Source organism: Tachyglossus aculeatus, chromosome X4 (assembly GCF_015852505.1).
Source record: "Tachyglossus aculeatus isolate mTacAcu1 chromosome X4, mTacAcu1.pri, whole genome shotgun sequence".
NCBI classification, from domain to species: domain Eukaryota; kingdom Metazoa; phylum Chordata; class Mammalia; order Monotremata; family Tachyglossidae; genus Tachyglossus; species Tachyglossus aculeatus.
The window spans coordinates 17,188,827-18,335,778 of NC_052098.1; the positions used below are offsets into that span (position 1 = coordinate 17,188,827).

At 44.0% G+C, this 1,146,952-nt stretch overlaps 7 protein-coding genes and 5 non-coding genes across 15 annotated transcripts; 6 read left to right on the forward strand and 6 right to left on the reverse strand.

Annotated features, from left to right (window-relative positions):
* The first annotated feature begins 93,381 nt into the window (after nucleotides 1–93,381).
* Nucleotides 93,382–93,519, forward strand: LOC119948425. The gene has a single exon (XR_005456821.1). It is a non-coding gene; the product is annotated as a small nucleolar RNA SNORA7 (small nucleolar RNA).
* A 74,087-nt stretch (nucleotides 93,520–167,606) lies between these two features.
* GLIS3 (GLIS family zinc finger 3) lies at nucleotides 167,607–646,136 on the reverse strand. Its single transcript, XM_038769989.1, has 13 exons — nucleotides 645,988–646,136; nucleotides 631,348–631,460; nucleotides 630,569–630,725; nucleotides 612,485–612,972; nucleotides 494,163–494,370; nucleotides 473,526–474,636; nucleotides 284,692–284,853; nucleotides 279,671–279,781; nucleotides 251,679–251,820; nucleotides 231,792–231,960; nucleotides 201,444–201,619; nucleotides 171,268–171,450; nucleotides 167,607–171,056 (listed from the first exon to the last, which is right to left on the reverse strand). The coding sequence occupies exons 4-13, from the start codon at nucleotides 612,870–612,872 to the stop codon at nucleotides 170,920–170,922; spliced, it is 2,787 nt and encodes a 928-aa protein (XP_038625917.1). The 5' UTR covers nucleotides 612,873–612,972; nucleotides 630,569–630,725; nucleotides 631,348–631,460; nucleotides 645,988–646,136; the 3' UTR covers nucleotides 167,607–170,919.
* On the reverse strand, nucleotides 288,992–289,129 carry LOC119948410. Its single transcript, XR_005456807.1, has one exon. It is a non-coding gene; the product is annotated as a small nucleolar RNA SNORA7 (small nucleolar RNA).
* Nucleotides 646,137–752,089: 105,953 nt separating the features above from the next.
* On the reverse strand, nucleotides 752,090–752,227 carry LOC119948507. Its single transcript, XR_005456898.1, has one exon. It is a non-coding gene; the product is annotated as a small nucleolar RNA SNORA7 (small nucleolar RNA).
* A 46,906-nt stretch (nucleotides 752,228–799,133) lies between these two features.
* SLC1A1 (solute carrier family 1 member 1) lies at nucleotides 799,134–879,355 on the forward strand. The gene is made up of 12 exons (XM_038769850.1): nucleotides 799,134–799,301; nucleotides 829,694–829,834; nucleotides 855,371–855,463; nucleotides 856,591–856,705; nucleotides 861,461–861,503; nucleotides 864,160–864,261; nucleotides 865,714–865,898; nucleotides 867,679–867,786; nucleotides 870,139–870,261; nucleotides 870,700–870,894; nucleotides 874,755–874,889; nucleotides 879,109–879,355. Exons 1-12 carry the CDS (start codon nucleotides 799,211–799,213, stop codon nucleotides 879,353–879,355), a joined length of 1,578 nt encoding a protein of 525 aa, XP_038625778.1. The 5' UTR covers nucleotides 799,134–799,210.
* Nucleotides 879,356–926,475: 47,120 nt separating this feature from the next.
* SPATA6L (spermatogenesis associated 6 like) lies at nucleotides 926,476–951,075 on the reverse strand. 2 transcript variants are annotated; one of them, XM_038770029.1, is made up of 7 exons: nucleotides 950,896–951,075; nucleotides 944,524–944,658; nucleotides 943,190–943,238; nucleotides 939,548–939,589; nucleotides 935,252–935,376; nucleotides 929,188–929,265; nucleotides 926,476–926,860 (listed from the first exon to the last, which is right to left on the reverse strand). In XM_038770029.1, exons 1-7 carry the CDS (start codon nucleotides 950,932–950,934, stop codon nucleotides 926,789–926,791), a joined length of 540 nt encoding a protein of 179 aa, XP_038625957.1. In that variant the 5' UTR covers nucleotides 950,935–951,075; the 3' UTR covers nucleotides 926,476–926,788. The 2 variants fall into 2 exon arrangements, with proteins under 2 accessions (XP_038625957.1, XP_038625958.1); XM_038770030.1 differs by lacking the exon at nucleotides 929,188–929,265.
* PLPP6 (phospholipid phosphatase 6) lies at nucleotides 947,095–949,203 on the forward strand. The gene has a single exon (XM_038770027.1). The coding sequence runs from the start codon at nucleotides 947,098–947,100 to the stop codon at nucleotides 947,878–947,880; it is 783 nt and encodes a 260-aa protein (XP_038625955.1). The 5' UTR covers nucleotides 947,095–947,097; the 3' UTR covers nucleotides 947,881–949,203.
* Nucleotides 951,076–967,175: 16,100 nt separating the features above from the next.
* Nucleotides 967,176–996,599, forward strand: CDC37L1 (cell division cycle 37 like 1). Of its 2 annotated transcripts, XM_038769579.1 has the most exons (7): nucleotides 967,176–967,343; nucleotides 971,668–971,949; nucleotides 978,942–979,029; nucleotides 981,861–981,976; nucleotides 985,192–985,314; nucleotides 990,601–990,765; nucleotides 996,227–996,599. In XM_038769579.1, exons 1-7 carry the CDS (start codon nucleotides 967,218–967,220, stop codon nucleotides 996,326–996,328), a joined length of 1,002 nt encoding a protein of 333 aa, XP_038625507.1. In that variant the 5' UTR covers nucleotides 967,176–967,217; the 3' UTR covers nucleotides 996,329–996,599. The 2 variants fall into 2 exon arrangements, with proteins under 2 accessions (XP_038625507.1, XP_038625508.1); XM_038769580.1 differs by lacking the exon at nucleotides 990,601–990,765.
* A 6,312-nt stretch (nucleotides 996,600–1,002,911) lies between these two features.
* Nucleotides 1,002,912–1,015,836, reverse strand: AK3 (adenylate kinase 3). 2 transcript variants are annotated; one of them, XM_038769609.1, is made up of 5 exons: nucleotides 1,015,550–1,015,836; nucleotides 1,007,466–1,007,585; nucleotides 1,006,257–1,006,429; nucleotides 1,004,779–1,004,897; nucleotides 1,002,912–1,004,083 (listed from the first exon to the last, which is right to left on the reverse strand). In XM_038769609.1, exons 1-5 carry the CDS (start codon nucleotides 1,015,707–1,015,709, stop codon nucleotides 1,003,978–1,003,980), a joined length of 678 nt encoding a protein of 225 aa, XP_038625537.1. In that variant the 5' UTR covers nucleotides 1,015,710–1,015,836; the 3' UTR covers nucleotides 1,002,912–1,003,977. The 2 variants fall into 2 exon arrangements, with proteins under 2 accessions (XP_038625537.1, XP_038625536.1); XM_038769608.1 differs by lacking the exon at nucleotides 1,015,550–1,015,836 and adding an exon at nucleotides 1,008,033–1,008,216.
* A 19,270-nt stretch (nucleotides 1,015,837–1,035,106) lies between these two features.
* Nucleotides 1,035,107–1,078,190, forward strand: RCL1 (RNA terminal phosphate cyclase like 1). Its single transcript, XM_038769764.1, has 9 exons — nucleotides 1,035,107–1,035,360; nucleotides 1,045,435–1,045,506; nucleotides 1,046,896–1,047,071; nucleotides 1,055,408–1,055,482; nucleotides 1,056,699–1,056,823; nucleotides 1,059,688–1,059,813; nucleotides 1,062,356–1,062,512; nucleotides 1,067,977–1,068,080; nucleotides 1,077,883–1,078,190. The coding sequence occupies exons 1-9, from the start codon at nucleotides 1,035,225–1,035,227 to the stop codon at nucleotides 1,078,031–1,078,033; spliced, it is 1,122 nt and encodes a 373-aa protein (XP_038625692.1). The 5' UTR covers nucleotides 1,035,107–1,035,224; the 3' UTR covers nucleotides 1,078,034–1,078,190.
* Nucleotides 1,078,191–1,095,695: 17,505 nt separating this feature from the next.
* Nucleotides 1,095,696–1,095,833, reverse strand: LOC119948363. The gene has a single exon (XR_005456764.1). It is a non-coding gene; the product is annotated as a small nucleolar RNA SNORA7 (small nucleolar RNA).
* Nucleotides 1,095,834–1,108,724: 12,891 nt separating this feature from the next.
* Nucleotides 1,108,725–1,108,862, forward strand: LOC119948484. The gene has a single exon (XR_005456876.1). It is a non-coding gene; the product is annotated as a small nucleolar RNA SNORA7 (small nucleolar RNA).
* Nucleotides 1,108,863–1,146,952: the final 38,090 nt, after the last annotated feature.

The window sequence follows — 1,146,952 nt, forward strand, 5'->3', positions numbered from 1 at the left end:
CACCCAGAATAATCTTTAAAACAATTAAAGAAGGCGCTGAAGTGATTTCTGAGGTGGAGAATCCAATCCAAGAATCCTTTTTTTAAAAAAAAAATAGTATTTGTTAAGCAGTTACTATGTGCCAGGCACTATGTTATGCGCTGAGCTAGATAACAGCTAATCAGATCGGACCCAATCCATATCCCATATTGGGGACTCATTCGTTCATTCATTCAGTTGAGTTTATTGAGCACTTACTGCATTCAGAGCACTGTACTAAGCGCTTGGGAAGTACAAGTTGGCAACATATAGAGATGGTCCCTACCCAACAACGGGCTCACAGTCTAGAGGGGGGAGACAGACAACGAAACAAAACATCATCATCAATCCTATTTATTGAGCGCTTACTGCGTGCAGAGCACTGTACTAAGCGCTTGGGAAGGACAAGTTGGCAACATATAGAGACGGTCCCTACCCAACAACGGGTTTACAGTCTAGAGGGGGGAGACAGACAACGAAACAAAACATCATCATCAATCGTATTTATTGATCACTTACTGCGTGCAGAGCACTGTACTAAGCGCTTGGGAAGGACAAGTTGGCAACATATAGAGACGGTCCCTACCCAACAACGGGTTTACAGTCTAGAGGGGGGAGACAGACAATGAAACAAAACATCATCATCAATCCTATTTATTGAGCGTTTACTGCGTGCAGAGCACTGTACTAAGCGCTTGGGAAGGACAAGTTGGCAACATATAGAGACGGGCCCTACCCAACAACGGGTTTACAGTCTAGAGGGGGGAGACAGACAACGAAACAAAACATCATCATCAATCGTATTTATTGAGCGCTTACTGCGTGCAGAGCACTGTACTAAGCGCTTGGGAAGGACAAGTTGGCAACATATAGAGATGGTCCCTACCCAACAATGGGTTTACAGTCTAGAGGGGGGAGACAGACAACGAAAGAAAACATCATCATCAATCGTATTTATTGAGTCCTTACTGCGTGCAGAGCACTGTACTAAGCACTTGGGAAGGACAAGTTGGCAACATAGAGACGGTTCCTACCCAACAACGGGTTTACAGTCTAGAGGGGGGAGACAGACAATGAAACGAAACATCATCATCAATCGTATTTATTGAGCACTTACTGCATGCCGAGCACTGTACTAAGCGCTTGGGAAGGACAAGTTGGCAACATATAGAGACGGTCCCTACCCAACAACGGGTTTACAGTCTAGAGGGGGGAGACAGACAACGAAACAAAACATGTGGACGGGTGTCAAGTCAGCAGAATAAATGGAAGTAAAGCTAGCTGATTCTGCAGCCCCACTCCCCTGCTGATTCTCCGGAGGTCTCAGCCACTTGCCTGCCGTGTGACCCTGGGCGAGTCACTTCACTTCTCCGGGCCCGTTAACCTCATCTGTAAAATGGGGGTGGAGACCGTGAGCCCCACGTTGGAGCGGGACCGCGCCACCCCAACGCTTAGTACAGCGGCCGGCATGTAGCAGGCGCTCGAATGCCGTCACGATGATTATTAAATCTGCTCTCGCGTAAGCTATTCCCACCTCCATCCGGTAGCAGGTTCTATCATTCTTCTCTTCCCCGGGGAATTCCAGGTGATCGGGACGCTGATCGGCCTACCTATTGCTTTTCCTCTTCCCAGCCTTGATTCCAGCTCCGTGTCCCTCTCCGGGCTCCGACCTCCCCAGCCAGACACCATCATCATCATCAGTCGTATTTATCGAGCGCTTACTGTGTGCAGAGCACTGTACTAAGCGCTTGGGAAGTACAAATTGGGAACATATAGAGACGGTCCCTACCCAACAGTGGGCTCACAGTCTAAAAGACACCAAATGGGTATCGCCTATGAGCTTGGAGTCAGAGGCCCCGACCACGGCTGCTTCCACCCAATTTGCGTGTAAATGTTTTTACAACAAGAAGACACAGAAGAGGATACCAGAGACATCAATGGGATCGCTTATATTCAAGTTAAAATGATAATATTACAAAAGAATCGCATTCTCTCCTGTTTCGGCACTGTCATTAAATGCCTCTGGTAGACTGGGGAATATTTTTTCCTTGGATATCTCCCGAAACCTTACACGTTGGCCATTCCCTCTGTTTGCAGGGGCCGGATGCCAGGTTTAATGATACCCTAAGGATCAATTCCCGTGATTTTTCTGTACGGCGTGAACAGAATTTTCAACATAATCGATTAATTCGTGGGCACGCCGTCCGACATTTAAGGATAAATAGCTGTGCCCCGAGCAGAGTCTGTACCGTCTCTGTATCTTGACAACTTGTACTTCCCAAGCGCTTAGTACGGTGCTCTGCACACGGTAAGCGCTCAATAAATACGATTGAATGAATGAATGAATATTCCAAAAAAAAAAAGAAACTGTAACTTCTGGAAATGAACTAGTCTAATACAGTAATGAGTTAGGTAAATAATACTGGGCTGGTGGATCTTTCCTTTTACAAGGAGATAAATATACGTTGCGTAAATGGTAATACGGACAAGTGGATTTTGAGAGTTTTAAAGCCATTTTCTGTATTTCAAATGCAAACATTTTCATTTTCCTTGTCGTGGCTTTTAAGTATACTCTTCCTAAGTGTGGCTTAGTGATTTTTCTCTCCTTTCATCATAATTGTGGAGAGTCTAGAGAAAACTCGCATTCCGGTGTCGGCCTGGGGTACTCTTCGATTCGTGTTTTCACTAGTATATTAAAAACCTGTCAAAAACTCCTAACCTCTCCTGAGAAGTATAATCTAATACCCACAGTAACTTTTTAAAATGCCCCTGTCAGTATCCCGTTTCACAACTAAATGTTTTTCAGTGTTATGTACAATTTGTACCATTTGGCGTAAATTACGGAGTTGTAAATGAATGTGGTTACAGGTTCCGAATATTTGCCAGTGCGGTATTTTTTTCCTGAAAAAAAGTTCTTTGTGCATAAAATTTGATAATTCACTTACCATTCGTATAAAAGTACCTAAATATTTTTTAATGAGCTGTTGCTCAACTGGGGATTTCAGCCAAATACATTCATTCTGAAGCAGTTTTTCTCCAAATCACTGTCAGAAACTTAATTTAGTGACTCCTTCCGCAATAAAGAGAAATAAGCGGTAAAAGAAAATTTAAAACAACATCGACTTAGGATAATTAGAAGGAGGCGTTTTTTCCTTCAGCGCGTGCAAAAAATGGGCTTGGTTTTTCCTCCCGTGGAAGTGGATTAATTATACGGATGAGAGAATTTAATTGACATAAAAAATTACTGTGAACTTTGGACTCCTGATTCGTCAAGATCCAAAAAACAAAGTAACGTGATGAAGAAGTGGAGAGATCTTTCGAAGAGATGATCACTTAAGTGCACTTGAACTCAGTACCCTAATTTGGCACCGAAATTTTAGTTCATTATAAAATAATCCATTTCAAAATAAGCTAAAGACAATTTCATTTGCAAGCAGGGATGCCCTATTTGTAGCTGCAGACGTGTGACACAATAATTATAGACTTCTTGGTAAATGTGATATCATTCTTCACCCAGAAGAAATAACCCTTAAAGAAAGAACGCTAATTTGCACTGGAGATTGATGAAAGACAAGTAGTGCTAATGTGAATAATAAGGTGATATATAAAACATTAGTCTCTGACAAAGGATTCTTTTCTCAGGGTTAAACATATCTGTTTTCTGAATGTAAATGATCCTCTATGTTTAACCCTTCACGACCGGGCCGGGACTACAAAAAAAAAAAATGAAAACGCAGAAAATCGTCCACAAATCTCACACCGTTACGTGATGTCAGTCTTTCCGGTCGGTACGAAGCCCGTGATCCGGCAACTTTTTGAATCAATCAATCGTATTTATTGAGCGCTTACTATGTGCAGAGCACTGTACTAAGCGCTTTTGAAGAGCGCAGTGTCGCCGGAGATGCTAAAGTAAGGGGATGTCGGCACCTTTCAGAGGCCAACTGCCAAGGAGGTGCAATTGAACGGGACGTGATTAAATGAGTTAAATTAAAGGACTTTGGATATGAGTGGAAGTGACGAGCCAAGAGAGTAAGCTAAGGTTGTAAATAGCAAAGGGGGGAATTTAAAAGAGCACATAAAACCATAATGGTGGTCAAGGAAGGAGAGGGGCTGCGTCGGGCCTGATTATTTTGTATCTGCCCAAGTGCTCAGTACAGTGTTCACCGCAAATCAGGTACTTAAGAAATACCACCAGCGCTCTTAATTTCGAGTACCTTTGAAAGAGCGTTGTTTCGGCCCTCTAAAGCAGGCCGCGCAGCTATACTCCCAAATCGATGGAGAAGAAGCGGCTGAATATATTCCTTCGGTCGGATCCGTTGAGCGCTTAACTGTGTGCGGAGCACTGTACTGAGCGCTTGGGAAGCGATACTACAACAGTAAACGCCGGCATTCCCGGCCTGCAGTGAGCTTACAGGCGGTGCCCCTGTCTGGGAATCAATCTGTGATGCTTCTCGAGTGCTTACAGTGCGCGGAGCACCGTTCTAAGCCCTCGAGAGAGTACGGTCCGACTGAATCGGTAGACGTTTTCCCTGCCCTTGACAAGTTAGCGAGGAGTCAGAGATCATCACGTATCTATCTATCTATCTATCTATCTATCTATCTATATACATCATCAATCGTATTTATTGAGCGCTTACTGTGTGCAGGGCACTATATTAAGCGCTTGGGAAGTACAAGTTGGCAACATATAGAGACAGTCCCTACACAACAGTGGGCTCATGCATATATATATATATATACATATACATATATATATATATATATATATGTATATGTATATATATATGTATATATGTTTGTACATATTTATGTATATATGTATATACATATATATATGCATATATATGTATATATATATATGTATATATATACACATCATCAATCATATTTATTGAGTGCTTACTGTGTGAAAAGCACTATATTAAGCGCTTGGGAAGTACAAGTTGGCAACATATAGAGACAGTCCCTACCCAACAGTGGGCTCATGCATATATATATATGTATATATGTTTGTACATATTTATGTATATATGTATATACACATATATATGCATATATATGTATATATATGTGTGTGTATATATGTATATACATCATCAATCGTATTTATTGAGCGATTACTGTGTGCAGAGCACTATATTAAGCGCTTGGGAAGTACAAGTTGGCAACATATAGAGACAGTCCCTACCCAACAGTGGGCTCATGCGTATATATATATGTACATATGTTTGTACATATTTATGTATATATGTATATACACACATATATGCATATATATGTATATATATCTATATGTGTTTGTACATATTTATGTATATGTGCATATACACACATATATACATATATATGCCATATATATTGCCATATATGTATATGTATATTGCCATATATGTATATATGTTTGTACATATTTATTACTCTATTTATTTATTTATTTTACTTGTACATATCGATTCTATTGATTTTATTTTGTTAATATGTTTGGTTTTGTTCTCTGTCCCCCTTCTCTGTCTCGACCTGATGAGCTTGTATCTGCCCCAGAGCGCAGCACAGTGCCTGACACACAGTAAGTGCTCAACAAACGCCATCAAAAATGAAAAGAAATAAAAAGTACGGGGCCAATCTGGGGGGAAGCGCGGGAGCGGAGCCCCAAGTGAGTCCCCATTCGGCTGCGAATCGCCATGGGCAATTCTAGACTGGGAGCCCGCTGTTGGGTAGGGACCGTCTCTATATGTTGCCAACTTGGACTTCCCAAGCGCTTAGTACAGTGCTCTGCACACCGGAAGCGCTCAATAAATACCATTGGATGAATGAATGAATCGGTGTGCCGTGTGACCTTGGGAAAGTCGCAGCTTCTCTGTGCTTCTTCAGTCGCCTCAGCTGTAAAACGGGGATTCAGACCGTGGCTCCGGGCGGGCCGGGGCCTGCGAACGACCTGATGAGCTTGTATCTGCCCCAGAGCGCAGCACAGTGCCTGACACACTGTAAGTGCTCAACAAACGCCATCAAAAATGAAAAGAAATAAAAAGTACGGGGCCAATCTGGGGGGAAGCGCAGGAGCGGAGCCCCAAGTGAGTCTCCATTCGGCTGCAAATCGCCATGGGCAATTCTAGACTGTGAGCCCACTGTTGGGTGGGGACTGTCTCTATATGTTGCCAACTTGGACTTCCCAAGCGCTTAGTACACTGTTCTGCACACAGGAAGCGCTCAATAAATGCCATTGAATGAATGAATGAATGAACGAATCGGTGTGCCGTGTGACCTTGGGAAAGTCGCAGCTTCTCTGTGCTTCAGTCGCCTCAGCTGTAAAACGGGGATTCAGACCGTGGCTCCCGGTGGGCTGGGGCCTGCGAACGACCTGATGAGCTTGTATCTGCCCCAGAGCGCAGCACAGTGCCTGACACACTGTAAGTGCTCAACAAACGCCATCAGAAATGAAAAGAAATGAAAAGTATGGGGTCAATCTGGGGGGAAGCATGGGAGCGGAGCCCCAAGTGAGTCCCCATTCGGCTGCGAATCGCCATGGGCAATTCTAGACTGTGAGCCCGCTGTTGGGTAGGGACCGTCTCTATATGTTGCCAACTTGGACTTCCCAAGCGCTTGGTACAGTGCTCTGCACACAGGAAGCGCTCAATAAATACCATTGAATGAATGAATGAATCGGTGTGCCGTGTGACCTTGGGAAAGTCGCAGCTTCTCTGTGCTTCAGTCGCCTCAGCTGTAAAACGGGGATTCAGACCATGGCTCCGGGCGGGACGGGGCCCTTGAACGACCTGATGAGCTTGTATCTGCCCCAGAGCGCAGCACAGTGCCTGACACACAGTAAGTGCTCAACAAACGCCATCAGAAATGAAAAGAAATAAAAAGTACGGGGTCAATCTGGGGGGAAGCACGGGAGCGGAGCCCCAAGTGAGTCCCCATTCGGCTGCGAATCGCCATGGGCAATTCTAGACTGTGAGCCCGCTGTTGGGTCTCTCTATACGTTGCCCACTTGTACTTTCATTCATTCAGTCAGTCATATTTCTTGAGCGCTTCCTGCGTGCAGAGCACTGTACTAAGCGCTTGGGAAGTCCACGTCGGCAACATCTAGAGACGGTCCCTACCTGACAGCGGGCTCACAGTCTAGAAGTGGGGGGGGGGACAGTGCTTCCCAAGCGCTTAGTACAGTGCTCTGCACACTGTAAGCGCTCAATCAATGCGCTTGAATGAATGAACTAGGATGTGTATATGTTTGTACAGATTTATTACTCATTTATTTTACTTGTACATGTTTACCATTCTATTTATTTTATTTTGTTAATATGTTTTGTTTTGTCGTCTGTCTCCCCCTTCTAGACTGTGACCCTGCTGGTGGGTAGGGACCGTCTCTAGATGCTGCCGACTTGGACTTCCCAAGCGCTTAGTACAGTGCTCTGCACACAGTAAGCGCTCAATAAATACACTTGAATGAATGAATGAATGAATGTGAAGAGAAACATCACGCCGCTTAACAAAAAGGTTGACTGCCCGGGAACACCACGTCTGCGGGGGCATTTGCGATCCGGGGCTCCTCTGTGCCCAAATTCCCTACGTCCCCAGCTGTGTCGATCATCATCATCATCATCAATCGTATTTATTGAGCGCTTACTATGTGCAGAGCACCGTACTAAGCGCTTGGGAAGTACAAATTGGCAACATATAGAGACAGTCCCTACCCAACAGTGGGCTCACAGTCTAGAAGGGATACGACAGTTCTTTGCAATCCAGGGCCCCGTTTGGGCCCTGACGGTTCAGCGCTTAGGACAGTGCTTTGCGCATAGTAAGCGCTGAATAAATGCCATTAAAAAGAAAAAAAGGGCTCAGCCTCTCACTAAGTTACAGCGGTTACCGTGCCGATATCCATTACAGCCCTCTTCGGCAGCAGGAGAGCTTTAAGAACCTCGGGAAGCCTTTTTTCCTCCCCTCTTCATCATCATCATCATCATCAATCGTATTTATTGAGCGCTTCCTATGTGCAGAGCACTGGACTAAGCGCTTGGGAAGTACAAATCGGCAACATATGGAGACAGTCCCTACCCAACAGCGGGCTCACAGTCTAAAAGGGCTTCAAAGACCCGACAGAGATTTCAAAATCATCCCAAATGTCCCGAAGGAGGGAAGAATGGGGGCCAGGGGAGACCTCCCCGTCTTCTTCCCGTTTGGCCGCAACGAGGATTCAGAAAGGCTGCGGGACCCGGTTTCAAATCCTAACACGTCGTGATTCACTTCAGAGAGAAGGCAGTAAATGGAGCATTTTCAAACTCTTCTCCCATAAAAAAAGGAGTCGGGTGAAAAACCGAGGCCCTGGAGCTCCCTGCTTTCCTCTCACGCTCCACTTACCTGTATAGATGTATATATGTTTGTACATATTTATTACTATATTTATTTATTTTACTTGTACTTATCTATTCTATCGATTTTATTTTGTTAGTATGTTTGGTTCTGTTCTCTGTCTCCCCCCTTTTAGACTGTGAGCCCACTGTTGGGGAGGGACCGTCTCTAGATGTTGCCAATTTGCACTTCCCAAGCGCTTAGGACAGTGCTCTGCACATAGTAAGCGCTCAACAAATACGATTGATTGATTGATTGATAGTAAGCGCTCAATAAATATGATTGATGATGATGACATTGATTGTAGACAGGGTGGTGATCTGCAAGAACAGCTTTGCCCCTGACAAACCCTGGTATATGTTGCCAATTTGTACTTCCCAAGCGCTTAGTACAGTGCTCTGCACATAGTAAGCGCTCAATAAATACGATTGATGATGATGATGATCGTAGCTGAATCGATGAGTCCCTGCGCCTACTACGGAGGAAATAGCAGCCCCTGGCCTTAATTTCTAAGGTGCCCGCCGGATCCCGGATTTTCTCTCATTTCCTGAATTTTCCCCTTGAAATGAGGTAGGGAGTTGCCTATCAACGTATCAACTCGAAACTGGGCCTGCAGAGAGGAAAACCGCTGTTCCGTGCTATCGCCAAGGCGGGTCCGTACAGGAGGCCCAATCATTCATTCCCCCCCCGACCGCGGCGCCCTGGAGGGAATGAGGGGCCGGAGGTTCCACGGTATTACCGCCCCCCGATAATGATAATAATAATAATAATAATAATAATAATGGCATTTATTAAGCGCTTACTATGTGCAAAGCACCGTTCTAAGCGCTGATCCCTCATCTCTATATGTTGCCGACTTGTACTTCCCAAGCGCTTAGTCCAGTGCTCTGCACACAGTAAGCGCTCCATAAATACGATTGATGATGATGATGATCACCAAGCGCCCAAGGCTGTCCTATCCCAAGAAAAACCCACCTTCGACCCCACGGCCAAGGTATTACGGTGTTTGTTAAGTGCCAGGCGCTGTACTGAGCGCCGGCATTGATGCAAGCTAGTCGGTTTGGACACCGCTCCTGTCTCACGTGGGGCTCACAGTCTTAATCTCCATTATACAGATGATGTGACCGTTTGTACATATTTATTACTCTATTTATTTGACTTGTACATATCTATTCTATTTCTTTTATTTTGTTAGTATGTTTGGTTTTGTTCTCTGTCTCCCCCTTTTAGACCGTGAGCCCTCTGTTGGGTAGGGACTGTCTCTATGTGTTGCCAACTTGGACTTCCCAAGCGCTTAGTACAGTGCTCTGCACACAGTAAGCGCTCAATAAATACGATTGATGATGATGATGATGATGATGATTTATTTATTTTACTTGTCCATATCTATTCTATTTCTTTTATTTTGTTAGTATGTTTGGTTTTGTTCTCTGTCTCCCCCTTTTAGACTGTGAGTCCTCTGTTGGGTAGGGACCGTCTCTATATGTTGCCAACTTGGACTTCCCAAGCGCTTAGTACAGTGCTCTGCACACAGTAAACGCTCAATAAATACGATTGATGATGATGATGATGATTTATTTATTTTACTTGTACATATCTATTCTATTTCTTTTATTTTGTTAGTATGTTTGGTTTTGTTCTCTGTCTCCCCCTTTTAGACTGTGAGCCCACTGCTGGGTAGGGACCGTCTCTATATGTTGCCAACTTGGACTTCCCAAGTGCTTAGTACAGTGCTCTGCACACAGTAAGCGCTCAATAAATACGATTGATGATGATGATTTATTTATTTTACTTGTACATATCTATTCTATTTCTTTTATTTTGTTAGTATGTTTGGTTTTGTTCTCTGTCTCCCCCTTTTAGACTGTGAGCCCTCTGTTGGGTAGGGACTGTCTCTATATGTTGCCAACTTGGACTTCCCAAGCGCTTAGTACAGTGCTCTGCACACAGTAAACGCTCAATAAATACGATTGATGATGATGATGATGATGATGATGATGATTTATTTATTTTACTTGTACATATCTATTCTATTACTTTTATTTTGTTAGTATGTTTGGTTTTGTTCTCTGTCTCCCCCTTTTAGACTGTGAGCCCTCTGTTGGGTAGGGACTGTCTCTATGTGTTGCCAACTTGGACTTCCCAAGCGCTTAGTACAGTGCTCTGCACACAGTAAGCGCTCAATAAATACGATTGATGATGATGATGATGATGATGATTTATTTATTTTACTTGTACATATCTATTCTATTTCTTTTATTTTGTTAGTTTTGTTAGTAATAAAATCAATAGAATATGTGCAAATAAAATAGAGTAATAAAATAAATAAATAAATAAATAGAATAATAAAATAGAGTAATAAAATAAATACATAGAATAATAAAATAAATAAATAAATAAAATAATAAAATAGAGTAATAAAATAAATAAATAGAATAATAAAATAGAGTAATAAAATAAATACAGTACATAATCTATTATGTGCAGAGCACTGTACTAAACGCTTGGGTGAGTAGAATATGGCAGAATTAGCGGACCCGTTCCCAGCCCATAGCAAGTCTCGAGTGGAAGACGGACTGCTGCCGGACTCCGGCCCATGCATTTTCTCCTGCCTGGAATTCTTTCCCCCTTCTGATCCTTTCATTCAATCGTATTTATTCATCCATTCAATCGTATTTATTGAGCACTTACTGTGTGCGGAGCACTGGACTAAGCGCTTGGGAAGTACAAGTTGGCAACATCTAGAGACGGGCCCTACCCGACAGCGGGCTCACAGTCTAGAGGGGGGAGACGGACAACAAAACAAAACATATTAACAAAATAAAATGAGTAGAATAAATATGTGCAAATAAAATAGAGTAATGAAGTAAATAAATAAATAGAATAATAAAATAGAGTAATAAAATAAATAAATAGAATAATACAATAAATAAATAAATAAAATAGATAGAGCAATAAAATAAATAAATGGAATAATACAATAAATAAATACATAAAATGGATAAATAGAGCAATAAAATAAATAAATAGAATAATAAAATAGATAAATACATAAAATAGATAAATAGAGCAATAAAATAAATAAATAGAATAATACAATAAATAAATGCATAAAATAGATAAATAGAGCAATACAATAAAGAAATAGAATAATAAAATAGATAAATAAATAGAGCAATAAAATAAATAAATAGAATAATACAATAAATAAATAAATAAAATAGATAAATAGAGCAATACAATAAAGAAATAGAATAATAAAATAGATAAATAAATAGAGCAATAAAATAAATAAATGGAATAATACAATAAATAAATAAATAAAATAGAGTAATAAAATAAATAAATAGAATAATAAAATAAATAAATAAAATAAATAGACAGAGTAATAAAATAAATAGAATAATAAAATAAATAAATAGAATAATAAAATAGAGTAATAAAATAAATAGAGTAATAAAATAAATAGAGTAATAAAATAAATGAATAGAGTAATAAAATAAATAAATAGAGTACATAATCTACTATGTGCAGAGCACTGTACTAAACCTTGGGTGAGCAGAATATGGCAGAATTAGCGGACCCGTTCCCTGCCCATAACAAGTCTCGAATGGAAGACGGACTGCTGCCGGACTGCGGCCCGTGCATTTGCTCCTGCCCGGAATTCTTTCCCCCTCCTGATCCCTTCCTTCAGTCGTATTTACTGAGCGCTTCCCGTGTGCGGGGCACTGGACTAAGCGCCCGGGAAGCACAAAGCGGCAACGACGGGCTCGCAGGCGAGAAGTCCTTCCCCAATTCATTTCTAGTCTTCCCAGGTTGCGTTCCCCGTCTCCCCTCAACCGTCATTTTGTGCATTTGTGTACTCACCGCCTCCTTTTTTATTTATAAAATAAATAAACAGGATAATAAAATAAATAAATAAATAAAATAGAGTAATAAAATAAATAAATAGAATAATAAAATAAATAAATAGAATAATAAAATCAATAGAGTAATAAAATATTCTAATACTCCTTCGGCCTCCAGGGCCCGTGCGCCATCCACTAGGACTTCGACACGTAGCTTTCACATCCCAGTCCTCTGTCCACAGAGAAGCAGCGTGGCCTAGTGGGTGGCGCACGGGCCCTGGAGGCCGAAGGAGTATTAGAATATTTTATTACTCTATTGATTTATTTTATTACTCTATTGATTTTATTATCCTATTTATTTATTTTATGATTCTCTTTATTTATTTTATTACTCTAGTTTATTTATTTATTTATTTTATTATCCTATTTATTTATTTTATTACTCTACTTATCTATTTGATTATTCTATTTATTCTTGTTCACTCTGTGACCTTGGGCTAGTCCCTTCACTGCTCCGTGCCTCGGTTACCTCACCTGTAAAACGGACATTAAGACGGTGAGCCCCGTGCGGGGCAGGGACTGTGTCCAACCCGATTTGCTTGGACCCACCCCGGGTGCTTAGTACAGTGCCTGGCACCTAGTAGGCGCTAAACAAATACTATAATTATCATTATTACGCGTCCCATTTTCCTCCTCCTTTCTCCGATCTGTAAATTAATTTAGCGAGCGTCTCACACATTAAATTGCAAACTCTTTGAGGGCAGGGGCCACGTCTACTATCTCTATTGACCTCTCATTGCTTCGTACAGTGGCACTGCAGTACGCGACAGACACTCAATAAATACTACGCCGACACAGAGGCTATTTGCCTTAAAATATGTGTTTTACTGTATTCCAACTGGATAAATCAATCAATCGTATTTATTGAGCGCTTACTGTGTGCAGAGCACTGTACTAAGCGCTTGAACTAAACTCCCGGGCTCACTACTCCAAGATGTTTCCCTCTCCTCTAACTAGTCTTTATTTTAGACTGTTGGGTAGGGACCGTCTCTACATGTTGCCGACTTGTACTTCCCAAGCGCTTAGTACAGCGCTCTGCACACAGTAAGCGCTCAATAAATACGACTGATGATGATGATTGTCTCTATATGTTGCCAACTTGTACTTCCCAAGCGCTTAGTACAGCGCTCTGCACACAGTAAGCACTCAATAAATACGACTGATGATGATGATTGTCTCTATATGTTGCCAACTTGTACTTCCCAAGCGCTTAGTACAGCGCTCTGCACACAGTAAGCGCTCAATAAATACGATTGATTGATTGATTGATTGAGAAGCAGCGTGGCTTAGCGGAAAGAGCCCAGGCTTGGGAGTCAGAGGTCGTGGGTTCTAATCCCGGCTCCGCCACTTAGCTGGGTGACTTTGGGCAAGTCACTTCACTTCTCTGGGCCTCAGTTCCCTCATCTGGAAAATGGGGATTAAGACCGCGAGCCCCACGTGGGACAACCTGCTCACCTTGTATCTATCCCAGGGCTTAGAACAGTGCTCGGCACATAGTAAGCGCTTAACAAACGCCATTATTCTTCTCTAGCCGTCCCCGGGTCTAATTTTATTTTGACTTGTGGTTTACCTTTTCTCATTTAATTCAGTGCAGCCCAGTCAGGCCGGGAACCGTCCGTTCTTTCTTTTCCCCGAGGGGACGTGGCCGAGCGGGGGCTCTTCCAGCCACGGAGCCAAACTGGAAATTCAGGATCTGAGAGGCAGGCTGTGAAATTCCGGTGAAAAAATGGGATAGATTCATGTCACCTCTAGCGACAGAGGTGAGACAAAGCCGAGGAGAGAATCCTCCCTTGGGGCCACAGATGACAAACTGTGCGATTCTTTGGAGCCCCTTCAGAGGATTCATTCGTTCGTTCATTCGATTGTATTTATTGAGCGCTTACTGTGTGCAGAGCGCTGTGCTAAGCGCTTGGGAAGAACAAGCCGGCAGCGTCTAGAGACGGTCCCTACCCGACAGCGGGCTCACAGTCTAGAAGGGGGAGACGGACGACCAAACAGAACATATTAACAAAATCAAATAGACTGTGAGCCCACTGTTGAGTAGGGACCGTCTCGATATGATGCCAACTTGTACTTGCCAAGCGCTTAGTACAGTGCTCTGTACACAGTAAGCGCGCAATACGATTGAATGAATGAATGAATAAATATGTACAAGTAAAATAGAGTAATAAATCTGTACGAACATATATACAGGTGCCGTGGGGGGGGAGAGGAAGGAGGGGGCTCAGTGTGGGAAGGCCTCCTGGAGGTGGTGAGCTCTCGGAAGGGAGGAAGAGAGCCAGCTTGGCGGAGGTGCGGAGGGACGGCATTCCGGGCCAGGGGGAGGATGTGGGCCGGGGGTCGACGGCGGGACGGGCGAGAACGAGGCCTAACGGTGAGGAGGTTAGCGGCGGAGGAGCGGAGGGTGCGGGCTGGGCTGGAGAAGGAGAGAAGGGAGGTGAGGGAGGAGGGGGCGAGGGGATGGACAGCCTTGAAGCCCAGGGTGAGGAGTTTCTGCCTGATACGTCGGTTGATTGGTAGCAAATTCCCGCATTTGCTTCCTGGGTTGGACCGAAGCTCCGGCTGCGCTGGAATTGGGCCAAGATAGGTTGATTGGTAGCAAATCCCCGCATTTGCTTCCTGGTTTGGACCGAAGCTCCGGCTGCGCTGGAATTGGACCAAGATCTCACCTCCACACGATGCCGTTGTGCACGTGCGGTGACTTTGTCCAGCTGCCGCCGCCGCCCTAGGCTATGGGAGTTATGGGAGTTACCGTCCCAGCAATCAATCAATCAATCAATCGTATGTATTGAGCACTTACTGTGTGCAGAGCACTGTACTAAGCGCTTGGGAAGTCCAAGTTGGCAACATATAGAGACGGTCCCTACCCGACAGCGGGCTCACAGTCTAAAAGCAGCCCTGGAGACAGCTGCTGGTGGGGGAAACCGCCACCCACTTACAACACTCCCATCCCAATGAAGGACCTATGAGCCCACTGTTGGGTAGGGACTGTCTCTATATGTTGCCAACTTGTACTTCCCAAGCGCTTAGTACAGTGCTGTGCACACAGTAAGCGCTCAATAAATACGATTGATGATTGATGATGTTTGTACATATTTATTACTCTATTTATTTATTTATTTTACTTGTACATATCTATTGTATTTCTTTTCTTTTGTTAGTATGTTTGGTTTTGTTCTCTGTTTCCCCCTTCTAGACTGTGAGCCCACTGTTGGGTAGGGACCGTTTCTAGATGTTGCCAACTTGGACTTCCCAAGCGCTTAGTACAGTGCTCTGCACACAGTAAGCGCTCAATAAATACGATTGATGATGATGATGATGATGACATGAGCCCACAGGTGAATTTCTTCTTTGAGTATAAAGTACACACACATATGCACACACACACGCACATACATGCATATATGTATATTTATATGTGTGTGCCCGCGATATATATGTGTGTATGTTATATACGTATACACGTGTGTGTCCTTGATATTTATATGCATATACATTCATTCATTCAGTCGTATTGAGCGCTTACTGTGTGCAGAGCACTGTGCTAAGCGCTTGGGAAGTCCAAGTTGGCAACATCCACAGCACCTGTATATATGTTTGTACATATTTATTACTCTATTTATTTATTTTACTTGTACATATCTATTGTATTTATTTTATTTTGTTAGTATGTTTGGTTTTGTTCTCTGTCTCCCCCTTCTAGACTGTGAGCCCACTGTTGGGTAGGGACCATTTCTAGATGTTGCCAACTTGGACTTCCCAAGCGCTTAGTACAGTGCTCTGCACCCAGTAAGCGCTCAATAAATACGATTGATTGATTGACCGTCTCTATATGTTGCCAACTTGTACTTCCCAAGCGCTTAGTACAGTGCTCTGCACCCAGTAAGCGCTCGATAAATACGACTGATTGATTGATTGATTGATATAGAGACGGTCCCTACCCGACAGCGGGCTCACAGTCTAGAATTGCATATATATGGCATTTCCAGTGACAGCGTATGGATCCGGAAGCTGGACAGTGAAAAAACAGGATAGAAAGAACATCGATTCTTTTGAAACGTGGTGTCGGAGAATGCCACGGACTGCCTGAAAGACAAACAAATGACTTTTAGAGCAAATTCGACCAAAGTGGCCTTGGGATTTGGTCTTTGGTAAGACTCGACTTGGATCAGCATATTTTGGACTTCCCAAGTGCTTAGTACAGTGCTCTGCACACAGTGAGCGCTCAATAAATACGATTGATGATGATGATGATGATGACATGATTATCCTGATGAGCATAATCAGGAGGACTAATCCTCCGGAGAAGACACTGACGCTAGGAAACGTCCGGGGAAAACGTGAAAGAGGCAGACCAGCAGCTAGATGGATGGAGACCATAACAACCGCAGCAGAAGAACCGTTAGAAAGATTGGGATTATGGCAGAGGACGGGACGCTCCGGAGAAAACGTATCTGTGGAATCGCTATGAATCGGAAACGACTCGACGGCACTTAATAATAATGATAATATATATATATACACGCGTACGTACGTGAGATCGCTACAATTACAGAGGTTTCCCTTCTTTGGAGAACTCTATAAACCCCAACTATTAGTAACATAATTCTATGTATCGATACAATTTTAATGATACAATGAGAACGAGAAATGCTTCTCGCTTATTTATGCAGTCTTTACATTTGTTCCTTTCTAGAACGTAAGACGCGTCTCTCTATATTCTTTTTCAGTGGACACATTTCCCAAGAGGAAATGCAATTTATTATGGATCAGCTTCTTTTCGTTGAAACCAACGAACTGCTTTGCCTACAATCAGCATGTCCACTTGTGACGTTCTCTTGGGGCTAGTCTCTTTCAACATACAATGAAGTAAATATTACTTGAATTCCAAATAATAACGATAATAATAACGGCGGTGAATACAGTTCTGCAGATTATCATCATCATCATCATCATCAATCATATTTATTGAGCGCTTACTGTGTGCAGAGCGCTGTACTAAGCGCTTGGGAAGTCCAAGTTGGCAACATATAGAGACAGTCCCTACCCAACAGTGGGCTCACAGTCTAAAAGGGGGAGACAGAGAACAAAACCAAACATACTAACAAAATAAAAGAAATAGAATAGATATGTACAAGTAAAATAGAGTAATAAATATGTACAAACATATATACATATATACAGGTGCTGTGGGGAAGGGAAGGAGGTTAGATGGGGGTTAGATTATCCCGTAGAGAGACGATGAACCTAGTTTTGCAGTATTAATGCGCCAAAAAAGTATAAGAATCATAATGTTAATTACAGGCGGCTTCCTTGCCACGGTTAATGTGGACGGCTAGCGGCTCATTTTGTCTACCTGAATGATCCACGTTGAGCGCCGATCCAACAACGGAGCTGGAAAAATACACTCCCCTCCGGGAAATGGCAAATGAGAACGGGCTAACGACGTTAGCAGCCCCAGTTTCCAGCGCTTTCAGGAGCGGACCCAGGTGGGAGAAGTCATAACGGCCGTGCCTTAACTCAGACATTCCTTCTTCGCCCTCCCCGTTCTTCTCCTTCGCCCAGAAACAGTGCTTCCAGAACAGACAGACCGACCTACAAATGTAGCACTGATGTCCGTAGCCGAACAATGAAAGCCCTCACACTTTGAAGACATGAAATGAGAAGACCTGCGGAAGGCTTTGGGCCCGGGAGGATAACGACGTGAGATAACGACGGCATTTACTCAGCACTTGTTATAGGTGAAGCATTGTGCAAAGCGCCGGAGTGGAGACACGATATTCAGAGGGGCCACGGTTCCCCTTCCACATGGGGCTCACAGCCTAAGAATCAGAGAGGCAGAACAGGTATTTAATCCCCATTTTTCAGATGCGGGAACCGACACAGAGAAGTTGGGTGACTTGCCCAAAGTCACACAGCAGGCAAGTAGCAGAGGTGGGATTAGAGCTTCGCTCTACCGAGTTCCCCCCCCCCCAGACCCTTGTACTTTCAGCTACACCGCACTGTCCCCCAGACAAGAGATACCGTCCCAAGCGCTTAGTACAGTGCTCTGCACACAGTAAGCGCTCAATAAATACGACTGATTGATTGACTGATTGATTGAGCCCTAGAGGAGAGTAGGGGAGGACTAGGGAAAGGAAGAAGAGAGCAGAGAGAAAACAGCAAGACGTGTTGGTTCCCAGTGGACCGGGGAAAGAATTCCAGTTAACATCCACGCTTCGGCCACATTCTCCGTATACCCGGGAAAAATCGTCCACTGCGGAATCATCTTTGAGCACCAGAGGTAACGCCTGTTAAACATCCACGCTTCGGTCACGTTCTTCATACATCCGGGAAAAATCGTCCGCCGCGGAATCATCTTTGAACACCAGAGGTGACACCTGTTACGATCATTTCGTTCCCGTTGCTTTGGGAGTTCTCGAAAAAACGTACGATCGTACAGTGTGCGCGCTCATATTCCCCATATCGTTTTCGTTTTGGCTCTTATTTTTCCGATTTTTCTCCTCTAATGCAATATTTTGGCCTTTTCCAGGGTCGTAGTCATTCATTAAGCGGCCAGGGGCACTGCATATCTAGACGAATGATGAATCACGCTTTGCTGATCTATAGAGTCATTGGCGTGTTTCTCTGGAGATGGTAGGCAATCAAATGGTGATAGGAGAACTGAATAATCTTGGAAAAAGCTGGAGAACCTCAGTATGATGACAAATGTGTAGCTTCTCGTAATAAAAACCTATTACGTATCCAGACCAAAAAACAGCCTCTATTCCTTCCCCGTTCCCAGGCCATTCTCTGATAGAAAGGCATGAAGCTTTCAGGCCACTGATACACTGACGGAGATAGTATGCTAAACGGTCTCCTAATTGCCTGAAAGAGTCCTTGTGCCTTCCAGTGTTTAACTTATTACTAGGGAGTGATTTAGGCATAGAGCCCAATAATTTGCTACAATTGGATTCTTGGAGATCACCGCCCCATCTACGGAGGATGAAGTGCTGGCTTCATCATAGTTCTTTATTACAGTAAAAATCCAATTATCCAGAATGCCCGGGACAAAGGCGAGGTGGCTCTGTGGGTGTTTTGTATCAGAGAGGTTTTAAAAGGTTTTCACTGAAGTATGATTACATTTATTGTGTCAATATAATTAACACGACCCAATTAAAACGGCTGGAAAGCACCACGACTAGCATTTAGTTCCTTGAAGACGAAGAGCAACGTATGCTTGCTATCCATTTACGTCATCGCCGAGTCGCCGAGGGCTCACCCATCGCGTCTCCAGCCTCTTAATATTTTCAGGAACGCATCGCTCCGACACTGACGGGGAAGAGGGGAAAGGCCAGCCGGGTTCTTCGGTCGCTTCGACAGGGGTGGCGATGGTTTGGGCGAAACCACACACACCCTGATATCCCTCTGCCCAGGAAGAGATAACTGCTAGAAAGAATGGGTGCAGTCTGTGGGCAGGGAACAGGTTATCTCGGAGACCTCCTCAAGAGAGGAGGTCTTACCATTTTGTAAGGCTTCGCCGAGTCTGATGTAGCGCAGTGATTCCGCGAGGTTTGGCGGAGTGAGCGGGGAATGGCTTGGGAACGGGGAAGGAATAAAGGCTATTATTTGGTCTCGATATATAACGTGCTTTTATTACAAGAAACTGCACCTTGGTTATCATACTGAGATTCTCCATCTTTCCCCAAGCTTATTCAGTTCTCCCATCGACATCCTATTGCCTACCATCTCGGGGGAGGGGAGGGTCTTTTCCGTTTTCCTCGTGGAAATCAAGAGAAAAATCAAAGCAAGACAGAAAAGGACCACATGAACAAAAATAACGACCAAATAAAATGCATTGTCGTCTTCCTCGCGACCGGAGGGACCGGAGCTGCAAACTGGCAGGAGCGGCCAAGCAGGGTGTGTGCAGCTGAGGGTTTTGTTTCAGGGGTCATCGCAGAATTTCGACCTCTAGACCGATACCGAAGACCCGATCCAGGCAATCGTCTGACTGGGAAAACACTAGCCGCTTCCCCGCAGCTACCACTCGGATGAGGAAAGTCCTCTTTGGAAAAAAAAAGTGCATTCCAATATCTGTCGCCGGGAGCCAACCTTCATCCGTCTGTACGGCCTTGACCAGAGCCGGGATTCCTGGCCGGCCAATGTTGCCGACTTGTACTTCCCCAGCGCTTAGTACAGAGCTCTGCACACAGTAAGCGCTCAATAAATACGATGGAATGAATGAATATATGTTTGTACATATTTATTACTCTATTTTACTTGTACATATTTATTCTATTTATTTTATTTTGTTGATATGTATTGTTTCATTGTCTGTCTCCCCCTTCTAGACTGTGAGCCCGCTGTTGGGTAGAGACCGTCTCTATATGTTGCTGACTTGTACTTCCCGAGCGCTTAGTACAGTGCTCTGCACACAGTAAGCGCTCAATAAATACGATTGAATGAATGAATGCATGTTTGTACATATTTATTACTCTATTTTACTTGTACATATTTATTACTCTATTTTACTCGTACATATTTATTATATTTATTTTATTTTGTTAATAGGTTTTGTTTCATTGCCTGTCTCCCCCTTCTAGACTGTGAGCCCGCTGTTGGGTAGGGACTGTCTCTATATGTTGCCAACTTGGACTTCCCAAGCGCTTAGTCCAGTGCTCTGCACACAGTAAGCGCTCAATAAATACGATTGAATGAATGAATATATGTTTGTACATATTTATTACTCTATTTTACTTGTACATATTCTATTTATTTTATTAATAGGTTTTGTTCCGTTGCCTGTCTCCCCCTTCTACACTGTGAGCCCGCTGTTGGGTAGGGACCGTCTCTATATGTTGCCAACTTGTACTTCCCAAGCGCTTAGTCCAGTGCTCTGCACACAGTAAGTGCTCAATAAATACGATTGAATGAATGAATGAATGAATATATGTTTGTACATATTTATTACTCTATTTTACTTGTACATATTTATTCTATTTAATTTATTTTGTTGATATGTTTTGTTTTGTTGTCTGTCTCTCCCCTTCTAGACTGTGAGACCGTTGTTGGGTAGGGACCGTCTCTATATGTTGCCAACTTGTACTTCCCAAGCGCTTAGTACAGTGCTCTGCACACAGTAAGCGCTCAATAAATACGATTGAATGAATGAATGAATATATGTTTGTACATATTTATTACTCTATTTTACTTGTGCATATTTATTCTATTTATTTTATTAATAGGTTTTGTTTCGTTGCCTGTCTCCCCCTTCTACACTGTGAGCCCGCTGTTGGGTAGGGACCGTCTCTAGATGTGGCCGACTTGTACTTCCCAAGTGCTTAGTACAGTGCTCTGCACACAGTAAGTGCTCAATAAATACGATTGAATGAATGAATGAATGAATATATGTTTGTACATATTTATTACTCTATTTTACTTGTACATATTTATTCTATTTATTTTATTTTGTTGATATGTTTTGTTTCGTTGTCTGTCTCCCCCTTCTAGACCGTAAGCCTGCTGTTGGGTAGGGACCATCTCTATATGTCACCAACTTGTACTTCCCAAGCGCTTAGTACAGCGCTCTGCACACAGTAAGCGCTCAATCAATATGATTGAATGAATGCTAACAGTACTCGTTAAGCTCTTCCTATGTGCCGAGCCCTGTTCTAAGCACGGGGGGAGATGCAATTTAATCAGGTTGGACACGGTCCCCATCCAACATGGGGCTCACAGTCGAAGAGGGAGCAGGGTTTAATCCCCATTTTACAGACGAGATAACTGAGGCCTAGAGAAGTTAAGGGACTTGCCGAAGGGCACACAGCAGACACGGGGGGGAACTGGGATGAGAACCCAGGTCCTCCAAGGACCCCCGCTTTTTCCACGAGGCCACATTGCTGCTTTACCTCTTGGAAAGCAGCGTGGCCTTTAGCCCACGAGGGCTACAGACCCTTGAAGCCCCTGTGCTACTAGTAATGCCATTTCTAAGTAAGCCTTCTCATTTCCCTCTGCCTCCTCTCAATCAATCAATCAATCGTATTTATTGAGCGCTTACTGTGTGCAGAGCACTGTACTAAGCTCTTACCTTCTCTTCATCGTGTTAGTGCTGAAGATACATGCCCAGTTTTTCTCCCTCCTCTTCCCTTCTCTTTTCCTCCTTTCTGCTTTCCCACCTCCTGTTTTGATTCTTTATTCCTCTTTTCCTTCTTCCCCTTTAGACTGCAGCTCCCCTTCCGAGCACTCTGACGTTCTCAGTCATTCATTCAATCGTATTTATTCATCATCACCATCATCAATCGTATTTATTGAGCCCTTACTGTGTGCAGAGCACTGTACTAAGCGCTTGGGAAGTACAAGTTGGCAACATATAGGGACAGTCCCTACCCAACAGTGGGCTCACAGTCTAGAAGGGGGAGACAGAGAACAAAACCAAACATACTAACAAAATAAAATAAATAGAATAGATATGTACAAGTAAAATAAACAAATATGTACAAACATATATACATATATACAGGTGCTGCAGGGAAGGGAAGGAGGTAAGATGGGGGGATGGAGGGGGGCGAGGGGGAGAGGAAGGAAGGGGCTTAGTCTGGGAAGGCCTCCTGGAGGAGGTGAGCGCTCAGCACTGTGCTAAGCGCTTGGGAAGTTCAAGTCAGCAACGTGTAGAGACGGTCCCTACCCAACAGCGGGCTCACAGTTTTCCCAAGGGAAAACAGCATGTGGCTCTGCTCTCCAAGTCTCTGCGGCTAAAGATGCTTTAACTCTGTAGCTCTTCCATGAGTGTGCTCCCGTTTACGCCTTCGTCCACCTTCTCCCTCCTCCTCCTCGCTTCTGAAGCTTCCTTAGTTTCCCCACACAGCTTCCTTGTTAGAAACCTCCATGTTCTCCACATTCCCCTCCACTGCTCCTAGGCTCAGCTCCGAGAACCAAAAGCCCGAGGGATGGGAAGGGCAGAGATTTATATTCCCTTCTAGATTTGTATCCCCTTCTAGACTGTGAGCCCACTGTTGGGTAGGGACCATCTAAGTTGCCAACTTGTACTTCCCAAGCGCTTAGTACAGTGCTCTGCACACAGTAAGCGCTCAATAAATACGACTGATTGATTGATTTCTCTCAACTCTACTCCTGGCACAACCCAGGCGAACTCGGCCAAGATCCTCGTCACGTGGCCCAAGATGCAGGAACTGCAAGCTGTGTATAGGGCTCTAATACAGTGCTCTGCGCACAGTAAGCGCTCAATAAATACGATTGAATGAATGAACGAATGAAGTTTTGTTTTTTTCCAATTTGCAGTTTAGAAAAATCATTTGCTAAAAACAGTTAATAAAAAAAATTACACGGACTATCTTAGAAGTAATTTGATCAAATATGATTTTTTCATCTACCTTATTCATTCATTCATTCAATTGTGTTAATTGAGCGCTTACTGTGTGCAGAGCACCGTGCTAAGCACTTGGGAAGTACAAGTGGGCAACATATAGAGATGGTCCCTACCCAACAACAGGCTCACAGTCTAGAAGGGGGAGAAAGACAACAAAACAAAACATGTAGACAGGTGTCAAAATAGTCAGAACCAATAGAATTAAAGCTAGATGCACATGATCCACCTCTAAATAATTCTAAATAATTCTGACATGGATCAATCAATCAATCAATAGCATTTATTGAGCACTTTCTATGTGCAGAGCACCGTACTAAGCACTTGGGAGAGTAGAGAGGCAGCATGGCCTAGAGGCAAGAGCCAGAGGACGTGGGTTCGAATCTTGGTTCCGCTGCTTGTCTGCTGTGGGACCGTGGGCAAGTCACTTAACTTCTCTGTGCCTCGGTTCCCTCATCTGTAAAATATAGATTAAGATGGCGAGCCCCACGTGGGACAACCTGATTACCTTGTATCTACCCCAGCGCCTAGCTACTGTGCTTGTCACAGTAAACACTTAAATAAATACCACACTTAATGTTATTATTACTATTACCAAAGTAATTTGGAGGAGATGGTATTTCTAAAATCTTAGCATAGTGCTTGGCAGAGTAAACAATAAATACCACAATTATATGATTATTACTATTCCAGCGCTTAGAACAGTGCTTTTCACATAGTAAGCGCTTAACAAATACCATTATTATTACCAAAGTGATTGGGAAGAGATGGTATTTCTAAAAGCAAGAGGACATTCACTAAAGGAGGGATGAACTATTAGTTCGCTAGGCCTTAGTCTTCTCGTTCACCAGGTTCAATCGCCACCCGAAGAAGTTCTAAGTGTGAAGCAAGCATGGCCTAGGGAATAGATCAAGGGCCTGGGATTCAGAGGACCTGGGTTCTAATCCCATCTTCACCACTTATCTGCTGTGCGTGACCTTGGGTAAGTCACTTCAATCAATCAATCAATCAATCATCATATTTAATGAGTGCTTACCTCAGTCACCTCATCTGTAAAATGGAGATTAAAACCGTGAGTCCCTTGAATCCAACCTGATGATCTTATATCTACCCCAGAACTTAGTACAGTATCTGGCACATAGGGACTAAAAAATACCACTTATGGGTATTGGCACATAGTAAGCGCTTAACAAATACCGTTATTATTATTATTATTGTTATACCACAGAGTTGGTAGACACGATTCCTGCCCTCAAAGAGCATCCCCAAAACAAGTTTGAACCGACATGAAAATCTCCATCTCTGAGTTACCCAGTGCTTTGGCTCACAATTTCTCATAACCTTCCGCTCCTGGGCGATCTCAAATTGGATAGTCTCTTGTTTCTAGATCTTCACAGTCTTTTCTCAGGCAAAACTTTTTAAGTATTTTGCTCCATCTTCACGTTTACTTTTACATTACCAGCCATGCCACACCCTGCTGCTTCCCGCCCCCAAAGCAGGTTTAGCTCCCTCAAATTAAAGAAGGTTTTTTGGGTTTCCTCTACAGTACAGCTTCCCCACTGGACCTCGTCGTTTCTTTAAACTTTCCTTCTTAATTCATCTTGCTTTTAACTCTGGATCAGTCTTCAGTATCTCCCTTTGCTTTATTCTTTTGGTGACTGACTTCTCTGCCACAGATGCCCGGGCTCCTTCCCATCCCCATTCCCTTTTTCCTCAGAAGAAGAGCTTCCTAACATTAATCCAGCTGAGGAGGTGTCCTTTAAAACTCCATTCCCAGCCTTCTTGCATTACCCCTCCCCAGAAGTTAAAATGCAGAAAAATCAAATCAGAAGAAAGCGTCCTATTCATTCATTCATTCGTATTTATTGAGAGCTTACTGTGTGCAGAGCACTGTACTAAGCGCTTGGGAAGCAGCGTGGCTCAGTGGAAAGAGCGCGGGCTTTGGAGTCAGGGGTCACGGGTTCAAATCCTGGCTCCGCCAATTGTCAGCTGGGTGACTTTGGGCTAGTCACTTCACTTCTCTGGGCCTCAGTTCCCTCATCTGTAAAATGGGGATTAAGACTGTGAGCCCCCCGTGGGACAGCCTGATCACCTTGTAACCTCCCCAGCGCTTAGAGCAGTGCTTTGCACATAGTAAGCGCTTAATAAATGTTATCATTATCATTACAAGCTGGCAACACATAGAGATGGTTCCTACCCAACAACGGGCTCGCAGTCTAGAAGGGGGAGACAGACGACAAAACAAAACATGCGGACAGGTGTCGTCAGAACAAATAGAATTAAAGCTAAATGCACAGCAATAACAAAATAAATAGAATAGTAAAAATCTACAAGTAAAATAGAGTAATAAATCTGTACAAACATATGTACAGGTGCTCTGGGGAGGGGAAGGAGGTAGGGTGGGGGAGAAGGGGAGGAGGAGAGGGAAAAGAGGGCTCAGTCTGGGAAGGCCTCCTGGAGGAGGTGAGCTCTCAGTAGCTCTCAGTATTCGATCATCTCCATCATCAATCGTATTTATTGAGCACTTACTGTGTGCAGAGCACTGTACTAAGCGCTTGGGAAGTACAAGTTGGCAACGTATCTCCAACACCCCTCCCCACCCGCAAACTCCTTCACATCCAAATATGTTATTTCCCATTTCAGGGTTTTAATGAAATTTACCTCCACGCAAAGGGCCTGTCAGATACTGGACGTTTAACCCCCTTGGTGTCGTCCAGGTCCCTAGAACCTGAATTCGCCGTTAAACTGCAGATAGCATCAGTTGGAATTACACGGAGGGATGGAGTTCAGAATTCACATCCATACAGGGGATGAGCTCAACTGTGAGGATCTAGAAGCAGGGGCTTCACGGCAATGTTTTCAGGGATTCAGGGATGCTTGTTATGAAGTACTATTTTTAGCCTGGAGCTTCATCGAGTCATGATCATCTCCTGAGATTCATTACGTAAGTCAGACTATCATTTTTTCTCTTCCTATGCTATTTTAATATCATCGCTGACTTCGGGATTAGCCGGCGATAATAAGCGGTGTGCTTTCCTATTTGCGTGTATGCCCGTATCTGTATAGATAGGGGACTACATTTTTCAGATAGGTGAAATTTCTGCCAGAGTTCGCCTATGATAGACCTCTTAATCACTGCTCTCCTCTGGTTATTTTAAACAAGTCGTTAGTATAGTGTTCCCATCTGTGGGTACTTGAAAACCATGTCAATTTCATCATGTAGTAAGACAGAGTCAAATTATTTCCATAACTCTGGAAGGCATTCATTCCACATTTTCCTTATTATTGTTTTGGCATTCAGGGCTATTTTGTTGCTCTGACCAAATGTCTATGTCTTGATAGCGAAAACATTTGCTTTCTCCTTCTCCTGATATATTTGGAACGAGAACGAATCGACGACTCCTATGAATGATTCTGCTGAGAGTTAGCAGGAGAGCATCTGTTGCATGATAGATCTTCTTCCTTTGAAGTTCACTACGTCTTGTCATTTTAAAAGCCCAGGAAGAAGTGAATGATCTGATAGCGTGGCAAAAAATATCTAAAATCACGGTTCTTACCAGCTTCCACCAAAGAATTAACGATTCCACTGCCTTAGCTGAGTAACTGCTGGATCCATGTTAATGTTCAATGGGCATAGCGTAATCCCCACTTCCAACATGAGAGCCCACTCTGAGCGAGGCATGCTGTTGCTCTCAAGGAGTTTAAAATATAATGGGGGATGGAGCAGGGGAAAGAGGGAAAGAATAAAAAACATACATAACCTTGACAGAAACCTATCAATCAATGGTATCTATTGAGTAGAGCACTGTACTGAGCGCTTGGGAGAGTCCAGTGCAACAGAGTTGACAGAAGTGTTCCCATATATAATAATAATAATGGCATTTATTAAGCGCTTACTATGTGCAAAGCACTGTTCTAAACACTGGGGAGTTTACAAGGTGATCGGGTTGTCCCACGGGGGCTATCAGTCTTAACCCCCATTTTACGGATGAGGTAACTGAGGCTCAGAGAAGTGAAGCGACTTGCCCAAAGTCACACAGCTGACATGACGGATTTGAACCCGTGACCTCTGACTCCCAAGCCCGGGCTCTTTCCACTGAGCCACGCTGCTCTTCTCTTGTCTAAATAGATCAATTGTCTGGATTTTTTCCCCTACCCAAACACTTCCCGGCAACGTCGACGTCTCAGCCCAACGCTGAGCGGTGGTGAAAGGGGTGTGGGGAGGCTAATGGGTGCGATTCCTCGGTCATGGCGAGCCTGAAGACTGTGGATAGGGACCGCTGAATAACTGCTTAATGATGGCAGGGGGAACGTGGCCCTTAAGAAAACAATCTCTTCCCACATCTACCCCCTTTCAGCCTAGGCTTTTGTTTTCCGCCGACTGGTTACTGAGCACCTACTTTTTTCTTTTCGTTTGTCCATACCAGTAGTACTGAACTCTCGTTTTGGTGCTATCCTGACAAAAAGAAGCACAGGTCATTATACAGAACCAGTCACAACTGTCCAGAGATTTATGCAAGTGTGAAGGTAAAAGAAAATAAATCCAGGCAAAACAAAATTGGACAATAATCAATCAAGACAAACAACATTTATTAGGCTTACAATGTGTGAAGCACATTACTAAGATCTGAGGGGAAATACAGGGGCATTGATTCAGATGTGGAAATTGGCTCACAGGGACCTCACAATCTAAACTGGGGAAAGTGGGGAGAAAGCTTAATACAGTGCTCTGCACACAGTAAGTGCTCAAAAAATACGACTGAATGAATGAATGAATGAAAGAAGAGAGAAGAGAGAAAGGAAGGAAGGATATAATAATAATGATGGTATTTGTTAAGTGCTTACTATGTGCAAAGCACTGTTCTAAGCGCTGGGGAGGTTACAATGTGATCAGGTTGTCCCACGGGGGGCTCACAGTTTTAATCCCCATTTTACATATGAGGTAACTGAGACACAGAGAAGTTAAGTGACTTGCCCAAAGTCACCCAGCTGACAGTTGGCGGAGCCACGATTTGAACCCATGACCTCTGACTCCAAAGCCTGTGCCCTTTCCACTGAGGAAAGAAAGAATGAAAGAAAGGAAGAAAGAAAGAGAGAGAGAGAGAGAGAAAGAAAGAAAGAAAGAAAGAAAGACAGAAAGAAAGAAAGAAAGAAAGACAGAAAGAAAGAAAGAAAGAAAGAAAGAAAAGAAAAGAAAAGAAGGAAGGAAGGAAGGAAGGAAGGAGGGAGGGAGGGAAGGAAGGAAGGAAGGAAGGAAGGAAGGAAGGAAGGAAGGAAGGAAGGAAGGAAGGAAGGAAGGAAGGAAGGAAGGAAAAAAGAAAGAAAGGAAGGAAGAAAGGAAGGAAGGAAGGAAGGAAGGAAGGAAGGAAAAGGAAGGAAGGAAGGAAGGAAGGAAGGAAGGAAGGAAGGAAGGAAGGAAGGAAGGAAGGAAGGAAGGAAGGAAGGAAGGAAGGAATCAAGGAAGGAAGGAAGGAAGGAAGGGAGAGAGAAAGAAAGAGAGAAAGAGAGAGAGAAGAGAGAAAGAGAAAGAGAGAAAGAGAGAAAGAAAGAAAGAAAGAAAGAAAGGAAGAAAGAAAGAAAGAAAAAGAAAAAGGAAGAAAGAAAAAGGAAGAAAGAAAAAGGTAGAAAGGCAGGAAGGAAAAAAAGAAAGGAGGAAAGAAGGAAAGAGAGAAAAGAAGAAGGAAAGAAAGAATAAGAAAGGAAAACTAAAATAAACTAACATAACAATGGTTAACATTGCAGGGATTGCTGGTTAGTGGGGATAGTTCTCAGTCTCCTCAACTAGTTCCACCGCCAAGGCAGGGTCTCTATGGCCTAAACTGTCACAAGCTTCCTAGCATGCTACATTTGGGGAAAGCAAGTTTTTGTCTCCCCTCCACTCCTGTGAGAGCAAGGCTTTACTCTTACAGTGGCAGGAGAGGGTAGAGGCTGCCCTACCCATCAAATAGTCCCCTGTAGAATCCAGAGCCTGACTTGAGGGGACTTCTGGATCAAGTGGAGCCGAGCCTCCGCCCGACCTTTGTTCCCATAGTGGGAAGAGCTCCAGGCTCACTGCGGAGAGGGAAAACGGTGGCTCCTCAGGTGGTTCCCTGCAACGCAGGGCCACGGGGATCATGTACTTCAGCCACGTGGTTCCAAACTTCCCATTCCATTATTTGGCCCGGGTGCTTATTCCTTTTTCCTTTCAAGTTTCAGCAAGCCCATTTTCTTTTTCAAGTGCGTTTTATTTATTGACCAACAGATTGGTGTTTAAAAATACCTCCATCAAAGGTCTCTGGGAACAGGATCAAATAATTATTAAAATGCTGTGCTGAGTAAAATGACAAATACTGCCGCAGAAGCCAGGTTGAGAATTCCCTTGCCAAACGCAAGTCTTTACTAAATCATTTGGAGAGAAGCAGTAAAAAACTTGAGTCACTCTGGGTACCCGGATAAAAATGTTATTCTTTTTTCAATACATGGACTCTATGTATTATTTGGGACACGATATTCATATCTAGTCCTGGCTCCGCCACTTATCAGCTGTGTGACTTTGGGCAAGTCACTTCACTTCTCTGGGCCTCAGTCGCCTCATCTGGAAAATGGGGATTAAGACCGTGAGCCCCACGTGGGACAACCTGATTACCTTGTATCCCCCCAGTGCTTGGCACATAGTAAGCACTTAACAAATGCCACCACTATTATTATTACCTTAATGTCCATAGTGAGGAGCTTCTTTTTGATGTGGAAGTGAGTGGGCAACCACTGGGGGTTCTTGAGGAGGGGGGAGACCTGAACTGAATGATTTTTGAGAAATATGGCCCGGGCGGCAGAGTGAAGTAAGGACTGGAGTGGGGAGAGATAGGAAGCATGGAGGCCAGGAAGGATTTTGATGCAGTAGTCAAGGGGGGATAGGAAAGTAGCAATTTCGGGGAGAGGAAAGGGCAGATTCTTAGCCATGTTGGGAAGGTAGAACTGACAGGATTTGGTGACACATTGAGCATGTGGGTTGAATGAGTGAGCCCCTTGTTGGGTAGGGATTGTCTCTATCTGTTGCCAAATTGTACTTTCCAAGCGCTTAGTACAGTGCTCTGCACACAGAGAGCACTCAGTAAATACGGTTGAACGAATGAACGAGTCAAGGATAATGCCATGAGATAGGAAGCACGGTGGTGCTGTCTACAGTGCTGGGAAAGACATGGGGAGGACAGGGTTCGGGTGAGAAGATGAGTTCTGTTCGCCTCTTCCTACCTCACCTCACTGCAGCCCAGCCCGCGCACTTCGCTTCACTAACGGTGCCCAAATCTCGTCTGTCCCACCACCGACCCCTTTGCGGCATCCTCCACCTAGCCTGGAACTCCCTCCCCCTCCAAATATGCCAGACCACCACTCTCCCTACCTTCAAAGCATTATTCAGGTCACATCTCCTCCCGGAGCCTAAGCCCTCTTTTCCCTGGCTCCCTCTCCCTTCTGAGTCGTCTCCGTACTTGGATCTGTGATCTTTGGGCATTTGGTACTTGCCCAACTCTCAACCCCACAGCATTTCTGTGTATATCTATAAATGATATATTGTGAATTATTTATTTATATTAATGCCCATCTCCCCGTCGAGACTCTAAACTCACTGTGGGCGGGGAACGTGCCTGCCAAATCCAATGCACTGTACTCTCCCGAGCCACTTAATACAGTGTTCCGCACGTAGTAAGTGCTGAATAAAGACCACTGATTGATAGATCGGACCTTTGAAGTTGAGGTGACGGCAGACCATCCAAGTAGAGATGTTCTGAAGGCAGGAGGAAATGTGAAGCTGCAGAGAGAGAGAGAGATACAGGCTGGAGGGGTAAATTTGGGAATCATCCTCATAAAGATGGTAGCCGAAAGCCTTTGGAGCAAATGAGGTCTCCAAGGGAATGGGTGTAGACGGAGAATAGAGGAGGACCCAGCACTGAACCCTGGTAGGAGGGAGATGGGGCGATAACTGGAGGGAGATGTGGGGTCAAGGGAGGGTTAGATGACAACAGAATATTTTTTTTCCATGTGGATCCAGATGAATTGAATACATATGCTCAGGTCCCCAAAGTTTCACGTTCCTTGTCTACTGCATCCATCCACCTCCCCTAACTCCTCAGGAGTGAATAACTCATATTGGTTCCTTAGGGGATTAATCCTATTATTAATGATGATGATAATAATAATAAGCTTCATCCACATAGGGGGGGAACAGGCAATTCTAATCTATGGAGGGAAGCAGCGTGGCTCAGCGGAAAGAGCCCGAGCTTTGGAGTCAGAGGTCATGGGTTCAAATCCCAGCTCCGCCACTTGTCGGCTGGGTGACTTTGGGCAGATCACTTAACTTCTCTGGGCCTCGGTTACCTCATCTGTAAAATGGGGATTAAGACTCTGAGCCCCCCGTGGGACAACCTGATCACCTTGTAACCTCCCCAGCGCTTAGGACAGTGCTTTGCACATAGTAAGCGCTTAACAAATGCCATTATTATTATTATTATGTTGGGATTTCTATACTAACAAACTTTGTGGGGAGGGTGAATGTGTTCTCCACTGAGCTCTCAGCTTAATGAGGTAAGGCTCTGATTGTCCACGGAGGGGAAAGCACCAAAGGGACACTGAGTTATTTCAAGCGTGGCTAGGGACAGGGAAGTGGATGACTGTTGCCGAAAATTCTCCCATCAGTGTTAGGAGGTGAGGCCACAGTGGAAGCGGCGTGTTTTAAAACCCTTTGAAACGGGACCAGAAGATCGACCAACACCAGGGTGCAAATGCTTCACCTACACTTCACAGAAGCTATGGGGTTATTCTGGGAGGAGTTTGGCTTTTCTGCCAATAGAGCTCCACTCCACTCTGGGCAGGCCAGCATTTTCTTCATAGGAACTTGGAAAAAGGTCTCAATTTTAGCTGGTGCGCTGTTCCCTCTGGAAACTGGCCAGAAATAATAATAATAATAATGGTATTTGTCAAGCACTGACTAGGTGGCAAGCATTGTTCTAAACACTGGGGTAGATACCAGTTAATCAGATTAGACACAGTCCCGGTTCCACATGGGGCTCACCATCTTTATCCCCATTTTACAGATGGGGTAACTGGCACGAAGCAGTTAAGTGACTTGACTGGTTCCCACAACAGACGTGATGGAGCAGGGATTAGAACCCATGACACAGTGAGGTTTTTATGTCTGCTTAAGTTCTACCTGCAGTAAGAAGGGTGCTATGGTGAGATCATTCCGGGTTGTTTTAGCCTGAACCCTTCTCCATCTACCTCCCTCAAGCAAAGGCTTAGGGTCCCCATGTGACCAAGCACATCACGAGTGGCTTCCCGTAATCAGGAATTCTAGCTTTAAATTTGCAGCTTTTAGACCTCAGTGGCTTCCGATACCATTCTATAAACCTCAGTCTTATATCTTTTGTTATTTTTCTTTCCAATTGGTAACGCTGATGAAAACTTGACTTTGGCCACTTTCCCGTTTATGAATCCGGTTTTGTCATGAATACAGGGGCCTTCACAGAGCTAGCAGCAAGAGTCTGCCTGGAGTTTCTAATGGCACATTTTCCTTGGATTGCCCTGAATCTAAGATGATGATGATGACGTTTGTTAAGCGCTTACTATGTGCCAAGCACTGTTTTAAGCGCTGGGGGGCGGGGGGGATACAAGGTGATCAGGTTGTCCCAAGCGGGGCTCACAGTCTTAATCCACATTTTACAGATGAGGCAACTGAGGCCCAGAGAAGTTAAGTGACTCGCCCAAAGTCACCCAGCTGACAAGTGGCAGAGCTGGGATTAGAACCCATGACCTCCGGCTCCCAAGCCCGTGCTCTTTCCACCGAGCCGCGCTGATGGTCAACTTTAGCTCTAGTTTGGGGTTATAAAGCTAAGCAGCCCCAATCTCAGTTTCACGAAGCGAAAGGCTCTAACAGCCAGTGCAGCCAACTCCTACTGTGACTCTCTGTGATCCTCATCCCTGCACAAGTCCTATCCTACAGACCTCTGTTAAATGCCGTGCTCCGATATCCATGGAGGAGGAACAGGGAGATGTTTCTGAGCAAAGTCCCGATGAAATCCCATTTCCCTATCTAACCAGAGACGTCCCTCACAGCGGGACTTAACCAGGAGATGACAGGGTTCATAGGGATTGCTCTTGGTCACCCGTAGTTTCATTTCGCCCTTGGAAATTTAGAGCATTCCACGACAGGGAAAGCCGAGTGAAAGGCACATCCCCTCAATCTGAACTGAATCTTGGGATTCAATTAAAGTCACGTCATTCCACGTGGAGTCCATATTTTGAGGTTGACATACAGTCTTGAGAAAAAGACCTTCCCTTTATACGTTCATTATAAATGAAGTTGTCTTGGAGACAACCTTGCTTTAGCAAAACTTGCTTCCTCCCTTTAGCATAATCGGTTGGATGGTGTCTTTGTCTCCACTCGTAATGAAGTTCGTGTTATTGCCTGACCTCATATCAAGGTCTCACCTGTGAGAATATATACTAGATAAATGGTACATAGAAAGAGGATTGAAGGGTGGATGGAGAGCAGACCTTTACATTCAAAGATGATGCTCTGAAAAATGAAATTTTATTTATGTGTAAATGTGGCTGGAAATAGTGAAACAGAACTGAAAATCCATTTCCCTTTGCGTGCATAGAAAATTCATCTTTTACCGCTCTGTTTGTATTTGCCATTTGCAGCACCTCACCCTCTTTATGAATTCTGCCTTTTGGCAGGTTGCTCTTGTTTTTTTTTTAATATACCACAAAGTTATAATCTATTGATTTCAGTCCTCTGGTGAGCCCATTTTGAGGGAAGCAGGTCATGCGTAGGGCATCGTTTTCTAGCTCCTTCCCTATTCAGGGGAAGCAGTGAATAGTAATGCATAATAATACTAATGATGATAATAACGACGTTAACTAAAATAATAATGTACATTTCTATTGTTACCCATACCCAAGGAGATCAAAGTGCACTATAGAGTTTATTCAATAAATCCCCATTACATCCCAGTGAAATCAGAAGGGTGCACATATTGGTAAAGTGTGTTTTTTTTTTTTTTTGTCAAGTCAAGGTACTGAATTCTCTTTCCAGTAAAGCAGGAAAATTTAAGGGCAAATAATTATAGTACTTTCCTATAACAATCTCTTAAGATAGACAGGGAAAGCTGAGTGACCTTTAACCAACTAACTCAATAATAAGAGTTTCTCACCAAGCCTAGAGCAGTAATGCACTTACAGGAGCTCTGATTTATCCACACCAAGTCAACAAAATAGCCTAAAAGAGTTTAAACTTGAAGGAACATTTTGATTTTCCAAAACTTTAGAAAGCATGTAATGCAGTTTGGATATAGCCCCCCAGAGGCTCAGCCATTCTTAAAGAATTTCTTCAATTCTAGCTTTATCTGATTCATCATCAGTTGTACTACATGAATGGAATGGTCCTTCCACTGAGCTTGCCCGGAGGCCTTGCACACATCTCTAGAACCCCGTTGCCAACTGTTACCCGGTTTTGATTGCGGAGCTCTGAGAAACTGATTCAAATTCTTTAATTGCTAAGACAAGTTTTCATCTGGTCACTGACAGACACAGCAGTTTCACAGTTCTCGTCCCCGTAAAGCCATGGTGGCGAATTCCGAGTCACGGCTAAGTGCTTTAAGGCTCTATATCTTGATAAACACGTAACCCTTGTGCGGTCATTCTCTTTGGCAGGGAGGATCAGGTCCACTATCCAATGCTTCCTCTTGACACTCTGCTTGGGCTCCAACCTCCAAACCTGGAATTCTGGTTGACGCCAGGAGTTCTCGTTCAAAGCTCATGATGTGCCAAGCCCTGCACTAAGCACTGAGGTGGATACGAGATAATCAGCTTGGAGGTAGTCCCTGTCCCACACAGGGTTCACAATCTAAGTAGGAGGGAGTATAATGTAATCCCCATTTTACAGATGAGGAAACTGAAGCGTGGAGAAGTTAAATGGCTCGCCCAAGTCACATGGCAGGTAAGTGGCGGAGCCAGGATTAGAACCCAGATCCTTTGTCTGCCAGGCCTAGGTTCTTTCCACTTGCAAACATGAAGTAAGAATGGTTTATTGGAACTCGGTGCTTAATAAACTTCATTGCCCCTTACTTCAGAGCCCCTTCCTTCCTCTCCCCCTCGTCCCCCTCTCCATCCCCCCCATCTTACCTCCTTCCCTTCCCCACTGCACCTGTATATATGTATACATGTTTGTACATATTTATTACTCTATTTATTTATTTTACTTGTACATATCTATTCTATTTAATTTTGTGAGTATGTTTGGTTTTGTTCTCTGTCTCCCCCTTTCAGACTGTGAGCCCACTGTTGGGTAGGGACTGTCTCTATATGTTGCCAACTTGTACTTCCCAAGCGCTTAGTACAGTGCTCTGAACACAGTAAGCACTCAATAAATACGAGTGATGATGATGATGATTGATCGGCTGATCAAAGGTGGCCCAATGATCCCCTCCCAAGCAAGTACAGAGTCTCACACAAACGTTCTGTGTGAATTGCAACCCATTTCCTCACGTCCCCCTAGAAACATCACTGCTTCCCAAAATGAAAGCCTCACACCTAAAACATAAACACAGGCACCAAACCTCTCTATTCTAACCCTCCATTCTCAGCAGAGTTGGTCTGGGAAGCTTGCTTGGGCAGGGAACATTTCTACTACCTCTGTTATATTCTCCCAAGTGCTTAGTACAGTGCTCTGCACACAGTAAGTGCTCAATAAATACCACTGAGTGATTGACTGACCAACAAACCTCCAGCACCAGCCCCGTCTGGGAGAGTCAAAGCTCCAGGACTGATGCGGGAATCTTGTCCCAGGCCCCAGTGCAGACTTTGCCACAAACAAATATCCAATATTCAACGGATCAAAACTCGTCAGTCCATCAGTCAGTGGTATTTACTGAGTGATTATTGTATGTAGAGCGCTGTACTACACACGTGGGATACTACAATATAAAAGAGTCGGTAGACAGGAATCCCGCCCTTGGAGTTTACAGGCTAGAGGTGGAGATAGCAAAATAAATTACAGGTATTATGAGATTAAATGATAAGAATGATTAAATTATGAGAAGCCTCATAGTATAGTGGAAAGAGCATGGCACGGGAAGCCAGAGGACCTGGATTCTAATCCTGGATCTGCCACATGTCTGCTGTGTGATTTGGGGCAAGATAATTCTCTGTGCCTCAGTCACCTCATCTGTATAACGGGGATTAAGACTGTGAGCCCTAGCTGGGACCGGGACTGTCCAACCCGATTATCTTGTATCTACCCCGGGATTTAGTACAGTACCTGGCACATAGTAAGTGCCAGCAGATATTGTAAAAAAAAACCCCAACTCCCCACAAAAATCAGTTGGGGGAAATGGGAAGGTACAGGGACACATAAGTGTTGTGGGGCTGAGGGTGCGTGAATATCAGAGAAGCAGCGTGGCTCAGTGGAAAGAGCCCGGGCTCTGGAGTCAGAGGTCACGGGTTCAAATCCCGGCTCCGCCAATTGTCAGCTGTGTGAGTTTGGGCAAGTCACTTCACTTCTCTGGGCTTCAGTTACCTCATCTGTAAAATAGGAGTAAGACTGTGAGCACTGTGTGGAGCAACCTGATCACCTTGTAACCTCCCCGGCGCTTAGAACAGTGCTTTGCACATAGTAAGTGCTTGATAAATGCCATTATTATCATCAAATGCTTATGGGATATGGATCCAAGTGAATAGGCAATGCAGAAAGGACATCAGATAGGGGAAATGAAGGCTGGCCTCTTGGATGAGATGGTATTTCGGGAAGGTTTCAAATGTTGGGAGAGCGGTGGTCTGTCGGATACGAAGAGGGAGGGAATTCCAGACAGTAGGGAAGAGGTCGGCGGCAAGATAGACCAGACTGAGGTGCAGAGTGTAGGCTGACTTTAGAGGGGTGGAGTGGGCGGGGTGGGTTGTAGTAAGAGATCACTGAGGAGAGGAGGAAAGGGAGAGCTGATGGGGTTTTAAAGCCGATGGGAAGGAGTTTTTATTTGATACAGAGGTGGATGGGCAACCATCGGAGGTTTTTGAAGAGCAGGGAGATATGGACTCAACATTTTCTAGAAAAATGATCCAAATGACAGGGTGAAGTATGGACCGGAGTGGGGAGAGATAGGACGCAGGGAGGTCAGTGAAATCTTTTAGCAGCATCCTTAGTGGTGAAATCTTTTAGGGAAGCAGTGTGGCTCAATGGAAACAACACGGGCTTGGAAGTCAGAGGTCATGGGTTCAAATCCCAGCTCCACCAATTGTCAGCTGGGTGACCAGCTGACCAGCCCTACTGAGAGCTCACCTCCTCCAGGAGGCCTTCCCAGACTGAGCCCCTTCCTTCCTCTCCCCCTCGTCCCCCTCTCCATCCCCCCCATCTTACCTCCTTCCCTTCCCCACAGCACCTGTATATATGCATATATGTTTGTACATATTTATTACTCTATTTATTTATTTATTTTACTTGTACATATCTATTCTATTTATTTTATTTTGTTAGTATGTTTGGTTTTGTTCTCTGTCTCCCCCTTTTAGACTGTGAGCCCACTGTTGGGTAGGGACTGTCTCTATATGTTGCCAATTTGTACTTCCCAAGCTCTTAGTACAGTGCTCTGCACACAGTAAGCGCTCAATAAATACGATTGATGATGATGATGACCTTGGGCAAGTCACTTTGCTTCTCTGTGCCTCAGTTACCTCATCTGTAAAATGGGGACAAAGACTGTGAGCCCCCCCGTGGGACAACCTGATCACCTTGTATCCTCCCCAGCTCTTAGAATGGTGCTTTGCACATAGTAGGTGCTTAACAAATGCCATCATCATCATTATTATTATTATTATTAAATTAGAATGCCGGAAAAGTATTTACAATTCTACTGGGTCCTAAGGAGGTGGTGAACAACGAATTAAGGTGTACTGTAAAAGATCACATTCAGAAGGATAATCACTTAATTAGAAGAGGCTTCAATTAAAAAAGGTGGGATTTCTGTTGGTCTTCAAAGTTGGATTTGGAGAGAGAGGGTTATTTGTAAAGTGACAAAATCCTAGCAATGGTGAATGAGAAAAGGGAACCATTGCTTAACATGAATTGAAAAGCAATTCACTAAATTTAGACAGAAAAAAAAATGGGGAATCATTTGTACCAATTTTCGGGAACCACTTCTTTTTTCCCCTCGGGAAACACTAGCTGTCAATCCACGTTGGCTCGGCTCAAACGTGGAAGTGCCGGTTAGATGAGTTGCAGAACTGCCAAACAATGCTTAAACTCCAGTCTCCCAACCTGGAAGTCTGGGCATTTGTGGCTTCATCTGGGAAACAGCTTTAAAAATGCCCAGGATTCCACAAGCATCCTGCAGAAGTGGCATGGTTCAGCGGAAAGAGCCCGGGCTTTGGAGTCAGAGGTCACGGGTTCAAATCCCGGCTCCATCAACTGTCAGCTGTGTGACCTTGGGGAAGTCACTCAACTTCTCTGTGCCTCAGTCACCTCATCTGTAAAATGGGGATTAAGACTGTGAGCCCCACGAGGGACAATCTGATCACCTTGTAACCTCCCCAGCACTTAGAACAGTGCTTTACACATAGTAAGCACTTCATAAATGCCATTATTACTATTATTTTTAGGGCTGTAATTGGACATCCTAAATGTAAAGTGCCCCAATGTAATCACCAAGGTTACCTCTATTAGTGCCACTCCTGGTTTGAGATGAAATAATCTACCATCCTATTGATAGTGAAATAGTCCTACCCTGATTGGGAGGGAAACTGATGGGGCTATGAATTGTCCACACCATTCCAAGTTCACAGAAGATGCTCGAAACTAGGTGGAGTCAGCCTTTTTCCCCCTTGACTGAGTGACTCTTACTCGAACAATGGGTACGATTTTGTTTAACCCCAAAATAGATACCTCCAGGGCACTGGGAAATAAAATGGAGCGGCAAATCTTGAAGGACTGTGGCTATGTCTCTACTTTAGGAAGAAGAAAAAGTGCTTTCCCGTAGTGAGATCCAACTCTAACCTCTTCAGAATAGGATCGTGTCCGTCCTGATTAACTTATATCTACCCCGGTGCTTAGTTCAGTGTTTTGCATGCAGTAAATGGTTAACACATTATTCACTCATTCAATCATATTTATTGAGTGCTTACTGTGTGCAGAGCACTTTGCTAAGCGCTTAACTATTATCTAAATAATCCCAAAACCTGCCAAATATGAAATAGCAGCCATGCAACATCAAACCTGCAAAATCAAAGATATTGCATACAACTTAGATTTCGGTTTTAAAAATCAGGGCTCGTAAAAATTAAGAAAAATTCCATTTAGGAAAATACATTGTGCTCTCAAACCCCAATCACTTCAAAAAGTTCTCTGAGATATTCTGACAAATCTAAAACCTGGCCGAGGACGGCGCACACAATAACATTGTTATTCCCGCTCGTATTTGTTATTGTCATTTTAGCAAAATGGAAAGCCAGATGGGAAAAGGTTTGGATTCTATTCATTCACAACTGTTCAGAAGCCAAGTTTCACATCAAAGACTGGTGTCTGGAAAAAAAAAAATAAACTTTTAATGACTATTAGAAAACTGTTACATTTTCTTTGAAACCCTAATGCACTCTAATGGAAAGGACTGAAAAACATCTTTACTGTGAGAATTCAGCTCCTATGTATTTGCCATCCTTCGCAAAATTACGGTACTTAAGACAGTTTCATAAAAGTGTTGCCTGTTCTTTGGGGCTCCATTTTTTTTTTTTTTTTTACCAAGGTGGCACAACCCCGAAGGGAAAAGACCGGTGTGTGGCCAGAAAGGCCGGCTGCCGTTTTGTGACCACGCTCAGTTCGGGAGGAGCAGCAGTTGGCTTAAGGAACAGAACTACTTACTTCTGTAGTAGTTTCCTCCATGAATCAAGCCCAGAAATTATTAGTTCTGAGCTTCCCCCCGATCCCAGGATCGGTCTGGGGAGGAGGCAGTGGAAAGAACAGAACTCTGCTCTTTAACCTCCCTCACAGCCCTCTTGACCCTGCCCGGAGCCAAATAGACTCCTTCATTAGCCCCCTTACTGGTCTCCCTGCCTTCAATCAATCAATCAATCGTATTTATTGAGCGCTTACTGTGTGCAGAGCACTGTACTCAGCGCTTGGGAAGTACAAGTTGGCAACACATAGAGACGGTCCCTACCCAACAGCGGGCTCACAGTCTAGAAGGGGGAGACAGAGAACAAAACCAAACATATTAACAAAATAAAATAAATAGAATAGATACGTACAAGTAGAATAAATAGAGTAATAAATATGTACAAACATATATACAGGTGCTGGGGGCAAGGGAAGGAGGTAAGACGGGGGGATGGAGAGGGGGACGAGGGGGAGAGGAAGGAGGGGGCTCCTCTTCAGCCTATCTTAACACTCCAGTGCCCGGTTCATGTTCCTAAAATGTGAGCTCGTTGTGGGCAGGGAGTGTGCCTGTTTGTTGTACTGTACTCTCCCAAGTGCTTAGTACAGTGCTGCACAGAGTAAGCACTCAAATATGATGGAATGACAATAAAATAGAATTCAAAAAGCATTAACCCCCCCCAAACCCCCCCCCCCCCACCACCACCACCAAATCTCTAGTGGTAATCCCAGCTCCACCACTTGTCTGCTGTGTGACCTTGGGCAGTTTGCTTAACTTCTCTGGGCCTCGGTTACCTCATCTGTAAAAAAATGGGGATTAAGGGTTGTGAACACTATCTGGTGCTTCCCTTCAAAGCCCTACTTCCCTTCAAAGCCCTACTGAGAGCTCACCTCCTCCAGGAGGCCTTCCCAGACTGAGCCCCCTTCTTCCTCTTGCCCTCCTCTCCCTCCCCATCCCCCTGCCTTACCTCCTTCCCCTCCCCACAGCACCAGTATATATATGTTTGTACGTATTTATTACTCTATTTTATTTGTACATATTTAGTCTATTTTATTTTGTTAATATGTTTTGTTCTCTGTCCCCCCCTTTCTAGACTGTGAGCCCACTGTTGGGTAAGGACCGTCTCTATATGTTGCCAACTTGGACTTCCCAAGCACTTAGTACAGTGCTCTGCACACAGTAAGCACTCAATAAATACGACAATGAATGAATGAATGGTGCTTAAAGCAGCGCTTGGCCCATAGTAAGCACTTAACAAGTACCACGGTTATTATTATTACTGCTCATTTCCCTCTCCATCAAACCAAAGCTCCTAGCCATTGACCTGAAAGCTTTTTGCCATCTATCTCCTTTCCACATATCTGCTTTCTTCATTCATTCAATCAATCGTATTTATTGAGCGCTTACTGTGTGCTTTCTTCACCCACACTGCCCCTGCAGCTCACAGATTTCATTCCCCCCCAACTAACCTGCTCCCTGAATCTCAGTCTTTACACTGAGAAAAGGTCATGCCGTTCAAAAAATCAAAAGAATGTGGCTTTTGTATGTATTTCCATAGTCTTGCCGTCAGTCGAATATTTTACTTCTTACTCCCCCTGTATTACAATCTATGTCTGTCGATGCCCGCCTTGGATCGCACAGTCATTGAGGGCACGGACGGTGTCTCTTATTTCTATTACACTAAGTGCCCAGTTTAGTGCTCTGCATATAGCTGGTGCTCAGTAAATGCTATTGAATAAATGGATCGGTGAAGTGTGATCATCTTTTCACAAACCGTTAGCTGGCTGCTGAAGAAATAATCAAGTGTTCAGTACAGTGCTCTGCACACAGTAAGCGTTCAATAAATACGAGTGAATGAATTAAATTTTTCATTTTATGGCAGAGAATGCTAAGAAAGTAATACCTTTTTGCCACTATTCTTTAACTCAATGAGTTTGAATAAGTTACTTCTATTCAGTTACTAACTAAAGCGAGAAAGGAAAATTAAAGTGCCATTCCGGGAAAATACATTAGGAGTTCTGAATATCGGGGTTTCTCGGCTGGCTGATCTTTGAATATGTTGTCTTCTAGTCAGATTTCATTCCATTTGCCTACCACCCCCATTTTATAGATGGGCAAATGGAGAACAGAAAGTTGTTTTTTTTTTCTCCTCAAGGATAAAAGTCACATTAACAATAAAGCTAGTCCTGGAATGTGGAAGCCTTGGCCATCACCCTTCTGCACCAGCATTACCGGCCTTTAAAAAAAGTGTCTGATTAAGGAGACCGATTTTCACTTTACCCTTTTCGCTCTCAAACGGAAAACCTGCTCGGTGGTGTTTCTGGATAATTTCCCTCCTGGATCCTGGACATTGTGGGTTAAAAGAGTGGGAGCTTGGGAAATGGGGCAAGGCATCGCCACAGGTAGGCTAAATAGGACTCTCGGGCTCTTAAGCTTCAGATTCGCAATGAGACCCTTGAATCTGGGGGCAGTCAGTAGCAGGGAGTGGGAGGAGGGTGTGGGTGTGCTACTGAAAAAACAACGGGAAAAACCTGGAAGCCATTCTAAGGAGAGAATAGATTTTCCTTGGTGACAGGGTATCCCATTTATAAAAATACACAATTATTCTTGGCCTTGCCTGGTGTTGAAAGTGACCAAAGCTAATAAGCTCCAGAAGAGCATTCAGAAAAGCTGCTTTTCTGACTTTCTGCCTCTGCCCTTTTTGCTTCTGCTGCTGAGCAGATTGCGGTTGATTGATGCCAACTCTACATTGCTTAATAATAATTCTCATTAGCATGCAGCCTTGCATGTGTCTTACAGAGCAAAACTTAGCATGAGTCAGGAGAAGAAAATGGAAATTCTCAGCCTCTATAATATGTTGCAGATGCCTCCCTGGTGGAGGTATTGGAGCAGGTACTCCGCACTTCCATTTGCCTGTCCCCGTTGCCTATTTCCAAGGGCAAAGAAGATATTCAGTGCAGCGAGAATTGTGAGCACCTTCTCCTAGATTAGATCACAGTGCCTGCAATTGCTGAGTGTTTGATTCCCGGTTCACCCTTTTGATGAATTCCAAATTCTCCGTACAGGTCTAATTCAATCCCTTTCGAGAATCAGCGCCACTGGTCTTTTTTCACATTTTGCTGCCCAGCAAGCAAACAGCCATATATACCTGGAATTCCCTGACTTTCGTAGAGTGCTTTACATTAACGCTCATTATTAAGGCAAACTGAATGTTGTTGATTCTGCCGCAGATGCTGAGGTGAAGGAATGGCATCCTTAAGGATGTACGCTCCGCCCGGCACATTCACCGCCTCAGTTAACCTTGGTCATATTTCTCAGCAAGGTTTTCATGTGCCATCTGCTGTCACATGATACCATGTACCAGGCCCTTATAAGAAATGTATTCGATCACCCACTTCCTAACTGCTCCTTTAGAAACAGCAAATTGAATAAGAGAGTTCATACTAAAGGAATTATGTGTGCCTATTCAAAAGAGTAAATTCAAAGAGAATTTGGATTGCAATTTCCTGCGGCAAAATTGCAAGCATAGGCCCCGTGAAAAATATACTGGAGTTATCAGACCTACCAGCCGGAGAAATGTTTAATTTTGCCCCGAATTGTCCCGCTACTTATCCGAATTGAAAGGGCTGTTGCATATATTTCCCAGTTCCCCACCATCCTCCTCCTCTGGCGAAACACTGGACTGGCTAGTGAAATTGTGCTGCCTCCAGAAAGAGAAATGGTAAACAAAAAGGGACACCCGTGAGCCAGTATGTGGAAGCGAGCTAGTCGCGGGAACAGGACTGACACTTCCAAAATGGTGCCGCACTGTCAGGTGAAGAAAAGATGACATGGAAATGAAAATAAGCTGAAAATAAATGGTTTCACTTCTGTTCTCTCTTTTTCTCCTCCCCTGTGACCTGAAACAATGTACCGTTAATGTCTCACGGTCTCGTATTTCCATGTTTCATTTTGATGCCGACTGCAAGAAGGCTAAGCGGACTGGCTGAGAATGAGTCTGTAATTGAAAGTTCTTTCAATAGGAGGACTTATATCAGCCCTGCTGAGGGACTAGGAGCTCCACCTGCTGACTTTTTTATGTTTGCCAACTTTTAGAAGAATGACACGCGTAAAGAAATGGTACGGCAGTGATTTCTTGCATAATTTCTCTATGGAAATAGAGTTTTCAAAAAATAATGATACGACGTACTGGTCTACCGGAGCTTTCAAGTTGAAATTGCAATCTATAACCTGTTTAAAGAGTGGGAATTACCTTTTGCTTCTCCGAGTCAGTCTAAGTAATTGCTTTAATCTGTAACAACATTAAAATGCATAAGTTGGTGCCGCCATACCTCTCTGGGAGTTCTAGACTCAGAAAAGCTATATCTTTAAGCCTTAAATTTACAATCTGCTGCTAGTCCGAGGGTTTTCTTTTAAGATACCACAGTGCCTTGTTTTCGGTAGACAGAGAGCACTTCAAATCAAAAGCTGATCTTTAATCTAAGTAGTAAATTTCACATCGCAAGACAACCAAAGTATATCAGCTATTGTTCTTTTTCGTACGGATCTTCGACCCAGAATCCGAGCAACAGCTACCTTTTGTGAACCCTGACCTTCTCATCTGTATGACCTGTTAGAGCTATTAAGAAGTTCCATTATCAAGAGACTACTCTAAGGGTGGACTAAATTCAACCTCTGGACAGATTTGGCCTGACAGTCGTAATAATAATACTACTATTATTATTACTGCTCTAAGCGCTGGGGAGGTTACAAGGTGATCAGGTGGTCCCACGGGGGGCTCACAGTCTTAATCCCCATTTTCCAGATGAGGGAACTGAGGCCCAGAGAAGTGAAGTGACTTGCCCCAAGTCACACAGCTGACGGTTGGCAGAGCTGGGATTTGAACCCATGACCCCCGACTCCAAAGCCCGGGCTCTACGACAATGGGGTCGCTCGGGCTTGTGGTGGTAGCTATTTTGTTTTGGCGCTCCAAGCCTCTTACACTGCACTCAGCAACTCCTGCACAATGGGATCCTCAGAGATGCAGCCTTGGGAGGGGAGAGGGAAGGGGGCCGTAGTCCGCAGCGGGCTCGGATCAAGTGAGGGATCATCCTAGGAGGAAGTACAGCCTTTCCCCTCAGGCCACCCTCCTGCTCTTCACTGGGACGGCTAGGTGGAATTTGTGTACCAGCTTCCGACTGCCTTGCCCACCGGGCGGAATAACCGCCCACCCACTCAACCCAAATCCACGTGGACTGTTTGAACCCGGTGCTTCTTTGCACCAGATAAATCCCAGGTGATAGTGAAACACAGTAAATATCCCCAAAGAGTCAAAAACATTGCTGATTCTCTGTCTCCTTTGCAACTTTCCCCGATGAGCCTACTTAGAGCATTTTCTTCTGTTTCATTTTGGTAAGTGGAAGAATGGATTGTCACTGTATTCATGTAGTATTTCCCTGCTACCGTCTTAGGCAGCAAAATGGTCACTGTTGGGTAGGGACCGTCTCTATATGTTGCCAAGTTGTGCTTCCCAAGCGCTTAGTACAGTGCTCTGCACACAGTAAGCGCTCGATAAATACGATTGAATGAATGAATGAAAATCTGGTATGCTCCTGACTCAACAGAGGGGGTTATTTTCATTGTCTAGGTTTTGCTTTTATCCGGTAGGCTGAGTGCTAAGACATTTTCTGCCTTTGATTTAGACCTGAAGTGAAACCTTTGGATTCTTCTTATTTGTGGAATCACTACAGCTCCAGACTTAGGCAGGGGGGACTGGTCCGGCTACAGTGAAGCTCTTGCTTCTCTTCCCTCCCAGATGTGGAGGTTGCCTTGCCTAACTGACCTCAAAGAAGGGTGGTGAGGGGGTGGAAGGAGAGAGAGAGAGAGAGAAGAGGGATGGTGGCCGCTACCCTTTTCCCTCGCAGCAGACCGGTACGGTAGCAATGCACGTGGAAAACAGAAGCGCTTGGGTTTCGTACACGAAATGCACATCAGAAAGTGAAGAAAGGCAAGGAAATTAATGAGATGAACTCAAAATACTGAACCAAATGTTAGTCTGAAATACTGCCAGGTGTGGAGGTGTAGAAAGATGAACACACATTTCAGTACCAAGTCACAAACTGTTTAAATCCAATTCAAGAGTTTTCGGAAAAAATGTAATTTAAGCCCGTACCTCTAAACGGAACTCTGCCATTTATCACATAGGCAACTTAACCACATCAGTAGGTACAGCCTTGTCTCTGCAAGGGATCAAGATACCATGCCAACCGAAGGATGAATAAAAGGATTGAAAGTACATGCATAAAATCAGAAAGACTTCCTAAAGGGAAAGAATAAATGAAAAAACATTTGCAAAAGTCAATTCTCAGTGTTCAAGACCTCTTAATAACCGCAAAAAACATATTAAGAAATAGAGTGAGCAATGGAACGTTTTCCTACGTGCTGCAAAACACTGCGAGCGGTTAAAGAAAAACTTTAGGAAGTTGCTGTCTTTCCACAGATCTCAAATTACTGAACTTCTAGTTGATGTTCAAATGGGTCACTTCTGCTAAGACTTTCAGACAGAGGAGCTCATTCACTGGGGGTATGACCTCACAATTTCATTCCTCCCACGTCAGGATTCTCTGTTAAATGAGAAACAGAGTGACCTAGTGGAAAGTGCACGGGCCTGGGTTCTCATTCGGACTCTGCCACTTGTCTGCTGTGTGATTTTGGGCAAGTCATTTCACTTCTCTGTACCTCAGTTTCCTCAGCTGCAAAATGGGCATTAAATCCTACTCCCCTCCCACCTAGACCGTGATCCCCATGTGGGACAAGGTAACCCTGTATCTACCCCAGGGCCTAAAACAGTGCCTGGCACATAGTAAATGCTTAATATAGTAATAATGATAAGGCCACTCGTGCAGCTGGGATTAAGTTCTGATGTGTAACATCATTCATTCATTCGTATTTATTGAGCGCTTACTGTGTGCAGAGCACTGTACTGAGCACTTGGGAAGTACAAGTTGGCAACATATAGAGACGGCCCCCAATCCGTAAAAGGGGAAGCAGCATGGCTCAGTGGAAAGAGCCCGGGCTTGGGAGTCAGAGGTCATGGGTTTGAATCCCGGCTCTGCCACTTGTCAGCTGTGGGACCTTGGGCAAGCCATTTAACTTCTCTGTGCCTCAGTTACCTCATCTGTAAAATGGGGATAAAGACTGTGAGCCCCAAGTAGGACAACCTGATCACCTTGTATCCCCCCCAGCGCTTAGAACAGTGCTTGGCACATAGTAAGCGCCTAACAAATACCACCATTATTATTATTATTATATCATCAATGATATTTGAGCACTTACTGTAGGCAGAGCACTCTACTAAGCATCTGGAAGCATCTACTCTACAATAGAGTTGGTACTCACAATCTCTGCTCTCCAGGATTCATTCAATCATATTTACTGTGTGCAGCACACTGTACTAAGCACTTATAATCTAGTGGGGAAGATGGATATTAAAATAAATTACCGTAGAAAACAGCCACCTTTAATGACCAAGGCCACTCTCTGGAAACATAACAGTAATTGACCATTCTGGAACATCAAAAGATACCAGAACTTCAATATATGATAAGAAGTAATTGCCTAAACAATTTTCAGGGCATAAGACTAGGACAGCATCTGTCGTTTCATTGGGACCAAACCCCGAAAGCTTTTTAGGAGAGAGCAAGAGTTTTGGGGAACACCACAACAGTCTTACTCTTCATCGTACTCTTCATCTGGCTTCCATCCCCTTCACTCCACAGAAACCGCCTTCTCAAAGGTCACCAATGATTGCCTTCTTGCCAAATCCAATGGCCTCTACTCCATCCTAATCCTTCTTGACCTCTCAGCTGCTTCCGACACTGTGGACCACCCCCTTCTCCTGGAAACGTCATCCAACCTTGGCTTCACTGACTCTGTCCTCTCCTGGTCTCCTCTTATCGCTCTGGACGGTCATTCTCAGTCCCCTTCACGGGCTCCTCTTCTGCCTCCCACCCCCTAACTGTGAGGGTCTCTCAAGGTTCCCCTTCCGGGTCCCCTACTATTCTCCATCTACACCCACTCCCTTGGAGAACTCATTTGCGCCCATGGCTTCGACTACCCTCTCTAGGCAGATGATTCAACTACTACCTCTATGCAGATGATACCTGAATCTACATCTCCAGCCCTGATGTCTCTCCCTCTCTCCAGTCTCGCATCTCCTCCTGCCTTCAAGACATCTCTACTTGGATGTCCTTCCGTCACCTCAAACGTAACATGTCCAAAAAGGAGCTCCTTTTCTTCCCGCCCAAACCCTATCCTCCCCATGACTTTCCCATGACTGTGGACGACACCACTATCCTTCCCGTCTCACAAGCCCATAACCTTGGTGTTATCCTTGACTCTTCTCTTTCATTCCAGTCACGTATTCAATCCATCACCAAATCCTGTCGACCCCACCTTCACAGCATGGCTAAAATCCTCCCTTTCCTCTCCATCCAAACTGCTAGCATATTAATGCAATCACTCATCCTATCCCGCCTCAAATACTGCATCAGCCTCCCCGCCAACCTCCCAGTCTCCTGTCTCTCCCCAGTCCAGTCCATATTTCACTCTGCCGCCTGGATCATTTTTCTACAAAAAGGTTCAGGACATGTCACCCCTCCCCTCAACAAACTCCAGTGGTTGCCCATCCACCTCTGTAGCAAACAAAAACTCCTCACCATTGGCTTTAAAGGATTCCATCGCTTCTCCCCCTCCTACCTCACCTCTCTCCTACAACCCAGCCTGCACACTTCGCTCCGCTTCTCACTGCGCCTCAATCTCCCTTGTCTCGCCGCCAACCCCTAGCCCACGTCCTACCTCTGGCCTGGAACGCTCTCCCTCCTCAAATCTGACAGACAATTATTCTCCACCCTTTCGAAGCCTTATTCATTCAGTCGTATTTATTGAGCGCTTACTGAGTGCAGAGCACTGTACTAAGTGCTTGGGAAATGTAAGTCGGCAACGTACAGAGACGGCCTCTACCCGACAACGGGCTCACAGTCTAGAAGGGGGAGACAGACAACAAAGCAAAACATGTAGACAGGTGTCAAAATTGTCAGAACAAATAGAATTAAAGCTAGATGCACATCATTAACAAAATGAATAGGATAGTAAATATGTACGAGTACTGTGTGCAGAGCATTGTACTAAGCACTTGGACAATACAATTCAGCAGTAGAGACAATCCCTGCCCACAGAGGGCTTACAGTCTATTGAAGGCACATCTCCTCTAAGAGGCCATCCCAGACTAAGCCCCATTTTTCCTCATCTCCCACTCCCTTCTGCTTCACCACATGGGACAACCTGATTACCTTGTATCTACCCCAGTGCTGAGAACAGGGCTTGGCACATAGTAAGCGCTTAAATACCATCATCATCACCACCGTGACTTGCTCCCTTTGCTCTTCTCCCCTCCCAGCCCCATAGCACTTATGTACATATCTGTCATTTTTTTAAATTTGTATTGATGTCTGTGCCCCTCCCGTCTCCCCCCCGACTGTAAGCTTGCTGGGGGCAGGGAATGTCACTGTTTATGGTTGGATTGTACTTTCCCAAGCATTTAGTACAGCACTCTGCACACACTCAATAAATACAACTGAAAGAATCTCAAACATTCCAAAGCATTCCTATTGTGATGACATTTTCATTGTAGAGTTTGTGGCATTTGTAGTTTTACTGGGGGGTAAAAATTATCTCTGTTACTTCATCCAAAGAATTGGTATCGTATATTGTCATCATCGTTTTTAGATTTTTTCCTATTATTTTATTATTCTTTATTATTATTATTCTTGTCCACTGAAATTATATAAAATAATGGTATTTGATAAGCCCTTACTATAAGAGGGGTAGATACAAGATCATCAGGGCAACCGCAGGCAATGTCCCTCCTGGGGCTCCCAGTTGCAGTCAATCAATGGTATTTATTGAGCACACACTATGTGAAGAGCATTGTTCTAAGTGCTTGGGAGGGTACACGACAAGTGAAAGTATGATTTAATCTCCCATTTTATAGAGGAGGAAACTGAGCATAGAGGAATTAAAAGCCTTGCCCAAGGTCACACAGCAGGCAAGCAGCAGAAATGGGATGGGAACCTCCTTGAGTTGTTTCAAAGTTGCACAGATAGCGATTACACTCCGTCTTCTGGAATTTTTCTAGTACTGACGTAACCACTCCCAGCTGCAAGACAATTTTAAGCCTTAGTCACAGGGCCACTTCACTGTGTGACCTTGGGCAAATTGCTTATCTTATCTGCGCCTCAGTTACCTCATCTGTAAAATGGGAATTAAGACTGAGCACCCCATGTGGGGCATGGACTGTAGCCAACCTGATCAGCGTGCATTTACCTCAATGCTTAATACAGTGCCGGGCCCATAGTAAGTGCATAACAAATGCTATAAAAAATGCAAACTTTAATCATGAGTTTAAGCCAAGAGTTTAGGCCTGGGTTGGTGTTGAAGACATACGATCTAGTTTCTAATTTAAAGAGACACCGAGTTGAAAAAGTCACATTTTTTTCTGCTATTCTATGAGCACAGGAGACATTGTGAACGACAAACAATACAGTACTTCCAGACCATTCTATCCGATAGACAGGGATAGAATCTGAAAGTTTGCATAATGAAGATTGTAACTTAGGATTTGAATCCTACCTCCAATGGCCTGGTTTAGATATAAGCAAATGGGAGTTCAGGAAGGATTTAAGTTGCGAAAAGAGCAAAAATAACAGATGGGTTAAGTTGGAATTAATGTGCTTCAGAAGGACATTTTGCAACTGGGACCATGTTGTTGATTTAAAATAGTGGAACACCCAGTTATTACACCTGAAAGGGAGTTGTTTATCAACAATTTATGTTTTTGTGATTGGTGGACTCAAGTATTATGTTAAGCTTTAACAATGAAGTAAATAGGAGTACAGATAAGTTAACAAAGATATAAAAATGGACATATTGTAGAAATACTGTAGTCAAACTACCACACTGAATATAAATAAAACAAAGGCAGATGTCTTGTTTCAAGACATCATTCGGACGGAGAAAATAATGCCCTCTCCTCTGTTCAAGTGTAAACTCCCAGTAGGCAGGGAATGTGTCACATATCAAAAAAAACAACAACAAAAAGTATTTGTTAAGTGCTTACAATGTGTCAGGTACTGTACTATGCTCTTCTTCCAATGGCTTTGTATAGCACCTGGCATCCAAAAGGTGTCCAATGTCCAATCAATGCTATTACTACTAATAATAATAATAATGTTGGTATTTGTTAAGGGCTATGTGCAAAGCACTGTTCTAAGCACTGGGATAGATAAACAAGGTAATCAGGTTGTCCCACGAGGGGCACACAGTCTTCATTCCCATTTTACAGATGAGGGAACTGAGGCCTAGAGAAGTGAAGTGACTTGCCCAAAGTCACACAGCTGACAAGTGGCAGAGCCGGGATTTGAACCCAAGGCCTCTGACTCCAAAGCCCGGGCTCTTTCCACAATACTACTACCACCAGCATCGCTCCAAATGGTCACCCCGTTCCATCCTATAATGGGAGTTTTAATGTTCAGAAAAATCAGTGTGATCATTTGGCTTAAGCAGCTGTACAAGAGGAAGGAATTTTAATTGTTCTGCATAAGAAATACTCCTAAATTGGGAGCTCAGTGAATTAGTTGTTCTTCTGAATTGAAGCAAAAACACATTTCTAAATGGTTGAAAGTAGATAATGTAAATGTGGTGATTCTTGTAGTAAATGAGAGAGAGAGAGAGGAGAGAGAGAGAGAGAGAGAGAGAGAGAGAGAGAGAGAGAGAGAGAGAGAGAGAGAGAGAGAGAGAGAGAGAGAGAGAGAGAGAGAGAGAGAGAGAGAGAGAGAGAGAGAGAGAGAGAGAGAGAGAGAGAGAGAGAGAGAGAGAGAGAGAGAGAGAGAGAGAGAGAGAGAGAGAGAGAGAGAGAGAGAGAGAGAATATATCATTTTTACGACAGGCTAGGGTAAACCGGTAGATCTCAGAGTTCAAATGAGCCAAAATAACTGATGGATTTGTATTCTATTTAATCAGTGTTCATGTATATATATATACATATATATATATATACACACATACATACACACACACACACGTATATTCTACATTCTTCATACATGTGTGTATAGTATACACACACACACATATATATATATATATATATACACACACACACATGTATGAAGAATGTAGAATTTTTATGTACAATTATTCCCAGGGTTGAGCTGGCAATGAAAATCACCAACATGGTCTGAAAAGCTGGTTGTGCATTTCTAGCCTTGAATTTCAGAGATTAGAAAACACAACACAGTAAGCTTAATTCAAACATGCTCTTAGTTAAATTCTGGCAAAGCTTACATTGAGGCTGAAAGAAATTTAAATTGGAAATTTGTAATTACTCTTTTTTTTTTTAAAAAAAAAAAGATGTTTCTTCACTATTTCTTATGTGCAGGGCAATGTAACTTTCCAACGAGTATGCAATGGTCATAATGCTGTTTAAATATTGAAATAAAAGAGAAAGAATTTAAGCAATGAAATGAATATTTTGCCAGTAGGATCATCAATCAGTGGTATTTATTGAGTGCTTACTTTGCTCAGAGCACTGTACTGAGCACTTGGGAGAGTATACATAACAGAGTTGGTAGACACGTTCCCTGCTCACAGGGAGCTTACACTCTAGAAGAGACTTTCACGGGAGCCTAGGAGCTAAGTAAGAAGGATTAAACAAAATAATCAGATCACCAAGATCATATTAGCAGTTCTTATGGTTTTGGGCCATAGAAACTAACACATTCTTTATATTCAATGAAAAATAGTCAAAATGCTTTATCTTTGCAGTAGTTCCTCTAACAGTCTTGAAATATGATAAGTACAAACCCTCAAATTAATTATAATGACATTTGCCGTACGAGTTGTGAAGCACTATAGAAAGGAGGAGTTACAGTGATTTTAAATTACTGGTATGTTACTTTCACCGAGAGGGAAATATTGAACTCTCTCATGAAGCTGAGCTTTTATTCTTTGACGATGATCGCAGGGGGCAGTTGTCATGAAATGTAAAATTAGGAGTATTGATACAGGAAAGGTATATTTGACCGCCTCTGAATAATTTGGACGCTTGTACCCTAAAATGCAATAAGGCAATCTAAATTGAGAATTGTCAAAAGATTGACAGTCACACTTTACTTCCAGACAGATGATCTTAAAATTTGTGGAATAAACACCCTCTAATATTCCCGATGAATCATAGTTCAATATTTAACAAATTGATGTTGAAGACCTATGCGGTTTGCCACAATCTCCTCAGGAAGTAGTTTTAAAAGTAATCAAGTTCCAAAGCCTTTGCTTTATTTTCTTTTCAAACTGGGGACTTTTTAAGTATTTGGTAGTTTCAACTAGGTGAAGAAGTAATTATTTTGATGTGCTACATTTGTATTTTATTTTAGAATTCTATTTATGAGATAATTTGGCAGTGATAAATATGAGACGTATCAATGACAAAGTGATGGTAATTAATTTGGAATTGGATAAAATTTCTACAATTATTGTAGCCTTTATTAAGGCCAGGCTATAATAACAGTTGCAGAAATTTGCTAAATTGACAATAATTATGTTTTGATCTTAGCCTAGTGGAAGCAGCTGGGAATCAGGTAACCTCAGCAAGTCCCTTCACTTCTCTATGCCTCAGTTTCCTCATTTGTAGAATAGAGAGGTAATGATATCTAGCTCTCCTTACCTCACTGGGATGCTGTGAGGATACAGTGAGATAAATGCTGTGAAAGCTCTTTGGAAAATGTGAAAAGCACTAAATTAAAATTAGTTAATAACAATACCGTGTCAATCAAGGGCATTGAGCACTTACTATGTGCAGAGCATTTTACTAAAGTCTTAATCTCATCATTTCAGTGATGTTTTAAGTGTTGAATGTGGTAAATTGGTTCAAATCTATTGGAGATCGGGAAAAAAAAGTGGTCACACATTTACTGCGTATTTACAGTCACTGTAGATTGTTGATCTTGGCAAAGAATCCACAAGCTCAAGGCTAGCAGTAGTAAAGTTCAGTGCTCTAATCCCATCCAGGGTAAAAGAACAAGAAGCAGAAGCATCACAGTCCTGCTGGATATCGGGATGCCCTTAATCTGGCAGGCAAACAGTTTGGACAACATGGTAGCCCATAAAACGTAACGCCATTCCCATCCAGGTGGAATTCAAATGTGCTGTCCTGTATCTGAAAAGGGTGACGTTTGAGCAGTATAAATCAATGGTATTTATTAAGCGCTTACTGTGTACAAAGCACTGGCCTACGCACTCAGGAAAGTATGGTACGATAGAGTTGGTAGACGTATTCCCACATGGTACTGCGGAAGCAATGATATTTTTTATTGTGCTAGCTATTGCACAGTACACATAAATATAGCTTAGAACAGTGCTTTCCACATAGTAAGCACTTCATAAACGCTATTATTATTATTATTATTATTATAATAGCTTGGAAGTCGGACACAGATTTAAGTAAAATGATGTTTTGGATGAACTAATGCTTCACTGTGTTCTTCTTTGGAAAGACTGAGCCCACTGTTGGGTAGGGAGTATCTCTATATGTTGCCAATTTGTACTTCCCAAGCGCTTAGTACAGTGCTCTGCACATGGTAAGCGCTCAATAAATACGATTGATGTTGAAATAAAGACCCAAATCTTTACGGAGTGCCAGTTACAATCTCTTTCTTAATCATTCATTCAATCGTATTTATTGAGCGCTTACTGTGTGCAGAGCACTGTACTAAGCACTTGGAGAGTACAGTTCAGCAACAGAGACAATCCCTGTCCACAACGGGCTCACAGTCTAGAAGAGGGGAGATAGGCATCAAGACAAGTAAACAGGCATCAATAGCACCAATATAAATAAATAGAATTATAGATATATATCTAGGTATCTATTGGTTCATCGAAAAGGAGCTGGGCTGTTTCTCTACTAATTCACATGTACTGTTCTTATTGTCTATTTCTTTTTTTTTTTTTTTGGTCTTTGGTGGATTCTGCTAATCTGCTGCTGGGCTTTTCAGACACTCTCCTTTGGTTTTCCTGTAAAGGTTCTTCACTTTAGCATCTTTCTTGTACTAAACCGTGTTATTGTTCAGTCGCCCACTGAAGTGCCTAACCCTCATGAGACTCACCGGGATGCTGTTGATTAGCTAGCTCATCACCCTTCAGTTCCACTGTTTCCAAAAATAACTAGCGAAGTTGTTCTGATTTTTTGAGCTCGTGAATCAATCAACAGCATTTCAGTGCTTATGGTATGCCAACGCCAAATTAAGCATTTGGGAAAGTACGAGAGAGTAAGTAGATATGATTCCCTGCCCTCAAGGCGTTCACAATCCAGGCTAAGTTCTTACAGTATATAAAGAGGAATAATGAAGCTGAGAATCGTGAACTTGATAAATAAGCATGCATTTATGATTTTTTTAAAAATCAAATTATTTTGGTGTCCTCTACCCAATTTTTGAAATTATTATTGATTGATGGAAGAAGAGAAGAAAATGTCCCTAGCCGATCAAAGCATTGGCCTGCATTTATTGTTTAGCCTAAATGAGACAAAACTTGAGCATATAATCACAGTAACCTTATAACCCCGAATGAAACAATTACTCACCTCGGATTATCCCTTAGAAGAGAATGGCTCTTGGCTCTCTCTGAGCTGAGATAGTTTTGTCTGGGCTTCAGGAGTTCCCTCTGGCAGAAGAGGCCACTCTGAGATCTATGTTTGTTTTAAACTAGGTCCTTTTGACAGTCTTGGTCCAATCATACTTCTTACTAGGGCATAGATTTTCAGGATTCAACAATATTTAATTCAGAGAAATATTTCTCATATTTTATTATTTTTTTAAACTCTGGTAGAGGTTTGGTTTAAATTTCAAATTTGTGGTTTCATTTTGGGCTTTTATTTTTGTATTTCATTCACAGCAAGATTGTATGACCAGCATGTCTTGTCATATGCCTGGAAAGTACCAAACTGGAGTGGATTTGGGGATTAAAATGTCAGTAGCCACTGGGCATTCCTAATTTTTTCCCCCCTCCAACTGTGGGTCACCTTCAAGACTCCCATCCAGGTCATACTGGAGGCCTGAGGAGCAGTGTGGCCTAGAGTCAGGGGACTTGGGTTCTAATCCCATCTCTTTCACTTTTCTGCTGCACGACCTTGGGGCAAGTCACAACTTCTGAAAGCTCACCTTCTCCAGGAGGCCTTCCCAGACTAAGTCCCTCTTTTAATAATGATAATAATAATAATAATAATGGCATTTATTAAGCACTTACTGTGTGTGAAACACTGTTCTAAGCGCTGGGGGGGATACAAGGTGATCAGGTTGTCCCACGTGGGGTTCACAGTCAATCACCATTTTGCAGATGAGGTAACAGGCTCAGAGACGTTAAGTGACTTGCTCAAAGTCACACAGCTGACAAGTGGCAAAGTCAGGATTTGAACCCATGACCACTGACTCCAAAGCTCATGTTCTTTCCATTGAGCTACGCTGCTTTCCTTTTCCTCTGCTCCCCCTCACCCCAACTCACTCCCTTGGCTCCATCCCCCTCCCTACCCCACAGTACTTGTGTACATATGTAGATATTTATAATTATAATTCTATTTTTATTAATGATGTGCATATATCTACAATTCTACTTATGATGCTACTGATGCCTCTTCACTTGTTTTCATTCATTCAATCGTATTTATTGAGCACTTACTGTGTGCAGAGCACTGCACTAAGCACTTGGGAAGTACAAGTTGGCAACATATAAGTTGTTTTGATGACTGTCTCCCCCCTTCTAGACTGTGAGCCCGTTGTGGGCAGGGATTTTCTCTATCTGTTGCTGAATTGTCCTTCAAGTGCTTAGTGCGGTGCTCTGCACACTGTAAGTGATCAATAAATACGAACGAATGAATGAACTTTTCTCTGCCCTAGTTTCCTCATTTGTAAAATGGGGATTAAATACCTATTCTCCACCTAGTTAGACTGAGCCCCAATCCAACCTGACTGTACGCTTCACTCTGCTGCTCATATCATTTTTCTTCAAAACTGTTCAGGACATGTCTCCCTGCTCTTCAAAAAACTCCAGGACTTGCCCATCCACCTCTGCATCAAACAAAAATTCCTCACCATGGGCTTTAAAGCAATCACCTTGGCCCCTCCTACCTCACCTCACTACTCTCCTACTGTAATCCAGCCATCTACCTCGCTGTGGACCCCTCTCTGCTAGCCTGAAATGCCCTCCCTCCTTAAATCTGACAATTACTCTCCCCCCCTTCAAAGCCTTATTGAAGGCACATCTCCTCCAAGAGGCCTTTCCTGCTTAAGCCCCCCCTTTCCTCTTCTCTCACTCCTTTCTGTGTCACCTTGACTTGCTCCCTTGGTCCTCCCCTCTCCCAACCCCACAGCACTTATGTCCACCTCTGTAATTTATTTAATGTCCATCTCCCCCCTCTAGACTGTAAGCTCATTATGGGCAGGGAATGTGTCTGTTTATCGCCATATTGTACTCTCCCAAGTGCTCAGTACATTCAATGAATACTATTGAATGAATGAATCTTGACTCTACCCCAGTGCTCAGTGCAGGGTTTGGCATAGGATAAGCAAGCACTTATTATTCATAACAATGATGAGGATTAAGAGACAAGGGGGACAACCCAGACTTGTAGGTGCAACATGCTGGGATAGGAATAGTAGCAGCAGAAGAGAGTAGGACACAAGGTATGAATCTCAGACTGGTCACCCATTTGGGTGGAAGTTCAGATCGAATGTCCTTCCCCTTGGGTCATCTCCTGAGCAGAATGGGTCCCAGGGGGAATCAAATTCACCTCCTTGAGAGTCCTCCAGACTGAGATCTGGCCTAGACTCAACACGCAAACCCCAAAGGGAAGCTCCTGGCCAAACAATGGACAGTTCTCAGTGGCCTAAGGGACCCAGACTTTGAGGCAATATGGCCCAAGAGGGCTTAGTCTTCAACTAAGCAATATTGATGTCGGTGGCCAGGTTGCAAGATGAACAAAAAACCTATTACATTTTCTCCTTGAATGACTGTATTGAGATTATTATACTCTCCCAAGTGCTTAGCACATAGTAAGTGCTCAGGTTGCAAGATGAACAAAAAACCTATTACATTTTCTCCTTGAATGACTGTATTGAGATTATTATACTCTCCCAAGTGCTTAGCACATAGTGAGCACTCAAATACCACTGATGGATTTTCCCCTGGTTTTCACTGCTCAGAAAAACAGCAAGTGTCAGTTACCTAAAGGGTATCGTCATCATCACCAATTCGTGACCTGTCCACAGTGTGCTCGGGGCTGGCGTGGAACATTCAAACTATGATTTCTGCCCTCAAGGAGCATGCCTTCGAAAGAAAAACAGGTTAGCCAGTGTTATCTTTTTGTGGCGTGGGATGAGGGAGAGCAGGTAAGGCTGTGGGGGAGTTGGTACCCTGGGCAAGAAAGGGCAGACTTCTTAGAGGAAGTGAAATGTGAGCTGATCTTTGAACAAAGGAGAGAAAGAGTTTGACAGGAGGTAAAAGGGGATGAAAGGCTAGGAAAAGGTTTGGAAATGAGATAATGGGGTGTATATATTGTGTGAGGGAGAAAGGTAGCTTGGCTGGATCAAAAGAAGTTGGCAGCGGATTAGAGATCGGTGAGAAAAGTAAAATAAACTGGAGTTGACTGCTAGAAGTCTTGAAGCCACCATATATAAGTACTACACAATAGTTTGAATTTACATTTCTTCCCTAAGCCCTCTTCAAGAGTTACACAATAGAAACTTGAATTTTAACTAGCGTTCTTAGGTTACAGTCTTGTCAGATGCACTTTCATCTACGTGGATCCCTAACCCCACACCCTCCAGTCAGCTTCCTCTGTCCTTTCATCCAACATTCCTCCTTATGTTACTTCTCTCCCTCCCACCCCGCCTTCAAAAACCTGGTGCAAAACTTAATAATAATAGAAACATCTCTACCCCCTCCCTGGTAAAAACACAGACACCTCATGTGACATTGCATCAGATCAATCTTTTCTAACTTCTGCTTTCCTAAGCCTTGATTTTTGACAAATTCCTTTAACCTGCTCATTAAACTCTATCAATAGTTTATTTCTCTACATCAATACCAATCCATCATATGGCACATTTAAAAAAGAATTCACATGAACAACATGATGTTTCATTTTCTCTTAGCAAAAGACCTTCACTCTCATGACACTTCCTTCTATAACATTTATATTTAAAAACTCTATATTTCAGTTGATGTATTTTCCATTTTGTTACTTTGTTTTGTTTTCTTTCCTCGTTGCATATAAAATTGTTGGTAGTTGCCATGGTAATTCTAATTGATTTCTTTCTGCTGTTTTTGCAGGCTTTTTACAAGATTTGCACAATACATAGTTCATATTGTTATTTTTATCTCTAAATTTGAAACGGCCTCTCAAAGAGCTGTGTAGCAAAAGCATCAGATGTTACCTTGTCCCAGTACTGGAGATTTGGGAGACATAAAAATTGAGGGAGAAAAATGTAAGGCATGGGGACGCAGGGGAGCCAGAGAGCAGCAGAGAGTAAAGACTCAAAAAAATAAAATGTCCTGTCATGAGGAAAATGACTTCTGAGACAGGAAATCAGGGGGAACTGAAGAGCAAGAGATGCATCAATAGATAGAAAATGAGCCCAGGTAGAGTTTGCGTGTGAATGATAACGAAAGTAAAGTGAATATGCTGGAGGAAGAATCCAGACTCTAGAGATAAAAGCAGTGATTTGTCCCCTGTTAGTGATCTTTACTTGCTTTTTGCAAAAAAACTTAAAGATATCATTGACCACTTAAGGTATCTACAGCAGAACTAAATTTCCGGCCCAAACCCTGTCCACCCCACGACACTCCTGTCACTATAGACAGCACCACTATCCTTCCTGTCTCGTAACTTGGGCATTATCCTCCACTCATCCCTCCCATTCAACCCACGTGTTCAATCTGTCACCCAATCCTGTCGGTTCAACCTTCACGACATCACTAAAACCTGTCCTTCCCTCTCCAAACTGCTACTACATTAGTCCAAGCGCTTTTCCTCTTCCTCGTTAATGAGTGCATCAGCCTCCTTGCTGACCTCCCCGCCTCCTGTCTCCCTCCACTTCAGTACATACTTTATCCTGGTGCCCGGATCATTTTTCTACAAAAACCATTCAGTCCACATTCCCCCACTCCCCAAGAAACTTCAATGATTGCCCACCTACCACCTCATTAAAACAGAAACTCTTTGCCAATTGACTTTAAAGCACTCAATCCCTCTTTTCCCCCTTCAAAGCCTTAAGGCACATCTCCTCCAAGACACCTCCATCGCCTCTTCCCCCACTCCCTTCTGTGTCACCCTTGTACTTGGATTTTCACCCTTTATCGACCCCTCACCTCAGCTACACAGCACTTATACGCATATCCGTTATTTATTTGTATTATCGTGCATCTCCCCCTCTAGACTGTAAGCTCACTGTGGCAGGAAACGCGTCTACCAACTCTGTTATATTGTACTCTCAAACAATCACACTCCCCCCCTTCAAAGCCCTACTGAAAGCTCACCTCCTCCAAGAGGCCTTCCAAGAACAAGCCCCCCACTTTCCTCAGCTCTCCGTCCCCATCTCCGCAACTCGCTCCCCGGTAGAGTACCCCTGCCATCACTGCCCCACAACACTTGTGTATGTGTACATATCTATAATTCTATTTATTTATATTAATGCCTGCTTACTTGTTTTGATGTATATATCTATAATTCTCTCTAAATTGATGCTATTGATGCCTGTTTACTTGTTTTGATGTCTGTTTTCCCCCCTTCTAGACTGTGAGCCTGTTGTGGGTGGGGATTGTCTCTGTTGCTGAATTGTTGTTTCCAAGCACTTAGTACAGTGTTCTGCACACAGTAAGAGCTCAATACAATTGAATGAATGCTCTTGCAAGCATTTAATAGTGCTTTATACACAGTAAGCACAATTGACCGATTACTTCTAAACAACCAATAATACGGGCAGTCTAAAGAAGATCAAATCCTTTTTTTTAAAAAAATAAAACATAGGTCTCTAATTTAGAAACAGTAAACATGCATTGCCAAGGTAACACCAGAGGTGAGTGTCACACCTATGATCCCACTCCTCAAAAACCTCCCATGATTGCCCATCCTTACCATTAGCTTTAAAGGCACTCCAACTCCACCCCTCCTACCTCACTCATTCAATCGTATTTATTGAGCGCTTACTGTGTGCAGAACACTGTACTAAGCGCTTGGGAAGTACAAGCAGCGTGGCGCAGTGGAAAGAGCACGGGCTTTGGAGGCAGAGGTCAGGGGTTCAAATCCCGGCTCCACCAACTGTCAGCTGTGTGACTTTGGACAAGTCACTTCACTTCTCTGGGCCTCAGTTCCCTCATCTGTAAAGTGGGGATTAAGACTGTGAGCCCCCCCGTGGGACAACCTGATCACCTTGTAACCTCCGTGGCACTTAGAACAGTGCTTTGCACATAGTAAGCGCTTAATAAATGCTTACCAGCGCTTAGAACAGTGCTTTGCACATAGTAAGCGCTTAATAAATGCTATCACTATTATTACAAGTTGGCAACATATAGAGACGGTCCCTACCCAACGGCGGGCTCACATCTCATTGATTCATTCGATCGTATTTATTGAGTGCTTACTGTGTGCAGAGCACTGTACTAAGCGCTTGGAAAGTACAATTTAGCAACAGATGGAGACAATCCCTGCCCACTGACATCCTACTACAATCGAGCCCACACAACTCCCTATGTACTGGGCCTGGATCTCATCTCTTCCCGTCAAACCCCTGCTCAAATCATCCCTCCTCTTTCGTAGTCAACATCATCATCATCAATTGTATTTATTGAGTGCTTACTATGTGCAGAGCACTGTACTAAGCGCTTGGGAAGTACAAATTGGCAACATATAGAGACAGTCCCTACCCAACAGTGGGCTCACAGTCTAAAAGAGGGAGACAGAGAACAAAACCAAACATACTAACAAAATAAATAGAGTAGATATGTACAAGTAAAATAGAGTAATAAATATGTACAAACATATATACATATATACAGGTGCTGTGGGGAAGGGAAGGAGGTAAGATGGGGGGGATGGAGAGGGGGACAAGGGGGAGAGCACAATAATAACAGTAACGATAATAGTACTTGGTAAGCCCTTCCTATGCGCCAAGCACTGTTCTAAACACTGGGGTAGGAAGACACACAGGGCTCAAACTCTTAATTCCCATTTTACAGATGAGGCCCACAGAATTTGAGTGACTTGCCCAAGGTCACACAGCAGACGTGTGTCAGAGCAGGGATTAGTATCCAGGTCCTCCCGACTCCCATGTCCATGTTCTATCCACTAAGCCACGCTGCTTCTCATCTTCAAAGCCCTGCTAAAGTCATATCTCCCCCACAGGAAACTTTTTCTGACTAATCTCTCCTTTCCTTTATTCATCCTATTTGTCCTCTTTTCAGCATTGCCTATGCACTTAAGGCTGTACCCTCGTTTTGGGCAGGAAGTCTATCGACTCTGTTATATTGTTATACTATACTCTCCCAAATGCTTAGTACAGTTTTCTCCACACAGCAAGCACTAAATAGGATTGATTGATACCCCTTAAGCACTTTGACACACACCCCACCCTCAGAAAAGCTTATGGACAAATACTCTGCCATTTCCCTTATCTGTAATTTATTTTAATGTCTGTCTCCACCGCTACAATTCATATTCCTTGAGGGCATGGATAATATCTAATCTATTGTGTTATACTCTCCCAGGCACCCAATACCCTGCTCTGCACCCAGTAAGTCCTTAATAATTACCTGTGATTAACTGATGATCCTTTTCACTAACATCTCAGCCTTGGCTCCACCTTCAGTTCCATCTTCTTGCCTTGGGCACCAACTTAGGCAACATCAGGATATCCTTGCCCACCAACTCAGGGTCAGAGCAAACCTGGAAGAGAAAAGAAGGGAAGAAGAGGAAGCAGGAAAATGAGAAGGGGGAAAAAATGGTGAAAAAGAGAGTACAGAGCCATCTCATTCAGGGACTTGTATGAAAAAGTGGGATATTACTTTAATACGTTGACACTGCCTAAAGTAGCCTGAAGTGGCAGGATAAGGGAAATTCACATCCACTGGTCCCTAGCTCTCTCCCTGACAGTTGAGGGACAAGGCAGGGAGAAAAGAAAGAAGTAAAGTGAAGCCCATCATACCAACTGCTTATCTCGGATGAGTACTTTTTCCATTGCTTCCTTTTTTAAGTCCGATCTCTCGGAAACACTTCCATCATGGAGGTAACTCCAAACTAGAATTCCTCTTTCTCCCCCCATCCTCTTCTCCCTTCCCACAGCCTACTGTGATTACCCTACCTCCTCCACACAGTACCCCAGACCAACTAAGTTGCTGAAAGCCCAACACTCTGCTTTTATTCAGTAGTTAACTATTGCCACCTGAACCAGAACCGTTACTAAACCATGTTGGCCTCAGCTGTCTCTAATTGATATGAGCAACTCCCTTTATTTCACTTTTGGTGGGGTCAGCATCATTTTGGGCACAGGGGCAAAAAGGGAGCCGTGATTTTAGGAGGGCTGAGGATTGGGGTGAGCTTATAAAATGAAACCAAAAAACCCAGAAGGGACAAAGAGCTGGTAAACGAGAAATCCATCTCTTGTATTTTTTTTATCCCTGATTGGAAGCTCTCAGGCCTAACCTGGGATGAATCAGGCTGGGAGATCAGCTCCAACGGCTCTAGAGTTGACTCCTACCATCAACCCTGTGAATATTCCCCCCTTTTAGACTGTGAGCCCATGATTGGGTAGGGACTGTCTCTATATGTTGCCAACTTGTACTTCCCAAGCACTTAGTACAGTGCTATGCACACAGTAAGCGCTCAATAAATACGATTGATGATGAATATGTGCAGTCTGATGTTTCCCTATCGTATTTGATAGCTTGATGCCTTTTCGCTCCCCTGCTGAGGTGGCCCACTTCTGCACTAGCTGAGCACGTTGTGGGCAGGGATTTTCTCTTTGTTGCTGAACTGTACTTTCCAAGCGCCTAGTACAGAGCTCTGCACACAGTCAGCGCTCAACAAATACGATTGAATGAATGAATATCTTCTCCCTCTCCATTTCACTGCATCCTGGCCATCAGAACCTAGAGCACACCTCTTTCTGAAAGTGACGTGGAGTTTACTTGCTCGGCCTAGTGGCCTAGTTCCGGGGCCACGGAACAAAGAAAAAAATATCTAAGACCTGCGCTGAGACACTTTATTGGGGCGAGGCCAAAGCACCTAAGACTTGAGAAGCAGCGTGGCTCATTGGAAAGAGCCCGGGCTTTGGAGGCAGAGGTCATGGGTTCAAATCCCGGCTCCACCAATTATCAGCTGTGTGACTTTGGGCAAGTCACTTCACTTCTCTGGGCCTCAGTTACCTCATCTGGAAAATGGGGATGAAGACTGTGAGCCCCCCGTGGGACAACCTGATCATCTTGTAATCTCCCCAGCGCTTAGAACAGTGCTTTGCACATAGTAAGCGCTTAATAAATGCTATCATTATTATTATTATTATTATTATTGAACCACGATGGCATGCTGTGGGGGCGGAAGGGCAGGCTCCTTGAAACTCCTCTGACGTGAGACTATCTTAGAGAAGCAGTGTGGCTCAGTGGAAAGAGCCTGGGCTTTGGAATCAGAGGTCATGGGTTCAAATCCTGGCTCTGCCAATTGTCAGCTGTGTGACTTTGGGCAAGTCACTTCACTTCTCTGTGCCTCAGTTACCTCATCTGTAAAATGGGGATTGAGACTGTGAGCCCCACGTGGGACAACCTGATCACCTTGTATCCTCCCCGGCACTTAGTACAGTGATTTGCACATAGTAAGAGCTTAACAAATGCCAGAAGTATTATTATTATTATTCAGGAAACTTGGGGAAGCCAGTCGGATTGGAGCACCATCAGACCACTCATGCCACGGGGTGCTTTTGGGGGGAATCCAGGCACTAGGACCACCTCAACCACCTCAGAGCCGATGAGGGAACTGAAGCACAGAGAAATGAAGTGACTTGCCCAAGGTCACACAGCAGACAAGGGGTGGAATCGGGATTAGAACCCACGACCTTCTCACTCCCAGGCCCGGGCTCTTTCCACTAAGCCATGCTGCTCCGGTGAGCGTCTCTTCCAGGCGCGCCGGCCGGGCGGGTCGGCGACGGTGGCGGTTGTGGGCGTTGGGAGGCCCTGGCCATGGCAGCGGCCTCCCTCTTCCACGATGTCCCGCAGGCTCAGCCCGTTCTGCTCTTTAAACTCCCCACCAATTTCCGGGAGGACGCGGACCCCCGCAAGGTCAATCTGGGGGTGGCCCAGCCCAGCCCGCACACTCCGCTCCTCTGCCTCCACTTACCTCCTCACTGTACCTCGTTCTCGCCTGTCCCGCCGTCGACCCCCGGCCCACGTCCTCCTCCTGGCCCGGAATGCCCTCCCTCCCAACATCCGCCAAACTAGCTCTCTTCCTCCCTTCAAAGCCCTACTGAGAGCTCACCTCCTCCAGGCGGCCTTCCCACATTGAGCCTCCCTTGTCCTCTGTTCCTCTTCCCCTCCTCATCGCCCCTACTCCCTCCCTCTGCTCTACCCCCTTCTCCGCCCCACAGCACCTGTGTATATTTATACATATTTATTATTCTTTATAAATAATTTATTTATCTTTATTCTTCTATTATTGAGAAGTAGCGTGGCTCAGTGGAAAGAGCCCGGGCTTTGGAGTCAGAGGTCATGGAGAAGCAGCGTGGCTCAGTGGAAAGAGCCCGGGCTTTGGAGTCAGAGGTCATGGGTTCAAATCCCAGCTCTGCCAACTGTCAGCTGTGTGACTTTGGGCAAGTCATTTCACTTCTCTGGGCCTCAGTTCCCTCATCTGTAAAATGGGGCTTAAAACTGTGAGCCCCCCGTGGGATAACCTGATCATCTTGTAACCTCCCTGGCGCTTAGAACAGTGCTTTGCACATAGTAAGCACTTAACAAATACAATCATCATTATTATTATGGGTTCAAATCCCAGCTCCGCCAACTGTCAGCTGTGTGATTTTGGGCAAGTCACTTCACTTCTCTGGGCCTCGGTTCACTCATCTGGAAAATGGGGGTGAAGACTGTGAGCCCCCCATGGTACAACCTGATCACCTTGTAACCTCCCCAGCGCTTAGAACAGTGCTTTGCACATAGTAAGTGCTTAACAAATACCATTATTATTATTATAATTATTCTATTTATTGTATTAATGATGTGTATATATCTATAAGTCACTATAAGTCACTTCACTTCTCTGGGCCTCGGTTCCCTCATCTGTAAAATGGGGATGAAGACTGTGAGCCCCCCGTGGGACAACCTGATCACCTTGTAACCTCCCCAGAGCTTAGAACAGTGCTTTGCAGATAGTAAGTGCTTACCAAATACCATTATTATTATTATTATTATTATCATTCTATTTATTGTATTAATGATGTGTATATATCTATAATTCTATTTGTCTATTTTGATGTTATTGTTTTGTTTTCGTGTCTGTCTCCCCCTTCTAGACTGTGAGCCCGTTGTTGGGTAGGGACTGTCTCTAGATGTTGTCAACTTGTACCTCCCAAGTGCTTAGTACAGTGCTCTGCACACAGTAAACGCTCAATAAATACGATTGAATGAATGAATAGAGCCCAGGCCTGGGAGTCAGAAGGTCAGGGGTTCTAATCCCGGCTCTGCCACTTGTCTGCTGTGTGACCTCGGGCAAGTCTCTTCACTTCTCTGGGCCTCAGTTACCTCATCTATAAAATGGAGATTGAGACTGTGAGCCCCATATGGGAAAGGGATTGTGTCCAACCCGATTTGCTTATATCCACCCTACCGCTTAGTTCAGCACCTGGAACACAGTAAGTGCTTAACAAATACCACAATTATTATTATTATCATTATTATTCTAGACATATAGCACCAGTTCTAGAGAAGTATCACTTCTGAATTGCATGAAAACTATTATTGGGCTTTGGGGCTGGATTGGCTCTGTATGTTTCGTTTTGTTCTCTGTCTCCCCCTTTTAGACTGTGAGCCCACTGTTGGGTAGGGACTGTCTCTATATGTTGCCAATTTGTACTTCCCAAGCGCTTAGTACAGTGCTCTGCACACAGTAAGCGCTCAATAAATACGATTGATGATGATGATGATGATGATTTTGAGTTCAACAGTTAAGCATCCTAATGGAAGTAAGGGGGCAGGAATCCAGCAGTTGAATCTGGTGGAAAATGGAACCAAACACATGGCAGTGAAGTGGGCAGATTTTTGCGTGGCAGAATACCATCTTGGCCCAGTTTTATAACAAATACTCCTACTCTTCTCCTGCCTCATGCTCCTCCCTTTAAAGGACGAGGGTTTTGCTCACTCAAAATCATGTTTTGGTGAAATTAAACCAGATTTCACTAAAATATACTAGGCTATATTCAAAGGCGGCTTTCTGCTAGATCGTCCTAGGGTCATGGTCAATCTTTTCGAGCCACATACATTGCATAGGAATTGAGAGTGAGCAGAATCAGAAGTAAATGATCAAAATGTATTTTAATGTATGAAATACATTACTGGTTCAGTCTTTCATCCTATCCCAACTGGATTACTGCATCAGCCTCCTCTCTGATCTCCCATCCTCCTGTCTCTCCCTGCTTCAGTCTATACTTCACGCTGCTGCCCGGATCATCTTTGTGCAGAAACGCTCTGGGCATGTTACTCCCCGCCTCAATAATCTCCAGTAGCTGCCAGTCAACCTACGCATCAAGCAAAAACTCCTCACTCTCAGCTTCAAGGCTGTCCATCCCCTCGCCCCCTCCTCCCTCACCTCCCTTCTCTCCTTCTCCAGCCCAGCCCGCACCCTCCGCTCCTCTGCCGCTCACCTCCTCACTGTACCTCGTTCTCGCCTGTCCCACCGTTGACCCCCGGCCCACGTCCTCCCCCGGCCCGGAATGCCCTCCCTCCGCACATCCGCCAAGCTAGCTCTCTTCCTCCCTTCAAAGCCCTACTGAGAGCTCACCTCCTCCAAGAGGCCTTCCCAGACTGAGCCCCCCTTTTTCCTCTCCTCCTCCCCATCCCCTCCGCCCTACCTCCTTCCCCTCCCCACAGCACCTGTATATATGTTTGTACAGATTTATTACTCTATTTTACTTGTACATATTTACTATTCTATTTATTTTGTTAATGATGTGCATCTAGCTTTCTTTCTATTTGTTCTGACGACTTGACACCCGTCCACATGTTTTGTTTTGTTGTCTGTCTCCCCCTTCTAGACTGTGAGCCCGTTGTTGGGTAGGGACCATCTCTATATGTTGCCAACTTGTACTTCCCAAGCGCTTAGTACAGTGCTCTGCACACAGTAAGCGCTCAATAAATACGATTGAATGAATATATCAGTAGGAAGCTTCATGTGCTATCCATTTTTGTTTTTCTTGTCCCGAATAGCCACTCACTGGATACATTGATTTTTTTTTTAAAGTCAACACTTTGGGGATAAGAGCTGTAGCCCTTTGGTTTGTTGAGCAATGCTATTTGAGCTGAGTCTTTCTGAAAGAACTAATTTTCCAGAAAAATCACCACTGCACGCATGAGATATGCAAAAGCTTTAGAAAATGTAGCCTGGACTAATCCATCATGAAAATCATTTTTTGAATATGATATTCTGACCCTGTTCTTCTGGCACGAGCACAAATGTGCTGGGATAAAGAAATCCTTGTTTCGGAAGACGTGCCAGGTAAATTCCGGCTAGTCGGAAGAAAATTTAAGACCCCTCTCTGCCTTTGGCAGTCAGAATAAGGTATCTCAAACCAGAAACACATGCTTACATTTAGTTCCACATGTGGCAGCTAGCTATTGATTGCACAGTGACACTTGTTTGTACACAAGGGATATCAAACCTCTCTCTCTACCTCCGTCTTCCCAGACAAAGCCAACTTGCACAGCTCTTCCGGATGGTTAAAGGGAATCCAGATTTTTTTCCGGGGGCTCTGCTCATTCTCAGAAATCCATAGCTAATCAGCAGAAGGAAAGAGGCGTTTGCTTGAAGAACTATATTCCGTGGTAGCCTTAGACCCTGGGGTCTGGAATAGGCTTTGGTTCTGTAGACAGATCGTGTGTAACGCTTTGTGGTTCACAACTGTAAATGATTTTAAGTAAACACTGGAAATCCTTGAAATATATCCAGGTCACTGTAAAACTGTGCTTCTCCCTCCCTGTAGCTCCATGCTCTATGTGCTACCCTCTAAAGGGTGTATTTCAAAGCCAGCGCTCTCTCAAGTGCTTGAAAACAATTTTTTACTCTTAGTCGGGAGACAATTGGTGAATCAAAGAGTGGGGTGGAATTTCTGGAAACCAGCCCCGTCTAATTTCCTTCTGCTGCCAGCGGCTTGTGTAGTTTTCACAGGTGAGTTCATATTCATTTGACTTAATAAAAAGCACCAACACTCCTCCAGCTGTCCATTATGCTAAACTGGGCTTTATGTATTCAACCGGGAAGGGCATGCTCTCTGGAGAACACAAGAGTGGCTTGCGTGGATTTGGGTCCCCAGCTGAGGCTTAAACCAGCTTGAAGATCTACCTAAAGTTAATTCCTCCTGCACTCTATTATCCAGGGAACAATCGTACATCTGGAGCCCCCATAAATCATCTGTCCCCATGGCAGGGCTTGATGTCCCTTAAACCGAGGACTTACTTCCTCAGGAACCGTGTCTCCCGGCATGCCGTTACCCAAGATATCAGGTGAAATTCTGCCTTTGTTACTATTCAAATATTGGAGGACAATTCATTCAAGATTCAGAGAGAGTTAGCTATGGGCTTTTCTAAATAGAGCTCGAACATCTTAAAAATAAACCTGAGGCTTTAATGCTCTGTAATTATCTTGTCTATTATCTCATCTGCTGCTTAATCTTTCATTCCTTCCCTTGATCTTTTAACTATGTGGGGGGTGGGAAGAGCTTGGAAGGGTGGGGGTACCATTCTTTGCACAGCTCCTGAAGCAAATTCTAGATCTTTTCAAAGACTTCTTTTTGGATGAATCTGTCATACTTCATGACACTGATTTTTCTAAAATTAACTCTTGAGGCTCAGTACATACGACATGCACCTGGGTATTTTAATCTTGAAAGTTTTTAATCGCATCGTATCAATGCTAAGCTTCTGTCAAGAAAAATTGCTTGAAGGCACGGTGATGCAGATAGACGAGTCCCCTGCAATCTAGTGTCGACCAACTGAAGTAGGTGGAGAAGCCAGCAGCTTCAAAACCTGAATACAGAATATTAACAATACTGATTAGGGTTAGTGATAGGATTAGAGTCTGCAAATCAACCCCTACCAGTGGAGAATATAGGCTAAATTAACGGTACCTTTTCTAATCAAAGACTTTTGATGCTGCTCATAGCCTGCTGAGCTGGAAGAGTTTCCCAGTGGATTGGCCGCATATTCTGACTTTAGCTTGCAGAACTTTCATTGCCTTCTCCAGCAGGGTGGTATCGCCTAATGGTATCAGCATTTATCAAATGCCTGCTCTGCACAAAGTCAGTCAATGAATCATATTTATTGAGTGCTCACTGTGTGCAGAGAGATGAACTAAGCGCTTGGGAGAGTACAACACAACAATAAACAGACACATTCCCTGCCCACAAGGAGTTTACAGTCTAGAGGGGGAGATAGACATTAATATAAATGAATGACAGATTCATTCATTCAATTGTATTTATTGCATGTTTACTGTGTGCAGAGCACTGTACTAAGCCCTTGGAAAGTACAATTCAGAAACAAAGAGAGACAGTCCCTGCCCAGAAGGAGTTTACAGTCTAGAGGGGGAGATAGATATTAATATAAATGACAGATTCATTCATTCAATTGTATTTATTGTGTGTTTACTGTGTGCAGAGCACTGTACTAAGCCCTTGGAAAGTACAATTCAGAAACAAAGAGAGACAGTCCCTGCCCAGAAGGAGTTTACAGTCTAGAGGGGGAGATAGATATTAATATAAATGACAGATTCATTCATTCAATTGTATTTATTGCGTGTGTACTGTGTGCAGAGCACTGTACTAAGCCCTTGGAAAGTACAATTTAGCAACAAAGAGAGACAATCCCTGCCCACAATGTACATTCAGGCTGTGGGGCTGGGAAGGGGGATGACCAAAGGGAGCAAATCAGGGTGATACAAAAGGGACTGGGAGAAGAGGAAAGGAGGGCTTCCAAAGCCCTGGGAAACAAGTTCCCAGACAAAATATAAACGTGGCCCCCGGAACGCAAAGGGCTTACAATCTAAGAGTAAAGGTAGCGTGAGGGGAATTGGCAACAGACGCATAAGGGAAGGTGAAACAAAAATAGAAAAGACAAGGACAGAGATAAATATGACAGGAGCATCAGGGTTTCGGGCTCCTTGTGGCTCAGGTCAGCAGTCACAGAAGTCACACACACAGCCGCTGCCTTGGCCTCATCGACATTCATGCTGCTGCTAGTTTGAGTCTTTCCTGGACACTGGAGCATTCATTCAGTCGTATTTATTGGGTGCTTACTGTGTGCAGAGCACTGTACTAAGCGCTTGGGAAGTACAATTCAGCAATAAAGAGAAACAATCCCTATCCGACAACGGGCTCACAGTCTAGAAGGCTGCGAGCAGGGACTGGCCAGAGTCCCGACGTCATGGATGTGTGGGGGAAAATGGGCCAGACAGGGCACCTTCAACTCTGTCTTGACTGACTGTACCGTTTTCAAATAGCCTAAGGATCTCGGTGAATTTCTCAGAATAATTAAATTTAACAATTTTCAGAGTTCTGGTCCACTGATGGTGTTATATGCTCTTGTAAAGAGTATGGAAGCTATCTGAGGGCAGTGAACGTGTGTCTCAGTTCTGTAGTACTGTCCCACCTGATGTACTCTCCCACCTGATGTACTCTCCATTCTGTGCGCTTGGTAAATACTACTAGATGATAGATATAATAATAATAATAACAACAATAATAATAATAATGGCATTTGTTAAGCACTTACTCTGTGTAAAGCACTGTTCTAAGCTCTGGGGGGGATACAAGGTGATCAGGTTGCCCCGTGTGGGGCTCACAGTCATCATCCCCATTTTACAGATGAGGTAAACTGAGGCTCCGAGAAGTTAAGTGACTTACCTAAGGTCACACAGCAGACATGTGGGGGAGCCGGGATTCGAGTGGTTTTTGTGTTGCTCTTAGCATTTCTCCTATAGCTGGTGAGCTGCAGAGATCATGTCCACCGTCTGGCACCTTGGACTGAAGCTATATTGGGATTCAGATATGATGTACTGCTGACTGCGGTGTGGCTTAGTGGAAAGAGCCCAGACTCGGGAGTCAGAAGTCGTGGGTTCTAATCCCGGCCCTGCCACCTGTCAGCTGTGTGACTTTGGGCAAGTCACTTACCTTCTCTGTGCCTCATTTACCTCATCTGGAAAATGGGGATTAAGACGGTGAGCCCCACGTGGGACAACCTGATCACCTTGTGTCATCTACCCCAGTGCTTAGCAGATGGTAAGCACTTAACAAATACCGTCGTCGTCATCATTACCACCTGTGTTCTCTTTCTCACCATCTACTACAGTACTCTGCAAACCGTAAGCACTTAATAAATCTTACTTCTATTACTGCTTTTACTACTACTACTCAGCGTAGCTCAGTGAAAAGAGCCCGGGCTTTGGAGTCAAAGGTCACGGGCTCAAATCCTGGCTCCGCCAACCGTTATCTGTGTGACTTTGGGCAAGTCACTTAACTTCTCTGTGCCTCAGTTACCTCATCTGTAAAATGGGGATGAAAACTGTGAGCCCCCCGTGGGACAACCTGATCACCTTGTAACCTCCCCAGCGCTTAGAACAGTGCTTTGCACATAGTAAGCGCTTAACAAATACCATCATTATTATCATTATTACTACTACTACGTTCTTCAGAATGTCGTCTGAAAAACATAGTCAACAATGCACTCTAGACTTTTTCTCTGGCAATTTCCATAGTCAACTCTTTTCCCTTTCTCCTTAAAGATGGTGATGACGGTGGCATTTCGTGGGTGATCCACATGTTGCGGAAAAGATTGCGCAGACTTCTGAAGATTAGGTTCCCTCCTTGCTTGGGGACTTTTCCATTTTTAAATGGTATTTGTTAAACACTTACTATGCGCCAGGCACTATACGTGGAAGATAGAGCTCACTGTCTCAACTCCCATTTTTACAGATGAGGTAACTGAGGCACAGGGAAGTTAAGTGACTTGCCCAAGGCCACACAACAGGCAAGTGGCAGATCTAGGATTAGAACCCAGGTCCTCTGTCCCCCAGACTGGGATCTTCCTACTAGGCCATACTTTTGAAGGTAAGCCATAAACTCTGGGGCTTTATTCCACCTTTTCTTGGCTTTGACTGGAAGTTATTGCCTTAAAAAAACCCATCATAGCTGAGGTCAGGCCTTCACGGTCTGTCTGATTTTGTATGCTTCAAAAGGGCCTCCTCCTCGAGGGTGAAAGGCTTTGAAGTGTTGTTGCCACCTGTGCAAGATTATCTCTTTGACTGTAATCCATCAATCAATCAATCAATGGTATTTATTAAGCATTTACTATGTGCAGAGCACTGTACCAAGCACTTGGGAGAGTACAATACAATAGAGAAGGTAGACACATTCCCTGGCCACAGTGAATTTACAATCTAGAGGGGGAGACAGATATTAATATGAATAAATCATATATAATTGCATATATATATATATATATATATGTAAATATGTCTGTGGGGCTGAGGGTGGTGTGAATACCAAATGCAGAGATGACACAGAAGGGACAGGGTGAAGGGGAAAAGAGGGTTTAATTGGGGAAAGCCTCTTAGAGGAGATGGAGAAGCAGCATGGCTTAAGAGGAAAGATCCCGGGCTTGGGAGTTAGAGGACCTGGGTTCTAATCCCAGCTCTGCTGCTTGTCTGCTGTGTGACCTTAGACAAGCCACTTCAATTCTCTGGGCCTCAGTTACCTCATCTGTACAATGGGGATGAAGAATGTGAGCCCCAAGTGGGACAACCCAATTACCAGTGCTTAGAACTGTGCTTGGCACATAGCGCTTAACAAATACCATCACCATCGTTATTATTATAGATGTGACCTTGATGAGAGTAGTTGTATCTGTATTCTCCAGTGGTTCCATGGTACTATTGATACGTGCACAGGGCTTCTTACCTGAGTAGTAAAAGTTCTTAATTTGGAGGCGGTAAGCATCTCCACGGCTCCCTTCAGCATGGCGCAAGTTTCTTAGGTTCATTCATTCATTCAATCGTATTTATTGAGCGCTTACTGTGTGCAGAGCACTGTACTAAGCGCTTGGGAAGTACAAGTTGGACTTCCTTCCTCTCCCCCTCGTCCCCGTCTCCATCCCCCCATCTTACCTCCTTCCCTTGCCCACAGTAACTGTATATATGTATATATGTTTGTACATATTTATTACTCTATTTATTCATTTTACTTGTACATATCTATTCTATTTATTTTGTTTTGTTAGTATGTTTGGTTTTGTTCTCTGTCTCCCCCTTTTAGACTGTGAGCCCACTGTTGCGTAGGGACTGTCTCTATATGTTGCCAATTTGTACTTCCCAAGCGCTTAGTACAGTGCTCTGCACATAGTAAGCGCTCCATAAATATGATCGATGATGATGATTGAACTGAATGTCCCAAAGCAGGTTTTTGAAGTTCTCCATTTGGGTTTAGTCATAAGGCACTGTGACGTTTTCAAAATTCTGAAGTAGAAAACAAAATTCCCCACGCCAGCATGGCCTTTGGATAGAATAACAGCGGGACAACAACAGAACACCAAGCTTCATGTGAAACGGACCGCGGTGTCCCATCCGTTGTCCGTCTGGGAGACCCGGACAAATCACAGAAGACACGTCAGTCATGGAGTCTCTCACGCAAGCGCAAGGTCTGCGTTAGTTAAACCAAGTGAATTACCCCTACCCTGGCTCTGTGGGTTCTGATACATTCATATATCTTAAGCGGTCTGGACCCGCAAATAAAGAACCGAGGAATGACCCGAGCCCCGGGGAGAACAGAGGCAAATACAGGGCAATGTGCACAGAAAATCCAAACGACAATATTCTGGGTATGGTTCTTCCCAGCTGTACTTAATGTCTGAAGATGATGCTTTTGGGCCTGAGGTGTGATCCAAATGTGTGGGTGTGTTGGAAAGAGTGATGCACAGCTGACAGTCTCTTCCGTACTGTGCACACATAAAATATTTGCAGTGCCGGGCCCTGTTTTCGATTCTTCTTCTTGGTATTTGATGTTTCAAAGTCTGCTAACTCTGGCCAGCAAGCTGACTTGGGATCAGCCGGTCCAAGAATTGTATGGGCTAAAAGAATTAGTTCACGTGCTTCGCACAGAATGCGCATTCGACCAGGTGGCTTGGGATCATCGTGACGGATGTCCGCGATAGGGCGAAGTCTATGATGTGAACGCTAAGCCCAAGTGGCAGGGGCACTCATTACATAGTTACTATACCTCCGTGCTACCGTACTCGCTACCTGCATCTCGTCTATACTGCCGCCAACCCCCGTCCACGTCCTCCCTCTGGCCTGGAACTTCCTACCCTTTCATATCCGACAGGCCGCCAACTCCCCCCACCTTCAAAGCCCTCCTAAAATCACATCTCCTTTTAGACTGTGAGCCCACTGTTGGGTAGGGACTGTCTCTATATGTTGCCAATTTGTACTTCCCAAGCGCTTAGTCCAGTGCTCTGCACATAGTAAGCGCTCAATAAATATGATTGATGATGATCTCCTCCGAGAGTCCTTCCCCGATGATGCTCTCATCTCCTCTACTCCTTTTCCCTTCTGCATCGCCTATGTGCTTGGGCCTGACCCCTTATGCGCTTGACATTCACCTCACCCTCAGCCCTACAGCACTTATGCACGTATCAATCAATCAATCGCATTTATTGAGTGCTTACTGTGTGCAGAGTACTGTACTAAGCGCTTGGGAAGTACAAGTTGGCAACATATAGAGACAGTCTATGCTTCCCAGACTGAACCCCCTCCTTCCTCTCCCCCTCCTCCCCATCCCCGCCACCTTACCTCCTTCCCCTCCCCACAGCGCCTGTATATATGTTTGTATGTATTTATTACTCTATATTTTTATTTTACTTGTACATATTTATTCTATTTATTTGATTTCGTTAATAGGTTTTGTTTTGTTGTCTGTCTCCCCCTTCTAGACTGTGAGCCCGCTGTTGGGTAGGGACCGGCTCTATATGTTGCCAACTTGGACTTCCCAAGTGCTTAGTCCAGTGCTCTGCACACAGTAAGCACTCAATAAATATGATTGATTGATTGAATGAATGAATCCTTACAGCCTGCCGTTTCTCCAATAATAATAATAATAATAATAATAATGGCATTTATTAAGCACTTACTATGTGCAAAGCACTGTTCTAGGCACTGGGGAGGTTACAAGGTGATCAGGTTGTCCCACGTGGGGCTCACGGTCTTAACCCCCATTTTACAGATTAGGGAACTGAGGCCCAGAGAAGTTAAGTGACTTGCCCAAAGTCACACAGCTGACAATTGGCAGAGCTGGGATTTGAACCCATGACCTCTGACTCCAAAGTCCGTGCTCATTCCAGTGAGCCACGCTGCTTCTCATAATAATAATAATAATAATAATAATAATAGAGAAACAGCATGGCTCAGTGGAAAGAGCCCGGGCTTTGGAGTCAGAGGTCATGGGTTCAAATCCCGGCTCCGCCAACTGTGTGACTTTGGGCAAGTCACTTAACTTCTCTGTGCCTCAGTTACCTCATCTGTAAAATGGGGATTAAAATTGTGTGAGCCCCCCCCCGTGGGCCAACCTGATCACCTTGTAACCTCCCCAGTGCTTAGAACAGTGCTTTGCACATAGTAGGCGCTTAACAAATACCATTATTATTATTATTATGGTATTTGTTAAGTGCTATGTGCCATGCACTGTTCTAAGTGCTCAGGTAGATACAAGGCAATCAGGCTGTCCCACGGGGGGCTCACAGTGTTCATCCAGCGCTTAGAACAGTGCTTTGCACATAGTAAGCACTTAATAAATGCCATCATCATTATTATTATTATCCCCATTTTTTGTCTTGTCTTATGCTGTCGAGTCATCTCCGACCCAGACTGACACCCCACCTCCATCTGTAATGGTTCTGGTAGTGTACCAATAGAGTTTTCTTGGGAAAAATTCGGACGTGCTTTACGATTACCTCCTCTCGCACAGTTAACTTGAGTCTCCACCCTCGAGTCTCTCCCAGGCCGCCGCTGGCCGGCACGGGAGAGCTCTGAATTGTAGCGGATGGCCTTCCACCCTCTAGCCACTGGCCAAACGAGGAATGGAATGGGTATCCCTCTGCTTGACTCTCCCTCCCGCAGTCGAGACCGGTAGAGTCCTGGAAACTCGCCCGGTGCGACCCTGAGAGGGGAAACCCCATTTTCCAGGTGAGGTAACTGAGGCACAGAGAAGTGAAGTGGCCACGCAGCAGACAACTGGCGGAGCCGGGGTTAGAACCGCTGTCCTCTGACTCCCAAGACCCTGCATGTCCTTGCCACCAGGCCAGGCTGCTTCTCCATCTCTATTTATTTCAACGTCTGTCACCTCCTCTAGACTTTATGCTCCTCATGGGCGGGGATCGGGTCTACCAACTCCGTTGTATTGTACTCTCTCCCAAACACCTAGTACACAGTAATCAATCAATCAATCGTATTTATTGAGCGCTTACTGTGTGCAGAGCACTGTACTAAGCACTTGGGAAGTCCAAGTTGGCAACATATAGAGACAGTCCCTACCCAACGGTGGGCTCACAGTCTAGAAGGGGCAGACAGAGAACAAAACCAAACATACTAACAAAATAAAATAGAATAGATATGTACAAGATAAATAGAGTAATAAATATGTACAAACATATATACATAGATACAGGTGCTGTGGGGAAGGGAAGGAGGTAAGATATACCGTACGCAGTATTTGGAGCACCTAGTCTATACCACCGATTGAGCAGTTGGTACATAGGTCCTTACTTCCTCCTCCCCTCCAGAGATCCACAGAAAATTGGTCTTGGGAGTGAGTGGGGCATTCCAGTTTTCTGGGCTGCGAACGGATCAGGGAGGAAGGTGCGGAATAGTAGCTTTTTACAGAGATGTAGCCACTCTGCTGACCTTTCCTACGCTCTCGTACGTGTCACTCATTTCTAGATCCCTTCCCAACCAACGCGGACTTTAGAAAGCGGAGATTTTTTCCCCCTTGGGCTTCTCTTGCCCTTCCTCCCACTCAGATGACGGTGGATTTCTCAGTTAAAATGGGTTAGAACATCTCACGCAGGTGGAGAGATGCTCTCAACATTTTCTCTTTTTATATTCGTATACCTCCCTGAGAGGGAGAGTAAACCTTTACCTTTTCAAAACTGAAAACGGGAGATGTTAAGAAAGCATTAGCCTTTCACCTCGACTTGGTCTTAGTATTTGATTTGGTTCAGGAACTAATACCCTGTGCCCTTAGGTACGGAACTCATCCCATAGAGTTCAAAGTCAGTGACGTTAGTAGAAGAAGGTCAAGAAGGGGACTAAAGTGATACAGCTCACCTATGAGATTCACATTTCCTGCCCTGTCTTTCCTTTCCAGTGGACATGGATGCCCGCTGAGTGTCATTCAATTGATCGTTTATCCTTCGAAGGCCAATCAAATAAGTGGTTAATTATTATTATTATCACTACTACCACTAATGGCATTTATTAAGGGCTGGCTATGGGAGGAGCCCCAGGTAAGTACATTCATTCATTCATTCATTCATTCAATTGTCTTTATTGAGCGCTTACTGTGTGCAGAGCACTGTACTAAGCGCTCGGGAAGTCCAAGTTGGCAACATATAGAGACGGTCCCTACCCGACAGCGGGCTCACAGTCTAGAAGAGAAACAGCGTGGCTCACTGGAAAAGAGCCCGGGCTTTGGAGTCAGAGGTCATGGGTTCAAATCCCAGCTCCGCCAATTATCAGCTGTGTGACTTTGGGCGAGTCACTTCACTTCTCTGGGCCTCAGTTCCCTCATCTGGAAAATGGGGATGAAGACTGTAAGCCCCACGTGGGATAACCTGATCACTTTGTAACCTCCCCAGCGCTTAGAACAGTGCTTTGCACATAGTAAGCACTTAATAAATGCCATCATCATTATTATTATTAGAAGGTGAGGTCAGGGGTTTGGACAAAGAGCCCCCTGTTCCACCCGGGGCTCCGAATCCCTCAACCTCATTTTACAGATGAGGAAACGGAAGCCCAGAGAGGTTAAGTGAGTTGCCTAATGTTAGATGCCATTAGAGAAGCAGCATGGCCTAGCAGATAGAGTACGGGCTTGGGTGTCAGAAGGACCTCAGTTCTAATCCTGGTTCCATCACTTGCCTGCTGTGTGACCTTGGGCTGGTCATTTAACTTCTCTGTGCCCCAATTCCCTCATCTGAAAAAATGGGGATTAAGACTGTGAGCCCCGTGTGGGACAGGGACTATGTCCAACCTGATCAGCTCGTATCTATCCCAATGCTTAGTACAGTCCCTGACACACAGTAGACACTTAACTTACACCATAACAAAAAAGACTCCCAGCCTTCCCTCCGCCCTATATTTCTGTTATTTGGTTTTCTTCTCCAAATATACACATTACCTTGCATTTGCTTGTTTGGGGCAGGGAACCCATCTGCCAACCCTGTCGTATTGCCTTCTCCCAAGAGCTTAGTACAGTGCTCTGCACTTAGTAAGTGCTCCATAAATGCCACTGATGATGCTGATGCTGACTTGTTCCTATTGAATTTCAGGTTCGTGTCAGATCACTTTCCCAATTTGTCTATGTCGCTCTGAATTTTATTCCTGTCTTCCAGAGTTAGAAGGTATCGCGGACTCAAAGGGCACCCACTGAATATTAACTGATAATTACGATTTAAAGACATGACTGCAGAACTACAGCAACATAGAAATAGAGATACGTGCGAATGAACTGCTCTCGTCGTGACAGCTGACCAGGAATACAGATTCCACAGCTCACATTACCCCAGAGTTCATATTTTCTATCGATGCACTGACCTCCTGACACCCCTTTTTTTCAGAGAAGGAAAATTGAATTTGAAAGCGGTAGAACAGATTTCTTAATCTATAGCTTTTCCTCATTTGATGTATGGGAAGCATTTTGCTCTACAGCAATAGAAGATTTTCAATGATGGCCCTGGCTTTACATGCTTCAGATAGTCACAGTATTCATACCCTTCGGCAGGCAGATGCTTGCAGAGAAGCAGTTGACGCACATGTCTACCAGTGGCTTTGAATATAATAATAATAATAATAATAATAATATTGGTTAAGCGCTTACTATGTGTTAAGCACTGTTCTAAGCGCTGGGGGAGATACAAGGTGATCAGGTTGTCCCACGTGGGGCTCACAGTCTTAATCCCCATTTTACAGATGATGATGATGATGGCGTTTGTTAAGCACTTACTATGTGAAAAGCACTGTTCTAAGCGCTGGGGAGGTTACAAGGTGATCAGGTTGTCCCACAGGGGGCTTACAGTCAATCCCCATTTTACAGATGAGGGAACTGAGGCCCAGAGAAGTGTAGTGACCTGCCCAGAGTCACACGGCTGACAAGTGGCGGAGCCCATGACCTCGGACTCCCAAACCCGTGCTCTTTCCACTGAGCCATGCTGCTTCTCTATTTAGAGCAAATGATGGGACCATGATTCACGTTCATCATCATCATCATCATCATCCATAGGGTATTACTGACAGCCATGAACCTTTCAGAGATTTTGAGGTTTTCCCTCTTCTTTCCCTTGATATCTCCCAAAGTCACCGGCCCGGCAGACCTCCGAGCCAGCTTGCCTCCCTCCATTCCTTCCACCTTCCCTCCCCTCCAGTGCAACACTGACCTCTCCATCCCTCACAAAACTCTAAGGATTCGCACTGTCTCCCTTCTGTCCCCGTTTATGCACTTGGGTCCGTTCCCCTTAAGCATTTTGATATTCACCCCTCCTCCAGCCCCAGAGCACTTATGTACATATCCATCCATAATAATCATAACAACGATGCTGATTGTTAAGTGCCTACGATGTGCCAGGCACTGTACTAAGCGCTGGGGAGGATACAAGCAAATCGAGTTGGACACAGTCCTTGTCCCACGGGGGGGGCTCACAGTCTCAATCCCCATTTTACAGACGAGGAGACTGAGGCACGGAGAAGAGAAGCGACTTGCCCAGGGTCACACAGCAGACAAGTGGTGGAGGCAGGATTAGAACCCATGACCTTCTGTTCTCTGTCTCCTCCTTTTAGACTGTGAGCCCACTGTTGGGTAGGGACTGTCTCTATATGTTGCCAACTTGTACTTCCCAAGCGCTTAGTACAGTGCTCTGCACACAGTAAGCGCTCAATAAATACGATTGATGATGATGATGACCCCCAGGCCCGTGCTCTATCCACTATGCCGTGTTGCTTTTCTAATTTATCTTAATGGCCATCTCCCCCCATCTAGCGTGTAAGTGCCTTGTGAGGAGGGAACAAGTCCACCTGCTCTTTTAACAATACTAATAATAATGATGATGGCTTTTATTAAGCGCTTACTATATGCAAAGCACTGTTCTAAGTGCTGGGGAGGTAACAAGATGATCAGGTTGTCCCGCGGGGGGCTCCCAGTCTGAATCCCCATTTTTCAGACGAGGTAACTGAGGCCCGGAGAAGTGAAGTGACTTGCCCCCAATCACACAGCTGACAATCGGTGGGGCCGGGATTTGAACCCATGACCTCTGACTCCAAAGCCCGGGCTCTTTCCACGGAGCCACGCTGCTGCTTTTGTACTGTACCACACAGTTAGCCCTCAATAAATACTATTGATTGATTGATTGATTAATTGACTGCCACCCTTTGGGGTCCTTGGTTTCTCTCCAGACTACTTTTTGGGCTCCCTTCCTGCCAAACCTTCCTGCCACCCTCTCTCCATGCCACCTCAGTGTCCCCCCCCGACTCCTATATCTACCACTCCTGAGGTGCCCCGTCTTGGGGATCCTCCGTCGTTAGGGTTTCCCGCTTCTTTCTCGGCAACTCCGGGCCGTTCCTGTCCCTCTTTAAAACCCCCCTCTAGACTACGAGCTCTTTGTGGGCAGGAATGTGAGCCCACTGTTGGGTAGGGACTGCCTCTATATGTTGCCAACTTGTACTTCCCAAGCGCTTAGTACAGTGCTCTGCACACAGTAAGCGCTTAATAATCAATCAATCAATCAATCATATTGAGCGCTTACTATGTGCAGAGCACTGTACTAAGCGCTCGGGAAGTCCAAGTTGGCAACATATAGAGACAGTCCCTACCCAACAGTGGGCTCACAGTCTGAAAGGGGGAGACAGAGAACAAAAGCAAACATACTAACAAAGTAAAAGAAATAGATATGTACAATTAAAATAAATAAATATGATTGATGACGATGATGATGAATGGGTCTATCTGTTGTTGTAGCCTACTCTCCCAAGTGCTTCGCACACAGTAAGCACTCATGGAAAGAGCCCAGGCTTGGGAGTCAGAGGTCACGGGTTCTAATCCCTCTCCGCCGCTTGTCAGCTACAAGTCACTTAACTTCCCTGTGCCTCAGTTGCCTCAACAGGGAAATGGGGATTAAGAGCGTGAGCCCCACGTGGAACAACCTATTACCTCGTATCCCCCCTAGTGCTTAGAACAGTGCTTGGCACATAGTAAGCGCTTACCAAATGCCATCCTTATCATTATTATTATTAAATACGGTGGAATGGCTCCCCTGCCCCTCTTGCCACTCCACCTGCACGTGCTGGGGCAGCTTCTCCATTGGCTGCGACAGACCTTCACCCGTAAGGATTTAATATTGAACACCTGCTTCATGCAAAGCCCAGGCACCGAGAAAAATACATAAAAGGATAAAAAAGACAAGGTCCCCGTCCTCAAGACAGGCCATTACAGGGCCCATTCGGCCTAGTATTTTGTTTTCAACAACAGTACTGAAAATTGCTTGGAGGAACGAGTGTGATGATCGCCCTCCTTGACATCCATCCTCATGGTTAGAGATGAACAAATATCACCGCTAACACCCCACCTTAGATTACTTTATTCCAATCAAACCCCTCTTGGATCAGCTGATGTGTTCTGCCTGCACGGCAAGCTTCCTGGCTTGCCCGCAGAGATCCGGAAAAACACTTAGAGCTCCCAGCCTCGCATCTCCAACTTGTACTTCCCAAGCGCTTAGTACAGTGCTCTGCACACAGTAAGTGCTCAATAAATATGAGTGATTGATTGATCTCCAGCAACTGAAGGTCACCGAGTCCCGATTTCCTTGACCTAGTGGAAAGAGCACAGGACTGGGAGTTAGAAGACCCAGATTCTAGTCCCAGATCTGCCAGTTGCCTGCTGTGGGATCTCGGGCAGGTCACTTAACCTCTCTGGGCTTTGGTTTCTTCATCTATAAAATCGCGCAAAGGTGCCTGCATTTCCTCTCTCTTAGACTGTGAGTCCTGCGTGGGCTAAAGACTGTATCTGGTCTGATTATCTTGTATCTGCCCCAGTACTAAGCTGGTAGCAATTTCTTAATAAATCCTATGATTACTATAGGTTTTATTAAGAAATGAATAATAATAAAAGCAATAGCGATAATATTGATAATATGATAATGGTGTTTTCGTTATTAAGACAGGGAGTAAGCTCTGTCACTGGCCTGCTGCGTGATCCTAAACAAGTGACTGAACTCTGTCTGTGCCTCAGTTTCCCCACTATTGAATTGAGATTCTCATCACCTGCCTCCTCTCCCTACTTGATAGGGATGTTGTGAGGACAAAATGAGACCATGGACGTGAAAGTGCTGGGGGGGGGAAGAGTGCTAAATAAATTCTAGGTATTTTTTATTATTATCACTATTACTTTTTCTTTCTACCGCTACCCACTGTCTGGCTGCAATTCTTCTAGTGAGTGGGTAATGACATGAGGATGCAGTGCAATCCAAACCAGTCAAGTTTCTACTATTTTGCCACTGGGGTTAAAGATTTGGTACAGGATGAAGTTAGAGTTACCACATCGAGTAGAATAAGGATTTCAACTCTTCGTGCTATGCTACATCTGGGCTACCTTCATCTCCTAGTAGCGGGGATTTGCCTGTATTTTACTGTTTTAATGTTTTATTGACCCTTGTGCCTTCAAATTTGGTTTTTGTTTTTTTTTTTTTTAGGGGCAGCAGGGGAACTGGGGAGAGGGCAAAACGATTTGCTAGAAATCACCTGAAATGCATAGTTCTACATAATTTTGATCCATTGTTAAACTGTCATATACTGAAGACAGATCTTTGATATTTTCCACTACTAATCTCTTTGGGAGGGTCTAGAAATCTCTCTATTTGGCGGAAATCCAACTCTAAATTTCCACCCATTTATATTTTCAAAGGCAGGGTCTGATCCAAACGTGGCATTCAAGGAAACCATTCCAGTCACTAAAGTTTACAGCAGCTACAGCACGACAACAACCTAGAGCTTTTACAATTCTTCACTTACTCTCAATCAGGATTATTCATTTCTTTGCAGACCACGGTACTAGCCCCTGGGAGAGTGCGATAGAGTCAGTAGACATGATCCTTGCCCTCAAAGAGCTTACAGTCTAGCGGGGGAGACGGACATTAAAAGCAATTACAGGTAGTGGAAGCTCCTTGTCCCCTCTCAGGGTCACACCTGGAGAGTTTCCAGTCGTCTACCAGTCTCGACTACGGGAGGGAGAGTCAAGCAGAGGCCTGCCCATTCCATTCCCAGCTTGGCCAGTGGCTAGCGAGTGGACGGTGAGCCCGTTGTTGGGTAGGGATCGTCTCTAGATGTTGCCGACTTGTACTTCCCAAGCACTTCGTACAGTGCTCTGCACACAGTAAGCGCTCAATAAATACGATTGAATGAATGAATGAATGAATGGAAGGCAATCTGCTACTAGTCAAAACTCCCCTGTGCTGGGAAGCGGTGGCACGGGAAAGAGTCGAGGGCGGAGACTCAGGTTTACTGCGCGGAAGGAGGCAATGGTAAACCACTTCTGGATTTTTACCGAGAAAACCCTACGGATCCACTACCAAAACGATCGCAGTTGGAGGTGGGGCATTCTGGGAGCGATGTGTCCATGGCTTCGCTATGGGTCGGACACGACTTGACGGCGTAAGACAAGAGAAGACAAGCCAAATATGTCATTTTGTAATAATAATAATAATAATAATGGTATTTGTTAAGCGCTTACTATGCGTCAAGCACTGTTCTAAGCACTGGGGTAGATACAGGGTATTCAGGTTGTCCCACATGGGGCTCACAGTCTTAATCCCCATTTTACAGATGAGGGAACTGAAGCACAGATAAATTAAGTGACTTGCCCAAGGTCACACAGCGAACAGGTGACAGGGCCGGGATTAGAACCCACGTCTTCTGACTCCCAAGCCAATAGTCTTGCCACTAGGCCACGCTACTTTCCCAAGCACTTAGTACAGCGCTCTGCACCCAGTAAGTACCCAAAAAACACCACTGATTGCTTGATAGGAAGAAGTAGTAGAGTATAAAGATATGTCCATATAATAATAATGGTATTTGTTAGGCGCTTACTATGTGCCAAGCACTGTTCTAAGTGCTGGGGTAGTTACAAGGTAATCAGGTTGCCCCATGTGGGGCTCGCAGTCTGAAACCCCATTTTATAGATGAGATAACTGAGGCACAGATAATAATAATAATAATGGCATTTATTAAGTGCTTACTATGTTCAAAGCACTGTTCTAAGCACTGGGGAGGTTACAAGGTGATCCGGTTGTCCCATGGGGGGCTCACGGTCTTGATCCCCATTTTACAGATAAGGTAACTGAGGCCCAGAGAAGTTAAGTGACTTGCCCAAGGTCACACAGCAGACAAGCGGCAGAGCCGGGGTTAGAACCCACATCCTCTGACTCCCAAACACGGGCCATTTCCACTAAGCCACGCTGTGCTTTAGGAGTCCAGGTTGGGGGGGATACATTCAATTCAGTTCAATCGTTTCTACTGAGTGCTTACTGTGTGAAGAGCACTGTACTAAGCGCTTGGGAGAGTACAGCAAAAGAACCCACAGACACGTTTTACAGACACGGACACACATGAATGGAGGAACAGGAGCAGAGAGTGTGAATCTGGTCCCTCTGCCAGCGTACCTATTCATTCGTTGAGCTGTACGAAGTAGTGAATTACAGAGCGGACCATCCTTAGTAGACCTGCGAACGGCGAAAAATCATCAAAAGTAAACAGGAAAATCAAAATAAAGTGACACTACCTGGGCATAACAAAAAGGGCATTTCATACATCAGTAAACAGCGGCATTAGATTGAATTTAGGACCTCATTAAAGAGCAATCAGAAACCCCTTTTCTGTTTTATGAGGGCCAGCAGGACTAATACTTTATCTTTCTCTCTTTTACGGTGCCCATAAATAGCTAGCTGGAGTTGCTGCCTCTATTCTGCATAGCACTACCGGAAAATTATCGGTCTTCTCTTTCTCATAATGGAGGAGGAGAAAGAGGTAGTTGCCAGGATCATCTGACTTGCTCTCCGCTTTCCTCTTGTCACCCTTCCTTCAATAAATCTCCCGGTGGGACCCCCCCAAACCCTGTGTTTTTTATCCTCTGCTTCAAGGACCTTCTTACCTTCCCCCTCTTCACCCCCTCTGTACCTAAGCCAACCTTTTCACCCACCTGGCCACTCTTCCAGTCCCGCTCCTTGCACGACTGACCCTCTCTCTGAGCATCCCTCCCTCGCAAATTCCCAAATTCCCTTTTTTCTTTTGTTCCAAAAGCTGTGGAAGTCCTGCTTCCTCCGTGACCTCCACCCCGACTAAGGGGAAGTGAATAGCTAGACTGTAAGATCTTTGAGGGCAGGGATCCTGTGGATTGATTCTATTGTACCCACTGAATGGTATTTATTGAGCATTTACTGGGTACAGAGCACTGTACTAAGCACTTGGGGGAGTACACTATAACAATAAACAGACACATTCCCGGCCCACAAGCAGCTTACAGTGTAGAGGAGGAGACGGACATTAATATAAATAAATTTCAGAAATGCGCGTTTAAGTGATGTGGGGCTGAGAGAGAGGGGAGTGGGAGAAGAGGAAAGGCGGGCTTAGTCAGGGAAGGCCTCTTGGAGGAGTTACCCTCCCAAGTGCTCAGTACAGTGCCGTGCACACGGCAGGTGCTCAGTAAATCCAATCGATTGCTAATTCCAGCAGAGAACTCATTCTACCACAGGAGAAAGTTTGTAAATATATAATTGTTTATTTTACGCATACCCGCAGTAGTGTGTTTTTCAAGGTTGCACACCCTTTTCATCAGCAACGACAGCATGTTTTGAGCACCTGATATATGCATAGCGTTAGTAGGATTAGCAACCAAAAAGGAGAGGCTCTTTTTAAGCAAAAGGCTCAGGGGGAAGGAGAGGCAAAAATGAAAAACAGCACCGGGTACTGACAACAGAAGGGACAGCCTTTTGGGCCCTGCCACGTGGGTTTTGGCCACCGGATTCGCAGGTGGCTTTCACCACCGGCGGCCAGCCGGGACAACTTCTTCAAATGAGACGGACAACTGAGAGAAGCAGCGTGGCTCAGTGGAAAGAGCCGGGGCTTGGGAGTCAGAGGTCGTGGGTTCTAATCCCACCTCCGCCACTTGTTAGCTGTGGGACTTTGGGCCAGTCACTTTGCTTCTCTGGGCCTCAGTTCTCTCATCTGGAAAATGGGGATTAAGACCGTGAGCCCCTCGTGGGACAACCTTGATTACCTTGTATCACCCCCAGCGCTTAGAACAGTGCTTGGCACATAGTAAGCGCTTAAATACCAACATTATTATTATTATTATTATTATTTTCCTCTGCTCCCCCTCCCCCACCATCGCCCCGACCGACTCCCTTCTACACACAGCAAGGGCTCAACGAAACCTATGGATCGATTGGTTGATTAATTGATGAGTCACACACATGGTGTGTATATATACTTCCTCCATGCCATCCACCCCAACTAAGGGGTGCTATGTTGCTGAACTGTACCTTCGAAGCACTTAGTACAGTGCTCTGCACACAGTGAGCGGTCAATAAATACAATTGAATGAATGAATGAATGACTGGATGACTGGACCATGTCTAACCTGATTATCTTGTATCTACCCCACCTGTATATATACGATTGAATGAATGAAAGAATGAATATATGCTTGTACATATTTATTACTTGATTTATTTTACTTGTACATATTTATTCTATTTATTTTATTTTGTTAATATGTTTTGTTTTGTTGTCTGTCTCCCCCTTCTAGACTGTGAGCCCGCTGTTGGGTAGGGACCGTCTCTAGATGTTGCCAACTTGGACTTCCCAAGTGCTTAGTACAGTGCTCTGCACACAGTAAGCGCTCAATAAATACGCTTGAATGAATGAATGAATGGTGCCTTCTGACTGTAGGGCGTCTGCCTCACTGGCTTCTCCTCTTCCAGACTCCTTCTCAGACGACCTCTGCGGGTTTTTCTTTTAGGCTGAAAAGCAAGGCAGGGGGATGAGAGGATGAGGAGGATGAGGAAAGGCAGAGAAGCAACGTGACTCAGTGGAAAGAGTCCGGGCTTTGGAGTCAGAGGTCATGGGTTCAAATGGGTTCACCTGTAAAATGGGGATGAAGACTGTGAGCCCCCCTTGGGACAACCTGATCACCTTGTAACCTCCCCAGCGCTTAGAACAGTGCTTTGCACATAGTAAGTGCTTAATAAATGCCAGCATTATTATTATTATTATTGTGTATATATGTACATAGTTATAATTCTATTTATATTAACGTGTATATGTCTATAATTCTATTTATTTATATTAATGCTACTGATGACTGTTTACTTGTTTTGATGCCTGTCTCCCCCCTTCTAGACTGTGAGCCCATTGTGGGCAGGGGGTTGTCTCTATGCGTTCCTGAACTGTACCTTCCAAACACTTAGTACAATGCTCTGCACACAGCGAGCGCTCAATAAATACAATTGAATGAATGAATGACTGGACCGTGTCTAACCTGATTACCTTGTATCTACCCCAATGCTTAGAACGGTGCTTGGCGCATAGTAAGCGCTTAACAAATACCTTAAAAAAGATACAAATTGGATTAGGAAGCCTGCTGCCCACTGTTGGGTAGGGACTGTCTCTATATGTTGCCAACTTGTACTTCCCAAGCGCTTAGTACAGTGCTCTGCACACATAAGCGCTCAATAAATACAATTGATTGATTGATTGACACCACTCTGGGAATCAGAATGCCCTGGCTCTAATCCGAATTCCTGTTAATGTGGGCGGAGATTGCAGAGGTACCTGACTATACGCATGCCAAGCAGTGGAATAAAACATGACAGATTATTTACAGTCTAATGGGAAGGAAAAGAAGGATATAAAGCACCAAATACACACTAGGTAAGAGACTAAGAGCATTGCAAAATGATTAAAAAAAATGAAAGTGTACAAATAATGAACCAGCACGCGTACACCTGAGGGCTCAAGTGGCGGCTGGGTTTGTGAGACCAGGATTGTGGGGGATTAGTCGGTAATTGCCACTTGGAGGAAGTAGCTTTGAAGGTGAGGAGGGAAGCTTTTAACTGGGAGGGAGTCCTATGCGGAGGAAAAGGTCAGAACAATGAGCGGGAGATGGAAGAGTGTCCTCATCTCAAAGGCAGAGTTGGCTGGTTTAGAATAAAAGTTCCTAGGAGCCAAGAATTGGATTTGCTAAACTTCCTTTGCCTACCAATATCCAGCACCATAATATACCCAATTTGGCCATTTTGAAGCATCAAAAAATACCCAAAACATTGTCACTGAAAATACAATTTCAAATATCATCCGGGCTGCTAAAAAATCCTGTTTGGCCTGAAAATTTCCACTGGTCTCTTACATTTACCGATACTTCCTTCTCAACCACCTCCTATGCCATAGACCACTAAACCTGCTAAGCCTTTAGGAGACTGTGAGACAACGAGGAGAAAGTGTAAACAGTGCCCAGAGGGGGAGGCAGACATTGCTATAAATGAATAATTTATATCATTTGATTTAAAGATATGCGCAGGAATATGTACCATCTCCTCCCTCTAGACTGTAACTCTGTTATGGGCAGGGAACGCGTTTACCAACTCTGTTATATTGTCCTCTCCCAAGTGCTTAGTACAGTGTGCAGCACACAGGAAGTGCTCAATAAATACAACTGATTGGTCTCAGGATCAGCGGCATTGTCCTGGAACTGAAATACAACTCTACCTCCACTCAACTTCCAATAGCCCGACAGGGAGATCTTGGATTGCGGGCCATTCCTTCGTACTCAGGCGGTGGACTCGTAACGCAACCTTTCCGGGCGGGGATGTACCGGGAGAATGGATGACAGCGGGCTACCAGGCATCTGTTGCCTGGTGAATTGAAATTGGGCAGATGGAAGCAGGGAAAGCAGAACAAATGTTTTAAAGACAGAGTGAAGCATAGTCTCAAACAATGTGGTATAACAGCAGACTGTTGGGTGTCAACTGCAGCAGACGGACCAACTTGGTGTGCAGCAATCAGATGTCGGGATGTTCGGGAGACAGATAGAGCCACAGATGCTTCAAGTGGGAAGGGCGTTCACATCTGAAAAAACTACCTCTGCATACACCCAATGCTTAGTGTAGTGCTTTGCACACAGTAGGCACTCAATGAATACTACTGAACGAATGCACAGGGCATGGGATGAAGTGTTGGGAGCACACAGGTCTTTTTAGCTACACCGATAGGCTATCACTGTCAGTAGGATCATTTTTGAATACAGGGGGTAATTATGCCAAAACACGCATATGCACTTTTCACCCCCACCCACCCAACAAACACGCAGAAGTGTCAATTTGGTGAAAAATGGGAGGAGATTTGCAGGGAAGGGGGTAAGTGCTGGAGGAGATAGACTTCAGAGAAGTGACAGACCAGAAAGCCTCCATTTTGGGTATTTTCAGCCCTGATCGGAGACTCTCGGGTCTTGTTAGTTTGAGTGAGACTTAGAGGAAGGCTTAAAAATCTGCGGGGGAAATCGTCTCCATCTCCCTCTTGGACTTTGACACCTGCGATTTTTCCCTCAAAGAGAGGAATAGGCAAGGGAGAGGGTTTCTCCTTTAATTTATTCCATGGCCTGCTTCTCATTAGGCCACCTGGTTGACCAACATTTCCTGGCATAACATGCATAATGCCTGTATAAATCCCCGAAAAGGGGTAGCTCTGACATTTTAGATACATTAATTACTATTGCATCTTCATACTACTGAAGTCAAATATGAGGATTCTTTCATACCTTAGCAGTTTCATAATTTGGGAAATTCTAGCAAGGCCTGGTGGAAAGAACACGGACCTGGGAATAGAGGGAGCTGGGTTCTAATCTTGACTCCTTCGCTTGTCTGCTGTGTGACCCTGGGCGAGTCACTTCACTTCTCTGTGCCTCACTTTTCTCATCCATAAAATGTAAACCATATTCGGTCTATCAGTAAATACCGTGGGTTCGACCTTCACGACATCTAGCAAAGGAGCTTTATCTAGCCGTATCTAGATTTTGCATTCAAATTCCCATTTGAAGTGAATTGGAGGAGGAAAGAGGGTTTTAAAATTCCCCTGAAGCTATAGTCCAATTTCCTTATTCAAAACCATATCAGAAGTTTTTCTTCCAAGATCATGTATTTCTCACTATAAACTGTGAATTATTTCTTAGCATCAATATAACACATCATGTCTTACATTAATCTGATGGTAGAAAAGCATTCTTCGTGAGCCTCTACAAACCCCATCTTGTAGCTAAAAGATAAGAGGGGTAGTTGAGCTTCCTGTCTTAACAAGCCAGACCTAGGAATTGAGGTAAATGAGGAAACATTGTGAATATGCCCCGAAAGATGTAAAAATCCAAATATATCTTGCTGAAGCATATTAAGAGCAAAAGATGTAAAAAAAAAAAAACTGATCTGCAACGCTAGACTTACCTTCTATTAGAAAGTCTAGCAAGAAATATCTTAGCTGAGATGTGGTTTGAGAGAATTCAAAGGCTAGAAAGTCATCCAGGGCTAGAAAGCCTTATTTCTCCCTCTAGACTGTACACTCCCTTTGGGCAGGGAATATCCCTACCAAATCTGTTAGATTCTACTCTCCCAAGAATTTAGCACAGTGCTCAGACCACGGTAATAATAATAATAATGATAATAATGGCATTCATTAAGTGCTTACCATGTGCAAAGCACCGTTCTAAGCACTGAGCACAGTAAGTGATCAATAAATGTGACGGATGGATTGAGTGATTACTACCTCAAGGTAGAACTGCACCTAACCTCCCCCCTCCACAGATATTTCACCTCTCTGGTCTTTTACAACCACACGCACATGTGTGGAGAGGACAACACCTCAGATTCAAAATTGAGGACAGGTGTCTCTAAATACCCAATTCCCATAGCACCCTTTCCTTGCCCACCTCTTCCCCAGGTGTGGTTGCTGCTGCTGGACTCGAAAGAGCATTGACAATGGCAAGAAGGGGAGAAAGGGAGACGAGGCAGGAAAGCATACCCACTTCCAGAAGATCAGCCTGGGGCTCTATGATGCTGGACTTTGAATGGGATGGAACTGGAGGCAGCTTTTAAAATTTCCTAGCCAACTTAGTTTTTTCCAGTCTAGGTGTTCGCTCTCCCGCTGGTAACATTTATTGGGTACCTAGCGATAGACCCCCGCCCCTTCTCAGGGTCACACCTGGAGAGTTTCCAGTACTCTACCGGTCTCGACTATGGGAGGGAGAATCAAGCAGAGGCCTACCCATCCCATTCCTAGCTTGGCCAGTGGCTAGCGAGTGGAAGGCCATCTGCTACAAGTCAAAGCTCACCTGTACTGGGCAGCAGTGGCACAGGAGAGAGTCAAGGGCGGAGACTCGTTTACTGTGCGGGAGGAGGCAATGGTAAACCACTTCTGGATTTTTACCAAGAAAACTCTATGGATACACTACCAGAACAATTGCAGACAGAAGTGGAGCATTCTGGGAGAGATATGTCCATGGCATCTCTATGGGTCAGAGACAACACGACAGCATAAGACAAGCATAAGACACCAAATGATGACTGATGACACCCAAATCTACATCTCTGCCCCTGCTCTCTCTCCCTCCTTCCAGGCTTGTATCTCCTCCTGCCTTCAGGACATCTCCATCTGGATGTCTGCCCGCCATCTAAAACTCAACATGTCCAAGACTGAACTCCTTATCTTCCCTCCCAAACCCTGCCCTCTCCCTAACTTTCCCATCACTGTTGACGGCACTACCATCCTTCCCGTTTCACAAGCCCGCGACCTCGGTGTCATCCTCGACTCCGCTCTCTCGTTGACCCCTCACATCTGCTCCGTCACCAAAACCTGCCAGTCTCACCTCCGCAACATCTCCAAGATCCGCCCTTTCCTCTCCATCCAAACCGCTACCCTGCTGGTTCAATCTCTCATCCTATCCCGACTGGATTACTGCATCAGCCTCCTCTCTGATCTCCCATCCTCCTGTCTCTCCCCACTTCAATCTATACTTCACGCCACTGCCCGGATCGTCTTTGTGCAGAAATGCTCTGGGCATGTTACTCCCCTCCTCAAAAATCTCCAGTGGCTACCAATCAACCTACGCATTGGGCAGAAACTCCTCACTCTCGGCTTCAAGGCTGTCCATCCCCTCACCCCCTCCTCCCTCACCTCCCTTCTCTCCTTCTCCAGCCCAGCCCGCACCCTCCACTCCTCTGCCACTAACCTCCTCACCGTGCCTCGTTCTCGCCCATCCCACCGTCGACCCCCGGTCCACGTCCTCCCCCTGGCCTGGAATGCCCTCCCTCCGCACATCCGCTGAGCTAGCTCTCTTCCTCCCTTCAAAGCCCTACTGAGAGCTCACCTCCTCCAGGAGGCCTTCCCAGACTGAGCCCCCTCCTTCCTCTCCCCATCCCCCGCCTTACCTCCTTCCCCTCCCCACTGCACCTGTATATATGTATATATGTTTGTACATATTTATTACTCTATTTATTTTACTTGTACATATTTATTCTATTTATTTTATTTTGTTAATATGTTTTGTTTTGTTGTCTGTCTCCCCCTTCTAGACTGTGAGCCCGCTGTTGGGTAGGGACCGTGTGTATATGTTGCCAACTTGTACTTCCCGAGGGCTTAGTACAGTGCTCTGCACACAGTAAGCACTCAATAAATACGATTGAATGAATGAATGAATGAACAAGACTGTGGGCTTTTAACTTCACCCAGTACAAGAGGTTAGGAACACCTGGGGTTCTCATGGCCTGGAGAAGATGCTTGGGTCCCTCTGCAGCATTTATATTTATACATATAAATCATATTGTATATATAATAATATATATATGTTTATTCACTTGCACATTCAATGATTTATTCTGATATCCCATCCTCATTTGATGCTGCTTCTTTCTATTATTCTCACTATTTGTAAATATTTCATTCATTCATTCATTCAATCGTATTTATCTAGCGCTTACTGTGTGCAGAGCACTGGACTAAGTGCTTGGGGAGTACGAGTCGGCAGCATATAGAGACGGTCCCTACCCAACAATGGGCTCACATATTTGTCACCCCCGTTCAATTATAAGTTTGTTGTTGGCAGGGAACATGTTTTTTGTTCCTGCTGTACTTTCCCAAGCGCTTAATACGGCCCATCACACGCACGACGCGCTCGATGAATATCACTGCTACCCTTGCTACTGGTATCTCTCGTTGCTGCTCTCCCTCTCTGGAATCCTTTCCACGCATAGATGTTTGAAAGGGAAGTTCAAACCCAGAAGAGAGAGCAAAATTTAAGGGCCAAAAGATTCCTGCCATTTGAGGCTATTTCTGAATTTACACATGCTTCATTATTTAAAGACTGGTTGGTTCAACTCTATAGGACTGTATGATCCTAGGGTGTTATAAACCCTTACAAGTGATCATTATGTTCTGGTTAATAATAATAATAATAGTGGCATTTATTAAGTGCTTACTATGTGGAAAGCACTGTTCTAAGCACTCAGGAGGTTACGAGGTGATCAGGTCACAGTCTTGATCCTCATTTTACAGATGAGGGAACTGAGGCCCAGAGAAGTTAAGTGCCCTGACCATAGTCACACAGCTGACAACTGGCAGAGCCGGGATTTGAACCCATGACCTCTGACTCCAAAGTCCGGGCTCTTTCCACTGAGCCACGCTTTTTAATGATACATGTTTCTCCATGCTCCAAGGTTCTAGAACTTCCCCAATCTTTCAATTAGGTTAGGATTGAGCCCTTCAATATTGATTGATTGACTTACAGAACGACATTGTAGAAAAATGATCTGGGCAGCAACGTGGAAGGCTGGGATTGTGCCTATCTTCTCCAATGTACTCTCCCAAGCCCTTAGTATGGGGCCCTGCACACAGTAAGTGCCCAATAAATGCCATCGATCGCTTAATTGAGTGGAGCTACTGGAGGCAGGGATATGAGTGAAGAAATGGACGCAGTAGTCAAGTTGAGAGATGGCGATTGCCTGGACCTGTGGAGAGGTAGTTGGGGTGGAGTGGAGGAGAAGGTGGATCCAGGAATGTAGTGGATGTTGCTATTTGGGCATTTGATATTCGCCCCACCCTCAGCCCCACAAGCACTTATGTCCACATCTATAAATTATTTAGTTCTATTAATGAGCACTTAGAACAGTGCTTTGCACATAGTAAGCGCTTAATAAATGCCATCATTATTATCCCCCCCTCTAGACTGTGAGCTCGCTGTGGGCAGGGAATGTGTCTACCAACTCTATTGTATTGTCTTTGCCCAAGTGCTTTAGTATAGCACTCTGCACAGAGTAAGCGCTGAACAAACACCGCTGATTACAATAGTATTATAGTATAATCTAGTATAATGGATAATAGTATTTATCAAGTACTTACCATGCATTTATTCATTCAATCATATTTATTGAGTGCTTACTGTGTGCGGAGCACTGCACTAAGCGCTTGGGAAGTACAAGTTGGCAGCATTCATTCATTCATTCAGTTGTATTTATTGAGCACTTACTGTGTGCGGAGCACTGTACTAAGCGCTTGGGAAGTCCAAGTTGGCAACATCTAGAGACGGTCCCTACCCAACAGCGGGCTCACAGTCTAGAAGGGGGAGACAGACAACAAAACAAAACATATTAACAAAATAAAATAAATAGAATAGTAAATATGCACAAGTAGAATAAATAGAGTAAAATATCTGTATTCATTCATTCATTCAATCGTATTATTGAGCACTTACTGTGTGCGGAACACTGTACTAAGCGCTTGGGAAGTCCAAGTTGGCAACATCTAGAGACGGTCCCTACCCAACAGCGGGCTCACGGTCTAGAAGGGGGAGACAGACGACAAAACAAAGCACATTAACAAAATAAAATAAATAGAATAGTAAATACGTACAAGTAGAATAAATAGAGTAAAAAATCTGTATTCATTCAATCGTATTTATTGAGCGCTTACTGTGTGCGGAGCACTGTACTAAGCGCTTGGGGAGTACAATCAATCAATCGTATTTATTGAGCGCTTACTGTGTGCAGAGACCTGTACTAAGCGCTTGGGAAGTCCAGGTTGGCAACATATAGAGACGGTCCCTACCCAACAATGGGCTCTCTCTATATATATATGGAGGAGGAGGAAATTCCAGGCTTCGGGGAGGACGTGGGAAAGGGGTCATCAGCGAAATAGATGAGATCAAGGCACGGTCGGTAAGCTGGTGGTGTTAGAAGAGCGGAAGGCGCGGACTGGGCTGTAGTAGAGGTGAGGTGAGGTAGGATGGGGCGAGATGATCGAGTGCTTTAAAATGGACGGTGAGGAGTTTCTGTTAGATAAGGAGGTGAACCGACAACCGCTGGAGGTTCTTGAGGAGTGGGGAAACGTGGATAGGACATTTCTGTAGAAAAATATCCACGAAGCACAGTGTTGCACGGACTGGAGTGGGGAGAGACAGGAGGCCCGGGAGTTCAGCAACGAGGCTGATGCAGTTATCAAAGCGGGATGGGATAAGTGCTTGGATGAATGTGGTAGCGGTTTAGATGGAGAGGAAAAGGCTGATTTTGAGCGATGTTGTGCACCGTTTGTTTTGCTCAGCGCCTGGGACAGCACAACAGAAGAAGCGGAGGCAGCAGGTGGATAAAACCCATCTGAAGAGTTTGAACAGGAACCAGAGATAGGGAGATAGAGGGTGTAGTGGGATCTCGACAGGAAAACAATTTTAGTACAGGGGAGTTGTGAGCATGTTTGAAGGCAGAGGAGAAAGTGCCATTAGCCACCGAGTGGTTGGAGATGGCGGTTTGGTTAGGGAGAGAAGAAGAGTGGACATGAGCCTTTTGAAAAGGCGCTCGTAGAAGTGTTTTTACAACACTGTTCATATACACTCTGGGTTCTCTTTTCATGGTTGGAGTATCTGAACCTCATAGAGAATTTGAGTCCTCTGCATTTGAGATTCAGTAACTAATCTATTTCTTACTCATAGCCTGACACAATCCAGAACATTTCAGAGCTCGGATATTCACCACACACTTGTCACACACAGCTGTTTATGGAATTCAGATTTTTACAGGCAAGGGGGGAATCTTCATAGAAGGGAATTGTAGCTGGTAACTGGGAATCATAGGCAAGTCATTATATTTGAAATATCTGATTATAAATTGGGGTTATATAAGTAGATTGGTTCACACTTCCCAACTCTTCCATAAGACATTACTGTACTAAATATATTCATTCATTCAATCGTATTTATTGAGCGCTTACTGTGTGCAGAGCACTGTACTAAGCGCTTGGGAAGTACAAGTTAGCAACGTATAGAGACGGTCCCTACCCTATGGCAGGCTCACAGTACACGATATGAAATGAAATTACAGATTCTGCCTTTCAAAGGACTTTGATTTCTTCTATAATCAATGTTACCACTGCATTCATTCAATCATATTTATTGAGCGCTTACTGTGTGCAGAGCACCGTACTAAGCGCTTGGGAAGTACAAGTTGGCAACACATAGAGACGGTCCCTACCCAACAGCGGGCTCACAGTACACGATATGAAATGAAATTACAGATTCTGCCTTTCAAAGGACTTTGATTTCTCCTATAATTAATGTTACTGCTGTATTCATTCATTCAATTGTATTTATTGAGCACTTACTGTGTGCAGAGCACCGTACTAAGCGCCTGGGAAGTACAAGTTGGCAACATATAGAGACGGTCCCTACCCAACAGCGGGCTCACAGTACACGATATGAAATGAAATTACAGATTCTGCCTTTCAAAGGATTTTGATTTCTCCTATAATTAATGTTACCGCTGTATTCATTCATTCAATCGTATTTATTGAGCGCTTACTGTGAGCAGAGCACCATACTAAGCGCTTGGGAACTACAAGTTGGCAACATATAGAGACGGTCCCTACCCAACGGCGGGCTCACAGTACACAATATGAAACGAAATGACAGATTCTGCCTTTCGAAGGACTTTGATTTCTTCTATAATCAATGTTACCGCTGTTCATTCATTCATTCAATCGTATTTATTGAGTGCTTACTGTGCGCAGAGCACCGTACTAAGTGCTTGGGAAGTACAATTAGGTTTCTTATTCTCCAAGGGTCATAAGAGAAATAAAACACAGACAGACAGACATTTTACGTGTATGCGTGCGTATGCGTTGATATATATATTTACACGTATATTCATCCTTTTAAAAACTTTATATATATATTTATATATAAACTCCTCACCTTCTGAGAAATGTGGGCGTTATACAGAGGTTCATGTTGGAACCAGAGTCCCCGTTTGAAATCTTAATGGCAAATTTGGAATAAGGGCTAAACAGACTTTGGTAGCCCTGCAATTTCACTGGTGAGTCCAGCGGAGAGTCAATTATGGCCAACCAGTCTCGTCTTCTCTTGGTCCTAGAGCCACATTCACCTCTCCATTCGTCCTTTCCGGAATCACTTTCAGGGATTTTGAAGTGCAGATGTTCATTACCCGAGGAGCCGTTCCAGAGCGAAACGGACCGCGCTAAAAGGGAACCGGTTCTTCTCGGCAAGCGGAGTAAGGCGATCATTTCATAGCCCGCTTTTGCGTTACTTGACGTGCGGCCGAATTTCAGTGGACTCGACTTTAAGTTGTCTTTAGCTGAGGCTGCATTTCAATGCAGTGCTTAGTTTATTCACCAGGGGTCATCAAAGGTCTGAATTTTCTTTGTCTATTTATTGACTCTTAGATGTACTGTACGTTGAGGATCAACAGCTTCCCTTAAAGTCTCGACATTTCGAAATGCCGGTTGTTTTTCCCCCCCCCACCGCCTCCCCTCTAAAGATTCCCATCACCGACTTGCCCACGAGAGAACGGTCGGGAAAGGAGAAAGTGGGAAGCGCCGTTTCCAAGTGGACGGTCGTAAACTGGAGACGTCGGATTTCTTCCTGGAAAAGGAACGGACGAAGAGGCGAGGGACCAAAGAGCCGAATGGGGTTCCGGCAATCTTTGATTAGATCCGTCAGCCGGACGGCGAAGAGAGCTGCGCTTTCCAACTCGATGTTTCTCCAGTTGTCATTTGCAGTTTTGTGCACTTTACACGTACGGTCGCGCATTCGTGTTCACCCTATCTCCCCCCCGTGAGATTGTAAGCTATCGAAGGACAAGGACACACCCTGGTCTTCCATTCTAACTCCTCAAAGGGCCTACCTAATTCAGGGCTTTCTACTTAGTAGACACTCAACAAGCGCTTTTATCTTACCGACTTTTAACGAGTCTTTTCATCCTGGGACTACGATGTCAATAACCCAGCCTGGGTGGGGTAGAACTAGGAAGTACCAAAGTGAAAATTCTTAAAAATATAGTAAGAAAGTGTGAGACGGGGCAGTCGCCGACCATGAAGCCGCACTCTTTTAGTGAGATCTTCGGTAGGTCTGGTGTGAAATCTCATAGTTTTTAACATGAAACTCATTACGGTTCTTTAACAAGAGCGGAACAATCGTCTCACGAGAGTGAAATGCACCGTGTTTCATTATCTTTGTAAAATGTTGTAGTTTGTTTAATCTTTTCTCTCTGAAACAGGCTCAGTTCTTATGTACCCGGACCTGTTGAATGAAATAAATCACAATCTTTTTAAGCTTTAAATGAAAACAGGTTTTGGCAAGGGTGAGGAAGAAGTTAGGTTAATGAGGCTAGGGCCAGTCCTCAAATTAGATGTGTGCGCTCATCGCAAAGAGGAGGGACATTTGTATTTTCTTCAACAAATGGCATTTTGTTTTTCTGTGGTAAAATTCAATAAAAGGGACGCAAGACCTTAGATATTTGACAGCTCTCTCATCTTGCCAATTTTTCCTGCGGATTAACTTTCCAACAATCATATTGTCTGACCCAGCAATGCCTTCATTTCTGTGTGGATGACATACAATGACCAGGAGGTTACTCTTTTTTTTTTTTTTTTTTTGGTCTCCGGGTGAGCTAGGGTTTAAAACTTTGGAATACGGTAGTTTCAGGGCCAGGTTTTAGAAAATAAAATTGATTAGGGGGTATAATGGTTCGAGAATGGACGCTCACCTTCTGAGAAATGTGGGCATTATACAAGGGTTCATTTTGGAACCAGAGTCCCCATCTGAAATCTTAATGGCAAATCTGGAATAAGGGATAAACAGACTTCAGTAGCCCTGTAATTTCATTAGTGAGTCCAGCCGAGAGTCAATTATGACTAACAAGTCTCATTTTCTCTTGGTCCTCAAAACTTTCCAAATTTGAGAAGCGAGTCAGCAATTCAGTAATTATTTTGAAAGAGTATCGACGCGCTTATCTGAAAATTGTATCTAGCTCTTACGCTGCATACTCGGGAAGTTTATTCAGGGCCAAGCCTGCGTTGCTCTTTCACCCTTCCTTTCCAGTTAAAATCCAGACAAATAAATGGTTTCAGACTGACTCAAACTGCAATAAGTCATCTTATGACTACCATGTAAAGGCAGTGTCGGAGTTCTGTGCCCCAAGAGGAGACAGAGACCCCCCGGAAGGCCTAAGGTGTGAGAGAGGGCTTTCCTCGTCCTCCTCCCTACACCACCGGGAATGTTTTCAGCCCTTGCTCTGGCCCAGGAAGGGGGCGGGAACTCCTGCAGCCTGCTTCCCAAACCGGTCCCCGTACATCCGATGGCCGGGGCCTGCTGTGCGGGAGAGAAGACGCCTCCCCGCCTCCTCGACTAGGACTACTGTTGACCCTTTCTCCCGCCCAGGAACTACTCAAGCATCGGCAGCATCGCTTTGAGACTGTTGGGAAGGCCACGGCTGTGATCTTTCCGACTGTCGCGCTGAGCCCTGAGGGGCCGGAAACCCCGTTCCTCTAACCACAATGCCCTCTTGCTATAGTCACATTTATCCTTTGTCTTACAGCTTATAGTTTTCATTTGAAAAACTCCTCATATGTCTGTGGTTACCTCCCACACTCTCCCTTCTTACTCTTAGATTGAGAGCCCCTTGGGGGACAATGACCAGGTCTATCTATACAGGCCTTCCCAGACTGAGCCCCCTTTTTCCTCTCCTCCTTCCCCTCCCCACAGCACCTGTATCTATGTTTGTACAGATTTATTACTCCATTTATTTTCCTTGTACATATTTACTATTCTATTTATTTTGTTAATGATGTGCATTTAGCTTTAATTCTATTTGTTCTGATGACTTGACACCCGTCCACATGTTTTGTTTTGTTGTCTGTCTCTCCCTTCTAGACTGTGAGCCCGTTGTTGGGTAGGGACCATCTCTAGATGTTGCCAACTTGGACTTCCCAAGCGCTTAGTACAGTGGTCTGCACACAGTAGGTGCTCAATAAATACGATTGAATCAATGAATCTCATCTATGTATTTTATTCCCGGTGCTTAGTAGTGGTTTGTGCCCAGTAGGTGCTCAATAAATACTATTATTATTACTACTAGATAAAGCAATGTTTTTTACATTCAGGCATGTGGCAAACACTGGAGGTTGTGATGGCAATGCTAGCGGATTTTGTTTTTTGACAGGGGAATCGACTGTTTTGTTCCAATCGAATTTTACATGTTCACTTATCTACAGCATCTCCAGCCCGGGATTATTTTCCTGTCTTCAACTGAAAAAGTCTTTTCAGGAGCAAATTGTATGGACCGGTCAATCAGGCAACGATATTTATGGAGCACATAGCACACAGTATTCTACTAGACTCAGTGACTATTACATAACCTAGGAAAGAGGTACTGTCTAGTTTTAGTTTCTAGTTTTAGGTAGCAGGGACCCCAGGAAGACACTAAGGGACATCTCTAGGGCCCCAATTTCAGCATTAACAAGCGGTTCTTGTCAATTGTTAACAAGTGGTGCTTTCATGTGAAAAAGCGTGGGTCGAAAGGTAAAAACACGACTTTCAAGGATATGAAGGATTACTCAACAGAGACTGCTGACCACATTTCTTAGATTTCTACTTTGGACAGAACAGGGAGGACTAGGCTTAAACTGCAGCATGAGAGAATTTCACTTTGATATAATCAATCAGTGGTCTTTATTGAGCATTTCCTGGGTACGGCGCACTAAAATAAATGTTGGGAGAGTCCAAGCAGCAAGGCCTAGTGGAAAGAACATGGGCCTGGGAATCAGAGGATCTAGGCTCTGATCCCTGCTCCACCACTTACATGCTGTGTGACCTTGGACAGGTCACTTAACTTCTCTGTGCCTCAGTTCCCTCACCTGCAAAATTGGCATTCAATACCTCTTCTCCTTCCTGCTTAGAATGTGAGCCCCATGTGGGACCTGATTATCTTGTTTCTACCCCTGTGCTTAGTACGGTGCTTGACACATAGCGCTTAACAAACACTAAAATTATTATTATATTACACCGGATTTGGTAGACACATTGTCTGCCCACAGGGAGCTGGAAAAACAACCCCCAAATGGGATTTTTTAAACATTAGGATATGTTCTTTTCTTTTGGAGGTCTGTTATGAGGTAAGGGCAAGAGCATACTGGTAGGGAAGTGGAGCATGTTTGGGAATGTTTGGGAGTACTGTTTGGGAATTGTCAGCAGCCACAGCAGGGGAGCAAGCATTTAATCTGGGAAAAGATCACCATTCAGTCAATCAATGATATATACTCAGTGCCTGTTATGTTACAGTAAGCACTTAAATACCACAATCATTATTATTAAATTTCCAGAGGGAGGGAGGGTCATCTAGAAGGAATGGCAGGAGCGAGAAAACACAGAAAAGCCTGAAAAGCCACGTGGCCTAGTGGATAAAGCATAAGCCTGAGAGCCAGGGGACCTGAGTTCTAATCCTGCCTTGGCTACTTGGCTGCTATGTGACCTCGGGCAAGTCACCTCACGTCTCTTTGCCTCAGTCTCCTCCTCTGAACAATGGTGATTCAATACCTGTTCTCTTTCCTGAGCAGCGTGGCTCAGTGGAAAGAGGCCGGGCTTTGGAGTCAGCGGTCATGGGTTCAAATCCCGGCTCCGCCGCTTGTCAGCTGTGTGATCTGGGGCAAGTCACTTCACTTCTCTGGGCCTCAGTTCCCTCATCTGGAAAATGGGGATGAAGACTGTGAGCCCCCCGTGGGATAACCTGATCACCCTGTAACCTCCCCAGCGCTTAGAACAGTGCTCTGCACATAGTAAGCATTTAATAAACGCCATTATTATTATTATTATCATCATCATCATTCCTACTTAGACTGTGAGCCCCATGTGGAAGTATTCTGGAGACAAGAGGAAATATCTTTGAATTGCTGGAGAAAGGTTGGACCTAGAGAGGTAGATTTGGAAATCCTCTTTGTAAAAGTAGTAGCTGAAGCCACGAGAGTCAGCTCAAACAAGGAGACCCAGAACGGAGCTTTCCGGGATATCTACAGTTAGGGAATGACAGGTGGAAGAGGAGGGGTTAGAGAGGTCCGGGAGGAAAAGCAGGAAAGTCCTGGGGCAGCAAAACCAGTCTTCTAGACTGTGAGTCCACTGTTGGGTAGGGACCGTCTCTATATGTTGCCAGTTTGTACTTCCCAAGCGCTTAGTACAGTGCTCTGCACACAGTAAGCGCTCAATAAATACGATTGATTGATTGATTGATTGTTGGGTAGAGACCGTCTCTATATGTTGCCAACTTGTACTTCCCAACCGCTTAGTACAGTGCTCTGCACACAGTAAGCGCTCAATAAATACGATTGAATGAAAACCAAAAGTATGTTTCAAAGAGCAAGATAACAGAAGAGTGGGTGTTTTCTAAAGAGTCACCAAGGCCGCGGCACGGATTCAGGGGGTCCAGGGTCCAACCCCTCCCCTAGAACGAGGGCACATTCCTTCATTCAGTGGTATTTATTGAGCGCTTACTATGTGCAGAGCACTGTACTAAGCGCTTGGGAAGTACAAGTTGGCAACATATAGAGACGGTCCCTCCCCAACAGCGGGCTCACAGCTCCCATACACTGCCAGCTCAGTGATCGGAGCAGAGATGGGAGGGAGGTTTTGGGTTATTGGGATGGCTGCCGGACTCATCCGAGGGTAGAGGCCCGGGGGCAGCTGCCCTTTTAGTCCAGGTGTTAAAACATCCCTGCCGGTTACCACCAAATGTCTATTCAAAACCTAACTCGTTTCGATCTCCGGTACCAATATCACCCGAATACCCTTCTCTCATCCTAATAATTACAATAATAGTGGTAGTATTGGTTCCGCTCTTACACCGTGCTCCGCACTGGAGTAGATCCAAGATGTTGGACACAATCTCTGTCCCACACGAGGCTCACGGACTATGTAGGAGGGAGAACGGGTAATGAATCCCCATTTTACCGATGAAGAAACTGAGGCTCAGAGAAGTGAAGTGACTTGCCCAAGGTCACACAGCGGGCAAGCGGCGGAGCAGGGATTAGAACCCAGGTCCTCCGGCTCCCAGGCCTGGGCTCTTTCCAGTTGGCCGCACGGCTTCTCTCTTCCCCTCAGCCTTACAACCCGACTCGGTCATGAAAGCATTCAGTACCAGGACTTTATTTTAGTAGAAAGAAAACACCATATGTAGAAATGTGACAAATATTTGATTTGTGCTTGATTCCCAAGTGAATCTATCAGTCGGGAAGATTAGCATTTATCAAATCCTCTCCTGAGATCAGACGTGAATGTCAAGTATTTCTGTGATCCTTCAGTTGTAACGTGGAATTCATTTTACCAGATGTAGCACACTGTATGTTCTGTAGTACCTGGTCTGTCCGTTCCTACAGCAGGGTCTTTGTCATTTTATGTCGTACTGTACCGCCAAAAGCATTTCTTAAGGTTTTCAACTCAGTACTTTGCCCTCATTTCTATTCTGCATCCGATCAAATACTGCAATGTCGATTAGTCACATTCCTGCAGAAATTTAAACGTTATGTAATAAGCAGCTTAACAATGAGCCATCAAGAAGTACTGACAAATTTCCATTTTATTAATAAGGAAATCCCATCATCAGAATAATGTTAGCACACTGCATGTGTGTCATCCTTCACCTGAAGCGCTCAAACACTTTAAAATCGTTATCTCATCTGTTCTAAAAAGTAACCCTGGAAAGGAACAAATACCACAGAAGATGTAAGGATGTAAGGGCCCTTCAAGGCCCTACTGAGAGCTCACCTCCTCCAGGAGGCCTTCCCAGACTGAGCCCCTTCCTTCCTCTCCCCCTCGTCCCCCTCTCCATCCCCCTCATCTTACCTCCTTCCCTTCCCCACAGCACCTGTATATATGTATATATGTTTGTACATATTTATTACTCTATTTATTTCACTTGTACATATCTATTCTATTTATTTTATTTTGTTAGTATGTTTGGTTTTGTTCTCTGTCTCCCCCTTTTAGACTGTGAGCCCACTGTTGGGTAGGGACTGTCTCTATATGTTGCCAACTCGTACTTCCCAAGCACTTAGTACAGTGCTCTGCACACAGTGAGCGCTCAATAAATATGATTGATTGATTGATTGATTGATGGAGGACATGGTCTCTCTAGTCACTTGAGAGAAATGGAGGAAATGGAGGACCCAGACCAAATGGAGAGCGAGTAGTGGGGCTGAAACAGAGCCCACATCTCTCGCTCCTGTTGTCTCGTGCCGTCGAGTCGTATCTGACACGTAGCGACGCTACGGACACATCTCTCCCCAAACGCCCCACCTCCATCTGCAATCGTTCTGGTAGTGTATCCGTAGAGTTTTCTTGGCAAAAATACGGAAGCGGTTTACCATTGCCTCCTTCCACGCGGTAAGCCTGAGTCTCCGCTCTCGACTCTCTCCCAAGCCGCTGCTGCCCAGCGCGGGTGAGTTTTGACTTATAGCAGATGGCCTTCCACTCGCTAGCCGCTGCCCAAGCTAGGAATGGAATGGGTGGGCCTCCGCTTGACAATCCCTCCTGTAGTCGAGACTGGTAAACTACTGGAAACTCTCCAGGTGCGACCTGAGAGGTTCTCTCACTCCTAGCCGTCTAGAAAGAATAGTTAAAAACTCAAAAACCCAACACACTCCCATCACAATCGTCAGCGTTCGGTAACGGCCCTAAATCAACTCCAGAACCAAAAAACCAAGAACGGGATAATGACAAGCTTTCCTTAATGTCATATATACCTAGAATGTTCAAAAAAATTGTTTTTCTTTCTAAATATTTATTAAAACACCAAACCTGTCTTAGATTCTGCACAAAAGGCAAAGTTTGAGACTTCTCATATCCCTCTAATTTCTCCCATTTTCTTCCTATTCTTCCTAAATATGCCCATGTGTTAGAGAAGCAGCGTGGCTCAGTGAAAAGAGCACGGGCTTTGGAGTCAGAGGTCATGAGTTCAAATTCCGACGCCACCAACTGTCAGCTGTGTGACTTTGGGCAAGTCACGAGAAGCAGCGTGGCTCAGTGGAAAGAGCCCGGGATTTGGAGTCAGAGGTCATGGGTTCAAATCCCGACGCCACCAACTGTCAGCTGTGTGACTTTGGGCAAGTCACGAGAGGCAGCGTGGCTCAGTGGAAAGAGCATGGGCTTTGGAGCCAGAGGTCATGGGTTCAAATCCCGGCTCTGCCAATTGTCAGCTGTGTGACTTTGGGCGAGTCACTTCACTTCCCTGTGCCTCAGTTCCCTCATCTGTAAAATGGGGATTGAGACTGTGAGCCCCCCCGTGGGACAACCTGATCACCTTGTAACCTCCCCAGCGCTTAGAACAGTGCTTTGCACATAGTAAGCGCTTAATGGATGCCATTATATAAAAAATTGGCTAATATAAGCTTTGGATTGATCTGAAAATACAGTTATGAAAATGATGGCAGTTGGTCTGAACCCAAGGTAACAGAGAAGACCAACGAAAATTTCAATATCTGCCAGGAAATTAACCATCAGATTCTCTGTTAACAATAAGTAACGGAATTGATTCTAATGCTATTGTATTCCAAGCCTCTTTAAGGACATTTTTCTACTTTTAGCAATTGACAGAGTTCATTGATGCCTTCCCAATGTGCGGTTAAATTAAGCATGAGAGAGGTTTAATGAAAAGCAATGAGTCACAATTATATTAAGCCTGAAAAACTAGAATAAAAAAGCCTGCGGTACATACAAATTGTTTGTTGGTGTTACTGAAGATTTACAATGTGCTAGGCTCTCCACAAAACCTTCCTGTCACTTAATAATAAGAACTTGGAGCGCTTAGAACTGTGCTTTGCACATAGTAAGTGCTTAATAAGTGCCATCATTATTATTACAGTTGTTCTAGAGAACTTTGGTTTATTCTCAGTCTTGATGTCATGTAAATGCTCTACTTTCTAGCTTCCCAAAAGACAGATTTTAAGCTCATTGTGGGCAGGGAATGTCACTGTTTTTTGTTGTGCTGTAGTTTCCCCAAGCGCTTAGTACAGTGCTCTCTGCACACAGGAAGAGCTCAGTATTCTATTTATTTTATTTTGTTAGTATGTTTGGTTTTGTTCTCTGTCTCCCCCTTTTAGACTGTGAGCCCACTGTTGGGTAGGGACTGTCTCTATACGTTGCCAATTTTGTACTTCCCAAGTGCTTAATACAGTGCTCTGCACATAGTAAGCGCTCAATAAATACGATTGATGATGCTGATGATGATAAATATGATTGAATGAATGAAGAAATAATGACTGAGCTTCTACTGGGTGCCGAACGTTGTCGTACATGGTGAGGGGAATGACACCGGAGACAGTCCTATTCTTGAAACTGTAACGGTCAACCCAGGAGAAATAAATATAAATATGTAAAGACAAAGAGGCCAAAAACCACCAATGAAAGAAACAGAAAGACACAGAGGATAGATAACAAGGGGGCCAAACCTCATGAACTAAAGAGATGCAAACCCGCTCCTGGTTCGAGGCTACTGTGAAGGCAGCAGTGTGGCCTAGTGGATAGAGCACGGGCATAGGAGTCGTCAAAGGACCCGGGTTCTGATCCCAGCTCTGCCCTTGTCTGCTCTGTGACCTTGAGAAAGTCACTTCACTTCTCGGTGCCTCAGTTAAAATGGGGATTGGCAGGGAAATTGTTGGTTTATTGTTATATTGTCCACTACCAAACTCTTAGTACAATGCTCTGCACACAGTAAGCACTCAGTAAATGCGATGGAATGAATGAATGAATGATTGTGAGCGCCATGTGGGACACTGACCGTCCAACCTGATTAGCGTGTATCTACCCAACGCTTAGTACAGTGCCTGGCACATAGTAAGCACTTAAATAGCATTGAAAAAAAGGCAAAGAAATCACCACCATCCCGTGTCTTCTCCATAGAAAGAAATCTAAACAATCTGTCTTCACTTCCATTTCCATTCCATTTACTTCCACTTCCATTTACTTATTTCAGTGTTCCAAATACATTAGTTGCCCAATAAATGCCGTTGCTGCCGCTGATTTAAGGGACTAATATTACCCATAATCTAGGCCAAAGACTGGGCTCGACTCTCTCCTCCACTCTGAGGAAAAATGTGTTTCCAGGCACTGAGGGAGGAAGATTCCCGGGAATTACTCTCCCACAGTTAGTGGTCTTTACTGGTCTCCTAGTTGGATGCTCTGCTGGGCCCACCTGGCTCAACTTTCAACATGTTTGTGCTTCCTTCTCCCCTCTCTCATTCATTTTTCCTCCAAGGGCTTCCAATAATCGAGGAGGATGGGCGAATCAGCCTCACCAAGTAATATTTGAAAACAATCCAGCTATAATAGTCCCAAAGCAATTTGAACTTGGTTATTGGGACTGGCCAAAGCACATTGTTTCAACCCCATGTGACTAAAGGGCAGAGAGGGTTAGAGTAGGAGTACAGTGCTCTGTACACCGTAAGCGCTCAATAAATATGATTGAATGAATGAATGAATAATATCCTTTAGCCTAAGACTTGTGATTGCCTGAGCTCCATAATGGTGACGACGATGGTGTTTGTTTTTCCTCTCCTCCTCTCCATCCCCCCCGCCCTACCTCCTTCCCCTCCCCACAGAACCTGTATATATGTTTGTACAGATTTATTACTCTATTTATTTTACCTGTACATATTTACTATTCTATTTATTTTGTTAATGATGTGAATCTAGCTTTATTTCTCTTTATTCTGATGACTTGACACCTGTCCACATGTTTTGTTTTGTTGTCTGTCTCCCCCTTCTAGACTGTGAGCCCGCTGTTGGGTAGGGACCGTCTCTATATGTTGCCAACTTGTATTTCCCAAGCGCTTAGTACAGTGCTCTGCACGCAGTAAGCGCTCAATAAATACGATTGAATGAATGAGTATGCAGAAGTCAAACAAATGTGGTGACTGCTAGATGAGAGCAGGAACGAGGGAGGGAGGTCCCCAGATTGAGACGGGGAGATAAGAAGGCTCTTATACACCCAAAGAAACGTGGCGTGGCGTTGAAAGAGGAAGAATTTTCCTGCAACAGAATAATAATGCTAATTGTGGTATTTGTTAAGCACTTACTATGTGCCAGGCACTGTACTAAAGCACTGGGGTGGATACAAGCAAATTGGGTTGGACAAAGTCCCTGCCCCACGTGGGGCTCACGGGCTCAATCCCCATTTTCCAGATGAGGTAACAGGGCCAGAGAAGTGAAATGATTTGCATTTCACTTGCATTACAGAGAAGCAGAGTGGCTTGAATGAATGAATGAATGAATGAATGAATGAAGAGCCCGGGCTTGGGAGTCAGAGGTCGTGGATTCTAATCCCAGCTCTGCCACTTATCGGCTGTGTGACTTTGGGCAAGTCACTTAATCAATAATCGTATTTATTGAGCGCTTACTGTGTGCAGAGCACTGTACTAAGCGCTTGGGAAGTCCAAGTTGGCAACATCTAGAGACGGTCCCTACCCAACAGTGGGCTCACAGTCTAGAAGGGGGAGACAGAGAACAAAACCAAACATATTAACAAAATAAAATAGAATAGATATGTACAAGTAAAATAAATAGAGTAATAAATAAGTACAAACATATATACATATATACAGGTGCTGTGGGGAAGGGAAGGAGGTAAGGCAGGGGGGATGGAGGGGGACAGGAGGGGGAAAGGAAGGAGGGGGCTCAAGTCTGGGAAGGCCTCCTGGAGGAGGTGAGCTCTCAGTAGGGCCTTGACTTCTCTGTGCCTCAGTTACCTCATCTGGAAAATGGGGATTAAGACTGTAAACCCCATGTGGGACAACCTGATTACCTTGTATCTACCCCAGTGCTTAGAACAGTGCTTGGCACATGGCAAGCGCTTAACGAATACCATTATTATTATTATTATTATTTGCCCAAGTCCACACAGAAGACAAGTGGCAGAGTCAGAATTAGAACCCATGACTTTCGGGCTCCCAGGCTCGTGCTCTATCCACTCCACCACACCGCTTCTCTAGGATTTGTGCCCAACTTGAGGGCTCGAACCCACAACCCTGAGATTACGAGTCTCACGCGTTCCCAACTGGGTTAGCAGAGGGGTCTCAGTGTGGCCTAGTGGAAGGGCATGGGACAAGGAGCCCAGAGATCCGGGTGCTAATCCCAGGCCTGCACCCTGTGGTGTGTGACTTTGGACAAGTCACTTAACAGTGTACATATCTACATATCTTTGTAGATATCATATCTACACTTTGTACATATCTATTCTATTTATTTTATTCTGTTGGTATGTTTGGTTTTGTTCTCTGTCTCCCCCTTTTAGACTGTGAGCCCACTGTTGAGTAGGGACTGTCTCTATATGTTGCCAACTTGTACTTCCCAAGTGCTTAGTACAGTGCTCTGCACACAGTAAGCGCTCAATAAATACGATTGATGATGATGATGATGAACCACTATGTCTCGGTTTCCTTGCCTGTAAAATCAGGCTAGGATGCCTCCCTCGGATCATGAGCCCTGTGTGTCCAATCTGATTTTCATGTACCTATCCCATCACTTAAAGGCTAAGCACTTAGTAAATCAAGAGTAGTGCTTTTAGAATTATTGGTACTTATCATCTACCTGCCCCTGCCTCCATTAGAGAAGCAGCGTGACTCAGTGGAAAGAGCCTGGGCTTGGGAGTCAGAGGTCACGGGTTCTAATCCCACCTCTGCCACTTATCAGCTGTGTGACTTTGGGCAAGTCACTTAACTTCTCTGGGCCTCAGTTCCCTCATCTGGAAAATGGGGATTAAGACTGTGAGCCCCACGTGGGACAACCTGATTACCTTGCATCTCCCCCAGCGCTTAGAACAGTGCTTGACACATAGTAAGCACTTAACAAATACCAAAATTATTATTATCATTATATAGGCTATCTCATGGAAATCAACCCATTTAAATTCCTCCAGAAAAGTAGGTTAATCACCCACAGCAACCCACTTCAGTTGCCCAGACTCTTTATTGTCAGTAATTTCTTTTTGCCTCACCTAAATCTCATCAGCCATTTCATTTTGTTCTTTTCAGCAGTTAGGGAACAACCAGAGCTCTCCGTGAGGTGATTCTGCCTAGAGTTGAAGTCGTCCTTAGCTTTTATGGATTTCCACCTCCGTGTATGGCAGTGTACTATCTGCTCCCTTACATCGACACTATGCTTGGAAAAAATAAGCACCCCCAGCTCAATCCCTCATGATTTATGGGATTTCCAGGCTCCCTTCATGTTCTCCCCTTGCTCCTTTTTCATCCCTTTCTTCAATCAGGGTCTCCATTAAGAGGCCCCCTTTTCCATACCAAGCCTCTAATGACATCAACCCAGAACTGTTCCTGAGAAAAAAATGCTCAAGATGTTTTTCCTTGAGGTGTTTTTTTCTTTTGCTTTTATGACTAGACTTGTGTTTTCATAAGGTTCGAATCACAGCAACAACATGTAGCTCGTTTACTACAAAGAATTTTTGAGCAAAGATGTATTAGAAACTAATGTCTGAATTTCTGCTTGCAGTTTCTTGTTAGTCAACACATGCTCGGGAGACACAATTAGTCACAAAAGAGTTTATTCTATTATGCAGTCTCACTTTTTTCAGGCTGACTCATAGATTCCCATATTGTGTATTTTGGGCACCGAACTGTGATGACTAGGGGTGGGGAGTGGAAGAGAAGTTCTATGTTGAAGACTTAAATGAAATCCTAGCCTCAAAGCTTTTCTCCAAAGGCCAGTTGAAAAAACAAAGCTTTGCTAGTCATTTTTGTTTCTACCTCTACTAATTCTCCCCCCCCTCCACCCCTTTTTTTTCCCCCCGTGGTGACTCACTCCTGCATCTGATTGGTCTTAGTGAAGCCACATTCCTATTTTGTTTTTCACTTTAGAATCCTTTGCCACAGAAACAGGAGCAATAGCCTAAATTCAGAATCATGATCTCACGAGACAGACCAGATGTTAAATATTCCAGTAAGGTAGAGTTGTCCTTCGGCTCCAAGATCACTTTGCAGGCGATGGGGCTGCATCCATGAGCGTGTGCCTTTAATAATAATAATAGCATTTGTTAAGCGCTTACTATGTACGAAACACTGTTCTAAGCACTGGGGGAGGGGCTGATACAAGGTGATCAGGTTGTCCCACGTGGGGCTCACAGCTTTAATCCCCATTTTCCAGATGAGGTAACTGAGGCCCAGAGAAGTGAAGTGACTTGCCCAAAGTCACACAGCTGAGAAGTGGCGGAGCTGGGATTAGAACCCATTACCCCCGGCTCCCAAGCCTGGGCTCTTTCCACTGAGCCACACTGCTTCCTCAATCGCTTGTACACACACACACACACACTCTGCCCGTGAAGATACACTTTTCTGGAAAGGTAGGGCCTACCTCCGGCAGGACACCCACTTGAGTTGTTTTTTGCAATAGTGGTGATGGTTTACATGGAGCCATCCACACTCTTTCACCCTGTTCCCTCGCACTCAGTAGCACACATTGTAAGATGGCTGCTGGGGAGAATGATGGGAGCAGTCTGTGGTCTCCCCCTTCTTGACTGTGATCCCACTGTTGGGTAGGGACCGCCTCTACATGTTGCCAACTTGGACTTCCCAAGCGCTTAGTAGAGTGCTCTGCACACAGTAAGCGCTCAATAAATACGATTGAATGAATGAATGAATGGTCGTGTCTCTGAGGCCTCCACGGCAGCAGACATCACTCTGCGTAAGGGTAGGTCAGGGGTCTAACTATTACATTTGCCCAGAGATTCAGCTGTGGCATGGTCCAAAAGACGATTTTTAAGTTGTTGAAAAGGACAGAGCTGAAGGGTTTTCTTGCTTATCCATCTACCTTTAGTATCCACATATGTGGATTTTCCTTTTGGAGATTCAAATTCCCTTTCCCCTGTCAATGGGAGAATGGGAACACACACAGTAGGTGTTCAGTAAGTCAATGTTAATAGACACAGCAGACAGTAGAAGAACAAACATCTAGACCAGAAAAGATAAGTGGAGGACATGGGTTTAAGAGCATTAAGCAGGCTTCCCAGCACCCATCTCCGGGACTAGTATTACTGAAGAATTTTACCCCTTTCTTACATCCTCAGTGCCAGGTTCAGACCTGGAAGTTCAGTCTTAAAGTCAACAGTCTCAGGAAGGGTTTTGTAGAGAGAAAAAAATGGACAGGGAGAGATGGGGAAGGTTCATATTTTCCAGTGTCTGTCCTGTTTGGCTTTCTCCTCGTTTGGATGCTCTCCTAGGTTTCATCAGATACATTTCAGGATGGGTCTCTTGTTCAGGAGGGATGTCGGCCAGAGAGCCATCCTAAAGATGCCAACGGAAGCTGAACTGTCACCCCAAGAAGCTCAATAAGCGGCAACCCTTAAGTGACACCCCCCCTCTCAAAAGCATGAAGCCTACCAGCCTGTGTGCTTGCATGTGTGCAGGTCTGCTTGCTTCTCTTCACTTTCCAAAAGTACACATGCACTCATGTACACACGCCTGGCAGCATGCGATCACAATGGGGAAAAAAAAAAACCATCGGTAATATCAAAAACTCCAACAATTGATTCTGGTGAGACTCAATAGGTCAAATTCGATTCAATGAAAATTTGTGCTCTCCCAAGTGGTACAGTGCTCGGCACACGGTAAGCATTCAATACCATTTCCTGATCGATTGCACTGTTAAAATGTCAACTGGTCAGAGAGGGCAGACTCCAGTAATGATGGTGGAATCTCTCCCATTGGAAGCGATGGGCGGCTCTTGATCAGGACTTGAGGGCCAAGAACCTGTGTGAAGGAGTTGATTATAAGGCTAGTGGTTTGCACAGCCTCACCTCTCAACCTCCCAGCTGGCTTCCATCCTCCTAACCACCACTGATTTCTTCCAATCTCTCTGAGTCCCTCAAATTTTGCTGTGTTTCTCATCTAAGACCCATCCGGTAGTAGTAGTTATGGTATTTCTTAAGGGCTTACTGTGTGCAGACCGTTGTACTAAGAACAGGGGAAAAATTAACAGGTGGGAATTAGACATAATCCCTGTCCCTAAAGGGGCTCACAATCTAATAAGAAAAAGGAGGAGTGGGGATCGGTAACGGACGTAGAAGGAGAAATGAAACAAAACACTGACAAAACAAAGAACAGAGATCGGTAGGATGCTGTGACTAGATGAGTCTCCTGTGTCCACCATCGCAACCACCGCCAACAGTGAGTTCTGTTCCTCTCTCATCCTATTTCTCCTGCCTCACTCTTTCCTCTTGTGGTCATAGCTTCTAACCTTCACCCTGCTTTCTTTCTTTAGCTTTTCTACTTTCCTGTGCTCCTTTCTTTGGCTGCTGTCACTCCCTTTCTGTCCTCTTCTTTCTTTTATCTTCTTGAGGAGGGTGGGAAGCCTTCATTCCAGTGCTTAGAACAGTGCTTTGCACATAGTAAGTGCTTATTAAATGCCATTATTATTCAATCATATTTATTGAGCACTTACTGTGTGCAGAGCACTGTACTAAGTGCTTAGGAGAGTACAACAATAAACAGACACATTTCCTGCCCATAATAAGCTTACAAGTCTAGAGGATGGGCTTGGTGGAAAGAGCACGGGCCTGGGAATCAGAGGACCTGGGTCCTAATCCCAGCTCTCCTACTTGCTTGGGCCTCAGTTTCCCCAACTGTAAAATGGGGATCCAATACCTGTTCACCCTACTGTTTAATCTGTGAGCCCCATGTGGGACAGGGACTGTGTCTAACCTGATTAACTTGTATCTTCCCCACTACTTAACAAGTACCAGTATTATTATTATTATTATTATTCAGCCTTGGGATGCTCCTAATTTCAAGGTTCAGATGCTTCTGAGAATATTTTGGAGAAGCAGCGTGGCTCAGTGGAAAGAGCACGGGCTTTGGAGTCAGAGGTCATGGGTTCACGTCCCGGCTCTGTCAGTTGTCGGCTGTGTGACTTTGGGCAGGTCACTTAACTTCTCTGTAAAAATGGGGATTAAGACTGTGAGCCCCCCGTGGGACAACTTGCTCACCTTGTAACCTCCCCAGCGCTTAGAACAGTGCTTTGCACGTAGTAAGCGCTTAATAAATGTCATTATTATTGTTATTATATTTCAAAGCTGGGGGGATGCCAGTTGAGAATGCCAGATGAGCCCAAGTCCTGAGACTTCAAGACTGAGAACCTGCACGGAGGAATCAATTATAGTGCTAACAACTTGTTCTGTCTTGTCCCTGCTAGTTATAGGGTCTGGAGTGCAACGAGCGAGTAGGGGCACAGCACATTGCAAAGTCCCTCTAGCCTGTAAGCTCACTGTGGGCAGGGAAATTGTCCGTTTAGTGTTATATTGTACCCTCCCAAGCGCTTAGTACAATGCTCCACATACGGTAAGTGCTCAGCAAATACGACTGAATGAAGGAAATGAATGAAAGTGCGCAACGAGGTTTTTGGCCGGCAGGACCCATTGATGGCCAAAGTGGCTGCAGCATTGTGCTGTGCCATGCACCTTGACTTAGAGGTAATTTCCAGGGCAGCTGCTGCAGCCTTTGTGCCCCCCATCTTACCTCCTTCCCTTCCCCACAGCACCTGTATATATGTATATATGTTTGTACATATTTATTACTCTATTTATTTATTTTACTTGTACATATCTATTCTATTTATTTTATTTTGTTAGTATGTTTGGTTTTGTTCTCTGTCTCCCCCTTTTAGACTGTGAGCCCACTGTTGGGTAGGGACTGTATATGTTGCCAACTTGTACTTCCCAAGCACTTAGTACAGTGCTCTGCACACAGTAAGTGCTCAATAAATAAGATTGATTGATTGATTAGCCACCTGCTTTTCACAATTTCCGCCAGACACATCTGTTTCACAGAATGCCCTGTGTGTTTGTTGAGGAACCTTACCCCCGATGGCATAACCCTCGAACCAGCTCTCCTGATCCCCAGTGCAGCGCTCTTTCCATTGGACCGACTGCAGGGTCGGGCTCTTTACATTCAATCAATCGTATTTATTGAGCACGTACTGTGTGCACAGCACTGTACTAAGCACTTGGGAGAGTACAGTATGGCAAGAAGCAGACACATTCCTTGCCCATAACGAGCTTACAGGTGGATCTAAGAGGCCTCCCTCTGGTCCACTCAGGGAAGCGATGGGAGATTCAGTAGAGCCAAGAATCAGCCGAAATGGGGAGCTGCCGAAAAGCCCAACTCTGGCAGTTCAGGGAGCGGAGAGAGTGACCTTGAGCAAGGGACTACTAGTTAATTAGTGTGAGTGATGAGCGTCGTATCAACACCAACGTTTTCAGTGATCTCATTTTGAATCAGTTCCAGTCGGATGGTCCACTTCTGATGACTTGGTACAGAAACCTGAACGTTTCAACAACAGCTTTTGCATGTAGATGTGCTTATAATAATAATAATGATGATGATGATGTTTATTAAGTGCTTACTATGTGCAGAGCACTGTTCTAATCAATCAATCAATTGTATTTATTGAGTGCTTACTGTGTGCACAGCACTGTACTAAGCGCTTGGGAAGTACAAGTTGGCAACATATGTTCTAAGCGCTGGGGAGGTTACAAGGTGATCAGGTTGACCCACGGGGGGCTCACAGTCTTCATCCCCATTTTACAGATGAGGTCACCGAGGCCCAGAGAAGTGACTTGCCCAAAGTCACACAGCTGGCCATTGGAGGAGCCAGGATTTGAACCCATGACCTCTGACTCCAAAGCCCAGGCTCTTTCCACTGAGCCATGCTGCTTTGTGGCACCAGTACTTCACAGAGTGCCTGGCACAAAGGTAAATGCAATGATAATAATAACGGTAATAAAGAAATGCTCTTTTGATGATTATGGCCATCCTCCTGTGTAAGTATGGCCAACAGACCAAGTCCCTTCACCAATGAAAACTTATAGATACTGTCTTTTGTTAAGCACTTACTATGTTCCAGGCACTGTACTAAACGCTGGGGCAGATACAAGCTAATCAGGTTGGATGCAGTCCAGGGCCCACAAGCGACTCACTACCATAATCCCCATTTTACAGATGAGGTAACTGGCTCAGAGAAGTTAAATGACTTGCCTAAGGTCACACAGCAGATAAACTGCAGATCCGGGAATAGAACCCAGGTCCTTTGGGCACCAGGCCTGTGCTCTAGCCACTAAGCCATGCCGCTTCTCTAGGCCACACTGCTTCCCTGTCGCTCAGTTCTTGGAAATTAGAGTTGACTGGATGGGGACTATTCATTCATTCAATCATATTTACTGAGCGCTTACTGTGTGCAGAGCACTGTAGTAAGCGCTTGGGAAGTACAAGTTGGCAACATATAGAGACGGTCCCTACCCAACGGTGGGCTCACAGACTAGAAGGGGGATGACACAGTCTAGATGACACTGCCCTTCAGAAAGGAGCAGACAGAGTCACCAAGAAGGAGGTTTGGGGTGCGGAGGCAAAGGGGAAGAGATGCTTACATTTCTGCTTTCTTAACCAAACCTAGGCAGAAGAAACATGAGAGGGGAGTTGTGTACTGGGGGACTGATGAGACCAGCTCTGCCTGCTCCTCTTTAGTAATTCACAACATGAGGGCAGAGGAGGTGAAGGCATTTTAAAGCCCTTTCCAATGTCAGGCTTTTTAAGATGCACTCAGAACTGAGCAGGAAACCCGAAGATGGGCACAGCTGTTCTCCATCAAGGAGAGAAAAAGAGGAAACTACTTCCACTGAAGCCTGAGGAATTTGGTGAGATACAAGGAAGAACTTCCTGACAGGACTGGGACAGAGTGGAATATGTTACCAATTGGAGGCTGTGGAATTTCCCTTCCCTCTGGAGATTTTTCAGAAAATGGTCATGAGCTATCACAGGGAATGCTTTAAGGGAATGCTTGCAAGAAGCCAGGGGAGAATGAGATGAATGCACAAAACTCCTTTCAGGCCACTGATTTTTTGAAAAATAGAACAAGGAGAAATAGTTATTTGTGCTTCTTACCTGAATGTGGGCTACCGGTTCTGCTACCGACTTTAAGATATCATCTTTTCCTGGTCAATGTTTTTTCATCTGTAAAATGGGGATATCATTATCCATTCGCAGATGGTTTTCGGATCGACTGATATCAGTAGCTCTTCTCTGGGCTAGTAATGTGTTGCCAAACCCCCAAATTCTAAAATCTCACACCTCCACCTTTTTTTCCGCTGATTCGATCTGTTTAAATAGGGTAAAATCCCCCAGCTGTTCCTACTTTCCTGAAATCACATTAGGAAGGAGGTGCTACTCAACTCCTGCATGTAGGTCTGGTGGAAGAGTGGAAGAATCCCAGGTAAGCACCAGGATACTAGCACCTGTCCCATTCCCACTGGAGCTGCAATCAATCAATCAAAGGTTGTTATAGAGAGCTTATTGTGTGCAGAACCCTGCACTAAGCGCTTGGGAGAGAACAGTACAGTAGAGTTGATAAACATGATTCCTGCCTTCGAGGAGCTTATAGTTTAGTGCTACATTGGGCTCTATCCCTAGGTTGGGCAGGTAGTTACTGCATTATAGGCAAATCTATCAACCAATCGTATTTATTGAGCGCTTACTGTGTGCAGAGGACTGTACAAAGCGAGTGGGGGAGTACTATATAGGAGACGGTAGGTATGTTCCTTCCCTGCCCACAACGAGCTTCCAATCTTGGAAAGTTTTTTCACTGGAAAATGGCTGTGGCAGAAGGGGTGGGGGCTAGTTATGCGACCCCCCGAGCCTTCAAATCCCTGCTGAGAGCTCACCTCCTCCAGGAGGCCTTCCCAGACTGAGCCCCCTTTTTCTTCTCCCTCTCCCCCCCCACCTCCTTCCCCTCCCCACATTACCTATATATATATTTGTACAGATTTATTACTCTATTTTACTTGTACATATTTACTGTTTATTTTGTTAATGATGATGTGCCTATTGCTTTAATTCTATTTGCTCTGACGATTTTGACACCCATCTACCTGTCTTGTCCTGTTTTCTGTCTCCCCCTTCTAGACTGTGAGCCCGTTGTTGGGTAGGGACCCTCTCTATATGTTGCCGACTTGTACTTCCCAAGCGCTTAGTACAGTACTCTGCACACAGTAAGCGCTCAATAAATAAGATTGAATGAATGAATGTATGGGGGAGGGTCTCCAGGCTCTTCTCCTCTGTTGCTGCTGGAGCCTGAGGGGGGGGGGGGGTATGGGCCAGACCTGCGTACCCATATTTTGTGGACAGGTTTAGCCACTGACTGATACTGCCAGGAAAGGGCTTTGTGTTTCGGGTGTGTCTAGTAGATGCTTTGTAAACATGAAAATCACAACTCTGGAAACAGAAAGCTGTGGGCACTGCTTATGTTTTAGCCTGAACCCAAGAGGAAAAACCCCGTTTCTGGAGACAACGTGGTACTTTTCCTGTCTGGAGCCACACCACACCATTCCAGGAGGGAATACCATCTCTGAAAAAACATACGGGAAAAGAACGTACGAACATAAGCAATGCCATTACAGGGTAAGACCAATAGTCCTTTTAGCTTAGGATTCTCGTCTGACAGGGATAGCAGGGAGTTTGGAGGAACACTCTGTGTTGCGGCCTCCTCCTTGACACCCATCCTAACGTATACCTAACGTATTTTTCTTTCCTCCCTAGTAACACAGTGCTCCATCTCTCTTGTTGTATTTATTATTGTTGTCCTTCTCTTTAATATTTTTTTGTGTTTTTATTGTTTCGACCTTTCATACGTGCCTGTGGCCCAGCCCATCTCTCCTCCCTTTTCTTATTTTGTGAGCCCTTTTTGGGCAGAGACCATGTCTAATTCTCATCTGCGTTTTTTTTTCCCCCAGTGCTTAGGACAGTGCTCTACACACAATAAGGACCTAAGAGATACTACTACTAATATTTGTGTTTGCTAGCACTTATATGCTAAACACTGCTTTGATCACCGGAGTAGATACGATGCACTTAGATCAGACACATTCACAGCTTGCAAGTATTGCTACTACGATTACTACTTCTACTACAATTACTACTACTAATAATAATTGTGGTATTAAGCACTTACTAAATGTCAAGCACCGTTCTACGCACTGGGGAACATATAAGATAATCAGATCGGATACAGGTCCTGTCCCACACAGGGCTCACAATCTAAGTAGTAATAATAATAATAATAATGATGATGGCATTTGTTAAGCGCTTACTATGTGCACTGTTCTAAGAGCTGGGGAGGATATAAGGTGATCAGGTTGTCCCACGTGGGGCTCACAGTCTTAGTCCCCATTTTACAGATGAGGTAACTGAGGCACAGAGAAGTTAAGTGACTTGCCCAAGGTCACAAAGCAGGCCCGTGGCCAAGCTGGGATTAGAACCCGGGTCGTCTGATTCCCAACCCCGGGATCTTTGCACTAGGACACGTTGCTTCTCTACTACTACTACAACATTATGGAATACTAGCCCATGAATGTATACACAACCTTCTTTAACCTACCGATATTTTCAGCCTGCACAACTTCCTATAGTGACAAATTCCAAATGCTTACCACCCACTGGGTGAAACAGTGTTTCCTTTTGTTTGTTTCAAATCCACCGTCTTCAAGCTTCAGTGGGTGTCCTCTCATCGTGGGATTGTGGTATTTGGGGAAGGACAATTCTGCGTTCACCCTGTCCACCCCCTTTCATGATTTTGTAAGACATCAATCATGTCTCCTCTCAGCCCGCATCTTTCCAAAATGAAGAGTCCAAACTCTTTCAATCTACCCTCATAAGAAAGCTTCTTCATGAAGGAAGAGAGTATTCAAGGCCAGCTTGCTTCTTTTTTTCCGCTCTTCAGCGGGGACAATGGGATCTGCACCAGTGAATTTTGGCATCTCAGCACCACTTCAAACCACAGGGACTCTGTTGCCCCTTGAAACACAAACCAAAGTTTAAAGAAAAGAGGAAAGCTGCTGTAAAATTCATTTTAAAAAGCTTTTATTGCCTTTGTTTATTTTGCCCTTTTCAGCTCTGGTGTCTGGGAACGACTGAATTCTTCAAATCCTTTTTTATAAATTAGTGTCCAGCTTTGCAGATAACCTTTGTGTGCTGAAATCATCTGGCATGAAATAAAGAATGTCTTGGATGCAGTACAGAGAAGACTTTAATTTCTAGATCTATCAATTTTGTATGTCTGCGTAGAGAGAGCTATTCGCATCCCAATTTGTTGAGGAATTTGAAACCTCGGCTGTTATACTTTAAAACATACAGCAACTTCATTTCAGCATTCCTCAAAAGAGGTAAGCATGGGTTGGGGGATTTTTATTTTTTTTTTGTCTCTTCTCTTCCTTTCCCCATTACTCCTATTGTTCTCCTGTCAAGAGTAATCTGAGCAATTTGGCAGCCCAGAGCAATTGTCACCAAGGTGAGGTTGTCACCCCATTTAGAAGAAAAGCAGTGAGAGAAGCGTGAGTAAGGGCTGGGAGTTTGAGGCTTACATTCTTCAAAAGTTGTCTGGAGAATGTGGGATCCCGGAACTAAAGGAATTATATCCACTAGTATTCCTCATTGACAAAACATGGGAGAAGGGTAAGCCTGAAATAGAAACCATTTCTATAAACGAGGAATACTCTGATGGGGTAGCATTGTGGAGCCTTGTATGGAGCACCAAAGATTTTGAAAGGCACACCAAGGCCCTGAGATTTTGTGGCAGACACATCTGTCCTTATTGCCCCTTCATTACTGTTTTTTCCCAACTTTTAATGTTGTCAGAGTAAAAGGGAAATCTGCTATAGATTTCATTTTTATGTATGTAGCTATAACTGTTTTTATATTAGAAGACATACTAATTTTTTTAAATGACAGTTTTCAGGATTAAAAAAAATGGAGAGTTGGGTCAAGGGGGAAGCACTTCATCTAACTAGGGAATGAGCACGTGGAATTAATTACCGTAGGAACATCTGCTGACCAAAAACACCGGTAAGTTCAAGAGGGGTTTGGATCAATTCCTGGGCTAGAGATCCATAATGGGTTCCTAGAGGGACAGTTAGGCATTGAGAGGAGAGAATCAACCAATGAGTGGTATTTATTGAGAGCTTGCTATGTGCAGAACTTGGGAGAGTACTATAAAACAGAATTAGCAGATGCACTCCCTACCCATAACAAGCTTACAGTCGCGAGAGAAAGTAAGCACAGTGCTTAGTGCTTGATAAATCCCATCATTAATATTACCATTTAATTGGCCGCATTACCTTTATCTGGGAGCATAAGGATGTCAGACAATTTTCAGTTTTGTGACTTTTTCCCCAATCTATAAAATGTCGAGCCCACACTTTCTGTAGCCAAGGACCACCGTAAATCCATAGAACCAGGTGATTTTCCGGTTTTCATTTTCAGTATGGTAAATTCCATATTTTCTGACAACACACCAGGTCTGCCTTCTGCCTCATTAATTAATGCCTGAGTCTTCCACTTGAATTTAGAATTTAGATCGATCTCAATTGAACTGCAGTCATACCTGCCCAGGTTTGGCCTACTAGTTATTCTTTCCTGTTTCTGTACATATGTACAACTGCTAATTACTGTTTCAGTGCTGTTTCCTTTTCATCTTTTCTTCTCCATAATTGCTGCAATCTTCCAGAATTCTTCTTCCTATGTCCTTGGTGATCACCATAAATCCAATCTCTCTTCTATTTTCCTTAATCATTATTCATCACTCTCATCAGTTTCACTGGACCTTCTGCTAGACACAGTCTTTATGTTCTTGATTACTACTATGTGGCCTCCTTTTCCCACTCCTCAACATAACTGTGATACTCTTTAATAGCTTCATTCATATGTATTTACTTCTACTCCCACATCTCTGCTGTACCTGCGGCTCAGAATTGCTCAAGATTGATGGCAAAATTTGTTCTCATCTTATGTGTCGCTTTAATTCTTCTTTCCACGGTGACATTCATTACCTTGGGTGATTGGAGAAATCTTTGGTCAGACTGTACTGTGGAAATGGACTCTCCAGTCACATAAATTCTACATACAGTGTGCCTTACTTCAATCGAGAAATAGCCCATTTCATTGTCCATGTGATTTCCATGTCTATTTATGGCCTTGCTGCTTTTTTAGAGAAATAATCCCCTATGTACATTTCTCCACTCCCGCAAACTTTCAAACCTGTCACCTCTTTCATTTCTTGTTTCTTTTCCAAAAGGACCGATACGTTGCTCATCTTCCCTACCTTTCTCTCTTTTACCATTTCAATTATCCAGGATAATTGTGTGTGCCAAATTATTTGCTCTCATTCTGTGTTCCTCACGGAACATTTATACCTCTCAGCGTCATTTATTGCAGCTGGCTCATATACTGCAATCAATTTCAGTGTACACTGCTTAGCGGCGTGCGGCTTTAACATAACAAATCTTCTGGAAATGATTTCGCATGACATGATGTCATCCACAGCTGTCTTCCTGACAATAAATCCAACACCTCCTACTATTGGCCATTGCTTCCCCGAGAAAGATTTGCGAACCACCTTTCCATGTTACATTCTCTTCCTGATTTCTCTTGGCCCCATTCGCAACCAATACACGCAACTTTTCATATCCCGAATAAGCGGGTCAACCGGACCGTGAAGTCTTAATGTTCTTGCATTATTACATGAACCAGTCTTCCTGGTCCAATTCCTAGATGGCTTGTTAACGGAGCATTTCTCAGCACTCCCCACCCGTTTTTGATCCACACCGACGTTGCAACGTGGTCAGGCAGGGGTATCCTGGACTTGGGGCTGTACCTCCTGTTGTAATTTCTTAACTGCCTTGGCTTCACGGTAGCCCGTGACTGGCTTTTGCTGTTCAGCATGTTGCGAGTCCGGTATCCATTTCTCACTCCGGCAGTTTAATGGGGCCCGTAGCCATTTCGCTGCTTCCTCTTCCACTTCCGCTGAACGCGTCCCATAAACACAGGCACGCCGGACATCAAGGTAGGTCAGGTCCCACAGTAACCCGAGACACTCAGAATGGGAGATCGTTCTTGGAGTAAGCTGCTCACCTATGGGGAATTAATCCAGTGCACTGAAGATCTGAGAGTGGAGGGGGACTTGGGAACAATAACCAGCATCCTTTTAAGTCACTAGCACGGCGAGGGGACCCACCATATGAAAAAGACTGAAAGCTCTTTGAGGGCAGGGTTCATGTCTACCAACTGGATTGTACTCTCCTAAGCACTTCGTTCACCTCTCGAGGTTCACTCGTTCATTCAATCGTATTTATTGAGCGCTTACTGTGTGCAGAGCACTGTACTAAGCGCTTGGGAAGTACAAGTTGGCAACACATAGAGACGGTCCCTACCCAACAGTGGGCTCACAGACTAGAAGTCTAGAGTCTAGAGTTTGCAACTGGAGAATTTCTAGTACCAGTCTCGGCTATGGGAGGGAGAGTCAAGCAGAGGTACACCCATTCCATTCCTAGCTTGGCCAGTGGCTAGCGAGTGGCAGGAAATCTGCTACAAGTCAAAACTCACCCATGCTGGGCAGCTAAGCCCGCTGTTGGATAGGGGCCGTCTCTATATGTTGCCAACTTGTACTTCCCAAGCGCTTAGTTCAGTGCTCTGCACACGGTAAGCGCTCAATAAATACGATTGAATCGAACGAATGAGAGAGTCGAGGGCAGAGACTCAAGTTTACCGCATGGAAGGAGGCAATGGTAAACCACTTTAGTACTTTTACCAAGAAAACTCTATGGGTACACTACCAGAATGATCGCAGATGGAGAGCGGGGCGTTCTGGGAGAGATGCGTCCTTGGTATCGCTATGGGTCGGAAACGACTCGATGGCGAAAGACAAGTGCTCCATACAGTGCTCTGCGTAAAGTAAAGCCTCACTGCTGATGGGGTTGCTGACTTCAATCCAGTCTTCCAAGGTCTGAAGCCACCAGGGAACATTGCACTTGACTCTGGAAGGTTCTGAAGGTCCCGTTCGATTGGTGAGGATGGAAAAGTAAGTATCGGAGTAGTGGGATTTCCCAGAAGGCATTTACTTTTAATCTCTCAGGGATAAAACCTTTAAAACCCTGGGGGCTGGACCACCCAGCTGAATCTCAACTGCTTCTAAACCAAATAAGACTTTAGAGATTGAAGGTGACTTCTTGGATTACACCAGGAAGCCAGCAGGTAGCCAGTTTTATCCTTAGGTCATTGATGCCCTGAGAGTTGTGTGTTCATGCAGCTGTTGGATTTTAAGATTAGCCCAAATAAGACTCTCGCCTCCCGGTAGTATAATCTAGTGTTCCAAAGGCCCCCAAAAGGGTCTCAACACGCAGGCAAGAGAAAAAAATGTCACAATCTAATGATGGGAAAAACCACTAAGAAGCAGCCTCCTGAAGCCTTAGTTACCAAGGACTTTGGGCTTAGGGAGAGGATGGTGGCAGGTGGAGGGACGGGCAAAATTACTTCTGCATTTGTCACTCATTTTTGCCATTAGGCTCCCCCCCGAGCCTCCCCACTAAAATCTGCCAAACCCCAGCTCTCCATATCTTCAAAATCCGCCTGAAAACCCACCGCTTCAAATTAATCGATGGTATTTAATAATGATAATAATAATTGTGGTATTCCTTAAGCACTTACTATGTGCCAGGCATTGTACTAAGCCCCACATGTGGGGCAACCTGATAACCTTGTATGTACCCCAGCGCTTAGAAAAGTGCTTGGCACATTGTGCTTTGCACATAGTAAGCACTTAATAAATACCACCATTATTATTATTATTAAGTGCTTAACAAATACCATTATTAGTATTATTATTATTTTTAAGCGCTGGGGTGGACAGAAGCAAATCGAGTCGGACACAGTCCCTGTCCCATGTGGGGCTCACGGTCTCAATCCCCGTTTTACAGATGAAGTAACTGAGGCACAAAGAAGTGAAATGACTTGTCCAAGGTCACACAGCAAACAAGTGGTGGAGGCGGGATTAAAACCATGACCTTCTGGCTCCCAGGTTCATGCCCTATCCACTCTATCCACGCCAGAGTGCTTACTGTGAGCAGGGCACTATACTAAGCACTTGGGAGAGTACAATACAACAGAGTTGGTAGACACATTCCCTGCCCAAAACGGGCTCCTCCAGGAGTCATTCCCAATTAATGTCCACCTTCCCAGATCACGTCCATCCAACAACTATCCTTCACACTTACATCTGTACACTCAATCACTCATTCAGTCGTATTTATTGAGCACTTACTGTGAGCAGAGCACTATACTAAACACTTGGGAGAGTACAATACAACAGAGTTGGTAGACACATTCCCTGCCCAAAACGGGCTCCTCCAGGAGTCATTCCCAATTAATGTCCACCTTCCCAGATCACGTCCATCCAACAGCTACCCTTCGTACTTACATCTGTACACTCAATCACTCATTCAGTCATATTTATTGAGCACTTACTGTGAGCAGAGCACTATACTAAGCACTTGGGAGAGTACAATACAACAGAGTTGGTAGACATATTCCCTGCCCAAAACGGGCTCCTCCAGGAGTCATTCCCAATTAATGTCCACCTTCCCAGATCACGTCCATCCAACAACTCCCCTTCGCACTTACATCTGTACTCTCAATCACTCATTCAATCGTATTTATTGAGCATTTACTGTGTGCAGAGCACTGTACTAAGCACTTGGAAAGTACAATTCGGCAACAGATAGAGACAATCCCTACCCAACAGCAGGCTCACAGTCTCACCACCCTTGGCCTAGGTGTATTTCAATCTATGTTAATAGTTGTTTATGTATTCATCTATTTATGCTGCCATCCTCCTGCTATCACAGCAGGAATAGCATTGTTCTCTTCCCTCCTCCCACTATTGGTAAATAATTTGTGTCTTCCCGCCTCCACCATTAGATTGCAAGTTCCTTGAAGACAGGAATTCTGTCTCAGAGTGTTATACCCTCCCGAGACAGTACAGTACTCTGCACACAGCAGCTGCTCAATAAATGATAATATTTCATTCATTCATTCATTCAGTCGTATTTATTGAGCACTTACTGTGTGCAGAGCACTGTACTAAGCGCTTGGGAAGTACAAGTTGGCAACATATAGAGACGGTCCCTACCCAACAACAGGCTCACAGTCTAGAAGGGGGAGATATAATCAGATTGGACCCAATCCCTGCCTTACCATCTAAGCGGCGGGAGGGAGGGCAGATAATTTAATCTCTATTTCACAGATGAGGAAACTGAGGCACAAAGAATTCAAGTGAGCTGGCTAACTTCACCGAGCAGCCAAGCATCAGAGCCGGAATTAGGACCCAGGTCTCCTGACTCCCAAGCCGGAGTTTTTCCACTAAGCCACGATACTATTGATTGATACAGCAGCTTTGATTAGCACATTGTCTCTAACTGAATCCTATCTGATTGCAACAGGATTAGAGAAGGAAACCTTTCTAGATTGCCTGACTGACATCAGCCCTTTTAATGTACTAATTATATAGCATCTGCGAAAAAACATATGATGGTTAACAGTTATAGCGCATGAGGGGAAAAGTTTACATTTTAATGCATTTTTATAAAGGTATGTTTAAGAGGGAGAGGAAAATACTCCCCATGAGGAATAACCTTGATGAATTATTTTGTACAGCATGCTTTCTACACTTTTTTTTTTACATAAAGGAAAAAAGCCCTTTGCAGAAGCATCCCCCCCCAGAAATGCCTGTAATTCATACACGTCTGGTTGGAAATAGGAACTGGACAGTGGCTACTGAACATTTAGATCTCGGGAAGCTGCATGATAGCGTCTCTGAAGACCTCACGGCAGGTGTTTTGGCATGTTACTAGTTTCTGGTGCTTTTAGTGTCTCCGGGAATCATCAGGGCAGGAATTAAAACTTTTTTTCAGTAATAAAACAAGGGTGTTGGAGGGGGTCATGAGAACAGATTTTTGGCTCTCATCCCCTTCTGCACCTCCCACCTTTCTTATGTGATAATTCCTTGCACCCAAGGGATAAGTGGGAGTTCAGTAAAAACAGGCTGCAAATAAATATGAAAGTTTAGTCTCCTTCCATCCCCTTAAGAAATATTGCTAAGACAAATATTAGTCCAGTTATAAATATTTATAGCTGCCTTTCCCCTTCCTCATTAAAGACACGGTGGGATGAGCAGTCAAAGCAATACCCAGGTTTAAGCTGAGCCGTTCTCATCGAAATCTGGGGATGTCACACGGCTAGAATCCCTCACTCTCTCAGGGGATTTTTTTTCCCTTTTTAACTTCTTTCATACAGAGCCTTTACAAATGGATTTAGAAGATATAGAGATTACTTGGCAAAATGGATGGGAAATTTTCCTAAACAGGTCACTGTGACCACATTACCCTTCAAAGACTTCTGTATGAGGGTTAAGATTGATTGCCCGGGGGACACAAAACCTACGTAGGGCAGGTTATGCAGGTTCGGTGGCTCGAATACATCGTAACTGCATGCACCTGAACGGTTCGCACTTGGATGGAAGCGAAGGGTTGATTCCTTGCAACTCAGAGCGCACCCCCAGAGTTTGTGTGCATGCAGAATAGCCCAATAATAAATAATGATAAGTGGTATCTGTTAAGTCCTATGTGCCAGACACTGTACTGAGCGCTGGAGTGGGTACAAGCAAAGCGGGTTGGACACACTCCCTGTCCCACGTGGGGATCACAGTCTCAATCCCCATTTTATCGATGAGGTAACTTGGGCACAGAGATGAAGTGACTTCCAAAGTCACACGGCAGACAAATGGCAGAATTGGGATTAGAACCCATGACATCCTTCTAAGTCCCAGGCCTGTGCTCTATCCACTATGCCATGCTACCAGAGATGTGGCCTGGCTCTTGAGGGGGCACACCTAGGATGCATACCAGAATTCTCCGGGAAAACTCTTGTACACCCTGTAGAAAGGCAGAAATCCTACCCGGCAATGCAGAGACCCTTCACCTCTCTGGGGGCCCTTGTGAGAACCCCAAATGCCAAGTGGAAGAGACCACTTAGATCCCCTAAAGACTTAACACCGAATTATCCTGGGCTGACTCGGGATCTCCTGACTCAAGAGTTTCCTGACCATCCCAGGACATCATCCTGTCTCTGGCCCTTTGTGTCCCCCGCTCCCCCTTTTTTATGGTATTTCATTCATTCACTCAACCGTATTTGTTGAGCGCTTACTGTGTGCAGGGCACTGTACTAAGCGCTTGGGAAGTACAAGTCAGCAAGATATAGAGACGGTCCCTACCCAACAACGGGCTCACAGTCTAGAAGGGGGAGACAGACAACGAAAGAAAACACGTCGACAGGTGTCAAGTTGTCAGAACAAATAGAATTAAAGCTCGATGCACGTCATTAACAAAATAGAATAGTAAATACGTACAAGTAAAATAGAGTAATAAATCTGTATAAACATATATACAGGTGCTGTGGGGAGGGGAAGGAGGTAGGGTTGGGGAGATAATAATGATAATGATAGAATTTATTAAGCACTTAGTATGTGCAAAGCACTGTTCTAAGCTCTGAGGACGTTACAAGGTGATCAGGTTGTCCCACGGGGCGGCTCACATCCCCACGGGGGATGGGGAGGAGGAGAGGAAAAAGGGGGCTCAGTCTGGAAAGGCCTCTTGGAGGAGGTGAGCTCTCAGTAGGGCTTTGAAGGGAGGAAGAGAGCCATCTTGGTGGATGTGTGGAGGGAAGGCATTCCAGGCCGGTATTTGTTAAGCACTTACTATGTGCCAGTCACTGTACTGAGTGCTGGGGTAGGTACACGGTAATCAGGTCCCACATGAGATTCACATCCTTAATCCCCATTTTACAGATGAGGTAACTGAGGCCCAGAGAAGTGAAGTGACTTGCCCAAGTTCACACAGCAGACGAGTGGCGGAGTCGGGATTAGAACCCACGTCCTCCGACTGCCAAGACCGCGCTCTTTCTGCTTGGCCATGCTTCTTCTCCTCTCTCCTCTTCTCTGTATTTCAAAGTCAAACTTCCAGACCCCCGTAGGACTTAGGGGACCTAACCTGCCATCAGTGATCAGCTGAAGAGCCCTGGGGGTGTATTTTTAAGAAAATCAGCCTATGTGCTGAGAGCTCGCTGTTGACTGGCATCAAGTGGCCATTAAAACGATCAATGAATCAATCGATCAATAGCATTTGAGGGGCATCTACTGTGCACAGGGCACTGTACAAAGTGCTTCAGAGAGCCCAGTAGAGTTAGTAGACATGATCCTTGCCCTTAAGGAGCTTGTAATCTAGCCGGGGAGACATTGAGGCTGTGATACCTCGGCATAGATAGTTCCCGTCCCCTAACCAACCAGTCGTATTTAGTGAGCACTTACTGTGTGCAGAGCACTGCACTAAGTGTTTGGGAGAGTACAATAATAATTATGGTGGTTGTTAAGTGCTTACTACGTGCCAGGCGCCGTTCCAAGCACTGACCAGCGCTAGCCGAGGCTGGCCGACAAAGCCCCACAAATGCACCGTCTCAGGGCTGGAAATGGGTTTCGGCAGAGTCACGGTATGGTAGGATTATGGTAGGGATGCAACAGAAAAGGGGCTGGGACCGGCCCTGTTAGGGTTTCATTTCATGAGGTGTTTCCACGGGCTGGAAAATTTGAGCAAGAATGTAAGATGCAGGAACTTATCTTGGACAGAAAAAGTGGTGACGGGGAAGCAATCGCGCGTCTTCTAATCCGTACTACCCAGGCTGAGCCAGCTGGAAGATAATCATAGTAATAATAATAATAACGGCATTTATTACGTGCTTACTATGTGCAAAGCACTGTTCTAAGCGCTGGGGAGGTTACAAGGTGATCAGGTTGTCCCACAGGGGGCTCGCAGTCTCAATCCCCATTTTCCAGATGAGGTCACTGAGGCCCAGAGAAGTGAAGTGACTTGCCCAAAGTCACACAGCTAATTGGCAGAGCTGGGATTCAAACCCATGACCTCCGACTCCAAAGCCCAGGCTCTTTCCACTGAGCCACGCGCTTCCTGCACCCACTTCCTCCATTACAGGCCCTGGGGGGTGGACCATGCACTCAGCTGTGCACTCTGGATAACTAATAATAATGGTGGTTTTTATTAAGTGCTTTCTACGGTCCAGGCACTGTGCTAAGCTCTGCAGTAGATGCAAGGCAATCAGGTCGAACACAGTCCCTGTCCTCACATTCACAGTCTAAGGGGGAGGGAGAACGGGTATTTTTATCTTCATTTGTTTTTACAGATGAGGAAACTGAGGCACAGAGAAGTCAAGTGACTGCTCCTTATTACTCACCTACACTCCTACGGGAAAAGGAAAATTTCACTGGCTGCAGAAGTGTAGACCTGCCAACTGAACTTCTGATCATGCATATTGCCCCATGTTGTCCTGAAAATTGGATGGGAGATGTGCACAGAACACTGTTTAAGAAAAAATGATCCAGGCTGAAGAGTGAAGTATAGAGTGGAGAAGGGAGAGAATTGCCCCTCCCTAAGCACCATCTTCAACTGTTTGCTCTCCAGTGGCTTCTTCCCCACTGCTTTCAAACATGTCCATGTCTCCTGTATCCTAAAAAAAATGCTCCCTTGATGCCACAGTTCCCTCCAGTTATTGCCCCGTCTCTCTCCTACCATTCCTCTCCAAACTCCTTGAGCTAACCGTCTCAAGTTCCTTTCCTCCAATTTTCTCCTTGACCCCCTCACTCCACAGGAGCTGGCCTCTAAAAGGTCACAAAAGATCTTCTTGCCAAAACCAGCAGCCTCTACACCATCCTAATCTTCCTCAATCTCTCAGCTGCCTTCAGCGCTGTTAACCATCCCCTTCTCCTGGAAACATTATCCAACCTCAGCTTCACTGACACCATCCTCTGCTGGTTCTCCTCATCTCTCTGACTGCTCATTCTCAATCTCTTCTGTGGGCTCCTCCTCTGCCTCCCACCCCGTAACTGTGGGCGTCTCTCAAGGTTCAGTTCTAGGACCCCTTCTATTCCCCATATTCACCCACTCCCCCTTGGAGAACTCATATACTCATATGGCTTCAACTACAGCCTCTATGCAGGTGATTCCCAAATCTACATCTCCAGCCCTGATCTGTCTTCCTCTCTGCAGTTTCACATCTCCTCCTGCCTTCAAGACATCTCTAGTTGTCTGTTCTGCCATCATCTCAAACGTAATGTGCCCAAAACAGAACTCCTCATCTTCCCACCCAAACCCTGCCCTTCCCCTGACCTTCCCATCACTGTAGACAGCACCACCATCCTTCCTGTCTCACTAGACCGTAACCTTGGCATCATCCTTGACTCCTCTCTCTCACTCAACCCACATATTCAATATATTGCTAAATCCTATTGGTTCAACCTTCACTACCTCTCTAAAATCCACCCTTTCCTCTCCATCCAAACTACTACCATGTTAATCCAAGCAATTTTCCTAGCCCACCTTGATTACCAGATCAGCCTCCTTGCTGACCTCATCCTGTCTCTCCATTCTTCACTCTGCTGTTCAGATCATTTTTTTACAAAGGCGTTCAGTCCACGGTTCTCGACTCCTCAAGAACCTCCAGTCGTTGCCCATCCACTTCCCCAACCTCACCTCATTACAACCCAGCCGGCACACTCTAGTGCCAACCTTCTCATTGTACCTTGATCTCGTTTTGATCTCGTCTATCTCACCACCGACCTCTCCTCTGGCCTGGAATGCCCTCCCTCTTTTCATTCAATCGCATTTATTGAGCACTTACTGTGTGCAGAGCACTGTACTAAGCGCTTGGGAAGTACAAGTTGGCAACATATAGAGACGGTCCCTACCCAACAACGGGCTTACAGTCTAGAAGGGACTCCCTCTTCATATCTGACAGACAATTACTCTCCCTCCATTCAAAACCTTATTGAAGGCACATCTCCTCTAAGAGGCTTTCCTTAAGTTCTCTTTTGCTTTTCTCCCACTCCCTTCTCCGTCACACTTTGTTCCCTTTATTCATCACCCCCTCCTGGCCCCACAGCACTTGAGCACATATCCATTATTTATTTATATTAATGTCTGTCTCCCCCTTCTAGACTGGAAGCTCTCTGTGGGCAGGGAATGTGTCTCTTTTATTGGTATATTGTACTTTCCCAAGTGCTCAGTACAATGCTCTGCACACAGTAAGTGCCCAATAAATACAATTGATTGATTGGAGGCAGGGAGGTCTGTAAAGAAGATGATGCAATAGTCAAGGCACAAACAAGTAGAGATCCTGCATATATTCCACTGTGTTTTCATTCTTCTGTTTCTGAGTTACACGATATGGTAGTTAGGAAATTGGATTTGGAATGCTTGGCTAGAAAAACACTCATTCCTTTGGCTCTCCCAAATCACAGATTACCACATCATTTAGGTCCGAGAAACGCTCAGTCCCATCCCACTAGGTAACTGTGCTCCCGGTGATAGTACTTGTGATGTTTATGAAACGTTTACTATGGGCCAAGAACTGTACTGAACAGTGGGGTAGATACAAGATGATCATGTCAGACGCATTCCCTGTCCCACTTGAAGCTTGCGGATTAAAAGGCTACCACATTACACTAGACTATCTCCCCCAGTAGACCAAGCACATTTTCATGACACCAGGCTACCTAGAAGGGTGGGACTTTTGAAAAATTGGGACATCCTGGGTGACATTACTGAGGGGCGGAGGGCTTAGGGAAAGGGCAGAGGGGCTACTAGGAACCTCCATCCTCTTGAAAAGGGCAGCTTACCCCACTTGTCACTGGGCAAATATCCAAAGGGTGTCTGGGGAGTGCCGGAGTGGAGGGTGGCTAGTAGCGTGTGACAATGGAGCTTCTCCACCCCTGGGGTCACCCATAGCTTCCTGCAAGACACCGCCAGAATCAGGCCTCTGAATAATCCTTGGAACGATAAGAAGGTTGTCGACGGCAGCTTGTCCGTAGACAGCCCAGTCTGGCGCTACGACGATTCAGAGGCTCAGACAAGGAGGAATTGTTATAGCGAATATCCTTTTTCTTCTCCTTCGCTCTTCATTCAACCGTATTTACTAAGCGCTTACTGTGTGCAGAGCCCTGTACTAAGTGCTCGGGAAAGAACAGTACAACAATTGCTATATTTAATCCATTAGTCTGTCCATTTTCTCGATTTCTTTGCCATCTGTATCTTCTCCCATTTCGACTGTATACCCCTTGAGAGGCAGGGACTGGGTATGCCTTCATCTTGATGTATTCTCTCCTCTGCGGAGCCCTGCACATTGTAAATGCTTAATGCATTCTGGGGTTGTTGATTGGTTGACGAAGTCAGAGCCCGGGTGCCGCAGTTCAGATGTGAAATGGTTGTATGATTTCAGTTCTTGATGACTGAGACAGTTGTGAAGTGAAGTAGCTCTCCATTTTACACAGATCGGTACACATGCTTCTGGATAATTCTTGTCAGACAAGACGGCTGGTTTGCGAACAGGTTATGTGAGAGAACTGCCTGCCAAAGCCATCTGTTTTACTGCCTTGCTGCAAGTAAAAAGGCACACTCACAACTGGATATATTCTTTAGGCTGAATACAAATAATTTAAGATGCTTTGAAATGAGACAATAAGCTTTAGTGTTTTCTTTGACCAGCAACTGTATCAAATTACATAGTAACAGACACTCAAAACACCGTACAAATGGACTGCATCAGGAAATGTCGGTTAAGGGGAGGACCAAATGAGCTGAGGCAAGTCTACGTCTTTCTGCCGTACACCATCTCCAAACTCGTAACGGCGTAGGAATCAAGGGCCGATCGCACCTTGTTACAGAAATTAGCAGAGAAAGAGAACGCTAGAAAGCTAGAAAATAAGAATTTGTTCTTTCTAGACCCTCAAGCTTGAGGTTTCATCTTGAGGTGCCCCTCCACCAGAGGATAGGGCTGTCGCCACCGCTACTGTAGAGTCAATCTCCAGGGCTTGCAATTCCCACCGCCCCACTTTCACATTGATGGCTTTGGGAAATGGCACACTAAGTCTCAGAGAGATAGAAAAGCCCAGAATTTTCCAGGGAAATCTTGCACAGTCAAATGATGTTCTACCTCGCTACTTGTACTTCCCAAGCGCTTAGTACAGTGCTCTGTACACAGTAAGCGCTCAATAAATACGATTGATTGAATGAATGAATCCCCACATCCCCAGGGTGGCTTAATGGAAAGAGTCTGGCTTGGGAGTCAGAGGCCAGGGGGTCTAATCCCTACTCCGCCGCTTGTCTCCTGTGTGACCTTGAGCAAGCCACTTAACTTCTCTGTGCCTCAGTTACCTCATCTGTAAAATGGGGATTAAAACTGTGAGCCCCACGTGGGACAACCTGATTACCCTGTATCTACCCCAGTGCTTGGCATATAGTGAGTGCTTAACAAATACCATTATTATTACTATGCTTTGGCTTGGTTAAAAGGGAGCTCAGTTTTCCCTGGCAATGCGCCTAAAAAAGCATTAACCCTTTCAGACCTCCAGGGGAAGCGTTTAGTGGGGGTACAGAGTAGAGAAGCAGCATGGCTCAGTGGAAAGAGCCTGGGCTTTGGAGTCAGAGGTCAAGGGTTCGAATCCCAGCTCTGCCAATTGTCAGCTGGGTGACTTTGGGTAAGTCACTTAACTTCTCTGTGCCTCAGTTACCACATCTGTAAAATGGGGATTAAGACTGGGAGCCCCCCGTGGGACAACCGGATCATCTTGTAACCTCTCCAGCGCTTAGAACAGTGGTTTGCTCACAGTAAGCGCTTAATAAATGCCATCATTATTAATATTATTACAGGATAGGTGTGCCGTTGGTTTATCCACTTATCCACTATTCTCTTGGCAAATGAAAGGCTTCCAGGAAGCCTTTGTTATTCAGATTCCTCCGATTAAAACGCTGGTTTACGATCGGCCCCTCCCACCTCCTTCTCTGACTGATTTCCCCCCAAGCAGGAGCTTATTGGGAGGCAAATCTGCTGGCTGAGTGCTTGCCACACATAAACTGGATCTGAGCGCTAGGGAAATCTACCTACCTACCACTACCTACCTACCAGGGAAGCAGCGTGGCTCAGTGGAAAGAGCCCGGGCTTGGGAGTCAGAGGTCATGGGTTCAAATCCCGGCTCTGCCAATTGTCAGCTGTGTGACTTTGGGCAAGTCACTTTGCTTCTCTGGGCCTCAGTTACCTCATCAGTAAAATGGGGAATAAGACTGTGAGCCCCACGTGGGACAACCTGATCACCTTGTATCCTCCCCAGCGCTTAGAACAGTGCTTTGCACATAGTAAGTGCTTAACAAATACCATTATTATTATTATTCTCTGTGCCTCTGTTACCTCATCTGTAAAATGGGGATTAAAACTGTGAGCCCCCCGTGGGACAACCTGATCACCTTGCAACCTCCCCAGCGCTTAGAACAGTGCTTTGCACCTAGTAAGCGCTTAACAAATACCATATTAAAAAAAAATTCTGGCTCTGCCAATTGCTTGCTGTGTGACCTTGGACAAGTCACTTCACTTCTCAGTACCTGTTGCCTCAACTGCAAAATGGGGATTCAATACCTCTTCTCCCTCCTGCTCAAACTGTGAGCCCCATATGATACAGGGACTGTATCTAGCCTGATTAGCTTCTATCTACCCCGGTGCTTAGAATAGTGCTGGATACATAGTAAGTGCTTAACAAATACCATTAAAAAAAAATAAAAATCCAACTGTTGAGCCTCCCATGCCAGTGACACAATCCCCTCTGCTTCTGAACACCCTCTGTTACTTGCTTCTCATCGTGGGAGGTATTCCATTTTCCTGGTCTTCTGATTACCAGACTCATGCTTTTCTGTAGAAAAAGCAAAATCTCTGGAGAAAGAGATATCAGAAACTGTGGGATGTGGGCAGAGGGAGGGTAATCTGGATGCAATCTCTGGAGTTTGGGGTGGAAGGGGAGAGGGGCGTTTTTCTCCCCTGATAAATTTGGCAGAGTTTCATTACCTTTTGAAGTTGGATAATGAAAAATTTCCAACGAGTGAGAGGGAAAGGCGAAAATAGCCTCCAGCTCCTGCCCAAGAAGTGGAGCTTTACGTTAGGTATGGGTGACACCGGCAGGGTGTCACACTCGCTCAGGACTCACGCTTCCAGCTCCAGGAAAATTGGGATAAATGAGTGGTCTTTGAAATCCAGGGCAGCTGGTGGAGTGGCTGGACCCTGCTCTCACCCAGGGGATGCTCAGGAGAGGCTGCCTGGCAGCCCTTCTCTTCCTTGCCCATAAATCCCAGCAAAAAAGCCAAGCACGACGCTGATCCACCCTGCTTCCTCCAGAAGGGCCAGAGTTTAGAATCGGGCTTAATGTGCTCAGATCTGACTAAAGCTTTCATGTCCTTGATCTTCAGTGTGACTGGAAGACTTCCTTGAAAAACGGCACCAGAGCCACCCAAGTTGACAAGTTATCCCGAATTCCTACGGCTCAGATTTGAAAAACGAATTTGAGAAGAAGCCACCTGCAGATTTTTGATAAATCAAAATTCTGCCAGAAGAATACAATTGGGCAAGGTCATTTGGATCATTCAGTCAAATAGTTACCTCATTCCAAATTTGTCAAGCAGAGAATTCCCTAAATCTGATAGGGTCAAAAGAGCCAAATTTCTAGTTTTATAATGATATTTTAAATTCTTAAAGTAGTAGCAGTAATATTGGTATTTGTTGAGCATGCACGGGGTACAGTGCACTAAGCTGTGAGCCTGCTGTTGGGTAGGGACCGTCTCTATATGTTGCCAACTTGTACTTCCCAAGCGCTTAGTACAGTCCTCTGCACACAGTAAGCGCTCAATAAATACGATTGAATGAATGAATGAATAGTGGAAAGACCATGGGTCTTGAAGTCAGGAGACCTGGGTTCTAATCCCAGCTCAGACATTCGTTTGCTTTGTGACTTGGGCAAGTCACTTAGCCACTGTGTTTCAGTTTCCACATTTGTAAAATGGGGATAAGATACCTGCTCTCCCTCCCTCTTAGATGGTGAGCCCCATGTAGTGCAGGGACTGTGTCTGAACTGCTTTTCTTGTGCCTATCCCAATGCTTCACACAGAGTAATGCTTTGAAAAATAATAATAATAATAATAATAATAATAATAATAATAATGGCATTTGTTAAGTGCTTACTATGTGCAAAGTACCGTTCTAAGCGCTGGGGAGGATACAAGGTGATCAGGTTGTCCCACGTGGGGCTCACAATCTTCACCCCCATTTTACAGATGAGGTAACTGAGGCTCTGAGAAGTTAAGTGACTTACCCAAGGTTACACAGCAGAAATTGGAAAAGTACAATAGAAGCCCGCGGACATATTCCTGGCCTAGACGGAGCTTTTGCTTGAATGGGAGGGACAGATTGGCACAAGTCAGAACACAGCTCCCTCTAGAAGTCAACCCTATCACAATTATGAGATATTTACTAAAAGCCTTATCTAGTGTTTCATGAGAGGAGACCTTTCTGGTCTCATTTGCAACATGAAGGATCGTTATACGTATGACGATGGTATTTATTAAATGCTTACATTGGGCCAAGCACCATGCTAAACACTGGGGTCAGTACAAAACGAACAGACGGGAAACGGTCCCTGACCCACACGAGGTGCTCTGTCTATGGGGAATGTTAAACAGATATTTAGTCCCCATTTTACAGATGAGAACACTGAGGCACAGAGAAGTTAAGTGATTTGCCCAAGGTCTCACAGCAGGCAAGTGATGGAGCTAGGACTAGAGCCCAGGTCCACTGATTCTGTTACCATCATCACGTCTTCCACTGACTGGATAATTTATTATAGGGTCAACATCCTGGTTAGAATTCAGTGGCTTCCAGGGAGGATGCTTGAGCTTAACCCGATAATAATATTCTCAGTCATGGAGAGGTAACTGGGAACTAACGACACTGTAGTCAGTCATAATTCCCCCCTGCCACCCCCAGTGATAGGGAAAGAAAGGTCAAGAGACAAATGAAGTTTGGAGCTGGTCTCGTCCAGCAAAGGGTCCCAGAAGAAGGGCACAGTTACCCACTCTCAGGAGCTTCAGGTGGCAGACAGAGTTACCTTTTCTTTCATTTATTCATACATTCAATCGTATCGATTAAGCGCTTACTGTGTGCAGAGCACTGTACTAAACAATACAGCAATAAAGAGTGACAACCCCTGCCTATAATGAGTTCACAGTCTACAGGGGAGGAGACAGACATCAATATAAATAAATAAAATTACAGACATATACATAAATGTTGTGGGGCAGGGAGTGGGGTCGGGGGGAAGAGCAAAGGAAGCAAGTCAGGGTGATGCAGAAGGGAGTGGGAGATGAGGAAAAGTGAGGCTTATTCTGTGAAGGCCTCTTGGAGCAGATGGGTCTTCACTAAGGCTTTGAAAGGGAGGGGGGGAGAGTAATTGTCTGTCAGATTTGAGGAGGGAGGGTGTTACAGGCCAGAGGTAAGGCGTGGGACAGGGGTTGGCGGTGAGACAGGTGAGATCGAGGCACAGGGAGAAGGCCTCTGAACTGCATGGATATTCATCTTGGAAGGAGAAGCCCTGCTCAGCCTGCTGTACTCTAGTGCTCCCTCTGTTCTGCCGCCCCTCTGAGTCACTTTTAAGCAGCAGCAGGCTTCCAACGATCATATTTATTGTGCACTTACTACGTGCAGAGCACCGTACTTAGCACTTGGGAGAGTACAGTGTGACAGAATTAGTAATCACAGCCTCTGCTCGCAACGAGCTGACAGTCTTACAGTTTCACACCGTTCCTTACCCTACACCAAGTCCCAGGCCCATCCCCAGTGATCCCACGGAAGGTGCCGTGTGCCACTGGGGACATTTCAAGGCAAAATTGGGAGTATATGTATATATGTTTGTACATATTTATTACTCTATTTATTTTACTTGTACAGATCTATTCTATTTATTTAATTTGTTAATATGTTTGGTTTTGTTCTCTGTCTCCCCCTTCTAGACTGTGAGCCCACTGTTGGGTAGGGACTGTCTCTATATTGTTGCCAACTTGTACTTCCCAAGCGCTTAGTACAGTGCTCTGCACACAGTAAGCGCTCAATAAATATGACTGATTGATTAACCCTCTCCTATGTAGAGCACTGTATGGGTGAGGGCAGTGAATTCCCTTCTTGCTTTAGTCCGTGAAAAGTTTCTTCCTATATTTAAGACAATCCATTCTCTCCCTACCCCAGGGGGCCAAATTGGGCTCAACATTATTTAACAATTGGGGTGATGAAGCATTTTGTAATAGGGAAAATGAAAGAAACAGTGTCCATCCCTTCCCAAGAACAATTTCCAATTAAATCCTAATTTTTCTACTTGATGAGCTGAAAGGTCTCCTAAATAGCAAGCTAAATCAGGAAGTATTTCTCTTCTAGGCCACGGGTATCAAGGCCCTAACTGTCACAGGCTGGGAGTGGTGAACTAGAACTACTCAGAAAAATAAATAAATAACTCAGAGGAACAGCATCCATGCTGTCATGGTTGGGCAAACTCAGAAAGGAAAGTGTGACTCCATGAGTTAACTAAGCTGATTGAAGAGTTACAGGAAACAGAGTTCTCGTCTTAGGGATCAGAGGATGGGGTTTCTACCTGGTGACAGTCTGCTTTATTATCCTCCCATTTTCTCATTCACAAGTGGGAATCTTCCATGACCTAGACGGGTTTGTTAACACAGACATGCTCCTTCCGTTTGCTTTATGAAAACTCATGATGACGGTTCAACCTCTACAAAAATTAGAAGGAATATTGTGTACAGTTCAACCGCTTCTGGAGATGTGCCGGTTGCCAAAATCCATTGTTTGTTTACACAATATGTCTGATGTAACCCAGCAGCAAGTTTCAGCCCAGAATTTGTTTGTGCTTGTGTGTGTTTTTAAAAACGGCCTCCAAAAACAAAAACTAGAACAGTTGGGGGATTTTTCCAAACAATGGAGACAAACCGGGTCCTTTTTCTTTGGACGTCCAAACAGGGGTCTCAGCACCCTCCTTACAAGCAGAGAGACCCATTCGAACCAGCTGAATGACTTCCCATTCCCTAAACCTCCAGATTCTAGTGGTGCCGATTCCTCTGGCTGCAGAAAGCAGGAGGAGACTCCTTACGTTGTCCAAAGACTCAGGTTGGATTTATGGGTCCTTCCATATTCAGCACCATGCCCAAGTGGAAGATATTATTCATTTCTGAAGAAATGACTTAAAATAAATCCACATGTCTTCAGAAAAGCTCAGTCGTCTAGCATACGGTTATTTCCAGTGCCCTTAGCATTACAGCTAGGCAAAATGCTAAATAAAAAACATAACCAACTTAACCAGCGGGGATGTTTTTCCATGGTACTGCTCCCTCACGCCTCTTCCCTGACCCTCCCCAGACGTGGCTTTCTACAGAGGTTGTATAACTGTAAAAACAGCATACTTGGAATTCCTGAGTCCAATTCTCATAATGAATTATTGGAAGCTCTGAAGCTCAATGAGGTTTTTTTTTTAAAAAAAATCCATCCTCCGCCCCCCCAACCCCCCAAATATTCAAAAAATGCCAGGAGGGGCAGATACAACACAGATTGTTCAACACAGAGAAGCCGCGTGGCTTAACGGAAAGAGCACGGGCCTGAGAGTTCGAAGGACCTGGGTTCTACTTGTACTTCCCAAGCGCTTAGTACAGTGCTCTGCACACAGTAAGCGCTCAATAAATACGATTGAATGAATGAATGAATAATCCCGGCTCCTCCAGTTGTCTGTTGTGTGACCTTGGGAAAGTCACTTCACTTCTCTGTGCCTAAGTTACCACATCTGTAAAAAGGGGATTAAGACTGTGAGCCCTACGTGGGACAAGGGACTGTGTCCAGCCTGATTAGCTTGTACCTAACCCAGCATTTAGAGCAGTGCCTGGCACACAGTAAGCGTTCAATAAATACAGTAAAAAAAAATTTTTAAGAAGGTAGAACGTATACAATCAACAACCCCATTCCGGGCCTTGTCCGCTACTATTTTCACATAGACTGGAAAGGATTTGCCCAGAATTTGGCAAAAAACATTCTAGCCAGCCTGCTTGTCACTTTAAAGCCACCTGGGTGAATTATTAACATTTCATCTGTTCAGGTGTGTGTGTGTGAGCGTGCGTGTGTACGCGTTTCTCCCTCCCTCTTTCCTCCTGATAATTAGTTGGTATTCATTAATGCTGCCTTTGTTGAATACTTGATGGATGAGGTAAGGGTTTCGGACCACGGCCAACACTTCCATGATTGGGCTGCCTTTTCAGGCTTGAGTTTATTGCACTCTACTTAAAAAAAAAAAAAAGACTAAGCACAGAAACTTGTATTCACTTCAGCCTCGGTGCTTAACATCATTTTCCCTTGCAGTGAATAGCCTAACAACTCTTCTATTACCCATTAATTCTTCAGCTGTTTTCATTAATCTAACTTTAGACAAAGGGCCTTGAAATGTGGAAACAAAAAGTATGAAATCTTGACACAAACATCAAAAAGGGGTTTGCTAAATACAAATGATATCATCTGTAAATAAAAGAAGCCAAGGGGCTGCTCTCCTTATAAGTTTCTCAGCCCGGCGTGAGAACTTGTTCTTAAAATTGTAGAGCTTATGCTCATAGTTTGGCCTTCAGGATTCCAGGAAAGCCTGTCATCAACACCTCTCCCTCCTCCACAGTGTGGCACTATTTGAATGAGAGGAACTCATGTTTTAAGTCACGATGTCTCCAAACAGGAAATTTTCACAAGTGCAAATCCCCAGCCCTAGCATTCCCATTTTCCATCCTAGCCTGAACATTGATTTTGATGCTTGAATGCCAAGGAATGCTCATGCTCGGCTTGGAGTGGATTTTCTCTACTGCTCCACATTGCCTTGACTTGGCAATTTCTTCTCTTAGCCCACGTTTCCTCACTCTAACATCTTACCAGGGCTAATCTTAAAAATGCTATTTTTTTTTTAAATACCTCCCACCCAACCAAGAATAACAATGGCTAAACTAGGCAAATCACCCAGGACTCATTGACTGGCATGCATGTGGGGTATGCAAGATGAAAGCTGAGGGAGAAAAGGTGAAGAATCATCAGTCAGTGGTTCCCATCACTGTAGACATCACCACCCTCGCTGTCTCTCAAGCCCACAACCTTGGCACTATCCTCTGTTCATCTCTAAATCAACCTGCATTTTCAACCTGTCACCAAATTCTGCCTCTACAAGATCTCTAGAATCAGCCCCTTCCTCTCTATCCAAACTGCTTCCATGCTGGTCCACCGGTAGATGACTTCAAGGTGCTACCACTCAGGTCACGCAGAGGACAAGCACAACCTTCCTTGTGAAGCAACGTGGCTCAGTGGAAAGATCGCAGGCTTTGGAGTCAGAGGTCATGAGTTCAAATCCCGGCTCCACCACTCGTCAGCTGTGTGACTTTGGGCAAGTCAATTCACTTCTCTGGGCCTCAGTTACCTCATCTGTAAAACGGGGATTAAGACTGTGAGCCCCTTGTGGGACAACCTGATCACCTTGTAACCTCCCCAGCGCTTAGAACAGTGCTTTGCACATAGTAAGCGCTTAATAAATGCCATCATTATTATTATTATCTGCCTCAGGGTGATAAGGGTTTTTTTTTTTCCATTCAGTGATTGTGGTCTACAGAGGATTCCCACCAAGAACTCTTTGTTCAGCATCGAGGGGCTGGATGTGGCCTTCCCCCCACCCCCCATGATAGGGGAGGGAGAGGGAAGGAAGGAAGGGTGTTTGGTGGGACTGTCTCTATATGTTGCCAATTTGTACTTCCCAAGCGCTTAGTACAGTGCTCTGCACACAGTAAGCGCTCAATAAATACGATTGATGATGATGATGGTGGCTGTCAATGCTCCTGAAACCCTGAGTAGAGCAGGGACACGCTAATTTGAAGACAGCGTGGCAAATAAAGCCGCTCATCTCTGCAAAAGGTGATTCAGGTGGGATTTTAAGTACTTTGGAGTTTTTGGTAGGTTAGTTTTCTGTCCTGAAACTCTTGTGTTTTCGAAACTAGCTTTGGGGTGGGGGAAATGGTATTCTGAAGTAACACACATCATTTCCATCCTGGTCAGCTATGGATTTTTTTTTTTCAGGTAAGGCTAAGATGTGATCCCAGCTATGCCAGTTGTCAGCTGTGTGACTCTGGGCAAGTCACTTCACTTCTCTGTGCCTCAGTTCCCTCATCTGTAAAATGGGGATTAAGACTGTGAGTCCCACGTGGGACAACCTGATCACCTTGTAACCTCCCCAGCGCTTAGAACAGTGCTTTGCACATAGTAAGCGCTTAATAAATGCTATTATTATTATTATTATTCTGGCTAGGAAGCAGAGTGGCTTAGTGGCTAGAGCACGGGCCTGGGAATCGGAAGGACATGGGTTCTAATCCTGGCTCCACCACATGTTGGGCACGTCACGTCACTTCTCTGTGCCTTCGTTACCTCATCTGCAAAATGGGGATAAGAATGAGCCCCATGCGGTATAGGGACTGAGTCCAATCTACCTTGTACCTACCCCAGAGTTCAGAACAGTGGTCGGCCCATAGCAAGCGCTTAACAAGTACCATAATTATTAGAGGGGGTAGTTTTAATCAAGAGTCTTTATCACAGTCTAGACTGTGAGCCCGTTGTTGGGTAGGGATTGTCTCTATCTGTTGCCGAATTGTACTTTCCAAGCACTTAGTACAGTGCTCTGCACACAGTAAGCGCTCAATAAATACGATTGAATGAATGAATGAATGAAAGAGTCAGAAAAAGGGGGAACCTGAATGGCCAAAGTCCACAGGAGCTGGGAGAGGGCAAGCAGCTGCTCCTTTCTGCAGTTTCAATAGCAGTAGCATTTCCTGAGCACCTACCAGATGCAGCCACTCTACCACCCGTATCAGAAATGAGGAAGCAATGTGGTCTAGCACACATAGAGAGCACAACTGGGAGTTATGACACCTGGGTTCCAATCCCAGCCCCGGCGCTTGCCTGCTGCGTGAGCTCGGACAAGGAACTTATATTCTCCGGGCCTCAATTTCCTCATCTGTAAAACGGGGATTCAAAACTGGCTCCGTGTTTTGTTTTGTTGTCTGTCTCCCCCTTCTAGACTGTGAACCCGTTGTTGTGGGTGGGGACCGTCTCTATATGTCACCAACTTGTACTTCCCAAGCGCTCAGTACAGTGCTCTGCACACAGTAAGTGCTCAATAAATATGATGGATGAATACGTGTTTTCCCTCCTACTTAAGACCGTGAGCCCCACGTGTCTGACCTGGTTATTTTTACAGTGAGTGTTTAAACAAATACTACAATAATGATGAAAGTGATGATGACAAAAAAGAAGTCAAAGTCATGATCCTTACCCTTGGAGAGCTTTAAGTCTTTATTTTACATTGAGAGATTGCTGCTGAGGAGGGTGCACAGAGTGCTCAGCACACATTAAGCGCTCAATAAATACGATTGAATGAATATTCTGTTCCACGGCTACAGAGCACATCCCTGACCAGCCATCTTTCCCAGCATGCTGGATATCACTGGGGGAAATGGGTGAGTGTGAAAGGCTCAGTTCAACCCATTGCCACTCCTGGGCAAATAACTCCAGTAGGTACCTTCCTGAGGCATCTAGTAGGTAAAAAAAGTCAATTGGGAACTGGTAAAGCTTTAGTTTTTCTGCAAGGTTGAACTAAAAATGGGATAAGGTAGATTACTTTCTAGGAACATCTCACATCCCAAAAGGTGGGCCCACAATCCCTTGAAACATGAAAAGTTGCCACTATTTATGATGTGCTAACCCCCTACCAATTCCTGTTCCAACCTTTAGCTGTAACTTTAACCATACCATTTCACAGTCAATCTTGGCTGCATTCCACATACAATTGGTCTCTGTTACTCAGCACCCAAGTATCAAAAATTGCTTTTATCCTCTATGTAAAGAAGACAGGAAATGCTTATCATGTCTGATTTATCAATCATATTTCTTTAGTGCTTACTGTGTAAAGGGCACTGTACTAAGCTCTTGGGTGAGTACAACACAACAATATAACAGACCCATTCCCTGCCCACAATGACCTTACAGTCTAGAGGGGAAGACACCTAGACTTCTAGACTGTGAGCCCACTGTTGGGTAGGGACCGTCTCTATATGTTGCCAACTTGTACTTCCCAAGCGCTTAGTACAGTGCTCTGCACACAGTAAGCGCTCAATAAATACGATTGAATGAATGAAGACACCTACTGAGCTGTGAGGGAAGGAATGGAAAGAAAAAAAAAACAAAAAACCAACAACAATCCTCAAAGTTCAGACTCCTTTTTCAGTCAGGCAGCTGCAGGGGCAACAAGGAAAAGAACTGTGAATTCCTAAACATGCCCCTTGGGAAGCAACAAGGCCTAGTGGAAAGAACTCCGGCTTGGGACTCAGCGGACCTGGATTCTAATCGTGGCTCCATCACTTTTCTACTGTGTGACCTTGGGCAAGTCACTTAACTTCTCTGTGCCTCATTTACCTCACCTGCAAAATGGGGAAAAAAATATCTGTTCCCACTAAGACTGTGAGCCTTGTGTGGGACAGGGACTGTGTCTGACCTGATTTTCTTGTACCAACCAATACCGAGTAAGCAAGTAACTAATACCACAGTTATTATTGTTAGAAGCTGCGGACGGACTTTCTTTTTATCCAGTTCTGACTTGAAAGATAATTCACTCAGAAATATAAAAAGGAGCATCCTTACTTCAGCTTTAATATCAACCTTTCTACACAACTATTTCCCAACTGTAAGTTCACAGAACTAGAAAATGGTGCGTTCCAAGACACAGTCTGCCCTAAGGAACACATATAAAAGGTATCTTTCCTTTCTCAAGAGTTACAATTGGAGAGAAGAAGTTGGACACCAACTCTTCATAGCTTACAGTTGGGTCTTTGTGGGGAACTTGGGAGAAGTGGAGAGAAGCTGGCAAGAGAGATGGGAGAGTTAAGTGTTACACACATACACACCCTCTCAAATTATATCAAATCCTCAGAATCACAATATTCCCTCCCGCTTCATTCTTCGTAATAACACCTGCCAAGTGACATAACTAACCATAGGACTCAAAAGAGTGACAAAATACTATTTTTAGAGCCATATTTAGTCCTTCATTTTATTTGAGGCCTGACAGGCACACACTTAGAAAAACAATTAAAGTAGAACAAAGAAAACAATAAGAGCAGGCAAGCTCACTGCATTTAGCTACTGTACTCCAGATTTCAACATTGTCAGTCTCCAGAATTAAATTAGATTTGGGGGACTTTTGCTGAGTTGGCACCCCAAATAAATACAGGTTTCCTTCATAAGAAGCTTCCGTTTTCCGCGAGGGATGTGCTGGTAATTAAAGAGTAGAATGCTGATGGTTAATCTTAGAAGTCCACAAAAGAATTAGGTATTGCAACCAGAGACTGCACCTGTTCTCCCTACCAGCCAAAGAATGCGCGCCAAAGGGCACAGAGAGACTGGGCGACAGAGTGTGGATGGCTCAGTGCAAACCATCACCCCTACTGCCAAACTACTCAGATGTGTGTCTTGAACCACTGGTGCCTCAGCCTTGCTTATCCCAAGTGGCAGGAGGTCAGAAAAGGAACCCTACTGCATTTTCTATCAATGGTATTTATTGAGCGCTTATTATTTTCAGGTACATGAAAACAATTTTCTCTCAAAGAGACTCACCCCCATAGATGCAGTCTCACTGTTGGCTGCTTCAGCTTCAAACCGAAGGACACCTCTCATGTGCCGAACACTGTGCTAAGCACTGGAGTTGACCCAAGTTAATCAGGTCAGACCCAATCTTTTTCCCACAAGGGGCTCACTGTCGAAGAGATAGGGAGACCAAATATCTATCCCCATATTATACAGATGGAGAAACAGAGGTCAAGCATTTTGTTCAAAGTCAATCAATCAATCAATTGTATTTATTGAGCGCTTACTGTGTGCAGAGCACTGTACTAAGTGCTTGGGAAGTACAAATTGGCAACATATAGAGACAGTCCCTACCCAACAGTGGGCTCACAGTCTAAAAGGGGGAGACAGAGAACAAAACCAAGCATACTAACAAAATAAAATAAATAGAATAGATATGTAGTCACACAGCAGGTCAGGGGCAGGGCTGGGATTAGACCCCAGGTCTCCTAACTCTCAGTCCCAGGCCTTTCCGCTGCCTGTCCCCAGAAAACTCAACGGGTAATTAAACTGCTATGGTACCATTATGTGGAATCTAGATGACGATTCATCAAAGCCCAGTTTGCAAATCATCATCATCATCAATCATATTTATTGAGCGCTTACTATGTGCAGAGCACTGTACTAAGCGCTTGGGAAGTACAAATTGGCAACACATAGAGACAGTCCCTACCCAACAGTGGGCTCACAGTCTAAAAGGGGGAGACAGAGAACAAAACCAAGCATACTAACAAAATAAAATAAATAAAATAAATAAATAAATAGAAATGGGGAAACGGCAGCAGAAAATGGAGCTCTTTTTCCTCTAGATGCTCAAAACAGCCAAACATAGCTGGGAGTTTCTGACTCCTTCCTCTCCTGATCTAGTCCTCTAGTGAATGGCCCATCACATATCAAGCCATAGAGAAAGACGACACTATGAGGTGACGCAAGCAAGGTAAAATATTTGATTGTGAAAAATTCAACTCTGTCCTGTACCAGGACCTGGTCATACAGTCTCATTTGGAAATTAGTAAAGAGGGATAAAAATTGGATCCTGAGAGAGAGACCATCTGAAAGAGTCCCTGGCCTCAGGCATGCCTGGGTGTAGTAGATATTGAGGCCCTTTCCAGCACTATGATTCTTTGACAAATCCCTGCCTGTCATACTGCCAAAAGACCCAACGCTGCAAGCTTGATCTGGTTAAGGAGGCTGAACTCTGGATATTTTTTTGGAAAATTAGCTTGAAATGCTCGATCATTTGTCTCCCCACTAGTCCATTCTTGTATTATTTTTTTAATAATAATTAATATCAATATAGCAATACTATTAATAGTATATTATATAATATATTATTTAAATTTAATTAAATTGATTAAATTTGTTAATTAAATTTGATATATTAATATTATATAATAATAATGATAATATTAACGGTATTTGTTGAGCACTTACTATGTGCACTGTAATAAGCTGTGGGGTGGATACAATCAGATCGGGTTGGACACAGTCCGTGCCCAACATGGGGCTCACAGTCTCAATCCCTGTTTTACAGATGAGGTAACTGAGGCCCAGAGAGGTGAAGTGATTTCACGAAGCGAAGCAGCGTGGCTCAGTGGAAAGAGCCCGGGCTTTGGAGTCAGAGGTCACGGGTTCAAATCCCAGCTCCACCGACTGTCAGCTGTGTGACTTTGGGCAAGCCACTTGACTGCTCTGTGCCTCAGTTGCCTCATCTGTAAAATGGGGATTAAAACTGTGAGCCCCCTGTGGGACAACCTGATCACCTTGTAATCTCCCCAGCACTTAGAACAGTGCTTCATGCTGCTGCCCGGATTATCTTTGTCCAGAAACGCTCTGGACATATCACTCCCCTCCTCAAAAACCTCCAATGGCTACCGATCAATCTGCGCATCAGGCAGAAACTCCTCACCCTGGGCTTCAAGGCTCTCCATCACCTCGCCCCCTCCTACCTCACCTCCCTTCTCTCCTTCTACTGCCCAGCCCGCACCCTCCGCTCCTCCACCACTAATCTCCTCACCGTACCTCGCTCTCGCCTGTCCCGCCATCGACCCCCGGCCCACGTCATCCCCCGGGCCTGGAATGCCCTCCCTCTGCCCATCCGCCAAGCTAGCTCTCTTCCTCCCTTCAAGGCCCTGCTGAGAGCTCACCTCCTCCAGGAGGCCTTCCCAGATTGAGCCCCTTCTTTCCTCTCCCCCTCGTCCCCCTCTCCATCCCCCCGCCTTACCGCCTTCCCCTCCCCACAGCACCTGTATATATGTATATATGGTTGTACATATTTATTACTCTATTTATTTATTTATTTATTTTACTTGTACATTTCTATCCTACTTATTTTATTTTGTTGGTATGTTTGGTTCTGTTCTCTGTCTCCCCCTTTTAGACTGTGAGCCCACTATCGGGTAGGGACTGTCTCTATGTGATGCCAATTTGTACTTCCCAAGCGCTTAGTACAGTGCTCTGCACATAGTAAGCGCTCAATAAATACGATTGATTGATTGATTGATAGTAAGCGCTTAACAAATACCATCATCATTATTATTATTTGCCCAAGGTCACACAGCAGACAATTGGTGGAGCCGAAATTAGACCCCATGACCTTCCAATTCCCAGGCCCAAGCTCTATCCACTACGCCATACAGATGACACTTTTTGTTCATCTCAGGCTAGCCTATTCACTGTATCTCTCATTTCTCCCACCTCTCACCCATTGCCCAAGCCTTTTCCTTCTTCCTATCTGTAATTCATTTTAGTATCTGCTCAATAGTGAACTCCTTGAGGACAGGGGCTGTACCTATTAACTGTCTTGTATTCTCCCAAGCTCTTAGTTCAGTGTCCCTGCACGCAGGATGGGCTCAAGCAATACCGTTGACTGACTGAAAAAATTTAGGCCTGCAATACCAAAACTAATGCTGCTCATCGAAGCGTAAAAGTTGCCCTTTTCGAGACAGAGAGACACCTCTTTACATAGGGTATACTAAATAGATGGAACTGCCACAGGAAATCGTGCAGGTAGAAAAAGTGATGTGTTTCAAGAAGAGTTTAGATAAATTCAATCAATCAATCATATTTATTGAGCGCTTACTGTGTGCAGAGAACTGTACTAAGTGCTTGGGAAGTACAAATTGGCAACATATAGAGACAGTCCCTACCCAACAGTGGGCTCACAGTCTAAAAGGGGGAGACAGAGAACAAAACCAAACATACTAACAAAATAAAATAAATAGAATAGATATGTACAAGTAAAATAAATAAATAGAGTAATAAATATGTACAAACATATATACATATATACAGGTGCTATGGGGAAGGGAAGGAGGTAAGATGAGGGGGATGGAGAGGGGGACGAGGGGGAGAGGAAGGAAGGGGCTCAGTCTGGGAAGGCCTCCTGGAGGAGGTGAGCTCTCAGTAGGGCCTTGAAGGGAGGAAGAGAGCTAGCTTGGCGGATGGGCAGAGGGAGGGCATTCCAGGCCTTTCCTAGATGAAAGTTCTGATCTAGGTCATTAGAGGGAAAACAGATCTGTTTAGGGGAAACTAGGGTGTTAGGAAGCTCAAGATGGCTTTATATAGCTTCAAGGACAATTGATTAGTAATCAGTTATTAGAGAAAAGTTCAAACTGTTATAAAGGTACATCCCTAGCCAGAAGGAAAGAAATCAAGGAGGGCAGCCATCACAGCATATATAGGTTTTATGGATGGACTAATATTTTGGCTGGGCTAATCAGTTTTCTAAACAACCTTTGATAATGGTTCAAAATGTTGTGGCTTCTGGGAAGGTAAACACATTGACCTTTGGGTGTCTGAAGGAGAGGTCTGGGGCCCTTCTGGTCAAACTGCCAGATGAGAAAGACCCTATTTTCCACCTGCCTTCCAGAGAGAGAGACACACACACACACACAAACACACAACTAAATCTGATGATTTGCTCAATGGGACTATTGCCTGGTAACAGATGCAAGACCAGCCCAAGGGTATCTCAAACAACCATTCTACAGCTTTAAAATGTTTCTGAATCAATAAAAAGTGATTAATATCATGGAAAAAAGCCCTGGGCCCTTCACATCAAGTATCTGTTACTTATTCCTTAATGCACCCAGAGCAAAATGTACCCAGGCATTGAGTACTAAAATCAAGGGGCCACTCATAACAAGTAGCAATTCAGTTCCATAATTTTGCTTCAATCCTATGATTTAGAAAACTAAACTGATACCTACAGCGTAGCTAATGTACCTGGATCCAACAACTAATGGATGTTGAATTTGCTTTTAATTAAATGGCTAAGACTGTCCCTCAAGAAGAGCTATTACATTACATGAAAACATTACTCACAGCAAGGACAGAGTTTCATTGTTCTGTTGGAACAATTAAAAAAACCCTGTCAACTGGAGAAACAATAAGTTGAGTTTCAGCTTGGCTGATGTGTGCAATGCATCCAGCTGGCAAGCAGGAGATAGAGTGACAAAAGCCAAGCCAGACCGGGCCAGGCCTGGCTTTAGAAGAAAATTTTCCTGGAAAAAAAAGAGATGGTTTTGATCAAGTCTGTATGGGGCAAACATAACAGTAGGAAGAAAACTAACTTTAGTGAGATTGTGCTGGGTGGGAATGTCTTTTTGTGAGAACCCTGACAACAGTGTGTTCAACTGAATGCATTTCTCCCCTTACTACCTCCCAGTGCTGTTCCTCCTTTCAGGAGGAGGAAGAGGGGGCTCATTGCTGGAGTCCAATTTTGTGAAAAAAAAAAAACAAAAAAACCCACCCAATAATTAGACCGAGGTGCCCACATGCAACAGAGATTGTCTCTGACCTGATCATAATAATCATAATAATGGTATTTATTAAGCACTTACTATGTGCAAAGCACTGTTCTAAGCACGGGGGAGTTTACAAGGTGATCAGGTTGTCCCACGGGGGGCTCACAGTCTTAATCCCCATTTTCCAGATGAGGTAACTGAGGCCCGGAGAAGTTAAGTGACTTGCCCAAAGTCACATAGCTGACAACTGGTGGAGCAGAATTTGAACCCATGACCTCTGACTCCAAAGCCCGGGCTCTTTCCACTGAGCCACGCTGCCTAATTGTGACAAAGAGTACTCACATGAAATCCTTTTAATGAAGAGCTGGCTAATAAATAAATACGATTTATAAATAAATACGATTGAATGAATAATAGATGAGATAGTGGAAAGGCCGTTAAGAGACAAGCGGATTCTGGAAAATTTTTCTTACTGATACTAGGTTTGCCTCATGGCTTGGAAGTCAGGAGGTTGGAAGCCCTGCTTTCTTTAGAGAAGCAGCGCGGCTCAGTGGAAAGAGCCCGGGCTTTGGAGTCGGAGGTCATGGGTTCAAACCCCGGCTCTGCTGTAGCCCTATAATTTAGGGGTGAAGTGGAAAAACTGATGGCTGGAATAACAGAGGACAGAATGGATCAACTGATCCCTCTGATTTCTTCTTCCTCCACTCCACTCCCGCAAACTAGTTTCCCCTCTTACACTGCTCCAAACCTGAGACCCAAGTGTGTGTTTTAATCAATATGCATCCATTAAAAGAGAGAGAGGTTTTTTTTTTTCCTATTTCCAACCATTATCCGTTTCTCTCCAAAACGAGGGGCAGGCCGGAAAATTATGGAAAAATGCCTTGGATCACTAGATGTCTTTCTAAACAAGGTTGGTTCTGAGAAGCAGTGTGGCTTAGTGGAAAGAGTATAGGCATGGGAGCCAGAGGACCTGGGTTCTAATCCCAGCTCTGCCACTTGTCTGCTGTGTGACCTTAGGCGAGTCACTTGACTTCTCTGTACCGCAGTTACCTCGTCTGTAAAACCGGAATTTAAGTCTGTGAGCTGCAAGTGGGACATGGACAATGTCCAACTTTCATTCATTCAATTGTATTTATTGAGCGCTTACTGTGTGCAGAGCACTGTACTAAGCGCTTGGGAAGTACAAGTTGGCAACATATAGGGACGGCCCCTACCCAACAGCGGGCTCACAGTCTAGAAGGGGGAGACAGACAACAAAACACATTAACAAAATAAAATAAATAGAATAAATACGTACAAGTAAAATAGAGTAATAAATATGTACAAACATATATACATAAATACAGGTCCAACCTGATTAGCTTGTATCTAGACCATATGCCTGGGAGTCAGAGGACCTGGGTTCTAATCCTGACCCCACCACGTGCCTGCTGAGTGACCTTGGGCAAGTCACTTAACTTCTCTGTGAAGCTTATGAGAAGCAGCATGGCATATTGGCTAGAGCAGGGGCCTGGGAGCCCGAAGGTCATGGGCTTTAATCCCGGCTCCTCCGCTTGTCTGCTGTGTGGCCTTGGCCAAGTCACTTCACTTCTCTGGGCCTCAGTTACCTCATCTGGCAAATGGGGATTAAGACTGTGAGCCCCATGGGGGACGGGGACCGTGTCCACCTGATCAGCTTGTATTTACCCTAGTGCTTAGAACAGTGATTGGCACACAGTAAGCACTTAACAAGTACCGTCATTACAGAGAAGCAGCACAGCGAAGTGGAAACAGCACAGGCCTGAGAGTCGGAGGTCATGGGTTCTAATTCTGCCTCCGCCACTTGCCTGCTGGGTGACCTTGGGCAAATCACTTCACTTCCCTGTGCCTCACTTGCCTCATCTGTAAAATGGCGATTGAGACTGTGAGCCCCACGTAGGACAGGGATCATGTCCAACCTGATCAACTTGTATCTACCCCTGAGCTTAGTACAGTGTCTGGCATATAGTAAGCACTTAACTAGTACCACACTTATTATTCTCTGTGCCTAAAAGTGGACTCATTACCAGATTGTGAGCCCTGTGTCCTGCCTGATTAACTTTTATCTGCAGCAGCACTTAGAGCAGTGTTTAACACAGAGTAAACACTGAACAAATACCACGATTAGTATAATTATTGACCCCAGCGCTTAAGTACAGTGCCTGGCACATAGTAAGTGCTTAATAAATAACATTAAAAGAATAAGCAGAACAGACTTGGAGAGGGAGTCCAGATTAATTGCACTTCTTTACCGCAGGCGTAGCTGCCATTAGGCACAGCTTCAGTGATCCCATTCTTCTCCCTCCTAATTTCCCCCCTCCCATATCCAGGAGAATTGGGTTATCTATTAATTTCTACTAATTACACTCCCCAGATTATACTCAAGAAATTTTTTCCCCCCAGGGCGTTTACAAAATGACGCTCTCATCACGCTCTCCTGGGGGCTTGAAGAAACCGATATGGACTTGCTTCTTCTAATCCTTGCAAATGAGCTACTTCCACCATTCCCCTCATTGTTTCTGTTTGTCTAGTTTTAGTTAGACTCCTCAATAGCCACTTTATTCCAGGGGCAGTCTCATTAAAGTTCTGTAAAGGGGAGACATTCTCTGGTCAGCAACAAAGTACTGTTGTAGCACAACAGAGCATTCTCATAGCATCCTGCAGACTCACTGCAAATTTGCTAGCCCCTTCCACACCAGGACTCCCTGAACTTGGGGACTTATCTTAATTCTCTGGTCAGAATGATCTTTCATTACATATACTAACGGTATTTTTTGTAAATGGAAAAACATTAGAATTTATGCTTTGCCTCCTCTTTAGAGTAGGAATGTTCGGAACAGGTGGAAGAGTTTAGGCCATAAAGTTGCACCGATAGAGGCGGAAGGTCATTATTTGGGAGGAGAAGGAAGTGGGGAGACAGTGATGTGCGTCAGCAGCCAGTTCCCAGAGAGTACTTATCTGCGTCTGATTGCCTCCCCTACAACTAGAAGAGAAGACCTTCTTCAGTGATAAAAATAACCCCCAAATTTCATCTTAGGTTTGGAGCAGTACGGTAAAATTCAAGCCAGTTTTACTGATGTTTAAGCCTTAAGAGCTCAATGGGAGATATTTCCTAACAAACAATTACCAGGCATCAACAGAAACTAGAGTGCAAGCAATGTTTTTGTTAAGTGGTGAACAAAAAAGTCCTCTTAGTGGTACTTAGGCCAGTAACTCTCCTGACTCACCTAATAATGTTCTTTTCAAAATAGCCCACTTTTCCCTCCTTCCCTTACTTGCTGCTCATGTCCTAAACTGGTTTACTTTGGAATTGAACTTCCTCAGCAAAAGTGGCTCACTACATTTCACCCCCATTGAAAGAAGTCTTCTCCAGGAGGTTTGTATGTTTCCAGAACGATCATCTACACTGGAAACTCAGACACAAGCATACAGTATGCATTCATTGAAAATCAATATCAAATGAAAATCTAGGCATATACTTTAAAAAAAGAATTGAGAAAAGTGGTACCTGTTGAAATTTCTTCACTGGCCGGGGTTTGGAGGCTGCCATTTTGGGCAACAGGCTCAGTTCTTGTTCTTCTCACTTATTGCCTTCTTGAATAGGAGAAGCAAGAGACCTCCTCACCTCTACCCCCACCCAACTCTGTGCTCCCTATTCAGGTGCATCTGCCAACTAATTAACACCTCCTTTGCAAGCTGTAAATTGGTTGGCAGATGCATTTGAATGTAGAGCACAGTGGGGAGTCTCATGCTTTTTATATATATGTATATATATATATATATATATATATTCATGAAAGGCAGGAAGTGAAATCAAGTAGGCTGAGGGGAAACTTATTCTGCCAAAATGACCATCTTCAAGTTCTTGAATAAGTTTTATGGGTGTCAGGGGTGAAATGATATACCATTTCTTTTGAGAAGGTGGCCGGGGTTGTTTTTCAAACAGAATCTCATGATTCCAGAATTAGAGAATGGAACTTTATGGAAAGAATACACCAAAAATTTCCTTGGAGCTTCCCTGGGGAGGCACAAGCCAAGACAATCACATTCAATGGGGCTGATCCTATGCCAAAGAACCACTTCTCCCCCAACTGCCAACCGTCTAAATCCTGGCACAACTGAGTCCCCTTCTCAATCTCTAAACTTAAAGAGATAGGTCCCCATCGTTACTTGCTGAACAATTCCCAGTGCCCCGATCCCATCCCTAATGTCCCTAGCCAGGCTCAATTGCATCGCTTTTGACATTCTGGCATCTTCTGATCCCCAAGGCGGGGGGGTCTGCTTCTGACAGCTCCGCCAAACCCAACCCTGGTTTACCACCAATCTGCGTCTATCCAGAGTCCCAGAAAATGTGATTCCCACTTTTCCTGGAGAGGCCTGAAATTTAATCCTCTTCGCTGACCCTTCGGGCACATTGCCTAGTTTCATTTCGACACCTATTACAGTGAACAGCCACTCATTACCATAGCAAGAGAGACAGTTAAGCAGAGAGCTCACCAAGCACTGAAAACAAATCAAAGGAAATGGGCCTGGCAACTCTAGTGACACATATCTTGGGTATATAGAGACAGATAGAAATATTTTCCAAACTTAGTCAGAAATTGACCACTTTCCCTTACAAAGGATAATAAGCATCAGTGTTTCTCAAATTGGGGAACTTGGGGGGAGGTCTCAGGGAACTCAGAAACCAGGGGCGTTTGGAGGAGGGCACAAAAGAATGGATATATTGTTGTTCCTTTTATACCCAGGGTAACAGAGCAAAACTAATTTTAGGACCGGCTTTCCATTTTCAGTTGAGTCAAAACAAACAACAGAAATTACTCAGTTATTTGGAGGGAAGAGTGGGGAGAGAGAGAGAGAGAGAGAGAAAGGGGGAGAGAGAGAGAGAGAGAGAGAGAGAGAGAGAGAAAGAGAGAGAAAGAGAGTGTTGGGTGGCTGGGGGAACGTGTGGGTGAATGGGTGGAAAAGTCTAATAGTTCCCAACTGTATTCAAATCTACTGCCAAGCATATTTCCAATTGTTTGCTTCTTGAGTCCTTCTAATTCTTATAGGTCTCTACTCCTTTATTTCTTAGTTTATCTAAACATTTTATCACTTTGGGTTGCGCATTTTGGCTTATGAATTGTCAAAGGGAAGTAAATCAGCAAATTTCAGAAAGATGAAACTATTTTTATGCCTGTTTGGAATCCACATCTCTCTCTATAGCTGTCCTTTGTTTTTAATTTATGTTGATGCTACTGATGGTAAGATCCTATCCAGGTGTGCCATTGTAGCTGAAAAAAAAAACCAACCCAGCATTGTATGACCAACACTCCTTTTCACACTGTTTGTGAGTAAAGATAGTTCTTTTCTGCAATTATGGGTTTGTCCCATTCAGGACTGGTCTCTGTTTTTAGGTCTGCCTCTTGGTATCCTGGTCTTGACAAAGTTTTTGTTTGAGGAGAGCAACTTCTCTGCTAGGGGTTGCACCTCAGGCTGGTCTGTCTTCATTCAATCGTATTTATTGAGCACTTATTGGGTGCAAAGCACTGTACTAAGCGCTGGCATTTTACATTTCACCTCTGGATCCTGGCCTTCACTTTATCTTCACCTCTTGCGTTAGGCCTTCTCAGTTTGTGTCTGCCTTGAGTTCAGTTCGAGGAGCAGCTTGGGTTTCCAGCTATCATTCAATTGTCTGCCCTTGTCCTGCCCAGTGGAGTTACATGGCTGTGGGTGGTGAGCTTACTATGCCCCAGGACCTCATTGTTCTACCATCTTTCAATGGACAAGGTTGCAGCTATTCACAAGGATGGCATTTTACTAGTTACTTCAAAGATAAGTTGGGACTTTTAAAAGAAAGAACAGACAGGAGTTCTTTGTCCCAGTTCACTTAACTAGTCCACCTCCTTTGTGAATCATTAATGATATTGATTGCCAGGTAAATTTACTTTAGTTGTAAATCTGTAAAGGGCTTGGGAAGATGTGGTACAATGATTTTCATACTTAACTTTAAAATGAAAACTGTTTAATTTGAAGGAGAATATGCCAAAAAGACAGATTCATCTTGGAAGCTAGAGAGAGGGCAGTTGTTTAAAGCAGCAGTTTTGAAGGGCTGACTAATAAAAGGTGGTGAAATTATTTGGTAAGATGGGGAACTCTGAAAGCTTGCTAGACAAATTAGACAAGAAAAAGAGAGAAAAAAAAAAACAGGGAGAGAGAGAGAGAGGGGTGGGGTGTTGTGGAAATTGGGACAAGTTCCCAGAATGTAAAACTTATCTTTTATTTCTAAGTGGCATTTGTTAGGTGCTTACTATGTGGCAAGCCAAGGTCCTACTGAGAGCTCACCTCCTCCAGGAGGCCTTCCCAGACTGAGCCCCTTCCTTCCTCTCCCCCTCGTCCCCCTCTCCACCCCCATCTTACCTCCTTCCCTTCCCCACAGCACCTGTATATATGTATATATGTTTGTATATATTTGTTACTCTATTTATTTATTTATTTTACTTGTACATATGTAGTCCATTTATTTTATTTTGTTAGTATGTTTGGTTTTGTTCTCTGTCTCCCCCTTTTAGACTGTGAGCCCACTGTTGGGTAGGGACTGTCTCTACATGTGGCCAACTTGTACTTCCCAAGCGCTTAGTACAGTGCTCTGCACACAGTAAGCGCTCAATAAATACGATTGATGATGATGATGATGGTGCTGGGGTAGATATAAGTTAAACAGGTTGGACACAGTCTCTGTCCCACGTGAGGCTCACAATCTAAGTAGGAGGAAGAACAAGTATTGACTCTCCATTTAACAGTTGAGAAAACTGAGGCACAGAGCAGTTAAGTGACTTGCCCAAGGTCACAGAGCAGGCAAGAGGCAGAAGCGGGATTAGAACCCAAGTCCCTTGACATCCAGGCCCGTGTTTTTTTCATTAGGCCTTCTTGCTTTCCTGTACAAGCCCATTCCCTAAAATCACATCAGAGCAAAATCATTAAAATGATTGTCATTTTCTGAAGTTTATGGGGAAAATGTAGCTGAGAACAGCTGGAAGACAACAGAGGCAGGCAGATCAGTGGGGTCTTTTGCAATCTGGAACTGGGGTGGGATCTTTTAGAATAGAATGTATGGGAAGGTTGTGATAGAATTCAATCCAAGAGCAAACTCAGGCACTGCAAATACCAAGTGCAACAGTATACAGCGTATTTACATAGATAAAATCTACCATCAAAAGCCTCATCTTCAAATCCAAAAGACAGAGAAATATATATATGTATCTATATGTGCAATACTATACACACACACACACACATATATATATATATATATACATAGAATGTAATATGTATTCACTTATGGTGAAAATTATATAATTCAGAATAAAGGGAGAAATGATCAAAATGTTTCAATTGTAGAACTTTTTACTGCAGTCCTGTTATTGCATTTTCTTATGTTACTCATACAAAATGCATGGGCTCTACAAAGAACCATTCAAATAGCAGTGGGGAAAAATGTGGGGGTGAGGGACAGTGATAGAGACCGAGAGTGACCGTGGATCCATGCAGGAGAAAGGATGAGGGATTCTGAAACAGTTGGAGTAGCATTTAACCCCACCCGCCTCAGAGTTCACACTTTGATTTTTCGTCTTCTCCCTATCCCTCAACCCCAAATCCAGGAAGAGAAAGGTGTTCAGGAGAAAGTTTGAAAACTTCAATCAGATGCCATAGTCTACCCTTCCTTCACCCCACCCTGCCCACCTCCTTTCTGCTTTGTTCGCTTACCTTCTTCTTGCCCACTCCTTGCCTCTCACTCTTTCCATTTCTCCACCCCTCTCCTCTTCCCTCTGCTTTTGAGCTGTTCTACTCGACTGTCACTCTCTATGGCTGTTTCCGCACTACTCCATTATGTGACAAAATGCTTGGGAGAGTAAAATAAAGTTGGCAGACACACACTCTCTGCCCTCAATGAACTTACAATCGACCTCAACCTCAACCAGCGGCAGCTCCCTCGCGTATATACCGAAGAGGAGGTGTGGCTTAATGGAGAGAGCGTGGGATGGAAGTCAGGCGTCACAGGTCCCAATCTCTGCTTCACCACTGATGTGCTGTGTGACCTTGGGCAAGACATTGAAGCCCTCTGTGTTCAGTTTCCCCCAGTGAGGGCCTTTATTTCCTGGAGCCTGAAGTTAGCACTAATTAGAGTCATTTGATATTATTTATTATCTACTGTGTGCAGAGCACTGTTCTAGGTCCTTGGGAGCATTCCACAGAAGGCCGTGTTTCCCCATTCCTCAAGGGCCTCCAACGGCTGCCTATTCACCTCATCAAACATAAACCCCTTCCAGCTGGCCTTAAAGCCTTCAATCAGCTCACCTTATCCTCCCTCCTCCCCCTCCCCACAGCACCTGTATATATGTATATATGTTTGCACATATTTATTACTCTATTTTACTTGTACATATTTATTCTACTTATTTTATTTTGTTAATATGTTTTGTTTTGTTGTCGGTCTCCCCCTTCTAGAATGTGAACCCGTTGTTGGGTAGGGACCGTCTCTATATGTTGCCGACTTGTACTTCCCAAGCGCCTAGTACAGTGCTCGGCACACACTAAGCTCTCAATAAATACGATTGAATGAATGAAAGTATGGGTCTGGGATGGTTTCCAGGCTGGGCACAGGCTAGGCACAGCCAGGGACGCGCTGGGCTCGGTTGGGTTGGGCACCAGATTTGTGACTGGGGCAAGATTTTACTGGGCAGGTGGCCCTTTAAAAAGCCTCTTCTCTTCAACTCTTTCTAGTCTTTTGTTTGCTCTCCTGCTGACAGCTAACATTTACTGAGCAACTACTTATGTGTATTTTTCACTTCCTTCATTAACAGAGGTCAGGGAACTCTTTCCCTATGTTTCTACAGGTAAAAAAAAATACAACACAAAAAAACAGGTGTGCATGCATAGAAACACACACACATATACCTTGCCTTTCCAGTTTGAAAATTACACCAGCGATGGCAGCACCGCAATAATAATAAGGATGGCGTTTGTTAAGCGTTTACTATGTGCAAAGCACTGTTCTAAGTGCTGGGGGGATACAATGATGATGATGATGATAGCATTTATTAAGCACTTACTATGTGCAAAGCACTGTTCTAAGCACTGGGGGGATACAAGGTGATGAGGTAGTCCCACGTGGGGCTCACATGCTTCATCCCCATTTTACAGATGAGGGAACTGAGGCCCAGAGAAGTGAACTGACTTGCCCAAAGTCACCCAGCTGACAAGTGGCGGAGCCGGGATTTGAACCCATGACCTCTGACTCCAAAGCCCGGGCTCTTTTCCACTGAGCCACGCTGCTTCTCTAAAATCTAAATACAAGGTGATCAGGTTGAACCACTTGGGGCTCACAGTCTTAATCCCCATTTTACAGATGAGGTAACTGAGGCCCAGAGAAGTGACGTGCCCAAAGTCACACAGCTGATAAGTGGCAGAGCCAGGATTAGAACCCATGACCTCTGACTCCCAAGCCCCTGCTCTTCCCACTGAGCCACACTGCTTCTCTGATGTGCCTATGAAACTGAAATATACATATGGACACATATAAACTAACATTCATGTCTTAAAACAAGTCTTGCTATTAGGGACTCGGTGGCTCATGGCTCAGTAAGGATCGCTTTGGGGCCCCGTTTTATAGTGTCAGAGAACTGTAGAAGCAGGAAACGACAAGCAGTCCCACTCATTTGTGAAAATAGGGGGACAGTCCTGGGTTCCTGGACGCTATGCCTACGCTGTCATTTGTGGTTCCTGGGTCTCCCTGGGGACAGCGTAGTCCATCACTGCTAGCTTCCTAAGCCTCTTTATCGACTGCTTTGGGTTGAGTGAGGTTTACATGATGGGCTTTATGAAGTTCATCCAGCTGAGCAGATTCCCAGGGAAATGCACACCTTTCTGGAATCAATGTCACTGTGACACTGTGACTCTGTTAAAGGCACCTGTGCAACAGGGATTGTGTTGAGGGAAGAGGAGACCCCCCCACCCCCCCAATGCCGCTCACATCAGCAGCCATTTTACCCATCCCTCCAGGAACAGTGACGATCCAGTTCATTTACTGATCTTCAACCACTTCCCACCGGTCTCCTGAAAATGTAATAGAGGGGTTTTATTGGATGATGGTGGTAGAGAGGGTGATGCCCCTGAAATCCTGCTGAGAGCAGGAAGTCCAGTTTAAGCCAGGCACTCTCAGTAGGGTCCTCTGAGTGACAATGGACAACAATGTGTCCGTGTGTGTAGGCACGGGGCAGGAAGAACACGGGGACAACCAAAGCAGAAAACACATGAATTCGAAATAACAATGAAACATTTTATTTAAAAAAGTATTAGACTACAACAAATGTTCCAGTTGTACACCATTTGCAGTCTGACAAGCTTCAATGTGTTTGTTGAATGCAGCTCTGGCATTCTTTAACTTTCGTTAGTTGGCTTTAGCACATTCAGCCTGGCTTTTTTTTTCCCCAGTAATTCAATTTCTTGTCGCTATTTTGCTGTAAACAACCAACCTCAAATGATCCCGAGGAAAGAATATACTTGGTGACCTGGACATCTGCTCCCTTTTAGTACAAATTAAAGTAAACGAAGAATGGTATGTCATAACGATGCATGTGTTTTCTGATTTCGACCCCACCTGATCTATCCTCCTAAATGACTTTGGATATCAAACCTAGGGATTAGGGGGCTAAAACCCCAACAGCCATTCTAATCCGGTTTGGGGATCTACAAGAGAGGTAAGCGTAGGCATGCACAACTTCCCAAATACCAGACCTGCCAACTATTCTTAACTGATGAAATTTGTTTCCTCTCAAGACTCTCAATTCTCAGGGAAGAGAGTAATTTGGCAATTGACCGTGAGTGGGGGTAGGTAGGTATTTCCCAAGCAAAGAGGGCGGTGGATGTGGCAGAGCAGCAGGCTGTGCGAAATAATAGCAGCAGGCTGACCATCTGAGAATCCGGCAAGCGGGAGGCTTTGCAGAAGCTCGGGGAGGATCAGGATGCTGAGTGGGAGAAATAAAAACAGGTTGAGGTCTGACAAATGCCAGAATACAGCTAAGATGCTGTTGGTGCGTGCGGTATCGAAGGCACTGCCAGATGTGCTTTGGCCTCTGCGGCCACGCTCGCACCCATAGAAAAATTTCACTACGACGAGTACCGAAACTGAAAAATAAAGGGTAGTCTGCTTACTGAAGAATGTCTGCAGACAGTGTGAGAATGGCTAATTAACTGCAGCAATTGTTAGGCACTTCCTATGTGCCAAACACTGTAGTAGACACAATTTTCACAGATCAGACACAGTCCCTGCCCCTCATGGGGCTCAAGGTCTAAGAGGGAAGGGGAACGGATATTTCAATCCCCATTTTGTAGATGAGGAAACTGAAGCGCAGAGAAGTGAAGTGACTTGCCTGAGGCCACGCAGCAGGCGAGTGGCAGAGCCGGTACTAGGGCCCAGCTCCTTTGACTCCAAAACCTTCGCTCTTTCCACTAGACCACGTTGCTTCTCATGAGAAATGCACGTTTTTTCAGAAACTAATTTTCCGTGGATATATCCAGGACCCAGGGTTGCCTCTCTCACATTTTAAAAGGTGCCCAAGGTAACGTACCCTACTGGTGCTGAAAAAATATAATTTGAGGATGGTGGTTATGAGAAGGGAGTAAGAGACATCCTGAGATGGGAAATGAGGGAACAGCAGCCTTATAATATTCACCAAAATATGCTAATGCAAAGTATATAAACAAGTAGAATTCCCACTTCATCTGGAGCGAGATGCTTAATGTCACAATTTCAGCACAACTCCATATCCCTTCCCTTCCCTCCTGCCATCTGCTTATGTCTGGTCCCTTCATTCCCTCTCTCTGATTCCCCAGGTTTCCTCTGGTTGGACTCTGTGGTCCCAGCCAACAGCTCCACTCAAGCCTGGATTTATGACAAAGCTGGAAGCCCATTCTTTCAAGACTTGTGTGCTTATCCCAAATTTAATAACAATAATAATAATAATAATAATAACAATGGCATTTGTTAAGCACTTACTGTGTGCCAGGCACTGTACTAAACGCTGGGGGGGGGGGGGATACAGCCCCCCAGTCCCACGAGGGGCTCACAGTCTTAATCCTCATTTTACAGATGAGGAAACTGAGGCACAGAGAAGTGATTTGCCCAAGGTCACACGCAGACAAGTGACAGAGTCAGGATTATCAGACCCAGACACACACTCTAGCCACTACGCCGGGCTGCTTCTCAATTTGATATTGGAACAATAAGAAATGCTCGAAACAGGGCACAAAGTGATATACTAATGGCTTGAAACCTGCTCAGGGGTAAACCCTTAAAGGCCAGACAGTTTTTGACCATAGTTTCCAAGATATCTAAAAGGTCACTTGTCCCTCCTATAAACCCTTCCGTAAAAATGAATTCTGTCCCTCTGTAGTCCCCGATGACTCTGTTTCCCTCCTCCCACCAAGTCCAGGAAAGATTCAGCCCGCGGTTTATGTTGCTGGGGTAGATCATCAGCTTAAGCAGATGAGGCATAGTCTCTGTGCCACGTGGGGCTCACAGTCTAAGGGGAGGAAGAACAAATACTTTGTCCTCATTTTACAGATGAGGAAACCGAGGCACAGAGAAGTTATGTGACCTGCCCTGGGCCAAACAGCAGACGAGGGGCAGAGCTGAGATTGGAACCCAGGTGATTCTCAGGCCCATGCTCTTTCCACTAGGCAACACTGCTTCCCATTAGACCGTGACCTACGTAATTGATGGTGCATCCCGAGTCCCCAGTACGGTACAGGAAAGGGTTGAAACAACACGACTGATGACTGTTTTAGGAGCAGGGCATCACCTGGAGGGAATCAGACTCCTAGATGGAGTCGTTGGGTTTGAGGGTGTTCGATAAGAAGGATGGCAGCGAAGTGTTCCCCCTCAGCCAGTACGATTGAGGAACCTCAGGTTCAGTAAACCCTCAGTAAGCTTTATTCTCATTTCTAAACCCCACGAGTCGCATCACAGTATCCTAAGGAGCGAGCACTCCCATCCTCTCTTTAGCCAGGGTTCCCATCTGCCACTCTCCTGGAAACTCAAACTGCCTTTATTGATTTTTTTTTTCCCCAAAACAATATTAACAGTTTTCAAAACTTAATTAGAAAACGGACAGCTTTCTAAGAATGCTCCTTGTGATAAACATTTCTGTTTATGCTAGACTCCTCATTATTTGTATAGTTTCCCTGCTTGGTGGGAAAATACTTCTACCATAACCAACTCAAAGGGCGGTTTGGGCAAGAGGTAATCAGCCACGTTGGAAAAGAACACACTTCAACGGCCCCTAATGGGGTGCGGTGGCAGCCAGGGCACAGTGGAACCGGTATGGCATCGGTATGCTCTTCTAGACTGTGAGCCCGTTGTTGGGTAGGGACCGTCTCTATATGTTGCCAACTTGTACTTCCCAAGCGCTTCGGACAGTGCTCTGCACACAGTAAGCGCTAAATAAATACGACTGATATGCTCGGTCTTGCCTCACCTCACCCTGTGTGTAAAGTGGTGAAAGGACTCCCGCAGAACCACAATTCTCGGTGCGTTTTAATGCCACCTCACAGCGGCTGAACATCGCGGGCACGGTAAAGGTATGGTGCAGCATTACATTTCAAAATACACGCAACCAAAATCCCAGCACACCCTCAACCAGTTTGAGGAGTGGATTAACAGAATAACCATTAAAGCATGGAGAAAAGCTTTAATTAAATCTGATGAAATAAGTCTTCATGTTTTATTTATGCTACTCCTAACATGCAAAAGATTCAGAGAGGCATTCATTTTTACTGCCATTCTCTTCCTCATATCTATAATTAAATCCACTCTTTAACTCTGGCCCACGGCAATAGGGCTTTTTAGAACAGGCCTTGGAAATTTGTTTGCCCTCTATCTGTTTCTAATTACATTAACTATCCCAAATACTAAGGAGCCTTGGTGAAAAACAATAGCTGGAGCAGTTCCATTTTAAGAAGACATTCTGAAGGAGTATTTCAGACATGCTGGTGTGTTATATATTTCCAGTTTTATTTTGTACCAAGTGCACAAACCCTTCATTTTACCTCTGACATAAAAAAGGACTTCATGAAACAGGACAAAATAACTTATGATTATACGAAACATACCTGTGACAAATCACAAAACTATACATATTAATAGAAAAAGTGTACCTAATTCTTTAAGAGATTTATGACAATAAGCAACAGATGTACCACTAGGAAAATCAGCCAGATATACAGTTTGATATACGTAGTTCATATCTATATGTAGCATATATAAATATGTACAAGAATCCATATGATTTATGGAAAACAGATTTCCACTTTTTCCCCCCAAAGTGCTTTGTGTAAGCAACATTACACAAGATGCTTTGCTATCGGTATAAAATACATCTTTTTTTTTTCCCTAGCACACGTCTTTATTTTAAAATGTGTGCCTTTTTGCTTTATCGGTTCCTAGAAAAAGAAAGCCACTCAAACATTCCACACAAATAATAAAAAGTGCCATTTTAAAAAAAATGCTGCTATAAAATTACATGGTCAAAACAGTAAAATAAAACCCCAAACAATTAAATCTAATTTTTACAAAGTCCTTATTCTCAATGCTTAAAGGAAATTGGAGCGTTCGATATCGTAGGACGAGCTGTGTTAGTGTTTCAAATTCCTTAGAAACTGTGATTAGTAAACTAGCAGGTTTGACTTCTTTTAATGAGACAGTATGCTAATGGAAGCTATATTTACCCCAGTGTCTGCCCCTTCGCCTAGCTAGAATTAAATACATGCCATTTGGGAGGGAAGGCAAAGAGACACAACCAGAGAGCTGTAAGTTACCTAGATAATATCTAATAATTGTATCTTATTCTAAAACAAAATAAACGTTTTAATGAGGTCCCTTTAGAGAATTAGGATAATGCAGCAAACAAAAAAGTGTCATTAGGCACATTTCTCATGTAATCAGATAACTGGCATTAAGCTGTGTGCATTTTCCCAAGCACCATTTTAAAAACCTAATCCCTGTTCAACTCTTCGAGAAAAAAGTTACTTAGCATGTTCCTTTCAATGAGCTAAAGATGGGTGTAAAGTGATTTCCCCAAATCTTCCTATGATGCTACAAGAATAATAATGAAAACACACACGCCGACTCTCTTGGTACATAAGTAAACAAGGCATACCTTTTATGGTATTCTATAACCACGTGCTTTCTAATTAAAATCCTCCAATTCTTCTGTTTCCACTCATCTTTAACCTTAAAATAAAAGTATTTAAAGCCATAAGTAGTGACAGGGAGTTTAAGTTGTCATGTCCGCACATGATCGCTTGTTCTGTATAAGCCTCGCCCCTTCTTTTCCTTTGCACAAGTGTAATGTATGTATACTTTAATGCTCAAGAATTCAGAATGCGGAGATTGTGTCCATATCACCCAGGAGGAACAAATACATGCCCAGACTGCCATTATTTTTTTTTCTTTTGTTGTTGTTGTTAATAATGTCGTGTGACAAATGATACGATGTCATCACGGCGTTGATTCAGTTGATTCCCTGTTTGCCGAGAGGACAAATTGAGTCTGCTCCAGTCCATAGTGTAATTGGAAGACCATAATCTGCTTTCGATTCATTTTATTATGCTGCATGTTGGTATAGAGCTTGAGAACTGGGCGGGATATTTTTTGCTGTTGAAGCAATCGTAAGATATTGCAGTTACCATTCATTAAATAATGTTTGATAGAGTCCAGGATTCCAGGTATTACACTCAATTTCCTACTTTGCCTCTATGCCCCACATGTTTTCTGTTTTGCTAACAGGATCATTTCCTTTTTCTTATTATAAATAATGTCTCCTTTGAAATATACCGATGTTGCTGGGCTAGATTTTCACAGCTCCTTTGTGTTTCAAGCATTTTTACCGGGCGGCTTGCATGCTAGGTAGAGAACGCTATCTTGATAACTATCCTGGTGATCCTTTAAGCCTCAGTTTAGTCTCAAACCCCCTCAGGTAGGGCTCTTCATTGGTTAGCTGGGCATGGCAGGTGCCACCTTTCCCCCCATTTCAGGGGAAATTGTCCAGTCCATGCATCTAGATCTTTACCAGGAAATAACATTTCTTTTTCTTGTTACAAAAAAGCTTGCTATCACACATTGGCTTTCCATCCGGGCTCCAAATTGGTACATCAGTTGTTGCCCAGGGTGAACCTTTCTTTTTTTTTTTTTTGAAGTCCCAACTACAAACCTCAGGAAAAAAACAAAAACAAAACAAAAAACCTCCTCTATGCTAGAAAAGCAGACAAACCCTCAAGCGTGGAAGCATTAACAGATATCGCTGGGATAATAAGGAAAGTTCTGGTGCCTTTTATGCGCATGGACTCAACAGACCCTTCCAATTCACTATGTTAGATAACTGAACTAAAAGAATATTGAAATGCAATCGAGTGCTCAGCCTGGTGATCAAAAAGGAGATTGGACCCCGGCTTGCTGCAAATCCAGTGTCAGGGTCGCCTAGAGCCCGAGGGCCTCAGAAGAAGGTCCCGTGGCGTGTGCTGGAATCGGTTTTCCCGCTTCTGGTTGGCTTTGCTTAAAATGGGAAGCGTCAGAGGCGGCTGGGCTGGGCAGCACATAGTCCCTTGCAAGATCTGGACCGTAGCGGTGGTGCTTTTCGAAGATGAAGATGAAGATTCCCGCCCCCGCCCCCACCACATTTTTTTTTTTCACGATTCCAGTGGTTCGTTTTGAAGAGATTTCAGCCAGTAGCAGTTCCCTTAGCCGGCCTTTAACTTCCCTTTGAAAAGACCACCGTCAGATCTTGCGGTCCCACAGACCAAATGAGAAAAGGGACAACTGCTGACGTTCTACCCGATGTCTTTCTCTAGCCACATCTCTTTTCCTTAGCGTCTCACCCGGCCCCCCGCGCCCCCACACTTCAGAGAGCTGTTTCCGGGACACTGAGATTCCATCGCTGTGTTTCATTCTCTTTTTTTGAGCACGGACTGTACCGGAGCAGGCTTGGGTCCTGATGAGGGAAAAGGAAAGATGACGTGCAGCAGAGTGTTTCTCGATTAACATGGCAGGCGAGGGGGTCTTTTAGCCTTCAGTATAGACGGAAGAAAGCTGGCTGGGGCAGCGATCCACCGCACTGATCTGCAGGAAAGCGGTGTCTTCGGGCCCGCCGCGGAGCGACTCGCTAAAGAGGCCTGCGGACCCCGAAGGCAGATCGTACACTGGAAGAGAATAGAGGAAGCCATTGAGTACGGCTGTGGCACTCGCAAGGGAGGAAGCATTTACAACAATTTCCAAAGCATAATCCACGGGCGGGAAAGCCCGTTGTGATGAACGTGGTGACGAACACTTAATTTAGCCAATCGAGCAAGCCCGAGGATATCTGGGGCTGTTCCCTTATCCAGGTTCTTAAGTCACAATTACAAAATTTACCTGTGATGCCAGAGTGAGTGGAAAAGGCTCGGTGGAAAACATCAAACCCTGCCTGGCCCATGGGTGCAGGGACAAGGCAGTCTTCAAAAGGAGGCACCATATTGCAAGAGCTGCCATGTGGCATGTTCCTCTGTGAGTCAGGGTAATGGGGAGGACAGAAAGTTTGCAGTTGCCCATAAAAACCTGAAACAAAGAAAGAACACGGGTGTTCCTTAGTAGTACGAAGCTCCGTAAAAAAAAACACAGACAGAGAGGCCCAAACGCCACTCTTCCTGCTACATTCCTGGGCTCAGCTTTTGGCTTCCCCAAAACAGGTGTCGCCACCACCAAGTGCCACGACATATTGCAAAACAGTTGGCATTCAAAGGCCATTTTTTCGGGTTGCCTTGCCAGAGGCAGCTGAACAGGATTGTTGGCTAGGTACATGTTGCATGTTTCTGGAGACTTCTGACAAAGAGCCCGCATCTGCCTAACTTCTTACCTCCAGCCTGAAGCATAAGTAAGCTCTGTGAGCTGACAGATCTGGGAAATGAGTGTCCCTGACAAAGCACCCTGATGAGGTTAGCATCTGCGCAATGGCTCGCTTTCTCTCTTCCTCGCTCTGCTCTATCCTCGTGTTTCTCTTTCTGGTTCTCTCTTTCTCTTCTCCTTTCTCTCAGAAGCCTGGTCAAATGCTGAAAACATAAATGCATATGGCCTCCAAAGCCATTCTACAAGGTCCTGGCACTCCCTTGGGCAAACCACAGTTATTAAGGCCTATGAGAAGTTCGATTCCTCTGGCCAGAATACTTAGTGGCAGTGGCCATGTCTACAGGGGGCAGGAACCCTTTTGGAAAGGAGTTCTGATTCTTGCCTACATCACTATGGGACCCACCTAACATTAGCCAGCAATTGTCCTGGGCCAAGATTGATACTTTCGGAATTTCAAGCCACTGAGCCTGCCTCCCCTCCCATCACATGAACCTGATGAACATCAGCCTGATGAACACATAGCATTTTGGGCTTTCTACCTCTCCAGCTGCGTCTTCCAAACTTGCAGTTACCTTCGAGGACTTCAGGACACCACCAGAGTCAGGCCAGGCCTGCCGGCAGTGAATTGGGAGAAGGAAACGCAAAGCAGGTGTGAATCAAGACAACTCCCGGACCGATCAGGAGAGTCTCACGAGGATGCCCTCTCAGCGTGGAAATTCCATCAGTACTTTTTGAGCCCTCCCAAGGTGAACTGTGATAGAAAAGACTAGTATCAAAACCTCCAGATACTAGATGGTTACACTGGAGATACCATTGGGGCTATTAAGAAATGTGGATGCAAAGTGTTTTGGTTGGGCCCTTGCAGACACTGCCAGTGAGATTGTCTTTTGTAGCTGTAGTTTGCAAAGATTCCAAAAGACTCCAAAGGATTCTGTGCTACCCTCTGACACTGAAATTATGGGTGTTGGATCAGCATCTGGAAACCCATGTCAGTTTTCCTGGCACTTTGGCATGCCTGGGATACAGGAGAGGTAAGCAATGTGTGTGTGTGTGTTGGGGGGGGAGGGAACTGATGGGCCATTAAAAAAAATGGTATTTGTTAAGTGCTTACCATGTGCCAAGCACTGCACTAAGCACTGGGTGTGGATGCAAGCAATTCCTGTCACACGTGGGGCTCACAGTCTCAATCCCCGACTTACAGAAGAGGCCCAGAGAAGCCAAGTGACTTGCCCAAGGTCACTCAGCTGACATGTGGCAGAGCCAGGATTAGAACCCATGACCTTCTGACTCCCAGCACATGCTCTATCCAGTACGCCACGCCGCTTCTTCCGTTAGTATTGTGTCCAATCCAGAGCGAGCTTGTTCTGTGGCCTTCGTCACAGTCCAGGCCATGGCAGACCAAGGGAGATTTGCTGCTAACCAGAGCTGGTCTAGTTCTAGAATGGTACTGGGATAAAAGACCTTTGGAAGGTTGGCTCAGCTCAAGGACTTCCCTCAGGAATCCTCATCCACTTGACTACACTGGATCTTCTGAATCCATCCCCAGGCAGATGGGAATCCCTGAGAAGCCCTGGGCCAACCTGGCCTTCCTGAGGCTAGACCATCTAGCCCTGGCCCTCCCAGAGGTCTCTGTAAAAATGCAAATCTCTTGGCCCCATCACGGTTGAAACTTTCACAATCAGCCCACTAGTTAGGAGCCGCTTTCACTAACACGGCCTAAACTGGGATGTACCAGTGTTCCTCAGAAGAGGGTCAGAATGCTGTAGAGACACCATGATCAGCTACACCAGACGGATTCTCCCAGTTACATATTCCCTCCCAGATCCCGATTCCCATAGCCATCAGTTCCTTCAGCCAAATCCACATCCCAGGATACCCTAAGAGTGGGAGTGGCTGGGAGCCTATGGGGGTGCAGGAAAAGTAGGAACTGTGGGTGTGGTGTGCTCTGCACACAGTAAGCACTCAATAAATACCACTGATCGATTGATCGATTGAGAACCTATGACCAACCTTAATGTTGGATCACCCGACTGGCATGTCCAAAGAACATTTTGAACTGGTGCTCCAGTGACAGGATAGCTGTGTTAAGGAGACAGATTCTCCCACCGTCTACACTGCACTGTGGGTGTCATGCGATTTCCATAGGTACTAGACTAGGAAGTGGGAGTTTAGGCAGTTACATTTAGGTGGGAGGAGGATTTGTCTCAATATAAACATAGTCCGGATTATAACCATCCCAAGATATAATCACCCCGGGGAAAGAATCTTCTCTGATGTCTTATCGTTTAATGCTATTTATTGTTTACTGCCTTACCCCATGTATTCTCCTGACCGGCCCCAACTGTCCTGCCAAATGCTACAAGCAAGTAAATCTTTCCCCACCCTCTGGGATTAAGTCATCAACAAAGACTGGATCTAGAGAAAAGTCTACCCACAGTTTGTGACGGATTACTTTCAAGACATAGAAGTGTTCCCTGAGCAGATAGCCAGATAGGTTGTTGAACTGGGGAGGTGACTTCATTTTTGAAATGGATGAAGCAGATGCTGATGAGTCAATTGCATCTCATTCAGGGTCACAGAACTTTGACAATCCAATGTATCACTGCAAGATGCCAAAACAGCTGAAGAAGAAGTTCTGGTTTCTCCCACCAGCAGCTAAAATCTTGGGATTAAAAAGTCTTGCATCAGTTGTGAAGAAAATGGGTGAATTAAAAAATAGAACCGAAGAAGACCCTAATGGAGAGAGGTGTTCAAAGCTCCGCAGAAGTGTTCAGGAGTCAGCCTGCTACGAGGTACTTTAAGAAGAAAAGAAGGCTGATGTTCAACTTAACACTGGACAAATTCTTTACTAAAGTTGAAAAACATCACCACAAGCTTCTAATTCTGCAGCCTCCTGCATCGATTCATAATTGTATTACAATTCCTCTTTTATTGTTGTTATGCTTTGAATTACTTCAGTGAAGATTAAGGAGTAGTTTTATGATGTTTAACTGTAAGTATATAACATGTAAAAGAATTTCAAAATCTTTTTCCAGAGATTCTGGAATTGATCCTAACCCAGAACATGTAAATCTATGGGAAAACATCTCCAAGATATCCACTTGCAATAAAATCACGTTTTCTAGGAACAGAACAGTTGTATCATGGGGCATGCCCATGTAATGTTTCGAAACCATGGCATGTTTGAGTAGGTTGAGCAAATCCAAATTCTCCTTGTGCAGAGTAGTCCTGGGCTTTCTAGTTCGGTCGGTCAGTCAGTGGTATTTATTGAGCACTTACTGTGCACAGAGCATTGTACTAAGCACTAGTCTGTCCACATTCCTGATAACATTGTTTTGAACAGCAGATGTTTTTCAGAAATCATTTTTTCTGTACTTTCAAGTGATTGGCACAAATCATTCCTAGTCTGTCTCTGTCTCCTTTTCTTATTTTCCATCTCCCCATGCTCTCTCCCAGGACACCCAAGCCAAAAACTTTCAACACATCCGATGCACAATTTGGATTTTATATTCAAAGCTTTAAAACCTTACATCTTTAGTGAGAAACAGGAAGCTGAAAGTCAAACCAACACCCAGAGCCAAAAGGACATGCCTATTTTCCCCTTCCCGACAAGGGCAGGAGGGACACTTTCCTGTTACAGCTTTCTTCTTTTAGCTCTCTGTCACGATAGTGTTGAATTCTAATGGCGGTATTATTTAAAGCACTGTTATTTTGAAGCACTTCCCTTCCCTCGCTTTGAAGCATTTTGACTGGCTCGAAGAGTGTTATTAAAACCTATATCATCATCAGCGGCAACAGCAGCATCATCAATGGTATTCATTGAGCACTTACTATGTACAGAGCACTGTACTAAGCCCTTAGGAGAGTTCAATACCACAGAGTTGGAAGACACACTTCCCCCCCCCCACCGCCACACGCACACAATGAGCTTACAGTCTAGAGGATGAGGTTAAGAGTCTAGTTCGCATTAGATGATAACAGAGCTTCTTAGGAAAGATAATAACAGATCTCTAGTATGTTAACAGCACAAAGTGTTTCTTAGCAGAATACGATGTGAGAGATGATACTTTGTAAATTAAGTACTGTATTTAAATGTGCATACACAAAAATCAAAGTCATGTTGTTATTGGTACATATTTATATCATTGGTTTATATTTATTGCTGTTTAATCATGTAACTATGTTCGTCACAGTGTTTTAATACTTTCAAATTATTTCAATCATTTGGGGAAGCATGGGAACACATGAATGCACGTCACATCATTTCCTGTGTCAAACGATATTTCATTTTGTGCTCTTTCCCCTGACAGCATGTTTTCATGGAACCAATTAAGGACTCTCACTAGTGTTTCAGCAGTAATTCATTGCTTTGAACCTCTTGGCTTTCATCGTTTTCAGCCAAAACTTGAATGTTGGAGTACAGGTTGTTTTATTACTCTCTATCTGTGTAGTTGTCTTTGGTATTCGAATAAGTCACCACTGATAGTGAAATTTGCCAAAGTGTACATGTGTGACTAAAATGGTCAATGTGGTACCAATAGTCCTAGACACATTGGTTATGCAATTTATCACTCCAATAAACCGATGTAAGGAAAAACTTTCCTTTATGTCAAATGGCTCGACCACAGATATTTAGGTAGTTTTTTTGCTTGCAAAATGGGAAACCTCCAAAGGATCTGTTGTCTCTCTCCTTCCACTACAGACCCAGGGTCTACCTAACATTCTCGTTGTAGTTTCAATGAGGAAAGCTATTCCTGTTTCCCACAGTTCGGTGCCATCGAGTGATTATTTGAAAGTACTTTGCTACAGTGATGGCTGCATTCTGGAGGTGAGATGACTACAGGCTGTACCCAGTGCTGAAAGTAACAATAAAAATAAAAATAAATGTGTAATTGGAACTCCGATGGCCTACAATCTCCCCCGCCTCCCCAATTCTTTGTCCCTCTCAACCCTTCCCTCTCCCAAACCCCGCAGTCCCCGTCACCCGGAAACACTTGTTCCAGGACTTTTTCTTATCCCAGAACCACAGTCAGGCCAGTTCTGCCTTCCAGCACTGGCTATTCCTAGTTTTGAAATCATATCCACACTACTGGACGAAAGACTCCACATAAATTCAAGTTACTATATTACTCGCTGTACACTGAATTGTGTTAATGAGGAAAATGACTTTACCTAGAGCAAAACTGACTCCAATATGTAGAAAAGCAGGCCACTATTCCAAACAGTGCTAGTTGGAAAGGCGTTGGACGTACTCTTCTTAAAGGCAAGACTCACGCTTCCCTCGAGCAGGCGCTGCCTAGACAGGCGGCCTAAACACAGCGGTGCTGACAATGTGGCTCAACTCTGGGATACAGGAAGGGATGCCAGGAAAATTTCATGGAAATGGTCTCTGTGGCCTCAGCTTTCTACGGCATTGTCAATGGCCAAATGTGGCATTGCCATATGCGACCTCGGGAAAAACTATGGCGTCCTCCATGTGGCTAGAAAAGAACACGTGCATGGCCTAATGGACAGAGCACAGGTCTAAGAGTCAGAGGACCTGGGGTCTAATCACAGCTCTGACACTTGCCTGCTGTGTGACCTTGGGCAAGTCACTTCACTTCTCTGGGCCTCATCTGTAAAATGAGGATGAAAACACCCGTTCTCCCTCTCCCTTACATTGTGAACCCCAAGTGGAACAGTGAAGGTGTCCAATCCGTTTATATTGTATTTACTCCAGCATTTAGTAAGAGCATGGCACATAGTAAGCGCCTAACAAATGTTATTATTAGTATCATCACCATCACCATCATCAGATGTTCCTGGGGATCTTGGAATATTCCAAACCATTGACCTGGAATGTAGAGTTTTGCTAGCTGCTTCTCCTCTCCTAACCACCCCTTTCCTCATGCTTCCACCAACATCATTATTATTCATCCCCATTTGTTCATTATATTTTTCCTTTCTAATTTTACTAGTGATAAGAAAATTTCAATAAACATATGAGATAAAGGAAATTCTCTCAATTGGTGTCTCAGGCATATGTGTTGGAATGAAACTCTCTGTCGCTAGAGTTGTTGAAGCTAGGAAGACAAAAGGAACAGAGAGAAAACAAATTATTATTTAGCTCAAACTAAAAATCAGGTATTCACAGTTCTCCCATGTTGTGAGATCATCACAGTGATGCAGGTGTAATCCAGCCCAGTTTGAATAAATGATATTTCAAGACTTACATGGCCCAGGCTATTTTTCTTACCAAAGGTGCAAAATAGTGTATGTCTAGATAGTGTGATAAGTAAATATTAAGAGCTTGATGATCTGAATTCTTTTTCCCTGGAGGCTACAGTTTGGTGGGTGGGTTCCTTGAGGAAGTAAAGGGTTCTTGGCCTGAAATGGCTAGGTGTCATCGAAGAAGAAACCTCAATATTTTTACAAAGGCCCATGCAGAAGTCAAGGTCTGGCACTCGGAAAGCAGCAGGGATCTGCATAGCAAAGCTTAAAACCACAAAGCCCTACTGAAATCATATAATAATAATAATAATGATGGCATTTATTAAGCACTTATTACGTGCAAAGCACTGTTCTAAGTGCTGGGGAGGTTACAAGGTGATCAGATTGTCCCACGGGGCGTTCCCAGTCTTCATCCCCATTTTACAGATGAGGGAACAGAGGCCCAGAGAAGTTAAGTGACTTGCCCAAAGTCACACGGCTGACAATTGGTGGAGCCGGGATTTGAACCCATGACCTCTGACTCCAAAGCCCAGGCTCTTTCCACTGAGCCATGTTGCTTCTCTATCTCCTTCATATCTCCTCCAAGGGGCCTTCCCCAGATAACCCATCACTTTCCCCCACCCCCAATTCTCCCTCCAGGAAATGATAATGATCATAATAATTAGGGAATCTGTTAAGCATCAACTTTGTGCCAAGCACTATACTGAGCATGGGAGTAGATCAATCAATCGTATTTATTGAGTGCTTACTGTGTGCAGAGCATTTTACTAAGCCCTTGGGAGAGTACAATATAACGGAGTTGGTGAAAAGGTTCCCTGCTCACAAGTCAATAAATACGATTGATGATGATGATGATGAAGTTAATCAGGTCTGACACAGCTCCTCTACCCACCCAATGGGGCTCACAGCTTTAAGTAGGAGGGAGAAGAGGTATTTAATCCCCATTTGTATTGCCTATGCACTTGGGTCTGTACCCCTTACGTGCTTCGATACCGCAGCCCCACGGCAGTTACGAACAGATCCTTATACTTTCCCACTCCCCCGATCTGTTCTGACGACTTGACACCTGTCCACATGTTTGGTTTTGTTGTCTGTCTCCCCCTTCTAGACTGTGAGGCCGTTGTTGGGTAGGGACCGTCTCAATATGCCGCCGACTTGTACTTCCCGAGCGCTTAGTACAGTGCTCTGCACACAGTAAGCGCTCAATAAAGACGATTGAATGAATGAATGAATCTGTAATTATCTTAATGCCTGTCTCCCCATCTAGGCTGTAGGCTCCTTGTAGGCAGGGATCATGTCTAGCACCTTTATTGTATTATGCTCTCCCAAGAGCTTAGGATGGGGCTCTGTACCCAGTAAGCACTCAATAGATACCCCTGATTGATTGATTGATTGATTGATAGAGAAGCAGCGTGGCTCAGTGGAAAGAGCCCGGGCTTTGGAGTCAGAGGTCATGTGTTCAAATCCTGGCTCCGCCACGTGTCAGCTGTGTGAATTTGGGCAAGTCACTTAACTTCTCTGTGCCTCAGTTCCCTCATCTGTAAAATGGGGATTAAGACTGTGAGCCCCACGTGGGACAACCTGATCACCTTGTATCCCCCAGCACTTAGAACAGTGCTTTGCACATAGTAAGTGCTTAACAAATACCATTATTATTATTATTATAGAGGCTTGGAAAAGTCAGGTAAACTCGGTTTTCAGTTTTCTTTCCAGCCCTGCCACACTCCACTTGGTCTAGCATTAGGAAGGGTGTGCACAGAATGTCCCACAAAAGTTGTCATCTGCCGCCAAACCAGGCGTGACTGGAAATTCCATAAGCGAATTAGGGGCACAGGAGAATTCCCACCAGATTCCCAAACAAAACCTCGAACCCTTCGGCTAAATCACCCCGGGCTATTAAACATTTAGAAGTTTGCCCATCAATAGGCCTGGGAATTTTATCCTTCAAGGACTTTTATAGTCAGGGACCCGTGTAATCTAGTTCAAAGATTTGCCCTCCAAACCTATGGCGGCTTTCTTGCTAAGATGCTGGGAGGATGGGTTTTGGGAAATTGTCTCTTGCCTTCTTAGAGAAATGCATCTATCCAGACCATTGGCATTTTGGTTCAATTTGGTTGTTATATGACTGGCAATTTATATTGTGGCTCCTCCCTCCTCTTCCCAGAGTACCTCCTGCCTTTCTTCTATTTTGAACAATGTCCCCAAAGGGAGAAAGGGAAAAAGAGAAGTCGGAAGTACCCTTAACCGGTTTTGGAAAATAAGCCATAAGAACACATTATTACTTGACCATAGAAGACTTCCCTTCAAAGTTCCGGCAACCACTGAGTACTTAACTCTAAGGAATGCAAGACAGTTTCAAGAGTTCACGTCTCTGATTGTGCCCTTCGTCCTGAAGAAAAAGCACTTCCCTAGTCTGGAGAGAAGAGCCTTCCAGAAGCTTTCCTGCATTTGGGCTTATATTCAGGGAGAATGAGTTGTGTCTGCCTGGGAACCCTGCTCCGTTGTGCTATGGCAAGCAGGTGCTGGTAATGTGCTTCTGTAGAGACACTTGAGGGGCACCATGACTGTCAGTCAGTCAATCATATTTATTGAGCTCTTACCGTGTGCACAGCACTGTACTAAGAGCTTGGGAGAGTACAATATAACAATAAACAGACACATTTCCTACCCACAGTGAGCTCTGCTTCGCTCACTCCCTTTTTCCCCTGGTCCTTCAGGGGCTCCATGTCCTGGGAAGTGTTTGAGATAGAGGGGAGGGATGGAATTAAATGTAAATAGTAATGGTCTATATGAAGTGCTTACTGCGTGCCAAGCACTGTACTGAATGCCGGGATAGGTATAAGATAACCAAGTTGGACACAGCACCTGTCCTTCATTGCGGGGAGACCAGGTATTGAAGCTCCATTTCACAGACGAGGAAACTGAGGCCCAGAGAAGTTAAGTGACTTGCCCAAGGTCACCCAGGAGGTAAGCGTCAGAGCCAGGATTAGAATAACCAAATAATCCCTCCCAACTCCCTGTCATAAAGAGGTAAACGATACGCATACGCAGAGAACCATCCTGGGATCTCAGAGATGATTCCTCAGTCTTTGGTTCTAGATACCAAACGCAGTCCATCTCATCACCTTCCGTGTGCACAGCCATCTCCCTCTCCCCTAACCCCAAGCTTCCATGGATTGTTTCACTGGTCCAACCCAAAACACCTTCAATATTTTCCCATCTAGGGAATCAACTACCAAAAAGAAAATGCCATCTTGAACGTTTTCCCCAAAACACATCTTCTACAGAATGGGAGAGGGCCCGGAGATTCAATATTCTATTGAATTCCATGCTATTCAATTTCTATTCAGTTCACAGCAATAACTCTGCTTTCAATAGCGAGAAAAATATTTCATTCAGTAGCATAAAGTCTCTAAGTTACTAATTGTTGAGGAATTCAAAAATCATATTTTCAGGCTTGTGAAATGGCTCAAAATAGAATAGAGAGTCATCTGACGATATTCTTTTGACCAACTTTCTGATTCACATACGCTCTTATTTCCAGCCAGGGCACCGCACATTTTGCTGCTAAATTCCACACGAGGCATTCTGCGCCTGGACCGCCTTCCCCTACATCAACCTAAAGATCATTTCAGTAGCATATACATCTCACACGCAAGCCACCCTTTTTTTCTTCATTGATTTCGCTGTTCATTATAAGGGCAGAAAGATGCCACGCCTGAAGGGGAAGGAAGTTTTGGTTGCTTAGTGCTTGTCATTTCAGCTGATAATCTCAGACCTCACCCCTGAAGGGGTCGTTTATACTTCCTAGTTGGCAGATGTAGTGAAATTAACTCTTCCCTAATGCCGTTTTCAAATGTGGGTGTTACAGGAACAGCTAGCTCACAGGCTGTGTTTGGAAGACAGATTTTTCAGGATGAGAATTGAACCAGCTTGCAAAGCATTTGAGCTATTTACAACTGACATTTAAGCAACTACTGTACTAAAAAAGGAAAACAATAGCCTTTAAAATTCTATTAGGCACATCTCTATTGACAGCACTCTGCACTTGCTTTGCAAAAAAAGTATACTTAAGCAACTGCTGTCTCTACTTGCAAGGGACTGCATTGGGAAAGTTTACAGTTGAGAGAGTCAGCTCGGTTACCAGAAGCAGAACCATTTCCATCCTCAGCTTTCAGAGCCAGCTGGCATGGAGCAGACACATACTGAAAACACTGCTCTGCTCTCTCTCTCCATTTGTGCCCCTTCACAGCATCATACTCTCAGTTTAGAGCAATCTGGTAATAGCATCTATGACTAAAAGCCACAGGCTGGCACTGCATCTCGTTCTCTCACTGCCCTGGTAATAAAGAATGGAAGAACTGCTATTTGCGGAGAGGGTGGAGGGATGGAGAGCAAGGGGGAGAGAAAGATGGGGAGAGGAAAGTGGGAAGCACTGGGCAAAACCCTCTGATGAACCGACGGGTTCAGTTACTATTCTATGCTCTAAAAAAGGAAAGGGAATTCGGAGTTCAACTTCTTCAAAAACTTCACACTTAAAATGATTAGGATGCAAAGCAGGGCTCTCTTTTCTGTAGAAATGCCTGGGCACAGAGTACTGGGAACTCTTTAGTGGGAAAAAATGTATTCAGCATTCAAAAACCTGTCAACAGCAGGAGAGCAAACACCTAGGTTACGGAAAGCTAAGCGAAGGGAAGGGATTCTTAAAATATCAGCCCGGCCCCTGCCGCCGGCACTAATGGCTCTATGCTGTGATCACTTTGGACTTTAAAGGGTACTGCCCAGAAAACAACAACCTTTGCACGGACTTCTCGATGCACCGCATTCCCGTCTGCCTACTTATTTGCCGCACACAGTGCTCCCGTGGGAACACAACTGGCAAGGAAAAGACTGTGCATTTGCTACTGCACAGACCACTGATTGATCAGTTAATAATAAGCTTCACTGAGTGTCTACTCAGTACTTGGGAAAGTATAGAAAGTTAGTAGGCCTCTTCCTGACTTTCCCGTCACTGTGGACGGCACAACCATCCTTCCCATCTCGCAAGTCCGCAACCTTGGTGTCATCCTTGACTCCGCTCTGGCTTTGGAGTCAGAGGTCATGGGTTCAAATCCCGGCTCTGCCAATTGTCAGCTGTGTGACTTTGGGCAGGTCACTTAACTTCTCCGGGCCTCAGTTACCTCATCTGTCAAATGGGGATTAAGACTGTGAGCCCCCGGTGGGACAACCTGATCACCTTGTAACCTCTCCAGTGCTTAGAACGGTGCTTTGCACATAGTAAGCGCTTAATAAATGCCATCATTATTATCATTATTACTATTATTCACTCAACACATCCAATCCGTCACCAAAGCCTGCCTGTCTCACCTTCGCAACATCACCAAGATCCGCCCTTTCCTCTCCATCCAAACTGCTGCCATGTTAGTACAATCGCTCATCTTATCCCGACTGGATTACTGCATCAGCCTCCATTCTGACCTCCCAACCTCCTGTCTCTCCCCACTTCAGTCCATACTTCACTCTGCTTCCCGGATTATCTTTCTACAGAAGCACCCTGGGCACCTCAACCCCCTCCTCAAAAATCTCCAGTGGTTGCCTATCAACCTCCGTATCAAACAAAAACTCCTCACTATTGGCTTCAAAGCTCCCCATCGCCTTACCCCTTCTTACCTCACCTCCCTTCTTTCCTTCTACAACCCAGACTGCACACTCTGCTCCCCTTGGTGCTAACCTTCTCATTGTGCCTCGTTCTTGCCTGCCCCACAATCGACCCCTGGCCCAGGTCCTACCTCTGGCCTGGAATGCCCTCCCTTCTCAAATCCACCAAACAATCACATTTCCCCGCTTCAAAGCCCTACGGAAGGCTCACCTCCTCCAAGAGGCCTTCCCAGACTAAGCCCCCCTTTTCCTCAGCTACCCCTCCCCTCCGCATCGCCCTGACTCGCTCCCTTTGCTCTGCCCCCCTCTCCCCACCCCCAGCACACGTGTATATATGTACACATCTATAATTCGATTTATTTATATTGATGCCTGTTTACTTGTTTTGATGTCTGTCTCCTCCCTTCTAGACTGTAAGCCTGGTGTGGGCAGCGATTATCTCTCTTTGTTGCTGAACTGTACTTTCCAAGTGCATAGTACTGTGCTCTGCACACAGTAAGCACTCAATAAATGCAATTGAATGAATGAATGAATGAGTAGGCATGATCCCTGCCCTCAAGGAGCTTACAGCCTGGGGGGAGGCAGATGTTAAAACAAAGCAATAATAACAGGTGTGCAACAGTGGGTTCTGAGAACCCAATGGCTTAGGTGACAGGGAAGTGCCGAAGTGACGGTATGGTGGGGAATAGGATGGAGAGATGAGAGAGATGATTCAAGGAAGGCCTCCTGGGGGATGGATATGTTACTTCAGAAACGCCTTCAAAATGGGGAGGATAGTGCTACACTGGGTACGGACTGGAAAGTGGAAAGGCTGGTGGTGGGTTCTGGCAGTGTCGTGCGGGAAAAACTGATAGGGTTTGATGACTGACTGAATATGCAGCTAGAAGGAGAGAGAATAGTCACGGATGATGCCACAGGTGCAGACTTAAGGGACCGGGAGGATAGCGATGTTGTCAGCAGTGATGAGAATGTTAGGTGGAGGAGAACATTTGGGAGAGAAAATGAGGAGCCTGCACTGTAAGCTTTAAGGCAATCGATCAACTCTCCCCTTCCTACTGATCTCCTATGACCCAATCTGCACAATTCGCTATTCTAACACCAACCTACATGCTGTACCTCAATTTTATCTATCCGGCCGCCAACCCCTTGTGTGTGTCTTCCCTCTGACCTGGAACTCCTTCCCCCTTCACGGCCAACAGACCACTGCCCTCCCCATCTTCAAAACCCTCCTAAAAATCACATCTCCTCCAAGAGGCATTCCCTGACTAAGCCCTCATTTCCCTTCCCCTCCCTCCCCTCTGCATCACCTATGTCATTAAGCACATTGGCACTCACCCTGGCTCCACAGCACTTATGTACATAGCCCTATACTGCACTATTTCCCCCACTGGTAATTTATTTTAATGTCTAATTCCCCCTCTAGAATGTAAAGTCTACATTGTGTCTCCCAACTCTATTGAACTGTTCTTTCCCAAGTGGTTAGTACAGTGCTCTGCATCCAGTAAGCACTCAAAAATGCCATCGATTGATTGATTATAATCATTTCCTCTTGCTTAAGCACTCAGGACCAAAGCTCATCTGTCATTCTGGGTGGGAGAGCGACTCCATCATCTAGCTGACCATTGTCTCTCCAGCTCTAGTTTTGTTTGTTTTATGGAATTTGTTAAATGCTCACTATGTGCCAGACACTGTACGAAGCGCTGGGGTAGACACAAGGTTGTCAATTGGGACACAGTCCCTGTTCCTGATGAGGATCGCAGTCTTAATCCCCATTTTACAGATGAGGTAATTGAAGCACAGAGAAGTGAAGCAACTTGCCCAAGGTCACACAGCAGACCACGGGCAGAGCCGGGATTAGAATTTAGGTCCTTCTGACTCCCAAGCCTGGGCTCTATCCGCTAGGCCACATTGATTCTTAAGCAATCCAATTCTTCCTCCTCCCCACCTTCAGAACATCTCTACCCTGTTCTCATATGCAGAAGTCAACAAGTCCTATTTTTGAAGAAAAAACGCACCGACCCAAATTAAACACATTTTAGCCTCCCGTAGATACGACTTGAATATTTATGTGAATTCAACTTTTAAAACTGTGTGCATGGAAATAAACACGAAATTGAGAAATACATTCTCAAAATATCAAAGACCTGAAGAACTCTAAATCCAAAAATACTTAGGACACAAGTGTGTTGCTTTAAAGCGTAAAGTACAAGTAGTAATATTAAGAAAAACTGATTGAGAATTGATTAGCAATAGTAGCAGTAAAGGTATTTACTGAGGACCCACTGGGTGTCAAGTACTAAACTAAGCACTTGGGAAGGTACAACAGAGGCACACGACACGTTCCCTGGCTACAAAGAGCTTACCGTCTAATGGGGGAGACAAACATAAAATCTCATAAAATATTTAAAGGTGTTAATACTGCCCATGCCTGTTTACACTTACTTCCTTACCCTTTATTTCTCTCACCAGCCTCACCTCTTATAAAATCAAAGGTTCAGAGTGTGACTGACAAAATTTAGAAGGTCTTAATTCTATTTTCCCTCAGCCCCTAAGGAAGAGGTGTAACAGAAGAAAGTTCCTTGCAGGTTGGGAATTAAGAGTAATACAATGCAGCTCAATCTGTCTGCACCTGGTACTGGCTGGAGCTGCATTTCTGAAATACTGTGCAATCTTGCCTGATAAAATGAGCTTTAAGCCCTGACTTCTAGGGGCATGGTTAGGGGTGGCTTCTCATAATTCCTGACATAGCTTACTGTTTTATTCAAGTAAATTGTGTCACCAGAGATTAGTGGAACAGAGAAGTCCTGTGCTAGTCTGGAATGACCAGGGTTTGGAATATAATTGTCCAGGCCAAAAACAATTTTCAGAAAGGAAAGTTATGACATTCTTTAATTTTCTTTACACAATGCCTTTTTCCAACAGTTACTCTCGTTGGATGTTTATCGGACACTCAGAACGCTGAGAACGCTGACCAGAACATACAAGGGACATGGTTTCATGGTTTCTGGCCCCTACCAAAACAGGAGCTCTGAAGCCAGCCTCCTTCTGAGGGTGCTCTAGCAGGCCACTATACCCCCAAGGAGTTTCCTCAAATGCCTGCCTCATGAATTTTGGTGCTGCCATCTTTGATGCATGGGTGGTTTGAGCCCAGAGACAGGCATGGGCCTGTCCTTAATCCTTCCCCCCTGCCAGAAGCACATCAGGAAGGGATGCTCACAAGAATTTTCATTATAAGCTTATCTGCAACAGGATGAAGTACATTAGAAAGCACTGCTTTGGTAACCGGGACCTCCCTAATGTAAAACTCCTTCCTCCATTCTGTAAGGAACGTAACACATGGTCCCTCTAGGCTGACTAAGATCAATTCCATCTTATTCATTTTCTTAAAACTCCTTTGAGGGGGCTGCCATAAAAGATTCTAATCGAAAGTGGGACAAAGTTCTGGGACCCCAAAGTGCAATCATAAAAATCATTAATCAATTACTGCTTTACAGAAGAGGAAACTGAGACCCCCAAATCTAAGGCTAATGTGCTAATGCAAAGCCTACTAGGATGGTTTTGGTTTGGGGAACTCTGAATCTCAGTGCTCTGAAGATGAGCTCTCAACAAAGTGAAAGAACCCAACGTGAACTCTTCCTCAAATTACTCTTTACTTGTTTACAGAACAGCAGAAAGCTGCTTGTTCTCACAACACATAGTGCCCAAAACCTATAAAGAAGGATTATGTCCAGATTTACATTAACCAAGTAAAGGACTGAAGAATTATTCCTAGAAATCAAGCCAAAGGTACTTGCTTGCTTCTATTCTGTGGCCATTTCGGGCAAAAGTGAGTCCTTTTTGGTGTTTGGAATCATTTCCTCAATTCTGTGGTGCCCGTGAAAGTGCAGAGCTAATAACACAGAATAATGAATGTCAGTGGACTGCAGAGCCAAGCAAGGCTAGGCCAGGACTTGGGCCAGGCAAGTATTATGAGAACGGTCTGATGTACGATGTGGTATAACTCCCTCTCCGGAACGGAGCCGTTGCAGACTTTGCACGGCCGCTGCCTAAGAGTTCCCTTCAGCCTGGATTTGAGACTGCTAAGGGAGCACTTCCGAAGGATGTGGAGGAGGCAGAACCCCCAATCGGTACTACAGGTGGCCGTGTGCTTGGGAAGCACAAAAGAAAATGATTTGTTCCTTGCTCAGAGTGCTCTGTGGGGATGGAGGCAGTGTGACGCTGGTAGGCTGAGCTATTCTAAGGCTGAGAGAGGCCCTGGACCACCCAGCACCTCTGCAGACTGCCTTGGTTTGCTCTGGCATTTTCCCCTATCACGTTTCCTCCCTCCAGCCCTAATGGAGTCAAATCGATCCCTTGTAAATCCTTGAGAGGACAAGGATAAATGGAAAGACGAATGGAGGTAGACGCTGGGTACTTTAAATGCCTGTCGGCTGGCTAGTGGATAGACAGACCGCTTGCGGATCAGGTAAATGGGGGAGTGAGCAAGTATCATTTCTATCAACCAAGTGGAAACAAATCAGATAGGCAGAGTGTCGCCGAGGAATAGAGCACCGAGTCCAAATGATCTCGGTTGGGTGCAGTCCAAAGCAATCGTTGCCCAGTTCTGTTTGTCTCTTCTGTTTAACACACTGGGCTCATTACCAGTAATCCAGATGTTTCTGATTTTTGTTTTTGTTTTAAATAGCCACCACCCATCACTAGGCAGATCTCTTTTCCCCCCCTTAACCACCAAATTTCTTATCATATTTATGAGGAAAATTCCAGCCGCACATTCAGGAATTACAAAACATAGTGGCCATTAATATGATCAGCCCTGAAGATTCAAACTAAGCAGCTGTAAATGCCATTATTTCAAATGCACTTAATTTGATTTTAAGAGCTCTAGTCATTAGAGCTTAAGATTTATGAGTTCCGGACTTAAGTAGGCAGTTACTTTCTGGCACGATGACATTATTTCCCGAACAAAATGAAATGTTTATAAATACAATAAAAGTTATAACTATGGACTGTAAATCCTTTTCCTCTCTAAACTTATTCCCTACCTAACCTAACTGACAGTGGCTGCCCTGGTCACCGTGTCCTCAGCCCAAGGGCAGTGAACCTCACCTCACCTTCCACTTTGCATTTTCCAGGTCCTTGTTTGAGTTCAGGTTGAAAAAAAAAGCAAATGTAATGTCATACAGAACATACGATTTGACACAGTTGGCTTGGGCAGAGCAAACCTCTGGAAAAAAACAAATGTCAAACCCAGGTATTGTTTACACGTGACTGGCTAATCTCTGTTTTATTAAAACCATATTGAAAAGAATGCACAGAGATCAGGCCCATATTCTAGTCATTGCCGTGTTAAAGACTATTAGAAATGGTCTTACCAGACATATCTCTCCATATTCTAGTCAAGGCTATGTTCGAGATTATTAGAAATGGTCTTACCAGATACAGCTCTCCAACACCTACACACTTGAAAATTCACAAAACCTATAACAGGATGCTAAAAAAGGAGCAAGTTGCCCCAAGTCATGAGAGCAAGTGCTCAGTAGAGTGATCTGCACACAGTAAGTGCTCAATAAATACTATTGATGGATTGAGGTAAATGGCAGTGGGAAGTTTGGCTATTTGGACATCGATGCTCTTTACCGACTGGAAGAATCCCACTTCTCAAAGACCCCACTATGGCCTTCATCTTATGGGTCCCTGACTACTAGGGACCCATAGTCCCTATGGGCTGTGAGAAGCAGCGTGGCTCAGTGGAAAGAGCACGGACTTTGGAGTCAGAGGTCATGGGTTCGAATCCTGGTTCTGCCACTTGTCATCTGTATGACTTTGGGCAAGTCACTTAACTTCTCAGGGCCTCAGTTACCTCATCTGTAAAATGGGGATGAAGACTGTGAGCCCTCTGTGGGACAACCTGATCACCTTGTATCCCCCCAGCGCTTAGAACAGTGCCTTGCATATAGTAAGCGCTTAATAAATGCCATTATTATTATTATTACTAGGGGGCAGGTAGTCTGAGATTTGGAAGCTGTATTGAAGATGGATAAGAATTCCCAACTCAGCTTCTTACTCATTCAATCATTCAATCATATTTATTGAGCGCTTACTGTGTGCAGAGCACTGTACTAAGCACTTGGGAAGTACAAGTTGGCAACATATAGAGACGGTCCCTACCCAACAACGGGCTCACAGCACCAAACTGAAAAGGAAATGAGAAAGGAATTGACTCCTGGGATTGATTATCGGTTCTCACATCGGGAATGGAGTAGCATTTTATATACACTGCAGGAGCTCTTCAAGTCGTGTAAGTGACCCAGGACACTGGGGTCTACCATAGTGCATGCTTGCAATATTTGTTTTGACTAGAACAAGACTGGGGAATTAGGGAAGGTTCATCTGATGACATGAACCCATTTAGGCTAAGCGGGCCATGTTGTCAGAGTAATAATAACGATAACGGTAATAATCATTATGGTACCAGTTAAGCGCTTACTATGTGTCAAGCACTGTTCTAAGCGCTGGGGTAGATACAAGTTAATTAGGTTGGACACAGACCCTGTCCCACATGGGGCTCACACTCTTATCCCCATTTTACAGATGCGGTAACTGAGGCACAGAGAAATGAAGTGACTCGCCCAAGGTCACACAGCAGACATAGGACAGAGTCAGAATTAGAACCCAGAGCCTTCTGACTCCCAGGCCCATTCTCTACCCATTAGGCCACACTGCTTCCGTGTGGCCACACATAGCATGAGAATGGGTGAGTGCTACAGCATGGGTAAGGCGATTAAGGTGAGTTAAGGTCTGAGGATTAGTAGATGAGGACAGTAGGGAATTCTTGTTCTGCCAGAAGTGATGCACTCTTTAACACACTGATTAAAGAGATGAGGTTTCAAAGTTGTCACCCATTAATCCTTTCCACTCAGATCCACTTCCAGTTACTTCCAGCCAATACCTCAAAATTAACATGTCCAAAAGAGAATTCCTCATCATCCCACTCAAATCCTGTCCTCCCCGTCACTTTCCCATTACTGTGGGCAGCACCACCATCCTCCCTGTCTCACCAGCCCATAATCTTGGAATTATCCTCAGCTCATCTCTCTCATTCAACCCATATAATTCAATGTATCATTAAATCCTGTCGGTTCAACCTTCCCAACACCGCGGAAATCTGCCCTTTCCATTCCAGCCAAACTGCTACCACGTTAATCCAAGCTCTTCTCCTATCCCACCTTGACTACTGCATCAGCCTCCTTGCTGACCTCCTTGCCTCCTGTCTCTCCCCACACCTGTCCTTATTTCACTCTACTGCCTGGATTCATTTTCTTAAAAAAGTTCAGTCCATGTTTTCCCACTCCTCAAGAAACTCCAGGCATTGCTCATCCACCCCTGAATCGAACAGAAACTCCTTACCATCGTCTATAAAACACCCAATCATCTTGCCCCTTCCTATCTTACCTCACTGATTTCCTACTACAGCCCAGCACATTCACTTCATAACATCAGCCTACTCCCTATACCTCAGTCTCGTCAATCTTGCCGCCAACCTCTTGCCCACGTCCTGCCTCTGGCCTATAATAATAATAATAATAATAATAATAATAATAATGGTGGCATTTATTAAGCTCTTACTAGGTGCAAAGCACTGTTCAAAGCACTGGGGAGGTTACAAGGTGATCAGGTTGTCTCACGGGGGTGCTCACAGTCTTAATCCCCGTTTTACAGATGAGGGACTGAGGCACAGAGAAGTGAAGTGACTTGCCCAAAGTCACACAGCCAACAATTGGCAGAGCCGGGGTTTAAACCCATGAGCTCTGACTCCAAAGCTCATGCTCTTTCCACTGAGCCACGCTGCTTCTCTAGAACGCCCTTCCTCTTCATGTCTGACAGACAATTACTCTCCCACCTTCCGAGCCTTACTGAAGGCACATCTCCTCCAAGAGGCCTTCCCTGACTAAGCTCTCACTTCCTCTTCTCCCACTCCCTTCTGCATCACCCTGATTTGTTTCCTTTATGCCCCCTGCGCTGATGTACAGATCCATAATTTATTTATTTATATTATTGTCTGTCTTCCCTTCTAGACTGCAAGCTTGTTGTGGGCAGGGACTGTGCCTACCAACCCTATTATACTGTTATATTGTACTCTCCCAAGCACTTAGTATAGTGCTCTGCACATAGTAAGTGCTCAAAAAATACGACTGATTGATTGATTGATCCTTTGCCAACAACCTCCCTCTCGCCTGGACCTCCCTCCCCCTCCTTCTGGCCACCACTCTCCCCACCTTCAAAGCCTTATTAAAAGTCACATCTCCTCCAAGATGCCTTCCCTGACTAAGCCCTCATTTCCCCTCTCCCTCTCCCTTCTGCATTGCCCTTACAATTATATCTATACCTTTTATTCACCCCTCCTTCAGCCCCAAAGCACTTAGACAGACCCATAATTTATTTTAATGCCTGTTTTCCCCTCTAGACTGTAAGTTCCTTCTAGGCAGGGAATGTGTCTACCTACTCTGTTATAGTGTATTCCCCTCAGCGCTTAGTACAGTGCTCTCTGCACACAGCAAGTGCTAATAAATATGTTTGATTGATTGATTAACTCGTGGGCAGGGACCCCTGTTGTAGGTTCCCAAGGGCTTAAGGCTTAGTGTAGTGCTTTGCAGCATCCAGTAGGCACTCAATAAATGCTGATGAAGATACTGATTATGAGTATTATTTGCCCGCAGGGACCTTTATTTCTCTGTAAATCCCAGTGCCCCAGGTGGTAATTTCCTAAAGGTGTGGATGGAGGTGGGAGGGCTTAATTATGGTATCTATATAGCACCTACCCTGTGCTTGGGCTAAGCCTTGGGGGAGCTAGGAAATAATCAGATTTGACACATCCCTATCCCACAAAGCAGCCACAGTGTAAGAGGAAGGGAGAGGGGGTATCTTATCCCCATTTTAAAGATGAGAAAACTGAGGTCCCCTAGAGGGTACTTACCCAAGGTCACGCAGCCAGCCAGCGGCAGAGCTGGAACTGGAACCCAGGTTTCCCAGTCCTATGGTCTTTCTCCTTCTTTCATAAAATCCCCAAACCCAGCAGGCAGGAGTAGTAAAATTTTTGTGGACTACTTCCTCAGAAAAAATGGGTTAGCTGAGGATGGGAGGCTAGGACCCCATTACTAACCCAGATCATGGGAGAAGCATAGGTGTTCTGTTCGCAGTATTTGGATAAGCTTGCTAATCACAAATCATGTCCAATTCCATTTTCTACAACAAGTCCCTTGTTGGCCTATATTAAATGCTAGTAAAGGAAATGATTTTTGGCAAAGCATTGAGCTTTGACGTATTGACCTTCTATCATCATTTAGAATGGCCCAGGCCCAGGTTAGAATTTCATGCAAGCTGCTTTTTTGGTAGAAGCATTTACAACAGCTTGATTGATAATGATAATCATTTATGCTAGTAATGATTATTAGCAGCAAAACTAAGATTAATATCACTGGGCACATAGGGGTTTTTTTCCACCTTATGATTTCTCATTCAGCTTGTGATTACTGTTTGTTGGGCAGGATTCCACAACATGCATCATTCGGTTTTTTGGTGTACAAACCGATCACGCCATGCTGTCTGTCTTTCTGAGATTACAAAAGAAGGCGTAGTACGACTCAAACCGTTTCCTGAACATTTCCACGTTCACATGACCAGGTTTGCTTCCGGACTTCCTATTTCACCATACGGCATCTGCAGATGTGACTACATTTCTTTTAGAAGGAGACCTTGTTTACTGCCTACAAAACTAGCTTTTAAAAAAAAAAGGTTGCAACATTACAAAATCAGACACTACGTATCCCCAGAAGCCAGGCGTGTCACCTCAACAGCTTACAGCATTCTTTCTGGAAAACAGGGCCGCACAATGGAAGTGGCTGATAGGGTATAAGATTAGTCAACATGGGCCCGCCACATCATTTCTATTTAAGTATTAACACTCAGAGATTTCCATGAGCTTGTAAGATGCTCTGGCTTTCAGCAGAGGAAACCATTTACAACTTGCTTTGTTCAAAAGGCATGTTGGCTCCCAAACCCTTTCTTCCTTGGTACAGCCAATTTAAACTGAGCTGACAAGTTTAAGACTACATATTGAGATAGAAAAATGTCACCATTGTTTGGTCGCAGATTGAGCTGAAAGTTCAGTGGCTATAGCTACGGCCTTTTAAATCACGAGAAGGCAGGTTATGAACTGCGGGAGACAGAGACTAACAGAGACGGCTCCCGCTTCCCACAGCCACCTGATATATTCCAAACAGACAAAACTGATGAAGTAGCTCCATGGTATTCTAATGCAATCTAATGGCTTGACCTTAGATGATTGAAATCTTTGTGCTGGTTACTGGGAACTTTAGAAAAAAAAAATCAAGAGTGAGCACTGGAGGAACAGTATCCTAAGGAAAGACATCAGATATTCAGAAGGGAAACTGAGAGCCTAGTTTTGGTGCAACACTTGCTAAGAACCCTGGGGACTATGCAAATCACTCTGACTCACCAGCTGAACTTTCCGAGACTTATGGGTTATTTTATTTAACCTTTGTGAGAAAAGAGAGATGATAAATCAAAGGCTTTGTAGGGCGGTCAATTTGGTTATTGTCAGCGTCTGTGCCACTTCACACGGGCAGGGAAATTTAACTCCCACCTCATGCTTACGAAAAAATATTTTGAAAAACAATCTCCAAACCCATGCTGTAGAGCTGAATTAGAATACACCCAGCTGACCTCCAAAATAGCCAACTGTGTGTGTATAGCTATGTATTGAATACTGAAGAAGGCAGAACTCGGGAATAACTTTTTACTTGATTCAACGAGCTATCATTTTGTATCTGACAATCGCCAGGGCCATGCCTCGATTCTTACCATAGTGTAAAAACTCATCTTTTACTGGCCACGGTTTTGCATTTAAACCGGGGAAAAACTACGCTTTTGGATTTGAGCTTTGTTGTGGTCATTGCTTTTGAGGAGTTTCTTAAATTATTACCCTAAGTGAAAAGAATGATTCAGGCTCATTTTTTTTTCAAGCACAGGAACCTCTATGGATATCAGTAGAGATGAGAGAAATATTTTTAAAGGAGAAAAAAACAGCAAATATCTTTAATTCTCGTTAGACGTGGCTCAGTACAATGATGGAGAAATGCTGAGAAGTAACCCCAGCAAAGTAAAGAGCGTCGCTTGCCGTTCATCAATGAATTCTAATTGGTGGGGCTGCCCAAGAGAATGTAAAAGAGGTGGATAGTACTTTATTGTGTCACTTGTAGCACATGAATTATACTGGCATATACCACAAGATATCGCTTTGTACTGGTAACGGGCCATGAACAGTTGGTTAGGATCCATGATGGAAATCTGAAAATAGCTTTCCAATTGGTGCCACAACAAAATTAAAAAATATCTGCTCTGGAGACAACTGAGCCAGGCAAAATCTGGGAGCCTTTCTGGGCAGGAAAATGATCACAGAGATGAAAACTTGTACTTCCCAAGCGCTTAGTACAGTGCTCTGCACACAGTAAGCGCTCAATAAATACGATTGAATGAATGAATGAAAAGGCAAGAGGCAGAAGAAGAAGAAGAAGTTCATGTGAGAGAAGCAGCATGGCTTAGTTGAAAGAGCACGGGCTTGGAAGTCCCGGCTCTGCCAATTCTCCGCTGTGTGACCTCGGGCAAGACACTTAACTTCTCTGTTGCCTCAGTTACCTCATCTGTAAAATGGGGAATAAGACTGTGAGCCCCACGAGGGACAACCTGATTACCTCGTATCTACCCCAGTGCTTAGAACACTGCTTGGCACGTAGTAAGAACTTAACAAATACTATTATGATTATTATCATGTGATTTAAAAGAGTTATACTTCAGTTTACATTTAAAACCAATTGACTCCAATGTCCAGCCAGAAATTGCCTGGGCAATTCCACTCAAAGGGAGCTTGTCAATGTTCATTCATTCATTCAATCATATTTATTGAGCGCTTACTGTGTGCAGAGCACTGTACTAAGCACTTGGGAAGTACAAGTTGGCAACATATAGAGACGGTCCCTACCCAACAACGGGCTCACAATGTTATAGATGTTCAATTGCAAAAAAAAAATGAGAATTTATCCAAATGCTTAACAATCACTAACAACATCCTGGTTCCTCCTTGCTGAATGAGAAATGATCCAGAAGTGTACATTTGCCTTTTAAAGGCACACATTTCAGGAAACACTGTGCCTAATCTGATTAGATCTACCGCAACACTTAGCACATTGCTTTGACAAATAGGAAACTTAGTAAGAACCACCATAATAATGACAATAGTTATTATTTTCAAAAAGAGATGCCCATAGAGTATTTTAAAGTTTTTTTTTTCAAAAGCACCAGGGGGTGTTTATTACAAAGCCCCATTGAGAAGCAGCATGGCCTAGTGGAAAGATCACTAGTCTGGGAGTCAAAGGACCTGGGTTCTAATCCCAGTTCTGCCACCTGTTTGCTGTATGACCTTGGGCAAATCACCTCACTTCTCTGTTCTTCATCTGTAAAATGGGCATTAAGACTGTGAACCCTATATACCACAGGGACTGTGTCCAACCTGATTATCTTGTATCTACCCCAGAGCTTAGAACAGGGCAAAATGCTTAACAAATACCATTAAAAAAAAAGCCAAATTATTCATTTTGGCCTTAATTACAGTCTACTGAAGGTTCAGTGTAACGTAGTTGTAAATACACAGAATTACAGGAATCCTTTTGCTGTAGTCACGATCCTAAAAGTACAGGCACAGTTTTTGTCAATAATGCCGCGGCAAGTCTTGAGCCTGAGGATAAATGAAGGAGAGTATTCCGAGACTGTGAGCACCTGGGCTGATGATGATGGTATTTAAGTGCTTACTATGTGTCAAACACTGTCAGCGTTTGTGTGTGTTTGTGTGTTGGGGAGTGGGGGGGGGGGGGACTCTGACTTTCCCAACATCATTCTTCTGCTCATCATCCTGGTTCCAAGCTCCATCTCCTACAGGCATGGAATGCAGGCAGACACCTGCCTTTCCAACAATTAGATGACCGGGAAGCTTGCACTGTTTATGCCAAAGATTGTTTTGCCTGGAGTAGTAAGCAGCCACAGGACAATTTGTGGTGGTCAGTCCAACTAGCCCCCAGTCCCAGGAGAGGGAGGAAGCACCCAGGAGATGGATTTCTAATTGCCCCGCCTTGAAGGGAGTTCAACTGAGCAGCTACTGTGACATTAACTTTAGTGACAGCTTAATATGGTATTAAATGGAAGGACAAAATGGGGTCAGGGAGTTGGGGGAAGGAAATCCTCAGATATTTCTGGGAGGGGAGAGAAGGTTGGAGTCATGATCCTAGGAGAGCAGGACACAGGAAAGACTGGAGCTGTGACCCTGGAAGGATACAGGACTCAGGGGGCAATCTGAGAAGTGATCCCACAGGGTTAGGATGCCCTAAATGTTAGGGGTCCAGAGGAAAGGATTGCAGAGAAGCGAGACTCCTGCCCTGAAGGGGAGAAATGACACAGATCTACCCAGGCATCTGAAAGACCCAGAAAGGATGAGACTGAAACTGGGACAACCCAAGAGATGAAAGGAAAAAACAGCAATAATTATGGTATTTGGTAAGCTCTTACTATGTGCCAAGCACTGTTCTAAGTACTGGGGTAGACACAAGGTTGTCCCAGATGGGGATCACAGTCTTAATCTCCATTTTCCAGATGACGGAACTGAGTCACAGAGAAGTTAAGTGGTTTGCCCAAGGTCACGCAGCAGACAAGTTGCGGAGCCGGGATTAGAACCCTCGTCCTCTCACTCCCAAGCCCGTGCTCTTTCTACTAAGCCACGAGGAAAGATCCAGAGGAACATGAACCCCGGGATGCCTACAGGAAAGTAAAGATTGTCCTAGGGGGAAAAGTATTAGAGATAGGGAAAGACAGCGTGGATCAAAATTCTGCTTATTTGTTACCAAATTAGTATGCTAAGAATACTTGCAAGAAGTCTATTAAAAGTTAATGAGATCTCTGATCTTGGTGTCTGCCTGGGCAGGGCTGGAGAAGAAGCTCTGGGTGTCAGGGAAATGTGCAGACCTGGGTAGCTGAGGGAAGAGGAGGAAGTCCTTTATCCATTAGCTTCCTATAGTCAGCCATGGAGGGAGAGGGGAGGCTAGTTCCCAAATGATCCCCTTACCTTCAGGAAGATGTTTAAGGTTAGAGACAGGGGAGGGTGGTGATAATAAGGGAGCAAGGACTTGGGGTACATTAGGCAGGGATCCCCAAATCCTACCTGTCTCGGGAGGGAAGACGTGAGGGTCTTTAGGACCCAACGGAGGCTAATGGGGATCTGGGTGCTCCTAACATGACTTTTTGGCCTGTTTTTAGGACTGAACCCCCCCAGAATCATCACACGATAGATAATGATACTACTAATAGCCATTATAATAATAATAATGATAATAATAATAATACTTGTGGAATTCATTAAGCACTTACTTTGGGCCCAGAATCATACTAAATGCTGGGGTACATACAAGATGACCAAATTGGGCACTGCCCCTGTCCCACATGGGGCTCACAGTCTAAGGAGGAAAGAGAACAATTACTGAATCCCCATTTCACAGATGAGAAAACTGAGGCACAGAGAAGTTAAGTGACTTGTCTAAGGTCATAGAACAGGAAAGCGGCAGAGCCTGTACTCTTTCCACTAGACCAGGCTGCTTTCTGCTCATTCTATTATTCTGATTATTATTATTGTTATTATTATTATTTAATGTAGTCTCAGTTACTGCTGAATGGTCTTATGCTGAATTTACCCTGCTATTTTTTCTCTGAGTGTCTGTCCTCTTTGCCTCTTGATTGTGAGCCTGCTGTGGGCCAGGAAATTCAATGTATTTGAATTTCGCTCCAGCACTTAGTAGAGCGCTCAACACTTTGTAAGTGAGGAGCAGCTTTGTCTAGTGGCTAGAGCACGGCCCTGGGAGGCAAGGACCTGGGTTCTAATCCCAGCTCCCCAACTGGTCTTCTGTGTGACCTTGGGCAAGTCATTTAACTTATCTGTACCTCAGTTACCTCATCTGTAAAGTGGGGATTGAGAGTGTGAGCCCCATGTGGGACATGGACTGTGTCCAACCTGGTTAGCTTGTATCTACTCCAGTGCTTTGTACAGTGCCTGGAATGTAGGAAGCATTTAACCAATGCCTTTTTAAAAAATGCTTAATAAATGTCATTAATTTTATCATTCCTCAGTTTCTCCATTGATAAAATGGGGATGACCAGAGGACAGTACATGTATGGTGTAGTATACAAACAAAAATATGACTCCTCAGTTGCTCTCCAAAGCACTTTCACATGTTATCTCATTTATCATTCTCAATCTCAGTCTCTTTTAAAGACTGCTCCCCGGGTGGGAGTCTCTCAAGGCTGTTACGGTGCTTCATGAGAAGCAGCGTGGCTCAGTGGAAAGAACACGGGCTTTGGAGTCAGAGGTCATGGGTTTAAATTCTGGCTCCGCCACATATCTGCTGTGTGACCTTGGGCAAGTCACTTAACTTCTCTGAGCCTCAGTTACCTCATCTGTAAAAATGGGGATTAAGACTGTGAGCCCCACGTGGGACAACTTGATCACATTGTATCCCCCCAGTGCTTAGAACAGTGCTTTGCACATAGTAAGCACTTAACAAATGCCATCATTATTTATTATTATTATTATGGGTGTTTGCCTGAGTGCCTTCTTAAGTTTATCTCTTTGGTTTTTGTTTCATCACCTATCTCAATACCTCTCTGCCTCCCACTGATGAGTTTCCATTTAAATTTAAGATTGCCTGCTTGTCAACATTGATTTTTTTTTACTTGTTTAGCTTTAGGGATAATAATACTATTTGACTTATTTCTGGCCTTAAGGCAAAAATGTGGGACTGGCCATCACAGGACCTGAGTTGTTATTATCATTATCATTATATTTGTTAAGCACTTACTGTGTGCCAGACACTGTACTAAGTGCTGGGTTAGATACAAGCTAAGTAGGGTGGACCCAGTCTCCGTCCCACATGAGGCTCACAGTCAAAGTTCCAGTCCCAACTTTTTTACCAGCCTATTGTGTGATGTGGGCAAATAACTTCGGCTCTTTGGGTCTTAGCTTCCACATCTTATGAAATAGATAATATCTATCTCTCCCCTGTATTTGAATTTTCAGTGTTCCTTGTTTTCCAAAGCACTTTCATATGAGTTATCTCATTTTATCTCATTTTCATCTCAGTCTCTTTTTCGGGCTCCTCCTCTGCCTCTCCCACCCTCTAACCGTAAGAGTCTCTCAAGGCTCAGTTCTGGGTCCCCTTCTATTCTCCACCTTCCCCCTCTCTCCCACGGAGAACTCATTCACTCCCATGGCTTCAACTACCATCTCTACGGGGATGATTCCCAAATCTACCTCTCGGGCCCTGATATTTCTCCTTCTCAGCAGTCCGGCATTACCTCTGCCTTCAGGACAGTTTTGGGTTGTGGGGGCTGCAGCTATTATTAACCACATTTTACAGGGGAGGAAAATGAAGCCAAAGAGGTTAAGTGACTTTCTCAAAATAACACAGCAGGCCAGGGGCAGAGAAAGAACTGGAACTCAGATCTCTCTACTCCCAGACCCATACACTTTCCACCACACCATGTTGCCTTCCCATCTCCCAGGAGTTTTGTGAGAGCAAAGTGGTGTTTGCAAAGCTACTGGGACCTGTGAAAGAACCGTCACAGAGCCATGCACCATAACTATCTGACTGGTACCAATGGTTCGAAAACCAATCGAAGAAAAAAATAGGTTTAATAAGAAAAAGCGTTCGATTTTACTGATGAACCTTCTTCCTCTTCTCCTCTGTCTGCCCCTCCTTGCCTGAAGAGACAAGGGGACGGACTCTCCCGGCCTGGTCCGAGTCAGGCCTCGCACCTCCCGGTGAAGAGCTCCTGCACCTCTAGTATTGAACTTCCCTCCCACCACCACACTACACACACACCAGAGAGAAGCGTGGCTCACTGGAAAGAGCATGCGCTTTGGAGTCAGAGGTCATGGGTTCAAATCCTGGCTCCGCCAATTGTCAGCTGTGTGACTTTGGGCAAGTCACTTCACTTCTCTGGGCCTCAGTTATCTCATCTGTAAAATGGGGGTGAAGACTGTGAGCCCCCCGTGGGACAGCCTGATCACCTTGTAACCTCCCCAGTGCTTAGAACAGTGCTTTGCACATGGTAAGTGCTTAATAAATGCCATCATTATTATTATTATTGTTATTATTATCATTAAGTTCCCATGCTCTGAGATCTTGAGCCCCGGTCATCCTGTGGACTAAAGACCTGGCAGTTGTTCATCCCGAATCTGAACCGCCCCATTGAGGAGGGGTTCCTGAGTTCTGTGATCCTGAACCAGAACTTCCCGAAGAGCCTGGTGACAGGACCGGGACCTAGGCCACCGACCCCAGCTCTAGGATCTGGAACTTTCAGCCGTCTCGGAAAGGCCCCGTATCCTGGGAGAGACCTGGTGGCTTACTGGAGCTGTGTTATCTGATCAGGATGCCGCCTGTGGCACCAGCGTGCCCTGGTGAGCCTTCGAAGATCCAACGGGCCATCCTTATTTCACGTTTGTGAGCGGGCATATCCACTGAGGATCCTCACGACCAATCCGTGTCCCAGATTTCTGGGTTGAGGCATGAACCAGGAGTCAGGAAGAAACCCTGGGGTAGTGGATCTGCCCCATCATGCCAAAGAGGGTGGCCGTACAAGGGCTAGACATTAAAACGGACCAGGAGAAGCTCGATCAACAACAGTAGCAGAGACCAACCTTCTAGAGTAGGTTTTGCTCTTACCGTGGACGTGGATGCTGTTCGGCTGGAAAGAAGGATTTGCTATAGGCTGGTATGACTTCGGCTGTGATCCTGCAGGCTGCTGAACATGGGGAGGTTGGGACCTTTGCATTACTGAAGATGAGGCTGGAATTCTCCGGGGGCTGATGTGGTGGGGAGATGGAGTAGGAGCAGCAAATCTAAAGTGGGGGGGAAAAGAACGTAAATGGCTAGAACAAAAGCCAACTTTTATAAAGCAAGTGCCAGGTTTTCCAAAACCCTGGCTCGAAACATACCAACAGTGAGGTGTTTTTGAAAAGCAGAATTACTTTTTTTTTCCTGCATCTTAATTGTTATTATTAAACAAACAAGGGAAGGGGAAACCTGGCCACAGTTTGGGTTTGTCAAGCTCCTTAACTGCTTTTCAAATGTTTTGGGTTTGGCCAAACTCAAAGCACATGATGCCAGGCACTTTTTCTGCTAATTTTCAAAATACGTTTGTATTTGAGGGGAAATTTAATCCGTATGTTTCTGATTCATTTACACTTAGCTCATCAAAACTGGGTTTTGTAAGAGACATTTGATGTCCAAGAAGTGTTACAAGTCTTTATTATAAGCCTTTCTAATCCTTTTCTTTTTAAACAATGAATTCTGTTTTGCCAAGAATAAATTAACTTAACCCCCAGAAGGGTCAGGTTTGGTCTGAAATCCCGAACCCATGAGATTTGAGTGGGTTCTGTGCTTGGCAACACATGCTTTCCCAGCTCTAATTGAAACCTGATGCTCAACGACTTAGGCAGTCATTTCCATTGCACATCAGGGTATTTGAAAATCAATTCTTTTTACCAAGATTTAAAAGTCTTTTTTACTCTCTCCCCTAAGAAAATGGGGTCCTGTTAAAATTCAATTTTATGTTCATGGTTATAAGCACCTAATAATGCCCCTGATACATTAGGTAGTTTCAGAAAATGAATTGGAGGTAAATGTATTATGAATGTGATTTGAAGCTCTCTATAACACATGGTATCAGGTTCTTTCAGCCCTTATTCAACAGGTTCATTGGATTAGCTTTCATTTTCTCATAACTGGAGGAAGCATTCTAGAAGAGTACTTAGAACATAGACTCAAAGTGAGTTGAGTTACATTCTTGGTTTCGTAAATGATCCCTGTGGTAACATGGGCTTGTCTCGGTCCATCGGCCTGTCCCATTTTCCAGAAACGTCTGAGAGGGGCTGTGTGTGAACGCCACAGATCCTGCTTCTCCGCAGGAATAGAAGCTAGGGAACCAATTGCAGTTGGCGTCCTGGCCTGTGTTTTGGAAACAGTCCTCCGGTGTTCCCTACTCAGACCGAACGGAATTATGTCTCCATTCCCCCCACCCCCAACCCCCGCTCTACTTTAGGACAGGGTGTCAGGGGTGGTACGGTGCTCTGTATACAGTAAGTGCTCAATAAATACGATTGAACGAATGAATGGGATCAAGAAAACATGCCCTTGCCATGGTCTAGAAACATAGGTTAGGGGCATGAGTGTCGGTGGGGGCAAAGAGCGGAGGGACTTACTCCTCTCCATGGACATTCATTCACTCATATTTATTGAGCGCTTACTGCGGGCAGAGCACTGTACTAAGCGCTTGAAGTATAGTGGTCCTGCAAGGAAGTTCCTTTCCTTGAGGCCTATGACCACACATCTACATATGGAAAGTGGCTTGGGACAGGACAGGCTCAGGGTTGATATTGTCCCGGCTCTGAATTCTTCAGGGTGAACCCTCTAGCTGCCTCTGTCACTACAAGCATGTGGAGTCATGGTCCCGGCTCCTGTGAGCAGCTTTTTCTAGGGCAGATCTTTTGGAAAGGTGGAAAGGGAAGTAAGAGGCCACAATGGTCCCTCCTCTCATCTGTTCCCAGCCAATGTGGGATTTCCAGGCATAGGGGAGCATCCAGATGAGTATTCTTTGGACAGGTCACTTAGACTTTCTGTCCCTCAGGAAGCCTGTATTCAAAGGAGGTGATGAGGATGACGATGATGATGACGATGGTGGCATTCATAAGGGTGATGCTTACGTTGGTAAAGGTTTGGGAATTTGACAAGGGAGGTGAATCAGGGCATGTTGCCCGTTGTTGGGTAGGGACCGTCTCTATATGTTGTCGACTTGTACTTCCCAAGCGCTTAGTACAGTGCTCTGCACACAGTAGGTGCTCAATAAATATGATTGAATGAATGAATGAATGAATGTTATCATTCTCTTCTAAACTGCTGAAGCCTAGAGGGAAAGATAAGGAGGAATACCAACTGCCCCATTCTTTCTGAACTTCTTCTTCTTCTCTGACTCCTTCTCCTTCTTCTTCAGGGCTTACTATGTGTCAAGTACTGTTCTAAGCACTGGGGTAGATACAAAATAACCCGGTCATACACAGTCTCTGTCCCACAAAGGACTCGCAGTTTAAGTAAGAGGGAGAAAAGTTCTGAATCCCCATTTTACAGTTGAGGGAGCTGAGGCACAGACAAATGAAGTGACTGGTCCAAGGTCACACAGCAGCAAGGGGTGAAGCCAGGAGTAGAAGCCAGTGTATCACCTCCCAGGCCTGTGCTCTATCCACTAGGCCAAGCTGCTCGCCACAAGCATATGACACTTGTTCCATATCGGTATAAATTGGGCAAGATAGAGCTTATCCAGATGCTTAACAAATGCATTGTCTTCCATGTGGCTATTTGCCATTGTTTTAGAGACAGGAGAGTGGCCTCTGGGAAGGTTTGGGAGGGTCATAGAGGAAGAACCGCTTGTTTGCAAACTCAACTCCTGAATGGTAGTACTCTGAGGAGGAATAGCATCTCCAGCACCTGTAGTAGTATTCCTATGCACATTTCCTGTCCACCCAAGAGCCGAAATGGACAGCTAATTCCGCCGGGTTTGATGGTTTGGGCCTCCTCCCCCAACTTCCTCCACAGTCTTCTAGACCCTTTGGACTGGCCTGAAGAATCCTAGTCCACCATGGGATGGAGAGGGGAGGGGGGAGCACGGACTTTTGGCTAGAAAAACCTGAGATGTTTTCTATCAGTGTGACTAATGTGCTGAATTGTGGGGGCAGAAGGAGGAGGGAGGAATGGTGGCCACTTCCTTGAGCCCACACAAGGTGAGTGTGTGTTAAGGGGCTCAGTGACAGCTTCCCCTCTGTGGAATGCAGGTGAAAGCGAACGTTCCTCTGAAACAGTAAGTGGTGAAAATACCCTTCCTTAGGGTAGACGTGACAGGAGAAGGCTTCAAATCCAACAGACCCAGTGAAATGAATGGAGGAGGGGAATAAATTTAGATTAGAATAGGAGGGATTTAGATTCAATGATTCTTACAGTAAGTATTAAATATCGGTAAAGGCTTCTCCAGAGGTGGGTGGAATACACTCTCCTAAAGGTTTTTAAAACTCAAGTAAACTCCCTTGTCCTTGCCTGCATTTATCTGGAATAAGTTTAGGTTAAAATCTCTTGAAGCAGAAGGACAGTCTAGATGGCCTTTGCGGTCCCTTCCCTTCTGTGAGCCTGCGCTGCTTTCATGGAATAACTTTCCTTAATTCAGCCATTACCCTTCTTTCATTTAGCTTCATGGTGTCCAATTTGCTGATCTGCAAAACTCAATCATCTGTAACTGAGCTCTTTGTTATTAATGACATTTCATGAGGCTTCAACCACAGAGTTTACTATTTTCTTATTTGGTCTCTTTATATTTTTTAAATAATAGAATCATTGTTATGTAAATGCACAAACAACCCAGAATAGAAAAACCATTACTTACGAGAAACAGACCACTCTAAAATAAAACAAACAGAATATTCAGTTAACCATCCATCACGTAGTTAATGGAAGTTTGTGTAAACTTAATAGTAGCTACAACTGATCTGCCAAAAACTGTGGAAAACAGGTTTCAAACACAGTCAATATCACATGAAAGAAATTAAGCAAAAATATTTTTCTGGAGGGCCTACTTCCAGGAAGGGGTTCCCCTCAGGATAGGCAGAAGCGGATGGAGGTAGTGGGCAATTCGATCATTAGATAATAGTAATAGTGGTATTTGTTAAGTGCTTACTATGTGTCAAGCACTGTATATTAAGTGTTGGGATCGGTACAAGATATTCAGGTCAGACATAGTTCTTGTCTTACATGGGGCTCACAGTTAGAGAAGCAGCGTGGCTCAGTGGAAAGAGCCCGGGCTTTGGAGTCAGAGGTCAGGAGTTCAAATCCCGGCTCCGCCAATTGTCAACTGTGTGACTTTGGGCAAGTCACTTAACTTCTCTGTGCCTCAGTTAACTCATCTGTAAAATGGGGATTAGGATTGTGAGCCCCATGTGGGATAACTTGATCGCCTTGTATCCCCCCCAGCGCTTAGAACAGTGCTTTGCACATAGTAAGTGCTTAACAAATACCATCATTATTATTATTATAAGGGAGACAGGGTTTTTAATCATCATTTTACAGGTGAAGAAACTGAGCTCAGAGAAGTTAAGTGACTTGCCCAAGCAACACAGCAGGCAAGGGGCGGAGCCAAGATTAGAACCCACGTCCTCTGACTTCTAGGCTCCTATCTGAGCATGACAATGAAGTGGCTGAATTTGTGATGTTTCAGAAGTCCACATGGTGACTTGTTTGCCAGGGGTAAAGGTACTGGATTTCGTGGGCTGTTAGAAGGGGCAGGGAAGAAACCAGTGGGGGTGTACATTGGTACACGGACACATATCTAATATATCCATATGTTTAAAATAAAATATTATATATGCCTATCTAATAATAATAATGATGACATTTGTTAAGCGCTTACTATGTGCAAAGCACTGTTCTAAGCTCTGGGGAGGATACAAGGGGATCAGGTTGTCCCACTTGGGGCTCACGGTCTTAATCCCCATTTTACAGATGAGGTAACTGAGGCCCAGAGAAGTGAAGCGACTTGCCCAAAGTCACACAGCTGACAATTGGCGGAGCCGGGATTTGCACCCATGACCTCTGACTCCAAAGCCCGGGCTCTTTCCACTGAGCCACGCCGCTTCTCCGCTGCTTCTGTATGGGATAAATATTTGTCCCTTGCTCTTGAAGTCAGGGCTAAGGATGGCAAAGTTTGCCTATGTGCACATGAATAGCTGAAAAGGCCAGTGGAGGATCCGCAATCCTGAGCACACTATGCTCACAGAAAGACTGTTGGTTGCAGTGCTGGAGTTGGCAATGTTTGGTGCTACTCTAACTTTCATTTCTTTCTGTCAAGATCCTCTTGGAGCATCTGCTTTAAAAAAAAAAAAGCTGCTCCTTTCTTGACTGCAGCAGTTGTCTCCCGGTTTTCAGCTGTGGTGCCATATTTCTGAGGCTCTTCTTTACTTTGTCCTCAAACGTTTCCCCGGGAGGCTAAATCTAGGTTTTGAAGTCCCTGAGTTCCAGGGCTGCATTTTCTGAAACGCCGCCGGTTCCATGCGCAGAGCTTCAGAGGCAGGCAGGCTTCCAAATCTCAATAGGTGGGTGAGATGATGGGGTCTGTGTGTCTTGGGGGAAGGGAGGGAGGCAGAGGGGGTGGTTTGGAGAGGGCGCCTTAGGCGCACTAAGCCCTAGGGACCCTGGGGAAAGGTGGAACTAATATAGGAGGGACAGGCTCCCCCTGAACCAAAAGAGCACCAAGCTGCTGGAACTCAAAATGCAAAAAAGCGCCGGACAGCTTGTAAACTACACCCTGGCAGAAAGCCACTGAGTACCAAAAAGCCTGAGATCTGCACTAAAACGATGTCTGGGGTTGGGCGGTGCTGGTAGGGTCCTGAGGTAATCATAAGGGGCATCTGAGGAAAACAATGAGGCCAACTTGACTGCCCAACAAACAGGGAAGATGGCAAATTTGAAAAAGATCCAAAGAGCAAAACCTAAGTATACAAATCCTGTCTCCACCACATGCTTTCTGTGAGACCTTGGGCAAGTCACTTAACTTCTATGATCCTCGGTTTCTACAACTATAAAATGGGGATTGAATACCTGTTCTTCTCCCTCCTCATCCACCCCCAACCTTAAAGCCCATACGAGAGAGGGACTATGTCCAATCTGATTAATCTCTACATACCCCAGTGCTTAGCACAAAGTAAGCATTTTAACAAATATCACAATTATTAAAGTTATTATTACCAATGTTTCTGCATGAATACTGCAAAATTAGCAGTTAATAAGGACCTTGACATAATTGGCATCTCTGAGACTTGGTGCAGGGAAGAAAATTCAGTGTGACTCAGGGCAACCAGGATATAAATTCTATAAGAAGAAATGAATGGGTCCATGATATGGATGTGGCATTGTATGGGAGTGACAAACATTTTTATAATAAAAATCTGAGTCAAACGTTGTGGGCAGGGAACCTCCCTACCGACTCTGTTGTATTGTATGCTCCCAAGTGCACTTAGTACAGTGCTCTGCACACAGTAAGCACTCAATAAACATCACTGATGATGTATCCCTTTGGATTGAAATTCCAGATTTAAACAAAAAGATCGCTGTAGGAATGTTCTATAAATCATCTGTCCAGGCTTTGGCTAGTAATTGGGAAATGTTAGATAAGAATGGGAAAGCTATAAAACTGTGGCAGAGAGTAATAATGAGAAACTTCAGTTATCCTAATACTGACTGGCTGCATGCATACATGGAAGAGAAGGGGAGGTAAGGTTTGTGGATAAGATGAATGATTGTTCTCGGAAACAGGTAGTCATAGAAGCAACAAATAAAGATGATACATTGGATTTAATTCTGAGTAGTGGACAGGATCTGATAAAAGAGATCTATATATTAAAGATCATAACTCAAGCAAATGTAACATGCTTGCTGAGCAAGAGGGAAGAAGGAAGGCCAAAAATATCAATGCCAGGACATTTCATTTTTAGAAAAATAAAAAAAAGACACACTGTGGCCCTTAAGTAGGAAGAAGTTAAAAGTGGGCACTAGTAGCCCATAAGGCTGTTACAAGAACTCTAACTTAGATGTAAAATGAATGAGGCAAACAAAATTCATTCATTCAATTGTATTTATTGAGTGCTTACTGTGTTCAAAGCACTGTTCTAGGAGCTTGGGAGAGTAAAACATGACAAAAAAAGGCACATTCCCTGCCCACAGTGAATAAAAGAATCAGACGGCCATACAGAAACCTTGCCCAGCTAACTGCAAGGGTAAAGGTGGTTGTCAGAGGGAAAAGATCACCCTTTCATCCAAGTGAGGAAGGGAGCTTGTTGTGGGCAGGGACTGTGTCTGTTTATTGTTATACTGTACTCTCCCAAGGGCTTAGTACAGTGCTTTGCACAAAGCTAGTGCTCAATAAATACGATTTAATGAATAAACAGTGGCAGACAGTTAGATGCAAATAAATAGTTGGGCCAGCCAGAACAGATTCTCCAAATATAGCAAAAATAGGAATCTGGATAGGTGACCTTTGGGACTACTTGAGGGTTGGAATAGAAACGGCACATTTAGGGATGAAAAGGAGCTGAGAAGCCTAATGAAGTCTCCCTCTCTAGACGGTACACTTGTTGTGGACAGGGAACTTGTCAACCAACTAACTCTGTTATATTGTACTCTCCCAAGCACTTAGTACAGGGTTCTGCACACAGTAAGTGCTCAATAAATATGACTTATGGATGATAAAGTCTTTAGTTTAAGATGGTAGAGAATCCCACATCCAAGTTGCTTTATGTCACGAGCAAGTCAGAGGAACTGGATTAAACTGTAGCGAGCACATCGGTTGTTTTAGAGCAAACTAACAAACTAGACGTAAACCAGTCACAAGGACTGAATGGTGTCCACTTGTGAATTATAAAGGAACTGGGGGGCTGGAAGTGGAGTACAGAACTCAAGGTGAAAAGGTGTAACGTAGTCACAAATGGTTACTGTTGGAGGACAATGGTGTAGCACTTCCCAGCTCACCGTGGGCAGGGAATGTGTCTGCCAACTCTGTTGTATTGTACCCTCTCAAGAACATAATACAGTGCTCTGCACATGGTAAACGCTCAGTATATACCATCAATTGACTAACTGCAACCAGGGATCCAGAGGTGATGGTGGGAATTATGATGTCTTAATGCCATAACTGGATAATCAGTAGAACCTATAATTAAGGTTAGGATCAGTGAAGCACTTCGAAAAACACAACCTGTTGGAGGAAAGACAGCATGGTTTCTGTAATGGGAAATTGTGCTTCATTAATCTGCTGGAGTTCTTTGAAGGGGTCAACAAGCATATGGATAAAGGGGAATTGGTAGACATAATATGTTGAGATTTTCAAAAGCCTTTTGACAAGGTCTCATGTTAAGGGCTTTTGAAAAAAAACTGAGTAATCATGAGATTGGAGGGAATGTTCTGGCACGGATAGAAAACCAGTTACAAGACGGAAAGCAAAGGGAATGAATAAAGAGCTGCTTTTCAGGATGGAGAAGAGCAGGGCATGCTGTCGGGAGACCTGTGGCAAGGCAGTAGTTAAAAATCGGGCAGAGTCCAGCCCATTGGAAGCAGTGCCTATGTGAACAGTGATTTGAGTGTGATTTGCAATGACTTTGGAGCAAGTGGATGGGAGGGTGGGTCAGGAGGTTCTCCAGAGAAAGATTTTAACTTTAGGGGTTTGCATGGAAAGCTGCATGTGCAGATATCGTAATATAATGACATCATAGACAACATGGGCCCATGCAGATTCGTGTAATGACATCATGCAGAAGAGGAGGGGGCTGTGTGTTTCCCTCTGCCTCAGAGTGGCTAAACTGTCTGGAACCAGCTCTAGAGAAGAGTAAACAAGGGGGTCCCCAAAGGATCAATGCTGGGACCGGTTTTGTTAACATCTTCCGAAATGGTCTGGAAGTTTGCAGATGGCATTATGATCTTTTAAGTGGTGCAATGCCCAGAAGACCATATAAAGCTGAGTGAGTGGGCTGAAAAATGAGTTCCAGTGGCCAAATTATTTTGCTTTCTATCCCCCCCCCCCCTGCCACCTAGCTTTCGGTTGGCCGGAAAACTGTGGCAGGGTGGGGGCGAAAGGGGGGGTCTACAGAATCCTATCTTTTCCCTCTAATAACTAGTTAACCTTCCCTCATGGTAAGAAGCTAATATATTGCTATTTTACATTACAATATATTATTATTCTGTAATATCGTCACTCCGATCCCCGAGTGTCTCCCACCGGAACATCTGATAGCTCACTTCTTCCTCAGAAGGCAGAAATTATTTTTCTCAAAATTTGGGGGGCCAATCTCCAGAGGCAAGCAGAATGGATGCCTCTCACATTTTTCTGGGTAATTTAGGAAAACAGTCAGGTCGTTGGGTTGGGGCATTAGTGACCTGGGCTGTTATGACTAGTAGCGCCTGGAATGAATCTTTTCCCTGGCCCTGAAACTAGGAGATGTTCTTAAAGGCATTGACAATTTTGCCTCTTCAATGAAAATTTACCAACAGACTGTGCTACAAGTGAAGAACGTCAGGAATGTTTGCTAATGCTAATAGCTTATGCCCAAAACTTAAACACTTCCAACAGGGAGTGTGGGGGTTGTGTTTTAGGATCTTGTTGAGGCTAACAGTTTCAAAAGAAAGAACATATGTGTTTACATGATCAAATAGATTCAATATTGGTTGATATGTGGTGTTGGTTTTTATTTTAGCTGCAGGGCTATGGGTCTCACATAGAAGAGGTTTAGAATAGCTTGGTTCACAGTATTCACGTGAAAAGATCATTGATTTGCTGCCAGAGAGGGAGGACAATGGACACAAGCTGGTCTGGATTTTTTTTTAAAGAATCGTGGGATATCATCCTCTGTGGTTTTTAAATTCATCTGTGAAAACTAATCAATGAAAAATGGCTTTAGCAGTCAGCCAACTGCAGGAAAAGAAAAAGGAATCCTTTTCAAAACCCAAAATGAAAAGCACAGTTTTAAGGATTTCACATTTGATTTAACATCTAAAAAAAACCCCCCGATGATAATACCCCACTTTGTATAGCCAGACAGGGCTCCTTTTTAGTAGACTTTAGTGGTCTTTATAACGATTTATGAATCACTTCATGAATTCCTGGCTTACTCATATGGGTGACTATAGTATCTACTTATACTTCCCTTCTGTCTCACAAAAGAGAAACTTGGACTCATTTCAATCCAGATTTGTCCCCGAATGAATCACAGTGTGTTACTGGGGGAACTGCAAATTTAATTCTGCTTCTGAAACAATCAGGACCAGCTTTCCACAATGAAGAAACTGACATCAGGACTGTGGGCTGCACTTCACTGTCCATGGAATGAGGCTAAAAGACACCCCTGTTCTGGCGGCAGGAGTTACTCCAGATCTCTCACCACCCCTCTGCCACTATAGTCAGAGGTCTGAGGTTTCAGAATCCAAGCTGTTGTGGAGGGGAGTTTCTGCAGTCATTAGTATGACTTGGGACTGGAAGTTGGGACAGGACTTCTGGTATAACATAAGAGTGCGGCTATGAGCGCGAATCACAATCGAGAAGCAGCATGGTTTAATGGGAAGAGCCCTACGCCTGAGAGTCAGAGGACCTAGGTTTTAATTATAATTCACTTATTTAGCCATATTAATGTCCGTTTCCCTCCTCTAGACTGTAAGCTCGTTAGAGGGCAGGAAACATGTCTGATAATTCCGTTGTACTCTCCCAAGGGCTTAGTAACAGTGCTCTGCTCATAGTAAGCGCTCAGTAAATACGCCTGATTGATTGATTCTAATTCTGGCTCTGCCAATTGCAGAGCCTGGGCAAGTCACTTCACTTCTCTGTGCCTCAGTGTCCTCAACTGTAAAATGGGGATTAAAACTCCTCTAGATCCTGAGCCCAATGGGGGACAGGGGCTGTGTCCAACCCGATTCGCTTTTATCTACCTCAGCGCTTAGAACAGTGCTTGACACATAGTAGGTGCTTTGCCAAGACCATGCAAAAAATTGATAAATAATCAGAAACTGACCTCCCAACCCCAATCCTGAGGTCCTGGGATAAAGCTACGGAGCTAGAGATGTAGAGCGGGTGGAGCTTTGAAACAGTCTCTAAGGATTTTTCAATAAGAGGAGTTTTTGTTGTTCTGGGTGTGGTGCCATTTTAAAAGAAGAGCGTTCTGAGGGAATCACCCCCACATGGGCAATGTGCACAAGCTATTAGTCAAAGAAGCAGCAAGAAAATGCCCCCGGCGTACAGGCTTGTTTTTCTGGCAAGTGTCACACACAACCCAGGCCCAGTGAAATGTTTTTTGTGGAAAAATGACTTGGAAATGTCTGAGAAATGAATTATGCAAGGCAAACTGTAATCAGGAGTCTGAGTGGCCTGGAGATGTCTTGACTATAGAATTGGCTATTGCTATAGTGATCATGCTTTTCAGGATCTGACGTGATGGAGAAAAGGGGGGAAAAACTGACCCTACCAGCTTCTTCCAACAACAGAAGAGACACTGTTATCCTGGGCACTTTCAGTGTCTGTCGTCAGAATTATGCCTCTGATATCATCATTCAGGCAGCGTGAGAGGATCAAACAAGAGGATTAACTTAGATTACTAGGATGGGAGGGGAAAAGTCAGATTCTCTTGAAAAGTTTCACACAATGTGCCTACTTTCCTTTGCAAAATGAACAATTAGATTTTCAAGAGTGTCAGTACACACTGTGGTGCCTCACAGTAAGAAAAGTAGAGCACAGGCCGCAGGGATCTAGAGGAAGAAAATGCCGAAAGCTGGATGGCCCAAGGACATTCCCTGTGAAAAAGGGGGAAAACATACTGGTTGTTCTGACTGAGAAATGAGGAGAATTGCTAGAAATAGAAAGATGAAAGTTTAGTGGCTTGGTAATGTACAACCTTCACAACAAACTATAGCTTCCAGGCAACCTCTGTTTTTTGGATTCCACCGGTTAAAGCAATGCTTTACGAGCTGTCCTTCCCTGATTGGATCACCCAGGAAAGATCCAGTTGGTGGGCAAACCTGGCTATAGAGTGTCCACCATAATCCATTCTGTGAGAAACTGCCCGTTGAATCCTCCGGGCCAGTGCAAAGGTGGGAATAGCTTGGAAGTGACCGTTTGGGAGGGGAGCCTAGGGGCTCTTTTCATAGTAAAAAAAGAAACTGTGGGAGGTGGGGTTGAGGAGAGGAATAGGTCCAGAGTCTAGCTGGGATAGGGAAGGACCTACAGATCAGTGGAGAAGCGAATCCCCCGGGAAATGTCGGGCGGCCACTTTGAAACTTCGATGGCCATCTCTCACACCCTGCCCCACTCTTTGCTAGCAGTGTCAAAATTGAGGTTTAGAACACTTGAGAAAGGGTATATCTTGATTAGCCGGCTTGAAGATGGCCAATCTTCTAGAAATTCTCCAAATAGGAGGACCACTGACCATAAAGTGTGACTGGCTTCATGGTACCTTAGAAATTTAAGTATTCAGTATAATAATAATGATAGCATTTATTAAGCGCTTACTATGTGCAAAGCACTGTTCTAAGCGCTGGGGAGGTTACAAGGTGATGAGGTTGTCCCATGGAGGGCTCCCAGTCTTAATCCCCATTTTCCAGATGAGGGAACTGAGGCCCAGAGAAGTGAAGTGACTTGCCCAAAGTCACACAGCTGACAAGTGGCAGAGCCGGGATTTGAACCCATGACCTCTGACTCCAAAGCCCGGGCTCTTTCCACTTAGCCATGCTGCTTCTCTATTGCCTAAGGGGGTAAAGCAAAAATGGATTCCTTCAGTTTCTTATATAATACCTCAAAATACAAATATTTCAGTCAAGACAGTAATGTTAAAAGAACGTCAAAGGTCATACTTTATAAATGAACAAATAAGTGGGCAGTACATTATGAAGTGTAAGTGTGAGTTTTATATACAAATCCCCATTTGTAATAATAATAACTGTGGTGTTTATTAAGCACTTACTATGTGCCAAGCACTGTACTAAGCACTGGGTTGGACACAAGATAAGCAGGTTGGACACAGTCCCTGCCCCATATGGGACTCACTGTCTAAGCAGGAGGGAGAACAGGTAATAATAATAATAATAATGATGATGATGGCATTTATTAAGTGCTTACTATGTGAAAAGCACTGTTCTAAGTGCTGGGGAGGTTACAAGGTGATCAGGTCATCCCACGGGGGGCTTCCAGTCTTCATCCCCAACTTAATCCTCATTTTATAGATGAGGAAATTGAGGCACAGGAAATTTAAATGACCTGCTGAAGGTTGCCCAGAAGATGTGGCAGAGCCAGGATTAGAACCCAGATCCTCTTGACTCCCAAGCCCATTCCCCTTCCGCTAGGCCACGCAAAGTGAGCACAGCATAGGGATGATGCTCTCTGTAGCATCCTATTCCCACAGGCAGTATGCAAAATAGCCACCTCCATGCTCAAATGGGATCACAAGTAGCAAGGGTAAGAGAGGACAAAAATCACTAGTCTGCACTAAAATCAATTCCCTCACACACGTGCTTGGACTTGAAGTTTTTGTGACTGGAAAGAAGCTTGTCCACCACTGACGTCGTGAGAATCGTCATCATACTTTTTAACAGTGTGTAGTCAAATGACTGAAGAATTTCTTACCGAAGGAGATTCGAGAGGTAAGTGCCTTAGGCAAGGCTTTAAGAATCCGATTCTTATTATTGGACCAGAAGCAACATAGGTAGGTGAGATAAGATTGAGGTATTCACGGATGGATGGTCTAAAAGAAATCCCAATACAGGATCCATCTTTTGCTTAAAAAGAGAATTGTTGTTTCTCATCTTGCAAGCCAGGGAAGGAGCATGGCTCAGTGGAAAGAGCCCGGGCTTTGGAGTCAGAGGTGAGGGGTTCAAATCCCAACTCCACCAGCTGTCAGCTGTGTGACTCTGGGCAAGTCACTTCACTTCTCTGGGCCTCAGTTACCTCATCTGTAATATGGGGATTAAGACTGTGAGCCCCCTATAGGACAACCTGATCACCTTGTAACCTCCCCAGTGCTTAGAACAGTGCTTTGCACATAGTAAGTGCTTAATAAATGCCATCATCTTCTTATTATTATTATAAATGCTACAAAATAGTAATAATAATCAATAGTAATGATGATACTAATACTACTACTAATAATGTGTGGTATTTGTTAAGTGCTTACTATACGACAAACACTTATTAAGCTTACTATACGACAAGCACTTATTAAGCACTGGGGTAGATACACGATAATCAGGTCCTACATGGGACTCACATTCTAAGTGAGAGGGAGAACAGGCATTGAATCCCCATTTTACAGATGAGGAAACTAAGGCACAGAAAAGTTGTGACTTGCTCAAGATCACACAGCAGGTAAGTGGTAGAGATGGAATTAGAATCCAGGTCCCATGCTCTTTCCACCAAGTCACACTGCTTCTTAATCAAATTTACTGAGTTCCCACTTGGTGTAATATACTGTACTAAGCTCTTGAGAAAACACAATCATAAAGAAGCGGGCATTCCTGCCCACAGGGAGCTTTCACTCTAACAGTTACACATCTGGCTGATAAAGCGAGATACTGAGGCAAATATAAATCTCCCTATCTTACCTTCTCTAACAACTTCAGGGACATACCTGGATTCTTTTGTTCTAGTTGTCAGAAGAAGACATGAGTTTTCATTCATCTCTTTCTGGAGTTCTGACTCTGAGCTCAATCAATCAATTGTGTCTACTGAGTGCTTACTGCTTGCAGATCACTGTTCTGAGGACTTGGGAGAGTACAGTAAAACACAGTTGGTAGACATGTTCCCTACCCTACTGGAGAAGCAGCGTGGCTCAGTGGAAAGAGCCTGGGCTTTGGAGTTAGAGGTCGTGGGTTCAAATCCCAGCTCCGCCACTTGTCAGCTGTGTGACTCTGGGCAAGTCACTTCACTTCTCTGTGCCTCAGTTCCCTCATCTGTAAAATGGGGATTAAGACTGTGAGCCCCCTGTGGGACAACCTGATCATCTTGTAACCTCCCCAGCGCTTAGAACAGTGCTTTGCACATAGTAAGCGCTTAACAAATGCCATTATTATTATTATTATTATTACCCTCCAGGAGCCTGTAGTCTAGAGGGGAAAACAGACATTAAAATCAATTACAGATATGTACATAAGTGCTGTGGGACTGAGAGTGGACTGCATAAAGGCTACAGATCCATGTGCCAGGGCAATATAGAAGAGAGGAGTAGGGAAAATGAGGGCTTAGTCAAGGAAGGCCTCTTGGAGGAGATGTGATTTTAATAAGGCTTTGAAGGTGAGGAGAGTAGTGATCTGTCAACAATGAAGGGGTGGGAGCTTGTTGTGGGCAGGGAATGTGTCTGTTTAGTGTTGAATTGTACTCTCCCAAGCATTTAGTACGGTTTTCTGCACGTGGTAAGTGCTCAATAAATATGATTGAAAGAATGAATGAATACTGGGATAGAGGCAGGTTGTGGGTAAGGCGTCAGCAGCGAGATAGCAAGATTGAGGTACAGTGAAGAGTTTGGCAATAGAGTGAAATGAGCATGCTGGCTTGTAATAGGAAATCACTGAGGTCAGATAGGACAGGGTGAGGTGATGTGTGCTTTAAAAACTGATGGAAAGGAGTTTCCATTTGATGCAGAAGTGGATGAGCAAACACTGGAGGTCACTGAGGAGTAGGAAAACGAGGACTGAGTGGTTTTGTAGAAAAAATTATCTGGGCAGCAGAGTGAAGCATGGGCTGGAATGGGAAGAGGCAGGAGGCAAGTAGGTCAGCGAGAAGACAGATGCAATTGTGATGGGATATGCTAAGTGCTTGGATCAGCATAATGGCAGTTTGGATGGAGAGGAAAGGGGAGATTTTAGCAATGTTGTGAAGGGTGAACCAACAGGATTTGGTGCCAGATTGAAAATGTGGGTCGAACGATAGAGAAGAGTTGAGGATAATGCCAAGATTTCAGGCTTGTGAGAAGGGAGGACGGTGGTGCTGTCTACAGTGACGGGAAAGAGTCGGGAAGAGGACAGGGTTTGGTTGGGAAGATGAGAAGCGCTGTTGTGGACATATGAAGTTTGAGCTGTCTGTGGGATATTCATTCATTCATTCAATCGTATTTACTGAGCGCTTACTATGTGCAGAGCACTGTACTAAGCATTTGGGAAGTACAAGTTGGGACATCCAAGTAGAGCTGTCCTGAAGGCAGGAGGAGATGTGAGAGTACAGAGAAGAAGAAAGCCTCTCTGATGAGCCTTCTTGTTAGATATAGTAGGGTTCCCCAGTGACTGTCAGTTTCTTGTGGACTTCCATATTCTGGCTGGAACGAAGAGAGATAACTTTTTAGAAAAAGCAACAAGAGGCCAGTAAGGAATCAGGAAGGACCCTGCCAAAGTGTTATGGTGGAAATTGAAAGGAATATATCTTATCTTTTAGTGAGGCTAATTGTGTTGTTTGTTAAGAACTTACTATGTGCCAGTGCTAACACTTTACTAAGTACTACAGATACAAGATAATCAGGTTGGACACAGTCCCTGTCCCACACAGGACTCACAATCTAAGGAAAAATGATCTCTGGGCTGTAAGCAGTAGTGAAAATGCCAAATGACTCGATGGAAATTATTTTCCATCACTGTGGCTGCATTTCACTAGTGGTCAAGTGTAAAACCCTTTAATGGACCGAGCAGAACTGAAGGGAAAACATTACTGTCCGGATTTCACTTGTATATCAGACACTCTGGCCCAGTTGCACCACCTCTCTTCCTCCTTTCAAGACCCTACTGAGAGCTCACCTCCTCCAGGAGGCCTTCCCAGACTGGGCCCCTTCATTCCTCTCCCCCTCGTCCCCGTCTCCATTCCCCTCATCTTACCTCCTTCCCTTCCCCACAGCACCTGTATATATGTATATATGTTTGTACATATTTATTACTCTATTTATTTATTTATTTTACTTGTACATATCTATTCTATTTATTTTATTTTGTTAGTATGTTTGGTTTTGTTCTCTGTCTCCCCCTTTTAGACTGTGAGCCCACTGTTGGGTAGGGACTGTCTCTATATGTTGCCAACTTGTACTTCCCAAGCGCTTAGTACAGTGCTCTACACACAGTAAGTGCTCAATAAATATGATTGATTGATTGATTGATTGATCTGGGGTCCTGGAAGGGGCATTCATTGCTGGATTAAGCAAGGCCTATAGAAGCAACTCAAAGGAGAAGCAATCAATCAATAGTATTTATTGAGGCCTTAATCTATACCAAGAACTTTATACCGAGCACTGTAACAAATGCTTGGGAAACTACAGTATAGTAGTTAATCAGTCAATCAATCAATCAATCACATTTATTGAGCACTTAAGGTATGCAAAGAACTGGACTAAACGTTTGGGAGAGCAAAATGTAATGGAGTTGGCAGAGACGTTCCGTGTCCACAACGACTTTACAGTCTGGAAGGGGAGGCTCACTACGATGTACTACAGGTAGGGGAAACCAACAGAGTTTAAAGATATGTACGTACGTGGTATGGAACTGGAGGACAGGGTGAGTACCCAAATGTAAGGTAATGCAGAAGGGTTGGCGTGTAGACTGAAAGCTCACTGTGGGCAGGGAATGTGTCTACCAACACTGTCATGCGGCACTCTCCCAAGCTCTTAGTACAGTGTTCTGCACAGAGTAAGTGCTCAATAAATACTATTGATCGATTGATTAATTGAATGGTAGTGGTGTTGGGAAGAGGGTGGAAAGATGAAAGATTAATCAGGGAAGGTCTCCTAAAGCAGATGTGATATCAGAAGGGCTCTAAAGCAGTGGTCTGCTGGATGTGAAAGGGGAGAGAATGCCATGCAGAAGGGCATGAGGAAAATATTGGCATTGAGAGAGATGGAAACAAGTACAGCGAGTACGCTGGTCGACATAAGCGAAGAGTGCAAGCTCGGTTGTAGTGAGAAAGGAGCAAGGATAAGTTGGGGGAGAGCTTCTTAAATCTAATGGTCAGGAGTTTCTGCCTCATGCAGACCGGAATAAACAATCATCGGTGGTTTGTGAGAAATGGGGCAACATGCAAAAAAAGACGTTTCTGTAAAAATAAAAAAATCCAGGCAGCAAAGTGAAATATAGACTAGAGAAGGGAAATAATAGAGGTGGGGAGATGTGTGAAAGTAGTTGAGTCGGGATATGACCATGAGAATGAGGATCAGAAGTTTCCTCTCATTTGATTAGAGGAGGAAGATGAAGAGGATGAACTAGAAAGCCTATTGCTACCTATTTCCAGAGCCAAATGAAGCTTATTTATGTGAAAAGGAAACTAGACTGGTCTCTGGTAACTTGGTCACGTGGCTTTTACTCACCTCCGCGCCTCAGAGTCTCCTCCGTCTTAGCCGTCAGACATTCCCTCACTTATTGAAAAGAGATACAGGCTCTTAGCAGCCAAGTCTCCCAACTATCCCCACTGAGAGAGGAAATTACTGTGTTGATTTCAAAACCACATTGTTTAAGGGCTTTAAGTATAGGCTTTTGGACAACCAGCCTGCTTCATGCCAGATACAAGGAGCTTTGTAATATGGGGATATTCAAAGTCCCGACTCCTTGGCTAGAACCTCTTATGGGTTTATACTCTGGGAAACCTAGCATGATGCAGCTTGAGGTAGCTTGCTATTTCACACAAACATATGAAAAGAACATTCTTGTATGCTCAAAAAAAATCAAATAATATCATGGCTGTACTTGTTATTGCTTCATGCTAGCAATACTTTCAAGTTGAGGTTGAGTAAAAAAGAATTCCATTTTACCACAAACCCTCCTTTCTTAACCCATGACTAATTTTCCTTACTGAAAATCCAAATAGATATTTTTTAAAATAGCGGCTCGGTTTCAGCCCAAAGGTGACTTTGTTCATAATATGGGTTGGTGGCTGATACGGAGTTCGAGAGGAAGAGGCTCTATCAGAACACCCACCCTCTCTTTCCCCGACTCCTGCTTCATGGTCGGGATATAGGACAGTTTATTCGTGTTGCAGAAGCTAAAAGCCACACGGCATGGCTATCAAGATAACTCTAGTTTGCACTGGAGAGCTTTCCGTGTGAACAAAGCCAAGATCAGAGGCAGAATGCTAGAACCAATGGCAAATCTTGTCCCCAAAGTCTGGTAATGTGGATCTATGTCTTACTGCTTCACTCCCTACAGATCCCTCTCTCTCTCTTCATACTCTATCCCAGGGCAACAGAACAGAAGAGATGAACCTGGAGGCCACTCCTCTAAGCCCCATCCATATTCTAAATAACAAAATATTGTAAATCTGCTGGCATTCGCCTAGTCCAGTTCTTATTATGTAATGCAGTCTTGCAAATAATCTTTCATGTCCTCACAGGATTCTCTCTATATATAAATGGTTGTCCTTTGTATTCAAAGTCAACACTTACGGGCAAGTTCACGTATGGGTATGTGTGTGGCTGAAAAGGGGAATGTGGAATCCAGTTTCAGCCAAATTGGGCAAACAAAAAGGTTGTGTTTTGGTGCTTAATGGGGGTAGCACCTGGTGCTATTTTCTCCTCTCCAGACTAGTAAAAAATATATGTTTTATTCATTTTTACTCCCGTAACATGCTCTTGAAGAGTGGCACAGGATAGTACATTTCTTTGGCCTATTTTCAAGAATGAGTTAATTATTGTGCTTATCTTTAGCTCCTCTGCAGATCACTCATTTTTTTCTTTTGCCTTCTTCTGAACGAGCAAAGACTCTTTTCTGAATTCATCCACATGAATATCCACAAATGATCACCCACCTGACTAGTGTTGTGAGGTTATGACCGCACATCAAGAAGGAGGTTTAGGAAAACACCCAGAAGGAAGATACAGAGTTGGTAATCAGGGATGAGTGTGACTGCAGGTGAATATAGAAGTTAATTCCATGTAAAATACAATCTTCCCCCATGTCCTGGTGAGCCAAAGTGAAAAGGAATGGCAATGGAAAATGTCCATGCTCCCCTACGCTAGACTAGAAATCCCACTCCTGCTCCTCTGAGAGAGGTGGGCCAAATGGGATGCTCCCTGAGGATTCTGGCAGGAAAGCAGCTTGGCTTTGTTCACACGGAAAGCTCTCCAGTGCAAACATAGTTGATAATGATGGGGATTATTATCCGACATTAGCTGAACATTGAAAGGGACAGGCATTGAACTGTGTGAAGCATGTCTCCAACCAATTGGCCTGAAGTGGACTCTGGGTTTATGGTTTTTCCAACTGCCATTTCCTTTTTTCCAAAGGGATTGTTACTCTTTTTACAGTTTCTATTCATTTGAACTTTTTTAGCTTAGTCCTTGCAAGTAATTCTTGGATTAAGGCTCCTCTTGATGCACGTGGAAACCCTGTAATCATCATCATCATCAATCGTATTTATTGAGCGCTTACTGTGTGCAGAGCACTGTACTAAGCGCTTGGGAAGTACAAATTGGCAACATATAGAGACAGTCCCTATCCAACAGTGGGCTCACAGTCTAAAAGAGTGGGCTCACAGTCTAAAATACATTTTAAGTTGAGCCTCCCATCACATGTTAACTAGAAAACTCACACATGGGACGTGTGGTAATTTGATCTTCACTTGACTCGATTAGATCATCCCTCATATAACACAATCAATCAGTCAGTGGTATTTACTGAGCACTTACTAGGTGCAGAGCACTGCACTAAGTACTTGGGAGAGTACAATACAACAGAATTAGCAGATGCATTCTCTGCCATATATAGAGTAGCCAAGTTTCTGCTGATGTTAGAAACTTTCTTATTCAATTTCCAGACCATTGTCGACCTGAATTCTTATTCTTAACATTACATGAACAAAGTGAGAATTATTAAAGCCTTTAAAACTCATAACTGCTGTAATATAATTGAACCCCTCTGCTTTTCTAATTTATACAGCATTTTTGGATAGCTAATTTTTATACAGGCACAAAACCACCTCATGAGCACCTCTGATTTACAGCGACAGGGATGGAGGTTGGGAGAATTGAATTATTCCCCAATTCTTTCCATTTCTATGACTGTCATTCACCAAATCCCACGGCACCAGGAGGAGGGGACACCCACCGAAGCTTGAATGTGGTAAGTACAAAACAAACTCTTCTTCAGCCAGCGGGTGGTAAACATTATGTCATTTGTTATCACAGGGAATTGTGTAGGCAGGAAATATTCTCCGGTTTAAGAGGGGTTTGAATACATTCATAGACAAGTTATCCATGATGGGTAACAAGAGGGAAAGTCAGGAATGTACATGCTAGATGACATCCCCAAATACTACGACCTATGTCAAGATAGGCAACCATCACACGGCTCCTCCAAGTATCCTGTTGCTAGAGTTTGAGGCAGAACACTTAGTACAGTGCTCTGCACACAGTAAGCACTCAATAAATACAACTGAATGAACACTGAGCTGGTTAGACCATTCTAAGTTAATATGTACTGAATGGTTTCCCTGGGGTCCAAAAGATTTTCAGGGTTGCAAAGCAGTTTTACTCACTAGTAAGTCCTACCTATTTTTCCCACCACTGGATCACAGGAAAATATGCCATGTGGTAACGTTATTTTCAGAAAAGGAATAACTTTCAATGTTAGAGAAGCAGCGTGGCTCAGTGGAAAAAGCCCAGGCTTGAGAGTCTAATCCTGGTTCCGCTGCTTGTCAGCTGTGTGACTTTGGGCAAGTCACTTCACTTCTCGGGGCCTCAGTTCCCTCATCTGTAAAATGGGGATTAAGACTGTGAGCCCCACGTGGGACAACCTTGATTACCTTGTATCCCCCCCAGCGCTTAGAACAGTGCTTGGAACAGTAAGTGCTTAACAAATACCAACATTATTAATGTGCTGGTGAAACTCAGCAAAGCATATAGGTATATAAGCCCACTAGATTGGAAAACTATCTACATAAGTGCCCAGAGATGTGGTGATTTCTTTTTGGAAACGTTGAGACAATATGAAAATTTTATTTTGAGAAAGCCAGTTATATTTGGTTCTAATGTTTTGATTGACTGGTTAATATATGTTCAGTTCTTGGCATTCCATAAAGTGTAAAAGGCAGACTCTGACTGCTAGAAACTTACATTTTCAAGCAACATAAGTCAGAGTAATAGTATTTATTAAGCATTTACTGTGTGCAAAGTACTGTACTAAGCACTGGGAAAGAGTATACAGGTGGGAATTAGACACAAACCATGTCCCTCAAGGGGCTCACAATCTAGGAGTGTCTGTGTCCTACCGAATTATTCTTTGACACTTTAACTTCTGGATGGCCAAATTTCTCCACTTAAAGTTGGGAATAACAATCGCATCGAGGACATCACAAGACATAGGAATGACGTGAGTTCACAGGAGCTGACCAGATATGGAGTTTACAGTGCAACCCGGGGTAAAATCAGGCTTCCCGATGAAGGACAGCTCAGGATTGTTGGAACACTGGGGATGATTCCTCTTTAGCATTTCCTGGATCTACCCCCTTCCTCTCCACCCAAACAACTACCACGCTGGTTCAAGCTCTGGCCATATCACTGTTATATCACTATGACATCAGTCTCCTCGTTGATCCCGCTACTTCCATCTTTTCACCTTCTTCAGACTGTACATCACACTGCTGCATGACTCATCTTCTTGCAGCCTCGGTCGGTCGGCACACATCTCTCCACTTTTCAAAGACCCTAATTACTGCATCGGCTTCCTTGCTGGCCTCCCTGCCTCCAGTCTCTCACCACTTCGGTACCTACTTCACTCTGCTGCCTGGATAGTTTTTCTATAAAACTATTCAATCTGTGTTTCCCCAATCCTCAAGCACCTCCAGAGGTTGCCCATCCACCTCCACATCAAAAAGAAACTCCTCACCATAGGATTTAAAACACTCAATCACCTTGGCCCCTCCTACCTTACCTCCCTGATGTCCTACCTTAGTTCAGCCCACAGACCTCACTTCTCTGATGCTAATCTACTCACTGTACCTCAGTCTTCTTAATGGTACTTAAGTGCTTACTATGTGCTAGGCACTGTACTAAGCACTGGGGTAGATACAAGATAATCAGGTGGATACAATCCATGTCCCACATGGGAGTCGCAGTCTTAATCCCTGTTTTACAGATGACAGGTAACAGGCACAGAGAAGTTAAGTGACTTGCCCAAGGTCATGCAGCAGACGTGGCAGAGCTGGGGTTAGAATCCGGGTCCTCTGATTCCCAGGCCTGTGCTTTTTACACTATATCGTGCTGTTTCTCACTAGGCCTCACTGTTTTCCTTTATTTCCTTTCCTTTATTCCTTTATTTCCTACATCTCCATTGAATATAAGTTCCTCGAGGGCAGGGATCATGTCCTTTTGGGGTTCAAAACTGCGCTATCAAGACGCCACCCCGAATATGTGGTCCTTTCCCTTTCCTTCTCGGTACCCAGGAGAGCTTAGGTTTTAGGACACTGTAGGTTATAACTGGAACATGAACTGAGCCGAGTCACACAAGTCCAACCCATTCTCCCTTGGAGAACTCATTTGCTCCCATATCTACATGGATGTTGCTCAAATCTACCTCTCCAACCCTTACCTCACTCCTCTTAAGTCTCACGTTACAAACTGCCTTCAGGACAGCTCTACTTGGATGCTGTGTTGACAGCTCAACCATAACAGAACTTCTCATCATCCCACCCAAGACCTGTCCTTTCCTAGAATTTCCTATAATTCTCCATTTCATAAGCTTCATTCATTCATTCAGTCGTATTTATTGAGTGCTTACTATGCGCAGAGCACTGTACTAAGCACTTGAGAGAGTCCAATATAACAATAAACAGACACATTCCCTGCCCACAATGAGCTTACACTCTAGTGGGGGAGAGCTCCCAACATTGGTTTAATCCCCGACTCATCTTTCATTCAACTGGAATATTCAGTTCTAACTTCATAACATCTCTATAATCCACTCCTTTCTCTCCATCCAACTGCTACCATAATAGTCCAAGCCCCTGTCATATCCTGCCTCAACTGCTGCTTCAGCCTCCTTTCTGGCCCCCCTGGCCTTCTATCTTACCCCTTTCCAGTTCACATTTCACTCTCCTGTCCAAATCACTTTTCTAAAGAAAGTTCTATACCCATCTCGCCACTCCTCAAAAATTTCCAATGGTTGCCCCCTATCTCTGCATCAGACAGAAACTCCTCACCATCGGCTTTAAGGCACTCCGTCAGCTCTCTCCTTCCTACTTGTCCTCACTCCGTCATTCATTCAATCATATTTACTGAGCCCTCACTGTGTGCAGAGCACTGTACTAAGCTCTTGGGAGAGTACAATATAACAATAAACAGAAGCATTCCCTGCCCACCGTGGACTCCTCTCCCACCACAACCCAGGCTGTGCACTTGGCTCCTCTAAAACCAACATACATACGGTGCCATGATCTTATCCCTCTGGCTGTCGACCCTAGCTTGCATCCTCCCTTCTGTCTGGAGCTACCGACCCCTTCTCTCCTACTAGACTGTAAACTCCTAGATGTCAAGTATTGTGATTACCTATGCGACTGTTTTGTAGTCTCCTAAGCGCTTAGTACAGTGCTCTGCACACAGAAAACGTTCAATTAATACCATTCATTGATTAAATGATTACAGTAAGAGCATTCTCTGTTTTACCTCTGGGATAGTCTCAATTCTAGGATACTGGTATACTATTTTAAAATTGATTAGGACTGCTGTCTTCATAAATACAAGACTCCCAGGCTAAACCAGTCTGTACGGTCAGCTTTCTCTCAATTTCTCTTTCTCTCTCTCTCACACACACAACTTCTTGCTACCCCTGACCTATCCAAGGTACTCTGAGGTACAATGGGTTAATTGTTTCCAAAGTACTTGCAGTTCCTTTGATGGAAGGACCTGTAATAAACTATATGGAGTTGCTCTCCTTTAACCATTGACATATAATAAAAACACCATTATCCATAATAAATTAGAATTAATACTAGGGGACATGTGATAGTACTGCTTAAATCACTGAAATGATATGCCATTTAAAGGATGTTTTAGATAAAAATTGAACCTCATCAAATTAGGAGAATTTTCTTTTATTTTACTTTAATATCATAAAGATCAAAGAGCTTGACTGGAACTTGAAACAAATCCTCCTTGACTTCTTACTATGACTCAGACCTTTTTTTATTAACAAGTTAAATGTTCTCGTGAATCAATGGACTCAAAGAAAGAAGTATGCCAGTTTCCTGCTAAAAATCTCAAAGTGTGATAGACCTGTTTCCACTAAGAAAACTACTTTAGTTTTTACTGGGGGATTTCCCAACTAAACAGAGTAAAAGAGGCAGGAACTAAATGTTCAGGGAGGACGAATTTCCTTTCACTGTTTGTATGCTGAGTACTAATGCAAACACATTCATAGTTCAGCCCTTCTGTATTATATTTCTTAGAAGTCTAACCATATACCGATAACAAACCCGCTCACCTGCCCTCTCCAACTTGCTTGGAAGAAAAGGATGGGAATATAAATCAAGAGAAACTGGAATTGCTATGGAAACTAAACTAAAATTAAGTCCGCTGAAAACAGAGCACATTATCTCCTCGGCCCCAATTTCGTGTTCCTCCTGACTGTCAATGGTGCCACGGTCATCCAAGTTCCCCACGTTCAAACTCAGGGCCATCTCTCTCTCTCTCTCTCTCTCTCTCTCTCTCCTCTCTCTCCTCTCTCTCCTCTCTCTCTCTTTCTCTCTCCTTCACAACAGTGTAAAAATAATGTGTACCAGTTCTTCCCAGGTGATGCTCTCTTCTTTCCTTTTCCCTCTCCCCTAGTCCCATTGCAGGCTGTAATCTTCATTCCTGGATTAATGAAATAACCTCCATGCTACCTCCGGAACTCTAGTTCCTCTCCTCTTTCTGAGCATTCTACGCCAGCAGTAAAATTGTTTTCCACAAGCATCATGTTGATGATATCACTCTTTCAATCAGCTGCCATGTACAAGGAAGGATGCAGACTACAAAATATAAATAACAATGTCTCCAATCCATTGTGGGTATTGAAGAAATCAGTCAATCAACCGCTCAGCCAAATTGCCAAGAGTTGAGCATAATAGCTTTCCACTAATATATGAAGGGTGGAAATACAAAGAAGGAAAAGGCATTGCTTATCTCTTATAGTCGTCTAAGGAGTTGTCGGATAATGAAATGAAATGAAGCGACGAAAATCAAGATTGAATATTACCGAGCTTTACTAGACTGTGGAACGATGCTCTCAGTAAAGCAGAACGCAGGGAGATAGTGAAATGCCCATGGCTTGTGTGGTTTATAACTGGACAGCAAACCAGCTAACATGTTAATAGGAATAGGCTTGCCTTGGCCTACAGTGATGTGCTAAATAGCCTCAAAGATGTCTCATCTACTGGCCTATTATTTTAATGGATTATTTTCACTGGTACTGCTCCGCAGAGCAGGGGGAAGAAATGGTTCGAGGTCCGAGGCCCCCAAACTCGAAAATATTTGCTAGTTGATGATTGGGATACTGGCCGAAATGCTCGACTAATATGGAGCTTTTCCATCCACTGTTGATACTATGAGAAAATCGGACAAGGTTTCACGTTCTGATGGTTTGGGTTTAGCTAAGCCCTGAGGAGTAGTTCTTTCGATTTGAATGGCAGATTTTGATTAGAGAATATTCTCGCTGTCCTGCCTCTGTGCCACTGGTGAGAATCAGTCAGGTCAGAGAAGTAAAGGCTCTTCTCTCCCTCTATTGGCCCCTCTCACCCTTTTGGAGGGGCTCTCGTTGCTCTTTCTTCCTAGGCAGAGTCATCATCATCATCATCAATCGCATTTATTGAGCACTTACTATGTGCAGAGCACTGTACTAAGCGCTTGGGAAGTACAAATTGGCAACATATAGAGACAGTCCCTACCCAACAGTGGGCTCACAGTCTAAAAGGGGGAGACAGAGAACAAAACCAAACATACTAACAAAATAAAATAAATAGAATAGATATGTACAAGTAAAATAAATACATGTTGACTTCTTTTGCGATTATTACTATTTCCCTAAGAGCTGTTGTTTGACCCTTATACGTATTATGAAGGCAGAGTAGACATGTTAAAAAAATTCCAAAGTATGTGATTTTAGTGACTCTCAGTCAGTTGCATTTATTGAGCACTTACTGTGAGCAGAGCACTGGATTAAGCACTTAGAAAAGTACACTACAACAATATGACAGAGTCCTGCCGAAAACAAGCTTACAGTCCGGGGGGAGACAGACATTGATATAAATAAATAAAATTATAGATATGGACATAAGTGCTGTGGAGCTGCAAGGGGGGATGAATCAAGGGAGCAAGTCAGGGCAATGCAGAAATTGATTGACTCTCAATCAATTAATGCTGCATACTGAGTACTTACTGGGTGCTCAGAACTGCACTAAGGACTAAGCACTTGGGAGATATAATGGAGACAGTTCCTTCCCACAAGGAGCTCACGATCTAATGGCGAGGGTGGGGAGGTGACAAATACATGATCATTTGCAGAGAGGAGGTAGAATCACTCAAATAATAGAGTATGCAAAGGGAGGTTGTGAGTGAAAAAGTGCTGAGAGGATAGTTGGTGGGTAATCTGGGGAGAAGACAAATGAATTGGGTAAAGCTTCTTGGAGGAGGGTGAACTTTCAGAAGGGCTTTGAGGATGGGGAGAGATGAAATTTTTCAGATTTCTAAAGGGAAGGGAGGAAGGGTATGTGTCAGGGTTTGGAGATGGGATAGTCAAGAATGAGGTATAGTGACAGAGTGAGCTCGAGAGGAATGGAGGGTGTGAGCTGAGGTGTGGTGGGAGAAGAGAGTGGATAATTAAGAGAGAATCGATGGAGTTCCTCGAAGCCCATGACTATGAATTTTTGTTTGCTGCGGCAAGAAATGGATTACCAACGAATGTTTGTGAGGAGAAAAAACACGAATGCAGGAAGACATTTTCTAAAGATGAATCAAGCAACAAAGTGAAGTATAGGCCAACGAGGGGAGAAGCTGGAGGCAGGGAGATCAGTGAGGAAACTGATAAAGTGATCTAGGTAGGATATGATGAGAACCTGGACCAGGATGAATTTTGACACTGGTATTGGTGCCCCAACTGTGCACCATTTTTTTACAGATGAGGTAACTGAGGCACAGAGAAGTTTAGTGACTTGCCCAAGGTCACAGAGCAGACAAGTCAAACACTCTCTGCCTATTTAACTGCAAAGTTTTGTACGGAATTTGGGGGAGGGAAGGTCAACCGATTTCCTCCTCGATTTCGGGTGGCCAAATCCTGGCCTGCTCTGGCGGGAGGGGTACAGCCACAGAGCCTTAGGTCTAGATGCCTATACGAACGGAGTCATTTTTTATCGTGACCTCTATACCCACTCACTAGGCGGTGTCAGAGATTTCAAGTGCGGCTCAGTGGAAAGAGCCCGGGCTTGGGAGTCAGAGGTCATGGATTCGAATCCCGACACCACCACTTGTCAGCGGTGTGACTTTGAGCAAGTCACTTCACTTCTCTGGGCCTCAGTTCCCACATCTGTAAAATGGGGACTAAGACTGCAAGCCCCACGGGGGACAACCTTGATTACCTTGTATCCCCCCAGCCCTTAGAACAGTGCTTGGCACATAGTAAGTGCTTAACAAATACCAACATTATTATTATTATCCTCATTTTGGCCTTCTCTGGTAGGAGGGGTGCAAGGAATAGGGCTCACAAGGGAGATACCCGAGTAATGTTATAATAATAATAACCTACACTTGTCTTCCACTCAGTGACTCTTGGTAGGTCTGAGGTAGGCCTGGCCATTGCCTCTGGTGGGAAGTTAGAGGCATCAGTGAAAGCACATGGTTATTGTTCCTGAACAGCCAAGCGATCAACAGGAAATCTGCAGCCCCTGCTTAATGACGGTGGCATTTATCAAGCTCTTACTATGTGCAAAGCACTGTTCTAAGCGCTGGGGAGGTTACAAGGTGATCAGGTTGTCCCACGGGGGGCTCACAGTCTTCATCCCCATTTTACAGATGAGGTCACTGAGGCCCAGAGAAGTGAAGTGACTTGCCCCAAGTCCCACAGCTGACAATTGGCGGAGCCGGGATTTGAACCCATGACTGCTGACTCCAAAGCCTGGGCTCTTTCCACTGAGCCACGCTGCTTCTTGGCAGCACTTAATCTGAAGCCCTGGTTTGATCCATGGGTGTTTGCTTTATCTTCCTAACTGTTGACCATCAGATTTATACCAGGTGCCATGAGAGCCTTTTTTTACTTTCTATTGTCATTTTTCTGCACCTATCAACTTCCGTTTTTCTTTAGTATTTATGAATTGCCACAATATGCTATTTATTCAGTGGCCCTGCACAGAGCACACACAGGTACAGTCCTGCCTTCCGGTAACTTATGTTCTGTCGAACTATTCTCACGGTCTGCTCCCGTAGCTTTCTCTACCCTCCTCTCTGCCCCCCACCCCTTTACGTTCTTAAGAGGCTGCTCCCTCAGAAAAGAAGTAGTTCAGCCCAAGTGATACAAAGGATATCATGAAATACCACTTCTCCCTCCATTCCATGGTCACCAATGCAATCAACTGCATTTCAACTGCATTTGACTCTGTGGGCCACCCCCTTCTCTTGGAAACATTATCCAACCTTGGCTTCGCTGACACTATCCTCTCCTGGCTCTTTTATGGTATGTAGTGCTGAAAATAATAATAATAACAATAATAACAGTACTTACTATGTGCCAAGAACTGTGAAATGTGCCCATTTATTGTCGTATTGTACTCTCCCAAGAGCTTAGTACAGCGCTCGGCACACAGTCGGTGCTCAATAAATACGATTTAATGAATGAACGTTTTAAGCCTTTGGATACAAGTTAATCAGGTTGGACACAATACCTGTCCCACGTTGGGTTCGCACTATTAATCCCCATTTTTTACAGATGAGGTAACTGAGGCACAGAGATGTTTAGTGACTTGCTCAAGGTCACAGAGCAGACAAGTTAAACACTCTCTGCCTATTTAACTGCAAAGTTTTGTACGGAATTTGGGGGAGGGAAGGTCAACCAATTTCCTCCTCGATTTCGGGTGGCCAAATCCTGGCCTGCTCCGGCAGGAGGGGTGTAGCCACAGAGCCTTAACTCTAGATGCCTATAGGAACAGAGTCATTTTTTTATCGTGACCTCTATACCCGCTCACTAGGAGGTGTCGAAAGGACAGGGAATTTCTGATCTTTTTTCTGAAATCGGGCACTTCAGGTGACTGTTGCCAGTGACTTTCTCTTTGTCGGGGGTGGGGGGGGGGGAAATACCAGTGAAGAACGAGCAGGCTGGATTCTTGTGAAATGTCTATGTACTTTTTAAATGTCACCTATGGGTAACTCTACCCACCAATGTATTATTAATAAAATGTAGCAACTGTCAAATCATTTCTCAGCGTAGGGAGGTTTGGCTATACCACCTATTAGAGGAGAGAGAGACAGATGGTCTTACCTTTCAGTTCCCGCGTCCACAGCTGTGAGAGGAGGTAACTGGGATGGTGGGTTGTGGGGGCTCCCCTGTACATTATGTCCTGGAGAAGGGTGACTAACGGGATGAGGGGGAGGCCCGGCCCCGGCAGCTGTTCCACTTCGACTTGAGTGAGCGCTGGAGAAAATCGTAGCTGAAATCCAAAAGAGAGCAGGCATCAGGGCACTTTCCTCAGCCACAAATGGCAAGACCCAATGCCGCATCATAGAACCCGACGGAAGATTTATTCTTAGCTCTGTTTGCTTTTCTCTTGGTGACATGAGTCAACTTTCCCCTTGACAAATGCTCCCATCCTTTGTTTTAGCTCCTGGGAGTAAACCATCTCGAATAACAGCAAGATTTAACCCCGCTTGTCCATGCTCTCACATCTCTCATACTCTAGATCTCTAGAAGCCAGTTGACAATGCCACAATCGGTGGAGATTAGGAAATCCAGATTCGGGGTGAAGGAAAAGAAGCAGTGTTTTTAAGATGATACAGACTTGAATGTCAGAGTTTGTAGACTTCCTTGGAAAACAAAAACTAATGTCCAACGAAACAGTCCTACAGCCAACACCTTCAATCCAAAATTCCTCTCTCTTCTCTTAATGGCACCCAAGCTCTGTAATCTAGAGGAACATTTCAAATTGTAGAATTACCACCTCCCCCTTCAAAAACAACTGACAGTGGTATGATTTAATACCATGGGTTTGTTATCGTCAAATCAGCACTCTGCCGATCTGACTCTGCCCTCAAATGCCTCTTTTCCCCACCACTCTCCAACTGCTAGCGATTTTGAAATTGGTGTGAAAAAGCCTAATGGCTAGAGAGGATACTGTAGAGCTTCTGCTCGGTGCATCAGCTTTAATAAAAGTCGCATATTTGCCGACCCACTGAAGTTGCCTTATAAATCACTACCCTTGCTCGTTACCACACTCAGGGAACCAAAATTCAACTTAGATTCTCAATAATAAGTTTACCTAGTGGGGAACAGGCTCACTGGAATGACTTTGGCAGCAATCTGAGTACTGGTATTAGGCCTCCAGCCTGGTTTCATCTATAGGAAGAAATTATGAATCCCAGAGACACGGTTCTAAAGCAACCGATTTTTTCTTTCTATACAATGTGAGCAGGAACTCTATTTTTGTTGGACTCACGGCCCGTGGGGACCTGCTCACAGGATTACTATAGGGAAGACTGTGCAATAATGAGTTATTTTTCAAAGGACCAAGCTAGTAGTCAAAATAATAGAAATTTGGGGGTTCAAGATGGATGTGCATTGAGCTGAGTTCCACACTGGAGTATAGTAAATTATGGTTTAATTGGGCCTCAGTGTGTTTACGGAATGCATCCATCACTTCTTATTCTTGAGGCTTATTTATAATCTTCCCAGGAAAAGAATAGCTCAGGCTTTAAAACCCAGTAGGCTGCCTACGATCAAGGCGGGGAGGGGGGAGAACTGAAGTAAGTTATGGTAAGGAGGCAGGGTGTGTGTGTGTGGTGGAGATGACAATTCCAGGTGACACCCTGGGAGAGGAATTGATTCCTTAGTTGAAGCTGTCTGGCCTCTCATCTGGGCAATCTGCCAATTGCTTGCTGTGTGACCTTGGGCAAATCACTTAACTTCTCTGTGCCTCAGTTCTCCTGTTCTCTCTCCTACTTAGACTGTAAGCACCCTGCAAGACAGGGACTTTGCCCAACCTAATTAACTTGTATCTACCCCAGCGTTTAGAATTGTGTTTGATACACACTGTTTAACAAATACCATATTTTTTTTTAATCCACTGGTGAGAGTTAGGTGGCCACCTAGGAAATGGATGCTGAGGGCACTGAAAATTTGAAATATTGATCAGGAATCACGCTCAGAAAAGCATTCTCCCTCCCTCAACTCCATGCTTATGAGAAGCAGCGTGGCTCAGTGGAAAGAGCCCGGGCTTTGGAGTCAGAGGTCATGGGTTCAAATCCCGGCTCCACCACTTGTCAGCTGTGTGACTTTGGGCAAGTTACTTGACTTCTCCGGGCCTCAGTTCCCTCATCTGTAAAATGGGGATTAAGACTGTGAGCCCCACGTGGGACAACCTGATCACTTTGTATCCTGCCCAGCGCTTAGAACAGTGCTTTGCACATAGTAAGCACTTAATAAATGCCATCATTATCATTATTATTATTATTAGGGAACTATCCGCAATAGAGATGGCAGTTGAAGCCATGGAGCAAATGAGTTCTCTAAGGGAGGGGGTGTAGATGAAGGGTAGAAGAGGACCCAGAATTGAGCCTTGAGGGGCTCCTACAATTAGGGGGTGGGAGGCAATGGGGGAGCCTGCCAAAGAGACTAAGAAGGAACAGTCAGAAAGACAGGAGGAGAACCAGGAGAGGACAGTGTCAGAGAAGCAGCATGGCCTAGTGGATAAACCACGGGCCTGGGAGATAGAGGACCATAGGGACTCTCTATCTGTTGCTGAATTGTACTGTCCAAGCACTTAGTCCAGTGCTCTGCACACAGTAAGCGCTCAATAACTACGACTGAATGAATGAATGAATGACCGAGGTTCTAATCCTGTCTCTGCCACTCGTCTGCTGTGTGACCTTGGGCAAATCACTTATCTGTGCCTCAGTTACCCTATCTATAAAATGGGGATTAAATCCTACTCTCTCCTACTTGGACTGTGAGTCCCAAGTGGGACACAGACTGTGTCCAAAGTGATTAAATTGTATCTACTCCACTACTTCGTACAGTGCCAGTAAGCCAGTAAGCGCTCAATAAATATGATTGAATGAATGAATGAATATGTTTGTACAGATTTATTACTGTATTTATTGTACTTGTACATATTTATTCTATTTATTTTATTTTGTTAATATGCTTGGTTTTGTTGTCTGTCTCCCCCTTCTAGACTATGAGCCCGCAGTTGGGTAGGGACCGTCTCTATATGTTGCCAACTTGTACTTCCCAAGCGCTTAGTACAGTGCTCTGCACAAAGTTAGCGCTCAATAAATATGACTGACTAAATGAATGAATATGTTTGTACAGATTTATTACTCTAACTTGTACATATTTATTCTATTTATTTTATTTTGTTAATATGTTTGGTTTTGTTGTCTGTCTCCCCCTTCTAGACTGTGAGCCAGCTGTTGGGTAGGGACCGTCTCTATATGTTGCCAACTTGTACTTCCCAAGCGCTTAGTACAGTGCTCTGCACACAGTAAGCGCTCAATAAATATGATTGAATGAATGAATGAATGCCAGGCATGTAGTTAAGTACTTAAAAATACCTTTAAAAAAAAAAAACAAGGTTAGGTAATGTTTCCAGGAGAAGGGGCTGCTCCACAACATTGAAGACAGTTGAGAGGTCAAGGAGGATATAGGATGGAGTAGAGACCACTAGATTTAGCAAGAGGGAAATTATTAGAAATACACTTGAAGGGAAAGGGATTTTCAGATTGGGGAAACAGGCTGGAATAAAAATAAAAATAACTGTGGTATTTGCTAAGCTCTTACTATGTGCTAATCAGTGTACTAAATGTGTGGGGGTAGATACAACAAGATAATCAGGTTGGACACAATCCCTGTCACACATAGGGTTCACAGTCTAAGTGGGAGGGAGAACAGATAATGAATCCCCATTTTGCAGATGAGGAAACGGAGGCACAGAGAAATGAAGTGACTTGTCCAAGTTTGCTCAGCAGACGTGTGGCAGAGCCGGGATTAGAATCCAGGTCTGTGGACTCCAGGGCTGTGCTCTTTCCAGGAAGAAGCGTGTGGCAGAAGTGGGATTAGGACAGAAGATGAGAGGTTTAGATTTAGACATGTTGAGTTAGAGGTGTCGAAAGTGGCGATGCCACGGAGGCAAAGGTGGAATTATAAATTAGATAAGTTGTTGGGAGTAGAGAAGTAGATTTGGTCATCATTCCCATGTGGCAGCTGAAGGCTGGCAAGCAGATGAGCAGCCCAAGAGAGTGAAGAGTTGGGGACCTCCAGAGTTAGGAGGGAAGAAGGAGGAAAAGGAGCTCAGGAATGAGATTGAAAAGGAGCAGTCAGAGAGTAGGAGGAGAACCGAGTGAGTACAGTGTTGGGATAGCCAGCAGCGTGGCTCAGTGGAAAGAGCACAGGCTTTGGAGTCCAAGGTCAGGGGTTTAAATCCCGGCTCTGCCAATTGCCAGCTGTGTGACTTTGGGCAAGTCACTTCACTTCTCTGGGCCTCAGTTACCTCATCTGTAAAATGGGGATGAAGACTGTGAGCCCCCTGTGGGACAACCTGATCACCTTGTAACCTCCCCAGTGCTTAGAACAGTGCTTTGCACACAGTAATCACTTAATAAATGCTATCATTATCATTAGTAGTAGTAGTAGTAGTAGCAACTTGAGGAGAAGGAATGGGTCACTATTGTTGGAAGCAGTTGAAAAGTCAAGGGGTACTAAGACTGACTAGAATTCATTGGACGACGTTACGAGGAGGCCATTGATGACATTGGGGAGTAAGTGCTTAATAAATGCCATCATTATTATTATTAACGGAGTGAAAATCCAGTTGTAATGGATCAAGAAGAGAGATGGTAGAGCATAAGTGAAGGCAATGACTGTATACTGCCCATTCAAGAAGTTTGGAAAGGAATGGGAGCAGCGAAGAAAACAGGGCAATAGTTGCAGGTACAGAGTTAGGGTTAGGTACAGGAAGAAGGATTAGATTTAAAGCACAGGAGGGAGATCTCTTAGACAGCTGGGAAGGCTGCCTGACATCTTCTTTTTTACCAACGATATTGTTGGTGAGGTCATCAGTGGTGAGGAAGGGAGGTGAAGGTGGCACTGGGGCTTTCCGGAGGGAGCTAATGACTCAGAATAGCAGGAATCAATGAGGGAGGACGAAAATACTGGCCGAGCAGAGGAGAAACATGAATTATAACGGGTCAGTGTGAATTTGAAATGGCAGAAGTTGGCTTGAGGCCTGGATTTCCACCAACAAGGCTCAAGTGTGTGAAAACAGGAAGCAGACTAAGGGGGAGGTGAGGAGGGCTCTCAGGAGAAAAATCCTCCCTCTGTCAAAGTAGTGCTCCAGCACAGGGAGTTGGAGGACAGAACTGCAGCTTGAAGGGTCTCTAGAAGGTGGCACACAGAGCAGGAGTGAGAATATGGAGAAGCATTGGTGAACGGAGGGATGAGGAGGTTGGGATAAAGAGAGAATGACTTCAAAAGCTGGGAGGCTTGTAGATCCTGAAGGGGATGGAAACAAAGAATCTATATCTTTCTTCAGGTCTGCCTCCCTTCAGGTGTCTATCTTTTTGTGCCTTTGGATTTGTAAGTGTGTCTCTCTTCTGTGTGAGCTTGGGTGTCTCTGTATCTACCTAAAAAAGTCTTTACCCATCTCCTTCTCTAATTCCCCCTCCTCTCAGCTGCTCCATTCCCTGCTCTGACACAGGAGAGAGGACATCAAAGTCACGAGGGAAGGTAGTTTGCTTTGAATAGTAGTGGGGCGGGGGTCCGAAGGACATGGATTCTGATCCCAGCTCTCCCACTTGTCTGCTGTGGGACCTTGGGAAAATTAGTTCACTTCTCTGGGCCTCAGTTTCCTCATCTGGAAAATGGGGATTGAGACTGTGAGCCCCACATGGGAAAACGGACCGTGCCCAAACTGATTTGCTTGTGTCCACCCCAGAGCCTAGTACAGTGGCTGGCACATAATAAGACCTTAACAAATACCGTAATTATTATTATGTATGGGGCAGGGTCTCTGGCCTAGGCTTCCACTTCCTGCCACAGTTGCTCTTCAAAAGTAGGTGTGGGTGGTGGGATAGGGGTGCGTGGGGGGAGAACTCATACATTTGTACTTGGCTCCGAGAATGCCAAAATCTGAAACTGGTTCCTCTTTCACTGTTTATGAATAGCAATCAGTGCCATTCTCATTGCCTGCAGTGAAAGACTCTATGTAAAAGGCAAATAGCATTGTCACCCACATAAGCATATTGATTGTTGAAATGTCCTGTCAAATAAACCCTAAATGTTTTTACTGAATACAACCACTTACATGGCAAAGCGACAGAGAATGACACATGAGCAACAAAGAAAAGCAGTACCCGTACTCTCAAAGGCAAGGCAACATTAACAAGCCCGTAGTGAGCCAAACGTACAGTAAAAGCCGGATGCTCAAAGGGGTTAGCATCCATGGCTTAGACCATTGAATGTTACCAAAGGGTCACTGCCGCTTTCTTGGCTGTCAGTGGGCTTTTAAGTCTACTTTCAAATATTTCCAGTGATTGGCAGCTGGAACAATTGATTAAGCATGGCAGATGAACATATTGGAAATTCTTATTGCTTTTGTGATTAAGAGGTGGTGAGATCCCCAAGGAAATAAAAGCTTCTGCTTGGGATTAATATCTGAGTCCTCTCTTTAACCAAGGGCCAGAAGGTCACTCCGCTGACACTAAAGACATTTTTTCTACCTGATTCTGTTTATTGTAGTTCCTACAGGGCTTCCATCCTCTTGAGGCTGGAGGGAGAAGTATCTTAGCTGGACTTTTGTAATTGTACCTAACAAGTTTCTATTTATATAAGCATTTCGCAGATGTGTTCAATGTGACGTCAAGACCACGATGCTCACTGCTGTTGCGTTTATGTGAGGCAGGTTAAATCGGGTTAACAGGCAGCAATCCTTCTGAATAAAAACAATTACCTTGTAATTTCAATAGGAATGGAACACTCCATCCTAGTGGCAGTCTCTAACACTGGGGCTACTTTACAGGGAAACAGTCAGAATTCAAAATGCATATCAACTGGCTGAAAAACAGGAACTTTGGTATTCAGAAACTCTGTGGGGCACAAAACATTCTCCCCTACATACACGTAAGAAATGGCTGTTCAGAAAGTTTTGAGCCACTTGAGCATCCTTATGCTCAAAAACATCTCTCTTGCTCCTCCCCATGAAATAGACCTGAAAACCAACAAGCAAGTAAATTGTCAAACATCTGGGAAGGCAAGGGTTAATGCTATCCCAGTGGCCTCCCCATTTTATAGTCTAGTTGAAGGTTGTTTGTGTAGTTGAAGTCTGCATACAAAGTTCAGTGCTGGGGTATTACATTTTTATATTTTTGCCTGCACATCCTAAATGTGAAAGGGTGACTATAGCCATTGAAATATTTTGAAGAATGCAAAAAAAAAAAAAATGGTTACAGACTTTTGTCTTTTCATCACTTACAAAACCCAGCCACATTTAAAATGAAAGCTTCCTAGCTATAAAATACAGGCAAGAATTTGACTGAATTATTTCATTTAGAAAGCAAGCAGCTGGTATCCATGTGCCTTATTCCGTATTAAGAATTTCAAGGGCTTTTAGGAAACATATTGATTCGATGAAAAGGGAAAAGGGAGGCGGGAAGGAAAGAAGAGAATATTCTCTTTTCAGTCAAAGTTCAAAGGAGCTATACGTGAGCAATTAAAGCAGACTATATCCCTTAGCACAAAGTATCAATGATTTCAGTAATGTCTGGTGTGTCAATAGTGCACAAAGAAAGAGATGTAGTGGGGAGATTGTCATGGTTTTGCCCATCGTTCGCCATATTGCTACTAACTTGAGAAGCAGTGGGGCTCAGGGGAAAGAGCACAGACCTCGGCGTCAGAGGACCTGAGTTCTAATTAGGCCTCTGTCATGTGTCTGATATGTGACCTTGGGTAAGTCACTGAACTTTTCTGGGCCTCAGATTCTTCATCTGTAAAATGGGGACCTGTTCTCCCTCCACTTTTGGTTGTGAGCCCATCTGTGACAGGGACTGTGTCTGACAATTATGTGGCATCTTGCTCTTAGTCTAGCACAGTGCTTGGCACATAGTAAGCACTTAACAAATTATCATCACTAACCTTGCTCTTTCCTATTAGGTGCAATTTATTTGAATGTCTCCCTCACTAGACTGTAAATTCCTTGGGCTCAGGGACCATGTCTACTGACTCTACTGAACACTCACGAGGACTTAGTACCGAGGTATTGATTGACGAGACACACCCTCAAAATCCTTGTCTTTGGGACGGGTGGACTGGGGTAGTAACTCGGCCCCCTCCTCCCCCTCCCCACAGCACCTGTATAGAGGTTTGTACGGATTTATTACTCCATTTATTTTATTTGTACATATTTCACCTCCTCCAGGAGGCCTTCCCACACTGAGCCCCTTCCTTCCTCTCCATCCCCCTCATCTGACCTCCTTCCCTTCCCCACAGCACCTGTATAGATGTTTGTACGGATTTATTACTCTATTTATTTGTACATATTTCACCTCCTCCAGGAGGCCTTCCCAGACTGAGCCCCTTCCTTCCTCTTCCCCTCTCCATCCCCCCCATTTTGCCTCCTTCCCTGCCCCACAGCACCTGTGTATATGTTTGTATATATTTATTACTTTACATATCTATTCTATTTATTACTCTATTTATTTTACTTGTACATATCTATCCTATTTATTTTATTTTGTTAGTATGTTTGGTTTTGTTCTCTGTCTCCCCCTTTTAGACTGTGAGCCCACTGTTGGGTAGGGACTGTCTCTATATGTTGCCAATTTGTACTTCCCAAGCGCTTAGTACAGTGCTCTGCACACAGTAAGCGCTCAATAAATACGATTGATGATGATGATGATAATTATCACCCGGTGAGGGACTCCCAGAAGTAACAGCACCTGGGCAATGTGTGTGTTGCGGGGCAGGGAGCAAAATCAATCAGTGGAAAGTACGATGCAGTTGGTAGGCGCAATCTCTGCCCTCAAAGAGTTTACAGTCTAATGAGAACTATTGTAAAGGAAGCGGTTCTACTCAAGTATTCTTTCTTGCCTTCCCACCCCCACCCTGGTCCCTGTCTGGAGCTCGGAGAGCCAAAAAAAAATCTTCCCAGGGCTACTAGATGTCTAGAATGTCTCCCAGAAAATCACCCCTACTGCTAGGAGCAGATGGATAAGATTACATTTCTGCTCTGTGCTGTTTGTTGCTAGATGGGGAATGCATCCTCTCTCTGCAAGCTGAACTATGGAATGTGAAAATGGATGATGAGCCAACTAAATCACTTGGCAGAAAACATGATGTCATACTTGACAGTGGTAAGTTTGTTCACGTCTCTCCCAAATCTTTTAAAATAAAAAAAAAAATCCACACATCAAGGGTTTAAAGCCCACCCATTTTTGGTACTAATGCACACCTTCCACAAGACAAATCAGAATACATTTCAGCATAAAAGATTTTCCCCCACAACTGCACATCATTAAAAAGTGGAAATGGACCGCTCTTAAAACAACAACACAATTTCCTCCTTCAAGCTTTGATTATTTTGAAGGACACACGGTATTCCTATAGCACGGGGGATGCACTCTTGAACCCTGCCCTAAAGAAAACTCGTATTAGAGAACACGTGCCTTGACCAACATTTAGATAATTAGCAATTTTCAGAATGGTTTGGAAGAAAATATGGGTCTTCAGTGACTAAAAAAGAACACACAGAAGAAAACTTTTCATGAGAAAAATGTTTTATATGGCTTCTTATAGGGGCCCATATGACCTGCTAGTTAATTGGAAAACTCTACATTAAATCGAATACCCTTGTCGTTAAGGGCTACATCAAGTACAGATTCTATTACCTCTTTCCTTATTACGAGTGCCTCCCCGCTATCCTTCCATATTTAGGGAAGGTATCATTGCTTCGTTCTTTTTGTATTATGGAAAAGTAGTTTCTTTAAGGCGCCACAGTCATCTTTGTAATCTTTTTCTCCTCCTTGCGGCATGAATAATTTTAATATTGCTATTTCCTAAAAAAATCCATTCTTTCTGCCTGTCTTTTTTATTCCACTTTGCCATGAAGCATATCATTATCTAGCAGTCCTGATGAGTGGATAATGAAACAATTCTTTTTTCAATTGGATTGGGTAGCTGTCAGAGTGAAATGACACTAGTTTGTACATCCCTGACACAATACCCCAAGCTAATTGATGGCAAACAATAGTACCTGTCTTCTGTGCACAAGACAAAGAAAACAAACATGTGTCAACTGATGGAAAGCTATGGCAGTGGATAAACAAATGTGTTAAGGAAATGGATCTATTAACTAAAGAGAAGGTTCAGCCCTGGAGAACATGCCTATTAACTCTGAGCTTAAGAGTCCTGCTGTTCACTAGGGAGGCGAAGTAAATAAGATAAAATGAGACTTTACTGATGTAGGGACAGTGACATGAATATTCAGCTTCTCTGACAAATAGATTTTCCCTGAGGGGGTCCAATCTCCCGTGTTAGCTTGCCAACTGCATTTCCATACCATGTAGCCAGGTCTACAACTAGTGAAGAAATTATGAGTCCTAAAGCAACCTGGGAGGATAGATGCCTAGCTGGCTTTTTTTTTTTTTGCCCCCTATAAAACTTCAAGGTTCTGCCAAGCTCCGGGATCTCAAATGGAAGAGAAAATTCTATTCAGTCCGGGAAGAGATGTCCCAAGGCGAGAGGAAATGCAAGACTGCGGGGGTGGGAGGGGAGAGGTCTCAATCTGCTCTCTCCCTCCTACTGATCCTCACTCCTCTCCCACTACAACCCAGCTCTCCCATTTCACTCTAACACCGATCTACGTACTGTGTCTTGAGCAAATCTGTGTGTCTAAAGTTGTGTCTCCCCAGGAAGGCTTCCCTAATTTCTCTCTCACCTCCTCACCCTACTCCCCTCCCTACTGCAGCAACTCTGCACTTGACTTTCCACACCCTTAAGCACTTCATTCGGATACTCACCCTATCCCCCAGAACTTATGTACATATATGAAATCAGCATGGCATAGCAGATTCAGCCCCAGCCTGGGAGTCTGGCTCTGCCACTTGTCAGCTGTGTGGCCTTGGGCAAATCACTTCACTTCTCTGTGCCTCAGTTCCCTCATCTGTAAAATAGGGACTGTGAGCCCCATATGGGGCAGGGACTGTGTCCAGCCCGATTTGCTTGTATCCACCCTAGTGCTTAGTACACTGCCTAGCACATAGGAAGCACTTAAATACCACTATCATTATTATTATTTTATATCCTTATGCTCTGATGCTTCCCCCATTGTTGGGTATGGACCGTCTCTATATGTCTCCAACTTGCACTTCCCAAGCACTTAGTGCAGTGCTCTGCACAAAGTAAGCTCTCAATAAATACAATTGAATGAATGAATGAATAATTTATTTTAATACTTGTCTGTCACGCTAGATTGTAAGCTCCGCCTGGGAGTCAGAGGATCTGAGGTCTAATCCTTTCTCTGCCAATGCTTACAGGGTGACTTTGGGCAAGTCATTTCACTCCTCTGTGCCTCAGTTCTCCTCCCTCCTACTTAGACTGTGAGCCCCATGCAGGACAGGGTGTCCAACCTAATTCACTTGTATCTACCCCAGTGACAGTGTTTGACACATAGTAAGCAAGGTCCTATGCCTCCCAGGCACATGGTCTTCCCACTAGACCACACTGCTTCTTTAAAAAGATGAAGGAAAAGGACCCAGGGAGGGATGGGGTAAGGGCTGAAAAGGCAAAAAGGATGAATAGGGAAGATAAGAAGAGCTGCCAACCAAGCACTTAGTAGAGTGCTCTGCACACAGTAAACTTTCAATAAATACCATTAACCTATGGAATGATTAATGCCAACTTGCCAACATGGCATCCTAAAATCATTGCTTTAGAATTTTTCACAAATAGATCCAGATGCCTCGATTTTTACAGTCGGATATTGTGCTATGCATCTGTAGGATCATAACCCTGGAAATGTCAGCCATGAGCAGTATGAGACAGTGATTGATGATCCAGGCTTTGGGCAGACCAGGAACCTCACCCGCCTTTGTCTGTCCAGATTGCCACTGCGCCTTTGCCAGCTTCCTACAGAAATCATGTGGAGTATTACCATTCTCTGGGTGAGAGCCTATTATATGCAATGACAACAACAACAACAATAATAATGGTAATTGTGGCATTTTAAAATGCTTAGTGTGTGCCAAACACTGTACTAAGCACTGGAGAAAATACCAGCTAATCAAGTCGGATACATTCCCTGACCCATGTGGGGCTCACAGCCTACGTAGGAAGTTGAACAGGGATGGGCCTTCCCTGACTAACCCTCATTTCCCCTATCCACCTTCCCCCTCTTCATGCACTAAGCACTTGGATGGGTACCCCTTAAGCACTTTGACTGATACTCACCCCAGCCCCACAGCACTTATGCACATAGCCTTATACTCTACTATTTCTCCTAACTGTAATTTATTTTAATATCTTTCTCCCTCTGTAGGCTGTAAGTTCCTTGTGGGCAGAGACTTTATTGTACTGGATGTTCCCAAGCGCTCAGTATGGTGACCAACTGATCGATCCCCATTTTATGGCAAACTGAGGCACAGAGAAGTTAAGTGACTCACCCAAGGTCACCCAGCAGACAAATGGCATAATTGGGATTGGAACCCAGGTCCCCGGTCCTCCCACTAGGCCACACTGCTTCTCTATCTGAGCACTAAGCTAAGAGCACTGATTTCTAAATCATCTCCACTCCCGTTACCCAGTACCAACTCAAGGAGACCCTCCATAACCAATCAGGAAAGATAACGGTACTTTCTGGCAGATTGGGAGAATCAGTAATCATGACTGGAATACTGGCTGTAAATGTGTAAGAAAGGTGCTCCTTAGCAAGTCTACCTTATGGCGATTCTTGGGTGAGGGTCTTGTGGCAAGCCAGAAGTGTGAAATGCCAGCAATATTGCCATTAATACTTAAAGTTCATGTAGCCTTAGTCAAGGAAACGAATAATGCACTTTCTTACATTTTCGAATCTGGTTGCTTGTGAGTTCTGTCTCCCCCATGAGAGTGTGTGTAGGGAACATAACTTGTACTTCTTCCGCACATCCCAAATGCTTAATATATTGCATTCAGTAGGTAGGTGTTCAGGAAGCATCATTAATACTATTACTACCTGTCTAGTTGTTGATGATGTCTCTGAATTTATTCCTCTTCTGTGTATGTCCCAAATTTGGTGAAGACGTGCCATAAGTTAAATAATAATGGTAATAATGACGGTATTTGTTAAGTACTTCTATGTGTCAAGCACTGTTCTAAGCACTGGGGTAGATTCAAATCAATCAGGTTGGACACAGTCCCTGTCCCACAGGGGGCTCACAGTCTTAAGTAGGCATGAGAATGGGTATGGAACCCATACCCAACACGCTATCTGACCTTGGCTTCACAGACTCCGTCCTCTCCTGGTTCTCCTCTTATCTCTCCGGTCGTTCTTTCTCAGTCTCTTTTGCAGGCTCCTCCTCCCCCTCCCATCCTCTTACTGTGGGGGTTCCCCAAGGTTCAGTGCTTGGTCCCCTTCTGTTCTCAATATACACTCACTCCCTTGGTGACCTCATTCGCTCCCACGGCTTCAACTATCATCTCTACGCTGATGACACCCAGATCTACATCTCTGCCCCTGCTCTCTCCCCCTCCCTCCAGGCTCGCATCTCCTCCTGCCTTCAGGACATCTCCATCTGGATGTCCGCCCGCCACCTAAAGCTCAACATGTCAAAGACTGAGCTCCTTGTCTTCCCTCCCAAACCTTGTCCTCTCCCTGACTTTCCCATCTCTGTTGACGGCACTACCATCCTTCCCGTCTCACAAGCCTGCAACCTTGGTGTCATCCTCGACTCCGCTCTCTCATTTACCCCTCACATCCAAGCCGTCACCAAAACCTGCCGGTCTCAGCTCCGCAACATTGCCAAGATCCGCCCTTTCCTCTCCATCCAAACCGCTACCCTGCTAATTCAAGCTCTCATCCTATCCCGTCTGGACTACTGCACTAGCCTTCTCTCTGATCTCCCATCCTCGTGTCTCTCTCCACTTCAATCCATACTTCATGCTGCTGCCCGGATTATCTTTGTCCAGAAACGCTCTGGACATATTACTCCCCTCCTCAAAAACCTCCAATGGCTACCGATCAATCTGCGCATCAAGCAGAAACTCCTCACCCTGGGCTTCAAGGCTGTCCATCACCTCGCCCCCTCCTACCTCACCTCCCTTCTCTCCTTCTACTGCCCAGCCCGCACCCTCCGCTCCTCCACCACTAATCTCCTCACTGTACCTCGCTCTCGCCTGTCCCGCCATCGACCCCCGGCCCACGTCATCCCCCAGGCCTGGAATGCCCTCCCTCTGCCCATCCGCCAAGCTAGCTCTCTTCCTCCCTTCAAGGCCCTGCTGAGAGCTCACCTCCTCCAGGAGGCCTTCCCAGACTGAGCCCCTTCTTTCCTCTCCCCCTCGTCCCCCTCTCCATCCCCCCGTCTTACCTCCTTCCCTTCCCCACAGCACCTGTATATATGTATATATGGTTGTACATATTTATTACTCTATTTATTTATTTATTTATTTATTTATTTTACTTGTACATTTCTACCCTACTTATTTTATTTTGTTGGTATGTTTGGTTCTGTTCTCTGTCTCCCCCTTTTAGACTGTGAGCCCACTGTTGGGTAGGGACTGTCTCTATCTGATGCCAATTTGTACTTCCCAAGCGCTTAGTACAGTGCTCTGCACATAGTAAGTGCTCAATAAATACGATTGATTGATTGATTGATTGATTATGGAATCCTCATTTCACAGTTGAGGAAAGTGAGGCACAGAGAAGTGAAGTGACTTGCCCAAGGTCACACAGCAGAGAAGTGGCAGAGCCAGAATTAGGACCCAGGTCTTCAGACTCCTAGGCCCAGGCTCTTTCCACTAGGCCACTCTGCTTCCTAGAGAGAAGTACATTTAAGCAAACTATTTAGATGCAGTTGAGGGAAAAGGAAATTCTCAGACACAAAAGTCAATGATACAGTTCTAAACTACCACATAACATATTTGCTCTTAATGACACTAGGATAATCAGTGATGACTGAAAAGAAATGGGATCTTTTATCATTTTTATCAGAAGAGAGCTAAAATGTAATTTAAGACTTAACACAGTGCGGTCCCAGTAACTGGAGGAAATCAGATTTATCCTATTATCTAAATTCACCCGTTACAAAATGGTGACAGTGGTACTCTCTTCCTCCCTTCAAAGCCCTACTGAGAGCTCACCTCCTCCAGGAGGCCTTCCCAGACTGAGCCCCCTCCTTCCTCTCCTCATCCCCCCTGTCTTTCCTCCTTCCCCTCCCCACAGCACCTGTATATATGTATATATGTTTGTACGTATTTATTACTCTCTATATTTATTTATTTTATTTGTACATATTTATTCTATTTATTGTATTTTGTTAATATGTTTTGTTTTGTTGTCTGTCTCCCCTTTCTAGACTGTGAGCCTGCTGTTGGGTAGGGACCATCTCTAGATGTTGCCAACTTGTACTTCCCAAGCGCTTAGTACAGTGGTCTGCACACAGTAAGCGCTCAATAAATACGATCGAATGAATGAATGAATACTGCTTATTTCATGGGCAGGAGGGTTAGCAGTGGAATTTAGCCGTGCTTACGTATATAAGGTGCCCGTAAAATTCATGGTCAAAAATACCCTTTAACTTCAATTATGTAGACATCTTAGGCAGAGCTATCTCTGTGAATGAAAGTATCCAGCAATTCTGGCCAAAGTCTAACTTCAGGTCTCAAAATCCGAGTAACGTGCATACTTAAGACGATGCTAATAGAAGTCATCGCCCTACGATGCCAAGTCCACGTCTACCCTGAACCCTTGAGGAAATCCACTGCCTTGACAGAGATTTTAGTTTGATTGAAAGGATTGTGATAGCTCTCCATGGATTCAGACCAAGTTATTTAGTAGAACGGCCAACAATAATTCATGAATACATGGTTATTTGGTTTGTTGACTAATAGCAGAAGGCATTGAAAAAATGACTGTAATCTATTCAGCATCAGCTGTACTTCAGGGGCTAATTCTAGAAAGAAGTCTTTCTTACTTCCATTTTTAGACCCTGTACATCGACTCAAATTGAAAAAATGATTTCATAACCTTTGTTATGATAACCTCCCAACTTCTAAGAACCTCACTGGACAATACATACTGATTACGGAAATGACATGGGATAGAATTTTATCTACATGAAAGTATTTGCAAGCACCCTACCAGTGTCCAACTCCCTTTTAAAATTCCTTTTTATTTTATTTTATTTTTTTTGGAACCAAAGGCCTGAAGCTAGAGGGAAAAACATTAATATCACAAAGTGATTGAGATTTTATTTTTATGAATAAAAGCAAAGAATTTTAAAGTCTGGTTCCCACAGCAACCATAACCCAGCCTCACTGAACCTTCCCTCTCTGCGGCTATGAAATTGTTTTTGCTCACCCGCAGAAATATTTTTACAGCAAAAATTTGTGCATATTGTAGAACCGTATAATTTGGCTTAATCTTGTGTGAAAAACTAACATGAATACAGTGGAGTAAGTGGATGTGGGGAAATTGAACAAACACAAAATTAAGCAGCTCTACATCCCATGAAGGCATTAAAATTACATACAAAATGAAGCATGTGCCGGCAGGGAACAGAATTTTGATTTCCTTCACTTGGGCGGGTGTAAAACCTCAGCCATAATTACAACTTGTATTTTCGGGCATTTTCTTCCTGAGGAGCTTTTTACGGTTTTATCTCCTAATATCTTAGCACATCCTGATGAGACAGCCAAGACCGGCAACAGCTTGGCCTAGTGGAAGGAGAATGGGCTCGGGAGTCACAGGACCTGGCTTCTAATCCTGGCTCTGCCGCTTGCCTGCTGGGTGACATGCCCCAGCCTTCTCGGTGTCTCAATTTCTTCATGAAAAATGGCAGTTAAATATCTGTTAACCCTCCCCTTAGACTGGGAGCTTCAGTATGGGACAGGGACTGCATCTGACCTTGTATTGTACTCTCCCAAGCGCTTACACTTCCACACTGAAAGTGTTCTATAAATACCACTGAGAGACCTGATGATCTTCTACCTACCCTAGCACTTAGCATAGTGCTTGGCACAGAAACACCACAATGAGTATTTGTACAGAGGAAGAAATTGAGACCCAGAGAGGTCACCTGACTTGCTTTGGGTGGTTCTCAGCCCCGAAGTTAAAATTAACTCCAAACAATACACCCACCTACATGCATCTACACAATATATCTCATTTTTGTGTTGTTTTGCATAAGTGTATCTGTGTAATGTATGTATCTTCTTGCATCCATGTGCTTTTTAGCCCCAGGTAGACTTGTGAGACTCATTCCATCCTTTAGGTTGAAAACAACTCTTTATAAACTCTGTAAACCTATAAACACCCTATAAAGCTTTATAATTCCCAGGAAAGGACCTAGCCCGTAGAGGGCATTCAGTAAATATTCATTCATTTTGAGGTCCCAGAGCTTCCACTAATAGTTGCTCAGTGGTAATTTTTTGCACAAATATATATGGCCCACTGTTAAGTTTGAAAATATAACAAGCCTGCCTTTCACTTAACCTGACACAATTGAAAGGAAATGTTGCCCTTCCTGGATAGACCTTCCTTTCTACCAATTAGTCAGTCGTTCAATCAATGGTATTATTGAAAACTTTCTACCTGCAGAGCACTTTACTAAGCACCTGGGAGTATTCACTACAACAGAGTTGGTAGATAAGACCATGCTCACTACAAGCAGATAGTCTAGTTAGAGAAGCAGCATGGCCTAGTGGATAGAGCAAAGACCTGGCGTCAAAAGGTCGTGGGTCCTAATCCCGGCTCTGCCGCTCGTCTGCTGTGTGACCTTGGGCAGGTCACTTCACTTCTCTGGGCCTCAGTTACCTCAGCTGGAAAATGGGGATGAAGACTGGGAGCCCCATGTGGGACAGGGACTGCGTCCAACCCAATTTGCTTGTATCCACCCCAGCGCTCAGTACAGTGCCTGGCACATAGTAAGCACTTAACAAATACCATTAGTATCATTATTATTACAGGGGGAGACAGACATTAAAATAAATACATAAATTGTGGATATGTTACATGAGTGCTGTGGGGCTGCGGGAGGGGAGAATACCAAGTGTCCAAAGGGTACAATCAATCACTGGCACTTATTGAGCACCTACTGAGTGCTAAGTGCAAAGTACTCAGAGAGAACAACAGACAGAATCCAGAAAATGATCGTTTACAAAGATGTCTGTATCCCCTGTTAGAGGGCAAGCTCCTTGTGCGCAGAGAATGGGTAACTCACTTGTTTTATACTTTTCCAAGTGCTTAGTACAATGCATTTGCTCTCAGTAGGCATTCAATAAATGCTATTACTATGACAACTAAAGAGAAAAAGGATACAGCAGGAAGAGGTAAAAATACATCAGAATGAAATAGCTGAAGAAGTAATTGAATATTCAATAAAATAATAAAGAAATATACAAATACATAAAATATGCAAATGTACGAAAGAACTGTGGCTAGGAATCAAACACATAAGGGGTATGGGTGGGTGTTGGCCTGGTGCAACTGTGGTGTTGTGAATTAATTGATGAAAGACTTTTTATGTCTCAGTTCTTAAATGAAATACTTAGCTCAGTTGGTTATTTCTCCAAGTAAATCCAGTGAAGAGGATTGAGAAAGGGATGATAACAGCGACCAGATGAGGGAGGCGTTCGGAGGGTGGGGCCCAAAGAGGATCAGGAGGACTAAAGGAAAAATGAAAGAAAGGAACAGAGAGCGGAGAGGGGAGGTGGGAAGAAAGAAGAAAGGAGAGAGTAAAGGAAAAGTAAGAAGGAAGAAAAAGAAAGGGGGAAAGGAACCTCAAAAGCTGTGACCATCCTGCCTAGAACAGGGTGTCTACTCACTAGAGGAAGAGTATTGCAAGTAACTCTAATTCTGCCCTGTGATCTGCTTCTAGGTCTCCTTCATTTTCCCCCACACCCACAGTCCCCGACTAGTCTGGGATCCCCTGAAGCCCTCACTGAACCCACCTCTTCCATCTCTTCACTCCTTGCCAATTACTTTGGTGGCAAGGTATACCCAAGGTATTTACTGAGCACTTAGTCTGTGCAGAGCACTGAACTACGTGCTTAGGAGTGGACAACAGACTTGGTAGACAAGATTCCTGCCCTCAATAAGTTTATAATGTAGTGGAAGAGCTTAAAATCTAAATTTACCCTTCATTCCCACCCCCTCCCCATTCCTGTAGGTGTCCTGTTTTCTCTAGCACCTCTGGAGCTTTATTTATTCATTCAATCGTATTTATTGAGCACTTACTGGGTGCAGAGCACTGTACTAAGTGCTTACCTCCCCCTGTTAGATAATAAGCTCCTTGAGGCCAGGGAATTCTAAGCATTACAATACATTATATTCAGGTATCACACAATTAGTGTTATTACTACTACTACCACTATTCGTCTGTGAAGGCCTCAGGGCAGGGGCTGTGTATTTTACTTTTATTATGCATTCCCAAGTGCTTAGAGCCATGTTCTGCAGACAAATAGATAGTGTTTGATAGATAGATTGAATGATTTTACACTCAGTAAAATCCATTAGATGAAGGTACCAAGTTGCCCATAGGGGTTGCCCATAGAAGCACACTTTCCCCACACCACTCTGTACTGCTGGGGCCTTGTCTTCTGGACTTGCTTGGGGGCCTCCATTTTAAAACTAAACCACAGCTAAGAGAGAAATATTTCCTTTGAATTCTCAACCAAGTTTAATGAATTTAAGGTTCCCAGAAGAGATGGGTGGATTGTACTCTTGGCAGGTCTCCAATTCCACTAGAACAAATGTTTTCCTAACCTTGGTTTCCTTAAAGAAAAAGCAGTCAACTGCCTAAATCAATTTAGAAACAGAAAAGATCCTTTCCAATCTATAGCAAATTTTCTCCTTGGGAGGCGTTCCAGAAATAATGGAGAAGGATATGGCATTTCTCCTCCCAGGTGCAATGTTGCAAAGTGAGGAAAAAGGAGACATTTAATGTCACTTTGGCTTTTGATCTCATTTGTTACCTGAATAGATGTCGTGAACGGGCCCCGGAGATCGTCCCAATGAGTTGTCTGTGGCATCATGAGGGGAAGTGGCAGGCTGAAGAGGTTGAATAGTTAGGCAATCATTGAGGATGTCCTGGTCGAGCTCCATACTGGACCGCAACTAGGCGAAGGGAAAAAAAAATAGAGAAGAAAAGCTATCAAAAGAGAAAGGTCCTGGTGATACCCACTGGAAGGGCAAGAAAGCAGGACCTGGGCATCTTGAAAAAGGGCCTGTGATTCCAGAACACTCTCAGTTCCTGTCCTGTCTCTTCTACCCTTGGGTATTTTTTTCCTTTTTTTATGGTATTTGTTAAGCACCTAATATGCATCAAGCACTAACTAATCAGGCCAGATACAGTCCCTGTCCCACACGGGGAATGCCACTGCTTATTGTTGTATTGTACTTTCCCAAGCACTTAGTCCAGTGCTCCTTACACAGTAAGGGCTCAATAAATACGATTGAATGATTGAACGACTGGGGCTCGTAGTCAAGTAGGAGTGAGAACAGATAATGCAGTTGAGGAAACTGAGGCCCAGAGAAGTGAAGTGACTTGCCTGACGTCACATAGCAGGGAAATGGTGCAGTTGGGATTAGAACCCAGGTCCTCTGGCTTCCAGGCCTATGCTTTATAACACTAGGCCATGCGGCTTCCTGTGGCACTGGTGGCATTGGCCAGGGTTGCAGTGATGTACATTCAAAATAATGCCACAGGTGCAACTGACTTCTGTCCAGGAGTGAGGACATAGGTCAGGCGTGGGATGGCCAGCGAGGCATCCATGCCATTAAAGGTGCAGCTTTTGGCCCTCTGTACTCCCATTTTCAATACATAATAAAGCAGGCTATTCCTCTGTAGAAATGCAAAGGAACAGAATTCCCTTATTTCTGTAAATGTGGGGAGGGAGGGGTTGAAAAAAACACAGGAGGTATCCAAGAGATGTTAAGTCTCAACAGGAATAATTGATTGCTGTATTTATTAAGCACTTCTTATGTGCCAAGAACTGAACTGAGCACTGGGAGAGATCAATCAATCAAATCAATCAGTCCTATTTACTGATCGCTCACTGTGTGCAGGGCACTGTGCTAAGTGCCTGGGAGAGTACAACACAACAATGTAATAGACACATCCCCTGCCCACGGTGAGTTTACAGTCTAGAGATTGCCAGGGAATCAGGTTGGACATAGTCCCTGTCCCACTTTGGGGCTCACAGTCTAAAGGGGAAGGAGAACGGGTATTTAATCCCCATTTTATGGATGAAGAGATGGAGGCATGAATAAGGTAAGTGACTTGCCCAGGGTCACACAGCAGGGACACGGCAAAGCCGAGATTAGAGCCCAGGTCCTCTGCCTCCGTGTCCATGCTCTTTCCACTAAGCCAACACATAGATTTGAAAAGGTAAGGGCTTTCTCTCTCTTCCCCACTCCCTCCTCCTCACTCCATGTCGTACAGCCAGGCTTGGCATAAAATTCAATAAACAGCCACCTTTTTTTTTTTGAAGGAAAGAAGCACCAATAACATTGAACTTGACACATCTGTCAGACTCCTGACACGCAGCAAAAGATTCCCAGGAGCCAGGGAGGGAAAAGCAGCTTTGCTCCACTCTCCTTTCCTCTTTATGTCTTCCCCATGTAAGTCTGCATAGTCATTCCATACAGGGGGCACACTGAGTTTGATAATAATACTAATCATTGTGACATTATATTTAATTATGTTACATCAATCCATATTGGTAAAATAGGATAATTTACAGAACATTAATTCTGAAATACTAGGAAGAAAGAGTATTTTACAGCGCTTGAATAATGGAAGAGGCTAAAGAAAATCTCCAATGGTCAGTACTTTATTCTTCTTTATCAGCCAGCTGCTGTATAGAAAACAGTTTACTCCAGACCGCATAAACATATGCCTTGTATTCAGTCCAGGAAAGCAAAAATGATATGGTGACCCTGACTGAGAGGAGAAGAGCATGTAGCACATGTAGAATACAAGAGCTAATTATTTTACCAAACCATTTGCTCAGCTTTGGCACACACCATTCCACATTTTTATCTCTTACAAAGAATCTATGCAAATTATTTCTAATATGCTCAGGGAGGTTACAAGGTCTGTTTGTTATTTCAGCCCTAATCTAACACACGCAGCCTAAGAAAAACTGAAAGCAAAAAAAATCAAAGTTAGCATGAGATCTGTTAATCATGTCTAATTTATCTTTTATACTATGTGTTCTCTGGGGTCCAGATGTTTTACTGAGAGCAAATATGAACACCCATCTGCTTTCTATTACATACCCTTTCTTTGGCTTTACTTCTTATCAGTAGTAATGGGGTCTTTGCCTGAAATTAAGGTATTCCCAGAGCCAAAGACATGCACATTTTGCATAATTTCAAAATCATTAACAGTAGTACTGTAGCTTTCATCAAGCCCCTTTCACTAAAGCTTCAGTCTCCATTTTATATCTTGGTGTGGTTTACATAGACCCGTATATAAACTCTAGTTTATGTACAGTAATTTCTTGTTTTAACGAATCTGCATTCATTCATCCGAATGCTACACTAAAAATGGCTCAAATGTTTCCTGGCAGACAAAATGATATGTATAGCTGTTTGCTCTCCATTATGATGCTACTGATGGGTGAGATCCTCCGCGTGCACGTGAATGTGGCCGCAATGGCCAGTGAAGGACCCAACAAGCCATTGCACATTGTGAGCACGGAAAGGAAAACATTCTTTGCCGTGGTGCTGGTTTGCCACTTGCAGGTAGGTACTGTTGCTGTTTCTGAACTTGCCTCTGTGTAGACCAATCTTTCCCAAGCCTCTCTGCTCAAGAAGAGCAATCTGTCTTCTAATTGCTGCATGCTAACCTGATCCGTCTACCGAGCAGTTGTTAAGATGGTGGGTATGAAAGGAAACATCCCCAAAATTGATTTAATGAAAATTACTCAGAGACTGTGGATAGGGAATGTGTTGGTTGATTGGCTGAGCACCCTGTTACAGATCCTCACAAGTGTAACGAAAGAGAGGCAGATGTCTAGATCAGGTAAAACTCATTCTCAATTGCTATTTCCATCCAAAGCTTCCCTTTGCCTGTGATGGGGGTGAATCCATCTGTACCGCTCACTGATGCAAACCCATATTGTTTCTTTAGTGATGATTACAAATCTTGGATTAGTGGCACAGTCGGTTTATCCCTTTCATCTCTTCAATCTTGGTCTTCCACCATTAGTTGCTTAGCTTGATCTACAGGCTCCATCACAGGATTTTGTCAGCCTCCATTTTGTTTTAGTCCTGAAGCACTACAAGGAGCTATAGATGCAGTTCCTGCTTGGCAGAAAAGCATTTATTCATATTACTCATTTCCATTAAACCATTGTTGATTATGTCTGCCTACCAAATCCACACTCTCGATTACCGCCTGACAGTGCTGGGAGAAGTGTCCGTTCACTGTTCATGGCGATACTTATAGCTGGATTCCTTTTTGTTCCAATGGGGACTTTTTTGGTTTTGGTTTTGTTTGGTTTGGTTTTTGTTTGGGTTTGTTCTTCTATTCCCAAGATCTTGACTATCGGCCCTCTCGATGGCTGGACGCTGTTTTTTGATTCATTGGCTGTAGTGATTACATGCGTTTGGGTCATAACCGTCAATCAATAAATGGATGGCATTTAATGAGTGCTTACTGTGTGCAGAGCACTGTACTAAGCACAGTGGAGAATACAGTAGAGAGCCGATGGCTGGTCAAGCACTCAGCGCCTTGCACAGTTGTAATGGTATGTGCACAGCCCCACAATCCTGCTGCCTCACTACCAGGTTCTGTCTCTGGAAGTGATGCCACTCCTCTTGACCTAGTGGTAAAGGAAAGGGTGTTTCGGGAGGTATTTGTTAAGTGCTTACTATGTGCAAAGCACTGTTCTAAGCGCTGGGGAGAATATAAGGTGATCAGGTTGTCCCATGTGGGGCTCACAATCTTCATCCCCATTTTCCAGATGAAGTAACTGAGGCCCAGAGAAGTGAGGTGACTTGCCCAAAGTCACACAGCTGACAAGCGGCGGAGCTGGGATTTGAACTCATGACCTCTGACTCCCAAGCCCGTGCTCTTTCCACTGAGCCACGCTGCTTCTCACCCAGGACTCGGGGCACAGGAAGTCCTTGCGGTCCCTAGGATCTGACAACCCCACCCTCCAGATTTCCTGTTCCCTCACATCTCAGAAACAGAGGAAAATACCTTCCATTTTCTTCCTCACTCATTTCCCACAGCATGATTTCTCACACTGCATAATGCATCTTCGTGTGTGACAGTCCAACTGGAAAATCTCAAAGTAAGGACCACCAAATTAAGAAAATGTGAATTTTTTTTCATTTGTAAATGCAAATGGGTTGTAAAATGAAATTGTTGGGACAGGGATTCTAGAGAAACTTTGCTGCTATGCCATTCAATGCTTCCTGAACGAATGGTTAAGTTTGCAGCCCATTTCGTTTCTCACAAAACTGTTTCTCTTTCATGGACTTCTGGCATGTCCAATAATAGGGAGAATCAGAGATGAAATGAATTTGGCTTAGGGTATTTATTTCCACAAAAGCTATGCCTCAAATTCACAATGAAAACTCAGAGTACAAAAACTTCGACTACATTTAAAAATGTTTCATACCTTGCAAATAAGCACTAGCCCATGCGCTCATCAAATGTTCTACAAAAGACGACACAAACGAATCTTGGGGGCAGTGATGCCAGAAGTTCTGGGGAGGATAAATTGTCAATGAACCTATTGTTTGCTCACCATTTCCTCTTCCATCAGCAATTTTTACTCGACTAAATAATGTCGTACATTCTACGATGTCAAGAAATTTTAGGAATATAATGTGTACACACAATGGATGACAAAGAAGCAATCTTTTAGCCAGAGAAGCCACAACTATACGTAACTACGTAAATACGATTGAATGAATGAATGAATGAACTACTAGGGTTGATATGAAAGCACAGCTCACAATCACAATCTCCACAACTCTTACCTAACAATCAAAGTAACATCAGAGGAAGGCTACCCAAGACTAGGTAGAAAGCTTTGTATTTTCTCCCATATTAAGTTAAGAGGTACTGTGATTGGTCTAGAGAGTAACAGCATGCCACACATTCAAAATGACAGCCTCCCAATCAGGCTCTGACAACAGTGAGCACCGTTAAATGTAACGAGTGGATAAACTGATACCGAGAAGAAGTTTCAAAGTGGTTGGCCTGCATTGGTAGTTATAGGAGTCAGATTGATGTACTCTTTAAATAGGATCATCAATTCCCAACACATAATTCACACAAGGCTTTGGTTAGGAATCCTGATCCGAGTTATTTGGAAGAACTTAGGTTCTCTTAGGAATCCAAAAATGTTGAGGCAAGAGCCCAAAGAAAATTGGACATCCAACTGGAAGTCTTTGAATACTGCAAAGCTTAAGTTCAGGAATTTTTAGCATATGTAATCATAGGCAGTGAGACATGGCTTCACCATTTTGACTCCTGAACCAAATGACAATCAGTGGTGTAGCACGATCATCACACATTGCCACCAAAGGAGAAGCTCACAAAGCAACTCTCTGAAGATAAAACCATGACAACTGTGTTTTGGAAAAGGGTAGGGATCCTGTTTGGCTACCATGATTAATTCAGAGTGGTCCACAGAGACATTAAGGAAACTGAAAGCCGCATGTTGGGACCTGTCCTGATGACCATTAACAAAGAGTTCCTTCTGAACAACATTACCTGACCTCATATCGACCTGCATACACAGAAAAGGATAGTGGCTTTGGATTTGACCTATCCTCTCCATCCTGCTTGAAATCCCTATCTCCCACCTCCTGATTGCTTCCTCCTGGGTCTACTAAGGATCACCATTTTGAGGGTCATAATGCCATGAAGCAGAAAATTACTGACTAATGATTTACGATGGTGTGACAAAAGCGTTTTGCATGCCAATATGAAGGAGCTAAATCAACCTTACCAAGTGTGCAGTAGAAGTGGCAGAGACCACCATGTAGAAAAGTAACTTCGTTTTTGTCACACAGATATTTTTATTTCTGTGATTTTCATTTTCATTGGGAAAATATTTAGGGAGAAAGGAAAAGCATAATTTTCATACCATCTTTCATATTGACCTCACGACCTAACCAAAAAGAAATAATCCAACAGTGTGAGAGGGAGCCAGTTTCTTCCACTCACCCTGCATTCCAGATCTTCCTTAATTTCTTGGCCAATCCAGGCACAGGTAAACACCCTGACTGCTTAGCTCCTGCACAACCTTCCATTATGTAATATTTGCTCCAAATGATAGTTTTTCTACCCTAATAATGAAATCACCCATCAGGCTTGACAAGGCCTCCGCATTCTGAAACTTTAGCTGCTTCCCTCACAATGGGGGTGCTGCTTTAATATAAAAAAATAAGCCACCATCAACAGTGATTTGTATTTGTTTTTGTTCAAGACTATTCTGTTAATGTTTATAAGCACTCGAAACAAGAGACGGAAATTCTACTCCTGTCATTTTCTCATTTCAGATATGATTGAATAATCACCCCAGATTAAGTGAGTCAAGTGGAAGTAATTAGAAGGGGAAAAGGCCCCAGATCCTTCAATTTTCAGTTTCATTAAATTTTACTCCAGGAGCAAAGGCATGCTGTTAGTCTGAGGCATAACATACTTCCAAAGAAAACGACGAGCAATCAAAGAGCCTTTTGTTTTGTGTTTCTCCAATGAGTGTATTCTATCTGGGTTGTACATGTTTATGCATCACCTTGCATGGCTCCCTTTGTTCGGCAGAAATCAAATGCCACAGAAATATGCTTCTGAAGAAAACTGGTCAGAAAGGAAACAAGGGTAGGATTCTTCAAGGCGTTTAGGCTGATTCTGAACACATTTTGATAGGATACACTATACAATGCTAGTGAATTGATGATTCTCAGCAAATTAAGATATTGCCACTTGAATTATTAGTAATTGCCAATAAAATGAATGTATGTTAATAGTAATTCATTTTCCATTGATTTTTTATGAATCCCCACTCTTGGGAAATTCCTACCACTGAAATCTTTCAAATGACACTGGCATCACAGATTACTGGTTTCAGATATTTTTTCATCCAGCCTCTTTCTTTTGGGATAGTCTAATCAAAAACTTAAACGTAAAGATACAGAGAAATGTTTAGGAAATCAGAGAAAAACTTGGCTATTTGGTGCTACACCCTTGTTGTTAGGGGCAAATCCAGACAAATAACCAAGATATTTTATGAGTACATGTGAGCAAAAACAGGAATTAGAGCTACCTTATCTAATGATATCTTTACAGAGATGAGTGTGTCTGGAGGTGTGTTTTATAAAATGATTGAACGTCACTAACAGCTCAGTTGGTCCGAAATGTTAAAATGGTGACTTTGGGCAATTGATGAGACAAAATAGCCGTTAATGGGCTCATAAAATACTGGGGAAGTTTGAGGAATAGTGCTGAAGATGCTGTTACTGGTAGAGAAAGACCACTACTGCCTGTTATTTTAAAGGAAAGTGTTTGGATGCTTTATACACACACACACACACACACACACACACACACACACACACACACACATATAGTTGTCCCACTTTTTCGAAGAAACACCACTGACAGGGAAGTTCACCCACTAGTGTGCAAGTGGCTGGAAAGAACAACGTGGGAACCATAGTTTCTGCCATATTATACATGCATAAAGGCCGTCTCTTGTGCTGTTATACTAAATAGTTGCAGCGCCTGGCCCAGTCTTCTCATTTACTTCCTAGTCTCTCGTTCCGTATGAAATGTTAATATTTGGATGTTAACATTTAACATACTGCTGTTTGCTGGTCCGAGCTAAACCTTTTCCTAGAGTGCAGAGCAGGATCAGTGGAGAAATGGAAATTAAGAACGCTTGAGTCCTTTAACCTCTGAGATTCATCTTTATCCCTTCAACGGGAACTTCTTCACAGGAGCACACTCTGTGTATTATGTTTCCCCCGGGAAGGCCTAAGCAAAATGTGGCCCCGGAGTTGAATTCAGCCTACCGACTGATGCCATTTGTCCCCAGCACACTACATCCAGCAAAGGGAAAGGTGGTAATCAAACACGAGAACGACACGTTTCTCTCATCTACAATCTGTGCCATTTAAATCATCCTGGGTTTGGGCCTTGTTGCAGTTTGTTGAAGCGGCTATGAATACCTCGCTACATATATTGTCGTGGAGCATCATGGGGAGGGGTGGAATCCAGTCATGTGCCAATTCTGATTTTAACCATCATGTGCCAATTCTGATTTTAACCACAGAGAGTGAGAAATGAATATTTTTAAGAAAGGAAAGGTAGCCAGTAAATGCAGAAGGGTTCTTTATACACTAAATGCCTTAACTGTTTCATAGATAATTATTGTGAAGATCAACTACTTCATGCGAGGGAAACTCGCCATCTTGTTAAATGGCCCTCTTAACCCCAAAATGGCCCAAAATGGCCCAAACCTGCCATAAAATGACAATGATCCAGAGAAGCAGCATGGCTCAGTGGAGAGGGGCTTTGGAATCAGAGGTCATGGGTTCTAATCCAGGATCCTTGGGCAAGTCACTTAACTTCTCTGAGCCTCAGTTCCCTCATCTGTAAAATGGGGATTAAGACTGTGAGCCCCATGTGAGACAACCTGATCACCTTGTAACCCCCCCCCAGTGCTTAGAACAGTGCTTTGCACATAGTAAGAGCTTAATAAATGCCATTATTATTATTATTACGACTTGTACTTCCCAAGCGCTTAGTACAGTGCTCTGCACACAGTAAGTGCTCAATAAATACGATTGAATGAATGAACGAATTATTATTAATATGATCCATTTATCTACTGGAGACCACCCTATGGCTATGGTATCTAACTCTGTGTGATCTTAACAGTTATATGACATTACTTAGACTGTGAGCATCATGTGGGTCAGGGACTGTGTCCGACGAGATTGTCTTGTACCCTGACACTTAGTACAGTGGCTGACATATAGTAAGCTCTTCATAAATGCCATTATTATTGTTACTATTATATTATTAGTTTTCCAGTTCATTTAAGAGTTTCTTGTTGGTGGTGTTTTCCTATCTCATAAGCACGTATCCAGTTCTCATGCTCCTGGACTAACCTGAAATTGAATTAAAAAAGGAAAAGGGCCTTCCACCTGGAAGGATAAATTGATATTTCATCATAATATTCGATTTAAAATAATACATTCGTGCTGTTGAACAGTAATCCAGGAAAGAGCCTTCTTTAGATTTCAAAGAATGTTGGAATGAGAAAGGCATGTGGAATGGAATTTTTCTATTGCCACATTTTGTAAAAACACTATGTTCTAAAAGTCAATATTATCCCAATACTGGCCCCAAGAATTCATGCTTTCTTTCTTACTGAAAAATGCTTGGCAAACAAAGAGAATCAAAGGTTGCAGAAGACATTAACTTTTTTCATTCAAATCATTGCTCAGGAGTAGAACACTGAACTGAATGATGTTGACATTTTTTTTTTAGGCAAAGTTATGAGCATCCATAAGAGAATGTCATATTTTCATTAAAAACAAGCTACTTCACCCTTGGTAGCCTGGTTATGGGGCTGTGAACACACAAAGCAAGAGTGCAGAGGTCACCTTTATGATAGCTCAGTAAATTCCTTCTGACACTTCCTCATATTAAATAATATGACCACAAACATTCCATTCCACCCTTTCAAGCATATCATTTTTCTTTCTATTCAAATATTCCTGATGTTTAATTAAGGCCGCCAGCTATCTAGTAATTAACTTTCTGGTAGTTTACTACCTCTCTGTTTTCTTTAGTTGAAATGATTTGTGACTACAGATAATGTCTACTCCATGGCTTTGCGAGTAAGGGGACGGAGTTTGTTATTTGCAGAAAACAGGGTGTCTTGATTTCCTTCTTTCTTTAAAAAAAAATCATGAAAGTAAAATATTTCCGACTGCAAATGGGGAGTTAATATACAAGATGCCTACCTCTAGAAAATGCCAAGGGACCACCTGCTTCAGTGATCCATAACGGCTGCTTTCGCTTACTTGCCCTTCTTCGCTACCCACTGTAATGTGTTTCCAGAAGTCAGAGGAATGTTTCCAAGCAATGTGACAAGAAATGCTGGGCCAAGCAGTTATCCAAAACAGGCACATATCAATGAAGGGAGATGGGAAAGATCTGGTTATGGATTTTTAGAACCAAAACGGTATTAGTAAATTATTTGAAAGCCACATGGAATTATTTAATGTGATCATGGAAATGAATACTTCAAAAACAGTACCAATGTCAAGGTGTTAGAATGGGATCAATAATCAGATTAATTTATCCGCGTTTGATACTAACTGGGGTCTGGATTCCCTAGTCCTTGCAAACTAGAAAGAAATATCTCCAGGACATTTATGGCAGATGTTACCTAAGCAGTTCGCAGTGGGAAACACCATGGAAGTTATTATCTGACCTCTCTTTTCCTGAGAGCACCATTAGTTACACTTTATATGTCTCATCAATGCTTGCAAGTATCCCAACCCAATCTACTGCTGTCTCTCAACCTACTCTCGAATTCTCTTTACCCCAGGTTTCCTACCCTTCAGTCAGAGTAATTAGCACCACTGTGGGAAGCGACTATAATTAGAAGTAATTTCACCTCAAAATGTTCCATGAAGTTGGTGCATTTTGTTTTAGGACCTAAAGTAGTGCTCTATGCCCTGGAAGTTCTGCCAGACTAAAAATAAAATTACCGAAGAAACAATATCATCTTATGTCCTGTGGAGGAAAATGCATCAAAAATATTTTTTTCAGATGATTCTCAAAGCTAGACTTGGCTGAGATCCAGATACTGCAGCCAGAAAGCCAGAATAATCAGTATTTCAATGTAGATGTGTGGATGTTTTTCTTCTTTGAAAAAATAAAGTCAGGGGTCATTTTTTCCTGTTGAAGAAATTACCCCAAACCACCACACAATGCCTTGGGAAAAGAAAAATCTCAGGCACAGATAGCAGGGATATAAAACATTGGCCAGAGCATACTTTCTAACATCTGTTCTACCAGACACCCATTACATCTTCGGAGTCTACCTCAGTTGGGTAACATGCTAGAGTGAGCTGACAACAGCAGACCTAACCCTTTTTGCTGCAACCACCAAAACAATAAAGCGACAACGAGAAGTAGGACGAAAAGTTGCAAGTGGCTTTATTTTTTCCGATTCTCAGAAGTCAAAGAATGACATACTGCCCTTAAGCTACCCCCTGCTGCACTTCCACCCAGCCCTGGCTCTCTCTCCTTTGGGCACATCGACCAAATGCCATGGTTTCTCATGTCATTACAACCGGCTGCAATGATGTAACAACTACAACAAGCAAGGGTGTCAGCCAGAGCTGGGCTTCTAATCACTTTCAAAGTATGTTTTGTTGTTTTTCATTGACCATACTCAAAAGAACTGGTCACTCGTAGTCACAAAAGTTTTACAACAAATTGTGTGATTAAATTCCTTAAACACTTCTGTCCATTACTAATCCTCTTTTGCCAACATCCCTTTCAGGAAAAATTGCTGCGCTCCACGGTGCCTGATTTATATTTCATTTTGAGAACAGGAAGTAAAGGGATTAAAGTTAAGGATTAAAACACTTACTCTTTACTGCATTTTTTCTGCAGAATGGTTGCCTAGTTGCCATAGCTACTGCTCACTGACCCTTGGCCTTTGAATGCACTTCTCTTTGCATTAATGAAATATTTTAAATGGGACTTCATGGAAAACAATAGAGGAAATATCCTTAAGTTCAATTGATCTCACAGGAGGAAAATAGATTTTTATCCTTTCCTTCATCCTTCTTTTTGCATTCTCAAGGGTGAAATTTGAACTAAGAGATTGAACAGGGCCAACCAGAAAGCATAAAATGCCGAATCAGGATTATTCAGTCGTGCTACAATAGAACTTTGGGATGGCTGGTCTATCTGTAGCCTACAAATGTTCAGAGGAAATTTGGGGGCAAAGGTAGGTTCTCAAATGCTGTAACTCTGCAAACTATACTACATGATTGCCAAAATGGAGTGCTTCAATTTCAACTTGAAAATACCCGACAGAAAATGAAAAACAGACTTTCATAACAGCGCTAACTTGCCAACTCTACACATCTTCGGTACTGTACGCGTGGTCCTTTTCATTTGAGCCTGCTCCTACTGCTGCTGACAGCATTACTACCTGTGCGTATGAGTGTAGCCCAAAAGACCAGTCTAAGGGCAGCAGTCCCTGACACACTGGAACTATTAACTAAGTATGAAATGAGTCATTAGTGATCCAGAAGGTTATTAAGCATCGATACAATACGGACAAATTAAACCTTAATTTAACGTCTTCACTTTGGCGCATATTCAGGCACAAATCTAAGGCTGAGTTAACTCTGTGAACCTCATTTTTTTTTTTTACTGAGCCATAGAAAAATTATGAAGAAAGACTTTTAGGAAATTACTCTTCAGAGTCCTCTGCTTCCTAACCTCCACGACTGCTTACTTTGTGCCAAGTTCAACAATAGGATCGCGTGCACAGCTGAGGTTCATTTGTAGAGAGCTATTCGGATCTAACAGGAGGTTGAAATCTAGCGAGCTATGCGACAATCTCTCTGTCCACGCTTAAACGCTGGTCGAATTCTACAGCAGCTTAGCGGTGACTGGTCAGGATAAGATAAGACTGGTCAAGCAGTTAGTACAGTGCTCTGCACACAGTAAGTACTCAATAAATATGATTGAATGAATGAATAATAGTAGACCTGGTGGGTCTAGGCTGGCTCCAGCTGATCCCAGTTGGAAGACCCCTAAAGGGATTGAATCAGTTCCAAGCCCCCCACTCCAACCACTGAGAATATCATTCTTCCTGGAGACCATGACTGACCATTAACTTGGTTATTCCCCCCACACACACACCTGCTCTCAGAGGTAGATTTGGTTAGGACCGGTCCCAAGTAATCTCTAGTCCTAAGGAATTGGGGAGGCCTAGATTCTCTGGTCATTTTGGAGCATACTAGATAGAGCCCAGCGTGATCTTGAGGGTCCTGAATTGAAACCGATTCATAGGCCTGTTCCAAAACGTATGTGACTCCCCAGAGTGGCACAGGGCATGGGGCATGGCAGATGTAATTCTAAACTGGACTGATAAGCCCAGGAACAAGTCTTCTTCCTTTCTCTCCAGTGAAATTAACAATAATAATAATAATGATAATTGTGCTACTTGTTTAGCATTTACTAGGTGCCAAGCACTTTACTAAATTCTGGGGTAAATGAAAGATCATCAGATCAGACCCAGTCCCTGTCACACATGAGGCTCAGAGTGTAAGTAGGAGAAAGAACTGGTATTTCAACCCCATTTTTCGGGTGAGGAAACTGAGACACAGATGAGAGACGTTCGGTGACACAGCAGATGAGCAACAGAGCCAGGATTAGAATCTGAGTCTTCTGGATTCTATTTTCTCAATTTTCTCAAGTCATCATGCCCCATTTAGCCTCCAGACCCAAACTACCTTCCCTTGACGACCAAACTACCTTCCCTTGATGACAAATCGATGCTCTCAACACCAACCTCTCTACTGAACTCAACACACTCGCTCCCCTATCCCTTCATAGATCTCATACCACTAAACCACAGCCCTGGATCATCTCCACAGTCCACTTCCTTCGCTCCTGTGCATGAACTGCAGAGCACTGCTGGCGGAAATCTAGATATCAGGCTGATCTAGTCCACGTCAAGTTCATCCTTGTGGGCTGTTAACTCTGTCTCCTCCTCTGCCCTGCAAAATGATTTTTCCTTATTGGCACCCATGCCCATTACCCTCACCAGTTGTTTCAAACACCTAACTCCCTCCTGAAACCCCCTTTCCCTCTGTTTCCCTCATCCCTTGCTCCTAATGACCTGGCTGCCTACTTTATTGAAAAAATTGAAACTCTCAGGTGCGATCTCCCTAATATCTCCCCTGCTCCTCTCTGGTCCCTCCCTCCTCTTGCCCCTTCTTCAACTCTCCCATCTTTCCCACCAGTGTCTCAAGAGGAGATCAGCTGTCTTCTTTCAAAATCCACCCCTCCACCTGTGCATCTGACCCCATTCCTTCACACTTCAAACCTGCTGTCTCAAGTTCCTCTCCTTCAATTCTCTCTTTGACCCCCTCCAATCTGGTTTATGTCCCCTTCACTCCAGAGGAACTGCCCTCTCAAAGGTCACAAATGATCTTCTTGCCAAATCCAATGACTTCTACTCCATGCTAATCCTCCTCAACCTCTTAGCTGCCTTCCGCACTGTGTCGACCATCCCCTTTTCCTGGGAACGTTATCCAACCTCGGCTTCACTAACACTGTCCTCTCCTGGCTTTCCTCATATGTTTCTGGACGCTCATTCTCAGTCTTTTTCATGGGCTCCTCCTCTGCCTCCCACCCACTAACTGTGGGGGTCCCTTGCATTCCATCCTGCCTTGGAGATGTCTCTCCTTGGATGTCCTGCGGTCACCTCAAATTTAACACGTCCAAAAGAGAACTCCTCTCATTCGCTCCCACGGCTTCAACTATCATCTCTACGCTGATGACACCCAGATCTACATCTCTGCCCCTACTCTCTCTCCCTCTCTCCAGGCTCGCATCTCCTCCTGCCTTCAGGACATCTCCATCTGGATGTCTGCCCACCACCTAAAACTCAACATGTCCAAGACTGAACTCCTTGTCTTCCCTCCCAAACCCTGCCCTCTCCCTGACTTTCCCATCTCTGTTGATGGCACTACCATCCTTCCCGTCTCACAAGCCCGCAACCTTGGTGTCATCCTCGACTCCGCTCTCTCATTCACCCTTCACATCCAAGCCGTCACCAAAACCTGCCGGTCTCAGCTCCGCAACATTGCCAAAATCCGCCCTTTCCTCTCCATCCAAACCGCTACCCTGCTCGTTCAAGCTCTCATCCTATCCCATCTGGACTACTGCATCAGCCTTCTCTCTGATCTCCCATCCTTGTGTCTCTCCCCACTTCAATCCATACTTCATGCTGCTGCCAGGATTATCTTTGTCCAGAAATGCTCTGGGCATGTTACCCCCCTCCTCAAAAATCTCCAGTGGCTACCAATCAATCTGCGCATCAGGCAGAAACTCCTCACTCTTGGCTTCAAGGCTGTCCATCACCTCGCCCCCTCCTACCTCACCTCCCTTCTCTCCTTCTACAGCCCAGCCCGCAACCTCCGCTCCTCTGCCACTAATCTCCTCACCGTGCCTCACTCTCGCCTGTCCCGCCGTCGACCCCCGGCCTGCTTCATCCCCCTGGCCTGGAATGCCCTCCCTCCGCCCATCCGCCAAGCTAGCTCTCTTCCTCCCTTCAAGACCCTACTGAGAGCTCACCTCCTCCAGGAGGCCTTCCCAGACTGAGCCCCTTTCTTCCTCTCCCCCTCGTCCCCCTCTCCATCCCCCCATCTTACCTCCTTCCCTTCCCCACAGCACCTGTATATATGTATATATGTTTGTACATATTTATTACTCTATTTATTTATTTATCTTACCTGTACATATCTATTCTATTCATTTTATTTTGTCAGTATGTTTGGTTTTGTTCTCTGTCTCCCTCTTCTAGACTGTGAGCCCGCTGTTGGGTAGGGACTGTCTCTATGTGTTGCTGACTTGTACTTCCCAAGTGCTTAGTACAGTGCTCTGCACACAGTAAGCACTCAATAAATATGATTGATTAATTGACTCTCCTTCCCTGACTCTCCCATCACTGTAGACAGCACCACCATCCTTCCTGTCTCACAAGCCCCTAACCTTGGCATTATCCTTGACTCCTCTCTCTCACTCAACCCACATATTCAATCTATCATTAGATCCTGTCAGTCCAACCTTCACAACATCACTAAAGTCCAACCTTTCCTCTCTGTCCAAACTGCAGTCATGTTAATCCAAGCACTTATCCTATCCCGCCTTGATTACTCTATCAGCCTCCTTGCTGACCTCCCTGCCTCCTGTCTCTCTCCACTCCAGTTCATATGTCACTCTGCCGCCCAGATTATTTTTCTACAGAAATGTTCAGTCCATGTTTCCCCACTCCTCAAGAACCTCTAGTGGCAGGGATCAAGACTCTGAGCCCCATGTGGGACAGGGACTGTATCCAATCTGATTAGCTAGTGTCTACCCCAGTACTTAGTACAGTGCCCGGCACAGAATAAGCACTTAACAAATACCATAAAAAAATCTATATAGGGCCTAGGCTCATTTATGAGCCTTCTTCTTGGAATTCTTCATAAAGCCTTTGCTTGAAGGCATACAGACTGGCCTGTATGCTATCATAGTCTCCTTCCTATCTGCTTGTGTAGTGCAGGTGTCACTGATCCTCAGAAAGCTTGCCTCCAGAAGGTCTACCTATCGGCCTGGTACCTCATCATTTGAACAGCTTTCTGGTTTCCCTCTAGAATACAAGCTCACTGTGGGCAGAGAACACGTCCACCGAATCTGTCATACCGTACTCTCCCCAACGCTGTGTACAGTGCTCTGCACGCAGTAATAATAATGATAATGATGGTATTTGTTAAGCGCTTACTATGCGCTAAGCACTGTTCTAAGCGCCGGGGTAGATACAAGGTAATCAGGTTGTCCCATGTGGGGCTCACAGTCTTAATCCCCATTTTACAGATTAGGTAACTGAGGCACAGAGAAGTAAAGTGACTTGCCCAAAGTCACACAGCTGACAAGTGGCAGAGCCAGGATTAGAATCCATGACAATGAATGTTCAATAAGTACCAACTGATTGACTGAATGGTCAAAGGTAGATTCACCCTGATCGGGAAAGGGAGGGGAGACTTGAGGGAGGGGAGACCCCCTCCTTCCTCTCCTCGTCCTCCCCCTCCCCATCCACCCCGCCCTACCTCCTTCCCCTCCCCACAGCACCTGTATATATGTTTGTACAGATTTATTACTCTATTTTACTTGTACATATTTACTATTCTATTTATTTTATTTTGTTAAGTTTTTTTTTTTGTCTGTCTCCCCCTTCTAGACTGTGAGCCCGCTGTTCGGTAGGAACCGTCTCTATATGTTGCCAACTTGGACTTCCCAAGCGCTTAGTACAGTGCTCTGCACACAGTAAGCGCTCAATAAATACGATTGAATGAATGAATGAATTTCCTTAGATCTGTTCCATCTTTTGCTTCCCCCTTCTCTTTTTATTCACTCATTCATTCAGTCGTATTTACTGAATGCTTACTGTGTGCAGAGCACTGTACTATGTGCTTGGAAAGTACAATTCGGCACCAGATAGAGCCAATCCCTACCCAACAACGGGCTCACGGTCTAGAAGGACTTTTGACTCTCTTCTCACAGAAGTCCCATTGCTTCCAGCCTCAGTCCTCCATTTGCACAGAAACCACCCAGACTCAACTCTCTCACTCAACAGATTCAATCTGTCACCAAAGCCCGTCGGTTCAACCTTCACAATACTGTTAAAATCCACACCTTTCCTTCCCATACAAGCTGTTCTGATCTCGGCTCTGCCACTCGTCTGCTGTGTGACCTTGGGCAAGGCACTTAATGCCTCTGTGCCTCAGTTCCTTCATCTGTAAATCTGTAAAATGGGGATTAAGCCCCATGTGTGAGCCCCATGTGGGACATGGACTGTGCCCAACCTGATCAGCTTGTCTCTAGCCCAGTGCTTAATACAGTGCTTGACCCGAAGTGCTTGGCCCATAACAAATACCATTAAAAAAGGGGAAGATCTGTACAAGCATTAGACAGCTTAAATTGAGGATCAGTAGACCCAGTAGTAATTTGTAACACACTGTAGTATCTGTTAAGTGTTTACCATGACTGTACTAAGTGCTGGGGAAGATACGAGATCATCAGATCAGACACACAGTCCCTTTCCCAAGTGGGACTCACAGTCTAAGGGAATGGAAGAACAGATACCGAATCTCCATTTTACAGATGAGGAAATAGAGGCCTAGAGAAGTTAAGTGACTTCATCATCATCAATCGTATTTATTGAGCGCTTACTGTGTGCAGAGCACTGTACTAAGCGCTTGGGAAGTACAAGTTGGCAACATATAGAGACAGTCCCTACCCAACAGTGGGCTCACAATCTAAAAGTGACTAGCCCTAGGTCACACAGCGGGCAGATGCTCTTTCCACTAGGCCACGTTGCCACTCTGCTTTATTTCTCCAATCAGTCAAGGGTATTTGAGTGCTTACTTTGTACTAAGTATTTGGGAGAGTACAAGATGACAGTTAGTAGACAAATTCCCCGCTCCCAAGGAGCTTACAGTCTAGTGGGGGGCTGCATTCTCACAAAAGGGCACCTCAAGCAAAACTTGTTCTACAATATTCAGGGTCCCCAAAGCTGTAAACTCGTGCACAGACCGTCTCTTCCAATAATGCAGTATCCTGTATTCAAAAAGGGGAATGTTGTCAGATGAATGATCCCTAGTTCCCTAGCAACGTTATGGCCAAAACACGCATTTTGGCAGAACTCAGTCTACTGAAGTTAAATTGTAGTTTTCAAAAATACTTCTATAATTCAAATTTTTGGTACAGATTTAGAGAGAGGACATGCCCCACATCTTCATTCCAAATTAGGGAGATTTTTTACTGATCTCATAAAACTGATGCTTGAGAGTTTCAGTGCCACAATACATTTTTACTTTCGGAAAGAACAAAACAAACACATTTCGACTGTCACCTTGGTGGACAGAAATGATAATAAGTCTTGCCAGAAAGATGTCTTTAAGTGTGGAAATCCTCAAAGGAAAGGTTAAATGTAAATTCCAGATGTCACTATTTAGTAACAGTTTGGAGGCAGATGAACAAAATGTGCTTTTCATTTGTTTACAAATGAGGAGACATTCGGGGATCTTTTCCTTGCCATCCCGCAAAAGTACACACACTCAGTTCCCAAATCAGGGCAAGCGCCTCCCTTCTTTGGGGGTCTTCACCTATCGTAAGCAAACTGCTGCTATAAATCTACAGTCACCCCAAGTTTAGAGTAAGCATCCAATATCATCTCCCCTCAGAGTCCCAGGCACTTTCTTCAAATAGTTAAACAGAAAATTTGCCCCAACTCAAAAGGAGTGTTAACAATGGGCAATCAAAATGACACATGACACGTCATTGTTGGCCGCCAGTATTTATAAAACGGGCTCAACATTGTTTTGGTGGGAGAATGATGTATTGGCAAAATGTCTTGCAGTGGGAGACGATCGTGAACAATTCATCAAACCATTACAGACAACTTTTCCTCAGGCAGCATCGAATGATGTTCGCTTGTGTTTTAGAGCCAAAGGGGAGGTGATTCAGTAAAAGAGCATCTCATGCTTTGATCCTTATTTTGCTTTCTTCTCACCTTCTCCTTCACTCAGAAACAAAGTAAGAGTGGAAATATCATATTCATTAAAGCCAAAGATTAGAGCAGTCCAGCGCACCACGATGAAGAGCCTTTGCTGCTGATCACAGGCGGAATCACAGTATTGTAGAATCACAGAACTTAAAGGTCATCTGGTCCAGCCTTTCACCCTGCCTTCAAGCAGGACCACCTTGACACCATTGCGTTAAAATCTATCCCCAAAATCTCCAGATAGCTCGACCCCCAGATGAAAGAAACATTCCTCAGCGAAAGAAAATTCTTTCTAATGCCTCACATATCCATCACACATCCATCAAACTGGACTTTAGGTCCCTTTCCTCTTGTCCTGCCCTCAGGGCAAATGGCTGCTGTCTTGGGAGGCCATCCTTGGCGCTCTTACCATCTTAGGACTGCTGAGAGTAAGCAAGAGGATTGCTGGGAGGGGAAGCTGCAAGATGAACCATAGGAGAGGCAGCAGCAGGACTCCCAGAAATGGCTGTAGAAGCAAAGTTGGACACAACACGACAATGGTGCCTAATGGTGGCATGGTAATAATAATTGTGTGGTATTCTTTGAGCACTGTACTAAGCTTTGGGGTATCATGTTGGACATACAGTCCTTCTCTCACATGGATTTCACAGTCTAAGGGGGAGGGAGATTGAGTATTTAACCCCTGAGTTACAAACGAGGAAACTGAGGCCCAGGGAAGTGAAGTGATTTGCCCAAGGTCACACTACGGGCCAGTGGCAGAGCTGGGAATAGAACCCAGGTCCTCTGATTCTCACTCTAGTGCTCTTTCCACTAGGCCATGCTGCTTTTCATGACATCCAGTATGGCATGGTGTCCCACCTTTTGATATGGGCCACGTCCTCCCCCTGGCCTGGAATGCCCTCCCTCCGCACATCCGCCAAGCTAGCTCTCTTCCTCCCTTCAAAGCCCTACTGAGAGCTCACCTCCTCCAAGAGGCCTTCCCAGACTGAGTCCCCTTTTTCCTCTCCCCCTCCCCATCCCCCCCCGCCCTACCTCCTTCCCCTCCCTACAGCACCTGTATATATGTTTGTGCAGATTTATTACTCTATTTTACTTGTACATATTTACTATTCTATTTATTTTGTTAATGATGTGCATTTAGCTTTAATTCTATTTGTTCTGATGACTTGACACCTGTCCACATGTTCTGTTTTGTTGTCTGTCTTCCCCTTCTAGACTGTGAGCCCGTTGTTGGGTATAGACCGTCTCTATATGTTGCCAACTTGTACTTTCCAAGTACTTAGTACAGTGCTCTGCACACAGTAAGCACTCAATAAATACAATTGAATGAATGAATGAATGAATACGGGTGCAAAGAAGGCCAGTGTCAGTTGTTCAGTACACATCAGAGTTTATAGATTGAGATTTTCATATGTTCAGATATCTGGTTTAATGCCGACCATTCGCTGCAAAGCCTGCTAAATGGGCCAGTTCTAAAGACATGGAAACTGGGGAGTAAAGGCCTGAATCACAGAGCAGAAGAACAAATCATTTTTACAAATAGGATCAAAAGTCCCTATCTTCAGGTTATATAATACTTCCAATCACGACGGTCCTAGCTACCCCGAGTTTTAATTCAACGTGCTTCACTTCGAATTGTTTGTGTTCTGAAAATAATCTTCACCACTCAGAATACGGATTTTTCAGTTGAAAGAGGAACATATTATTCTGGGAGGTCCAAAGGAAAATTTTTACTAAAGTTGAAATTTATGATTCTCAGAACTAATATTTGTCAGTACCAATTGTACAGTAGAGGTAAGGGGATATAGGGAAGGAGGTACTGCCACGATAAGCACTTGGATTTGCATCCTTTATTCATCCCATCCTCACTCAGCCCAATGGCACTTATATACATAGCTGTAATTCATTTATATTAGTGTCTGTCTCCTCTATTAGACTGTAAGCTCCTTGTGGGCAGGGATCATGTCCATCAACTTTGTTATATTGTACCCTCCCAAGCATTTAGCTCAGTGCTCTGCACATAGCAGGTGCTCAATAACTATGATTGATTGAGAACTTTTAAAACTCCAGTAGCTGATTCATTTCTCATTCATTTATTCATTCATTCAGTCATATTTATTGAGCACTCACTGTGCGCAGAGTACTGCACTAAGCACTTGGGAAAGTGCAAGACAAAAATAAGCGGACACATTCCCTGCCTGCAACAAGCTTAGAGTCTAGAGGCGGGAGACAGACATCAACGGCTCTTCGGAAATACAAAGTGGAGATCCCACGTGTAGCTCAGTGGAAAGAGCCCGGGCTTTGGAGTCAGAGGTCATGGGTTCGAATCCTGCTCCACCACAAGTCTGCTGTGTGACCTTGGGCAAGTCACTTAACTTCTCTGAACCTCAGTTACCTCATCTGTAAAAATGGGGATTAAGACTGTAAGCCCCACGTGGGATAACTTGATCACATTGTATCCCCCCCAGCGCTTAGAACAGTGCTTTGTACATAGTAAGTGCTTAACAAATGCCATCATTATTATTATAATATGCTTTAATTTTCCTTGAAGCAGAAGATAATTTGAATGGAAGGTTTTACTGGCACGCCCCGCACCACGCCCCGATCGCGTGTCAGATGCACCCTGATCGTGGTGTAGTGAAAAGAGCCCGGGCTTGGGAGTCAGAGGTTGTGGTTTCTAATTCCACCCCTGCCGCTTATCAGCTGTGTGACTTTGAGCAAGTCACTTCACTTCTCTGGGCCTCAGTGACCTCATCTGTAAAGTGGGGATGAAGACTGTGAGCCCCACATGGGACAAATTGATCATCTTTTATCCCCCCCTGCCCCGCCAGCGCTCAGAATAGTGCTTGGCACTTAGTAAGCGCTTAACAAATACCATCACTATTATCCTTCCAGGCCAGGAGATTGACTTCCTTTGAGAAATTTCATTTGACTCGGGATTCTAGAAGGTGACTGTACTGGATTTACACAAATATTGTTGACTGGTCCTAAAGATCTTTTCCAAATCTTACTGTTGGAGTGGCAGCACCTGAACAGATGCAAAATCATCAAGAGTTGTCAGAGCAGATAAAAGTGTTGCAAAACGGTAGGTGAAAATATCGACCGTGTGGGAAGTTACAGATAAGTTTTTGGCATTGAATGTGTAACTAGGAAGTGTAAATTATCATTGCATCTACACCTGTGTTAAATACTGGGCTACAGAGGCCATGGTTCACCTGGCAATTATTTAAAATTCATGTCAGATCATAGGTTTATATTTAATAGGAGAAGCAATTCCTAATTAAGGATACCGATCAACCATATGTACGGCATGACATTCTCTTTGTTTTTCCTTTGCATATTTCTTTTCAATAATACAGTCCTGAATTGGGGAGGGGGTGGGAAAAAAGTTATTTTGGCACCCATCTGCCCACTCCTCAAAAACCTCCAGTGGTAACCCAGCTCTCTCTCTATCCCAAGCAGAAACATCCCACCAGTGGCTTCAAGACTCTCTTCACTCTCTATTCTTCAGGTTAGGCAGTTCGCTCTTTCTAAGCTCCCTATCTAACTGTAACTCTCCCAACTCCGATTCCCAGCTTTTGCTGTTCCTCCAGCCTGAAACTCCCTTCACCCCTAAATCCACAAGACTACAGTTCCACCACTCTTTAAAGCCCATCTAAGACTCCACTTACTCCAGTAAGCCTTCCCTAATCGACTCACGACAATCCAGTTGCATCAGACCAACATCCACCGACCCCGCTTATGTATTTTAACTTTATCTGTGCTCGTAACCCTATGCATGTTTTTCTTTGTTCATATATTTGTAAAGTCAATTATTTTTTTCAACTCTCATCCTGATATGATTGCACCGTTTCTTGCTTACAGTTTTTCCTCTGCCTCTCACTGTTGGTAAATATTTTCTGTCTGTTGCCCTCATTGGATCACACTCGAGGGCGACGAGCATTGCGTTTCACTACTGTTGTACTCTCCTATTTATTGGAAGAATAGAATGTAGTGTTTCTCTGAGTGCATCACAGACTTCCTTTCTCATACGAAGGGAGCGACGGTCGAAGAATAGGAAATTTGAACTACTGCACGGGCAATTTTAAAAGCTGTTCAGGGTTTCTGGTCTCTGAGAACCGTAGAGGTTGACCTTTACGGAGCACAGGAGTATTTTTGCTGTATAGAATAGAGCCCTAATTATCGAGATATTTCAGGAAAAGTAGTACCCTACCGGTGGGTGTTCGATAAAGGTCATCGATTGACTGATTTTTTATGAGTTTATGAGGCGAAAAGATCACAAATCCTGACAAAGATAAAGTCCTGAGCAAAATTTCAGTTGGACACACTGCCTCAGTTTGCTCTTATTAAAACCACTTGTGTTCGTGTTTCTATTTGTAGTATATGATATCTCCAGATCGATGTTATAGTCATGTTCACAAATGTTTCCGAGTTGGACAAAATCTCCCTGTACCACCATGGGCTAAATTCCACACTTAAGATTTATATGAGAGACTACCCATAATGACACCAACATTCTGGTCCCCCTCTAATATTTATACAGACTCCATCCAAAATGGATTCCAGATCTGCAAGGCCGCTCAATCAGAAGTCTGCCCACCAGCTGATTCGATGTGTATGTATGTGTTTGTGAATGCATGTCATGCAATGAGACGTTTCCTTCGGCATGCAGTGAGTCAAATCATCCCAAATGCTATGCAGATGAGATGTGGGGAGGGGAGAAATTTTTAATACCGGTTCGCTTTTATTCTAAGTCTTTCCTATTTTCACTTCACCTTCTTACGTGAACTACGCATACTCGGAGGAGAAACAGGGTGAGGGGAGGGAAATAGGCTCCCAGGCTGAGTTATCCACAGGTGTATGTGACAGTCAGTAGCTCTATGGATGGGACACATCTCTGAACACAAATTTCTTCGCTGTGACTTCATATTTACGGGTCTCCAGAATACATTTCAGGGTTCAGTCTTATAAAGCTAGCAACTTAAGACACCAAAATCATGTCATTTAGTGTCTAGGGGGAGGTTAAAAAGAGGATTAGAGGCAGTCAGGCAGGATATATTAAACGAATCCATGACTAACAGGGTGTGACAGAAAAGGGTTTCATTCTTTTCAACAAAACAGTTCCCCAGGGCTGGAACTATTACTCCACTGTGCCTTTATCACCTTGGAATTTTTATGGTTATTTTTGATGAATTCACATTTTTGTAAAGGCTTTTCTGACATGGTGCCAATTTTCAATTTTAATTAAAGTCATAAATAATCTTAATTCTGCCTTAAAAGGTTTATTGTTTCTAACATTTTTTTTTTATTATTACTGTCAGGAAATATTTCACATACCAAAGCAAGATGTGAACTTGCAATTAGGAGTCCTGTAAGGCCCAGAAACTGCACTGTACCTTGTAAACATTACAAACTGAAACCTAAGATTTACAAATTCAGGTTGATCAATGCCAGATTTATTAACATTTCTTCTCTCTTTTTCCTTATCTGGGGCTATTTTGTGCATCTTCACGTATTTAAATTTTTCTAAGATTGACAGGAGATTTTTAAACAACCTTTGGCAAATGGCTTGGTGACAAACAAGGGAGGTTTATTTAATATATCTATCAAGGCTGGGCAAGTACATTTATTACACGCTAAAGAGGCAAGAAAAAAACAAAACTATTTAATAACCTGAACCTAAGTTGTTCCAACACTGTGAAGAGCGTCTGGTATTTTACATTACGGTCAAGTTTACGTTAGTAAATTATGTGGGAAAGGCAGATCAAAAATCATTTTGACCTCAATTATCCAGATGGTTTAGGCGAAAGTGTTTTGGTTTTTTACCTGAAATAGTCAGATAATTGAGGCCAGGATATAGTTTTGGCTGTCCTGTTTGGACAATTTGCTAATGTAGGGCTGACCTAAATTGTCTTAGAAAGTTCACTTCCCTCAATTAAGACTCATTACCCAAGTTGCCTCTTGTAGGTTTTCCTAATATCATTACATTTCGTGGTCCTGAAGGCTACACTGTCCATTAGTGTCTCAAACATCTTCTACACAGCAAAAATGCTCCCATGCTCCATAAAGGTCAATCTGTACCTGAATAGCTTTTAGAAATTGCCTCTGCACTAGTTCAAATTTCCTGTTCTTCAACCACTGCTACCGTTTTATGTGAAAGCAGGTTTGTGACACACTAAAAGAAAAAGTACATTCTATTCACATAGATGTAATATTCCCAGCTTCAAATCTCCACCCAAAACTAGTAGGGAAAAAATGGTGTTTTGCCTTTCCCCTAGTAGGGACCAACAAATTACAATAACTACTTTATAGCAACTACGTGTAATTGATCAAGATGTATGAACTTAGAAAACATTTTAAATGTCAGTGGAGTAAGCAAGAAATAAAGTTGGCCCAAGACAGGAATAGCAAATATATCCTGTCGGTCCCACCTTCATGACATTGCTAAAATCCGCCCTTAGCTCTCCATCCGAACCACTACCGCATTAATACAATCACTCATTCTATCCCGCCTGGATTACCGCATCAACCTCCTCGATCACCCCCCAAGCCTCCTGTCTCTCCCGACTCCAGTCCCTACTTCATTCTGCTGCCTGAATCATTTTTCTACACAGACATTCAGGACGGGTCACCCTGCTCCTCAAAAACCTCCAGTGATTGCCCATCCACCTCCGCATCGGACAAAAACTCCTCACCCTCGGCTTTAAAGCGTTCCACCACCTGGTCCTCTCCTACCTCAACTTGCTTCTGTCTTCTACAACCCGCCTGCACACTTGGCTCCTCTAGTGCTAACCTTCTCACCGTGCCTCGATCTCACCTATCATCTCGCTGCCGACCCCTTTCCCCACGTCCCGTCTCTGGCCTGGAACACCCTCCCTCCTCAGATCCAACAGACAATTACTCTCCGCCCTTTTGAGGCCTTATTGAGGGTACGTCTCATCTGGGAGGCCTTTCCAAGACTAAGCCCCACCTTTCCTCATCTTCCAATCCCTCTGCATCACCCTGGCATGTTCCCTTTGCTCTTCCCCCCTTCCACAGCACTTACGTACATATCTGTCATTGTACTTATTTGCATTTATGTCTGTCTCCCCACCTCTAGATTGTAAGCTCGTTGTGGCCTGGGGATGTGTCTGTTTATTGCTGTATTGTACTCTCCCAAGCACTTAGTACAGTGCTCTGTACACAGTGAGTGCTCAATATATACGATTGAATGAATGAATGAACATAACGAATAATGGAGAGGACAGGAGCTTGAGAGATCTGGGTTCTGGTCTTCACTCTGCTGCTTCCCTGCTGTGTTATCTTGCACGTGTCACTTGGCCTTTCTGTGACTCACTTTCATCATGTGTAAAATGGGGAAAAATATCTGTTCTCCCTTCCTCTTAGGCTGTGAGCCCCACACGGGCCAGGGACTGCATCCGATCTGATTAGCTTGTACCAACCCTGGCGCCTCATGCAGTGCTTGGCATTTAGTAAGCACTAAGTAAATGGCATCCTTAGCATTGCTTATAAATTGAGATGCCTATGTTAGACTTTTAAAACCTCTGTACCACTAAAAGGTCTAGGAATGGCTCAGAGAGAGAAAAGCCATGCAGCAGACTCAGACTGGTATTCTGCCAAGCACTCAGTACAGTGTGCTGCACAGAGTAAGTGCACAATAAATTCTGTGGAGTAATTTGACTGACTATGGGCATGTAGCCTGGCCTAGTGGAAAGAATACTGAATTGGCAGGCAGGAAGTCTGACTTTTAGTGCCAGCATGGCAGTGTCCCTGCTGTGTTATTTTGGGTGGATTACTTGGCCTCTCTGTGCCTCAATTTCCTCCTATGTAAAATGGGGATAAAATTCCTATTCTCCCTCCCGCTTAGAATGTGAGCCTCACGGAGGGCAGGGACAGGGTCTGATCTGATTGTCTTCTTTCGAGCCCAGCATTGGGCACATAGTATATGATTAATATGATATTATAATATGATGTGATTGAGAAGCAGCGTGGGTCAGTGGTAAGAGCCCAGGCTTGGAGATCAGAGGTCATGGGTTGTACCAAGCTCCGCCGCTTGGTAGCTGTGTGACTTTGGGCAAGTCACTTTACTTCTCTGGGCCTCAGTTACCTCATCTGTCAAAGGGGGATTAAGATTGTGAGCCCCAGGTGGGATGACCTGATCAGCTTGTATCTACCCCAGTGCTTAGAACGGCGCCTTGCACATAGTAAGCGCTTAACAAATACCATCATTATTATTAATGGATACCATCATCACTTTATATGACATTCTCAAATCCACCTTTTCTTCCAGCCTTTAGTGTAGCACTCTCGGGCAGGCCTTTGGAAACTGACTCATTTATCCCTTGATTTCTATCTGAAATATTAATTTCTGGCTCACTTTTGAAGGTAGCTTTTCAGATTGGGTGATTATGATGAACTTCTGTGCTTTGCATTATAGAAATGGCTGTCTCTGATCCAAGCAATAGGCTTTCCATTTCTTCACGGAAGGCTTCCCCTCAACAAATAATGTTACACCTCAAACAATGTGAGTATTTCAAATGTCCCACTAGTACCTCTGGCACTGAAACATTAACCGAGATATATGTTTCCCTGGAAGAGCAACTCTCTTGAAAAATTACCTTTTTCCTGGCCTGCTGGTCTTTGGAAGAATGTGCCTTCACATGCTTTCTCAGGGAACTTGGATCTGTATAGCGCTTGGTACATCCTGGAATTTGACATGCATAAGGTTTCTAAATAAGAAAGAAACAAAGAAACAGCTGTGGTTAAATCATGAAGCATACCGGAGGAAATCCATGTTAAGTCTTATGATTTCTGTGACATGCATTGTTAATTACTGTCTTTGATGTAAAATACTGGAGAATAAACATGGATTCTAAATGTAAAAAGCCAAGTAACTGTATCTCATGGAAAAGAGGAAAGTGTCACTTGTGAGAAAACAAAAAGATGATGACATTTTTGTTGACTTTTTACAAAAATTACTTTTAAAATTCACCATTTTATACACAATGCAACCCCTTTCAACATTTCTCGCTTAATTATTAGTAAGCATCTCCAGTTGTACTTACAATTGGCTTAGTCAGAAAATAGCAAACACACATTCTCTAGTGAGTCAGGTAAAGAGCTCTAGGAAAGTCCAGAAAAGACTGCTAATGTTACAGAAGAAACCTAATTCAGAGAGAGAAACAATTAAGAGGAAAATATTAGCACAGTGCGTGAAAGCAACAGATTGCAAAAACAGGTTCTCAAAGTCCAGAAGGCAGAAAATTAGGAAAAATAAAACACATTAAACACTGTTACTTTTACCTAGAGTTCAAATGTGAAGCCCTGGGAAAGTCATGTTTCTTCAGCTTGGCAGAATACATATTTATGGCACTATTGTTTGGCCTTGCTGAGTAATCCCCCTTGACATGCACTTAGAATTGAGACTACACCATGTCCAGTTCGATATCAACCTCCGCCAGGTGAGTCATATCAAAAGCATTCCTACCAGGTGTTAGATACAATGGGCCTCGGCTCGTGTTAGAAACCTAACGTGGACTACAACATTGTGCTTATTCCCAGAGCTCGACGCTCTAGAATGAGTGCACTGCAATGTCAAGTCAACTGCCATTTTTCACCGTAACTACTGGAAGGTGGGGCGTGACAGGGTGAGCATATCATCGACATTTCTATAAAGCTCATTACTTTTTAAAATTCCCTTTTTATTCTCATCTTCAAAACCGAGACAATGTCACCCTGAAAATACTCTCCCAAGTGCTTCGTATGGTGCTCCGTACCTAGGAAGTGCTCAAGAACTACCACCGATTGATTGAGATAGGTATGTTTTAAACCACTTACACACAGGTCTCCAAAAAAGTGGACAGTGCTAAGGAAAACTCTTGCTGTAATGCTCATCCATTTCCACGCCACGTATGTGCACACAAGTCTCTTCTTCTTACACTCAAAACAGGCCTTATCTAAACAGGCTCATGTTGTTGGATGAACTTTCCATAATTCCAATCAATCGATCGTATTTATTGCGTGCTTACTGTGTACAGAGCACTGGGCCAAGCACTTGGGAGAATACAATACAACCAAGTTGACAGACACTTTCACTGCCCACAGCGAGCTTGCCCTAACAGTGTTCTAGCCAAAACACGGAATGAGAACATGCACGAGAGCAGAATTGGCTCTACTGATGACGTGAAGAATGAAATCTGGATTGTTTTCCCCTGGGCTGAATAATCAAGGGGCAATGTGCTAATTGGCAAGGGATGTCCTCTATTAAAAATAATAATTTTCTGTAGTTGAGCTACTCCTCTTGTAGACTTCAGAAACTACTCCACTCATAGGTCAGGCCCTCCTCTACCACATTTGTGTAAAGCCCCCTTTTTCACTCCTGCCATACCCCGAATATGATATTCCCAATCAGGTTTCTAAGTAAGAAACAAATGAATAGGTAGAATATGATTTCTACTTATCAGCTTCAGGCTCGACATCTACGCTCCCTAGTCTTAAAGATGCATTTGAAAATCCGCCATTCTCCATTTTTCAGCTTTTCCCAAAACTCTCTGCTAGCCTCTGACCCAAAATGAAGTTGAATTAGCAACAGCAAATTATAGAGAGTAATAGAGTATCGCATAATAAATTTAAAACTGTTTAAAAAGAGCTAAACTTTTCTATTGGCAAGCAGTTTTACTCCTTGGAAGGGAAAAACAGTTAATTACTGTCATTGAGCTCAATGTTTAAATGTACTACCTGGAATTAAGTTGAGCACCCTGAGAGAAGTTTTAACTCTTTCAGACCTTTAGGGGACTGCTGTAGCATGCCAACTTTTTGTTTTAATGGCATTTATTAAGCGCTTACTATGTGCAAAGCACTGATTTGAAAATAGGGACTAAGCCCTGAATAGGACAAATCCATCACCACCATAAGAATCTATCTTTGTGTGAAAACAATTTGGGAGAGGGTGTTTGATATTCAAGAAAATCTTCTCGAGAAATTTCTCAAGGAAATCTTCAATCAATTTTTTCACCGATTGGATTACGCTGTCATCTCTGAAAAATAATGACTAGCTATATAGAAGTGGGAGAGAGAAGAAGGGAAAGAGAAAGAGAGAGCCAGAGAGAAGAGAGAGAGAGAGAGATGCCCAATGAAGGTATTAAGAAGTCCCCTAGTGGTTTCAAAGACTTTATGTTTCTCCCAGAGTGCCTAATTTAGGGAGTAAACTTTTGGGAGAATTGGATTCATTAAATGAATTAGACACTGTCCAGAAATGACAGCATACAGAATATTTTACAAAAAGGAAGGTGGGATTAAAATGGAAACCACAATGCACTTGCTAATCCTTAATGACACAGCAATTCCTCAGTAATTAAACTGTCTTTGTAAAATGCATAGAGCACTATCTAGTGATAAAAAATGTGTGCTATCAAAGTATAAATGTAAAAAGGGAGGGCAGTGTCAGGGGAAAACATCAGGTAGCTGGGCTAATAAATCTTGGCACTGCAAAGTAATGGATAAATCCACTTTTCTTCAAAATAAAATGAAAATAGATTTTACTTTTGGAAACTGAACTGTTGCAGCATTAAGACAAAATGAAACTATTTTTTCTTTGTGAACTATTACAAGGACAAATTATGGGAAATAAATTTGATTTTAAATCTTTCACTTTGAAATAGCTAAAATTAGTAACGGGTAAGGGCATTTTAATATCCAATATTTAGCCTTACATTGATGCTTTCAAAGGGATGATAACTAGCTATGATAGAAGCAATTTCTCAAGAAAATCTTGTCCGGTGAGGGTACAATCTTATCTGATAAAATTTGACAATGAATGGGGAAATTTCAGAGATTTTACAAGAACACTTCAGAAATAATGATACTGAATACTAGGATGTGAAAGATTCATTTTCCTGTGATCAACTCTGCTTTTTCTTTTATTCTATCTCTTTTCCAAATTTACCTCATTTAAAAGGTTGCTGGTCTCATTAATACGTGAGTCAGTTCTATCTGAATTCTAGGCACATTCTCTAAATGTTAAGCTATAGCCTGATTGCATTGCCTTACACATCATATATATATATATATATATATATATATATATATATATATATATATATGTATATATGTATGTATGTGGAAGAATGACAGTTTTGTTTGGGAGGGCTAAGTCACATAACTAAAATATTTTTGATACCACAGATGACAAACATAATCTATAAAATTTGGCAAATGTCAATTAAGGCTATCAAAAGCATTGTAAATATGTATGGGGAAAGTGTGTTGAAATAACAGTATCTTTTCAGAACTCAAATTCTGGTACAGTTTAATAATAGAAGTATAATGTTAACACTGAAAATGTACTGTCATGAATATATTATTTCTTTTGCCAGAATGTGTGCCAAGATATACATTATGCATATGATGCATTTATCCTGATAGTTCAAGTAGAACTGAATTGCAGATAATGACAGCTGGCCATTCATAATAAAGAACAAGTCATCGACACTGGAAACACAAACAGAGAAGAATGAGCACATGGATGGAGGGCCTTGAAAGGAGGTCAGGATGTTGGAGCAGCAAGAGAGTTAAAGGCCCAACGATTAAAAGCCAATTGTACTCCCAATAGTTTTACAAAAGTAGATGTGAGCACATAATGCCTGGCTGAACAGCACAATGTGTGCATTTGATGGGCTACCCAAGTTGGAGCTACCAATCGAAATTTATGGCCAGTGCCAATGCTCACAAACCTACCCTAAGGCTGAAAAGCGTTTGCTTGCCGGCACAAAGAAACATGAACAATAATAAAAAAAAATTATCTCTTCTAGACATAGTATTTCATGATGGTGGCACACTCTTCTATAAAGCAAAACATTTATCGGCACCTAACTAAAAACTCTAAGGCTGCGCTGTGCGTCCCTGCATTTTTTCAATCACTGGAATATGTCCCATAGACATCATTTGGATGTACCTTAGGTTTGACTGATTGTTCATTTGGACTGCCTCTAATTCCCCAGAATTATATTCACAGGGCACTGACAAAATGTAAGTAGTATGCCTTGTAAACCAGAGAACTCTCTTAACACTATGAGAGTTTTTCCCTGTTGGGGAACAAATCCGGGTTTAGATACTGAATCCATGAGTTTGATGAGCAATCATCTGGGGAATCTGTTCCACGTAGACAACGAACCAAATCATTAAGGGGCCCGCCACTCCCTCTGGGCCCTTAAATGGTTCTGTTTACCGCTTCCCGGATAACCGCTCAATCCTTTACTCAACGGGGGCTGTACGATCCCAGCCAGTGTGCTAGCCTACCAGGTTCAGTCATCTAACAATATCCAGTCTCTAGGGTGTTGATTCTACTGTATATTCACCCCCATAACTCTGTTCTCTATCCACGTTGAAGAACTGACAGACTTCCACCTCTGTGAAAGCCAGTCACAGGGCTGTTCTGTGAACTGGAATGAAAGAAATTGGAACCAGCTGGCCAATGTTCCTTCCAGCTGCTGGCACATGCCCACCGCTGCCACTTGCAGACGCCTCTGTCTCCCTGCAGACTCTGAAGCTAACGCTTGATCCTGCCCTCAGATCTCTCTAGTTGTCAGTGTTTCCTGACACCAGGAGTTCAAGTCTTAACTTAAATCTCTAGGCTCCTTACAGTGTCCAGATGTGTCCGCTGGTGTTTCGCACGGTCGCTGGAGTTACTGAATGCTTTTTGACAGCCCGGATGTTGGCATAGATAAGGCTTCTCTCCTGTATGGCTCCTTAAGTGAATCTTGAGGTTTTCTAACCTGGAAAAGGCCTTCTTGCAGCCCTCAAACTGTAAAGAGAAAACATTTCTGTTGTTATTCACGAGGGTCTTTCATATTGGAGTCTTTTAAAAAGCAACTACCTAGCTCAGCCCTGTCATTCAAACAAGATTCAAGCAGTGGTTTTTTCAAACACTCAGGCATTTGTACTTGCTGCATTTCTCGGCTCAGTATACATGTCACTTCATGAACCAGATCTGTGGCTTGAAACTGATTTTTGTGCTTACTTGTGCAGAGAGAAAATTAGCTGTGAGCCATCTGGCCCAGTTAATAAAAATACAGTAATGCATGCCTTAAAGAGTTATTAAAAAATTAACATGTTTCCATTTCCAAATTGGTTAGAAACTCAGAGATCCAGGAGAGAAGCGAAGAAGCGAAAAAAGACACAGTCATAGGAACGAGTTGACTAAAAAATTCAAGGACACAGTACTTGAGATATTGATGTTTCTTGCCCCCATGTAACTGGGAATCAGTGGCTGAGGATAGCTATTAAGAAAGGCAAATGATTAAGAGGATACAAGGAGGCAAAGATAAAACAGTGCCAAGCACTGCAAACATGAAATGCAATAACATAACGAGTAAGGGACGTCCTCTTCGTATGCACAACGTGGCCAGGATGGTGGGTTCCACATTGGCCTTTTCGGCTACACGCATACTCGTAGGTGAATTGCATCATCGGTGGTGTCTTCTTCGAATATGAAAGACAACTATACGTGACAACATACTTCATCTACATGCAAAATCTTAGGGTGATCAGGGAATCTATTAATTCAGAACTGAGACTATAAGCCCGTTGTGGACAGGGAATGTTTCTGTTCACTGTTTTATTGTACTCTCCCAAGTGCTCAGTACAGTGCTTTGCATGCAATTAAGTGCTCAAGAAATACGATTGAGTGATTGATTGACTATGTGTTTGTGTTCAAGGAATAAGACAACGGGCACTTGGTGAGATAAGACTATCAACCAATCAATGATTTTATTGAGCGCTTCCCAGGTGCAGAGCACTGTACTAAGCGCTTAGGAGAGTACAATAAAATAGATTTGGTAGACACCATCCCTGCCCTCAAGGAGTTCACGGTCTACAAGGGCTCACCCTATGGATTAAATGTTTTTATTTTTTAAAAAAGAAGGACAAACCTATCAGGAAGACAACTTTTCACTTTATGAGATAGCTATGAAGTAAATGTATTGGCAAAGGAACCCTAGAAAAACAGAAAAAACATTTGGCTGTTTGCCATGAAATTCCCATTTTGGATTTGCTTCAGAGAATATTTAGGTTTCCAGGGTCATTGTAAATACATTTGAGCCTAAGTCTCAGTCTCAGTGACACCTACGAGGACAAAATTAGCTGAAAGCCAAGTTCTTGAAGTTTTCAACTGTCTAGAGGCTTCATTTCTCTGAAGAAAATCCATGATGCCTTCCACTGAAATGCCACGTTTGTACTTTGCTTGCAATAATGGATTTTTGAAGATTCATTTAATGGTTCAGTAGAGGCTATGTTTATGAATGAAATGACTTACAACTGGCTATTCTTTATTAGAAACTTTTCTCTCCAAACGAAGGGTAACCAACCAGAATGAACAGTCATATCAGCCATACAGCCATCTATTTAAGTGACACAGATTCCACATGCTAAAATAATCTTTGAAGAGATTTATGAAAGTTATTTTTATTTTTGATTGAGTTATACTTGATCCACAAACATATGCTGGTTTATTTTAATTTTTGGATTTTTCTTAAAATAATTTTTGGTGTTTTCTTGATTTCTACTTTACATAAAAATAAACTGGGCTTGAACGGAAGATGCAAAGTGAAGGAAAAGCCTATGGAGCTTTTGACTAGGTAACTAGGAAGTAAAGTTCAGATGACAGTTATTGACCAGGTTTCACACATGACATAATGATTCTGGCCCTTCCACTTTCCTGCTGTCTGATCTTGGGTAGGTCACTTAATTCCTCGGTGCCTCAGTTCCCTCATCTTCAAGATGGGGATTCATTATCTGTTCTCCCTTCCCCTTAGACTGTGAACCCCATGTGGGACAGTGTCCAACCCGATTATTTTTTTATCTATTCCAGCGCTTTAGTATGGTGCTTGGCACATTCATTCATTCATTCATTCAATCGTAATTATTGAGCGCTTACTGCGTGCAGAGCACTGTACTAAGCACTTGGGAAATACAAGTTGGCAACATACAGAGACGGTCCCTACCCAACAGCGGGCTCACAGTCTAGAAGGGGGAGACAGACAACAAAACAAAACATGTGGACAGGTGTCAAGTCATCAGAATAAAGAGAAATAAAGCTAGATGCACATCATTAACAAAATAAATAGAATAGTAAATATGTACAAGTAAAATAAATAGAGTAATAAATCTGTACAAACATATATACAGGTTCTGTGGGGAGGGGAAGGAGGTAGGGCGGGGGGGATGGGGAGGAGGAGAGGGAAAACAAACACCATCGTCGTCATCATTATGGAGCTCAGGCAATCACAAGTCTTAGGCTAAAGGATATTATTCATACATTCATTCATTCAATCGTATTTATTGAGTGCTTACGGTGTGCAGAGCACTGTACTAAGCGCTTAGGAAGTACAAGATGGCAACATCTAGAGACAGTCCCTACCCAACAATGGGCTCACAGTTTAGAAGGGGTAGACAGACAACAAAACAAAACATTATTACCCTCAACCGTCAGGATGAGTTTCTTTTTATATGCCCTGTGAACACCAGCTCAGTGTAAACTCAGTGTATTTACCTTAGAAGCTTTCCCCAGCTCACATATGGAATGGAGATGAATCTGTGGTTTCAGGTCATTACAAACTACAGCCTATAACGTAGGGTTCTGGAGGAGGAGAAGGAGGAGTAATGATACTTTTTAAGCCACTACTGAGCACACTGCACTGTACTAAGCACTTAGGAAATTACAACCAAAAGAAGAGACACATTCCCTGCAAAAAGAGAGCTTACCCTCCAATGGGGAAGAGAGCAATAAAAAATATTCCCAGATAGAGAAATGAGGATGAAGATGCTTAATCGATACTATTGGAGCATGTACCCAGGTCACCCTCCTCCTCTGCCTCTTTCTGAACCCCGTAGCAGTTTCTCGGAACTGGAATCAACTGGAGTTAACGAGGCACCTCCTGGAATAAGGATAACTGTGAGAAAAAGACATCCCAATCCCTCCCACTGCCCCCAGAGACTGATTTCTTTGGGCTCAGTCAGGGAGCTGTATTTCAGAGTGGCCCTTTCTGTCCTGCTCCCCTGTCCCCTCATCTCCCAGGTAGGATCTGGGACTGAATTCCCACTTCCTGTGAAATGTCAATTGATGACTAGGGCAACTGGTTTAAGAGAGAGCATGGCTTAATGGCACAAGAGCTCGGAACTGGGAGTAAGAGCCAGAGGATCAGAGTTCTAATCCTGACTCCACCACTTGTCTGCTGTGTGACCTGGGGTAAGTCATTTAACTTCTCTGTGCCTCAGTTACCTCATCTGCAAAGTGGGGATTAAGACTGTGAGCCCTGTGTGGGATGGGGACTGTGTCCAATCTGTTTAGCTTGTATCTACCCCAGCACTTGATACAGTTTCTAGCACATAGTAAGCACTTAATAAATACCACAAACAAAAAGAGACAGATAATCCATGATTTTAGTTAGATCTGTGGTTTTGGGGTGGCCTTGAAGAAAATATATATGTACAAGAGCATTCTATTTATTCTGATGACTTGACACCTGTCCACGTGTTTTGTTTTGTTGTCTGTCTCCCCCTTCTAGACTGTGAGCCCGTTGTTGGGTAGGGACCGTCTCTATATGTTGCCAACTTGTACTTCCCAAGTGCTTAATACAATGCTCTGCACACAGTAAGCGCTCAATAAATACGATTGAATTAATGAATGAATATATATATATACATTATATATAAAGTGAAGCGTCATTCTTGAAAATTTCTTGTCTTATGCTGTAGAGTCGATCCAACCCCATAGGTACTCTATGGACACATCTCTCCCAGAATGCCCCAACTCCATCTGCAATCATTCTGGTAGTGGATCCTGACAGTTTTCCCAGTCAAAATACAAAAGTGGTTTACCATTGTCTTCTTCCCCACTGTAAACTCCCTTCCATGCCTCCGCTGCCCAGCACGGGTGAGTTTTGACTTCGAGCAGATTGCCTTCCACTCGCTAGCCACTGCCCAAGCTAGGAATGGAATGGACAGGCCTCTGCATGACCCTCCCTCCTATAGCCGAGACCGGTAGAGTACTGGAAACTCTCCAGGAGCCATCCTGAGAGGGGCGAAAATTTCTACTGATACCCTACGTTACCAGTTTGGGATAGTAAGCTTTAATTAGGCATACAACTTAAAAAAAAAAACCCAAAACAGAAAGCACAAGCTTGTACCGCTTCATTATTTTTTTATGTTTAAAGAATCAAAAACTGAACTATAATTATGTTCTTTATATATTGCCTTGATTACAGATTGTTGACATTAAGTGGCATTAAGATGACCTTTGAAATATTACTTTCCCTTTCTATTAGCCGCTTTTGTTTAAGGTACTGAAAATGAAAGGCTCATTAGACACCATTAAAATAGGATTTATTCCATATGTACAACCAATAATCACGAGGCATATTACTCCCTTCCCTAATCAGCTACTTACTTGGTCTACTGAGAAGTATAAGTACATAACCCAAGTGCTAACAACGGCAACCCTTTCCCGATCAGGTTTCCATAGCATCTCTAATGTCAGCCAGACTAAAAACAGAGAAAATTCTAGGACAACGGACATTTTTATATACATTTGATTTCAATTAAGACTTCAGTTCTTATGACCCTTGGAGGTATGAGCTTTTACAATTTCATCAGTCAAGAGCAATTAATCCTATTAGTTTTAGCTGGTGTTATGCTTCATTGTATGGAACTAGGGGTTGACTGATGAATTACATGGTAGTTTACTGCTGAGGTTCAGCTACTAAAATAACAGAGCTGAGGCATTAGGATAAGGTTCAGAAAACATTTCTAATGCTGTGGATCTAATCAGAGCTCCTTCCACAAGATGGACAAAAATTGTGGTCCTCAAAACTGACCCAAAGGGGAATTTTTTGTTCAAATACTGCAAAAGGCTTAAAAAAAACGAAAGGGAAAGCCTCCCCTTCTCCCTGTGAGACAGAGATCAATATAGATAAAGAGAGGCAGAAAGAGCAATTCCCTCTCGCATCCCCCACCCCCAACTTGCAAATGTAGATCTCTTATGCACTCCTCCAGCTCTTGTTGACTTTAATGAGTGACTTCCACGGGCACTAAGAGACTACATCCAAGAGCAGCTCTTAGAAAGGATTTTGAAATTAGAACTAAAGTGAGATGAAAAAAACAAACCCACAACAAGGCCCTCAAATCGTAATAACAGGACCAAAAAGCTCATCCCTTTAAAGGTCAAAACTTTCAAATCTAATTTGAGGAGAAAACAAGAAGTGTAGATTGTGCAGAGGGAAATGGATAGGTAGCACAACAAAGTCTGGGAGGGAAACTGGAAATGGACCAAAGGTTTATTTGAGAAATTGTGTCTTATTTGTTATTCAGAATTTGGTAATAATAATAATAGTAATTATAATAATAATTATGGTACTTGTTAAGCGTTTACTATGTGCCAGATGCCGTAGTAAGCGCTGGGGTGGCTACAAGCAAATCGGTTGGGCACGGTCCCTGTCCCACGTGGGGCTCACAGTCTCAATCCCCATTTTATAGATGAGGTAACTGAGGCCAAGAGAAGTGAAGTGACTTACCCAAGGTCACACAGCAGAAAAGCAGTGAAGCTGGGATTAGAACCTATGACCTTCTGACTCTCAGGCTCGTGCTCTATCCACTATGCCATGCTAGTGGGATGGGTGCAGGGAAGGAGCTCTGAGGCTCTCCCCTGTCCTCTCCTTCTGCCGTCAATGCCTGTTCTCCCCGCATCCTGCCCAGACCAGCCCTGGGTCCCCGAATCTGCTACCCTGGACCACCGGGGACTAGAGGGGCTGGGACAGCAAGAGGGCCTGGGTAGCTGCAGTGATATGCATCACATTTGAAACTAATGGAAAAATAGTGTGATGAAAATAGATATAAAACAGAGAGTGAATGCCCAGAGCAGTAGAAAGAGAATCAGGAGAGGACAGTGTCAGTGAAGCTGAGGTTGGGTAATGTTTCCAGGAGAAGGGGGTGGTCTACAGTGTCGACGGCAGTTGAGAGGTCGAGGAGGTCTACTATGGAATAGATGCCACTGGATTTGGCAAGAAGAACATTTGTGACCTTTGAGAGGGAGGTTTCTCTGGCGGTTTCTCTAAGAGGCATTTCCTATTGCCCACCTTCCCACTCTACCATCTTATCACTCATGCCTATGGCAGTTTCAATTACCATAGCTACAGAGATAATTCCCAAATCCACCTCTCCAACCCTGACCTTGCTCCTTCTCTGCAGTCTTGAATGTCCTCCTGCCTTCAGGACATCTCTACTTGGATATCCCATTAACACCTTAAACTTAACAGGTCTAAAACAGAACTTTTCATCTTCCCACCCAAACCCCCCTCTTCTTTCGATTTCCCCTTCAGCGTAATCAATGCCACCATCCACTCTGTCCCGCAAGCCCATAACCTCAGCATTATCCTCGACTCATGTCCTTCATTCAACGCACATATTCAGTCTGTCACCAAATCCTATCGGTTCTACCTCCACACATCTCTAAAGTCCACCCTTTCCTCTCCAAACTGCTACCCCACTGATTTAAGAACTTATCCTATTACGCCTTGACTACTGCATCAGCCTCCTTGCTGCCCTCCCTGCCTTCCCTCTCTCCTCCCTCCAATCTATACTTCACTCTTCACTCTACTGCCTGCATCGTTATTCCAAAAAAAGTTTAGTCCATGTCTCCTCCTGCCTCAAAACTCTCCAGTGGTTGCCCATTCACCTCCACATCAAACAGAAACTTCTAACCATGAGCTTTAAGGCACTCAATCATCTCTCCCCATCCAATCTGGCTTCGTTGATCTCATACTACAGACCAGCCAACATGCTTCTCTCTTCTAATGTTAGCCCACTTACTGAACCTTGATCTTGTCTATTCATTCATTCATTCATTCAATCGCATTTATTGAGCACTTACTGTGTGCAGAGCACTGCACTAAGCGCTTGGGAAGTACAATTTAGACCTCTGGCCTATCTCCACCCTCTGGCCTGGAACTTGTGTCTCCTTCATATCTGACAAACCACCACCCTCCCTCCTTCGAAACCATCAAAGAATCACATCTCCTCCAAGGGGCCATTCCTTACTAAGCCCTCATTTCTTTTACTCACCCTCCCTTCTTTATCGCCTCTGCACTTGAATCTGTACCCCTTAAGCATTTGATATTCACCCCACCCTCAGCCTCAGTACGTATCCTTATACCCTGCCATTTCCCCCATCCATAATTCATTTTAATGAATTATGAATTATTTTATGAATTATGAATTCATTTTAATGTCTGTCACCCCCTCTAGTTTTTAAACTCCTTGTGGTTAGGGATCATGTCTACCATCTCTATTGTATAATACTCTCCCAAGCTCTTCGGCAAACAGTAAGTGCTCAGTAAATACCACTGACTGATTACTTCAAATTTGGTTTTTTTACTCTTCATCTATTGATTTAATTGCTTTTGTTTTCATCATTTGTACCTGAACTTGGATTCTTTTGGATATTTGGCAATTTGTGTCCTCTCGCCTCCTCTATTAGACTCTAGGCAAGTCAAGACTGCTTCCATTGCATATTCCCAAGAGCCTAGTACAGTGTCCTGCACGATAGTAAGCAGCCAATAACGTCAATGATGACAATGACGGTGATGCAGGAGAAGTTAGTTAAGAGGCAGAGGGACAGGTATTTTAATGGTTCGGCCCCCAAAATGGATTGTGGTCGGTCCCGACAGATTCAGGGGGACCTGCTGAGGCAGTGACCTCTATCTCCCCATGTTTAAAGTGATGCTGGAACCAAAACATGCTTGAGCTTTCTCTAGGTCCCCCTCTTTGGTGGTCCGGTGTGCCATAGATTCCAAAATGTTTCAAGGGCTTCCTTTGAAACGAGCTGGGACCGATAGTCACTCTGAAGTGAGAGGCAGCCCCATTTCATACATGTAAAAATAAAAATATCCTTTTGAACTACAATGTGTGTAATCACCATCTTGTGGCCATAGCTCCAGTCAGCCAGTTCACCAAATTTGTGATTAACAAAAGGAACTAATAAACTGAGTGAAATTGTATTTGCATTTTACAACAGAAACCTTCAGAATTTCCAAGGTGTATTCAATGTAGTGCTGGTGCTGCCAGGAGAGAAAAGGATAGAATGCCTTGGCCTCAATTATTCCGCAACTTTTGTACATGAGATGTACTTGGCATGCTACAACGGTGTACGGTCCCAATTCAACGAGATTTTCTGGAAGTATTATAGTTGTGTGGAATTAATATAAAATCCCCTCTGCAATATTTTCCTAATCATAGTTACTGAGTTTTTCTTTTCTTGTAATGTGCAAATTGAAACCATTAACCATGTTATAAATTTGATTTTCTGGTTTATTGTACTTCTTTATTTTATTCAAAATTCTCTGGATCACAAAGGATATCTAACTAGGTAATTCTTTACTCTATGCATGCCTTTGGTCTCATAGATGACTCATACATCACTGGATAACAGAAGAAACAGAAATGCTGTTGCAGTCCGTTCAGTTGAAGCTTTACTAGTCTGTAAACTTCTCAAGGGGAGGGATTGGGTATACTTCATTCAGTCGTATTTACTGAGCGCTTACTGTGTGCAGAACACTGTACTAAGCGCTTGGGAAGTACAATTTGGCAACAAATCTATTGTGCTCTTTGTACACAGTATGCACTAAATATATGCCATCGATCGATTGATCTTTAGACTGGACAGAGATGGTAAAATGGGTGGTTTCTGCATTTTAAAACATCTAGTATTTTAGTATTTCACAAAATCAAAGTATGTGCAATCTACAGAAATGGTATCATCGTTCTGCCAATACGCTAAGCCAAGTAAAATTTCACGTCAACTATGAAAGCATCTGGGGTATAGCACAGGAGCTGAACAAGGGAGTAATAGACCAGTATCATGTTCTTTGTTTTTTTAACTGCAAAGCAATTGCCCACACAATGACTTTAGTATTTATACGTGGCTACCTGGAGCGCTCTTTCAAACATACATGTGTTCACTGGGTTTACACACTTCATACATAAACTTTTATTCCTCAACACATCCCAGCACCTGTGTTGCACACCCTTTTATTTTACATATATGGGTGAGACCCTGCACAAAGAAACAGGCATCTTTGCCTAGGGAAGCATTTTGGCCTGGTTCAAAGAGCCTGGAGACCCAATCCTGTTACTGACTTCCTGGGTGACCTTAACAGGTTACTTAGGTATTCTGTGCCTCAGTTTCCTAGCTATCAAATGGGGATAAGATCCCTTCTTACTTTGTAGATTGTTAGCCCTATGTGGGACAGGGACTGAGTCAGACCATGCCAGAAAGGGTGAAAGTCAATTCGCCTTGAAAATCGGATTACCAAGGTCAACCACAAGTGAGATTGCCCACCCCCCCAACATCATTCAGGGCTACTATTAAGAGAAGCAGTGTGGCTCAGTCGAAAAAGCAGGGGCTGGGGAGTCGGAAGTCCTGGGTTCTAATCCCAGCTCTGCCACTTGTCAGCTGTGTGACAGTAACAGCTTGTCAGCTGTGGGAAAGTCACTTCACTCCTTTGGCCTCAGTTTCCTCATCTGTAAAATGGGGATGAAGCCTGTGAGCCCCACATGGGACAACCTTGATGACTGTGCTTAGAACAGTGCTTGGCACATAGTAAGCACTTAACAAATACCAACATTGTTATTATTACTAGGAGGATCCCATTTTTTGGAATGTTCAATAACTCAATAGTATTTGTTGAGCATTTGCTCTTGTGGAAAACCCTGTAGTAAGCGTTTGGAGGTGTACAATAGAGTTAATAGACTTGATCCCTGCTTTCAGGGAGCTTACAGTCTAGGGGAGTCAATATTTCTAGATTGTAAGCTCGTAATGGGCAGGGAATGTCTCTGCTACCTCTGCTGTATTGTACTCTCTGAGCGCTTAGTGAAGTGCTCTGCACCTAGTAACTGCTCAGTATATACAATTGATTGATTGTATTTATCTTTGTCCTTGTCTTTTAAGTTTGTTTTTGTGCTTCTAATGTCCGTTTCCCTCTCTAGACTTGTAAACTCCTTGTGAGCAGGAATTGTGTCTACCAACTCTACTGTATTGTATTCTCTCAAGCGCTTAGTATGGTGTTTTGCAATCGATCAATCAATTGTTTATTTATCGAGTGCTCACTGTGTTCAGAACACTGTATTAAGCACACAAAGTAGGTGCTCAAATTGAGAAAATTCAGTCACTTTAGTGAGTGGCAAAAATTAGGATAGGAACTGGGGAGGTGGAAGGAGGAGAGTTTGGGGAATAAATGGAGAACTCTTCTTTAAATGATTTTTAGCCATTGGTATTGCACTTTTTAATCTGCAAAGCATTATATAAAATGCTTTTCCCTGGTCTATCCCACTATTCATTTTGACATGCTCTCTAAAACAAAGACGTTTACATATAATATCGATTACATTCATGCTATGATATATTGAAAACAGAGAGTTGAAGGTCGAGGATGGTGGAAACAAGAGGGGAAAAGAGGGACAGAGGAAGAAATGCAAAGAGCAAGAGAAGAGCAGGAATTTGAAGGAAGAACAGGCAAAGGAAAGATAAGAAGGAAAGAAGAGGAGCTAGGGGGAGATCAGCAGGAATGGAATGGAGGAATGGAAGAGAGAATAGAGGCAGAAAAGGGATCAGGCAAAAAATGGAGGCAAAGAAGAAAAGATGATGGTCAAAGAATCCCGTGATATAATTTTTTAAAAAAGCTTTTTATTTTCCCAGATTTGCCTGCATAGCAATTTTATTAGTGGTAAATAATTAGAAAATTTTGACATCACTCTTGCTGACATCAAATGTTCATCAATATGAAGGCTGCCTAAGACACTTACTGCTTTAAAATGTTGGACGTATATCATGTACAACCGGAGTGTGCTATATGTTTAACTGTTTTTGTAGTTAATTGTGGAAAAACAATGCTAATAGCAACATATGGTTGTATTTTTGTTGACACAACGTATTTAACTTCTTTACTGATGTTCGGAGAAATTTGTAGAATTAGTGAGGAGCTGAATGAGCAGTTTGCCCACCACACCCATTCCAAACTGTTAAGAGAACATTTTATTCCTAATGCTCTGAGGTATAGTTTGTTCATCCTATATAGAATGAAAAAAAAAGATCCTTTCACACATTTAGTTCTTGCACAAAATGAACCTACAGAGCCCTGTTCCTCCCCAACTTCCACCACCCTCCCCCCCGCCACACACACCCCCAGCCCACAAAAGCATCTTTAGTGGGAGGAGGATCCTAACCCATGCTCCTTTTCATCCCTTTTCCACGTTCCCCCATTCTCCAGGACCCGAGAGAGGGCATGGACCGTAGCGTGCTGAAGTGGAGCTGAGAGGAGTCTATTGCAACATCTTGGCTTGGTTTAACATCCTGGGGTTGGAGCCTCAAAAAAAAGGAATAGTTACTGGCAATTATTTACCATTTACAGATGTTTGTAGGCTGTTTTAAGTGGCATAGAGGGCTAGTTCGGCGGGGAGGTGACAATGCTAGTAGTGCCGGGGCCACTGGGCTAACATTTTCCCCTCTAAAACCCGGAGTGCACAATCACTTAGGTCCCCAAAGGGTTAATATAATCCCCTTCATTCTTTAACCACATATGAAAAGGTTCTCTACGGTAAAGCGATAGATTTCTTCCCTGAAATGACTGTTGAAGTCGGTCGTCCTTAATGGTGAAGTTGTCTGTAAATTTCAACAGAATGTATACTAACATACATACAGAAAAATAAACCATTAAGATAAACTGTTCTAGCAAACTTACTTATCTTGTATTCATACACTTGGGAATACACTCATGTACGCACATTTCAATGTTCACATTTATTCATAAACCCACCCAGTTACAAGATAAATATAGGTATTGAAATTGTGTGTGTGTGTGTGTGTGTGTGTGTGTGTGTGTGTGTGTGAACATGTCTCCAAGTATTTATCCAGATAGAAAAGGAAATTCACACAAGGAGCGGAAAAATGGATCATTAATTAGCTACATTGAGTTTCCTCCAAGGAACTGGCTGCACTCTGCCAAATCCGTAGTGACTCTGGTTACTCTGTACCAGAGATAAGACCCTGACACATTTTAGAAGAGATGCAAGTGGGCAGGAGAGGTGGGATTTAAAACAAATAGATCTTAATTCATTTTTATTTACCAATGCAAAATTTCTGCTGCCGGAATGTGAGTGGACTGGATTGGAGCGCACTTCATTATATGTTTTCGTAGATAAAATTCTAGGTTTTTATTTTATATTCCTTAGGCATAAAATCTGCACACCCTCCCCAGCGTCTTCTCTCTGGCTACTTTTGAAAAATGAAGTTGAGAAATACCCGGCTGTAATCCTACAGTTGGCCCTCCTCACTCAAATCTTCCTTGGATTTTTCTAAGTTGATGCACTCGGAGACTCTGTCCTTACAACCTCCAGAGGGTAATGTTACTCCTCTAGTCAACTTTTGTACACTACCCACAACTGGTTCTTTAAAACCATTTACTCTCTTCTCCTATTTCTTCAAAAATAACTGGCTACACTTTCTTTTCTGTCACCATCTTCCCTCAGAAAGCTTTTCTCCTTTCCTCCTCTCACCTCTCTCAACCCCAATCCCTTCCTGCCTTCCTACTCTCCATCATAATCTTCTTGGAAGCTAAAAGGGAAACACTGTGCCACAATCTTCACTGCATCTTGCTTTCCTCATAACTGGCCCAATGCGAGAACAGAAAGATTCTCTAAGGATCTGCTCAGTCGCTTTCAAAGGTTCTTCCTCAACATTCAGAACCCTGAGGAAGGGTCCCAGACTCTCAAGGACAATTGTAGCATTGTGCTAAGCAGTTACTATATGCCAAGCACTGTGCTAAGCCATGGGGTAGAGTCAATACAATTAGATCAGACAGTCCTAGGAGGTCACTATTATCGTCATCGTCAAGAAAAAAGGGAGGGAATTGACTGTAGAGACTATCATTCATTCATTCATTCATTCAATCGTATTTATTGAGCGCTTACTGTGCACAGAGCACTGTACTAAGCGCTTGGAAAGTACAATTCAGCAACAAATAGAGACAACCCCTGCCCACAACGGGCCCACAGCCTAGGAGGGGGGAGACGGGCATCAATAGCATCGATATAAATAGAATTATAGCTATATACACATCATTAATAAAAATCAATTGAATTATAAACATGTACACATATACACATAGGATCTCATTGCTCTCTCCACTGCAGAAAAAAATAACAATGAAGGAAAGCCTTTACTAATGTGCCTGTAGTGCTTAGTTGGGAGACAGCTGACAAATACGGGTCAGATTGGCTTTCAGCAATGAGAAATGGGGTAACTGTCCGAGAACAGACACTTCAGGAAGACCGTGACACCGAGAGGAAGAAAAGAAAACAGCACCAGGCACTATGGGTAGCAAATGCGACAATACTGCACGGAGGGTTTTTTCCACATATATAAGGTGGCAGTTTGAAAAATTCCCACTTTGCCTTTTCAGTCAGATTTACCTACACTGATAGAATCACTCTATCAGTAGCACAGACTCAAAGTACAGCTATATATCCACAATGTGTGCATATGTGTGTATGCTCCCCAGACTGAGCCCCTCTTTTTCCTCTCCTCCTCCCCATCCCCCCCGCCCTACCTCCTTCCCCTCCCCACAGCACCTGTATCTAGGTTTGTACAGGTTTATTACTCTATTTATTTTACTTGTACATATTTACTATGCTATTTATTTTGTTAATGATGTGCATCTAGCTTTATTTCTCTTTATTCTGATGACTTGACACCTGTACACATGGTTTGTTTTGTTGTCTGTCTCCCCCTTCTAGACTGTGAGCCCATTGTTGGGTAGGGACTGTCTCTATATGTTGCCAACTTGTACATCCCAAGCGCGTAGTACAGTGCTCTGCACACAGTAAGTGCACAATAAATACGATTGAATGAATGAATGAATATGTTGCCAACTTGTACATCCCAAGCGCTTAGTACAGTGCTCTGCACACAGTAAGTGCTCAATAAATACGACTGAATGAATGAATGTGTGTGCATATATATGTAATATATACATATTTACACAAACATCAAACCATCCCCAAACATATCGATTTTCAGCAAACCATAATTTGATCCCCCCGCCCTGTCTAATTTCTATCCTGTCTTCCTCCTTCTGGTCACATTTAATTTCATGGAACGTCCACCAACTCCTACCACCTCCAATTTCTCTTCGTCGGCTGTCGATCCCTGCCACTCTACACCGATGGTTTTTATTAAGAACCTCAAACATCTTTTTACCACTGAGACCAGAGGTCTATTTCCGTCCTTCTCCTTGACTCCTCCACAGTACTGAACAAAGTTGATCGTTTCTCTCCTAATCTGCAGGGCTCTGCACAAAATAAGCGATCAGTAAATACTATCGATTGGTGTTTAAAGAAACCATTCACCATTAATGCCTCCATTCACTAACTTTCTACACTCCTGCTCCCCCTTCACCCCAATCTTCACCCCTTCAGTACACCAACCACATTAGCAATGCAACTTGCTAGCAGTGCCATTTTGGGGTTTCTTCTCTCTCCAAGCTTTGGGACCTCATCCCTCCTCACGTTGCTATTAGATCTACCTTTCTAGTCTATATTTAGCGGTTCAGCTGCAAATCTCTCACTTTCTACGGGATGCTTCATTTGGATATTCCTCTGCTCCCTCAGATTCAACAAGCCCCAGAAAGAACTTTTTTATCTTTCTCCTCCAACCCTTCCTCTTGCCCAGTCGTCCGGTCAATCAAGGACGCGTAACCTTCATCCTGAGCTTCATCCGTGAATTTTTTTTTTAACCTGCCCTTTTTACTGTTCTTACACACAATCCTTAGTTCAGCTCTCCCTTATATTGCCACAAGGTTCTCCTCACAAGTCTCTCTTGCCCCCATTCGATCCAGCTTTCACACTATGTTCACTACATTACTGTACTCAAAGCCACCAAAGACACCAAACCATCCTCCGCATTTGGACATTTATGACTATGCCCAGCAATCTGGACAGAGTGCAATCTGCCCCCTTCTAGACTGTGAACCCGCTGCTGGGTGGGGACTGTCTCTACATGTTGCCGATTTGTACTTCCCAAGCACTCAGTACAGTGCTCTGCACACAGTAAGTGCTCAATAACTACGATTGAATGAATGAATGAATGAGTGCCTTCAGTTCTTTCATCTCTCCATAATACCCTCTCAACTGATTTGGAAGGATGTATAAGCGCATTCAACTGGGAGCAGACACACTGCCCAGTGGATGCTGCGTCAGAGTCCATCAAACATCAAATTTCCTGGCTCCACCATCACAATCCCGTGAGGAGCAGCACCGACATTTTTCACTGATATACCTTTTCTGGGACATAATACCCCTATAAGACAATTTGGCCAAGGAGAGATGAAAGATTATGATAAAGTTACTGGAAAGAAAATGTGATTGAGTGTATCAGCTGGTAGTAATTCTGAAGTCATATGGACTAAAAACCCATTAGTGGAGGAAAGAATAATTTGGGGGTCTTTTTATTACTTCCCTTTGTTGGAGGGACTACACAATCAATTATTCCTTCTTTTCCCTGACCTATACTTTTCAACATGCTGTTCTTGTTATTGGTCACAGGTGACTTGTGCCGGAATATTTATTTCCAGGAAGTCAGGATTTCAATTTAAACAATTCTATGGAAAAATCCCCAGAGAGTTTTGCAAGAAGAAAGTCTTTCCCCATGTTTCTCTTCCTGAATTTTCCTATCCTCTCCACATTTGATCATAACTCATGCGGTGGTGGGAAAAGGGAGAACATATTAGAGCTGGAGAAGGCATAGAGGAGGGCTGTCAAAATGATAAGCGGAATGAATGAAGTTCTGTTGGAAGGCGGGCTGAAAAGATTATAACCCTTCAAACTCAGAAGACGGAGGCAGGAAGGGGAAATGATTAAAGTTTAATCATCTGAAATCACATCGCCTCCAGGAGGCCTTCCCTGATTAATCTCTCATTTCTTCCCTCAGTCAATCAATGCTATTTGAGTGCTTACTGTGTGCAGAGCACTGTACTTAGCACTTGGGAAGAGTACAGGGCAAAAGAGTTGGTAGACATGATCCCTTCCCCACTGAGCTTACAATATCTCCCCACCCCTCTGCAACTAAGCACTTAGGTCCTCGCAACCCCTCGTATGACTTATGTGCATACCTTTAATACCTCCCACCTGTAATTTATTTTCATATCTTTATCCTCCGCTAGATACACAGCCTCTTGAGGGCAGAAATGATTTCTACTAATTCTCTTGTTTTCTCTCAAGCATACAGTGCTCTGCACACAGTAGGTGTTCAGTAAACGTGATTGATCGGTTACCAGACTGTGAAGAGCCTGGACAGGGTAAACACTGAGTTGTTAACCAAACTGCATATAAACCAGGACTAGGGTGTTCATTCATCCAGTGCTATTCCGGACAGTCCGGTTGTCATCTGTTCTGTCTGCTGTCGGGTCGGGGATGGAATGTCTCTATGTCTGGTATCTTCATTTTTGGTTTTTAGCCTCCCTCTTTGTGTATACCAGGACTAGGCTCTTCATGATTTTATCAACAATCAATTGATACCATAGGCTATCAGTAAATACTACTAATTTTGTCAGCTACAAATAATTTAAAGCTACCAATGAATTCTGCTCCCGAGGCAGGACCCACACAATCCACCAATGCATAGATAGATTAAAGAAGTCAAAAACAAAAAGAGTAGTTTGGCTTTTGGGAGAATGACATCGTTTGGTGACAATGGCGACCAACTGAAGTTGTGACAAGATACAAACAGCTTCTTGAACAGTTTCCCTAGTGCCACCTAGGAACTACACTTCACATCAAATGGCAGGACAAGATTACCAACAATAAAGTCCTGGAAAGCAGCCAGTTTGCTAGTATTGAGGCCATGCTCATCACAAAACAGCTTTACTGTGGAACACGTGAGATGAATGGATGATAGAAGCCTCCCCCAACAGCTGCTCGGTGGGGAACTCAAAGGAGGCACACGCAAGCCAGAATGGCAGAACAAAAGTGTTAAAGATATAGGGAGGCACAGTCTCAAACAATGTGATGTAGTGGTGAATTGCTGGGAAACCACTACAACAGACAGATCAGCTTAGGGAGCAGGAATTGGGAGAAGGTTGTCCTTCTTGAGGAAAAACACTGGGATACCAAAAGCCATCTCGAAAATGGCAACAGGCGAATGATCTGCTAAACAAAGAACTCTATCTGCACACATCATAAAATGGGTTGTGCAGCTGTCTTTATAGCCACACCTGCACACATGGAGAGTATCTCCTTGTCAGTATTGCCGTCTTTGAAAATGAAGGACAGCAATTTCTATTATGCCCCAGAGCCCATTACCTTGCTCTGAATTCTGTGGGTGCTCAATAAATGCTTCTTCACTGACTGCTGATTGCATGAGAAAGCTAAATGAGGTTGAAGATCATACAGAATGGCCAGGAGAAGGAGGAAAATCAGTGAGCCGCTAACATTTTCCAACACTCTCAAATGGAAGTGTTTTCCTGATACCAACTGAACATACATAAATATCTCAAGCCGTTGTGACAAAGTTATCCTTAGGGAGAGATGCATAAATATCTAAGCTAAATACATATGGTACAGTCATACTGAGCGATAAGTGACAATGGGTTGTACTTTACAGTAATTTGAAAATGAAAAAAACAATTATTTCAGCTGCTCTGTAAACAATACGGAAGAGTCTTGGCAGTGAGGCGAGTTAACATATTGTATTAGTAAACGCTAATGATCGCTTTATGATTTACAAAGCCATTTCATTTGTCTGAAGAGAGGTTTTCCTAAAGTAAGAAAAGAAAAACCACCATGGGTCACAGCCAGGAACAAAATGAAAGCAGCGAGTACCCTTTCTGTTCTTTCAAAAGTAGTGTTTCATTAAAGGAAGTACCCTCAAAAATACAGCCAATACATCTAGAACTATGGGTGTTTGGATCAGAAACATACTGAAGTTCAGGTCAGTTGCTCTATCAAAAAAGAGATGTATCTTTATTGCTCCATATTTCATGGCAATTTGGTACCGATTTTAATGAGAGGGGTTAGTTTCAGGCATCTTATTAGAATGCAGAAGTATTGCAGATAATTGGTGTAATTAGCAGTTTTGATATGCAAATTAATTTCAATCTTGAAATGACTGAGATAAAAAGCAAGCTCTGGAGAAAAGGGGGCATGAAAAAGATAGTCTAGGGCCAAGCCATGGGCTAACTGGGTAATCCCATGTCACCTCAGGGAATCACCCCAAAACACCCGGCTCTATATACTGAGGAGGTATTGAGGAACAGACTACAGTGGTTCTGAGCAAATGTGAGTCAGAGGAAGATAACAGCTCCTGGACTTGCTGCCACTAGAAACAGTGAGGCTGTTTCCTAAGAGTGGCAAGTCAGATCTAGAAAGGCTTCCACTTCCCAGGTTTTCATGGTCCTAATAATAATGATCATAATTATGGTATTTAAGTGCTTACTTTGTGCCAGGCACTGTCCTAAGTGCTGAGCAAGAATCATTTTCCTAAATCCAGGGTTACTATTTTGCTAATATGAATAAATCACAGAAGTTCTCTTTTTCAAAACAGTATGTTTTTTACATTCATTTCTCAGATATACCCCCTTTTCCTTTAAATGAGAGATGAGGAGCAGCCTCGGTGTCTCTGGCGTGAAGAAACCACGCACCATTTATTTGGGAAATCAGCACATTTTCAGGCTTCCCTCCCAGGATTGCCAGTCAGTCAGTCGATCATATTTATTGAGGGCTTACTGTGTGTAGAGCACTGAACTAAGAGCTTGGGAGCATACAATACAACAATATAACAGACCCATGCCTTGCCCACAATGAGCTGACAGTCTAGAGCGGGAGACAGATATTAATATAAAAAATAAATCAAATAAATAATTACGGTACATGTTAAGCATTTACTATGTGTCAAGCACTGTTCTGAACACTGGGGTAGATACAGGTTAATTGGGTTAGACACAGTGCCTGTCCCACACTGGGCTCACACGCTTAATCCCCATTTTTTTTAACAGATGAGGTGACTGAGGCCCAGAGAATAATAATAATTATAATAATGATGGTATTTGTTAAGCGCTTACTATGTGCAAAGCACTGTTCTAAGTGCTGGGGAGGTTACAAGGTGATCAGGTTGTCCCACGTGGGGCTCACAGTTTTAATCCCCATTTAAGAGATGAGGTAACTGAGGCACAGAGAAGTTAAATGACTTGCCCAAAGTCACACAGCTGACAGTTGGCAGAGCTGGGATTTGAACCCCTGACCTCTGACTCCAAAGCCCAGGCTCTTTCCACTGAGCCACGCTGCTTCTCACAGATATTACAGGTCTGTACATAAGTGCTGTGGCACTAGGAGGGGGGAATGAATAAAGGGAGCAGATGCGAAAGGGAATGGAAGAAGAGGGAAAGAGGGATTAGTCACGGAAGGCCTCTTGGAGGAGATGTGCCTTCGGTAGGACTTTGAAGGTTGGGGGGAACCACCTCGGCATATGGTCGTAGCTGAGCACAGTTCATGCCAGGGCAGTTTCTCCTACCAAGTAAGGATCATGTCCTTCCACACTTCATGATTTTGTGTCTCCCCCCGCCCCCCAAAAATTTTGTGTGAGCTCTCACACCTTTGGATGCAAACGGTCTGCCTCACTTCTCAACTACATATAGCCCCAAGTACTCATCCTCTTCAGAACATCTTACTGTCACATTCAATTCTTCATTAACAACCAAGATCGGATTGCCGAGGTACGCTTCTCTAGGAAGGGGGAGAGGGCAGGAATTAGTTCATTTGCATGAGTACAAAGCAGTTTCAGCTGTGATGCTTTCATTACTATACATTCAAAAATAAAGTCATAAGGAATTAGAAAAGCAGCTTGATTTAAGATGCCAGTCTGATTTTCCCAATGTCTAAGCCATTCCCTATTGGTATCTTTGGAAGAAAGACGATCTCTTCCAACCTACTGGGGTGTGGCTAATTAGTATGTTACCGCTTCGATGTACTTTATAATGTTCCGGCATCCTGAAAGATTTCACCTATTTTCCAAAGGTGCTAAGCTAACATTGAGGAGATACTAAGAAAATCGAGGTCGATATGCTTGATAAGTGAACTCAGTTGGGCAGCAAATAGCAGATGTGGCCCTTCCTCCACTTGCCAAATACCAAAGGTAAGGCAGGTATGGCACATTCAATTCCTTTATGAGGCGGATACATGTGAGAGGTGATTCATTCATTCACCAGGATTTATTGAGCACCTGCTGTGGACAGAGCACTCTACCAGGGCCTGGGAGAGCACAAAAAAAACCAATAGTACATAGTCCCTGCCCCTAAGGAGCTTGCAAACTAATGGTCGGTGAAGGCTCAGACTCTTGCCTAAATCAGTGCTTTCCACCCTCATTCTTCTTATTGCTTTTCGAATGGAAATATGGTGGGTAATGGGGTTAAAGGAAGCAGGAAGGGAAGTTATGTCTCTAGCCCCATTTCAACCAGATTCGACTTGTGGATTGTGGCTTTGAAAGAATTGTGCACAGTAGATGGATAATCACTGCCATCTGGATTCCCCATGATTGAACTACAGAAATGCACTTGAGTAATCCACAAACTCTAGAGGATTCCTTTGGGGCCCAACTATGAGAATTCACTTGCACCTGGAGAACTGAGCTGGAACCATTTGTCCTGTGATGGTGCTACTACTAATCCAGAATTTCCCTTCAGAAGCAGTCTTAAAAACTCTTCCATTCTTCCTGCCACCATCACCTCCAACATCCTTCTCTTCTCCCACCCCTCTTCCTGATAATTCCTTTCCTGGAGGAATATCCATATGAAACATAAACAAAAACTCAAAGTTGGTTTCAAGGCTCTCCATCAACTTACCCCACCTTTCCATCTGCTCTCTTCTGTAATTCCCCAACACACACTCTCTCTCTCTCTGTCTCTCTCTCTCTCTCCATTTGTTCCAAGCCAACCTTCTAACAGTTCTTCACTCTTCAGTCGCTAACCTCTGGCCCCTCACTCCCATTTTTCCCTTGATGTGGGACTACCTTCCTTCCCAAATCCACCAAAGCACAACTCTCCTCATATTCAAAACCCTTCTGACATCCGCCTCCACCAACAAAAATGCCCGGATTAATTTCCCAGCACCCTACTCCATATAAATCTATCACCCAATTCTAGCACTTGTAAACTCATTTTACCCATCCTCATCACTCATATATTTACATATATTCAATTGCACAACAATTATTCTCACTACTCCTATAAATATTTTTATTTTTGTCTCCCCCATTAGACTGCAAGCTTGTTACGGACAGGAAATGGGTCACTTCTTTGGTCCATACTTCCCAAACACCCAATACAGTGCCCTGCACTAGAAGGGCACTCAAGAAATAGTACTACTACTACTTAGGAAGGGTAACCTCTGAAGGAAAATCCTGTAGATTGTATTTGTTCTGAAATAATTTTTTTACAAAGTGATTAAAGACTGGTCTCTCCTGGCTAACCCAGATCCTTGCTCTATACTCTAGGACTGATCACCTAATATTAAAGGTTTGATAGAGGTTTCCTAGGGCCAGGTCGCCACAGAGTTAGTACTCAATATAGCCTATTGATGATGATGGGATCCTTGGCATAGGTAGAAGATTTAGATTTTAGGAGCAGGTGGGAGACCTTGGCATTTTCCTCAACTCATCTCTCTCATTCAACCCACACATTCAATCTGTCACCAAATCCTGTCAGTTCTACCTTCCCAACATTGCTAAAATCCACCCTTTCCTCTCCGTCCAAACTGCTACTACCCTGATCTGATCACTTATCCTCTTCTGCCTTGATTATTGTATCGACCTCCCTGACCTCCCTGCCTCCTATCTCTCCCCACTCTAGTCCATATTTCACTCTGCTGCCTGGATCATTTTTCCAAGAAAAGTTGCGTACATGTCCCTCACTCCTCCAAAACCTCCAGTGGGGTTGCCCATCCACCTCCACCACATTTGTTTTAGCCTCTGTCTCCCTCTCTAGACTGTAAGCTCCCCGTGGGCAGGGTATGTGTCTCTCAACTCTTATACTCTTCCCAGCACTTAGTACGGTGCTCCAAAGAGAGTAGGCACCCAAATACCATTGATTGATGGATCTTGATTGACACCTGGGGAAGAGAATAGGAAAGTGGGAGCAGGACAGCATGGAGGAGAGGGTGGTCCTTGGAGAAGTTCATGGCTGCTAAATTGTATTTTGCCAATAAGGTAATCAATCATCAATCAATCAATTGTATTTATTGAGCACTTACTGTGTGCAGAGCACTGTACTAAGCACTTGGCAAGTACAAGTTGGCAACATATAGAGACGGTCCCTGCAAGATCTTCGAGGGAATGTGTGGAGGTGCAGTATTATTATTATTATTATTATTATTATTATTATTATTATTATTATTACAGTATTTGTTACTTACTATGTGCTAGGCACTGTACTAAGCGCTGGGTTGGAAACAAGAAAATCGGGTTGGACACAGTTACTGTCCCAGGTGGGGCTCACAGTCTCTACCCCCATTTTACAGATGAGGTGACTGAGGCCCAGAGAAGTCAAGTGACTTGCCCAAGGTCACACTGCAGACAAGTAGTGGACCCGGCTGATTCCCAGCCCCGTGCTCTATCCGCTATACCAAGGTGCTTCTCCCAGTTCACCCACTGCCTCTGGAAAAACATGATTGACAGGGATGCACTAGACACCCGCATTGCAGTCGATTCCTAATTGATTCCTTTGCACAGGCTCTCACTGGGAGTGGACTGTTAGAAGTAACGGGGCCCAGTGGAATGAAACACAAGCCTGAGAGTCAGAGAGCTTGGGATCGAAGCCAGGCTCTGCCACTTGCCTGCTGTTTGATCTTGGATAAGTCACTTAACTTCTCCTTCTTCCCCTCTAGACTGTACAGTTGTGGATAGGGGATGTGTCTACCAACCCTGTTATACTGTACTCTCTCACGTGCCTGGTAGAGTGTTCTGCGCACACAGAATACTTGGGAATTATTCCTTAAAAACTTGTTGCCTGCTAGTATTGAAATCAACGTCTACTGCTTTCTCTCCTAACGTTTCAATTCGTGTCCCGCTCTCTTCCCCCCAGCCCTGCCACAGTGTCCCAGCAAAAAAAAAAAAAAAAAAAAAAAGTTTTGTTTTACCTCCTGACTGCAGTGTCCTAGAAGTTTCTCTGGAAGTACAATAATAATAATAATAATAATGTTGGTATTTGTTAAGTGCTTACTATGTGCCAAGCACTGTTCTGAGCGCTGGGGGGATACAAGGTAATCAAGGTTCATGGGTTCAAACCCCAGCTCCGCCAATTGTCAGCTGTGTGACCCTGGGCAAGTCACTCAACCTCTCTGTGCCTCAGTTACCTCATCTGCAAAATGGGGACCAAGACTGTGAGCCCCCCGAAGTACAACTTTTTTAATGGTATTTTTTAAACACTTACAGTGTGCCAGGCGCTGTACTAAGCACTGGATAGATACAAACAAATCAGGTTGGACAGAGTTCATGTCTCACATGGGGCCTACAGTCTCAATCTCCATTTTACAGATGAGATAACTGAGGTCCAGAGAAGTGAAATGAAGGTCACACAGCAGAAGCAGTATTAGAACCCCGGTCCTTCTGACTCCGAGGCAAATGCTCCACTTTCAGTGACAGAAAGGTATAGCTCAAGTTGGAAATAGTTTGTTCGTAGCCGACGTTTTTGGTCCCCCAGGATTTTCCGCCGCTCCTCTCTCCTAATCCACTTTAATCCATACGACCTCTCCTAATAAACCCATCCTATGGAAGTGTACACTCAGACAACAGCTGCTGCAAGGGGTGCCAAAGCTGCTTTCCATTCTGCTCTTCCCCTTGGTTTCATTGTAGGGAATGACTATCCTACCTCCATTTGTTAGTTAAACAAATTGCTCCTTGCATGCGTCTGGGCTTTTCAAGGGATCGGAGCCCTAACGCTCAACCACTGGTGGCCAAACCCAGCTACGTGGCACCAGAGAGATCAGCTGACCGTAACAGGAATGGAGCTGGGAGGAGGCCCGATTTTTAAAAATTCACAGCTCCAGGGACAAGGGGGCACTTGTTTTTGGCTTCTAGTACTTACGGGAAAGCATCTACCAACTCTGTTATAGTGTACTCTCCCACGTGCTCTGCACACAGTATAAACCCTCAATAAATGCCATTGATTGACTGATTGATTCTCTGGGCCAGAGCTCCAAAATGGGGATTCGATCCCTGTTAATAATAATAATAATAATAATAATAATGATAATAATAATAATAGTATTTCTTAAGTGCTTACTATGTGCCAAGCACTCTTCCCAAGAACTGGGATAGATACAAGATAATCAGGTTATACCACCTGGGGTTCACAGTCTTAATCCCCATTTTACAGATGGAGTAACTGAGGCACAGAGAAGTTACGTGACTTGCCCGAAGTCACACAGCTGATAAGCGGCGGAGCCGGGATTAGAACCCACAACCTCTGACTCCCAAGCCTGTGCTCTTTCCACTAAGCCATGCTGCTTCTAGAGCAATCTCCCTCCAACTTAGACTGTGAGCCCCATGTGGGACAGGAACTGTGTCTGATCTGATCGTGTTTTATCTACCCCAGTGCTTGGCATATAATAAGTGCTTAACAAATACCTAAATTGTTACTGTATTGAGGCTCATCTGTCGTTCTCGACGAGAGGCTCCATCACCATATTTTTTAGGCTCAATCGTCACAAAAGCACACAGCATTCCACACGTAGTTTTAACACTACTCTTTTCTCTCAAGCATAATTATGTCTTGAATGTCTTTAGAATCCCCTCTGGACTGTAAGCCCCTGCACTAGACTCGATACAACTCGATTGTAATGTACCCTCCCAAGCGCAGAGATGTACTTTCTCTCAGTAAATACCACTGACTGAATGATTATACCTCAGGCCTCAGGCTCCTTAAAACTGAAACTGGAGCCCCGGTGTTGGTCTAGTGGAAAGAGTGCCGGGGACAGGGACCAAGGTCTCTTGATTCGTAGAGCGGCACTCTGTTCAATGGACCAACACCAGGGCTCCAGGCGCAGTGTTTAAGGAGTGCCACTCTAAGAATCAGGAGACCTTGGTCTCTGTCCCCGGTTCACTCTGTTGGAACTATTACTATTCCATCAGTAATTCGTTAATTCACTCCTCAGGGTCGCACCTGGAGAGTTTCCAGTACCCTACCGGTCTCGACTATGGGAGGGAGAGACAAGCGGAGGCATACTCATTCCTTCCCTCGCTTGGGCAGTGGCTAACGAGTGGAAGACAATCTGCTACAAGTCAAAACTCACCCGTGCTGGGCAGCAGCGACACGGGAGAGAGTCGAGGGCAAAGACTCAGGTTTACTGCACGGAAGGAGGCACTGGTCAACCGCTTCCATATTTTTACCAAGAAAACGCTATGGATATGCTACCAGAATGATTGCAGATGGAGATGGAGGGTTCTGGGAGAGCGACGCCATGGACACATCTCTCCCAGAACGCCCCATCTCCATCTGCAATCATCCTGGTAGCATATCCATAGCGTTTTCTCGGTAAAAATACGGAGTCGGACACGACTCGACAGCATGAGGAGACAACGACCAATTAATTAATTACGATATTTGTTAAGAGCTTCCTATGTGCCAGCCACCGTTCTAAGCGCTGGGGTGGATCCAAGCAAATCGGGTTGGACCAAGTCCCTGTCTCTCGTGGAGCTCACAGTCTCAATCCCCATTTTCCAGATGAGGTAACTGAGGCCCAGAGAAGTGAAGTCACTTGCCCCAGGTCACACAGCAGACAAGTGGCGGGGCCGGAATTAGGACCCATGACCTTCTGATTCCTAGGCCCGGGCTCTATCCACCACGCCATGCTGCTTCCATCTAACCATCTAGGGAATTCTGTGACCGGTCAACATAGGTAGCGAAAACCACAGTGGCTATCGAGACGATTGCCTTTTGGGTCATAGCATTGGCACTGTGCTGTGTTCACTCTGGCCATGTTACTGTGTGCCAAAAGCCCTATGCGTCCACTTTGCAAGCTGCTGCATCCCTCCCATCTACTCACTCGGTGCCTTTGGTGTCCCAGATGGAATATGACTGGCAGGGAAGAGAGCTTGCAAGTGGTGCGATGCAAACACGATCATAGTGAATCAATTCTGTCCCACAGATACTGGGGCCTTGAGGTCCCAGGACTGAGGTGCAGCCGTGTTTCCCTGCGGGAGGCTCCATTATCATTATAGTCCTCATCATCGATACGCGCTCCTTCATTCATTCATTCATTCATTCAATGGTATTTATTGAGCGCTTACTGTGTGCATTTCCCCAGTTCCTTCGTGAGATGGGCATTGGCTCCCATTTTAAATCGTCTGTCAGCTACTTGTGGGCGGGGAACATGTCTACCAACTCCATTACACTGCACTTTCCCCAGCACTTAGCACAGTGCTCTGCCCACAGTAAGTGCTCAAAAAATAAGATTGATTGATCGATATGAAGGAACTAAAGCATCAGGCAGGAATTACTGCCACATGGGACGTTTAGTAGCAGAGACTGAAAACGGAATATAAGAATCCTTTGTCTTCTACTCATCCTCTGTTCAACGGGCCTGGGCAGTTGCTTTAAGGAGAAGCAGCGTGGCTCAGTGGAAAGAGCCCGGACTTTGGAGTCAGAAGTCATGGGTTCGAATCCCGGCTCTGCCAGTTGTCAGCTGGGTGACTTTGGGCAAGTCACTTCACTTCTCTGGGCCTCAGTTACCTCATCTGGAAAATGGGGATTAAGACTGTGAGCCCCCTGTGGGACAACCTGATCACCTTGTTACCTCTCCAGCACTTAGAACAGTGCTTTGCACATAGTAAGTGCTTAACAAATACCATTATTATTAATGCTACAGCAACCTGATGCTTAATGTTGGAAAAGCTACTCCTATTCAGGGTACAACTACTTTCTTGGTTCTGTCTTTTTCCCAGTACAAAGTACAAGATCAGAATGACTGTCCCGTGGTTAAAGAGAAATGATTGCAGAAAAGAACAGTTGGAGAAAACAAGGCAAAAGTACTTCGATTCTAATCAGTGGGAGTCCATCACAGTAACAAATGGGCTGAGAATGTTTCTATTTTTTCACAAGTAATCCATATGCAAATTTTCTGCAGCATTCAATATGCACTTCCAAGCTCAGTAAATGTTTTCTATTCTTTTCTGCTTAGCTCTCTCAGCTTTTTCCAATTAGGCCCTGTTTATTTAGAAAAAAAAAATGTCTAAAGAAAGGATTAAGCTCTGTATCTTATGGAGAAAGAACATATATTAGAAATTCTTTTAGAATCTAGAGCATGCATTCTTAACTCGTCCTCCCTGCTGGGAAGTGTAATAAGAATAAAGGGAGGGAAAGCTTTTTACTTCATTTGATTTGCTCTGTTGAAAACATGCTTTTGACTATCTGGAACTAAATCCAAAATTCATGACAATTCAGACAATGGCGCACATGGTATAAGCCTGTGGGGGGAAAGCAGAACTGCGAAAGCTTAAAGGAACCCACCTGGAGAGCACAAGGCTCTGTAAACTCCCAGGCAAATGCAAGAGAGGACAAGGGGAGCCACTACTGTGAGAAAGCGGGGAGAGGCTGAGGCCAAGGCAGATATGAGTCTGGAGGGAGAGAAATCTCGAAAACGAACCAACGCAACGGTGGCTTGTTTTTAGGGAGAGGGGTGTATCATCTAGTCGTGCCGAGTGGACAGACATAGGAAGGTTCAGAGTTCCCCTACGGTGTCTTCCGGGCTCATTTGCTCTTTCCTTATTCAGGAGTGACAGGGACAGGTCAGGCTATACTAGGAGAGAAATGAAAGATGATCCTATGAGAGCACAGCTCCTCGAGAGCTAGGGCCTTTCTCATCATCATCATCATCAATCGTATTTATTGAGCGCTTACTGTGTGCAGAGCACTGTACCAGGCGCTTGGGAAGTACAAGTTGGCAACATACAGAGACAGTCCCTACCCAACAGTGGGCTCACAGTCTAAAATGGGGAGACAGAGAACAAAACCAAATATACTAACAAAATAAAATAGAGTAGATATGTACAAGTAAAATAAATAAATAAATAGAGTAATAAATATGCATTTGACACCGACCAAACGCAGGTGGTGGAATGAGATCTGAGCTACAAGGCAGTACTGTAAATAGAAAAGGAGGTATCCCTGGGGAAAAAAATCTAGTAGTGATAGTAATGGTACATATAAATACATATATCCGTATATGTAAATATACATATAGCACCTACTCTGTGCGGAGCACCCTACTAAGTGCTGGAAAAAATACCCCAGTGGGTCATTCAACAAGGTCCCTGGCCCTCAAGGGGCTCACAATCTAAGAATGAGGGAGGGGAGAGGGGGCTGGCGACAGATACCTGAGGAGGGATGAAACATTAAAAATACAAAAACAACGTAAAATACTAGTTCCCATCAACAAATTCATCACATTTATTGAGCGTTTCCTGTGTGTGGAGCACTGTAGACAGCTCACGGAAGAGTACAATATAACAGAGTTGGTAGACACATTCCCTGCCCACAACGAGCTTACAGTCTAGAAGGGGAGACTAACATTAACATAAATAAATTACAGACAGGTACATAAGTGCCGTGGAGCTGAGTGTGGGGTGAAGGGAGCAAATAATAATGAATAATAAGTACGGTATTTGTTAAGCGCTTACTATGTGCCGAGCACTGATCTGAGCACTGGGATAGATACAAGGTAATCGAGTTGTCCCACGTGAGGCTCACAGTCTTAATCCCCATTTTACAGATGAGGTCACTGAGGCACAGAGAAGTGAAGTAGCTTGCCCAAGGTCAAACAGCAGACAAGTGGCGGAGCTGGGATTAGAACCCACGTCTTCTGACTCCCAAGCCCGTGCTCTTTCCACTGAGCCATGCTGCTTCTTTCCAAGTGCAAGGGTGAAGCAGGAGGGAGAGGGAGAAGCGGAAAGGAGGGCTTAGTTGGGAAAGGCTTCTTGGAGGAGATGTGTTTTTAATAAGCCTTCGAAGACGGGGAGAGTGATCATCTGTTGGATGTGAAGTGGGAGGGAATGCCAGGCCAGAGGCTGGATACGGGAAAGGGGTCGGCGGGGAGATATACAAGATTGAGATACAGTGAGGAGGTTGGCATTCTGGGAGGGATGTGTCCGTGGTGTCGCTATGGGTCAGAGATGACTCAACAGCAGAAGACAAGACAGGTTTGATGGAGAGGAAAGGGTGGATTTTAGTGATGTTGTGAAGGTAGAATCAATAGGATTTGGTGCCACTGAGTACTTGTGTTGAATGAAAGGAGTCGAGGATACTGCCACAGTTACAGGCTTGTGAGACAACGATACAACAAGAGGGATAGTGCATTACGGCCAGAGGAGCAGAATTCCGGGCTCCTCGTGGCTCAGAGGCCAACCGTCAAAACCCTGACTGTAGTCACGGCCGCTGCAGCTTCTGTCACCGCTTTACCAATGTTCTAAAAGTCAAGAATGCACACTGTCACTGCTGCCCGGGCCTACGAGTCAGAAGGACCTGGGTTCTAATCCCGGCGCTGCCACGTGTCAGCTGTGTGACCTTGGGTAAGTCGCTTAGCTGCTTCTGTGCCTCAGTTCCCTCATCTTCAAACTGGGATTGAGACCCCGACGATTTGCTCGTATCCACCCCAGTGCTCAGTACACTGCCTGGCACATAGTAAGCACTGAACAGACGCCATTATCATTATTATTCTTCACTCTGCCAGTTGTAGGACAAGGGATCGATGGGAGTCCCAGAGGTGTTAGAGGGGGCACAGCCTCTCTCCCATGATCAAATGGAAAAGAATTGGCTGAGGACTCACACTGCTTCTGCTTCCTTACTCTCCTGGCTAGGGAACAGTGCTCAGTGCTTAGAACAGTGCTTGGCACATAGTAAGCGCTTAACAAATACCATCATCATTATTATTACTAGAGAAGGTGGGGGCAGTTGGGAGTCCCGGTGGCATATCTGTGGGGCAGGGGTGGTAGATCGCTAAGGTCCACGGTAGGAAGATAAGCTGAGAGCTTCTGTAGCTGCTCCTTCCTCATCCTCTTCCTTATTAACCCTTCATTCATTCATTCAATCGTATTTATTGAGCGCTTAATGTGTGCAGAGCACTGTACTAAGCACTTGGGAAGTACAAGTCGGCAACATATAGAGCCGGTCCCTACCCAACAACGGGCTCACAGTCTTCATTCTTCCTTGTTTTACAGATTCCAACCTGAAATAGCAGGGTCCATGACACCCTGGGTTCAGAGTCTCAGGATGAGTCTGAGACTTCACAGTGCATGCTAAAGTATTTTCAGGCTTACAGAAAATGGTTTGGTTTAAGTGGCCGACACGCCCACAGTGCTTCTTGGACACGAGATTAGGGATTTACAAAACTGCACTGTGATGAGCAAAATGTGACTGGTTTAGAAATGCACAGAGTGGGTTTGTTCCCATGTGGATTCTACAATCACGGGGAAGAAATGGCTGGCAAACCAGGGCGGGAGTTGGCTGCTTCCCTCGGGGATGGAATAATAGACCGGGCCTTTTGACAAGCCCTAAAGTAGAGTTTGATTTGTTCATCCTGTGATGCTAATGGCTCGAGGAGAGTCAGAGGAAGAGGCCACGGTGCCATGGAAGAAAGCGGATACAGAAAGTAACCAGCTGCTGCTTCTTTTTTTAAAAGAGAGATCCAGAGGGAAATAGCATATGCTCAGGCTGGTGGTTAAGACCTTTCCCATCGTCGGCATTTTCCAATGGCCCCCTGAATAATGCTATTGAAATTCCCTGGATTAGGAATCAAGTTTTCTACAGCTCCAGTGGAAACAAGCTGCTTGCATTTTCTACAAAAGATCTGTTGTGATTACGTAACCCAACAGTCACTTATAAAAGTTAAATTCCCATTCTCAACCAAGTAGTTGAAAGAAACCATCTCCTTCAATCGCTTTTGAAAAGTTTCAAGTCACAGTGATGCTCTCAAATTTCAATTACTTAAGTCTCAATCTTGTAAAAGAAATAAGCCAAACAAAAGCCTGCCAAAATCCAGGCTTGGCTATTAAAATGTTACAGCCAAAGAGCCTAGGTTTGAGACTTTAGTTGCTATCCGAATCAACAGAAATATCCTGTGCACAGAAGCCTGAAAATCACCATGGAACAGGCTTTGATTCCCTTTGTCTAATGCAGCTGAAATCTAGCTATGCAACGGAATATTTTGGCCAGTATCACAAAGCCAACAGAGCTAAGACATTCATTCCAAATCCATCTTTGAGGCCTGTTAGTCTGTTCTCTAGAGCTGCATTTGTTTTTTTTCTCGTCGGCATCAGGGGAGGTTTTCTGGCTATCTGAAATGCTTTCCATTTGAGGGTGACATTACCCGATCGAGTTGATATTGATTTGATACTGAATGATTTTCAAACCGTATCAATTACGTATCCAGCCATTTTGAGTAGATGAATGCTAATCCACTGAGCAGAATTTAATGGCTTTGAATTCTCCCCCGCCTCCATTCTCTTATTTTCCTCTGGAATGGGCATCTTCGAGTTACTGAGACCAAACCGTAAAATGGTTCAATGCAATCTGATGATGATGATAAAAATAATATCTCCAGGCTGACCTGACCGGCTGCATCAGAAGTGAAGAGGCTTCCTCAGGTCCTTTCCCCATCAGTAACTGAGTTAAGCAGAGCTGTGTATTTAGGCGTAGTCTTCCTCAAGCCACGCTTGAGGACAGAACAAGAGATCTGGAAGCGGGGGGTGAATATGTGATTCTGATCCTCAAGGATTTCATTTTAAGAGGCTGATACCCACACGGAAGTCCTTGAATTACTCATACGAGAGCTCCGGTACTTGGATAACTATATTCCGGAAACCCACACATGCACACACATAAAGCAGGTAAATCCGAACCGCTTCTCAAAATCAGCCAAGTGCCATGGAGGACAACTGGTCTGAAGAAGACCGAGGCTGTGTACCAATCGGCACACGGTACAGCCTACAAATGACCAAGGTTCAACAGAATGAAATGTTGCCGCTTGACTCTGTTCCCTGGGTAGAACATTGCTGATGCAAGGACCTGCCACAGATACCCCATTTGACTTCTTGAGCAGATCTACCGATACTTAACATCAAGTGGAAGGCAGGATTAATAATAATAATTGTGGTATTTGTTAAGCACTTACTATGTGCCAAGCACCGTACTGAGCGCTGGGGTGGCTACGAACAAATCGGGTTGGACGCGGTCCCTGGCCCTCTTGGGGTTCACAGCCTTAATCCCCGTATTGCAGATGAGGTACCTGAAGCACAGAGAAGTGAAATGACTCGCCCAAGGCCACAGAGCAGACATGTGGTGGAGCCGGGATTAGAACTCACAACCTCCGGACTCCCAGTCTCGTGCGCTACCCACTATGCCATGCTTCACACAACGAGGTCCTGGAATGCATTCAGAATACCAACCCCAAAACAAGGTTTGTCGTATCACACCTTTATTGGGTGGAATATGTGAGGAGGATGCCCAAATGGCTACTTTATGGGAACCTAAAATGGGGCCACAGGAAATGGCGCAGACAACTCTGTTATATTGAACTCTCCCAAGTGTTTAGCACAGTGCTCTGCACACAGTAAACACTCAACATGACTGATTGATTGACTGACAGAGGAAATATTTTGAAGACACCGTGCAGCAAAACCTTAAATGAGATAGCAAGGCAGTGGACAGCGAGGAGTGGTAGTGTAAAGCAGATCACCCAGGCAAGCAGCGACAAAAAGTGGGGTGATTGTCTTGGAGCAGTGGCCTCGGGAAGACCCTGACACCAAGAGAAGACAACAAGCACTGGGAGTTACGTGCCTGTGACGCGGAAGGGATGCACCAGTCAGATCAGCACACCCTGAGAAAATCTCACTGTCACTTTTCTCACTCTTGAGCACATTCTATTTATTTTATTTTGTTAATATGTTTTGTTGTCTGTCTCCCCCTTCTAGACTGTGAGCCCATTGTTGGGTAGGGACCGTCTCTATATGTTGCCAATTTGTAATTCCCAAGCGCTTAGTACAGTGCTCTGCACACAGTAAGCGCTCAATAAATACGATTGAATGAATGAGTGAACCCATTTGTTCTCCATGTCGACATTTATAACAGAATAGCCAGCCCAGTACCCCATCCAGCGTAGAAGGTGAGCAGATTGTAGCAGATCTGTAAAGGGGTACGTTGAGTACCTCGTCGCCACTTGTTTGCTGTGTGACCTTGGGCAAGTCACTTCACTTCCATGTGCCTTAGTTCCCTCATCTGAAAAATGGGGATTAAGACTGTGAGCCCCATGTGGGGAAGGGACTGTGACCAACCTGATTAGCTTGTATCTCCCCCAGCACTTAGAACAGTACTTGACACATAGTAAGCGCTTAACAAATATCATCATTATTATTGGTTTTTATTATTAGGAAAAAGCCTCTTCCCACTGCTAGCGGATATTATGTGCCCGGTGTGCATTGGCGGGGAAGATGCAACTCTAATTCCATTCCCATCAGACAGCTTCCGAATGTGTCTCAAACCAATCAATCAATGGTATTTACTGAGCACTTACTGTGGGCAGGGCAGTGTACTAAGCGCTTGGGAGAAGGCACCACAACAGAGTCGGTAGGCACGGTCCCCGCCCACAACGAGCTTACGGTCTAGAGATGCATTAAGAGGACAGAGAGTAAGAGAGTAAGAGAACAGCACAAGGAGCCAACCTTTAGCCAGGAGCCCTTTGCTTGAAGCAAGTTGATGTCTGCTCCAAGCAAAGCAGACATCAAGTGAAGAGTCGGGGAAAGAGTGGAAAGAATTGGCTTTCCTCTTCACCATTCCCAAAGCAACACTGCCGCCCCCTCGGAAGCCACAGAGGGGACGGTCAGGTTCATTTAACAGCGATGATAATAATAATATGTACTTGGAAGCACAGATTGATTACATGCCCACATATCTTTCCAAGTAACTCTGTTTGGAAAAACCTACAACTTCTGTTATTTGCTCAAGGCCGCATGGTGAAATGTCTACACAAGGAAAATTGCCCGACAGAAAAACATGTATTGGAATTAATATTTTCAACTCCAAATATCTCGTTCAGAAACACCCTTGCCTGGTAGGTCGGTTCGGGGAGAGAGATCTATTTGCTGCTGTCCTTGGAACTCAAAGATGATGGGGCTGACGCTGCAGTTTCTCCAGAGTGACTCAAAAGGCTCAAACAGGATCCCCAACCACAACTACCCGATGCAAAGACAAAGGTAATCAAAGGCAGTAAGAGAGAGTCAATGCAAGCGTTAGAGGTGAGGGCAGGGTGAATATACGAGGGTTTAGACCATGCAGAAGGGCAGAAGTGGCAGTTTGGGGAGATTAAAAAAGGCGGGTGGTGGGGGGAGTGTGAAATCAATCAGAGCCGGTCTTTCGGAGATGTGATTTCAGAAGGACTCTGAAGACTGGTAGAGCAGTGATCTACTGGACATGATGGAGGATGGAGCTTCAGTCCAGGCGGGAGGACGGCGAGACCAAGAGACCGATGCCTAGGGAGATGAGAATGAGACGCGAGAGTAGGTTGGCTTGAGAGGAGCGAAGTGGTTGAATTAGAATATAGTGGGAGGAGAGAGTGGCCAAGTACAGAGGAGAGAGAGCTGATCGAAGGCCTAAAGCCCATTGTCAGGACTTTCCGCTTGATTGAGAGAAGTTTCCGAAGAGCTCTAGATGACGTTTTAGAAAAATGATCCGGAAAGCAGAATGCCATAAGGACGGGAGAGGGGAGGGGCTGGAGGTAGGGAGGTCAGCAAGGAGGCTGTTGCAGTGGCTGAGTAGGGATATGACAAATGTTGTGGTGACAAGGTTTCAGTGCCGAGAGATTGACTTCATTCTAGGGCTTTGTTGTTTGTGGTTTTGTCGGGCCACTGCACGTGAAGAATAGCCTGCAAGTGATGCCGATGAAACTGCTCAAGGAACCAGATGGGACATCAGGGTGCGGGGCCGGGTCTCCCTGCTGAAGAGAAGCTTAGAAAGCATACAGTTCTGGAGACCTTTAGTTTGGTCTACAGCATAATTCTACCTCGCCTCCACACTCTATTAGACAGTCTACCACAAAACTGTCTGGCCTCCTTGATTAGGTTTTCTACTTCCCTGTCTATTTTTGTGTCCTTTATCAATATGCTGCCTAGATAACAGAATTCTGGGAAAGCGGTTAGCTCTGTGGAACCATTAAAGACCATTTACTGGGTGTATTTTCTTCCTTGGTGAAGGTTAGTATGTTATGTCGATTTTCTTTAGATTATTGTCAACCTCCACCAACCGGCCGACTTGGCAAAGTGGCTTACAATCATATGCGTATGCTGGGTGTGTGCCTCTAAGGTACATTTACTCCTCATAGAAGAGTTTTTCAGAGGATCGTAAGTATATTTCAATGTCTGCAGTCAGGTCTCTTTATTGCATCCTCCAGCAGGGCTGCATGGAATGAATTGAACAAGCACGGAGCCCTCTGTAGCCCCTTGGAAAAGGGGAAAGGGATCAAACGGGATACCTCTGGTATGGACACGATCATGGATCAGACATGGAATCTTGATGAACTTATCGGGGCAGGAAAGTTTATTAAGCAATTTGTCAGAGCCTGTATCTAGAGACAGTGCCAAATGTCTTTGCAAAGTTGAAGAAAATGATATGGAGGTCTCAGTCCTGCTCCCTACACCTCTTGTGGATCTGACATGCTGTGTGGGTCATGTCTACTGTGACACTCTGTCATGTGCAGTCCCATTTTGATTCTGGGAGCAGGTGAACAACGATGTTCTTCAGTAGATGGTTTAGAGGGATCCTGGCTAGGATTTGGTCGGTTTTGGAGAGCACTGAGATGTCACAATAATTCCTCAAGAAGTAGTAGGGCCTAGTGGAAAGAGCACAGGCCTGGGAGTCTATGCTGTGTCTGTCCGCTGTGTGACCCTCTGGACTGTAAGCTCGTTGTGGGCCGGGAATGTGTCTGTTATATTGTTATACTGTATTCTCCCAAGCGCTTAGTACAGTGCTCTGACCACAGTTAAGTGCTCCATAAATACAACTAACTGACTGACTTGGGCAAATCACTTCACTTCTCTGTGCCTCCGTTCTCTCATCTGTTAAATGGGGATTCAATAACTATCCTCCCTCCTACTTAGATTGTGAGCCCCATGTGGGACCTGATTATCTTGTATCTGTCACAGCACTCAGTACAGTGCTGGGCACCTAGTAAGCTCTTAAATACCACAGTTGTTAATACAATTATTATCAAAGTTGGATCTGTCACCAATTTTCATTGAAAATGATGATGATGGGCTATTGTGGCACCTCCTCAATGTACTATTTGCTGAGGAAACATCAAGGACTGAGCGAGAACTGAAAATGGAAAAAGCCCGACTACCTCCATAAGTCACATGATCCCTGCAATTCAGTGAAATGAAAAGAAAACCTCAAAATATCCCTTCATTCATTCATTCAATCGTATTTACTGAGCGCTTACCGTCTGCAGAACATTGTACTAAGTGCTTGGAGAGTACAGTTCAGCGACAAAGAGAGACAATCCCTGCCCACAACAGGCTCACAGTCCAGAAATGGGGAGATAGGAATCAAAACAAGTATGAAGGCATCAACAGCACCACTATAAAGAAATAGAATTATATATATATACCTAGGTATCTATTGGTTCATTGAAAAGGAGGCCTAGGAGAGTGTTGTTGGATGTCCCAATATAAGAAATTGCCCCTTGTTTCCCTGACTTGTCCCATTTTCTCCAAAAAGCTGGCCATGAAGGGATGCATAATTGATAAATGTTTGACATTGAAGTGGATCTGCAACAGGTATCCATATTCTTAAAACCGAAATTTGGGAACCTTACCCTATGGTCCCATATTGAGTTGGAGCAGCAAATAAACAGAAATGGATTTCAGTGTTGCTTTCCAGACTGTTTTACACTGCCTACACATTAAACCTGTTCTTGTTTATTCATTAATCAATGTATTTGGATTTAATAACACTTTCCCGGTTTGGATGACTAACCAACTAATGCCTTTGCTCTCACCTTTATAATTAGCACATTTAAGAGGAAATTTAAAAGATTTTTGTGAGTTGGTGGAGAATAAAGAGAACCAAATGCTGATGTAGGATACAATGTCTACGCTAATGGGGTTTTGCAAGATTATATGGGAGAGGCTGAATTGGGAAACTGACCAAAATGCAACCTAATTAGTCAATCAGCATTTTTCAATCAATCAGTCAATTTATAAGCAGCATGGCATAGTGGAAAGAGTACGGGCCTGAGCATCAGAGGACCTGGGTTCTCATCCCGACTCCACCACTCGTCTGCTGTGCCATCCCAGGCAAGTCACTTCGCTTCTCTGTGCCTCAGTTACCTCATCTGTAAAATGGGGATGAAGACTGTGAGCCCCAGGTGGAACACGGACTATGTCCAACCTGATTATTTTGTATTTAATGCTTTGTAGAGTGCCTGGCATGCCTGTGTGCTTAACAAACACCATTAAGAAAATCAATCCATCAATCAATGGTATTTACTGAGTGCTTACTGTGTGCAGAGCACTGTACTAAGCCCTTGAGAGAGTACCATACAACAGAGTCGGTAGACACTTTCCCTGACCACAAGAAGCTTTTAGTCTAGAAGTCTAGAATGATAAATGCCATCATTAATGGGGGGAAAATGTTAAAATCAATTATGCACACGTATACATAAGTGCTGTGGGGCTGAAGGTGAAGCGGCCATTAAGTGTTTCAAGTGTACAGATCCAAGCCCATAAGTGACACAGAAGGGAGAAGGAGTAGGGCAAATGAGGACTTAATTACAGAAGGCCTCTTAGAGATGTGATTTTATTCCTTTGCTTTGTTGATGGGGAGAGTGGAGGTCCATCATATAGAAAGGGGAAGGGAGGACATTCATTCATTCATTCAATCGTATTTATTGAGCGCTTACTGTGTGCACCGTACTAAGCATTTGGGAAGTACAAGTTGGCAACACATAGAGACGGTCCCTACCCAACAGTGGGCTCACAGTCGGGGGGTCAGCAGTAAGATAGATGAGATCAAGGTTCAGTGAGGAGGTTAGCATTAGAGGAACAAAATGTGCAAATGAGCCAATTTCGCTCCTCTAATGTGCCGACTGGGTCGTAGTGGGAAATCAGTGAGGTAAGGTCCGAGTGGGAGAGCTGATTGAGTGCTTAAAAGCTGATGGTAAGGAGTTTCTATTTGATGGGCAACCACTAGAGGTTCCTGAGGAGCGGGGAAACGTGGACTGAATGATCTGTCCCCATTTAGAAAAATGATCTGGATGGCCAAGTGAAGTAAGGACTAGAGTGGGGAGAGATAGGATGCAGGGAGGTCAGCATGGAGGTTGATGCAGTAGTCCAGGTAGGATATAAGTGCTTGGATCAGCATGGCAGCAGTTTGAATGAAGAGGAAAGGGCAGATTTTAGAGATGTGCAGAGCTTAATTTTAGAGATTTTTCATTAGGGCACAGCCACTTTGGGATTTCACTGCTCCTGGATAGTGGTGCATTTGGGGTCAAAGAAATAGGAAACAATCAGCTTCCCAGCTTTGTTTTTCTAATTGAAATGGTTTCCCTGTTGGTTATTTTAAGGGCAGTGATGTCAAGGAGAATATCATTGAGAAGAATTTTTACTTTGCAAAAAATCCCAAGAGTTACACCTTCTCCACCCTCCCCTTCCCTCCTGGTTCTCCAAGCATTCACTGAGAGGCACACCACCTCCTCCCTTCTTTTTCCCTGTTTTCCCCAGGTTTTCCGCTTCCTGGCAAAATACAGGATGTTAGGTCCAAGGCCATCGATTGCCAGAGGACGGATGAACTCACACACCAAAACGACATTCTACATGGGTGGGTGCTACACCTGGGAAATTCTAGGGGACAGTTTCGGATCGCTCCATTTCCAGGGGATTACCAAATCCCCTTAAAATCCTTTGTTAGGAAAAGTATGATGACAATATTCCGGACTCCCGGGGAGTTATAATTTTTCTGTTTAGCTTTGAGGATCTAGTTACCAGCAGCTTCCTGCTTCCTTCAATTAACTTGTCCATTCATCACACAATCTACCCACCTGGACCAAATGAAGGAAGAACTACCCGTGCTTTACCTGCCATACCGAGCCACTGCATCAGCATAATCCAGTGGTCCTTCACAAAAGGGTTCTCTTTGCTTTCTGACCAAGTTTATAATTCGAATACTGCTTGAAAGGTCCAATTGTTTCCTTCGATGTCCTGATGTCCCGCCAAACAAAATTGAATTGATTGAAATACAGCCTGCTGATGCTTTTGTGAAGCTTTAGAAGCCAGTGGCAACCTTCCACCTCTTCGCTGAATGGTGTAATTGGCCTGCCAGAGAGGATTGGGGATTTTTAACACATTCCCCGTTTGGCTGAACTCACCAATTATTCTGTAGTTGCTATCAGAGCCGCAGACTTTTCTTCCTTGGGGTCATTAAGCTTGTCAAAATTAATTTGTCACCACAACTGCTGACCCTCATTGCTCTGACAGCAGCACAAGTATCACACTAAAAAGGCCCTTGCATTACAAGAAAGTAAATTACTGATCAGAGCCCACAGTGTGTTCCCAATGTATGGCATGCAAAGGCCTTCTGACCTTGCGAGAGGTGGAAACAGTATCAGTTAATTGACACAGGTCGCAAAAGCCACATACTAATCATTTTGCTGTAAAAAAATAAACAAATAAGGGGAATAAAGTTTCAGAAGCTGAATCTGACACACAACAATGGCTTGAAAGTCCTGCCCCGAGTGAAAAAACCAAGGTAATCAATTCAATGTCCTCTCTTTGCCTACCCAGTAGAGGCTAGGTATGAGGAAACATGTCACATAAATCATGTGTACCTAATTAACCAGTCAGAATTACATTCTTTGGAAAGCCACGTGCAAATGAATGCAATAATATTTCAGTGAAATGGGCTGCCAAGCTTAAAGAAGAGAAGTGAGATGCTTGCCTTACTGAAACATTCCTTAATGAAACAGGACATTCTTGATTAGCTCAAATTCAGGACAGTTCCCACCCCTAAAAGGCAGCTGGTAGGCCTAATGTAATGTGTATATATTTGAATCCACAAACACTCACCCAAGGATCCAAAGATGCATAAACACAGAAAAGAACACATCCAGTCATTTATAAATGTGCTGGCCTCCGAGAGCTGCTCTCTAACTTTCCAACAAGCAGTTAGGCACCTTTGGAAGTTCTTTCATTCTCTCAGGACATAAGGGTGCCATTTAAGTAACATCTGCTCAGGAGTTAGCCTAGATGCCCCCAAGAGTTCCAACAGCTTCCAAACTTGCATTGGAGAAGTAGCCTGATTTCAGGGATAATCTACTTCAACATGCAACGTGAGAATTTGAGGGCGACTGTGCCGATACGGAGGGATGTATACATTTGTTCCTCTCTCAATCAGTCTTAATATTTATTGAGTGCTTACTTGTGTGCCGAGCTCTGTACTAAGCGGCTGGGAGAGTACGATGCAACAGAGTTGGTAGACACGTTCCCTGCCCACAGCGGGATCCATATCCTACTGCAAGGAAGTCTAGAGCAGAAATGGATGAACTTCCCAGAGCTTAAAATGTAGGGGATCTTCCTCTCAGATAACATGAGAGTTGTCTGCCAGTCAAGTCCCTTGCCTCCCGTTGTTGGCCCAGAGGGGGACAGTATCTTGGCCAAGGAGGAAAGGGTGTGTTTTTGATAAACTTCCTCGGGTCGCCCCAGTCCGTTCCCCAGAAAAATTCATTTTCCTCCTCTGGAAAGGGTTACTGATTTTTTAATGAAAAGCAACAGTATTGTGGTAACATGGAAAAAGGATTAGTCGGGTTGAAGAAAAAGAGGCCTGTTCAAAAACATCTGACAGAATCATGGTTCATCACTGACGTAATGACTTTGGACAGCGATTATTTTTTAATTTGAGCAATGCCTGTAGAAACGGAGAAGTGGGGGGTGGAGTGGAGAAGGGAAAGAATAGAGTAAAAAAGAAAGATGTGAAGGCGAACACTTCATAGGCTCTGCAGATTGAACTGAGTTCTAATGATGTCATTCAGTCTTTAATCTCTGGCAATAGGGATTTTTCCCCTCCTTTCAGCAAGAAGTTCAGCTAAAAACTTGGCAGATCCCACGTTAACAAAGTCCTAAATTGGCAGCCGAGCTCTGGTTGTGAATTTTAAGTTGTTTTCTCCCCAGCATTCAATGGGATCAACCACAATTTAAAGGGGGGAAAAGGGGTAATTTATTGATACATAAAAAGCCACATTTATTGTTTGTTCATCGACAACTGGCATCTGACAGAGGTCCATGTTATATTCAATAGTGAAATGTACACATATAGAAAAGCAAGTATAATTACGTGTTATAAATAAGGGGGAGATTGCCAAGTACTGGCTTTTGCCAAGTACCGCAGACAAAATCTTTTAAAAATATGCCTGTTCTTTGAAAGACTTATTTTTGTTAGAATGAAAGATGGATAAATCTGGTTGGAAAAATAAGGCTCTCCCCAAACCTTTGCTCATTTCTGGAACTGAATCTTTTTTCAGGTTCTGAAATGTTTAACTTTGTTTTTCATTAATTTGACATTTTCACACATCCCCTGCACTTCTGGAGTTCTCAGTAAGTCTGGAAGCAGCAGTGCTGAAATACCAAATGAAAGGCTGTTCTTGAGGTATTTTTGGCCCTGCCAGAGAGCTGGCTCTTGTTCATTTGAGATGTTAAGCCAGACTTTGCACTCTTGTGAAGGCTGAATAATCTCAGGAAACTGCAAACTTTCTGGTGCGTTTCCAGATGGAATCCCACCTCCAAACCCTCGGCGACTCACCCGTCCTAAAAGCGTGCATGCTTCATACCTGCTAGGATTATCACCTCATAGGGAAAGAGAAAATAGGAGAGAGGATAAATCCTGAATTAAAGGAGTGTTCCTTCCTGATCCCAGGCACCGGCAAACAATGAGAACAGGCCTTCCGGAGGCAGGCAAGTGTGACCCGCTCTTCCCAACATGGGGGTTCGGCATACCAGATGCCACAGTCAGCACCGTTAAGGACTGTTTCAGTGGACCGACAGCTGAGTCGCAGCCTCGAAGACGTGAATCGATAGAGAAACGGTGTCTGTACCCTCCTTTAAAGACAACGTGCTGTGCCCCTCCGTTTCCAGAGCCTGATTTTTCAAGTCTGAGCCAGTCTCTCCTGGTCCACAAACTGTGTCCTGGGAGTAAATTAGAGACTCTCACGGAAGCTGCATGAACTCTTTCAGACCCAAGGGGTTCCATTTACTGCTTCAGTGCTCAAATGGTACAAGTCCCTGCTGGAGAGAGCCAAGATCAGACAGAAGCAGGGAGGGAATGGTACCAACAGGTTGCTACACTCTTTGAGAGTCTGAGTACCCGGCTTTAAGCTCAAGTGTAGGGTGGATATTGATTCCAAAGATTAATAAGGACTGCTTCTGCTGTTGATGCTGTGTATCTCCTCAAATTCTCACGTAGCCCTTTGTAGACAGAAAGATGAATCTGAGGCTTAGCCCTGAGCTCATTTAATTTTCACCTGACAACCAGCAATAAAGAAAAGCACCTTAGAAAGGTTATGTTTCATTGGAAAATCTATTACTGAGCATACGAAACATACTTGCATTAATTACATTTCCTTTGCACCGCATTTGGCAAAAGGTCAGGGAACAAGTAAAAAAGAATCTATGAGCCAAATTCTCTTCATTTCTCTGAGGTTTTCTTTTCCCTTTCTTCAATATTTCAGTCACATTATGTGTATTTTAATTAAGTAGCACATTTAATCAAATCTGATATTCTGAAAAAGACTAGCCAGAGCATTTGAAAATACAGTATATTACAGGGACCAATTCTTCCCTAACAGATGATATCTCGGTATTTGGAAAATGCCTGTAACTAGAGTACCTTGGTAGTCTTGCTGGAATATTTGAAAAGAACGGGAGGCAATGAAATAATCTCCCCTTACTGCAACTCTATTCAAGACTTTACGTTCAGCAGAGAGGTAAGTGTCCAGAACCAGGGATTTTTTTCTGGATTTGTTTCTTTTAAGGTGGGTTGGGAATCTCTGATTAAGGCAGGCCACTGAGTGGGACTTTCAAGATGTGAGCTTCAAAAAGCACAGCTCCAGAATAAACACTGATGGAGGATTAAGAGATGCCTCTATCATTTTGAAAAAATCCATCTATCCACTCTCCCCACTCATCAATCCACACAGACTTCACCTATCCTCTGCTCTCTCTAATATATCCAGTTACATTCCCCCGCTTACGTGCTCTTTGACATATTGGTCCACACGTTTTCTGCCATCACCTGTTCCATTCCCTTTCCGCTCTGCTCTTTGAGCTGCTTTGAATCAGAGTCAAAGGGGAATGGTAAGGAGTGACAAGTGTTCACTACTAGAATCTCTAGTAGCAGGTGCCTCCTCACAGTCCTCTTGTGCTACATGTGGGGAGGAAAGTATTCTTCATCCTGCTTTCCCCCCTCCACCCACTTAAGTCCACAGAAGTGTTTCTTTAGGGACCTGACAGCCCATTATCTCCCAAGATAGGGGATGTGGAATGGGGTGGATGGGAGAATCATTATGAAGAAATAATAATGATAACTGCAACAAAAAACACAAGAAAGTCTCCACAGTTAACCAACTCATCACCCTTGAGGATTTGACATGCTTACATGGGTGAGGTAAGAGCCATCATCAGTTCCCAGGGCTCTTGTAACCCAGGAGTGTATTAGAGAACTGATCACAGGATTGGAAACTATTATAACAAGGAAAAAGATATATAGCAACTGATGGAAGTCAAACAATCACAACAGAATCACCGAACGGTATACTAAAGGAGGAGCAGATTTTGAAACCATACAATCAGAAACCTAGATGCCAGCATATAGGCCAACAACATATCAACAGCATGGCCTAGTGGATAGAGCATGGGCTTGGGAGTTAGAAGGACCTGGGTTCTAATCCTGCCTCTGCGACTTGGTTGCTGTGTGACCTTGAGCAAGTCAATCTGTAATTTTATTTTTTTGTATTGCTATCTATCTCTCCCCACCCCTGCCTAGACTGTGAGCTCGTTGTGGTCAGGGAATGTCACCGTTCATTGCTGTATTGCACTTTCCCAAACTCTCGGTACAGTGCTCTGCAAACAGTAAGTGCTTAATAAATACAATTGAATGAATGAATGATGCATGAACTTAACTTCTCTGTGCCTCAATTACCTCATCTGTAAAATGGGGGATTAGGAATGTCAACCTCATCTGGGACAGGGACTGTGCCCAACCTGACTAGCTTAAAACAGTGCCTGGAACATAGTAAGTGCTTAACAAATATTAATATTGCCATCATCATTGTTATTATTATTGTTAATAATAATACATCTCCTAAATGAAAAATAAGGGTAACTGAAAAAAACAATACAGATTTAAGGCGGGCAATAACGACAACAAACTATCTTATTGAAGCTGAGATTAATAGTTCATTCATTCATTCAATCATATTTTAATCAATAGTTAAGGCAAGAGTTATCAAAAAAGTTGGGAATCAAGTAAAAATCAGACGAAATGACCCCACTGCCACTGAACAGAGCCATGAGTGTTGAAGAAAGACAAACAACGGGGGAACCAAGAGAAAATACGACTGAAAGCTAGGAGGTTCAATAGTGGTTTCGGAAAGTAGAACGTGGGGTCAGAGCTGTCATGAATGCAATGACAGTACTGAACCAAAAAGAGCTATCTCTAATTAGCCTATCAAAAACAACTATCTGAATAATGGGGCTTTGTCATAATAGCTTTATGAAAGACCAGCTCTAGATTATGTATGCTACTTAAAAAAGGAAACCCTTCACACGGAGGTAGTAAGGCAACAGGAACCACAGCTATACATGCTGAACATATCTTCAAGTTCAAGAGGGGTTTGGATTCATTCATTCATTCTAGGCTACTGGAGGGAAAGTTGGGATGGTTGTCCCGTTACGATGGATGTCAAAGAGGAGAACCATTACGTGATTCTTCCAAGCATCTTGTTGCCACTCTTGAGGCAACAATATTCTGCTGGATGGACCAATAGTCTGACCCAGTAATAGCTTTTCTTATGTTCTTAAGTTCTAATTGACTGAGCAGCAATAAGATCAATTCCACAGCAAAACAAGAATGGAAAAGACTGGAACAAAAAGTCAGTGAACTCAGAAAACAATTACCTATTATACCCATTATAAAAGTCACAACTGATCGAGAAAATTAATTACCAGCATTTCCTGAACAATTACTTGCCTTGTACTCAATGACTTAAAGATAAATTGATGGAAATAACAGCTACATGCATTCAAAATTTTCTGCTTACACCAAAATATTACAAAGAAATAATACCCACCACTTAAGAACTCCGAAGGACCATTTGTGGATGATGGATCATTAGTTTCTTGAGTTTTGATGTTTGTTATCAGGCATAATTAGTCTTAGGCAGACTTTTTTCTTTTTCGGGAAGAATCGATTACATTCAGTTGTTCCCTAATGTGTGTTTTCTCTGAATATTTTTTGGGGAGGGAATGTTCCCCAAACGGGTTTCTAACTGGATAAAACGCGAGGGCAATATTGAAGAAATGGTTGTGGGCATGTGTGTGGTTTTGGTTATGGAACATGTATGGTAGCCTGAGTTTTCCTTAGAGTGGTAACCATCCACTTTATGGGACAACTCAGGTTATCATTAACCTTCAAAGCAATTCAAGCTCAACATTCCTTGGGAATGGTCTCTGAACCATTGATGAGTTTTCTAAACGTTCAAAAAGAGGTGAATTCCTTCCCACTTAGGGATTGGAGCTGCCCCGAGAAGTGGAATGAAATCTGAGTGAGAAATACTTCACATTTCCTAGAGACAAGCCATCACTTTAAAAATGAGCATGGCCTCATCAGCATTGCTTTCTATGGATTTTTTCCACTGTGTCACCAGTAGACTGTCAGATTCAATGACTCGTCCGTGTTTGAGTTGCAGATTCAAGCCCAACGCCTGACTCACCTTTGAGATGATTTTTCCCTTTCAGCCTTCTTTGTCACCAAGGTGTAGCATAATGAAATGCATACACCCTGGCAAACCGAACAATGAAGCTTTCTGTTCAAAGAGTGCAGGCAGACAATTAATTTGTCAGCACTCGGTATGGCTCTAGCGGGAAAAAATTTCAATATATTTTTCAGACTATTATGCTAGTGTTGCATAAAAGGTCACTCCAAACTTTCACATTTAGATCAGAAATGCAAGAGAGAGTGTATAATGAATGAGGAAATCTTCCAAACGTTCTCCCATCTCGACTCATTCCGAGAAGAATGGGCTGAAAGCTGGTGAGTAGGGGAGGATCTCCTCATTGCCATGGTTTAGTTACCTCTCCTAGGGACCGTCTCACCTAACCACTGGTTTCTAAAATGACTTAGTCCAGGGATTGCTGTTTGATGTCATCAAGTAAAATGCAGTGATGGGTGCCCAGTCATGAAGTGCGGCTTAGTGGAAAGATAGTGGGCCTAGGAAGTCAGGGGACCTGGGTTCTAATCCTGAGTCTGCCACTTGCATACTATGTGACCTTGGGCAAGTCACTGAATTTCTAAGTGCCTCAGTTACCTCATTCTGTAGGACAGGGATAAGATCGCTAGTCTCCCTTCCTGTTTAACGGTGGGACAGGGACTACACCTGATCTGCTTACATTGAATCAAACCCAGTGCTTACTACAGCACTTGACACATAGTAATCACTTAAATATCACCAAAGCTACAATTATTATTATGCAGACTCTGAATCTCCAGGCTCTCTGGCTCAGCTCCATCATTTTTTCCTCTCGATTGCCCTTGTCTCCTTTTAGCACCCTCTCTAGCCTGGCGTATCTTCCATAAAGTCTCCTTACCTTGCCTCCTCCTCTAGGTAACGGTCGCTAGAAAGTGTAGCAAAGTTAAGCTTGGGAATCTTATCAAAAGAAAATCTCATAGTCTCTCATCGTTAACTCACTATGTTAACTTAACACTTGACCATACATGATTGTGAATTCACAGCTTAAATTGGGAGTTGGTTCAGCATCTTGCAAACCATTCTACAGTCCAGTAATTTCAGAGAAACAGCGTGGCTCAGTGGGAAGAGCCCGGGCTTTGGAGTCAGAGGTCATGGGTTCAAATCCCGGCTCCGCCGACTGTCAGCTGTGTGACTTTGGGCCAGTCGCTTAACTTCTCTGTGCCTCAGTTACCTCATCTGGAAAATGGGGATTAAGAATGTGAGCCCCCCGTGGGACAACCTGATCACCTTGTAACCTCCCCAGCGCTTAGAACAGTGCTTTGCACAGAGTAAGTGCTTAATAAATGCCATCATCATTACTATTTATGGTATGCATTAAGAATATGTGTCAAGCACTGTTTTAAGCACTAGGGTAGATACAAGTTAATCAGGTTGGACACAGTCCCTGTACCACAAGGAGCTCAAAGTCTAAGTAGAAGGGACAATAGTTCTTGAATCACCATTTTACAGTTGAGGAAATTGAGGCATAGAGCAGTTAAGTGACTTGCCCAAGATCACACGGCAGGCAAGTTACAGAGCCAGGATTAGAACCCAGGTCCTCTGACTCCCACGCACATACTCTTTCCACTAGGCCACTTACTTCCAGCAACAGAATCATCTTTCCAAGCATCTTCAGGGAAATCACTGAAGGATTTTAATAGCCACTGAGTCCACTTCTGTCTCCAGTTTCAGGACACATCTGAGTTTGAACAAATGCTATGATCATGTGTTCCTATTATGATTGCTTGCTAGTTCAGTTTCCCAGATGAATGATCTACATTGTATTTACAAACCAGGGCATTTCCCCCCCCCCCCACCCTTCATTAGCACCAGGAAAGCAATCATTTAATTTGAGCTTTCTTCCCCCTTAAGTGCAAAGGGCTGGCTGTCGAAGTAATTCGAAAACAATGATTAAGTACGGCTTTCAGTGTTGGTGCACCATGGCTTTGGCACTTATCCTTCTTTTTAAGCTTAGAGATATCCTAAAGCTGAGAGTAAACAAGGCCCTATCTGTTTTTCTGATGCCAGTAAGGAATTGGGATTAAAATGCACAGAGAGAGCATATCAACAAGAGAAATCTTAAAGGTAATTTCCACCCGTATTTCTTGCAGCCTTTATGCTTATCCCAACTAAAAAAGTCACATATCTGTTGCAGCCTCCGCCTAAGCCTGGGAGAAAGTAGGGACAGAAAAGAAGATTCCTCAATGTTGTTCTTGAAGACTGGATCTGAGAGACTCTGAACATCTATTTGGTCAGTAGGATTGTGTTGGGAACAAAGAAAATTCACAAGGGAGTGCTTTTAAGCAGTTGATATTCACCCCACCCCAAGCCCCATAGCACTTATGCATATATCTGTAATTTATTTCAATGGCTTTCTCCCCCTTTAGACTGTACAGTCATGGGGAATAGGGAACGTGTCTATCAACTCTGTTACATTGTACCCTCCCAAGCACTTAGCACAATGCTCTGCACACAGTAGGTGCTCAATAAATAGCGCTGACTGACTGATCGACAGTCATAAGCTTGGATACATGTCTCAACCAGGCAATTCAGTTTGGATAGATATACGCCCCAGTATATTATGGGTTGGCAAAAATACATGGCCTCCTCAGAGTCCAATCCATCAAAGATATTTATTGAATCCCTACTGAGTGAGAAACACTGTACTCAGTGCTTGGATAAGTACCACAAAAATAAGATACATAGGCTATGCCCTCAAATTTTACAATCTAATGGGACACATGGACTAAAACAAATGATTCATAAATGGGAGCAGGAGAAAGAATGATGTTACAACTGCTGACAGCAAAGGTAATGCAGAAAAAAAATCAATGTAATTTGAGCTATACATAAGTTCTGTGGTATCAAGTGCTTTCTATATGCCAAGCCTTGTACTGAGCACTGGGGTAGATTCATTCAATCATATTTCTTGAGCGCTTACTGTGTGCAGAGCACTGTACTAAGTGCTTGGGAAGTACAAGTTGGCAACATATAGAGGCGGTCCCTATCCGACAATGGGCTCACAGTCTAGAAGATGCAAGTCAATCACTTCAGACACAGTCTCTGTCCCACATGGGGCTTGACATTTAAGGAGGAGGAAGAACAGGTATCGAATCTCCATTTTCCAGATGAGAAAACCGAGGCCCAGAGAAGTGAGGTCACCCAAGGTCACAACCCTGGTCCTCTGACTCTGGGGCCCATGCTCTTTCTACTACGCTACACCGCTTCTTGTGAAAAGAATCAGGGTGAGCCCAGATAAAGTTCCAACTGTGCGAGTGCTTTCCGGTTGGCTTTGGAAACCACCTGACCGACAACTTACAGAGGAGTATTCATAGGAGTGCAGCAGCTCTGCAGTCTGCACTCATATCACCTCCCTCACCCCCAGCTCCACGGATGAGCCTGCCTGGGTTCCGGGGTGGTGGGACAAGAGCAAATGCCTAGCGGGAGGCATGGCAAAGCTTGAAAGACAGCCTGCCAATCAGGCAGGGATGCTGAGTTCAGGCTTAAGGCTGGAAGTTGGACTGATGGTCTAAGGCTTCCATTGGTCTTGTCCTACAGGGCCATCCCTGCCCTTATCAGATGAGGACTGAATGCTCGGCTTGTCCCGTGTGCCTTTGGGGCCCACAGTGATTCTTCCCCAGGAAATTCCTTTCCAAAATCACATCTGTTCCATGCAGAGATGACCACTGTCACCTCACAAATGGTGGTACTACACCAACCGAGTGCATTCTGACAGCAAAACCCTGTTGGTTTTTAATCTATTCAGAAAGGGGGCCATTTGTGAAGGCTCTGTAAGTATATGATTTTAGCAGTTGAGGAAAGATAAAAATGAATTCACATTCTTTGCTTTAGTTGCTACTATTTTTAAAGCTGCTTTATTTGGGAAAGGAGGAAATGCTTTTAAAATGGTGATGGTGAGCAAAATGGTTGCATGCTGCTACTTGATCAGTGGGGTACAGTTGACTGCTGATTATCGGAAATACTGGGGGAGAGGTGGAGCAAGAATTACTGACATTTACTCCTTCTACTCTGATCCTTGGAAAAGAGAGAGAAGAAGAAGTAGAAAAGGGCCCGGAAAATCTGTAAATCAGGAAATCAGCCCTAAAATAATCTAGAGTTGATTATAATTGGCCTTCAAATATGTTTTCTGAAACAAGAAACAACTCCCAATAGCCATAATTTCTTGATGAATGCAGGGCACGGTAGGGAGTGATAGGCTCTCCTTACACTGGAAAGCGCTCAATGTCTCAATTTTACAAGTTGCCTTCCAACCAATCAATGGTATTCATTGAATGCTAACTGTGTGCAGAGCACTCTACTAAGCACTTGGGAGAGTACAATAAAGTTGATAGACACGATCCGTGCCCACAGGAGTCTAGAGTCTCCAGGGAGAGACAAGACATTAAAGTGAATTACACACAGGGGAAATAGAGCCAATGGTTCATCGCATACAATTTCAGTCCACATAACTCTGTGGAACTTTAGCATGACATCTTCTTTTCAAATTCATTCCGTATGTCCCGAAATGCCTTTCTTTCATGTTTGGTGACATGCTGCAGGCCTTTTCAAAAGATGCTAAAACCCAGGACATTCATTTTTCCCAGAATGCGAGGCTCACATTCCTGACAAACCCTGCATTAAGAAAAACTGGTGCTACAGGATGCATGCCTTGACTGGTACGTGTGCAAGTATACAGCTGTTTCTTTCCACCTCACATCATCTCCTATCCAGAGATTGCCAGAAGAACCTTACCTAATTCCCTAACAGCATTAGATGCAAAACCTACAGTGAAAACATTCATTATGTTAGAACTAGATGCATAACAAAATATCGATACAACTTGATTTCCACACATTTATGACCGCACACACTTTGGGGCCAGGGATCATGTTTACCAACTCTCTTGTATTGTAACAATTCAATGAAATTATTTATTTAGCACCTACTGTGTGCAGATCACTGTATTAAGCACTTGGGGAAGTACAAAAGAACTAGTAGATGTGACTCCTGCACTCAAGGAGTCTAGTACAGTCTAGCAGGGGAGACGGATATAGGGCAGGGAGACAGAAATATATGTATAGGCAGGAAAAACAATGCAGTATTAAGACGTGTAGATAAGTGCTACAGGCAGATGTGAGTACAGGCTTATGTAGTCTGGAATGATGATGATGATGATGATGATGATAATTATGATGGTATTTGTTAAGCGCTTACTATGTGCCAGGTACTGTACTAAGCACTGGGGTGGATACCAGCAAATCGTATTGGACACAGTCCCTGGCCCACATGGGGCTCACAGTCTTCATCCCCATTTTACAGGTGAGGTAACTGAAGCCCACAGAAATGAAGCAATTTGCCCAAGATCACACAGCACACAAGTGGCGGAACAGGATTAGAACCCAGGTCCTTCAGGCTCCCAGTCCTGTGCTCTATCCACTAGGCCATGCTGCTTCTCTGTGGAAATGCAACTGTGGAGCTATCATGTGGGGAAACGAAAGAGATTAATTGGGAAAGGCCTCCTAGAAGAAATGTGATTTCGGAGGGTCTTCGAAGATGGGGAAGCAGTGACCTTGGGGGAGCAGTGACCTCCTGGATGTGAAAGGGAAAGGAGTTCCAGGCAGAAGAAAGGGAATGAGCAGGAGGACAGCGCCAGGAGAGATGAGAATGAGTCACAGCAAGTACATTGGCTTGAGAGGAATGGAATGTGTGAGCCGGGTGTGATGAGAGAAGAAAGTGGACAAGTAGGAGGGAGAAAGCTGGTTCAGTGCCAGATAAAGCTGAGAGAGCTGGTGGTCGGTAGTTTCTGCTTGATACAGAGAAGAGTGGGCAACCACCGGAGGTTTTTGAACTGTGGGGAGATCTGAGCAGAACAGCATTTTAGAGCAATGATCTGTGCAGCAAAGTGAAGTGTGGACTGGAAAGGGGAAGCCCTGGTGGCAGGAAGGTCAATACAGAGGTTGATGCAGTAGACAAGCCGGGATGTGACAGGTACCTAGATCGATATAAAGGTAGTTTCAGTGTAGAAGATGGGCCTGATTCAGGAAACGTGAAGGAAGAATGGACCGGCCTTGTCAAAGATTGAATACTGAGGTTGAAAGAGAGGGAGGAGTCAGGTGCAATTCCATGGTTACAGGCTTGAGAAACAGGGAGGATGGTGATGTAGCCAACTGAGCTGGGAAATCTAGAGGGAGAGGATTTGGGAGGGAAGCTGAGGAGTTCAGTTTGAGACATACTAAGCTTGCGGTGCTAGCAGAATATGCATGTATGGTGTCGTGAAGACAGGGAAAATGCAAGATTGTGGAGGAGAAGAGAAGTCAGGGCTAGGGAAAGAATGAATATAGAAGTAGGAGGTAGATTTGGAGAGCCAGTGGGAGGTATCCTCTTGAGAGACAGCTGAGAAGGGTGAAAGAGTGGATGCAGGGGTCAGAGAGATCTGGGGAGATGAGGGGAAAATTGTGGGGAGGTCACACCTGATAGTGTTGATTTTGTCAACAAATTAAGTTGGCAAAATCATCAGGAGATGGGGAAGGTGAGCACACGGGGGGGCGGGGTGGTTCAAGAAGGAGTTACAGATCTGGAGTAGTTGGTGTGGACAGAGGACATGGGACTCAATAAAGGAGGAGTTGCTTCAACCGACCAGGGGGTTGAAGCATGAACTCAGGAGGAGAGAAAGCATTCTGTAGAGATGAGCCAGATCTGCAGATTGATGGCACAAGACTGACAGCAGGACAGGGGTAGAAGGGAATTGAGTTCGGCAGAGTGGGAGGAGTTGAGGGTGTGGATTTGTTCATTGAGAGGGAAGGTAAGGCAAGGAGTCCAAATGGGGCAAAATGGATTGGATAAGTAAAGAAGGTCGAGAGATCGGTAGTCTCTGTGGAGAGAGAAGACAGTTTTGTAGGGAGAGTGGATGTGGGAGAGAAGGCCGGTCAGGGGGTTGTGGTCTGAGAGTGGGATTTCAGAATTGGTGAGATTAGGGATAGTACAATGACTAGTGATGATGAGATCTAGCACATGAGTGGATGGCCTACTTCTAGTTGGTGAATGGATGACATATTTCTGAAATGAAGCTAAATAAGGCACCATTACTTTTTTCTAAAAGCCTGGGCAGAGAAAAAAAATAGCAAACAGAAAGTTTAATTTCATAATTAAAACATACTGAACTGATGAATCCCTGTCGGGAACAGGGCTTCAAAGATGCAAAGTCACAACCTAAACATACTAAACTCTAATCTGTGGTACACATGGTAGCATGATAGACATACGGTTATCTGATTGGCACATATGAAAATCTTACTTTGGTACATGTACTTTGAAGCCTGTAATGAAACTTCTTTTTAAAGGGCAGTCACGTGTTTAACTAATTATTACTTCAACGATTAAACCTATTTCATTCTAGATTTCTGAAATGGTTTGCTTTCTTCCCAGCTCTAAAAAAAACCCTCTTCAATCACCTTTCATTATTTTCTTTGCGCAGAGCAACTGTGCATGATCACTGTCAAGCAAGCAGATAGAATAGTATGTCATGTATTGTTTATAGTTCTAAAACCCATTCTGTTAAAAAGCATTTTGAAAGGCTTCTTTGTGCCAACAAAATGTACCAGGTGAAATAACCATGCTTCTATTGTCTCTGCTCCTAATGAAGTCTGCTCTTAGGAAATACAGGGTCGCAGATATACTCTTCACTGTAGTCCTCTACAAAAATGGTGAAGTGGAGATGAAGTTGGGAGAAAAGAAGGGAGAGGTCTGGCTAGAAATGGTTGAACAGTTGAGGCCAAAGTGCATTTTTTGGTAACAGCTATTCAGGTAATTTGTTCATGTAGAATGCTGGTCCACAAGAAAAAAGATTCCTTTGTTTTGCAGGAGTTTACCTATTCTAGCTGTCGATGCAAATTTTTTTTTCCCTCTGACATTTGCACTGTAGAAATGATTTCGACATTAGAGGATTAGATGCTTTCTAGGCAGAAGAAATCCATGATAAACAAGGAATTTTCAAAAGGAAATGGGGATTATGGCTAAAAATGGTACATATACCCAATTTTAAAAATTGTAACAATAAAGGAAATGAAGGAAATAGAAAAGTAAGTTGTTTTTATTATTATTTACTTTTTGTTAACCTCATACTCAAATGCCAGTACGTTCAACTCGTAGGTCATTAACAACATTAAGTTTAATACATCTTGGTTGGACTTTTGCAAGAAAATGATTTTTTAAAACCAAGATTTTATGAGCAAAAATCACTTGTGATTCCTATGAGTGAAAGAAATAAGTGGACATATGGTTCAAATTCACACTCGGTTCGACTTTGTTTTACAAGTAAAATGTGTAAAGCTCTTCAAGACCTTTCCTTCCACATATGAAAACAGAGGAAAGAGCTCTGGATTTACACTTTTTTCCCCCCCTCTCTAACGGGAAATTTTATGAATTACACCAAAAGGTCAGGTCAAAACTAGGCTTGAATAAATTAATGAATGGTTTCTACTGCTTTCACCAGATCTTGGAATACCATAGATTCCTGCCTAATACTACACTATTCCTTCCTTGCTAATTGAATTCTGGAACATAAACCTCCCCGTGATGCATGGATAACGGAAGAGTTCTGTTTCTATTCAACAGCAACTGCTGGCTTACCTTATTCTCCCATACTAATGAGAATGAATTTAATAAAGAACTGCTACTCCTTTTGAAATTCCCATTTCCTAGCTGCTTTAACACAGTGGATGCATGAGTGAAAAACATATTACTGTGTGGGCAGATGTATGTGGTTTATGTTCTTTAAAAAAAGTCAGTCCCCACCCTTTACACTCTCAAAAAAAGCATCTCTCAGTAATGCAAAGGGCAAGAGAATGCATGGAGAATTTACAATGAAACTATTACAATTGTAAAAGCATGGTATTCCCTCCTGCCCACCCCCCCACCAAAAACTGTGTTAAACACTGTGAATTGCAGCTGAGGGAGAATTAAGGGTCCCTACTGGCACATTTCACTGGGCCGGTGAGGCTGAAGAAGAAATGAACTTGATTACAAAAGTATGTAGTATTCTGAGGCAATTTCATCTTCTTACTCTGAGAAAAATGTCCTGTATTATCACCAGCTAGAGAGAGGAACGTATAGAGACCAAATCAAACAACAACTGGCAATGTGAATGAGGAAAAGGGAGAACTCTACGCTTTTGCAAATACGTGATTCACCTCAAGTTGTTGATAGAAAAATAATGAAAGCTCAGTCTTGAAAGAAGATCATTCTGAGATATCCTCAGGAAATATGTGAAGCTTCCAAGGCCAACTCTTCCTGTTAGATCCACAGTTACATTTGTCTCTAGATAATAACTGAAGGGAACTCTGCTTTACAGATGAGCAGCTGAACCAGGTCCATAACAGCTCATGGGCAGGATATCTGATTGTTTCTATTTGTACTGACACCATGTGTGTTGGTTTTTTTTTTTTTCGGAGAGCTCCAAGCATTAAACAGGAATTATCTCATTAACCTTCAAGGAAACAGAAATCAGGTTTTTTTTTTTTTCCTTTTCTGGTTTCAGGTAGGAAGCAGCAAGGTTTAGTGAACAATGGAATGAGTGTGAGGCTGGGAATCAAGAGAGCCGCACTCTGATACTGGCCTGCTGTGTGATCTTGGGCAAATCACTTAACCTCTCTGGGGTTCCATTTTCTCATCTTCAAAATGGAAATAAGAATACCCACCTCTCCCTCACAGAGCTGTTGTGAGGCTATAGTGAACTAATTGAAGTGAGTGCTTTGGAAAAACAAACCTGCTTTAGTCAATTAATCAAAGGTATTTATCAAGGGCCTATTGTGTGCAGAGCAGTGGACTAAGGTTTGGGAGAGCAAGATATAAGGAGATATATGGTGCCTGCCCTCAAGGACCTTACAATCTAATGAAGGACAGAGTCGCAAATTATAACCTCCTTTGAAAACCCATTCCTACACAAGTGTCAAGGAGCCTGGCCCAGTGGAAAGAATAAGCTGCAGAGCCAGGAAAATCCATGTTCTAATTCTAGCCCCGCCCCTTTCCTGTTGTGTGATGATGGGCAAGCCACTTAACTTCTCTGTGCCTCAGTTTCCCCATCTGTAAAATGAGAATAAAGTACCTGGGACAGGTACTGTATCTGATCCTTATTTTGCATCTACACCAGTGCTTGGCCCGGTGCTTAAAAACACACAATAATTTCTCATGGGACTAAAGGCACAGTGCTGAAAAAGGGTGCAAATACCAATTGTTAAGGGCTGCTGTGGAGTCGGGGGGCTTTTTAGGAGGGCTTTGATGGCAGAGAGGGAACTGAATAGTTTTTAGAATAGGGCAAAGTCAGATGTCAATATAGGAGGCAGGATATTCATTTGGTTTCTATGGCTTGTTGCAACGGCTGCCAGCTATCCTTGGCTAATCTGCCCTGAACCTAATGAAAAGCCCTGGTCCCAGAAGAAAAACTAACTAGAATCCCAGAAGCTAAGTGTAAGGCATCTGGAGGTCAAAAATGACTTAAGTTAGGTTCCAGGGCGCAAACACTATGAAGATGAAATATTATTACTATAGGTTGGTCTCCTGACTTGTTCTTCAGGACCTAGGATGGCCGGATGGCCGTCTGTCCGTCCGTCCGTCTGTCTGCCTGTCCATCATTCTGTCCAAATGTCTGTCTGTCTGTCCAAATGTCCATCTGTCCATCCGTCTGTCCGTCCAAATATCCATCTGTCCATCTGTCTGTCCGTCCATCTGTCCAAATGTCTGTCTGTCCATCCATCTGTCTGTCCGTCCATCTATCCTTCCTTCTATCTGTCCAAATGTCCATCTGTCCATCCATCCATCTGTCCAAATGTCCATCTGTTTGTCCGCCTGTCTGTCCATCCGTCCATCTGTCTGTCCATCCGTCTGCCCAAATATCCATCTGTCCGTCCAAATGTCCGTCTATCCGTCTGTCTGTCCATCCATCCAAATGTCCATCCATCTGTCTGCCCAAATGTCCATCTGTCTGTCCATCCGTCCATCTGTCCTATCCGTTCATCTCACTTCCCCCCTTCAAAGCCCTACTGAAGGCTCACCTCCTCCAGGAGGCCTTTCCAGACTGAGCCCCCCTTTTCCTCAGTTGCCCGTCCCCTCCCCATCGCCCCGACTCATTCCCTTTGCTTCATACCCTTCCGCCCCACAGCACTTGTATATAAATGTACGTCTATAATTCTATTCATTTATATTAATACCTGTTTTACTTGTTCTGATGTGAATATATACCTCTAATTCTACCTATTTCTATTAATGCTACTGATGCCTGTTTACTTGTTTTGATTTCTGTCTCCCCCCTTCCAGACTGTGAGCCCATTGTGGGCAGGGATCGTCTCTCTCTGTTGCTGAATTGTACTTTCCAGGCACATGGTACAGTGCTCTGCACACAGTAAGCGCTCAATAAATACGATAGAATGTATGAATGGCCATATGTGTACTTAAAAATGTATCTGCTAACATAAAGGTCATACTGTTCACGGCTCAGGAATTCCATCCGGATTGGGAACAGTCCCTAGAAGATTGTAGTTTCGTAAAAAAGAAATATTTTGACAGTTTATGACAAATGAAATCCTATTCCCATATGCTATCTGCTATTCAAAGGGAAAAGGCCCCTAGTTGTCTTCAAAGATACACATGAATTAGAACAAGAACAGTGATGAAATGGACAGAGGGGGAAAAAAAGAGTCCTCTCTCCCTGTGAATTCCAAAAGAATGACGGTCTTTTGAAACATCCGGTTTCTTGGTTGAGTAGAAAGGCTACAATCGGTCGTATTTATTGACTGCTTACTGTGCGCTAAGGAGGTGCTTGCACTGTACCAAGCACTCAGGAGGGCACAATACAACCGAGTCGGCAGACAGGTTCCTTGCCCACAAAGAACATGTCGTGAAGGTAGAACCACAGTTTCCTGCTCCACAGAAGCAGCTCCTCCAATGATGAGAAGGAGTGGCCTGCTGGCATTTCTACCACACCAGTGCAGTGAGATGAAAGGCATGCCACCACCACTGGGTGGTCACCCCATCTGGGAAGACCTGATGACAAAGGTCATTCGACACCACCCTCTGCACCCTTCATCTCACTTTTTTTTCTAGAACCCAAATTGCTAATGACTGTAAACATGATTCAGCAGACCTTAGCCCAGGATGTGGGCGGGGGGCGGGACGCGGATGTCTCAGCTAAACATTTGGCCAAAAAGCCAAAAATCCTTCTGGATTAGCTTGACAGATTCAGGCCTCTCAGTGGGAACGGGGAATGAATTTACGGAATCGAAATCCCTTCTCTCTCAAATGTTATTCTGCAGGAAGATGACCTTCTTTCCTTCCTTCATTCCTGCCCCACCCCTCTTCCGGTGGTGGAAGTGAATACCCAAGTCTCTATTCTGGAAGAACAGGCACATTCTCCAAGAACCCAAAAAAACATCTGAGAAACTGTTTTGATGAAAGGAAAGGTAGGGAAATATTTTGATAGCATTTCTTTAGTTGACCAAATAACGCTTTCCATTCGATTTAGCCCTTGAATCAGAATAACCATGACAGATGGTTCCTGTTGTTCACAAACTTAGCTAAATTTTCAGATAACTCAGCCTTCTGTCATGTTTCCTGATCTGAGTATACCAGGTTTATCCAGTTTACTCAGCAGGCTCTGAACTGCAGGCTGATACAGGGTTACCGGCTTTAAGGTGCCTTCTGCAAATTTTACAGCCCTTGAAGCAGAAGACTGTCATTCAGAGGAGGGAAAGATGTTGCCTTTTGAGATGACAAAAGGACTGGACCCTACCCCTCTTTAGAAGCGGGAACCATATTTTACACGTCACAAAATATGAGGGTTGCTGGGTGATCTCTTAGCTCTATCAACCTAGCGATCTCTGAACCAAAATAAACTCATCTATCTGATGCTTTAATTACAACTCTAATGGGCATACTTAATTTATTTCAGAGGATCCAGGGTAGCATCCACTACTTTTATTATTAAATGACTAATGAAAGGCACTTGGGAAGAAAATAAAGGATTTATTGACTTTGTTTTGGCAGCCGGCATAGCTTAGTAATCTTGGAGTAACCATCAAAACAGCAGATATATACCCTGCTCGAATGTATTTGTGAGGGATGTGAGCTGTGTTTCAGCTTTTCAATAACAAATCTGTCACTCAGATTTTAATTAGATAGCTCAAAGCAATAACATCAATAATGGTGGGATGACAGCATAGTTCAAAGATCACGGGGATGTTACTCCACTTTGGTCGCCTTTTTATACAAGTTTGCGAAGCATTCATCTCAACTACTCTTCAGTGAAGCGGGGAGAAGTATTTCTAATTGAATTGAACCCCGATCACCAGGAGCCATCACCATTTCTGCACCGGGCTGTTGCATCCAGCTGGTTGGGAGGTCGAATTCCCCGCCAGGCAGCCATGAAATGCTGCTAACTGTTATTGGAGAGTGTAAAACAGTAATATTTCATGACAGCAGAAAGACAACTCACAGCTGGGTGCCTCCACCATTGGTCTAGACCTAAGAGGAAGATTGAGTCTCTGGGTAAGGGTTGCCAAATGAGGTTTCTCATGCTAGGCTCACAGGAGGGTGAAGACAAGAGGAAACCCTGGATAAGAGCTGACTCTGTCCCGAGAAATTCAAATGCAGCCTCTTAGCTCCCTTGACCCAGCATGGGAAAAGAGACTGAAATTTAAATTGAATGTCTGGTTTCAAAGGCCTGGAGCACGGGGAGCAGGGTGCTAGATACTTTGCTATCTGCACGTTCAGGGATCGGACCACAGGAAATGTCATTTGTTCTCAATCTGAATGAGGCTTGAGTAGGAGCACTTGTGGGCAGCCTGCAAGCACTTAGTACGGTGCTTTTCACACAGTGAGTGCTCAATAAATACGATTAATGATTTAAAAAAATCACCTGGTGGGCTGAATGGAGTCCAGAGCTCGTGATTTCACTGTCAACTTTTAGAATGCAAGGCTCAGGTGCACCTCAACTATCAGCCAAAAAAATAAATGGCTTTAGCTGAGCCTCTTGGGGCTCTCAAGCAACGTATCCCCAGCGATACCCCAAGCTGCATATCCTTCTGCCCCCTCACCAAGGCTGGGGCTGAAACAGATTCCACCTGCTCCTGCCACAGCCCTGAAGGCTCAGGAAGGGCATGGTGCTCTATATATGTATAGGCGCATCAGTCTGTTCTTCATTTTTGAAGACACGAAACGTCCGTGAGGTCCTACCCCTGATTGAAAGTAAGGCTGAAAAGATCAGTGCGTAACTGGCGTGCCTGCCCACATTGCTTCTATGTAAGGATGTATCCTGCTACAACTCAATCTGCACACTCCGCTCCTCTAACACCAACTACTCTACCCCAACACCAATTACTAGAGAAGCAGCGTGGCTCAGTGGAAAGAGCACAGGCTTTGGAGTCAGAGGTCATGGGTTCAAATTCCGGCTCCGCCAACTGTCAGCTGTGTGACTTTGGGCATGTCGCTTCACTTCTCTGGGCCTCAGTTACCTCATCTGGAAAATGGGGATTAAGACTGTGAGCCCCCCGTGGGACAACCTGATCACCTTGTAACCTCCCCAGTGCTTAGAACATTGCTTTGCACATAGTAAGCGCTTAGTAAATGCTATCATTATTATTTTTATTATTATTATTCTTATTACTCTCTCTACATCAAACTTGTCTATCCTTATGCTAACCGCTTGTCCACATTCTCCCTCAGGCCTGGAATTCCCTCCCAGTCCACCAATGTTCCCACCTTCAAAACCCTACTAAAATCACATGTCCTCCAAGACCCCACAGCACATGTGTGTGTGTCTGTGTGTCTGTGTGTGTTTGTGTGTGTGTTTATATATGTATGTATATCATGATACTGATATGCTACTGTTTCCCCTATCAGCGCTTAGAACAGTGCTTTGCACATAGTAAGCGCTTAATAAATGCCATCATTATTATTATTATTAATTTCTCTCATTGCCCATATTCCCCTAGAGACTGTAGGCGGGGATCAAAACTCTATTATACTATATTTTCTCAAGTGCTTAGTACAGTGCGCTGCACACAGGAAGCGCTCACTGAATACCATCGATTGATTGCAATACAACTGTGTTCCTCTCAAGTGCAGAACATTCCCTGATTTGGAAGCTCTACAGTCAGGGATGGCTTATGGTATCCCGGACTCTTAGAGCTCTCGGGGCATCCTTGGAGGTCGCAGGGGCTCACCATGCAAGGATGGCTTGCCAGGCTCACCGCTGTCCCCAGAGATGATTCGCTTTAAAATCCATCCCTGGGGGCCAGGACAGAGCCAGCAAATCATCACCAGCCTCCACATCCGGGGTCATCCAAACCAGGACCTGGTCTGCCCGGAGCCTGATCCTCTTGGAGACACCCCAAGCCCCTGAGAGCCACAGGGCGAAAGGGTGACAGCCCTGTTCATCTCGCTTGTCCTGACTGTTGTCGTGCTGTTGACTGCATTGCAGATTGAGTCTAGGTCACTTTTGGAAACAGCTACTAAAAAGGGGGTGGGCTGAGGTCTTCCAGAGGCCATTCTCACACAACTCGATGCAGATCCCTGGAAATCTAAGGAGCCCAAGGAGGGAGGTGCTAGGGTAGGAAGCCGCCAGAAAAAGGCATTTAAGTCAGTTGAGGAAATAAGCACTACACTGAGGCTCAAGGAAATCAGGCTGTGGGATTCGCTACAAAAGGGCAGCAGGCCTTAGAGTTGTTCAATCTATTCCCCTTTGCTTTTCATGAGAACATGTCTTTGGGGTGTCTCTGAGGGTTTAGTCTGCAAACAGGTAATCTCTTAGTAAATGAGTTGGGGAGAAGGGGAAGGAGATGGCAGTGACAGAGGAGAAGGACAGAGTTAGGAAATACAATGGGGTTACCAATAATTTTGCAGTCAAAAATCATCATTTTGGTTGGTGGGACAAAACATTTTTTTTAAGTGAACTTTTTTGAAAAAAATATTTGTGAGGTGAATCGAGAAGAATTCCTAAAGGATGTTTCCCTGTCTTGTTTACCCAGAGAAAGAGAGAGGAGTGAACACCCCACCAGAAACCAAAATAAAGTAAGCAGGGACATTTAGGCTAGAGACAACTTGGCCTGGAGTGGAAGACTTAAAAAAAATTAGAAAGTTGTGCTAGCTATCAATATTTTACCTCTGGTACTTTGAACGTTTACTATTTGCAGAGCACTGTACGTGGGAGTGTACAAAAGTATGACACAGTTCTAGCCTCCGAAGGGCCTTCAATCTAATATCAAAGACAAGTACACATACAAGGAACAAGCACAAGTGGATAAATAAATAGAACTCTTATAAAGAAATGCTCAGGAATCCAACATTTTTCATTGTTCTTATTCCCAGACCAGGGAAAAGTCACTGGATTCTAGGGAATCCACTTGTTACTTTCAGAGGTGAAAATGAAAAGGGGAGGACAGATTTACAACTGCCCCAAGAAAGTACTACTCATGGCCTTCCCTACTGTGTGAATGAGGTTACTCAGCCCAACTCTGTCATAGTTTCCCATCTGTTTCCTTTTCCCATTTGCTTTCTTACTTCAGCTTCCATCAAATCAGCCTCAGGAATTTAATTCTGAAAGGGTGACCCTTGCAATTTACATGAACCTGCTGTACCTTTTATATGATCTCTCTGCAGCCCGTCTATTCACCATACATGCAACTGGTTGACTGCTCATTTCATGAACTGGAGCACTCTGAGGTGACAAAGTGGAAAGACTCAAAGAAAGATGAACTTGAGAGTGACAAACTCAAGAGGTAGGAAGACTCTCCCTCCTTCCCCTGCTCCTCTCTTCTCCTCTTCTTCTCACTCTCTTCAAGATCTGTTGTGTTACAAATGATCAGAATTCTGAACTTTTCAAAGTGATTTATAGAATCACACATACACCAACTGCCACAATGCTACTGCTCCCAGGGCTTAGCACAGTGTCCTGCATATTGTACATGTTTCATAAATATTACTACTATGGTTTCATCAAAGCATCCTGATAATATTGGCCAGTTTAAGGGACCGGCAAGAAGAGGAGCAAGAGAGGGAGGCAATGAGGCAGCATGGCGCAGTGGAAAGAGCCCGGGCTTTGGAGTCAGAGGTCATGGGTTCAAATCCTGGTTCAAATCCCAGCTCCGCCACTTAGCTGTGTGACTTTGGGTAAGTCACTTCACTTCTCTGGGCCTCAGTTACCTCATCTGTAAAATGGGGATGAAGACTGTGAGCTCTTCCTGATCACCATGTAACCTCTCCAGCACTTAGAACAGTGCTTTGCACATAGTAAGCACTTAATAAATACCATTATTAGTATTATTGTTATTAATGAGGCCAGAAAAAATAACTCCTTTGCTCAATTGGTACAGCATCACTTAGATAACTCACTGGAAAAATGACAAAAAGCACTCTCCCCATGAGTCCTGGTTGATAGAAGATAAAGTGTTCTTATTAAGCTTGCAAATAATAACAAGTTGGGTTGGGAGGGGGTGGGTATTGGGAAGGTGGAGGGGTGAAAGAGATGGATAACATTTTACAGGTTTCTCTTTACCTCTCACCCCTTTTTCAGGGCACTCCCTCCCATTCCAGAGGTTAAGCTCCTTGAGGACAGGGACTGCTCCTAACTACTTCTCTAAACACCCTTTCACCAAATAGAACGACAGTCCTTACAGAAGTTCAGTAAATATTTGATGATGATGATGACGACACTGAAGAGAAGGAAGAGGAGAAGGAGGAAAACAAGATCGAGTTCTTTCATTCTTTTGAATGATCCATGTTTTGGGAAACAAGTTCTGTACTGGCCGGTGTATACTCCACTGAGCTTTAGGAGGTAAATTTAGCATCAAAATTGCCTGTTCACTGCATACATTTCATACTGGGAGCTATTTGAAAAGCATTCAATCATTGTTTAATTGATTGAACCCAAAACGTGCTTGGCACTGCACAGAACACACACAAAACTAGCAACAAGACATGGAAATCATGAACCCTGGAAACCCTATCTTATTATTAACTCATTTGCTTCCTGGTGAGATTAGACAGTCTGTTCCTCCTCCACACCCTATTTACATCTGTTCAACAGTCACAGTCCCTGCCCTCTCTGACCTCATAATCTAATGCAACGGGATAGACAAAACCAATTTTCCTTTCACCTGTACCCCTGCCTATGGAAGGAAGCAGGCCCTGTACCTAGATGCACAAAATTCAAAGCTAAGCCCTCTATTAATGTTCTTCAACATCTTGAGCTCAGGAATGGACAAATTCTGTTTCTTTCCTGTTTCCCCAACCTCTCTACCGCTCTGTAATTTCAAATTTCCACCTGCCTTCAGGACAGCTCTACCTGGATATCCCACTGACACTGCAAACTTAATATGTCCAAAACTGAACTCCTGGTCTTTCTACTCAAACCCTCTCCTCCCTCTGACTTTCCCATCACTGTAGGTGATACCCCCCCACCCCCGCCCCACCTCACAAACCCATAACCTTGGTATTATCCTAGCCTCATCTTTCTCATTCAACCCACGTATTCGGTCTGTCTCCAAATTTCACCCCTTCTACCTTCACAGCATTCCCAGAATCTCCCCCTTCCTCTCCTTCCGAACTGCTACCATGCTGATCCAAGAACTTATCATATCCTGCCTTGACTAGTGCATCAGCCTCTTCACTAACCTCCCTCCCTTTCCCAAGCCCTATACCCCTTAGGCACCTCGACACTCAATCCAACCCCAGCCCCACAGCACTTATGTACATATCCCTATAGTCTGCCGCTTCCCCCATCTGTAACTGATTTTAATGTCTGTCTCCTCCACTCGAGTGTAAGCTCCTTGAGGGCAGAGATCACGTCTAGGAACTCTATTTTCTTTTACTCTCCCAAGCACTGAGCGCAGTGCTCAGAACACAGTGAACCAAATAAATATCGTGGATTGATTTCTGAAACATGGGGGTCTAAGTCCAGAGCAGTCCCATCTTTGTGTGATGGTGAGGTTTCAAGAACCACTTTTACCCTCTGTATTTACAGCAATAAACACTTTTGAAAACCCCTGACTGCAAATTTACTCCTTACACATTACAAAAGGCCCCAAAGGGCTCACAAAAAGCAGCATCTAATTAAAAAATAAATTGAAGTTTTACTGTGGCCCAATTCAGCACAATTGAAAATATTTTCTCCCAGAAATGGCTTTCCATTAGAATAAAGCCAGGTGAAACACTAGCAGTTTTGGAAAATAGGTGGTTGGTCCTATTTCCAGTTTCAGGCAGAGGCAGAGCTGCCTCTGACTGAGGATTTCTGGGTGCAGATAGGACAGGAAGTCTGGTTGCCGGTTCCCTTGCTTTATTTGGGCTTTCACAGGACTAGTGAACCCTTTGAAAGAATAAAGTCCCCTGATAGGATAATGATTATCTGATTCTCAGAGAAGCCTAGTCTAGTGACCCTTGCCCCTTTCTCCTGTTCTAGTAACTGGGTTGAACACTGGGACCACTCTGGTTCTCCTACCCCAGATGGTTGGACACATTCTTTAGGCCTTTTGCCCTGGGGTTTATTTTCCTTCAGGAATTACTGCTCTACATGCACCTGGCCTTAAAATTACCTCGGATCCTCGCTACCAAAGGATCCAAGTCCTTACCCAGAAATTCCTGAAGGGAAGGAAATGGAAACAGGAGATTTGCTTCAACATCAGGATGTATTTGAGGTGAAATGATCCACAGAGTAGAGACTGGTCATTCATCCGTTGTATTTAGTACCAATAATATTTATAAAAATATACACATAGGCTTACGTGTGTGTATGTGTGTGTGTGTGTGTGTACTGCATGCATTCACTGGTGTGTACACTCTGAGGTAACAGGAAGGGATGGCATATCTAGGGCAAGTGGGCTATTAGGAGAGTTTAAGGGGGGGATTTTATGGCAAAAAAAGGGGAAAAGGCATTTCCAAGTAAGGGGAAATGGTGTGTGCAATGACAAGGAGGTAGGAAAGCTGTGTGCAGAGGACGGCAAGGGTGCTTGCTTAGGCAGAGCAGAAGCTACAAGCGGAATAAAGCAGCAGTTTGGTTTGAGGGAAACAGCTGGTGGGTTGGTTTGAAGTCCACAATCAAGAGCTTTAATTTTAATTAGCAGTAAGGGGGAGCCTCTGTCGTCTTTGAGGAGGTGTGACGGGATCCGACTGGTACTTGAAGAAGATGACTTTTTCTACTGTCTTTAGAATATACTGAAGGTGAGAAAGACTGAGTGGAAAGAGACCTGTAAGGAGACTGAGTAATCCAGTCAAGGGGTGTAAAGGGCTTCTATGTGGGTTCTGGTCATTGGAGTGGAAGAGTCACATCTACACGGTCGGATTGTGTGCAGATAATTCAGGTCCCCAAAATATATTTTAGACTCAATTATCTGGCTATCTGAAACAAAGATGCTTTTTGACTGGAACTAATAATAAATTGAGGCAATTTTGCGATTCATGGCCTGGGTTAGCCAAAGAATATCCTTGCAAACAAACACCTGGCCTGGGCATCCCTGGGCCTATTTGTAAACGTCTCTCTCCCCTGACACTCTTCTTCCTTTTCACATCTCTAATGAATCCAGCACTAACTTTGTAGAGCAGGAGAAGTGGCCACGGTTTCGATCACCATCATCCTCATCAACAACAGCATTACTGAGCACCTATGCTTGCAGAGTAACACCTGGGAACAACAATCAGTCAATCACATTTACTGAGTGCTTACTGTGTGCAGAGCACTGTACTAAGTGCTTGGAAACATACAATAGAAGTAAAATCTATGAACCCTACCTCAGTTCAGTGACTTGCAGTCTAATGGGTGAAACTGGCAGGGGCAAATTCCCCAATGTAATATAGGTAAAAAGAGAAAGAGAATAAATATAAATGCTGAAAAATATACAGAGCAATTAAAAAGATATACTAATACACCAATGGGTGCTAAAGTGGATGATGGGGGCATGACATATATATGTCCTACATATATCTACACCTACATACCTCTCTGTACTCTGCTCATGCATTTATTAATAATAATAATGATAATGGCATTTATTAAGTGCTTACTATGTGCAAAGCACTGTTCTAAGCACTGGGGAGGTTATAAGGTGATCAGGTTGTCCCACGGGGGGCTCACAGTCTTAATCCTCATTTTACAGATGAGGTAACTGAGGCCCAGAGAAGTGAAGTGACTTGCCCCAAGTCACACATTATTATTGATTCCCCTATATCTCTGCCTTCACTCTTGCTCTCCCAGTCCTATCTTTATCCTTCCTCCTCACCATGAACTGCAAATAATTTAGGTCTGCCAGTTTTCCCCCATTAGATTGCTTGAGGAGCCCCTGTCCTTTATCTTTATTGTATTTGCCCAAAAGCTTAGTACAGTATTCAGCACACAGTAGGAACCCGATGAATACTATTGATTGATGCAGGACTAGGAAGGTGACAAATTAGTCAGGGAAGCCTCTTGGAGTTGGTGGTGATTTAGGAGGGAGGGAATGATGTGGTCTGGGGGATTTGAGGGTGAAGGGAGCTGTATACCTCGAAGTCCCCAGGTTGAGAGACCACTGACAATCAGTTTATGACTTTACAACCATCCATATACTGTAGCATCATGCTCAATTTCCGTTTTTTTAAGAGCTCTGCTCTTTTTCCCTCCCTTCGGAGATGAAGTGAGCAGGTTTATGGGTCATTCTGAACATCCAAACAAGGGAGGGCTGATGTTGAAGTCATCTGGGGAACTTTCAATTTCGGGCATTGATTTATTTTTTTAAAAAGTCTATCGTCTGGAACAGAAGTCACAAGTCCATGCCAAACAAAACTGGCATTGACAACTCACTTTTCCACTTCAGGGAGTTCTTGCCAATCTGGAGCCACTTTTGCCAAGTGACTGAACGTCCTTTGTGCCATTTTATATGGAGCAATGCAGCATTTACCTACATTGTACTTTTTTATGAGGTGTTGAATGCTGCACAAAACCAAACTGCCATGATTGTCAATGAGTGTTAATTCTTCCTAACTAGTGTCTGAAACCAGACTTGGTTGACATATTGGAACAGATACACATCCAGCAAGTGCTTTCCAGTATTAGTTATTGAAGATTCTTTAACTCTATTTTTCATTTTAAAGTTGTTTTAAAAGGCCCATTTATGAAGAGTGTGATCCTTCATATAAATGAATTGAACTCCAAATACATTTTGTTTTAACATTCTGTCTGCATGTTTATAACATGAACTTTCCCTGGATCTCAATGCAAATATTATGTCTTAATAGATCTTTATGAGTTAGAACAGCACTGCATTCAAAAACAATCCCAATACTGTACTCTAAGCATGGTGAATTCAGACTCTGAAATCCATATTAAAATCCCCTCCAAAACCCCAAACTTAACTTCTCTGTGCCTCAGTTACCTCATCTGCAAAATGGGGATTAAGATTGTGAGCCCCCTGTGGGACAACCTGATCACCTTGTAACCTCCCTAGCGCTTAGAACAGTGCTTTGCACATAGTAAGCACTTAATAAATGTAATAAAATGCCATTATTATTATTATTATCTCTAGCTCTATAATCTTTACGCAGGTTCTCAGGAGTAAGGCTCGTCCTTCATACTTGATGGGTGACTTCAACATTCTCCATTGAGCACTCGGTAAATACATCTTGAGGGACTGAATGACTTTCTTTTGGCACACATACATTCTTTTGGGGCAAAACAAGCTGGGAAATCATCTGTATACAAGGAGTTTACTGTCTAGTGGTATAAGCTCATTCATTCATTCATTCAATCGCATTTCAGAGCTTACTGTGGTAATAATAATAACAACAATAATAATTGTATTTCAGTGCTATGTGCCAGGTAGCATACTACGCACTGGAATGGATACAAGCAAATCAGGTAGGATGCAGTCCCTGTCCCACGTGGGGCTCACAGTCTCAATCCCCATTTTACAGATGAGGTAACTGAGGCCCAGAGAAGTGAAGTGACTCGCCCAAGGTCACATAGCAGACAAGTGGCAGAGCCAGGATTGTGTGCAAAGCACTGTACTAAGCACTTGGGAGAGTACAGTACAGCAGTTGAGAAGCAGCATGGCTCACTGGAAAGAGCCCGGGCTTGGGAGTCAGAGGTCTTGGGTTCTAATCCCGGCTCTGCCACTTGTCAGCTGTGTGACTTTGGGCACTTCACTTCTCTGGGCCTCAGTTACCTCATCTGTCAAATGGGGATGAAGACTGTGAGCCCCACATGGGACAATCTGATGACCCTGTATCCCACCCCCACCCCCAGCACTTAGAACAGTGCTTGGCACATAGTAAGTGCTTAACAAATACCATTATTATTATTACAACATAACAATAAACAGTCTCAACAGGACCCAAGAATCAAATTCCTTATTTATGTACATATCCTCATACTCTATTTCCCCTATCTGTAATTTATTTTAATTACAGTATTGTAAGCTCCTTGAGGCCTAGGTTTGTGCCTACCACTTAGAACAGTGCTTTGCACATAGTAAGCGCTTAATAAATGCCATTATTATTATTATTATTACCAACTCTATCATATTGTACTCTCTCAGATGCTTAGTGTAGTGCTCTGCACCCAATAGTGCTCAATAAATGCCACTGATTGACTGATTGATAAGTCTCCTGTACCTAGAAACACAAATGACAACCCTTCACCAGGAAAGTGCTTTTGAGTGCTAGAGAACAATAATCATCACCAGAGCCTTTCGGCTTAGTTGGACACCTTGAGCATTCAGCTAATGGTCAGCTTCACTTCCAGTTGTCACCCAAATACGAGCGCTGGCCACACAACGAAGACCAAAAAAAGGTCGGCTCCAATTTATGTCATTCCCTACAACTAGCACTGGTTCTTCCAGAAAGTAAGCTGTGTTAAAAATATTACTTGACAAACTGACATAAAGAGGTTATAAATATGCCATCGGTTGCTGACATCACCCAGATTCTTCCCAAGAGGGGCTATGTGCTTTTCATTGATGCTGAAAAGGTTACCACTTCAAGTTAGATTCAATCCAGCTGAATTTAGTTCAGTGTTGGTCTTTTACAGACTGTCCTACAAGATCACTTCAGTTCCCTGCCTTTCCCACTTCACTGATAGAAATTAATTAGCGCTGGATTACACTATCACTACCACCTCGAAGGTTTCAAAAATTGAGCATAGTCACCCGTATACAGATGTAATTTCCCAGCTTGTTTTGCCCCAAAAGAATGTATGTGTGCCCAAAGAAAATCATTCAGTCCCTCAAGATGTATTTACCGACCGCTCGATGGAGAATGTTGAAGTCACCCATCAGGTATGACGGACGAGCCTTACTCCTGAGAACCTGCGTGAAGGACTGGATTATAGAGATAGAGGTACTATGCAAACCTCTATCTCTATAATCCAGTCCTTCACTCTTTCATTCCTGGCACTCGTGTTCCCACTGGGATAAGGAGTGCAGTGAGCAAGCAGTGTGGGCAGGGGCACAGCACACTGTGAAGGGCACACACATGGATCTATTACATGTGGGCCTCATTTACAGCCTAAGTAACTGCAACACTGAACCTATTCTATGTCCCTGATGGACTCCCCTGCTCCATTACTCCCATCGACTATTCCTGACCTTTAATTCCCCCCCGAAACTCCTAGTTGCCCCCACCTTCCCCTCCTTGGCCGCCTTTGGCACTATGAGCCACTCCCTTCTCCCGGAAATCCTATCTAATCTTGATTTTTCTGACACAGTCCCCTTCCTGTTCTCTTACCGCTCTGGCTGATTCTTCACATACTCTTTTGCTGGCTCATTCTCTGCCCTCCCTCTGTCCCCCCATCCTTAACCTGTTGGTGTCCTTCAGGGCTCAGTTCCCCTTCTCTTTTCCATCTACCTTCACTCACCTTGGGAGCTAATCTACCCCCATGGCTTCGCTTACCACTTCTACGTGGATGACTCACAAATCTAATTCACTGGCCCTGCTATTGTCCTCCTCTGAAATTTTCCATTTCTTCCTACTGCCGGGACATTATTATATGGATCTCCTCCTGGCATCTCAAGTTGAACATGCCCACGGCTCTCCGCGTCGAACAAAAACTCCCGTACTTAATCGGCACTCTCCTCCTTACTTATACTTGCTCCTCTCCCGCGACACCCCAGCTCACATGCTTCATGCTTCCCACTCGCCACCCACCTCTGGCTTAGGCCTTCCCTTTCCCCATCTCCCCTCTTCTGAAATCTCATGTCCTCCAGGAGGCCTTACCTGATTATCTCTCATCTCTGCACCCTGTAGTCCCTCAGTTGCACCATAACCTAGCAGGCATTGAGATTGGTACCCATCGCTGTCTTCACTACACACATTAAGCCCACGGTTGGGTAGGGACCATCTCTATATGTTGCCAACTTGTACTTCCCAAGCGCTTAGTACAGTGCTCTGCACACAGTAAGCACTCAATAAATACGATTGAATGAATGAATTCGACCCCACCCTCGGCCCCAAAACACTTACGCCCATATCCGTAACATTTATCTATATTAATGTCTGTCTCCCACTCTGGACCGGAAGCTCACTGTGGGCAGAGAATGTGTTTACCACTCTGTTGTACTGTACTCTCCCAGACACTCAGTACAGTGCTCTGCACACAGTAAGTGCTCGATCAATTAATTACGATGGTATTTGTTAAGCGCTTACTATGTGCCGGGCATCGTTCTAAGCACTGGGACCATTGACTGATTTTTTTCAGGATTCATAATATGAGCTTATAATATGATTAGATAGACATACATACATTCCTGTGTATAGTCACACCTATATGAATGTATGTATGTGTGTCTATATGTGCATGTATATGTGTGTGTATACGTATATTCACCTCTGATGTGTTTCCCCTCTGGGTACATGTGTGATTGTAAGAATTAATGTAGATCTCATAGTCCTGGTTACAATGTACACACCAAAAACTCCCTTACTGTGCTGCCTTGTTGGAGATATGAAACATCTGGCACTGCATTCACATCTGCCTCCTTGTCCCTTGATCTAGTCAAAATATTTGCTGAAAAAAGCCACTTCTTTCTGGATTGCTTTGTGCCATGCTGGTCTACAGGTCAGTTAGCAACATACCAGGCACTTGTGGATACATAATAAAGATTGCATATGATCCCTGACTTCAAAGATCTTACTAACTGGGAGGAAGACAAAACAGAAAAACACGTGTGTGTATATGTGTATATATAACATCATCATCAAATGCCATCGACCTGTTTCTGATTCATGGACACTTTAAAGATTTATCCATAGTTTTCTTGGTAAAAAATATGGAAGTGGCTTATCATTGTCTGATGCTTTGGCTTAGACCCTTACAAGAGGATTGCTCTCAGTGGCATAGCTCTAAGCTTCATTGGCGTATGCAAACTCTCTTGCCACAATAAGGCATTGATTCATTGGATATATATATATATATTTATTTAATAATATTTATTTTATAATTTAATATATCATTTTATGTACATATTGGAAAGCAGAGTGGCCTACTAGATAAAGCATGGGCCTGGAAGTAGGAGGACTTGGGTTCTAATCCCAGCTCCACCATTGGCCTGCCGTATGACCTTGGGCAAGTCACTTCACTTCTCTGTTCCCCAGTTTCCTCAACTGCAAAATGGGGATTCAATACCTGTTCTCCCTCTTATTTAGACTGTGAGCCCCGTTTGGGACAGGGACTGTGTCTGACCTGATTAAACTTGTGTCTAACCCAGCATTTAGAGCAGTGCTTGTCGCAGTGTGGCTCAGTGGAAAGAGCCCGGGCTTTGGAGTCAGAGGTCATGGGTTTCAATCCCGGCTCCTCCAATTGTCAGCTGTGTGACTTTGGGCAAGTCACTTCACTTCTCTGGGCCTCAATTCCCTCACCTGGAAAATGGGGATTAAGACTGTGAGCCCCCCGTGGGACAACCTGATCACCTTGTAACCTCCGCAGTGCTTAGAACAGTGCTTTGCACATAGTAAGCACTTAATAAATGCCATCATTATTATTATTACTTAACAAATACTATAAATATACATATACATATATATATGTGTATATATTTGAGTGTGTACATATATATACTGTCATTTGGGGAAAAAGATGATTTTGAAGTAAATAGGTTTTATAACTAACTGCTTAGCTATAGACTATTGAACTCAATTTGGAAACTTTAAAAGGACTAAATACTGGATTCTGATAAGGAAGCTAGAACTCCAAGTGTAAGGCTTAATCAGAAATGCTATAGAACCTGTACTTCTGTTCCAGGCCGAAATTCCACCAAAAACAAACTTACTTACTAGCTTGTAATATGGCCAGGAAACCACAAGTTGGAATGTGGAGAGAGAGAGAGAGGGAGAGAGGTAAGTAGAATTTAAACAATATTTGAGAAAGATTCAATTACAGTTTCTTCTAAAGGGAAAGAAAAAAAGAGGCCACTTCTTACTGTTTTCAGTCCAAAGGCCCATCTCTATTTGTAATTCAAAACCATGGATAGTGAGGAAAAGCTGTATTTAATAGTGATCTCTGATCAGACTCTCCAATGAGAAAAAGACTGCTTTTGATGAGCTTCATCTTGGCAACAGTACCCTGTCTAAAATGACTCAACTATTAGATTTTTCTTCAAATTAGTCCAACTTGGCCAACCAGCCACTATGACTCTTGGTGGCTCTTTCTTCTCCCTCAACGCTCTCTTAAAAGCCCTCCTACTTCTCAAAGCTTTTGGGAGAAAATGAAAATGGTAGTCTGGATGCACACCTAACAGATCATTCCCCTCAACACCAGAGGGAAAAGAGAAAAAGGGATCTCTGACTATACGTGTAGACTTTGGGCTTTGAGGATAGGGTACTTTCTCATGGTTCTGAAGAGTACCCAAGTGTGAAACATAGGAGTGCTCAATAAATCGGCAGTGAGCTAATCGAAAAATAGACTGCTCGAAGTTCCCCAAATTTACTCCTTTTGGGCAATTTAATACTAAAAGTCTAAGTGGTGGACTCCACGTTCAAAGACGATTCCAGTGACTGTGAACTCTATTATCCACTTGTGTGTGGGGGGCTGTGAGGATTGATGTGTGACCAAGGGTCCCTCCCCACTGAGCCTAACTGAAGATTGTCCTTTGCTGTGCTACTGCATCTGCTACCTTGATACCACTCAATGCCTCTGATTGAAGAGAGCTACCCTCCTCCCCATTGCGGCACTCCAGGCCGGTCGGTCGGTCGGTCTACCACCCTTCCCTCCCAAATGTCCGCTAAATTTAGCACTGCGATATCGCGTCAAGTCAGGGCGAGGACTCAAACCGAACATTTGGATGACGGAAACGCTCCCACACCGATAACTGGAGAACGGCTGTCCTGAATCTTCACCCCTTCCTCCTGGCCTCAGCGAAGGGGCAATTCAGATTCCCGTCCCACAGGGGATCAGCTCAATCATGGCACCAGGTCACACCGGGCAGGCTCAGCAGCAGAGGGGTTAATGGAAGCATTCCCTAGGTGAGTGCCCTCACCACTGAACTGCTTTCTTTCTTCTCACAGATGGAGGATTCAAAGCATGATGTGAGAGATCACATAGGTTTTTGTAGTGCTTTGGCAGGGCCCAGAGCTCCACAGGCCTGTCATTGGGGGAGTCAGTCACACAACAGCTTTAATCTTATTCCACCTGCAAAGCAATTGCTTATGCTTTTTTTTAAAAAAAGGGATTCAGGATTGGCCTCTCTCAGCTCATTATGCCTTTACAGAATGGCACATTTTAATTCCTTTGTTGTTTTCTCAGTGCTATTGTATTTACTTGCTAATGCAGAGAACAGAAAAGAACATGACATTCCAAAATGCACTCTTTCCCATGATTTGTTCTGCCTCTAACAGCATGTGGTAACTTTGCTTTAGGTTTTAACCCAGCTGCATAATAAAACATTTTAGTGCTTTTTTTTTTTTTTTTTTACACATAAAGTACAGCTCCCATCTTGGGGCATCTTGGCTTGGAGGCTCTCCCTTCCCCCCTCCCAGAAAAGTCACGCTCACGTGTGCCATTCCTCTGCAAAACTTGTTATGGTTCTAGTCATAGCAACTTGTAAAGATCAAATGTTTTGCCACATACTGCAGTGTTTATGTGTCTGACTGCATTCCTCCATACCAAGTGGTGCATGACAGGAAACAAAGGGCAAGCTTCTCATTTTCTTTTGCTGAAGAAATCGAGGACTCCTTGTAATGGTGGGGAAAAAAAAAGCCCTATGTAAATCTAATATCTAAATTTTGTAGGTCATATTATAAACAACTGAGAAACCTAAACTTGGCCACTCATTTATCATTGATTGGGGTTGGGGGGGGGGGGGGGGAGAGAGTAGTGGGAGGTCTGGAAGATGGGGATCACATGGATAATGAAAAGGCCAACACCCAAAACTTTATTTGATCCAGTAGTTTCAAACCTTTAACCCGAGGTGTTGGCCGAGCACCACACTTATTTGGTTTAAGTTTTAACTCTAATTCCCTAACTGCCACTGCCCCCTCAATAAACAAATTCTCCCTCTCTCTCCCTCCCTCCCTCAGGTGGAGGTGCTAATGAGCTGGCAACGACCAAGGGTAGCACAGGCAGGGACAGGTGGGTGGGAAAGAAGCCCCTTAGATCCTCCACTCTGGGAGCATCAGCTCCTGGATGAGGAAGAGCTGACTGCTCCCAAAATAATCAAATGAAGAGCAGCTAAAATATGAAAATCAAAAGCAGACAGTTGGAGCCACGACTGAATATTTCCTGTATAGAAATTCCCAGTTAGGCCACATCATCCCCTTAAGTCAGTCATGGAACAATTTGCCAGTGGGTGGATCTCGGCGCAGTTCTCCAGGGACAGCTTTAGTGAGCAGAAGAATGAGGTGGATGTCCATCTTTCAGGTCTTCCCCATGGAGTACGTGCATATGACTGGGCCCACTTAAAAGTGCAAGTTGGGGCATTATTAAATTCCTTCTGGAACTTGTTTTCACCACACAATATGAAGAGGAGGAATAAATTTGAGCCCCCAAGATTAACCAGTGGGCCCCCAAACCACAGGGGTCCTGGTGCAGCTGCATCCCCTGAAGCACATTATCTCACCCCCACAGCATTTATGCCAATCAATCAGTCAATCAATCATATTTATTGGGCACTTATTGTGCACAGAGCACTTATATATGCTTGAGAGGGGGCAATATAACAGGGCTGGTAGACATGTTCTCTTCCCAAGCAGCGTGGCTCAGTGGAAGGAGCCTGGGCTTTGGAGTCAGAGGTCATGGGTTCAAATCCTGGCTTTGCCAATTATCAGCTTTGTGACTATGGGCAAGTCACTTCACTTCTCTGGGCCTCAGGTCCCTCATCTGTAAAATGGGGATGAAGACTGTGAGCCCCCCGTGGGACAACCTGATCACCTTGTAACCTCCCCAGTGCTTAGAACAGCGCTTTGCACATAGTAAGCGCTTAATAAATGCCATCATTATTGTTACTGTTATTCCCATACGAGCCTACAGTCTAGAGAAGAAGCATGTACACATCCATCTGTACATTCAGATTATTTAACTTACTTCAGTGACTGTCTCCCTCACTAGACGGTAAGCTCCCTGAGGCCAGGGATCACATCTACCAACATTACTGTACTCTCCCAAGTGCTTGGTACAGTGTTCTGAATATAGTGCTCAATAAATACCATTGATTGAATAACTCTCATGGTTCTGTATTTGTTGCACAGTTGCCTAACTCGTTCTAACTTAAGTTAATTCAATCATATTTACTGAATGCTTTCTGTATACACAGCACTGTACTAGAGAAGCAGCGTGGCTCAGTGGAAAGAGCACGGGCTTTGGAGTCAGAGGTCAGGGGTTCGAATCCCGGCTCTACCACAAGACTGCTGTGTGACCTTGGGCAAGTCACTTAACTTCTCTGAGCCTCAGTTCCCTCATCTGTAAAAATGGGGATTAAGACTGTGAGCCCCATGTGGGACAACTTGATCACATTGTATCCCCCCCCAGCGCTTAGAACAGTGCTTTGCACATAGTAAGTGCTTAACAAATGCCATTATTATTATTATTATTACTAAGCCCTCGGGAGAATACAATACAACAATAAACTGACACATTCTTTTCCCACAACAAGCTTACAGTCGTGGGGGGGAGATGGGAGGGCGTCAGCTGTGCAAGCGGTAGGACTGGAGTGGCTTGCTCGTTGAGGGCAGGGAATGTATCTACCACCTCTATTATAATTTACTCTCTCAAGTGCTTAGGAGAGTGCTCTGCACACAGTAAGTGATCAGTAATTACAATTGATTGATTTCTTCTATCATCTTCTTCCTCACTGTCAGCACGACCAGATAGATTAGCTACATTCCCTCAAAGGGAAGGAATAATCCTGAAGTTGTGATACCATCAAGGGAATAACACAGATTTCCTTATCATGCAAATTTAGGACCAGAAGCAATGAGGGATATGTGCCTTCAATCTAGGGTATTATATTAATGCATAAATATTAATGTAACAGAATCGTGTGGAGGAGCAACAGCTAGCAGCTGAAATGTTATTTCTTGCAGCCAAATTCTACTTTGGATCTCAATCTTCCAAATTACAGGGCAGGTGAAAACTACGCAGAAAAGCAAAGAACGGAAAACCTATTGATTTGATCTCCCTGCAAGAGATTTGAGATTATTCTGGGAATGTGAGATTTATGAATATGCAACATTCCCCAGAAGAAGAAGGGTAATTTTACTTTAGAAGCATTATGTACAAACCAAAACAAATCAGTGCTGTAACAATATATTGCTGCAAAAACTAATTCAAAACTATTTTTCTCTCAATTCTTCCCATTCAAATCTCAATTAGAACTTCATGGATATTACTCAATTGTAAACTGCATACAGATCTTTTAACCACACCACTTACAAGTTAATTTGAAGAAGGAAGAGAAATAAATTACCCCAAATAATTATATGAATTAAAGGGGGGGGGAAGAACTGCCATGACGGTATGAATAGCGGTCTGATAGTTTGAGAAAGTAAAACTAATTTGAGGAAATAAAAATAATGGACCTGTCTGATTTTATGTAAATTTCTTAGGGCAATCTGGTCCATTAAATGGAGATTTGCTTCACTGGCAAAGACCGATAAGTACCCTCCTACAAAATACACACATGCCCTAGAACCAGTACAATTAACTTGACACATTTGCTTCACAGCCCAAAAGACAACCCAGCCCCTGGTGTGTGATCTGCAGAGGGGCATTGCTATGTTCGCAAATCCATACTTAAATCCTGCAAGCAGATGAATTCTAGCCATTTTCACTGGCAGTTTCCGAAGAAGTGGAGTTCAGTCAAGCATTTCCCCGGAGGGAATGGAGATTCAGATGCCCACCATTAACCCAGATGTGGAGTTAGCTTTAGCCGCCAGTCTCTTGGAGAGCCGTGTGACTGCTCGAAGGCGACCACTTGATCGCTTCCCTGCTTGAAGGCGACTGGCTTGATCGCTTCCCAATCTACCCCTACATCGGGAGTGGAGTTTGGGAACGAACGTGACTCTGAAGTGAGGGGAAGATGTGGGTTAAGCAACGACAAACCGGATGCCTTCGGCAGGGATTTCTGCCCACTCTGTTCACGTCTGCACGGCTTTCACAACCAGCCGCTTCCTTCCACTTTTTGGAAGAGTCCAACCTCCAAAAAGAAAGAGGAGAGAGGAGAGGGTCCCGCCATTCGAGGCTGAAGAAATCGGGATGTTTCATCATTACCACTAACCCTGCGTATCAGCTCTGAGATTTGTACAATCCAAAGATGAACTCCGACCGTGAATGTCCCTAGAATGTACAAGACGGCAGCTCGCTTGCTCCCATTATGCCATCTGGGCTAACAATGTGCCAGACTACCTTCCAACAGCTGCACTTTCGATGGAAGCGGAATAGGAAAAAGGGGATTGCTGCTGGGACCGATCAAACACAGTCAGATCAAATGACATGCACACAAACAAAAGCATTGGAGGCCGGGTGAGCAAATTATTACTTACAAACAGACCAGGGGAAAAGCACGCTAGGCCTGATTTTCCTGCCCTTATTCAGACAAAAATCCCTATTGACTTCAATGGGATTTTTTGGCCTCAATCAGGAGGTTGGAAAGGGGCCCACTGAATCGAATCACATTCCCCCAGAAAGGTATACGGCGTTTTTGACCTTGGTGCTTAAAAGTAAGAGAGGGCGCTAATTCATCTAAAGCAGGTTTCTGTTTACACCTTTAAAACTAAATAATGTTAGGGAGCTAAAGCAGGGTGAACACTATACTACAATTGAATGGTTTTCATCCAGTTTAGGGCAGCAAGAGCCAGGTGGGCTAAATTAAATGAGCCCAAACTTGAGCAAGGCTTTCTGTGCCATATAATCACTCTGGGTGTCACCTTCCAGAGTCGGCTGACACGGCTGTTGGGTAGGGACTGTCTCTAAGTGTTGCCAACTTGTACTTCCCAAGTGCTTAGTACAGTGCTCTGCACACAGTAAGCGCTCAATAAATACGATTCAATGAATGAATAGAGCACAGGCCTGGGAGTCGGAAGGACCTGGGTTCTAATTCCAGCCCTGTCACACGTCGGCTGTGTGGCCTTGGGCAAGTCACTTCACTTCTCTGTATCTCCGTTACCTCACCGGAAAAGTGGGGGTTGAGACTGTGAGCCACACACGGGACAGAGACTGTGCCAATCCAATTTGCAGGTATCCAGCTCAATGCTTAGTACAGTGCCTGGCACACAGTAAGCACTTAACAAACACTGCAACTATTATTAGTAGTAGAATGACAGGCAGAGAGTCACTGGGGGTGCATCATTTGGTTCTGGAGTGAGGGACCATCTTAAAGGCTCTAAGGGATGGAAATCATCCCACCACCTCTGCCAGCTTTCTGGAATGTAAGCTCTTAGAGAGAAGGAACAGTGTCTTTGGAATTTAATAATAATAATGGCATTTATTAAGCACTTACTATGTGCAAAGTGCTGTTCTAAGTGGTGGGGAGGTTACAAGGTGATCAGGTTGTCCCACGGGGGGTTCACAGTCTTCATCCCCATTTTACAGATGAGGTAACGGAGGCACAGAGAAGTGAAGTGACTTGCCCAAAGTCACACAGCTGACAAGTGGCGGAGCTGGGATTTGAACCCATGACCCCCGACTCCAAAGCCCGTGCTCTTTCCACTGAGCCACGCTGCTTCCCATCTTTTGGGGTGACTGGTTTAGCACTCTCGTGTCTCACTGAAAGAGACGTTGGAGGTTTAATGTTTCCAACTGAAGAACCTCTGAGCGATTGTGAAGCAGTGGTCACAAAAACAGTTATCGTAGTACCTGATACTGAGGAGGCAGGGCATATAATAGGACTCTTCCTTGTTCGAGGATTGGCTTCAAAGCCTGCATCCCACAGACAAGAAGAAGGGACATGCTGGAGTGTGCGTTGGTAAGTTGGAAGCATCGTGGCCTACTGGAAAGAGTGTGGGCCTGGGAGTGAGACACCCTGGGTTGCCGGTTTTGTGACTTTGGGCAAGTCACTTCTCTTCTCGGTGCCTCAGCTGCCTCATCTGTACAATGGGGATTCAATACCTGTTCTCCCTCTACTTAGACTGTGAGCCCCATGTGGAACAGGGACTGTGCCCAACCTAATCATCTCGTATCTGCCTCTGCGCTTAGTACAGTGCATGGCACATAGTAAGTGTTTAACAAACACCATTAAAAAAGGCCGCAGAAGCGAATGACTACAACAGACCCAAAAAGGAGGCTTGAACAGGCAAAGATCCACTTGGGCCACTCTCAGTTCAGAGCCATATACATTGAGAATTTCTAACAGAGAAATACTGCAGAAGAACTCAGTAGAGGAAATATCAGCAGTCATTGGCTCACATGCCGGGGGCTGCCACTGGCCTTCCTGGAGGTCTGCTGGTACCTCCAGGCCCCCAGGCTTTTTCTGTGCATCTGCTCAGCTGGGAGAGGCACTGTGGAGATTCCACAGTGTGGAACAAGTAACTCCAGGAAGTGGGAGGGTGACACGAGCAGCCACAAAAGCCTTAGACTCCTGGAGCTGAAGAAGACGGGGTGCTAGTATAATAACAATAATTGTGGTATTTGTTAAGTACTTACTCTGTGCCGGGCACTGTACTAAGCGCTAGGGTGGATATAAGCAAATCAGGTTGGACACAGTCCCTGTCTCATGTGGGGCTCACAATCTCAACGCCCATTTTACAGATGTGGGAACTGAGGCCCAGAGAAGTGAAGCGACTTGCCCAAGATCACACAGCAGAGTGGCAGACCTAGGATTAGAACCAATGACCTTCTGATTTCCAGGCCTGTGCTCTATCCACTATGCCAGGCTGCTTCTGAGCCATGCTTTATCTGAGCCATAAGCCAAAACCTGACCATCTGGAGTTTGCCTGTGTCTTCTCCTCTTCCTCGAATGTACGTCTAGAAGCAACAAGACAAAGAAAGCACCTTGTTGGTGCCTGCAATAAAGGATAGGTATGACAGATGGATAGTCCTAGGACCGCATATCAATGCCATCTTCAGATCTTAATTTTAAAATTGCAAATGAATTGGCTACAGGAAGCTACTCAATGAACTATTAAACCGATTGTGACCCCCAGCGAATGCAAATTCCTGGTCAGAATTGGGAGCTCCCAGCAGACCTACTGTTGGGTATAGTTAGGACACTGTCACATGTCTGTACCCAACTGTGATTTTGGCAGCAGCTCATCATTATAACAGTAGCTTATTCTCAGGACTATGGCACAGCAGTTTATTCAACTCCACTATGGCAAGATGGGCAGAGTGAGGCTATCCAATACACTCTAAACATTATCTTAGTTTTAATTCATCCTATCCCAACTGGATTACTGCATCAGCCTCCTCTCTGATCTCCCATCCTCCTGTCTCTCCCCTCTTCAGTCTATACTTCACGCTGCTGCTCGGATCATCTTTGTGCAGAAACGCTCTGGGCATGTTACTCCCCTCCTCAAAAATCTCCAGTGGCTACCAGTCAACCTATGCATCAGGCAAAAACTCCTCACTCTTGGCTTCAAGGCTGTCCATCACCTCGCCCCCTCCTAGCTCACCTCCCTTCTTTCCTTCTCCAGTCCAGCCCGCACCCTCCGCTCCTCTGCCGCTAACCTCCTCACCGTGCCTCGTTCTTGCCCGTCCTGCCATCGACCCCCGGCCCACGTCATCCCCGGGGCCTGGAATGCCCTCCCTCCGCACACCCACCAAGCTAGCTCTCTTCCTCCCTTCAAAGCCCTATTGAGAGCTCACCTCCTCCAGGAGCCCTTCCCAGACTGAGCCCCCTCCTTCCTCTCCCCCTCCTCATCCCCCCCGCCTTACCTCCTTCCCCTCCCCACAGCACCTGTATATATGTACATATGTTCGTATGTATTTATTACTCTATTTTATTTGTACATATTTATTCTATTTATTTTATTTTGTTAATATGTTTTGTTTTGTTCTCTGTCTCCCCCTTCTAGACTGAGCCCACTGTTGGGTAGGGACCGTCTTGATATGTTGCCAACTTGTACTTGCCAAGCACTTAGTACAGTGCTCTGCACACAGTAAGCGCTCAATAAATATGATTGAATGAATGAGTGAATGAATAAATACGTTCGAATGAATGCATGAATGAATCTTTTCTTGCTATCTACCTCCTTAGGATTTCTGTAAGGCATCTTTGGCAAAAAAAGCACTATCCATTTTCTTCCTAAGGTTACTTTGAAGTTCCTTAACTATGGTATAAACAGGTTACTATTATAAACATTTCTGTAAATATTATACAGTTTGGAAAGAGAGTTTGTTGATTTAGATCGTAGGTGATGCTCATTTAAACAACTGCTCGATTGGCTTTCTGTTTAATCACTACAAAGCCCATGATGACCATAGCATTCAGGTCCTCCAGCAGAACTTTCACTGATTCACCATTATTCCTATTCAATCAGGAGTGTACAGAGAACTGTACTAAGAAAAAGCAACTGGGAGAGTATAAATGAACTAACAGACACGATCCCTGCCCTGAAGGATTTTACAATATAGTGGTAAGTCAGACACTAAAATAAATTACATTCAAGGGGGTGCAATTGTGATCTTAGGTTATGCAGAAGTGTCTACCTCAGTGCTTAGCACACAGTCAGTCCTGAACAAATACACTCTAGACTGTAAGCTCGTTATGGGCAGGGAACGTATCTGTAATTCTGTAGTACTGTATTCTCCCAAGCACTTAGTACAGTACTCTGCACATAGTAAGTGCCCAAGAAATATCATTGATTGATTGATTACAATTATTATTTTTCTTATTACCATTAAGCGCTGCAGTAGCAGTAGGCAGGGATCTAGGCTGAGGAAATGAGAGATTAATCAAGGAAGGCCTCCTGGAGGAGATGTGATTTCAGAAGGACTTGGAAGATGGGGAGATCAGTGGTCTGCTGAATGTGAAAGGGGTGGGAGTCCCAGGTACAAGGGAGAGGAGGAAGAAGAAGAGGATGGGCATCAAGAGAGATGAGAACAAAGCACAGTGGGTAGGCTGGCTTGTGAGGAATGAAACTTGCAAACTGGGGTGGGGAAGAAGAGGAAAGAGGATAAGTGTAGGGGGAGAGAGCTGATAGAGTGACAAAGCTGACTCCCTCAGGGGTGAGTTCTCTAAAGTCGCCCCTGCCCCTTCTCAGTTCCTCCCCCTTCTGGCCCCATCTTCAACTCTCCCATCCTTCCAGGCAGTATCTCTAGAGGAGATGTCCTGCCACCTTTCAAAAGCCACCCCCTCCACCTGCACATCTGACACCATTCCTTCACACCACATCAAAACTCTCGCCCCTTCTCTTCTTCCCTCCCTGACAGCCATCTTCAACCAAAAGCTAGCTCTGCTATGGCTTCTTCCCCACCGCTATCCAATATGGCCACATTTCCCCATTTCTAAACCAATCCTCCCTTGATCCCATGGCTCTCTCCAGTTATCGCCCCATCTCCCTCCTACCATTCCTCTCCAAACTCTCGAGTGAGTTGTCTGCACCCACTGTCTCAAATTCCTCTCCTTCAATTCTCTCCTTGACCCCCTCCAATCTGGCTTCAAACTGCCCTTCACTCCACAGAAACCGCCCTCTCAAAGGTCACCAATGACCTCCTTGCCAAATCCAATGGCCTCTACTCCATCCTCTCAGCTGCCTTTGACACTGAGAACCACCCCCTTCTTCTGGAAAAGTTATCCAACCTTGGCTTCACTGACTCCATCCTCTCCTGATTCTCCTCTTATATCTCTGGCCATTCATTCTCACTCTCCTTTGCGGGCTCCTCCTCTGCCTCCCACCCCCTAACTGTGAGGGTCCCTCTAGATTCAGTTCTGGGTCCCTTTCTATTCTCCATCTACACCCACTCCTTGCGAGAACTCATTCATTCCCATGGCTTCAACTACCACCTCTATGTGGGCGATACCCAAATAAAAATAATAACAAATAATAATAGCATTTATTAAGCGTTTACTATGTGCAAAGCACTGTTCTAAGTGCTGGGGAGGTTACAAGATGATCAGGTTGTCCCACAGGGGGCTCACAGTCTTAATCCCCATTTTACAGATGTGACGCAACTGACGCACAGAGAAGTGACTTGCCCAAAGTCACACAGCTGACAAGTGGCAGAGCCGGGATTTGAACCCATGACCTCTGACTCCAAAGACCGTGCTCTTTCCACTGAGCCTCGCTGCTTCTTCCAGCCCTGATCTCTCTCCCTCTCTCTGGTCTCACACATCTCCTCCTGCCTTCAGGACACCTCTACTTGGATGCCCTCCCATCAACACAAACTTAACCTGTCCAAAACAGAGCTCCTTATCTTCACACCCAAACCCTGTCCTCCCCCTGACTTTCCCACCTCCAACCTTCCTGTCTCACAAGCCCGCAACCTCAATGTTATCCTCTGTCATTCAACCCACGTATTCAGTCCATCACTAAATCCTGTCGGTCCCACCTTCACAGCATCACAACTAAAATCTGCCCTTTCCTCTCCCTCCAAACTGCTACAATGTTAATACAATCACTCATCCTATCCCTCCTGGATTACTGCATCAGCCTCCTCGCTGACCTCCCAGCTTCCTGTCTCTCCCCACTCCAATCCATACTTCCCTCAGCTGCCCGGATCATTTTTCTACAGAAACACTTAGGACATTCATTCAATCGTATTTATTGAGCGCTTACAGTGTGCAGAGCACTGTACTAAGTACTTAGGACATGTCACCACGCTCCTCAAAAAACTCCAGTGGCTATCATGCACCTTCACAGCAAACAAAAACTCCTCACCATTGGCTTTGAAGCACTCCACAACCTTGCCCTCCTACCTCACCTCGCTTCTCTCCTTCTATAACCCAGTCCAGACACTTCGCTCCTCTAGTGCTAACCTTTTCACTGTGCCTCATTCTCACCTATCTCACCGCTGACCCCAGGCCCACGTCCTGCCTCTGGCCTGGAACGCCCTCCCTCCTCAGATCCAACAGACTATTACTCTCCCCACCTTCAAAACCTTATTGAAGTCACATCTCCTCCAAGAGGCCTTCCCAGACTAAGCCCCACCTTTCCTCATGTCCCACTCCCTTCTGGCATCACCCTGACTTGTTCTCTTTGCTCTTCCCCCGTCCCAGCCCTAAAGCACGTATGTGCACGTTTCTAATTTTACTTATTTGAATTGATGTCGGTCTCCGCCACTCTAGACTGTAAGCTCACTGTGGGCAAGAAATGTGACTGTTTATTGTTGTATTGTACTCTTCCAAGCACTTAGTTCAGTGTTCTGCGCACAGTAAGTGCTCAATAAATATGACTGACTGAATGAATTTCTGTTCTGTTGTGAGATATCTGCAGGGCATTCATTCATTCATTCAATCGTATTTATTGAGCACTTATTGTTTGCAGAGCACTGTACTAAGCACCTGGGAAGTACAAGAGCAGGTGCTTCCGTGACCATTCTTGAGAATCGGGTCCTAAATTCTTATTAGAGGTGAAAATACCTCAGCAGCTACAGAATCAGTAACACCGGGAAGAGTGAGTTTGGTTTTGAGGCTACATCCAAGTTTATGAATCACTCCTCTAGTTTAGGATTTTCTAGATGTACCTGAAGCTCCTTTCATGTCAAACTGTGAAAATGTTCACTCTGGACTACTTACTACAGCAATGCATGAACTCTACTTAAGCCACGAAGGGTACAGAGCTATTTCAGTAACGAATACATTTAAAGTGTTATCATTATGAGTATATTCATCTGGCATTCATATTGCTAGCAATGATCATAATGCATTCACACGGGATTGCATATAGGGTATTTTATATGAGTTCATGAGGAGAATGCAGATGAAGCAATACATTTAAATAAAACCAAGAACACCCCTCACCTATTTAACCATTGGAAGTACATACAATCAACGTGCGGCATTTCTTTGTTTGATTTGTAGGATTTTAAGGCAGCCTTTCACATTTGTCAAACAGAACTGAAGTTTACCAAAGGGATAACATAAATGATATATTTATTGAGGATATTTTCATTACCCTCATGGAATATTTTTTATAAAACTCTAAATCTAATCTGCCTAATTTAAATTTGCATTTAATACACAATCTTATGTTAAGCAACGCATAACAAGTTACAGATTTGTACCAGATGCCCCCATGACAAGAAATGTGCAAATTTGGTATATCTCTTGAAAGGGACTGTTAGTTTTTGGTCCCTCCCAATTGATGCTATATTTGAAAATGTATTTGTTTAAATGGAAAAACTTAAAAGAGTGATTTGCAATGTATGTTCATTTTTCTCTTTACTTAAATTCTATGGCTTTGAGCACCCAGAAATCTCAGGAATCTCCCATTAATTTCGATATCTCGCAAAAGCAAATTTATAATAGTTTCTCCATCATGTAGGAGATATCAAAAACTGGAAAATACGAGCGTCAATGGAAATCAGAACTCATTCAACCTATAGCTGTTATAACTGGAGACTCCATGAGAAATATGCTGAAGCACAAGGGATTGAACACTGTGGTAAAGTAAGGTTCCCCGGTGGAAAGAGCATTGGAAGTCAGGAGACCTGCTGTCTAGGCCTGGCTCCACCACTTCCCTGCCGTGCGATCTTGGACAAGTCACTTAACTTCTCTGGGCCTCAGTTTCCTCATCTGTAAAATGGGGATAACTACCTGTTCTCCCCTCCCCTTAAGACTGTAGGCTTTGAGTAGAACAGGGACAGTGTTTGATCTGATTGTTTTGTACCTACCCCATCCTTTGGAACATGGTAAGTGTTTAATAAATACCATGATTATTATCGTTATTATAAGGTTTTGTCACTGTTCCTGAGGATGTGGAATCAGATTCTCATAAAATAATCAGGCAGAAGAGACAAAGTTCAGGGATCTGTCCAAATACAAAGGCACTACAATAATGCCCCTTTTCAGTGTGATGCTATTTTCAATTTCACTGGGCATGTGTGAATGGGCTACTGAAATAGAATATAGTGGTACCCTCAAATTGCTATGAACCGAAGAGGTTTCCCAGACCAACAGTGTGCTGGATAATAATAATGGCATTTATTAAGCACTTACTATGTGCAAAGCACTGTTCTAAGCACTGGGAAGGTTACAAGGTGATCAGGTTGTCCCTCGGGGAGCTCACAGTCTTAATCCCCATTTTACAGATGAGGTAACTGAGGCCCAGGGAAGTTAAGTGACTTGCCCAAAGTCACACAGCTGACAATTGGCCGAGCCGGGATTTGAACCCATGACCTCTGACTTCAAAGCCTGGGCTCTTTCCACTGAGCCACGCTGCTTCTCTGGATCCAATCTAAGGAGCTTCAGATAATCAATCAATCAATAGTATTTATTGAGCGCTTACTGTGTGCAGAGCACTGTACTAAGCGCTTGGGAAGTACAAGTTGGCAAAATATAGAGACGGTCCCTACCCAACAGTGGGCTCACAGTCTAAGAACTGCAGCACCCCAGTGCTTCCTTGTGAAGTCTTGACTAAGTCGGAGAATCTCAGAATCAGCTTCTTCCTCATCATCCCCCATACTTTGAAAATCTGGGTCCCAACCTACCTACCTCGAAGAATTGCAATATATGATCTACAGTTAACACCTTTAAAGAGCTTTAGTGACCAAGTATTACGTGTTTAAATGCCCACGATGTGAAGGACCTCAGGCTAGAGGAAGTTACTGTCAAGGGAGGAAGAAGGTGACTTGCTAAAATTCGAGAGTACGTGCTTAAACATGAAAGTTGGGGAAAGAAAGATGCCAAAACCAGATATAATACATTATAATGTTTCCTAGGGGATAGAGCAGAAATACTGGAGGAAATTAGGATTTCACAAAAGCAGGTGGTCAAGAGATAAGAGTGTATGAAGAATGACAAAACTGCAGGGCCAGATTAATCCAATTAAAAAATCCAGATGGTATGAAGGCGAGGGATGGATGGGATACGTATTGAAAAAAAATCCCTCTTTGGAAATAGGGTAGGGGAGCGTGGGGACCCAGAGAGAAAATAATGGAAGAGTACTTACACTTAACAAGTTACATTAGAAAACACATGGGGGAATAACTGCCCTGGGGGAATAACTTTCTAAATGGGGGAGATGGTGGAACTGCAGACCAGGAGAGCATTCTGGAAAAGTGTTGATTTCACTCTAACAAAAGCAGGGGCATCTGGTAATGTCAGTAGCCCAACCTACACCTTAACCCTCTCCGTAGAGCGCTTGCTGAGGGGCACCTAGCGCTGCATAAAATTTACGTACAAATTAAATAAGCAATGTGGTCTGGTGGAAAGAGCACGGACCTGGGTTCTGATCCCAACTCTGCCAACTGCTTGCTGTGTGACCTTGGGCAAATTACTTAGCTTCCCTGTTCCTCAGTTGCCTCAACTGTAAAATGGGGATTCAATACCTGTTCTCCCTCCCCTTAGACTGTGAGCCCCAGGTGAGACTGAGAATTGTGTCCAACCTGCTTAATTTGTATCTACCTCAGCACTTACAACAGTACTTGGCACATAGTAAGCAACAAATATAATCACCATCATCATCATCATGATAATATCGATAGTAATAAAATTAGGGTCTTGCGATGGGACAGAGAGACAAAGGTGAGTCAGACAGGCAGGCATGAACACTGATTTCACTGGGTTGGACAACCTAAAATCACCTCCAGATTATTTCTTATTCCCATACACCTTCCAAATATCGAATTGTCAACTCATCCTATTAACTAATAGCTACCCCTCACCCCAGAACTCTTAATATTCTTCTATCAATAATAATAATGATGATAATAATAATAATATTTGCTAAGCATGCACTATGCGCCAAATCCTGTACTAAGCACTAGGGTGGGTGCAAGATGATTAAGTTCCCCTACCACCCAGACTTTCTCCAGTTATCTCACTCTCACCTTCCCAGGCCCTACTCCCCTCCCTAGCAATATAATAGTACTCAGGCTTTTCTTTTGTCCTTCCCTCCCACTCCTCTCAGGGCAGAGTAAGAGCAAAGGACAAGCAAGAGTATCAAATTGACAATCCATCCACAGCCAGAGGCCCTTACCGGTCAAAGTAAAAATAACATATTCAGTTAATATATGAGAAAACACAGAGCAGTTGAGGAACTTCCCCTGAAGAAGCACAGCAAGGCAGTTAAAAAAAAAACCCTAGAAATCACAGTCCCTGAGCATCCAAACTATTGCTTATGTCTGCTGAATCATTCTCTCATGGAGATAATCAATTTGCCTCCTTTGAAGCAATGTCCTAAATAATCAGACTTTGTGTAATTAGCTTGACTTGTACAAATAAACGTATCAAACACAGTTGATATGAAGGGGATTTGTTGTTTTTTTGTGTGATTCCCCCCTCCCCTTCTTCTTCTCTCTGCTTCCCCCTCCACCATCCCCTCTCATTCAATCAAGAGTAATGGGTCTCCCAGCCATTAGTGAGAATTAGTGGGGCGCTACAATAGTCTGAAGTGCTCCAGGATAAGGGGAAGTCTAAAACAATAATATGATTAAAATCATGTGCATTAGTGCACAGACGTGACATCTTTTCAGATCTATACAGGATCTTCCTACCTGCTGTTCGTACTTCACAGTCCACAGCTATTATTGGAAAAAAAAACATGTTAGTCCCCTTCATCTGTTCACTGCTTTCAACTGCTTTTCCATAAAAGCTGCCAAAAGAATTTGGGGGAATGCAAGTTTCTTACCTCTCCTCTTTACTTCCCCAACTCCCTTTCCCCAAAGCTGCAAACACGCTATGGTCATCGGACTGGGTATTTTTTTATGGACGTTATCCTTCAACGTCTTTTATTTTCTCTAAAGCACGGATGCATTAATAAACATGTGCTAGCTTATCATTCAGCGGAATCTAATTCGGAGCTTGGGTAATTAGAACAGACCATTGCTTGTGTGCAGGGAGCAAATCTGCCAACTCTGTTGTATTTGTTCTCTCCCAAGAGCTTAGTACAGCACCCTGCACACAAGTAAGTGCTCAATAAATACCACTGATTGACTTTATTGGCTAGATAGAGATAGAGTAGGGCATCTGTGGGGTATGCTTTCTTATGCCAAGTTAGACTCTGGCAACCCCAGAATTTATGTCACGTAGTTTCTGAACCGTAGAAAATGACCCAACTACGGGACCTCTGTCAGCTCACCTTCAGAGCCATTTTTCCTCACTATTTGGAACCCAAAATGCTTCTCAGCTATTTCCTCTTTCCGGCATACCAGACATTCTGAAGGGTAGATTTCTCTCTACCACCCCCTAACCGTTCTAAATAGCAGAGAAAACCCTGGAAAATTGAAAAAAACAAGAGTTTGGTTTACTTGAAGTGGGATGTACTCGTATTTTACTAGATTCGGTCCTTAGACGCAGCTGACAAATACAGAGGACAAAATTTGCTCCAGCCTCAGTCATGTTTACCAGATTCCCCTAATTATGGCCATTACTACTACTGCTCCTCAAATCACCGGTTCACAGGATCTCAACTTCTTTTCCTATTTCTCTTCTAATGACTCGTAATAATGACGGCATGTGTTAAGCGCTTACTAGGTGCCAAGCACTGTTCTAAGCTCTGGGGTGGATACAAGGTCATCTGGTTGTTCTACATGGGGCCCACAGTCTTTATCCCCATTTTACAGATGAGGTAACTGAGGTTCAGAGAAGTTAAGGGGCTTGCCCAAGGTCACACAGCAGATAAGTGGGGGAGCCGGGATTACAACCCATGTCCTCTGACTCCCAAGCCCGTGCTCTTTCCACTAAAAAACACTTACACAGCCCTCCCCACCCCCCATTCCCCCCCACACATGTATATATACACCCTTCAAACTCCCCCAGTTATTTTTTAGGCATTGTTCCCCCCAAACCACCATTCAGATTTTTAAAAATTAACAATAATGATATTTACTGAATACTTACTATGTTACTAAACACTGAGCTGAGCTCAAGACCATCAGATTGGGTACAGTCCCTCTCAACACATGGGTTTCACAGTTTAAAAGGAGGTACAGAAAACAAGTAACATCCCCATTTTATAGTTGAGGAAACTGAGGCCCAGAGACGTTAAGGGACTTCCCCGGTGTCACACAGCAGTGGAGCTAGGATCAAAACCGTGGTAGGCCATGTGACTTTCCCTCAGACCTCCATAGCCCCCACCTACTCCTCAGCAAAACTGGAGATCTTCTAGTCTGGGAAGGGGAACTTGCACAGGTAGGGCCAAGGAAGTAGGAAATCCTCTCTCATTCCATGTAAAATAGTTCACAGTTGCCTTGACAGTCGTGGGAACTCTGAAGCACTAATGTCCGCGACCTTCTCTGAGTAATCATTCAGTGGTATTTATTGAGCACCTAATGGTGGACAGATACGAAACTCCTGGGAGAGTACAACAGTGTTAGTAGCCATAATCCCGGACTTCAATAATTATGGTATTTATTAATCATTATTATTATCTACCCCAGCACTTGCACATAGTGCATAATAATAATTATTATTATGTTATTTGTTAAATGTTTACTATGTGTCAAGCAATGCTCTAAGCACTGGGGCAGATACAGGTTAAATAGGTTGGACACAGTCCCTGCCTCACGTGGGGCTCACAGTTTAAGTAGGAGGGACTAGAATTTAATCTCCATTTGACAGATGAGGAACCTGAGGCACAGAAAATAATAATAATGATTATGATACTAGTTAAGCATTTACTAGGTGCCAGACACTGTTCTAAGCAATGGGGTAGATACGAGTTAAGCAGGTTGGACACAGTCCCAGTCCCTCATGGGGCTCACGGCCCTAATCCCCATTTTACAGATGAGGTAACTGAGGCACAGAGAAGTGAACTGACTTGCCCAAGGCCACACAGCAGACAAGTGGCGGAGCCAGGATTAGAACCCTGGTCGTTTGCCTGACCCACCAGGCCACACTGCTTCTTAGGTTCCTTACAATCTAGCACAGTACAATTCCTGACCACCAACTTCAGAGTCACCACCCAGTATAAAAAGAACAGTTGTGTCTGCCTGCAGAAAATCTATTCAGGCCTCCCCTATACCCCATCCCTAAATTCCTAATCAAACCTTTTCTGAAAGGTCACCTATGAAAGGATAACTTTGGTTAATCACGGTGCCTGAATTACTTTCTGACCCGCTTTCTCCTAGGTCCTGGACAGGAAAATAAATAGCAAGTGGCAATTTCCTCCTCTTGATAGGACACTAAGCTCCCCAAGAAATGACGAGAGCCCCGGCAGGCACCTCCTTACAAGTTGCAGATCCTGCACATGAAGTTCTAAAGGTACAGCACTCTTTCTCTCTCTCTCTCTCTTCGCAAACCACACCTTCCCCTCAACAAGTTAATACAAGCCTCGCTCAGTGAAGTTACTGACAGAAGTCTAAAAAAAGAGTTTCTCTCTCCGCCGAGCCGTTCCCGAGCACCATGTGTGAGAGAAAACAACAGAATGGAAATTGCTCATATGGAGCACGAGGGAGGACGGGCCGTCTTGTGCAGCCCGTGTGGAAAGACGGCTCCCTCAGCTGTGCCACATACACAAGGTGGTTCATGCTCATTGTTTATTGTGACAGCTGAAGAGCCAGCTGGCACAAAGCGCTTCTCATTTCAAATCGATGCCAACTGCCCCGAGAGGTAAAATGGCACGGTCCCTTGGCCGGTCAGGTGCTGCCTCTAACCTGGCCATGGGGGCGGAGGTTTGGGGGCTCCTCAGAGGCGCCAGGAGACAGAGCCTGAGAAAAGGGAGCAGTTCTGGGCTTTGCATTCTTGGGGCTGGGTCGAATATTGACTGAGCTGTTTTGGCCCCCAGCTCCGGCCCTAGGTGGTCACAACGTTCACCACGGGTCTCTGTTTCTTTTGGCGGGGAAGAGTCCATTGCGGACAGGGCAACCGGGAGGAGGAGAAGACGTGTCGCAGATGAAAAAACATTCCCCGACAGAAATGTACAGAGAGGTGTGGGCTTAACGCTAACTGGATCTGGCAGAAGGTTGGATGTGAGAAACCCACCCTCAGCCAGTCGGGTCCATGCCGATACACCTGCCAAGACCAACAGAGGGGCTGTCAATCATGAGCTGGGCTGCCCTTTGGCTGGCCAAGGCTCCAAGAGGCTTTTTCCCTGGCTCGTTTGCTTGCAATTTAACCCCTGGTTCTTTCTTTGAAGGCACAGATGAACCCTAGCTTGAAAACCCTCTTGGTAGAACCCATTTAACCTGATAAATCTGGGGGGCTTTATTTTGTTTTCCCATAGAGGAGGTGCAGTGGCACTGCCAAAGGTGCTACCTCATCCTCATCGTATTTGTACGTATTTATTACTCTATTTTATTAATGATGTGTATATAGCTATAATTCTATTTATTCTGACAGTAGTGACACCTGTCTACTTGTTTGGTTTTGTTGTCTGTCTCCCCTTCTAGACTGTGAACCCGTTGTTGGGTAGGGACCATCTCTATAAGTGGCCAATTTGTACTTCCCAAGCACTTAGTACAGTGCTCTGCACACAGTAAGCACTCAATAAATACGACTGAACGATTGAATGAATGAATCCTGCTGAAAAGTACACATTAAGAAATAGAACACCGCACTATTGCGGTATCTGAGACCAATATGGAACGATGCTAAAGAAAGAAGGCCCCCTACCTCTACACACCCACCTCCTCCCACCCTCTTCCCCTATAAATGGACATTCAGGACTGATGGGGGAGATGGTATGGAGCGCCCTGAACCCATCACCAGTTCTAACAAACCCAACGACTCTCCCCTGTTTAACTAGGTGGCCTCTCGGGGAAGAACTTACCCAATTAAGTCCAAGCTAATTAAATCCAAGCTCCTTTCAAACACGCTAGCAGACAGAAGGACCGAGGTGCGAAAACGTGCAATGGCATTTAGAAAGAAATCGCTTTGAGTGGAAGCTCATCCTGAATGCCCTGAGGTTGAGCATGGGAGAACAGAGAGAGGTGGGTGAACTGGGATCTAAACCCACCCTTTCTTAGTGACTTTTTGCTTTCTCTGTGTATTTCAAAGACACAGAGAAGGGGCAAGAATGATTAACAACCACCTTGCAAGATTACTGATTTAGCCCTTCCCATTAGGGATTATTCAATTTACCCATTAGAATACCCACCTGACCAGGGCCTGGACTAAATAAGGTCAAATAGAATCAGAATGAGGCAATGGGCTAAAATTAATGGAATAGGCCCTAATGTTTGGTTTTCTGGGAAAGCTGTGGTTGTAGGAGAGCTCTGAGTGTTAGAACCAGATGCTTGTGTTCTCTTTGCTTAGTGATCTGAAGAAAGAAAGCAGGAACATTTGGAAATGTGGTTGGGGCAAAGCACACTTACAAACCTAACTGAACTTTTGCCGGCCCATTGACAGTTGAAAACTACTTGCAAGGCTGACTTAATCCTTCAGCGTTTTCCTTTCTCCATTCGTGCCGGATGCTTCAAAAAAGCACTTGTGATCACAAAATAAATGTTAAGAAAAGTCTTATCGTTTACTGAGCACCTCCTGTGGGTAGAGTATTGTACTAAGAATTTAGGAGACTGTAATAGATGTAGAAGACACAATCCCTAGAAAAGCATCAACAACACTGATTTCAGAATTTATCTGACATATGATTTGCCAGCTCCATAACTCTTCTTGTTTCTTAATCTACCCAGATTCGCCTTTGGTGTCTACAGAGCTTGTGGTATAGCATTTCTGCTCCGATCACTTCCATGCTTTTCTTAGAACAGAGGTCCCTCCTGATCTTGTGTTTCCCTTTGAAAAGCCAACATGATCCTTCCTTTGCTTTCTTTCTTCTCTAATTAATAAAATACTTTGGGCCCCAACAAAGGGCCACCTGGGTGGAGGCTATGTGAACTCAGTCATCCCAGGATGGTGGCTTCCCTATTAATCAACCGATGGTATTTATTGACCTCTTCCTGAGTGCAGAGCACTGTACTAGGCACTTGGGAGAATTTAAGAGATGGTAGACACGATCCCGCCGACCAACTGTATTGGGCTTAGAACTGTGCTTGGCACATAGTAAGTGCTTAAATACCGTCATTATCATTATTATTGGATGCTCTGGACAGTGGTTTGTCAGAGACACAAATATTAAGCAAAAATACTAATTTAAATCTGCAGGAAGACGACACTGGCGATGGTGCTGACGACAATGTTTGGTTTGTAACAACCTCGGCAAAGTGCATGGGTAAATTAGGTGCTAGGAGCTAAAGGAATTCAGAAAGGTCTCTTAATGAAAGACCATATGCTCAACAACTAACTGTGCTCTAGTCTGCTACCCTAGGTACTGAGACACTAAAACTGATCCTTGTCTCTTCCCACACCTGCCAAAGGCACAGAATCTTTTATCTCGCCAAGCTAGCTCTCTTCCTTCCTTCAAAGCCCTACTGAGAGCTCACCTCCTCCAGGAGGCCTTCCCAGACTGAGCCCCCTTTTTCCTCTCCTCCCCACCCTACCTCCTTCCCCTCCCCACAGCACTTGCATATATTCGTACAGATTTATTACTCTATTTTAGTTGTACATATTTACTATTCTATTTATTTTGTTAATGATGTGCATCTAGCTTTATCTCTGTTTATTCTGATGACTTGACACCTGTCCACATGTTTTGTTTTATTGTCTCTCTCCCCTTCTAGACTGTGAGCCCATTGTTGGGTAGGGACCGTCTCTATATGTTGCCAACTTGTACTTCCCAAGCGCTTAGTACAGTGCTCTGCACACAGTAAGTGCTCAATAAATACGATTGAATGAATGAATGAATCTCCCTAATGCCTGAACCCCATGAGGGACAGGCACTGTGTCCAACCAAATTATCTCGTATCTGCCCCAGCATTTAGTACAGTGCTTGGCACATAGTAAGTGCTGAACAAGTATCATTAATATTATTACCATAGAAGCGTTCAAGCCTGCAGCAAAGGGCATTCAGAAGCTGATCTAGACTGTAAGCTCATTGTGGGCCAGGAATGTATCTGTTTATTGTTTTATTGTACTCACCCAAGTGCTTAGTACAGTGCTCTGCACACAGTGAGCACTCAATAAATACAACCGAATGAATGAATGATCCCATGTGGACAGTCACCTATACCACTGCGACTCCCAGAGTTCAGAAGGCCTGCCAATGGCCAGGCGGCTTTCCTCGTCCTGCCCAACACTACTGGAGACCAGCACCGCTCGCCATGGGTGTGGAGAGTAACCAGAAGCATCTGAGTTCCAGGATTGTGGCCTGGAGATCTGAAAAATGATGTAGTGGATAGAGCACGGGCCTGGGAGTGAGAAGGTCAAGGGTTCTAATCCCAGCTCCGCCACTCATCTGCTGTGTGGCCTTGGGCACGTGACTTCACTTCTCTGTGCCTCAGGTCCCTCCTGTGTAAAATGGGGATTAAGAATGTGAGCCTCATGTGGGACAGGGACTGCGTCCAACCTGATTACCTCGTATCTCCCTCAGAGTTTAGAACAGTGCTTGGCACAGAGTAAGTGCTTAACAAATACCTTAACAATAATAATTATTCTTCTTATCTGAGGGGTCTGAGAACTGCCCCTTCCCAGCATGGTTTTAGCCACTTGTTTTCATGTTCTGGGTGTTTAATGGTTGAATTTTTAAATGCTCCCATTGTTTGTGACATGTGTCTGACCTCCCCAATTTACACTGTCTATTCCCTATGGGAGAGGAGCTCATATTGCTTACCTTGTACTTGCCTGGAATAGAGTACAGGCTTAATAAATAATTCGGGGGAGCATACTGGTGGTATGAATAACGGGCAGAGAGTGGATGTCCTCTCTCCAGAGAACTAAATGTGTGCCTCAGACACCATAAATTAAAAGAGGGTTCAGGTATAATCTATCGTTGTTTCTTGGGCTTTGCGACAATTTACCTATAGTAGGAGTCTAAATGTAGTAATAGAATTCATTGGCAACCCACTTGGTGCAATGCAGTGACATAATAATAATAATTGTGGTATTTGTTATGCACTTATTAGGTGCCAAGTACCATGCTAAGCACTGGAGTGGATATACAATAGCCAGATAGGACACAATGCCTGTCCCACATGGGACTCACAACAGGTATTTTATCCCCAGATGAGGAACTAAGGCACAGAGTATTGGCCAGTCCAAATTAAAGCTAAAGTCACATTAGTGAAAAATGCTGACCAGATAAATTTTGCCACCACCATCATTCCAGAAGACTCCATTTCCTACAGTCTGTCAGGGAAGCAGCGTGGTTCAATGGAAACAGCCCGGGCTTGGGAGGCAGAGGTCATGGGTTCTAATCCCGGCTCCGCCACTTGTCAGCTGGGTGACTTGGGCAAGTCACGTAACTTCTCTGGGCCTCAGTTACCTCATCTGAAAAATGGGGATGAAGACTGTGAGCCCCACGTGGGACAACCTGATCACCTTGTATTCCCCACACAGCGCTTGGAACAGTGCTTGGCACATAGTAAGCGCTTAACAAATGCCACTATTATTATTATTAGTGAACTTCTACTTTTCCCTCCCATGAAGAGAACTGAGTGGAAATGGAACTGCTAGGACATCTAGGAGAAACAGTGAGGCAGGGAATGTGTTACTTAACTTGTTTTATACTTCCCAAGCATTTTGTACTTCCCATGCCTAGTGGATAGAGCACAAGGCAGGGAGTCCGGAGATCTGGGTTCTAATCCTGACTCCTCCATTTACTTGCTGTGTGACCTTGGACAAGTCACTTAACTACTCTGTGCCTTAGTTCCTCATCTGGGGATAAAATACCTGTTGTGAGTCCCATGTGGGACAGGGACTGTGCCCTATCTGGCTACTGTATATCTACTCCAGTGCTTAGCATAGTACTTGGCACCTAGTAAATGTATAACAAATACCACAATTATTATTATTATTATTATTATTATTATTATTATTTCAGTGCATTGCACCAAGTGGGTTTCCAATGAATTATGTTATTACTCGAGGGCTGCTTGAGTCATTTTGGGTCAATCAATTGGTAATTTTGCCCCAGACCATCACGAAAAATATCTAGTTATATAATACAGCACCACCCCTACTTCTTTTCAATGAAAAAAATAACCAGTAAAAAACAGAAAAAAATCAGTATATTTCAACTGTGAACTGAGAATATCCCATACTACTGAAATTTATTTGCAGATCATTTCTAAAAATGACTCGATCAAATTGCCCTATCCATTTTCTTCAGTGGAATATGAAGTCTGATGACTCATTTATTTCTTCAGCTCTTCCTGACAATCTCCTCCTTATCATTTCCAAAAACAGAGCAGAAGGATCAGCTCATGTCAGGCTCTTTGCACAAGAGGAGAAAGGGGAAATTTTAGACAGACCCATGTGCGGAGACTGTGAGAATTCCTAAATGAAAAACAATGCAGCTTCTCTGCCTTGAGACTTCTGTGCCTGGCTTGTAACAATCATCTTTTCCCGCCCACCCCGTTTTGTTTTAGAAGGGCTCTGTTTTACCACAATTGCTCTGCTCTAATGCATACTTTAAAAAGCTCCTCCACATGGTTGTACTCAATCATTCAGTATTAAATGAGACATCTAAGAACACTGCCACTCACTATTTCTGTCATGTTTTCTCAGCCCTTTGATGACTCCATTGTTGTGCAAAGCCACTACAATCCCATTAGCAGCTGGCAGATGATCAGATGATAACTATACTGAACACAAACACTTAAACAGTACAAGGAATGACTGAGGTCTCACTCTTGGGCAATGCAGCCCAAGAGATTTTCTGATACACGATCCGTAGCTCACAATCACAATACACAGAGCTTTCAATGTCGAGGAACTGCTATACAATTGGCCATCATGAGCCTGTCATCTGGCCTTGAATACTTATGAAAAAGGCAGATCGGCCTTTATTCTTTCATGAATAACTTCTCTCTTTCTTGCAGGAACTACTAAATTATTCCAGCCATGTACTTTTTTTCCAGTATTTAAAAATGGCCGATCTAATTACAAGGTTGCCTTGTGTTCATCTGCCCCTGAGTGTGGAAGGTTGTTGTGAACAGAAATACTAAGGACAGATGTCAGTGCTGTTGAAAAGATGGAAATGTAGTTATGTCGGGATGAGTTAACTGTGACTTCTCCAATACCTGCCTTGCAAAACACTTAGAAATGCGAATGAAGTTAGGATTCTCCCAGTCATTAAATAGGAGGAGATAGCCACTCATATCTTTTTAACTTTTTTTTAAATCAGTCTTGTAATTTGCCTGTTGGAGAGTAGGCAGAGGAAGAGAGGAGCTATATCTTCATTCAGTTTGGCTAGATTATGTAAAGTCTTGGTAGAAACACAATGTACAAGTGAAAATGAAATTTGAGGATGATTAAAGTTTTTCCTTCAATCAACCAATAATATTTAATGAGTGCCTCCTGTGTACACAGTACTACACCAATAACAATCATCATCACTACTGTGGTATTTGTTAAGCACTTATGTGTCAAAAGCCATGCTGAGCACTGGGGTAAATACAAGATAATCAGGTTGGATACAGGGCCTGTCCCTCATGGGTCTCACAGTTTAAGTAGGTGGGAGAACAGATGCGGAAACTGAGGCTCTGAGAGGTAAAGTGGCATGCCCAAAATCAGCCAGTGGGCACTTAGAAGAATATAATTAAAAGACCTTTTCCATGCCTTTGAGGAGTTTACAGTTCACTGGGGAGACGCCCCACCACCACAATACAAGGAAAACGGGAAATACAACTGGTTATAACAAGAGCATAGAAAGATGGTTAAACAAATAAATAAGGACTTAAATAGTAGACTGTGTAAATCAATACATTTGTAAGTGTTGGGATGGTAATAGAGAGGATATGATCTAGGGAGAAGAGAATGAAACATGTTCCCTTTCCTTCATTAGTTTGGCTGTGTGACATCGGATAAATCATTCAATTTTGCTGTCTCAGTTGGTTTATCAATAAAATGTGGATAATGATATCTGTCCTATAGGCATTTTGTAGGAACACAAATGTGACAACTGACATGAAATTCAAAGCATTACTACTGTTGAGTCTGATTCTGGCCCTTGTATAGGGCAATAACAGGCTATCATAAATTCACATCGGGATCCATTTTTGTTTTTTTGTGGTATCTGTTAAGCGTTTACCATACGTCAAGTACCGTTCTAGCACTGGGAAAGGCACTAGTTAATCAGGTCAGGCACTGTCCCTGTCCCATCTAGGCCTCACAGTCTAAGTAGGAGGGAAACCGGTATTGAATCCCCATTTTGCAGTTGAGGAAACTGAGGCACAAAGAAGGGAAGTGACTTGCCCAAGGTCACACAGCAGGCAAACTGATGAAACTGGGATTAGAACTCAAGTCCTCTCCGTCTTCAAGGTGCTCATAATCTAGTGGGGAGATAAACACTATATAACAGCTAGGAGGAAGAAGGAAAAGGAAATGTGCATATGAGGTGGTGCTTAAGGAATAGGGTTTCTAAGATTTGGAAACGTCCTTTGTGAATGCTTAAGTGGCACAAAAGTGTTGAACAGACAGTGGGCAGGATATAAGCCGGGGTGCTTAGAAATTAATCCGGGAAGGCCTCCTGGAGGAGATGTGATTTCAGGAGGACTTTGAAATTGGGGAGAACTGTGGTTTGTCGGCTATGAAGAGGGAGGGTGTTCCAGACAGTGGGCGAGAGTGTGAGGAAAAGGACCAGCAGCAGGAGAGATGAGAATGAGTCACAGTGAGTAGGTTAGCCTGAGAGAAATGAAGAGTATGACCTGGGGTGTACCGGGAGAAGAAAATGAATACGTAAGAGGAAGAGAGCTGATTGAGTGCCTTAGAGCCAAGCAATGGCCAGCAGTTTGTGCTTCATGCGGAGAGAGTGCGCAACCATTTGAGGTTTGGGGGGGAATGGAAAAGTGGAAAAATGATCTGGGCTGGGGAGAAACTGGAGGCAGGGAGACTAGCAAGGAAGCTGATTCAGTAGTCAAGCAGGGCTATGACACAGGTCTGGACCAGCATAGTGGCTGTTTGGATGGAGAGGAAGAGGTGGATTCTGGAAATGTTGTGGAGGAACAATCCACAGGATTTGTGGACAGACTGAATATGGGGGTTGAAACAAAAGGAAAAATGAAAGATAATGCCAAGGATGTGGGCTTCAGATATGGAGAGGATGGTGGTGCCGTCAACTGTAAGAGGAAAATTAGTTGGAAGAGAGGATTTGAAAGGGAAGATGAGGAGGTCAATTTTGCACACACTGGGCCTGAGGTGATGGTGGGACACCCATGTAGAGATGTATCGGAGGCAGAAAGAGATGTGAGATTACAGAGAAGGAGAGTTGTCGGGGCTTGTGATAACTGTCCATAGAGGCCCTGTGGTGTTCACACCACAGTGGACCTTGTGATCCAATCAATCCCAGTTCCATCCCGAGCAGATTCCCCAGGTTGCCGGAGCTGATTGAGCAGGAGTGAGGCAGGTCGTCAGCTCCTCTTCATAGGACTTTTGGGGCTGGGATCAAGAAAAATATTTGCCCCAGGCCCAAAGCCTAGTGAGGAGGACAAAGGCACTGGTTGCAGTGGTAGAAAAGACACCACAGCATAGGTGAATGATTTTTCCTTCCTTAGACTTTGCTTCATTTGCTCTCCTTCCCCTTCTTTTCCTCTCTCTCTCAGCTTCTCTTTCCTTCTCCTGATTTCTGTACACCTGTTTTCCTCTATTCCCTCCCACATTTTGTTTCCTTGTCCCCTCAAAACTCTGACCCAGTGCCACACCCAATTATCACTCAAACCCTGATGCCCCCCAGGCCCCAAAGTCCACCCTCTTCCCCCCTGCTGCTCAACCAAAGAAGTTGGCATCCCAGGACACAGGACACAATGCAAAGAACAACTACTGTGTGGCCAAGTGGAATGTGTATGACACTGGTAGTCAGGAGGCCTAAGTTTGAATCCCAACTCTCCCACTAGCCTGCTGCGTGGCTTCGGGCAAGTCACTTAGCTTTGTGCTCAACTGTCCAAGCAGAGTGTTTGAAAATGCTTTCAAAATAAGGCTGGCAGGCCAAGTCCCCTTTGTGTCATTTTGAAAAGCATAGAATTTGTGACTGATTTTCATTCTGGAACCAAGTTCGTCCTTGGTAACACAAACACTGAGAACTACAGATGCATATTTTGCCAGCTTAAATATTTTTTAAAATTCTATCTACCAAGCTGATATAATAATAATGACAATAATAGCAATAATAATTGTGGGTTTTTATGGTATTTGTGAAGTGCTCACTATGTGCCAGACACTGTTCTAAGCACTGGGGTAGATACGAGATAATCAAGTTGGACACAGTCCCTGTCCCACATAGGGCTCATCGTCTTAATCCCTGTTTCACAGATGAGGGAACTGAGGCACATAGAAGTTAAGTGACTTGCCCAAGGTCACACAGCAGACAAGCGGCAGAGCCAGGATTAGAGCTCATGTCCTTCCGAAGCCCGTACTATGTGCTAGACACTGTACTAAGCACTGAGATAGATACAATCAAATCAGGTTGGACATAGTCCCTGTCTCACATGGGGCTTACGGTCTTGAACACCATTTTACAGATGAGGTAACTGAGGCACAGAGACATTAAATGACTTGCCCAAAGTCACACAGCAGACAAGTAGTAGAGCTGGGATTAGAATTTAGTCCTTCTGACTCCCAAGCCTGTGCTCTGTCCACTAGGCCACTAAGGAATCAAATCACATGAGGTTTAGGCACCTCAAATTCCCCTCTTGAAGAAAATCTTCTGTGGTCCAGTACACATTTAGTTAAAAAGACAGAACTATTCAGCAAGTTCTTGCTAGCTAATAAATTTCACCAGAATTTTTATAATCCCCTAAACGTGACAAAAACTTCTGGGCGTTGCGGAGGGAGAAGACTTAGTAATCTAAAGGGAAACATTTAGAGTACTTAAGAGGTGAGAAATTTACAGTGCCTGGACCCCAGGGTCTTTTAAAAATCATTCTCCATTTCTGCTAAGTTGAGTCAGAGAAAATTCGAAAGAGGAAAGTGCTATTGCCACGTTGATGTCTCTAAACTCTCTAGCGGGCTCTCTTTGGTGGGACAGCATATCAAGGAGAAAGAATCTTCAGGATCTATACTTCAGGAGTCAATGGCCATTGTAATTAATTTAGAAGGTTGAAACAGGCATACTTTGTGCATCTCCACCACCTGGCCCTTAAGCACTCTAGGAATTTTACCAACATTTAAACTAAGTACATTCTTAAGTCTCCCCGAGTCAAGTCAAGCCAAGTGGAATAGCTCCTTGTGGGCAGGGAACGGGTCTACCGACTCTGTTGCAGTGTACTCTCCCAAGTGCTTAGTACAGTGTTCTTGCACAGTAAGCGCTCAAAAAACACCACTGATTGATTGAAATGATCCTCATTTTGAAGTCTGAAAAAAATGCTGATGGAGTGCTGAAAAGCTGGCATTTCTTCTTGAGGCAGAGAATAACGGCTAATCATTGGAGTTTTTCAGGGTAGCAGCATTTTAGAAAAATGATCTGGGCTGCCGGGGGGAGTTTGGACTTTGGGGGAGGAGCTGCAGACAGGGAGATCAGTGAGGAGCATGATATAGTAATCTAGCCAGGATATAATGAGTTCCTGGCCCTTTATTTGTTATTTAATGAGTACCAGCAATGAATCAGACACTGTTTGCAATAGCTTTATGTATTTAAGTAGTTTCATATTATGAGCCCTTTAAGCTCTTTTTATGACACTTAATGAATGACAGTAAACTTTAACTAAGCCATGGGTTTCACGGGACAGGTTCGCTCCTGTGCTGTATAACCTTCCATGTTAATCAATCAATCAATACTATTTAATGATCAACTACTATGTGCAGAGCACCATACTAAATGCTTGAGGGAGGGCAATAGCGTTTCAATGTCAAATGGCCAGACATGAGCACGAACAGTGAAGTTCTGGAGCCCAGTCAGTCTCCTAGCACGGAAGCTCAGCTCACCTTAACACAGCTAGTCTGGGTGGGACATGAAGAGAATTAGTGACAGCAACTGCTGTACGGAAAGCTGAAGTCAGGATATCAAAAGCAAGGAGGGCAGAGAAAGAATTTAAAGGACACAATAAAACAAAGAGTCGCTCTCTTGAGCCAAGGCTTCAAAAGGAAAGAGACAAAGCGACAAAAGAGAAAACAGGGTCAGGGACTGCAGGTGCGTGACAACACAACAACACACAACACAGAGTCCCTTTTGTGTGCACAGTGTGGCAGAGACTCTGGGTCCTACAGTGACCTTTTCAGCCACTCATGGGCAAATTTCACTGTCAGGGCATTCCTGACTGTGAAGGACAACTATACGCAATAGCCATGGTCACTGCTCCTACAGGGGCTTCCCACCCAGCAGGGGAGACAGACACTAAAGTAAATTACGGACAGGAGGAAGTTGTAAGAGTATGAGGAATGTATACAAATGCTCCAGGTGGTTGTGAGATGCTGTGGAAGTGCTCAAGTGGCAGTTGGGGGAATAAAACCTGGGGAGAAGAGAGGTTAATCAGGGAAGACCTACTGGAGGAGATTTGACTTCAGAAGGGCTGTGAAGATGGGGGCACAACTGAACCAGCTGTCAGACCTCAGCAATAAAATCTCAGCAGTCCATGTTTCTGGGTCCATCTCCACTGTTGACTTGCTGCCGTCTAGGTACTTAGCTCTGGGGCATCCTCATCATTACTTGTCTCCTTCCCATAGTCCTACCAAGGCGGCAGGGACATAGGCACAGGTGATAGGAAAATCAGGAGAACTTTGGGGTTATGCATAGAGCCCAAGACCAGGCCTTAGGGAGTCAATAGTGAACTGTGCCGCTCTTCCACTGTTGATGATGATGATGGTATTTGTTAAGCACTATGTGCCAAGCACTGTTCTAAGCGCTAGAGTAGATACAAGGTAATCAGGTTGTCCCACGTGGGACTCGCAGTCTTAATCCCCATTTTACAGATGAGGTAACTGAGGCACAGAGAAATTAAGTGACTTGCCCAAATCACACAGCTGCTAAGTGGCGGAGCTGGGATTAGAACCCCACAACCTGTGACTCCAAAGCCCGGGCTCTTTCCACTAAGCGATGCTGCTCACTGGCCCAGATAAATGCTGAAAACTGGCCAGGACTGCATCAGAGTACCTGAATTCTCTGAGGACAGCAGACCCAGAAGTAGTGTTGCGGAACCTCTGGGGATATTATTGTTCTTATCATACTTGTCAAGTGCTTACTATGCACCAAGCACTATAATAAGCACTGGGGTAGCTACAAGATAATCAGATTGGACACAGTCCCTGTCCCACAGGGAGCTCACAGTCTTAATCCCCATTTTACAGATCTGATAACTGAGGCACAGAGAAGTGAAGTGTCTTGCCCAAGGTCACACAGTAGACAAGTGGAAGATGTGGGATCATAACTCATGACCTTCTTACTCTCAGGCCCTTGCTCTAGCCAATACACCATGCATTTTACAGATGAAGGAACTGAGGCATGGAAAAATGAAGTGATTTGCCCATGGTCACATAGCAGACGAGTGGCAGAGCCAAAAACCCAGGTCTTCTGACTCCTAGTTCCACGCTCTTTCCACTAGGACATGCTGATCCAAGCACAAATGACCCTAATACACCCCAGAGGTCTTACAGGGGATAGGATAGACCCCACACTATACCCAAATCTGAACTACAGTGCAAGTAGCGTAAACAAAGTTAACTAAATATTCAACAATCTACATCTATCTCAGTCTACCATATGTTCTGCCCTACACCATATTTCTTCTGCCTCGCTCACAGTTGAATTTCTGTTACTTTGTACTTATGCTTCCATACAAATAGAATTCCATTTTGAAAGGTGCACATGAGTGTAAAAACATGTGCAATGTATTGTAAGCAAGATAATATTATAATGGAAATCACTTTACAAGAGATACAACATCTCAGTTATTAAGCTCCCACACCATGGAATATTTATTCCAGGAAATTTTTAACCACATCTATTATCTTTAAAGAATACATAATAGTAGTTTTGAAGTTATACTGGCAGCAATGCTCTAATATATGCAAATCAACTCTTGCCTCAAAGACCCAGATCCTAAAAGAAATCATGGTACGAACAAGTAAACAATTTGATTAAAATAGAAATACAATTCTCAACCTTACTACTGCATTTTTAGTTCATTAGGGCTGAAGAAAATGGAGTGAGCTGGTGAATGTTTTCAGAGCGATCTTCAAGGCTGACCTATTGGGCATTATTCAAAGGGCACTATTCACTGGAATTAACCCATTTGGGAAGTTAAGGACAAAGCAGGAAGCCCAGTTTTCCTCTCCTACCTAAGCTCAAGGGCTGGGAATGTATCTTCTCTTCTTATTGCATTCTCCCAAGCACCTAGTGTAGTGCTCTGTATACAGTAAGTTTACTACATACAGTGAATACTGATGACGTTAACTTTGACAACGATTTCGATGACAGTGAAGTCAGGAAGCCTGAAGGGCATATAATGATATCCCAGGCATCCTTATGTCAAACACAACAGGGAGACTTGCAGACCCCTCGATGCTTTTCATGGGTGGGAAATCCCAATTCCCCATCAATCAATCAACTGTAATAATAATAATAATAATGACAGTATTTGTTAAGCGCTTACTATGTGCAAAGCACTGTTCTAAGCGCTGGGGGGATACAAGGTGATCAGGTTGTCCCACGTGGTGGGGCTCACAATCATAATCCCCATTTTACAGATGAGGTAACTGAGGCACCAAGAAGTTAAGTGACTCGCCCGAAGTCACACAGCTGATAAGTGGCGGAGCTGGGATTAGAACCCATGACCTCTGACTCCCAAGCCCCTGCTCTTTCCACTGAGCCACGCTGCTTCTCTAACTCTACTTACTACACACTTACTGTGTGCAGAACACTGTACTTGGGAGAGTACACGACAACAGAGTTGGCAGACATGTTCCCTGCCCACAATAAGCTAACTTCAGCACTTATGGATATACGTTTATTCAACTGCACATTCAAGTTTATTTGTCTACTTTGTAAATACCTTTATGTCCACCTTTCCCATTAGAGTGGAAGCTTCTTGTGGGTAGGGAATGTGTTGCTTGTTTCGTACTTCCCAGACACTTAATAAAGTCTTCAATACATGTCATTACTACTATTACTACCACTACTGTGACATTGGGGCCTCTCCTGTGGCTCTAATGAAGCACTAGAAAAGTCTCCAGTGGTTTACAGGGACAGGACTGGAATCCTGGATCTCTTGTTCTCCTTCACACATCTTGCTCTTGGGGCTTAAGGTCCGGGAGTCTCAAGTAATTCTGGGGTCCAATAGTGTTGGACTACTTGGGGACTAGACCAACCTGGTTTTACCTCTGGTCATTCAATTTCCCTCCTACTTTAGGAAGGCTAAAATAGCAGGACACAATTGTAAGGATTTGGCTTTAAAAAAAAAATTCATGTTTCGGTGGCTGAGAAAACCATTTCCCTTTCAAATGGTTCCAGCGTGAGAGGTTCATGCCTTTGGGCCTTTAAGGCTTGAGAATATTTTTAGCACTGCAATTTTACAGCCACAGTTTGGCAAAAATCATGTAACGATGAATCCACAAGAAGGGTTTTTTTCCAGGTTCACATTTATATTTCATTTTTAAATCTGGTCATTTGAAGGAAAAATTCATTTTGTCATTGAAATATATTCAAAATATCTGTGGGAAATTAGGTTCAGTCTTTTTTGTGTGTTCTTTTTTCCTTTCAGTTTTATGCTTTAATCTGGGTGCACGAGCATATTTTAGTTCAAATTAGAGAATAGGACGTATTCTATTTTGTTTTAAGCTGCAAGAGCGTGAATGCCATAAATAACATGAACTATGCTAGACCTGTGTTCCTCAGCAATCTGATAAGATCATATTGAAATCATTTAGATAATCACCCTTGACATCTTACTAGGATTCTTGTTGAATCCAGCATTCCAGTCACTCCATTATTCCTGCCAGTTTGAGAGGGAACGAGACATACCGAAACCAGGCTTTAAACAAGACTATCATTACACAGGATGCACATTTGCAGTTCGCACACTATCAATCTGTCAGGAGTGCTTAAATTCCCCAGGTTTTTCCAATGATGGCAAGTCCACACTGACATGAGGGATAAAATCCAGTCAATGATGCTCAACGTCACAGTCATTTCAATGGGGCTGCCCGAAACCCCTAGGCTTCAGAGAGACTCGCGGCAAAGACATAAACAGAACCAGCTTGATCAGCTGGAGCAACAGGATGATATCCATCAATTCAAATCACAAAGACCTCTCATATGCTTTGACATCCATTTTAAGAAAAAAAAATTAGTGTTCATTTTTGCAAATAGAGTGGGATTGTAACTGTAGTCTGATCTTTGGTCTAGTGAGTGATCCCACTGGAGAAACTCCTACTGTTCCATACATTTGTATATGCTCAACTTTTAATATGGGAGTAAAAGCACTTGAAAAGACCTGACCCTTGAATCAACAACGGGTGTGACAGAATAGCAAATTCTAGTCAACTACAGTGAGCACCTGATGATTGATAAAATCGTCTACACTGAAAAACAAATTTGAAGTAGGACGGTCCTCTGGTGGTGAAAATCTCCCCTTTGGTTCCTTTCACCTACCATGGGTCACTCAAGTCTGGTATAATGGGAAACTCCGAGAATAGCATCATGGAAGGTGATCGTTGTACTCCCAGAATCAATAGTTGTGGATGCGAGCAGGACCCGTGCTGGGTCTAACAAAGCAAACAGATCCAAGGGGGCTGTCTTATAGAGCCCCCAATATTTTTCCCTGCTTTGCCTACACAGTGTGCAAAGTGGAGCAAGGAAGTCAACAGTTTTGCAAGGAAGGGCTTGTCTTACTTCAATTTTCCCATAAGTTCCCATCTGCTATGAACACCAATCTAAGGATATTGCAGCTACTTTAGGGCTTCTTTTTCAGGAGTCCCATCCTCAGGGGTGTAGACGGGTGGCCCCTCCCCCATTGCTGTGGAGCAGAGAAGGGTGCACTTGAGGCAGAGTGGGAAGTGCATGAAAGTCAGCAAGTGCAGGGGTCCCTTGCCCCCATGAACTCCTTTTCTTTCCTTCCCTCCTCCTTCCCAGGGATGCTGCCATGCAGTTGGGCAGCAGTATCCTAAACTATTCATGTGGAGGGAGAGGGACACACCCGCCAATCCTGCCTCAGATCCTTACCTAGATATAGACCATAACAAAGAGCATGTATGGGGAATTGATTTATCTGCTCCATTTATTCATGTATTCAGACTGGAAGCTCCTTGAGGGCAGGCATCATGTCCATTAAGTACCATGCCCTGCACAAACACTTAAAACTCTGCACAAACGGTCAACAAATACCATGACTGATTTTTTTTATAGTCTTCCTATTGCCTACTGTACACAAATTTTTTCTCCTGCTTCCCCTGTTTGTACTGTTTCTGTCCTGCCTGTTTCTCCTATTAGACTGTCAGCTCCTCAGAGTGTGCCTTCATTGGACTCTCCCAAGCACGTAGTGCACTGCTGTACACATAGTAGACACTTAATAAATACTATTGATGAATGGAGTGGGCGTGGAGTGACCCTTGGATCAAAAATTATTCCTCCTCAAGCCCAGGCTGTGAAACCCAGGCACCAGTGAGAAGGCATTTGGAGAAAGGGATTTCATTTGTAGCGGTTTCAGTGCAAGAGTTCTTAGGGAAAGAATTTTCATTGAGAAGATTTTCCAGGTGAGAGATTTCAGGGAGAAAACTTTTCTGGGGGAATCAATCAATCAATCAATTGTATTTATTGAGCGCTTACTGTGTGCAGAGCACTGTACTAAGCACTTGGGAAGTACAAGCTGGCAACATATAGAGACAGTCCCTACCCAACAGTGGGCTCACAGTCTAGAAGTGGGCTCACAGTCCTTAGACTACAAGGATTATTCTTAAATCGATGCACAAACTACTTCTTTTTGGATGTCAAATGTGGCTTTTCTTCTTCATTTCAGTACAAACAGCATAGCAGGGTTGGCCAGATCTCACAGAGCCGAAGAGTACACATCAATTCTCTAGTCTCATGACTAAGTACCACTGCTGCTTTGGGAGGAGAGGGGAGGGGTCAGGAAAGAAGGGAGAGTAAGAATGCATTCAGAAATGGTAGCAGGAGCTGAACCCCTGCAGGCAAGGAGTAGGGCTGCTGCCAGGAGACAGCAGAACTGGGTAAGGGAGGGAGTATCACGAGTAGCACAATAATATTTTCATTCTGGCCATTGTGAAGGGATGGGACTCAGGATAGCATTGATAATTGAATATCTGGTGGAGAGAGGAGATTACGTGTTTATAGGACCACAGATTTCTTTTGACCCATTATCAAGGCTGGATCAAGGCCTTTAAAGGGTTAAGGGCACTGGAGAACAAAGTAAGCACCATCCCAGCCCTGGGGATGGAGCTGGAGCCTTCCCAAGGTCAGGATTTCAACTGTGACACACTTCATCCTGGCCTGGGGCAAATCAGCTAGTTTAGTCATTGTTACCTCCCTGAACCACTGTTTGGATTGATTCATGCTCATGAAATGCTACAGGGATGAAAGTGTCATGCAATTACATGTATATTATTACAATAAATATGAAAACAGGGAAATCATGATGTACAGCAGAACAAGTGACTTCTGAGCATGGAACGGTTATAAGATTCTCCCCTCCAAAGGCAGAGAAAACTTTTGGGAAATGGGGGTTTACTTGGAAAATTAACATGCAAAACTGGCAGACTCCAGCGAAGGAGAGCAAATCGTGTCACTTGGTGGAGACTTTATTTTGCAATTAATAAAAAGTTTTAAGATGATTAACAGTCAGTTAGTTTCCAGTTTTAATATTCCCAAAATATCGTCCCCAATTGACTGCTGCTTTTGAAGTTGCGGCAGAAAGTTGCTCAACTCATTACCAAGCATCACAAATTCTCTCTGTTGACACACAGGGAAACCTCGAATTACACGTGTCATGATAAACTGAATAAGCTGTTAACTAAATTGGAAAAAAAAACTGTCACAGAGATGATAACGGCCACTCTGGGGCCCGACACCAAACCCTCTGAACCTTTACCCTGTCCCTTTGGTGAAGAGCTGGCTTGTAAGGAAATTGATATCTAAGAGATTAAAGGTGAAATGCAATTTGTGCCTCTGGCAAAACACCTCACTGTGATTAAAAGGAATCACTTAGACATGTCCCCTGAATGTGACAGCAGCCCTAGACCTGGACTTGGAGAGAACAGGCCTGCAAACATTGCTCCAAAAAAGAGAAGACTGGTTAGTTGGTGATTTGGGGCATCAAACAGATTTAGATTCCCCTTCCTGTTGCAGCCTTTCCATTCACTATACACTCTTGCTTCTCTTGGTCCTGAGAGCCAGCCATCATTCCTGATCTCGAGAGCGCAAGCTTGGGCTCTGTTAACCTGATTGCCCGAAACACATCTTCACATGCAAGACTGTGGGCGCAACCATAAGAACCATACTAGGAAATACTAGGTCGTACGAGGAAAGTTCAGGCATCAGTTCAGCCATCTATTTTTTTTCCCTAGTGGTTATCTGATATGATTTAAAAAGCACATTTGAAAATGAGGTTGTGATCAGAGAAGGGAGGGGAGTGATGGCGAGAGTAGAAGTGTGTGCCTAGGGATGGTTCGTCCAAGGGGCAGCCCCTTGGGATTCTGGTTCTGGAGCAGTTGCTAGTTCTGTCTTGAGAAGCTTTACAAAGTCCTTGGGATCAAGCTACTGAGCTGGCAGCAGAGACTTTTCTAAGGGTGTGTTGACAGGAGAGGTCCCCAGACAAATGGCCAATAGATTTTGAGCACTCTGGACAAAGGTCGGAAACTATGATGTGGGGAAGAGAGCCTCCCCTTGCTTCCCTGGCCCAGTGTCAGCCAAGTTCTCCTGGAACACAAATTTCACCCATGAAATTCCCGAGCCTTCCCTGGGAGTACAACCCTTGGGCCCCCTCCCCGAGACCTTCCCAAACACTGTAAGATGAGCAAAACCACTGGGAATGGAACTTGAGGGGACAAATGTTCAAGGAAAGAAAGCCTCCAGTCCAAAACACTTTAGAGCCCAGGTCTTTATGGGTTTTCAAAGCCTTCCCTACATTCTAACTGGTGGGGAAGAGGAAGGAGGCAGTAGCTGGGTGCTGGCCACCCCTGTCTGAGCTTATGGGAAGCAGAGGTCCAGGCAGTGCTTAGGGGTAAGATCTGGCGTTAGGGGCTGGATCTTCTAATGGCTGCTCAGAAGGCTTGGAGGTCAAGAGCAGATAGTGGGTGGAAGTGGTACCCTACCCTTAGGGAGAGGGGAAGAGTGGGGGATATGAAGTCAGCTCCGAACTCTGGTTAAGTCTCAGTTTCCTTCTTGGATTCTGGAAAGCGTTCCTGACTCAGTCACTCCAGGGAGAAATTAATATAGTACAGGAGCTGCTGCTGAAGGGCAGAGAGGGAGAGAATGATCCACATGAGATTTAGGGAACCTCTTTTTTCCTTCACTTTTTTGGGGAAAGGGTTGAGAGAAAGAACAATGGCAACTAGTTATCTGTTCTCTCTCACCCCAGTACCTATTTAGTGGAAGCCGAGGGAAGTCTGAATTGCGAGGCAGGGTGAGGCCTACTGCTCCTCCTTTTCAAGAGCAGAAGAGAATCAACTACACTCACTGATGGAAATTGCGCAGAAATCCTAACCTTAAACGTGTGTGTGTGCTTGTGTGTGTGTGTGTGTGTGCACGTACGTGCGTGCGTATGTGTTTTTGTGGAAGAACTCATTGTCTTTGCTGCAGGCTAGAAAATCTAGGAACGTGAAGAACAGTAGGATGTGAGCATGGCCAAAAATAGGAGAGACACATGGGTGAATTTGGGCAGGACCATGGGAAATTGAATGCGGTAGCCCTAATGATTTTTACAAATTATTTTCCAAGCTGCACTACATTATGGTTTAACATAAAACAAAGAAAAAAGAATGCGCTTGGCACCATTGGGAGGAAATCAAGTACCACTTTTTTCTTACCAAAACTTCACTGCCAGCATACTGACAATCAGAAAACATCCATCATTCCACTTAAGTAGATTCTGGCTGGGACGTACAAGCCTTGGTTCCCCAGAATACGTAATTTCCAAAACTTGCCTGTTTGTTTTACTGACACAAAACCAATGCAAGCGTTGTGCTAAATGCATCAGCATAGATTAAGATCTTTAAAAAAGAAGACTTCAGAAAAATCACTTACCAATTTCAAATGGGACTGGATTTGGGCACAGGTGAGACACCTATTTTAAAGACTGCACCCTACACTGCCTGAACTGCAAATTTGGTCTTTGAAACTACCACTTTCTTAGGGGCATTTTTTGATTGATTTACTAGGTTAAAAGAACAGAATGTAGCTTTTCCAAAACAATTATCATTTAGGGTAACTAACCATAAAAACCTCCAATGGCTACCGATCAATCTGCGCATCAGGCAGAAACTCCTCACCCTGGGCTTCAAGGCTCTCCATCACCTCGCCCCCTCCTACCTCACCTCCCTTCTCTCCTTCTACTGCCCAGCCCGCACCCTCCGCTCCTCCACCACTAATCTCCTCACTGTACCTCGCTCTCGCCTGTCCCGCCATCGACCCCCGGCCCACGTCATCCCCCGGGCCTGGAATGCCCTCCCTCTGCCCATCCGCCAAGCTAGCTCTCTTCCTCCCTTCAAGGCCCTCCTGAGAGCTCACCTCCTCCAGGAGGCCTTCCCAGATTGAGCCCCTTCTTTCCTCTCCCCCTCGTCCCCCTCTCCATCCCCCCGCCTTACCGCCTTCCCCTCCCCACAGCACCTGTATATATGTATATATGGTTGTACATATTTATTACTCTGTTTATTTATTTATTTATTTATTTTACTTGTACATTTCTATCCTACTTATTTTATTTTGTTGGTATGTTTGGTTCTGTTCTCTGTCTCCCCCTTTTAGACTGTGAGCCCACTATCGGGTAGGGACTGTCTCTATGTGATGCCAATTTGTACTTCCCAAGCGCTTAGTACAGTGCTCTGCACATAGTAAGCGCTCAATAAATACGATTGATTGATTGATTGATTGATATTAAGGAAACCTTGTTAAAAATGGCTTTCAAAGCAGTAAGAGAAGATTTAAATTGCCCCTTTGACTCAGTTATGATCCACTGGGTATAATCTTTCTTCAGTATATAACTGGCTTATTAAGCAGGGGTCTGATTTTAGAATTCTTTAAGAAAGTAGTACTAAGTCTCTTTACATGAGCAATAACCACTTTTTAAACCTCAGACATTTGGCAGTTTTCACAAACCTCCTGTGGGTCAACCACTAGCCACATTTCATTTGTTCATCGGATCTTTTTTTATTTCCAAAAATTACAATTAAATTGCAATGTACATGACAAACACTCCATCTGACACTCTTCATCTGCCTCATCTTGCGGGTACTCATGTGTTTCCTTGCCACCTCTGATGGAGGGTGGGAAGAGGTTGTTTGGATCTGAGTGTGAATAATAATAATAATGGCATTTATTAAGCGCTTACTATGTGCAAAGCACCGTTCTGAGAACTGGGGAGGTTACAAGGAGATCAGGTTGTCCCACGGGGGGCTCACAGTCTTAATCCCCATTTTACAGATGAGGTAACTGAGGCCCAGAGAAGTAAAGTTACTTGCCCAAAGTCACACCGCTGACAAGTGTGAGCAATCTTGCAGTCTTGCTGCAAGACAAGTGTGAGCAGTCTTGCCGACAAGTGTGAGCAGACTGTGAGCTCACTGTGAGCCCGCTATTGGGTAGGGACCGTCTCTATACGTTACCAACTTGTACTTTCCAAACGCTTAGTACAGTGCTCTGCACACAGTAAGCGCTCAATAAATACGACTGAATGAATGAAGTGGCGGAGCCAGAATTTGAACCCCTGACCTCTGACTCCAAAGCCTGTGCTCTTTCCACTGAGCCACGCTACTTCCCAAAAAAACTTAAGTAGCCCATATGGGGATAGAACCCGCGACCTTGGCGTGAATGATTTCATCGTCAATCTTTTTCATTTTCCTTCACTTCCACATCTAATCCACTGAAGCATGGGAGTGGTCAGCTCGCAGGTGGATCATTCAGGGGCAATATTAGCCTTGTATTAGTAGCAGTAGTAATGGTAGTTATTAAGCGCTTACTGTGTGCCAAGAACTGGAACTAAGCACTGGAAGAGAATCCACAGGTAGGAATTAAATACGGTTCCTGTCCCTTGTGGGGCTCACAATCTAAAACTGATGGTGAACTGAATGCAAAGCTTTCTGGTGGTGGGAAGAGTCGATTACAGTTGAGCTATGTGTGACCACTAAAATACATACCGGACCTTCGCACACGGTGACCAATCTAACCTGACTGGGGAAAGTACCACAGAACTGAACCTCCGAAAAGGATGACGCTTTTCATTTAATGATATTTGTTAAGCACTTACTACGTGCCAGGCACTGTACGAAGCACTGGGGCAGATTCAACCTAATCAGGTTGGACAGAGTCCATGTCCCACATGGGGCTCACAACCTTAATCCTCATTTTACAGATGAGTTAACTGAGGCACGGGGTAGCGAAACCAGTGCCCAAGGTCACGCAGCAGAGAAGTGGCGGAGCTGCGATTAGAACCCAGGCCCTTCTGACCCCCGGGCTCGTGCTCTTTCCACTAGACCACACTGCTTCCCTCCCCATTACTCTCCAGTCCATCCAGTCCACCTTTATATGTACCCAATACAGGGGGCATGGTGTTATCAAACTTCACAATACAATGGACCGAATGGCTCCTTTGATACTTCTGGACGATCTGAAACAGGAACAATGCCATTCCAGCAGATCTCTCAGAGGTCCAGGCAACAAAGTTAAATATTTCATGCCAAGCGACAGAGGCCAAGCTCGGTGCCAAAGCATCCAAGATAATAAAACCAGTAAAGGAAAACAAACTGGAAAATAATCTTCCAATCTGACACGCCCCTCTGCTGTGTTTCAGACCAGTGCAAATTTTACAGCCACTGTAATGACACAGCATCCCCAGAAATTCCGCAATCTGGGCACACAGTCGGAATGGGGAATGCAAGAGAAAGAATGTTTTGGAACAGACTTTTCCTGGTTGATGAAGGACGCCTCGATATGGTTGCTAATGAATTCTCCCCGAGCCTCGTTTGCAGGAGAGTGGCATAATCCGTCCGGCAGGCCTGCAACTGTGCACTCAACTAAATTCAAAGCATGCAGTTTGGTCACTGGCCAGCCTAAAATCTTCATTCTCTCCCAGCTGATGTTGGAAAAATCTTCAGCCATCATCCTTCCTCATCAGAAAAAGGGAAAAATGGCAAAGCATTGATGTGAAGCCTTTAGAATTACAGAGTTAAATCTGGCAGAAAGGAATGTCAGGTCTTCGGTTTTCTAAATGTTTGCTGGGCACGGTGACTCGGTGCGCCTGCTGATAACGTGGGTGTGCACTTGGTACCCTGCTAAGAGTCGGAGGCCTTAGGAGATGACAGCCTCATGTGTGTCCACACATGCTGAGATTCAGTCCTGTGGACACCCTGACTCGCATTAGCTTATTTTATTTTTGTCTGAAGAGAGCAACATTTAGTTGCCATGAAAAAGCACACAAAATCAGACTTCTCAGAGGCACAAAGTCTGTCACAAAAATCCCCAGACATGCCTTCAGCTTCAGCTACTATCATACCGTGGGCTATCACATAGGGTCCATAGTTTGACGTGAAATAACTGAGGCAGGGGACTCATGTTATACATACTTAAAAATCAGTACAATTCCTACCGAGAGCAATTGGCACAGGGGTAGGGGAGGGGAGAGTGGGAAACATGCTGGAATTTTGCCTAAGGGGTCCCAATTTGACAATAAAAGAAGCAGTGAATACACTTTCAAATTAGTGCTGAATTCAAATATGTTTTTTTTTCCAAAAGATTGAAAGTTCATATATTTGTAAGTCAAGTGTGTGGGGGGGTACCGCTTGCTTGAAAAGAACAAAGGTGGGATGAAAAAGCAGTGCCAGTGCTGGGAACAGTAATTTTGAAGCTAACTAAAGAAATGGCTAGTCTTCCAGTGAGAAACAAAACTGGAATTTCTTTCCAAGTTCTTCAGACCACAGTGACCTCAGCTGCAGTTCTTTTGCATGTTCTAGTGTCAGCCTCGCCGGAAAAACGTCAGCAATATTTCATTGGGGACACAGAGTGTAATCCTGGCAACGTGCCCAGAATATTGAAACACTGTGTCACCGAACAACAGGGGGAGGTGCCAGAGGGAGGTGGAGGGAAGACAGGAGGCGGAAGCCCATAGGGATTGGGAGTGTTTTTTAGGAAAACGCATTTTGTTCAGAAGACGAGAGATGAATCTCTTTAGGTAGATGTATCCCCTGGTGGGATACAAATGCAGCAAGGGCTCACAGTACGACGCTGGGCCCCAATTTGACCCAACGGTTCTAATTCCTTAAACATCCATTTGAGTTTATCTTTTAAGTCCCAATTCTGCCTGTTTATTACAAAATTTATAGTCCAGAAAATGTTCTATTATTTGGATCTGAGAGAGAAACCACAACAGATTTGGAGCTTGAAGTTCAGCAAAGCAAAAATAATTTTTATCTAGGAGGTGGCATGCTTCTGCTGTATACTAATTCAACATCTCCGGGATTCATTACATTCTGGTCTTAGTGCAGAAGGTGGTTCTGCTGAATGTGTCGTATAAATAGGAGATTTCTTATTTCAAGTAGAGAAGCAGTGTGGCTCAGTGGAAAGAGCACGGGCTTTGGAGTCCGAGGTCAGGGGTTCAAATCCCAGCTCTGCCAATTGCCAGCTATGTGACTTTGGGCATGTCATTTCACTTCTCTGGGCCTCAGTTCCCTCATCTGTAAAATGGGGATGAAGACTGTGAGCCCCCCGTGGGACAACCTTGTAACCTCCTCAGCGCTTAGAACAGTGCTTTGCACACAGTAAGCGCTTAATAAATGCTATTATTATTATTATTGTTATTAATCACTTCGTTAATGCACCAACTGTCATCAAGTATGTAGGCTAGATTTATAGGAGACATATAAATAAGAGTTTGAAGTCCTTCTCTTTGAAACACCCTTGCCCATGGATTTCTATCGTGGAAGATCGAATTGCGTATTTGGTGCTACAAATGAGGAGGACTAAAAGCCTCTTGACCATGAAACTGTAGCCTTATGATGCAGTTCTGAAAAGGATAGTTCAGGCTAGGTTGTCCTTCAACAAATTATCACTCATAACTCACCATATATATACTGCCACGCGTTGCTTTGTTATTGATGTATTTAGTCACACAACTGTTATTTTATCTAGTTTCCTGGTCTTTCAACTCTTTTATTTGTGTCAGTCTTTGAGAGCTTATCTTCCTCCCCAGATCGCAAGCATCTGGAGGACAGAGACTTATTTTATGCTTCTTCTGTACATTTCCCTAGCACAGTGGGGAACAGTATAGTGCTCTGTACTCAATAAGTGCTCCGTAAATATTTTTACCGCTGCTGCCGCCACAGCTAAAGAGTTAAGACGATGGCCAGGGCTGCCTCCCTTCTTCCATCCAACACTGTGGGACTCTGTCACATTGTATTCTCCCAAGCACTTAGAACAGTTTTCTGCGCACAGTAAATAGGATTGATTGAGTGAGTGAAGCTCTTTCCCTCCACAGAAACAGAAGGCAGGCAGAAGCCAAGACCCACGTGGCCAGTGTCTCCCTTAGACTGGGAGTCCTGGGTTCTTCGTGGGGCCGTCTGACGTCCGTGGCTGGATCTAACCTCCCACCTGACACTGTGGCAGCCGAGCCAACTAAGTCTGCCTGACCAAAAACGAGAATACTGGACCAGTTCTGTAACTGCGTAATGCGTACGTTTGCCAGGAGTGATGAGGAGTCAGAGGACTGATCCCTCAAAGTATTGTTTTAGCCGCACAATTTTCACATTGGTCATTTTGACTGTTGAGTGCTCATAATTTATTGTTGTTTGTAGTTTATTCTAACAGTTCACTGTGTCTCCACTTAGGTTTCTGGATGTGGACCATGTCTTAATTGATCATTGTGTATTTATCCCGGTGCTTAGTATAGTGTTTGGCACATACTAAGCACTTAATACCATGAACAACAATAGTAATTAATACTAATGATACTTCCAGAAACTGGCAATCATCTGGTAAATTCATGTTGGATAATTCAGGCACCCTAAAATGAGTTTTCCTTGATAATTTAAGTTTTGTCCCTGAGTTATCAGGATGATTGTGCCCGGGTAAATCTGGAATTAGTGTGGAATGGTTGCTTCGGCAAAGAAAGGAAAGCCCCTGGGTTTTTATGTGCCCATTTATTTTGACTGACAAATGAGACTTCCACACATGTCAGAATCAACATGAGGACTTCACATGCAAAGTCAGTTCTGCTACAATGCACGTTTTCATTAAGTACTTAGGAGAAAATGTTATTGAAGAATTATGGAGGGTTCTTCCTCCAGCTCCCATCTGTTTCAATCTAACACAACTGCAAGTAGACCTGATGTCAGAAGTAAAGGTTGCATGTATATGTGTAGTATCAGTCACGGTATGAGTATTATGACATAGTTTTTCCATAATTTGAGTTCTTCAAGAACATAGCTTCTCTGTCATAGCTGAGCCAACTTTAATACGGTAACAACTACAAGTTAAGAAAGCAAGAAATGAACAGAAATGGGAAGGGCCAAGGCCTCTCCATTTTTCCCCTCAAGAGGTCTCACCATTATGGAATTTGTTAAGTGCTCACTATGTGTCAAGCACTGTGCTAAGCACTGGGGTAGTTACAATAAAAATCAGATCAGACGCAGTCCCTGTCACACATGGGGCTCACAGTCTAAGGGTGAGGGAAAACAAATGTTTACAGAGAAGCAGCATTGCTTAATGGATAGACGAGGGGGCCTGGGAGTCAAAAGGAACCTACTCATCAGGCAAAAACTCCTCACTCTCGGCTTCAAGGCTGTCCATCACCTCGCCCCCTCCTACCTCACCTCCCTTCTTTCCTTCTACAGCCCAGCCCGCACCCTCTACTCCTCTGCCGCTGCTAACCTCCTCACTGTGCCTCGTTCTTGCCTGTCCCACCGTCGACCCCCGGCCCACGTCCTCCCCCTGGCCCAGAATGCCCTCCCTCCGCACATCCTCCAAGCTAGCTCTCTTCCTCCCTTCAATGCCCTACTGAGAGCTCACCTCCTCCAGGAAGCCTTCCCACACTGAGCCCCCTCTTTCCTCTCTCCCTCCCCATCCCTCCCGCCCTACCTCCTTCCCCTCCCCACAGCACCTGTATATATGTTTGTACAGATTTATTACTCTATTTGCTTTACTTGTCCATATTTACTATTCTATTTATTTTGTTCATGATGTGCATCTAGCTTTACTTCTATTTATTCTGTTGACTTGACACCTGTCCACATGTTTTGTTTTGTTGTCTGTCTCCCCCTTCTAGACTGTGAGCCCGTTGTTGGGTAGGGACCATCTCTATACGTTGCCAACTTGTACTTCCCAAGAGCTTAGTACAGTGCTCTGCACACAGTAAGCGCTCAATAAATATGATTGAATGAGTGAATGAATGAATGAATGAAGGAACTGGGTTCTAATCCCAGCTCTGCCACATGTCTGCTGTGTGACCTTGGGCAAGTCACTTAACTTCTCTGGGCCTCAATTACCTCATCTGTAAATTGGGGATTAAGAATGTGAGCCCCATGTGGGACAGGAACAGTGTCCAACCTGATTAACTTGTATATACCCCAGCGCTTAGAACAGTGCTCCGCACAGAGTAACTGCTTAACAAGTACAATTATTGCTACTATTATCATTATCATTTACAGATGAGCAAACAGGCACAGAAGTTAAGTGATTTTCCCAGGGTCACACAGCAGGTAAGTGGCAGAGCCAAGACTAGAACCCAGGTCTCCTGACCTACAATCCCATGGTCTTTCCACTAAGCCATGTGGTTGAAGTTCGGACCTGCCCAAAGGCAAGATGTTGAATTAACAACGGTATTTATTGAGCACTTAGAGTGCTGTACTAAGTGTGTGAGTCCTCTCAAGGACCCATCCACCCTTAAGAGTCTATAAGCTCCTTGTAGGCAGGGAGTGTGTCCGTTATATTGTTGTGTTGTTCTCTTCCAAGTGCTTAGTACAGTGCTCTGCACACAGTGAGCATTCATTAAATATGATTGATTGATTCCCATTTTCCTTGGGGGAAAATACTCAAAGTCCCTGGAAGCATGGAGGGGGACTACTGATGTGTTGCAAAGATAAAGCAGGAAGTGCTTATTTTTCTAACAAAGCAGAAGACCAGTTTTAATAACACTCTAAAATACAACCACTATAAAGGGCAATCTTTGCCAACATCACTAATCAGGTTCCTTTTGCAGAAGCACATTAGAGATTAAGGACAGCTGGGAAGATAGGAAATGATTTACCTTTGGAACTAAAAGTAAATCATGTCAGATTGAAGAAATTTACATTTCCTCAATGGACCTGTTCTAAAGGCCCCAGAGAACTCCAATATCTTTCAAAGGCATTAAAGTAAATACTACCGACTAACTCTGGATGATTTCCTCCTGAGGCCTTTTGGATTTTTGAAATAAAACACCTTTCCGAATCACAATTATGCTTATTGTGCTGGACCTACTGGCTCTTTTCTGTTAATGGAATGGGATTGTGTGGGAGTTTGAAAACTCTAGTTTTGGACAAATAGCCTGGATCGGCCCCAAATTAATTTTCTAAAGAAAGCAAAGGGACCATTCACCACGATGAGAAAAATAACTGCTCTCGATAGCAAGTGTGCCAACAGTAACATACTGGCAATCTGTGAGCTTGACATGCTTGGAAAGAAATCTTAACAATCTGGTTAGTACAACATGAGGCTGAAATTCTTAGGGCCTTTTTGTTATATAAATGAATTACCATAAATGGAATAGAACAATCTTGAAAATAAGTACTGGCCCATGTGTCCAGAGTCTAAAGAAATCAAGCAGTAGGCCAAATGACAAGCTTAATACATTCTATCTCTCTTCCTTTTTTCCCTTTTTGTTGGCTTTTATTAGAACTAATGTCTTTGGCAAATTAATGCCTTTGGCTTTTATTAGAATTAATGTCTTTGAGAGTTTCCACTGCAAGCAGAATTACATATTCTCAGTCTACGCAAACAGAAAAATAGTGTAAGGAGATGGGAATTGTCAAGAGGAAAGAAGACATGGGTAAAACTGGATGGATGCAACACTAATAGTCTTGGAGGTCCAATAATTTCTGAAAGCTACTTTCAAGAGTGCAAACTAATAATGGGAAGTAAGAAACATTCCCAGAATTGTCCCATTTCACCCTCATTTCCTGGAACATAGGTTAATATTCACTCGTTATTTAGGTGTTCCATGTAATCTCGTATGCATTCTCTCTAAATGTATCTGTTTGCTTCGTATTTGATGATCTCACCTACCTAATGGACTGGAAGTTCCTTGAAAGTAGGGGCAAAACCCTCTGAAAACTCAAAGGACCGAGTACAAATGTCCAATGACACCTACACACTCTTGAAAAGCATGAGTCCAGATGGTGTTTGTGATTCACACCTTCTAAAAGTGATGGGAGTGGGAAATGGTCTTTTTGGGACAGCCAACTGAAGACTTACTATTCAAGCCACTTCTCATTCAGCTCAATCTTTAGGAAGCAGGGTGGTAATGCCACTGGCTTTACTGGAAGTTTTGGCTCCGAAAAAATTGCATTGACAACAAGGAATGGGAAAGAACGAAACATCCGGCCAAATGAATCACTGGACTTCCCCCAAATAGATTTATAATTTTTTAAAAAATGAATTGTCTAAAGTAAATTGCCACGGGTTAGTTGTGATAAAATAGAAGGTGTGGTTCTGACTGGAAATAGATTCTTTCTGGCTCTAAATCAAGCACCGGGTTATGAATTAAGATACTCCGGGGTCGGAAACAAACCACCTGGAAGAACGCTGACATCGTATCTATAAGCCAGTGAGGAAAATAGAAAGATGGCAAATTCCGGCACTGTTTTCCTAAATGCATTCTTTCATCTTTCTGCTCATTTTGGGATTGTATTTATCCATTTGGATGGAATGATCTTCGGAAGCAAAGAGCCTCTTTTTCAGAGCTAAAAAATTATCCTACCTCCTAAGAGTCAATAGGTGGCAGTGTCTCTTTCAACAATGTCATATCTCGGCATGATTTCCCAGTTTTGTGCTCCTGCAATAAACTTCTAATCTATATAAGAGACACTTTCCTTGTCAAGGCAAATTCAAAACACATTACTGCTACTTCCATATAACAGCCTGCAAGCGATAATAATTGGGTTTCTCCCACAAACATCTTATCTGGGATTTTCGGTCTCTTCTCGTCTCTCACCCCTTTCCGGGAACATGCCGTGTGGTTCTCCTAAAAGCAGTTTCAACATCACTATTTAAGACTGACTCTCCAGCGGTGATTACTTCACTGCATTCTTTTGAAACAGTCACTGAGATGGGACACGATGAGTTCAGTAAAGACCACAATTTCAAAGTTTCAGGCACAAAGAATGTCAGCAGGGCATATCAACAGTGAACATCTCGTGCGCTTATCAGCATGGAGCAAGCACGTCATTCAGTCCATTTGGGACTTAACCGTACGGTATTTCGGTGTGAAACTAACAAAAATTTAACTACGCGTTCTCGGTGTCCCCTATCCAGTTGACTTTGCATCTTCTAGAGACTGTGAGCCCACTGTTGGGTAGGGACGGTCTCTATATGTTGCCAACTTGTACTTCCCAGGCGCTTAGTACAGTGCTCTGCACACAGTAAGCGCTCAATAAATACAATTGAATGAATGAATGAATTTGTAGACGATGTCATTGATGGTGACTTCTGTAGTGTAGCTGTCTTGGCCACACCATGCACACACAAAGATCGTCCCCAGTTGTGCTGACGTGGGGGCTGTTTGCAGTACCTGGCACTGTGACATTTTTGCCTCAATCTCCAGGACCAGATTACATTGGTAAACTGAAGGTCAAGTCCAACAGGGAAAATGCCCTATGTGCTAAGTAGAGTGCTAGGTACTTAGAGTTGCTATGGAACTCCAGGGCATCAGGGGAAGCCCATACAGCACAGTGCTGAAGGAGAATGTCAAACGCTGAGACTCCAAATACACAGTCCTTCAGAAGCACAATCTATGCTATAAGTATGGTTACTAAATATGTACTACAACATCCTCTTGTAGTATCTTTTCTTTCTCATCCAAAATGCTCGCACACTGACCTAAGCACCTTGACTACTGCTTCAGCCTCCTTGCTGACCTCCCTGCCTCCTGTCTCTCCCCACTCCAGTCCTTACATCACTCTCCGGCTCAGATCGTTTTAAAAAAAAAAATCAGTCCACGTTTCCCCATGCCTCAGGAACATTCAGTGGTTGCCCACCCACCTCCGCATCAAACAGAAACTTCTGACTATTGGCTTTAAAGCTTTCGATCGGCTCTTCTCCTCCTAGCTTGCCTCGCTGGTTTCTTACTATGACCCATCCTGGACACTTCACTCATCTAGAGCCAATTTACTCACTTTACCTCAATCTCATCTATCTCACCACTGAGACCCTTTGCCCACATCCTCCCTCTCACCTGGAACTCCCTCCCCCTTCATAATGCTTAACAAAATACCACAATTATTAGTATTCATATACGACAGACCACCCCTCTCCCTACCTTCAAAGCCCTATTAAAAGCACATCTCTTCCAAGACACCTTTCCTGACTAATCCCTTGTTATCCTTACTCCTTCTCCCTTCTGCGATGCATATGTACTTTAATCACTTGATATTCCCCGACCCTCTGCCCCACAGCATTAAAGTACATATCTTTAAATCATATATTATAAATTGCTTATTTATTCATATTAATGTCTGTCTTTCCCTCTAGACTGGAAGCTCATTATGGGCAGGGAATGTGTCTGTTAATTCTGTTGCATAGTACCCTCCCAAGAACATAGTACGGTGCTCTGCACCTAGTAAGTGTTCAATGCCATTGATGGATTGATTGATCTCTTTATGGAAAACCTCTTAGCTATTTAAATCCCAGCCTCGAAAAAAATTGAAAATTTTAAAATATACTTTTTTATGCCAAATTGCTAAAAGATACAGAAAACTAAGGCTATTGGGAACTTGCTGAAACCTCAATAAACTGTGATTTATTAAGTACTTATTCTGTTCTAAGCATTGTACTAAGCACTAGGATAGACAAAAGATAATTAGACCAAATACAGTCCCTGTCTGACATGGGGTTTACAACCTTAGAGGTAGAGAGAGCAAGTAAGATCCCTATTTTACAGACGAGGAAACTCGTCACAGAACGACGATAAAAGATGCACGGGAGTGGAAAGAGCACAGGTCTAAGAACCGGGGGATCCGGGGTCTAATTCCGTTTCTGCCACTGTCATAGACCGACTGCTACCTTGGGCAAGCCATTTAACTTTTCTGAGCCTCAGATTCCTCATCTGTAACATGGAGATGAGATAACTGTTCTCTCTCTCCTGAACTGGGAGCCTCATGTGGCACAAGGATTATGTCCTAGGGAAGCAACATGGAATAGTGGGTAGAGCACTGGCCCGGGAATCAGAAGGTTGTGGGTTCTAATTCCAGCTCCACCACATGTCTGCTGTGTGGCCTTGGGCAAGTCACTTCACTTTGCTATGCCTCAGTTTCCTCCTCTGCAAAGCGGGGCTGGAGACTGTGAGCCCCATAATAATAGTAATAATAATAATAATAATAAAAATAATAATAATAATGATGGCATTTATTAAGCACTATGTGCAAAGCACTGTTCTAAGCGCTGGGGAGGGTACAAGGTGATCAGGTTGTCCCACGGGGGGCTCACAGTCTTCATCCCTATTTTACAGATGAGGGAACTGAGGCACAGAGAAGTGAAGTGACTTGCCAAAAGTCACACAGCTGACAATTGGCAGAGCCGGGGCTTAAACCCATGACCTCTGACTCCAAAGCCCGGGCTCTTTCCACTGAGCCACACCGCTTCTCCATGTGGGACAGGGACTTATGTCCAACCCGATTTGCTTGTATCCACCCCAGTGCTTAGTACAGTGCCAGGCACACAGTAAATGCTTAAAAAATACCAGAATTACTATTATGCCCAGTCTTATATTATTACTATTATTGTCATTCATTCAATCATATTTATTGAGCGCTTACTGTGTGCAGAGCACTGTACTAAGCGCTTGGGAAGTACAAGTTGGCAACATACAGAGACGGTCCCTACCCAACAGTGGGCTCACAGTCATTGCCCAAGGTCACGTTTCAGACTAATGGCTGAGCTGGAACTAGATCCCAGGTTCCACACTGAAGAAAAGCACACTTGTGGAATGACTTCATCATTCGCATTTAGTTTGAACTTTTCTCATCATAATCTCCCTCCATGACCGAGATTTCTCATCACTCAATGAGGAGGGCAGTGGATTATTTTCCAGTGATATTGTGTTGTGTGGGGAGTCAGTCTGCTCTGATGTTAGTCCGGTGGAAAGAGCCCAGCTTTGGAAGTCAAAAGACCTGGGTTCTAGCCCTGGCACTGTAAGTAGCGGTATAATTGCTGGGGCTACGCCATCACTAGTGGCACTGAGAAGCAGCGTGGCTCAGTGGAAAGAGCCCGGGCTTTGGAGTCAGAGGTCATGGGTTCAAACCCCGGCTCCGCCAATTGTCAGCTGTGTGACTTTGCGCAAGTCACTTCACTTCTCTCAGTTACCTCACCTGTAAAAAGGGGATGAAGACTGTGAGTCCCCCGAGGGACAACCTGATCACCTTGTAACCTCCCCAGCGCTTAGAACAGTGCCTTGCACACAGTAAGCGCTTAATAAATGCCATCATCATTATTATTATTATGGTCCGCAAAGTGAATAAGCCCAGCAGAAATTCTGAAAAAGAACCGTCTAATGTGGGCGGTGAAGACAACAGAGACTACCGAGAAAACTACCTGCTGGATTACGGTGCTGGGGCTCAGTACTGGTGCTAGCCGTATTTATTCAATCGTATTTATCGAGTGCTTGCTAGGTGTAGCGCACGGTACTGAGCATTTGGAAGAGAACAATATAACAATAAACAGACCCATTCCCTGCCCACAATGAGCTCACAGTCTAGAGCGGGAGACAGACATTAATATGAATAAATAAATTATAGATATGCACATAATAATAATAATAATGGCATTTATTAAGTGCTTACTATGTGCAAAGCACATAAGTGCAATGGGGCTGGGAGGGGGGATGAATAAAGGAAGCAGGTCAGGGTGAAATGGAATGGAGTTCGAAAGGAGGGCAAGCTTTGAAGTTGAGGAGAGTAAGTTCTTCCAGAACCCAGGTCCTCTGACACCCAGGCCCATGGTCTTTCCACTAGGCCATGCTGCTTCTCTGTGCCTCAGTTTCCTCATCTGCAAAATGGCAGTTAAACACCTGTTCTCCCTTTCCCTTAGACTGTAAGCCCCATGTGAGACAGGGAATGTATGACACGTGACTATCTTGTACCTGCCTCATTGCTTAGTGCAATGCTCTGCACAAAGTAAGCACCTAACAAATATTATTGTGATTATGATTATCATTAAAATTATCAATGCTATTATTGGGGCTTTTGCAAATTATCTTCTCTGATTCAACAACTTTTAGGGAAAAGCCTCTTACAATAGTTTAATATTGCTGTTGCAGAGACACACAGAAAGTACAGAGGCAGTTGAAATGAATGACACAAATAATTTCATAGATTGATTTTTTTTTCATTCCTTAGATAAAAGTACAGATTCAGTGGGCATTTAAGGGTGGTTTCATATTTACTATTTGGAAAATTCAGTGTGAAGTCAAATTTTTGGGAACCAGTTAATCCTTTTCAAATGAAAAAAGTAAAGGTTACACAGACCTCTGGGGGAACAACAGCATAAGAAATGATTTTTTTTTTTTACACATTTGTTGAACATCCCTCACCAGGAAACCTTTAACACTGTCAGAGACAGTGCAATACTATATGATTAATAATTAATAACAACAATCATTATGGTGTTCAGTGCTTACTGTGTGCCAGGCACCGTACTAAGCGCTGGGGTGGCTACAAGCAAACAGGGTTGGACTTAGTCCCTGTCCCACGTGGGGCACATAGTCTCAATCCCCATTTTACAGATGAGGTAACTGAGGCACAGATGAGTGAAGTGACTTGTCCAAGGTCACACAGGAGACAAGTGGAGGAGCCTGGATATGACCCATCCTGAACAATATTAAGAAATGATAGTCGTTTGCCGAGAGCATATAGCCCCTCCTAAAAACCGTAGCATGTTGACATCCTGAAGTGTAATGACATCTTTATATAGCTTTCTTTTTTCCTGGTTTAAGCCTTTAGACACACCCCCTCTGTACTATATCTTTCCTTCAGATCCAAGCAATCCTAGGTGTGGTTTTGTCTACAAAGACAGTCCCTTCCACCAAGTTAATTAAGGTAACCCCTTTACTAGTTCTTTGTCCAACTGAGATGAACAGTGCATTCTTCATTAGGTCTACTCAGACATCGGGGTTTCAATAAGATAGTGTTGTCTCACCAGTAACTAAGACCATTATAGCAGATTAGTAATTCTTCTGAGACCTGGGTTTCTTTCTAAGAAACAGGAAATGACACAGAAGATATCTTATAAACTATTTCTTTGGAGGGCCAAATGATCGGCAAGATAGGTGATGGGAAGAAAGCAAAGCCATATACTTCTGGCTTGCAAGCTTATCTTGGTAATCACTGATTTGTTTCCAAACATGTTAAACTGAATTGATGGTACTGACTATATGACTTGGGCAGGTTAGAATTGGTTTTTAAAATTCCATTATACACATTTTCTGGTGCAACTCTGACTATGCAGTGCCATAAATATTTATGACATCATGAGAATATTAATTAAATAGACATCACTTGTTTGAAAGAACATGATGAACCATAGTTCAGCTGGCTAAACAATAGCCTAAGAAATCACAAAAATATGATTCCTAACCCTTTGGCATCACTGTACCTCTTATGTGATCCTATGCAAACCACTTAACCTTTTTCTCTGTCATATCCATATATAGAAAATAATTGCTTCATGGGAAAAAAGTGAGGGTGGGGATAAAACAGCAGTGGATATTCGAACTCCAGAAATTAGGGAGTTTATATATGAAAGGGTTTAGATGGGTCCTTTCAGAAAGTGAAAACTGAAGATTTTTCCATTACTATATAAAGGAATCAAACTATTAGGAACTCGAAATATATACTACAAGAGAATCAGAATTAGAACAGTTCTCGGCACATAGCAAGCGCTTAACAAATTCCAACATTATTAAAGAGAGGTGATATGGAAAAATGCTAATAAGAGAGTGAAACATCTCTTCAAGAGTAGAGTGGAGAAATAAATGGTTGGTCTGAAATTTAAGATGAAAAGGGTGAAATAGAGAGGAGTGAAGAAAGAGTTGGTTGTCTAAAATTTAAGATGATGGCTTATTTGGAGAGGCAAACCAAGAGTTTTCCTTTAGTGATACATAATGCTACTTGTTTAAAGGAACAAATGGAATTCAATGGAGTGGAATGAAAGTACTCTCAAAATTCTGTGGCCCAAGAATGGAATTCTAAACAAAATGGATTTTATACATTTGTTTTTCAATTTCCTAATTGTAGCTCACCCCTGTGAAATTCCCAAATCAAAAATCCATATGGGAAAAAGATGTTTTTGGGCTCCCAGGAAGAAAAGCACAAAAAGTGGTAACCTGTTACTCTTTCATTGAGTTTGAAAATCTAGCATCACTTTTTTTTGTTCCTAAAGGAAAGTTTAGCTGTTTAGGATTTGTCAAATCAAGTGAATAGCTGTGCTATTGTTTACTCTTTGATGCTTCAATCATTCTTCACTCAAAAAAATCACAAGTACTTTGCTGTAAACTCAAGATACACTGGGGCGGGGTTTTTTTTTTTTCCATTTATGGGACACTGGGGCTTTAAACCAACTTACTCACCATTAGGCACCAGAAAGAAGCTCAAGGACTTACATACTCTGTGTGATGTGTCAGGCAGCATGATTTTGAAGTCAATGCAGCAACTGAAAGTCTTGAGAATTGATGGTTGTACTGTTCACTGGCTGTGTGCTTTTTCATAAATCATTTCACCTCTCTGTTCCAGTTTCCACACCCACAAAACAGACATAGGACAAGCTTTCCCACTATGGGTAGATAGAAATATATTTTAAGTTCCTTAAACCAAAAAAACTATGCCAGCAAAAGTTTACTTACTGCCTCAGTTTACAGAAGGAAAACAAATGTTTAAAACTTTTGTGTGAATTGTTTAGACATCCTGACCTCGTTACACTTGTAAAGGGTTTTAACCATGAAGTTAGTGCTGGGAGCTCTTTGTCCCTCTCCTCAGCCTCAATCAATCGATCGATCATATTTATTGAGCACTTAGTGCAGAGCACTGTACTGGGCCTCAGTGAGTTTATAATCCAGTGGACTCACTCAGAAAAACTAGAGTCAGGGGTCTGAGATGTTGTGTGATCTGATCTTGTACCACTAACCCACAACCCTGATTCCCCTCCAGGGTACCCTTCCTCCACTCCTGTGCTTGAGCTGTGGAGTGCTGCTGGCTGAAATCCAGACACCAGTCTGACCACGTACATCTCCAATATATCCTCACCGGCTTTAATCCTCCCCTCTCCTCCAACGGCAACAATATTTTTCCGGCCTTATTGAGTCCTATATCCATTGCCCACGTCAGCTGTTTCGTTCATCGAACTATCGCCTCAACCCATCTGTCCCCCGTCCCCCCATCTCTTTGCCCTAATGACCCAGCCATGTACTTTATTACTAAAATTGAAATCATCAGGCGTAATCTCCCTAAAATCTCCCCAGCATCTCTCCAGTCCCTCCCTCCTCCTGCCCCCTTTTCGACTCTCCCATCTTCCCCAGCAGAATCTCAAGAGATCCCCCACCTCTCAAAATTAACAGCCTCTACTTATGTCTCAGACCCCAGCCCTTGCCCCCTTATCAAAGCACTTGTGCCCTCTCCTCTTCCTCCCCAATCACTATCTTCAACTGTTCACTTTCCAATGGCTTCTTCCCCGTTGCCTTCAAACATGCTCACGTATAAGGCCTTCCCAGACTGAGCCCCCTCCTTCCTCTCCCCTTATTCCCCCTCCCCATGCCCCCTGCCTTACCTCCTCCCCCTCCCCACAGCACCTGTATATATGTACATATGTTTGTACATATTTACTACTCTATATATTTTACTTGTACGTATTTATTCTATTTATTTTATTTGGTTTATATGTTTTGTTTTGTTGTCTGTCTCCCCCTTCTAGACTGTGAGCCCGCTGTTGGGTAGGGACCGTCTCTATATGCTGCAAACTTGTACTTCCCAAGCACTTAGTACAGTGCTCTGCACACAGTAAGTGCTCAATAAATACGATTGAATGAATGAATGAATGAATCCCCTACCCTAAAAACTCCTCCCTCGACCCCATGGCTTAAACCTGTCATTCCTCTCGAAACTCTTTGAATGAGTTGTTTATACCCCCTGCCTCCACTTCCTCTCATCCAATTCTCTCCTTGATCCCCTCCTATCTGGGAAGCAGCATGGCGTAGTGGGTAGAGCACAGACCTTGGAGTCAGAAAGTCATGAGTTCTAATCCCGCCTCTGCCACTTGTCTGCTGTGTGACCTTGGGCAATTCATTTCACTTCTCTGGGCCTCAGTGCCCTCATCTGTAAAATGGGGATTGAGACTGTGGGCCCCACGTGGGACAGGGACTGTGTCCAACCTGCGTTGCTTGTATCCATGCCAGCACTTAGTACAGTGCCTGGCACATAGTAAGCAGTTAACAAATGCCATGATTGTTATTATTATTATTACCATCACCATTATCTGGCTTCCAGCCCCTTCACTCTATGGAAACTGCCCTCTCAAAGGTTACCAGTGATCTCCTTCTTGCCAAATCCCATGACCTCTACTCCATGCTAATCTTCCACGACCTCTCAGCTGCCTTCAACGTTGTGGACCATCCCTTTCTCCTGGAAACTTTATCTAACATTGGCTTCACTGGCACTGTCCTCTTCTGGTTCTCCTCCTGTAGCTCTGATGGCTCCCTCACAGTCTCTTTTGCTGATTCCTCTTCTGCCTCCCATCCTGAACAGTGAGAGTCCCTCAAGGCTCAGTGCTGGGTCCCCTTCTATTTTCAAATCTACCCCTTCAGCCCTGACCTCTCCTTCTCTGCAGTCTCACATTCCCTCCTGCCTTCAGAACATCTTTATTTTGATGTCATGCATTCACTCAATTGTATTTACTGAACACTTACTGTGTGCAGAACACTGTACTAAGTGCTTGGAAAGTACAATTCAGCAGTAAAGAGAGACAATCTCCACCCACACCGGGCTTACAGTCTAGAAGGGGGAGACAGACATCAAAACAATAAACAGGTATCAATATAAATAAATAGAATTATACATATATACATATATACAGAAGTGCTGTGGGGCGGGGGGGGAGAGCAAAGGGAGCAAGTCAAGGTGACATGGAAGGGAGGGGGAGCTGAGGAAAAGGTGGCTTAGCCTGGGAAGGCCTCTTGGAGGAGGTGCGCTTTCAGTAGGGCTTTGAAGGGGGGAAGAGGGATTGTATGGCAGATTTGAGGAGAGAGGGCATTCCAGGCCAGAGGTAGGACTTGGGCCAGGGGTCGGCGGTGAGACAGGTGAGATGGAGGCACAGTGAGAAGGTTAGCACCAGAGGAGCGGAGTGTGCGGGCTGGGATATAGAGGAGAGAAGGGAGGTAAGGTAAGAAGGGGCAAGGTAGCCGATACCTCAAATTTAACGTGTCCCACCCAAACCCTATCCTCCCAATGCCATTCCCATCACTATGAATGGACCACTGTCTTTCCTACTTCGTAAGCCCATAACCTTGACATTATCCTTGACTCATCTCTCTCATACAACCCGCATATTCGGTTTCACCAAATCCTGTGGGTTCTACCCTCACAAGATTGCTAAACTCGGCTCTTTCCTCTCCATCCAAACTGCTACTACACTGATCCAAGCCCTTATCTTATTCCACCTTGACTACTGCATCTGCCTCCTCGCTGACCTTCCTCCCTCCTGTCTCTTCTAGCTCTGGTCCATAGTTCACTCTGCTGCATGGATCATTTTTCTAACAAAAATATTCAGTCCATGTGAGCCCCACTCCTCAAAAACCTCCAACGGTTGCCATCCACCTCTGCGTCAAACAGAAACTCCTTACCATTACTTTAAAACACTCAATCAACTCGCCCAATGCTACCTTATCTCACTGATTTCCTATTACAACCCAGCCTGCACACTTCACTGGTCTAACACCAGTTTACTCGGTGTGCCCCTATCTCGTCTATCTCGCTGCTGACCCCTTTCCCTCGTCCTCTACCTTGAAGCACCCTCTCCCTCCATATATGCCAGACCATCGCTCTCCCTGCACTCAAAGCCTTATTAAGGACACATCTTGGACGACTTCCTTGCGTAGGTCCTCCTTCTCCCTTCTGTGTTGCTGTGTATACATTTAGATCTGGACCTTTGGGCATTTGATATTCACCCCACCTTCAACCCCACAACATTATGTATATATGCATAAATTATATATTACAAATCATTCATATGAATGTCAGTCTCCTCAAATAGACTGTAAACTCCTGGTAGGCAGGGGACATGTCTCCTCACTCTGTTGTACCCTCCTAAGTGTTTAGCACAGTGATCTGCAGGCAATAATCACTCAATAAATACCATCGATTGATTGAATGAAGCCAAGAAATATACAGTAATTCATACTATGTTTGAGATGCTCTCTGGCTCCATTTTGTAGTTATTAAAACGAGACTTGGACATCAGAAATTCGGCAAAGAACAGTACACAAATAAGAAATCACATTTCCCCGCCAATGCTGTTAGGGATCTAATGAGAGAGCCGATCTGCTTCATGATAGTCTCAGAAGCTTTCTTTTTGTGATTTCCTCCTCATTTTTCACCTGATCTTGCTTTTCACTCCACACACCGTATATCCCTAGCATTTATGATGCAATACCCTTTACTCTCATGATAAGTTAAGATGATTCAAATAGCATGGAAAGAAACTCTTGTAAAAAGAAAATAAGCCCAGAAGCACAACTGAAAAACAGGTCTTGTTCCAACTCTTTTTAGAGTGTCAGTTACACATAATAAAACACCGTATGCATTTTGATTTGATCCAGAACATCATAGATGAATATATACTTCTCTTAGGGTTAATGAGACATTGTCATAAATGCATTCTTTAACTTTTTCAGCCACAAGGCAAGCATACCACTTAGTAAATTACACTTTGTGGTAGCCAAGAGACTCGAGAGGATTCATAATAATAATAATGGTATTTGTTAAGCGCTTACTATATGCCTAGCACTGTTCTAAGCACTGGGGTTGATACAAAGCAATCAGGTTGTCCCACGTGAGGCTCACAGGCTTCATTCCCATTTTACAGATGAGGTAACTAAAGGCCCAGAGAAGTGAAGTGACTTGCCCAAAGTCACACAGCTGACAAGTGGCAGAGGCGGGATTAGAACCCACGTCCTCTGACTCCCAAGTCCGGGTTCTTTTCATTAAGCCATGTTCCTTAAGTTCATGGGTTCTAATCCTGGCTCCGCCACTTGTTTGCTGTGTGACCTTGGGCAAGTCACTTCTCTGTGCCTCAGTGACCTCATCTGGAAAATGGCAATTAAGACTGTGAGCCTCACGTGGGACAACCTGATCACCTAGTAACCTCCCCAGCGCTTAGAACGGTGTTTTGCACATAGCGCTTAATAAATGCCATCATTGTGCATATAGCTTTAATTCTATTCCTTCTGATGATTTTGACACCTGTCTACATGTTTTGTCTTGTTGTCTGTCTCCCCTTTCTAGACTGTGAGCCCGTTGCTGGGTAGGGACCGCCTCTATATGTTGCCAACTTGTACTTCCCAAGCGCTTAGTACAGTGCTGTGCACACAGTAAGCACTCAATAAATACAATTGAATGAATGAATATTCCTTCCTTCACCCAGCAAGGCACTCATCCATTTGGCAGGATGTGGTGTAGCTATCAAATCCAAGGTGGTTAATTTTTGTGAACAAGTTTGGCATGCTTATTTTAATACAGTACACCTACACCTCCAGTTCTGAATGTACATAAGTAAAATCTGAGGATCCACAATGAACTAATTGTTAACAGAATCCAGGAGCCGACATTACGTCCAGTCATCGCGGAGAATTCAATTCATTCTCTGTGTCCCTTCCTTCCCTTGACTCCCCCTGCCCAGATGCTTCCTAAATGCAGATATGAAACCCAATTTCTCCATTTTAGTCAAGGTCTCAGAGGAAAAGCAGCACAGTTGGGACTGGATGGAAGGGACTGCGATCTTGGACAGACTTAGGCAATCCCATCTCTGCTGCCCTGATTCTGTGCTGCTTTTGGCTAAAAATCAAGCAACCCTCAAGCAGCTGCTCTCCCGCCCCAACTCCGGCCTCTCCCATCATCATCATCATCAATCGTATTTATTGAGCGCTTACTGTGTGCAGAGCACTGTACTAAGCGCTTGGGAAGTACAAGTTGGCAACATAGAGAGACAGTCCCTACCCAACAGTGGGCTCACAGTCTAAAAGGGGGAGACAACCATCTCTCCCAGAAGACAGACTGGAAGCTCACCTTTTTTTTTACATCTGAAAACAGCACAGACTCAGGCAAAAGAGGCTGTCAATCTGCCTGGGATCTCCGCCCCTCCTACCCCACCCCAATTCTGCGCTGCTTTCAGCTGAAGTGGAAAAATTTACACTCCTTAGTGGTGGTGAACAAGGTTGTTGTGGCTGCTGCTAAGCCTAGACTCTTAGCTCCACTGCGAGCTAAGATTTGGGGATTAAAAAGTCTTCCATCAAATTTCAAGAAAGCGGATGGGCTTGTAAAAACGACTGAAGAAAATCCCAGGAGGGAAAGGAGTTCTAAGGTGTGCAGAGATGTTTAGATGGATTTAGCCTTCCTCAAGGTGCTTTATGAAGAAAAGAAGGCTGTTGTTCAACCTCAATTGGACAATTATTCCACTAAGTTGAAAAACCACTTCCACAGACAGCAGAGCAAGCCTCTCTTCTGCAGCCTCCTGGAAAGACCAATAATCATATTACAAGTCTTTAGCTAACTTTATAGTGTTATGTCTTGAATTACTTTAATAAAGAATAAATAACAGTTTAATGTAACAGCATATTGCCTGTAAAATCATTTCATATTATTTTTCCAGAGGTTCTGGAATAGCTCCAAATTTATAGTATGCAAGTTTATGGTAAAATATACTCCTTGATACAACCACAGAATAACTCATGTCTTCAAGAAACATATTACATTTTTATCATGGGATATACCTATATGACCTAAGAAACGACTCTAAAATGTTTAGCAAATATTATCACCTTTTACTTGGAATTGAGACTAAAATAAACAGGGAACCCCCACTGCATTACTGTTGATTTTATTTATGATTTACATTATGTTGGGACCGAGAGAAAACTCCACTCCCTCATTTTTACTTCCACTACTCCTTATGAGTGTATCATCCAAGATTCCAAAAGTGAATGGTGATAACTTGATCCAATCCAGTTTCCCAAGAAGATGAGACTAAGTGCTTAGTACAGAGCTCTACTCACAATAAGTGCTCAGTTCCTTGGAGGAGACAAAGATCTTTAAATTGAACTTCACTTGCATTACAGAAATGAAATGATAAAATCCCTAAGAAAAAAAGGTCTTATGAATGGATTTCCTTTATTTGTTTACCACTAGATAAATGGCATTTCCAAAATGAAATAGTGCCCGTTATTTTCCCAGAATAATAGGAGTTGATGTGAATTTTGAAAACCATTGCAGGTGTTTTTTCCAAGTGTGCAGAGTATGAGGTCCTATTAATTTGGGTCCCAGCTTCTGAAGCAAGGACAGACTATCCTAGATCTCTAAAACCTGCATTTAACTGAACTCCACTGATAGCTTGCTAAGAGGCAAACATATTCTATTGCTGAGAACTCAAAACAAATAATAAAGCTGTTGGAAGTTAAAGTCAGCAGGAGACTAGGTCTCTGGGCTGTATATAAAGAACATGATTAAATGCAAGATTTGTGAAATGGGAAACACCGTTCTCCTCAAAAGGGTCTACAAGTGATCAATATGGTAACTGGAATGTCTTATTTCATTAAGCATGTATTGATGTTTCCTTCCAGGAGAGTCCCCAAGCCAAGCAGTCTTGTGGAAGATTATTCCTGGCTCCCAGTGGCTACAGTCACCAGCCTTTTTGACTCGTCCTATCAGACCCCATTCACTAAAAGGGATGCTGAAAAGAACCTTCTGGATTTTCCTAAAGCTGTAAGTTCAGCCCAACTCCCTGTCCTATTCGGCCAACCCCATGGCTACAATTTGCCAGGCTAAGCAGTCTTAGGTAGATATTCATTCTGGAAATGGAAATTCAGTGAAAAGTAAAAGAGGCCACTCCTATTCAGGGTTCGTGCTAGAACCAATCTATAAGTGGGGGCAGGAATTTGGAGAGGAAGATGTACCTTACATAGATCACTGCTTTCCCAAATTTAGGGATCTCCCAGCCCCTGGCAGTGCCAGGTTAGAGTGTAAACTCCTTGTGGCCTGGGAATGATCCCTCGAGCACCTGTTGAACTTTCACTACAATGCATGTTACAAAGCGCTTAATAAATGTGATGCTCTTTCTGATCCCCCATTCCTATGGCCTGCAGTACCAAGTGGCCCAGGAAGCTCACTTACTTGCCTGCTGGGGGCCAATCTTAGTCACTATGTCCTTTTTCCCTTCCTAGTCCTTTTCTTCCTCCTCCTCCACAGAGGCTTGGGATGATGCCTGGACCATCTTATGTGGATACTGGGCTTTCCCAGAACAGGAACCTCAAACACAGCTTGGGTTAAAATCACTGCTGCAGCTGAGAAGTGGAACCCCATCCATCCTGAGTGATAGGAACTGGCTGTGCACTTAGCCTCGGGGACTTCAATATCCACCTGAATGTTCCCAATGACCTCTCCGCTGCCCTCTTCCTCTCACTCCTCAAATCCACTTACCACCCCACCTCACCCACTCACCAACCTGGACAAGCGGTCTATCGCATCATCTCTAATCACTGTATTATCCTCCTATAACCTCCTCACCTGCCTTCTCTCCCACCGAACCCCCCCCCAAAAAGTATGTCCTGTTCCCCCTCAGAGACCACCGATCTTTCAACCCCCTCCAATTCTCTAAAGTCATCATGCCCCATTTGATCTCCATACTCAATCTACTCATACCTCCCACTTGATGCACAAATCCTCACCGTCGACAACACCCTCTCCACTGAACTCAACTCCCTCATTCCCCTCTCCATCCATTCATTTCAAACTACCGATCCACCACTCTTTATCACCCCTAGAGTATGCTTCTTCTACTCCTGCGCTCTTGCAGCCAAATGCTGCTGGAGGAAATCCAGACATCAGGCTAAACTTGTCCAACTCAAACATATCCTCTCCTGCACCTGGCAACAATATTTCTCCATCCTTATTTGCTTCCATGCCCCTTTCTTATGCCAGCCGTTTCAGCACTTAGTACAGTGCTCTACACACAGTAAGCGCTCAATAAATACAATTGAATGAACTCCCGCCTCCATGGCGAGACATCCTATACACTGGGTCTGAGATCAAGGTTTGAAACTATGAGGCAGACAGTGTTATGCACACAGTAAGCGCTCAACAGATATGAATGAATGAATACTTTGAGAAAAAGGAAGGCAGGCAATGAATACACAAACCTTTCATCAAGTAGTAAAGCATGTAGAGAGAATGGGGGCTTCATCTCTCTTGAAGCACAAACCAGCATTAGAGTACAGGATTGGATGGTTTTTACATTTAAAAGCCATTAAAATATCTAATGGCATAAATAATAATAATAATAATAATAATGTTGGTACTTGTTAAGCGCTTACTATGTGCCAAGCACTGTTCTAAGCACTGGGGGGGATACAAGGTGATCAAGTTTGTCCCACGTGGGGCTCACAGTCTTCATCCCCATTTTCCAGATGAGGGAACTGAGGCCCAGAAAAGTTAAGTGACTTGCCCAAGGTCACACAGCTGACAAGTGGTGGTGCTGGGATTCGAATCCATGACCTCTGACTCCCAAGCCCGTGCTCTTTCCACTGAGCCACGCTGCTTCTCAAAATGTTCATTGCCTTGATAAAGACTCAGTTTCTGAGCTAATTGAAACAGGCCAAGCTCAAGATAAATCCCCCTCTATCCACTTCAGCTAACTGAAAAAAATCAAGATTTCTTTCTAACATAGATGTCAAATACAGAGCATCTTTTGTATGTTATTTTAAACATTTTCCAACTGTATTCCTACTTCTATGTTGAAGCAAAAGTGCCTTGGAATGAGAACTGGTGTGTGTTTTTGTCAACTGTGCATACTTAGAGAAAAATTAAAACACTAAATTTAGATAAGGGCCCATTCCAGCTGTTATACTATTTTTGCCAAGGTTCTTTCATGCAAGAATTGGAAATGCATCTAGATCACTACATTAAATTTAAAAGGAAACACTGAACACTTAAAAACTTATTTGGAAGAAAAGAATCCTGCCAGCCACGCAGTGTATCTGACATGTTCAGGGAACTACTCAAAAAAATCCAATTTCTAATGTCGGAGTATCTTAAGGTACACATTTGGGGTACCTGTATGTATAACCCAAAGAGAGACATGTACGTATATATATGGAGGGAGGGAGATGTTTAGAGAGGGGCTGTAACTTTAGATAACATGACTACATGTCTCAATCCAGTTCAGGGAACTACTCAAAAAAATCCAATTTCTAATGTCTGAGTATCTTAAGGCACACATTTGGGGTACCTGTATGTATAACCCAAAGAGAGACATGTACGTATATACATGGAGAGAGGGATATGTTTAGAGAGAGGCTGTAACTTTAGATAATATGACTACATGTCTCAATCCAATTCCAATCAACAGTCCCAAATCTATGAAAGCTATTTGCACTTTGGATTCTGAGAAAGTCTTGGTCATTTTAACTTTGGGGACGCTTCCTTGAAATTAAAGGCACTGAAGAAATACCTTTGATTGACCGATTTGGATTAACCATGTTTTCTAGAATTAAGTTCAATTCCTCTGAATCCACCAACAATAGGGACTGATTTAACACCCTTTGTAGGGGTAGTCTGGGAAATTATCTGAAATGCCAACTCACTCTGGCCTTATAAGCAAGCACAATCCTCAGGCAGGCTATACATGTGCTAATGAAAACCTCCCTCATGCTCTAAAGGAAGCAAAGGCCAACCAGTAATTTGAAATGCAGGACCTACCTGGTAGCTACGTTTCAAGCAGAGAGAACACAGCTCTAGGAACCAAGGGACCTGGGTTTTAGATCAATCAATTGCTACTGTATGCCAAGCACCATATTAAGCACTTGGGAGAGTACAATATTGTACAACAATAAGCTTACAGTCTAGAGGAGACAGATATTAGCAGACAAATAAATTACGGATATGTACATAAGTGCTGTGGAGCTGAGGGAGGGGCGAATAAGGGTGCAAATCCAAATGGAAGGTCAACAGAGAAGGGAGTGGGAGAAGAGGAAATGAGGGCCTAGCTGGGGAAGGCCTCTTGGAGGAGGTGCGCTCTCAGTAAGATTTAGTACAATGCTCTATAACAATAACGTTGGCATTTGTTAAGCGCTTACTATGTGCAAAGCACTGTTCTAAGCACTGGGGGGGGTTACAAAGTGATCAGGTTGTCCCATGTGGGGTTCACAGTCTTAATCCCCATTTTACAGATGAGGTAACTGAGGCTCAGAGAAGTTAAGTGACTTGCCCAAGGTCACACAGCAGACATGTGGTGGAGTCGGGATTCGAACCCATGACCTCTGACTCCAAAGCCCGTGCTCTTTCCACTGAGCCACGCTGCTTCTCTACACAATAAGCTCTCCATAAATACTATTGATTGACTGACTGGGTAAGCAGGCTGTTTGTGTGTGTGTGTTTTAACCAGTGCTTAAAACAGTGCTTGGCACATAGTAAGAGCTTAACAAATACCATAATCATTATTTTTATTATATATGTGGGAGGAGGAGGGAGTCCCTGGGGTGGCCTGTTCTATGGATATGAGAAGGGAAGGGGAGGGTAAGTTCACTGTTCTTAAAGCCTGTAATCAGCACTATCGACTAAGCACCATGAATTCTCCTTTTGTTAACCTCTTAAAGACTAGCTGGGGAAACAGCTAATGGAAAATCACATTTTTCAGTGTTTTAGTGATTTTCTTTTCACAAAATGACGGCAGAATCAAACCTTCAAACCAATCCTTTGAGCTCACAAATACACACATCTATAATTACACAGAGTGAAGTTGTTCTCTGCCTTTCCTAGATATATCTATATATCTCTCTCTATATATATACACACACACACATTGATGTATAGCTATATATTGGTATCTGAATATGTATACATATACATGTATAATAAACATGCATACATATACATCTATGCATACGCATACATCTATAATAAACATCTACAGTACATCTATCTTTATGTATACGTATTCAGAAACATTCAGTTTTCCTGTAATGAGGGGGTTCTCAACCAACACCACAAGGTGGAAAACTCACATTATAGGACTTGTGCCTTCACTTGTTGCCACATGTATGCACACAAGGGTTTCTTCTGACAACACAATATGACCCTATCCCCACGGATGTGGGAAGACTGTTTTCGAATTCCTCAACAGCGTTCTATCCAGAGCACAATGTGAAAACACACATTATGTATACACTGAATATACCGTATATGCTGAATATAATATCCTAGGGAGAAAAGGGAAATATTCATGAGCACAAATAACCCTAACGCTATTTTTGGTGACCTTTATTATGTAAAGCAGCATTTCCAATTGTACTAATTTTCCAGTGTCCGCTCTGAAACGAACAATTGTCAGAGAAAGTCTACTGATTGGGAGACAGTGCATCACTGAGAGATGCAAGCTTCAAAGGCTTACAGATACATTTCAAAGGTAGAGCTCAAAAGGAAACATTCATACCCGATGTCTGCCTATAAAAGTATACACACAGGATCAAATAAGCCATTAGTGAATGCTCTTAATAATAATAATGATAATAATAATAATAATAATGGCATTTATTATGCGCTTACTATGTGCAAAGCACTGTTCTAAGCACTGGGGAGGTTACAAGGTGATCAGGTTGTCCCACGGGGGGCTGACAGTCTTCATCCCCATTTTACAGATGAGGTAACTGAGGCCCAGAGAAGTGAAATGACTTGCCCAAAGTCACACAGCTGAAAATTGGTGGAGCCGGGATTTGAACCCATGACCTCTGACTCCAAAGCCCGTGCTCTTTCCACTGAGCTACACTGCTTCTCTTGATTTGAGCTCTTTTATTTTTTCCATCCATCTTCTCTTATGCTAGAGAAGGAGCATAGCCTAGTGGATAGAGTACGGGACTGGAAGCCGGAAGGACCTGGGTTCTAATTCTGGCTCCACCACTTCAATCAATTGATCAATCTATCTATGGTATTTATTGAGTGCTTACTAGGTGCAGAGCACTTGTTGCTGTATCACCTTGGGCCAGTCACTTAACTTCCCCGTATCTAAGGTACGTCATCTGTAAAATGGGGGTTAAGATTGACGTGGACTGTGTCCGACCTGATTAGCTTGTATCTACCCTAGTGCTTAAGACAGTGCCTGGCATATATTTAGCACTTAACAAATACAATAAAAAACCCAAAACTAGGAAAATACACTAGAGAAAAATGGCATATTAGGGATTCCACAGAAGACACAGAAATGGAAACTTTTCTAGATAAATAAGAAAATGCTATCAGATACACAAACAGGAGGCTTGTTGGGAACAAATGACTGGGCCCTAGCCTGACCGCTGAACTCTGGGCAAGTTTTTTCTATTCTTCTGTGTCTCCATTGCTCAGTATTCTTATCCCAAGGAGATCAAACGGATATGTTCTTTGTAAGAAATAGCTTAATGATGAGTGCAAAGCATAGTGTTATACAAAACTTTAGTTAGAAAGAAGAGGGGGAAAAAAAAAACCTTTCTGCTAGAACTACTCTTTTTTGGGAACTGGAACTAAAAATGGTTTTGTTTCACAGAATCTTTGAAATGAGAGGAAGAAAATAATGAGTAAGTCTTACATAAGCTCAACATGTGTTAGGACCCCAAAGCAAGGCCCTGCTCTTTTCAGGCCTTGTCTGTTAATCCCAAGTCTGACTGGGCTGCAGACTGGGTTCCGCTGGGCCCCCGGCAATCCTACGCAGAGCTCACAGGCTGGCCTGCGAAAATCTGGCCTATGCCAACGGGTTTTCCATACGCACATTTTCTCAGCGTCTGTTTGAAAATTTTGCCTCCAGTTTTTAAAAGACTGCCCTTTATGAAGCCATTTACAGATATAAGGGTAAAAATCAAATACATACGAGACACTGCCTTTTCATTAAATCCAACTCCTTAGTGCCCACAGAAATCAATAAATGGTGGCGCCAGTAGTCAATTAATCCACCCATGGTATTGAGAGCTTACTCTGTGCACAGCAGTCTACTTGGCACTTAATTCAATTAATTAAATGATGGCATTTATTAAGCGCTTAGTATGTGCAAAGCACTGTTCTAAGCGCTGGGGAGGTTACAAGGTTGTCCCGGGGGGGGGGCTCACAGTCTCTATCCCCATTTTACAGATGAGGTAACTGAGGCACAGAGAAGTGAAGTGACTTGCCCAAAGTCACACACCTGACAACTGGCGGAGTCGGGGTTTGACCTCTGACTCCAAAGCCCGGGCTCTTTCCACCGAGCCACGCTGTACTCACTTGGGTGAGTACAACACAACATCATTGTGGGCAGGGAATGTGTCTCTTGATTGTTACGTTGTTCTCTCCCAAGAGCTTAGTACAGTGCTCTGCACCCAGTAAGCACTCGATAACTACGATTGAATTAATGGAGTTGGTAGACACATTCCCTGCTCATCAGGAGCTTACAGTCTAGAGGGCCAGCATTTCTTTCCCCCTCCATTATTACTGATGCACCGTACCAAGGGGAAGGTATCCAGCACTGAGGCTGCCCATTCAGAGCAGGGGTGTAAGCCAAGGCATAAGAGGAGCAAACTGACTCATCCGGCATAAAAACTCCAAAGCAGCTGAGCATGAGATAGGCTCCTAATTCAAGAGTATTTATTAAACGCTGATTGTGTACAGAGCACTGTAGTAAACACTGGGCACTGTACTAGCACTCGGTAATAATAATAATAATAATAATGTTGGTATTTGTTAAGCGCTTACTACATGCTGAGCACTGTTCTAAGTGCTGGGGTAGATACAAGGTAATCAGGTTGTCAATCAGTCAATCAATCATATTTATTGAGCGCTTACTGTATGCAGAGCACTGTACTAAGCGCTTGGGAAGTACAAGTTGGCAACATACGTAGGGCTCACAGTCTCAATCCCCATTTTACAGATGAGGTAACTGAGGCACCGAGAAGTGAAGTGACTTGCCCAGAGTCAAACAGCTAACAAGTCATGGGTTCAAATCCCGGCTCCGCCAACTGTCAGGTGTGTGACTTTGGGCAAGTCACTTCACTTCTCCATGCCTCAGTTACCTCACCTGTAAAATGGGGATTAAGATTGTGAGCCCCACATGGGACAACCTGATCATCTTGTATTCCCCCAGCACTTAGAACAGCTCTCTTCCTCCCTTCAAAGCCCTACTGAGAGCTCACCTCCTCCAAGAGGCCTTCCCAGACTGAGCCCCCTCCTTCCTCTCCTCCTCCTCCCGCTCCCCATCCCCCCTGCCTTACCTCCTTCCCCTCCCCACAGCACCTGGATATATGTATATATGTTTGTACGTATTTATAACTCTATTTATTTATTTTATTTGTACATATTTATTCTATTTATTTTATTTTGTTAATATGTTTTGTTTTGTTGTCCGTCTCCCCCTTCTAGACTATGAGCCTGCTGTTGGGTAGGGACCATCTCTATATGTTGCCAACTTGTACTTCCCAAGCGCTTAATACAGTGCTCTGCACACAGTAAGTGCTCAATAAATACGACAATGAATGAATGAATGAACAGTGCTCGGCACATAGTAAGAGCTTAACAAATACCCCCCCCCCCAAAAAAAAAGTGGCGGAGGCAGGATTAGAACCCATGACCTCTGACTCCTAAGCCTGGGCTCTTTCCACTAAGCCACACTGCTGCTCAGATCCGCAGCACCCACTTCCTTCCCACAGTACACATATCAAAGCCCCATTACTTTACTATTAAACTTCGATCACCTCTATATTACAAGAAAAAATGGTGTGTGTGGCGGCTGTAGTTACATGAATCTGCCAGGATAATTAAATGGTTGGCATCGAATGGTCAACATTTGGGTCATTTACATGAAAGCTCTCCACTGTAAATAAAGGTATTTGTTCTTCCTAACATTCACAGAAAGCCTAACCGAGTGTGAACGTATTTATGATCTCCTGTCCATTAGAGATATCTCTGCATGTGAGAGGGAACTGATTTTCCAGTGAAGGAGCTGTTTTTCTTGTTCCTTTTCATAGCATTCCGCCTCTTCCTATTAAGTGGAGCTGAGTCTAGAAGGGATCGTACGTATATGGGACCTAATACCAAAGTTAAGCAAAACTCATCCATTTACATCCAACCAGTGGCACCGATTAAAAATGAAAATACAAGCTAATGTTGAAACAAATCTAAACAAAAGCATATGGTACGGCTGTGGAGCGTAAGCAGATATACGATTCTTTTCCAAGCAGGTATTGTTTTGCTTTTTAAAATGCTGGCACCTACTGTAAGTATATCCACTTCATAAAGCATCTATTGACCCTAGGTTGGAATCCGGTTTTACAGAAACCTTGAAACAATTACCAGAGCATTTTACAGCTACTTTCTGTAAGACTTCATACCTATACAAAAAACAACATTATCGCAGGTAGCTATTAAACTATGCTTGCAGTCCTTTTAAGACACAATTAGAAACCTCCAGTTTCCATCATTCTTTCTACAGTTCCTCAATGCCTGTTGATCCCTTATATCCCTAACATCCAAAGGTCACAAGCCCCAAAAGAGAACACAGTTCTACGCTCACAATGGGAAATCATATTTCTCACTGCAATCTGCTGGGGGACTAAGTAGGGACTGGGGAAGGAACCTCCAGACATTATGATTCAAGGCCAAATTCCAGGGGTGCATCACATACCCCATGCCGATCTGGAAAATCAGCCATACTGCGGCTGGAACTGCATGCCCCCCCCATAGCAGTTTGAACCCTTATTTGGGGACTGAAATACAGACAATAAGCCATTTGGTGTCCCCTACACTAGCGACCTATCTTACTCCTGAAGGTCATTTCTGACCTGAATTGTCAGTAGCGTTTAAATGCCAAGGTCGCAGGCTTCAGAGATGAGGAGGACAGTGGTGGTGTTGTCATTTGTGTTGGGAAGGTTAGGTGCAGAAGAGAATTTGGGAGGGAAAATGAGTAGCTCAGCTTGGGACATTTTGAGTTTGAGGTACCAGCTGCAGAGATGGCCTGAAGGCAGGAGCAAATGTGAGATTGCTAGGAGGAAGACGGGTCCGAAGCAGCAAGGTAAATCTGGGAGTCATTCACAAAGAGGCAGTCGGATGAGCAGATGAGTTCCCCAAGGGAGTGAGGATAAAGTGAAAAGAGAAGGGGAATTCAGAACTGAACCTTCAGGAACACCCACAGCTAGTAGCAGGAGGGAGGCAGAGGAAGAATTGGCAATTGCCAAGCTAAGCCCAAAGTAGGCTAAATGAAACTAGAGCATGAAACTAGTGAAGAGGAGTATAACCATCATCCTTTTCTTTCTGGAAAGTAAATCACAACATGAAGGGAGCAGAGTGGGATTTAAAAGTGACTCATTTATGTGAGGCTATTAATGATAGCAATAGATACATTTCATGAACTGTCTAATTATTGGAATTTGGCCCAGAAGAGTGAATTTTGCTCAAAGCATGGACGGTTGATTGTGAAGAGAAAGAAACCTGACTGTGCAGTAAACATGTTCATTGTCATCATCACCAACAGCTTTGACTGAGCACCTACTGTGCGCAAAGCACTATACGGTGCATTGAATATTGAAAACCTTGGAGATTAAAAAATAAACTGGCGCTGAAAATCTCTAAAGACTGGGCCAACATTAAAATTACCCATGATGGAGGTACAGGAAAACAGAAATTAGCAGCTCTCCATAATAAAAAGAATTAAGTTCATCCCGTAGGGTGGTTTGAAACTAACTCCAGAAGCAGACACTGAAATATAACTGTCCTGTGGTTTAAAAGCAGTGGCTTATAACTACTTAGTTATTTCAAATTGTCTACTGAATTTGCAAGAAAAACAATCATTTTAGGCTACTGAATGAGATGCACTCAAAGGAATTAAGTGGCACTGATACAGCACACATCCATTCCTCTACCGAGCATTCAAGACAGAGAATCGTATAGGCGATTTCTTCAACTTGTTTCCCCAGAAAAAGCAATTTGTACAGGGTTTACAAATTAATTGGGCATTATTGTGTCTGTCTAAACTAAAGAGCACCCATGATAACACCTAATCATTCCAGGATTGGGAGTGTAATATGCATTGCTTGTCTTGTTGCCCCTTATAGCTCAAAAGTTTCTTGAGGGTTTGGAGAGTGTCTTTTCCATAAGTTCCACACACTTAGCTAGAGCGCAGTACGTATATGCTTTGTTTTATGAAGATGACAATGATGATAAAGGAAGTCAATTTCTTTTTCTGCAGCACTCACGTACATATCCAGAGTTCATTCATGTATATTAATGTCTATCTCCCCTCTTAGAATGTAAGCTCCTTGTAAGCTCCGGGGAACGCGTCTACCAACTCTGTTATATTGTACTCTTCCACGTGCTTAGCAAGTGCTCTGCACACAGTAATTGCTCAATATTAAAATGATTGATTATAGCGCTCTACACACAGTAAGTGTTTAAATAAGTATGATTGGTAGTACTTGTTGGCCTTCCCAGCGTGGATCAGGATAAGTCATATGGTACCAGTGTGGAAACAACATTTAAGAGGGTGGTGGTCACCTCATTGAGCTGTCACATCACCAGCTCAACACCTTGATTACTCAGTGAACTCAGGGGGCCATCTGAGCCATTCTGGGGTTCAGCAGTGGAGAAACAATTATTATTGTGGTACTGTTCCTGCTGTAAAAGTTATGAATAGGTCAGTATTTTTCATTATAATCCCCTTTCTTTGAGAGGTTTACAACATGGCTATAAAAATCTGCTCTAGCCTGAAGTTTGGCACAAAAAACCCCTGGCTCAAATACTCGAATATGCATTTTTGTTCACCGATATTGCTGGAAAAATGTGTAGAGCATTCAAAACTCAAATAGGGCACTGAAAGTCCTGCATAAGAAGAGAAACCGGTGGTTTTAAATGCTTTTTAGCTCTTCAGACTATCGAACTTCCTTTTATGTTTTACTTCTTTTACTTTATACAGCTCGCTTGCTGGTAATTCAGCCTTGATTCTTTGCAGAATTACTGAATTGGGGCCAAACCTTTCTGCTACTCAAAGAAAAAGTAAAGCAATTCTATAGAGCTGCTGCATTCATCAGGGTGATTTCTTGACATCAGCAATCAGACTCTATCTTTCAGTCAATGGCCTTCATTTAGCGGGATCCCAAAATTAGTAAATACTTTGTCAATATGGAGAATTCCAAGCACCTTAACTCAGTTTGTGCGTGTGTGTGCACACCACACCTGAGGCTGTGTGCAATGCACTTTGGAGTTTCACCAAACTAGCTCCCTTCCTCCCTTCAAAGCCCTACTGAGAGCTCACCTCCTCCAGGAGGCCTTCCCACACTGAGCCCCCTTTTTCCTCTCCTCCTCATCACCACCCCCGCTCTGTCCTACCTCCTTCCCCCCACAGCAGTTGTATATATTTGTACATATTTATTACTCTATTTATTTTACTTGTACATACTAACTACTCTATTTTACTTGTACATATTTACTACTCTATTTATTTTATTTTATTAATGATGTGCATTGGAATCAGAGATCACGGGTTCAAATCCCAGCTCTGCCACTTAGCTGTGTGATTTTGGGCAAGTCACTTCACTTCTCTGTGCCTAAGTTGCCTCATCTGTAAAATGGGGATGAAGACTGTGAGCCCCATGTGGGACAACCTGATTACCTTGTATCCTCCCCAGTGCTTAGTACAGTGCTTTGCACATAGTAAGCGCTTAACAAATGTCATTATTATTATTATTATTATTATATAGCTATAATTCCATTTATTCTGACGGCTTTGACACCTGTCTACATGTTTTTTTTGGGTGTCTGTCTCCCCCTTCCAGACTGTGAGCCCGTTGTCGGGTAAGGATCGTCTCTATATGTTGCCGACTTGTACTTCCCAAGCGCTTAGTACAGTGCTCTGCACACAGTAAGTGCTCAATAAATACCGTTGAATGAGTGAGCATATGTGTTCACGTGCTCGTGTCTGGTCTGGCACGATCTGTTATAGGGCCTATAGCAATTCTAGGTCATGGGTCTGTCCATTTCAATACATCCCTACCTCTGGCTGCTTTTGGACTCACCTCCTCTTCTTACTATGCTGAGAAAGAGGCAATACAGACTCACTGGGAAGCACAAGGGCCTCAAAGATGGAGGTACACAAAGACACTGGCTAAATTGAAGTGAGACCGACCTATCTGTTTCTCTCGGAAATTTTTTGGTTTGCCCCTGATTTGAATGGGGCAAAACTAATCCTGGCATCCAATAATATAACTAATTAAATAAACATCTGTAAGGATTTCCCCCATGCAGAAAAAAAGAAGACCGTGGAATTGTGTCCCACCAGTCCCATGCCAGAGTTTTCTCCTGTTGGCCTGATTAAACACATTTGCCTGATGGATAACATTTGGGGGTTTTCTAAGTAGCCCCAGTCCTTTCTCTTTTTTGTTTCCTAAATGGTATTTGTTAAGCATCTACTATGTGTCAAGCACTGTTTTTAGCGCTGAGGTAGCAAGTTAATCAGGTCAGGCACAGTCCCTGTCCCACATGGGGCTCACAGTCTAAGTGGGAGGGAGGACAAGTATTGAATCCCTATTTTGCAGTTCAGGAAACTGAGGCACAGAGAAGTGAAGGGACTTGCCCAAGGTCACACAAGGGATGGAGCAGTGATTAGAGCCCAGGTCCTCTGGCTCCAAGGCCTACGTTCTATCCACTAGCCACACTGCTTTCCTGTGTCCTTACTTGAATGCTCTATGGGGGAATCTCCTGACAGTACTCAATGTCCAGGTGGATTAGCTACAGAACAAGGAGAGAGGGACAGAGAACCAACATTCTCAGGCAGCAGCTGTCAATTATGCAGTCAGGTCCCTGACGAACAAGGAGTCATACTCCCATTCACCATTTGGGTGAAACACTGATATTGCTTGATCCAGACAAACCACAATTGGCAATGACAACTCCAAATCCCCAGTGCCCACTGTTGAGAACGAGGCTGTGAATGCTGCCAACACTAAGAGATGGGGGGTCGGGGGATTTGTTTCTTCAAATTTTGATTGGTTTGCCCCACAAAGACTCAACCATGAGGATCTTTAATAAGAGCATATTGAAGGGTGAGGGGAGATGCTGAAGGGCAAAAAGTCCAACACATCCCCACTCCCTTTATTTCTGGGTGACTTTCGGCAAGTCCCGTCACTTCCCCGTGCCTCAGTTTCCTCAAATGAAAGATGGTGAGTCAATACTTGTCCTCCCCTGCCACTTAGACTGTGAGCCTCATGTGGGACAAGGACTGTGTCTGACCTGATTAACCTGTATCCACCCCAGTGCTTAGAACAGTGCTAGACACATAATAAGTCCTTAACAAATACCAAATTGAACGGGAAAAGCTGTCTAATTTGTATGCTTTTTATCTCGGGATCTGAGGTGGCTTAAAGCCCCAAAGAACTGGGGGAGCACCTTGTGCAGCACTCCTGTCCTTCTTTGACCTACATCTCTAATTTTTTCCACCACATCCCTAACTCTCCCTCTGATCTCCCATAAGAATGTAAGAAAGATGATTCCAGCGTTCTGCTGATTTTTGCTCTCTCGTTGGGTCACCGCAAATTGTGGATTGTTAAAGAAGGGCCTGATAGCAGTATTCACATTCCATTTTTCAGTATGTGCTCCATCTTTTGTGGCATCATTTTCATGTAAATGTGAGAAGGATCTCTGCACTGACCTTCCTGAAACAGCACCAGACTACTACTCGCCAAAAAGAACCGATGACTTTTCGGCTGCTGATGCTACCCAGACCTGAAATAAAATATTCATGGCAACCTCTACTAATTACAATCAAGGAAATGAAATGATTCATGCTTCTTGAATACTACTCCATGTGCTTAATCAGCTAATAGCCTAAACCTAAATAAACTTCCCCTCAAAAGAAAGAAGAAGAATTAGAGCCACAGTTACATTTGCCTTGATTCTAATGCACTATACCACCTCAGAATATGATTGTGCTCCATGTATATTGCAGTCGACATCTTGTCAAAACCAACGGTAATAATTGCATCCCAGAGTAAAAGTATCTATCACCGTAGCTGCAATTTAAAAGAGGCATCGGTTATCAGCACAAGTGTGCTAACTTCCCACCATGTAGAACCACATATAGCTATATTTGAATACACACATCTTTTCAGATGCTCAGGCAAAAAAATAAAGTCAGTAACATTTCCAATTCAGTAGGGAAGCCCCCTTCCCCTTGAAATCAACTACAGGCCTATGTCCGAAACATTTCCATATAGTTTTCTGCTTGGTGGGCAATCATGCCAATCTGCACAGGTCTTGAGGGGAAAGAAAAACAACCCATCTTGAAGCGCATTAAACCAACACCTCTGAGCCTCGGGCATGCTTCTGATTTATTACATAAATCCTAAAATTCCTGACAGTCCCTAATTATGTGCTGAGAAGTATAATGAACAACTGCCTTAGAAGGATTCCCAGAACTTGGATCAGTGTCCCAGGAGGAAATAGGTCAAGATCAACTTTGAAATCTGATTGACATAATCCATCACCAACCTGCATGCCGTAAATACTGGTTTGTAGCTTTTCGTTCTTCACGTGGGTATTTCGAAAACCTCAGTGCTAGGAGACACCCTAGTATAATGTGTTAAGAAATTAGCACTCACTTCTGACACTTGAACGAGAGGTTCATTATGTACTTTCCATTCATTTTATTGTGGCTTACTTTACTTCCACGCCTGGTGTCAGAAGACAGAGTTAAGTGCCAGATCTCAGGGATGAACTATGACAAACCACAGTGGATTGGCCCCAGAGGACCAGGAAGTATTTGTCCTGAAGGCCTTCCATAAATCGGGAGATATTTTCAGAAATCATCCACTAAATCAATCAATCGATCATATTTATCGAGCGTTTACTGTGCGCCGATCACTGGTTTAAACGCTTGGGAGAGTACGATACAGCAGAGTTAGTAGACGTGTTCCCTTTTTTTTTGAATGGTATTTGTTAAATGCTTACTATATGTCAAGCACGGTTCTAAGCACCAGGGTGGATACAAGTTAATCAGGCTGAATACAGTCCCTGTCCTACATGGGGCTTACAGTCTAAGTAGGTGGGAAAACAGGTATTGACTGAGTCCCAATTTTGCAGTTGAGGAAACTGAGGCACAGAGAAGTTAAATGACATGCCCAAGATCATACAGCAGGTATGTGACACAGGCGGGATTAGAACCCGGAATCGGAACCCAGGTCCTCTGGCTCCCTGTCCTGTGCTTTATCCACTAGTCCACTCTGCCCACAAGGAGCTAACAGTGAGTGGTCTTACTGCTTCCAGGACGCCTCCGAACTCCCTTTTTTCCCCTCACACCACTGGGACGGGTATTGCACAAGCAAAGTACATGGAATGAACGCTGATCCAGTTCTCCTATAATGCAAGGATTGTGTTCTTGCAAAACCTTGCACTAAGAAAAACTCAGGCTGCGGTGCTCCCCCATTCTGACGCCACCCACATGCACACAAACAGTTTCTTCCTATAGTGCAGCACACTGAGCCCAAACAGGCTCATGTTCTCTGAAAACCATTCCCAAATTCCCTAACAGCTTTCTAGCCAAAACACATACTGAAAATTCACGCTATGACGGAAATGAATGTATTGAAAATGTCTTCGAACCCCACTGATGGAATAAGGCTTTATAGGAAATCTTTCCCTGAAGTTCACTTCTAATTCAAGAGAAGCTGACAATTTGAATGGATTTCATTCATTCATTTGTTCAATCGTATTTATTGAGCGCTTACTGTGTGCAGAGGACTGTATTAAGCGCTTGTACTAAGTACAAGTCGGCAACATATAGAGACGGTCACTACCCAACAGTTTCCCTACAACGCCGGACCCCGAATGTGCTGTCTGACATACCCTTATTCCACCTGTCCCATATTCCCGTCACCACGTCCTGATTTGCTCCGTTCCTAATTTCTAAAAAAGGAACCAAGCCTCTAGCAAAGAATTAATAAGCATTTTGAGATTTGTATGCTTGTTGTGGGCAGGGAACAAACATGTCTACCAACTCTGTTGAACTCTCCCAAGTGCTTAGCACAATGCTCTGCACAGAGTAAGCACTCAATACAATTTTGATGATGATGATGATTTGTCCACATTTTATTGTTACATATCTGTAATTTATTCATTTATATGAATGCTTGGCTCTCCCTCTAGACTCTAAATTCCTTGTGGGTAGGGAGCATGTCTACCAACTCTGTTGTACTGGACTCTCAAGTGCTTAGTACAGTGCTCTGCATGCTGTAAACACTTAATAAACGCCATTGATCTTTTGATTTACATTACAAATTCCAGTCAGATTTCTATCCAGATAATCCACCAAACCTCTTGCAGTCAAGTTGCTAGTCAGAAACTAATAGGAAAGGATTTTTAACTGAAATGTCCATCAGAGTCAATCTTAACAAAATTCACTAAAGATAATATAGGTTAATGGCAATATGAATTACATTAAAGAGCGCTCTATGCAGCTTGGAAACAACTATACAGATACTATCTAATCTCCACTCATTCCCCTTCAAGAAGACAAGGTTATACTACAAACTTTTGCATTCACCAACAAATGAACACTCAATTACTGAACTCCTTATACGCTGCTTAGGGCCTTGGTAATCACGCTTCTTTGGGGTTCTTTAAAATGTGAAGGACCCCTTGATGACACCTGGGAAAACCAAAACCACCAAATTTCAGAGATCATATAAACTCAAAAGCCAAAAGAAGGATCACTACGGGGCAGGAGCAGCACTCTGAAGTAGGGAAGAGCCAGGGACAGAGAAGAGAGAGAAGGAGCAGCTGGAGAGGAGGTGGAAGTGGGTGACTAAGACAAGGAGGCAGAAATGGAGCGACGAGGAATATGGGAAAAAAAGAGACTGAGCAGCCGAAGAGAAGGTGGTTAAAATAACTCATGGTAACAGAGTGTTCTTTGTTACCATACACTGTTCTTTGTTATCACACATTGCAGAAAGTTATAAACAACAGAAGCATGTTGTACAATAAAGTTGTGCCTCGAGCTTGAAGGTTCTGGTGACCTAAGAAACTACTCTCCTTTCGTCTTGTGAAGAGCATTGATGTTTCCAGAACACCATGTTAGAACTTGGGTATTAATCTGTACATCTAAATCTACCCAAAGTCTTTACAGTTTTCAGAGCCAAATTATCACAAATAATCAGCATTCATGATGACGTGGACATAAAGTTGTAGGTGCATCTCTTTCACCCTAACAACTGTTTGACAAGCATAGAGAAATGAACATTATGAACATTATTATAAAGATGCAGAAAATACGATCCTGTCTGCATTTGTGCACAAAATATGGTCTGCAACAGTGACAACAAAAAACTAATTACAACAATGCAATGACTTGGAAATGCCAGAAATTTGAGATCAGAACCCACAAAGTCTGTTTAGTTTCAGAAAATTAATTTTCCTTAGAGAATCACTTGAACTGGGCTCTTTCTACCTGATATGTGTTATGTCCCAAATCATAGTCATTTCAGGGTGTTAGTCTTTGTTCAATGGTTTTAGGGAGTTGACAGCGATATCAACTGTCTCTCAAAATGAAAGCTATTTCTCCTCATGAGGATACTTCTAGTGACAAGTTTCCTCGTTAGCCCAGATTCATGTTTGTAGCAGTAATGGAAATGCTAACACCAACATCTCAGAATTCCAGGCCTAAAGACACTGGTACCCCAAATTTGCACGGGGAAAGCCATCTAACTTCAGATTAACTAAACACTGTAGTTGACAGACATCTTTGAGTAGAATCAAATGGTCCCTATCCTTTAAATTGTGATTGAAAGAATGAGCCCTGGGGTAGACACAAGATCAACAGGAGAGGCACTAGATCCCTACTCTCTGCAGTGTCTTTAAAAAAAAATTGAAAAAAAGTTGGATTAGCTTTAAAAGTGTTTAATGCACAATATTTTTAATGTTTTCTGTAAAGTCCCTTGGCTAAAACAGGTACAATAACCCTCCAAATATAAATCAAAATGAACTGCCATTTTGTATAAACTAAGTCTTCGTTCTTCAGTCAAAAACTGGATTATGCAACTATTCAGATGGAGTTACTGATGACATAATTTTGACAGGCAGAGATCCATGTTAAAGTAGACATGAGGCTGTCCAATTTCTCTTTTAAGTAAATGTTGGCTTTATTTTTCCTTAATGGACCAGTCCCAAATAGCTTTTAGGTTTGAGCTAGTTTTCCATGTCTATTCATTGCTGAATCTCCCAGTAGCCTAGACATTCATGACCATCACAATTACATTTTGGTGGCTTAAAGTTCCTCTTTTCAGGATTTACATCTCTGGAGCATGAGGAGTGCCCGAGAGGCAATTTTAATCTCCAAGAGAATTCCTTTTAAGTCCAATTCAGCCACAAGTGAAAATAAACAGGAAGGTCCTACCCTGAGGTGTGGATACATTTTCTTTTTTAAAAAATCTATAAAAGCCCTTTTACTGTGAACACTGGTCTTCTCAGAAATGAGAAATAGAAAATAAAACTTTTTATACTCATGGAGCACCTGTCTCTGACAGCTGAAAGCACTTTTCATATATGAGCTCATTTATCCTACAAACCTCACAGGAATGTTATCTAGAGGAGGGGGTGATCAAGTTTGCTAAACAGGAGAAGGGAACATAATACTGCTTTTCAGGGTTTTGGAGGACGTGGAGGGATTGTCATAAAGCCCCCGATGATATTGCAAAAACAAGTGATGTAAATTTGTACCTATTTCCTGATACAAACATAATCGGCCATAGAAACCAAAACACCCAGCCTCACAATGGAGGAGCAGAACCGTTCCCCGGTCACTAGGGGAAAAAGCAATGTGCTGTCCCTGAAATGTTTTCCCTTTGGTCTAACCTCAATTTTGCACCGGCTCCATCAGCCTCATGAATAATCGGCATCAGCTCTTGTCTTATTAAGCCCCTAGTTGCTTACTTGTCTACAGTTATGATGGCCAAATTTGAAGTTGCTGAAAGTAAACTTGGCAGTGGAACATGGAGAGTGTCCCAGGTTGAGTGCAGTGGCTAAGCTGAAAGGGAAAATGTTAACTCCTTTTTTCTCCTTGGGGATCTGCAGAAGCTACATGACCAGCAGGGCTTAGGACCTTCAAGAGCCATTGACTGTGTTGGGTAAAATCCTAACAAGAAGGCATTACCAGTCCTTGGATGCTCCCTGAAGACTAAAGCCTATCGCAAAACCTACATGAATGTTAGTGTTCACTTTTTCTTCCCCTTGGCTTGAATTGGAGTCCCCTTTATGTTCCGTGTACCATTTCCAAGTAATTCTGTTCCTTAGATCAGTCCAAGGAATACAATCTATTGGACTTGTAAGCTTCTAGGAGACAAGAGATCATGTCTTTTAGGCTGATTAGTTTGGGGTCCACGACACCACCAACGTCAAGTGGGTGCTAAAGAAATACCATTTGATTATGAAATCAAAGAGGATTAGCCAACGGGTGGCCATGAGCATATCTTGGGGGAGGGGGCTGATATGCGGACAGTATTGGAGTATGTTCATGTTTTTCTTGTTTCTACTTTTATCTCACTCAATTCATTCTCCTGTCCGCCTACTGGCTCCTTGCACTCCATATTCCAGTGGGATCGTGACTGGCTGGGACCAGAGCGTGAGTGGTGCGGAGCAGAAGATTATCGCTAGGATCAATTCCTTTCTGTTGATGTCTGGTCCCTGAGGCTCATTCTTTATTCCAAATGGGAGACTCCATTCTCAACCCAATCCATGAAAACTCAGGTAAATCAGGAAAACATTTAAAATGATACCAGTAATCAGGGTTTCTCTCACCAATGTATATTGACATCCTCAAAAATGAACTGTTCTGGAACAACATCAGTCAGGCACACAGGGCTTTGTTCAACACCAGACAAGTGTGAGTCTCCTCCTGCTTCTTCAGCAGATAGCATGGTCAATTCTTGGAATCACCCTCCAAGTTGTTTTCAAGCAGGATTGTCATGATTATCTTCACTCTCATGAAGCATCTAATTGTGCTCTATGCCACTCAGGGCACAAGCCAGGAGTAGGATTATTCTGTGAAACTGGAACTTTGAAACACCAATCCAGATCGTTCGGGCTGGAAAATAACCCAGACATTGCCCCAGGTTTGCAATGTTTTCCCCTTTTTCTCCAGTGGAACACATACTGGTCTCTATGGAATTGGCAAAGCATCTTTGGAGAGGAGGAAAGGGCCCTCAGAGTTTTCCTGCTCAAAACCAACTTTCCTGTTGAAGCTTTCAAGAGTTTCTACTCTTCTCTTATTTAAATGCAAATTCTCATTTGCAGGTCTGGATAATGTTCAGTATGAAAAGGACTGTAATTACACGGACATGTCATTCAGTGACCTTGGTCTATCCCTAATGAGATTTGCTTCAGTGACACAACAATCACTACGGAGGGGTGGAAGAAAAACGAACGATACGAAAGAGAAAGCGCTAAAATTTTCCATGAGCCAGATCAATATGTCTTGCAACAGAAACATAATAAATCGTTTCATCAAGTAACCCTCACCCCCTAAAAAAGCAACCCATATGTCTGGCAGCAGAACCCAGTAAACAAATTACCCTGGGAGATTAATTGGCTGTGAACTAAGGCCTTTGCAGCATTTCTTTCAACAGACTGTATACAACACAAGTATGCCTTTTAAAAAGTCAGCAATCCATGTGGCTTGAAAACCAGGCTCGCCTACTGTAATATGCTGACCTACTAGGGTCCCCCTATTTTTCCTAAGGATGATCCATCCCCAAACTGAAGAAATCATTTTCCATTTTTAAACCACACTTCATAACATTCATAACATTCAAGCCAAACACTTTCTCTCTTGCTATAGTTTACCAAAATAAAAATGGCAGTCCCATTAGTCCTGAAATTACAACTGTGTAAATGTTACTGATTTCTCCGAAGATAAAATACACAATTTCCTTCATAGGAACATTTTCTAGCACCAGCGAAAGTCTGGGCAGGAAGCTCTGTTGATATGTAATAACACTTGACGTGCATTAATCGTCTGAAAAGACAAGAGTACCTTATTTCACTTGCAAAATGGTCAAGACTTTCTTCTGAAAAGGTTGCAGTAATAATAATAATTGTGGCACTTGCTGGGGGCTTACTATGTGCCAAGCACTGTCCTAAGTTCTGGGGTAGATACAAGATCATCAGGTTGGACACAGTTCCTGTCCAACATGGAGCTCACCGTCTAAATAAGAGGGAGAACGGGTATTTAAGACGTATTTTACGGTTGAGGAAACTGAGGTGGTGATAATAACCACTGTTTCCAAAACACAAAGAAAATACATTTGTAGCAGTCAGTGGGTCTGACCTGACTTTGTGGAGGCCACAGTTTGGGGAAGCATTTTTGCTCATCCTACTTGATAACACTTCCTGCCTTTCAGAATAGGGAGGAAAAAAAAAATCACTTTCCTTGACCTTCTTGCCATCAACTAAATACATAACTGAAATGAAAAATGGAAATTGGTTGTCAGAGACACAAGGTCAAATAGCAGAAAGAGCCTAGTCTTAGAAAGCAAGAAGCTAAATCAAGTAGAACCAAAGGAAATACACTTGATTAAAACTTTCAGGACAGACTTGGGGTGGGGTGGGAGGTGGGGGACAACAGGAGAGATATCATATTAAATAAAATATAGTTTTCAAAATGTCTAAGGACCAAATTAGCTGGCTCCAAATGCAGATGGAATGAGTCTGCAACATCAAAGACCATTGTCCTCTTTGAAATCAGGAAGATCAACCTTGCCAATTTTTATTCCATTAGGCTCAAGTGGGTTCCTCAGAAAATGTGTGATCTAGTGCTTTAAGTGTCATAACATTGAATAAGCAGACAATGAATTAATTTAGCATGAAGTGAAACTAAGTTGCTAGGCAATGGACGCCATTTTAGCCGCTGAGGGTGTATACCACCTTACCATTTCACAAATTCCAATGTCAGATTCAAACAAGTGATCACCTACTGTTCTCACAGAGTGTTAACTTATTAAATATTCTTACTTTATCTTCTGCATTCTTGAAGAGAGTCAAGTTGGGTATTATTTTATATATGAAATGGCTTCACATTTTATCATCTCACACATTTCTGCCACCTACTCAATCCCTTCCAACACCATCTTACAATTATCTTTGCTTTCAAATGTTCTTTTTCCAAGTGCGTTTGAGATATCTGAGTGTTTTATAGGCTGACAACTCCTATAAATAATAAATAACGTTGGTGTTTGTTAAGCGCTTACTATGTGCCAAGCACTATGCTAAGCGCTGGGGTAGATACAAGGTAACCAGGTTGTCCCGTGTGGGGCTCACAGTCTTCATCCCCATTTTCCAGATGAGGTAACTGAGGCCCAGAGAAGTTAAGGGACTTGCCCAGTGTCACACAGCTGGTACGTGGTGGAGCCAGGATTAGAACCCATGACCCCTGACTCCCAAGCTCGTGCTCTTTCCACTAAGCCACAATGGGTTTATATAAGCAACTACAGACCACCACTGTTATTCTCACACTTTACTAACCAGGATTATTACAGGCTGCATCCAATTAACTAATTCCAAAAAAGTATGAGCACGAACAATGCTGAGTGAACAAAACTATACCTCAAGTGTTTCTTTTCCAACCTGATGCCATACTGAATAATTCTGTTTATTCTCATAGACCCTGTCATGATATTATAAACTTAGAGCCCCCAAAGCCACCAGGCCATGATAAGCACTGAAAACACCCTTCTCATTACCAACAAATTGTATGGCTCCAGCATATGAATCCTGGTACGCATCAACAAAGTTCCTAACAAGTCAGGTTTCACAGTCACAAACTACTCTAGAGAGTAAATTAGGTACTTTTGGAAGCTCCATTGACTCTAATTTACCTCCAGGAATTAGGTTACATGCTGGGAAAATCTAGTTCAACATTTCTAAAATGATGCCAGCACGTTTTTATAAATTGGCTTTGACAAATCAGACTATGTGTACATTTGGGCGAGATGCAAAGGAAAACGGATTATTGTTGCCAGAACGTACTGTGAAAGATACAAAAAAATAAAAGGTTAGTTGTGAAAGTAACTGACTAGAACTGAGAATTGTTATAGCAATACATTTATTCCCAGAAAGTAATTTGAGACCCAAAACCACATGATTGCTTTCAGTTACTTTTCTTTCATATTGCCTATTGCTGTTCTTGGCATTTCTATAGGACTTTTCTTCCTAAAAGCTTCCAGTGATGTAGGGTTCTTTTCTCTTTAGTCTCAAAGTCATGGGGCTGCCTATGAAAGGAGGCAGGAACCAGCTAGATTCACTATCGCCTTCTGCTGAATGCCTGGCTGGTAATCCTATTCCAGATTTTTACACCATAAACAAGATGGGAACCAGGCCAAAGAGAAAAATCTTAGGTCTCGACTGTGAAGCTTCAAAACACATCGCTGTTGGATGCCATGGCTGGGGAGGTAAGCCATGGCCCCAAGAGGCCAGGCCATGGAGAGGCAGTGTAGCTTAGTGGGAAAAGCATGGGCCTAGGACTCAGAGGCTCCGCCACTTATCAGCTGTGTGACTTTGGGCAAGTCACTTCACTTCTCTGTGCCTCAGTTACCTCATCTGTAAAATGGGGAGTAAGACTGTGAGCCCCACATGGGACAAACTGATTACCTTGAATCTACCCCAGCGCTTAGAACAGTGCTTGGCACATAGTAAGCGCTTAACAAAAACCATCATTATGGGCAGCGACATGCCTTCAAAGGATAGCAGACATCTGGGATGCTGCAGGTTGTCAGCCACCCGATTCTTCTCAAGGACGGTGGCCGTCTGACCCTTCCTAAAGATGGTGGCTCCCTGGCCCTGCAGAGATGGCGGCTGCATGGCTTCTCTCGAAGATGGTCGTGCCGCTACCCTTCCTTCACAAAGAGAGTGACAGGTTGGAAGTCATCTGCTAACAGCGTGTAATTAGGAGTCTCGGAGCCAACCTGCTTGGGGTACTGAGTTGAGAGATAGCTATGTCAGTGATAATAATAACAATAAATGTGGCATTTGTTAAGCGTATACTATGTGCCAAGCACTGTTCCTGTCCCACGCGGGGCTCATAGTCTCAATCCCCATTTTATAGATGAGGTAACTGAGGCCCAGAGAAGTGAAATGACACACAGTAGACATGTGGAGGAGCCGGGATTAGAACCAACGTCCTCTGACCCCCCAGTCCCATGCTCTTTCCACAAGGCCATGCTGCTGTGGCTCCCGGAGCAGCATGTTGTGCATGGTGGGTTAATTTGTGTTCCATGCATGCACAACATAACATAATGACATCGTACGGAACTGGAAGAAATGACTGGGCAGCCAAATGTCTGAGACTGGCCATGGCTACCCAAAAACTAATGAAGTAGTAAGCAAGGTCAAAGACTGTGAGGTAATACAAAATTAAACAGGGAAATGAAACCAAGTGCCTCCATGCAGTTACTCGCTAAATGCACCCTGATGCTTATTTACTGGATGTGCTCATTAAAGATTTCAGAGGCTGATGAAACTTCAAGTTTTCCCTTTTACGGCTTGCCCCTGATATCCTATATGTTGCCAACTTGTACTTCCCAAGCGCTTAGTACAGTGCTCTGCACACAGTAAGCGCTCAATAAATACGATTGATGATGATCCTTCCGCAAGGAAAATGTCTGATTTTACATTCTCCTTGGAGCATACATAAGGAAAAGGAAGGAAAAAAATGAGTGAATTGAGGGTGATGGTGGAAGGCAAAGAAAGAGTCTGAAAGAGAGATTGAATATGAATATGCCCCAATGCTTTTTCTGGATACAAACATTGAAATAGCACTTCAATTAAACAAAAGAGGCACCCTGCCTAAGCCAATAAAGTTTTATTACCATAAGCCATGGAGATCATAAAACTTTCCAAAAGTCATGATGTAGATTCTTTTCTAGATATCATAATCATCAGTAAATAAGCTAACTCATGGTACACAGAGAGTATTTTATTAAAGTCTGCCTAGATTGAAAGGGAAATGCATCTCTGGGGAAGTGTTCACCTTAAATGAAAACTGCTTCCTTGAGGCAATGGTTTCCAAAGCCAAAATTAGAGGATGATTTGTAGCATTCTGGATATCAACATGTGGACAAGCACAAGCAGTCCAGATACAGCTCATTACTACCTTTCAGCCCGAGTCTCCCAATGTGTGCTAATCCCTGGGTGTCCCATTGTCTCTTTCGAGTCACTAGGGTGTTAGGGAACTGAAGCAGTAATTTACTGACTGCTACTCTAGGAGCCTAAAGTTTCCCGAAGTCCTAAGTTCCTTCTGAGGAGCAGCTCAGCATTTGGAGAATCTGACTCTGCAGGAATCAAAATAGTCTTTCGAGTACATTTCTCTGTGCACTCCATCCAATTTCAACAGCAAAACATCAGTACCACGGAGTCTAGTTCAATCTCTTGGTGCACCTCCCCCCAGGGCTCTTCTTCCTTTCCTCATCCACATGTGGATCTGCATCTAGTGAGGAAAGGGCCCAGAGAAGAGCAGCAGAGGAGTAAGAAAAGCTGAAATAGCATCTTCAGTTCCCACAACTCCTCTTCAGTGGTCCACACCCTAGCACCTGGTCCCTCTAGACTGTGTACTCACTGGGGGCAGGGAATGTGTCTGTTTGCTGTTATAGTATACTCTCCTAAGTGCTTAGTACGGTGGTTTGCACCCACTAAGCACTTAATAAATATGATTGAATTGAACTGAATCTAGACTGTATGCTACTGGTGGGCAGGGATCCTGTCTACCAACTTTGTTGCACTGTACTCTCTCAAGTGCTTATTTCAGTGCTCTGCACGCAGGTAGTGCTCAGTAAATATCACTGATTGTTTGACCAACCTGGCCTCCTCCCATGGAGTTCTCTTTCTTATTCTAACCCCATAGTTCTTCTACTTCCATCCCATCACCAGTCTCTGCAACATGGCTTCCCTAGGATGGTGGGCTCAGTGTCCTGGCCTGGCCAATGCCAGTACTACCTTGCCTCTAGATGACATTTCTAGTGGGTTTTAAATAGACTCCATATATTTTAGTGCAGCCTGGCTGGCTTGAATGAGCCTAATCTTGCCAGGTCTAGCAAATTGAGCAGCCCCAAGCCTGGCTAGAATCTAAATGGGAAATTTCTGAGCTTCAGGGGCTGGGATCACATCCGTCCTATAGACTGTAAGCCCGTTGTTGGGTAGGGACCATCTCTATATGTTGCCGATTTGTACTTCCCAAGTGCTTAGTACAGTGCTCTGCACACAGTGAGCGCTTAATAAATACTATTGATTGAATGAATGAATGCTTAAATGTGGTCGCCTAGATTAGAAGAACTCTTGAGGCCTCTATCAACTCTGATGCCATGACGATAGTCACCAGCGAGTCTATCACTTTACTTAAAAAAATATGTTGGATAGTGTAGATACCAATACTGGAAAGACACTTTCTTTGGCCAGGGTAGCCAGGGCCTTAATATCAATCAATGGTATTTATTGAGCACTTTGTGCAGAATACCGTACTGAGTGCTTTGAGTACAATACAGTTAGTAGACATGATCCCTGCTCTTAGGAAGCTTGCAGTCTAAAGGGGAGACTGACATTAAAATAAATTACAGGAAAAGTAAGCAACCAAATATACGACACGTATGTAAGTGCTGTGTGGGGATAGAGAGAGGATATAGAGAGAGTGCTGTGTGGGGAGTACCTTAGTGCTTAGGGAGTGGAACGAAGTGCATGAGTGAGTCAGTAAGGAGAGAAAATAGGGTGGAGCAATGAGAGGTCAGTCAGGGAAGGCTTTCTGACTTGGCAGTCATTTACTGATCGGTCCTCCCAACCAACAAGTCATTCTCATTCTTCAAGTAGAGACAGGCCTTATTTCCCCAGTGGTGATTCTTTCTTCATCTTGCTTGTGCATATCACCAGTGTGGATTTCAGAGAGTTCCATCTAGGGATTCATAGATGGTAGAGAGGAAGGAACCTTGGGCCCCTTCACCTCCTTCCCCTTCTAAATCAATCCAAACAGGTTTTTTGCCTTTAACGCATAAATGGAGATACTGCTTTCAAGCTGGCTGCACCCCTTCATGTGGAAATGCTCCGACTGAGATTTAATAGTGCTAAAGATGTGTTTTCCATAGAAATGATTTATTTCATTCCTTTTCCTGTCCTGAATTTTAGTCACCTCTTTTTGGTTGAGATGAAGTTACTCCAGGGGTTTTGAGGGTAAGGCAAAGCATCCTCAGTGACTGCTGCCATGGAGAGTCCCTGCTCCCAGTATGCTCTACGTGTGCCGGGATGGGAAGAAAAGCTGCTTGCCAGGCACTCTCAGCATCCCCCAACAGTGGACAGCTAACCAGACTGCTTCCCCCCACCACCTGCTCTCCTCTGCACCACTGAGGAGCCTTTACTTCCTCCGGCTTACCATCACCCCAGTGGGTAAGAGAAAAATACCTGCAGCATGAAGCCTCCCCAAAACCTCATGCAGACTACTGGCTGCTCTAGCAGTCACTGTGGCTCTGGGTGTGCCTTGGACTCTGAGTCTTGAGGAGCCTGAAATTCTGCTCCTCTAGCAACAGCTCCCTGTTGATTTTGTTTTTATTTTCTGTATTTGTCTTACGGTTGTGATTTATTGTTCCAACATTCTTGATGTGTCTGTCTCCAGGCCCTTCTCCCCACTTATTCAATCGTATTTATTGAGCACTTACTGTGTGCAGAGCACTGTACTAAGCACTTGGGAAGTACAAGATGGCAACATATAGAGATGGTACCTACCCAACAGAAGTCTTATGCTCTTTGATTGTGAGCTGCCCCAAGAGACAGGGTCCATGTCTACTTACCACCTGTGCATTCTCTCCCAGCACTTAGTGCAATGCCCTGTACTCAGTGAGCATTTAATAAATCCTACTACTATAATTACTACTACTACTATAGAGGAAGTCACTGTCTGTGATTTTGGATAGGTGTGTACATGTAGCATTTTATGAAATAAATCCTGACCCCTTTTCAAATTACATTCAATCAAACCCTGTTCTAATCTGAGTTAAGTGGGAATCTGCGTTGAAGAAGTCACTCTGGCATGGATCTGTGTGATAAATGCATTAGTGGTTTGTCTAGATGCATGGCAACACAATCCCATCAGTGGAACACAACGGGTTTTCACCAATCCTTATTACTTGTTGATGGCAATTAGCAAGCCTGTCTTCAGAGGAAACAGCAATCAGGCAAATAAATATGCCTTTTATGAAAGTCCCTGTCTTTGAAATCAATCATTGATACTGCCAACGGTCAATGGGTACTTTTAATTTTGAACAAAATTGCCCATTGATTTACCAAGATCTATGTTCTTGACCCTCAGGTCTACTGAAATTCATTTCTCCCAGTTGTACACTCAGGAAAAGTGATGGCGGCACAGTTGTTTATTCTGATTTACTACCTCCGTGAAACTTGCAATTAGAGTGATTTCTTCATTATGCATTCAACCCATACATCTCCTTCCTTCCACGAGTATGACACATAAACCTCTATCACATTCTGTAGCTTACATTCCCGGTTTACACAATGGAGCAGGAGCACGCTGACCCAGACAGCCATAGAACCCAGAGTCCCCACCAGGCAGCACTGAACAAGCCAGACTGGTGATGTGGGCATACCTGTTAAGAAGAACACTCCAGATAACTACAATAAAAGCACAATCCCACATCAAGCGCATGAATGTTCCCCAGCTCGATTTATGATGCAGCCCAAGGTTTTCATAAGCAAACAGAACCTGCTTCATTGTCACACCATGTAACGACTTGTGGGCCAGATCACCCTCCAACCAACACCTTAAAACAAGTTTCGACAAGTGCAGCTGAATCGCTTGAGGAAGACTAAAAGGTCACGGTACTGAAACTTTGTCATGCTGATTATCAAAACCCTCTGGAAAGAAATCAGTGCGTTTCAGGGAGTAGGCAAATGAGACTTTCGTCCGGCCCACCCCCTCTCCCCCCTCACAAAAGCAGCTTTGTCTTCCTATTATGTGAAGGCTCCTAATTAGAATCAATGCTTTTTTTATTGTCGTTCCTGATAAGCCTGTTTGCATAGCTTCATTTTCCTAAAACAGTTTAAACGGTTCTAGGAAGGGAGAACAGTCAGCAGTGCCCTGAGACGGGCCTTGAACTGTGACTGTGGTGTTGCATGATGTTGACCATTTGTCATCCTTGGGGGCAATTTTGCAAGCTTAAAGAACTAAAGAACATATTCTAAAGAGCCAAGCAATTTCGTTCTGTTTAAATATACTTTTGGAAATGGACCAAAAGTATCCATAGAGGCACATGGTCATTTTTCCCTTGTGTTTGTGCCAGTTCATGACTGAAAGCCAAGGTTCAGAGAATAGACGAGCATTTATAATTACACTGTGTGTAGCAAGTAAGCTACTTTCGGGAACAGATGGGGAATATTGTGCTTCAGAGTGTCAAGCAGCAAAAGAGTCCTTCACACCAAATTTCTTTGCACAATGATGGATGTATCTCTTGGTGATTCATTCTCAGCCCTGACCTCTGTACTGAAATGATAATGCGCAAGAGCTCCATGCTTAGGGGACACACAGTCACGGCACAACCTCATAACTCACAGCTAGCCAGAATAAGGATGATGAGCAGCAGAAATTACGCACCAAGAACACGTAACCCAGACCAGAAAACTGAGTCATCAGTTTGAGCTAATGAAAGTTCCAAGAATCGGAGACTGGTGGAATTTATTGGGGAAAAAACATAGATTCCATGCACGTCAAGGGACAGTGACTAGTGGGTGAAAAAAATGGTCCATGACAAAGGGATCACTTCACTAGAAAGGACTGACACTTTCGGATAGGCAAGGAAACCGAGAGTCTCCTTTGTTTTCCTCTGGAGGTTGAGACATAGAATAGAAGATTTTGTGGAGGGACAGTGATGGAGATGGAGGGGTGTAATTTTAATTCTATCCCTGACTCACTGACCATATCAGCATGAGGGAAGCATATGTTTGGCGGGATGTTTTCTGATGAAAAATGTCTTTTTTGATGGCACTGATATGGGACAAGCGTAACTAGGTCATCCTAAGGTTAACGGGTATTGCGTAGCATGAGCATAGTCAAAGGCTACTCGTCCACTCGGGAACACTTGCAACAGCACATCTGCCTGATGAGCTAATAGGATTTCAAGCTTCAGCGCTTAGACCAGTGTTTGGCGCATAGTAAGCACTTAACAAATACCATAACAATAATAATAATAGTCCTGCCCCCTTACACTGGTTGCTACCATGAAGGGTCTCATAGCATTCCATTTAAGTCTAAACAACTCAGCAGTGGGGTAAAGGGAATAGCAAATAGCTGCTAGCACCTCTGCACCCAGCAGCTGTAGTTCAGCTCACTCCTGGACCCAATGGGAAGTATAACTGAGGCGAGAATCGTGAACCAAAAAAATGCCTTTCAAGTGCTTTTCAGTCCTTACAACTTCAAACAAGGAGGGGACCTAATCGGGTGTTTGCACAGGCTCTTCTTCAATACAAGGAATGCTGAAAAAATTGCCTCAGGATTTTAAAAAATCCACCATAATCATCATCTTCTAGAAGTGAGTGCTACGAGATGACCGTGGAAATTACTAAGGCATCTCATTTATTTCCACACCAGTGAGAGTCCAGCTAAAATCCTTCTGGGATGGCTACTGCAGAATATAGTAGAACTGCACTGTCTGATGCATAATGGGGCTTCAGACCAAAAATGCAGCCCAGCAGATATGATCTCTGCAGCACAAAAGGTATGGGAAAAGTGCAGGGTGCAACACAATGACTTCTATAATGTTTTTGAAGACCTTACAAAAGCTTCTGATACTATCAGCAACCCAGTGCTTTAGCAATGGCTAAGCAAATTTGGCTGTCCCAAGAAGTTCATCGAGATCATCATCATCATCAATTGTATTTATTGAGCGCTTACTGTGTGCAGAGCACTGTACTAAGCGCTTGGGAAGTACAAGTTGGCAACGTATAGAGACAGTCCCTACCCAACAGTGGGCTCACAGGTCCAACCCTTTTCTATTCTATGTCTACATGTCTGAGGATGCAATGGGGAACCTGGAAGCGGGAGTCAAAATATGCTTCTAATCCACCAGGCTTAAGATGTGAAAATGGTTAAACTGGTACAGTATTATGAAGTGGCAATATAGGGGAAGGAAATGAGCTAACACCTAGCACATAACCCAATACAACCAAAACTGTTCATCAAAAACCTATTTCCCCCCTGTCTCCTAGACAGTAGCTAATGATACTCAGTTGGATAAAGAAATAAAATCACATTTGAAAAGTCAGCATGGCTTTTGAGAGATGGACATAACAGGTGACAACAGAACATCGAGCTTCATAACAGATTGAAGATCTATAGTCAAGGACGTCCAACATTCAACATGGCTAAGAGACTTGGACCTTTTACAGAAAATATGTATCTTTATGACTCCTTTAACAATTTCATCAGCATCACCTACAAGCCATACTCAATACCAAATAACAGGACCAGTTTACTAATAACTGGAATGCAGTCACTTACAAACACTGAAGCTATAACTTCACAGGACAGGGTATGTGAGGAGAAAGGATAGATACCCAAGTGGCTGCTTGTAAAGCTGAGACAAGGCACGTAAGCAAGGAGGGCAGAAAAACCATCTTATAAAGACACAGTGATGCACAATCTCAAGCAGTGTGATATAGGAAACAACCCAACAACAACACACAAGAGGCAGAGCTGGGATTAGAACCCACGTCCTGACTCTCAGGGCCGTGCTCTATTCACTAGACCATGCTGCTTTTCTAACACAGCAAAGAACTTGCTCTACATATGCCTGGTGGGGAATTAAGAATCACCCGTGCACTGGTCTCTTCAGGTCCACCCACCTGCAAGGCTAAGATCTCACAGTCAATCAAGTCATCTTCAACAATAAAGAACAATGCATACTATCCTTATACATACCTATAGATAATATCTGCAGATACAGCTATATTATTAAAGAAGCAGGGTTGCCTAGTGGAAAGAGCATGGGCCTGGGAACCAAAGGACCTGTGTTCTAATTCCAGGCCGTCCATTTGTCTGCCGTCTGACCTTGGGAAGTCACGACTTCTCTGTGCCTCAGTTCCCTCATCTGCAAAATGGGGATTCAATACCTATTCTCCCTCCTACTTAGACCGTGAGCCCCATGAGAGACCTGATTCTCTTGATTCTACCCCAGCACTTAGTACAGTGCTTGACAGATACCACAATCATCATCATTATTATTATTATATCCACCAATTTGCCACAGAAAGTATTGGTAGCAAATCAACCTAGAAGCAGCATGGCTCAGTGGAAAGAGCACAGGCTTTGGAGGCAGAGGTCATGGGTTCAAATCCCGCTCCACCAATTGTCAGCTGTGTGACTTTGGGCAAGTCACTTAACTTCTCTGTGCCTCAGTTACCTCATCTGTAAAATGGGGATTGAGAGTGTGAGCCCACGAGGGACAACCTGATCACCTTGTAACCTCCCCAGCGCTGAGAACAGTGCTTTGCACATAGTACGCACTTAACAAATGCCATTATTATTAATGTGGAAAGTTTTGTTTTAGAAACATGTGGATTCCACAACTCTTTTTCCAAATCACATAAAGCTTGCTCTCTGTACTCTCAGCTACTGTCACCTTATTGTTCTGTGACCTTGGTTTACCCTTTCTGAGATTAAAGGTGACACCTAACACTTCCTCGACCTCCAACCATCCATGAATGCTCAGACAATCAATGAGGGGGAAGTACATGTGAAAGGATTTGAATTCAACAGAAAAAAAAAGTTTTCTATAAGTAAAAAAATAGCACTTTAAAAAGAGCTAGAATTTGGAGAGGCAAAAATTTTCCCCAATTTCTATTTTCTTTTTTCCCCTGCGAGCTAATGAATTCATTGCGCCAACACCTGCTGGGCTTAGTTTCCCTGGGAGCCCATCCAAACATCCCTACAGGGTTCACTCTGCCTAACGGGGATCTGTGATTCTCTCTCCAACTCACTCCTTTCCACTTCATATCCCTGAGAAGCAGCGTGGCTCAGTGGAAAAGAGCATGGGCTTTGGAGTCAGAGGACATGGGTTCAAATCCTGGCTCCGCCAATTGTCAGCTGTGTGACTTTGGGCAAGTCACTTAACTTCTCTGGGCCTCTGTTACCTCATCTGTGAAATGGGAATTAAGACTGTGAGCCCCTCGTGGGACAACCTTATCACCTTGTAACCTCCCCAGCGCTTAGAACAGTGCTTTGCACATACTAAGTACTTAATAAGTGTCATTATTATTATTATTATTATTATTACCCAGCCCTTACAAGCCCTGGGGCTAGGTCCTGACTCTCATCCTGAAATGAGATCTCACAGCATTGGCCGAAATCCTTCTACTAACCAAGGAAACAGAAACATTCAGTTGAGAATTTGAATGATGGTATTTTAAGTCCCCCATGTTCATTTCAACTCACTTCTAGGGTGGCAGTTTTGAAAAAGCAAAGACAACTGGTTATGATCAAGAGATAAGTGTCACTGCTTCTCCAGTTTCTGAAGCTCTAAGATCTCTAATAATTTTTTATGTTCTTGCTAAAACTTATTCCAGTGAGCATGAAGGTGAAGGAAATAAAACAAAGACATCTTTGCTGAGGAGCTGTTGGCTTCATACAAGTACTCCCTAATTGTGGGAGGAAGTAAGTGGCCACCACTTCCTCAGATCCAAAATTCACCTGTTCAGCCACCATTGTTCTATATCATTGATTAAGCAGCTGGCTAATTTGCATTTGATTGAACTTGTGAGTTTCATTATCTGATCACTTGGAAAAAGAAAAATTGCAATTTCCGAATGATCCCTGCCAAGGGAAGAGTGTCAACTCTTAATTAAGCCACAATACTTAGGAAATTATTTGGAAATAGCTTGAGAGGAATCATTGTATCTCCAATAAAGCTGCATTGTCTCCATGACTATTACTCTTACCTATGCTACAACACAATATTATCAATCAATGATATTTATTGAGTGCTCACTATGTGCTTGGGAGATACAATGGAGTTGGTAGATAGGATCCCCTCCCACAAGGAGTTTCGACTAGAGGGAAGTAAGTACAGTGCTTTGCACATAGTAAGCGCTTAATAAATGCCCTTAAAAAAAGTAGGACTCTAATTTGTGCGTGTGTGTGTGTGTTTGTGTGTGTGCATGTGCTGCCTGAGGTCACTGAGTGAAAGGAATGATACAGCTTTTACTTCCTTGTGAAACCAAGTGCAATGGATCACACTCTGGGATTTCCACTTTAAAATTCTAATTTAATAATAGTTTCTGCACATGCTAATATGTCATGCTCGATATAGTTACTCAAAGACATGGCCCTGACCTTCCTCATTTAATTTTCAAAAATCGAATTTCCATTTGAGAATGGGTACATTTATGTTCATTTATTCCAGCTGCATCCCAAAGTCATCATTCTGACTAAGACCAAAGCATCATTTCCCAGTGGCATTGGGAGCCTGAAGGAGCAAAAGGACAAAGAAAGTATTACACAATCAAGTTTCCCTTCGATAAATTTAGCCATATATGGATGTTACTAGGGGCTCAAGTGCAGCTGGCTAATGACCAAACCTATTGTCTGTGCGCTTTACAGCTGGAAAGACTGAAGGAAAAAGGTGATGAGATTAAACTTTCTGAACACCAACTGAATCATATCATATCCCTCCTCAAAAATCAACAGTGGTTCCCAAACATCTCAGGCATGAATCTAAGCTATTGGACCATCAATTTCCCTCAGTTGGTTCCTTAAGCTTCCTCGTCCGCTGCACTCCAGCTTGTATTCTCTGCTCTGCCCAAGCTAGACTACAGCCCTCAAACTCGACCCTCTCACTTCATTTTACCTTTTTTGAGCTGTTATTCACACCATTCCCCCTGCCTAATGGTCCACACCTCCTATATTAAGCCTTAATTGATTGATCACTGCTACTCTGGACTCCCAGTTACCAAATCCTCCACAGAGCTTCTGCACATTTCAGTAATTGAAGTGCATTTTTTATTTGTCTCCTCCAAATAGACTGTGACCTCTTTGGGAGTGGGAACACTTACCCTTCTCTTGTCATAAGCACCTAGTAAAAGTTTATGTCCCACAAAGTAGGGGCTAAGTAAACATTTCTAATTCCTGCCCAATGACACATTTTATAGTGGTATTCAAATATGGACTGGGGCTTCGGAGACTATCTTCTGTTTCTTGGCTTAGAACCCTTGACTCTAGTTCTAGGTGCCTATCATTACTATATACTATCATATATGTTAGTAAGCCTAATTTTCTTTTAAGGCATGGTTAGGTAACACCAATGGTAACAACACTCTCCTGGAAACAACAAATTGGGCCAACAGGGCCTTGTCCAAGTTCTAATGTGATTTAAAGTTCTCTGAAACACGAATAAAGAAATATAGTACCTTTATAGCTACAAAATGATGATAAAATGGCAGCAGGGATTCAATCAATCAATCAATGGCATTTATTGAGCTACTGAAGAAAATAGAAATCCATCCTTCAGGAACCATTCCTCAGAATGTAAACAGAGCCTTTTTAAAGGATGAAAGTATATCATAATATTTGGAAAACTACACCTTTTTTTTTTTCATAGTCAAGGCATGGGTGGATCCTGAGGGGACGTGGTGACAAGATACAGGAAAGACTATCCTTCTAGTGTTTCTAGACTGTCTAAAAGCAAGAAGTATCCAAGACCTCATAAGAAAACTATTTTCTCCTGAAGTTTCTTCCACTCCTGAAGTTTGAATAAACAGAGGGACAGGCATTCATATTTTGAGGTACTCTTCTGAATCAACCATCTGGATTTTGGTGTTGTCTTTTCATAGGCAAAGATGCTATTCAAATACCAAAATAAAGACAAAGTCCTATACCATACATAAATTTTTAAAATAGCATATTTAATGACTTTCAAAGAAGAAGTGTTTTTTGGGTTTTTTTATTTTAGACTAAGCATTTTTGCTCCTGGAAACTATCACTGCTATTATCAAATACTTACAATTAATGGTTCGACTCCGCTATTTATTTTGCTTTAGGCCAAAGCTCCACAGGTAAACTGATCAAATGTCTCCTTAAGGGAAATAAAATTAAACCACCACTAAATGGTAAATTTTTAAATTATGTTTTCTTTTGTGAAAGTGGATTTGGCAGGTACATTCTAGACCCCAGCCAGGTTCGCATCTGGAATAGATTTCTACATTTTAGTTTTAATGCACACTGATGCATGTGCTGTGGTAGCATTATATTTTCAGAATGTCATATGCATATGAAAACACAAACACAGGTACATGGATATCCCTTTTCTATTGAACAAACCTCTCAAAGATTTCATGGAACTTTGATTTTTTTTTAATCCAAGTGTAAAAGCTGTGTGCATGATAGAGTGACGCCTCATTGAATATGAACAATGCTTCTGATATTGACCAGATGTTGTTCTGGCAAGGTTTTAGTACAGAGAGATGAAGAGGACATTAGTGTTAATTTCATCTATTTAATGACATCAGGCAGATTTGAAACAAGGGAAAATGAAGCATTTTGTTCTTCTACCTAGGTTGCAAAAATGACGCTTGGCGTTATGATGACCGGCGCTTACAACATTCCAAAATTTACACCCTCTTTCAGGTTTCAGTTCACCAGTTTGGATTTCACAACACTAGCCCCCTCTAAGACATTAGCTCTGAGGCCCTGACAGTAGGGGTGGGCAGATGGGAGCAAAAGTTTAAGACTGCATGGGGAGCTACCTGAGCATTAGGCAGAATCATCCAAGAGGGTTGACATGTCCTTTACATTTCTGCTAAAATAGAACCGCTCTGACTCAATAGAATTCATTAGTATAGCTATATTACACCTCTATAACTGAGGACGTGATTCTGCCTAATTTCGATAAAAATAGGGTTTTGATTCAGGAACCAATCCTCCATTTATGCCATTGTTCCTATAGGAAAATGTTTTGACTTAAGAAGCAGTTTTCAGGAACTAATTGTGTCATAAGTCCAGGGATTTACTGTATTTGATTTGAGAGGAAGAGCAATTCCTTTATATTTTATCTTGTGAAACCCTGACGATAAAGACAGAACAATTACATTTCTATTCTGCATACTTTCCATCAATAGCATTGACTGAGCACCTACTGGGTGCAAAGCGGAGTACACAGAGGTAAAAGAAACAACCCCATGCCCTCAAGGAACTTACAATCTAACTGGGAGATGGATACAAAATTGTTTACAAATGGGAGAAAACAAAGAATGAAAGGATGGATAGGTAAATATACAAGTGCTGAAACAGTACAGTATATAAGCACATATGTACAAAAGTGTTGCAGGCAACTGTTAGCACATAAGTGCCGAGGTGGTAGTTGGGAGTAATGACCCTGTGAGAAGATTATATAATCTAGGAAATACCTCCTGGTGAAGGTGGAGTTATTGGTGGGCTTTGAAGATGGGAAGAATAGTCATTTGACAGATTTGAAAGATATGGAATTCCAGGTGTGGCAGAGGGCATAAGCAAGGAGCCAGATGCAGAAGCGTTGAGAGCAAGATTTGCTTGATGAGGCGATGAGCACAAGCTGAGGAATAGCGGGTGAAGGGGGTAGATAAATACGAAGATATTTGGTGGAGAACCAGTAGTTAGGAGTTTTTGCTTGATGCAGAGGGGAATAGCTAGCCAATGGAGGTTTTTGAGGAAGGGAGAAATGTGAGCAGAAGACATTTTTAGCGAGATAATCTGCACTGCAGCGTGTTAGCCCAGACTGAGAAGGAGAGAGGTTGAAGGCCCGGAGACCAGGAAGGAGGCTAATACAATAAATCTAATCGAGAGATGATGAGAGCTTGAATCAGAGTTGTAGCCACTTGAATGGAAATAAAGGAACAGAGCTGAAAAAATAGTGTGAAGAAAGAATTGGCAGAATCCAGTGACCAACAACAAGAGAGTTAAAATATAGTGAGTGAGGAGTCAAAGATGATGCTAAGGTTGCAGGATTCTGGGGAAGGAAGGATGGCTGTTGACAGAAATATAGACGTTAGGAGAAGTGGATTTAGGAAGGAAGATGAGTAGTCAGTTTTAGATTCGTTCAATCTAATATCTTGGTGAGAGATCCATACGGTTATGTCATGGAGCCAAGAGGTAATGAGAGACTGTATAGCAGGAGGGAGGCTGGGGATGGTGAGGTCGATTTTGGAGTCACTCTCAGAGAGGTATAAACTGAACCCATGCAAATGGATGAGCTCACCAAGAAAGTGAATGTTAGGTGGAAAGAATAGGGAAAACAGAACAGCCTTTGGGACACCACGATTTGGAACTGAGAGAGGGACAAAAGGCCAGTAAATGACACTGGGAAGGAGCATTCAGAGATGTAGGAAAATAAGGAACATAAGAACAAATAAGGAAAATAAGAACAACAATAGTATTTGTTAGTCACTTAGTATGTGCCAAACAATAAACTGAGCCCTGGGGTACAGACCTCATAATCGAGTTGGACAAAGTCCCTGGCCCACAGTCTAGGTAGGAGGCAGTGGAATTTAACACACATTTTACAGATGAGGAAACTGAGGCACAGAGAAGTTGAGGGACTTGTCCCAGGTCACACAGCAGAGAAATGGCAGAGACAGGATTAAAATCCAGGTCCTCTGACTCCCAGTCCCATACTCTTTCCAGCAGGCCATGCTGCTTCTCCAAGGAAAATTGAATCGAGAGACTGTTTCCAGGAGTAGGGAGCGATCAATGGTGTTAAAGGCAGCCGAGAGGTAAATGAAGATTAATAAAGTGTACAGTCCATTGGAGAGTGTATTCTGAGGGAAGCGAAGGGAGCGACTCAATTCTAGTTTCAAAGCTGCGTGGCTCAGTGGAAAGAGCACAGGTTTGGGAGTCAGAGGTTGTGGGTTCAAATCCCAACTCCACCACTTGTCAGCTGTGTGACTTTGGGCAAGTCACTTCACTTCTTGGTGCCTCAGTTCCCTCATCTGTAAAATGGGGATGAAGACTGTGAGCCCCATGTGGGACAACCTGATCACCTTGTGTCTACCCCAGCGCTTAGAACAGTGCTTGGTATATAGTAAGCACTTAACAAATACCATAATTATTATTAATTATTATTATTATTTACTCCAAGCCTTCAATCAATCAATCAATCAATCATATTTATTGAGCACTTACTGTGTGCAGAGCACTGTACTAAGCGCTTGGGAAGTACAAGTTGGCAACATATAGAGACAGTCCCTACCTAGCCCTACTAAAATCACATTTCCTCCAGGACACCTTCCCTGATTAATCTCTCATCTCCCTATACTATTTCCCTCTCTACTGCATCACCTCACCCCTACCCCTCTCCCCAAAGCACTTATGTACATGTCTCTCTACCTTGTTGCTTTCTCTACTTATTATTTATTTGTGTGTCTTTCACCCCACTAGAGTCTAACCTCCTTTAGGTCAGGGATTATCCCTCCTAATGCTGTTGTACTCTCCCAAGTGCTTAGTATAGTGCTCTGCACAGAATAAGCACTTAATAAATGCTACTGATTTATAGTTCACTTCACAGTTCATTCATTCATTCAATCATATTTATTGAGCGCTTACTGTGTGCAGAGCACTGTACTAAACGCTTGGGAAGTACAAGTTGGCAACATATAGAGACAGTCCCTACCCAACAGTGGGCTCACAGTCTAGAAGGGGAAGACAGACAACAAAACAAAACATATTAACAAAATAAAATAAATAGAATAGCAAATATGTACAATTAAAATAGAGTAATAAATCTGTACAAACATATATACAGGTGCTGTGGGGAGGGGAAGGAGGTAGGGCCGGGGGGAGGGGGAGGAGGGGGAAAGGAAAGAGGGGGCTCAGTCTGGGAAGGCCTCCTGGAGGAGGTGAGCTCTCAGTAGGGCTTTGAAGGGAGGAAGAGAGCTAGCTTGGCGGAAGTGCGGAGGGAGGGCATTCCAGACCAGGGGAAGGATGTGGGCCGTGGGTCAAGTGCGGGACAGGCGAGAATGAGGCACAGTGAGGAGGTTAGCGGCAGAGGAGCGAAGGGTGCGGGCTGGGCTGAAGAAGGAAAGAAGGGAGGTGAGGTAGGAGGTGGGAGAAGTGGAAATTAATGAAAGCAGCCATTTGAGCAATTCAGACAAGAGAGGTGCAGCAAGTGGGTGCTGGGATCCTGAAAAGTCTTTTTTTAGTTTGGGGGAGACATAAGCATTCTTGAAGGCAGAAAGCATAGAACCAACCGGGAGTGAGAGATTGAAGGTGGAAGCAAGGAAGGGGAGGAGAATGGGAACAGGAGTTTTTTAAGAAGTGAGAAATTAGACTGGATGACAGGGTTGCTTTTCCATCACTGAGCCAGACCAAAAGAAACAAATCAGAAGTACCAAAATGATTTTGTGCCAAATCTTGGGAGAAGGCAAAAGTTCCATGAGAACTTCAGTGACTGTGGAGCAGATATGTCTGGGAACAGATTCCTATCCTGTCACTCTCCCCAGTTCATGACTTCTGTCGTCCACATCTCAAGCTGGGCCTCTGCTGCCCCTCAACCAAGGATATTGGCAAAGGCAGTGCAACTGTTCATTCAATTATCCGGCTAGTTCACTAGTTCATTCAGACATATTTCTACTATTACTTGTTATAGCCTTGTTTTTCCTCCCACTTTCACTGTTGGTACATGATGTTTGGCTGCCTGCCTCCATTAGATTGTAAGTTCTTTCTGAGCAGGGAATGAGTGTCTTCCTTCTGCTCTCTCCCTAGTTGTTAGTGCAGCATTTTGCACTCAGTAGGCACTCAATAAATATTGCGGATTGATGATGGGGTCTAGAATACAAATGGACAGACTGGGTAGATCTTGAGAGCGGTTGGTAGAAGAAAGGAAAAGAGGATGTGGGTGCATAAGGGTGTTGAAGGCAAGTGAGGTACTTAGGAAAGTTCCCATCTTTTGAAAGGAAGTTTATCATTTCTCAATGGAAAGAGTGTGGACTTGGGAGTCAGCGGTCATGGGTTCGAATCCCGGCTCTGCCACTTGTCAGCTGTGTGACCTTGGGCAAGAAACTTAACTTCTCTGGGCCTCAGTTCCCTCATCTGTAAAATGGGGATGAAGACTGTGAGCCCCATGTGGGACAACCTGATCACTTCACATCCCCCCAGTGCTTAGAACAGTGCTTTGCACATAGTAAGCGCTTAACAAACACCATTATTATTATTATTATTATCATTTAGGACCACTTTACTGGCATGGATTAATTCAACAGTATTGACATATCTGGGAAATCTAAACTATGAAAGGACACTCTGCTGAACAGTAAAACAAATGAGGGGCAGTGCTTCCTAGTGGAAAGAGTACAGGCCTGGGAACCGGAGGATCTGGATTCTAAATCTGGCTTTGCCACGTGCCTGCTGTGTGACCCTGGGCAAGTCACTTAACTTCTCTTTTCCTCAGTTTCCTCATCTGCAAAATGGGGATTCAATATCTGTACTCCTTCCTACTTAAACTACGAGCCCCATGTAGGACAGCGGCTGTGTCAGACCTAATTAATGTGCATCTACCCCATGGCTTTGAACAGTGCTTGACACATAGTAAGGGCTTAAAATAATAATAATAATAAGAAGAAGAAGAAGAAGAAGAATGAAATAGATATGATCAGGCCATTACCAAAGTTCCTCTTGACCTCTCAACCTGGCATCTGTTCAAAAGAAGCACTATATTACCCTTCCTTTCAGGACTATATTATGACGAAAACCTTAAGCCATACTCTCTACCAAGGGAGTCCACACTAGATTTCAACCGAGGTTCAGAGCAAGGGTGTAAGATTTTTCCAGAGTGATATATAGGCTAAAGCTCAAAATGAAAACTAAATATTAATTTTAACATATTACCATAATCAAAGATGAAGAGAATTTCCTACCTTGTCATGATTTATATAGAGATTTTTTTCCCCTTCAAGGAAAAGTTCATACCATAGCACTAGCCAAGAAAATGGAGAGAGATAAGTCAAGATCTGTACTATTTTTCTTTTATTCATATTCAAATATTATAAAGCTATACCTAAAATTCAAGTGTCCAAAATTCAGTTCAAAGGAGGGTTTTGACAACCAAAATATCTGTGAGGAAATGAGTCAATTGATGATGAAATGTAAAGCTGTCTCTAATCAGCCATGATCTATGCATGAATGTGGGTTAAAGTTTTACAAAATTAATTTTGCTTTGGGGAAAATACGAGCTTTTTAAGTAGCCACCCATTCTCTCCTAGGTCCCTTATATTCCCAGGGTAACTGTTATTTTGCAAGTGGAAATTACTGATCCTTTCTGTAGTTTTCTGACCAGTGATATCACAATACTATCCTGCCAGTATTTCTCTTCTGTCTGCCTTGTTCTTATCAACAGACTAATGAAAAGGTGAAATCGTAACCAACTGCTTGATCTCATTCAAAGCAAACTTAGAGAATCCTGTAGGAACTAGCTTTGTTTGCTGAATACTCAATCTGATGGTGAGTGCTATTAAAGTTTATGCCTTTCTCTAGGGTTATTGGAATTGCATGGGAAAATGCTCTGCCTTTACCAGTTCAAACTAGGGCTTTTGAGTCCTTCTGGCTTGAATTCTAACAAAAAGTACTAATACAAAACCCTCCTAATGTAATCCGACTATCCCGGGAGATATCATTAGGCCTATGAAGAAATATGCAGACTGTCAAAGGTTTCCAATCCACCATTAATAATAATAATAATAATAATAATAATAATAATAATAATAATAATGGCATTTATTAGGTGCTTACTATGTACAAAGCATCATCATCAATCGTATTTATTGAGCGCTTACTATGTGCAGAGCACTGTACTAAGCGCTTGGGAAGTACAAATTGGCAACATATACAGTCCCCACCCAACAGTGGGCTCACAGTCTAAAAGGGGTAAACAGAGAACAAAACCAAACATACTAACAAAATAAAATGAATAGAACAGATATGTACAAGTAAAATAAATCAATAAATAAATAAATAGGGTAATAAATACGTACAAACATATATACGTATATACAGGTGCTGTGGGGAAGGGAAGGAGGTAAGATGGGGGGGATGGAGAGGGGGACGAGGGGGAGATGAGGGAAGCCACACGAAAGCAGCTGCCAGCAAAGGCTAAGAAAAAACCAGTGAGACCGCTTAAAGCGCTTCAAATACCATTATTACTATTATTATTTATTGATTGATTGATTTTACTTGTACATATCTATTCTATTTCTTTTGTTAATATGTTTGATTTTGTTGTCTGTCTCCCCCTTTCAGACTGTGAGCCCACTGTTTGGTAGGGACTGTCTCTGTATGTTGCCAACTTGGACTTCCCAAGCGCTCAGTCCAGTGCTCTGCACCCAGTAAGCGCTCAATAAATACGATTGATTGATTATTATTATCATTATTATTATTAACGCCTGCCTACTTGTTTTGTTCTGTTGTATGTCTCCCCCCTTCTGGCCTGTGAGCCCGTTGGTGGGGAGGGATTGTCTCTGTTGCCAAATTGGCCTTCCTAAGCGCTTAGTCCAGTGCTCTGCACCCAGTAAGCGCTCAATAAATACGACTGAATGAATGTATGTCTACTTGTTTTGTTGTCTGTCTTCCCCCTTCTAGGGGGAAGGGTAGTGGGTTGTGGTGGGTGGGTGGGTAGGGACCGTCTCTATATATTGCCGATTTGTCCTCTCCCAAGCGCTTAGTCCAGTGCCCTGCACACAGTAAGCGCTCAATAAATACGATTGAAATACTGTTCTAAGCGCTGGGGAAGTTACAAGGTGATCAGGTTGTCCCACGGGGGGCTCACAGTCTTAATCCCCATTTTACAGATGAGGGAATGGAGGCACAGGGAAGTTAAGTGACTTGCCCAAAGTCACACAGCTGACAAGTGGCTGAGCCGGGGTTTGAACCCATGACCTCTCACTCCAAAGCCCGGGCTCTTTCCACTGAGCCACGCTGCTTCTCTATTAGGTTTCCCTTATGCTGAGAAAACCCTAATCATGTTATATAGCATTAGTAAATACTCAGAAATAAAACTTGAAGCTCTGTACACAGTAGACACTCAATAAAAACATGACCTTTTGATATACTGAGTGTACTGATTGACTGATTGATTATTTAGTTACCTGTGAGAAGGGAGACAAAGCTAGGATTGTTCAATGTTATGGAGTTCAGGTTTATTCGCTAGGTGGAAGTCAACAGACTAATTTGTGATGTGCTACTCTATTTTCATTATCCAATAAAGGTGAATGCAAAGTCCTTGTTCTCATGTATTTGCATCCTTTCTTGACCAGCAACCTTATAGGTTGCTACAGTCTAGCCCCAATTCTGCTGAACCTTGCCATAAACCTTATCACCATGTACTTCACAGTTGCATGGAATCTCCTGCAATCATGGAGACAGGGTGGCTTTAATACAGTTTGGATTTGATTTCTCAAAAATCAACAGTAATCTGATATACAGATGGGAGAGGATTATTTCTGGAGGATGGAAGGGAAGATCCTGCTCTTGCTCAGGAAAGTAAAAAAAGAAAAAAAAGATCAGAACTTCTGCAGCTGCAGCTCTCAACAAGAGAACAGAGTTAGTGATTTAGGATTAAAGCAACTGAATCCTGGCCCCTTCTCTCCCTTTCTTTTTTTCTAATTTGCCCAATCTCTCCTTTCCTTCTCTCTCCCTTTCCTCTTCTCTTGTCCCCCAAACCTTCATCTCCTTGCTCCCTTCCCTCTGGTCCCATTCCTCACCCACTAATAGTGACCACGTTTCCAGTCACCTTAAAGCAGTGACCATCTTGTCTTTTCCCAGGTCAATCCATTCACTGAGCCAGATTTTCCCAGTATATAAATGCTGATTTTAAGCTGTAAACTATTTAGGAAACTGAATTAACCCTTTCAGGCCACCTGAGAATTCCATGGGAAATCTTTACTTCTGAGCGTTATAAGACACTCTTGCAACCGTTTCTTCTATTTGTAATTTATTTTACTGTCTGTCTTTCCCTCTAGACAGTAAGCCCTTTGAAGGCAGGGGTCATTTCTACCAACTCTATTGCACTGTACTCTCCCACACATTTAGTATAGTTCTCGGCACACAGTACGCACTCCATAAATACCATTGATTGCGTGCAGTTGCCCAGTAGGTATAATCCCACCAGGAAGTAGTTTAGACCCAGGGAAAATCAGCCTCAGTAAATGAAGAGAATGTGAAAGCTAAATATTGCCCACAACAATTTCATCACTGTCAAACAAACTCAAACATGTAAATTGTGTTTTTTAATTTAAAACATTCCTTGCAGTTACATCAATCCACATGCTGTAGCCTCAAAATTAAATGGTCATGTCACATTTCTAAAAGCAAATTGTGGTCATTTTGCTTGGCAGTAATCTGTAGCTATGCAGTCGACTGCCAGAAAATTTGATAAAGCAGCAGGAGGTAAAATACTGCAACTTTCACAGTTCTAGGAGTCTGGCTTCAAAAATGAAAGGCTGTAAACACATAATCAGGAAAAGGTTGCTTTTAGGAGGAAGATAAACACACTTTTCTATAATGCAGCTCCATGTTGATAATGATGGATGTTGTTCTTCAGAACGATAAAGCTTAGGCGTACAATTAAACCTTCACTGCAAAATAATTTACTGGATAGCTGTTCCAGGGACCCAGTAAAAGTGGTGAAAGGCAGTTAATTGTATCCCTATCTAACACTGGACACTGGGCAGCAAAAAGAATACGACGTTTCAGAAGCTATACTGGTCAATGACTTATTTGTATGCAGAATGTGCTAGGTATTTTGCAGCCTGTGGCAAGACTGGAATTTTTACCACATTCTCCTCCCACCCCATTGCATCCATTGACCTTCATCATCCCCTCCCATCCTCACTCATGAGATATCAGCATCAACCTGCTGAGAAACATATGAGAAGTTTGAGCCAGCTGCTAGGAAACATCTTTTTCCTCCAAATTTGATGTGATATAAAAACAGGTAAGCCACTGCTTGGGGTTACCTCAGACTCATATTCTACCCCAAGGATTCTTCTCATCTATCTTTGAGGAGAAAAAAAAATGTATCTGTGATGACACACCTTGACTGAAACAGTGAAAAACTAGGCGCCGGCCCAAATTAATCTGGACGGTGATGCTGCCGACTCCATCCATGCATGGCCGTGAGCGGTCTGGTAATGGCCCATGACCCTGGTTACCGCATTTTACTTTACTTTCAGAATAAAGATTTCTCTACTTCATTTCCCTTTGCAGCTTAGTGACGAGTCAACCGGGCACGCAAAGGAATCTCAGATTCACAAGACATCTGAAAAGTGCTAAAGTCCTAGTTCATTAAAATTCATTTTGCAATACAAAAATATGTTTGCAAAATTCAAGGCTGTTTCTCCCAGTCTAACTTAATTACTTCTTTTAGTAAAGCAAAATCCAGAAAACTATTTCACTCAGGGCTAATAATGACTAAAGGGCTGGACCGTGTTTCTTTGGAGACTGAATGATTTTCTGGCCTGGAATAAAGCTGAATCCACTAGCAACTTCCAAACAGAGTAAATGGAAATGCTTGTTTTGTTTTGTTTTTCCCTTTTTCCTCTTTGGCACCTTAAATGTAGAATTCTCCTGGCATGGAGTGATTTTACTGGCGGGGTAGTAATTCCTCCTTTCATTGATGTGAGCAAGCATTCCCGTAGTAGAAAAGTTAGTGGTTTCATCTGAGGAAAAATTACATTATGTGCATAATGTGGCACCCAAAAATGAAATGTTATCTTTGTATGGCCAAAGAAAACAGTTTTTTAAGTTTCTAAAATACCAGATGAGGAATGAAAAGGTGCTCAGAATAACCTGACCTCAGCTGATATCAGTTTGATTTGCTCTTGTTAACTGGGGGCAACTCCGCATATCTACCATTGAGCAAACTCAGATTACAGATATTCGAGAGGCCCTTTAAGGAAAAAAAGGCAAAGATTGCAGTTCATTTAAGTAATTTCCCCATATCTAGAGTCCTGAAGCCTATCTAATACACTGCAAGCTCTTTAAAGTCCAGTTTCCTTGCTCTGAAAAACACTTCCTATCCTGAGATCAAAAGCAAAACACATGTTCTTTTCGAAGTGTTAAATGAATTGTCTGAGATGCAGCAAATTCTTCCTGTTGCTCCAAATGTGTTGCCTTGCTTCTGCCAGCTCCATTCAGAATCTCTGCTAGGGGTGAAGTAAATGTGACACCAGTTTAGTCATGCTATTTTAAAATGTCATTAGCTGAAAAGTGAAGATGTCTTGAGGACTTAAATGGTAAAAAAAAAAAAAATGGGGAAAAAAACATGTTTTGTGTCTGCACACATACATTACCCTGAAAACTGATAATTCAGACTTCAGTGTGTTTTGAGATATCTAGATAAAGCAGGGCAAAAACCTATCCATGTGAAATATCCTAATTTAGGCTAAAGTCTATGTTGTGAACCTGAATCTATCCAGATGGCTGATCTAGATGCAGCCTAGATACTCCTCTCACCGGTGTGCCATTCGAGAGGGCCATTTGTCCTTTTTTCCTCATGGCCATCAAAACTACAACGAACCCTAAATGAAGCACTGGAATTTGAGATCTCATGAGATCCTACCCTATCTAAACACAGGGTGTCTTTACTTGCACATATTTACTATTCTATTTATTTTGTTAATGATGTGCATCTAGCTTTAATTCTATTTGTTCTGAAGACTTGACACCTGTCCACATGTTTTGTTTTGTGATCTGTCTCCCCCTTCTACACTGTGAGCCTGTTACTGGGTAGGGACCGTCTTTATATGTTGCTAACTTGTACTTCCCAAGCACTTAGTACAGTGCTCTGCACACAGTAAGTGCTCAATAAATACGATTGAATGATTTCTTAACCTTGGGTCTCACAACCTGAAAAGAAAGCACCTGGGTGCAAAGAGTAGGAATTTTACTAGCATAACTCCTAAGCAGTGAGTTCCTTTCTATGATTAGACTGTCCCACTACAATTATCATCCAGTTTCTGGAAGAAAAGGCAGATCATGTCCTTGGAAAACATAACAAATGTGCTTTTTATGGTATTAGTTAAGCAGTTAATATGTGCCAGGCACTGTATTAAGCACTGGGGTTGATACCGGCTAATCAGGATGGACATGGTCCTTCTACCACATGGGGTTAGCAGTCTTAATCTCCATTTACCATCATTATTAATGCCATCATTATTATTATTCACAGATGAGCTAACTGAGGCACAGAGAAGTGAAGTGACCTGCCTAAGGTCACACAGCAGACAAGTGGCAGAAGTGGGATTAGAGCCCATGACCTTCTGACTACTCCTTGCTGCTGCTACTTCATCCCTCAGCTCAGAAATATCCACTTCACAGTTGGTAAAACCCAGTGATTGTAACTCGTTGTTTCGCAGTGCCAGTATTCTGGAAGAAAAATGCTGCAGACCAGCCCTCCTTGAGGGGCTCTCCCACAAGAGATTTAGTACTTGGCAAATTAGTATCTGGACATGGCTCAATGAATAGAAAAGCCTGAAGCTTTCTTAGATGGAATGCTGAAACATCTGATTTCAGGGAAAAAATGACTGGGGATAAGGACTCTCCATCTCTAAAAATATCTGTGCCCACTAGCTCCCCACTGTTCGTACCCACTCCAAATGGAAAGGCTCTGAATGTGTCTGCATAAAGGGAGTATTTTGAAGAATATTCTGTCCTAGAATTGGCCAGGAAAAACTTTAACCCTAATCACTTAACATTTAGTGGTATCTGTGGCTCAGTGGAAAGAGCACGGGCTTGGGTGTCAGAGGTCATGGGTTCAAATCCCGACTCCGCCAACTGTCAGCTGTGTGACTTTGGGCAAGTCACTTCACTTCTCTGGGCCACAGTTACCTCATCTGTAAAATGGGGATTAAAACAGTGAGCCCTCCCCGCCATGGGACAACCCGATTACCTTGTAACCTCACCACCGCTTAGAACAGTGCTTTGCACATAGTAAGCGCTTAACAAATACCATCATCATTATTATTATTACTATCTGTCTGATCCCTTACACAGGCAAACATTAGAGAACTATGCATTTCACTCACTAGTCCCTTCACTGAATTCATCCCAGAAATCTGTGGGAAGCAGTGTGGTCTAGCGGATAGAGCACGGGCCTGGGCGTCAGAAGGACCTGGGTTCTAATCCAGGCTCCGCCACTTGTCTGCTGCGTGACCCGGGGCAAGTCACTTCACTTTTCTGGGCCTCAGTTACCTCATCTGTAAAATGGGAATTAAGACTGTGAGCACTGTGTGGGACAGGGACTGGGTCCAACCTGATCATCTTGTATCTACTCCAGCGCTTAGTACGGTTCCTAGCACACAGTAAGTGCTTAACAAACACCATTAAAAAAAAAATCCTGATATCATGACACCTGGCTGACTGCCAAAGAGCGTTACAGGTTTTTCCATCCCCTATACCTGTCCCCATGTGCTGTTTCCGGCCCCAGGGCACTCGGGACAGTCCCCAGATTGGAAGCATGGTGAAGTGGCCAACGTAGGGCCAGCACCCCAGACAGCAGCTGCCAGTCATGCAGTCAGTCAAACCAGCCCTTCCATGGCTCCAGCTGCCATGTAAGTACCACCTAGTGTTTTCCCACCCTACCCACCTGAATTGCAAATAAAGGTCACCGGAAAAGCCCAGTTGTACTGCTAAATAATCTACCATGACTCTAGTTAAACCGCAATTCTGGCTTGCCCCAGATTATGCCCCCTTCTGCTTTACTTACAACCCTAGAGTGGCCCGGGGTGATGCAGAGACCATCAGTGGGGGAGGTCGGGGTAAGTCTGCTGATTCTCCCAGGGACCCTGATGCTTACAGATGTGGGAATCGGTTAGGGAGAATGGTAGGGGATATCCAGTACACTGGAGCAGGTCTCCTAAGATGCAGCAGATGCAGACGTCCCATGTCTCAAGGCTCTATGCCGAGAGAGTTGTGTAGGGTCCCCATTTCCCACAGTGTAGACCTGGAGTTACCAAGTGGAGTTACCAAATTACCAAACCGAGTTACCAAGCCCTATTTCACTAGATCAAAAATGAAACTAGTAACTCCGGAACAGTTAAAACCAACAGGTGAGTCTTTTCCCTTTTTTTCTCCATTCTACCGTCAACTTCAACTCATGCAAATTGTCTAAACCTTTCAACTGTGCCTAGAGCCGCCATTGATGCAGATCGTATCGCATCTAAACTAGGTTTTCTGAAACACTTGGGCCGCAGTTCTTGGGATTCTGAGGATTCAGAGTCCCAGACGCATAGGACTTACCGTGCACTTGTTTGGCTTCTCTCCCGAGTGAACCCTCATGTGAATCAACAGTTTGTAACGGGCATTGAATGGCTTGTATCTTCGAGGGCAGCCGGCCCAGAAACATGTGAAATCGTCCCCCTTCCTCTGGTCTATGTGCACTTTTTCTATGTGCCGAACGAGCTCCTCTTGCTGATCGTACACGGCGCTGCAGTCTATCCAGCGGCAGCAGTGCTTTCCATTGAAATCATCGATTTCTCCATCTTCATCATGAAACAGTCCCTGGGTAGAAGGTGGCAAGGAAAGAGGAAGGGAATGATGGATGAGCTCAGGCTGGTGAAGATGCTGGTGGGCATGGTAAGGGGGCGGAGGGCCTTGAGGTGGGGGAGGCGGAGGCAGGTCAATGGCGCTGCCAGGAAAATCATCCAAGCGCTCGCTTTTGAGCAAGCCAACGGGCTGACTGTCCATAAGGGGGATCCCCTGTTGCACGACCATGTTGTTCATGAGAGCTGACTGCAGGCTGCTCTGCTCCAGCTGCTGCATGCGCTGGTACTCCACGGTTCCATTCTCGCTGTAAGCTGGAAGGGCGAGACTGCCACTGGTCACAAGAAGACTTCGTTGGGTGCTCGGAATGGAACACGACTGGGGAATGCAGCTGCCCCGCACCCCTAGGAAATGCCCGTAGACTTCAGGCTGTGGAGAGATGTTGGCTGGAGATGCCCGTGAGCCATTGATATAGGCCACCAAGGAAGTGGGGGAGGTGCGGATGATCGTATTGAAGTCAATCCCAATGCCATCAGACAAAGGGGACAGAGAGAGGGCTCTCTTCTTGGAGCGGGTCGAGTGAGATCTGGTGGATGAGTGGCGCGGACTGGGATAAGGAGAAGGGTTGTTTTCCACACCAAACAGGTAGGATGGTAGTGAATTTGAAACACTATTGTTGGACATGGATGTCCCGGAGGGTAGGCTAAACAGGTCCCCTAGCTCACTGCCATTTTGAGAGCCTTGGTTGGAAGGAAGGGAAGGAAGAGTCCGATGGCCGTGAGACCACTCTTGTTTCACGCTCAAGGCTGACTGACTTTCTGACAGACTCAACGTTGTGGATGCCAAAGATTCACGCGACATGAGGGACCTAGGCAATGGCAGGGAGATAAAAGACAAAAAGAGTTTTGTAAAGGACATTGACTGTTGTTCAAGAATACAAAGAGTAATAAATGACACCTAGATTTTCTAATTTATAACGAATTAAACAGACTCCCTAGAAAGAATCCTAAACGTTTTCTTTTCTCCCAAGTTAACATTGACTTTGAAGGACCGTGGAGATGAACAATCACTGGAGCAATAAAACAAAGGTACCTTTTGTTGCCAACTGGGAAAATTGATCTTTTTCTGCTTTATAAAGTCCCCCAGAAAAGTTACCATTCTGTACTGGGCACAAAATTAGAGAACTGAGAACAACCCATTAATCTCTGAGACACCACACATGTGAGTGGACTCCTTCATCATGAATTTAGAGAAAACCAATCCTAAAGTTGGGAAGGCAATCAGGTAGAGGTGCACTGATAACCCTGCTTCTGATTCAGGTATCGGTTTCCCTGGCACCTCAGGGACTCAAAGGCAAAACCTGGAGCAACTCACTAACTGATGGATTAACTGAGGTATAGTGTTTTAATCTTGGATGCAATCAACCCAGGGAGAATTTAGTTCTACCTTCTGAGGTGTAAAATACAAACAAACCCATGGAGGTTAGTGGGGTGGGGAGAAGTTGTCACAAAACTCCCCCAAATTTTGCGCAAATCCAAATACTTCCTCGTACCACAGATTTGCTTTTTTTATGATATTTGTTAAGAGCTTACTATGTGCCAGGCACCCTACTAAATGCTGGGGTAGATACAAGATAATTGAGTTGGACGCAGTCCCTACCCCACATAGGATTCACAGTCTTAATCCCCATTTTGCAGATGAGGGAACTGAGGCAGAGAGAAGTGAAGTGACTTGCCCAGTTCACACAGCAGACAAGTGGTGAAGCCAGGATTAGAACCCAGGCCTGAGCTCTTTCCACTAGGCAATGCTGCTCCTCTGCAACTTTTCCAAGTTTTTCTCTCTTGCTGGACTGGGATGCTAATAGCTATTGTACCCTCAAGATGAGTAACTCTCCATCTAAAAATGATGATACACCTCTAAAAACGGTCTACTTCTGGAGCAGTTTCCCTTAGGTTCTTCCTCCCCAGATATAGCTCTGGCTCGCATCATCATTTGCAGTACAGGTTCAGCCATTTCAAAATCGCATCTTTCTGACTATAGGCTTCTTGCCTTTAAGGCCTACCAAAATAATTAAGTGAAAGTGTCTGCCTATTAGATGAAAAAGTTGTCATAACAAAAGAATGCACCTGACTCATTTTACTTCTCTCTTCATACCATGCGTGTCTGAAAAAACGGGGCTGTATTTATCTGTGTTTATATTAGCTTTTTACTGAAACCTTCAGCCAGAAGTTTAATCATAATAAAAGGTTGCTTCAATTTTACTGTCTTTTCCAATGTAAAGTTTTAATGGTTCCAAATATACAATAATAACCAAATGTAAAAAAAAAAACAACCCACAAAAAAAGCCACACAATGCGAAAAAGTTCACCTCATGCACAGTTCTTTCTTTTAGCCTCTTCCAAGCCCCTTATACAAAATAGGCTAAAAGGACACAACTTTTGGCAGCAATAAGACATTAGAGCATGTCTGAAGGGGAACATTCTAGCTCCCAGGTTCTGGGTACTTGGCAGTCAAGCAGTAATCCATGTGATCTTCCCAATGAATGAAGTAATGTTTACCATGGACATAGATGATTAAAGTGCAAGTTGGTATCCTTGACACAGTGGAGTTTGCTTTTACACACCCCCATATTTGTGGAAGTCAACTTGGTACAACTGAAAGAGGTTTTGAAGACCTAGGGCAACAGTAAGTGAAATAGTATTCAATGTCCTGTTCTATGGCTTTCCAGCTACAAACTGAACAATCTCCTGTTTTTATTCTTGCCACACTGCATTCTGTCCATAGGCCGGAATGCCAAGTCTAGCTCACTTATGGGGCAGTTCAGTGTAATCGGCCTCTCAGACTCTTCCGTGGTCAGAAAATGGAAGAGTGTCTCTGGTTCAGTAAATGCTTTTATCATAATCTTGAATAGAAATTATATGGTAGGGGAGGCAGAGATAATAAAATTGATTTCCCTGCTCACTGAATTTAGAATGCCTTTAGAAAGTACAGTATCGTGTTTTCATTGATGCGACTACCCTTTTCTAAGGAGGCCAAAACTGCCTAGCCATTAAGTAATCTCTTTTTTAATTCAAGATTTAACTCAAGGAGATGAGCAACATGTCTCATCACAGGCTAAAAAGAATCTCCATTTAACAGGAGGATGATATTTGTATTAAAGAGTTAAATTTGAACTCCTCATATAGATAGATCTCAGAACATGGAGGATATGGTAATCCTGGTGTGTTTCAAATTTTAGAGACATGTGCAATAATAGAAAAATATTTTATTCATCATTACAGGCTATTGCTCATGACAACCTAAAATTATTACATTATTTGGGTTACGAGTGTTTTGTAGTAGGTTCTATTGTCCATTAACGACATTGTCAAAGTGTTTATTTTCTCTTCCTTAAATTCTACCAGACCAATGGCTTGGTCTGCCCCTGAATATGTCCTACAGACTTGGGTTCCATAACCTCTCCTTTGGCTTTGCCTTATTTTTCTAATAGATATACATTTATCCTGAATACAAAACCTACATTCTTTCTGCTGCAGCAAGAAACCCTATTATTCTCTGCTCTCTCTTTCCTAATGAGAATAATTATTCCCTATTTAGAGCCCCGCATGATTCTATTCTAACTCCCCTCCTATTTTACATGTGAGTCCTCTTGCTATCGGAAGACTGTGTTGATGATGCTCTATAGCTCATTGTCATTTAACCCTAATTGTGTTATTTCTAGAAGTGGACCAATTTAAAGGAACATATGAAAGAAAAAAAGAACAAAATTGAGGTGATTCAAATTGGAAGATTGGTAGATGAGAATATTCAGACAGAGATGGGGGGTGGCAGACTTGGGGGCCGTTGGGGACTGATGGGGAAACAATTGAGTGATAACCAGCTCAGGTGAATGGGGCAAACACTGGAAAGCAAGAAATTCAAGGGCCATTCAAATGCCACTCGGGAAAATGTCAAACTTCAGGTTGGTAACCGTGCTCAACTCAGTCCATACTTTCCTCCCAAAGCTCAGGAACTCGTGGCCCTGTGCCTAGTGGAAAGAGCATGGGCCTGGGAATCAGACCTGGGTTCTAACCCCAGTTCTGCCACTTGCCAGCTGTGTGACCTTGGACAAGGTCACCACTTATCTGGATCTCCGTTTCCCCACCCGTAAAATGGGAATCCATAAACTCCTTAAAGGCAGGGATCCTCTATACCTATTCTTTTGTACTGCACCCTCCCAAACTCTTAGTCCCTCTAGATTGTAAGTTCCTATAAGCGAGGGACATGTCTACCAACTCTGTTATATTGCACTTTCCCAAGTGCTTAGTGTGGTGCTCTGCACATAGTAAGCATTCGATAAATAACGACTGATTGATTGATGCAGTGCACTACTCGCAGAAAGCCCTCAGTAAATACCACTGATATCTTGATTGATTGATTCTCCCATCCCCTTAGACTGTAAGTCCCCTGTAGGACAGGAACTACGTCTGACCTGATTTTCTTATATCTGCTCCAGAGCTTAATGAGTGCTTAGCATATAGCAAGTGTTTAATCATACCACAATTATTACTAGGCACATGTTTCCCTCTGCTTCAGGAAGCCCAGTTCAATCCTAGACCGTAGTGCACATTAGGGCCAAAGGAGGCTTTTTTTCCTACCTTCCCTGTCCCTAGCTAGCTAAAGATTGTGAGGCCCAGGGTGCCCCTAGACCAGACTGCAGCCTTCATGAGACTACAACTCTCTGGTGTCCTCCAGATGAAATTTCTGACCCGTTCCAAATCAGACCAGAGCTTCCAGTGCTAAGGAAAAGTCTGGGGTACCACCACAGAATTTAGACTGATGATAAAGTTCTTCTTGGCCTCTCTTTTAAATTTGGTAAATTATATATTTATGTTCCCCCATCTAGACTGAAAGCTCACTGGGAGCAGGGAATGTGTCTACCAACTCTGTGGCATTGTACGCTCCTAAGCACTTAGTACAGGGCTCCACACACAGTAAATACCATTGATTGAGTGATTCATTTTTTCTCACTGGTGTAGAGAGGGATGCTGGTTCACCCCTTAAGGATAATGTGTTGGGATATCACCCTACGCCTTTTGGTATGGGGCAAAAATCAGTTGGCTTGGCCAAAGCGGTCAACAAGGTGAGGAGGAGTGCGGCCTACTGGAAAGAACACAGGCCTGGGAATCTAGAACTGGGTTCTAATCCCAGTTCTGCCAGTTGCTTGATGTATGACCTTGGGCAAGTCACTTCATTTCTCTGTACCTCAGTTTCCTCATCTGCAAAATAAGGATTCAATGTCTGTTCTCCCTCTTACTAAGACAGTGAGCCCCATGTGGGACAGGAACTGTGTCCTTCCTGATTAATTATATTAATTATATAAATATAATTACATTTACCCTGGCACTTAGGACAGTGCTTGGTGCACAGTAAGTGTTTAGCAAATATTATAATAGTAAGTTTGAAATTACCTACAATCTTGGGTCTCCCAGTTTGGGCTAGGAGCACACTGCATTTTCACTGAAATAGATTTACTTACCATAAACTTGATTCTCTGGCCACATCAGATCGTCACTATGGCATCCCTCTCAGATCTTGGAGAGATCAGAGAGAGATGGCATAATGATAATAAAAATAATAATAATAATAATGGTACTTGTTAAGCACTTACCATGTGCCAAGCACTGTTCTAAGCTCTGGAGTAGATACAAAGTAATCAGGTTCTCCCACTTGGGGCTCACAGTCTTAATCCCCATTTTACAGATGAGGTAACTGAGGCACAGAGGAGTGACTTGTCCAAGGTCACACAGCTGACAAGTGGCGGAGGTGGGATTAGAACCCATGACCTCTGACTCCTAAGCCCATGCTCTTTCCACTAAGCCACACTGCCTCTACCACCTTGACTTTGCATAGAGTTTTCCTCTTTGACCCCATTTTTCCTAATCTGTTTTCAGTTGCTTATTGAATCTTGTCCTCATATCATCCCTGCGAGGTGTAGGGAGAGACAGATATTATGACCCCCATTTTTCAGGTGAGAAAACCAAGGCCCAGGAAGAATAAGTGACTTGCCCAAGGTCACACAGATGGTCAGTGACAGAGATGGGAGTGGTACCCAGGCCTAAGTCACAGACTCTTGCCACTAGACCACGCTGCTTCTGGTGAACCAATTTGGAGAGCCCAGAGATTGTTCTCTCTCTTCTCAGATGTAAACTTCCACCCATAGGCAGAATTCTGCTCACATTCTCCTACCTTTCTGCCCCTAGACTGAATACACTGGGTTAAAATGGAAGCAACTGAAAACATTCAACTCAGAGAGCAACAGCAGTTCCCCTGGGCTCACCTTAAAGTACTAATAACCAGCTCTCACATCTGATCTTCCTGAAATGGGTAAAGTCATTACCTACTGCTGCAGAAATCTGCTTTGGATAGTTTTATTTTTGTATGGGAAAGGCCGTTTTACACCTACCTAGGATTCTGAAGTTCATTTTGTGCCCAGAGTTCACTAAGGAACTAAGGTCGTCTCTTAACCCCAGTGTTTTCTCCAAACTCTTCCTTAGAGACATTATTATCTCTCAAACACTCTTATTCCTTGGGAGGTTTGATTGGTATTTTTTAATTTGCTGTGCAACCTTAGAAATCTAAATTAGGACCAGTCGATGCTTGAGCAGAGTAGGTAATTTGTCTTGTTTGTTCATTCAAAAGGTGAAGTATTGCCTTTATCTAAGTATGTGCCGTGCACGGCTAAGTAATGTGGTGCTTGCTCCATGAACATCCAAGGGTACAAATGACCCCACAGAATTGGTGGTATCACTATGCTGGTGATAGTTTGGTAGCTAAGGACAGACTCCCATTTATTTCTTTACTGATTACTAGCAGAAATAGTTGGTCTTTGGCTGGGTCATGTATTTCTTCACCTTCCCTTCACTTCTGGCCTGCCCCTCTTTCCCTCCTCTGTCTCACAACCCTCCCCCTCCCCCGGCCCACCCCCCACACACTGAAGCAAGCATACAATACCACACATGTTCAATCAGCCAGACAGACACACATACCCACACGCTCACTCAGCCGGGCACACCCACACATATGCTCACACAGCCAGGTACACATACATACACTCACACTACCCACATGCAAACCCACACTCAGCCAGAAACAGACACACACACACACACACACACACACACACACAAAGCAACAACCTTAGAATGAAGAGAAGTAGAGCAGTTTGGACGCAGAAGAAACCTAGAGGCACAGAGTCCACTCAGCCCGCCATCGCCAAGGAGAAACCCTGTCCGGCGGGAACGGGTGAGCCATGACGCCCCACGCTCCTAGTTCATTGGACCTACGGCGTCCGTTGAGGTGGACCCAGACTGCCCAGGCTGCCACGGCCAGGGAGAAGCCCTGTCCTGTGGGAATATGAGAGGAAGTATTTGAAAGAGCACCAATGCGGCCCCTGTTTCCTCATCCAATGGAACCAAAGGATCCAGTAAGCAACACCCCTCTCCACAGCTGACCATCACCAAGGAGAAGCCCGGCCCTGTGAGAGCCACACAGCCAGAGTCCTCAATCAGAGTCATAGGGTGCAAAGAGCATCACTGCCCTCCCTCGCCCATCATCTCTAGTGGGGAGCTCTGTCTGACAAAAGCCAGTCCGGCAGAAGCCAACAGGGCAGCAGGTACCCAGTTATGGGCTTCTTAACAAACAGAGCCATGGATTCTGACTAAAAGGGCAGCCTTGATCGCTGGGGAGAACCCCCGTCAGAGCTGAAGCAAAAGTCAATGAGCTCCACAGTCCTTCTCCATCAGTGATACGGGGTCCAAGGATCAGTGCCATCTCCCCCTCTTGCCATCACCACAGAGAAGTCTGGACATACGGAAGCAGGAAAGACAGGTGCTCATGTGACCCCCAATGCAGTCCCAGGCATCTCTTCCACTGCAACTGCCATGTCAGACAACATTTCCCACTAAACCATAGCCAGGTAGAAACTCTGCCTGTGAAAGCAGCATGGCTTAGTGGAAAGAGCACGGGCTTGGGAGTCCTTGCCCGTGTCAGCTGTGTGACTTTGGGCAAGTCACTTAACTTCTCTGTGCCTCAGTTACCTCACCTGGAAAATGGGGATTGAGACTGTGAGCCCCAAGTGGGACAACTTAAATACCTTGTATCTACACCAGCGCTTAGAACAGTGCTTGGCACATAGTAAGCACTTAACCAATACCATTATTATTGTTATTAAATGGGATGGGCATAGATAGAAGTGGCGAACACATGGGCTGGGCTCATCCGCTGCCAGAGTTCCGGGGAGCAGCACGGCCCTATTCCTCCTGCCATCGTTAGAGAGGAGTCTTGTTCAGGGAGAACAGAAGAGGAAGAAACTAATGTGGGAAGTCAGGTGCCCTTTACTCCTCCTACATGGAGCATCTGGCTCTGCTAGGCACCACTGCTGCCCCCTTGCCCATCATTGCCAGGAAAAGTTCCATGCTAAATGGACAGCAACTGAAACAGCAACTTAGACACCAAACCTAGATCCACTATCACAGACATGGGATTGGCAGGCAAGGCCAATCTAGACTGTCTACCACTGCCCTGGTCGATGGGAGTGGGACAGGCAACAGTTGAATCGGCAGTCAACAGGAGTGGGCTTCTCCTCTATCAGAGCCATTCTCCCCTGCCTACCTCCCTGGGACAAAGGCTGAACATTTGGAAAGTGAAGTGGCAGCCCTGTGGACCGAGGCCTCTTCCCCATCAGAGCCATGGGGTCATACAAGTATGGACACTTTTAAGGAAGCATCGTGGCCTAGTGGAAAGAGTATGGATCTGGGAGCCAGAAGACCTGAGTTCTAATCCAGGCTCTGCCAGTGACCTGCTGTGTGACCTTGGACAACTCACTTAACTTCTCTACAACTCAGTTCCCTCAGCTGAAAAATGGGGATTCAATACTTGTTCTCCTTCCTACTTAGACTGTGAGTCCCAAGTGGGGCCTGATTATCTTGTATCTAGCCCAGTGCTTAGGACATAGTAAGCCCTTAACAAAGACTGCAATTATGATTATTTTTATTCATTCGATCGTATTTATTGAGTGCTTACTGTGTGCTGAGTTTTTACTCCCTCCCTTGCGATTGCTGGGGAGAAGACTTGAACTGCAGGAATGGGAAAAGTAGCAGTTGAATTAGCTTCAATTGGCTTCAAGCTTTGTGGCTGCAAGCTCCTCTTCCAATGGAGCAGGCCCAACCAGCCCAGTACATTTCCAAGAAGAAGCCCTGTCCAATGGAAGCTGGACCAGCTGATGCTTAATAAATCAGTCATATTTACTGAGCGCTTACTGTATGCAGAGCACTGTACTAAGCACTTGCAAGAGCAACTCTATGGTCCTGGGCCCCTCCTCCAATAGAGATGGCAGGTTCAACAGCCAGCACCACCCTCCCTCCCTCCCTCCCTCCCCCACATTCTCTGAGGCTCTGCCCTGCAGGAGCTGGACCAGAAGATGCTTAAGCAGAAGTTAACACCAGTGAAAAGCTCTGTCAGGTGGGAGCGGACTAGGTAGAAGCTGAAGGGTCAGTTCCATGGCACCGGGATCCTCATCCATGGAAGCCACTGGGATGAACCAGCAGTGTTGCATGTTCCCACCTGCCATCGCTGGAAAAGCCATGTGGTTCCATGGCACCAGGATCCTCATCCATGGAAGCCATTGGGATGAACCATCAGTGTTGCATGTTCCCACCTGCCATCACTGGAAAAGCCACGTGCCACACAGGAGCGGGTTAAAGAGATGCTGGAACAGTCACATGGCTCTGGGTTCTGACCATCAGAGACATAGGCTCCAGTCAGTGATCTTTGCCCAAGTCCCCAGGCCATCATTTTCGGGGCAGGGCCTTGCCCTGAGACCCAGACAGGTATGAACTAGGGGGCAGCTCCACAGCCCCAGGCTTCTCTCCCACTGAAGCCATGGGAATGATGAGTAGAGGCAAGTTGAGACAACAAGAAGCCCACCCTCCCCCACCTGCCACTGATGGAAAAAGTGGCAGTTAGGCAGTTCCTGACTCCAGTTCTACTCTCCTCCAGAGTCATGAGGCCTGACAAAAGAGGAAGCAGGTTCTCCTAGCCCACCTGCTCTGGCCAGGGAGAACCTTTCTGGAGAAGATTGGGCGGTTCCCAGACTCCACCCCTCTCTAAGCCGTGGGGTCCAATAAGCTGTGCCACCCTCCCCTGCCCGCCATTGCCAGGAAAAATCTCTGTGGGGTGGGAGTGGGACACGTGGACCCGAGCCTTCCTCCACCAGAGCCTTGGGGACAAACAGGACAAACCCTTCCCCTCCTGCCATTGCTGGGCAGAAGCCTTGTACTGTGGGAGTTGGGAAGACAGCAACTGAATTAGCAATCTCGTGGGCCCAAGTTCCAACAGAACTGCAGCAGCAATGAGCAAGCCAAACCGACCCTGCCAACCAACTCTGGGAAGAAACCCTGGGAAGTGCTGCCCGCTCCCCCTGCCATGGCCAAAGAAAAACCATGTCTCTGGGGAGCAGGCACAGGAAATTCTGAAGTGGCAGCTACGCATCCCTGTGTCTCCACCATAAGGGCTGTGGGATTCCAATGAGCAGCACTGCCTTCCCAAGTCCCCACTGCATAAGAGAAGCCCGGCCCCACAAGAGCTGGACAGGCAGAAATTGAACAGCCAGGCTCGCAGGTCCAGAATCCTCAACTTTTAGAGCCATGAAGTCCAGTGAGTGGCGTTACCCTCCCTTGCCCGCCATCACCTGGATAAATTCTATCAAAGGAGCTGAACAGGAAGAAGCCTAAGTGGTGACTCTGTGGCTCCGGGCTCCTCCTCCAATGGAGAAGACAGGTCCAAAAGGCCGTGCCACCATCGTCAGGGAGAAGGTCTGCCCAGAGGGAGTGGGACCAGTAAAAGATCAAGGGGAGGGCTTCATGGCCCCGGCTCCTTTCCCAGTGGAGCCACACCAGTGGAAAACAGACCCACCCCACCCCGGGGAGAAGCCGTGTCCTACAGAAGCAGGACTCGCCTGAACTGAAGTGGAGGTCATGCGCCCCTGGGTTCTCTAACATCAAAGCCTCGGGATTTGACAAGCTTTTACCACCAGTATCCTCATTCGACCATCATCAGGTAAGGGCGCTGTCTGGCAGGAGCAGGGCAGGCAGAAACTGAAGCCCCAGGCTGCAACAAGCAGCCCTACCCTCCACCATCACTGGGAAAGAGCTCTGTCTAGTGATTCAGAGAGAAGCTGAAGCGGTATCCACTTGGGCTCCAGTTCTATCACTGCTCTAGGGTCCAATGTACACTTCTACCCTTCCCTGCCCTCCATGGCCAGATAAAACGTCTGTTGGAGGGACAGGCAGAAGCTCGAGTGACAGTCACTAGGAAATGGGTATCAGAAAGAAGTTCTGTCTAATGTGAGTGGGGCATTTGGAAATGAAAGGAGCAGCCACGGGGCCCTGGGGTCCCCATACAATAGAAGTACAGGGGCAACAGACAGCGCTGTCCTCCATCGCTGGTTAGACACTCCGTCCAATGGGAACGGGATGCTTGGAAGCTGAAGCAGCCACCACATGGCCTGGGCTCCTCCTCCACCAGAAAGGTGGGGTCAGACAAGCAGGGCTATATTACTCCTCCTGCCCTTGCTGGAGGAGAGCCCTGTCTATGGGAGAGGGAAAAGAGGAAACTGCAATGGCAGTCCCCAAGCTCCTCTCCCAATGGCCTATTGGAGTCTTAAAAGCAGCAATGCCTTCCTATGCCCACCGTCTCCAGGAAAATGCGGGAAAAGGCAGAAACTTAAGTGGCATCTAGGCCGGCACACACTTCTCAGAGTCACTACGTCCAAGCGGCAGCCACACAGACCCAAGTTTTAGCAACATCTGGGTCATGGTGTCCATGGAGAGATTCATCCTCTCCTGCCCATCATAGTGGGATTGAAGCTCTGTGTAGTGGAAGCAGGACACTTAAAAACCAAAACGTCAACCATCTGACCTTGGGCTCCTCTGCCGATGGAAATATGAGGACAAATAGGGCCACTCTACTTCTCCGGTTATTTCCAGGAGACAAGTTGCCAGAAGAAGCCAAATGGCAGCTACACAGTCCCACACGTATCCTTCAAAGGAGCCACTGTGGCAATGAGCAGTGCTGCCCACTCCCTCTGCCAGGGCCGAAGAAAAACCATGTCTCTGGGGAGCAGGCATAGGAAATTCTGAAGGAGCAGTTACACATCCCACCATAAGGGCTGTGGAATTCCAATGAGCAGCACTGCCTTCCCCAGGTCCCCGCTGCATAAGAGAAGCTCGGCCCCGTAAAAGCCGGACAGGCAGAAATTGAAGAGGCAGTCTTGTAGGCCCGGAATCCTCAACTTTTAGAGCCAAGAGGTCCAGTGAGTGGCATTACCCTCCCTTGCCTGCCATCACCTGGAAAAATTTTGTCGAAGGGCAGATGCTGGGACAGGCAGAAAATGAAAAGGTAACCATGTAACCCTGGGTACCTCTTCCATCAGAACCAGGTTGTCCAATGAACAGTGCTCCTCCTCCCTTGTCTGCCATGTAGGAGCTCTGTCTGGAGAGAGTGGGACTGGCAGAAGCTGAAATGACAGCCATATGGCACCGGGCTCCTCAATCAATCGTCAAGGCCACGGTCTCAGGGGTAATGCCACCCTTCCATACCTGCCATCATTGAGGAGAAGCCAAAGCTTCTTGGGCCCTGGGGGCTGGAAAGGGAGAAGGTGAAATGACCCTGAAGCTCCTCTAATATAGTCACAGGATCCAATAAGCAGGCCACACTCCTTCGCCTACCATTATCAGGAAAAGCTTTATCTGATGGGAGAGCAACAGGCTAAAGTAGCACATATTTTTTTCATGGTATTTGTCAAGTGCTTACTATGTGCCAGGCATTGTACTGGCATTGGGGTAGATACGAGCTAATCGGGTCGGACACAGTCTACGTCCCACATGGGGCTCATAGTCTTAATCCCCATTTTACAGATGGGGTAACTGAGGCCCAGAGAAGGGAAGTGACTTGCCAAAGGTCACACCGCAGACAAGTCAGGATTAGAACCCAGGTCCTTCTGACTCCATGCAATCAAACAACTAGACCACGCTTTTTCTTTAAAAAAAAAAAAAAGCTAAAGTGACAGGTGACAGATATGAGGTTCCTTCTCCAAAAGAGTTGTGGCACTATGCAAGCAGGACCACCCTGTTCTTCTGGTGACTACTGGAAAGACTCCTTGTTCAGTGCTCCCATAAGACAAAGAAGCACCTGAACTGGCCACTGTGTGGTCTTGTGCTCTCCTCCTTGGGAGCCTTGGAGGCCTACAGGCACCGACGCCTGCCTTCACTAGAGAGAAACCCTGTCCCTTAGAAACAGGACAGGCCAAAGCTCAGGAGACATTGATGCAATCCCAGGTGCCTCACCTATCAGAGCATCGGTGACAGAAGAGAAAGGCTGCCCTTCCCCTCCTGCCATTGCTGGAGGAGAAGCCTTAACCAGTGGAAACAGGGCATGCATACCCAGGGGCAGCTTGTTCATCAGAGCAGTGGGGTCCAACACGCAGCACTGCCCTCCTACACTCACTGGGAGAGAAGCAGCAGCAGCAACAAGGCTACAAAACCACAATCTCTTTATCCATCAGAAATGCAGGGTCCCCACTTCCCACCTTAGGGCAGGACCCATGTCTCGTGGGAACCCAAGAGGCAAAAGCTGAAATGGGATCCTCATAGTCCCAAGCCCCTCCATCAGAGCCCTGAAATGAGCAACATCACTGTTGCCCACCCATCATCTCAAAGGAGATGACATGTCCTGGGAGATAGACAGAAGATGGAGGCAATCGTGTGGCTCCAGACTCCTCATCCATTAGAGCCACTGGGTCCACCAAGCGGCACTGCCATCCCCAGCTCACTGTCCTGTGGGAGCTTCACTGGAATGTGTTGAAAGACCAGCTTCCTGCCCACGGGCTCCTTGTTCAACAGAGCTATGGCATGTGATGAGTAGCGCTGTCCAGTTCCTGCTACCATCAGGGAGAAGCCCTGTCCTTAGAGAGCCGGACATCTGGAAGAAGAAAGGGCAGTCATTCAGCCCTGTTCACCTCATTCATAAGAACTGTGAGGTATGATGATTAATCAATCAATCAGTGGTATTTACTGAGCACTGACTGTGCAGAGCACTGCATTAAGTGCTTGGAGTACAATAAAAAAGAGTTGCTAGACATGTAACCTGCCCACAGCAAGCTTACAATCTAGATGATGAAAATAGGACTTCCGTCTGGTTGGAGCATGACAGGCTGAAACTGAATGGGCAACCGCAGCATTAGGCTCCTCAATCACAGCCACCAGGTTGGACAAGAATGGTCACTCTCCACCTCTTGCCATTTCCAAGAAAATGTCTTTTATGCCAGGAGTGGGAGAGGCAGCAGATGAATTGGATGTGAGGACCCAATGGCCGTACTACCACCACCCCTGGTTAGAATCCGGTATCTCAGAAATGAGACAGATGGAAGCTTAAGAGAGTCATGAAGCCCCAAGCTACTCATTAGGACCCATGGGCTCCATCAGCACCACGTTACCCTTCCTCACATTGTCAAGGAGAAGGTCTCTCGACGGAGTCAGGAGAGTCAAACATTCCAGCAGAACCCTAAAGTCCAATGAGTAGCATCGCTCTTCTCCGATGAGTATCGTTGAGGAGAAGCCCTGTTCTGTAGTTGCAGGAAAGGTAGAGGCTAAAGGGACAGCTGTATGTCCTTGAGCAGTTTGTTCATTGGAGCCGCAGGATCCGACAAGCAGTACTGCTCTCCACCCAGAAGTCCTGCCCTGCTAGAGCACGACAGGCAGAACAGAAGCAACAGCCATGAGGCCCGAGGCTCTTTACCCATCAGAAGTGCAGGGTTTGAAATTTCAAGTCATCTTTCCCCAGCCACCATCGCAAGACTCAAGAGGCATCACCGAATCAGTGTCCAAGCAGCCCTAGGATCCTCTTCCGGAAGAGCTGCTGGATCTAATGGTCAACGCTGCCAACCCCGACCTATGATGACTGGGGAGGTGCCCTACTCATTGGAACTGGTGGAAGCTCAAGAGGCGACTGGGTGATCCTAAGCCCCTTATTCATCAGTGCCACAGGATCCAATGAGCAGTGCTAGCTTCCTCAGCTCATCGTTGTTGGGGAGAAGCCCTCTCCTGTGGGGTCAGGCCAGACAGATGCTGAAGAGGCTTCGGCATGATCATGGGCTCCTCATTCAGCAGAACCGCAGTCTCCAGAGAGCAACATCACCTTTCCGGTCCTCCATCGTAGCGCAGGTCCTCAGTCTGACGAAGCCACGTGTGGCTCGTGGCTCCTCCTCCTCCTCGAGCATAGTTGTGTGGTACAACAAGTAGTGCCATTCTCCTACTCCTTCAAACTCATGGGTCAAACCCTTTCCCAGAGGAGCAGAACACAGAGGAGTTGGAGCTGGCAGAGCAGTTGACAGACTTATCAGGAACCAGCCTGCTGGAGTGCCGAGGCACCTTAAACTTCCTCTAATAGTAGTGTCCCATAGTTTTGAATGTGGTTGTTGTCCGTGTTTGTTCAAGTATTGATTCTGCTGTATTTATGTCATTTCTTTCCTGATGTGCCTGCCTCCACCCCCACGCCCATCAATTATTTTTAGGTCGGTTAGCCTCCCGTGGGCCAGAGATCTCTAAACTATCTCTGTACATCTTCCCAGGAGTTAATAGAAGCAGCGTTGCTCAGTGGCAAGGGCCCGGGCTCGGGACTCAGATGTCATGGGTTCTAATCCCTGGCTCTGCCGCTTGTCAGCTGTGTGATTTGGGGCAAGTCACTTCACTTCTCTATGCCTCAGTTCCCTCATCTGGAAAATGGCGATTAAGACTGTGAGCCCCACGTGGGACCACCTTATTGCCTTGTATCTACCCCTAGTGCTTAGAACAGTGCTTGGCACATAGTAAGCACTTGACAAATGCCATTATTATTATTATTATTATTAATATAGGGCTCTGCACAAAACACGTACCAAGGGCAATAAGAAATAAAGGTACCAGGTGAGCATGAGAATCACATCTTTCACTTCCCTTGTATGCAAGCTGAATGCATTTCTACCTGAAGCCTCCACCTCCCTACTCTACTTGCCCTGCCCTCCTTTCTGTGGCTCTTTTAAACCTCCACCCCATGGCTCCCCTGAACCCCCTTCCCCAGCTGAGCCAGTCCTGCACCTGGGGCAACCTAGAAGTTGCCCTTGTGTCTTTTTTAAAAATCTTGACCTGCTACAGTTGTCCCTGTCCTTCCCTATAGCTTCCCTTCTCTACCGCTCAGCACTTCCCCCTCACCACCACCACCAAATCACAGGGCAACAGGGATAGAATGATGGTAGGGCAGGAGACGGACAGTGGTGGCAGCCTCCTCCCAGGACTCCTCTATTGTCTGATCTACAGGGGAAGTTAGAGAAAATAGATTTAAAAGTTGCTCTGGGTGGGCCGAACAATAGAATTAGGGAATACTCTTCTGACAAGACGCATCTGGTTCCCACGTGAAGTGGTATTGAAAGAGCTTTGAATGTGTGTGGGACATGGGTCAAGGTATAAATACTAGAGAGTGAGTTTTTGTGAAGAACCAACAGTAGAAGTGGGTGTACGAGAGGAAGTGAAAGATGCTAATCTAGTAAAGAATCCTGGCACCATTATCAAAGCTGGCTAGATGGAAACAATGGAGTGAATCCAGTAGGAGCTGGTGTGGAAAATTAGCCAGCCAGTGACAGACTGCAGCAACTGCAATTTCAATTACTTTTTCCTGCCACTGCTGCCTGGCTGATTTCCCACACCGGGATCTCTTGTCAAGATCTCAGCCCTGCCAGTAGCTATGGAACGGTTGCCAGCATCTGCAGGCCGTTTGACACTTACCTTTCCTGGAGCCAGAGCTTCTCAGCCCCCTCCACACCAAAGAAATATAATACTAATAGTAATAATATTAATAAATGATCATTTGTTAAGCACTTACTCTGGGTCAAGCACTGTTGTACGCACTGGGGTAGATACAAGGGGATCAGGTTGAACACAGTCCCTGTCCCACATGGGGCTCACAGTCAATCCCCATTTTACAGATGAGGTAACTCCAGCAGAGACAAGTTAAGCCACTTGCTCAGTGTCACACAGCAGACAAGTGACGGAGCAGGGAGTGGAACCCAGGTCCTCTGAGTCCCAGGCCCGAGCTCTTTCCAATGGGCCATGCTGCTTCTCTGTGAATATGTCTATCCCTAACAGTATGTGCATTTGTATAAGTACACCTATGTGTGCATGTATATAGTGTATGCATGTGAGTGTTATCTGTGCACATGTCACTGTGCTCTGTGTGGAGAAGCCCTCCTCAGTTATGTGGTGAGTTGGTGGGAAAGAGCAGTCCATTGTCCATTGACCTCCACTCTACTTGGGGACTGAGTCAATCCCACTCCTGTAGATATCAGTGCTTGGGCAGGAATTTCAGCTGTGGCCGTGCGGTCCGGTTTCCTAGGGCCAGGTAACTCTCCTGTGAGTCCAGGGACGTTAGATTCTGTGGGGCAGCTGTATCCAAGCCAATTTTCTAATTTAAAAGAAAATAATCACAATTCTGGCATCAAGGCTTTGAACACTGTACCAAACTTGCCCTTTAATTTACTTAAATCCACTGTGGCTCTATTTTAGTCTTAAAACAGGTTGAGTGTAATTTAAAACCAAAATAGCATGCTTCTTACCTTATAAAGGTTGTTAATAGTCTCCAAACTATAGATCACACATTTTATACATTCTTTTTCGTGTATTTAACTAAGTATTGATTTATTTGAAGGGGGCTGTGGGGGGTGAAGATACACATCTTAACCTGAGACCTTGAGCTACAGTCCCTAAAGACTCTGTTCATTTCACCCAGCCATGGTGACTCAAAGTATAAACCTTTGGCCCAGACTTGGTTTCAGTGCAGGAGGTTTTGTGAAAATTGCAAAAGTCAATCAATCACTCCACTTAGGAGCCATCTTCCAGTCAATCACAGGTCTCTGAAGCTGCAGCCCAGACAAAGGACAGATTTTCATATATGAATATTGATTTATATGTATCTATGATTCGCCATCCAATGTCTAAGGTAACTTTACTCCTTTATCTTAGTCTCTTAGTTCTTTCTTCTTGCATTCCTAATTTTGAGCATCTGGAGGACACAGTGGTTTTGAGGTTGGTCTTCTCCACTGCCTCTGAAACCACAAAGTTGAGTAGGAGAGGGTGTAGGTGGAAAGTCTACATGGCAGCCATTCCAGGGCAAAAGCCTGTATGCTCCCATGTTGACATGAGACAGGTTTGCTGATCTTCTTCCCAGTTAGGCGGATGGATTGAAGCCACCAACTTGGTAGACGGATGATTTCTGCTGCTTAGACCGAGTGGTTATACCAAATTGGATTAGTTGAATTGCCACAATCAAACCCAGGCCTTGAATTAATTCATTCTTGCTCTTAGGTCTTCTTCTTCAATAGCCGCTGGAGTCTCTGCTGCCCAGTACGCTGACACCAGCAGTGGGCAGCTGCCATTTGGTTTCATTGTTTATGTTTTAAACCTGTCTCTTGAAAGGAAAAAAACAACAACAAACACACCAAGTTCTGGTCTTTGACACCAACCTGAAGAAAGATATTTCTATCAGTGAGGTGGCAACAGCACTAAATTAGCTAGGAAGTTGATTACATCTTCAAAATGATTCAACCGCTCCATTTTTTCTCCCAACTAACCTTCCTTACCACCAAGTTTTATTTTCAACCACCTTACTGAACATAACCAGTTCATAATCTTCATTAGCTGTGACATCCATACGGAATTACATTTACTTTAAACAAGAGTACATAGTTTGACAGTATCTGCTTGTGTAGAGTGAAAGGTTATTTATTATCAGGATAAAATACTTATTGCCATCATATTTGAAGACAGCCCAGTGCTTCTCCCATAGGCAGCAGAAGTTACAGATTTCCTCGGGGCAGCCACATCTCAAGCAGATGAACACATTTTTTGTATGCTAATCAGCCCTTAGTAGATAGATCATGAATGTAACTTTCCACTACCTCTCCTAGTTTTACCCAGAAACCAAATTACCTTCAAATTGCCCTAGCTAGCACGTACACTATAAGCACTGAAAACAAAAACATGCATTTAAAACACAAAAATTAAGTGTTTCCATCTTTTCCCGACTTATTTTTTTTATTTCATTTGCAAAAGAATCCTGCATTAGTTTAGGATATTAGTACTGCAAAAGAAGACACAAAATCCAGAAATCTGGCATGACAAATGAAAAGACCATTCAATGATTCTTGCATATTCTGCCTTTCAAAACAAAAAAAAAAATCAGTTCAAGAAGTGAAATGTGCCAGAAAGAAACAGGATAAGATCCATTCATGGGGTCTGCAGCTCATTCCCATTTGTTATCATTATAGTTATGTATGGCTTGGCCAGGCTATGCCTTTAGTCATGCAGCTCCATTAATTACAATGGCTTTGCCTTAAAGGCATAGACCAGGACAGGCCAGGGACAGGGATCTGACTGAAAGGCTCCAGTGACACATATCCCGATCAGCACGGTTCATTTTGTATGCAACCCGCGGCAGTATGAGGAGTCCCTGAAGACACAATCATCAATGGAACAATGACAGGCAGCCTCTCATCGCAAAATGTCACAGGGGAAAAACCCTGTCCCAGTTTGTCCCCTGTGCCACCCAATGGCAGTTTTTCTTTTTCACTTCCCCAACCTGGAGCAGAGCTCCCAGATCCCCACTCAAGCAATGAAACACCGAGTGGAGTAGGGCTGTTTGGGCTGTTGCTTTTCCAGCCTTTGAAAGCCAAAAACACCAAGTTTGGATCACTGAAATAAATGTTGAATATTGTGTACTGCTATTTGAATAACGTTTGGTATCTACAAAACTACAGTCTGCACCATAAGACCGCGTGACTGAGGGGCACGTTTCGCATCCCTTCATCATCCATTCTGTGCAGAGGAGGGTTACATGGAGACACGAAGCAGAGTCAGGAGGAGGAGGCTGGATATACAGAGGCACAACTGATATACCTGAGGAAAGTGATGCGGTCGGCGCATCTCTAATTGCTACGATTTGACAACACTTCTGCTTTGAACCCCAATGTGGGTTCAAAAACCCATGGCATTTTAGGTTGGGGATGTGCCTGTGTCACAGATAGGGTTTTAGTCACTGATGCCCCGGAACTCCTTGTTTCCACCCCCATCCCCGTTCCAAACGACTAGGTAGTGTTTGACAGTCTCAAAAACAAAATATCCTTCCATCACTTTAAGGATAACATAGGTGGGAAAACGATGAATTTTTCATGGTCACCCTCATGTGGCTTCAGTGATGGAGGAGGGGGGAAATACTCATGCATACATAATTTTTGTAATACCGAAGAGAGAAAGAAAAGTAACTCAAGACCTGGTATCTGAAGGAAGCATATTCAGGCTGGTTGCATTCATGGTCCTCTGTAAGCTAGGACTGATCTGGTTGCATGCCGTTGAGACCTGGCTGGTAGGAGGTGAAATGGGTCCCAGTCGTTGAACCATCATGGGACTGCTGGTGACTACAAGATTGTTGCAGCTGCCTTTTCCAATGGACTTGCACTGAGGACCATAGCCAAGACCCCCTAAAAATAAATACAACCGATTAGCTTTCAAGATTTGGAGGCACTTAAATATAAAATTAACATCCCCACAAGATTATGTCAAGCCCCAGCGGATTGTTAGCTTTACAGTGGAGTCTTTCGAAAGACAGATCACAGTGGGAAGTGGGTTCAAACTCATTCCGGATCTCATTTTTGGCTTGTGGCGCAAATATACTCCTCCTCAGAGGTCATGCTTCAGCAGAGATTCCTTTCATAATCACCAAGCACACAGAGCATTCTTACATTTCAACATGGGAGTACCCAGGGCCAAGAGAAAATCTATTTTATAAGTTACTTTGCTAATTGCTATGGAGGTAAATGGTGGATGGTGCAAAGCCAGATTCTTCTTAAAGGATCTAATAATTTTCATATCGCCAAGCAGACACAACTTTTGCTATCATTAAATCTAGTCATTTGCTGCATTGCGATTCTGCTTTAGAAAGATTAGAAGGTTAATATAACCAACCATTTTCATGAAGTGGTCATAGTTTAACTTTCCATCTGTGTTCTCTATCTTGTGATAGAATCATAATTCTATCACAAGATAGATAACCCTATAACAGTCAATCATATTTATTTAGCGCTTACTGTGTGCAGAACAGTGTAATAATGATAACAATAATAATGATGGTATTTGTTAAGTGCTTACTATGTGCCAAGTACTGTTCTAAGCACTGGGAGAGATACAAGGTAATCAGGTTGTCTCACATATGGCTCACAGTCTTAATCCCCATTTTCCAGATGAGGCAACTGAGGCACAGAGAAGTTAAGTGACTTGCCCAAGGTCACACAGCAGACAAGTGATGGAAGTGGGATTAGAACCCACAACCTCTGACTCCCAAGCCCGTGCTTTTTCCATTAAGCCATGTAACAGAGTTGGTAGACATGTTCTCTGTGCACAATGAGTTTACAGTCCAGAGGGGGAGACGGACATTAAAATAAATAAATAAATTATGAATAAAGGGTGCAAGGCCGAGTGCAAGGATGACACCGAGGGAGTGGGAGAAGAGGGAATGGAGCCTTGTTTAGGGAAGGCCTCGAGGAGGAGAAGTGCTAAAACCACAAAGCGGAAAGGATTCTTCCACAGATTCTCAGGGGAGTAGCCAAATAAGATGTACAGATTTCATTTCACTCCATAACCCTTCACTGTAGCAAACATTTAGAAGACAAGAAACCCTTTGCTTCCAGGGAAAATTGACAGGTAGAAACAATCTCCTCTCCTCCTGTCACCCTGTGAGTGGCAGAGTTCCCAACAGCAAAGCCCTAGAAATAATATACCGCCTCTCTCTTTCCTACTCTTTCCTCGGTAAATATATTTATATTAACGTCTGTCCCCCCTCTAGACTGTAAGCTCATTGTGGGCAGGGAATGTGTCTGTTTGTTATATTGTACTCTCCCAAGCCCTTAGTACAGTGCTCTGCACACAGTAAGCGCTCAATAAATACAATTGATTGAATGAATGAATACTCCAATGGTACACGTGTTCTGTGACCACCATAAGGAAGGGCTAGAGAAATTTTAAGAGCTGAATTACCTTCTACTGAAGCAGTTCCACTTATTAAACTGTGCCCATGCCAGAGATTCAGCCTGGAGTAATGCTGACCCAAGGCCTGCAGGACTCAGTCCAAGGAGGAGACAGTTCAAGGAGCAGAACTACTGCAGCAGATGGTTCCCCTCTAAAGCACCCTAAAACTGGGGCTGTGAAATGCAATTTGCTAGCACTGGTCCCAGGAAAAAGACATGTAAAAGCAGTTGTGCTTCTGTTGCAAGTTCCATTAATAGAGGATGATCATTCTAAGCCTTCTTTCTGCACGGCTATACTTTATCGAGCATTGTTGTGACCATCATGGGAAAATCTAAGTATGTTCTAGACCTGTTACAAATGATTACACCCAGCTTTGGCATATCAGCTGACGCAGTGAGGCCTAGTGGAAAGAGCACAGGGTGGAAGTCAGAGGACCTGAGTTCTAATCCCGGCTCCGCCACTCGCCTGCTGTGTGATCTTGGACAAGTCACATAACCGTTCTGGGCCTCAGTTCCTTCCTCCCACTTAAGACTGTGAGCCCTATGTGGGACAAGGACTGTGTCCCACCCGATTATCCTGTATTAACCCCATCACTTAGTACAGTGCATTGTCACATTAAGCACTTAACAAGTACCATCAACATTCATCATCAGTAGGAAAAATCTCATCAAATTCTATTTTTTAATGATTGAGATGCCTGGGATAAAAGCAGGTTTGGCATCCCACATAATGTTTTCAATCCTGTCTCAGAACAAGCACAACTGAATTTTAAACTTCAATAAACTTCACAAATGGACTCAGCTGTCTTCTTTCATATAAAAGTTTCATCCAAGCATACACAATCCTCTGAGAAGTGGAACCTCAAATGTAATTTTTTTTTCCCACTCATGTCACAAAGTTATAAAAGCCTGACTTTATTTTCCTCAAGATCCTAGGATACCACGTGTCATTAGATAACCAATTTTGGGTAGCGTCAATATGCCTAGCCCCATCACCTGTCTCAGAGAGAAGTTAAACTAGTTACACCCCCAGTCCACTTCAGGTGCTGCTTATACCGATTATTTATCTCCCTATTTATCTCCCAATTTTATCTATTTAGTCCTGATGTTGGTCCAGTTTTAGTACTGCCTTTGCAAATAGTGGTATGCATGATGAGGTCATGCCATCAGCGGTAAAGGTTTCCGATGTAAGCTCGTTATGGACAGAGATGGTGTCAGCTAATTCTGTTGTATTGTACTCTCCCAAGTGTTTAGTAGAGTGCTCGACACATAGTAAGTGCTCAAAAAATACCACTGATTTATCGATTGATCAAAGAAACACCCAGGCAGTTCTTTGAGGTGGACAGGCCTAGCAGAAATACTGGTTAACAGCAGCAGGTGTCAAGGCAAGAACCTGCTGAGTTAAGATCCTAGAATCAATCAATGGTATTTCATTCATTCAATTGTATTTATTGAGCGCTTACTGTGTGCAGAGCACTGTACTAAGTGCTTGGGAAGTACAAGTTGGCAACATATAGAGACGGTCCCTACTCAACAACGGGCTCACAGTCTAGAAACTCTGGGAGAGTTCATTGCAAAAGAGTTGGTAGACATGATCCCTGCCCACAAGGAGCTTACCACATATCTGCTCTCTTCACCTGCTCAAACTCTTCATTTCTCCATAGGCCAACATTTAAGTATACCTCACTCTTGAATTTCAGCCAGTCAGTCTGTGGATTGTATTGAGTGCTTACTGTGTGCAGAACATTGTACTACGCATTTGGGAGAGTACAATGTAACAAACATATTCCCTGCCTATAACAAGCTTACAGTCTAGAGTGGGAGACAGATATTAATGCAAATAAATTTCCACAAAGGGCTCACAGTCTTAATTCCCATTTTACAGATGAGGTAACTGAGGCAGAGAGAAGTTAAGTGACTTGCTCAGGGTCACGCAACAGAGAAATGGAGGAGCTGGGATCAGGTCCTCTGTTTCCCAGGATCAGCCTCTTTCCTTTAGGCCACACTGCTTCTCCCCATTTTTCCTGTGTGTCTTTCCATTCCCTTGATTTGGCTCCACAATTAATAGTAGAAGTAGTAGTAGTAATATTTAGAAAATGAGTATTATGAGCAAAGCACTGTACAAGGAATACATGTGTGAGAATTAGCTATGGCCCCTGGCTCTCAAGGGGAACACAACCTAAGCATAAGAGAGGGAAAGAATCTACCCCAGTGCTTAGAACAGTGTTTGACGCATCATAAGTGTTTAATAAATATGGGTTTTTTTTTAAAAGAAGGAAATTCAAATTATCCAGACACGCACTGTTAAGGCTTTATTTTCACCCCTCTTCTCTAATGTCATTTCTACTTTAGTAATGGGAGGGAAAGACATCTACTTTTCATGCAGTACACTGCCTTAGATAGTTAATATTGTTATTTCCCTGTTAATTTCCAATGTCCTTTCTGCTTTAAGTGTGATGAAGCCACTTGTTCTATTCCAGGTGTCAATGCAAATAGAATAGAATATTTTCAATTGGCCAGCTCAGAATTTTTTTGGCTTGTATTCTCCAAAAACAAATTGTACAGCTTGCTGACTACCAGATGTGCCATCTAGTCATGTGCTGGCTCTCTTTTTTGAATACTGCTTATTTTTAGATACTGCACTTTAAAAAAAAAATGTGTTTTCTGCTCACACAAGATTTCAAATAGCATTTGAAATATCACATGCGTTTTAGCCAAGGACACTGTAGCCTGGTGGATAAAATGTATACCTCTTAGTTCAAGTACCCTGGTAGCTAACTTTAATGGGACGACATTTTGTTAATATCTAAACTAATCTCTTGAGTTCAGAGATCATTATGTTGCAGTTATCACGGAGCTGAATTTCTTTCTTCTAGAAAAGCTTAGCATTCACTTATTTTCCTAAAAATACATAGAACACACTGAAGTAGAGAATGGATGGATGGACAGTCAATCTGAATAATTCTGATACACAATCAAGGGGATAAATCAGGCAAAAAAAGATTTCATCACTTTTCAGGGCAGTTAAGAAAAATGTAGGCATTTTTTATTTGACAGAACCAGCAACATGTGAAGACCTGCAAATTCTGAAACATATTTGGGGTTTCAAATAAAAAATGTCCATTCAAAAATTGCTGGAGAAATGAGGGAAAGTAAAGTTTTGCAACTTTAATAGTGGAGGTGGGGGAAGGGCAATTCAAGCAGAAGAGAACTAAAAGAACTAAACAAAGTGCAAAGGACTGAAAGGATCAAGAAGGAAGATGACTCCCTCCAATATATCCAAGAAAATATATTTCTTTCATGTTGAGGGAAAATAAAGTGAGTGATGCTCGAGATTCCAAAATATGTGGCAAATATTCCGCAAAACTGAGTAATATTTTACAAGAGTGTTAACGTGTTACGGCTTCAACTACCACCTCTATGCTGATGACATCCAAACGTACATCTCCAGCCCTGATCTCTCTCCATCTCTGCAGTCTCGCATTTCCTCCTGACTTCAAGACATCTCTACTTGGGTGTCCTCCTGTCACCTCAAACTTGATATGGCTAAAACTGAATTCTTATCTTCCCTCCCATACCTCATCCTCCACTACGCTTCCTAAATCACAAGCCCATAACCTCGGCACAGTCCACATTGCACACGGGGGCTCACAGTCTTAATTCTCATTTTGCAGATGAGGTGACTGAGGCACAGAGAAGTGAAGTGACTTTTCCAAAGTCACATACCCGACAAGGGGCGGAGGCACGATTCGAACCCAGGTCCTCTGACTCCCAAGCCTGTTCTCTTGGTAGTAGGCCCTGCTGCTTCCCATACCACATATTTGAGTCAGAGGAGCTATGTAAGCAAGCCTGTCCTCCTTATTCTCTTCATATGTCTATGTGACAACGAATTAGCATTTTACAAGAATTAAACAGGCATGGTTTAAAGAGGATACACACACACACACACACACACACACACACACACACACACATTCACACAGAAGAATGTGTATGCATGAATATGATGCTGGGCCTTAAGAGAGGGTAATGGAGGCATTCCGTTGGAGTAGTGGTAATGGCATATATTTCACATTTACTGTACGCAGAGCACTGTATTAAGTGAAAGTAAAGAACACATACATGAAAATTAGCCATGGTCTCTGATCCTCAGGGGGCTCACAATCAAAGAATATAAAAGGAAAGAGGTGATGGTGACAGGTATATAAGGAGAGGGGAAACAAAACACTAAGATAATGTGAAGATATGGACAAATACATAAAATGAAAATAAAATTCAATAGGGTAATGTGGTTAGAGGAGCTGAATTTTAGGCTCCTTGTGGCTGAGAGGCCAGTGTCCATACGAATTGCTCTTCAAGTCACCGGACTCCAAAGCCTCTGCTATACAAAAAGGAGAGGCAGCAATCACTCCTACTGCTCTACAGGTCATTACTCTTCATGGATCTAAATCCATTATTCATTCAATCGTATTTATTGAGCACTTACTGTGTGCAGAGCACTGTACTAAGCGCTTGGGAAGTACAAGTTGGCAACATATAGAGATGGTCCCTACCCAACAACGGGCTCACAGTCTAGAAATTAAAATTAAATTTTAGAAATAAACGTCTCTACCTCAAATTTGGTCACTTTAATTGAAATGACAATTCTTTGGAGGACTAAAGGAGTGTTTGGAATTTCCTAAAAAACAAATGTTTGGAACACATTAATAATAATTACATGTTTTTTGGCAAACAACATCCTGAGAACCTAATGAGAAAATAGCCCAATCATTTCTTGACCACTCAGTAAGAATAAGAGTAATAATGGTGGCATCAATCCATCAATCAATCAGTGGCATCATGTGCAGAGTATTGCACTCGGTGTGTGGGAGAGTACAAGAGAGTTGGTAGACATGCTCCCTACCTACAAGAAGCTTACAGTCCACTGGGAAAGACTGACATCAAAATAAATTATGCACAGGGGAACTGGCTGAGTATAGGAATATGTGCATAGAGCTGGAAAGGGGTAAGTATCAATTATCAAAGGATGATGTGGGGTTGGGGTGGTGAGAGACTCAAAGTACTTAAGGGGTACTGAGTCAAGTGCATAGGTGAACCATAGATGGAGGAAATTAAGGGATAATCAGGGAAGTTTTCTTGGAGGAGATATGCTTTTAGATGGGCTTTTTAGGCGGGGAGAGTGGTGGTCGATAGGATATGAAGAGGGAGGGAGTTCCAGCCTAGAGGGAGGATGTGGGCAAGGGACCACCTGAGAGGTCTAGGAGGATTAGAATAAGTAGAGGCCATTGGACTTGCAAGAATGAAATTTTTGGTGACCTTAGAGAAGGCAGTTTCCATTGAGTGAAGAGGTTGGAAGCTAGTTTGCAGGAGGTCAAAGAGAGAATTGGAGGCGAGGAAGGGGAGGCAGTGGGTGTAAACAACTCAATCCTGAGTTTGGAGAGGAATGGGAGGAGTGAAAGGAGGCGATAACAGGAGGGAGCAGTGGGGTCAAGGTAGGGTCTTTTAAGGATAGGGGAGACATGAGCATGATTGGAAGCAATGGGGAAGGAGTGAGCACTTGAAGATGGTGATCAGTGAGGGGGCAAGTGTTTTAATAAGTTGCAAAGAGATGGCGTGGGAGATTCAGGTGGAGAGGGTAGATTCTGAGAGGAGGCGGGAGATCTCCTTTATAAATAATAATAATGATGGTATTTGTTCAGCACTTACTATGTGCCAAGCACCCTTCTAAATGCTGGGATAGATACAAGGTTATCAGGTTGTCCCACATGGAGCTCACAGTCTTAATCCCCATTTTACAGATGAGGGAACTGAGGCACAGAGAAGTTAAGTGACTCATGCTGCTAAATACTGTTGGGAAGAATGAGAAAGCCAAAGAGGGGGCAGGAGGGGGATGAGATGAGATCAGGGGGGATTCTAGGGACACCACGCTTAGACCCCACTAGACAGTAAGCTCATTTTTAAAAAATGGTTTTTGTTAAACTCTGTGGTAGTTAACAGATAGGTTGGACACACCCACAGTCTTAATCCCCATTTTACTGATGAGGTCACTGAGGCACAGAGAGGTTAAATGACTGTCCCAAGGTCACACAACCAGAAACTGGCAGAGCCAGGATTAGAACCCAGGTCAATCAATCAACCAATCATATTTATTGAGCGCTTACTGTGTGCAGAGCACTGTACTAAGTGCTTGGGAGAGTACAATATAGCAAAGTTGGTAATAATAATAATAATAATGGCATTTATTAAGCACTTACTATAAGCGCTGGGGAGGTTACAATGTGATCAGGTTGTCCCACGGGGGGCTCACAGTTTTAATCCCCATTTTACAGATGTGGTAACTGAGGCACAGAGAACTGAAGTGACTTGCCCAAAGTCACACAGCTGACAATTGGCAGAACCGGGATTTGAACCCATGACCTCTGACTCCAAAGCCCGTGCTCTTTTCCACTGAGCCACGCTGCTTCTTGTGTAGACACATTCACTACCCACAATGAGCTCACAGTCTAGAAGGGGAGACAGGCATTAATATAAATAGAGAAATTACGGATGTGTATATAAGAGCTATGGGGTTGAGGGAGGGGCGAATAATGGGAGCAAATCAGGTTGACACTGAAGGAAGAGGGAAAAGAGGAAATGAGAGCTTAGTCAGGGAAGGCCTCCTGGAGTAGCGGGAAACCTGAGTGGTTGGTAAGAGATTGATAGCAAGGGCTTCAAAGGAAGGGAAAGAGAGAGAGGTGGTGGTGGGCGGGATGGTGTAAAAGCAGCATTGGAGGGGAAGAAGCAAGACAATTCCTCTCCCTTTTTCTGAGAGACTTGGGAAGTAGAAGAGGATGAGGTCCCTTCAGAAGAGAGTGGCAGGGAAGACAGAGAATGTTGTCTGGGGAGAGCCAGATTTCAGTGATGGTGAGGAGACGCAACAATTAGGTCAGCAACAAGTCAAGGATAAAGGGAGTCATGCCTATTTGTATCTTTTTAAGCACTTGATGTGTTACAAGCACTGTACTAAGCACTGGGGTAGATACAACATAATCAGCCGGGAACCAAGTTCCTGTCCCCCATGGGGTTCACAATCTAAGTGTGGGGGGAGCACAGGTATTTAATCTCCACTTTACTGATGAGGAAAGTGAGACACAAATAAGTGAAGTGACTTGCCCAAGGTCACACAGCAGGCAAGTGGTGGAATAGGTTTAGAACCCACTGTCCTTGACTCCCAGGACTGTGCACTTCCCACTCGGCCATGCTACATCATCATCATCATCATCATCATCATAATGGTATTTGTTAAGCGCTTACTATGTGCCAAGCACTGTAATATGGAATATCATTTTGACTGACAAAATGAACGCTTGAGGTGTAAAACAAGTTTCAACATAAATGGGAGATAACATTACACCTGCTACAACTACTTTAATCTCTCCACTCTGTAAAACGTGGATCCATTCCTTGTAATACAGATAAATATTAACTGGTTATGAGGTTAGATCGCCAGTCACTGAAGTAACCCCTGGTACTGGAGAGTAAAAGTCACTTCCTTACTCATCAAACCAAACAGAGAACATTTTTCCATCTGAATAGATTCAGGACACTAGGAAAGCCTAAATTATGATATTCACTAAATTATAATAGTCTTCCTAAATAACGATCCTTAGGTATTACAACATGAGGTATCTTTTCATCAAGGGTGGCTTATGGACATTAAAGGAAAATATGAAAATAATTAAATTAATTAAATGGCTAGAAAATTCCTTCAAGTTAGACCAAACAAGTGATCAAAGAAGGAGAATCATGTTTCATCATATGCAAGTATTGAAATGGATGAAGACAAAATGCAAAAAAAAATACTCTCAAAGGAACGATAAAATATAGGTTCTTGACTGGGTTCTAATAGGACCTCACCCTCTGTCTGATGCCAATGAATAATTTACAACTATTATTCAAAGGGATAATAATTGGTATCTTTAATTTAATAATACATATTTATATTCAATTTTAATATCTAAGTTCTGTTCTTAATTATACAAGAAGTTTCCAACACAAAGCTAGGAAAATGAAAACAGTGACAGGCATTGTGGGTAACAAATGCTGCAGTGCAACAAGGAGCAATCTTATAATAATAATGAGAATACTGGCATTTATTAAGCACTTACTCTGTGCAAAGCACTGTTCTAAGCGCCGGGGAGGTTACAAGGTGATCAGGTTGTGATCAGGTTGTCTCCCGGGCGGGCGCTCACAGTCTTAATCCCTATTTTACAGATGAGGTAACTGAGGCCCAGAGAAGTGAAGTGACTTGCCTAAAGTTACACAGCTGACAACTGGCGGAGCCGGGATTTGAACCCATGACCTCTGGCTCCAAGGGCTGGGCTCTTTCCACTGAGCCACGCTGCTTCTCTGCATGCACAGGATGTGGAAGGGATTGTTTATCACACATTGGCTGCCACATCCAGTGGTTGCCTATCCATCTCCGCATCAAACAGAAACTCCTTAACCCTCAGCTTTAAAGTACTCAATTACCTTGCCCCCTCCTACCTGATTTCCCATTACAACCCACCCCACACTCTTCACTCCTCTACTGCCATGGTACTCATGGTACCTCAATCTCCTCTCTCCCGCCACCGAGGCCTAGCCCAAATCCTACCTCCCTCCTCCTTCACCCCCAACAGACAATCACTCTCCCCACCTTCAAAGCCCTACTGAAAGCACATCTCCTCCAAGAGGCCTTCCTTGACAAAGCCCTCATCTCCCCTCCCCGAATCCCTTCTGCATCATCCTTGCACTGCATTTGCGCCCATTATTCAGCCCATCCTCAGCCCCACAGTATTCATTCATTCAATCTTATTTATTGAGCACTTACTGCATGCAGAGCACTGTACTAAGTGCCTGGGAAAGTATAGGAGAAGCAGCCTAGTGGATAGAGCATGGGCCTAGGAGAAAAAAGGTCATGGGTTCTAATCCTGGCTCTGCCACTTGTCTTCTGGGTGACCCTAGGCAAGTCACTTCACTTCTCTGTGTCTCCGTTCCCTCGTCTGTAAAATGGGGGTTAAGACTGTGAGCCCCATGTGGGACAGGGACTGTGTCCAACCTGATTACCCCAGCACTTAGAAGAGAGCCTGGCACATAGTAAGCGCTTAACAAATACCACTACTATTATTATTATTACAACACAGCAATAAACAGTGACATTCCCTGCCCACAGCAAGCTTACAGTCTAGAGGGGAGGGGGACAGCGGCGGGGGAGACAGACCTCAATACAAATAAATAAAATTACAGATATGGGGCTGGGAGTGGGGAAGAGCAAAAGGAACAAATCAAGGAGATGCAGAAGGGAGTGGGAGATGGGGAAAAGTGAGGCTTATTCTGGGAAGGCCTCTTGGAGGAGATGTGCCTTCAATAAGGCTTAGAAGAGGGGGATAGTAATTATCTGTCAGATTTAAGAAGGGAGGGCATTCCAGGCCAGAGGCAGAACGTGGTCCAGGGGTCGGCAGTGAGACAGATGAGATCGAGGCACAGTGGAAAGGTTAACACCAGAGAAGCAAAGTTTTGTTAGTATGTTTGGTTTTGTTCTCTGTCTCCCCCCTTTTAGACTGTGAGCCCACTATTGGGTAGGGACTGTCTCTATATGTTGCCAATTTGTACTTCCCAAGCGCTTAGTACAGTGCTCTGCACATAGTAAGCGCTCAATAAATACGATTGATGATGATGATGATGATGATGAGGGCTGGGTTGTAGGAGAGAAGCAAGATGAGGTAGGAGGGGGCACTTATGTACATATGTGTAATTCATTTATTCATATTAATGTCTGTCTCTCCCTCCAGACTATGAGCTCTTTGGGGGCAGAGGATGTGTCTACCAACTCTGTTTTATTGTATGCTCCCAAGGGCTCAGTACAGTGCTCTGCACATAGTCAGCACTAAATAAATTTTCATTCATTCATTCAAGCTTATTTATTGAGCGCTTACTGTGCACAGAGCACTGTACTAAGTGCTTGGAAAGTACAATTCAGCTACAGATAGAGACAATCCCTACTCAACAACGGGCTCACAGTCTTGAAGGGGGAGACAGACAACAAAACAAAACAAGTAGACCGGCATCAATAGCATCAAAATAAATAGAATTATAGATACAGACACATCATTAATAAAATCAATAGAGCAATAAATATGTACAAATATACACAAGTGCTGTGGGGCAGGGAAGGGGTTAGGGCAGACAGAAATCTTCACCATCAATTGTGTCATTTTTTGACCCTAATGGATCACACTCTCTTCATCTGCATGTGTGCCTCTCTCCCTCTGTATATGTATTTACGTGTATGTGTGTGTGTGTGTATGTGTGTGTATTTATAATTGACACATAAGCAAAGGTGGAAAAAGAAGCCCCCAACCCTTATTTTTGTCAGTATATTGAGGGCCAGGGACTGAGGATAATTCTCACCCATGTACTTTTAGCGAGCATTTAGTACAGTGACTTAAACACAGTAAGAGCTTAATAAATGCTATTATTATAGCACTGCTCTCACTTCCCATCCTGTATTTCATTAAAAAGGCAATACCATGGGGAGGAGGCAGCCTAGTTAATGCTATACAGTTGAACAATGAAGCAAAAATCAAGTCTCTAACTCTTGGAAATAAGAATATCCAAATGAATTAAACCACTTGCTATTCAAGCTTTTTCTATGAGCAAAGATTTACTGATGCATCTGGTTAAGGACCTCTGAGAGTCATGAACCCTTTGTGATTCAACTATTGACAAAAATGCTACCTACTTTGTTTCTAAAAATGGTTCCTCGGGATTCATGAATTTTAGCTTTAAAATATGGGCTTATTTCAGTTAAGGCAGCTTGAAAGATGAAATTTGGATCTTTCCATGAAAGGATAAAAAGGATAATGTGGAAAGTGGTCGCTTAAGCCAAGTTTCATACTCACTGTCCTCCCTCCCAGGGCTACGGAATAGTTTTTCTCAAGCCAGAAGGCAGGCTGAACTCAGTCTGGACAGTTTCAGATGCTTTTCAAGGAAGCACAAGCAAACACAGAGATTATGGAAGGAAGAAGGAATAAAGTCTATCTGTTCCTTTGTAGGCACTCTGAGGTTTATACTATACATTTTAAATCTAGGGTGTTCTATATCCTTAGGGGCATCACCATTCTGTTGAACAAGAAAAGGGAATGGGCCTCATGTTTGAACACAGTAGCGCTTAGTCCAGAAAGATTTTCTCATTATTCTCTTTCAAATAGGTGCCAATCTGAGTGTCTTCAAGATGGTGGGGCATTGGAATGGTTCTCTTGTCTCTTAAGGAGAAAATTAAAGACCAACGAGATGGTGGGTTGAAATAGAGGCATCATGTGTAGTGGAAAGAGTTTGGGACTAGAGGTTGGAAGGCTTGACCTCTAGTCCCAGCTCTGCTGTTGCGTGCGGTGTGACCTTGGGCAAGTTACGGAAATCTCTGTATGGTTCAGTTTCCTCCTTTGCAAAAGTGGGATGATAAATATTTTTCTTCACCTACCTCACAGGGATACTGGGAAGACAAAAATGACCTAAGTAATATGAAAGTGCTTTGGGAATAAAATCATTACATCAAAACAAGGCACTCATTAATAAAGAGAAGAAGGAGAAGGGGAAGGAGAAAGGGGATGGGGAGGAAGAGGAAGGAGAAGAGGAGAGGGAGGTGAAGGAGGAGGAGGAGGAGGTGAAGGAGGAGAAGGAGGAAGAAGAGGAGGAGGAGAAAGAGAAGAAATCCTGCCACAGGAATATTTGACACCCAGCCCCTCGGGAAATTTTTTCTGGATCAGGGGAGGCACTGGTGCCACCCTCGATCCAGAAGGAAGAATAGCATGTGAAAAGTTTGAAAAAAAGACATATAATTTTGCTTGACCAACTTGTTTTCTGACACGTAGCCTTGAAAAGAACAATTTTACCTCAGAAACTTGGCAAATGCAAAAGGATTTTTTTCTGATAAGTTATAACTTGCTTTTTACTAAGCCCGGGGAGGAAAGGAGGAAAAGAAAAGAGAAGCCAGGTATCAGAAGACAGGGAGGGAGCTGGTCAGGTTCCTCTTTCCTGTGTCATTTTTGTTGAGCCGGTCAAATGAAAATTTGAAACCATATAATTAGATGGCTGTTTATACATGATTAACCATGAGCTCATTGGCTTACATGCCAGAAAGTCAGAATGTGGTTAAGTGCAAGAAGGAACTATTAATAAAAGGAAATAAAGCCATAATACATTTTTTCACTTGTGAATAAAAATACATCAAAGGTCCTAAATGGAAAAGGAGAGAAAAAAAATCTACCATTAGCAGGGACAATAAACCAGATGATTTTTTAGAGGTAGGTTGTCATGAGAAATAAAGAATAAGCATTGCTAAAAGGAAGCTTTTCCTCCTCTATCATTTGGAATCCATTTTTTTCTAATAAATCTGACTCAGAAGGAGAACACAATAAATCTAACCTGCATTATATTTCATCAGAATTTGTTTGGGAGAATATTTAGAAGAACATGCCGTTCCCTTAAGAGTGATTTGTTTATCTTCACAGCCTCTGTCTTCAACAGAAAAGTCTTCCTTGCTCATGCAATGGTACCTACTCAATTACTTTTCCGGACTGAGAAAAGTTTCTCCGAATCCTAGAGAAAAGGTGAAAAAGGCCTGCAACGAAATGGAGGCTTTTTCATTTCCAGAACCACTGAACACCTTTTCACAAGCCCGTGTGTTGGCTAACTCCAAACGTTAGTCCCCCCCCTCCAAACAGAAGAGTGATGACTAAACAGACAAAATAGTTTAAGAAGCATCCACATGCTACCTGAAAAGTAGAGAAGCAACATGGCCTAGTGAATAGAGCCTGGGCGTCAGAAGGACCTGAGTTCTCACCCAGCTTTGCCCCTTGTCTGCTCTCTGACCTTGGGCAAGTCACTTAACTTCTCTGTGCCTCAGTTACCTCATCTGTAAAATGGGGATTAAGACGGTGAGCCCCATGTGGGACATGGACAGGATCCATCCTGATTATCATGTTTTTACCCCGGTGCTTAGAACAATGCCTGGCACATAGTAAGTGCTTAACAAATGCCATAAGCATAGATAGAGCTCAGACCCTAAATCCCTACAGTTTTAGGACTAGACTAATCTAGAATGAAACTTGTACAGGATGTCTGAACAAATGTCATGGAGATTCAGTACATCCATGGGCTCTGTGCCGTCTGGGTAACCAGAACAGAAGTAAGATGTGCGGTAAGACTATCCTTCCTTACCTTGGCCTCCATCCCACTATTATCGGTTGCAGTGCTTAAAGACCAGTTCAGGCCATATGGACCACTCATTTTCTCTCTGTTAAGACTACCAACAGTAAAATCAACTGGTGCTAAATAATCCAGTGGTTTTACATGAAGCAGGTACCTTTCCACTGAGAATGAAACTGAATGGTGTCTCGGCTTTTTAATTATATTGCCAAAGAAGATCCCTGAAACACACAACATAGAAGCATTAAAGAGATTATGAAACCCAAGAAAAGCTTGCTAGACATAAAAAACCCTACTAATCAACTATTAATTCAGCACATGCTGTCGAGTTCTGGGATCAAGATTCAGACCAACATAAGGTTTATGGAGCAATTATAGAATCCAATCTCTTTTTATATATCTATGAGAACTGGACCCAACTCATATGACGATCTCCAGTTTCTACACTACTTCCTACCAATCCCACCTATGTTCCATTCTTACTATCAAATGGAAAGTCCCAAACAGCAAGGTCCTGGTTTGGAGTCAAACAGCTTGTGTCAAAGCAACACTTTTCACAACACAACTATTCTTTTCAATGAAAAGAGAATGGACAACAGCATGACAGACAAACAGTTTGTGTTGTGCTAAAACAGAGTAACTATTAACAGGGACCCAAAAAATGCTTTAAAACACAAGGAATTAAAGGATCAAATGATAAGGACAAGCAGTGGTCAGTTGAGAGAGAGTTGCAGAAGATTGATCTCCTTGGCATGCCACAATCAAAAATGGAGGCAACCATCTTGGATCAGAGGTTTTGGGAAGCCATAGAAAGGATAAATCAATCATTGGCATTCATTGACCACTTACTGTTTTCAGAGCACTGTACAAAATGCTAGAGAGAAAACAATACTAGTTGGTAGACATGATCCCTGTCCTCAAAGAACTTACAGTCAAGTAGGGGAAACAGACTCAAATGAATTACAGATAGGGGAAATCATCATCATTGTCAATGGTATTCACTGAGAGCTTACTACGTGCAGAGCAACTGTTCTAAGCACTTGAGAGAGTATTATAGAACCGAGTCGGTAGACACATTCCCTGCCCACAACGAGCTTAGAGTCTAGAGGGCAGAGTATAAGAATAACTGGGGCCGGGGGTAGGCAGTTATCCAAGTTCAGAGGTGAGACAGAAAGGAGGGCAAAAAGGATGGGGAAATTAGAGGTCAGTCAGAGAAGGATTCTTGGGGTAGGTATGATTTTACTAGGGCTGTGAAGATGGGGAGGATAGTGATCCTTCGGATATGAAGCGGGGAGGGAGTTCCAGGCCAGAGGGAGTATGCGAGCCAGGGGTCAATTACCATTTTTTCCTCTAGACTGTAAGCTTGTTGTGGGCAGGGAACCTGTCTACCAAGTCTGTTATACTGTACTCTTCCAAGCACTTAGTACGGTGCTCTGCATATAGGAAGTGCTCAATAAATACGATTGACTGATTGACTAGAGAAGCAGCGTGGCTCAGTGGAAAGAGCATGAGCTTTGGAGTTGGAGGTCGTGGGTTCAAATCTCGGCTCCGCCAACTGTCAGCTCTGTGACTTTGGGCAAGTCACTTAACTTCTCTGGGCCTCAGTTACCTCATCTGTAAAATGGGGATTATAACTGTGAGCCCCCCGCGGGACAACCTGATCACCTTGTAACCTCCCCAGTGCTTAGAACAGTGCTTTGCACATAGTAAGCGCTTAACAAATACCATCATTATTATTAGAGAGATGAGACTGATGGTGCCAGGCACCGGGAGTTACAAATGTTACAGTGCAGCCAAGGGCAATCTTTACACACACAGGGTGTGGAAGAGATCATATGTCACATGTTGGTTTTAGCTGTCAGACCCACTTATCAGTGAAAATCTTCTCATCAATGAATATCATATTCGGACCCAAAGGACAGTTCTATATTCACCATTAGGGACTAAAAGAATAATGATAATAATAATAATAATGGCATTTATTAAGCGCTTACTATGTGCAGAGCAGTGTTCTAAGTGCTGGGGAGGTTACAAGACAATCAGGTTGTCCCACAGGGGGCTCACAGTCTTAATCCTCATTTTACAGATGAGGTAACTGAGGCACAGAGAAGTTAAGTGCCTTGCCCAAAGTCATACAGCCGACAGTTGGCAGGGCCTGGATTTGAACCCGTGACCTCTGATTCCAAAGCCTGTGCTCTTTCCACTGAGCCATGCTGCTTCTCTAGAAATAACCCCTCCTCTGGTGGGGATAAGGGTAAGGTCCTGAAGGTGTGGGGAGGACCCACATGTGAAGAAGGCCAGGAAGAGTAAACTTTCACCTTGGGGGAGTCACCAGATTTCCTCTACTCTGGGCCCACCCGAGCTCTCCTAAAACCCCACATGAAAACAATTACTCTAATCAGGAACAAGACTCTGTTCATCTTCCTACCTTGGAAGTTCTCCCTTGGATCTTAAGGAAAGGAAAAATCCATCTGTTAAAAGTAGGCCCAAAGGGGAAAAAGTAGTCTTTTGAAACTATACGGAGTCTGAAGAAAATTCTATTTCAAGGGAATTAGCCTTTAGGTTTTAGAAGCGAGACAAACAGGCATTTTCTAAAACAATAAAATTGATCACTTAAAATAATTGAGTATCTGCTAAAAGAAATGCTTTCAGATAAGAAATGGGGCAATTTATTTCCAAACAATGTACTGTGTGTAGCAGAACCCTTTTTCATCAATAATTAGCATTAATTATTAACAAGTGTAAACAGCAAAAATACCTTTTGGAAATGTTTTAATCCATCCCTTTCCTCATTCCTCAGCCTGCCTATTTCCCCTCTTTACCCTCTATTTTGGGTTAATAACTAAACCTCCCTCATCTCTGACATGCAACACTACCCAACTGCAAGCTTCCTGAGAATGCACTCAGAAATACATAAAATGAAAAGAATAAAAAGCTCATCAAAGCCACTGAAATCCGGCAACCCTATTTCTAAATAAACATCCACAGTTAGATTACACCCATTCAGCTTTGTGAGGGTTTTTTGCTGGGGGTTTTTAGCGGGTGGGGAAAAAAGGACAGGAGACCAAAGACCTAAAAAAAAAAATGCCTTAAAACATATATTCTTCTCCCCAAAGATGGTAACCAAAAGCACACATTTGTATTCTCATTACCTTTCATCTAGACTTCCCACTACCTTCAACAGCACACCACCTAGGTTCCTCTCATAAAACAACCTTCCTAGTAACTTCCTGTCCATTTAAAAACAGTAGAGTGAGCTTTAATGGGCAGCCTTCTTTTTTTTTTTTTTTTAACAAAAAACTGTATAGTCTCCTCCATTGAAAAGAAACAGGCATTTGATTGAATAGACACAAACTATCAGGTCACTTGCAAGTAAGAGTATGCCCCAGCTGGATTATTATTCAACGTCTGAAAAACGTTCAGAGAAAAAAAACCCAGTAAAATCAAGGACATGAAGTAGTTTCCATAAGAGGACAGACCAAAAAGGTTTGGTTATCTATGAAGACAGAGCTTCAGAGAAGACATGATTCAAGTCTCCAGAACCTTGAAGGGTGTGGACAGGACAGGCAAAGAATTATTCTCTAAATCCCAGTATAAGCTGCACCTACAATTGTCTGAAGCTTCAAAATAAATAAAACACTGACTCCATCAGCAATTGGTAAACATGGAGTTAGTTACCATAGACAGAGAACAGACAGGCTCCAGAAGGGTTGAGAGAAATTCACAGACCAGTGGTCCACGATATTAAGGATATAAGGATGTAAAAGGAAACATTTAGGATGTTAGACAGTCCTTCTCTAGTCATTAGGATGGATGTCAAGGAAGGTAAGCATCTCACAGGTTCCTCCAAGCATCCTGCTGCCACAATTGCATATAGAATTAACTGGGCTGGATGGACTATTATTTGAACCAATAATGACATTTCTGATGTCCAAGGTCACTCAAATACCAGGTGTTGCTTGATAAATGAAGCCCTCATTATTCACCATAATTAGTTTTGATATCCTCCAAATTCACATCAGCATCTTCCTCTCTGCCTCACTTCCTTCCCTGCACACTATTTAAATGTGATGCTTCTGTGAATCTCTTGTTTACAGATGAAAACCCACACTTGATATAATGCCCTTCTAAAGTCAGCAAAGGCTTCATATCGATTTCATTTCTTAATACAAGAATGCATTTATACATTTCCCAGCCCTCTTTTTCCAACGGCTGCAATTGCATATCTTACCTTTCCTCTCAAAATTTGTCCAAAGTTTTGTCCAAAGTTAGTAATTTAATCAGGGAAATATAGAGCCAGAAAGACCATGTGACTAAATTACTCACTTTGGCCAACTTCTCCGCATATAAAAAGAGCAAGCTGTCGATAAAGTCTTTAATGCACACAGGCAAAGTCATTCTTCTGTTACTTGCTGTCCACGGTAAACAAGGCAGAGCAAATTGCATGAATTCCTAAGGCTACTTGCTCTTTGGTTTACATGAGGTAATCAGGCACCTATGTTCAGCAAATGCTAACCTACAGAAGGAAAGAATCTGACATATGCAGCATAAAGCACAATGTCTCTTCAAAAGAAACTGCAGTTAGAAATTATCCAGCACTGACCGGTGCTAACAATACCAGCAGGTAATTACCTTGACTAGTTCAAAGCAGATAGCAATGAGATCACCTACCTTTCTGGAAGCACTTTTTAGCGCTGAGTTTATCCAAATAAAGCCAGTGGTTTTCTAATGGCTAAACGAGGAATGCATTCTAAAATAGCTAACTGTGAGAACCCTAATGGAAGCACTTAGACCATGCAGGCAATTTAGTTAGATGCTTCTTCATCTGTTCCCAAACTCTGCACATAGTTTTATAATATCTATTTATGTATTGTTTAATCAATGGATTGACATATGGAATCTCTGCATTGAAGAAACAAAGCTACAAATGAATTCCTTGGAAACAGCTGTATTGTGTTTTCTCCCTGTTACACAGGAAAGTTACAGGTTAACTGTTCATAGCAGTTAACATTTAACTTGACCACTGGGAATGTTTTAACCCTCAACCTTTAAAAAAAAACTATCAGGAAAGTTTCAAGGAGAGCGCTTATTAATTATCACTGGCTTTGGACCAGTTCTCTCCTCTATCAGCTTCCTCTCTAAAATCAACACCAGCAGTAAAATTGTTCTAATGCTTGGTTGTATGTTTTTTTTTAAATCAAGGTTTAAACAAAAAACCCTCTGACACAACCACTTTCTTGCCCTTTACCCCAACTCCACCAGTTAGCTTTTCTCAATAGTGGGAATCAATCAGTTTTTCCCTGAGTATTCTGTGTGATTAGAGGGGAAAAATAGATGGGTTAAGGACTTTGAAGAGATGGATGAGGGAGGAAAGGGGATGGAGATAGGGAAGGGAGAAGAAGAGGGGAAGAGCGGGAGGGAGGAAGGAAGGAGAAGTAGTAGTAGTAATAATAGTATTTATTTAGCGTTTGGATGAGGTATAGACATGGTACCTGACCCCCAAGAAGGGGCACACAATCTCAGAATGGGTGGGGGGGGGGAGAGCAGAGAGAGTTGGCGATAGATGCAAAACAAAGAAAAATGAATGATCAGAATTTTTGTATGGTATTTGTTAAGCTCTTACTAGTCAGTCCATCGTAATTATTGAGCACTGTGTGCAGAGCACTGTACTAAGCGCTTGGGAAAGTACAATATAACAGACACATTCCCTGTCCACAACAAGCTTACAGTCTAGAAGGAGAGACAGACATTAATATAGATAAATATAATTACAGCTATGTATATACTATGTGCCAAGTACTGTACTAAGCACTAGGGAAGATACAAGATGATCAAGTAGGATAAAGATCATGCCCCACATGGTGTTCACAGTCTTAATCACCATTTTACAGATGCGGTAACTGAGGCACAGAGATGTTAAGTGACTTGCCCACAGTCACATGGCAGACAAATGGCAGCGCCAGGATTAAAACCCAGATCCTCTGAATCCCAGGCACATGCTCTGTCTATTAGGCCATGTTGCTTCTCCTCTCAGCCCAACAGAGAACAAATGGTAAAAGAGAGAGAGAAAAATAGAGACCAAAGAGGAAGGAGCAAGAGGAGGGAAAGAGAAGGAAAGAGGCACAGAGAGGGAATAAAGGAGGAGCAAGGGAGGGAGAGGAAGCAGGAAGAAGGAGGGTGAAGGAAAGAGGGATGGAGAGAAAAGACAGGGAAGTAAAGGAAGAAAAGGGGAGGAAGAGAGGGAGAGAGAGAAGGGGAAGCAAAAGGAAAGGGGAGCAGTGGGGAGGTAGTGAAAGGGAAGGGAAAAAAGAGAGGGAGAAATATATTGCTCCATTTTATTTAATCTCCTGCTTTCCCTCTCCCTGCTTTGCCCATGTTAATTTGGTCACAGGTTCCTTTGGTAAATTTATTCTATTTTCATGCCTGGTCACGTATTACTCCCCAAACCTTTAAGCTTCCCACTTATTTTATTTGCCTTCTGTTCAAAGATATTTGGAATCCCCAAACCATTCTCTGACTAGGTAGAAGTAAGGTTTAGACACTCCTTTCCTCTACCCTCATTTTTTTAGCTCATCATGTGCACTATCCCCAATGTACAATGCCATTCATGGGAAAACTGATACAGATTGTAAATATTTAGCTAATTATCTACATATGCATAATCATCTTGCCTCTGTTCTATCGTATATATGTTTATTTGTATGTCTGTACCAATGTCATCTATTTACATGAGTAAAATAAGGATTCATGCCTATTTCACTTACACTAAATCACTCCAAGTATAAATATGTAAACACTTAATAAGCAGTGAGCTCAATTCTCTCCTATTTTGAAAGCCACAGAAATTCAGGTCTGGGGATGGTACGAACCAAATTATGTTACTCAATCCCATGAACCTGAATTTAACATGCTCTTCACAATATGTGGGACTGAGATCAATACTTATGGAGGAAGATGGGATCATTAGGAGTTGCAACTACAAATGATTTACTAAAATAAATACAATGCTTCAACTCCTATAGACCTTGGACTGGAAAAAAAAAAAAGGGAACTCTGGTGGCATCTCTGGAGAAATAGCAGATAGCTCAATATACAGCTTCATTCATTTCCTGGTTTAAAAATAAAAAAAAATCATCCTTTCCTTCAGTAGTAGCAATTTGGCACTTCACACCTACTTATCAGAACAAAGCTGGACCAAAGACAAAGAGGACGGAAAAGGAAAGGGATTTATACAGCAGTCACAAATTCTAACAGTCTTTTATCCTTTTTTAGGAGTGGAAATTGCCAAAAATAAATCAGTCCTTATTGCCTATTATTCCCCACTCCACTTCCCTCTGTCCACATCCACTCTCACCTACCTCACCCCTCTGCCAAGGAGGGGTGTCATCTGTTCACAAGCCCAATCAATCAATGGCATTTATTGAGCATTTATTTTGTGCAGAGTACTGTATTAAGTGCTTGGGTGAGTACAGTATAGTACGGTTTGCTCTCTCTGCCTCTAAACAGTCAACAGCGCCCAATCAATTGATCAATCAATGGTATTTACTGAGCACTTACTGTGCGCAGAGCTCTGTACTAAGCATCTCGGATAGTACAACAGAGCTGATAATAATAATAATAACTATGATGGCATTTGTTAAGCGCTTACTATGTGCAAAGCACTGTTGGGCTGAGGGTGGGGTGAATATCAAGTGTTAAAAGGGACTAGATCCAAGTGCATAGGCTACTCAGAAGTGAAAGAGAGAAAAGGAAATGAGGGCTTAGTAAGCGAAGGCCTCTTGGAGGAGATGTGATTTTAGGAGGGTTTTGAAGGTGGGAGGAGTGATTGTCTGCTGGAGTTCCAGACCAGAGGAAGGACGGGCACAAGATCCCAGGACCCAGAGATTTCCCCCAAGGCTTCAGAAACAGGGGAGCTTCCTATCTGTAAATTAAAAACAATGATAACTGTGGTATTTGCTAAGGCCTTAATATGTGCCCAGCAGTGTACTAAGCCCTGGGGTAGGTACAACATAACCAGGTCGGACAGCCCACATTTCATTTGCTGAGGTTCATGAAATCACTATGTGCTTATCTGAGATTCTTCTTCTAAAGTTTCTCCATCTCTAGAAGCAGTTGATGTTGCCTGGGGGTTAAATGGAATTCCGGTCAATTATACATTTCTATATTGCTGATCTCATCTATATTCCAGGAACTCCGAGTCTAGGACAGGGCACCTTTACAGATGGTTAAAATTCCCTGGGTAGCACTACTCAGATGGCTTGTGAACTGCGAACGTCTCATTAAAAAGAAAAAAAAATCTAATTCTGGCATATACAATCTGATGGTAGAAACTCAAAAGGATGACATACAAAAAAAAAAAAAACCTTCCAACAGTGAGCTAGACTTTAGCTTTTATTTAAAAACATCCTCCCACCCTATTTTGCTCTCCATACTGTCGTCTTTGGACTTGAGTCCTCAGCCCCTAAATACTTGGCCAGCCACCCGTCAACAGCACTTATGTGCATATCCTTAAATTAGGTTGCTTTTCCAACCTGTAATTTATTTTATTTATTTTAATGTAGTTTTCCCCCTCTAGACTATAAACTCTGTGTGGGTAGGGATAATGTCTACGTGCTCTACTGTATTATACTCCCCCAAGTGCTCCACACATAGGAAGGGCTCAGTATATACTACTGATTGACTCAACAAGCAGAGTTGGAGTGAACAAACTAAAGGGATTGGGTACAGAACTAGGAGGGAGAATGGGATAAAAAGGAGGAAGGGTGCATGGTGGCTTTCATCCTGCTGCTTCATTTAAACAACGTAGTGCCCGCCAACCGTTCCCGTGCCCAACTGAAATCAATCGGTGGCACTTATTGGGTGCTTACTGAGTGTAGAGCATCATACTAACCACTTGGAAAAGTACAGTACAGTAGCCAGACAGGATCCCTGCCCACAAGGAACTTACACACCAGAGGGGGAGAAAGACATTAAAATAAATTACAGATGGATATGTACATAAGTGCTGTGGGAGGGGTGAATATCAAAGTGCGTAAGGTGGACAAACGAAGCGAATAGATGACAAACTCACAGCTGGATTACATCTTCTCTGGCTAGATGTCCTTCCTAAAACACAATGGCCAGACTGAAAGCAGTATTCCAGTTATGGGTGTACAGTGGTTTATATAGTGGGAAAACTTGATCTTTTGTTTTATTTTCTAGCCCTTTCTTTATGTTACCCAGCACACAGTTAACCTTTTCAGCTCCTGCTGCACATTAGACCACTGATGTAAAGGAATGATCAATCGTGACTCCAAGACACCTTTCTTGTATGGTGACTCAGAGCCCACCATCCTGTCAGGGCAGCTTGGATGACTTGGATAACCAGGCGTAGTAATAATGATGACAATATTTATTAAGAACTTACTATGTGTTCAGCACATTCCTAAGCTCTGGGGTAGATAGAAGATCATCGGGTTAGACACAGTCCCTTTCCCACATGGGGCTCACAATCTGAATCCCCATTTTACAGATGAGGTAACTGAGGCACAGAAAAGTGAAGTGACTTGCCCAAGGTCACACAGCAGACAAGTGGTGGAGCGGGATTGGAGCCCACATCCTTCTGACTCCCAGGGCTGTGCTCTTCCACTGTGCTCTAACTCCCACTGAAGCTCAACTGTCATTTTTCAAATCTCTCAATCAGCTTTATGAAGTTTTCCTGCCATCAATCCCCCCCAATAATAATAATAATAACAATAATGGTATCTGCAAAGTGCTTAACTATGTGCCAGGCACTGTACTAAGTGCTGGACTTGATACAAGCACCTCAGGTTGGCCACAGTCCCTGTCCCATGTGGGGCTCATAGTCTCTATTCCCATTTTACATATGAGGTAACTGAGGCCCAGAGAAGTGAAGTGGCTTGCCCAAGGTCACAGCAGACAAGTGGCCAAGCCGGGATTATTAATGATAATAATAATAATAATAATAATGGCATTTGTTAAGTGCTTACTACATGTGAAGCACTGTTCTAAGCGCTCCCATGACCAGTTTTGCATTTCACCACCAAGAGATGCTTAGCATCACCTGCAAACTTTGAGATTGCACAGTATAGTCTCTCTCCCAGATAACTGATGAAGATGGTAAATAAAAATTGGTCCCAACACTTACCCACCCAAAAAAGCAGTCACATCCCCATTCTTTGTTTTCTATCCTTTGGCCGGTTTTCTATCCATAATAGAACATTCCCCAAAACTATGATTCCTCATTGTTTTTACAGCTTTAGGCGTGGGAACTTGTCAGAGGTCTTTTGATGACACAATATATCACGCTCATTGGTTCCCCTCGTTAACCAAATTTTTCCCGAAAAAATTCCAACAGATGTGAGGCACAATTCACAATTTCCCCTTTCATAAACCATCTTGTCTTTGCCCATAAAATACTGCAGGAAGGAATAGTCCTTGGTCCGAACCAGCACAACTTTCCCAACATTCAGAGAGTTTTGCACACGTTTCTTCCTGCCCTTCACTCCTGTATTACTCCAGGTAGAAGTAGACAGGGAGGAAGGGGCAGTCCAGTAATCAGGTCAGCTCCTCACCCACAGATCCCTGAGACTGAGTGGCATTGTAGTCCCGGGTCACTTGGCTACAGCTTCTATTCCCTTGTCTGCTCCTGTAATGGGTAGGGGGTCTTCTCTCAGAGATGATGGATGGCAAGGAAAGGGGCTTCCCAGCTCAAAATGTGTCTCTCCTCCAATCAGTCGATGCTATTTATTGAAGGCTTACAGTGTGCAGGGTACTGTACTAAGCGCTTGGGGGAGTACAATACAACAGAGTTGGCAGACACATTCCCTGCCCACAAAGAGCTTAAAGTCTAGGGGGGAGGTGGTCTTCTGTAGACACCCCAGTTCTGTCACCCTGGGGGCTCTGGGCTTTCCCTTCCTGACAGAGTAATAATCACTATAACAATTATCCAATTAGCAGTTGTATTTTGGAGGAATGCCTTTGAATCTTCTGCTTACCCGACTGACTTTATTTTAAATGAAAATTTTGCCTTTACAATTAGGGAATAATTATGGGCGGGTCATTGTTTCAGTGAGTTGGATGCAGTGCCAGAAGCCCATGCCCAGGAACCAAAAGCAGGAATCATTACTCCTTGTTAAATCTGCTAGCTCTCATCACAATGAAGGGAAAATCCAGCTTCTGCCCTCAATTCATGACCATTATAGAACCTAATTTTCCCAAAACCCACGTTATTATCCTGATGGTAAGTCCAGCAGCTTGGGGAACCACAAGAACTCTTTCAGGCCACTAAGATAACACTATCTCAGAGCAACTCAAGCACGAGGAACTTTTTTCATTCTCACATTGTTTCTATGAAGTGCCAGGTAGGGAAGCAGGTACTGTGAAATTGTTGAAAAAATATCCCGTGTCAATCCAAATTAATATCATCAGCATTTCTTAGAAGAGATGGAGAAGCAGTGTGCCCTAATGGAAAGAGCACGGGCCTGGGGGCCAGAGGACCTAGGTTTGAGTCCCAGCTCCACCACTTTTCTGCTGTGTGAGCTTGGGCAAGTCACTTCACTTCTCAGAGTCTGTTATCTCATCTATAAAATGGGGATTAAGACGATGAGCCCATGGGGGACACGGACTGTATCCAACCTGATTATCTTGTGTCTTCCCTAACACGTAGTACAGTGCCTGGTACATAGTAAGCACTTAAATACCAGAAAAAAGAATACCGTGAACAACTCAGAGGAAATGGCTGCTAAACTCTAGAGCTTTTGATTCCTAAAAAGAACTGAGCCCTACGAGATTATTTTGCCTCCCTTAAAACTACTTGAGTATTGAAGAGAATCAAGAGTAAAATAAAAGACCTCTCATGGAATGCATTTCCTTGGTGTAGGTGTTGTTGAGACAGGTTCTTCTGAAAGTCTGTTTTTATCATGTAGGCTATTTTAATAGTTATATAATATACAAAGATCCACAAACAATATCAGGACTGCAAGGGGCATTGAGAAGGCATTAGATTAATTCCCTAACCTTCAGGGAAACTGTTACTGAGACCATTCCATCCTTTTTTTTTGAAGATCTCCAGAAAAGGGAGATTGACAATCTCTATCAATTATCTTTTCCACTAACAACTATTACTCCTTGTAAATTATTACTATTTAATATAATTTCCTCATGCTTCAGTGTATGGCTATTTCTTCTCATTCTCCTTTAGTAGAGTATGACTATAGGGCAGCAGGATGAGAGGATACCCACTGAAGCTTGAGGTTAGCAAATGCAAAACAAATGAAAGGGAAAACGTTTTCACTCAGTGGGTGGCAAGCATATGGAATTTGTTACCATGGGAAGTTGTACGGGCACAAAATATCAATAAATTCAAGAGGAGTTTAGATAAATTCATGGGTGAAGGCAAAATTCACAATTTCCCCTTTCATAAACCACCTAGTCTTTCCCCATAAAATATTGCAGGAAGGAATAGTCCGTGGTCCAAACCAGCACAACTTTCCCAACATTCAGAGAGTTACACAAATGCTAGTAATAATGAATTACTAGAAGGAAACTTAAGGATGTAGAGGGAAAAGTTAAGGATATGAATGGTACATCAATAAGCATTAGGTCAAATGTCAAGGAAGATAATCATTTCACAAGTTCCTCCATGTTGCCAACTTGTACTTCTCAAGCGCTTAGTAAAGTGCGCTGCACACAGTAAGCGCTCAATAAATATGATTGAATGAATGAATACACATAGTTGCCTGTTTCAGACAGACTACTGAACTGCCTGAATCCCTGGTCTGACCCAGCAATGGCATTTCTTAAATACTTATGTGAACTTGAATTAATCACAAGTAATCCTGAGGGAATTCTGTGATCGGAGCAAAATGACCAGATTTCCAAATACAAAATTTAGGACTCCGAAGAGCAAGGATTAGAGGGAGGTGGTAGTTAATACCTAATGAGCATCCTACCCTTTCCTGTCAGACCACTGCTTCCTGTATCATATCCCAGAAGATCTGGCAGGCTCTGGTTGTAACTCCCTCATGATATGAAGCGATCTGGTATTGCTTCCTTCATTCTCCTTGCCACTACAGGAACATAGTCTTCACCGTCCAGCAGGTATCAGGGGCCTGGAGAGAGGCCCAGTCAGCAACAGGTAACTCTGGGACCCTCAAATGGCAAGGGAGGTTATGATGCATGCCCTAGGCTCTATCGGAAAACTGGCATTTTTGTATGTCAACAACAACCTTTCTTGGAGTATGAAGAAAAATTACTAAGAACAGGATTGTCCCAGACAAAACTGAAGACATCAATCACACTAAGGCAGGGTGAAACAGTTACTTGTCAGAGGATCGACTTGCACTGCCTCAGGAGCCTCCAAAGTTGTATCTTCAACCCCTTCCTAGTAAATGAACGTGAAACTAGCTACCCCTGCCCCAACCCCAAGCAGGCCTGGCCTTCACCTCCTCTGTCTAGCATTGTGTGATTTCCCAGGTGAGTGCCTTGTGGGCAGGGAACAAGGCACGTCAATATGCTGCACTTCCCAGCCATTCAGTACAGTGCACCACACCAAGTGAGCATTCCATAAATACTACTACAACTACTCTCGCAAACATGGCTTCCTCCTGCCCTCCCAATCTCCTTGTGCCTGGCTCCACTACAAATCCACTCCACTTCCCCTTCTGCAACTTCAGCATAATGGACCTAATCTCTGCTGCAGACCTCACTGCTCCAGGCCCTGCTACCTCCCCCTGACAGCCACAAACTCTGGAAGGAGAGTTTGAGGAGATATAAATCAATCAATAATGATGGCATTTGTTATACACTTACTAGGTGCAAAGCACTGTTCTAAGCACTGGGGAGGCTACAATGTGATCAGGTTGTCCCACGTGGGGCTCACAGTCTTAATCCCCATTTTACAGATGAGGTAACTGAGGCCCAGAGAAGTTAAGTGATGATGAGAGAAGAGCAGTCAGTGGCAGTGGAGGAGAAAGGAGGGTGGTAGGGAAGAACTTGGAATCTTTTCAGACAAGCTCCCTTTGCTACCAAACACCTTTCTTTTCCCAAGCCCTCTCTTCCTCCTCCATCATGGCCCTGGCCCACCTATTCCAACCTCGGCTTTCCCAACTTTGCAGCCCCAGGTGGTGATGACTGCTGGGCATGAAAGGGGCTGAGAAGCAACAGAAAAGAGGCTGATTCTTTTTGGAGCTGCTAAATCAATCAATAAGTTACAAAAGTAGAACTAGAACCAGCAGGGTAGGGAAGGTCCAGGGAATATACAGCAATGGAGAGGGCTGGGCTAGAAAAGACAAGGCAGCAAATTCATTGAATTCAAATTCGAGCAGAAATGATTTCCACCTCGCGCATAAGGAACCGGTCCTCAAACTAAAAAAGGATGGAGGCTATAAATATAGCCAGAGGGCCTCCCACCCTAAAGTGTGACCCAGAGCCCGACAAGACATGGCTTTCTCCTCTATGCATATTATGAAGAGACGTCTCCAGCCGTGGTTTCTTCGAAATGTGCCCTCCGCCAATCCAGCTTGAGAAGAAGTGCATCTAGTGAGAAACTGTGGCAATTCAGCCACTGATATCAAAAGTGGAACCTCCCCTCACCTTCCCTTCTCTATCCAGTGCTTTGTTGCAAAAATATTGCTTATGATAAAAGGCTATTGTCGCCAGATTTTACTAAAGAGGTTACCAATTGGAAAAGCGATCATCTTTGGTGAAGGTGAAGAACCAGAATAAAAATGCTGAAACTATCTGGGGTTACTGCAGCTGAGGTACCTGATGAACTCCAGTGGATTTCATGCTTTGTTTTGTCAGGAACAAAAGCTCTTCCTGATCTCCTATCTGGTGACTTTCTTCTACTTAGTTTCATATGGCACTGTGGTTCTGTTTTCATTTTCTCTTTTTCGTGGAATTCATTTGTGGAATGTCTTCAGTGGAACTCATTTTTCATATTCAGCTGAAAATATGGCTTCACTAATAGGCCCTCTACGCAAGGAAACATTCTGTGAGCATTCTCAATTTCCAGCTAAAGGAAGTTTGGCCTCACAAACTCTTAGTCAGAAATTATTCTCCAAATTTCACAGAAGAAGATTGCACCCAACACAGACTCTGCTACTTCTTAAGGCTTTGGGCAGTTAGGTATCAGAGAATCAGGTTATTTAGTGAGTAGCAGCGTGGTCTGGTGGGAAGATCATGAGTCTGGGAATCAGAGGACCAGGGCTCTAATCTCAGCTCCACTATTTGTCTGCAGTGTGACCTTGGGCAAGTCACTTCACTTCTCAGTGCCTCAGTTATCTCATCTATAAAATGGGTATTAAGACGATGAGCCCATGTAGGACATGGACTGTGTCCAACCTGATTATCTTGTAACTCCATAACACATAGCACAGTGCCTGGTACATAGTAAGCACTTAACAAATACCATAAAAAATGTCATTTATCATTCGTGTGTGTGTGTGTGTGTGTGTGTGTGTATGCAAAAAAGACTTTCATTTTAAAATAAAGAATGATTTACTATTCAAGGAAATAACAAGATAGAGGATTAAATCAAGTATGCAGAAATAATATGTTGTTATGTATTACCAATCGTAACCCAGCTAAATTATAACCTATAAACCTGCGGTGCTTGACTTAAATATCCCATCTAAGCTTGCAGGAAATCTAAATGGTGATTTCCTCCTTTATTGCATGCATTACAAGCAGGATTTAATGCTTTTTCCAAAAAGCATATATGAGAATGTTATCTAGGATGTCAATGTAACCAGGCAGAAATAATAAGCATACAGCCCACATAACATATGTATTCTGGGAGCCTTTATACTCAGTTAATTAGTTTAGCTATTGCCTTCATGGTTCATTTAAAAGCTTCACACTTCATTAAATATCAATAAATTTTATCCTCAAAAAACCTTTTTAGTAAAAATATGATTGTCTCTTCAAGTGATAATCTTGTTAATGGATGTATGTATTTCAAGCATGTCTATCACAGACCACAAAAGTTTGAATCTCTACAGAAGCCATATCCAGAAGTAATATGCAAATTTCATTCTATAACTTCAGAAAAGAGACTGACAGACCCACATTATAGGAAAGGATGATTTTTTTCAAGATGAAGCTTCACCCTCACACAAGTCTTTTATTCGTTTATCTGTTCAGTAAAATTATGTACTTCTATTTATCAAAATCAATTTACTAGTCATAATAGTATCTACTAAGCACTTGTGTGCAAAGCACAATAAGAAGCCTTGGGGAAAAAAATATACAGATGAGAATTAGACTTGATCCCTGGCCCCCAAGGACAGTGGGGGAGGGACTGCTGATTCATTCATTCATTCAACCATATTTATCGAGCACTTACTGTGTGCAGAGCACTGTACTAAGCGTTGGACACATAGGGAAAGATGAAGGAATAAAAACACAAAAACATTGTCTCTTATCCTTGTCTCATCCTATTTTTGTGTTTTTATTGTAAGAGACAAGGATAATGTTGAATACAAAATAAGTAGACAAAGAATAAATGGGTGCTATGGCTATAGTAGCAGAGTTTCAAGTTCCTCACTGTTCAGAGTCCAAGAGTTAAAGCCACAGTCACAAACAATGCTCTATCTGGAGCCTTCCCAACTTTGGAAATTTTATGGCAGCATGGAACCACGGTTTGTGTCCTTCCTGGCTCCTCTGGCACAGGGCAGGATGGGATCAAATCAATGATTTATGAAAACAGCTCAGAAGCTTCTTCTGTCTCCGATCGAAAGGGGAAACCTCTAACAAACCTTCTAATGAGGGAAAGGCTCCCAAGCCTGCCACTGCTCAATATTTAACCTCCAAGATGCAGGAGACTTGCATGTTACTTATGCTGCATAGTAGCTACCAAAGCACCATGCTCAAAAGGGAAGGAGTGGGGCCTAGTGGAAAGAGCAAAGGCCTGGGTTCTGAGCAGTCAATTGTACGTATTGAGAAGCATGTATGTATGTGTGCATGTATGTATAGAGAAGCAGCGTGGCTCAGTGAAAAGAGCACGGGCTTCGGAGTCAGAGGTCATGGCTTCAAATCCAGTCTCCACCACTTGTCAGCTGTGTGACTTTGGGCAAGTCACTTCACTTCTCTGTGCCTCAGTGACCTCATCTGTAAAATGGGGATTAAGACTGTGAGCCCCCCCCGTGGGACAACCTGATCACCTTGTAACCTCCCCAGCGCTTAGAACAGTGCTTTGCACATAGTAAGCGCTTAATAAATGCCATCATTATTATTTTTTATTATTGAGTGCTTACTGTGTGCAGAGCACTGTACAGGGTGTCTGGGAGGGTACAATATAACAATAAACAGAAACATTCCCTGCCCACAATGAGCTAATAGTGCTTGCTGAGGGACCTTGGCCAAGTCATTTAACTTCTCTTTGCCTCAGTTTTTCATCTGCAAAATGGGCATTTAATCCTACTCCCTCCTACTTAGGCAGTGATCCCCGTGTGGGACAGGGATCATGTTCAACCTGATTATTTTACGTTCACCTCAACACTTAGTACAGTGCTTGGTACATAGCAAGCACTTAACAAGCACCAAAAAAAAATATCTATTTACAGTAAATGATGGTACAGATGTTCACCAAATGTCTTGTGAGCCCCTGACTTTTTTGATGTGTTGAGAAATTGTTTCATTTGCTCCACAACTAGTGAATTCCTTGCATCTCCTGTACAACGTGGTGTAGTGAATAGAGCACAGGCCCGGGAGTCAGAAGGTCATGGGTTCTAATCTCTGCTCTTCAACTTGTCTGCTGTATTACCTTAGGCAAGTCACTTGACTTCTCTGGCCCTCAGTTACCTCATCTGTAAGGGGATTGAGACTGTGAGCCCCACATGGGACAGGGACTGTGTCCAACCTGATTAACTTGTATCCACCCCAGCGCTTAGTACAGTGCCTGGCACATAGGAAGCACTTTATAAATATCATATATTATTATTACTTCTTTGCAGGGCTACTCAGACTTCAGGATTTCCTTGGGAGTTGATGAAGATACCAACAGAAGTGTTTCATAGGCGGGACATTCTTTAAGGTCCTCATCAATTCCATGGAATGAAAATGTAACCAGCAGGAGGGGTGGATAGCAGGGGCACAGACACAGGAATAGGTGGGACCCTACAAAACCAACACACACACAATTCTCTAAAGACCCACGGCCAGGAAAATGCCTTGATTTGTTAAAACATAATTCTGCTGCACAGCAAGTCTGGCATGACCTTTGCCACGTGTTATTAGCAAAGCAAGGTGATGCTTGAGATGGGAGGCAGAGCAGGCTGACAGAATCCATAAGCTATTTCAACTTTCCTTCTACATCACTGGGAAATGCTGGAATTAATTTAATCCCTCAACCTCCAACCTTTATCACCCAGAATCATTCTGAATTACCACCGATATTATTTTCTTAGAAGTCCTTATCTTTCAGTCAGCCAGAGATCAGCAGCCAGTCTTTCTCCAGTATCTGCTCCAAATCTTCAATGAGAACGTAATCTTCAGGGCCTCCCTACTATCAACCTAATTTCTTCTCGGTGGTGGACAGGAAATGCTGTACAAACACCGTGGACTCAGCCTTTGGGAGAGCATCCAATCTTTGGATGGTTTCTTCAACCCCAACTAGAAGAAATAGTTCTTAAAGTGCCTCCACTGGCAATAACATTGGTCAAATCCAATCACTCTCCCTCCTACAGTTCCTCACCAGGACCTCCATACACACTATCATAGTGGGTTATTCAGAAATGTTACTTTTCCCTGCTCAATTTTCAGAGCTTAATAACTGTCAGTATCCCTACTACCCACTGAGAAATAATATACATCATCTCACAAGCCTCGAAGGTCCAATGGAAAATACACAGGACTGGGAACCACGAGACCTGGGTTCAAGTTCCAACTCTGCCATTGCCCTGTTGGGGATGACCTTGGACAAGTCACTTAACCTCTCTGTGCCTCAGTTTCCTCATCTGTAAAATGGGGATGCAAAATATGTTCTCTTTTTCTCTCTCTGATTGTAAGCCTATATGGGATGGGGACTGTGCCTGATTCTCTTGTATCCACTCCAGCACTTGGACATAAGAATTTTTGTAGTCCAAAAGTCTACTAATTATTGAAAAACTAATTTTAATTATGGTATTACTATGCAATTATGGGGATGGGTGATTTGGGACTCTTTGGGGCCCATGCATTGAGTCCCTTAACTTTCCACCTACACATCTTCCTGACCTCTTACTAGCTAGTCAATCATATTTATTGATAGTATTTATTGAGTGCTTACTTTGTGCAGGGCACTGTACTAAACACTTGAAAGAGTAGAATACAACAATAAACGGACACATTCCCTGCCTGGCATCTGAAGGGAGAGGCAGACGTTAATATAAATAAATTACAGATAGGTGCATAAGTTCTGTGGGGCTGAGCAGGGGGGATGAATAAAGGGAGCAGGTCAGGGTGATGCAGAAGGGAGTGGAAGAAAAGAAAAGGAGGGCTTAGTCAGGAAAGTCCTATTGGGGGAGATGGGCCTTCAAATAGACTTTGAAGAGGGGGGGAATCATTGTCTTTTGGATTTGAGGAGGGAGGGCATTCCAGGGCAGAGGCAGGATGTGGCCAAGAGGTCGGCAGTGAGATAGATGAGACAGAGGTACAGTGAGAAGGTTAGCATTAGGGGAGCCAAGTGTGGGAGCTGGGTTGTAGTAGGAGAGTAGCGAGATGAGATAGGAGGGGGCAAGATGATTGAGTGCTTTCCAGGTAGTGGTGACTTTAAAGATACAGGAAGGAACAACACTTCAACTTTCCATGGTTATTCTGAAAAATGAAATTTGGGGGGAATTCTCTCCAGGGCTGTAGTTCCACTGGGAAAATCCTACAATTGACATCCCCTTTCCAAAAAAAAAAAAAAACAGACAGAAACTTCCACTTATCTCCTCTCCCCCTGAGATGGCACAAAATTCACCACTGTTTGCTGGGCAACTAATTACCAGGGCACCAGAAGGTTGAAAGAATCCACCAAGGGCACATGCCAGGCTCCACCTATGCTCCCCAGTGCACTCTGTTGTGCACTGTTCACCAACAGGCAAAATGGCATCCTTCATTTGAATTCTGCTAACTCACAGACCTGCCTCTAAGAAGACTTCATCAAATTATGGCCTACTTATTCTCGCTGTAAAAAGCCAAAATGTTATTACATCATGACCCAAACAAAACCTTGTACTTGTCCTTCCACTCTTATCTCTTCAAGCCACAGGGAAGCAAACCCTGGGAAAATTATACAAACAGCCACAAATATTTGAAACCAGCATTGTCCTTACATGCTCACGCTATTCTGAAAGCTTAAGGCATTTCTCTTTCAATTTTATTCTTTCATTAGCCCAAGGCGTGCTAATTAATAGGAATTTTCCAGGGCTTTTGTAGTTCTGACACAACAAAAAAGCTCATTCCTTCGTGCTAAAGAGGGTCTATCTACCTTCCAAAGAACTGCACAAAGCCAGTGGGAATAAGAGGTAGGATTAAGCCTACTTTAAATGACTGAGACCTGGTAAAGACTCTTCTAGTTCCTGCCTTTAGTCCTCATCTAGGCTAGAACTGAAATAAGGAGAATGATAGCGTGACCACAGCTTTTTTCTTTCTGCCCAAGCTGTTTATCTGATATGGGTAGGTTCTGAAATCAGTAGCAATAGGATCTTAAAAAGAAGGATAAAACGATGTTGGGAAACTAGGAATACCGTGCTTTATTCTAGAGCCTGTTCAAGACCACAAAAACAGGTAAGTAGAATAAAGACATGGATGGATGAGTACAGCAACCTTGGGTGAAACAAACCTATACTGACTTCTTGATAGATGCTGCAGTGTTCTGGATCAGAAATGGAAGGTCGAGAAATGGGAAGATGATAAATTTGAACTTTCTTTAGTTTTGTATTTACTGAAAACCATAAGTGTTTGCAATATTCACATGACATCCAATATTTTTGTTGGCCCATGGGTCATAGTCTCTGTCTCAGAAACCAATCAAGCACACCCCTCTCTTTGACAGTCGCAGGAAGCCTGTGAAAGCAAGAGATGAATACGGACTTGGTGCATGGAATGGGGAATGGGGTTCAAGTTCTATAGCAGTCAATCAATTGTATTTATTGAGGGCTTACTTTGTGCAGAACACTACACTAAGCTCTTGGGAGAGTACAATGCAACAGAGTTGGTAGACACATGCTTAGAAAGTCTTATAGTAACTAATTAGTTGTAAGGCTCCTTTTTTTATGATATTTGTTAAGTGCTTACTATATGCCGGGCACTAAGTACTGGGGTAGATACAGGATAATCAGGTTGGAAGCAGGTCACGCATTTCATGGGGCTCTTAACCCCATTTTACAAGTGAGGTAACTGAGGCCCACATCCTCCCCCGGGCCTGGAATGCCCTCCTTCTGCCCATCCGCCAAGCTAGCTCTCTTCCTCCCTTCAAGGCCCTACTGAGAGCTCACCTCCTCCAGAAGGCCTTCCCAGACTGAGCCCCTTCCTTCCCCTCCCCCTCGTCCCCCTCTCCATCCCCCCCGTCTTACCTCCTTCCCTTCCCCACAGCACCTGTATATATGTATATACGTTTGTACATATTTATTACTCTATTTATTTATTTATTTATTTTACTTGTACCTATCTATTCTATTTTATTTTGTTAGTATGTTTGGTTTTGTTCTCTGTCTCCCCCTTCTAGACTGTGAGTCCACTGTTGGGTAGGGACTGTCTCTATATGTTGCCAGCTTGTACTTCCCAAGTGCTTAGTACAGTGCTCTGCACACAGTAAGCGCTCAATAAATACGATTGATTGATTGATTGAGGCACAGAGAAGTGAAGTGACTTGCCGAAGGTCACACAGCAGGCGAGTGGTGAAGTTGGGATTAAAACCCAGGTTCTTCTGATTCCCATGCCCGTGCTCTCTCCACTAGGCCACATTTGGATTCACTTCTAAATCAAAGGTATTTATTAAGCGATTACTATGTGCACAGCACTGCGCTAAGCACTTCAGAGAGTGCAATACAAGAGAGTTAGCAGACACGTTCCTTGCCCGTAATGAGCTCATGGTCTAGAGAACTGTTCTCAATCAACAACTTGATCTTTAAAACATTTTGAAAACAGAGATTCTTTTCAATAAGGAATTTGAGGAATAGTATTTTAAGAGCTAGGACATGGTATTGAAGAAATACTCATCTCATAACCAAACCCCATCAAGATGTTCACAGGCCTCCATTTATAATAATAATAATAATAATAATGGTATTTGTTAAGCACTTACAATGTGCAAAGCACTGTTCTAAGCGCTGGGGAGATACAAGGCGATCAGGTTGTCCCACGTGGGGCTCACAATCCTAATCCCCATTTTACAGATGAAGTAACTCAGGCACACAGAAGTTGACTTGCCCAAAGTCACACAGCTGACAGTTGGTGGGGCCTGGATTTGAACCCATGACCGCAGACTTTATGTGCATATATAGAAAGGACTAAACCTACCTAAGGCAGTTGGAAGTCTTAGGTGCAACACAACATTCCGTATAAGACTGAGTGAATTCATATACAATAAACTCGGTTATTCAGGTGATTGACTGTTCTGTAGTTTATCCATGCCCTCAGTTTCTCTTCCTTCTTCCTTCCAATAGCCTCCTTGGTCATGCTATTTCCCCCAGAAAGTTAAAAGGAGGTTCAAACTCAAATATGTCCAAAACTGAACTTCCCATCTTTCCTCCTAAACCCTCGCAACTTCCCCAACTCCACTGCAGGAGCACTATCTTCCCTGTGGCTGAAGCCCAAAACCTTGGTATACTCTACTCCTCTCTGTCTTCTGCTCTTTTTATTGTTTATGGTATTTGCTAAATGATTACTATGTGCCAGGCACTGTTCAAGCATTGGGGTAGATACAAGCTAACCAGGTTGGACACAGTCCATGTTCCACATAGGACTCACAATTTTAATCCCCATTTCACAGATGAGGGAACTGAGGCACAGAGAAGTGAAGTGATTTTCCCAAGGTCTCACAGCAGACAAGTGGCAGAGCTGGGATTAGAACCCAGGTCCTCTGACTCTCAAGCCATGCTCTATCCACTAGGCCATGCTGCTTCTCTGTTCTGATATCTAATCTACTGCCAAAACTTGCTGACTTTTCCTCAGAAAGATTTCATAGATCCACCCTTCCCTCTCCACCAATCCAGACGTAACCCTGATCCAACCACTCATCATATCATGATTGGATTATTGAATTGACCTCCTTTCTGGTCTCCCTGCCTGCAGTCTCTCCCCACAGGTTATTTTCCTGAAACAGTCAGGATACTTCTCCACTCTCCACAAAACATTTCAACACTCACCCATCTCCCTCTGCATGAAGCAAAGACTCCTAGCCATTGACTTCAAAGCTCTCCACCTTAATTATGAGATCTCCTCACCCAGTATTCCCCTGCTCACATGTAATGCTTCTCCCAAACCCACCTTCTCACTATACACTGCTCTCACCTGGCCCTCCTATGACCCCTTGTTCCTGCTGTCCTTTTCCCCCTAAATCCAAAAAGCCTCAGCCTTCTCCAACTTCAAAAATCCCACTTCCTTGAACAAGTCTTCCTTGACAAATTATCTGAATCCTGAACCTTATCAACGCCCCCGCCCAGTCTCCTCTTTCCCTTATGTATTTATTTATACCCATTCTCAGCACTTGGGTTTATATCCAATTGAACAATTGGTTCTATTTATTCAGATTCCACTGATTGGACATATTTCTATGCCTATCTATTCCAAAAGACTTTAAGCACCTTATGGGTTAAAGTATCTTATGCTTCTGTGGTACTTTCCATGTGCTTAGTATAGTGTGCTGCACTCAGTCGGTGTTTAAAAAATACATCCCTACAACAAAAACAGGGAATACTGAAAATTAGCCAGAGTCAGTTACTTGATAGCATCTCAGTGAAAGATCTGGAAGAAACTGAAACTACTGTTAAAATAGTTTGCTGGCCTACCTATGGATATTTGTTCACTATTCCTAAAGACAATTGAGAATTGGCTGAAATTCATTTTCAAATGATTTGTTGCCTTTCTTGAGACATTCTACTCTCAACTCCCTTTCCTGCAGCCTCTGAGAACCAGTAATAGTTGGAAAGTATAAATCTGGGAGAGACTCATCTGCTGACCTCCTACAGCCAAAATGCCACTAATGTTTTGGGGGAAAAAATGAGTGCACATATGGAAGGATCATTTTAAAGAAGTTAGACGAGGGGACAAAATGCTAAATCAAAGGAACAACTTGCGTGCTGCTGTCTGAGCTTATTTCTACCAAGTGGAAGTCTGAAAGATTAAAAAACTCGAGTAAATAACTAGTCTAGTTTACCTATAAGCTTCTTTATCTTAATGGGATCAAAGTCTTAATCTCAAATCCCTGTAAGTAAGCAAGTTGTTGGGCCAATTATTTTTTTAAGGACTATACTTGCTAAAACTTTAGACTCTCTCTGGTAAAAAAAAAATTCCTGAGTAATGTATGATATAAAAGAAAATACTTTCAAATTATATCTTTTAAGCTCAATAGTGGTGTTTGAGGGGTTTCCTTTTTTGGTCTACAGCTTTTCTCTGGAGTAGTAGTAGTAGTAACTAAGCAACTACTGCATGCAGAGCACTGTTCTAAAAAACAATTGGGTGAGATTTAGACACCATCCCTGGGCCTCCAAGGGCTCACCATGTAAGAATAAAGTGAGGAAAATGTTTTTATGACAGCCACAATAGGGAAAATGACAAAACATAACTACAAAAACAACATGAAAGACACAGTTCAAAGTGCAAGCAAGTCCAAAGAGATCATGATGGATAGGAAGCTAAGAAATAATGTGCCCACAATAAACATACAAAGTGCCACTATTCTCAAATACCCGAGCAGTGGGATGAATTTAATTGTTATAAAAGGGTTTAAGGCAGCTCTAAGCAAAGTCTACCCAATTATGCATTGTGAATTTATAATAATAATGATGGTATTTGTTAAGCGCTTACTATGTGCACAGCGCTGAGGAGGTTACAAGGTGATCAGGTTGTGTCATGGGGGGATCAGTTTTAATCCCCATTTTACAGATGAGGTAACTGAGGCACAAAGAAGTTAAGTGACTTGCCCAAAGTCACACAACTGACATTTGGCGGAGCCGGGGTTTGAACCCATGACCTCTGACTCCAAAGCCCGTGCTCTTTCCACTGAGCCACGCTGCTTCTCCAGGCAAAGCCTTAGATATATGTATATGGAAAAACGGAGGGAAAAAAAATCCAGAGAGAGAGACAGTGAAAGAGAGAGAACACACAGTCATTTGGGTTTAAAGATGATGGTAAAGACTGATTTTTTTTAACAGTATGTGCAAATGTGCCTAATAAAACCAATACATGACTGCCAATCCCTTCCAAATCGTGTCCCAATTAATCATTCATATTTATTGAGCCCTTACTGTGTGCAGAGCACTGTACAAAGTGCTTGGGAGAGTTAAGCACGACAATATAATAGACACATTCCCTGCCCAAGATGAGCTTAAAGTCCAGAGGGGGAGACAGACATTAAAATAAATAAATTTTGGATATGAACATAAGTGCTGTGAGCTGGGTTGGGCGGGCAGTAGAGACAGCTGGATTTGGCAAGAAGGAGATCAACTGTGATCTTTGAGATGGCAGATTCTGTGAAGGCAAAGGAAGCCAGATTGGAGGGGGGTCAAGGAGTGAATTGGAGAGTAACTTGAGACAATGGGTGTAGACACATGGTAGGAGGGAGATAGGGCGATAACTGGAGGGAGCCAAGGGGTCAAGGGAGGGGGGTTTTAAGCTCCATACTGCACTTGGCTTCTGCAGTTTCCTGGACTGTTTGAATTTTTACCTATTCAAGTTGCAATCTGCCCAAAGACGCACTGCTCAAGGACAAATCACCCCAATTCTGATATCAGTATACAAGACTCATCTGACTTTGCTGGATGTCTTCTACTTGACCACTTGAAAATCACATTGTTTGAGCTTTTGCATCATTGTGTCTATAATGTTTATAGAGCTTGGATATGTAGTTGTATTGTTATCCAACAGAAACACATTTTAACGTTTAAGATCATTATTCGTCAAATGTATTGTATGTAGTACCATTGCACAATGCCAAATTATTTTCCAATTGAATATTTTGCTGTACTATGCTCCTCCTCCCTCAAAGATTTAAAAAAGAAGAAGAATGTGTGGTAAATTATATAGGAAGTCCTTTAAGAATAAACAAGAATCACAATTGAAGGCTCAATTGCAAGATTAATCTGAATTTTCAAGTGAGTCAAGTGGTTAGTTTATCAACAGTATTTATGGAATACATACAGTGCATAGAGCACTGTACTGTAGGAATTTGGGAAAATTACATAAGAATATAAGTCCCAGTCTTGCCCCTTAAGAACTTATAATACAAGGAGATAGAGCAAAGAATGTAATATAAAGGACACATAAAAATTCAAATTACAGGGCATAAATATAAATATGTCTGATCATTTGCTCTCATATCTGCCCCAATTCCTGGTCCAGGCTCTGGCCCATAGTGATTAATCGTCATATTTATTGAGTGCTTACCGTGTGCAGAGCACTGTTCTAAGCGCTTGGGAGAGTATAATACAACAGAGTTGGTAGACACAGTCCCAGCCCACACAAGTTTACAGTGTGTTGTTGGTGCTTGGCATAGTGGAGAGAGCATGGGCCTGGGAGTTAAAAGGTTAAAATAATAATGAATGCATTTATAATAATAATAATAATAATGATGGCATTTATTAAGTGCTTACTATGTGCAAAGCACTGTTCTAAGCACTGGGGAGGTTACAAGGTGGTCAGGTTGTCCCACAGAGGGCTCACAGTCTTAATCCCCATTTTACAGATGAGGGAACTGAGGCCCAGAGAAGTGAAGTGACTTGCTCAAAGTCACACAGCTGACAAGTGGCGGAGCCGGGATTTGAACCCACGACCTCTGACTCTAAAGCCCGGGCTCTTTCCATTGAGCCACGCTGCTTCTCTTAAGTGCTTACTATGTGCCAAGCACTGTTCTAAGTGCTGGGGGGATAAAAAGGTGATCAGCTTGTCCCACGGGGGGCTTTCTAATCCCGGCTCCATCACTAGTCTGCTGTGTGACCTTGGGCAAGTCACTTAACTTCTCTGTTCCTCAGCTACCTCATCTGTAAAATGGGGATTCAGACTTTGAGCCCCATGTGGGACAGGGACTGTGTCCAACCTGATTACCTTGTATCTACCCCAGCGCTTAGAAAAGTGCTTGGCACATAGTAAGTGCTTAAACACCACAATCATTAGTATTATAAAATACATTTTATAGAGATAAACCTAAGTTCTTAGGGGTTGCAGGAGTGACTGACATAACTGAAACCCTGGGTTGTCCGCTGTGGGAAGGTGAGTCTGGGGGAAGGGAGAGTCTGTTCTTTGTCAACAGTCTGATGGAAACTGCAGAGAAGGGACGGAGGGGGAAAAGAAAGCCAGAAGGTGCCTCTCCGCTGTGGATAAAACAGCCAGTTAGACTGATCTGGCCTTTTATTCACTGGATTTCCCTGCAAGGGTGTGGGAAGAGGCACACCGGGGCCTCAAGACTTTCCTCTGCTGGCGCCGCCCTAGAAACCGTCCTCCTCATTCATCATCAATCGTATTTATTGAGCACTTACTATGTGCAGAGCACTGTACTAAGCGCTTATCCCTGGTCAGGATTACCGAGGCCTAAGAGGTTCTCTCAGAGGGTGGCCACTGATGACCGTTACCTAGCACACCAAGCAACAAATAAATTTAGATAGCTATATCCACCCTAATCCTCTTAAACCACACAGCTGCCTTCAACACTGTAGACCACCTCCTTCTTCTGGAAACAATATCCAACTTTGGCTTCACTGGCACTGTCCTCTCCTGGTTCTCCTCCTATCTCTCTAGCTGTTCACTCTCAGTGTCTTTCGTAGGCTCCTCCTCTGCCTCCCATCCTCTAACTGTGAGAGTCCCTCAAGGCTCAGGACTGGGCCCCCTCTATTCTCCATCTGTGCCCACTCCCTTGGAGAACTCACTCACTCCCATCGCTTCAACTTCATCTACCAAATCAACCTCTCCTACCCTGCTTTCTATCCTCCTCTGCAGTTTCACACAGTAAGCACTCAATAAATACGATTGATGGATTGGTTTTTGGATGTCCTATCAACACCAAAGTGTTCAAACATCTATCTACAAAAGCGCGCCTTCAACATAATGATAATTGTGGTCTTTGTTGAGCACTCACCAGGTACCAAGCACTGTACAAACTCTGAGATAGATAGAAGAAAATCGGGCTGGATACAGTCTCTGTCTCACCTGGGGCTTGCAGTCTAAGGAGAAGCATGAAAAGGTATTGAATCCCCTTTCTATGGATTAGGAAACTGAGGCACCAGAAAATTAAGGGACTTGCCCAAGGTCACACAGAAGGAAAGTGAAGGAACCAGGATGGTTTCAAAAACTCCACCATCAATGAGCAGAAAGGTGAGGTAGGTGACCCTGCCACTAACAAGGCATATCATTGCTATCCAACACTTGGCTATCTTTAGTCTGAGTACTTTTCAACCAGCCACTGAAGAATACTGTCACTCACATGCTCCCAGCATCTCAATCTGGCTTCATCTCACAATATGCCCTTGGGGAACTTACCATTAAAGCAGCTTCCAACCTTCCCTATGGTTCCAAAACCTGGAGTGGTGATAATGGAGCTACAGATGGCTGCTGCCATCGACCTGGGACTTTCCCTTTTTAAAGAAACTCCCCCCAAATCATAAAGCAAGCCTAGATATCTGAAGGCCATGGTCAATGTTTTCCACTGGAATATGAGGTTCCAGAACTGGTGGAGTAATACAAACTAGTTAAAAGAAGAATGTGTCTGTTAGCATGGCACCAGGATGTAAATCAATTAGAATGTGGAGGAAAATGTCTACACATTGTTCAAATTGTTTTCCAAATTCCTCTTGCTTGGAATGCTCCAGGAACACCCCTCATTCTCCACAGGCTTAATGCCAGCTGCACAAAACAAAGCAATAAATTATTCTAGAGAATGTACATGGTATATATTCTTCTAACCTCACCTAAGGTATGTGTGGCATGAGAAGAGTGGAGCCTGACATTATAATGCCTTCGGCCTGATTTAGAGCACCCTCTATTAAACTGGGGTTCTCCAGGATTTCTTTCCTCACAATAGGTCACAAATGTTAGTCCAGAGAATGCCTTTTCCTTTTCTACTCTTAGACCACACTCATCCATTACCTCAAACATTTTTTAATTTAAGAAAGCAGAAGGAAACCGAACATTTCAGAAATGGTTCTCTGAGAGAATACCAATTAAAACATCTTTTCTTCTACAACTCGGATGTAAACAGCCTTCCTCAGAGCACTCAAATAAACCGGCTTCAAAAGCCCAAGTATTCAAGTTTTGTGGGAGAAGCATAACTTTGCTGCTTAGGAGCTAAAATGGAATGGGCTACTCTCCCTGAAGGGTGCCAACTGAACATCCCACTTAGAGCAAGGAAGAAAGACTGACTATTCTACATCCCCACCATGAAATTCTCTCTCCCAAGCAGCTCTGGGTCTATCCAGCTGGAATGCCATTTGGATGGAGGTTAGACTATCCAGCCAAGCAGCAGTCACCTGGGATCTCAGCCACACATATGAGACAGGGAGATGCCACTTTATTTTTAATGGCATTTGTTAAGCGCTTACGATGGGTCAGGCAATGTCCTAAGTGCTGCGGTAGATACAAGCTAATCTGGTTGGATGCAGTCTATGTCCCACTTGAGCTCACGGTCTTAATCCCCATTTTACCTATGAGATAACTGAGGCACCGAGAAGTTAAGTGGCTTGCCCAAGGTCCAGACAAGTGGCAGAGCTGGGGTTCGAAGCCAGGTCCTTCCGGCTCCCATGCCCATGTTCAATCCACTAGGCCATGCTGCTTCTCACTCTCAGAAATCCACTAGGAAAAACCTAATATCAGAGTCTCTCACCTGAGCAGAGGTGCACTGCTTTGCGGCCACCTGCTGTAACAATAGTCACAGTTGCTGTGCTTCCATAATCCATCCGTACCATAGTCCCTTTCAGGACTGTGCTCTAATGTGCACTTGTCGGAGTGGCGGGGACAAAGGGCTATCCTCCTCTCAACCCCAAATTAGGGCGATAGATGGGATCTTGCTCACCCTTACTATGGCCTGCTCTCTTACAAATGTAGTGGCAGAATAGTGGCTTGAGAGGGTAATTATTTGGGCTGGAGGGCCACTTGTTGACTTTTCCAAACCTTGTGAAAATAGCACACAAGCTTCTCTGGCAGTCATGGTGAAGAGTGTGTTTATAGTGGGGGAATGAGCAGGGTAGTGGTGGGGTTAGGGGATGAAGAGTCGAGGCTGTCCACGATGACTTTCAACTGGCTCCAAGCTTGCCGTGGGTGCCCGCGACACCCGAACACCACAATCCCCAGCGTGGCTCAGTGGAAAGAGCACGGGCTTTGGAGTCAGAGGTCACGGGTTCAAATCCCGGGTCCACCAATTGTCAGCTGTGTGACTTTGGGTAAGTCACTTGACTTCTCGGTGCCTCAGTTCCCCCATCTGTAAAATGAGGATTGACTGTGAGCCCCCTGTGGGACAACCTGATCACCTTGTATCCTCCCCAGCACTTAGAACAGTGCTTTGCACATAGTAAGCCCTTAATAAATGCTATTATTATTATTATTATTATTATGTCCGGCAGTCCTGGGCTTGCCGTAGGCCCCAGAGCGTAAACTGTATCTATGGCAGGCTCAACGTCAGTTAGGAGCCATCGTGAATGAAACAGGTTCCACCACCAATTAAATGGTGGCTAGGACTCTGTCCTTAGGTCATTGTCAATAATATAATAATAATCATGGTATTTGTTAAGCGCTTACTATGTGCTGAGCACTGCTCTAAGCGCTGGGGTAGATACACGGCAATCAAATTGCCTCACGAGGGGCTCACAGTTTTAACTCCCATTTTACAGATGAGGGAACTGAGGCACCGAGAAGTCAAGTGACTTACCCAAAGTCACACAGCTGACAATTGGTGGACCCAGGATTTGAACCCGTGACCTCTGACTCCAAAGCCCGTGCTCTTTCCACCGAGCCACACTGCTTCTACACGGCCACACTGAAAAGAGCATGGGCCTAGGAATCAGAGAATCTGGGTTCTAATCCTGGCTCTGCCACCTGTCTGCTGTGTGACCTTAATTCCTCTGTGCCTCAGTTTCCTCAATGGAAAAAGAGGGGATCAAATCCCTGTTCTCCCTCTTACTTAGACTGTGAACCCAGTGTGGGACAGGGACTGGGTCCACCCTAATTCTCCTGTATCTGCCACCGCACTTTGCCCAGTGCTTGGCACATAGTAAGTGCTTAACAAGTACCATAATCATTATTAATATCATCATCATGTGGGTAGATGATCCAATCCACATGGCAGGCCATATTTTGCCCAAACCTGGCTTTGAGAAACTCACTTAGGGACACATAACCATAGGGGCATGACAGAAAGAGCAACAGCCGTACAATGTCAGGGGTGCAGCAAAGAGGGAGCTCAGGAAAGAAAACGAGGAGAGGAAAGGATAACAGAAAGGAAGAGAGAGTGAGAAGGACACCACCAACCTAATCAGGATGAATAATGGGCAGTGGATGAAACCCAGCAACCCAAGTATTCAACAGTAATTTTCTATGGAATAATGACCCTTAGAAATGGTTAACTGGCTGTTACTGATTTTTTCATTTATTTTACCCTTTGCCAGTTCTGGGTGAGTTGTAGATTTCTCTCTCTTTTTTTTTTTTTTTCGGTTGGGGGTGAGGTAGAGAAAAAGTGATGTAATATAATCACCAATTTCAATTTCCCTTAGGTAGAATTTTTTACCAGTGTCTTTTTGATTTTTAACACAAATTTCAGGATAATGTGATCTTATACATCATATTATTACAGATGATTCTCCAGCCCTTCTCTGCAGTCTCACATTTCCTCCTGCCTTCTGGACATTCCTTCTCGGGTGTCCCGCCGACACCTCAGACTTAACATGCCAAAAAACAGAACTTCTCATCTTCCCACCCAAACCCTGTCCTCCCCCTGAATTTCCCCTAACTGTAGATGCCACCTCCACCGACCCTGTCTCACAGGCCCATAGTCTTGGCATTATCCTCCACTCGTCTTTCTCCTACAAACCGCATATCCAGTTTATCATCAAATCCTGTCAGCTCTATACCTTTGAAGCATCTTTAGAATCTGCCCTTTCCTCTCCATCCGAAGTGCTACCACGCTAATCCAAGCACTCACCCTATCTCACCTTGACCACTGAATCATACTCCTCGCTGACCTACCTACTTCCTGACTCTCCCCTCTCCGGTCCATATTCCCCATCGCTGCCTGGATCAATTTTCTGCAAACACGTTCAGTCGATAGCTCCCAATCCTCAAAAACATCCACTGTCAGACAATCGTATTTACTGAGTACAGTATTGTTATCTTGTATTAAGTGCTTGGGAGATACGATATCACAATAAACAGACACATTCCCTGCCCACAATGATCTTACAGTCTAGGGGGGAAGACAGACATTAATATAAATAAATAAAATGACAGATATGTACATAAGTGCTGTGGGGCTGGGAGGGGGGATGAATAAAGGGAACAAGTCAAGGCAGCGCAAAAGGGAGCAGAAGAAGGGGAAAGGGGGACTTAGCCAGGGAAGGCCTCTTGAAGGAGCTGTTCTGTCAGTGTGGCTTTGAAAGCGGGGGGAGAGTAACTGTCTGACAAATATGAAGAGGGAGAGCTTTCCAGGCCTGAGGCAGGATGGGGGCAAGAGGTCGGCGGTGAGATAGACAAGGTCGAGGTCCAGTGAGAAGGTTGGCATTAGAGGAACAAAGTGTGTGGACTGGGTTGCAGGAACAGAGTGGTGAGATCAGGTAGGAGGGAGCAAGATGATTGAGTGCCCATCCACTGGTTGCCCATCTGCCACCTCAAAGAGAAACTCCTTACCATCAGTTTAAAGTCACTCAAATGGTTCTCTCCTTCCTGCTTTACCTCATTTGATCTCCTACTACAACCTAGCCCACACGCATTGCTCTTCTAACGCCAACCTACTCCCTCTACCTCATATCCTACAAATTCCCCACCTTTAAAGCCACCCGAAAATCAGATTTCCTCCAACAGAAACTCCTTACCATAGGCTTTAAAGCACTCAATCAGCTCACTCCCTCCTGTCGCACCTCACAGGTATCCTACTACCACCCAGCCTACAGACGTCACTCCTCCAATGCCAACCTTCTCACTGTACCTTGATCTCATCTATCTCACCACTGACCGCTTGTCTACATCCTCCCTCTGGGCTTAAACTCTCCCTTCACATTCAACAGACCACCACTCTCCCCACCTTCAGGGCCTTATTAAAATAATATCTCCTCCAAGAGACCTTCGCCAACTAAGTCCTCATTTCCTCTACTCCCTCTCCCTTCTGTGTCACCCTTGCACTTGGATCAGTACCCTTTGAGCACTTGATAATAATAGCATTTATTAAGCGCTTACTGTTTGCAAAGCACTGTTCTAAGCGCTGGGGAGGTTACAAGGTGAACCAGTTGTCCCACGTGGGGCTCACAGTCTTAATCCCCATTTTACAGATGAGGTAACTGAAGCACAGAGAAGTTAAGTGACTTGCCCAAAGTCACATAGCTGACAAATGGTGGAGCGGAATTAGAACCTGTGACTTCTGACTCCAAAGCCCGGGCTCTTTCCACTGAGCCACGCTGCTTCTCTGGGATATTCACCCCAGCTCTGCCCTACAGCACTTATGTACATAACCACACTGTATTTTGATATAGTGATAATAATAATAATTGTGGTATTTGTTAAGTGCTTGCCATGTGCCAGGTACTATACTAAGCACTGGGATGGATACAAACAAATCAGGTTGGACACAATCCGTCCCACATATGGCTCACAGTCTTAATCCCCATTTAACAGATGAGGTAACAAAGGCACGGATGATAATGATGGTATTTGTTAAGCGCTCACTATGTGCCAAGCACTGTTCTAAGCACTGGGGTACATACAAGATGATCAGGTTGTCCCACAGGGGGCTCACAGTCTAAATCCCCATTTTACAGATGAGGTAACTGAGGCACAGAGAAGTTAAGTGACCTGCCCAAAGCCACACAGCAGATGGGTGGTGGATCCGGGATGACATATCTGTCCCCCCCTCTGGACTATAAACTCCTTGTGGGCAGGGAACATTTCTACCAACTCTGTTGTAGTGTATTCTCCCAAGGGTTTAGTACAGTGCTCTGCACACAGTAAACACTCAATAAATACCATTGATTATTGATACTCTCCAAAGCACTTAGTACAGTACACACAGTAAAAATTAAATAAATGTCACTGATTGATCAATCGATGGATTTAGCCAGGGTGCTCAGCTTCCAGGGACTCTGTTACTAACTTCTTCATTTTCCTTAGTCCCTCCCAATCGGGTGAACCCATCTGATAAGGGCATCAACGTCAAGTCTCGGATACCCTTGATTCACCCACAGGCAATCCACATTAAGACAGGCACACACATATACCCCAAAGAAATCTGTTGAACTTTTGTGTGAGGTCAACAGAAAGTAAGGTTCTTCATTCCTGCATTCAAGTTTCACCCCCAAATCCTACTCTCTCTTTTGGCTCTCAACTTCAAAAGGCCTGTTGTTTAAAAAACAGACGAGAGGTTTTTGGCACCAGAATGCAATGTTACAACAGCCCTAAAGTGCTACCTCACCTCCCTACTCTCCTACTACAACCCAATCCGCACACTTCACTCCTCTAATGTTAACCGTCTCAATGGATCTCGATCTCGTCTATCTCACCGCCGACCCATCACCCACATCCTACTTCGGGCCTGTAATATCCTCCCTCCTCAAATCTGGCAGACAATGACTCTCCCCCCTCCACTTCAAAGCCTGATTGAAGGCACATCTCCTCCAAGAGGCTTTCCCTGACTAAGCCCTCCTTTCCTCTTCTGCCACTCCCTTCTGCATCGCCCTGACTTGCTCCCTTTATTCAACCCCTGCCCCCAGCCCCATGGCACTTATGTATATATCTGTTCATGCAATCGTATTTATTGCGTGCTTACTGTGTGCAGAGCACTGTGTTATTTATTTATATTAATATCCATCTACCCCTCTAGACTGTAAGATCATTGTGTGCAAGGAATTTGTCTGTCTATTGTTATATCACACTCTCCCAAGAGCTTAGTACAGTAAAAGCTCAGTAAATACGATTGAATGAATGAAAAACCTCTGGGACTATGGAGACAAACACACACACACACACACACACACACACACACACACACACACACACACACACCCCTTCCCCCCCCCAAAAAAAAAGAAAAGTGAAAGAGGTTGCAGACAAAAAACCAAAGAAACTCCACCCACTGAATTGCAGTGGAAAAAAAACCTGCTATTAAGTGCTGTATATAATAAAAGAGGCTAAAGCAAAAAAAAAAAAAAAATACCCCAAGATGAAGGGAACTGTACAGAGAATTAACACCCTAATAAAGATGATTTGCATAGCTAAGCCTTTGCCTCTGGGGATGACAACAATAAAGAATTTACAATAAAATGATTAGAGAAAGCTCTCCTGCTTCATCAGTAGAGGAAATGCAAAACAACTTATATTTAGGCGATTTACAGCACAGTTTACCTGTATATATCTATTCAAGGTATGGGCCTCAGTTTCCTCATCTATAAAATGGGGACAAGATATATTGTAAGCCTTAAGTGGGACAAGGACTTGTAACTTACCTACCACAGCACTTAGCACACCGCAAGACCTCAATAAATGCTACAATAGTAATTTTTAAAATAGCCTCTTTGAACACTTCCAAACCATGAGATACTTCTTTCGAATAAGGCCTTCTAAAGAGAGTCACCTTTTATATTCCCTCCAATCATAAATTTCCAGAGAACAACCTTATTCAAGAAAATTTTCTACTCCAAATTTGATAAACCTGCTACTAGTTAACCCATTTGGAGATGAAAGTTCACTTTAATCCACTGAAAGATAGTCCAAATAACATCCTTAAATATGGTTCTAAAAATCAGCAGAATCTGATGCAGGATCCAGGTTCTGGAAGAGCCACTGCAATAGTGACCACGATTTAAATCAGATTTAACATTCTTCCTGGGGGATTCTTGCTTGGGTCTGTAAACTTTAAGCACTTATTTTTCACCTGACACCAGCCCCAAAGCACCTATGTACATATCTGCAATGTATTTATTTACATTAAGGTTTATCTCCCCTTCTAGACTGTAAGGTCCTTGTGGGCAGATATCATCTACTGATTTTATTTTATTATACTCTCCCAAACGCTTAGTACAGTGTTCTTCACAGAGTATGTGCTCACCAAAAACCATTCATAGATTAATTGATTGATTGCACCTTAGAGAGGTCAAAATAGAGCTGAGCCCTTCAGGGATTGGCAACCAGAAGATGATCAGGGAATGAAGTGGGGGATAGAGCAAAAGTTAGGATTCTTTAGTCTGGAATGATGGGGATTACAAAAGTAGGAGAGGAGAGACACTGTTACTCACCAAACAACACAACAGGAAGAGGGAACACAAATGAAGCTTGATGGGAAGAAGTTAGCACTGACTTTAAGGCAGTCCATCAGCTCTCCTACCTTATCTCACTGATTTCCTACTACAAGCCAACCCACACACTTCACTCCTCTAATGCCAACCTACTTACTGTACCCCGATCTCCGCCTGTATCGCTGCCGACCCCTCTCCCACATCCTCTGTCTAGCCTGGAACTCCCTGGGAGAAGCAGCGTGGCTCAGTGGAAAGAGCACGGGCTTGGGAGTCAGAGGTCATGGGTTCTAATCCTGGCTCTGTCACATGTCTGCTGTGTGACCTTGGGCAAGTCACTTAACTTCCCTGAGCCTCAGTTACCTCATCTGTAAAATGGGGATTAAGACTGGGAGCCCCACGTGGGACAACCGGATCACCTTGTATCCCCCCTGCCCAATGCTTAGAACACTGCTTTACACATAGTAAGCACTTAACAAATACTTTTAGACTGTAAGCCCACTGTTGGGTAGGGACTGTCTCTATATGTTGCCAACATGTACTTCCCAAGCGCTTAGTGCAGTGCTCTGCACACAGTAAGCGCTCAATAAATATGATTGATTGATTGATTGATCATCATCATCATCATCATATCCAACAGTCCAACTCGCTCGACCTTCAAACCTCTCCTAAAATCACATTTCCTCTAAGAGGCCTTCCTCAACTAAGCCAATTTTTCCCCTACTCCCTTTTCCTTGGATCTTTAACCTTTAAGCACGTGGTAGTCACCCCACTAGTCTTTTAATCGATCAATTAATCAATTCATTCAATCGTATTTATTGAGTGTTTACTGTGTGAAGAGCACTGTACAAAGCACTTGGAAAGTAGAATTCAGCAATAGAGACAATCCCTGCCCACACGGGGCTTACAGTTTAGAAGGGGGGAGACAGACATCAAAACAAGTAAACCGGCATCAATATAAATAAAATTATAGATAAATACACATCAAGACAAGTAACAGGCATCAACCTAAATAGAATTATAGCTACATACACATATACATAAGTGCTGTGAGGGGGGAGAGCAAAGGGAGCGAGTCGAGGTGACACGGAGAGGGGGGAGCTGAGGAAAAAGGGGGCTTAGTCTGGGAAGGCTTCTTGGAGGAGGTGAACCTCCAGTAGGGCTTTGAAGGGGGGTGGGAAGAGTGATTGTTTGGCGGATTTGAGGAGGGAGAGCATTCCAGGCCAGAGGTAGGATGTGGGCCAGGGGTCGACAGCTGGACAGGTGAGATCGAGAAACAGTAAGAAGGTTAATACAGAGTATTAATGCAGAGTGTGTGGGCTGGGATGTAGAAGGAGAGATGGGAGGTGAGGTGTGAAGGGGCAAGGTGATGGAGAACTTTGAAGCCAACAGTGAGGAGTTTTTCTTTGATACAGAGGTCGATAGACAACCACTGCAGACTTTTGAGGAGGGGGGTGATGCCCAAAACATTTCTGTAGAAAGATAATACAGGCAGCAGAGTCAAGTATGGACTGAAGTGGGGAGAGACAGGAGGTTGGGAGGTCAGGAAGGAGGCTGATGCAGTAAGACAGTCGGGATAGGATGAGTTATTGTACTAACGTGGAAAAAGTTTGGATGGAGAGGAAAGGGCAGATCTTGGCGATGCTGTGAAGGGTGAGACTGGCAGGATTTGGTGACGGACTGGCTACGTGGGGTGAATGAGAGAGCGGAGGCAAGGGTGACACCAAGGTTGCGGGCTTGTGAGACGGGAAGGATGGTTGTGCCATCCAAAGTGATGGAAAAGTTAGGGAAAGGACAGGGTTTAGGAGGGCAGATAAGGAGCTCTGTCTTAGACATGTTGAGTTTGAGGTGGCGGGAGAACATCCAAATAGAGTTGTCCTGAAAGCAGAAGGAGATGCGAGCCTGGAGGGAGGGAGAGAGAACAGGGAAGGAGATACTGATTTGGGTGTCATCCACATAGAAATGATAGTTGAAGCAGTGGGAGCGAATGAGTTCTCCAAGGGAGTGAGTGTAGATGGAAAAAAAATAATTGTGGCATTTTCTAGCATTATTCTGTGCCAGGCACTGTACTAAGCGCTGGGGTAGATACAAGACTGTCAGGTTGGACATAGTCCCTGTCCCACATCGGGTTCACAGTCTCAATCCCCAGATGAGGTAACTGAGACACAGAGAAGTGAAATGACTTGCCCAAGGTCACACAGCAGACAAGTGGCAGAGCCAGGATTAGAACCCATGACCTTCTGATAGCCAGGCCCGTGCTCTATAATAATAATGATGGCATTTATTAAGCGCTTACTATGTGAAAAGCACTGTTCTAAGCGCTGGGGAGGTTACAAGGTGATCAGGTTGTCCCACAAGGGGCTCACAGTCTTGATCCCCATTTTACAGATGAGGTAACTGAGGCACAGAGAAGTTAAGTGACTGGCCCAAAGTCACCGAGCTGACAATTGGCAGAGCCGGGATTCGAACCCATGACCTCTGACTCCAAAGCCCGGGCTCTTTCTACTACGCCACAATGCTTTGAGTGCTTACTATGTGCAGGGCTTTGTATTAAGTACTTGGGAGAGTACAATACAACAGAGTTAGTGGACAGATTCCCTGCCCACAACGAACTCACAGTCTTTCAAAGCATTCATTCAGCTTCTCCTCCGCTACCTAACATTGCTGATTTCCTACTACAACCCAGACCGCCCACTTCACTCCTCCAATGCCGACCAACTCATGGTAACTCCATCTTTTTTACTGCACGCTGACCTCCCTCCGGCCTGGAACTCCCTCCTCCTCCTCCTCCATGCGACAGACCACTCCTCTCCCCACCTTCCAAGTCTTATTATAATCATATCTCCTTCCAAGAGGCCTTCTCCCGACTAAGTCTTCATTTCCCCTACTCCCTCTGCACTGAGTAGGGGAGCACTTGGTGTTCACCCCACTCTCAGACCCACAGCACTTATATACGTACCTTTAATTTGAATACCTCCCATTCTAGACTGCAAGCTCTAGGTGGGCAGGGAATGTGTCTACCAACTCTGTTGTATTATACTCTCCCCAGTACCTAGTACAGTGCTCTGCACCCAGGAAACACTTGATAAATAGCACTGATTGAAGAGGTATGAGAAAGTCAAAGCTTCCTGAAGAAAAATTAAAATGTAACATCCTATTTTTCTGTAATCCAAAATTAAAAAAAAAAAATCCTGCTGCCCTCTTTAATTAGGGCAGCATTTTCATTAGAGGAAAACTTAATGATGTTAATTTGTCTAAATAAAATAATTGAATATGGACTTTGCAATTTAAGGTAAGAATTGATTTTTCTAGTACATTTCACAGGCTGTCTTTGCTCTGCATTACTCACTTTGACCCCTAATGAATTAATAAATTCCTGAATCACGTGGTATCCTATGGTAAAGCAGGAATGTGGATGGAATTTGCTTATGACTATTTGTTCACATATTAAAAAACTTTGAAGCTGACAAGGTTGTTGGGGGTTTTTTTCTAGTGTAAAAATGGTTCTACATTTTGTATTTTCATGGTTTGGAGTTTCATGGTTTTGAAATTTAAAAATGGAGAATCAGTGTTCCACAGAGAATGATATCAAAATATTAATTTTAAGGAAACTGTTCAGCTTCAAGTCAAAAAAGTAAAATGTTTTTCATTTTCTTTGCAGTATGGAGTATTCTTTCAATAGCAAGGAATTGAGTTTAAGATGTCCGTTTACTGATCATAACCCCTCAGTAAAATATTCCTTTAGTATTTAATACACATTCTAACAAGCTTACAAGTGAAAAACACCTCCACTGATCCTCCCAAATACCGATGGCCAGAAGAAAAATAGTCTCCAGTAAACAAATCACTTGGTTCAAAATTTGGAATAAGCCCACAATTTTAAACACATATTCTCTTGTTCACTCTGATGGGCTTGCCTATTCATCCGTCTTTTGGATCATTGCACCAATAGTGTGGGCCAGATACTGTCAAGTAAATTAGATGTATCCTCACATTAAGTTAGGAAGTCAGCCATTAATTTTTTAATGGCATTTATTAAGCGCTTACTATGTGCAAAGCACTGTTCTAAGCGCTGGGTAGGTTACAAGGTGATCAGGTTGTCCCACAGGGGTCTCACAGTCTTAATCCCCATTTTACAGACAAGGGAACTGAGGCCCAGAGAAGTGAAGTGACTTGCCCAAAGTCACACAGCTGACACCCAAGCACTTAGTACAGTGCTCTGCACACAGTAAGTGCTCAATAAATATGACTGAATGAATGGAAGTGGTGGAACTGGCATTCGAACCCATGACCTCTGACTCCAAAGCCCGTTCTCTTTCCACTGAGCCATGCTGCACTTCGGTTAGTGGTTTACACCCCAAGAAGAGAAAAAGAATCTGGAATAAGGTAGCAGCAAGAGTCAGGGTCTGGCATGGGCTTTAGAGTCAGAGGTCATGGGTTCGAATCCCAGTTCCACCACTTGTCAGCTGTGTGACTTTGGGCAAGTCACTTCACTTCTCTGGGCCTCAGTTCCCTCATCCGTAAAATGGGAATTAAGACTGTGAGCCCCCCCGTGGGACAACCTCATCACCGTGTAACCTCCCCAGCGCTTAGAACAGTGCTTTGCAGATACTAAGCACTTGGTAAATGCTATCATTATTATTATTCAACCATTACACAAAAACAAGGCAGCTCCCCAGGCCCATGGCTATGAGAGTGGGCTGCCCCGGCATTCCGGCTGCATGCCGCCATGCTGTTCCAGCTGCCATCACAGGCTACAAATAGCCTCCACAGTGTTGGAGTTGGAAGTGCGCACTTGAAAAAGCAAGCAGAAATGATTGTCTAGGGAGGGGAGGGATGGTGTTATTTTGGTCCGAGGGCCATTTACCAAGCTTCAGAGCACGAGGAGGCCCCCTCAAGCTCCTCCCAGCTCACAGGGTGAAAAGTGTCAAGGCAGTGGAGTTTAAAAAGCAGACCTACAACCACCTCCAGGAATTCCTGCTTGGCTCCGAACCCACCACAGATGCAGTCAGAAACCCCAGCGTGCTCTCAGGCCTACAGCATGCCAGGGATGCTGATGGTAACCATGGTGGGATCGGGTCATTTCCACAAATTTAGAGGCAGCCTCAATCCAGGCCTATAGGCTGGTGTTAACCTACTGGTAAGCCAAATTTAATGAGCAAGCTGTATTTTGCCCACCTCTGCTCCAAAAATACAATTCAGTCAACCCAGGATGAATGATTCTTTATCATTTTGCAAAGATGATAAACTCTTTAAGGATGAGGGCCACAACCAGTCATTAATGATGGTTTCAGATTGTCTATCCTGTCACCAGAGAACTCCTGGCAAATATGAGAAGCAGGCCTGCGTAATTACAAATGGGCTTTTGTCAGTTTCCCTACAGTTAGGTAATTCCGCCAGAATCCCTCTCCACCTAAGACCCTAAAAGACTTCAGAAGCAGGACCACTCCTCTGGTAAAAAGATGCCCAAGGCCATTAGGCAAATAACCCCCAAGTTCACATCAGTGAACTCAACCATGCAAGGCAAAAGGCAGTAATACATGTGAATTTCTTCATACAACAATAGAGTCATTCAAGCCCTTGCTATCAGTTAGTTTACAAGGACCTCCTCTATTACACCTTCTTACAAAAACAAAATAATCTTTAACCCCTCTAAACGTCTGCTGAAAAATGTTGCACCAGAATGCCAAATAAAACAGACAAGCAGATTTTCTCCAGTTTGCTGATAAAGTAGTTTCAGAAATTCCCAATACTAGTATATGAGAAATGGACTTTGCTTCAAAAACAAGAAGGTTTAGGTCTTAAAAGATATGTGATATGCTTAACATGGTTCTCTATATGGCTACTAGATGGTGGAGGGGAAGAAAAATAGCTTTAAATAGGGAGGTTAAGTTTCTCTAATTTACATTACTTTGACTTTTCATAAAGCCATCACTAAATTTGTTTTATATGACATATGTATGGCAGATCGATGGAAAGTCTGTAAACTGTGAGTTGCCCACTTTGAATTAATTGTCCTTTAGTAGTAGCAATAATAATAATGGTATTTATTGGGCACCTACCTGCTGAATGCAATACACTATACTAAGTACTTGGAAGGAAGAACAGAAACACAAGTCCACAAGGAGCTTGCATTCTAAAGGACACTGAAATATGCACAATGGAAACACTGTTTTTAAAAATACCTTTTATGAAATCGCATATTTTAATTCTCATACTCTGAACAGTTGATTTTTTGGAACTGATTGCTGCTCTCAAAACATAGGAAGATTTAAAATTAATAGTGTTTAATTTGTAATCACGCCAACGCTTTTTATTAACAAATTGATCAGTTTAATTTTAGTTCTCTATAAATACAATTTCCGAAGTTTTAACAGTTACCATAGCAAGTGGGAGACACTCGTAAGAATTAAATATAGGTCAGGAACAGAACAAAAAAGGGAATGGACTTACAACATTATTCATTTCACAAGCATCCAATTAACTTCACAGATACTCCTCGCTGCTACTGTTGATAATAATCATAATAATGGTATTTTTTAAGAGCTTACTATGTGCCAAGCACTGTTCTAGGCTCTCATTGCGCCAATAGCCCCCTTCGTTCTCTTTCTGTCACTCAACCGTACCCTGACATCCTGGTCCCATTCCGTCCCATGTGTTGGGTGTGTTATCCCTCACCCTCTCATTTACTGGCAGTAAGATTACCGAGGAGCCTCAGCTGGAAAGGAATAATAAATCACTTAACCCAGAGAAAATAACCATTACCTGATGGATCATCAGGAGGCCACAAGACAAAAATAAAAAATAAAAAAAGAGTGGTGGTCCAGAAAGAAGAGCAGCACATGTTGCTCGGGAACTGGCCAACGTTAACAAGGCAGAATTGAGTGAATTTAGCATTACACATGAAATAGTGCCCTTGGAGAAAGATTCGATCTATATAAAAGCAGTCTCAAACAACACAATATAGCAGTCCACTGTGGGAAGGCCACTGCTACAGTCAGGCAGACTTGGTGGACAGAAATCAGGAGAGAGGTTGGTCTCCTAGAGCAGCAACTTCATTGACAATAAAGACAAACCCAATTTGGGCCAAATCCACTAGCACAACAAAGATCTGTCTTCGGCTGTGGGAGGGTCTGTCCATCGCATGTCAGTCTTTTCAGCATCTAGCCACAATCACACACGTGGATAGAACCTCACCATCAGCAGCATCACCTTCAAGGCTATAGAAGCAAGTGCCGGAGGTTTCCTTCTTCAAAGTGAGGCTGGGAGTCAATGGCTTTAGCCAAGTGTCTCAGAGCTCCCCAATTTGCCAAGAGTCATTAGTGACCACCAGAAATTCTACACTAAATGTTTCTAAAACAGATGTGTTTTACTTATCATCAACATCATCATCACATGTGCTCCCATAATTATGAAGAGAAGGAAAGAGTCTACAAGAGACTGGACAAATTCATCACAACAAGCTGACCCTCTCCCAATGTCAGTGCCTGGGTTGAAAGTGCTGCAACACCATGTGGACGAAACCACATAGGATTGGAAAGGGCAGAATCAGTTATCTCCTCCTATTCAATGAATGAGCCAAAAATCAATTTACAGATGAGAAAAACATTGTGGAGGCATAAGATGATCTCAAGGCAACTCCTTGATTATGTTGTTCCAAAAGGTGACTTGAGGAATATTGATTATTGCAGCTACTAAAGGGCCCAAGAATATATTAATATAAAAAATATATTCAATTTTTTTTGCTGATGAGGAAACCAGTGAATCAAAAAGTGGAACCCAAACCATCCAGATGGCTCAACATCAATTTCCTGAAAAATGACCACCTGGCAGATAGCTCAGTGACAACTTCACTTAAGCCCTGCAAAGCACCAAACTCTGCTTGCAAATTCCAAAGTGAACAGCTAATGGGTGACACTGTCTACCAGGAAGGCATCAAAATTAAGAGCAAGGCTAGCCACTGGCACCTAAAATGCTTTCATGAAAATAAATATGAGATCACAGAGATTTTGCAGTAAACCGAGAATCAATGCAGAACTTAATGATACCAACTAAATGAAGCTGTGTCAAGACATGCAGAGCATTTTCAGGAAGGTAACTGGCAAACCCGAAGAGACAGGGGATTATATAAACCACCAACTAAGGACTTCCCTACATTCCTGAAATCCCCCGTACCTCCATCAACTCAGACAAGGACAGAATTGGGTGTATAGATGGCAATGACAGATTTAATTAATCAATCCATGGGTATTTATTGTGTGCAGTTGAACAATTCAACTCTTTTCTGAATATAACTTCCATCACTGGGGATGAGGTTGAGGTAGTAGAGAGAACCAGTCCACGAGCGAAAATATGGCCTTCCCTCTAATTTTTGAAGAAGTCAATACTCTAGTCTCAACCAACTATTTATTTACTCAACTACTTCATCTGGAGCTATTTGTATCACTTCTTGCTATAATCCTTGCTTTTCCTCCAGCTCCAACTATTTGTGTAGAATTTATGTCTTCCTAGATTGTGAGCTCCTTGAAGGCAGAGGTAGGTGTCTTGCTTCTTTTGTGCTCTCCAAAGCACTTAGTACAATTCTCAGCACTTAGGAAGTGTGTAACAAATATCAATGGTTGATTGATTGATCATACTGGGGCTTGAGTTCCAGGATGACATTGAGGGGGCTTCTGCTTTGCTATGTCATCTTAGGGCAATGCAACCATAAAGGAGGATGGGCGTTACAATTACGCTGTTTATCTTCAACTTGGTCTGAATCTAGATATCATGTTGGGATACCATTTATTCATTCAGTCAGTCGTATTTACTGAGCACTTACTGTGTGCACAGCACTAAACTAAATGCTTGGGAGAGTACAATAAATAAACAGACATTCCCTGCCCATGCCGAGCTTAACCTCCTTAATAATAATAATAATAATAATAATGGCATTTATTAAGCGCTTACTATGTGCAAAGCACTGTTCTAAGCGCTGAGGAGGTTACAAGGTGATCAGGTTGTCCCATGGGGGGCTCACAGTCTTAATCCCCATTTTACAGATGAGGTAACAGAGAAGTGAAGTGACTTGCCCAAAGTCACACAGCTGACAATTGGTGGAGCCGGGATTTGAACCCCTGACCTCTGACTCCAAAGCCTGGGCTCTTTCCACTGAGCCACACTGCTTCTCTTTAGACTTTCAGTCTCCCAGAAGACTTTCTCGTCTTCTCGATTTGGTTTTACAAATCCTTGTCTAGCCTTACACCATTAGTCAAGGTGTCTGTGTCCCCTAAAAGAACAATCAATGGTATTCTCTGAGCAGTTACTGTGTGCAGAGCACAGCATTAAGTGCTTGGGAGAATACAATCCAGCAGAGCTGGTCAACATGTTGTCTGCCTACCAGGAGCTTACAGTCTGTCTACACCTACTAGAGTTAAATTCCATGAGGGCAGGAATCATTTGTACTATTATACTCTCACAAATGCTCTGCATGCAGTAGATGTTCAGTAAGTACCATTGATTGATTGCTCTCCAGCTAGTAGAATTCAGTGATGGCATTCAACTCTATCTCTAAAGTTGTGTTTTGGTAGAAATAGGGCGTGCTGGTCATAGCAATTTACTGAGTGCCCACTGGGTGCAATGCACTTCAGTTTCCTTCAGAAAAATTGTCAATTTGAAGTGCTTTGCTGATTCTGAGAAGTGTTTCAAAATCATCCTCAGGTCTTTTTGTGTGTGACTGCAGATCCCTGTCATCAGTGGGTAGGAGTCCCTATGTGAGTGATCCAAGGATTTGAATAGGTAGACAGCCTATAAACAACATTAGCCTGTGAAAATTATTTCATCAAGCCTGGAACAAAATGCATGAGGGGAGAGCTGCACCTCAAAATTGTTAGGTGTGGACCCTGAGTACAAACAGTAACAAACGGATAGCTGTTCAGTGGCCGTGATGTAGTTACAATGATACATCAATTTCTCCACAGATAGAACTGCTTTCTCCATCCTCTTCGGGACAGGCCCCTTCAGAGCCTAGGTGAAGCATCAACAGAGCAGTATGAAGAAGGTGACTCCATCTGTGCTTTATGCCTAGCTGGTGCCACAATACAGAACTTCAAATTTTAGGTCAGCACAACCTGAAATTTTTGGATGTCAGCTTGATATCAGATAATAACCCCACGAAATCCAAATAGCCAGTGTATTTTAGGGAGACTATATCAGTGAGGTCAAGTGGTCTTCCACAAATGTAAAAGATAACTACCTATGGCCTTCCACAAATGTAAAAGATGACAACTACCTATTTGGCCTGCCCAATCAATCAATTGCATTTGTTGAGCATTTACTGTGTGCAGAACACTGTACTAAACACTTGGGAAAGTACATTACAACCGAGTTGGTAGAAAGGTTCCCTGCCCACCAGGATCTTACAGTCTAGAGGGGGACACAAGACATTAAAATCATGCATGGATATCAGTCAGTCGATGGCATTTATTGAGTGCTTACTGGGTGCAGAGATTGTACCAAGCTCTTGGTAAACTACAATACAACGGGGTTGTAAGTGCTGTGGGCTGAGGATAGGGTGAATATCAAATGCTTCAAGGGTACAGAACCAAGTGCATAAGTGATGCAGAAGGGAATGAGAGTAGGGGAAGTGAGGGCTTAGGGAAGACCTATTGGAGGGGATGTGATTTTAATAAGGTTTTTAATATGGGGAGAGTGGTGGCCTGTTATATCTGAAGGGGGACAGAAGGGTTCAGCAGCAACAAAGATGAGATTGAGGTACAGTTAGTCAGTTGGTGTTGGAGGAATGATGTGAGTGGTCTGGGTTTTAGTAGGAAATCAGCAAAGTTGGATAGGAGAGGGAAAGCAGAGTGAGAGCTTTAAAGCCAATGGCAAGGAGCTTCTGTTAGATGCAGAGGTGGATGGGCAACCATTGGAGGTTTTTAAGGGTTGGGGAGACATGAACTGGATTTTTTAAAGAAAAATTGTCCAGTCAGCTGAGTGAAGTATGGATTGCAGTGCAGAGACTCAGGAGGCAGGGAGGTCAGAGAGGAGGCTGATGCAGTAATCGAGGTGGGATAGGATAACTGCTTGGATTAAAGTGGTAGTAGTCTGGATAGAGAGGACAGGGTGGATCGTAGCGATGTTGTGAAGGTAGAACCAACAGGATTTGATGACAGATTCGAAGATATGGGTTGAATGACAGCTGAGTCAAGCATAATGCTACGATTACAGGGGAGATGGGGAGGACAGTGGCATTGTCTACAGCAATGGAAAAGACATGGGGAAGACAGGATTTGGGTGGGAAGGTGAGGAGTTCTGTTTTGGACATGTGAAGTTTGAGGGGTCGGTGGGACATCCAAGTTGAGATGTCCTGAAGGCAGGAGACAATGAGGGACTGTAGAGAAGGAGGGAGGTTAAGGTTGGAGAGGTAGATTTGGGAATCATTTACATAGAGATGGTAGTTGAAGCTGTGTGAGTGAATGAGTTCTCCAAGGGAGAGTGGGTGAAGATGGAGGAACAGAAAGGACCAAGAACTGAGCCTTGAGGGACTCCCACACTTGGAGGCGGGGTGAAGGGGAGCAGAGGAGAAGCCTATGTAAAAGACCGAGAATGAGCAGCCAGAGAGATAATAAGAGAACAAGGAGAGGGCAGTACCAGTTAAGCCAAGTTCGGAAAATTTTTCCAGGAGAATGGGGTGGTCGACACTGTTGAAGGAAGCCAAGTGGTAGAGGAGGATTGGGATAGAGTAGAGGCCATTGGATTTGACAAGAGGGAGATCACTGGTGATTTTAGAGAGGGCAGTTTTGGGGGGCTAGACTACATAACCTTAGTACAGTGCTCTGCACATAATAAGTGCTTAATAAATGCCATTGATTGATTTAAAGACCACGACAGCTCAATCATTCTAATTTTGTCCTAACAGAATGAAGAAATGCTACCTGACACAGAAATATCATATCCGTTTAGCAAAGTAACTGGCACTGACAGAACACCTGAAACAGAATGGTGTGTGTGTATGTGTATGGTTTTGCCCTGATAATGGTTTTGCAAAAACAGCAAAGCTACTTCTATTCCATTAATGTCATGTTAACCTCCTTGCCTGACAACAGCAGTCCTAACCAGGACTGGATGTTTCATTTTGGCCTTAATAAATCAAATCCCAGGAGTGAAAGGTCTTTATTTGTCAGAAAAGATCTTTGCCACACATTAGTACCAGGAGAAACTAGCTGATTTTTAAAATGCTAGTCTTTACTGAAAAAGCATTTGGTTTTTCCTTGTCTGCTTAAGGAACAACAGATGACAAAGGGGGTGGGGAAAAAGAAAAAGCCTGTAACTGTAAATGACGAGGGCCCAGTTCTGGCCTCCTGTACTCACATGCTGGTTCAACTGACGTCAATAGAAGTGGAGCTGAGGGAAGAACAGAGCTAGGAATGATTTTCAGAGAGTTAAGAAAAGTGGTCTTAAAAACATACAGTCATTTTAAATTGCTCAACATGGTGTGGCAGGAGAGTTTAAAAACAACAGCACCATTCTGCTCCGTACCACAGGGACTGTATCGTGAGCTGTTGATTTACATTCCGTGCTCTTTCATGAATATTGGTTCCGCAAGTTAACTCTGCAGTTATGCCTCTTTGCTTGCACTTATGAGGTAAGAATCAAATTCTGTTTTGGAAATAATGCCTTCTACACTGGCCCTGAGTACTATTTGCAAACACAATTAGTATTTTGCAAGAATCACTTACCTATCGATGTGTAGCATCAGCCAAATGTCTAAGCCTGAGTACTAATCGGTATTATTTAGTTGCCCTCTAGACTGTAAGCCCGTTGTGGGCAGAGACTGTCTCTCTTTAGTGCTATACTGTACTTTCCAAGGGTTTAGTACAGTGCTCTGTACACAGTAAGCGCTCAATAGATATGATAGAATGAATGAATGAAAACTGTGCATGAAGCACTGTAATAAGTGCATGGTAGAGTACAGCAGTAGCAAGATAGATGTTCCTTGTCCTCAAGGAGTTCACAATCTCCGGGAAGACAGACCAAAATTATTTACAAAAGGTATTAACAGGAAGAAGAACAAGGACGTTACAGGAAGTCGTTGAACTATGTCAGGATGGACTAGCTGAATAAATAATTGAAGTGCTTCAGTTATTCCTATCCTAAGTGCTGAGGTTAGGAATCAAATTCATAAGTGCCAAGGGTGGCTGTTGGGTTGATGCGGTTAGGATGTTGTTAATTATTCAGGGAGGCTTTACTGAAGGAGGTGGGGCTTAAGGAGAGCTTTGGAGTTAGGAAGAGCTGTAATCTGGTGGATTTAAGATCAGATAAATTTCAGGTTAGGGGAATAGCAAGAGTTAGGGGTTATAGAGTCGGAATAGGCAAGAGTGATACAGGTGGAAGGTGAGCTTGCCTCCCTTCTGCATCATCTAAATCTATACCCGCTAAGCACTTTGATAACCACTCCAACCTCGGCCCCACAGCCCTTATGTACCTACCCTTACACTCTGCTGTTTCTCCTATCTATAATTTATGTTAATGTCTGGCTCCTCTATTAGATGCTAAGCTCCTAGAGGGCAGGGATCCTGTCTACCAATTCTAGGGCATTATACTCTCCCAAGCACTTAGTAGAGTGCTCTGCACACTACACGGGTCTAATAAGTACCCTTGATTGCGTGCTGGGGAGAACCAGATAAAGATGTGGGCTGAACGACACTTCAAGAAATGATCCTTGCACCGGAGTCGAATATGGACTGAAGTGATGAGAAGCAAGAGGCTGATAAAGTAGGCTAACCATGATATGAAGAGACCGTGGACCAGGTTGATAACTCCTTGGTGGAGAGAAAGGGCAGATGTGGGAAATGTTGTGGAGGAAGATCTGGTAGAATTTAGCAGTAGATTGGTTGCTGAAAGACAGTGACTTTTGATACCAAGATTATGGACTTCAGGCTGACAGCATTATCAGCCCTTGAGGATCTTATCTACTCCCATGGCTTCAAATTCACCCTCTATAGAAATGATGCTAGAATCTACTTCACTAGACCTGACCCCTCTCCTCCTCTGCAATCTTGCATTTCTTGTTGCCTCCAAGACATCTCTAAACAAATATCCCCAAGCACTTTCCTCAAGCTCAACATGCCCAGGACAGCACTCTCATCTTCCTTCCTTTTCCTAACTTTCCTTTCACAGTTGACAGCATCATCATTCCCTTTGTCTCTCAAGCCCACAAACCTGGCATTATCCTTGTTTCCTCCCTCTCTTTCAACTCCCATATTGCCAAATCCTATAAGATTTTATCCTCCACAACATTTCCAGAAAACTTCCCTTCCTCAATCCAGATGGCCTATCAGGCTAGTCCCAACATTGTCCAGATCCCAGCTTCACAATTGAATCGGCTTCCTCACTGGTCTCACTGCCTCCAAACTCTCCCCTCTCCAGTCCATACATCACTCTGCTGCCCAGATCATCTTTTGAAAGTTTCACTGTGCCCACTACCTATTCTAAACTGTAAGCTCATTTCTAGACTTAAGCTCATCGTGCTCACGGAACGTGTCTACCAACTCTGTTATACTGTACTCTCCCAAGCACTCAGTACAGCTCTGCACACAGTAAGCACTCTACAAATACCACTGATTGATTAATTGATACTGGCTATAAGGCACTCACAAAGTTCTCTCTCTCATCCACTTTCCTCTCCCACTGCACCCCAGCTCACACTCTTAATTCCTCGAGGCTATCTGACTTATTGTACCTCACTTTCATCTTTCTCATCACCAACCTCTGGACCAGGAACTCCCTCATCATTCAAATCCAACAGTTCACAGTTCTCACCACTTTCAAAGCCACTCTGAAATTGCATCTCCTCAAAGAAGCCTTCCCCAATTAATTCCTAATCTCCCCGCTTTATTTCAGCATTTCTACACCACCTAAATCCTCAAAATCTCCCATGGTACTGATGTACATATCTTACAGGTCCTACTAACTCATGTATATACCCCATTTTGCTTCTTCCTCCAACCTGTAGTTTATCCTACTGTCTGTCTCTCCCAAACAGTTTGCAAGATCCTGGAGAGAAACTATTGTACTCCCCGAGGTGCTTAGTACAGCGTGGCTCGGTGGAAAGAGCACGGGCTTGGGAGTCAGAGGTCATGCGTTCTAATCCCGGCTAACCCACATGTCTACTGTGTGATCTTGGGCAAGTCACTTAACTTCTCTGAGCCTCAGTTCCCTCATCTGTAAAATGGGGATTAAGACTGTGAGCCCCATGTGGAACAACCTAATCACCTTGTATCCCCCCCAGCGCTTAGAATAGTGCTTTGCACACAGTAAGCGCCTAACAAATGCCATCATTATCTATTATTTATTTATTATTTACAGTGCTCTGCACATAATAGTGTTCAATAAATGCTATTGGTTGATTGATTACTGTAACTTCAAGAGGGATATGCTTTGTTGCTCAGATATTGTACAAAGCATACAGTTCACACACCTTCTCTGTCACATCCAATTTTTTTCAGGTACAATCTTCTCAACATTGTGACATTTTCCAAAATACACACATTTTGTTAATTTTGAATTATTTTAACCATCACTATCGAGTGTGTCTAATCACAAGGTTAATATGTCAGAAATCTTTGTCAATCAAAAAATGAAATTCCATCTGCTGGCTTAAATCACCTCTATGTTGTTTTTTTTCCTGTTGATTTACAAGTCATGCTCTATAGCTTGATATTAATTATTTAAATGCTAATGATGATGTTGTGTGCCATTGGCTTTTTAATCCCCCCTTATTTACAAACTTCTCTTCAACACAGCATATACTTTAGTTAACAATCTTCAACAAGCTAGACAAATTTTGTTCCAAAAAGCCTTGGGCATATATCTCCCTGAGAAACCCATCACTAAGGACATCTAATGATAAGTTGGCAATCTATTAAGGACTTGCGGTAATAGTTAATCACTTCATCTGTACTCAACTCTCCCAGAAACCCAAATCCAGATTATCCCACCAACTGATATCAGTCAGTTTAGGCCTATGATTGCCTTTCCCATTTGTTTATGCTCTTAGTTTATCTTGATATCCCAATATATTAGCTGTGAAACTCATTCAAATCATCAATCTAAAATTACTCCCAGCAGCATATTCTAAACAAAAGTAAAATCTTGGATTTGGTCCATTTAAATCCACATCCAGTGAGCTCTTATGATCCTAACTAAATAGAGCTTATAAAAGAAGGTGTGCTTCAGTGTACTGCCTTGAAGAGTCCTTTTCCACACAGGGCCTCCAGGTGCCAAACGAACTCAAACTTTTACTTTCAAAATAAATGATTTCTTCTTGAATTTCTGAGCTACAGGCTACCAACTCTAATCGCTTAGTTCAGGGCTCAGCACAAAGTAAGTGCTCAATAAATACCATTGACTGGTTAACTAGATTGATTGAAATGAAGATGGCTACTGCCTTGTTGAGGAGGGAGGCCGTCAACCTCTGATCAACAGCAGGGATAAAAATAGGGCCTCCCAATTTGTACACGTTCACTTGGGCCTTTCAACTGTGCAAATTCCAAAGTTGTCCTGGGATCCTCTTGCGGGACAGGGATGGTGTCTGAACTGAATATCATGGAACTATCCCAGCGCTTAGGCTTGGCACCTATGCAGTTACTACCGGATGCCATCATTATGAATTCTGGAGGCTACGAGATACCATCATTATTTCAGGATTCAGGAAGAATCCTGTAAAATAGGTTTCTGTTGCTCTATTCAGGGCATTATGAACTTTGTGTTTCCCTCAGTGGGGCAACCGTGTGAGTGATGCACTAACTACATTTCTCACAGAAGGCCTCTTCTCCTAACACTGATAACACTGGTGCTCTGTAACCCAATCACAGAGGAGGGAGGATTATTTCCACATTTGGAGAAGGAACACAAAGTCCCAGGGAGGATACAGCTGGTGTAGGATGCAGAGCCTGTTCATTCGGTTTGAGCCAACCAACAAAACCACAGTATACTAGGCCTTTGTTCTTTCTCTAGGCTGCCAATTTAGTAAAGAATCACTTTAAATCCCTGATTGGACTGGGGTATCTAATATAACTGACCAGCAAACTCCTGCCACATTTTCCTTCCTTAAAGGACTCCAAAGTTTCCACTCTATAGTCTGGCCAGAACAATGGCTTGTTTTGCTTATCTGTTTCGGGACCAACTTGGGAACAGATGGTTTGAAGAAGAGCAGTTTAATCAGTCAATTATATCTATTGAGCGCTTACTGTGTGCTGAGCACTGTACTAAGTGCTTGGGAGGGTACAATACAACAATAGGCAGACACATTCCCTGCTCACAGCAAGCCTACGGTCTAGAGGAATCGCGTGAGGATTGACAGAAGTGAAAATCTCGGTCTGCCAATATGAGACATTGGTTAGTACATGCTATGTCTTAAGGCTTTATGTTACGCAATGACTAGGAATGTCTGAACCCAAACAACTTCACTCTAAGAAAGTCTCCAGCCAACTGTAGACATAATATGCCTGGAACATAGTAAGCACTTAAAAAATACCATAATTATTATAGTGAAGCAGCATGGCGGAGTGGATAGAGCCTGGGCCTGGGAATCAGAAGGTCATGGGTTCTAATCCCGGCTCCACTTGTCTGCTGTGTGACCTTGGGTAAGTCACTTCACTTCTCTGGGCCTCAGTTACCTCATCTGTGAAATGGGGATCAAGACTGTGAGCCCCACATGGGTCAGGGACTGTGTCCAATCCAATTTGTTTGTATCCCCCCCAGTGCTTAGTACAGTGCCTGACACATAGTAAGTGCCTAATACCATTATTATTATTATTATTATTAGGCATATGGGCAATATACAAAGAAAGCCAGGACTGAACTGATAAAGTTCTCCTCATGTGCCATCCAAATAGGAATATCCTAGCTTCCCCCAACCCCCACTCACCCAATGCAAGTATGAGTTTTGAGACCGTGTGAGATGACCTCTCCCCTTCATCTTAAACCCTGGGGAGAACCCTGTGTTGCTCAATTAACAATGCTCTGCCAGGATCCTAGCTGTCCAAATTCCAATTCTACCTCAGCACATATCACACAAAACTCAGGATGAAAGTAAATGGAATGAACGTTAGCACAAAATGGGATAATTGCTCCGGAAAGAAATTCTGCTCTCTGATCATCTTGTCATAAAAGCTTTTAAATGTGCATTTTTGTGGAAAGGAGGCAGTGGTAAAATTGACCCATATTCTGTTTCAAGGCTATTAGTGTGTCAAATGGTTAGTCCAAAAAGGCAGACTTAAAGGAAAATATCTTTTGTATTATTTCGGCTACATGATTTTTGCACCAATGACTGATTTCTTCATCTGAGAGAGTATGTTTTGGGATTGTTTGTTTAGTTGGCTTGTTTTTGCTTACCAAATATTTCCGTCCCCCTTAGGGGCTACACAGAAGATGGGTAGCTTCTTTCCCAAGACCAATATTATTTTTATGATTTACATTCTGAATAAACGAGATGTTCCTCTCTATCATCAAAACAATCCTAAACAGCACTTCAAGCCCACATGCACAAGACAGAGTTTTGGGGGAAAAAAGTCAGAACTTGAAGATACAACATACCATAATATTCCAAAACCAAATAGGACTCTGGATTTAAGAAATCTCCTAAAAATCTGAGGTGGGCTGCAGAGATCATCACCCTCTATGCTTCCATCACTTGTCTTTCGTTCTTTAAAGTCATTCTGTGTTCACTCTAATTCTCTCCCCTTATTTCCTTAAATGCCATTTTTCCATTCACAGTTTTTGCAATCAAGGAAGAAGGCCGTAAAGAAGACGTTTCCTTCCATTTATTCTCATCTAAAATATAGACTATATTGTTATAGGACTGGTTTTAAGGGAAAATTTCAGTAATAGTGGGGGAAAAATTCACATTGATATGTAGAGAATAATATGGAAAAGGTAGTGAATTTTTTAATGTGGGCAATTGGTTTAGAAATTACATAGAAACACATCTGCAACAACATAATAATCACTAACAAAGGCTAGAAAGCTATAGCAAGAATGCAAGACTGAAAAAAAAGCCACAGAGGTTTAATTCCCTTTACATCTTCAAGAGATACCTCATCCTGATATCTTAATTTTAGCAAAATTTCCACCGGTATCACAGAATGTCAACAGGAATTGTAACTAGCTTTGGGGATGAAAAACCTAACTGTGCTTAGAGCTAATACGTAATAGCTTTTCTTATGAAGACAAAGGAAAGCCAACGCGTGGACAAAGTCAAGGTAATACAAACAGTGGAGACAAGCGCCTAAGGTGAATAACTTCATTTCAGAGATTAGGTGCCTTCATGCTTATTGTCAACTGACTGACTCCGTGAAGTGATTCGTAACCAAACTTAAAGGTCTACAGAGCTGTAATGTTGCCCAATCTTTTCTACAGCTGTGAGGCCTGGGCCCCCCAGCCACAAAAAAAAACCCACATCTGACTCTCTGAACATCACTTATAGGCTATACTCAAAATCAAATGGCAAGACAGGATCACAAACAATGACGTTTTAGAATTAAGCCCATTTCCTAGTATTGAAGCTATCCTCTCCTCGACACAGCTTCACATGTAGCAAGATATCCAAACAGCTGCTGTAAGATGAGTTGAAATTCAGTAACCAAAAGCAAGTAGGTCAGAGGAAATTCATTCAGTCGTATTTACTGAGCACTTACTGTGTGCAGAGCACTGTACTAAGTGCTTGGGAAGTACAAGTCGGAAACGCTTTAAGGTCCTCTAGACTGTAAATTCCTGGCGAGCAGGGAATGTGCCCATCAACTCCGTTGCATTGTTCTCTCCCAAGTGCTTAACAGAGTGTTCTGCACACAGTAAGTGTTCAATAAATACCACCGATTGAAGGAAACAGTAAAACAAAGCCCCCGATAATTCCACATTCCAACCAAAAACAGGGACTAGGCTGCTGAGGACAGCCCAGCCTACTGCTATCAGGAAAGAAATGACTTTTTTTGTAGGAAACAAGAGAGTATTAAAGAATAAAATACTACTACTACTAATAATGATGATGATAACTTTGATATTTTTAAGCACTCACTGTGTCTGATCTGCTTATTTTGTATCTACCCCAGTGCAGAAACAAGATAAATAGACTGAACACAGACCACGTCCTATATGGGGCTCACGGTCTTAATCCCCATTTTACAGATGAGGGAACTGAGTAACAGAGAAGTGAAATGACTTGTCCAAAGTCACACAGCGGGCAAGAGGTGGAGTCAGGATTAGAACCCAGGTCCTCTGACTCTCAGCCCTGTGCTCTTTCCTTTAGGCTGAACTGCTTCTCTAGATAGGATTCGTGCCCCCAGGGAGCTTATAGTCTAGCAGGAGAGATAACGTAGAGTGCAAATGGTCTATAAAAGCCATTCGCCTCACTTCCAACCCACTAATTCTGGACTGCAAGTACCACTTAATCTCATACCCATGTCTCCTGGCCATTCCCTCTTCCTCCTAGTCACAGCTCCCTCTTTCTACTGCTCTTCCTAGAAGTCGACTAAAAGAACAGGAACATCTGCCTGCGGCAAATACAAACATATACTCCCATGGAAACAAAACAGAAAAGGAAAGGCAGAGAATATTATATTTATTTTGCTGAGGGCTTGATTTCTATTAGGTCAATCCTAATTTAAGCCCTTGGTAGAGTGACGCAATTTCCTGGGCAGAAAGCATTGTGCCTGTGGTACGTTCAGGGCCGAGAACATCGTTGGAAATTTCTAAAGGACTACAAGTAAAAAAATAAAATAAAAATCCCCAGATCAGAACTCTGCCCACATCCAAAAACCCAGCTTCTACAAAGGCATAACTCCAAGCTTACAGCCTGCTTCTTGAGTATCCAGAGCAGGTCGGGCAGCTGTTTCTACTGCTCTCCTGCATAACCAGTTTTAGGGGACAACAAGTAGCAGGCAATCACCTGGGGTCAACAATCATCATCAATCGTATTTATTGAGCGCTTACTGTGTGCAGAGCACTGTACTAAGCGCTTGGGAAGTACAAGTTGGCAACATATAGAGACAGTCCCTACGGGGCTGCCTTTTCTGACCTCTGCCCCTTCCCAAACACAACACAGTCGCCTACCTCTTTCCTCCCCATCCCAACAAGGTAGATGTTTAGTGACTTTGATCAAGCTAACATTTCCCAGCAGCAGGGACTAAAAGGGAAACAGTTAAATGGTGGAGAGCTTTCATTCATTCATTCAATGGTATTTATTGAGTGCTTACTGTGTGTAGAGCACTGTACTAAGCGTTTGGAAAGTACAATTCAGCAATAGAGACAATCCCTGCCCACGACAGGCTTACAAGTCTAAAAGGGGGGAGACAGACATCAAAACAAGTAAACAAGCAACAATAGCATCAATATAAATAAATAGAATTGTAGATATATATACACACAACAAGTAAACAGGCATTAATATAAATAAATTCCTCAGAAATTTCTTTCTATGAGAATAAATGGGTCATCACTGGAGGCGTTTGAGGAGGAGTGTGATGTGTTACAATACACGCATCTCTACTTAGGATTGACTGAAGAGAGGAGAAACCAGTATGGAGGCTATTATAGTAATCCAACGAAGAAGTGACAAGAGTTTGAACTACGGTGAAATAACCAGGATGGTTGGAAGAGTGTACAGAAAGAGATCAATCTGTGAGATGGTAAAGAGAATGTGGAATGTAAAAAAAAAAAAAAACAAAGGGAAGTCAGTGACGCCACCAAAGTTGCAAGGGACGGGGCAGGGTACATATAACAGGGTTGGTATACTTCTTCCCTGCCCACAGCAAATGCAGCAGCAGGTAGTTTGGCTCCTTTAATCCCCCTTCCTACTCTCATTCATTCAATCACATTTATTGAGCACTTACTGTGTGCAGAGCACTGTACTAAGTACTGGGAAAGTACAATTCACATAAAGGGAGACAATCCCTGCCCACACCAGGCTTACAGTTTCTGGCCAGGGGCTGTCCTTCAATTTCCAAGATAACACTTCTCACAGTGAGATCCTAGCCACATCAGCCAGACAGGCCGATGGGATCAATATTCTTTTTCACATTATATGAATATCAAGACCGTTCTTTTTGCCCAACTGTGTTTGTCCCATACGGGACCTGGATCTGTTTCAAGCCTGCTTCTTGGCGTTCCAGTCTTCATCTTTTTAATGGTATTTGTTAAGTGTTTACCATATGGCAGGCACTGTACAAATGCTGGGGTAGATACATGATAATCAGATTGGACAAAGCCTAGGTCCCACATGGGGCTCACAGTCTCAATCCCACTTGACAGATGAGGTAGGCCCAGAGAAGTGAAGTGACTTGCCCAAAGTCACACAGAAGACAAGTGGTGGAACTGGGATTAGAACCTAGGTCATTCTGACTCCTAGGACTGTGCTCTATTCACTAGGAGCACTGCTTCCTTCATGAAGTTTTCACGAAGCCTCCATTCAAGGGGAGCAGTACCTCTCAACTGTTCTGTCTGCTGCCCTTGTCTTCCAATAATTCATTATTGCATCAGTTTCTAATGTGGGATAGTCTTCTTCACCATGTCTTTTCATTGTTTATTCTGCCATCCCAGATTGCACGTTCCCCCTTTCAGTTTGCCACACAGCAGTTGCTTGGGTGTGTTGCTGTCATCCAGATCAAAATATGTGGCCCCTATCCAAAATTTGCATACTGCTCACTTCTAAACATTGTGGATTTCTGATACTCTTCTCTAAAACTACTAGTGAGAGTGCATGCTGGACATCTACTTTGATACAGGTCCAAGCTAAGCCACCCTTAAATCTTTAACTAAACTTCAAAATTCAAAATAGCTTTCTTTTAAAAGTTCCTTTTTTTCTTTTTCATTTTCATCTTCCTCTCCCCATCCTGGGATTGGCTTGGATGGGACGCATGAAGGACAGCAGCTGTTAGGAAGGCTATTCTGGTGGTGTCATTGTAAGTACTGAAAATCTCATGAGAAAGTCTGTTCTCAATAGATTTCATAACCAGTTTTGCAAGCACAAAGGATATTTCTATGCAGGCAAAGTGAAACCCATTGTTTGCAAAAGGGTCAATTTCTTTTCTACATCTGTATTTATATATTTGGAAAATCGCTATCGCAAATCCTCTGCACCCCTGGAGGATTTACTAGTGGTAACTAGAAAGCCACCATCATCTGAGCAATGCAGAAATGACCAAACTATCCACCCCATTGCAGATTAAGTTGCCCACAAACACAGAAGAGTAGAAAGGCCCCAGCTAAATTATTCATCATGTTGTAATAATGAGATGGTATTTATTAAGCCCTCGCTACGTGCCAAATACTCTAAGTGGTGGGGTCGATACAAGGCAATCAGATTGGAGTCTCTGTCTCAAACCGTGCTTGTAAACTAGGAAGGAGGGAAGGAGGAGGAGAGAACAAGTACTTTATTGCCATTTTACAGATGAGGCAGCGGAGGCACAGAGAAGTTAAGCTGCTTGCCCAAGGTCACACAGCAGGCAAAAGGTGGAGCTGGGACAAAAATCCAGGTCCCGTGATACCCAATCCTGTGCTCTTTCCACTACGGCCTCTTGTACAAAGCAAATACTTCTTTCTGGTTTGCAGATTTAGATAGTGGAAAAAGTGTAGAATGCCCATATAGAAAGTCAAAATGACCTTTAGTCATTGGCATTTTCCAATAGCACATTTCATTTTGTTAACACAGTGGACATCAAAATGAAACACAATAAACCCATCTGATTTAAAGGTGCAACTGCTTGGAGGTTCAATTCTCACTGCTACAACTGTCCATCTTCTCCTGTGACTTAGAAATAAGCACACCACTCTAGACTGAAGGTTGCCTTATGGAGCAAATTTCTCAAAGTTCACTCTGCCTTTCTGACTAAGAATCAGAGGGCAGTATTTTTTATTTGGTCGGTCCTTTCCAGCAATACCTGCCCTCAAATTATGTCAGATACTAATTGGTAATGGAACTACTACACGATGAGAATTAGACAGCCCTGGCTCTGGAAAAATATGTTTTAACCATTAGAGAATGCATGAGTAATTTTTTTTTCTTCCTTGGAATTCAGTGATGGCATTAAGAAAACTCATTCCTGCAACCTAACCAGAAACATAAATGCTTTCATGTGGTCTGCTATGAGAGAGTTACACAAAGTACAAACTGTGCCTCCTGAGTCACTGGGCCTCCTGAAATGTATAGCAGCCCAGGAGGTTTAGACATACCGAACCCAAAGGCTTGTTGACTCAAAGCAATTTCAGGCCACAACTGAAGGACAGAGTCACGATGCTCAGAAAAAATCTTCGTTTCAAGTGACACAAATTGCTAGACATAATATGGAACACGGGGAATTTCTCATTACAACTTGTCTCCTGAAATCGTGAATTCGCAATTCCATTCTGAACCATAAATAAGGGCATTATCAAAGGCACAAAGTTCGGTGGCAAATGTTTCAAAACGTTCATTAGATTCACACCTGTAAATTCATTCATTCAGTCAATTGTATTTATTGAGTGCTTACTGTGTGCAGAGCACTGTACTAAGCACTTGGGAAGTACAAGTACATATAGAGACGGTCCCTACCCAACAACGGGCTCACAGTCTGGGGGGTGGGGGGAGTAAATGAACAATCTTCATCAAAACCCCACCTTTAGGCAAATCTTGAAATTGAATGGGTTTAAATTAATATGCACAGTCTAAATTCTTTTAAACTGCTATGCTTAAAAGAATGACCACATTTTCAAAGATGAGCCCAGCAGATAGACTTGCAAAAATTTACATGCATGCATATGTAAAATCACCAATTGTATTTGTAAATAGTTAAACATCCTTAAAGTACAATAGTTAAACATCCTTTCAAGAGTTTGTTGATCTGTTCACAGCTGCAGATTTGGGGGAAGGCTATGTGTGCGGGGGTTCATTCTGGCAGAGATGCCCTCAGTCCCTAATATATTTATGACTGGAATTTTGGGTAGACACATAGGTGCTTTCAATAATTTTCTGAGAGCCGTATGCGATGTAAAATGATGAAATGATGATGCTGTGTGTCCACGTACTTCCCAAAAGTAGAAATTGCTGGTGCCACCTATTGTTGAAAACACAGAACTGAAAAATAATTTCCAGGGAAAGAAGCCCTTGTTCAGCTACTTTCCAACGGTAGAATGTTTAAAAATAAATTCACTCCCCAGGAAAGAAGTTTCATTGTTCTCTAAAGTAAGGGTGAGTGGAAGAAAGCAGATAATGTTCCCTTAAGTACCCATTAAAGATGACATTCGTAACTTCTGTGATATTATATTCGATGTTTCATGTAGAGTATTTGGATAGCTGTTGAACCCTACCATGGAAGTCAGTAAGGAAAGATGAAGATTTGAGCGTAGCGAGAATTAAATTATGATGAGTGGCTGGATGAAGGTTCTACCTTCTCGACAGCTCTAAAATCCACCCTTTCTTCTCCATCTAAACCTCTTCCTTTGGGCAGGGAACGTGTCTACCAAATCTATTATATTGTACTCTCCCAAGCGCTTAGTACAGTGCTCTGCACACAGTAAGCACTCAATAAATACCACTGATTAACCACTGATTACTTTGATTCAAACCCTTATCCTATCCCACCTTGACTGCTGTATCAGCCTTCTCGCTGATGTCCCTGACTCTGGTCCCTCCCCACTCCAGTCTTTACTTTACTCTGCTACCCAAATTATTTTTCTAAAAAGATATTCAGTGCACGTCTCCCCGCTCCTCAAAAACCTCCAGTGATTGCCCATTCACTTCCTCATTAAACGTAAACTCCTCACCACTGGCTTTTAAAGCACTCGATCAGTTTCCACACGCACTCCCAACCACCACACCTTGCTGCTTTCCTACTACAACCCAGCTCACTCGCTTCACTTCTTTAAGCCAGTCCACTCACTGTACCTCAACCTTGTCCATCTCACCACCGATCCCTTGCCCACACCCTCCCGCTGACCTGAAAATCCTTCCCCCTTCATATGTCACAGACCACCCCCTCCCCACTTTCAAAGGTTTATTAAAAACCACATCTCTTCCATGAGGTCTTCCCTGAGTCCTCATTTCCGCTATTCCCTATCCCTTCAATGTCACCCTTGCACTTAGATCTGTACCATTTAAGCACCTGATATTCACCTCAGCCCCACAACACCTGTCTATATGTTTTGTTTTGTTGTCTGTCTCCCCCTTCTAGACTGTGAGCCCGTTGTTGGGTAGGGACCGTCTCTATATGTTGCCGACTTGTACTTCCCAAGCGCTTACTACAGTGGTCTGCACACAGTAAGCGCTCAATAAATACAATTGAGTGAATGAACATTTATGTAGGCATCCATAATTTATTTTGATGTCTGTCTCCCTGTCTAGACTGTAAGCACCTTGTGGACAGGGAACGTGTCTACCACCTGTATTGTACTGTACTCTCCCAAGTGCTTAGTACAGTGCTCTGCACATATTAAGTGCTCAATAAATGTCATTGGTTATCTAATTGATATTATTGAGTGTTATTAATAACATTAATAATACTATTGATAATTACTGATTAATGATTATGGTATTTGTTAAGGGCTTACTATGGGTCAAGCACTGTTCTCTAAGCACTGGGGTAGGTATAAATTAATCAGGTCAGACATGAAGCTCACAGTCTAAATAGGAGGGAGAACAGGCATTGAATCCCTATTGTACAGCTGAGGAAACTGAGGCACAGAAAAGTTAAGTGACTTGCCCAAAGTCACACAGCAAGCAAGTGGCAGAGCCAGGATTAGAATGCAGACACTCTATAAGGCCTGTTTTCTTTCCACTAGGTTATACTGCTTCTCAGTAGAGGAGCTTCTGAATGTTTTTGGCTTTTTTTCCTTCAGATCAGATTCTAATGTACCATGAACCTCATCCAACTTTACGGACAGGGAGTCGTAGGTTGGCAAGCCACAGCTGCAAACTTATGGTATACTTCTTACTAACAGTCCTAAAGTTTGTGAGGGGCGACTAGAAGTTGCTGGAGCCCTGATGGGTTTCTGGTTCTTTGGGTTTATTAGTAGTTTGGTTGGGTTTAAAGAACTATAAAATAAAAATAAAGGTCCTGATGTCAAAGCAGTTCCTGCCCAATATGACTTGTTTACTTTCCTCAAAGCAACTCATAAGAGTGTTTCTATTATTACCCAATAATACACCTGAAAAGTCAAATGGAAGTACATGATACACTCAAGCACATAGCATATTAAATGTCACATCCTTTGAGAGCCTGGTCCTTGAAAATCATTTTCTTTCCTTTCATTTTAACTTAAGTTGAGGTTGAAATTTATACTCAAGGGGATACTTTGAAGTGACTTTAAACTTCTCTAATCAGGAAAAGAGAATGAAGTAAACAAATCCCCAGCTTTCTGAAAACACCTCTTCTCCCTGTAGGACTGAGAGCGAAAGAGTACCTGCCTCACTGTACACAGAAATCTGGGTAACAGGGATCATGTACCCCATGTAGCATCTTAAGCTCCGAAACAATTTTAGTTTTCCTTCTTCCCTTTTTCTTTCAATTTCTTTAACCTAATCATGTAAATCTCACAGGAAAAAACTTAGGTAAAAGCAACAGCCAGCAAAAAACAAAAAACAAAACAAAACAAAAAAAGTCAAACTATTTCTATTGGCTCCAGATGCATATTCTGTCCCATTGCTGAGAGCCCTCAATTCTCTTCTTATGAACCAGGTCTATCATGTGTATGTTGTTTTTTTTTTTTTAAAAAAAAAAAACTATGCTCAACGTGCTAAAGTACTAGCATGAAGCTAGTAATATCTGTCTCTTGGAATAAAAACAAGATCATTGTCACTTAATCACTTCTCTGCACTTAGACATGAATAACAGCCAGATTATAAAATGGTAAAAACTGATTAAAGGGAACTCAAAAAAAAAAGACTCAGTCAAGCTTTCTGTATGAGATGCCCCATAGCATACTGATGAACTCCTTTTTCAATTGGTGCCAACAGACACAAACAACAATGGTACTAAAGAGCAAAATAACTATGTAAAAGAGATTTTGAGTGTGGCTCAAGCTGCTTACTGATTAACGCTTTTGCACATAACACTTTTCACAAACCTGCACAGTCATTGTTCTTAGTAAAACAAGCCTTTGTTGACAACTAGAGACAAATGATCCCTACCGACCAAGTTCACAGTTCTCACACAGCTTAATAGTTGGAGAGCTGCTCCTTTTTCCACAGCCAGGAAAACTTGACATGGTTGTCAAAAAAAAAGGGGGGGGGGGCACCTTTGTTTTTAAGGTGAGGAAGGGTCTGGATGACTTCATACATAAAGTATGTTTGTGGTTTTACATACAGAGGGAGAAAGAGAGTTTTCCTTTATGTTCACATTTTTTAACATATCACACTCTATAGTATTTAGATTTTTAAATGTACTCTTCATTTTCACCCTAATGTGGATGTGAAGGATTTAATATTCACAAAAATTAAGATATTTTGATTCCTGAGCAACTCTCTGAAGCAACTCAGAATGAGCTCCCTGGGACAATCAAAATCCATTTGCTATTTCCGCAAGTCCTTAAAAAGCACTATGGCCAAATGGATAGAGCCCAGGCCTGGGGGTCAGAAGGACCTGGGTTCTAATCCCAACTCTGCCGCTTGTCTGTTGTGTGACCTTGGGCACATCACTTCAATTCTCTGTGCCTCAGTTACCTCATCTGGAAAATGGGGATTAAGACTGTGAATCCCATGTGGGACAGGGACTATATCCAACCTGATTAGCTTGTATCTACTCCAGCCCTTAGTACAGTGCCTGGTACATAGTAAGTGCTTAACAAGTACTATAAAAAATCCCTGAATACCTTTATGAAAAGCTAGAATTTGTTAATAGAGCCAGAAAGATGTAAGGACAAAGGAAAACCTCAACTCTTTTCCCTACCTCTCCTCCTCACCAGTGCCCTCTCAGCCCAATATGTCTTCCACCTGCATAGGATTCAGGGAAGAGGAACCTAGCTGAATCTGGAAGCAGCATGGCCTAGTGGATAGAACAAGAGCCTGGGCGTCAGAAGGTCATAGGTTCTAATCCCAGCTCTGCCACTTGTCTGCTGTGTGACCTTGGGCAAGTCACTTCACTGAGCCTCAGTTACCTCATCTGTAAAATGGGCATTGAGACTGTGAGCCTCAAGTGGGACAGGGACTGTGTCCATCCCAATTTGCCTGCATTCACCCCAGCGCTAAGTACAGTGCCTAACACATAGTAAGTGCTTAACAAATACCATTATTATTATTATATGTTCTTCCTGGGGCTGCCATCTGCCACTGCAGGTATCAGAGCTTTGAGCCTAGGTGGGAAGATAAAGTGACAGGGAGGAGGAAGAGCAAGACAAGGAGGAGGAAGATTGGGGGAGGGGGGAGAGAAAGGGCAGAACTTGAATGCACAAGAAGTGTGATGGGAAATTCACTATAGACAATTTTGTCTAACAGTGGCGTGAGGGAAGGGGAGGGTTAAATTGTTTGCCATTTTGAAAGTTGTCATTTTGAACCGAATTACCATTATGGAGAGGGGATTTCTGAGGGGACTTGGAAATCTGTTCTTTAAAACTGACTGCTTTGCTACCACAGTGCTCATTATAAGGACGTATAAGATTTTATTTCTCTGCTGCCTGTGCCATCAGGTAATTAACAATAGGAATCTCCTGCCCAAATAAATTATCCCCTAGGGTTCCTACTGTAGAATCATCACCTCAAAGGAAAATTTTTTCTTTCTTTTGGCTAGAACTGCCTTAGGCACTGTTTTTCATGGCCAAACTACCCAAAGGGGAAGGAGTAAAGTGGAAGAGAAGGGGGATAGGAGGGTTGGATGGGCATGGCTGCTGTCATTTTCTCATCACTCTGGGGTAAATGTGCTGCTTTGGGCAGCTGATGTGCCACTTTCCTGCATCCTATGCCACTGGGTGCCCAGAGCAGAGGCAAGGGAGAAAAGGGAAGAGTGGTATTGGACCCAAGATAGTGGCACAGACAGCAGGATAAATGACCCAAAGTGCCGAAGCGGTGGAACATGTGCTTAGGGTGGCTGATTCATTCAATCGTATTTATTGAGCACTTACTGTGTGCAGAGCACTGTACTAAGCACTTGGGAAGTACAAGCAAAAACCAGCCCTTACAGGCTTTGTCCTTGTCTCCCTAAAGTCCATTCTAAATCATTACCTTGGGCAAAGATTCCACCATTTTCCCTGAAAAATCAATCTACAGCATCACAGTTAGATATTCTTTCCTGTTAATATTACAACTAGAGAATCTGCCTCTTAATCCGATCACATGAAACAGAGCTAGCCTCCAAAGCCTGTCGAGGTGCTTGCCTTTCTTGAGAAGTATTTACTGAACTTTCCCCTTCACTACGATTGGGTTATACTGTCTGGGCTGAGTCGGTTTTTCTAACACAGTCCAGGTAGGGCTACACATTATGCAATAAGATTTGCTCTTGCACAAGATGAAGCCTGAATCTAATACACACACACACACACATACTGAAACACAGACTTGATTATTCTGTGATTCCTTGGCTTTATCACTAGCAGCAGCTGTAATGCTCCTGGTCTTTAACAAAGTGGCGTCCAAATCATCCAGACAGTTAAATGTCAAACTTGTGGAGAACCAAGTTACACTCAGGAAATCCCATCTGCCTCCACCAGTGTGACCAACAATTGGGTGTCCCTATGGGATACTCTCTTCCAGGCAGCCTTTAGATCCGTGGGCGATGCCAGAAAAAAAAATCACGATTGGTTTGGTGAGTTACTCAGATTCAACTTGCTGCAAAACAAGCAATAGAAAAGCACCCTGCAGATCTTCAAAAACCTGACGAGAGAGACACTACTGAAGTCTGTGTCATGGACTACAGTTCAAACTAAGAAGCATGCTTTCCTCATGGTGGGATGCCAAGACTGAAGAGTACAAGGCTAAACAGGCAGAAATCAAATAAGGACTTCTTCACAAGTTCTGCTCGGTCGCCTACACAGGTTCTTCCTCAACATATGGGAAACTAAGGAAAGCTCTCATATTATTCCCACCTTCAAAGAGAGAAGGGAGGGAGCTGACTGTGGAAACTATTGTGTGATCTCACTGCTCTCTATTGCTGGCGAGAGCCTAGCCAGAGTGGGTCCTGTGGACTGATTTCCAAAGAGCATTATTAACTATACCCTCTCAGAATCACAATGCAGCTTCAGTTCACAGAGGACCCCAGTAGACAAGATTCTTACTGCACTTCTGATACAAGAGAAACGAAGAGGACGGCATTGAGGCTGCCATGCGGCATCTGTAGACCTTACAAAAGCATTGATTAAAAAGTAGACGAGCTCTGGACATTACTATAAATGTCTGGGTGCCTTGAGAAGTGTCTCAAGATCTTAAGATTATGCCACGATGATCTGGGTGCCCGTGATAGGAGTCAGAGGAGCCTCATCTGAGTCTTTCCTCATCTGCATGTGGAGTAAAGCCTGGTATGGCACAAGATCCAGTTTCTCTAGGAAACTCTTCCTTTCAACAGACTTAGAAAACCACTGAAAATTCCTTCAATGACACTTATGAAAGTTAACAAACACTGATGACTGTGCTCTGGTAACAAAGACCTACAAGCCCCTTCACAGGTTCTGTGAAGCACTGTGGTGGACAATTAATGACACCTATGAAAGTTAACAAACACTGATGACTGTGCTCTGGTAACAAAGACTTACAAGCCCCTTTTCAGGTTCTGTAAAGCACTGTGGTGGACAATTAACCTGGGGATGCCCAGGTGGGTAGATCAACCCCAACAAACCCAAAGGAATTCCTTCGGTCACAGCGAGCTGCATGCTGCCACTCTATCTGTTACCTAAGCTAACAGATATAGCTTATCTGTGGTGGAAGGGTACACGAAAAGTCAAAGAAAAAGAAAAGGGAGAGCTAGTATGTCTTTTGGGAAACTAGAAAGTAGAGCATTTACATGACATCACAACTTAGAACAAATGAAGTACTCTAGAACAACTGCAGCGTCCAACTTCTTTATGGCTGTGAGCTCTGGATTTACCACAGATTCCACGTTCAACTTCTTGGGGAGTTTCTCCAATACCACTAATATACGATACCAATGTCTTAGTTTGGCTCTCTGCTCACAGTAAGCAGTGTGCACACAGGTCACAATAGGCAAAAAATATCGTGGTTGATGGATTGATTTAGCAGCAAGACGCAAAGCAAGATCACAAACAATGCCAAGGATCACAAAGTCAGTCTACCAGCAGCAGAAAAATGCTTGTCACATCACGTGAGAAGATAGGTGACAGCAGTATACCCAAACAGCTGCTCTCAGATGAGCTGAAATGGAGTAACAGTAAACAGAATGAATAGAAGAAATGCTTTAATGACTCCTTGAGCAAGACCTCAACTTAGATGGCATAGCTTCAGAGTCCTATTAATAATGATGGCATTTGTTAAGCGCTTACTATTTATTCATTCAATCATATTTATTGAGCGCTTACTGTGCGCAGAGCACTGCACTAAGCGCTCGGGAAGTACAAGTCGGCAACATATAGAGACGGTCCCTACCCAATGACAGGTTCACAGAACTATGCGCAAAGCACTGTTCTAAACGCTGGGGGATACAAGGTGATCAGGATGTCCCACATGGGGCTCACAGTCTTCATCCCCATTATACAGATGAGGCTCAGAGAAGTTAGCGCTTAGAACAGTGCTTTGCACATAGTAAGCACTTAACAAATGCCATCATTATTATTAAGTGACTTGCCCAAGGTCACACAGCAGACATGTGGCAGAGCCAGGATTAGAACCCATGACCTCTGACTCCCAAGCCCGTGCTCTTTCCACTGAGCCACGCTGCTTCTCCTCCAGGAAACCTTTCCTGACCTTAAGCAACAGGAGACAAGGTTATTGGGAGCCCCCAATGGAGAAGGAGCTAGACAATAAAAATCTCCCCATCAATATCATCACCTTCAAACCCAAAGGACAACTATCTGTCACAAGGCTTTCATTTCCCACTTAATGAGTCAGAGTCTCCCCACTGTCCAAGTGAGTCAGGCACCTAGGAAAGCAAATTAAGTCTTTAACAGGTATCATTCTGTCCTGAATGAATCACTTCTACACTAAGATTGAAACACCCTACTGGCCAGAAAGACTTCCTGATGATCAGAGAAGCAGAAAGAGCACAGGCCAGAGAATCAGAGGACCTGGGTTCAAATCCTGACTCCCCCACTTGTTTGCTGTGTGACCTTGGGTGAGTCAAACTACTTTTCTGTGCCTCAGTTATTTCATCCTATTCCCTCCTATTTAGACTGTGAGTCCCATGTGGGTCAGGGACTGCCTCCCAGTAAATTATCTTGGACCTACCCAGTGCTCAGTACAGTGCTTGGTACACTGTAAACCCTTAAGCAACACAGTTGCTCTGGTGAGTATAAATCTCACCATGCCTAAAATTCACCACTAAAAACTCTTTAGTAGTTTTTTTCCAATACTACACTATACATCGGGGCAAGGAAGTTGGAGGCCGAAAGGGGTAGGCAGACATGTTGACGGGCTAAAATAATTTATTGGCAACCATGTGGGTCTTACTAGTGACTTATTCATTAGCCAGCTACCGTTAGGGGGATTTGATGTCGGCATTTACTATTGTAATTCAGCAGAGTGAGGCTAAAAATCAACAGGTTGAGTTGGGACAGACTGAAAAATCTGGTGGGAAGAGAATGTTCTTTTGCCTGGCTCCTCATTGGTCTAGGATTTGCTCTTAATGTCCGTGATGTTGGCAGTCCTGTTGCTCTTCCCTCACCCATCTCTGCTGCCAGCCTCCTTGGACCCTAGGAACTTTCCTGGGGCCACCTAGGGCAGCCGCCAGTCAGAAATGCAACCTGTCAAGCAGGATGATACGCAGGCATACCAGGGCAGGGTTTCCAGAGCAGGCTAAAATGTTCCTCTCATCTGCATCCCAGCTAATGTTAGGCTTAGGTTTGCCCAAGCAGATTTAGGCCAAAAATAGATTTCCTACTGAAAAATGGTTTTCAATGACACGCCCAATCCCTGCAAATTCAAAGAGTGTGCTACCCTAGGCAAGTTGCTTACCTTTCACGTGCGACATCTTTCTCTTCAGCAAAATGGGGATTAAAATGCTGCACACACCTCTCTACTAGGGTTACTGGAAAGGGTCACTGATGTGTAAGCACTTTTCAGCAGATGATGTGCACATGTATGCTAAATAATAACAGAAGCTTGCAGCAGGGATGAAGCTGCACTTAACTGAAACAGTTATTCTTTTCTATAAAATCTTGGCCTGCTTTTGGTCTCTCAAACTGATATGCGTACTCCAGAGGGGAATAATAATAATAAAAAACTGTGGTATTTGTTAAGCGCTTACTATGTGCCAAGCACTGTTCTAAGGACTGGGATAGATACGAGATAATTGGGTTAGACATAGTTCCTGTCCCACATAGGGCTCACAGTCTTAATCCCCATTTTACAGGTGAGAGAACGGAGACCCAGAGAAGTTAAGTGATTTGCCCAAGGTCACACAGCAGTCATGTGGCAGAGTCGGGATTAGAACCCACATCCTCCAACTCCCAGGTCCGTGCTCTTTCCACTAGAACATGCTTCTTCAGAAACAGCAAATCCCATTTTTTAATCTACCCTCTGGGCTTCAGTTTAATTAATTTCTTCAAACTAGAGCACAGAGAGCACAGGAGGATGTAACACAGTTCCGACCAGAGTCTGGTTGTCCCAGTTAGTTAAGCCAAAGTCAAAGGGGAGCATATCACCATCACAGAAGAATCCATCGATCGGTAGCATTTATGAAGCACTTCATCCATGCAGACAACTGTACTAAGCTCTTGGGAGAGTACAGTACAGTAGAGTAGGTAGACACGACCCCTGCCCTCATGGAGCTTAAAATCTAAGAGAGAGTTTTCAGGATCTGCTCAAAGATATTTCAAAACAAAAGATCTCATGTCCGATCATCCTAGCCCCAAAGTTATTCAAAGGGAGTTAGTGGGTGGGTATGGGGATTAAATTCAGCTATATTCAATCTAGGGGTTATCCCCCATTTCTATGAAAATAGAAAGACGAATGAACTAAGGCTTTGAGAAAACCTAGGCTTGGTACTGCCTTCCACTTTGACCCACAGAGAAGCAGTTTGACCTACTGGAACGAGCACAGGCTTGAGAGTCAGAGGACCTGGGTTATAGACCCAGTTATACCACTTACTCGTTCTGTGATCTTGAGCAAGTCACCTCAGTTTCATATGCTTCAGTTTCTTCATCTGTAAAATGGGAATAAAACACCTATTCTCCCTCCCTCAAACTGTGAATGCCATGTGGGTCTGCTTATCTTTTTACCTCAGTGCTTAGTACAGTGCTTTGCACACAGTAAGTGCTTAGTAATACCACAGTTATTATCATCATGCATCCCTGATTCCTCAGAACACTTTCCAAAGGCCCCTGCTTCCAGTCTTTCACTTCACTTCCTCTAGTTAGGCGCAGAGAGCAGTTTCACAGACAAGAGGACAAGGTTAGATGTTTCCTATTCCTGCCCATACATACACTTAGCAAATGGGAGTAAGTCATATGTCCCTAAAAGACTTCTAGAGAGTTAACTGAAAGTCCTGCCTAATGGTCAAACATGCCTGCTTGCAAGTCTAGCCCAGAATGAGGTGTTTTCTCGTTCAAGGAAGTTGTCTCTAATCACATCCTGTAATGTCATTTTCCCCTCTGAGTGCTCTAGTGCAAAAATTAATCATCCCCCAACCATGTTCCACCATCAGTGCTGGGATGTTTCAGGACCAGCTAGCTTGTTTACAAGAAAGATGAGTATGGGTAAATGAGGGGCCACCAATACGCCACCCTCCCAGGTCTGAAGCCACTGTGACTACTTAAACTCAGATGGTTGCTGTGAATCATACAGAAAAACCTTCACTTCTGAGAGACGGCTTAAGTAGGGCTCCTCCTCCTTTCACCTTTAGAAGCTTAGTCATTTCAATCTGCTTAGTTCCTGGACTAAAAAGAGTCAGTGAAATTACAGGAAAAGGTTACATCATGTCACCAGTGCCTTCTTGTCTACACGTCTTTCTCCAGCTTCAGAGGTTTTCATGCCTTTCCAGCTTTGTACAGTCTTCTGAGTTTGCTTTCTCCAACTCTCCGAACAAAATGAGAACACTATTCTTCCTAAGGTTTGCTTAATTCAGCTGTAGGCACTAACATCAAATTTTGCTGTCATTTTTACTATTTCAAGGTTACTAGTCTGCTAGCAAAATGTCATTTCAAGAAAAATCCTTCTTGGGGTGCATTTTCTGCTCTTTGGCTATTCACTGGCATGCCTAGAAAATTACTCTGGCAGTAATGTTTACCCAAATTGTTTGGTTCATCTCTGCAACTGAAGCCATCCAGTGATCACAATATTCACCCTGTGGATTCCAAATCCTAACAGTTCTAGGAATTTTTCTTCATCTTAAAGCACAGAGTTTTCTCCCCATTAACTATCTCTCCCCCCCTCTAGACTGTAAGCTCACTGTGGGCAGGGAATGTGTCTATTGTTATTTTGTACTCTCCCAAGTGCTTAGTACAAGGCTCTGCACACAAAATAAGCACTCAATACGATTGAATGAGTGAATCCTTACAAAAGTGCTTATTATTATTACATGTATTAAACTCTTACTATATGTCAGGCACTATGTGCTGGGGTAAATACAAGTTAACCTGGTTGGAAAGAGTCGCTGTCCCACTTGGGGCTCACAGCCCCAACTTTCATCTTGATTATCAAATTGATAGTCATGTATTTGGAAAAAGCTTTTCATATATTTGCTCTGCTCCCTCTTGCCCCTCTCCTATCCTGCTATAATCACCAACAGTACTAGAAATGTCATTCACTGACTACTCACCAGATGCAGTGCACTGTGGCAAGCACTTGAGAAGGTACAACGGAAACAAGAGATATGTTCCTTACCCACAAGGAACTTTCACTTAAGGGGAAGACAGACATTATAAAAACTTACAATTAATCAGAATTATTGAAAAATTGTGGTATTTAATAATGATGGCATTTATTAAGCACTTACTCTGTGCAAAGCACTGTTCTAAGCGCTGGGGAGGATACAAGGTGATCACATTGTCCCACGTGGGGCTCACAGTCTTAATCCCCATTTTCCAGATGAGGTAACTGAGGCCCAGAGAAGTGAAGTGACTTGCCCAGAGTCACACAGCTGACAACTGGCAGAGCTGGAATTTGAACCCATGACCTCTGACTCCAAAGTCCGGGCTGTTTCCACTGAGCCATGCTGTTTCTCCTGTTTGTATAAGTGCACAGGATGTGCCAAGCCCTGGAGTAGACACAATCACTTCAGATGTGTGAGTGTGTGTGTGTGTGTGTGTGTGTGTGTGTGTGTGTGTGTGTGCGTGTGTGTGTGTACACTATAGACAGAGAGAGAGAGATCTATGGGACCATTTTTCTTATAGATACATATATATACATTGGTATTTATTGGTATAAATATATATATATATTGCTTATATAAAGCAGCGTGGCTCAGTGGAAAGAGCATGGGCTTTGGAGTCAGAGGTCGTGGGTTCAAATCCCGGCTCCGCCACTTGTCAGCTGTGTGACCCTGGGCAAGTCACTTAACTTCTCTGGGCTTCAGTTCCCTCATCTGTAAAATGGGGATGAAGACTGTGAGCCCCACGTGGGACAATCTGATTACCTTGTATCCACCCCAGCGCTTAGAACAGTGCTTGGCACATAGTAAGCGCTTAACAAATACCAACATTATTATTACTATTATTACAAATATACATACACACACACACACACATATATGTGTGTATAACGATCTGTTGGAGGACCAATTTACTATTAAATTTGATGGAATAGATGGTATTTTTTCTCTCTTTCAGTATAGTAACGTCAATCTGCTTCTTCCCCACCACTGTGACTTTTCCATTTTCCCTGACTCCTCCCTCTCCTTCTTGCAGAGAGTCTCAGAGCCAAAGCAAAGGTGAGGCCACTGATGCGGCAGCAGGTCATGAGTGGCAGAGAGCAGGAAAGAGTTGGCAGGAGTAGTGCCTGTGGCCGAAGGATAGGAAGAAGCATTCCATTACTTCTCTTTTCTCCCCTTTATCCCTCCCCTCCTCTTTCCTCTTACCACTGTCCAGACTGTGGTCCTTTTTGTTCTCTCAGAAAAGCAGAACACCAGTCATCTCCCCCTACATTATACAAATACTCTTCAGTTTCTCATTCCCAGGGCTCACAATGGCATCTACAGGAAGAGAGCAAACTTGCACCAGTTGATTTATAATAACGCTGCTCGGGTTTGGCTATTGTCCAAGAAATCATACCCTGGTTTCTCAACAGTTTAAGTAAAATGATTCTTGCTCCCCACAACTGAAACTGATAACAAGGATTTTTATTCAGAGCCCTGGAAAAAAAAAATCAACCCATCCCCTTTGTGATTGAATCAGTGTGTTGTGTTAAGTGTGTGGGCTGGAAATGATAGGAGGTTATTGATTCTGACTGCTCAGGGAACATGACCATGGAACCACTTCATTATCCACATTGGTTTAGCATCGTGTTCACATGTGGCCACTTAATTAGCCCAGAACATCAACAATGTTGATGTTGATGGTGGCTAGTCTTAGGCGGCTAGTCTCCAACTAGCACCTTTGCCACCTAAGAGCTTTCATTCTAAGGGCATGGCTAGGGTTGCCAGACATTCAAAACATCGAAAATATCCACAATTCCATTGCTTTGACCCATTTTCCCAAAATCACCTGTAAAGAGGGAATGCATAATTGTACCACACTTGAGTGTCACCAGCCCTGTTCCACCACAGGAGCAGAGGATGGGCAAATCAATCATATGTACTGAGCACTTACTGTGTACACAGCACTGTGCTAAATGCTTGGGAAAGTACAACAGAATTAGCAGGCATTTTCCCTGCCCATAACGAGCTTACAGTCTAGAGGGGGAGACAGACATTAATATGAATCAATAAGTAATTTATAATATATAGTTTAAAGATACATACATAAATGCTGTGGGGTGAATATCAAGTGTCCAAAGGTCACAGATCGAAATGTGTAGATGACACAAAAGGGAAAAAAGGGCTTAATCGGGGAAGGTCTCATTCATTCCATCGTATTTATTGAGTGCTTACTGTGTGCAGAGCACTGTGCTAAGCGCCTACTCTTGGAAGAGATGCCACCTTAGTAATGCTTTGAAGGAGGAGAGAGTGGTGGTCTGGAGTAGACTGCCAAGCTAGCTCTCTTCCTCCCTTCAAGGCCCTACTGAGAGCTCACCTCCTCCAGGAGGCCTTCCCAGACTGAGCCCCTTCCTTCCTCTCCCCCTCGTCCCCCTCTCCATCCCCCCCATCTTGCCTCCTTCCCTTCCCCACAGCACCTGTATATATGTATATATGTTTGTACATATTTATTACTCTATTTATTTTACTTGTACATATCTATTCTATTTTATTTTGTTAGTATGTTTGGTTTTGTTCTCTGTCTCCCCCTTTTAGACTGTGAGCCCACTGTTGGGTAGGGACTGTCTCTATATGTTGCCAATTTTGTACTTCCCAAGCACTTAGTACAGTGCTCTGCACATAGTAAGCGCTCAATAAATACGATTGATGATGATTAAGGGGGAAGGAGTTCCAGGCTAGGGGGAGGATATGGGAAAGGGGTCGGCGGCCAGTTTTGCAGCCAATGTCCTTTATTCACAAAACTGAAATCTGGCAGACATACAGCTCACAGCTGAACCTCATAATCATACATTCAAATGCCACATAAACCAAACTGGCTTTATAGTTATCTTCACTGAAGCAAATCTTTCCACTTTCATCAATCCAATTTTCTATTTGTTAGATTCAGTGGGAACATTATTGTTGCTTGACAATGGCCCTAAGGGAGTTTGTGGGAATGCCTTGTCTAAAGTAAGAGGAGGAACTAGATGACCTCTCCTGCTTCCTCCCAGGATTTTGTTTCTGTTTTTGATGTAGACAGTAATCCTCCTCCACCACACCTGGTCTGGGAAGCAGTGTGGCTCAGTGGAAAGAGCACAGGCTTTGGACTCAGAGGTCATGGGTTCGAATCCCTGCTCTGCCAATTGTCAGCTGTGTGACTTTGGGCAAGTCACTTAACTTCTCTGTGCCTCCGTTGCCTCATCTGTAAAATGGGGATTAAGACTGTCAGCTCCCTGTGAGACAACCTGATCATCTTGTAACCTCTCCAGTGCTTAGAACAGTGCTATGCACATAGTAAGCGCTTAATAAATGCCATTATTATTATTATTATTATTTCTTGAAAGGTGCAAATTTCAAGAGGCTTTTGAGTGTACAGAGCTGGCTGTTCCTTTTCTCACTGGAAAATAGACATCCTTCTCAGACTATTTCCTTTTCTTCCCTCCCTACTTTCCAGGCCCCATCGTCTGTTGGAGACATTTTTCACTTCCATAAAAAAATATTTGAGGTATGCCCGTGCTCCTCTTCACATGATGTTAAAAGACACATTCAAAGAGATGCTGAAAGATTTCAAAATTTCATTTTGTGTTCTTACTTTTAAAAGTGTATACCACTTCAAATTCATAAGGTTGGATAATGGTGAAAGCAGCTTAGATGTTAAGGCCAATTAGAATGGAATAGAGACCACTGGATTTGGCAAAGAGGGGGTCATTGGTGACCTTAGAAAGGACAATTTCTTCAGAGTGGAGGGGTGGAAGCCAGATTTCAGGGGGCCAAGGAGAGAATTCAAGGAGAGGAAATGGAGGCAGTGGGTGTAATAATAATAATGATGATGATGACATTTGTTAAGCACTTACTATGTGCCAAGCACTGTTCTAAGTGCTGGGGTAGATACAAGGTAATCAGGTTGTCCCATGTGGGGCTCACAGTCAATCCCCATTTTACAGATGAAGTAGCTGAGGCACAGAGAAGTTAAGTGACTTGCCCAAAAATCACTCAGCTGATAAGTGGCGAATCCGGGTTTAGGTTGTCCCACGTGGGGCTCACAGTCAATTCCCATTTTACAGATGAGGTAACTGAGGCACAGAGAAGTTAAGTGACTTGCCCCAAATCACTCAGCTGATAAGTGGCGGATCCAGGATTAGAACCCATGACCTCTGACTCCCAAACCCGTGCTCTTTCCACTGAGCCACGCTGCTTCTCTAACAACTCACTCGAGGAGTTTGGAAACAAATAGTAGGAGGGAGATGGAGCCATTAACTAGAAGGTGCCATGGGGTCAAGGGAGGTTTAATTTTCCTATCACCCCTGCTAGATTATAAACTCCTTGAAGGCAGGAATCTTGTCCATCCTGTCCCTGACAGTGGTATCAAAGGACACTTCATCATCATCATCATCATCAATCGTATTTATTGAGCGCTTACTGTGTGCAGAGCACTGTACTAAGCGCTTGGGAAGTACAAGTTGGCAACATATAGAGACAGTCCCTACCCAACAGTGGGCTCACAGTCTAAAAGGGGTAGACAGAAAACAAAGCAACCATGAGGTGGTGGCCTTCTTTACATCATCCTCATGGTTGTTTTACCCTACCTGTAATTTTTCAATATATCAACCAATGGCATTCATTGAGTGCTTACTATGTGCTGAGCACTGTGAGAAGCAGCATGGCCTAGTGGATAGAGTATGGTCCTGGGAGTCAGAGGACCTGGATTCTAATCCTGACTCTGTCAATAGTTTGCTGTGTGACCTTGGTCAAGTCCCTTAACTTCTTTCTGTGCCTCAGTTTCCTCAACTGTAAAATGGGGATTAAACCCTCCTCCCTCCTACTTAGACTGTGAGCTCCATGTAGGACAGGGACTGTGTCCAACCTGATAACTGTAGCCCAGTGCTTAGAGCAGGGTTTGACTCAAAATAATTGCTTAACATAAAACAAACAAGAACTCTAATACACTCTCCCAAACAGTACAATGCTCTACACAAAGTGCTCAATAAATTCTTTTGATTAGGGGTGAACTTTCTGACATTCATGGACCTCTCATCTAGGCAGCCATCCTGCTTGAGGATCCAATCCCCTCTTTAATATACTGATACTTTTGTTCCGTGGAAATGGGTCCCATATGTTTAACATCCACTGTGTGAAGAAAGTTCTCCTTTTATTGGTTGGAACCTACCAACTTTAAGCATTAATAGATAACCCCTCATCCTTGTATTGGCAAGCATTGGCGAGCAACAGTTCTGAATTTTCCTTGTCTACTCAGCGATTTTTGAAACCTCAGTCATGTTCCATCTGAGCCTTCATCTTTCCAGTCAATCCTCATATGAGTTTCTCCTTCCACTTTAACATCTTTGTGGCCCTTCTCTGCACTTTTTCCAGAGATGTTATGTTCTTCCTAGGACAAAGTCCTTGTGCTCAGTTTAGCAAGTATCCAAGACATTAGGAATACAAGAATATACTACATAGACAACACAATATATACATTATAAAAACATTCTGACTACATTTATCCAGAAAGATATATGCAATAGGGTGTATTAGGATTGCAAAGAATAGTAAGTGGATCTAGATTATTTAGAGAAGATTTCCTGGTGGAGATGAATCTTGGAATGCTTTTGCAGGACCTGGAGGGATGGGAAAGGCCATTCAACCTCATCTGGAAGTGATTCCCAGTCTAGAATAATGCCTTCCTACTATGTAGAAAGGCACTTACATCTCTGTAGGCACACAATGACAAGGCGACTTACCTTTTTTCTGGATTAGGCTCGATAGAAGATAAAAAGAAAATTACTAGAGCCTGGGACATGGGGTGCACTGTAGTAGCCTTCATGAGAGGGTGGAGCAAAGGTCATTTTAGGGAAGCCCACAGTTCCCTAAAGTGACTGAGTAAAGCACAGAGAAAGTCTAGAAATTCCCCTCCCTAGAACATTATCCAGCTTCTTCATAATAATAATAATAATAATAATAATAATGGTATTAGTTAAGCACTTACTAAGTGCTGGGGTCGATACAAGGTAATCAGGTTGTCCCATGTGGGGCTCACAATCTTAATCCCCATTTTACAGATGAGGGAACTGAGGCCCAGAGAAGTGAAGTGACTTGCCCAAAGTCACACAGCTGACAAGTGCCAGGATTAGAACCTGTGACCTCTGACTCCCAATCCTTTGCTCTTTCCATTAAGCCACGCTGCTTCTCATTGAAACAAAGCAAGCAGTTGTGATAAATCTGTCCTTTCTGGAGCTATGGGGAATATCCAAAACTGTCTGCAAAAGAAGGAAGGTAGACACATCGGCACACACTGTCCTGGCTCTGCCACTTGCCTACTGTGTGACCTTGGCCAAATAACTTCTCTGTGCTTCAGTTACCTCATCTGTAAAATGGGTGTGAAATACCTGTTCTCTCTCCCAATTAGACTGTGTCCCAATTAATGGCATTTACTGTGTGTGCAGCACTAAACTAACCACTTGGGAGAGTACAATACAACAGAGTTGGTAGGCACGCCCCTGCCTCCCAGGAGCTTACAGTCTAGAGGGGCAGACAGACGTTAAAATACATTATTAATATGTACATAAGGACTGTAGGGCTGAGCATGGATGACTATCAAGTGCTTATAGGGTACATAGGTGACACAGAAGGGAGAGGGAGGAGGGGAAATGAGCCCTAGGTGGGACAGGACTGTGTCTTTTCTGACTGCATTTAGCACATAGTAATTATACAGCCCAGCCCGCACCCTCCGCTCCTCCGCCGCTAATCTCCTCACCGTACCTCGTTTTTGCCTGTCCCGCCATCGACCCCCAGCCCACGTCATCCCCCGGGCCTGGAATGCCCTCCCTCTGCCCATCCGCCAAGCTAGCTCTCTTCCTCCCTTCAAGGCCCTGCTGAGAGCTCACCTCCTCCAGGAGGCCTTCCCAGACTGAGCCCCTTCCTTCCTCTCCCCCTTGTCCCCCTCTCCATCCCCCCATCTTACCTCCTTCCCTTCCCCACAGCACCTGTATATATGTATATATGTTTTTACATATTTATTACTCTATTTATTTATTTATTTTACTTGTACATATCTATCCTATTTATTTTGTTTTGTTAGTATGTTTGGTTTTGTTCTCTGTCTCCTCCTTTTAGACTGTGAGCCCACTGTTGGGTAGGGACTGTCTCTATATGTTGCCAATTTGTACTTCCCAAGCGCTTAGTATAGTGCTCTGCACATAGTAAGCGCTCAATAAATACGATTGATGATGATGAATACTACTACTAATAATAATTTTGTTATTTGTTAAGCGCTTCCTATGTGCCAAGCACTGTTCTAAGTGCTGGGGGAGATACAAGGTAATCAGGTTGTCCCACATGGGGCTCACAGTCTTAATTCCCATTTTCCAGATGAGGTAACTGAGGCACAGAGAAGTTAAATGACTTGCCCAAAGTCACACAGCTGATAAGTGGCGGAGCCAGGATTAGAACCCATGACCTCTGACTCCCAAGCCCCTGCTCTTTTCACTGAGCCACGCTGCTTAATGAATACCACAAGGAACATTATCAGAGAGGGTAGCCGCTGTTGAAAATTTGAGAGCTCCCAGACTCCCTCTGAGTGGGTAGGGGTGCCTGGTTGAATGGGGATCTTAGAGGGGAATGCAACAGCTCTGGAGCAAGATCAATGTCAGGAGTCCCCCCAAGAGGAACAGCCTAGGTTCAGAGATTCAGGGGTGACTTCCCTATGATGTCATTACATTACACTGAATTCTACGCATCAGGGCAGCCACCTTAGGGGGAGATCCAGCACTTCATTCATTCAGTCGTATTTATTGAGCGCTTACTGTGTGCAGAGCACTGTTCTTTCCTGCTTCAGGAGGGCCAAGGGCCTCCACTACCAAGCTGGTTTAGATTCACTAATCCACGTATTGCCCATTCATTTGGCGGGAGTGGTTTTTACCGGTTATCAATTAATCAATGGTATTTATGGAACACTTACTATGTGCAGAGCATTGTCCTAAGTGCTTGGAAGAGTACATACTATAGAGTATGTAGGGACACTTTCTGCCCACAAAGAGTTCACAGACTAGAGGGAGAAACAGACATGGAGATGAATATATACATAAATGCTGCAGGGGTGATGTGAAAAATCAATGTGCCTAAGGAATACAGAAATAAATGCATCAGTGGTATTCATTCAGCACCTACTCTGTACAGAATATTGTTCTTAGCACTTGAGAAAATCCAAAAAAATTAAGAGACACGATCCCAACTCTCAAGGAGTTTCTAGTGGACTGTATGTAATGATTCATCAACAAAAAGAAAAAGGATTGCTCAACTGCTATCTTCCCCAAATGCCCACAGAAGGTGATTCTGATTCTACACAGCAGCAGTCATTTCAGCTGTAAAACTCAGGCACAATTTGTCTTTTAATAGTCAAAATAGCATTATCGTTCTGTTTTATTGCCATCTTTCACTTACACTCTCTCTCTCTCTCTCTCTCTCTCTCTCTCTCTCTCTCTCAGCAAACAGTTTCCTCACAAAACATGCTGATAAAAAGAACTTTTCATGCACTATACTTGGGACAAACTATTTCCCCAGTTCCATGTCAGTGTAAGGCTGCAATTTATATGCATTCCTACTAAAAGCTCTTTTTTCAGTTCCATCTCCTTTTCCTCCATCTTCCAGTACATGTCCTGCAACTTTAACTTGGGAACATTCAGATCTCCAGAGAACCTCAACCAGAAAGCATTAATAATCCATTACTAAAATTCAAGCTCTGTGCTCAATTCGGCACTGAATCTGCCACTGACATTTTCCCAGTAGTAAGGCATTTCTATAATGCCTTACATTTAACTGCCGTACTTAAGTTGCACATTTACAGGAAGTTGGAAGCATCAGTCAGCATGGTCCCATTTTTTTTTCTTCAAATATGCAACAATTTTCTAATTAAAAATGGGCCAGGTGGTAATGTTCTTTGGAGTATTGAGCAGGCTTCCTTTAGCCACAAACCAGGAATTATTTTTCATTTATTTTAACACAGTATTATCCGATGGAGCCTTCTCTCATCGTCCTATGCCTCTCAGGTGCCCAAAACAGGCCTCCTCTCAGTACTGAATGACCTGTTTTGGGTACTCCCATTAGCTTCAGTACAATTATGTCAGGGATCTATCTGTTATGTTTTATACATCATGCATACATATTTGTCCATGTGGACATACATATAAGATTTATAAGGCACTGTACATTTATATATTGCATCCATCCCAGTGAATACTCCCAAGTTATAGACTCAAGAGTAACAGTTTTTCTCAGGTACAGAAACTTTCTCCTGGGCACCCTTGTTGGCTTTCGACTAACTACTCCTTCTGTCTGTACATACCACCTCCTTGGCAGCCTTAATAATCATCATCATCATTAGCATTATCATCACTGTGGAGGGATTTATTAAGTGCTTACCAGGTACCAACCACTGTGCTGGGTGCTGGGATAAAGACAGGGTAATCCTCATTTTGTGATCACCACCCAATACAAGACTCTCCTATGGATCTTTCATGTGCTTCATTTGAGCTGGGCCCATCCTTACCAAAGGCTCCAGGCCTTCACCATCGTTGCTGTGGATTTCCTCTCAGGAGAAACTCTCCCCTCCGCATATCCCTGGTGACAGCTCCATTCCAATGGCTTCCCAGTGCCTCCTCCATTGAATTTCAATATTGTCCTTTACTTAAAAGCTTTTCACCACTTTATCCTTCCCAACAGCTTTTTGTAATGTACAACACTTTAGTCAGGAACAGCTCTTGCCTTGGCCTTTGATTTTCTCCTCCCACTCCTGGCTCCACTTATCCATCCACATTTCTGCCTTTCAACAGGATACCCCCAACTCCCTTTGCACAGGGAAAGCCCCTTTCTTCCCTCCTTTGAATCTTTCTTCAAAGTCTACAACTTCCTGACCACCAGAAAAGAGCTAGCAATCCCTCAAAGACCCTTGTGATTCGCTATCTTCTCCCTTTCCCAGGATTGCCTAATGAGTTGGGAACCCACATATGGAGACTATTTCCCTGTTCCCCAAAGCCATGAGTATATCATAGGAGCATCACTGCTGCTCAGTAACATGAATAATTAATAAGAACTGTACACTTCTCAGGAGAATTAAACTATGAGAAAACATTTATACAAAGAATTGTTTATTTTTTGAGATCATTTACCCATCTCCTTATTAAGCCCTTAGACACGGGCTGGGGGGGGGGGGGGACGGGGGGGGGACTCATCTTACCTCCAAACGCCAGTGGTTTTCAAACAGAATGCTCAAATCAGCTACTCGGATGTGGTGGGAAGAGAAGGAAGGGAAGTGCTTCTGAGTAGGGCTTATGGACAATGAGGGGGAAAATGGTGGCGATAAGGGAGAAGTGGGGAAAAATTCAATTTAAGTAGATCTAAGGTGCCGCACACGTCACACTGTGCTCACCTAGGTGGAACTGCAACAAAATTTGGTGCATGTTGTACCTGTGATAATGTTATGCAATGGTACCGTACAAGAAAGCAAGATAGTGCTTACCTAAGGCAAGAGAGGCAGGGCCTGTTCAAACTTGCCTTTCTTCTAGGCAGAGGAAGAGAGAAAAGGGAAAAAAAACTGGTGGTTTACAGAGAAGCAGCGTGGCTTAGTGGAAAAGAGCACGGGCTTTGGGAGTCAGACGTCATGGGTTCAAATCCCTGCTCCACCAACTGTCAGCTGTGTGAATTTGGGCAAGTCACAACTTCTCTGTGCCTCAGTTCCCTCATCTGTAAAATGAGAATTAAGATTATGAACCTCCATGGGACAACCTGATCACCTTGTAGCCTCACCAGTGCTTTGCACATAGTAAGCGCTTAATAAATGCCATCATTATTATTTTTATTATTATTTCCCATTACACACAGGCCTGCAAATGGTAGGCTTTGGAGGGCAGTGGTTTGCAATCTTTGCTAGGCTGACTTCATTTGGCTCATTACAAACAAATGTGCCCCCCACCAAAACCACCACCACCCAGGTGAGCAGGGAATGGTGCAGGAAGAGGGGAAAGGAGACTCTTAAGAAGTGGGATGATTAGTCTTAGTTCTTTTTGTCTGAGCAGAACTGGCATTGGAACATATGGTGTCTATGCTCTCACACAGGAGGATGACATGGCTGGCACATACCATCAATGGTATTTATTGAGCGCTGACTATGTGCAGAGCATTGTACTAAGCATTTGGAAGAGTACAACAGACTTGGTAGACACAGTCACTGCCCACAACGATCTTACAGTTTAGAGAATATAGACATTAATATAAATTAGTAATTCATAATATATAATTTATAGATCTGTATACAAGTGCTGTGGGGTTGAGAGTGAAGTGAATATAAAATGCCCAGAGGTCACAGATCCAAGTGCAGAGACGACACAGAATTGTCTGGGCCTCAGTTTCCTCATCTGTAAAATGGAGATCCAATACCTGTTCTCTCACCCCTTTAGACTGTGCGCCCCATGTGGGACAAGGACTGTTTCTGATCAGATTATCTCATATCTACTCCAGCATTTAGAACAGTGCTTGCCATATAGTAAGCAATTTAATACCACAATTAATGATTATTATAACTCTGAGCATAGTGATAAAAGTTGAGGGTCATCCTACCTTAGCTAACATTTTGCTTTTTTTTCCTAGTTCCAGAACTGCAGTTTTACCAAGCCCTTAAAATATGGGGCAATGGCTACCCCAGTATCTGCTGTCTTGTCCTTAATTTTCCAGAAAGAGCATATTGAACAATTCAAATATGTACAATAATTCTTTATAGGAAGTGTTTCCTTGCCTTGCTGCAATTATTTTATATTGGTTAGGGTCAAAATCAGTCCATTCTTATAGTTGAGCTGCAACCTTAAGAAAAAATATTCTCTCAAAATGAGGCTCACTGAACACTCCCTTAAAAAGAAAATGTTCACCCAGGAAATAACTGAATAGCTCATTAATACTCCCTAAACATGATCTATACAACACTGTTTACTTTAACACACCCACATACAAACACTAGAAAACTCAAAGGAGCCCTTTTGATAATGTTATGGGAACCACAAATGCCATTATCCTCCTTTTCCTTTAATAACAATTAGCTCTTGTCCTGGCTTCCAATTTGAGCGGCTTTTTTGGAAGAGGGGGAAGAAAATGAACAAGAACAGTAAAAGAAGGACACAGGGCATTTTGTCCACCTTCCTTGTTGCCTGCAGCTGATAGTTATCCTCTGGATTAGATAAGTGATACCTGTCTGGCTCATCATCATCAGTGGTATTTAATAAGTGGACACTGAGTATAAAGTCCTATACAAAGCACTTGGTAGAATACAACAGAAGCAATACACACAGTCACTGTCCTCTAGTAGCTTACTCTAATGGAGTGAGCAGATGGACAAAATGATTAACAAATAGTGGAAGATAAAACGAAGAGTAGTACAGATGTATCAGAATGCAATAGCTGAACAAATAATGAAATATACAAAAATAATATTAACAATGAGGTGAGGAATGAAATACCTAAGTGCTAAAGATGGCTGTTGAATCGACACCACTAGGGTGCTGTGAATTAATTGGGGAAGGTTTCCTGGAAGAGGAGGGATCTTAGAAGGGTTTTTGAAGATGGGAAGAATCGTGGCCTAGAAGAGCACTCTAGTTCCGAAATGGCTTTCAAGTGACAGCTGGGAGAGCTAGCAACATGGCCTAATAGAGCACTGGCCTCGGAGTCCGAGGTCATGGTTCTGATCCTAGCACCATCACTGGTCTGCTGTGTGACCTTGGGCAAGTTGCTTCACTTCTCTGGGCCTCGGTAACCTCATCTGTAAAATGGGGATTAGGACTGTGAGCCCCAAGTAGGACAGAGAAGGTGTCTAACCTGCTTAGCTTGTCTCTACACCAGTGTTTGATACATAGTAAGCATTTAAAGAATACCATCATCTTCATCATCACAGGGTCAGGGAAGTGCATGGTACATATGCCCTCTACTTCCTACTTACCTGCCATGGTCCTGCTTCCCAGAAGAGCAGGGATGCAGAAACAATGGCCCTGAGGAAAACTAATTATACCCATTCATTCATTCGATTGTATTTATTAAATAATAATAATACTAATAATGATGATGATAATAATGGCATTTGTTAAGCGCTTACTACGTGCCAAGCACTGTTCTAGATGCTGGGGGGATACAAGGTAATCAGGGTGTCCCACATGGGGCTCACAGCCTTAATCCCCATTTTACAGATGAGGTAACTGAGGCCCAGAGAAGTTAAGTGACCTGCCCAAAATCACGCAGCTGACAAGTGGCGGAGCCAGGACTAGGACCTATGACCTCTGACTCCCTAGCTTGTGCTCTTTCCACTGAGCCACACTGCTCTCTAAGCCCTTACTGTGTGCCAAGCACTATACTAAGTACCTGGGAAAGTACAACACAACAATAAACAGTGACATTCCCCACCCACAACCAGCTCACAGCCTAGAGAGGGGGAGACAGACATCAATACAAATAAATAAAATTACAGATATATAAGTGCTGTGGGGGTGGGATGAGGGGGGAAGAGCAAAGGGAACAAGTCAGGGAGATGCAGAAGGGAGTGGGAGATGAGGAAAAATGGGACAGTCTGGGAAGGCCTCTTGGAGGAGATGTGCCTTATTCATCCTCCCTGCTGCCAAGCAGCAAACCATCTAGAGTTGTTATCTCCTAGTGTGTTTGTACTGCTCTCTGCTTTATCCTTGCTCTTCCTCCTACTTTTACCATCTGTGAATCATTTTTATCTGCTCCCCCAATGAACTACAAGTTCCTTGAGGGCAGGGAACATCTATCTTGCTACTCTCTTAAGTGCTTAGAATATAGTGCTTAATACACTGCTAAAAGCTTATTACAGTGCTCTCTACACAGTAAGCACTCAATAAATACCACTGATTGATTATCATTCATGAGGCACTCATTAAATGCCACTGACTGCTAGGGTGGAGTGAGACCTGGTGGCAAATCTTCTTTTTGGGGATCAGAGAAAAGAAAAAGGAATCAGAAGAGGAGAAAACAGCAGCCAAGATCGGTGAGACCTGTAAAGATCCCTCTTGCAGCTACAGTGGAGCCAGGGGAGGCATGAGGGAACCAAACAGAACACTATTGGTAAGGGCCTGACTCCCTCCATCTTCCCAGATCTGTCTCTCTTCCTCATTTCTTTCTGTTCATATTTAATCAAAGCATGACTCTTTTCCTAGTGCCATATCAATATTACAAAACACTACATCACATGAGACAGAAAAATGAATGTGCTACGCACCGGCCTGCAATCGCCAATACGATATTGAGCTTACCCATTAAAGAAAGGCCTCTTGGATGCAACTAAGACCTAAACTTTATTAACTATACCACTGCCCAACAGAGAGACCTGAAGGCTGTTCATATTATTTCCACTAAGCTTAACCCTCAATGTTAGATTCGCCATCACTTGATACACTCTAAACTTTCACTAATGATAAAACCAACATTTCACAAAATAGCAGCAAGACCACCCAGACTGCTAACTGTCAGGCTCTCGGGGAATTAACAACCACGCAAGAAGCTTTGCAACAGCGTAACAGCAGTCTTATAGAATCAACCAATTCCATCTTGCTTTGTTGGTGCTGCCAGCAAACGGACACCTGTATAAAATGCTGTTGTATAAATGGTTTAATGAAAACGACCCTGAGATCAAACAGCTACTTACAGCAGTGCCAGCAATAAACCATCAGCAAGGTGCTGACAAGAGAAGGTCTTAAGAAGTTCAGGGAGCAACATTACGACCTACATCCTCTAGCAACTACTAGAAAGATTCAGCTGACCCGGAAATGTACCAAGATCCTAAACTGATTCATAATGAGGTGAGTGGCCACACTGGAATTGAAAAACCCTTTCCCTATCCCTAACAGACTGAAGCAGAGCTGTGTATTAAGTGCATTATTGTCTAATGCAGTAGGGAATCTAGAAGCTGGGAAACTTCCAACTTATTAGACAAAAAGCCTCATCCAAAGTTCTTGAATCAGTAATAGAGGATTCTTTCACTCCAATGGACTGCACTCATAAAGAACACAAACAAGAAAACATACAGATTAATTTGAACTTCTTTGCAGATTCAAAGCGGACAATGGTCCCAAAGCCGACCAAGATCCGTGTAGTAGCCTACACTGGGCAAGCCCTACAAAAGCCCAAAGATCTCCATTGGCCACACAGAATTTAATGAAGCATCTGGTTCAGGGATGCCAGGATAGGTAAAGTAGTAGAAAACTGATTCAGGATAAATCAATCAATGGTATTTATTGAGCACTTACTGTGTGCAAAGCACGTTACTAAGGTCTTGGGAGAGTACAGTACAACAGAGCTGGTAGATGTCTTACCTGCCCACAAGAAGCTTAGAGTCCAGAGGATGTTCGATCTTCCTTGAGAGACCGACGGAACGTGTTGCCAAAGTGTCATCAAGTTTCAGATCAATGTCTGAAGAGCAATTGTATTGTCCAAAATCCCATAAGGCTAAAGAGCTGAAGTTTCCACTAGAGCACTTCCATAAATCCACCTGTGCCACGTGCCTGATCTATATTTTTTATGGTATTTGTTAGACACTTACTATGTGCCCAGCACTGAACTAAGAGCTGGGGTAGATAGAAGCTAATCAGGTTGGACACAGTACCTGTCCCACATGGGGCTCACAGTCTTAATCCCCACTTTACAGATGAAGTAACCGAGGCACAGAGAAGTTAAGTGATTTGCCCAAGGTCACAGAGCAGACAAGTGGTGGAGGCAGGATTAGAACTCGGGTCCTCCTGATCCCCAGGCCCCTACTTTATCCACTAGGCCATGCCAAATGAGAGGGCAAGATTCCAAATACTGGTAACGAGATCCTGGAATGCAGTCAGTCCACTAGAAATGAAGCAGTGCCCTTCACATCAGAGTGCTTCGTACATTGCTTTACACACTGGAAGCACTCAATGAATACGACTGAATTGAATGAAATCGTTGCTATATGGAACATGTGAGGAGAATGGACAACAGGAGGATAGCCAAACAGCAGTTGTAAGGTGAACTGAAGTGAGAGAGAACTGTAACTAAAGAGGACAGAAGAAATTAATCAATCAGTGGTATTTACAGTATGCTTACAGTGCTTACACGAAGCACTTGGCAGAGTACAATACAATAGAATTGGTAGCCACGATCCCTGCCCATAAGGAAAGGGAAATAAGCAGAAGGCAGATGAGCCTGGAGTATAGCAATTAGATATAGGGACCCTCTTAAAGCAGAGACTTCAGGAAGATTACAACACAAAAAGACAGAAAGAAAAATCGGCACAAGGCACAGTGCGTAGTAGCACTAGAGCAGCAAGGGACGATTTTTATTTGCAAATGGTGGGGAAAGGCTTGTCAATCATGCACAAGATAAAACCAGCTTCAATAGTGTCATCACTGAATACCAAATGTTAGCTGTATGTTGATATTCAAATTCTAGGTGCTGGGAGGATTGAGCTCACTAATAATAACTTTATGTTTAAAGACCTGAGACATATAAATACACTGTACACTCCCATGGATGGAGGGATGCATTTTCAGATTAAGTAATGAGAATACTTGATTTTGCCTTTCCTCCCTTCCTCCCTCTTCTGCCCAGCACAACGATGTTATGTTACATCTCTGCACTGAAGGGCATGCCCAGGGCCAGTCATGGTGGATGGTGGTGGCTTTTCTATTGTGAGCATGACTGCTGTTTCTCTTTTCCTCTCCAGCAGCTTTTTACAGCAGCTCAAAAAGCCACACTGGCAGGGAATGGAGCAGGCACTGTCAGAGAGCATTGCTGCCTGGGCAGCTCCTTCTCTGTTTGAAGCAGGCATAAAAGAATGGAGAAGATGGAAGCAACTTGTTCTCCTCTCTGAGATTCATTAGACCAGTCTACCTCACCAATACATAAACTATTAAAGTCCTTTCTATGAACCCTACTAAGCCTGTTTACTTTCTGCAATCCAGGTTACTCTGCAAAATATTCAAGGGGCTTTGTTTAATGTTTTGTTCACTGTTCGTGCTTTGGCTCTTCAATTTTTTTTTTAACAGAAGCAATATCGTCAGCTCTAATAATTTTGTATTGTTATTTTACTTTAGAAATATAAAGATGGCAATGCCTCCAAGATTATAAAGAATTGTTATTTGGAACACAAATGAAGGATTCCTACCCCAGCCCGCTGCTGAACCTCAGCCAATGTTTTTCTTTTGTTTCAAATTCACAGACTCACACAAATTGTGACATTTAACAATCCCCTGTACCTAATTTGAAATCATTTCTGTCTCTAAATAAACAAATACATCTCCCAGATCACGTTGAAGAGCTGCTGACAAGTGCTACGTGCAGTGTTGTCCGTTCATAGAAAGGCCTCAAGGACACTGGAGTTTTTTTCACACAAACCTAGGTTTTAGAAAATGTTGGTAGATGGGGAGCAAGAGTGGGAAGTAAAGTCAAGGGGAGGGGTGGAGAACATGCCAGGCCTTCATTCTAGAGAGAAATACCCCCCGCTGTCCATATCTCTCTCTCTCTCTCTCTCTCTCTCTCTCTCTCGTTTTGAAGAAAAGAAGAGATATATTAACCTCAAAGAACAGTTTTTCCAAGCCAGCATCTCAATTCCATGGAGAGCTGACCAGACTTCTCAGATTCACAGACATTTTCTATTGACAGGACTCCAGATTCTCTGTGTCTTGGATGCCTAAGGAAGAGACAGTCCTGCCAGTTTTGCAGAGCAACCAGCTTTTCAAATGGGTAAGGTCTCTTCGGTGCCAACTTATACAGTAGAGATGGCCTTCCGCCAGCCTCAGGGGACCGACTCTGGGTCCACAGAAGAGAAATTTCTAGCCGGCCTTGGGCTGCTCCACCAGCTCTGGAATGGCTGGACTCTGGAGTAGGAAATCTGGAAGGCAGCCCAGAAATACTGCCATCCTGATCTACAGAGCCCAGACTTTATAATTAAATGAAGGCTGGCTCTGCATCATGAGTCGGTGCTCAGTCACCCAGTCCTGCCAGAGAAGTGGGACACCAGGAGGCAGGCTTGGAAACAGAGGCGGGGCCGCCGTGGCAAAATCACACTAGCACAACAAGGGACTATCTCTGTGAGTGTACGATGCAGAACATTACTTTTCATCCATGGGGATAGCGTAGGGAGCATCGTCTTCAAAAAAAAAAAAAAATCATAGATTTCTGCACTTGCCCCTTCCCTACAATCAGCAGTAGTATTTTTGGAGCATTTACTTTGGGCAGAGAGTAGTCGGGGAGTACAACAGAGATAGTAGACATGATCCTTGCCCTCAAAGAGTTTATAATCTAGCAGGGGAGACAAAAGGTAAGGTAAATTACAGGTTGTGGAAGAAAAAACATTTCAATATGCGTACACCTAAGTGCTATGGAGGGGAGGAGGTGGGGTGAGTACCCAAGTGCCTTGGGGAGTAAGGACTCAAGTGATCCAGAAGGGAGAGAAATAGGGTGGAAAGGACATAAAGCTGGAAAATAATAGTGATAGTGGTATTTTTTAAATGCTATGTACCAAGCATTGTAGATACGAGATAATCAGATCTGGGGAAGCAGCATGGCCTAGTGGATAAAGCACAGGCCTGGGAGCCAGAGGACCTGGGTTCTAATCCCAGCTCTGCCACTTGTCTGCTGTGTGACCTTGGACAAGTCACTTCACTTCTCTGCACCTCGGTTTCCTCCTCTGCAGAATCAAGATTCAGTACCTGTTCTCCCTTCTACTTGAGACTGTGAGCCCCATGTGGGACAGGGTCTGAGTCCAACCTGATTAACTTATATCTACCCCAGTGCTTAGAACAGTGCTAAAAGATCAGACCCGATCCCTGTCCCACACGGAGTTGGGTCATCCGGTCTCTGCCTATAGGACTACACCTACACTATCCCAAAGAGATAGAAGTTTGCCATTTTCTTGAAAACCTCCAGAGATGGAAGTTTCACAATCACCCTTGGGAAGTTTCACGCAGTCCGATTGATCAATCAATGGTATTTATTGAGTGGTTCCTACGTGCAGAGCATCGTACTAGGCACTTGGGAAAGACAATTCAACAGAGTTGGGGAGACAGTCGTTAAAATGAATGACAGGAAGGGGAAGCAGCAGTGTGGTAGGAGGGCTTAAGGGGTGTACACCCAAGTGCGTAAGTGACACAGGAGGGAGGGAGACAGGTTGGGAAAATGAGAGGTTAGTCAGGGAATGCTTCCTGATAGAGATAGGATTTTAGTAGGACTTTGAAGATGGGGAGAGTGGTGGTTCCTCTATCCTAACAGTCAGAAACTTTTATCCAAATGGCTAACCTCCTGCATTAAGCCAATGGGATTAATTACTTATCACTAGTTAAAACAGGGGATAGCTAAATACCAGTACCCACATAAAGCCTTTCATATACTTAAACTGTAATCTCTTCAGGCTTGCCTTATTCCAGGTTAAATAACCCAAGCTCCTGTAACCTTTCATCATGATACCTGTGTCCCTTCACTCATTTTTCTTACTCTCCACCCAAGCGGGAAAGATTTAGGCCTTTCCCTTGAGGACCACAGAACCTAAAGGGTATGCGTTGAGGTACATGGGTATGAAAGCAAACTCTGATTTTTCAAGACAAATTATGAGGGCTGAGTAAATGTTATACAGATATGAAAGTATCCAAGCCTAGCATACAATCAAAAAGGAAAACAGAATTTAAACTGGAAAAAAAAAACATCTGGATTAAGCAAGGCACAGATGGGTGGGGTGAAGGAGAAGGGAAAGACAGTTTAGGAGGTGGGTTGTGATGACTGAGTCACAAAACACAAGCAAAAATATAGCCACCCAGCAGGCCTCCTCAGGATAGTTATTTTCTTCTCAGTCTGTCGGGTACTTTGAAAGAAAATAAGACTCAAGACAATAATGAAATAACTGGGGAAAAAAAGCATATGTTTGCTTAACATCTGGGGCAAAATTACCCACCCCAAAGCACCACTGATGTATTTTTATAAACAGACAAATAATGGAGAAGCTGGGACATGGACTACATGATAAACATTTACCGCTGCATGGTGATTCCTTTTAAACCCAACGCCTTGCTACCCTGGTGTTCAGGGTTTGAATTGTGCTTATTTATCTCATTAACCAAACCCCTTTTGAAATCAGGTGGAAGAGCCACAGAGACTGATGTCAACAATGGATGGTTGCCACAGTCTTGTTGCCCTTCAAGCCTCTACCATTTAACCAAAGGCAACAACAACAAACAGCTGTGCTGAACCATCTTTGATCTGACAGCAAAATGATTTCAAAATGCTATGCAGATGAAGGTGATTTGGGGTTAAGAACATTTTAAGGTCCCTGACAGCCTCTTCCTCCCTTGGCATCCAAATATGTCATGAGTAATCCAAAAGACTAATAACAAGGCAACTTACTGAACCTCTTTCACACTCAAACACCAGGTATTTTTTCGGTCACCAAGAAATTGGTTCCTTTACATACAAGTTGTTGCCAACTTGTACTTCCCAAGCGCTTAGTACAGTGCTCTGCACACAGTAAGCGCTCCATAAATATGATTGATTGGTTGATTGACATCCTCACCCTCAAAAAATCTAAAGTTGTAGTGAATGCCTCATTTTATTTTCACCAGTCATTGAGCGGTCTTTACTGGATCCCTAATACGTGCAGGGCACTATCAATCAATCGTATTTATTGAGCGCTTACTATGTGCAGAGCACTGTACTAAGCGCTTGCACTATACTAGGCCCACGTCATCCCCCGGGCCTGGAATGCCCTCCCTCTGCCCATCCGCCAAGCTAGCTCTCTTCCTCCCTTCAAGGCCCTGCTGAGAGCTCACCTCCTCCAGGAGGCCTTCCCAAACTGAGCCCCTTCCTTCCTCTCCCCCTCGTCCCCCTCTGCATCCCCCCATCTTACCTCCTTCCCTTCCCCACAGCACCTGTATATATGTATATATGGTTGTACATATTTATTACTCTATTTATTTATTTATTTATTTTACTTGTACATTTCTATCCTATTTATTTTATTTTGTTGGTATGTTTGGTTCTGTTCTCTGTCTCCCCCTTTTAGACTGTGAGCCCACTGTTGGGTAGGGACTGTCTCTATGTGTTGCCAATTTGTACTTCCCAAGCGCTTAGTACAGTGCTCTGCACATAGTAAGCGCTCAATAAATACGACTGATTGATTGATTACAAAGAGAAGGTCCCTGCTATCAGGGGGTTGACATCTTTCATCCAATCAGAAATCAGAGGCATATCCTAGCCCTGCCAGAGAAGAAATACTGCTGTCTTCCCAGATCTAGCCTTAGACATCCTCCCTTTCCCGGTTAATGTTTTCTAATCCTTTACTCATTGGGGCAGATGCTGGCAGGTAATTAAGTTACTTGTTGGGTGAAGAGGGTTTAGTAGGACACTGTTATTGAATGATTCCCGGGGGCTTAGAAGCATTTATGCACCTCCCAAAAGGCAATGATTTCTCCTAGTGGCAGCTTACTGACCCTCAAGTATGAGCTATTCATTCTGTCTGTAGGACTTTAAACCCGATATCAAGTTTCATATATGGTATAGTTCACAGCCCACTTATTCCCCATTTTTAAAAGGGTGCTGCTTTACCTGCATGTCCCCTGAAAGATATTACTTCTATTACTTTTTGAAATACAAACAACAAAAGCATTAAAGTTTAGGGATTGATGCCTGCAGAACTGACAGCTTTGTCGAAATGGGAAATATGGGTTATGGATCAAATTTAAGACTTTGCTTTTCAAAGACAAGCTATGTGGATAAGCTTATTACTCTATTTTATTTGTGCATATTTATTCTATTTATTTTATTTTGTTAATATGTTTTGTTCTCTGTCTCCCCCTGCTAGACTGTGAGCCCACTGTTGGGTAAGGACCGTCTCTATATGTTGCCAACTTGTACTTCCCAAGCACGTAGTGCAGTGCTCTGCACACAGTAAGCACTCAATAAATACGATTGAATGAATGAATGAATAGTGAAATAATGGATTCTGGTCATCTGAACCAGTTATCTGTGATTTAGTTACCTCTTTTTTTTTTTTTTAATGGTACTTGTGAAGTACCAGGCATTGTACAATGCAATTGGGTAGATAAAAGATAATTAGATTGGACACAGTCCCTGTCCCACATGGGGTTCACAGTCTTAATTCTCATTTTACAGATGAGGTAACTGAGGAACAGAGAAGTTAGGTAACCTGTTCAAGGTGACACAGCAGACAAGTGGTAGAGCCAGAATTAGAATCCATGTCCTCTGATTCCTAGGCCCATGCTCTTTCCACTAGGCCATGCTGCTTCTCTCTTACTTTTTAGTAATTTGTATTTTGGTGATCATTAATTAAGATTTTTCTTTTCTTGGATTTGTGAACTGTGCTGTGGTCTGCTGCAATATTTGGTGGGCAGACCAATTTAACAACAGTGAAAATATTTATTAAATATGGTCACTAGTTCTAGGCCTAAAATCTACTCTGTCAGAAGCGGAAAGCAAAATATTACCTTAAGGCAATATTTTTCTAATACCTAATCCTATTCATAATTCATAACATTCCACCGTCTCATTTTAGAAACACAGTTTAGACTGTTATTTTGGAAAACTGAAACGTTAATTCATACTTATTTGGCAGCAATGGACATTTATGACTGCACACTTAATTTTCTTCAGGTAGACAATAGCTCTGTCCTCTGAAGCAACACCTGTTGAAACTACTCAAATAATTTGGGCATATTTACAGGCTAAGAACAGCTCAAGCGCATCAGTTGAAAATGTGCCATTCACTTTGTGCTTCACTATTATAGAGAAACAGCATGGCTTAGTGTTAGAGCACGGACTTGGGAGTCAGAAGGTCAGGGGTTCTAATCCCGGCTCCACCACTTGTCTGCTGTGTGACCTTGGTCAAGTCACTTCACTTCTCTGGGCCTCATTTACCTCATCTGCAAACTGGGGATTAAGACTGTGAGCCCCACATGGGACAGGGACTGTGTCCAACTAGATTTGCTTGTATCCACCCCAGCGCTTAGTACAATGCCTGGCACACAGTAAGCGCTTAATAAATCCCATTATTATCCAGCGCTTAGAACAGTGCTTTGCACATAGTAAGCGCTTAACAAATACCACATTATTATCTACTTCTCTGTCACCAAAGGCAATGGGTGCCAATCTTTCTGAAGAAATGGCAGCACCCAGAAGAAGAGTAACAGAGGCTGAGCTACCAAACTGGATAAACTGTGAGATCCCACCCAATTTAAACACAGAAGCACACACACGGAAGATGCCATGTCTGACAAACAAGAAATAAACTTCATCTTCATGTCCTGTTGCATGCAATAAAAAAAGAATATATTCATTTAATGAGGAATTCTAATAAGGTGGCAAACAACCTTTTTTAATTGGAATAAATCATGCATGCCATTTGGTGTACTGTACTTGGAAAGCCATGCTCAATTTAATCAATAAATCACACAAACTAGTCCCTAGACAGCCAAGAAATAAACAAAAGCAAACATTGGGTTTTACCTGCCTTTTTCACTGGACAACTGCCTTTTTGGCTGCATCAATTGTAACAATGCCTGTGATACTTGCCTGGGTTGGTTATTTGGGGAGTCTTTTGGAATATTTATTTTATTTGCTCTAAATCTGCAGGCAGCCACAGTGGAAATGCAAGGATAATGTAAATGATTAAAAAGCAAAGGATCAAAACTACCTGGAGATTTTCTCTATATTTCATTATTAGCTTCATTTCTTCCTATATAGAATCAGGCCCATTTCTCAACTTGCCAACATTGCTAGCCCCCTCATAGTACTTTCTTCGGCTCCCATCTTCAGTCCAGTTTTTTCGGGTCAGGCCTGAGATAAGAAATGGTCTTTGAACTTGTGCGGGTTTGCTCAAATGTACATGAAAATTTGAACTCATGTGCATTATTTAATCAAACCATAGGCCTTTTCCTGGCAATTAAAGAGAATCAATGGCTTTCCTATTTGGAAGTGCATCAACTCCTTCAAAGCTCCAGAAGCCATTTAATAAATTGCCTCTTCCAGTGTTAATCCATATAGAATTTTTTAAAGCCCTAGCAATTGAGATGGGATCGATACCTTTTGTCTATATTACCGAGTTGTTTCTAATCAACAGCTGGCCAATGCCAGTGAATAACTCTCTCTGTCTCTATAGACAGCAAAGCCAAACAAATAACTCGAGAGGCTCAGAAGTAAATTATTAGCCTAGAACAGACCCACGGTCAGTGCATTAAAATCCTGGTGACTTGAATCCATTTCAAAAAGTGAACAATTTATTCCCTACTCCCCAGTTGGATTGCACCAATGGCAGGGAATGTGGTGAATTATACTTCTTTCTGCTCACTTGGCCAAGTTCAGTGCCTTGTGTAATCAATCCTATTGATAATGATATTGAAGGTGCATTATAGGAATTAAATGTTTAGTTAATAATAAACTATTTAGACTTCTTTGAATAAGAAAAGAAATTTGGGGAATCATGTAATTATGCATTCATTACAAACTGACTCCACTGATACCACTCTTGTCGAGGCCACCAATAACCACCTCCTTGCCAAATCTTCCTAACCGTCCTCAATTCTCTGATGCTTTTGACACTGGGGATCATCTCCTTCTCCTGAAAACACTAATTTTGTTTTTACTGACATACGTCTCCCCGATTTTTTGACTTCCCTCTCTGGCTGATCCTTCTCAGTCTCGTTCATCAGCTCTGCCTCCCAGCCTCTTAATTGTGGGTGTCCCTCAGGGCTCTGTTCTGGGTCCCTATCTCTTCTCAATTTACACTCATCCCCTTCCATGACTTCAAATACTACTCCTTGGCAGATGAGTTCCACATTTACCTCCCTAGCAGCCCTGACCTCTCTCATTCTCTCCAATCTTTCCATCTCTTCCTGCCTTCAGGGTAACTCTACTTGGTGACACCTCAAATTCATCATGTCCAAGCCTGAACTCTTCGTTTTCCCTCCCAAATCCTTTCCCCCATCTACCTTTCCCATTACAGTTGAGAACACCACCATCCTCCTGAGATTGAAGTCCGTGGGAAAACAGACAGGAGGCAGAGAGGGCCAGCAAGGATGCAGTAAACAAGGCAGGTAGAATAAGTGCTTGGATCAATGTGGTGGCAGTTTGGATGGTGAGAAAAGGGTCGATTCTAGAGATGTTGTGAAGGTAGAACTGACAGGATTTGGTGACAGATTGAATATGTGGGTTGCGTGAGAAAGACGAGTCGAGGACAGTGGACCCGTGAAACAGGGAGGATGGTGGTGCTGTCGACAGTAATGGGAAAGTCAGAGGGAGGACAAGGCTTGGATGAGAAGGTGAAGAGTTCTGTTTGGAACATGTTAAGTTTGAGGTGTCAGTGGGACATCCAGGTCAAGATATCCTGAAGGCAAGAGGAAATATAAGACTATGGAGAATGAGAGAGATTGGGGCTGGATATATAGGTTCGACAATCATCCACATTTAGAAGATAGTTGCAGCCAAGGGAGTGAATGAGTTCTCCAAGGGAATGGGCATAGATGGAGAATAAAAGGGGACCTAGAACTGAGCCTGGAAAGACTTCCACAGTTAGGGGATGAGAGGCAAAGGAGGAGCCCACAGAAGAGACTGAGAATGAGTGGCCTGAGAGATAGGAGGAGGAGGATGGGGAAAGGACAGTGTCAGTAAAGCCAAGGTTGGATAACGTTATCAGGAGAGACATTGTTGAAGGCAGCTGATAGGTCAAAGAGGATTAGGATGGAGTAGAGGTCGCTGAATTTGGGAAGAAGGAGATCGTTGATGATCTTTGAGTGGGCAGTTTGGGTGGGGTGTAGGGGGTGGAAGGCAGATTGGAGGGGGTCAAGGAGAGAACTGGAGGCACCAGGTGCAGTTAACTACCTCAAGGAGGTTGGGGAGGAATGAAAGAAGGGAGATGGGCCAATAACTGCAGGGAGTTATGGGGTCAGGGTGGGAGGCGTGGGGGGGGCGGTAGGATAGGGGATACATACATGAGCATATCTGAAAGCAGTTGGGAAGAAGCCACTGGAGAGTGAACATTTGAAGATGGTGGTCAGAGAAGGAAGAAGAGAGGGGGCATGTATTTTGATAAGGCATGAAAGGTGCAGGTGGAGGGGGTGCATTTTGAGAGGAGGCAGGAGATCTCCCCTTGAGATACTGTTGAGGAACATGGGAGAAATGAAGAAACGGGCAGGAAGAGAGAGGAACTGGAGAGGAGCAGGGAAGCTGTACGGAGATCATGCCTAATGGTTTCAATTTTATGAATAATGTATGTGGCCAGGTCATTAGGGGCAAGAGATGCCAACACTCAAACAAGATGATTAAGAACATTTTTTTACTGTGGTGTTTTAGTCCAGCTGTAGTCAATCACAATACTGGTGCAAAGCTGTGCCGATGGCTTTAAAATTTGAATTATGAGCCCATAATCATTTTTCCCAGTCTGTCCACACCACAGCAGTATATTTTAGGCAGTATAATTCGTCAGCATTTTTTTCTAGTTCCTGGCTATAAGCTAAGAGCAATATACATAAACTGACTATATTATTTCTCTTGACTAGGATCCTGAGACACCGATGCACTAGCCTCTTCCCTCTAAGCAACAATGAGAGGAGGGAAGGTAGAGGGAAGAGAAATGGGGCTTAAAGTCTATTTGTAATCTGGGACAGACACAGTACAATACCACGATTCTGCGGGATCCCACCTAAGCATGTTCCATACCAGGTGTGGAAGTCTAAGCATAATGATCAAAAGCTCTTGGGGTTGGAAGAGAGAGGGTCAATGCAAGGTAGGATGACTGACTGAGCAATAACCCCAATTCTGACATAACTGCATTTTTCTAAAACTGCCCAAGATGGGTCGGCTGTTGCTAAATAATAATAATAATAATAATAATGGCATTTGTTAAGTGCTTACTATGTGCAAAGCACAGCAAAGAGTCAGCCCCATTTGAGGTTCTTCTCTAAAGCATCTAATGGCACTGGAAACAGCATGGCAAGAGCACTGGCTTGGGGGTCAGGTCCTAATCCAGGCTCTGCCACTTTTCTGCTAGGTGACTTTGGGTAAGTCACTTAACTGTTCTATGCCTCAGTTTCCTCATCTGCAAAATGGGGATTCAATACCTGTTCTCCCTCTGACAGACTGTGAGCCTCATGTGGTACTTGGTTATCTTGTATCTACCCTGGTGCTTAGTACAGTGTTTGGCAAATAATGAGCACTTAGAAATACCACAATTAGAATGTGACTTCACCACAGGAAGCTGCCATCCAGGTGATAATTTCATCTGGGCTAAAACTAGGCCATTATAAGATGGGATCACAACTTGGCATTTTTGAACCTACAGCTCAGACTCCACTCCTGCATCCTCAAGCCTTTTATGTTTTACAGAGTCCCTCCACCCAACTGGATTGCAGAGCCTCTAATGCACATATGAACATCTCGAAGAGCTATTAGAGGCTGGAGAACTTCTTGGGTACAGTCTACATCAGATCGGCTCGAGGGGAGTCTGTCTGGGCTCAGACTGTTTCCCGGTAGATCAGAGAAGTCTTAGGAAGCTCAGTGAGAAACAAGTGTCCCCGTAAAACTTCCAAGAGGCTACCAGAACCACCCCGATTCCCTGGAATTTCCCAACCTGAAGGTCAACTAGCCCAGAGCAGATTTTCTCCTCATGGCAGCTGGAAAACTTTGGGCTCAACGCCAGCCTCCAAGTTAGTTCTGAGGCAGCCTACTTCCACCTCTCGGGCTGGGGTACCCCTTTCTTGGCAGCAAATACAAAGTGGCGGCAGTTTCTGCAAAGAAAACTACAACCTGCTGCTTTGTCAGAACTGGAAATTATACTTTTGGCAGGTACGAGGGGCATAGTTTTCCTACATGATTACTCAACACAGGTGATATGCTAATTGCAAGCCTGCCAGATTATGAATTGTGTTTGAAACAATTTATATGACATTTCAAACACCGATACCTCACGTGATTTAGTTTTTTAACAGCATCCATACATTATATATTCGATAGGTTCTATATAAATATTAACAAGTGTCATATAGCAGAAACTGTATTATTTGGCTGTTATTTGTTTAGAATTACCCTCTGCCAATGCTATCACCACCACAACTGAACTGAGCAACAGGGCTGTGAATAGGAGTTTCTGACATTGGCTGGATGACACACTTCAAGCCAAGTCTGTACACATGCGGTGCTCAGTGCTTAGTACAGTGCTCTGCACACCTTAAGCCCTACTATTACTACTATGTCTGGAATTCCTATTAACAAGCCAGAGGATCGATTTTTGTGTGGCCAAGCAGCTATACCTGCCACGGGTTTCCAATCGTTCATCAGCCCCCATGCACCCCCTTACCCCCCCGCCACTCTCTCCCAGTGCTCGAAAGTTCAGTTTAGGCAGAACTCCTGGGGCCAGGCAGTGGCAGCAGCAAGGTGTGGCAAGCAATAAGGAATGAGGAGGGGCAGGGAGGAGTAGCACCCATCCCCAGAAAAATACCGGGGCTGGGCATGGAAGACAGGGAGAAGTAACAGTCTCCCTCCCTCCACACCTCATTCCTTTCTCCCCACTTCCTTTACCCTTCTTCCCTCTCCCCTTCTCCCACCCCAATCTGTTTCCTCTTCCACCTTTCCCTTTTCCTCTTCCATTTCACCTTTGGCACTTTCTTCTCTCTCTCGACAACCTTCAGCATCTGCCCCCCACATATTAATAATAATTTTAACAATATTAATTATGGTATTATGTGTTAAGCACTTACGATGTGTCAAGCACTGTTCCAAGTACTGGGGTAGATATAAGGTAATCAGGTTGTCCCACATGGGGCTCACAGTCTTAATCCCCATTTTACAGATAGGCAACTGAAGCACAGAGAAGTTAAGTGACTTGCCCAGGGTCAAGTACTAAGGACTAGGGGTGGAGCCAAGATTATAATCCACATACAGACTCCCAAACCCATGTTCTTTCATTCATACTCATTGAGCACTTATTGTGTGCAGAGCACTGTACTAAGTGCTTGGGAAGTACAAGTTGGCAACATATAGAGACGGTCCCTACCTAACAGTGGGCTCACAGTCTAGAAGGGGGAGATAGAGAACAAAACAAAACATATTAACAAAATAAAATAAATAGAATAAATATGTACAAATAGAGTAATAAATACGTACAAACATATATACATATATACAGGTGCTGTGGGGAGGAGAAGGAGGTAAGGCGGGGGGATGGGGAGTGGGAGGAGGGGGAGGGCTCAGTCTGGGAAGGCCTCCTGGAGGAGGTGAGCTCTCAGTAGGGCTTTGAAGGGAGGAAGAGAGCTAGCTTGGCGGATGTGCGGAGGGAGGGCAGTCCGGGCCAGGGGGAGGATGTGGGCCAGGGGTCAACAGCCCCTGGACATGGAAAGTGGAAAGTGTTCTTTCCACTAACCCACACTGCCTCTCATATGACCTCATCCCCATTCCACTTGAGCCCCCCAGAGTCCAGTCACCTTGATGATAAGGTCCCCCATTCAGCCCCTAATTCTCAGGCTTAAAAAAGTCTATCAAACAACAAAAGGTTAACATTGTGCCCTAAATTGCACCTGCACGCATGTACACACACATACACACACCCCACCCCACCACCCCAGAGAAGAGCTACCTATCGGTACCAAAAAGCCAATCTTTACTCCCACATATCTAATCAACTTTCTTCCCCCCCGCCACCCCACTAAGGGCCCAGTGGCAAAAAGAGAGTGATTAGAATGGGAAACAAAGCAATTTAAAAATGATTTTAATGTTTACTGCTATTATTTTTAAATCATGGAAAGATAATCCTACCTTTCACCGAGTTTGTGGGAAAGGGGTTTCCAAATTCCTGCTGCTTTGACTTTAAAGAATGTGGCGGCGGCATGCCTGGAAGCTGTGGGGCTTGGAATAGAGGCTTTCCATTGGTAACCACTTGTCTCCTTGGGCTTAAAGCCGGGAGGTGGATAGGACTATCAGTTATGTTGCTCTGAGGAGCAACTCCTCCTCCCAGGGGCATTTTGAGATGGAGGCTGTTCACCAGGTTTCCAATAGCTGGGCTAGGGGTACTGACGTTGGATGATGGGCAAGGCATCCCCGAATGAATTCGGAGAGGAGGGATTTGCTGTCCATTGATCATCCCTGGACCCTGAGGAGTACCTGATGTTCGGTGATGACTCAAACTGCATGATCTCCCGTTCATTGTGAAAAGCCAATGGCAAAGGGTCAACAGATCCAGCAGCACAGGAGACTCCGCCTTTCAGTCCAAGTCCAAAATGTGACCCATGACATAACCTTTAAACCTGTTTAAAAACAAGAGTTGTTTTTGGTGGTTGTTGGTTTTTTTTTTTCAAAAATTCAATCTATAACAAAAATTCTTCATAGTAAGTATTTACCATGCAGAACACTCATTGTAAGAGTCAGGAGAGGGACGTCACGGAAATACTCTTCCTCTAAAAGTTCTTTTCACCCGTCCATTCCACCCATTCACCCCTTCACATCTGACAGACCACCACTCTCCCTACCTTCAAAGTCATCTTAAAAATATATCTCCCACAAGAGACCTTCACTAAACCTTATTCCCTCTCTCTTCTGCACCACCCTTGCACTTGGATCTGACCCATTAAGCACTTGATATTCACACCACCCTCAGCCCTGCAACACATGTACATATCCATAATTTGTTTTATTAATAATAATAATAATGGCATTTATTAAGTGCTTACTATGTGCAAAGCACTGTTCTAAGCGCTGTGGAGGCTACAAGGTGACCAGGTTGTCCCACAGGGGGGTCACAGTCTTAATCCCCATTTTACAGATAAGGTAACTGAGGCACAGAGAAGTTAAGTGACTTGCCCAAAGTCACACAGCTGACAATTGGCAGAGCCAGGGCCACGACCTCTGACTCCAAAGCCCATGCTCTTTCCACTCAGCCACACTGCTTCGTCTGCTTCCCCTTCTAAGCTTTAAGCTCTCTGTGGGCAGGGAATGTGTTTATCAACTTTGTTGTACTGTACTCTCCCAAGTTCTTCGTACAGTGCTCTGCACACAAGTGCTCAATAAATGGCATGAACTGACTGAACTGACATTAGGATATCCAAATAGCTGCTTCATAGTGAGTTGGAAAAGTGGCGAGTTAAAAAAAAAAAAAAGGGAGACCAGAGGAAACATTTTAAGGATGTGGTAAAAGTGTAGCCTCAGACCGTATGGCAACACGGCTAAAAACTAGGAGACATCTGCAGCAGACTCACATGACATACTGCTCTTTTGGAGCAGAATCTCTGAGAGGATCAGAAAATTAAGAGACAAAATGGGAAAACAACAAACGTAACATCCCAACACAGAACTGTTTTTGTGTGTGGAGGGTGGTCAGGACTGTGGTAATACATTATCCTCTCGGGCACACACGGGGAAGCAGTGTGGCCAAGTGGAAAGAGCGTAGGTCTAGGACTCAGAGGACCTGGGTTTTAATCCCAGCTCTGCCTTTTGTCTGCTGTGTGACCTTGGGCAAGTCTCAACTTCTTGGTGACTCAACTCCTTCATCTGCAAAATGGGAACTCAAGACTTGTCCTCCCTCCTAGACTGTGAGCCTCACGTGGGACCTGATAATCTCGTATATACCCCAGCACCTAGTACAGTGCTTGGCACACAGTAAGCGCTTAATGAAAACCACTATCAACCATATTTATTGAGTGCTTACTGTGTGCAGAGTACTGTACTAGGCACTTGGAAGAGTACAATATAACAGTGTTGGTAGACACATTCCCTGCCCACAAGTAAATATTATTATTATTATTATTATTATTACATACCTAAGGGTAAATGACCATCAGTGATGTCACCTTTGGAAACAAAGCGTGAGTCTCGTTCTCTCATATATACATCTGTCAAATATGTGTGTGTGTGTGTGTGTGTATATATATATATACTCTGTGTGTGTGTGTGTGTGTGTGTGTGTGTGTGTGTGTGTGTGTGTATACATGTGAAGACCTGGGTTCTGTCAAATTCTACCACCTGGGGCTCTGTCATCATTGGTCCAGTTTTCTGGCCAAAAGAACCCCTCGCCCCCAGGGTGTTCTGTGAAATGGACAGATCTAGAAGGAAACACTGTAACATAGGTGGCAAATATGAGTGGCAGAGATCACAGTGGCCTTCAAGCCATGGCTCTATGACACAATCAGCACCATGCTATGGTCACTTTGGCCATTACTAAATCCTGTATAGGAAAATAAAACCTTCGCATGCACCTCACAGTGGGCTGCACCCTTCAGGACTGAGGCTCATATTACTCTTCTCAATGGGGGCTCGATCACATTTTTATATACTTTCATTGCAGGTTGGTGCTAGAGGAAGAAGTGTGTAGGAAGGGTTATAATAGATCAGCAAGGTTATGAAGGAGCAGGAGCGCTCCATCCTCCCAGGTTGGGACAAATTTAAGGAAGCCAGATGCCTCCAACTCTGAAAGCTAGGAAGCCAAGAATTTTTAAGATATTAGACCAGAAACCTGGACATGCCCTAACAGCATGAATTAATAATGTTGTGGGGCCTCCAAAGCCTTGGCACGCCTTTCTCTATCTGTGGGAAATCTTTCACATCTTCCACAGAGTACTAGAGGGTGAAAATCTGGACTCTGGTAGGCCTTGTCTTTCAGAGCCTTCCCGGCAGGCAGTCACCTACATAGGGCTGACAGCAAGTACTTGAAAGTATTAGGGCAACAGCACCATATCATCTATGAGTAGATCACTGGAGCTGGACTGCAAAGTTGGAAACCGCCTATTTAAGAACAGATGGAAGAGGTGGGGAAAAAACCTGTGAGGGAAAAAAAGACCTTGCTCAAGAGACTAGCGGCTGTCCCTCTAATTGAAATACATATGTAGACCCATGCCAGCAAACAAATGCACACTCACACAAGCACACACTTAGCAGCCATTAAACTGGAGTAAAATCTGAGCAAACAAAGGAAATGGAGGTAGAGTGAAAAGCAGCTGCTAGCTGGAGAGTCCTCATTGGAATGGTCACTGCTGTCAGCCCACAAGGGTCCTGCCAAGAAGGTGCTGATAGAACTCCTAAGAGCAAAATAGACGGTAGATCATCTGAAGAAGAGGGACCAAACAACGGACAACCTGGGGAGGCTGTCAAGGAAAGTAACCCGTAAGCCTCGGTTGTCCACGGTTCTCATGAGAAAAATCAAATGAGTTGAAAGTCTAGTAAAGGGATACGCTGAAATGTTCTCATTACTGGCAAGTGACATTTATGTATCACTCTAAATTGAGCAAAAGCTTTTTTTTAAAAAGTGATTTTTTACATAGTCTAAATAATCAAAATGGTGCAAATCCCAATGATCATTGAGGGATATTTTTTCAATTTTCTAGGATTTTTCATTTTTGTGAAATTATTATTATTCTGGAATATTTAACCTCACCAAGTAGCCATGTCACTAGAAGCAGCACTTTCTTCGCTAGCAATCTTTTAGGACTACTAGAATGGCCTAGAAATTTAAGTATGCATTTTATTGTGGTATTTTTGTGGTATTCTTTTTAAGCACTTACTATGTGCCAAGGACTATATTAAGCACTGGGGTAGATACAAGATAACCAGGTCCCACATGGGGCTCACAGTCTAACTAGGAAGGAGCACAGGTATTGAAACCCCATTTAGCTGATGAGGGAATTGAGGGATGAGGAAATGAGAAGTGAAGTGGCATGCCCAAGGTCACACAGCAGGTAAGTGGTGGAGCTGTGATTAGAACCCAGGTCCTCTGGTTCCCAGGCCTCTGCTCGTTCCACTAGGCCACACTGCTTCCCCATTTTGTTAAAGATATATCCAAAAAATAAATCCAAGTGACATAAATATGATGGAATGAGGTTGTGGAACAAAATGAGAAAACAGATCTTGGGTTCTGGCAGTTTATTCCACCTTTGCGTTGGAAAAATTCTCAACACGGTCTCTTGTAATAGTCAAGGGATCTGGGTCCCATTCTCAGTTTATCCAGTGACTCACTGGGTGATCATGGGTAAGTCATTTAACTTCTTGGAGTTTCCCTAGGTAATGTTTGCCAGGCATCTACTGCACAGACTTGGGGAGGATTGGCTGTAGAATGCTCCGATCTCCTCAGAAGGGGCTCCTTCAGTAAGATCCAACCCCTTCCCCACCCACCGACCTCCACGCACACACCTAAAGAGGCATTTAAAGAAATGTGTTGTTCTGGCAATTAAAAATGGAGAACTGTCCAACATGACTGGAAACATGAGTCACTGAATCAACCACAGTCTGAGTGACAAGTGTCTGTAAACGTGTGAGCTGGACCAACTTTCAAATTTTCAAAGCAAAGGAGTCATTCGATACAGCAACATAATGATGGCCTTCATGCACATGCAGCTCCAATCAAAAACTAAATGAAATACATATCTGAATAGGCAAATGGAAATACCCCCATGCCACCACATTGAAGACGAGTTTAAACTCAATTAAAATGGCTAGAAACAAATAATTCTCATGACATTCTAATTCCCCACATTTATTACCACAGAATACTTTCAGCGTTTCAACTCAAGAGAATAAGCTTTTTTCTTTTTCTTACATTCCACCTGTAATTCAGCTCAGAAAGTGTCATTCTTCTTCTCCTCAGGGACGTAAACACTAAACAGTGGACCTGAGGGAACATGTCTTCCAGCTCTGTTATACTGAACTCTCCCAAGTGCTTAGTACAGTGCTCTGCACAAGGCAGGCATTCAATAAATACCACTGGTTGACTGATTCTCCTGGCAAAATGGGAAGAGAGTGCTTGCTTTTGGAGGTTCAAGTTGTTTAATCCCCATGTTCAAAACCAGTTTATTTCGGTACAATGACTGGTACAATAAAGGCCTGAGAGAATGACCGCACCTCCACAAGGAAGATACTCTTTTCTCAAATTGTCCATGTGAACTAGAGATTAGTTGATACTGCTTATCCCCATTTTATGTGTGGGATCACATGTACTTCAAGTAACTCAAGTTTACAGATGAAATCTATACCAGTACTAGCACCGAGCTCCAGTGATTTGGACTCACAGTTCTGGTTTCCATCTACCCACCAAGGCTTAAGGAAATGTTAACGAGTCAGATCAAGCAGGTCCAAAAGTAAACGCCTTCATCTGATGAGACATATATTTATTAAAGTATGTGCATAATTTAATTTCCTTAGGGTACATCTAGTTTTCAGTAGTTTTTCCACTGCTTCTGAAATAAAGCATTTCTCAGCCTGAAGAGTCAAAACACCTTAAATGCACAGGTAGATATGAAATGTTGATCACTGGTTGAGAACAAATTGTCACCGAGTCTACCTGTGGAACCATTACCAGAGAGAAATCTATACATAAGATAGATTCTTTCTAGGGTTTTATTCCTTTTAATTAATCTTTGTAGAACTAAGTAAAAGCTGTTCTTCAACACTGCCACTTGCCTGTTCTGATCATAAGTGTCACTGATGCCATTTCCGATTGTTTTCACTATAAAATTTTGTATGACTAGAAGAATATAGATTAGAAAGCATATTGCTAGTCAATATAATTTATTCGTATGCACGGCTGCAGTGTGAAGCACATTTTGCAATTCAATCAAGGACAGATAGAGCTGAATGTTCTTAGATCCCAGGGGTTCATTTTAATAAACAGAATGTACCTTGTCCTAACACAGGTGACTGGTTCCTCAGAAAAAACTGTATAAACAAAAAGCAATTATATAAGTTATTTTATTGGTACCAGTATAAACACCAGCAATACTATCACCAATAAATCAAAATTATTCTTGTCTGTAATTTTAACAAGAAGAAAGGGCAAATATGTGAATGAGAAAGTTATTACAGACAAGGAATACTGTATTGGTTGGTTATGATTCCTTTTTTAAATTAATATTGGACAATATTTCATTTCTATCAAGTCTTACTCTACAGGGTCCAGGTTAGTATCCTCAGCCTTTGCAAAATGTTTTACAGTACTTATTTTCATAGGTCCAAGTTGAAAAGTGTTTACATAAACGTTCACGTGTAAGATCAAAAGTATATAAATAAATCTGAAGATAACCTTAATCAAATAGCCGAGATCCCCAATCCTAGTCACCTATCTAATCCAGTAATTGTGTGTGTGGTTCCCAGGGGCCAATAAATGGTTTTTACTGTACCAGACTACTGCCTGAAGGAAGCCATCACCACTGTCCCTCAATTGTTCCCAGGATCCAGGTTAAGTCCTCATCCTTGCAGGGATACACTCTGCTGGGATCAGCACACGTAAGAGCAGAAAGCCCAAAGTCAGACCCATTTCCTCCTGAATTAATGTCTGTCTCCCTCTCTGGGCTGTAAGCTTGCTGTCGGCAGGAAACATGCCTACCAGATCTTGCTATATTGTACTCTTCCAACCGCTCAGGACAGTGCTCGGCACACAGTAAGAGCTCAATACAATTGCTTCATTCACTGAATATCTCTCCCAATCCCACCACACTTTGTTTCCCCTGTCTCCCATTGCCTCAGACCCAAGAATCCAAGACCACCAAGCCAGGTCCCTTTGGTTTGCCTAGCTGCTGGAAGGAGTGCTCTCCTTCCAAAATGGGAGATGATAAAGAGATTAAGCATTTTGATTCTCTTCCCAACCCAGCACCACATCACTCTTAAGCAAAATGATACTCATTCCTCCCCGGCCCCACAACACTTGGGTACTTATACTCTGCCATTTCCCCTCTCTGTACTGTATTTTAATGTCTGTCTCACCAACTAGATGGTAAGCTCCTTGAAAGCAGGAATCATGTCTCCCAACTCTAATGCACTGTACTCTCACACAATAAGTACTCAGTAAATACCACTGATAAACTGACTGTTTGACTGGATGCCTCAGAGCTCCTTCCCTACTTCTTATGCATGTTTGGGCCCAGCTCGCCCAGAGAGAGCCGGGTCGCTTCATTACCCAGGTAAGGTGTTCCATAAATTTTGGGCTCTTCCCACTTCTCTCCCCAAACCTGGTCCCACTGGGGTCTGTAGTCAATCAGTCAATCAATGGCATGTATTGAGTATAACCTGGGTACAGAGCACTGTACTAGGCACTTGGGAAAGTACAATGTATATAGTAAATACAATCCCTGCCCACAAGGAGCTTACAGTCTATAGGGGGAGACAAACGTTAAAATAAATTACAGATACGGGAAGCAGTGGAGTATAAGGATATGGATGTAAGTGCTGTGGGGATGGGAAGAGCCTCAAACTGTTTAAGGGGTACACAGCCAAGTGCATAGGCGACCCAGAGGGAAGGGTGGATGGGGAAATGAGGGATTAATCAGAGAAAGTCTCGTGGAGGAGATAAGATTTTATTGGGGAGAGTGATGGATTGTCAGCTATGAAGAGGGAAGGAGTTCCAGGTCCAAGGGAGGACATGGCCAAGGGGTTGTCGGTACGATAGATGAGATCGAATAGGTCGGCGCTGCAGGAGCAAAGTGGGCAGAATGGGTTGCGCTAGGAGAACAGCAAGGTAAGGTAGGGTGGGCAGAGCTGATTGAGTGCCTTAAAGCCGACGATAAGGGGTTCCTGTTTGATGCAGAGGTGGATGGGATTTTGGCAATTTTTGAGGAGTGAGGTGCACTGAATGTTTTTTCAGAAAAATGATCCAGGCAGCAGAGTGAAGTGTGGACTACAGGAAGTGCTCAGTAAATACCACTGATAGATTCACTGATTCATTGATTAGAGTGTAGAGAGACAGCAGGCAGGGAGGTGAGAGGAGGCCAATGAAATAGTCAAGGTGGGATAGGAATATGATAATTGCTTGGATAAGCATGATAGCAGTTTGGATGGAGAGGAAACGGTGGATTCTAGAGATGTTGTGAAGGTAGAACTGACAGAATTTGATGACAGGTTGAATATGTGGTTGAATGAGAGAGATGAGTCAAGGATAATGCTACGGTTACAGGCTGATGAGACAGAGAGGATAGTGGCTTTGTCTACAGTGATGGGAAAGTCAGATGTGGATGGGGTTTGAGTGGGAAGATGAGTTTGAGGCACCAGTGTGACATCCAAATGAAGATGACCAGAAGGCTGGAGGAAATGTGAGACCACAGGTCAGGGCTGGAGATGTAAATTTGGAAATCCTCTGTGAAGAGAAGTGAGTTGAAGCCATGGGAGTGAATGAGTTCTCCAAAGGAGTAGATGGAGAATAGAAGGGGACCCAGAACTGAGCCTTGAGGGACTCCCACAGTTAGGGGACTGAGAAGGAGTGTTCAAAGAGATAGGAAGAGAATCAGGAAAGGACAGTGTCAGTGCAGCCAAGGTTGAATAACATTTCTAAGAGAAGGGGGTGGTCCACAGTGTTGAAAGCAACTGAAAAGTCGAGGAGGTTTAGGATGGAGTAAAAGCCATTGAATTTGGCAAGAAGTAGATCATTGGTGAATTTAGAGGAGGGCAATTTCCATGGAGTGGGGGTGGAAACCAGATTGTGGGTGGTCGAGGAAAGAGTTGAAGGAGAGAGTGTAGACAACTCACTGAAGGAACTTAGACAGGAATGGCAGTGGGGAGATAAGATAATAATAGGAGGGAGCCCTTCAGCCAAGGGATGGTTTTTATAGAATAGGCCAACTTCAAGGACTGAAAGGGTTGGGAGGTAGGAGAGGGAAAAAGAGCAATGGCATGAGAAGAGCCCTGGCATGGCCAGCCATATGGGACTGGGAGGACATTTCATGATGCCATGAGGAATGAAGGGGGTCAGCATTCTTGGATACATGATGACTGAAGTTTAATTTACTAGAAGCATTAAAGGGAAGCAAAACTTTCATTTCATGGATCTCTAATTGCTTTCAAATAGCATTCACTATCACTTCAAACTTGGCAGTTCCCAATTAGGTTTTGCCATTTCGATAAGCCTAAATCAGGGACAGACACAGAAAAGTCAGAGTCTTACTGCTGCTACCTCTTCCCCACCCATTATGCCATTATAAAACAATGAAAGTATAATCAAATATAAATTAGAAAATGGTATAATAGTAAGAATCATAGTGTTTGTTAAGCACATTGCATGTGCCAAGCACTGTACTAAATACTGGGATAGATATGAGAAAATTGTCCCTGGCTCACATGGAGCCCACAGTCTAAGAGGGAGGGAAAACAGGTACTTAATCCTCATTTTACAGATGAGGTAACAGGCACAGAACAGTTAAGTGTCTTGCCCAAAGTCACACAGCAGGTAAGTAGCAGAGGTGGGTTTAGAACTTAAGTCCTTGACTCCCAGGCTCTTGATCTCCATCCATTCATTCAATCATATTTATTGAGTGCTTACTGTGAGCAGAGCACCGTACTAAGTGCTTGGAAAGTACAGTTCAGCAACAGAGACAATCACTACCCAACAACGGGCTCACAGCCACTAGGCCATTAGGCTTAATAACTGTTGATCAAGAAAATTATAATTTAAAACAAGATTACTCCAAAATGTGTGATAATGCATTTTTATTGCTTAAATACAGATTTTTCACATTTTGAAAATAAAACTATTAGCACTTTAAATTTTTAAAAACTATCCATTCCCTCAAAAATTCATTTGTAATGCAACTGGAGAATGGTGTTTAATTAGTTTATAGCTTACTGAAATTTAACACCATATATGTACTATACTTTGATTTTAAACTGTCAAACTTCTCATCTTTTAAGTAGGATTCAAATATAAGCAGTTCACATCAACTTTGATATGTGCATCAGTGAACCCTGTATATATTACTCATTTGTACACTATGGACTCACAATTCTGAAGATAGTAAAATGGGACTTTCACCTGAGAGAGTCTTAAAAGCCACACAATATGCACTCGGTAAATATTTGGACTTTTAATCTTTGGAAACCATCTCTCTGAAATAGGAACAGAGCCCTTAATTTGATAATTGCCTACAACATTTCTCCTTTAAAAGAAAAACAGTGGCCAATGCAGCTCAGGAGTTAATACTGCTAGATAGAAAATTATACCTTAGTGCTAAACTAGATTTCTTCAAAATGGGGAATCAGTGGCCTCCAGTTATGGAAAGCAGGGCTGAAAACCCAATGCCAGTAACAGCAAAATGTAGGAAGCACATTGAAGGTGATGTTCAGGGCCTTAAGGGAAACACTGCTTTAGGGCAATATTAATTCAGCATTCTCTCAAGAATCCACTCTCTCCACCTCGGTGCACTCACATAACTCCCACTTCCTTCTGGGTATGCTGCAAGTACAACTCCCATTAAAATTAATACAGTAGCAATTATATGCTGTACAAGAACTGGCTTCCATTTCCCAGTGCTTTAATCATGGTATCAATGACTGTTGGGCTGCAAAACGACTAGAAACTAAAGGCCCATGAGGAAAAAATATAGTTAAGCAGCTACTCACGATGAAACAGAGCAAATGTACAAAGACAAGAGGGCATGTTTGAATCAGAGACGGTAGTTCAAGATCAAAGGAAAAGGCAGAGGTGGACATGGACATTCTGTTGCGTCAGTGATAGAGTGATGTGCAATCTGTTAAATTCTACCCTTCAGGTTCAGGAGAATGCTACCTTACGAGCACTCACTGGGAGCCCCTATGCCCCTTCCCTTCTCTTCCCTCACCCTCCTCCCACCTAGAATCCTTCCTTCAAACTATAGGCTACACTGAACTTGATTGGAGATGAGAATACTCCAGTAAGTGCTTAGTACAGTGCTCTGCGCACGGTAAGCGCTCAATAAATACGATTGAATGAATGAATGAATGAGGAGAAGCCTGGGGACAGAAGATGAAGAGGAAGGGTAGGAGGGGCACTGAACGAAGCCATTCTCCCTTTTCTATCACAGAAGGGCTACAGCAAAATTCAGAGCGTCATCATGCGCCTCAAACAATTGAGCCAGTTTATTCTATTCTTAGAAATAGAAATGTCAGTGTGGCAATGAAAATCTACCAGTTAACTATGGCAGACTGCTCGATGATAGTACAATCAAAAGTAAGGCTAGATTGTAAAATGTTTGAGGGGAAGCACTGTGCCTTTTAACTCTGTCGTATTCTGTCAAACCTGAAGTACAGTGCTCTGCTCATTTAATAGGACTGACTATGATTAAAAGCCAGAATATACCTACTATCTTTTAGCAACCGAAATAAAGAATGAAATAGAAATACTATATTGAGGAAAGAGACATAAAATAAAATATTTGTCTTTTATCCTTTTTCTCTTCCATCCGCCCTGCAGAATTACTTCAGTAATGGATGGTATGAAATATACATAGAAGATGTCAAATACATAAAAGCAAATAGGATAACATCTGGAGACTTGGGTCTTTAAAAACGTGGTAATATGATTTAATCATCAGTGCCTGAAAAGAGGAATTTGGAATGGAAAAACAAACATGTCCCCTATGAGGTCACCAATGCATAATTACCTGAGTAGTAAAAATGAGCCCCACTTGCAATGCTTGGGTGTAAGACAAAGGATTTTAAAATTAGCCTTACAGATAAGAACAAAAAAATGACCAGTCAACATTATTTTCAACCCACCTTCACTCTCATATTAAAATACAGGAAATTTTACAGATGACATAACCGAGGCCCAGAGAAGTGAAGTGACTTGCCCAAGGTCACACAGCAGACATGCGGCGGAGCCAGGATTAGAACCCAGGTCCTTCTGATTTCCAGGCCCATGCACTACCCACGAAGCCATACCTTGACCTATGTAAGCTTTCTAAAACTATGACACGGATAAACACATTGTCACCAGGACACAAACTTTTCTGATATATCTAGGTGCAATTTAAACAATTTATAGCCAAATGTACAAGGATTTCTGAACAGTGGGCATTTTGTCCATTTCTTCCATTGTTTTTCTAGACAGAAAGCCTTTGAACACATAAAAATGTGCTTCATTTAGTTGACATCATTGCAAAGGTATGAAACTCCTAAACAATGACTAGGTCCTTAGCCAATGTGACAACATATTTATTCAAAAAAAACTACACTAATGACTCATCCACTCTCAGACCAGTCACAGTCAGACCTGGAATCTATTGGTCATGCTGAAAAGATTGGGAAAACTTTAATCTGATCCTTTACACTTGGGAATAGCAAAAATTCACACATATCTGTGGTCTCCAGTTGTGGTGCATAGTTTTTAAAGCATTTAAAATAACACAGAAATGACATTATAAGTGATGATACGATACAGTGGCCCCTTTTCACAGGAATTAAGGAACAAGCACTGATCTTGCTCTGCTCTACTGTGACTCACCCTATTTGTGGTAGTGGAATGTAGGAGCATACACTCTCCTGAAGACAGACTGAGAGACAGCCTAGCCCCATCACAATTTTCACTCTCTGTGGATTGCTGTCAGATATTTAAAGCCCCTCTGGGAGCTTCTACTCCGGCTCTGAAGAGGAGCTGTCTATGCTTTTTTGTTTTTACTGTGGATGATCATACTCTCATATTCTTTTCTGATTTATTTACTTTTTTTAAAAGGACCGTTCATTTAAAAAAGGAACATATACGTGTAAAGTGTAAAACAAAGTTACTGTTATCCTCCAATCTACTACATTATTCTTTATCCTCAAGCACTTTCAAACAATAAATTGCTTTAAAATTCATTGTTTTCTGATGACTACAGAGGGAAGGGGTAGGAAAATATCATAGAGTTGGCAGATTTTCCGTGAGGTATGGGGATTTGGGGCCAGAGGCTTCAATACCTTGAACTTTTTTTCCACTGAAGTTCCCATTAAAGGATAAACTAAATTTATCATAAGATTAAGGGATTATTCCTTTACTTGCCTAAGGCATATAGTTCTGTGTACTCTGAAGGGTGGCCTAGTGGATAGAGCATGGGGACTGGAAGTCAAAAGGACCTGGGTTCTAACCCCAGCTCCACCACTTGTCTGCTGTGTGACCTTGGACAAGTCACTTCACTTCTCTCTGTTACCTCATCTGTAAAATGGGGATCAAGACTGTGAGCCTCGTGGGGGACAGGAACTGCGTCCAACTTGATTTGCGTGTATCTACCCCAACACTTAGTACAGGGCCTGGCTCAAAGTAAGCGCTGATAAAATACAACCTACTGAAAATGTGTTCAGAAGTCAGGAAACTGATTTCCCCAAGGGACGTAAGGACATGCACTGGTGATCAGGATCGGGGCTTCCCACGAAAGAGATAATTGTTCTTCCTTGTAAGTACGGGAAAGTCTATCCAAAAGGAATCTACATGGAAACTTGCCAAGAGAAAAAGAATCAGAAAAAGGTTTAAAAAGTTCAATTCAGAAAAAGGCAAGTCCAGAGAGAAGATTGGTGATCCTTGAGCTTTAATCTGTGAGTGTAAAAGAAGTATCTAAGACTCATGATCATGGAAAGCCCCAGAAGTTCAGTGGCTTTTTATGCCTATCTACTAAATTATTTTAGTATCTGCTCAATTTATACTATTGATGATGATATAAAATGTATTTAAGGAGTTCTCCCTAGGAACTCCACCTTGTGAGCCCACTGTTGGGTAGGGACTGTCTCTATATGTTGCCAATTTGTACTTCCCAAGCACTTAGTACAGTGCTCTGCACATAGTAAGCGCTCAATAAATATGATTGATGATGATGATGATCACCTTTTCTGTCATTTGCACTCCATTCTTGACCTCTTCACATGGCAGACTGGGAAGGGGAGGATGGGGAGGGAAGACAGGGAGACTCTTTCCAGACTGACTGATGGTCTGTCAACCAACAGGATTTATTGGACTGTCTTCTGTGTCCCAAAACACTGTACTAAGCATTTGGGAGAGTAAATTAGAAGTAGTAGAAATGAACACTGTCCTCAAGAAGCTTACGTTCTAATGGGAGTCAAACACTGACATGCTACAGGTAAGAGGAAGGGGGAGAGGAGAATTTCAAAGTGGTAGCAAATTTTTATCAGCTTTGGGTTCAAAAAAAAAAAAAAAACAAGAACCTGGAAAATGAATTGGCAGAAAGATTGGTCTACTTTCTACCTCTCTCCACCAAAATCCTCAAGAACTGACAACTCCCCAGCCCTAGATCCAAAAAACAACAGTTCTGGAAACCCGTAATTATTAAGTTCTCAGGTGTTTGCTGCTGTATCACCACATCATGTGATATCGGTCATGCCCGCTGAATCCATTGTTTCCCCACAGAAATAGATGTTCTTATTTACAGATTTGTTCAGTGGTAACTTTCAAATAATCCTTGCAATTGACATTTGTAATATTATTCATTAAATTGACTAAAGCCCGTTTCAAATAAGAAAAGCAATGTCTGAAATTACATCGGTGGATAAGGCTACAGCTGCATATTTTCCTCAGCACCATCATTAGGGATTTCTCCTATCAAAGGTGACTTTCACCCTATATCACCAGTCACCAGAAGTTAGTTTTAAACCTAGCTTTCTTGATCCCAGAAAATATCACCAACTATGAAAATCGCTATTACTTTCACTTCTCCATCCCTTATGTTGCACGACTTTGGAAAACTTTCTTTGTACATGCCTCACTTCCAGAGACTCTCATCCTGTTCTTTCTAGAGATGCCAACCTGCTTCCTCAAGCCTCGGGAGGGAAAAAAAAAAGGAGTAACGGGGAGAGGGGAGGAAGGAGACCGACTCATTTTCAGAAAGAAACTGCCTTCAATCCCCTCAGAGGGAGGAAGATGGGGGAACAGGCAGGAAAAAAATTGGGGAAAAAAAAACCCATCCTCAGCCCTCTTCTGGGATAGAAAGCATTACTCATCAAAAGTTCGTGGACAGAACAGACTTCTAAAACTCGGTGATTGGAGTTTTCAAACGAGACTCCGGGGGCCTGTGGGGTAGGAGAGAAGACAGGGGTGGGGGCAGGACGGTTTGGGGGAGCAGAGGAGGGGGGTTGGGGGGTTCTAACTTTGTCAATCAATCATATTTGAGCGCTTACTGTGTGCAGAGCACTGTACTAAGCGCTTGGGAAGTACAAGTTGGCAACATATAGAGACAGTCCCTACCCAACAGTGGGCTCACAGTCTAGAAGGGGGAGCCAGAGAACAAAACCAAACATATTAACAAAATAAAATAGATATGTACAAGTAAAATAAACAGAGTAATAAATATGTACATACATATATACAGGATCCAGTATCCTGTCCCCGATCCAGTTGTCTTTATTCATCATACTCCACCCCAACTTTAACTTTAGCTGGAGGGTTCCCAATAACTTCCCTCAGCACGCCCTTACCTCCAGTTTACACACACACACACACACACACACACACGTCCCAGCCCATCACCATCCTCTGTGCAAGCTAGCAAAACTCAGAGACCTACACTGGTGCACCACTGGGAGAGAGAGAGAGAGAGAGAGAGAGAGAGAGAGAGAGAGAGAGAGAGAGAGAGAGAGAGAGTGTGTGTGTGTGTGTGTGTGTGTGTGTGTTGGGGAGGGATGCGCTAAAAGAGAGGGGAACGGGTCGAGAATTAGCTTCATGTCTTTCACCCCTGGCTTCCACAGCCTCCTGGAGCCAGAGTCTGGCAGCCCACCTCTGTTTAGTTTGAAGGACTAAAGGCTAGACTGTGAGCCCACTGTTGGGTAGGGCCTGTCTCTATATGTTGCCAACTTGTACTCTCCCAAGGGCTTAGTACAGTGCTCTGCACACAGTAAGCGCTCAATAAATACGATTGATTGATTGATTGATTGAAAGAGGAGTTAGAGAACAGGGGCGTGTTGGTGGGGGGTGAGAGAAGGAGCTAAACACAATCAGTCTCTTCAAAAGGTGCGGGAGGGTGGGGAGAGCAAGCTCCGGTCCAGCCTCTACCACAAGAACTCCCAGGGGGATGGGGGTACCCCCAGAAAGCTCGCCCAAATCATGTTCAGCTTCCCTGGATTGAGGATTGCCCGCACTTCAGCCCGGCCAGCCCCACCGGGAGGCGGGGAGTGCGGTGGAAATGATGTTCTTTTTCAGCAGACTCAATCATTTCCTCCAAGTGCCCCAGCTCCGCAAGCCAGAGTGACAGGGGAGATTTTGTGTGTTTGTGCGTGTGTGTGTATGTGTACAGCTGGGAGGGAGGGCGGTAGAACGGGAGAGATGTGTTGCCCTCCGAGTCTGAACTCTGTCCCCATTTCCCCCCCACACACACCTCTAATGTGTGTTTGTGTGTGCTTTGTCAAGAGTAGTGTACAGCACCGACCTTCTGGTGCTTGTTCGAGTTGTGTGCTTCCATGATTGTGCGCATGAGTACTTGTGTGTGTGTGTGTGTGTGTGTGTGTTTTCCCTCTCCTCTCCCACAACAACAAACAAATCTGTTTTTACCCGAAAGGAAAACAAAACAAAATCGTCCGGGCTTCCTGTTGTGCAACTAAATCCTAAACGAGCGTTTCGACTGCTGGAGCTGAAAGTGAAATGTCCTCCCGGGCATCCCGTTTCCAAACGGCACACTGGCGAGTTGCTGCACTAGACCGGGAAACATCCAAGCATGGGGAATTTCTCCCAGCCCCAACCCGGTCCCCGAAAGTGCCATCCCAAGAATAGACCCACGCACACAGCATGCTGAACGGGGAGCCCCCGCACGCAGGGCAAACTATTCAAACTTCAGCCTCAACCACCACATCCACTTTGCTCCTCTCCTCCGAATAAAACCCCAAACGCACTCCAGGGGGGATCATCAGGAAAGAAACTTCCCCAGAGTTTCCCTCTGTTCCCAGTTCAATCATCAACCCGATGACAAATCCCCTGTAAAGGAGACTCGTCCCCAGCTTTCCAGACAGTATTGTTATTTCTTCATCTCCGAGCAGACTTGTCGACTCAAGTGAGTAACTGGGAAGTAAACTCCACCGCAACGTTTCACTCGGAAACCTGCGGGTGCCCTGCGTTTGTGTAGGGGTGGACGTGAGTGAGAATGAGCTTCGGACTCATGCTTTCCAGAAAAAACAGGCCGGACTAACTTCAAAAGCACAAAAGTAATTTATAGGACTGGAGCACGGAACGGGGACAGAGTCTCTTCCCGTGAGGAGACATTTTAAAAAAAACATTCTTGACATTTGTTATCATCAATCGTATTTATTGAGCGCTTACTGTGTGCAGAGCACTGTACTAAGCGCTTGGGAAGTACAAGTTGGCAACATATAGAGACAGCCCCTACCCAACAGTGGGCTCACGGTCTAACAGTCTAAAAGACACAATCAAAATGTAAACGCTAAATGACGAATGAATGGTGTGGGTGTGTGTGTGTGTGTGGATCTGGAGTATAAGGCTACTTAGAGCAGGAGCGCGTGTGTATGCAAAATGTAAATACAGTATACCGTGGCGCTATATATATATACACACACACACACACACACACATATGTATATATATCTCTCACATATAGAGGGCATTTCACATGTATACAAATATATATTCTAGCATGCCATAAAATAAGCATGTGTGTGTGTGTGTGTGAAAATTCACTTCCATGGCCAGCACGCTGCAAACACAAACACGTGCCTCTCACCCAGCCACCTTGGCCCCAAACTATGTAGCGACTACTTAAAATAACTTGGCTACCCCAAGCATAATGAATCCGTGTCCCCCAGTTACCCACCCGCTCAGCGATCACTTCTCACCAAGTCCCCCTCCGATGCTACCGCTTCGGATTCAGCCTTCGCGTCCCTCCGCGCCTCTGATCTCTTAGCAACACCTCTATCTCCCCCCCCACCACCACCACTCAACCGAGAAAGTTAAGGACATAGTTCCTCTCCGGTCGGAGAAGCCCCCCACCCACCCCTCGGAGTTGTTCCACAGCCCGGTGACAAGTGAAGTGTACTCACTTTTTCCCCCCCGAGGTTATGTTTTCCAGCCCATCCTTAGTGTACACGCAGAACAGCGCGAATTCCCCAGGGTTACGGCGGGGAAGCTCTTTGGAAATTCTGTGTCTGCACTTTTATCTGTCTCCTCGCCGCCGCCCTCCCCTTGTGGCATCCACTTACCAGGTAAGCAGGATTTCCCCAACAAAGCTCGGTGGGCATTGTCCTTCCCCCGGCGGCAGCCTCGTCTCGCCTCTCAGTGAGGATGACAGCAACTTCCAAGGGGCTGAGTTGAGAAGAGCAACTTTGGTTGCCAGCACTTCTGCAGGCTTGCAAGACTCTGCCTTGGGAAATGAAAACTCCCTTCAGGGCGGTGGAAGGGAGCAAGGAAACGCAGCAGAAGTTGGGTGGTTGTGCCTGGGTGGCTAGGACCCCCCCTTTAGTATAAAAGCGTGCTGAGGCCAAACAAAAAGTTGCTTTCCCTTTTCAGTTCATCCCTGTGTGGTCGCAGGGGAGAGTGGTCCTGAGCTGGTGGTGCGATGGCCCGTAATTGCTGCGGGGAGGTTTGTGTTGGAGGGAGAGGGTGCGGCCGGCCTGCTTGGATGGGGGTAGAGAGGGGTGCCGGCTCTAGCCGGGCTGTGTGGACGCGGCGAGTGCAAGCCACACACTGAAAGAGAAAGAGAGCAAGGGGGGAGGGACCAGGAGAGCGAGTGAGTGAGTGAGTATGTAGGAGAGAGGGCCGGCAGCCAGCAGCTTTCCCAGTGCCAGAGCCCCGGGAAGGGAGGAGGGAGAGGGGGAAGGGGGTAAAGGACTGGCAACTCCCGGACACCGGCTTGGCTCATTTAAAGCCAGAGCCAAGTCCCCCTCCCTCAGCACACCCACACCTACGAGCACTAAGAGCTCAAGTGAGCGGAAAGCGAGCGACGCCTGACAGCTGAGTGACGCCTCACTGTTTTACTTACACTTATTCGTTGGAGGGACTTTCGTGGGGGGTGGAAGACACGTCGGGGTTGTGAGGAGCCTGGTGTTCACGTGGAGGATGGGGGACGGAGGTGCGAGGGGAGCACAGCCAGATCTCCAGAAATCAAGGGAGAAAAAGTGGAAATAGATTGGAGAAACCATTGTGTGTCGGCACCTGCCTGCATACCGTGGATGAAGGCTGCTCTCTAAATGGGGAAGCAGCGTGAACTACTGGTTAGAACACGGGCCTAGGAGTCAAAAGGGCCTCGGTTCTAATTCTGGCTCTGCTAGAGGAGCAGCATGTCTAGTGGCAAGAGCCCGGGCTTGGGAGTCTGAGGTCATGGGTTCTAATCCCAGCTCTGCCACTCATTTGCTGTGTGACCTTGGGCAAGTCACTTCACTTCTCTGGGCCTCAGTTCCCTCATCTGGAAAATGGGGATTGAGACTGTGAGCCCCACGTGGGACAACCTGATTACCTTGTATTTACCCCAGAGCTTAGAACAGTGCTTGGCACTTCTAGACTGTGAGTCCACTGTTGGGTAGGGACTGTCTCTATATGTTGCCAACTTGTACTTCCCAATCACTTAGTACAGTGCTCTGCACACAGTAAGCACTCAATAAATACGACTGATTGATTGGCACATAGTAAGCGCTTAACAAATACCGTAATTATTATCTGCAAAATGGGGATTAAGACTGAGCCCCATACAGGACAGAGGCTGTGTCCCAGCTGATTTGACTGTACCTATCCCAGGGCACAGTACGGTGACTGGCACATAGTAAGCACTTAAATACCGCAATTATCATTAGGCACATTTGATGCTAAAGACACATTTTTAAAGAGTATGCAAAGGAGGGCAAACTTGGAGAGGTAAATCATAACAAGGATAAAGCCTCCACTTTTACTTGCCCGCTATACCTATGTGTGACAACTGATAATGTCTCTAGGTTTATACTATGCAGTCACTCTGTGATAGAGGAAGGAGACTTGTGAGCCCACTGTTGGGTAGGGACCATCTCTATATGTTGCCAACTTGTACTTCCCAAGCACTTAGTACAGTGCTCTGCACACAGTAAGCGCTCAATAAATATGATTGAATGAATGAATGAGACATCCTCCATTTCAGGCTAAACCAACAGAGTGACCAGAAATAAAATGTTTGCCCTTGTCAGTACGATCGCTATGTCTGTTCAAAAAATCCCAAAATTCATCACATGCCAAGGGGTAAACCTAGTTTCACTTCCCCAGCCCATTGCTCAGTCTGGTTCCACGCTGGCCCTGGGTCAACACCATGCCATGGGATCCCTGGAAGGTGACATTCTGAGGCAATGTCAGAGCTCATGTCTTACTAGGTCAAGCTTAGATCCATATATTCAAGGTGCACAGGCCGAACCGGAGCGGACCGAGACTCCTTAAACTGAGCCAGGCTTCTTAAAATAGTTAAAGGCTGAAGCGAATCTTAAGGGCAGGCTCCAGACTTGACCCACAGCCCAAGAGCTGGAGTCAGAAACAGGCTGTCCTCCAGAAGTAGAGGGCACCATGGCATTAAACCTTTGTCATATAGCAGCAAATTACTGTATAGTTCCTACTCTCTGCATATATGTACACAAACAAAAACAAAATCAGTTCACCCCAGAAATGGGTCCAGGAACAACTGATAATTTATTATTTCCTGCCAAGGACAGACCGAGCCAGTGATGAAACGAAGAGCAGTTATTTTTTCTTCTCAATGTAGTTTGAATAGTTCCAGGCGTTGTCTGGTCACCTTTAAACTCCTGCACTGGATTATTCATTCATTCAATCGTATTTATTGAGCGCTTACTGTGTGCAGAGCACTGTGCTAAGCACTTGCACTGTACTAAGAGGGCAGAGATCAAGTCTACTAACTATATTGCACCCTTCCAAGCATTTAACTTGCTTTTACAGACAATTCTCTCCTGGTCCTCCTACCTCTTTAACCACTCCTTTCCAGTCTCTTTTGCTGGCTCTCCTTCCGCTTCTCCCCTCTGTGAGTGTCCCTTAAGGATTTTGCCCATGTCACCTTCTCTTCTCACTTTATGCTCTCTTTCTTGGGAGTGCTCAGCTCAGAGTCAACACTCAAATATTACTGATTTGAACGGAAATGCAAAGAGAGGGCCCAGACTTCTTGGCTTCTGGAAAGAGCTATTCAAGCGTACATAGCCAGCTTTGGGGGGAATGAGAGGCCCATGCCAGCAACCAGGCTTTTCATATCAAGGTCACAGGAACTCAGAGGAGCTCCTCCATCCCATTCCAATACTGAGACCAAATCTCTAGCCCGTCAGAGACTAGCATAATGGGAGAGGAGACACATGGCTGAGAGAGGCCAGGCTTGATGATCCCAGCCCCAGCACAGATAGTGCTCTATTGCTAGAGGTCAGCAAAGACTTGTCCAGATAGGGAACATTTTATGGTCGCTTATATACAGTGAAAGTTATTACGGGAAGGTCGGTATTATTGTCTTGAGGGAATTAGGGTCTCAGACTTTTCTAATAAACCTTACTCTTATGACTGACCAGGCTTTTTCCATGTTTTCGAGTCATTTTTTCCTTAAGTTTTTAATAAAAATGTATACAAAAACAGTATGATAATAAATTTTAGCAATATTTTAGTTTCTCTCTCTGCTCTTTATCTCCCAGTTGGTGCAATTTTCTGCATCCAGAATGGAAATAAGTCCTCAGCCTCTCAAAAAGAGTTAATGAAAAACAAAGTATAACTAAACTCACAAAAATAAAAGTCCAGTAGTTGAAATTGCCATGCCTCTCTGATTGTGACATTAACATTTAGAGTTCTATTGCCAACTTAGCATGCTGAACTCCACTTTGACGTAAGAACTTATTTAAAAGATACCACAAGATAGCTAAGGAGCCAGATCCTCCCAATACAAATACTACTTTCCAAGATCAAGTCAGGTACTGCAAGAACTCTTTCAGGACACAAAATTGCCATTCAGTAAGTTGCTGCTTCAGGGCATGAAAAGGTTCACCAGTGCCCTGAAAGAGTTCATGCGACTTCCAAAAGCGTCCAACTTACTTGCAGAGATTGGCATACTTAGCATTCATCCAGTCATATCTGTTGAGTGCCAGCTCTGTGCAGAGCCCTGCACTGGCTTTTTGAAAGCATACAACTATGTTCACAGTCCCTGACCTTGAGACGCCTACAATCTAATGGGGGAGAAAGGCTGGCACAGATCGTATACAGAGAAGAGAGGAGCCCTGGGAGAATCTGACAGCGTAGAAATACCGCGCATGTTGGCGCAAAGAAATTACATCAAGTTCACTGAAAAACAGGATAAGCTGGGGCTGGGGTAGTGCCCTTTCCTCTACCCATCACTCCCAATTTCAGGCTTCCTTGGGCCACCACATGGGCAACATGAATCAAACATGACTGTCATTTGGTACAAATTGGAACTACAAATCTCAGCAGCCCTCAGGAACAACTGTGCATGAATGTGGCACCGCACATGCCTGCCACATTGTGCAACTTCGGCCCAGATCAACCTCCAAATTTTCAGCCCAAGCCAGGATTCTAAGAGATATTCTTGGAGAGGAGAAAATACTGTGGCTAATGATTCATCATACAGGAGACCATGGCCCAAATTAGGATAGATTTATTTCATCCTTATTTTTGGATTTCTTCCAATTTATAAGATTGATCAGACCCCGAAAATTAAATCCATTCTGGTTTATATAGCTTTTTCTTTGTCAATGGTCGAATGTGGGCAGATAATTTGTCTACCAACTCTATTATATTTTACTCTCCCAAGCGCTTAATATGGTGCTCTGCACACAATGAACACTCAAATACTATTTACTGATTTAGGGTCCCAGAAATGCACCCACTTGGGACAAAACTGTTTTAACCATTAGGAAAACAAGGGCAGCTGTCCAAAGCCAACCTTTCTTAGAGAATGGGGGAATCGTTATCCTTAAGGGGCTCCTTCCAGCCATCTGGAGGAAGGGAAAGGGGAGCATGGCACAGCGGACTCCATCCCCTACGTTGCTTCTACTGCAGCTTCCAGTGGACTAAAAGTAGTCCTGGTGCTGGGGGAAGAAAATGAGCATGCCCAGAGCCATAGGCGCATGCACACTCTAGGGAAGGCTGGAAGGAGAAACCTTCAGCCTGGAGAGTTTCGAGTAAGCCCTGATGTTAGGCTACAGTGAAAAGTTGATTAAGACCATTAATGATGACTCAGGATGAGCTCTGCAACTCGAATGAGTTAATAAAATAAAAATAATAGTAATAATGGCATTTGTTAAGTGCTTACTATGTGCAAAGCACTGCTCTAAGCGCTGGGGGGGGGATACAAGGTGATCAGGTTGTCCCACGTGGGGCTCACAGTCTTAATCCCCATTTTCCAGATGAGGTAACTGAGGCTCAGAGAAATTAAGTGACTTGCCCAAGGTCACACAGCAGACGCGTGGCGGAGCCGGGATTCGAACCCCCGACCTCTGACTCCAAAGCCCGTGCTCTTTCCACTGAGCCACGCTGAGTTGTGAGTGTCTGTGAGTTGGAGAGCGGTACGGGGAATTACCAAGTCTTCTGGGCATCAGAAGCTCTGGAGTGAAGAAATTAACTTCGCCCTTTCGTCTCTGCTCTGTCACCAACTCTTGGGAAGTATGTACTGGCAGCCTCTCAACTAGATTGAGCTGTTTCAGAGCTGGTCTCTGCCCCCTTCTGGGCTTGAATGGTGCACTCCAGAATGTTGTCAGTGCTTGTCTGCAGGAGCATGGACCAAATGGGGCCATATCAACTTCATCAGGATGGCACAAGCATTTGAAATCTCATTCCTGAAAGTTTATAATGCCACTAGGTCCCGGTTGGGGGGGTGGGGAGCATTCTAAGGACAAGATTTAGGTGTGAAATCTTATTTGCAAATGTTAGAATGAGTTGGTAACGGACCAGACGCGGAATTTCTAAAGAGATTGGTGTCAGATTGCTCCAATCCTTCCCTGCTCTTTGCTTCTGGAATTCTAGAGAGAATGAGTTTTGACAAGCTATAGTATAAGTGTACAAATATATCTGTGATGCTACTGAAGAGTGCACAGCTAACCAAAATCAGCATGTGCCAGCTTGAGTACAATTACGTAGAAACCCAATGGAAACAAATCAGTATCTGCCAAATCAAGGAACGAAACTAGATGAAGGATGGACATTTTACTTTTTGGAAAGAATTGGATATGAGTACCACACTCAACATTCAACTGTAATTACTGAGTGTTCACTGCGTGCAAAGCACTGTACTACGCGCTTGGGAGAGTACAATATAAGACACATTCCTGGCCACAAAGAGTTCACGATGGTGCTACAAGTGGATGAGGGCCCAGCTGTGTCTGCTGTTGAAGAAGATGCACAGAAATATTTTGCCCATCTGTCATAGACTGCACCCCCAACCATGATCAGCAGTTTCACCGTGCCTGTCACTGGTCACAGGGGGACCAGGAGAGATAGTGTGGATGGAACAATGCAAACCATCACCAATACTGGAAAAGCAACTCAAGCATGTTGCCCTGTCCCTCAATCTCAACTGTCTGTTGACTTCTTGCTCATGTCTTGTCTCTGGCCTAAAACTCCCTCCCACTTTATATTCATTCAATCGTATTTATTGAGCGCTTACTGTGTACAGAGCACTGTACTAAGCGCTTGGGAAGTACAAGTTGGCAACATATAGAGACGGTCCCTACCCAACAACAGGCTATATCTGACAGACCACCATTCTCCCCACCTTCAAAGCCCTACTAAAATCACACCTCCTCCAGGAAGGCTTCTCTGACTAAGTGCTCATCTTCCCATCTTATTCATTCAATCGTATTTATTGAGCGCTTACTGTGTGCAGAGCACTGTACCAAGCGCTTAGCACTGTCCTTCTGTATCATCTATGCACCCGGGTCCATAACCCCCCAACCACTTTGATACTCACTCCAACTCTACCCCACAAAGCACTTCTGAGCATATCTTATCCTCTGTTGCTTCCTCCATCTGTAACATTTTATTACCTCCTCCATTGGAGTGTAAGCTCCTGGTGGGCAGGGATCTTGTCCACCAACTGTAATACACTCTCCCAAGATCGACTGAGGGATGCCTGACCCCCCTTCTCTATCCTAAATGCAAGGCCTATGCAAGTGGGCAGCGCAAACTATTGGTCATTTAATCGTTGATGACGCTCTGGAGGATGTTTGGAGGGGGAGGGTACCTGAGCAGTCCTATTCAGGGAAATTCAGCTCAGCTGGATAGGGCTGAAAAAAAGAACCCTAAGCACTGCCTATCATGCCAAAGCAGCGTGGCCTAGTGGAAAGAGCAGGGGCCTGGAGTCATGGGGTCATGGGTTCTAATCCCAGCTCCCCCACTTGTATGCTGTGTGACCGCGGGCAAGTCACTTCACTTCTCTGGGCCTCAGTTACATCATCTGTAAAAGGGGGATTGAGCCTGTGAGCCCCATGTGGGACAGGGACTGTGGCCAACCCAGGTTGCTTGGATCCACCCCAGCGCTTAGGACAGTGTCTGGCACATAATAAGCACTTAAATAGCACAACAAGAGCCAATTCAGAAATGACTCACCATGGGACCCTCCCTGGTGGACTTTAATCTTGTTGCACTCTAACAAAAGGAAAACCAATGAAGAGAAAGAAAATAAACATAAACTGCTGGGAGACCACTGCAGCAAAAATAATCTCTGCCTGCAAGGAGTTTATCACATCTCTTTAAGGAGGCCTTCCCTGATCAATCTCTAAACCCCTCACTTTACATCCCTCCGACTGCTACTTTAGCCCTTCTTTTCCACTTATACTAGTTCTTCTGGAAGGCAGATACTAAGAGAGGATTCTCTCCTTGGAAAAGTCTTCATGAAGATCAGGCTACAGTGAGGCCGGTTTGGGACTGACAGGCCCTGAAAGCGGCAAACCTATTTAGGGCAGCAAGGATCTATGCTTATTTTGTAAACAATGCAGAAGACCATGTTGGTCACGCATCAGTCTTTTCAGCCACACTCCCACACACGGATAGGATCTCATCAGCAGCAGCAGCATCTTCAAAAAAGGAGGACAGCTATGAACATAAACAAACTTAACATTGTTTTATTCTTGGCACTCATGTGCCTTACTCAACCCCTCTGCTAATAAATGCAGCCAAATGTGCAGTCATCCCAAACTCTCTCCATACCCATAGGCAGTGCAAGTGCTTCTTATTCAAATATATTAGCTTCAGATTTCTATTCTCCTTCAAAGCCCAATACCCTTGACAGAGCATTTAGCTATGTAATTTGGAAGACGGTGGTTAGACTTTCAACAGTTATTAAATTTTAGTTCATGCTGTGTTATATTTTGGACTATGACTTCTTACAATCACACAAAATTAGTAAATTTCCATCCGATACGGCTAAGTGAACAGTAACAGTAAGTTGAGGGGGCTTATGCTTCATTCTAAGCCAATCTTCCAAATAGTTTTAAAACACTTACCAGCCTAAATCAACTCTCCCAACATTCAAAGCCTTCGGAAAAATCCCACTCCTCCATTAAGCCTTGTCTGATTACCCCCACGTACCCTGTCGTAAAAATCCATCAGCCATCTCATTATGAACTTATTTCCTGATTTCTTAGTCCAGCACACTTCATTCCTCTAATGCCACACTGTACTATGATCTCCTTGCCAACCCCTTGTCTTCATCCTCCCTCTATCCCGGAAATCCCTTCTTCTTCATATACGCCACAGAGCACCAACACCATATGCCACCAGACCACCTCCAAAGCCTTATTAAAAAGCACATTTCCTCCAAGCGACTTTCTCTGATTAAGCCATCTTTTCCCCTACTGCCTCTCCCTTCTGCATTGCCTAGGCACGCAGCGTTGCTCAGTGGAAAGAGCCCGGGCTTTGGAGTCAGAGGTCATGGGTTCAAATCCCGGCTCCACCACTTGTCAGCTGTGTGACTTTCGGCAAGTCACTTCACTTCTCTGGGCCTCAGTTCCCTCATCTGTAAAATGGGGATGAAGACTGTGAGCCCCACGTGGGACAACCTGATTACCTTGTATCCACCCCAGTGCTCAGAACAGTGCTTGGCACATAGTAAGCACTTGACAAATACCAACATTATTATTATTATTATTATTATTATTATACCCTTGAAGACTTGATATTCACCCCACAACACTTAGGCACAGATTTGCAATTTATTTATTCTAACGTCTGCCTCTTTTTCTAGACTGTGAGCTCCTTGTGGGCAAGGAGCATGTCTACCAACTCTACTGAATTGTACTCTCCTAAGAACTTAGTAGGTGTTCAAAAGAATACCATTGACTGATTGATTCTCCTTTCCCCCTTTCAATGGTACATTTAGTTCATTTTTTTTATTTTGACTACTCCATTTGTAAATATTTTTATGTCTGTCTTCCTGTTAGGGTATAAGCTCTTTATGGGTGCTTCATACATACTACTACTTCCACTATAATAATAATAATGGCATTTGTTAAGCGCTTACTATGTACAAAGCACTGTTCTAAGCACTGGGGGGGGAAATACAAGGTGATCAGGTTGTCCCACGTGGGGCTCACAGTCTTCATCCCCATTTTACAGATGCGGTAACTGAGGCTCAGAGAAGTTAAGCGACTTTCCCAAGGTCACACAGCAGACATGTGGCAGAGACAGGATTAGAACCCATGACCTCTGACTCCCAAGCCCAATCTCTTTCCACTGAGCCAAGCTGCTTCACGCCACACTATTATTACTAGCAGCCAATCCCACCAAACCAATTCGAGAACTGGAGCAGGCAAAAACTTGGTCTAGACTGCCCTGGCCACCTAGAACACACTATAAATATCTGTCTTTGTTTTATGAAGATAACACTATTAGTAATGAAAGCCTGCCTCGCCACTGACCCCTCACCCACATCCTGCCTCTGGCCCGTATCACCCTCCCTCTTCAAATCAGACAGACAATTGCTCTTTCCCCCTTCAAAGCCTTATTGAAGGTGTATCTCCTCCGGGAGGCCTTCCCTGACTAAGCCCCTCCTTTCCTCTTCTCCCACTCCCTTCTCCATCACCCTGACTTGCTCCCTTTTTCTTCCCTCCTCCCAGGCCGACAACACTTATGTACCTATCTGTAATTTATTTACTTATATTAATGTCTGTCTCCCCACCCCAGCTCATTGTGGGCAGGGAATCTATCACATTGTACTCTTCCAAGCGCTTAGTACAGTGCTCCGCACAAAGTGCTCAACAAATAAGATTGAACGAATGAATGAAACCATGTGAACAAGTATGGCCAAAAAGTCCCAAGTGTAATTTATAATCCATTCCCCACTGACCATGATGATGCTGCCTTTTGCAGTGCCAGTCACAATTTTCAAATCCATCACTTGGCATCCTGATCTTCCCCAACCCCCTGTTCTTTGAAAACAATCCTTTCCTGATTGGCATGCACCAAGTCGATCTGCCAGCTGCAGTTAACAGTCACAGTCTCTACCACACCATTGGAATACTTGACAATTGATTTTACATTCTCTCCATACTTCAGTTGCTGAAGCTTTTGTTTTGCTCTTCCTGACTGTATGTGCTCTCCATTACAGTTCACCATTCAGCAGGTACTTGGGTACCATCCATTTTCCTGCCATATCTCCACCCAATAAAGGTTTGCTGCAAGGAGAACTGCCTCAATACTGGTGAACTGACCAGTCCAGGAACTCACTGTTGGTGATCTTAATCTTGCCATTTGATGCTAAGTAATGATAAAACTGCTTGAGAGACCAGAAGGGCTTTCTGTGGCACATTATATAAACAACCACATAAAAGGTTGAATTTTGCCACATTCTTGTGGACTTTCAGTTTAGAATGAAGTTTGGTGTCCTGTTGCCTCCATACTTTGTCAATTTCCCAAAGAACACGGGGGTCTTCTGGATTCGGCGTTCTACTTCTTTGTCTCGCTATGCATTATCGAATAGTGTAATATCTAGGTAGGGGACTTTGGTGACATTATGTTCTTGATCAGGAGAATTTGGTGACATTATGTTCTTGACTGACGGAATCTTTGGTTATGAAGTGAGATTCTCAAATGCAGACTGGTGCATAGCCTCGGTCTTATTCAGCATTTTGTCAGTCCATACATAATCAATTGCCTGCAAGTTTTCTTGACCGTGTGCTTACAAGGCAGAGGTATCAGCATGCAGTAGATTCTGTATAACCGACTCCAAGGCTTTTGATGACACTCATAGCCTATTGTGTTGAAAGAGTTTCCCAGTGGATCAAAAGCTTATTCTGACACCGTTCCTGACCCTCTGGAATAACAAGAAAATCCTGATGAGCCATTGCCCATATGGGCCAATTTGGGCTGCATCCATGGCCATGAGGGAAGAAACAAAAGGAATGGAACTACTGACTTTTCACAGGCTCTTGATAGCTTCGAAGACTCAAAGGAGCTGTGTATAACTGGCAGTCGGAAGTAGAGGAGCTTCAATTCCTCAAGCCTTCATGCCAAGAACTTAAAGATTTCCCAAAAAGTTTTTCAGAGCCAAATTTCCCCGGTTCTTAATATAAGCTGAGTTGAACAGGTCTGGACCTACTCCTCAGCCAGGCTTTAGCACAATAGTAATCAATCAGTGAAATTTATTGAGCACCCACTGAGTGTTAAGCACTGTAATAAGCCCTTGGGAGACTATAACAGTAGGAAGAAGCATGTTATCTGCCCTTAAGGATTTACAACCTAATGGAGGAGACAGGCAAAAATGAAATAGAAATAGAGAAACCCAGAAGAACAACGACTGTGAACCAGGAAACAGAAAAACACGTCCTTGAGAAAACAGCTGAAATATATAAATAAAAATACATGATACGTACATGAGTTCTGAGAATAGGACCAAAGTACGCAAGTGCTAGGGGTGGGTGTTGATGTTGAGAATTAACTGGGAAGGCTTCCTGAAGGAATAGTATTGAAGAAAGCATAAGACAAGTCTCCCAAAATTCTGACACGATCAACCATACTGTTGAGGAATAGTCTTAGAATCTCAATGAACTTTTCAGGACAGGCAAATAAATATATCTGTAAGTTGCCAGGATCCTTGTCCGCTAATGTCAAATGCTTTGGTTTGGGCTAAGAATATTTTTTTTCCATTTATCATGCTTTGAAGATCATAAAAGCTTGGGACGTTTTGGTCTGAAGACACATTGCATTTCAGGGAAGACATGGTAAACGTTCTTCAATAACCTGGCTAGTAACGTGCTGGCAGTGGACAGTAGTAAAATATTCCAGGGGCTTCTAGAATCATCTCTCTCCCCTTCCTTTTTCAAGGGTGATGATTATGGTAGAATCTTTTAAGTCCTATGGTCCTTCTTAAGTGATCCATACCCAAGCGCTCAGTACAGTGCTCTGCACACAATAAGCGCTCAATACAATTGATTGATTGATGTACTGATGTCAGTGTGGGCTTTGGCAAATTCAAACTTCAATTTTGTAAGCGAAAGGGGACAAATGGAGTTGGCAAGCTTTCTGAAGTCCCTAGTTTATCTGTATAGCACCAAATCATACCCAAAGTTGTGGGTGCCGCCACACCTGTGACTTCGAGCATATTCCCTAAACTCTCTTTGCCTCATTTTCCCCACTCTAAACCTCTGTCACATTTCTATTCATGGCATATTCCACCACAAAGTGGAGATTACAATACAGTACTTGCTACCTATTTCTTGGACTGGTGGTAAGGATAAGAAAAACACCTGCAGAAAACTGAAAAATGGAAACAGGATGGGGTTGTTTTCTTTGCTCTCCAGCAATGCTAAGTGAAGCACTGATTGACTTCCACTACTCCGCTGATGGTGGTCACCTCAAGCACTTGGATACTCACTCTGTCCCCAGCCCCGCAGCACTTATGTGCATATTCTTACATTCTACCCCTTCTGGTAACGGTAATCTATTTTAGTGTCTACCTCCTCCTCTAGACTGTAAGCTCCTTGAGATCAGGGATCATGTCTACCAACTCTATTGTACCGTACTCTCTCTCCCAAGTGCTTAATACATTGCTCTGCACAAAGTAAACACCTGAGGCCTAGTGGAAAGAGCACGGACCTGGGTTCTAATACCGACTCTGCCAATTACTTGCTGTATGACTCTGGGAAAGTCACTTAACATCTCTGTGCCTCAGGTTCCTCAACTGTAAAATGCGGAGTAAGACCGTGAGCCCCATGTGGGATAGAGACTGTGTCCAACCTGACAAACATGCATCTATCCCAGCACTTAATGCTTAAAACACAGTAAGTGCTTAGCCAATACCAGTAAAACAAGAAGTAAAATTTTAAAGTACCATTGATTGATTGAAAAGTCAATATGGGCCAGGCCAGTCGATCAGTAAGCTTGGTCAAATCCTTACTGGGTAACAAGGACCCGGTTCAGGGCCCTACAGCTTCCAACAAATACTGAACTTGCTGAGTAGTGAAGAAGGGAATCTAAGTCAGGCAAACTAAAATTGGAATGATCCATTTCCATGCTGTACTCCTGACCATTGGCTGTAAGACACTCAATCAGCTCTCTCCCCACTACTTATTCTTTCTCCTCTCCCAACATATCACAGCTCATATGCTTTGTTCCCCTATCAAACCATCAGTTAATGGCTTGAGGGCTTACTTTAAGCAGAACCTCATACTAAGCACTTGGGAAAGGGCAATACAGTAGAGTTGGCAGATGTGATCCCTGACCTCAAGGAGCTTTTAGTCCCCTAAAGCCAACCTACTCACTGTGCCCATCCTCACCTCCCTCACTGCCGACCTCTTAGTCTCCCTTCTGCCTAGAAGATAATAATGATGATAATAACAATAACAACTGTGGTATTTTTAAGCGCTTACTATGTGCCGGGCACTGTTCTAAGCGATGGGGTAGGTACAAGCAAATCGGGTTGGGCAGAGTCCCTGTCCCACATGAGGTTCAGAATCTTAACCCCCATTTTACAGATGAGGTAACTGAGGCTTAGAGAAGTTAGGTGATTTGCCCAAGGTCACACAGCAGACACAAGGCGGAGGCAGAATTAGAACCCAGATTCTTCTGAATCCCAGACTCATGCTCTATCCACTAGGCCACAGTCCCTCCCACTTTGGGCAGATTTCTGTTCTCCCCATATTCAAAGCTCTTCTGAAATTCCACCTCCTCCAGGAGACTTTCCTGATTAATTTCTCATCTCCCCCACCCTGTTTCCCCCAATGCAATCACTTCAGCACTGCCACATCATCTAAGCACTTGGGGTTTTGCTGCTTATGAAGTACCTTTAACCTTTCATTCATTCAATCATATTTATTGAGCACTTACAGTGTGCAGAGCACTATACTAAGCGCTTGGGAAGTACAAGTCGGCAACATATAGAAACAGTCCCTACCCAACAACGGGCTCACAGTCTTCTGCACACCTGTAGTTTATTTTAGTGTCTTTCTCATGAACTGGTAAACTCCTTGAGAGCAGCAATCATATCTACTCTCCCCAAGCACTTAGCACAATGCTTTGCACAGAGTTAGCACTCAACAAATACGATTGATTGATTGTGCAGTTACTGCAGCTGTATTTGTTGGACTCGGCCATGAGGAGCCCAAATCCATGCTTCTCTACCCACCGTGCCCTATTGCCTGTTTTTATTATCTGAATTTGCCCTATATTTTTATATTGTTTCAGTGTTCTTATTTCATTTCTCCTTATGCGTCTGTCATCAGTCCCCTCTCCCCACTTATACTCTCCCCATGAGGGCCAGGGACCATTTCTAATTCTCACCTGCGGATTCTTTCCCATCCTTTAGTACAGAGCTTTGCATACAGTAAGCACTCAATAAATACCATTACTACCCCTTCTAGACTGTGAGCCCACTGTTGGGTAGGGACCGTCTCTATATGTTGCCAACTTGTACTTCCCAAGCGCTTAGTACGGTGCTCTGCACACAGTAAGCACTCCATAAATATGATTGATTCCAACACATTAGTTAGTATAACTAATTAGTAGTTATTAGTACTAGCCATTATTAGTGAAATGTAATAATAACAATGGCCAATAACAGTAATAATGTTAACAATGGCCAATAACAGTAATAATGTTAGCCAATTAAAAGTAAAAGCTGGGCAGAGTAAGCTTCAAGGGATATTCTTCTTTTAACGATTCAGGTTCCTCCTTCAGATAAATGATTCAACCTCTTGGGTCAGATATGATGACCTGTTCTCATAACTCAGGACCTTTCCACTTACTGTCCTATAAGAGAAACCAAAAGAGAGCTCTGGCTTTATTAGGAAATATAAGAATGTCCAATATTGTCCAATGTGCAATACTGAAAATCAGTGGGGCTTGGGAGTCAGAAGGATATGGGTTCTAATCGTGACTCCACCACCTGTCTGCTGTGTGACCTTGGGCAAATCACTTCACCTCAGTTCTCTAATCTGTAAAATGTAGATTAAGACTTTGAGCCCCATGTGGGACATGGACTGTGTCCAACCTGATTATCTTGTATCTATCCCAATGCTTAGAACAGTGCTTGAATACATAGTAAGCACTTAAATACCTTCCAAAAAAAAGAATTGCATCTCAACATTGCTTTTTCACAGACCCATTTCAAATAACCTCAGGAACCATCTGGACTGCAGTCATTGGAAGAAAAAAAGCAATGTATATATAAGAAAGCTACCTTGATGCCTGTGAGGCTCTATTATTGGTTTGCCTGATTGGGTTTCATTTTCTTCTCCCTTGGAAAGCTAGAATCTTGCCTTCGATTTAGTCGTGGGCTACTGGAGCCAACCGCTTAGATGTTGTTCCGCCTTCTGCATCTTCAGCAGCCTGACATTTGAGATTCTGTTTATAAGCTCAATTTTGGGGTGTCAGCCTAAGAAGAAGAGACGGAAAGTTCACTGTGTTTCAGATTTCAATTGCATTTACTGTACAGTATTTAGGCATTAGTAAAATTGGCTATTAAAATGAAATTCTTCTTTTGAACTGCTTGCTCAGCAGACTGCATAGATCTATGTTCTTCTTTCCATTACCATTTTTGGTTCTTCCATCAGGGAATCCCACAGAGTGGACCCAAGTGAGGAAATGTAAAAGGTGGAATTCAGAACATCACCACTACGGATGCAAATCCTACTGACCATAGGAAGTCTGACAGAAGAGAGAACAAGAACAGCAACATGATCTAACAATAAGCACAAGGTTAAATTCATATTCTCTCACACACTCTCTCTTCCGATATATACACAGACACAAACACACAAAGTCACTAGAGTCTTTCCTCCTTGACTTATTCACTGACACAATAATAATAATAATTGTGATATTTGTTAAAGCGCTTACTATGTTCCAGGCACTGCACTAAGCGCTGGGGTGGATACAAGCAAATCAGGTTGGACACAGTCCCTGTCCCACATGGGGCTCACAGTCTTAATCCCCATTTTACAGATGAGGTAACAGACACAGAGAAATTAAGTGACTTGCCCAAGGTCACACAGCAGCTACATGGTGGATCCGGGATTAGAACCCAGGTCCTTCTGACTCTAAGGCCCATGCTTTATCCACTAGGCCATGCCACTTGCTCTCCCCTCCATTCCCACTCCAAACTGCCTACATCTCACCACAGCTGTCTCCCAGAGATGCAGTGCTATAAGTAGGGATTGAGGTAAGGGAGAGGGAACAATCATAGTAATAATAAAAATGATAATTGCGGTCTTTGAGAGCTTTTGTGTGTCAAGCACTGTACTAAGTGCTGACGAAGAGACAAGATAATCAAGATGGCACCATCCCTGTCCCACATGGGGTTCATAATCTAAGTAGGAAGTAAAACAGGTCTTGAATCTTCATTTTACAGATGAGGTAACTGAGGCACAGAGATGTTAAGTGACTTGTCCAAAGTCACAAAGCAGGCACAAGGTGGAGGAGGGATTAGAACCCAGGTCCGTGCTCTTTCCATTAGGCCACACTGCTCTTTCAAGGAAAGGCCTGATGGTCTGCTCCCGCACTTCTCTACTGCTATCGTTGGTAGCAGCTTAAAGCCTTGTGTCAGCAGAGACCCCTGTCATCCCTTCACTTCCCTCCCTTTTCCTGCAATGGGAAACAAAGATTCCACAGAGAGAAACGGGCCAAAGCCCTTTCCCCACCTGGCATGTTTCCTCTGGACCTGTTTCACCAGGGGAAACGAAGCCTCGGCCGCAGGAAAAATCCCTGCCTCTCTGCGCATGTGTTCACATGCCTCTGCAGATCTTCACCTTTGTATCACTGTGTCTACAAGTCTCAGTATGGGTAAGACCCATCGATCAATCCATCAGTACCATTTATTGAGTGTGTACTGTGTGCAGAGCACTGTACTAAACACTTGGGAGAGTACAATATAAAAGAGTTGGTAGACACATTGCCTGCCCATGCCAATGTTGGGGCAGAAGCAGTTCTGCCCCAGGCCTGAGGAGGTGGATCCACAGTGAGAATCTCTGACTAAACCAAATCAAACCTCATCTCCTTGTGTTCCCCCCAGCACTTAGAACAGTGCTTTGCACATAGTAAGCACTTAAATACCAACATTATTATTATTATTACTACTAGCTGGACCCCCCTCACAACTCCTCTGACTCAATCCCCTCTCTCATGCTGGTCCTCTGATGTGGAATGCCCTCCCTCCTCATATCCAACAGACCACAACTCTCCCCATATTCAAATCCCCCATACAAATCTCATGTCCTCCAACAAACTTTCCCTGATTCATTTCCCAGTCCTCTGAACCAAATATCCCCTCAGCCAACTCTAGCACTTATTTACACTCTTCTTAATACTTATGAATATTCATTCAATCATCTTTGAGTGCTTACTGTTTGCAAAGCACTGTACTAAGCACTTAGAGAGTACAATTCAGCAACAGATATATGCCTGCTCTATTCATATACTCTGACCACTCTAGTTACTAATATGTTTATGGCCTAGTGGCAAGAGCATAAATTTGGGAGTCAGAGGTCATGGGTTCTAATCCCAGTTCCGCCACTTGTCTGCTGTGTGACCTTGGTCAAGTCACTTAACTTCTCTGTGCCTCAGTTACCTCATCTGAAACATGGGGATTGAGATTGTAAGGCCTACATGGGACAAGCTGATTACCTTGCATTTAGAACAGTGCTTGGCACATAGTAAGCGCTTAATACCATTATTATTATTATTATTATTATTAGAGTCTAAGCTCCCTTGGGTCAGAGAATGTGTCACTTTGTTACCTTCCCTCCCCACTCCCCCAAACCCTCCCCTGACCCCACAAACTGCTGAACTTTGGGATCTAAAAATAACACTCCTGATGGTGTGTTCATAAAACTGTGTGTGAGTGTGGCTGATAAAACAAATTTATGCTTAACTCCTGAGTTGATGATGATGTTGGCATTTATTAAGTGCTTACTATGTGCAAAGCACTGTTCTAAGCGCAGGGAAGTTTACAAGGTGATCAGGTTGTCCCACGGGGGCTCACAGTCTTAATCCTCATTTTACAGATGAGGTAACTGAGGCACAGAGAAGCTAAGTGACTTGCCCAAAGTCACACAGCTGACAGGTGGCGGAGCCGGGATTTGAACCCCTGTTAGCTACACATAAAAAAACCAGCAGGAAGATAATGAATTCTTGTAGCCAACATCCCCACTTTGAGTCCAAGTGGGTAGCGAGGGAGAGTGAGGAGAAGTCTCAGATGGTAGAAAGCACCCATTGTACCCCAAGGAGCAAGGACTTTTTTTTAATGGCATTTATTAAGCACTTACTTTGTGCCAGTCACTGTTCTAAGTGCTGGGGTAGCTACAAGTAATCAAGTTGGACACAGTCCATGTCCCATGTAGGGTTCACAGTCTTAATTCCCCATTTTAGAGTTGAGGTAACAGGCACAGAGAAGTAAAGTGACTTGCCCAAGGTCACACAGCAATCAAGTGGCAGAGTGGGATTAGAACCCAGGTCCTTCTGACTCGCAGGCCCGTGCTCTAACCACTAGGCCTCTCAGGATAAATGCTGAGGGTCCAAAGCATAGGAAAAAAGAAAGTGCTTACTACCTGAATGGAGTCTTCTATTTCCATAGACGAAATTCATGAAAATTTCCAAGTGCAACTGTATGCTTGTTGTGGACAGGGAACCTGTCTACCAACTCTGTTATATTGTACTTGTCCAAGTGGTTAGTACAATGCTCTGCACACAGTAAGTGCTCACTAAATATAATTGACATATACTATTTTTCTTGGAATGGTATGAAAACACTTTCGTGTGTGTACACTCACGCACGGGCATGTAAGTACATGTCTGTAGGTGAAATATCCAGGTGACAGTCTTCAAAATACTTCAGTTACCCTATTTTAAGTTTTTTTCTCCTCCAAATCCATCTACATTTACTGCACATAGTAAGCGCTCAATAAATACGATTGATTGATTGATATCAACAACAGTGAAAAAGTGCGGGAAAAATCTCAAATCATGGATGTACGGAGAACATCTTGGAAGAAGAACACAGGTTAGGAAATGCAATTCCAGTCCTTTCACTGGAATCACACAATTTACAGTGGGCCAGCTGGGGGTCTAAAAGTTCTTTTCTACACCATGAAAAATGTCTGTGCTTATAAAGAAATGGAATAAGACATAGACCCTGAATCACTGTCTGAATATAAACAGCATTTGGCTTTGATCTGAGTTGTTGAAAACTATGACCAATTTATACAGTAGGCGGCAAACCATGAAGTTCCGATTTCCATATCACAATCAACAGTAAACTCTTCCCCTGTATTGTGTTATCCAGATCCAACTCAAAATAGTAGTTACAATAGTCGATTGAGTTAATATGGTAACGTTATCACAAATTAAGATAAAAAAGGGAAAAACCTCTTTTCACTTCCACTCTTGAGGCCTAGAAAAAAAAATGTGAAAATAAAATCAAACACCCATTTGATTATCCAATAATAAAATCCTCCTACATTAACACTGGATTATTATGCAAGCACTGCCAGTATCAGATCGAATGGCTGATACGGAAAATGCTGAAACTCACTTTTCTTGTTTGTGCATCCAGCATGGTTTTAATCAATTGTGTGGCATGTTTTCTCTCCTAGACCTCTTCTGCCCAGCATGTAGCTTTTGGCCTTAATTTTTCCAACTCTGGTTTACAGCCTTAATCCAAGAATACCACCCTACAACAGAAGAGATTGTCCATTTTCTCTGCCCCTTGGGTGCCTTCTAGCTACTAAAGCAGCCAAGGCTCCATGTCTGAAAAATTGGTATGGAGCACAGAGGGAGAGAAGGCTTGACCATTCTTAGAAAATGCCTGTGCCATTTTATAAGATGTCTGTCAAGTGTAGGTTATGGAAAGAAAATAGCAGACTTTGTTCTTTACCTTCATTTTTCTTGGAATGCTAGGAAAAGATGAGTAGCCTTTTCAAATCTCCAGAGCAGTTTTACTAACCCTTGTCCTTCCAGCATTCTGGAACGGAAGTCGGGCAATGTGCATGGACAACACACACACACACACACACACACACACAAAAAGCATGTGAATGCCAAATGCCCAACTGAAGGAGAGAGACCTGGGGAAGTTGCATTTATTCTGAAGCCCCATACTGAATGTTCATATCAATCACCAAAGGAGAGGAATTGGGCCTTTTTTTCCCCACTCTGATGCCAAAGTGCCAATGCAAGTGCCAGCAGGAACAAGAAAGAGCAGGCCTATGGAGCAGAAGTGCCGATCGTCCAATGTCCCTCTTTGCTGCTGAATTGTATTAAGCAAGTGCTTACTACAGTGCTCTGCACACAGTAAGCGCTCAATAAATATGACAATGACTAAATGAATGAATCCACCAGTCCCTGCTGCAGTCCCTGATGACTAGAGCCATCCCTCTAGTCCTGCCCTCTCCCCTGCTCACCCCAGAATCCCTGCCTTTCAACGCTAACATATCTTAAAAAAAAAGGACACCCAGTCTTTCAAAAAGATAGTGTGCGATTTGAGATGTCCTTTTGTTAAGCCCTAACAGTTTTCTCAAATGAACATGGAGATTCTTTTCTGATGGAGAGATACAGGCTGCTTCTCCCTTCCCTTCTGACCATCCCCAACCAGGATTGAACCACCACAGGTGAAGCAGTATGGCATGGTGGATAGAGCACAGCCCTGGGAGTCAGAAGGTCATGGGTTCTAATCCCACCTCTGCCAGTTGTCTGCTGTGTGCAAGTCACGTCACTTCTCTGTGTCTCAGTTATCTCATCTGGAAAATGGGGGTTGAGACTGTAAGCCCCACATAGGACTGGGACTGTGTCCAACTTGATTTGCTTGTATTCACCCCAGCGCTCAGTAGAGTACCTGGCACATAGTAAGCACTTAATACCATTATTCATTCAATTGCAATAATTGAGCGCTTACTGTGTGCGGAGCACTGTACTACTACTACTAATAATAATAATAATAATGGCATTTATTAAGCGCTTACTATGTGCAAAGCACTGGGGAGGTTACTAGGTGATCAGGTTGTCCGCATGGGGCTCACAGTCTTAATCCCCATTTTACAGATGAGGTAACAGGCACAGAGAAGTGAAGTGACTTGCCCAAAGTCACACAGCTGACAAGTGGCGGAGCCGGGGTTAGAACCCATGACCCCTGGCTCCAAAGCCTGTGCTCTTTCCACTGAGCCATGCTGATTCCCAGTATTACTAATAATACAATTATTATTATTCAGCTATTTGTCTAGGGAACTGGAGGGTAAGCTGCATTTTGAGTTTTCTAGGAGAGGAAAAGGGGGAGTGTGAGGAAGTAAGACTGTCTCCCCCCCTTTAGACTGTAAGCCTGTCGTAGGCAGGGATTGTCTCTATTGCTGAATTGTACTTTCCAAGCGCTTAGTACAGTGATCTGCACACAGTAAGCGCTCAATAAATATGAATGAATGAATGAATGAAGGAGAAGCAGTAACAGGAAGCAATCAATCTTTTTTGTAAAAACAATATTTGGTAGGCGCTATGTGCCTACTTAGTACAGTAAGTTCTACTTACCCAAGGTCACACAGCAGACAAGTGGTGGAGCAGGAATTAGAACCCAAGTCCTTCTGAATCCCAGGCCTGTGCTCTATCCGCACTAGGGAACGCTCCTTCTCTATCAGTCCTTACAAGTCCCCCCTCAAGATGCTCCACCCAGTGCTTGGTCATCTAAAAAAATTGCCTGGCCTGCTCAGTGGAGATAGTTGGCCCCACTTTCAACACATCTCATCATCGCCAAATCAGCAGGGCAATGAGAAGATTTGTTTGTATAACCTACATTTCATAGATCTGGAAACTGGAATTTAGTGTTTTGCCAGGGGTCACAGAGGAAGTCAATATTAGAATTCGGCTATTTTTAGCACCTAACACCATGCCCAGAACAGTATGTATAATTTTTCTAATTCATCATATAGCTAGAAAAATCATTAGTGAGCACTCACTCTGTGCCCAGCCCTGCACTATGTACTTGGAGTATACATCAGAAGGCATGTTCAAAAGAAGATAGTCCTTGAGGACTGTCCTTCCCAGTCCTGAAGGAGCTTAGCATATAATGGGGGAAAATGGCAGGCATAAATGAACATTTAATAGGTAAAAAAAAATCTGAGCAGATACAAATGATATGAACCAAAGTAGGCAATTACAGAAATAAATGATGAACAAGCATATCCTTTTACGAGAAGCAGCGTGGCTCAGTGGAAAGAGCATGGGCTTTGGAGTCAGAGGTCATGGGTTCAAACCCCGGCTCCGCCAATTGTCAGCTGTGTGACTTTGGACAAGTCACTTAACTTCTCTGGGCCTCAGTTACCTCATCTGTAAAATGGAGATTAAGACTGTGAGCCCCCCGTGGGACAACCTGATCACCTTGTAACCTCCCCAGCGCTTAGAACAGTGCTTTGCATAGAGTAAGCACTTAATAAATGGCATCATCATTATTATAATATCCTAAGGTACCTGATGGAGTAATATGACCCAGGAGGTGGAAGTTAGTTATGGCCACCTGGAAGAAATGGCTTTTTAGGAAGGCTTTGAAAGTGAGATGGGGTTTGGTAGATTTGACAGGGAGGAAATTCTATGCAGGGGGGAGAGGCTGAAGCAATAGGTCAGAGAACAGAGAATTGTAGCAAGATACAGCTGGGAGGTTTCCTTGGGAAGAGTCAAGAGTGTGAACTAGGGCACAGAGGGACAAGAGAGAAAGGCGGCAAAAGGGAGACATAGTTGAGAGGTGGGTAGTGGTTAAGAATTTTTGTTTAAACCTAAGAGAAATGAGTAGCCATTAGAGGATCTTAAGAGGGGAAGGATGTGTTCCAAATAATATTCTAAGAAAATGATATGAGAAGCTGAATATAGGATAGGCTGAAGAGGCTTAAGGCAGGAAGACTGATAAGGAAGCTACTAACATATCCATACCCAAGTTCAAATGTGTGCAATACGACTATTGCTAGGCCAGCTGATTCTTCTCTAAGAATTGAGCTCATCTCAACATTCTCTCCCACCACACTGTAAGCAACTTGACGGCCGGAATCATGTCTACACACTCTAACAGTACTCTCGCAAGCACTTAGTACTGTGCTCTGCACAAAGTGCTCAGTAAATCCTATCAAATGATGTGGCCTAGTAAAAAGAGCATGAGTCTGGGAGACAGAGGTTGTGGGCTCTAATCCCTGTTCTGCCACTTGCCTGCTGTGTGACCGTGGGCAAGTCATTTAACTTCTCTGCGCCACAGCTTTCTCGTCTGTAAAATGGGGATTAAATCCTACTCCCTCCTAGGCTGTGAGACCTCATGTAGGACAGAGACCATGTCCGAGCTGACTGTTTTGTATCTACCCTAGCACTTAATGCAGTGCTTGGCACATAAGTACTCAACAGGTACCACAATAATTATTATTATTGACTTAATTTTTCCATCTGAAAGATTAGTGTCTAAAGCCTTTTTGATAGTACATTGGGATAAGAAGATATACTGAGGCTGGATCCTTGCTGAGCTGATGGCTTTATCCCATATCATGCCTGTGTCTATTTATGAACCTGAATCAAATTCAGTTGTCCAGTTACTGAAAATACTTTTTTTTTTTTTTTTTTTTTTTTTTTTTTTTTACAGTGAGTCTGGCATTAGTGAATGCCAACAAAATCAATCAATTGTATTTATTGGGTGCTCAGTGTTTGCAGGGCACTGTACTAAGCAATTGGGAGAGGACAACACGATATCAAAGAAACATTCCCTGCCCACAACGAGCTCAGAGCCAACAAGTTTTGGCCATATGTTATATACAACACTAGCTTATTTTAAAACTAGGACCACCCCCCTTCTCTTGGGAACACTATTTAACTTTGTTTTCTGTTTTGTTTGCTTTTTTTTAATAGTATTTGTTAAGTGCTCACTTTGTGCCAGGCATTGTACTAAGCACTGGGGTAGATTCCAGCTAATCAGGTTGGACACTGCAGATGTCCCATATGAACCTCACAGTCTTAATCCCCAGTTTGCAGACAAGGTAGCAGACAGAGAAGTTAATTGACTTGCCCAAGGTCACACAGCAGACAAGTGGCGGGGCTGGGATTAGAACCCAGGTGCTTCCCAGGCCCATGCTCTATCCACTAGACCATGCTGCCTCACTATTAAACCTTAGTTTTTCCTGACACGGTCCTCTCCTGGTTCTTCTCTTCTGGGTGCTCCTTCTCAGTCTCTTTAGCAGGTTTCTCCACTGCCCCCCAGCCTCTGTGGGATCTCAAGGCTCAGATCCGGATTCCTCCCTATTCTCCATTTAAACTCACTCCCTTAGGGAACTCATCTGCTCCTCCAGTTTCACCTTCCACCACTACTAGGATGGTTCCCAATCTACCTTGCTAGACCCGGCCTCTCTCTCTCTCTCTCTGCAATCTCATATCTCCTTCTTTGTCCAGAACGGGTAACCTTTTCTTTGTCCTTTGAACAGACACCCTGGTAGCCAGGTGCGGTGAGGAGATGCCGCTGATTACATGGTGAAACTTCTTACCATCGGCTTTAAAAAAAGTTAACCACCTTACCCTCTCCTATCTGTCTCAAGTAAGCCTCTCTGTTTTTTTACTATTACCCAGCCTGCACACATCACTCCACCAGTGTCAACCTTCTCACTATATCTCAAGCTCATCTATCTCGCTGCTGATTCCTCACCCACATCCTGCCTCTGGCCTGGAAGTCCCTCCCTCCTCATACCCGACAGACAATCACTCACCCCCACCTTCGAAGACTTATTAAAATCACATCTCCTCTAAGAGGCCTTCACCAACTAAGCCTCATTTCCCTTATTCCCTCTCCCTTCTATGTCACCCTTGCCCTTGGTTCTGTTCCCTTCAAGCACTCAATATTCACTCCACCCTTAGCCCCTCAGCACTTTATACATATCTGTAATTTATTTTAATGTCTGTCTCCCCCTCTAGATTGTAAGCTCCTTGTGGGCAGGGAACATGTCTACCAACTGCTGTATTGTACTCTTCTAGATGAGTAATACAGTGTACTGCACACAGTAAGCATTCAAAATGCCACTGATTGATTATTAAACACTCTAGATGCTGGAAAAATCTGATGATAACTAGGGACAAGGAGAGGAGGACTGGAAGGTTAAACGGGAGATTTGCTTTCCACTTAATGATTAGTACTTCCATTGTTTATGCACTCACAAAAAGTGCCCTGTGAACATGGAAGTGAACCAAATCATGGTTTACCTAACTAGTTTCCACCAACTAGAATACCTGGCTCCCTTTGGACTGCAACTTCGTTGAAAAAAACCCCCACCAAATTATTTCTTTTGAAATTGGAGCGCCAACATTTCCCTAAACAAAACTTAATGTAAGAAGCTTAACTAAAGCCCTAAATGTTTCCCTGAGCTTCCCCCCGCCCCCCTCCGCAGGCAAAGGCTAAACACTAACATCCATTTCATACTCCCTCCTTCCAAGCTAGAAATAGGCAATCACATACTCACCACTTGACATCAATCTGTGAGCTTGAGCTAATACTTCCTCTTGGCTGACTTTACAACCCAGATCAAGAAGTTAACACCAGCCTGTTAGGATGCTCATTCAGTCTCATATGGCTTATTGCCTACCACAAAGTGATTCTGGCTGAATTTTACCTTCCCCGGGAAAGTCCCCGGTTCCATTTTCCTGCAGAATAGTGGGATCTTGCTATTGCTCTGTTTAAACAAGAGTGGTTCTATCAAACAGCTGTTGGAGCCACCTCCATTAATGGCTGAACTTGCATACATGTCTAATGCACTTTAGGTAGGTCTATCAGAGTGCAAAACTGCACATAGGTCTAAGCTAGAGAAGCAGCGTGGCTCAGTGGAAAGAACCCGAGCTTTGGAGTCAGAGGTCATGGGTTCAAATCCCAGCTCCGCCACTTGTCAGCCGTGTGACTTTGGGCAAGTCACTTCACTTCTCTGGGCCTCAGTTCCCTCATCTGGAAAATGGGGATGAAGACTGTGAGCCCCATGTGGGACAACCTGATCACCTTGTAGCCTCCCCAGTGCTTAGAAAAGTGCTTTGCACATAGTAAGCATAATGCCATCATTATCTCTGTTCCTTGAGGAAACCTTGCGAAATCAATGCAAAACTCACCAACCCTCCCGAACTTTTCTAGCCTGCCCTTCCACCCCTCAAAACTTAATAAAAGTATTTATATCTTTCTACTCGCAGATTAAATTGGTATTCTGGGCCAATGAGCCATTGGCTATTTGGAAGTCTGCACAGAGGTAATTATTAAAAAAAGGGTTGTAAAATAATCAGCCAAAAGATTATGTACTCTTCTTTCTTCTACCATTTGTTCAGTAATACTATTGGTGGAACTTGATGAAAATGTTTTAACCAAAATCTATTTTAGTGTACTAGGTTCTGCCTATCAATTAGGTTACTTTGACTAGAAAGGATTCACCCCCACAATCTGGTCAAAGTGGTTTTTGTGCAATATTACAAAACGCTAACAAGCATATTCTTAAGCAAACTTGTATCTGTATCTTTACAACACATTTCTGAAACAGAGCCACACGTGCAGCAGAAATGTCATTTATTTGCTACCCGCTGCACCTATTGACTGTTGCAGTGTTTAGGGGCCGAAGACCCCAGATTCGAAAACCACATCCACTGTTGAGAAAAGGTTATAGGGATAGCATTCTAGGTTCCTGACCTATTTGCAGCTAATTCTGCTCCCTCCCACCTAAGCAAAACATAGCTAGAAATTCTCCCATTTCAGAACTGGGTTTGACTGTCCTGGTTACAGGGGGAGCAGGCAAGGGAATGTGAATTGTTCATTCATTCAATCATATTTATTGAGTGCTTTCCGTGTGCAGAGTACTGTACTAAGCACTTAGGAGAGTACAATATAACAGGAAACAGTCGATTGTTCAGCACAAACCGTAACCACTCTTGGAAAAACAACTACAACAGTGGGATACCCATCTTCCCTGTCCTAAATCAAAGTCCTTTGCAGCTAGGCAGCCAGGCATGTTAGTCTTTCACTTCCTAGTGAGGCAGCAGTGGCATTCAGCAAGACCCTGGGTGTCACTACTTGTTCTGATTGGGGAGGGACTTAAAAAGCTTCCCTAAACATCGCCTGCCTCACCAGACAACTGTCTCCCCAGCAGGCTGCTCCTCATGCGTTTTAATTTTGCGGTGAGGTGCAATAACAGACAGAAAAAAAAAAGTCAGTGAATTGATAGAAAATAACCCCAGTCATGAAACAACTGATGACTCAGGTTCCTAAGCAGAGACAGGCCCAGGATGGGACAAACCCATCAGCTCAGCAAAGACCCAACCTCAGTGCACAAAGGGCAGAGGGGTGTGATGATTACATGTCGGTCTTCTCAGCCCCACTTGTGGGTGTGAAAGGGATCTCCAGATTAGTGACTTCACCATCGAAAACCAGACAGCTACATCTATGTATAAATCTCTAAGTGTATATCTGTACATACACTAAGAGCTTACTCATATTTCCCACATGAACAGAGCACTTTGGCTCCTTTCATAAGCTAGATTTACAATGCTAGCAAACTGCTCCATGACGATCATGATCCTACAAGAATATGTGGCATTTGTTTGGTATTATACAAGAGCCAAAGCAGCATTTCACTGCATTTCTTTTTCCACGAGGGCACCAGTCTTCAAAAAGGTATTACTTTCCTTAAGTAATTCACCTGAAAAGTGCTGCATAATCTCCTCCAAAATTACATATGAATTGATCTTTCTGTCTGTGCCCTAAGACCTGAGAGTTTTACATTCAGTCAAAGGGCTAGATATTGTTTGTAAAGCACTTTGCATCGGAAATGCTAAGCATATGAAAGCAAACATCAAAATCATTATTATGGCTGTTGTTTTCATGTTCAAAGGTCTGGAGGTTTTTGTTGTTGTTGCCTGGAGCACATTCAATTGTGTTTGCTAGTCTCTCTTAAATAATTACTTTTTTTCCCTCCCAAAAGAAGGGTTCTAAGTGCAGGAACAATAGAAGCAACTCAGCAAAAAGCTTTTCAATGGGGCCAAAACATACAAAGTAGCCCAAGAATGTAGAATTATAGAAAAACAATGTGCACTGATTCAGAAATTGAAGTTTTTGCCAGGCAAATGATTTTTTTTTCCCTGAATAAATGCAACAGTGTTGCATACACCAACTACACTGAGGTACATGTGGTACTGCTAAATGGGGCTGTCATGGAAATACAATATGTACTTTTTTGGTTCAAAATGCTGATGTTTTGTTTTCTGTTTTCCTTTTTTTGCCAGTTTAATTCTAAAAATAATTATTTGGCATTTCACCCTTCCTGGCCAAAATGATGATCACAGCTGTTTTTTCTTTGGTCTGACCAAAGAGATTTGGGCCCCTAAATTTCTGCTGATAAAATAGCAGAGGTCACTTACGTTCCATTTTCTTGGATTTCAAGTAAATCACCCAACAGTTTCACAGAAAGCTTGTCAACTGATTCAACTGGAAGGACCAGTTTTTCCAAGTCATAAGATGTATCTTGGTTTGAGGGCAATGAGGTTTCATTGATTTGCACAAGGCCCACCCACTCTTATTTCTGTTACTTTGTCTCAAATGTTAAAATAGATTGTCTTCACCCTGCTTGGTCACTGTCTTTCCAATGGTCCAGGAATGAGGGGCATGAGGGGAAGGAAGAGAGAGAGAAAGAGAAAAAGGGAGAAAAGAAGTAGGGGGGCTGGGAGGGGAGAGACACGGAGAGGACACAGTCCTACACACTCACTCCAACACACTCACAAAAGGACAGACCTTCTCAGCAGGAAACAAAGCAGCAGAACCAGGCAATAAGAGAAACTGCAGATAAATGCGCTACCACAGCCACTGCTACTAGAAGCAGTACTATTACAGAGAAGCAGCTGTGGTTCAGTGGAAAGAGCACGGACTTTGGAGTCAGAGGTCATGGATTCGAATCCCAGCTCTGCCGTTTGTCAGCTGTGTGACTTTGGGCAAGTCACTTAACTTCTCTGTGCCTCGGTTACCTCATCTGGAAAATGGGGACTAAGACTGTGAGCCCCATGTGGGACAATCTGATAAGTTCGTATCTACCCCAACGCTTGGAACAGTGCTTTGCACATAGTAAGCTCTTAACACCATCATTATTATTATTATTATTATTACTAGAACTCTAGGTGGTTGACGCAGGTACTCAGAGCAATAATAATGATGGTGTTTGTTAAGTGCTTACTATGTGCCAAGCACTGTAGCCAGTAGTAGGGGTAATGACATACATATTTATTACTCTATTTATTTATTTATTTTACTTGTACATTTCTATCCTATTTATTTTATTTTGTTGGTATGTTTGGTTCTGTTCTCTGTCTCCCCCTTTTAGACTGTGAGCCCACTGTTGGGTAGGGACTGTCTCTATGTGTTGCCAATTTGTACTTCCCAAGCGCTTAGTACAGTGCTCTGCACATAGTAAGCGCTCAATAAATACGATTGATTGATTGATTAATGACAGTAGCAACAGTCATCTGGAGGTGGAGACCGGACCGCTATTTGTCTTCTTACCTTCTGCCATTGCTGATTTGCTTCATGCCAAGATCTCTGCCCTCATTGCCACCACCATGGCTGGCACAACCAAAAACAGGACTTTTGTGAGTCCTGCCAGCTTTCTTTTTTTGTGTGATGGTCCCACCTATTGTAGGACAAGTGGTCGTGTTCATCTTACACTCCAACAGGAAAGAGAAATGTAAAGGTATTACAACTAGAGGGGTAAAAAGTAAACAAAGCAGAGGTTTATGCACAAATGCCAAGGAGAGTGTCAATAAGTTGACATGTGCTAGAGTTAGCCGAAGGGATGCTGTGGCTCAGGGTGCTGGGAAATTAATCGGGGAAGGCTTGTTACAGGAGGTGTGATTTTTAATAACAATAATGATGCCATTTGTTAAGCACTTACTATGTGCAAAGCACTATTCTAAGTGCTGGGGGGACACAAGGTGATCAGGTTGTCCCACGTGGGGCTCACAGTCTTAATCCCCATTTTACAGATGAGGGAACTGAGGCTCAGAGAAGTTAAGTGACTTGTCCAAGGTCACACAGCAGACATATGGCAGAGCCGGGATATAGAACCCATGACCTCTGACTCTCAAGCCCGGGCTCTTTCCACTGAGCCACACTGCTTCTCTAGGAAGGCTGTGCATGTGGGGAGAGCTGTGATCTGTCTGGTGAAGGGAAGGAGGGAGTTTCAAGCCGGGGGAACAGTATGAGTGAGGGAATGGAGGTGGGAGAATCAAGAGTAAAGTATAACTAGAAGATTGACTTGGGAGGGATGAATCAATTATATTTATTGAGCACTTTGTGCAGAGTACTGTACTAAGCACTTGAGAAAGTACAATATAACAGAGTTGGTCAACAGGTAAGATGGTGACAGACAGTGGGGAGACGGAGCCAAATGTGAGGGGTTTTTGTTTGACGTGGAGAGACATGGGCAGCCATAGAGGGTGGAGGAGAGGAAAAATGTGGGCTGAGTGACACTTTAGGAAGAGTAACCACGCAGCAGCAGGTAGTAGACATTGGAGCTGGTGGAGGCTGGAGACAAAGAGACCAGCAAGAAGGTGAAATGCAACAGTCTAGTCTCCACATCTCATATTCAGCAATCCTCCTCACCCCAATATGGCCAAGGGGCACAGATTTGAGAGCAGGGAAGAGCAGTTAGCAACACTGTTCAACAACAGCTGCAGCAGGATAGTCATATCAAAAGTTTTGGCAGTACCATCATAAGGGAAGGAGCATGGCCTAGCAGAAAGAGCATGGGCCTAGGAGTGAGAAGACCTGAGTCCTAATCCTGGCTCCTTCATTTGTCTGCCATGTGACCATGGGCAAGCCACTTAACTTCTTTGTGCCTCAATTTCCTCATCCGTAAAATGGGGATTAATTCCTATTCCCTCCTAGACTGTATACCCCATGTGAAACAGGGATTGTGTCCAACCTGATTATCTTCTATCAACCCCAGCACTTAGTACAGTGCTTGGCACATACTAGTGCTTAACAAATACTGCAATTATTATCACGTGACTTCTTGTTTTGTCTTGTTGTCTGTCTCCCCCTTCTAGACTGTGAGCCCGTTGTTGGGTAGGGACAGTCTCTACCTGTTGCCAAATTGTACTTTCCAAGCTCTTAGTACAGTGCTCTGCACACAGTAAGCGCTCAATAAATGTGATTGAATGAATGAATATAAGCAACTGCAGGCTTTTTAAAAAAAAAAAAAAAAACAAAAAACACCATTCTATGCTTCCTTTCCCAAACCCAATTTTTCACTATTTGTAAATCATTAGGTTTCACAAAGAATGAACCTCGTCTCCTCCTCTGGACAGAAAAGTACAAGCTCCATGGCCCTGGTTGCACAGTGGCTGTCAGAGATGTTTCCACACAGTAAGTGCTCCTAGACACTATTTCAAGGGGCAGAATGGCCAGCAGTTTGGTAGTGACTTGCAGTCCCCCACAAAAAATAGGGAGAAACCTGCTGGTCCCCCTAGATCAAATAATCAATCAATGGTACTTATTGAGCACCTGTGTGCAGAGTACATGCATGTTCCCTAGCCCTGTTTCCTAGGTCCCTCTCCCTCTAGACTGTAAGCTCATTATAAGCAGGAAACACAACTGCTAATTCTGTTGTAGTCTGCTCTCCCAAACACTTAGTACGGTGTTCTGCACATAGTAAGTGCTCAATAAATACGATTGATTGATTGATTGAAGAGGACTTGGGACTTCTGAGACCAGCCAAGAGAATCCCAACAACTGTGAGGGGGACCCCCACCTACCTTGACTCTGACACCCTTTTAGACCAGTCATTCATTCATTCAATCGTATTTATTAAGCGCTTACTGTGTGCAGAGCATTGTACTAAGCGCTTGGGAAGTACAAGTTGGCAACATACAGAGATGGTCCCTACCCAATAACAGGCTCACAGTCTAGAAGGGGGAGACAGACAACAAAACTCCCATTTTGAAGCTGGATTGATCCCTCAACACTGGGCATCATGAATGCCATGCAAAATGGGGTGTGATTTTCCTGTTTCCTGAAAGGAATAAAATGTGCGCTGAAATTACAATCCTTCTCTTTGGCTTGTCAGGAAAACCAGAAGCACTGGGAAGGAAATAAATGCCTAAGGGCCAACCGCACATTCCTTCAACCCTATCCGAAGCTTATTTCACCGTGAAACAAATAAGGAATCAAATTGACCTAGCCTTCAGAATAACTGATGGCATTCGAGGTAAACATGGATAAGAGTGGCGAGTTGCCAATGATGCCCAAACTTGGAAAAATGGCAGCAGACCATATGGGATTAGTAAACTAGTCAGCAATGGTCTATTTGTACTCAGTGAATGTGCTAAACACCAAAGAAGCAGCGTGGCTCAGTGGAAAGAGAACGGGCTTTGGAATCAGAGGTCATGGGTTCAAATCCTGGCTCCGCCAACTGTCAGCTGTGTGACTTTAGGCAAGTCACTTAACTTCTCGGGGCCTCAGTGACCTCATCTGTAAAATGGGGATTAAGACTGTGAGCCCCCCGTGGGACAACCTGATCACCTTGTAACGTCCCCAGCGCTTAGAACAGTGCTTTGCACATAGTAAGCGCTTAACAAATACTATCATTATTATTGTTATTATCAATATCATCTTCTGCTGACCAAATAAAGATGGCCTAAATTTGCCCCAAATCTATGCAATGGCATTTCATTAATGACATCATCTAGCGGTGTCCTTCATTTTCAAAGATGACCCTACTGAAAGTGAAATCCTATCACCAATAGTTTTTCTCATCTTAATATGAGAAGAGAATAGATGACGGGGCACTAAAGCAGCTGTTGTGTGGGGAACAGAAAGGTGGCACATACAACCCCAGAGGGCAGAATAAACAATTTAAATTATATGATCACGTGGCAGAGGGACTTGAGGGTTATGCAAATTATGGCAGCCATGCATGGCGCAGAGTCCTACTCAGATTATCATCTGACACACTCCAAGTTTACATTGACAATACAGCCAATGTTTGAAAATGTGACCTCCAAACCACCAAGACAGTTCAGTATTAGGTTCTGGGAGAATGAAAAAGCCAGCAAGAAAGACTATAGCAACATTACAGCAGCTCCGTCGAAACAGAGAATCATGTCTAAAACCTTCAATATAAGTAGAGAAGAGAAGTATCTACACATATAAGTAGAGAATCTTATATCTCCAATATAAGTAGAGAAGAGAAGTATCTACACAGTACAATTTACCAGATGGTTATCAGTGTTCTGGACGTGGCTAGTCGATGCCACCAACTCTGGGTTGAGAATTTAACTCAGATTTAAGGTCTACTTCCAGAAAAACCAGTACTGCATTACAAATACCTTCCAGGAGCTCATAACCCTGATAAAAGAGAGGCTTATAGAAACCTACATCGTGACAGGCAAATAAAGTCTGTTTAAGATAGGATACAAAAGCTGAAGAGAGCCAGGGTAACACAGATTGCCAAGGACTCCAGCGAGAGGCTATATGGCTCTGTAAACACTGTTACACAGCGCACTGTTGCCTATGAAGCTGTATGGGCCTGTAAACGGTTACACAACTCGTTTAGGTTGTTTACGTATTCATATTATTTTACTATCTTACTGTGTCTGTTCCCCACTCCCTCCCCACCTCATTCTTGGATTGCAAGACCCCGGAGGGTGTCGTATCTAATGTTATCCACGTATTTTACCCCATTGTTTTGTATAGTGTTCTGTGCACAATAGGTGCTTAATAAAATCAATGGTATTTGAGTGCTTACTGTACACAAGCCCTGTACTAGACATTTGGGAAAGTACAACAGAGTAAACACAATCACTGGCTTCATCCATCTTACCCATCTAGTGGGGGAGACAGAAATTAAAATGAATTCCCAGTAAGGGAAGCTACAGAATATAAGAATATATAGTCCATAAGTGCTGAGGTATGGAGGGGATTTGAGCACTAAGGAGTTTAGGGGGCTCAGGGGCAAAACTGGTGAAGTAGGAAGTGAGAATAGGGTGGGGAGATTATCGGTTATTCAGGGAAGGCTTCCTGGAGAAGATATGATTTTAATAGGCTTCGGAGATGGGGAAAGAGGTGATCTGAGCTATAATGGGGGAGGGAGAAAACAAGCAAGGGTTTGATGGCAAGAAAGATGTGATCAAGGTATAATTGGTGTTAGAGGAGCAAAGCGTATAGGCAGGGTTGTAGTAGGAAAGGGGTGAGGATAAATAAGAAGGAGATAATAATAATGATAGTATTTGTTAAGTGCTTACTATGTGCAAAGCACTGTTCTAAGCACTGGGGGGGATACAAAGTGATCAGGTTGTAAGCCCCACATGGGACAGTCTTAATCCCCATTTTACAGATGAGGGAACTGAGGCACAGAGAAGTGACTTGCCCAAAGTCACATAGCTGACAAGTGGTGGAGTCGGGATTAGAACCCATGACCTCTGACTCCCAAGCCTGGGCTCTTTCCACTGAGCCACGCTGCTTCTCTGATTGAGGGCCATAAAGCCTTTGGTGAGGAATTTCTGTTTGATGAGATATATGGGTAACCATTAGAGGTTTAGCCTGGAAGCACGGTGTGGTCAGGGAACTTACCTACCAACTCTGTTATACTTGTGCTTATACTCTCCCAAGCACTTAGTACAGTGCTCTACACACAGTAAGTGCTCAATAAATGCCATCGATTGAGACAATCTCCACAGCACGTCAATTATGGGAAGGGTTCAGAGAGCAGCATCAAGACTTCTATACTGCTTTGATACACTATAATAACATTTGATTTCAACAGTAGATTCAGGCTAGGGAAATTGCTCAGTAAATTTAGCAACCATAAGGAGTTCAAGATTCTGAAATCGCTCCAGAGCAGGGGCTGGCCCAGTATGAGCCATTCTCCATCAATGAAATAATTCAGGGCTCTGTAGAAGATTCATTTCTGTTCTATTTATTCTAATCAACAATGCAGGAGGATTCAACAAGGGACCTGGATACATTTCTGACCTTCCTGGAGTTGCGATAAGTCTGAGGGAAAACCAAGTTAATATATTAGCACACACCAGAAAAACCCGACACACAAGCAAAACTCTTCATCAGCAAAACGAAACTGAATGCTGTCATCTTGGCAGCACGCTTTTCAATGATGCAATGATAAGCACCGAAGCACAAATCAAAATGAGAAGGCCAGTATATCCATGAGGAGGTTGTCAGAATGTGGTGGCGCAGTGACATCAGGCAGCAGTGTGGAGAAGCAATGTGGCTCAATGGAAAGAGCTCGGGCTTTGGAGTCCGAGATCATGGGTTCAAATCCCGGCTCCGCCAATTGTCAGCTGTGTGACTTTGGACAAGTCACTTAGCTTCTCTGGGCCTCAGTTACCTCATCTGTAAAATGGGGATTAAGACTGTGAGCCCCCTGTGGGACAACCTGATCACCTTGTAATCTCCCCAGCGCTTAGAACAGTGCTTTGCACGTAGTAAGCACTCAATAAAATGCCATCATTATTGTTATTATTATTATCAGGCTTCAAAGCAATCTAAATATTTTCTGTGCTTGTGAGACCTAGATCCATCGCAAATGCCACATTGGGCTCCCTGGGCAGTCCCATCGATGTCACTTGCCGGTCATATAGGCCATCAAGTGGCAAGATCCCAAATAAAGTCCTGAGTCAAAGTAAGCCTTCTACCATTAATAATAATTGATAACTGTGGGATTTGTGAAATGCTTACTTTGTGTCAAGCCCTGTTTTAACAGCTGGAGTAGATAAGACAATCATGCCAAACACAGTCACTATACCATATGGGGCTCACAATCTAAGTAGGAGGGAGACTAAGCATTGAATCCCCATTTTTAAGATGAGGAAACTGAGGCACAGAGAAGTAAAGTGCCATGCCCAAGATCACACGACAGGTGGCTGAGCCAGGATTAGAACCCAGGTGCTCTGACTCTCAGGCCTGTGCTCTTCCCACTAGGCCACACTGCTTCCCTATACACAATTTAACACAATTTTACTGGATGAGGCACGGGAGAAGAATAGATGGCACACAAATATGTGCCAAAAGCTGATCTCAGTGGCCTTCAACATTGTGGACCACCCTCTTCTCTGGGAAATAGTATCTAACCTTGACATCACTGACACTGTCCTTTCCTGGTTCTCCTCCTATCTCTCTGGCCACTCAATCTCAGAATCTATAGCAGGTTCCACCTCTGCCTACCACCCTTTGACTGGAGGAGTCCCTCAAGGCTCAGTTCTGGGTCCCCTTCTATGCTCCATCTACACACACTCCCTGGAGGGAACTCATTCACTCCCACACTTTCAAACTACCATCTCAATGGAAATGATTCACAAATCTACATCTCCAGCCCTGATCTCTCTCCTTCTCTGCAGTCCCAGGTATTTCCTCCTGTTTTCAGGGCATCTCTATTTGGATGAACCTCAAACTCCTCATCTTCCCCCACAAACCCTGTCCCACATCTGATTTTCCCATCACTGTAGACAGCACCACCATCTTCCCCATCTCACAAGCCTGCAACCTTGGCATTATCTCAACTCATCTCTCTCATACAACCAATCCAAACAATCTGTCACCAAATGCTGTCAGTTCTATCTTCACGTTATGAAAATCCGCCCTCACTCTCCATCCAAACTGCTACCATATTGATCCAAGCACTTATCCTATCCTGCCTTGATAGCCTTTCCTCTGACCTCCTTGCCTCCTGTTTCTCCCCACTCCAGCCCATACTTCACCCTGCTGCCCAGATCATTTTTCTAAAAAAAAACAAAAACAAAAAAAAACCTTTCAGTCCATGTTCCCCCACTCCTCAAGAGCCACAACTGATTGGCCATACAACACCTCAAACAGAAACTCCTTACCATTGTCTTTAAAGCACTCAATCACCTTGCCCCCTCCTATTTTCCTCACTGATTTCTAACTACAACCCAGCATGTTTACTTCACTAATGCCAACCTACTTGCTGTATCTTGTTCTCATCTATCTCACTGCTGACCTTTCTAGACTGTGAGCCCGTTGTTGGGTAGGGGCTGTCTCTATATGTTGCCAATTTGTACTTCCCAAGCACTTAGTACAGTGCTCTGCACACAGTAAGTGCTCAATAAATACAATTGATTGAATGAATGACAGACCCTTGCCCATGTCCTGCTTCTGGCCTGGAAGTTCCTTCAGCTATAGCCAACAATCATTCGCCCCACCTTCAAAACCATATCTCTTCCAAGAACCCTTTCCCATCTAAGCCCTCATTTCCCCTACTCCCTCTCCCTTCTGTGTCACTCTTGCACTTGGAATTGTACCCTTTTCACGCCACGCTCAGCCCCACAGCACTTCTGTACTTATCCATTATTTATTGTCTCCCACTCAAGACTGTAAGCTCCTTGTGGGAAGGGAACATGTGGACCAAATATGTTATATTGTACTTTCCTGGCACGCTGTAACTGTTCAATAATTATGATCGACTGAATGAGTGACAGGACAACAATCAATTAATAGTATTTAGTGAGCACAGAGAACTGTACTATGTGCTGGAAGAGAAGAATAGACAGCAGGAGATGTGAACAGCTGCTGTATGGTTAATAATAATAATAATAATGGCATTTTTTAAGCGCTTACTATGTGCAAAGCACTGTTCTTAGCACTGGATAACTGGAAGGCAGCACACACAGGCCAGTAGAGCATAATGAATGGCATAAAGACAGAGTGAAGCACAGCCTCCAACAATGGCAAATAACAGTGCACTGTTGGGAGACCACTGCAGCAGACTGACCAGCCTGGTCATCAGCAATCAGAAAAGGAGTTCACTTAACTTCTCTGTGCCTCTGTTATTACCTCATCTGTAAAATGGGGATTAAGACTGTGAGCCCCATGTGGAACAACCTGATGACCTTGTATCTATCCCAGAGCTTAGAATAGTGCTCGGCACATAGTACACACTTAACAATACCATTATTATTATTCTGAAGCAAAGGTTTTGTGAAAATGGGGCTTGTTTAAAAACAGACAGATGCTGTATGGGACAAAACCATTTGTGCAGCCAGGATTTATCCTTAAGTGCAAACACGACAGGATGTGGTGATCTCTGTTAAAGAACAAGGCCACAGGTGGATCAGGGAGCTTTAAAATCCTTAGGAGACCTGGCAAGAGAATTACTGGGGAGGAAGCATGGACTACAAATCCCATGATGTACAAATCCCATGGTTCCAAGGAGCTGGTTTGGTTTATACTTCCCAGAAACTAATTGGGTATTCTGGGAGGAGACTGGAACTTCTGCCAATAGTGGAAAGCCCCACCTCACTGGAGGTGAGGTCAAGTTCTCCTGGTAAAGAAGCCAAAAAAAAAAAAAAACAGCTGCTAGGTTGGGGGGCCCTTGCTGTGGAGCAGTGCCTGCCTATTCCCCTGAGACCCAGTCAGAAGAGCTCTCCACGGAGCACAGCCTCCCTCTTGGCTTAAGGCACACCTGGTGTAAAAAGAGAAGCTAAGGTGAGAATTTGAAGGGTTATATTAGACTAAACCCTGTGGGCCAAAACGCATGCTATCTGGCTTCTCCATCCCCCTTCAGCTGTGAGTTCCAGGTAGGACAGGGACAGTTTTTGATTTGATTGTATTAACCCCATCATTAAAGTTCTTGGCACATAGTAAGTGCTTAATAAATACTACCAAAAAGACAATAATAATATCAGATCATTAGGTTGGTCCTGGCAGGCTTGAACCTCAGCGGCTTTAAATATCACCTTGTAAATCTCGACACTGTGGATAACCCTCATCTCCCGGTACCATTACCTAACCTTGGCTTCGACTGACATTGCATCTTCTGTTATGATCCTTTCCAATTGATGGCACTGATTAAATCCTGACTTTGATCTTGTTTTTTGAGAGAATCTACATTGACTAGGATAACTGAGTCCTGGCTGGAGTTTTTAAATTTCATATCTTCCTTTGATTGCCCTAAATACCAGCTGGCTAAATTTAGTCTTAGTTTGGGTGTGTTTGAGCTTCATTTTCAAAGGTGACACTACTGATGCTGAGATGCTATCCATGTGCGAGTGTGGCTGAAAAGACTGATGCAAGACAATTTTAATCTCTTGAGGAAGAAGCCTTATAGTTTAACAATAATACTAATAATAATAATAGCATTTGTTAAGTGCTTACTACGTGCAAGGCACTGTTCTACGCACTGGGGAGGATACGTTGTCCCACATGGGGCTCACAGTCAATCCCCATTTTACAGATGAGATAACTGAAGCACAGGGAAGTTAAATGACTTGCCCAAAGTCACACAGCTGACAAGCAGCTGAGCCGGGATTAGAACCCATGACCTCTGACTCCCAAGCCTGTGCTCTTTCCACTGAGCCACGCTGGAATCTGGCATCAGTCTTTTCATCCATGTGCATGCACACACACACATCTCACCAACAGTAGCATCATCTTTGAAATGACCTATATATGTGTGTATATATACACAAAATAGATTATATATATGCATATACATATATGATAGAAGGAATGTTTCAAGCAGTTTCTGCCATTAATAATTACTTCTATAATGGCATTTAGTGAGCAGTTCCTATAAGCTAAACACTCAGGTAGCTACACCTAATCAGATTGGACAGAAGCCTGGTCTTACACAGGATTCATAATCTAAGCGGTGGGAAGAGCAGGTATTTTATCCCCACTTAACAGTTGAGGAAACTGAGGCTCAGAAAAGTTAAGTGACTTGACCAGGGACACACAGCATGTAAGTGTCAGAATGGGGATTAGACCCTAGGACTTCTGACTCCCAGTCCCCGTGCTCTTTTTTTTTTAATGGCATTTATCAAGCACTTATTATGTGCAAAGCACTGTTCTAAGTGCTGGGGGGATACAAGGTGATCAGGTTGTCCCACGTGGGGCTCACAGTCTTAATCCCCATTTTACAGATGAGGTAACAGGCACAGAGAAGTTAAGTGACTTGCCCAAAGTCAAACAGCTGACAAGCGGTGGAGCCGGGATTAGAACCCATGACCTCTGACTCCCAAGCCCGTGCTCTTTCCACTGAGCCACACTGTTTCTCTTTCCACTAGTTTACTCTAGAATCCTGCCTGTAAAGGAAAGCATTATGTTCATATTCATTCCATGTGGGGCTTCCCTTTTGGGTTTCATTCTGACCCCTTAAGTGTTTGGAAGTAAATTTTCTAGTGTAATGTAACTTCGTGACCTGTATTTGACCAGGACAAATCTCCAGCTCGGAACCCAGTTTTTGCAGACCAAGTTCTTTGTTGATATTTCTGAAGCCACGAACCCCAAGACCTATGTAGCTCTAACTGTGAGAACCACATGGTCAGCGTGTCTGCCCAACTGAAGGACTGCACTTACTGTACTTACTGCACTGCCTTTCGGTCTCACTTAGGGGCCCAATCCCGCTCATTTGGATGAGGTACAATTTACCCCTTGAATAATTTCAACTTTTTCCTCACCCACTGCCTAGAGACAAATAGTTGAGGGTGGGGAAGATAACTGATGAAACCGGTGGGATTAAATCTCTGGCAAAAAAAAAACAAAACCAAAAATCAAATGTACCCAAAAGATGAACATGTCTGGGTACATAAGGTTTATAGTCAAGAAGAAAAGTTCACTTCTTAATCTGCAAGCACTTGGGAGAGTACAATACAATAGAGTTGGTAGACCAGATCCCTGCCTTCAAGGATTTTACAGTCTTAGTTGGGGGAGATGGGTGTTAAAATACAAAACAGAGAGATGAAAGCTACAATTCAAAGATATGTAGGGAAGTACTACGGGGTGGGGAATGAGTATCCTGGTGTTTAGGTAAGATCAAATACTGAATCAAGCAATCAATGTTTTTGATTGCCAGTTACACAGCACTGTACTAAGCACTTTCAAAAATTCAATACAATGGAGTTCATAGATACAATCCCAGCCCTCAAGGAGCTTACGGTCTGTAGGGGGGATATTGGCATCAAAATAGATTACAGATATGTAAGTGCTAGGCAACACAAAGGGGAGGATGTGTAGGGGAAATGAGGGCTTTGTCAGAGGAGGAGGTGTGATTTTAGGAGCGTTTTGAAGCTGGGGAGAGTGGTGGTCTGTTGCATATGAAGGGGGAGAGAGTTCCAAGCCCGAGGGAGGAGTTAAGCAAGGGATCCATGGTGGGATGGACAAGATCGAGGTACAGGGAGTAGGCTGGTGTTAGAGGAGCAAACTGCAGATTGGGTTGGAGTGGGATATTAGCAATATAAAGGTAGGCAGGAGAGAGCTGACTGTCAATAGTAAGGAGTTTCTCTTTGATGTGGAAGTGGATGGGGTTTTTCTTTTGGGAGGGGGGGAGAAAATGAAGAATGTTTTTTTCAAAAAATGATCCTGGCAGCAGAGTGAAATATGGACTGCAGAGGGGAGAGGCAGGGAGGTCAGTTAGGGGGCTGATACAATAGTCAAAGTGAGATAGGATAGGTGCTTGGATCGGCATGGTAGCAGTTTGGATGCTGAGGAAAGGGCAGATTTTAGCCCTGTTGCAAAGGTAGTGCCGACAAGATTCTGTCGTATATGCGTGTTGATTGAGAGAGATGAGTCAAGACTATTGCCAAGGTTATGGGCTTGGCGGGCAGGGAGGATAGTGGTGTTGTCTACAGTGATGGGAAAGTCATGGGTAGGACAAGGCTTGGGTGGGAAGATGAGTTCTGTTTTGGACATGTTTAGTTTGACGTGTCAGTGGAGAGATATCCTGAAGGCAGATTGAAATGTGAGCCTGAAGAGAAGGACAGAGGTCAACCCCAGAGAGGTAGATTTGGGAATCATCCCTGTAGGTAAGCTCCTCGGAGGCAGGGATCATGTCTATTCTCTTCTACCTTATAGGTGCCCAGTACAGTTCTCTGCACAAAGTGCTCAATAAATTCCAGATTGATTAAGTGGCAGGGCAACATTCATAATTCAGACCCCACTGACAAGGGCCATAGTTCACATAAATTTTCAGACTGATTTGCTTATCATTTTGACCTTTCATATGTATGTACCAATGTTCCTGTTTTGTTTATAAACTGTCCCTGTGATGGGAGCACATTGTTCTTTGGTAATTTAAGTATCAAGCTAAAATTAATTTTCCCCCCATCAACATCTAGATAAGCAGCGTACACAGGGTCCAGGACATAGTGTCGGAACTATAATGGAAGAGGGGTCATGAAGTTGCCCCAAAACTTCAGCTAATGCCAGATTTTGCCGGGCTCAATTCCACAAGCTTCTAAGGGACTCCCTCCAGAGCTCCCCCATCCCCCACTTGATTTAAAGGAATGAGACCTATTCTGAGCTCTGTGGCGACAAAGGAGGGTAGTGGAAGAACCCCCCACCCCCAAATCCTTATTTGCCAGGGGCCCCCACTGCTGCCACAGTCCCAGTCTCATCATCCCTATGACAGGAAATATTTCCTTCCAAAGGCTGCCGAGGACAGAAGAATCCCCATGCTTCTGGCCACCCAGCTCTGAACCCCTTTCTTTAAACCGAGTGCCTACAGAGCTCCAGTAATAATAATAAATCCAGTTCTCCCAGGAACTGCATTTACTCCCTGAGAATAGGTTGTACACTATGGGGACTATTTAAGGCCTTGCTGCCTTCATTGGGCATACATTGAAGCAATGTTCCAAATGGCCCCCTAGTGAGCCAGCTGAAAGAATCGGTGCTCCCTGCAAAGTGTCTTATTTACTCCCAGAGAGAAAGCTTAGGGCCAGACACGTTCTCCTTAATGCACATTATAAGCCACGGAAGAGGGATGATAGACAAATTGATCCAGGATAGGGAAAGTGACTTGTTCGGGGCCCAAAAGTAAATAAGTACCAGTCTACAAATAAAATGCAGGCTTCTTCTCAGTCTACTCTCTCTGTTTCTGATTCTGCACAGACCTGTGAACTCTAACGAATGTCTGAAAAAGGAAGAAAGAAGACTCAGCTCTTCTTTCAGAAAGGTACAGGGACTTGGGGTGCAGTGAGTAGGATACTGGAGGACTTTAGGACGTTGCAGAAGCTGACTTTCATTCATTCAATTGTATTTATTGAGCGCTTACTGTGGGTAGAACACTGTACTAAGTGCTTGGAAAGTACAATTCAGCAATAGAAAGAGACAATCCCTGCCCACACCTGGCTTATGGTCTAGAAGGGAGAAAGTATGTCAACCTTATCTTGGCTGCTCATGCAGGATTATGGTTTCAAATTCTCATCCACTTATAACAACTGTGGCATTTAAGTGAAGATTATTATAATAATGGTACTTGTTAAGCACTTACTATGTGCCAAGCACTGTTCTAAGCACTGGAGTAGATACAAGTTAATCAGGTTGGACACAGTCCCTGTCCCACATGGGGCTCACATTCTTAATCCCCATTTTATAGATGAGGTGACTGAGGCCCAGAGAAGTGAAGTGACTTGCCTGAGGTCACAGCACCCACATCCTCCTGGCTTCGTGCTTATTATATGCCAAGCACCATACTAAGCACTGGGGTAGAGACGAGATAATCAGGTGCCGCATAGGGCTCACATTCTAAGTAAGAATAGTAGTTTATCTTGACCATACTGAGAAATGACACAAGATGCAAGTTGGAAAGCATTTTCACTTCCTTAGCCTTGGAGGAAAACTCAGGTAATTTTCAGGCTTGCATAGATTGTTATTGGCCTGCAAGAGGTTCACCAGCCTGTCACACTCAGCAAAGTCAAAGAGGTGATGAACCTGACAACACATACAGGCCAATCATGACATCATCATCATCATCATCAATCGCATTTATTGAGCGCTTACTATGTGCAGAGCACTGTACTAAGCTCTTGGGAAGTACAAATTGGCAACATATAGAGACAGTCCCTACCCAACAGTGGGCTCACAGTCTAAAAGGGGGAGACAGAGACCAAACATACTAACAAAATAAATAGAATAGATATGTACAAATAAATTAAATAAATAAATAGAGAAAAAAATATGTACAAACATATATACATATATACAGGTGCTGTGGGGAAGGGAGGGAGGTAAGATGGGGGGATGGAGAGGGGGACGAGGGGGAGAGGAGAGGAAAGAATATGACAGCCAATATCAGTAGCCTAAATCCACATTGGTCAGACTGTGGCACATGAGCCACCTGTGGCTCTTACTCATTTGCTATGCAGCATGCACATATATGCTGTCTTTTCTATTATTTCACCACTCTTGTCCCAACACATCCGGTGGCAGAGGCGGGGACAGAGCGGGGAGGGGGGGGCGGCCCCTGGTTCCACTTCTACCTCCAGCTGTCTCGCTCACCACCACTCACAGCCATCCTCCCAAAATGCCTGCTCACGATTGAATTCTGTGACTTTCTGCCATTTTGAGAGTCTATTTATTGTACCCTCCCAAGCACACAGTAAACCTCACTAAATATCATTGATTGGCGGATATTATTTTGGGGTTTTATACCTTTTCATTTCATGAGGCTTAGTCATTCCCGACCTAAACACCACACTACCAATTAATGGTATTTAACACTTACTGTGTGCAGAATCCTGTACTAAGCACTTGGGAAAGGACAATACAATGGAGTTGGCAGATGCAATCCCTGCCCACAAGGAGCTTACAGTCTCCAGGGGTAAACAGACATTAAATTACAGAAAGGTGAAATAGTAGGTTGTAAGGGAATGTACATGTGTGCTGTGGAGCTGGGCAAGCAAAATGCTAAGGGGGTAAACAGCCAAGTGTATAGACGATGCAGGCTTGGTGGGAAGGGGAAATGAAGGTTTAGTCAGGGAAGGCCTCTTGGAGGAGATGTGATTGGGTTTTGAAGGTGCGGACTGTCAGATATGAAGGAAGAGGGAATTCTACACCCGAGGGAAAATGTGGGCAAAGGGTCAGTGGAGGAATAGATGAGCTCAAGGTAGAGTGGGTAGGTTGGCATTAGAGCAGAGTGTAATGGGTTGGAGGGTAGTAGGAAATCAGCCAAGTGAGGTAAGGGGGAGAGAGCTCATTTGGTGCCTTAAAACTGATGGTATGGAGTTTGATGCAGAGGTGGACCAGCAACTACTGGAGGCTCTTGAGGACTGGCAAAGACATGAATTGAACAGTTTTTGTAGAAAAAAGTGATCCAGGCAGCAGAGTGAAGTATGGACTGGAGTGGGAAGAGACAAGAGTCAGGGAGGTCAGTGAGGAGGCTGATGACTGGTCAAGGAAGGAAATAAGTGCTTGGATAAGCATAGCAGCAGTTTGGACTAGGGTGGATGATCATGCTTTCAGTGCCTATTACAATACTTACTTGTCCTTAACACGTCTTCTCTTAGCTCCAATATAATTTATTTCAAACCACATGATTGGAAGGGTCGCAACTAGTGGAAAGAGCATAGGATAGACTTTAGAGACCTAGGTTCTAATCCTAGCTTTACCACGGGTCAGGTGTTTGACCTTGGGCAAATCACTTAACCACCCTGGTCTTTGATTTCCTCATCTGTAAAATGGGGATAAAACTACCCATTCTCCCTCTCTCTCTAAGGCTGTCAACCCCATGTGGAAGGTGGTCCATATCTAAACTAATAAACCTGTATCTACCCCCACAGTTAACATAGTGATTTGACAAATAATAAAACACTAATTATTTTTATTATTATTCTATTTAAAATCCCTGTTGGCTTGGTGGCCTTTGGCCCTTTTGAAAGACAAATAACAAAAAAAAATTAAAAATGCCATTCTGAAGTATTTTGCAAATAAGCTTTGCAAATATTCTTTTGGGAAGAAAGAACATCTTCATTTATGACAATTTGACATCATGAAGATGATCATTTCAATTGGGGAAGGGACATTAGAAGATGGTGAGACATCAAAAAACAGTGCATAAAGTGTGCTCATTAAATGGAAAGGTTTTCTCTGTTCCCTTTCATTTACTAAGAATTTCAGTTTCATTTTTTAAATTATATTTGCCCAATTCCAACTGCAGATGTTATATAATAGCTTTATTTACTAAAAGATTAGTGCCACCTAGAGATTCAACTCAATAGTATTTGTTGAATATCTGAGTGCACTACATTGTATTCGGCACTTGGGAGCAAACAATAAAAGCAAATGGCATGGCCCCTGCCCTTTTTTATGGCATTTATTAAGCGCTTACTATGTGCAAAGCACTGTTCTAAGCACTGAGGTTACAACGTGATCAGGTTGTCCCTTGGGGGGCGCACAGTCTTAATCCCCATTTTACAGATGAGGTAACAGGCACAAAGAAGTTAAGTGACTTGCCCAAAGTCACACAGCTGACAATTGGCAGAGCCGGGTTTTGAACCCATGACCTTCAGAGGTCATGACCTCTGACCTCCCCGGACCGCCAAAGCCCGGGTTCTTTGCACTGAGCCATGCTACTTCTCAGGAATGAGGAATGAGTTTGCAATCTGATCTAAGGGTGATCTATGAGTAGCATTTTGATGTCAGAGACACAATTTGGTCTAACAAGCTGGAGAGAGTTGGCTGAGAATATGTCAATTGAAGGTATTAAGTGATTTAGCTGTCCAAATGGATATTTCCCCATTACAGCCAGTTTTCAGTAACAATGGTATTAAGCAACTACCATGAGCTAAGCACTGGGATAAGTACCAGGTTTTATCCCTGTCCCTCTTGGAGTTCACAGTTTACCTTATCCCCATTTTACAGATGAGGAAACAGGTAGAAAGAAGTTAAGTGACTTGCCCAAGGTCATATTCCAGGACAGTAGCACAGCTGGGACTCCAACCCAGGTCTCCTAACTCCCAATCCCAAGCTCTTTTCACTAAATTGAGCCACCTCCCTATAGCCAAAAATAAATACTGAGAGGCTACTTCATGTAGAGCACTTGCTTGGGAGAATACAATAGATTTAGTAGACCCTAATCCCTGCCTTCAAGGATTTTACAGTCTAGAGGGGAAACAGGTAAACTATGAGGTTTTTCATTCCTCACTCTGCCCACCTTCCTTTTGTTCCACCCTTCTTTATGTGGGTGCCTCACCCCTCACAGTTTAGAGAAAAACCCACTCGCCCATCAATGACGCTGGTCTCTACTTCTCACTCCAGGCCCATCTTGCTCCTGAGGGCTGGGATAAGAAAAGTTTCAAAATGAAGGCCACCCCAGCAGTAGGCTCCCTGCCATGGGAATGATTTCACAAGTTCAAAGGACGATGGACTAAGTGAGGATGGGCAAAAGAAAGAAAACGGCTTTTTGACCACAACTGGTAATAACAGGGAAATTTTGTTACCATTACCAGCACCATTTCACTGGCATATCCCTCTGACATAGTACCGTTAATGGTAAGGTGTCTCAAATTCTGAAACATTGTAATTCTAGGGGGCTAGGGGAGGAACAGACAGAAGGGGAATGGAGGCATGGGTGCTGGAAGGGTTTTGTTACCATAAATCTTGTCCAGGAGAGAGGAGGTGAATCTCTTTTGTGTAGTACAGGCCCTGGTGGGTTCGTATTTGTGCTATGGTACTGGTGGAAATATTCTCACACCCTACTAAGTGACCTCAGGCAAATCACTGTCATCTTTGTCCCTCAGCACCTCAGGGAGTCCGAGGGCCTGGGTTATTATCCTGGTTCTGCCAATTGCTTGCCGTGTGACGTTGGGCAAATCACTTAATAATAATGGTATTTGTTAAGCGCTTACTATGTGCCAATCACTGTTCAAAGCACTGGGGTATATACAAGATAATTAGGTTGGACACAGTCCCTGTCCCACATGGGACTCACAGTCTCAATCCCCATTTTACAGATGAGGTAACAAGCACGAAGTTAAGTGATTTGCCCAAGATCGCGCAGCAGACAAGTAGAAGAGCTGGGATTAGAATCCATGACCTTCTGACCCCCAGGCCCATGCTCTATCCACTAGGCCATGCTGATTTCGCTTCTCTATGCCTCAGTTTCCTCAACTGTAAAACGGAGATTAAATACCTGTTCTCCCTCCTACTTTGTCTGTGAGGCCCATGCAGGACAGGCACTGTGTCCAACGTAATTAACTTGTACCTACCCCAGTGCTTAGAACAGTGACACTAGACTGTGAGCCCATTGTGGGCAGGAATTGTCTCTATTGCTGTATTGTACTCTCCAAGTGCTTAATACAGTGCTCTGCACACAGTAAGCACTCAATAAATACGATGGAATGAATGACACTTAAGTGCTTAAATACCATAAATAATGGAGCTGTGAGGGCCGGAGGAGAGAAAGTGGTCGGCCTAGGCAGCTAATCCTTTATTTGTACTTCTGGAAAGCTGGATGACCAGACTGCACCCAAATGTAACCCTTTGCACTCTGACTCGATTTCCTCACTCCACTGAGCCTGTACTCTCCAAGGTCACTACTGACTTGCTTACTTTCCATAGGATTGTACTCCACCCTGATCCTCCACAACTTCTCTGCTGTTTGACAGCATGGCTCTCTCCCACTCGACACTATCAGGCCTCAGTTTTGTGAACACAGTACTATCCTGGTTCTCCCCCTACCTCTCTGGTTGCTCCTCCATTTCAGTCACTGGCTCCCCACTCTGTCTCATTGGCATCCTCCAAGGCTCTGTTCTGGATCATCTACTTTCCCCGCTTTACACTCACTCTCTTGAAGAACTCATCTGCTCCCATGGCTTCTGCTACCACTCTTGCCTCTAGGTGGACGACTCCCAGATGTCTCCTTCTGGCCCTGACTTCTCATCTGGTCTGCAATCCCACATCTCCACCTGGATGTCCTATGGGCATATCAAACAACATACCAAGAACCAAAATCCTCACCTTTCTCCTTAATCCCCCTCCCCTCACTGACTGCCCCCCTCCCTGAATCAGTCAATACCACCACTATCCTTCCCAACCCAGAAGCCCACAACCTTGGTGCCATTTTCGACTCTTAACTACAGTTCAACTCATATTTACTGAATCACCAAATCCGGCTGGTTTTTCCTGCACAACAACAATTCCCAACTCTACCCCTTCTTCTCCACCTAAACTGCTGCCACCCTGGTATAAGCTCTGGTCTTAACCACAGCTGGGTCACTGCATTAGCCTCCTTGTTGTTCTCCCAGCCTCAACCTGCACTACATACTGCTGCACAGATCACCTTCCTGAAGCATTGTTTTGGTCCACATCTCTCTCTCAAACCCTTCCACCGGTTTTCTGACGAAGAAAAACTCCTCAGAATCAGCTTCCAGGCTCACCACCATCTGATGCTACCTTATTTGTCTGCTCTCTTTGCCCATTATTCTCCAACTCCCTGTCTTCATTCCTCCCAAGCCAACCTTCTAACTGTATCTCACTCTACTCTCCCAACCCCATCCCCTCATTCATGCTGTTCCGCCAGTGTGAAACGCCCTCCCTCCCCACATCAGACAGATCACAGCTCTTCCCATGTGCAAAGCCCTCCTTAAATCTAACATCCTTCAACAAGTCTTCTCCAATTAATTTTCCAGCATCCTGAACTACATCATCCCTCCAGTCAACTCTAGCTCTTACAGACTTTTTTTTACACCCTCCATAGTTCATTTATGCCTGCTTTATTTATTTTCAACCTCTCTAGTTTGAAATATTTCTAGGTTTGCTCTCCCCAAAACACCCACCATTTGAGAGCATAAATTCCTTATGGGCAGGGAACATGTCACTTTGTTTTTCTCTAATGCTTAGTTCAGTGCACCATACCACCTAGGCACTCAATAAATGCTACTATTACTAGACTATAGAACCCAGGCTCAGCTGCCTATAGTAGTGTGCAGGAGCCCAGTGTCCCATTAAAACAAAAAAGTTAGCAGAACTTGGCAGAATCAGTAGCACTTGATCCATGAGTCAGCCCCCTCACAGGAAGGGACAAAACCATTCTGCTTTATGTAGGAGACTAAATAAAGACTAAATTACAGACAGGTGGACTCAAAGAAGATTTTATATCCCGCAAGAAGATTTCTTTCCTTCATCAGCTTCTCCCCCACCAGTTAGTACAGTGGAAAAAAAATGGCAAAGCCTTTCCATTCCCTTTTTATATTAAAGAACCAGATCACAGGTCTTTGATAAGGTAAGAGATAAGTAATCCAAATATGGGGTGTGAGAAGTAAAGGGAGAATAATAGCCTAAACCAACTGAAACTCCGATCATCCAGATGGAGTTGATAAGCCCTTGATATTCACTCCACCCTCAGTCTCACAGTACTTATGTACATATCAGTAAATTTATTTTAATGTCCTTCTTCCCCTCCATTAAATTGTATTTACTGAGCACTTACTATGTGCAGAGTACTGTACTAAGCACTTGGGAGTGTACAAAACAAACAGTGACATTCCCTGTCCACATCAAGCATACAGTCCAGAGGCGGGAAGACAGACATCACTACAAAGTTACAGATATGTACTTAGAATAATAATAATAATAATAATCAATCGTATTTGAGCGCTTACTGTGTGCAGAGCACTGTACTAAGCACTTGGGAAGTACAAGTTGGCAACATATAGAGACAGTCCCTACCCAATAGTGGGCTCACAGTCTAATAATGATGGCATTTATTAAGTGCTTACTATGTGCAAAGCACTGTTCTAAGCACTGGAGAGGTTACAAGGTGATCAGGTTGTCCCACGGAGGGGGGCTCACAGTCTTAATCCCCATTTTCCAGATGAGGGAACTGAGGCACAGAGAAGTTAAGTGATTTGCCCAAAGTCACACAGCTGATAATTGGCGGAGCCAGGATTTGAACCCATGATCTCTGACACCAAAGTGGCTCTTTCCACTGAGCCACGCTGCTTCTCTAATGTTCTGTGGGCTCTGGGGGCAGAGGTGAAAGAGCAAATGGAGCAAGTCAGAGTGACACATAAGGGAGTGGGAGATGAGGAAAACTGGGGCTGAGTCTGGGTAGGCCTTTTGGAGGAGAAGATGGTAAAATTGTAAGCTCCTGGTGGGCAGGAAACATATCTACCAACTCTTGCATCACACTCTCTCAAGTGCTTAGTACAAAGCTCTGCACATGGTAAATTCTCAAATACCAAGGATTGATTGCTGACATTTGGTTATGATGAAAACATATTAAGGTCTTTAGTTGCCACTGATACATTTTAAGGCAAGAATGTCTCCCCAAGGGGCACTTTGCAAGCCAGAGAAAAAGACAAGATTAATTCAGATTGTTTCATCACCAGACTGCTTCAGCTTGGTGTTCTGCTAGGCAACGGGTAAGTGATCCTCACATACCGCTGAAAGGAATTCCAATAAGTTGGAGATTCTCCTGTGCCCTACCGATTTTAGAAGATCCTGTGCCCTTTTTGCAATGGCCCTATTGAGTTTTCACTGGAACAGGAGCATGCACTAGCGTGATAAGATGAGAAAATGTCCCTGCTGGCCTTCTCTTTCCTCTGGAGTCACCAGAACCATACACTTGCCCTGCCGCTTTCAGTTATAGTGTTTTAGTGTGTTGTCCTTAAAAAGTCCACCCACCACCAATATTTTTGCTCTTCAAGATACCTCTGGATGGTAAGGGTCTAAAGCCTGTGTGAGTAAAGGTCAATTTCACAAACAGCTGCAGCATCATCAGTGCCCAAGAAACTGCAGATGCAGCCTCTCCCTGTTTGAGGAAAAAAATATGCTAATGATCTGTCCTGCCAAAGGGCCAAAATGAAAATCCTATGCTCTGTACAGTGCTGAGATGTCACACTTACTTTGGAGACCATTTGTTTAAAAACAAATAAATGTGCTCTTAATTGGCACTAGGTTTCTGGGAAGCAGGTATTGTTATTTTGCCATTATAGAAGGCGAGAGGAAGAGATGAGGGAGGGAGACAGAGATAAATTTCTATTACAGATGAATATCGACTCTGGAGAAAGAAGCTAGCCTCTTATTCACAAGTGAGTTTATAGTGACCTCTATGGGACTCACCTGTCAGAGTGGATTCTTCTGCTCCAACTGGGGTCACTACAGTGCTATGCGAAGATGTGGGACTGCATTTTCCTAGGGCATGTAGGCCAAGAGACAGGTCCTACCCTTTGCCCTTCCCCTATCATTCCTGCTCCTCCAAGACTTTTTTTTATTAAATTAAAAACACTGCCACAGGAAAAAAAAAGAAGCGTCTAAGCTTAACATTTCTCTGTAGGTGGAAAAAACTCATAGGTCATTGAACTTATTTTCTCAGTCACTCTGCAAATTGCTTGGGATTTGGGATTCAACTTAAGGTTCCAACTAATATTGATGAAATGAGAGCTCCTTTTGTAACGGGACATGTGACGAGATCATTAGGGCAGAGTAATGACTGGCAAGTTTACAGCAACAACCATGAGGTAATTTTCCCTCAGCCTTTGAAAGCAAAAACTGGGCCTTTGATTAAATAAGACAACTAGTACAGAGAAAGGTACATTTCTTGTTTTTTGTTCAGGATCCACCCACCAGGCAATAGGGAAGGTGCTCCTTGTGGGATGTGAAATGGGAGGGAGTTTACCACCATGCAATTTGATTTGTTAATTAACCCTTTGTGTGCTTTGTGACTTTCCTGTTCTCTAAACGCAGACAGCATGTAAAACAAATATTGGCTGAACTCCCTCCTTACCACCCCTTTGGATGCAAAAAGATGTTCTTTATTAAATTGAACAAAAGGATACCCTAGACAGCCAATGTTTGGGTGAATGTCTCTCTCCTCAATTTCCTGGTAAGACCAACTCAACCCAAGATACTGTAACAAATGTACAGAAGAAGTCTTGCAATCATATGCCCTCCAGGGCTGGCAAGGTCAGAACTAGACTTTCCAAAGTTGCCCAAACTGGCAGACTGGACAATAAATAATGCGTGGTCCCTCTGTGGCAACACGCTCAGCCCAAACTGGAGGTCTACCAAGAAGGGTAATGTCCAATCTTTGTAATAACCACATCACCTGAATTTACTCAAGGTGGCCCTTCCAACTCCTTGAGCAATTTCATCACTGTCACCTTTGTGACCCTCCAACTCCCCCAGCCCAGGGAACCTTAGCATTGAGAGGAGGGGGTTCTGGGAGCTATGAATTCATTTTGGAGTCCTCTATAGTGCCAGGGGCCTCTAGTTGGCAGGGACTCTGAGTTCCCACCATCTCATCATTAAATTCCTAAGTCTCCAAGTAAGTTCAGACCCTGTACATGGCTGTTTACAAACTGTTACCCTCACACTTAATTTTGTACATAAACACATACATAAAAGCTCAATCTTCAAAAGTTTGGCTTTATTAAAAATGCCACGTGAAAACGAGAGTTAGAAGTTTCAACAAGTCAGGAAAAGCAACCCAGCCTAGTGAATAGAACACAGGGCTGGGAGTCAGAAGGACCTGGGTTCAAATTCCTGTTCCTCCAAGCGCCTGCTATATGACCTTGGGCAAGTCATTTCACTTCTCTGTGCCTCAGTTATCCCATTTGGAAAATGGGGATTAAGACTAAGAGCCCATGCAGGGACTGTGCCCCATCTGATCACCTTGAATCTAGCCTAGGGCTTAGTAAAGTGCATGGCAGCTAGGAAGTGCTTAACAAATGCCATAAAAACTAAGGTTCAAGGTTGAGAAGGGGCATTGACAGTGGGATCCAGAACACCCACTCCTGTATACCCCCAAAGTGCCAACTCTGTAAGTCCCTTAACGGGGACTCACTTACATCCGTCTTGTATGCAGTCAAGCAGCTATAGAAGCAGTACATGTAGGAACAGCAAATCACAGCAAGTGCAATTCTCCTTCCTGCTGGGTCGTTTGGCTTTCCACTCCTCTCCAACACTGCTCCTCAGGCTCTTTCTCATCGAGGTTTTAAACTAGGTCCTTAAGGAGCAACCAGCAGGACACAAGTAAATGGGTTTCTCCTCTAGGAAACTACACTCCCGCCCCCCCAACCACTCACCTTTCTTCCCACAACCCAAACTTCTCCTCCAAAGTCCAAACAAAACTTTCAAAAGTTCCCTACTAACCTGCTGGAGATCTGCTAAGCTGTGTTTCAACCTTTGCTTCCTTCTCCCTCCAGGTGGGCTGGAGTGGTGAGGAAAGGCATGGTGGGAGAAGGAAGAAGGGGTCTTAAAGGAATAGCAGCCCAAACCTAATATCAAACAGGGGAGACTCACTAACAATGAGGTACTAGAATTCTATTAGCTTCAGTGCTGAAGCAATGTTTTATGACAGCAATTCAGCATGGCTCAGTGGAAAGAGCCTGGGCTTTGGACTCAGAGGTCATAGGTTCAAATCCTGACTCTGCCAACTGTCAGCTGTGTGACTTTGGACAAGTCACTTAACTTCTCTGTGCCTCAATTACCTCATCTATAAAATGGGGATTAAGACTGTGAGCCCCCCGGGCCAACCTGATCACCTTGTAACCTCCTCAATGCTTAGAATAGTGCTTTGCACATAGTAAGCACTTAACAAATACCATCATTATTATTATTACTATTCCAAGCAAGCACTATGTGGCGTGCTAATCTAATAATAATAATAATTGTGATGATTGTTAAACATTTACTGTGTGCCAAACACTGTTCTAAGCACTGGGGTAGATACAAGCTGATCAAGTTGGACACAGTCCCTGCCCCACATAGGGCTCACAATATTAATACCCATTTTACAGATGAGGTAACTGAGCCACAGAGAAGTGCAGTGTCTTGCCCAGAATCACACAGCAGACAAGTAGCAGGGCTGGGATTAGAACTCAGGTCCTCTGATTCCCAGCCTTGTGCTCTTTCCACTAGGCTATGCTGCTTCTCTAGACATCTAACTTTGAAGAGAATACTGTTGAGGAGGCCTACTCTGCAGATCATTGCCCAGGGGAAATACTGGACTGCTGTGGGTAGATAGACTGTGGAAAAGACTCTCCCGACCCTTCCTGAGCCACGTATGATCCCTACTGGCTTTGGAAATAAGTAAGGACACAGTGTTGTCAGTTGCTGTTGAGGTTGCAGAGATGGTCAATTCTGGCACCCCGGACTGCACCCTCTCTCCCAACATCCAGCTTGCCCTCTGTGCTGCTGGGTACAGGAGGGCCATTAGAGAGAGTGTAGTTGGCTCAGCACAAATCATCACCACTCCTGCAAAAACAATTCAAGTAGAATAGATCTTCTGTTCTTTAACCTATGGTGTTTGGGCAACACTCGCCCAAATGGCAAGAGGCTAGAAGAGGTGCACTGCTGTATTTTCATGAACAAAGTATGCAAGAGAATCTCTAAAAGACACCCACACTTAATAATAATGATGGTATTTGTTAAGTGCTTTTTATGCGTGAAACGCTGTTCTAAGCATTGGATGGGTACTTATGGGCATAATCTCAGCAGCAGCAGCAGCATCTTCAAGCACAAGGGCAGTGCTATATGATCCAACTGTTGAAGAGACAGTTGGTCACGTATTGCAGTTTTTAGCCACCCCCACACACTTAGTCAGTATTTGCCCATGGGTGCCACCATCTTCAAATACAAAATGCCACTACGTTTACAAATGGGGAAACTCATGACCCTGGGTATACAGGGCAAGCAGAGCATGAAAAGGAACCAGGGCAAATTTGCAGTGAGTTCTCCAGGCCAGGCCTGTCTAAGGCTTTTTGCTCTCTCTCAGCTATTACCATATCCCAGGAGATATGTGGTCTGGTTACAAATTGCCTCCGGGGGCTGGGATATTCTCTCTCCCAAGAGTACTAATAATGGTATTTGTTCATTCATTCAATTACATTTCTTGAGCACTTACTGTGTGCAGAGCACTGTACTAAGCGCTTGGGAAGTACAAATCGGTGACACATAGAGATGACCCCTACCCAACAATGGGCTCACAGTCTAGAAGGGGGAGACAGACAACAAAACAAAACAAGTTGACAGGTGTCAATACCACCAGAATAAATAAAATTATAGCTGTATACACATAATTAATAAAATAGAGTAATAAATATGTACAAATATATACAAGTGCTTTGGGGAGGGGAAGGGGATAGGGCAGAAGGAGGGGGGGCGATGGGGAGGGGAGGAGGAGGAGGAGGAGAGGAAAAAGGGGGGCTTAGTCTGGGAAGGCCTCCTGGAGGAGGTGAGCTTTCAGTAGGGCTTTGAAGGGAGGAAGAGAGCTAGTTTGGCAGATGTGTGGAGGGAGGGCATTCCAGGCCAGAGGTAGGACGTGGATTTGTTAAGTGTTTACCAAGTGTAAAACACTGGATTAAGCGCTGGGATAGAAACAGTATAAGCAGATTGCTCACAGTCCGGTCCCCATGAGGACTAAGCCTAAGAGGAAGGGAGAATAGGTATTTTTATTCTGACTTTACAGAGGAGGTAACTGAATCACAGAGCAGTTAAGTGATTTGCCCAATGTCACACAGTAGGCAAGTAGCAGAGCTGGAATTAGAGCCGAGGTCCTTCTGACTCCCAGGCTTGAGTTCTTACCACTAGACCACACTGCTTCTCTAGCCAAGAAGAAAAGATTTCACTGGCAGAGAGAATACCAGGAGGGAAGGGGTGTAGGGTAATAGAGCAATGTGTCTCTCCTCTTCACCCGGGAAAGCCCAGAGGGAACACTTTTCTATGTACAAAGTGTTATTTGTAAACAGGCTGTGTAGACTCCCACCCAATAGGTGTCCTTCTCTCTGGTTGGGTTGCTGATTTGTAAATTGGAGGAGTAATTGATTGGTCATTTAGTTTTAGTTTTTGCTTTAATGGCATTTGCTAAGCACTTACTATGTGCCAGTCACTGTACTAAGCACGGGGTAGATACGAGTTAATTAGATTGGATACAGTCCCTGTCCCACATGGAGCTCACCATCCTAATCCCCATATTACAGATGAGAGAACTGAGGCACAGATAAATTAACCGACTTGCCCAAGATCACACAGCAGACATGTGGCAGAGTTAGGATTAGGACCCAGGTCCTCCTGATTCCCAGGCCTGTGCGCTATTTACGCCATGCTGCTTCAGCAACCAATTAGTTGGTTGCTTGTGTTAGCTGGCTGATTGTTCTGTCAGCTGGTCCTAAACCAACACCACTTCCTGTTTTAGATTGGTGAATAAGCAAATCATTTTAACTAACTGTCTCCAGCTGTTTCACCTTTGTCCTGAGGAAACTGCTGCAATCAGGCTGCCCCTTTAAGAGAAAAACCCGGGAGGGGAAAAGAGTCAGAGGGATCCTACTTCATAAACCATGCAAAGCATGGGTGTGACACCGTTTAGACACTTGTAACCAAGCAACCTCTCAAAGACTTCATTGTGTTATTATATGTGCAATTGCATGTTATATGATAGCCTTTTGTTACCGTCTCTAGTGTCTTCGACCATGTGTATTTTTCTTTAAAAGGTTAGCAAGAGGTGTTAAATGTTCACTGGATTCAAAAGTAATCCCACCTCAGTCTCACCATTTTCTAAGTTCCTTTGCAGAAGGTTGTTTTTGTGGCTGCCCAGACTTGGAAGCGGCCTTGCCATTTCAATGAGAGCCGCTGGGCATTGGCACGGAATGTGCATGTGTGTTTGTGTGATGCCAACGAGGTCAAGACCAAATTCTGCACTCTAACTATGTGCACACAAGGAACCACTCGGAGCATCTAAGGACAGGAAGGCCACTGTGGCCCTCACGCTGAGAGGGCCCGCCTCCTCGACACTCCCAAAGCTGAAAGGGCCAAACTAAGCACTGCACTCTATGTCCTTCCCTCGTATCAGTCAAGGGACCATTTCTCGAGCCTTCCTACTGGTGACAACCCAAGAAAGCTCCCCTGAGAGGATCACATTTGAGCCCTTGTGAGATCCGCACCCTGATTTAATCCCCAAATGATCAATCAACTGTATTTATTGAGCAATTACTGTGTGCAGAGCACTGTCCTAAGAACTTGGGGGAATACAATATAATAGAGTTAGATAGGCACGTTCCCTGCCCATAAAGAGCTCAGAGTCTAGAGAGGAGTTTACATTCTTGAGAAAAAAACTCCCCAGGAAAAATTTCATGGAAATCCATGGCTGGCTTTAAAAAAAAATGGTATTGGTGAAGCACTTACTATGTGCCAGGCACTGTACTAAGTGCTGGGATAGATACAAGTTAAACAGATTGGACACAGTGCCTGTCCCACATGGGGCACACAGTCTTAATCCCTGTTTTGCAGATCAATCAATCGATCAATCGTATTTATTGAGCGCTTACTATGTGCAGAGCACTGTACTAAGCGCTTGGGAAGTACAAATTGGCAACACATAGAGACAGTCCCTACCCAACAGTGGACTCACAGTCTAAAAGGGGGAGACAGAGAACAGAACCAAACATACAAACAAAATAAAATAAATAGGATAGAAATGTACAAGTAAAATAAATAAATAAATAGAGTAATTATCTTTGTCCAGAAATGCTCTGGGCATATTACTCCCCTCCTCAAAAATCTCCAGTGGCTACCAATCAATCTGCGCATCAGGCAGAAACTCCTCACCCTGGGCTTCAAGGCTCTTCATCACCTCGCCCCCTCCTACCTCACCTCCCTTCTCTCCTTCTACAGCCCAGCCCGCACCCTCCACTCCTCCGCCACTAATCTCCTCACCGTACCTTGCTCTCGCCTGTCCCGCCATCGACCCCCTGCCCACGTCATCCCCCGGGCCTGGAATGCCCTCCCTCTGCCCATCCGCCAAGCTAGCTCTCTTCCTCCCTTCAAGGCCCTGCTGAGAGCTCACCTCCTCCAGGAGGCCTTCCCAGACTGAGCCCCTTCCTTCCTCTCCCCCTCGTCCCCCTCTCCATCCCCCACATCTTACCTCCTTCCCTTCCCCACAGCACCTGTATATATGTATATATGCTTGTACATATTTATTACTCTATTTATTTATTTATTTATTTATTTATTTTATTTGTACAGATCTATTCTATTTATTTTATTATGTTAGTATGTTTGGTTTTGTTCTCTGTCTCCCCCTTTTAGACTGTGAGCCCACTGTTGGGTAGGGACTGTCTCTATATGTTGCCAATTTGTACTTCCCAAGCGCTTAGTACAGTGCTCTGCACATAGTAAGCGCTCAATAAATACGATTGATGATGATGATGATGATGATATATACATATATACAGGTGCTGTGGGGAAGGGAAGGAGGTAAGATGGGGGGATGGAGAGGGGGACGAGGGGGAGAGGAAGGAAGGGGCTCAGTCTGGGAAGGCCTCCTGGAGGAGGTGAGCTCTCAGCAGGGCCTTGAAGGGAGGAAGAGAGCTAGCTTGGCGGAGGGGCAGAGGGAGGGCATTCCAGGCCCGGGGGATGACGTGGGCCGGGGGTCGACGGCGGGACAGGTGAGAACGAGGTACGGTGAGGAGATTAGCGGTGGAGGAGCGGAGGGTGCGGGCTGGGCTGTAGAAGGAGAGAAGGGAGGTGAGGTAGGAGGGGGTGAGGTGATGGAGAGCCTTGAAGCCCAGGGTGAGGAGTTTCTGCCTGATGCGCAGATTGATTGGTAGCCACTGGAGATATTTGAGGAGGGGAGTAATATGTCCAGAGCGTTTCTGGACAAAGATAATCCGGGCAGCAGCATGAAGTATGGATTGAAGTGGAGAGAGACACGAGGATGGGAGATCAGAGAGAAGGCTGGTGCAGTAGTCCCTACGGGATAGGATGAGAGCTTGAATGAGCAGGGTAGCAGTTTGGATGGAGAGGAAAGGGCGGATCTTGGCAATGTTGCGGAGCTGAGACCGGCAGGTTTTGGTGACGGCTTGGATGTGAGGGGTGAATGAGAGAGTGGAGTCGAGGATGACACCAAGGTTGCGGGCTTGTGAGACGGGAAGGATGGTAGTGCCGTCAACAAGTAGTGCAGATGAGGTAACTGAGGCACAGAGAAGTGAAGTGACTTGCCCAAAGTCACACAGCACCAGGATTAGAGCCCAGGTCCATGCTCTATCCACTAGGCCACGCTGCTTTTACCTGATCCATAAGTACCAAGTACAGTGCTAAATACTTTGATAAATAGAATATTTGCTGACTGACTGTGGACAGCTTCACACCAGGGCACGCCCTGATACTGAACTTTCCAGGGGCCTATCTTGGTGACACAGAGAACAGTCCTGCTTGAACATTAATCAAAGGGCCTTTAGATGGTTTAATTATTTGAGATTGACTCGTTTATTTTTCCTTTAGCTAACAAAAATCAACACGACATCCCTTGTGACCTAGAATATCATGGCCCTTGTTCCTAAGGTGACCATTTTTTCTCAAGTGCAAAAGGGACAGAAGGGTGGGACTTCAATAGAAGAAGGGCCCGTAGGAGAAGCAGTGGTGGAAATGGCAGGAAGAGGAGACCCAGGGTAGAGAAGGGCCAAATTAAATGTTGCGAGGTCCCAGGTACTTAAGAAGGGAAGGGAAGGGGAAGAAAATACCAATCTCTAAAAATACCAATCTCTAATACCAATTTACTCATTGTGCCTGGCTCTCTTCCTGCGTTTGATCTTTGGCAAGTCATTTAACTTCTCTGTGCCTCTCAGTTCCCTGCAAATTGGTAATTAAATTCTTGTCCTCCCTCCTACTTATCCTGTGAGCCCCATGTGGAACCTGATTATCCTGGCTATACCCCAGTGCTTAGTACAGTGCTTGGCACACAGCGAATGCTTAACAAATACCATCATTTTAAGGAGCTTACAATAATGAAGAGGGGATCGGGGAGGAGGAGAACCTGGGGAGAAAGGAGAGAAGCAAATGGGAATGGGAGAAAGAGAATGGCAAAGGGAGTGGAAGGGGAGAGGGCATTCTCTCTCTCCTACTGTGCTGCCACCATTGCCACTGCTACTGGCCACATCACAGCAGCTCTGGCACCAGAACTGGCACCAGATGGAGCCAGCTTCCAACGCTACTCGGGTAAGGGCAGAAGAAGATGGTAGTCCCAGCCTTGTGGGAGATTCAGCGGTTTGTCCTCAAAGGAGTTGAAGAATTGCTGCAGTAGCTCACGAGCCCAGATATTTGTCTCGCTCTTGGACCACCTGACAAAGGATGGGGGGGTGAGCTATAACTGCTTGTCCTGCCAAAGTAACCAAGGGGTCATATGGAGTTTGGGGTCCCGGTCAGGATGAATGTTTTTGTAGAAAAATGAGCCCGGCAGCAGAGTGAAGTATGGACTGGAGTGTGGAGAGACAGGAGGCAGGGAGGTCGGCGAAGAAGCTGATGCAGTAATCAAGGCGGGATATTCCCAAATCTACCTCTCCAATTCTGATCTTTCTCCTCTTCAGTTTCGTACTTCCTCCCGCCTTCAGGACATCTCTTCTTGGATGTCTGGCCAACACCTCAAACTTAACAAGTCCAAAATATAACTCATCTTCCCACCCAAACCCTGTCCTCCCCCAACTTTCCTATCACTGTAAATAACACCACCATCCTACCTGCCTCACAAGTCCATAACCTTGGCAGTATCCTCAACTCATCATTCTCATTCAACCCGCATATACAATCTCACCATATCATGTTGGTTCTACCTTCACAACCTCACTAAAATCTGCTCTTTCCTTTCCACCCAGAGTGCTACCATGCTGATCCTGCCTTGATTACTGCATCATCTTCTTCACTGACCTCCCCAACTCCTGTCTCTCCCCACTCCAGTCCATACTTCACTCTGCTGCCGGGCTCATTTTTCTACAAAAACATTCAGTCCGTATCTCCCCACTCCTCAAGAACCTTCAGTGACTGTACATCCACCTCTGCATCAAACAGAACCTCCTTGACACTGCCTTTAAGGCATTCAATCAGCTCTCCCTCACCTACCTTACCTCACTGATATCTTATTATAACCCAGTCTACACCCTTCAATCCTCTAGCACCAGCACTGAGCAAGCTGGTGCTCAGATCCCATCTATCTCACCGCCGACCCCTTGTCCATGTCCCCGCTCCGGCCTGGAATTCCCTTCCCTTCATATATACCACTCTCCCCACCTTCAAAGCCTATCGAAACCACATCCCCTCCAAGAGGACTTCACTGATTAAGCCCCCTTTCCCCCTACCCCCTATTCCTTCGGTGTCATCTACGCTTGGTACAGTGCTCTGCACAGAGTAAGCGCTCAATAAATACAATTGAATGAATGAATGCATCTGCACCCTTTAAGCACTTGATAGTCACCCCCCCCCCTCAGCCCCACAGCACTTAAGTTCACACCCAGAATTTATTTTCATGTCTTTTTCTCCCTCTAGTCTGTAAGCTTCTGGTGGGCAGGGAATGTGTCTACCAACTCCGTTGTATTGTACCCTCCCAAGTGCTTAGTACAGTGCTCTGCACCTAGTAAGCATTCAATAAATACCATTGAAAATGATGAAAATCACACTCTCCCAAGAACTTAGTACAGTGCTCTTCACATAGTAAGCGCTCATTAACATTAATTGAGAGAGAGGGATTTAGGCCCTTCCCTTGTAATGCTTAAACTTGCTGATCATAATTAATGGGTACTCACACTTGGGATAGGGATAAGGAGTTTTCCAAAGGCTTCAGAAATATAAAAAAAAGATAAAACCATGCCAAGGGAAATCCCAAATCTCATCTAGATGAGAAACCTATGGGAGAGTTGGAGTTACCGTTAGTGATACCTCAAGGTCAGTGGGGAGAAGCCTTGGTAATAGAACTCTTCGACAACTTGGGAAGGAAACCAAAAGCAATCAAGTTTTGCACTAAAATAGTAGTCCTGTGGAAGGGTCTTGATCCTTCTTTAATGTAACTTGGCTTTTAATCATTTAAGGGGACACAGCAGCACGTTGCATTAATCATTTTAATCATTTAAGGAGACACGGCAGCACGTGGCATAATTACAAAGAAGCCAAAAGAATATCAAGGCAATAAAAATAGCTGAGCAAGAATCTGGAATGTGCTGATGAACCACAAACAGAGGGCAATTATCAATCTCTAAGTCCTCCAAGGATCTGATCCTGAAACTCATATGCAGACATAAATCCCTCAAACGTCAGAAAGAGTTATGTATGGAAGGGGAACTGATAAGCTCTAAGCGAGCAATGTTAATGAGTGGGGCTACAGGGGACTGGATTATTTTTTTAATCTTTCCTATTAATGTTCCAAAGGATTGTACAAATTCACTGGTGTTGAATGGTGTAGCACTCCAAGGACTAAAAATGACATGTAAACCTTGCAAAAAACTACATGCTGGCAGGAGGCCAGAAAATAGAGAACATGCTGGTCTCAAGTTCTACTAGACAGAATGAAGGAAGATAGCCATTTTAAATCTCTGGGGAACTACTCCCATCTTGAATCTCCCAATATGCTGATCTGGGCAAACATCAACAATTCATTAAAATCAGCACCACTTGAACCCTTGGATCAAGACTCACTTCCTAAGCAATTTCATGGGACCCTGCCCAAAGAACGTGTATTTTAAGGATTATCTCATTCTGAACAGCCTCTCTTTAATAAGCGCTCCTAGGCTCCTGTCTTCTAAATATTTATGCATGTGAGTGTTTGTGTGTGTGTCTGCTGTGTGGCCTTGGGCAAGTCGCTTCACTTCTCCATGCCTCAGTTATCTCATCTGTAAAATGGGGATTAAGACTGTGAGCCTCACGCGGGACAGGGACTGTGTCCAACTCGATTTCCCTATATCCACCCCAGCACTTAGTATAATGCTTGGCACATAGTAAGCACTTAACAAATACCAGAATTATTGTTATTATTATTATTAATTATGTGTGTGTGAGAGAGATGGTCTGATAATCACCGAGATAGTATGGAAAATGAGTAGTTGTCATAGTAATAATACTAATAATAATGATGTCATTTATTAAGCACTTACTATGTGCAAAGCACTGTTCTAAGCACTGGGGAAGTTACTAGGTGATCAGGCTGTCCCACGGGGGGCTCACAGTCTTAATCCCCATTTTCCAGATGAGCTAACTCAGGCACAGAGAAGTTAAGTGTCTTGCCCAAAGTCACATAGCTGACAAGTGGTGGAGTCAGGATTTGAACCCATGACCTCTGACTCCAAAGCCTGTGCTCTTTCCACTGAGCCACGCTGCTTCTCTAGTAGTAGTAGTAACAATACTTACGGATAATCCACTGGGTGCAACGCACTGTATTAAGTGTTTGGCAATGTATAATAGAAGTAAGGGACATGTTCCCTGCTCGCAAGGAGCTGACACTCTACTGGGGGAGCCAGACATTAATATGTGTACACATAGAATAGAATAGATATTTGAATATACATTTAAAAATACATTGATACACAAGTACTAAGGATGGGTATGAATGAATACATAAGTGCTACAGGTGGCTGTTGAGTTGATATGATTTGAGGTGTTGGGAAGGGAAGGCCTATTGTAGGAGGTGGGATTTTAGAAGGACTTTGAACTTGGGGAGAGCTGTGGTCTCTCAGATTTGGAGAGGAAAAGAGTTCCAGGGGAACAGCATGAGCAAGGGGGTGGGGAGAGGAGAGTCAAAAGCAAGGCACAGTTAGAAAAGATTAATTTGGAAGAAAATTGAGACTTGTATTCAAGTGTCTGGGTGGGGGTGTCTTTCAGAGGATTCAAAGGCAACAGTGGCGGAAGTTACTGCCTGCTGACCCTACCTCTAAGAATCCAGTTTGGGCAGAGTTTAAGGCCTCTGGGCACCCTGAATTGTGCATGTCGCAGGCCATGACTAAAGAGGCTTGTCTCTTATTTGCCTGTCCCTCATCTTCATAATGTTCAGGATAAGGCACTTCAAACTGAGGCAAAGAGTGAGTGAGTTTTGGTGAAGCACACAGGTAAAGACATAAACACATATGTTATATGAGTATAAACATACACATACTATTACATCAAGTGTGTGTGTGTGTGAGTGTGCGTGTGTGTGTGTGTGTGTGTGTGTGTGTGTGTGTGTGCGGATACTAACTTAGCCCTGCCCACATCTCTTTCTTAATCGTTCCTTCTTCTCTCACTTGCTAATCTCCTATAAATCTGGTCACACACATCGTATCTCTGCACCATCTTTCTCTTCCACATCTGAGGAGTCTTTCATGTTGTTCCATCTCTTAGAACTACCTTCTGTATCACGATTCAGCCACAGACCCACTAGGAGTCGCTACCCAACCAAGACCTATCATCTGTCACGTAGATGGGATTTATGACAAAAAAGAAATTTCCCGCCCCCATGGGCCTCCACAATTCCCCCTGCCTGCAGCCCGATTCCAGCTAAGATTATTACAATGTTACAGTTCTCCAGGAGCATTGCCAGTATTACAATGGACTCAGTGTTATAGAATCCTAGAAATAATGTCAAGAAACATTAAACATGGGGAATGTGAGTGAGTTAAATGAGGGGAATTGGCAGTGGAGTGAAGCATGTTACTAATATCGGGTAGCAACGACAGAGTCTCAGGTCTTCAGCATCTCCCGCTGGTCGCCCAGTGAGTGATCGCTGAATTAATGTGTTTCCCTACGTCACAGGGCCTGGTCAGAATTAGCCACTATATTCCCTGGCCATGCATCCTAAAGATTCAGTTCTCCTTTGAAACCTCCCAGCAGCACCATAGAACATGACCAAAAAACTACCTAAAGATGGTCATCATCGACTCCTCCATTGTTCACTTCTCTCTGCGTGCATTCCCAGTTTTGTTCTTCTTTGGTTTGGGTCTGCTTTCTACTTAATAACACTTCAATCATTATGTTACTTATCAAGCACTTACTGTAGGTTAAGCCCTGTGGTAGCTCAAACAATCAAGAATACTTATTGAGCTCTTACTCTGTACACTGTACAGAGCCCTCGGGAGAGCACAATATTGTTGGTAGACATAATCCCTGCCCTCAAGAGGTTTCACATCTAGGTAGTCAGATCAGAGTCCCTGTCCCATATAGGGCTCACAATTATGATAATAATAATAATAATGATAGTGGTATTTGTTACGTGCTATGTGCCAGGCACTGTTTTAAGCGCTGGAATAGGTACAAGTTAATAAGTTGGACACAATTCCTATCCCACATGGGGCTCACACTCTTAACCCCCATTTTACAGATGAGTTAATTGAGGCCCAGAGAAGTTAAATGACTTGCCCAAGGTTACACAGCAGATATATGGCAGAGCCAGGATTAGAACCCAGGTCCTTCTGACTCCTGGGAGACCATGCTCTAGCCACTGAGCCATGCTGCTTCTCTAAGAAATAGAGACAGAAGGTACCTTGTTCCTATTTTACTGATGAGAAAACTGAAGTCCAGAGAGGTTAAACATTTGCCTAAGGTCACACAGCAGGTCAGTGGCAGAGCTGAGACTAAGCTCCTCAGGGGCAAGGATTATGTCTAACAACATTACAGTAATTTCCCAAGCATTTGGTACAGATTCTGGACACAGTAAGTGCTCAATAAGTACCACGGATTGATTGATTGCTGAGAATTCAGGTTTCCTTACTCCTGGTGTCCATGCTCTTTCCATTAGGCCTTGCTGCCTGCCCTCGGCTAATCCCATTGGCTAGGGACTATATCCAGTTATCTCAGTTTTATACAGGTCCTGGCACAGAAAATTCAGGATACGGTTTGCCTTTAGCTATTACACTGCCTCATCCCTTGTAGCCAACTACGTCAATCCTCATCAGCTAAGTAGGATTTTGAGACAATGACACTCACCAATAAGATGTGGGTGTAAAGAGGCTTCATTTGCCCTGGCAGAAGGGTATAAAGAATGCCCACACTCAAATTTTCATTTTGTTTCAGAGTTAAAAACATTTTAAGACTAAATTTGAGTTCCTATATTTTGCCTCTTGGAAGTACAATAACCAGGCATTGATTTCTGTTGAAGTTAACATCAAGAATTATTGAACTAAGTAGTGCATATTGACCTGGTCTCTACCTCAGTCAATATTTACCTTGAAAGTTAATTAATCTTGTTCTTGAGTAAAAGCTCAAGCCAATATATGTATTCTTAGCTACATGCTAATGCGAAAGTGTAATTATAAAACAGCTGATGCCATGTAAATTATCACAAAAATTTTGTCAAGATTGTTTCAACCTAGGACAAGAGTGTTTGGCCTCAATTATGAACTACTGTACCCTCATTTCTCCTCTCAGGTGAGGGTTGCAAAATTCCACAATAAAGAAGCGCTTAGTACAGTGCTCTGGACACAGTAAGCGCTCAATAAATACGACTGAATGAAGTCTCATGCTTTAGCATTTGCCCGCCTTTCCGATGCCAGACATATGAGCAAGAATTGTTTCTTGGGACACTGCAGCATCTCATATTCAAAGAGGCTCACGCTGTCAGAGGGATGTTCCCTAACTACCTAGTGAAAACATGCGATGTGAGAGAACTGGGTGTATTGGAACACAATGATCCATGTAAGATGCCAAGGGGCACAGCTTACGGTGAGTTAGCAAGTACTGGGCATCAGAAATCCAGTTGATCAATCAGTCAGTGGTATTTATTGAGCACTTACGGTGCGCAGAGCACTGTACTAAGTGGTTGGGAGAGTTCAACAGAGCTGGTAGGCACGTTCCCTGCCCACAATGAGCTCACAGTCTAGAATGCATCCTTACAGTTTAGCAAGAAACAGCCTGCCCAATCTGTCAGTCCTGGGCCTTCCTGGGGCTTCGGGAACCAAGTGTTGCTAGTGATGCAGCAGAGCCAGAAGGCCCAGACTACATCCCTTGGCCCTGCTGCAATACTAGCATTCAAAGCCAGAAGTGCCAGAGTTTCCACTCTTTGAAGTTTCCCTTCCCCACAACACCAGAGGAACATCCGATCACCTGAACTGGGCCCAGGCACTCAGTGAAAGCCAAATTAGAGAGAACTGGACTTGCATCCCATTACCATATCTTCATGAGCTACATCGTTTCCCTTCTTGCTTCCTTACACCTTCTCAAAATATTGCAATAAAGTCAACTCACCTAACCAGGGGAGTGCAATTTCTCTGAGGCTGGTAACTCCAGTGAGCTTGTAAACAGAGCAATTTGTTCTGTTGGGTAACCAAAGCATTCTGGGCGTTACCTTAGAGCCATTGGTTCCATTGCTTTCAAAGAAGTTCGACATGAAAGAGTTCTGTGTTTTAACACGTAGTCCATGTGTGAAAGGGGGAAAAAAAAACAAAAGCACATGACAAGAGCGTCTGGTTGTCATGAGAAACCTACGAGCTTCTAACAGTTCAGAGGTCTTCAGCCAAATCCCAAAGGCTTCCAAGCCCCAGAAACTGCAATCCCAGTAGTTCAAAAAGGTACTCCCCAAAGGTTCTTAAAAAGTGTTGTTCAAGAGATTATGCAGTCGCCTAATGGGCTGTGGCAGAAAACCACAAAGGGCATTAGAGGTCAGTCAACAGTGAGAAGCAGTGTGGCCTAGTGGAAAGACAATGGGCCTGTGAGTCAGAGGACCTGGATTCTAATCCCGTCTCTGCCACTTGTCTGCTGTGTGACCTTGAGCAAGGCACTTAATGTCTCTGTGCCTCAATTACCTCATCTGTAAAATGGGGATTAAGACTGTGAGCCCCAAGTGGGACGTGGACTGTATCCAACCTGATTAGCTTGTATCTACTCCAAGCACTTAGTACAGTGCCTGGCATATAGGAAGCACTTCATAAATGCCATTAAAAAAAAAAACTTGCACTGAGTCACTGTGCACAGAACACAATTAAAGGCCCTCAAGGAACATTTAATCAGCTGGGGAGACAAGACAAATTATGGTAGTTAGGCAGTTTCCATTTCCTTAATGAACAATTTCTACATCTAGGCTGGGACAGGGTGGTTTCGATCCCTCACAGATGTGGCTATATTTGCAAGTCACGAACAGGTCTATGACAGTTTTTCTAAAGCTCACAGGTCCAGGGGACAAGCTATTCAAGAGTACCTTGCAGGGATGTAGAGAGTTAAACATGGACCCAGAGCAAAAGGGAGGAATTGGGCAGAGGAATTTCAGACTGGGAAAGGAATCTATAAAATAGTTGACCACAAGGTCACTCGCAAGCCCCGACTGACAAGTTAGCTGCTTCGGAATGTATGAGGTAAGGAATCAGTTCAGGGTCAGTAGACGAGTCCTGCAAAGTCAGACCAGCTTGCCACATTGTCAAGGTAATTGAAGATATATGCTAACCATGGAATGCAATCTTCAAGAGGGAGATGAGCATGCAGAGTGCTTCGTGGGGGACCGATTGCATGGCACAGGACCATCCAAAGATGGTATCCACGCTGACCTTTCCAAAATGGCAGTGGAGAGGGACGCTCCAAAGATGGCAGCCTTCCGGGCACCACGTCAGAGAGGGGAGGAAGGGACAGGAATGATGCTGGAGCTGACATGCCTCAAACTAGCCCTGCCCAATCCAGCCCTGAGATAAGAGTGGTGCTGAGATGCTTCCCTGACCTTTGGGTGTCCCCTTTTCCTTACAATGATGATAATGATGATGATGGCATTTGTTAAACGCTTACTATGTGCAAAGCACTGTTCTAAGCACTGTGGGGGATACAAGGTGATCAAGTTGGCCCACGTGGGGCTCGCAGTCTTAGTCCCCATTTTACAGATGAGGTAACTGAGGCTCAGAGAAGTTAAGTGACTTGCCCAAGGTCACACAGCAGACATGTGGTGGGGCTGGGATTCGAACCCATGACCTCTGACTCCAAAGCCCGTGCTCTTTCCACTGAGCCACGCTGCTTCTCTAGCGATCCCCTGCTACTGGCCTGGGCCCCACCCCCACCCCAGTCCCTTGGGGTGGAATTGCAGCTGAGAATTCAGGGGGGTGCCAGGGCAACCGGTGGAGCACAACTGCACACAGTAAGTGCTCAAGAAATATGATTGAATGAATGAATGAATGAATTTCTCTGGCCGGGCTCGGCTTGCATCTCACCAGTTGCTAGGAGCATCTATGACTGGTGTCAGAGGTGCTGGCCAAGGCCAAAACCCTCCTGGCCGACACTGCACTCAAGCTCAGTCCATTTCCACATTATGGACAGCCGGCTGCAAAGAAGGAAGGGACAGAGGTAGGCTCGGGAGCAGTTTGGGATTGGGGTTGGAAGCAGACTTGGTTCATGATAGAACCCTCCACAGTGCAGGGAGTGCACAGGCTCTTATGATCCCTTACATCCTGCTATCTTGGTGAGGCCCAGGCTGTTCCGAGCCCCTTACATACTGCTAACCTGGTGAATCCCACTGCCAGCCTCTGCCTTGGATGGCAAAAGATGAAATTTTGAGGTTTGTCAGATTTGGGACAGGAGTGAGTTCTAAACCAGGGGAACAGTGTGAGTGAGGGGACAGAGGCAGAAATGTTGGGAGCAAGGTCAAGTTAGAAGGTCTGGCTGAGAGGAATGAAGAGAGCAAGCTGGGGAGGTGTGTGTAAAGAGAGCTATGTGAAATGGAGATTGCTGGTGAAGAGCCCCTGGTTAGAGATGAGATGGTCCTCCATGGATCTCTCCAACTAAGAATCAATCACTCAATGAATCAAAGCTGTGGTGTTCCCAGTGATGATGTACGGATCCGAAAGCTGGACAGTGAAAAAACAGAACATCGGTGGTGCTTTTGAAATTTGGGGTTGGAGAAGCCTTTTGCAAATACCATGGACTGCCCAAAAATCAAACAAATGGATTTTGGAGCAAATTAAACCAAAGTGGTCTTTGGAAGGCTAAATGACTCGACTTAGATTAGCACATTTTGGACACATAATCAGGAGGACTAATACTCTGGAGAAGACACTAATGCTAGGAAAAGTCCACGGAAAACACAGAAGAGGCAGACCAGCAGCTAGATGAATAGAGACCATAACAACGATAATGGCAGAAACATTAGAAAGCTTGCGGATTATGGCAGAGGACAGAATGTACTAGAGAAAGTATATCCATGGAGTTGCTATGAATCGGAAATGACTCGATGGCACTTAATAATAAAGATTTATCGAGCACGCACTATGTGCAGAGCACCATACTAAACACTTGGGAGAGTACGGTACAACAGAGTTAGGGACAAGTTCCCTGCCCATAATGATCTTAAATTCTGGGGCGGGGAGACAGAGGAGACAGACATCAATATGAACGACTAATTTATAATATATAATCTAAAGATCCATACACACGTGCTGTGGGGTTGCAAAGCCAGGGAAAGGTCGGAAGAAGGCACACGAATCACTGCCCTTTGTCCAACCCACTGGGCTGACTGTAGGTCAGAAAATGGGTCCCTAAGGTTAGGGAAGCTTGCACTACAGATTGCTCTTCTGCAAACAGTGGGTCCCTAAGGCTAAGAGAGATTGCACCACAGACAGCTCTTCCACAGACAAGGGTTCCTGAGGTTAAGGAAGCTTGCACTACAGTTTGCACTTCCAGTGTGCTGCAGCCTTTCAGTGTTAAGAAGTGTTTTCACTGCACGAAGCTCCCCAAGTCTCAGCCTATAATAGAAGAAACTAAAATTGAATTGGCCTCTGGGGACCATGGCTTTCCTAGTTGCCCCGGAGTGCTATAACCTGTATGCCTCCAGGTTTGGAGGCACTTCCAATTCCAGTAGTCTTACTTGTGGGGCCGAAGTGAGTCTAGCTTTGCTCAAGTAATCCCCTCATCCTGTGCTGTGAAATACTGCAGTCTGCGGATATGCTGGCAGCCTAGAAGCTGATGCGCAGATTGGAGGAAGGGTGCGGTGGGTTGTGAACTGAGCCACATCCCCTCCAATTATATTCTCCGGCCTCCCTCTTGAATCCCTGACCCAATCCCCGCATCGACCCAGCCCCATTGCCCCAGCCTTGTTCTCTCAGTCCCCAAAAGACTCAGCTTTGCAGCACTAATAAAGTATCACATCTGAAAAAAAATACATTTCATGTAGAAAATGGGTTTTGATTGCAAGTCTATTCCATCTGCCAATTCTCTGGAATCTGAAGGTCACATACGTGAGGCATTCTGGGTGATGAAAGAACTAATCCTCCCAGTCTAATGATACTCTAGCAATCACCAGGAGCCCTCCTCCTGAGCCACCCTGCCAATCAATTATAAATACCCTATGGGAACCACATAATGGTATGTTGAAATGATTTGAAGACATTTTGCCATTCACTTGATTGAATATTTAACCTTCGCATTCTAAGAAGACCTTCCTGTGCAGTCAATTTCAACCCAGCAGCAAAGGGCAAACCTGTAGACAGACTGAAAAAGGACCGAGGAATTCACCTGCGTCGTAACAGAACCATTGGTAGGGTGGTCTACTGGAAAGGCCATGGGGCTGGGAATCAGGAGACCTGGATTCTAGTTGCAGCTCTGGCCTGCTGGGTGACCTTGAGTCATTTAACCTCTCTGGGACTCAGTTCAAGACACCTGCTCTCCCCACCTCTTAGATTGTCGAGCAGGAGATACGGTATTTCGTATCTACTCCAACGCTAAGCAGAAGGCTTGTTACATAAGAAACACTTAATATCACAATTAACAGTGTGAGCCCGTTGTTGGGTAGGGACCATCTCTATATGTTGCCAACTTGTACTTCCCAAGCGCTTAGTACAGTGTTCTGCACACAATCAATATGATTGAATGAATGAATGAATGAACAAAGACTCCTAACTTGTCCTGATCAATTTGTAGCTACCTCAGTGCTTAGTGTTGTGCTTGGTGCTCGGCACATAGTAAGCACTTAACTAATGCCACAGTTATTATTACCATTGTCGTTAACCTGTTAGTGAGGGGGAGATTGTCCGCTAGTAGCGGCGATTGTTGCAATTCAGCATCGAATGACTGGGGGTTGGGCAAACTGAGCGGCTTTACCCTTGGACTGGATCCCGGTAGGAATCTCTTGATGGCCCAGGAATCCATCCTTTTGACAACTGGTGCCTTCTTCAACCCAACCAGGACAATGGGAACTACCCTAAGACCACCCAGGGAGGCAGTGGAGTGGAGGCTGGAAAAGTCTGAATTCCTCTCTTTCAGTCAGGCAGATGTCGGGCAGATGCACTGGCATCATGATTCCCGAAGCAGATTCAAAGAAGGGTCATGTGGCTGTGAAACTGTAGGTCTGCTCTCCTTGGTCTGGTCCCCCCCCTAACGCTGAATCGGTGCTAGGCTTGCCTTGAGCAGATTTGACCCCCAAGTGGATTATTTTTCTCCCAAAAAATTATATTAAAAAAAAACATTTGCCCATGCAAGTCCTGCCCAACAGACCATCTACTTGTGACTGCCTCGAGGGAGAAAGCTAATGCGATGAGCCGGCTAATTCCTTGAGGTTTACTCCAGATGCTGGCCTCTCAGTTGGATACTCTAAAACCAAAAGAAAAAGAAAAAACCCAAGAAATAGCCAACCTTTCCCGATTCTAACAGAAAAGGGCACAGTGCTCATGCTGAATTCTTTATCCCAGTGGCTTCTGACGGAGTGCAGTACCCAGGATTGTGCCAGTATTGTGCCTCTGCAGTATGAATCCGGGACCTTTTTTTTCGTTGTCAAGCACCCATACCAAAAGGCATCTGGTGTGATCTGGGAGTACATACCAACTCCAGGGATTGGTTTTAGGAGTGAGGGCAAAGTAGTGCCCATCATGTCTTTGGAATTTTGTTGTATTTGTTAAGCAGTTACTATGTGCTAAGCACTGAACTATGCACAGGGGTAAATACAAGATGAATCAGTTTGGACACAGTCCTTGGCCCGCATGGGACTTGCAGTTTACGTAGGAGGGAGAACAGGCATTGAATCTTCATTTTACGGATGAGGACACTCATTTATAAAGAATGCTTCTCTGCAGAAAAGCTTGAATACCTCGTCTTTACTTCATTTAATGGGCACAGCCAGTGTGGAAGCCTCTAGAGAATTAAATTTAATTTGGAGGGAGAGGCCCCTGAAAGACAAGTGCCTACACGAATCCGAACCCCCAACCTAGGGATTTATATCATAAAAGATTGTAGAGGGTGTTTTCAAGTAAATTTACAAAACTTCATCTTTTTGAACTAGAGGGTGACTCACACATAATTTAAATATAAAGATAAAATGGGGACAATTAATGTTCCTTCTACAATTCCATGCCATAATTGGAGAAATAATCTAGCACTTTGTATTTACATAGTGTCTACTTAGAGAAACTAAAAGCATTTTAGCAGTATTATCCAATCTAACTCACCCCGAGTCCTGGATAATGAGTAGATAGAAGGTGATCAGGCCCAAGGGAAGTATGTTGTAGAGGAACCGTGATATCTCTAGGGCCCCAAATACCCCAACTAAAGAGGTGGAATGTGGAATTTTAATAGGCACAGACCCCCCCACAGTCTCTCTTCTTGGTTAGATTTTTATTTTCTTTTTGGTGGTGATGGTGGGAGTGGTATTTATTGAGTACCCATTGTAAATACAATAATACACTGTAAATACAACAATTCATTCAATCATATTTATTGAGTGCTTACTGTGTGTAGAGCACTGTACTAAGCGCTTGGGAAGTACAAGTTGGCAACATATAATAGTAATAACAGTGGCATTTCAATCAGTCCGTGGTATTTATTGAGCACTTACTGTGTGCAGAATGCTGAATTAAGTGCTTAGAAGAGTACAGTATAAGAGAGTTGGTAGATATCATCATCATCATCATCAATCGTATTTATTGAGCACTTACTATGTGCAGAGCACTGTACTAAGCACTTGGGAAGTACAAATTGGCAATATAATTGTGGGATAGATATGATCTCTACCCACAAGGATCTTATAGTCTAGAAGGTGATACAGACATTAAAATAAATTTACAGATATGTACAGTTGAATTCTTACTTCAGCCTGACCTACACACTTTGCTCCTCTATCTCCAGCTTGCTCAATCTTGACTCCTGCATCAGCCTCCTGTCTCCTCTGAGAATGCAGTCCTTACTTCACCCTGCCGCTCACATCATTTTTCTAAACAAAAGGTTCAGTCCATGTCTCTCCACTCCTCGAGAGCCTCCAGTGAATGCCCATCCACCTCCACATCAAACAGAAACCCCTTCCTGTTGACTTTGAGGCACTCATTCAGCCTTCTCCCTCCTACCCTACCACACTGATTTCCTGGTACAACCCTGTCTGCAGACTTAGCTCCTCCAGTACCTGCTTGCTCACTGTGCCTCAGTCTCATCTATCCCACTGCCAACCACTTTTCCACGTCTTCCCTCTGACCTGGAATTCCCATGCCAGACCACCGCTCTCCCCACTTTCAAAGCCTTATTAAAAATCACATCACCTTCAAGAGGATTTCCTTGGGTAAGTCCTCTTTTCTCCTCTTTTCCTCTTCCTTTTGCATCACCTATGCACTTGGAACTATACCCTTTAAGCCCTTGATATTCAGCCCACCCTCAACTCCACAGCACTTATGTACATATCTGTAATTCATTTTAATGTCTGTCTTCTCCTCGAGACTTGTAAGTTCCTTGGGGTCATGGGAACGTGTCAACCAACTACGTAGTACTGTTTTCTCCCAAGCACTTAGTACAGTACTCTTCACATCATAAGCATTCAATAAACACCATTGATTGATTGATTATTAAATAACCAAATGGGGCATGATGATTAGAAAATTTGAGGGGGTCAAAAGAACAGCGGCCTCTGTCAGAGAACGGGACAGATTTGCTGAGATTGGGAGTGGAGGCAGATGAGGAGGTTGTGGTTGGATAGAGGAATTAGAGAGTTGGGGAGGGTAGAGATTGCACAGTGACTGGAGATGATGAGATCAAGGTATGTCCAAGTTGGTGAGTGGATGAGGTGGGATGGAGCAGGAAGTCAGTGGAGTTGAGGAGTGAGAGAAAGCAGGTAGCAGAAGGGTCATTAGGAATATCCACATGGACACTGAAGTCTCCGAGGATCAGTGTAGGGATGGAGAAAAAGAGAACAATATCAGAAAGGGATAAAAATGGTTCAGGAAGTTGGAGGTGGGGCCTGGGGGATGGTAGATGACCATGACTAGAGACTGGAGTGGGTGGTAGAGGTGAATGATATGGGCTTCAAAGGAAGAGAAAGAGAGGGATGAGGGAGCTGGGAAGGTGTGAAAGCAACATTAAGGAGCAAGAAAGACATCAGCTCCTTCCCCTTTCCCAGTGAATCTTGGAGAATGGGAGAAGATGCCCTGAAGTGTAAGTGACCATCTAATGCTAGGCTTGCCCCTGAAACAAAAACACTCTGTTTTGTTCCCATCATCAGAGTCTATGCCCCACAAGGACAAATTCAATGAAACAATCAAACAATGGTATTTATGGAACACTTATTGAGTGCAGAGCACTGTAATAAGCACTTGGAAGAGTACAATACAGTAGAGTTGGTAAACATGTTCCCTGTTCATAATGAGCTTAGGGTCTAGAAGGGGAGACAGACATTAATATCATTCAATGTTACAGATATGTACATGAGTGTTGTGAGGCTGAGGGTGGAATGGCTATCAAATGCTTAAAAGTGCAGAGATGACAAAGAAGGGAGAGAGAGATGGAGAAAAAAAGGCTTAATTGGGGAAGGCCTCTAGGATGAAATGTGGGGAGATTGTGAGCTCATTGTGGGCAGGGATTGTCTCTCTTTATTGCTATACTGTACTTTCCCAAGCACTAGTACAGTGCTCGGAACACAGTAAGTGCTCAAAAAATACGATTGAATGAATGAATGAATGAATGAAGGGGGACGTAGTTACAGGTCAGAGGGAGGAAGTGGGAAAGGGGTCGGTGGCAAGATAGATGAGGTCGAGGCACATGAAGGATTTATTTATTGAGCACTTACTCTGTGCAAGACACTCTGCTAAGCACTTGGGAGAGTACAATATAACAGAGTTAGTAGACATGTTCCCTGCCCACAAGGAGCTTACAATTTAGAAGAGGAAATAGACATGAAAATAAATAAATATGGATATGTACGCAAGTGCTGTGGGACTGAGGGTGGGATGAATAAAGGTGCAAACCCAAGTACAAGGCCATGCACAAAGATTTGGATAGACTCATCCCAGGAGTATGAGCATCCAATAAGGAGATTACATCGCTGGAGCTGGCAGCAATATCCAGTCACAGAAGGGGGTTATTAGACCACTTGGGACTGATGACAAACCAGTCAGCAATGATTGGCTCTTATTCACTGAGTGTGCCACTTCCACCTACCAAATATAAGAAAGACCTCCTGGAGTTTCCCACAAGCTAAATATTGACGTCTCATCAATTAGAGTCCAGCAGAGGGACCTGAAGAATGTGTGAATCATGGCAGTCATGGGAAGAGCAGAGTGCTGGACTGATCATCATCTGATTCACCATAAACTCACACAGACGATATGGCTGTTGTATGAGAATGTATCCTGCAAACCACCAAGTTAGTTCAACATTAGGCTCTGGGAGAATAGAAATATCAGCAAGGAGCTCCACAGCAACATCGTAGCAGCCCCGTTGGAACAGGGAACTCTGTCTAAAAGCTCCAAAATGAACAGCTATCGACATTTCTCTGCGATACTGTTCTGTCTGTCAGCCATTGCATGACAATGGGCATGGCTGACGGGTTCCATGTAAAATGACTCAGAGAGTAAAGAACTACTTCCAGCAGAACAAGCAATGCATCATCATCATCATGTCATAATATGTGGTCTTAACAAAAGGATGGCTTTTAGAAACGGACAGTCATGACGCAAATCAAGTTAAGGGACATGAGAGATAAGTGACACAGTTAGCTGGAGACTTTCTTAGGGTGAAGTTGTTTGGATTTGGACATTCCTATTCATTGCATAATATAAAACCTTAAGGCACAGCATGTACTAACCAATTTCTCATATTGGCAGACAGAGATTTTCACTTCTGTTAATCCTCACGAGATTCCTCTAGACTGTAAGCTTGCTGTGGGCAGGGAATGTGTCTGGCTATTGTTGCATTGTGACCTCCCCAGCGCTTAGTACAGTGCTCAGCACACAGTAAGTGCTTAATAAATATAATTGACTGGCTGAGATGTTGAACTTGAAGAGATTCAAGGTTTTGCAGAGCACCATTAAACTAAGGACTTCTATACATCACTCAAGAAATAATGTGGCCTTCTTTCCTCTGTTACAGCACTGTTGAAGAATGAAGATGGCTCCACCTTCATAATAATAATAATAATAATGATGATGGTATTTGTTAAGTGCTTACTATGTGCAAAGCACTGTTCTAAGCGCTGGGGGGATACAAGGTGATCAGGTTGTCCCACGTGGGGTTCACAGTCTTAATCCCCATTTTACAGATGAGGGAACTAAGGCACAGAGAAGTTAAGTGACTTGCCCAAGGTCACACAGCTGACAATTGGCAGAGACGGAATTTGAACCCATGACCTCTGACTCCAAAGCCCGTGCTCTTTCCACTGAGCCACGCTTCTGCTCCAAGTCGAGGAACGATTCCCGCAGCTATGGCAACAGCACTTCCAAATTCTCTTCTACATGTCTTCTATTATCAAAATGGAAAACCTACCAGGGTGTAAGGACATGGCACTCGCTTCAGGAACTGAAGAAGTGATCTTGCAGTCAGTGTCATGAGAAACAGTAAAGTACTGAGACGTCCACCCACATTGTGTCGAGTTCTACTGTTGGTCCAGTGGAAATAGCTCTGCTCTGGAAATCAGGAGACCTGGGTTTAACCCGTGGTTCTGAAGGGAGAATACATCACCTACGTAATCTTTCCCTCAACATAGGGACACAAGATCTCAAAGATGCCACCATCATCATCATTTCAAGAAAAGTCAAAGAGTAGGCTGTGACAGCTATCACTGCTGCCAAAATTCTAGCTGGAATCCTTCTGCACAGACTACTGAAGTATATTATTTACCACACACTCCCAGAATCGCAATGCTGCTGAGAACATAGAATGGCCCAGGAGACATGATTCCCATGATTCCATCACTACACAGTCTACATAGACAGCAAAAACATTTGCCACCAGCAGTAGTTCAGGGTTCTGGAAATTACCTGTCTCTATTTGTTGCTGAATTGTACTTTCCAAGTGCTTAGTACAGTGCTCTGCACACAGTTAAGTGTTCAATAAATACAATTGACTGAATGGATGGATGGATGAAGTTCATCAAGATTCTGAAAATGTTTTGTTTTGGGATTTTTTTAATGGCCTCTGTTAAGCACTTACTATGTGCCAGGCACTCTACTAAGCACTGGGGTAGATACAAGCTAATTAGGTTGGACCCAGTCCCTTGTTCCACCTGGGACTCACAGTCTTCTTAATCCCCATGTTACAGATAAGGGGACTGAGGCACAGAGAAGTGAAATGCCCAAGATCACATAGCAGACAAGTGGCAGAGTCAGGATTAGAGCCTAGGTCCTTCTGACACCCAGGCCCTTGCTCTATCCATCACTGGGACATGGCTAGTTGTGTCAAACCAGACGTAAGTGCCCTGTCTAAGCCATTCCCCTTTGCCAATGTAGCCAAACAGTGGCATTTGGTAGGCCCAATCTTATTCGATCTATCCTATGGAGACATACTGGGAGATGCAACTAGAGCCCTGGACTCAGGGATTAGAATATTCTTTTAATCCTTTGAAAAACTTTCAACTTAACAGGCTACAAATATCACTGAAAGTCTTAGAGATCGTCATTCTAGAGTTGCTATGCACAGATAACTGTACACCCAAGAAACACACCTCAGAAGGCGTATAGATGATTGTGATCTACCCTGCAGTCAGCTCAGCACTATGGACTGATGAAAAGTCTTAAGAAAACCTGTAAGCGGTACTGACCTGAGAACCAGGAAAACCCAACACACGGCCAAAGATCAGCAACAGAGATCTGAATAGTTTCAGCACAAGTTAAGTCCAAGACCCACCCCAAATGCCCCATCTAGTTTGAGCAGTTCTCAATATTAAGCACTAGCACAGACAAGAGTCCTAGAATTAAATCAATCTCCTAGCACTGAAACCCAGATTCTCCTCAATATGGTGAGCTAGGTGGAGCTTGTGAGGAGAATGGGTGACATAAATAGCTGGTGATCTTGAAGTGAAATTGGGCAACTGAAAAGTAGGAGAAAGGAAACATTTTAAGGATGCAGCAATGGGCAGTCTTAGACAAAATGGCATCATATATGAAAGCTGGATGGTAACTACAGCAGACAGATCAGGCTTTCACACTACTGTGAAAAAATAATGGCTCTTTCTGAATAGAAGCTCCAAGCAGATTATGAAGACCTACGGGCAAAATTGAAAATAGTGCCAGGTACTGAAAAATCCAAGCAGGTCAGTCAATCTTTGTGTATACTTGGTGTAGCTGGAACTGTCTCCCTTATCAACTTTTTCAGCCACATTCACTTCCAAAGGTAAACTTTTGACTATGAAGGACAACTAACTCTTCTATCTATACAGTAAATTCTCTGATAAATGGGGGGTGGCATTTTTAAAGAACTTCACGTTACGGAAATTTCATGTTATAGCACACATTTCTTGACCGGCATCTGACCACTACAGCCCTTTTAGGTAGATAGAGGTCAAGATAGAGCTCAAGTATAGAATGGAAGACACTGCTCATGTTTTTCACTCCATTGCTTGAGCCTCTCTCAACAGCAGAAGCATAACCTTGAAAAGACCTGAAATCTATAACGAATGGATTGACCTCCAAAACCAGTGTCTGCTATAAACCTCAGTTCTTGATTTGGTATTGTATCATAAAGTGGCTAGGAAGCTGCAAATTATTTTCCTTCACATGTGACTATTTTCACATTTTTTATTCTAAATTTAATATGAGATAAATGAGAACTTTGCAAGCAGAATTTAAAGCTATTTCACCAAGATATAGGGGATTCCTATATCACCTTAGCAGCACTGGATTTTGTCTTTGCCACTTTGAAATTTGAGGTCTAATCTCCCCTTTCCATCAAAAGAAATAAAATCTCTAAATCACTTTGAAAGGAGAAAAAAATATGGATTAACAGTCACAGTGCTCAAATGAGAATCCATTTTCAGTACATGGAGAAGACCCAGAAAGGAACAGTCAAAAATAGAAATGGTCAGTGGATGACTGCAGAAACATTTAAACCACATGAAAGGGTAATATGTGACAAATGACTCTTCCTTCTAATAACAAATATTTCTAGGAAAACAAATGTATGAGAAGAAATTCAAGATGGGAAGTTTTACATCGCTCATGGTTTAATCACTTTTCCCTGCAAGCACTTGAGTAATTTGTTGCCTTAGTTTCTTTTTTAAGCATGTTCTGCCTACTAGAGTGGAAAGGAAATTCTCATTTTTCTGCTGACTGGGCTTGGACACAATAGGAAATTAGGAAAGAAGCTGTTGTATCACTGATGAAGTAAGCAAACCGGAAGGCAATTTTAATCAAAACCAGAGCCATCTCTTCTCCATTCCTCTTGTCCCAGTGACCACACACTTTCCAATTAGGCTTTTGGCCAGTTCTATGAAAATCCTACAATATATTTATTGCCAAAAAATAAACTGGAAAAAATTATTTCGCTGCTAATTTTTCACCCAAGTGACTTACGGTCATGCACAGGCGGTGGTGGTGCTAATGTCCCCAAATGCACAACAGATACTTAAAATGCCCCCCTTTTATTGAATGGCTATGAAGGTTCTACAAAACAGTGCTGTCAGATACCCATTTAAAAGTTTTTCTGGCCTTGCTTGCATGCTTACCAGCGGAATGACTCAGTGTGACCACTCTTGCCTGCCTCGGTGTCCGTCCACGTCCAGCCCTCCAGAACAGTGTCCCTGACCATCATCTCTGGGTCTAGTCAGGAGCCTGATGCTGCCCAGGCCTCCATCAAAGGGGCACTCCACCACACATGAGCAGTACGTTAGTTGTTCTCGTGGATTGTAACCCCATCTGTCTCCCCAGAGGCTAGGAGACATATACAAATTCACTCCAGCATCCCATGTGGCATCTTCCCTTTCAAAACAGCCTAAAATCAGGGTGGAGGGAGAGGGAGCAGGGGCTACGGAGAAGTATCAAAACCTACCTGCACCCACCCAACACCATGACCCAACGTTTGAGGCAGCTTTATCCAGAATTTGCCAGCCGAGGAGGTGTGAGAAGCCCATCTAACCTGCAGGTGGTCAGGTTTTGGATTCACCCTCAGCTTGGGTAAGGATTAATGTGTGGGCTAAATGAAGTTAATTTCTTGATTTTAAAAAATATCCATTTGGGGCCCAACTCTGTACAGAGCAGGCCTAACATGCAGTCTAATGTTGAGACTGTGTCACGAAGACCAGCTCCAGAATGTAGAATCCATGTACCAATAATCCTGCTTCAAAACCTGCCTCAGGAACATTGATTAGGCACACCTGACTCATGCACTCTGCCCTCTCAGCCCTCTCTTCCCAACTCTCACCCGCCTGGGTAACTTCTCAGACAGGCAGATAGTGGGACTGGGGAGGGAGCACCAGCCAGGTGGATCCCAAGCTTAGCAGAAGGCACATATGAGGACATAATTTCACAGCAACATGTCTTCTCTGCTCTAACACTACCTGACATTTCTCTGCCCTATCATACCGATTTGGAAAAAAAAAAAAACCAGAATCATCGGTGCTATTTATTGAGAACTTTCCGTGGGCAGAGCATTGTACTATTTTTTTAAATGGTATTTGTCAAGCGCTTACCATTTGCCAGGCACTGTTCTAGGTAATCAGGTTGGCTACAGTCCCTGTCCCACATGAGGCTCACAGTCTTCATCCCCATTTTACAGATGAGGTAACTGAGGCCCAGAGAAGTTAAGTGACTTGCTCAAGGTCACACAGCAGACAAGTAGCAGAGCCAAGATTAGAACCCAGGTCCTTCGTACTCCTAGACCCGTGCTCTATCTACTAGGCCACGCTGCTTCCCAGTACTAAGTGCTTGGGAGAAATCAAAAGAGTTGGTAGACACATTCCCTGCCCACAAGAACAGTATTAAAAGAAAACTCAATCAATCAATCAATGGCATTTACTGAGTTCTTACGGTGTACAGGGCACTGTTCTAAGTGCTTGGAAGAGTCCAATACAACAGAGTTGGTAGACACATTCCTTGTCCACCAGGAGCATACAGTGAAGAGGGGGGCGAGAAGCAGCATGGCTCAGTGGAAAAGAGCCCGGGCTTTGGAGTCGGAGGTCATGGGTTCAAATCCTGGCTCTGCCACTTGTCAGCTGTGTGACTTTGGACAAGTCACTTGACTTCTCTGGGCCTCAGTTACCTCATCTGTAAAATGGGGATGAAGAATGTGAGCCCCCCGTGGGACAACCTGGTCACCTTGTAACCTCCCCAGCACTTAGAACAGTGCTTTGCACATAGTAAGCGCGTAATAAATGCCATTATTATTATTGGAATAAATCATGGCTATGTACATAAGTGCTGTGAGATTGAGGGTTGAGTGACTATCAAGTGCTTAAAGGATACAGATTCAAGTGCATATGCTATGCAGAAAGGAGAGGGAATAAGGGAAGTGAAGACTTAGGAATGGCATCTTGGAGGAGATGTGATTTTAGTAAAGCTTTGAAGGTGGGGAGAGTGGTGGTTTGTCATAGATAATGGGGGAAAGAGTTCCAGGCCAGAGGGAAGACATAGGAAAGGGGTTGGTGGTGAGACAGACAAGAGCAAGGAACAGTGAGTAGGTTGGTGTTGGAGGAGCAAAGTGTGCAGACCGGACTGTAGTAGGAAATCAGCAAGGCGAGATAAAAGAGGGTGAGCTGATAGAGTGCTTTAGAGCCAAAAGGTAAGGCGTTTCTGTTTTTGATGTGGAGCTGGATAGACAACAATCTTGAGATGTGGATTGAACATTTTTTGTAGAAAAATGATCCGGGCAGCAGAGTGAAGTATGGACTGAAAAGAGGAGAGACAAGAGGCAGGGAAGTCAGCAAGGATGCTGTGCAGTAATAAAAATAAGATAATATCAGTGATTGGATCAGCATAGAAGCAGTTGGGATGGAGAGGAAAGTGTGGATTTTAGATATTCTTGTTTTGGGGTGGGGTATTTTTGGTATTTGTTGAACACTTATTAGATGCTAGACACTGTACAATGCACTGGGGAAGATACAGACTAATGAGGTTGGACACAGTCCATGCCTCACATGGGGCCCACGGTCTTAATCCCCATTTTACAGATGAGGCAACTGAGACCAAGAGAAGTTAAGTGAGTCCCCAAGGTCACATAGTAGACAAGTGGCAGAACGGGGATCATAACCCAGGTCTTTCCCTGGCTCATCGTCTATCCACTAGGCCATATTGCTTGCTGTTGAGAAGGTAGAACTGACAGTATTTGGTGACAGATTGAATATGTGGGTTGAATGAGAGAGATGAGTTGAGGAAAATGACAAGGTTACAGGCTTATGGGACAATCCCACAATTGTTATCTGACTAATGAATAAAGTGACCAGATTTTCACCATATCAAAGTCAGATACTGTCTCTAGGATCCAATGGTCTGAACATGTGCAGTTAGAAGAGAAGATAAAAGCTGTAAAAGAGAAAAGGGACAGGAAGAAACACACCCACACACATGGAGAGAGAGAGAGAAGAGAGAGAGAGAGAGAGAGAGAGAGAATGAGAATCAAAGAACAGAAACAGACACAGACAAAAGACATAAATACGAAGAGACAGAAACAGAGGTTCAGGGTCACAGAAAGAGAGGGACATAGATCCAGAATCACATTACGTACTGGCAGAAAGAATAAGAGAAATCAAGCAGCATTACCCTCCCTGTGCCCGCCTTTCCCCATTGTCCTAATTCTGACCATAAAGATCCTCCCCTGCACTGCCAGCCTGCTCCTGGCTGCCACCACTCAGCCTCAATCGTTGGGAGAAATTAAATACAAATGAAGGAGTGAATGTCCCCAGGCCCAAAGCTCTCAACTTGCCTTCCACAGAGCTACAAAAAGTTTTCTAAAATGGCATAGTCCAGATGTGAACAGGGAAGGGGATAGTTGTGGGTGCATGCAAACACCTAGCACCATCTTTGAAAGTTTCCAAGAAACAAGTAGGCACCAGATAGTACTAAATTCAGCAGGGACCGGCTTCAATTCAGGGATCATGAGAGAATGTGGGAAATCAATTAATCAATCAATGGTATTTACTGAGTGCTTTCTATGTGCAGAACACTGTACTAAGTGCTTGGAAGAAGACAATACAATAGAGCTGGTAGACACAAGCCCTGCCAACAAGGAGCTTACAGTCACAGAGAGAGACAGACATTAAAATATATTAGAGGTAGAGGGAATGGAAGAGTGTAAGGATATGTACATAAGTGCTGTGGGGCTGGGGTGAGTATTAAAGTACTTAAGGAGACCAGATCCAAGTGCATAGACAATGCAGAAGGGACGGTGAGTAGGAGAAATGAAGGCTTAATCAGGGAAGGCTTCTGGGAGGAGATGTGATTTTAATACAGGTCTAAAGGTGGAAAGAGTGGTGGCCTGTTGTATATGAAGGGGAAGGGCGCTCCAGGCCAGAGGCAGGACATGGGGAAGGGGTCAACAGTGAAATAGACAAGGTCGAAGTACAGTAAGTTAGCATTAGAGGAGTGAAGTGAGCAGGCTGGATTGTAGTAGGAAATCAGGGAGATGAGGTAGCAGGGGGCAAGCTGAGAGAGTGCCCTAAAGCCAACGTAAGGAGTTTCTGTTTGATGCAGGTTTTTGAGGAGTGGCAGGGGATATGGACTGAACTTTTTTTAGAAAAACGATCCGGGCAGCAGAGTGAAGTGTGGACTGGAGTGAGGGGAGACAGGGAAATCAGCAAGGAAGCTGACAACAATAATAATAATAGTGGTACTTGTTAAGCGCTTACTATGTACCAATCAGTGTTCCAAGTGCTGGGGTAGATACAGGGTAATCAGGTTGTCCCACATGGGGCTCACAATCTTAATCCCCATTTTTAAAATGAGGTAATTGGGGCACAGAGAAGTTAAGTGACTTGCCCAGAGTCACACAGCTGACAAGTGGCAGAGCTGGGATTAGAACTCACGACTTCTGGACTCCCAAGCCCATGCTCTTTCCACTATGCCACGCTGCTTCTCCGATACAGCTGATGCAGTAGTCAAGGTGGGATAGGTTAAGTGCTTGGATCCGTGTAGTAGCAGTTTGAATGAAGAGGAAAGGGTTGATTCTAGAGATATAGTGAAGGTAGCACTGACAAGATTTGGTGACAGATTGAACTGTATAATTGAATTGATGAGTGCTTGGAGCAGTGTGGTATCAAAAGCCCCCGTTTTCCTCAGCTCCTCCCCTCCATGTCGCCCCGACTCGCTCCGTTTGCTCTACCCGCCTCTCCCCGCCCCACAGCACTTGTGTATATAAGTACGTATCTATAATTCTCTTTATACTGATGCCTGTTCATTTGTTTTGATGTGTATTTATCTATAATTCTATTTATTTATATTGATGCCTGCTTACTTGTTTTGATGTCTGTCTTTCCCCTTCTAAACTGTAAGCCTGGTATGGGCAGGAATTGTCTCTATTGCTGAATTGTACTTTCCAAGTGGTTAGTACATTGCTCCGCACAGAGTAAGCACTCAATAAATATGATTGAATGAATTAATGAATATCACTTTGGGTGGAGAGGAAAGGACAGGTTTTAGAGAGGTTGTGAAGGGAGAACCAACAAGATTGGGTGACAGATTGTACATATGGGCTGAATGAGAGCAATGAGTTGAGGAGGATACCGAGGTTACGGTCTTGGGAGACGGGGAGGATGATGGAGTTGTCTACAGCAATGGGAAAGTCAGGGGGAGGACAGGATGTGGGTGGGAAAATGACACATTAGTTTGGCTTCAAGCCATTCCCTTGTTTTACCTTAGCCTGACCAGAATAGCTTGCAGACAAGCTGAATGCAAGAGTCTATGCCTGCCCATCAGCGCCTGCCCATCAGATAGCTATAGTCTGTGCTCTAGCTGAAAAATTCCAAGAAGTCTAAGGAGTGGGGGTCCAGTGTTCTCTCCCCTTTCTCCCTTTGGCCAAGTCAGTCAATCATATTTACTGAGCACTTACTGTGTGCAGAGCACTGTACTAGGAGCTTGGGAGAGTACAATATAACAGACACATTCCCTGCTTCACTAGCTCCTGCTCCTTGTGGAACCTCCTGTTGAGAACAATGAACAAGTCCCGGTCCTGAGACTTCAGGGCCAACAGCCTGTGTCAATCAATCAATTGATCAATCATTGATTATCGTGCTAAACACTCTGGGCATGTCACTCCCCTCCTCAAAAATCTCCAGTGGTTGCCTATCGACCTTCGAAACAAGCAAAAACTCCTCACTCTCAGCTTCAAAGCTCTCCATCACCTCGCCCCCTCCTACCTCACCTCCCTTCTCTCCTTCTCCAGCCCAGCCCGCAAACTCTGCCCCTCTGCCACCGCTAACCTCCTCACTGTGCCTTGTTCTCGCCTGTCCCGCTGTCCACCCCTGGCCCACATCCTACCTCTGGCCTGGAATGCCCTCCCTCCACACATCCGCCAAACTAGCTCTCTTCCTCCTTTCAAAGCCCTACTGAGAGCCCACCTCCTCCAGGAGGCCTTCCCAGACTGAGCCCCCCTTTTCCTCTCCTCCTCCCCTTTCCATCCCCCCCACCCCATCCCCTTCCCCTCAGCACTTGCATATATTTGTACATATTTATTACTCTATTTATTTTATTAATGATGTGTATATAGCTATAATTCTATTTATTCTGATGGTATTGACACCTGTCTACTTGCTTTGTTTTGCTGTCTGTCTCCTCATTCTAGACTGTGAGCCCGGTGTTGGGTAGGGACAGTCTCTATATATTGCCGATTTGTACTTCCCAAACGCTTAGTACAGTGCTCTGCACACAGTAAGCGCTCAATAAATACGATTGAATGAATGAATGAACTGCACAGCCCTATCGGGAAGCAGGGAGGCCTAGTGGATAGAGCATGGGCCTGGGACTCAGAAGGACCTGAGTTCTAGTCCCAGCTCTGCCTCTTGTCTGCTGTGTGACCTTGGGCAAGTCGCTTAACTTCTCTGAGCTTCAGTTGCCTCATCTGTAAAATGGGGATGAAGACTGCAAGCCCTGGTGAGACAGGGACTGTGTCCAACCCAATTAGCTTGTACCTGCCCCGGCACTTAGAACAGGGCTTGATACATAGTAAGTGCTTAACAAATACCATTATTATTACTATTATTATCATTATTATTATTAATTTCACTCATATATGCTGGCCACGCTCTCTCTGGGACAAAGAATGCCACATCGCTTAGTACAGTGCAAGCGCTTAGTACAGTGCTCTGCACATAGTAAGCGCTTAATAAATACGATTGATGATGATGATGATGACATGCAAGCAGGCAAGCAAAGCTACAGCACCTTGCACAGTGCACGTAGCGGATGTTTTTTATCATTTTTTTTATGTGTAGAATCCATTTATGGCCAAAGTGATCCCAGGATAGTACCAATGCTGTGCCATAATGACATAACGCAGCAGGTGGTTACCTTGGTACCCACTGTGGTCTTCATCACTCACATTAGACAGCTATTTTCAGGATTCCCGTTCCTCAGTGGTTCTTGGGTCAAAAAACTCCATCACTGATGGGCATAGCATTCCTCAGCAGGTTCTAACTCCCTGGGGTACCACAGCAGTCTGAGAGCTGACTTTTGTTTAAGGAACCTGTAAAAAAGACTAATTCACATTTGTTAACCCACTTGGATTCATTTCATCTATGTGATTATCGCTTTAACAATGGCTTGCCAAGTTTAATGTAATCAACTGGGCTAAAAGACAGGGATGCCAGAAACCCTGAGAAAGGAAAATTGGTTTAAAGTTTTAATTTGACTGGAAAACTTCAAGCTTATTATTCAAACTGGAGCATTTATAAACTGAATGTAAAATATCGATTTAAGAAAATTAATTGCTGTGACGAGAGGAGAATGAATAATAAAATGAAGAAAAATAAAAATGATGAAAAATAAAATTAAACCTAAAACCTACACCCTTAACACTTGAGCCATCCTCAGGGACATTTATAAACCCCAAGGAAAATATCAACATAAGAAAGTTAATTGCTGTTTGTGAGGAAAATGAATAATAAAAATAATGAAAAATTTAAAAACAGTCCTGAATTTTTTTAAGAAAATACTGTCAACAGGTTAGTAATTTCAAGTGCAGAATACAGGCTCCTGTGTCATTAAATTTTCAGGTATTCTTGAAAAAGTCTTCCATTATCCTTAAAGTTTGGGAAATGATTATAGACATAGCTTATTTTCCATACCTGTTCAAATTAAAGGTGAATTCAAAATGCTTCTGAAATCTACTATTTAAAGTGGACCTGGCTGTCATTTAACAAGCTCTATATGAAAAACAGCTCATTAGCGGGATGGAACGGGGAAGGTATGGGGGAAGTAGGGCTGGAATACTACCTATTTGCAACCTGAGGCAAAAAACCTTAAGAAAAAGAAACAATCTAACCAGATTCAAAGTGTATTTAGGATTTTGACAATAAATCTTTCCTTTAAAAGGGAGTCATTTCATTTGAAAGGCAAGTAGGCATCAGGTACCTCTCCCTGGAGGTACACAGAGGAAGTCCTTAGGAACTGGGAATAAGAATTATTATGGAATGCATTAAACATGGAATGTGTGCTAAACTCTTGGATAGATAAAGGTTATGAGATCAAACACAGTTCCTATCCCAAATGGGCCTCACAGCCTATCTTCGGCCCCATTTTTCCGATGAGGGAACTGAAACCCCCGAGAAGTTTAATGACTTGTCCAAGGTCACACAGTAGCCAGGAGCAGAGCTGGGACTATAATTCAGGTCTACTGATTTCCAGTCTCATACTCTTTCCATTAGGCCATTATGTCTCCCCAAGGAAGGAGAGAAAACAAAGTTTCCCTCAATCAGTTGTGGTCATAAGCCAAGTCAGTTTGAGGGCGATCTCACTGGGCAATTTTGGCCTGAAGAACTTCCCTGGAGTGGAGTCACCTCTTCTCTCATTCTTCTTATTTCTCCTTTTCAACATTTTACCTCCATCTCTCTGCCCCAGATGACCTACTGACTGACAAGGTCTTCCCTGCTATAATGAACACACCTCATTTTTTTTTAAACATCAGAAGAGGGGTAGAAAGTAATAATGAAGTACTTGTATTCTAAATTGAATTCTAAAATTTATTCTTATGAAACAGTGTGAATCCTTTTTTCCTCCTATCACTAAATTATTGTAGTGTCTGTTTCCTCCCACATACTATCCAGTCAGTTGGTAATCTCCTTAAAGGCAGGGATTGGGTATTTTACCTCTGTCATACTCTCCCAAGTTAAAGTACAGTGTTCTTCACACAGTAGGGCTTCAAAAAAGTATCATTGATGATGATGATGAAGTCCAAATATTTACCCATAAGGCTAAGTTTTCTCAATTTTGTTGGTCATTTAAGAAGTCTTTTTTTTATGAAAAACCTATGATTTAAAAAAGAACTGTGTTTCCAGAGAGTAATGCTGCGTTTCAAATTTCATCATTTTTTCATCTGGTTGTCATCATTAATTATCATCATCAGTCAGTAGTTAATTTGGTGCCAACAGGTTGCTTGGTACCATGTGAAATACATGGCATGAGGTACAAAACATAGAAAAGACACAGTACCTGCCCTCAAGGTAGTCTCAGTCTAAAATAGACAGTCGATACAGCTTTTCCAAGTAGCTCAACTCCAGTTTGCTCTAGTGTAAAACGAAGCCTTCTTTCCTAATCTTTCCTTGATCTGGGAAGAAAGTACTCCATTTCACTAGTGATTCACAAACAGTAGCTATTTGAAATGCATGCAGAAAAAAATCCATGAAAAATTTTTATACAAAAAGAATTTTTTTTAAATTGACATTGTGAGTGTAACTCCAAAGAGTGATTGTGGGAGGTGGTAACGGAATAGGTTTCAGACTAAGCCTTTGTTCATAGCTTGTTCGTGGTGTCCCTCCTAGGACTGCCAAAACATTCTAGGCAGATGGTGGGGAACGGAGAGCAAGAATTGCATTTTGCTACACCACAAACTGCCAGAGCAGCCGTGATGCTGGAAAGCAGCCAACTGTTAAGCGAGTTGTCTACACCTGCTGTCTCCAATTCCTCTTTTCTAATTCTCTTCTTGACCCCCTCCAATCTGGCGTCTGTCCCCTTCACTCCATAGAAACTGCCCTCTCAAAGGTCACCAATGCTCTTCTTGCCAAATCCAATGGCTTTTACTCCACCTTAATTCATTCATTCATTCATTCAATCGTATTTATTGAGCGCTTACTGTGTGCAGAGCACTGTACTAAGTGCTTGGGAAGTACAAGTTGGCAACATATAGAGACAGTCCCTACCCAACAACGGGCTCACAGTCAAGAAGGACAAAACATATTAACAAAATAAAATAAATAGAATAGTAAATATGTACAAGTAAAATATTAGAGGAATAAATCTGTACAAACATATATACAGGTGCTGTGGGGAGGGGAAGGATGTAGGGCAGGGGGACGGGGAGGGGGACAGGAATGGGGAGCTCAGTCTGGGAAGGCCTCCTGGAGGAGGTGAGCTCTCAGTAGGACTTTGAAGGGAGGAAGAGACCTAGCTTGGCGGATGTGCGGAGGGAGGGCATTCCAGGCCAGGGAGAGGACGTGGGCCAGGGGTCGACAGCGGGACAGGCAAGAACGAGGCACAGTGAGGAGGTGAGCGGTGGCAGAGGAGCGGAGGGTGTGGGCTGGGCTGTAGAAGGAAAGAAGGGAGGTGAGGTAGGAGGGGGCGAGGTGATGGACAGCCTTGAAGCCGAGAGTGAGGAGTTTTTGCCTGATGCGTAGGTTGATTGGTAGCCACTGGAGATTTTTGAGGAGGGGAATCCTCCTCAACCTCCTTAATCCTCCTCAACCTCTGCTGCCTTCAACACCGTTGATCACCTCCTTCTTCTGGAAACATTATCCAACCTCGGCTTCACTGACATTATCCTTTTCTACTTCTCCTCCTAACTCTCTGGCCTTTCATTCTCAGTCTCTTTCGCAGGGTCCTCCTCTGCCTCCCACCCCCTTACTGTGGGAGTCCCTCAAGTCTCAGTTCATTCATTCATTCATTCAATCATATTTATTGAGCACTTACTGTGTGCAGAGCACTGTACTAAGTGCTTGGGAAGTACAAGTTGGCAACATATAGAGACGGTCCCTACCCAACAGTGGGCTCACAGTCTAGAAGGGGGAGACAGAGAACAAAACAAAACATATTAACAAAATAAAATAATTAGAATAAATATGTACAAATGGGTCCCCTTCTATTCTCCATCTACACCCACTCCCTTAGAGAACTCATTTGCTCCCATGGCTTCAACTACCATCTCTATGTGGACTGAGCCTGTTGTTAGGTAGGGATTGTCTCTGTTGCTGAATTGCACTTTCCAAGTGCTTAGTACAGTGCTCTGCGTACAGTAAGCACTCAATAAATATGATTGAATGAATGAATGAATGATTCCCAAATCTACATCTCCAGCCCTGATCTCTCTCCTTCTTTGCTGTCTCGCATTTCCTCTTGCCTTCAGGACATATGAACTTGGATGTCCTGCTGACACCTCAATTATAACATGTCTAGAATAGAACTCCTCATATTCCCATACAAACCCTGTCCTCTCCCTGACTTTCCTGTCACTGTAGAGAGCACCACCATGTTCCCTCTCTCACAAGCCCATAACCTTGGCATTATCCTTGATTCATCTCTCTTATTAAACCCATATATTCAATCTGTCACTAAATCATGTCAGTTTAACCTTCATAACATTGCTAAAATCCACCCTGTTCTCTCCAGCCAAACTGCTACCATGTTAATCCAAGCCTTTATAATAATAATAATGATAATAATAATGGCATTTATTAAGTGCTTACTATGTGCAAAGCACTGTTCTAAGCGCTGGGGAGGTTACCAGGTGATCAGGTTGTCCCACGGGGGGCTCACAGTCTTAATCCCCATTTTACAGATGAGGTAACTGAGGCACAGAGAAGTGAAGTGACTTGCCCAAAGTCACACAGCTGACAATTGGTGGAGCCGGGATTTGAACCCTTGACCTCTGATTCCAAAGCCCATGCTTTTTCCACTGAGCCATGCTGCTTCTCATTTATCCTATCCTGCCTTGACTGCTGCATCAGTTTCCTTGCTGACCGCTCTGCCTCTTGTCTCTCCCGACTCCAGTCCATATTTTACTCTGCTGCCTGGATGATTTTTCTACATAAACGTTCAGTCCATATTGCCCCACTCCTCAAGAACCTCCAGTCGCTGCCCATCCACCTCCACATCAAACAAAAACTCTTTATCATCAGCTTTAAAGCTCTCAATCACCTTTGCCCCCTCCTACCTCTCCACGCTTCTCTCCTGCTACAACCCAGCCCGCATAACTATGCTCTTCTAATGCCAACGTACTCTCTGAACCTCGATCCCATCACCAACCTCTTGTCCACGTCCTGCCTCTGGCCTGGAATGCCCTCCCCCTTCATATTTGAAAGAATATAACTCTCCTTACCTTTAAAGACTTGTTGAAGGTACATCTCCTCCACGAGGCCTTCTCTGATGAGGCCCTCATTTCCTCTTCTCCCACTCCCTTTAGCATCACCCTTGTACTTGGATTTGTACCCTTTACTCACCCCTCCCTCAGTCCCACAGCTGTACATATCTATAATTTATTTATTTATATTAATGTCTGGCTCTCCTTCTAGACTGTAAGCTCACCGTGGGCAGGGAGCACGTCTACCACCTCTGTGATATTGTACTCTCCCAAGCCCTAAGTACAGTGCTCGTAGTAAGCACTCCATAAATACGGTGGATTGATTGATGGATAGGTCAGCTGCCAGTGCCACCAGGTCATTGAAAAACAGTCTGTTGGACCAACAGAAAATTCGCACTACCATGAAAGATAACCACCTCCCCCTTGTGGCAAATCAACTTTAGATGGAGTAATCACGTCCACCAAATTAGTACATTAGAGAATCATCTATATTCATTTATTCAATCGTATTTATTGAGCGCTTACTGTGTGCAGAGCACTGTACTAAGCCCTTGTGAAGTACAAGTTGGCAACATATAGAGACTGGAGATCTGGAGAAGACCTCCAGAATCAGTCCCTACCCAACAATGGGCTCACAGTCTAGAAGGGAGAGACAGACAACAAAACAAAACATATTCTACCAAAGTGTCCAGTTCTCTGTGCTGCCATTGGTGCACACCATCCATGCATCCACATTAACGTAGTACAGTGCTCTGTACACAGTAAGCGCTCAATAAATACGATCGAGTGAATGAATGAACATGCCTCTGAGGCAGGCATGGAAAGGAGTGCTTCCAGAGGAGTGAGAAAAAATAGAATGAAAAAGAAAGAGAGAAAGAAAACAAAGATAGGAAGACAGAGAGGACACTAAGACAAAAGGAGTGGCAAGCAGGTTGGGAAAAGGACAAACAGAATATGAGGTAGAGAGACTGAAAGGCAACTACAAGAGTAGAGCAGACAAGGAACCTGAAGAGAGACAGAGGATAATAAGAACAGAAAGAAAGCGAGAAAGGAAAATTGAGTAGTGGACTCAAAGAAGAAGAAGAATTAATAATAATAATTATGGTATTTGTTGAGCACTTACTCTGTGCCAGGCACTGTACTAAGCATTGGAGCGTATACAAACAAATTAAATTGGACACAGTCCCTGTACCACGTGGGGTTCACAGTCTTAATCCCCATTTAATAGATGAAGTAACTGAGGCATAGAGAAGTTAAGTGACTTGCCCAAGGCCACAGAGCAGACAAGTGGTGGAGCTGGGATTAGAACCCATGGCTGTCTGACCCCCAAGGCCGTGCTCTATCCACTACACCATGCTGAAAAGAGAACATGAGGAAGAGGCATAGAGAAGGGCTAGGTGGACAGAGAGGGAAATGAGCAAAATGAACAAATATCTAGAGAGAGATCTAAAAGCAGAGAGGAAGATTGAGACAGATAGCCTAATAGAAGAGCTGAGGATCATAGAGGAAAAGATGAGCAGAGGATAGGAAAGAGAAGACCTCCAGAAACAGAGATAGGACAAAGGAGAGAAAAGAAGAAACGTACGATATCTATCTAATCCAAGGAAAAACTGAGTCTGTCCACCTGTAGTCTGCCCACCAACAGTATTTATCAAGCACCTTCTGGGTGGAAGGCACTATACCAAGCCCTTAGGAGAATTCAATAAAATTAGTAGACATGATCCTTGCCCTCAAGTAGCTTACAATCTAATCGATTGTAAAGGGTCAAGAAGGGAGATGGAAGAAAGGCAGTGAAGGTAGTGAGTATACACAACCTATTTGAGAAATTTCGACAGGAATGGGAGCCAGGAGATGGGGCAGTAAATGAAGAGTGTGAAGGGATGAAGGGATTCAGAGAAGGCTTTTTAAGTACTGGAGAGACGTGAGCATGTTGAAAGACAAAGGGGAGGAGCCATCATAGAGTGAGATTGTGAAGATGATAGTCAAGAGAGTGGGACCAATTGTTTTCAGAAGATGAAAAGTAGGATTGGAGGCACAGCTAGAAGGGTAGATTTCAAAAACAAGCAGGGATCTCTTGAGAGATGATTGGAAAGGATGAAAGAAGATTTATAAGGGGGAGGAACTAAGGAAAGTGAAAGGGAGACTTTGGATCCCTCACACCTGATAGTTAATCATAGTGATCTTGGAATTTGCTAAGGACATACTATGCGCCCAAAATTCTGGTAAGTGCTGGGGTAGATGCAGTCAGATCAGACATGGTCTCTATCCCTCACAGACCAAAAGGGAGAGAGATTGGATGTTTAATCCCCATTTTACAGGTGAAGGAACTGAGGCCCAGAGAAGTCAAGTGACTTGTCCATAGTCACACAGCAGGCAAGTGGCGGAGTCAGGATTAGAACCCAGTTCTCCTGTGTTCCTTCCCTTAGGCCACACTGCTTCTGTAAGGGTTCTGTTTTTTTGTCAATGAAGTATTTGGCAAGATCGTTCAAGGACAAGAGAGAGCGGGGAGGAGAGAAGAGAAGGTGGGGACACTGGGGCTTCAGGAGTGAGTTGTAAGACTGCAATAATTAGAAGGGGCAATGGGCATGGGGCTCAGTTGTGGAAGAGACACACTGTTGCTGAACAGAAGAGAAGATAGAATTACAGTTAGTAAGGATGAAGTTGCAGTGGCCCAAATTGGTCTGGTACCTGGATTTTGGCCAACAGTGCTCTGCAGTACAAGCACAGGAGAGGAGGAAGAGTACTGAGGAGGAGAACCAGAGCTAAGTGATCCACCCCATTTAGAAGCCCAATCTGTCAAGCCAGTCAGTCAACCCGATTGTCCAAGAAGTCCTGTATTGTCCGGAAGGATGAGTGTAGACAATGTCGAAGGACGAACCACAATACTACTATAGGATATTGGGTGGTCTATAACTCTAGTAGGACCGAGTATCTCGGACTGACTCCGCTGCCCCAGGAGATTTAGGAAGAAGAAAAACCTTGGCTGAACAAAAGTCTTAGTCCAATCCTGAGAAACAACTGAGCACGCAAACCATCCAGGCATACAGAAATCAGGAGAGCAATCTCCTTGAGCAGAAAGTTAAGAGAAGTTTGAGAGGCAAAGGACAGACTCAAAAACAGCAGATGCATTAGCACAGTAAAGGACAATCTTTGTGTGAACCCATGTGGAATGGAATATCAGTCATGCTTAGATTTTTTCAGTCACACCTGCATGCATGGGTAGGATCTCATCGTCTTTAGCGTCGTCTTCAATTATAGACATCCCTCTCTCTCTCACTCGCTCTCACTCTCGCAGGGATATGTATCTCTATGAGGATAGTCCTGGCATAAGTGAACTAGGAAAGGAGGAAATAATGGAAGGGGTGGGAAGGCCTGAAAAGGAATCTTAGAGGAAGTCTTAAGACAAGTGATGAAAGAAACCTTGGAAAAAAGATGACAGGAGAAGGAAACAGAAAGGAAAGACCAAGAGAACAGGAAGCGGAGGAGGAATAGGGAAGGAATGCTGAAGTAGTTAGGGAGAGGGGAATGAAAGATACCTGCAGTGTGTCATTGTTGCATAGAAATCAAGACATTTCTAATTACTTCTAATCACTCAATTTCTGTAAATTTCGCAAATACATTTGAAGGGTTTTGTTAAGAAAATTAGTGCACTTTCAGGAAGTAATTTACCCCTTAAATTCCTTACTGAACTGGACAGAACTGGAAATAGAGGAGAAATAGGTTTTTGAGATAAATTTCACAACTGCAGTCCAGAGATGGGAGAATCTCTCGTGTGCTTATTTTTATATTAGGCTTTTTAGTATTAGTAATGGTATTTATTAAGTGCTACTCTGTGCAGAGCACTGTACTAAGTGCTGGAAGAGAATAAACAGGTGGGAATTAAACATGGTCCCTGTCCCTCGTGGGGCTCACAACCTAAATAATAACTTCAATAACTTTTTAATAACTTCTTATATCTACCTTTCTATTTTTATCTCAAGTGAAATGAAAGATTCCAAGCCCAAACCCTGCAAAACATTGTATCATTCATTCATTCATTCAATTGTATTTATTGAGCGCTTACTGTGTGCAGAGCACTGTACTAAGCGCTTGGGAAGTACAAGTTGGCAACATATAGAGATGGTCCCTATCCAGTAATGGGTTCACAGTCTAGAAGCGGGAGACAGACAACAAAACAAAACATGTGGACAGGTGTCAAGTCAACAGAACAAATAGAATTAAAGCTATATGCACATCATTAACAAAATAGATTAGTAAATATGTATAAGTAAAATAAATAGAGTAATAAATCTGTACAAATGTTTATACAAGTGCTGTGGGGAGGGGAAGGAGATAGGGCGGGGGGGATGGGGAGGAGGAGAGGAAAAAGGGGGCTCAGTCTGGGAAGGTCTCCTGGAGGAGGTGAGCTCTCAGTAGGGCTTTGAAGGGAGGAAGAGAGCCAGGTTGGCGGATGTGTGGAGGGAGGGCATTCCAGGACAGGGGAAGGACATGGGCCGGGGGTTGACGGCAGGACAAGTGAGAACGAGGTACAGTGAGGAGGTTAGCAGCAGAGGAGCGGAGGGTGCGGGCTGGGCTGTAGAAGGAGAGAAGGGAGGTGAGGTAGGAGGAGGCAAGGTGATGGAGAGCCTTGAAGCTGAGAGTAAAGAGTTTTTGCTTGATAAATAAGTTGACAGGCAGAAGATTTTTCAGGAGGGGAGTAACATGCCCAGTGCATTTCTGCACAGAGATGTTCCAGGCAGCAGAGTGAAGTAAAAGCCCCCAAAATGAAGACATTTCCTCTTCTCTATTCTCTTAAAGTCATCATGAAAGACTCTCCCATATTGGGCATGGTAATTTCCCCAAGATTCCACTTTCACATTAACTCAGGGTCAGGGAATGTCTTCTATGAAAAGAGTCGAGGTGGAGCCAAGAGCCATTTGGAATGAAAGAGGTAAGGTAGTGTACAAAGCTGCACCAAAGCCTAACCTTGGATTGTGCACGATCCAGAGATAATAAAACAAATTGGACATTGCTAAAAAAAACCCAAAAAACCCATTACCATGATCATTATTCTCATAACATCATCATAATTGTCAGTATTAATCTGGTGCCTACCTGCAGAGCAGGAGAGGGAAGGAGAAAAAAAAAGATGGGGTAGAGAGAGAAAGGGGAGAAGGTACTCACTCTCTGCTGCTGTGCTGCAACCATCATCTCCGGTTACTGCTGCTGTAGTCACCGGTGTCACCTAAATAGCAGCAGGTACAGTGCCCAGCCCTGAGACGGTGTTATATTATACTCTCCCAAGCACTTAGTACAGTGCTTTGCACACAGCAAGTATGCAATAAGTGCGATTGACTGACCAACTGGCCTCCTCCTGGGGAGGCTAGATGTGTTCCTCTCCCCTACCCTTGAGCCCCAGACCACCGGCCTGGCTGTCTGGAAGAGCCAAGTTTAGCCCACTGGGTTCTGGAGCTACAGGGGAGGGGAGCCCTCAGTCCAGACCCTAGCGCCATTGAGGAAAAGTGGAACCCCACACATACTGGGGCCTAGTGAGGTAACTGCAGCCTGCTGATTAGGCCAAAAAGAATAGGTGACCTCCTGGATCCTCTGGCTGCCCCTTCTTCTGATTCCAAGGGGCAGAGCAGCCTAGCTAGGGCTGGTCACCCTTCGCAAAAATCTGAGAGGCCTCCTTGAGTCCATGGAGTTGACTCCCCTGATTGAGACTCTGTAATCTGGTCTTGCCTTCTGCCCCTGCCCCCTTCCCCATCCACTATATATATATATTTGTCCTTTAAGTTTGAAGACACCACTGATGGCGAAATTTACCTGTGAGAGAGAGAAAGAGAGAGAGTGTGTGTGTGTGTGTGTGTGTGTGTGTGTGCCTGAAAAGGCCAGTGTGGGACCCCTGATCCTGGCCACATTAGGCACACAAAAAGGCTGCTCCTTGTCATGACGTTATGCTAAGCATCTGTAGTGACTGGCACTGTTTTTTCTTTTGCCTCTTGTCTCTCTGTCCATGAGAAGTTTCTGTTCAAAGAGATCCATTCCTTTCATTATGGCAGTGTGCCATGCAAGTCTTTCCCCAGCAATTGTCAATCAGTCAGGCAGTCAATCGTATTTATTGAGCACTTACTGTGTGCAGAGCACTGAACTAAGCATTTGGGAGAGTACAATATAACAGATACATTCCCACTTATCTGAGGCTTTGTTATACCATGTCCTTAAAATATTTCCTCTACTCTCCTAGCTTTCCGTTTCCCAAATTCAGCTCTCCATACAGCAGCTGCTGCTGTTCATTTTCTTCACACACCCCACCCAGCATAGCTGTGTTAAGGTGAGCCCAGCATCGATGCTAGGAGACTGATTACATTCCAGAGCTTCAATGTTCAAGCCACCCTGACTCTCCCTCACTCAATCCGGCACTAGAGGCCAAACACCCCATGTATGGAGGATCACCCCTTATTTCATTGTTGTGCCTCATTTTCCCAGAAATCTCTCCTCTAGACTGTAAACTCATTATAGGCAGGGAGCATGCCTGCTAATTCTATTGCACTGTACTCTCTCAAGTGCTTAGTACAGTGTTCTGCACATAGTAAGTATTCAATTAATATTATTGATTGATTAATTGGGAAGCGATGTGAAATTGTCCTATATTTGAGCGCCGCAACCCCACTTCTCCACGGGAGTGGAGTGCAGGGTGCAATAAGCCCAACTGTAGCGGGTGACCCGTATTCTCTAAACAAATCTAGCAACCCTACTGGAGCACACCTTGATTTTTAACATGAGTGGGTGGGTGAATTGATGAAATTATGTAAGCACACCATTTTCTGTTAACAAAGAAAGAGGAGTGTAAGTTGCATCCATTTTAGGAGACAAGAAGACTCACTATATCCCTGGTGCATTTGAGTGAGAGTTAACTGTTTCTAAAAGGAATTCTCTGAATTCTCCAAAATCAATGTTCTAATGGCTTTTCTGTTGTTGTACAATGATACCATCTTGTGGCTAATACAAAGGACAGCAGTGCATAGAATCTCTCAAAGATTTACAGTCCTCTGGACGCATACTTATGTCAATGTTTTTAGGTATTTACAGTTGATTTGGTTTCCAAATCTTTAAAGTAAAACTTTGTCCCCCAGCCTTAGCTAATTTTTAAGCAGATATAGCAGATAGCTTGTGGTTTGTTTGTTTTTTCAATAAAATTTATTAAACACTTATGTGCTAAACTGAGCAGTGGAGTAGATACATGATAATCAGATCAGACACAGATCCTGTCCCTCAAGGGGTCACAGTCTAAGAGAGAAGGAGAACTGGTGACTTAGCTCCATTTTACAGATGAGGAAGCTGGGCATAGAGAGGTTAGGTGACTTGCCCAAAGTCACCAACAGGCCAATGGAAGAGGTGGGACTAGAACTCAGTCCTGACCCCTAACCATGATCTTTCCACTAGATGCATGTTTGGTTCTATGCTTTCAGTGGAACTTGAAATTATCAGGGCAAATTTCTTCACTTTGATAAATCAATACTGTACTATTTATTGAGTTCCTACTGTCTTCAGAGTGGTGTACTAAGCAATTATAATAGTGAAGGTAAAAGATATAGTCTCTGACCTCAAGGAGCTTGCAATCAGACACAGGCAGACATAATTTACAAGTAGTAGGAGCAAGATGAAAAACAAAGACTCAACTGGCACTAGCAAGGTTAAGGAAAGGTGGAGAAGTGAATAAATCTTTCTAGAATGTAAGCTCCTTGTGGGAAGGGAATATGTCTACCAACTCCATTATATCATACTCTCCCAAGTACTTAGTACAGTGCTCTGCATACAGTAAGTGCTCAATAAATTTGATTGATCGATTGAATAAGTTCATTGAGTAGTATAAATCAATACTGTATGTACACAAGTGCTAAGTTGACTGTTGTGATGACATGACCTAGGGCTGTGAAAACTAAGCCCTCAAATATTCTCCTTCCTTAAAGGAAATAAACTACCTTATTTAAACAAATTCAATACGGAAATGTAGGACTGCATTGGCCTTCAGGTTTCTTTGTGAGAGAGTTAACGTCTCATGAACACAGTGAAGCATTCTCCAAGCGCTCAGTAAAGTGCTCTGCACATAGTAAGCACTCAGTAAATACCATTGATGGTGATGATGATGATCATTCCAGTGACAAAGCATACGGTAACAGTGAATTATGTGTTAAACATGTATTAGGGCTGCTTGTGATTGGATATAGCCTTGCAGAGTCAAGACTCCCATTTGAGCAATACTATCATCATCATCATCAATCGTATTTATTGAGTGCTTACTATGTGCAGAGCACTGTACTAAGCGCTTGGGAAGTACAAATTGGCAACATATAGAGACAGTCCCTACCCAACAGTGGGCTCACAGTCTAAAAGGGGAGCCAGAGAACAAAACCAAACATACTAACAAAATAAAATAAATAGAATAGATATGTACAAATAAAATAAATAAATAAATAGAGCAATAAATACGTACAAACATATATACATACATACAGGTGCTGTGGGGAAGGGAAGGAGGTAAGATGGGGGTGATGGAGAGGGGGACAAGGGGGAGAGGAAGGAAGGGGCTCAGTCTGGGAAGGCCTCCTGGAGGAGGTGAGCTCTCAGCAGGGCCTTGAAAATACTATACATTTTCCCCAATGAACAAATATATGGTGCAGGTTGGCAGCTTCACTGTTCTCAGTTTTTATTAGTTGAATATTTACATCTCTCAGCAAGGCATTGATCTTCCAAAAAAGTTCAATGATATGTTGATGTGTAGCAACAGGGCTTCTAATGTCAGCCAACTAAAGTTACCAATATCCATTTCGCTTATTCTGAACACTTAGGGTACATTCTGAGCTCATTCATTTCAGGGGAAGAAAAGGGAATTTGTTCAAGTTACTGAAATCTTGACTCTGTATTAATAGCATATTTGTTTTGGGCTGATCTCCTTGGTTCCCATGGGGTATGAGTTTGTGGAATGTTCTTTGAGTAGGGCAGAAGAATACGGGATGGGCTGGGTACTGCTTAATAGAGTGGAAAGTACTGTTTCCAACATTTACAATGAACTTATTAACTCCTAATCTATCCTGTTGACATTCAATAGGACCTCATACTGCTTCTTTCCAATAATCAGAGTACAGTAGAACCTGAATATGGAGATACTTAAAGGACCAGGAAATTAAAGGTGCTATAACAGAGGCTTGTACCAAGCCAGAAACTCCCTATCTTCAATCTGGCACCCTCGGCACAAATACACCCGACTCTCCCCAACTCTGGGAAAGTCACTGACATTCAGATCACCCTTGGACACTGCTAGTACCCCTTAGGTGCAAATTATTTCCCTCAGCTCTTTTCCTTTCAGAGTTCATCACATCTCTTATGGCTTTATGCTGTACAAAGCTTTCCCTCCTCCTCTCCACCTCAGAGGAGTTCCGCTGAGCCTATTAACTTTTGAGAAGAGTCAATATCATTAATACTAAGTTCTACTGCATGTTCCGAGTCCTTCATGCTGAGCTCTTGTGGACTAATCCAGGGTGGGGACATTTTTCAGTGTGTCTGGTAAAAACAACTTGATTTGTAGCTACCTTGGCATTTAGAAAAGCACTTGGCACATAGTAAATGCTTAACAAATACCATTATTATTATTATTGAATTTAATTTTAAGGGAATTGAACACATTATTGAGCCGATCCCAAGCCAGATGCAGTGTGACCCCAGATATACTCGGTCAAATCACATCCTGCTTTACCCTCCATCTCCAATACAACATAACTTCTCACAAACCAAACCCTTAAGACCCTATTTGGTTCCAAAAGCAATCACCTGACTTCTCAGCTTTCTTTCCTCCTCAGTATCACAACCCCAGACAGACAAGGGTATGGGACTCTGATGCTCTCAAATCTCTAAACTTTAGATCCTCAGTCTTAGCCTTGGGCTCCCAGGATGCAAGTTTGCTCACCTGAAATCTCTTTGAAGGTTCAACCTGTTGGGGTGACTGATATGTCTGAGATTTGGGCTGAGCAAATTCTAGGGGAAAGGTTGGGGTGGGGCAGTTGCGGGCAATGGCACAGGAGAAACTGAAATGCAAATGGCAGGATGATTGGATCAGGACAGTTCCTGGGAGCAGCAAAGAAATCAGAAAGAATTACCTCGAAGGACAATTAGACTGAACAATAACAAGATGATACCATCATCTATAAAAAGACCATCAAAACCACCGACACAAAAGAACAAAAGGGAATGTCAGGGAGCAATCAAAAACAGCCACCACAGACTGACAAAAAGAGGATGCCCTCCCTGGTCAATTTAAGCACTTAGTACAGTGCTCTGCACACAGTAAGTGCTCAATAAATACGATTGAATGAATAAGGGAAGTTCTCTAAACAGAGGTCATGACAGATGAACTGACCTTGACTTCTTGCAAGGAATGTCCAGAATCTTGGCCAGAGAACACCCCAAAATAATAATAATTATAATAGTTATGGTATTTGTAAAGTGCTTACTATGTGTCAGGCACTGTTCTAAGCGCTGGGGTAGATAAGGTAATCAGACTGGACACAGCCCCTGCCCCACATGGGGCTCACAGTCATTTAATCCCCATTTTACAGATGAGAAAACTGAGGCACAGAGAAGTTAAATGACTTGCTCCAAGTCAAACAGCGGGCAAGTGGCAGTGCCAAGATTAGAACCCAGGTCCTCTGACTCTCAGGCCTGCACTCTTTCCAATAACCCATATGCTTCCCAAAATGTTCAAACATTCAAATATTCAAACACACCTCAGAAATGCCCCAGACCACTCAAGAAGTGACACTGGAAACAGGGGATAAAAAAGAGTGGCTTGGAGCATAATAGGTGCCTCCCAATCCCACTGGGGCAAGGGGACCACTGGCCAGGGTGGCCAAGGTGGCCAGGATGGCTGCACACCAATAATCAATCAATCAATAGTATTTATTGAGCACTTACTGTGTGCAGTGCACTGTACTGAGCACTTGGGAGAGTGTAATATAACATAATAACAGACACATTCCCTGCCCACAACAAGCTTACAGTCTAGAGGGGGAGACAGACATTAATACAAATAAATAAATTTTGGTTACGTACAGAAGTGCTTTGGGATTTGTAGGGGGGATGAATAAAGGGAGCAAGTCAGGGCAATGCAAGACGGAGTGGAAGGAAAGGAAAAGAGGGCTTAGTCAGGGAAGGCCTCTTGGAGGAGATGTGCCTTCAAAAAGGCTTTGAAGGTGGGGAGAGTAATTGTCTGTCAGATTTGAAGAGGGGGGCATTCCAGGCCAGAGTCAGGACGTGGGTGAGAGGTGGGCGGCAATATAGGCAAGATCGAGGTACAATGAGTAGGTTGGCATTAGAGGAGTAAAGTGTGCAGCCTAGGTTGTAGTAGAAGAGTAGTGAGGTGAGGTGAGGTAGAAGGGGGCAAGATGCCATGTCCAGGAAACAGCACTGCTTCAGACACTTTGACAGCTCAGCTCATTCTTTGGGTAACTATGCCAGGGTGCTGAGATGAATGGGTCACATATTTTGGAGGGGGGCAGTGTGAGCACGGGCTTGGGAGTCAGAGGTCATGGGTTCTAATCCCCGTGCCACTGCTTGTCAGCTGTGTGACTTTGGAAAAGTCACTAACTTCTCTGTGCCTCAGTTACCTCATCTGTAAAATGGGGATTAAGACTGTAAGCCCCACGTGGGACAACCTGATCACCTTGTATCCCCATCAGTGCTTAGAACAGTGCTTGCACATAGTAAGCGCTTAACAAATACCATCATTATTATTATTATTATTTTCCAAGGATCCCAATACATTGTCAATGGAAGGCAGCTGTCAGCAACACAACCACCTTAAATTCTTTGGCTTCCATCTGTTGATTCTTCTGCTTCTGAGACCTAGCTACAATCTTGTTTTCCTGGGGTTCTGGTTCTCACATCTCCACTGGGGTGAGTTTGATTTTCATGTCAACAACAGTTACCTGCTCTACCCTCAACTTGGATCTTCCAATCTTCCCACAGTGCTCTGGGAGATTTTTAAAGGTGCATGTATTGGGATTTACCTGCTTTTTTCCCCACATTTGGATATCACCCTACCATCCCTTCTGGAAGGGGAATAATTATTTAAAAAGGTGAAAAATGAAATCGACTTTTTGGAGACAGGGGGAGAAAAAGAAGAGAAAGAGAAGAAAAGGGAGAACTATATATTTTAGAGAGAGAAAGACAGAACTCAAGTAAGGGCAGAGCACTCCCAACAGGGGTGAGTGTAAGGACAGATTTTTCTCCCCTCTCCACTTTCAAAGGGCTTACACAGTGCCCCTTCCTACTGCCTGATTCTGACTGCTATCAATCACCTAGGAAACATGATTATTCCCTAGTTAAAATATGTTAAAGTGGACTAATTGCTCCATAATAATAATTATTATTATGGCATTTGTTAAGCGCTTACTATGTGCCAGGCACTGTACAAGTAAATTGGGCTGGACACGGTCCCTGTCCCTCAGTGGGGCTCACAGGCCCAATCCCCATTTTACAGATGAGGGAACTGAGGCACAGAGAAGTGAAGTGACTTGCACAAGGCCACACAGCAGGCAAGTGGTGGAGCTAGGATTAAAACTCATGACCTTCTGACTCCCAGCCCCGTGCTCTATCTCTTCTCTATAATTTATAGTGGGTCTGAAATCAAAACACTTGATGTGCAATCAAATCAGGCTATCAATAAACCTTTTCTACAGACAGAAACAAGACTAAATTAGATACCCCGAAGTTTCAGGAACCCCGAAGAAAGTTGTAGGGTTTAGGGTAGAAAGGGGACCATGAGACATGGAGTCGATTCAGTGAACATATGGTATCTGGCTCTTCAGGCACCATTTCATAAGGATATCCAAGCCAGATTGCAGGTGGGGCCTGAGGATAGAATCAGGGGGAAGAAGAAGAGACAGGAGTTAGTGACAGAAACAAACTTTGGTGCAGTAGGAAAGCTGTTAATTCATTTGAAAAACAGCGAGTCACTTTTCTAAGTTTGTACCCAAAAATTCTCTTCCTACACAAGCACATTATGATGTACTTCTAGATATAGCTCAGGCAGGCAAGTATTTTAAGGATGAAGAAGACCTAAAGAAATGTTTCTTAAACTGTGATGAGGTACTATTTCTTGATTTTCCAAATAAGAAAAAAACCACTGCTCATGGGAAAAGCACGAGAATTGTGGCCTAGTGAAAAGAGCATGAGCCGGGGAGACAAAGGACTTGGGTTTTAATCCTGGCTGCACCACTTGCCTGATGTGTGACTGTGGGTGAGTCACTTAACTTCTCTGGACCTCAGTTTCCTCATCTGTAAATGGGAGATTCAATACCTGTTCTCCCTCCTCCTTAGACCTGATTATCTTGTACTTGGCCCAAAGTAAGCATTTAAATATTATTATTATTATTATTATTGTTATTACTGTTAAAGGTGTAGAGGAGGGCAACCAAGATGATCAAGGGTATGGGGTAGCTTCTGGTTGAGGATAGACAGAAAGGCTTAGTGGTCTTCAGTTTGGAAAAATACAGACCAAGTGGGGACATGATTGAGTTTATGAAGTGATGAAAATGTGGACATGGCAAACACAGATGTGTTGTTCACCAAATTTCACAACACCAGGATGAAGGGATGCTTGAAGGTGGTAAGTTTAAAACAAACAAAAGGAAACACTTCTTCAAACAGTGGGTGGTAAGCATATGGAATTTGCTGGCACAGAAAATTGTGCAGGCTGAAAATATCCGTATGTTCAAGTGGTGATTGGATAAATTCTTGGATACAAGGTCGATAATAGGTCCCTAGAGGGAAATATTGGGGGATTGAGGGAAATCACCATAGAAAATGTCCTGGTGCCCCCATTGGAGACAGCATACTGGGCTGAATGGAACACTGGACCGATCAAGTATTGGCATCACTTATTCATTCATTCATTCAATTGTATTTATTGAGCGCTTACTGTGTGCAGAGCACTGTACTAAGCACTTGGGAAGTACAAGTTGGCAACATATAGAGATGGTCCCTACCCAACAGTGGGCTCACAGTCTCTTAATGAAGAAATTCTACTTGTGAAATGGTTATGAAATTCTAAATTAAGACCTCCAGAAATATTAGGTGGTGAATCTTGAACTGGCTAGAGGCCCAAAGACAAATTATATCCCTATGTATTTGTTCTTTTGCATGTATTTTTTAATTCCTCTCCAATTTCCTCAGAGAAAGAATATTTTCTGAAACAATCAATAAATCAGTCACATTTAATGAGCACCTAGGGTCTGTATAACACTGAACTAAATGCTTGGGAGAGTACAATAGGGGTAGAATACACAATCCCTGCCTTCAAGGAGTTTACAATCTAACAGAGAAACAGACAGCAAATAATTTACAAATAAGATGAGGAAGTGATCAAATAGCAGCATATGTAAATCAATAGATACAAAAGTGTGATGAGAGGCTGTGAGTGCAAAAGTGCTCAGATGCTAGTTGGGAGGATATGAGCCGGGGAGAAGAAAAAAGAAAAGTCTTCCTGGAGAAAGTGGGACTTCCAAAGAACTTTCAAGATGGGGTGAGTTGTGGACTGGGGCATTTGAAAGAGGTGGTAGTTCCAGTCAGAAGGAAGGGAGGGGGCCGGAGTTGCATCAAAGGCTTGTAAAATATCTGACTTATTAAACATGGAGGCAATTATGTAATTTTGCAAAAACACTTAACTCTGAAAACTTATTTCTAAAGTCTGCAATAGTATCTTATCAGTCATGTGCTCGTGCTGAATAGAACATTGAACATAGAACATATCCATGCTGAATAGAACATAGAGATTAGTCTGTCACCAAATAGAAGTCACCAGGAGAGAACTTTCCCTCCTCAACCGCAATCTCTAGTCCTGGCCCCAGTCTATCAAGAATGGGGAGCTGAGAGCCCCAAGTATGTGATGTTGGAGAGACCTTCAGAGGAGCTTAGGCTGCTGCTGATCCCCAGAGATATGGTAAAATACTGAAATAGCAGCATGAGGCCCCAGCTGCTCTTTGAACAGCAGAGCACTGAGGTCTGCCACCCAGCCTCCACATGATCCAAGGCTCCCATCAAGCTCTGCTCCAGATGGGCAGGGTAAACAATATTAGCAATTATTATCGTGGTATTTTTTGAGCGCTTACTGTGTGCCAAATACTGTTCTGGGGTAGAAGCAAAATGATCAGATCAGACACAGACCTTGTTCCACATGGGACAAACAACCTAAGTGGAGGGGAGAGTGGGTATCTTGTCCCCATTTTACAGATAAATAAAATGAGGCCCAAAGAGGTAAAGAGGTGGGAGGATGGAAGAGAAAGGGGTTCCAAAACTAAACATAAAAAGGGAGAGATGCATAAGGAGCCAGAGATACAAAATTCTAAGACAACGTGAAGAAAAAAACAAAGATCTTTAGGGTACTGTGGCTAGAGGAGCAGAATTTCTGGCTCCTCGGAGCTCCAAGCCCACATTCCCAACCGCGGCCACAGCCTTCGCCAGGTCTCGTGGAGGCGGCGCCAGGCTGGGCAGTGGCTTTCTCTGTCCCACTGGAGTGGTAAGAGGCAGATCGGGATGGAGTTTGCTTGGTGACATAAAAGGAGAGCTGGTCCAGGATGCCGCAGAAACAGCAAAGTGGTCAGGTAGAGGAGGACGCCGAGGACCCTAAGAGCCACAGTGGAGGGCGGCAGGCACCTGGAGGTGTCACACTAAGCACTTGGGAGAGTACAAAGCAACAGAATTGGTAGGCACAATCCCTGCCTTCAAGGAGTGACATGTAATAAGAGCTTAATAAATGCCACAACTAACTCAGTGGTCTCCTGCCCTCACATCCAAATTCTCCTTCGCCTTAGCTACTTCCCAAGAGGGAATCTCCAACTACTCTTAAAATCTCACCACTCTACCTGTGCCTTGGACCCCATTCCCTCTCATCTCTTAAAATACTTTCTCCCACCCTCCTCTCCTCTCACTGCTATCTTCAACCTCAGACTCCCTCCACTTTCAAACAAATCTGTGTCTCCTCCGTGTTAGATCTTATCAGCCCCCCTGCAACCTGCAGCTATTATCTCCATCTCCCTGGTCCTGTTTCTATCGAAACTCAGTGAACAGGCTGTCATGGCCTCACTTCCTCTCAGTCAACTCTTTTTTCCATCCCCTACAATTTGAATTTCACACTCTTCACTTTCTTAAAATCACACCAAGATCTCCAATGACCTCCTTCTGGGTAAATCTAATGGGCTCTACTCTATCCTAACCCTTCTTGATGTCCCATCTGCTTTAGGTAGAATTAGCCACCCTCCCCTTCTAGAGCTCTTTCTGACTAGTTTCACTGAAGGTACTCTCTGCCTAGTTTTCCTCTGCTGGCTCTCTTTCTCCTTCCAGTGTGGGACTCTAGCAAGACTCAGTTCTGAATTCTCTGTTCTTCTCACTCTGCACTCATTCTTTCAGTAAACTCATCCACTCTCATGATTTCAGCTACCACCTCTATGTTGAACCAAATCTATATATCAAATCTTGTCCTCACATATCTTCTGCCGTCAATCAATACACACCCACATGGATGACCGCTGACATCTTAAACGCAGTATGGCAAAAATGCATCTTCCCTGCTCAACCTTGTCCTCCTACTAACATTCCCATCACAGTTTCCACTGCCACCATCCAACTTGTCCTAGAGGCTCACAACCTAGGTGGCATCTTTGACTCAGCTCTATATTTTAACTTTCTATATTCAATCTGTCTCTATGCCCTGCTGATTCTTTCTAATGTACCACACATGCATTCCTTCCTCTCCACCATTACTACAATCATTCTGGTTCAAGCCCTCGTTAACTCCCAGCTGGATTACTGTAGCAGCCTCCTTACTAACTTTAAGCCTCTCCCCTCTTCTGTTTATCCCACTTATGATTGCATTCTATCATTTCTCAAACTCCATCCAGAAACACATCATTTTCCTCATCAAAAATCTTCAGAGTTTGTATAGAGACAGCCTAAAAGCCTAAAGAAATGCTGACCATCAGTAGGAAGAAGATAGAATACAGAAAACTACATGAATCCATATAGTGCACCTAAATATGGAACGCTTCATGTAGTTTGGGTCATTACATCTTCAAAAGGGCAATGCTGGAGAATGCTCGGTCGCAGAAGGGTGACCAAGATGACCCTGATAAGGTTAGAATTAAAGAGTATTCTAAAACAGAACTCCTCATCTTCCCACCCAAGCCTTGTCCTCACCAGGACTTCCCCATCACTGTAGACAACACCAGAATCCTCCACATTTCACAAATTCATAACCATAGCACCATCTTCAACTGATTTCTCCCATTCAACCCACACATTCATTCTATTACTAAATCTTGTCAGTTCTACCTTCACAATATCTCAGAATCAATATCACCCAAACTGCTACCAACTTAACCCAAGAACTGATGATTACTGCATCAGCCTCCTCACTGACCTCCCTGCCTCCTGTCCCTCCCCTTCACTCTGCTGCCTGGATCATTTTTCAGGGAAAAATGTTCACTCCATATCTCTCCATTCCTCAAAAACCTCCAGTGGTTGCCCAACCAGTTCTGCATCCAACAGAAACACCTTACCATTGTCTTTAAGGCACTCAGTTTGCCCCCTCCTACCTTACCTCATTGATCTCCTTACTACAGCCCAGCCCGCACACTTCACTCCTCTAGCCCCAGCTTCCTCAACGTGCCCCGATCTCATCTATCATTCTGCCGACCCCTTTCCCATATCCTCCCCCTAGCCTGGAACTCCCTCCCCCTCCATATATGCCAGAACACCATTTTCCCACCTTCAAAGCAGTATTAAGGTCACGTCTCCTCCAAGAGACCTTCTCCAACTAAGCCCTTTTTTCCCTGGATCCCTTTCCCATCTGCATAATCTATGCTCTTGGATCTGTGACCTTTGGGCATCCACTCCACCCTCAACTCCACAGCACTTAAGTATATATCTTTAAATTATATATTATAAATTATTTATTTATATTAATGTCTGTCACCCCTTGTACAATGTTGGCTCATTGTGGGCAGGGAACATGCCTGCTAATTCTGTTGTATTGTATTCTCCCAAGAGCTTAGTACAGTGCTCTGCACATAGTAAGTGCTCAATAAACACCATTGATGATGATGGGTTGGAATCATATCTAGCAACTCTATAGTATTTTATCTTCCCAATCACCTAGTACAGTTCTCTACACACAGAAAGCACTCAATTAAATACCAGTGCCTGACTGACTGATTGATTGGTTACTCTTCTGTCTAGAAATGTAGAGGCTGAGAGGGGACATGATTGACATCAACAAAATCAGGAGGGATTTTGAAGATCTGTTCACCAAATCCCACAACACCAAGTTGAGGAGACAGCTAATGAAACTTGAAGTGATAGATTCAAAATAGACAAAAGGAAACACTTCTTAATATAGCAAGTGGTAAGCATATGGAATTCATTATCACAATAAGTCGCATAGAAGAAAATATCAGTAGGCTCAAGGAGAATTTGGAATTCACAGAGATCACTTTCTAATAGCTTACTAGATGGATTTTAGGTTGTAGAGAGGAAAATTTAGGGATATAAAATGATACGTCCCTGCCACTGGAATTGATGGCAAGAAGAGTAACCACCTCACAGTTAATCCCAACATCCTGTTGTTACACTACCAAAGACAGAATACTGGGTTAAACTGGCCATTGGGTGAATTTGGCGATAACATTTCTTATATTCTGGTTTCCCGTTTGTTCTCACAAATCGACTACCGCATGGCTTCACAGCTCTCCATCAGCTGTCTGTCTTTTCTCTCTCCATTCTTTTTTCCCTGCTACACCCCAGCTCATGCTCTTCATTCTTCACAAACTAAAGAATTCCATTCGAGGACTTCTAGTGATGTTTGTCGCTTGGATTGCAAGAGTTTCCTGGAAGATAAGTCTGTTCTTATACCAGTGTCCCCTGTTGCAGCCACCAACAAAGCTTTTTTTATTATTATTACGTACACTATAAATAGGGGATAAAATTTCAAAACTACATAGGAAGAGGGTAAGGCCAAAATATTTTAACCCGGGATAAAACTTGCAGCTCCTTCAGAAGACCAGACGGTGTCGCTATCGCCCGAATTATTTGGGTCATCTATATTAAGGAGAGATGCTGTTGGACATTGCTTCCTGACTGGGGAGGAATACAGAAAATTCCTACTTTCAGGGTTTGCAGCATGCGGGTTGCTTCTTGTTGAACGGCTCTGCTCAATATTTCAGGAGGCTTCACTGCATATCTTCAGCCGGAGGTTCGAAACTTTGAATTCGGTCTTGAAAGTATCCAAGGAAAAGCGGCATTCAGCAAAGCGCAACCCCCAAATGCCACATACTGACAATATGAAGTCCCCTTCAAACGCATGCGCTCTCTCGATCTATAAGCTCATTATACACACATACCTACATGCACACACATATGAAAGGGAAGCAATGTGGCCTAGTGGAAAGGGCACTGGCCTGGGAATCAGAGGACCTGAATTCTAATCCTGACTCTGCTCTGTGACCTTGGGCAAGTCAATTTCTCTGCATCTCAGAGATATGAGGATTAAGACTGTGAGTCCTATGTAGGACAGGGACTGTGTCCGACCTGATAATCTTGTATCTACCCCAGGGTTTAGTACAGTGCCTGCTCTATAGGAAGTGCTTAACACATGCCATTAAAAAAAAGGGTCTTTAGGGGAGCCAATTTTTATCAACTTTCAGACCACATTTTATTCTATTCTTTTAAGCTAGCACACATTGGACCTAACACTCCAGTTCTGGTTAGGATCAAACAGAGAACAGGTGTTCTTCAATATATTGCCTTGAGGCTCCCTTCTTCTAAGTGACTCTCTTAAGAATAGAGATTTTGTTTTAAGCAAGACATCTATTAGCCTGTGTCTTTCAACCTCCTCTTATTTCAACAATCCTGCCATATTTAGCAGTGCCAGAGCCATTTTTCTTCACCCTTGGAAGTAAAATCGGTGACCCAACAAAATACCGTGTCAATGTTTGGCTGCAGTGCTTGGGTGGTAAAGCGTTGATTAAAAAATCCTGGCTCTCTCCCTAGCCTTCATCCAATATGCTGCACTGAATCCATCCTCACAGTTTAGGAGAGAAACAGGCTTAATAAAGGAACTCTTCCTTTCAGAATAGCATTCTTGCATAAATGAGAGGATGAACGATCCTCTTACAGGAAGATTTTGTACATTTCCCATCTGGAAGGAAGTTGAGTTAAACACCTCTGAGTCTTTCGATACTACTGATTTTTCCTTGCCAAATCCTGGGCAAAGATAATCTGTTCCTTTCTACTTCATTTTCCTCATTTTCTTTTAGACTTTTAAAAACTGTGCTACCCAACAAGATGGCATGTAGCTTCCCATCCTCAAAACTCAACATCTGTGCTGGCATTCAGAGAAGCTGTTTCCAGTTGTAAGAATAGCCTCTGCAGAAGGCAGTTAAGTAGGGGATCAGTAGTATACCCTTTTGGGAATTTTAAGATGCTGGCTTGTAAATACCTAAGAAGGACAACTACAACCAAACTTTACACAAGTTTGCCTTTCGGGCTTTGTTAGAAATCTGCATCTAACTTCCTGGAGGTGAACACATCTCTCCACTCCTCAGAAACTTCCAGTGCCTAACCCCCTCCTCAAATCCACCAGAATACAGTCCTCCCCATATTTGAAGCCCTCCTAAAATCTCACTTCCACAAGGAAACTGTCCCCAATCAATTCCCAACAGCCCAGGTTGTATCAACCCAACAGCCACCTTTAGCACTTGTATATGAATGCATATATTCAATGGTACATTCAATTATAACAACTGTGGTATTTGTCAAGCACTTACTATGTGCCAAGCACTGTACTAAAGCTGGGGTAGATATACAATACATGCAGATTAGACACAATCCCTGGCCCCCATGAGCCATAAGGAGCAGGGAGAACAGGTGTTGAATCCCCATTTTGCCAAGGAGGAAAGTGAGGCACAGAGAAGTGATTTGTCTAAAGTCACTCAGCAGGCAAGTTGGGGAACTGGGATTAGAGCCCAGATCCTTTGACTCCCAGGCCGAGATTCTTTCCATTAGGCCACCCAGTTTTTCTGATTTAATCTGATATACTCTATTTCATCCTGGAACAATAGCTCTACCATGTATTTGATCCTCATTCTCCCTCCTGATCCCACTATTTGTAAATAATTTCATATGTCTGGCTCCCCTTTAGATTTTAATCTTCATGTGAACAGGGAACATGTGGTGTACTTTTCCAAGTTCTTAGTGCACTCAGTAAGCTTTCAATAAATACTGTTGATTGGCTGATGGATTGTTCACCTACTGCTTGGTTCTAGCCTCAGTGCCACTTGCCTATCTCAACAACGACATGGCTGAGAGGAATAGGAGTGTGATATTTCAGTTCACAAGGACACCAACCTGGATGAAGGAGAGTTCCAACAGCAGACCGTGAAAAACAGAGTAATGCTCTAAACACAAATTTAATAAGAATAAGTGCAAGGGTACTACATTTATAGGGGGGAGGGGACTGCCCAGATTCAAAATGGAATGCAACTGACTCTGTAAGAGTTGGAAAGAAAATGATTTAAAGAGCCATAGTCCCCACAGGATGAACAGGAGCTAACAAGAATAGGATCTAGGAACTATGAGCTAGTCCTTTCCAATTATACTCAACCCTGGAAAGACCCTGGCAAGAGTATCCGTTCCGCTGTTGGCTCCACCACCTAGCAGAATGTGCCTACCAATTCTGTTGAAATTTTTTATGGTATTTGTTAAGCACTTAATATGTTCCAGGCACTGGGGTAGATACAAGCTAATCAAGTTGACCACAGTCCATGTCCCACATAGGGTTCACAGTCTTAATCCCCAGTTTACAGATGAGGTAACTGAGGCACAGAGAAGTGAAGTGGCTTGTCCATGGTCACACAACAGATAAGTGGCTGAGCCGGGATTAGAATCCAACTCCTTCTGAATCCAAGGTCTGTGCTCTATCCAGTAGGAATTGTATTGAGAAGCAGCATGGCCTACTGGAAAAAGCAGGCCCGGGGTCAGGGGACCTGAGTTCTAAGCCCGGCTCCACCATTTGTCTGCTGTGTGATCTTGTGCAACTCACTTCACTTCTCTGTGCCTCAGTTCCCTCATCTGCAAAATGGGGATTCAATACCTGTTCTCTCTCCTACTTAGACTGTGAGCCCCATGTGGGACCAGATGATCTTGAATCTACCCCAGAGTTTAGTATAGTAATTACTTAGTTAGAGTTTAGTACAAATGCCGTAATTATTATTACTCTCTCAAGAACTTAATACATTGGTCTGCACACAGTAAATGCTCAAATAATGTCATTGGCTGATTGATCGATTTAGAGACCATGCAGTTGGGTCAGAGAAGAGCCATAAGGGTGGATGAAAAATTGAAAAAATAGGACCTAGGAAGAGAGATTAAAGAATTGATATCCATTAGCCAAGAGAGCAGAAGGCTGAAGGATGACCTAATAATGGTTCAATATATCAAAGTTTACTACACAGAGAGTGTGGTGACTAACTGTGTTCCATCTCCATCGAAAAGCCATCCATGAAAAGAATTCCTGAACAGCCGCAAAAGTGACTCGGGTGAAATATAAGAGGAAATTATTGAGAGGAAACCTGTTCAAAAAGAATGAATAACTGAGAAAATGACTGGAATGGTTTAGATTCAGATCTACTTGAAGGCAGGGGAATGGATTAGATGACCCTTCTGCATTCTGTCCAGGCTTTGAAGTATATGATGAGTCGAAGTGGCCAAAGAGGCAGCAAGTAGCTTTTACCATTTTTGTCCTAATTTACCAGCATTAAGGCTTTAATTTTTGATGTTTTAAAATATAAAGGTGGAGGGAAGTAGAGACAAATAAAAGTACCATATCACAAGGGTACTTAGAAGGAAAAGGAGTAAAAAGGGTCTGCTATTTGAGAAGGGGAAAGGAGAGAGAATCAGTATCCAGGATGTAGGGTGAAGTTAAATAAACACTGGCCGTCATCAGAAGTGGAAGGAAAGCTAACTTGAATTTGAGAAGGGGAAAGAAGAGAGAATCAGTATCCAAGATGTAGTGTGAAGTTAAATAAACGCTGACCATCAGCATAAGTGGAAGGAAAACTTAGTTTGCACAAAATCATAAACGCATTTGCGAAACTCAATCAGGCACTGGGTTTTAATCAGACACCTTTGCCAGAAAAAGCAGAGAACTGTTGACTCAGAATTGATTACAAGGGAGCTGATTTAGATTGTTCTCACATTTAATGCATGGAAAATCAAAAGTGAAGAAAACTGGATTTAAAACTTGGGAAGCTAAGTACCTTTCCCACAGAGACACAGCAAGGTGTTGGTGTAGTGGTGGCAGAATTGGGCAAAAAATCCATGTCTCACAGGGGCCAAAATCAACGCGGCATTCTTTTTTTTCATGTACATCAAACCCACTGTGAAGGAGAAAAGAAAAAGAAGGACAGCTTGTACTATGGCTACGTAAGATGAAGTTTGTTGTCAAAATGACCTTGCGATCTTTTTTTAAAAATATCTTTTTGTTGTATAACTGACCCATTCAATTGGGCTGGCAAAAATCAGCTAACTGGTCCAGCCATTTTTTTTTCACCTGTACTTACTAATTTACTTTGGCGAGTGAGGAAACTTTCTTCAACTAATATTTCAGGAAATGTGTTTCAGACACAATGGCCTGAGAAGAGCCTGACCTCCAGGTAACAGTAACTGCTTAGAGACTGGTCTGAAACATCAGGGGGGAAGGAGGCTCAATGCTCATTGTTCTTATTGTGGGGCCACTCTTGCTCCCAATCAGCAGGGCAGCAGTAGTAGTAGTAATTAATCAATCAATCATATTTATGGAGTGCTTACTGTATGCAGAGCACTGTACTAACTGCTTGGGAGAGTACAATATAACAGAGTCAGTAGACATGTCTCCTGCCATAAGGAGCTTACAGTACAATTGTGAAGTAGCATTGCCTAGTGGATACAGCACAGGCTTGGGAGTCAAAATGACCTGGGTTCGGATCCTGCCTCTGCCGCCTGTCTCCTGAGTGACCTTGTACAAGTCACTTCACTTTTCTGTGCCTCATTACCCCCTTTGTAAAATGGGGATTAAAACTGCGAGCCCCACGTGGGACAGGAACTATGTCCAACCTATTACATTGCGTCTGCTCAGTAAAGTGCCTGGCACATAGTAAGCACTTAACAAATTCCATTAAAAAAATTTCAGAGGGGAAGACATCCATTTAAATAAATTACAGATATATTGCTGTGGGGCTGAGGGTGGGGTGAATAAAGGGTACAAATCTAAGTGCAAGGGTGACACAGAGGGGAGAGGGAGTAGGGGAAATGATAGCTTAGTCAGGAAAGGCCTCTGGGATTTTTATAAGGCTTTGAAGGTGGGGAGAGTGACCATCTGTAGGATATGAAGGGGGAGGGAGTTCCAGACCAGAGGCAAGGAGGTGGGTGAGGGCTCGGCCAGGAGATAGATAAGATAGAGTTATAGTAAGCAGGTTGGTTGGTGTTAGAGGAGTCAAGAGAGTATGCTGGGAGTGAGTAGGAAATCAGGGAGGTAAGATAAGAAGGGGCAAAGTGATTGACTGTTCAGAGTCAATGGTAAGGAGTTTTTGTTTGATGTGGGTGTGGATGGAAAACCACTGGAGATCCGTGAGGGGTGGGGTTAGAGTCAGGGTAACTCTAACCCTAGCACTGACTGAACTTTTTTCAGAAAAATGACCTGGGTAGCAAAGTGAAGTATGGACTGGAGTGGTGAGAGACAGGAGACAGAGGGGTCAGTGGGGAGGCTGATGCAATAATCAAGGGGCGATAGGATAAATGCTTGGATTAACATGGAGGAACTGGGAAATGGTTGGTCTCCTTGACATCTATCCTCATGGTTAAGAGTTGCTCATCTAAATCCCTCTGTTTTACTTCCACATTCCTCGCTTTTCCCCTCATCATCATGAACTCTGCTGTCTAGGAATTTATCCAAGTCCCTCTAACATTCTTAGAGCAGGAGAAATGATCTGACACTGACACTAACCATGAGAACTATCTGACTCACTGAAAGTTGAGAAATTGCCAACTCAGTTTGTGCTATTAGTTGAAAGGCATAAGATAAATTTGCTCTTTTTAGTGGTTTTCCTAGGTAACCTAGGTGCACCCCCACAATACAAGTGGGTTATGTTCTTTGAAAATGCGGTTGGTTAGTGAAAGGCTGTATTAGGTGGTATGTTTCCCCATAGAATTACATATTATAAATTAGGTTCCATTCCATTCCAGAACCTCTGGAAAAATCATATGAAATTCCTTTTCAGGCTCTGTGCTATAATGTTAAACATCATTAAACTATTGCTTAATCTTTGTTAAAGTAATTCAAAGCATAACATCACTACATTAACTAAATGATGAGTTATAATGTGATTATGAGTCTTTGCAGAAGGCTGCAGAATTAGGAGATTGTTCTGCTGATTAAGATAGTGTTTTTTTATAGTTAATGAATAATAGGTTAGGTTGAATAGCAGCCTCCTTTTCTTCATAAAGAACTATTGTAGGCTAATTCCTTCTGAATAATAAACTATTGTTCTGAACAATACTATTGATTGATTGAATAACTCTGCTGCCCAGATTATTTTTCTACAAAACCATTCAGTCCATGATTCCTCAAGAACCTCCAGTGGTTGCCCATCCTCTTCCACATCAAACAGAAACTCCTTCCCATTGGCCTTAAAGCACTCAATCATCTCGCCCCCTTCTACCTTACTACTGTGATTGCTTACTACAAGCAACTCAGCCCACACATTTGTTCCTCTAATGCTAATCTACTCACTGTACCTCGAGCTCCTCCTCGCCCTGGCCTGGAACTCCCACCCCCTTCGTATCCAACAGACAACCCCTCTCCCCACTTTAAAAGCCTCATTAAAAGCACATCTCCTTCAAGAGGCCTTCCCCAACTAAGCCCTCATTTCCTTTCTCCCACTCCCTTCTGCATTGCCTTTGCACTTGAATTTGCACCCTTTATTCACCCCACGCTCAGCCCCACAGAACTTATGCATATATCCATAATTTATTTATTTATAGTAATATCCATCTCCCCCTCTAAATTGTAAGCTCCTTGTTGGTAGGGAACATGTCCCAGACTAAGCCCCCTCAGAGGCTCAGGGGACTCAGTCTGGGAAGGCCTCCTGGAGGAGGTGAGCTCTCAGTAGGGCTTTGAAGGGAGAAAGAGAGCTAGGTTGGTGGATGTGCGGAGGGAGGGCATTCCAGGCCAGTGGGAGGACGTGGGCCGGGGGTCGACGGCGGGACAGGCGAGAACGAGGTACAGTGAGGAGGTTAGCGGCAGAGGCGTGGGGGATGCGGACTGGGCTGTAGAAGGAGAGAAGGGAGGTGAGGCAGGAGGGGGCGAGGTGATGGACAGCCTAGAAGCCAAGAGTGAGGAGTTTTTGCTTGATGTGTAGGTTGACTGGTAGCCCCTGGAGATTTTTGAAGAGGGGAGTAACATGCCCAGAGCTTTTCTGCACAAAGATGATCCAGGCAGCAGCGTGAAGTACAGACTGAAGTGGGGAGAGACAGGAGGATGGGAGATCAGAGAGGAGGCTGATGCAGTAATCCAGTCGGGATAGGATGAGAGATTGAACCAGCAAGGTAGCAGTTTGGATGGAGAGGAAGGGGCAGATCTTGGTGATGTTGCGGAGGTGAGACCGGCAGGTTTTGGTGATGGAGCGTATTCTCCCAAGCACTTAGGACTGTGCTCTGCACACAGTAAGCATTCAATAAATGCAACTGAATGAATGAATTCACCTGTGATACTGCATTGCCTGGGGCTGCATTTTACAACGTGTTTAAAACATGTCCTCTTTCCCTTTGCTTTGATTCCTCCCAATAAAGCGGCTTTTCTATCCATCTGTCCCACCCTGTGAAGCTGGGTTGAGGTGAATATAGTTTCAATGCTAGGAGAAAGGCTTTGTTCCAGAACTTTGTTGCTCTTGGTTCTATTGTGGTGCTTGCTGTTGAATCTGGCTTGTAAGGCATGGTTATGAAACTGCTCTAGATGCTGGCTATCATGTTTATGAGGTCCAGGTCTCACAATCATACAGAAGGCTGAATATCACGACAGCTTTGCAGACCTTCAGTTAGGCCAAAGGATTTGCTCATCTTCTGTCCCTCTCTTTTAACCATATCTGCTCTCCTCTCTTGCTGCAATGCTCATGACTCCCCCATCTCTGACTCCTTGCTCACACCTCTCCTTCTGGGTGGAACTCCTCCTCTAGTCTCTAAACTCTTTGGGGGCAGGGTTGTCCATCAACTCTGTTGTACTCCACTCACCCAAGCACTTAGTCGTGGCTTAGTGAAGCAGCGTGGCTCAGTGGAAAGAGCCCGGGCTTTGGAGTCAGAGGTCACAAGTTCGAATCCTGGCTCCACCAATTGCCTGCTGTGTGACCTTGGGCAAGTCACTTAACTTCTCAGTTCCTTCATCTGTAAAATGAGGGTTAAGACTGTGAGCCCCCCGTGGGATAACCTGATCACCTTGTAACCTCACCAGTGCTTAGAACAGTGCTTTGCACATAGTAAGCGCTTAATAAATGCCATTATTAGTATTATTATTAGTGGAAAGAGCCAGGGCTTGGGAGCCAAAGGATGTGGGTTCTAATCCCGGCTCCGCCACTTGTCTGCTGTGTGACCTCGGGTAAGTCACTTCACTTCTCTGTGCCTCAGTTACCTCATCTGTAAAATGGGGATTAAGAGTGTGAGCCCCACTTGGGACAACCTGATTAACCTATATCTACCCCAGCTCTCAGAACAGTGCTTGGCACAGAGTAAGAGCTTAACAATCACCATAATTATTATTACTTAGTACGGTGCTTGCCACACAGTAAGTGCTCAATAAATATCATTGATTGATTGATCACTCCCTTCAAATCCACCTCACTATATCCCTTTCCACCTTCAAAGCCCTCCTACTTTGAGAGGTCTCCTCTGTCCTCTTATTACTTATTTCCCCTCTAACCAATGGGAGGCAGCATGGACACATCTCTCCCAGACCGCCCCACCTCCATCTGCAATCATCCTGGTAGTGTAGCCATAGAGTTTTCTTGGTAAAAATCCAGAAGTGGTTTATCGTTGCTTCCTTCCGTGCCGTAAACTTGAGTTTCCGCCCTCGACTCTCTCCCATGTCGCTGCTGCCCAGCACAGGTGAGTTTTGACTTGTAGCAGATGGTCTTCCACTCGCTAGCCACTGGCCAAGCTAGGAATGGAAAGGGTATGCCTCTCCTTGACTCTCCCTCCCTTAGTGGAGACTAGTAGAGTACTGGAAACTCTCCAGGTGTGACCCTGAGAGGGTGCTTAAATACCATAAAAAAAATTACTCTGGTTTCAGAAAATAGGCACTATATTCAGTCTCCCTCAGCCAGGTCAGACCCAATCTCTGTCTCACGTGTGACTCATGGTGTAAGTAGGAGGGAGAACAGACATTGAATCCCCATTTTACAGATGAGGAAACTGAGGCACAGAAAAGTCAAGTGACTTTCCCAAAGTCACACAGCAGACCAAGTGGTGGAAATGGCATTAGAACAATATTAATAATAATGATGGTATTTGTTTAGTGCTTACTATGTGCGAAGCACTGTTCTAAGCACTGGAACCCGGATCACCTGCTTCCCAGGCCATATTTTTTTTTTCCACTAAGCTATGTCGCCTCACACATTGCTTCTCAAGCTGCTCTCGGGTTCCATGTTGCGTGACAGAGTGCAGTAAGTTCTACAGGACCAGAATTACTACACAGCTCCTGTTTTAGCCCGTTGCTGTTGTGGAATGGATGAGATAAGGGCACCTTCAGTTCTGACACAATCAGCCATGCCATCGTGGAACATTTTCGGGATCTTGGTGAACTTCTCGGGGCAGACAAATTAACTTCATAGCTGCCAGAACCCAGAATTACTAATGATGTCAAATGCTCTTGTAAAGCCTACGAAAGCAGAATCGAGATCTCGGAGTTGTTCCCTGCACTTTTCCTATACCTGATATGCTGCAGAGAGTATGTCCCTGGTGCCAAATTTCTCATTATCTGAAGTCATCTGTTGGCATATTTCAATGGGCAGAACTCTTGATTAAGGTTGTCCAAAACCCTTCCAAGAAGGCAAATAATGTGCACGATTCATCTTGTTAAGATTCTAGATTCTTCCCTATTTCTCCTAGAAACCTTGATTCCAGGAAATATTTTTATTAGCTCAGACATGAAAGTAATAGATGAGCAAGCCAGGCACACCCCGAGACATATTTCTCAGGGAACAGGGAGGACACGCTTCTAATTAAAATAAAGCTTGAGGGATCTTTGCCTGAACTTTAAAGACGGCTATATTTTAAAATAGCATTTCTTCAGTAAGGCAAGGAAAAGATATAACCTTTTTGAAGCTCTAATTTTGTGTTGCTGAATATCCTTAGGAGAAAAAGCAGATCTAGCTTTGAACCTGAACCTGATAAAATACCTCTGTGAAATCAATCACAAAAATTCACAGATGAGACTATAAAGGTCAGGTTTCTATTTGATGCCAGAATGCTTCAGAGAAAACAGCCAACTGATTTCACTTGATTTTCCACAAGGAAACCTGATTTTGCATGCCTGCATTTGCTCTGAAAGAAGATATATAGTCTTCAAGCATACATCTAATTGCTATTGCTGCTGATGCACACCCATAGAGAGAATATCCAGGCTTTTATTGTACTGCACCAATAGTGAAGCACTGTCAAATATAGCTATGTCTGTTATGGATATCCAAGTATTTTTCCATAGCTGTAATAGCAAGTACTCTAATTAGCTGCCTGAACAGTTTAGTAAAGGAGTATATCTCTTTAGTTCCATTATTCAGTAAATGACTAATTATTGCTTTGAATATTCTAGCCCACATCTCAGCAGGAATTTTATGATAGTGTAATCATTTTTTTTATTATTCACCAAGGATAAAATGGTTATCAGTTGCCTGAAACCAACATGCTTAATGCTTCTTGAGGTTTGAGGGGTTTTGCCCGTTGTTGGGTGGGGACCGTCTCTATACGTTGCCGACTTGGACTTCCCAAGCGCTTAGTACAGTGTTCTGCACACAGTAAGCACTCAATAAATACGACTGACTGAATGAATGAATGAGAGGGATTTTGTTGTTGTTGTGGCTGTTTTTAAGGATATTTGTTAAGCACTCACTATGTGCCAGGAACTCTACTAAGCGCTGGGATAGTTACAAGCTAATCAGGTTGGACACAGTCCACGTTCCACGTGAGGCTCAAAGTCTTAATCCCCATTTTACAGATAAGGTAACAGGCACAGAGAAGTGATGTGATTTGCCCAAGGTCACACAGCAGACAAATGGCAGAGCCAGAATTAGAACCTAGGTCCTTCTGACTTCTAGGCTGGTGCTGTATCCACGAGGCCACACTGCTTTTTGAAATCGTGCATTATGGGGCCAAGCGGTGCACATGAATCCAAATCCTAATAACTCTACACACACACACATTCATCCCCAAAGGAAAGGGGCATTTTGAAATAGCAGGAACTGGAAAGTTTTACTTATTCATGACTGAGTATAGATAGCTTCCAAATAAGATAGGTTGCTCATTTGGGCTTATTTTGTTTTCTTGTGGCCTGATTTCCTGTTCCCTCTCCATTTGCTATAGAACTCATAGTCTGCCCTACTACTTCAGACAGCCACTTGGGCTAAGCTCAGACTGGTTAATGCTCAGGGTGAATGGAAGACTCCAAAAAGCACCCATGTGCTGCGAATTGTAGCAAAGATGACAAATTGGAGGAGGAGGCACTTTGATACACTTTGGGAAGCAGCGTGGCCTAGTGGAAAGATGATGGGCCTGAGAGTCAGAGGACCTGGGTTCTCTTCTGGCTCTGCCACTTACCTGCTGTGGGACCTCAGACAAGTCACTTAACTTCTCTGTGCCTCAGTTCACTCATCTACAGAATGGGAATTCAATAGGTATTCTCCCTCCTACTTAGAATGCGAGCCCAATGTGGGACCTGATTATCCTGTATCTACCCCAGTGTTCAGTGCAGTACTTGGCACATAGCAAGCACTTAACAAATACCAGAATTATTATTATATTCACCCCAGCCCCACAGTACTTATGCCAATATTCTTATACACTAACATTTCCCCTATCCCCAAACTACTGTCTGTCTCGCCCTGTAGATGGTAAGCTCCTTGTGGGCAGGGACTGCATCTACCAACTCTATTGTAGTATGCTTTCCCAAGTGCCTAGTACACTGCTCTCTGCACACAGTAAGTGTTCAATAAATACCATTGATAGACTGATTGAGACGCTTTATCTGTCTCTGCATTAAGGCTGAACCCAGGTGCTAATAATGCCACGGTATTAGAGCATACATTGCCAGAGGGCTATTCATCAAGCAATCTCTTCCTCATTAGGCACTTGGCTTTCAGCCCTCTGAAATCCCCTGCAGCTTCATTAGAAGCTTCCTTCATCTTTCCTATGTAAAAGCACTTCATGGTAATATTTCTTTTGGGGAAGCAACTGACTACAAGGCTCTGTGCCTAAGTGCTGTAGGGGTGGGGATGAGGGGAGTATCAAAGTGCTTAGGTGGTAGGATTAAGTGCATGGGTGAGGTGATAGGGAGGAAAAATAGGGTCGGGGGTGGGGGGAAGAAAACTCAGTCAGGGAAGGCTTCCTGAAGGGGATATGATTTCAGTAGGCCTTTGAAGATGGGGAGAATGCTGGTCTGTTGGATGCATAGAGGGAGGGGATTCCAGGCAGTAAGAAGGGAGGGCACACGTAAGGGGTTGCCAGCAGATGAGGCAAGAGTGAGGGATGGCAAGCAGGTTGGTAATAATAATAATTATGATATTTGTTAAGCGCTTACTAGATGCCAGGCACTGTACTAAGCACTGGGGTGGGTACAAGCGGATCGGGTTGGACACAGTCCCTGCCCCACAGAGGGCTCACAGTCTCAATCCCTCTTCTACAGATGAGGTAACTGAGGCACAGACAAGTGAAGTGACTTGCCCAAGGCCACACAGTAGACAAACAGCAAAGTCAGGATTAGAACCCATGGCCTTCTGAATCTCAGGCCCGGGCTCTATCCAGTATGCCAGGGGCGGGCTGGGTTTTAATGGGAGAGAAGAGAGAGGAAAGTAAGGGGGTGAGAGCTGATTGCCTTAAGTCTGCTTGGTGGATGGGCAACTACTGGAGGTTTTTGAGGAGTGTGCAAAATGTGCACAGAATGACTTTTCAGAAAGATGATCCAGGCTGCAGAGGGAAGTATGGACTGGAGAGGGAAGAGGCTGGAGGCAGAGAGGTCAGTGAGGAGGCTGGGTACGATAAGTGCTAGAACCAGTATGGTGGTAGCGTGGATGGAGAGGATGGGGTGAATTCTAGACATGTTTCGGAGATAGAATTGATGAGATTTATCTAGTGACTAGATAAGCAGGTTTAAGGGGGCAAGATGACCCCAAGGCCAAGGACGTGGGCATGTAAGACAGGAAGGACGGTGGTTTTGTCAAAGTGATGGGTGCTTCTAGATAACATATTTTAGGTCTTTAGTGTCTTCATGATTTCAAGTATATTTTTTTTTTGAAACAGACAAAAACATTTCATATGAAACCCTGAACTTTAAGCTAATATTTCATTTTGATATAAACAGATTTTTTGAATGTTAAAAATAAATGCATTTGCTTCCTTAAGGAAAAGACGAGTAAGGGGAATCTTTTAATTAATTAAGAAGAAAGATTGTTACCTTGAACCCTGGATTCTGCATTCTAATCAACACAGCTCCAAACTGAAAGGAGCAAATTTTTCAGATTTTATGAACATTGTTAGGAAATTGATTCCATGGCATTTTTCCAGGCTTTGTCCTACGATATGTTAATGAAGCGTGATTCTCCGAGACAACTCACTATGCAGCAGCTTATGGAGTCGCCCCCACCAGGTCTCTGCTGGGGACTCTGTCTTTGGACTCAGGTATATCATCTGTAAAATGGGGATAAAGAGTGTGAGCCCCTTGGGGGACAAGGACTGGAGAAGCAGTGTGGCTTAGTGGAAGGAGCACAGGCTTGGGAGTCAGAGGATGTAGGTTCTAATCCCAGCTCTGCCACTTGTCTGCTGTGTGACCTTGGGCAAGTCACTTAACTTCCCTGTGCCTCAGTTACTGTACCTGTAAAATGAGGATTAAGACTGTGAGCCCCATGTTGGACAACCTGATTACCTTGTATCTACCCCAGCGCTTAGTACAGTGCTTGGCAGAACATAAGCACTTAACAAGTACCATAATTAAAATTATTATCTCTCTCTGAAGCATGAGTTCCTCAATCATCAGTTTGTGCTGAATACCACCCCCGGTGCTGGAGAAGGCAGCTGTAAATTGTAACTTCCTACTTAAATAATATGAATTAAAAGTAGTCCATTTTTTATCTGGTCATTATTCTGACCATTCACTATCAGGCCTGACCCTGACTTGCATTTTAAGCCAACTCTGGCATCTACAAATAGAGTTGTTCTTTTTAAGCACTTGACATTCGCCCCCACGCTCAGCACTTATGTCCGTATCTGTAATTTATTTAAATATCTGTCTCCCCCCTAGACAAACTACCGGTGGTCAGGGAATGGGTCTTCCAACTCTGTTGTATTATACTTTCTAAAGTATAGTGCTCTGCACCCAATAAGTAGCCAAATACCATTCATTCATGTATTCATTCAATCGTATTTATTGAGCGCTTACTGTGTGCAGAGCACTCAACTAAGCACTTGAAAAGTGCAATTCAGCAATAAAGAGAGACCATCCCTGCACACAACAGGCTTACAGTCTAGAAGGGGGGAGACAGACATCAAAACAAGTGAACAGGCATCATCATCATCATCATCATCATCATCAATCGTATTTATTGAGCGATTACTATGTGCATAGCACTGTACTAAGCGCTTGGGAAGTACAAATTGGCAACATATAGAGACAGTCCCTACCCAACAGTGGGCTCACAGTCTAAAAGGGGGAGACAGAGAACAAAACCAAACATACTAACAAAATAAAATAAATATAGAATTATAGATATATACATATCAAAACAAGTAAACAGGCATTAACATAAATAGAATTATAGATATGTACATTTATAGAATATATATCTCTGTATATTTACATCTATCATGTACATATATAGATATGTACATAAGTACATATGGAGAAGCAGCATGGCTCAGTGGAAAGAGCATGGGCTTGGGAGTCAGAGGTCATGGGTTCTAATCCTGACTCCACCACCTGTCAGCTGTGTGACTTTGGGCAAGTCACTTCACTTCTCTGTGCCTCAGTTCCCTCATCTGTAAAATGGGCATTAAGAGTGTGAGCGCCACGTGGGACAACCTGATCACTTTGTATCACCCCCCCAGTGCTTTGCACATAGTAAGTGCTTAACAAGTACCATCATTATTATTTTTATTACATGTATACACAAGTGCTGGGGGGTGGTAGAGCAAAGGGAGTGAGTCAGGGCTATGGGGAGGGGAAGGAGAGCTGAGGAAAATACCTTTGAGTGACTGATGTGAAACTCAGTGACTGCTTTACCAATTGTTCTGTTATCATGAAGAAATTGAAGCACGAAGAATTTAAGTGATTTGGTTCCGACTTCTCTCTGCTACACCTTGGCTAACACCCCACTCCCACCATCCCCACCATTTGGGCTTTAATCACTACATACAATGTACCTTGTGAGCCCACTGTTGGGTAGGGACTGTCTCTATATGTTGCCAATTTGTACTTCCCAAGCGCTTAGTACAGTGCTCTGCACATAGTAAGCGCTCAATAAATACGATTGATGATGATGATGATGATGGTAAACAAAATTACCAAATGACTTAAAAATAAACAAATAAAAAATAAATAATGGCATTTATTAAGCGCTTACTATGTGCAGAGCACTGTTCTAAGCGCCGGGGAGGTACAAGGTGATCAGGTTGTCCCACGGGGGGACTCACAGTCTTAATCCCCACTTTACAGATGAGGGAACTGAGGGCCAGAGAAGTTAAGTGACTTGCCCAAAGTCACACAGCTGACAAGTGGCGGAGCTGGGATTTAAACCCATGACCTCTGACTCCAAAGCCCGGGCTCTTTCCACTGAGCCACGCTGCTTCTCTACCAGTAGTGGTGTGCCTGTCCGTGTGGCCCGGGGTGTTGGAGGTGGTGGGAAGAGACTAGACAATGACACCTCCGGCTATACAGAAGAGAATGTATATTAAGTATTCGGTGGGTGGGGGTGGGAGTAGGATGGCTGGCTGGGGTGTATGTAGTGAGAGAGAAGCAAGGAACAAGTCACTCCTTTGTGCCTCAGTTTCCTCATGATAACAAAACAATTGATAAAGCGGTCCCTGAGTTTCAATTTCTTCTAAACGTATTCCGGGAGAGAGCGGCCCACAGCCCCGTGGAAGAAATTATTAAACTCCTCTGTGCCTCAGTTTCCTCAGGTTCTAATCTTGGCTCCGCCACTTGCCTGCAGTGTGATCTTGGGCAGATCACTTCACTTCTCTGTGCCTCAGTTGCCCCATCTGTAAAATGGGAATAAAACTGTGAGCCTCATTCATTCATTCATTCATTCATTCAAATGTATTTACTGAACACAGTGTTCTCAAAGCACTGTACTAAGGGCTTGGGAGAGTACATCATATCAATAAACAGACATATTCCCTGCCCACTGGGGACATGGACTGTGTCCAACCTGATTAGCTTGTGTCTACCCCAACGCTTAGTACAGTGCCTGGCACATAGTAGGCGCCTAACAAATACCATAAGGACTCATGATAAAACAATCGATAATTTGTAGATGCCAGGATTTAATTCTGCAGAGGGGTGGAAAATAGAGAAGCAGTGTGGTTTAATGGAAAGAGCACGGGCTTGGGAGTCTGAAGTCATGGGTTCGAATCCTGGTTCTGCCACTTGTCAGCTATGTGACTTTGGGCAAGTCACTTAACTTATCTGTGCCTCAGTGACCTCATCTGTAAAATGGGGATTAAGACTGTGAGCCCCATGTGGGACAACCTGATCACCCTGTATCTACCCTACTGCTTAGAACAGTGGTTGGCACATAGTAAGCACTTAACAACTACCATCATCATCATCATCATCGTCATTATTATTATTGTTATTGCAAAAGAGCCCGGGCTTGGGAGTCAGAGGTTGTGGATTCTAATCCTGACTCTGCCACTTATCAGCTGTGTGACTTTGGGCAAGTCACTTAACTTTTCTGTGCCTCAGCTACCTTGCCTGTAAAATGGGGGTTAAGACTGTGAGCCCCAGGTGGGACAACCTAATTACCTTGTATCTACCCCAGCGCTTAGAACAGTACTTGGCACATAGTAAGCGCTTAACGAATACTGTCATCATAAAACGGGGGACGGGGGAGGAGGAGGAGCCTTCCTCTCATTGAATTTGGTAAACGTGATAAGGTGCCCAGATAACCTCGGTGATCAACCATACGATTGTCATGCAAATCGAACCCCCCTCTAGGCACTTGCATATTCAGTGGCAAATAAAGTGAAATCCAAGTGGAAGGAACATAGAACTAGACAAGGAGCACTTTGAGAAATTGCTCACCTGTAGAGTTTGTAAAAATATAAACTGTGGGCTGAAAGGTGGGTAGAACAATGAATACCAGAGAGACACTTGAAGATAGTTAACAGTTTCAAAGTACTAAACCTTCCAAGAAAGAAAAGAGGAGCTTAATGAAAAAATAACGCCATACTAACAACTGGCACAGATGGCCCCAAATGTAAATTTCATGGGTTTTTAGGAAAAATGCAGCCAGTAGTACAGCTAATCCCCCTCACTCGAAGAGGAATTCTAAGACCTTTGAGTCAAGAAAATGAGTAAATCATGACTGTGATGATAGTGTAACACTACTTAGGCAGATTTATAATATACACAAATAGCTGCAGAATGGAGAGCTGCAATTGGGAAACTAAAAGCCAAGTGAGCAGAGGAAACACTTTAACACTTTAAACACGGAGGAAACACTAAACGCTCAGTGGAAAGAACCCGGGCTTTGGAGTCAGAATTCATGGGTTCAAATCCCAGCTCCGCCAATTGTCGGCTGTGTGACTTTGGGCCAGTCACTTCACTTCTCTGGGCCTCAGTTACCTCATCTGTAAAATGGGGACTAAGACTGTGAGCCCCATGTGGGACAACCCAATCACCTTGTAATCTTGCCAGCGCTTAGAACAGTGCTTTGCACATAGTAAGCGCTTAATAAATGCCATTATTATTATTATTATTTAAGAATTCCATAAAACAAAGCCTCAGATAATGCTGCATCCTAGCAAAAAGCTGGGAATCAATTACCACAGCTAGACCAGAAAGGCACACTGCAATCAAGAAGGATTGGCTCTTTTTAAGCAGAAACTTCGAAAGGATCATGAGACTAAGTGACAATGAGGAAAACAGTACTGGGGCACTGCAAATAACAAACATGATAACAGAAAGGACAGTCTTTGCATCAGGACTGTGGGTCCCACATTGGCCTTTCAGCCACACATGCATCTACAGGTAAATTTTGTCATTACTGGTGTCTTCTTCTTTGAGTACGAAGGACAACTAAATATGAGCAAAAAGAATATTAACCTCAGGAAGGAACAGACTGGGTTAGGTCCTACAAAAAGAGAATAAAGCTTTTTATTTTGCAGTTTTGAGCCTCCTTATGAGAAGAAAAGAGATAAAAATGCACATATCTGTAATTTATTTTAATGTCTGCCTCCCCCTCCAGACTTTAAGCTCCAGGTGGGCAGGGAACATGTCTACCAACTCTACCGTATTCTCCCCAGCACTCAATACGGTGTTCTGCACAGAGTAAGCACTCAATAAATACGATTGATTGATTAAAAAAAAAGAGTAGAGAAATTTTTTGTAATTGTCTTTCTTCCTTGTAAATGCAGGCCTATCATAAAAAATTCGCTTTATCTTTCGAGATGCTGTCCCAGGAAATTAAATCATTTTAAAAATCCCCAGTAAAATCATTCATTCAATTGTATTTATTGAGCACTTACTCTGTGCAGAGCACTGTACTAAGCGCTTGGAAAGTACAATTCAGCCACAAAGAGAGACAATCCCTGCCCACAATGGGCTCACAGTCTAGAAGGGGGGAGACTGACATCAAAACGAGTAAAGAGACATCAATAGCATCAATATAAATAAGGAGAATAAGAGACATATATATATATATATCAGAACAAGTAAAACAGACATTAATATAAATAAATAGAATTATAGATATGTACATATATACACAAGTGCTGGGGGGTGGGGGAGGTAGAGCAAAGGGAGCGAGTCTGGGTGAGGTGGTGGGGGGACCTGAGGAAAAGGGGCTTAGTCTGGGAAGGCCTTCTGGAGGAGGTGAGCTTTCAGTAGGGCTTTGAAAGGGGGAAGTGTGATTGTTTGACAGATTTGAGGAGGGAGGGCATTCCAGGCCAGAGGTAGGACATGGGCCAGGAGCCGACGATGGGACAGGCGAGAATGAGGCACAGTGAGGAGGTTAGCGGCAGAGGAGCGGAGGGTGTGGGCTGTAGAAGGTGAGAAGGGAGGTGAGGTAGGAGGGGGCGAGGTGATGGACAGCTTTGAAGGCAATAGTGAGGAGTTTTTGCTTGATATGGAGGTTGATGCGCAACCACCGGAGATTTTTGAGAAGGAGGGTGACATGCCCTGAACGTTTCTGTAGAAAGATAATCCGGGCAGCAGAGTGAAGTTGGGAGAGACAAGAGGTTGGGAGATCAGAAAGGATGCTGATGCATTAATCCAGTCTAATCAGTGTTGTCTAATGTTGTCTAATGAAACATTAGAAAAGCTAACATCAAAGGTTTGTGTGGATAGTGATTCTGCAAGTGGTAACAGGCTGGCATTTTGTATATGACCTGCAATTTTCTTTTTAAGACAATATAGAGCATACTGAAATGTTTGCAGCTGAATCAATTAGCATTTATCTACTAGTAACTCTTTCTAGTTGGGGAATATTTTTCTGGAATTTACTTACATAGGGAACATTTTCAGTTCTTTGGGAAAAGGCACTACTATTTCTTGTCTTGAGTGGACTGAACATTCAACTAGGAGTTCAGACACATACTCTAGTCCTGGCTCCATCACTGACTCACTGTGTGACGCTGGACAAGTCACTTAACTTTTCTGCCTCAATTTCCCCATCTGCAAGTAGATAAGACCTGTCTCTCCAAATCTCATTGGAACATTGAAATGCAGTAAAGACAAGTGAAGCAATATACATGAAAGCACCTTGAGCTGTTTAGAAAAAAAGCACTACCTACAGCCAATGAGTTGTTATGGTTATTCATATCCACAGTGTTGGTTTACTAAAACAAAGGAGAAGTGTAGCAAAATGCTGTCTTTATGGTGACACTGTCTGTGGGATCTTCACTGGCCTTTTCAGGCACACACACACACACACACACACACACACACACACACACACACACACACACACACACACACACACACACACGTGAACTTTACCATCCATGATGTTTTCTTTGCTCATGAAGGACAGGTAGGAAAGACTCACTTCTAAAAGTTAGCACAATGTGTTAATGCCCGCATACACACATGGTACTTTTGCCTAATTCATTCGAGATAAATTGCTTACTCTTCACAATAGTCTAGTCCCTGAGAACACACAAAGTACGCACTGTTAATCCCATTAACCTTGCTGAAAGTAGCAGATGTGACTATGAAGGACAGTTCTCCTTGAAGATTAACGAGAATTTGTTTTACCTGCAGGACCACTGAGTAGTGTATAAAATATCGGTACATTCATCCTGTTAATGGTACATTGGTACTAGGCATTTTAGTTGTGGGGGAAGGACTATATAACTCAGAATGATTAATAAATTCTGGAAATTTCACCTCTTATGAACATGTTTGCATCAATGGTGCCTTCAGGCCAACCTTCAAATTCATCAGTCAATCAGGGAATGATGTTTTGGCAGCTACTGACCCAAGTAGAAGAAATATTTTGACTGGTTCAACTTCAACGCCTTTCCTCTCTCCATCTCAGAGTCTACTACTACTCCTATGTGAATAAGCGATCAAACAGACTGAAGTTTACCCTTAAATTCCCACACTTTGAAGAACCTGCCAGACCAATATAGTTTCTTTCTATGGTAAAGTGTCAGGCTGGGTAAACAAGGGGAGCAATTAACTTCATTCAAGCTTTCTTCTTTCTCTCCAAATTGGATTTTCATCAACAAACAACGATATTTCCTCACATTCTTGTTCAGTGGACAGCAAAGCTGGGGACAATTTTGGATTGATGTCAAAATGGGAAGATGTACATTCTGTTCAGTTCTGCCAGAATGGTGTTTCTTTTTTTTTTTTACCATGCATTTAGGCTAGAATTTAAGAGCAGGATTGGAGAATGTTCTTTGACAGTGCCCAACTTCTTGGACACAGTACAGCATGATGTCAGAAGAAACATTTGTGTCCATGCATACAGCATCAAACACGTGAACACTAAAGCATTGAGTTTTCTTTAAACCAGAGTTCTCCCAGCACTTAGAACAGTGCTTTGCACATAGAAAGTGCTTAACAAATACCATTATTATTATTATTATTTAAGAATGTAACTCCTCTGTTACAGGAGAACTGGGTGTATTCAATGGCACCCCACAGAGAGAGGTTCTGGGACCGGTTCTAGTTAGTTAGTTGTGGTTTATACTAAGCACTTATCATGTGCCAAACCTAATGGTACATACTGGAGTAGTCACAGGATAATTAGATTAGATATAGAACTTGGCCCACGTGGGGCTCACAGTCTATGAGATAGGGAGAGCAGGTATCATCTCCATTTCATAGATGATGAAAGTGAGGCATACAAAGGTTAAGTGGCTTCCTCAAGGTCACACGGCAGGCCAGTGACAGAGCTGGGGTTAGAAGCTGGGTCTCCTGATTCCCATTCCTATACTCTTCACTTGGCCGCACTACCTCTGGATTCTTATTAATGACCTAGATGAAGGAATTGCAACATTTGCAGTTAATACTGAATTGAACAACATTGCTTAAGTGACTGATAAATGAGAAAAATAGAGGAGCTGGGCATTATCCTTCACTTAGAATAACACTCAGGATAAACTTAGTGAAGTTGACCTATAGCGTGAGCATGGCCTAATTGCAAGAGTAAACTACTCTTTAGTCAGAGTCAGACTTGGGAGTCAGAGCATGTGGGTTCTAATTCCAGCTCTGCAAATTGTCTGCTATGTGACTTTGAGCAAGCCTCTGTACCTCAGTTACCTCATCTGTAAAATGGGGATTAAGACTGTGAGCCCCATGTGGGACAGGGACCGTGTCCAACCTGATTACCTTGTATCTACCCCAGCAGTGCCAAGAACAGTGTTTGGCACATAGTAAGTGCTTAACAAATACCATAATCATCATAATAATAATGAAAAGGCCAATGCGAGACCAACAGTCTTAAGCACTCCATGGCACACCTGAAGAGTATCCCTTTGTGGTTCTGTTGTGTTTGCGGCCTGCGGCACCTGATTCTGAATTCAATTTTTCCCCTGTGTCGTGATCCGACTGAAGCTTTGCTCCAAAAGAGCCACTCTTTCAGTCGCCCTGTTTCAGCTCATCATGCAGCAGCCGTTTAGGAATCCATCCTCTTCACAGATTTGAACCAATGACAATGTTCGGAAACTGACTTTGTTCTAAGAAAGATGGAAGAGGCAAGGGTTGATGCCTCTTTTGAACATAATTTCTTTACATAGTGGTATGTGACTATGTCTTCACCTCCCTACTCCCACCCATCAATCAGTCAGTGGCATTTATTGAGCCCTTACTGTGTGCAAAGAACACCACCAATAACAAGGCCCCAGCTGGGGTGCACCTCCCCAGCTAGAGAGTCCATCAAGTAGGGCCACTGTATTCATTGGGCAAACTGAGGCCAGCTTCCCCAGTGGGTCCTATACAGCCATGAGCTGACATAATAATAATAATAAAATAATAATAGTAATGGCATTTGTTAAGCACTTACTATGTGTCAAGCACCGTTCTAGGTGCTGGGGTGGTACAAAGTAGTCAGGTTGTCCCATGTGGGGCTCACACTTTTAATCCCCATTTTACAGATAAGGTAACTGAGGCACAGAGAAGTTAAGTGACTTGCCCAAAGTCACACAGTTGACAAGTGGAGGAGCCGGGATTAAAACCCATGACCCCTGACTCCCAAGCCCGGGCTCTTCTCACTGAGCCATGTTGCTTTAATGGAAAGAGCACGGGTTTGGGAGTCTGAAGTCATGGGTTCAAATCCTGGTTCTGCCACTTGTCAGCTATGTGACTTTGGGCAAGTCACTTAACTTCTCTGTCCCTCAGTGACTTCATCTGTAAAATAGGGATTAAGACTGTGAGCTCCACGTGGGACAACCTGATCAGCCTGTATCTACCCTACTGCTTAGAACAGTGGTTGGCACATAGTAAGCACTTAACAAATACCATCATCATCATCATCATCATTATTATTATTATTGTTATTGCAAAAGAGCCCGGGCTTGGGAGTCAGAGGTTGTGGATTCTAATCCTGACTTCTGTAATTTAACAGACTATAACTTAAGAGACTCACCCCTTAGCTCCTCTGCACTACATGTCCCATGGTTCCAAAGAGGAAATCATATGAATAGAGCTAAGGGGCATACATTGAAGGAAGGGCAGGGAGGGGGAGAACTTTGACCTGGAAGTCTTCTGGCTTCCAAAAACCAGGGTTCAATAGGACCTTCAAACAGCCCTGGGGAGAGGAAAGGAGTAAGGACAAACTAGGTCCTGTGACTCAATTAAAGGAAGTGAATCCCATGACCTCCCCTCCCTAAGTTTCCTACCCCTTGTTGTGAGACTTCTCCAGCAGTTGTCTCTTCTCTCTCCCTTTCCAACCCTGCCACACTCCAGGCTGCAGTGTTGTGCTGTAAGTTCATCTACCAACTCTGCTATATGTACTCTCCCAAGCTCTTAGTGCAGTGCTTTGCACACAGGAAATGCTCAAGAAATATAATTAATTGATTGATTGATTGTGCTGGTGACCGGGACAGTGTCGCAAAGTGGCAAGGTGAAACAGGGAGCTGAGCACTTAGGGTGTCACCTCCACCCAGACCTTCCATAGCAGGGGACTATGGTCCACAAAACTTTATTATTATTATTGTTATTATTATTATCATTGTATTTAAGTGCTGACTACGTGCCAGGCACTGTTCTAAGAGCTAGGGTAGATACAAGCAAATCGGGTGGGACACAGTCCCTGTCCTACGTGGGGCTCACAGTCTCAATCCCCATTTTACAGATGGGGTAACTGAGGCACAGAGAAGTGAAGTGACTTGCCCAAGATGACACAGCAAACAAGTGTGCCTTTCCACCACCATCTCCCCACTCCCCTAGGGGCACACTACTAAACTGATAATTGCTAACACTGCATCCATATTAGAGGAGCTAAATAAAAATACAGAGACGGCAAAGACAACAAAATTTTACTCCCCAGTGTAGCCAAGTTTCAGCCTTGTGGCCCACGTGGAGGAACAAAGGTGTTCCAGAGTTTGAGCAAGGTGGAAATAAGGTTGGCTATATCAATCTATCATGAAAGCATCACCATCCCTTTTAACATTTCTCTTGACGTGAGAGTCTGAGTGCCACTATTCACTACCATGGCCTGAGCCAACCGACCAATGTGTCACACTGCTTGGGCCCCTCACTGTCAGTCAATCAGTCAACCGTATTTATTGAGCGCTTACTGTGTGCAGAGCACTGTACTACCTCTAGACTTTGAGCTCACTGTGGGCAGGGATTGTCACTCTTTACTGCTGTACTGTACTCTCTCAAGCGTTTAGTGCAGTGCTCTGCACACAGTAAGCACTTAATAAATATGATTGAATGAATGAATGTATTAAGCACTTGGGAGAGTACAGTGTAACAGTGAACAGCCACATTTCCAGCCCACAATGAGCTCACAGCCTAGAAGGGAAGACAGGCATTAATATAAATAAATAAATTAAATATATGTACATAAGTGCTGTGGGGCTGGGGGTGGGGGTTGAATGAAGGGAGCAAGTCAGGGTGATATGGAAGGGAGAGGGAGAAGAGGGAAGGAGGGAAGGCCTCTTGGAGGAGATGTGTCTTCAATAAGGCTTTGAAGGGGGAGAGAGTAATTGTCTTCTGGATTTGAGGAAGGAGGGCATTCCAGGCCAGAGGCAGGACATGGGTGAGAGGTCAGCAGCGCAATAGACAAGATTGAGGTGAAATGAGAAGCTTAGCACTAGCTCAGCCTTCCCTCACCACCTTGGAAAACCAGATAAATCATTGCTGGGAATTGTACTCAGATTTCCTAATGACTCAATCAATCAATCATTTGATCATTCAAGGGTATTTACCAAGCAGTTTCCCTGTGCAGAGCACCATGCCGCGGTGCCTGGGCCCTGGGCCACCCTCCCCTCTCCATCATTCCAGGGCTCTGCTCCTGACCCGCCTGGCAGAAATGGGGTGGAAAGGATTCAGGTGGCAGTGGCTGCATGCCGCCTCCAATTCTACAGCTTTGGGAAGGTTTCAACTGTGACTGGCTGTTGTGAGTATTGAACTCTGGACAATTCTCCCTGCGCACTAAGGAGCTGAAAAATGGCTCTTTTGACCCAAGTGTTGCAGTGACCGTACTGTGTTTAACATCGTCTTTATGTAGTCAATCTTTCCTTGAGTGCCTGCTGTCAACCTCCCAGCCCTACTTTTAGACTGTGAGTCCCAAAGGGCCAGAAACCAAGTTTTATTTATCATTTAGCATATTCTTCCCCAGTGCTAAGTGCTTTGCACACTTTAGTGGCTCAGTGAATGAATAAATGAATGATTCACCACACTTTTACTGTATACCCCACAAAAGGCACTGCTAATGGCTGATCCAAACCTTTTAATCCATCACTGCGTTTCTTGAGTAAAGTCTTGGCCAGAAAAGTCCAACCACAGTTGTGGTATTCCAGATATCTGCCTCACTCTGCTACATCAGTTTATGCCAGGTAAATCAGGACCTACTGGATAAGGCTGGAAAATTCTCTGACAAATAGAAGGAAATGAAAGGTACAGGCAGTGCCCACAAGGAGTCTCACTGTCGAGCATGTTTCATTGTTGAATAATCCGGATGGGTTGGGTTAATATGTGTCAACTACTGTACCTGAAAATGTTTAATAATCTCCGGTTGGTGAAACCTGAGAAGTGACTCCATTCCCAGTAAGGATTACCAGAAGATGATGTGGACATTTAAAATCCAATACCTTCCATGTGGATAAAGACCAGTGAGACGTGAAGAGATGTATGCCAAAGGAGGATGGCTCTCTTGCTCTCTCTCGTTCATCCCACACATCCAATCTGTCACCAAAACCTGCCGGTCTCACCTCCGCAACATCGCCAAGATCCGCCCTTTCCTCTCCATCCAAACCGCTACCTTGCTGGTTCAATCTCTCATCCTATCCCGACTGGATTACTGCATCAGCATCCTCTCTGATCTCCCATCCGCCTGTCTCTCCCCGCTTCAGTCTATACTTCACTCTGCTGCCTGGATTATCTTTGTACAGAAATGCTCTGGGCATGTTACTCCCCTTCTCAAAAATCTCCAGTGGCTGCCTGTCAACCTACGAATCAAGCAAAAACTCCTCATTCTAGGCTTCAAGGCTCTCCATCACCTTGCCCAGCCTGCACCCTCTGCTCCTCTGTTGCTAACCTCCTCACTGTACCTCATTCTCGCCTGTTCCACCGCCAACCCCCAGCCCACGTCCTTCCCTTGGCCTGGAATGCCCTCCCTCCACATATCCGCCAAGCTGGCTCTCTTCCTCCCTTCAAAGCCCTACTGAGAGCTCACCTCCTCCAGGAGGCCTTCCCAGACTGAGCCCCCTTTTTCCTCTCCTCCTCCCCATCCCCCCCACCCTACCTCCTTCCCCTCCCCACAGCACTTATATATATTTGTAGAGATTTATTACTCTATTTATTTTACTTGTACATATTTACTATTCTATTTATTTTGTTAATGATGTGCATATAGCATTAATTCTATTTGTTTTGATGATTTTGACACCTGTCTACATGTTTTGTTTTGCTATCTGTCTCCCCCTTCTAGACTGTGAGCCCGTTGTTGGGTAGGAACCATCTCTATATGTTGCCAACTTGTATTTCCCAAGTGCTTAGTACAGTGCTCTGCACACAGTAAGCGCTCAGAGAAGCAGTATGGCTCAGTGAAAAGAGCCCGGGCTTTGGAGTCAGAGGTCATGGGTTCAAATCCCGGCTCCACCAATTGTCAGCTGTGTGACCTTGGGCAAGTCACTTAACTTCTCTGTGCCTCAGTTCCCTCATCTGTAAAATGGGGATGAAGACTGTGAGCCCCCCGTGGGACAACCTGATCCCTTGTAACCTTCCCAGCGCTTAGAACAGTGCTTTGCACATAGTAAGCGCATAATAAATGCCATCATTATTATTATCGTTATTAAATACGATTGAATGAATGAATGAATGAATGGATGTCAAGGAGGATATTCATCACATTGTTCCTTCAAGGGTCTTTCGAGGCTGGGGTCTCAGAGAGAGCACTGGCTAGGTTTTATATTCTTATGACAGCCTGAGAGATCACCCAGTCCTGCAGGGAATCCTGCAGCTAAACCAATTCATACCAATGAATGTCCCTCCTGCTTTTTGTGAAATTCTGGTCTGGAAGGGGACTTGAAAAGTGATCTCGTCCACCTCTCCACTTTCAGGCAGGACCAAGTGAGAACCTCAAAAAAAAAAAACAAACAGGTTCTGGTCTACTTTTACAGATTTAAAGAAAGATTCCTTTACCTCTTTCAGTAATCCAGTTCAATATAATAATAATAATAATAATTATGGTATTTGTTAAACGCTTTCTATGTGCCAAGCACTGTTCTAAGCAATGGGGTAGATACAAGGTAATCAGGTTGTCCCATATGGGGCTCATAGTCTTAATCTCCATTTGACAGATGAGGTAACTGAGGCACAGAGAAGTTAGGTGGATTGCCCAAAATCACACAGCAGACAAGTGGCAGAGCCTGGATTAGGACCCATGTCCTCTGACTCCCAAGCCTGTACTTTTTCCACTAAGCCTTGCTTCTTCTCTATGCTTCACAACTTTCAGTCACTTAAAGATCCATACAGAAGGAAATGGCAGTCAGCCAATGGTGTTTATACAATTGAATGAATATTGAGCACTTACTGTGTGCAGAGTACAGTACTAACTAAGCATTTGGCAGACAACAATATAACAGAGTTGGTAGACATGTTCCCTGCCCATAAGGAGGTTATAGTGACCTTCCTCTTTCACTTACTTCAGTGTCCAACAAGTCACTTAACTTCTCTGGGCCTCAGTAACCTCATCTGTAAAATGGGGATTAAGACTGTGAGCCCCACGTGGGACAACCTGATCACCTTGTATCCCCCCAGTGCTTAGAACAGTGCTTCGCACATAGTAATCGCTTAACAAATGCCATCATTATTATTATTTTAACCTTTCTCTGAGTACTTCACAACAGCGTAGCTACCATACCTCTTTTATAAGGAAAGAAACCTCTACAAAAGCAATGTAAATAACTTGCCTTGGGAAACCAAGCAAATCATTGCTGGGAATAGTACTCAGGTTTTCTAATGACTCAATCAATGGTATTTATCGAACATTTTCTGTGTTCAGAGCACTGAACTAAGCACTTGGGGGAGTACAATACAATAGAGTTGCTAGACAATATCTCTGCCTTCAAGGAATTCACAGTCTGATGGGGGAGACAGACATGAAAATAAATTACAGGTAAGGAAACCAATCTAGTATAAGGATATGTAGGAGTCCCTATGAGTCTCACTCCCCCTTCTATATCAGGTCCCATTCTTTCCTCTCCCCACAGCTTCTTAGACATCTCTGTCACACTCATCCAAGCTAAAATGAAACCAAGTAGCCAGCCGGCAGTGTTCTATAGGTGACCCATATAAGGTCCTGCTGCATCCTCCCTGCCTAACAATCTTTAAAGCCAGGGAGCAGGGGAGGAAAGAAAAGAAGGCAATTCTTATGACTTGCAGCAGCCTGGCCTGACCTAGAGTCAGTGCCAGGGGAATAATGCTGGAGAATGTTCCACACCCTGCTAACTTTATCTGGCTCAGTCCAGGCCTGTCCCTACTTCCCTTCCGACCCAAAAATTATAGCTCTCACATGGCCATAACTGAGTAGTTCACTCCCACCAAAGCACTCCAGGATACACGCGTAAAGCGATGAACTCTTCCCTCGGCAGGGATCATTCGGAAATTGCAATTTTTCTTTTTCCAAGTGATCAGATAATGAAACTCACAAGTTCAATCAAATGCAAATTAGCCAGCTGCTTAATCAATGATATAGAACAATGGTGGCTGAACAGGTGAATTTTGGATCTGAGGAAGTGGTGGCCATTTACTTCCTCCCACAATTAGGGTGTACTTATATGAAGCCAACAGCTCCTCAGCAAAGATGTCTTTGTTTTATTTCCTTCACCTTCATGCTCATTGGAATAATTTTTAGCAAGAACATAAAACCTTATTAGAGATCTTAGAGCTTCAGAAACTGAAGAAGCAGTGACACTTATCTCTTGATCATAACCAGTTGTCTTTGCTTTTTCAAAACTGCCACCCTAGAAGTGAGTTGAAATGAACATGGGGGACTTAAAATACCATCATTCAAATTCTCAACTGAATGTTTCTGTTTCCTTGGTTAGTAGAAGGATTTCAGCCAATGCCGTGAGATCTCATTTCAGGATGAGAGTCAGGACCTAGCCCCAGGGCTTGTAAGGGCTGGGTAATAATAATAATAATAATAATAATAATAATAATAATAATAATGGCATTTATTAAGTGCTTACTATGTGCAAAGCACTGTTCTAAGCGCTGGAAAGGTTACAAGGTGATCAGATTGTCCCTGTATATATGTATATATGTTTGTACATATTTATTACTCTATTTATTTATTTATTTTACTTGTACATATCTATTCTATTTATTTTATTTTGTTAGTATGTTTGGTTTTGTTCTCTGTCTCCCCCTTTTAGACTGTGAGCCCACTGTTGGGTAGGGACTGTCTCTATATGTTGCCAATTTGTACTTCCCAAGCGCTTAGTACAGTGCTCTGCACACAGTAAGCGCTCAATAAATATGATTGATGATGATGATGATGATGACCTGTAAATCACCTTCAACATGCAAAGGCAAAATTGAATCTTCTACTTTGTGGTTTTGCAACTGATAGGACCTATCACTGCCTTACTCAAGGAGAGCAATCCTTTTCCCGATTGTTGCACGCCAGGATGGTCTGTCTGCTGCAACTGTATCCCAACAGTCTCCTGACAAGTCAAATCGCTGAGACTGTGCTGCCGTATGTAGGCCTTCCGGCTGGAGCGGCCTTTTGGGTCACCATAAAATAAAATAGCTGGTATTTGTTAAACACTTACTATGTGTCAAACAGTGTGTGCCAGGCACTGTTCTAAGCGCTGGGGTAGATACAAGATAATCACGTTGGATACCGTCCCTGTCGCACAGGGGGCTCACGTTTGGGCTGGCTGGTCCCAAGATTTGATGGTTTATTTCACCACCTGCGTTAGGTTTTTTGGAATATTTATGGTGCTTTCCAAGCCCTTAGAACAGTGTACCACACCAAGTGGGCGCTCAGTAAATGCTATCACTACAAACAAATCTATATCCCACTTTATAGAACCAGTACTAGAGAAGCAGCATGGCCTAGTGGGTAGAGCAAGGTCTGGGAGTTGGGAGGACTGGGTTCTAATCCCAGCTCTGCCACTTGTCCACTTGGTGACCTAGGGCAAGTCACTTAACTTCTCTGTGGCTCAGTAACCTCATCTGTAAAATGGGGATTATGACTGAGAGCCCCATGTAGGATATGGATTATGTCCAACCTGATTAGCTTGGATCTATTCCCGTGCTGAGCACTCTGCCTGGAACATAGTAAATGATTAACAAATACCACAAAAAAAGTTTAGAAGCAAAATCTTAACTGAAGATAAGATGAAGGTCTTTTTCCTGTGATCTCTCAGGAAGGGTAGGGGCTGAGGAATCCCGGTTGTCGTCAGGTAGAATTGAAAAATTATTAAAAAGAAAAGCATTTAGAAGACAGATTACCCTTGGTTAAGTTAATTCAAGATTACGTCATGATTTTAGATGCAATTTAGATACACTAATTATCTTGAAAAAGTTTAATAGTTATTGCCTTATGAGTTTCTCTCATGATAGTATTTCATTGCAAGAATCAAAAAGTATCATAGCCTACCTTATTAAGACAAGAGTCAGGATAAGATAAAGATTTCCTGTTTAGAGATAATTCCTGAACTATGGCATAGTTGCCATACTGTACAAGTTTTAGAATTTAGGTTGGCTTCATCATTACTGTAATCTATGTTATTTTCCCAATTTTCCTCAAACATATGGCATTTATTTAGTGCTTATTATGAACTGAGCACTGTGCTAAGTGCTGGGGTAGATATAATAATAATAGGATCAGACACAAGCCCTATCCTGCACAAGGCCCACAGTCTAAGTAGGGAGGGAAAATAGGTATTGGATCCCCATTTTACAGATAAGGAAATCAACCACCACTTGTCTGCTGTGTGACCTTAAGCAAGTTGCTTAACTTCTCTGTGCCTCAGTTACCTCGTCTGTAAAATGTGGATTAAGACTGTGAGCCCTATGTGGGACAGGGACTGTGCCCTACCTGATTTGCTCATATTTACCCCAGCGCTTAATACAGTGCCTGGAACATAGTAAGTACTAAACAAATACCACAATTATTATTATCATGCCTTTCCTGAGGTCAGGGAAGAGCTGGCATTAGAAACCAGATCTCAAATCCCAGTCCCATGTTCTTTCCACTAGGACACGCTGCCTTTTCACATACTCCAAAGGTTCATATTATGTTATTTTCCACGTGTTCTCCCTCTAATTAAATCCCTTACAACTTTTTTCACTCTTGTGATCTCCAAATAGCAATACAGTCCCTATGAACTTAGAGACCATGGCCTTGGTGAGAATCAGTTTTGGAACAAATCTCGGCACACTGATATTCTAATTCCTTACCTATATTTCTGCCATACACGGAAGAGTACTAAACACTGTAAATTAAACACATCCATTTACCAATGAAAAGGGCATTGTCTGTTAACAATCCTTAGTATATGGTGCAATGCTTTGCTGTAGAAACTCATGCTTTATTGCTTGCCCTTGAGGTAGTGACATATATCTGATAATAAGTCATTCAAATCCACCTAAGTGACGTTCAGAAAGTTCAGATACACAGGTACAAATAAACAGTGCTTCAATTACCATTGTCTTAATCTCGTTGAGAAATTCCTGTCCTCCTCTCTTGAATAGTGAGAATGATAATGATTGATTCAGGAAACCCTGTGTCTACCTTTGTGAGATGATTTGTGTAACTGCAAGGCCGGTAAGTCTCTGGAATTGCATTTCCGTCTATTACCCACCCCCAACCTTCATTTCCATCACCGGAGTTACTCAGCTGGAAATCTTCCTCTTGCTCAGCATGAGAAGAGCGATTCAAAATATATACATTTACACTCTGGGTTGCCAGAGGATCAGCGGACAATGGGAACCCCAGGCTAGAGTCTGCTAAAGTCTAAAGTCTGGAGTATGCAGGGAGGCGGCTTGACAAAGTTCAGTCAGGTACCAGTGGAGTTCCTCTCTCAGAACAGTAGGTACTATGACCAATTTGCTAAAATGGCTCTGGTTATCTCTTCCTTGAACACAGAACTTAAACTCTTTGCTTCTACTTATCAACCAGAACGGAAACAATTAAACTAGCCTTCTATAATTGTTCTCCCCAATCAGTCTTTTTATCCCTGCAGTCCAGGTTCGCCAACGTGTAGACACCGTACTTGACTGCTGGTTTTTTGGTTGTTTTTTTCTTAATCTCTTCCCTTCACTGGGGTTGGCATTCAAAATACCAAGTTTGCAATTTCATATAGAAAACAGTCCTTGTCATCTGTCATTCATTTTGAGGATCGCTTCCTCTCATTTAAAAATAGTAATAATAATGGCATTTGTTAAGCGCTTACTATGTGCTAAGCACCGTTCTACGCGCTGGGGGGATACAAGGTGATCAGATGGTCACTTGTGGGGCTCACAGTCTTAATCCCCATTTTACAGATGAGGTAACTGAGGCACAGAGAAGTTAAGTGACTTGCCCAAAGTCACACAGCTGACAAGTGGTGGGGCCGGGATTAGAACCCATGACCTCTGACTCCCAAGCCCGTGCTCTTTCCACTGAGCCACGCTGTTTACGTTTTAAGGCAGGCTTCAAGTCTCTTCCCTCTATGGGTATTGAAATGAGACATTTAAACGCTTACTCACATACAAATGCTCTCATTTTAATAATCCCCAGGTTCTAGAGGGCGGAGGCTACAAAATTTTCATCTGATGTAAGCAACCACATAAAATTTTTGATGTTTCATCAGGGCAAACCGATCTTTTAAGCATAATTACACGGTGAAATGCCTGAAAGGAGTGAACTGGTAAACAAATACAGGGTTCAAAATATCCCTCCTCTAATCTACACTGCATCATTCTCAGCCAAATGTCTCATTACTGTTTCTAAACTGATTCTACAACCAGCCAAAATCCACCTCCTCCGTTAAGAACACTTTTGCAAATGCAAACTCATTCCTATAGATAATCTCTGGAAATTCTGTATGATAAACTACATTTGTTTATTGATTTACTGTTCAGTTTATAAAGCCGTTCCCATCACCGGAAGGCAAAATGATTTACACATTAATTGAATTTTACTATAGTAATCGTCACACCAATCCTGTGAGTTAGATTCCTGCGTCATCCGAAAATTGAGAGCCTGGCCCAGTTTAACCCAACCCAGCATGGGCGCAGCCTAGCCCAGCCAAAACTCGGCTATTCTGGGCCTGATCCAACCTCATCTCAAAGGGGTTGGACTATTTAGAAACAGTTATGTGTCACATCTAGAATTGCCCTTGTAGACCCAAAAAGTGCACAAATGTTTTCATTTATGCAAAATCATGAATGTATACTCACAACTGATAGTAATGATTATGGCATTCCTTAAACAGTTACTATGTGCCAACCACTATGCTAAGCGCGTGGGGTAGATACAATTCAATAAGAAGACTGGATACAGTCCCTATCCCACATGGGGCTCAAAGTCTAATGGGGTGGGGAAAAGGGTATTTAATCCCCATTTTACAGAGAAGAAAACAGGCCCAGACTGTTAGATGACTTGCCCAGCATCACAAAACAGGCAAGTGGTGGAGTCAGGATTCGCACCCAGTCTTCTGATTCCCAGTCCTGTGCTCTTTCCAGCACCTCAGCCACAGTACTTCCTGGGAGCAGTAGTCCCTGCTGAACCAAAGAAAACCTAAATGGAGAGGTCAAGGAAGTGCCACAAACTCCCAAAACACTTTTATTTGGCTTAATCTGGCTCATTTCAAGGAACAGGGCTCTACTATCAAGGAGGTATTATAGAGAAGCAGCACTAGAGAGGCAGCGTGGCTTGGTGGAAAGAGCATGGCCTTTGGAGTCAGAGGTCATGGGTTCAAATCCTGGCTCTGCCACTTGTCAGCTGTGTGACTTTGGGCAAGTCACTTAACTTCTCTGTGCCTCAGTTACCTCATCTGTAAAATGGGGATTAAGACTGTGAGCCCCACGTGGACAACCTGACCACCTTGTAACCTCCCCAGCGCTTAAAACAGTGCTTTGCATATAGTAAGTGCTTAATAAATGCCATTATTATTATTGAAAAAGGCAAGTTTCATATGAATCTACCTCCTATGCTGCCTATCGCTGCAACTGCCCTAGTATTTGAGAATATCAGTACGTACCTGTATGTCTTTCTATTATTTATAATCTAGGGTATTATCTAATTACATCTTTGGCTTTGCTTTTCGCCCCAGTTAGATTGTAGATACTCAAGACAGGGTCTATAACTGACTCTTCTTTTATAATTTCCTTCATCTCTTAATCTAGTGACTGACACAAAAAAGATGTTTATTGAGTACTCCTGTTGATGATGACAATGAGGATGATGGAGAAGACACTAAATTGAAAAATCAATGCCACACTAATAAAAACCATCCCATTCTCTTTGCTTTGAAAGGGACATAGTTTTGTAAAAAGACAAAGGGCAAAGCGGGAAGAGAAAATGCTGTCTGGTATATAGCTTTAATTCTATTTGTTCTGACAATTTTGACACTTGTCTACATGTTTTGCTTTGTTGTCTTTCTCCCACTTCTAGACTGTGAGCACGTTGTTGGGTAGGGACCGTCTCTTTATGTTGCCAACTTGTACTTCCCAAGTGCTTAGTACAGTGCTCTGCACACAGTAAGTGCTCAATAAATATGATTGAATGATTGAATGAAAGAATGAATGGTATTTTTCCTGTCTTCATCGACCATTGGACTATAAAAGGGAAGGTGTCTATTAGAAGGTGAGGAATCAATCAATCAGTGAATCAATCAATGGTATTTATTGAGGGATTACTGTGTGTAGAGCACTGTACTAAGCACTTGGGAGAGTACAGCACTTAACACTTGGGGAAGCAGCATGGCTCAGTGAAAAGAGCCCGGGCTTTGGAGTCAGAGGTCATGGGTTCAAATCCTGGCTCCACCACTTGTCAGCTGTGTGACTTTGGGCAAGTCACTTAACTTCTCTGGGCCTCAGTTCCCTCATCTGTAAAATGGGGATTCAGACTGTGAGCTCCCTGTGGGACAACCTGATCACCTTGCAACCTCCCCAGTGCTTAGAACAGTGCTTTGCACATAGTAAGCGCTTAATAAATGCCATCATTATTATTATTATTATTACAGTGCAATAGAGGTGGTAGATAAGTTCCCTCCCAAAAGGAGCTTATAGCCTAGAGGAGGAGACAGATATTACAGTAAATTATGGTTATGTACATAATCAATCGAATTATAGTTATTGAGCACTTATAGTTTGCAGATCACTGTCCTGAGCACTTGTGAGAATACGATTGAATGAGTGAATGAATGGATGAATGAATGAATACAATATAACAGAGTTGTTAGGCACATTCCCTGCCCACAAGGAGCTTGCTGCAGGGCTGAGAATGGGGTGACTATCAAGTACTTAAAGTGTAATAATAACTATGGTACTTGCTAAGCACTTACTATGTGTCAAGTACTGTTCTAAACTCCGTGGCAGATAAAGGATAATCAGGTTGGATGCAGTACCTGTCCCAGGTAGGGCTCACAGTCTAAGGAGGAGGGTTTAAGATTTAATCCCAATGTTACAGATGAGGAAACTGAGCCACAGAGAAGTTAAGTGACTTGACCGAAGTCACACGGCAGATCAGCGGTGGAGCTGGGATTAGAACCCAGGCCCTCTGGTTCCCAGGCCAGTGCTCTTTCCACTAGGTCACGCTGCTTGGGTACAAATCCAAATGAGTTCCCCTGTGGCTGACAGATAATGAGCAGAAAAACAGATTCTCATCCCAAATCAATTGAAAATCAATTTCTTGGTCCCAGCCTGAAGTCTCAGTCCAGGGTACCCACCACTGAATCCCTTTTTCCTAGACTCTGGTTTTTATTTCCCATTTGTAACTGGTTTAATTGATGATGGTGATTCCTGCTTCATACCCCATTGAGTCATGAAGCCCTGAGCTCCCCGAAAACCAGAGTTCCATAGTCTGCAGAGACATAGTAATGGTTAAACAGCTCATCGGCTACCATGGCTTCAACCACCATCTCTATGCAGATGACTCCTGAATCTCTCTCACTACCCCCAATCAATCAATCGTATTTATTGAGAGCTTACTGTGTGCAGAGCACTGTACTAAACACTTGGGAGAGTACAATATAGCAGAGTTGGTAGGCAGATTCCCTGCCCACAATGAGCTTAAAGTCTAGTTTAAAGTCTAGAAGGGGAGACAGATATTAGTATGGATGCATAAATGATGGCTATGTACATAAGTGCTGGGGGGTTGAAGGAAGGGTGAATAAAGGATGCAAATCCAAGTGCAAGGGCAACGCAACCTCTCCCCCTCCCTGCAGTCTGGTAATTCCTTCTGCTTCCAGGAAATCTCTACATGGATGTTTCAGCAGCACCTCCAAATAAACATATCCTAAAGTGAACTCCTCATCTTCCCTCCCAAATCCTCTCTTCTACCTAGCCTTCTCCATCTCCCAAGCTCATAACCTCAGCATTATCCTTGACTCATCTCTCTTCTTCAACCCTCATATCCAATCTGTCATCAAATCCTGCTGGTTATTCCTCTACATTCTCAGAATCCTCCCCTTCCTCTCCACTCAAACAATAACAGTTACTGTGCTTGTTAAGCGCTTACTATGTGCCAAGCACTGTTCTAAGAGCTGGGGTAGATACAAATCAATCGGGGTGGACAAAGTCCCTGTCCCACAGAGGGCTGCCAGTGTTAACCCCCATTTTACAGATGAGGTAACTGAGGCCCAAGAGAAGTGAAGTGACTTGCCCAAGGTCACACAACAGAAAAGTGGCAGAGCCGGGATAAGAACCCTGGTCCTTCTGATTCCCAAGCCCTTGCTCTATCCACTCAGCCACGCTACTTCTCGGTCCAAGCACTTATCCTATCCCGCCTCCATGGCTGCATCAGCCTCCATGCTGACCTCTCTGCCTCCAGCTTCTTCCCTCTCCAGTTCCCACTTCATTCTGCTGCCCAGATCATTTTTCTAAGATATCATTCTGCTCATACCTCCCAACTCCTCACAAACCCCCAGTGGTTGCCCAGGAACTCCTCATCTTTCACTTTAAGGCACTCGATCATTTCTCTTCTTCCTACTTATCCTTGCTCTTCTCCCATTACTCCCCAATATGCTTTTTTAATGGTATTTGTTAGGCTGTTATTATGTGCCAGGCCCTGTGCAGAGCACTGAGGTAGACACAAGCTAATCAGTTTGGACACAGTCCACGTCCCACATGGGGCCCATAGTCTTAATCCCCATTTTACCGATGAGGCAACTGAGGCACAGAGAAGTGAAGTGACACGCCCAAGGTCACACAGCAGAAAAGTGGCAGAGCTAAGAACCCAGGTCCTTCTGACTCCCAGGGCCATGCTCTAACCACTAGGCCATGCTGCCTCTTCCTCTCAAGCCAACCTACTCTTTGTGCCCTGTTTTAGCTTCTCCTACTGCCAACCTCTTGCTCATTCATTCATTCATTCATTCATTCATTCAATCGTATTTATTGAGTGCTTACTGTGTGCAGAGCACTGTACTAAGCGCTTGGGAAGTACAAGTTGGCAACTCCCTACTGCCTGGAATTCCCTCTCCCTCCACATCCAGCAGGCCACAGCTCCCCCTCCATCTTCCCCCTTCTGAAATCATATTTCTTTTAGGAGTCCTTCCTTGACTAATCTCTTACCTCCAGGTAACAGTGCCCACAGTAGGCACTCAATAAATACTGCTGATTAATTGACTGGCAGCGTCCCATGCTTCTGTTGTACTTTCCCAACTGCTTAGTACAGTGCATTATATCACTTGGTGCTCAATAATTTCCTTTACTTCTACTACTCTAATTGACGATTGGCTAAAGAAAGTACAAAAAGATTTAAGACTCCTGAAAGGAGTCTTAAATCTCCCCCAACTGTCACTTCATCACTTCCACCTCATCTCACACCCTACCACCCTAGCATTTATATACACATCTTTATACTTTATTGCTTCTATAATTTATTTTAGTTTCTAACCCCCCCACTAAACTGTAAACACCTTGAGGGCAGGGATCATGTCTACTAGGGGAAGCAGCGTGGCTCAGTGGAAAGAGCCCGGGCTTTGGAGTCAGCAGTCATGGGTTCAAACCCCAGCTCTGGCAATTGTCAGCTGTGTGACTTTGGGCAAGTCACTTAACTTCTCTGGGCCTCAGTTACCTCATCTGGAAAATGGGGATGAAGACTATGAGCCCCCTGTGGAACCACCTGATCACCTTGTAACCTCCCCAGTGCTTAGAACAGTGCTCTGCACCTAGTAAACACTTAATAAATGCTATCATTATTATTATTATTACTGATTCTATTATACTATCTCATGTACTTAGTATAGTGCTCTGCCCACAGTAGGCACTCAATAAATCCCTTAATAAATACAGATTAATTGATTGGCAGTGTCCCATGCTTCTGTTGTACTTTCCCAACTGCTTAATACAGTGCATTGCATCACTTGGTGCTCAATAATTTCCTTTACTTCTTCTACTCTAATTGACAATTGGCTAAAGAAAGTACAAAAAGAATTCTCCTATCTCTAAATCCATCTAAACGGCACTTTCCTGAAATCTATCAGTTTTATGTACTCACAGAGAAAAATATTTTAAAATCTAGTAGCACTCTCCCAGGCAATGTGTTAAGTCTTGTTGCATAATAGCACATGTTTTGAGCTCCAGATTTGCAGTATTTTTTTTTGGTATTATTCCTTTTAACATTTTTTTTCTTTTTGGAAGAACGGTTTGCTTAAGTCTTCATAAGTACTGCATTCTAGGCATGCTTCTCTCAATTAAGAAATATATTTTTCATATCACATTTATGTTTATCTTCACGCCTCTTCCCAAAGTGCAGAAAGGTCAGTACCCAGCAATCCTACAGGAGCTTCATAAAGTATGCAGGCTAAGAAAATTATTTCAAGAAAAGGGAATTTAAAAAATATTTCCCACTGTTAATATTATGTTATTATATAATTAATGTCAATCAGAGCAGTTTGGAGCTCATTTTAAATAATCGAATGCAGCTTTTGCAGAGCGACTAATACTCTAAGACCTTTTACTATCTACAAAAGCTGTTATTTCAGTCAGTTTCTTTCTTTCTTTCAATTGACTGATTCTGCATACCTCAGAGGGCTCTTTCAGAGACAAATGGCATAATTGGTTAGCATCTCCCTGGTGCTCAAGTCGCTACCCGGCATATGGGAAGTGCTTGGAGCTTCCCAGAAAAAGTTGCTATATCAGTTTTCCTTTAGGATTATTTCTATTGAATCTATGGGACCAGAAAGTGTGTGACAAGCACAATACCAAACAAATCAAGCTATGGCTTCCATTTTTAGGGGGGAAAAACGGTAACATTTTTTAAAAGCTGCATACAAATTTGGCTCCTTTAAAGATTAAAATGTCATGTACTAATGTCATTGGAGGCTCCCACCAATTTTCCCCAATCTGTTGCCACTCTCTTTGCCTGCTCTGCACATTGGAGAACAGCATACGGCTTCTTTTAGTAGTAACTGACTCTGTTCCCTGAGCTCGTCTGAGCTAGAGACAGGCAGATGGTGACAAGCTCAAAATGCTCAGACAAATGGGAATTTCCAGTGCTTTTGGGTGAGTTACAGGCTCCAGAGAATCAGTGAGATTAGGTGCTATAGATAATGGACTCTGATTTGAAATTTCCTAGATGTTGCCAAGGGAACAGAGGTCCAGGGCTGTCATAACTTTCCAGTCTGATGCAACTCAACCTAGATGGTTCAGTCAAATTCTGTCAGAATATCTGCACCTATTTCCTAAGGGAGGAGAGGTGAAGTAAGTGAAAATAATTAGGGACACCCATTTTCTTAACCAATTTGATATGAGTCCCTCATCACTGAGTCTATGACGGCCAAGTCGAGTGGACACTTGAGGTAGTTATCTAATTTGGATCATCCACTGAGGAAACTCGAGGTAGTGAGGAGGATCTGTGGCCTGAATAATCCACATCGATTGTTGGAATTGTTTGGGTTCACTGGATTATTTCTCAACTCTCCATTTCATTCTGCCATTGTTAGCAGCCTATATTTTTTGTCAGGTGTTTGATGGTTTAGGGAAAGGAGGTGGTAGAAAAAGATGTCTGATTGTCATACCTGCACTTTTCCTTCCTGAACTTTTCCCCCTGGAAAGTTCTATTTTAGCCTTGATCCCTTTGGGGCAAGCCTGATGCTCAGCTTCTAATTAAAGCTAACAGAGAGCGGACCGTGTAGATGGAACTGACTAACATAGAGTTCTCCTTCATATTCAAAGAAGACACCACTGATGGTGAAATTCACCTATGAGTCCTTGCGTGGCTGAAAAAGCCGATGCAGGATTCACAGTCCTGGATGCATTATGAACACGAGATGGCTGTCCCTTGTTGTGTTGTGATGCTTAATGTTTGCAGCACCCGGTGCTGTTTTCTCTCTTGCCTCCTGAGCCACTCCCTTCATGATGGCAGTGCGTCTTGCGGTTCTGTCCTCAGCAATCGACACCCAATTCTCAGCTAGGATGCAGCATTGTCTGAGACTTTATTCTACTGTGTCCTTAAACCATTTCCTCTGCCCCCCCTGCTTTCAGTTTCCAAATTTCAGATCTCCATACAGCAGTTGTTTGGGTCACTCATTCTCCTCACATGTCCCACCCACCGTTGCTGCATTAAGATAAGCATAACTTTGATGCAAGGAGACTGACATCATACCACAATCTTGTCTTGCTATTTGATATTATGTCCCAAAATTGACTCTGATGGAACTGCTCAAGGAGCCAGATACGGTGGCTGAGTATGGTCCGGATCTCATAGCCATAGCGAAAGTTGGATAACACTACAGTTCTCTAAGCCTTGAGTTCGGTCTTGACCCAGATACTACGCTGCTGCCGCAGACTGTTTGACAGGCTCCCAAAGGCTGTGCTGGATTTCTTGATTCTGTTTTCTATTTTCTTGTCTATCATTGCACTGTTGGTCAGTGCACTGTCTAAGTAGCAGAATTCTGTCACAGCTTTAGGTTCTGAATTCTTGATATGAATTTTGGCTTGCGTGTATGTCTCTCCTGGTGACAGAATGATACATCACCTCGGTTTTCTTTAGATTTGTCATCAGCCCATAGCATCTAGCTGATTTGGCAAAGCCCATGTGCTCCACTTCTCTGGTGCTAACCTTCTCACTGTGCCTCGTTCTCACCTGTCCCACTGTCGACCCCGGCCCAAGTCCTACCTCTAGCCTGGAATGCCCTCCCTCCTCAAATCTGCCAAACAATCACACTTCCCCCCTTCAAAGTCCTACTGAAGGCTCACCTCCTCCAGGAGGCCTTCCCAGACTAAGCCCCCCTTTTCCTCAGCTCCCCTTCCCCTCCCCATCACCCCGACTCACTCCCTTTGCTCTACCCCCCTCCCCGCCTCACAGCACTTATGTATATATGTACACATCTATAATTCTATTCATTTATATTAATGCCTGTTTTACTTGTTCTCATGTGTATAGATATATATATATATATATAACTAATTCTATTTTTTATTGATACTAATGATGTCTGTTTACTTGTTTTGATCTGTCTCCCCACTTCTAGACTGTGAGTCCATTGTGGGCAGGGATTTTCTCTCTTTAATAATAATAATGATGATGATGGCATTTATTAAGCGCTTATTATGTGCAAAGCACCGTTCTAAGCACTGGGGAGGTTACAGGGTGATCAGGTTCTCCCACGGGGGGCTCACAGTCTTAATCCCCATTTTACAGATGAGGTAACTGAGGCACAGAGAAGTGAAGTGACTTGCCCAAAGTCACACAGCTGACAATTGGCAGAGCCGGGATTTGAACCCATGAACTCTGACTCCAAAGCCTGTGCTCTTTCCACTGAGCCACGCTGCTGAATCGTTCTTTCCAAACACTGAGTACAGTGCTCTGGACACAGTAAGCACTCAATAAATAGGATTGAGTGAATGAATGAATGAATGAATGAATGAATGAATGAATGAATGAATGAAAGCAGTTCACAATCATTTGCAACTGCAACTAACCATTAGAAAGTAGTCACCAGTAGAGCTCAGCTCTTGGTCCACCCCAAGAACTTTGAGATAAACACATCAACCTGATTGACAGAGAGCATCTCACACTTTTACCCATCCCCTCACTCCAGTTCCACCTACCCATTGCTAGTCTGAGGGTTATAGATTCCAGGCAGGTTGATAGCAGCGTGCGAGAGGGAAGGCAGCCGTTGTCAACTGTCAGATGTGTACTCTCCTGGTCTAATCAGGAGGAGGCACACAGAAGGAAGCTATACCACAGGCCGGGATGCCCTATCTCTATGAGCCCAACCTAGCATTTTTATGATACCGGCTGTGAATGAAGGAGATGTGGACTCTTGCCAGAATCTGAAAGAGAACTCTGTTGGGGTTCTTCCAAGAGTTGTAAAACTCTGATTGAACGTGTCCCCTAGCAAATAATATTTTAATCTGATATACAATAGAAACAATGTAAAAAGGAAATTTAAATGGAGATTTAAAACCACAAACGAAGATTTAAACCAGAAAGCTCTCCAAATCGATCCCACTTCTCTGGCATCATAATAATAATAATAATAATAATAATAATAATAATAATAATAATAATTGTTGTATTTGTGAAGCACTTACTGTGCTCCACGCACTGTTCTAACCACTGGGTTAGATTCGAGATAATCATGTTGGACACAGTCCCCGTTCCACATGGGGCTCACAGTCTTAATTCCCATTTTATAGATGAGGGAACTGAGGCACAGAGAAGTGAAGTGACTTGGCCAAGGTCACACAGCAGACAAGTGGTGGAGCAGGGATTAGAACTCAGGTCCTTCTGACTCCCAGGCCTGTGCTCTATATACTAGGCCACACATCTTTCCACAAGTTTAATTTGGTGAAAAGGAGGTTTCTTATTATGTGACGCCTACTTCCAATAGCTGAAGGAAGACACCATCTCATTGTACCAGAGCTAGTAAAAAAAAAAGAGACATTTTGTTTCTGTTCCTCCTCCCCATCCTCAAGAGAACTCTGGGGGCTAGGCTCTGCCCACAACAGCCTTTTATTGTTGCAAAATGTACCTAGTCCCTTTGATTCTTGGGAAATGTTGTTTCTCTTTTTCTTCTGTACAATTCTTGTCAACTTTCAGCAGGAACTCTGATTAGGTGGTTTGAAAGTACACCACTGTCAGCAAACTCCAACTCTCTCCTAAACCCCCTCCAATCTGGCTTCCGTCCCCTACACTCCACCGAAACTGCCCTCTGAAAGGTCACCAATGACCTCCTTCTTGCCAAATTCAATGACTCCTACTCTATCCTAATCCTCCTCGATCTCTCAGCTGCCTTCGACACTGTGGACCATGCCCTTCTCCTCAACATGCTATCCAACCTTGGCTTCACAGACTCCGTCCTCTCCTGGTTCTCCTCATCTCTCTGGCCGTTCATTCTCAGGCTCCTTTGTGGGCTCCTCCTCCCCTTCCCATCCCCTTACTGTAGGGGTTCTTCAAGGGTCAGTTCTTGGTCCCCTTCTGTTCTCTATCTGTACTCACTCCCTTGGTGAACTCATTTGCTCCCATGGCTTCAACTATCATCTCTACCCTGATGACACCCAAATCTACATCTCCACCCCTGTTCTCTCTCCTTCCCTCCAGGCTCGTATCTCCTCCTGCCTTCAGGACATCTCCATCTGGATGTCTGCCTGCCATCTAAAACTCAACATGTCCAAGACTGAGCTCCTTATCTTCCCTCCCAAACCCCGTCTTCTTCCCGACTTTTCCATCACTGTAGATGGCACTAATAATAATGATGGCATTTCTTAAGTGCTTACTATGTGCAAAGCACTGTTCTAAGCGCTGGGGGGATACAAGGTGATCAGGTTGTCCCACGTGGGGCTCACATTCTTAATCCTCATTTTATAGATGAGGTAACTGAGGCTCAGAGAAGTGAAGTGATTTGCCCAAAGTCACACAGCTGACAAGTGGCAGAGGTGGGATTAGAACCCATGACCTCTGACTCCCAAGCCCGGGCTCTTTCCACTGAGCCACACTGCTTCTCTAACCATCCTTCCCGTCTTACAAGCCCGCAACCTTGGTGTCATCCTTGACTCTGCTTTCTCATTCACCCCACACATCCAATCCATCACCAAACCATGCTGGTCTCACCTCCACAGCATCGCCAAGATCTGCCCTTTCCTCTTCATCCAAACCGCTACCTTGCTGGTTCAATCTCTCATCCTATCCCGACTGGATTACTGCATCAGCCTCCTCTCTGATCTCCCATCCTCCTGTCTCTCCCCGCTTCAGTCTGTACTTCACTCTGCTGTCCGGATTATCTTGGTACAGAAATGCTCTGGGCATGTCACTCCCCGCTTCAAAAATCTCCAGTGGTTGCCTATCAACCTTTAAATCAAGCAAAAACTCCTCACTCTCGGCTTCAAAGCTCTCCATCACCTCGCCCCCTCCTACCTCACCTCCCTTCTCTCCTTCTACAGCCCTGCCCACACACACCGCTCCTCTGCCGCTAACCTCCTCACAGTGCCTCGTTCTTGCCTGTCCTGCCGTCCACCCTGGCCCATACCCTACCTCTGGCCTGGAATGCCTTCCCTCCACACATCCGCCAACCTAGCTCTCTTCCTCCCTTCAAAGCCCTACTGAGAGCTCACCTCCTCCAGGAGGCCTTCCCAGATTGAGCCCCCTCTTTTTCCTCTCCTCCTCCTCCTCCCCTCCCCATCACCTCCCTCCCTCCCTCTGCCCTCCCCCTTCCCCTCCCCAAAGCACTTGTGTATATTTGTACATTTGTATGCTATGTATTTTATTAATGATGTGTACGTAGCTATAATTCTCTTTATTCTGATGGCATTGACACCTGTCTACTTGCTTTGTTTTGTTGTCTGTCTCCCCTTCTAGACTGTGAGCCCATTGTTGGGTAGGGGCCATCTCTATATGTTGCCGATTTGTACTTCCCAAGTGTTTTGCACAGTGCTCTGCACACAGTAAGTGTTCAATAAATAGGATTGATTGAATGAATGAATGAAAGACTGACAGTAATAAAGCATTCTAACTGTCCACTGCTATTATCATACTTGATTGAGGCTTTGCTTCGCTGTCTTTAATGCACTTTTCCTTAGGTACCCTGTCCAGCAAAGGTGTGATGAGACAAGCATGGCTTCGATGATGGAGGTCTGATTGCAATCCAGGAGCTCCGTGATTGTGATCCTACCCTTGCCACTTAATGTTCAGAATTTCACCTAGGTGGTGATGACAGAACTACTCTTGAAGTTGAATGTGATTTCTGTGGAAGTGTCCAGGTCTGATTTCTGGACTGTGGTCTGTATCTCTAGGTCAAATGAGGTGGCTCCCCGGAATAAGATGAACAGCATAAAAACATAATAATATAATCTTGCTGCCTGAAGTAATTGATTTGAAAAGGTGTGAAGAGGATCATTATCAATTTCTGAGCCACATTTTATAAAGGTCTTTAATAGACAAACTGTACAGACTGCACATCATTATTCTTTTTGAGTACCTGAATTGGTGAAGGGCTCCTTGTACGCTCATTATGGGAAGGGAACATGTCAGCTAATTCAGTTGTATTGTACTCTCCCAAGTTCTTAGTCCAGTGCTCTGCACATAGTACGTGCTCAATAAATATGCTTGATTGATTGATTGTTGTTTCTTTTTCTAGGTACATTAGCAAGGTGGCCCCTGTCTCCCCAAAGGAGTGTGTCTAATACACATCACACCTGCACTGGACAGGACATACAAAGAAAAAATGCATTAAAGATACAATGAAGCAAAGTCTCAAACACTGTGGCATAGCAATTGACAAGTTAGGAGACAGTGATATAAGACAAGGTAGACTCATGATTAATAAAAATAATTGGGGTAACTGTTTTGCAGCAGAGGCTTCAGGAAGACTGTGACTGCAGGAGGGAGAAATGAAAATAAAATCAAGCACTGTGAGTTTCAAATGCTACAATGCAGCAAGAGGCAATCTTCATAGGCACATGATACAGGTCGGTCATGCACTGGTTTTATCAGCCACACTCAAACACACTGATACAATCTCAGTCATGTAAGAAATCTTCAAACCAGAAATATATATGTTATGTGTGTGTGTGTGTGTGTGTGTGTGTGTGTGACTGATGTGGCTAACTGATGTGTGTGTGGCTAACATTTATTTCTGTCACCTTCTATTATTCCTCTCGGTGAGAAATTGACCATCTAATGGCTTTATCACCTTTCCCAAAGAACCATAGGAAGGAATAGGCTTGGAGAATCAACCCTCCTCTACTGTGAACTGACTTTGCAGCGAAAGCTGCCAATTGAATGACACCTCACCACTCTTTGCTGCCAGAGATCAGTTGGCTCCTGGACTAGGCCCAAGGCACAGGTCTGGACAGGAGCAGGGGCAGGAGAGTCTGGTCACAGAATTCCCAGCACTGACCTGCCTTGGGCCGTGCTTTGTTTGGAAGCTCCTGATAATCTAGGACCTATAGCATTGGAACTACTTTTGAGTGGTAATGGTTTAGTCCAAGAGTCTCAGTCCAAACCCACCTCTGACAAAACCCAATCCACCTCGGCCCCAGCATTCATCCCACTACTGCCCCCATTCCCACAGTATCACCTTCTTATAGAATTAGGATTAGCCTCATCCATAAAGGGAATCGCTCCAGAGGACAGATTTGGGGATCTACGAGAAAGCAATTTCTGAGCTGTGACTGTTCCCTCTAGACTGTAAGCTGGTTGTGAGTAGGGAATGTCTACCAACTCTGTTGTAGTGTACTCTCCCAAGTGCTTAGCACAGTGCTCAGCACATAGGAAACACTCAACAGATACCATTGATTGATTGATCGATTCCTTGGAGAGTAGATGACTTTAATCACTGGATGTCACCTGAAATACATTACAATTTGATACTTTTGTCAAAAGAAAAAAAACTTTAAAACCGAGCTGTGATCATTTAACTCTGTTGACAGAACCATGGACAGCACTCAAGCCAAACCATTTGTAGCTGAACACTGAGAAAACAAACTCACGTATAACAACGAATGGCACCACTTTGAAAAAATCACCGGGGCCAATTGAATATTTAACAGTGCTTTTAAATCAGACAAGGACTTCCAAATTTGACTCGTCTGCCCGTCCCTCCTACCCCATCACTTTATGCACGTGTGCACGTGTATGTGCACACGCATGCGTGTTTTGAGTACAGGACTTATTCCATTTCTAATTGCTGATAGCATTAGTTTTCTCAGTTGTTTTCCCAGGTCTGCTTGTCTTTCTTATAAAATTCCCCAAATTTTAAAGCAATCCAAGGGGAATGGATATATTTATGGTCTTTTTTTTTTCATTTTCCTGGTTTTTTTTTATTACAGGTTCAGTTTTTAGCATCCTGAAGAGTAGGTACTGCCAAGCTGCATCTAGTTCCAGGATCATAGCCAATTTCTCATTCTAAAATAGCAAGATAAAATAATAGACTCTATTCATCAATAGCTCTAAAGATCTCTTTCTAGACAGAGTTAGCTGATACAAATATAGCAAATTACCACATTTGAACCAAGTCTAGATTTAATTCGCAACCAATTTAATTCTGGGTGGATTATTCAATATGATGGTTAAATTCAGATTTAAAAGAGCCATAAGGAATTAAATACATAAGATATTATGGTCATTTACTTTAATTTTAATTCCATTTTTAACCGATTACCTTTATGTTGAATGAATTAAGAAGGATTCATAACACTATTTACAGACACTAAAATATTATTGTATTTTTTTTTATGGATGGGGAAACTATGAATTTGAGAGGTTAAGTGACGGATGTCCCATAGTTCAGGGTTATGAAGGATGGAAGAATAGTCATTTTGATGTTGTTCTTCAGTTATGATTTCTAATTCCAATTCTAATTTCTTCAGTGTGATAAACAATGAGGAACTCAAAGGATAGTGGTAGTCCCCCAGCTTTTCCTGCTAGTAATTACAAGAAAATTCTGAAGGAGCAATAATATGAAAAAAAGAGCCCTGCCAGGGAGCTGGGGGACAAAAAGTGGGAGTAGGGGAGATAAAGAAAGAAAAAGGCACAGTGAAAATCAGAAACAGTCATATGCAATTTAAAAGTTTCTTTTTTACATATTAAGCATACTGCATGCCTTTGTTCCCATCATTTTGCCTGCTTCTGTCAAGGAACTTCAAGACAAGTTTTTAAAAATAATTTTACTTTTGGAGAGGGTTGTCACAAAATCAACCTCATTCATCCCAAGTAGGAAGAATTGAACAAATCTGTTACATTGCTAGTGTCAGGGTTTTTCCTCAAAAGTACTAAAACATCCAGTCTCTCAAATGAACTACTGATGTTAGAATAGTTCCAGATTCTAGTTCTTAAGAATGTTTTAATTTTTGATATGCATTAATATGTATCAGTGAGTCCCTAAAAAAGTCTATCTTCTCTTCAGTAAACCTTCAAACTTGGGAGAGCTCAATCACTGGGTCTTACTCAGCAAGGGAGGAAGAAATCATTCCTTCACCCCACAGTCGATCATATTTATTGAGTGCTTACTATGTGCAGAGCACTGTGGGCTAATATAGTCTACGAGGGAGGGAGAACGGGTATTGTATCTCCATTTCACAGATGAGGAAACTGGGGCAGAGAGAAGTGAAGTGACTGGTCCAAGGTCACACAGCAAGCATGGGGCAGAGCTGGGAATAGAACTCAGGTATCCTGACTGACTGATTTACCTAATTCATCCCTACCAGTGTCCAACTCAGCTGGGAAAACATGGTCAAAGTGATGAGAAACATAGAAAAAGGGGTTGGCCAATAGGGTACTGTATAGGTTATATGTCTGATATGAAATATATTTATCAGTATTTATTGGCAACCCCCTAAAATGGGTATTAAGCTTTGAAGAGGCTATTAAAAAATGTTTGACTCATGGAACAAATAGATTCTGCCAAAGACTCTGTGTACAGAATATGCCTTTTGATATGTAACAAATATATATATGTTGCCAACTTGTACTTCCCAAGTGCTTAGTACAGTGCTCTGCACACAGTAAGAGCTCAATAAATACGATTGATTGATTGATTGATTAACATGAAATGCTCCTTAATCTAGTGAAATGTAATGAAAAATATGAATAGTGGCTACTTTTTCATAAAAATACAAAGATGGTTGATTTTTGAATAGATGTTATATTGAAAAGGCCTGGGGAAATCAAGATATTTTAGAAAACCTTTCCTTGGTAAGTCATTACAAATGTAAGGTAATTTCAATACAATCTATCCAATTTAAGTACCTATGTCAAATAATTATATAGTACGGTGCTTCATAGATATACCAAATGCAAGTCAATGTATATTATCAATTAGAGCTAATGAGGACTCAAGTCATGTAGAATTTATGGAAATGTTGAAAATTCCATATAAATATTTTTAAATGAGAGAAAACATAATTGATAGCAGGGACTGATAATAAAAAGGGGTAGTCATTCTTTCTATTATAAAACTGTATTAAAACAAAATATTGACATGCTACTTAGTTTCTTGATTCCCATCTTGTGTTTTCTTCTACTCCCCTCTGGTGCGTTCTGATGGGTTTTATTTTAAATCATTTATGACATTTTCCAATTTAAGTGAATCAACATGATGTTGTGTCCCCTACTGTTTGCTTCGCATTCAAAACTGTGTTAGGTGTTTAGTTCATTTTCCTCACCTTACGAGTAAAAGATAATGAGCACTATGAGTCCCACACAAAGTTTCTTTCAGAAGGAAAGAAAAGTCCATTTCCCAGCTAAATCCTCAAGCCTTCTCTCTTTCAGGGCTGTTGCTTTTGCTCAAACAGATTGATCCCGAAGGTTTTATTGCATCAAGATTCTTTTACAGTTTGGTTTATGATGCCAATATGAGTTGCAGATTAATTTTTAAACCCAAATAGGACTGCAAGATTAAATGAGAACACTAATAAAGTATCTTGATATAACAACCGTCTTTCCCAATGATCACAGATTGTTTTCTGGCAAGTGTGCCTGAGCCCACCACTGCAATCATACTTTGAGGATGAAACTAGGTCAACTGCATATTGTATTACTAAGAAATCCAATTAGCTGATTATACTTATTATTTTTTTATTTTAAAAATTCCTAGTCCTTTACAGTCCAGTTGTTGAATAAGTTCAAGTAGCCTACGAGTTCCTAGAAAACTATCAATTGGACCTTTGTGTGGCAAAATTGAAGTCTCTTTCTTCACATAGAAGTAAATGGCAGGCATTCAGCACCATGTATGGATGGGGAACATATCCTGAAAAAATGAAAAATGAAAAAATTGAAAACCTGCTCTCCCTCCTTCTTAGATTGTGAGCTCTGTGAGGGACAGAGACTGCCTCCAACCTGATTAATTTGTATTTACCCTAGCACTTAGCACAGTGTAAGGTACCTAATAAGCACATAATAAACTCCACAAAGGCTTAAAGAATGAAAAAGATGATGAACAGACATATCTACGTGGGGCAAAAAACAGTGCTCATTGCAAAATAAATATCCTGAAGCTCTGTCCGGCTCTCTTTCCCCTCCAACTAAAAGGGAATTAGGAAATGCTGCATCTTGCGATATCTGAGGATCGTGATCCAAACATTAGGTTCCTCCTGATTTGTGCTTCAGAACTGCCTCTTCCAGTCCTCCCATTCAGAAGATGAAATGAAGCAAAACTTGAAACCTATTTCTTTGTTCTGAGAACATAACTTTTGTTGTACTCTATTATCCAAAGGGCAGCATTTCTCAGACTAGGCTATGACACAGGCACCAAGTTAATTCGGTACAAGAACATAATAGTGTGATCGCCCCCATTCTTTTTCATTGATTGTTAACTTCAAAGACAAATAATATCCACTAGAGTGTTAAACCTTCTAGTTACTGTTGTTTGCCTTCGCACTTTCCCAACAAAAAGTTTTACATCTCTAGTTTTTTTCTTCTTTTCCCCTGTATGACTCTTCCTACACTTACTCCTTTCACCTTATAAAGAAAAACCATCCCAGTGCCCCATTCCAACTCACCCCACCAGTCCCAAAACAAGCCATCAAGACAGCCAAAAATGAGACCTAACAACAGGGCAAGGACTTTGGTCACAAACGCAATCTGTCAATCAAACAGACAAGATGACAGCAGGGTTCCCAGAGTGGGTTCTAAAATGGAAGTAGTGATATGACTTCTCGAAACACTTCCCCCCACCCCCTGCCCATTTACATTCTTCCCAAAAATGCAGAATGAGATTCAAACTAGAAGGATCATTTTTCACTTGAAAAATCTTCCCCCAAATTACTCATCTCATGCAGACCTGGTGACTGTCTTTTGACTATTGTCCCCAAAAGATTATTTCAGTCAGGATATATGGATTATGGAGGAAGGGAATCCTCAGAATAAAAAAAAATGCTTCTGAATGGTATTTCACATTCTCATTGTCTTATCTCACCCTGCCCACTTCTTACATGCAGTGTCTCAAGGGCAATCAATATCAATGGTATTGACTGAGCACCTACTGTGTGCAGAGCACTGTACTAAGCGCTTGGGAGAGCACAATACAACAGAGTTGGTAGACATGCTTCCTGTCCACCAGGACCTTACAATCTAGAAGGAGGAGATAGACCATAAAATAAATTACAGCTACAGCAACAGAGGGAGCAGTCTGATAAACCTAAATCACTCTCAGGGGATACCAGCCACAAAGTTAAGAGTGGGCCCCAGGACTTCTGGTTTGTTATCATTTGCTCTATCCATCTCGGTCCTCGAATGACATTAATTTAGCACACGTGTTTGGTGCTGGATTGATGCTAAACAAGTAATATATATATATAGGCACTGTCCCGGTACCTTTAATTGCTTGAACAAGAATTTTCAAGCAACAGTGAAGGGGTCACTGAGGCTTATAGAATGTTCCCAGGACCCGGTTAGGGTGGTAAAGGTTGAGTGACTTAAAGGAATAAGGGTTCAAGAAGGGGGGGGGGGGGGAGAGAAAAACTGCTGAGCTAGAAGATATGGAGCAAGAGATAAGGGGGAAGTGGAGGTAGAAATTCAGAGAAGTTAAAGAATTTAAAGTTATGCAACATGAAGGAGCGGTAATTTAATATAAAAACAGAAATGGGATCTAGGAAATTTAATCAGAGGCCAAGGGAGGTTTTTTTGGTTTTTGGTTTTTTTTTTTTAACCAAAAAAGTTTCCAAGTCAATGGCTTTAGACTCTCCAGCCTCCTCTATGGTTATCTAAACCCACCCATCCTCAAAGCCTGGAGTTGGCGGGGTGGGGGGTGGGGGGTCTGCCTGCCACATAGCCTATGGAATGGGAAAACGTGAAAGCCAGGGAAAGGGTTGATGGGCTTCTCTGGTTGCACAGGGACACCAACCCAAAGGGAGCAGTGCTGTGGGGTACTACGGGGGCGGGTTGGATGCCGGAGTCATATCAGGGCTCCGAGCTACCATTATAACAGGGCTCCAAGCTACCATTATAACAGGGCTCCTGTTATAATAATGATGACATTTATTAAGCGCTTACTACGTGCAAAGCACTGTTCTAAGTGCTGAACACCCCAGGCTGGGGATGGGCCCTCTAGGCATGGAGCAGCAGCCTCGGGTAGTGGTGGTGTATGCACTGTCAGAAGGTCATGGGATCTAATCCCGACTGTACCACTTGTCTGGTGAAGACCCACTCCCCGGTGCCGCTCGTGCTGCCAAGCTAGCTCTCTTCCTCCCTTCAAGGCCCTACTGAGAGCTCACCTCCTCCAGGAGGCCTTCCCAGATTGAGCCCCTTCCTTCCTCTCCCCCTCTCCATCCCCCTCATCTTACCTCCTTCCCTTCCCCACAGCACCTGCATATCATCATCATCATCAATCGTATTTATTGAGCGCTTACTATGTGCAGAGCACTGTACTAAGCGCTTGGGAAGTACAAATTGGCAACATATAGAGACAGTCCCTACCCAACAGTGGGCTCACAGTCTAAAAGGGGGAGACAGAGAACAAAACCAAACATACTAACAAAATAAAATAAATAGAATAAATATATACAAATAAAATAAATAAATAGAGTAGTAAATATGTACAAACATATATACATATATATACATATATACAGGTGCTGTGGGGAAGGGAAGGAGGTAAGATGGGGGGATGGAGAGGGGGGCGAGGGGGAGAGGAAGGAAGGGGCTGTTTGTACCTATTTATTACTCTATTTATTTTACTTGTACATATCCTATTTATTTTGTTAGTATGTTCGGTTTTGTTCTCTGTCTCCCCCTTTTAGACTGTGAGCCCACTGCTGGGTGGGGACTGCCTCTAGATGTTGCCAACTCGGACTTCCCAAGCGCTTAGTACAGTGCTCTGCACGCAGTAAGCGCTCAATAAATACGATTGATGATGATGATGATGATGATGTTGCCAACTTGTACTTCCCAAGCGCTTAGTCCAGTGCTCTGCACACAGTAAGCGCTCAATAAATACAATTGATTGATTGATTGATGATTGATTCTCTGTGCCTCGGTTCCTTCATCTGTAAAATCAATAAATACGATTGATGATGATGACGATTGATGATGAATACATACCATTAATTGATTGATTCTTTTTGACTTTTTAGCACAAACTTTAAGTAGGTTTTTGACTCTTCTCTCCCCTTCCCTTTTTTTTTCCATACTAGACTCGCTCCAACTTTTTCTGGAGAATTGACTTCATGGGCAGAGAATGCATCTGTTTATTGTTATATTGTACTCTCCCAAGTGCTTAGTACAGTGCTCTGCACACAGTAAGTGCTCAATACAATCGAATGATTGAATGATCTCTGTTGGATCTGGCTTGATTCTAAGAGGTGCATCATATTAAGAACATATAATATGTTCTTATATATATATATGGTCTTATATGTATATATATATATGTTCTTATATATACATATATATATGTTCTTATATATATGTATATATGTTTGTACATATTTATTACTCTATTTATTTATTTATTTTACTTGTACATAGCTATTCTATTTATTTTATTTTGTTACTATGTTCGGTTTTGTTCTCTGTCTCCCCCTTTTAGACTGTGAGCCCACTGCTGGGTGGGGACTGCCTCTAGATGTTGCCAACTCGGACTTCCCAAGCGCTTAGTACAGTGCTCTGCACGCAGTAAGCGCTCAATAAATACGATTGATGATGATGATGATGATGATGTTGCCAACTTGTACTTCCCAAGCGCTTAGTCCAGTGCTCTGCACACAGTAAGCGCTCAATAGATACAATTGATTGATTGATTGATGATTGATTCTCTGTGCCTCGGTTCCTTCATCTGTAAAATCAATAAATACGATTGATGATGATGACGATTGATGATGAATACATACCATTAATTGATTGATTCTTTTTGACTTTTTAGCACAAACTTTAAGTAGGTTTTTGACTCTTCTCTCCCCTTCCCTTTTTTTTTCCATACTAGACTCGCTCCAACTTTTTCTGGAGAATTGACTTCATGGGCAGAGAATGCATCTGTTTATTGTTATATTGTACTCTCCCAAGTGCTTAGTACAGTGCTCTGCACACAGTAAGTGCTCCATACAATCGAATGATTGAATGATCTCTGTTGGATCTGGCTTGATTCTAAGAGGTGCATCATATTAAGAACATATAATATGTTCTTATATATATATATGGTCTTATATGTATATATATATATATATGTTCTTATATATACATATATATATGTTCTTATATATATGTATATATGTTTGTACATATTTATTACTCTATTTATTTATTTATTTATTTTACTTGTACATAGCTATTCTATTTATTTTATTTTGTTACTATGTTCGGTTTTGTTCTCCGTCTCCCCCTTTTAGACTGCGAGCCCACTGTTGGGTAGGGACTGTCTCTATATGTTGCCAATTTGTACTTCCCAAGCGCTTCGTACAGTGCTCTGCACGCAGTAAGCGCTCAATAAATACGATTGATGATGATGATGATGATGATGTTGCCAACTTGTACTTCCCAAGCGCTTAGTCCAGTGCTCTGCACACAGTAAGCGCTCAATAAATACAATTGATTGATTGATTGATGATTGATTCTCTGTGCCTCGGTTCCTTCGTCTGTAAAAGGGGGATTGAGACGGGGAGCCCCGGGTGGGTGGTCCATCCTGCCTCGTTTTCCTCCCCCATCCCTGAACTGTCCAGGCCCAACGCCCAGCTGAGGATCGGGTTCGGGTTCCTGCGGCCTGCCGGGTGGCACAGGGAGGGGGAAATGAAGTGGAGTGGGCGGGGGCGCGGAGGGGCTGCGTGACCTGGGCACGGGGGAGCCGAGAAGAGGCAAGTTGGGCCAAAGAGCCTCTCGCCCGCAGGAGGGGGGGGGGGGGGGGGGGGGGAGGAGGGAGGAGGCGGGGCGGGGAGGGGCGGGCTCCGGCCAGGAACAAAAAAGGCCAAGTAGAGAGCACACCGGAGCTTGGGAGGTGCTGCAGTGAGGCGCATAAACGACAGTCTCCTCCCGCCTCGGGTCTGTCGCCTCCCTCCCGTCGGCCCGGCCCGGCCGCAGAAGCCGCCGCCGCCGCCACCATGAGGAAGAAGCCGAGGAAGGGATGCGACTGCAGGCGCTTCCTGCAGAACAACTGGCTCCTCCTCGCCACGGTGCTCTCCGTGGCCTTAGGTGAGACTGTGCCGGCGGGGCGGGGGGGGGGGGGCGGCCGGGATATTGTTCGAATGTGGCACGGGGTGAGCTCGCACACAATCCATCAGTCCGTCAGTTGTATCGATTGAGCGCTTACTGGGTGTGCAGAGCACTGTACTAAGCGCTTGGGAAGTACACAGTCTTTTAGACTGTGAGCCCACTCTTTTGTTGGGCAGGGACTGTCTCTATATGTTGCCAATTTGTACTTCCCAAGCGCTTAGTACAGTGCTCTGCCCACAGTAAGCGCTCAATAAATACGATGATTCCCCTCGTCCCCCTCCCCATCCCCCCCATCTTACCTCCTTCCCTTCCCCACAGCACCTGTATATATGTATATATGTTTGTACATATTTCTTACTCTATTTTACTTGTGCATATCTATTCTATTTATTTTATTTTGTTAGTATGTTTGGTTTTGTTCTCTGTCTCCCCCTTCTAGACTGTGAGCCCACTGTTGGGCAGGGACTGTCTCTATATGTTGCCAATTTGTACTTCCCAAGCGCTTAGTACAGTGCTCTGCACACAGTAAGCGCTCAATAAATACGATTGATGATGATGATGATACAAGCTGGCAACATGCAGAGACAGTCCCTACCCAACAGTGGGCTCACAGTCTAGAAGGGGGAGATGGAGAACAAAACCAAACATACTAACAAAATAAAAGAAATAGATCACACACACACACACACACACACACACACACACACACAGCCTCGATGTCGGTGGTCCTTTGTCCCCCCTCCGCCGCTTTGGGTTTTCCTCCGATTCCCATTCCACCAGAAAGGGCGAAGGGGGATAAAGAAAGGAGAGAAAGAGGGGGGAATCCGGCCCGGCCCGTGGTGTCTGGAGGCAAAGCCAATAATGAATGTGTTATCTTTAAAAAGAAAAAGGGTGGGTGGGGAGGGGGGGGGGGAGGAAAACACCCTGGCGGGTAGCTTTTCCGAATCGCCATTCCGGGAAGCAGCTGCACAGGAATGAATGAATAAAAGAGCTTCGACGGGAAATGGCATATTTGCGGGATTCGAGTCACGATCTCGAGGTGAGAAACGGGTTTGGAAGGAAAGGCCCCGGTGCTGACACTGAAGCGTGTGTGCGCCCATGTAGGAGCACTGGCCGGGGACAGATCTATCTCTCTTTACACCAGAGACTAAAAAAAAATAAAAAAGAAAAATCCCCTCTTGCCTCTCGGGCCACCCGAAACCCTTCCTGGCTTGTGCCGGAGTGATCCACCTGTGGGGGCACGAGGAGGGGTCAGAGCATCCCTAACATGCATAATCCTTTCATGCCAATTATTTGCCGAGAAGACATTCCTGCTCCTCAGCCAAGCCAAGTTTGTTTTGTTTCGTTTCCTGCAGCATTTCTTGAGCTCCTCGTGCTGGCTGACCACTACACTGGGCTCTTGGGAACGTACAAGTGCCCTTTCACTTTTATAGTAATTGATTCTCTCTGTTAAACCGAACAGGCCTCTTGCTTGTTCGTCGGCCGGTGTGTGTTAAATAATTCACTTCTCGCATCTCGTTCAGTTGGCAAGGCAGAGGATTGTGTGATTTCTCCTGTTAAAACGTTAACGGTTCCCAGTGTCATAAATCAGAAATGGTTGTGATTCCAAGTTGACGTGTTTTCAGTGAGTGCCCCACTTGTTTTCCCTCTATATTAAACTTTTCTCTTGTGGTGGTCATCATTTAATCAGCACCTCCGGGAAAAGCCTGGTACCCCTAGTGGGTCTTGGTTGGCCGCTTCCCCGCCCCAAAACGTGCGGCCAAAACCCACCTCCTTAATAATAATGGCATTTATTAAGCGCTTACTATGTGCAAAGCACTGTTCTAAGCGCTGAGCACTGTTCTAAGCGCTCCTTCCTCTCCCCCTCCCCACAGCACCTGTATATACGTTTGTACGGATTTACCACTCTATTATACTTGTACGTATTGACTATTCTATTTCTTTTATTTTGTTAATACGTCTTGTTGTCTGTCTCCCCCTTCTAGCCTGTAAGCCCGCTGTTGGCTCTATATGTTGCCAGCTTGGATTTCCCAAGCGCTTAGTCCAGTGCTCTGCACATAGTAAGCGCTCAATAAATACGATTGAATGAATGAATGACGTGGACTGTGTCCAACCTCATTAGCTTGGATCTACCCAGCACTTAGTCTAGTGCCTGCCACGTAAGCACTTAAATACCATCTTAAAAAGAAAAAATGAGTGCCGGATTTATTACTCTATTATACTTGTACATATTGACTATTCTATTTATTTTATTTTGTTAATACGTCTTGTTGTCCGTCTCCCCCTTCTAGCCTGTAAGCCCACTGTTGGCTCTATATGTTGCCAGCTGGGACTTCTCAAGCGCTTAGTCCAGTGCTCTGCACACAGTAAGCGCTCAATAAATATGGCTCTATAGAGAAGCAGTGTGGCTCAATGGAAAGAGCACGGGCTTTGGAGTCAGAGGTCATGGGTTCAAATGTCAGCTCCGCCAACTGTCAGCTGTGTGACTTCGGGCAAGTCACTTATCTTCTCTGTGCCTCAGTTCCCTCATCTGTAAAATGGGGATTAAGACTGTGAGCCCCCTGTGGGACAACCTGATCACCTTGTAACCTCCCCAGCACTTAGAACAGTGCTTTGCACATAGTAAGCACTTTATAAATGCCATTATTATTATTATTATTATTATTATTGGTTTCAAAGACAAGAATAGCGGTTCTGTTTACTGTCATGCATTTTCCCATTCGTATCTGGAAACAACAGACTGTTGTGGAAGAGGAGCAGGAGTAGCCATGCTTAATGGGTTTGAGTCTTTTAATTTCTCTTGCCCTACTGCTTCAATCGCTCAATGCATATTACGCTCTTACATCTGGGGCCCATTCCACTACATTGCACATAAGCGAATGTGCGTCTACTGAGCAAGTATTAAATATTTAGCTGTCGCGGGAATGTCACTCAAACTCACGATCCTAATGACAAATGCCGCAATTATTGTTTTCTACATGTTAAGCACTGGCACAATCTCTGTCCCACAGCCATCCTCACTCTCAGATGAGGAAACTGAGACAAAGAGAGGTTAAATGACTTGCCCCAGGTCACGTAGCAAGTGGCAGAGCCAGGATTAGAACCCAGGTCTCCTGCCACTCAGTCCTGTGTTCTACTTCATTCATTCGATTTTATTTATTAAGCACTTACTGTGTGCAGAGCACTGTACTAAGCACTTGGAAAGTACAATTCGGCAACAGATAGAGAGAATCCCTACCCAACAACGGGCTCCCAGTCTAGGTTTAGATTGAAGTGGCTTCTGAGCCGGTGGGAAGTGGGAGAAATGGAGAGGTGGGGTTAAGGAACAGAATTACTTGAGGTGGTGCAATAGCTCCTCTCAACTGCCACCCCACCACCAAAGCCCAATCACTTATTAATGTCAGGAGCCTCTGATCAAACTGCCATCCCCTTAAAATTGGTGCTCTCATACTTTGCCAACCCCTAAAATTGGTTCTGTTAGTTTAGAATACCAAATAAGGTGATTTTTTTTTAAATGGGGCATTCTTGAAAATTGACATAGGATCTCTAGACTAAAATCTCCGTGGGCAGGTACCGAGTCTGTCAACCCTGTTATATTGTACTCTCCCAAGCACTTAGTACAGTGCTCTTCACACAGTAAGCACTCAACAAATACCAGCGAATGACTGACTGACTGACCTGCTGAGATCTGCAGTCTCACATCTACTTCCTGGAACCACTGGTCGGTGATGAAAAAAGATAAATAAGTAACATCAGTGAAATTTGAGGGACTGGTGGGGGGGGGGGGGGGGGGGCGGAGGCATCCCATGGTGAAAATTCCTAACAAAATAAACAGATTCTATCAAAGAGTTTTATGTGGATTTTAGCTTTTATAACGAACAGATTCACCAAAAAAGCCTTGATTTCATCTGAACCAGGGAAAATATCCAGACTGCGTTGGTACCCCTGGAAATGAAACGTGCTAAGGATTTAGTGGGAACAATATGTGTTCAGGATGGTAGGAGTAAGGCTGGCTTTTTTTAAGTTCACCTGATGCCTTGTACAGTCATTTTTCCACTCGACTGTAAGGTCCTGGAAGGCAGGGATCATGTCTACTTCATAGATGGCGAACCCCTAGAGAGACAGAGTCCATGCCTAATTTTCACCTTTATACCCTTTCCCAGCACTAAATTAAATAGCATTGGTTGATCTGAGCCTTTACAGGATGGAAGTACTCTGGGCCCTCCCTGCTGGGCTGTTGTGCCGCCACCAATATTTTACCTGGGTTTTTCTTGTTGGCATTTCTACTTTCTGATTAATTAGTAACAGGCCTGGGGAAGACTTTTAATTATTTTATTGCCTCCTGATTTAGTTTTCTAAACTGATCTTTAGGAATGACTAGTAGTTTTTCCAAGGACCTTTTTCCATGGGCATATATATTATGTCACTTTTGAACCGAAGGGTAATTCTAAAATGTGTCAAATCTGTTTCTGTTTGGTCCTGCCTAGGACACATTAGTTTAGTAAGGTTGAGGTTTGTTGGGCGGGGGTGGGGGGGGGAAGTTGCTCTCTCTCCAGAAGGCTAACACACTATTTTAGGAAAATTAAATATTTTTAAAGACTCTAGATTTTTTGAGTGGGAGGGAGCACCCAAAAAATATTAATCGTAGACTAAATGGACTTTTGAAGATCATTTTTTCCACATTCCCCTCTACCCCCACCAAGCCTCCAGGCTGTGTGCACTTAAAATAGCTCAAGCAGGAGTTTCCCAATATCCATGAGAAACTGCTAGGTGACAGTTCTTCTTCTTAGCAAATCAATGTTTAATTGAAAATATACACTAACACAATCTTCATCAGACCACTTGTTTTTCAGCAGAAACTAGACTCGGATAAGCACAAGGGTTCTGACAACCCTTTGTTGTATAAAGAGCATGCTTATCAAAGCAACTAAAACCATAGAAAATTCAGGTGAATCAATGGACTGCTCCATAGCCACAGCCACTCCCCACTCACTACTTATCAATTGTTGGCTCGTTCAGGTTAGACCATAATCTGTGGTTCATATCTCAAATCTGCCAAAATTTCAAATCTGTTCATGGTTTGGTCCCAAGGATTGTGAATTTTTGTTCTATTGTACTCTCATTTTTGGCTCCATTTGTGGGTGGTGTGTATATCTTTCCTCTGCAACAAATAGTCCATTTGATGTTTTATATATGCATTGAGTGGGTTGCCCGCTTGATGAATAGAAAAACTCCCGAATAAATATTGCTTTGGCACACTATCTGACTCTGAAACTGATGCGAGTGATCCAAACAAAACACGAGTATGTACGTTTCAGTACTTGATTTTTAAAAGCATAAAGGCATAAACTCAGTTTTTTGCTTAGAGAAGGAAATGATTCAAAACAAAATGGCAAAATGCTGCAGACTTCTCAAGAGCTAATCATTATGCTCTCAAACTATCCAATCATTCAGGGGTAAAAGTAACTGCTCAGGTAAAAGAGTCTTACATGATTTTATTGGTACTGCTATTTACGGGAACCCCAACACTTTTAAAGACCACTTCATTCTGTCTGTTGTGCATATCTCCTGCCTATTATTTCTGGGAGGTACTATTCTTTCATTTCAGAAAAGGAATATTATGTGAAAAATGTATAGTTAAGTTTTGTACCTTGAGATCAGTAATTTCAGAGATTGTAGAGGGGATTAGGACCGTCGGGAGGAATCCAATTTCCAGGTAACTCTATTGGTTCAAGAAAACCATTCAATAGTTATTACAGTACTTTACGGGAAAGATGTGCTCAAAGTTCCATGAACTCCAAGAATTTCATTCTTGCTCATGATTTATCATCAGAGAGCCTTGAAATTAAGGAAAACATGATACCGTTTAAACGAAAAATTGTTGCATGCTGGTTCACAAACTCTATGAAAATGGACATTTATCAAATTAGATTTCTTTCAAAAATATTTTAAATGTAAGCTTAAAGTGTGCTGTAATTCCTTCTTATTTGAAGGCGGCCCAAGGCCAGTGATCTCTAAGCTCTGGACTCAGCCTTGCAATTTGGAAAAAGCAATTCTCACTCTCCCTCAGGTTCTACCTCTTACTGACTGCTAGAATGCCGTGGGCGCTGCTCCATCTGTAACTAGGCATTTTGGCCTGGAGCGGTGAGGGGATTGAGGAATGTCCCCTTCACATCCTGATTTAACTGCTCTTCACTTGTTAATTTTGTTTTTTTAATTGTTGGTAGCTTATTCCTCTTTTTCCTCGCGTCTGACCCCTCCACTTAGATTGTGAGCCCCGTGGGGAGCAGGGAGCATGTCCGATCTGGTTGTCCTGTATCTGCCCCGTGTTTAGCAAGGAGCCTGATATCAAGTAAGCACTTCAGAAATACCATCATTGATGGATCAGGTGTCTGACTCTGTTATGTGCAGGGGGATTAGCTAGCTGGAGCAATTCAGGGGTAACTGTGCTCACTCTTTATCAGATGGATGTAGCTTGGGGGGTTTCATCACTCAGTAACCCTCAGTCCAGGTACATTGCCGATGACTGCTTTAAGAGGATTTGTCTAGTGCCATGTTTATCAAATGTCGGGGCCTGAGCATTCATGTGAAGATTCTCATGACGGTATTCGGCAGAACAGGAAAGCAATGGTAGCCAGTGTGAAAGAGATTAGTGAGATGCGGGAGTTTTAGGGGAAACGGGCAGATCCTAGAAGTCTATTCAGAGTGGGAAGTGGAAGAGCCGGATCCTAGAGCTATTGTGATAATAAAAGCAAAGGTGGTTGGAAATGAGGGAAAAGAGGACTTGGTTAAAGTTCAAACTGAAGCTTGGGAGATAATAGAAGTCTAGTGAATAATTCAATCGTATTTATTAAGTGCTTACTGTGTGCAGAGCGCTGGACTAAGCGCCTGGGAAGCTACAATACAATAATAAAGAGTGATAATCCCCGCTACACAAGTTTCCCTCAGTGACATGCTCAGGCATACAATATTAGTAAAGTTCCTTTGTAATCACACCAATAATGGCATTGGCCTGCCCAGAAGAAACCAGGGAAGGAGGAAAATCAAGCAAAACAGTTGCAGCACGCCTGTTACAGGGGGCAGTGGAGGGGGTGAAGAATTTACATTTAGTAAGGGGAGGGGGTTAATCTCTGTTCACATGTTTCAACCTAAAAGCAGGCATCTTTAGCCCTTAGGCATATCTTGAGAACAAAGAAGGCTGTAGGAATGGGAATGTAGTGGATGCTAACAGTGGTATAAGGTAAAACTAAGTGTCTTCATTTTAACAATAATAATTATAATAACAATAGCATCTGTTAATTCATTAATTCCATGTACCAAGGACTGTACTAAGCACTGGGGTAGTAATAATAATAATTATGGTATTTGTTAAGCGCCTACAATGTGCCAAATACTGTTCTAAGTTCTGGGGTGGATACGAGGTAATCAGGTTGTCCCACGTGGGGCTCACAGTCTTAACCCCCAGTTTTCAGATGAGGTAACTGAGGCCCAGAGAAGTGAAGCAACTTGCCCAAGGCCACACAGCAGACAAGTGGCGGAGGTGGAATTAGAACCCACATCCACTGACTCCGAAGCCCAAACTCTTGCCACTAGGCCATGCTGCTTCTCAGGGGTATCTCAGCAGTAGTTACAAGACAGTCAGGTCCCACATGGGGCTCACATTTTAAGTCGGAGGGAGAACAGGGATCAAATTCCCATTCTGCGGATGAGGGAACTGAGGCACAGAGAATAATAATAATAATAATAACTGCGGAATTTGTTAAGCACTTTCCAAGTGCCAAGCACTGTTCTAAGCGCTGGGGTAATCAGGTTGTCCCACGTGGGGCTCACAGTCTTAATCCCCATTTTACAGATGAGGTAACTGAGGCCCAGAAAAGTTAAGTGACTTGCCCAAAATCACAGAGCGAACAAGTGGTGGGCCGGGATTAGAACCCATGACCAGGACAGTAAACTCCAGAGTTTTGTTCCCAGTATTACCACTGACTTCCTGGGGACCTTGAAGGAGCCAAACCACTTCAATGGGCCTTATGGGATGTAAAAATTGCCTGATAATTTGTCAGAATTAAATGACTGGACTCCTTGGAGGCACCCCAGAATCTGCACTCCCAGTTCCAAGATGGCTTTGGAGATGTAGGCCTAGGAAACATTCTTGGAGACTTGCCCTGAAGTCTCCGTTCCCCTATCCCTGGGTCATTCAGCATTCACATGCTAAATCCTACCAATTCTCCTTCAAACCAGTTCCCAAATCTGACTCTCCAACCCGGTTCAAACATTCAGCATGTCATGATTGGACTGCTGTAATTTTAGACTCCTCAGCAGTGCCTCCAGTCTCGAACGCCTTTAGTGCATATCTCACATTGCTGTCTGGATCATCTTCCACAAATGAAGCTCAGCATCGGTCTCACCACTCCCTAGAAACCTCTAACAATAGCCCATCTCCTTCCACCTCATACAAAGCCTCCTTGCCATAGGCTTCCAGGCTTTCCAACTGTTTTCTCCATTGTGCATATCACCTCCCTTCACCCACTACTCCCCAGCCCAAACCCTTTCTTCCTTCCAAGCTCACTCCCTCACAAATACCCGGCTGTCTACTCACCCACCTCTTGACCTCTTATTCAAGCAGTGCCCCTGGTCTGGAACTTTCCTAATAATAGACTGTGAGCCCGTTGTTGGGTAGGGACCGTCTCTTTATGTTGCCGACTTGTACTTCCCAAGCACTTAGTACAGTGCTCTGCACACAGTAAACGCTCAATAAATATGATTGAATGAATGAATGAATAATGATGGTGTCTGTTACAAACCTATTATGTGCCAAGCACTGTACTAAGCACTGGGTAGATACACGATAGGTTAGACACAGTCCCTGCCCTACATAGGGTTCACACTCTTAAGTGGGAGGATGTGAATCCCCATTTTACAGATGAGGAAACTGAGGCACAGAGAAGTTAAGTGGCTTGCTCAAGGACACACAGCAGGCAAGTGGTAGTGCCAGCAAGCAAGCGGTAGTGCTGAGATTAGAACCCAGGTCCTCTGATTCCCTGGCCAGTGTCCTTTCCACTAGGCCATGCCCTCACCCCAAATCCACCAGAATTCAGCCCCTCTATCTTCAAAGTCCTCCTAAAATCCCACCTCCTTCAACAAGGCTTCCCTGATAAACTCCCAACCTCCCAAGTAATATCTACCTAACAGGCACCTCTAGCAATTACATATTTATTTATACCCACCCTCAACACTCGTGTATAGATTTATATTCAGTTGTATCTTCAATTACTCTGATTTATTCTTCCAGCTGAACCTGGTTTGTTTGTTAAACTCTCTACCTGATCCTTAATTCATTTAGTTCCCCCCCCATCCTCCCCCACCATTTGAAAATACTTTGGTCTGTCTCTCCATTAGTTGGTAAGCTCACTGTGGGCAGGGACCATGTCTTCAACTTTAGGTGTACTTTTCCGAGTGCTTCGTACGATGCCTTGCCCTCAAGAAGGTGCTCAGTAAGTACCAGTCCTACTGTTTCTACTAGGAGGGTGAGGCTGCTCCCAGGCTACATCTGGACTGGAGCCCTTCAGAAGATCAACTGGTTCCGAGAACTCTGGAACTTTAGATCCAGGAAGTCCCCCAGGCTGGTCCTGGCTGCCAAGGACCCTCCCCAGATGGACTGGAACCACTGCAGTGCCCGGAAACTAATCCACCCTCTGGGGGCCCCTCCAAATAATCCGGATCTGCGAGAGACAGAGCCGGTTTTCCCAGATTGGAGTCCCTCGGGGCTGCCCAGATCTGAAACTGCAATGTAGTGGTTCCAGACCCAGCTCTGGCTCCAGGGGTATGTGTCGGGGTTGCCTGAAAATCCGGTCTAAACCAAAGTGGCACTTGGGCTGGATCGGGTTTTCCCCCAGCATAAGCAGAAAGATCCTGAGCCCCTTAGGGGGAGGGGACTGTAGACAAAGTGATAGAATTGACTTGGAAATGCGGTAGGATAGTGAAATGGGGATAATATCTGAAAATTAGGGATTGTGCTATTGCCAGGATAATTCTACTTGTCATTATTCATGTATGATTTCACTATAGCATGTGGGACCTAGTTAATTTATGCGAGAATTTACAAGCATTTCAGATTTAAGATGGAAACACCAAGCAATGATCATTTTCCAGCGTTTCTTAAAAAGCAACAGAGATCTAATTCCCAGAACAACAAAAAGAAAAGCAACAATTCTTCTCTCATAACACACAGCAATTAATCAAGTAACCGCAAGAGAAACAGGGAATGCTGCTTTTTAAGAAAGAAAGGCACCCCCACCTTCCCAGTTTGATGTTTCTGATTAAATGTGCAATGTTCAAGTTCATTCATTGTGCCCAATTCTGCCAGCTGTCGCTGTGTGCCTGGGGCTCACCCTCACAGCCACATTCTGTCATCTGGGGGCATCTCCCTGTCTGGACAACAGCATGGGTCAAAAAGCCATGTTAGGAGGGCACAGAGTAGAGAGGGACAGTGACTGCAGCTGTCTGGTCAGACAGCAATTCTCCCCATGGAAACAGGCAGATTCATGCTTCCACTGGAGAACAAGAGAGGGGAAGGAGGGAAATTGCTCTCCGGTTCACATCTCCCTTTGAAGCCTCGATTAGAAGGGTCTGTGGCATTTGGTGGGTTTACAAAATTGATTGGGAGTCCTAGCAATTCTACCAAACCCGAAGAGAAGGGGTTGAACTACGATCTGACGTGGCGCCGCCTCCCTCTCCCCCAGTCCTATGATGCCATCTGATGCCACCCTAGTGCCCGGCCCTGGTCTGTTTCCTGCCCCTGGCAGTCATATGATTGTGTCATATGACTTTCAGCTCAAAGTCCCACCTCCCTCTTCTCCAGCACCACCTCCTGCTCTGAAGGTCCGGCAACTTCATAATTTAAAGTTCGCAGTGAAACAATCGGGTAGCTTTCTAAAGCACTGCTTTATGGGATCATCTAGAAGGATTTTGCCTGATTAACACTTTGTACAGCAAAATCCGCCAAACTCATCGTGGAACCTCATTGCACAGCCATACCAATATTGTTCTTGCACAGTAATAAAATATTAAATTCACTTGAAAAGCCAATCCATATCAGTCTGTGTGGCCCCTCAAAAGCTCCTATAAGCCAGGGATCATGTCATGTGTGCTCTGTCCAGTACCTCCAGCATAGTGGCCACTTAGAGATGAAGTAAACAATCCTGTTATACTGTGTCTTATTGGGATTTATCTTGGAATTCGATGGACCATTGAAATCATAAAGCTTAAAATGACCAAACGCTCACCCAAAAATGGAGGTCCATGGAGGAACTCATTCCTGGATTGCCAACGATGACGGTACAACGGTGACATCTCCTGTTGGGACTGACAGGTGAGTGTTGATCCTCAAACTTCCAATCCACAGTCCTGCTCTCGGTTCTTGAGATTTAACGGGGCAGTTTAGAAGCCCGGGCAGAGTAAGTTAGAGGTAGATTTGGTTCACTATTAGCTGCTGGATCTCCCCTGTGCCAAGAAAACATTCATTTCACTTTGGAAAATGCAAATTCATTTAACAGAAACAGGGGCTGAAAATGCCTGATTTAAGGAGTTGACTGCTGAAAGTAGTTCTGAAAGCCCGAGGAACTAAAGGTCTGTTGGGCCTAGTTTAAGATCAAGAATCCCACAAACGACTGCATCTATGAAAGGAAAGTAATTAAAGTAATTACTTTCCAGCGGTATGATGGAGTCCAGGTTAAATAACCTCTATTCTCTTGGTGTGGCTTTAAACTGAATGGTAGACATGGGGCCATCCCATACTTTATCTAAAGCATTCTTCTCTTAAACTTGTGAAACAAGGGTCTATACTAGGCCAATTTTTCACTTCTGTACTTCAGAAGTTACTTATTTGGCTCAGCTCTCTATGGAGCCAAAGGGAGTTACTGATTAGCATTTGAGTGGGAAGCAGCCAAAGAGCATTATCTAAAGATGGTAAGCCATTCTGGTTTGTTTCTGGGAGCGGGACAGAAAGGGAGTGTGGATTCTCTTTGAATCTACACTATTTTCCTAGAAGAAACCTGGCCTAGTGTTTTTACAGGCCAGGGACTGTGTCCAACCTGATTAACTTGTATCTACCCCGGCCCTTAGGACAGTCCTTGACATATAGTAAGTGCTTAACAAATGTTATTATGATGACTATTATTATTATCATCATTTTTAGAAAGGGAGAAATATATTTTTTATGGAGGAGCTGGAATGGCATTTCCATCTTTGTTCAGTAACCTGTTTGTGCACTCAGAACTTAACACAGGTTAAGCCCTTATTGCCCATGCAGTGATTTTTGCTGAAATTAGCTCAGTGCGCTACAGTACTTCCTCTCCAGAGTGACCAGCACATGTCCCAAGGACGGTACTTTCAAGACATGACTGAGCCTCGGGCATAGAACAAGTTCTCCAGGCGTGCTGTGACAATATCTCCTCTCTGGCCTCATGTTTGCTAGGAGAAGCAGCATGACCTAGTAGAAAGAGCACGGGCCTTGGGAGTCAGAGGACCTGGGTTCAAATCCCAGCTCTGTCACATGTCTGCTGTGTGATCTTGGGCAAGTCACTTCACTTCTCTGGCCCTCAGTTACCTCATCTGTAAAATGGGGATAAGAGTGGGATCCCCATGTGGGACAGGGACTGTGTCCAACCTGATAAACTTATACCTACCCCAGTGCTTAGAATAGTGCTTGGCACACAGTAAGCACGTAAGTACCATAATTATTATTACTATTATCAAGGAGAAGGAAGGGCGGGATCTGGAACTTCAGTTTTGAGTTTGTCCCCCTCCCCACCGGCCAAAGAGGACTGGGGATTGCCAGGAGTCTTGACCCTCTTTACAGAGTATTGTAAACTGTTGGAATACAGTGCAGGCAAGGGATTAAGACTGCAGAATTTAATCACAGTTTTGGCACCGAAATCCTTGTAGGGACCGACTTCTATGTGAATATGTAAATTTTTCTGCCTGGGGTCTTGTTTCTTAAATGGAGCTATCTGATCACCCACAGGATCTTAAAGAATCCAGTTAATAAAAAGCACCATTCCCAAGGAGTTTCAAAGCGGGAGATGTCCTTGATCTCTTTTTCTCCTTTCATTACTCATGGCTCCCCAGACAATTGTTTAATCCATCACTTTATATGTTTCAGGTAAGGGTTTCTCAATTTGCCAAATGGGAAAGAATGAGTCATGCATTTCCTTCCCACTTTCAGCCATGTGACTCTAAAGTTAGCTGAAGTAGAGTTCGAAGAGTGACTTCTTAAGTCTCCTGTGGACAAATACGAAGGGGGTGGGTAAAACAGAGCACTCTGGGTGGGAGTAGCATCTGTCATATTCTCTTATAAATTTTGGTCCCAACCCTCGTCCCTGCACCCACCTGATGCCCTACAGATCCTTTCCTGTCAATGAAGTTGTGAAGAGAAACTGGAGACGAGAGGAGAGGAGAGGCCATTTCTCCAACACTAAAGGCCCAGAAACTTCATCTCTTTATAGAAACTTTTCAAAGGTTGAAACCAATGAATTTGTTGTTTTCTGCTGAGAAAACAGAAGGTGAGTACTATAACTACCCTTTTAAGTTAGAAGCAGAGGAGGTCCTCGCTGGCGTTATGACAGCAGCGAAGGTTTCTAACCAAAGAACCACCTAGAGGTAGGACGGCTCAGTGGGAATTGTGTCTGATGTGGGCAGTGAAGACTACAGGGGCTACTGAGGCAGCCATCCTGGCAAATAGCCTGCTTGTCTGTGGTGCTACGGCACAGTATCAGTACTACGGTGGGGTCAAATACCGGTTGTGTACGTAAAATTCTTGAATGCGCTGTGCCATGTACTACACCCCTGTGCGTCTACTTGCCTGTTGTAGTCCATGCCCCAGCAGGAACACTACTGGCATCGACGGGAGTGTCTGAGGGACACTGCACAAACAACTAGCGCTATAATGTAACCTTGGCACAGATTCTCAGTGCCTTAAGAGACTGAGAACCTTGGAGAACTCCCTTGGAGAACTCATTCACTTCCATGAGAAGCAGCGTGGCTTAGTGGAAAGAGCACGGGCTTGGGAGTCAGAGGTCATGGGTTCTAATCCTGGCTCTGCCACTTATCGGCTGTGTGACTTTGGGCAAGTCACTTACCTTTTCTGTGCCTCAGTTACCTCATCTTTAAAATGGGGATTAAGACTGTGAGCCCCATGTGGGACAACCTGATTACCTTGTATCTACCCCAGCGCTTAGAACACTGCTTGGCACATAGTAAGCACTTAACAAATACCACCATAATTATTATTTATTAACTACCACCTCTATGCAGTTGATACCCAAATCCACATCTCCAGCCCTGATCTCTCTCCCTCACTGCAGGCTCGCATTTCTTCCTGCCTTCAAGACCTCTCTACCTGGATGTCCTCCCGTCATCTCAACTGTAACATGTCCAAAACAGAACTCCTCATCTTTCCACCCAAACCTTGTCCTCCCCCTGACTTTTCCATCGCTGTAGATGGCACCACCAACCTTCCTGTCTCACAACTCCATAATCTTGGTGTTATCGTGGACGCCCCTCTCTCATTCAACTCACATATTCAATCTGTCACTAAAGCCTGTTGGTCCCACCTTCACAACATCACTAAAATCCACCCTTTCCTCTTCATCCAAACTGCTACCATGTTAATACAATCACTCATCTCCTGGCTGGTCCAGGAAATAATGTGGAGGAAAAAAAATTGCCACATTAGTGACAGACTAATCTGTCACATATGTACATATCCCCAAAGCACTTATGTGCAGATCTGATTTTTTTATATTAATGTCTGTCTCTTCCTTTACATTGTAAACAGTGTGGGTAGGGAACAAATCTATCAGCTCTGTTGTACTGAATGCTCCCAAGCGCTTAGTCCAGTACTCTGCACACAGTAAGCGCTCAATAAATACCACTGATTGATTGACTGATTAATTGAGACTGAATGTGAGAGTTGAAAGGGAGAAAAGAGTCAAGGATATTCCCAGTGTTGTATGCTTCAGAGACAGGAAGGATGGTGGTGTTACCAATGATTAGGAAAGCTATTAATCAATCAATCAATCATTTGTATTGATCACTTACTGTGTGCTGAGCACAGTACTAAGTACTAGGTGGAAGAGTAGGTTTACAAGGGAAAATGAAGGACTTAATCTGATCCGTCTTGTATTATACATTATACATATACATTTATGCATATATATATATTTACACATACAATTTATGCATATTTGCATATACATATAAACCAGAGGGGCACCAATGTGGAGATGTCTTGGGGCAAGAGGAAATGTGATTATGCAAGGGAGATGAGGAATATTAGCCTTGAATCCATGTCATTCTGGATTACTTCAGGATTTTTAAAAAGTCCTTAATCTTTTCTATGACTCGACTCTCTTCTTCTGATTTATCCATCCTCTTTTCCCACCACACCCCAGCTCACACTGTTCATTCCGCACAAGGTCACTCTCCCACAGTCCTTCATTCTTGACTCTTATGTCCTTCCTCCTGCCAAGAATTTCTTACCCCTTCAAATCCGCCCAAACACAGCTCTCCCCTTTCAAAGCCCTTCTACAGTTGAATAGGAAACCAAAATGATTTATACCATTTAGAATTCTCAAATTTCCTAGTTGGCAAAGTAAATTAGCCTCTCAGTTTTGCAGTTTTCAGGACAATGAACCTAGTGCATAAAGTATATACCTGATACTTGTCCCAGTATCTAGTACTATGCTACCAGACAGTTAGCTAAATTGTTGTTTGCAGGTGTGCTTTAGTATTTAAAGGATCAACTAACACCCCTCCCCCAACTCCCACCAGCCCCACAAAAAACCTTTCTTATTCATTCATTCATTCATTCAGTTGTTATTTATTGAACACTTACTGTGTGCAGAGCACTGTAATAATAATTAATAATAATTATGGTATTTGTTAAGCACTTACTACGTGCCAAGCACTGTATAAGCACTGGGGGCTTGGTAGAGTACAATACAACAAGTGATTCAGCCCATTTATAGCACTTCTACTGGAGACTGTGTAAGCAATAAACAAAAAGGATTAAGGAAAACAAAGTTAAAAATATGAGAAAACTAGCCCAAATCCACAACTAAGTCAAAAAATAAACATCAAGCAGAGAGATCCCTCTTTCCACCCTATTTCCTTGGATGCCCAGTCAGGCATATCTCACGCACATCCAAAAGGTTAAGACAGACTATTGCTCTGCCTATAGGAGCTGGGGAAGAGGCTAAGCTTTGTCTTAGGAGACTTTTGAGTAACTGTGACAAGAACTGTCAATTAATCAGTAGTACTTATTGAGCACATACTATGTGCAGAGCAATGTACTAAGCTCTTGGGCAAGTACAACATAACTGAGAGGCATGATCCCTGCCCTTAAGGAGCTTACGATCTATCGGGGAGACAGTTAAATAAATCATCAGTGGTATTTGTTGAACACTTATTGTGTGCTAGGAAGAAGTCATAGTGTATAAAGATATGTACATTAAGTACTACAGTGGCTGTTAGTACTTGAGTGATTTAGGTGGGTTGAAAGTGCTGGCATGCAAATTGGGGAATTTAAAGTGGGAAGATTAGAAATTAGTTGGGGAAAGCTTCCTGGAGAAGATGTGATTTCTGCAGAACTTGGAAGCTGGGGACATACTGAGCTTGAGGTGCTGGCAGGACATCCACATAGAGATGTCCTGAAAGAAGGCAGGAGGAAAAGTGAGACTGCAGGAAAGGAGAGCAGTCAGTACTGAGACAGATTTGGGAGCCAACCACATAGAGATGGTAGTTGAAACTAAAAATATTCTCTTTAGAGAGAGTTGCAAAACAGGTGGTGGGGATTGTGGTGAACACTGCAATCCGATCGTGAACACAAGGAAAGTTATCTCCAAGATTCTGCAAACAAGGTCCGAATCAAAAGTTTAGCCCTGTGACTGATCGAAGGGAAAATAACTCAGGAGTCAGCTTGGAACTCACCATTCTTCCAAATAGAAGAAAGAAAAGGAAAAAAAGAAAAGAAAAACAGGGTTAGACCAAAATAATGGGGAGACACAGGAAGCAGGTACTGCGGTAGGTGACAGAGATCCATGAGTTATCTGAAATAAAATTTTAGCCATATTTTGCTTTATATTTCCCTGCAGAGGGGAGGCAAGGATTCCATACTTTGACTTGATTGGGTTTCACTGTCACCAGTAACTTGTTTGCTGTCACCCACAAATGCCTGGTTTTCATATTGGTCAAGCTAGTTAAACCATCATAAAGATTCTTCATAGCTGATAAACAGAGAGACAGAACAAAAGAGCATCGGGGAGCATGTGCTAAATAATGAACATGCCTGGCGTACATGAGACTACAGTGTTATTTTTGCCAGTTAGTTTCTGTTCCCAAGTACACAGATACCTGAACGTGCGGTTGGGAAGGGAAGCTCTGGTCGAGTAACTTTGATGTCTGGGATGCCAAAGGATTCAATATCAACGAATTCCACCTGAACATGTTAAATCTCAAGTCCATCATTTAGGATTAATAATAGGAGAGGAGAGAGCAGTGTGATGACTCCCAGAGTCTGTTCCATAGTGTCAACCAATGGGAGAGGTAAGAAACCAAACCAAAAATGACCCAACGAGTTCAGCAATGAAATTTATAGCTGGCAGCTTCATCTGAGACAAAACCCTTGCAGCTGTGGCTGACCAAAGATTTGCAGTGGATGGTTGCATCTTTTTGTTTTCTCTTGCATTTATCCTGCAGTTTGGCATTTTAATTATTATCATTTAGCATCCTATACTTTCAGAAGCTTTTATGATGTATCCATACTGGTGGGAGTCGGGGAAGGGTTAGTATTAGTCACATCTGTTTCATAAAGGAGGAAGCTGAGGCTCAGTCAAACTATGTCTCCTGTTTGGGGGCCCCTTTACACCAGGAGATATAACTAAACCACCAATTGTGGCTCTTCCCATGTTTTTTGCAAGGTGGGATTAGTAAAAATGTGTAAAAGAATTATCAGAGTGGAAGTTTTTAGTCAAATGTGGAGAAGTAGGAGGAGGAGTGAACCAGAAAGGTAAAATTCTTGTTGTTAATAGCTAAAATGGAGGGTTGATAATGGTTTGGAAAAAAACCCAGTACTTTCCTTTGAAGTGACAAAAACCCAAGCATGATAGCTGCTCGTAACCACATGTTAAGAGAAGCAGCGTGGCTCAGTGGAAACAGCATGGGCTTTGGAGTCAGAGGTCATATGTTCAAATCCCAGCTCTGCCAACTGTCAGCTGTGTGACTTTGGGCAAGTCACTTCACTTCTCTGTGCCTCAGTTACCTCATCTGTAAAATGGGGATTAAGACTGTGAGCCCACCGTGGGACAACCTGATCACCTTGTAACCTCCCCAGCTCTTAGAACAGTGCTTTGCACATAGTAAGCACTTAACAAATGTCATCATTATTATGTCCATTGAAAATAACAAGGTACGATAATCCTGTCTGAACTAATCCTGAAAGCCTGCGTATGAGTATGATTAAGCCAAGCCCCAATATTCTCTCTAATTGCAACCTTCTAATTTATTATTGCTTTTATGGGGTTATGCCAGTCTTGTAAGATTAAAAATTTACACCGTAGTAGAGAGAAGAATGAACTTACACAAAGACCTCTCTAAAATTCAAAAGACACACATGAAAAAGTACTTAGTGCAGTGCTCTGCATACAGACCGTGCTCAAAAAATACCATCGAATGATTTATTGAAAAAGACAAGGGGCCCGGTTAGATTTGGAGAGAGAGGACCATGAGAGTCTGATCAGTACATGCAGAAACATTACATGTTCTGATTGTTAGGCCCGACTCTGCTTCGGTGAATGGTGTATTCTGCTTCATGTGTATTAGTGGGCCCCACTACTTCTGTGTGTGGCCAAGCCTTAAGAGCTCCATCTTGGTTCTACTCCTAACTTCTAGGCCTATAATCCAGGGTTATGACTTCCTGAGGTGAACCTCGGTGATTCTGGATGCAGAAAGGGAATCAACACTCCTGTTGGAAGTCCCTGCCTTCTTTCCTTATTCTCTCCCCCAAAACCTGACCGCTACTCACACAACTGGGGGTCTTTACGAGTTCATCTCACCACCCAAAGCAGCATGGCCTAGCGGAAAGAGCACGGGCCTCGAAGTCAGAGGAACCGAGTTCTAACCCCGCCTCCGCCAAGTGTCTGCCGTGTGACCTGGGGCAAGTCACTTAACTTCTCTGTGCCTCAGTTACCTCAGCTGTAAAATGGGGATTAAGACTGTGAGCCTCATGTGGAGCATGGACTGTGTCCCACCTGCTTAGCCTGTATCTACCCCAGTGCTTAGTACAGTATCTGGCACATAGTATGTGCTTAACAAGTACCATTTTTTTAAAAAAACCAACATCAACAACCCAAATTATTTGGTCTTCTGCAACTCTGTCAGGAGTGTATGCGGACAGGGTACTTTTTGTGACATAAGCAAGATGGAACGCTTACCCTGTTCCCTGCTAAAGTTGAACTGGGCCACCTTTTGCCCTGTGTGCCTCTTCTGGGAAACTTTCCAGAAGTCAGGGGTCCTCATCTGGGTTCAGGATAGCATCCACCAGAGCAAAGTGGGCTTTTGATTCTTCTGAGCAGCCTACCTCCTGACATCTGCTACTGTTGATTATGGGCTCTTAGCGCCACACACCACCTGTGAGAACAAACCTGTCCTACTCTCCCCAACTATTTACCCACTCAACAGGTTCTTCCACATCGCAGCTTTGTTTGCTTCTCATCCCAACAGTGAAGGTGGCATTTCACTGAGTCTCCTGCTCCAAACACAAATGATTAGGAAGAAGATCTCTCTACTCCCAGTTCCTCCTCCATGCTCACTATTTTATCATTGATTTCCTGAGGAGAAAGTGTCTTTGGAGCAGTGGAGTAGTTCCATTGCAATGGCTCATTCTCTTGCCAGCTGGAGACTCCCACTGAATTCAAACCACCGCTCTTTGAAAAACCTGCTGACTCTGGCTGAATTTCAGCCAGTTGAAGACAAGCCAACTCCATGAACACAGAAAACATTTTGGGGGAGTCCATAGGGAAAATCTCTACAAGCAGGAGGGCCATAAAAGAAGAAGAGTGGGTGGGAATATCCCCTTGGAAAGAAACACTCCTCCATTTCTAAACCACTGTGGAACTCACAGTTGTCCATCTAGGGGGGCTGGGGGCTGAAAATTTTAACAGTGGACTATTGTAAAGACAAGCTTGCATCTGTAAACTGGGACTGAAGTATTGCAGACTTTGATTTGAAACACACACACAGGCGCACACACACAAATCTTTCTGAACCCATAACCTGCGGGCACTACTGATTGTAATTACCCCTTCCTGATTGTCACTGAGTTTCCTCTTACCTGAGTTGTGATGACTCCCCTTTCCTTCTGATTGTGCTGGTCTGCGCTGCGTGAAGCAGGTAATCTGTACGAATAGTTGAATTGTTTTTGGAGTGTATTTGGGAAAGCAAAGTGGTTCCTATTTTTGTTTTAAGGAAAAGGGAAGAAGAGTGTAACAAAAAGGATGAATTATTATTTGGCAGGGTCACGATGAGTTCAATCAATTCACTCATTTTGTTTCCCCATTTTAAATAGACGAGACATCGTTCATTCCTGCAGAACCTTAGTATTAGACAAGGTATCCTGCTACAATGATGAAACAACTTAGGAATTTAATATCAATCTATCATATTTATTGAGTGCTTACTGCTTGCTAAGCTCTGTACTAAGCACTTGGGAGAGTATAATGTAATAGCATTGGTAGACACATTCCCTGCCCATCATGAGCTAACAGACTATAAGACTGAAGACATTAAGAAGAATATGAAGAATATGAATATGAAGAAATTCCAACTTCTTCCTGCTGCAATTTCAAGTATACAGACTATGCATGACCTACTTAATTCTGTCATTAATTTCAGACTGCTGGGAGGTAACAGTGGGAAGCAAGTGGTCTAGTGGAAAGAGCACAGGCCTGGGAGTCAGAGGACCTGGGTTCGAATCCTGGCTCTGCCACATGTCTGCTGTGCGACCTTGGGCAAGTCACTTAACTTCTCTGTGCCTCTGTTTTCTCATCTGTAAAATCAACCAATTGATAGTATTTATTGAGTGCTTCCTGTGTGCAGAGCACTGTACTAAGTGCTTGGGAGAGTACAGTATAACAGAGTTGATAGGCAAGTTCCCTGCCAACAAGCATACAGTCTAGAGGGGGAGACAGATAGTGAAATAAATAAATAAAATTAAGGTTAAATCCTCCTCCCTACTACTTAGACTGTAAGTCTCATATGAGGCAGGGATTGGGTCCAACTTGACAACCTGTGTCCAAGTGGTTACCCAGTCCTCTCTGTGTGAAGCAGAAACTCCTGATCATTGGTTTTTAGGCACTCCCTCAGCTCTCTCCCTCCTTCTTATCCACTCTCTTCTCCCCTAGACCCCTTCCTTCCACCCCTGTTTACCTCCTCACGGGGCCTTGTTATTGACTTTCCTGACTCCCACCTCTTGGTCATACCTTTCCTGCTGCCTGGAAATCTCTTCTCCTTCAAATCTGCCCGACCATAGCTTTCCCCATCTTCAAAGCCCTTCTGAAACTCCACCTCCTCCAGAAGGGCTTAATCCCCATTAACAGATGAGGGAACTGAGGCTCAGAGAAGTGAAGTGACTTGCCCAAAGTCACATAGCTGACAAGTGGCGGAGCTGGGATTTGAACCCATGACCTCTGATGCCAAAGCCCTTGCTCTTTCTATTGAAGCCACGCTGAGGAGGGGTTGAACCCTCACTGCATATCGCATGGAGAACACTATCAAATCTGAATATCTGGGACCCAAGCACAACTCAAGCCACCAGCATGTGGACCTGACCTCATGTCAAGTGGAATAAGGTTTCACGTACAGAGTTCTTCCTGTGGGCTGGTGGGACTTGATGCCCCAAAGATTTATGTTTTTCAATCAATCAATCAATCAATCAATGGTATTTATGTTTTCTAAAAAAAATGGTTCTTGTTAAGTGCTTACTATGTGACAGCACTGTTCTAAACTCTGGGGTAGAGACAAGATAATCAGGTCGGACACTGTCCCAACATGGGACTTGCAGTTTAAGTTGGAAGGAGGAGGATTTAATTCCCATTTTACAGATGAGGTAACTGAAGCAAGTTAAGTTATTTGACCACGGCCATACAGCAGACAAGTGGTGGAGCTGGGATTAGAACCTAGGTCCTCTGACTGCCAGGTCCAAGCTCTTTCTATTAGGTCATGCTGCTTCCCTGAGCGCCTGCTGTGTTCAGAGTGCTGTACTAAGCGCTTCAGTGTTCAGAGTGCTGTACTAAGCGCTTTAGTCCCCAGACTCAGAAGCCAGAGAAGGGAAGTGCAGATCAACTTGCCCACCCCTGAGTGAAACCCCGCTTTACTCAACCTGGCTCACTCTGGACTGAGCTCTTCCTTGCAGGTTCTTTTATGCTGCTTGCCTCAATTTAAGGTCAGTAATATAGACATAAATTCAAGGAGCTAGTGCTGAAGCTCCTTTCACAGGAACACTTTATGAGATCCAAGTTTTGATTTCCACTGCTTGAGCTAGAAGCTTTCCCGCTGACTTCCATGGGAGTCGAGCTCAGGGAAGCTCAAGTATCCAAACTAGGAAAATCAGGTGTGGATATGCTCTGAAGTCAGCAGGAAAGAATGGAGGATTTTACATTTTGAAATCCAGAGGAAAATAGGTTTAAATTATTCAGTGTGTTCCAGGTTTTAGTTTTTTTTTGAATGGCTTATTTCGCTCTGTTCGTATTCAGCATGTGCACACACGTACATCTTTTTCCCATTTGGAAATGACACTACTGAAGATGTAAACACTGCCCTTGGGTTTATGACTGCCAATCAATCAGTCAATCAATCAATGGTATTTATTGAGCACCTATTATGTACAGAGCACTGTTCTAAGCACTTGGGAGAATACTATTGAAGTAGAAGACATGATCCCTGCTGTCAAGTCGGTTACTATCTAACAGGGACACGGAGACTTACTCAAAATGACTTACAGATAGAAGGAAGCAGAGATTGGAAATATGGGTTGTGGATGAATAAATGCTTAGAGATTATACTGCTTAAGTCAATACGCATGCAAGTGCTACGGGTGGTTGTGAGTGCCCGACTGCTTTAGTGGTGCGAAAGTTTTGCATTAGTAGGTGGGAGGATAATACAGGGGGAAAAGAAAAATTAATCATGGATTAATCCCTTGTCTTCACTTAAACTTTTAGACTGTGAGCCCCATGAGGAGCAGGGATCATGTTAAGTTTCGATCTGTGTATTCTCTCCCAATTCTTAGTACAGTGCTCTACACACAGTAAGTGCTTAATAAATACCATTACTACTATTGAAAAGGACTTTTGTTAAAAAATGATATTTGTTAAGCACTTACTATGTGTCAGACACTGTACTAAATGCTGCAGCGGATACAAGCTAAGCAGGTTGTACACAGTCCATGTCCCACGTGGGGCTCACAGTCTTAATCTCCATTTTACAGATGAGGTAACTGAGGCACAGAGAAGTGAAGTGACTTGCCCAAGGTTACACAGCAGACAAGTAGTAGAGCCGGGATTAGTACCCAAGTCCTTCTAGACTCCCAGGACTGTGAGTCTCCAGTAGGCCATGCTGCTTCTGATGACTTTAGAGGGTCATTTGTTGTTGCTCCTACAGTTTCTCCATGTCTTTTTGTTAATGTGGAGGTGAAAAGTGAATACAATACTCGAATAGGACTCAATAAATGGCTGGTCAAGAGAAATATAATAGTTTTGGCTCCCAGGTGCTTTTTTGCTATATCTGGGTCTAGAAAATCTTTCCCATTCCAGGTTGCTTGTTTGTGGTACCTAAGTGTACAACCTTGCACTTACCATGTCAAACTTAATTGCACTTTTAACAATTTAATAATAATGATGGCATTTGTAAAGCGTTTACTACATGCCAAGCACTGTTCTAAGTGCTGGGGTAGATACAAGGTGATCAGGTTGCCCCACATGGGGCTCACAGTCTTAATCCCCATTTGACAGATGAGGTAACAGGCACAGAGAAGTGAAGTGACTTGCCCAAGGTCACACAACAGACAACTGGCAGAGCTGGGATTAGAACCCACATCCTCTAACTCCCAAGCCCATGCTCTTGCCACTAGGCCATGCTGCTTCTAGAAAGACATAACAGGAGTAACAAAACATGAAAACACAACACAAACAAATAGAATAGGCTCCTAGTCTCAGTGGCAATGGAGGAGTCTGAGAGCAGGCGCAAGCAAGCCAGGAGTGGGGACATTCAGTGGAGGGAGGGAAGATGATGGTTACCGCGGTGCTTTTATCAGCAGCAATGGAAGGGTCCGAGAATACGTGGGAGCAGCTTTTATCCCCAGGCCGAAAAGCACGGAGCGTACCAGGAGTGGGGACGTTCTGAGGTGAGAGGGAAGGTGGTGGTTACTGTGGTGCTTTTCTCGGCGGGGGAAGAGGAGTCTGGGAGCATGCGGGAGCAGCAATCAGCAGGAACCTGTTTCAGGGGCCCCCATGGCTCTCTAAGTAAAGACCTCCCCACCCACCAGAGTTCTGTCCTGGGCTCCCTGGGAGGGGGGGCAGAATTAGTCCTGGCCCACTGGGAGGTTTTGCTGTAACAAGAAAAATAGCAAACACCCAATCACAGACTATGAGAGCTTAAATAAAATATTTTGTATTTTCTTTTTCCCTTCATGCCAGAATTTGAAAAGCCTCATTTCTTCATTTTTTCTGGGTTTACTGTGAGCTTGAAAATAGGTTAATCACAGATAATATTTTCAGGACTAATTCACCCCCGTCAAAATTCCTTCACACAGGCGGCGGCACTGGAGTAGGGGTAAGGCATATATCTGGGTTCAGACCTCACTAAGAAACCTCAGCTGACAGTCGCATGCTTGCAAAAATGTCATTTGCCTAGATGCTTTCTAAAAATGAAGACGACTAAGCTAAGGGAAACAAAGAGTTGTAGAATGAATACTGCGTATGCTAAATCCTCAAGTCCATAAATGGCACTGGTGTCTTATTGTCCTTTCTACCCAGTAGTTCATCATAATAAGATAGTGTCAAAGAATGTCTAGCACTAAGGCGTATATTGTTAAAGCTGTTAGATTTTTTTATGCAGCTCAGAGTTTCTAGACTCCCTTAACCACCAGACTGCCCCTAATCCAGAGGGATTTTCTAGGTCATTGGTTTGATTTCTCAGGATTTTGCTGGGCTTATTATTCTAATTCAAAATGATGTTTTGTCCCTGGGTCTCAGACTCTGGCTTCAATTTCTTCTGGTTTCTGTGATTTAGAAGAAAGATGTTCGAGATTATCATCTGGTACTGTATATCCTGGAGATTATAAATCACAAATCATTATCCAATTTTTCAAACTAATGATCTCTTAAATAAGCAAGTTCAACTTTATTTGAGTTGTCAAATCCTTACTTCCAGATAGGGAGAAATTCAAAGTTGATAACTCCATGTGATACAAGGTGGAAGCCTGAACAAAATGCAGTATTTTTGGCAATCTCTGACACAATGTTAAGCTTTAATTTATGTGTGTGTATATATATGTGTATATATATATACATATACATATATGTGTGTATACATATTCTTTAAAAGACATCAAATTGTTGTGATATGTGTAAACAGATATGATGCAGCAGTCTACTAAAAACCTGTCCTCATCTTGCCTTTCTTGAGTTAACCCTCAAATATTTAATTAGTAATTGCGTTCCTAACATATTAGAAACTTGATACTTACACCAGAATTCCTCTAATTTGTTCATTGCCCTGAAGAAATTGCACATCTATTCCAGCTCACTCTAATTTCAGCCCCAAAACAGAGAGTTTCCCCTTAACATATCAGCATAATGATAACATTAATTACATAGCACTCTTTTAAAATCAGTTTTATTGGTCGGTTAATCTTCATGCACAATAGGCTCAATCTTCTTTAAAGAGTAGCTCAGGGTTGTGTTCAATCTTATCATACCTGGGTGGTGCGCCTAGGTTGAGAGATAAGAGCCCTAAGTACTACAATAAGTCAGTGACACAAGCACAATGTATTTGTAAGCATTCCTTTTGTTAGGAGGATGGGCAATATGCTTGTGGAGGTGACTAGGAGGTTATACTACCCTGTTCTTGCCCCTAAAATTTGAGTCAACAGTAGATGCCTGAATCACTGAAGAGAGTTCTTGAGCTTGCATTCAACTTACATTCCTTTCCTTGCCTCCTCCTATTCACCATGGTTTACATTGTTTTAGGAAATAATAATAGTGGCATTAGAACTAAGTGAGGGGGAGATCAAATATAAGCAGACCAGACAAATCTCTGTCCTACCCAGGGCTCACAGTCTAAGTAAGAGGGAGAACAGATATTTAATCCCCATTTTAACAGATGAAGAAACAAGTAAAGAGAATAGTAACAATATTAATAATGATAATCAGGGTATTTTTAAGTGCTTACTGTGTGCCAAGTACTGTATTAAGCCCTGGGGTAGATCAAGATAATCATGTCCCACATGGGGCTCACAATCAAAGCAGGAGGGAGAAGTTAAGAAGTTAAATGACTTGCCCAAAATCACACATCAGGCAAGTGGTGGAGCCAGGATTAGAACCCAGTCTCTCTGTGCTCTTTTCACTAGGCCATCACTGCTTCTCTGCTGTTTAGCCCATAACCATGTCATTAGCCTTGACTCATCTCTCTCATTCAGCCCAGATATTCAGCCTGTCACCAAATCCTGTCGATTCAACCTTAACAACAGTGCTAAAATCCACCTTTTCCTATCTACCCAAACGGCTACCACATTAATCCAAGCACTTATCCTAACCCGCCTTGATTACTGCATCTGCCTCCTGTCTCCTGTCTCTTCCTACTGTAGTCCATACTTCATTCTGTAGCAAACACATTCAGGCCATGCTTCCCCTCTCCTCAAGAAACTCCAGTGGTTGCCCATCCACCTCCACATCAAACAGAAACTTCATACCCTCCGCTTTAATGCACTTAATCACCTTGCCCCCTCTTAACTTATCACGCTGATTTCCGACTACAGCCCTATATGCTCAGTTCACTCCCCTAATGCCACCTATTCACTGTCCTTCGATCACATGTACTCTCCCAAGCGCTTAGTACAGTGCTTTGCACACAGTAAGCACTCAATAAATACGATTGAATGAATGAACATCTATGTCGCCGCTGACCCTTAGCTCATGTCCTGTCTCTGACCTGGAACTCCCTCCCCTCTCCATATCCAACAGACTTATCACTCTCCCCACCTTCAAAGCCTTATTCATTCATTCATGTGTTCAATCACATTTATTGAGCACATACTATCTGCAAAGCACTGTACTGATTGGGAGAGTACAATACAACAATAAACAGACACATTCCCTGCCCACAAGGAGCTTACAGTCTAGAGTGGGGGAGACAGATATCAATACAAATAAATAAACTACATATATGTACATAAATGTTGTGGGGCTGGAAGGGGGGAAGAACAAAGGGAGCCAGTCAGGGTGACGCAGAAGGGAGTGGGAGAAGAGGAACTGGGAGCTTAGTCAGGGAAGGCTTCTTGGAGGAGATGTACCTTCAATAAGGCTTTGAAAGGGGGAAGAGTAATTGTCTGTTGGATTTGAGGAGGGAAGGCATTCCAGGCCAGAGGCAGGATGTGGGCAAGAGGTTGGCCGCGAAATAGAGGAGTCCAAAGCGCAGTGAGAAGGTTAGCATTAGAGGGGTGAAGTGTGCAGGCTGGGTCGTAGTAGTAGAGTAGCGAGGTGAGGTCGGAGGGGTCAAAATCAGATTAAAATCCTATCTTCTCCAAGAGGCCTTCCCCAACTAAGCCCTCACTTCCTCTACTCCCCCTCCCTTCTGCATGGTCCTTGCACTTGGATTTGCACCCTTTATTCACCCCTCCCTCAACCCCACAGCACTTATGTACATATCCATACTTTATATTAATACCTGTCTCCCCTTCCAGACATTAAGCTCTTTGTGGGCAGGGAACATGTCTACCAACTCTGTTATATTACACTTTCCCTAGAGTTTTGTACAGTTTTCCGCACACAGTAAGTGCTCAATAAATACAATTAATTGTTTAGTGTTGCTGGTAACCTGGCAATGGCTGCATCACTGGATGAAGGGAAATCATCTTGGTGTGCAGATGTCAACTGGCAATTCTGTAAAGTACTTTAGGGTTTGTGGATAATGGTATTTAAATAAATACTGAGGAAAATTGCAGCTTGCTCTTGGGTATGCTATTAATTAAGTGGCTGAAGTATCACAGGAATCACTTGAAAGGGCCCTGGCAGAAGTACTGGTCATTCACTTTATGGATAATTTTTTTACATCAGGCAGATGATACATGATAAGAGTGCTACATTGCTTGAATTTCATAGGATAAAATTGAAATAGAAAAATCAGGTTAGAAGGAATGATGTCTGTTGGGATAAGGTATATTTATCATTAATGCATGCACTGTTATTTAAAATACAGCCCATTTTTCATTTATGAATTACAGAATAACTGTTCCCCTCCAAAAGTAAACAAACTCAAAAAGGCAACTGTGTAAATTCACCCACACATCACCATAGCAGTTTTATTTTATACTTAAATTCCCACAACTTGTAAGAGAAAGCAAATTTCTTGTCCCATAAAACCCTATGGAAAGATATGGGAAGGCAAATTTGAGAATCAGAAAACCTTGACAAGTGGGAGCAGCAAAAAAAAAAAAAGAGGTACTGGACAGGACATGAGCCTGGACGCTAAAATCCTCGGTTTTAATCCTGGCACAGTTTTGCAGCTTCCTGAGGTGATTTATAAGTCTAAAATTGAGACTGCTTCAAGAAGGTTAAGTTGAATTGGTTCCACTCTGTAAAGGAAATAAGTAACTAAGAAAGCATTTGGGGTTTATGATGACCTCTTGGACTGAAAGATTAACTGAGATGTACATCTGCGTGAAAAGCCATAAAAAAAAACCATTACCGGTTTATGGCCTACCTTTGCCTTCCCTTATTTTGTAATTATTTGGATTTGTCAGGCGAGGAGGAAAAATCCTCCAGATTTATCAAGTCTGATTCTCTAGTGCGAGGATTGAGTTCCACAAGCGGAGCAGTACAGAACTCTGCACCCACTAAGTGCTCAATAAATACCATTGATTAATTATTACCTAAATAGCTCCTTCAGGGAAAATTAGCATCCAAAGGAGCTCATTAACTTTTCCAGGCCACTAGGGTACCAGGTAGGGCGGGTTAATTTGGGATATGAAGAGACCATATGTGGGGTGTGTCTCTAGTTGCATGACTGGTCAGTCTCAATGGAGAGCCCCAGGAGCAATTGGTTTCAGAGGTTTTCTACAGTTTGGGTGGCTCTTCTTAATCAGCGTGGCTTAATGGAAAGAGCATGGGTTTGGGAGTCAGAGGTCATGGGTTCTAATCCCGGCTCTGCCACTTGTCAACTGTGTGACCTTGGGCAAGTCATTTCATTTCTCTGTGCCTCAGTTACTTCGTCTGTAAAGTGGGAGGTGAAGACTGTGAGCCCTACGTGGGACAACCTGATTACCTCGTATCTACCCCAGTGCTTAGAACAGTGCTTGGCACATAGTAAGTGCTTAACAAATGCCAACATTATTATTATTATTATCATAGCAAATTGGTATCGAGTGTTTCACCTTGCAGAATAAGCTCTGAGTTTCTGTGGTCGGGGCTTGGCACATGCATCCGAGGGTGACTTCCAATGTGTATGTTCTCAGCCTTGCTTGGGGACCGTGGTCGGTCACATGCTCTCCCCTTCCCCCTTCTCCTTGGTCCCTCTCCCCACTCTCATATTCATCACGTCAAGAAGGGAAGGCATATCTGTGAAATGGGACCATGGACAAGACGCTCCGCCACTCTCATCATGAATGATTGAAATTTGGCTATACATCGTGTTTTGGGAGATCAGAACTGGCAGAGAAGTTTAAATATCAAGTGTCTAGTCTTTGCTAAACTTGAAAACTGAAAAACTCTCCCCTCACCCTCCACCCCCTTATGAACTTAACATGTGCATGATATAAACTTCTTGACAAAACCTCCATTTTGGACAGTATACAAAACATTTCCTATAGCTTGAAAAGGAGTGGTGGAGTCAGGTTGAAGCATGAGCTTGAAGAAAAAGCTATTCGAATATAATTCCAGCTTCAAATGTAGACATTGAGTTGGTAAGTATTAAAGTGAATCTATGGTTCTGGCCCTTTACTTGAATTGTTTTGGTAATATCTAGTTTGTTTTATATTTGTCATTTAAAATATCCAAGCATAATTGAACCTGCTGTCTTCTAAAACTATTTATTTCTGTCACTTTTAGGGATCGGAATCGGGGTCTTGGTGCGAGAATACAGCAACTTTTCCAATCTGGATAAATTCTACTTTGCCTTTCCTGGAGAAATTCTAATGCGGATGCTGAAACTCATCATTTTGCCGTTGATTATATCTAGCATGATCACAGGTACCTCTGGAGACCCTGTTTTCTTTTCCTATCATCCTTTTTGCACGTTTTCTCCTTAAGTTATCAATATTAATATGCGCATAAGACTGGAACATGTTTCACAAAATGTATGTAAATCCTTATTTCAGTTCTGTTTAATTGGAAATGTTTCCAATTAGGTTACAGAACGTTTTGAAATGCAGCATTTCTTTACCCAAACTCCAATCCTCATCAATTATTTCTTAAATGCACCATGATGTGGATACCACTGCACCAGATCCGGAGTAAGACAAAGTGAAAACAGTAGTGGATCTGGTTCCTAACTCAAGGGGCTTCTAGTTTACAGGGAGGAAGACAACCCACATAGAAACACCCCCCACCTGAGAAAGTGTATTTATAAAACCACATGAAGAATTTTCAAAGTATCAGAAAGCAAAGGTCCCTTCTAGTCCAGGCCCTCGAAATTCAAAATGGTCACAACGTCCAGTATCAGCTGGTTTGAACTAGACTTGCCTCCTTTCCGGCCACATTCCACATTCAGTTTTAGCAAGACCAAGACATCAATGCCTTCAGCCTCCTAAGAGCCCAGTTCAGTTGTACAAATGAGTTACCGATCCATTCCCCCCAAGGAGTTAATAGCAAAATAAATGAAACTTTTCACTTTCCCTGGCAAAAATTGTTACATACTTTGAGTGAACACATAGATAGCTGTGTATATGCATGCTTAAACAACTATAGCTATGTTAACTTCTTTAAGAAATGTTTTGTGAAGGCAACCGGCCATCTCATAATGTCAGCTAATGTTCACTTAGTTTTAGGATATGTAGCTTTGGAATTTGGAATATTGAAATTAAGTATGGAAAACTCAGGGGAATTTACTTGAGTGTGCACATACATAGGTGTATATAATAATAATAATAATAATGATGGCATTTATTAAGCACTTACTATGTGCAAAGCACTGTTCTCAGAGAAGCAGCGTGGCTCAGTGGAAAAGAGCATGGGCTTTGGAGTCAGAGGTCATGGGTTCAAATCCCGACTCTGCCAATTGTCAGCTGTGTGACTTTGGGCAAGTCACTTACCTTCTCTGGGCCTCAGTTACCTCATCTGTAAAATGGGGATTAAGGCTGTGAGCCCCCCGTGGATCAACATGATCACCTTGTAACCTCCCCAGCGCTTAGAACAGTGTTTTGCACATAGTAAGCACTTAATAAATGCCATCATCATTATTATTATTAGCTCTACTTCATATGTAGAACCCAGGGGAAAAGGAAGTATATGAAGTATGTGTATTTTTTTTTGCAAGCAAGTGGAAAAGGCTCCTTACCCTTATTAAGCTACTCTGTGTTCTTATTCAGTAATGGCTTATGAAACGGGTAAGGGTCCAGCGTTATCTGCTAGTGATGAGGTCTGAGATACTCTGTTCTAAGAGCACTGACTGCACCCGTCATCCCTACCAGTTGGCTTGCAATGTGTGTCACCAGACATGGGACAGTTGGTCAAGAGGGTGTGGATGGCTTGGCACAAATCACCACCACTACTGCAAAAACTCAAGCACATGTCCTGCACACCTGCATACCTTTCCCAACTCAGCCACAGCAATGCTCACCCTCAACGGCAAGGGACCAGAAAAGATGCCCAACTATATTTTCATGGACATGTTGTGCAAATGTGCAAGAGATTCTCTCTCAGAGTGACACTCACATACAGGAATGCAGTTTCACACTTCATGTGCAAAGATAAGTGACTTTTACCCCTGGGTAAGGGTGTGGCTCCAAAGGCCAAATGATGGGTAGTACTGTCAAATAATTTACAGGGATAGAAAATCCTTGTAAATCAGTAATGATCTTATTGAAAACCAAAGTGTTAATCAATCATATTTATTGAGTGCTTATTGTATGCAGAGCACACTGTACTAAGTCTTGGAAGAGTACAATACAACAGAGTTGGTAGAAAGGTTCCCTGCCCTAAACGTTAATGTCCCCCACAATAACTGCCCACTGTTTTCCCAAGGAGTACCTTGGCTCTTAGGAAGAACAGAGCACAGAAGCAGCATGGTGTAGTGGGAGTCAGAGGGTCATGGGTTCTAATTCCAGCTCTACCACTTGTCTGCTGTGTGATCTTGGGCAGGTCACTTCACTTCTCTGTGCTTCAGTTACCTCATCTGTAAAATGGGCATTGAGACTGTGAGCCCCATGTGGGACAGGACTGTATCCACCCTGACACTTAGTAGAGTGCCTGGCACATAGTGTTTAACAAATACCATAATTATTAATTATTAGTAGTACTGCTAATAATAATAGTACTTGTTGTGCCAAGTACTGTAGTAAGCACTGGGGTAGATACAAAATAATCAGGTCCCACTTGGGGCTCAGAGTCTAAGTTGGGGGAGAACCTCATTCTGCAAATGGAGGGAACTGAGGCACAGAGAAGTGAAGTGACTTGACCAAGGTCATATAGCAGGTACCTGGCAGAGCCAGAATTAGAAGCCAGGTCCTCTGACTCCCAGGCCATGCTCTCTCCACTAGACTATGCTGCTTCTCAAAAGTTGTTTCTAAAAAGCTATCATTCCAGCATTTAGACTGGAGACAATTATATTTAATGTGCTATTTCCCATGGATCCTTGGGAGTGTGGCGAAGAAACAGTTGGTTAGTGTTGATTGATTAGTCAAGAGAAACAGGGATCTTGATTTGACTAAAGAGTAAACTGTTTTCTTTATCAAGGGAACTTGAACACAATGGAAGCAGTATTTGCACCTTTGTTGGATAGTCACTAGGAAATGAAGGTAATTGTTGTGAGCTGAGCACTGTGATTTGAATCATCTTCAAGCAATGCCTTTCAGGCTGAGAAACGCCTCCAGTTTTCTGAGGGGAGTGACTGTTCTTCTGCCAGCTCTCTGGACCTCTGATTTAATCCTTCCTCATACTCAAGTTTACATTAGTTTAAAGATTTGAATCATGACTTAGGGGTGGGGTATTGCCAGAAAAGCATCTGAGAATGTGAGAGAAATGGGCTGACCCGGAGCCCTGCTGGGAAGTACTGGTTTGTAAGGCTCTCATTGAACTGGCCTGGGGCCAACTCCTAAAGCAGAAAGAGATGAGTTAGAGTCTAAGTGCTTGTATTGGAACAAGAAACCGAAGAAATCAAGAAGACAGAAAGAGGGCTAAGAGCACCGTGTTTAACTCTGTTACGTGTGTGTGTGTGTGTGTGTGTGTGAGAGAGAGAGAGATAGAGAGAGAGAGAGAGTGTGTTCATCAGTTGGTGCAGTGTGCTTGATAATAACAGTAACAACTGTGTTATTTGTTAAGTGCTTACTATATGGCAAGTTCCATACTAAGCACTGTGGTAGGTAAAGGATAAAGAAGTCACAAATGGAACTCACAGAATAAGTAGGAAGGAGAACAAGTATTGAAGCCCCATTTTGCAGATGAGGGAACTGAGGCACAGAGAAGTGAAGTGACTTGTCCAAGATCACACAGCACAGTAGTGGAGCCAGGATTAGAAACCAGAACCTCTTACTCCTAGGACTATGCTCTTTCCACTATGTCATGCTGGTTCTCAAGTTAAGGCCAATGATAAGGCCAATGTGTGGCTGATCATCCCATCTGCATCATGTGCATGTAAACATTTCCCCCTGCTGCACTGTTGCATTTACTACTCACAGTTCCTCATGTTATTTTGGCTTTTTCTGCTCAGCAACAAAATCTTCCCAAAAACCTCTGCCTCAAGACAGTCACCTCAGTCTGATAGTTGCCCACCTTCTGACCTGTATTCTTCTGTCTTCCAACTGTCCATAGCTCTGCCACATCAATCTCTAGTTCCAATTTGGTAGTTCTTTAAAGCATTTCTTCTGTCTGCCCTTTTTCTCGGTTTCCTCATTTCAGCTCACCATAGTCATGTTTAAGTATCATGTTGTTGTCCGTTCTCCTCACATGTACCATGTAGGGAAGGCGTGATTTGATGGTGGTCATCTGACCTTGTTCCAGGACCTCACTGTGTGTGGTTCATTCATTCAATCACAGAGCACTATACTAAGCGCTTGGGAGAGTACAATACAGCAATAAACAGACTCTTTCCCTTCCTACAACTAGCTTATACCCTAGAGGGGGGTAGACAGACATGAACACAAATAAATGAAATTACAGATATGTACGTAAGTGCCGTGCGGCTGGGAAGGGGGAAGAGCAGAGGGAACAAGTCAGTGCAACGCAGAAGAGAGTGGGAGATGAGGAAAGGTGGGACTTAGTCTGGGAAGGCCTCTTGGAGTTGATGTGCCTTCAATAAAATTTGAAGGGAGGGCAGAGTAATTGTCAGGTTTGAGGAGGGAGGGCATTCCAGGCCAGAGGCAGGACATGGGTTAGGGGTCGGTGGCAAGATAGGCGAGATCGAGGCACAGTGAGAAGGTTACCACTGGAGGAGTGAAATGTGTGGGTTGGGTTGGAGAAGGAGAGAAGTGAGGTGAGGGAGGAGGGGGCAAGGTGGTGGAGTACTTTAAAGCCAATAATGAGGAATTTCTGTTTGATGCGGAGGTGGATGGCAGCCATTGGAGTATTTTGAGGAACAGGGTAACATGTCCTGAACGTTTTTGTAGAAAAATGATTCAAGCAGCAGAGTGAAGTATGGACTGGACTGGGGAGAGACAGGAGGCTGGGGAGCAAGGAAGCTGATGCAGTAATCCAGGAGGGATAGGATGAGTGATTGCATTAATGTTCTGTTTCTCTGCTTAAGAGGCATTACGTCAAATACCACAATAATTATCATTACATTCATTTGTGGTAAATCCAGGTTTCACAGCCATAAAGTTTTTTCTACTCTGTGATCATGGGCAAGTCTCTGTGCCTCAGTTACCTCATCTGCAAAATGGGGATTAAAATGTAAGCCCCATGAGGGACATTGACTGTGTCCAACCCGATTAGCTGGTATCTACCTCAGCACTTAGTATAGTGCTTGGCACATAATAAGTGCTTAACAAATACCACTAAAAAAAAAAGGGCTAGACACTACCTTTGGACTGTTCACCTTCAATTTGGTCAGTTTGCCATGTAGCTGCCATACACCCTTTGAGTCTCTCAAAGAACACAGTAGCTTTCTGGATTTAGCCTCACTGATCAATGTGCTACCCAGGGAGGAGAATTCGGTGACGGCAATCGAATGACGTTGATCTTTGGTGTGTGAAGCGTTTGCTAGGTACAAGCTGGTATATAATTAGTTTTAGAAAGATTGAGGTGGTCAATCCATAGCGCTTTATCGATTCTGAGAAGTGGTTCATAATCACCTAGAGGTCTTCTGGCGTGTCCGCTTCCAGAGCACATACGCTTTAGAGGGGTGATTTGAGGACTTTTGATGCAGTTTGTCACGTGGTTGCCATACACCCTTTGAGTCTCTCAAAGAACACAGTAGCTTTCTGGATTTAGCCTCACTGGTCAATGTGCTACCCAGGGAGGAGAATTTGGTGACGGCAATCGAATGACGTTGATCCTTGGTGTGTGAAGCGTTTGCCAGGTACAAGCTGGTATATGATTAGTTTTAGGAGATTGAGGTGGTCAATCTATAGCGCTTTATCGATTCTGAGAAGTGGTTCATAATCACCTGGAGGTCTTCTGGTGTGTCCACTTCCAGAGCACATACCCATTAGGGGGGTGATTCAAGGACTTTTGATGTAGTTTGTCACATGGTTGCCATACACCCTTTGAATCTCTCAAGGAACACAGTAGCTTTCTTGATTTAGCCTCACTGGTCAATGTGCTACCCAGGGAAGATAATTCGGTGACGGCAATCGAATGACGTTGATCCTTGGTGTGTGAAGCGTTTGCCAGGTACAAGCTGGTATCTAATTAGTTTTAGGAAGATTGGGGTGGTCAATCCATAGCGCTTTATCGATTCTGAGAAGTGGTTCATAATCACCTAGAGGTCTTCTGGTGTGTCCGCTTCCAGAGCACATACCCATTACGGGGGTGATTCAAGGACTTTTGATGTTACTCTCAGCATGTTGAGCTGAAAGAGTTATCCAGACAACCAGGCTCATCCAACATCCAGATTCCTTATTTAAGCCTCAAGCATGGCTACAAAGAATAGCCTTAACAGGACAAAACCTACCAAATTATACATATAATTATACACATACATTATACATACAACATAGCATTCTATATGAACCCCTATGCACAAATTATTAAAGTTAATAATTTCTGCCATAGCTGGATAGTCTGGCAGGTTATCATTTCTGCCATAATCTGATTGAAGACCAACATCTTGGTTTTATTTCCCCAAAGCCTGGTTAAATTCTGAAGCAGTGACAACTATAGGCTGGGAATTTCTGTATGGTTAAAGACTTTGGTGACGGCTGTCCATTAAACATCATTGTTCTTTTGAAATATATCAAGTATTCCTGAAGATTTTGCTTTTCCCATGGTGAAGAAGGAGAGCCTACATTCCTTTGGTCTTCTAGGCTCTGCGGACAGTCTTGATTTTTCAGAACTAATTACCAAGGCTGTGTTTTTTAAACATATCTGATTCTAATAATAACAATGGCATTCATTAAGCACTTACTAAGTGTCAAGCACTGTGCTGGACAAGATAATCAGATTGGACATAGTCCCTGTCCCACATAAGGCTCAAAGACTTAAAAGAGAGGGAGAGTAGGTATTGAATCCCCACTTCACAGATGAGGAAACAGAGGCACAGGGAAATTCAGAAACTTGACCAAAATCATACAGCAGGGAAGTGGTGGAATCAGGAATAGAACCCAAGTCCTCTGACCCCCATCCCTGTGCTCTTTGCACCAGACTATTCTGCCTCTCCTGTTTTTCCCAATCAATGCCAACCTTTTGCTTTCTTTAGCACCGGAAGGTGAAAAGAGGAAGGGAAAAGAACTGGGATTCTCTTGCCCCTTGTTTCATCAGTGATGTAGAGCTGAATGCTGTTCTTGGATTCTGATATTAAGATAGATGAAGGTGTAGACACTAGACTGTTAGCTTCTTCAATCGATCAATCAATGGTTTTATTGAGCACTTACTGCTGTACTAAGCACTTGGGAGAGTACCATACATGTTCCCTGCCCACAATGAACCACGGTGATTAGTCTATTCAGGTTTGTGGTTATTATCTAGAAATAACGAAAGCAGTATTTAAATTTTTCATCACTTTAGCTCAGCAGTGCCCTATTTGGGTAATTAAAATGCTCAAATTTTAATGAGATTCTCTCTGCTTGAGTCTGTAGACTAATAATTTAATAGCTCCCCTCCATACATTCTTCTGACTCCAGGCATTTAAATCAAAATACAGCATATTCAGTTGTTGTTTTAGGGATTCTTTTTGTAAGTCTTTTAACACAGACATCCACATCTAGAGATGCATCTCTAAATATAGAGAGATAAAAAGAGAGTCACCTTTTGTTTCCCAGCTACTAGACCCAGCTCCACAACTTGTCTGCTGTGTGACCTTGGGTAAGTCCCTTACTTCTCTCTGCTTCAGTTTCCTCATCTGTAAAATGGGGTTTAACATCTGTTCTCCCTCCTACTTAGACTGTGAGCCCCGTGTGGGACAGGGACTCTGATCTGATTATCTTGTGCTTAGTACAGTGCTTGACACATCGTAAGTGTTTAACAAATGCCATTAATAATTTTGGTATTTGTTAAGCACTTATTATGTGCCAAGCACTGTCCTAAGCACTGGGATAGGTACAAGGTAATCAGGTTGTCCCACGTGGGGATCACAGTCTTAATCCCCATTTTACAGATGAGGTAACCGAGGCACAGAGCAGTTGAGCGGCTTGCCCAAGGTCACACAGCAGACAAGTGGAGGAGCCGGGATTAGAAACCATGTCCTCTAACTCTCAAGCTCATGCTCTTTCTACTAAGCCACGCATTACTAACTACTATTATCACTATTACTATTATTAAAGGATTGATGAGTCATTAAAATCCACTGCACATTGTAGAGATAGCTTCTTATCATGCTGATATTTTTGCTACTACAGAATCAGCCTCTGTTTCTGGGACTGCCTCTTGGTAGCCTGATATTCCCAAAGTTGCTGTTAGAGGGAAGCAACTGATTATTGTTCGCCTTTCTGGTCTATCTGCTGCTGAGTTCCAACAGTTCACTGCTAGAGTCCATTGTTTAAGACGGTGCCTTCCTATGTTTTTAAACATGTCTTCTGCCACCCTGGCTTGTACATGTTCCTTTTCAATTCGCCATTTGGCAGTGGCTTAGTCAATCAATCATATTTATTGAGTGCTTACTATGTGAAGAGCACTGTACTAAGCACTTGAGAGAGTACAATGTAACCATAAACAGACACATTCCCTGCCTACAATGAGCTTACAACCTAGAGGGGGAGAGAGACATTAATATAAATGAATACATTACAGATATGTACATAAGTGCTGGGAGACTGGGAGTGGGGAAGGATAAAGGGAACAAGTCAGGGCTACGCAGAAGGGAGTGGGAGAAGGGGAAAGGAGGGCTTAGTGAGGAAAGGCATCTTGGAGGAGATGTGCCATCGATAAGGCTTTGAAGAAGGAGAGAGAAATTGTCTGCCGGATATGAGGAGGGAGGGTGTTCCAGGCCAGAGGCAGGACGTGGAGGCTTGAACTATCATCTCTATGCGGATGACACCAAATCTATATCTCCTCCCCTGTTCTCCCTCCCTCCAGGCTCGCACCTCCTCCTACCTTCAGGACATCTCTACTTGGATGTCCTCCCACCAACTAAAACTCAACATGTCCAAGACAAAGCTCCTTATCTTCCCCCAAAAAAACCCTGTCCTCTCCCGAACTTTCCCGTCACTGTGGATGGCACAATCATCCTTCCCCTCTCACAAACCCGCAACCTTGGTGTCACCCTTGCCTCCACTCTTTCATTCACCCCATGTATCCAATCCGTCACCAGATCCTTCCGGTCTCACCTTCACAACATCGCCAAGATCTGACCTTTCCTCTCCATTAAAACTGCTACCCCATTAGTACAATCACTCGTCCTATCCCAACTGGATTACTGCATCAGCCTCCTTTCTGACCTTCCAACCTCCTGCCTCTCCCCATTTCAGTCCATACTTTGCTCTGCTGCCCAGATTATCTTTCTACAGAAATGTTCAGGGCATGTCACCACCCCCCCAAAAAATCCCCAGTGGTTGCCTATCAACCTCCATATCAAATAAACACTCCTCATTATTGGCTTCGAAGCTCTCCATTACCTTGCCCCATCTTACCTCACCTCCCATCTCTCCTTCTACATCCCAGACCGGACACTCCACTCCTCTGGTGCTAACCGGCTCACTCTGCCTCGATCTTGCCTGTCCCACCGTCGACGCCTGGCCCAAGTCCTACCTCTGGCCTTGAACGCCCTCTCTCTTCAAATCCGCTAAACAATCACTCTTCCCCCCTTCAAAGCCCTGCTGAAGGCTCACCTCCTCCAGGAGGCCTTCCCAGACTAAGCCTCCCCCCCTTTCTCAGCTTCCCCCATCCACATCACCTCAACTCGCTCCCTTTGTTCTTCTCCAACTCTGCCCACCCCACAGCACTTATATATATGTATATATCTATAATTCTATTTATTTTTTATTGATGCCTGTTTACTTGTTTTGATGTCTGTCTCCCCCCTTCTAGACTGTAAGCCCGGTGTGGGCAGGGATTGTCTCTAATAATAATAATAATAATAATAATGGTATTTCTTAAGCACTTACTATGTGCAAAGCACTGTTCTAAGTGCTGGAGGGATAGAAGGTGATCAGGTTGTCCCACATGGGGCTCACAGTCTTAATCCCCATTTTACAGATGAGTAACTGAGGCACAGAGAAGCTGTGATGTAATAATAATAATGACATTTATTAAGCGCTTACTATGTCCAAAGCACTGTTCTAAGTGCTGACTTGCCCAAAGTCACACAGCTGACAAGTGGCAGAGCCGGGATTAGAACCCACGACCTCTGACTCCCAAGCCCGGGCTCTTTCCACTAAGCCACGCTCTCTTTGTTGCTGCTCTGCACACAGTAAGCACTCAATAAATATGATTGAATGAATGAATGAAAGATAGACAAGACTGAGGTACATTGAGAAGTTTAGCATTAGAGGAGTGAAATGTGTGGGCTGGGTTCCAGTAGGACAGGTAGTGAGTTTAAGTAGGAGGGGGCAAGGTGATTAAGTGCTTTAAAGCCAATAGTGAGGAGTCTCTGTTTGATGCAGAGGTGGATGGGCAACCACTGGAGGTTCTTGAGGAGTGGGAAAACATGGACTGAACATTTTTCAGAGTAATGATCTGGGCAGCAGAGTGAAGGATGGACTGGAGTGGGGAGAGACAGGAGGCAGGGAGGTCAGCAAGGAGGCTGGTACAGTAATCAAGGCAGAATGATTGGATTAATGCAGTAGCAGTTTGGATGGAGAGGAAAGGGCGGATTTTAGCGTTGTTGTGAAGTTCGAACCGACAGAATTTAGTGACGGAATATGTGGGTTGAATGAGAGAAGTCAGGGATAACGCCAAGGCCATGGGCTTGTTGAGACAGGAAGGATGGTGGTGCCATCTACAGTGATGGGAAAGTCAGGGGGAGGACAGAGTTTGGGTGGGAAGATAAGACATTAAGATTAGATGATAAGATAAGGCTATCTTATCTTATGTATAGTATAGTATAATACAGTACTTTGCTATCATCCATTCTTGGTGAGCTGACTGAGTTCCAGAACCTCATGGTGGATAATCTTGTCCTTCCATTTGATTTTGAGTATGACTCAAGTGACAATGGTGAACCTGTTCCGAGAAGCTGAATGTGCCTTCTATGGTAGGTCTAGGTTTTGTAATCATAGATGGTGGGAGGCCATCACCACATTATAGACCTTCTATTTTGCATGAAGCTTACTTTATTAGCTAATTGACTGTGGCACTTGTTAAGTGCTTACTATGTACCAAGCACTGTACTAAGCGCTAGGGAAGGTACAAGATCATCAGACTGGACACGGTCCCTGTCCCACATGAGGCTCACAGTCTAAGTAGGATTTAATCCCCATTTTACAGATGAGGAAACTTGAGGCACAGAAAAGGTAAGTGACTTTACTTAAATCACACAGCAGACAAATGGCGGAGCTGGGATTAGAAGCTAGGTCCTCTGACTCCCAAGCCTGTGCTCTTACCACTAGGCTATGCTGCTTCCCTAGCGTGTTGCCCTGTTGTCACCAAACATCTGCCAATCTCCCAATACCGGGGCTAACTCTCTTGATTCTGTCATACTGCTTAGATGGTCAATTCCCTGATGACTTTTAGATCTGTGGTGCTGATGTCAGCCTCGGATTGTGTATGTGATTTCCTGGGTGTAAATTGATTCCGTATTCAATCGTACTTATTGAGCTCTTACTGTGTGCAGAGCACTGTAGCACAATTGGAAAGTACAATTCAGCAATAAAGACAATCCCTGCCCACACCAGGCTTACAGTCTAGCTTATACTTCATAATTGATCATTTGAATATACAACCTTGAATTCTTATTGCTGGTTTTTGGTCTTCCTTCTTGAACTGTGAGCTCCTTACAGGTGGTTTTCTGCCTAAATCACTTTTCTCTGTATATCCCCAAGCACCTAGATCAATATAATAATAATAATAATAATGGCATTTGTCAAGCGCTTACTATGTGCCAAGCACTGTTCTAAGCACTGGGGGGATACAAGGTAATCAGGTTGCCCCACATGGGGCTCACAGTCTTAATCCCTATTTTCCATATGAGGGAACTGAGGCCCAGAGAAGTTAAGTGACTTGCCCAAAGTCACACAGCTGCCAAGTGGCAGAGCCAGGATTAGAACCCATGACCTCTGACTCCCAAGCCCATGCTCTTTCCTCTGAGCCATGCTGCTTCTATCCAAATAATCTGATGGTGACAGTGCCTGCATAACCTGGGTTTCTTTACTGCTCGTCAATCCATTTCCCTGTACTAACTCTGAAAAACAATCCATAATCATTTTATGTGTTTTCGTATGTGCCTCAAGAGCAGAGTAATAATATGAACAATTATGCTTAGCTAGGAGATTATCCCTTTTACAATTATTAATTCAACTTGAAAATGAACTCTTAGTGATCTGCCATCTCTTCAGCTCAGCTTCCCGGATCAAAATCGATCAATCGTATTTATTGAGTCCTTACTGTGTACAGAGCACTGTGCTCTACACTTGGGAGAGTACAATATTACAGAGTTAGTAGACATGTTTCCCCCCCACCACCACATCAAGTTTACAGTCTAGAGGGGCTAAAGAAGAGAGGAAAGCAGAGTACAAGAGGCAGGGGATTGAACCAGAGGGGATTGCAGATAGCAGATGTGCTTCAGTGGGACTGCTCGAAGCCTGCCATGCTAAAATCACTCAAACATGTCAATCAATTGTATTTATAGAGTGCTTACTTGAGAACTGTACTAAGCGCTTGGGAGAGTACAATATAACAGAATTGGTAGATGTGCTCCCTGCCCACAATGAGCTTACAGTCTAGAGAGATCTAAGACCCTAAAAAATTTACAAACGTGTACCAGAAGCTTAGACAAATGACAAAGGACCTAGATTCTAATCCCGGTTCTGCCACTTGTCTGCTGTGTGACCTTGAACAAGTCACTGAACTTTTCTGTGCCCCAGTTACCCCAACTGTAAAATGGGGATTAAGACCGTGAACCCCATGTGGGACTGGGACTATGTCCAACCTGACTTCCTTGTATCTACCCAATGCTTAGTATAGTGCCTGGCACGTAGTAAGCTCTTAACAAATACTATAAGAAAAAAAAAAGGAAAGAGTATTTTCTCTAGCTGCAGGTATTCAGGAAATTAGAGGTTTTTTCTTTTCAATCTAACACAAAATATGGATTTAGGGTAACTAAGCCATTTCCACTTTTTAAGAACTACAGCATATTTGAGTTTATGCATGAATGCAAAGCATGAAAAGGTCTTAAACATTCAGACAGTATCATATTATAAATTGTTAGCATATATTCCTGAATTCTAATTTTTTTCTAGCCTCATAGTCTTGTTTAATAGAATCTTTACTTTTCACAATAATTTTTTACTATTTCAGCAGGGCATAAGTAGAAAAGGTATCCTCCCAGGCCCAGTTAAATATCAGTGCAAAATATATAGGGATATGGATGTCTCTTTTGAACTACAAGATAGAGATAAGCATATACACAACATATACTTATCATCATCATCATCAATCGTATTTATACGATTTTATATATAAAACATATATATCTTTTAGTGGAATATGAGTTGTCTTTCTTACTTGAAGATTTCACTGAAAGTGAAATTCATCTAAGGGGAGTGTGTGTGCGTGTGTGTGTGTGTGTATTTGACTGAATTGGCTAATATAATAATAATAATTGCGGTATTTGTTAAGCACTTACTATGTGTCAGGCACTGTAGATACCAGATAATCGGGTTGGACACATTTCCTGTCCTTCATGGGGCTCACAATCTTAATCCCCATTTTACAGATGAGGAAACTAAGGCACACAGAAGTTAAGGGACTTGTCACACAGCAGACAAGTGGCAGAGCCGGGATTAGAAGCCAGGTCCTCTGACTCCCAGGCTAGTTCTCTTTCCAGGAAGCCACGATGGGAGCCACCATCCCAACCAAACCGTGCCGCAAAGACTGTCTTTTGTTGGGCTGGGCTGTTGTGCCTGATAAAGAGTCACTCCTACCTTGATTGCATGTAAGACTCCTCTCTTGATTGCACTGTCTCAAGTGCTTTATGGCACCACCCTAAAAAGTGACCAATTTGTTGTTCAGCCCTAGGGAGGCGTGGCAGTACCAGAAGAGGCTGTCTTGTACTTCTCATAAGTTTGGCATTAAATTGCATTGGAGCTTAACACTATCAGAGATGCCAATATAAAAATCAGCAGTTCACGTAACCAAGCAACTGAGTAGCTAAAACCGTTTCCTCTGGAATGAATCAGTTGTTTCAGAGAAGGAGAATGAGTAATCTCAGTGGAGTCCTAACGATTCAAAACATCTGCTGGCCTTGATTTCATTTAGCAATTGCCTTTCTTGAAGAGGTGCAGCAATTAGCCATTAACTTGTATTTTTCCAGGGTAAGGCCTAAGGTCTGAATCAAGTGCCTTGTCAGTACTGTTGCTTATAAATAGACTCAGCATTTTCTGCTGTTAGGAATAGGAATGGAAAGGGAAAAGAAAATACGGGTCCCCTTGATTACAAAGGAATGACACTTGAATGCATCTAATCGATCAAAGAAGTGGTTTGGAAAAATTTTCTAGATTGGGCAACCAGAGCAAAGAATGGTGGGGAAAACAGTATAATCAAATCCAACTTCTAATATTTTAGAGAGTCCTGATGATGATGGTATTTGTTAAGCACTGTCTGTTATGTGACCTCAGGCAGTCACTTCACTTCTCTGTGTCTCAGTTACCTCATCTGTAAAATGAGGATTGAGACTGTGAGCCCCATATGGAACAGGGACTGTGTCCAACCTGATTTGCTTGTATCCACCCCAGCGCTTAGTACAGTCCCTGGCACATAGTAAGTGCTTAACAAATACCATAATTATTATTACTATGTGTTGAGCACTCTTCTAAAAGCGTTGGAGTAGATACAAGTGAATCAGGTTGGACACAGTCCATGTCCCACAAGGGGCTCACGGTCTTAATCCCCATTGTACAGATGAGGTAACTGAGGCACAGAGAAGTTAAGTGACTTGCCCAAGGTCACAGAGCAGACAATTGGCAGAGTCCTCTGACTCCTAGGCCCATGCTTTATCCACTAGGCAAGCTGCTTCACTGAAATACAGCATATCTGAAAATGACCCAAACCCATCAGAGTTTTACACAGGATGGTGAAAACGGTGATCAAGAACAATTTTGCATTCCTAACTCAATCCACCAAATTTTCCATGTACTTTCTGAATTTGCCAAAGCCTCTTCCTCTGTGTTCCTCACCCAAATCCCAGGCACCCTGACCGGTTCTCCCTCCTACTTAGACTGTGACCTCCACGTGTAATTGGGACTGTGTCCAACCTCATTCATCCTGTTTAGTACAGTATTTGGTGCATAGGAAGCACTGTATAAATTACACTACTATTATTACCTACTCCATTCCCTCTTCCCCACAAACCCACTCAAGTTTAGTTCTCTCCTCCTCTGTCTTTTCTACCACCATCGCCCAGCACGTGTAGGACATGGTTGGGGTACTTGACGAGGCATGCTGGAGCCCTTGACCTGGTGATACAAGGGAAGTGATGGAATAGGAAAACAGAGTTTTAATTTGCCCACTCTGTTCTGAGCCGCCTTCTAGTTCATTTGCTCTCCACTCAGGTCCTTTAGCCTTAGCTACTACCCAGGCACCTCCCATGCTCTTTCCACTAGGCCACTCTGAGAAGCAGCGTGACCTAGAGGAAAGAGCACAGGCTTAGGTGTCAGAGGACCTGGGTTCTAATCCTGCCTGTGTGATCTTGGGCATTTCACCTCACTGGGCCCCAGTTTCCTCATCTGTAAAACGGGGATTTGATACGTGTTCTCCCTCCTACTTAGATCGTGAGACCACTGTGGGACAAGGATCCCGGGAGGGACGAGGACAGTGTCTAACCTGATTGTCTCGTATCTACCCCAGTGCTTAGTACAGTGTTTGGCGCATAGTAAAAACTTAAATGCCACTACTGTTATCGCTATTTTTATAATTATTATTGTTAGCCACAACAAAAATCTCCTCTACGCAAAGCATTTGCTGTGCACTGGTTCATGATTCTAAAACCAATGATGGAAAAGTGACAAATCCCAGAAAGGAAAAAAAAAATATGAATCACCAGCTCGCTAAGAGGAGAAAGGTATTTAGTGCTGCTATTGCATGCAGAGACTGTCACACAAGGAGGCTTTGTTCTCCAGGGGGTGTGTAGCTTAGTGAGAAGTTTCTGGGAAGGAACCATTTTCTGGAGGGTATTTGTTTTTCAAACTTGCCATTGTTTTTCTGGTAGCCTCTATTTCCTCTTAGTGTCATTGTAAAACCTACAGCTGATATGCCCATCTCTGCCTCTTTCAGCCTGGGTACTTAAGTCCTGCAGCGAGCTATGCAGGGAGATGTTCAGCTTCCTAAAATCAGTTATCAGTTGTCCCCAAGATACAGATGGTGGCTTCTGAGTTTGTTTTAGATGGTGGCTTAGGCCTTTTTGAGGATTTGCCTCAGGCAGCCAGCTCCCAGCCCTACCTACCTTTTGGAGAAATAGAGTAACTACCTTCCCCCAAACTGCTGGGATCACAGGGATATTTTGAAGTCTGAAGAGAATGAAGAGGAAGTCTAGTCTAGCCTAGTCCCCGATAGACTGTGAATGTGTCTACCAACTCTGTTATACTGGACTCTCCCCAGAGCTCAGTACAGTGCTCTGCACACAGCAAGCGCTCAATAAATACCATCGATTAATTGAAGAAAGTATAGTTTCCCGGCCAGCCGAGTCCCTCTGATGGGCTCAATCATTTTCCCTGCCCAGTGTTTTAAAAACTGATGCTATATTTCACATGGGTCAATCCTTGAATATTGAGTTCAAATACATTTGTCGTGGTTTGCAGGAGTTAATATATTAATTGAGTTACTTAGATCATTGGATTAAAGACCTGCTCATCTACTGGAGAGGGCCTAAGTCTAGGAGTCAGAGAACCCGTGAAGCAGTACGGCTTAGTGGAAAGAGCACAGGCTTGGGAGTCAGAGGTCGTGGGTTCTAATCCCAGCTCCACCACTTGTCAGCTGTGTGACTTTGGGCAAGTCACTTAACTTCTCTGTGCCTCAGTTACCTCATCTGTAAAATAGGGATTAAGACTGTGAGCCCCACGTGGGACAACCTGCTTAGCTTGTATCTACCCCAACGTTTAGAACAATGCTTGGTACATAGCACTTAACAAATACCATAATTATTATTATTAGTCCAAGACTGTCACTGCACTGAGTTAGTAATAGTAGTAATGTCATAGTGTGATCTTGGGCAAGACACTTAATCTCTCTGAACCTCAGTTTCCCAATCTGTAAAAGAGGGCTAATACCCGCCTCTTATTAGTAGCAGTAATAGCATTTATTGAGCACTAAGTGGACATTGGAAACCAGGAAATATTTTGCAGGTTTACCTTTTGTTATTTGTTGATTTGATGAAAAATGTAGTGACAATTGCAAAAGGTATGCGAAGGGATTTTTATCTGCAGGATCCATTTATGTTCTAGTTTGACTGCAACATATTGTTCGTGCTGTGCCGTTGTACCACATGAACCAGCTGGTGATTGCCTTGGTAGCCACTGTGGCATTTGCCTACTTCGACGGTGAGCCCAATGTGGGACAGAGACTGCTGCAATTCCAAAGGAAGTGCAGTGTTGGGAGTGGGTGGAAGAGGTGACAATCTGGTGCTCTGTTGATTTTTTTGTTTGTATTAAGCATTTACTACTTGTCAAGCACTGCTTTAAGCACTGAGGTAGGTACAAGCTGATCAGATTGGATGCATTCCCATTTTATAGATGAGGAAACTGAGGCAAAGTTGTGACTTTGATTTTAAGGAGAAATTGCCCAAATTCCAGAAGCATAGAAACCAACTCTTGCCTGTTACTTTTATGATGTCTAGCTGAGATACTCCAATAGCAAATCTTGCTAAGATGAAGCATTTTTTTTTCCTAACTCAACCCTGGGGCAGAAACACAGACATCAATTCACAGCCACATCAAAGCACACATAAGCATATACTGAAAACCGTTGGGCACATGGATTGCAATTGCTTTTATGATAAGCCTTAAATGCCAAAAGGCAAATGGCACTGCTAGAAGATCTTGAATGAGATTTCAATCATAATTCATCTAAGGGTGCATTAGATAGCACTAAAGGAACTATTTTCAGATCAAACCAGAGCCTCATTGAACAGTGAACATCAAAAAATCATAACCATTTGTCTAACTGTGTGCAGGTCTTTGGATTTTTAAAAAATCTAATGCTTCGCTGCCTATTTGTCTGCTATCTAGATAACTATTTAGGAAAAGCATTCTCTTGATTTTACAAAAAAAATATGTATGTTTCATCACCATATAATATTCTTGGTGAATAGGTTTTTATTGGCATTACATTACATGCACATTGCATGAAACATCTGGACTAGATTCTTCACCATGCAGTAGCCTGACACACATTTTTTTTCCTCTATGCAGTGATTTTAATTTTCCCTCCATCAAAGTGAAAAATGTGTTTGGAGAAACAAAACACATTTTTCCATCAGAGCAGGTCAGAGTCAAGGGAAAGAATAACTGGGGCAATATCCTAATTACACAGTAAAACCCCAGGGTGGAGAATATGATATCCCTGAACTGTTGCTTCATGGCTTAAAGCATGTTTTTTACAAAATATTAATGTCTACAGAAACAATTTGCAGTGTGAGGAGGGGTGTTTTGAGACTTAAGAAATGGATCATCAAATCAGGGTTCGATCATAATCTCTCATATTTTTATTATAGAACTGCATGTGAACAGTTATGTTTGAGGAAAATACAACCGAGGAGCTTTAAAATTTGATGAGCCATTCAAATTTTAGGGGAAAAAAATATAAGGAGTTTTCTGATTGACAGCTATTTTTGCAGAGATACAATATCCTATCCTCACGGTTCCTCTTGGCAAATCGCCTCATGTCACATGGCTAGAGTTAGGTATCTTGTATCAAAGATCCTCCATTATTTTTCAGGCTTTCAACCTGTCTTGAAATCAGGTTCAGCTCTCATTTGAAAGGCTGCTTTCTTAAAGCAGATCAGTGATTTGACCGGCTATAACCAAGTTTTGTCAGACAACTAATTCCAAATATAGTGATCGAACTGTATATCAAGCCCCTTTGTTATCATCATTAACAGCATTTACTGAACACCTATTGTCTACAGAGTTCTATCCTAGGTACTTGGGAACATAAAGTAGAAGTAAAATTCACAGTCCCTGCCTCCAAGGAGCATACAATCTAATGAAGGCAAGTGGACACAAATTGCAAACATGTAATAGGTAAAAGCGTAAGACTGTAGATAAAATGATAAAAACAAAAGTGATTATATAAAAATGGATATGCACATGAACTAACATGGCTGATCTAGTGATATAAGGAAGCTTATAGTAAAACTTACCTGTGGGTTCACCTGCGGTTGAAGAGGCCAATCCTGGGTTGTGTTGTTTGGCATTTACAGTGCCTGGTCCTGTTTTTTTCTGTTTTTCTTAATGGTTAAGCACATATTATGTGTCAAACATTTTTCTAAGTGCTGGGATAGGTACAAGTTAATTAGCTCAGACACACCCTGTCCCACATGAGGCTCATAGCCTAAGTAGGAGGGAGAACAAGTATCCCCATTTTAGAGTTGAGGAAACTGAGATACAGAGAAGTTAAAGTGACTTGCCCAAGTTCACACAGCAAGCAACTGGCAGAGCCAGCATTCACGTCCTGACTCCCAAGCCCCTGCTCTCTCCACTAAGCCATGCTGCTTTTCTCTTAGGCTTTGAGCCCGTTGTTGGGTAGGGACCGTCTCTATACATTGCCCATTTGTACTTCCCAAGCGCTCAGTACAGTGCTCTGCACACAGTAAGTGCTCAATAAGTATGATTGAATGAATGAATAATCTTCTTGAAGCTTCCACTTAAAACATTTCAAATCTTTTTGTGATTGTCGAGTGCCACACAGGTCTGCTTGGGGCAGTTGCCTCTCAGCTTTCAGCTGTGATGCCATGTGGTCTGCATCTTAGCTTTACTGCATCTTTAAATTATTTCCTCTATCCCACCCCTTGTTTACAGTGACTTCTGTTTCAGCACACTCTAACCAGCTGTTTGAGAATCCTATAATTGCTCATTCTCCTCACATGTCTCACTCTGCAAAGCAGGGTTGAGATGGTTAAACCCTTGAGGGCAGGAGCTTACCAAATCTACTGTACTCTCCCAAACACTTAGTCCAGTGCTCCACGCATAGTCTTGTCTTATGCTTTTGAGTCATCTCCGACCCATAGTGACTCCATGGACACATCTCTCCCAGAACACCCCACCTCCATCTGCAATTGTTTGTGGCAGGCCTCAATTAACTGATTGATTGAGGTAAATAAAGTTTTAGTGCTGGTATGCTGACATAGTTCCAGGAACTTATTGGAGGTGGTGGAGGGAAAAGGAGGTCTCTCTCTCTCTCTCTCTCTCTCTCTCTCTCTCTCTCTCTCTCTCTCTCTCTCTCTCTCTCTCTCTCTCTCTCTCTCTCTCTCTCTCTCTCTCTCTCTCTCTCTCTCTCTCTCTCTCTCCCTCTCTCTCCCTCTCTCCCTCTCCCTCTCCCTCTCCCTCTCTCCCTCTCCCTCTCTCACGACAGATGGTCCTGGTCCAATCAGAGGCTACTGGCAGAGTCTGTTCTGGTTATTTATCAACTTTGAGTGTCAAACAATCAAAAGTATTTATTGAGCACTTACTCTGTGCAGAGCACTGTATCAAGCATTTGGGAGAGCATAACACAACAGAGCTGGCAGACACATACCTTTTTTATATAATGGCATTTATTAAGCGCTTACTATGTGCAAAGCACTGTTCTAAGTGCTGGGGAGGTTACAAAGTGTTCAGGTTGTCCCATGGGGGACTCACAGTCTTAATCCCCATTTTTACAGATGAGGGAACTGAGGCCCAGAGAAGTGAAGTGACATGCCCAAAGTCACACAGCTAAGTGGCGGAGCCAGGATTTGAACCGATGACCTCTGACTCCAAAGCCCGGGCTCTTTCCACTGAGCCATGCTGCTTCTCTGCCACGCTCACGCTGCCAATTGTCAGCTGTGTGACTTTGGACAAGTCACTTAACTTCTCTGGGCCTCAGTTACCTCATCTTTAAAATGGGGATTAAGACTGTGAGCCCCCTGTGGGACAACATGATCACCTTGTAACCTTCCCAGCGCTTAGAACAGTGCTTTGCACATAGTAAGTGCTTAACAAATGACATCATCATAATTATTATTATTCAGCCATTTTTTATTTTGGGGGTTGACTAACAATTAATAATAATTATGGTACTTGTTTACCACTCACTAGGTGCCAGACACTGTACTAATTGCTGGGGTAAATACAAGATAAAAAGTGACTGCTCACTTTTAGCCTAGAGCACCTTAAATTGAATAGCTGTGTGATTGATTGGGTTCTGCTTCTGTTCCTCCTGTCCTCCACCTCTTCCCATCTCTCCAATATCTTCCTCCCCTTTCATTCTTAACCAGCTGAAGTGGCCCTCAAAATCAAATGAAAATGGCCTAAGATGCTATCTTTGAATAACCCAGTTCTTTGGGGAATAGTCTAGCCCTCTATTGAATCTTGATTGGTTTAAGAATCAAAGAGAAAACCCGCTAGGATGTGGCATTTGTACTGAACAGTATGGGAAGCTGCATGGTCTAATAGAAAGAGCACAGGCCTAGGAGGCAGAGGACCTGAGTTCTAATCCCAGCTCTGCCACTTGTCTGCTGTGTGGCCTTGGGCAAGACACTTAACTTCTCTGTGGCTTACTTACCTCATCTGTAAAATGAGAATTAAGGCTATGAGCTTTGTGTGGAACAGGGACTGTGTTCAACCTGATTGTCTTGTTATCTACTCTAATGTTTGGTACTTGCCTAGTATTCATTCATTCATTCAATCATCATCATCATCATCAATCGTATTTATTGAGCGCTTACTATGTGCAGAGCACTGTACTAAGCGCTTGGGAAGTACAAATTGGCAACATATAGAGACAGTCCCTACCCAACAGCGGGCTCACAGTCTAGAAGGGGGAGACAGACAACAAAACAAAACATATTAACAAAATAAAATAAATAGAATAAATATGTACAAGTAAAATAGAGTAATAAATATGTACAAACATATATACATATATACAGGTGCTGTGGGGAGGGGAAGGAGGTAGGCGGGGGGATGGGGAGAGGGAGAGGAAGGAGGGAGCTCAGTCTGGGAAGGCCTCCTGGAGGAGGTGAGCTCTCAGTAGGGCTTTGAAGGGAGGAAGAGAGTTAGCTTGGCGGATGTGCGGAGGGAGGGCATTCCAGGCCGGGGGAGGACGTGGGCCGGGGGTCGACGGCGGGACAGGCGAGAACGAGGCACAGTGAGGAGATTAGCAGCAGAGGAGCGGAGGGTGTGGGCTGGGCTGGAGAAGGAAAGAAGGGAGGTGAGGTAGGAGGGGGCGCGGTGATGGAGAGCCTTGAAGCCGAGGGTGAGGAGCTTTTGCCTGATGTGTAGGTTGATTGGTAGCCACTAGAGATTTTTGAGGAGGGGAGTAACATGCCCAGAGCGTTTCTGCACAAAGATGATCCGGGCAGTGGCGTGAAGTATGGATTGAAGTGGGGAGAGACAGGAGGATGGGAGATCGGAGAGGAGGCTGATGCAGTAATCAATACAATCAATACTGTAGTACATAATAAGCACTTAAGAAATGCCATTAGAAACAAAATATGAGGACTTCAATAGTATACAATTCAATAGTATACAATTCCTGTAGTTATAACACCCTAAATGTAATGAACTTATTTTTAGTATTAAGTGGAATTAATATTGTCTTGTGTGACTGAAAATGCTAAATTATTAATAGCTTTCCTAGGGTGAGTTAGTGAACTAATTCAATGCTGTTTCCAGTGCTCTTGATATATGTGCCTGTATAGTGAACCATAGTGTGAATGAATGAGTTGAGTGTGTCTGTAGATTTACTGGATGATAACCCTGAAGGGACAAAAGAAAAGAGGGTGTATGTGTGTGTCTGTCTCTGGGGGTGACCGCAAGAGGAACCTGCCCCAAGAGAGTCTAGGGCTCTCCTCTACCTCAGAGCCTTTCCAACTCCCTCCTGCCTGCCAGGACAGGAACAGCCTTAGGGGTCCCTGGGCTTCATTAGTTCTCTCTGTCCTTCCCCTCTCCCACTTCTTCTTTTACAGCACCACAAGGTGTATTCCTGTCTCCTTCACTGACCCCCCTCCTTTGTAGTATTGACATGCAGAGCAGAAATGAGGCACCCCTTTAGGGCAGGAAAGGGGCAAGAAGATCCTTCCCATGTGGGACAGGGACTGTGTTCTTCTACCTGATTAACTTGTATCTATCCCAGTGCTTAGAACAGTTCTTGGCACAGAGAAAGTGCTTTACAAATACCACAATTATTATAGCACCCTGAACTGAGTCACCTGCAGAAGAGCAGACTGGGTTAAGGGCAGGCCTAAATCAATCCATTCCCCCCTCGCTCCCCAAGTTTTGGGCTTCCTCGGGCTTGGAAGGTAGGGAGAGGGGTGGCTCCCTCCAAGTTCAGCACTGTAACACCAACTGCATAGGTCAAAGTCCCCAAGTTCGGTATCTATTAAGCACTTACTATGGTCCCAGGTACTGTACTAAGCGCGGGGGTAGATACAAGCTAATCAGGTTGGACACAGTCCATGTCCCATATGGGTCTCACAGTCTTAATCCCCATTTTACAGATGAGGTAACTGAGGCACAGAGATATTAAGTGACTTACCCAAGGTGACACAACAGACAAGTAAGTGGTAGAGCTGGGACTAGAAACCAGCCTTACCCTGCCTCATCCTGCCACCCAGGATTCTTGCAGCCTGGACTGTGCACAAAATTGATATGGCAGATACTACAAGATAGAGGGATTATCTGGAGATAACCACCCATCTGCCCCATTTGCTGCTCTGCGAATCTTTCCAGTCACCTGCCCTCCCCTTCCCAGTGGTAGCCATCATGCCATGCAGCAAGAGTCTGCGGCCTCTGGCTTGGGAGGCATATCTGGCTCTTCTTGGAACCAAATATGGCCCTTGAGCCGAGCAGGGGAGGTGAGGTATTTAAAACCACTGCCACTGCTGCAGCCAATCTAAAAAACCCATGGGAGAAGGTGCTGCTCTGCTGGGCTCTCAAAGGGGCAGGAGAGGGAGAATAGAGAGTGTCATCAGGCTGCCCCTCGAGCACCGGTCATCATCTGGTTACGGTGGATGGGTGTTGACCCTCAGAAGGCCGTACAGTAAGTTTGTTATAGGCAGGGAGCGTATCTGCTAATTCTGTTGTAGCGTACTCTCCCAAGTGCTTAGAACAGTGCTCTGCACATAGTAAAGGCTCAGTAAATATGATTAATTGATTGATCCAGTCACCCACCTCAGGGACCCAGCAGGCGCCCCCAGATACCATGCCACTTGGACCATCCACCTTGCACCTTCCAGACTGGAAAATCCTCACCCTGTTCCACCCGGAGAGGGTGTTCTCAACTCTTCATTGGGAAAAATTTCTGCCCACTCTTGAGGCACCTGCAGTCTTGGAAGATTTTCAGAGCCGGAGGGGAGGAGGGGGGGCAGGAGGATGCAGGCTGGATTAGGTCTTAAGACACCCACCACTCAGCCCTTGGACACCTCCCTCCCACCACCACCCTGGGGCCGAAGCGGCCCAATGCACAGTCATAATTCATCGTTAGGTAGGAGATTAGGAGAAAGAGTGTCCAGCTCTGAGCAGGCCAGAGAAGTTCCTGCCCATCCCCAGAGACCACAATGACCCCCTTTCGGGGAGGGGAAGGGAGAGGGGACCCGGTCTTTCACTGTGCTGCTGCTGCCCATGGCCGGCCACATGGGCACTCCCCTCTCGTATCTCTGGGGTGAGTGGAGAAAAGGGAGAGAAGGGAGACTAGTGGTGGCCCATCGCAAAACCCCTTCCTTCTCTTCCCTTCCTCTCTCCTACTGGCAGCAGCTGTTGCTTCAAAGCAGCCGCATGGTGCAATGATATCATCGCATTGCGCCTTGCGTAGCACGACATAATGATGTCACGTGTCACATGGGGGCCCCATCAAATCAAGTAGTCTTGGATCCCCAGGAGGGGATGAGATTTAATCCAGCACCGCTGCCACCACGGTCGGGGGGATGAAGTTTACAAACTGCTTGTCACATTGAAGTAAGCTACATTAATGTGCGTTGAAATTGTATGATCGGCTCTTTGCACACCATCTGCTCAACGGTTCATTGGGCACAAAATGGTCACCAACCCCTGTTGAGCAGGGCCAAGAGAAGTGCTTAGAGCAGCAGCCATCACTGCTCTCTCCTGGCATGGGGATGTCTGGCACCTCCCTAGGCCAGAGGATAATATTGCAAATTCTTGTTTTGCTAGTACAACCCTGCCTGCAGAGGCAATCCAAGCCAAAAGCAATTCTGGGCTCCCAAAAGGACCCTGCATTTGGATCAGCTCCATGAGTGAAGAGGAAAGATTCATGGAATGGAGAGTGTGAATTTTGCCACCCCTCTCCCCCCACCCAGTACAGCCGTTACCTGGGGTCAGATGTGCTCATTTGGAAATCCACTAACAAGGTCACTGTAATTCTAGTCTCTCAGAGTCAGTCAGATTTTGGTGCCACGGGGTTCCTTTGAAAGGAGCACTTCAATGGCAATGTCCTTACCTTGACACAAGTAGTCTGAAATGTGGTGGGCTCCCAAGGAGATGGATGGAAATGCTACATCTCTTTGCCCTTTATACCTCCAAGATCGATCGGGTTCCCCCAGGCGCTCAGTCCTTGTAAAACAACAGATCCCTTTAGGTACAGAAAATAAGAGCTTCTAAAATCATCATTCATTTATCCCTTTTCTTCCCTTTTCAGGTGTTGCCGCTCTGGACTCCAGTGTGTCTGGGAAAATTGGTTTGCGTGCTGTTGTGTATTATTTCTGTACTACTGTCATCGCTGTAATTCTAGGTAATATCTATTCCTGGGGCCCTTTCTACACTTTTATTCTTTTGTGCAGCTGTGAAATCCCAGCAGTGTGAAAATACTGTTTTTAACTGTATAGTTTAAAAAAAAAAAATCATAAAGCAGTCACAAAGTGCAAGACCATTTTGCAGTAGTGTTCTGTTGGTACCTACCCAGGACCTTTTGACAGAGATAATTACCCTCAACTCTGTTTTCCCAGGGATGACTACCCAGGCCTAGGAATAACCGAAATCTCCTCTTCCCCTGTTCTTCCTCCTCCTCCCTCCATCGGCTGCCTTTCAGTCATTTCGCTGTTCAACAATGCCTCTGTCAGAGAGAGGACAGGGGAAAAAGGAGTTCACACTCAAATCCATTCATTTTGTTTCTTGGCTATCCCGTGTGTCTCGTCTCCCCAACCCCCTGCCTCCCTCATATTTCCTCATAGCATCTTAGTGAGGTAGAATGCTGACAAGGCCTGTTTTAAAACGGGACCGTCAGGACACTGAGAGATCAAGTGACTGGCCTCTTGGCACAGCCAAGCTTGGAACCCAGGATCTCCCAACTTTCAGTACAGTGCCAGAGTAGCACTTACTATGTCTTTCTTCTTGGTCTACCCGTAAAGTCCAACAATTCAAGCTTCCATCTTGAAAGAGCGCCCTGGAAAGAAGAATGATTTATCTTCCACCTACGAAATCTAATTTCAAGTGCAAAGGAAGGAGAAAGGAAACTGGCTGGTCAGAAGTTGTTTCCAGAAACAATTCCTTTGCTGCAGCCCCTCCTGTTTTTTAATATGGAGCATTCCTTTGGATTGCTAATTTTAAGAGAAAAAGGGCATCTTCTACATTTTCAGAACAAGGAGTAAGTCAAATAAAGGTCTGTCAAAACTGCCACTGAGTGGATGGACCTGCTAAGAGGCATTTGCCATTCAGATCAGAGGCTGAATCGCAGTGTTGGGTCTGTGATTCAGGATCTCAAGGGGCTATATAGCCTTGACTTTCAATGTGGATCATGCTGTTGAGCTCTTCTTTGTGTTCTAGCCTGATGTGTCATGGAATTCCAGATGGGAGTTCCAAATGAATGCGTATGTCCTGGGGAGATTCTGATTGCAATCTGGACTTTGTCTTTGATCACAGGGATTGTGCTGGTAGTAAGCATCAAGCCTGGTGTGTCCCAGGAAGCAGATGAAATTGATAGGGTGGGCAGCACGCCTGAAGTCAGCACAGTGGATGCCATGTTAGACCTGATCAGGTGAGTAACTTTCAGGCCATTTGTTCAAGGCCAAAGCAACTTGTTTTTTCATTTGGTGGAGAAAACGGCTAAAACTATCTCTTCTTATCTGTGTTCATGATGTAACACAGACAAAGCATCAGTGACCTTCAGGACTTTGGGTGCAACATATCCCAATAAAACACTTTCCTTTCTACCCTTTCCATTTCACAAAAACTGTACTTTCCAAGATCATCAGTGGCCTACTCTCTGCCAAAACCCAAAGACATTTGTCCATCGCAAGCCTCCTGAATCTACCCCTCCTGGGTAGACTCCTCGTTACTCTCTCAGAATTTGGCTCTGAGTCACAGTCCTCACCTGGTTTGCCTCCTCTGGGGGCTCTGGGTCAACCAAGGTCTCACTGACTGTGGAGGTCCTCTGGGGCTCTGGCTTTGGCCTCTTCCTGTCCTCTCTAGACACCCAGACCCAGAGAGGTCATCAGCTCTTTACCTGAATGCTACCCAGCGATATTTATCCATGCCTGAGTTTTACCCCTTGGTCTAGTCTCACATAGCATGCTGTCTACAAGACAATAAATCGGGAGTCTCTCTGCCAGCTCACATGCAACTAAGTTGGCATCTCATGTCCGCAGCTCTCCCCACCCACCATGTCAAACTCACCCACTGCAGTGGACGAGATCACCGTATCATCAGCCTCCCTTGTAATTAACATTGGAGGATTATCTGTGGCTTGTCCCTGTCCATGTTCCACATATCCAGACTGTTGCTAAAATAACCTGCATTTTCCCACCCTCCATCTCCCCAAATCCTCCCCTTCTCTCCACCCCTGCAGCCCTAATTTTTGTCTTAAGTCGTGGTCTAATCTCATTGTACTATGGTAAGTTTTTCCCATCTTGATCTCCCCTTCACCGGAATCCCTTAAAGGGCCCTTTCTGTGTTCACCGTGTTTCCAGGCACTCCTCTCCCCACATTTGAAGTCTCTGTTGAAGGTCCTTCCCTAGGAAGAAAAACTATCGTATCTTTCCTTATCCCCACTCCGTCCAGTACTTTCAAGCAAACGTATTCACCCTTCCCACTGCCAATCTCTAAAAACCTTTCTCTTTCCACCATTCAAACTCCTCCTGGAACCTCACTCCTCCTCCACATCTTTCTGGATCTGCTGTAAAAGCAGTGTAATTTCTCCCCCAGGAGCCCACTCAGTGTAAACTTCCAGGGCCACCCACTCAGTTGTCATCAGACAAACACGTATGAAGTGCTTACATAATGCAAAGCACTGTACCAAGCACTGGGGAGGACACAGAAATTGATTGACTGGGAGCCTGGCCCTCAGGGACTTGTGATCTTGAAGAAGGAGAAAAAAAATGCATATATCTCAATCTTGTTTATCATGAAAAATGTCTAATTCATGAATTCATTGTTTTAAGTAGTCATTGGGGTGTCTATGTCCTAGCTGTGTTCATCTGTAGAAAGTTTTCCATGGATCATGAGCTTCCCAAAAGCAGTGATCAAATCTGTTTTACTTTGTCTAATTCCACCTAAAAATCATAAGCTCTGGGTAGGACCTCAAGTAATGATTAGATCCAACCTGCTCCCTCCAGGTGGGAGAATGGCTGAACTGGTCCAGGGATAGAGATTCTATAATCTTCCTTGGTGACCCAATCCTGAATTGTATCATTCAAAGAGTTCTTATATCCAACCCAAATCTCTCCTGTTGCTATTTCGATCCCTTTCCTTTATCCAGTCCTCTGTCTACATGGAGAATGACTGTCAAATCAATCATCAGTATTTATTGAGCACTTAACTTTATGCAGAGTACTGTACTAAGCACTTGCAGCCTCCTTTCCATCCTTTCCTTACCCTTCTCTTCTTCAGATTACTCAGTGCCAATTCCTTTCCTCTTTGGACCTATTTTCCACTCCTGTGATCATTTTGGTTGCTCCTCTCTGTGCATGCTCCACTTTCTACACACCCTTTTTGAGGTGTGGGGACCCAAACTAGATAAGATACTCTAAGAAGAGCACATGACCGATGTTGGACCGGATGATTTCTTAAGGTCCCTTCCAGCTCTATGGTTCTATCATTCTCATGTTTCACCGAACATTCAAGTCCAACTGGCTCGATCCCTGTCTTGTCCCCATTGATTTTCATCCTGCTTTTTGTAGAACTGTTTTTCCAGTGTCCTATGGGTACAGGAATGCTATTCCTATCTTCCAGGCTGTTAGCAACTCTAAATTTGATGAGTAGAAGTTCAATTCTTTCATCCAGATCATTGATACAAAAGTGAATGGAACCAGCTCCAGGACTGATTACTGGGGCCCTCCCTCTGTCCCTTCTTCACCCTCCCTCCCACTGCAGAAAATCACCAAGCTGTTTATAACTACCCTTTAGGTGTAACCTTCAAGCAAGCAGTTCACTCAGTGGTTAAAAACATAATTCTTTGAATTTTCAGTAACTAGCTCAGTTGGTATGGAATAAAGATCTATACCATAGTCTAGACAGATTCCGTCTATTGGCAGCTAGATATCAATAAAGCTTTTGATTGTCACATAATAACATGAATTTTTTAAGAGTGGTATGAGCAACATCCCAGGCTCCTTAAACAAACACATTAGATATAGGAAAGAGCTTCCTGGTAGTGAAGACCTGGAATGGGATCCTCTCCCCAGGAGATTTTAAGAATCCTTAAGAAGAGCAGAGTCAGCTATAGTCATAATAATAATTGTGATATTTGTTAAGTGCTTACTATGTGTCAAGCACTGTTCTAAGCTCAGGGGAAGATAGAAGATAATCAGGTCAGACACAATCTCTGTCCCATACGGGGCTCACAATTCAAATAAAGAGGGAGGACAGGCATTGAATCCCCATTTTATAGATGAGGTAACTGAGGCACAGAGAAGTGAAGTGATTTGCCCAAGGTCACCCAGCTGGCACGTGGCAGAGCCCGGATTAGAACCCATGTCCTCTGACTCCTAGGCCTGTGCTCTTTCCACTAGGCAATGCTGCTCTTCTAAATTTCTGAAAAGATTTGGGGGATGCCTAGGAATATGCAGTTGTCTTCAAAAACAGTTTAGTACACATTTGCTGCAGCCAGGAATATAAGCACTGCCCTTGAACCTATGGCATAAGAGATCATCAGAGTTGTCTGTGGGCCTAAAAGAAATGTAATAAGCTGCACCTTTCCTCTTTTCTGTCCTCTTTCAACGGAAAGCTGTGTATGGCTGGAAGTTTAGTGTATTTTATATATTTCTTAAGAGAGAGGCTTGTGTTCTCATAACCTAGAGATATGGGCAGCAGTAGAAAGGAGGTGGGGAAGGTTAGGAGCGGGAGAAAATAAGTGGCTTTGGTAAATCTGGCCCGGATAATGCAAATGGTTGCCAGCCTGATATAATTTTGGCAGGGCTAATACTTTTGAAAAGTACCTGCAGGCCTGGTTTGTTCTTTATGTATGATTTGTTTTATAAACCAAATTGCAATCAAGATAAACACAGAAAGCATAATTTGTCAAATTAGCAGCCCACTAGCTTGTTCACCATTAGGAACAAATTTTTACACAGGCAAAGCAAGATAGAGACCGCTCCCCTGGCCCCCCAACCCAGGCACCCCCTGCCATGAGGAAAAAGTGGGGTCTGGAGTCAGAATTGAATGAGATGGGCCATCAACAGCGATCCAGTTTGTCAAATAATGCTCATTTCTCCCTGCTTCACTTTGCCTGTGTAGACTCAAGCCTAAATCAGAGTGGAGATGAGGGAAGGTAGGTAGCAGTTTGCACTGAATCAGGGTTTCCATTTCTACAGCCTCACTGGACTATGTAGAGCAGTTCGTGTGTTTTTGCCTCAAACCTTTGATTCGCATATAGATATAAAACACTCAATTGTTGGGATGTCTATAAATAAAAATATCAGGACAAGACAGAAGTGAGAGCTGTGGATCAGAACGATTCAAGGACAGAGACATACAAAAAGGTGCAATCCTACCTCTCTGTGATGCTGAGATCTATTTGATGTAGAGTCTGCTGGGCCTGTTGGAACAAACACTGGACAGTGCCGGGAGGGGTCTGTGGATTCTAGGTCACAGTATCTGGATCTGCATCTCAAAGGGTGAGAGAGGGACCTCGTTAAAACTCCGTTAAAACTAGGGCCCCATGCTCATATTCTAAACACAAGGGGGAAATTTGAAAAGTGAAAGTGGGTGCTATTCCCCACTCAGTAGGAAACCTGCTCACACCCATCCTACCACTCTCCCCAACTTCAAAGTCCTTCTGAAATCCGAATCTCCTTCAAGGAGGCCTTCCCTGACTAACTTCTCATCTCCCCACCCTATTCTCCATCCTCTCTGGGTCGCCTCTGCATTTTGATCCGTCTCCCCTAAGCACTTTGATACTCGCCCCCCAGAGCACTTATGAACATATCCTTTTATTCTGTTGCTTCTCTTATCTGTAATTTATTTTAATGTCTGTCGCCCCAACCAGATTCTAAGCTCCTAGAGTGCAGAGATCGTGTCTACCAACTCTACTGTCCTCTCCCAAGTGTTTAGTACAGTGCTCAGCACACAGTAAGTGCTCGATAAATACCAAATAGCAGATCTGCTTGAAAGAACAGGACTATTGTACAAATAGGCAACCTGATGAAAGATCCAGAGAGAATGCCAAGAAGTCAATAAAATCCAATTATATCATTTCTTTTATGGTGAATGCTGCTTTAATTAAGCTCCGACCAAGGTCTATTTGAGACACAGATTGTTCTGGCTATAACAACAATGCATTTTATTTTATCAACAGGAATATGTTCCCAGAGAACCTCGTACAGGCCTGTTTTCAGCAGGTAAGATCCAGTCCATTTTGGTTCTAGCTCCATTATTATTATTATTATTATTATTATTATTATTATTATTATTATTATTATTAATGGTTCTATTTTAAATCTACTTTTCTCTTTGGGCATGGCCCAAGAAACATAGTCAGTCTTCCTGAAATCCCAGACAGAGTAGAAAATAGTGGAGGTGTGCATTATGAGTACATTTTTCATAGACTACAGGGTTACTCCCTCACATCTACATGTGAAGCAGCGTGGCTCAGTGAAAAGAGCACAGGCTCAGGAGTCAGAGGTCATGGGTTCAAATCCCAGCTCCACCACTTGTCAGCTGTATGACTTTGGGCAAGTCACTTAACTTCTCTGTGCCTCAGTTACCTCATCTGTAAAATGATGATTAAGACTGTGAGCCCCATGTGGGACAACCTGATCACCTTGCCCAGCGTTTAGAACAGTGCTTCACACATAGTAAGCACTTAATAAATGCCATCATTATTATTCCCAGACTGAGCCCCCTTTTTCCTCTCCTCCTCCCCATCCCCCCCGCCCTACCTCCTTCCCCTCCCCACAGTACCTGTATATATGTTTGTATAGATTTATTACTCTATTTATTTTACTTGTACATATTTACTATTCTATTTATTTTGTTAATGATGTACATCTAGCTTTACTTCTATGTATTCTGATGACTTGACACCTGTCCACATGTTTTGTTTTGTTGTCTATCTCCCCATTCTAGACTGTGAGCCCATTGTTGGGTAGGGACCATCTCTATATGTTGCCAACTTGTACTTCCCAAGTGCTTAGTACAGTGCTCTGTACACAGTAAGTGCTCAATAATTACGATTGAATGTATGAATGAATCTACAGAAGATTAGGGAAATGCTTCAGAGAGTGGTAACTTGATCTTCCCTGGGCTATCTGCGGTGTGGGAAATGGAAGTGATGTATTCCTAGAACCTGTGATTTTGAATCATTTGCTTTCTGTCTGTCGTGGTGAGGCTGAATTGTCCCAGAGTAGGATTCCTGTGTGCCCCTCCCACCTTACCACCTTGTTTCCACTCCTGATATTTGTTTGCCCCCTTCATTTGTTTCATTTGGAGAGGGAAGACATCCAGAAGAGGAAGATGCCGGGAACTGGTTCTGGTCACGGCCAAGGAATTTGTTGAGATTCGACCTCGAGTATGCATTTTTTGAGATCAGTGATACCAGAATGAAAAGGTGTGGGGTCTTGGTGGTAGGAGTGAGATGGGAAAAGGTAGCCCTCCCTCTCCCTCAATCCCATCTAATGTAGAGGAAACAGCATCTAAAATCTCGAAGTACAGTCGACACTCCCAAACACTACCTCCTTTCCTACCTCCTCTAGAGTGTCTTGCTGGACAGCACTCAGGTTTCCTTTGAAATAGAGCTACGTTTTCTCTTGGAAATGATTTTAACAGTCTATTCCCCTTAGGAAATGAACATAGCAGTGGATTCCTGCCATTTATTTCTCATCTTGTCTCTCAGCTTTCTGTTTATACAGCTGGACCCATCACAAGCTCCTGGATCTATTTACATAAATTAAACAAACAAAAAAGTCTATACAAACAAAATTTGCAATTTCATTTTTTCATGCTGAGCCTTATGAAACACAAATGACATCTATTTCAAGGGTCTTTTCACAGACCTGCCATCGTTCCTTTAAAAAGGAGCCATTGCTCCTTCGGGTGGAATCCATGTTTTTAGAGTACCATGTTATGCAAAATAGAATAGTATCCTTGCTCTGCTAGCTCCCCTTTTCTTAAAGATGTCTACAGTACTCCATAGAATTAATGAAATAGAAAGGGCTCTTTAATCAATTGTCCTCTGAAAATGGGTAATAAAAACCCAGTTGAATATGGAAAAGGTAAGTATAGGAACTAATGTAACTTTTAAGAAGCAGCATGGCTTAGTGGATAAATAGAGCACAGGTTTGGGAGTCAGTAGGACCTGGATTCAAATCCTGACTCAGCCACTGTGGGCAAGTCTCTTAACTTCACTGGGACTCAGTTACCTCATCTGTAAAATGGGGATTAAAAGTGTGAGCCCCATATGGGATGGGGACTGTGTCCAACCTGATTAACTTGTATCTACCCCAGCGCTTAGAACAGTGCTTGGCACATAATAAGCACTTAACAAGTACTATAATTACTTATTATTTTAAATCTTTCGTGAAAGTCTCAGTAATTAATACTAGAATTATTAATTCAGACAATGATATGTTAAGGTGGGCCTTCAAATACTGAAAGCACAGGAGCAAATGAAGTCTAAACTTAATTTGCAATGCACCACCAGGGCATTTGGTCTTACTTGTAGTTTTCCTTTGAACAGAGGCCCAATTCTAATTGGGTATTTGACGAAGCTGGGTGGCCATTTCAAGAGTCAGATCGCTTGGACTGACTTGCTGATAGTTTTTAAATCAACTACTTCCCTAATGCCAAATAGTCTTGAGTTGGGGATATGAAAAATTAACAAAAATTACCATCTATGCAGTCAGCAGTGTACATCAGTTTTACATTTTCATACCAATGAAACCTTCTGCTCAGCTTGTTTTGTCACTGCCAAGCTGGATTTAATAAACCTTAGGGTCAAAAAAAGAATACTTGTGGCAGAACCATAAGTTCCTAAAAGGCCTCTCTTCTAATTTGTAGTACAAAACCAAGCGTGAGGAACTGAAGCTTCCAAGTACATCAGAAAAAGGCAACATGACAGAAGAGCCTGTCACAATGATGATGACAACTTCAATTTCAAAGGTACACTTTTCCCATTGTGGGCTGCTCTAATTTACTAATAGGAAGATGACTAGAAATGGAAGGGAGTAGGAGTCTGAAATATGACTTGTTTTATATAGTAAGCCAGCAGATTTCACCAAGCTCCTCCCTGTTTGGACACTTTGGGAAGTAAACCTGCTCTCCCTACCTCTTAGACTGTGGGCTCCATGTGAGCTAGGGACTGATTATCTAGCTTTTACCCCAGAATTTATCCCAGTGCTTGGCATGTAATACATGCTTAATAAATACCATAATGAAGCCACCGGTTCAATCAATCATTTTTGGAGCATCTACTGTGTGCAGAACACCGTACTAAACTCTTTGGAGAGTACAATGAAGATTGTCGACATGCTTGCAGCCCTCACAGAGCTTGCAGTCCAACAGGGAAGACAGGCAAAACATAAATTACAGACGGGAGGAAGAAGAGAATGAAAAAATGGAAATGTGGAAAAGCAAGTTCATAAATAATTGAGGGCAAAATGCTGAGGTGATAGTTGCAAGGATGTGATGGGGGGCATTTATGGAATTTATGCCAGCAGGACATCCGTGTGGAAACATCATGCAGGCAAGAAGAAATGTGAGATTGGAGAGCTTGAGATAGGTTAGAAATAATTGCTCCTAAACTAAATTAAATCCTAATGGACAGAAAGAGTTAATGCACCTCGCATGCACACAATAAGGGAGTGATTTACAGTATAAACTGGCATGTTGTTACTCAGTAGCAGAGTTAATTGTGGGTGTATAGAGATGAAGCGGAATTGTGGGAATAATCTAGACTGTGATTTTTGACTGTTGGAGAATTTTCTATATGCCTCAGAAAAAGAAGTCCAAAGCACAAGACGATATATAGTTAGGCTGATGTATCTATATCTTATTTTTTTTTAAATATGCATGTCACAGTTAGTCTCACACCCCAGGCCAATCAGTCGTTTATAGTCAGTAATGTTGATTTAATTTATAAGTAGTACAAGCTGCATAGGTTAGGGGAGAGGAGACTTTTAAAAATGTACAGACTGGTAAACTTTTTTGTACTGAGCTGCAAGGCTGTCCTCATTATCATTATTCCCATCTTCCATTTTCTTAGAAAGTCTAGCTTTGTGGAATTACAGAATGCTTTTACTGGAAACTTCTATTACATAACCCAAGAGTTCCAAACCGAGAAGAGTAGTTTATTTAAAAATTAGCCCCAAAATGGGCTAAAATATTTTCTAATTAAACTAATTTTTTGGTAGGAGGAAGACATTAATAAACAGTATAGTCTACAGTGCTTCTTGCATGTTTGCATTTTAAAAGTAAATTTTCGTAGGGTAGTGCTACACTACACCGAGTAGGTGATTGCTACAACTACACTTGGATTTTTCTCTTTGAAAAGATGATGCACATTGAAATCATTGTTGCCATGCAGTGATTTTTTTTCTTGGTTTTAATCAACAGAATGAAACAAAGGAGTACAAAATTGTGGGCATGTATACCGATGGCATAAATGTCCTGGGCCTGATTGTATTTTGTCTCGTCTTTGGAATTGTTATTGGGAAAATGGGAGAAAAGGGCCAGGTTCTGGTCGACTTCTTCAATGCTCTGAATGATGCTACTATGAAAATAGTTCAGATCATCATGTGGTGAGAGGACTATATTTAAACCATCAAACTTTCTCTTGCAACTCCTTTTCAGAAAATTAAGGGAACCATGATTCATTTCATCTCCTCCAACACTTTGGTGGCTTTGAGCGGAGGATATACTTGAAAGTCACTTCTATGTGCTTCAGTTTCCTCATCTGTAAAATGGGGACTCAATACCTGATCACCCTCCTTTTTAGACTGGGGGTCCCGTGTGGGACAGAGACTGTGTCCAACCTGATTAACTTGTCTCTATCCCAGCACTTAGAACAGTGTTTGATACACAGAATGCACTTAAAAAAGACCACAAAAATAAAAATAAAAGTCTTCCCTGAAACATTCAATTCTCTATTCATTCAGTCGTATTTATTGAGTGCTTACTGTGTGCTGAGCACTGTACTAAGCGTTTGGGAAGTACAAATTGGCAACATATAGAGATGGTCCCTACCCAACAATGGTTTCATGAAACCCTGTTGTGAAGGACTGTTCAAATTACTAACATATTGTACTATGTTATGAAAACATTGCCCTAATTTACAGGGCAGACAACCTATTTAATAATCTATTTCAAGAATTGTTTTAAGAAATGACTTTAACATATGACTTGAAGAAGTATGGAGACCTGCAGTGATCATGAAGGAAAGTCACCTTTACAAGATAATCAAAACCTCTTCAGAGTTGGAGCACTTATTTAAAGAGCCACTTATGCTAAAACCTGTGCATTTCATTCACCCCCATAAAAAGTGTGTGTGGAAATTATTGTGCCCCAGTATGGAAATAGCCAAAACCAAACATTGATTGAGGCCCTGATCTGAATAATTCAGACAAACCCCTTTGGCTAAAGAAATAGTACCTAACCCAGATTTTTCTCCAGAATTACACGCATGCTGGATTTGCCCCAGGTCTTTGTGGAGAACCAACTAAGGATGGCATGAATACCCCTGGTCTGCCATGAAATGTGCATGGCATCATGTAAAGCCCAATCCCAGAGATTTTGTTCCTGGATCTCACACTCCATTGGGTCATATGTTTCCTGTTCCCCTGTAGTCAGAGAACAAGATTCGATGGAAGACAAAAAAAACCCAAATGCTTTAATCAGTTTTTGATGTAGGATTACCCCAAACCAAGTACTCATCGCCATATGATGGGTCACTGTCTCAAGCCATTCCTTTTCCCACAGTTATCGTCTTTATTTAATGACTTAATTGGCCTCAATGTTAGTCCTGTGGAAAGCACACTGCCCTAGAAATTTGGAGGTTTGGGTTCTACCCCTGGTTCTATCTGAAGCTGGCTAGCATGGGTGAAGAGCATGTGTGCATTTCACAATATGCTGACCCCTTATTTGCCTGTTCACTCATTGTGCCAAGGCCTTAACAGGTTCTCAGGCCTTGTGGTCTCAGGACCAAGGCTCATTCATCATTCCTAACAGGAGACTCCATGCAACATCATCACTACATAGCAGGTACTGTGCTATGTGCTGGGGTAAACATAAACTAATCCCCATCAGGCAAGGTTCCTGTCCCACAGTGGGTGGAAAAATCTACCACTAGAAATGAACTTGGGAAGGTTTGACTAAGCAAACTGTTTTTGGAAAATTCTAGCTGGCACTTCAACAGCTTTTCTGATGCTGAGATCCAACTGGATAAAATATTTATGCACAGAATTCATACTTACCATATACATGTTTACAGCAAACATACATATTTAGCATGGTACATATATTTTCCCAGGCTGCCATAAGAAACACTTGGTAATTATGTTTTTTTCTGGTTTTGCATCTTAGGTATATGCCACTGGGAATTTTGTTTCTGATTGCTGGGAAGATCATAGAAGTTGAAAACTGGGACATTTTTCGCAAACTGGGGCTCTATATGGCTACAGTACTAAGCGGGTATGTGGGGTTTAAGGGAAAAAGGGAATCCCATTTTGTCCTATGGAATGTTGCTGATACACTTGCATTAAATTGCCCTTCCAGGCAAAGGAGGACAGGTCAAAGATAAGCAGAGATTCTGGGTCTGCTCTTAACTACAGGTGTTTTATACTTTTTGAGAGAAAACAAGCAGCATCAAACTTGAGCAGTAAGTTAATCAGCTGCTGGGGAATCAATGTATAGCAAACTCATGTTTTTGGTGACCTATACGAAGGATATGAGAGTTTGAAGACAGTGATAGAATTCAAAATTACTCAGATCAATTGGGAAAATGATCTAACAGGAATGGGATAAAATTTAATAGGGACTACTTCAAGGTAATCAATCATTGACCAGAAACTGAATCAGCAATTTAGACCTAGGATTATAAAAACCAATTTGGTCCTGGGATTGTTTCAGTAGAAGCTGGACATACAAGAGTTGGGAAGGAATCCTTTCGCTCTGCTTGTGGAGGGCTATGTCCAGTTTTGCTCTAAATAGAATGTAAAAAACCTGGAGAACATCCAAAGGAGAGGTTCAAGACTCTATAAGGGAATGGAAAATATGTCTTAAGGGGCTAAGAAAATCAGGGTGATTTTGTCTGGAGAAGAGAAGGCTAAAGAATGACTGTTTTATATGGTATTTGTTAAGCACTTACTATGTACCAGGCACTGTACTAAGCACTGGGGTAGATACAAGCTAGTCAGGTTGGACACAGTCCATATCCTGCATGAGGCTCATGGTCTTAATCCCCATTTTTCAGAAAAGGAAATTGAGGCCCAGAGAAGTTAAGGGACTTACCCAAGGTCACACAGCAGACAAGTGGCAGAGCCAGGATTAGAACCCGGGTCCTTCTGACTCCCAGGCTTGTATTCTATCCACTAAGCCATGTTGCTTCTCTTTAATAACTGTCTTCTTTAAGAGGAGTGAGGCTCCTCATCAATTGAGAGATTTTGGATGGACATAAGGAAGAACCTCTCAACTACCAGGGTGATAACATACTGGAAGAGCCTAGTAGGGAATTGTGTCTAATTCCCACCTGTATATTCTTTCCCTGCACTTAGTACAGTGCTCCGCAAACAGCAAGTGCTTAATAAATACTATGACTACTATTACTAAGGGAGGTTGTAGAGTCTCCAGCTCTTAACTATCTTTAAGAAAAGAATAGGCAACCATCTGTCCTGCAAGGGGAATAATCAATCAGTGGTATTTATTGAATGCTTACTGGGTGCAGAGCACTGTATTAAGTGCTTGGGAGAGTACAATACAACAGAGTCGGTAGACACGTTCCCTGCCCACCACGAGCTTAGAGTTTAGAGGGGGAGACAGACATTAATAGAAATAAATAAATTACGGGTATGTACATAAGTGCTGTGGGGCTGAGGGTGGGATCAATACCAAGTGCCCAAAGGGTACAGATCTAAATGCCATCAACCAGATCCAATCAATCATCTAGTGCCCCAGATCATCCCCTGAGGATTCTTCCTGTCTCCAATTGTATGATTCTATGGCATGCATGCTGGCTGCTCAAGTTCAATCCAGCTCTTTCACTTTCTTCAGTCTAGCACTTCGCTTAGCCACACAAACCGGATAGGCCCTTGGGTCTGAAACTCAAAGAATTGGGGATGAACCTAAATAAATTCTGACTGTGGATATATAAAAATGTTAATAAAAAGTCACAATTACAACCCACATTGCTGGCCACTTCTGTCGGCCAGTCATGGCCACTGCCATCAGATACCTCTTGTGAAAAACAAGAGTCTTTATGTTGTTAGAAATTTTGTATACCTTACTGCAAGTTTGGATACCCAGGAAAAGTACCTAGCCATTACTGTATCTTTGCTCTTCAGTTAAGTAAATGGCTATTACAGCACCGAGAGTCAAATATTTAAAAGTTGGAGCTAAGCTTCACTTACTTGGCCCTTTAGTCCTTTTCAGTCCTTGATTCTGCCTTCAGACTTCAGAACTGATGAAATGCCCTCCAGCTGATTTTAGCTTTGTTTGCCAGTCATCTGTAAATCCCCACTTGGATTTCTAAGTGTGTCATCTCATCCAAATAGCTTTCAGGATAGCTTCCAGGACAGCTTCTTCTCGCTAACAGACTTTGGTTTGTTTTTGTTTCTCCCATTTATTTCTGTAAGTACCTTGCTAACCAGTATGATGAAGGATGGAGAATTTGGGGGTTTTTTGGTTAAGTAGGGATGAGGAATGAAGAGGGGTTGATCCTCAAATGTGTAACTATTGAGGAGTTGTTAAAATTCCCTGACTGAAGCCACACCACCACCCCAGGTTGTTGTGATTGTCAAGGAAATAAGCTCTTCTCTTCCTTTGCAGGCTTGCAATTCATTCCATCATCATTCTCCCGTTGATCTACTTGATTGTTGTGAGAAAAAACCCTCTTCGATTTGCCATGGGAATGGCACAGGCTCTGCTGACGGCCCTCATGATCTCTTCCAGGTAGGAGGATTTTCCCCCCCTTAGGGATGGCACAATAGGGAATCCTTTGTGGTGGTGATTCTTTCTTTGGCTCTGCGGGCTACCTACTTGTAAAGATGCGCTCTATGGGAAATGGCCCATGGTTTTCCAACTGGCCTTCAGAAAAAGATAAGAAAACACTATTCTCGGTGCTTCTGTTCTCGAGCAGATTTTCCCGCATGATGAACCTTCTCCCTTTCTGACCACTGCCCATGGTCGATGACGGTTTATCAGTTAAATAAGTGGAAGGATATCCAACACTCCAAGCCTAGTTTTCTCTGTTTCTTAGAACCACCAAAAGTAGGCATCTTTCTGGTTACTCTTTTAAGTTTTGGCTTCTAGAAAAGAAAAACCATACCACATAGAGATGTAGGGCTGGCATTCCTTACCCATGCATTTGTTTCTTTGTCTGTCATCCAGCTCAGCCACTTTGCCCGTCACCTTTCGCTGTACAGAAGAAAACAACCATGTAGACAAGCGGATCACCAGATTTGTCTTACCAGTGGGAGCCACAATCAACATGGATGGAACTGCTCTCTATGAAGCAGTGGCAGCCGTGTTTATCGCGCAACTCAATGACTTAGATTTGGACATCGGTCAGATAATAACCATTAGGTGGGATGATGGTATTACACAGATTCTTTTCTTAAAATTTGTTTGGCGTGGCACCACAAGTGTTAGGGGAAAATGGGGTCAATGTGAGAAGTCTGGGGATCATTCCTCTGTCCTCCCAATTTTGCCTTTATCTCAGTAGCTACTTCCCACAACTGAATACAGCTACTTACTCCCTATGCTCAGGAGACAGAGACAAACTATTCTAGAGTAAAGGGCAAGTCCCACCTCTAGCCATGACAGTCCCATAGCTAGGTGAATGTACCCAGTATCATCTTGGTTTGCACCACTAGACAGCAATCTGAATCCACCTTCAGAGATGTATATCTAAGACAAGATACTTGAGACTAGTCATTCAAATCCATTTTGGGGGTTGGGGAGGGGAGGGCAATCCTAGAATGGCCTAGAGGTTCTGAACTAGATTTCTAAGCATGTCAGCTCTGCATTGATTCTAGTCTCTTAGAGATTCTTTGACCTTCCTGGGAATAAGCTGGAGCAGAACAGATTGCTCAAACCTAACCAAGTTCAGAGCCCTCAGGTGTTGACCAGAATGTGAATGGTTCCAGGGAGTGGAGGAAGAAGTGGTAATGATATCTATCCCAGTGTCAGGGGTGGGGGTGGGTATGACAGTAGGAGAGGCTGAAGGGTGGGATGGTGAGTGGGGATTATCTGGTCACCAGTCCAAGTCACCAGGGAGGTTTGACATTGTCCATTTTACTGCCAATGAAGTAAAAACCAGCTACTCAATCATGGAATGTAAAGAGGGACAGAGATGGAGAAACATACACCTATACATGTATACATTTTATATATATATATGTATATATATATCACATTTGATTATAGAATCATATAAAATATATGTGTATTAATGTAGCTATATTACTCGTCACAATTGAGAGGGCGATTCCTGATCATTTTGGCAAAAATTGGGTATCCAACCTTGGATCAGGAGCCATTCCCCCATTTATCATAGCATTCCTATGATAAAATTGGTTCCGACTTGAGCTTTAACTTAAGATGCAGTTTTCGGGAAACAACCATGTTGCGAGTCCAAGGGCTGCTTATATAGTGTAACGACCTATAATATCCTGCATTGGGAAGGGCATGTATGTTCAGCTAAATGGGGTTGTGGGGGGGATCAAAGTATTATCAAGTAGAACACTGAGTGGTCAAACAACTTTGCCCCATGCAATTCCACTTACATGTCCTTCGAAATTGGAGCCTCAAGTTCAACGTTTCCCATGCATCACTGTTTCTTAGTTGGGTTGGAAATACACTCATTCCTCCACACATTCCTGATGAACTCTACGTTAAGGAAAACCCGCACTATAATATGTGTATCTTAATTGGTGCTGCATGCAGTCATACGACAATTTTTTCCAACATCACATCACATTTTATCCAGATAGATGTACTGTAATTTCTTAACAGGGTTCTATCCAAAGCATGAAGAGGACTGGATGTAGAAATTTTATTTCCCTTCAGTTCAAGCTGAAATGCTTTCCTAGGCACATTAACTTGGAAAGCACCTTTAATTGTGATTTTGGTCCTTCTCTTTGCTTTCAGACAGGACCACAACTAAACGATCCCAATAGAGCCTTTAATAGCATGTGATTTGGAATTTGAAAAGTTCTCCCACCTCCCTCTACATGCCCATTTGTTCGACCACACCTTCCCAAAGATGTTTCTTTCTTCTAAACCAACATTAACTAACTTGATCTTAAGAAATAATAGTTCCCTTGGGAGAATTTAGTGCCAAGTTTAAACAAAAGCAAGTGTAATGACTGGAGTTTGGAATGGGAGAATGGGTCAAAGCCAAGTTCAGAATCCCCACTGACCTCATGATTTCTGAGTTTCAAAGCCCAACTTCAGGCTGTGGGGACTTGAGTTGGATAACTCTTGATACATTATGGCTTCCCAACTAGTAAGCCAAAAGAGCAGTACAAGGCACTTTGAAAGAGTGTGGATATGGAACAGCTCTGACAAAGGAATGCTATGATGCTTTCACTTAAATAACAAAGCATTTCGAGGAGAGGTTGTGTTGAAATTAAAATGTATTCTGAAAGGATACTCAAAACAAAATGCATCTGAATTTATGCCGGCCCCCAAACATCTGCAGAATTTTAAAACATTGGCAAGACCATAGAAAGTTGATGGCTCATGTGTAGGTGGTCAGCATTGCGAAAATGGGAAATCGAGGCCCAGTAAAAGATGGTCAGTGTGATGGGAACCTCGATAACGTATTTGAGAAATTAATGAGCTGTGGAATTAGCTTTGAATGCCTGGAATGTTTTTAGGGCTACCACAAGCAAAAAAGATGGGAGGGAAACTTTTTAACAAGCCTGACATACTTCATTTTTAAGTGCCTATTCCTTCACCTGTCACTACAGTGGTGCCCTCTGGTATGGAGGGGTGGAGTTTTCGGCAATGGGGCTAGGATTAGTTTCCTGCTGGTTTGGCAAGACCAATGTTTGTTGCTAGTTATTAAATGATGAGAAGAGGTCTTCCCTTCTTGCCCTTATTTCTCCTCCTGCCTTTCCCCTTGCTTTCATATAGGCTTTTCCTCAATACAGGAAAATAAGTTAAACTAATATAATTTTATTCAAAATATGGTAGCATGTATTTTGAAGCAGTTTCTAATTCCCCAGATAATGGCAGAGGGGAGGGGGAGTGTTAGTATTCTTTGGTTTAAAACATCAGGTAATGCAAATATAATTAACTCCAAACATGCCTCTTCTGTCCTCATGAGCTTCACGTTATTGAAGTTTTACTGTATAACGGGAAGAAGCAGCTTCAGGGGTCAGATCATGTTGTATATCCACCCCCAGTGGGATTTTCTCCCTAAACTGGAAGAATCGACTGGGGAGGTCAGTAAGTGTGAGCACGTTAGAGATAGCATAGTCTAGTGGAAAGAGCAAGGGTCTATGAGCTAGAGGCCACTGGCTAGCTTTGTGACTTTGGGCAAGTTACTTAACCTTTCCAGGCCTCAGTTTCTTCATCTGGTAAAACAGGAATAATATCCGCCCCTCTGTACCCCCTAGTGAAGTTGAGTATAAAATAAAATAGATGTGAAAGTTCTTAGCAAAACAATACTGTACAACTTCAAGGTAACATAACAATAATGGTGGTAATTAATCATATTTGATGAGCGCTTAACTGTGTGCAGAGCACTGTACTAAGCACTTGGGAGAGTACAATATAACAATATAGCAGAATTGGTTGACACATTCCCTGCCCGCGAACTTACAGTCTAGAGAGGAGCTTAGAGTCTAGATGGTAATAATAATAATGATAATAATATGTGATGGCAAAAATAGAGCAACATCCCCTGGCCTAGGGGCAGAAGCAGCATGGCTTAGTGGAAAGAGCACAGGCTTGGGAGTCAGAGGACATGGGTTCTAATCCTGGCTCCGCCACTCGTCTGCTGTGTGACCTTGGGCAAGCCACTTCACTTCTCTGTGCCTGTTACATCTGTAAATGGGGATGAAGACTGTGAGCCCCATGTGGGACAACCTGATTACCTTGTATCTACCCCAGCGCTTAGAACGGTGCTTGGCACACAGTAAGCGCTTAACAAATACCATAGTTATTATTATTAGGGGAGCCTGGAAATAATTCTGTTCAGTAAGTCCAGAGCTAGTCACACTGCTGCGTTCCACGGATCAGATTGAGAGGTGATCCCAGCCAGGCACAGAAACAACCAACCAACCAACAGAACAACCATCAAACAATTTAAAGGAACCAGTCCCAGTTGAAGAGGGTGTTAGGGACCAGTTGAGACGGGGGCCCTAGCAGTCCCAGACCCCTCAGAAGGACAAACCTATTTCTAATCCTATTCTCACTGTATGTTTTGGATGCAGCGTGACAGCCACCGCCGCAAGCATTGGGGCTGCAGGAGTCCCCCAGGCGGGGCTGGTGACCATGGTGATTGTGCTGAGCGCCGTTGGACTTCCCGCCAAAGACGTTACCTTGATCGTTGCTGTCGATTGGCTTCTGTGAGTTTATCCTTTTTGACTTACGGAAAAAGCAATCCCATGTAATTGCCTTTCACTGTTTGGAGTTGAGGTGTTTTCGGAACAAATTATATGTCTGCAGGTGAATCGGCCAACTGCTGAATTTAACAATCAATCAATCTATTGTATTTATTGAATGTTCACTGTGTGCAGAGCTCTGTACTAAGCATTTGGGAGAGTAGAAGCAGTGTGGTCCAATGGAGAGAGTTCGGGCCTGGGAATCAGAAGGACCTGGGTTCTAATCCCGGCTCTGCCACTCGTCCGCTGTGTGACCTTGGTCCAGTCACTTCACTTCCCTGTGCCTCAGTTAACTCATCTGTAAAATGGGGATTAAGACTGGGAGCCCCAGGTGGGACATGGATTGTGTCCGACCCGATCAGCATGAATCTAGCTCCATGCTTAGACCAGTGCCTGGCACATAGTAAGCATTGAACAAATACCATTAAAAAAGAAATATAATACAACAGAGTTGGTAGACACAGCCCCTGCCCACAAGGAGCTTACAGTCTAAAGGGGGAGATGGACATTAATATAAATAATCAATCAGAATATGTATAGATATTCATTCATTCAATCGTATTTATTGAGCACTTACTGTGTGCAGAGCACTGTACTGAGCACTTGGGAAGTACAAATCGGCAACATATAAGAGACGGTCCCTACCCAACAACAGGCTCACAGTATATGTATATGGGCTCATGTGTACATATGTGCTCTGGGGCTGAGAGTGGGGTGAGTAGCAAGTGTTCAAAAGGTACAGATCCAAGTGCAATAATCATAGTCATGGAATTTATTAAACGCTCCATGCCAAGCAATGTCTAAGCCCTGGGGCAATCACTCAATCAATGTGATTGATTTGAGCACTTACTGTGTGCAGGGCACTGTACTAAGCGCTTGGGAAAGGACAAAGAAATAGAGTAGATAGCCACAATCCCTGCCCAGCGTGGCAGCGTGGCTCAGTGGAAAAGAGCCCGGGCTTTGGAGTCAGAGGTCATGGATTCAAATCCCGCCTCTGCCAATTGTCAGCTGTGTGACTTTGGGCAAGTCACTTAACTTCTCTGTGCCTCAGTTACCTCATCTGTAAAATGGGGATGAAGACTGTGAGCCCCCCGTGGGACAACCTGATCACCTTGTAACCTCCCCAGCGCTTAGAACAGTGCTTTGAACATAGTAAGCGCTAAATAAATGCCATAAAAAAGGAGCTTACAGTTTAGAGAGAACTAGGGAAAGAGTCACAAGAGATAGATTCTTTCCTGAGAGTGAATATAAAGGAAAATAATATAACAGAGGATAATCAGATCAGACACAATGCCTTTTCTACCCAGTGCTCACCCCGACTGCCTAAGCATATACTTAAAAATTAAGTCGTCATAAAAATGAACAAAGATTTACCTCATCCTCATCTGACGTAGCTATACTTCAAGGTTGAGTGTTCAGTGTAGGGTAACAAGAAATAGAAAATGGCAAGATGAAAGGCCAATTATCCCCTGACTCCCCTGGAAAGCTGGCCAGCTCCATCCCTGCCTGGGTAGAAGGGGAGGCTAGCTTCCATCATCATCATCATCAATCGTATTTATTGAGTGCTTACTGTGTGCAGAGCACTGAACTAAGCGCTTGGGAAGTACAAATTGGCAACATATAGAGACAGTCCCTACCCAACAGTGGGCTCACAGTCTAAAAGGGCTTCCAGAGGGCCAGCCCCCACTTGACCCCAGAATCAGAATCTGGTCTCACCAAACATGTCTTGGGGGCAACCAGGGCCAGCCTCTGGTGATGCCCTAGTCTGAACTTACACTCTGGCTCTGTACCAAACCAAACTGGCCTGTGCAGAGAAGAGGCATGTGGATATGTGCTATTTGGGGAATTGAAATGGGACAATGTTTAGTAAGGAAGGTGTACAAGGGACTTGCTAAAGACAAAGCACGTCCGCCCAACTTTCCCATCATTGTAGACAACACTGCCATCCTCCCTGACTCACAGGCCTGCAAATTTGGCATTATCCTTGGCTCATCTTTCTCATTCAACCCACATATTCGATGTGACTGAATCCTGTCAAATTCCATCTTCACAACACATCTAAAATCTGCCCATTCCTCTCCAACCAAATGGCCACCACACTGATCCCAGCTCTTATCCTATCCCGCTTGACTACTGCATCAGCCTCCTTGCTGACCTGCCCGCAGTCTCTCCCCACTCCAGTCCTTACTTCACTGTGCTGCCTAGATCATTCTTCTTAAAAAACATTCAGTTCATATCTTCCCGCTCCTCATAAACCCCCAATCGTTGACCGTCCACTTCCGTGTCAAACAGAAACTCCTTCCTATTGGCTTTAAAGCACTCGATCAGCTCTCCCCTTCCTACCTTCCCTCGCTGATCTCCTACTACAACCAACCCACACACTTCACTCCTCTAATGTCAACCTATTCTCCGTACCTCAATCTCATCTATCCTGCCACTGATGCTTTGCCCACATCCTCCCTTTGGCCTGGAGCTCCCTCCCTCTTCCTATCTGACAGACCAGCACTCTTCCCACCTTCAAAGCCCACCTAAAATCACACCTCCTCCAAGAGGCCTTCCTTGCCTAGGCCTTCATTTCTCCTATTTGCCCTCCCTTCTGCATCGCCTATGCACTTGGATCCATACCTCATAAGCATTTGTCATTAAATACCCTTCTCCTCTCCCATTTCTCTCCTCAGTAATTAATTTAATGTCCTTCTGGGCAGGTAATGTGTCTCTCAACTCTGTTCTTCTCTCCCAAGCACCTACTACAGTGCTCGGCACAGAGCTAGCTCCCAATAAATATGATGAATTTTTTCATGGTATTTGTTAAGCGCTTCCTGTGTGCCAGACACTGTACTAAGCGCTGGGGTGGATAGAAGCTAATCAGGTTGGACACAGTCCAATCACAGTCTTAATCTCCATTTGACAGATGAGGTAACTAAGGTACAGAAAAGTGAAGTGTCTTGCCCAAGGTCACCCAGCAGACAAGTGGTGGAGCCGGGATTAGAACCCAGGTCCTTCTGATTCCCAGGCCCTTGCTCTGTCCACTAGGCCACAATTGGTTGGATTCTTGGGAGGGACTTCAGCTGACCAACCCACAGGGGTCATTCGTGCAGCAGTCCCCAAAGGGGTTGTTCTCCAGGAGCAGAGGCTTTGTAATCATCAGGATACTGAAACCCAGAGTCAAAGACCAGTAATTCAAGTGGCAAATGGATCATCATGACTAAGGACAACTTTTACGTGCACCCAAAATGAAAATGATTCTCGGTCACGCATAGGTCATTTTGGTCACGTCTGCATGCATGAATAAAACCTCACTGTTGCCATTTACAAAGAACACCGCTATACATACCCTCGCACACATTAACCCTAGAGCTGGGCTGTTTCTGGATGGTCATTTCTGAACGGTGAAATCAGTATTTGTCAACAGAGGTTAATGTCATCCACCGGGAGTGATTTCCATCAAAGCAAAAGGTTTTCCTTGCTCTTTCCAATTGAGAGAGCTTGACTTTAAGGAGTTTGGCCGTGATATCCACCCAGTCAGCATTTGGAGAGAAATACTACACACGGCAACTAAAATAAAATCATTTCTATCCAGAAACAAAACACTAAAATGGATTGTGATTTGTTTAAAACCTCAGAACCTATTGGCTCAACTTAGATTATTAGCTCAGCCTCTGAGGTTTCTGAGTACACCCCAGAGATTCTTCATTTGACATTTCTTCCAGTCACAGGGTAAAATGGAGAGGCGGTGCATGTCACGGCAGTATAAAATCATTCATTTTAAATGGAACATTATAAGCTTTTCTTCTCTACTAGCCCCCCAATTTAATTAATCAATAGTATTTGTTGGGCACTTATGGTGTGCAGAGCACTGTACTAAGCACTTGGGAGGGTACAACAGAGTTGGCAGATACGTTCTTTGCCCACAAGGCACTTAGAGTCTGGGGCTGGGGTGGGAGGAGGGTGCGTAGACATGGCTTAAGTGCTGCGGGGCTGAGGGTAGGGTGAATAACAAGTGCTATAAGAGCGCAGATCCCAATGCAAGGGCTATGTGTAAGGGAGAAGGAGTAGGGAAAATGAGGGCTTAGTTGGGAGAGGCCATTTGGAGAAGATGTGACATTAGTAAGGTCTTGAAGACCACGCTCTAACTCTGTCCCCAGAACAGAACAGAATTCTGAAAAACCTTCCTCTCTCCTAGGGATCGCTTCCGGACAATGGTAAACGTCCTGGGTGATGCTTTTGGAACTGGCATTGTGGAGAAGCTTTCTAAAAGGGAGCTGGAGCAGATGAGCAGCACATCTGAAGTCAACATTGTGAATCCCTTTGCCTTAGAACCAGCGATGCTTGATAATGAAGAAGCAGAGTCTAAGAAATCTTACATCAATGGAGGCTTTGCCATAGATAAATCCGACACTATCTCATTCACCCAGACATCACAGTTTTAGAGCTCCTAGGCCCTAGCTGGCTGAGAACAATTTAAGGACATCAGCAGTGTGAGCTTTGAGCAGGCTAAAAGATAATTAAGAAAAAAAGTTAATGACCAACTTGACTCCATTTGATTTTTTTTTACACAGACTTTCAGGTCCTTAAAAAGAATTGGATTACTCCCAGCTTTTGCTCCATCTGAAAGATGGGGCAGTCGATTAGAAAGAAAGTTGTATGATCTAAATTGTTTTCAGTCATGTAAGAGTGACCAAATTTTGAAGTGTCTGAAATGGCACTAGGCAAAATCATGGCAGTGAAGAGGAGCAAAGTGTTTTCTCAGGCTTAGTGCTGTGTTTCCCATTTTTCAAACACGCTGCTGTAGAAATTTACTCGAGCTTTCTCTTTCTCGTGGTTTCTTTGCCTCTCACATTTTGATAGATTACACCACATTTTTTTTAACAGCCTGCTTGGTAGCGTGCCAAATTGTCAGGTTTGCACTTATCTTAAGCCAGTCTCAAGCAAACTTTTTTGAAAGGAAGAAAAGAACAGCAGAGTCCTGCAATAAACATTTTTTTGAACATTTTAAAAGGGTTTTTTTTCTTTTAGTGTACTGTATTGGAACACTAGGAGAGATCCCTCCAGTCAGTGTTCAGTATAGAGCTGGGTATGTGTGTATATATATACACCTATACATATGTATTTTTTCATTATCGGTATTAAAAAGCAGAACTGAGCAGTCAGTGTGAAACAGAAGTGCTCTCCTGGAACTTGAACAATTACTACAAAGCAGAATTCTCTGCCTAATTAGGCCTCCTTTTGCATTTTAGAAAGTCTCCTAGAGGGAACACACTAAGAAGCCACTACGTTGTTTTATTGTCATCACCTCTGTGTACTATCAGTTCACAGTCAATCAATCAATGTTATTTATTGAGCGCCTACTATGTGCAGAGCACTGAACGAAGCGCTTGGGAGAGTACATTATAACAGAGTTAGTACACGCATTCCCTGGCCACCCAATCAAAGATGCCAAGGCTTTTATTATTAAGATTTCTGAATTCTCCCTGCTATGGAGAAAAAAAAGCTATACCTCTGCCTAAGAAAGTATGCTTCTTCCATGGCTGAACACACACCCATTAGCAGATGCCGTCACCACCGTCTTTTTTCTTTTGCACCCATAAATGTCTGCGACTGTGCCAAACAATCAGCTGAGTCCTATTTTATTAAATGTTCATGGACTAAAAACACCGCTTGTCCTAGCGAGGGGAACCGACCATGGAGAGAGTGACAACCATGTATTTCTTTGGAGAGGCATATGCAGATCTACTGGTTTTTACTCTCTCGACTTGTACCTCGCTTACTCGTGAAACTCATGCCTAGACACTCCCTCTTTGTAAATAACACTGCACACAAAATTGCACTTACACTCTCAACCAAATAATCAAATTCCTGCAGTATTTGGATTAAATTGACTGTTTTTATATTTAAGAAAACCAGAAATGTGCCAAAGAAGTTTGAAAAAGAACTAAATGTTCCATACTGCGTAACTGCACCTTAAAATTAAGTCTGTGAGACATACCACTGTATGTAATTCATTTAAATAGCATCAGTGATTAATAGTAATAGAGTGTGAAGCTAAAACTATATGTGTGGCTATTGTTCATAGAAAACAAGTATATAAATGGAGTGAAATCAATCATTTGCTGTGCAGACTAACTATGCCACCTTGAGACTCCTCTCTGATGAGAAGAACTAGAGAAATGAGTTTCCAGAGCTGTTTGTTAACTGTGAATTATTGTTGTTTTAAAGTCAGTTTGTAACTAACCTTTTTAATTGTGCTGTTATCTCATCTATGAAAATAATGCTCAATCTCAATTCAAATCTAAATAAATATTCTGTCATCCTGTTCTTGTGTCAACGTTTATCTATCTGTATGATTGTGCATCATCTCCAGTTAGGTAAATCACAAGTATTTATTCATTTCTCCAATAGTATTTATTGGGCACTTACTGTGTGCAAAGCACTGTGCACTAAGCACTTGGGAGAGTACAATATAAACAATAAACAGATACATTCCCTGCCCACAACGAGCTTACAGTCTAGTTTAGATCCAAAGTAACGTGTTCTATAACCATTGGTCATATATCACCAAGCATAGCAAACAAGGAATGAAGGTCATATCCTTCTCACTGATAAACAATGAGAATCACAAGACTGAAATCTTGAGCTATTTTGACAACTTCATGCCCAAACCTTGTCATTTTAAACTTGACCATAATGCTCAAACTGGGATCACTGCTTTATCAACTTAAATCCTGGATCTAAGTATACCATATTTACTCACATAATTGCCTCTAGTGCCCCAGTTTGGGAGGAGGAAATAAAAGACTATTTTTTGCACCATATAATCTTAAGCAGTGATAGAAGCAGGCGCAGGACTGTAAAAAGAGTGTGTTCATTAACATAGCCTTACTTAGAGGAGGAGGAGGGTGAGAATGCCACAATACCATAGAAAGGGAGAGTTAATTTATTGAGTTTCTATTGCATGCACACTTGGGAAAGTGCAGTTGAAGTTAGTGATGCAGTCTCAAGTGCTCTCTTATCTTTCCTTCTTCCTTGGAATAGTATGATATTTGTTACATACTTAATAGGAGCACTGGGGTAGATACGGGTCAGACACAGTCCGTCTCCTACATGGGGCTCACAGTCTGAGTAGGAGGGAGAACAGGTATTGAATCCCCATTTTACAGACCAAAGCACAGAGAAGTTAAGTGACTTGCCCAAGGTCACATAGCAAGTAAGTGGTGGAGCTGGGATTAGAACGTAGGTCCTCTGAAGCCCAGGTCTTGCTCTCTGCATTAGGCCACCCTGCTTCTCCTTTCCTCCTCCCTAGTTCTTACTATGACCCGCATAATTGCCCCTTCCATGCAAAAATACGTAGTTCTGTTTCAGACATATGGAGTTTGAAGTGCCAGTGGAACAATTAGGTGGAGATGTCTTGGAGGCAAGAGGAGATTCGGGATTGTAAGTTTAGATGAGTGGTAAGGTTTAGAGAAACAGATTTGGGAGTCATCCTTGAACAGGTGGTAGTTGAAGGCATTTTTTTTATGGTACTTGTTAAGCACTTACTATACCAGGCACTGTTATAAGCACTGAGGTAGATACAAGATAATCAGGTTGGACACAGTCCCTGCCCCACGTGGGGCTCACAGTCTAAGTAGGAGGGAAGCAGAGAAGCAGCGTGGCTTAATGTAAAGAGGATGGAGTCAGAGGTCATGGGTTCAAATCCCGACTCTGCCAATTGTCAGCTGTGTGACTTTGGGCAAGTCACTTAACTTCTCTGTGCCTCAGTTACCTCATCTGTAAAATGGGGATTAAGACTGTGAGCCCCCCGGGGGACAACCTGATCACCTTGTAACCTCCCCAGTGCTTAAAACAGTGCTTTGCACATAGTAAGCACTTAATAAATGTCATTACTATTATTATTATTATTATTAGGATTTAATCCCCATTTTGCAGATAAGGTAACTGAGGCATAGAGAAGTTAAGTGACTTGCCCAGGGTCACACAGCAGACAGGTGGCAGAGCTAGGATTAAAACCCAGGTCCTCTGATTCCCAGGCCCATGCTCTTTCCATTAGGTCATAGGGCTTCCCCAAAATACACTTTTTAATGGAATTTAAGTGATTACCTTGTGTCAAGCACAGTCCTAAGCACTGGGATATATACAGATTAATCAGGTCAGATGTGGTCCCTGTCCCACATGGGCTCACAGTTTTTAGTAGGAGGGAGAACAAGTTCTGAATCCCCATTTTACAGTTGAGAAAATTGAGACACAGTGAAGTGACTTGCCCACAGTCACACAGCAGCCAAGTGGCAGAGGTGGGATTAGAATGCAGCTCCTCTGACTCCAAAGCCTGTGGGTTTTTTTTCCACTAGGCTATGCTGCTTCCCATGTAAATAGAAATTGCATGCCCAAATTAATGTGATGCATATTGTAAAAATTATGCATCTATTATAGTTTTATGAATACAAGATTTCACGATTTTACCCCTTGTTCAACTCCCTGCAAAATGGTTTTTATTGCACACCCACCGAGTGCTATGTACTGCAATAAGCACTTGAGAGAATACAACAAAAGGATGACCTGCTCCCTTGCCCTCAGGCTTACAGTTTCATGGGAGACACAAAAAATATACAAAGACTGGGAGCAGGAGGAAGAATAATAATATAACCGGAAGTAGAATAACTCTATCTTCACTCCTCTAATGCCAATCTACTCACCATACTTCAATCTCGTCTATCTCACCAGGACCTCTCACCTTCCTGCCTCTTTCCTGGAACATCCTCCCTCTTCACGCCCGACAGGCGATCACTCTCCCCATCTTCAAAGCCTTATTGAAAGCCCATCTCCTCCAAGAGGCCTTTCCCGGCCAGGCCCTCTTTCCTCTTCTCCCACTCCCTTCTCCATCACCCTTGCACTTGGTTCTGCACCTTTTATTCACCACTCAATCAATAAATCTATCAATCATATGTATTAAGCGCTTACTGTGTGCAGAGCACTGTACTGGGAAGCAGCGTGGCTCAGTGGAAAGAGCCCGGGCTTTGGAGTCAGAGGTCATGGGTTCAAATCCCGGCTCCGCCACTTTGGGCAAGTCTCTTAACTTCTCTGGGCCTCAGTTACCTCATCTGTAAAATGGGGATGAAGACTGTGAGTCCCACGTGGGACAACCTGATCACCTTGTAAACTCCCCAGCGCTTAGAACAGTGCTTTGCACATAATAAGCGATTAATAAATGTCATTATTATTATTATTATTACTAAGCACTTGGGAGAGTACAATATAGCAATATAATGGAGTTGGTAAACACATTCTCTGCCCATAACACTTATGTACATATCCATGATTCATTTATTTATATTAATGTCTGTCTCCCCCTCTAGACTATAAGCTCATTCTGAGCAGGGAACATGTCCACCTATTCTGTTATATGGCACTCTCCCAAGCATCCACCACAGGGCTCTGTGAGCAGATAACCTCACTAAGAGAGTGTATTAGAGAAGGTTATTATTAGTAGTAGTAATAATAATGATTAGTAGTAATAGTAATAACAATAATAGTGTTTGTTAGGCACTTACTATGTGTCAAGCACTGCCCTACCTGCCACCCCTGATTCCTGATTTTCTTTCTTCGCAGAAAGCCCCCATGCGTACTCCAAGACAGCTAAGACTATTTTGTATTCTCCTATTGTATCAAACCCAGCACTTCGCACATAGTAAATGCTGAACAAACACCACAATCATTATTATTACTCTACTGCCCTACTGTGAAGACTTGCAGTGAGCCTGGAGGAGAAAACACAGGAGCAGCTGGTTTCAGTAGGTCAGAGGGAAAAGAGAGTCTCCCTCTGAGCCTAAGCACCTCAGCAAGTTGTGACATTCAATAGGTCAATCAGTGGAATGGGGTTCCCCCTTCTAGACTGTGAGCCCATTGTTGGGTAGGGACCGTCTCTATATGTTACCGACTTGTACTTCCCAAGCGCTTAGTACAGTGCTTTGCACACAGTAAGCGCTCGATTGAATGAATGAGTGAATGGAGTTGGTAGAAATGATCCCTGTCCACAAGGAGCACACAGATTACAGGGGGAGACAGACGACAAAAGAAATTATAGAGGGGGGAAAACAGTAGAGTAGAAGGACCCGGACCTAAGTGCTGTGGGGCTGGAAACTGCTCTAGCTGGGTCCAAGACCTGCCCTGGGGCCAAGTGAGAAGTAGCGTGGCTTAGTGGAAGACAGACAACAAAACAAAACATATTAACAAAATAAAATAAATAGAATAGTAAATATGTACAATTAAAATCGAGTAAGCTCCTTTCTTGGGACTCGTTTTAGATCCCCCAATTTTGACCTTATACATTGAAATATGAGTTGCCACTGGTTTGCCTCTGTGCTAGGGTAATCGAGGACATGCTAGAAAGTTTTACATCACAATGGAATTCCTAGTAACAGGTCTTCCTCACTAAAAGGAAGAAGCAAAGGGGAGTTTCAAAAGAGTTTAGCAGGAAGCCTGGCACAAGGAAGATAGCCACTCTTGCAGCTGATCAGAAGCCTGGTTCTGTGGAAATTTACTCCGCCCCGGGGTTAAACAGGAGGGTTGATTGAAATGAATGAAAGGCTCTACTGACTGTGCAGTGTAGAGCATCAAAGTGGAAAAAGAAAGAGCTGAACTACTGCATTAAGCTCTTCATTTATAAATCACCATCTCAGAGTGCTAATGGGGGGGGGGCAGTTTTTAAAGAAGATTACTTTGATCTTATTCCAAGTGTTCAACTACATATCATTATATTCTTTACAACATCCTAGTCTTTTCTTTCCAAGGTCATCCAGTTTTATCTTTGCAAAAGCAACAAAAAGCTGGAAAGGTTAATCGGAGTTTTCCACTAAAAATATCTCTCCCTAAAGTCACTTAACTTCTCTGTGCCTCAGTTACCTCATCTGTAAAATGGGGATTAAAACTGTGAGCCCCCCGTGGGACAACCTGATCACCTTGTAACCTCGCCAGTGCTTAGAACAGTGCTTTGCACATAGTAAGCGCTTAATAAATGCCATCATTATTATTATTAAAGTAATTCCCCCAGCAAGACCAAAATCATTGTCTTTTTTTTTTAATGGTATCTGTTAAATGCTCACTATGTGCCAGGCACTGTACTAAGCACTGAAGTAGATACAAGTTAATCAGGTTGGACATAGTCCATGTCCCACATAGGACTCACAGTCTTAATCCCCATTTTAAAGATGAGGTAACTGAGGCCCAGAGAATTGAAGTGACTTGCCCCCAAGGTCACACAGCAGTCAAGTGGCAGAGCCAGGATTAGAACCAAGATCCTTCTGACTTCCAGGCAATGCTCTATCTCCTAGGCTGCTTCTCTAAATCCCAGCGCTTAGTACAGTGTCTGGCACATAGTAAGCACTTAGCATTATGTTAATAATCATAATGATAAGTCTTGCAGCCGTCTGTCAGGTCTGCCATCATTGCTACATTGTGAAGGAAGGAAGCTCCTTGTGGGAAGGGAATGAGTCTAACAACTGTATTATATTCTCCCAAGTGCTTAGTACACCGCTTAGTACAAAATAAGTGCTCAGTAAATACCATTTAATACCACTGATTGAAGAAAGGAGGATAAAATTGATCCCATCCACGGAACCACATGGTGCAATCCCTCCAACACGCCAATCTAGTTTTATGTCTCTGGCTTCCATCCCGTACACTCCACTGAAACTGCCCTCTCAAAAGTCAGCAATGACCTCCTTCTTGCCAAATCCAATGGCTCCTACTCTATCCTAATCCCCCTTGACCTCTCAGCTGCCTTCGACACTGTGGACCATCCCCTTCTCCTCAACCCGCTATCCAACCTTGGCTTCACAGACTCCGTCCTCTCCTGGTTCTCCTCTTATCTCTCCCGCCATTCATTCTCAGTCTCCTTTGCAGGCTCTCCTCCCCCTCCCATCCCCTTAATGTAGGGGTTCCTCAAGGGTCAGTTCTTGGTCTCCTTCTGTTCTCTATCTACACTCACTCCCTTGGTGAACTCATTCACTCCCACGGCTTCAACTATCATCTCTATGCTGATGACACCCAAATCTACATCTCTGCTCCTGCTCTCTCTCCCTCCCTCCAGGCTCATATCTCCTCCTGCTTTCAGGACATCTCCATCTGGATGTCTGCCCGCCATCTAAAACTCAATATGTCCAAGACTGAACTCCTTATCTTCCCTCCCAAACCCTGCCCTCTCCCTGACTTTCCCATCACTGTTGACGGCACTACCATCCTTCACGTCTCACAAGCCCGCAACCTTGGTATCATCCTCGACTCCGCTCTCTCGTTCACCCCACACATCCAATCCGTCACCAAAACCCGCCGGTCTCACCTCCACAACATCGCCAAGATCCACCCTTTCTTCTCCATCCAAACTGCTACCTTGCTGGCTCAATCTCTCATCCTATCCCGACTGGATTACTGCATCAGCCTCCTCTCTGATCTCCCATCCTCCTGTCTCTCTCCACTTCAGTCTATACTTCACGCTGCTGCCTGGATCATCTTTGTGCAGAAATGCTCTGGGCATGTTGGCTGCCTGTCAACCTACGCATCAAGAAAAAACTCCTCACTCTCAGCTTCAAGGCTGTCCATCACCTCGCCCCCTCCTACCTCACCTCCCTTCTCTCCTTCTACAGCCCAGCCTGCACCCTCCGCTCCTCTGCCGCTAACCTCCTCACTGTACCTCATTCTCGCCTGTCCCACTGTCAACCCCCGGCCCACGTCCTCCCCCTGGCCTGGAATGTCCTCCCTCCGCACATCCGCCAAGCTAGCTCTCTTCAAAGCCCTACTGAGAGCTCACCTCCTCCAAGAGGCCTTCCCAGACTGAGTCCCCTTTTTCCTCTCCTCCTCCCCATCCCCCCTGCCCTACCTCCTTCCCCTCCCCGAAGCACCTGTATATGTTTGTACATATTTATTGCTCTATTTATTTTACTTGTACATATTTACTATTCTATTTATTTTGTTAGTGATGTGCATTTAACTTTAATTCTATTTGTTCTGATGACTTGACACCTGTCCACATGTTTTGTTTTGTTGTCTGTCTCCCCCTTCTAGACTGTGAGCCCATTGTTGAGTAGGGACCATCTCTATATGTTGCCAACTTGTACTTCCCAAGTGTTTCGTACAGTGCTCTGCACACAGTAAGCGCTCAATAAATACGATTGAATGAATGAATGAATGTAGCACATCTGACTCCAACTACCACTCTCGAGTGAAGCAAGAAAGGTGAAGACAGAAGGGTGCATCTGCTTCAGAATTACCACAGAGAAGTCAAATGGGTGTCAGAAAGGCCACCTGCAGATGACTAGTTTGACATGTAACAGCTAGAAAGAATCACCTCAGCTGGACGGGACTTGCCTCTGTTGCCATGCCCCTGCCTCCAGCAGGCTTACTCCCATATTATCCCAAACAGATTACTGTCATTTGTGTTCTAGGTGAAGATTAAGTTTCAAAACTGGCACTATTGGAATTCATATATCCTTCCTGTTTAAACAAGCTCATCACTGGTTAGCCAAACAGCTTTAATTATTCATTCATTCATTCAATCGCATTTATTGAGCACTTACTGTGTGCAGAGCACTGTACTAGAAGCAGCGTAGCTCAGTGGAAAAGAGCACAGGCTTTGGAGTCAGAGGTCATGGGTTCAAATCTCGGCTCCGCCAATTGTCAGCTGTGTGACTTTGGGCAAGTCACTTAACTTCTCTGTGCCTCAGTTCTCTCATCTGTAAAATGGGGATGAAGACTGTGAGCCCCACATGGGACAACCTGATCACTCTGTAACCTCCCCAGTGCTTAGAACAGTGCTTGGCACATAGTAAGCACTTAATAAGTGCCATCATTATTATTTTATTATTTGTAATAATAATTATTACAAATTATTTTATTTTATTTGTACATATTTATTCTATTTTATTTTGTTAATATGTTTTGTTTTGTCGTCTGTCTCCCCCTTCTAGACTGTGAGCCCGCTGTTGGGTAGGGACCGTCTCTATATGTTTCCAACTTGTACTTCCCAAGCACTTAGTACAGTTCTCTGCACACAGTAAGCGCTCAATAAATACAATTGAATGAATGAATCAGTATTATTATTATTATTATTATTGGGAAGTACGATTCAGCAACAGAGACAATCCCTAAGTAATAAAGCTTCATTAATAAGAGAAGCCTCTTGCTGATCACATCAGATGAACAAGCCTCTTTTTCCATGCTGTTTTAGGTGGGGGTGGAGGGGCAAAATTCCATAAAAATCAACTAAGATTCTATCAAGAAAGGAACATGTTAGGAAAAATTAGCAATCTATGTAACTGGTCTGAATCAATCATTGGTATTTACTGAGCATCTACTGTGTGCAGAGCACTCTACTAAGCGCTTGGGGGGAGTACAATGCCCAATAAATACAATTAAGCTCTTAATAAATAATTGAATAAATGAATGAGTGAATGACTGAATCTTCTCCAAGTGGCCTTCTCTAACTAAGCCCTCAAGCTCGCCTCTCCCTGCACCCCGTGTCACTAATGCACCTGGATCTGTCCCCTTTAAGCACTTAATAGTCACCCCACACAGCCCCACAGGACTTGCGGAAACATCTTCCACTCTGCCATTTCTCTTATGTGTAATATATTTTAATGCCTGCCTCCCCCTCTAGACTGTAAGTTCCTTGTGGGCAGGGATCATGTCTACCAATCAATCAATCAATCGTATTTATTGAGCGCTTACTGTGTGCAGAGCACTGTACTAAGCACTTGGGAAGTACAAACTGGCAACATATAGAGACAGTCCCTACCCAACAGTGGGCTCACAGTCTAGAAGGGGGAGACAGAGAACAAAACCAAACATATTAACAAAATGAAATAAATAGAATAGATATGTACAAGTGAAATAAATGAATAAATAAAGTAATAAATATGTACAAACATATATACATATATACAGGTGCTGTGGGGAAGGGAAGGAGGTAAGACGGGGGGATGGAGAGGGGGACGAGGGGGAGAGGAAGGAGGGGGCTCAGTCTGGGAAGGTCTCCTGGAGGAGGTGAGCTCTCAGTAGGGCCTTGAAGGGAGGAAGAGAGCTAGCTTGGCGGATGGGCAGAGGGAGGGCATTCCAGGCCAGGGGGATGACGTGGGCCGGGGGTCGACGGCGGGACAGGCGAGAACGAGGCACAGTGAGGAGATGAGTGGCAGAGGAGCGGAGGGTGCGGGCTGGGCTGTAGAAGGAGAGAAGGGAGGTGAGGTAGGAGGGGGCGAGGTGATGGAGAGCCTTGAAGCCCAGGGTGAGGAGTTTCTGCCTGATGCGCAGATTGATTGGTAGGCCCTGGAGATTTTTGAGGAGGGGAGTAACATGCCCAGAGCGTTTCTGGACAAAGACAATCCGGGCAGCAGCGTGAAGTATGGATTGAAGTGGGGAGAGACACAAGGATGGGAGATCAGAGAGAAGGCTGATGCAGTAGTCCAGACAGGATAGGATGAGAGCTTGAATGAGCAGGGTAGCGGTTTAGATGGAGAGGAAAGGGCAGATCTTGGCAATGCTTTAGAGCTGAGACCGGTAGGTTTTGGTGACTGCTTGGATGTGAGGGGTGAATGAGGGAGCGGAGTCGAGGATGACACCAAGGTTGCGGGCTTGTGAGATGGGAAGGATGGTAGTGCTGTCAACAGTGATGGGAAAGTCAGGGAGAGGGTGGGGTTTGGGAGGGATGACAAGGAGTTCAGTCTTGGACATGTTGAGTTTTAGGTGGCGGGCTATTATTGTATTATACACTTCCAAGTATTTAGTACAGTGCTCTGCACACAAGTGCTCAATAAATACCACTGATTGATTGATTGATAGAAAATAGAATCTTGCCATCAAATACAAGAGTGGAGGGGAGAAATAAAGTTAAAAAAAACTCAAACATTGAACAAGTTCACATGAAAAGCAGTGTGGCCTAGGGGATAGAGCATGGACTTGGGATTCAGAAGGACCTGGGTTCTAATCCTGGCTCTGCCACTGTCTGCTATGTGACCTTGGGCAAGTCACTTCACTTCTCTGGGCCTCAGTTACCTCATCTGTGAAATGGGGATTAATACTGTGAGCCCCATTGTGGGACATGGACTGTGTCCATCCTGACTAGTTTGTATCTATGCCAGCATTTAGCATAGTGCCTGGCACAAAGTAAGCGCTTAACAAATACCATTTAAAAACCAAAAAACTAACAGCTAGATATAAATTTTTTAAATAGGTCAGCAGTTAAAATGGCAGAAACCTCCAATGTTGGGAATCGGAGGACCTGCATTCTAATCCCAGCTCTGCCACTTACCTACTTTGTGGCCTTGGGTAAGTCACTTCACTTCTCTCTGCCTCTGTTCCCTCATCTGCAAAACAGGGATTCAATACCTGTGCTCCCTGCTACTTAGAATGTGAGCCCTTTGTGGGACCTAATTATCTTATATCTACCCCAGGGCTTAGTACAGTGTTTGGAATACAGTAAGTACTTAAATATTATTATTATCCCAAACCTTCCCACTGGCTTTTTGCTACTGTGCTCATAATAGATCATAATAATAATAATGGTATCTGTTAAGTGCTTACAATGTGCCGGGCACTGTACTAAGCCCTGAGGTGGATACAAGCAAATTGGGTTGGACACAGTCCTTGTCCCACAAGGGGCTCACAGTCTCGAGCCCCACTTTCCAGATGAGGTAACCGAGGCTCAGAGAAGTGAAGTGACCTGCCCAAGGTCACACAGCAGACAAGCGGCAGAGCCGGAAATAGAACCCGTGACCTTCCGACTCCTAGCCCCGTGCTCCATCCACTCCGCCATGCTGCACATCTCCATATCTCCACAACCATTATCATCTCCTTCGTAGAAAACCAATTCTTCCCACTCGTTTGGTGTGATTTTGTCTCAGTGTAACTGAAACAGCTAGACGAGGAAGAAACAGAACAGGGGGCAACACATTCGGCTGCCTACCAAGCAGTGAGTCTCCTCTCGAAACAGATGTATGCATGCTTCAGATCCCAAGCGCTTAGTACAGTGCTCTGCACACAGTAAGCACTCAATAAATACACTTAAATGAATGAATGAATGAATGAATGAATAATAAGGGAGAAAGGGGCAGAGGGAGCTGGGCTTCCCCCACAAAGTTCACAAGGGTGCCTTGCTGTGGCCGCAGGAGTCTCTGATGGAAGAAGTGAGCTCTTTCCACCTCTGGTTCATACTACATCGACTGGCATCATTCAGCTGGTGAATTAAAGACCAATGATGGATGTGCCTTTTTCCACTGTCACAAAACCCTAGCTGTGTTGGACTTACGTACCACTGAATGTCAGCAATTACTAATATATCTCTCTTGACCAAGAGCCCAAATCAGAATTTTTGTTACACAGTGCAGCAAGGAGTGGTTTAAAATAGAGAATCAGTGTGGCCTAGTGGAAAGAGCACAGGCCTGGGAAAATCAGAGGACTTGAGTTTTAATCCAGGCTCTGCTCTCCACCTGCTGTGTGATTCCGGGTAAGTCACTTAACTTTTCTGTGCCACAGTTTCCTCATCTGGAAAATGGGGAGTCAATCTTTTTCTCCCTCTTACTTAGACTGTGAGCCCCCGTGGAGCAGGGACTATGTCCAACTTGATTAACTTCTATCTACCCTAGCGCTTGGCACATAGTAAGCGCTTTACAGATACCCTTAATATTATTATTATTATTAAGATTGGCCTAATTGTTAGAGGTTCTCAAAGTAACCCACTGGACTTAAAAACATGGGCATTTTTTTTATAAATTGTTTTTAGAATAAGAAATAAAGTGCCAAGCAATGAGTAATTATAAAAATAACAGACATAAAGAAATCAATTTGGTTAGCAGCTGTAATAGGGAAACTGCAGAAAGGGAACAAAGGTTGTCACTTGTTCTTTACATTATTACACAATGCCAGGAATGCCGCTGGAATGATGGGGCGCCTCACAACTGCTCAATCCTTGAAAACACTGAAATGAGGACCCAGCTTCTGTTCCCTAGGAGTTATTCCAATAAAGCAGGTGGGACATCAAGGACCAATTAAACAAACTCTATTTTAAAATAGTTTTAACAAACAGCCCCGCACACTGTAGCAGAGGATAGGACTTCCTGATCTAGAAAGGAAATGGTTGTGTTTGTTGAAAAACATAATGCCGTCGGGTACCTCTTAAGAGAAAGCTGATACTTACATTGAATAGGGTTGGAAAGTCACAGATAGAGAAGGGAGAAAGAGACCTAAGGAAGTCTTCCTACCTGAGACCCTTCAACTGCTGGAACTTCAGACATTCTGAAGATAATTTAGCTCAACTAAAGTAAGGTTTCTATCAAGCCCATGAACCAAATAATCTTCACAAGCAATCATATCACTTCTTGAAAAATACAAAATGGAAGAGTTGAGAAAGGAACGAACAGGGAACCTGAAGCAAGGAACTGGTAGAAACTTCATTTACGTTTATTAACTGTACATTTTCTCAATGCAATCCAAGCCTCATAATTTGGTAGGAGGAGTTCTCTTCCTCCCTTCAAAGCCCTATTGAGAGCTCACCTCCTCCAGGAGGCCTTCCCAGACTGAGCCCCCTTTTTCCTCTCCTCCTCCTCTCCCCATCGCCCCCCCGCCCTACCTCCTTCCCCTCCCCACAGCACCTGTATATATTTGTACAGACTTATTACTCTATTAATTTTACTTGTACATATTTACTACTCTATTTTATTAATGATGTGCTTATAGCTATAATTCTATTTATTCTGGTGGTTTTGACACCTGTCTACATGTTTTGCTGTCTGTCTCCCCCTTCTAGACTGTGAGCCCGTTGTTGGATAGGGACCCTCTCTCTATGTTGCAGACTTGTACTTCCTAAGTGCTTAGTACAGTGCTCTGCACACAGTAAGCACTCAATAAATACAATTGAATTAATGAATGAATGAATGATAAAAAAAAGTTAAATCAGATATTAGCAAATTACAGCTGGCAGCCCAATTTAAAAACATGACTCCACAAAAAATTCTATCATTTTCCTTTAGTACAACTTTTTTCAGAAGGTGAAAATGAGAAAAACTTTCATGGTGTTAAAGAGAGTGAAAAGTTTAGAAGTGAATACAATGTTTGTGGAAAATCTTAAATTCATTATTGACTTAAAATGATGTTACTCTTTTCCCCATAAGGAATTTTAATGTTCCTAGAATCAATTATTATGTTTAGACTCTAGAATAAATACAAGATTAACACACTCTGTAATTATGGATTATGAATGTGGTGAGGCATTCATTTTTCTTGTTATCTACAGTTGATAATGGATCTGTTTCTAAGCAAATCAGACTGTAACTCAGAATCATCTTTAACTCCAGATTAATTCATGATTTTTATAATAATAATGGCATTTATTAAGCGCTTATTATGTGCAAAGCACTGTTATAAGCGCTGGGGAGGATACAAGGTGATCAGGTTGTCCCACGTGGGGCTCACAGTCTTAATCCCTATTTTACAGATGAAGTCACTGAGGCACAGAGTAGTGAAGTGGCTTGCCCAAAGTCACACAGCTGACAAGTGGCAGAGCCGGGATTTGAACCCATGACCTCTGGCTCCAAAGCCCAGGCTCTTTCCACTGAGCCACACTGCTTCTCTATTTTCCATTTTTAAACCACATATAGAGATGATTGCAAAATAAAATATAAGTAACAAAAGGAATCCAAGATGGTGCATTCCAAATAATATGAAATTAAGTATTAACCTGCCAAAAGTGTAATTTTGCTCCCTTTAAAAAGCTGCAGTATTTGAAAACTCTCATCATCTAGAGTTCTGTGGAGAATCTGAAAGGATTTGAATTTTTTTTAATCTGATTTATGTAGTTACAGCTTGATCCTAACACCGTAATACAAGTTTTACTCTTATTGAATTCAGTGAGAATTACTGGAAATTAAGAGATCTGCAGGAGGGAATGCCTGTAAGGTATTTTGAAGGGGAAAGTGAACAAGCAGGAAGATACAGGTGATAATTTCATTGTACCTTACTTTTGCTCTGGGCATTTCTGTGTAGGGCTATCAGATTTGTAAGTCTACTTTTCTAATGTCTTAAATCCTTTTGACTAGAATCTTTTAAGAACTCACCAATTTCTAATATTTTTTGAAGAGAAAGTTTAAAAAAGACTGTGTTGTGTGTTCTTATGTAAATTGGACAAGAACTCCAAAAACTACAAAAAATTGGAAATAGAGATCTTGCTAGGTACCATTTCTCTTCTCTCTTAAATGCGCCAAGAAGAATTTGGTCTTTGAAGGCGAAGACTTGATTTAGCAAAAGTGAATAAACTCCAGTGCTGAAGTTGAATAACTTCAGTACTTAACCCTTAAAATTCTATTGAGGTTATTAGGAGGAAATGTTTAAAAAGTGCTAAGAGCCATCCAACCATACTCATACTGCTATTATTTTCTATTTAATTGTGCTAAAATTCAAAAATAGACTTTTCTAAATTGACAATAAATATATGAATCCCAAACACCAAATGCAATGTTTTTTAATGAGGTTGGGCCGCATTTACTTTAATGGTATTTGTTAAGCCTTTACTATGTGCCAGGCACTGTACTAATCCCTGGGGTAGATACAATCAGGCTGGACACAGTCTATGTCCCACATGGGGCTCACAATCATAATCCCCATTTTACAGATGAGGTAACTGAGGCCCAGAGAAGTGAAGTGACTTGCCCAAGTCACACAGCAGACAAATGGCAGAGCCGGGATTAGAATCCGGGACACACTGCTTCTCTTGGGTTTCAAAACAGCCCATTAAACCTCTTGTTGGAGGAAGAGCTAAGGGACAGCAGGAAAAAGGAGTTGGACTACATTTCCCAAGAAGCAAAGAAGCTGGATTCCAGTAGAGTACTAGTCAGAATTCCCAAAGAGCAAAGGGGCTAGATGAGAACAGCCTCCTAAAATCCCTTCAAAAGACCCTGCGAGAGGTAGATTTTTCTCTCTGCTCTGCCTCCTGCTATCTAATAATTGTAGTGTTTGTTAAGTGCTTATTATGTGTTAAGCACTATACTAAACACTGGGATAGATACAAGATCAAGTCCCACATAGGGCCCACAATCTAAGTAGGAGGGAGAACAGGTATTGAACCCCCTTTTTTTGCAGATGAGGAAACTGAGGCATAGATAAGACATAGATACTGACCCTCAAAGGTCTACTTCTTGCCAAATCCAATGGTCTCTACTCCATCTTAATCCTCCTTGACCTCTCAGCTGCCTTCAACAGCATCGACCACCCCCTTCTCCGGGAAACATTATCCAACCTCAGCTACATGGACACTGTCCTCTCCTGTTCTCCTCCCACCTCTCTGACCGCTCATTCTCAGTCTCCTCCTCTGCCTCCCACCCACAACTGTGGGGGTCCCTCAAGATTCAGTTCTGGGTCCCCTTCTATTCTTCTTCTACACCCACTCCCTTGGCTTCAACTGCCATCACTATGAGGACGATTCTCAAATCTACATCTCCAGCCCCAAACTCTCTCCTTCTCTACAGTCTCACATTTCCTCCGGCCTTCAGGGCACCTTTACTTGGATGTCCTGCTGACATCTAAACTTAACATGTCCAAAAAAGAACTCCTTAACTTCCCACACAAACCCTGCCCTCCCTGTAAGTTTCTCATCACTGTAGAAGACACCACCATCCTTCCTGTCTCACAAGCCTGTAATCTTGCCCCCTGCTACCTTACCTCGCTGCTCTCCTACTACAACCCAACCAGCACACTTGGCTTCTCTAATGCCAACCCACTCACTGTACCTCAATCTCGTCTATCTCACCGCCGACCTCCTCACCCACATCCTGTCTCTGGCCTGGAATGCCCTCCCTCTTCATATCCAAGAGACAATTACTCTCCCTACCTTCAAAGCCTTACTGAAGGCACATCTCTACCAAGCGGCCTTCTCTAAGCCCTCATTTCCTCTTCTCCCACTCCTTTCAGCATCCCCCTTGCACTTGGATTTGCTCCCTTTATTCACCCCTCCCTCAGCCCCACAGCACTTAGGTACATATCCATAATTTATTTCTTTATATTAATGTCTGTCTCCCCCTCTAGACTGTAAAATTGTTGTGGGCAGGAAGCGTCTCTACCAACTCTGTTATAATGTACTCTCCCAAGTGTTTAGTACAGTGCTCTGCCTAAAGTAAATGCTCAATAAATATGACTGATTGATAAGTTAAGTGACTTGCAGGTAACACAGCAGATAAGTAGGAGAGCCAGGATTAGAACCCAAGTCCTCTGGCTCCCAGGCTCATGCTCATTCCACTAGGCCATACTTCTTCTCCCAGTTCTCCTCTGCCCATGGGGTATGCCTGAAACCACCTTGTCAATGTTCTGTAATTTGAATTTGAGGCAGGCCAATAGGGGCTTGTGCTTTTGTTTGCGAATTTACTAGTTTTCACTCTGAATGGCTATTCTTCCCTGAGTTAATAATGAGGATGATCGCATTTGTTAAGTGCTTACTGCGTGCCAAACCCTGTTCGAAGCACTGGAGTATATACAAGATAATCAGGTCAGACAGTCCCTGTCTCACATGGGCCTCATAGTCTAAGTAGAAGGGAGGACAGGCATTGAATCCCCATTTTACAGAGTTAATTATTGCTAGTAAATATTGTGGTTGTAGATATTGCCTCTCTAAACTGTTCACTGGATGTTTCGGGGACTTCCCAAAAGGTGCAGACGATCACAAATAGAGCCCTGGTCTTATCTTTTAAAACATCCAATTTGCCTGGCTATATGGGGGTGGAATTGAGAAAATGGTGTTCATTTTAACATGATTGTCCACAACAAATGAACACCTCTTACCTGGCACAAAATGCACAATTCAGTTTTCCCATTTCATGACATTAAAATTTTGTTATTTGGTAAGTGCTTACTATATGCCAAGCACTGTGCTCAGCACTAGGGTAGTAGACATAATACAATGGGCTACGGCTCCCTGCTGCCTTTAGTTTTTATTTTGTATACTGTGTATTTGTCTTCATCCTAGTCTCTTAATGCTCTAGAATGTAAGGCCCCCCCCAACCCCCAGACTGTCAGCTCCTTGTAGGCAGGGAATATATCTACCAACTCTGTTGTATTGCACTCTGCCAACCTCATAGTATAGGGCCGTGCTCATAGTAAGCACATATTCATTCATCCATTCAACCGTATTTACTAAGAGCTCCCTGTGTGCGGAGCATGGTACTAAGCACTTGGGAAAGTACAATACAGGAATAAAGGGTGACAATCCCTGCCCACAACGAGCTCACAGTCTAAAGAGGGGGGAGACAGACATCAATACAAAATAAACAGACATCAATATAAATAAATAAAATTACAGATAAATACATAATTGCTGTGGAGCGGGGGGAAGAGCAAAGGGAGCAAGTCAGGGCAACTTCTCTGTGCCTCAGTTGCCTCATCTTTAAAATGGGGATTAAGGCTGTAAGCCCCATGTGGGACAACCTAATTACCTTGTATCTACCACAGTGCTTGGCCCATAGTAAGTGCTTAACAAATACCAACATTATTATTACTATTATTATTATGTGGGCCGGGGTCGGCAGTTAAATATTATTACTATGGCTACCATTAGATTCATTCATTCATTCAATCGGATTTATTGAGCACTTACTGTGTGCAGAGCACTGTAGATACATTTCCTTTTCCACATGAGGGTCACAGTCTAAGGCGGAGGAAGAACAGGTATTTATTTGATCCCCATTTTTCAGCTGAGAAAACTGAGGCACAGTGAAGTCAAAGTCAAAAGGCTGGGAAATGGTGGGGACGGGATTAGAACCCATGTTTTATTCTGTGTATTATGTATTTGTCTTTTTTTATGGCATTTGTTAAGCTACTTACTATGTGCCAGGCACTGTATTAAGCGCTGGGGTAGATACAACAAGTTGGACACAGTCCATGTCCCACATGGGGCTCATAGCTTTAATTTCCATTTTATAAATGAGGTAACTGAAGCACAGAGAAGTTAAGTGACTTGCCCAAGGTCACACAGCAGGCAAGTGGTGGCTCCAGGAATAGAATCCAGGTCCTCTGATTCTTTCCACTAGGCCACGCTGCTTCTCTTGTCTTGTTCTCCCTCCTTAATAATAATAATAATAATGGCATTTATTAAGCACTTACTATGTGCAAAGCACTGTTCTAAGCGCTGGGGAGGACACAAGGTGATCAGGTTGTCCCACGGGGGGCTCACAGTCTTCATCCCCATTTTACAGATGAGGGAACTGAGGCACAGAGAAGTTAAGTGACTTGCTCAAAGTCACACAGCTGACAGTTGGCAGAGCTGGGATTTGAACCCATGACCTCAGACTCCAAAGCCCGCACTCTTTCCACTGAGCCATGCTCCTTCTTAGACAGTGAGCCCCATGTGGGACAGGGACTATGTCCAATCTGATTAATTTGTATCTACCCCAACATTTAGAACAGGGCTTGACATAGTACGTGCTTAACAAATAATAATAATAATAATAATAATAATAATAATAATAATGTCTCCTGACTCCCAAGCCTGTGTTCCTTCCACTAGGCCATGCTAAAAGGACTAGGCAGATTCATTTTAATAATACAATATGAATTGCTACTCAATCTTTAAGGTTTACTGGGACCAGAAAATTGCCTTCGGCATCTTACAGTTTTCTTCCTAAATAAAATGAACACATATGCACACCACACACACACACACACACACACACACACACACACACACACACACACAGAAACTCGAAATACATGGTTCGGGAGTATTTCTGACGAAAAACAGCCTTAAATAACATTATCACTTACGCCGAACTTCACGGACAATTTAGGCAGCCTCTGACCTTAAGTCGCTGACTTTCTCAGCTTCGTGCCGCAAGGTGTGATGACTGAGAAGATTCATGATTAGCGCGTTCCCCTCCACCACCGTTGAAGCATGAGCCTCCCACAGTGCACAATGTACTAAATCATGTGCCAAGTACTGTACAGAATGTTACTCTAATTTGAAATGTGGGATTTGGAAAGCCTTTGTTCCTTCCATGGCAATTATAAGGTAAATTCTATCTAACTACCTAATAAACACCCAATTGATAGTTCTGAAAGTCTGGGATTAAAATGTCCCCGGTTTCGTCCTCTGACCGGTCAAGTGGAACACATTACCAAGGAAACCCACGGACCATGGAATTACTGTCACAATCACACCTCACTCACGAAACACAGTAAACTCTGGGTAGCTACCGTGGCTTGAAGCATGAATAATTCTTAAACCAGACATTACAACGATTAAAACGAGCAGGGACATTATCCATTTTATATTCGCAGCACACTCGTGACATATTCCTCAATTAGTTGAAATGCATCATGATTAGTAGGATCATTGCTAACTGAGAGCCATGAATAAAACACTGGCTTTTTGTGTTCTCTTCCCCCTGCTCCTCACACCTTCTTCCTTCCTCTCCAGCTATCTCCCCCAATCCGTGCTTTTATCATCATCATCAATCGTATTTATTGAGCGCTTACTGTGTGCAGAGCACTGTACTAAGCGCTTTTCCCCCTTCTACTCCCAGTCCCTCCTTCAGGATCGTGCTACTGCTCCTGGGCTCACTCCCTGTCGTAGCTCAAATTTAGGGTTCACTCCCAGCTCCAGGTTTGCCCCTCATTTTGTCTTCAGGCCCTCAGACTGCTCCCTCTTTTTCTTCCCTTCTCTGAAGCCCATGTACATCCAGAGCAGGCTGGAGACAGTGTCTAGGCTATAATAATAATAATAATGGCGTTTATTAAGCTCTTACTATGTGCAAAGCACTGTTCTAAGCTGCTGGGGAGGTTACGAAGTGATCAGGTTGTCCCACGGGGGGCTCACAATCTTCATCCCCATTTTACAGATGAGGGAACTGAGGCCCGAGAAGTTAAGCGACTTGCCCAAAGTCACACAGCTGACAAGTGGCGGAGCTAGGATTTGAACCCATGACCTTATTAGCGTTTATAGGTCATTTTACTATTAACCGAGTGACAGTATCGGTATCAGTGACAGTAGAAGCAGCATGGCGTAGTGGATAGAGCATGGGCCTGGGAGAAGGAAGGTCAAGGGTACTAATCCCGACTCCTCCACGTGTCTGCTGTGTGACCTTGGGCAAGTCACTTCACTTCTCTGTGCCTCAGTTACCTCATATGTAAAATGGGGATTGGAAATGTATCCACCCCCGCACTTAGTACAGTGCCTAGCACATAGTAAGTGCTTAACAAATAACACCATTATTATTATTATTATTATCATCACTCAATCAATCAATGGAATTTACTGAGTACCTAACCATGTGCAGAGAGGAAAATACATTCATTCCTTCATTCATTCAATTGTATTTATATATTTGCACTTACTGTGTGCAAATCACTGTACTAAGGGCTTGGGAGAGTACAATATGACAATAAATAGACATATTCCCTGTCCACAATGAGCTTACAATTGAGTTGGCATGCAGGAACTCAGCCCACTAGGAGCTTAGAGACTAGAGAACCATGTTGCTAAAGTATAACTTCTCCAGCCTCAATTACCTCATCTGTAAAATGGGGATTAAGACTGTGCGCCCCACACGGGACAATCTAATTATCTTGTAACTTCCCCAGCGCTTAGAACAGTGCTTTAAATCCCAGCTCTGCCAATTGTCAGCTGTGTGACTTTGGGCAAGTCACTTAACTTCTCTGTGCCTCAGTTCCCTCATCTGTAAAATGGGGATGAAGACTGTGAGCCCCCCGTGGGACAACCTCATCACCTTGTAACCTCCCCAGCGCTTAGAACAGTGCTTTGCACATAGAAAGTGCTTAATAAATGCCATCATTATTATTACCCCAGTGCTTAGAATGGTGCTTGGTACATAGTAAGTGCTTAACAAATACCATTATTATTATTATGATTATTATTATGATTATTCTAAAGTGATGCTAGATGGGGACTAGAAGGGAAGGTGATTTTAATCAGTAAAGGCTTCCAGGTTATACTGTTAAAAAGGAGAGGGGCAGACTGTCTAAAAAGGAGGGGTGAAGCTATTCAACCACTGAAGGCCTGGAAGATGACGAGCAAGTTTGGGTTGTGAACTGGAGTCAAAAGGTGCAAGTAGTTAACGTCACCTTTGGCCACCAGTTTGTAAGGCTAAAGTTTACATATCAATTCAGCAACTGAATGACTTTTATGTACCTTGGGTGGCTTTTCACAAGATTCTTCAAGTGCCAGATGTTTAATGCAGTTTTGGAATGAGTGAAAACAGCTGCACTGTTCAAAAGGTGACTGCAGCCTATAGGGGCAAATTTTCAGTTCTTGAGAAGTGGTAAAACAGCGTCTGCTGCCATTTTGCACATGGTTGGGGTGTCTTGTGTCACATCCTTCTAAAGATAAAACCTGAATGTGGAAGAGCAACAAATTGCCAAAATTAAATATTTCAAAGTGGGAAGCAGCATGGCCTAGTGGAAAAAAACCAGGCCTGAGAGTCAGAGGACCTAGGTTCTAATCCCAGTTCCACCACTTATCTGCTGTGTGACCTTGGGCAAGTCACTTCACTTCTCTGTGCCTCAGCTTCCTCATCTGCAAAACTGGGATTAAGACTATGAGCCCCATCCCTTGGTGAACTCATTCGCACCCATGGCTTCAACTATCATCTCTACGCTGATGACACCCCAATCTACATCTCTGCCCCTACTCTCTCTCCCGCCCTCCAGGCTCATATCTCCTCCTGCCTTCAGGACATCTCCATCTGGATGTCTGCCCGCTATCTAAAACTCAATATGTCCAAGACTGAACTCCTTATCTTCCCTCCCAAACCCCGCCCTCTCCCTGACTTTCCCATTACTGTAGACAGCACTACCATCCTTCCTGTCTCACAAACCCGCAACCTTGGTGTTATCCTTGACTCCGCTCTCTCCTTCACCCCACACATCCAATCCGTCACCAAAACCTGCCGGTCTCACCTCCACATCACCAAGATCCACCCTTTCTTCTCCATCCAAACTGCTACCTTGCTGGCTCAATCTCTCATCCTATCCCGACTGGATTACTGCATCAGCCTCCTCTCTGATCTCCCATCCTCCTGTCTCTCCCCACTTCAGTCTATACTTCACTCTGCTGCCCGGATTATCTTTGTGCAGAAACACTGGGCATGTTACTCCCCTCTTTAAAAATCTCCAGTGGCTGCCTGTCAACCTATGAATCAAGCAAAAACTCCTCACTCTCAGCTTCAAGGCTCTCCATCACCTCGCCCCCTCCTGCCTCACCTCCCTTCTCTCTTTCTCCAGTCCAGCCCACACCCTCTGCTCCTCTGCCGCTAACTTCCTTACTGTCCCTTGTTCTTGCCTGTCCCGCTGTCGACCCCCGGCCCACGTCCTTCCACTGGCCTGGAATGCCCTTTGATGCGATTTGACACCTGTCTACATGTTTTGTTTTGTTGTCTGTCTCCCCCTTCTAGACTGTGAGCCCGTTGTTGGGTAGGGACTGTCTCTATATGTTGCCGACTTGTACTTCACAAGTGCTTAGTACAGTGCTCTGCACACAGTAAGTGCTCAATAAATACGATTGAATGAATGAATGAATGAATTCAGAAGCTCCAGTTGGATCAACCTGCTCCATTTGGTACAGTCCTTCCATTCGATCTGAATCTCAGATCTCATACCCTCCTGGGATCTCAAGCCCAAGTGGGATCTCATGCTGAATCAATCTGAGATACCACCTCCACTCCAGTAAATGAGGATCTAATAATACAGTATCTGCTCTGGTGGATGGGGTGCTAATCAAAGCACTTTGGGAACCCTTTCTCTTGGAATAGAGGAAGCTGTTAACATTGAGTGGAAAGGGGCTGGACTGATCTACCACCATTTTCTCGCTTTGACCATTAGGTCCATTGAAGATTGAATTGATGATAATAATAACAATGACTGTGGTATTTGTTAAGCCCTATGTGCCACGCACTGTACTAAGCACTAGGGTAGATAAAGTATACGCAGATTCGACACGGGCCCTGAGGCTCATAGTCTAAGTAGGAGGGAGAGTAGATATTTATTCCCCATTTTACAGATGACCAAACTGAGGCACAGAGAAGTTGTGACTTTCCCAAGGTCACAAAGCAGGCAAGTGGCAGAGTTGGGATTGGAACCCTGGTCCTCTGATTCCCAGGCTTGCGTTCTTTCCACTAGGCCATGCTGCTTCTCAAATTAGCATTTAACAGCTGGTGGGTTGACAATACCATTCAATGTTAAATTTTAGACAATTTGTTACACTACCCCTGTCCAGTATTTCATTAGATGCAGCCACTGACTCTTAAGGAACAGGAAATTCCACAATCCAAAACAAAAGTTCCATGAAAGGCAAAATATTTTTTTAATGAAAATATTGTGTTAATATAACAAAGAACGTGACATTTGGGGCCAACCGTGATCAATTCTCACGATACTTGGAGTAGAAGGACAACCGTCTTCGTTTCCCCTCCAATTTCTCATGTCAGTGTGTTGTTATTTATAAATTTCATTTTGATGTCTCCAACTGAAATTAAGCCAATAAGATACAAGAAGCACTGAAGTTGCTCACCTACACAATGGTAGTACCTTAAAAATGTAGTGGTCCTTTTGGGTCTTGCCGTGGGGCAGTCTCCAAAGGCAAGTTGTTCTTTCAAAGTTATCATCAAACTCAGAGGCAGTAGCTCCCTATGGAAAAATCCAGGCTGGGTTAGGTACATCTTTAATTCTCTTAAACACTGTTAACTAGGACCAGTCAAATGAAAGCCATTGGTTGGTTTAAAGAGAGTAAAACAGTTTATCACCGGCAGATTTGAGAATAGGGAAAGTATCTACTAACTCAGTAACACTGTACTCTCCCAAATGCTTAGTACAGTGCTCTGCTCACAGCAGGTGCTCAATAAATACAACTCATCGAGTGAGTAAATTTAACTTATAATCTTCTTGATTTTGTAGGTTACCAGGCCTCACAGTCAATCGGTCAATTGATAGTATTTATTGATAACCTAGTCTATACTAAGCATTTGAGAGAATACAAAAGAATAAGCAGACACAATCCCTACCTTCAAGGAGCTAACCATCTAATAGGAGAGAGAGGCACTAGAGTAAATAAAATTACAGTAAAATCAGGAATTTTAAGCATTGTCTCTATGATGAGAGGCGGGCAAAGCCATGAAAATGTGATGTAGATAATGCCGAAATTTTGCCTGGAACCTTGGAGTAAAACAAGAAGCAGTCAGAGGCCCTAAATTCTAAACCCGGCTCAGCCACTTGCCTGCCGAGTGACATTGGATAAACCATTTAACTTTGTGTCTCAGTTTCCTCATCTGTAAAATGAGGATTAAATACCTGATTTCCCTCCCGCTTAGCCTGGGAGCCCTAAGTGGACCTGGTTATCTCTTATCTAGCCCAGTGCCTGGCCCATAGTAAGCACTCAACAAATACCACAATTATTGTTATTATCCAAACCAGTGCTCTCTTTCTGAATGTAGCAACGGCGTGACAGTTGCCCTCCTCATCTTCCTTCTTCATGGTTAGGGTTGTACCTTCTAACACTCTTTTAACTTCTTCCTGAACAACCTCTAATGATCCATGAATCTTTTTAAATGCTTCTCGGGCTTTCTAATGTCACTCTTTCCCTCTCTCTTTTTTATGATATTTGTTAAACTCTTACCATGTGTCAAACACTGTTCTAAGCACTGGGGTAGGTACAGGTTGCACAGGGTCCCTGTCCCGCATGGGGCTCACAGCCTAAGTAGGAGAGAGAAGAGGTATTGGATCCCCATTTTACAGTCGGGGAAACTCGGGCACAGAGAGGTTAAGTGATTTGCCCAAGGTCACACAGCAAGCAATTGGCAGAGCTGGGATTAGAACCCGGGTCCTCTGATTCCCAGGCCTGTGCTCTTTCCACTAGGTCACGCTGCTTCTCTCATGTCCATAACTTTTCCCTTTGATACAATCCCGGAGCTATTATCCATTAATTTACTCCAAGCTCTGCTTGAATCTATTGGCATTTTCTGCTCGAACAACTTTCTCTGATAGTGAATTCTATGCACTCGCTATCCAGTGGGTGAAAAAATGTTTCCTTTGTATCTTGAACCTAAGCTTCAGTGGATGCCCCAGCGCTGCTACCGTGGGATGTGATGACCAAAAATTCCATGTTAACTCTGTCCACACCACTCATAAAACTTGGAACGTCAATCACGGTCCCCTTTCAATATGCATCTTTCCAAAATGAAAAGTCCTAAGTTTCCCAGTCTACTCTAAAAATGGAAGCTGATTTCCTCCTTGATCGTTTGGATGCCCCTTCCCTGTACTTTTTCTGACTCTACAGTATTTATTAAGCATTTGCTCTGTGCTCTGCTATGGGATAAATAAAGGACAATTAGATCAAACATGGTCTGAGGTACAGAAATACTCGCCTGAGTGTTCACTCGCAACGGATAAGAGAAAACAGACTTGTTTGGGGGTTTGCTGTTTCACTCTGAATTTTTAAATCTGTGACAGAATGCTCCTCAAGTTGTGAAACAGGGATCACTGGGTTGTAACCCTAGAAAGGCATCACTAACAAATACTCAAAGAGTGTTCCTCAAACTGGGGCACTGGCCCTACCAACCCCATCAGTGCAACGCTTCTTATGTAAAGTATCTTGACCAGTTATAACAGGTAGAAGGGGAGAAATTAAGAAGAGAGAAAAATCAAGAAATGACAACCTTCCAGGCAATGATAATCAATCAATCAATAGCATTTACTGAGCACTTACTGTGTGACTAAAATCTTCCCTTGAAAAATCACCTAAAATTAGTACGGTAAATGTCACCTCCATGGGTGTGGCCTTCAAGACTATCCTTGTGGGAACCAATGGATTGAAATGATAGATTAACAACATTAGAATCATCTTTTTTCAGTCTGCGTTCAAAACCAGGAAACAGTCAATTGCATTTATGAAGCACTTCTTGTGTGCAGAGCACTGTATTAAGTGCTTGGCAGACTACAATATAACAGAGTTGGTAGACACCCTAACAGCAACAACCTCCACGCATGGATTGAGTCACACAGGCATCACTCTGAGGGAAAGAACGTTAGTTTCTGATAAGCAAATATTCATAAAGAACCTACAAGCACAGGAAAAAGTCCACGCGCCAGAAATGAGTGGGAAGATGCGTCAACCAATAGTTTTAGCTGCTGTCTGTCTGTCTTATGCTGTTGAATCGTTTCTGACCCAGAGCGACTCCGTGGACACATCTCTCCCAGAACGTCCCACGTCCATCTGCAATTGTTCCGGTACTGTATCCATAGAGTTTTCTGGGTAAAAATAAGGAAGTGGTTTACCATTTCCATCTTCCGCACAGTAAACTTGAGTCTCTACCCTCGACTCTCTCCCATGCTGCCGCTGCCCAGCACGGCTGAGTTTTGACTTATAGCAGATTATACCTTCCACTCGCTAGCCACTGTCCAATCAAGGAATGGAACGGGTGTGCCTCCGCTTGACTCTCCTCCTGAAGCCGAGACTGGTAGAGTAATGGAAACTCTCCAGGTGTGATCCCGAGAGGGCCCTAAGCAGCCGTGCTCACCAGATAAAGTTGCTGCTCAGTTCCTGGGGAGGTTAAGCGATTTCTCACCATCACGCATCATCTCCCAAGAAGAGGAAGGACTGGAGTACAATCTGCAAAGTAGATTAAACAGTTAAGCATCCCCCTTCTGTCTCAGCACCGGCCTCTACCCAAACCCTGCTATATGAACCACAGGCCACCGTGAGAAGCGGCGTGGCTCAGTGGAAAGAGCAAGGGCTTGGGGGTCAGAGGTCATGGGTTCTAATCCCGGCTCCGCTACTTGTCAGCTGTGTGACTTTAGGTGAGTCACTTCACTGCTCCTTCCCTTCCCCACAGCACCTGTATATATGTTTGTACATATTTATTACTCTATTTATTTATTTTACTTGTACATATCTATTCAATTTATTTTATTTTGTTAATATGTTTTGTTTTGTTCTCTGTCTCCCCTTTCTTAGACTGTGAGCCCACTGTTGGGTAGGGACCGTCTCTTTATGTTGCCAACTTGTACTTCCCAAATGCTTAGTACAGTGCTCTGCACACAGTAAGCACTCAATAAATACGATTGATTGATTGATTCTCTGGGCCTCAGTTCCCTCATCTGTAAACTGGGGGTGAAGACTGTGAGCCCCATGTGGGACAACCTGATCACCCTGTATCCTCCTCAGCGCTTACAACAGTGCTCTGCACATAGTAAGCGCTTAACAAATGCCATCGTTATTATCATTATTATTATTATTATTATAAACCCAGGCTGCAATGCAACCAGGCTAAATCATCATCATCATCAATCGTATTTATGGAGCGCTTACTGTGTGCAGAGCACTGTACTAAGCGCTTGGGAAGTACAAGTTGGCAACATATAGAGACAGTCCCTACCCAACAGTGGGCTCATGAATGTATGCTCATTCCTGAAAATCAGCGCTATTCACGCAGAAATCATCGCTAATGGTTTCAAGCGTCACCAAAAATAAAGAAGCTTCGGTAATTCTGGATTGGATTTACTTCAGTTAATTTAGCACTCTAAAGGAAGAAATTGGAAAACAGGGAGGGAAAAGCGTGTAGCAGCTCATAGGCAAGGAGGGAACTCTTGCTCCGGGAGTTTTGCTGCCATCCAGTGGCCGACTTGAGTTAAAACATGAGGGCGCCACGGAAAGTCCCCCCTGGGCCTATCAATCAATCAATCAATCAATCAATCAATCAATCAATCGTATTTATTGAGCGCTTACTAATAATGATGGCATTTGTTAAGCGCTTACTATGTGCAAAGCACTGTTCTAAGCGCTGGGGGGGGGTACAAGGTGGGGCTCACAGTCTTAATCTCCATTTTACAGATGAGGTAACTGAGGCTCAGAGAAGTGAAGTGACTTGCCCAAGGTCACACAGCAGACATGTGGTGCTCATGACCATGGCATTGTCAATCAATCAATCAATCAATCATATTTATTGAGTGCTTACTGTGTGCAGAGCGCTGTACTAAGCGCTTGGGAAGTCCAAGTCGGCAACACGTAGAGACGGTCCCTACCCAACAGCGGGCTCACAGTCTAGAAGGGGGAAACAGAGAACAAAACCAAACATACTAACAAAATAAAATAAATAGAATAGATATGTACAAGTAAGATAAATAAATAAATAAAGTAATAAATATGTCACCCACCCAAAGCGGGGGCCCGGGGTCGGAGTGTCTTACTGAGGCCCCTTGACGCAGATAATAATAATAATAATAATAATAATAATGATGGCATTTATTAAGCGCTTACTATGTAATGCGACACAATGATGTCATCACCTAGCACCGCGCTTGGCTCGGTGGAAAGAGCACCGGCTTTGGAGCCAGAGGTGATGGCATTTATCAAGCGCTTACTCTGTGCACAGCACTGTTCTAAGTGCTGGGGAGGTTACAAGGTGATCAGGTGGTCCCACGGGGGGCTCACCGTCCTCATCCCCATTTTCCAGATGAGGGAACAGAGGCCCAGAGAAGTGAAGTTACTTGCCCAAAGTCCCACAGCTGATAATTGGCAGAGCAGGGATTAGAACCCATGACCTCTGACTCCAAAGCCCGGGCTCTTTTCCACTGAGCCACGCTGCTTCTCTAATGGTCATGGGTTCAAATCCCGGCTCCGCCAGTCGTCAGCTGTGTGACTTTGGGCAAGTCAGTTCACTTATCTATGCCTCAGTTCCCTCATCTGTAAAATGGGGATTAAGACTGAGAGCCCCACGTGGGACATCCACTTAGAACAGCTTAGAACAGTGCTTTGCACACAGTAAGCGCTTAACAAATACCATCATCATTATTATTATTATTATTCTCCAACCAGAGCAGCAGCGGAGAAAGAAGAGCGGATTTCTGTGCACGCCCAGCCCGCCACTTGGAGCTGGAGCCCTTAGTCTGAGGAGATTTTTGAAGGGGGTAGGACCTGGTGGACCCCCACTGTGGTGGGGAAGAAAGGAAGAGGTTGGGGTGCTACCCCGACCCCGCTGGGATTCAGCAACGCTTTCTGGTGCACCACTCTTCCTCCCTTGGCTTGCTCCCTCAACAGGCCTCGAGCCAGCAGACAAGACATGACTGCGAGATCCGTCTACCTCCTTTCCACCCCCAAAGCAGATTTTTACCCGGACCCGGCCATACCTCGTCTGCTTGGCTCCGGGACTTGCAAGCACGGAGGCGTCACAGTTCAGTTAAGCGGGGCGAGGCGGGGGCGGCTCCACTTGAAGGGCCACTCCGCGCCAGCCATCAGGGCTTGGGCAGACATCAACCCAATTCCCGGGTCTGTGCTCAGCTGGGAGGATGAGGGGAGCGATGGCAGCTGAGCCAGAGAGAGGGTAAGGGCCCGGGCCGGCCCAGGGCACTGCCTGGGGCCCAGAGCTGAGCTCTGAGTACACAACTCTATATGGCCTCACATCACCCCATGCCCCTGTCAGTGGCATTCTCCTTCACGGAGCTGAGAAAATGAAAATGGCCACGACGCATGCGCGGCATCAAAAGAAGCCAAGAGGGAGCGAGTGTAGAGAAGGAGCGTGGCTTAGTGGAAAGAGCCCGTGCTTGGGAGTCAGAGGACCTGGATTCCAATTCCTGCTCCTCCACTTGTCTGTTGTGTGACCTTGGGCAAGCCACTTCACTTCTCTGGGCCTCAGTTGCCTCATCTGGAAAATGGGGATGAAGACTGTGAGCCCCACGTGGGACAACCTGATTATCTTGTATCTACCCCGGTGCTTAAGTGTTTACGTAGTAAGCACTTAACAAATACTATTATTATTATTGTGGACATCAGGAGGCAGGGACTGCTGGCCAATACCTGGAGCACCCCATCCCCTCTAACAATGCACACAGACGACAGCCATTGCTCCGCCACTTGTCTGCTGTGTGACCCTGGGCAAGTCACTTACCTTCTCTGGGCCTCGGTTACATCATTTGTATGTAAAATGGGGATTACGATTATGAGCCCCATGTGAGACATGGACTGTCCCTCCCCCTCGTCCCCCTCTCCATCCCCTTTGTCTTGCCTCCTTCCCTTTCCCACAGCACCTGTATATATGCATATATGATTATGCATATTTATTACTCTATTTTATTTTACTTGTACATATCTATTCTATTTATTTTATTTTGTTAATATGTTTGGTTTTGTTCTCTGTCTCCCCCTTCTAGACTGTGAGCCTGCTGTTGGGTAGGGATTGTCTCTATATGTTGCCAACTTGTACTTCCCAAGTGCTTAGTACAGTGCTCTGCACACAGTAAGCGCTCAATAAATACGATTGATTGATTGTGTCCAACCTGATTAGCTTGTGTCTACCCCAGCACTTAGGACAGTGCTTGGCACATAGTAAGCATTTAACAAATACCACTCAAAACTAGTGCTTACCAATTACCAAATACCATAAACTCCTCCTTCTCCACCTTCCCACCCCCAATGAGCAATTCTGGGTCCTTCAGCAGCCCCTAGGCAAAATATGGGGATGATGGGTGCATTCAGAAGGGAACTGTCCCATAGCTTATTGTGGGCAGGGAACATGTCTACGGACTCTGCTATATTGTACTCTCCCAAGTGTTTAGTACAGGGCTCTGCACACAGTAAGCACTCAATATATACCATTGATTGACTGATTGATATTCCAGGGACTGGAACATTCTTACGATCTCCCCAACTGTGTAACTAGAGAATTTTACTCTTTTCAATGTAGTCGAGTTGGCAATGCCCGAGGGTGTATTCGTCTATCCATTTTAGAGACCCAGGAAACACCTATGAAGTCTCCATTTCTCACGCTTTCAAGTAAGTTAAACGTGAGAAATAGGATCAGTCGATGTCCGAGTTTTTAGGTAATGACTTGAGAGAGACCCCGTGGCAAGGGGTGCCAAACCTTTCTGCCAGAGAGGATGATGACAAAGGGTTTTATTTTTATCCCCTCTTTGTCCCAATTTTATAAATCAAGAAAAGCCAGACAGAGGAGGTTCCATCAGGCTAGGGTTGAAGTGGTCTCCTGAAGTAAGAGCCAAATCTTGGATTTCTTGGCCACACCACTGGGACTATGAAACCTGGGTTCTGGCAGCAACCCCCACCCCCTTGGATCAGGTTGATAGAGGTGACAAGAATCATTTTTGACCCTATTACCTGTAAATCAAGGATTCAGTAGGAGAAGCAGCATGTCCTAGTGGAAAGAGCTTGGGCGTGGGAGTCAAAGGGCCTGGGTTCTAATCCCAGCTCTGCCGCTTGCCCGCTATGTGACCTTGGCCAAGTCACTTCACTTCTCTGGGCCTCAGTTTCCTCATCTATAAAATGGGGATTAAATCCTCCTCCCTCCGCCTTAGACTGTGAGCCCCAAGTGGAACAGGGAGTGTGTTTACCTTGTATAATAATTAATAATAATAGCATTTATTAAGCGCTTACTATGTGCAAGGCACTGTTCTAAGAGCTGGGGAGGTTACAAGGTGATCAGGTTGTTCCATGGGGGGCTCACAGTCTTAATCCCCATTTTACAGATGAGGTAACTGAGGCACAGAGAAGTTAAGTGACTTGCCCAAAGTCACACAGCCGACAATTGGCGGAGCTGGGATTTGAACCCATGACCTCTGACTCCAAAGCCCGTGCTCTTTTCCACTAAGCCACATTATATCTACCTAAGCACTTAGTACAGCCCCGGGCATGTAGTAAGTGCTTAACAAGTACCACTGAAAAAATTACAACATGCATTCCCAAAATAAGCAAGGCTGCATGAAGCCTATTTTCCCCATTGTTTCTATCGACCCCCACAAAGTCTGTTGCTCTGCACACAGTAAGTGCTCAATAAATACGATTGAATGAATGAATGGTTCAGTCTGAATCCAAAACAAAATGAGTAACTCATTGGTTCCATGATTAAAAGCCAACACAGACCTGGTGAGCCCCATGTGGAATTTAGGATCCTGGACATGAGACTGAGTTCATGCATCTATACACCATATACAGGAACTAAAGCAGACAACTGACTACTTCTCTTTCAAATTTCTGTGGCATTAGTCAATCAATCAATCAATCAATCAATCAATCGTATTTATTGAGAGCTTACTGTGTGCAGAGCATAGTACTAAGCGCTTGGGAAGTACAAGTTGGCAACATATAGAGACAGTCCCTACCCAACAGTGGGCTCACAGTCTAGAAGGGGGAGACAGAGAACAAAACCAAACATATTAACAAAATAAAATAAATAGAATAGACGTGTACAAGTAAAATAAATAAATAAATAGAGTAATAAATATGTACAAACATATATACATATATACAGGTGCTGTGGGGAAGGGAAGGAGGTAAGACAGGGGGATGAAGAGGGGGACGAGGGGGAGAGGAAGGAAGGGGCTCAGTCTGGGAAGGCCTCCTGGAGGAGGTGAGCTCTCAGTAGGGCCTTGAAGGGAGGAAGGCAGCTAGCTTGGCGGATGGGCAGAGGGAGGGCATTCCAGGCCAGGGGGATGACGTGGGCCGGGGGTCGACGGCGGGACAGGCGAGAACGAGGCACGGTGAGGAGATGAGTGGCAGAGGAGCGGAGGGTGCGGGCTGGGCTGTAGAAGGAGAGAAGGGAGGTGAGGTAGGAGGGGGCGAGGTGATGGACAGCCTTGAAGCCGAGAGTGAGGAGTTTCTGCCTGATGCGCAGGTTGACTGGTAGCCACTGGAGATTTTTGAGGAGGGGAGTAACATGCCCAGAGCGTTTCTGGACAAGTTGGGTTTGTCATGGACTGGGACAGGTATAGCCAGGCTGATGCCAAAAACTGTTAAAACACACTTGAAATGGAGCAGTGCCCACACAATCCTCCTCAACCTCTCAGCTGCCTTCGACACTGTGGACCGCCCCCTTCTCCTTGAAACTTTATCCAACCTTGGCTTCGCTGACACTGTCCTCTACTGGTTCTCCTTCTATCTCTCTGGCAAATCATTCTCAGTCTCTTACGAGGGCTCCTCCTCTGCCTCCCACCCTCTTACTGTAGGAGTCCCTCAAGATTCAGTTCTGGGACCCACTCCCCTGGAGAACTCATTCGCTCCCATGGCTTCACGTACCATCCCTACAGAGGCGATTCCCAAATCTCCATCACCAGCCCTGACCTCTCTCTTTCTCTTGCAGTCTCACATTTCCTCCTGCCTTTAGGACATCTCTGCCTGGATGTCCCACGGACACCTCAAACTAAACATGTCCAAAACAGAACTCCTTATATTCCTACCCAAACCCTGTCCTCCCCATGCCTTTCCCATCACTGTAGACAACACCACTATCCTCCCTATCTCACAAGCCCGGAAACTTGGGGTTGTCCTTGACTCGTCTCTCTTATACAAACCACACATTGTCTGTCACCAAATCCCATCAGTTCTGCCTTCGCAACAATCCACAGCCACTCTCCCCACCTTCAAAGCCTTAAGAAGGTCTAGCCTTTCCTGACTAGGCCCTCTTTTCCCTGGCTCCTTCTCCTCTCTGTGTCATCTATGCACTTTGGGCATTTGGTATTAGTTCTCTCCCTGCCCCTCAGCCCTACGGTACCTAGATACATATTTAGAATTATTTATATTAATGTCTGTCTCCTCTGAATTTCAAGGTTGTTGTGGGTAGGGAACATGTCTACCAACTCTGTTGCATTGTTCTCTCCCAAGTGCTTAGTACAGTGCTAGGCACACAACGAGTGCTCAATAAATAGCACTGACTGATTGATAAGATTATGCATGGTATGCATCTCCTTTTGGGTCACTCTAAGGCAGGACTCACTTGGTGACTTATTTTGCTGTGCCTCTGCTGCTCATCGGTCCATTTCTGATCTAAGCCGGTACAGATCAAGGCACATGACAGTTTGCTGGTTGACCAGGGCTGATGATATGGTCCCTGTAATCACAATGGACCCAGTAAGATGGTTTCTAAAATGATCCATACAAAAATATGGTCCCTGTAATCACAATGGACCCAGCAAGATGGTTTCTACAATGATCCATACAACTGAATTTCTCTCAGGTTGAAAACCATGAGATTTCTCAGCTAAGAACAAAATCCAAACCTTAGTTAAGGCACTTTGGAGTACAGCTGCCTTTCACCAGGATTATAAAAAATTATACTGTACGTTGCTGATCAGACAGGCAGAGACATCATTTGCAAAATGAACTGTCTTCTAATTATAAAGGACAAATGATTTATGACACACGAAATGGAGGACTCCTTGGCAAAGTTGTTAAATAAAGGGCACAAAAGTGAGTCTCAGTTTTTCCTATTTCTGAAAGGCAGGGAATGATGCATTAAAGGACAGAGGGAAAGTTATTCTCTCCCAGACAAAGTTTTCCTTCCCTTTTTGGCCTAGTGGAAAAAGCCCGGCAATAGGAGGCAGAAGACCCAGGTTCTAGGCCCATCTCTGCCATTGGATGGCTGAGTGATCTTGGACAAGTCACTTAAGCTCTCTGTAAAATGGGGATAAAATACCTGCCCTCCTTACCTCGCTGATTCCCTGCTACAGTCCAGTCTGTAAGTTTCAGTCTTCTAATGCCAACCTACTCACTATACCTCAGTCTCATCCCGCTGCCGACCCCTTGCCAAGAGGCCTTCTCTGGCTAAGCCCATACTTTCCTCTTTTCCCACTCCCTTCTGCGTCACCCTGACTTGCACCCTTTATTCATCTCCCCCTCCCACCCCGACAGCTCTTATGCACATATCTGTAATTTATTAATGTCTGTCTCCCCTCGTTGTGGGAAGGGAATGTGTCTGTTTATTGTTATAGTGTACTCTACCAAGCGCTTAGTATCGTGCCTTGCACACAGTAAGCACTCAATAAATACGATTGATTGAATGAATGAATGAATGAATCCCCCCTCTGGTCTGCAACTCTCTCCTCCTCATTCATCCATTCATTCAATCGTATTTATTGAGTGCTTCCTCCCCCTGGCCTGGACTGCCCTCCCTCCTCCCTCCGCACATCCGCCAAGCTAGCTCTCTTCCTCCCTTGAAAGCCCTACTGAGAGCTCACCTCCCCCAGGAGGCCTTCCCAGACTGAGCCCCCTCCTTCCTCTCCCCCCACATCCTCCCCACCCTACCTCCTTCCCCTCCCCACAGCACCTGTATATATATGTTTGTACAGATTTATTACTCTATTTTACTTGTACATATTTACTATTCTATTTATTTTATTTTGTTAATATGTTTTGTTTTGTTGTCTGTCTCCCCCTTCTAGACTGTGAGCCTGTCGTTTGGTAGGGCCCGTCTCTATATGTTGTCGACTTGTACTTCCCAAGCGCTTAGTACAGTGCTCTGCACACAGTAAGCGCTCAATAAATATGATTGAATGAATACTGCATGCACAGCACTGCACTAAGCGCTTGGGAAGTACAATTCAGCAACAAATAGACACAATCCCTAAGTAATAAAGCTTCATTCCATATACGAGGACCACCACTCCCCTCACCTTCAAAGTCTTGCTAAAAATCACATCTCCTCCGAGAGGATTTCCTCAACTAAGCCCTCATTTCCTCTACTCCCTCTCCCTTCTGCATCACCCTTGGCCTTGGATTTGTATCCTTTAAGCACTTGATATTCACCCCACCCTCAGCCTCACAGCACTTACGTATATATCCGTATTTTATTTAATGTCTGCTTTCCCCCTGTAGATTGTAAGCTCCTTGTGGGCAGGGAACATGTCTACCAACTCTGTTGCATTGTACTCTCCCAAGCGCTTGGTACAGTGCTCTGCCCACAATAAGCACTCGATAAATACCACTGATGGATTGATTAGATGGTGAGCCCTGGTTGGGACAGGGACTGTGTCTGATCTGATTATCTTATATCTATCCCAGCAATTAGCACCATACATGGCACGGGGTACACTTAATAAAAACCATGATTATTATTACTACAATTGTCCATTTAATTTCTTCAGATTTTTTTTTTATTCCAACATCAAACCTGTAATTTCTGAAAAAAACTGTGTGTTTTCCTTCAACAACGAAACTACCCACCTGCAGCTACTCTGGTCACGCTGCTTGGTAGAAAATAAATTTGTCCTAGCGTTCTATTTATAGTCAATGCTGTATAACAGATTTTTTTTTTCCTAGGATGGGGAATCTTTCCTCCTTCTCCTGTCACTGACAGTGCCCAAGGGAGAAAACTGACATTTCTGTTGCACCATTAGTCTTTTTTGCAAGAGCACGTTAACATTTTTTATTCTATGGCAGTAGAATGGAAAATGAACTTCATCCCCTGTCAATACCATACCCAAAAACATCTTCAAACTTTCTGGGCATTGCGGGTAACAGCCTGGCTTAGCTGGAAAGAGCACCGGCTTGGGAGCCAGAGGACCTGGGTTCTAATGCCGGCTCCACCTCCTGCCTGCTGTGTGACCTTGGGCAAGTCACTTCACTTCTCTGGGCCTCAGTTTCCTCATCAGTAAAATAGGGATTCAATACCTGTTCTCCCTCCAACTTAGACTGTGAGACCCGCGTGGGACAGGGACCGCGTTCAACCTGACTTGTATCTACCCCAGTGCTTAGCACAGTGTTTGACACATAGTAAGCTCTTAACAAATATAATAATAATAATAGATAATGGGTGTAGGATTCTACAAGTCAGTTATTTCCACCCCTAGCGCTTATCATAGTGCTTGACACATAGTAAGTACTGAATAAATATCATAACCATATTATCATGTCTGATAATGTATCAGAATATATTATTATATAGTATATTAATGTATCATTATATATTATATTACACAACCAGAATATATGGCTGTAACTTTCTCTCGCTCAATTTTTCTCTCAAGTTATACACTTGAACCCTGCTGAGGAAAAAAGATGCTAATCAGGTGACCTATTCTTAAACTCCGAATCAGCACACAGTGCACCCTCAAGGAAGGAAAAGTCTTGGCTGCCAACCTGATTGGGAAAGACAGTTGATTTGAAGTGGGCTAAGTGATCTTTCCTGAGAGGAGCAGGCCAATGAAGCGATGTAGTGGAAATCCGGATCTGAGCTATTAAAACTGGGCTAAGGACTCTCAAGCTTATGTGAATTAAGGGCAGATGTGGCAGAGGCAGGACATGGGTGTCACGTAACCAAATGCCCTGCAACATATTATTTTATACATGCTCCTTTTAAAATGACCTTTACTCTGTCTGAAAAGTTGCCAAGAGGAGCTAGGAGAAAGCAGACGTGGCATTCCAGCAAATCAGTATTGTCAATCACTCTTAAAAACAGCTATATTTACAGCACAGAGATACATAAAATACAAGGGAAGGAATGAATTAGAGTTGGAAAATTCACTTCCTTCCATTTTGTGTAATGACAGTGTTAAAAGCCTCTCCTCTGGCCTCAACTAAAATCACTGATGTCCGGTCTCTACCACTAACAGCAATTACAATGACAAAAATAAACTGGGATATGTTGAGGGTAAAATGTTATCACCAAGTTTTCAATTCAGTAACCTCTAAGGCCCAGGACAAGACACCAAGAAAATAGGCCCTGTCAAGCCAAACATAAAATTCATATACAGCCCGCATCTCTTTCCAGTTTTGGTTTTGTTTTTCTCCGAATGGATTTGAGAAAGCATGTCGGAGAATACATTTGCGGGAGGTGGATGTTTGTGTTCTCCTACCCTAATGAAGTGGGAAGTCTGGATTTTCCCAACCCCACGCGGCACAGGTTCTTAGGCAAGCCCACCCTACCTGAGTCACTCCCCAACCCCTTGAGATCTGAGTCCAGCCATAGTGGAAGGACTGGAAAGTGGCCTGGACCTAAAGTGAAGAGGATTCTGGTCACCATGGGGCAAGCGGAGACTAGAGGCAAAGAGAGAAGGGGTCACGGAGAGAGTGCACATGGAGGAGGTGAAGAGGAGGAACGTTGTTGGGTAGGGATCGTCTCTGTTGCCGAATTGTACTTTCCAAGCGCTTAGTACAGTGTTCTGCATGCAGTAAGTGCTCAATAAATGTGACTGAATGAATGAAAGTATTCAATCTGTCACCAAATCCTGTCGGTTTAACCTTCACGACATCACTAAAATCCACCCTTTCCTCTCCATCCAAACTGCTTCCACGCTAATCCAAGCACTCATCCTCTCCCACCTTGATTTCTGCATCAATCAATTAATCCTACGATATTGATGATGATGATGATGGTATGAGTTAAGCACTTACTATGTGTGAAGCACTATTCTAAGCGCTGAGGGGGGATACAAGGTGATCAGTTTGTCTCACGTGGGGCTCACAGTCGTAATCTCCATTTTACAGATAGGTAGCTGAGGCACAGAGAAGTTAAGTGACTTGTCCAAAGTCACACAGCAGGCATGTGGTGGAGCCAGGATTAGAACCCATGACCTCTGACTCCCAAGCCCGTGCTCTTTCCACTGAGCCACGCTGCTTCTCTATTGAGTGCTTACTGTGTGCAGAGAACTGTACTGAGCGCTTGGGAGAGTACAATATAACTGAGTTGGTAGACGTGTTCCCTGCCCACAAGGAGCTTACGGTCTAGAGGGGGAGACAGACATTAATATAAATACAATCATTACAGGTATGTATGTAAGTTCTGCAGGGAAGAGGGAGGGGGGAATAAAAGGAGCAAATCCAAGTGCAAGGGTGACACAGGAGGGAGTGAGAGAAGAGGAAATGAGGGCTGACAGGAAAGATGGTGGGACTGTCTAGTGATGGAAAAGTCATTGGGAGGACAGGGTTTGGGTGGGAAGATAAGGAGATCTGTTTCGGACATCAGCTTCCTTGCTTACCTCCCTGCCCTCCTGTCTCTCCCCACTTCAGTCCATATTTCACTCTGCTGTCCAGATCACTTTTCTACAGAGAAAGAGAAGCAGCGTGGCTCAGTGGAAAGAGCCCGGGCTTGGGAGTCAGAGGTCAAGGGTTCGAATTAACTCCATCAGGTCTGAGCTCCCCAAAGTCACTCCTCCCCCTTCTCCAACCCCCCTGCTCTCAACCCTCTCAGCTACTCTCTCATCCTTCCCAGCATTATCTTCAGATGAGATCTCCTCCCTCCTCTCAAGTGCTACTCCAGCCACCTGTCCTTCTGACCCCATTCTCTCTCATCTTATGCAATCTCTCGCCCCTTCCCTCCTCTCCTCCTTAACTTCCATCTTCAACTGCTCACTCTCCACTGGTTCCTTCCCCTCTGCCTTCAAACATGCCCACGTCTCTCCCATCCTAAAAAAAACCCTCTCTTGACCCCACCTCACCTTCTAGTTATCACCCTATCTCCCACCTACCATTCCTTTCCAAACTCCTTGATCGAGTCGTCTACACGCGCTGCCTCAAATTCCTCAATGCCAACTCTCTCCTTGACCCCCTCCAATCTGGCTTCCGTCCCCTACACTCCACCGAAACTGCCCTCTCAAAGGTCACCAATGACCTCCTTCTTGCCAAATCCAACGGCTCCTATTCTATCCTAATCCTCCTCGACCTCTCAGCTGCCTTCGACACTGTGGACCACCCCCTTCTCCTCAACACGCTATCCAACCTTGGCTTCACAGACTCTGTCCTCTCCTGGTTCTCATCTCTCCGGCCGTTCATTCTCAGTCTCCTTTGTGGGCTCCTCCTCCCCCTCCCATCCCCTTACTGTAGGGGTTCCACAAGGGTCAGTTCTTGGTCCCCTTCTGTTCTCTATCTGTACTCACTCCCCTGGTGAACTCATTTGCTCCCACGGCTTCAACTATCATCTCTACGCTGATGACACCCAAATCTACATCTCTGCCCCTGCTCTCTCTCCCTCCCTCCAGACTCGTAGCTCCTCCTGCCTTCAGGACATCTCCATCTGGATGTCTGCCTGCCATCTAAAACTCAATATGTCCAAGACTGAACTCCTTGTCTTCCCTCCCAAACCCTGCCCTCTCCCTGACTTTCCCATCACTGTAGACGGCACTACCATCCTTCACGTTTCACAAGTCCGCAAACTTGGTGTCATCCGTCACCTCCTCCAGGAGGCCTTCCCAGACTGAGCCCCCTCCTTCCTCTCCCCCTCCCCATCCCCCCGCCCTATCTCCTTTCCCTCCCCACAGCACCTGTATATATGTTTGTACAGATTTATTACTCTATTTTACTTGTACATATTTACTATTCTATTTATTTTGTTAATGATGTGCATCTAGCTTTATTTCTATTTATTCTGATGACTTGACAACTGTCCACATGTTTTGTTTTGTTGTCTTGTCTCCCCCTTCTAGTCTGTGAACCCGTTGTTGGGTAGGGACCGTCTCTATATGTTGCCAACTTGTACTTCCCAAGCACTTAGTACAGTGCTCTGCACACAGTAAGCACTCAATAAATACGATTGAATGAATGAATGAATGAGTGAATCCTGGCTCGGCCACGTCTGCTGTGTGACCTTGGGCAAGTCACTTAACTTCTCTGAGCCTCAGTTACCTCATCTGGAAAATGGGGATAAAGACTGTGAGCCCCATGTGGGACAACCTTTTATCACCCCCCAGCGCTTAGAATAGTGCTTTCCACATAGTAAGTGCTTAACAAATGCCATCTAATGATTATTATTACTATTATTACAGAACTGTTCAGTCCACATCTCCCCACTCCTCAGGGACCCCCAGTGGTTGCCCATCCACCTCCACACCAAAACAGAACTCCCTACCCTAGGCTTTAAAGCACTCAATCACCTTGCTCCCTCCTACCTTACCTCTCTGATTTGCTACTACAACCCAGCCCGCACACTTAGCGCCAACCTACTCATCGTGCCTCCATCTCATCTGTCTCGCCACCGATTTCTGGCCTGGACCTCCCCCACCTCCATATCCGACAGACAATCTCTCTCCCCACCTTCAAAGCACATCTCCAAGAGGCCCTCCCTGACTAAGCTCTCATTTCTTCTTCTTCCACTCCCTTCTGTGCACTTGGATTTGCACCCTTTATTCATCCCTCCCCCACATCCACAGCACATATGTACTCTATTTATTTATTTTACTTGTACATTTCTATCCTATTTATTTTATTTTGTTGGTATGTTTGGTTCTGTTCTCTGTCTCCCCCTTTTAGACTGTGAGCCCACTGTTGGGTAGGGACTGTCTCTATGTGATGCCAATTTGTACTTCCCAAGCACTTAGTACAGTGCTCTGCACATAGTAAGCGCTCAATAAATACGATTGATGATGATGATGATGATGCTTCGAACAGTGCTCTGCACACAGTAAGCACTCAATAAATACAATGTATTGCTTGATTGATGATCAGATAGGGAAGAGGGAGAGGGAGGTGAGGCAAGGAGAGGGGATAAAGGAAGGGGAAGTAGACACTCACCCTCCACCCAGGCCTGTGGCCTTCAAAAAAAAATGTAAATGATCAGCTGAGATTTATGCAGCCTGTTGTATGTGTTAACTAAAGCTCTTTGAAGATACCAAGTGCTCTATTTTCCCAACCTGAAGTGATAATATTCCCCCAACTGAATGAACGAATTAACTGAAATAAACCCCGAACCCTAGAGATGATATCTCCCCTTAAGATTTCCCAATTAACAGAGAAATAAGGCAGCCCACAGAGGCACCTGTCTCACTTCCTACATGGGGGAGAGGAGGGGTTGAGATGAGAGAGAGAAAGAGTGGGAAGGAAGGAGGGAGAAAGTTAGGGAAAAGGAGGGGAGAGAGTTAGGGAAAGGGGAGGAGAGAGTAGAGAGCAAGAAGGGAGAGGGCCAGGTGAGTGGGTAATGAGGAAGCGAAGCAGAGGGGAAGCACTGGGGGGTGGAAGGGGAAAGAAGGCCCTGCGCCTCAACCCTGAGGTCAGGGACCATCAATCCATGGTATCTACTGAGGGCTTATTATGTGCAGAGCACTGTACTAAGCACTTGGGAGAGTACACTACAATGGAATTAGCAGGCCCAGTTTGCAGAATTGGCATGTCGTAAACTCATTTCGGGCAGGGAATGTGTCTGCTAATCTGGGCTCCAGAGCCCTCAAAGTATCTCCCAATCCCAACTTCCCGAGGCGTGAAGGTGCAGAGCTATGGCCACAGTATTCCACTGCCCCCACCTGACAGGCAGTAGCAGGAGCCTGGCTAGGCACCATAGCCACGGCCACTTAGGTGGTCCCAGAGGCTGCAGAAAAATGACCAAAGATGATGCAGCAGCATGAAGGACCCTCTCCCCACCCTTTTCTTCACTCCCTTTTCCTTTCTCCCTCCCTCCTCTCTTTAGTCCCACTTTCCTCTCTCTTCCTTTTATTCCTCCCCCACCCTCTCTCTCCCCGGCCTTCTAAGTCCCCTTGCCCTATTTCCTCACCCCTTCCCCTCTGGCTCCCTTCCACTTTTAAATAATAATAATTAATAATTCTGGTATTTGTTAAACGCTTACTATGTGCCAGGCACTGCACTAAGCGCTGGCGTGGATACCAGCAAATCGGGTTGGACACAGTCCTTTGTCCCACGAGTGGCTCAGTCTCAATCCTCATTTTAAAGATGAGGTAACTGAGGCACAGGGAAGTGAAGTGACTTCCCCAGGGTCACCCAGCAGACAAGTGGCAGAGCCGGGATTAGAACCCGTGACCTTCTAACTCCCAGGCCTGTGCTCTATCCACTATGCCATGAACTCCCCCCCACTTCCCCATCCCACCTAAAGGCTGCATTTGTGCTCTAAGCAGGGGCCTAGAACCTTCTTTACTAGTGGATTTTATTGCTTAGTTTTGGAGAGCAGGACTAGTCCACCCCATGTCATAATAAACTATATGAAGGGGATTCAATCCCTACAGGTTGGGGGGCAGAGAAGAAGAGGTGGCAGGGGGAGATAAAAGCCTGTAATTAGACATATCCTGGTAAACAGGGAACAGACCTAAAAGACAGGAGATTGACTCTCAATTCTAATTACTACTCTGCCGCAGGTTTGTTACTCAGTAGCCTGTTGAAGCCATTTAACCTCTCCTCTTCATTTTCCAACCAATAAAGCAGAGATAAAAATAATACCGGACTGCCTGTTGTGCATGTTAACTAAAGCTCTTTGAGGATACAAAGTGCTCTAAAGTACTTTCCCAACCTGAAGTGATAGTATTACCATAATTGAATGAACACCAACGTCAATAAACTCGGACCCCTAAATAGAGATGATATCTACCATTAAGCTTTCCCAATTAACAGAGAAAGAAGGCGGCCCAGATTTTATGGACAGGACTGGGAATTCTATGAGAAATTTAATTCAGAAGAATTAAGCATCGGAGAGGTTTCGACCATTCTACATGTAACCTCGGTGGGCCACTGTTGGACAGTTGTGCTGACTTAAGAACACTCGAATGTGTTTCTCTAGGAGGTTGTAGATTCTCTTTCCCTGGAAGTTTTTAAGACTAGGCGCCTGTCAAGTATAATGAAGATGCAGGCCTGCCTGAAGGCAATGGAATGGATGGATCTCTGGGGTCTCCTTTATGGTGTACTCCCCCCAAGCACTTGCTCTGCACACAGTTAGCGCTTAATAAATGCAATTGATTGATTATTCTAGGATTCCATAGTTTTCTATGAATTCAGAAGGTCTGAATTTCACTACATGGACTGCTTCCTATAGAGGAAGGAGTGTGGCCTAGTAGAAAGAGGACAGGCCTGCGAGTCAGAAGACCTGGGTTCTAATCCTGACTCTGCCACTTGTCTGCTTGGTGACCTTGAGCAAGTCACTTCACTTCTCATTTCCTCATCTGGAAAATGGGGATCCAATATCTGTTCTCCCTCCTACTTAGACTTGAACTGTGAGCCCCAAGCGGGACAGGGACTGTGTCCAACCTCATTAATTTGTATCTTTCCCAGCGTTTAGGCGCTTCCAAATGCTTAACAAAGACAATAACAATAATCATCATCATTATCATAATGACTTTACAGACGAGAGGGGGAGTTAGGCATGAAAATCAATTACCCAATACTTCCTGGACCCTGGATCAATTCTATGATTCAGAAGAATAGAATTACAATGTTTTGATTATACCAGACTCAGTATTTCCTTAGACAGCAAGGACTCCTCTTTCCAGCTGGAATATTGAGAAGCTAGATAAGGGCATTTGGGAGCTTTCCCTTCCCTAGTCTTTAAAATGATCCAAACTCTCCTTTAATTTAGGACAGACCCAATGCAGATGGAGCGCCTATTGCCAGTTCAGCCTTTATTAGGGCTCCTCTAATTTGTCGCTGGCATTGCGGAGAGGGATTTGGGGGGGTTACTTGTTTTTCCTTCCACCCAGCTGAGGTAGGTTCAGCCCAGTTTCTGATACCCTCCCCTCTCACCGACTTCCTGAATTCAGAGCCAATATTCCCAATCTAGGACTTGTGAACGACATGGCGCTTACAAAGATGCTCCAGGTGACTCGCGTGGTCTCGTGAGAGCTAAAGGTGCCCCTCTCCTCCCATCTTTCCCATTGCCCCCTTTGCTGAGTGGAAAGGCCAGTAGCCCTAGCCCACCTCTGGCTGCTCCAGGGAAGACCACCTTGTTGGCACTTTTGAACAGCTGGAGTTGTTCATGTATCCGTGGCTGTGTTTCTATTAGCGAACCTAAGCCTTTTCCTAGGTACTTGTCCTGCCTTCAACTCCACAGGGAGAAGCGGTGTGGAAAGAGCACCGGACTGAGAGCCAAGAGACGTGATCCTAATCCCTGCTCCACCATAGGGCTGCTGCATGAACTTGAGGAAGTTACTTAACTTCCCTGTGCCTCAGGTTTCCTCATCTGTAAAATGGGAATTGGACAAGAAGCAGTGTGGCCTGGTGGAAAGAGTGTGGGCATGGGAGTCAGAGGACCTGGGCTTGAATCCCAGCTCTGCCACTTGCCTACTGTGCGACCTTGGGCAAGTCACTTCACTTTTCTGTGCCTCAGTTCCCTCATCTGTCAAATGGGGATTCCCTGTGTCTGGCCCGATCGGCTTCTAGCCACCCCAGCGCTTAGCACATAGTAAACACTAGACAAATGTCACGATTAGAATAACTGTTCTCCCAAACCCTTTGACTGTGAATCCCATTTGGGGTAGGAACTCTGTGTAATTTAATTACATTCTATCGACACCAGTGCTCAGCACCGTGCTTGGCACTTGATAAGTACTTGACAAATACCACAGTAACAATTATATCAAGGACAGGGATGCTGACTTTTCTTACTCGTGGTACTCCCCACAGTACTAATAGAGCATTCTGCATTGAGTCAGAAAGTGATTTCACTACATTCTACATCTCTGTATACCCTTTCATGACTCACGACATAGTTTGAACTATTGTGATCCCACTCTTCTAGACTGTGAGCCCACTGTTGGGTAGGGACCGTCTCTATATGTTGCCAACTTGTACTTCCCAAGCGCTTAGTACAGTGCTCTGCACACAGTAAGCACTCAATAAATACGATTGATTGATTGACTGATTGATTGAAATGGTTTATGCCTGGAAAAATCTTAGAGGCCCTGCTTTAGTGGACAGTTTGCTCCAGAAAACCCCAAGGAGGGGACCCAAACCTGAGATCATTTCAGGGTTTTTTGGCTCTTAGGAGTCTACGGTGAGGAAATAATATGTCACATCTAAGCCATTTGCTTACCGGGGAGCTGGATCTCAAATTTCTGCGCGGACAGTTTGGAAACACTCATACAAGGAATAGGGCTCAACAGCATGCACTCGTCTAAACCACTTTATTAAATGAAAATGACACTTTTTCCACAGAACTCCACGGGTGACAAATGATGAAGACACCGAGCTAATGATTTAGTAGTTTCAAAATGTTACTGTTTAACACACTATCCCTTCTACTTTAAGCCATCTCCTCCAAATTATCTAATTATATAACCCCCTATATAACCAACTGCAACTGCAGGTCTGCCTTTCTTAAACTATTGGAAATCATCTGGCTCAAGGTTCATTTGAGCCAATCGTTGTTGAGCTTCTTGATTATGGCACATGACGGAATATGGAGATGGCGAGCAGGTTCTTATTCTTTCTTTTCCTCGTTACCTTCCTCTTCGCTAGGTAAGGCAGACCTCAAAACCCTCAAATTTTCCTCCTGCAACAAAAAGGGACACTTATGTAATAGCGTATGCCCTTAATAATGTCTGAATATTGGGATGCTTAATCCACTTGCAACTATTTTTGTTTAGAGTGGGAGGTGGATGAGCAAATGACACATTTTTAGTTTTAAGATTCTGTCTATTCCCCATCCTTAATCCTTGAATTTTAGGCCAACTTGCACAAAATCCTTGTACCACCAGTACTTACAGCCTACTGTACTGGACAAGGAATTACCAACGATCGATATGGTAGAATTTAATACAGATATCTCTTTGTGCCTGTCAGTGAAGAGGAAGAGAAAAAGGAAGGCAAATGGGCCCCCTAGGACACAACCGTGGATGACCCCTCCTCTACCCCCCCGCCCCCACCGACTTGTTTGTGAGCTTTTTCTGAGGGAGCCCCATAGGCCTTATGACCTTCAGGGTACCGTCTTCCTCTGCAGGCCACTTCTGGCCTACATCTTTCTCTGGGTGGCTGGGTCTTCAATTTCAAATTCTTGAAAATTTAGACCAAAATTCTTGTATTTCACCATCACCTAAAAGTGTCCTCTTTATCAAAAAGGACAAAAGTCAGGTTGGACAGAGCCCCATAACTTTATCCAGCTACAATCACTGGGAACATTTTACAAACCTGCTCCCTATGGCTACTCTCACAGGCCATTATTTCCTTGGCCTCACCAGAGCACAGCAACACCTGGTTGGAATTGAGTGGTTGCTGGGTCCTGCCAGCCAAGTGGGAGGAGCAAAACACTCATTTTTTTCCCCAGTAGAGAGTGGAACTGTGCCAGACTTGCAAATAAATACATTTTTTCTGTTTGACTGCCCTACTGTAAAGTAAATCTGTATTATTTTCTTCTTGCCTTTAAGTATGTTATTGGCTATGTGCAAGTAACTCTAAGCCAAACCGGCTTAAGGTAAGACAGCGAGGGTCAAGGGATAGGTAGGCTTCCTGCTCTTCCCACTGCTGGAGGTTTTCTGGCTTGACTCTGAAGGGGAACAAAGAACCAGGGCTTCAGGGAGTCCTTTGCTCCTGCTTTCACCCCAACTTGTTTGGAGCTAGGATCCTTGTACCAGGATCTCTTTTTCTCTCCTCGAGCCAATCCTGAACTCATCCATTTGTATCTAAGGGACTCCCATATAGAGTGGGGAATTGGACGCTTCTACTCCAAGGCCCAAAATACCAGAAAAAAAGAACTTAATGACTAACATTTCCATGCTCACTATATTGTTAAATGGTAACTTATTACAATGTCAAAATTATAAAAGCCATCAACTTGTAAAAGCCACCCCCTAGTCTACTAAAATGTCCAAGCAGAATGGCTTCAACACAAAGATATATTTCATGTCAGCATCCTTTATCAGTTAATCGGATTTTCACATTGAACTGCAAGATGGGATCAATTAATCAACCAGTGGTATTCACTGAGCACTTACTATGTGCAGAGCACTCTGTGAAGTGCTTGGGAGAGTACAGTACAATAGATTTGACTGACAAGATCCCAGCCCCCAAGGAGCTTAGAGACTAGTGGGGGGATGAAGAATAATGAGGTCCTGGTATAAGTCAGTTTGCCATCAGTGAAGCAATGCTTGTCCCAAGTTAGCTTTGCTGAATGGGCTAAATAAGGAACATAAATAACAAGCTAACCACGCAGCTGATGAAGGGTGAGCTGCAATAGGGAGCAGAGGGCCACGGAGGCTGCAGGTAATGAGAACGGAAGCAAGTTTAAAAAGATAGAGTAAATCACAACCTCAAATAGTGTGGCATGGCTGTGGACTGCTGGGAAACTGTGGCAACCTGGAATAGGATGGCTCTTTTACATCAAAACCATCAGAAAGCTCAAGATAGCAGGAGACAGAATCAACAAAAACACCGGCACTGAAAATAGCAAACTCACCTGCACAGCCAAGAACAATTTTCATGTGTGCAGTTATGGAAGGGACTATCTCCTATAGAGCAGACATCTCCACACATGGATAAAAATCTCAGTATCGATAGCATCATCCTTGCACCCTAAGGACAACTACATATCCCTTTCGATACAGAGAGGATTTCATTCTCAGGTCAGTTGCCCGAGGCTCCCCTTAAAATCAACAGAAGTTGAACACATGCATGTTCGTGACGGATGACTGCTGTTTTGGTACCGGATTTGGAGAAACAGTTCTTGTGAAAATCCATCCCTGGTAAATGTGCTGGGTATTTTCTTTGTCAAGCTGAATCAGACTTCGAAAAACACACTTCAGATTTTGTCTTGAACCTCACTAATATTAGTGGCAAAAAGTTTCTATCAATTTCTATCAATGTTTACTTCCTTAATATACTTACAACAAATCGCATTCTCAATGAAGAAGGAATATCCTTAATACTTGTCTGGGTGGAAAACTCAATTTTGGGTGCGAGGTCCTTAAAAGAAATAAAAGAAGTAAGTGAATAGGCTGAGAAACTTTCTTCTCTACCCCCTGCATCTCATGCTGAAGCACTAAAACCACTAAAAATCCTTGGGAATAAGATGGTTCTTTACCATCTATTTTCCACTAAAATAAAAAAATACGTTCTCAGAACGTGCCCTGTATATCGTCATCTACATATCCGATAAATGTTTTACATTTATAGTAACAAGAAATGAAGACCGGGGATGTGGCATCTCCTTCCCCAAAGATTCTTAAGAAAAGAAGAGCCCCAGAGAGAAGAATATGGGGAGCTGCTGAGCAGCTCAGGTGACTCGAGTGGGTACAAACCATCCAGTCCAACCTCAGAACCAGCCAGCAATCATCCAGAACAGCTCTGGCAACTGTTACAGGGCAGGCTCCCCCTGTTCACTGGGAGTTTTTCTGCCTCTGCATGGGCTCTTCAGCTGGGCTGCCCTGGAGTCAGGATGGGAGTTGGGGGGGAGCTTATGGGGCCCCTGCCAGTCCGGGTCAAAGAAGCCCTGGTCTGGACCTGAAGCCCAGTGGATCCAAGGGAAACCCCAAAAACCCCAAAGGCCTAGAAAGAAACCGGTTCAGCCCCATGGGTAGCAGGGAGAACCCACCCCCAGCTCCAGCTGAGAGCTTTTCCTTTGCCATAGCCAGTGTCTGGAGAACGTCTAGCCAGAGAAGTGAGTGGAACAGAGCCCAGCTGTGGCCAAACCAAAGCACGATGACTAGAAACATGGAACCACCTTCTTGGCAGCTCCACTTCCAGTCAGCCCCCATCTGACTACAAGAAGCAGGATGAGCTACCTATGGCCGAAAGCAGAACCTTAGAGTCACCTTGGGTGCTAAAATGGGTCCCAAAATTCATAACTGTCTCACCTGAGGGATACATGATCACTTCATCCATAGGGACAGTCAAACCATCCTGAGGAGTTGGTGGGGGGGGGGGGGGGCGGCCGCGAACGACTGTGGAAATTCCGCTCCTGGCCTTCAAGTTTCAAAGTGAAGCAGAGCCGCAGGCAAATTTTAATTCTTATCCTTGCCCTGCCAAGTCAGCTTCATGATAGGAAGATGAGATAAAGCAGGCACTCTCCAGCTACTGGGGACTTCCTCTCAATGAGGTAGTTTTTGATTTTGGCGAACAGATTTTTTTTTTTAACACAGATGTTGTTTCAAGGATGAGAGCAATATTGGCTGGGCTGAGTGCAAAGGGTATTTGCCAAACCAATAATCTAATAAAAATTAACTTGACCCGGACTTTTGATTTTCTGACTTCTGCAATGGTTTGCAGAATGGATTCTAAGGTACGGAACCATGCAGCCGATTAAGAATCTCTAAGACAGAGTTGAACAGATGTCCTATTAAAGATGTTCAAACATTGGCATGAAAGATGCAAGAGAAGATAGTGACAAATACGCATACAATTATAGTTTTAGCAAGTGGCTAATTCAGTCAATAAATGGACTGATGAATCCAATGTTCAGAGAAAAATCTCAATTGATATTTTATAAAGTAGGCCAGCAAGAGAGCACCCAAAATAGGCAAATCATTAAACCCAATCAACAGATGGCTTTAAGACTTGAATTTGATTAAGGAAAACTGAATTGTGAGTTCAATGATCAGAATCCTTTGCCGTTTGACGAGCAAACTGATAGAATTTTCAAATCGCAACTGTAGCTCTACTTTAAACCAGGACCCTTTAAAAAATAAACAACTCTTTCATTAACTGGGTCAAAACCCAAATTCCGTGGCTGCCTAACAACTATACTTTATTGATAAAACTGGAACCATCAGATGTGAGCTCCCCAAAGTACCCTCCTCACCCCCTTCAACTCCCTCCTACCCTATCATCTACTCTCTCATCCTTCCCAGCTGTTGCTTTGGAAACAGTCTCCTGCCTGTGCTTAAAATCTAGCGCATCTACCTGTGCCTCTGATTCCATCCCCAATCACCTTCTAGGAACACTCCAACTCTTCTTCCCTCCCTACCCACCATCTTCGGCCACCTCCTCCAGGAAGCCTTCCCTGACTAACCTCTCCCATGTCTCCATCCTATTCTCCCCCCTTTCTGCATCACCTACACATTTAAGTCCATACCCTCAAAATACTTTGATGCTCACCCCACCGCACTTATGCACGTACCCTTTATACTCTGTTGCTCCCCCAACCTGTAATTTCTTTTAATGTCTGTCTCCCCCACGAGATTGTCAGCTCCTTGAGGGCAGGGATTGTGTCTACTTACGCTGTTGTGCCCTCCCAAGCACTAAGTATGGTGCTCTGTACCCAGTACACGCTTAATAAATTCCACTGAATGATTGGGAGCACACAATAAGATTAGATGTGAGTGTCCCACTCAACAATAGTGTGTAAACCAGATGAGGGCACAGCAGTTAACTGTGCTGTTGAAGAGGACACACAGACACATTCTATTCCACGGCCACAGACTGCAACCTCACCCAACCATCTCATGATGCATGTTGTTGGTCATCGGGGGACTGACAAGAAAATGTGGATCATGACCCAACAGAACCGATCAACATTATGGGAATAACTCAAGCTCACGTCCTACCGAAGGTGGCAGACCCCAAATGAAAACACCACCGGGTTCTGCAGGCAGAACTCAAAACACGAATGACCACCTTTAACTTTTTCACACAGTGCTGTCAGTCTCCCACTGACCTCTTCAACCACACAAGTACGTCCTTGGGTGAATGTCACCATGTGATACACTGCCTGGTGAATTAAGAAGAAAAAAAAAAAAGACTAAACTCTGCCAAGGTAAATACATGGAAAACAATTTCCACGTGGAAAATTAAACAATTGTTAGAGTGAATTAGCTCAAACAATCAGATGGGTTCACAATATTTGGACTTCATTTTAATATTCAATGGAAAGATAAAAAAACTAAGGAAACAGTAAAAAATAGCAAATAGGGGGTCATGTAATGAGAAACGTTAGCAGAATTCATTCTAATAATGTGACATTAAATGAGCCAAGAGAATCTGGGCTGATGTGAGTGCAAGCTGTTCTTAGAAACTGGAATCATGGTCTGGGTTCCATAATTCAGACTAAAAAAATGTTCATCATGACTACTACCGCCTAAAATACTTTCAAATTTTTGTCAACTACCTAGTTTATCTGTTTTACTTTACATAGCTTGATACCATCAATACGGATGCTGAATTTATCTTCATTAGCTATTCAACTACGGAGATTACCTACTTGGAGTCTCTGTGCTGGAAAAAAATTAAGCTATTTCCAAGGATTTACATCAAAAAAAAATTCAGAAGTTTTGGATAGTGTAGGTTGTCATATGGATCCGCATCCAAATCTACAACCACACTCCAGAAAATGTACACCTTGCAAAGACCAATATAAATCCAGATCTAAATCTTTTCAAGCAGCCAAGTGACATGACAGCGTGGATGCTGGCACTAAAAATGGAAATATCATAATCATCAATGGCATTTTACTGAACACTCACTTGTCGTGGGCAGTGTACTGAAGTAAGCCTTTGGGAGAGTACAATATAACAGAGTTAGTAGACATGGTCACTGCCCATAATGTGCTTACAGTCTAAAGCAAAATCCCAATATATTGGAATTCTTCTGTCCAGTGTGTAACAAATGCCAGAGTAGCTAGCTGGATTCAATTTATGACTGGGATGGGGTAAAAACCAAAGTGAGAGAGACTGTTTCCCAGTTTAAGGCTGTTCTAACAACCGATGTAGATGACTCAGACCCAGGTGATGTGGGAGGGAAGGGAAGAGGGGCCTTGCCTATATGAACCAAATTGCCTGTTCAGACAGTTCCAATTTAGCCTAATTTGTTACCCTTCCTACTCTCTTGTAAACAAAGTTCTTTTGCCTAAAGTTTCTCACATGTAGTCTCGATCCCCAAGATCTTTTTTCTTTCTGGCAGGCTGAAGGGAATCACAGTGATCTGTGTTCAAAACACTATATGGCATCACAAGAGCAGGCATTAGTTCCATCAACAGAAATTACAAGTAAATACATGCAAAGAGGCAACAGAGGGGCCATCATACAACTACCTAGAAAAACGTACATGTTTTCTTTCTCTCCTTCCCAGACCCCAGCTTTGCTCTGTGCAGATATTACGTGGTGCTTTTGTGCAGAACACATCCAAGAGCAAGTATCTGGTGTCCAGAGGCACCGATATCTTGCCACTCGAAGGGTGGTTTCAATTCCCCTTCACTATCTGTCACTGCAGCTAAACATCATGTGGCCAAGGAGCTCAGTAGGCCCTGCTGGGCATACAGTGCTGGCCACCCTTGCCATCTGTTCCCCGTTTTAAGCAGACACAATAGGTGTTCAATTAATTAATCAATCAATGGTATTTATTGAGCACTTAGTGCTGAATACTGTACTAAGCGCTTGGGAGAGTAATATATAGGATGGCGTGAACAAAGCTTGCTCTCTCCTGCCTGGCTTCCAAAAGACTTTCCTGAGCCTTACAGCCCAGAAGGGAAAGTTGGGTTCAAGTTTAGCACAACTAATGAAGCACCCTCTAACACCAAAGCAGACCCTGACTGAAAACTGGTTTAGTTATCATGATTAGGAAAGATACTGCCTCTCAAAATAATGATCAGAAGTATAAAGGAAGTAAATACAGATAAGAAAACCTCAATGAGTCTTGATTCTGGGTTTGGTCCAGATAATAGCCAAACAGGCACTGATCTGAAAAACCGAGGCACAGTCTTGAAACTCTCCAATCAGCATAGCCTTGAGGCTTTCTCTTTTCAAGGCACCTGTCTGTCACTGTGATGCTTAATTCTTTCCATGCTTTCTTTCTTATACATTTTAGGATTGCTCAAGCTCAAGGGCAAAGATCAATCAATCAATGGTATTTATTGAGGGCTTACTGTGTGAAGAAAAAAGTACAATATAATAGAGTTGGTAGGTGCAACCCCTACCCATATTCAAATATCCTTTGACTACCCTTCAGTAAAAAACTGGGATTTGGAAAATGACCCAGGTTGATTCGTGGTTCTCCTCTACAAACTCAAACAATTGAATTCACGGTTTAGCACCTGAAATAGCTAATACTCATTCAGTCAACTGTATTCATTGAGCTTCACTGAGAAAAATTACTACAGAAGAATAACAACATGATTCCTGAATAAAAAGAAATAATCCCTGCCTTAGTGAACCTTACAGTCTAATGAGAGAGATGGAAGTCAAGACAGATTTCAAAACAAGTAAACAAACATATATCAAAAGGGATAGAAGGATAAAGATGTACAAAGAAAATATAAGAATATGAACAATGGAAATATATAAACATATATGAGAAGCAGTGTGGCCTAGTTGAAAGAGTGCAGGCCTGAAAGTCAGAGGACTTGGGTTCTGATCCCAGCTCTGCCCCACTTACCTGCTGTGTGACCTTGGGCAAATCACTTACCTTCTCTGTGCCTCAGTTCCTTCATCTGTGAAATGGGGACGCAATACCTGTCTCAGACTGTGAGCCTCATGTGGGACGTGATTATCTTTGTATCTACCCCAGCGCTTCATACGGTACTTGGCACATAGCAAGCACTTAACAAGTACCACACTTATTATTATTGTTATTATCATCATTAACAATAAATATAAGTTACTGAGACTAACACAAGTGCTAAAAAGTGATTGGAAATACCCATCAGGTTGGATTACACTGAGAAGGGTTCAGGGAGGAGGTGGGTTATAGGTAGAACTTAAAAGGAAAGGAGGAATTTGGCTTGGCAAAGAAGAGTGGAAAGAGCATTCCCCAGGCAAGGTAATGACATGTGTGAAGGCACCAGGTGACTTAATCAGGTTTCCTTTGCTCTCTTCCTTAAAGAGAAAGTGAGGGCATTAATTGAGATCTTGTGATCTGTCCTGGATCCAGCAGCGAGACAGTAGTTAAGGAGAGGTTCAAACGATGGGGTTCTGAGTTTTACTTTCATGGGAGGAAACATAACGTAGCACAGATCACTCACCTGGAACCCATGAAGTTTCCTCATGACCACCTCTCGTTCAACCTTGTCATTGCTAGATGGCAGTCTGGACTCAGGAAAGAGAAATTCTCTCGTATTTTCTTCATAGTAGGCCAAAATTTCTCCTTCTAGAAAGAAATGAGGAAAAAACTGGACGTCCTGAAGGAGTCTTGAAAATGTCACAGACATTTTAGTACCTGAAGAGAAGCTCTTTAACATCTGGCATTCAAAGTAGAGTTCAAAAACAGACCTCCTACTGAGTAATATTCTTCAGGGTACAAGTGGTCTAAGGATCGGAAGGAATCATCCCCATTTTCCAAGACCTTCAACCTGTTTTACAGGTCCCGCCTTAGCTTCTCTGGGTCTAAGTCTTCCCACCAAATTCATCATAACAAGGATCTGCAGTGTGCATTTAGCAACCAGTAAAAGAAATCCTTCCAGTTAGAGAAGAGAAAAAGAAAAAAAATCTAAGAAGGCTGTTTGCAGGGGCGCTACCTCCATACACCTCCAATGTCGGGGAAGGCAGTACTCCTATGGGATTGGCACTGTGGAGAGAAACCATTATTGCTGAATTGTACTTTCCAAGCGCTTAGTACAGTGTCCTGCACACAGTAAGCACTCAATAAATACAACCGAATGAATGAATTAATTAGCCTCACTCCCACAGCTTTGATGGCAAGGAAGGCAGCTATAGCTGAGATGTCCTGCCTTTTGAACCAGTTGGGAACCAGAAGGTGAATGATTCACTTTTTGCTCCTTGGCAGTAGCCTCTGTCCCCAGAACTCAGTGGGGTTGGCTCCAGCATCAGATCACGGGATAAACGCCCGAAGGGTGGATGTCCAACCTCAGAAATGGCTGCAGAAGTTCTGCAAACCCTGCCGAGCCAGTTTTCAGAGCAGTCGGTGGGGGCTGTGGTGGAAGACGTAGGAAGAAGCAGCAAGAGAAAAAAAACTGGGGTATCCTTCCCCTTTTCCACTCTTCCTTCTCTTTTCCCTTTCTGTTCTCCTCCCCCCCAACCCTGTTTTCCTCTGCTTCCCTCTCTTTACATCTTCATCTGTTCCCTTCACTCTCTACCCTGCACAGGAAAGCCAAATATCAATCCAGTTGCTGAGTACTTCTAGCTCGTTCTCCCCTTTGCACAGAAATTAGCCCATGCAAAAAGGACAATGCAGGAAGGAGGTAGAGGAAACTTTTCTCTCCTCCACACTTGAGGAATGAGCATCTCCCTGCCCAGCACTGAAGAGAGAATGTGACTGACCAGGAACTACCTACGGCAGGAGAGGATGGGATGGATCAAAAATGAGAGGCAGCATGGCCTAATGAATAGAGCACAGGCCCAGAAGTCACAGTCTGAAACTTTTTCCCCCTTCATATTTGACAGACCACCACTTTCCCCACCTTCAAAACTCTCCTAAAATCCCATCTCCTCCAAGAGGCCTTCCCTGACTAAGCCCTTTATTTCCCCTATTGGCCCTCCCTTCAGTGTGGACTATGAACTTGGATGTGTACCCCTCAAGCACTTTGATATTCACCCCCCACCAGCATTTATATTATATACCCATAAAAATCATACCGAGTCCAGAAAAAATTAAAAAAAGAGACTGCAGAAGAGGAAATTTTATACAATATCAATGCAGACCAAGTGCATGAGAATTTGATGGGGGTGTTTTAAACTCAGTCAGAATGTGGCAATGATTCTTTAATCATTTTCCCTAACCAAGTAAGCTTAAAACTGCCCATGGGTTAATATCATAAGCCATTTCACTGACCTCAAGAGTGGGATTACTCTGCCACCATGTGCCCACTTGCGTTTTTCTACCTTTGCTAACTTGGAAAGAAAAGCTGAATGCAGCCATCCTGCTTAAATCTCTGCTGAACACAACCCTATATCAGTAATCTAAGGGTGTTAAGTGGCAACTGGTTACAACCAGCAATGGAGCAAACAAATACGTAAAAACAGAAGGGAATCCAAAATTCTACCCTTCAGCCAAGCATTGCTATCATTTGAATTAATGAAGAGTTTGACCAAACACTCCAGCCGGCCGATTCACAGATGGGGTTATCATTTTTGCCACCCCAAAGGCTCTAAATTGATTGTCTCCGCTTGGTTTCTTAATGATAGAATGCTTGGTAATTATAAAGTTGTAATACATTATGAAAATAAACATTTAAGTAGTTAGATTAAATTATTTTTACGTTATGAACTTACTTTGAATAATCTCGGATATTGTCATGGAGATTTATGACAATAATTCCAATTCCGACTCGATCAGTTGATTGATAGTACTTACTGAGTGCTTATTCTGTGCCAAGCGCTACACTAGATGCTTGGGAGAGACTCAATCAATTGATGGCATTTATTGAGCACTTACTGGGTGCAGAGCACTATACTAAACACTCGGGAGAGTACAATACAAAAGAATTAGGAGATATGTGCCCTGCCCAGCAGGAGCTTACAGTCTAGAGGGACAATACAGAGAACAATGTAATAACATCGGTAGACATGTTCCCTGCCCTCAGTCTTGAGGGGGAAGACAAACATTAAAATAAATTACTGATGGGGAACGGGAGAGTATAGAGATATGTCCTTAATTGCCGTGGGGCTGGGAAAGGGGTGATTATCAAGATCTTAAGGGGTACAGATCCAAGTGTGCAGACAAGCACTATAGAAGGGATGGCGAATAGGAGAAATCAGGGCCTAGGGAAGGAAGGACTCTTGAAGGAAAATGGTGATCTTCCAAATATGAGAGAGGAGTGAGTAGGATGGAGTAAAAGCCATTGCATTTGGCAAGAAGGAGGTGATTGGTCACCTGAGATAAAGAAGGCAGCTTCTGGGGCATAAAGGGAGAGGAAATCCAAACGCAATGGGGTTGAGGAGAAAATTGGAGGAAAGCAAGTAGAGTCAGGGGGTGTAAACAACTCACTCAAGGAGTTTGGAGACGAACGGTTGGAGGGAAATGGGGCGATAAATGAGGGAGCCGTGAGTCAAGGGAGGGGTTTTTTTACGATAGGGAGACACTGACATGTTTGAAAGCAATGGGGAAGGAGCTGCTGGAGAGTGAGGGCTTGAGATGGCAAGCAGGGAGAGAAGAAGAGAGGGGGCAAGTGTTTTAATATGGTGCGAGAAATGGGGTTGATTTTGAGAGGAAGCGGGAGACCTCCTCTTGAGATACTGCTGAGAAGGATGGGAAAGTCGAGGAGCGGTCAGGAGGGAAGGATTGCTGAGGTGCAGGGCAGATTTTAGAGAGATCACACCTAATGACTTCAATTTTATTAATGAAGTAGTTGGCAAAGTCATTAGGGCCAGGAGATGGGAGGGGCAGAGGGGACAATGGGTATGAGTGGGGACTTAAAAGTCTGAAGCAATTGGAGAGGGCAGTGGGCATGGGAGTCAATAAGGATAGTGATGTACCATTACCCGGTGGAGGAGAGAACAGTGCATTGCATATAGTAAGCGCTTAATAAATGCCATCATTATTATTATTATTATGAACTTGAAGTGGACAAGGTCAGCCTGGTGTCTGGATTTACGCCAGCAATGGTCTGCAGCTCAAGCACAAGAGCAGAGGAAGCGGACTGTGGAGGTGATCCGGGGCAGGGGGTTTGTGGGTCAACTGAAAGAATTGCCAAGGATTTTCATCTATCTTCTGCTTTGATTGTAAATATTTTTTAATTAATTAAAGGTGTAAAAAAAATCTGCATTATAATTGGTAGCTGGGTGCTGCTTATTTTCAGTGCAATCTCAACATTCAGGTACAGAAAGCTGGGCATATTCTTATGCATCCATTTGCGCAAACCAAGCGCAGCCATCTTATCTTTCAGGGAGAACTGTTCACAGAAATGCCACCTTCAAAAGTTGCCACTTTAGGCCAGGCCTCTAGGGCCCATAGATAAATCGGCCCCTGGGCCAATCTCAAATGAGATTTTAATCACTGAATCTGGCAGCAGAACAAGTCAACAAAAGCAAACACTAAAAATATCAAACAAAAACAAATCAATCAGTTGGAAATAATATCTTTAAGACAAGTATATTACTTCTTCAAGTTATCACCATTCACTACTACAAAAACCTAACTATGGTAAGTATTAGTGCAAATTTGACGGTGGGGAGGAGGAGGGGGAAATAGGGGGAGGGAGGGAGGGAGAGAGAGAGAGAGAGAGAGAGAGAGAGAGAGAGAGAGAGGAGGAGGAGGAGACAGAGACTGACAGGGAAATTACCTATGTTTTAAAATACCTATTCAAATTTACATCCCTTTAAATCCTAAATTAATTCCTTTTATAAAAGTATTTAACATTTACCTGGATGCATGAGTTGAATTAACTCAAACCTGGTGGTGTAGCCTGAAAAACGGGAAAAAAAAACCAGTATTGTAAATATTGTACGCTCTTCCCTCTAGACTGTAGGGCAGGAATCGTGTCTACCAACTCTATTTCATTTGATTTTCCCAAGTGCTTAGTAGGGTGCTTTGCACACAGGAAGCGCTCAATAAATACTACTGATTGACTGACTGATATATACAGCTGTCCTTCGTATTTGAAGACGACATCACTTGTGTGTAGGTGACTGAAAAGGCCACAGCTAAAATACTGCATTAGAAGTAAACTGTAACAGTTAAATTCAGACGTGGCATGATAATGTACCTGGATTTTTGACCCACTGGAATTTCAATAGCAATAATAATGATACGGTACATTAAGTCTCCTTTAGACTGTAAGCTCTTCCTTCAAACTGTAAGCTCCTCCTTCAGGCTGTAACCTTCTTGTCATATTGTACTCTCCCAAGCAATTACTACAGTGCTCTACACACAGTAAGTGCTCAATAAATACGATTGATTAATTCAATATACTGTGGAGAGGGTCCAGTCTGAATCAATAAAGTATTTTTGTTTAGGGGCAGTTATACTACAGTACCTTGGGAATGTCTCCTTTTGTTTCCATACGCCTTTGTGAATGGCAAGTCAGTGAGGCCTAAATGAACGGGGTTTTATTCTGTTTTATGACAGACTACTTTTCCTCCTAAAATCTCAAGGTTCACATGTTGTTCTTTAACCCACAGTGAGCATTACATATAGGTGAATTCCACTTAATGTGCACTGCATTTCAAGATGACTACAAGAGCTCTTAAGTGTGCCCTGAAATTTTCAAGGATACACTAGGTTGGATTTAATTATGCACATCCAGAGACCCTTGCGTGCTAAAGAACTTGATGACGTCTATGGTGACATCCAAGATGGGATCTTCCAGTTCTAGACTGGCCTAGTGGAAAGTGCATGGGCTTGGGGGTCAGGTGACCTGTGATCTAATCCCAGTACTGTCATTTGCCTGCTGTGTGACCCTGGACACGTCACTTAACTTCTCTGCGCTTCAGTTTCCTCACCTGTAAAATGGGGTTTAAATACCCATTCTTTCATCCTTAGACTGTGAACCCCATGTGGAACAGAGACTGTGGGATAGTACCTGCATTATCTCATATCTCCCCCACGCTTGGCATATAATAAACCTTTAACACATACCACAAATATTGTAACACTCTTGCCTGTCACACCGTGGGCAAACAAGTTAAAGGATGGGATGCATGCTCTGTTACTTAATTACATAAAATGGATACACGATTTAGCATTTGAAATATGTATCCTGAAATCTATATTAGAATGAAACTCCTTGAGGGCAGGGACCGTGCCTTTTACCCTTCCTGTTTTTTTACCAAGACTTAGTACAGTGCTCTGCCCACAGTAGGAGCTCCCTAAATAAATACCAGTACTCATAAGCACCAACTCCAGGGGGACAAAGGAGAGCATATCCCGAGAAGCTTGACACCGTAGACACAAAGCCAATTGCTTCACCCCCATAGCATTTTGGATAGGGCAGGCAGCCATACAATCCATCCCTTGCCATCTTGGAGAAGCAGTGTGGCCTACTGGAAGCCCGGGAGTCAGAAGGACCTGGGTTCTAATCCCAGCTCTGCCACTTGTCTGCTGGGTGATCTCGGGCAAGTCACTTCACTTCTCTGGGCCTCAGCTACCTCATCTGTAAGATGGGGATTAAGACTGCGAGCTCCATGTGGGGCATGGGCTGTTTCAACCTGATTAGCTTATAACTACCCCAGAGCTTAGTACAGTGCCTGGCACTCAGTAAGTGCTTAACAAATACCATTTAAAAAAAAGAAAAAGGCTGGAGGTGGAGCCAGGATGGCAGTCCCACCTCTTGCCGCCAATCGGGCGTTCGTAATCCCGGCCCTGGGGATTCCTGTTGTCCTCAATGGGGCTGGGCCCGATGCCATCCTGACCACGGCCCCCGTGAAGAAGAGCAGCCTCACATCCCAGTGTTGATGAGCATACTACTAGTAGTAGTAGTAGTAATAACAATAATAATAATTGTGGTATTTGTTAAACACTTACTACGTGCCAGGCACTGTACTAAGCGCTGTGGTGGATTCAAGCAAATCGGGTTGGACACAGTCCCTGGCCCTCATTTTACAGATGAGGTAACTGAGGCCCAGAGAAGTAAAGTGACTTGCCCAAGGTCACACAGCAGACAAATGGCGGAGCGGGGAGTAGAACCCACAACCTTCCAACTCCAAGGACCACGTTCTACTCGCTACGTTTCCATTTGATGCAATGCACTGTCCAAACGCTTGGGAAAGAACACCACAAAAAGGGACATATTTCTTACCCACAAGCTTTTTTTTTTCTTTTTTCTTTTTTTTTTTTAATACTGACACTGACTATCAGGGAGAATGCAAGAGGGGGTGGAGGGAAGCTGTTTCCCCTCCAGAAAGCAAAGTTTGCATCTCTCAGGTGAGAAGGGAACAGACTACTATTTCTTAATATACAAGAGAAGAAACTCTCCCATTAAAGGCTTATTAAAAGCCATTTTACACGAGCACTTTGGTGCAGCTCTGTAAATGCTAAGCAATGACAGGAGAATGTATTGATGATACTTAAGTTGCTCGACTAGACTTCCAACATGTAAACAGATCAATAACACTTGGCCATTGCATCAGATTTCATTGGGAAAAGCGGGACCTACCTTTTGAACTACCATTAGGAACTGTGAATAAATTCCATGTTTTCATTTGAAATAATGCAAAGGAAAATATGAGTCTGGAGAGACAGCTAGGCTAGTGCACATTATTCCACACTTGTAATTTTACAGATGGTAAGAGAGAAAAGCATTAGGAAAAATCACTGAAAGGTGCAGACAGTGTGTTTCTTGAGGTTTCTGGCCATCACCCAGGATTTTTCATTGCTGACATGGAAGACAGGATGAAAACCTTGTGACCCTAAATTAAATCTCCTGGAATTGATCAGTCCTCCCAGGCCCACCCAGTTTGGACCTAATCGGCAAAGCAGTACACTTTCCGTGGAAGAGTCAATCCCCTTGGAATGGTTTCTTGGGACAAATGAGGCTTTCTGGCTAAAGTCGACTTCTTTTTTATTTGTTTCCATTTGTCTCTCACCCTTTTTAAGATGCTGGTAAGGGTTCTGTCAGCCAGGCTCTTCAAAAATCACTTTCAAAATATATATTTGTATGAGGCCTACTCTGAACTTGGAGAATGGAAAATAATAACTTTAAGAAACATCTTTATTCCTGTATTTTAAAGTTTTATTCAGGAAAGGGTTTTAAAGATGGAAGTCAGATTTTATGCCCACTTCTTTGGAGATAAGTGGAGGACAATGAAGTATCATTATTTAGAAAGCAGTTATGCGTGTATGCATAAACTCTATTCATTTTTCCACACTCTTGGTGTTACCTATTGTATCCACATTTTTCCTCCTGCTTCCACTGGATAGATACAGTTTAAGTCTGCCTGTCACCCCAATTAGATTTGAATTGCAGAGTTTATAAAATAGGTGCTCAGCAAAAAAATTCACTGAAATGAATGAACCGTGGCACAATTTTACAGCACTGAATTTACAGTCGCTTTTTTTAAGTACCTACATTGGAGGAGCTCCAAAATAGCAGCAGGGTCGGAGGCATTTCTAAACACCTATGGAAAGCAAAAGAAATGACACAAAGAACACTTTAATAATAATACCCACTGAAATAGTGGACTGCATTTTGTGGACAGTGGATTGTACCATACTGAATTGACAATAGAGGGCCGATTTAATCTTATAAATGTTCAAAAAAGTACACTGTTATAGACTGTGGTGGATAACTGTGCATTCTCTACCAGGGCTAAGTACAGTGCTCTGCACACAGTAAGCATTTAATAAATACCATTACTGCTATTTCTCTTCCAAACTGAAACCTGATCCTTCGGCCTTTACCTCATGGGTGGTGCTTCATTTTGTAGCCCTACTCTGAAACTTCTCCTGACTCTCTTACATCACTCCTTAGCTATGGCACCAAGTATTCACTCATTCAATCATATTTATTGAGCGCTTACTGTGTGCAGAGCACTGTACTAAGCGCTTGGGAAGTACAAGATGGCAACATATAGAGACGGTCCCTACCCAACCAACGGGCTCACAGTCTAGAAGGGGGAGACAGACAAGACAAAACATGTGGACAGGTGTCAAGTCAACAGAACAAATAGAATTAAAGCTAGATGCACATCATTTCCCCTATTCGCCCTCTCTTCTGTACTGTCTATGCACTAGAATAAGTGCATAGTTCTTTGTACTTACGTACTTTGACATTCACCCCATCCCCAGGACGTATGTGCCTATCCTTATACTCTGCCATTTCCCTTATTTGTAATTCATTTTAATGTCCGTCTCCCCCTCTGGACTATAAGTTCCTTATGGGCAGAGATTGTGTCTACCAATTCTATTGCACTGTACTCTCCCAAGATCTTAGACTAGTGCTCTGCATTCAGTAAGCACTCGATAAATGTCACTGATCAATAGATACAAGATAATGAGACGCAGTACTGGTCTGGTGGAAAGAGTGTGGGCCTGGGCGTTTGACGACCTGGGTTCTAATCCCAGCTCTGCCTCCCTTTCCTGTAAAGTACGGACAAAATATGTGTTCTCCCTCCCTCTTAGACCACGAGCCCCATGTAGACCGGAATTATGCCAGCTCGGATTATCTTGAATCTAACCCGGTGTTTAGAACAGTACATAGCAAATAAGCACTTAATAAATACCATTATTATAATTACTATCCTAATTATTATTATTATTATTCTACCTGGTTATTTGAAGGGTGTAGGGTTTCTCTAACAGGTATTTCAGTAATAGAAATAAATCTACTAAAGAACAAATTTAAGGCAACTGTAACCTATTCCAATATTCAAAACTACAATTTAAGGGAAAAATGAAGTTTACCTTTTCAAAATGCATGGTGTGCTTAACCTCGATGGGCAGGATAGGCGGAAAGCACTCAGTTGCCCTGTATTGGTTCAGGTTGCAAACGCTAAGGTAAACATTCTTCTCCGGCAAGAATTCTCCCTGGCAAGTGATCTAAAACAGAAAGAAATCATTGGGGAAACTGAAACTGTTACTAGCCTAAAACGCTAAGGATTTTTTTCCACATCTCACTGAGAAGGGCTATCAAATTTTCTGAGAAGCAACCCTGAGACAGGAACAGTGTTGGGGGAAGAGGAGTGGGGTGGGTGGGGGGGGAGAGGTGGAGGAAGACAGAGGAGGAGAGAGGGAGTGGCACAGAGTGGGAAAGGGAGGGAATGAGGAGAGTAAAGGAGACAGAGGGAGGCCAAGACACCACACTCGAGTAGGGTGTGCTGGCAAAGACAACCACGCAAGCTTCCCTCCCTGCCACACACAAGTTCCCCTACTTGCTTTGCCCTCCCCTAGTCCTCAATTCAGCCGCCCCTGGCCCCAACACCTAAAGATCCTAAAGATTGTCTAAGCAGCGTGGCCCGGTGGGAAAAGCCCGGGCTTGGGAGTCAGAGGTCATGGGTTCTAATCCCAACTCCGCCACACGTCTGCTGTGTGACCTTGGGAAAGTCACTTCACTTCTCTGGGCCTCAGTTCCCTTGTCTGTAAAACGGGGATTAAGACTGTGAGTCCCACATGGGACAGCCTGATCATCTCGTATCTACCCCAGCGCTTAGAACAGTGCTTGGCACATAGTAAGCGCTTACCAAATGCCATTATTAGTATTATTATTATTGAGTGAGAGGAAGCTACCCTCAAAATGAATGACACATCTGGAAAACGAGGGTGAGGACTGTGAGCCCCATGTGGGACGACGTGATTCTACCCCAGCGCTTAGAACGGTGCTTGGCACCTAATAATCAATCAATCATATTTATTGAGTGCTTACTGTGTGCAGAGCACTGTATTAAGTGCTTGGGAAGTACAAGTTGGCAACATATAGAGACAGTCCCTACCCAACAGTGGGCTCACAGTCTAAAAGGGGGAGACAGAGAACAAGACCAAACATACTAACAAAATAAAATAGATATGTACAAGTAAAATAAATAGAGTAATAAATATGTACAAACATATACGCATATATACAGGTGCTGTGGAGAAGGGAAGGAGGCAAGATGGGGGGATGGAGAGGAGGACGAGGGGGAGAGGAAGGAAGGGGCTCAGTCTGGGAAGGCCTCCTAAGAATAATGGCATTTATTAAGCGCTTACTATGTGCAAAGCACTGTTTTAAGCGCTGGGGAGGTTGCAAGGTGATCAGGTTGTCCCACGGGGGGGGCTCACAGTCTTCATCCCCATTTTACAGATGAGGGAACTGAGGCCCAGAGAAGTGAAGTGACTTGCCCAAAGTCACACAGCTGACAATTGGCAGAGCTGGGATTAGAACCCATGACCTCTGACTCCAAAGCCGGGGCTCTTTCCACTGAGCCACGCTGTTTCTCAACAATAATAATAATAATAATAATAATAATAAACGCCTAACAGATCCCAACCATCCCGATCACCGCCGAATAATACGGAGAATTAAGGGAAGCACTGTGGCCTGATGGCTAGAGCCCGGGGACCTGGGTTCTAATGGCGCCTCCGGCCACTCGTCTGCTGCGTGACCTTGGGCAAGTCAAGGGTCTGGGCCTCAGTTCCCTCATCTGTAAAATGAGGATTAAAACTGTGAGCCCCACGTGGGACAACCTGATCATCTTGTATTCCCCCCCCGCGCTTAGAACAGTGCTTTGCACATAGTAAGTGCTTAACAAATGCCATCATTATTATTATTATTATTATCCCGATCACCGCCGAATAATACGGAGAATTAAGGGAAGCACTGTGGCCTGATGGCTAGAGCCCGGGGACCTGGGTTCTAATGGCGCCTCCGGCCACTCGTCTGCTGCGTGACCGTGGCCAAGTCTGGGGTCTGGGCCTCAGTTCCCTCATCTGGGCCAGTAAGTAATTTTAAAAATTATCATGCATAGTGCTAGCTGTACTTCTAAAGAGTTTCCCAGCATGAGTCTGTACCTTTTTCCAAGTGCCCAAACACCTGTATATATGTTTGTACATATTTATTACTCTATTTATTTTATTTGTACATATTTATTCTATTTATTTTATTTTGTTAGTATGTTTGGTTTTGTTCTCTGTCTCCCCCTTTTAGACTGTGAGCCCACTGTAGGGTAGGGACTGTCTCTATATGTTGCCAATTTGTACTTCCCAAGCGCTTAGTACAGTGCTCTGCACATAGTAAGCGCTCAATAAATACGATCGATGATGGGCCCCCCGACGTGGGACAGAGACCCCGCTGATCTTGCGTGCCCCCCAGCGCGGTCAGGGCGGTGGTTGCCACCTAGTGAGCGCTTAACAAATACGATGGGGGGGGGGGGTGGGGGGGAAGAATCCCCGCCTCCCTCGCCCCCGCGGAGTCACGCGGCTCGGTCCGCCCCGAAGGCCGGCCGGCGGAAGCGGAAGCGATCCGGGCCCCGCTCCCAGCCCCACTTTCCGCAGCCGGGGGCGGCCATGCCGAGCCCCGGGAGGGCCCGCGACAGTGGCGCGGGGGCGGCGGGGTCGGGGAGCCCCGCGCACGTGCCCAGCCCGCTTGGCGGCCGGGGCCCCGGGCCTGCGGAGGGCAGCCCCGTGCACCGGCGGGCCCCCCCGCCCCCGCCCGAGGAGGAGGAGGAGGAGCAGCGCCTGAAGCTCAACCCTTCCTTCCTGGCCATCGCCCTCCGGTCCCTGCTGGCCATCGACCTGTGGCTGAGCAAGCGGCTGGGGGTGTGCGCCGGCGAGCACTCGGCCTGGGGCAGCGCCAGGCCTCTGATGAAGCTGCTGGAGATCTCGGGCCACGGCATCCCCTGGTTGGCGGGCACCGTCTACTGCCTCGCCCGGAGCGACAGCTGGGCCGGCCGGGAGGTGCTGCTCAACTTGCTCTTCGCCCTGCTGTTGGACCTTCTCCTGGTGGCGCTCCTCAAGGCCCTGGTCCGGAGGCGGCGGCCGGCCCACAATCGCATGGACATGTTCGTCACCCTGTCGGTCGACAAGTACTCCTTCCCTTCGGGCCACGCCACCCGGGCGGTCCTCATCTGTCGGTTCACCCTGCACCACCTGGTGCTGGCCATCCCGCTGCGGGTGTTGGTGGTGCTGTGGGCCTTCGGCCTGGGCCTCTCCAGAGTCATGCTGGGCAGGCACAATGTCACCGACGTGGCCTTCGGCTTCTTCTTCGGCTACGTCCAGTACAGTATAGTGGACTACTGCTGGCTGTCTCCCCTCAACGCCCCGCTCCTGTTTGCCCTGTGGAGTCACTAGTGGCATGTGTCGAGCAGATGGGAGGTCGAGGGGAACGGGTATCTAGGGCTCGCTCTCAACCGGCGAGGTTCCAACACGAACCGAACGGTACCGCAGGGGGTCGGAAGGGACAGGTTCGTTGTTTTGGATAGGCCCCGTCTGCCGAGGGACGGCAGAGAAATCAGATATTTCTCCCTTTGATTGCTTCCCATTTGCACCGGTTCTGCAGATCAACCTATCTGATGCAGATGGTATTTAAAAAAAAAAAAAATCCTACCTGGAAATGTCATCGCCTTCCTGTAACGAGCCACACGCTAGCTCCGGGGACCGATTTTTGAGCACTAAGAATCCTAGGTGGTCACCTGGGTTGTTTTCCAAAATTAGGGTGCCAGTGTAATGTATTGGGTTTCTCTGGTTTTCTTCGAACCCTTGCCATTTCCTGCCGCTCTGAGGGAGAAATGGCCCATTACCACCCCCAGAAGACCTCTAGATAGAAATATAAATTGCTCTTTCATTCCTCTTCAATCCTTTCCGTTAATAAGTACATCGGCGAAGCTCATTTGGGGGAAAGAAAAGTAAATTAGGCGGCCACCCAAGGCCCCTTGGTCCCCTCTAAAAGGGGAATGAGAACTTTAGAAGATCGATCATGTATTCCATGGAAATACCACCACAGGAGAGTTCCACTGTGTCTATTGTTTCTACTGGGAAAATAAAATGTTTGTGGAGAAGGGGAGAAGGGAACCTTTCGTGGAATCACGGCTAACTACTGTGTTCTTTCTTGAATGCAGGAAGTTCTCAAATGCTCTAATTAAAAAATATTCCTATAACACGTTTGGTGATTGTAGGAGTTAAATTCAAACTGTTTTGCCTAGGTGCCCATACGCAACTGGTGTTGGAGTAGAAAATGCTAGGAATAACTCCTACATTTCTATGCATTAATTGCGATTTAAAGCTGTTCATTCAGTGTGCCTCCTGAAACGACATTATTAAAGATTACATATTTCTAGGTAGATGACCGGGTCCCTTGAAGCCAGGAAACACCAAAAAAGGTGCTTTAAAATGCTCCATCAGCGCTAAAGGGGAATCCTCAGGTAAACCAGGACTCTGTAATGTTCTAGATAATCAGTAGTATTTATTGAGCACTTACTGTGTGCAAAGCACTGTGCTAAGTACTTGGGAGAGTACCACACTCTACAAATTCTCTATCTATGTGGAAATAGAATTTGCTCTGAGGTAGGCTACTGTCATTTTTAGCTCGATGGAAAGTGAATTTCCTGAGGGTGGGGAGTATGTGTAATGGGGGAATGAAGTAAAATACAATAAAATTTCCATTTCCACTCCTCACATTGACTACCTCTGCAGTTTCACAGTCATCGCAATGAACAGTTCTCAGTCCATGAAGTTGTAAATGGTTTGGTTCCTTCGGAGGTCTCATTTCTTTCCATGATGATGGTTAAACAGTAAGACCTCCTGCTGACAGCCCCCCAAGTTTGAATTCTAGAGGTTTAAAGGCAGAGTGCTTATAGCTTTGCATTCACATACCAAGTTTGACAGAGTCCAACTTCTTAGATATACAAATTTCTGGCTGATTTTGAGCTTTCACAAATGGATAGACAACACTAGAGAATGGGTGGTCAGACAGACAGGTCAGAGAAGCAGCGTGGCTCAGTGGAAAGAGCACAGGCTTGGGAGTCAGAGGTCATGGGTTCTAATCCCAACTCCGTCACTTGTCTGCTGTGTGATTTTGGGCAAGTCACTTAACTTCTCTGGGCCTCAGCTCATCTGTAAAATGAGGATTAAGACTGTGAGCCCCATGTGGAGCAACCTGATGACCTTGTACCCCTCCCAGTGTTTAGAACAGTGCTTGGCACTTAGCGCTTAAATGTCATTATTATTATTATTATTATGTGGTGGAGCCGGATTTAGAACTCATGACCTCTGACTCCCAAGCCCAGGCTCTTTCCACTGAGCCACGCTGCTTCTCTTCTCTTCGTACATGCCTATAAGGTATGAACCCAGTAAGGAATGACTTTTAAAAATGAAAGAATATAATCTGGCATTGAACCTAGGAGAGGTTAGTCACATTTGATGGGGAAGAGGATCGATGTACAGTATCTTTCACCTAATAAGTGTATTTTTTTAGTATTGTCAGACCATAGGGTTGATACATAGGGTTAATACATGCTAGCACATTATTATTTAAAAATGCACTCAGACAAAAAAGGGAAGAGAATTGAAAACTAAAGCAGCAAAGAGTGACTACAGCCAAGCAATGGGGAAGATGTACCTATTCCTTAATATCAGGAGGCCAAGAGCCGTAATGGAAAAACCAGACAACTTAAGCTGAGGTGATTTTTTTTTTAAAGGGGGTGGGGGCAGGCTTGTTCAGTAAACACCTAAGCTAGCTACTAATATTTGAAAGAAAACTTGTATTTAATGAAAAGAGATCACACTTTATATGGACTCTAGCCAAGGTTACCTTAAGTGGAGTAGTTTAAGAGCAGGGAATGAAACAACTGAGAAGGGGAGGAGGCCAGGATGTGGGATAATGGGGCAGAGGTTGGAGAAAAGGTTTCAGACAGGGAGAGAGAAGTTAATAATAATAATGGAATTTATTAAGCGCTTACTACGTGGAAAGCACTGTTAAATGATGACCAGAACCAAAACCTGAGAGACATCATGTGGTCCAACGGAAAGGGTCCAGGCCTGGAGTCAGAAGTTCTGGGTTCCAATCCTGACTCTGTCCCTTGCCTGCTGGGTGACCTTAGGCAAGTCACTTCACTTTTCTGGGCCTCAGTTTCCTCATCAGTAAAATGGGGATTCAATACCTGCTCTCCCTCGTACTTGGAATATGTGCCCTAACTGGGACGTGATTAGCTTGTACAGCCTAGCGCTTAGTACAGGTCCTGACACGTAGTAAGTGCTTAACAAGTACCATTTAAGAAAAAAACCAAATTTAGTTGGTGAGGGAAGTGAAAGAAGTGGTAGGGCAGGGGCATCGCCTGTGGAAGAAAGCGATAAATTGGTTGTCCTTACCGCCTTAATCTCTAACTCCACCGATAATTTCAGCGGCATCGTTCCTTCAGGCAAGAGTTGGGGTGAAGTTTAACGAAAAGTAGGGAGCGGGGGGGTTTGCCCTCAGCTCAACCTGGGATGACTCCTCAGCTCCTCCCTCTCCGACGGACTGATCTCTTACGCGACTGGGCCCCCCCTCCCCCTCCCCCTCCCAGATTTCCAACGCCCGAGGGGGAAGCGTTAGATTGCTATGGAAACCGTTAACGCACGAGCCGGCTGGTGTGCGCGTGCCTGCAGCAGGCGCACAATTCGGTCCGTTGGCCGATGAACCGTTCGTCATAGAAAGCTTTCCCCAACGGCCGAGAAGTTGAGGGCGCGTGCCGACGTCATGCGCAGAACTCTGGTTAACGGGCGGGTAACCAGCGCGTGCCCGTATGTGGGGGGGGGGGGGGCGCGAGGCGAGGGGGAAGCGCGCGCGCGCGGGGCGGGGGGGGGCGAGGGGGAGGCGCGCGCGCGGGGCGAGGGGGGGGGGCCAGGGGGAGGCGCGCGCGTGCGCGATAACAATAATAATAATAATGGCATTTATTAAGCGCTCACTTTGTGCAAAGCCCTGTTCTAAGCGCTGGGGAGGTTACAAGGCCATCAGGTTGTCCCACAGGGGGCTCATAGTCTTCATCCCCATTTTACAGAAGAGGTAACTGAGGCCCAGAGAAGTGAAGTGACTTGCCCAAAGTCACACAGCTGACAGTCGGCGGAGCCGGGATTTGAACCCATGACCTCTGACTCCAAGGCCTGGGCTCTTTCCACTGAGCCATGCTGCGAGCAAGCTCCCAGATTTTCTCTTTTTCCTCAGTTTCAGTCCATTTTTGCCCGCACTACCGCTTCACCAGGGACCGCCGTACTACTACTACTAATAATAATAATGGCATTTATTAAGCGCTTACTATGTGCAAAGCACTGTTCTAAGCGCTGGGGAGGTTACAAGGTCATCAGGTTGTCCCACGGGGGGCTCATAGTCTTCATCCCCATTTTACAGAAGAGGTAACTGAGGCCCAGAGAAGTGAAGTGACTTGCCCAAAGTCACACAGCTGACAGTCGGCGGAGCCGGGATTTGAACCCATGACCTCTGACTCCAAGGCCTGGGCTCTTTCCACTGAGCCATGCTGCGAGCAAGCTCCCAGATTTTCTCTTTTTCCTCAGTTTCAGTCCATTTTTGCCCGCACTACCGCTTCACCAGGGACCGCCGTACTACTACTACTAATAATAATAATGGCATTTATTAAGCGCTTACTATGTGCAAAGCACTGTTCTAAGCGCTGGGGAGGTTACAAGGCCATCAGGTTGTCCCACAGGGGGCTCATAGTCTTCATCCCCATTTTACAGAAGAGGTAACCGAGGCCCAGAGAAGTGCAGTGACTTGCCCAAAGTCACACAGCTGACAATTGGCGGAGCCGGGATTTGAACCCATGACATCTGACTCCAAAGCCGGGGCTCTTTCCACTGAGCCACGCTGCGAGTAAGCTCCCAGATTTTCTCTTTTTCCTCAGTTTCAGTCCATTCTCGCCCGCACTACCGCTTCACCAGGGACTGCCGTACTACTACTACTACTAATAATAATAATAATGGCATTTATTAAGCGCTTACTATGTGCAAAGCACTGTTCTAAGCGCTGGGGAGGTTACAAGGCCATCAGGTTGTCCCACAGGGGGCTCATAGTCTTAATCCCCATTTTCCAGATGAGGTAACCGAGGCCCAGAGAAGTGCAGTGACTTGCCCAAAGTCACACAGCTGACAATCGGCGGAGCTGGGATTTGAATCCATGACCTCTGACTCCAAAGCCTGGGCTCTTTCCATTGAGCCATGCTGCGAGCAAGCTTCCAAATTTTCTCTTTTTCCTCAGTTTCAGTCCATTCTTGCCCGCACTACCGCTTCACCAGGGACCGCCGTACTACTACTACTAATAATAATAATAATGACATTTATTAAGCGCTTACTATGTGCAAAGCACTGTTCTAAGCGCTGGGGAGGTTACAAGGCCATCAGGTTGTCCCACAGGGGGCTCATAGTCTTAATCCCCATTTTACAGATGAGGGAACTGAGGCCCAGAGAAGTGAAGTGACTTGCCCAAAGTCACACAGCTGACAATTGGCGGAGCCAGGATTTGAACCCATGACCTCTGACTCCAAAGCCCGGGCCCTTTCCACCGAGCCACGCTGCTTCTCTTATTACTACTAATAATGGCGTTTATTAAGTGCTATGTTCAAAGCACTGTTCTAAGCGCTAGGCGCCTGGAGGAGCAGTGTGGCTTAGGGGATAGAGTACACGGACATAGGAGTCAGAAGGGCCTGGGTTCTAATCCAGACTCCGCCACTTGTCTACTGTGTGACGTTGGGCGAGTCACTTCACTTCTCTGGGCCTCAGTTACCTCATCTGGAAAATGGGGATTAGGACACTGAGCCCCCGAGGGACAATCTGATTACCTTGTAACCTCCCCAGCACTTAGAACAGTGCTTTGCACATAGTAAGCGCTTAATAAATGCTACCATTATTATTATTATTATTATCTAGGCCTCAGTTCTCTCATCTGGAAAATGGGGTTATGACCGTGAGCCCCACGTGGGACAGGGACTGTGTCTATTAACTGATTAACTTGTAGCTACCCCAGCACTTAGAACAGTAACAACTTAATTATTAATTAATTATTAATTATTAGTAACAACTTAATAAACACCATAAAACAAAACAATAGGTTGCAAAATGGGGATTCAATACTTGGTCTCTCTCCTACTTAAATGCCTCATGTGGGACCTGATTATCTTGTATCTACCCCAGTGCTTAGTACAGTGCTTTATTAGTAGTAGAATTGTACTTTCCAAGCGCTTAGGACAGTGCTCTGCACACAGTAAGTGCTCAATAAATATGATTGAATGAATGAATGATTATATTTGTTAAGTGCTTACTATGTGTCAAGCACTGTTCTAAGGGCTGGGATGGATACAAGTTCATCAGGTTGGATACAGTCCAAGCGCTTAGTACAGTGCTCTGCACATAGTAAGCATTCAATAAATATGATTGATGATACAGTCCCTCTCCCACATGGGGCTCACAGTCTAAACAGGAGGGAGTAGGATTTAATCCCCACTTTACAGTTGAGGAAACTGAGGCATAGAGAAGTTAAGCGACTTGCCCAAGGTCACACAGCAAGCAATTGGTAGAGCCGGAATTAGAACCCGGGTCCTCTGACTCCCGGGCCCGTGCTCTTTCCATTAGGCCATGCTGCTTCTTCATATGGCACATAGTAAATAATAATAATAATAATAATAATGATAGCATTTATTAAGCGCTTACTATGTGCAAAGCACTGTTCTAAGCGCTGGGGAGGTTACAAGGTAATCAGATTGTCCCTCGGGGGCTCAGTGTCTTAATCCACATGTTCCAGATGAGGTAACTGAGGCCCAGAGAAGTGAAGTAACTCGCCCAACGTCACACAGTAGACAAGTGGCGGAGTCTGGATTAGAACCCAGGCCCTTCTGACTCCTAGGTCCGTACTCTGTCCCCGAAGCCACACTGCTCCTCCAGGCGCCTAGCGCTTAGAACAGTGCTTTGCACATAGTAAGCGCTTAATAAATGCCATTATTAGTAGTAGTACGTCGGTCCCTGGTGAAGCGGTAGTGTGGGCGAGAATGGACTGAAACTGAGGAAAAAGAGAGAAAATTTAGGAGCTTGCTCGCATCGTGCACACACGAAATGCTTAACAAATACCACAATTATTATTATTATTATCATCATTAACAAATACAAAAACTCAGGAACGCTGTGGTGTCCACTGAGCCATGAAATGCTTGAAATTCTGCTCTTCTGGTCACAGTACCCTACTGATCTTTGTTTTTCTCTTTTTGTCTAGTGTTTTTGTTTCATCTCTTCCTATGTGTCTGTTGATAACTCCTTTTTATTATTAGATTGTGAGCCCCCAGAGGGACAGGGACTGTGTCTATTTCCCACCTGTAATTAGTACAGCGCTCTGCACACAGTAAACGCTTTCTAAATATTGCTACTACTATCAATTGTATTTATTGAGCACTTACTGTGTGCAGAGAAGTGTACTCAGTCCTTGGGAGAGTACAGTGTAACAGAGTTGGTAGACATGTTCCCTGCCCACAACGAGCTTCCAGTCAAGAGGGGGAGACAGCCATAAGTAAGCCCGTTGTTGGGTAGGGACTGTATCTATATATTGCCGATTTGTACTTTCAAGTGCTTAGTACAGTGCTCTGCACACAGTATGTGCTCAATAAATATGATTGAATGAATGAATGAAATGAATAAATAAATAAAGCTATGGACAGTCAATTGTATTCAGCATGGTGTGGATAGAGCACCAGCCTGGGAGTCAGAAGGTCATGGGTTCTAATCCCGGCTCTGTCAGGTATCTGCATGTGACCTTGGGCAACTCAACTCCTCTAGGCCTGTTACCTCATTTGTAAAATGGGAATTAACACTGTGAGCCCATATGGGTCAACCTGATTACCTTGTCTCTAATAATAATAATAATAATTGGCATTTGTTAAGCGCTTACTATGTGCAAAGCACTGTTCTAAGCGCTGGGGAGGTAACAAGGTGATCAGGTTGTCCCTTGTGGGGCTCACAGTCTTCATTCCCATTTTACAGATGAGGGAACTAAGGCCCAGGGAAGTGAAGCGACTTGCCCAAAGTCACACAGCTGACAAGTGGCAGAGCTGGGATTTGAACCCATGACCTCTGACTTCAAAGCCCGGGCTCTTTCTGTGAGCCCCCCGTGGGACAGCCCCAGCACTTAGAACAGTGCTTGGCACATAGTAAGTGCTTAACAAATGCCATCATCATTATTATTATCAAGCGCTTAGTACAGTGCTCTGCACATATATACAATTGAATGAATGAATGAAGTATTGAGTGCTTACAATGTATAGAGCACTGTACTAAGCACTTGGGAGAGTACAACAGAATTGGTATACTCATTCCCTGCCCACAACAAGCTTAGAGTCTAGAGGGGGAGACAGACATTACTATAAATTATGGATACGTACATAAGTGCTATGTGGCTGAGGGAGTGGTGAATAAAGGGAGCCAATTAGGGTGACGCAGAAGGGAGTGGGAAAGGAGGAAACGAGGGCTTAGTCAGGGAAGGCCTCTTGGAGGAGATGTGCCTTCAATAAGGCTTTGAATGTCAGATAGGGAGTGGGAGGGAGTTCCAGGCCATAGGCAAGATGTGGAAGAGAGGTCAGTGGCGAGATAGGTGAGATCAAGGTACAATGAGTAGGTTGGCAATAGTGGAGTGAAATGTGGGGCTAGGCTGTAGCAGGAAAATCAGGGAGGTAAGGTAAAAGGGGACAAGGTGTTCGAGTGCTTCAAAGCCTATGGGAAGGAGTTTCTGTTTGATCTGGAAGTGGATGGGCCACCACTGGAGGTTCTTGAGGAGTAGGGAGGCACGGCCTGAACGTTTTTGTGGAAAAATGATCTGGGCAGCAGAATGAAGTCTGGACTGGAGTGGGGAGAGACTGAAGGCAGGGAGGTCTGCAAAGGAGGCTGGTGCAGTTGTCAAGGCAGGATAGGGTAAATGCTTAGATTAGCAAGGTAGCAGTGTATGGAGAGGAAAGGGAGCATTTTAGCGATCTTGTGAAGGTTAAACCAACAGGATTTGGTGGCTTGGGTTGAATGAGAGAGAGAAGAGTTGAGGATAATGCCAAGGTTATGAGCTAGGGAGATAGGGAGGATGGTGGTGCTGTCGACAGTGATGGAAAAATCAGGGAAAGTCTACTATAAAATAGATGTAAAAGAGGGGCCTTCATAGCTTGATATTGAAAAAACAATACTGAAATGCATGATCACCATGTCACAGTGGATGGTAATATATTCTGCCATCATATATGTATGCTATTGGCCGGGGGGGTGCTTAGGGTGGAGTTTTTACTGGACAGGTTGAGGGCTTGGGGATGTAAGGAGGAAAGGGGAGGAGACCCAATGAGGAGGAGCCCTTTAGCTGCCTTTCTTCTTTCTGAGTTTTTTGAGGTCAGAGAAGCATGCCTACCAACTCTATTGTATTGTGCCTGCTAACTATTGTACTCTTTCAAGCACTTAGTACAGTGCTCCGCCCACAGCAAGTGCTTAATAAATATCATTGATCGACTCCCCTCTAACAAATAAGGAAACGGGAGAGATGGCTCTCCATGGCTCTCTAAAGGGGTGAAAGTTGATGGCCTTCTGCTCAGTAGTCTGCAGAAATATATTCAGTGAGGTAAAATGTACAGAGTTGGTTTTTCTGCAGTTAAACACTTGTCTCACTTGAATAACTTCGGATACATAGGAAGAATCTCCCCTTTTTTCTTGTGCCCTTAGGAAATGTACGCAATGTTCTTCTTCCCCAGGCACCTCCTAAAGATTGACATCTTTGATCTTCTGTCCTCCAGCATCCATCCGAGCCCTTTAACTTAAAATACTTTAATACCATCCAGTGATTCCTTGACCTTTTTCTGATCACTGACTGCGTTTCAGAAAATTTCCTTAGTTCATTCAATCGTATTTATTGAGCGCTTACTGTGTGCAGAGCATTGTACTAAGAGCTTTGTTCTTGCCTAGGTTATTTCAGGCCTGTTTTTGATTTCTGTAGCAGTTTTTCCTCCCCTAATAACCTTCAAAAATACTTACCCGGGGCCTCCACCTCAAGTCTCTCCCCGTTTTCATACCTCCTGTTAGCATTGTCTGTTGCGGAGAACTGCGTGAAACATTTATGGTGTAGTGAGACACAGCATGGCATGGTGGATAGAGGACGGGCATGGGAGTCAGAAGGTCATGGGTTCTAATCTTGACTCTGCCACTTGTCTGCTGTGTGACCTTGGGCAACTCACTTCACTTCTCTGGGCCTCAGTTATCTCATCTGTAAAATGGGGATTGAGACTGTGAGTCCCACTTGGGACAGGGATTGTGTCCAATCCAATTTGCATTTATCCACCCCAGAGCTTAGTACAAGTGTCTGGCACATAGTAAGCACTTAACAAATACCATTATTATTATTATTTATAAACTTTGCAAATCATTCTGCCTATGTATTAAGCCATGGTGGGCAACTCTAAGGATTGGCAACGGGATTCAGATTCCTGTCTCATCCAGGCTTTGGTCAATCTACTCTTTCCTTGCTTTTCTACAGTAATTTTTGTCGGGCCCTTCTTCACTAGAAACTAGGCTATGTTCTGTACTTCATGGTAGAGTCTTCTGTCAAGAACAACAGACAAGCCTTGGTTAATAAATTGTATTTATTGAGCACTTAAATGCACTTACTGTGTGCAGGGCAATGTACTAAGTGCTTGGGAGAGTACAACATAACAATATAGCAGACACATTCCCTGCCAACAACAAGCTTACAGTCTTGAGAGGGAAACAGACAGTAATATAAATAAATTACAGATAAGTACATGAGTGCTGTGGGTTTTGGTGAGGGTGGTGCTGGGAGGGGTGAATAAAGGGAGCAAGTCAGAGCGACGCAGAAAGTAGGGGGAAAAGAGGAAATGAGGGCTTAGTCAGAGAAGGCCTCTTGGAGGAGATGTGCCTTTAACGAGGCATTGAAGGTGGGGAGAGCAAGCGCTTAGTACAGTGCTCTGCACACAGTAAGTGCTCAATAAATACGATTGAATGAATGACTATCGGATACAAAAAGGGAGGGTGTTCCAAGCCAAAGGCAGGACATAAGCGAGAGGTCAAAGAGGTTGAGGGCCAGAGGTAAAGAAGCAGCATTGACTAGCGGATAGAGCTGAGCCTGGGAGTCAGAAGGACCTGTGTGACCTTGGGCAAGTCACTTCACTGCTCTGGGCCTCAGTTACTTCATCTGGAAAATGGGGATTAAAACTGTGAGCCCCATGTGGGACATAAACTTTGTCCAACCTGACTAGCTTGCCTCTACCCCAGCACCTAGAATGATGCCTGGCACAAAGTAGGTGCTTAAAAAGTACCATTAAAAAAAAAAAGTCAGCAGTGAGATAGACGAAATTGAGGTACAGTGAGTAGGTTGGCATCAGATTGCTTGAGACTTCGGCATGGCCTGGAAGTCAGAGGACCTGGGTTCAAATCCCAGTCCACCACCTGCCTGCTGTGTGACCTTGGGCAAGTCACTCAACTTCTCTGTGCCTCAGTTTCCTCAACTGTAAAACAGGGATTCAATACCAGTTTTCCCTCCTGCTTAGACTGTGAACCCCATGTGGGACAGGAACTGTGTCTGACCTGATTAACTTGTATCTACCCTAAAGCTTAGAACAGTGCTTGACACATAGTATGTGCTTAACAAATACCATAAAAAAGATGTAACTCTACAAACCAAGACAATGACTGGGAAGTCAGGGAAGGAACTGGGGCCTGCCCCAGACCATGGTCAATTCCTTCATGAAGCCTTCCCTGCTTGATCCCAAATCCCAGATAATAATTAATAATAATAATCATAATTATGGTTATTATTGACTGGGAAGGGACAGGGAAATTTGCCTGGATCTTGGCTGGGAAAAGACTTGGGCGCCTGCCCCATCACAGTAAGGGAGAGTATTGTTAAGCACTTACTATGTGCCAAGCACTGTTCTAAGCACTGAGGTAGATTCAAGTTCATCAGGTTAGATGCAGTCCCTGTCTCACACGAAGCTCACACTCTTAATCTCCATTTTACAGATGAGGTGACTGAGTGTCAGAGAAGTTAAGTGACTTGACCAAGGTCACACAGCAGACATGTGGCAGAGCCTGGATTAGAACCCAGGTCCTTCTGACTCCCAGACTCGTGTTCTATCCGCTAAGCCACGCTGCTTCTCTAGTACCCACGGCACACGCGTATGTATTTACATCTAGAATTTTGTCCTCACTGGCCACCAAAATGGCCATCTCAGTCTGTTCACCCCTTACCTTAACCATTCTAAAGCTAAAGAAAGAGACCCAGATCTAAAGCAGCAAGAGGACAGTGAGGAAAAGTAGGCCCTTTTGGTCTTTTGCTTTGCATGTTTTGGGTTTTTTGGGTTTTTTTCAACCTCCATGTCCCTCCAATGGCTTGGCCAAGGACGGGGGATGGGGATAGGGGCTGGAGGGGAAGCTTCTGGTGAGGAACGGTTAAGGTGAGTGGAGTTGAGTGAGCAGGTGTCTTCGTTTTCTTAAACCAACTCTGCCTTTACCCACCATTACCAAATCTTTAGGTTACAGGGTGTGCAGTGAAAAAATTGGGACCTTCAGCACCAATATCCAGAAAAGAGAGAGCAGAGGAAGATTGAGCATAACTGCTGGTGTTTAGAATTTTAAAATACAAGACATCCTATTTTGGCGTTACACCGCATTATGAGGTCAATCCAGTCTTACGTTCTGTCCCTGATGGTGGCACCAAAAGATGCTTGGATGAACTGGAAATCGGTTGCCCTTCTTGACATCCATCCTAATGGTTAGAGGTATGTCATTAAAATATCCCTCTTTTAATAATAATGATGGCATGTTAAGTACTTACTATGTGCGAAGCACTGTTCTAATGAGTTCTCCAAGGGAGTAGGGGTAGATGGAGAATAGAAAGGGACCCAGAACTGAGCCTTGTGGGACTCCCATTTGTTAGAGGGTGAGAGGCAGAGGAGAAGCCTGTGAAAAGACTGAGAAGCTGTCAGAGAGCTAGGAGGAAAATTGGGAGAGGACCATGTCAGAGAACGAAGGTTGGAAATTTCAAGAAGCGGGTGGTCCATAACATTGAAGGCCTCTGAGAGGTCAAAGAAGATTAAGATGGAGTAGAGACCACTGGACTTGGCAAGAAGAAGGCCATTAGTGACCTTAGAGAGGGTAGTTTCTGTGGAGGCAGAAGTCAGATTGAGAGGAGCTGTAGGGAGAGGGTCAAGGAGGGAATTGGAGGAGAGGAAGTGGAGGGAGACAGAGGGTGTAGAAACCTCGCTCAAGGTGTTTGAAGAGTAATGGTAGGAGTGATATGGGGCACTAAATGGAGGGAGATGTGGGTTCAAGGGAGGTTTTCTTTTTTAGGATCAGGGTTACGTGTCGGTTTAAAAGCAGTGGGGAAGAAGCCATTGGAAAGTGAACAGTTGAAGATGGCGTTTTGAGCTTTTACTAGAGTAAATGAAGGAAGGGAAAAAAAATTTCACTTGTGAAGATTTAGTATCATGGCAGTGGGGTGTCTTTTTTTATAAGTGGTCTCCCTTGTGTAGCTATTTTCACTTCTAGGTGTTGATTGTGACTAGTAACCCGGGGTGCCAACTTTTCATTTTGAGGGTGGGGGTGGGACTTTGAGGGAATGGGGGAAAGAAAAGGAAAAGGTACTCCCTTCATTCCTCCACCACTGGTCCTCACTGGAGCTGGGCATAAGCGGCTCCTCTCGGCCCTGCCCTGTAACCCCCTGAGGAAGAGCCATCTGCCCACCTCACCCTTGCCCAATACGCCCAGGCATCGTAGAAGATCCACCAGGGTTGGGGATTGGAGCTTGGGAGCCCACCGCAGTTTTCATCCAGGATCCATGGGCAAGGCCATGGCTACTGTGAGCCCACTGTTGGGTAGGGACTGTCTCTATATGTTGCCAACTTGTACTTCCCAAGCGCTTAGTACAGTGCTCTGCACACAGTAAGCGCTCAATAAATACGATTGATTGATTGATTGATTTTGACAAGGCGCAAAGGGCTGGGGTAGAAGGCGCTGGTGTGGAGGGGTGGATTTTGAGAGGAGGAGGGAGATCTCCCCTTGAGACACTGCTGGGAAACATGGGAGAGTCGAAGGAGGGGCAGGAGGAGGGAGGGACTGGAGAAGAGCAGGGGAGATTTTTAAGGGCGATCTCGCCTGATGATTTCCATTTTATCAATAAAGTGTGTGTCGTCACTGGGGCAAAAGATGAGGGAGGTAGGGGGATGGAGGGTTTGAAGGTTTAATTAGGTTTTAATTATGCTCCCATACTGGATTAAGAACAGTATGACCTAGTGACTTAGAAGACTAAGAAGACTTTAGTTTTAAACCCCAGCTCTGCCATTTGCTTTGTCATGTGTCCTTGGACAGATCATTTAACTTCCTTGTGCCTCAATTTCCTCATCTGTAAAATGGGGATTAAATACCTGTTTCCCTCCCCACTAGACTGTAAACCCATATGGTATAGGAACTGTCTGAATGTATTACCTTGTGTCTACCCCAGTGCTTAATGCAGTGCTTGGTACATAGTAAACACTTTAACAAATACCACAATTATTATTATTACCTTTGAAGGCTAGAGAAGAAGACACCTATAAGGGAGTTTTTCACATGAGCTAATCGTTTAATGGCTGATTTTTTTATAGCCCTTAATGCCTGACAACAATGTCAGTGTGAAGCAAATTAGAACACGTTGCAGCTCTAAATTAGGATGAGATATAAAACTGAGCGCATCAGCAACAGGCAGATGAAACGTTAGTCGTCGGCCATCCCCCTGCCTGCTCTTGCCTCACGACAAGTGGGCAATATTTTGTTGAGCCATACTGAACCCCACCCCAGCATGGCCTAGCGGAAAGAGCGCAGGCCTGGAAGTTGGAGAACCTGGGTTCTCAATCCTGGCTCTTCCAAGTGCTTGCTCTGTGACCTGGGGCAAGTCACTTCACTTCTCTGTGCCTGTTTCCTCGATTGAAATGGGTACTAAATACCTGCTTTCCTTCCCTCCTATTTAGACTGTGAGCCCCATGTGCGAGAGGGACTCTGATCTAATTAGCTTGTACCCACCCCAGTGCTCAGGGGCTGGTGGGTAGAGCCCGGGCCTGGGAATCAAGACCTGGGTTCTAATTCCGGCTCTGCTGTGTGACCTTGGGCAAGTCAATTCACCTCTCTGTGCCTCAATTACCTCATCTGTAAAACATGAACCCCATGTGACGCATGGACCGTGTCCAACCTGATTCGCTTGCATCTACCTCGGCGCTTTGTACAGTGCCTGACACGTAGTATAATAAGCGCTTAACAAATACCTTAAAAAAGTGCTTGCCACCTAGTGAGCGCTTAACAAATGCCATGAAAAAAAAATTGGGAAACCACCTGTTGATTCCCGTTCCCAGTTTGGGTCCCTATCCCCCAACAGCTTCCTGGGAAGCAGCGTGGCTTTAGTGAAAAGAACCCGGGCTTGGGAGTCAGAGGTCATGGATTCTAATCCCGGCTCCACCACTTGTCAGCTGTGTGACTTCGGGTGAGTCGCTTCACTGCTCTGTGCTAGTTACCTCATCTGTAAAATGGGGATTAAGACTGTGAACCCCACACGGGACAACCTGATCACCTTGTATCCCCCCCAGCACTTAGAACAGTGCTTGGCACATAGTAAGCGCTTAACAAATGCCATCATTATTATTATTACCCTGTATCTACCTCCGCGCTTAGAACAGTGTTTGGCACATAGTAAGCACTTAACCAATACCATCATGAAAGACTGAACTCCTTATCTTCCCTCCCAAACCCTGCCCTCTCCCTGACTTTTCCATCACTGTAGACAGCACTACCATCCTTCCCATCTCACAAGCCCGCAACCTTGGTGTCATCCTTGACTCCGCTCTCTCATCCTCTCCATCCAAACCGCTACCCTGCTGGTTCAATCTCTCATCCTATCCCGACTGGATTACTGCATCAGCCTCCTCTCTGATCTCCCATCCTCCTGTCTCTCCCCACTTCAATCTATACTTCACGCTGCTGCCCAGATCATCTTTATGCAGAAACGCTCTGGGCATGTTACTCCCCTCCTCAAAAATCTCCAGTGGCTACCAGTCAACCTACGCATCAGGCAAAAACTCCTCACTCTCGGCTTCAAGGCTCTCCATCACCTCGCCCCTCCTACCTCACCTCCCTTCTTTCCTTCTGCAGCCCAGCCCGCACCCTCCGCTCCTCTGCCACTAACCTCCTCACTGTGCCTCGTTCTCGCCTGTCTCACCATCGACTCCCGGCCCACGTCCCCCCTGGCCTGGAATGCCCTCCCTCCGCACATCCGCCAAACTAGCTCTCTTCCTCCCTTCAAATCCCTCCTGAGAGTTCACCTCCTCCAGAGGGCCTTCCCAGACTGAGCCCCCTCCTTCCTCTTCCCCTCCCCATCCCCCCTGCCCTACCTCCTTCCCTTCCCCACAGCACCTGCATATATGTTAGTACAGATTTATTACTCTATTTTACTTGTACATATTTACTATTCTATTTATTTTATTTTGTTAATATATTTTGTTTTGTTGCCTGTTTCCCCCTTTTAGACTGTGAGCCCGTTGTTGGGTAGGGACCGTCTGTATATGTTGCCAACTTGTACTTCCCAAGCGCTTAGTACAGTGCTCTGCACACAGTAAGTGCTCAATAAATAAGATTGAATGAATGAATGATTTCACCCCACACATCCAGTCCGTCACCAAACCCTGCCGGTCTCACCTCCACAACATCGCCAAGATCCACCCTTTCCTCTCCATCCAAACCGCTACCTTTCTGGTTCAATCTCTCATGCTATCCCGACTGGATTACTGCATCAGCCTCCTCTCTGATCTCCCATCCTCCTGTCTCTCTGCACTTCAGTCTATACTTCATTCCGCTGCCCGGATTATCTTTGTACAGAAACGCTCTGGGCATGCCACTCCCCTCCTCAAAAATCTCCAGTGGCTGCCTGTCAACCTACGAATCAAGCAAAAACTCCCCACTCTCGGCTTCAAGGCCGTCCATCACCTCGCCCCCTCCTACCTCACCTCCCTTCTCTCCTTCTCCAGCCCAGCCCGCACCCTCCACTCCTCTGCCACTAACCTCCTCACTGTCCCTCGTTCTCGCCTGTCCCATCGTCCACCCTCAGCCCACGTCCTCCCACTGGCCTGGAATGCCTTCCCTCCACACATCCGCCAAGCTAGCTCTCTTCCTTCAAAGCCCTACTGAGAGCTCACCTCCTCCAGGAGGCCTTTCCAGACTGAGCCCCCTTTTTCCTCTCTTCCTCCCCTCCCCATCGCCCCCCCACCCTACCTCCTTCCCCTCCCCACAGCACTTGTATGTATTTGTACAGATTTATTACTCTATTTCAATTTTACATATTTAGTATTCTATTTAGTTAATGATGTGCATATAGCTTTAATTCTATTTGTTCTGACGATTTTGACACCCGTCTACATGTTTTGTTTTGTTGTCTGTCTCCCCCTTCTAGACTGTGAGCCCACTGTTGGGTAGGGACCATCTCTTTATGTTGCCGACTTGTACATCCCAAGCGCTTAGTACAGTGCTCTGCACACAGTAAGTGCTCAATAAATAGGATTGAATGACTAAATCTGTAAAATGTGGATTATGATTATGCACCCCACGTGGGACAACCTGATTACCTGTGGCCCAGTGGAAAGAGCCCGGGCTTGGGATTCAGAGGTCAAGGGTTCTAATCCAGACTCTGCCACTTGTCAGCTGTGTGACTTTGGGCAAGTCACTTAACTTCTCTGTGCCTCAGTTCCCTCATCTGTAAAATGGGGGTGAAGACTGTGAGCCCCACATGGGACAACCTGATCACCTTGTATCCCCTCCATCGCTTAGAACAGTGCTTGGCACATAGTAAGCGCTTAACAAATGCCATCATTATTATTACTATCCTGTATCTACATCCGTGCTTAGAACATAGTAAGTGCTTAACCAATACTATTAGAGAAGCAGTGTGGCTCAGTGGAAAGAGCACGGGCTTTGGAGTCAGAGGTCATGGGCTCAAATCCCCGCTCCGCCAATTGTCAAGTGTGTGACTTTGGGCAAGTCACTTCATCATCATCAATCGTATTTATTGAGCACTTACTGTGTGCAGAGCACTGCACTAAGCGCTTGGGAAGTACAAATTGGCAACATATAGAGACAGTCCCGACCCAACAGTGGGCTCACAGTCTAAAAGGGGGAGACAGAGAACAAAACCAAACATACTAACAAAATAAAATAAATAGAATAGATATGTACAAGTAAAATAAATAGAGTAATAAATATGTACAAACATATATACAGGTGCTGTGGGGAAGGAAAGGAGATCAGATGGGGGGATGGAGAGGGGCTCAGTCTGGGAAGGCCTCAGTTCCCTCATCTGTAAAATGGGGATGAAGACTGTGACCCCGCGCCCCCCCCCCCCCCCCCGTGGAACCACCTGATCACCTCCCCAGCGCTTAGAACATCATCATCATCATCAATCATATTTATTGAGCACTTACTATGTGCAGAGCACTGCACTAAGCGCCTGGGAAGTACAAATTGGCAACACATAGAGACAGTCCCTACCCAACAGTGGGCTCACAGTCTAAAAGGGGGAGACAGAGAACAAAACCAAACATACTAACAAAACAAAATAAATAGAATAGATATGTACAAGTAAAATAAATAAAAAATAGAGTAATAAATATGTACAAACATATATACAGGTGCTGTGGGGAAGGGAAGGAGGTAAGATGGGGGGGATGGAGAGGGGGACGAGGGGGAGAGGAAGGAAGGGGCTCAGTCTGGGAAGGCCTCAGTTCCCTCATCTGTAAAATGGGGATGAAGACTGTGACCCCCCCCCCCCCCCCACCGTGGAACCACCTGATCACCTCCCCAGCGCTTAGAACATCATCATCATCAATCGTATTTATTGAGCGCTTACTATGTGCAGAGCACTGTACTAAGCGCTTGGGAAGTACAAATTGGCAACACATAGAGACAGTCCCTACCCAACAGTGGGCTCACAGTCTAAAAGGGGGAGACAGAGAACAAAACCAAACATACTAACAAAATAAAATAAATAGAATAGATATGTACAAGTAAAATAAATAAATAGAGTAATAAATATGTACAAACATATATACAGGTGCTGTGGGGAAGGGAAGGAGAGGAAGGAAGGGGCTCAGTCTGGGAAGGCCTCAGTTCCCTCATCTGTAAAATGGGGATGAAGACTGTGACCACCCCCCCCACCCGTGGAACCACCTGATCACCTCCCCAGCGCTTAGAACAGTGCTTGGCACATAGTAAGCGCTTAATCATCAATCGTATTTCTTGAGCGCTTACTATGTGCAGAGCACTGTACTAAGCGCTTAATAAATGCCATCATTATTATTGTTATTATTATTCCCGGACTGCGGTGGGGTCAGCAAACCCCAGCAAAACAAAGAAAAAACCCCGCAGAGGCAGAAGCGACCGACCGTCCCTCAGTCTGCCGCGGGGGGGGATTCTGAGGCCTCCACCCCCGCCCGCAACCCTCCCTCAGCCAGCAGGGTCAAGGCCCGCCATTGCCCCAGCGAGGGGGCAGGCGGCGCCGGAAGTGACGTCACCCGGCGGCGGCTTCCCTTCCGTCGGTGGTCGGGGCCGGCCCAGTGACGGGGTGGAGGAGACTCCGTGTGAGGCGGGAGGGGAGAGCAGCCGAGCGGGGCATGGAGCGGGCCTGCTCGCCGCCACGGCCACGGAGTCTCCATTGGGGGGAGGAGGAGGAGGAGGAGAAAGACGTGGCCGCCGGCTCCTCCGCTTTCTCTCTACAGCAGCCGAGCGGTAGCCCCCAGGTAGGAGGGCTTGGGCACGGAAGGGTTGGGGGGGAAGGGGAGGGAGCTGAGGTGAGGAACCCACTGAGGAGCTTTTTCGACGCCCTTGGGTGGCCGGGTCCTGGGAATACCAGCCCTGATTTGCCCGGGGGCGGCCCCCAATCCCCACTGCTTCCATCCCGCTTCTCTCTCCCCTTATCCGCCCTTCTTCTCCCCGCTAGATTGGAAGTTTCCCGAGGGCAGAGAAACGCGTCTACCGACCCTATTGTGTTGCATCTGCTAACTCTCGGACTCTTCCGAGCGCCCAGGAAAAAGCCATCGATTGACTCCCCTCTCCCCAGCGAGGAAACGGGGACGATGGCTCTCCCGGGCTCTTTAAAAGGGTGAAAGTTGGCGGCTTTCTGTGGAAATAAAAGGGACCGACTTGGTTTTTCTGCCGCTTAACACTTGCCTCCCTTGAATAACTTCGGATAAACATGAAGAAGCTCCCCTTTTTTTCTTGCGCCCTCGTGAAATGCACGCAGTGTTCTTTGGCCGCGGGCAACTCCTAGTTCTCAATCGATTTCTTTGATTGTTTGTCATCCAGTATCCACCCCAGCACTTTGCTCGTTAAATAGTTTAGTCCCCCGACTTCTTTTTGACCCCCGACTGAATTTAGGAAACTGTCCTTAGTTCTTGCCTAGGTTATTTCAGGCCTGTTTTTGATTTTTATAGCAGTTTTCCCTCCCCTGATAACCTTCAAAAAGATTTATCCCGGGCCTCCATCTCAAGTCTCTCGTTGTTTCCCTGCCTCCTCTTACCATTGTCTGTTATGGAGAGCAGCGTGAAACAGGATCGGCTCCTTGAGGGAAACATAAACTTTGCAAATCATTCTGCCTGTGTAGCTGCTCTTTTACCATGGCGGGCCTCCCTGAGGATTGACGAGGGGAATTCAGATTCCCGTCTCATTAAAGAGCTTTAATCGTTCTGCTCTTTCCTCACGTTTCTACAGTAAAGTAAATTTTGTTGGGCTCGTCACCAGCAACCAAGTTAGGTCCTCTCCTTCGTGGTGGAGTCTTCCATTGAGAACAATGGACAAGGCCCAGACCTGAGACTGAGCGTGGCCTAGCGGAAGGACCACGGGCCTGGAAATCAGGGGACCTGGGTTCTAATCCAGTCACTGCCACTTGGCTGCCGTGTGACCTTGGACGAGTCACTTCACTTCTCGTTGCCTTCGTTTCCTCAACTGTGAAATGGGGATTCAAAACCTAGCCCTCCTCCTTAGGTTTTAGGTCTCCCCCTTTTAGACTGTGAGCCCACTGTTGGGTAGGGACTGTCTCTATGTGTTGCCAATTTGTACTTCCCAAGCGCTTAGTACAGTGCTCTGCACATAGTAAGCGCTCAGTAAATACGATTGATTGATTGATTGATTGATTGTGAGCTTCATATGGGACAGGAACTATCTGACCCGCTCAACTCGTATCTACCCCAGCCCTCAGTACTTAGTACATGGCACCTAGTAAGGGCTTAACAAATACCATAATTTTTTTTAAAGCCCCGCATGAAGGAATTGATTAGTATTGCTAGTGGTTTAGCACAGTGCCATTCACATTTCTAGGCACTTTCAGTCGTGTTCCCTCTGGGGCATGGAGTGCAACTAGTGAGTAAATGGGCAAGGGTGCACACATAATTTCTTGGTTGCAGGAACCGTTTATGACAGAAGTGTCCATAGTGTAGTTCTGATGCTGTGCCCCTGGTACATCCATCCATCCATCCAACTTGGTTGCCGCCTATGTTAACCAGCTATTTTTCAGGGTTCCAGCTTGAACCAGAGCCCTTAAAGGCATACCCCAACTTGCATAGGTGGGACTAGAACCCCGATGCTCTTTCCATTGAACTAAGAGCAAGGTGCTATATTTCATGTCTATGGAGTAGTAGATTTTGCTCATTAGCGATCTTTAATAAATTCACATTGGAGACATCGCACATCTATTTACCTCTCCTGAACAATTCACCCAGGGGAGGGTTCTAGCCTTATTATTTCAGGCTTTGAGCACTGAGCAAATGCCATTCCAATTCTTTAAAAATGTGTCTAGGATCAATAGAATAAACAGTGATTTATAGCAGATTCTGTGACACTTCTTGAGCTAAAAAGGTCGTCACTGTTAATCCTGAAAAAAAAACGAAATCTAACAACCCGAGAATATTTTTGCATTCTTTGAGAACTGTAGCCTATTTTATACCTGTGAGAGAAACAGTGAGGATTCTGGGTAACTGTTTAGATCTTGACAGAGAAATACATTATATATTTCAAATATGTAAATGCAAATACATAAATATTTTGGCCTCAAGTTTGGGGGATATTTTTGTTTTGAACCTTGCCACTGGATGTAATACTGACCGGGATTTGAGGTGCTAGGCCCGAAAACACAGGATATATTCTAGGAGAGCCATCCAGGCCAGGAATCGGGCAATGAGAATGAAGACCCTGAAAGCATTTGGCCTTCCAAGGTCTCAGCAAAATTGTAATCCTAAAAGTAGCTAACAGGAGTGTGGATTTTATCCATTTACCTTGAATAGAATATAGAGCAGCTAAATCCCACCTGTAGATGGGGAGGAAATCGCACTTGTCTCAAAAGCGCTGCAATCTGAAGTGGTTAAACCATTCCCGGTTCCTTAAAAGGAAATTTGTTTTTTAAAAACCTTTTGATTTAGACATTCTATTGAGTTAAGTGCCCAGAAGTCAGGATGAAACAAACATGGGAATCTATTTTAAGAAGATATGTCTGCTTAAAAAAATGTTTTTTTGATTAATTATAATCTAGTTTATATGTTTAAAGCAAGCCCCCTTTACTTGTTTTTCTTTCTGACTCTTTAAAATTAAATTATATGCTGGAATCACTAGAAGGAAGAAAGTGTTTATTTCGGTGTATAAACATTTTTAGAGGCATTTCACTTCCTTGTTAAAGTTTCCGGTAAGCAGTCTAAGATACATATACGATGAACCCTCAGACTCAGCCTAAGTGGAGGAAGAACATAAGGTCAAAAGGAAATTTATGTAACTATCTGCGAATGCTTAATGCCAGAATAGATTTTTCACGTTTTATGTGTAATGTCACTTCGATACATCTCACTGGCATTGACTGTAGGAAGTTTTCATGCTTAGGTGCTTCATAAAGACAAAAAGCAAAGTTTGAAATGAGATACATATTGTGATAACTTTCACAGTTGTCTCTGGAAAAAATGTATGGTACAGGTGAATATTGTGGGAATAGCCAGGTATTTAGTGAAGAACTTTAGCATGAGATAAGTAAGACATTCTAAAGCACTGTTTTTGTGTTAGATTTAAAATTGACTTTCTTGACTTGATTTACTTTTTTTCTCTAGAGTTTGACCAGTACAAAATGTTGACATTTTTTTCATGTTTTGTTAGCCTAAGGGCATTCCCCCGCCCCCCCCCCCCTTTATTTTTTTCTCCTTAGAGAAAAGAAAATGAGTTTTGGAGCTCTATTTTTCTCCCTCTTCTATTTCCCATCTTTACGGATTCTTGATTTGGTTGCTCCCGCTCTTTAGTGAGAGTAAAAAAGAGTAACTTTGGCTCCTGGTTTCCAGTTAGAGTGAGTGAATGTTACTTCTGAGTTGATTGGAGAGAGTTATTTTGGTCAGTCCCACAGTATCTCTTTTCTCACCTCCGACAGTGTGTCTTCTTGATAGGACTGAACAGAAGGAGTGGCAGAACTGTAAGAGCTCTTGTCCTATGTATTTGGTTGGAAAAGTAGAGATACACACAATCCACTGCCATGTCGGTGGTTAGAGTAAAAGCTTTTAAAGCCAAGGGCTGAGATTACCCTTCTCCTGGTCCAAAGAGAGTAAGGTGATTACCTTGCTGGCACTTGTTGACACATGTAAACTCGCTGTAGGCAGGGAATTTGTGTACCAGCTCTGTTGCTTTCCGCTCTCCCAAGCTCTTAGTACAGTGCTGTGCACACAGTAAGTGCTCAGTAAATACCATTGATGATGATGTATAAGTGTTCCCTCAATGTAAGAAGATCCTGAAAATGAAGAGCCCTGTAGAGGAGGAAAACACCACAGATCCTGATTTCAGCATATGTGGGTGAAAGAGAAAATGTGGTTTGATTTATGTTACTTTCAGGGGAGCAAGAAGATCTACCATCATTATCTTTTTCAGACATCCACTGAAGCAAGGGAAGTGGAGCTGGTTTGGGACTGAGTAATAGCCATTAAGAAATAAGTTGATTAACACTGAAACATTGTGAATTACAACTTAAAATTAAATTTGGAATTACTTGTGTATGACCCTTTGCTTCCCTTGATTCTTGCAAACAGAGTTTTGTTTTCCACCCAGATGTATAGCCATGATATTGAGCTGCCTTGCCAAAAACCGAAGGAGTTTGTGAAGAGCTCTCTATCGTGCAAATGGAATCTAGCAGAAGCTCAACAGAAACTTGGTAGTTTAGTACTACATAACTCTGAATCCTTGGATCAGGAAAATGCCAAAGCGCAAACATCAGTGTCAGAACTGAGGCAGAGGGAAGAAGAGTGGCGACAAAAAGAGGAGGCCCTAATCCAGCGAGAGAGAATGTGTCTGTGGAACGTGGATGCTGTTAGCAAGGATGTTTTTAATAAGGTATAGTATGAGCTTTTATTAGAGTAAATGAAGGAAGGGAAAAAAAATTTTCACTTGTGAAGATTTAGTATCATGGCAGTGGGGTGTCTTTTTTTATAAGTGGTCTCCCTTGTGTAGCTATTTTCACTTCTAGGTGTTGATTGTGACTAGTAACCCGGGGTGCCAACTTTTCATTTTGAGGGTGGGGGTGGGACTTTGAGGGAATGGGGGAAAGAAAAGGAAAAGGTACTCCCTTCATTCTTCCACCACTGGTCCTCAGTGGAGCTGGGCATAAGCGGTTCCTCTCGGCCCTGCCCTGTAACCCCCTGAGGAAGAGCCATCTGCCCACCTCACCCTTGCCCAATACGCCCAGGCGTCCTAGAAGATCCACCAGTGTTGGGGATTGGAGCTTGGGAGCCCACTGCAGTTTTCATCCAGGATCCATAGGCAAGGCCACGGCTACTGTGAGCCCACTGTTGGGTGGGGACTGTCTCTATATGTTGCCAACTTGTACTTCCCAAGCGCTTAATACAGTGCTCTGCACACAGTAAGCGCTCAATAAATACGATTGATTGATACCATCACCCACAGAAGTGACCCAGATTCCATTTTGGTGCCCATGGATCCTCCACATACGCAGCCTCCCAGGGTGCCTGCCACCGTAGCAACTCCAGATTTCCTAGACTGTGAGCCCGTTGTTGGGTAGGGACCGTCTTTATATGTTGCCAACTTGCACTTTCAAGCGCTTAGTACAGTGCTCTGCACACAGTAAGTGCTCAATAAATGTGATTGAATGAATGAATTTCCAACCCCTGTCTCATCCCCAGTAGATCCCTCAAGCTCCGTGGGCAGATTGGGTAGGGGTGAGGTGGGTGGATGCTGCTTTCTCCCAGGGTTTTGGGACCAGGGCAAGAAGACTCACTCACATCCAGCTCCAATCCTTGGTGAGGACCTGAAAAGTGGCAGTGGCATAGGCTGTTCCCTTTTTCCTTCCTAGGGAGCAAGAGGTAGAGCCATCTATCTTGGTTCCATCTCTTGTCCCTTGCTTTTTCCAGAGGGCAGGGCTGGCCAGTTACATCTGCCTACCATTCTCAGAAAGCTCATTGTCAGTCCTCTGAGGGCAATTGCGCATCTTCTCAGGAGCTCTTTAAGAAAAAGATTCATTTCTGAGACAAATCATGGCTCTTCTTGGTCTCTCCTCTCAGAGGTGATTCTCAGAACATTCTCCAGGAGAAGTTGGGGCTGGGCAAGGTTTGTACAGGTTTGGGATGGGGAAGAAGACCCCCCGAGGGGCAACCTGATCACCTTGTAACCTCCCCAGCGCTTAGAACAGTGCTTTGCACATAGTAAGTGCTTAATAAATGCCATCATTATTATTATTATTATTATTATTATTAGAAGTGGGTAAGGTGGTGGAGAGAGGAAGAAAGCCCAATAGGGCAGGCCTGGCTCCAGGAAAGCTACCACCTGGTTCTCCTTAACACAAAGTCTTGGGAGAGACTTGTCATTGAGACTTGAGACTGGATTGTTCCTATACCTTCCTTCTCCCCTCCTGGATTTTTTCCATGACAGCATTTTGCAGGTCTGTAACACCCCACGGTATGGGAAAGGTGCAACCCTGCTGTGTTGCTGAAAGATGTGTAAAATGGACTCTCATAACACCTTTTGCACTCTGATTTTTGTAACTTTAGAAGTGGAAATATATCCCTAGTTCACAGAGATGGGATAATTACTATTTATGCCTTAGTTTTTTCTATTTCTAAAATCAAAGGGAAGTCATATTATGGATAGGGTCCCTTACTTCAAGTTCCTAGGGTACTCGTTCAGGGGTTTTTATTATTTGTGTCGAAGCTCCTCCACTTTTACTTTGTAAACTGGTATTCTACCCAGATTCACTTTATATTGTCTTGTCTCAGTGTGTATCACCTGGGGGTTGGACACCTTTATCAGTAATTGGCATATTCACCATGATAACAGCCACTTACTGGCATCCCTGTTGGCAGTCTCAGCAGAGAGGTTTGAGAATTTGTGATTCTGGAGATTAAACCCTTTCTGATTCTTAGTTGAAATTGAGACATATTGACTGAGCTGTAAAATGAGTCATATATCACTACCCATCTGTTTCATGATTACAGGACTTACAGTCTTCAGAGCTGCTAAATAGGTACTAGATTTATTTAAAGTTTACGAAGGTGGAGGGGAGGGGGGTTGTGAAGGAAAACTACCTGAATTGCATAGTGCAATTCATGAAGTTATATTTCTATAAGCAGGTGGTGCCTGCAATTAATAAGTGAGTCATAGAAGTAGTTCCATTACCAAATATATTCCATGGTAAAGTACTTAACTTTTGTAACACTGTTTTATGATGTAACGATTGAAGTTGACAGGGCTCATCATCCCTGTAACTGAGAAAATCAATTCTTTTTTAGGTACATTTCTGGTTTTTTAACTGTCTCTGGTGGCTGTGGCAAAAGGACACCAGCCTTTATCTACTATACAAAGATAGTATCACAGATGTCGAGTATTCTTTGCCAGGGTCCACGTAGGGCCAGGTGTAGTCATGTTTTTTGAAAGGAATTTTCCAAGTGAAAAATGTATTTTTTAATGCATTCATTCACAAGGCAAACCTGAATACTAAGCTAGAGTTGGCACTCTAGAATGGAGAGTGGCATGGAGATTGCCCCATTCAGAGAACACTAATATTTTGGGAGCACTTACCACTAGTCATAGCTCACAAAGTGCTTTAGGATCCTTGAGTTTAGCAGAGCATTGTCAATTTGGGGTTTTTCTGTCCGTCCGTCCCCCTGCTCCGCCCTCTGTCTATACCCTTAGTAACCTCATGGTAGTCCCTAGGATTCAGGAAGGCAGACAATGGGATAACACATTCCTGAGCCAATTGGGTAGACTCTTGAGCCATTCAGGAGGCCTACAAGAGGATGCCATCTGGGAGAAAAGAAGTCTTCACTCCATGAAGCCGATCTAATGCCTTTTTGTCTTTTCAAGATGAATTGCAATGGAGTACTAAAGGGAAATATCTCTGTTATTTGGTTAAGAAGACAAAGGTTATTGAGAAACTTGGATTCTGGGGAAAAAAATTGTAAACCTGCTGTTAGGGTTGTCCCAGACAGGGTAGTTATCAGTAATAGATCACTATTTAACAGGAGAGTAATATTGGTTCCTAAATGCAGGTTTTGCATTGGGTTGTAAGTATGGGATGATCCTCAATCAAACCTCAGAGTGAAATCTAAAGATCATCCCACACAATGTCACTTAAGTATGACCCTTCAGGAAACCTTTATTATAATGATGGCATTTATTAAGCGCTTACTATGTGCAAAGCACTGTTCTAAGCGCTGGGGAGGTTACAAGGTGATCAAGTTGTCCCACCGGGGCGGGGCGGGGGCTCACAGTCTTAATCCCCATTTTACAGATGGAGGTAACTGAGGCAAAGAGAAGTCAAGTGACTTGCCCAAAGTCACACAGCTGACAATTGGCGGAGCTGGGATTTGAACCCATGACCTCTGACTCCAAAGCCCGTGCTCTTTCCACTGAGCCATGCTGCTTGATTAAGTGCTGATATTAAAAGGCTCAAGAGAATGGAATTCCTGGAAACTAAAATTCTCCGTTGAATGTGTCCAGCCAGTTCCAAGTCACTTGTGTTGCATTAATAAAGCTTTGAGTCAATGCTTAACTGGCGCTCTTAGAACTGTTAGGGTGTGCTGTTAGAACACCTAAGAATTTTTGTTTTGCTTCCGGAGAATGTGGCTTATTTTCTTATCTTACACTTTTGTGAATTTAAGATTGCCCATTAAAAGTAGTCCTTAAAATGGGGGAGAATTGTTTTATTTTGCAGTAGTTTTTTCTATTAATAGGAAGAAAATATTGTAATACAGGCATTCCTACAATGTGGTAATTGCATTATTGCCAATCCTTATGTTATCAAAAGTCGTATTTTCAATTATTGTAAATAAGGAGTTAGGAGAAGCTAATTAAAAAACAGTTGAAATAGTAACATGGCCTACATTCAATAAAGTTGCGTAAAACAAAAAAAAGCCTAAAGCTTGTGCAAGCAATGTGCATTGTTAGGCATTTTGGCGGGGGGGGGGGGGGGGGGGGGGGGGGTACATATCTATTCATTAGCATGGCACCAGGATCCAATTTGCGACAGTTTAAGTTTAGTTTCCAGTAAACGAGTGGCAAAAAAAATTGCATTACATTCCCTGCCGGTGCTGTTGAGGAAAAACATGCATGGCAAGTGAACCTTTGATCTTTCTCAAAGCAAGCATTCCTTTAAGCGTCATGGGGTAGGCTCAAGGCTGAATTTTGGCACCGTGTTCCCTTATTCTTCCATCTGATTCTGTCAAAAAAAAAAAAAGTCTAAAATGTCACATTCTGGCAGGATTGCCTGTATGCAGGTCTTTCTTCAAATGGATCCTAATATTGGTGAGCGATACACTATCACACGATTTTTGTTATAGCCTTGACACAGTTTTGTGGTGGGTTTTTTAAAATCTAAATTACAGAATTTATGAAAATCAAGAATTAAAAATAAAGAAAAAATTGATACTTCTATCATCATCATCAATCTTATTGAGCGCTTACTATGTGCAGAGCACTGTACTAAGCGCTTGGGAAGTACAAATTGGCAACATATAGAGACAGTCCCTACCCAACAGTGGGCTCACAGTCTAAAAGGGGGAGACAGAGAACAAGACCGAACATACTAACAAAATAAAATAAACAGAATAGATATGTACAAATAAAATAAATAAATAAATAGAGTAATAAATATGTACAAACATATACATATAAGCTCCTTGAGGGCCGTGATCTCGTCTTCTAACTCTACTGTACTCTCCTAACCATTAGTACAGTGCTCTGCACATAGTAAGTGCTCATTAAAACCATTGATTGATTGATTCCAAAGCTGGCAGGGATGTGGAATGCAGTTTTCATTTTGGGCAGTCATGATCCATGTGGTCACAGAATGTTCTGAGAAACTTCTGCCAGGTTTTTTTCTGGCAAGATAATAACTTCATTTTAAGATCTTCACTTTTTAAGAAGTAGTGAGAAATAAAGTATTGAATTAAAAATAAAGAGTTCAATTCTCCCAATAACCGAAGAAGCTGCGGGGCCTAGTGGATAGAGCACAGGCCTGGGAGTCAGCAGGACCTGGGTTCGAATCCCACCTTTGCCACTTGTCTGCTGTGTGACCTTCGGCAAGTCACTTAGCTGCTCTGTGCCTCAGTTGCCTCATCTGTAAAATGGAGGTTGCTACTGCGAGCCCCATGCGGGACATGGACTATGTCTGATTACCTTGTGTCTACCCCAGCGCTTAATGCAATGTGTGGCACATACATAGTAAGCTCTTAACAAATATCATTTAAAAAAAAAAAGTTACTCCCGAGTAGGAAGCTGGGCACATTGGGAAGAGCAGGAACTCTTTCAGACAATTAGAGGGACTGTTTAGTTGCAGCAACACATGCACAATAGAATCAGCTTTGCCTTAATGGGCCTCTAGTGCCTGTTTCTTATCAGAACATCCATGATATCACACTGATCACGCACCATAAATGGATGATGTCACGAGCTGGGCTGAGCATGTCAAGCAGGGAACAGAAACCTCCAGAAAGGAGCCACGATCCTTCCCCCCACCAAGTACCCAGAGCGCTTCTCCCCACAGCCCAGTGAGAGCACGAGTGGGCAAGTTTGGATCGCACTAGGGCTGGGCGGGCCCCTCCTGCTCAGCTCCCTCTCTGGAACACCCCAGCGGTGATGCCCAAGGGCAGGTTAAAGACAGGGAGCGAGTCAGCAGGACACCACACCGTTTTTTCTCCCTGGAAAAGACGCTTGGGGTGTGGAGTGGCAATATGTACCAGCGTGGACAGGGAGGTGGTGCAGCCTTGCACCCCTGACACTGTCAACTTTGGCCACCTCCTCCAGCATTGCTTGCTTCCTGCAGGTCTCTGCCGGGTTTGGGGCGGGTGGGAGAGTAGGCCTTCTCCCCACCCCCCTCCCCAAACACACCCAGAGCCTGGTGATGGAGACAACAGGGCTGGGGGTGGGGCCCAGTATGGCAGCCTCTCTCTGGCCAAGAGGAGCTGCTCGCAACCATCTGCGAGGACCGCTGCCGAACAATTTTCCCAAGTAGAACAGCTATTTTTCTTACCAGAGCTGAGTTCTGGCCCATTCTGGCTCCCTTCCAGCCCTTTGTCAAATGGTCATCATCATCATTATCAATGGTATTTAGCGAGCATTTACTATGCAGAACAGTGTACTAAGCGCTTAGAAAGAGTCAGTGTTACTCCCAACGTGATGAATTTTCTACCAGGGAGTAAACTTGGGCACTGGTAGACCTGGGCTCAAGTTTAAGTTGTAGCTGAATTGTGTTTTCTTTTTCAGGCCTTCTCCTTGAACAGGAATCTTGTATTATTCCTTGGATTTTGTTGGCCTTTCTAGGCAAATTCTCTCCCATATCCATAGAACCTCATAGGTGGACTAGGGAAGAATTACAGATCTTAACAAAAAATGTGTGAAACAAGAGCTTTCATTTTGATGGTTTTCCCCGTAGAGATTAGAGATCATTTTTACCAAGTGGTTTCTGTTGAGTGTCTCTCTTTACACTGAAGCCTTAAGTAGCAGCGTAGTTTAAGTAAAGGTTTAATTCAGTTCGATCATCATTATTGGAAATTATAGAATCATTCATAAATAGCACATGAACATAACGTAATAGAAGGGACCCCTATCATGGGGGAAGGTTTTTGAATGGATGTTTACTGGGAGGTCGATTCAGGTGAATTCAGTGACATATTGAGTGTAAGCCATTGCACAAAAGGTGTATTTGTATGCTGTGCGCGTTACTAAAGCCAAGGGGGATTTCTACATTCGAAGTGTGAAAAATTAGATGAATCAGAACTATTCTAATGGATAGTTGAGTTGAAATACGGCAAAGGGATATATGTACCCAGCTAGATTCTGATTTCTTAATGTAAAGAATTTTTTTTTCCTCATAGAGTTTTATCAATCCCCAAAAAACAACAGAAGACGACGATGAATCCAAATCGTTCATGCAGAAATATGAACAAAGGATCAGACATTTTGGTAAGTAAATATTACCTTTTTCATTTTTTTCTATACACCTGTGTATAAAACCAGTTAGTCTCCAGTCGTTTCATTTTTCTTTCCTTCTCTTTGCACACAGTAAGCGCTCACTAAACATGATTGAATGAATGAATGAATTCCCTTCCTTGCCTGAACTACTATACTCCCATTTGTTCAAATTCTGTACATGACACTACTTTACTTGGTTATCAATCAATGACATTTATAGAGCACTTACTTTGTGTGGAACACTGTACTAAGAGCTCGGGAGAGTACAGAAGTTGGAAGATACATTCCCAGCCTGCAAGGAAAGCTCTCTCTGCCTCAATTTATCTTTCCTATTCCATATTAGGAAGAGTTTTTAAAGTTTGTAAAGTGCCTCGAACACATACTTCTTCTTTTTTTAAGTTATGCCCACATATCCAAGAATTTCACCTTATTTTTTCCACATCTTGACCTCTCTTAGATGATGGATATAGTGGAGTAGCTGAGCGTAAACGATGTTCGGTATGATTTGGGAGGTGTCAGTACATGTGTCATAAGAAACAAAACAAAACCACTGAAATGCCATTAATAGGTTAGATCAGTGGTCCTTCCAGCCAAGTGTACAATCTCTGATAGTAACAACAGGATGCTTGGAGCAACAGTGATCTGCATTCAGTAGGCCCTCAATAAAATGCTGCTCCTGCTGCTCATAATCCTGCTGCTACATTCGCTGTGGGCAGGGAAGATGTATATCAACCCTGTTATATGTACCCTCTCAAGCAAGCGGTTAGTACAGTGCCCTATACAGAGTAAGCGCTCAATAAATATGATTGATTACCCCTGCTTCTTGTACAGCATCCTCCCAAAATGAGGCACAGTGCAGCCTAATGGAAAAAGCACGGGTCCGAGAGTCAGAGGAGCTGGGTTCTAATCCTGAATTTGCAACCTGTCTGTTGTGGGAGCTGGGACAAGTCACATAATAATAATAATAAAGCGATAATAATGACATTAAGTGCTTACTATGTGCAAAGCACTGTTCTAAGCACTGGGGAGCTTACAAGTTGATCAGATTGTCCCACAGGGGGCTCACAGTCTTAATCCCCATTTTACAGATGAGGTAACTGGGGCCCAGAGAAGTTGCGACTTGCCCAAAGTCACACAGCTGACAATTAGCAGAGCTGGGATTTGAACCCACGACCTCTGACTCCAAAGCCCATGCTCCTTCCACTGAGCCATGCTGCTTCTCTGTGCCACAGTTCCCTCAACTATAAAATGGGGATTGACTGTGATTCCTCATAGATGAATTGTGTACACCTGAACATGCCAAAAACTGAACATTTCGTCTCTCCTCATAAGCCTTCTCCTTAATTTCCTATCAGTTGATAACACCTTCCTACCTGCACCTGCCCAGTCCCTTGCAACTTGGGTTGCGTCACTGACTTCTCTTTTTTTTTTTTCCATCCCACATCCTCTTTACCATCTCACAGATTGATCCCTTTCTATACACTCTTAATAATAATAATGGCATTTATTAAGCACTTACTATGTGCAAAGCACTGTTCTAACCTCTGGGGAGGATACAAGGTGGTCAGGTTGTCCCATGGGGGGCTCACAGTCTTAATCCCCATTTTACAGACGAGGGAACTGAGACACAGAGAAGTTAAGTGACTTGCCCAAAGTCACACAGCTGACAATTGGCAGAGCCAGGATTTGAACCCTTGACCTCTGACTCCAAAGTCCGGGCTCTTTCCACTGAGCCACGCTGCTTCTCTTTCTACCATCCTGGCTATTTCACCGTAGTTCAAACTCCTGTCACTTCTTCGTTGGATTATTATAATAGCCTCCATACTGGTTTCTCCTCTCTTCAGTCAATCCAAAGTAGAGATGCGTGTATTGTTTGTAACACATCACACTCGTCCTCAAAAGCCTCCAGTGATGACCCATTTATTCTCATAGAAAGAAATTCCTGACAAACTGATTTATATTAATGCCTGTTTACTTGTTGTGTGTATATATATCTACAATTCTATTTATATTGATGCTATTGTTGCTTGTTTACTTGTTTTGATGTCTGTCTCCCCCCTTTTAGACTGTAAGCCTGTCGTGGGCAGGGATTGTCTGTGTTGCTGAATTGTACTTTCCAAGCGCCTAGTACAGTGCTGTGCACACAGTAAGCACTCAATAAATACTATTGAATGAACGAATGAGAGAGTTCAGTATACTGTACAATGCTCTGCATACGGTAAATGCTCAATAAACACAATGATTGATTGATTGATTGAGCACCCAGTGTAGGGGAAAGGGTGTGGTGGGGAGAGGTCGGTTGAAGGGCAGGGAAAAAATAGAAGAGGAGAGAGGAACACAGGTACAAAGGAATAAGCTACAAGAAAGAGGTTTACTGCATTGTGAGAGGAAATGAGGGCCATCAAGGAGAGGAATAGAAAAGAGGAGTCAAAGGAGAGAAAGAGACAAAAACAAGAATTGACATAGGTAAAAAGAAATAGGCCAAAAGAAGAATTGATGGAGAAAATGACAGATAAAAGAAAAATATAGCCTCTATCAAACCCAGGTAAAGATTAAGTATTTATACTAGTAATTCATAAACATGTAATGGAGTAGCAGTAATTGTCTAATCATACCAACAAGAAAACACCATCCGGGATATTTACAAAAATAATCAGTGGCAAGTGGAGAGGCTATTTTTAGACACTGTACTGTTTGGAATAGATTTCTAGGGCAACGTGCATGGCATTAGAAGATAATTATTCTTATCTTCATTAAAGTGTCATTTCATCCTGCATAAGTAAACACCTCCTGGTATAATTCTCTCTTTTTTTTTTTGCCAGGTATGCTAAGCAGATGGGATGACAGCCAGAGATTTTTATCTGATCAGCCATATCTTGTGTGTGAAGAAACTGCTAAATATCTTATTTTATGGTGTTTTCATTTAGAAGCTGAACAGGTATTGTGAAAACCTTAAACTGTTTGGAACCTTTTGTTTTTTCTTGCTTTTTTGGTTTTTGGATTTCTATTAAGAGGATACTAATAATAATGATAATCGTGGCATTTGTTAAGCGCTATGTGCCAAGCACTGCATTTAGTGCCGGGTTAGATACAATATAATCGGGTCAGATACATAATTCCTGTCTCACATGGGGCTCACAGTCTGAGTAGGAAGGAGAACAGGTACTGAATCCTCATTTTGCAGATGAGGAAACTGAGGCATAGAGAAGTTGTGATTTACCCAAGGTCACACAGCAGGAAAGTGGCCGATTAGAATCCAAGTCCTTTGGCTCCCAGGCCCAAGCTCTTTCCACTAGACCACGCTGCTTTTCAAGAACAAGAAACTAACTGTACAATTCCCTTCTTATTTGGTTTAAATAGGATGGATTAAGTGTAGATTGAAGTTCAAAAATGGGAACATTATAAAATCACATTGTTTCCTCAATAATATTAGTGATATATATATAGTAATATACAATACTATTACTAATATATTATTGTTTAAATACCCATACTTTGTGTGGATGTAAAAAAAAAAAAATACAGAGACTTGGAGAGGAAGCGGTCGCATGAACTGAATGGGTGGCTTACCTTGCTGGTCGGCTAGATCCGTGGTGCCTTTAGGCCACTGTAGCCAACAGTGGAAACCTCTGGGTCATCCATCACTGGTCCCACTCCTGCAGGGGGTGGGGGTAAGGCTGCAGCAGTGACTGTCTAGTAGGCAGTTGCAAAAAGAAAGATGAGCCACACTGGCTATTGTCCTTTTCACCAGGAAGAGGGTAGGGGGGTATACACACCCACGTATGCCCTAGCCATCCCAGACAATTGCATAGAACCATCTATGCACAGTATAATGCAGTCCCTTGTCTATACAGTTTGTGTGTTAGAAAGCTTAAGATGGCTAAGGAATCATTCGAAACTGAAACTAAAACCAGTAGTATCTTATCACATCAATCAGTCAATCGTATTTATTGAGCGCTTACTGTGTGCAGAGCACTGTACTAGGCACTTGGGAAGTACAAGTCGGCAACACATAGAGACGGTCCCGACCCAACAGCGGGCTCACAGTCTAGAAGGGGGAGACAGAGAACAAAACCAAACATACTAACAAAATAAAAGAAATAGAATAGATATGTACAAGTAAGATAAATAGAGTAATAAATATGTACATACATATATACACACATTATATGTATACATATATACACATTAATTACTCTTGCAATTTCAAAGCTCACCATAACTCCCTGAAGATATTTTTCACAAATTCCCTATTAATTTTCATTCATTCATTCCATCATATTTATTGAGTGCTTACTGTGTACTAAGCACTTAGAGTACAATACAACAGCTAACAGATACATTCCCTGCGCACAGTGAGCTCACAGTCTAGTCAGGAGAGAGACATTAATATAAATACATAAATAATTTTTTTTTAATGTCCTCTTCTACCATTTTCCTTTGTATGTACTTTTTTTCTCTTAGAAATAGTGGTAAAGCAAAGAGAAATAACTTTTCAAACTGGCATAGATTTTTGCCAAGAAAACATTTTCCCTATTAAAATTCATAAAATTGATAAGCTTGATCCTGTCCTCATATACAGAATTTAATGTCATATAGAAAGGCTAGTGAAAAATTATCTGGGCCCACAAATAACTACTTCTGGTTTCATTCATTCATTCATTTGTATTTATTGAGTGCTTACTGTGTGCAGAGCACTGTACTAAGCGCTTGGGAAGTACAAGTCATCAACAGTGGGCTCCCAGTCTAGAAGGTTTGTACCCATTTGAACAAGTCGACAATGTCTTTAACTTTTTTCTTCGGAATCATCTCATATCTGTAATTTATTTATATTCATATCCGTAATTTATATTAATACCTGTCTCCCCTTCAAGACCCTAAGCTCACTGTGGGCAGGGAACATGTCTCCCAACTCTGTTGTACTCCCCCAAGCGCTTACTACAGTGCTGTGCACAAGGAAAGGACTCAATTTAAAAAAAAAGTGCTAAGTTGCCACTTTAAATTAGTTCCTGGGACATAACGTTTTCCATATTATTTCTGTCAGATCTCTCCCAGTAGTACACTCATTTCTTCTATAGTACATGTATTCACTACACTGATCTGGATGGAAAATGATACGATATCAGAAGATATGGTTGGGTACATGTGCACAGTGATGTTCAAGCTACAGATACTATAAAGTAAGTTTTCCTTAGGGAAGCAGGGTGGCCTAGTGGAAAGAGCACAGTCCTGGGTTCTAATCCCAGCTCTGCCACTTACCTGCTGTGTGGCCTTGAGCAAGTCACTTAAATTCTCTGTGCCTCAGTTCCTTCATCTGCAAATGGGGACTCAGTACCTGGTCTCCTTCCTACATCAGTTGAGAGCTTCATGTGGGACCCGATTATCTTCAGTGCTTAGTACAGTGCTTGGCACATAGTAAGCGCTTCACTAATACCACTATTATTATTGTTGTTGTTGTTAGAGAAATAAGTACAATTTTTCATGAATGAGACCAAATTAAGCAATAGCCAGTCCTCTATGAGGGAGAAAAACATATATGTGATTGTCTTGTTGCAGAGCTATTGTTAGTAGAAATTATTCTGAACTTCCAACAGATTAACTTCTAGGCTAAGTAAAAATATTTTTGCATTTGGTCCTGAAGGTGCAGAAGTTAGACTCAAAGAAATCTACAGTACTCGGAATAAGGATCTTCCCTGCCCCTTTATTCAGGAGCGAGAACTAAAGGTTATGTATAGAACAAAGAGGATTTGAAATAATGGGAGACATGATGTGGCCCCTATGAAGTAACTTTTCTATTTTAATTTGATTGAAATTCATTTTGAATTAGGATTATGTCAAAGTATAATTTATAGCTTAAGCCTGAAGATTTCATTTTTGGCTCCCATTGCTTGCCCATTACAATATCACTGAACAATATATTATTGTATTTTTAGAACACAAGGAATTCTTGTTCTCCAAAATGCTGAGCATGAGTTGAAACATTGAGAATTTGGTTTGAAGCAGTCTATCAGCTATAAATTATAGGTTCTACAAAATAAGGATCGTATTCAATCCTTTAAAAATGGAAAACAGCGTTTTCTTGGAGTAGACAAACAAAACTACATTATGTTTCCAGAGAGCTGCCCCTAGTAACTTTAATCAATTCCTTTTCAGAAAGGGGCCTTAATGGAACAAGTAGCACACCAAGCCATCGTAATGCAGTTTATTATAGAAATGGCCAAAAACTGTAATGTGGATCCGAGAGGGTGTTTTCGTTTATTTTTCCAAAAAGCCAAAGTAAGTAACTGCTTCAGATTAAGTGGGAAGTTTTGATTGTATCTTCTGATGCGGGTTTCTTCATCTCGGAATATCATTTACGTGGTGAGTAGGAGATTTTAAGTGATGCCTCCTGCCAGGCTGGTTCTGCGGGTGGACACGCTAGATTGTGAATTTTCTGTGAGAATGATCCTGAAATGAAGTGGATTTTCCCTGGTGAAAAAAAATCAATACGCCAGTAGCATCTTGCACTCCTCATATTTCAGGCAAACCTTCAGGAGCCTAGTTATGATACAGGTGGGACTGTGGCATTGAAGAAACCCAGAGCTTTATAGATTACCACCAAAATAAAGTTACCCTAGGGTTTGCTAAATGGACATGTACAGGCATACACACACCCACACACACACCCACCCCCCACAGTTCCTTCCAGGAGCCAGGGTTAGTCCGGGAGGTGAGGAGATTTACACAACTGGCATCCCATCAGCAGTCACCGTAAACACTATCTGTTACCACTGACCAAACTGTACACAATGTCAAACACCTGCCGAGGTCCCACAATGTAGATGTGAGTTCCATTTTATGTGAAGGGAGTGGCTTTTTAGAAGGGCTTTTAAGAGGCAGAAGGGATAGGGTATGGCAAACCTCTAGGGGAAGAGCTTCCAGGTGTGAGTAATGGGTTGAGTGAAAGCAGGACTATCAAGATCAAGGGCAGGTAAGAGATGTTTTTATGATTGTCTTCGCCATTAGAGTGTAAACTCCTTGCGGGCCGAGAATGTGTGACTTCGTTATTCTGTACCTCCCAAGTGTGTAGTACAGTGCACTACGTGAAGTGGGTGCTCAATAAATGCTATCGCTACTACTTGGGAGGAGTAAGGAGCAAAAGTTGGAGTATAGCTGGAGAAAGAACAGTTAATCAAGATCAGAAATTTTTGTTTTATAGAAGAAGGAATGGGGAGCATTAAAGGATATGGAGGAGGAGGAATAGTGTGTGTCACTTAGTGTTTTGGAAAGATTACTCCTGTGATTTGTATGATAGACTGAAGTGGAAAGAGGTTGGAGGCAGAGAAAACGGTAAGAAAACTGTTAACCAGATAACCAGCCAGGAGGAGGTTAGAGCTGGTTGTAAGCTTGGAGAGGAAAGTGCAGATCTGTGAAATATTATTGAGGAAGAAATGACAAAGACTTGAGACAGATTGAATGTGGGTGGTAAATGAAATCGAAATGCCTTATTTTTATTTTTAATGGCATTTGTTAAGTGCTTACTATGTGCCAGGCACCGTTCTAAGCGCTGGGGTAGATACAAGCTAATCAGATTGGACATAGTCCATGTCCCACATGGGGCTTACAGTCTTAATCCCCCATTTTACTGATGAGAATATTGAGGCATAGAGAAGCTAAGTGATTTGTCCCAGGTCACGCTGCAGATAAGTGGTGGAGCTGGGATTAGAACCCAGGTCCTTCAGACTCACGCTGTTTCTTTATTGGATTTGCCTTCTGTCATCTGGGTCAGAATTATGAGATAGAGAAACTCAGTGAAAAGGTGTGGGATGCGATGGAAATGAGGGTTGATCAGAAATCAGTACTGTGCTTGAAAATACAGGCCTATGGATTTCAAAGATGCTATTATCAGTATCACCTACAAAAGGAAAAGTGAAACACTGCCTCTGACAGGTATCAAGGTAACTGCTGTGCTACATGACTGAAAATATCCTGGTAGAATTCTCTCGGATCCCTTCCTAGGCAAAGATGTTGTCCTTTTGCTTTTGGAGCCGAAGGGCGATCTTGGGCCCTGAAATTCTACAACAGGTTTCTTGCAAGACGCTATATGCAATACAGAAATTTAGGAAAGAGTGGTTAGATGCTTAGAAAGTTTACTGTAAGCTTCGATAGTACTTATCTATGGACTTCAGTTGAATTAGATGGAATCGCCCATCCAAAATGACAGACGAGCTTCAGTCCTGTCACTGTCAGTGCATTTTCAGGTGCACAGGGAGACCAAGGCATCTTGAGGCACATGGCTGATCTCAGAACATGCATGCAAAGTTGAATTTACCATCTAAGGTGAGTGTAAGGAAAAATTGAGCTCTAAACAACTGCGCTCTTAAATATGAGCAATTCCATTAGCTGATAAACAATAACATACTGGTTCAGACCAGTGGTCCATCTAGCCCACCATTTTGCTTCTGATAGTGGTAGCAGCGAATGCTTGGAGGAAACATTTTGACAATTTGATCTCTAATCCCTGAATATTCATTCAATCGTATTTATTGAGCGCTTACTGTGTGCAGAGCACTGTACTTATCCAAAGCCTTCTTGAACAGTATGATATTTTCTGAGAGCACAACTTCTTGTTTTACAAATTCCATATACTTATAGTCCCCTGGGTGAAGAAGGGCTTCTTTTTGTTAGTTTTGAACCCACCACCTTCAAGCTTCAGTGGATGCTACTGGGCCTGGTTTGTGGAAGTCGGTGAACAATTTTGGCTTCACAACTGTTGCAAACCCTACCACATTTTGCCAACTTCAACTGTGTCCTCTCTCAGTGTTTTTTTTTTTTCCAGAATGTGCAATCCCAGTCTTCAGTATATCCTTAACTCCATATAATAATAATAATAATAGCATTTATTAAGTGCTTACTATGTGCAAAGCACTGTTCTAAGCGCTGGGGAAGTTACAAGTTGATCAGGTTGTCCCATGTGGGGCTCACAGTCTTAATCCCCATCTTGCAGATAAGGTAACGGAGGCCCAGAGAAGTTAAGTGACTTGTCCAAAGTCACACAGCGGGCAGTTGGCAAAGCGGGATTTGAACCCACGACCTCTGACTCCAAAGCCCGTGCGCTTTCCACTGAGCCACGCTGCTTCTCTTCATATACGCCTAGGCTTCCTATGACCTGCAGGAGCCAGGAATTTCCCCAACTCAAATCATTTATTTAAGTGTCATCTTAAAACCCTGAGCCTGCTGTTCTCCTCCAGAAAGGTGTCCTGGCTAGAGCACCCCAAGATTACTCAGGTAAATTGTCGCCAACTTCTTGTGCCTTAGATGTACCATCCAAACCCTCGGGAATCCATGTGGGAATCCATGAGGTGTGGGAATCTGTCAGTGTTACATTCTCTGGCCCTTGCTCCATGCCATGCACAGAGAGTTTGCTGACTCTTGACTACACCCAGGCTTCCCACCGTTACATAGGAAAAGAGGTTAAAAAGTATTAACTGCAGCTAAAGAAAGGTGCTTGAAGTATTAAGTGTATTATAAGCAATCATGAGCTCAGTGCTCTGCACACAGTAAGCACTCAGTAAAGACAACTGATTGATGATTGGTATGGACCAAGCTTCCAGCAAATAACAAGGTTGCATCAGTTCAGGGTCAGAAGAGCATAAAATCAAATCCAGTCTCAAATTGTAAATCTCTCCCTGATTGTGAACCACTCTGAGACGGCTAGAAACCAGGTTCATAAATCTTTCAAAATGATTTATCCATCCATCAGCTTCAGCTAGGTCTTTCCCTTTCATCTATGTTTCCTCCTCCACCTGGTTTCAATTCCGGTCTTTCAAAGTGAGCATTCTCAGTGGTTCACCCTCCTGCCCTGGGGCAAAAGCTCTTCATTTCCTATTCTCAGGTGTTTTATGACCTCACCTGCCCCTAGCACTCTGACCCAATAACTGAATTGATAGTGTTACAACTCCGGCTAGGTTTCATTTCTTTTTCGGGCTAGAGAGTGCCCTGGGAGTCCTGAGCATGCAAATGGCCTTCCCCCTGCCATTGAGCCAGCTATTATCTTTTTATAAGGTTGCGGGTCATTCTGAAAGTTCAGTTTTGATCTTGCATATCCGATATGATAGAACCTAGTAGCTCACAGAGGCGTGACCAGGCCACCACACATTTCCAGCTCTGTTGTAGATCAGAATTCCACACCGTGTGCTAGGTGTGAAAGTTCCATCGTTTTAGAGGTTGGCAAAATGATGCTTTTAGTTTTGTTTTCTAACTCCTTTCTAAAGATGCTTAGCATTTTGCAGGCCTTTTTGACTGCTGTCACACATTGGACCAATGATTCGAGGTAATTGATAATAATTTGACATCTCTTTGCCGAGCCGTGAGTGATAACTCAAAGCTCGTGTTATGTACTTGTCATTTAGATTATTTTTCTCCAAGTGAATTACCTCACCAGTGCTCACATTGAAGCTCTTCTGCCAACGGAGGTCCTTGAGATCTTTCTACAGTCTGTCTGCATCAGAATGGCATTTCCCCACCCAGAAAAGTTTAGTATCACCATCAAGCATGGAGATATTTTAACACCCTCGCCGCTCCAGGTCATATACAAAAATATTAAGTAGAACTGGGCATATCACCAATCCCTGAAGAGTCCCACTATTTACACTTTATCCTGAAAAGCATTGTTTTATTGCATTGTTTTGCCCTCCCTTTGGTATCTTTTAGATAGTGTCTGTCCGTGACATCACATTTCCTTCAGTGTTGTGATGACTCAGTTTTCTTAGTAGCCTCTGTGTAGAACTTTCAGCAGAGCAGTGGAACTTGGTTTTCCCTTAGAGAAACCAGATGGTGTTCTTCTAATTTTGCACTGATTTTCGGTTCTACCAGTTTCCCAGGCACAGAGGCTTCCAAGATCACCTCTGGAGCCTTTCTGATAGAAAGAAGTTACATTAACGATCCACCAGCCCACTGGACAGTGGTCACTTGCAAAAATAGATAACACATTTGCCAGGAGTTCTGCAACTTTCCCTCTGAATTCCTTCAAAAATCTTATGGTGAATGCCACATGTTCCCAATGATTTGTACATCTAGTTTATCAGTGTGATCTCAGATATCTTTGTGTGGGTACACAGTTTGATCCAGGTCCTGGCATCTAATCAAATGTCTCATCTTTGCTATTTCCATATAGTGGTTTTATTACTGAACATTTACTATAGTCTCATAATGTATGTACATTGTCTTCTGTTTTTGCTCAGAAAACTATTCATGGAAGAATGAAACCACTCATTAATTACTTAGGGGGTTTTAGTTCGACAGTTTAGCTCACATCCTAAATTACTGAGCATCCTTGAGCGGGACATCTATTTTCTAACAGAGTAAGCATTTGTACTTCACCTACTTCTTAAACAGCCAGGGAGCAACGGTATTTCTCTCCAACCAGCTCAGTGCTGAAGATGAATGTTTTAAAAAAAAATTCAGGTTTTTCTGTGTGTGTGCTTAGCCATTGGTCTGAGGAGGACTAGACATAAAGAAGTGTAAAATGCCTAAAGGCAGGTAACTATGATAACTGTCCTTAAATATGGTTTTTTCTTATAGGCAGAGGAAGAAGGTTATTTTGAGGCATTCAAAGCTGAACTAGAAGCATTCAAGTCAAGAGTAAGACACTATTCTCAGTCACAAAATTATCCAGCTATACCCATGCAGAGTCATGTTCTCCAAACTGGTTTTGGATCTATAGGATTATTGGAGTCCGTGCCACAGGTAGGCCTTGAGAAGTTCATTTACATGGATCCTGTTACCTTGCTATCAATCTATTGTTGGTATTTTCATAAGTAGATATATATATATATATATATACATACATATAGTTTTCCTTCGTGTTCGAAGAAGACGCCACTCATGGTGAAATTCACCTAAGGGGGCGTATGTGGCTGAAAAGCCCAATATGGGACCCACAGTCCTGAACACACTGTGCACACAAAGGCTGTCTTTTGTTGTGCTGTTGCGTGTGTTTGCAGCGCCTGATGCTGTTTTGCTTCTTCATCTCCCAATCTTTACAAGGCTTCTGCTCCAAAAGAGCCACTACTCTCTTGATTGCAGCACACTGTGCTGATCTACCTGCCCTCTGCAATTGTCTCCAGTTTTCAGCTGAGGTGTGGCATAGTCTGAGGCATTGTTTTATTGCATCCTTAAAACATTTCCTCTATCCTCCTTGCTTTTGGTTTCCCATTTTCAGCTCACCAAAAGTAGATAGACGTTTGGAGATCCTGCTGTTGTCCATTCTCTTTATATTTGCCACCCAGCAAAGCTGTGTTGAGATGACCATTGCTTCAATACGAGAAGACAGACTTCATCCAGGAATTCATTTGTTGCCACTTGATGTATAACTTCTGAGTGACGCTGATGGAACTGCTCAAGGATCGAATGTGACATCCGTGGGGAAATCTGGCCTCCAGCCGTAGAGAAGACTGGATGATGATAGTACAGCTCTGTAGATCTTTAGTTTGGTCTCGAGCCTAATACCATGAAGCCATCCCACTCCATTTCACAGTCTCCCAAAGGTCTTCTTAATTTGACTTTCTACTTCCTTGCTTATCATACTATTGGCCAGTGTCTGCCTACGTAACAGAACTCGGTTACAGCACTTAGCTTTGGTTGCCAGTATAGACTTTTGGTTGTCCATATGTCTTCCCCAGTGCAGGCTGATACTTCAGTTTTCTTTAGGCTTATTGTCAGACTGTAGTGGCTGGCTAATTTGGCAAAGTCTGCAACCATTTGCTTGCCTTCTTATCTGTGGGCCTCCAGGGTGCAATCATTTGCATACCACAGTTCTTGAATGACTGCCTCTAGGACTTGGGACGATCCTCTCCATCAGTTGAGTTGGAAGAGTTTCCCAGAGGAGTAGAAGCATAAGCACCTGCATTGGGTCTCTCATTGCATCTTCCAGCATGGCTGCTTAGAATAAATTGAACAGGACCAGGCCTACTTCACATCTCTGCTTTGGCAATGGAAATGGATCAGACAAGGCATCTCCAGCTTTGACGTGGCTAATCATGGCACCGTGAAACAATCTCAGAATCTTAATGAGCTTCTCAGGACAGCCAGTTTTACTAAGCGATTTCCAGAGTCTACTGGAAATCTTTCGTTCAGTCTGCAAGAACTGTATAGAAGTCTTGGTACGACTCCTTGTACTTTTCCTGTACCGACATGCTACAGAGGTCATGTCCATTGTGACCAGGAGCCACATTGTGATTCCAGGAATGTTTGGTCAACGATATTCTTAATTGGTCTAGAAGAACTGTGGCTAGACCCTTGCCAGCAATGGAGAGTTGTGAGGTGTCTCGAGAGTTGCCACAGCCTGATCTTTCACCTTTCTTCTTGAAAATGGTGATGATGGTGGCATCTTCTCCGTGTTCCCTAAGTGGAGGAAGAGCTAGTGTAAGTGTTTAAGCAAGGTGTCCCCTCCGTGCTTGTAGAGCTCAGCAGATATGCCCTTGGGTCTAGCTGTGTTGCCTTTTTTCATGACTGATTACTGTGGTGACTTCCTCAGTAGGTTTCTTTGGGAAGGTTTTTTATGTTTTGCAGCGCCTCATCATCCTCATCTGGGTTAAGAATATTGAAATGTTGTTGCCATCTCTTCCGGACACCCTCCTTGTCAGTGATAGTGTAAGCTCCTTGAGGGCAGGGACTGTGTCTTTTGTTTCTGTTGCACTCTTCCACGTGCTTAGTACAGTGCTCTTCACACAGTAGACATACAGTAAATACTATTGATTGATAAGGCTAGTACCATCTTCATTTTGAGGTAGTGTAGCATGTATAGGGCCAAATAACTTCTTTAACAATGCGAAAAAGTTCCTGGCTTAGTGATAGGATGCAAAGCTTTGGATCTCTTCTGCTTTGGTGTCCCACTACCTGTCACAGATGTTGCTTAACTTGATATGCATGGCCCAAAGTTAGGTTCCTGTCACTTTTATCTTAGTAACAAGTTGCTGCAAGGTGGCGTTGGTGCAGTAATTGTTATGCTGAAAGTAGACTTTTTAATCTGTGGGTCAGTCAGTCGTATTTATTGAGCACTTACTGTGTGCAGAACACTGTACTAAGTGCTTGGGAGAGTACAGTATAACAGTAAACTGACACATTCCCTGCCCACAACGAGCTTACCGTTAAACCAATCTTGGTTACTCTACCTGGCCATGGCCCACTGACAGCTGCCTGGTAGTATCACGGAGCGATGCCCATTCACTGTTTATATTGGGGGCTGAAGCTGGGGCTTCCCGGTCCACTAAGGTGGCAGGAATTTTGCTTCACAGCTCCCTGCAAATATCTTCATCCTACAGGAGTTTACCATTTAGCTGCTTTGTTAGTTTCTAGCCCACTCGTCAAAGCTCTGGTTACATAATCAGTGTGAATTTGGGCATATCAGACGACGGTCAGATCAGCACGCTGCTCCATGTGTGGCTGCTAATCCGTAACCTTAAAGTCCTTCCGCCACACTAGGTGCCACAGATTGGATCAGAAGTGCATCCAGGAGGTTTTCCTTTTGTTTAGCAGGCGGAAGATAGGGTTGGTGATTACATTCAACAGGAATAGGTCATCGGAATTGTTTGTCAGCTCCATATTTTCCAGTGACTGGCTTCCTAGTGTGAACATCTACCAGCTCAAGCACTAATATCCCATTTTTTTCATGTAACGTATTTATCACGAGACAACAGCTCTGTTAGTATCCTTTTGTAGATGTTAGAGGAGCATACTTAGATTTAAAATCCTCGCTCTGTAAATTTAACCGTTGGTTATTTGTATCTCATTTAGCTACGGTGAAAGAAATGGTAAATCATACAATAATAATAATGGTATTTGTTAAGCGCTTCCTATGTGCCAAAGCACTGTTCTAAGCGCTGGGGTAGATGCAAGGTAATCAGGTTGTTCCGCATGGGGCTCACAGTCTTAGGCCCTCCTTGTCCTCTTCCTCCTCGTCTTCCTCCTTGTCATCTTATCCTCCTCGTCCCTCTCCTCCTGCCCCTTATCCCCTGCCCCTTCGTCGTCTTCCTTGTCCTTTTCATCGTCATCCTCACCACCCTCATCCTTGTCGCACTTCTCCTCATCATCCTTCCTGTCCACTCTGTCCTCCCCATCCTCTCCTCTGGTGATAACTTTCTTACTGTGCCTCATTTCCCCCGTCCCGCTGTTGACCCCTGACCCATGTCCTACCTGTGGCCTGAAGTGCCCCTCCCGCCAAATCTGCTAATCACACTTCCCCTTCCTTCAAATCCCTATTGAAGGCTCGCCTCCTCCAAGCAGCCTTCTCAGACTAAGCTCCCCTTTTCCTTAGCTCTGTCTTCCCTCCTCGTCGCCCCGACTCGCTGCCTTTGCTCTACCCCTCTCCCAGCCCCACAGCATTTGTGTATATATCTATAATTCTGTTTATGTACACTGATGCCTGTTGCCTTCTAGACTGTGAGCCCGTTGTTGGGTAAGACCGTCTCTATATGTTGCCAACTTGTACTTCCCAAGCGCTTAATACAGTGCTCTGCACACAGTAAGCGCTCAGTAAATACGATTGAATGAATCCCCATCATCATCATCATCAGTGTTCCGTAATTGTGGGATATCCCCTGCCTTTTTCCTTTCTGTTCCACTCTGCCCTCAGCCTCCATTGTTACTGATCATGTACCTTTCTTTTTTCTTTTTATGATATTTGTTAAGTGCCTACTCTGTGCCAGGCACTGTACTAAGCACTGGGTTAGATACAAGTTAATCAGGTTGGACCCAGTCCATGTCCCCAGGGGGTTCACAGTCTAAATCCCCATTTTTCCAGATGAGGTAACTGAGGCACAGAGAAGTGAAGGGACTTGCCCAAGGCCACAGAACAGACAGGTGGCAGAGCTGGGATTAATTCTTTTCATTCCTTCACCCCCTCCTATGCTTATGGCAGTACTCTTTATGGTCAGAGAGGGAACGGGTTCTGTAGCTGGCTAAGCAGGACTGATGTTATCTGTGAATAATGACTTTCAAGAAGTGTGATATTTAAGTTCTCAGATTGTGAGCCCGTTGTGTGACAGGGACTATGTCGGATCTGGTCATCTTGTATCCATCCCAGAGAATTCATTCATTCATTCATTCATTCATTCAATCGTATTTATTGAGTGTTTACTGTGTGCAGATTCATTCATTCATTCAATCGTATTTATTGAGCGCTTACTGTGTGCAGAGCACTGTACTGAGCGCTTGGGCAGTACAAGTTGGCAACATATAGAGACGGTCCCTATCCAACAAGATGCCACAGAATAAGCACCTAATGAATACCCTAAATATAATTTTTCTTGATGTTCCGCATGAAAATTCTGGAGTAGCTGTACATACGCTTAGAGTGACTTTCAGCATCACCAAATTTATAAACTTGAAAATACTATGAGGTGTGATTGAATTTGTAAACCCTGAAGAGCTGTAAGTCTGAAAACTGCATTGGAATCTAGGCTGATGTTGCATTTACTAGAACTGAAAGGGAATTTACACCCTGACCATGCTAATGAGACCTTACAGGAAATTACAGTTGGTAGCCTGAACACTACCCTAAAGCATTAGCTGCATGTGGAGGTAGCAAGTCTAACACACTGATTTCAGGTAGTTGAAATTTAAAGCTCAAGATGCCTAAAGGTGTACTAGAAAAGTACGATTGAAAGTCAAAAGATTGTTTCACTGATTTTTTTTCACTCATAGACTGTATTTTACCTCTTAAACTTAAGCAGGTGTTTGCAATGCTTTGTATTGGCCACAGTAATGCTTATTCTTTGCATAGTCTCCAGCATCTTACCGTGTTAAACTGATTATTTTTTATAAATGTCTGATTTTGGAGTCTAAGCAATTGACGGTAAGTACGTTCAGTTCCGTCTTCACTACACATTTGGGCTAGAAAGCAGCAGGGTTAGGGACCGTTTTTCTGACAACGCGAGCCTGTCTGGACACAGCGTGCCGCGATGTCGGAAGAAACGGTTGTGCGACTGGCTTTGGGAAAGGTGAGTACTGCAGTGCGAGCTTTCCTTAAAGTGGGATTCATTTGTGCAATTGAAGCTTATACTTTGTCCAGAAAATGTTTTTCTAGTTAACTGAAAACAGCTAGCATACATTTGCCAGAATGAAAAATATTGAAACTAGGATATGAACTGTGTATATTTTTTATATACTGATCATTCCCGGTTTTTATCTTTCTCCTATCCTGTTTCAGAATCCAGATTATCTTCAGTGCTGTATGAACGTGGCTGTCTGCAATTTAAACTCAATGGTACATAAAGAGGATGATGAATCAAAAATGATGGACACTATGTAGTTCACTTAAGACTGCTGAAGCCAAGAACTATTTTGTTACCAGAAAGGATTAACTTTTTTCTTGACAATTTTATGGGTGCTGCACTTTATTTTTGTTTGGTTTTTGAGGGGAGATCTGAAATTTTGTAACTTTTCCTGGTTTTTTTTGTTTGTTTTGTTATTTGAAAATGTGCTGCTAGGTTTTTTTGTTTTCTTTGGAGGGAGGAGAGGTTCCATATGTTGCAGGATGCTAAACTGGACTTTTTTGGCTAATAAATTTGCCTTTAATCTTATCATTCTCAATTTTTGGAATTGAAGTATGAAAATCTGCACAAATGCATTGTTTACAGGTACTGGTTAAAGAAGACATCTGCTAGTCTCTTTTTGTATAGACACGTTCGTGACTTATTCTACAACAAATGACTAAAGCTAACTATTTATATCATTGTGCTAATTTAGCTGTTAAAGCTGGTGATTCACATTAAAAGCAATAAATCAATAGTTGATAGCAACATCAATGATCCAGGTGATGCAGATTAAAACACACCTTTTTATCTTACTGAAATGACACTTTTCCTTGTATCAAGTGTTCTCAAAACACTGATTTACTGCATTTCCTTGCATAATTGCCCTCACATTCTTGCATACGGTGGGGGTGGGGGGAGGCTAGTATGCAGAGAACTAAGCCTAGCATTAGGGGAGCAGGAGAAAAAAGAAAAATTTTAAAAAAGGAGGAGAGGAGGGGGAGAAGAAAGAGAAAAAGGTAAGAGGGCAGTGATACTGCATACAAAAGGCACCTCAATTACTAACCTCCCTCCTATCAAGTTCTACACCTGCACTTCAAAAATAAACGTTTTTTTCCTCCTCAAAAATGGAGGAGGGTAGAATTATGCAGTAGAGGAAATTATGCAAATAAATACAGTAATCAGATTATTCCAAAATTTAAAAAGCTGTGTTCAAGTACAAGTGATGCACTAACTGAACTATATCGTTCTTTTTTAATGAATTTAAGTCGAGATGTATATGTCAGTGATAAGTATTGGAAAAAAATATTTCAGTGGTAGCTGTTCTGAACATTTCCTTGGGAAGAAAAACCAGTTGAAACTAATCTTTACCTGAGACAATCTGATAGCATCCACTGTCAAGCACTGAAAGAACATAAATGGCTTGTGTAATGGTAAAATCCCTTTTGCTTTCAAGGTTTCATTTTGAAGATCTAGATCAATTGTTTTACTCAGTAGGCATGTTAAGCAGATTATCTAGATTATGTAGAAACTAATTTTTGGTCTAATTTGGTTAGTTTTATGACAGATAGCCATTACTAGGCTTTTTTGTGCCATGACGAAATTATTTTAGGCCATTTTCTCTAGTTTCTCCATAGAAACGATGAGGCCTCCAAACATATAAGCATTTACTAAAGTTTTAATTTGAAGTTAAATGACTTTGTCATGCTAAATATTTAGCAAACCCACCAAGAGTTGTTGCACTAGAAATACAAACAACTACCATGTGTCTTCCTTCCACTCTCGCCTTTTTCTGAGCAAAATGTTCCCTCTGTGCTGTCAATACTATAAAAATGTAAATAAATGCTCTGAGACAATGTAGTGTTTACTATACACTTAGCTCTGCGTAGATCCCCTCAATAACTCAGGTTTTGGGGTAGATTTTAAAAACTCAAAACTGGGCTAGGCTTGGGTTTGGGTAGGTTTGACTTTGGGCAGGTCACTTCACTTCTCAGTGCCTCAGTTACCTCATCTGTAAAATGGGGATTAAGACTATGAGCCCCACGTGGGACAACCTGATAACCTTGTATCTATCCCAGCGCTTAGAACAGTGCTTGGCACGTAGTAAGCGCTTAACAAATACCAACATTATTATCATGCTGTCGGGTCATTTCTGACCCATAGCGACTCCATGGGCACAGCTCTCCCAGAATGACCCACTCTCCATCTGCAATCGTTCTGGTACTGTATCCATAGAGTTTTCACTTACATTATATTTATTTGATACATCAATCAGTAGTATTTATTGAGTACCTATTGAGTGTGAGGCACTGGAGTAAGCACTTGTGAGAGTACCACAGGGAGCAAGAGACTTGTTCCCTGCCCTAAAGGAGCTTACAATCTAATGGGGGAGAAAGACAGCCATTATTTACAAAGAGTGGAAAGAGGAAGGAAGATTAAAGATCCAACAAGAATGTCTGTCTCCCCCTCTAGACTGTAAGCTCATTGTGGGCAGGGAATGTGTCGTTATAGTGTACTCTCCCAAGCGCTTAGTACAATGTTCTGCATACAGTAAGTGCTCAATAAATGTGATTGACTAGTTCACTATTCCAGGATGAAACAGTAGAATGAGTGGAATATGCAAGTGAAAACATCTCCTTCAAGAGGCCTTCCCCAAGTAAGCCCTCATTTCCCTTACTTCATCTCCCTTCTGCATCACCTATGCACTTGGATCTGTACCCTTTAAACACTTAATATTCATCTCACCCTCAGCCCCACAGCAATTATGTATATATCCATAATTTATTGTAATGTCTGTCTGCACCTCTAGACTTGTAAGCCCCTTGTGAGCAGGGAATGTGTCTCCCAGCTCAGTTGTGTTGTACTCTCCCAAGTGTTTAGTACAATCCTCCACACACAGTAAGTGCTCAATAAATAACACTGATTGATTAAAGAGGTGTATAAGTATATGCGTAGAAGTGCCTGGCACACAGTAAGTGCTTAACAAATACTATTCATTCAGTCATATTTATTGAGTGCTTACTGTGTGCACAGCACTGTACTAAGCACTTGGGAAGTACAAGTCGGCAACATTATTATTGTCTAGTCCCAACTCTGCCAGTGACCAGCAGTGTGACTTTGACTTAGTCACTTCACCTCTCTGGGCTTCAGTTTCCTCATCTGTAAAATGGGGATAAAAGACTTACTTTCCCTACCTCTTGAATTGTGAGCTCCATGTGGGACAGGGGAATGTGTCCAGCCTGATTATCTTTTATCTACCCTGGTGCTTTGGCATGTGGCAAACAATGTCATCATTTTTATTGGATAATTGAAAAACTACCTCTCCTAAATGAGTTTAATAATGTGAAATTCAATGTTTTGTTTTAAAGATGACACAATTTACAGATTTGTCAAATTTGTTGGAGGACAACTAGTACCGGAATCCATGTTAAGATGTGATTGATAGATTAGCCAGTCTTTTCAAAGTTGTATGAGAGTTAACCAACTAATCAGTAGTGTTTATTGAATGCTTGCTGTTAAGAGCACTGTACTAAGGCCCTGGAAGAGTTAGTCAACGCGATTCCTGCCCCCAGGGAGCTTACAAGAGAAGTGGAAGATTACTTTTCAGGATGTACTTTTTCAGTTTTCTGTGGTTCAGTTCTATATTGTTAGCTCTGAAAACTTGAACAGAGCAGAATCAGCCTATCCTCATGGCTAGTGTAAAATAATAATAATAATAATAATGGCATTTATTAAGCGCTAGGCACTCTTCAGAGCAGCAAGCAACAGGCGAGAAGGAAAGGATGTAGGGAGACTTCTTTCCTCTGTGCCCAGGAGGGAAGCATAACTAGCACTTTAGTAGACAGACTTTTAAATGAATGGTTGGAAATAGAATAGTCTCTTACTCTAGTTAGCTCCTAGCGACTGATGACATTTTTTAAAGGCAATTAGAACATTGCCTTTAAATTGTCACACTGGTGTCTCAAAACTCTTCTCATTTCCTTCCCTACCCCCCAGGCATTAAATAGGGAAATTAAAGTTAATTCTGTTGTACCACTGATGGGGATGTGTTTCCATAGAATTTCTCTTGACAGTATTCAAGCCATCAAACTCTTTTTGAAATGATTTTCTCTTGCTGGATTGAAACTGCCTGGATTATCTCTTTGATGAGCCTGTTTGGGAAATTGGTTTTCTCATATCTGAAATGAGTACGCTGCCCAAAGCCTGTCTGTTTGTTGTTGTTTTTTTTAATATAGTTGCTTTCTTCCTGTTTAGGCAATTTTGTGAACAAATACTTTTTTAGTTTAAAAAAGTCTCTAAAAAAACAAGTGGGCCTGATGTAAAAGGCTATCCTTCTATCCTTGGTTGACTTCAGTGAAATTTAGCAACAGCTTAAAACTGACTCTGGCTGTTTTAAACTTGATTTCATGCTGTTTTAGCCAGGATATTTGTTCATTGCACTACATCAGCATGTGGAGAAAGACATGAACTACCGATAGCAAACAGTGTGTGCTTGCTAATTTGCAAAGTGATTGATCATCATATGCCTCAGGTTCCTATCTGTAAAATGTGGATAAACACTCATGCAAGTACTTGTACTTATATGTACCTACCTCACAGGAATGTTGAGGAATATCAGAGAAATAAGGTAAAGGGAAGTAATAGTAGTAATGGTATTTATTAAGCATCTACTGTGTTCAAGGAAGACAATGAGGCATGGCGCCTTGCCCCCAAGGGGTTCAGTCTAAAACTAAGGTAGGAGAGGAAGTCTTTGATAACGTAGACTCTGAAAAGATTTGATTAAGAAACAAAGTCATGGACAGCTTAATAATAATAATTCTAATATTTAAGCGCTTACTGGTGCCAGGTACTGTACTAAGCACTGGGGTGGATACAAGCAAGTCGTGTTAGATGCAGTCCCTGTCCCACGTGGGGCTCACAGTCTCTATCCCCATTTTACAGATGAAGAAACCGAGGCCCAGTGAAGTGACTTGCCCAAGGTCACACAGCAGACAAGTGGCAGAGCCGGGATTAGACCCTACAACCTTCTGACTCCTGGGTCCATGCTCTATCTATATCATGCAAGAGTGGAAGATGTTAAGCATAGAATTGACATCTTTTCATTTGCTTTCTAGTAAATTAACACTTTCTGTGGTTTACAGTTTACCTCAGATTTAAAGGCAGCCCTACGCTTTTTGCCCTTTAGAGTGAAACCCAAAATCCTGAGTGCAGCGTTTTGGAGCATCAGAAGCCAAACCTAACTTTGATGCATCAGTGGCGTTAGACCTTCTTACAATCTACTTTGTGTAAAATCTGTTAAAAAGGAGGTTTAAAATCAGGAAAATTTTAAGATACTCAGCTCTGTGTTTAAGCATACACTGTTGAACATTTAAGATTTTAAAAAGCATGATCTAGAAATAGATCTTGGACATGAAGAACAGAGGCTGGGAAGCCAACTGATTGTGCAACTACAATTATGACATCCACATTTACTCCTTTTTTTGATTATAGGATAGTATGCAGCACAGACTAATAATGTTTTACCACAATGTTCCATAACTATTTAGATTTTAAAGATAGTACTAAATATTCAGATCATTCAAAAAAGATTTGAGAAAATGAAAAATTAGAGAATCTAAAAAACCCATCTGTATTCAAGTATTTAAGTGATCCTTTCAGTTCATTTTAAAAGTGACAAATTAGCAGACTATTTAAAATGACAAATTTGGAAAGAAACATTTTTGTGCAAGAGGTGCTTGAAAGAATTTCCAGCTAAAGATTTTTATTTAAGTGTCCATAGGAAAACCTTGGACGAGTAGCTGTGGCAATCAGTGTTCTTGCTGACACCTTATTCAGGTTGTGTAAGGTCTTGTTTACAATCTAGGAGGAGTGAGGGGAGAAATGCCATTTAAAACATAATTAAGTTTCTATCTCTGGTGCCCAAATTCGTATTTACTTATGGCCAAAGTGCAAGTCTGAACTTCCTGTTAATGAATCCCTCAAACCAAACATACTGGTGAAAGTCAGTCTCCCATAGAGAAGGAATTTTCTGACCCTGGTCATTCATTCTTTCAATCGTATTTATTGGGTGCTTACTGTGTGCAAAGCACTGTACTAAGATCTTGGGAGAGTACTGTATAACAACAGACACATTCCTGCCCACAATGGGCTCACAGAGTGGAGTCATTACCATTTCTAAGGCACAAGGTGCTGACCAGCAGCAGTATCTCGAAAACAGCAGTGTGGCTCAGTGGAAAGAGCCCGGGCTTTGGAGTCAGAGTTCATGGGTTCAAATTCCAGCTCAGCCAGTTTTCAGCTGTGTGATTTTGGGCAAGTCACTTCACTTCTCTGTGCCTCAGTTACCTCATCTCTAAAATGGGGATTAAGATTATGAGCCCCCCGTAGGACAACCTGATCACCCTGTAACCTCCCCAATGCTTAGAACAGTGCTTTGCACATAGCGTTTAATGCCATCATTATTATTATTATAGTGGCATTAAGTTTATTTTTCTCCCCACAAAACCAAACTAAGTTCTGTCCCCAGATTTCCCAAGCCTGTGGAGTGAAAGCCTTTATTACATCTGTAAATTAATCAGTAAATCAAGATATTTTGCAGAAGCTGCCTGTGGTACTACTGTTGTACTAGCATCCGTATAGTGCCATGAGTTAAATGGTTCTCTTTTGCTCTGTTTGTCAACAGCTGTAGCTGAAGAAGAAAAATGGGAAATTTACCCCTCCCACCCACCCACCCACCAGGCACAAATTTCCCAGCCTGAATAAAGTTCTTCTACCACAACCCCACTTGTAATAGTTTCCCATTAGGGAAAACGCCAGTATGCTCTGTGTGTATGAGGGAAATGATTTATGAAGAGTCAGAGAAACCCTGGTGCAAACTCTCTTGCTCTAATTCGCACAAACATTTTCAAAATAGGAGTTACGAATGGAAGCAATGTCTAGTTACCTCTAGTATATCTAGTTACCTCTTTTTCTGTTACAAAACCGGGGCCTGAGTTATCCTTGGAGGGTTGTTAAAGCCCTCTTCCAGTCTTATATAGTAGATTCTGATGCTTCCTCCTGCCCCATAAGTATCCTTTTCAGAAGTAGCAGTGAATTCCCATTCAATCAATCAATCATCAGTGGTATTTATTGAGCGCTTACTGTGTGCAGAGCACCATACAAAGTGCTCGGGAACGTACAACAGAGTTGGCGATGTGATCCCTGCCTTCAAGGAGCTTACCATCTACAGGGGGCATATCACTATTCAACATCAACAAGTCTGCATCTGACTTTTCACAGGAGTAACATTAGGTAGACCCAGGATCCCAAACTTGAGTACTAAAGTCCCAGGAAAGATTCCATTTTGCTTTGATGTAGAAAAATATTTTTCCAGTAGAGAGCACACCAGTCCTTGTCCAAAATGAACACTATTTTACTCATCTTCCATACTGTACTGTTCTTGATTTTTTTTTCCTCTGAAAAACAGGAAAATCCTAGAAGTGATTTATACTTAGTTCTCCAATAATGGGACTTTTTAACCAAGGGTTTTTGGATGGAGCGCTGTTAGGGAATTAGGGAGCATTCTGTCAATGTATGTTTGTCCGGATAGAACATAATGATGTGTCAGAGGAAACGATTTGTACCCATGAGCAAGGCACCAATCAAGGGTCGTACTAGAAAGCTACTTTTCCTCAGGCACATAGCCCCTACGTTATAGGAGAACTGAGTATGAAAAATAATTTTATATTGTTAGACACTAATTTGTTTTATAAAAGTTTAGTACAAGTATAAAAAAGTTGGTTAAAAAACCCTTCTGCCCAAGAGATGAGAAGATGAGCACTAGATAATTGCAATAGTCATCATCTTGAATTGAAATATGCCGGAGTTTCTATCATTTAGAAGCTTTGCTTTTGTTCATCTTAAAATGGTTCACTCATCACGGTGTAGCCGTTTACTTCGGACTCCCATCTGCCAGTTTTGTTTGGAGGAAAGCATACACATGTGGCCAGAGCACGTTGGTCTCCGTTCCCGAGAAAGATTGCAGCACACCTTTTTTCCTGAAAAGAAAGCCAAAGAAACTTCAAACGTAGATCTACAGTGCTTTGTACATAGTAAGCGCTTAATAAATGCCATCATTATCATTACTTTGATCTTCCTCCTCCTTTTCTACCTCCGCTTTTTGAGGTTGGAGTTGAGTGATTCTGGGACGGCATGTTCTGAGAAGAGTACTAATCTAGATATTACGAGGCCTGGGATTCAGTTTCAACCTCTCTATGCCTGTTTCCCCAGCCGTAAAAAGTTTAAAAAAGTGACTCAATCATACCCACTCTGTACGATTAATGAGATATTGTCTGATCATTGTGAAGCCTTTGGCGAAGAGGACAGAATATAAGATCTCCACTAATACTATGTCTATAAGGACAACACCCTCAAGCATTCCCACCAGTTCCCAGAGATAAACCTGAAACCCTTGCACAATTTCATATGTGTTGCAATAAGCCAAACAAGCTAAAAGCAGTATATGAAATACTGGTCTTGATCCTCTAAAGAGTGATCTCCTGTTCAGGACTATCGCCTAAAGATCTCCTACTTCAGACCTATCACCCTCTTGAAGGAACAAAAGCATAAGAGTTTCAGTCACATAAATAGTAGAGACTCACCGCAACAGAACAGTATATGCCCAGTTTGTCCATCCCTTTAGTGGGGAAGGGGGACGACACCGAATTACAGCTTCAAGAGAACAATAACTCACTGATAATACTCCAAGACAGGTTTCGTTTGGGCCTCATAAGCCTTCAGTCTCTTGGCAACAGTCTCCGGTTTGTCATCCTCACGCTGAGTAAGTGGTTCTCCAGTAAGATCATCATGGCCCTAAGCATGGAGATATGCACAACAAACATCAGTCAGTCGATCAATCAATACTATTTATAGGGCACCCACTGGGTGCGGAGCACCGCACTACAAAGTTGGGAGAATACAATAGGGGACACAAACATGATCCCTGCCCCAGTATCAATGTCATGTTCATATTTCTATTTTGATCACTTCTTTAAGGTCGTACAGTCCCCTGTTAGTTCAGGGAAAATAAGTTTCGAGATAAGATGACAAATCAACAAATATTTACTGAGCTCACACAGAAGCAGAGCATTGTACAGATTGACTGAGACAGTGAATTTCCTACAGTTCAATTACTTAAACATGTTTCCTTCCAACTTTCTAAACCCCAATACAGTGCTGCTGCAAATTGCAGGCTACTGTCCTTAATAAACAATCGACAGTACCCATGCTTAAAATATGAATAACCCTAATGACAAATAATTCGTTTGCAATCAAACTCTGGGCTGCAGCAGAATAGAAATACCAGAACTCTTCCTACACATTTACGGCAAATATAATACTGACAATAGTGACTTTCCTTACTGAAGAGTAGTCTTCTCAACAGTCTACCTTAGTTCTGGATTGGATTCTAGTTGTAACTCTCAACCTTAAGGCCCTAAAGAGATCTGGCAACTTCAAACAGGATCTCACCCTTGACCACCAGTCTATTTCCACACAATCTTCATGGAAAGAGCTGACACCACTTGCTTATTCCAGAGTTTATCTGGGGAATAGGTGAATGAACGGACTAGTTATTCAAGGGACAATCGTTTCCCCCTCCCTGGATTGAGATGGGTTCTGGCTAGACATAGGGGCTTTAATGTTCCAGGGACCATTTAGTGCATGAGATAAACTTCACATCAGGGATGTCCAACTCCAGTGGGAGGACTGGGGCCAATGCAATTACAGCTGCCTCCCCCCAATCCCCCTAGATCCCCACCCATTCCTCCTCTGTAGGATGGAGGCCAGCTGGAGCGGCAGAAGAGCTCTAAGTCACAGCTCTCCCCCAACTCTGGCTATGTCGGGGAACACGTTCTCCAGGCCTCCCCCAACGGCTTTCCCTGTGTGTCTCTCCTGGGGGCGGGGGTGTGTGTGTGTGTGACACACATCGCCCTGGCCCTGTGTATGTGCTTGTGTCATTTCCTTTTCCCAACCCCTGCTCTCCTGACTGCAGGGACCCAAGATTTCTCCTTCACTCAGAATGAAAAGTTGGTACCCCCGTTTCACATGGTAATCTGCCACACACAATCATCATTCCTCAAATCAGTGAAAGCTACAGGATTACATTATCAACCACAGGCACCAATGTAAGTCGGATACACCGCTAGCTATACTGGCATTACCACCACTCACAGGAACTCTGGGGGGATTGAATTCGGTGTTATAGACTCGGCCACTGGCCGGATGAATCCAGCGGGCAGTGAGGCGTTGTTTAATGGTCTCAAATGGCACATTCAGATTAATCACTGTGTCTATGCGATAAACTCTGTTTAGGGCTTCGGCTTGTGAAACTGTCCTGGGAAAACCTACAAAAATTTAAAGTAGAGGGAGAAAGGAAAAAAAAAGAATTTACAGATACTCCTCCAGTAGGACAAATTTCTTATTAACAAAGCAGAGAAAACTAAAGTGGACCCGCTTCTCAGAAAATCACCATTAAAGTCAGTTTCTCAAAATAATCTCCAAATAAAAGCTGTCTTCTGTTGCTACCTTGATGGGCCACCCAGAAAAGTTGCCTTTTTTGAAAACTATTCCCAATTTTCCCCCTATTTTCCAGATCCCTTCCTCCTCTACTCCTGACTTTCCCATCACAATCTCTCACAACAATTATGACCTCTCATTTTTCCCCCCTCCTCTCTTCAGCTTTTCCCTGTCCATTTTATCCCTTTCAATCACCAACTTAAGTGAGATTGATTCCATTTATTCCTTTTTAAAATAACAAAAACACCTGTCCTGGTATATATACCTCAAGAGAGGGCTGAAGAAGGCAGAAGCAGTAGGGTGGCAATGGCAGTGCCCAAGCCTATAGAACAAACACATTATTCCCCCACCGTTTGCCTTAAGTAAACAGGACCATGTCAACTTAGCCTCATGGAGAGGAAATTGTAGGAACGTTTTAGATTAATGATTATAAGGTTGGCACTTCCAGATCCCTGAAATTCTAGAATCGTTAACATTGACAGGTCAACATGCAGATCTCGATGCTATGCCCAACCAGGGTGGCTAACTGGCCAGGGAAAGCAGAAGCACAGCCCCATCACTTCTTTTGCAGGACCTGCCCTGGCACTCAAAACTCTGTAACAAAGCCCCCAAATTCCACATTGGGATTCGATTCAAATCCTTCCCCATCTCCGGGGCACAGACCATGCCTTTGAGTGGAAGGTAACTTTGTATTTTACCATCATTCTTCTCTCCCCTTTCGCGAAATGCAATTTTTTTCACCCAACAAAGTCGTGCCCAAGGAAAAAAAACAACAGCTCACAAAATGATCATTCTTTCAAGGTTGACCTCCTCCAAGCACCAGAGATTTCAAGCAGTTTAAGTTTAATCAATACTACCTCTTACCATCCAGTAGCCAGTTGTACTGGTCTATATTTTTCAGCTGATGCAATGCTAGCCGACTCATAACATCATCTGGAATGAGCCTCCCCTGATCAATGAAAGTCTTGGCCAAAACACCAATTTCTACGGAAGGGAAAAATAATTTAAACACCAATGTATCAATGCCACTGTTTCTGTCCATTCAAAAAACCCCAAAATACAACTGGGAAGTAGCTTGGTTGCACATAAAGCCTGAAGAGCACTCCCTTAGAAATTTCCTTTTAAAGGCTCAGATAGGCTATTCAAGTTTAACTCAATTTATTTTTAAAAAACATATAGGCTTTGGGATAGTAATTGGATTAAATCTGGTAAAACTAAAAATCCATACTCTAGCTATAAGAACCGTACATTTGTACTTTCCAGTGACATGTTTAAATTGATCATCTCTAATTTAAAGGAAAAAAATACTGGAACATGGACGACCAGGGAGACAGGGGTGTTGGAGATCAAGTTTGGGGTACACGGGAAGGAGGACAGAAGTGGGGATAAAAAAACCCAGCAGGGAGGGGTTTTCTGTGGGGTTTTTCTTACCTGTAATGCTTCAGGTCGTCATGTCAAGGCTGGTTCTGAAATGGAACCTAACTGGTTGCATTAAAGTCTGAGGGTAAATGCATCCCCCGATACAACCACACTTTAAACAGACACGGCCCAGTTGTATCGTGGGACACTCAATGGTATTTATTGAATGCTTAGTGTGTTCCAAGCACTATACGGAAAAGTACAACACAACACAGTTGGTAGATGTGATCCCTGCCCACAAAGAGCTTACAGTCCTGTACATGCCATTTACCAAAGTACAGATATTGATGATTAATGTACAGTGAACTTTGACTAAAATCAAACTTAAAAATGAACTTAAAGTTTAAGAAAATTATCACTTTTTTCTACTGTAGCCCTTTATAAAATGGGGGTGGGTGGAGAGGATGGCCTAGAAACTGAGTTAGAAGAAAACCCTAAAAATGCATTTCTACAAATAACAGACTTAATTATAAGAGTAAAAAAACAGTCACATTGCTGCATTTTTGCATCTTCAAATTGAGTTTTATAGCTTGTCTAGAAAAACAAAAACAATCCACTAAATCAAAATGTAAGCATTTTTATGGCTTACATTTCTAACATTTTTTTCCTCCCATCTTACACTGCAAAGACTTTTGAAGTTTAAGTTCAGCCTTCAAAAGGACTGCATATAAACAGTCCTTGCTGAACCCCTCAAAAATTACCCTTTCCTCTTCTTAACTCACAAAAAAATACTCCCCACACATAACCTTTGTGCTAAGATCAAATATGGAAAATTTCAGTGCTAAAGTTAATTATTTACAAAGTTATGCTAAAGGAGAAGGATCAGAATATACTGCTACCCTAACAAGAGTGATCACTGCTGAGGGGAAAAAATGCTGACTGTCCACTGGAGGAAAGGTGTTTTATAAATTCAAGGTATTACAATTGCTATATCTAGGCAGAGAGAATAAGTGAAAGATGTGGCCCTCTGCTTTCCAGAAGCTTACTATCAATACAGACATTTTAAAACCACCTCTTCACACGCCTGTCTCATTTACTTTCCAAGCACTTAGCACAGTGCTCTGCACACAGTAAGCGCTCAATAAATACGATTGAATGAATTTAATTGGAAGTGAGAAAAGCTAGGGGAAAGGTGGTGCTCTGCCCCACCTAAGCAAGGCTAATGCCGAGAGGTGGAATTTGATTCGAGTCTGAACAATGGCTAGGTAAGCAAGGACATGGGAGACTGTTCCAGGGATAGGCAGTAGTAGCAAGAGAAATTCCCTACTCCGGGAATCCTGTCTCTGCTCAATAATTTATAAATGGTTAAATGACCTGCATATAGGTGGGGCCGGGAGGAGGTTCCAGCATGGCATTCCCTTGGGTTTTTCCCAAAGTCCCCACTTCCACAACTGTGGAAGAAGGCACAGAAGCAAGATAGAATTTCAAAATAATTATACCCTAAACTCTGCCTCGGCTTCAGAAGAGGTTCTAAAGCCCCCGATGCTTCTAATTGTGAATAAGAAAACTTCCTTCCAGACTTCATCTCGAGGCCTGAGAGCAGTTTTTGGTTTTTTCTTTTTCCCAAGACTGCTCTGGAAAAATGAGGGCTTCCTGTCTGAAGTTGAGTTCACGCAAACAACAGAAAGGACAGAAAAACAGCACCTTAGCTAAGCTGCTCCATAAATTCCCCCCTCTCCAAATCATGGCAGTCAAGTCAGGCATTAGGATGTTCTGATTTCACCTCCAAGACTACCCACCCTTCACACCTCCTGGACCCACATGGCCTGGAGCCCTTAGGAGTCCAGGGCCAGTTGGACCACCCGATGCCCAGCCCAGCCACCTGACCATTGTTCATGGAAGATGGTCATGTCCTGCAGGAGCGAGGGATGGGCAGAAGATGCAGGGATGCCCGTGACCAGTAACCTCTTTACAACCGAGCACTCCAAGGTCCACCCCACGCCTGGGCCAGCCACCTCACTCCAGGCCACCAAGTCCAAAGCTTACCTTTTGGAACATTCAGAGGGCAGGGGAGGGTACAGCAGCTGTAAACTAGGGTCATTCCCTAGAAGCAGCGTGGCCGAGTGGATAGAGCCTGGGCCTGGGAGTTAGAAGGACCTGGGTTCCAATCCCAGCTCTGCCACTTGTCTGCTGTGTGACCTTGGGCAATCACTTCACTTCTCTGGGCGTCAGTTACCTCATCTGTAAAATGGGGGTTAAGACTGAGCTGCATGTGGGACATGGACGGTGTCCAACCTGATTAGCTTGTATTCACTCCAGGACTTAGAACAGTGCCTGGCACATAGTAAGCACTTAAAAAATACTTTAAAAAAAAAAAGAGCCTGTGAATGCTCCCTCTGAGTAATGTTTAACTACTTAGGTTGACATTGTTGCTTCAGATTGTAGAATTTGTATCTTAATTGTTGTTCAATGTCTCTATCTACACTGATTAGACTGTGACCCCTTTGAGGGACAGAGAGGTAGGTGTTTGATCTAGTTAGCGTGTCTTTATCCCAGGGCTTAGCAATTGCTAAATAAATTTCATTATCGTTACTACTCAACACTACCACTGCTTTCAATATATAACAAACTGGAAAAAGGGTCTACCAAAACAGAATTTAATTGAATAGGGTGGGGAAAGACTGGCCAAGTACAGCAAAAAACAGGCCTGGAGGCTTTGGACAACCAAAAGTTCAAAATGCGTTAACAATATAATTCCATTATATTAAAAAGCCAGTGTGTTTCTGGGACACATCACTAGCAGGAGGAAGTTCTGCAAGAGCCAGGAAGTACTCTTTCAGCTGGGCACTGCATTAAGCTCGTTGCGGGCAGGGAATATGGCTGCTTATTGATATACCGTACTCTCTCAAGTGCTTAGTACAGTGCTCTACACACAGTAAGTGCTCAACAAATACGACTGAATGAAGAGTACGCATCCGGTTTTGGTCACCAACTTTTAAAAAGAATGTGGAGAAACTAGAAAGGATCAAGAAAATAATTAATGAGGTGGGAAATGGTTCTTATGAGAAAACATTAAAGGAATTGGGATTGGGAAAGAAGGAGCCAAGGACGTGAAGTGTTTGTTTTTTTAAGGAGTTCTCCATGTCCCACAAGGATTTTTTTTTTAAAAAAAGAGGAAATGGGCTTAAATTGAAGCAGGAGAGATTTGGGTTGGATAGAAGGAAGTTATTAATTGTCAGGTGGCAAACCAGTGAGATAACCTTCCAAGGAAGGTTGTGCATTCATTCATTCTATCGATCATATTTATTGAGCGCTTAATCAATCAATCAATCGTATTTATTGAGCGCTTACTATGTGCAGAGCACTGTACTAAGCGCTTGGGAAGTACAAATTGGCAACACATAGAGACAGTCCCTACCCAACAGTGGGCTCACAGTCTAAAAGGGGAAGACAGAGAACAGAACCAAACATACCAACAAAATAAAATAAATAGGATAGAAATGTACAAGTAAAATAAATAAATAAATAAATAGAGTAATAAATATGTACAACCATATATACATATATACAGGTGCTTAATGTGTGCAGAGCACTGTACTAAGTGTTTGGGAAAGTATAATACAAAAATAAGCACCCTATATCACTGGAGAACTTTAAAGACAACCACCTGGTACGATTGGTTTTGTCATTTCCTCAGCCTACAGGCAGAGAACTGGACCACAAATTCTCCCCTGGCCCTCCCACGCTATAATTTTTTTTGCCCATTTGTAACTATTTTACAGCCCAGGTGTAAGCATGAAGACCAGTAATAGTTTAAACGCTGCTGACCAAATGACATTAAAAAACTTACAATATGTTTCTTTTGTGATGAGATTTACTTCCTGAATTACCTTTTTAAAGTTACCTTACACTAGGTTTCCCTATCTCTGCATACCTATGTTGCCAGTGTAGTCTTTAAGGACTGTCTAACTCACATGAGACTACTCTAGACATGACCGAATGTCACGGCTGGAATACACGTCAACTCCAAGGGGGAAAAATACAGTTTAAGGTGAGGGCTGGGGCTGAATTTTGTGTCAAATTTTGATTCCTCGCTCTTTTAACCCTCTCGTTTAGTCTGTCGCTAAATCCTGCAGGTCCTTTCTTCATAATCTTTCTCAGATCTGCCCCTTCCTTTCTACTCAAAGAGCCACCACTGGGATTCAAGCTCTCATCAGCTCCTGACTAGACTCTGCATTGATCACCTCCCTGGTCTCCCTACCTCCAACCTCTCACCTTTTCAAAGTCCATTACACTCTGCCTGGGTCATCTTCCTAAAATGCCACTCAGCAGACATTTCTCTCCCTCAAAAACCTCCAATGGCTACTCATTTCCCTCTCCATCAAGCAAAAGCTCCTGACCATTGGCTTCCAGCCTTTCCAACAGCTCTCTCCACTTGCTCCTTCCCAGCTCACCTTCTTACTGTCCCTCCCTCTCACTTCTCTGGTCCACACCCTCCCCTCTGCTTGGAATTCACTCCAGGCCACAATTCTCCACAGCTTCAAAGCCCTTCCCCAGTCCTTAGTCCTCCCCAGGTCACGTCTCTTTTCAGTCATCCATAGTACTATTCTGTAACACGGGGTTCTGCGAGAACACAACCCCATGTTATAGAACTGAGTGTACTATATTCATTCCCATTCATCTTTCCTTTCTGTGACTATAATCGGTTGTGTCTCTTTTTTTTCCTCCTAACTGCAAATCATTTTGCATCTGCCTGTCTCCCATGAAGCTGTAAATACCTGTGGGCACGAACTGTGTCTCATCTCCATTGACTATTCTGAGCGGTTACTGTGAGTACAGTAAGTGCTTAATACATACACTCTGCTTTCCTACAGATGTAAGTCACATATATGATAAACCTGCGTGAAGAGAAAAAAATCACATTATCCTACATGCATCACGTTTGGTGCCATGTGTATGCACATGACCACTTCTTCTGATATTGCCTCACATTCTATCCAGGTACGTGCATGTTGCCAGAAGAATGTTCTCTAACTCCCTAACAGTGTTCTAACCAAAACATGTAGCAAAGTCACGCATCATTTCTGCTGCCATTTCTAGGAGGAATGGTTACATGCAATCATCAAGTCTCCCTGTCATATCTGTTCATATGATTTTAGATCTGAAGTATAGAATATACCCAGCCAGTAATTTCCAGCACCAGTATTAAGAAAAGATTTTTCCACCATTCCTGATCGTCAAAACACCTATAATATCAATAAGATTGTATCCTTCCCTATGGAGAAATATTCACATTCTTTTGCTGTTCAGTGCCATCTAGATGTTATTTGCCATTTTATCTATTTTAATAATCCAATTGGCTGACAAAGAAAATTGATTAAAATGAACTGATTAAAACCCAAAACGTAGAATTATCCACTGCTCTAAGGTGCCTGCATTTCCCTCTCAGCAATCAATTGTTGAGTGCTTAGTGTACTCAAGGCAGAGAACGGTACTCAGCACTTGAAAAAGTAAATAAAATGGAGTTGGTAGATGTGTTCCCTGCCCACAAGGAGCTTACAGTCTACAGGAGACAGACATTAGACCCATGAAACGATCACACCAAATCTGCAAATAGAGCTTCACACTTATATAGGGTATCACTGCTGACCTAAGCCTTGTTGGATTTACTAATACAATACTTTCCATATAAGCAATCATTTTCAACTCAGGGAATTAATGAAACATCAATTTGAAGCAAGTAATCCCTTTCTATTTTAAAATGTGAACGCCCACATTTGTGATCTTATTAAGTTATGTTAAAAACGGACTACTCCAGAACTAAGGGGAACTCATCCGCAATATCAATCAATTATCAAAAAGCAATTAGAGTTCTCTCCCCTTTTACTGATCTGTAAAGGTTGGGTGGAGACAGCCGAACACCTTCATTCATTCAGGAGCATTTACTGAATCCTTACGGTGCGCAACACAACGCTGTACTGTATAATAAGTGTTAAGAGACTCAGTTTTTCACAGTTGTTCTGTTATTTACTGCGCTCACGAGCTCTGTCGGAAAATCTGGCCAAAGAAGCCGGGAATGAGAACTAGATTATTCAAGACCTCTAGGGAATCTAATCCAAACCAAATCTTCAAACTGCAAGAGGGAAAGAGGGCTGTACACTGGCTTAAAAGTATGGGAAAAGTTCAAGTAGGGTCACAGGGGGAACAAAGAGGGATGGTGACAAGATGGATAGGCATGTCGGAGTCCTGGCCTTAAAACATGGCTTGTTTTACAAATAAACAGATGAACGCTTGTTGGCCTTACTGGGGCTGCAACCCTCTCAGAAGGGGGGTCTCTGCGACAGGCCACAGAACTGGCATAGAAAAATCCCCTGCTGCACCTTTAATTGCAGTTTTCCCTTCCCCAACTTTATTTTTAGAAAGGTTAAGACTGACGGTGGGGCAAGAGATAGGAGGAATCAAGGCTCCCGAAACTCAAGCCGGCCAGGTGGCTTTATCCCTCGGCCACAGATAACAATAAGTCATTCATTCAATCGTATTTATTGAGCGCTTACTGTGCCTAGAGCACTGTGCTAAGCGCTTATATAACGACGGTTTGTGTTGAACACTTACTAAATCCATCGGGTGGGACACAGTCCCTGTCCCCTATGGGGCTCATAGTCTTAATCAATCAATCGTATTTATTGAGCGCTTACTGTGTGCAGAGCACTGTACTAAGCGCTTGGGAAGTACAAGTTGGCAACGTACAGAGACAGTCCCTACCCAACAGTGGGCTCACAGTCTAAAAGGGGGAGACAGAGAACAAAACCAAACATACTAACAAAATAAAATAAATAGAATAGATATGTACAGGTAAAATAGAGTAATAAATATGTACAAACATATATACATATATACAGGAGCTGTGGGGAAGAGGAGGAGGTAAGATGGGGGGATGGAGAGGGGGACGAGAGGGAGAGGAAGGAAGGGGCTCAGTCTGGGAAGGCCTCCTGAAGGAGGTGAGCTCTCAATAGGGCCTTGAAGGGAGGAAGAGAGCTAGCTTGGTGGATGGGCAGAGGGAGGGCATTCCGGAGAAGGAATCCACCGGGTGGGACACAGTCCCTGTCCCCGATGGGGCTCATAGTCTTAATCCCCATTCTTCCAGAAGAGGTCACTGAGGCCCAGGGCACGGCAGTGACTGGCCCAAGGTCACACAGCAGACAACCCCGGTCCTCCGGCCGTCCGGGCCCGTGCTCTATCCACTAGGCCACGCTGCAATTGGGAATTACTCCCGGTCAGACCGAACAGGCAGAGAGGCCCGTGCGTTTATAGGAGATCAAGGAGGGAGGCAGAGTCCGAGTGGACCGGCCTCTCCTTCTGCCTGGCCCCTCGTTTAGCGCCAATCCTCCACCAGGAATTTCCCGAGCGCCCACTCCCTAGGTGGGGGGGGGGGGGGATCTCGATCATCCCACCTTCTTCCCTCCCTCCTGCGAGGTTGCCCCCCTGTCCGAACTGACCCGGCGAGGCCAGGACACAAGGAGGGGGGAGACAGACAGGGAGTGAGACGGGAGGAAGAAGCGGGGGAGGGAGGCTCCTGCCCGGACTCCCACCTGTTCCCCTCTGAATGTTGTCCCGGAGCAGGTCCCCGCTGGAGAGATGCTTCAGGGCGAAATGCTGGACGATGCGGGAGGACACGGTCCCTTTGCCCGAGCCCGGGGGCCCCATGATCACCGCCCGCAGCAGCTGCGCCTGCCGCCCGGCCCCCCCCATGTCTCCCCGATGGCCCGCAACGAGGAAAGGCGGCCCGTTCCCGCCGCCGCTCGGCCGACTTGCGGGAGGCGGGGCTAAGTGGCCGGCGAGCGGCCCGGCCCAAGGGCCCGCGCCGACGCTGCTGCTGCTGCTGCACAAGGAGGCGGCGGCCACGGCCCGGGGCCTCCAGGCCCCCCGCGCTCAGGTGCTGACGAGGCAGCGAGGGCGGCTACCGCGGCTGCGTGGCCGCCTGCCAGGAAGTCAATGGGCTCCCCTCAGCCCGCCCTCTTCCTCTCCTCCTTTCTTTTTTATTTGTAGGGTTTGCTTGAACGCTCCCTGAGCGCCGGCGTAAAAAGGAGCTAATCAGGTGGGACCCAGTCCCTGGCCCCCTTTACAGATGAGCGTACTGAGGGCCAGAGAAGTGAAGTGACCCGTCCGAGAGGTCACTCATCATCAATCGCATTTATTGAGCGCTTACTGTGTGCAGAGCACTGTACTAAGCGCTTGGGAAGTATAGAGACAGTCCCTACCCAACAGTGGGACTCAGCAGACACGTGGCGGAACTGGGGTTAGAACCCAGGCCCTGGTGACTCTCAGGCCCGGGCGCTATCTGGTAGGCCACGCTTCTCCCGGTTCCCAACTCCTCGTCATGACTTCTTCACTTCCCCCTTGACTCAGTCGCTCTCCTTCCCCTCGTTCCCCCCCCAACCATCAGTGCGTATTCGAAATCATCGTGCTTGTCTCTGGTCCGAGGCTCACCGTGTGGGAGAGGCAGACGTCCTCAGAACGATCAACATCGTCACCAGTAATGCCGTGGTCACCCTATGTGGATTATTTCCCAATGCCCTGGAGGAGTGCTCCTAGTTTTCTCTCCTGGGTTCCGTTCTCACAACGCAGTCCGAAACGTGTTCCGGACCGGAGTCCGACTACTTGACAACGTGAGGTCAACACTGCAGAGGCTATGGCGTTGTATTGCTACCCCTAGCATTACTGACCTCGCTGAACAATTGTAAGAAACAAATAAATCATCTTTGCATAGTAGTACTCTCCCAATATTTTCTCCTGAGCGACCTAGAATTTAGGCCAACTCTGAGAATGCCTGTCATACCATTGTTTTTCTTTTTGTCATTTTGCCAGCCTATCTTTCTCTACTATTCCTGAAATTTCAAATTTGCGAAATTCCTCTTTTAATTTTTCCTTAAAGATAACGGATAGGCATTACCAGAAGGCAATCTTTCTCGACCTCCATGGCTTAACTGGTGTGTAGCTTCCCTATGTCTTTAAATTCCCCGTGTCCTTATATATTGCTATTTACTACATTTACACTACCGTCTTCCGGAACAATTATGCACGCTTTAAATCGAGCGTTGGACCTCTTGGAGTTCTAAAATTGGACACACTATTCCCCCTAATGACACTAAATTGTTCGATTTACTTATCTGTACATTATAAGGTATATTACAAGATTCCGCGTTTAGACTGGATTTTCCAGGGGACGATCTGGAAGGTACCCCGAACATTCGTGTAGTTTAGATTTCATGTTTAAATCTGTTGTATATCTATCACAATATACTATTTGCTATCTGTGTAAGACTCGGACTCAGTAAGGCTGGACTCAGATGGCCCCTCAGCAATCTCTCATTTCAGATAGGGGACCACAGTGGCACCATACCAAAAGTGACTTCCTCTTCCTGAAATGGGAGATTGCAGGGGGACCATTCGAGTCCAGCTGAAAACTCAAATCTGGTCTGGAGGGTTTGCGAGATTGCCCAGGGACGGCGGCCTCTTCCAGTTTGGTGCCAAGGACTTTTTCTTTGGGGCTGTTGTAACGTTTATTATTGCCAGACCAGGCTGGGCTAGCTAGCGTAGCAGGGATTGGGTCTGGACCATAAATAGGCAGAAGGCAGACTGTGCTAATCTGTAAAGACCCTATAGTCGGGGCCGGTTCCCATTCCAGAGTTTAGCCAAAAACTGCCTTCTGAAGAGAAGCAGACAGAGCACGGGCCTGGGGGTCAGAAGATCATGGGCTCTAATCCCAGCTCTGCCACTTGTCTGCTGTGTGACCTTGGGCAAGTCACTTCACTTCTCTGGGTCTCTGTAAAATGAGGATTGAGACTGTGAGCCCCACGTGGGACAGGGACTGTGTCTAACCCGATTTGCTTGTATCTACCCCAACATTTAGTACAGTGCCTGGCATATAGTAAGTGCTTAATAAATACCATTATTATTATTATTCTAAAATAGCATATTATTATTATGGTATTTGCTAAGCGCTTACTATGTTCCCAAGTGCTTAGTACAGTGCTCTGCACACAGTAAGTGCTCAATAAATACGATTGATGATGATGATGATGATGTGCCAAGCACTGTTCTGAGCACTGGGATAGATACAAGGTAATCAGGTTGTCCCACATGGGGCTCACAGTCTTAATCCCCATTTTACGGATGAGGTAACTGAGGCACAGGGAAGTTAAGTGACTTGCCTAAAGTCACACAGCTGACAAGTGGCAGAGCCAGAGTTAGAACCCGGGACCTCTGACTCCTAAGCCCGTGCTCTTTCCACTGAGCCAGGCTGCTTCTCATAGTTTCTCCTCTATAAACATGGACTATCCATAATTATTTTAAAGGATACTTTTTTTTAATGGTCCTGGATTGATGGGTCTTCCCCAAATGTTGATCTGAGGGGCTAAAAATACAAATGATTAATGGATGGAAATGGAGGCTAACGACTGGGGCCCAAAAACCATATGCAGGCCTGTGAAAGAGAATGGACAAGAGAGGACTCCATCTCTCAATCAGTAATATTTGTTGAACATTTAGATGTGTGTAGAGTCTTGTACTGAGTACTTGGGAGAGTACAACAAAAGCAAAACACACATTCCCTGCCCTTAAGGAGCTAACAATCTGATAGGGGAGACAGAAAAAATGTATTTATAAGTAGCGGGAACAAGAGGAAGAACAAAGATATATCAGGAAGTAGTGCAAACGCATCAAGGTGAAATAGCTGAATCAGTAATTGAATGCTCAGATCAATATACATAGATATATGTGTACACTTGTAGAAGCATTAAAAGAAAAACAGCAAGTAAGTGAAAGTGGTAAGTTCTGAATGGCATGTTAAACATGAGAATAACTAAGCCAAAAAAAAAAGACATTTTTCTTCTCTGTTACTGTTCCCGTGTGGAAACATTTAAGGTTCTTGCCTGTCAAAAAATGGAATTCCAGAATTAGCTCATCTGAAAGAGGAGAACAAGGACGATTCTAAGGAGCTATAATGCCAGTGTTAAAAAGACTCAAGAGCGAAGTGAGAAAGAAGAACATGGTTGAAGGACAAAGTGATTGGGGGAAGGAACTGGAGCGAATTCAGCACCTAAATGTGGGAAATGTGGCAAACTGCTGAACTGTATTGGTTCCAAATGGGAAAGTGACTGCTGCACTGTTGCACTGACAAGAATCTTCCGGCAACCATTTTTGCCTGAGTCATGTTAACGAGTTTCACTTGCACAGGTACTTGGTACTTCAGTTCACTAGGAATATGTTGTAAAGCCTTTTGGGCTATAATAATAGATTATGACAGATTCTGGGAATACAAGCGCATAAGAAATGTCAGACTGAAATCAGAGGAATGGTCTAGCTAGTGCATATCCTGTCTTCTACGGGGGCGATATGGACCTTTTAAAAATTCATAAATTTTCCCTTTCATACATTTTCATCCAATCTATATAAACCCTTCTCAAGCCTCTCACATCCCTAACATTTTTCCTAACTTTATCTTTTAAAAACTAATATTGGACCTCTTCTCCATTAGCTTATCCAAACTCTCCTTGAACCTAATGGAATATTCTGCCTGCCCAATTTCTTGTGGAAATGAATTTCTTATGCATGTGTAAGGTCCTTGCGGGCAAGGGATCGTGACTACCAAGGCTGTTGGACTCTCCCAAATGCTTAAGACAGTACTCTGCAATCAGTAAGCACTCAGTAAATGCCACTGATTGATTGAAAAAGTTGTGTTTGTTTGCGACCAACTACCCGCAAGCTTCAATGGGTGTTCCTATCCTGATGGATTTAGTAAACAACAATTCCGTGTCCATCCTGTCCACATCTTTCTTGATTTTTCTAAGTTTCAATCAAGTTCCCTCTCGACCTTTATCTTTCCAGACTGAAAGTCGGAACTTTTTTTTCAATCCTTTTCTCTGGAAGCTGCTTCATCCCCGTCCCCGCCCCCCACTCATTTAATTGCCTTTCTCAGTATCTTTTCAAGTCTTTCCTAAATTGTAGTGACCAGGTCTGTATGCAGTTTTCCAGTCACAGATGTACATTGGGTTTTGTTTTGTCTTCTATATTCTTTGATGATGTCCAGCATTTTGTTGACCTTTTTGGTACACTGGATCGATGATATAGGAGAGCAGTTAACAGTGATTGCCAGTTCCCTTTCATGAATCATAATTAATCCCTCAGAGCCCTTATCAAGTAATTGTAGTGTGGATTATTTTTTCCTAGAAGTATGAATTCATACTTGCTCTCACTGAAACTCATCTGCCACTTTTCTTCCCACTCACGCAGCTTTAAGAGATCTTTCCGTAATCTATCCCCATCAGCAGAGAATTTCATGACCCAGAAATGGTGTGTCATCTGCAAAATAGAAGGTTTTATTGTGTACTCCCTCTTTCAGTTCATTTGCGAAAATGTTAAATTCCTTGAATAACCCATAGTCTCTATCCAGAGAAATGGCAATTTATCCCTACCCTTTGTTTCTTGCCTATAGCCAGTTTTCTGTCTATTTTCAGTCAATCAGTGGTATTTACTGAGTGCTTACTGGGTGCAGGGCACTGCACTGTTTGGGAAAGTACAATACACTAGAGTCCGCAGACATGATCCCTGCCCATTAGGAGATTACAGTCCAGAGGGACAGACATTAAAATAAATTACTGATAAGGGAAATGGTTAGAGTGTAAGGATAAGTGCTGTGGGGTTGGGTGAAGAGCCAGTACGGATCCAAGTGCATAGGTGATGCAGAAGGGAGAGTGAATGGGGGAATTGAGGGCTTAATTGGGGAAGGCCTCTTGGAGGAGAGGTGTTTTTACCAGGGTTTTGAGGGTGAGGAGAGTGGTGGTCTGTCGGATATGAAGAGGGAGAGAGTTCCAAGCCAGAGGGAGGATGTAGGCAAGGGGTCCACGGCAACATAGACAAGATCGAGAGAAGCAGCGTGGCTCAGCAGAAAGAGCCCGGGCTTTGAAGTCAGAGTTCATGGGTTCAAATCCCGGCTCTGCCAATTGTCAGCTGTGTGACCATGGGCAAGTCACTTAACTTCTCTGTGCCTCAGTTACCTCATCTGTAAAATGGGGATTAAGACTGTGAGCCCCACCGTGGGACAACCTGATCACCTTGTAACCCCCCCAGCGCTTAGAACAGTGCTTTGCACATAGTAAACGCTTAATAAATGCCATTATTATTATTATTATTATCGAGGTACAGTGAGTACGTTGGTGTTAGAGGAGTGAAGTGTGCAAGCTGGGTTGTGGTAGGAGATCATCCGGGTAAGGTAGGCGGGAGAGAGCTGATTGAGTGCCTCCAAGACAATGGGAAGAAGTTTCTGTTTAATGTGGAGGTGGATGGGCATTCATTGGAGAAGCAGCATGGCTTAGTGGAAAGAGCCTGGGCTTGGGAGTCAAAGGTCGTGGGTTCTAGTCCTGGCTCTGCTACTTATCACCTGTGTGACTTTGGACAAGTCACTTAACCTCTCTGTGCCTGTTACCTCATCTGTAAAATGGGAATTAAGACTGTGAGCCCCACGGGGGACAACTTGATTACCTTGCATATACCCCAGCGCCTAGAACAGTGCTTGACACATAGTACGCGCTTAACAAATACCATCATCATCATTGGAAGTTTTTCAGGAGTGGAGGGGGTTCATGGACTGAATTATTTTTAGAAAAAATGATCCTGGTAGCAGAGTGAAGTAAGGGCTAGAGTGGGGAGAGACAGGAAGCCGGGAGATACGAGCTGCTTTAGTTTTTTGGTCAGCTGGAGTCACTAAATCCATTTATTTATTTTAAGACCCATTTAATTAATTAATTCAAAAGTTGCATCTCCCCAGATTTGGAGTGCCACTACCTTGACTTCTATTGGGCAGGCAATATTTTGGGAGGCACCACCTAAAGCTCATTCCATTTTAAACGATGATTTTCCTGTGTCAGTACCCAATCCACTGGGCCTTTAATTATCATTTATCATTAATTAATTATTATTTGAAGCAATCTTGGAATGAGAAATACTCTAGTTCTAAATATTACCCCTCTCCATCCTCACACTTTCTTTTTTTAAACTCACAAAGAGTGACTTGAGACTGTGAGCCCATACAGGACAGGGACTGGGTCCAACCCTGTTTGCTTGTATCCACCCCAGTGCTCAGTACAGCGCATGGCACATAGTAAGCACTTTACAAATACCACCACAAAACAGAAGGCCGCAGTCTAGAATAATGGATAAATCCGTGGCTGCTCTGGCTTCAGACTACAGCAGATGGTGCTGTGACTATTTAGGAGTGAGGGTGGACCAGATGGGGTGGGAGGAAGAGAGAAGAATGCATGTAGGAGGGAGGAGGAACTGTTTTACAGGAATTCAGCCCCCAGATGCCGCAATTAGAGAAATGCTTTTCATTTGTGATGGCTAGATTGACCTATCCGCAATTACAGCCTGATTGCCGAAAGCAATTGCTGCCCATTAAAAGAAAGACACAGTGTCAGGGAGATGAAATGGGTCACAAAGGTTTGTTGTTTTTTTTCAACTGCACCTTGGGGCTTTGATCATGGAGTGCGGTACTTTGTAAGCTATAGTTGTTGTGAAATAACCAGTCCGGAAGCCTCACTCTTGCCAGTACCACAGGAAAGAGAAGGTGAAGCTCTACTCTAATCTCTCTGTTAATCATCCTAAAGTTCTCTTTGTGGGAAATCACATGCTTGTATGACTCACCTTTTCCCAAAAAAAAAAAAAAAATCCCCCTGTTAATAGATTCAGAAGTCTTTCTGGGAAGCTGCTGTTTCAGTCTCCTGAAAGGTTTGGCAAAGTGCTCGGTGGGAAGATTGCTTCGCTAGGCCCGGGTGACCCTTGGGTGGAGGGCTGGACATGGCGGAGGGGAGGATGGTAGTGGGTGTGCGGCGGCCTTGTGCTGCTGCTGGCTCCTTTTCCAGCCCAGGAAGCCCAAACAGGGTATAGAGCTAAGGCCGGCTCCACACCCAAGCTGTAGCGCCAGGCTTCATTCATTAATTCTTTCAATTGCATTTATTGAGCGCTTACTGTGTGCGGAGCACTGTACAAAGCGCTTGGAAAGTAAAGTTGGCAACATATAGAGACGGTCCCTACCCAACAACGGGCCCACAGTCTAGAAGGGGGAGACAGACAAAAAAACAAAACATGTGGTCAGGTGTCAAGTCATCAGAATAAATAGAGGTAAAGCTAGATGCACATCATTGACAAAATAAATAGAATAGTAAATATGTACAAGTAAAACAGAGTAATAAATCTGTACAAACATATATACAGGTGCTGGGGAGAGGGGAAGGAAGTAGGCTGGGGGGGATGGGGAGGGAGAGAGGAAAAAGGGGGCTCAGCCTGGGAAGGCCTCCTGGAGGAGGTGAGCTCTCAGTAGGGCTTTGAAGGGAGGAGCTTCGGATTCACCTTACTGTATCGGACAACACTCTTCTGGAATTGCAGGCAAATTTAGATAGCATTCTCATGCCTCCAGTATTTGCAGTGAGAAACCAAGAGTCAAAATAGTTCTAGAATGATGGCCTTTGATAAAAATTATCTGCTTCCAAAATTATCAAATACCATACGATGTTAGTACTGTTCATTCAGTCATATTTATTGAGTGATTTCTGTGTGCAAAGCACTGTACTAAGTATTTGGGAGAGTACAGTACAACAACAGACACATTCCCTGCCCATGACGAGCTCACAGTCAACCTAGCAAAGCTGTCTGAGGCCCTAGTGGGACTTGTTGAGATTCCAGGTTCCTATCCTTCATTTCCTGTTTTGCATATAATGGCCATGCCTTAGCAAAAACACAAATAATGATAATAATACTAATGGCATTTGTTAAGCGCTTACTATGTGCAAAGCACTGTTCTAAGCACGGGGGAGGATACAAGGTGATCAGGTTGTCCCACGTGGGGCTCACAGTCTTAATCCCCATTTTACAGATGAGGGAACTGAGGCACGGAGAAGTGAAGTGACTTGCCCAAAATCACACAGCTGACAAGTGGCGGAGCCGGGATTAGAACCCATGACCTCTGACTCCCAAGCCCATGCTCTTTCCACTAAATTAAATCGTGGTATTTCTCAGTATTTACTATGTGCCAAACACTGTACTAAATGCTAAGGGTAGATACAGCTTAAGCAGACTGGACACAGTCCCTGTCCCATATGGGGCTCACAGTGTAAGGGGGAAAGGACAGCAGATATTTAATCCTCATTTTACAGATGAGGAACCTGAGGCATGGAGAAGTGAAATGACTTGCCCACGGTCACACAGCAGGCGAGTGGTAGAGCCAGAATTAGAACCTCCTGACCCCTAGGCCTGGGTTTTTTCCACTAGGTCCCGCTGTTTCTCAAGAAGAGAGTGTGTGAGCGGAGCTGTGCAAATTACTAACACGTTCATCAATTTCTCTGCAGAGGTTCTCAGTCCTGAGGCTCTTCTGTTGACTTTGAAGATGGGAAGAGTTGTGTTCTGGCAGATTTGAAGGGGGAGAGAGTTCTAGGAAGGGGTAAGGGAAGTGACCAAAGGATCAGAGGCAAGAATGAGGCACGGTTCTGAAGACTACAAGCTGGGGCCTAGTGGAACTAGAGAAGTGATGAAAGGATTGAGTGCCTTGAAGCCAATGATCAGGAGTATCTGCTTAATATGGAGAGGAATGGGTAACCACTGGAGGTTTTTGAGGAATTGAAAGTCATCGATCAATCATATTTATTGAGAACTTACTATGTGCACTGCACTGTTCTAAGTGCTTGGGAGAGTACGATGCAACAGAGTTGGTAGACACATCCCTGCCCACAGTGAGCTTGCAGTCTAGAGGACTGTAAAATGTGTGCATAATGATGTTTAGAAAAATAATCTGGGCAGCAGAAGAGTGGACTTGAAGGCAGAAAAACCAGGGAGGAAGCTGACAGAGTAGTCTAGTTGGGAAAAGAAGGCGGCCTGGACCAGGGTGGTGACCATTTGGAGGAAACGGATGTGGCGGATTCAGGAAATGTTGTGGTAGAAAGGACCAGCAGGATTTAACAATAGACTAAATGTGGGAGTTGAAAGATAGCGAGGAGTCAAGGGTAATACCAAGATTACGAGTTACCGGGTAGGTGGAAGTGTATCTTAAAAGGACAATGCAGTGTTCAGAGAACCCAGACTCATAAAGTCACTGTGAGAGGCCCAGAACTACAATCCTGCATGTCTAACCAAAGCTGAAAGAGGCACCTATATGCTCCCCAATCTGCATTCTTGCTTGGGAATGAATCGGGTGAGATAGTTACTTTCCAAAAGCAAAGCCAGGTGAGGTGTCTTTTGGAGAGGATAGAGCAGGGAGAGTCTATTGTGTACATTTATGTTTTCATGTGTTTAGGATTTATTTTGGAAAGAACAGTGTCTTATAGCTGGGTCTTATGGAAACTGGCCGTAACTTAAAGCATCCCCTTTTACGATGGAGTCACATATCGGGAAGAACAGATGAGTCTAATACTGAGATTTTGAGACCGAGAATCTGCACGAAATAATCAATTACCATGCTAGCGGCTCACATGATGCCAATGCACTCTCTCGTCCCGCCAGTCACGTTCCTGTGCAATGAGCGAGAAGGCGGGCAGGGGCATATTAAATTGAGAAGCACACAGGAGGGTTTTTTATGGACAAATCTCATTTATGACCCAAGTGACCGCAGCGTAGTGCCAGCGCTGGATTGTAAGGTCCCTGAGGGCAGGGATTGTGTCTACTAACTCTATCGGGCACTCCCAAATGCTTAGCACAGGGCACTGTCCACAGTAAGCACTCAGAAGATACCATTGATTAATTGACTACTGTATTGTGGTATCCCGACCAGAAGTCAGTTGCCTTGGTAGCCGCTGTCGTCTTTGTCCAAGTCAGCGTGATTCCTTCTTGGCCCGTCCACCTTCAGGAATGCCCTAGGTAGTTTGGGGGGCAAAACCCTTCACCACTCTGGCTTGGGCTCAGCAGGCAGAACCAGGACTAGAACTCAGGTCTCTTGACTCCTAGATCAGTGTTCTCTCCAGCAGGAGAGCTTTCCTTTGTTCTACACTGTACCTGAGGGAAAAATCTGTTCTTTGACAATTGCACAAACTGTTCTTTAACAATTGCACAAACTTCTCAGTGACAGTCTTATTGTCCAGCTAGGCAAAATGCCAGGTAACTATGTAAGATAGTGGTCTAGTGGGGAAGACATGAACATTGTGATATTGTATTGATAGAGGAAAGTAAAGATTTAACATTCTGAATTAATTCCATGGATTCCCTTTCCCTTAACTGAGTTGTGACCCTCATGGCTTTTCAAGGGTGAGTTGCTGTACCATTAAAAAAAATGTTCATCCTTGAGGAATAATCTGAGAAGCATTTGCTCTGTACACATTGGTCACATCTGTTAACTCGAAGTTGCAAAGTTCCAAGAAACCACTGGAAATTCCCCTCCCCAAAATGCACAATTGTTTATGGTTTCTGGAATTTCCTTGCACTGGTTTCTTCTGTTTCAGACCACAACCCCAAGTAGTAGATGTAATAGTATTTATTAAATGTTTATCATGTGCAGAGCATTGTACTAAGTGCTGGGAGAGAATACACAAGGCCCTGTCCCTTGGGGAGCTCACAATCTAAGATTATAAGTGTGTCACACAGTTAAAATTATACAGTGAGTCTCTTGTCCCAATAATCCTCCCCCTGGAGGATTTTTCTTATAGTAGTACTGGATCTGACAAACTAATACTTAGCATGTCCAAAACACAGCTTATCTACCCACCCAAACCCTGTCCTGTCCCAGACTTTCCCGTCACTGTAGATGGCACCACCATCCTTCCTGTCTCACAAGCCCGTAACCTTGGCATTATTCTTGACTCCACTCTCTCATTCAACCCACATATCCAATCCGTCACCAAATCCTGTCTGTCGCACCTACACAGCATCGCTAAAATCTGCCCTTTCCTCTCCATCCAAACCACTACCATGTTAGTACAACCACTCATCCTAACCCACCTAGATTACTGCATCAGCCTCCTCTCTGACCTCCCAACCTCCTGCCTCTCCCCACTCCGTCAAGCTCATAACTTTTGCATTGTACTCTCCCAAGCGCTCAGTACAGGGCTCTGCATAGAGTAAGCGCTCGATAAATACCATCGACTGATTGATTTCCAAGCACTTAGTAAAGAGCATTGCAGTGGGTGCTTGGTAAATACCGTTACAATCCAAATCAAATGGAAACTCTCAACAATGCAAGGTAGCAATGGAACACAAAGTAGCACAACACAGTTCCTGGAAGGAGAAGTCCTCCAACTCACCAATATTCCAGGTACTTTTGGGTTACAAACCGCTGCAGCCTCTCCAGCGCTACATCAGATCTGACTGTAAGCTCATTGCGGGGAGGGAACGTGTCTACCAACTGAGTTAGGTTGGACTCTCCCAAGCGCTTAGTACGGTGTTCGTCACATAGTAAGCACTCAGTAAATACGACGGATGGACTGATTGAAGGTTCCTGCAGGGCAGTGGGCCTTCTGTCCCACAGGGATATTGTGGGAGACTGTTAGGACGCATTGCGGGGCAGAGACAAGGAGAAAGAAAAATTCCACAAATATCTGGACAGACTCAATACAATAGTACCAAAATCAAACTGCTCAACAGAGTGGACTTCAACACCTAGGTTGATCGTAGTGCCGAAACACAGAAAAAAGTCTTTGGATCACAAGGGATTCAGAAACTAAATAGCTAAACTACTCCTGTTTCAAGGAGCGCACCAAACAACAATTCAGGTTCGCCAACGTTATCTTCTCCGAAAGGAACCGTGGATGCACCCGCGATCCAAATATGGCATCTCACTGATTAGATCATAGTCTGGGACTGAAAATTGAAAGATGGATGAATCACTGTAGTCAGGCAAAGTACTTAATGGATTTACTGTCTATCATATGATATGCACTGACTCATTCTAGCAATACAACTGAGGTATTAAAAAGTGGTTCCAAACCATCATAACAGCTCAATGTCAAACTCTTGAGAATGGAGACCTTTTAAAGAGCTCCTGAACGATGTCACAGCGGCTCTTTGTAACAAAGAGACCCAGTGGACGTGGCCTAGTGGGATGAGCCCAGGATTGAGAGTCGGGAGTTCTAAGTTTGAAACCCAGCTCCACTACTTCCCTGCTGCGTGACCTTGGGCAAATTCCTTAATTTATCTGTGCCTCATTTTCCTCATTTATAAAATAAGGGTGAAATGGGGATTGACTGTGAGCCCCCCATGGGACAACCAGATCACCTTGTAACCTCCCCAGCGCTTAGAACAGTGCTTTGCACATAGTAAGTGCTTAATAAATGCCATTATTATTATTATAATAAATATGGTTAAGTGAGAAGCAGTGCGGCTTAGCGGAAAGAGCCCGGGCTTGGGAGTCAGAGGTCGTGGGTTCTAATCCCAGCTCCACCACTTGTCAGCTGTATGACCTTGGGCAAGTCACTTCACTTCTCTGTGCCTCAGTGACCTCATCTGTAAAATGGGGATGAAGACTGTGAGCCCCATGTGGGACAACCTGATTACCTTGTATCTACCCCAGTGTTTAGAACAGTGCTTGGCACATAGTAAGTGCTTAACAAATACCATCATTATTATTATTGTTATATGGTTCTCCCTTAATCTGTGAGTCCCATGTGAGATGGGAACTGTTTCTCATTGGATTGTATTTTATCTACCCCAGTGTTTTTTAAAGTGCTTGGCATTTAATACACATGTAACAAATATCAGTGTTATTATTTATTAGAAGCATCATTGTGAAGAGCGAATGGGTGCTTCTCTAAATTATTCTCTGAGATTATGGGTATGGCAACATGATTATTATATTGGCATTACCTAATTAAGCACTTTACCTATACCACCTTGACTACTGCATCAGCCTCCTCACTGACGCCCAGCCTCCTGTCTCTCCCCATTCCAGTCCTTACTTCACTCTGCTGCCTGGATCATTTTTCGAAAACAACATTCAGTCCATGCTTCCCCAGTCCTCGAGAATCTCCAGTGTTTGCCCATCCACCTCCACAATAAACAGAAGGTCCTTTCCATTGGCTTTAGTACATTCAGTCACCTTGCCCCCTCCTATCTTACCTCGCTGATTTCCCACTACAGCCCAGAGAACATTCACTTCACTCCTCTAACATCAACCTACTTACTGTCCCTCAATCTCATCGATCTCACTGCCACCCCCTTGTCCACATCCTGCCTCTGGCCTCTTCATGTCTGACAGATTGTCACTCATGCCATCTTCAAAACCTTATTAAAATCACATCTCTTCCAACAGGCCTTCCCCGACTAAGCCCTCATTTCCCCTATTCCCTCTCCCTTCTGCACTGTCCTTGCACTTGGATTTATTCACCCCACCCTCAGCCCCCCAGCACTTATGTACATAACTGTAATTTACACCCTCTAGATGGTAAGCTCCCTGCGGGCAGGGAATGTGTCTAGCAATTCTGTTATATTGTACCTCCTAAGTGCTTAGAACAGTGCTCTGCACACAGTAAGCGCTCCATAAATATGATTGATAGATTTCCTAATCAATTCGATGAAGTGACTCAGTGATTAAAAAACTATTTACAGTAAAGCAAAAAAAAATGTCACCAACACTTTGCAGCTCTTTAGGACTATAATAAAACCTGTAATGTGATATGCCGATGAGGCTCTGAAACAGGTGTGATCAGTGATGGACTGCCAAGATGGAAGAGATCCAACGTTCATTCATTCAATCGTATTTATTGAGCGCTTACTGTGTGCAGAGCTCAGTACTAAGCGCTTGGGAAGTGCTTAGAGATGGTCCCTACCCAACAATGGGCTCACCTACTGCAATCAAAACAAGGACCTTTTTTCATTACTAAGGAATCATTTTGGTCCTGTACACAGTACTATAGACTGCTAAAGTGTGCAAATATCTCCACTTAGCATTCTAAACTGAGTCGACAAAGCAGTATTGGTCCTCTAGACTGTAAGCTCATTGTGGGCAAGGGACGTGTCTACCAACTCTGTTGTACTGTACTCCCCCAAGTGCTTAGTCCAGTGCTCTGCACACAGTAAGTGCTCAATAAATACAATAGATTGTTAGTGTCCAATCTTTTTACATGACTGTGAGCTCTCAAAGACACATTATTTTCTCCCGAGCCACATTCAACATCAAACGGCATTAATTTTATATATTGATATATATGATAATAATAATTGTCGTGTTTGTTAAGCACTTACTATGTGTCAAGCACTGCACTAAGTGCTGGGGTAGATACAAGATAACCGGGGCCCGCAGTCTAAGTAGGAGGGAGAACAGATATCGAATCCCCATTTTGCAGATAAGGGAACTGAGGCACAGAGAAGTTAAGTGACTTTGCCCAAAGTCACACAGCAGACCTGTGGCAGAGCTGGGATTAATCAATAGCATTGAGCACCCAGTGTGTGCCTAGCAACTCTGTTAAATTGTACTCTCCCAACTGCTCAGTACAGTGCTTTGCACACAGTAAGAGCTTAATAAATATGATTGAGAGTGCAATAAAGATTAGTAGATATGATCCTTGCCCCTACGGAGCTTGCACATTGGTGGAGCTCTTGGAACTGCCCCCATCTGTAAATCTGCCACACCACAGTTATCCCCAGCTTCAAAGTCCTCCTAACATTCCACCTCCTTCTGGAAGCCTTCCCTGATTTATTCATCTCACATCAGTAGTGTCAGCCCAAATACCCACTCTAAGCACGTTTGTATCTTAGTCCTATCCTCAGCACTCGTGTGCATAATATCTACTTCTATTCAAATATTTTTCTGTACATTTATTTGTTGGTTTTACAATCAGTCACTAGTATCCAGCCCTCCAAATCTGCTCAGAAGTATTAGTTCCTGTGTGATGATGCTATGCCTGCCCCTGATACAAAAACCCTTTGCCGCCATCTTCAACATATGTGCCCTCACAACTGCAATGAAGAAAAAAAAAAAGCATTTCTACAAATATTTAGACAAACTCATCACAGGAGTGCGAATATCTGCTAAGCTAATTATAACAGACGACTGCTAGAATTGAAAACAATGCCCACATGTGGAAGAAAGTCATCGGCCACAGGAGACTGGCAAACTCAACTGCGATGGCCCATTTTTGCTGAGTGAATGTTCCTATCAATCGAGCGTACATATTAAGCGCTTACTGTGTGCAGAGCACTGTACTAAGCGCTTGGGAGAGTACAATATTACAAACACATTCCTTGCCCACAATGAGTCTAGAGGACTGTAAGATGCCAGATGCCATCTAATAATCAGAAACACCATCTTCTGCCTGCCAAGCAAGAAAAACATCCTGGATGCACCCACAATCCCACTCTTCCACCCTTCTGGGTCATCTTTGCGCTTCCATCTGTGACCTTTGGACTTATGGTATTTGCCCCCCAACCCCACAGCACTATGTACATATCTTTGGATTATGTATTATAAATTATTTATTCATATTAACATCTGTCTTCCCCTCAAGATGTAAACTCATTATGGGCAGGAAACCTGTGAGCTCATTCTGTTGTATTATACTCCCAAGTGCTCAGTACAGTGCTCTGCACATAGTAAGCACTCAAGACATTTAATTGATTGATTCACAAATACCATCATCAACCATCTAGCTTAGTACAGTGCTCTGCACACAGTAAGCGCTCAATAAATACGATTGATGATGATTTAGCTACATGAGAGAACTAGCTGGAATGGACCAAACCTTTCCTTTGGGATTTCATAGAACAGTGAAAGACTGTTGCAGAGATTTTTCTGGTACAGAGGGTGGCTTTCCCAACAAAAGAAACGTTTAGCACCTATTTTTAATCATGACTTTAAGTTTGATTTCTTTTTTAATTGAGGGTTTGAACGACTCTGAAACAAGCCTAACTAGCCAGCTTTCCAAAGTCTGGAATGCTGCAGCTCTCAAGGGGTAGCGAAACCATTGATGAAGGGGATTCACGGGGAAAGAGGACACACTCATAAGTTCAGGTACTTTACATTTTATAATTTGCAGGTGGAAAGCAAGTGCTGACAGTGCGGGGAAGACGGAGAGAGAGAAAGAGAAAAAGACGAGAGGGAGGGAGAATATGACAATGACATGGATCCATCTTGTTTTCTTTAGGGGAAATAAGAGTTTAAAAAGCAAAGGAGGGTAAACAGAAAACTTAGAAGCATTTGCATTTCCTTACCGACAGGGAGTAATTAGATCAAACTTAAAGTGAGTAGTAATGATTGGCTATAAAATGGATTTTAGCAAACACCGGGATTAGCAGTTGGGGAAGTGGTTTTGTTCATGTCCGAAATACGCATTTTTAATAATAAAAAAAAAACAGAAACAAACTCGTGCAGATCACCATGTGGTGGAGTCTAAAGCTTGCTATTTTACAATAAGGTAGTAAACTGTTTAAACTGAATAGTAACAAGTGTGGAGCCCAGGTTGCGTGAGGATGTTGTTCTGGATGATTTGCTATTAGGGGCAACAAGGCTGAGCCCCATTTTTCCTCTCCTCCTCCCCTCCTTCCCTCCCCATCACCCCCTTCCCCTCCCCACAGCACTTGTATATATTTGTACATATTTATTACTCTATTTTACTTGCATATATTTACTACTGTATTTATTTTTATTAATGGTGTGTTTATAGCTATAATTCTACTTATTCTGACTGTTTTGACACCTGTCTACATGTTTTGTTTTGTTGTCTGTCTCCCCCTTCTAGACTGTGAGCCCGTTGTTGGGTAGGGATTGTCTCTATATGTTGCCGACTTGTATTTCCCAAGCGCTTAGTACAGTGCCCTGCACACAGTAAGCGCTCAATAAATACGATTGAATGAATGTGTGCTCGATCACATTCCTATTTACTGAGCACTTACTGTGTGCAGAGCATTGTCCCCCTCGTCTTACCTCCTTCCCTTCCCCACAGCACCTGTATATATGTATATGTTTGTACATATTTATTACTCTATTTATTTTACTTGTACATATCTATTCTATTTATTTTATTTTGTTAGTATATTTGGTTTTGTTCTCTGTCTCCCCCTTTTAGACTGTGAGCCCACTGTTGGGTAGGGACTGTATATGTTGCCAACTTGTACTTCCCAAGCGCTTAGTACAGTGCTCTGCACACAGTAAGTGCTCAATAAATACGATTGATTGATTGGAAGAGTACAATAAAACAGAACTGGTAGACACGTTCCCTGCCTACGATGAGCTTACAGTCTAGAGGGGGAGACAGATATTAATATGGACAAATCACGGCATTACGGCCAGGGTTTACACTACTGCTACCCCTTCTAAGCTGTAAACTCGTTATGGGCAGGGAATGTGTCTGCTAACTCTGCCCCAACCTCACAGCACTTATGTACATATCTTTAAATTATATATTATTTATATTAATGTCTGTCTCCCCCCTTAGACTGTAACTCGTTGAGGGCAAGGACCATGCTTAGCAGCTCTGTAGGACTGTATGGGAGCAGCATGGCGTAGTGGATAGAGCACTGGCCTGGGAATCACGGGTCATTGTACTGTCCAAGCGCTTAGTCCAGTGCTCTGCACCCAGTAAGCGCTCAATAAATTATTCAGTCATATTTACTGAGCGCTTACTGTGTGCAGAGCACTGGACTACGCGCTTGGAAAGTACAATTCCAGATAGAGACAGTCCCTACCCAACAACGGGCTCACAGTCTAGATACGATTGAGTGAAAAATAATAATAATAATGATGACATTTGTTAAGTGCTTACTATGTGCAAAGCACTGTTCTAGAGAAGCAGTGTGGCTCAGTGGAAAGAGCACGGGCTTTGGAGTCAGAGGTCATGGGTTCGAATCCCGGCTCCGCCACATGTCTGCTTTGTGACCTTGGGCAAGTCAGTCAATCGTATTTATTGAGTGCTTACTGTGTGCAGAGCACTGTACTAAGCGCTTGGGAAGTACAAATGGGCAACATATAGATAGAAACAGTCCCTACCCAACAATGGGCTTACAGTCTAAGTCATTTAACTTCTGTGAGCCTCAGTTACCTTATCTGTAAAATGGGGATTAAGACTGTGAGCCCCACGTGGGACAACCTGATCACCTTGTATCCCCCCAGTGCTTAGAACAGTGCTTTGCACATAGTAAGTGCTTAACAAATGCCATTATTATTATTATTCTAAGCGCTGGGGGGATACAAGGTGATCAGGTTGTCCCATGTGGGGCTCACAGTCTTCATCCCCATTTTACAGCTGAGGGAACTGAGGCTCAGAGAAGCTAAGTGACCTGCCCAAGGTCACACAGCAGACATGTGACGGAGCTGGGATTCAAACCCATAATAATAATAATTGCATTTGTTAAGCGCTTACTATGTGCAAAGCACTGTTCTAAGCACTGGGGGGATACAATGTGATCAAGTTGTCCCACATGGGGCTCACAGTCTTAATCCCCATTTTTCCAGATGAGGTAACTGAGGCTCAGAGAAGTGAAGTGACTTGCCCAAGGTCACACAGCAGACTTGTGGTGGAGCCCGGGATTCAAACCCACGACCTCTGCCTCCAAAGCCCGGGCTCTTTCCACTGCGCCACGCTGCTTCTCCAAATTTTATCTCCGCACTCTTAGGTGATCTATTCTAGACCCTCCTGGGTATTTACCATCTTGTTTTTAACTCTCATACCAGAGAGGGGATTAGAACCCAGGCCTCCAAGGCTGGTACTTTCCCTCTGAGCCACCACAGGCCTCACATGACCTCTGACCCCCCAAGCCCGGGCTTTTTCCACTGAGCTACGCTGCTTCTCCAAATTTTATCTCCGCACTCTTAGGTGATCCATTCTAGACCCTCCTAGGTATTTCCAATCTCGCTTTTAACTCTCATACCAGAGAGGGGATTAGAACCCAGGCCTCCAGCCTTTCAAGGCTGGTACTTTCCCTCTGAGCCATCACAGGCCTCACATGACCATCACAGAACCCATGACCTCTGACCCCCAAGCCCGGGCTTTTCCCACTGAGCCACGCTGTGCCCTTGTATCCACTCCAGCGCTTGGCACACAGTGAGCGCTTTCCAAATGCCAGCACTACTCGAGACTGGGATCGAAGTCAAAAAAAGCAGGGGTCGGAGGCGGGCTTACCTAGGGGAGTGAAGAGAGGCGGCGGGGGGCGGGCCCCGACGAAGCTTCGCCCCCTTTCCCCTCTGACCCCTCAGCTCCATCTTCCTGTTGCAAAACCACGTGGACGCCGTGCGGCCCAAGGGCCCTTCGGAATCGCGGTAGAAGCCGCCGCCGCCGCCGCCTCAGTTTCCCGGCCGCGCACATGGCAACGGCGGCTCACTCCCTCAGCTACGGCGGCTGCAACTTCTTCCGCCAGCGCCTGGTCCTGGCCACCCTGAGCGGCCGGCCCGTGAAAATCCGCAAGATCCGCGCCAGAGACGAGAACCCCGGGCTCAGAGGTACCTGGGGAGGGGGCGAGGACGCGGGCTTGGGTTCCAGAGGGCTGGGAGAGGACGGGGTTAAAAGTGGGTGAGGAGAGGGGTTAGGGGGATAAAAGGGATTTAAGCCCGGCCCCGGGAAAATGGGGGCCAGGCAAAGCCACTCGCATGGAAACGAAAAGGGGCGGGGGAATGGGTTTCCCGTTGAGTGGGCCGTCTCCTGTATTTCGTTTTGTCTCGAAATGCGTTTCGACAAAGAGCCAGTTGCTACTCCCTGTAATTGATGCAGAGTAGGCCAGCTTTACCTCACCCCCGCGCTGCTGCTGCAGCTTCCACGAGTATCTCTCCATAATGATGGTAGTAAACAACTGCACGTTTTCCAAGGTTCCCTATTGCAGCAAATGCCCAGGTACTGTCTCTCTGTCATTCTCTCGCACACACACCCCTCCTAGTTTCTAAAGCAGAAAAAAAGATCGCTTAACTTAAATATGGTCAGTGAACCAGAATGACGACGGAGTAAGGTTTGAAAAGAAGCATGCCCTTTTCTCCCCCCCCCCCCCCCCCCCCCCCATCTCTTCTCCCCCTCTCCGCAAAGTATTCATTTCAAAACAACCACCCCGTGCTCTTCTCTGGTCTTACCCGTTTTTAGCTGCGGCCGTGCCATAGGGTGGCACCTGGCAAAAGGCCCAATTGATGGGCGTCTTTCAAAGGCAGAGTTAATTTCAGGGTACAGATGAGGCCTTTCTGTTTTTGTGGGCAACTTGGAGGTAAGCTCATTTAGTATTCTGTGGTTTAAAATGGACCTGTTGGAAAAGTAACTACCCTGGATGATTCCCATCTTCCTACACCCTTGTGTTCGCCTCTCTTAAAGTCACGGAGCATCTTAGAATACATTTGTTGCAGTAGACTAAGGGAGGTTTGCCGTTTGCCCCGGCGACTGGCTAGCTGCTTTGAGTTATTGATGTATCACTCTTACCTTGTTTATGGTATTTGGCCGACACGTTTTGTCTCCCACTTATTTTCCCCACAAGTCCTATTTCTGTTTTCCAGTGGAATGAAGGAGAATTTTATCATGGGTTCCAAATGCTCAGTCACCTGTCAGAGGATCGACTTCTAGTGCCTTATGATGCTCTCAAGTTATGTCTTCAACCCCTTTTCAGTTGAGCTACAAAATTATCCCCTGCTCTCTCCCCTGTACCTTCCACCCCCCCACCCCCGGCCTCATGTTGGGATAGGAGGATGGTAAATATCTGTGGAGGAGGAAGGAGGATTAGGGAAGAAGTTCAAATCTCCTTCCCCAGCCTCATGACTTTGAAGCCCAAGGGGTGAGTGCTGCTGGGTGTAGAAGGGGCTGAGGTCCACTGCTTTGGAGCTACCAAAAAACATCCAAGAGGACACAAACTCAGGGTTTGTGGAGGGTTCAGGAAACTTGAGGGAATAGGAATACTTGGGCTAGGACAGACAGGGCTACTTCCCAGGTGTATTAGCCAAAGCGAGAATTTAATTGGCTCTGAATTTGAAAAATAATAATTTTCATTCTGCAGATATGGAGCCATCCCCATAGTCCTTACGTCTTCAGTCGTATTTATTGAGCGCTTACTGTGCAGAGCACTATGCTAAGCGCTCGGCAAGTACAAATCGGCAACGTATAGAGGCGGTCCCTACCCAACAACAGGCTCACAGTCTAGAAGGGGGAGACGGACAACAAAACATGTAGACAGGTGTCAAAACCGCCAGAATAAATAGAATTACAGCTATATGCACATCATTAACAAAATAGAGTAGTAAATATGTAGAGGTAAAATAGAGTAATAAATATGTACAAATATATACAACTGCTGTGGGGAGGGGAAGGGGGTAGGGCTGGGGGATGGGGAGGAGGAGAGGAAAAAGGGGGCTCAGTCTGGGAAGGCCTCCTGGAGGAGGTGAGTTCTCAGTAGGGCTTTAAAGGGAGGAAGAGAGCTAGCTTGGTAGATGTGTGGAGGGAGGGCATTCCAGGCCAGGGGAAGGACATGGGCCAGGGGTCGATGGCGGGACAGGTGAGAACGAGGCACAGTGATGAGGTTAGCGGCAGAGGAGCGGAGGGTGTGGGCTGGGCTGTAGAAGGAGAGAAGGAAGGTGAGGTAGGAGGGGGCGAGGTGATGGACAGCCTTGAAGCCGAGAGTGGGGAGTTTTTGCTTGATTCGTAGGTTGGCAGGCAACCACTGGAGATTTTTGAGGAGGGGAGTGACATGCCCAGAGCGTTTCTGTTCAAAGATAATCCGGGCAGCAGAATGAAGTATAGACTGAAGTAGGGAGAGACAGGAAGATGGGAGATCAGAGAGGAGGCTGATGCAGTAATCCAGTCGGGATAGGATGAGAGATTGAACCAGCAGGGTAGCAGTTTGGATGGAGAGAAAAGGGCGGATCTTGGTGATGTTGCGAAGGTGAGACCGGCGGTTTTTGTGAGACAGTAAGGATGGTAGTGCCTTCTACAGTGACGGGAAAGTCAGGGAGAGGACACATAAGATTGCAGAGCCGAGGAAATTCTGAAAACCCTCTGCCGCCTTTCTTCTGCTGTCATTATATTGTTTATTCTGTGTCAAGCAGTGTTTTAAGCGCTGGGATAGATACAAGTTAATCAGGTCAGACATAGCCCTTTCCCATGTAGGGCTCGCAGTCTGAGGAAGAGGGAGAACAGGCCTTGAATCCCCGGAAACTTAGGTACAGAGCAGTGAAGTGACTCATCCAAGGTCACACAGCAGGCAATTGGCAGAGCGGGGATTAGAACACAGGTCTTCTGACTCCTAGGCCTGTGCTCTTTCCCCTGGACCATGCTCCATCCCAATATTTGCAGCCTTTTAAGGGCTAATCCTTAGGTAGGGCCCCTTTTTGGACTCTTGCCATATCTACCAGGTAACTGTTTCTTGTCTTCTTCCAGCCTCCCATCTTTTTTCCACTATATCCATGGAGGCATGAGAACTTGCTTCCTGTCTGGTTGTCTTTTTTCTATAGTTTTCTGATCAATCAATCAGTGGTATCTGTTGAGTGCTTATTATGTGCACAGCACTGTAGTAAGCGCTTGGGAGAGTACAGTACAATAGAAGTGGCAGACACGTTCCCTGCGTATAACAAGCTTACACTCTAGAGTGGGAGTCAAGGTGCAGTCTCTGTTTAACAGCCTCCAAGTGATTTGGAGCTGTTGTCAGAGGTCATGGTAAATTGATTTTTAAAAATTTTATGGTACTTATCAAGCAATTATGTGGCAGACACTGTACTAAGCACTGGGGTAGATACAAGATAATCAGGTTGGCCATGGTCCCTGTCCTACATAGGGTTCACAGTCCATGTCGGAGGGGCTTTGATTTGAGCGAGGGGCTTTTTTTCCTACTGTCTTCAGTTCTCACTCATAAGAGGACCAGCTGCTCAATAGGACATTTACTCTTGGGGCCAGTGTTCATTAGGCTAAGCGTACATTTAATGAAGTAAGTGGGAGTTCTGGAGTAGTCTCTGGGTGTGAGAGTTAGAGAGATATACTCTTAAAAAGGGCTAATTTAAGGTCCTGAGAATGATCACTACTGTGTGGCCCACCCCCTACTTCCCTGGTCTCTTGCCCCTATTGACCTGGCCACCTAATCTTTTGATAGAATTGAGCGTACAGACTAGAGGGGGAGGCAGATATTAATTTAAATAAGTGACGGATATGGACGGATATGTCCAACCTGATTGGCTTGTATCTCTTCCACCGCTCAGTACAGTGCCAGGTACGTAGTAAGTGCTTAACAAATACCGTAGAGAAACAAAAAGAATGAGAACCCACCCAGAAGAATGATCATGTTAGGGGTTTGCCCTGTGCCATTTACACATTCTCATCCCTGTTGCTTCCCAGCCCAGTGCGACCAACAGTCAAAGTCCACTTCCTCTGCCCCTGCCCATCAGCTGGAAGAAATCCAGGCACTGGGCTGACTTCTGCTATTAAATTCACTCTGTCCTGTTAGAACTCAGCTTTCTCTTTCCACTTGTCAGCTCTTCCTCATTGAACAAACCTGCTCTCCTCTTTTCCCCCCTACCCACTGTGCCTTCTACCGCCATCAGTAAGCAGTGGCATCGAGGCAGAGGGTGAGAAGAGCCGATTGTGACAGTGGACTGGCTTACCAGGCAGGGAAAGAGAGCAGCCCCCTGGCCAGGCATCCCACATCCCGATCACAGTGGCGGGTTGCAGGCCAGGTGGAGAGAGCGATGCTAACCCCCACAGGGGCTGCAAATAAAGGCAAAGGTAGTCTCTGGTTTAGTTTCCTGGTGATCACAAACTAAGAGGTGGGCCAGGATGAGGGGGAGGAGGAGGGTGAAAGTGACAGTGCAGCAGGCAGGATAAGTGTATTAGGTGCCCCCGCCTGCCATAAACAGAGCACTTGGAAGAGGGAGAATGATGATGGAGCTTCAGAGCCAGTGGATGAACCTCCAAGTTGATTACATAAAAGAGAAGGTGCCCTTTTACCATCTGATCCCTTTCCCCCCCCTCCTCTTTTCCTCTCATCCTTTTCTTCCCTTTTCCTCTCCGTGGCCCCTTAATATCCTGAACCAAGTTGGCACACCTGGCCAACACTCTTCCAGCATCTCGTTATCAAGGCAATAGCAAAGCCAGGAATAAAGTCTGGTTCCCTGACTTCCAGCAAAGTGCCAAATTCTACCAAATAATAATTAATAATTGTGGTATTTATTAGAACATGCTATGTGCCAAGCAGTGGGGTAGGTACTAGATCAACATGTCCCACATGGGGCTCACGTTTTAACTAGGAGGAGGAACAGGTATTGAACCCCCATTTTGCAGATGAGAAAACTGAGGCACAGAGAAGTTAAGTGATTTGCCCAAGGTCACACAGCAGGTAAGTGGTGGAGGCAGGCTTAGAACCCAGGTCCTCCGACTCCCAGGGCCATGCTCTATCCACTAGGCCCCGCTGCTTCTTGGCCTATATGGTACAACTGATCTATCTTCGTGGCTCAGTGGAAAGAGCCCGGGCTTTGGAGTCAGAGGTCATGGGTTCAAATCTCGGCTCTGCCTATTTCAGCTGTGTGACTTGGGCAAGTCACTTAACTTCTCTGTGCCTCAGTTACCTCATCTGTAAAAATGGGGATGAAGACTTTGAGCCCCCCCGTGGGACAACCTGATCACCTTGTAACCTCCCCAGCGCTTAGAACAGTGCTTTGCCCATAGTAAGCGCTTAATAAATGCCATTATTATTATTTAAATCTTGAAACCTGCAAAGTTGCTGTCAGAATACCTCAACTCAACCCTCCTAAGCCATTTCTGACAGCTCAGATTCTAGGTGTTCTCTTCTCCCAAAAGTTGTTGTTCAGTAAGGTCGAGATTGAAGAGGAGACTGAAAATACAGGCAAGTAGTAAAAAAAAAAAAAAAAAAAAAGGGAGAAAATGGAGGGGTGAGTAGAAGAGCAAATCGCACTCTCTAAATAGTTTTTGATAAAGCAAAATTGTTATTATGGTATTTGTTAAGCACATACTGTGTGTCAGGCACTTTTCTAAGCACTGAGGTAGATACAGGCTAATCAAGTTGGACACCATCCCTGTCCCACGTTGGGTTTACACTATAAGGGGAAGGAGAACAAGTTTTGAACCCCCATTTACAGATGAGGAAACTGGGGTGCGGAGAAGTTAAGTGACTTGCTCAAGGTCACACAGAAGGCAAGTGGCATAAGCAGGATTAGAACCCAGGTCTTCTGACTCCCAGGTCCATGCTCTTTCTACCAGTATTGTCAGAGGATTGGAGGTAAACCTCTCAGTTTCTTCCCTCCCCCCCACCATAATAGACAGTGACTAGACACTGTCTAGTGATGACATTTTAGTCATTATGACCCAAAAAGCTGCTAATTTATTCTTCTTGGCTAAAAGAGCAGTCAGGCGGCCACCAGATGAAGCTTTTTGGCTGCCCAAGACTGATTTTTGCCTTTAAGCCCAATGCCAAGAATCCTAATTGCCCTGTTTACATTCTGCTGTTGCCGGAAAGCAAGCTGCTTTAAGCCAAACCACTCCCCCTTAATGAATGTGGGTTATAAAATATTCACAACCAGGTAAAGTACCTGGTAAACATGGTAAGGGCTGTGCTGGTTCCAGTGCCTGTATACTTAAAGGAAAGGACTCTGAGCAATCTTTCAAAATTGAAAGGGAGGATTTGAGAAAGGGCAAAAATCAACTTCAAGTGCCGGTTTCAGGGTGAGTAGCAAAGTGCCTAGAGGATATAGACTCGAATACATGCAGTTCAAGTTACTGAGCTGTCCATTGTGAATCAATCGTCTGACTTTCCATTTTCATCTTTTTCTTATAAAGTATTCACTATCGTTATCAATACATATTCATCGAGTGCCTTTTGTTTGGAGTACAGTATAAAATGTATCCCCTAGGAAGTGACAATCCAGTTATATTTACAGTCCAGCATAGACATTTTAGTCGTAGGTGAGAAGGTGTGCAGAGATCACATGAGACACCGTAGGCTTGGGGAATTTTCTTCCTTTTTGGATATTTCGGTCCAACATAGGTTTTGGGGGAGACCCGGAGAGAATAGAGGTTGGAGCTGGGGGGTCGGGTGGGGGGAGAAGAGACATAATGGGAATGTGTAGAAGGGAAACAAGGTGCTAATGGATGGTCAGACTGGGACTGGGTGATTGGGGTGGATGGGAAGAAGGTGGTAAAGGGGTGTGGGGATGTAGAGATGGTTGAGATCAAGCTGATTTTAGGGGAGAGCCTATTTCTCCCCCCCAACCAGGAGCCAGCAAAAGCTGGGCCCCCGAAACAAGGAGCCTCCACGACACCACGAACTGCGAGGCATTTAGAAATGTTAAGATGGTGGGGAGTCTGCAGCAGTCTGGAACCCTCAGCTCCTGGCATAGTGGATGAGAGCACAGGCCAAGGAGTCAGAAGGTCATGGGTTTTAATCCCGGCTCCATCACTTGTCTGCTATGTGACCTTGGGCAAGTCACTTCACTTCTCTGAGCCTCAGTTACTTCATCTGTAAAATGAGGATTGACACTGTGAGTCGCACATGGGACAGGGACTGCGTCCAACTTGATTTACTTGTATCCACCCCAGCGCTTAGTGCCTGTTTGGTAAACCTTACTTAATTTATTTAGATTAATAGCTGTCTCCCCCTCTAGACTGTAAGCTCCTTGTGGGCAGGGAATGTGTCTTCCAGCTCTGTTGTATTATTTAATTGTATTCATTCAATCATATTTTTTGAACAGTTACTGTGTGCAGAGCATTGTACTAAGCGCTTGGAAAGTACAATGCAGCAATAAAGAGAGACAATCCCTGCCCACAGTGGGCTTACATTATTATACTCTTCCAAGCATTTAGTACTGTGATCTGCCCACAGTAAGTACTAGATAAATACTGTTGATTGATTGGATCCACAAGTCCCCTTCCAAGGACCGTTTATCATCCACTTACCTATGTCCTAAGTTATTGATTCTTATATTTTAAATGATTTCTTCATTCCCTATCATTGATTTCTCTTTTCTGTGTGTCTTCCCCCGCCTAGATTGTGGACAAGATGTCTGATTTGTGTATTTTCGTGTCCAGGCTAGCACTTTTAACATAGCACTCAGCACATAGTAAACACTAAGTAAATACCATCACTAGTTAATTAGGGGAGGTGCTTCTTCAGAGCCAGCCTGGGACTGAGGTTTGCCCTTTGTAGTTGGTTTCTTGGTTTTTCATCCTTTTACCAAGTCATAATATTTCCTTCTGTTCTCTGCCTCAGACCTCTTGGTGGGGATATAGAGGGAGCTTAGTGGATCTGGGAGTGGGATGTATTGACAGTTTCCTTCCTGCTGGTAGGTACGTGCTTTATACTTGTTAAAACAGTGAAAACATTTGTATCCTCCCGACCCCTGGCTCACAGGAATTTCATCTGTCTGGAGGAGCAACTCAGTACAGTATTGCATTGTTTGTAGAGCAACCCCAGACATTCTGATTGTTTTACAAACAAGTAGAAAGGGTTAAGTGGGAGAGGGGATTGAAGCTGCTCCCTCGCTGCCGCCTGCCCTCCCGCCCCTGAGAGTCCTCATTTGGCTCTGGATAAAAGTCGCTCCTGCAGGCTCTCAGGCCTCCATCGCTGCGGAGAAAAGCACCGGGGTAATCGCCTTCTCCCCTCCACCACCGAGGGTCCCCGCTCTGGGCGTGCTTCATGCTTACTAGGCCAGAGCTGAAAGCTGTTCCCATGCACTCTCGAACTCTTCCGTCGCCTCCGAGAAAGGCACTATGGTAACCGTCTCCTTCCCTCCCGCCACCGAGGGTCCCCACTCCCGACTCGCTTCGGGGATAAAAGCTTGCTCCCGCGCTCTCTCGGACTTGTCCGTCACTGCAGAGAAGAGCACCGCGGTAACCGCTGCCTTCTCTCCTGCCACCAAGGGTCCCCTGCTCCTGGCTTCCTCCTGCCCGCTCTCAGACTCCTCCATCACCGCTGAGACTTCGAGCCTGTTTTGTCTGGCCAGGTTGTGTTTTACTGTTTCGTCGCTCCTGTCGTGTCTGTCCCCAGGCCCTTCTCCCCACCTAAACTTTTAGGTTGTGAGTCCATTGGGGGACAGGGACTGTGTCTAATTCCCTCCCGTGTGTTCTCGCCAAGTATTTTTGGCACACAGTAAGTGCTTAATGGATACTATCACTACTATTATTATTATTGTTATTATTATTTTCCCTCCCCTATTTTCCCCCTCAGCAGTAGGCAGCAGGTTTCTGAAGCTGCAACGGTTGGTCACTGCTAGCCACTCATAAGGTTTGGCTTAAAGACTACGTATGTACAATCAGGCTTTGCTTACTCTTGTAAGGATGGTGAAAGCATTCAGAGTCCTTCTAGTGGGGATCGGGGATAGGAAGGAGAAAGAATAGGTGATGGGTAAAGCAGGCTTTTGCTCTCCCTACTTCCTCACTTTGGGATTGAGTATTTTCATTACAAAGTACTGAGAATATTTTCAGAAGACAGCCACAACTCATAAGTACAGATTTGGTATGTGGTTTGCAGGTGTGTTGTAAATTCTGAATAGTTGGTATCTACTGCTTGGCCTTATGTTATGTGGCTGCCACCTTTTTTCTTCATTTGTGTATAATTATCACCCATATGTTTTTCCCAGGGCTTTGCACACAGTAAGTGTTCAGTAAATACCATTCCTACTACGCCCTGCTGCTCTCTGATAAAGGTTGAACTCATTTCTGTGACTGGGCCACCGATGTGGTTATGTGGTCAGATGGGGGCCACACTCCTTAAAAAGTTGCAAATTACCAAGAAACTACTCACAACCTAAAATGCTGTTATTAAATCGAACAAAGTGAAATTGGTAAAGAGCACAATCTTGAATTGTTTTTGCAGGTACAAGTGGGTTTAGGGAGGCAGCCTGGTCTACTGGAAGAGCCTGGGACTGGGAATAGATAGACCCAGGTTTAAGTCCCAGTTCTGCCTCTGATCTGCTTTACTTCAGATAACTCACCCACTCTCTGCCTCTGGTTTGGTTTTTTTTCATCTGTAAAGTGGGATAAGCCACCTGCTCTCCCTACCTTTTTAGGTTTTGAGCTCTGTGTGGGACAGGCACTGTGTCTGATCTGAGGACTGCTAAGTCCTGGGGTGTCTCTTCTCCACCTCCGCTTCTCCATTGCTGCAGACTCTGAAGAGGAAGGGAGAGCATATCTCTGCAGTACTCGTGCTGCTGAAACTAATGGCCCAACTAATTTCTCTGTCTTTGCTGTGAAGGCTGAATTGTCTCTAATAATGATCCCCCCTCTAGACTGTATGCTTGTTGTGGGCAACTGTTGTATTGGACTCTCCCACGCACTTAGTACAGTGCTCTGCACACAGTAAGCGTTCAAGGAGTACCATGGAGATTGATTAATGGTACTTAGAATAAATATACAGTGTTAGTACTCTGGATTCTTAATTACCCCACACCACACTCCCGTGACGGGAGTGAGCATTCTCTGACTTTGGGGGGAAACTGAGGTACTTTGGGATAAGCTGTTCATCTGGTGCTGCAGAGCTACGGGTCTTGTATTAAGAAATAATGTTTGGGAGCACACTTCTGACATTTAGTCAATCTCTTTGCTTCTTTTGACAGATTTTGAAGCAAGCTTCATCAGGCTGCTGGATAAAATAACTAATGGCTCTAGAATTGAAATAAATCAGACAGGTAAGCTTATTTTATTGCTGCATCTGTCTGCAGTACCTGCCACTAGAATGCTTTGGTAGGCTTGATTGTTCTCTCTCACTTTCTATGACTCTCTGTCTCTCTCTCCCTCCCACTACACTCTTGCTCACAAACTTTGTTCATCAACACCGACCTGTTATATACATACGTGATGTGGGGCTGGAGGTGAATATCAAGTGCTTAAGGGGCACAGATCCAAGTAAGAATAGTGCTCTAGCGCTTAGAACAGTGCTTGGCACATAGCGCTTAACAAATGCCATCATTATTATTATTAAAGGTGAATAGAGGAGTCGGGGAAGGCCCCTTGGGAGGAGATGGGCATTTAGTAAGGCTTTGAAGGTGGGGAGAGTGGTGGTCTTTTTTTTAATAGTATTCGTTTAGTGCTTACTATGTGCCCAGACAGTGTACTAAGCGCTGGGGTAGATACAAGCTAATCAGATTGGACACAGTCCATGTCTCACATGGAGCTCAGAGTTTTAATCCCCTCTTTGCAGATGAGGTAACTGGGGTATAGAGAAATGAAGTGACTTGCCAATGGTCATAAGTGGAGGAGCTGGAATTAGAACCCAGATCTTTCTGACTCCCAGGGCTGTGCTTTATCCACCCGGCGATGCTGCTTCTCAGCGTCTGTGGATATGAAGAGGGAGGGAGTTCCTGGCCAGAGGCGGGGCATGGGCGAGGAGGCAGTGGTGAGCTAGATGAGATCAAGGTACAGTGAGTAGTTTGACTTGAGAGGAGCAGAATGGTTGGGTTGCCCTTTGGGCACTTGGAATTCACCCCACCCTCAGCCTCACAGCACTTACGTTTTGTTGTCTGTCTCCCCCTTCTAGACTGTGAGCCCGCTGTTGGGTAGGGACCGTCTCGATATGTTGCCAACTTGTACTTCCCAAGCTCTTACTACAGTGCTCTGCATACAGTAAGCGCTCAATAAATACGATTGAATGAATATTAGCCCTCCCTGTGGGCAGGAAACTCGTCTACCAACTGTGTTGCATTGTACTTTCCCAAGCGTTTAGTACAGTACTCTGCACACAGTAAGTGTTCAAATGCTCAAATGATTGATTGACTGCTGTGTTCTCTGGGTTAATCAGTGGGTCTGATGCTTGCAGAACAAAATTCTGTGGTGGCATGGTTACTGGATAGGGTTGGTGTGACATTGGTAGGAAATCAGAAGTACAGGCCACTATTCTACTATGTCCCAGGTGTTAGGCACATTGCTGGAAAGACTAAGATGAAGGCTGTTGGGAAATCTTCTAATCAATTCTCCTCCAAGAACAGACGTGACAGACTTTGGGTCACTGAGCAGTTCTTGCTTTTAGAACCTTTGTGTTGTGACACTGAACATTTCTCTCTCTCTCTCCTTTGTGAAAGGTACAACTTTATATTATCAGCCAGGTCTCCTGTATGGTGGTTCCGTGGAACACGACTGCAGTATCCATCGTGGGATTGGGTATTACCTAGAAAGCCTTCTTTGCTTAGCTCCGTTCATGAAGCACCCGTTAAAAATAGTTCTCAGAGGAGTAACCAATGATCAGGTAGACCCTTCGGTGAGTATCAAGATCCTGATCCGGCCCAGGTATTCTGCTATGGAATAAATTCTCTAGAAAACCAAAGTAACCTGCAACGCTTCCCACCAGAACCTATTTGACACATCTCTATTGACATCTTTCTTCTAGAAGGCAGCCCGGTCCAGTGGAAAGAGCCGGGGACCCGGGAGTCAGGAGACCCAGGCTCTAGTCCCGGCTCTGCCACTTGCCTGTTGGGCGACCATGTACAGGTCACTTCACTCCTCTGTACCTTAGTTTCCTCTTCTGTAAAATGGTGATTTGATACCTGTTCTCCTGTTGAGACGGGGCTGTGTCCGAGCTGACTGTCTTTTATCTACCCCAGCACTTAGCGTGGTGCTTGACACGTAGCAGTGGCATGCATTAAGGACCTATTGCTATATTAAATCACCAAATCCAGTCATGCTTCTTGACCTCGTGCATAGGGCCTTGCACATAAGTATCTTCAGCCCAAATGTCCTTAGCCCTGTGTGGTTGACAGGGAGGATGGAAAAGCTGAAGTCACTGCAGGTTGAGAAACTTCCCAGAAGTCACTGATAAATGAGCTGGGGTAGAATAGAGTTTAAGCTTTCTAATTTGCCCTTGGGCATTGCCACACCACATAGCTCCCTCTCCCCTACCTGCCTACCTCATGACTTCCCTAACCTCCTCTCTGATCAGTTTCCCAAGTTATACTGTTTCTCCCCTCCTCAAAAATCTCTAGTGGCTGCCTGTCAACCTACGCATCAAACAAAAACTCTTCACTCTCGGCTTCAAGGCTGTCCATCACCTCGCCCCCCCCCCCCCACCTCACCTCCCTTCTCTCCTACAGCCCAGTCCGCACCCTCCGCTCCTCTGCTGCTAAACTCCTCACTGTACCTCGTTCTCACCTGTCGACCCCCGGCCCACGTCCTCCCCCTGGCCTGGAATGCCCTCCCTCCACACATCCGCCAAGCTAGCTCTCTTCCTCCCTTCAAAGCCCTACTGAGAGCTCACCTCCAGGAGGCCTTCCCAGACTGAGCCCCCTTTTTCCTCTCCTTCCCCCTCATCCCCCCCACCCTACCTCCTTCCCCTCCCCACAGCACCTGTATATATGTTTGTACAGATTTATTACTCTATGTATTTTACTTGTACATGTTTACTATTCTATTTATTTTGTTAATGATGTGCATCTAGCTTTTATTCTATTTGTTCTGACGACTTGACACCTGTCCACATGTTTTGTTTGTCTCCCCCTTCTAGACTGTGAGCCCGTTGTTGGGTAGGGACCATCTCTATATGTCGCCAACTTGTACTTCCCAAGCGCTTAGTACAGTGCTCTGCACACGGTAAGCACTCAATAAATACGATTGAATGAATGAATGAGGTGGGGAGGTTTTTGGGGCTAGGAGGGAATGCCTGCACAAGGAGTGAATGGAAAAGGGGGCACTTTATTTGTTCCCAAAGATCTGTATCGTTTAGTTTGGATCATCTCAATGGAATGTCCACCTGGGGTATTAAAATCACCATGCATTTATTGAGCAGTAATTAAGTTCTTGGGAACATTCAACAGAAGTTAATGGTCCTTGCCCTCAAGGAGGTTACCATCGAACAGACAGAACCCCAATATGGTATACACTCTCTGGGGTAACCTTGTTCGAAGTCACCTACAAGGCATAAGCGGTTTATCCTAAAATGGCTTCATCTGGTTTCCAGTGCTTATGTATCCTATTTCATGGGATATCCGGTTTATTGAAGAGTCTGAAAGCCTGGTAGTGTCTTGTACAAGTTATTCAGAATATTTATCGACTGATGACCCTTGGCATTTATGTCCTGGAACACTAAGGAGCTTTCAAGAAAGAAGCAGCGTCCCGTAGTCATTCTGGAATTAGCAGTCGGGGAACTCACGGAACCATTAAGACGACTATTTTGTCTACCTTTATCCTTGGCCATGATGTTTTTTTGGCAGGACCACAGTAGAAGTCCCATTTGGGGGATGCTGAAAGAGTTCTTCATATTTCTCAGGCTAATGTCTCTTCTGGAAAGTTCCAGCCCAGTCTTTATTCCTGGAATAGGCTTTCTTCCTCTGACTCTGAGAGAAGAAACGAGTGAAACTCAAAAAGTAGTTGACGAGCCATTTGAGGTTTAGGTCACAGAATGCTTTCTTAAGCCTAGAGTTGGGGGTGTTGAGCAGAGCTCGCACTGGCCCATCTGCACAGGGAAGCCTGTTTGCAGGAAGAGAGAAAGGGGGAAAAGCTGTCACTTATCATAGAGCAGTTACTCAACTGTAGTTTCAGGTATCAAAGTGAAGCCAACTTTAGTTGTTCTGAGAGGTGTTTCAGTCAATGGTATTTATTGAGTGCTTGCTGTGTGCAAAGTACTGTATTAAGCACTTGGGAGAGTACATTGTAACAGTTACCTTGTGACCTCCGTTCACTGTGTCACTATGACCTTGGGCAAGTCACTTCTCTGTGCATCAGTTATCTTGTCTGTAAAATGGGGATTAAGACTGTGATCCCCACGTGGGACAACCAGATTACCTTGTGCCTACCCCAGCGCTTAGAACAGTGTTTGGCACATAGTAAGTGCTTAACAAATACCATAATTATCACATTCTTAGTACAGTGCTCTGCACACAGTAAGCGCTCAATAAATACATTTGAATGAATGAGTTACAAGACGTTGTTCCAGTCTGGACACAATTACTGGATTCACTTTCCTGTTAACACCTGAGAGTGCTGGAAGGATTATCTTTTGTTCCCACCATCCATTGTCAAGTTGTGGTTCTTCCCTAGTCTTGAAAATGTGATCCGGTCTGTCTCCTCATGTCGGTTTGAGTGGTGACAAACCAGCGCTGGGATTTTGGGAGCCGTTTTCCTGGCTTTGGCTGTCCTCTGCTATTCAACTATTCCCTGGTTTCCAGGTAACCAGGGGGTTGCCTACTGTCCCACTAGCTGAAGGATCTGGGCTCTCTGCCTTTGGGAGGGAACGGCTTCATCGTCACTGCCGATGCAGGGTTTCTGATTGGGGTCTGGTGTCCTCAGCATGGGATGAGGAGTGCAGAGCCAAACAGCTGAGGTCCACTCCCTCTTGCTCCACTGCAGCTCTTTTTTGGGGTTCTTCCTTGCCAGGTAGCAGGACACTCAAAGCACTTGCAGAGGGGGACGTTTTGATTATTATTTATTTTATTTTTTTAATGAAAGTCAGTCTCCACTTCTCAAGAACCTCCAGTGGTTGTCCAGTCACTTCCATGTTGAACAGAAACTCGTTAGCATCAGCTCGCTTCTCCTATCTCCCCTTGCTGATTTCCCTCTACAACCCAGCACGCACACTTCGTTCCTCCAACGCCATCCTACTCACTGTATCTCGATCTTCTCTGTCTCACTGCAGACCTCTTGCCCATATCCTTGAGTTTCAAGGGCTTGAAGCTCCCTTCTCCTTTTTATACTCTTCCCACCTTCAAAGGCCTACCCATCACATCTCTTCTAAGAGGCCATCCCTGACTAAGCTTACATTTCTCCTGCTCCCTCTCCCTTCTGTGTCATCTAAGCACTCGATTGTCACAGCCCCACTGCAATTAAGTGCATATCTGGAGTATACTTTAATGTCTGTCTCCCCCTCTAGGTTGTAAGCTTCTTGTGAACAGGGAACCCGTCTACCGACTCTGTCTTATCGTACTCTCCCAAGCGCTTATTAACAGTGCTTTGCACACAGTGCTCAATAAATACTATTGATTGATTGACTGGCCTCATCTAGGGGCCAAACTAGAAGGGCCCTTAAGGCTCAGTGGCTGAACCAACCTATTGCTGCTGCCTCCATGTTTGACTCTAGGCTGTAAGCTCGTTTATAATGGTATTTTGTTGAGCTTTTACTATGTGCCGAGCACTGTTCTAAGCAGTGGGATAGATACAAGGTTATCAGGTTGTCCCACGTGGGGCTTACAGTCTTAATCCCCATTTTACAGATGAGGTAACTGAGGCACAGAGAAGTTAAGTGACTTGCCCAAAGTCACACAGCTGACAAGTGGCGGAGCCGGGATTAGAACACATGACCTCTGACTCCCAAGCCCAGGCTCTTTCCACTAAACCACGCTGCTTCCCCTAAACTCGTGAGCAGGGAACGTGCCTACCAACTCTGTTATATTGTACTCTCCCAAGCGCTTTGTCCAGTGTTCTGCACACAATAAGTGCTTGATCCCATCACTCCTTGCCCTGTTTTCCTTCCTTGCCTTGGCTGGGGCCCCTGCTCAGATGTATTATTCTGAAGAAAGTCCACTTTTATTGCTTTAGCAGCTTTTTGTTTGAATTCATCTGTCTCATCACTGGACCCCTTGCTCAAGTCATCCATCTGGTCTCAAGCTCCCTTCTCCTTCATATATAATAATGATGGTATCTGTTTAAGTGCTTACTATGTGCGAAGCACTGTTCTAAGCGTTGGGGGGGATACAGAGTGATCAGATTGTCCCACGTGGAGCTCTTAATCCCCATTTTACAGATGAGGTAACAGGCACAGAGGAGTTAAGTGACTTGCCTAAGGTCACACAGCTGACAAGTGGCAGAGCTGGAATTTGAACCCATGACCTCTGACTCCCAAGCCCGTGCTCTTTCCACTGAGCCACGCTGCTTCTCTAGCAGGTCACCACTCTCCCCACCTTCAAAGCCTTACTAAAATCACACCTTCTCTATAAGGCCTTCTCTAACTAAGCCTTCATCTCCCCTATTTGTCCTCCCTTTAAGTGTATATCGTTATACTCTCCCACTTACCCTACCTGCCATTTATTGTAATGTCTTTCTCCCCCTCTAGACTGCAAGTTCTTTGTGGGCAGGGATTGCATTTATCAACTCTTTTGTACTGAACTCTTCCCCCCCCCCAGCCCCCCACCAAGTGCTTAGTACAATGCTCTGTGCTCAATAAATAGCATAGATCGATTGATTACCACCCACTAGTTGTGAGCAGGGAATGGGCCTATTTTATTGTTATATCATACTCTCCCAAGCACTTAGTCTAGTCCTTGGCACACAGTAAGTGATCAAATAAAATTGATTAGCTCAAAACTCTCCTCCCTTGCACCTCCCCCATTATTGCTGAGGCTGATTTTGCAATGTAATTATATTCCCCAAATATAAGATTTTCATTTTTTCCTATTGACCTAATTACATGTAGGTATCTCTAAGTATGTCGAATTTGTTAAAATGGAATGCACAAATTGGAGAATCAACTGCGTCAGCCAGCTCTCTGCTGTCTTACAAAGTGGAAAGAGCTGTGCCTGGGAGAAAAATGTAATTCCCATTATATAATGAAGAAGAAATGCAATGGGAAAGTAGGATTCAATTTTTCAAGAACACATCTGTTCCATAAATTGGAGAGTGGATGGACTCTTTTCTATTTGAGAAGTTTTAAATCTTCCAGAGTTCTCTCAGTGTTTCTTCCATGAGCTAACAAAACAAAAAAATACAAAAAAAATTATCTCCCCCCCCGCCCCCCCACTTTTTTATTTTACCTTGGCATATAGTCAGTGTCAACAGCAAATCATAACTTGTTCTGTAGAAAGAGACCAGCTTCCCACAGCAGGGGGAAGTCTCTCACCACACATGGTACTCCTGCATCTCCTCCCGTATGGGTTTTAATGTTACTGATGGCTGTATTAAGCACTTTGTGCAAAATATTGTGGTAAGCATTGAGATAGATATAAGACAATCAGATCGGATACAGTCCCTGACCCACATGGGGCTCACAGGAGGGAGAACAGTTATTTTATTGCCATTTTACAGATGAAGAAATTGACACAGAGAAGTTAAGTGACTTGCCCAGGGTTACAAGGGTAGGCCAGTGGCATAGCTGATTTCTACTCCCGTACTGTTCCACCAAGCTGTGCTGTTGTAGTTTGTGGTGTTAGCTCTATAGAGCGTTCTTCACCTCATCATATGATTTTTAATGTTGGGCCACGTTTGGGGCCTCTCTGAAACCATAAATCACACTGGAAAAAGGTGAGTAAAAGTGGCTGCTGACACCCTCCACGTTGTGTACTGTTTACACCCTCCCCATCCCAGATGAGAAATAGGAGCTCAGCCTGGACCTAACCCCAGTAGTGTGGGACTGTTATCCAGGTCGAAAATTGGTTCAGGCCAGGCACCAGCTTCACCCCGCAAGCATCATTTGGAATGCTCTGGAGGAGACTGGCTGGCTTTTAGTTTCTAGTGTGAAAAGTCTCCTTCTACCCTCCCCTTCCAACCCCATCAGGCTGAGCAGGGGAAGCTTGGTCTTTATGGACTTTTCAAAAAACTGGGTTGTAGATCTGCTTCCTAACTCTGAAACCCAGCCAGGAAGATGTATGTGCGGTAAGGTGTTTCTCTCTCTTCCCACGCTATGTTTGAGATAGAAAGAAAGGTTACTGTGACAGTCTAGTCATGGGGACAGTTTGGGTTATTCATTCAAGCGCTTACTATGCGTTAAGCGCTGGGGTAGATATAAAATAAGCAGGTTGGACCCAATCGCTGTCCCATGTGGGGCCAAGTAGGAAGGAGAACAGATATTTCATCCCCATTTTATAGATGAGGAAAGTGAAGCCCAGAGAAGTGAAGGGACTTGTCTGAGGTCACACAGCGGCCAGGTGGCAGAGCCAGAATCAGTACCCAAGTCTCCTGATTCCCAGTTCTGTGCTGCCACTGCCCTAGAGATCTGGTTTCTTGCTTCCAAGCAGCCAAGCCTGACCTAAAGAAAGTTCTGGTTATCTGGCAGATTTCCAAGTTGGCCTGATAGTCTTAAAAGCTCTTGGAGCTCTAAATAGTTGCTTTGAAATGTTCTCCTTCATTATTTTGGATTATGATCTTTTTGTTTGGTTAATTTAAATCCTGATTGTGTATCTTGTCTGTTTGGAAGTATGGTTCAGTCATGACTGCTGGAGCCTGACCAGTCCTATTAATGGGATCCTGGTGGAATTCCTAATTCCCTATCTACCCTTGATTCATTCATTGTCGTATTTATTGAGCACTTACTGTGTGCAGAGCACTGTACTAAGCCCTGGGGAAGTACAAGTTGGCAACATATACTTGATACTTTTAAATATAGGCTGTCTTATCTTGGTTCTGGTTTATGGGTATATAGCAACGCAAGCCCAGATTCAATCCAGAAAGGTGGAAACTTCCTGAGATTCTAACAGGGGCCCATACCCCCAGCCCAATTTTACCTAAGTTCCTGGGAGGGGAGTGGAGGAATGGAGTGAGCTGGGCATATATGGTGTGTTGCACATCTGCAGTTGTCCCTTTGCCATGCCTGGGCTCATAATCTCAAAAGGCGCTTAGGGACTTTTTGTGCCTATCCGAGCTGCTAGGCTTACTGGCACCACAGTTCTCTTGGCCTTGGCCTGCCAACTTGAGACCTGAAACTTGGAGGAATGGAGAAGGGATGAGTGAAAACCAGAACCATGATCCTGAAATCGTAAAGCTGGACTGGCATAAGAAAGTTATATCAGAGATTAATTTGGATATAAACCCCTCTGTTTTGGATGGTCCAGGGGGAGAGGAGGCACAAGGGGCTGGCAGGATGCCCATGGCAGGAAATGATTTATGCCTCAAAGCATCTCTCAGAGGTTAGCCCAAAACCCCTTCTGGTCTGGGCTAACATCCTGAGTCAGAACAGGGTAGGCTGGGTTCCCAGATAGCCAACTGTTTTGTTGTTGTTTTTTTAATGGATTTGTTAAGCACTTACTATGTGCCAGGCACTATACTAAGCGCTGAGGTAGATAAAAGATAATAGGGTTGGACACAGCCCCTGTCCCCACATAGGGCTCACAGTCATACTTCCCATTTTACAGATGAGGTAACTGAGGCACAGAGAAGTCAAGTGACTTACCCAAGGTCACATAGCAAGCCAGTGGCAGAGCTGGGATTAGAACCCAGGTCCTCTGACTCCCAGGCCCATGCTTCTTCCCCTAGGCCATGCTGTGTCTCACTTCATCATCATCATCATCATAATAATAATAATAATAATAATAATAATGGCATTTATTAAGCGCTTACTATGTGCAAAGCACTGTTCTAAGCGCTGGAGAGGTTACAAGGTGATAAGGTTGTCCCACGGGGGGCTCACAGTCTTAATCCCCATTTTACAGATAAGGGAACTGAGGCCCAGAGAAGTGAAATGACTTGCCCAAAGTCACCCAGCTGACAAATGGAGGAGCCGGGATTTGAACCCATGACTTCTGACTCCAAAGCCCATGCTCTTTCCACTGAGCCACACTGCTTCATAGGGCTCTATCCCTCCACACAGAGATTCTAGCTAAATTGGGGTCTCTCCCATTTCTTCCTTATCTTCCTTCAGTAATCGTACCTTTTTATTTTTCTTTCAAAATCACTTCCCAGGTGGATGTCCTTAAAGCAACAGCTCTCCCGTTATTGAAACAGTTTGGAATAGATGGTGAAGCATTCGAGCTGAAGGTGAGAACTCACAGCATGCCTGCTTGTTTGGTTTTCATAGAATCCCTTGTGTTTCTGACAGGTTGAGGCATTGGCCATTGCTTGCTGGTGACATTACCTGACGCAAAGGGTTACTGTCAATCCTAAAACTTAATCACGGTTGCTTTTTCATATGCAATCATAATTAAGTTCAGTGTTAAGTGACAACTCTGTACGACCGTATTGATTGAAACAATTGGTTAGATTTTTGGCCGAATGAGGAAAAACAAATTGTACACTTTTTGTGGAAGCCCTCTGAGGTAAGTTGATAGTTTTCTTCGATTACAGATAGGAAAGAGATCCACACAGGCCAAGTGACTGTCATTTTAAAATTTGGTGTAGCCAGCATCATACTTTTCCTTCAATCCCAACGAGGATGTGAAACAGGCAGTGACTGTAGACTATAGACTGTAGTTCTCTAGACTATAAGCTCCTTGTGGGCAGGGAATGTGTTTTCCAACTCTGGTGTATTGAACTCTTCCCGAATACTTGGTATAGTGCTCTGCATGCAGTAAGTGCTCAATAAGTAACATTGATTGATTGACATCTAGCCAATCCATGTAACCGCATGTTATCTGGGCACAGGATCATCTCTTTGGTTCCTGAAATATTCCGATGATAGCTCCCACCATGCAAATACACCCCTCATCCTCTTTTGAGAGTGCTCCTTCTCTTCAGTTGTGGACTTTGATATTCAGAGACTCCACTGTTTGTGGTGGCTGTTGAAAAGCAGCGTGGCTCAGTGGAAAGAGCCCGGGCTTTGGAGTCAGAGGTCATGGGTTCAAATGCCGGCTCTGCCAGTTGTCAGCTGTGTGAAGTCACTTCACTTCTCTGGGCCTCAGTTCCCTCATCTGTAAAATGGGGATGAAGACTGTGAGCCCCCTGAGGGACAACCTGATCACCTTGTAGCTTCCCCAGCGCTTAGAACAGTGCTTTGCACATAGTAAGCACTTAATAAATGCCATGATTATTATTATTATTATTATTATTATTATATTGGACATCCCCCCCCCCCCCCCCCCCGCGGAGGTCGTTGACCATGGCAATGATGACTTATGTGAGGCCAATCCTAAGATAAATATCCCCAAAGGTATAGCCCCCACCAACTAATCCTCTGGATGCTCTCCTTATATGAATGTGCAAGATTTGCCCCTCACTTCCTGACTTGCTCACTCATTTTTCCTGGAAACATTTGCAGATTGTCCGAAGAGGAATGCCCCCCGGAGGGGGAGGCGAAGTCGTTTTCTCCTGTCCCGTGAGGAAGATGTTGAGACCTATTCAGCTCACTGATCCTGGGAAGATCAAACGCATCCGAGGAATGGCGTATCCTTCCCAGCTGGTTTGCCATGCCCCATTGGAGCTGTCCATGGTTTAGATCTCTGCTTGTGGTATCAGAGAGTGGTAGGGCGTCTCAGAATGGGGACAATGGAGAACATAGAGGATCCGGCTTGCTTGTAAGAGTGATCGGTAGATTCCTCTCTTGAATGTGTCTGGAGTTTCAAAAACTTGGGAGTGGTGAAAAGAAGACTGAGAGAGTGATAGTATGGGAAATTGGCAGGGACCATAGAATTAGCGTGGCCTACTGGTTAATGCACATGCCTGGGAGTCATAGGACCTGGGTTCTAATCTTGGCTCTGCCATGTGCCTGCTTTGTGTCCTTGGACAAGTCACTTAACTTCTCTAGGCCTCAGTTACTTCATTGGTAAAATAGGGATTTAGTGCCTGGTCTCCCTTTCTCTAAACTGTGAACCCCATGTGAGACTGGGACCGCATCCAACCTGATTAATTTGTATCCACCCCAGCGCTTAGAACGTTGCTTGGCACTTAGTAAGTGCTTAACAAGCACCACAATAATAATCATAATCCTAGTGATTACAGCTGGACATGAATTGATTACTGGGCTGTATTCTTTAGCTTTTGTATGGTGTACACTGAAGAAGCCTTTTCTGTAGCCTAGGGCGTACACTGGCTTACTATACCAGGGCTTGTTTCATAAGAGTGGGAGGAAGAGGGCAATTTTCTGGCTGATGCAGTCTGCACTGGGTGGTGGAATCTGAGAGACTGTGTGGTGCCGCAGAACCATTTCTTAGTCAGGATTACCTTTTACTTAATGCTACTCCCTCCTGCTCTGCCTTTTTGTCTCAGCTATCAGAGGGAGAGCAGGAAAGAATGGGGCACTTTGTTTTAGCCCTGTCGAGTGACACCAATTGCTCCAGAACAAAGTCCCTCGTGATTCCAGGCACAGATCACAGAAGATAAACAAGGAAGTTGGGATGGGGGCAGGGAGTGGGAGAGGGTGGCTTTGATCGTGGTGTGATCTCCTTCCATGTGTTTGTCCCAGGCTTTCTAGGGGTGTGACTTCTCTAAAGAGAGTTGCATTCTCCCTCCCCTTCTCCTCAAAACATTGGTTGCGAAGAAGGGGAGAGAGACTAGACACACACACTGATGCTGCATATCCCTCCATGGGTGTGGCTTGCTGTTTTAAAGACACCTGTCCAGAATTCCAGAAATCGGCTGGGAATGGGCTCCTTGGACCCCATTTTTTCCCTTCATCTGACTGCTCTCTTTCCAGAGGACCTTCACTGGGAATCTGTTACAGGGTTTTTGTCTGTCCTTCCCCTCTCTCCATAAAGCGGGAAGCCCAATATCTCCTGCGAGAATTGTGACCCTCTTGGGGTTAGGAGTTGGGGCTAGTCCCGTCTGGCTGTAGCCTGCAGGAGAGTGATTAGTGATTCCATATCCCAGTCAGACTGGGTAAGTTTGGTCACCCTTGTTCCTTTCCATCAGAACTCATAGGTTCAAGGCCTGTGACTATTTGCCTTATGCTGTTTGTGGGTGATGTGATCAGTCTGGGTCCTTTCTGTGCAGAATCCCTCTCAACTCTTTCCCTTCTCCAGGCTTGGTGGTTTGGAGGAGGAAGCTTAAGTCATTTTTTTGGATTCGGGAAAATGAATCATGGAGCTTGGTCTCTTAAACCAGCGTGGCTCAGTGGAAAGAGCATGGGCTTTGGAGTCAGAGGTCATGGGTTTGAATCCCGACTCTGCCACATGTCTGCTGTGTGACCTTGGGCAAGTCACTTAACTTCTCTGGGCCTCAGTTACCTCATCTGTAAAATGGGGATTAAGACTGTGAGCCCCATGTGGAACAACCTGATAACCCTGTATCCTCCCCAGCACTTAGAACAGTGCTTTGCACATAGTAAGCGCTTAACAAATGCCAATTATTATTATTAAACAATATCTGCTGACAGCTTTAAGAGCGTATTCGTGAGTATTATGGTTTGAGGACAAGGCTGTGTTTTTTAGTGTGAAGAACAGCATACTCCCTCAAACTCCAAACAAAGTACAGCAACCCTTATCATGATTTCAACGCAGTATGTGCTCAGTACTCATCTTGATGAAATTTCCCACAGTGATGAGCTGTAAAAATAAATTATAGGAAATCCTAGAGAAGAAAGCTTGGGCCTAGGGGTCTCCAAAGTTGTCATTTGCTAAGAACCCGTTGCCATGCTGACCGAGGATCAAGCTGCTCAAGTCTTGAGGGAGTTAATTGGCTTCTGGGTTCCACTTCCCTTTCCCATCTCCTTCCCCCATTATTTTCTTTATCCTTCTCTCTGTAGTCTTCAGATTTGTATAGTGGGTGGAGGCTATACTCTTCCCCCTTTATGGATTCCTGCCCACTTGTGGAAGGAATCGTTTGCCAAGGCGGAACAAGGAGACATTCCCGGTTCAGTTACAAAGTACACTTACCACATGGTATTGCATTTTAGCTCTATTGTAAGTTTCCTTAGCTAATATATAATGAATTAGAGTGGTTGCAGCCATGCACCCATTTGTTTCAGTAACCTTCTCTCCCATCCCAACACCCCCAAGTGACAATGGCAGTAGGATTTCGGTGAATGAGATCCGCATCCCCTACATGAACTCTTTGGGCTCAAATTGTTACTTGCCCCGGGCGAATAGACAAGTAGCTATTTTCATGGTTCCAGTGCTTTTTCTAAGATATTAAACGCTCTTTAAGAGGAGGAGCTATATGTCTGTTTTTGAACGTGTGCCTCATATGACCAGTGCAGAACGGTGTACTCTGTGAGCGCCCCATTGACTAGACTACACACTGTTTCTCTACGCTCTTTCTGCATTTAGCCTTCAGTTGTACAGCACAGTAAATGCCTTAACTGCAGATGACAGGTACTCTGTACGAGTATCACCACAGATAGCCAACCGGATTGTGGAGTCTGCGAGGAGTATCCTGAACAAATTCATACCAGACATCTATATTTACACAGACCACATGAAAGGGGCCTACTCTGGGAAGTAAGTACCCAAAATGCCAATTGCTGGGGTCTGACTCTGAAAGTTCGCTGACCATTTTTAGTACGTCCTTATTTAGGAAAGATCTGCTGGCCGGCTGTGACCGAAACTAAAATAGAACCCGCCACTCCCCATTATGAGTATTAAGGAGCAGATCTGCAAGAAGGAAAAGTGTCAGTCAGTTTTGGGTCTGCTGTGAACTAGAGAAGCAATGTGGCCTAGTGGAAAGAGCACGGGCATGGGATTCAGAAAGCCTTTGTTCTAATCCCAGCTCTGCCACGCGTCTGCTGTGTGACCATGGGCAAGTCACTTAACTTCTCTGTGCCTGTTACCTAATCTGTAAAATGGCAGTTAATCAATCAAGCAATCAATCGTATTTATTGAGCGCTTACTGTGTGCAGAGCACTGTACTAAGCGCTTGGGAAGTACAAGTTGTCAACATATAGAGACGGTCCCTACCCAACAGTGGGCTCATAGTCAAGTCTCACAGTTAAGACTGTGAACCTCATGTGGGACAGGGACTGTGCCAACCTGATTAGCTCGTATCTACCCCAGCGCTTAGTACAGTGCCTGGCACAAAGTTAGTGCTCAATCCCGTTGAAAACAAACAAAAACGAACTGTGAAGCTGAGAAACTGGAGAAGGTCCGTGAAAGAGCAAGGGGTTGCTTAAGGGATTGGAAAATAAATCTTATGGGACAACTTTAGCAACTGGGGTTGAGAAGAGAAGGGTAAAGGGAGGCTGTATAATTCCCTTAAGTATGGGAAGGATATTGACCAGTGATTCCCTGTGTCCGCTGAGTCCCAGACTTAAAGCAGGAGAGATTTTTGTTGGAAGCGAGGAGGAATTTTGACTTCCTGGGTTGTCGAACCCTGGAGTAGACTTCAAGGAAAGCGTAGATAACATTCTATTGTGGGTGCCTTGGCTATTCTTGTGCCTGGAGGAATGGACTAGACAAGATGAATTCTTGAGGTCCCTTCTGGCACTAGGCCACATAGCCTGCATAGTCTAACTGAAATACCTGTGCTGCGACTCTAATGCCCCTTGAAATAGCACTGGGTGTTTTATGTTAAAGGCATTTGGATTAGCTCACCTAAATTGGCTGATACTAGGCTGTCCAAGTGGGCTAGAAGTCAGCTAAGAAAGGATATTTTTTCACACATATCAAATTGCCTTAAGTATAACCCAAGTAGATGGGATCTGTAATTGTGCAGCCTACTCACTCTGATTAAAAAGAAAACAGTGAGTACTAAGGTTTTTGTAGGACCTCTGGGCTTCATTAAGCACAAGCAAAAGTTCACATTGAACTGGAAATAGAGGCTGGTGTCGGCTAGCTGGCAAAAATGAGCCGGTGCTGACAGCATGGTGTAGAGAACAGGACATGGGTCTAGGAGAACCCGGGTTCTGGTCCCTTCTCTGCCTCTTGCGGGACTTTGGGGAAGCCATTCAGCCATCTCTGCCTCCGTTTCTTCATCTGTGAAACGGAGATAGTAGGATCCCCCTTTCCCCCTCTCACAGAGTTGGGAGGACAAAAATGAGGTAAGGGGTGACAGCACGCTGGGAATCAAAGCACCATATAAAATCAACTTATTGTTGTGAAGCAGCGTGGCCTGGTGGAAAAAGCATGGGCATAGGAGTTAGAGAACCTGGGTTCCAATCTTGACTGTCACTTGCCTGCTGTGTCCTTGGACACTTCACTTCTGTGCCTCAGTTTCCGCATCTGTAAAATGAGGACTAGATATCTGCTTTCACTTCCCCTTCGACTGTAAGCCAAATTTCTTCTTCTTTTCTTTTCTTTCCTTTTTCTTTCCCTTCCCCTTCCCCTTTCCCCTTTCCCTTTCCTTTTCCTTCCTTTTCTTTTCTCTTCTCTCCTCTCTTCTTTCCTTTTCCCTGGTCGGGCCTTGTCAGGTGGAATTTCCCAGCGTTTTATAACAACAACAATAATAATAATAATTGGTATTTGTGAAACACTGTGTGCCAGGCACTGTATCAAATGCTGGGGGTAGAGTCAAGAAAATTAAGTTGGGACACAGTCCCTGTCCCACAAGGGGCTGGCTTGCAGTCTAATTGGGAGGGAGAAGAGGTACTGGAATTCCCATTTTACATTTGAGGAAACTGAGGCACAGAGAAGTGATGTGACTTTCCCAAGGTCACACAGCCAACAAGTGACAGAGCCAGGACTGGAACCCGGATCCTCGGATTCCCAAGCCCATGCTCTTTCCATGAGGCCACGCTGCTGCAAATCTGTTCTTTTCAATCCAGTACCCTTGTGGGGGAAGAACAAGTGTCAGCTGTGGTTTTTTGAGTTGGGCAGGGGGAACTGGTACCCTCTATTTTGACAAGTCCTCTAAGAATCTGATTACAATTGCTGAATACTATGGACGCCAATTCTAAGGGGTAGTGTAGCACATTCTAAACTAGCAAGGGAGGAGAGCTGCCCGGTGGTTGAAATGTCTGCTGGCTTGCCTCCACCGTTCCTTCCTGAAAGAAGAAGTGTACTTGAATCAGTCAGCCTTACCGTTTATGTCCGGGGTATATGCTTGCAGGTCTCCAGGCTTCGGGCTCTCTCTTGTTGCCGAGACCACCAATGGTACTTTCCTCAGTGCTGAATTGGCCTCCAACCCTCGAGGTCAGGGAACTGCTGTGCTACCAGAAGATCTGGGCAAAAACTGTGCAAAGCTGTTGCTTGAAGAAGTTTTCCGAGTAAGTTTTGAAGCCCGCTGGCGCCTTCACCATCTCGACTGGCTGAACTTTCTCCCCTTTGTTTGACTAGCCAGGTGGAGGGATGTTGAGGAAGGAGCATCGGACGTTTTCGTCTGAGTGGTGTGGGTCGGTTTGGTTTCCTCTCTCCTGTTTTTCTAGCTTTTCCAGCCATTCAAGTCCAGGGAATGAGGTTGGCAGCCGGGTTTGGAAAATTTATTTTAGGATGCTTCTCCTGAAAGGGGGTTGGGGGGTGGGGGAAGAGAGAGAGAGCCCACATGTTCCAGCAGAAAGTCATAATCCTTTTAATAATGGTGGCATTTGATAAGTGCTCACTAATTACTGAGTTAGATACAAGATTATTAGGTCAGACACAATCCCTGTCCCTCATGGGGCTCGCAGTTTAGGTATTGAATTGCCTTATTACAGAGAGGAAACTGAGAATCAGAAAAGTAAAGTGACTTGCCGTGGTCACACAGCAGGTAAGTGCCAGAGGCAGAATTGAACCTGAGTCCTCTGATTCCAAGACCCCTTCTCTGTCGACTAGCCCACACTATTTCCCGTTTTGTGTCTATCAACCCAGAACCACAGCTCAAACTTTGGGACTGGCTAACAAGGGACTGCTGTGAGTGCTAGACTCTACATATTCAATCTGTCACCAAGTCTTGTTGGTTCTACCTTCACAGCATTGCCGAAACCCACCCTTTTCTTTTAATCCAAGCTGCTGCTACACTGATCCAAACACTTATTCTATTCCGCCTTGATTATTGCATTAGCCTCCTTGCTCACCTCCCTGCCTCCTGTCTCTTCCTCCGCATCAAACAGAAAATCCTTACCATTGGCTTTAAAGCACTCAATCATCTTGCCCCCTCCGACCTCACCTAGCTACTTTCCCACTACAACCCAGCCTGCACACTTCGCTCCTCTAATGCCAATTACTCATTGTAAGCTTTTCTCATCGCTGACCCCTTGCCCACATCCTTCCTCTGGTCTGGAATTTCCTCCCCCTTCATATCAGACATGATCATTCTCCTCACCTTCGAAGCCTTATTAATAATAATAATGATGGTATTTGTTAAGCGCTTACTATGTGCCAAGCACAGTTCTAAGCGCAGGGCTAGATACAAGGTAATCAGGTTGTCCCACATGGGGCTCACAGTCTTAATCCCCATTTTATAGATGAGGTAACTGAGACACAGAGAGGTTAAGTGACTTGCCCAAAGTCACACCGCTGACAAGTGGCGGTGTCAGGATTAGAACCCATGATCTCTGACTCCCAAGGCCGTGCGCTTTCCACTGGACCACGTTGCTTCTCTCCAAGAGGCCTTCTCTAAGTCCTCATTTCCCCTGCTCCCTCTCTTTTCTACATTGCCCTTTCATTTAATATAATAATTATAATAATAATTTTGGTATTTGTTAAGCGCTTACTATGTGCAAAGCACTGTTCTAAGCGCTGGGGAGGATACAAAGTGATCAGGTTGTCTCATGGGGGGCTCATAATCTTAATCCCCATTTTCCAGATGAGGGAACTGAGGCCCAGAGAAGTGAAGCGACTTGCCCAAAGTCACCCAGCTGACAGGTGGTGGGGATTCGAACCCATGTCCTCTGACTCCCAAGCCCGGGCTCCAGTAAGCCACGCTGCCAAGGCAGGCTTTCATTTGAATTTCTACCGATTATTTCCCCCTCCCAGCCCCAGACCATTTCTGTATGTATTCCTAATTTATTTGTTGCTATTTATGCCTGTCTCCCCCTCTAGACTGTAAGCTCTTTGCAGGAAACATGTTTACCAACTCTGTTGTATTGTACTCTTCCAGCACTTAGTACAGCACCCTGCATACAGGAAGTGTTCAGTAAATACCATTGATTGATTGATTGAGCTGGTTAAAATGAATATACAGATATCCTGGCAGGGTTTGTGGACATTTCGAAAACCTTAGCGATAGCATCTGTGGAGTGCTGTAGCCTGAGAGGAAGAAGATTTGACTTATTCTACGTTCCCAAAAAGCGGCACTGACTATAGAGGAGCAATATTAGAAAGATCTTCAAATGAGAAGACTGTGGAGGGTCCCTGCTCCCATCCTCCTCCGTGAACGTTAGGCCAGGGATAAAAGCTGCCCCTGCGGGCTCTCAGACTTCTCTGTCTCCCTGAGACTTTGAGCCTATTTTGTGTATTTGTATGTTTGTGTTGAGAAGCAGCATGGTCTAGTGGGTAGAACTTGGGCCTAGGAGTCAGGCTCTGCCACTTGTCTGTTATGTGACCTTGGGCAGGCCACTTAACCGCTCTGTGCTTGTGACCTCATCTCTGAAATGGGGATTAAGACTGTGAGACTAGACTATGTCCAACTTGCTTACTTTCTTTTTTTGTATTTATTGAGCACTTACTGTGTGCAGAGCACTGTACTAAGCGCTTGGGAAGTACAAGATGGCAACATATAGAGACAGTCCCTACCCAACAGTGGGCTCACAGTCTAGAAGGGGGAGACAGAGAACAAAACCAAACATACTAACAAAATAAAATAAATAGAATAGATAGGTACAAGTAAAATAAATTAATAGAGTAATAAATATATACAAACATATATACATATATACAGGTGCTGTGGGGAAGAGAAGGAGGTAAGATGCGGGGGATGGAGAGGGGGACGAGGGGGTGAGGAAGGAAGGGGCTCAGTCTGGGAAGGCCTCCTGGAGGAGATGAGTTCTCAGTAGAGCCTTGAAGGGAGGAAGAGAGCTAGCTTGGCAGATGGGCAGAAGCTTACCTTGTATCTACCCCAGTGTCTGGCACATATAAGCACTTAAGTACTATTTAAAAAACAAATCATCATTCCTGATGTGCCTGTCCTCCAATCCCTTCTCCCCATTTAAACTTTTAGATGGTGAGCTCCCCGAGGGACAGGGACTGTGTCTAATTCCCCCGCTGTGTGATATCCCCCGGCACTTAGTGCAGTACTATGGACAAGCAGCGTGGCTCAGTGGAAAGAGCCCAGGCTTTGGAGTCAGAGGCCATGGGTTCAAATCCTGGCTCTGCCAATTGTCAGCTGTGTGACTTTGGGCAAGTCACTTAACTTCTCTGTGGCTCAGTTACCTCATCGGCAAAATGGGGATTAAGACTGTGAGCCCCCGTGGGACAACCTGATCACCTTGTAACCTCCCCAGTGCTTAGACCAGTGCTTTGCACATAGTAAGCGCTTAATAAATGCCATCATTATTATTATTACTTTTTAGTACCAGGGGCTTGATCTTAGTTATTCATGCATGCGTAAAGACTCCGACACCTTCTCTCCCTCTCTCCCCCAAAATACTTAGGTGTCTCATGTGCTGAGGACTAAGACAAATGTCATTAGGCAAATACTTCCCTCTGTATGGCCTTTCACTTCCTCTCCACCCTAATGATGGAGGAGCAGCATGGCCTAGTGAAAAGAGCAATCGCCTGGGGGTCAGAGGACCCGGGTTCTAGTCCTGACTGACACTTGCCTGTTGTGTGAACTTGCGCAGGTCATCTACCTTTTCTGAGCCAGTTATCTCAAGTGAAAAATGGGATAAAATATCTGTTCTCCTTCTATTTTAGACTGTGAGCCCCATGTAGGACAGGGATTGTGTCTGATCTGCTTAAATCTTGTCCACTCTAATGTTTAGTATAGTGCTTGGCACATTGTAAGCACTTAAAAAATTCCACAGTTTTTGTAAGGGGAGTGGTTCTAGATGGGTTGTGGGTTTTATGTTTTGGTTTGTTTAGTTTTTTGGGGTTTTTTTGACAATAGATTTTTACTTCCCCGTCTATGAGTTGTATAGCACCAAAACTGTGAACAGCACTGATTCTGTACTTACATATTTGCTCTGCCACTCCTGCCTGGTTGGTTGGAAAAGAAGACAACTCTATCCCTGAGACTGTTGGAAACCAAATGCAACTGGTCAGAGATAACATTTTGGGTGGCTAATGTCTTTGAGGAAAAAAAAGTTGTTTTCTAAAAATGAGATAGGTGCCTACAAAAAACTATTTGTATCAGAAAATAACCAGGATGAGAGCCACATTTCATGTGTTTTCACATTGATTTTGTAAGGGAAAGAGAGGCTCAGGGAAGGGGATATTGGAATTTAAATGATGTTAAGTAAAAAATATAATAATGGTCCTTGTTAAGCACTTACTATGTGTCATACACTGGGGTGGATGCAAAATAGTCAGGACTCATAGTCTAGGAGTGTCAGTCAGTTGTATTTGAATGCTTACTGTGTGCAAAGCACTGTACTAAGCACATGGAAGAGTACAATATAACAGACACATTCCCTCACAACAAGCTTACAGTCTAGAGGGGGAGACAGACGTTAATATAAATAAAACAACAGGTGCTGTGGGGCTGGGAGGCGGGAATGAATAAAGGGAGCAAGTCAAGGCGGCACAGAAGGGAGTGAGAAGAGGAAAGGCGGGCTTAATCAGGGAAGGCCTCTTGGAGGAGATGTGCCTTCAATAAGGCTTTGAAGGTGGGGAAAGTCTGTTGGATATGAAAAGGGAGGGCATTCCGGGCCAGAGGCAGGATGTGGGCAAGGAGGTGGTGACCACTTAGAGGAGTTTAAAGTACAGTGAGTAGGTTGGCAGCAGAGGAGTGAAGTGTGTGGGCTGGGTTGTAGTAGGAAAGTAGCAAGGTGAGGTAGGAGGGGGCAAGGTGATTGAGTGATTTAAAGCCGATGGTAAGGAGTTTCTGTTTGTGGAGTGTTTAACCGGAGCAAATTTGCAAGTACAAAGTAGAACGTGCCGATAGGGTGACCTCTCTGTCCCCATCTTTCCTTAGGCCTTTGATCTTGTGCCGTCATGTATCTGTCTCTAGCTTCTTCCCCACATTTCCCTCTCTGCCCTGACCCCATCCCCGAAACGGCTCCTGGTTCTGAAAGCTGTAAATAAGAAGAGCGGCAGCACAGGCAGCTACCTGGGAATACAGTGGTAGTTAAATATCCACCATTGCTGCATTTCCGTATGCTGTGGAGCTCTGACAATGGACCGATACCATTATGAGGATGTTTGTCTGAACAGCATGGCAGACCTTTTTCAGGGTAATTTTGTTCTGTTGGGATTAATGAAATATAGTCCCATCAGTCATCTCACCTTTGATAATCATCTCGTTTTCTACCGCTATATTATGTGTCAGATTTGGATTGTTCTTAGTAAGTGGACGCCCTGCCACGTTGATTACTAGAACAGCCTCGTTTTTCCCTCGGTAGATTCGAGTAGCAGTCAAATTCCCGTCCAGTCATCTGTTCCCAGCTATTGAGATTGCCTTAATTAAATTTACCCCCTAAAGTTAGCTTATTCCAGTTTATTCTTACAAAATCTGTATCTCATTATCACATGACGAGTGCAATCCGGGATTATATGGCCCTTGTGGCTTGAAGGTTTTTTTTTTCCTCACCTGTTTTTTTTTTGCCATTATAGGGTTTGAACAAAGATTAATAATTAAAATGTTTGTGTTTACAGGGAGGCTGTGTGGATTCTACCAACCAGAGCCTAGTCCTGCTCCTCATGACCCTTGGACAGCAGGATGTTTCCAAAGTTCTCCTAGGACCACTGTCACCCTACACGTAAGTTTTCTTAAACCCAACTCTTCAATCTCGAGTTGAATTTACTAATTACAGAAAACAACAAAGCTATCGTACTGTGCATCTCACAGCTCTGAACAGGACTGCTTGTACTGGTCTTTAAACGAACCAGATTTGGAAGCTGTTAACCTAAGGCTTATTTTATTTTTAATGGTATTTGTTAAGCACTTACTATGGGCCAAGCACTGTACTAAGCTCTGGGGTAGATACAAGTTAATCAAGTTGGACACAGTTCATGTCCCAAGTAGGGCTCACAGTCATAATCCCTATTTTGTTTTTACTCACAGGGAGTTGACTTCCTTGGTTTTCTGTGTTCTTCATGATCGTAATGAAAGTTGCCTGATTGACTTGGTTTAGCTTCTTTGGTGGGGTTTTGATTGTATATTGCTTACCTTAAATTAAACACCTGTCGCCTGATGTAGTGACCTGGGTCTGTGGTTGCCATGAGTAAGAATGGGGCCCATTTTAAGTACCTTCTTTTTGCCAAAGTTTGTAGGCATTGAAAGTGTTTGGGGAGGAGAGGCTAGAAATAGCAAACCTCATAGTGATGCTTTTTTGTCAGGAAAGGGACTCCAGGGAGAAAGAAGAAAAAGGCAGCAATAGCATGCATAGGTAGACAGCTGTTTTCGAAAAGGGCGATGAGTGACTGACCAGAAATCCAAAGGAGAGAGCGATGTAGAAAGTTAAGACTGCCAGTTTTGAAGTAGGGACCGAAAATGCACTGTGAAGTGTTTTCTTTCTGAGAGTTGTTGCGTCTTGGGTCCTGAAAAGATTCTGAGGTTTTAGGTGATTTTGTGTGTGTGTGTGTGTGTGTGTGTGTGTGTGTGTGTGTGTACACCCACCCGTGGGGGCATGGATGTGCATTCCTTAATGAGGGGATGGAAATGAATGATCTGGATGGAAAGTTCTTGTAGAAATCAGATTGAACTGTCCTTTTTCGGTTATCACGGTACCGATGCTGTATATGTGAAAGGTACAGTACTGTGATAACTGAAGAATGGTGGTGCCATCACTTGAGGAAACTGTAAACTGGACACAGACCAGTGGACCCTGAGTTCCCACGTGTGGAATCCAACAGTCCCATCTATGTTATGTGGAAAGAGGCTTATGTAAGTTTTGATCACTGAGTAAAACTGGGTCGGCACCTACCTAGGTAGTTAAGTTCTGTTTGGAAATATAATCGTAGTTGGGGTATCTGTTAAGCACTTACTGTGTGCTGGGATAAATACAAGACAGTCAGATGGGACGCAGTCCCTGACCCACAGGGGGATCAAATCTCCTGCTCCTAGAGAGGTGGACAGCCTGGGGGCCGCTGAGGAACTCATCCCGCTGGATGGGGACACCCATCCCTCTTTTCCCTCTCTTCCCCCTGCGGTCAGGTTGGGCCGAGAAGGGCCCGGCCACAGCAAAGATGGGTATTTGGTATGGTTTAAGCTCAGACTTGGCATAAAATGGCCATTTGGGGAATGCTTAGTACAGTGCTCTGGACAGAGGAAACACTCAAAAACTGTTGATTAACTGGGGAGAGGTGAGTATCTTTGCACGGACCCGGAAGTGAAGCTTTAGTGCCCAGGGTGGGAGTCTTCAATGCTATCGTGTCAGTCAGGAGGGAAATGGTTTAGTGGGGCTCTGACGCCCTTGTCTTCAAGTTGTTATGCCTCTTCCAGAGGCTTCCTAACAGGTGGGAGAGACTTAGGCATGTCCTCCTGAACTCTTGTTTCAGGGACAAGAGTGGTAGGGGCGATCTCCAAGAGTCCCCCTGTTGTGGCTTCTTGCCCCCTTCCCTCTCCCAACCCCTGGCAGGCAGGCTGACTGGAGCCCAGAGAGGGACCCCTTCCTGTCTGGGGGCGAGGGAGGGAGGGACAGGAGTGATTCTGCAAAGTGGTGGCAAACTTTTCTTTTGGCCTCCAAACCCACCAGGGAAAGGGTAGGGGCAAGACTCAGATTCTCAGCCTAGGACTCTCCTCTAGAGTTCCTCCTGGCCTCCACCCCCAGAACCAGGTTTCAGGAGCAGCATATCAAGGCTCCCAGGCTGGCTGCTTGGGGACCCTGTCAGGAGCACAGTGACTTGGCTGGGCCACAAGGCCTGCGTTCTCAAGTGGGAAGGAACCTGGGGCTTTACGGGACCTGCATGGTCCACCCAGCTGGTGCCGGCCCTGAGCCAAGCTCCAGGAGCATGGACCTGGACTGTACCTGAAGCACCTGCGGGACCCACCAGGGCCACCTCATTTCTGGCTGTGCGTATGCAGGCCACACCTGCAAGATCGTAGGCTTCTCGAGGACAGGGAGCCGGACTGTGGATTCCTCTGGCCTCTTCCAAGAGCCCAAGTCAGTGCTCTGCATGCAGTAGTCAGCCAATAAATACTTCCACGCAGACAGGCCCTTCTGGGCGGGAATTATGCTGCCATTGAACCCACTTTGCCCTCCAATGTGTCCCCTTCTAAAGGTCACTTTGGGGAAGTTTCCCTGGCTTCATGCCCCAGGGGCCCTCCGTCTCTCCTGCCAAGCAGAACTCTGAGGGGCTGCCGCTGTGTGGGGAGGTGGGGAGGTGGGGGGATGGGGGTGAGCTATTGCCTGGGGGACCCACCAAAAAACCTGCTCACTGGGGGTGCAGGGGAGTGGTGGGGTATGAATCACCATTCACTGGGGACAGGGGAGATTGAACACCCTTCACTGGGGTCCTACAGCTCCCTAGAGATACATCTGCTCCCTCCATCCTGCAACCTGGGAGAAGTCCAAAATGGGAAAGGAACCCACCCAACCTCCTCCAAATAGCCTCCTCCATTTTGGGGGGTGGGGGGATAGGGAGGGGTGGGGGGCTCTTGGCGGGCTGATCAGGTTGTTTTTGTGGGGGGGTTAAATGGTATTTTTTAAGCACTTACTCTGTGCCAGGCACTGTGCCAAGTGCTGGGGTAGATGGTAGCTAACCAGGTTGGACACAGTCCACGTCCCATGGGGGGCTCACAATTTTAATCCCCATTTTACGGATGAGGGAGCTGAGGCACAGAGAAGCAAAGTGACTTGCCCAAGGTCACCCAGCAGACAAGTGGCGGAGCAGGATTAGAACTCTCAGGTCCATGCTCTATCCACCAGGCCACTTTGCTCCTCTTCAGTTTAAGGTGGACCTGAGCCTGTAGGGGTCTAGGACCAATTGGTAAGTCCTGGACCTCAGAATATCACACTTCTCTACTTGAAAATAAACAGGAAAGCACCTTTTTGCCCCAGTGTTCTCTGCAGTCTGTTTGCCAAGCCAACCGCGCCCGTAGGCAGGTCTTTACATTTTAGGTTTCCTGAGGAAGAAATCTGAGTGTCAAAGCCCCCCATGTTTTGCCTGGGGAAGAGGCATTTCAGCGCAATGATAGATCATTGGTGACTGGCAGGGGACCCTACAGAAGCATTATAACAAAGGGGGAGGAGAAAGGACAGCTAGAATTTGGCGGGGTGCTGAGGGAGTTGGCATCCCTAAATCCTGTTTGGTGACAGGGGATGAGGCTCTTTAGGGTGGTGTGGCCCTTACTGTGTTTGCAGCTGTGATATGCTATGCTCTTCGGACAGGATGTTTAAGACCATTTACAGGCCCCAAAGGTGGTGGGCATTACTATAGCTGCAGTTAGCAGTGGCCGCCCTCAAAACTTGCTGATTGATCCTTCCCCACCATATCGGCCCCCTGAAGACAGCTAGGTCTTTTCAAAAGTGTGGTTCACTAAGTTCTCCCCTGGGGTGTTTGTGAGAGAGAGATGGTATTTGTGAAGCACTTTCATTCATTCAATTGTATTAAGCGCATACTGTGTGCAAAGCACTGTACTAGACGCTTGGAAAGTACAATTTGGCAACAGATAGAGACAGTCCCTACCCAACAACGGGCTCACAGTCTAGACTTACTATGTGCCAGGCACCGTACTAATTACTGGAGTAGATAGAAGTTAATCAGGTTGGACCCAGTCCAGGTTCCTCAGGGTTCTCACAGTCTTAATCCCCATTTTACAGATGAGGTAACTGAGGCAAAGAGAAGTGAAGTGACTTGCCCAAGGTCACACAGCAGACAAATGGCAGAGCTGGGATTAGAGCCCAGGTCCTCTGACTCCCAGCCCTGTGCCCTTTCCACTAGGCCAAGCTGAGTGAATGACTGAATGTTGCCTTCAGAACATCTCTATTTGGATGTCCCTCGGACACCTCAAACTTAACATGTCCAAAGCACAACTCCTCACTTTCCCACCCAGACCCTGTCCTCCTCCTGTCTTTCCCACCACTGTAAACAACACCACTGTCCTCTCTGTCTCACAAGCCCATACCCTTGTCTTTATCCTCGACTCATCTCATTAGACCCACATATTCAATCTGTCACCAAATTCTGTAGGTTTTACCTTCACACCATCGCTAAAATCCACGCATTCCTCTCTACCCAAACTGCTACCATGTTAATTCAAGCACTTATCCCATCCTGCCTTGACCACTGCATCAGCCCCCTCACTCACCTCCCTGCCTCTCCTCAGTCCAGTCCATACTCCACTTTGCTGCCTGGATCATTTTTCTGAAAAACTGTTCAGTCCACATCGCCCTACTCCTCAAGAATCTCCAAGCAGGGATTAGAACCCAGGTCCTTCTGAGTCCCAGGCCCGTGCTCTATCCACTAGGCCATACTGGGGGTGGGGTGTGCGTGCGTGTGTGCATGCATGCCCGCAGAGAATGTGGGGCAGTAGTCTAGGGAGGAGTTTGTCCTCGGAATATAGCACGTATCTCCATTCTTGTTGCTGGTCTGTTCTCAGTACCATATCTCCTTGAGCCACAGGCCGGAGATGGGGGTGTGGCGTCCAGGGGATGGGTGTGCCCTGGTGTAGGCACTTCTCCATTTAGTTTGGAAAGTATGTTGCTGTGGCGGATTCATTAACAGTGAGGATTATTATTTTTGTTTTTCCTATGGGAGAAGGCTAGGGCGCTAGTGATTTTTTTTTTTTTCCAGGGGGGTGGATTGGGTGGAGTTGTTGGAATTTTTCTGGGGTACTTTCCCTCCCCACTCCAGGTCCCCAGTGAATATTTTCCTAGTACTTTTAACACCCAGGCTGAAGTGAGGCTCTGAGGGGAGGAAAGGCACCACCCTGAATGTGCAGTTGTGGTGCCCTTGATATAGAACACCTAAAGCTAACTGTGGGGTTTGGCAGAACATTCTGTGAAAGTAGGCCAGCCTTTCCAGAAGGTAGAGAGAGATGTGTGTGTGTGTTTTTTCTCCCATCCCGCTTCAAAAGTTGAAAAGCTTGAGCAGTTGGGCATCTTGCCAGTTTTTGCAAATGTGGGACACTTGCAAACAAGCCTTCTCAGGGCATGAAAAATTTGACTTTTTAAAAAACTGGAAAAGTAACAAGGTGATGCAGACTTGAATAAATTGGATGAGATGGGGAAAGTGGAGCAGGTTATGGTGCTGCCGACAGAAATCCAGACACAGACCTACCTTGTCCATCTCAAACTTATCCACTTCTGTTGTAACTGTGCCCTCTCCATCCATCAACAGTATTTCTCTGCCAGTATCGACTCTCATGCCTATTGCCTGCACTGGCTGTTTCTGATATTTAATTCCCTTCTCAAACCCCCTGTCTCTTTCTCCCCCCCCCAAACTCCCGCCATTTCTTGCCCTTAATGACCTCGCCACCTATTTCATCGATTAAAATTGGAAGCCATGAGGTGTGATCTCTCCAAAATCTCCCTTGCTCCTCCTCTCCAGTCCCACCTCTTCCTGCCCCCGCTTTGACTCTCCCATCTTTCCCTGCAGTATCTCGAGGAGATTGCCCACTTCCTCTAATCTACACCCGCACCCCTGACCCCATTCCTCTGCACCTTATTAAAGCATTTACCTCCTACTTTCTTCCCTTTCTGACTGCCATCTTCAACCACTGATTCTCCAGTGGTTCCTTCCTCACTTCTTTTAAACATGCCCATGTAGCCTCTGTCCTAAAAAAGAAAAGCCCCTCCCTTGAGTAATCAATCAGTGGTATTTATTGAGCCCTTATAGTGCAGAGCACTGTACTAAGCGCTTGGGAAACTATAATACGATCGGTAGACGTGTTTCCTGCCCATGAGGAGCTTGAGGGAGGCAGATATTAAAATAAATTACAGATATGTACATAAACGCTGTTAGGTTGAGGATGGGGTGAATATCAAGTGCTTAAAGGGGTTAGACCAAGTGGAAGGGTGGCGTAGAGAGGAGAGGTAGTGGGGGAATGAATGAGGGTTTAGTCGGGGATGGCCTCTTGAAGGAGATGTGATTTTAGTAAGGCTTTATAGGTGGGGAGAATGGTGGTCTGTTGTATATGAAGGATGAGGGAGTTCCAGACCAGAGGCAGGACTTGGGTGAGGGGTCGGCGGCAAGGTAGACATGATTAAGGTTGATGTTAGAGGAGCAAAGTCAGTGGACTGAGTCATAGTAGGAAATCAGCAGGTAAGATAGGAAGGGATACGGTGACTGAGTGCTTCTAAAAACAATGGTAAGGATTTCGTTTTGATCTGGAGGTGAATGGGAAACTGGAGGTTTTTGAGGAGTGGGGAGATATGGACTGAACTTTTTTCAGAAAAAAGCTCTGGGCAGCAGAGTGAGGCGTGGACTGAAGGAGAGGCAGGGAGGTGAGTGGGGGGCTGATGCAGTGGTCACGGTGGGATAGGATAAGTGCTTGGATCAGCATGGTAGCAGTTTGGGTGGAGAGGAAAGGGTGGATTTTAGTCATGTTTTGAAGGTAAAACCAACAGCGAGTGGGTACAGATTGCATATGTGGGCTGAATGAGAGAGATGAATTAAACAATCAATTATATTTATTGAGCACTTACTGTGTTAGGGGAGTACCGTGTAACGGAGTTGGTAGACATGTTCCCTCGAGGAGAAAGACAAGGTTATGGGCTTGTGAGACAGAGAGGATAGTAGCGTTGTCTACAGTGATGGGAAGACAGCAAGAGGACAGGTTCTGGGTGGGAAGATGAGGAGTTTGGATGTGTTCAATGTGAGGTATCTGGGATATCCGAGTAGAGATGTCCTGAAGGCAGGAGGAGTAGCAGCATGGCCTAGCAGAAAGGGCACGGGCCTGGGAATCTGGGCACCTTGGCTCTAATCCTAGCTCCACCACTTGTCTGCTGTGTGACCCTGGGCAAGTCACTTCAATTTTCTGCCTCAGTTACCTCATCTGTAAAATGGGGATTAAGACTGTGAGCCCTATGTGGGACAGGGACTGTGTCCAACCGGATTAGCTTGTATCTACCCCAGTGCTTAATACAGTGCCTGGCACATACTGAGCGCTTAACAAATACCATTTTTTTTTCAGTGTGAGATTGCAGAGGAGAGAGGTTAGGACTGGAGAGGGAGATTTGGAGTCATCCATATAGAGATGGTAACTGAAGCCATGGGATTGACTGAATTCTCAGGAGTGGATGGAGAATAGAAGGGGACCTAGAACTGAACTTTGAAGGACTCCCGCAGAGGATTTGAGACACTCCTGCAGAGGATTTGAGGGTCCCCCCCCCCCCCCCACCACCACCACCAAAATAAAGACTGAGAAGGAGCAGCCAGAGCGAAAAGAGACCCAGGAGAGGACAGCGTTGATGAAGCCAAGTTTTTAGATAATGTTTCAAGGAGAAAGGGATGATCCACGAAAGCAGCTGAGAGGTCGAGGAGGATGGGATGGAGTAGAGGCTGTTGGATTGGTCAAGAAGGAGATCATTGGTGACCTTACAGAAGACAGTACCCATCGAGTGAAAGAAGCTGAAGCCAGAGTGGAGGGGTTCAAGAAGAGAATTGGAGAGGGAGTGGAGGCACCCTCCAGTTATCACCCAGTCCCCCTCCTACCATTCCTTTCCAAACTCCTTGAGTGAGTTGTTACACCTGCCGCCTCCACTTCCACTCCTGCAGTTCTCTCCTTGACCCCACTTCCAGTGTGGCTTCCACCACCTTTCACTCAGCAGAAATTGGCCTCTCTAAAGTCACCAGTGACCACTTCCTTGCCAAATTCAATGGCCTCTACTCCATCCCAATTCTTCTCAACCTCGCAGCTGCCTTTGACACTGGACCACCACCTTCTCCTGGAAACACTATGCAACCTTGCTTCACTGACATTGCCCTCTCCTGGTTCTCCTCCTATCTTTCGAGGGGCTCACTCTCACTCTCTTTCCCAGGCTTCTCTTCTGCCTCCCAACCCCCAACTGTGGGAGTCCCTCGAGACTCAGTTTTGGGTTCTCTTCTATCCTCCGTCTTCACCTGCTCCATGGCTCCAACTGACATCTCTACACAGAGGATTCCCAAATCTACCTCTCCAGCCCCAACTTCCCTCTGCAGTTGGAGCTCCAGGACACTTCCTCGTGCCTTCAGGACATCTCTACTTGGATGTCCCACTGACACCTCAAACGTAACACGTCCAAAACAGAACTCCTCGTCTTTCCACCCAAATCCTGTCCTCTCCGAGACATTGTCATCACATGGCTTATGACCAGTAGAGGGAGAACTGAGCATTCTTACTTTTTTCAACTATTTGATCTTTAAAAAAAAAAACCAAAACTCTAGTGATGGAGCCTGAAGATACTAGTTTTTTTACCTAATCTCTCCTTTTCTGAGAAGCAGTGTGGTTTAGTGGAAAGAGCAAGGGCTTGGGAGTCAGAGTTCTAATCCCAGCTCCACCACTTGTCTGCTGTGTGACTTTGGGCAAGTCACTTAACTTCTCGGTGCCTCAGTTATCTCATCTGTAAAATGAAGATTGACTGTGAGCCCCACGTGGGACTACCTGATTACTATGTATCTACCCCAGTGCTTAGAACAGTACTTGGCACATAGTAAGTGCCTAACAAATACCATCATTATTAGTCTCTAAATTCTGCCATTCATATAGTGATTAAGGCTACACAGGGCAAACCTAACATGAATGGGAGGGGGAAGCCATTCCGACACCATTTTTAAACCCTGACAAAGCTTGCCTTGTTGACCAATTGATGATAGGGAGCGTTGTCACTCTTACTTCCCGTTACAAACCAGCACACGAGGATGTAAGAGCTTGAGGTTGAAGGTGGGCCAATGGGGCACTTTCTATAAAATGACAGCCTCTTGATGATAATAGTGATAATGATATTTGTTAAGCACTTAATATGTGCCAGGCACTGTTCTTGACCTGGGCGCCTGCCCAGAGGTGCTGGCAGGCTCCACGCCTCTCCATGACTCTACTGCATACTGGTCCTAGTGCCCTCCCCTGCACCGGGGTTGGGGGCAAAGGGAGACCAGGCTGAGGACCGGAGAAATCCAAGACGCTCTCGTTCAGTCTGATGGATGAGCAGACATTAGCGTTCCAGAGCACAAGTAGCGGTCCCGGGTGCCAACAACATTCATCTTATTATTCACGTTTACTTGCGTGGAAAGTTAGGTTTGCCCTGTGCTGATTTGGACTGAACAGATGATTTTTCCAGGAGAAAAATCCTCAAAAAATGCACCTAGCCCTGTGCTGCAGTGAGCCGGTCAGCGGTCAGTAAGTTCTGTCGATTGTACAATTAGTATCCTGTCAGTGAGCTGGCTATTAAGATTTCATCTGTTGGCAGTAGATCTAGGTGGTCCCAGGGCTAATTGCCTGGTCTGGGGATTAGACCCTCCCTCTGAGGAAGGACAAGGAGCAGTTCAAATACTCATACGCCAACCTTACCGTGGACATATCTCCTTATAGGGACGGAGATGATGGTTTCGTTAAACTTATTTTAAATTCTTAATGTCTTGGAAAATTTCCGACATTCTCTACACAAACTAAATTAGTACAATTTTCTTCTTCTTTTTTAGGGTCGAGTTTTTGCGGCATTTGAAAAGCTTCTTCCAGATTATGTTTAAAATTGAAACCAAGCCTTGTAATGAAGAAGTTATAGGAGGGGAAAAGATCCTGATGACTTGTGTGGGTGTTGGCTTCTCCAATCTCAGCAAGACCATCAAGTAAGACCACTTCCGAGTAAAACCAGATGGCAGCAAAAGCGGAAACGGCCGAGGACTTCCAAAGTAACCGGGCCAGCGTGGGCTCATCTCTGAGCAGGATGGCTTCGGTCGACGTGAATGTTACGTTCAGAATGGATGAATAAACCAGATTTCTTAAAAAAGCCCACCTAGTCCCCCGCCTCCCTCCTCTGAACGTGAATAGTGTGGCCTTTGTGGGATCTCATCCTGCTGGTATTGGAGCACAGCCAGAAGTGCCATTCAGCTGCAGCCAAACTGAATCTACAAGTGCTCAGTGCTCTCACGATCCCCCAGGCCGGCTGCTAGAAGGCCGCCCTTGTTGTATTGCGTCGGTGTGCCGATTCCCCATCTCTTGCGGTCCTGCCTTAGAAAGTCAGGATGCGCTCTGCTGTGCAGGCGCTGCTCTTCTGGTGGGCTTTCCCTTCACCGGCTCCCAGCTCAGTTATCAGTATATCGATCGATGGGCTTTATTCAGCTCTCACTGTGTGCAGAGCACCGGATTGGGTACCGAAAGCGCCCAGACCAGTGGCTTGAGGCTTCTACCACACTGTCATTGGAGTCCTCGGAGAGTTCTGGGCCATACGTGACACCACGGCATCTGTCGTCTCGTGTTCAGGGTCCACGGGGAATGACTTTAGGCTGATGCAGCAGAGTTCAAGTTTTACACATCCGGCCTGGGAGGAGGCCTCTTTTTGATCACAGAATCCCAGAAATTGGAGGGAACGCCCTCCAGGCTGGTCATGGCTACCCCGCCCAGCCCGGTGGAGAACCCAGGGAAGGAGTCGGCCTGTTCTGTTGCTTTAATTAACACAGTTACAGGGAATCAGTTCTTCCTTAGGCAAGCGGGAGTGTGTAAAGTCAGGGACTGTGGGGTGCTTGTGTAAGCCGTGGATGATATAGGGCCTTGGGCTGACACTGAAAATCCAGCCAAGAAAACATGGGTCTGAGTGTTGAGACAGGTGCACAGATGCTGGCCCTTTGCAAATAGTGAGAGAGCCGGCTGCCCCGTGCCCCGAAGCAGTGAAACGGGATCATCTCGGTAGCTTTTCAAGGAGGAGGGAGTAGTGGGTGAGGATTGTGGCTCCCGCACCTACTGTACTCCCCCAAGCGCTGAATACAGTGCCTGGGAGTCAGAAGCTCATGAGTTCTAATTCCAGCTCCACCACTTGTCTGCTGGGTGGCCTGAGGCAAGTCACTCCTCTGTGCCTCAGTTACTGCATCTGTACAATGGGGATTGACTGTGAGCCCCATGTGGGACAGGGACTATGTCCAACCCAATTTGCTTGTATCTACAGTGCTTAGTACAGTGCCTGGCACATAGTAAGCGCTTAACAGATACCACAGTGATTATTATTATGGCTGCCAAGAGGAGGTGCCTGAGTGTACAAGTAATAATTTCCAATCTCTTCACTACTCTCCTTGCCATCTCCACCAGCTGCAAAATCCTGTCAGACCCCTCCCCGCCCAGGTCTTCCTGGGCTAACACAGTGTCCACCTTTACTGTGCACATCCTCCCTTCAGACCGCAGCAGACTAGTTGAGTAGTGGCCACACCATCAATCAATCAATCGTATTTATTAAGTGCTTACTGTGTGCAGAGCACTGTACTAAGCGCTTGGGAAGTACAAGTTGGCAACATATAGAGACAGTCCCTACCCAACAGTGGCCCCCAGCTGGAGATGGGGGTAAAGTTTGGTCCTCTTCCTGATGGGAGAGCTCCATCACCTGAGAGCTGGTTGGCCCCAAAGTATTAAAATACCCACTCTGGCAGAGCTATGTTAATTGCCTAGGAGAGCACAATAGAATCAGATCTGATGCCTGATTGCCTGCCTGGAACTTACAATCTAGCAGGGGAGAACAACTCTAAAATATATTACAAAGAGGAAGTAATCCCCGTTTTACAGATGAGGTCACTGAGGCCCAGAGAAGTGAAGTGACTTGCCCAAAGTCACACAGCTGACTAGTGGCGGAGCTGTGATTTGAACCCGTGACCTCTGATTCCAAAGCCCGGGCTCTTTCACTGAGCCACGCTGACTTCCTCCTACCTGTTTCAATGTTCAGTTACCAGAATTTATCGACTGTCAGGATATCCAACCTTTTTAGTGCAACTAAGAAGATTTTTGTATTCATTTCCACAGGGAAATGAGCAAACTCGTCACTCCCCATCAATCAGTCGTATTAATTGAGTGCGGACTGTGTGTAGAGCGCTGTACTGAGCGCTTGAAAGCCGTGTGGACTAGTGGAAAGAGCACAGAGCTCTAAGTCCGAGGGCCTGTGTTTGTATCCCAGTTGTGCTACTGCCTATAATGTAATATAATGTAAGTTGCTGAATTTGTCTGTATTACTGAATTACCGACTCCTGTTCAGTTTGTGATTGGCTCCGACCTCCTTGCGGTGGCTGCTAGTTTTTCTTTGTGCCACGAGGATGGGTTTGCTGTTAGCTTGTAAATGAGCAGGGTATCCTTGTCCTTGTTGAATTTCATCCTCTTTTTGTAGGACCGTTTTCCCAATTTACCAACATTACCCTGAAGTGAAAAGTAGTTTGGTTTTAGTGGATTAGAGCACCGGCCTGGGAATCAGAAGGTCCTGGGTTCTAATTCTGGCTCTGCCACTTTGTCTGCTGGGTGACCCTGGGCAAGTCACTTCACTTCTCTGCACCTCAGTTACCTCATCTGTAAAATGGGGATTAAGACTTTGAGCCCCATTTATTTTACTTTTACATATTTATTCTCTCTATTTTATTCTGTTAATATGTTTTGTTCTCTGTCTCCCCGTTCTAGACTGTGAGCCTGCTGTTGGGTAGGGACTGGCTCTATATGTTGCCAAATTGTACTTCCCAAGCGCTTAGTACAGTGCTCTGCACACAGTAAGCGCTCAATAAATACAATTGAATGAATGAATGAGTAGAATGAGATGTACATAAATGCCCTGGGGGGTGAGAGAGGGGGTGAACCCCAGTGTGGGGGTAATGTGGAACTGATGAAGGGGGAGGGGTGGGGCGCTAGATCAGAGAAGCCTTCTTGGAGGAGACGTGATTTCAGGAGGACTGGGCAGAGTAGTGGTCTGCCAGATGTGAAAGGGGAGGGAGTTCTGGGGCAGGCACAGAGGCAGGAGATTGATAGCAGAAGAGATGCAAGTGAGGCACTGTGAGATGGCATTAGGGGAGCGAAATGCGTGTGCTGAGTTGTAGTGGAAGAGGAGTGAGACTTGCTAGGAAGGATGGAGCTGATGAATGGAATGTCTCAGTGCTGGTGACTGTAGACTAAGCTCTAGACTGTAGCTCGTTATGGGCAGGGAACATGCCTGCTAAATATGTTGCATTGTACTCCCCTAATCACTTAGTTTAGTGCTCTTGGCATAGTAAGCGCTTAATAAAAACCTTTTGATTGACGATCAGGAGTTTCTGTTTATGCAGAAATATATGGGCAACAATTGGAGGTTTTAGAGGAATGAATGGGAAGAGTCACAAAATACCGTAATTCTTACAGACGTGTGCCGAAGGACATTTTAGAAAGACGTAGTAAAGACATATGGACTGGAGGCTGGGAGGTCAGGGAAGAGTCTGATGCCATGGCTGAGCATGGATATGGAAAGACTGTAAGCCTGGTGTGGGCGGGGATTGTCTCTCTTTATTGCTGAATTGTACTTTCCAAGCACTTAGTATAATGCTCTGCACACAGTAAGTGCTCGTGAATGAATGAATGAAAGGGGCTGGACTAGCATGCTGGCAGTTTGGATGGAAAGAAAGGGGTGGATTCTGAAAGTATTGAAAAACCAACATGATTTGGCAACTGGTTACAGGCTTGAGAGATGGCGAGGGTGGTGGTGGTGTCAACTGTGATGGGAAAGTTCAGTGGAAAGGATTTGGAAGGGAAGATGAGGAGTTCAGTTTTTGACATATTGAACTTGATGTGGAGGGGCAGGCCAGGTAGATTCTGGAGACAGGAGGAAGTGTGAATGCAGAGGAGGAGAGGGGACAGGGTAGCTTTGAGGTGGTAGTTAAAGTCATGGGAGTAGGTGGGCTCCTTAAGAGAGTGAGTGTAAAGCGAGACACGAAGGGGACCCAGGAAAGAGCCTTGAGACACACCCAAAGTTTGGGCATGGGCAGGAGATCCGGGGAAAGAGACTGAGAAGGATCAACTAGAGAGGTAAGGGAGAACCAGGACAGAACTCTGTCAGTATAACCAAGTGAGATAGTGTTCCCAGATGGGAGCGGTACACAGTGCCATTGGCAAGCAAGAGGTTGAGGAGGAGGGTTAGGATGGAGTAGAGTCTGTTAGATTGTGTGGGAAGAAAATCATGGTGACCTTGGAGAGAGTGGTCTCTGTGGAGTGAAGGGGGGAAGAAACCAGATTATAGAGAGTCAAGGCGGGAACTGGAGGACAGGAAGCAAAGGCTCCATTTGAGGAGTTTGGCTAGGAATGGGAGGAGGGAGATCTGGTGATAGCTGGATGGTAGAGAAGGGTCCAGAGAAGGTTCTCTTAGGCTAGGGGAGACATAGGTGTGTTCGAAGGCAGAGGGGAAAGAGCTAGTAGAGAGTGAATGGTTGAAGATGGTGGTCAAGGAGGGAAGAAAAGGGTGCAAGTGTTTTTAGAAGATGAGAGGAATTGGGTCCGGGGGGGTCCCACTGCAGGGAGGTAGATCTTGAAGGGCCAAGAAGGAGGGAGTAGATCACATGGTGGGAGGGAATGGGAAGTTCGGGGTGAGATTTTGGGTGAGTTTATGTCTCCCGGTTTCGATTTTATCAATGCTCTTTTCACTAGACCACGCCACTTCTTGGGGAACAGAGACTGATGTGTTTAGATATTCCAGGCCATCTTGACCAGAGAAGATGGAGAAGCATCATTGGCTGCCCACCTCCTAAGGTGACAACTTGGGCTCCAGGCTGGCCAATGCTAGTCTGTGCTCTGGGTTCCCTCTTTCCTCATCTGTAAAATGGGGATCCAATACCTGTCTTTGTTTTTGTTTTTGCTTCAATGGTATTAAGGACTTATTGTGTGTCAAGCGCTGGGGTAGGTACAAGTTAATCAGGCCAGATACATTCCCTGTCCCACACGGGGCTGACAGTCTAAGTAGGAGGGAGACCGGGTATTGGATCCCCATTTTGCAGTTGAGGAAACTGAGGCACAGAGACGTTGAGTGACTTGCCCAAGATCACACAGCAGACAAGTGGCAGAGCTGGGATTAGAACCCAGGTCCTCTGGCTCCCAGGCCCGTACACTTTCCACTAGGTCATGCTGTTCTCCCTCCTACTTAGACTGGGGCTGTATCTAGTCTCTACCCCAAGGCTACAGACAGTGCCCGGTACAGAGCGTTAAGGAGCCCCAGTTCTTCATGGCTAGAGAACCTCTCTTCCGCAGCATCCTCTCTGCTGTTCTTGCCTTCCTCAGTAACCCAATGACTTGGACAACACATAAGCAAGCGAAGGCTTTAATTGCTGTGGAGCTTCCCCCCACCCCCACAATCACACACACACAAACACACACACACACTCCTCACTCTCCCTCTCTCTCACACCCACTCTTTGGGTATACTCCAAAGGGAGCCTCCTCTCCAATGGATAACAGGCAGGGAGACTCAATACAGGTTGAGTGATTCCATTGTTGGTAGCCTAAAGGACTACGTCCTTTTGCGGGACCCCAGCCTCCTGGTCTCAACCTGTCTTTTCATCCTACATTCTCCTCTGCAAACCTGGCCTTCCGCCTTTCATTCTATAGCCCTATATTCTATGGCTCTATTGGGGATGTGCCCATAGGGCCAGTAGCCATGGTAACATTAAGTGCTTACATTTTATTATTGCAATTATTATTATTTGCGAGATCACCGTCCCTCCACACACCCTTGTTTTCCCTTTGGCTTTGCTAAAGCCACCCAATTAAGTTTTGGCAGTTGGGTCCCATCGAATCGTAAACGGATAGATTAAAGCGTCATTCATTGAGTTTTGTGACAGGTTAGGGAAAGAAGTGGAGGCTTTTGGAGCTCGTTGTGGGCAGGGAATGTGTCTGTTATTTTGTACTCTTCCAAGCGCTTAGTACAGTGCTTTGCACACAGTAATCGCTCAATAAATACGACTGAATTAATGAATGGGTTGAGGTTGAGGGGAAGAAGGGGGAAGCAGAGTCCCCAGGGATAGAGAAGTGAAGGAAAGTAGGGCCAATGGGGGCAGTTGTGAAGAAGGGCATGTCCCCAGGAGATTTTCACACTGCTGTCAAAGGTGGGAGGGAGACTGGGATTTTGGGCTTCATTGAACATGTACGGCCAGTGCCTGGCTCTTTATAAGCAATGGAAGGTTCCTTTGCACTGCAGGCCTCGATTGCTCACCCTGATCCTAGAAGCTGGCAGGATCTTCAAGGCCAGGCCTCCTCTCACCGCTTACTAAGCTGGAGGCCAGCCTGGGCGCTCCCCTGCCCTTGACTCTAGCAGACGCTCCAGGAGCGAGAAGCAGCGTGGCTCAGTGGAAAGAGCCCGGGCTTTGGAGTCAGAGGTCATGGGTTCAAACCCTGGCTCCACCAATTGTCAGCTGTGTGACTTTGGGCAAGTCACTTAACTTCTCTGCCTCAGTTACTTCATCTGTAAAATGGGATTAAGTCTGTGAGCCCCCGGAGGGACAACCTGATCACCTTGTAACCTCCCCAGTGCTTAGAACAGTGCTTTGCACATAGCGCTTAATAAATGCCATTATGATGATGATGATGAGCGAGTCAGGATCGTGGGGACAAGCTGGAAGCACCTGTCATCTCTTCCAGGCTCCGGTGCTGGAGCAGAGGCTCCCCTCACCCTACTAGGGTCCAGGTCCTGGTGGAAGCTCACTGCCCAGCGCTGAGCATTCAGTACAGTGTCAACTGCTTAATACAGTGCTCTGCACGAGAGGAAGCACTCAGTAAATACCACTGATTGATTCTGGGACTTCGAGCTGGCCGCAGCCATGTGCTGTGGTTGGAAGCCTGGTTATTTTTGGGTCCCCATTAAGGGACAGGAGGACACTTCTGCCCCTGGAAGCCCTCCCCCATTAACATCCCACTCCTTTCCAACTAATGCCCCTGCTCTCAAACGAACAGTTACCCCCACATAGGCTCATTAGGTACTGTGTTCTCGACTTGCCCCCTGTAGAAATGTGGCCGCAAACAATGTGATGACTGAAAACTAGAATTCCTGAAAAACAAGATAAATGGCTGAGGAAGATTAGTCACCATGGTAAAGGAGAAAAAAAGTGGGCTCCAGCTAAGAGGAAGAGAAAGACAAGATTACACAGAATTATGCATGAATCACCAACAGCGTTAAAGGAGCCCCTTCTCTGTGTAGATCACCGTACTAGGCACTTGGGAGGTGTACGGGGTACAATCTCTGCTCTCAAAGACCTTGCAATATAATGGGGAAGACAAACAGAGCATTGATAAAGATACAATAAAAACAGAAATAAGGGTACAGATAGAATAACAGCTGTGGTATTTGTTAAGTGCTTACTATGGGTCAAGTACTGTTTGGAAAAGCTGGGGAAGATACAAGAAAATCAGGTCAGACACAGACACGGTCCCTGGCCCACACAGGGCTCACTAAATAGGAAGGAGAACAGCTCCTGAATCCCCATTTTACAGATGAAGTAAGTGGGGTGCAGAGGAGTTAAGTGACTTGTCCAGTGTCACACAGCAGGCACATGGCAGTTGGGATTAGAACCCAGGTCCTCTGATTCCCAGGCCTCTGCTCTTTCCACTAGGCCGTGCTGCTCCATATTTACAAATGAAATCAATGAAATGCAAGCTGTTTTCGACTTCAGGCTCTGAGTTAATGAAGAGTACTTTCCACATTTCCACATTTCCATCCTGTTTCACTTTTACAGCAGACTTGTTTGGACTTTCCAACACTAACCTTTATGGTCTGGTGGGGGGTAGGGTTTGTGGGCTGAGGGTCTAGGGGGAGGGAACAGAAACTGAGAAGAAATGGAGAAACCTGTTGATAAAAGGTGACGGGGGAAAGTTTAAAGAGGGTGGTGGGAAGTGGAGTCTTGGGACTGTGAGATGAGAGGGTTGACACATCATTTTAATGCCCACTGAATAGAAGTCAGCTATCTCTCATGGAACATCTGTGACTCAATATTAATAGATTAATGTAACCACATTACTCATCTATAATTGAGTTCACAATTCAGGGAAATTTTAGCAAAAATAGGGTAACTGATCTTAGTTAAAGAAGCCAATCCCTGATTTATAACACTGTTCCTATGGGAAAATTAGTTCTGATTTACAGTGGTTTGTTTTAATTGGTTCCAGAAAACAGTGTATTATGTTGTCAGTCTGAGGGCTGCCTGTTGAAAAACAAATATCCCTAGGAGTGCTCTGGTGGCTTGATGGGGTGTCATAACTGGGAAAATAGATATTTTATTTCACCTCCAGCGAGCCTGGGCACACTTGCAGATTATCTGTGTAATTCAGAACTAAAAAATATACTGACCTCACTTTTCTAGATATTCCAACTAAAATCTTTAGTTGGAACCACTACCTCCAACTAGTAGGGGACCTGAATGATCTAGGTCATTGCCTAGTAGAGATGGCGAATCACCAGCAGTGGAAAGTGTATACTTTGTCATCAGTTGTATTTATTGAGCGCTTACTGTGTGCAGAGTACTGAACTAAATGCGTGGGAGACTACAGCAAAACAGAGTTGGTAGACATGTTCCCTGCCCACAATGAGTGTATGGCCTAGAGGGAGAGACAGACAGTAATATAAATAAATTACCAATATGCATAGAAGTGCTGTGGGGCTGAGGGAGGGGTGAATAAGGGGTGTAAATCCAAGTGCGAGGGTGAAGCAGAAGGGAGGGGGAGAAGAGGAATTGAGGGCTTAGTTGGGGAAGGCCTCTTGGAGGAGATGGGCATTTAATGAGGCTTTGAAAGTAAGGAGAGGGATCTTCTGTGGGATACAAAGAGGGAGGGTGTTCCAGGCCAGAGGCAGGATGTGGGCGAGGGATCGGCGGTGAGATAGACGAGATTGAGTTACAGTGAGTGGGTTGGTGTTAGGAGCAAAGCATGCTGGCTGGGTTGTAGGAAATCAGGGCCGTAAAGTAGGAAGGGTTAGGCGATTGAGTACTTTAAAGCCCATGGTAAGGCATTTCTATTTGATGCAGGACCACAGGAAGCGCTCAATAAATATACGATTGAATGAATGAACGACTGGAGATTCTTGAGCAGAGGGGGAACGTGGACTGAAGAGTTTTGTAGAAAAATGATCCAGGCAGCGGAGTGAAGTATGGACTGGAGGCGGGGAAAGACAGCAGGCTGGTTCTATCTACAGGGGCTGGCTTGCTGGGGGAGGGGGGAGTGTATATGGGGGGGGGGGACGGGGGGCAAGGAGAAGGACAGGGTAGTGTTGGCCAAACATCCCAGGGTTGGGAAATTTCAATGAGGAAGGACAAGTCCCTAGAAGGGGGAATTATAGCAGCAACTAACCCAGTAGTAGTGGCCAGTAGCCCAGCTCTTCCAGGAACCCCTTCTGCTCCTTCCACTGGAGAAGTCCAGCCACCCTCAGCCCGCTGATGCAGAAGGGTCGTGGCTGCTGTTGCTACTACCACTGTTGTGTCCCATTCCCAAATCGGCAGAGTGCCTAATAATAATAGTAATAGTGATAATTATGGTACTTGTTAAGTGCTATCTATGTACCAACCACTGTTCTAAGTGCTGGGGTAGATACAAGTTAATCAGGTCGGACACAGTCCCTGTCCCATATGGGCCTCCCAGTCTTAAGCCCCATTTTACAGGTAAGGTAACGGAGGCCCGGAGAAGTTAAGTATAGAGCCTGGCTTGGAGCAGGGCCTGGGCAATCAGCCCATTTGTCCTCCCTCCCTCCCTCCCTCCCTCCCTTCCACCTATAGGAAAGGAAATGGGGCGAAGCTAGCATGTATGCGTCCGTCTTTTGTTCTTTCTGCACTCAGAATGCACTTGTTTTATTGCACTCCATTTTCAAGGATCAATGTTTCTTCTGCTGGAATTTAATGGGGAAAAGCTAGCATGTTTCTTTTGTTCTTTCTGTAGGCAGGACGAAACTGTTTTGTTGTACTTTATTTTCACAGAACAGCATTTCTTCCACTGGAATTTGCACCACAAGCACCGAACTGATTGAGCTCAGAAAACAAAGCAAGAAGGTGTGAACTTTTTTCATCCTTCTCAATAGATTGTTGACAGTAAAGAAAAAATTTAAGCAACAAAATAACCCTACTAGCCTTTCACAAGATGCAGTCAAGGAATAACCAGTAAGAGGCAAGGAAGTCACCTATAGGAAAAAGCTCTAGGCCTAGCTTAGTGAACACAATGCGTTTCAAGAGAAAAACCTGATTTTCTTTCTCTCTTCCGGCTTTGAGCCTTTCAATAGATCAGATCTCCCACTTTCTTAAAAACATTTGTTTTGATATTTGTGCTAAATGAGTTGTGATGCTCACAGTTGTGGACTCCAGTTTGAGGTACAGTGGTCCAAAGTATGAATTATCAAAGCCCCAGACGATTTTGCAACAAGACGGCAAAAACGAAAATGGTGTCAGGCTAGAAAAACGAAACAGTAGGCTGACAAAGGATGTCTATGGGTACGTGTGGCCAAATGCCATGGTTTCTTCATCAGCCTATTTTGCTGAAACTTCATTGCCACTGGCGTTTTCTTCAAGTATGACAGAGATTCTTTTAAATTAGAAAAATGAGGTAATCTGTTAAGAATCTGTTGATAACTTCTTTTGACTCTCTGCTTTTTTCCTCTGAGGATTTACTATAATCTGTAGAGTTCCTACTTTCCTGCCCTGAGTTTTCCAGTTCCTTCTCCTCCCATCTGTGTTGTGAAAGAGAAGTGGGTGGAGAGGAAAGGAAAGGAGGGAAGAAAGGAAAGGAAGGAAGAAAGGAAAGAGCTAAGGGTGTGGGGGGGAAGCTTCCCTTCCCCCAACCAGCAGTTTTGTGCACAGATACGAGATCCAGAATGGGGTCAAGGATAGGAACAGAAACTAGTCAGTCGGATCACATTGTGCAGGACATAGGCAAGGCTAGAAAAAGAAGGATGAGCCAGGGCAAGGGCTTAAGGGAAGAGGAGAATAAGTGGGGAGAGGGAAATGAGGGAAAGGAAAAAAGGCAGCAACAATGGAGTGACTGAGTGCTTTAAAGCCCTTGATAAGGAGTTTCTTTTTTATGCAGAGGTGTTCCTGCCCACAAGGAGTTTAAAGTCTAGAGGGACTATATCCATATCCCTCCGCATCTAGCAAAAACTCCTCAGTATTGGCTTCAGGGCTCTCCACCAACCCTCCCCATCTTTTATGTCAGCCCTTTTCTCCAGCTACTCCAGCCTTCATTCCTCCCTAACTAACCTAGCTGTACCTCGCTCTTGAGTCTCCTGCCTCTGTCCCCTCGATCGTGCTGTGCCACCACCCTGGAACTCCCTCCTTATCCTAATCCAACAGATCACGGCTCTTCCCATCTTCAAAGCCTTAATCCGACAAGGCTTTCGCAAACTCAAGTCACATCAACTCATATTAAACAACCTCTAGCGTTTATGTATATAAGGGCTCCATCAACACTTAGGTGCATATGCCAATTTCATCTGATCCCCTTATTTTAAATATTTTTAGATCTGCCTCTCCCATTAAAATGGAAGGTCCTGTGGGCAAGGGACCTGTTTTATATTTCTGTGATACTTTCCTGTTGGTACAGTACACTGCACCAGTGGACAGTGCTTAGAACAGTGCTTTGCAAATAGTAAGCGCTTAATAAATGCCATCATTATATGCTCAATACCTTTAATACTACTGTTACAACTGCTTCTACTGCTACTACTACTATTCCAATGATCTCTTTAAACACATCTACCACTAGCGAGGAAGAATAGCGTGCCTACCACCATGTGAAGTCATGGCTTTCCTTCCAAAAAAGTGAAGTGGGTACTGCAGTTAAAGCCATGAAGAATGGCCAAATGCAAGAATCTGTCATAGATTTTACAAAGGCATTTGACCCCATTAGTAGACCTTGGGCAACTAGTGAAAATGTTTCAAAGCCCCGAGAAGTTTATCAAGGTCTTAAGATTATTCCAAGGTGATATAGGGCTGATTGTGTCAAAATTGAACAGAACTTTTCTCACACTTTCCCTATGGCCAAGTAAAGCAGGACAGCGTATTATGTCCAGTCTTGTTCAACTTATTCTACCCAGCCATATTTGAGCGTAATAATAATGATAATAGTAATAATGGTAGGATTTGTTAAGCACCTGCTTGGTACCAAACACTGTGTAAGCACTGGGGCACATGCAAAATAATCAGGTCAGACACAAAGTCCCTGTCCCGCATGGGGTTCACAACACTTGTCCTACCACACCTTGACTACTGTATCAGCCTTCTCACTGACCTTCCTGCCTCCTGTCTCTCCCCAATTTTTCTAGAAAAAAAAATTCAGTCCATGTTTCCCCACTTCTCAAGAACAGAAGCTCCTTACCATTGGCTTAGTACAGTGCTCTGCACATAGTAAGCGCTCAATAAATAAGATTGATTGATTGATTTAAAGTGCCCGATCGCATTGCCCCCTGCTATCTTTCCTCCCTGATATCTCACCGCAATCCTAGAGGCATTTGCCTACTAAGTCCTCATTTCCCCTGTTCCCTCTCCCTTCTGCATCATCCTTTCACTTGGATTTGTACCCTTTATTCCCTCACCATCAGCCCCACAGCATTTCTACACATGTCCCTAATTTATTTATTTATATTAATAGCTGTCTCCCCCTCTAGACAGTAAGCTTTTTGTCAGCAGGGAACGTGTCTACCAACTCTGTTGTATTGTACTCTTCCAGGCATTTAATATAGCACTCTGTACAGATGCTCAATAAATTATATTGATTGATTTGGCTGGTGAAAATGTATTTTCAAATATCCCGGTGGGGTTTATAGACATTTTGAAAACCTTAGTGGTAGCATCTGTTAGAGTGCTTTAGCCTGAGAGGAAGAAGCTTTGGCTTTTTCATACTCTACGTTCCCAAAGTGCAGCACTGACTATGGAGGAGCAATATATTAAAAAGATCTTCAAACGAGAAGTCCAATGTTAGGCTGTTAAGGGTCCCTGCTCCCATCCTGCTCCATTCACGTTAGGCTGGGGATAAAAGCTGCTCCTGCTTGCTCCCGGATTCCTCTGTCCCTCTGAGGTTTTAAGCCTATTTTGTCTATCTGTGTTGAGAAGCAACGTGACCTAGGGGATAGAGCATGGGCCTAGGAGTTAGAAGGATCTGGGTTCTAATCCTGGTTCCACCACTTGTCTTCTGTGTGACCTTGGGCCTCAGTTCCCTCATCTGTGAAATGGGGATTAAGACTTTGAGCCCCATATGGTACATGGACTGTGTGCAACCTGATTAACTTGTATCTTCCCCAGCAGTTGCTACAGTGCCTGGCACATAGTAAGTGCTTAAAAAATACCATTAAACCTCCCCCCCCCAACACCCCAACAACTGGGAAGGCTATTTTCCAGTGATGCTGAATCAACAAGGCTAGTATACCCTTTGGCAGCTATGGCAGAAAGTACCTGACTTAAGGATTCAGCCTAAGGGCAGTTGCAGTGTTCACCTTTCTTTTCCGCTCATCCCCACTATTAATAATAATAATAATAATGGCATTTATTAAGCGCTTACTATGTGCAAAGCACTGTTCTAAGCGCTGGGGAGGTTACAAGGCGATCAGGTTGTCCCACCTGGGGCTCACAGTCTTCATCCCCATTTTTACAGATGAGGTAACTGAGGCCCAGAGAAGTTAAGTGACTTGCCCAAAGTCACACAGCTGACAATTGCCGGAGCCGGGATTTGAACCCATGACCTCTGACTCCAAAGCCCAGGCTCTTTCCACTGAGCCACGCTGCTTCTCTAAGAAGCTTCTCTATTAGAAAAGCAGCATGGCATAGTGGATAGAGCACAGGCTTGGGAGTCAGAAGATCATGGGTTCTAATCCCGGCTCTGCCGCTTTTCTGCTGTGTGACCTTGGGCAAGTCACTTCACTTCTCTGGCCTCCGTTTCCTCATCTGTAAAATGGGGATTGAAACTGTGAACCGCACATGGGACAGGGACTATGTCCAACCCGATCTGCTTGCATCCACCCCTGCGCTTAGTACAGTGCCTGGCACATAGTTAAGCGCTTAACAAATACCGTTATTATTATCATTATATTGGTCCAGTGGAAAGGGCACTGTTCAGGGAATCAGGAAACCTGAATTCTAATCTGGCTCTGCCTGCAGGGGTTATGCCACCAGTGGTGAAGCTTTCTGCCTGAAGAACCACCTGGGGCTGTCTGTGAAGGGGCCAGGCCTGGGAGGAATTTTAAAATTTTATGGCCAGCCTGAGTGGCAAAGTCCACAGTGGCTCCCAGGGGCAATGGCCTGCTGGGTCATGGCACTATGCCATGGTCACTGGGGCCTGAACATAAAAAACCTTCAAATGCACTTCACACCCACCTACTTGCTTGTTGCCCCGTGTGTCCCAGTGGGAACCACTAGTACCACAATCAATTCCTTGGAATGGATTCTTGGTTCCAAAGTCCCAGAACCAAGGCTCTTCACTGTGGCCGAGGGAAACACCCAGGAACTGCAGCCTCGCTTCCCGACGCTCTCGGCGCCCCCCTCCAAGGCAGCTGAGTGAACCGCCTTCCCTCCCCATCACCCAGGACCCCTGCCCCCAGCCTACTTTCTGCACCAGCCGTGCTGCCACCCCGGGAACTGGCAGCGGCTTCCGTCTGCGTTATCAAGGAGATTTCATCCCATCCTGGTTTCCACCGCCCTGGTGGGAAGAATATCAACACCTGCAGCATGAGGCCTCATAGAACCTCAGGAAAGCTAATGGTTGCAGGAGCTGTTGATCTGGCAACGGGTATGCCGCGGACTCGGAATCACAAGGAGCCTGAAACTCTGCCCCTCTAGCCACAGCTCCCTAGAGACTTTTGAAGCAGCATGGAATAGTAGAGAAACAGCATGGCATAATGGTTCGAGCACGGGCCTAGGAGGTAGGTCATGGGTTCTAATCCCAGCTCTGCCACTTAATAATAATTGGGGTATTTGCTAAGTGCTTACTGTGTGCACCAGGCACTGTACTAAGCGCTGGGGTGGATGCAAGCAAATCAGGTTGGACAAAGTCCCTGTCCCATGTGGGGCTCACAGTCTCAATCCCCGTTTTACAAATATGGGAACTGAGGCACAGAGAAGTGAAGTGACTTGCCCAAAGTCACCCAGCAGGCTAATGGCACAACCACTTAGGGAAAACCTCTTGGAGGAGGTGTGCCTTCAATAAGGCTTTGAAGGTGGGGAGAGTAATTTTCTGTCGGATATGAAGAGGGAGGGTGCTCCAGGCCAGAAGCAGGACTTGGGTGAGAGGTTGGTGGTGAGATCGATGAGATTGAGCTAAAATGAATAGGTTGGCTTAGAGGAGCAAAGTGTGTGGGCTGGGTTGTAGTAGGAGAGTAGTGAGGAGAGGTAGGAGGGGGCAAGGTGATTCAGTGCTTTAAAGCTGATGGTGAGGAGTTTCTGTCTGATGCAGAGATGGATGGGCAATCACTGGAGGTTCTTGAGGAGTGGGGAAAAATGGACTGAACATTTTTGTAGAAAAATGATCCGGTCAGCAGAGTGAAGTATGGATTGGAGTGGGGAGAGATAGAAGGCAGGGAGATCAGCAACGAGGTTGATACAGTAATTAAGGCAGGATAGGATAAGTGGCTGGATTTACACGGTCACAATTTGGATAGAGAGAAAAGAGCAGACTTTAGCGATGTTGTGAAGGTTGAACTGACAGGAGTTAGTGATAGACTGAATATGTGGGTTGAATGAGAGAGAGGAGTCAAGGATAATGCCAAGGTTATAGGCTTGTGAGCCAGAAAAGACGGTGGTGCTATCTACAGTGATGGGAAAGTCTGGGGGAGGACAGGGTTTGGGTGGGAAGATAAGGAGTTCTGGTTTTGACATGTTAGGTTTGAGTCTGGTATGCAAGAATGAGAAATGATCTGACTGTCTTGGAGCAGAGGTTCTTCAGGATTATGACACCAAGAGGGAGAAACCAAGGCAATGTCAAGCCCTGTGGGCAAACAAGGGTAATCTTTATCTGAGCAAAAAGCAGAAGGGGTTGTCAATCACACATTGCTCTTATCAACCATACTCGCATACATCAATAAAATATCTCACTCAAAGGGTGTGTGTGTGTGTGTGTGTGTGTGTGTGTGTGTGTGTGTGCTGTCTGTCAAAGATTTAAGTGGGGTGTTTTGATATGACTGATTTGATCCACTAAAATTTCCAAACTAAAAATTTTGAAAGCAATTTTAATCCAAGTGTCAAAGTTCACGGGATCCACAAGAGTAGTAATGGGGTGCTTATTTGGTACAACAATAGATATCTTCATCTCTTTGTGTATGTAGAAATGTGCCTAATGAACATGATTTTTACTTTGTGGGGTTTTGTTCTCCTAAGTGGTTTCTGTGAAGGACTGAAATCAGAGTTGTAAAAAAAAAGAATAAAATGACTTCCACCCCCACTTCTGAAAGACGGCTTCACATGTACAGATAAAAACAGCCAAAAGGTCATTGCTCTGGCCCGGTTAGAGACTCAAAATAGAATTTGCCTAGAGAACAGAAGAAATCATTTGCCTTCAGGGTCAAAAGAGAATTGATAATAATAATGGCATTTATTAAGTGCCATTGTGCAAAGCACTGTTCTAAGTGCTGGGGAGGTTACAAGGTGATCAGGTTGTCCCACGGTTGGCTCACAGTCTTAATCCCCATTTTACAGATGAGGTAACGGAGGCACAGAGAAGTTAAGTGACTTGCCCAAAGTCACACAGCTGACAAGCGGCGGAGCCGGGATTAGAACCCATGACTTCTGACTCCAAAGCCCATGCTCTTTCCACTGAGCCATGCTGCTTCTCTGATTGATAACATATAGGATGTCCTTTCCAATCACACAGGTGCTTCTCCAGTGTTAGGGATTTGATCGACCCCAAATACTAACATGTTTCCTCAGGGAATTACATCACTTGAGCATTTTCAGTCACTCTAACTGCAATTTGGGTGGCAGTGTAAGCTGAAGAGTAGGTTGCAGATTTTACTTCGTGCGAGGAAATTGTGGGAAGTAGATAGAACTATTCATTCATATTTCATTGCGACGAAAAATGCCTTGAAAAGCAGTGCAGGAAAAAAGCAGTTGCTTAAAAGGTGCAATTTATTTGAATTTTCGAATCGGTCCTCTGGCTAGTGGAGTGCTCCTGGGAGTGTGATTAATCCTTGTTTCCTGCTTTACACTGCAGCAGCTGGCTCTTCGTTGCTGTGTCTCAAGCAAATCCTCCTGGGCTGATGGATTTTAACAATCAATCAATTAATCAATGATATTGAATGCTTTCTGTGTGTAGAGCACTATACTAGGCAGGTGCTATACTAGCACTATACTAGACAAGACTAGATTGTCTTGTCTTATGCTGTCGAGTCATTTCCGACTCATAGCGACACCACGGACACATCTGCCCCGGAACACCCCACTCTCCACCTGAAATCGTTCTGGTAGTGTATCCATAGAGTTTTCTTGGTAAAACTACAGAAGTCGTTTACCATTGCCTCCTTCCGCACAGTAAACCTGAGTCTCCGCTCTCGACTCTCTCCCATGCCGCTGCTGCCCAGTGTAGGTGAGCTTTGACTTGTAGCAGATTGCCTTCCGCTCGCTAGCCACTGCCCAAGCTAGGAATGGAATGAACAGGCCTCTGCTTGACTCTCCCGCCCGTAGCCGAGACTGGTAGAGGACTGGCAACTCTCCAGGTGCGACCCTGAGAGGGGAAAGTTAGGGACAGGGAAAATAATAGAGTATATTTGGCACATACTAAGTGCTTAACAAATACCATAATTATTATTATATCCCTAGATTGTAACCTCCTCTCTAGACTGTAAGGTCTTAATGGGCAGGGAACGTTGTCTACCAACTCTGTTGTATTGTACTCTCCCAAGTGCTTAGTACACTGCCCTGCACACAGTAAGTCCTCAGTAAATAAGATTGGCTGACTGATTGCTATGATAATAATAATAATAATAGTAATAATAATGGTATTTGTTAGGTGCTTACTATGTTCCACTTAGCATACTAAGCAATGGGGTAGATACAAGTTAATCAGGCTGGATATTGTCCCACATGGGGCTTATAGTCTAATTAGGAGGGAGAACAGGTATTGACTTCCCATTTTATAGATGAGGAAATTGAGGCACAGAGAGCATGTGACTTTCCCAAGGCCACACAGCAGGCAAGGGGCAGAGCCGGGATTAGCACCCAGGTCCTCTGATTTCCAGGCCCTTGCCTTTTCCACTAGATCATGCTGCTTCTCTGCATAAAAGTGTTGTGGGGCTGGGGTGAGTAACAAAGTGTTTAAGGGGTACACAACCAAGTGTATAGCAAGCTCCGTCTCTACCCTACCTTACCCATGCTGGAAGACTTCTGAGGTCATTCATTCAATCACATTTATTGAGTGCTTACTGTGTGCAGAGCACTGTCATGCATTCTTGCCTGCCACCTCTGCACATATACCTTTGTGGGGCTAGCCCTGCTGCTGACAGAAAGTGGCCCTTGATGAACTGTTAATGATAATTAATAATCATAATAATGATAATTATGGTATTTGTTAAGTGCTTACTGTGTGTCGAGCAGTGTTCTAAGCACTGGAGTAGATACAAGTTAATCAGGTTGGACACAGTCCGTGTCCCCCGTGGGGCTCACAATATTAATCCCCGTTTTACAGATGAGGTAACTGAGGCACAGAAAAGTGAAGTGACTTGTCCAAGGTCACTCAACAGACAAGTGGTGGAGCTGGGTTTAGAACTTAGATCCTCTTCCTCCCAGGTCTGTGTTCTTTCACTAGGCCACACTGCTTCCCTAAATGCCTTGGCTTTCTATAGCACGTTTATTCCCAAAGCGCTCTCACATTAATTAACTCATTTTTGCCATCACAACAACTCTGTGAGGTAGGTAGGAAAGGCAGGTATTATTATCCCCATTTTGCAGATGAAGAAACTAAGGCACCGAGAAGTTAAGTGACTAGCCCCCAGTCACCTGGCAGGTTAGCAGCACAGCTTGGACTCGAACCCGGGTTCTCCGACTCCTAGACCGGCTCTCTGCCACTTCACCATGCCACTCACTTTCTCTGTGTCTGTTCCCTAAAGTCTAACTGGCCTTTCGCCTGCGGGGGCTGCCAGGGCTGATCTACTCTGTCGGTGAAGAGGAATCCCATCCAATGTGATGAATTAGTGCCGGTACAGACTTTTGCTAGAGGAGAATTGCTCGATAGAGACCTGCCTAGCCATGTATAACTCCCAGGTGTCTATACGAACTGTTCAGTTGAGAATAAAAATGAAAAATGATTGGTTTTGAGTGAATTGGGGATGCGGAGAGAAGTATCTGGCCGATTTGGGGATGGGAATGGTGAACTTAATAGGGTTGGAGATGCGAATAAAAAATAAGTTTGTCTGCATGGGTGTGTAACAATCTTCCTTATTATTTAATTTTCTAGGACCACAGGGAGAATTTTCGGAGGCCTCCTTGCAGCTGACAACTATGGCAGGACACTCCGGCGGCATTTTGGATCCAAGATACAATTTGAAGAAAGTGGAGAGGACAGTCGACTAAGAGCTAGGAGCCTGGGATTCTGAGTTCTGCCACAGGTTTCCTTCTAGACCTAGGTCATGTCTCGCTAACCTTTCTGGATCTCAGTGTCCCGGCCTAGAGTGAGGGCAGAATACCACCGGTACTTGTTCCATTAGTAGAGACTGGGTTTTTATTGTTTCAGTGACGGTAGAAAGTTAAGCAATTTATTGGTTAACTGGGATTCAGAATTATGCCATGTGCTTCCGTATAGATCTAGGTCATGTCAAGCTAACCTTTCTGGGTCTCAGTGTCCCAGCCTAGAGTGAGGGCAGAATACCACCGGTACTTGTTCCATTAGTAGCGGTTGGGCTTTCATAGTTTTATTGAAAGTAGAAAGTTAAGCAATTGATTGGTTAGCTTGCTCCATGGAAACCAGCCTTTGGGATAATTCAGGCCCCCATGAAACCCAGTGTAGGTACTAAATTACCTGGGTGAGTTATTGGCATGGAACGAAACAACTAGAGAATTAATAGTCTACTTTAGTGGCAGTCTGCAGGTCCGGGATGGATCGACTGACAACCTGAATGGGGCAGGTGGAATGGTATTTATTGAGTGCTTACTGTGTGCAGAGCACTGTACTAAGGGCTCTGAAGTGAAGCAGCATGGCCTTTAGCTTGTATCTACCCCAGTGCTTAGTGCAGTGCCTGCCACATAGTAAGTGCTTAACACACAGTATTTAAAAAAGAACCTGCTTGGTTTTTTTTTATAACACTGCGTGGAGGGTATACGACAGCATTGTAGACACGTTCCATGCCCACAGTGAGCTCACACTCCAGAGGGGGAGACAGACCTTAATATCAATAAATAATTTATAATACACAATTGATAGATATAATAATAATAATAATAATAATAATAATAATGGCATTTATTAAGCGCTTACTATGTGCAAAGCACTGTTCTAAGTGCTGGGGAGGTTACAAGGTGATGAGGTTGTCCCTCGGGGGGCTCACAGTCTTAATCCCCATTTTACAGATGAGGTCACCGAGGCCCAGAGAAGTGAAGTGACTTGCCCAAAGTCACACGGCTGACAACTGTCAGAGCTGGGATACGAACCCATGACCTCTGACTCCAAAGCCCGGGCTCTTTCCATTGAGCCACGCTGCTTCTCGTACTGTACTGAGCATTTGGGAGATGACAGCAGAGTTAGTACAATGTAGTAGAGTTAGAGATGTAGCCGGGTCTAGTGGAAAGAGCACAGGATCGGGAGTCAAAGGACCTGGGTTCTAATTCCGGCTCTGCAACTTGCATTCATTCAATTGTATTTATTGAGTGAGCCCCACGTGGGACAATAATAATAATAATAATGCACAGAAGTGCTATGGGGCTGAAGGTGGGAAAATGTCAAATGCCCAAATGTCACCGATTCAAGTGTATAGACAGTGTAGAAGGGAGGGGGAGCCAGAGAAAAGAGGGCTTAATCAGGGAGGGCCTCTTGGAGGAGATGTGACCTTAATAAGGCTTTGAAGCTGGGGAGAGTGGTGGTCCGTCACGTGTGTGTGTGTGTGTGTGTGTGTGTGTGTGTGTGTGCGCGCGTGTGCGTGTGTGCACGCTGGGGAGGGCGTTCCAGGCCAGAGAGAGGATGTGGGCAAGGGGTCGGCATCAAGATAGATGAGATCGGGGCCCAGTGTGCAAGCTGTCACTAGAGGAGGGAAGTGTGTGGGCCGGGCTGTAGTAGGAGATTAGTGAGGTAAGGTAGGTAAGGTATCCCGTACCCAGACCGATTCCAAAATGGTGCTGGAAGAAGATTTATGTGCTCCAAAGACTTCTAGTCTCAGAAATATACTTTATATGCTGGAAGTAGAAGTTAGTGGTTTGGGCACTACAACTCCTGGAACCATCTACTTAAATTCAGGGCAAGTGAGGAACATTTGGGGAGTTTTGCTGAGATAACTGAGAAGCCAGGATAGCCCTCCCATGACTTAACTGTTCTGGAAAAATTAGGACCTGGTTCAGGTCAAGGGTTGGGATTTGGGGCAGAGTTGGGGTTAGGGCCATGATCGGGGCTAATTCATTCATTCAATCATATTTACTGAGCACTTACTGTGTGCAGAGCACTGTACTAAGCGCTTGGGAAGTACAAGTCGGCAACATATAGAGACGGTCCCACTTAGCACAAGAGTTCTAGACTGTGAGCCTGTCAGGTAGGAATTGTCTCTCTCTGTTGCCGAATTGTACTTTCCAAGTGCTTAGTACAGTGCTCTGCACACACTAAGTGATCAATAAATACGATCGAATGAATGAATGAATGAGTTTAAGAAACAGTGTGGCCTGGTGGAAAGAGCATGGGCCTGGGAGTCAGAGAATCTGAGTTCTGATCCCCGTTTCACCACTTCTCTGCTGGATGACCCTGGGCAAGTCACTTCGCATCTCTGTGCCTCAGTTCCCTCATTTGTAAAATGAGGATTCAAAGCCTGTTCTCCCCCCTACTTAGACTCTGAGCCTTATGTGGGACCTGATTAACTTGTATCTACTCAGTACAGTGCTTGGCACACAGTAAGCGCTTAACAAACATTATTATTATTTGGACCAGGATTAGGCTCAAACCAGGGGTCAGAATCAAAGTTATGTTTTAGGACTAGGCTTGACCAGTCAGATAAGGCTACTTTTAGCTTAATTATTGGCCTGCTCAACATTTAGCAGCTGAATAATAATAATAATAATAATAATGGTATTTGTTCAGCGCCTACTATGTGCAAAGCACTGTTCTAAGCGCTGGGGAGGTTACAGGGTGATCAGGTTGTCCCACAGGGGGCTCACAGTTGTCATCCCCATTTTACAGATGAGGTAACTGAGGTACAGAGAAGTTAAGTGACTTGCCCAAAGTCACCCAGCTGACAGGTGGCAGAGCTGGGATTTGAACCCATGACCTCTGACTAGAAGATGGGATGTGTGGATGCCTCAGCCATTAGTTGTACAATTGTGAATTATTCATTCTTGTAACTAACAAATTTACATATGTGAATATGTGGTGGTGGTGGTGTGGTGTGCAGGCGGGTGGATGGGAAGTGCAGTTAGTCCAGTTCTGACTTGAAATGCCAGGGCATTTTCACCTTCTGCACATAGTAAGCGCTCAATAAATACAATCGATTGCCCGATTCTGTCATTCTGCCAGGCTTTGGAGACGCTGGGTGAGTCGGGATCTTGGTGTTTCTAACACTGACTCACTGCTCCCCCTACCTTAAAAGGGGCCCTCTGGGAGCCTGTGCATCAGGGGGTTTGGAAAATCATTCTATACTGTCAGTGCAGTGTGGCCTAATGGCAGTGGTTTAGGCAGTATGGCCTAATAATTTACTCTATTTATTTATTTAATTTATTTGTACATATCTATTCTATTTTATTTTGTTAGTATGTTTGGTTTTGTTCTCTGTCTCCCCCTTTTGGACTGTGAGCCCACTGTTGGGTAGGGACTGTCTCTATGTGTTGCCAATTTGTACTTCCCAAGCGCTTAGTACAGTGCTCTGCACATAGTGAGCGCTCAATAAATACGACTGATGATGATGATGAAGGGCATGTGCCTGGGAGTCCAAGGATCTGAGTTCTAATCCCCGCTCTGCCACCTGCCTGCAGTGGGACCTTGGGCAAGTCACTTAACTAGTCTCCGTCTCAGTCTTCTCATCTGTAAAATGGAGATTCTATGCATGTTCTCCCTCCTACTTAGACTGTGAGCCCCACATGGGGCAGGAATAGTGTCCAACCTGAGTATCTTGTATCTACCCCAACAGTTAGTATGGTGCTTGGCACATAGAAAGCACTTAACAAATACCACAATTCTTAAATAATAATAATAGTGATAATGATAATACTGTCATTTCCAGATCACACACTCCCACCCTGAGCATTAGCTGGCTGGAATGGGACCTTCAGCACATAAATAAAACATGTACATGAATAGATGAAAACTGCAAATGACAAAGGCATTCAATTTCACAGTTATATAAGACTCCAAATAAAAACACAAATTAATACTGAATGAACACTAGCTTTCTTCAAGGAACAAAGATGGTGAATTCTATACTTGTGTGAGAGTGTGGCCAATAAGACTGAGATGCGACATACAGTTATTTTGGCATCAGGTGCATGTGAAAGTTGTACCCTGCTACACTGTCACATTTGCTACCTATAGGACTTTTTTTTCCCATGGTATTTGTGCTTACTCTGTGCCAAGCACTGCTCTAAGAGCTGGGGTAGATGCAAGCTAATAATGTTGGACACGATCCATGTCCCACACAGGGGTCACAGTCTTAACCCCCATTTTACAGATGAGGTAACTGAGGCCCAGAGAGATGAAGTGGCTCGCTCAAGGCCACACAGCAGAAGTGTGGCAGAGCTGGGATTAGAACCCAGGTCTTCTGACTCCTGGGTCCGGGCTCTTTCCACAAAGCCACGCTGCTTTGTCATGGTGAAGTTTTTTGATGAAGCTTTTAGCTTCTTGATTTGGAAGAATTTCCTGTGGAGCCCAAATTTTATTTTACCATTAGCTTCCAGATCCCTGTATGCCAACCACTGCGCTAAGTGCTTTGGCAAGTAGAATACAGCAGAGTTAGTGGGCGTGATCACTGCCCTCATTGAGCTTAGAGGAGGAAAACAAACAGACAGTCTAGAGGGGAAAATAGATAAAATAAATTACAGATAGGGGAAATGGGAGAATATAAGGATATGCACAAAAGTGCTGTGGGGCTAAGTTGGGGGTGAATATCAACGGCTTAAAGGGTTCAGATCCAAGTGCATGTGTTCAAATCCCGGCTCTGCCAATTGTCAGCTGTGTGACTTTGGGCAAGTCACTTAACTTCTCTGTGCCTCAGTTACCTCATCTGTAAAATAGGGATTAAGACTGTAAGCCCCATGTGGGACAACCTGATTACCTTGTATCCCCCCACCTGCGCTTAGAAAAGTGCTTTGCACATAGTAAGCACTTAATAAATGCCATTATTATTATTATTATTATTAAGTGCATAGGCAACAGAGGGGGAAGGTGAACAGGAGAAATGAGGGCTTGGTCGGGGAAGACCTCTTGGAGGAGATGTATTTTTAGTAAGGCTTTGAAGGTGGGGAGAGTGCTGGTCTGTCAAATCCGAGGGAGGACTGAGTTCTGAACTGGAGAGAAGGTGTGGGCAAAGGGTCGTTGGTGAGACAGACAACCTACAGTGAATAGGTTGGCAGGAGAGGAGTGAAGTGTACGGGCTGGGTTGTAGTAGGAAATCAGCAAAGTAAGGCAGGAGGGTGCAAGCTGATTGACTGAGTGCCTTAAAGTCAATGGTAAGGAGTTTCTGTTTGATGCAGAGTTGGATGGGCAACCACTGGAGGGTATTCAGGAGTGTGGAGATGTGGACTGAACGTTTTCATAGACAAAATGATCCAGGCAGTAGAATGGGCTGGAGAGAAGAGACAGGGAGATCAGTAGTCAAGGCAGGATATGGTAAGACGGTGAACCAAGCACGTAGAAATTTGGATGGAGAGGAAACGGTGGGTTTTAGCAATGTTGTGAAGGCAGAACCGACAGAATTTGGCAACAGATTAAATGAGAAGCTGAGTCAAAGACAATGCCAAGGTTGCAGGCATGTGAGACAGGTAGGATGGTGGTGTTGTCTATACTGGAGAGGATGAGGTTTGGGTGGGAAGATGAGGAGTTCTGTTTCGGACAGGTTAAATTTGAGGTGTCAGTGGGACATCCAAGCAGAGATGTCCTGAAGGAGGAGGAAATGTGAGAGTACAGAGAAGGAGAGAGGTCCGGGCTGGAGAGGTAGATTTGAGAATCATCCACGGAGAGGTGGCAGTTGAAGCCATGGGAACAAATGAGTTCTCCAAGGGAGTGGGTGGAGAATAGAAGGGGACCCAGAACCGAGCCTTGGGGGACTTGGAGGAAGCTCCGTCCACAGTCCATGTCAGATTTTCAAGTCACAGGAGAGACTCCTGTGAGCAGATAAAGATATTGAACTGGGAAGTCAACTTCATTTAGAAATGGATGCTTCAGATAGCAATCAATCAATGGTATTCATTAAGCACTGACTGTGTGCAGTGCACTGCACTAAGCATTTGGGAGAATGCAGTGCAACAGAGTTGGTAGACATGATCCCTGCCCACAAGGATGTTATGAGAAGCAGTGTGGCCTAGTCACACTTTTCTGTTGCGTGACCTTGGTCAAGTCACTTTATTTCTCTGTGCCTGTTTCCTCATGTGCAAAATGGGGATTAAATACTATTCCCTCCTACCTAGACCGTGAGGCCGATGTGGGACAGGGACTGTGTCATAACTGATAACCCTGCATCTACCCCAGTGCACAGAACAGTCTTGGCACATGGTAAGCACTTAAAAATACCATAAAAAAAATCCCATCTCATTCAGAGGAATCGATGTCCAACGAGGATCTCAATGAGCTGGAAAAATCTAATGCATCATTGTGAGATGGTGAAACAGATGAAGGAGTTCTGGTTTCTCCAACACCAGGTAAAATCGTGCCTCAGTCATAAAGAGAGCAGATGAATTCATAAATATGATCAAAGAGGACACTACTGGAGAGAGGATTTCAAAGATGCACAGAGGTATATTCTGTGATCTCCTTGTGTGTGGGGAAAATGTCTACCAACTGTGTTGTATTGTTCTCTCCCAAGTGTTTAGAACAGTGCTCTGTGCACAGTAAGCACTCAATAAATACCATTGATAGATTGATGCTTCTCCTAATTTGTGGCAACCAGAACTGCAAGCAGTCCAGGTGCAGGCGTTCCAAGGTTTTATAAACAGACAGTCTGCAACTTAACAACTATCGAGCTATTATGAACAATACTTTCAGTGTGTCTGAATCTACACCCTGTTTCTGATTTACGACATTGGGTCTGAATTTACGACATCTGGCTCAGCACTTAAGTACGTATCCTTAATTTATTTTACTGTCCATCTCCCCCTCTAGACTGTAAGCTCCTTGTCGGGAGGGAACAGGACTATGAACTCTGTCATATCGTACTCTCTCAAGTGCTCAGTACAGTACTCTGCACACAGTAAGCCCTCAATAAATACAACTGATTGATTGATTCATTAAGGTAAACATTATGTAACTGCACCCCTTCCTTCCTCGTGGCTTTCCTGTTCTCTCTCCCTGCTGTTGTCCCCTATCTTTCTTTCACATTTTTTTAAAATGGTATTTATTAAGCACTTACTATGTTTCAGACATTGTTCTAAGTGCTGGGGAAGGCACATGATAATCAGGTGAGACAGAGTCTCTGTCCCACATGGTACTTACTAAGTAGGAGGAAGAACAGGTATTGAATCCCCATTTTACAGCTGTGGTAACTGAGGCCCAGAAAAGTGAAGTGACTAGCCCAAGGTCACACAGCAGACAAGTGGAGTCGGGATTAAAACCCAGGTCCTTTGACTCTCAGGCCTGGGCTCTTTCCACTTGGCCACACTGCTTCTCTGCTAGGCTGGGAGACTGGGATTGGACTGGGACAGGATTAAGGGGTCAGTGATGGCCTGTGCTGCGGCCGTGTAGCTCCTTCCACCCCTCAGGGTCACCAGCCCCTCCCTCGTTACTATTGTTGTACTCGTAACTGGGGACGAAGTTCTGGGTAACTTGGATAAAAACAGGGTACCGGGCCGTGATTCAGGAATTAATCCCCCACTGTAACATTGCTCCTGTGGGAAAATTGGTTCTGACAAAGGGTTTTTACTTAGGCGCAGTTTTCAGGAACGAATTATGTTGTAAGCGTGAAGACTTCCTTCAGTGGCAAAAGCATTTCTTTAGAAATCCCCTTCCCGATGATGTCTAGCAGCCCTCTGGCCTATTTGGCTGCTGCTCCGTATTGGACGGGTGATTTAAAATAACAGGACCAACAATCAGTAACAACCAGTAGCTCCCAGCCCACCACTATCGCACAGTTGTCATTGGCTTCTTTTTCTCTGGATGCGTTATGGCTTCCACTTGCTCTCCCTGAAGTTCATCTACCATTTTTCAGGCTACTCAGCTCTCTGAGGTCCCCATCTGCATGGCGGTTAACCACCTGAAAAAGCTTCGTAGTCATCGGAGATTTCAATGCATCCACCCTCTTCCAGGGCCAAGAACTAATCCTCAGGGAACCCCATTATGTACACTACACCCTGAAAACTGTCCATGTATCCCGACCCTTTGTTTCCTCTCTTTCAGCCAGAACATTCCCTCCCACCCCATGATTACTCATTACTTTTTTTTTAAAGCCTTTGGTGTGGAATCACCTCAAAGGCCTTTTGAAAATGTAGATATATTATGTTCACTGGCTCCCCCCTATCCACATGCTTGTTGACCCCTTCCAAGAATTCCAGCAGATTAGTGAAGCACGATTTCCCATTACACTTGCCAGGAGTTCTGCAACTTCCCGCTGAGTTCCTTCAGAATTCTCGGGTGGACGCCATCTGGTCTCAATGATTTGTTTACATCTAGTTTGTCAGTTTTTTTCTAAAACATCCTAACCGATCACCACAACTTGATCCAGTTCCTCTGACCTGTCTGCTACAAAAAAACAACTTGGGTGTGGGAATTGCTAACATCTTTCTCAGGAAAAACAAACTAAAAATGTTCATTTTACCTCTTGGTTAGCTTCTTTTCCTCCCTTAAATTTGTTTTCTACCCTTCAACCAACACTGGTTCCCCAGCCAGATTCCAGTTTTTACTATAGTAGAAAAATATTTTTTTATTGCTTTGCCCCCCCCTTGAGAGGGGTCTATTGAACGCTTTTCTGGCTAGCCTGATTTCCTGTTTGCACCTATCTGCCTGTCACTTTTTATGAACTTCCAGTCCTCACTCAGGTGAGAGGATGAACTTTTTAATTCGTTCATGTATTCAGTTGTCTTTATTGAGAGCTTATTGTGTGCAGAGCACTGTACTGAGCACTTGGGAGAGTATACAATACAACAATAAACAGACACATTCCCTGCCCACAATCCCTGCCCACAACGAGCTTACAGTCTGGTGGGGTGGGGGAGAGAGACATTAATATAAATAAGTAAATTACAGATCTATATATAAATCCTGTGGGGCTAATCTGGGCAGCAGAGTGAATTATGGACTGGAGTCGGGAGAGACAGGAGGTTGGGAGGTCAGCAAGGAGGCCGATGCAGTAATCCAGGTGGGATACGATGAGTGACTGTATTAACGTGATGTTTGGATGGAGAGGAAAAGGTGGATTTTAGCGATGTTGCAAAGGTGGGATCGACAGAATTCTGTGATGGATTGAATGGTTGAATGAGAGAGAGGTGTCAAGGTTAATGCCAAGGTTACGGGCTTGTGAGACAGGAAGGATGCTGGTGCCGTCTACAGTGATGGGAAAGTCACGGGGAGGACGGGTTTGGATGGGAAGATAAGGAGTTCCGTTTTGGACATAATAATAATAATAATAATAGTGGCATTTGTTAAGCGCTTACTATGTGCAAAGCACTGTTCTAAGCGCTGGGGGGGATACAAGGTGATCAGGTTGTCCCACATGGGGCTCACAGTCTTAATCTCCATTTTACAGATGAGGGAACTGAGGCCCAGAGAAGTTAAGTGACTTGCCCAAAATCACACAGCTGACAAGGGGCGGAGCCGGGATTAGAACCCATGACCTCTGGCTCCCAAGACCGTGCTCTTTCCACTGAGCCACACTGACATGTTAAGCTTGAGGTGACAGGAGGACATCCAAGTAGAGATGTCTTGGATCTTCAGTCGTAACAACTTTGGGGATAAGAGAACTCATAGAATCTGAACTGTCAGAAATGGCTTCGAAGGGCTGAGTTGGGGTATTCTGACAGCTTTCCAGATTTAAAGATAGATCAGTTGGACCAGAGATAGATAGGCTAAGAAGCAACATGGCCTTCCCTTTCCCCTTAGCCAGGCAGGACTTTTTTCTGGTTGTCTGGCTGTTGTTCTGGGGCCCATATTTTCCCTGGGCCTCTAAGATGGTGTTAACACAGCTCTGGGAATCAGGACACGTAGGTTCTAATCCTGGTTTCGCCTGTAGCCAACATGAGTGCAGATCACACATTCACTGTGTGATACGCTGCAGCCCTGCCCGCCTACTAGTTCATTGCCCTTCTTGCCCCAACGGGAACATGACCTGCAAAGAAAGGAGATCGGGAGTGGCACTGGGCAAATCACGCCACTACAATTAATTCCTTTACACGGGGTCTCGAGGCCCGAAGTTTTAATATTGAGACTCATCCGTCATTCCCTCTAGACTGTCGGCTTGTTGTGGGCAGGGAACGTGTCTACCAACTCTGTTGTATAGTACTCTCCCAAGCACTCAGTACAGTACCCTGGGCACAGTAAGTGACTGTGACTGAAATACCACTGATTGATTGATTGTTCATGACCGGAGACTCCATCAGTTACCCCTTTTGTCTTCTTAGCTAAGTGCTGTATTTTTTGTAGTTTCCTTTTCTCAAATGAAATCCCTCTGTGTTGGATCTTTCTGAACTCCCACACCTGGTGAAAATCAGTCAGTTGATCAGTAGTAAAAAATGAGCACTTATTCTGTGCAGGGCACTGTATTAAGCATTTAGGAGATTACAATGGGGATAGCAGATAGGCTCCCTGTCCTCAAGGAGCTTTCAGTTACGTGTGCTTGAGTTTTGGTCCCTACTGCAGAGTGGTTTTTCCCCATTATATCACCTGTCTCCGATCCTGTCCACCACTCAGAATTGAATCCAGCGCATACATTATCTTTTCTAGTTGGTTCTAGGACAAACTGTTTCAGGGAAGACATGTATCCTATCCAAACACTCTACCTTCTCTTCCTGATGGATTGTCCAGCCAATCTGAGCACAGGCCTGGGAGTTGGAAGGACCTGGATTCTAATCACAACTCTGCCACTTGTCTGTTGTGTGACCTTGAGCAAGTCATTTAACTTCTCTGTGCCTCAGTTACCTCATCTGTAAAATGGGGATTGATTGTGAGCCCCATTTGGAACATGGGCTGTGTCCAACCTAATTAGCTTGTATCTACCCTAGTGCTTAGTGCAGTGCCTGGCACAGAGTAAGCGCTTAACAAATATTATTTTTTAAAAAAGATAATTGAAGCCTCCACCTGCCTGCTGCCCCTCTCAGGATCATATCTGGAGAGTTTCCAGTATTCTATCAGTCTCAGCTACGGGAGGGAGAATCAAGCAGAAGCATACCCATTCCACTCCTTGCTTGGGCAGTGGCTAGCAAGTGGAAGGCAATCTGCTACAAGTCAAAACTCACCTATGCTGGGCAGCAGCAGCACGGGAGAGAGTCGAGGGCAGAGATTCAAGTTTATTGTGTGGAAGAAAGCAATGATAAACCACTTCTGTATATTTACCAAGAACAAGTCTATGGGTACGCTACCAGAATGATTGCACAAGGAGGTGGGACATTCTGGGAGAGATGTGTCCGTGGAGTCGCTATGGGTCGAAAGCGACTCGCCAGCATAAGACCTACTGCTACCTGCCCTACCTTTAAAGTTTCCCCAGTCTTATGTGTCATTTCCTGTTCACTTTTCCTGCTCCTGATCTAACTAAAAAAAAAAAACCCAGATTGGCAGATCTATAGACCACCTATCCAGGAAGAGGAAAGGGCGCAGGAAAGGAACCAACAGGGAACCACTGAATTCAGCTTTTCAGTTCTATTTAGCTTTTCAATTCCACGTGACACATTGTCTGTGTCTCAGTCATTCTACCTGAATGTCCATGAAAATATCCCCTCTCAATGGGGATCAGCATGTTTATACACCCTGCTGCATTGAGGCTTTTTTGGATTCTTGTAGAATTCTTCTCATTTGAATCAGAGTGAGGTAGATGCACTGATAATGCCAGCAGAGTGCTTTTTTTAAATGGCACTCGTTAAGGGCTTACTATGTGACAGACACTGTTCTAAGTGCTGGGGTAGATATAAGCTAATCAGGTTGGACACAGTACTTGTCCCATATGGACCTCACAGTCTTAATCCCCACTTTACAGCTGAGGTAACTGAGGCCCAGAGAAGCGACCGGCCCAAGGTCACACAGCGGACTAGTGACCGAGCCGGGATTAGAACCCTGGGCCTTCTGATTCCCAGGCCCGTGCTTTATCCACTAGGCCATGCTGCTACCCGAGTCTTGAAAGTCTTGAAAGAGGGCTAGGATGGCAGAATCGGTCAGAGTAAAACCTAGTTTCAAACAATGTGAAACAGCAGTGGACTATTAGGAAACCACCACAGACAGATCAGTCTGCTGGGCAGCAACTGGGAGAGGGGTGTTCTCCTTGAGCAAAGGCTCTACGAAAAACAGGATGCCAAGAGGCAAGCTCTAAAATAGAATCAGGTCCTGTATTGGACCACCAGATGAATGCGGCAAGGGTCTATTCTTAAGTACAAACAGTGTGACACGGTGTACTGGTCTCCCATCAGTCTTTTCAGCCACATCCACACTCGTGGAAAGGATTTCATCATTGGTAGCATCATCTTTGGAAATGGACACACAAACACACACATACATATAGACATGCAAATATTCTAAAAAAGGAAAAACAGCAGTTTCTTGGGACAATATTTTAATGATTTGTGGCCAAGAGAACTGGAAACATGGGCAAAATGTCCCTGAAATATAGTCTTAATGACTAATGGAAAAGATATCTGACACCCCAAATGCACTTGGTTTATCATTCCCCTATGTTTTTTCTCCAGGTAATTTGGTAGGTGTGGAGAAAGCTGAATAAGTAATGGACATTTGATGTGCGCGTGAGTGTGTGTAAAAGCAAATGGGAGAGGTGAGAGACTTTGGTTGCCCAATTTGGCTCACCAGTTTGGAGCAGAGTAAATTATGACGGGATGTATTGGATAGAAAATCTGGAAAGATACTCTGCAGATATTTTAATGAATTAATGATAATGACCTGAGCTTTAGTGAAAGGTACTTTACATCCACTGAGCTAGGTTCTTCTAGTGCATAACACTACTCCTTGAGAGTAAGTTAAGCACTTTGGAAACTCTATCCATTCTCTCAGGCATTGGGAGTGCCATTTAGTGCACTTAAGTAGTGGTCATGTCTGAAAGAATTCATTCAAGAGACTTCCTAAATTGCCTAACATTCAGGAGTGCTTTAGACACTGGGATAATCTGGTTCATTACGCATTAATCTCTTAACATTTCCAAGAGGTCTGTAAGAAGAATCTAAGGCACAGAGAGGAATGTAGCTTCTTCAAAGGTTGCACAGCAAGGCTTTGGCAGAATTAAAAACACAGTCAACTATGTCTGGTGGCCAGTCCAAGACCCTCGCTTGGATCAGTGGAATACAGAATGTTTTCCTGGACATCTGGGGAATTTGCACTTGTGTTCCCTTCTATTTTGTGTTCCAAATGGTTATATATTTCAGTAACTACACCAGAGGAGTGTTGTTACTGAAATGGCCAGCCAAACAAAGCCACCGATTTGTTATGTTGAGTTATAACATTTGCCTCATGAATTTTCAATAACCTTAAAATTACTGCTCATTCCTCACAGTCCAGGGCCAAATTGATTTTATTTTTGAGGCAGGAAGTGGGCGGGGGTGTCCATCTAAAACCGCCCACAGACCTAAGGAAAACAAAAACTCAGAATGAGAGTAGAGCAATCAATCAATCAAACAATCAATGCATTTATTGAGCACTTAACTGTGTGCAGAGCACTGTACTAAGCACTTGGGAGAGTACAGGGCTACAGGACCAGGATCTCATTTCTGGATCCCTTAGCTGTTGATAGGTCCTAAACAAGACTTGCCAGAAGGTGTTAAATCAATCAGAATGATAAAAGAGGATTTTCCTTTCACTTAGATTAATGAATATCAGCCTTATTATTCCTTATTGTAGGCTTGCCTCTGATCATTCTTGTTGCTCTCTTCAGGAACCTCTCCTGCTTAGGATGTGGGTTCCCCCAACTGAATGCAGGCTTAAAGGCTGCATAAAGGCTTAAAAATGTTATGTATAGTGGGACACTATTACTTCTCAGCTCCTCACACTCTTGTTTAGAGACCCAGTCCTGACTTCCTGTTTTGAAAACAGTTCTACACTGCTGATTCGTTTCAACTTTGAGTCGGCTATAAACATCCTTCTGCTGCCACCTTATATCCCGAGCTAGTCCCACATATGCACAAAGTCAGCCTGACTCAGATTTTTCTGCTGCACATAAGAAAACCTAAGAGTAGGTTGGCACCTTTGTCTTAGGTACTTCGGGGAGTTGGGGGGTAATCTTTTGAGGGTGTCAACCAAAGCTGCTACACGTGCTCTACTACTGCACTGGGCCTTTTTGGCCTTTTAGAGATGGAATGGTCTTCTACACGGACACTCCAGATAATTTTCCCCAGAGAGTCACTAAAAGTGCTTAGTACAGTGCTCTGCACACAGTAAGCGCTCAATAAATACGATTGAATGAATAAATGAATGGTTTCACTCAGTGACAGTGGCAGAAGGAGGCAATCCATTTCTCTAATTGATGGGAAGGCCACCAATTAAAGTCAAGACTTTAACTTCTTCCATATGCTTTGGATCAAGGGTCTTGCTACTGTTGTGTGCAGCTGTCTCACAGGCACTCTGGTGACTGCCTTGTTACAGTCTAAGCCTACTCACTTGGGTCAGAGGCCAGGTCGTTCATGACTTTTTCTTTTAAGGTATTTTTTTATGGTATTTGTTAAGTGCTTATTTAACAGTGCCAGGCACTGTTCTAAGCACTGGGGCAGATACAAAGTAATCAGGTTGGACACAGTCCATGTCCCACAGGGGGATCACAGTCTTAATCTCCATTTTACAGATGAGGTAACTGAGACACAGAGAAATGAAGCGACTTGCCCAAGGTCACACAGCAGGCAAGTGGTGGAGCCGAAATTAGAACCCAGGTCCTTCTGACTCCCAGGCCGGTACTCTATCTACTAGACCATGTGGCTTTTGCTGGGATTTAGGGAAACTTGCTCTACATAGAATCTATCAGTGATCCTGACATCAGGGAGAAACTCTCACTCAGTGATGTTCAGTGAACTGAACATCCAAAGCATATGGAAGAAGTTAAAGTCTTGACTTTAATTGGTGGCTTTCCCATCAATTAGAGAAATGGATTGCCTCCTTCTGCCACTATCGCTGAGTGAAACCATTCATTCATTCATTCATTCAATCGTATTTATTGAGCGCTTACTGTGTGAGAATCCCTGTCATCCATCCCTTCCCCCCAATCCCCCCACCGGCTCCTCCCCAATGTTTGATCTTGTGTTCAGTTGAATGAGAACTGTAGTGAGGAGTGTGACGACTAGCTGGGAGATAACAATTTGTCATTCCTCTGTTGAAATAGACCTGTGCTATTGGTCAAGAATTTCCTCTTAAAAGCCTCTTTCATTTTTGTATAGACTCCAAAACACTCTTTTGGCACTTGAGATTTATTTTTGACTTCTGTTTCATTTTCCAGGAGTCCTAACAAACCTTCCAACTGGAGATGTAGCCCCTGCTTGGCTTCCTCTTGCAATCTCCCAGGCCCCCACAAATGCTGGAAGATTGTCTCCTGATTTTGCCCACAGAAAAATCCTTCCCATCTGCTACAAGCTGCCATCCCACTACCAATCAATCAATCAATCAATCATATTTATTGAGCGCTTACTGTGTGCAGAGCACTGTACTAAGCGCTTGGGAAGTACAAGTACCAGGGAGAGTTGTTTGTTTCAGTGCATTTCCCCAACCCGAGTCTTCCTTTGCCCCCTGGATTTTCATGAATAGGTTCAGCGGTATCTTGGTTCTCCCATGGACTCTATTGCTCTAAGCTCTATTGCAACTGCACCAGGTGATGCAGTCACATCTAAAATGTGCATGAAGCAGCATGGCCTAGTGGCAAGAGCCCGGGCTTGGGAGTCAGAGGACCTGGGTTCTAATCCCAGCTCTGCCACTTGTCTGTTGTGTGACCTTGGGCAAGTCGCTTCACCTCTCTGTGCCTCAGTTACCTCATCTGTAAAATGGGGATTAAGACTGTGAGCCCCACATAGGACAACCCAATTACCTTGTATCTACCCCAGTGCTTAGAACAGTTCTTGACACGTAGTAAGCGCTTAATAAATACTATAATTATTATTATTATTATTGTTAAAATCACATCTCCTCCAGGAGGCCTTCTTGGATCAATTTCTAATCTTCCCACCTTACATCCCCCAATTCCTATGGCAGCACTTTTGTGCCACCTAAACACTAATATACTCATAATGTACGCATATTATTATCATTAATACTACTAATAATAACCACCCTCTCAGGGTCACATGTGGAGATTTTACAGCAGGAGGGAGAGTCAAGCAGAGGCGTATCCATTCCATTCCTAGCATGGGCAGTGGCTAGCAAGTGGAAGGCAATCTACTACAAGTCAAAACTTACCTGTGCTGGGCAGCAGCGGCACGGGAGAGAGTCGAGGATGGAGACTCAGGTTTACTGCGCGAAAGGAGCCAGTGGTAAACCGCTTCCATAGTTTTACCAAGAAAACTCTCTGGATCCACTACCAGAGCGATTACAGATGGCGGTGGGGCATTCTGGGAGAGATGTATCCATGGCGTCGCTATGGGTAAGACACGACTCGACAGCATAAGACAACGACAATAATAATAATAATAATAATAATAATAATAATAACAATAGTGCTTGTTTAGTGCTTACTGTGTGCCAAGTACTGTACAAAGCGCTGGGGTAGGTGCAAGATATTCCAGCTGGACAATGTCCTTGTCCCACATGGGGCTCACAGTTTAAGTAGAGGGAGTAGGACTTAATCCCCATTTTACAGATGAGGAAATGGAGGCTGAATAGTGAAGTGACTTGCCCAAGGTCACAAAGCAGACAGGTGGCAAAGCAGTGATTAGAACCCAGATCCTCTGACTCTCAGGCCATGGGCCATGCTGCTATCCTCGATTTCTTCCTCCTCTCTGTACTATGCTCGAGTGTCCGCCCCTCCATTACAGTGTAAGAGCTTTAAGGGTAAGGATCAGCTCTACTAATTCTAGTTCTCTCTCCCAAATGCCTACCTCAGTGCTCTGCACATGATAGGGCCTCCAAAAATACTACCGATTGATTGAGTCAGCAGGTCATTATTACTGTCATTACACTTCAGAAGGATTTTTCCTCCGAGGTGTCGGAGGGCCCTGCACACACAGATGGCAAACCAGAAACCTTTCCTGGTGTCACAAATGAAGTTGTCCACATCTACGCACAGTTTGATACAGGGTACACTTAAAAAAATCTATCTGGACTGACATCCTTCTGATTCATTTTGGACAACTCAGTTAAAGTAAGATAAATCATTGTCTTTTGGGGCGAGATGCTGGTCCAAGTGCAAAGGTGAGAGAGGAAACTTCAAAGAGAGGGAAAAAAGCCTTTCTAACCAATCAATCAATCAATCCTATTTATTGAGTGCTTACTGTGTGCAGGGCACAGCACTAAGTGCTTGGGAGAGTACAACACAAACAATATAACAGACATGTTCCCCGCCCGCAACAAATATATAAATCAGTAAATCACAGATATGTACATAAGTGCCGTGGGGCTGGGGGTGGGGAGGAAAGGGGGACATTTCCGATGGAAGACTATGTCTTGAAATGGGAAAGGAAGATTTGCCTTGGTGACCACAAAAAGAAAAAGAACAAAATTCCCCATTACATAACTGCCAGTCTCGATAGATTACCAGCTATCCGAGCCCCACCCTGTGCAAACAGCAGTGACAGCTTCCAAAAACAATGTTTTAGCAGATGTCAAAACTTCTTTCCACAGGCCGCCACACATTGGACAAGTAGCAGATTCCTCGGCGGGGTCATAGAGGGTCCTGTGCTCTTCCCCTCTCTCTCGGGCTGGAATGCTTACCTTGAGCCCCACCCAGAGACAGGCAGGTTTGCTCAGTCAGTTGGCCGTGAGGAAGAAGGCCACTAGATTGTGGCTCAGAACCACAGGGAAGAAGCCATGGGGGCGGCGGGTACAGAAGGTCCTACAGCTTTAGCTATGAGTCCAGGACTGGATCCAGGTAAGAGCTGGAGAGCACATAACTCACCATTAACTACCCACGACCCTTGTTCCCTGTCCCACCTCAGACTGTGGCAACTGGTGGCAACTCAGTGATGTCAGACCAACAGGGCTGCTGTTGCTCTGGGGACGACATGGCTGATCGGGATCACCCGGCAATCAATCAATCAGTGGGACTTAGTGAGCGCTTACAGCGTGCACAGCACCATACTAGGCGCCTGCAAGTCCCTCTAGACCGTAAGCTTGTTGTGGGCGGGGAACGTGTCCGTTTATTGTTGTCCTGTACTCTCCCGAGCGCTTGGCACAGTGCTCCACACACAGTAAGCGCTCGCTAAATATGACTGACTGACCGGCCATGGTACAGCAGAGTTGGTAGTCATGATCCCTGCCCACTGAGAGCAGCACTTTTCCCAATCTTGGGAGGTGAGGAAAGCCAGAGGAACAGTGCACACGGAGTCCTCTGACTGAGTAGGCGAACCTGTCGAGCAGGTCCCTCGGAGCGCAGCAGGGTGGGGAGGAGGAGGGAAAGGTGACAGCCAAAGAGGCCCTTCTGCCCATCCCTCTGGGCTCTTCATAGCCACGAAGGGTGACTCCAAGGCCGGAGGGGGTGTAGAGTCAGCTGGACAGGGGCAGCTGTTGGCTGGAGTTCTTCTTTAGTCATACTTACTGAGCGCTTACCGTGTGCAGAACACTGGACTAAGCGCTTGGGAAAGTACAATGTGGTAATAAAGAGAGACAATCCCCGGGCAAGGCTGAAGGTCGATCCTCGGCCTGGCTCCTCTGGAGCGGCAAAACAATGCTAACAACAGCAACGGTAATAGTAAAAATGATAATAATTCTAGTATTTGTTACGTGGTTACTATGGCTTCTCCTCCAAGATGCCTTCCCTGACTAGGCCTTCATTTGCCCTATCTGCCCTGCCTTCTTTCTGGATCACCTATGCACTATGTACCAGGCTGTGTACCCTTAAGCCCTTTGATACTCACCCCACTCCCAGGTCCACAGCACCTATGGACCTATCCTTCTATTTCCCCTATTTCCCTTACCCATAATTTATTTTAATATCAGGCTCCCCCTGTAGACTGTTAATTTCTTGTAGGCAGGGATCCCATCTACCAACTCTCTTGTAGCATGCTCTCCCACGTGTTTAGTTCAGTGTTCTGCACATAAGTGCCCAATAAATACCACTTATTTATCGGTTGCCCAGCACCGAACAAAGCACTGAAGAAGATGAAAGATAACCAGATACAGTCTAGGAGGGAGGGACGGTATCAAATCCCCATTTTACAGGTGAGGAAATTGAGGCACAGAGAAGCAAAGTGACTTCCCCAAGCTCATCCAGCAGGCAAGTGGCAGAGCTGGGATTAGAACCCAGGTGCTCAGACTCCCAGCTCCAGGCTCTTTCCCCTAGGCCATGCTGTTTGGTCCGAGTTTTGGGCTTTTCCCAGCAGCTGCTCTTTTATAATACTGGGGTCCAGGCTGGCTTGTTTTCCTCCCAACTGCTGCCTCTAGAGCAGATGCCTGCCTGCCCCTTTCTTCAAGAACCTACCAGAGATGACTAGCCTGAGAGCAGGTTTACAAGAACAAACGAACCCAAAATGTATGTAGGCACTTGGCAGCCTCCCTGAGGGGAGGAGGAGGAGCAAGAAGACAAGATCGCGGTATGAAGAGCCGGAATGAAACGAGGTTAACCAGTACATGGACAGGGGTACTTGAGAAGCAGGGTGGTCTAGTGGAAAGAGTCCGGGCCACGGAATCAGAGGACCTGGGTTCTAATCCTGGCTCTGCCACCTGTCTGTTGTGTGGCCTTGGGCAAGTCACTTCACTTCTCTGTGTCTCGGTGTCTTCATCTGTAAAATGGGGATTTGAAGCCTGGTCTCCCTCCCCCTTTACTGCGAGCCCCGGGTGGGACAGGGAACTGCGGCTGAGATGAGTAAATTGCATCTACCTCAGTGCTTGGAACATAGTAGGTGCTTAACATCTCACAGCTATTATTAGACTAAGGCGGGATGGGGGGTGGGGGGGATGGATCTTGTGCTTCTGTTTCCCTGTTTTGCCTCCATCAGTCACTGACAGTGTGATCTTGCCTCTGTTTCAGTGTCTGTAAAATGGGGATACCAGAGTCGTTCTTCCCTTAGGACTAGGGAATATTTGGAGGATCCCTAGCAGGGGGCCAAATGATCGGGGGTGCCGATGTGATCCCTGCCTCAGAATAAAATAGGATTTTAAGTGTCTGTTGTCATGTTCAGTTGGGAAGCTTGTTTGGTTTTGCCCCAAGTACAAGGTTAAGTGTGAGAGGACAGTTGATAAGACTCAGCTAGGTTTGCTTGGTCGGTAGGCACATTCATTTGATTTGCAAAGTTTTAGTCACTGAAATCATGCCCGTGCCACTACTGGAGGACTTTGTTGTTACTGCAGGACTGTTTTTGCTCTGGTTGCAGTGTGTTGATGTTGGATTCCCCACTTGAGCTGGAGGCTGCTCATTTCTTGCTCCAGTGGACTACAGTATCCCTTGCAGTTTGAGTTCCATTAGCCCTGCCTTGGAAACCAGGGCCCCAGATGACTGCCCTTAAGTACACAGCAGATTCCACTTCAGCGTAATGAACTGTGCAATTCAATGTGATCTTTCTTTCTGTCTGAGTTTCACGGTTCATAATAATGTGATCTAAAATGGGTTGTAGGTGGATGGCAATTTTAATTAAGTTCTTAAGCACTGTGTAGGCTTTGGCAGATGACAAGAGACTATCCTATCCTCACTTATCTTTGGGTTTGGGAGACCATATCTGGCACCCACTGAAGGCATAGACATAATCCTTAACAGAATTATGTTGGGGGGCAGGGTGGAGGAGGGATGCGAGGTACATCTGCAAAGCCAGTAGGGGTGAATTAATAATAATAATAATAATAATAATAATAATGGTACTTGTTAAGTGCTTACTATGTGCCAAGCACTGTTCTAAGCACTGGGGATGATACAAGTGAATCAGTTTGGATACAGTCCCTGTCCCACATGAGGCTCACACTCATCCCCATTTTACAGATGAGGTATCTGAGGCACAGAGAAGTGAAGTGACTTGCCCAAGGTCTCACAGCAGACAAGTGGTGGAGCCGGGATTAGAACCCAGGTCCTTCCAACTCCCAGGCAGATGCTCGATCCACTAGGCCACACTGCTTCTCCCGGAATTCCTGCCGAATTCCAGCTGAAAATCAGGGAGGCAGGGTTTTCTGAACAATCAGTCAACCAAGAGTATGTAAGTATTAGAAGCTTTGGAGGGTACAGGAGATTTAGTAGGCAAGATCCCCTACCCTCAAGAATCTTCCGAACACAGACGCTAAAATATATTACAGATAAAAGGAACAGAGAATCAAAAAAGAATAGCTAAGTGCTATGGTGGGGGGTGGGGGCAGGGAGATGGGCGGGCTGTGACTGCTTAGCTGGCACCAATGGGTTGAGTTGGGAGGTGGGGGACATAAAGTAGAGAGATTAGAGATTTATCAGGGAAGTCCTCCCGGAGGAGGGGGGATTTCAGAAGGCTGTTGAAGAAGGGAGGAGCTGTGGTTCGTTGGATACGCTGTGGGGAGGAATTTCCTGGCAGAAAGAAGAGGTCGGAGGTGAGAGACAAGAGAAAGGCACAGTGAGTAGGTTGGCTGAGAGGAATGAAGGGTGTGAGCTGGAGTGGAGTGGGAGAAGAGAGTGGATAAGGAGGAGGGACAGCTGATTGAGAGCTTTAAAGCCAATTATCAGGAGTTTCTGCTCGATATAAGCAGAAGCAGTCTCTAATAATAATAATGATGGCATTTGTTAAGCCCTTACTATGTGTGAAGTACTGTTCTAAGCGCTGGGGGCGGATACAAGGTGATCATGTTGTCCCACATGGGGCTCACGGTCTTAATCCCCATTTTACAGATGAGGTAACTGAGGCTCAGAGAAGTTAAGTGACTTGCCCAAGATCACACAGCAGACATGTGGGGGAGCCGGGATTAGAACCCATGACCTCTGAATCCCAAGCCCGTGCTCTTTCCACTGAACCACACTGCTTCTCCTAAGCTCCTTGGGGGTAGGAAACGTGTGGACAAACTCTGTTCTGTTGTACTCTCCCAAGCGCTTAATACAGTGCTCTGCACACAGTAAAGGCTCAAGGAATATAATTAATTGCGTAGTCGATTAATCGATTGAATAGTTGAATAATCGATTGAATAGAAATGTGCACAGAATGATGTTCTAGAAAGCGGAGTGAAGTGTGAAGTATGGACCCCCGGCCCACGTCCTCCCCCTGGCCTGGAATGCCCTCCCTCCGCACATCCGCCAAGCTAGCTCTCTTCCTCCCTTCAAAGCCCTACCAAGAGCTCACCTCCTCCAGGAGGCCTTCCCACACTGAGCCCCCTTTTTCCTCTCCTCCTGCCCCCCGCCCTACCTCCTTTCCCTCCCTACAGCACCTGTATATATGTTTGTACAGATTTATTACTCTATTTTACTTGTACATATGTACTATTCTATTTATTTTGTTAATGATGTGCATCTAGCTTTATTTCTATGTATTCTGATGACTTGACACCTGTCCACATCATCATCAATCGTATTTATTGAGCACTTACTATGTGCAGAGCACTGTACTAAGCGCTTGGGAAGTACATGTTTTGTTTTGTTGTCTGTCTCCCCCTTCTAGACTGTGAGCCCGTTGTTGGGTAGGGACCGTCTCTATATGTTGCCAACTTGTACTTCCCAAGCGCTTAGTGCAGTGCTCTGCACACAGTAAGCGCTCAATAAATACGATATGAATGAATGAATGAATGGACTGGAGAGGGCAGACCTAACTGGACTCCTCTGGCTTTGCAAATTTTGAAGGCTGCTATGGAGTAAACAGCAGTCTGTCAGATCAACGAATGAGAGTTGGGGAACATTTTGAGCCCAAAGATTAGGTTTAACAACACAGAAAATGAGACAAGCAGAACTGTCAGTCCATGTGCTTCTTTTGCACAACAAGGCCCCCAGGTTTCCTATCAGTCACTAAATCTTGTTGAGCAATAGACTTTTGGAGACTGGACTGTGAGTCATTTTCTTGCTATGCTTTCTGAATAAGTTCGAGGCAGGGGTAAAGAGATGGAAAAATTGAACAAACAGCAAAAAATTCTGTGTCAAGTAGAGTGTCGTCATTTTATTCATCACCTAATTTCCCAGCGGCTGAAGAAAGAGCTATGTGTAGTGGCTGATTTCTTTAGTAACTATTTTTTCCCTTGAAAAAGCCCTCTCAAGCTTTCAACTGAGTACTCTTTCTACTTTTCATTCATCATTGCTTTTTTTCTGCTCCTGGCATGTCTAAAAGAGATAGCAAAAATATGCTAGTAACCCAGAAGACAGCAGTGTGGCTTTTCATTCTTCACATAAATACGGGGTATGACTAAGGTATCATAGCTGTTCGATATGCTAAAAACCCTTCATCTCCGACAATACAGCCATCTGACTCACTGAGTCCATTTCTCTAAGTACCCTACCCCCTTGGAGTGATCCAAATTGCCTAAGTTCATGCAACTTCCCAAAAGGACCTAACCGACAATATCAAGGATTGTTTGGCCACTTGGAGCATTTGATGATTCATTATTAGGAAGAGACAAGAGCCCATGGACTTGCCCATTTCCTCTGCAAGGAGGATTTTCGACATCATGACTGAACAATTGGTGCCATACGTGGAAGCCCAGTTTTGCTTTTTGTTTTAATGGTATTTGTTAAGCACTTACTCTGCGTCAACCACTGTTCTAAGTGCTGGGGTAGATACATGTGAATCAGGCTGGATATAGTCCCTGTCTCACATGGGGCTCACAGTCTAAGTCGGAGGGAGAACGGGTACTGAATCCTCATTTTGCAGGTGAAGAACCTGAGGCACAGAGAAGGTAAGTGACTTGCCCAAGGTCACACGGCAGGGAAGCGGCAGAGCCGGGATTAGAACTTGGGTCATCTGGCTCCCAGGCCAGTGTTTCAGCCACTAGGCCAGGCTGCTTCCCAGCTTTGGCAATCTTACCACCAGGACAATGAATTCATTCATTCATTCAGTCGTATTTATTGAGCGCTTACTGTGTGCAGAGCACTGTACTAAGCGCTTGAATCAATCAATGATTTTTATTGAGTGCTTATGGTGTGGAGAGCACTGTACTAAGCACTTGGGAGAGTACAATATAACAGCATTGGTTGACCAGGAAAATGTTCAGATTGGGATTTTCATAATCATCCACCCTTCCAAAGGTCGTACGGGCTGTTTATGTTTGACTTTTCCCTTGAATATTCTAACCCAGGACAACCAAGTTGACTCTGTGTTTACGAAGATTCCATGCATTTAAGAAAAAGAAAATCTGTTCTTCAAGCCACCCCACATTTGGAAACCAAATTAATCTTTCCCCAAAGCTGTGCTTTGAGAAAAACTTAAAAAATGATAATCTAGATGGAATTCATTACAATCAATTGTATTTTAGATGGGTTACTGTGTGCAGAGCATTGTACTCAGCGCTTGAGAGAGTATAATAAAACAGAGGCGCTTATGAGAGTATAATAAAACAGAGCTGGTCGACACATCGCCTGCCCACAAGGAGCTTACGGTCTAGAGGAGGAGACAGACATTAAAATAAATTATGGCTATGTACAAGCTGTGAGACATGAGGGTGGGGTGAACATCCAATTCAGTATCAAGCAGGAGAAGCAGCGTGGCCTTGTGGAAAGAGCACAGGGCTGGGAACCAGAGGATCTGGGTTCTAATCCCAGCTCTGCCACTTGCCTGTTGGGTGACTTTGAACAAGTCACTTCACTTCTCTGGTCTCAATTTCTTCAACTGTAAAATGGGGTTTCAAAACCTGTTCTCCCTAGTACTTGACTGTGAGCCCCATGTAGGGCAGGGACTGCCTCCCACCTGATTAAATTATATCTACCCCAGGGCTTAGAACAGTTTATGACGCTTGGTAAACACATAGCAAATACCACACACACAAAAAAAATAGCACACAAAAAAAGTGCTTAAAAGGTACAGATCCAAGTGCATAGGTGACGCCAAAGGGAGAGAAAGTAGGGGAAATGAGGGCGTTTGGGGGGAAGACCTCTTGGAGGAGGTGTGATTTTCATAAGGCTTTGTAGGTGGGAAGAGCGGTGGTCCGTCGGATACGAAGGGGGAGGACGTGGGCAAGGGGGTCAGCGACAAGATAGATGAGATCGAGGTAGAGTGCATGAGTAAGTGAGTGAATAGGACCTGTTCCTGATCTGGTCACTGTTCCTCCTCCCCATTATCGAAACCTGGCTCTCCCCAGATGCCACTGTCTCCCCTGCCTCACTCTTCAGAGGGGGCCTCATCTTCTCCCACTCTCCAAGCCTCTCTGGGAAAAGGGGGATGAGTTGGCTTCCTTCTTGCCCCCCAGTGCTGCTTTTGTACCATCCCCACCTCCACCCTATTCCTCTTTCCCTTCCTTTGAAGCCCACACCATTCGCCTCTACCATCCACTCCAATAACCTCTAACTTTTTGGCCCCACTCTCACTTCCCTTCCCTCTTTCTCCATCCCTACACTGATCCTCGGGGACTTAAGCATCCAAGTGAACGTTCCTGATGACCTTCCCGCTGCCCGCTTCCTCGCACTCCTCAACTCTGTATCTCCTGCTCCACCCCACTTTGCCCACTCACCAATCTCATCAGCTTTAACTGTTGTATTAATAATAATAATAATAATAATGGCATTTGTTAAGCGCTTACTATGTGCAAAGCACTGTTCTAAGCACTGGGGGGGATACAAGGTGATCAGGTTGTCCTATGTGGGGCTCGCAGTCAAGCTCCATTTTACAGATGAGGTCACTGAGGCTCAGATAAGTTAAGTGACTTGCCCAAGGTCACAAGGCAGACGTGGCGGAGCGGGGATTAGAACCCATGACCTCTGACTCCAAAGCCTGTGCTCTTTCCACTGAGCCATGCTGCTTCTCTTGTACAATCTCTAACCTCATAACTCTGAAATCCCACTCTCCGACCACAACCTCCTGTCCTGTGCTGTTTCCCATACACCCCCTCTCCGCCAATCTGTCCTCTTCCCTCACAGACCCCCCTCCAATTTTCTAAAGTCACTAAGCTCCATACTCTACCTTTCTTCTCTTGACACATGGATCCACACCCTCAACACTGCCAACTCCACTGAACTCAACTGTCCCTCCACTGATCTTGTACCACCAAACTGCATCCCTGGATCGGCTCCACAGTATGCTTCCTCCACTCTTCTGCACCAGCTGTGAAGTGCTGCTGGCAGAAATCCGGATATCAGGCCAACCTTGTCCACCTCAAATTCATGCTCGCCTGCTTTAACTCGGCCCTCTCATCTGCCTGGAAACAATACTTCCCCACAATTTTGTTATATTGTACTCTCCCAAGCGCTTAGTTGAATGCACTGCACATAGTAAGTGCTCAATAAATGCCATTGGTTGATCGATTGATTGATTGGAACGCGGGTGAGAGGTCAGCGGCGAGGTAGACGAGATCGAGGCATGGTGAGAAGGCTAGCGTTAGAGGAGTGAAGTGTGCGGGCTGGGTTATAGTAGGACAGTTACAAGGTGAGGTAGGAGGGGACAAGGAAATTGAGTGTTTTTGATGAGCATAACCCCCTCCTTTTATGTGAAAGAGGTCATGTTTCCAAAGGTGGGGGACTTATGGCCCTTGCCACTTCAAGTCCCCTCCCCCCTGCCAAACAATCGTGGGTCCCTCTTTACCACCCCCTCCAAAGCAGGGACGTGGATTCCCTTTTACACTCCAGATATTTTCCTCATTTCCCAGGGCTACCAGTGTGACTTTTTGGGAGTCTTTGTTGGGGGTGGGGTCGATAGGGAGGGACATCAGTAGATTTCATTCTAGCATTTTCAATGGCTTAATTGGGTCAAGAAGTGCCTGAAACCTCAGAGCTGAAGATCTGTGCCTTCAGAGAATCAACTGTTCAATCAATTAATCCTGTTTATTGAGTGCTTACCGTGTGCAGAGCGCTGTACTAAGCAACCGAGAGAGTACAGCATTACAGAGTTAGTAGACATATTCCCTGCCCGCAAGGAATTTAAAGTCTAGAAGAGGAGGCAGATGTTAAAATAAAGTACAGATATGTACGGTAAGTGCTGGGGGCCAAGAGTGAGGTGAATAAAGGGTGCAAATCCAAGTGATGCAGAAGGGAGAGGGAGTAGGGGAAATGAAGTTAGCTTCCTCCAGAAATGATTATTATTTAGATTACAATATGAACAGCCTGAAGTTCACTGTGCCAGAGAAATTGAAAACAGAAAGGAAATGACCAAAAAGTGGGCATACAGGTGGGAAAGGAGGGAGACTGGCTAATCCACAAGGTGAATGATCAGTCCTTGAATTTGGACAGTAGGCTGAGCAGTAAAGAATCTTTTCAGAGTGAAGAAGGCTGGAAGCCCGCAACTATTAAGATCACAACTGGTAAGGCTGTAACCTTGGTTAGGGTGAAGTTGCATCCAGGTTAAAGTTGCTTCTTAGGGAGGAGAAACAGCTTCACCAGAGTGAGTTCTCTGCCATTGCCTCTTGAACCCACTCCACTGACACCGATCCACTCACATTAGTCCCTGTGTACATCACAGACAACCAATCCAGCCAGCAAGTTCTCTCCCTTCACCTCCCACCCCACCCCCACCTCAGCCTGGGAGGTTTGCACCAATCAGTGATGGTTCCATATGGGCCTATGCTGGTCCTTATAACCCAGGAGCCTTGTCACCAGTTGGCTTTGACAACTGGCTGGATGAGTCGCACTTAGAGAAACAAGGAATCCCGTTCAAGAGAGGGCCTTCTGCGATGTCCCTGGGCTTGTCGAAAAGTGCCCCAAACCCTTGTAGTTGCCAATCAATCAGTCAATCAATCAACAGTATCTACTGAATACTTACCGTGTGCAGAGCACAATACTCTGTATTGGGAGAGTACAATACAAAAAGTAGATGGGTGTGGTCCCTGCCTACAAGGAGCTTACGGTTTAGAGGGGGAGACAGACATTAAAATGATTACACAGATAAGTACATCAGTGCTGTGTGGCTGGAGGTGGGGTGAATATCAAAGTGCTTAAGGGGTACAGACCCATGTGCACAGGCAATATGGAGGGGAAGGCGAATAGGGGAGGTGAGGCCTCAGTCAGGGAACGCCTCGGGAAAGCCTTTCAATTAGGCTTTGAAGATGGGGAGAGAGGGAACATGTCTTTGTTGTACAAAATGATCCATGCAGTAGAGTGAAGTGTGGACTGGAGAGGAAATTGACAGGAAGCAGAGAGGTCATCGAGGAGGCTGATGCAGAAATCAAGATGGGCTAGGATAAGTGCTTGGATCAGCATGGTAGCAGTTTGGATGGGAAGAAAGTGGTGGGTTTCAGATATATTGTGACAGCAGAATCAATAAGATTTAGCAAAAGACTGAATATAGGGGTTGAATGAGAGAGATGAGTGGAGGATAATACCAAGATTACGGGCTTGTGAGACAGGGAGGATGGGATTGTTGCCTACAGCACTGGGGAAATCAGTGGGGAGGGAAGGGTTTGTCTGGGAAGATGAGGTGGACATGTTTGATCTGAGGTGTCTGAGAGACATCCAAGTTGAGATGTTCCAAAGGCAGGAGGAAATGTGGGACTGCAGAGGAGCAAGGTCAGGGCTGGAGAGGTAGATTTGGGAATAATCCCCAAAGAGATGGAAATTGAAACTGTGAGAGCAAATGAGTTCTCTGAGGGAGTGGGTGCAGATGGGGGACAGAAGGAGACCCCAACCTGAGCCTTGTACAATGTACTAGATATGATGAAATAGAGCGTCTCCAAGCTAGTGAGTGGGTGAGGTGGGATGAAGCAGGAGGTCGGTGGAATTGAGGAGTGAGAAGGAAGCCGGTAGCGGGAATGTCATCGGGAACATGCATGTGGATATTAAATGAATGAATGAGTCAATTGATGGGATTTTTTGAATACTTACTCTGTGCAGATCACTGTACTAAGCGCATGGGAGAGTACAATACAACAGAATTAGCAGACACGTTCCCTGCCCTTAATGAGCTAACAGTCTGGGGGGTGGGGTGGGGGGGCAGACATTATTATAAATAATTTATAATATAAAAATCAATCATCTATCTATATATCTCTGGCTATATATGTAGAACAGCGTTTGACCCATAGTAAGTGCTTAACAAATACCATAAAATATTTCCATGTAATTTAAAGATATGTATATAAGTGCTATGGGGTTGGGGGTGGAGCGAATATCAAATACCCGAAGGCCACAGATCTAAGTGTATAGATCACGCGGAAGGAAGCGAGAGCCAGGGAAATGAAGGCTTATTTGAGAAAGGTCTCTTGAAGATGTGGCTTTAATGATGCTTTGAAGGTGGAGAGAGCAGTGGTCTGGTGTATATGCCACTTCTCTATGCAGTAGCAGTAAACCAGGGAAGCAGCACAGTGTAGTGGATAGAGCACGGGTCTGGGAGTAAGAAGGTCATGGGTTCTAATCCAGTTCTGCCACTTGTCTGCTCTGTGGCCTTGGGAAAGTCACTTAACTCCTCTGGGCCTCACTTACCTCATCTGTAAAATGGGGACGAACACTGTGAGCCTCATGCGGGACAGGGACTGTGTCCAACCCGGTTTGCTTGTATCTACCCCAGTGCTTAGTACGGTGCCTGGCCCATAGTAAGCACTTAACAAATACCATTATTATTATTATTATTGTTATTATGGATCTGACTCTTGTCAGTGAGTTACGTAGGGGAAAGTGGGCCCCATCTTAATTTAGGGTGGAGTGGCTGATCTTTGGCCATTTTGTTACCCCAAGTATGTAGCCCCTTAACATGGGTGGAGCCAGCGAACTACGGCAAGACAAAATCCCTAGCTCTGTTGCTCTGCCTAGCCAATTTGGGCAACTGTTTCGGCAACACCAAGGCAGGGATGAGCCCAGGTGAGCACTCTTTAAAGATACATAAGTGTGATCGGCCAGATAACCACCCAGCTAGAAATGTTGCTCCAAGAAGCAGCCAGGTCACTTACTCTCTGGTCTACCTCAAATGGAGATATGGCTTGATTCAGATTAGTAAATGAATGAGCTGGCTACACTCTACGTTCTAAGTCCCATTCTACAATCAATCAATCCATCGTATTTATTGAGCGCTTACTGTGTGCAGAGCACTGTATTAAGTGCTTGGGAAGTACAAGTTAGCAACATATAGAGACAGTCCCTACCCAACAGTGGGCTCACAGTCTAAAAGGGGGAGACGGAGAACAAAACCAAACATACTAACAAAATAAAATAAATAGAATAGATATGTACAAGTAAAATAAATAGACTACTAAATATGTACAAACATATATACATACATACAGGTGCTGTGGGGAAGGGAAGGAGGTAAGATGAGGGGGATGGAGAGGAGGACGAGGGGGAGAGGAAGGAAGGGGCTCAGTCTGGGAAGGCCTCCTGGAGGAGGTGAGCTCTACAGCTAGCTTGAACCCCAGACTCTTTTCAACCCCTCTCCTATCATCTGAGAAATGGTGTCCTAGAATGAATGACCTGGCTACATTCTAGGGATCCATTCTTAGAGAAGCAGCGTGGCTCAGTGGAAAGAGCATGGGCTTGGGAGGCAGAGGTCATGGGTTCAAATCCCGACTCCACCAATTGTCAGCTGTGTGACTTTGGGCAAGTCACAATTTCTCTGGGCCTCAGTTACCTCATCTGTAAAATGGGGATTAAGACTGTGAGCCCCACGTGGGATAACCTGATCACCTTATATCCTTCCCAGTGCTTAGAACAATGCTTTGCACATAGTAAGCGCTTAACAAATGCCATTATTATTATTATTATCATTGTTATTAGATAATAGGAGAGGGGTTGAAAAGAGTCTGGGGTTCAAGTCCCAGCTCTGCCACCGGCTATTTATGCGACCTTGGGCAAGTCACTTAACCTCTCTGGCCTTCAATTTCCTGTAAAATGGGGAGAGCAATGAGAAGGAGCGTGGCCCAGTGGATAGAGCATGGGCCTGGGAGTCAGAAGGACCTGGGTTCTAATGCCGGCTCCACCAGTTTTCTGCTGTGTGTCTTGGGCAAATCGCTTCACTTCTCTGTGCTTCTGTAAAATGGGGATTAAGACTGTGAGCCCCACGTGGGAAATGGACCGTGTCCAACCTGATTAGCTTGTATCTAGCCCAGTGTTTGACAAATACCATAAAAAATGACAAAATCACAGTCAGTCAACAAGCACTGAAGCTATGCTCGCTTGAATGCCAGATGATCACTCTCCCCACCTTTAAAATTTTATTAAAAGCACATCTCCTCCAAGATGCCTTCCCCAACTAAGCCTTCATTTCCTCTTCTTTCACTCCCTTCTGTGCTGCCCTTGCACCTGGATTTTTCCCCTGACTGACCCCTCCCTCAGCCCCATAGCACTTATGCACATAGCTGTAATTTATTTATTTATGTTAATGTCTGTATCCACCTCTAGATTGTAAGCTCACTGTGGGCAGGGAACATGTCTACCAACTGTTATACTGTACTCTCCCAGGAGCTCTGCACACAGTAAGCACTCAATAAATGCAACTGATTGAATACAACTCCCACACAACTTCTCTACGGTGAACTGAAATGGGGCAACCCAAAGCAAGAGGGACAGAAGAAACATCTTAAGGATGTAGTAAAGTTTAGCTTTCGGTTCAAAATACCAAAAGGCAAAAATAAAAATGGCACCAAGTACTGCAACCACTAAACACAATGACATAAGAAGGGACAATCTTTGTGTATATGCAGTGTGGTGAGGACTGTCAGTCCTAAATGAGCCTTTTCAGCCATTTTCACACCCATAAGTAAACCTCACTGATGGCTGCATCATTTTAAAATAAGAAGGACTATTATGCAGTATTTCTGAAATGAAAACAATAAAAATGTGTGGGGTGGAGGCTATGTGCTGTAAGGGAAATAGTAGTGAGAGATGATTCAGTTAGGCTGCAATGCAATTTGGAAAGTGAAAATAGTTCACAGACAGTCCACAGTTTTTCTTTCTGGGAAATGAAATGGAATCAGATCAGAGCTGAGTAACTGAAAAAAAAATAGACTATTCCCGTCAAGGAAGAAATCTTTCCTCCTTATTCTGGTTTCTTAAGCAATAATAAAAAGTTTGCTTTACTTTGAATTAAGGGCTTGTGCTGTCCATGGAAATGTCTAGTTAATACTTGTATGCTTTGTTTTAATATTTCAATTCTTTTATATGCCCTCCATTGACTTCTGTATTCTCCCTTGTTCAACAAGGATCACCATCTTCGGGAAGAGCAAGCTACAAAAATGACCAGGGTATCTTACTTTTCTCTGGTCAGGCTATTGAAGAATATCATTAACTATGCCATCCCTGACTCTCAATAGAACCTGAGATCAATATACAGTGCTTGGGAGAGGAATAAAATGGAGCAGATTGGTACAATCCCTGCCCACAAAGAGTTTACAGACTAGAAGGGGGGACAGATATCAAAATAAATTATGGCTGTGTAAATAAATTATGGTTATGTATATAAGTGCTATGTGGCTGAAGATGGGGGGAATATCAAAGTCCATAAAAGGTACAGATCCAAGTGCCCAGGTGACACAGAAGGAAGGGTGAATTGGAGAAATGAGGGCTTAGTCAGGGAAGGCTTCTTGGAGGAGGTATGATTTTATGCAGGGCTTTGAAGATGAGAGGGGAGTTGTGGTCTGTCAGATATGAAGGGGGTTCCAGGACAGAGGGAGAACTTGGGCAAGGGGTCAGCTGGAGGACAGATGAGATTGATGTACAGCGAGTAGGTTGGCGTTAGAGAAGCAAAGTATGCGGACTGGATTGTAGTAGAAAATTAATAAGGTAAGGTGGGAGGGGGAGAACTGATTGAGTGCCTTAAAGCTGATGGTAAGGAGTTTCTGTTTGATACAGAGATGGATGGGCAATGACTGGTGGTTTTTGAAGAGTGAGGAGATATGGGCTGAATTTTTTTTTAAGAAAAATGATTCTGGCAGCAGACTGGAGAGGGGAAAGACAGGAGGCAGGGAGGTCAGCAAGGAGGCTGATGCATTAGTTAAGATGATGATGATGATAATGATGATGGCATTTCTTAAGTGCTTACTATGTGCAAAGCACTGTTCTAAGCGCTTGGGGGGATACAATGTGATCAAGTTGTCCCACGTGGGGCTCAGTCTTAATCCCCATTTTTACAGATGAGGTAACTGAGGCTCAGAGAAGTTAAGTGACTTGCCCAAGGTCACACAGCAGACTTGTGGTGGAGCCGGAATTCGAACCCATGACCTCTGACTTCAAAGCCCGGGCTCTTTCCACTGAGCCACGCTGCTTCTCTGGGATAGAATAAGGATAGAATAAGTGCTTGGATCAGTGAGGTAGCAGTTTGGATAGAGAGGAAGGGGCAGATTTTAAAGATGTCATGAAGATAGAACAAATTAGATTTGGTGAGAGATAGAATCTGCAAGTTGACCGACAGATGAGTCAAGGATAATGCCAAGGTTATGAGCTTGTGAGACGGGGACGATGGTGGTGTCATCTGAAGTCATATGAAAGGAGAAGAACAGAGTTTAGGTGGGAAGAGTTCTGTTTTGAATATTTTAAGATTGAAGTGTCTGCGGGACATCCAGTGCTCTGCACACAGTAAGCGCTCAATCAATGTGATTGAATGAATGAAAGTGGCGGGGGTGGGATTCGAACCCACGACCTCTGACTCCCAAGCTCGGACCCTTTCCACCGAGCCACGCTGCTGCCTTGTCCAAGGTCACACAGCAGGCATCGGGGCTGTGAGCCCACTGTTGGGTAGAGACCGTCTCTAGATGTTGCCAACTTGTACTTCCCCATTGCTTAGTACAATGCTCTGCACACAGTAAGCGCTCAATAAATACGATTGGATGAATGAATGAATGAATGAATGACCCCGGGGTGGGGCCTTCGCTTGAAACAGTGTTCGGCGTTTAACAAATGTCATTATTGCTATTATTCTTAGTTGGGTTGGGACTGTCTCTACTGTTGCCAGATTGTCCTTTCCAAGCGCTTAGTACAGTGCTCAGCGCCCAATAAGTACTATGGAATGTGGGCATCGATCTGGGCACCACATACTCCTGGTAAGGACCCCGGGGTGGGGCCTTCGCTTGGAACAGTGTTCGGCCCTTAACAGATATCATCATTGCTATTATTCTTAGTTGGGTTGGGACTGTCTCTACTGTTGCCGGATTGTCCTTTCCAAGCGCTTAGTACAGTGCTCAGCACACAGTAAGCGCCCAATAAATATGATGGAATGTGGGTACCACCTACTCCTGGTAAGGACCCCGGGCTGGGGCCTTCGTTTGGAACAGTGTTCGGCGTTTAACAAATGTCATTATTGCTATTATTCTTAGTTGGGTTGGGACTGTCTCTACTGTTGCCAGATTGTCCTTTCCAAGCGCTTAGTACAGTGCTCAGCGCCCAATAAGTACTATGGAATGTGGGCATCGATCTGGGCACCACATACTCCTGGTAAGGACCCCGGGGTGGGGCCTTCGCTTGGAACAGTGTTCGGCCCTTAACAGATATCATCATTGCTATTATTCTTAGTTGGGTTGGGACTGTCTCTACTGTTGCCGGATTGTCCTTTCCAAGCGCTTAGTACAGTGCTCAGCACACAGTAAGCGCCCAATAAATATGATGGAATGTGGGCACCACCTACTCCTGGTAAGGACCCCGGGCTGGGGCCTTCGTTTGGAACAGTGTTCGGCGCTTAACAAATGTCATTATTGCTATTATTCTTAGATGGGTTGGGACAGTCTCTACTGTTGCCGGATTGTCCTTTCCAAGCACTTAGTACAGTGCTTGGTGCACAGTAAGCGCCCAATAAATACGATGGAATGTGGGCACCGTGCTTGGCCTCGATCTGGGCACCACCTACTCCAGACTGTGAGCCCACTGTTGGGTAGGGACCGTCTCTATATGTTGCCAACTTGTACTTCCCAAGCGCTTAGTACAGTGCTCTGCACACAGTAAGCGCTCAATAAATACGATTGAATGAATGAATGGTAAGGACCCCGCAGTGGGGCCTTCGCTTAGAACAGTGCTCGGCGCTTAACAAATACCATCATTGCTATTATTCTTAGTTGGGTTGGGACTGTCTCTACTGTTGCCGGATTGTCCTTTCCAAGCGCTTAGTACAGTGCTCAGCGCACAGTAAGCGCCCAATAAATACGATGGAATGTGGGCACCGTGCTTGGCCTCGATCTGGGCACCACCTACTCCTGGTAAAGACCCCTGGGACAGGGTGGGCCTTCTCTTAGAACAGTGCTCGGCACATAGTAACCGCTTAACAAATACCATTATCATCGCTATTACTATTATTATTGTTAGTTGGGACTGTCTCTACTGTTACCGATCTGTACTTTCCAAGCACTTAGTACAGTGCTCAGCACACAGAAAGCGCTCAATAAATTCGATGGAATGAATCCAAGCCGAGATGTCCTGAAGGCAGGAGGAAATGTGAGATGGCAGAGAAGAGAGGTTGGGGCTGGAGAGGTAGATTTGAGAATTGTCTGCATAGAGATAGGAGTTGAAGCCGTGGGAGCGAATGAGTTCTCCAAGGGAGTGGGTGGCGGAGGAAGAGCCCGTGAAGGAAACTGAGAATGAGCAGCCAGAGAGTTAAGAGAACCAGGAGAGGACAGTGTCATTGAAGTCGAGGTTGGATAAAGTTTCCAGGAGAAGGAGGTAGTCGACAGTATCAAAGGCAGCTGAGTCATCGAGGAGGATAAGGATGGAAAAGAGGCCATTGAATTTGGCAAAACGAAGGTCACTGGTGACCTTAGTGAGAGCAGTTTCCATGAAGTAGAAAGGGGCAGAAGGCAGACTGCCGGAGGTCAAGGAGAGAATCGAAGGAGAGGAAGTGGAGGCAGCTGTTGTAAACAACTCAATAGTTTGGTGAGGAACGGTACGAGGGAGATGGGTGATAACTAGAGGAAGTCATGGGGTCAAGGAAGAGGGTTTTTTTTAAGGGTAGGGGATACAGGGGGTGTTTGAAAGCAGTGGGGAAGGACCCATTGGAAGATAGACAGTTAAAAGACTGTGAGCCCGTTGTTGGGTAGGGACCGTCTCTATATGTTGCCAACTTATACTTCCCAAGTGCTTAATACAGTGCTCTACACACAGTAAGTGCTCAATTAATACGATTGAATGAATGAATGAAAAAGGAAGAAGAGAGGGGGCAAAGTTTTAATAAGATGCCAAGGGATGGGGTTGGAGGGGCAGGCCGAGGGAGCTGAAGTTGAGAGAAGGTGGGGGATCTCTGGAGATACTGCTGGGAAGGATGGGAGAGTTGAAGAGGGAACTGAAGGAGGAAGGGACTGTAGAGGAGGGGGGGAGATTTTAGGGAGACCATGGCTAATGGATTTCATTTTATCAATGAAGTAAACGGCCAGTTTGTTAGAGGCAAAAAATAGTCACCAATGGTATTTATCGAATGATTACTGTGTGCACTTGGGAGACTACAATACAAAAGAGTTGGCAGACATATTCCCGGCTCACTCCAGAGGGAGATAGGAGAGCAAGGGGTTTTAGCTGGCACGAGCGATGGGCACAGGAATCAACAAGGATGGAGAAGTACTGTTGCTAGGTGGAGGAGAGGGCAGGGTAAAAGTAGGTGAGGATGGGTTCATTCATTCATTCATTCATTCATTCATTCATTCATATTTTTTGAGCGCTTACTGTGTGCAGAGTACTGTACTAAGCACTTGGGAAGTACAACAATAAACATACATTTCCTGCCCACAATGAGCTTAAAATCTGGTTTGTGGGGTGGGGGCAACAGACATTAATATAACTAAATAAGTTATGGATATGTACATAAGTGCTGTGAGGTTGGGAGGGGGATGAATAAAAGCCGTCACATCCAAGCCGTCACCAAAACCTGCCAGTCTCAGCTCCGCAACATTGCCAAGATCCACCCTTTCCTCTGCATCCATACCGCTACCCTGCTCATTCAAGCTCTCATCCTATCCCGTCTGGACTACTGCATCAGCCTTCTCTCTGATCTCCCATCCTCGTGTCTCTCCCCACTTCAATCCATACTTCATGCTGCTGCCCGGATTATCTTTGTCCAGAACCGCTCTGGGCATATTACTCCCCTCCTCAAAAATCTCCAGTGGCTACCAATCAATCTGTGCATCAGGCAGAAACTCCTCACCCTGGGCTTCAAGGCCGTCCATCACCTCGCCCCCTCCTACCTCACCTCCCTTCTCTCCTTCTACAGCCCACCCCGCACCCTCCGCTCCTCTGCTGCTAATCTCCTCATCGTACCTCGTTCTCGCCTGTCCCGCCATCGACCCCCGGCCCACATCATCCCCCGGGCCTGGAATGCCCTCCCTCTGCCCATCCGCCAAGCTAGCTCTCTTCCTCCCTTCAAGGCCCTACTGAGAGCTCACCTCCTCCAGGAGGCCTTCCCAGACTGAGCCCCTTCCTTCCTCTCCCCCTCGTCCCCCTCTCCATCCCATCTTACCTCCTTCCCTTCCCCACAGCACCTGTATATATGTATATATGTTTGTACATATTTATTACTCTATTTATTTATTTATTTATTTATTTTACTTGTACACATCTATTCTATTTATTTTATTTTGTTAGTATGTTTGGTTTTGTCTCCCCCTTTTAGACTGTGAGCCCACTGTTGGGTAGGGACTGTCTCTATATGTTGCCAATTTGTACTTCCCAAGCGCTTAGTACAGTGCTCTGCACACAGTAAGCGCTCAATAAATATGATTGATGATGATGATGAATAAAAGGATCAAGCCAGGGAGATGCAAAAGGGAGCTGAAGAAAAGGAAAAGAGGGCTTAGTCAGGGAAGGTCTCTTGGAGGAGATGTGCTTTCAATAAGGCTTTGAAGGAAGGGAAAGTAACTGCCTGTTAGATCTGAGGAGGGAGGATGTCAATCCCCATTTTACAGATGAGGTAACTTAAGCACAGAGAAATGAAGTGACTTGCCCATCGTCACACAGCAGACAAGTGGCAGAGATGGGATTAGAACTCACGACCTCTGACTCCCAAGGCCTGTGCTCTACCCATTATGCCATGCTGCTTCTCTAGGCCAACCTACTTCCCACTTTTGGCCACAGCAGCCATGTCTGAAGGCTGTGGTGGTGGCTGAGCAGAGAAGCAGAGGTAAGTCTCCATGTTTTCTTGTCTGTCTTCTCTCTCTATCTCCATGCCTGCCTCATTTTCCCTCCATTGCTCTCTATTCCCTTTCCCCTCCGTGACTCTGCTTCCCTCTCCCCTCCATGTTGCTGTCTTTCCCTCTTATCTTTGTGCTCCCCATCTCGAGGCCTCTACCTCCTATTTTGTGTGTGTATGCCTTCCCCCAGCCCTATATATGTCCCTCGTTCTGATTTTCTCTCTCTGGCTTTCCCTGCAATTTTTGTCTCTCTCTTTCTGTATCTGTGCTTCACCTAGAGGAAGCACCACAATGGTTTTCGAGCTTTAAAAATAAAACTAACCACCTACCTTGGACGTTAGGATGGTAGTATAGAGGCACCTGGGGGTGAACCTTAGAAGGAGCGTGGCCTGGTAGACAGAACACAGGTCTGGAGCTCATCTGCTGTGTGACCTTGGACAAGTCACTTACCTTCTCTGTGCCTCCAGTTCCTCATCTGTAAAGTGGGGATTAAGACTGAGAGCCCTATTTGGGACAGAGTCTGTGTCCAATCCGATCAACTTGTATCTACCCCAGCATTTAGTACAGTGCCTGGCACATAGTAAGCATGTAACAAATAGAGAAAAAAAAACCAACAAAAAACCCTTGAATCCTGACCTCTTACTTTTTAAGTTAGCAAGGCCTGGGAACTTTGTCCATGCAAAACAATCACATGGACTTTTAGGGAAAGGATTCATTTGCAACAGAAAACCAAAAATTGGGCCCAGTTTGCAAAGGCATGTCTGTCACCTGTTAATCTCAAAGGCCAGAGAAAGATAACACAATCTTATAACCAGAGGGGTACTGCTACACAGAAGAATGGACTCTTACATAAATAAATCTCACTAATTTGCACTATGACAAGAAATTGCCAAATTCTTTGGTGATATGTATTCAGATAAGTGCTTTGCATCTGCACACTGTAAAATACATCTATTCATTACTTCGATTAGTACAAGTTTGTTTTAATTATTTATGCTGATTAAAGGAATCACTCATGTCATGTAGACTATTTTTGCAAGTAATAAAACCTACTATTAGCTTTAACAGTAGGTGATTTTCTGGTCATGGAAGTGATCTTAGTTGGCTAAAGAAGGAATGTATTTACAATTTATATATGGTATCATACATTAAAAGCTATTAATTTGTTAACAGTTTTATCCAAAACCATATGTTTTCAGGAGTTTGAATGGGTAGGCCTGAGATGAAATCAATTGCAAGATTCTTTTAAGTTTACTTAAAAAAAGAAGTGACTCAAGAAAGGAGGCTCTGTGGTTTGCAACTTTAGTTTTTACCTATCCCTAGAAAAGAAGCTTTCCCAGTAAAAATAAAACAAAACCAGAAAAGCCCTCACAATTAAGAAAAGATCAAGCCCAGTGATGTTAACTGAATGCTTTTTAAAACTCTTTCCCAGGTTCCTCAGAACAAGAAAGACTAATACATGGGGTTATTTTTCTAACCGTCAGTTTACTGTATTTCACCTACTTTATTTTTCCCTTTGTGTGTGTGTGTGCGCACGCTCATCGATCAATGGTATTTATTGAGCGTTTACTGTGTGCAAAACAATTGGGAGGGTCCAATACAACAGAGTTGGTAGACATGTTCTCTGCCTACAACCATGTGAGTTACTGTAAGTGGGTGCAAGTAAATGTGGTCCACCTATGACAAAAAAATGCACCCCCTCACACCCAGTGACACAGTCTCTCTCGGTGCACATTGCTAAACACAGACATTTAAAAACAGATCTACTCTCCCACACCCACACTTAAATCACGAATGCACGCTCATACACACAGTCTCTTTCAAAGTCATTTTCAGCGGTGCCCATATTCTCAAAGGCACAGTTACAGACATCCTCCAAAACACACACACACACACACACACTTTCACAAGCATACTTTTTTTTCCCCACCTCTGGGTTGGCCTCAGTGGTGGTTGTGGTTGGGCTGGGGGGAGTGGGGAAGATATGGAGAGAACACGGTGGGTCAGGAATGTGGGCCAGGAATAGACTGGAGGAATGGGGTGGGAAGGGCCGGGAGAAGGGTGGGGGACAAGAACGGGAAGGGAAAAAGCTGGACCAAGAGGAGCTGGTGAAGGGTGATTACTGAGAAAGTAAGAGGGTGGAGATTGAAGATTTGCAAACACCGAAGGAGCGATTCGCCTAGTAAGTGGTGTTCTCCCCAGCCAATCAGATAAGTGGGTGGCAAAACTGAGCTGTAGGTGAGTGTAGTGAGAAATCTCCACTATCAGATTTCACCTGTCCTCTGTCTTTCCCACTCGCTGGCCCAACGGTCGCCAGATGAAAGTTGATGGCAGGCGTACACAAGGGAGGGTTCAAGACTGAAGCTGTGCTGTTCTCCAGCAGCTGGGAAGCCCTGTTTGTGGCCCCTGGGCTAGGCAAAGAGATCCGATCCCTAGAAGAAATGGTCAGAGGCGTCAATCCTGTCTTTGGGTTTTTTTAATGGTATTTGTTATGTGCTTACGATGTGCCAGGCACTGTGCTAAGCGCTGAGGTAGGTACAGGATAATCAGGTTGGATACAATCCACACCCCACCTGGGGCTCACAGTCTTCAGCCCCATTTTTACAGATGAGGTAACTGAGGCACAGAGAAGCCAAGTGACTTGCCCAAGGTCACACGGCAAGACAAGTGGTGGAGTCAGGATTAGAACCTAGGTCCCTCTGATTCCCAGACCTGTGCTCCAGCCACTAACCATGCGGCTTCTCAGTCGAATTGACTCTGGCACCAGAGGCAGGCTGATACTCTGTGGGCCAGTGTAAGGCTCTGACAGGTACATCTGGTGTTTGTCAATTCCAGTATGCAACGCCCCTAGCCGTGTTTCCTTATGACCTAACCTGTTAATGCAGATTACAAAAAACCCAACAAAACCCTATCATTAGCCCTTCCCACATTTTTCCAGTACCACAATGATGATGCAGCTGACACGAATATTGGTAGGCCAAAGAGGCCGTATGTGTATTTTCAATTATTGTAAGAACATAAGAAATGTCATTACTGAGTACATCCAGCTCGGCAATTTGCCGATTCCATTAGGATGCAGAGTAACTGTATAGGTTGAGGCAAGGGTTTTATATTGCATGATTGGTAATTATAGCACTCTGGGAAATTATTCCCCAAATTCATACCCTATTTAGCAATGGGTTTCTGGGCTGCTACTGAACCATTCATTGTTACTGAATATTATTTAGAGCAGCTGGGTCAGGAACAAATGGGAGGAGAAAGGAAAGGAAACAAACTTTAATTAAATTGAAATTTCAGGGGAATGTGATGTCCCTGGGAGAAAAAAAAAGAAAAATAAACTGTAGAGAAATACTCTTCTAAGAGATCTCATTGTGTTTGAAGGGCAGGAATGCTTTTCTTGGAACGTTGCCATCACAGCTGTGTGCAGTGTGTACCTGGATATGGAAATTGTTGCCTTTATTATTCTGCACAGTGATCCTCAGAATTAAGAGTGCTTTTTGATAAGTAAGGTTGCTGGTCTGGCCTCAACTTCAACATTTGAAAATACTTGCTAAAATTTTTTAGAATAATTATCCAGGGAAATAATTAAGTTGGGGAAAAACACCAATCATTTACATCATGGTTCTACTGAATTCACTATTGTCAAAATAGATAAAACTCCTGAAAAATATAGCTTTTGTTGCTCCCAAGTAGACTTTTTTCCCTTTGCCAACTGGTGAATATAACTTTTTAATTTTATTTTTCTATCAACCAATCAATGGTATGTATTGAGAGCTTATCGTGTACAGAGCAATGTACTGTTTGGGAGAGTACGATACAGCAGAATTAGCAGACACGTTCCCTGACGATGACGAGCTTACAGTCTCACTCGCTCCCCTATCCCTTCGTTGATCTCCTACCACTAACCCATAGCCCTGGATCGCCTCCACAGTCTGCTTCCTTAACTCTTGAGCACAAGGCACAGAGCGCTGCTGGAGAAAATCTAGATAGCAGGCCTACCTCATCCACTTGAAGTTTATCCTTATGTGCTTTAACTCTGCCCTCTCCACTCTGCCCTCTCCTCTGCCCGGCAAAATTATTTCTCCATCCTCATTGACACGCATGCCCATTGCCCTCACCAGTTGTTTCAGTTGTTTAACTCCCTCCTCAGCCTCCTTGCCCCCCGCTTCCCCCATCTCTTGCCCCTAACGACCTAGCCACCTACTTTATTGAGAAAATTGAAATTGTCGGGTGTGACCTCCCTAAAATCTCCCTTGCCTCTCCCCAGTCCTTCCCTCCTCCTGCTCCTCCTTCAACTCTTCCATCTTTCCCAGGAGTATTTCAAAAGGAGATCTCCTTTCTCTCAAAATCCACCTGCTCCATCTACGCAACTGACCTCATCCCTTCACACCTTAACAAAACACTTGCCCCATCCCTTCGTCCCTCCCTAACCACCAGTTTCAACTGTTTGCTCTCTGATGGCTTCTTCTCCTCTGCTTTCAAATATGTCCATGTCTCCGCATCCTAAAAAATCCCTCCCTTGACTCCACGGCTCCCTCCATTATTGCCCCATCTCCCGCCTACCATTCCTCTCCAAAATCCTTGAGCGAGTTGTCTACACCCGCTGTCTCAAGTTCATCTCCTCCAATTCTCTCCTTGACCCCCACCAATCTGGCTTCCCTTCACTCCACAGAAACTGCCCTCTCAAAGGTTATTACGCCCTTCTCCTGGAAACATTACCCAGTCTCGGTTTCGCTGACACTGTCCTCTCCTTGGTTCTCCTCCTATCTCTCTGGCAGCTCATTCTCAGTTTCTTTCATGGGTTCCTCCTCTGCCTCCCACCCCCTAACTGTGGGTGTCCCTCAAGGCTCAGTTCTGGGTCCCCTTCTATTCTCCATCTACACCAACTCCCTTGGAGAACTCATTTGGTCCCACGGATTCAACTATCACTGTAATGATGGTGATTCCCAAATCTACATCTCCAGCCCTGATCTCTCCCTTTCTGCAGTCTCGCATATAATAATAATAATAACAATAATAATAATAATGACGATGGCATTTGTTAAGCGCTTACTATGTGCAAAACACTGTTCTAAGCGCTGGATACTCTCCTGCCTTCTAGATGTCTCTATTTGGGTGTCCTGCTGTCAATTCTAACTTAGCATGTCAAAAACAGAACTCCTTATCTTCCCACCCAAACCCTGTCCTTCCCCTGACTTTCCCATCATTGTAGACAACACCACCAATCTTCCTGTCTCACAAGCCCGTAACTTTGGCAATATGCCTGATTCCTCTCTTTCATTCAACCCACATATTCAATCTACCATTAAATTCTGTCAGTTCAACCTCCACATCACTGAACTCCATCCTTTCCTCTTCATCCAAACTGCTACCACATTAATCCAAGCATTTTTCCTATCTTGCCTTGATTACTGTATCAGCCTCCTCGCTGAACTCCCTGCCTCCCGTCTCTCCCCACTCCAGTCCAAACTTTAGTTTGCAGCCCAGATCATTTTTCTATAAAAATGTTCTATGTTTCCCCACTCCTCAAGAACTTACAGGAGTTGCCCATCCACCTCCGCATCAAACAGAAACTTCGTATCATACCTCACCTCGCTACTCTTCTACTATAACCTAGCCTGCATACTTACCTCTTCTAATGCCAACCTACTCACTGTACCTCGATCTTGTCTACCTCACCACTGACCTCTCACTCACGTCCTGTCTCCGGCCTGGAATGCCCTCCCTCTTCATATCCGACAGACAACTACTCTCCCCCCTTTCACATCTCTTCCAAGAGGCCTTCCCCAACTAGGTCCTCTTTTTCTTTTTCTGCCACTCCCTTCTGCATCACCATAACTTGCTCCCATTATTCATCCCTCTCCCAGCCTCACAGCACTTATAAATGGATCTGTGATTCATTTATTTATTTAACATCTGCCTCTCCTTCTAGACTGCAAGCTCGGTGTGGGCAGGGAATGTGTCTGCTATACTGTTATATTGTATTCCCCCAAGTGCCAAGTACAGTGCTCTGCACACAGTAAGGGCTCAGTAAATACAATTTACTATCTAGATCTAGAGGAAAACGTGTTTTCACCAATATACAGTTACCAAAACTGTTTTTTTATGGTATTTGTTAAGTGCTCACTATGTACCAGACAATATGTCCAAGACTGAACTCCTGATCTTCCCTCCCAAACCCTGCCCTCTCCCTGACTTTCCCATCACTGTTGATGCACTACCATCCTTCCCGTCTCACAAGCCTGCAACCTTGGTGTCATCCTCGACTCCGCTCTCTCATTCACCCCTCACATCCAATCCGTCACCAAAAACTGCCGGTCTCACCTCCGCAACATCGCCAAGATCTGCCCTTTCCTCTCCATCCAAAACGCTACCTTGCTGGTTCAATCTCTCATCCTAACCCGACTGGATTACTGCATCAGCCTCCTCTCTGAGCTCCCATCCTCCTGTCTCTCCCCACTTCAGTCTATACTTCACGCTGCTGCCCGGATCGTCTTTGTGCAGAAACGCTCTGGGCATGTTACTCCTCTCCTCAAAAATCTCCAGTGGCTACCAGTCAACCTATGCATCAGGCAAAAACTCCTCACACTCGGCTTCAAGGCTCTCCATCATCTCACCCCCTCCTACCTCACCTCCCTTCTTTCCTTCTACAGCCCAGCCCGCACCCTCCGCTCCTCTGCCACTAACCTCCTCACTGTGCCTTGTTCTCTCCTGTCCCGCCGTCGACCCCCGGCCCACGTCCTCCCCCTGGCCCAGAATGCCGTCCCTCCGCACATCCGCCAAGCTAGCTCTCTTCCTCCCTTCAAAGCCCTACTGAGAGCTCACCTCCTCCAGGATGCCTTCCCAGACTGAGCCCCCTCCTTCCTCTCCCCTCCCCATCCCCCCCGCCCTACCTCCTTCCCCTCCCCACAGCACCTGTATATATGTTTGTACAGATTTATTACTCTATTTATTTTACTTGTACATATTTACTATTCTATTTATTTTATTTTGTTAATGTTTTGTTTTGTTGTCTGTCTCCCCCTTCTAGTCTGTGAGCTCGTTGTTGGGTAGGGACCGTCTGTATATGTTGATAACTTGTACTTCCCAAGCACTTAGTACAGCGCTCTGCACACAGTAAGCGCTCAATAAATATGATTGAATGAATGAATACCAGACACTGTACTAAGCATTGGAGTAGATATAAGCAAATCAAGTTGGAAATAGTCCATGTCCCACAAGGGGCTCACAGTCCTAACCCCCATTTTACCGGTGAGGTGACTGAGGCCCAGAGAAGTGAAATGATTTGCCCAAGGTCACACAGGAGACAAGTGGTGGAACCGGCATTCAAACCCAGGTCCTTCTGGCTCCCAGGCTAATGCTCTATCCACTAGGCCATGCTTCTTTTCAGTCTGTAAAGCAGGGGATTAACACCTTTCTCTACATGAGGAATATTTAGTTAAGGTTTAAATGAAATACCATTAATTAGCATTGTTTTACATGAGACATTTTATGGAGCTACTGCAGATTAGTGGAAGGAACACCAGCTGGAAGTCAGGAGCCCGGGTCTTAAAACTAGCAATTTCACCTCAATGTCTCTAATCTTTCTGTTCTGAAATGATCTAATCTGTAAAATGGGGATAAACACCTGTCATCCACCTACCTCCCTGGACCACTGCTGAAATTACTGGCTCTAAAGTTTGTTAAATGCCTAAAATTGAAATTTTGACATAAATACAAAATAGTTCTATTAAGAATAAAGCAGATTGAAACCATGTCCTGGGATTCTGGGATCCTGGCCCAGCACCTGCAGTGAAAGCCTTTGGAGAGGTTTTCTTCTCTTTCCCTCAAATCCATATCCCAACTCCTTGACCAGGGATTTGACTGCCAATCCTGTCACACAGAAAATGTTTGCTGCTTCAGTGTTTTTCCATTCTGTGGTTTTAAAATTTATTTTAATGTTGATAATTCATGTATTATTGCCAGGGCTGTGTGGGCTTGGGGCATATTAGCCAATGTGGAGCCATCAATCTGGGGGCGGGGAGTGGTGAGGTTTATAGGACAGAACTCCATTCCATTATGGTAGAACGTGTGTTTTCGCCCTGCATTTTGGATAGAATGTGCTGGCAGAATTAGGGAACATTCTTCCCACAACGCATGCTTGTCTGGATTCAGCAAAGTACAACGTTGGAAGAAACAACTGTGAGCTTGTGTTCAGTATCAGACATGGGGAATTAAAAGGGAGGCAATGTAGGCCACTGGAAAGACCAAGGGGCTGGGAATCATGAGACTTGGGTCCTAATTCCAGCTCTGCCACTGGTCTTCCGTGTGACCTTGGGCCAACCATTTCTCTGTGCCTTAGTTTCTGCATCTGTAAAACGGGGATAAGATAGCTGCTCCCACCACCTCCTCGACTGGCAGGGACTGTGTCCGACTGGATGATTTTTGTATCCACTACAGTTCTTGGCACACAGTAAGTGCTTAATAATAATAATAAGAAGAAGCAAGCTTTCCTTAACATGGGCTTCTACATGAACACATCCCCTGTGTTAGGAGAAAACTGGATGTACTTGCCAATTGTTCGTAAGCTCTGCAGTGCAGTGGAAGTGAAGGGGCTCCCAGAAGATGGTACTTCAAGAAGCAATCTGCCACTGCCACCTCTCCCAGGCCCTTCTACATAGAGAAGGAGCATGGCTATAGAGAAGCAGCATGGCTTAGCAGAAAGAGCACGGGCTTGGGAGTCAGAGGATGTGGGTTCTGATCCCGGCTCGACCACTTGTCTGCTGTGTGACCTTGGGCAAGACACTTCACTTCTCTAGGCCTCAGTTACCTCATCTGGTAAATGGGAATTGAGACTGTGAGCCCTATGTGGGACAACCTGATTGCCTTGTATCTACCCCAGCTCTTAGAACAGTGCTTGGCACATAGTAAGTACTTAACAAATACCATTATTATTATTATTATTACATGCAGGAGCAGTACCACTCAAGTCAAAGGTTCTTCCTTCACTCTTGCTGGTCTCAGCTAACTACCCACTTTCCCCCTGTGAGGTGGCTGCTGCTCGGAGCCCTACTTGCTGGGAGGAACCTCAGCATGGGCCTGGGAGTCAGAAAGAACTGGGTTCTAATCCCAACTCTGCCACTTGTCTGCCGTGTGACCTTGGGCAAGTCACTTCACTTCTCTGGGCCTCAGTGACCTCATCTGTAAAATGGGGATTAAGACTGTGAGTCCCTTTTGGGACAGGGACTGTATCCAACCCAATTTGTTTGTATCTACCCCAGCGCTTAGCACAGTGCCTGGCACACAGTATGTGCTTAACAAATACAATAATTATTATTATCATGATTATTATTAGTAGTGAGACCTGGGGCAGTTACCATTGTTGGCCCTACCCAACAAACAGCACTGGCTATAGCTCAAGCACAAAATGATGAATGAGGTAAAAATTTTCTGGCTAAATGAACAGAAACCACAAAACTTTTAGAATAGTGTGCTTTCCCAGTCAAATATAAATGCAGCATATTCACCCTGGGCAACAGTATCGATGTTAATAATACCTTTAGTGAGAGTGATGGAGTATTCAGAAAATAAATGCTAATCACTAAAATCTGTAATGGGCTAAAGTTTCTAAGGTCTTGCAGTTTTACATTACGAAGTGTTACTGGAAACACTTATCTCTTATTAAGAGATAAAGAAGAAAATCTGTTGAGGGAAAATGCAAAGTCTTAATATCTACTTCAAATCTAGGTCAAATTCTGAACTCTCTCAAGAATGAATAGATGGTACTATGCTAGATTGTGAAACATCTATTCTATTGTTCATGCAAAGGTTACTCAAACACATTCACATGTATGGTGATACAGAGCTCCAGCACCGTTCACTTTATAGGAGAAACTTTTACTAAATCCACCTATTTGGGTTTACTTTTTAAAATGTGCACTAATATGCTGTTTTTTATGTATTTCAACGTTAATTTAAAATGGTTTTAGCTTTGTATTGTTCAAATGGCACAGGGTTTGATCAACTGCTATAGATCAAATAAATACGGACAATCCTCAATTTCAGCTTCTTATTTAGTTGACCACATAGCAAACATTTAAAACTTTGATCTAGGTCTAGATGAAACTTTTGAGCTACCAAAAAAAAAATAAGCCTGAGAGAAATGTCATTTTGAAGTAAAAATATCTTTAAAGAAAAGTTAAATAATGTATTTTTTGGACCCACACAATACATTCAGAAAAACACGACAGCTCTTTTCAAATTCTGTCAGATGTACCTTCTTAATTCAATTAAGACAATCTTTTTCTGTATTTTGAAATAAATGGTTCATTTTATTTATAGGCCTACGGCTTCGCAGCACAAGCTAACAGGGTAGAGTTTATAGGCCAGATTTTCACCTTATTTGAATTTGACTATAACCTTATGAAAGTACGTGGCACAGTCATGTGACATTTTGAATGGTTTTGGAATATTTCATTATTTTTCTAGCCCTAGACTCTGTACCTTTGTTAGTTGGTTAAATGAGTAGTTAAAGGCCTGAAGTTTAAAAGTTTTTAAAGCTACTTTAGTAAGGTAGCACAAGAAATAGGAAACCATAAGACTGGCATTTTCAGCCCTAGCAGACAATTCTTATATGTAGCTATAAAACAAAGACTTCACACTAGGAGATAGCTTTCAATATTGCTTTTTCAGTGATCCTGTGCCACTTGATGTTAATTTTTCATTAATTCTGAAGCCGATTTCAAAACCCCAATGTTGCTTCAAAAATCTATTTTATAAAGGGCTAAGAAAAAACCGGTCCAAGTGGAGTTCTGTTTTATTGGTAGTTCTAAACCTATGTCAATCAATAGTATTTACTGAGCACTGACTCTGTGCAGTGCACTGTACTAAGCACTTGGGAGAGCACAATAGTTAGCAGACACAATCCCTGCCTTCAGGGAACTCACAATCAAGCGGAGGAGACAGACACTAAAATAAATCGCAGGTAAGGGAGATGTAACAGAGTTTAAAGATATGTACAGAAGTGCTACAGAGGGAAAGGAAAAGTGGAGACAGAGGAAGGGGGGAGGGAAAAATGTTAACTGTCTTCCACTTTGAAACAGACAAGGACTGCGAGTGTTTTGCAAGTGAGAAGAGCAGTGTGGTCTATCAATGAATGGTATTTACGAAGCGCTTTCGATGTGGAGAGCACTG

Excerpts from the sequence above, each read along its gene's own strand:
- SLC1A1 (XM_038769850.1), top strand. The coding sequence starts at position 799,211 with ATGAGGAAGAAGCCGAGGAAGGGATGCGACTGCAGGCGCTTCCTGCAG. Across the intron at positions 870,895-874,754 it reads GGTCAGATAATAACCATTAG|CGTGACAGCCACCGCCGCAA; the intron begins GTGGGATGATGG and ends TTTTGGATGCAG. Across the intron at positions 874,890-879,108 it reads GTTGCTGTCGATTGGCTTCT|GGATCGCTTCCGGACAATGG; the intron begins GTGAGTTTATCC and ends CCTCTCTCCTAG.
- RCL1 (XM_038769764.1), top strand. The coding sequence starts at position 1,035,225 with ATGGCAACGGCGGCTCACTCCCTCAGCTACGGCGGCTGCAACTTCTTC. Across the intron at positions 1,035,361-1,045,434 it reads CGAGAACCCCGGGCTCAGAG|ATTTTGAAGCAAGCTTCATC; the intron begins GTACCTGGGGAG and ends TTCTTTTGACAG. Across the intron at positions 1,062,513-1,067,976 it reads TGCTTGAAGAAGTTTTCCGA|GGAGGCTGTGTGGATTCTAC; the intron begins GTAAGTTTTGAA and ends TTGTGTTTACAG.
- PLPP6 (XM_038770027.1), top strand. The coding sequence starts at position 947,098 with ATGCCGAGCCCCGGGAGGGCCCGCGACAGTGGCGCGGGGGCGGCGGGG.
- SPATA6L (XM_038770029.1), bottom strand. The coding sequence starts at position 950,934 with ATGCCGCTGAAATTATCGGTGGAGTTAGAGATTAAGGCG. Across the intron at positions 944,659-950,895 it reads TGGAGTTAGAGATTAAGGCG|ATCACTTGCCAGGGAGAATT; the intron begins GTAAGGACAACC and ends TTTCTGTTTTAG. Across the intron at positions 935,377-939,547 it reads AATTCAACTCATGCATCCAG|AAGGAGAAATTTTGGCCTAC; the intron begins GTAAATGTTAAA and ends ATTTCTTTCTAG.
- GLIS3 (XM_038769989.1), bottom strand. The coding sequence starts at position 612,872 with ATGAACGGGAGATCATGCAGTTTGAGTCATCACCGAACATCAGGTACT. Across the intron at positions 494,371-612,484 it reads TCCCACAAACTCGGTGAAAG|GGGGTCTTGGCTATGGTCCT; the intron begins GTAGGATTATCT and ends ATTTATTTTTAG. Across the intron at positions 284,854-473,525 it reads AGAAGCCAAACAAGTGCACG|TTTGAGGGCTGCAAGAAGGC; the intron begins GTAAGTCCTATG and ends TTCTCTTTACAG.
- CDC37L1 (XM_038769579.1), top strand. The coding sequence starts at position 967,218 with ATGGAGCGGGCCTGCTCGCCGCCACGGCCACGGAGTCTCCATTGGGGG. Across the intron at positions 979,030-981,860 it reads ACAAAGGATCAGACATTTTG|GTATGCTAAGCAGATGGGAT; the intron begins GTAAGTAAATAT and ends TTTTTTTGCCAG. Across the intron at positions 990,766-996,226 it reads TATTGGAGTCCGTGCCACAG|AATCCAGATTATCTTCAGTG; the intron begins GTAGGCCTTGAG and ends ATCCTGTTTCAG.
- AK3 (XM_038769609.1), bottom strand. The coding sequence starts at position 1,015,709 with ATGGGGGGGGCCGGGCGGCAGGCGCAGCTGCTGCGGGCGGTGATCATG. Across the intron at positions 1,007,586-1,015,549 it reads CAACATTCAGAGGGGAACAG|AAATTGGTGTTTTGGCCAAG; the intron begins GTGGGAGTCCGG and ends TCCCTTCCGTAG. Across the intron at positions 1,006,430-1,007,465 it reads GTACAACTGGCTACTGGATG|GTTTTCCCAGGACAGTTTCA; the intron begins GTAAGAGGTAGT and ends AAATTTTTGTAG.